Source organism: Cyprinodon tularosa, unplaced genomic scaffold (assembly GCF_016077235.1).
Source record: "Cyprinodon tularosa strain WSP-4 unplaced genomic scaffold, ASM1607723v1 ctg102, whole genome shotgun sequence".
Taxonomy (NCBI): domain Eukaryota; kingdom Metazoa; phylum Chordata; class Actinopteri; order Cyprinodontiformes; family Cyprinodontidae; genus Cyprinodon; species Cyprinodon tularosa.
In genome coordinates, this window is record NW_024037805.1 from 1 (window position 1) to 1,137,500 (window position 1,137,500).

General features: G+C 38.0%; 23 protein-coding genes, 2 long non-coding RNA genes and 3 other non-coding genes across 38 annotated transcripts; 16 read left to right on the forward strand and 12 right to left on the reverse strand.

Annotated features, from left to right (window-relative positions):
• Positions 1 to 11,673: 11,673 nt before the first annotated feature.
• On the reverse strand, positions 11,674 to 33,678 carry kcnj9 (potassium inwardly rectifying channel subfamily J member 9). Its single transcript, XM_038279145.1, has 8 exons — positions 33,225 to 33,678; positions 30,854 to 31,283; positions 26,234 to 26,447; positions 22,688 to 22,889; positions 19,840 to 20,032; positions 19,531 to 19,728; positions 16,798 to 16,928; positions 11,674 to 12,736 (listed from the first exon to the last, which is right to left on the reverse strand). Exons 2-8 carry the CDS (start codon positions 31,149 to 31,151, stop codon positions 12,470 to 12,472), a joined length of 1,503 nt encoding a protein of 500 aa, XP_038135073.1. The 5' UTR covers positions 31,152 to 31,283; positions 33,225 to 33,678; the 3' UTR covers positions 11,674 to 12,469.
• Positions 33,679 to 34,652: 974 nt separating this feature from the next.
• eif3f (eukaryotic translation initiation factor 3, subunit F) lies at positions 34,653 to 41,606 on the forward strand. Its single transcript, XM_038279156.1, has 8 exons — positions 34,653 to 34,813; positions 35,005 to 35,075; positions 37,510 to 37,589; positions 37,660 to 37,797; positions 37,877 to 37,968; positions 40,958 to 41,094; positions 41,174 to 41,287; positions 41,446 to 41,606. Exons 1-8 carry the CDS (start codon positions 34,702 to 34,704, stop codon positions 41,521 to 41,523), a joined length of 822 nt encoding a protein of 273 aa, XP_038135084.1. The 5' UTR covers positions 34,653 to 34,701; the 3' UTR covers positions 41,524 to 41,606.
• Positions 41,607 to 42,469: 863 nt separating this feature from the next.
• Positions 42,470 to 43,308, reverse strand: LOC119779506 (MICOS complex subunit MIC26-like). Its single transcript, XM_038279167.1, has one exon. It carries the CDS (start codon positions 43,262 to 43,264, stop codon positions 42,671 to 42,673), a length of 594 nt encoding a protein of 197 aa, XP_038135095.1. The 5' UTR covers positions 43,265 to 43,308; the 3' UTR covers positions 42,470 to 42,670.
• A 1,250-nt stretch (positions 43,309 to 44,558) lies between these two features.
• dnaaf6 (dynein axonemal assembly factor 6) lies at positions 44,559 to 48,787 on the forward strand. The gene is made up of 7 exons (XM_038279180.1): positions 44,559 to 44,654; positions 45,818 to 45,887; positions 45,980 to 46,082; positions 46,860 to 46,956; positions 47,994 to 48,079; positions 48,290 to 48,462; positions 48,517 to 48,787. The coding sequence occupies exons 1-6, from the start codon at positions 44,559 to 44,561 to the stop codon at positions 48,417 to 48,419; spliced, it is 582 nt and encodes a 193-aa protein (XP_038135108.1). The 3' UTR covers positions 48,420 to 48,462; positions 48,517 to 48,787.
• A 3,098-nt stretch (positions 48,788 to 51,885) lies between these two features.
• pip4p1a (phosphatidylinositol-4,5-bisphosphate 4-phosphatase 1a) lies at positions 51,886 to 79,109 on the forward strand. The gene is made up of 7 exons (XM_038279193.1): positions 51,886 to 52,211; positions 53,146 to 53,339; positions 65,080 to 65,186; positions 71,288 to 71,393; positions 74,036 to 74,088; positions 76,508 to 76,598; positions 78,827 to 79,109. The coding sequence occupies exons 1-7, from the start codon at positions 52,094 to 52,096 to the stop codon at positions 78,968 to 78,970; spliced, it is 813 nt and encodes a 270-aa protein (XP_038135121.1). The 5' UTR covers positions 51,886 to 52,093; the 3' UTR covers positions 78,971 to 79,109.
• Positions 79,110 to 98,723: 19,614 nt separating this feature from the next.
• LOC119779433 (ETS translocation variant 3-like protein) lies at positions 98,724 to 118,263 on the forward strand. The gene is made up of 6 exons (XM_038279085.1): positions 98,724 to 98,808; positions 99,581 to 99,638; positions 108,712 to 108,943; positions 109,254 to 109,374; positions 113,370 to 113,463; positions 117,746 to 118,263. Exons 2-6 carry the CDS (start codon positions 99,581 to 99,583, stop codon positions 118,012 to 118,014), a joined length of 774 nt encoding a protein of 257 aa, XP_038135013.1. The 5' UTR covers positions 98,724 to 98,808; the 3' UTR covers positions 118,015 to 118,263.
• A 1,307-nt stretch (positions 118,264 to 119,570) lies between these two features.
• Positions 119,571 to 226,988, forward strand: lig1 (ligase I, DNA, ATP-dependent). The gene is made up of 27 exons (XM_038279207.1): positions 119,571 to 119,729; positions 121,269 to 121,337; positions 123,515 to 123,677; positions 128,378 to 128,543; positions 136,615 to 136,752; positions 148,274 to 148,645; positions 148,808 to 148,916; positions 161,298 to 161,384; positions 161,866 to 161,922; positions 163,883 to 163,941; positions 164,385 to 164,498; positions 164,602 to 164,768; positions 167,390 to 167,466; positions 167,628 to 167,719; positions 173,073 to 173,172; positions 173,303 to 173,388; positions 174,356 to 174,471; positions 177,194 to 177,289; positions 185,605 to 185,715; positions 189,031 to 189,102; positions 197,185 to 197,329; positions 199,546 to 199,628; positions 200,612 to 200,764; positions 209,130 to 209,183; positions 219,136 to 219,279; positions 219,867 to 219,959; positions 226,804 to 226,988. Exons 1-27 carry the CDS (start codon positions 119,713 to 119,715, stop codon positions 226,876 to 226,878), a joined length of 3,015 nt encoding a protein of 1,004 aa, XP_038135135.1. The 5' UTR covers positions 119,571 to 119,712; the 3' UTR covers positions 226,879 to 226,988.
• A 19,904-nt stretch (positions 226,989 to 246,892) lies between these two features.
• mpz (myelin protein zero) lies at positions 246,893 to 271,686 on the forward strand. Of its 4 annotated transcripts, XM_038279222.1 has the most exons (7): positions 246,894 to 247,160; positions 250,697 to 250,863; positions 253,173 to 253,386; positions 254,810 to 254,939; positions 257,030 to 257,072; positions 269,602 to 269,733; positions 270,558 to 271,686. In XM_038279222.1, exons 1-6 carry the CDS (start codon positions 247,115 to 247,117, stop codon positions 269,686 to 269,688), a joined length of 687 nt encoding a protein of 228 aa, XP_038135150.1. In that variant the 5' UTR covers positions 246,894 to 247,114; the 3' UTR covers positions 269,689 to 269,733; positions 270,558 to 271,686. The 4 variants fall into 4 exon arrangements, with proteins under 4 accessions (XP_038135146.1, XP_038135150.1, XP_038135156.1 ...); XM_038279218.1 differs by having other exon boundaries at positions 246,893 to 247,160; positions 269,602 to 271,686; XM_038279228.1 differs by lacking the exons at positions 269,602 to 269,733; positions 270,558 to 271,686 and adding an exon at positions 269,356 to 269,450.
• Positions 271,687 to 289,953: 18,267 nt separating this feature from the next.
• atp1a2a (ATPase Na+/K+ transporting subunit alpha 2a) lies at positions 289,954 to 385,158 on the forward strand. The gene is made up of 24 exons (XM_038279243.1): positions 289,954 to 290,108; positions 291,514 to 291,588; positions 296,292 to 296,351; positions 297,138 to 297,341; positions 303,456 to 303,569; positions 303,998 to 304,132; positions 310,947 to 311,064; positions 313,147 to 313,415; positions 318,958 to 319,156; positions 321,638 to 321,747; positions 335,636 to 335,770; positions 341,704 to 341,783; positions 346,641 to 346,750; positions 348,714 to 348,889; positions 350,936 to 351,072; positions 354,623 to 354,773; positions 355,490 to 355,658; positions 363,676 to 363,830; positions 366,334 to 366,457; positions 374,692 to 374,837; positions 374,931 to 375,061; positions 375,480 to 375,581; positions 375,823 to 375,914; positions 384,806 to 385,158. Exons 1-24 carry the CDS (start codon positions 290,097 to 290,099, stop codon positions 384,832 to 384,834), a joined length of 3,033 nt encoding a protein of 1,010 aa, XP_038135171.1. The 5' UTR covers positions 289,954 to 290,096; the 3' UTR covers positions 384,835 to 385,158.
• Positions 385,159 to 390,883: 5,725 nt separating this feature from the next.
• On the forward strand, positions 390,884 to 400,080 carry sdhc (succinate dehydrogenase complex, subunit C, integral membrane protein). The gene is made up of 6 exons (XM_038279251.1): positions 390,884 to 390,942; positions 391,845 to 391,904; positions 393,463 to 393,564; positions 395,935 to 395,996; positions 399,382 to 399,545; positions 399,837 to 400,080. The coding sequence occupies exons 1-6, from the start codon at positions 390,926 to 390,928 to the stop codon at positions 399,939 to 399,941; spliced, it is 510 nt and encodes a 169-aa protein (XP_038135179.1). The 5' UTR covers positions 390,884 to 390,925; the 3' UTR covers positions 399,942 to 400,080.
• A 3,937-nt stretch (positions 400,081 to 404,017) lies between these two features.
• trnar-ucu lies at positions 404,018 to 404,091 on the forward strand. The gene has a single exon. It is a non-coding gene; the product is annotated as a tRNA-Arg (tRNA).
• Positions 404,092 to 407,571: 3,480 nt separating this feature from the next.
• cadm3 (cell adhesion molecule 3) lies at positions 407,572 to 593,011 on the forward strand. Of its 4 annotated transcripts, XM_038279259.1 has the most exons (12): positions 407,572 to 407,846; positions 409,261 to 409,418; positions 472,377 to 472,526; positions 516,220 to 516,372; positions 528,940 to 529,077; positions 554,788 to 554,958; positions 555,517 to 555,619; positions 574,587 to 574,759; positions 575,110 to 575,442; positions 575,830 to 575,850; positions 580,541 to 580,666; positions 587,684 to 593,011. In XM_038279259.1, exons 2-12 carry the CDS (start codon positions 409,328 to 409,330, stop codon positions 587,800 to 587,802), a joined length of 1,578 nt encoding a protein of 525 aa, XP_038135187.1. In that variant the 5' UTR covers positions 407,572 to 407,846; positions 409,261 to 409,327; the 3' UTR covers positions 587,803 to 593,011. The 4 variants fall into 4 exon arrangements, with proteins under 4 accessions (XP_038135187.1, XP_038135195.1, XP_038135203.1 ...); XM_038279267.1 differs by lacking the exon at positions 575,830 to 575,850 and having other exon boundaries at positions 407,573 to 407,846; XM_038279275.1 differs by lacking the exon at positions 575,110 to 575,442 and having other exon boundaries at positions 407,575 to 407,846.
• A 1,970-nt stretch (positions 593,012 to 594,981) lies between these two features.
• On the forward strand, positions 594,982 to 744,244 carry kirrel1b (kirre like nephrin family adhesion molecule 1b). 2 transcript variants are annotated; one of them, XM_038279296.1, is made up of 16 exons: positions 594,982 to 595,131; positions 595,217 to 595,361; positions 679,359 to 679,508; positions 689,841 to 689,990; positions 693,328 to 693,485; positions 708,246 to 708,396; positions 710,455 to 710,560; positions 711,927 to 712,075; positions 715,054 to 715,181; positions 715,942 to 716,068; positions 721,392 to 721,492; positions 726,157 to 726,373; positions 728,968 to 729,075; positions 730,300 to 730,427; positions 736,770 to 736,880; positions 740,456 to 744,244. In XM_038279296.1, the coding sequence occupies exons 2-16, from the start codon at positions 595,316 to 595,318 to the stop codon at positions 741,068 to 741,070; spliced, it is 2,445 nt and encodes an 814-aa protein (XP_038135224.1). In that variant the 5' UTR covers positions 594,982 to 595,131; positions 595,217 to 595,315; the 3' UTR covers positions 741,071 to 744,244. The 2 variants fall into 2 exon arrangements, with proteins under 2 accessions (XP_038135224.1, XP_038135232.1); XM_038279304.1 differs by having other exon boundaries at positions 594,982 to 595,361; positions 736,806 to 736,880.
• Positions 656,136 to 656,218, forward strand: trnal-uaa. The gene has a single exon. It is a non-coding gene; the product is annotated as a tRNA-Leu (tRNA).
• A 30,183-nt stretch (positions 744,245 to 774,427) lies between the features above and the next one.
• LOC119779946 lies at positions 774,428 to 781,977 on the reverse strand. The gene is made up of 6 exons (XM_038279811.1): positions 781,917 to 781,977; positions 780,142 to 780,444; positions 779,558 to 779,842; positions 777,838 to 777,939; positions 776,497 to 776,537; positions 774,428 to 774,617 (listed from the first exon to the last, which is right to left on the reverse strand). Exons 1-6 carry the CDS (start codon positions 781,975 to 781,977, stop codon positions 774,453 to 774,455), a joined length of 957 nt encoding a protein of 318 aa, XP_038135739.1. The 3' UTR covers positions 774,428 to 774,452.
• A 55,411-nt stretch (positions 781,978 to 837,388) lies between these two features.
• On the reverse strand, positions 837,389 to 864,265 carry LOC119779955 (SLAM family member 5-like). Its single transcript, XM_038279822.1, is given in 6 exon segments — positions 837,389 to 837,457; positions 850,387 to 850,452; positions 851,097 to 851,104; positions 859,670 to 859,936; positions 860,021 to 860,314; positions 863,932 to 864,265. Coding segments are annotated over 6 exon segments (756 nt in total). The 5' UTR covers positions 863,984 to 864,265.
• On the reverse strand, positions 852,642 to 853,513 carry LOC119779439. The gene is made up of 2 exons (XR_005280227.1): positions 853,343 to 853,513; positions 852,642 to 852,959 (listed from the first exon to the last, which is right to left on the reverse strand). It is a non-coding gene; the product is annotated as an uncharacterized LOC119779439 (long non-coding RNA).
• A 1,646-nt stretch (positions 864,266 to 865,911) lies between the features above and the next one.
• Positions 865,912 to 886,760, reverse strand: LOC119779623 (ATP-sensitive inward rectifier potassium channel 10). Its single transcript, XM_038279330.1, has 6 exons — positions 886,495 to 886,760; positions 876,653 to 876,998; positions 873,426 to 873,637; positions 870,623 to 870,754; positions 870,270 to 870,447; positions 865,912 to 868,360 (listed from the first exon to the last, which is right to left on the reverse strand). Exons 2-6 carry the CDS (start codon positions 876,996 to 876,998, stop codon positions 867,966 to 867,968), a joined length of 1,263 nt encoding a protein of 420 aa, XP_038135258.1. The 5' UTR covers positions 886,495 to 886,760; the 3' UTR covers positions 865,912 to 867,965.
• A 20,843-nt stretch (positions 886,761 to 907,603) lies between these two features.
• Positions 907,604 to 917,450, forward strand: pnp5b (purine nucleoside phosphorylase 5b). Its single transcript, XM_038279343.1, has 6 exons — positions 907,604 to 907,761; positions 910,039 to 910,208; positions 910,335 to 910,438; positions 910,846 to 911,021; positions 912,169 to 912,359; positions 916,481 to 917,450. The coding sequence occupies exons 1-6, from the start codon at positions 907,742 to 907,744 to the stop codon at positions 916,708 to 916,710; spliced, it is 891 nt and encodes a 296-aa protein (XP_038135271.1). The 5' UTR covers positions 907,604 to 907,741; the 3' UTR covers positions 916,711 to 917,450.
• A 7,517-nt stretch (positions 917,451 to 924,967) lies between these two features.
• On the reverse strand, positions 924,968 to 931,453 carry LOC119779644 (zinc finger protein 135-like). The gene is made up of 4 exons (XM_038279371.1): positions 931,077 to 931,453; positions 930,836 to 930,900; positions 928,782 to 928,875; positions 924,968 to 927,312 (listed from the first exon to the last, which is right to left on the reverse strand). Exons 1-4 carry the CDS (start codon positions 931,282 to 931,284, stop codon positions 926,300 to 926,302), a joined length of 1,380 nt encoding a protein of 459 aa, XP_038135299.1. The 5' UTR covers positions 931,285 to 931,453; the 3' UTR covers positions 924,968 to 926,299.
• Positions 931,454 to 939,683: 8,230 nt separating this feature from the next.
• Positions 939,684 to 961,536, reverse strand: LOC119779638 (zinc finger protein 189-like). Its single transcript, XM_038279355.1, has 4 exons — positions 961,061 to 961,536; positions 957,231 to 957,794; positions 946,874 to 947,632; positions 939,684 to 940,610 (listed from the first exon to the last, which is right to left on the reverse strand). Exons 1-4 carry the CDS (start codon positions 961,299 to 961,301, stop codon positions 939,853 to 939,855), a joined length of 2,322 nt encoding a protein of 773 aa, XP_038135283.1. The 5' UTR covers positions 961,302 to 961,536; the 3' UTR covers positions 939,684 to 939,852.
• Positions 960,660 to 966,052, forward strand: LOC119779658. The gene is made up of 3 exons (XR_005280259.1): positions 960,660 to 961,393; positions 961,473 to 961,600; positions 965,224 to 966,052. It is a non-coding gene; the product is annotated as an uncharacterized LOC119779658 (long non-coding RNA).
• LOC119779649 (zinc finger and SCAN domain-containing protein 12-like) lies at positions 964,876 to 972,214 on the reverse strand. Of its 2 annotated transcripts, none has more exons than XM_038279391.1 (2): positions 971,844 to 972,214; positions 964,876 to 966,047 (listed from the first exon to the last, which is right to left on the reverse strand). In XM_038279391.1, the coding sequence occupies exons 1-2, from the start codon at positions 972,178 to 972,180 to the stop codon at positions 965,209 to 965,211; spliced, it is 1,176 nt and encodes a 391-aa protein (XP_038135319.1). In that variant the 5' UTR covers positions 972,181 to 972,214; the 3' UTR covers positions 964,876 to 965,208. The 2 variants fall into 2 exon arrangements, with proteins under 2 accessions (XP_038135319.1, XP_038135310.1); XM_038279382.1 differs by having other exon boundaries at positions 964,892 to 966,086.
• A 5,583-nt stretch (positions 972,215 to 977,797) lies between these two features.
• On the reverse strand, positions 977,798 to 1,007,099 carry si:dkeyp-68b7.12 (rho GTPase-activating protein 30). 3 transcript variants are annotated; one of them, XM_038279427.1, is made up of 14 exons: positions 1,007,011 to 1,007,099; positions 1,006,100 to 1,006,445; positions 997,673 to 997,775; positions 994,532 to 994,676; positions 993,524 to 993,606; positions 992,480 to 992,587; positions 992,260 to 992,378; positions 992,019 to 992,187; positions 991,739 to 991,836; positions 991,386 to 991,457; positions 988,961 to 989,707; positions 986,247 to 986,476; positions 985,592 to 986,127; positions 977,798 to 979,296 (listed from the first exon to the last, which is right to left on the reverse strand). In XM_038279427.1, exons 2-14 carry the CDS (start codon positions 1,006,185 to 1,006,187, stop codon positions 978,168 to 978,170), a joined length of 3,627 nt encoding a protein of 1,208 aa, XP_038135355.1. In that variant the 5' UTR covers positions 1,006,188 to 1,006,445; positions 1,007,011 to 1,007,099; the 3' UTR covers positions 977,798 to 978,167. The 3 variants fall into 3 exon arrangements, with proteins under 3 accessions (XP_038135355.1, XP_038135349.1, XP_038135342.1); XM_038279421.1 differs by having other exon boundaries at positions 977,798 to 979,293; positions 992,019 to 992,378; XM_038279414.1 differs by having other exon boundaries at positions 992,019 to 992,378.
• Positions 1,007,100 to 1,022,809: 15,710 nt separating this feature from the next.
• On the reverse strand, positions 1,022,810 to 1,078,894 carry tesk2 (testis associated actin remodelling kinase 2). The gene is made up of 13 exons (XM_038279439.1): positions 1,078,508 to 1,078,894; positions 1,069,891 to 1,070,286; positions 1,067,692 to 1,067,811; positions 1,056,403 to 1,056,524; positions 1,053,659 to 1,053,707; positions 1,046,683 to 1,046,829; positions 1,041,541 to 1,041,623; positions 1,036,621 to 1,036,705; positions 1,032,846 to 1,032,929; positions 1,030,717 to 1,030,803; positions 1,028,579 to 1,028,711; positions 1,026,266 to 1,026,793; positions 1,022,810 to 1,023,536 (listed from the first exon to the last, which is right to left on the reverse strand). Exons 2-13 carry the CDS (start codon positions 1,070,005 to 1,070,007, stop codon positions 1,023,229 to 1,023,231), a joined length of 1,863 nt encoding a protein of 620 aa, XP_038135367.1. The 5' UTR covers positions 1,070,008 to 1,070,286; positions 1,078,508 to 1,078,894; the 3' UTR covers positions 1,022,810 to 1,023,228.
• A 2,227-nt stretch (positions 1,078,895 to 1,081,121) lies between these two features.
• LOC119779685 (zinc finger protein 37) lies at positions 1,081,122 to 1,084,353 on the forward strand. Its single transcript, XM_038279447.1, has 2 exons — positions 1,081,122 to 1,081,589; positions 1,083,224 to 1,084,353. The coding sequence occupies exons 1-2, from the start codon at positions 1,081,298 to 1,081,300 to the stop codon at positions 1,084,114 to 1,084,116; spliced, it is 1,185 nt and encodes a 394-aa protein (XP_038135375.1). The 5' UTR covers positions 1,081,122 to 1,081,297; the 3' UTR covers positions 1,084,117 to 1,084,353.
• Positions 1,084,354 to 1,090,552: 6,199 nt separating this feature from the next.
• On the reverse strand, positions 1,090,553 to 1,133,370 carry nectin4b (nectin cell adhesion molecule 4b). Its single transcript, XM_038279458.1, has 11 exons — positions 1,132,999 to 1,133,370; positions 1,121,111 to 1,121,311; positions 1,118,364 to 1,118,534; positions 1,110,747 to 1,111,025; positions 1,106,888 to 1,107,005; positions 1,099,342 to 1,099,493; positions 1,096,757 to 1,096,928; positions 1,096,524 to 1,096,599; positions 1,096,176 to 1,096,235; positions 1,093,264 to 1,093,461; positions 1,090,553 to 1,091,368 (listed from the first exon to the last, which is right to left on the reverse strand). Exons 1-11 carry the CDS (start codon positions 1,133,045 to 1,133,047, stop codon positions 1,091,072 to 1,091,074), a joined length of 1,773 nt encoding a protein of 590 aa, XP_038135386.1. The 5' UTR covers positions 1,133,048 to 1,133,370; the 3' UTR covers positions 1,090,553 to 1,091,071.
• Positions 1,133,371 to 1,137,360: 3,990 nt separating this feature from the next.
• Positions 1,137,361 to 1,137,432, forward strand: trnaq-uug. The gene has a single exon. It is a non-coding gene; the product is annotated as a tRNA-Gln (tRNA).
• The last annotated feature ends 68 nt before the right edge of the window (positions 1,137,433 to 1,137,500 follow it).

Sequence of the window (1,137,500 nt, forward strand, 5' to 3'; positions counted from 1 at the left end):
AGTTTCTGGTGTAGGCTTGTGCATTGTCTTATTTCTAAGTGTATGCATTGTCTTATATTGGATTAAACTCTGTAATTCTGTGATGTCAACATGCCTTGCTGATTTTCATAGTGACCACACGCAGCTCGCCGAGTGGACCTGGGGAAGGGAAGAATCAAAAGCCAACCTTTTTCCAAAGTTAACTATGTTAGAATATTTTCTTCCTTTACAGTGAACTGAACGTACTGCATTATTGCCTGATGAACGTTATTGTGAACTCGTTCATTCTGGCGTCTGTGAACGGCACGCTCTCTCAGTTCAACTCCGTTCAATAGGTTGCCAGATTTCTCTAGAGCCCTCCAGGCGAAACCCCAGCTAAATCACACCGTAAACAGGCCTTAATATGTAGCGGGAAAAACACCCAATCTGGCAACACCAGCTACCAGCGTCGTAGCCTACAGCCGCGTGCGTCATCAAAACAAAATGCAGCGTGAAGCCACAGCAGCATGGAGGCGACTTAAAACAGGTTTATGACCAGGTGGTCGGTGAGGATGATGGCAACAAGTTTGCCCGCCGGCTTTCAGTAAAAAAATCCGCACTTCAGTAACCTTAATTCCTACCTCAGCCTGGTCCCTCAGTTTGTGTTAGTAAAATCTTCTTGAGCGGAGGTCTTCAACAGGGGATCCGCGACCCCTAGGGGGTCTACGGAGGTACTGCATGAGGGTCTGCATGGTTAGTTGATATTTTTATATTCCCCCTGCATTTTTTCCCCCCACTAATTGAAATGTCTTTAAATACTCATTAACATGAAATCAACACACTGTAGTAAACAGATAAATGGAGGCAGAAGATGTCTTTCAGTCATCAATGCTCACATTCAGCGACACACAGGAGCTCTTTCAAGCTGGGCACCGTTTCCTTCACAACAACCAGGAATCAGAATCAGAAAAACTTTAATAATCCCAGGGAGAAATTTATTTCTTTACATTACTCCATCTGTAATAGAGTGACTATAGGACACAATTTCATACAATATATATAAATAGGGGGTCCCCGCTCCATCTCGCCATCAGTTTGGGGGTCCTTGGTCTGGAAAACATAGAAGACCCCTGTTCTTGAGGGTTTTACTATCCATGTAACTTGTTTCTTAAACCTGCCTGGTATAATTTTCCAGGATTCCAGTATTCCTTTTTAGTATGTATTGAAATGGAATTTCAAATGGAAAAAATTATTAAAATAAAAAAAAAACATTTGCACCTTAAAGACTACTTTCCTATTTTTCTTTTAATAATTACTCATAAAAAAGACCATTCAAGCAGCACATTTTTCCTGATGTTTTTGAGAATATACTGTAGGGGTGAAAGCTGCAGCTGCTACTAGTGTGAAGTGAATGGACAGCAACAAAGCATTAAAGCAACAATGGGGAAATGCTGTCCCCTCAATGCTAATGTAAACCCTGGTTGGATAAGGATTCAAAACTGGATATGAAGATGAAATCTGACGCACAGTTTCAGAGTTACAACTGATAAAATAATTGCTGTCTGTGGTTCTACAGTAGGCTATGGTGTAATTGAGCAATATATGAAAAAAAAAAAAAAAAAAAAAGAACTATGAACTAGTTCATTTTTTGGAATTGTGAACTATGAACTGAACTAGTTCATTTTAAAATGTGTGAACTGAACTTTGAACTAGTTCACGTAGAAAGAGAACTTTCCCAACACTGGTCAGAGGGCCCTGTGGCGCCAGTGTACCTCGCTTCTGTCAATGAGCCCCAGGGCAGCGGTGGCTACAATGTAGCTTGCTACCATCATTGTGTGAGTGTGTGTGAGAATGGGTCAATAAATTAAGGTGGGGTAAAGCACTGATTTGGAGGTGCTATATAAGCACAGGCCATTTACCATTTAGATCTAAGCATAAGACTAAATAGTTTAGTTAAAGTCTACACGTAAATTTAATTCAGAGTCTGAATTTAAAAAAGGAGCAAGCTTTTTTGTAACGTAAAATGAGCAACATATTCCAGTTTCCTGATTTCTGATGGATCTTATTACTGAGGCAAAAATAAATAGAAAACAATTTTTTGAAATTCTGGTTGTAATTTCCCATTCTGCTGTTCTTCCCCATATCATGCTATGAAAATCCATCAGCTTACCAAGGAAGTTTGGAGGTTGGACCATCTGAAAAAAGTTGAAGGATTATAACTACTTTTACAAGACTTACTTTTTGTATGGCTCCACATTACGATGAAAGATTGTTAAGGTTTCTGCATGTGGAAGCTCATGTGTCTTTTCCATTCCTGACTTATTCTCTTTGAATGATCCAGATGAAGAATATGAGATGTCACTAAAACCTTGTAAAGGGACTATTTCTTTTAATAAAATCCTCTCCAGTTTCTGTGCAGTTTGATGCATATCGTTTCTGTCCCTTGGACACCCCTATAATGCAGACATTTTCCCTAATCAGCAACACTTCTGCTTAACCCCAAGTGAGGGAAAGGAAGTGTTATTTACACCGATGTTACAGAGAAAAAAGAAAGCTAATCTATATATCTTTTTCTGTGCAGAAACATGACAACAGTTTTAAAATATCTGCAGCTTACAGTATTGAATTTTACCATCATACTGAGAGGCTGCTGTGTGTACTTGGGCTGCTCTGCTTTGCTTCATAAAGAAACTGGGTGCATTTCACTTTATCTATTCGCTGTTTTCAAAATCTTATAGAAAAAATCTTTAGAAGTTAGTTTACATCCAAAGCTACAATGCAAGTGCGTAATAGCAGCACATTTGGGAAGTACTGCATAAGGATCTGTGCTTGGTCAGCATGCTGATGGAGAAGTCGTGTGATTTTGACAGTGTCAAATGGATGCACTGATTTTCACATTGAAGACCAGTGTCTCTCAGTTTGAGAGCAGGTTATGAACATGTTATGTAAGACAGGAAGAAAGTGTCTCTTAAATAATTTATTTTAGTATTGATGTTTATTTGTTGTTAAGGTACTTAAAGTATTTATTAAAAAGAAATATGGAAAATCAATCATATCAGCAATGTGAATTTACGATGCATTTTGTACCTAAAGAAGCTAATTTTTATTCCCTGAATCTAAATGATCTTAGTGGCCACTCTTTGTTTGGATTTAAGAGGCAAAATGTTCCCACTCCAGTTTTTAGGATTAAGTCAGTTTGTGGTTTTTTTCTTATGATAACCAATTCTTTTATTATTAACAGGTTCCCTCGAAGTATCATTTGTTTCACTTAGAAACATTTTGGCTCTCCGATCCTCTTCCTGTCTGTATTGCTCCACAAATGCAGTCAGTTAATCTTTTTTGGCTTTAAATGTTATAAAGCATTTATATGTGTATACATTTGACATGTTTTGCAGTTCATAGACTTAGACTTAGACATACTTTATTGTCATTTGTACAAACATAGTGAATACAAAACGAAATTTTGTTTAATACAGCTCTCAAGACATTTTCATTTCTTAAAGTGCAGCAGTGATTAAGGATAACAGACCTTAATAACCACATTTGGTCATTGGGGGTATGGGGATACTATAGTGGTGTCAAATTATAGGTCTGGGAAACGTTTGGTTTTGAGGACATTTAAAAAAGAGCCGGTATTCCTACAGCTTTTATTCAGTATATTTGAACCATTAAACATCTTTGCTTGAATTGAAGCATCTTCACAATTGAAACAGCCACAGATTTCCATATTGCTGAGGCCGGTTTCAATATAATGGTCAATTGATGTTTTTTAATAACATCAATTAACTAAACACTTCAATTTCCATATGTATAAGTTCATACACACATGTTTTATAAGCAAATAACAAAAAAAACCTTAAGAGCTATAGTACAGAATAGAATGAAATACCATGGAATGAACAGAACAGAATAGAATAGAGCAGAATAGAATAGCATAGAATAGAACTGAACATAATAGAATAGAACAGAACTGAATAGAATAGAATAAAACAGAACAGAATAGAATAGAGCAGAATAGAATAGCATGGAATAGAACTGAACACAATAGAATAGAACAGAACCGAATAGAATAGAATAAAACAGAACAGAATAGAATAGAGCAGAATAGAATAGCATAGAATAGAACCGAACATAGTAGAATAGAACAGAACTGAATAGAATAGAATAAAACAGAACAGAATAGAATAGAGCAGAATAGAATAGCATAGAATAGAACCGAACATAATAGAATAGAACAGAACTGAATAGAATAGAGCAGAATAGAATAGCATGGAATAGAAGTGAACATAATAGAATCGAACAGAACTGAATAGAATAGAATAAAACAGAACAGAATAGAACAGAGCAGAATAGAATAGCATAGAATAGAACCGAACATAATAGAATAGAACAGAACTGAATAGAATAGAGCAGAATAGAACAGAATAGAATAGAACAGAATAGAATAGAGCAGAATAGAATAGCATGGAATAGAACTGAACATAATAGAATAGAACAGAACCGAATAGAATAGAATAAAACAGAACAGAATAGAATAGAGCAGAATAGAATAGCATAGAATAGAACCGAACATAATAGAATAGAATAGAACTGAATAGAATAGAATAAAACAGAACAGAATAGAATAGAGCAGAATAGAATAGCATAGAATAGAACCGAACATAATAGAATAGAACAGAACTGAATAGAATAGAGCAGAATAGAATAGCATGGAATAGAACTGAACATAATAGAATCGAACAGAACTGAATAGAATAGAATAAAACAGAACAGAATAGAATAGAGCAGAATAGAATAGCATAGAATAGAACCGAACATAATAGAATAGAACAGAACTGAATAGAATAGAGCAGAATAGAATAGCATAGAATAGAACCGAACATAATAGAATAGAACAGAACTGAATAGAATAGAATAAAACAGAACAGAATAGAATAGAGCAGAATAGAATAGCATAGAATAGAACCGAACATAATAGAATAGAACAGAACTGAATAGAATACAATAAAACAGAACAGAATAGAATAGAACAGGATACAATGGAATATAATACAGCAGAATAGAATAGAATAGAATATAACATAACATAATAGAATAGAAAAGAATAAAACAGAACAGAATAGAATAGCATGGAACAGATCAGGACAGAATAGAACAGAATTATGTTTAACGTATTTCCACCATTCTTATGATCTGTGCTGCTGACTGTCATGACTGTCCTCCATGAACAGAAATGTCAGTGGCTGGCATGCATCCATGCTGGAAATAAAGTTCTTATGGATGCATTCAATTTCTATGAGGAAAAGAAAATTGAATCTTAGTTTTTTTATTGGATTCTCCAGTTGTAAGGTCTTTTGTTTTGTTTTGTTTTTCAAACAGGGCAAAAAGGATTTATAGCAACACTCAACAGTTTGATTAAATTATGTTGCATTCCAGTTAGTTTTACTGACGCCCAAAGTAAAATGAAAGAAATCAGATTGCTTCAGGATTTGATTCCTAAAGTGTCGAAGGCTATCTTTTTTTTTTTTTGTCCTTCCTCTAATGAAGGTCAATGCTGAGCCCCATCATGATCATTATCATCATGTGTCCACATACAAACATTACATCATATTATATTCTGAAGTTCATTTACCACATATAAAAAAATGTATATAAGAACACACTGAGGCGCACTATCTGCCCTCGCGCTCCCCAGCCTCTGTTGCCTAGGATACAGATGTGACGGAGGGGGTGCATCACATTACACGTCAAATAGGTTGCTAGAGTGGCTGCAGGAGGATTTGTGGTATCTTTACCGCCCTCCTGCGCTCTCAGCAGAGAATGCGTTTTCTCTTTTGCAGTTTAATTCTGCCTAGTAACTCAATATGCTGACTTTTCTGGTTGCAGACAGCCAGCCCTGAATTTCTAATGAGATACCTCACTCTGTGAAGCCTCACAAGAGACAAAGATGAAAAGTTCAACATGAATAATCATCTACTAGATCACAGTGGAAGTTTACAGCCCCATTAGAAAGTTTTATGTTTGGTAAATTATTTCACAGCCGCACAGATTTAATATCTATGGAAGCCCGTTTCCGCCACTCTGTAAAAAAAAAAAAAAAAACTATCTCAATATAATGAGATAGTATCTCATTATAATGAGATAGTATCTCATTATAATGAGATACTATCTCATTATAATGAGATAGTAACTCATTATAATGAGATAGTAACTCATTATAATGAGATAGTATCTCATTATATTGAGTTACTATCTCATTATAATGAGATAGTATCTCATTATAATGAGATAGTATCTCATTATAATGAGATACTATCTCATTATAATGAGATAGTAACTCATTATAATGAGATAGTATCTCATTATAATGAGATACTATCTCATTATAATGAGATAGTAACTCATTATAATGAGATAGTATCTCATTATATTGAGTTACTATCTCATTATAATGAGATACTATCTCATTATATTGAGTTACTATCTCATTATATTGAGATAATTTTTTTTTTATTTTTTACCAATTTTTAAGTTAAAATTGAGTATTTTTGGTCAATAGCTCCCAGGTCATGTGACCTATTGATGCAAAATCAGTGTGAAATTGTTCTACTAGTCTCTTGTGATGGGGCACACTCATTTGTTTTGCATTTTAACTCTTTTTTTATTTTTTTACCAATTTTTTTAGTTAAAATTGAGTATTTTTCGTCAATAGCTCCCAGGTCATGTGACCTATTGACCCAAAATCAGTGTGAAATGGTTCCACTAGTCTCTGTAGATGGGGCACACTTATTTGTTTTTCATTTTAACTCTTTTTTTATTTTTTAGCTATTTTTTAAGTTCAAATTGAGTATTTTTCTTCAATAGCTCCCAGGTCATGTGACCTATTGACCCAAAATCAGTGTAAAATTTTTCTACTAGTCTCTGTAAATGGGGCACACTCATTTGTCTTTCATTTTAACTCTTTTTTTTATTTTTAACCAATTTTTTAAGTTAAAATTGAGTATTTTTAGCTCCCAGGTCATGTGACCTATTGACCCAAAATCAGTGTGAATTGTTGGGTCCTCCCTTACATGGGCCCACCACCCGTGAGAGGGGCCATAAGGGTCGTATGCAATGTGTGTTGGCCGGGGGAGGGGACCCTGGTGGTCCGATCTTCGGCTGCAGAAGCTGGCTCTTGGGATGTGGAATGTCACCTCGCTGGTGGGAAGGGACCGGAGCTAGTGTGTGAGGCTGAGAGGTTCCAGCTAGAAATAGTCTGTCTCACCTCGACGTATGGTTCTGGTTCTGGAACCAGTCTCCTATAGAGGGGCTGGACATACTTCCACTCTGGAGTTGCCCACAGTGAGAGGCGCTGGGCAGGAGTGGGCATACTTGTTGCCCCCCATCTCGGCGCCTGTACGTTGGGGTTCATCCCGGTGAACGAGAGGGCTCCGCCTAAGGGTGGGGGGACGGGTTCTGACTGTTGTCTGTGCTAACGGGCCGAACAACAGTTCAGATTACCCACCCTTCTTGGAGTCCTTAGAGGGAGAACTGGAGGGTGCCTCTCCTGGGGACTCCCTTGTTCTGCTGGGAGACTTCAACGCTCACGTGAGCAATGACAGTGAGACCTGGAGGGGCATGGTTGGGAGGAATGGTCGCCCCGATCTGAACTCGAGTGGTGTTCTGTTGTTGGACTTCTGTGCTCGTCATGGATTGTCCATAACGAACACCATGTTCAAGCATAAGGGTGTCCATATGTGGTAAAAAATAAAAAAGAGTTAAAATGCAAAACAAATGAGTGTGCCCCATCTACAGAGACTAGTAGAACAATTTCACACTGATTTTGGGTCAATAGGTCACATGACCTGGGAGCTATTGACCAAAAACACTCAATTTTAACTTAAAAAGTTGGTAAAAAATAAATAAAAAAAGAGTTAAAATGAAAAACAAATGAGTGTGCCCCATCTACAGAGACTAGTAGAACAATTTCACACTGATTTTGGGTCAATAGGTCACATGACCTGGGAGCTATTGACCAAAAATACTAAATTTTAACTTAAAAAGTTGGTAAAAAAAAAATAAAAAAAGAGTTAAAATGAAAAACAAATGAGTGTGCCCCATCTACAGAGACTAGTAGAACAATTTCACACTGATTTTGGGTCAATAGGTCACATGACCTGGGAGCTATTGACCAAAAATACTAAATTTTAACTAAAAAAATTGGTAAAAAATAAAAAAAAGAGTTAAAATGAAAATCAAATGAGTGTGCCCCATCTACAGAGACTAGTAGAACAATTTCCAAGTGATTTTGCGTCAATAGGTCACATGATCTGGGAGCTATTGACCAAAAATACTCAATTTTAACTTAAAAAATTGCTAAAAAATAAAAAAAGAGTTAAAATGAAAAACAAATGAGTGTGCCCCATCTACAGAGACTAGTAGAACAATTTCACACTGATTTTGGGTCAATAGGTCACATGACCTGGGAGCTATTGACCAAAAACACTCAATTTTAACTTAAAAAGTTGGTAAAAAAAAAATAAAAAAGAGTTAAAATGAAAAACAAATGAGTGTGCCCCATCTACAGACACTAGTAGAACAATTTCACACTGATTTTGGGTCAATAGGTCACATGACCTGGGAGCTATTGACCAAAAACACTCAATTTTAACTTAAAAAGTTGGTAAAAAATAAATAAAAAAAGAGTTAAAATGAAAAACAAATGAGTGTGCCCCATCTACAGAGACTAGTAGAACAATTTCACACTGATTTTGGGTCAATAGGTCACATGACCTGGGAGCTATTGACCAAAAATACTCAATTTTAACTTAAAAAGTTGGTAAAAAAAAAATAAAAAAATAGTTAAAATGAAAAACAAATGAGTGTGCCCCATCTACAGAGACTAGTAGAACAATTTCACACTGATTTTGGGTCAATAGGTCACATGACCTGGGAGCTATTGACCAAAAATACTAAATTTTAACTAAAAAAATTGGTAAAAAATAAAAAAAAGAGTTAAAATTAAAATCAAATGAGTGTGCCCCATCTACAGAGACTAGTAGAACAATTTCCAAGTGATTTTGCATCAATAGGTCACATGATCTGGGAGCTATTGACCAAAAATACTCAATTTTAACTTAAAAAATTGCTAAAAAATAAAAAAAGAGTTAAAATGAAAAACAAATGAGTGTGCCCCATCTACAGAGACTAGTAGAACAATTTCACACTGATTTTGCATCAATAGGTCACATGACCTGGGAGCTATTGACCAAAAATACTAAATTTTAACTTAAAAAATTGGTAAAAAAATAAAAAAAAGAGTTAAAATGAAAATCAAATGAGTGTGCCCCATCTACAGAGACTAGTAGAACAATTTCCAAGTGATTTTGCGTCAATAGGTCACATGATCTGGGAGCTATTGACCAAAAATACTCAATTTTAACTTAAAAAATTGCTAAAAAATAAAAAAAGAGTTAAAATGAAAAACAAATGAGTGTGCCCCATCTACAGAGACTAGTAGAACAATTTCACACTGATTTTGGGTCAATAGGTCACATGACCTGGGAGCTATTGACCAAAAATACTCAATTTTAACTTAAAAAATTGGTAAAAAAAAAAAAAAAAAACTATCTCATTTATATTGAGTTACTATCTCATTATATTGAGTTACTATCTCATTATATTGAGTTACTATCTCATTATAATGAGATAGTATCTCAATATAATGAGATACTATCTCATTATATTGAGTTACTATCTCATTATAATGAGATAGTAACTCAATATAATATTGAGTTACTATCTCATTATATTGAGTTACTATCTCATTATAATGAGATAGTATCTCATTATATTGAGATACTATCTCATTATAATGAGATAGTAACTCAATATAATATTGAGTTACTATCTCATTATATTGAGTTACTATCTCATTATAATGAGATAGTATCTCATTATATTGAGATACTATCTCATTATAATGAGATAGTTTTTTTTTTTTTTTTTTACAGAGTGGCGGAAACGGGCTTCCATAAATATCCCAGTTCTACCTATGAAGGATTAATGCCATCTTCTGCTTTCTTTTTTTACTAATAACCTTTAAGTGTGGTATGCACAGTGCAGCTCTCCAGTAATATTCCACCTGGCTTAAAATTAATCCACCTGACAACATAAAAGGTGTAAAAGCCGTTAATTCAGCTTCAGCAGCATTAGACTTCCTGGGATATATTCTGCAATCCTTCAAATACACCTTGCAAAAAAAATTTGACAGTATCGTCTTTTTCTGCTATAACTTATGACCTAAGAAATAAGGGATATGTAAAATGTATTCTTGGATTTACATGTTTTTGAAATAATAAACTATTATTCAGAAGAAGAAAATCAATATTTAAAGAATTAATAATCCTTAAAGAAATTAAATTTCAAAGCTGCTTCTTATGTTCAAATATCATTTGTTTTAGATGCCCAGAAGGCTGGAAGAGAAATTACAACAATATTTAAATGCTATTATTAACAATTCATTGCAACAGCTTTGCTTATGTAGCAACTGAAGTTCATTTCATATGTTGGTTTTCTAATGATTTGTTTTCTTTCCCTGAGGCTATTTATTCCTCTTTATATTTTTATAAATGAACGGAAACACCTTTACCATTACCACCGTATCCATTTAAAAAACGCAAAAGTAAAATATATGAACCTGTTTAAACGAATTTGCTACTACTGCCTCATTAAGGGCAGTGAAACAAATGTGTAGTTTGCAGATGAGGGATATTTCCATTTCTGCATTGTATCCACAAAATCTAAAACACATTCTCTGGAATATAGTTTAGTTTATTCATTCTAATTGATGTGCTATTTTTAAATATTAAAAACATTGAGTAAAAACAGGCCACGTACATATATACACAGCAGCAGAAGCAGGAATTTGGGCAGAAATGAGCAGGGCATCGTTGTGCTTTTAGATAATACATGGCAGCAAAATAATAAAACCAAAGAAATATGTAAGGCAGCAATACAAAAACACAGCCCATAAATCTTCAGGGCATTTGTTACCGTTAAGTCTGCATATTTGACATGGAGGACCAGGGGTTGAAATCAGGTTGTGTCAGGAAGGAAATCAGGTGTAAAAACTGGCAATTCTGGGTGGAAGTTATAATGAGTTTTTTAATTCTCCAGATCCTCCAAACAACTTTTTTAGAACTTAAAATTAAATGATCAGTTTCTGTAACTCGAGGGAAAATGGCAGGAACTTACATGATACTTTACAGAAATCTTATTGTACAGGTTTCTTAAAGGGGAAAAAAAGGTAACTTTTAAATCAATTTAATGAAACTGATGTTACTTTCCGGGACATAGGGGTTTACAGTTTGCTTTAATGGAAATAAGACACTACTTTCCTGAAATTTGCAGGCTACTTTTCCCAGTCTTACCATCGCAGAATACTTTCCTTGAATTAATAGTTTATTTTCTAAACATTCACATAAAAATTATGATACTTAAAGATTTTGGCTTTTATAACTTGTCTGGGATATCCAGGTAATTCATAGATGACTTTCCTGTAATTTACAAATGACCTCTTTAATATCCAGATTTATTGTTTGTGATGACAAGATGCTAAGATTGGGTCTTGTTATTCTTTCTGGTGTTTATAATGAAAGTTCCTGAAACTTTTGGGTCTATATTTTTACTTTTAATGTTTTATTTTATTGCCACCCTAAAATTTAAAAGCTACTTTGTTTTGTTACCAAAGCAATAACCTTTTGAAAATGCCTGTTTATATAACAGATGTCTGGACGTTGACCCTTTTTAAAAAGGTTTCAGACAGTCTGTTCACCAAATGTTTTGAAATATAGTAATTTTATTAAATGTATATAAGTGTTTTTAAATAACTCTGCCCTTTGTGCTTATATCACGGCAGGATCTACACCACTGATGTTCTTCTATATGTTTTTGTTCAACAAAACCGTTACTAAACAACTTACTAGCTCTAAATAAAAGTTTCTAGCCAAATAAAAAAGAGAAATGTTTATTTAACCATGTAATTTCTCAACTCTAACTTAATCTTTGAATCTAAAAAAGTTTGTATTTCTATATTATCTAAAACTGTGCAGTTGACCGTAAAGCATCTATGCACTGTACCTATTTTAAATGGAAACAATTATTATACTTTTATTTAAAATCACCGAACGTCATCCAGAAAAGACAAATTAATGCCTGTGCAACATTTTCTCTGTCCAAAGGACGGACTGTTATCCCACCTGAAGCATAGTATTGTCATTTGAAAGTAGATATAGGCAAGGGTGATTAGAGCGAATACAACAAATCATCAGATATGCACATAGAGCACACTCATAACAAATTAAAGACAAATATTAAAAAATAAACATTTGTATAAGGTAACACAAGGTTATGGCATTTACTGCGGGACCTGTGGGTCGATTGAAACTCCTCATCTGCCTCGAAAAGAGTCTTTAAAACAGCTATGAAGTGGTGGTGATATACTAAAGGTTCTTTGTAAACATTCTCTGTTCTAGGCCTCTGTTTCAGATTGATCGGTGGTGATGCTGCCGTTCAGCTCCCCCAGAGCGGATTGCTCCTGGATGTCCGTCATCTCCCCGATGGTGAAGATCGGCTCTCCTGTCCTGCTGTTGGCCGAGCTGCTGTCCGGCTGCTTGGCGGCTTGCTCTGTAAGCGTGGGCTCTTCATCCAGCCTGCTGGAGATGGACCAGTAGAGGTGAGCGTCCAGTCTGGCCGCGGCCAAAGCGAGCTCTCGTGCCGAGCAGGAGGGCGTGTCCACCTGGGTGGGCGTGGAGGAAGGTGAGTTGTTAAAAAAAAACTCAACAAAAAGACCATTGGTTTGACCTTTTAGGGACTTTTTAGAAAATGTCACAAAGAAATTGCCTTAGCCAAATTATGAACACATCGATTCTTAAATGGTTATATGCCAATTGAACTGAATAAACAATTGAACCTTTTTGGAGAATCAGTGAATAAAACCAATCAATTGAAATATTTCATTAAGTTCTCCAAGTTCAGGTAAGGACTCAGACAGCTCCTTCTTTACACTATACTTGTGGGGACTTTCTATTGACTTCCATTAATTTCCCACCCACTTCTATGGCCTAACCCAGACCCAGAACAGAACCTTTCCTTATGGGAAACAGTCTTTGATCCCCGCAAGTACATACAAACCCCCAAAATGTAACATATTACTGGGAAATCGCCCCCACAAGGTAACAAAAACCTGGCCACACACTTACAAAGAAACCAAACTTACATACATTAAAAAAGCTTAATTGAAGTATTGATAGATCAAAGTCCATTTAAAAAGTGTAAACTTATGACAGCAATTTGATGTAGATTTTATGAGAAGCCCTTCATATCTTTAAGTTTTTCAAAATTCCAAACTTAGGGATTTATCCAGATTGTTTTTCAGATCTATTTCTTTTATCCCTAATATATCTAATAGACAGTGTAGGTATAGCACAGATGCTGCAAGCTGCACTTTTTTTATCAGTATTATGCAAAAACCAGGATGAAAACAGTTTTTAATTAAAAACCCATCACAGCATTTAGAAATTACCCATGTTAAAGATGTTCTGCAAAACACAATGTCTTCATAAGTTCCAGCCATAATAATAACAATAATTAAACTTGATCTCCAATTGGAGAAATTTGCCTCTGGATTTAACCCATCCCCTTGGGGAGCGGTGGGCTGCCATCATAGGGCACCCGGGGAACAGTGTGGGGTTAAGGGTCTTGCTCAGGGACCCAGAGTGGCAGTTTGTGGGAGTGGGCCTCGAACTCAGAACCTCAGGATTCCAAGCTTTACGCCCTAACCACTTTTCCGAAGTGTTGGTGTTTTTCCAAACTACCTCACTTTTTCTTAGTAAACCAGATCATCTAGCATCTATGTTTTATGTAAAATTCACAATAGAGTTTAATTAATTAGCTGAAATTGTCTAAAGATGGCAGAACGTTGCAATTCTCTTTAGCCAACATGTAGTTGGGTGAGACATTATTCTTTACTGCAATGAAGTTAGGACACTTCAATTTTCATGAACTGTACCTTTATGCTTCATTATGATGAAGTGCATTGAATAGTAATATTTGAAAAGAATTTATAATTTATTATTTAAATTAGTTTTCTTTTTTCTTTGAAAGACTCTTTAGATCTTCACATGAAAAAAGCAAAAAAGAGAAAAACATGAAAAATTTGAAAAAAGACATTTTTAATATTAAGATATATGGAACTGTAATGGACCCAAGCCAAGTCTAAAACCATGCAGAAACCTGTAGCGTGTTTTTGTTGTAAGCTGGAAAGAACCTTTTAACCAATTAATGAACGAAAACACTAAGAACTAAAAGCACAGAGCAGAACGGAACCATTGCTTGTCATGGTCTTGTTTCTATTGTTCTTTACTTTGCTCCATGTTTCCTAGTTTTATTGGTTTAATTCCTTTTTTGTTATTTCTAGATTTATGTTAGTTCTCATGTTCTTCTGTTGTCCTCTTATGTGTGTGTGTGTGTTTCTTTCTCCTTGGCTCCCTCGTTGTCTCCTCTCACACCTGCTCCTTGTCAGCTCGTTAGCCCTCCCTTTGTCTCTGTCAGCTATATCTGTTCTCCCTCTGCTCTCACTCTTTGTTGGTTCCTCGTCTTTGCCGTCCTCCCATGCTGTTGTTCACGTTCCTCGTCTCTCCTTGGCTCCTAGTTAGTGATGGGCAAGTGAAGCCTCATGAAGCAATGAAGCTTTCCAACGCAAAGTGTTGAAAAAAGTTCATTACTCGATGCTTCATTCATCACTCACTAGTGACATCTGCTGGTGAAACTGTAACAGCCTTGTTACTCAGTTGGATCATACTTCCAAATATTAGGAAATGCAATATTGTCACAAAGTTTTCATCAAACTCATGTTTAGTAAGAGGAGAATCCTATTCAATTGTCATGTTTTAATGATTAAAATGATTTGTAGCCAATCTAATCCTTGACCATCAGTGGTGGTGTTAGGTTTTCTTTTATGACATGGACTTATTAGACAATGAAGATATGTGTTACTTTAATGTATTGAGAACTGAGTGACTGTTGCTGCAGACTCTGTATACTTTGAGCTTGAAACTTGCTTCCTTAAAGACAGAATTTGTTTAAAATCATCTCTTCCTAGGAGTTCTAGTTCTGATTCTTAATATCAAGTTACACATAGAGTTTGCCTCTTCTAATGGCTTTTAGTCTGGTTTTGATGTGTGATTCTGATGCATCTCCTGATTAAACAAAAGAAAATATAGAAATTTCTGGATTTTAGGTTTAATTGTTTTTATTTAGGAATATGACTTTTTTCACTGTTTCAGGTTGTGATTGTGATCTGTCATCTCATAATACTCCCACATATGAGAGGTTTTTCTCTTTTTTGACGGCTCCATTACAACCACTGCTGATGAAAACTGTTCTGCTGAGACCAAACCACCTACTACAACCCACAAAGCAACAGGATTCATCGCGCTTTTATTTTGAAAACCGACACGCAAAATGAAGCAGTCACGTGACCAATGCAATGCGAGGCCTCGTTTGTTGCCAGTCACGTGGTTTTCAACAAGACAACACAGGCCTCGAAGCGGGGCTTCATTGACACGCCCCCTTATTACTCGGTACAAGCCTCGAAGCCTGGCTTCAGATAGCCCATCACTACTCCTAGTGTTTGGTTTCCCCAGATGTCTCCATAGTTCTGGTTTGCTTTTCATTATTAGTTGGATTTTTGCATTCCTGCCTTTGTTTACTTTTTTGCCCCATTAAACTGAAAGAAATCTCCTCACTCTGCCTCTGCATTTGGGTCCTCAAACCACAACTAAACCCTGACATTGCTGGGTACAAAAGGGGAATCATGTAAGGAAAAGGTGAAAACCAAGGCTCAGTAGGAATACAGCAAATCAGTTAATGACTCTTAAACCAAAGCCGAAGTGTGCAGAAGTACTCTGTGCGACACATGCAAATGTATTTACCTTAATATGTTTTGTGTTTTATAATGGAGATTTTTAGCCGTTTGCTACATTTGTGTAACTTTAGATTATTTTTTGTAATTGTTTTCGGAAGGCTGTAGTCCCAATTATACAAGAACCATCCATGTTTTGTTTTTTTTTGTTACAAAATGAGGTCTGGAAGGCCAGAAGCTGGTTTTAATACAGCAATCAGAAGCTTCCTCCCTTACCCACAATAGTTTAATTCCTGTCGAAAAGGTTTTTACATCAGAAGACACTGTGTGTTTCCTCAGAAACCATTAACAAATATCACTAATTAGATTGGTAGGTGGAGGTATAGGTGTCTCAACAGAGCTCAATAATTTATTGATAGCTTTTATGTTCAGTATCCAGGAATAGTATTTTCTAGGAGAATGCGCAGCATGGAAACCCATCAACAACATTTTCAAACATGCCCAGAATAGTTAATGCTGTTCTGGTTGTAATTATGGTGTTTTTTAAACCATAAGTCGCCTCTTTTAAAAGACTTTGAGCTGCAAAAGAAAAAAAAGAAGGTTGAACTTCCTACATTTCCCAGCACGCCTGTCAGTAACCCCATGAGAGTGTGAATATTAAGTATTTGACGTAGGTAGGGGAAAGAACAAAGCTGAAAGAGTTTAAATATGTTTTATAGTTTGAAAACTCCTAAGGCCTGTAAGAATAGTGCAATATAAACGCTTAATATTTGCCTCAATCAACTTTATTTAAATCTGCTTTTTATTGAATAGGTCCAAATGCAAATAAACATGTATTTTTATTCTTTTTATTTAAGTACCAACAAGAACATTCATACAGTCAAATAATCGTGAAAGAATAGTTAGTGATAAAACATTGATTTGGGAATAAGTACCTCAAATGTGTGATGAAAGGCTCCGTAGTCAATGTCAAAGAAGCCTTCTGCCAGCAGCATCATGGGGCTGAACCTGTGACCCCACAACACCTCCTCCCCCAGGTAGGAGCTCCGCGCCTGGCATGTCATACCTGCACACATAAACAAACTCATGAGGAAAGTAGAAATAGGTTTCCCCATTCTCATTTGGTGATTTTGCAAAAGCATTGATGTATTTGAGGCTTGGAAAGAAAAAACACTCTCTTTGTATTTAAGGATTTTAAGTATTAGGACACGATAAAAGGGATCCCCTGTACTTGCATTCTTGCTTAAGTTTACCTAAACATGCCACAAACCAAAGGAATATGTCACATTTGAAAAGCTATGAAAGTGAAAATGAAGTACAAACCATAGTAGCTTGTTTAACAATGTTCAGCAATAATGTTTATCAGCAGACTGTTTTCTGAGGGATTTATAAGCTTCTCTTATCTTTTCCAGGAAAATGCAGGCAACCTTTTGTCATAATAAAAAAACAACAATCTAGATAAGTAATTTTCTCTTAAAATAAGTGCACTTGTTCTTGGATTTAGGAGGTAAAAGAATCATTTTGCCACTGGCACAAGACAATTTGCATTTAAAATAAGAAAACACAATTGCATTGTCTTATTTCAAGGTTATGTTATCTAATTACCTTATTTCAAGAGTCAAAATACTCATTCCATTGGCAAACTATCTAATTTACCTACTAAAATTAAGGTTGAATACACTTTATTTAAGGAATTTTTACTTATATCTAGATAGTTTTTTCCAATGTTTGCTCACCTGAACCTGTTTGTAAAGGTTTTTTTGTAATTAGACAGATAATCTTGCAATTATCTCCACAGGCTGGCTAAATAACTGTGGCAGTAAAAAAGAAAAGAAAAGAAGCAAAATACACTTCCACTGGGGTGCTTTATCATTGGTTTAAAGTTATTGTGCTAACTTTGTCTGATTGTCTCCAGACCTGTACACTGTGTTCTGATCTAACCAAAGATTTTAGTTCCAGTATCCCTGTGTTTCCTTCAAAGGCAACTTAGCAAACCTAGGCATTGTCAGGCTATTTTAAGGTTTGGATGTATTAACCTTGAAATCAAGTATGAAACTGATGCTTTTTGACTCCCAGGTGGAGCTCTAGTTGGTATATGTAGCACACCAAGAGCATTGTGTGCTCTGAATGTGGAGGGAATTTGCAGGAATAAGAACTCCAGAGAAGATTGGTGAATGCAAATAATCCTTTTTACTGTAGGATTATGGACTTTAAATTGTTAGACAAACGGTAGTATAACCTTCTCCATCATGGGCAACATTAGCAGCCTCTTTTAGATCATTGCTGATGTCTTTCCACCCTGGCCATGTTCAAACACACCTGCAGACCTTAAAACCAATATCCCTGGTGTTTAGGAAGTAGTCATTGAATAGCAGCAGTTGGTCTAATGCAGAGGTATTTAAAGCCTCTCCTTGAGGCCCGGTGTCCTGTACCTTTGAGATGTGTCTCTGCTTCAACAGAGTTCAAATAATCAGGTTATTACAGGACTCTGGAGAATTTGACTGCATACTGAGGAGGTAATTCAGCCATTTAATTCAGGTAATAGCTATAAATCAGATTATTAAAGAGGTGATTGAGGATCTCTGTGAGAGAAATCTTTCCAGAGTCACAACTAAATCTTTGCAACACAAGCCTGTGACTAAAGGAATCAATATTTGGAGAGGAGACTCAGGCCATATTTACTTCACTGACACAGATCCTGAATAGCTTCCATAAACCAAACTCTTGTCGAACTGACAGAATAACTGCCAAATGTATAATTCCCTTTGAATGATTTTAACATAAAATATTTTAGAAATAAACAAACGAGAAACAGCTTATTTAAAATGTTTAAAGTTGAAACAAACAACTTAAACAGACTTAGTCTGTAAGGGAGAGAAATATAATAATATAATTCACAAAACAGACATCCTAATGCCTTCCATATTCCCAATGAATGAGTCAGAGTGCTGGTTTCACATGTGATATTAGATAGTTGCATGCATCAGAAGGTTTCCTTAATGACTATTTGTTATAGGTTTTATTAAAAATTGTTATAGTAAAATTAGTTTTCATTTCAAGGATATATAAAAATTGTAGTTGTAACAAAGAATTTATTTGCACTAAAACTATGTATCTATATATTTATATATATGCAATATAATGTAATTGTTATGCTACCATAGGATCATGTGAACATTTTAGAATAAAGAAGCTCAATGCAAAAATATAAAAGTGTCTCCAAGTGATCAGATGATTAATGAGTTCAATTAATCTGTAAATTAGTGAAACTCCCCGGCCGTGTCAGCTAATCCTAGTATTCAGCATGTTTCAGCTTCATCAGTGCAGACAGAACATCTGCACAGCATAGCATGAGATTATGTAATATTATTTATATTTCATTGCTCATATTTGTTTTGTATTTCTGTAACATTGGTAACATATGCAGTACTATACAGTACTGGCTCGCTGATTTGCAGAACTCATGCTTTGACATGTCTTAAAAAATGTATGGTTGGCTGATGAAGCTAAAGATCACCTCTAGTTTTTGCTACAGGTTCAGATGAATACGAAGTTGCTGCTCTAGGGCTATTCAGTGAAAGTTATGAATCTTTGCATAACAATTCAATTAAAAGATTATTTCCACTAAACATTCAGGATCACAGATAGAAGTAATGCACAGGTCTCACCAGTGGCTTCGACCATTCCTTCCAGAATGACCACAATCTCAAAATCCTCCTTCTCCAGCTGAGCCTGCGACATGTCCCAGAAGGGGGACCGGGAGTCAATTTCATGAGAGATCACCAGTGGAGAAACAAGGAAAAGTCGGTCATCACCCGTCTCAAAACCCACACTGATGTCTGTCTGGTCAAGAGGGATAAACTCTCCTGGAGGAGATAAGAAAACAACTTCTTAAATCCAAAAAAAAGCAACAAAATGAAAACTTATTTATTCATCATTTGTTTAATCGTCATCTTCCTTCACCCATGTCTTCTCACCCTCTTGAGTCTGCTTGGACCTGATTAATTTTGCCCTCATATTTGCTCCCACAATGTGAGAACTCCGAAGGTCGCCCACCCTGAACATCAGACAGAGCTTGTCATCTCTAAGGGAGATAACAGCGTGCTTGGAGAACACCAGTGTCTCAGCTCGTTTGTTAGGCTGTGAGATCTTCACAAACATACAGCCGACCTAGACAGAAGGGAGAGAGGAAGAAACAGGATCAGAACCTTTCACAGGAAATAGAAGCAGAGAATATTTGCTTCAGCTGGAAATGCAGAGGACAGATAAAAAATTAAAAGGAACCCTTGTTGTTCAGCATTTATAATTAACTCGTCAGCTAAACAGTCCAATGATGCTGATGCTGGATGTGCAGCTGCAGCATTTATATTGTAGCTGCTGAATACAGACTGCGCTGAGCTTTTCTCAATAGGGCTATTTCCAGCTTTCAGTGTTTAAAGCAATAGTGACACTTGAATTAACCTCAGACTGAAACATTTTGAATATGCACAGCGAAACATCCCACGTGTCCATCAGTGCTGAATATGGCTTTTTTCCCATTTTTAAGACATGCATAAACATGATTTAGCCCTGATGCTGGTGTGTGAACTTATTCAAATCATATCAGTGCTTCTAGTATAAAAATGTTAAGGATTTTGCCTTAAGAAAGCAACAAATCTAAACAGCAAAACCAGTCAGTGTCAGTGTGCGTATCGCTGGAAGAAAATCACCTGACTCTTTCGAACTGACTCTGATGCGCTAAACTGGGTTTATGAGCGTATCTCTCAACGGGATGCCAAAAAAGAATCTGTGATCTTTTGAGTTTGATCATCAAATTCATCTAGAACTCTGGAGCAGCTTAAAGGCGGAGGAAAGGTTTCAGCCATGTGGGACCATTTTGATATCATGTTTGTTTTAATGTTCTTGTTGCATCATCCTGTTCCTCTCAGTTATCCCTCAACTTATATGAATTTAAATTCCTTTCAAATAAAATCCTGGTCCTTCAGCCTTTACATGTTCAGTTAAATGTTCACACAATGTCTTATATTAAAGATATTTTTAATTTCAAGAAGATTTGAAATAATCCAATATAACATACAATGGCTTAAATTATATTATAGGCCATCAAATCCATGTCTGCTGTCTGTCAACATTGGATCACGGAAATTCTGCCACAGGCGTAACTTTCTTAAGGACTGGTGGGGACAGTCCCCACAAATAATTACCGCTTTTTTTTCCGCCTTTTTCACTCATTTACTTTAAAGTAAACAGAGGTTGGGTGCAGCTAACTGTATTCAGAGCGTTTTGAGTCCGTGTTTTTCTTCATCTCTCACGCTAGTCCCATGTCCCGCCTATTGGTCTAACATAATCGGATCTGTTGCTTTGAGACATCGGATTTGCGTTCGCATTTCACTGCGTAGAGAGTCGCTACATGGTTGGAGGAGCACACAGCAGCGCTCAGTGAATATTAACCAGCAGCTACTTTGGTGTTTAAGTAAAAGTTAGGAGACCGATTGGTTAAAAAATCATACCAATATGTTTGTTTGACATACAGAGCTGTTACAGCTAAAAATAGCAACAAATTGTAAGTTTATGCAAGTTAGTATTAAGTTGCAAGAAGCTTGAGAAAACGTAGTTTGTTCTTCTTTACTAGTTTAAAAAAAGCTTGGCTTCTCAGAGGACCATGACTCCTAGTTACAGGTTACAAATAACACATTTTCTTATTGAACAGACAGAATCAGACTGCAGAACTTCTGCACATCTTGAAATTTTGTTTCTTGCGTCATTATATCAGTAAAGAGGTTCATAAATCTTTTTAAAGAGAGCACAGAGAGAAGTAGGGAGAGATGCAGATTTAAAGGTGATTTACTGGGATATGCAACACACAATAAAATATATTTCCAAGTTTACCAGAAAGTTTACAAGAAAAAAATATATGCTATTATACATTTAAAATTTAGCGTATCCATATTTTTCTGGAAGGAGGGAATTGGAATTGTACTTCTAGGGAAGCATGATTTTGGAATCAGAATCGGCTGTTATTCGTTATTTTTTTTATACATTAATGTTTTTGGGTCCTATATATATAATGCACTAAAAGACATCTCTCTAACTATCTATAAATAAAAATATTAGTGTATTGTAGTTCTCAACAAGTGTTATCAACAATAGGAAAGGATTCAATAGACATATGTTAGAGCTCATTTTTGTAGGTTAAGTTAAACCTTTGAATTCTGTGCATGTAAATAGAGCAACTGAAGCTCACTTCCAGAGTAGTTTTCTTCCCTGCTTCGATATGTCTAATTAAACTGACTTACTGCCATGTGATTTTTTTTTTTCACAGAGGCACCAATTAAGGTCCATTTTATATTTTCTTGTCTGTTGCAGTTCTTACTTGCATTAAAAGTCTATTGAGAAACAGGTGACTTTTATTATGCTCTGCTTCATAATGCAAAAGATATTAAACATTATTTGTACAGTTTTACTCAAAGGTACAACAATACTTACGACAATTACTTCTGTTGCTTAGCAACAGAGGAAATATGATTCTCATTTATTGAACATGGCTGAGTTGTTCCACTTAGGAAGTGTAATTCACTAATAACAGTCCCCAAATTAATTATTTCAGTTTTACTATTCTTGTCACCTTGAGGAAGTTGAAGCAACTTTTTTTTAAGTCATTAGATTGACGTTTATCAAATACTGCTGCTTTATAAACATACAATTAACACAGTCGTATTATTTGGTTTCCAATAGCCGTGTAATACTTAAATGTGCAATCCTATGATTGTATAGCATTACAGTACATAATATGCCTTACAGTTTTGTTCCAGTCTTCTTGCTCACCATAAAAGCATTGACCATTGATCCCAGTATGGCTTGCAGCAGCAGCAGCATGGTTCCCACTGGACACTGATCGGTGATGACACGGTATCCGTAGCCAATCGTGGTCTCTGTCTCGATGGAGAAGAGGAAGGCTGATATGAAACCATTGACATTGTTCACGCACGGCGTCCACGCCTCATCCTCCAGATGGTCCAGATCCCCCCTTTGAGAGCCAAAGGAGGGGGATGTGTGAGAAATGGCAGAGTGCAGCGACAAAAGTAGGTGTCAAAAGAAACAGAGAGGTTTTTATTTTTTTTCTCTCATTATTTTTAGTGTATGTGCAGGAGTATAAACATGGCCACTCAGCTCTCCTTTATACTCAACAAAATAAATCCTACTCAGATTTATGCTGGGTGATTAACCTGACGTGTACGCTGTCATTTTTTCCTCCCACTCTGCAAAAATCTAATACCCTTTACATCACATCCTCCCAGTATATCACAGACATTATTCACCCCCCCCCAAGAGTCTGCATAGCTTCCTTTCAAAACACACTACATGGGTTAATGTTGATCATTACTATTGCTCCAGCAGGACAGGCAGAGCTAATTAACCGGAGTGGTGTAAGGGGCTTTATATAATCTTTGACTTTTATCGAACTGTGTCGATGACCAAAGAAGTGAAGCATCACAGAAAACGCTCTAGCAACACTTAAGGGTGGTCTGGGGCGGATATAATAAAGGTTATCATTTTCCTAAAAGACCATGTTAGCTAATTGGTTCCAGAAGACACACGAGAGGGAAGAGTAACCCTGTCATGATGAAATACACAGCAACATTTATATTTGCATGGTCATCCGTTTTCAGCCGGACCTCAAAGCGCAGATGTTTAAATGCCTCACCATCTTCTGATGATTAAACTAATATCTTTGACGGTTCGGAATACATTAACGTTAACCGCTTGGATAAAAGCTTCCCCAAAGGATTGATGCCACTGTTTTACCAGTCAGCAAAATATGATGCTCAGCCTAAGAGGCACTTGAATTATCTTTTGTTTTATCTGTGGGTAACTGAGGTAAGGAAAACAGGGAATTAATGAAGATTCCACTAATCATCTAAATACCTCACACACAGTAACACCTTTTATCTGAATTAGCTTATTAGTTCAGCTTCTGTCTATTTACATGCACTTACTGTATTACATCTAATGTGTGGTAAGTTATGGAAAGTAATGGAAACAATTGAGAATTTCATTGGGAGGGGAATGTTGGGATGCGTGATATGAAGGTAAGTTAAAAATGTACTAATTAACATAAGATATAATTTACAGGTCTAATGTCCTTAATGCTCATTGTGTCAGGGTTCTACCGTTTTTTAGGTTTCTTTTCAGTTTCGCTGTATTTTTGTGTCTTAGTAGTGGTTTTCTGGCAGTGTTGTGTTTTGTCTAACACTCTGTCACCCCCTTGTGCCTGTTTCCTTTGCCTCTTGGCTCCTTTCTAGCTGATTCTGTCCACACCTGCCCTCAATTAACTGATTACTCCACTCTTGGTTCTGTCTCCAATATATTATCCTTTGCTCCCCATATGTTGTTTCTCACTGGCGTCTCCCGGTGTTTGGTTTCTTTATTTTGCCTCCTTTGAACCTAAATTAAATCTGCAAGAACTCATCTCTGCCTCCTCATCTCTGCAATTGGGTCCTCAACCAAAACCTTTACCAAACCATGACACCTTGTTTCTGGTGGTTCTGGACAACTGAAAACTAAACAGACATTGCATTACATGGATGGAATTACCAAGGCTTATATTCATTATGTATTCGTTGTTATCATTAGCTTTGGCTTTTTCAAGTGCTGAATCAAACTGCAGAGACATGCTAGATGATCCATTCTTATAAAGTCATGAAGCAAACAAAGCTACTAATTGTACGGATCTGTTGGGAGCTATTTACTCTTTATTTCTTTATCCATTTGGATTGTATTCATTCCTAATTTTAGATTTTTTTTATTATTTAGAGAGTTTATTTTCAGACTAATAATTGTTGAATCTATTCATCTTTGTTTTATTATTTTTCTTATTTTATTTTTTGTTCTGAGGTATGACAGGAAGTGATGTGGATAAGTCCACATTTTATAAATGTAGGGGTCTGGGAAAGAACCAGCAGGCATTTTGGGGTTGAGGATAAAAGAAATGATTGAACTCTATAACTGTTGGTGAAAATAAAAAATAAATCATCCAGAACCATCATCAAGCTTTGACATTAACCCTTCATTTTCCCTGCGTATAGAAACTTAACCCCACTGCCTTAGTAGTAGCTTAAAGGAACTTTAATTGGATGTTTGGCTTCGCAAACAATCACCACTACAAGATCCATAGGAAGTGAAAAATGGAAATAATGCTAGGTAAGTAAACTGCTGTTTTTCTAAGTAATTAATATTTGCTTGTATAGGTCTTATATACATTTAGGTCTTTAATGACTGTTTCAAAATTAAAAAGAATGTAAATTTAACACAATATTATCTTTTTTCTTATTTAATATGATGTGTTTCTGTTCTTATTACCATTGCTTAAATTGATGTAGCTTTTAGAGCTCCATTTCTGAAACATTTTCTTTACCACTAAAAAGTGATCAGAGCAAATCTGTGCTCACATTCCCTTTCTCTAATTCTCTGTATATAATGGAAACGCTTACTGATTTATCAGATTTGTTTGTATGATAATCTGACTGTATGATCTGGTGAACCGTAAAGTGCTTTGAGATGACATGTGTTGTGAATTTGCGCTATATAAATAAACTGAATTGAATAGTACACTCTTGAGCGCAACACTACACAAAGCTTGATGTTTTATTTAAATGCAATGTTTAAGAGAGAAACTGCAACCAGACTCTTTATAATATTACAATGGTGATGTTTTTCTGCTGCACACCGGATGTGATGTCAAGTGGTAACTATCTACTAGTGGTAACTTACTCCCTTCGTATTACTCTTGGACCTTTCTCTGGTCATCTATTCAAACATGGCCAGATACAGGCAAATTTGAAAAGCATCATTTTCAAATTATGTTTTAACATAATTTCATAATATACATGCTGCTAGTGTTATTATTCAATAAGGAAATTTGTAACTAGAGCTCATCCCAAAGACATCTGAAACTATCTGCTAGTGATGGTGGATTTGATGAGGCTTCATGTTTACTTGTCACCATCTACTTATGGAGTGCATAACTACAGTTAGTAATACAAGTTTTTCTTGTTTTTTTCCTATTTAAGTTCCTATGAAATTGTTAATGATTGGTCTGTATAATAAAATGTTTTTTTGTGTGTAAAATGTCCTAGAAGAGAACAATCATTTTAGGTACACAGTTTTACTGCCATTTTATTGAAATAAGCTCACAGTCAGTGAAAGTGTTTGTGCAAATTGAGCAAAATGAAGGTGTTAGTCATTTCTATTCAAACATAATAGTTTTTCCAGTTTTTGGTTTTAATTGGTTTGAAGTAATGTGTTTAATCTTTTGACACGCGTTTCGAAGCCCATCTCATAACATCACTACTATCTGCTGATTAACCTTACCTACAGTAGGCTATGAGGTACCAGATAGCACCAAAGAAGAGCCACGTGACAGCATAGGCCATGACAAAGACGAAGAGCGAGCAGCGCCAGTTGAGGTCCACCAGCGTGGTGAAGATGTCAGTCAGATAGCGGTACGTCTCCCGCATGTTACCGTGCTGCACATTGCAACGGCCATTCTTCTCCACGTAGCGCTGCCTCTTACGCCGAGCCCTGGCTAATAGAAGAGACACACAATACATATAAAAAGTCAAGGCGTACAAGGCTTAAGGATCACCCTCTAAACTCGGAATGAATCCGAAAGTACAAATAGGACTCAGAAGATAAGATAATACAGATGAATGAAGAAGATAAAAGAAAACAGGTGGCAGGGGACCGTGCTGCTCAAAGGAGGAAGGAGAGAAAATAGATATAAAACAGATGAGGATTGGAGAGCAGATGATGTGTGACAGGACAACATCATCAAACACTCAGAGAAGAAAAATTACAAGAGAGAGCTAATAGCACATGATAATAACACACTAAAAGGTGATCAAAGTCTGAGCGAGACTTTTATTGCATCAAATATTACTGTTACACACTTGACTGCCCTTTACAGGTGGGTTTAAAGAATTACATTAATAATAATAATTGAAGTTTATTGGATCTCACGTTGGAGATTTTTACCTCTGCATTTAACCCATCCCCTTGGGGAGCAGTGGGCTGCCATTTTGTGGCGCCTTGAGAGCAATCGGGGGTCAACGGTCTTGCTCTGTAACCCAGAGCGGAGACAGTGGGGATCGAACCGGGTACTCGCAACGTTATCAGGGACACACTGCTCTAACCCCCTAGGTCAACACTCCAGCAATGATTTTTAATATTTGCAACAATTGCTAATATTTTGGATCAAAAGGGAGAAAAAGCACTTCTCTCAAAAATGCCCTAAGAAAGACATGACTACTGGAGCTTCTTAGACCAATAAAACAAGCTGCTACATACAAAAAGAGATATGAACTGAAATACAAGCATTAAATATAATACATGAAATAAATTCCAGAGAATAGTACTTAGATTTATAAACAATGTATAGAAATAATATTTTCTAAATATTATTTTACCGTGTGGTTGAATACCCAAACGGATATACTGAGCCATTCACACACGTGGGTGCAGTGAAACTCTTTTTGTCAGACGTCCACGAGAAAGGTTTTATTAAATGTGCTACATCCCCCAAGGAGTTGTTACCGACCTTCCAAGGAGCTAAACGTTCTGGCACTATTTTAAAGTGAACCTAAGCAACAGCTCTCACAACTTTGTGAACATCTATCTAACACAAAGGAATAGAAAAATTGTGTACTTCAGCAAAAAGTTGAGAAATACACCAAAACAAACTTTGGGGTGAAACAGCCCCACCTAGTGGTCAGACAAATCGTATTTGATAGACCGCATTTTATACTGGGCATATAGTTTTCCTTGAGTTCCCGCAAAAACAGGCCAGGTTCTAAGGTCAAATGTGAGTAAGCATATAAGCCACGCCCACATTTCATAATGTTAAGAAAATCTCTTAAGGGAGAGTACGGAAGCCGAGAGCGGTCGGGTTCCTCAGATACTTTTTACGGTGGTTTTCTCGAGAAAACGAGTTAATTTTCTCATTTTCTAAAGATAACAAATTGGTGTGAAATGATTGGTCTGTGTTAAAACTCATTACATCCTTTAATATCACAACAGCGGGAGAGGATTTATAAGTATAAGTCGTGGCAGCCTATTTGTAATTCTGTAAATAATCCTGTGTTCTTCCACTTGTGGTTCATAAGCAATTAGACCCATATACATCTGGCGCCTGAGCTCCGATGTTTTCTGAACAACCTGACAATGAGTGAAAAGAAATGGGAAACTAAAAAAATAAATATTTGCGCACACACCGTACCACGACCGCACAACTACAGGCACCGTAGGTATGCATGGACTGGGAATCCAGGGCTGTTGGCCAGCCGCACTCGTTACACATACAGGTTAATCATCTTGTTAAATCAAGAAATCAATAATTGTTTTCTCGTGACGAGATACTTATCTTGTTATCTTAAGAAAACAAATAATTTTTTAACCATGACAACAAGATAGTTAAAAAGTCATTGTCTCGAGAAGGCAAAGGGGAAAAAAAGTCGAGTACCACTCTCTGCTTCCGTAGGGGAGGTCTTGTATCGTAGATTGGTTTGGTACAAATAAACTTTAGGAAATTATGGCGCCCCCTATCCATGAAACTAGTACTTATCAGCAGGAACTTTGGCCCACTCCTAATGAGCAAAAAGCTCCATTTTTAAAGGTGAATTTACCATAAAGCATGTTCCAGCTCCTTCCAAAGATGCTCAATAGGATTTACGTTACTAGAAGACCATTCATAATCTCGTTTCTTCGATGTATCATTACTCTTCCTCCTGTAGCCAAACTCCTACAGGTTGGCTACAGTCCCATTTCTGAATAATACATGCAACTGTAGTAACGAAAACATCACACTGTGAGATGGTCCTATCACCTTTACCTTTAATATGCTAGTCTATTCTTTTTTTTTCTTATCTCTTGAAACAACCTTTTCCTTTGCTTCCTCTGTTTCATGTTGAGTGTGGTACACACCATGTCACCTAGCAGTCATTATCAAGTTATTTCTGTGACCATTGTAGGGTTTTCTTTCATTAAATGAGGGGTAACAACAATTTTGCACACATGCGAATGACCTGGAACCCTGCTTTGTTCTGCAGCAATGAATGCCCCATCCCACCACAAGCTTAGAGAGACATTCTCTATTAGAACCACTTTACTCCTCCAGCAATTTACAGCAGCACATATGTTGGATAGAACAACATAAACATGCTTCAGTGAGCCATAGCGTAATTTAGCTCAGTTCACTTCTGCTTCTGTTTGATAATTACATCTAGTCACTCCAATTGCATTATTCATTATTTCTAACACTGCATCTTAAAGAAAAGATTTTCTCTTGCTGACTGATGGAACTCCCCGCAAACAGGTGCTATGATATAAATAAATGTTTCTTGGTTTTTCTGTGGTCATCATCTTGTACCTTTGTACATGTATAAACCTATGTACATATTTCAGGCTTTAAGAAAAGTCTAACTCAAGGAATTAACCATTACAGATAACCTAGCATAGAAACCATGTTTTGGCACCTTAGCAGATGCCTGGCCTCTAGACACAATTTGTATCCAAGTATAACACAATTTGACCAACAGAAGACTGATTTTAATGCAAACAAAGTGATTTCTAAAGACCTATCAGTTATAGACTTAGCATAATAAAGATGGTGGGGTCTTCTGTCTGATGTTTGCTATTTTCTTTCTAGTCCTCACCCGTAATCTGTTAATCTTGTTTTTTTCTGCAAGTTCACTGCAAAAATTATCTAGAAATAAGTAAACATTTCTTAAATTTACCCTTATTTACACTTAATTTGGGCTGGTAAACAAGATGATCTGCCAATGGAATTAGTATTTTTACTCTTAAAATAAGATACTAAGATAATATGCACTTGAAATAAAACAATGTAATTGTTTTTTTTCTTCTTGTTTTAAATGTAAATTGTCTTGTTCCATTTGCAAAGTGTCTCACTTGCCTACTCAATGCAAGAAAAATGTGACTTATCTTAAGGAAAAAATTACTTATTTAGATTTCAATTTTTTTCCAGGATACCCATTTTCCTGTATTTTAACCAAGCACACAAAACGCACAACATCCTGCTATGGTTAGATTCAAGGACCAGATGTGGAATGGGTAAAAAATGAAAATAGGCTAAAGATATAAGAATATATAGATATATTTTTATGTATTTATTACTGTTTTTAAGGCTGCACTTAAAAAAAATGAAATTGTCTAAAGCTATTTTAAACAAAACTTCTTTTTATATACATTCGTGTATACAAAATAACAAAATATATATCTAAGTCTAAAGGAAGCCTGGATCTTTGGAACCAAAGTTTAACAAAACTAGAGGTTGCTTAATATATTTGGTATACATGTGGTACATTGCTAGATGGCCGCTAACACTGAGCCTGGTTCTGCTGGAGGTTTCTCCCTGTTAAACGGGGGTTTTTCCTCTCCACTGTTGCTACAAGAATGCTTAGTGTGAGGGATGGCATTTGAGTCAAAGAGTCCATGCAATAAGCTGGTTTTCCTTAGATAGAAAACTTCGAATCAATTTGACTGGATGATCTGGTGAACTGTAAAGTGCCTTGAGATGACATGTGTTGTGAATTGACGCTATACAAATAAACTGAATTGAATTGGATTAACTTAACACTTTCTTGGGTTAAGATTTTTTTTCTGTCTTTAATAAAGGCAGGCTGTAAAGACTGGGGCTCAATTATTTGCAGAAGTGTCAAAATCACTGATGGGGAAGAAATGCTGCATAGCCCAAAATAGAGATTTGCTACGACTGCAAACACTGAGAGGAAGAAGAGGGGCAGTCAGTCGTAGAAGATCGAGACAGATGGAAGAAGAGTCAACAATGATGTATTTGCACCAAGCATCCTTATTACTAGTCATAAGATGAGCTGGAATAATTGAAGACCGGTATTTTTTTGTAGAAACAGGTTTGACATTTTAAGATGAAGGGCAGCAGCATGTCACCACACTCACCCCATCCGAATCGCCCCCTCTCTTTCTCAGTCCCCGGGGTCTTCTTCCTGTGCACATTGGCGGTGGCCTCCCGCTCTGCGAGCTTGGACTGGAAAGACCTTTTGACTTTGGCCGTGGGCGGAGGGGAAGGTGTCGTCTGCGTGGTGACGACATGCCCCAGCTCCTCCGAAACGTTGAAGACCCCAGCGGAAGAAATGACCTTCGTTACCGCCTCCTTTTCCTCCCCTTCGCCCTTCTCTTCCACGGGAAGGGCAAGGGAGTCGGGGCGGGATGGGAAGATGGAGTTCTCCAGCGCCATGATCTATATGTGGGTGTCTGTAAGGGGGTGTGGGTGTGCGTGTGTTTTGTATTAGGCTGTTATTGATATCCTCCTTATTTCAGACTGCGTCCAGCTTCTATTGATTGGACCATTTGTTAGCTTTACTGAAGCCTGGAATAAAGGAAGAGAACACAATGATTAAATGATATCATGATTGATTCCTGGCTCTCACCTCATTTGGAGGTTTTCCTGTTTTCCATAATATCCTCAACGTCTATCAAGTCCTCATAAACAGAACTTGTCACCTTTAGAGTTTTTCGCAACAACAAAAAAAAAAATCCATGTCAGCATTGTGGGAAATTGTGAGGATGATATGTTTTCTCAGTAGATAAATGTGTATGTTTTAGTTAATCACCTTGCATATTTGTGTGAAGGAGCTTAATTCTTTAAGGACCATGTAAATGGTGTCGGGTTTATTACCCTGGTCCTGATTGGAGAAATCTAAAGTTGCCATGTTTTACCCTCCTCTGCTTCTCATCAACATTCTGCCTTATGCTGCAAGGACATTGACTGACTCTGTGGGGCAGTGTGCATTGAAAGTTGCTTGCCTTCAAATAAACTTACAAAAACAAAATCAATCTTCCCTTATTTTATTCAAACAGTACCATACTACTTGATAATTAAAATTACTATAACATCAGTTACTCTTACATTTATGCCAAAGGTTTTCTTGTTCAGATTTTTAAAAATTTTAAAGTTATGTGTTTATTTTTATTAATTCCAACTCCAGAGTCAGTAATTAGAGTAGCAGGCTACTGCATGTCCCTGCTGTTACAGCTGTTTTTGGGGGTCTATATCTCCATCTGCTTTGCACATCTGCGAAGCATCTCAAGCTGAAACCCACAGGAAGGCAAGCATCAATTTTTGAGCCTTCTAAAACATAAATTTGCTTTGATTTATACCATCCATTTTGTACTAAAGTAGATTTGTCCTGCTGAAAGCTCAGCATTCAACCCTGTCTCAGGTCTTCTCTGCCCTCTTTACCATGTTTTCTTCCAGGCTTATCCGGTTCCATCTTCCCATTAACTCCGACAAGCGTCCCTGTTTCTGTTTGTCGCCCGCAGCATCATGCTGCCACCACCATGTGGATGATGCCTTCTGACAAGAGCACCATCTTGAAGGTGTTTGCTTTTTCCATGCATGGCTTGTTGCAAATCAAACTGGTTTTATTTCGGCTTCATTTTAACAATAAGGTTCTTTCTGATACAGTACTTAAGTAGATCATAGTCCCCCCCCCCGGGTTCTCCTGGCTGTCTATTATTACACATTCATAGCTAGGCCTGTTAGTTTAGGTGGACGATTGTGACATCTATGTCATACTTATCTACAAATTTTTTACAAATCTTCTAACATAAAAAAACAACAAAAACACCAAACAAAAGCATTTCAGTTTGTGTCTGCATTGAGAAAAACATGTGAAAAGGCTTAAGGCATGGAATATTTTCAAAGAAATAACATCCATTTCATAATTTTACGCCTTTCAAAACAAATTAGGTAGGAAAGTCAAGTTACAATAGTTAATACAGCTATTTTATGTCATGTTAAGAATAAAACTGCCTGTATCCTGCATTGAGAGATGACTAGATCCTGGAGCGCAGCTGTGCTTATTAACATTGGAGGCTCTTTAATTAAGCCATTTTCACACAAAAAAGGGAAACAAATAGGTTGTGTGTGTGCTGTCCTTGCATGCCACTGTGTGCATGTTGTGTAAGGGCACTTATGCTTCTATTTTAAATGTGGTGGATGTCTACCCCTATGCCTGCTGAGATTTCTTACATAAGTCCCAAAGAGGAGTTAAATATGCACAGGGAGGCATAGTGTTCCCTGAAATCTTTGCAGGGGAAAATGGAGTCCAGGTTGTCTCATGCAGACCCAGCTGTTATGTCTTCGTTTAGGCAACTGGTAGCAGGAGAGAGAGGAGGAAAGTGACTATCAAGATGACGCACTATGCTGCTGGATGGATGGATCAGAAATAGCCTCTGTTACAGTAGTGCCTGTGAGTCAGCCAGCATGAAACCAAAAGCTTTTAGATTGATGTCAGAAACATCCTACCTGACCCGGATCCAGCTGATTATTTTATCTTAAGGAAAATCTGCTCCATATTTGAGCAGTTAAAGGAAAAACTGATTGGATTGCTTCCATCGATTCCTTGGTTATAATAGCAGCGGGGAAAGAATCAGTCCGATCCTGCTCGGTTTTTTTCCGGGAAAACAAGAAGCACCTCGACTCGGTCACGCACTGAATAAAAATCCCAAAGCCAGGCCAGAGAATGATCAAGTTGAAAAAATAAAGAAGGAAAAAAAAGACATCGCTTGCACTTTAAGTTGAATCTTTACGTAGTGCGTCTGTGGAGCATGGGGTGAAATGGTGGAGTCTGGATAAACCCGGCGGCAGCTTCATGATCGGTGCGCCTCTGAAGGAGTCGGTCAGGTGGAGCGGCTCAGAGGATGCTCTCAGCAGTCCCTCCTGTCAGCCCTGATCAGTCACACGCTCCTCATCACCAGCACAGGAGGAAGCTCTTCCTCCTCCTCCTGGCTGCTGCTCTGCATTTGCAGAGGAAAAAACATCCGATTTCCCTTTATGATGCATTTATTACCTAAATGTAGCCGAATCATGACGTATTTTTATTTTATTTAGTTTAAATTAACTATAAAAGGTTTATATTATTTGATCAGAGATAAATCAAAGTGATATTTAATTATTCTTATTACTCTGACAGCACTGTTACAAAAACAAAGCATCAATTTTAATTAAATAACACATAAATAATTATTTTTGTGGCCAGAATTTAAATTACTTGAAAAAAAAAACATGACCCACTATTTGCGTTAGTGGTGGGAATTATGTCTCACTTCAGAGATCCGACACATTGGCTCTAATTTCTGACAGCTCCAAAACGGATCCTAAACAAATATCTTTGCCTGTTTATGCAGAAAAACACCATTTATCTGTCCTCCTATCCCTCTGTTTGTATAGCCTCTGTGTCTGCACCTTGGAGCTTCCTCTCTCCGGTTCTTTTTCCTGAAAAAAGATCACTCGGGACAAACTCTTTAAATAACAATTCATAACTTATATGTATTAAATAACCACTGCCTTAACTAAAAATTAACTATTGTAAACTATTGTGGAAAACATCAGCTCTGACACGCAACAGGCAGCTAATATTAAGGAGTAACAAACTCACACATCATCAATGATGATTATCCTAACAATGTTAAATCTAAAATGGTTGTTTGTTTGTTTGTTTTTGTTTTTTGTGTGTGTCGTTGACTCTCCCGGTCCTCCATAGCTATGAGGCATTTTTATTCTGGCATTGTTCAAAATACGCTCAACTCAGCAGACAAGAGGGGCAAATCTGCAAAATAAAAAATGCAGTGACCGTGAAAGTTTGCTTCCTTTCGTTCATTTAAAGGAACTGACACTTCAACGCGGCTCGGCAACGAACGGCACTTAGCACAGTTTACCCGCCAGCCTGTAGGTGGCAGCATATCAACTTACTGCAGGCGCCGTTAGACCCTTTTGCTTCAAGATGTCGGTGTTCGGGCCGGTGGTAAAAATCCATCCCGTCGTACTCGCTTCCATCTGCGACTCTTATGAGAGGAGAAATGAGGGCGCGAGCCGGGTCATCGGAACCCTTTTGGGTAAGTAAAACGCTGACATAGGTGTCCTCCTCTTGCCTTTTCACTTGGTGATGAAAATGATGGATAAGCTCTGTTAGCATTAGCTTAACTGCTAACACACGCTGGCTCTATGCAGTCAGCTCTTCCACATCTGGCGCATCAGCTCGACCTGTTCTCCGCAGGAAATGATTTCTAACGCCTGTGTCTCTCAGGTACCATCGATAAACACTCTATAGAGGTGACCAACTGCTTCTCCGTCCCTCACAACGAATCTGAGGATGAGGTAAGCTGCTAACAGCTGCTAACACAGCTAAGCTAACATAAACCTGAGTAAACAATGACAGAGTAGGAAGTGATATTCTGTTTTTAGGCGTTACTACTTTTTTATGCGCATTTTAAACATTTGCATGCAGGCATGGGATTGACAACATTGTGACATTTGCGCAAAAAAATTAAAAAGATTGTAATCAGCATCAGTTTAGTTTTAATTGTTCTTCCTTCAAATTTAACAATTATGTGTCACTTTAATTTTAGACATAGATTAGTGCAAAAGTACAAAATCAACACCTTCTAAGTATGCTGATAGTGTGAATGTTTATAGATTTTAATAATATATTATTACATAATAATAATAATACTCTGCTCTGTGTTGTGTGATTAAAAAAATAATAATAATAAACTAATAATAACAAATTACTGGCCAGGTGGCTGAAAGAAGAGACATTAATATTTCCTCTGCCAAAAAATGACCAATTATGCTTTTTCAAAATAATTTGAAAATATTAGCTGGGACATATGAATCAAGATGCTATGATTGAAAAAAATTTATTGACAGATGACCGTTGATATATGATTGGCTGAATTTAGGTGTTCAAGCTGATGTATAACTAACTGGCCTGCAAAAGATAACTTTTTTTTTTTTTTTTTTTACATTTTTTTAACTTTTGGGTCAATATAGTCTGATAAAGAGTTCGTTTATATACATGTTTAAGCCAGAAAGATTTGACATTTAAGTATGATTTCCCTACGACATTAAACTTTTGAATAGGCTGAATTTTCTTGGACTAGAAAAATCATGTTTTACAAATCTAATCAGTTGATAAAGTAGTTAGCCGTCATCTTATCTTCATGTTTGTTGGATCAGACCTTTAACATTCTGCTCAGGCCTTCTCCTTCCAGCTTTTTTAATACATTTTTCTAAACACTCACTCAGTAAACAAAAAATAAAAATGTGCTTGCCAGAAAGGTCAGTACTTATTTCTGAAAAATTACCCATAAAAACTATTAAAATAAAAAAATAAATAATAATAATAATAATAGAAAAACAATAATAGTAACTGTTCTGGGATATGATGCGGTGCTCTGGCCATCAAGTAATGGAAATCTCCAGATGTTAACAGCTCTTCTGATTGTGTAGTGCTTGGCCGAAACTGATGCTAAACATGTAATTATTAGAAGTCAGTGCCTTAATAAGGCATCAATGGCCATTGAATTCAAGTCATTGCAACTATATATTTGTAAATAACATAAATAGTGAAAACTTTGTCACCAAAATATTGACTTGAAGGAATTAGTGGAACGCTTGTTCGTAACCTTACAGACTGCAGTCATGGAAAAAACGATAGAAGAGCAAAATATCAGCTCCAATCTTTTAGATTTACACCTGAAAGTCCAAACCTTAGGAGCATTTTATGGGTTGTTTTTTTTTTTCTCTTACTATTTTTTTGTCTTCCTCCTCTTTGGGTTTTTTAAAGCCACATTAGTTTTTCCTCTCTCCTTTTTGTGGCTTAATCTCATGCGTTTTGCAATCTTACAAACCCTGCCATCAGCAGTTAAGCTGCTGCTTTGCTGCATATTTTGTTTTGTCATCTCGCTGGCCAGACCTGAAAGCAGGTTTCTTATTTTTCTGTAACTTATATGAAAATATATTGGCAATATCCCACTAATATATGGTCATTTAACCATTTATAGTGCACTCACTGAAATCCTTTGTAAATCCAAATTTCCAGCCATTAATGTTATTGGAATCCATGACCAAACTTTATTACCTTTGTAACATTAAAAAACATGGATATTTTTATGGCAAAAATGAATGCCAATGTAATAACAAGAAACGCCAACCTGCCCGAAGATATTAAGAAAAATAACAAAAGTGCTTTTATAAGAAATTAATGAAAAACACTCCCAAAAGCCCCTTTTTTTGGTCCAACATAACCTTAGAGGCATTAATGCTGACACTGTCACTCAGATTTTTTAGTTTATAAACCTAAATATCATTGTTAACTAGGCTTATTTACTTTTTTTTACTTTTCAATTAGCTTTTTTTTAACCTTTTTTTTTTTCTTAAATTGTTAACTTTTTTCCCAGCTTATTTACCAGTAGGTAATTTATCATTCAAAGGCTCATCTAATTAGACTCCATGTTTAAGGGGTATCCAAATGATCAAAACGCTAACTTGCCCTATAAAGGGTTAATTCCAGTTTGTGCAATGTTTATTTAGCATAGGACTGTTTGGAGTGCTGTAATTGTGTCCTACTATATTCCAAGCTATATTGTAATTTGTTTCTGTTGTAATGGTATATTTAGCCAGTTGAATGAAGCAGCTGCTTTGATCTGATGGCGGGGGCGGCTGGTAGAAAGGGCCGACATGTAGCCTGAGCCCCGATCATTGCCGATCATGTAACAGCAGTGGTCTTATAAGCCGACGATGTCTGCAGGTTGCCGTGGACATGGAGTTTGCCAAGAACATGTATGACCTTCACAAGAGAGTGTCGCCTACAGAGGTCATCATCGGATGGTGAGTCGGCTCTGCAATGTTTGAAATATAGCGGGGAATGTTCCTTTAACAGATTGGTTCCTCCTCCCAGGTACGCCACAGGCTTTGATATCACCGAACACTCTGTGCTCATCCACGAGTACTACAGCCGTGAAGCTTCCAACCCCATCCACCTGACCGTGGACAGCGCCCTGCAGAGCGGCAAAATGAACATCCGCGCCTACGTCAGGTGAGCCAACCTGTCCGTATGGGACCGGCTATGTCAGGGTGGCGTCTGTCTGATGACATTTTGGTTGTGTCTCCTTCAGCGCCCAGATGGGTGTGCCAGGAAAGACGGTCGGCGTTATGTTCACCCCACTGATGGTCAAGTATATCTACTATGACACTGAGAGGATAGGAGGTAAGGACGCACGGGAGGCACCTTTCCATCCACTTAGCATGGGAACGAATGTCAGGGTTTATACACTACAAAATGTTTTGAAACGTTACGGATCACTGTACTGCTTGAACAACCAGATGTGTTCCAAGTTTTAGCGGTATCGAACGGTCATGCTAGGATTAATGAGGTGCGACATGAAATGAAACTCATTCATCAATTAGTGTCTCTGTGAAGCCATTTTAAATCATTGATTGATAGGATTTAAAGTCTTACAGTCATATGAGAAAAAGTTGGTTCCACTCAAGGATTTTAAAGATTTCCAAACTTAAGGTTGGAACACCATTTCTGAAGCATGGTAGTGAAAGCATCATGCTGTGGCGAATAGGGACAGGCGGTAGGGAATTAAGTACTATTCATGATAATTTCCTATTTGGTTATTTTTGGTTTTCTTGGGTAACTGTGATGCTATAACTGCACGCCACCCCAATCAGAGCCCCACAATCAAAGATAATGCTGTTGAGAAATAAATAGTAATAAAATAGGCTTTATTGGGACAGCGGTTACATAAAGAAGTGTAATTTATATCAATAAACATCCCATAATAGCTGTATTTAATAGTTTTCCTTGAGTTTTTCCACCCATCATTGAGGGAAAAAAGCAAAATAAAAAGTTCAGACACTTCACCTATTTATAGTTGGTTTTAAACGTAATTCTAATTTAGAATTTAAATCAAAATTCTTACCATAGCCTGCAGTTAATCACCATAAGATAAAAGTCTGAATTCTTAAATTTCGCCTCCAATCAAGAGCTGAATATTTGAAAGTTGAACATGAGCGTCTCCAACGATCCCAAACAAACGTTAGCATCAGCTTCCTTTGATGCTAGAGGCCAATTTATGCTTCTGACGCATAGCCTCAGAAACCGGCAAATCTGTCTCAGTGCGACTACGCCCCCGCGCAGAGGTTCTGCAGGCGTTGTTGTGCACCTTCAAACAATCCTGACTACGCGCCAGACGCTCGCAAACCCGCACCGACCTCAAGCGGTCGTGCACAAACAAAAAGCAGCTGTGATTGGTCCTTGGTATGGCTTTCCGCCCATCTGTGTGGTCGTCTTTCTTGATTCGATGTTCCTCGATTTTTAAAAACCAAGGACCAACTACAATGGACAACTCTCCATTAACAGAACCTGCTCCTCTTCAATGTCTAGCAACTCTGTGACCGTGATATCTTGCACACGAGCGATTGTTGTTTTGGAAGATAAACACTCCAGCCGGCGCCGCCGAAGTTCTCAAGAGTTCTCTAAAAAGGCTCCACCTTGCGCTTTGGCGGGAAACTGCTGTGCAGAAGCATACCAGCAAAAATGGTTCGCAGCCCAAGCGACATTCGATGTGTGCGGTTGCAGAAGCCTAATCTGCCCTTTAAGCTGGGCATACACTGTGGAATATTTTCAATCGTTGCACGCAGCTACAGCTCAAAGTTTACAATGAAACCACAGGGTTTAAAAGTTCACAGCGCACAATGCATGTTCTCGCTCTGGTGCGATCTTACGACGCTCGACTTTCAAACATATACGATTTTTTCCCCCGACCTCACGATTCCTGACCGGGAGGTGGTCCTTATTCCCTGTATACTACACGCCACATGATCAGGCTGAAAGTCAGCCCTATCAAAAAATTCTCACACAACTAGAGAATTGTCCCGAAAGGGGCAAAGAATCGTACAGTGTACGCCAGACCATGTGAACGGAGCGGAGCGCTGTGCAATTCCCGCTCAGGAGGATGTTCGCTCATTCACTTCGCCACTCAGAGTTGCGCCAGGAGGCACCAATCAAAAACTGCTCTGCACTCACCTTAATTTTCCTGCCTCTCCGGCGAAATCGCTCCACGCTCAAATTTTCAGGAGAAGGCGTTTTCTGACATTTTTTCCTTAATGTAATGATGCCAGAGGCCTGGGACACACTGCGTTAATGATGTGACAGATACATGGGTATTGTTTTATTTAACTGGCTGTTAAGTTACTGCACTGTTTCCCAGCTGTGAACGTATCATCTCCCTCCATTCATGTTGCCTCACGTTTTCTATTTAATTAGTAATTTATTTTACTAGACCACATTAAAAAGGTCACTTCACATCCGATTGCAAATGAGATAATAGCGTATAATGCGCTATTATGCATCGGGATCAGTCGCTGCGGCTTGCAGCTGTTTTATCAAAAACGTGGACAAAAATCACACTCAAATCAAATGTTATTTTATACATTTTATAATCCAACATTTTTAATTACCGTTGTGAGCGCCTCAGAGCAAACCGGAGCGGATCGAAATCCTCGCTCCGGCCTTTGAATTGAAAACCGCTCTGCGCTTCAACATATTTCTTCTGCTCCTCACATGCTCTAGTGTACGCAAGGATATTAGCCGTTTCTCAATCTGTGTACTTGTGCTTTCTCATGTGCTCATGATACGTCCTCATCCTCAGCCCTAGTACTGCTCCAGTTCATAAGAACAGCAGACCGAGAACAAAGTCCCCGGATGTTGTTCTCACCCCTCCCTTTTTACTCAGCATGCATCAGAGCAGACTTGTCAGCTCTTGAGACTGACAGCTGTCCCAGCATGCACTGCAGCAGCAGCTTTCATTGGAGCGCTCCATTGAAAGTTCAAAGTTCTCTTTTCTGTTGCTCTTGTTCAATAAATTTCAATTTTTTTTTTGACAAAATGTTCATTTGATTTGTGTTTATCTGACTGTTAATTATTATTCCCCCACCAAATAAAAACGGTAATGTATAATCTAGAGACCATTAATAACAGGTGAAATTAAGCTCTAGATGAGCCGTGCATGTGGTCAAGAGGACGATTCTGTTCAAACTGACCCATATTTATGCTGCGTGCTCCTTTTCTCCCCAAGTCCAGACTTTCCTGTTTTTCTCAATAACTTATTGGCGAGGACACAAGTCCGTACTCGTGTTCTAGTGAACTGAGAAATGGCCACTGACTGAACTCCATCTCTGCTTTGCAGTGGATCTCCTACAGAGAACTCGTCTTACTCCCAGCCGTACCAAGGGGCTGACCTCCGACCTGTCCCAGGTGGGCTGCGCTGCGTCCAGGATACAGGATATGCTGACCACGGTGCTGGCGTACATTGAGGATGTGCTGGTGAGTGGTGGCGTTTGGCTCGTTCAAAGAAAGCCTGATAGGTTTAAACTCGGACCATAATCCAGGAACTCTGTTTCAGTCTGGAAAGGCGACGGCAGATAACAGCGTGGGTCGTTTTCTCATGGACCTGGTCAATAAAGTGCCAACCATCTCAGCAGAGGACTTTGAGAACATGCTTAATTCCAACATCAATGTAAGCTTCCTCTTTAAAAAATGTTTCAACTGATACATTAGATATCTTTAACAGGGTTATTAACAAGCTTACATGAGTTACTTGTCATTATTTCTCATCCATGTCAGTAACATCCTGCATGTTTGTTATATAAACAAGTGAATGTTTTCTGTTTGCAGGACCTGTTGATGGTGACCTACCTGTCTAACCTGACCCAAGCACAGATCGCTCTGAACGAGAAGCTGGTGCTCCTCTGAGGAGTCCTTTCAAGTCATATTTAAGTTTCTTTGTTTTTCTTATATTTTGGCTGAGATGAATAAAGTTCAACAGTCGTGACTGATGTGATTTATTTTAAGGTGTTTTTTTCAACTACGCCTCAACAAATACTGCTGGTGTCTCACAGATCCCTGTTGAACTTAATAAAAAGTATATTTCTAATGTGATCCAGCTTTTTATAATCCTTAGTGCTGTGTTATGGATTCAGATTAGATTATAATTTCATTCTCACACTTTTGTCTGGAACTATCAAGCTCTTTCAGATCTTTTGTTTTAAAAGAAAATAATTTTAGCATGGGGACTGAAAAATACCTACGCAGTCTGGAAAAGTCTTAAATTTGTTTTCATGGTGTTCATTGTTGAAAAAGAAAGTTGAGCATGGAAACATTTGCATTCTCAGATATTCTATTAGTATTGTTCAAACTTCTGTCCATCCTATTTGGTTCACTTTTTTCATTTATTCATAATTATCCAGATAGATATTTTTCATCTATTCATTTATGTTATCAAATAGAAACTGGCGATACCTAGAAATAAATTGGTGAATTTTTGGATTATCTGTAAAGTTAGATGAAAAAAAAACTGGAAACTTGGGAAGAAAACATCTGGGAAAGAAACCTGCAGATTTTTTTGAATAAATCATCCAACAGAACAAGTATTAAGGCTTAAATATTAAAACACTTTAATTATATAAATGAATAGAATCTTTAAAAATGTGTTCAAAAGTGGACTGGGTGCTGGATCTGCCACCTAATGGCCAAAGTAAAAAATCCATTTACCAGCAATCTTTGACGGTGTTTAACTTAGTAAGCAGGTTTTATATTCTTGTGTTTATATTTTAATAAGTTTAGAGTGGAATTTATTATTTTATAAACTTGCAGAACTATTGAAAATACGTTTTAATATCGTAATAAAGACAGTTGACTGCAAACCTGATTTTTATTCTAAACCAAGCTGGTTATTTTATTCTACTTAAATATACATTTGCATCAGAAGCAGAGGTATTTTAATTTTTAAAGCTGGGAAATCCTGAGTTCCAAGTCAAGCATAGTGCAAAGAGTGAGCATTAAAGTCATATTTCAGTATTCATCCAGAAGGATCAGGGAATGGAGCTGCTGGTTTGAATCCTCAGTCTTTACTCTTCTTCTTCTCTTTGCTTTGGGACCTGAGGATCTTCTCCACAGCAGCGTAGCTCTGCACCGCGGTGTCATACACAGATTCTCCGGTGGACTTGGCGATGGCCGCAGCCTGCTCCGGGTAGTACAGCGACGCCCCCAGGGTCATTAAGCCCGCCGGGTACAAGACTTTCTTAATCCTGGATCCTCTGGCGAGAAAAAGCCCAACGACTCCGGCGAAAGCGATAATTCCCGCCCGTGGGTAGAAGTCCTTGGGAGGGTTCTGGAGGTAGACGTAGGCTTCGTTCCCGAACCGGACCGCCTTCTGAACTTTGGGTTGAATTACACCGTAAGTTCCTTGGCACCAAGTCGTGTAGGGCTCAGCTAACTTCCTGACGGTGGCGACGGTCTCCTCCAGCTGACCCGCTTCCCGCTCCGCGTGCCGGGGAGTCTGCGGAGGAGGAGGGGAGGTGTAGAGGGAGAGCTCCTCCAGGGTTACCGGGGGAGAAGCTTCTGGCTCTCCCTTAGAGACACCGTTATCCGCGAACACGGTGAACGGCAGGATAGCCCAGGCTCCCGGCATGACTCTACCTGTCACCTTCAACATGATCCCCGAGGGCCATATGTACTGCCTACGGAGTCCGCGGAGGGACAAATTACTGGCATCGCGTCTCACATAGAAAAAAAAAAAAACGTTGAACTTTTACTTACGCTTATATCCGTATATATCTTTATATATTCTTTATGGTCAGACTTTTTTTTTTTTAACACGCAAACTTAATTTGACTAGGTTTGTAGTTTGAATTATGTTGGGAGTTTGTGCAAGATTTATTAAAATGCAATAAAAATTAGGCTTATTTTATTTATTTTTTTCTCAAGAACACAAAATCTTGTATCGCCTAATGACTATAGCGTTTAGTTTCCCATTATTTTTACCCAGAACTTAACTCGGCAGACTCTTGGGCCTATAAATATAATATTTAATTTAAAATAAATAAGATTAAAACAATATAAGAATGGGAGAGGACTAGGTTTAAAAAAAAAAAAAAAGTTTAATTATGTTTGAAGTAAGCACATGTTTTTGGGTATAAATATTTAAATACTCTGGTAAACAAAATATCACGTAAGAAACCTTCACAAAAATGACGCCAAACTTGTAAAGAATAAAACAGCTTAGTGTGCATTCACATATGAAAACACAGGCCCTCCATAATTAAAAAGATTCCAGGACCATTTTGTCCACTTTTATTTAAAATAAGATTTGAAAAACAAGGGGAAAAAACATTGTTACTGAACTCATGAATAAACGTTATACACAAAGTAAATAGTTTCAACAAACTTTTCCTGTAAGACTGAAAACTTTTTTTTTTTTTTGCAGGAAAGTGACAAAATATTGTTTATACTAACTGCACACAGACGAAATAAGCCCACAAACAACCCCACATGCAAAAAAACAATTGGATATTCAAGAGCAGCAAGAAATATGTTAGAATAAACGTTATTGGACCAATCTTTAATCTAAAATTAAAGCTTTTGATAGTTACACTTAAATACATGCGATGACTTCATTTAACAGTAAATTATAATTTTTTCGCGTTATTTTGAAAGAATAACCTTTAGAACCAATTTTAAGCCTGGCATTCATTTCGTCTTTCTCTTTTCAGGTCAACTTAGTTACCATAGCAGCCATAAAGTTTCTTCGTCTCCATGGAGACGAAAAACGTCAACACCAACGATGCGAACTGGAGTTAGCATGCTAACTGGAGATTTTTTTTTATTTTTTTGAACGCTACATATGACTTTATTACTAGGCTTTAAGAAGCGTTAGTTAGCAGGCAAATTGTTTGTAGCAGCAGTAGTTTTGAGGCCATTTTCCTCCGTTTTTTATCATTATTATAATTATGGACTGTTTTGGAGTCTCATCTGCCCAAAACTTACAGGCTCTATCTTCGCTGCTCTCTACTCAGCAGGAGGAAGAGGAGGATGAAGATTATGAAGTAAGAATTAATCACAAATAAATAAATATCAAGTGTTTATTTAAAGTCATAGGGAAGTCATATTTAAATGTCAAATCATTCTGGCTTAAACGTGTATATAAATGTAATCTTTATCAGACTACATTGTTCCAAAAGTTAGAAAATTTCTATATTTAAAAAATCTCAGAATTCTGACTTTAATCTCAGAATTCTGACTTTTTTCTCAGAATTCTGACTTTTTTATTGTCAGAATTCAGTCAGAATTCTGAGATTAAACTTTTTCCCATACTAAACTGAAATAAAATTTAAAAATCAGTTAACTTTTTTTTTTTTTTTTTTTCCACTGGCACTAATCCTCTTCCGTAGGCCAGTTCGTTTTACGTCAGCTTGTAAACCTAAATTCGGCCAATCATATATCAACGGTCATCTGTCAATCAAATCTTTTCAGTCATAGCATCTTGATTCATATGTTGCAGCTAATATACGCAACAATTGGAAAAAGAAATAAGAATCATGTCCTTCCCCATTGAGTTCCGTCCCAGTGTTCACGGGGATGGACGTCTGTGTCTTCAGCAGGCGTAGAGCTAACAGAACTGGCAGCGTTGCGAGGCTAGGGCTCAAACATATACGGCTGTAAGCCTTCTACACCAAACCAAGCTTCTGCCGCCCTGGCGTCCTCTTCCACAACAACTTCATCCCTGCTTTCCTCCTCTAAATAAAAAATATATGACGGAGACTCATCCATGACCTCTGACACTCTCAAAACTCTCCTCTTGCATGTTTCAGCTCTCCATAGCGTTCCTTGACAGTGTCGTTGCTAACTCACCAAGTTAGTGCTACTTGGTGCCAATGTAATTTCCCATTGGGAACCTACTAGCACTAAGTTGCTAACTGGTTAGCAAGATGCTTCCGACAAACCGGCCACAATCAAACTTGCTTGCGAACCTTCCGCCACAACAATCCCACCCTCTTGATAAACAACCATTCACATTCACTTTATTAACTTGTGTAAAGTCGGGCACCACTCGGGACAATTCAGAAATGCAACGGTTGGAACAGCCGCTTCCCGACGACTTGAATGCAAATTGTTTTTGTTTTTTTATTTGATCCTCCCATACATCATAAAGGTTGTCTGGTTGCCAAAGCTTTGTGGTAATACATTGGGGTTTGTTTGTTTTTTTCAGCCGATTAAAACAGCATGTGCACAACTTGGACCTGGACATATTGGCCCCAAACCCAGGAAAGAAAAAGAAGGTATATTCACCTGTTTATCTCAAGTTAATGTAATTCTGTGAATTGAATTTTCAAAATACAAACTAACTTTCATTTTATTTCTGGTAAAATAGTGTCTACCTACACAAAGATAACCAGTAAAGATATCTGGAGTGAGGAGGAAGTGGTTGAGGGCCCCCAGTATGATGATCTGGCTGATCCTCGACAACAACCTGAGTAAGAGCTCCAGTTGCTTTGTCTGGATTTCAAATAATTAACATTGCAACAAGCCACGGTGGCGCATATGAAAAAATCCATGGAAATTTCTCAGCACCTTGTAAATGGTGTGTTAAAAGTATTTAAATAAATACATTTTTATAACAACAGCATAATCTCACATAAAAAAATTGAAATCTAATCCTTAAAGTAAAAAAAAAGAAATCTTCAATTTAAGCAAATACTTGGGTCAAAAGCTTTAAAATTGTAGTGTTTCTTTAAAATAGTTTTTCTCACACATATTGGCACTCATCACACTTAAAAATCATTGCTTTAAATTAAAGATCTAATTACTCATAACAAGCTTTCGGGGATGAATTATTAGTAATCCAATACTGTTTTTCTCTGGAATAAATACAATATGACACAGATACCAATTTATTTTACCACAAGAGCTACTAGGTTTGATGACTGTGTGAGACGGTTGGAATAAAAGAGATTTAAAATAAAAAGTCCAGGTAACTGTTAATTAATTGTCTCAAAGAGTTTCACTAAGTTTACTTTACATTGTTAAATGACACTCATGTGAACATCTGTTTAGTTGGAAGGAATCATTTTTAATCAATAAATAAAGAAATAAAACTAAGTGTTTAATTGTTCTTAATTTGTCAGTGTGAGTTTATTTTTAGTACATTTTAAGGCTTTTTACACATCTTTACCTGGTAAGCAGGTGAGTTTGACAACATTAGCTCAGATAATGTGAAGTTTTAATATCATGTCTTGTATGAATTTGTGCAGGTATGAAATTATATTGAAGCAGAATGTGGGAACACAGGACCTTTTCCTGGGTTTAAGTCGAAAGGACCCATCTTCAATGTGCTGTGAAGCCATGCTGGTAATTCATCAAACATCTTTTATTCAAGAAACTTTTTCAATATTGTTTTGGATTTGTTTTTTGTTTTTTTAGAAAACATACAGCCAGCATTTACTTAAAAAATGCATAAGCAAAATTCAATTACTATTAAATTGTTTGAAAGTTGGTTTGAATTGTTAAAGAAAAAACAAAATGAGCTATATTCTACTGAACTTAACTCACAGGGGAAAACAGGACGAGGATGTGGAAATATGAGTCCTATCAAAAGATGCATTGAAGCAGTCTTTTCCAAATGCCATGGTGCTGACATCATACATTTCCCTATTGATTTATTACCGTATATGGAGCACATCCAAAACAGTAGATCCAGGAAGTCTATGCAGTTTTGAAAACTATGGAATTTAATAACAAATTTTCTCAGGTCTGTGTAAGTATGGAAAAAGAAAGTGTATGAAAATATATTTCAGGCTAAATTTCCTATGATATTTTCTACGTTGTGGTCTTCCCTCATTTCTTACTTCTTTGTCTTGTTTTTTTACTTTTATTCCTTTTGTGCTTCCTTTATTTAACTACTTGCACTCCTGTGTCCTACCTCTGCTTCTCTATCTCTCCTACCTCCTTGTTTCCTTGCCTCCTTCCTTTTTTCTCTCTGTCTTTCCCTTCTTTCTGTCTCATATTTGTACATTTTATGCAAACATGTTAATATTTATAAAATTCCTGCCTCCTGTAATAAAACATGCAAAAAATAGATAAATATGTTGCACACCTCCATATTTTAGATCTTTTAACTAAAACTATGCGGCTATTAGCTTAAACAATCCTTATGTGATGGGGAAATAATTTTTAACTGTAAATATCAACATAAGCCATATAGGATATGAGAACCATGCAAAACGGATAAATACTTTAATTTTATAGTAATGTGACTGATAAAGAAAATGTATTACTTTGATTTTTTTTATTGCTCCTTTAGTGAAGCGTGTAATTAAATGACATAAAGCAATGTGTTTAAATAGCATAATTTTCAAAAGATGCTGATGTCTTTTTCCTCTTTTTAGGTGAAAATAAAACTACCCGACATAAAGGCAACAGATATCATCTTAGATATAAAAGAGAAATTCCTGGATCTGCGGACACCAAAGTAGTAAGAGACCCTGGCTTTCAGTTTTGATCTCTTATTGAGCAGCTGCAGTTCAGACTAAGAGCTCGCCTCTTCAAACATTTCCTTTTAACCAGTGCTTCACATCATGACCTGAGCTTTGATTACTTCTCCAGCCAGCTCTTCAATCACTTTACATCTCTCCTACACTCTCTTTGTTTCTTTCTCCTGTCTCTTTTTTGTGTGTTTTTTTAGTAAACTGGGCCTCCATCTGCCCCATCCCATCCAGAGTCAAGAGGGAAAGGCTCAGTTCTTCGGTGACAGACAGGAGCTGGAGGTGACTTTACTGATGAAGCGACCAATGGACTTTATCAACATGCAATAAAAAAGGAAAAAAGCAGCAAGATCTGAGATAAACCAATACTTTTATATATATATATATATATATATATATATATATATATATATATATATATATATATATATATATATATATATATATATATATAAGTAATCTCTGTCTTAATTGACCAAAAGGTGGAATAAATATGCTATGATACATCTAAATTTTATTCACTATGCTTTTAGTTTTTTTTCAGAATTTAAAAGAATGCATGGTTAAAGTAGATGTTATAAACCTTTTTTTTTAATGAATCATCCTATGGAGGTATTTTAGAAGTAGTTGTAGAAATAGTATGACATTTTATATGCTTGCAACAATGTGCCTGAAGAATAAAAACCTGTAATAATTTTTTTTTATTGATTATTTTTTATTTTATTTTATCTACATTTTTAACTAATGTTGAGGCTAATGTTGTCAGTGATGAACACCAAAGTCAAATTCCTTGTTTGTATGGTAAACTTGGCTGTTAATTAGATTCTTATTATGATTTTAATTTAGACAGTAATGGTTTATCTTTTAGGAAAGTGTCGTGTTTTAGATAAATGATTTAGAAGTCACATGTTATTTGTTTGAAACAAAACAGCAAAATATGGAAAAATAAGGACATCCAATAACAACAAAAAAATAAATGAATAAATGAAACTTTCACCATGAGACAGCCAGACCAAGTTTGCCAACATTTTTTATCTCTGCCCCAGCTTCACCTGCTACCAACAAACATGTCATGTACAGCACCCTATAGAAATATTTGGGAACCTTACCACAGATACACTTCATACTTCAGTGAATTTTTTTTTTTTTTTGATTGTTTTGATTTTTTTATGGCGAGAAAAATAAGTGCATAATTGTGATAAATGAAAAATTATTTTTTTTTTTTTAGATGACTTTTTATAAACTGAAATAATGCAAACGTACAAATTGAAACCATTTAGCTGCAGTTGGAGCTCCAAGTCATCATTCTTCAAACGGAAATCTTTTTTTCATGGTTATGTCACAAAAACTACCTGATGATGAATAGAGAGCATCGTTGCACATCAGTTTTCAAGCCTCACAATTTCTCAGTGCATCAATTTGAACACATGTGAATGCTTTGATCTATTCAGTTTCAATTTAGTTCAGTTTATGTACATTGGGGCAATTCACAACACATGACACCTCGAGGCACTTTACAGAGACAATTCAATCAGCTCATATAGATTGGTTTCTATCAAAGAAGTCCAAGTTGACTGCTTCGATTTGTTGCTAGATTCACTCCTGCTGGATCAGCATGTGGCGTCAGTAGGCCACTTGCATCAGCAGTCTGTCATGCCGAACATGCATGCAGCGACAGTAGGGAGGAAAAAAGTCCACCATAGCCACATGCTGCTACTTTCACCATGAGATACTATATTCAGATTGCTATACAGTGTTAGTTTTACAACATCAAACCAAATTATTATTATTGTTGTATTCATCATTGTAAAAACGAGATAATAAATATTGCAGCAGTAAAACAGTTATATTTGACATCATATTTCTAAATCACACAGGCATAAAGTAGATATTATCAGAGAATAAACTTTTAGCATTATAACAACACATGCTCTTCTTTATTAACAGAGTCAATGGGTCTTAAACTTAATGGGGAAAAGTTCTGATGCTGTAGTTTAAAAAGCTTTTCAACCTCATACCCTGCAGCACGCCCTGATCACAGCATCTCTTGGATGTCACAGTGATATATAGATAATAACATTTCAGACATGTTTGTCCATCTAGTGCCCTACAGGTAAGAACCAGCATCTTGTGTTTTGGAGTAAAGGGGGAGTCAGTGTAACCCAAAAGGAGGTGCTGTGATAAGAGAGTGGCAGGGGTCTATGAGGCTTTGTACACTGACATTCTTGTGTGGTATACTAACCATAATCCATAGCAGAATATCTAGAGTTGAATTATGTTGGGTAGATACAGATTGGAATTTCAAATAATAATTAATAGAAAATAGAAGCACAAATAAATACGTGCTGCAAATTATTGGGACTTGTCCTCTGCTCCTTTATTTTGCTAAAAAGATGTTGTGTGTATAAGCATGTTCATTAAGCAGAGGACAATGCTGTGGTGGGGGAAGCAAATTTATAGTCAGGATTGCTCCTCTGGCTGGGGGAAGCTTTATTACTTAATTGTAACTGTAATTTCTAATTATTCATAGTTTGAAGTGAATTTGGACGAGTTGCTGTGTCCTCTGTCAGCACATATCCATCCATCCATCCATCCATCCATCCATCCATCCATCCATCCATCCATCCATCCATCCATCCATCCATCCATCCATCCATCCATCCATCTATCCATCCATCCATCCATCCATCCCTTTTCTGTCATGCTTATCCCAGGCGGCTTTCGCGAGGTCATTTTAAGAAATCTATTTAGTACACCACTGGAAAAACTGATACAAGAAATGTTAAGATTGCTTAAAATAAGTGTAATTCCCTGTAATTTGAGCAAGAAAATAAGATGATCTACTAAATGAATTATTATTTTTGCCTTTAATACAAAAGACTTAGATGCTCTTGAATTAAAATAAAGCCAGGCATACATTGTGTGATTTGTTTTAATCGTTGCACCCAGCTACCTCTCACACTGTATGACGAAACCCTGTGGTTTCGTCGAACAGTGTGAGAGTGAAACACGCTGCCTTGGCAATTTGTGCAATTTTGTGCTGAAAGCCCTAAAAAAAAAAGAGGCAACTATGTATTTGGACAAAGACATGGCTGAGCAAATGTGGCTACAATTGTCTGTCAATTTTACAGAAAGAACTCCATTTCACTCGCACCCCTGCCATGCTGCTGTGTTTTCATCTGAGAGGAAGAAGAAGAAGAATCCTTGTTTGCGCACTGAGTGATTTGCCCACGATGGTCAACTAAAAATATAAAAAAATTTTGATTTTCCCCCGACCTCACGTTTCCTGATCAGGAGGTGGTTGTGAGAGGCTGATCACCCCTCGTTACTCCCTATACACTACAGGATGCACAATCAGGCTGAAAGTCGGGCTGATCAGAAAATTCTCTCATGTATCCCACAGTGTACACCCGGCTTAAGGAAGTTATTTTGTCTTTTTTTTAAACATAAATATTGTTCTATTGGAAAACTGTCTCAGTTATCTGCTCAAGCAAAGGTAAAATGAACTCAGTTTTAAGAAAAATAACGACTTTCTTAGATTTCCTTTTATGCTGTGTATGTTTTCAGTATATTTTCAGGACTAGAACAGGGGCCAGGACCAGCTCTACAGGGGCACTGGCCCCGTTGGCCCTTTTCAAGAACCGCCCATATGGAGGAAAGACTCTAACTGTAAGAATTGACCCTATTAACTTAAAAAAGGTGTTTTATTTCATATATATTTCAGAAATCGTACTACTGGAGGTAAAAATAGAGAGAGTCAACAATAAATGGCTATTTAAAGGCTAAACAATGGCTGTCCTCCTTCCGGGCGCATCTCTCCCAGGATCGCATCAGGAGAGCGGTGCCACACCCCCCCGGGCTCCGTTACCGCATCACTAACGGTGCTGGCGGACTGGGTGGGTGTGATCATGTGACGACTCATTTCCGAGACAACAATACAACACCGAATCGGTCAGCAACGTCTCTCCTGCTCTCTCACCCCCTACCTGCGCCTCGCTCTCGGTATGGCGGACGGCGAGAGGTCCCCGTTACTCTCAGATTTGGGGGATGGCGCTCTTGGAAGCGGTAACGGGGGGGTTTCCCCCGGCGCTGGGTCCTATAGTGTACCCAACAAACCAGAGAGTGAGTATGCACAGTGATCCATCCTCAGTCCAGCCTCTGTTAGCCTAGCTTAACACAGCCTCCTTCACTGACTGGGCATTACAGTTAGCCCGTTAGCTCTGTCATTTCCACTAACTGTACTAACTATTTTAATGTTTCTGGTTCAGAATTTGGCGAATGCTTGTTAAACCACATTTATTGACCACATTCTCTCAGATAAAAAGGTTAGTTTTATAGTATTGACATAAATATTTGTAAACCAAGTAGCCGTTGTATTCTTAGCCTAAAAGATGCTAGCTCTTTCTAGCGTCTGTGCTACTGTGCTTAGCTTAACGGCTAACAGATAATAATGACACCATGAAAATATCTATGTTTATGGACTTTGGGTGAAATAGAATAGCTTATTCTGGCTAAATGTTTTCACTAGTTATGTTATTGTAGGAATTGCGAGGGTCTGGCTAGCATCCTAGAAACACCTGATTTGATTGACAGGAGGAAGTGACTACGGATGCTGCGGAGGGATGCTGCATCCAATCCCACTTTGCATGTAAAGCGTTTACTACAAAAGAGAAGATATTCTTTTTCTAACTCATCACTTAGATTTTTCTAAATAAAAAAAAAGAATTTTAAGTAGATAAAAAAGCAGACAGAGTTGCGTATTTTAGGTGATTTCTAGGCTAAGCTGTCCTTAACACTCCGGTTTTAGCTTTTGTAAATACTCCTGTGTTGAAACCAGCCCTGCTCTGCATTCCTTAAGTGTTTTTCAACTAAAGCTCCTTTCTGCTGAACGCCAGACTTAATCGCATTATCTCGTTTGTTGTAATGGGTTACTTGTCATGAGAATTGAAGGTTGTCGGGATTTTTTTTCAATGCACTGCACCACTCCTGTAACCCCCAACAACTAGAGCTTTTGTTATATTATTACTTTCCTATTTTTTATTCTGCTCTTGTTCAGGCTTCCCCCCTTTCCCCAGTGCCAGTCAGCCTTCAGTGCTCCTAGGGGAGGACCCTCCACCCTATTCCCCACTCACCTCCCCGGAGAGCGGAAATGCCCCTGTTATCAGCTGCAGAGTATGTCAGAGCCTCATCTCGGTGGAGGGAAAGATCCACCAGCATGTGGTGAAATGTGGGGTTTGCAATGAAGCTACGGTGAGTTTATGAAAAAAATAATGTATAGCTAAAGTAAAAAACAAACAAAAAAAAACAAACTTCACATATAAAAAAAGATGCAGACACTATTAAATCTAAGTTTACTACTGATCTACAGAAAAGTAATCAGATTTGTGGTTGATAACAGTTCTTAAAAAGGTTGTATTTACAACTCTGTCTACATCATTACTTTTTTAATGAATATCCTTCCCTATTAATCCATATACATGAACATTTGACTAAATGTTTCTATAATTTTCTAAAACTGTCCTGACAAATATGTATTAAAATAAATTACCAAGTTTGGTTAAGTAATAAAAATAAAGCCTAGTATGGAAAAAACATTTTTATTTCCACACTTTTTTCTATCCTATTCTGTAAAGGTTGTATTCATTCATTCATTTATCCATCCATCTCTCTACCTTCCTGCCAGCATTGCTTATCCTGCTGGACCACCTTCAAAATATTTCAGCATAGTTTTACATAAGCTGCTTATTGTTTAGCTCTTGTTCAGCTCATTTCCCCTTGTTTGCAGAGGGCTCGCACAAACTATGGGAAAGTATTCAATTTAATTCTAAATTTTCTTTTTCAGATCGAACAGAAAAAAAATTCAAGAAGAAAAAATTAGTATTTAAAAATGGAAATTATATGTTTTTACATAAGTACTGCTGGGTCTTGAGAGCTCACAGCAGTTATGGAAAAAAAACAGCACTTGTTTCATTTAAGTAGGTATAGTGACATACGGAGAGTGGTGTTATTCGCTATTATTCTGTTATAATACGTTAGGTTTGGAGTTTAAAAACTCATGAAAAACAAATAAATTATGAAATAAACAAAAAAATAACCCAAAATGTATAGAATGCATTGCAGTGTTGGTTCTGGTCAGTAAAGATATTTGTTTTGTAGAAGTTTCTACTGTAGCATCACTTCAGTACTTAGAGCCACACTTAAAGTGTGGGAAGGGGGCATTGAAACCTCCCTGGTGTAGAAGTTGACCTTTTTAGTATCCTTTCCTTTTTCCTTCTTTATGTTTTCCTCTTCTTCCAACCTCCTTACCTTTTGCCTTGTGCCGTTTCTTCCTTCTTTCTTCACATTCTTGCAACCTTCCTTAACTATGTCCTCCTTCCTTTTCTTGATTTGATTCATCATTCTCTTTGTAGCTCTTTAGAATAATTTAGTCATGTTACGTCTTACAATCTTAGGATTGTGCTAATCAATCAATCCATCCATCCATTTTCTGTCTCGCTTATCCCTGGTGAGGTTGCGAGGGGTGCTGGTGCCTCCTCGACGGGGTACATCCTCGACAGGTCGCCAGACCATCGCAGGGCAACATAGAGGCAAACAGGAAAAACAAACATTCACACACACACTCACACCTAAGGTGGTTTAGAGAAGCCAATTAGACTAAGAGAACCCACGCATGCACAGGGAGAACATGCAAACTCCATGCAGTAAGATTCTGGGCTGGGAATTGAACCTGGAACCTTCTTGCTGCAAGTAGCAGTGCTACCCACTGCTTCACTGTGCAGCCCATGGTATTGTGCGTATGTGTTTCCAAATTCTCCATAGAAAACAACTGCACAGCTAAACAGTCATTTAATATTTACTGTGTAAAGGAAGATAGAATCAAAATCAGGAGGAACACCATGAGATGATGCACAGGTCCTAACGGTTAAAACAACAGTTTTATATTTCATCTCCACCTGCTGACAGTTGAGCCTCTCTCCCTTGAATTTTTACCTAATTATAATACATTGATCCCCTACCATTCAATTCGTGATTAGAACAAACTATACCAGGCATTTAGATGCCTATTAGTTTGTCTGAATATATATTTCTGATATCTGAAATAATTTTTTTTCCTTGTCATAATTAGCATTTGAAACAACCTTATATTCTTCCTATCGAAATAAATCATTCTGGAAATTAATTTGAGATCTCTGTATTCCTATTGTTACTGGCCTAATTTGTATTATTTTGACTTGGAAGAATGTATTTCAGATACCATAAATAAATATTCAGTCAAGCTGATAAATGTCAAAACAGCCACTTAAAATATGTAAACGTTTCTAAGTATATAAAATATAAGTCTTACTAGTACAATTTTTTTTTTACTTTCTGAAATTAATTTTCTGCTGCAAAAATGTAATTGAGAAAATTTGTTTTTACAGCTCCGACTAGGAATTTTTGATCAGAAAGAATTCTATTTTTGTGATCTACAAATGGAGCAGCAAAGAAACATAATTTTGATAAATGTTAAAACGGCCTGCCATAGAGGACTTCATATAAACCTATGCATTAACTTGAGCAGCAGTTCTTTTCCTGGACAATCTTCCTCTGCTTTGCAGCTTTAGAGCTTTTAAACACATTCTCCATTTGTTTTTGTTTGTTTTTTTCATTTCTACATTAGAGTCTGTAGTTCCTGTTGTTACGAATGTGTTCAACTCTGAGTGGACCAGCTTAGAGTTTATTAAACAAACTCACTTCAACCTTAGACTAGATCAATTCAGAGTTGAGTATTTTAGTCGGAGTTTGTTAAACCTGCTTTGTGAAACGGGCCTCTGCTCTCTAACTACTAGGTGCCCCACCCTCATTTTAAAAGGCCTATTAAATTTTTATATTTATTGAACTTTACAGCTTGTTGAAGGTATCAAAATGTCCAAATATTTTCAAAGTTTTATAGATTGATCTAATTGTTGACGTCACTTAACTTTACCCGACTTTACTCTGACTCAAACGATAGGAGTATATCAGAGGTCAAGGATTAGTGGACCGCGGTCCGGATCCGGACCCACCTGCTGGCTGATTTAAAACGTTTATAAATTACCGCATGTTGTGCGTCAGCAGTGTCTAACTTCACTTGCCCCGCTTCTCCTGTTTGTGTGGTAAAGCCCTCCAGAGCGTCCGGCACCAAGCTACACATGATACTAATTAGCCAAACAGCTGCTGTCAGTCTGGGTTGCTGCTGCTGCTACTTTTAGACACAGCAGGCAAACCTGTGGCAAGCCAGGCGATGGGAAAGAAGGAGAAGATGATGAGAAAAAGAGAGCAGAGAAATTGTGGACTGCTGGAAGAACTGTGGTGAACTGGTGACAGAAAAGTGAAATGGTGCTCAAAGATGACTGCACATTTAGAGAATGTTTGGTTCAACCTGCTGCTGTGAAGCAGGATTCTCCACCATGAACAGAATCAAAAATAAATATGCATCCAGGCTCAAAATGAGCTCCTTGATATGTGCTTTAGAATGGCTTTGTCTCCATTCAAACCCAGGTTTAAAGCCTTGCAGGGCAGCATAAAGCCCACTGCTCTCATTAAGCCAGAAAAAAGAAAAATAACAAACTGTCAGTTCAGGTGTTTTATAAAATATATGAATCAGGAAATTGACCATTTACCAAACTGAACGATTGTTGTTCTCTACTTCAAAAAGACACTTTAGATTTTATGATGTAAAGATGTTCTATTTTTATTTAAAAAGTCAATGTATAACATGGATGCATAAACACCTCATTTTATTTCATTTTAAATTCTGTTTAAAGTAACAGATTCTAATTATAAATGTCTCTGTACCTTTACTGGTTGATCATTTTCTTTATTTGGACCCCACTGATTTTTAACTGATTTATTCCCCCTGGAGTTCAATGTGTTGGTTGCATTTTAACCCGACAAGTTACAGAACTCACAACACATCAACTCAGGACACTTTACAAAACATTAAGCAGTTTAAACCAAAGATACACGAGTGCTTGCCCTGCTGCTTCCTCCGTTTGATATCTATTGATAATATTTAGCTAGATTTGTTAAATTATCTTTTTTGTTTAAAGTGAAACTTGTGTAACGTCTGTCATTATTGTGTTATTTTTAATTATGTAAATGGAGGAAGATAAATTATCAGCTTCAAAATCAGCCCCAAGAAACTGGCTGCAGATATTAGGAATCAGTTTGTTTATTGTCAAAGTAATCAATATGATAGAGGCCTGAAAAAAGTTGTATCGGTCGATCTATAGTTTAAACCATTTTACCTTCAAATTTGCAGTCAAATACACCATTCCTAATCAACACAGTTAAATTCACTTTATAAGTCAGATCAGTTTAAACATTTTCTATTGAGGAAAAGCAGAAGATTGCATTAAGTCACTGAATTATTGGGACAAAATAAGTAAATAAAAGCAGGAACACCTTGTAGTTATTATTAGTTTAGGATTTCACTTGTTTACTGTGTTTATTATTTGACCATCCTTTCAGAGCCACTCAATAAAATATATGCTAAATCTTTTCAGTCACTGATTGATTTTTCTAGATTAGACCCATTCCTCTCTAAAAGTAGTCACACCTGCAGCCTAGAAGTATTAATATTTATTACTCAAGTAGAAGTATAAACACTTTTGTAGAAGTTAGAGCATCAACTTAAGCTTTTCACTCAAGTAAAAGTGTAAAAGTCCCATTTTTAAAATGACTTAAAGTATAAAAGTAAAAGTAACGCAGCAAAAATGTTAAGGGTAGATGCTTTAAACCTCATATTGTTCACTGCTCTACCCAATTAAAGGGAAATAGTTTTCTGCAATTTTGGATGATAATTTCCTAATACTTACAGGGTTTCCATGGGTCATTACAAATCAGGAAATTATAATTTATGAAATTAAAGCCTTAATTGGCATTAAAGTTCATTAAATGTGATTATTGTGGAATTTGAAAGGCTTTATAAAAAAAAAAATTATAAGAACAATTTCGTCAGATATAATTATATCGCTATATATTTGTGAAGAACTGCTTCCGGTTGATCGTAGGTTCAGAAAAGAAGCTTGAGAATGGGGAAAATGCAAATTTCAACAAAAGTGGCAGGAAAACGAGGAATTCTGGACATGACTGCAGCCTGTCCATGGTAAAGATGATGAAAGATTTTACCTTGTTTACATGAGAGTCATGGGTACTCGATGGCATTAAAATAATTTCTCAGAGCATTAAAAGAGCATTAAATAAGAGCAACTCATTCCTGTAGAAACCCTGACTTATTTTTTTTAATCTTATGGCAACAATGTGAAATTTAACATTACGTCTTCTTGGAAAAACTTTTTATATTGCTATTTATCGAACAACAAGTTTGATTAAACAAATTATTTTGTTGTTGTTTTTTTTTTTTTTTATACCAACAATCCATAACGGGAATGTGCATAAATTAAACAAAACTAATGAGTCTATTTTTAAAATGTAAGGAGTAGAAGTAAAAAGTTAGTCCTGTAAAGTATAGATAGTCAACATTTCTATTTAACTAAGGTAATGAAGTATTTGTACTTTGTTAATTGACACCTCTGCTGGAAACCAGAGAGATCTAGATTAGCTAAGTATTCCTGTCTTTGCCTGTCAGACGGGCCTTGGAAGCATCAGTAACTTTACATCATGACTGTAATATTGTTATTCATTATACCGTGTTTAACCACAGTTTTAATATTAACATTTTTTTCTGTTTCTTGTGTAACACAGCAGCAATAACATCTGGCACTTTTATTTCTCCTGCTGTCAGTTTTAGAGTCACGTCTGTACAGGTATCTTCACAAAGATAAAATGCTAAAGTCTGGTGGCCTTTAGTCCAGAATATCTTTATCTTGTGTTTCCTGCACTTAAGCACAAACAAGCTTTGTTTATTTTGCCCTGACAGCAGGATTAGTTGGTTTAAATAGTAAAAACAAAAAGTGGGACAGACTCGTAAATGATGGGCTGCGATCTGAATGATTTGGTTTGATGACTGCAGTGTCATTTGCTGCTTGTAATTAGATCTTCTTCCAAATGGCATATTGTCTGTGTCGTTATAACGCAAGTGTTTTACTCCAACGCAACAATGCAAAATCATTTAATTAGTAATCAGAGATGATTTCTGCATAATTTAAAGTGAAGGGTTGCTATAAAATAGCGACACAAACAGACATGGGCAACGTGTTTAAAAATGCCTGCACGTACAAGAGCTCCGTCATCCTCCTCATGTAGTAATTACACAATGATTCAATTATTTGATGTGATACTCTGAAGTATTTTTGAATTATTAGCTCCACAGGAAGGAAAAAAAAAACATCTGTTCAGTTGAAACTTCATTTGCCGAACTCTAATCATGTCTGACCTCAGAAAAAGACCCCTAATTATGATTGGGAGACAGTTTGACCATTGCACTGATTAGAAATAAAAAAAAGCTGTGTTTAATTTCACCAGCAATCACAGATGCTTTCGCAGGAGGACATGACTCAAAGAGTTTGCATCGCTAGCAGAGCAAATCAATGTGCAGATGGGAGAAGAGCTTCTTACCAAGCTGTGAAGATTAGCATCAACAACTTGCAGATGGAGTCATTATACTTGGATGTACACTACATATCATGCAGAGGTTGTGTAGACATGCACTGTTAAGCATCGTTTCACCAAACGTACCATAGTTTATGACTAATTGGACCATGGTATCCAAACAAGTATTGTGAGAGATTTCTATAAGACCGGAACTTGTGCAAAGTTATCAGCATCTGCAGGTATTTAAAATAGATGGGATATTTATTTCTATTCATTAACGCTGTTGTTTTGGATCTGTTAGGTACATATGGCCTTCATTCATTATAGCTGAGTACAGGTTGTTTCTTTTTCCCTCTACAGACAGTGTGGGTGGCATCAACTGTTAATTATGGCAGCCATGTTTGAAGCTGCACTGACACAATGAACCCCACATCCTTCTGTTTATGTGTGATTATTACATCAATTTAAACATTGATCTTTTTAGGGTTCAGCTAGTGTCCATAGTACTGTATTTGATCAGCACAACACATCCAGGTGTTCTGCTTATAATCACGTCTAGGACTTTTAGCTGACAACATAAGACAAGGCGGTGGGATAGCTTGTGAGTGTTTTACTGCATCATCCTGCTGATCTCGACTGAATAAACCCATATCATGTAATATACAGGGGAAAGTTGTAAGTGCAAACCCTGGATGATAATCAGTAGATGCCATTGCACATCAAACTTATTACAGTTTTACACATTTGTACCAAAAAAATTGTCTTAAATTTGAGGCAGCCCAGGCATAATAAATGTTTCAATTATCTTAAAGCTATCACAAACATTGTGCAATATAATAAAAAAAAATAGCGAATGAAATAAAACAGGTCAGTGAGGTAAAAAGAATAATACAAATCAGTATTCTTTGTGTATGGTTGAACAAAACAGATTGTGGATAATCCTCTATTCATTCTGCCTGTGCTCTAATAACCTAATTGGTACACCCCTTCTCCTTACAGTCTGTGGTTTTTGCAGGTTCCCTATTTAAAGTTTGACAGTTGAAGCTTACGCCATAAAATGTTCATTAACAAAATTGGCAGAAAATTTGACACAGGATTAGTTTCAAGTTTTGATATGACAACATGTAAGGCAGGGGTCGCCAACTTTTTCAAGGCTGAGGGTGATAGGATGGGCTACCAGTGCTGACATATGAACTGCAGGAGTCGTCATTCACCTAAATTTTATAGATAATAAACATATTTTATTGTTTTCTAATTTGCTTTTAGATATTGTCATTATTGAAATCCCTATTAATGCTTAAAAGTTCTAAATTGTTGATATGATGAAATGCTCTATAAATGATTAAAAATAAGAGCAGCAGCATTAGATAACATTTTAGACAATGCACTGATAAGTTGTTCTGTTTTAAAAGATGCTGAGGGCACCCCATGTGGTTATTAAGGGCCCCTTGGTGACCCCTGATGTAAAGAAACCCAGAACTGTGTCTAAAAAAATGTCCCATCTTGTGAGTAGGGAGAAAACTCCCAGAAAGCCTTGCCTGATATCTGATTTTAAATATGCCTAAATTATATGGATTAAGCAAATGTGTATTTAATTTTTTTCAAGTCCCTAAAAAATTTTAAAATATGTGATTAGAATATGTGATAGAAAAATACTGTCTATTCTAGTGTTTTACTGCATCATCCTGCTGATCTCGACTGAATAAACACTTATCACCCTATATATACGGGAAAGCTGTAACTGCAAAAGTTTTATAATAACTGATGTCATTGCACGTCAAACTTGCACTTTTGCAGATGTTTACTAAAACAATTGTTGTAACATTGAGGCAGCCCAGACATAATATAATATACCGTATTTTCACGACCATAAGGCGCACCGGACTAAAAGGCGCACTCTCAGTTATGTGTGCCATTTCTGTATTTAACACACACATAAGGCGCACCGGACTATAGGGCGCGTTTTTTATATACAGGTACATGTCCTCTCAGGTGGATTTTCTCACTTAAAAACATATTAAAACTACTTTATTCCCACTGATCACAGCAAATAAAGCTGCAAGGTGTATTTATTACAAAGTATTATTCAAACCTGGGAACCTGCCGTGAGAGACACATCGCTGATGACACAGGGCTGTGATTACTCCTCTGATACAGTTTATTGACGCATAAATTAACTTAAAACATAGGCAGGATAATAATCTGGATGAACTGACTGCAATGATTAAATTTTCAGGTGGACTTTCTCACTTAAAAAGATTTAAATTATTTAGATGAAAAAACACCTGCTGAGGTGAGTCCGGATGCGCCGCGGACCAGAGGCGGCTGTTGAATTAAGTTTTCAGGTAGAAAAATAGAGCGGGAGCAAAACTGAGTATGATTGTGCTTTATTCATGTATTTATTACAAAGTATTAATCAAACCCCTCAAAGTCCTCATCCTCTGTTTCTGAATTAAACAGCTGCGCTAAATCCGACATGCCAGTTTCCCCTTCTTCTTCGTTTATTCACGCATAAATTAACTTAAAACATAGGCAGGATAATAATCTGAATGAACTGACTGTAATGATTAAATTTTCCGGTGGACTTTCTCACTTAAAAAGATTTAGATTATTTAGATGAAAAAACACCTGCTGATGTGAGCCCGGATGCGCTGCGGCCCAGAGGCGGCTGTTGAATTAAGTTTTTTAGGTAGAAAAATAGAGCGGGAGCAAAACTGAGTATGATTGTGCTTTATTCAAGTATTTATTACAGAGTATTAATCAAACCCATCAAAGTCCTCATCCTCTGTTTCGGAATTAAACAGCTGCGCTAAATCCGACATGCCGGTTTCCCCTTCTTCTTTGCTGTCAGAGTCACTTTCCGTGCCGGGCGGCTCCTTGGAAATGATGCCGGCTTTTGCAAAAGCTCGAACAACAGTCCCAGCAGAAACGTTAGTCCAAGCATCTACAATCCATCCGCAAACGGTGGCGTAACTTGCCCGCCGCTGCCTTCCACTTTTAGTGAAACTGTGGTCTCCGTCTGTCATCCATCGCTCCCACGCCGCTCGCAGCCTTACTTTGAACGGGCGGTTCACACCGATGTCGAGCGGTTGAAGTTCCTTTGTCAGACCTCCCGGAATAACAGCAAGCACAGCGTTCATTTCTTTGACCTTTTTTTTCACATCGGCTGTGAGATGGGCACGCATGGAATCACAGATTAACAGAGATGGAGATGCGTGGAAAAAACCACCTGGTCTCCTTACATACACCTCCCTCAGCCAAGCTTTCATCATCCCCTCGTCCATCCAGCCTTTTTCATTCGCCTTAAACCCATCAAAGTCATCATCCTCTGTTATCCTCAGCATTCCTCTGAATAAAACAGCTGCGCTAAATCAGACATGCCAGTTTCCCCTTCTGCGCTGTCAGAGTCACTTTCCGTGCAGCGCAGCTCCTCAGAAATAATGCCGGCTTTTGCGAAAGCTTGAACAACAGAGCCAGCAGACACAGTCCATCTACAATCCATCCGCAAACGGTGGCGTAACTTGCACGGCGCTGCCTTCCATTTATCATGAAACTGTGGTCTCAGTCTGTCATCCATCGCTCCCACACCGCTCGCAGCCTTACTTTGAACGGGCGCGTCACACCGATGTCGAGCGGTGGAAGTTCCTTTGTCAGACCCCCGGGATAACGGCGAGCACAGCGTTCATTTGATTCATCGTTTTTTCACATCGGCTGTGAAATGGGCACGCAGCGATGGTGATGCGTGGAAAAAAGCACCTGGTCTCCTCACATACACCTGCCTTTCATCATCTCCTCATTCATCCAGCCTTTTCATTTGCGTTAATATCATCAGAGCGCTGTGTCTCGCTGTCAGCTCCCAGATCAGCTTCTCTGATTGGTTGATGCGGCGCGTCCAGCAGCAAAACTTCAATTTTTCCATCTGAGCAGCAGCAGCGCGTTGGCAGTGCGTCAGATGCTTAAACGCTCCCGACGTGCTGCACCAAAACGCGCTGCGGGACCTTTTGCTGCACCTATACGCGCGTCAACCATTGACTTTGCATGTAAACTCGCTGCTTCTGCTGCACCTGCTGGGTCCGGTTCACACCGATGTCGAGCGGTTGAACAGCGAGCACAGCGTTAATTTGTTTCCCCATGTTTTTCACATCAGCTGTGAGACGGGCACGCATGGAGTTACATATTAACAGCGATGGTGAGGGGTGGAAAAAAAACACCTGGTCTCCTTACATTCAGCCACTCTTTCATCATCTCCTCAATGAGGTGGTCTCAAAAGTCGCAGTTACAACACACATAGGGCGCACCGCACCATAGGGCGCACCGCACATTTTGAGGGAAAAAAAGACGTTTAAGTGCGCCTTATAGTCGTGAAAATACGGTATATATATATATATATATATATATATATATATATATAAAGATATATATATATATATATATATATATATATATCTTTATATATATATATGTATATATATATATATCTTTATATATATATGTATATATATATATATATATATATATATATCTTTATATATATATGTATATATATATATATATATACATATATATATATCTTTATATATATATATGTATATATATATCTTTATATATCTTTATATATATATATGTATATATATGTATATATGTATATATGTATATATATGTATATATGTATATATATGTATATATGTATATATATGTATATATGTATATATATATATATATATATATATATATACACATATATATATATATATATATATATATATATATATATACTTTTTGATAAATTCTTGATAGAGTCCATCCTGTTTCCTATATTCTGTAAAACTTGTCAGTTATCTTGGGGCCATCCGTAGGAAGCATTAGATATTGTAAAAAAAAAAAAAAAGGTGAGTTAAGCTTATTCAAACGCATGAAAGGCTCGAGAATCATATATATGTATATATGTGTATGTATATGTGTTTTTCTTTTGTGTTAGCCTGACTTTTTAAACTTACCTCATCGATGCCCCTTTTCCTTCTTTTGCAGCTCCTGTTATTTATCAGGCCTGATGTCACAAGTGAATTTCTCAGTTTGGAGATCAATAAAGTCCTGTCTTATATTATGTTATAAAACTATTAAACATACTACTAGGAAGGCTTGTTTTTTTTGTTGTTGTTTTTTTTATTGTGCCCCAGTTGGTGTTTACAGGCACTTGTATTAAAAAAAAATTTCTAATTAAAAGTAATTATTTTGATATTCTCAAACTGTTTTGCTGGCTGAATAATTGGCTCTTTGGTTTCATGTGCTTTGAACTCTTATCAGTTCTAAATTTCCATCTAAACCAGCAGTTTGTGTACAGCTGCTGGTAGAAAACAGTTCCTATGTGTTCATCCCTGCCCATCACATATAATTGGCTCGTTATCTTCTCCTATTCTGCTCTGTGACTCTGCTGCTTTCTGATCTCCTGAGCGTTTTCTGTCTCCCTCTGCAGCCCATTAAGAATGCCCCGGCAGGAAAGAAGTACGTTCGCTGCCCTTGCAACTGTCTCCTCATCTGCAAAGTCACTTCTCAGCGGATTGCCTGTCCCCGACCATATTGGTGAGAAACTCTGCATGTTGGTCTGTGATCGTGCACAGCCCTCCAAAACTACTCTTAACATACTGTCCTGCTTGAAAAAAAAAAAAAAAAAGTATAGCAGAAGAGGCAAGTTGCAGTGGGAACAGCGGCCCTTCAATTAAAGCTGGTCTGCCAACACAGTTAACACACAGAGCCCAGTGAGCCGGATGAAGAAATAACACCCTCATTAGAGTGACTGTCATGGGGTTTTACTTCTTCCTGGCAAGTATTTTGAGAAGTGTGTCTGTGTGGAAAGTTACTGTAGCTCAGTCTGGAAAAGCGGTTTGTTGTTTTTGTTAGAGGTTCATTTTCTGTCTCATAGAACCTCCATCTGCTCTCTAATCTTCATTTAGTTCTGTTTGCACACAGGACCCTTTTCAAAGCAATGGGTGAAATATCTGTTTAAAAAATACCTTTTAAGTTTTTGCTAAATTTTGAAGAAAAATTATAGAATAATAAAATCTGCTATCGCTAAGGTGTGGAGTCTGATGTATCAAACTTAAGAAATTAGTGCTGTGCCGATGGCATTTTTTGGCCCCGATACCCGGTACCTGGCTGTGCAGTAATGGCCGATACCTAAAACTGATACAAGGTGAATCCAGTAGAACGTTTTATTGCCTACCTGGAATGGATGACAAAGTTGAATAAACTTTTGGCTCTCATAAAGGTATCGGTGCTCAATTTCTCGGTAGTCGCCGATACCAATACCACCATTTTAGTGCTGGATGGGGGCCCCGCCAAATACTGGTATCGGTGCAACACTGGAAGCAATAAAATTCAGGTGGAATTTATGGAGTCTAATATCCTCCATTGTTTCGCAACAGTCTTGCAGATGCTGTTTGTAGGGCTGAATTGACTAATTAATTGGATAACTTTAAATAATCCATTATTTAAATAATTGTTGGCTAATTTGGCAAAAAATAAAAAACTCCCAGACAAATTAACGTGACTTGCTCTTGAACAGTGAACCAACATACCTGTCCACAGGTGCAGAAGTCTGAACATTTCCTGAATAAAAAACACCTGATTTCAGTGATTTCCATTTTATATAATATTGATTTATTGTTACTTTTGTCAATTTCAATTTATTTCACCGGCAGCTGATTTTTGTCTTTAATGGAAGGATATGTAAAGGTTCAATCTAGCTGTATAAATTTTTAAATGAATATGTACAATGTAGATTTTTTTTTAAATGTTTTTTCTATTTAGAATTCATAAAAAAGTGCATAACATTTTTATTTCAAACATTTATGTATGTAGAAATATAAATGTTCTGAAAGTATTTATCAAGGAATTGAAAAAATAATTGATAGATTAATCAGTAAAAGAATGGGTAGCTGGCAGAGATGGCAAAAGTATTCACTTTCTGTACTTGAGTAAAAGTACAGATACTTGTGTTAAAAAATACTCTGGTAAAAGTGGAAGTACTGATTAAACTTCTTTACTCAAGTAAAAGTAACAAAGTACAGGCTTGTAAATTTACTTAAAGTATAAAAGTAAAAGTAGAAACCACTTTTTTCATGCCGTTGCCTACATTTTAAATGGATGTCTGCCAATAGGACTAGATCTCCGCTGTGTTCATTTTCAATCATCTCGTCGTCCATGCTACTATGCTAACGCCACCGCCACCAAGCTGCAATGATTTGCCGCCAATGAATACCGCCGAATCTGTCGATTCATCTTGTAGTGGTGCGTCAAATGCAACGTAGATTCCCATCCAATTAGATTGAATTTGGTATTGATGACGTGAAAAATAATAACGGTAACTCCATTGAAATGATTCAAAACTAAAGTAACGAGCCAATTTTTAAAAATGTAAGGAGTAGAAAGTACAGATATTTGTGTAAAAATGTAAGGAGTAGAAGTAAAAAGTCGCCATAAAAATAAGTAGTAAAGTAAAGTAAAAATTTTAGAAAAATCTACTTGAGTACAGTAACAAAGTATTTGTACTTCGTTACTTCCCATCTCTGGTAGCTGGAGCCGTACCTGTTTGATTTCTGTCTGACTAAAGGAAATCGGAGTTGCTCTAAGTACATGGAGACATAAGATCAATTTTTACCAAATCAGAATAATTAGCATGTCGTTTTGCATCAGGCTGTTGTCCTCTCTTTAGCCACAAACACTATAAACAGAAATATTTATTTTTAACTCGGTAATAAGTTGTTGGCTTCAAAATAATAACCAATAATATGCATTTAGCTGGAAAAATCTTTGAAAATGACCTTCTGGGATGTCCAGGATTTTTGCAGTCAGCAGTTTGCTTTTTTTTTCTCCCTCTTTTATTTCTTTCCTATGATTTTTATTACTTCTATGTAATGCAAACATTTTAGTTATTTATGAGCTGAAATGTTCCATAGAACTATGTTGATATAAGGGAGTATGTTCAGGTTATTTTTCACATATAGAACATATAATCATAACATTGTGACGTTCCCTCTTCATGTTTTCACCCATGATATAAAAGTTTTCTCTTTCTCAGATGTGAAACATTCGACTTATGGTATTATGCTGTGCTATCATGGTTTGCTTGTTTTTTGAATGCAGCCTTTAGATTTCTAAATTTGCACAATGTATAGTTGATTTAACCCAATATTAGTTTTTTGACAGTAACATGTTTTTGACCCATTAAAAGGTTCCTTCCTAACAATGTAGTAAACCTCCTTTGCATTAAAACAGTATCAGCAGGAGCCAGATATGATTTTGTTAAAGAGGACAGTGTGTGTCTCAGCTTTAATCCAGCATCTAATGGAGGTTTGAGGCAAAGCTCCAGTTCTCTGTTCAGGATAAATATCACAGATATTTAGAGATGCACAGATCAGGAAACTGCTGGCAGAAGTCTGAAACTTTCCATCCATCAGCAAGTCAAATATGGATTTATTATTCATTATATTTTTCTCCCCTGTTCATTAAATGCATCAAGACTGAAAACTCCCACTAGTTTCAGTCTTTAAACGCATCAACAAGCAGCATGCTTTGAGTTTATTAATAATCAAGTGGATGTTGGGACATACGCTTTGATGCATCAGTGGAGATAATCTTTATTTGTTGAATTCAGAGTGAGTGCTTCTATCAGGGAAGCTGCAGAACATGTTTGTTTTGAACTATCATTGGCATGTTTGCTTTTAATCATTGACTTATAATGAAGTTAACACTGATTACATGAGCACCGAAACAGCCTGATAGGTGATCATGAAGAAAGAGATCTGAAATCAGAAAAGGTCTATAAATGCATAGTTGAGCCTCATGCATTTAAAAGCATGAGGTTCAAGGTTACTTTAGTAATACCTTTAGGCAGATTTGTTTTGGGGTTGTTTAAAAAGCTGCAGAATACCTGTCCTCGAGTGGCTGAGTTTAATTGCTCTTTTCAGAGGGTCAAAACTTAACCTCCTTGTGGAGGTTAAAAATTCATCATTTAATGATGCTAAAGTGGCTGTCCACTCTACCTGCATGGCCTTCAGCAGAGGTTCCATAACCTTCCATCTTCTGACCCACCAGACACTGCAGATTTTATTTAATTCAGCATTTACATGCAAACAGGCAAAAAGTGTTTATTGAAAGGGAAACACGATAGAATCTACGAGGTTTGTGCCCTTTTTTCAAATCCAAAAAGTCCGTATAACATTAAACACTGGAAAAACGATCTAGAAATAAGTTAACATTTTGTTAAATTAAGTGTACTTACCCTTAATTTGAGCAGATAAATAAGATGTTTGCCAATGGAATTAGTATTTTTACTCTTAAAATAAGACAATTAGATAATGTACACTTAAAATAAGACAATGCAATTTATTTTAAGTGTAAATTGTCTTGTTTCATTGACAAAGTTTCTCACTAACCTCCTCAATTCAAGAACAAATGCACTTATTTTAGGAAAAAATGACTTATCTAGATTTAGATTTTTTCCAGTGAAGATATCAGCCTATGGGGAGTAAAGAAGTGGAACAACTTGGATCGAGAACTAACCATGCAACGATTTAAAAAGAGATGTAAAGAAATAATTTTTACAAAATATGTAAACAACAATAAAAAAATAAGACTGACAAGCAGATGTTTTTCAATGCAGCTTTTAAAGGAATCTGTTTTTTTTTAAGAGTGTTATAAAGGAGAGTTTCAAAAAGTAATTTACTTCTGCCCACTCCTAACCAGATTTGTATGTTTTATTGATTTTTTGCATGGACATAATGGATGTATTTATCTTTGTCCAAACTTCTGAATAATTAACTGAACTTAAAGGCACACCTTTTGGCCACTAGAGGTGTTACATCTGTAACTACCTGTTTTTTCCTTCTACTAAACATCAAAAATAATAAAGATATATGACTGTATACTAGGAGCAAAGTGTTAACTTACCAGTCTAATAATAAAGTTGAAAGAAGAGAATCGGTTTTACATCCGGCTTCTTCTTTCAGCCTGAACTAATTAACAAACTTTTCCAAGATCGACTCTTGTTTTTCCTCGAACTTGATCCCTTTCACGTTTTTCCTTTTAGCCTCCTAAGAAGGTTTAAACATTTTTCTTGCCTCAGCCATTACTAGTAGTCATCCAGGTGGAAAAATAAAAGAGCAAAAGCCTTAGCTCCAAAAGCGATACGTCCTTCGAGGTCACATGACCTGGCCAACAACAGTGTGTTTTCTCCCAACTTACATGCTCGGTGTTGCAAGAGGGGAGCACCGCTCGTAGCATTGATAGCATCAAGCTCTATATTGGCCTGAGGAATAATTTTTAACAACTCATATTCGTCAACTCTTTAGGTCACAAAGTCCACCGTGTGCCTTTAACTGAAAAAGAGTAATAATAATACCAGCAGGACCACCAACCCAAACTAAAAAACGTCAATGAACAAATATATTTGTTTGTGCCTTGTGCCGCTTCTCCTGAGCGTCGGCACCAGGTTACACGTGAAACATATTATCCAATGAGCTGCTGTCAGTCTGGGTTGCTGCTGCTGCTACTTTCAGACACAGCAGGCAAACCTGTGGCAAGCCGGGTGATGGGAAAGAAGGAGAAGATGATGAGAAAAAGAGCAGAGAAAGTGTGGACTGCTAGAAGAACTGCGGTGAACTGGTGAAAGAAAAGTGAAATGTGTGCTCAAAAATGACCCTGCACATTTAGAGAATGTTTGACTCAACCTGCTGCTGTGAAGCAGGATTCTCCACCATGAACAGAATCAAAAATGAATATGGATCCAGGCTCAAAATGAGCACCTTGATATGTGCTTTAGAATGGCTTTGTCTCCATTCAAACCCAGGTTTAAAGCCTTGCAGGGCAGCATAAAGCCCACTGCTCTCATTAAACCAGAAAAGAAGAAGAAAAAAATTAAGTCAAATCATCAAACAGTTCATTCAGGTGTTTTATAAAATATGTGAATCAGGAAATTGTCTATACACCAAACTGAATGATTTTTGTTCTCTACTTAAAAAAAAATTGGACGCTGCTGATTTTCAATTGGTTTCCCCTGCTGTAGCGAATCTCAAGACCCAGGAATTGTTTGGGCCATGATCCCTAGTTTGAAAACTAAAGCTCTACAGGGGTGTGACGGATAGTTTGGGCTCTTCTAACTTCTAACACTTTAGTTGCATTGATGCGATCTTGCCATGTTTAAGCTAAATTGTAAGATGTTCTAAACATCAGTTTAAATTGTTTTCTCATCACATCAATCAAAATGAATATAACTGTTAACAAGCTCTGGAAGCTTTTTTAGCCTATTCTTTGCATTGCTAAAAAAAAAAGTAAATTCCCCTTATTAAACACTCCTGAATGTTGGCCTCCAGTCTCACTGTTTTTGCATTCAAACTAGACGCTGCGGTTTAATCAGACAAACAATCTCAGCTCCTTGTCTGCTCAGTGATTCTGAGCTGCTGTCTGTGTCTGAGGAAGCTAATTTTTATGGGGTTCTGTGCTAAAATGAGGACCTGCTGCTGATGGATTTAATAAAACTGAGCTGCAGCCTGCCCTTGAGAGAGCAGCTCAAAACATCAGGCTTTATGACAAGGCACTTTGCACTCACACTGAATATTACCCTGATTCTCATCTTGGCTGGTGTCAGGAATGCTGACTTTGTGTGTCTGTCTGTCCCCTCTCAGTAAGAGGATAATAAATCTGGGTCCTGTTCATCCCGGACCGGCGAGCCCAGACCCTCAGCCTGCTGGAGCCAGAGTCTCGTGTGGACACTGCAGCAACACCTTCCTGGTAACATCTTTCTTCTCAAAAACTCCTTCATACATTCAGAATGAATGAAATAGGTTCCCAATACAGCTTGTGCTAAAGTATCTTTGGTTGAATTACCTGAACAGGTTGGTATTTTAGGGAATTTGGTGGCCCCAAAGCATCTAAAAGTGAACTGAAAAGGGATTTTTGGGCAGCTGAGAAATCCAGGATGAATTCTGTCTGAAAGTTTTGTCCAGCTCATCTCCCAGTATTTAAAATCTCGCCAAATACAGTGATTACGCCTTAGATATGGTGTTGATTCAGTAAAAGTGCAGCAAACGAAGAAAGGAGCTGCAAAAACATGATGCAAACTCCCAAAACACACAAGCACAAGAGAAAAATGCACTGTAAACTAAATAAAAAAATAATAAAGCAATCACAAAAATAGAAGCAACAGCTGACAATCAAAAACACAAATGCATGCAGGAAATGCTGCAACCAAAAACAAAAAGCGACAAGCAAAACACAATACTGCAATCACAGAAAAAATAAAATGCAAATAGTGAAAAACGGCAGCAAACTCGCGCCACAAAGCGGATATGCTCCAGACCACTAGAGGGAGTCGAACAAATAACAAACCTTATCAGACCAGACTCCCTTATACAAACAGGAAGTCAAACTTTAATGGGATTTTTTTTTTTTTAAAGGAGGTTGGATGAAGAAGGAAGTCTTACAGTACTACAGAATATCAGCATAGTTATGTATAGTAATATATATATAGATATAAGTAACACTCTCTTCTGATATGATTTGTTTGACGCCCTCTAGTGGTCCAGACCATTTTAGTTTTGTGGGCAAATTTACACAGTTTGAACTATGTGCATCGTTCTTTCTGTAATTGCATCATTTTTTTTATGTATTTGTTTTGTCGATTGTATGTTTTTGCTTTTACTTCAGTGATTGCAGCATTTTCTTCACATGCATTTGTTTTTTGTGTGTTAGCAAGTTTAGGAGTTTGCATTATACGTGTGTTTGCAGCTTATTTTGCCGTCAATTTTTTTTTCCTTTGTGCTTTCATATTTTGAAATTTGCATCACACATTCTTAGATAGCTTGTTTCTTTGTTTGCTTTACACCTGTAGGTTATATATATTCTATGTATATTTTAGAGTAGTAGTTGTTATGCTTTTATAACACAGATGTTTAGGTCCATGACTCCGGAGAAATTAATTTCTAAGATAATACTTACAATAGATGGCAAAACTCTAGTAACACTGTTGCAAAGAGTAGTTTCACTGTGGATTGATGCTAAAAGCAGAGAGTAGTTTGCCCTTTGATTCTTCTGTGACTTCTTTCTCTACACCTGAAGCATCAGGGGGGAATTTCTGTGGATCTTCAAATATTTTTGTTATGAAACATGCTGGTGCAGGTAAATTATTAAAAAGGCAGGACATCCTTCCTTTGAGCCAAGAGAATGTTGAGTTATAGCTTAGAATCAATAACCATAACAACACACTGCTGATGTATAATGGTCATTTCATGTTGGAGAGAAAGAAAAATTTTTCTTTGCTGCTGTTTTATGACAAACTTCAAGATGAGTAAAGATGGTTTGGAAATGCATGATGGAACGAAGGACATGGTCACAGTTGAAGAGGAATTGTATGAAATGATGCAGAGGGACGCTTTAGAAATTAGCTGAGTGTTGTGCAACGCCTAAAGATGCGATGGCTGACTGGAAAAACAAATCTCTGCTGGTGGCTTTAAAAGCTAATTAGTTGTCACCCAAGTGGTGATGGTTGTTGGTGTGGCTCTGGAGGATCTTTTAGCTCCACATGTAGATTAATTTGGCTTTTTTGGGGGGAAATTATCATAATTTGTTTGAGAAAAAAATAGAATTGAAGTAGAGGTATTAAGTGAAAGCATAAAAAGTGCAACGCCTGTTGAAAGAAATTAAGACTGATTATTGATTAGATTCTAAATCTCAAGATTTAGAAATCGATTATTTTCCATCCATTCCAATCTGGTCCGGTTTCAATTTGGATTGCTGGAATAAAACCCCTTTTTTTTTCAGTGTTTAGCTGAATTACATGAGCGTGTATTGTTGTTATGCAACATAATGATACTAGTGTTAGGATTAGTGTTGCGCCGATGCCATTTTATAGCCCCGATACCCAATACCGGGCTGTGCAGTATTTGCCGATACCATGCCGATCACATCATCATGGTGGCAGAAAGGACAAGGGAACATGTTTTTTTTTTTTATTGATATTTGGTTACATGAAACGATCTTTTGGAATTATTAAGAATCAATGAGAATCGATTCAGAATTGTTAAAATAGATCAAAAACAGAGAAGGTAAAAAAAACACAGCGCTTTGCAGAACACTGGGTAATTTTTTATTACTATCTAAACAAATCATGAAAAAAATTACATTGTAGAAATGTTCCAAAACCTACAGGAAGTCGGCCATTTTGGGTCAAAAGCCGATTTTTGGCAATTTTTCAATTTTGTTGACGTCAAACTTTTGCAAACTCCTCCTAGGGATTTTGAGCCATCGGCTTCAAACTAGGCATGTATGCAGATAATGCATGTGAGAGCTTAACTTGTGCCTTTAATTTTAGCAAATGTGCAGCTCTCTTCCTGGCTTCACTGGATTCTCATATATTTGACCTTTTGTGATTTCAGTGGACAGAGTTCACAGACCGGACGCTGGCCAGGTGCCCGCACTGCAGGAAAGTGTAAGTAGTGTTGGATGAATCACCTTTTTTTTCTTTTTTTTTACGCCAGTCGACTCTTCCTTTTGTTATACGTCTCATCTTTACATAGAAAAGATTCAGATTATTTGTTTCCCACCTGTTTCAAACAGTTAAGAATATGTTTTTCCCTCCAGGATAAAGGTTGAGCTGCAGTCCACGTTTCTCTAATATATAAATAATCATCACTGCACAACCTTCTTCTGATCAGTAGGAAAGGAAACAAAATGGGCAGGCATCACTAGCTGAGAGTAGCAGGTTGGAGAGGGTAGTTTTTTATCATTTGTTTCTAATAGACAGGGGTCTTAGGCAGTCCAGTGTAAAGAAATATAAAGTAATTTTTTCAGTGTTCTGGGAGTTTTTTTCAAAGTTTGAAATAATCCAGGAACAAGTTTTTTTTTTTCAGGGTTAAGTCTCTCCTATAATCTAGATATTGTGTCTGTTTATCTCTGTTTACATTCATGCATTTTGCAGCTTTTATCAAAAGTTACTTACAATTATGTGTATATTAACGTCTTTAATATCAGTACTACTCAAAGAGAAAACCTCTAGTCAGGTTCTATCTGAGTTAACCGGTTATCCTGCAGACGTAGAGGTTTGTTCATCCATTCAAGCTGCTGTTAATTCATCCATCCCTTCGTCAGTCAAGGTTTAATGACATTTCTATTGCACTCCTGAACTCTGCAGAGACATCTGTTGTAAAGTCGTTCTAAAGTTTAGTAAATTCTTTAAAAATCACAGAAAACTTAGTGGGAGTTTTTATTCTGGAAAAGTTTAAAGTTCTTTGAGCTGGTTGCTCATTAAATTTGTGTTTCTGACAGGAAAGGAACAAAAAACAATGAATGGGGGGAAATTTAACCTGTTTGTTCTTTTTTTTTCACAATTAGATAGAAAAAAGGTCTAAAATGCCAATCTTTCTTTAAAATTATTGGAAAAATCTTGGGCCTTGCAGCAATAAAGCCCTCCTTACAGTAGCTATCCAGGTTCCCATTCTGGCTCAGTGATAATATAGGCCTGAAAGCAGATTAAAAAGTTCAAAAAATGCATAAAAAAGGCCAGGTTGAACAAAAATCGTGTCAGAAATGGTTTAGATCGTTGCCCGATGGCGAGAGCAGAGAATTGGTAAAATACAAGGACAGGAAAATGAAATATTAAAAACTGCAGCAAAGCGTTTTGCTTTGTTTTTTAGCTTTAAAAATGTATGCACCTTGGGGGAGGAAAACACCTCAAGCAAAAAGCAAACGGCAGGAAAAGGAAAAGTCAATATCTGTATCCAAAGAATTCAGCTAAATCAACACGATATCCGATCAGCAGAAACTTTTAAAGTGACTTTAGAGAAATAGGATTCAGAGGATAAGAGGAAAGTAACATTTGGTGAGGTGTCATATCAGCATTATGGATAAGGATGAGCCTGCTGGAATGATATTTGAGGGCAAGTCCAGTAAATTACATAAATATGATTCCTGCAGTCACCGATGGTAAAGATGAGGAACATCTCTGCAGGTGGACGATATATTGTTAGCTTATTTTCTCGCCTAAATCTCTGCAATGCTGGCTATAAAACATATTTCTGCAAAGCAAAGTGAGGGAAAACTTTTTTTCCTTCTCCTTCGACACGCACATCAGCTCAGTGACAGAAACAGCAAACAGGCCGGCGGAAAATTTATGGTGGAACTTGAAAAAGAATGCTCCATGACAGGCCTCCATTGCAAAAAGCTGATCTGTCTGCGGCAGCATGAGAAAGTTGGGAACTGATTGATGAAGGCCTTTGTTTTTCATTTCCAAGGTCCATACCTCAACAGCCCAAACTGTCACAAAAAAGGTTAGTGGTGGGAGAAAAAAAAAAGGAATAAAAAAACCTTTTCTTCCTCTTCATGATGCAGCCATTTTTCCTGCAATTGTGTTAAACATATACATCATTAGTTGGAGAGGTTTTATTTCGTTTTATCACATTAGAAATCTGTTAGTGTGTTGTTTATAAAAAGGGAGGCTTTCTTCAGCTCTGCAGCCGTCGTCCGTTTTTTTATTCACCATTTTTTACACAGGAAGGAGTTTTATTTCTTTGTTTACAGAGATTAGAGCAAAGAGCAATGAATAATACCCTTCCGTCTTTTAATAGTCGCCTCTATTCCTAACGTTTAAACATGAAGCTGAGGCGTACTCAGTCATGTGGGTAATAAGAGACCCTTTCTGCAGCGCTGGCTTCAGGACGGCGCTGTACATGCCAGCTCTAACAAAGCCATTGTTAATGACAACAGATGCGGCGAGCGTTGCGAACATCTGCGCCTATCCTGTTCATTAAAACATTTGCTGTTTAAAACCCGCATGCCTGAGTGTCAAGTTTGTTTTTGTCAACAGTAAAAACAAAAAAAAAACAAAAGGATATGTTGCCTCCCATCTGCAGGTCTTCTATTGGCCAGAGGTATCCCCGCAGGAGAAGTTTGTGGTGCTTTCTACTTTGCTTGCTGTTCAGCATTTCCACTGCTGGCTTAATGGTGAGTGGATGTTTGATGAGTTTGTTTTCTTCACTCTGACTCCTTTTGATGATTGAAGGAAACTTATCTGTCAGAATACAGACCATTGTTCTGTTCATTTACCCAGTTAATGAAATAAGCAGGCATAATTAGGTGGAAGCTGCAATTCATTCCGGGAACAGCAGAGGGAGCAAGATGAGCACGACATGTGAATCCATCCAGCCAGGATGAAGAAGATTAGAAAGCATCACAAGTGAACAGCCAGTAAAATGTCTTACCATTTAATCAAGTTTTATGAAAAGCCTTGTTTTAATTACAAGAGTGATACAAGAGCTGATAAACGCCAAATCTTTACACAAGTGCACTCCATCAAATTTCTAATAGCATGCACCTAAAGGGAAGGAGCTGGTCGAAAGGCCTTTCAGGATTTAATTAAAAAAATCTTTAAAAATTCGGGGAACTGAAGATTAATGTCTGTAACAGCTTTAACATGTTGGTCGTACACAAGATGAGAGATGGTGGTAGGGACCCTGAAGAGCGGCTTGAATTATTAAAACAACCCAGATTGTTCCTGATTGAGATAACGGGAGAAGAAAATGACAAAAAGGTCAGAGGCTGATCTTTTCTGATCTATTTAAACTGTTTTAATTTTTCTCAGTATATAGTATTAGTGGAAAAATCTTAAATTCAGGGTTTATGCAGCACTGCTGTCTTGCAGCAAGAAGGTTCTGGGTTTGATTCCCACTTTCTGCATGGGTTGAATTTAAAATGATGTCCAGAGAATTGTGCTGTAAATTAATGAACTGTTTTTAAAACACATTGAGCGTGAATATCTTAAAATCAGGCTTCATCTTTAGTCCTTCTTACAGCCATATTTCTGCTTATTAAGAAATTGTCCTTTGAAATGGGAGTATTTTCATAAAAACCAATTGTAGGTAAATATTTCGGTAACAAACTATTTTAATGAACCCTCATTCTTCTTTCTGTATAAAAGTCTTACAGAACAACAACAAAAATCAGCTATACTCAAGTGAAGTATTTAGCTTTCCCTAAGATTATTAATATTTTAACTAGAGCTAGTTACATGTGGTAATTTGGAGAGCTGTCTGAAGGAGTGTTGAGATTTTATTTCTTCTCTCTCTGCAGGCTTTGTACATGTCAGGTTTTAGAGGACATCTTTTTCTGTTCAGGCCCCTGACCTATGAATCATTTAATCATACGAGGAAATAGAGCTGTTAAGCCTAGAAGGTCAAGGAGGAGGCCTTCCTTATGTCCTGTGAGGGTTAGTTGTTATCCTAAGATTTCTTTAGATTAGATCTGTTGCATCTTTTGATCATTGCAGCTCCGCATTTGTCCCCCATAGATTAGATTTCTCAGTTGTTCACACTCTATAGAAAACGTCTGAGATTGTTAAACAGATCCACAGGAGGTCCAGTTGTAGATTTCTATAAGCAGAGCAGGCATCTGGAAGAAGCTGCCCTTCTCTTATGAAACCAAACTGCAACTTTTTTGCCTTTTTGGTGGTGGCAGCATCATGCTGTGGTGATGATTGTATTTATCCTAACCCTTTATATGAATCTAGAGCTACAATAGACGAGTGATCCACCTATTTCCACTGAAGTTCATATATTTTGAAATAAAAACCTCATTCTCTAGATCCCAGGTTGCACCATTTCTCTCCATTGTACAATTCAATCCTGGTCTATATTGAAGTTTGTGGATATGAGGTGCCAAACAGTTGAAAGGGTGAGTATTCACTTGAGTTGGTAGATTTTGGATTTAAATTCATAAAGGTTTTAAATGATTAAGAGAGTTTTTATTTATTTTTTTTTTGTTTCTTTTATGTGTCAGAAGCGGCTTTACTCGTACTCTTAAACACAAGAAAAATTTTGACACTCGGATTTAAGCCAGTTATTTTTTTTTTCTTTGTCTGGGATTTAGTAAAAGCTATTTATTAGCTAATCCCCTAAAAATGTTAATATGTTAATCAGTATTGGAGGTTTGCAGATGCTTAACTGGAATTCTGTGAAGATTAGAGCAACGTAATTGGACAGCCGAGGAAAAAAAAGAAGGAAAGAAAGCCTCTGCAAATAATATAAACACTTCTGCTGCTTGGTTAGTTGCATTTTCCCTGATAGGACCTGATGCAGCTGCTGGTGTTCTTAGCATCGCTTAGATAAAGGCTTCCAGTCCAGTTTAAAGGCCTGATCTACTTCATCCTCTGTTTGTTTTTGTTTGGTTTGCTTCAGGCTGGAACGTGGGTGAAGGCTCAGACCTACCCGGGGATCTACGCCTCCTGGGCCGTCATGCTGCTCCTCGTCCTGGTTACCTTGGCCCGGGCCTTTTACTGGGTGTGCATGAGGGTCAGCCAGCCGCTCCAGAACTTCACATAGAGGGCCCTTCGTCATCATCTGCTACTTCCCCACAGAACAGGAAGGACAAAAAAAAAAAAATGGCTCCTAAACAGAATATATATATATTTAATCCAACCCCATGAAGAAGTTCAGCTCCTCCCGTCCCTTCCCTTCTAGTCACAGATGTTTCCAAAACATGAATGGTGGCACCTGCGACTGCTCTACATCTACTGGTAACTAGGAAGAGGCTTAGAGTCTGGTGTAACGATGTCCTCATCCAAACATGCGGCCAGTGTGGGCTTCATTTTAACTTTTTAACACTTCTGTTGATACCTTCTGGCACCCCTCCTGCTCCCTGGTTAACGTTCTGAATCCAGACCTTGTAAAACCATTCAGCCTTTAAGATGCAAAGAAACTGTCTGATGAAGGTAATAAAGTCAGTTTAAGCCTCTATTTGTCAATCAAAGCACCAAGGAGCTTTGGAAATGCATCAAAAAAACGATTATTTAGTGGAATTTGAACATAAGCCCCCTCATCTTAACCCTCATCTTAACGTTTATGTCAAATTATTCCCCTGGGACAGGCTTTGATCCAAATCAGCTTGAAAGCCTTAAGAGGAGGTGTGGTAGAAGGATTCAGCACACAGACATTCAGCCACATGACTGCATCATAGCGTCACACAACAGAGGAGCTGCTCCTTTTAGTTTCCAGGCTCCATCCAAGCCAGCTCAGCCTCCCTCTTCAAAGGACGGACCTAAAAGCAGATTTTCTCCTCCGTTTTTGTTCTTATCTCCGCAATGGAAGGAGAAACGCAGTTGAAAGGGTTTTTTGTTGTTTGATAAGAGCAGAACTGCTAGATTATCTTTATTACTCTTCATCTTGTTTTCTTTTTTTCCCTCCTTATCTTTTAATGCTGTCATTTGGTGTGTTTATATAATAAACAGAGATATTCCCTGACCGTTCCATCACACATTATACTCTTTGTGCATTCAGTTTATAAGGCTAAAGGCAACAATCTTTGGTTATATGGAAAGTTTTCTAACTTTATTTTAGTTGCAGCTTTACACTCTTCAGTTTTCCTTCCTTTTTTTTTTTTTTCAAAGATGGAGGCTGAGCTTTCTTTCTTTACAGCCAGGAGAATTTGGTGATATAAACACAATTACACACTGCATACATTTTCACCTGGTTCTGAATGCGTTTCTGTTTTCATTGTTCTGCTTTATGTACAGTGTAATTATTATTTTTTTCTGTTGGATTGTAAATATCTGTGTCGAAAGTGACTAAATGAATCCTGTTAATCTCTTGAGTTTAACACTAACTGCAGTGATTGTACGTTGATTTGTTTTTAAGAGAGTTATTTTTGCAACTCTTCTTCTCTTCTGTATTTAATGTTCTGATTTGTTATTAACCCAGTGAGCCTCCGGACGCCTGGTTAACCCGCTGCCACGAGCTGCGGTCGCAGACAGTTCATATGGAAGTGTCATGTTATTTATAATTCTCACTGCAAAATGGGATCACTTTTACAGTCCAGTTAATGTTTTTACAGCCTTATTAAGGAGGAATTCTGACATGGAGTGAGGCTTTTTCACCCTTCTCCTTTGTATTTATTTCCAGTACACAAATCTACCTTCTTCTATGATCAGAGCATTTATTTCTAAGGATGAAACGAGGTGAAAGTGATCCTTTTTGCACTGGATTGATCGTGTTTTATTATCTGACTGCAGACTAAAAAGAAATCATGTTAAATTCAATAATCAAGAAGCTGGCTGCTCTTTTCAGAGTTCGTTTACACTCAAATAAAGACATGATAATGATGTACAACGCAGCTGTTCTTTTTTTTTTATTTTGTGGGGGTTGGACCCTTAGAAGACCTGAGTTCTGGAGATCCATTTAAACCAGTTTATGGGCAACTACAAACTGATTTGAATTAGATTGATGCTTTGAATTCATATAAAAATGAAAATCCCACTAATCTCATTTGGAGTGCTCATTAGAATAACGTCTTGAATGTGCAAAAACATATATATGTTTAGTCAGATACCTGATGTGATCTGAGGATCTGTGCTTTTCTCATCTGTGCTAAATCCTGAGATTGCTAAATTCTTAATGTTAAAGCAGAGATCCAGGCATTGTTGACCAGTATAGCTCAGCTTGTCCAGTGCGTCTAGTAGCTTTAGTTTTTCATTCTCGGCTGAAAGGCTTGACTCTTTGGTTGGTCCTCTGAAATCCCTCAGCTTCAAAGTTCCAGAGGTAGAAGTGGTATTCAGCGCGCTGCAGTAATTTCATTTACTGTTGCATCTCTAGCATCTTGAACCTGTCTTTCCATTCACTTGTGACCTCTTCGATTCGTGCAGCATTTTGCGTCCACACAGCTTTATCCTACTAGATGTCTCTCTTCAGACCTTTATAAATTCCTCATGGTTTCAGTGAGATAATCCCAGTATGTCAGTAGATTCAGAAATGATGGTAACGGCAACAATTCAGTCTTAATTAAGTTGCTTCCATATTATCCTTTATGCACTCCCTTATTACACACTAATAAACATAACTTCATTAAAATGGTTTAAAAAATAAAAAGATAATCTGAAAACCAAAACCCAACCTTTTCTCATTTTGCAGAACATGCCAGACTCCATTAGTCTTATCTTCATTTTTTTTTTCCCTCTTCCATCACCGTGAAATGAAAGCAATTCATCCCCCCTCCATCCCCACATGACCGGGCCTTTCTCTCCAAGTCCTCTTGAGTTTCATGCGGATATATTTTTTGCCTTGACACAAAAGAGATGGAGGGATTAAGTACGAGGAGGAACCTTTCAGAAACCACAGCTCCCTGGAGAGAAGCACAACCCAGGCAGGCTGAGGCCAGAGAGTGGAATAGGTGAAGAGAGGGAAAAAAGAAAGAAAGAAACTGAATGAAAAGCTTTCAGGTTCTTAAACGAAAGGTAGCATCATTCAGTCACACGTGGATCCACACTCTGCTTTGGAGCCATTTTGTTGTAAATTTATTGACTTAATTTTTCATTCATGAAATTATCCTTCTTTACCTTTGAAGAGAGACGAGCCATATCTCCACTCAGCTTTTATTCTCTCCTCTGTATTGATAGCTTTCCCCCTGTGAGATACTCTGCTGACAATTCAGCTGATGCGGCACTCACAAAACGCCATAAAGCAGGGAGGAGAAAGGAAATCTCTCATGTAAATCATCTCGCTTGTTCCTAACTCGGATTATTACGGCCAGCCCTGCAATGAGATTTCATTATACGGCAACCGGTTACAGCAGGAGGTGCAATATTTTGTTCTAGGAGAGCTGATTATGCCTTTTAGAGCACCTCTTCACTGCTTTGTGGCACATTTATTCATTATTATACTAACAGCATGATGTGATTCTTTTAAGATGTAGTAACGCTATAATTTCATTGAATCTTTTATCGTGCACATTTGAAGGAGATTGTATTATTCTGAGTACTTGAATCCCACATTTCAGATTAATTTTAGTGTTAGCAAATATTCCAGCTCTAAAAATGGGCTGTGTATTAATATATTGGTTTATGTTTTTCTCAGATTTTTATTAATAAATAGGCCTTAGAAAGATGTATTGAGTGAATAAAGTCACACCAACACTCAGGCCCTGGGTTTAACTGATAAGGATACATGTTCATTATGTATTAACTCCACACAGCAGAAGGCCTCTGGGTTTTCACATAAGGTGATCCAAAGAAAGATCAAAAGGACTCTGCACAAAAGAACTGTTTTCACATGTTTATCCAGCTGCAAACTGCATCGGCTACAGTTAAAACTGCCAACCAATCAGATTATGTTGAAGAAAAACTAATCTGCAGCATGACACCTTGCACCTGAAGCAAGTTGGAGCTGAAAATATAAACCCTCTTGTTACTGAACATACATTTATGATTTATCACAGCGTCCTGAACAAGAACAACTAAAACAGGATAAATAAAGACCCTGTTAAAGTCGTAGGTATATTATATTTGTATGCCAAATCATTCTGGCTTAAACATGTATATAAATATGTACTCTTTATCAGATGATATTGTCCCAAAATTTAGAACATTTCTGTTTTTAAAAAAAATCCTGCCTTAAAAAAGTTAGTTATACGTCAGCCTGTACACCTAAATTCGGCCAATCATATATCAACGGTCATCTGTCAATCCAATTTTTTCGGTCATAGCATCTTGATTCATATGTCGCAGCTAATATACGCAACGGTTGAAATAAGAACTTTTTCCTTTCCCATTGAGTTTCGACCCAGTGTTCACGGGGATGGACGTCTGTGTCTTCAGCAGGTGTAGAGCTAACAGAACAGGCAGCGTTGCGAGGCAAGGGCTCAAACATGTACGGCTTTAAGCCTTCTACACCAAACCAAGCTTCTGCTGCCCTGGCATCCTCTTCCACAACATCTTCATCCCCGCTTTCCTCCTCTAGATAAAAAATGTATCATGGAGGAGACTCATCCACGGCCTCCGACACAAAAACTCTCCTCCTCTTGCATGTTTCCTCTGTCCATAGCGTTCCTTGACAGTGTCGTTTCTAAGTCACCAATTTAGTGCTACTTGGTCCCAATGGAGTTTCCCATTGGGAACCTACTAGCACTAAGTTGCTACCTGATTAGAAAGATGCACTGACCACACCAAACTTTATATTTGGCACAATGAAGTGAGAGAAGTTCTCTTAGCCTTACCTCCTCCGCCAAACCCAGACTCGTCCATCACATTTCTAGATGGAAAACCATGATGGGTCACTGTTAGAAATATTTTATTCACACTCCGTTTGTGTTTCATGGGTTGTGTTCTAATGAACTATTATGATGTATAATGTGTGATTCATCTTTTATTAACTCTTGCTTAAGATTGTTCCAGATAAAGGTTATGCAACGGACGCGTTGTGAAAGAGGCCTGAACATCCTCTATCACATGCTGGGTTGTAAAAGAGACCTGAACAGCCTCTATCACATGTTTCTTCTAAACATGTGTTCTTGGAACAATTCAATTGTAAAACAACCACATGCTTTGTTTTAACATATGTGCTGAGGTTTAAAGTGTTGGGATCCTGAGGCTTGCCCACCAGAGGGCGCCGAGGATCCCTTCCTGGGGGGTTGTGCTTCTGTTGGGATCCGGGGTTCTGTCTACCTTTCCCCACCAGAGGGCGTACTGGATCTCCTGAACCTGGAACTGACTTCACCAGCTGTTCCTCATCTGCTCATCAGGAGACCAGTACTTAAGTGGGCTGAGGACAACACTCCAGCGCCAGAGTGTTTGCCAGTTATGGTTAGCAAGCCTGAGCCAACCTGCCTGTCTGAATCCTGACTCCCTGATATCCTGAACCTAACCTGTTTTTTGTCCTCTCTGCTTCCCAGGAAGAACCTGTCTGAAGTCTGAAACTCAAGAAGAGTTTCTCTGTCTGAAACCAGTCTGCCTGATCACTGAAGAACCCTGGAGAATGAAACCTGTCAGATATCTGCCTGCCTGCTCACAGAAGAAACTGAAAGAGAAGCTCAGATCAGAATCAGCAAAATCACTAGCCAAGCTCTGCCTCCGCCCAGCCCTAAACCTGCCAACAGCCTCTGGACCCTCCTGGTTCCCCCCTCTGCCGCTCTGCTCAAACCTCTGAACAGGTACAGACCTGCACTCATTCAATCAGCAAAATTACTTGGGCTTCTGCTAACCGTCCTGTTCCCCTCTGCAGTGAAACCAGTCGTGACCAGTCCTGGACCAGATTATTCCCAAAATCAGTTCTTTATTCAAACCTGTTTTTTCAATAAACCTTTGAACTTTTTCCCCAGTCTCTGAGTATGTTCTGCATTTGGGCTAGTATCCACAACCCAACATGGCATAAAGTAAGATCCTTTTGTTTCCCTTTCCCTCAGTTAAACCTCAGCTGGTGTAATTAGGGACATCCCCTTTTCTTCAATAAATAGCAAGGAGAAAGCTGAAGACTGCAGAGTTGGGTGGAGATTGTAAACTCCGCAGTCTCTTCCTACTCTCCTCGCGAGTAACTAAATTAATTGTCTCTGTGCCTTCTTTCTTTCCCTGTATGTATATAGGATGTTTTAGGTGCTTAGACCTGACAGTCACTCCAGATAACTCTTCTCCACTGCTCTGTAGTCCAGTATCGACATGCTTTACACCACTTCTTCTGATGCTTCGCATTGCACTTGGTGACATGTAGCTTGGATGCAGCTGCTTGATCATGGAAACTTATAGAGTCACACTTTGTGCTTCAATATCCGCTGACTCCGCTTCATCAGTTTGGATGTCCAGCACTTTGTGGCTGAGTTGTTTTTGTTCCCAAACACGTCAATTTTCTCATGATACAGTCGACAGTTGACTGTGGAACATTTAGGAGTAAGGGAATTACACAACTAGATGTGTTGCAAAGGTGGCATCCAATTCAACGCTAGAGTTCACTGAGCCTCCGAGAGTGACCCATTCTTTTATAGATGTTTGTAACAACAGTCTGCATGCCTAGGTGCTGATGTTATACAGCTATGGCAATGGAAGTAATTGAAAAGCCTGATTCCAGTCATTTGGATGGGTGAGCAAATACTTTTGGCAACATACTGTATTTTTATCAGAGGTGTCAAAAGTATTAGTGTTCATTACTCAAATAAAAACATTTTTGTAGAAGTTAGACAATCAACTTTAGCTTTTTACTCAAGTAAAATTATAAAAGTAAAATTTTTAACACTACTTTAAGTAAAAAGTAAAAGTTATGCTGCTGCAGGAAAAAAGTAAGGAATCATTCTGGATGATAACTTCCTTTTACTTAATTTTTTTAGTTTTCTAACTAATGGTAACAGAGTGAATTTGTTTTTGTTTTTTTTGTTTGGCACTAATGAAAACGAGCTTAGTTGAAACAAAACTAATAAGTCTATTTTTAAAATGTAAGGAGTAAAAAGAAGAGATACATGTCAGAGAAGTAGTAAGAAGTTGTCTAAAAACTTACTAACTTATTAACTTAAAACATTACTGCTATAAAGTACAGATAGCCAATATTTCTACTTAACTAAGATAAAGAAGTATTTGTACTTTATTTGACACCTCTGTGTTTATCAGTCCTGTTTAATCCTTATCCAATTATTTCTTTTTTCCTATTAGAAACAAAACTTATATATGATTGAAAATTATTTTTATTTCATCTGGCAGAGGAGTTAAGACCTTTAGGTGTGGAGCTCATTGAAACAGATCGATAATTAGGCCCACCTTAGATATGGTAATTGGTTAAAATTATTCTTAGATACAACCTATATGTTGTCTAAAACCTGCAACACAACTTTATATATAAGATTTACTTTAAAGGTCATAGGATGCTTCATACACATATAAAAGTCTATCTGACATCTCATCAAGTTTGATTTTAAATATTACCATATCAGGCATGATGGATAGTTTAGTTACATGAAGCATGGAGGTGGGAGTGTGATGGTTTGTTACTGCATTAGAGCTGAAGGATGAGGGAAATTCACTTGTGTCTTTGTGATTAAACACTATATGGAACTGCTTGTCTAGCACTGGTTTCAACAAATAATAGTTTTGGATGCAAAAGATATTAAAATGTAATATATATATATATTTTTTATTGCGTTAAAAAGTCAAGTTGGTAAATTTAATATTGTACAGAAACTAAATGAAGTGAGAAATCTTCACTGTCAGGAAGACAGGGGAATTTTACGCTTTCAGAGAACCGTGACAATAGCCTCTCAACACAGTTGTCAAAACAACAGTTTGTTTTGTTTTTTATTGTGACAGTTCTTGGAAAGAGCTGACATGACCTGAATTATTAGTTTCTTTCCTCCAGCATCAGGATATTCTCTCTCATTGACAGCATGTTGCACGTCTTCATCTGAACAGAATTTCTCAAAAAAGAATAAAAGAGCAACAACCCCCCAGTTTTAAAAATGTACCAACAGTTTTTTTCAGAATACATCCAAAGGCCAGGAAGTGATCCATTAAGATGTATCACTTAGTTTTATACATATATGCTTCAATGCAAACCTAATTTGATTGCACCTGTGAGTGCATTGAGTGCATTACAACCAGAGAGATCAATATATTTGATTGGAATTTCATGTCAAAGACCAGCACAACAGGTATACTATTATAAAGTTGAAAAATAAATAATGTTTGATTTGTCCTTTTCTTTTACAAATAAAAATCTGAAAAGGGCATTGTGCAAATTTATCAAATGTTTGTCAATACTGTGTTTAAACAGCTTTTGCAGCAAACACAGCTGCACATCAATTACTATATTTGCACATCTATGAATGAAATTTCTACCTCTTCTTCTTTGCAAATCTGCTCAACCAGTTAAGTTAGATAAACAGTGCTGGTCAACTCCTGAGCTGTGGGTCTCTGCAGATCATCCAGAGTCACTATGGATCTATTGGCTGCATCTCTGATCAGTGCTCTCCTTATCTTACCTCTAAGTTAGGGTACATGGTCTTGTCTCAGTAGGATTACAGTTGTGCCACACTCTGCATTTCCAGATGATGGAATGAACGTTAATTTATGAAAAGTTAAAAGATGGGAAATCCTGCTTTAAGCCTGCTTTAACCTCTTAAAACCGGCCTTATTTTGGGTAATCCTCGCCTATTTTGCATACCCACATGGTTAAGCAAATAACTGAGGAACTATAAACCCAAATTACATGTGTGATACATTATTTAAGTGCTAACACCTTCTTGTTTAAAACACAGCCTAAACTGCGTCAGTTTAAACTTTGACTCAAAGTTGGGTTTTTTTTAATTCTCGAAAATATTTCTGAACAGCAGTAATAGAGAACATGCTTGAGAAGAGTTAGGTCTGTTTGTTTCACATGTGTTCTACATCATGTCAACCACAAATGCAGAAAATTTTGGACCTCTTGGTAGAATAAAAAAATACCAAACATCCCAGCAAACATTTGAGGAATAAGTCTTATTAGCAAGATGCTAAGCATTACTTGTGACCATCTAACTTTTCTGACATAAAAAAACGGATGCTATGTGGTGATATTCTCATTATGGAATATTTTATTATGAATATTCTGGATTACTTTTGATTAATTGTGGTAATTGTGCTTTGGTGCTCGCTGTTTCCATAAAATGAACTTGGCGGTTGAACTGCGAAGAATCTCAGCTTTCTAATGATGTCTAACATTTCTATATTGCTAAAAATGTTACTCCTGTAATTTTCATGTTTTCTGAGTAGTTGTTAACGCTTTAAAAACGGTCACCAGCGACCGGATGGATTTAATGAAGCTTTTTAATCATTCTACCACCAGGTTAAACCGTGGATGACATCAGCCGGGTGTTTGCAGGACTTTTTTTTGGTGCACAGAGAAGAAAGTAGTTTTCCATGGAGGAACAAAGGCAGCATTAAAGAGATGTCCTACGTTAAAAACATGCATGCATGGGTTTCTGCTAATCTCTACGGTGAGGCCTAATGGGCTCTATGCACAGCTCAACTACTTCCTGAATTTAAGGTAGCTCCTTTGTTTCCTGTCTTTCCTTACTGGACGAACTGATTAATTCAGGTGTGTCTGGCCAGTCACTTAGGTCATACATACTTGGATTAATCCGTGCACCCAATCATGAAAGACAGGAAGCAAAGGAGCCTCCTGAAGTTCAGGAAGTGGTGGAGTTGTGCATAAAGCCTATTATTACCTTCACTGGGTCTGTATCTTTAGAAGAAACAGTTTTTCTACATGGGGTATAATAGCTGTTGCTGAAGCCCATGTGTAGGTGTCTGCATTTGTAGTTTAAACTTTTCCACAACTTTATTCCTGACCCAATGTGTTCCCTGGACTTCATGATGCTGTTTGCTCCCCAGTGTTCTCTCTAACCACTGAGGCTAACGCTAGTGAAGGTTCTCAGTCATCCAGATCATAGTCCTTCCAAAAAAAAAAACAATCTACTGGACTTTGTTTTCAAGTTTGAAGACGTTTTGCTTCCCATCCAGGAAGCCTTCTCAATTCAAAATGTCTCGAATAGTGTTTAGTTCATGGTTTTATACAGTAGCCCAACAAAGCCTTGTTTTTGTTATGAAAACATGCAAATTGGAACGGACCAATGGCTACACCACCTTGGGATGGGGGCCGTTTGGCTACTTTAATTAGCCTGCAATGCTCCATACCTGTCTAAATGTCTGAAAGGTCGGTCGTTAAAGGGTATTGTTGGCCTGGCTGAATAGGCAAGGTCCTCCGCTCTTTTGCACAGGGGTTGGGACTGCGATGATAGTGGGAAGGGATTAACTCAATTACTGCATTGTAGGTTTTTGAAAGCTAAAACCTGAGTCCACCCCCTCTGTTTAAGGTTGTTTTTTCTCTCTTAACATAAATGGCTTCCTTCACGCCCCTCTCAAACCACCTATTATCTTTTTGCAAAATTTAAACATTCTGGTCCTCAAAATGGACAAAGTACACTCTTTTATGAGTAAAACTTCCATTTGCAAATCATCTTATTTACCGACTCAAATTAAAGGTAAATACATTTAATTTAAGAAGTTTCTACTTATTTCTAGATCATTTTTGAAGTGTGATTACATTCATTCGATATGTTATATATGATTCATGCATCTGATGTTGGGTCACAGGGTAAGAGGGTCCAGGAGGGATATCCAGAATAGCCCCTTTAGCAAGTTTTGGAGTTCAAAAGGAGTCTCTTCTCCAATGCTTTTATCCAGCATCTTGTTCTTATGGTTATGATTAAGAAATCAGGACGATCAGTAAGTTAATTGATTGATTGATTGATTGATCGATTGATTGATTGATTGATTGATTGATTGATTGATTGATTGATTGATTGATTGACTTTATTGATCTCACAGTGGATACATTTTCTCATTACATCAGCTCAAATAGTCAAAGAAGAAGAATTTTCCAAAAGAAGAAAAAGGTGATTGGATATATACCGTATATACAGTGCGGTAGCCCTCCTTTTGACAAACGCGATGTAAAAGCCTTTGACTAAAGGAGCTGCTCAGCTCCTCTACAGTCTGGTGCAGAGGGTGGAAGGTGTTGTCCTTAATTGATGTAAGCTTGGACAATACCCTCCTCTCAGCCACTACCTCCACTGAGTCCAGAGTACAGCCTAGGACAGAAGCTGCCCTTTTCACTAGTTTGTTCAGTCTCTTTCTGTCCCGCTCTGCGCTGGAGACAACAGCAGAAAACAGAGTGGAGAAGGGCTGATGCCACCACAGAGTCATAGAAGGTTTTAAGCACACTCCAAAGGACCTCAGCCACCTCAGGAGATGGAGGCGGCCCTGGCCCTTCTTATACAGGGTGTCGGTGTTATGAGGTGAGTCCAGTTTATTATTAACGTGAACATCCAGGTATTTGATACTCTCCACAGTAATTTAATATTCCTTTGGAATTAAAAAAAGCCTTTTTGAATTGTATTGATTTAAAGTAAGGGAGGGAATGTAGACTTACTAAGAACATGAGAGCTTTGCTTCCTGGATCGACAGTTTCTTTACTACAATTTTAAATACACCTGTAAACCATCTATCTTCTGCTCCCAACCGGGACAGAGTATAGAGCTGGATAACAGGACCATGGCTTAAGACTTAGAGAAGCTGATTATCAATCTGGTTTCTTTAAATCAGTGATGATAGATATTTCAGGATACCGGCCATTGAGGAGTTAAATTTGACACCCCTGCTGTAAACTTTACTGCAAATTGCTCACTAAAGGCCATTATCTGAAGACACCAACACAGCCTGAAAGTGTACATAGGCCTTTTTAGCTGAGGCTTCGTAGTGTCTTATCTAGATGAATGTTTGTAGCAGGCATCCAGGCATAATCCAGACCTGCTTGACCTGTGTTTAGAATGCATTCATGCTCATACTTCAGGTACATCAGTACCACCCTACAAGCATCCCCAGTACCTTGGCTCATCTTAGCTTGACCACACATTGCAGCATATTACACACTTATAACCATTATTCAGTCAAGTATATAAAAAAGAAATAGAATATTATGTATTATTTGCCAGTTATCTCAGAAAGTAAAACTAATATTTTATCCAGAATCACTACTTATTCCAATTTAAATGATTATGGCTTATGGATAATGAAAACATTACATTCAGTGTCTCAGAAAATTATAATATCGATTTAAAGTTCATTATTGGAAATTCAGCTAATTGACTTAAGTCAAAGGTTTCCAGAGCCTTTAAACAGTTTCTTATTCTGATTCAAGAGGTTGCATAGTAATGGTGAAGCCTGCTGACTGGAGATGTCCGTAGGGCAGCCATCGACACCTTTAACAAGAAGGGTTAGACCCAAAAGGTCATTCCTAAAGACAATAGTTATTCACAGTGTTCTTAATTCAAGAATACTGACTGAAAGTTTAGTGAAGCAAGGATGTGTAGGAATAGATGGATTCCAAAAAAAGTTAGAAAAAAGGGCGACAATGGCGTTGGATGTAGGAGTTTGCCCTGAAATCGAAGGATTGACGGTTCAAGCCCCGACTCCGACTTTCAGTGTCGTTGTGTCCTTGGGCAAGACACTTCACCTGCATTGTCTACTGATGGTGGTCAGAGGGCCCGGTGGCACCAGTGTACGGCAGCCCCACTTCTGTCAGTGAGCTCCAGGGCAGCTGTGGCTACAATGTAGCTTGCCACCATCAGTGTGTGAGTGTGTGTGAATGGGTGAATGAATGTAGTGTAAAACGCTTTGGTCAAGTCTCCTGACTTGAATAAAGGCGCTATATAAGTACATGCCATTTACCATTTACCCAAAAAACCCACCGGACTTTGTTTTCCAGGTTTGAAGATGTTCGCTTCCCATGATGAAATGAAATTAAATGAAACGCCTCCAGTGCTTGGGAGTAAGCATCCCGCAGGAAGACAAGGCTGTATCCCACAATAGCCCACACTCCACAGGTGGTTTCCCCAACAGCTTGGTATATTTCATCTTTTCTTGTGCCCTGTCATAATATCACTTTTAAACTGGTTCAATTCAGTTACCTCTTTCATAATAACTGACCTCCTCCATGTACTCAGGATCTGGGAAGGATATGCTGACTGAATTGCAGAGATCCTCAAAGTGACACTTTGACCTTCCAATGATCTATTCAGTCTGGAGCAATAATCTCAGAAGGTCCCCTTTTTCCCTCTTTAAATTATTAAACACTTGTCAGGGATTTTCCTCCTGAACCACAAATCCTTTGAGGTTTTTCCCTCTGTACCTGTCTGCTGCTGAGGCGGTCTTCAGAACAAACCAACCAACCCCTGAAGGCCTCCTTATTCACCGCTGCTCTAAGACATCGGTTCTTCACAATCTACTTCAGGCTGCTGCTCTCCTAAAATAGAGTCCTTTAAGGTGTTGTATTCAGGTTACTTTTCTCCAGCCTAAAACATCAGGTAAAATCATCCCGAGGTGTGAGCTGAAGACCTTCCCAGCTCTGGGCCTCCCCAAAGCATTCCCAATTCACTCTCACCACTCATTCTGCAGCTTATTTAAGTCAATTTATTAACTCATGTGCTACATTTTTCATTCCCTGTAATGTAAGTATATATCTTAGCGCCTGTTCAGTTTTTTTATGCATAAACTGATATCTCTTTATAGTTTTCATCAAAGACACTCGTACAGAGCATCTCTTGAACGCAGGCTGTGGATGCTGCAGCAGTACAAAGAAAGCAGAGCCCTGCTAAAGCCCTGATCCCTCTTACTTACTATCCTCTAACAGGATTTGACCCTTAAGACTCACAGCATGACCCTCATCTGCTGCGATACCCTCATCCTGTTTAACATACACTCTCGCTATTGTCCTTTTTGTCTCACAAATGGACTTTGCAAGCATGCAGGAATAGAAGGAAATGTATCTTGACACACATGTTGCCAGATTTCAGGACCAGAAACCATCACCACAGTATTTCCTATCCTCCCACACAAATGCTCTCTGAATAATATGATGTAATCCCTGTTTCTTTTTCCACCTTGCACCCAACCTCGATAGATCCATCTAAATGTCTTGCAAACAGCCACTCTTGGCGCAGCAGAAGAAGAGGAAAAAAAGATGTGGAGATGACGAGGGATGAGGAAGGATAGGACAGAGAGAGGAGGATGGAGGAAAGGTCCCAGTGTGTGTGTGTGTGTGTGTGGTTTAAATAGCAGTGAGCGGATGATGGGATTGCATGGGTAAGAGAGACAGAGTTGAAGGAGAGAGCCATGGAGAATGAGAGGATGCAGAGAGATGAAGGAGAAGAGATTGAGCAGGCAGCTAAGCGCCAGATTAAACTCCGGGGTCGTCAGCTGTAAAACAAACAGTCCTTTTAGCAGGGATCAAATCTAGACTTAACCCTCCTCCCTCTCCGTCTATCTCCTCCAAAGTCTCATCCTCCTCATCTTCTGTCCACACACAAAAACACAGATTGGCAAAGAGCACATAATGCTGATCGCTCAAGTAGAAAGCAAAAGCAGGAGGAGGACATTTTCTGTTGAAATGAAGCCCCTGTTTTCTGTGTTCTTTGGTCTAAATGGGCCCTCTGAGAATGGGAGGTCTTTTAATAGTTAGATAGAACTCTTCATTATATCTGTTTCCTCCCGCATGCAGCTTCTCTAAGGGATTGAGTGGGTATGTAGCAGGCAGAGAAAAAATCTATTCTTTTTTCAAATGTCTCAGTGTTTATATTGCATCTTTACAGTAATATTCCCCTGACATTGCTGCTCATCTCTGCGCCCAGCTGCTTAAATTTCTCAGTGGTTTAGATCTGGATGCTGCCTGGGCGCCTCCATCGGTCCCAAGGCTCAATTTCCAAACTGTCAGCTTTTATCTATTGTGCGAGGCCTCTTCTTTTGTTGTGTTTGCATATTTTCATGTGTGTCCTGATGTACAGCACCCTGCACATTTTTTGGCAATCCTGCCAAGGCACAGAGGAAGAACGTTAGACATAAGAAGAAACCATAAGGAAAATGTTTAAACAAAAAACAAACTTTTTAAAACACAAAGATACCAGGAACTGTATCTCAGAAATGCAGAGGCCTAATTACCAACTAATTATCCATCAAAGCAAATAAACAGAGCATAAAGCTCAGAATACCTGAACCCAAATTTCCACTCATCACCACTGCAATAGTTCTTGTAGTTTTCACACTTTTCTAACTTCCTCTGTTGTTCTGGTGTCATCTTCTACAAGGTTAAAATGGCCTACATGGAGATGTAGAAGTATGCAGGTTTGTAGTTTGAGCTCCAGCTGATCATCAAGTAAACCAAGAGGTTATTAGCAGAGAAATCAACTATTTATATGCATTTTAACTTTGGCTTTGCATCTGTGGAGCGCTAGCATTAATAGGTGTTCATATCTCCTATTCTGGCCTCAAAGTTTGATATTTGTTTTACACGTTTGTTATTCTGCTTTATTTTTTCTTATATTTTATGATCAAATTCATGTAAAGCACTTTAAATTGTCCATTTACTGAATTGTGCTTTACAAATAAACTTGCCTTGACTTGCCTAGGTATGATGACTCTATTAACTATTTGGGTTTCACTTTTACTATTGTGATTCACTTTTCAAACATAATCATCTTTTTAAAAATGTCTAGCTTTTTAGATGTGCAATTAGCTGCCATTCTTATTGAAATGCACTACAGGAACTTTGTTAGAAATATCTGCAGATCAGATCAGACAAAATATAGAAGGGATTTTATTTCACCCAATATAAGAATCCTGTATATTTAGCTTTCGTTTTTCCAACAGCTCTACTTTTGAGGGCTTTCTTTATGGATTCTGGACAACTACCTGAAGAAAATCAGAATCAAATGTGTCAAAACTGGAACTTTACTAGATTACACTATGATGCTGATTGTTTTTTTTTTACCCACACATGCAACAGAAATCCCATCTAGCTAGACTCCCCTCACTGATTACCGGTTTGCTCATTTTAAAACCTTTTGAGAGCACTTCATGGTCAGCCCCCCTCTTAAATCTCCGACCTGCCTCACATCTCGCCCCCTCTGGGGAGCGGAGGGGATCGAGCCTCAGGGTGGAACATGTCGCGTACCTTCAGTTGACTCTTTCAAAAAGCAGCTCCACTCCTTCATCTGAACATGTTTTCAAGTAGATAAGTGCTTTCCCTGGCCTTTTTGTTTTCGCTTTATGTTTTATGTATTGTATTTATATGAATCTTGTATTCTTTCTTGTTGAAAAGTACTTTTCTATTTTGTGCCTGTGAAAGGGTCTATTTAAATACACATTACATACTTACATAATAATGTATGGAATATATCTAGCATCCTGCTGCGAACCATAAAGGGCCAACATGTTCTCAGGAAGTGGTCGTCTCAGTTACCTCTTTTCTCTACTTTATTTTTAAAGTACAAAATCACTAAAGGTCCTCGAACATATCTGAGTGCAGCTATTTTCATAAGTGCGAGTGCATGTGTGGGATTTCAGTTTCAGGCTTTTTGCATGTGACCCAGGGTCCCCCGGCAGCTAAAAGCACAACATTTAACTCAATTAGTGGCATGCATAATTGATAGCTGTCTGGGAGAGTATTTGTATTTACACTGGAATTAAAAGCCTCTGGTGTCAGCTATCACATCTGAGGAGCTGTAAGTGTGGGAGAGTGTGGTGGTGAGGTGGGTAGAGGGGGGGTGAATCTGTCCTGGAAACGAATGTAGGGAGATGCATGTGCATCAGAAGAGACCTTAGAGGATAGCAGACCTTTTCTGCTGCAGAGAAAACTAACTCACAGTTAATCTTTTAGCTAATAGGTACAAGATGAGTTGAAAACCGTGAAACGCAGCAATCAAACCTACTCCTGCGGAAGTAATCATGCCCTTATTGGCATTTTACATTTTGCAACATAACATTTTGATGTATCATATTGTCGTTTATGTAATAGACCAGCATAATCAATGGTACAAGATGTTTCCTACAAAACAGCTGCATCTATACTGAGCTTAAATCACACACAGGTTAACTCAATTTACTAATTCAGGAACTTGTGAAGGCAGTTAGCTCTACTAGGTTTGGGGGGCAGCCTGAATCAAACAGTACAGCACACTTTTGAGAGTTTCATTTGTAAAGATGTTGAAACAGAGATGACCCGCTATTTCCACTTATATGTTACTTAATAGTCTTCCATCAAATAATATCAATGTGTTAAAATAGAAAAGTCAGAGCTGACAACTAAATGGTTAAAAGTGACTGAGCTTTAGCTATTTGTAAAGAAGAACAGGCAACGGTTTCACTTGAAATCATAAAAACTTTCTAAATCGTGGGGGAGATTTTTGCACATAAGTCTTTAGATGCGTGAGCCTTGTAAAAATGTCAACTAGCCCTAAAGGAGTGCAGCTTTATCTGCCCCTGAGAAGTGGTTCCACAAAGTTAAGAGTCAGGGATATGAGTACAAATGCAACACTATTTTTATTTAAAAAAAAACATAGAAATAATTAATCATTTTATTTCTACTTAAGGGATATGTACAACTAGATAAAATCCAAATAAAATGCATTACATTTTGTGATGTGATAAAATGTGAAAAGGAGTGTAAAAACAAAAGTAGCAAAAATTTAATAAATATCCCCCAAATGCACCAAACTAAAAACACTAAAACCTCCACCAAATTTAAATGATATGCAGTAATTCATATAACCAAGAGGGAAAAAAAGCCAGAATAATATTTGCAAAATCCATTGCAAATATATATATATATATATATATATATATATATATATATATATATATATATATATATATATATATATATATATATATATAAACTTTTTACATCCACCTGTAAGTAGACAAAACATATTTTTAAGGTTGAAAACGACCATAAATCTAAAGAAAACAGGTCAGACATCATGCACCTGCAGCAGACACCTGTGCACGCGCGGCAGAGCACTGAGCAGCCTGATAACCTTGGTCAAAGTCACTGCTGTACAGCAAAAAAAAACAGCAGCAGAGGGGTGACAAATGGCTCTGGCACTGAGTTCATCACCTATTTGATTTAGCAAAGAGAAAACCACCAGTCACCTTCGCTCAGCACCGTGCTGCTCCCCTCGAACTTAGTCCCCCGATGTGGCAGAGGGAAAGTGCTTTCTCCTATTTCCACCTGGTTTTATTTCCCTCCTGCTCCTACTTCACTTCTGCTTTGAACCTTTTGCACTCTCACTTGTAATGATGGTCATCTGCGCTTGTTATCCTGCTGACCCTGTTTCTCCTCTCTAAGAAATAACTGTTGCTTACAACAGATGCTGCCTCAAACATTTTTATTGCTTTCAATTCATCATATTTTTTTCTGTGATTTGAAGTCAAAGATATCACCAAAATCCAAAGCAATGCATTCTTATGTGTTTAAATGTTTTGATTTCCAGCTGGATTTTTTTGTAGTTTAAATTCTGATTTTTATCAGTGGTAGTTATAAATTTAGACCATGCATCTAGCAAAAACTCTGTTTTTAATTCTTGAAATATGCGGATTTGGTGCTTGTTTGTTTGTATGGATGTTTCTGATATTCTAATGTCAAAGCTGATCTTTGCAGATTGGACCTGTTATGTTTTATGAAAAGAACTAGAGATGCTTGATTTCTCATTTCTGTAATGATGCTGGTTAATCCTTTATAGGTTACTCTGTGAAATACTTTGAAAAATAAAATGTATTACCTTTGTAACATTCAAAAACTATGTATATTTTGACGGCAATATTTAATGTCAACTCAGTAAAAAGAAACGCCAACTTGTCCAAATATATTAAGAAAAATAACAAAAATGCTTCTACAAGACTTTCATGAAAAGACTCTGGAAGTGAAAAAAACATTATTTTTTTTTTGGTACAACATAACCTTAGGGGCATTAATGCTTATACTTGCACTTACATTTTGTAGTTTTTAAACCTAAATATAATTGGTAAATAGGTTTATTAACTTTTTAACTTAACTTTTTAACTTTTTAATTAGCTTTGTACCTTTTTTCTTGACTTTTTTCCCCAACTTTATTTACAATAGGTAATCAGAATCAAAAATATTTTAATAATCCCAGAGGGAAATTACTTTTGTTACACGCTCCAGTTACAGTTTTATATATATATATATATATATATATATATATATATATATATATATATATATATATATATATATATATATATATATATATATATATATATATATATATATATATATATATATATATATATATATACACACATCTAACTACACAAGATAATAAAGATACAAATAAAAAAGATTAAATATATACACATATAGCTCTTCTGTATATATATCTATGTATGTATATATACATATGTAAAACTAAATCCAAGTAAAGTGATAATTCAAGTAAATATATCATTCAAAGGCTCATCTAATTGGTTAATGCCAAAATTAGATGTACAGCCATGTAGCAGCATCTTTGCTGAATGGCTGGATATAGATATTGTGCTTCTAGACCTCACTTTGTAAGGGTAAGTGATAAAAAACGGTAACTTTCCTTATAAAGTGTTAAAAGTAAAATTGTATTACTTGTTTTTAGAGTTTTTAAAATTGTCTTTATTAAAGAATTGTTTTATTTTCTCAAAAAGAAAAGAAAATCACACTAATTGTATCTGTTGTGTTGAATCACTCCTTCCTCGGTCATCACATTCATTGTTTTGCCAAATTAAGTAAAGCTTAAAACAAGAATTGTTTATCTGGTTTTAAAGATTTTTAAAAAAAGGTTTTTCAAGTCATCCTAATTGTGGGATGAGGGAGGCGGGAAGGGAGCGACTGGAGACAAGAGGGAGGGGTGGGTGTGAGTGGCTGGGGGGTCAGATGAGACAGGGGGTTTAAGATCCAGTCCATCCATCCTTCAGTGCTCCCCTGACTGGAAGTGGGCCGCAGGACAAAGTGATCATTGTTTCCCAGTTGACGAAGACTTTTCCACTTCAGCCGAGGTAACGGGACATCTTCAATTATTATTTTATCTCTTTTTTACAACTCAGATGTTTGCACAGAAGAAAAAGCTTAATTTAGGTTTGCATTTTACTAAAAAAAAAGCAGTCTTTATTGGAACAATTAAAAAATGTGTGTTTCTTATTAGACCATTAGTGATTTTTAATGCACTCTGACAAAACTAAAGTGTAAATAACAGATATTTTATTTTAAATGTTGTTTGTTTGGGGTCCCATTTGACAATAATGGTTTATACATTTCCTGGCAGACAATTAAGAAGCCGGCCTTAAATATGGGCCTAAAGGTGTGAAATATCCCATGACCCCCGAATGTCCTCCCACACGAGGGGGGGCAAAAAAAGAAAAGAAATAAAGTGAGAGCTGAGGAGAAGTGATCGTTTTGTTGTTGCTCCAAGATAAGGGGATATTACAGCTTGTGGAAAGGAGCTTATAGGAGAGCACAGACATGATTCAGTGGGGAAAAAGTGAAGTGCTTCTTTCTCATAGAGATGAGCTTTTAGCCTCCCAGGGAAAACGTCAGCTGCAAATCGCAGGAGGAAGGTCATAGTGTCCATGAGAGGATGATGTGTGTGTTTACTAAGAGAAATTATACAAAACTAACAAGAAGAATATGATGAACTTAGGCCTTAGCAGTAGCTGGATGCATATTTATACATATACATATATATAAACAGAAAGAAGAGAAAGAATAAATAAGAAATAATGAAGTGATGAAAAGTGATGAAGATGCTGAATTTGTCTGTCTTGGTGACAGATGCAGTGCAGCTGTAACTCCTCAGTTGGGCACCTTTCATCACCTTACTGGAGCCGAGGTAAGATTGTGCGTGTGTTTGCTGATTTCCATCTCGGTTATTTGCATATTTGCGGGTTGACATTTGCGTAGGAGGACTTTTTAAATGAAAAAAAAAGAAGTTGTTATGAATTCCCTTCCTGCAGAGCCCGTCTCCTTGCATTTTAATGCGATAAAAAATAGATTAGATTGTAAAAATATAAACATGATGGCTTTGTGGACGAAGTGCACCCGTGGGAAGCTTAGGCACCAGCTCAGATAAAACTACCAGATGAACTAATGAAAAATACAACTTTAATCCAATCACACTGTATGTGCAAAATATTAAATCTCTGTTATAAGTTTGATAGGATTTTATTTCCATTTAATCATTTGTCCTTCGTCTTTCATAAACAGCAGAGTAAATTTGTAGATTTGTATTTAGAATTTTATGGAAAAGCATTTGTGTCACAAGCAAAATTTTTGCTTATCTGCTATAGATTAGAAATCAAATATGATTTAAACGTCATAATAGTGTGCAATAATTTCATTTAAAAAATAAGATTCTTTATCCTATATACTAGTCTGAGTCTTTAAGCTCTTTGACAATATCATGTCTCATTTAGCAACCAAAATGTACCAAAATTAACTTACATCAAATGCATCCTGTTCGCTAAATTTCAAAGTATTTCAGAAACCATTTATGGCTGCTTTACATCCCATAAAGAGTAAATATGTTGCCAAGCATTTTACGTATTTGGTGTAAAAGGAAAAATGCAAAGAGAGAATTTTGTATCCAGTTTTGAAAAAAAAAAATACAGATATTTAGATCAGAGATATGATTTCATACTTTATACGAAATTGACTTTTATATTTAGATGTCTTAAGAATTTAATGACTTAAACACTGAGTTTACTAAATATCCTAAAAATATGTAAAAATCAAGCAGTTTTATTTTTGCCTGTGTTTTAGTAAAAGAAGCTGACAATTTCAAAAGTTATAATTCTTTGAAAAATGGCATTAGAATTAGATTTTAAATGATTCAAAATGATACTTTTTCTGAGAATCTCTGGGCCCTCTGCCTCTTTAACATATTTGTTAAATCCTTGATAACCTGCCAGAAATTTTAAATAAGATTAGATTTATTTTACATAATCACAAACAAAAGGCCAAATGCATAAAAACACTTGAGATATTTCTAAAAGTAGTTAGAGGGATGTTTGTTTGATGGATTTTAAAATGGATGGTAAATGTTCTTTATGAGTTTGTGTTTCCAGGTTTGTGTTTTTCTTTATCTGGTTTTATTAAATCCCTCTATAATACAGTTCAGTTGATAGATAACATTTTTTTTTGACTGACACACTTTGAAGGGTTGAAGTTATTAAAATGATCATCTTGATGCTAACCCCCCCGAGAAGCTCTGCAAGAAATCTGTGTTTATATCTTCCTAAACTTGAGCTTTTTTTCTAATCAGGAGGGTAACAACAAACCCTCTGCAAACCTTATTTTATTATGTGTTTAGATTATTGATAAGTACTTAAATCGATTGTGCCTAGTTGGTGGTTCTGCCACTAGTGCTTTGGGAAATAGTGAAAATGCAGAGGCTGCTCATGGCCTCCGAGCTGCAGCGATTCAGCCTATAAAGCCGGCCACTGCAGCACCACTAACATTTATCATATTTTGTCCATGCTTGCAGTCTCCATTTATTAAAATTATTTAAAAAAATAATGATTCAAGAGAGAGTTAAAATGACCAGAATGTTTTATTTATTTCGGACCCATTTTGTTTTTTATAAATTTGATGTATAGAAATCTTTAATAAATGCTTCATTATGTTTTTGTTTTTTTTTTTCAGTTTTTGAATATTTTATTTTGTTGCTATTCTATAAGGTTCAGTTAATAAATAATAAAGGGTGAAAACAAGCAGATGGGACATGCACTAAGGTCTATCGTTACAATGTTTAGCAAATGTTTTATACCCCTTTAACCAAAGGGGTGCAAACCAATAACTTTCCTGTTTTATTGAGATTTTATGCGATAAACCAACACAAGGCTTTGCATAGTGGTGGGGTGGAAAGGAACTTCTATATCAACCATATCTACTTGTCCTTGCAGTGCTTGCCTCTAGCAAGAGGTGCAACATATTCTCATTATCAGTTCGTATGAAATCGTACGAAAAGTTATACACAGTATTTCGTACGTTTTGGACGTTTTTCCTCGAAAACTAGGTTGCTTGCTGTTTTGTATCTTAGGGTCAGGGTTAGGGCTAATTGTATGTTAAATTCTATGTTACTAAATGGTGCGTAAGATGCGCATGCGCAAGGATATCTTGTCTTGAGGCAAGACGTAAAAATACGACGAAATGCGAACGAAAAAAACGTCAAAAACATACGAAATTAAGGTGCATAACTTTTCGTACGATTTCATACGAACTAATAATGAGAATACACTGAGAGGTGGGCTACACTCTGCACTATTTGCCCATCTACGAATCGATGGATATGGACAATGTTAAGACTTCAAAAATAACCTCACAGTCATAGTAGAATAACTCCCTCACTCAGGGGAAGTTTGAATCAGGGGACTTCTTGCTGCAAGGAAACAATGCTGCTTCCCAGGCGCCGCACAATGGCAGCCCACTGCTCTCCAAAGGAATGGGTTATATGCAGAGAGTTCATTTCCTGGATCTGTACTTTTGACAGTGTAATGACAATAAAATTAATTCTTCTTCTTATAATTACTACACTGTGGATAATTGAAAAAATGTAAGTAAAATCTGTGGTGTGTATTTGTCTTCCACTGCCCTCAATTTAGGACTTTGTAGAAGCATCTTTTGATGCAGCTCCAGCTACATTTTAAGGCTTGACCTGCTGGAAAGTGAATGCTCACAGCAGTCTCATTTCTTTTACAAATTTGAAAATATTAATTTGTTAGAGTTCTGCCCTCTGTTTAAGTTTATTTTTAGTTTCTTTGTACGGTATTTGTAGTTGTTTTGCAGTGTTTTGTTGTTGAGTTACTTTCTGTTCCCCTCTTGTGTTTGTTTCCATCCCTTTGGCTTCCGTCTAGACGCTTCCATTCATACCTGTCCATTGTCAGCTCTTTAGTCCTGTCTTCATTCTGTCTCTTATATATACTCTCCCTGTGCATTTCCTCAGTGCTGGTTCCTCATCTTTTCCTGGCTCCTGATGTATGTTTTCCCTGATGTCTCCAAGATTCTGTTTTTTTTCTGTATTCGTTATTTTGGATTTTTGGGTTTCTGCCTCAGTTGCCTGTGAGTACTTCATGAAATCAGCTAAACTCATCTCTGCCTACAAATCTCTGCATTTGGGCCCTCAAAACTTCAACCCAACTGTGACAGAATTGAGTAGTGCGTAATGGGATGATAAAAAACAAAAAGGTCAACAGCATTATTCTGCCACTACCATGCTTTATGGTTAGTAAAGTGCTCTTTGAGCTTTAACCATTTCTTTGGATCCTCATAACATACGCAGACATGGATTTTGGAGCAGGGCTTTATTTCTTTGGTGGTAAACTAGTTTTCCTGTGGACATGCCTTTACAGATGGATGGTTCCTCAGTTGTTGATGAACATTGAGAGAACATTTGTTTCATGTAGTAAATGGGATTCAATTCTTGATACATTTGGGTGTTCCATCACAACAAGAATCCCAAACATGCATCAAAACCTCTACATGTTTGGCCCCAAATTAGTGCTGCTTAGTTTTGGTACTATACTTAGAATAATTGATGAACTCTAAACTCATAATGTACTTCAAAAACTCTTCCTGGAAGGTTATTCAAATACCCAGGTCTTATGGAGGACCTCTAAAGGGTGTTGATTTCTACAAAATGGGATGTTCTCAAAGTGCAACCCATTTATTTAAACACATATAAGATCCTGCATTGATACATTTGTGAACAAATCTTTATTGTAGTTCAGATTTTCTCTAGAAATGTTTATTTTAAGTTGCATGTTGTATAATTATTCCCCCATTGGCATGAGAGCAATTCAGAAAAATCGTTTAAAGTCTCAAATCACTATGATTTGAAGTTTACGTAAACTTCTGAGCAGAGCTGTATTGACATTAAAGATCTAAACTAAGTATTAAAACAGTTATCAAAGTCTTATCTGACAATTAAAGAGGAAGAAGGATCATGGCCCAAAAAAAAACAGAATCATGACAGGAGTGCAAGTTAAAACAGTTGCACCAGATTGCACCAGTTTTCCTATGATTGCCCGAAAATGTTGAGTAGTGAGCAGAACAGACAGAGATTGAAAACTAAATAATATCCAGAGACTTTTCAAAAAGAATTAATGATGGGAAAATAAAATATGAACATTAACTTAAAAAAGAAAATAACATCAGAGCTAATGTTTCTGGGCTCTGAAGATTGCTTTGTTGAAATCATTTGTAATTAGAGCCCACTCATCTCTTTAAGGAAACAAATAATGAAATAAAATAAAAAAATTTATGGTAGAGAATTAAAATGAATATGAAATCATCTTTAATTAAAATGTCCAACTTAATATTATACAGTATTAAACTGAACATTCATTTTATTTTTCTAACAAATTCTGTAACATGTTATAACCTGATGAGGTTATAACAGTAAAACAATAACAATATTTAAAAAGATGTTTAGCTCAGAAACTCATAAAAGTTGTCCAATTAGGCCTGTGGTTGGGTGAAGCTGTTCTTGAGCTGCGGTTTTTCACAGCACTCACTTTACCGAGGTATATTACATGAAATGCCTGCAAAAGCAATTAAACTACTTACTATTAAATGACTGCCTCTGATCCTAATTCCTAATGCAATTACTTTAAAGCTTGTTCGCAGTAAGGAGCTTAGAAAGTACTGTAACTTTCAACTAATTTTTTAATGAGACAGAAGGTTATAATTTGCAGGTAAAAACGCCTAATTTATTTAATCAACCTGAACCAGAGCAGCATGTACAGCAGGTATTTGTCACACAGATTTTAATGAGGAGTTAAGCTCCAAAACTGAAACACCTTTAAGGAGGTCAACCTTAAAAAAAGAGGAGCTCACAAGTTTGAATATCTTTCTTTTATTTTCCAATGAAGAGTTGTGTAATTTAAACTGCAAACTGAGCAAAGCTTTCTAAATGCAAAGAAGTGTTATTTGTTTATTGTACAGAAAAACTTAACCAAAATCCCATTATCCATAACTAGAAAAGCCATCAGTGAGGAAAATTGCATTGAACCCAGATTTAGGGATTTGGGACGATGATGAATGGAGCTCGAGGCCAATAACTCAGCTTTTTAATAAGAATCAGATACTGTAGCACATTTAAAGAGAAAAAAATGCCTTTTGATCCTATCTGGTCTAAACTGGTTTATGCCAGATCAGTTTACACAGAGTTGGGATGAAACTGCTTTATATTTAGATAATATCTCTATTTTTCATCAAACCAGTGAAAATAATAGATAACTAAAGTGCCAAAGACTATTATCAACCCTTCTGTTAATAGTTTAATTCTGCAGTTAGTCGGGATCAGCCTAACAGTAAGGAAATATCTTAGTTTATGGTGAAACAAATTTAAATGAAAATAATTTCCTTTGATGTGCTGTGCAGAGCTCAATGCTCTAAAAACAGTGGAGATGGTTGTGGACTTCAGGAAGAACTCATCCCCAGCTATCCCCACCACCCTCTATGACTCCACAATTAAGACTGGGAAGTCTTTCAGCTTCCTGGCAACTCTAATCTCACCGGACCTAAAGTGAACCTTCACCAAGAAAGCCCAGCAGAGGATGTACTTCCAGCGGCAGCTGGAAAAAAATTCAACCTGCCAAGGACAGTGATGGTGCACTTCTACTCCGCCATCATTGAGTTCATCCTCACCTCCTCCATCATCATCTGGTGCCACCGCCAAGGGCAAGGGCAGACTGCAGCGTGTCATCCGGTCTGCAGAGAAGGTGATTGGCTGCAATCCTCCATCTCTCCAGGATGTGTACGCCTCCAGGACTCTGAGGCGTGCAAGGAAGATTGTGACTGATCCATCGCACCCCAGCCAAAAAAACTATTTCAGTCACTTCCCTCTGGCAGGAGGCTGCGGTCCATCAGGACCATAACCTTACGCCACAAGAACAGTTTCCTCCCATCCGCTACCAGCCTTATCAAAGGACCAGAGACCTCCATGACACTGACACTGCCTCTCTCCCTCCCCCGTTCAGGACCTAAAAGCTACACCAACTTAGCATCTCCAGACCTCCTGCATTACCATAACTCACAGCCTACTGTGTTTATAGTATATAGTTATATACTATATATTGTATATAGCTATAGATTTACATCAAATCACATTCCTTGTAAGTGCAAACCTACTTGGCAATAAATCTTATTTTGACATCAGAAGGTCAGAATACATTGCATGTGTCACATTTTTGTTGTGGTTTGGAGGACCCAAATGCAGAGACAGAGAGGCTGAGGTGAATATTTGTAATTTTAATGATGAAAATGGTTAACAAAGGCAGTCCAAAAATCCAACTAAAAATGTAACAGCCCAGAACCATGGAGACATCAAGGGAAAACACGTACAAGGAGCCAGGGAGAGACGAGGTGAGACGACGACAGCGATGATAGGACCAGCAACAACAGAGGAACCAACAAAGAGTGAGAGCAGAGGGAGAGCATATATAGCTGACAGAGACAAAGGGAGGGCTAACGAGCTGACAAGGAGCAGGTGTGAGATGAGAGAACGAGGGAGCCAAGGAGAAAGGAAAACACACACACACACACAAGAGGGCAACAGAGGACAACATGAGAACTAACATAAATCTAGAAATTACAACAAAATAGGAATTAAACCAATAAAACTAGAAAACAAGGAGCAAAGTAAAGCACAACATAACCAAAACCATGACAGCATGTCTCTATACCAGGGGTATTCAACGTTTTCCAGGCCAAGGACCCCCAAACTGATGGAGAGATGGAGCGCGGACCCCCTAATTATAGATATTGTATGAAATTGTGTTCTATCAAACTGATCCTATAGTCACTCTATTATAGATGGAGTTATGTAACCAAAGTAATTTCTCCCTGGGGTTATTAAAGTATTTCTGATTCTGATTCCTGCTTGATGGGACAGGTGTTGTGAATGAAACGGTGCCCAGCTTGAAGGAGCTCCTGTGTGTCTCTGAATGTGTGCATTGATGACTGAAAGACATCTTCTGCCTCCATTTATCTGTTTACTACAATGTGTTAAATTCATGTTAGTGTGGATTTAAAGACATTTCAATTAGTGGAAAAAAAATAGCAGGGGGAATATAAAAAAAAGTCTGATCAACCAAAAGTTTCGCCACCCCCATGCAGTACCTCCTTGGACCCCTAAGGGTCACGGAGCCCCTGTTGAAGACCTTCGTTCTATACTATGATGTGAACTGTGCTGTGAAATTATCATGTTGGTTTTTAGTTTATTTACCCGCATGCAGAATCGCACACAGAGAATCAGTGAATTTGAGCTCTTTATTTACAAAAGCAACAAGAATCTGGAAGCAGAAAACTGCAGGAAGTCAGTTGGACTTATGGTTGGTGTGAGAGGAGAAAGCAGACTGATCAGGACGGAGTTGGTAGATGACATCTGATGATTGACTGATTTGCTTACGTTAGAGATGAAAGGGAGGTAGCATGGATCTTTAGAGGTGTGATTCAGCGGGCTTTACAGATTGTACCCCAAAGGTCCAGGAGAATGTGAGTGAGAACTGAGAGCGTTGGTACTTGCAAGAGACATCATGCTGGAGAGCAGGCAGGCAGATGGCTTTTAAAGTGCAGGTAGGATCACAGCAAACTTTCTTTAGTAGCGTATTTTAGTAGTTTAACATAGTTGACATTATTAAAATGTTATTCTAGATGTGTTTTCCCTCAGGAATGTAGACCAGTGGTGTTAAAAATTGCCAAGTTAAAAGTAAACACAGGGAGCTATTTTAAGGTTTAAATGTGAAGGAAAAGTTATGGCCTATTATGACTATGCATACATTAAAGATCTACTGTAACCTAACTGAAGTCCTTTCTATGATCAGGCCTGAATGGTCTTTGAGAGTCAGAGATGTTGGAAGGTGAAACTTGAAAGACAATTTATTATTCAGATTGTAAAACAGATTTTTTTCTTCGTTTGTTGGGCAGAGCAGAGTGTCCTATACTGGGACACCTATTCTGTAATCTTTACTCTTCCTTGCAAGGATTAATAACCTGAGTTGTTCTGAAGTCTGAGTTGTTCTGAAGAGGTTGCATTTGAAAAAGATAAACACTTGTCATCGAAAATCTGAAACTGAAAAAAGAATAGAGTAGTATAGTCCTAATTGCTGTGGAGTCAAATTTGTACCATGTTTGATCTGGGGCCTGGGGGCCACAGTGTTGCTCTCTGTACTCCCCTAATGTTGACCCCTGTGCACGCTCAAGGATGTTAACAGATTAAAAATAATAAGGAGCCCACATGTCCATTGTAAGTTACTTTAATGTATAAAACAGAAAAACTTTTCTGTATTCAATTCAGCCTTCCTGTTATCCATAGAAAGTATTGCTCTCTTGCTCTTCAAGATCTTACAAATGGTGCCTTCACTGATGAGGAAAAAGTTCAGATTTTTGAGTATTATGCCTGATTATTGTCTGATTCTGGTCACCACCGCTACATTTTCTTTTGTACATCTATCTTTAAATGTAGCAATGAGATGGCAGAGATGTTATTTAAAAAAAAAACTGTTACATGCCTGAAAATACTTCATGGAGTCCTGACCTGTGATCTATTTTCTTTGTTTCAGAAAAACATCCACGGTTTCTTTTTTATTCTGGCCTGAAAGTTGTTCTTTGGATCTTTTATTTCTACTTCTCCTTAGGCCAGACATTGTAACCGAGCACAACCGTGCACGTTGCAGAGAGCCATTTTATTATTAGAGTAAAGTGATAAACAAAGAAAATCTATTTAAAAAGTGGTTAAAGTCCAAAAAAAAAAAAAAAACTCTGAAGGACCCCAAGCAACACCTGAGGAAGTATAATTCAAGGACACTTTAAAGATAGCAAAGCTGGCTCACTGGATGCATTTTATAAAGAACTGACTTATCGGAATGATGGTGAGTTTTTGACATTTTATGTCCTTCCTCCAGCAGTGCTGTTTCCTGACTGGGCATACAAACCAGCCTGGTCTCCTGGTTCCAGACAGGTCCAGCTGTGGCACTTCCTGTTGGAGCTGCTGGGGCGCGGCGAGGGGGGCGCCATCGGCTGGGGAGGGGAGTGGGGTGAGTTCGTCATCAGGGACCCCGAAAGGCTGGCCAGGCTGTGGGGGGAGAGGAAGGGCAAACCGCACATGAACTACGACAAGCTGAGCCGGGCGCTCAGGTAAAGTTCATCAGAATAAATTACCTCTCTGACTTTGAAGATGCGCAGTTCAGCTCTGAGCTGATTCTGCCTCAAGCTGCCGCTTTCAATTAAAAACTAAAAAACAGAAAAGCAAACAGAAAAAAAGAAGTATTAAAATTTCTCTTGGCAGTACAGGTTGTTTGTATTAAAATGTTACATCTAAAATTCCCACAGATGCAACAGATGGTGTCTGTGTGAAAACAAGCAACTAAAAGTGGCCTGGAGAAATAAGAGTGCATTCATCAGCATTTCAATCTGACATAGAAAGAAAACAACATTTTGCTTGCAGATACTACTACAACAAACGCATCCTGCACAAGACCAAAGGGAAAAGATTCACCTACAAGTTCAACTTCAGCAAACTCATCCTCATCAACTATCCTGGATACCTGCCGCCATCCAGCCACCAGGTTATCAACCTTTTACCTCCATTTAGAGGGATTTAAGTAGCTTTTTACTGCTGTTATACAATACATACTGAAGCAAATTTTGAAAAAATAAAATAAAATAAATAAAAACAGTACTTTGAAGAAGACTTTTAAAGGAATTCCTTTGGGGAGAATTTTGCAGCAGATATTTACAACTCTGAAACAAATGTGCAAAAAGCTTGAAAGCCAGGTAGCAACATTAGTCAAGGGCATAATAATTCATTTAAAATGAAAGCAACAGAAGATTTCTGTTATTTATATCAAACTTTTTAAGATAATCTGATTGATTAAGCTGTTTGTATTAGTCATGTATGGTTTCTTGGTTTTCTGGGGTAGAAAGAAGATGTTAAACATTGTACTTTGTGAGATTCTAAATATAAAATAGAAGGACGTCCCATTCAAATAGTGGAGACGCTCTGGCTTTAATTCTCAGCCATCCAGGAAATAAAAATCCTGTGCTATATAACGCAGAAACCTGGCATTTGGCTCTCTCTTTTTTTACGCCACTTGTGGCTCATTTTTCTGACAGTAGGCTGTCAGGAAAGGGGGTTTGAGAGAGGGGTAGAGACATGCAGCAATGGACCACAGATTCTAACCCAGGTCGGCCACGTTGAGGACTAAGGCCTCCGTATATGTGCCGTGCACACTAACTACTGCGGCACCTGCACGCCCCATGGCTCTTGTTTTCTAAAAATATCAAGATTTCTAAAAAACAGTCTCCAAATAACCGTTAGAGACTGAAAATATGTACTTCTACTTCTATAGAGCAAACATACGCTCAACTCTACTGGCAACATGTTTCATGATAAACTTTTTGAGTGAAAAGCGAGTGAATTTCTCCACTGTGAGATCAGTAAAATCAATCAATCATCAAAAACAACTGATGAATAAGTGGAAAAGTCTGTTCCTCCCAGTGTTGGTGACACTCGATGTGTCTGGGAATCGATTATGGACTCCTTGGGATTAGAGGTTAAGGTTGAAAGTTTGCAGCAGGGGAATCAAAATTATAAAAATAGATTTCTGAGAAAAATATGATTTTTCTTTTTGAATAAGATTATTTTAATGCTAGATAAGATGAATTAATTTTAAGGCTTTACAATTATCTTTAACATCATCACCATAGAGCATAGAATATAGAGCAGGCAGAGCGTTAATAACCATAAATGCTTCTACAAGTACAATTTTTACCTCAGTTTTATCATATAAATTCCCTAAAACTAATTGAAATTGTTTAATGGTGTGAGGCTGTAGACAGGTTAATCATTTCAATCAGTTTTGCACTAGTAAGCTTTAAGAAGGCATGTTTTGTTTTTCTTGTAAAGGTAAAAAGTGCTGCACAAGCAAGCTAAAATATTTACTTTTCAGTCAGAAAAATAAATCTAATCCTTAATGTTTTATTGATGTAATGACAAAAGCATTTTGGATGCTTTCATCCACATCCTTCACAGTTTTTTTTTTAAGTTGGACATTTTGGAATGAAAGTTATATGTGCGCTAAATACAATTTATCCTTAGTATACAGTATAAATTAAATAACTGCTAAAACACACACAAAAACTACCAGTTCTTTTGTTTTACCAATATTTTAATGTCGTCAACATGTTGAAATGTACCCTTTCTAAACATATATTCCCTCCTTATGGATTGAATGTTGTCAGTGAGGGAGAGCTCTGGCCTTAGAGCTCTGCTTGGACCCCATGGATGCAGACACAAACACAGCCTAGCTTGGAATTATCTTGGCATAACCAAGCTAAAAAGTCCTTACATCGTTGGCAGCATATGTTGTTCCTAAACCTCTATATGTCATACTGCATTAACCGTGACAGAACAGATGTGCACGTTCCAAGAGCCATGTGCTCTAATGCCTCTCCATATGACCACAGATGCTGCTCTTGGAGCTGAGCTCCGATAACAAGTTTAGTGAGTTCTTCCTCTCCTTTTGTCTGCAAGAAAGTGTGTCTAAATCGTTCAAAGGAAGTAATTAATGAGTCAAATCTAAACACAGTTCTCTGCTTTAATTAAGCCAGTCTGAAATGGGCTTCTGTGTGTCTCTTTCATTTTGCAAAATGTTCTCAACATTTTTGAATGATTTTTATATTGGACAGTTAAATTCAAGTACAGGTGCTGGTCATAAAATTAGAATATCATGAAAAAGTAGATTGATTTCAGTAATTCCATTTAAAAAGTGAAACTTGTATATTATATTCATACATTACATACAAACTCATATATTTCAGATGTTTATTTTGTTTAATTTTGATGATTACAAATGACAACAAATGAAAATCTCAAATTCATCATATCAGAAAATTAGAATATTGTGAAAAGGTTCAAAATTGATGGCCCCTGGTGCCACACTCTAATCAGCTAATTAACTCAAACCACCTGCAAAAGCCTTTAAATGGTCTTTCAGTCTAGTTCTATAGGCTACACAATCATGGGGAAGACTGCTGACTTGACAGTTGTCCAAAAGACGACCATCGACACCTTGCACAAGGAGGGCAAGACACAAAAGGTCATCGCTAAAGAGGCTGGCTGTTCACAGAGCTCAGTGTCCAAGCACATTAATAGAGAGGCGAAGGGAAGGAAAAGATGTGGTCGAAAAAAGTGTACAAGCAAGAGAGATAACCGCACCCTGGAGAGGATTGTGAAACAAAACCCATTCAAAAATGTGGGGGAGATTCACAAAGAGTGGACTGCAGCTGGAGTGAGTGCTTCAAGAACCACCACACACAGACGTATGAAAGACATGGGTTTCTGCTGTCGCATTCCTTGTGTCAAGCCACTCTTGAACCACAGACAGCGTCAGAAGCGTCTAAAGAGAAACAGGACTGGACTGCTGGTGAGTGGTCCAAAGTCATGTTCTCTGATGAAAGTAAATTTTGCATTTCCTTTGGAAATCAAGGTCCCAGAGTCTGGAGGAAAAGAAGAGAGGCACTTCATCCACGTTGCTTGAAGTCCAGTGTAAAGTTTCCACAGTCAGTGATGGTTTGGGGTGCCATGTCATCTGCTGGTGTTGGTCCATTGTGTTTTCTGAGGTCCAGGGTCAACGCAGCCACATACCAGGAAGTTTTAGAGCACTTCATGCTTCCTGCAGCTGACCAACTTTTTGGAGATGCAGATTTCATTTTCCAACAGGACTTGGCACCTGCACACAGTGCCAAAGCTACCAGTACCTGGTTGAAGGACCATGGTATCCCTGTTCTTAATTGGCCAGCAAACTCTCCTGACCTTAACCCCATAGAAAATCTATGGGGTATTGTGAAGAAGAAGATGCAATACACCAGACTCAACAATTCAGAAGAGCTAAAAGCCACTATTAGAGCAACCTGGGCTATCATAACACCTGAGCAGTGCCACAGACTGATCGACTCCATGCCACGCCGCATTGCTGCAGTAATACAGGCCAAAGGAGGCCCAACTAAATACTGAGTGCTGTACATGCTCATACTTTTCATGTTCATACTTTTCAGTTGGCCAACATTTCTATAAATCCTTTGTTTTTATTGGTCTTCAGTAATATTCTAATTTTCTGATATGATGAATTTGAGATTTTCATTTGTTGTCATTTGTAATCATCAAAATTAAACAAAATAAACATCTGAAATATATGAGTTTGTATGTAATGTATGAATATAATATACAAGTTTCACTTTTTAAATGGAATTACTGAAATCAATCTACTTTTTCATGATATTCTAATTTTATGACCAGCACCTGTATGTTTTAGCATCAATCTATGATGCTAGCAACACATATTTAAGGAATTCCCAGTTCATCTTCTCTGTCTTTTTGCAAACTATTCGATTTTTTTTCCATGTCATTCTTTGTCCCAGACTTACATTTTCTGTCTAAAACGTCAAAATTATCCAAATGTCCTATAGATGAGGTTCATCATGTTTGGATGAATGTCGTCGGTCTACATCGTGTTAAATGTGTCTGTTTCTGTTCCATCTTGTCCTCCATTCATCCACCCAGCAGCTGGTCCACAGGGGCCCTCTACCCTTCTCTTTCCTCCATGCTGAAAGTGGCCTTCCCCTCTGTGGAGGAGCAGGATCATTGATGGACAGAGGTAATATAAGTATAGAGGCATGCTTTACTGATGTTAACAGTGACATCTGCTCTTTAAACATATTGCTTTCAGTCCAGTAATTAAAACTGGGCCTATATAAATAACACATTTTCATTTCCATGTTTATTTGTTTTTGTTTTAAGAGGGAGAGGACATTAGTTATGTGGTCTTTTGACATTGATATTAATGCAGAGCGGATTGTCAGTATTTACCTGAAGCAGAGAACCAATGCTATCACTTTGGGGTTATCATGGTGTCCAAAGGGTAGGGAGTGTGGCGATATTGGCAATATTAAAATTGGCTACCAATATTGGCTCAGATTTGTATATCTGTGCATCAAAAGTCTGACTAATATTGTTATTACACTACCTACGATTCAGTTCAATTAGGATTTCAGTTTATTTATAAAGCTGCAATTAACAACACATGTCATCTCAAGGCACTTTACAGTAACAATACAGTCAGACTGGTTAAATGTTTCTATTAAGAAAAATCAGCTGATCTCATCGAGTCATTGACTTGCAAGACACGCAGCTCCTCCATGAACTTGCGGGGAGGATTTTGGTTGCATTTTGTTGTCTCTTCAGTAATCCCTCACACCAAGCATGCATGCAGTGATTGTGGAGAGGAAAAAATCCCTTTAAACAGAAAAAAAAACCTCAAGCAGAACCAGGCTCAGTATGAGCGGCTTATTTCCCACTGGGGTGCAAAGAGATGGGAGCAGACATACTTTACAAGAAGAAGCAGAGACACAAAAGGTAACTGTTAACTACCGGTAGCTCCACACTTGGCCTCGTCCAGGAAAGACATAGTCAGGCAGACAAGCTCCAAGCCAGTTCTTATGTCAAAGAATAAAAAAGAGCGTACAGTTAATCACAGTAAAAGAAGCGGGACTACATAGAAAAATAGGCCCACCTCCAACACCTGTAAAAAGAGACGATGATGATAGCAGCACAGCTGATATTTCAATCAAGGATGTAGTCAAAGTCAGAAAGGAACAGACCAAATTATGTACTACAAGAAAAAAAAACTGAAAAAAAGTAGATAAAACATAAAGTTATAGTTGGAACTTAACAAATACTGCAGAATGGGAGAATATAGAAAAAATGAAGCAGAAGTGGCCAGTATGTCCTCCAGCAGCATAATCATATAACAGCATAACTGTAGAAAAAAAGTTCAGGATAGTCGAACTATTTTGAATGAGATGTGAGAAATATAGAGGCAAGAAGAAATGTCTGTTTGGACTGAATTCTTTCTCCATTAATCATGAACCAATAATACTTCAGGATGTTTTGATTATAAACAGAGGTGTCAAGTAAATAAGTACATATACTTCGTTACTGTACTTAAGTACACTTTTTAGGTATCTATACTTTACTCCATTACTTATTTTTCTTCCTACTTCTGACTTCTATTCATTGTATTTTCAAAAGTATCTGCACTTTCTATTCCTTACCTTTTTAAAACAAACGTTACTTATTATTCTTGGCTTCAGTTTTAAGTTTCTAAATATTTATTTCACGTCATGTGCTCCATCCAATGCAGATCATTGGCTAATGTAATAGGATGAGTCATATAAGGCAAACACTCATTGGTTAGCTAAAGGAAATCATCAGAAGCAAGCAGGTGTTCTTCAAACTGCAAATGTGAATTGTCTATGCCATGCTACAATGTCGGATTCAGAAAAAGATGTTGAAATGTCTGAAAGGTCGGACACAGGCGAGAGCGTATCGGGAGATGGAGACCAACAAGACCTCCCTCATCCTTGGCCCTATTTCAAAGAATTTTTCGAAATAGTCGAAAAATTGAGCTTTCAATTTATATCGTGGCATCTGGCTGTTTTTTCTAAAGGTTTCTTTATACTTTAAGTAGTTTTTAGAGCACATACTTTTACTTGAGTAAAGAGGTCAAGTTGATACTTCAACTTTTATCAGAATGTTTTTAAACTGCAGTATCTATACTTCTACTTAAGTAACAAATGTGTTTAATTTTGACACCACTGGTTATAAACTAAACATCTGCAATTATTAAAACACAAAAAAACAATACATTGTTGGACAGGTTTATTTTAACTGTTGATTTTCTTACATCAAAACTTGGTCAGAAGGAATACAGTGTCACATATCTGCCTGCACCACTACTGATATCTGGTTAAATGTCCCTGTGAGAGCTGTAGCTCAGCCACACATTAGGCTTCATAGTGAAATTGGCTGGTTTTCTAACAATGATCAGCTACCCTGCTTGAGCGACTGATGCTGCAATGTCGTAATCTGTGCATGGGTTTCTTTATTAAAAGTTCTGCTATCAGAAAGGTCAACCTGATCACAGAGGATCTATCCACCACTCATCCTGCTGCTCCCATCAGGCAGAAGGTTCAAGGTTCCCATTTACAAGGAATCCTTCATTAAGTGTGCAATATTCACTTCAAACAGCTTTTTTCATTATTTTATATTCTATTTCTATTCTTAACAATCTCCCTTATTTAATTTCTTCTATTTGTTTTTTGTAAAGCTGGTTGATAGAGCCCTTAAAATAGAATTCCTGTCACCAACTAACTTTTGTCTTTGCACATTTTATCCAGTTGTTTTACTTTATAAAGTATGCATATATTTCTGTTTATTGGGCAGATTTCTCTAATTTCTTACTCGACATTCTTTATTACAAATAATCACATGATGGTGGTATGTAATGATCATTTTTATCATTGCATTGTGTTTGTCTCTGGTTTAAAGTTTGTCTTCTGGCTGTTTAACCCTCTTAAAGCGTTTTTGGTTACATTGGACACTTTTAAAAGTTTGAAGATCCGTTTTGATGATCATGCACTGTATATTCGGAGTGGTATAAATGCTTATGTATGTATAGGTTTCATATGTGAACATTTTCTTTGCACTTTAACAAAAATAATATTGTATCTTTGGCTCTGAGGATCTTTTTTGGCAATGACGGTGAAGAAGTAAACAGTCAGTTGCTGATTGTGCAAGTTCTCCTATTAGGAAATTTGAAAAAAGTCTTTATTTTTCATCAATTCTATACTTGAACTATGAGAGACAAAATATGAAAAAAATCTAGGATATCACTTGTAGGATTTTAAAGAATATATTTGAAAATTATGGTTTAAAATATGTATTTGTTCAATAACCAAAGATCAACATAATTCTTTGTTTTATAACCTATGTTGGTAATGACTGAGGTCAAATACTTCCTGTCAGTTTTCAACAGGTTTTCTCACACTGTAGCTGGTATTTTGGTTCATTCCTCCATCATATCTACTGTGAATTAATTATGTTTTGGGGCTTTTGCTAGAAAAGACAGACTTTCAACTCACTCCACAAATTTTGTCATGGGGCTGAACTCCATGTCTCTCCAAAACCTTAAAGTCTTTTTACAGAGCTAATGCTTTATTGCCCAAGCAGTGTTTTTCGGAACATTGTGATGCTGAAAGACCCAGCCATGTTCCGTCTTTAATGCTCTCACTAATGGAACGAGGTTATGGCTTAAAATCTTATGATACATGACCCTCTTCATCCTTTGCTTCGCAGTAGGTAAGTTGTTCCTGGGATACAAATCAATATTTTTCTTCCTTCAAACACAGCAAGTTGAGTTTGCACCAAAAAAATTTATTTTTGGTTTCGGATTGTTGGGAGTCTGACTGTTTGATCGACTCGGACATGTGTCTTTTATACAGCTAACAAGTTTAAACGGGTACCATTAATAAAGGTAATGATAGGGGGAGAGAAGAGCATCTTAAAGAAGAAGTTCCAGGTCTGTGAGGTTTGTGGGTGATCAAATACTTATTTTTCATCATAATTTACGAATAACTCTTTTAAAATAATGGGATTTTCTGGATTTTTATTTTCTCATTTTGTCTCTCATAGTTGAAGTGTAAACATGAAAAAGATTACAGACCTCTCTCATCTTTCTATGTATGAGAACTTGCAAATCATGGCTGACTAAATACTCTTTTCACCTCAGTTATTCTAGAATTACACATCATCAATGCTAATATACCAACACCACCATTTCTTATGCTTTTGATGATTTCAGTAATTGTTCATTTGATTGTATTTATATCTTTAAAAGTCATGTATTATCCGAATCTTGTGATAAAGCTTTTGAGCAATGTGTCTTTTCTCTGGGTAACTTTTTGGGCAGCTCAGTGCTCTGTGCTTCGGAAAACAGTTTTGTTATTGTGACATTGACAGATTAAAATTATGTTTCTGAGCACCATTGGTCTCTGCGGAGCTTCATGATTGATGTGACTCTCGATGTGTCTTCTCGACAGCTGTTCAGCCTCTGCCTCACCCCTTCCTGCTCCCGGGCTGCCTCCCTAAACCGCTGCCCATTCCTCAGGCCCTCTGCGGCCCCTTCCCCCTCGTCTCTGCTCCTGCTCGCCCAGAGTTCAGCCAGAGAGAGCCCAGGGAGTCGGGTCTAAATGTAAACTGGTCTCATAGAAGCTCTGCAGACTGGGACATGAATCCCCAAATAAGCTGGAACCTGTTGGGAGGAGAGAACCAGGAGGACAAAGACAGAGTGGGAAAATATATAGACTAAGGACAAGGAATACAAGTGAAAGATTTCTCTCTCAGAATATCTTCAATTTATTTTTGACAGTGTTTTAAATCTATGTGGCATAGTTTGTTAGCTGTAAAATGAAATGTGGGACTTTTTAAAAACTATTTATTGATTTGGACTTTGAGAACCTTTTTAAAAGAACTTTTAAATGCTGCTTGCTTTCTGGAGCAGCAGGGGAACTAAACTTGTAAACAATTACCGACATATGAATTTTGGTGAATAAATCAATGCACTTACATAATATATTATTTAGCTGTTTGTCTTTCTTTGCATATCACTGCTTTGAGCTGCATAAAAATGATATGAGTGAAGTGGGGTAAATGATGCATTAAAACAGGGACTAAGGAATTTCCATCCAAGTGAGTCTTACATAATCTCTGGAATCTAATGCAGCATCAGGACCACTTCCGTTTTTTGTAGTTACCACTCCAACAAGACAGGGGGCAGTAAAGTATTTAAGATGCAAAAAAACCTTTCAATGGGATCACTCCTTAACAGTCACCAGGTGAAGGACCCGGCCAGAGGTGATGACGCACAAATATATATATATATATATATATATATATATATATATATATATATATATATATATATATATATATATATATATATATATATATATATATATATATATATATATATATATATATATATATATATATATATATATATATATATTTGCATATCCAGATAATTAAAGTTTTGAGTGGAACCACATACTGTACACTAAAAACCAGAGGTGGGTAGCGTACCCCAGGAATTGTACTTGAGTAAAAGAAGCACTACTTCATCATATTTGTACTCACATAAAAGTAAAAAGTAGCTTTTAGAGACATTACCCAAGCTAGAGTAAATAAGTAGTTTGTAAAAAGACTACTGAGTAACTGATCTACTCACTATAAAGGGTTGTTTTTGATACACAGCTGCCAATTTGGCCCTAAATCGAGGGTGTATTTGGTAGTTTTAGTTTTGGACTAAACATATATCTTTTAAGGGAAAAGACATAAAGCAAACACAAACAAGCAAACGCCCAAACAATGGTAAAGTGTTAAACCCCTCCCACACCGACCTAAGGCGCCGCTTGTTTCACCGACTGTAGAATGGTGCGCTGCCGATTTTTCCCGGCAGAACAACTAGAATGAAGATGTCTCACTCTGACAATATTTTTGGCAGTAAAACGCTAAGTAAATAGCCATACATCTCCCAATTGTCATTGGTAGTCAAATATATAGCCCTAAACAATGAATATGAATAATTAATATAAATAATTATTTAATTGCATTGTATTTTGTTTTAATTTACCTTATTTCCGTTGGTTTTCCATATTTGCAGAATATATCATCTATCTCCTTCTTATCAGAATAAAAATATATGTATATATCACAAGCATGTTTGCTTTGCTTTTTTATACTTTAAATCATTCTTGTTTATATTTCATCGAAATAAGTCACACTTTACTTCTGAAAGGTTTATCAATTTTGTTGTATGTCAGTGTGACTCCTCGACCACTTTTTAGGATCTTTGACCTACCGTGTCATTTTGGCGCCGAATATTCAGTTATTATATCTTTCTGTGGCGCGGGAGTTTGCGTTTTGTGTGTTCTTGTTGGAGCCCTACTATCCTTTAATTTGGTCAATTTTAATCTTATATTAAGTTAAGAAAGTGTTTAAAGGCAACATGCAGCGGAGCATCGCGTGAGTAATATTTTAATGGTTTTATCTAGATTAGATTTACGTCTTCCTAAAGATGCAAATTACAACGTGGCATGTGTTTGAACGTTTTTTTGTTTTGCTAAAAACAGCAAGTTTTTACTGATATAAGCACGATAGGAAGGCTTGTATTTGTGCCATTAGCTGATATTTTTAAGCTAGCGCTAGCATACATTAGCTAACTGAAGTTTGCTAACTCTTAAAGCGTATGAGAAAGTGAGATATGCTTCGGCTAAGTGCTCAGGGGCGATTATTTACTTAAAAAAAATCAATCGTTGAAACGAATTATTATTTTAAAGAAACCTAATGTTGTCAAGCTCTGTGATAAACCCTTAAACAAGCTGGTAACGCAGGAATCTTGAACCTAGCCAAACCTCAACTCGTTTTTTTTTTTTTTTTTTTTTTGTTTCCATAACAACGTAGCTCATAGTTGCTGAGTTACAGGAACATGCTATTGTCCTGTGCTTGTTTATTGAGGGTCTGTCTCATCTCACCCAAAAGGTAAATGTCGGAGAGAAAAAAGAGAAGTCGTCAATTAGCTTAAACACTTTCACATCCGGGATGGCCGAGAATAAACCCACTAAATCTTTCTTTATTTTTAACTTATTTTATAAGAATGTGAAAAATAAAAATAACGTGCATTTAATGTGCGAATGTGTGTTTGGAGATCTAGGTGGTACCCATCACTGATGTATATTTTAGGGTATTTATAGATCAGTTTAGTAGATGTAGACATGGCCTGAACTGATTGGATGGAAAGTCTTTAAAGCAGCTGTGGATTGTTGCCACATATTCTTAATTTGATTTATTTTTCGTCTATGCCATTAAACTGCTTTACTGATTGTTGATTTGATTATATGATTAAGCTAATCCTGCTGGTGGAAGGTCATTTTAAAAACTGCAGCTCAGTTTCAAATCTTTTCAGCCTCTAAAATGATTGCTCTCATGTTATCTCAACAGAGATCCTTCCTTAACTCTACAGAAGAAAATAATCCCCACATCATATTTTACTAATTTGCTATGTTTATTTCACCAAATGTCTGTTTTTCTTTAAACATGAGGCTGCCTTATATAGTTTTTATCTTATTTGACCACCGGAGCACCATCTTTCACATTTTTGCTGATCTCATGAACTCATTGCTTTTTTTTCTCTCCTGAAACTCTTCCTTAAAGAGCAAATGATTGGGGTCCTTTACTAACAGCTGTCCTGTCAGCAAATTTTCATACCCGAGCTGTAGCTCCTTAGATGCTATGGTCCTCTTGGCTACTACTTGGATAATTACTTTGCTAAGTTGTTTTGTAAATGTAGGCGCTACCATGTCTAGTCAGCTTTCTGATTGAACAGTGTCTTTACAGTTGTTCAAAACTTGTTAACGTGTTGTTAAGTTTAATGCCCCCTTCTAAAACTTCAAAGAAGTCTGTTAAACCTAAAGCTATTGGTAAATCGATTGTCGAATTAATGTATTCTTCTGTTTAAAACAGTTTTACAAATTGTTAAAATATGTAACCATCTTTCTCTGCTAGATCCTTCTTTCAGCCTAAGAGCAAAGTTAAGGACGTCCAGAAGAAAACTGCAGATGAACCAGTAAACAAGTAAGTTCTGTTTCCTCATTAAACCATCAATAATGAGATGCCACTGCTCCATCCAACTGTTTTATTTTTACACATGATAAACCCTTACAATCCAAAGAGCCATTTTCTCTCCAGTCCAATAAAAATAAATACAACTTATTTAGAGCTGGTAATGTAACAAAAGCAACTTATATTTGCTGAAAATTACCTACCCGTTGAATTATGACAGAATTTTTTAATAATGACATCCATTTTATTCTAATATTTTAGGATATTAAAATAAAACATAAGTTTTTTAAAAGTTAAGAGAATTGTCTTATACTGTATAGACATCATTTACATTATTTTTTATCACATTTAAAACTTTCTGAGGAACATTTTAGGGAAAAGTGCGTCCAGTGTGTTGCTTTATTGAAGTAGTAACAGTTTGGATTGAACGCTAAACCTAAACGATACACAGGACTAACTGGAAGTCACCAAAGTTTTAAGATGGGTTTTAAAAAACCCAGTTTATAACAAAATTCAGATATTAAATATTCACAATTGAAATATTTGCATAAAAATTCAGTATTTTTTTTTTAATTTTTTTTTAACTTGTTTTAGAAAGTAAAATAAATTCATCAAACGCAGAGTGAAGTATTTCAACCCTTTATTTCTGGTATGATTTCTTTAATAATAATGGCTTGCAGAAAGTCAAAACTCAAAATACATCATCTCAGACTATCAGAATGTTATAAAGATATTAGAAACTGATGATGTCACACCCCACATAGCTAATTAACCCACAACCCTTGCAAAGGTTTTCTGAGCCTCCATGTATCTGACTAAGGTAAGAGTCTTCTGCTGTCTCTGCCTGAATGGGACTTTCTCCTTCCACTTAACTTTCCAATAACATATATGGCATCTCTGAGAAGCCTCATGGTGCTGTACCATCCATCATTGGGTGGCTTATCACTCCTGTAAATAACATCGGTGGTTGTGCAGGCCACCAGAAACTTTCCAGTATTTTTTAAATGCATTGTAAAATGATTTCTTGCCATATTCTACATTTCAAGAACTACATTTCTGTGGTTGGTTGGTTGGCTGTACGCCTTAGTTATCCAAATTAACAGATAAACCTTTAAAAAGAAATGTCAATGAGTGCATTAAATATGTATAATAAAACATTTTTTTTAAGAGATACTGCAGCTGCATTGAAACTAGTCTATTGAACATGCACACAATTTACAACAGCCCTTTATTTCTTGTGATTTTTCTGAGCTATTATCATTAATATTTGTTGACTCATGCATTGAATTTTATTGATCCAAACTAACATTGTATTACACCGTCTAGAGCTGGGCAAATATTTGCATTTGCAATATAATTGCAGTTCAGGAATATGCAATTTTCAAATTGCAGAGGCTTTTTTAGTCACAATGCATTTAACAGGAGTGAGACACTTGATTTCTCCCAGTAATACGGTTAAAGTGGGTATGCTGTGGCATAGACGCGAATGAAGAGTTGCAGTTAGCACCTAGATCTATGCATTTTAGTAGAATTAGGAAGTTTTTCATTCAGATGTTACAGCAAAGTCCTGCAGCACTGGATTCTGGACAAGCAGGCTTTCAAGGTGATGGAAAAACTGAAACCCTGGAGTAAAAAATCAACACGGTTGGTGTTAGTGCAAAGCAAAATCACAATATTGGTTGAAAATAATCTCAATTTAGATTTTTGGTGAAATCGTAGAGCCCTAACACTGTCTGGGGAATAGCACTGATTTATAAAGGAGAAACGGCTTGTTTTCTAAAACCTCCTCACCATGTGGAACATCTGCAGTCATGGTGAAATGACAGCTCTCTGTAGATGTTTTTTTTTTAATTAGGGATCAGACGATGCCTTGAAAAAAAGATGAGATCTTCTCCAACTGCTTTGATGATGGTGTTCATTATCTCTATAGTGTGTAATCTGCAAAGCATGTATTAAAACTCCCTTTAATTGACTTGCTTTTATCTAATTATCCTCTCATCATGGCTGTGACCCCTCTTTTTTTTTTTTTATTACTCTTGCTCTAAATTTTATTGTTGTTTTTACTGTTTTCGCTGGTGACCCTATTTTCTAATCCAGCACTTCATCGTCATGTTGTTCAACACCTCTTCATAAACCAAGCATATTGTCTTGGTTATATAGCCTAACAGGGTGTCTTTGCGTCCTTCTAGGCCTGTGAAGAGCCCCCTGAAGGTGCAGAATGGCGTTCAGGAAGCAGATTCGCCTATCAAGAAGGTTACCAAGCGCAGCCGTCAACTCCTGGACAGCGACGAGGACGAGGCGCCGGTTGTAAAAGAACAAGGCGGCAAAGGAGCTACTGCTAAAACAGAGAAGGTAAAACAGACGATTTACTCAGTAATTAATCCAGTGGAGCTGAAGCTGCTGTAATGAAGAGCTCCCCTAGGCTTAGCATTGGCTTTTTGTTTATTTAGTGATGGGGGACATCTCTGTTACACATCACTGTCAATACGCTCCATATTGAAAAGACCTGATTATCAGCTTTGGCTGCCGTTCAACCACCTGTTATTTGATAAACACTCCTCTTAACCGCCCAGCTCACTTTGCGGGGTGACGTGTCTGCAATTATTCATTATTTGCTCTCAGAGGCAAGAGACCTTGATGGATATGCAAGGTTAGCCGGCGTGACCCACCTCTCCGCTTGTTTATGTGTGGCCAGCCGGTAATGATACATCCTCTCCTCCCCTGGTCTGTCGGCAGCCGAGCATCTCCAGTAGAGATAATGTCAGTCACTACCTGATAACTGCTTTTGTCTTCAATTTATCTGTTTGGTTGAATTTACAGGTGTCTAATTGCTCATCTGAAAAATCTTAAAGGGTGAATAAAATAAACGAGGAAAAAATTTATAGACCAGAAATGGGTTTTATAACTGTAATAAAACGAGGCTTTCAAGGGATTAAGTGGTTGTTGGAATATATATATAAAAAAAAAAGCTCTGATCCCTTACAGATTGCTTCTATCTTGCCTTGTTTGGTTGCACTTACATGTTTTAAAGAGATTTAAGTTCCAGAAAAACAAAATTATGTTCTTAGATGTTCCTTCCACACAGTGCTTGTGTTCTGTCTAGGGATGGGGATCGTTAATATTTATTGATATCGATACTCCTTATCGATCCGAGTCCTTATCGATACCTCTATCGATACTTTTCTGTTATTTGGTGGAAAGACGATGCAACAAAATTTTTTTAACAGAACTGGTATTGCTTTTATTGCTTAACAAGTGAGCATAACAAAAACGTTTCTAGCCTTCAATAAACATGGCTAATGTAATAGGCCACTTCGAAATCACATAAAACTAACTACAATATATTTTCACAATTGTTGGTTAATGTATTGTCTACTGTCACTTTTCATCATGTTTTTAGTGATTAGGAAAATATTTAACAGATAAATAATTGTATTTTAAATTAAATGTAATTTTTAATAAATGTTGGCATCAGTAGTTTAATTATATGTTCTAAAATAGTTAGAGCAATATACAACTGTATTACTCATGTTTCTCGCCAAAAACTAAATTTCCCGTTTTCTTTACGTTACACTTGAACGCATCATGATAACCTAATTGTCGTTTTACTAAGCCAATCTGAACACATCATCACGCAGCACGTCTGAAACTTTATTACAACACGGATTTCACAATTACTATTTTTAACTGACCGGACAAGCTACAAAGTCTGTGTGCGCGCTTACCAGTGGTACTCTGAGTGGATGATGAAGACGGGCCCGACTGTTGCCGCAGCCTGTTCAGCCATTCTCGAATCGCGAGCAAAGTTAAGTGCCAGACTTCACTTGTTTTACTTTTAATATCTGTTTCCTTACAATTTCATTCCAAAACATTGGTGGACATGCTGCAGTGATTGGATTGATTAGATTTAAATGCTGTGACGCGACTCGAGGGACACACAATTATGTTACAGGACCTCCGGGAGAAAAAAAAAAAACGACCAGACTCGATAGTGGTATCGATAAGCCCAAAAGTTATTGATTTTCGGGTTTTGAAAAAATTGGAACCGGGTCCTTGATGGAACCGGGTTTCGATCCCCATCCCTAGTTCTGTCAGATGAGCATACCCCATCAGACCAACATACCCTGCGTGTATCCCTTTAGTCATGTACAAAAAAACTATTCAATTACCTAATTTTAGTTTTTTTTTTTTTTAAGTATATGGTGATCTGACCTTAAATTGTGTATTTTTTTTTGTACGTGACTAAAGGGATACACGCCTATTGAGGTAGTTTAAAGTCTTTTTTTCCTACAGAACTAAAGGGATAAACGCAAATCTGACATGTTTCGCATTGACTATAGGTATGCTGATCTGACAGAACACCGGCCTTCTAGGAAAAAAAACTATTCCTTTAATTATGTCTAAAAAAAAAAAAGCCGCTCATCCATTCCTGGAAATAGTTTTCAGTTCAGGCACATTGGAGGGTTTCTAAGCATGAACGCGTGTTTGTGGTTTAATAGAAGCATCTTAATATGATTTAAATCCAGGCTCTGAGTAGGCCACTTTAGATGTTTGTTTTTTTTTTAGTTTATCCAACCAGCTGATTGCTTTGACTCATAATTGGTTTCCACTTATTAAAATGAGCAGAATCCAGACTCCTACCTCTATTTCCTTTCTGTCGCAGTGGTTTATTAGAGGTCTTTTTTTCATAACTGCTTAATGGAACAGATTTTTTTATGCATTAACTTTTACTACTTCCCCAATATGTGTTTTTTGTTGACATTTTGGTGAAGATGGTCATGAGTATCACACACTGAAACCCTGTTGCACATTATGGGAAATTGGAGCTGTTCTGAAATGTTCCTTAAAACGAAGCAGAGGTCTGCTATTTTTTTAATATAGACTAGGGCTGTAACTTATAATTATTTTGCTAATTAATTTAATTTGTCAAGAATTTTTTTGATTAATCGATTAATAATCAGATACCCAAAGGTTCCTTGAAGAAGATTTTTTTACGAAATGAAACCAGATAAAACTTTTCCACTTGAGAAGTTATGGATAGAAAATATTGATTGACGAAAAAGATTGGTTTTATCTTATTTGAAAAATGTTTTTATTTTTTATTTTGTACAATTTTGGTATAATTACCGCTCTAAGTGGGTTTCTCTGTCAGCTAAAGGCATGTTTTACTGTCTCTATACTCCAGGTAACGATTAATCAATTACCAAATTAGTTGATGATTATTTCAGTAATCAAATAATCCCGATTAATGAGATTAATAGTTTCAGCCCTAATGTGGACAGAAACCAGACTGAGTCCTCCTACCAGGCAGAAGAGCTCCTCTATGTGCGTTAAGGTCGAGTCCAGCCACCCTGTCTTGGAAGCTTCCTGGTTATAGATGCTCAGAGTATGATCATGTTATTTAGGTTAGGATCCATATCTTCTGCTCAGGATAGTTTGCTTAGTGTTGTTTGTACAGATTACTTTCTGGTCAGTCTGTCCAGATCCAGCGTACTGCCACATAGCACCTGAACAGAGTCGCCTTCTACCTGCAGGTAGTAGATCAGGGTTGAAATTTTTATCATCTCTGATCGTAAAGATTGATGGTATTATCTCTGATTCTCAAGATGGTTTCCTCCTGACCTGATGCAAACTTTTTTGGTGCACGCTGGAGATCATTTTCAGAAGCGCATCATTAGCAAAAAATAAAGATGAAAGCCGGTGGTTCCCAAAGCAGACACCCTGTATTCATATTGAGATAACCGATAACATACAGGGCCAGGAGATGAGGGGCATCCCGCCTGCCGCAGGAAAAAGCTCCACTTTCTGCTGAGAAACAGACTTGTCTTTTAGTTGAACAAGGTCGCGGTTAATCCAGGAAAAAAAAAAGGGTACACAAACAAACCCTCTTCAAACCTAATTTATTCCATTTTCCATTTTTTTTTTTAGGTTGAAAGGTTTCAAAATCAATTTGTAGTCAAATATTTTCCCTTTCTTTCCTTTTCTAATGCAGCTTTACCATTTCAGCTTTCTTTTCCTCCCGGTTTGGATTCTAATTGCATTTTAATGTGAGATAAACAACTCCGTTGCCTCCATCAGGGTCATGTTGATCAGCAGGGCCTTACTTTTCTCCCTGTAAGCAGCAGCTAAATTGGCGTCATGTCTTATTACCAGTTTCAAAGGTGTGTTTGTGAAAACAACAGTTCATGTGAAAATAACCCCGGAACAAGTCATTATTAAAACAGAGGCATAATTAGAAGAGGTTAAGAGGTGGTTTCCAGACTGCAAGCTAAAGTTTTATTTGTTTTTTTTTAACCCTCTTATCTATGAATTGTTTTCTTACTTTCTCTGTCATCACAAAAAATCTCTAAACAGAGGATTTAGAAAAATAACCTTCTGAATAGTTTTGCTTTATAGATCCAGCATTTTCTTGTGATGCTTAATTCATTAAAACTACCAGCTGTGTGTTTTTGGAGGCTGTTTGAAACGACTCTGTGGCGTCTCCGAAGGACGACTAATATCTGATCTGAATACACTTTGTGCATTGGCTTGTTTTCCTGGCTTAATCCCCCCCCAGGTAGAAAATTGGGTCATCTGCAGAGAAGCTTTTGCATTAAATATGCCCTCAGTCCTTGTACCCTTACAGTAAATCAGATTTTTCTTTTTTTCTGAAGTCGGATATTATACAGGCACCTGTTTGTTGTTGCGCTCTGCCTGCACAGAAACAAATTACACATCATAAGCTGCGGTAGGGCCCGCTGGAGCCTGTTTACCAGTGCAGATAATATTTGCATCACACTCTTTGCAAACAAATGCGCCTGGGTCTTAAAAATTCACAATGTGGGTTGCACAAAGCATCTTGCACAAAAATACTTATTTCTACTGCCTGATAGTGTATGTTGTTTTCTGTTTTTCCATTCCTCTTTATGTTGTTTAAAATTGATTGCATTACATGAAATGATGTAGAAGTTTCTTGCAGCTTTAGATGCATGTATGGGATTGTTGGTCTTTGCAGCATTTAAAGTCATCTTACTTTTTAAAGTTGTAATGCTTGCTTATCCTTTTGTTTTCAGGTGGACGATGTGTTTAAGGCTGTTCCCACCCCACTGTCTCCGACACCAGCTCTATCTACGCCTGTAACCCCAGCAACCCCAGCAACTCCAGCCTCCTCTGCTTCTCCAGGGACGCCCAGCACTCCCAGTTCAATCTCCCCTTCTGGAATTGTGAAGCGCAAAACAGGTCGGTATCCAATCTGTGTTTCCTTTCATGATATTTATATATATGTGTACATGGATTATATTTATACTCAACACATTTATACATGTTTCTCTGTAATCATATTTATGCATATCCATTCAGTCACTCATTTGCTGAATGCAACTTCAGTTTTAATACATCTCTTCAATTGCTTGAGGACTGTTTAATTAAGACACTAAAAATACATTTTCTATCAATGATATTGAGTTAGGTCTTTGTACATTTCTTCATAAATTACTCTCATTCAATAACAACCCTTGTTAAAAACAGCTGTTATAGAGTTTCCCATGCTGGTTGAAATAAATTTGCTCTAAAAAAAAAAGAGAAATGAGTTGATTGTTGAGTTCAACCTGCTCATGTTGATAATAATAATAATAATTGAACTTTATTGATCTCACGTTGGAGAAATTTACCTCTGAATTTAACCCATCTCCTTGGGGAGCAGTGGGCTGCCATCGTATGGCGCCCATGAAGCAATCGGGGGTTAAGGGACTTGCTCAGGAACCCAGAGTGGAGGCTGTGGGATTCAGGCTCGAACTCACAACCTCAGGATTCCAAGCCCTATGCCCTAACCACTACGCTGCCACTCCCCTTGATGAAGTTTAATGTCATCAGGTGATCTTGCATAATTCATGTAAGCCTTTAAATAAAAAACAGAAGTAAATGCTGTTGGTTGTGGAGGTTATGGGTCAAATATGCTGGACAATGTTGATTTAGAGTGATGGAATCATTATACACTGGAAAATTATCTAGGAATAAGTAACAAATATCTTAAATTAATTGTATTTACCCTTAATTTGAGTAGGTAAACGAGATAATTTGCCAATGGAATGAGTATTTTTACTCTTAAAATAAGATATTTAGATAAATTGAACTTGAAATAAGACAAAGCAATTGCGTTTTCTTATTTTAAATGTAAATTGTCTTGTTCCATTAGCAAAATGTATCTTTTACCTAGAACAAATGCACTTATTTTAAGAAAAAATTACTTATCTACATTTTGAATTTTTCCAGTGTACATTTGGATTCTGATTGGTGGCTGAGTGCATTTCTAGCTGTACTGGGGGCCGCTGCAGCCTGCTACCTTCCACTCGACTAGACCTGTTGCTCCTTGCAGAATAAGATCGGAGGACAAACGGCCTGTTTTTGTTTCCTTAGACAATTCTGCCATAATTTACAGCTATAAATTTATACTACTTATCAGTCTTTATTTGTAATTCACACTGACACAAATAGGAGATTAGTATCCTTATAAGTGCTCTACGTGGAAAAACTTTTTTTTTTTCATCATTATAAAAGAAGTTTAGCCAGGATGTCTGTCCAGATGTCTCTGTGTCAATCAATTTATATTGGGGCTGAAATTATCCATCCAGATTAGGGATGCACGATATTGGGATTTTGGCCGATATCCCGATATTTTAAAACTCATGTAGCCGATAACCGATATCGATACCGATGTTAAAGCTGGACAAAAATAAGTAGTCATTGAAAATAGCAGTTTTGTTATCCATTTCTGACACTTTGAAAAATAATAAACTCAAATATATTTTCATATGCTGATATCAAATTGATTTTTAAAAACGCGGTATCGATCTATTTTACTTTTAAAATCTCGTGAAATTTCATCGTTCTGTTACAAACTCTTGTGATATTTTGCAAATTCTTGTGAGATTTTGTTAGTAAAATAGATCGATACCGCGTCAATATATCAACATATAAAAATATAGCAACATTTCGTGAATTTTCGGGGGATTTCGTAGCATAACTATGACATATAGCAATATTTCATTAGTAAAAGAGATTGATATGGTGTTTTTAAATGGCAATATATCAGCATATGAAGATATTGTGATATTTTAATGTATCAATATTTTTCCCTCGTCTTTTGAAGTTTTTAAGTCTGTAAAAAATAAGTTTTTGAGGAAGAAGTAGTATTTTTTATCGGCCGATGTCCGATATTCAGTTTTAAGGCCGATACAGGCCGATACCGATAGGGGGCCGATTATATCGTGCATCCCTAATCCAGATTATTGAAATAATCATCAATTAATTTAGTTGATTATTTAACTGGAGTATAGAGACTCTAAAACATGTCTTTAGCTGATAGAGCAACCAACTTAGTGCAGTAATTATACCAAAATTATAAAATAATATATATTCATTTTGCATTTAAGATAAAAATAAGTATTTAGTCTGTCAATACGCTCTATCCAGAACTTCTCTAATTTCACCTGGTTTAATTTCTTATAAAGTTTTCTGTAACGAACCTTTGGCTATCTGATTATTAATCGATATTAATCAAAAAAAATGATTGACAGATTAATCGATGTGTAAAATAATCGTAGCTTCTTAATAATTGCAGCCCTAATTTTTATATTATCATTTATGTACTTTTGATAGTGGACTGATGGAGACATTTATATTGGTGCCTCAGTCCTCTTTTATAGGGTCTTTTTATGAAAATCAAACACAAAGTAGCAGATAATTCAAATTAAAGTGGGAAATTATGTTTGAATAAAATAAGCTGCCTTTATTCTGATACCCCTAAATAAAACCCAAAGCGAGCGTCTGCTTTCAGAAGTTACTTAAGTAGTAAACGGAGCTATGAGACGAATCCTTCTTCGTGTAAATCAATGTCAGAATCAATCCTTCTGTTCTGGGAAGGCCTCAGGGGTTTACTAGAGAGCTTTATCGAGCAAATATCAAGAAGACCAAGAAGCACAGCAGCAGTTTAAAGCAGGTTAGCTTCTAAAACAATATCCTTAGCTTTCAAAATCCCACTAAGAAATATTTACTGCATGATCTAAAACAGGAAAAACACGGTGAAACTGACACTGGTGGAAGAGTGGGCAGAGAAAACAGCATCAACTTTGCTGTTTGTAGGGCTGAAACAGACCACTTGTTCAAATGTTAACTATTTTAGTAATTAAATAATCTTTAATTAATATACAAACTAAAATCTTTGCTGAAAGAAAAAAACAACCCGGAGGAGAAAATTAAACCCAAAATGCACAGCAGATCTGCTCCATTCAGAACCCCTCAAATAAAGTTGTTTTAGCTTCAATTGATTTAAATTCTAAATAAGAAATATTCTCAGATTTTAAAAAACACATTTTCCATCCAATTTGTTAATTAAAGATGATGGATTGATTGATCTGTTAGCAATTTTGTTGTTGGTTGCAGCCTAAGTTTGGAACACGACGGGCAGGGGACAGAAATTCATCAAAAAAAAAAAAAAAAATAGCTCGAACTTTCTCTGTCCCCAAATAACGCAGTACTTCCCCTTTAAATGTTGATGTTGTTGCGTGTTGCATTTAACTTGAGGAAAGACATGAAAAACTAGCCAAGTTTGATGGGAAGATGGATGGAGTTATGTAGAGAGAAATGCAAACAGAAAATCCGTTTGATGCTCCTAGACTGGGATGGACGGTCGGCTTCCAGCACCAGAAGGAACCTGAATGTGTAGGCACACCTATGACGTAGGGTTGTCACGATACTAAACTTTTCAACTCGATACCGATACTAAGGAAAATACTCGATACTCGATACCATTTTCGATACCACAAGGATAAACACAAAGACTCCAAAATTCTACAGAAATATTTTCATTAATAAATAAAATACAATAAATAAATACAATAAACAATAAGAACAATATTTTGAGGTTGTTTGCTGTGCACAATATTAAGCAAGCTTGATTAAAAAAACTAAAATTAAAATTAAGTGTTCCTTCCTTGGCTATGCTTTGCACACATAACAATGACACTAGCCAAACTGGTTAAGAAATAAAGCACTGTAGCACTGTATCGATACTTTTAAAAACGAGTATTGTATCCGGATACAACATTTTGGTATCGATACTTTTTTGATTCTCGATACTTTTGACAACCCTACTATGACGACGTGATTAAACTCAAAGAGCATTATGCAATAAGATTGGTCCAGTGGAAGTTCTGAATTTGAATTTAAATTGTAACCTTTGACCTAAGTGGCGTTAAAGCCTCCCAGAAATGTCGACCTGTTGATGACGGAGAGTGAAACCACATCTCTGAACCGTCAACCAAACTTCAGCTTGGTGGAACTTTGAACCCGACAGGTTATTGGACATTTCTTTCCTCCTCCAGCTGCTCGACTCGATCACTCGTTAGCAGCAGCCTAATGAGAGCCAATAGTCATCGTTTCATATTGACAGGAGAAACAAGACATTAATCTCAAACCGCATTCATTAAAGGTTTGTTGAACAGAAGGAGCTTACCAGGCTCTGGACTGTTTTTGTTTCATTTATTCTTTGCCTCCCTGGACCGTCTCTCATTGACAACCTTTAGGCACGATGGTGTTTCCCATTAATCCTATCTGCTGAATCACAACCTCCCCCTCCAGCTTTTATCATTTATTTCTGCAAGTATTTGCATTATGATAATAATGTTATTACTGATGCGTTGTTCTTGCAATGTTTTCTTTCTGCTGACTGGACCGAACCAGCAGAGTGTTGCTGTCCTGTTATTGCTGCTGATTTTTTTTTTTTTACTGATTCAGTTGGTTCCCTTCTGAAGTTTTCCTTCCTGAATAGCTTAAAGATGTATATAGGGATTATTTTTTGAAAGCCTTTGTTAGCAAATGATGATTTAAACATTCAACGACAGGGGAGTCGTAGTTGTATCTGCTTCATTGTTTGTATTAAATTAGGGCTGCAACAACGAATCGATAAAATCGATAAAAATCGACTTTTAAAAGCGCTGGCAACGAATTTAATCATCGATTAGTTGTGTCGCGCGATTAATGCGTCATCCGCCGCCGCCGTCATCCCGGGGAAGAAAAAAAATATGGCGGAGCGAGTCAGCGCCGCAGTTGCAGTGTTGCCAACTCAGCGACTTTTCAGACCCCTCCAGCGACTATTTTTTTAAAAAGCGACTAGCAACAAATCTGGCGACTTTTTACGGTGTCACTGGCGGCTTTTGGAGACTCTTTCGTGAAAGCATGTATCGTTCCTACTCTTGTCCTCCAGCGGCAGCTGCTGCCGTGGGGCGCCTCCCCCATCCCAACCCCGTTCTCCCTCTCCCACAGAATCCCTCTCAGCGCTGCAGTCCGAGCCGCAGGATTTTAGTGAGGAGTTTACCCTCAGCGTCCAGACTGCAAATGAAGCGCGCATGCCCCGGGATTGACGGCGCAAATTGATCACAATAATTAAAATAGCCTGCGCTTTGTAAAGTGAAAAAAGTCGTAACATGCAACTTTAGTAAAAACAAATGAACATGGCACGGAAGCACCACTGTTATGACGCAGCACCTGAAAAGAAAACACGTTGGAGCCTTCGATGGCAGTGAAGAGAGCTGATCAGCAGGATGTGTAACCATGTTTGTTTGGTTTTAAAGTGGGGAAACGTTACGTTAGTTTCTCAGGTAGCTCATCTGATGCTTTCCTTACCGTGTTAGTAGGTTACAGACAGTGATGAGGTTGGCTACTTATTTTACTTTTAATTTCATTTGAATTAGCTTAAGCAGCGTTTACATTTACTTTATAAATAAATTAATTTGCAAATTATGAGGGCAAGGCTTTTAAAGTTTAAATCTTCTGGCAAAGATAAAGTAAAGAAGATCCTGCAATTTATGGAAGTAAAGCATAAAATCCAGCAAGATCAGTAATATGTCAATTAATTATCTGCCACATTCCCATGTAAATATCTGTCTTTGGAGGATGTGTTTTTTTTAACACCCCTAGTTCTCTCATTTTTATTCCAAATACAATTTATAATTTGAATCACAGGGCTATTTTTATCTCTATGGTTCAGTATTTTCTCCAGTAGCAACTTTAACTGCTATACTTTCCTGTCTTAAAAGGCAGAACTCTTCTAGTCTAAAAAAACCTCATTTGTTGAAATGGGGGGGCCTATTGTTTGAACCCCTTAGGGGCTTTAAAAAACAAAAATGCCTGTCTCTTTTTGCGCTTTATGAAACAAAGTACCCTATTTTTTGTGGATGTACAGCTACATTTCTCATGTAAGTTTGCGTAGTTTTAACACAAACATTTATTTTTCATATTGCACCAGTACAGTTAATGAGCAACCTGTACTTGTGTGCTTGTTTGTTCTGTCTAAAATGTTTATTTTGGAATAAAGAGGTTAATATAAAAAAAATATTTTGTGTCCGATTCATCGATTAATCGAAAAAATAATCGGCCGATTCATCGATTTTCAAAATAATCGTTAGTTGCAGCCCTATATTAAATATAGGTCGGAAAGGATCTTTTTGCGTGCATTATTCCTTATAAATAAATTATAAATTCAAAATAGACATTTGCCAAAAACCAATCAAACATATACTAAGTTATTACACCAGTATATTTATATGGATGCCAACAACAAAAAACATTATAAAAACACTTTACAAAGCCAAAACGTAATTTCATCTACAGGTTTATTTTTTGTGCATAAATCTTGCCCTTCTGAGGCTTTGTAAAGATAGATCTGTGTTTAAAATGGTCCAATATTGTGTCACAAACCTGAAAAAAATAATGTACCAGTTTAATAATGGAGAAGCTATTAGTCAGCTTCATATTTTTTAATATATAAAAACTATTTTCTGAGAATGTGTTGTTTTTTTTTAAGAGCAACTATGCCAATTAACAAACGGCTAGAAAAGGTACGCTATATTATGTGAATACCATGTGAATCCCAGATTGCTCAATCAATTCAATTCAGTTTGCTTCTATAGCGCCAATTCACATCACATGTCATCTCAAGGCGCTTTATGGTTCACCAGGTCATGCAGCGAAATTGATTCAAAGTTTTCTATCTAAGGAAAACCAGTTGATTGCATCGACTCATTGACTCGAAGGCAATCCCTCTCAATAAGCATGCTTGTAGCGACAGTGGAGAGGAAAAACATTCTTCTTTGCCTTTTCTAAAAAGTGCTTTAAATCAGTCCTACCTGTCTTTATCCATGCTGGATCAGAGCCTGACTTATGAAAATGGAATCAGACAGTCAAGGCAACAGAATAAAGCGCTAGCATCGCTGCATGCAGTTAGCTAGGTACTGAAAAAGGATGTTTCTTGCGTAATTTCTCTCTCTCTGTATGTTATCGGTTATCTCAAGATAATTCTCTCTCCTCTCCTAAACCTTTCTATTGCAGAGGAGCTACTGTGCATGTACAACTTTTAACCAGAGTCAATGGGCAAAGATTTTTGCACCCAATCTGATGAAAAATGACATGACGCTAGTCATCTAAAAAATATACATGCATATATTTTTAAATATTTCACATATTAATTTAAGATTAAATAAAAAAAAAAAATATATATATATATATTTTTATGTCTTAATCAGGGTCACTGGGTGGGTGGGGCGGCACGCTCTATTGGCCAGCCGCCACTGCCAGCAAGGCAAGCTTTTTGGCAGAAAATGTATGCTCCTTACAGCTTTTATAGCACTTCAGCTTTGTTTTCATTAAGGAAAGCAGCTCTCTACTTTATAATCCTTGTTTTTTTCTGCTCATTCTCTTTGGTGGCTGCACTGTTTGCTCTCAGCGTTCGATGCTTCCCCCCCCCGATAACAGGCGTGCCTGCCACCATCACAGCCGAGGAAGCCATCGCAATAAAGCAACACACTAATTTGACCTGAAATTGCATTCTTAATGTCCCGGGTTAATGCTTTCATTATGATATCTGGAAGAAAAACAACAACGAAGGTGCTACCTTTGGTAGGATCTTAACAAGAAGCAAAACAGAGGCAGATGTGGAACGAAAACCAAAATTGCCCCTAAGCACTTCTGTTGCATACAATTATAGAGGAAATTACACTGGAACTGCAAGCTGCTTGGCTGCATAATATCTTTCTGGGTGGAATTAGTGTTTTCATTACCAAAGTACGTATCTGTGACTCTCTCCTTTTTTGTTGGTCTACATTTGCAGTAAGAGAGTCGTCCTGGTTTTTTTTCCATCCCTACAATTCTCTCTGTTTAATCATAGCATAATTTCATCTGGGAACCCCTTCACTTCATTATATTTTTTTTTTTTTTTGTCTCTCTCTTAATTTAATTCCTCTCCTGATGTGTGCAGCGAGGAAGATGTTCCCCAAGAGGAAGCTGGATGAGAGCGAGAGCGGCAGCGGGAGTCGGAAAGGGGAGTCTGAGGTTGTGGAGGAGCAGGGTCAGCAAAACAAACGACCCCGTGTGGAGAGCAGTGTCAGTAGCGCAGGTACGCTTTCCTCCTCTGCAGCCAGTCTGATAACAGAGGTCACATCCTGTGCAGGTCTGAAAGGCCCAGGTGTGCAAGAAAAGTGGGGAACAAAAAAAGCAACACATTGTAGTGCTTTATTAAAAACTTTGTCCATATAATCATTATTTTGACTGACACTATTAAACTACAATCAAAATGTGTTATGGTTATATTAGCTGTGATGGAATAAGAGAAGGTAGAGCATATGTGTTATGTTTTGTTTTTTTTAATAGATTGAAGGGCAGTTATTGCTTTGTTTTGTCTGGTTTAATTTCTTAAAGGTCTTCTTTTTGCTAACTGATTAATTGATTGATAAAAAAGATAATCGTCAGATTAATCGATTTGCAAAATAATCGTTTGCAGCCCCATTCTAAAGCCTTTGAAGTTGTTTAGAAAGGCATCTTCACAGCATGATGCTGCCACCTCTATGCCTGATAGCTTCAGGCCGATAGGGGGTGCTAGTTTTCCTCTAAAGCAGAGCGTTTCCTGTTTAGGTGACTTGGCTTTGGTGTCACCTGGCCAGAGCACTTCTTGTTGTTTTCCCTGCATACCTTGTGCTTTATATGATTTAGAGTATTGGGTTTTTAAAAAACTTTCATCTTGCTATCCTACCTTACAATGAAGGTTTGTAAAGTCCACTAACGGTTGCGCTATCCACATTTGAACCTCAGCAGGTCCTTCTGATTAATGCTGTTCTTTCCTCGGCTATTTCACGTGATCGATCAGTCTGTTTTCAGTATTATTCTAAGTTCGACATATTGCCTTAACAAAGAGTCTTGCTTTTAACTTTGCCTAACATTTCTACTGAGTGGGGTTGAAACAATTAATTGGAATAATCGGTTATTAAATGAATCGTTAAAGGCACACTATGCAACATTTTTCAGTTAATTAATGTGTTCCATAACGTTATGGATGATTAAATGAGTCATTTCAGGTTGAACAAAGGTATTCTCGGCCGCCCTGGTGGTCTGTGGGGGAAATACTGCACTTGCAATTGCAGGAGCACCGACCCGCACTCACAGGCTCAGAAGTCTCGTGAGAGTCAGTCTTGCTTTACGGCGAGAACTGCTAGACGCCCCAGTTAAAAGCATTCTCGTTGCTAGCACAGTGGCAATCTTTGTGCAGTTATGCTACGTTCACGCAGCAAAAGCAGCAAAATCGCGTCTGCTGCTTCCTTTTTGCTGCTTGTACCAGTTAGTTCTGACACGCGGCTGAAGCAGCTTTGCTCCTCTGGCTGCGCGGTGCAAAAGTGTGTCTGACGCGCGTTGGACGGAGCTTCACTATCCTTTCTCTGCCTTGCAGCTATATTTGCTGTGATCAGTGGGAATAAAGTAGTTTTAATATGTTTTTAAGTGAGAAAATACACCTGAAAACGTAATCAGTGCAGTCAGTTCATTCAGATTATTATCATGCCTTCCATATTTTTTCTGTCGGAGCCGCTCAGACCCCCACATACCAGGTATGCGCCGACAGCAGGGATCCCGTCATCAGCAGCCTCTGGACGGGTTGCCTCCTCTTTCACCTGGTTTAACTTTGCTAAAAATCTTATTTAAGGAACCTTTTACTATCCGATTATGAATCGTTTAATCGAGAAAATAATAATCAAAAGATTAAACAATTTGCAAAATAATTGTTAGTTGCAGCCCAACTGCTGAGTTCCACCTTCTCCATGTTGTTCTCAAAGCAGCACTGTATAACTTTAGGCCAAAGCTTTACCTTAATTTGAGATATATTAAATGTTTTGTCAAGTAAAAATTCAGCACTTGTATGGACTTCATTTCTTTTAAACTTTCCTATGTGAATTGGGTCAGTCAGTGAACGAGTCAGACATATTTTTGTTCCCTGTAGGATTTAATCTAAAGGGATGAATGTTACCTCGTCTTTACAAGTGACTCCATGCCTCAGTCTGCTGGTCTAAATTGGTCTGCGTTAAAATCCGATCAGATCATTATTTAGGGCGGCCAGATATTTATTCAGGTCGCCTTAAAAAATGTAACTATGGTACTGAAAGTACTTTCTTTTTATCCTTAACCCCTTATAGAGCACTCGGTTTAATACTTTGAAAATTAAAATTTAAAGCCAATAGTGTTATTGGAATCTAGGACAACACCTTATTACTTTTGGAACATTTGAAAATGTGAATAATTTGAACTAGAAACGCCAACTTGCCCAAATATATTAAGAAAAATAAAAGTACTTCTTTAAGAAATCCATAAAAAACACTCAGAGTGAAAGAAACAAATTTTTTTTGGTACAAAATAACCTTAGAGCCATTAATGCTGATACTGGCACTTGCATTTTTTTTAGTTTATAAGCCTAAATTTCATTGTTAACTAGTCTTATTAGCTTTTTACCTTTTTTTTCTTTACTTAACTTTTTTTCACCTTCATTTCCAGTAGGTAATATATCATTCAAGGGCTCATCTAATTGGTCAAATGCCAAAATAAGATGTACAGCCATGTAGCAGGATCTTTGCTGGATGGCTGGATATAGAGCAGGGGTGTCAAACTGGTTCCAGAAAGGGCCGTGTGGCTGCAGGTTTTCTTTCCAACCAAGCAATAGCACACCAGACTCCAGTCATCTCATCAAGTCATCATGTTCAGATTGGACTCACTTGAGGAGATGACTGGAGTCTGGTGTGCTAATGCTTGGTTGGAAAGAAAACCTGCAGCCTCACGGCCCTTTCTGGAACCAGTTTGACACCCCTGATATAGAGCTTTTGCTTCTAGACCTCACTGAGAGATGGAGGGGACTCCATTTGTAAGGGGTATGCAGGGATCATAAACGGTAACTTGTCCAAATTTAAGGACTTTTTCAGGACTTTTTCTGAAGAATTTGATGCGTTTTACATTCTCTCCATTAAAACATTTGTCCAACTTCATCATCGGACTTGCTGAGAGCAGTCTGGGAAAATATAATCACACATTATGTATCTGCATTTTAGTAGTCTGTAGGTTATGCACTATGTACTAAGTACAATAAAACACAAACATAAATCTCATATTACTAAATTTATAGAAAAATCCAAAGCCTAAAAACATAACTGTGGGAAAGTAGCATAGTAACCCATTTCTGAGACAGATTGGAAAAAGAGGAGTGAAAAAACAAGGATGAAAACTCATTTTTTCCCTCAAAAAGTAATTTTAACCTCTAACACAATGTAGTTTAGTATGCTTATTATGATTAGGGAGAGAAAAAAAAAATCCCAGAAATTTATTTTTGGTTGAGCCTGTGCAAAAAAACTGATGGTATGGCTTGGTGAATGACAAATTTGTCAGTTTGTAGCCACTTGTTTTCATTTATACTGCTTTTTAAAACGTCCAGATTGTGATTTCAAAGTCTGTTTTAGAAAACATGCATCTTTTTCTTTCCACTTCAATATTATGCTCTGTGTGTAGCTCTGGTTCATAATAGCCCAATTTAAATAAAATAAACATTTAATTGCTGATTGTAAGGTGACAAAACGATCAAGGGTAGAGAATACTTTCACAAAGACCGTATCGTTAAATTGAAACAGAAAAACGGGTATCAGAATTCTTGCATGAAATGTTTTACCATTGGTGTTTCTTTTATCTACACTTACAAGCTTATGCAGCCATCCATGAGAAAGTAATTGGATGCCCTAATTGACTAGGCAATCAAAAGTAAAATTGCATTGGAGAATTCATCAGATTGTAATAGTTAAAACTGTGTTTATTTTGCTTACATCTCTGGGATGTGTTACGGGTAAATGTAGAACAGGCTGGGCTGATAGAAGAAGCATTTAAAAGCCACATTGAGCTTCTGAATGAAGAAAAAACAACAAGAGGATTAATGATGAGTCAAATCATCCTGTGCTTTTCTTTCTAATAGCAAAATTATATATTTTTTTTCTTTAATTCAGAATAAAACCACATGTTAATAGAAAAACATGCCCACGATACCCAAGACCTGCAAATGAAGACTAAAACATTGCGAGTAATCACTTTTTATCTTTTAATTTACTGGTGTTTATGTGGGACAATCCCCTCACCAAGGCTCATAAAGGATAAGAGGAATTAAGAAGCTTCCTCGGGGTAATTTTTGTTTTTGCTGCTTTTATACTAGAATAGGAATAGTGAGGAACGATAACAACCAAGCAGTTGTTAGCAGATGATTAAACATTATGTTTTAAATCCATTTTATGTGGACTTAATGCCTAAAGATGAATTGGACTGTTTTTGTTTTTTCTCATATCACATTAAATCTTGTGCTTCAGTGCCTGCCCATTGCTTTCTGCTTTAAAACCATTGTGGAAACCACTTCTCCTGCATTTAATAGCTTTGCTGGCCTTGCTATGCCAGAGTTTGCCCACTTAGATGGTAGCTAAGATGATTAAAAATGGAGAAAAGTGTGTGCACGCGCGAGGAGGGGGCGGGTGTTCAAATTAATCCCATGTTGGCGCTTTTTGGTCTCCAAATTCTTTGTTCCTTTTTCCTGGAAATAAATGCTTTCCACATTGCAGGCCTTTATTTTTTTTTCTTTGATTTGTGTATTTTTGTTTTTATGGCCTAATCTTGCAGCTGCTGGAATATTACTTGCAATGCATCAGCTTTTAGATATGGCTGAATTTAGTTGTTAAATCTGTATTTGTTGGAGCTTGGCAGGAATAGGCCCCTTTTTTTTGTGTTTTTGTTTTAAGACGATGTTTGAAAATCTGTGAACCTAATCACCAGCTGTGTTTGGCACGATCTGATTTAGACAATAGGTTTTCAAAATTAAGATTTCCTTTTTAAACATAGTGAAATGTTGCCAGTTGTGGGAGTCAAACTTTTGTAGCACTGACCTCTTTCATCTTCTGTGACCTTCTTTCCCTCCTACAGTAGATATATATAAAAAAAAGTTTAAATAAACCTGTTATAATCCAATATTTCTGTGATGATAAAACTTCCAAAATGAGCTACCTGTGATCGTCATTAAAACTAAAAATAAATTTGAAAAACATAAACAAAAAGCTGCTATAATGTGGTAAATGAATACCTGGTTTTATCGTCTTCTTTATCTTTATCTCGTCTTTTTTTGGAAGCAATCCTTCGTTTAATTATAGTGAATATGAATATTGACTCATGCTATGAATGTTTCACAATTTGACCGTGAACTCAACATCAAAAATCCACATAAATAGTTTATTCCCGCTGTTTCACATGGTTCTAATTATCTGCTGGAAAAGGGTAGCAAAGCAGAGATCGGAATAAAAGCTCTTTTACAAAACTATGCAAATTACTTACGACCAAACTACTCTCCCTTTGACAAAGCAGTGATAATAAAGTCCATTATCATTTTCCCACTTTATCTGCTCGCCTTAAACCAGAGCGTTTTTAATGAAGACAGGCTGAAATCCCTCAATCAGGCTGACCTTGCTCTAAAAGTCCCATTTAAACGGCTCTTCTTTATCACCTTTCCTTGATTCAAAGTGGTTTTCCTGTCAGTCTGATAATCCAACACCGGCCACTGAAAACTCTTTCTGGTCTCTTTTCATTTCTAAAGGTTTGGTCAACTTAACCTTAGCTGGTGAAACAAACCTGGAGATTTCCTCATGGCTGGATGAATATTATTTTTAGCTGTTAAGACTAATATCCAGCAAATCACGGGCAGACAGCAAGTGGTTGCTATGGAAATGTATCTGCGATAATTAATTATATTTTCACTTTCGACACTGCATGCAGCACAAAGTGTGATGCATGATATATTTTTATGTAGCCCCCTTTTACCTGTAATATTTTTTTTAACGCTAGGGTTAAGGTCAAAGTAAACTAGCAAAAACTTAAATGTTAAGAGCATCCTACTAGGACTTTTGGGCTGTTTTTTTTTTTTTTTTAAATCAGACTCCTTACAACTGAAAGATGGGAAGCACCCAAAAGGTCTGTTTAGTGAAATGAGGTTGTAGGTTAATGCATGCATAAGCTACAAAGGTATTTTAGCATTTTACATTTTATTAAGTATTTTTATTTTTTCCATTATGCAGGAAATGTTAGCTTTAAAAGTAATAACAAAATAGTTTATTTGGTCATAGAATCCTATATATTTTTTAAACCCCCTAGTAAATGTTCCCAGACCTACTGTTAGCTGGAACTTTTTCCTTACTAAACTCAAATTATTGATCATTTGCTATTACTTTAGTGAGCCATGATCTACACAGCCAATTTTTAATCAGCTGCTCTTGTGCAGCTGATTAATAACCCTTTGTTTAATGTCATTTAGTCTTAGCATTTTTATAATGTCACTCAAATATTGGAGTTATTTATAGTGTTTTTCTTTGTAACCAATTTTGTTGATCATATTTTTGTTTGTTTTAAAATTTTAAATTAGGTCTTGCGTCATAGTAGGGCCACCTGTATAACTATAGGCTAAAAAACATGACAGGCATGGTATTTGATTTAGTAACATAAAAAAATTATTGATAAATATTGTAATACTGAAATTTTGCCTGCTCAGTGGGGCAGTGGGTAGCACTGCTGCCTTGCAGCAAGAATGGTTCAATTCCCAGCCCAGGGTCTTTCTGCATGGAGTTTGAATGTTCTCCCTGAGCAAATGTGGGTTCTCTCTGGGTACTCCGGCTTCCTCTCACAGTCCAAAAACATGACTGTTAGGTTAATTGGCTTCTCTAATTTTTCCTCGGGTATGAGTGTGTGCGTGAATGGTTTTTTCCTGTTTGTCTCTGTGTTGCCCTGTGATGGACTGGCGACCTGTCCAGGGTGGATCCCACCCATAGACGGCTGGAGATGGGTACCAGCAACCCTCGCGACCCCAGGAGGATACAGCGTGTCAGTGAAAATAAATGAATTAATTATACTAGAATTTCTAAACCAAGTCGGCCTTTAGGCAGTCACAGAGCAAATGCAGGAAAAAATGAGTGAGATATTCTAACCGGCTAAATGCAAGAAGGTTGGTATAAGAGGAGCAGAGCACTTGAATGGAACAGAGCACTGCGCAATTCCCACTCCCCTTTCAGGAAGATGTTTGCTCAATTGCACCGCTGCTCAAAGTTGCGCCAGGGTGCTCCGCTCACAATCCGCTCCGCGCTCACCTTAATTTTCCTGCCACTTCGGCGAAATCGCTCCACGCTCGCTCAGATTTTCAGGAGAGGGCATTTTCTGACCTTTTTCCTTCATGTAATCATGCCTGGGCCCCGGGACACACGTGTTTGGTTTAATAATGTGAGCGATACATGTGTATTAGGGGTGGAATGGTTCACAAAATCCACGGTTTGGTTCGATTCATGGTTTCGTGGTCACGGTTTTCGGTTCGGTTCGATTCGGTAATGTTGATACACCGAAATCCCATAAAAATTTATGAAATTAATGAAAAAATCCCCCCAAAAATAATGGATTGTAATTATTTTAAATGATCCGCGGAAACCCTGGATCATTTCCGTATGTTTTGCTGCTTTGAATTTAATCATCTCGCGCATGCTCTCTCCCTCCAAGGGACTCAGAGGAGGAGGAGCCACAGTGGAGGCTGTAGGCTTTGCTTTGAGCAGCCGGTCGGGAGCGCAGCGGGGGTTGCTGACGGAGTATGAGGGATTTCGGGGTTAGCATGACATGTTGGTTATGTTGCTGTTAGCATAAACAAACGTGTTGCACAATGCTTGCACACTGTTGGACTTTTATCCACAACTTTCTTTCAGCCGTCATCGTAGGTCACTCTAAATGCAAAGTGGTCCCATACAGCAGACCTATAAAGTGCTGCTGGCGCGTCTTCCAACTCCTGTTCTTTCCCACTCGCCAGTCCGACAAAATTCTCCACAACAACTGATTTTTTTTTCCCCCTGCTACACCCGGCTAAGCTGCTTCGCTTCTTCTTCTTGTTTGCTACTGTTGGTTGGCTTTGGTCGCAGTACCGCCACCTTCTGCTCTGGAGTGTAAACGCTTCGCCTATGAGAAAAAGGAGCAGCGCATGAACCGAAAGAAACACACGCGAATCAAACCGAACGGTTAGGACGGTTTTCATAAATCTTCCCATCCCTAATGTTTATTGTCTTATTTAACCGGCTGTTAAATCATCGCACTGTTTCCCAGCTGTGAATGTAACACCTCGCTCCATTCATGTTGCCCTGCGTTTCCTATTTAATTATTAATTGTCGAAAAAAAATCACACTTAAATCAAATGTTATTTTACAAGTTTTATAATCCAACATTTTTAATTGACGCTGCATCGGAGCGAACTGGAGCGGAGCGAAATTATTAGTAGTGTAGATCATTAAACCCATTTCTTTAGATAATGATGATTAGACTTTAACAGACTTCTAACAGTCTTCATAAATGGATTGCTGAGAGGAGGGTGTGGGGGGTGACGACTATCCAAACCAATCTCAGCTCATAATAAAAAGAAGAAAAAAAAAAGCAATGACCACCTTATTTAATCCAGAATCAACTTGGTTATCCACATTTAATGAAAAGCTCTTTTCAATTCCACCCAGGCCTTAAGCACTGCCAGACCTAAACCACTTTACTACAACCTGCCTGACTCTTTAACGTCTGTAAATGGAGAATATAAATCAACCAGACATGCCCATATCTAAAGAAATTGAAGGAAACATTGGGAAACCATTTCATTGACACTGACCAATTTGCAAAGGATTATAAAGCTTTTTCTAAGCCTTGTGGGGCTAACGAAATTATTTCAAAAGCCAATCAATGACTTTTCAGGAAGAAGCTTCTGGACCTTAACAGTGTTGTGAAGCTTCATAGTATATTTATAGCCCTCCCCGGTAGGGGTGGTAAATATCTTGTTCAATGTGACATTATTCAGACGGTCATATATTGTTTATGAACACACACCCTACTGTCTGTGTGTTACAACAACAAATGAAAGAGTGAATCAAGCTCAAATCATGACACACACAGATGATTAGCTTATTATTAGTTTATTAACAAAAATCTTTAAGCTCCAAGTCAAACCTATTTCAGTTAAAAACTCTTGACTAAATCTAGTGAAACTAAACTACTACGTACAAAGGGGAAGGGAACACATGGTTGAAAGCCATATTACAGTTTAAGATGGATTTTTCTGTTTGACAACCAAAGTTTATCTGGAAGAATTTGGGATATGATCAAATTAGCTTTTCACTAATTTAGAGCAATCGAAATGTTTTCACACCAATTCACAATGCAAATCCATGAGGTGAATAAAACATTATTTGGCCAAATAATGTTTTATTAAACGATTTGCTTAATTAGGAACCAATAACCTTTAGTTAAATGATTCTTTATCCTCTTTGAAATAGCTAGCAGTGAATAGACATGAGGATTCCATTAAAGTACTCTTGGTTATACTTGGTAATCAAAATGTAATGAGCATCTGAGGAACACATGAACACTAACGTTATATTAGTCTTAAACCCTTAGTAAAATAAAGCTTGTCCAAGCTTCAACAAAAGTTCCAAACATACTACTGTAGCATAGCATTCCATGCCATCCATCCTGTTAGCTTTGTCTTTACTCATCAGTAAACGCTTGAAATGAACAAAGTCATCAAAAGACATATTGTTCAACTACAATCTGTCCCTAACTGTGCCAGATCTTATACATCTGTCGATGTTGGAAAGGTGGAATTCCATCCAGCTCTTAGCAGCTTAGCACGGAAGGCTCACAGCAAAGGGGGGTTTCCCTTTCTCTCACATACCTCACACCAAGCGAAACGCTTCTTTACGAGGCTAACACCTTAAGTCCAGTTCTGTAAGTTCTGAAACTCGGGAGGAAATGTTGCAAACGGTCTGTTTTGCAGCAGTTCGGTTTTAAAATATCAACCACCATGACTCAAGGGCTGGTTATCCTCCAGCAGCAGTGTGTCGAAGTGAGCTTGTTGCAGATATTTTTGACTTATGCCCAATATTGAAGCGTGGTCTGCGCTGTTATTCCACGCTATAACGCAAGAGGTACAATCACATACTAGCTGTGGGTCTAGATATGGCCGAGGCGGTGAGGAAGTGGGGGCAAGTTTGTGTGACAACGGAGAGATATGAGGGCGAAAAAGAGCGGAGATCTAGGTGGAAAAAGGTTCCCAGCATTCTAACGCACCTTGCCCTTCTAGCCAGTCCAACTTCATGAGTCTTTTTCCACAATGGCGGTAATACAAACAAAACAAGCCGGCAAGGTACCAAACAGGAAATACAATTAGTGTGACTTAGATTTGACCAATCAGAGGCCTCCTGTCTACAGCACTGTCTACAGTCACCTACAGTTTTGGAGAGGAGCACCAGAGTGTCTGTGGAAGGGGCGGGGGCATATTTGCGTTCACTGTGACACACACATGAAGACCCGGTTTCTGAGGATAAATCAGCCTTTAGCTTGGATCATTCTGTAGATCTGGGCCTTTGCCTGGGTCTCCATGGGGGTTTATCCTCTCACAATGTGAAGCCTCGGGCAGCTTCATGGAAAGAGAAAGAGATCCCCTGTGTTGTGGTTTTTACTGATCTCAGCTCCTTGGGGGGGGGCCAAGGCACACCTCTAATGGAGGTGTCCTGTGGAGCAAGTTGGGCTGAGAGCAGGTTGCAGAGAAGAGAAGAGAGGTCTCACAGCTGTTTAATGAGCAAAACTGCATCTTCTTCTTCAGTGAACATGTTAGGATGAAACATTGGTCAAAGGACATTGGTCCTCAATGTCCAAAGCTTTATCATGGTTCATGTCCCAACAACAGTTAACCATGACAGATGCTTTTTTTGTTGACCGTTCTGAAGGAGAGCATCCATGTGAAGTTCAAATGGTTTACGCAGTGAGACGTGGATCCAAAACTCAAAAAACAAAACTCTGGTTTGGAAGTGGCCTAGTCAAAGACTGTACTTAAATGCATTTTAATTGTCTTCTACTTTGGCTAAATTTAGACAATCTTGCAAAGGATTGGACAAATGTCTCCCCAGAGGCATATAAGACTCATTGGATGTAATACAAGCCTAGTTCGTCGGCTATTAGGTTTCAGGGCCAATAGATTTTTTTATCCCCCCGTTGATGAATGAAATCCTCATTTGGGAAGTACTTTTGGTTCTTATCTTTGCTTAAGGATTCAAAACTTGCAGGTTTGATTAAAAAGCAAAGACTAAAAGGTCTGTAAGGGTGCACAAACTTTTTTAACACCATCTCTTTTACTGATATGTCTTCTGTTGTGCTCCTAGCTTGTCAGACAGCCGTTTTGATAAACTCCCGATAGGAGTGTGGAAATCAGTAGTGTTTGGCTTAATTTAAAGTGCAGTTGAGGAAAATGAGTTTTATGTCTGGTATCAACCAGCCAGTACCATGACCCTGTCCGTCTGCTGGGAGCCGATGCTACAAGTTTGTCAATAGTAATTTCCGCTCCTACCTGAGTGTCTGGGTGAAAAGGAAAGCTCAGAAATATCCCCTGCAGCGTTTATTGAAGAAGAAAGTAGCTTCAAACATGGCCTTACCAAAAAAATAAAAAAATAATGAAAAAAATGGTTGCCCTCACTAAACCTACTGGCATTTATCTCTTCAATGACTTCACTCTCTTTCTGTCTTCCCCTGTGTAGGGAACACCGATGAACCCATGGAGGAGGGAGCAAAGGAAGAAAAGGTTGAAAAGACAGTGGCTGAGGCTAACAGCCTAGATGAAGAGGTGGAGAACAAGAAGAAAGACGAAGGAGAGAAGGCCAAGAAGGAGGAGGAGCAGGTGGAAGAAAAGATCTCGGATGATAAAGAAAAGAAAGCTGAGGGGGCGGAAAAGAAAAATGAAGCAAAGGAGAAGACCGATGATGAGGAGGGGCCCAAAGAGGAGGTGGTTGAAAAGGACACGAAAGACACAGGGAGCCCAAAAAGTCAAACAGAGGAAAAAAAGCAGAAACAGGCAAGGGAGCGGAAAGATAAGGAGCCAGCCAAGAAAACCCCAATCAGCAGTTTCTTTGGTGAGGAGGAATTTGCATTGCTCTGTGCTTGCATTAAAAATGTCCCTTTCAAAATGTTCTGCACTTTTATTGGTGTAAGAAGATAGCAAATTTCTTCCAGCTTCAAACCACTTACTCCACCCTCATCTTTTCTGTGTTTTTTTTTTTTTTACTTTTTTTTAGCTCCCAGAAAAGCAGGAATTAAGACAGAGAAACCAGAGAAGAAAGAAGGAGAGAAACCTACAAGTTCAGAGAGGAAGAGCTCTGAGGAAGAACGGAAAGAAACAAAAGGGTGAGACAAATGGTGATTGGAAGTTGCAACCAGCTTAGCTTTAATTTGTCTTTGTTTAAGTTGTCAAGCTGTAATAAGCTGCTTGATTTCTGCATATTAGGCTGGAGCATCATTAGATCAGACTTTGGTTCAGTTAGACGACTAAGATTTACAATTCACCGAAATCCGGGCTGTTTCATGGGCCAACTGTCAATTTTTGTGATCGTCATCTTATTGAAGGTATATTTGGCTGTTAATATAGCTCAGGAAACCTCCAGCACACCATGCTTCCTCTAGGTTGCATTGTTCCTTATTCTAAGTCCAGGTTCTGAGTTGAATGCAAGTGATTCTTACACCTGGAAAAGTAGGAATTTAAGGATTTTCCAGATCCGGATAACAACTCTTTGTATAAATCAACGCACATATTCTTTAGTCCCAGGGTCTGCAACCACATGTGGCTCTATGGATGTTCTACAATTGAGCTTCTTCAAAGGTTCTTTAACAAGCCAATCAGGCTAAAAAGAATAAAATCACACTAATGGTTTTAAACATGGCTTCAGCACTAAGTTTTCAGGATGAAATTGCATTGAATTTAACGAAATGTTAGCAATGATATTGGCAATACATGTAACAGGCATTTTATTTTCTTGTCATTTCTTTTTTTTTTTTTTAAAAACATTGGGATGATATCACATATAAAACCTCATCATGATATTTTATGGTAATAATCTAATAACGATAAATGTTTCAAACCCTTACTGCCAGAGCTGCAACTAACGATTATTTAGCAAATCGATTTTAACAGAATTAAACCAGATGAAACTAAAACCTTTCCACTTGAGGAGTTCTGGATATAGCTTATTGACAGATGAAAAATATATTTATCATAAATGCAAAATATTTATTTGTTTTTATAGTTTTCTAGTAATTACTACCCTCTCCTTGTCTTTGAGTTGTTCAGGTTCAGGTTGACGTAACCTTGCAGCTTGGGAACATCATAAATTTGCTGCATTTTTTACTTACTATGACACGTTTGATTTGCCATCACAGATTTTTTCCCTCCATCCCCAAGTCACTTAGAGCTCTATATTTGTCATCGTCTTCTCACACAATCGTCAAGGACAGAATGTTCCCTTGCAGCTCAACATATCCCACTTACAGCTGCCTTTGGTTTTAATTGTGTTTCTAATTGTTATATCCTCATTTGTCTCCTTTCTGACACTTAACACAGCCGTGTATTCTTAGCTGGACTCTAACCCCATATGCTCCTGTACTGTATGTAGGTAACTGAAAACAGCCGCTCGTTTCACCACTAAGACTGTTTTCAAGTTGGATTACCGTAATTTTTGGACTATAGGCCACGACTTTCCCCCCATTTTTCGACCTTGCGGCTTATATAACAATGCGGCTTATCTATGGACTTTTACAGCTAACGGCCACTAGGGTAATACCTAAATCTATGGATTTTACCATCCATAGATGAACCATATGGTAATTAAACATGAAACACCTGCGGCTTATAGTCCGGTGCGGCTTGTATATGTACAAATCATGCAATTTAGCTTCTGCGGCTTATTTACCGAAAATTACGGTAACTAGTTGCTTGATAGTTGAATATAGTCTGGCAAATTTTACATCAAAACTAAGCCCAACTTCATTTTGTTTGTTTTGTAGAATAGAAATACATGCAGAGACCCTGACTAAAATAGGAGTGATTTTGTGTGATTGTCACAGAAGGTTAATGACTCGGTGAGCAATATTCTGTTTTTATTCTTGTGGAGCATCAGTTCCACCCTGAATAATATAAAACTGAGCAGTGGTGCATCGTCTAAATGTCCTATATGTGCAGAAAATGGGACTAAATTTACTTACTGATGAGCAGCTTTATTTGCTCATGTGATCAATATCCGAGAACATAGGAGAAATGCATATTTACTTTTCTATCTAGCAAGCTCTCATTATAATGATTTATTAGATTTTAAATATCTAAGAAAGGACGGATGATTTGACATTTACTTAGACCAATTATAAATAATTTAAAGTGTTTAAACTTTAAAACCGTTTTCCAGCTTGAGCATTGAAGTGGCTGTCATCTGTAATCTACCGGTCTTTAAGGCATTCCGGATTGTCTGAATGGCTGGTTAATGTCAGCCTCACAGTCTTAGACACTGCTAATTAGGATCACCTGCTTCCTAATAATTGGAAGATTAAAAAAAAAAAAAAAGCAGCATTATGTGTTTAGTTCAATACTCATCAGCAAAGCAGGTGAAGAAGAGAGTCATGAAAGACTTAATTACTTGCAGATTTAAATTACCTGTACAGCTAATGATCATTATCATTAACCTGACAACACTGGAACTCAACTTGAAGAGAGATTCCTGCATGTTTTGATATAATTACTGACTGATGCTGAAGTCCATAATTAAGAATGGAGTAATGGTTTAATAATCCTGATTATCAGCCACCAGTAAAGCTTTTAAGCCTGCATCTTTGAGGGTTTTCAAGCTCAGTTTAATCAACAACTACTAAAATTGAGATTAACTTGCAGCTAAGCTAACCTATAATAGTTGTTTATACCCAGCTGAGTTCTTCATGGAAGTATATAAGAAAAAATAAGCTTAATTTTGGAAAATATTTTTGTTTCAGGACTTTTCAGCCATTCCACCTTAAAAGCCAGTTCTTAGAAATAACTTATTAAAAGCCGCTCAAACAGCTCGTCTGTACACACTTATGTAAACTGAATGTCAAATTAGACCTGGAAGTTAATTATTGAAGTTAAGTAAGCTTGGCTTAGAGAAAAAATATATTGAAATGCAAACAATTAGAAAATTTTAGAATTAAAATTTTGTCACAGATTTAAACCAAAGGCAAGTTAACTTTAAGTGTTTAAATCAAATTATTAGCATAACCGTCATTACCTACTGGACTTCTTCTATGGAGATTGTGTCGTGTGCATTTATGTTGGATTCTTTTATTTACGTGCAAAATTACTTAAACTAAGGAACACCGATTGATCATTGATCAAAATAAACTTGGAAAAATCTGGTTGTGGGTCTGAAATTTACATTTTTTGAGGGGAAAAAAAGGATTCTTGAAATGGTAGACACTATTTTATTACATTTCCGAAAACAAGGTCACGTAAATTTTATTTTTGGCCATGGGTTTATTAATAATTGTGATTAAAGGGATGTTTTATTGCAGATAAAAAATCTTCAATTTTAACTACCAGGCTGTATCCATGTAGTCTAATGTGTAGCCAAAACATTATTTTTGATTGGAAGTTGGAACCTGATTTAAAACATTTATAAATTACCGCATTATGTCCAATGACAAGATAATAGCTGTTGTCAGTCTGGGTTGCTGCTTATGAGGTGCCCCCAGGGACATAAATCAGAATTAACTTGCATATACACATATTAAATTACACTCTTCCATATAATATACTGAAAACCTCACACAAACACTAGTAAAAAGCTCTCACATAAACTAGTGAAAACATTGACCTCTTATATAATCTACTCAAAAGCTCTCATACAAAGTAGTGAGAACTGTTCATATAAACTGGTGAAAAGCTTTACCTTTCATACACACTACTAGAAAGCTTTCATATACACTATTAAAAAGCTCTCATATACACTACTAGAACGCTCTCATATACACTATTAGAAAGCTCTCATATACACTATTAGAAAGCTCTCATATACACTATTAGAAAGCTCTCATATACACTATTAGAATGCTCTCATATACACTATTAGAACGCTCTCATATACACTATTAGAACGCTCTCATATACACTATTAGAACGCTCTCATATACACTATTAGAAAGCTCTCATAAACACTATTAGAACGCTCTCATATACACTATTAGAAAGCTCTCATATACACTATTAGAAAGCTCTCATAAACACTATTAGAACGCTCTCATATACACTATTAGAACGCTCTCATATACACTATTAGAACGCTCTCATATACACTATTAGAACGCTCTCATATACACTATTAGAAAGCTCTCATAAACACTATTAGAACGCTCTCATAAACACTATTAGAACGCTCTCATAAACACTATTAGAAGGCTCTCATACACGCTACTAGAAAGCTCTCAAACACACTACTGGAAAGCTTTCATACACACTATTAGAAAGCTAAAATATATGGTCCCCCTCCTTTAATTTAGGCAAACATTGCTCAAATATCACCGAATCCAGATGGTTTGTTGTTGATGAAGAGAGCAATAAACACAGTTTAAGATTTGCAGCTAAATTAATTTGTTTCCATATTATGGAACTGCTATCAGGCACTTCCCATCATCTTATATCAGTAATAAAAAATTATAAATACAAATTTGGTATTTCTGTCAGGCTGAAGTGAAAAAACTTGGAAAGAGACTGATTCTCTTGGCGTTTAAAATAACAACACAAAACAGCATAAGAAAACCGCATTTATTTTTTTTATTTTACAATTTTGTAAACAACAGCGGCTGATTAAACTAAATGTCTCAACCTTGTATAATTTTACGACTTTTTATTTAATAGTGAAAGTGAAAGCCCTTTGGGAAACTCCTCCAACTCCCATTGTCATTGTGACACAGCGCACACAAGTGAACACTGCACACCATGAAATTGCATTTATGCCTCACCCGTGCAAGGGGGCAGCCCTCAATGGCGCCCCAAGGGAGCAGTGTGGCAGGACGGTACCATGCTCAGGGTACCTCAGTCATGGAGGAGGATGGGGGAGAGCGCTGGTTAATTACTCCCCCCACCAACCTGGCGGGTCGGGAGTCGAACCGGTAACCTTTGGGATCCAAGTCTGACACCCTAACCGCTCACCCACGACTGCCTCCAAGAACCAAGAAATGATCCGAAAGGCCTGGGAAATGATCAGATCCGCTTATGTGGCTGCAATGCGCGGCGCGCTCCCGACACAGGTGGAACAGATTTTCACATGGGAACAGAATTTCGCGCAACACCGGAAAAGGATCTCTGTTGAAGCAAAAACATAAAAAATAAAGTCGAGTAATGCCCATGCTTCTGTGAGTTGTTTAGCGGATAGCTGAGCATGAATCAATAATTTTATTTGATACAATTTCGGCCGGAGATAGCACAAAATGTACGGAGCTAGCCAGAATGACCTCCGTTTAAAACAACTTCCGGTGTAATGACGGTCCTTCCTGTTTCACTGAAACACCTTCCGTTTCAACTGAAACACCTTCCGTTTCAACTGAAATCTGCTAATAGCTTTTCAGTAGTGTGTATGAGAGCTTTCTAGTAGCGTGTATGAGAGCTTTCTAATAGTGTATATGAGAGCGTTCTAATAGTGTTTATGAGAGCGTTCTAATAGTGTTTGAGAGCGTTCTAATAGTGTTTATGAGAGCGTTCTAATAGTGTTTATGAGAGCGTTCTAATAGTGTTTATGAGAGCGTTCTAATAGTGTTTATGAGAGCGTTCTAATAGTGTTTATGAGAGCGTTCTAATAGTGTTTATGAGAGCATTCTAATAGTGTTTATGAGAGCGTTCTAATAGTGTTTATGAGAGCGTTCTAATAGTGTATATGAGAGCGTTCTAATAGTGTATATGAGAGCGTTCTAGTAGTGTATATGAGAACTTTTTAATAGTGTATATGAAAGCTTTCTAGTAGTGTGTATGAAAGGTAAAGCTTTTCACCAGTTTATATGAACAGTTCTCACTACTTTGTATGAGAGCTTTTGAGTAGATTATATAAGAGGTCAATGTTTTCACTAGTTTATGTGAGAGCTTTTTACTAGTGTTTGTGTGAGGTTTTCAGTATATTATATGGAAGAGTGTAATTTAATATGTGTATATGCAAGTTAATTCTGATTTATGTCCCTGGGGGCACCTCATAGCTGCTGCTGCTACTTTTAGACACAGCAGGCAAACCTGTGGCAAGCCGGGCAATGGGAAAGAAGGAGAAGATGATGAGAAAAAGAGAGCAAAGAAAGTGTGGACTGCTGGAAGAACTGTGGTGAACTGGTGACAGAAAAGTGAAATGGTGCTCAAAGATGACCCTGCACATTTAGAGTATGTTTGGCTCAACCTGCTGCTGTGAAGCAGGATTCTCCACCATGAACAGAATCAAAAATAGATATGGATTAAGGCTCAAAATGAGCTCCTTGATATGTGCTTTAGAATGGCTTTGTCTCCATTCAAACCTAGGTTTAAAGCCTTGCAGGGCAGCATAAAGCCCACTGCTCTCATTAAGAAAGGAAAAAGATGTTATAAAATATGTCAATCAGGAAATTTAGACCCCGTTGATTTTTTTTAATTGCTACCCCTGCTATGTACAGTAATTTCAGTCACTGTCATTCTTTTTTTTTTCCAAAGGTAAAAAATACTTCTTATATGTGCATCATCAGCTTAATAAGACATATCACTCAATTAAAGATATTCTAATAATGGCAACAGTTTAACCTTAGCAGAGGAAAATAGCCTTGATAGTTTGGTACTCAGAAATATAACATTAGTCTGAGGTATTGTTTGTCTCTGTTGTGCCACATCAATGCAGTTTCCTTTAAACATGTGTTGCAGATATGACAAAAGTAACCTTATGAAGCTACATGTCAAAGCAAACAAACACAAACTGTCCTATATTCCCCTCTTTTATTACTTAAATTATGTTTAGTTTAACAAAACTTGTCATGGTTTCACAATATTTCAAGAAAAAGTGAAAAATTAAGAAAAAAGGTAATGATGATCTTTCCATGTAGGCCAGGCCCCTAAAAAGGGGGGCTTTAAAGCTGCGTGAACACTCACTGAATACTCTAATGAAGTTATAAGGCTAAAATGCATAGTTTGTTCTTTGTGAAAATATCTCCATGTTCTGTATCTGTCAGATTTCCATCATATGGAAACCAATTTCCTGTAAAACTAATTTTTCTTTGGTCCTAGATTACAACAAACAAAATCCATTTAGAGGTCAATCGATGTTTGTGTTCAGGAGTCTCTGTGCGACTCTGCTGTTAATGTAGCGTCCATGTCCTCGCCTTTGGAGAAGAAAGGAAACTCTGGATGGGATGTGATTACCGTATTTTCACGACCATAAGGCGCACCGGACTAAAAGGCGCACTCTCAGTTATGTGTCCCATTTCTGTATTTAACACACACATAAGGCGCACCGGACTATAGGGCGCGTTTTTTATATACAGGTACAAGTCCTCTACTACCTTTAAATACCTCTACTGCGTATTTAAAAATACAGCGGGGTCAAAACTGAGTATGACTGTGCTTTATTCATGTATTTATTACAAAGTATTAATCAAACCTGGCAGCTGGCCGTGAGACAGACACATTGCAGATGACACAGCGCTGTGATCACTCCTAAATTAACTTAAAATCCTGAAACCTGCCGACGGAATATGTTCGCTTTTATTGCCGGTATCCTGGTGCCTGCAGTTAAAATTATTTAGATGAAAAACACCTGCCAGCAGCCGCGGTGAGGCTGCTGTTGAAGGGATTTACTGTCGGTGCACCGCTGGTATGTGGGGGTCTGAGCGGCTCCGACAGAAATAGATAATCTGGATGAACTGACTGCAATTATTAAGTTTTCAGGTGGACTTTCTCACTTAAAAACATATTAAAACTACTTTATTCCCACTGATCACAGCAAATATAGCTGCAAGATTTAGATTATTTAGATGAAAAAACACCTGCCAGCCACCGCGATGAAGAGGAGGAGACGCGCCGGGGCTGCTGTTGAATTAAGCTTTCAGGTAGAAAAATAGAGCGGGAGCAAAACTGAGTATGATTGTGCTTTATTCATGTATTTATTACAAAGTATTAATCAAACCCATCAAAGTCCTCATCCTCTGTTTCTGAATTAAACAGCTGCGCTAAATCAGACATGCCAATTTCCCCTTCTGCGCTGTCAGTCACTTTCCGTGCAGCGCGGCTCCTCAGAAATAATGCCGGCTTTTGCAAAAGCTTGAACAACAGAGCCAGCAGACACGTAGTAGTCCAAGCATCTACAATCCATCCGCAAACGGTGGCGTAACTTGCCCGGCGCTGCCTTCCCATTATCCTGAAACTGTGGTCTCCGTCTGTCATCCATCGCTCCCACGCCGCTCGCAGCCTTACTTTGAACGGCCGCTTCACACCGATGTCGAGCGGTGGAAGTTCCTTTGTCAGACCCCCCGGGATAACGGCGAGCACAGCGTCCATTTGATTCACCTTTTTTTCACATCGGCTGTGAGATGGGCACGCAGCGATGGTGATGCGTGGAAAAAACCACCTAGTCTTCTCAGATACACCTGCCTCAGCCACGCATCCACCCAGCCTTTTTCATCTAATATCATGTCATCAGAGCGCTGTCTGTCTCGCTGTCAGCTCCCAGATCTGCTTCTCTGATTGGTTGATGCGGCGCGTCCAGCAGCAAAACTTCAATTTTTCCATCTTGAGCAGCAGCAGCGCGTTGGCGGCGCTTCAGATGCTTAAACGCTCCCGACGTGCTGCACCAAAACGCGCTGCAGGACCTTTTGCTGCACCTATACGCGCGTCAACCATTGACTTTGCATGTAAACTTCTGCTGCACCTGCTGGGTCCGGTTCACACCGATGTTGAGCGGTTGAACAGCGAGCACAGCGTTAATTTGTTTCCCCATGTTTTTCACATCAGCTGTGAGATGGGCACGCATGGAGTTACATATTAACAGCGATGGTGAGGGGTGGAAAAAAAAACACCTGGTCACCTTACATTCAGCCACTCTTTCATCATCTATTCAATTCAATTCAATTCAATTCAATTCAATTCAATTTCAATTCAGTTTATTTATATAGCGCCAAATTCACAACACATGTCATCTCAAGGCACTTTACAGTTCAACCAGATCAAATTGATACAAAGTTTTCTATCTAAGGAAAACCAGTTGATTGCATTGACTCATTGACTCAAATACAATCCCCCAAACTAAGCATGCTTGTAGCGACAGTGGAGAGGAAAAACTCCCTTTTAACAGGAAGAAACCTCCAGCAGAACCAGGCTCAGTGTGAGCGGCCATCTGCCGAGGCCGACTGGGGTTCAAGGAGACAGAAGCAGAGATACAAAAAGCAGCTGTAAAAGGCGGCCCCGTCCAGGAAACACACAGCCAGGCAGACGAGCTCCGAGGCAGCTCCCATGCCAGAGGACGAAGAGAGCACATCCACTCAGTCACGGTCAGAGAAACAGGACCACACTGGAAAACAGGCCGATCTCCAACATCTCCTCAATGAGGTGGTCTCAAAAGTCGCAGTTACAACACACATAGGGCGCACCGCACCAAAGGGCGCACCGCACATTTTGAGGGAAAAAAAAGACGTTTAAGTGTGCCTTATAGTCGTGAAAATACGGTACCTGTTCCATCAGACACTTTTAATTACTGCAAAGCAAGTAATTAAACAACTAACAGTTAAGGCCGTTCTAAATAGGAGATTCCTGCATTATGCAATCTAAAGTTGGCTAAAGCAGTGGTGTTGCTCCTTGTGAGTCTCACGTGCCCTGTCAAACTACTGACTGTTTTTTGGTGGATTTTTTTCTGTCTAAATGAGAACAGTGGGCTTTATGCTGCCCTGCAAGGCTTTAAACCTGGGTTTGAATGGAGACAAAGTCATTCTAAAGCACATATCAAGGAGCTCATTATGGGCCTGGATCCATATTTATTTTGATTCTGTTTATGGTGGAGAATCCTGCTTCACAGCAGCAGGTTGAGTCAAACATCCTCTAAATGTGCGGAGTCATCTTAGAGCACCATTTCACTTTTCTGTCACCAGTTCACCACAGTTCTTCCAGCAGTCCACACTTTCTTTGCTCTCTTTTTCTCATCATCTTCTCCTTCTTTCCCATTGCCCGGCTTGCCACAGGTTTGCCTGCTGTGTCTAAAAGTAGCAGCAGCAGCAACCCAGACTGACAGCAGCTCATTGGCTGATTAGTATCATGTGTAACCTTACTATATTAACAGGAGAAGCGGCATAAGTGAAGTTAGACACTGCAGTTGTGACAACATGCAGTCATTTATAAATGTTTTAAATCAGGTTGGGTCCGGATCTGGACCGCGGTCCGCTAATCCGTGACCTCTGCTCTATATGTTAGTAAACCAGTAAAACAGTATAAATGCCTTATAGTGCTTTTAGTTTCAGCAAGAAACTGTTTCTAGTATCGAAAAGTAGCAATTGCACTTTTCATTCCCATTCCATTTTTTTTATTTCTGGGCTGTTTTACTGTGACGCAGTGATGACCAATGCATGAAAAAACAGATTTTAGAACTTTATTTTAAAAGTATTGCTTTGAAAATATCTTTTTTTTCTTTATCTGATATAAGTTTGATTTTACATTTCTAACCCACATTGCTGAAATATTAGGATTCTAGAAACATTTTAAAATATCTGATCTTGCATGACCTGTGGCTTTTAACAAACTAAAACTTTCTGTTTAGTTATTGATTCAGGAAACCTCTTTTTTTTTTTTCTCTCTCTCTCTCTCCTGGATGCTGATTTGACTCCACAGTTCGTTGTATTTTCTTTGCTTAAACAGTATGTAGATGTAAAAGGATCGGTTCTGCAGAGGTTGTGGTCCTCATCTGACTAGTTTCTTGGGTCACGTTGGTGAATAATTATTAGCTACAGCACTAATTAATATGGGGTTTCACAAGCCTGCATATAAGACTGTCTGTCATTTTTCTTATTTTACTCTTGGTTGTATCGAGGGCTGAAATGATTAATCAGATTGATTGTGATGTATTGATTATCGAAATAACTGTCTGCTAATTTAGTAATCGATTAACAGTTATCTAGAGTTTAGAAACTATAAAACATGCCTTTAGCTGATAGAGCAATGCACTTACAGCAGCAATTCTACCATAATTTTAGGAAAAAAATATCTAATCAATTTGCATTTAAGATCAAAATAAATTTTTCATCTGTCTATATTGTCTGTCCTGAACTCCTCAGATTAAAAAAAAATTTGTTTCACCTGGTTTCATTTCTTAAAGGAATAGTACACCCAAAACATGATTAGCCTTCATTTTCTACTCACCCCATGCTGAACAACACTCTGGAGTACTTTTTTGATATCTCAAATGCATCTGGAGATCTGGGAGGCTTCTTGCTGTCTGCTGACATTCAAATAATGGAGGTCTATGGCGCCCGAGACAGAAAGGTCCATAAAAGTCCACAAAAAAACGTGTCAATATTCCTCCATACTGCTCGTCCAATGTATTCCAAGTGTTCTGAGTGGATAGCATCCAGAATTTACTCGAAACGAAGTCATTTAGAATGTTTTTAGAGCATAAACAGTAGTGTAAAGGATTTCCTGAAAGCGCGCGCCGGCGCGTTCATGACGCTACGGAAGCCGGCAGACCAAGCCAGATGAAAGTGCGCATTCAGCGTCTGCTCTGCCAATAATGCAAGCGTAGAAGAAGAAATGTGCTGTTTACCTGTGCAAAGAAAGAAACAACGAAAGAAAAATGTCTGAGGACTTCAGTGTTGAGGAAGAGCATGAGTTCTTTGCCGAGCTGAATGCGCTGGTTTGGTCTGCCGGCTTCCGTAGCGTCGGGAGCGCGCATGTGCGCGCTTTCAGGAAGTCCTATACACTACTGTTTATGCTCTAAAAACATTCTAAATGACTTCGTTTCGAGTAAATTCTGGATGCTACCCACTCAGGACAGCAAGAAGCCTCCCAGATCTCCAGATGCATTTGAGATATCAAAAAAGTACTCCAGAGTTTTGTTCAGCATGGGGGTGAGTAGAAAATGAAGGCTAATCATGTTTTGGGTGTACTATTCCTTTAAGTCTTCTTTAAGGAAGCCTCAGCTATCTGATTATTTCCTTTAATCAAAAAGATATCCATCCATCCATCCATCCATCCATCCATCCATCCATCCATCCATCCATCCATCCATCCATCCATCCATCCATCCATCCATCACTTTGCAAAAAATAAGTGTTAGTTGCAGTCCCACTTGTATGTTTAAGAGTTTAACTCTTTGTTAGGCTATTGTTAACTAAAAATGCAACAAAAGTTATTTCTTAAAACCTTTATTACATCTCCCCAATGATACCAAATGAAGAATATCAGGGAAAAACCTCCTTCCCAAAAAAAGAGAAGCTCAGAGAACCTTTGAGACGTTTCTAAAGAATCCAATATTTGTTGTTTTACTTTCAGATCAGATCAAGCTTTTCTTTGCAATTAATTATTTAAATATGTTCAATACTTATCAATTTCTTGAATAGTTTTACTGTGTTTTAATTAAATCTGTTTGTTCCCTGACTCAAAGTTTTACTTATTTAAAATATTGATTAAATATTGTTGGTTGTGTTTGTCAGTGAATAAAAAGCTGCCCATAACTCATATTTTCAAATTCATAAATTGGTTTCAGATGCCATTGTTTCTTTCTTTATTCTCTTTTTCAGTGAATCCACCTCCGGACAGACGGACTATGATCCATCCAGACCAAACTACCATCCAGTGGAGCACGCCTGCTGGAAGCAAGGCCAAAAGTGAGCAAAGCATAGCTTTTCCTGGTGCTCACAGCTACTACTGCATGTTAACCCTAGAAAGATGGGTTCATTTTTGTTGTTCTGTCTTCTAACCTGATAATTACCAAAAAAAAAAAAAAACAGGTGTGAAAAATTTGAGCATATAAGAGGAAATTTGGCTCTGAATCCCAGATTCTTTGTATTCTCTGAATCACTACGGTACTCAGACAGTGTGTTGCTTCTATGTTTAACTGCTTTGATTCTTTGCTGAACATCTTGAATGTTTCCCTCCTTTTTTTTTCTTAAGGACACTTTGCTATTGTAACATTTGTCCTCCCTGCTCTCATCTCTGTGCAGTTTGATAACCTCACATTGAAGCTCACCCTCCTGCTTGACTAATTGCCAGTTGTTCCTAACATCCAAGTCAGCAAAATGCTGTGTTGAAATAAAAAATGTCACCGCTGAGGCCTTTCCTGCTAACTGCATCCTCATCTCTCTCCAGAGTGCCGTACTTGGCAGTGGCTCGAACCTTTGAGAAAATTGAAGAGGACTCTGGCAGGTAAGAGCTCCATGTGGGGGGAAAAATGGCAAGCACCATTCAGGGGAATATTATTGCAGTTCTTTTTTCTTCCCACGCCTCTGACAGCCTGTTGGGAAGTGTGGGAATAACAGAATTGGAAACTCTGGTAATTTAATTGAGGCATACAGACTGAAGATGTAATGAAATTGATCTGCAGCTGGTTTAATTACTTTATTTACTACATTTTAAAATGAAAAAGAAGCAAAAATCCCAGTCCTTTGTGATTGGTTTAAGGTGTTTTCATTTTACTGTGGCGTAATTATATAAAATAAAGCTTTAATTTTAAAAAGATAACTTTTCATGCGCATGTTTTAACTCTTTTTTTCTGAATGTTCTATAAATACAAAGCTATGAAAATGATAACAAGCCAACATCTGCAGTAAAGTTAGGCTTAATATCCCTTTACAAGGTGCAGCTCAGCCACATGCTGTTCCCAGCTTTTAACCAGCCTTTAACCAGCCTTTAGCTAGCCTTTAACCAGCCTTTAACCAGCCTTTAACTAGCCTTTAACTTGCCTTTAACCAGCCTTTCTAGCTGGATATAAACCCAGTCCTCTTAGCAGAATATGTTAGAGTTAATGCAATATGGTTGGATACCTGAAACAGACCTGGAATTCAGACAACATTTAAACTTTAATAGGATTAGATTAGCTTTGGGAACATATCCCAGAATGACAGTGTTGGGATCTTTATGTAGTTTAGTTTAAAATTGTGCTTGATATCAAACCCATTAGAGTTCACTCTGCCACCATCTGGCTGTTGGTGCAAAGTTGAAGAATCATGAGAGGGTCCTTCTTGTTGAGTAAGCCCCACACCATCATAGTCCCATCACCATGTTTTACACTTTTTAATTTTTTTTTTTTTGTATATTTTTTATATTCACTCCATCATCAATACTCCCTTCATTCAGCACATTAGAGCTGTTCTTAACCCTTTATAGGGCAAGTTACAGTTTTTGATAACTTGTATACCCCTTACAAATGGAGTCTTCCCCGTCCATCTGTAAGTTCTAGAACCATAAGATCTATGTCCAGACATTTAGCAAAGATACTGCTGCATGGCTGTACATCTCATTTTGGTATTTGACCAATTAGATGAGCCCTTGAATGATATATTACCTACTGTAAATTAAGTTAATAGGCCTAGTTAACAATTATATTTAGGTGTATAAACTAAAAAATTAAGTGCCAGTGTCAGCATTAATACCTCTAAAGTTATGTTGCACCAAAAAAAAATGTGTTTTTGAGTTTTTTTCATGAATTTCTTATAGAAGCACTTATGTTATTTTTCTTAATATATTCGGGCAAGATGGTGTTTCTTGTTATTACATCGATTTTTGCCATCAAACTATCCATATTTTTTTTATGTTCCAAAGGTAATAAGGTGTTGTTCTGGATTCCAATAACACTATTGGCTTGAAATTTAGATTTTCAAAGTATTAACCCTAACACTGGCTACCGATCCTAACTCTTACTCCTCTGTTTCTCATTGAAAGCTTATATTTGAGCTTGTGTTGTTTTTTCAACATGTGTTGATTTGAAAATGAAAAGACCTAGCAAACAGTGAGGTTGCATGTTTGGTATTTGAGTGTGGAAAACGGTCAATTCTAAGAGACTCAAATGAATGACATTCCTGTGTTATGATTGGTTATAAAGTCCCATAAAACCCTCATAAGAATATTTAAAAGCCCAAACTTTTTGCTTTTGATTTGAGCACATCTGGATTAACTTTCCTATGTTCTCTTAAAGGATATAATGACTTGGTATCTAAAACTGACTCTCTGTGTTTCACAAATGAACTCCTAATCTGTCTGGCCAGGTTCCATTTAGAAATAAAACCTCGCCGACAAATCTAATTTCCCCTTCCTCGAGGTATTTACTGGATGAGCTTGAAATTAATTATAGTCTTCCTCCTTGTCTATCCTTTTTGTCGTCGTGTAGGCTGAGAAACATTGAGACGCTGTCAAACCTGCTTCGTTCGGTGCTGCTGCTCTCTCCAGGTAAATGCTACTTTATCTTTGCCATAATGGCAGCGCTGACACTGTTATGCAGGCAGCTGGCTGCCAGCCACTCCGTCAAGGGGAGGGTTTTGAAGCCAGGTTGCACATAAAAGTGCTGGCTTTGTTAGTCGGCGTATGAGTGAGCACGCACCCGTGGGATTCCTGTAAAGTTTTATGCTGATACGTTGCTGCTTGTTAGGGTGAGTTTTTTTGAAGTTACTCAGTATGTCTTTTTGTGACTGCTTTGTTGATGTCTGGGTTGTTGGCTTGTGTTTGTCTCATTTCTGTGTGCAGTGTTCAGCTGTGTGATGCCTTTGAGTGTGTTTCCTTGTCTGCTTTCCCACTGTGTGTTGATGTTTGTGGAGTTCAGTCTGGTTTTGTGATGGTTTTTTTCTCGTTGTCTGGGCTTGACGTGCATACCTGCGTCTTGTTTTTTTTCCTAGACGACCTGCTGTGCTGCGTGTACCTGTGTTTGAACCAGCTCGGCCCTGCCTACCTGGGGATGGAGCTGGGCGTCGGGGAGACGGTGCTGATGAAAGCCGTCGCTCAAGCAACCGGTAACAAACACACCACCGAAGGGCTTGTGCCTCCGCTGCCCCGACTCTGTGCTCATCAGCCAAAGAGGGCGGCCGCTGCTTACCGTCTCGTTCTTGTTACTAGGGCGACATTTGGACAAAATTAAAGCGGAGGCGCAGGAGAAAGGAGATTTGGGCCTTGTGGCCGAGAGTTCCCGTAGCAACCAGCGCACCATGTTCCAGCCAGCCAGTCTGACAGCAGGAGGCGTGTTTAAGAAATTGAAGGAAATTGCCAGTATGAGTGGGAACTCGGTGAGCCGCAGAATAACATTTTCATTAGAAGAAAACAAGCATGGGATTTTTTTTTGTTTTGTTTTTGCTGCCTTTTTGTATCAGACCCAAGAAAAAAGGGGAAATATGTTAATGCAATTGTGCAGACACAAGAAATCACAGTGCCTGTTTTTAATCCATCAGAAGTGCAAACATACCAAGAAAACATAAGGCAACCGGCTTTCCAGGGCACGCATTAATCATAAGCTGTCTTTTCATTACAAAAACTTGCAAATTGATCTCGATGTTCTGATAATTTTGAAAATGCAAAATTTTTAAAGTGCGGTATATCCTTTAAATAACAATTACTAGTAAAACTGCATGTGAATATGTTTGTTCACGTGTGTGATATATCCATATTTTAGCCTCAGCTCTAGTGGGGGGCTGTCATCTTCCAATAAGGTCCAGTTGCCGAACATGTGACTCGTATAATAAGTAAAAAGTTTTTCAATTGCAGTTTTGCGAAATATCTTTCGATCTGGCCAACTTTCAGCCTAATCGTGCATCGTGTAGTGTACAGGGGGTAACGAGGGGCGATCATCTTTAAATGATCTCCCAACCTCCCGATTCCTGATCGGGAGAAATACAAACATGGTTGATTCTCAGTTAACCGTTGTGGGCAAATCGCTCAGGGTGCAAAGAACGATTCTTCTTCTTCCTCTCAGATGAAAACACAGAAGCATGGCGGGGTGTGAGTGAAATGGAGTTCTTTCTGTAAAATTGAAAGACCATAGTAGCCATGTTTGCTCAGCCATGTGTTTCTTCAAATACGTTTTTTTTCTTTTTATGGCTTTCAGCACAAAATTGCAAATACTGCCAAGGCAGCGCGTTTCTCTCTAGTTAGCTCAATATTCCTCTTCTGCTCGTTTGGCTTCTGGATAGAAGAGTCTGAGTAGCGCCATCTCACTGCGGAGCTGAGTCCAACATGGTTTTTAGACATACAGAGTGAGCAGGTAGATCGAATAGGAGCGTCGGGTCGCACATTTTGAGTACATACATCATGAGCTGTAGCTGCGTGCAACGATTGGAAAAAAAAATTCCATAGTGTATGCCCGGCTTTAACCCTGTAATGCCAAATGTATCATATTTGATACATACGGTTTCTGAAATGTTTTGCGTCTGACACCTTTTGCATAATTTAATGGTAAAAGCTTTGCTCAAAATCCTATTGTACACAATCAGATATACCTGATAACAGAATAGTAATACATTATTAATATCAAAAATGTATTTCTGTTTTTTCTTTTTACATATTTTGTTAAAAGGCCAAATAAGGACTTTAAACCAAAAAAAAAGTAATTTTCTGTTTTGTTTTATTCTTGGATCGGGCTTTAAAGGGTTAAATTATAATTTGCACAATTTGACATGTAATGGAAACGCAGCTATAGATGCTTTCAGTAGGAAAATCATATCAGAAAGTGGTTAAAAAGAAAGCCAGATAAAGTGCGGCTTCTGTTTTCATTTGTGTGGCTGAAAACTAGCACTACACATCAGGGATGGAGGTCTCAGGACCGGTCTGCACGCCATCCCTGCTGCACATCACCCTGAACTCATAACATGGAGGTGGCAGCGGTATCCTCTCTGGATGCTTTTCTTTTGCTTGGAAATAGAAGCAAGTCAGAAGTGATGGCATAATGGGTGAAGCTAAACCCACCACAACACTGGAGGAAGAGTCTAGAGTGAGGCTGAGGTTCACTTTCCAGCAGCAAAGTAACCCAAACATACAGAAATGTGTTTCTCAACCCTCAGGAGCCACTGACCTACTTGTTTAGGTGTCCCCTGCTGCCACACGAATCACTAATGTGAATGGATGGGTAAGGGGCATTCTGCACCAGCTGATGGCATGTCAAGGCAGTAATGCAATCATTTGAATCAGATGTGTTGGAGCAGAGACTTATTTGCAACATGAAGAGCAGTGGGCCCTGAGGATCAGAGAGACACAAGTTCAGATCAAAGCATTTTGTGTTAGAGTGGTTCAAAGTCAAGACCTAAATCCAACTAAGCGTCTGTGGCAAGACCGGACAAACTGCTCTGCATCGCTGCTCTGACTGAGCTCCAGCATCTTCTGAAGAATCGATGCACTTTTTAAATGTGCAAAGCTGGTGGAGACACACCCCAGTTAACTTTTAAATTCAATTTGTAACTTCAAAACGATCCATTTTTTTTTTCCTTCATTTTCCTCTTTTCAGTTTGCATAAATTTGTGCTGATCAAGTTCAAAAAATCTGAAGGAAACGGGTCACAGCTTGTGGTAAAGTGACACAGATTCATGGGATTTAAATAGTTTTGCAAGGCATTGTATTTTGTTTTTTTGCCTCCTAGTATTCCGCTATAGAAATAAAGCTGTTCATGTCCACAGAACTGGAATTGACTAGCTTGTCTCCTTCAGAAGGAAGAAGTTTTTTTCCAGCCGGTGAATAAGTTGTCACCTGGCTGGAATCTTTCCTGTTCAATTAGTTCATTTTCCTGCTTTGAACAGTTGAACATGCAGTTTGTACTCTCAAGTAACCTCTTTTTTTTTTTCTTTTTATATCCATTTTTCGTTGCTTTCTATCTCCTCCCGCTCTTCCTCTGTGAATCTCAATTTCCTCCCGCTTGCCTCAGGCCATGAATAAGAAAATCGACATCATCAAAGGCCTCTTTGTGGCGTGCCGCTTCTCTGAGGCCCGCTACATAGTCAGGTAAAAAAAAAAAGACTCCCACATGTTTGCATTCACATGTGACCATAGGCATCTGCGGACCTGTCTGTGCTCATGCACCAGGTTTGACTGGAGCTTATCGTGTACAACAGGTGGAAGATGGTGGGAACGGCTGTTGTTGATTTATTGGTTTTGTTGGGCAGGTCTCTGGCTGGGAAGCTGAGGATTGGCCTTGCTGAGCAGAGTGTCCTCTCCGCTCTTAGCCAGGCTGTCTGCTTGACCCCACCTGGACAAGGTAACTATCTCCTCTTGGCTCCAACTTTTGCTGCTGTCACAGCAGTCATTTAAAAAAACAAAAATACGAAACATTTTTATTGCTTTCAGTGTTGGCACCTGGACCAACACTGAAAGCAATGGACCATGTTTTTATATTTTGTCAACCATCACATTTGATCTGAGTAAAAAAGCAGATATCAACCTTTTAAACCGACGTTTTATCTTATTTTCCAATAACCTAAATGCAGTTTTACTGTTTTTTTTTGTGTCGAACTTCCAGTTTCATCATCTCTTGACATCAGTTTATGATTATATATATATTTTTTTAAGTTTGTGCGCAGCTTTAACCCTTAAAGGAATAGTACACCCAAAACATGATTAGCCTTCATTTTCTACTCACCCCCATGCTGAACAACACTCTGGAGTACTTTTTTGATATCTCAAATGCATCTGGAGATCTGGGAGGCTTCTTGCTGTCTGCTGACATTCAAATAATGGAGGTTTATGGCGCCCGAGACAGAAAGGTCCATAAAAGTCCACAAAAAACGTGTCAATATTCCTCCATACTGCTCGTCCAATGTATTCCAAGTGTCCTGAGTGGGTAGCATCCAGAATTTACTCGAAACAAAGTCATTTAGAATGTTTTTAGAGCATAAACAATAGTGTACAGGATTTCCTGAAAGCGCGCACATGCGCGATCACGACGCTACTGAAGCCGGCAGACCAAACCAGATGAAAGTGCGCATTCAGCGTCTGCTCTTCCGATAATGCAAGCGTAGAAGAAGAAATGTGCTGTTTACCTGTGCAAAGAAAGAAACAACGAAAGAAAAATGTCTGAGGACTTCAGTGTTGAGGAAGAGCATGAGTTCTTTGCCGAGCTGAATGCGCACTTTCATCTGGTTTGGTCTGCCGCGGTTTCCGTAGCGTCGTGAACGCACTTTTAGGAAATCCTATACACTACTGTTTATGCTCTAAAAACATTCTAAATGACTTCGTTTCAAGTAAATTCTGGATGCTACCCACTCAGGACACTTGGAATACATTGGACGAGCAGTATGGAGGAATAGTGACACGTTTTTTGTGGACTTTTATGGACCTTTCTGTCTCGGTCGCCATAGACCTCCATTATTTGAATGTCAGCAGACAGCAAGAAGCCTCCCAGATCTCCAGATGCATTTGAGATATCAAAAAAGTACTCCAGAGTGTTGTTCAGCATGGGGGTGAGTAGAAAATGAAGGCTAATCATGTTTTGGGTGTACTATTCCTTTAATGAGTTACCAGTTTTGGTGATATAAACACCATTTTGCTGAGGGTAACTGCTTCATAGTATTCAACCAGTCGTATAATGTTACCTGCTGTCAATTAAGGAAAAGATAATAAATTAAAAACTTAATAAGATAAGTAAAAAAAAAATGGAAAAGTAAATTTTTTTAAGTTCAAAAGTTCATTTAAAAACTAAAATTGAGTTCCCCTGTCAACAATAATGTTCTGGGGGTTATGATATAATAAAAATGTGCTTCTTTTTTTTGTAAGTAAATTTCACAATTTATAGAAGGACTCTTTCTTTATCATATTAGAACAAGTGACTGTTTTAATAATTATATTGACCTTAATGTTTGCCCTTAAAAATTTACATTTTTAACCTTAAAAAAAATTTCTTTCTCCGCGCTCTAATAAAACTCTTGACTTTAAAGTTTGAATTTCAAAGTGTTTCACTGAGTATAAAGCATTAAGTTAGTTGTTAAATTTGCATGGCAGCTTGTGTGCAGTCTAAAGATAGTTTAGGGAAAAGGAAAACTTGTATTTCTAAAGATGAACAGCAATTTGGAAAAGGTTGAGGGAAAAAAATGATAAAAATAAAAGAAATGTGAAAGGTTTAAAATACTCAGGTCACTCCTTTGTCTAGTATCAAAATGTCCTTCCATCGGTTTTATCTTATCTGACTGAAAATTCAAAGGCTTGTACCTACCTGGGTTCTGGTTTAGACCCCAAACATCTTTAAACCCGTATGAGAAGAATAACGGTCTGGATAATCTAATCCTGATTTGACAAGTCCAGGAACTGATTGAAGTTGGAACAGAAAACCGTGAAAGAGCCTTTATACCACAATGCCAAATCAGAGGCCAATTTCCAGCTTGTGTTGTTTCATAATTGGTGGACCATACAGATAAGACCTGATTGTTGGAGAAGTACTGCATCAATCAGAGACACATCAGTGTGTCTGATGGATGCCTGGTAAATGGTCTGGTGTGACTGTGGCTCAGTTGCAGGGTGGAAAATCGATCCACATCCCCGCAGTGTGGGCTCAGTAACACCACTGCCTCTGATTTGCTCATCGATGTGTGCGAGGAAGAAAGTTCCAGCACATTTAGAATAGAAAGGGGTTTTAATGAGTGTTGATGGGTGAGCGGGAAACGCTGCTCCCTTCCTTTAACACAGATGAATGGGGGATGTTACCTTGTTCACTCGTCTTTGGAACAAGAGGAAAAAACAGAGGGTATTATTGCGGTCTGTCAGTCGCATTTTTAAAATTACAGCAAATGCTTCAGAAACGTGATAAAGGTAAAGAAAACTGGCTTGATTGTTTTCATTTTGATATTAAAGCCACTTCCAACAGATTTCAGTGGATTTTGCTGAGTTTTAATGGAGGGATCGACTCGCAGTGGTATCTGGGTATGAATCCCCTCAGCTCCTGCACAGTTCTTGCTTCGTTCAGCCATCGCTTTGTAGGTTTGCAGTTGGGCCATTTTCTTTCTCCATTTTCAGGTGGAAGGAGACTAGATGGACTGTGATGGATTGATCACTCCTCCATTTGATAATAATAATAAAGCTTTATTTTGAAATTATAAACCTCATAACTTTCTCCTTTGAGTTCCTTCCTAGTGTTTGTTCTCTAATGATCCTCCTAAGGGCCTTTCAGGCGGGACTCAGCGTGCACACCTCTGCGCTTTGAAACCCATTATTTTGAACAGCATGCGCCGTGTCGAGCAAAGTACAGCCACAGCCAACAATAAGCTATGCTGAACTTTGACTGCGGCCCTCAGACATGTGGTTAAGAGAAGCGGTTTCATCAGGCGGGAGACCAGAGAGCAAAATAGAGGAGAAGCTAGTATTGCGTCTGTCTGATTGCTGTTTGTGGTATGGATTCCTGAATACCCTTAGTAACGGTCAGGAGCTGCAGGCCGAGCAGCCATATATAGGAACTATTTTTGCTTTTTCTGAAGCTTAATAAATGGGAGCTATAATCGTCGTTCTTTGAGAATTCTTCTATCTGCTTTAATTCTCTATGATTGGTTTAACCGGACTCTATGGAAATGGACCTGATTGTAATAAAGGTCCACAATTTAAACAAAGCCTGGATTCATCAGGGGGTTTCCTTAGGATTTTCCGTATCGCTAGTTGATTGACCAAAAATTACTTAATGATCCTTGACATCATTGGTCCAACTCGCCCAGCAAATCTTCAAACTGCTTCACACTGAGCCCAAAATGGACCTGGAAACCGTCGCTGGGAAAACAGACCTCTTTTTCAAGCCAGAACTCCCCAAGCTGCTCCCTGGATCTAAGGATTTCAGGCACCGCGGCCCCTTCTTCCTCCTTACTCTTTGTCACCTATCATCCGTAGTTCTAGCGCTTGCTTCTTAGCTTGTGACGAATGTATTTTTGACAATACAAGAGACTGAAAGCCAACTGGAGCAGCACAACCTGCATCCTGTCTGAAATTCCTTATGCTCCTAATTTCTGTTCAGATTGCTTTAAACTTTAGACAATATAACTATTTATGCTAGGAGCACCCAGCTCCGTCTCTTAATAACCCCTGTCCTGCAGATTTTAGATTCACCCCTGCACCAACATGCCTTATTTAAAAGGCTTAATGACCTCCTCAACAAGTCATTAGGTTCTACAGGCCTGGGTTAGGAGCCATTGCTGTGATTCAGGTATGGTGGAAAAGGCATTAGCTTCCTGGACAGCTGCTCTTAATGACTTTGCATAATTAACGGCTACCAGCATTTATTATACCAACAAATTCATCTGTCCGCTGTTTCTTTTTAAATTAATAATTGAATAGAACAAGTTGCTTGAAATTTTATAATTTTAATCTTATTTAAACAAGCTATTTTGCTGAATTTCAAAGGCTGGTGATGGGTTTTTATTTCTAGAAATCTTAAGATGGATAGAGTTTGTGGTTTTAAGGTAAGAGCGAATACTGACAGGATAAATGTATATATGTACCTTTGCAAGGCATCACACCTGCTTTAAAAGACAAAGGGGACAATGTGACCAATATTAGATCCACCTGTTCAACTTTTTTTATTGATCTATTTCTTCACCATATGTATTTGGAAGCTTTCTGCCCACGTTTTTGCTTTTTTCTCCCCTTACCTCTTGGAAATGCTCACGTTTTACCCACATAACTTATTTAGCTCCAAAGTTGCAAACTGTATGCGGCGTAATTAACAAGCTCCATTAAGCTACCCCCTGAAGAACGAGCTAAAAAGCGAGGAAGTGACACTAAAAGAGGTGAGGATCGAGTACAGCCATGTCTTATTTAGAATTGACTTTAAAAAGTGGTGTTAAAATATTCATTGCACTAATTAACAGAATCAGATGCTAAACCAGCATCTTAAATGTGATAAAGCCAACGTACAGCCATAAGCCCGGGGATGGGGAAAAATTGCGGCAACTCACGGAGCATATTTTTTCACCAATACATATTCATCACTTTTAAGGGGACAGTTTGACAACGCATCATTCACTGGTCGCTTCCAGCTGCTGTTGCGACTCGTTCTCACCAACACCTGAGACTCCAAATTAGACGGATTCCATTGTGACTTATTAAAAACGTGTTGTTTAGTCATGACGACTGAAGGAATGTGTTAGAGAGAGTCAATTAGACCTGGAGCTTGCTGTGGAAACTTGCATTGATCTCTGCTCTGCCTTTGAAACCTTTCTGTCTATTTATTTCCTTGTTTTTTAATCAGGCAGGTCAGCCTAAAGCGCAATTTCTTCTGTTTTGTTGTTCGGCTGCAGCGGATCATTGCAATCAATCATTCGGCTTAATGCCTCAATTTAGTTATAATTCAAAACATAATTATTATTAATGCAACAAAATGAAACAAAATAAATAATTAGGCTGGTAATTTATTTCCCCCTTTACAGACACATTGAGAGTAAAATTTCATCTCTGCCTTATGAAGAATTCATCACAGAACATGGATCTTATGCAGATGTACTCAGATTTTTTCCCGTTTTTGGGCTTCGAGAAGTCTCTGAACTGTCATCCAGTAAATTTTAGGTCATACAAATGTTCAAACACTTCCCCAGATCTGTTTGAAAACGATTCCCCCCCCAAACCTCTCTCTATCTTTATAGGTTTCCCTCCCGCTGTGATTGACGCAGGGAAAGGGATGAGTGCTGAGAGCAGGCGGGCCTGGATTGAAGAGAAGAGCCTCATTCTCAAACAAACTTACTGGTAACTGAGTCCTGAACTTGACTTCCTGGAATCAGCTTGCACACTCTATTTCCTGCCACCTGCAATATATAGCTCTTTATAATGCTTTGGTCTTATTTTCCCCCCTCATTTATTGTTTTTTAACTACAAGCGAGATGCCAAATTACGACGTCATCATTCCCGTTTTGCTGAAAGAAGGCATCGACGAGCTGCCCAAACACTGCAAACTCACCCCAGGTAAGCTGCCAGTAGAGAAGGGGGGAGTTTATATTGTCTAAAACACCAAACGTTTGGTGTATTGATTCTTTTTCATGGAGGCCAGTCGGTTATTTTAACTCAGATATTTATCAGAAAAAGATAAAACCTCTAAACGAAGAATTAGTTCCCAATTAAATTGTTGTTGGACCGTGTGGGATAAGCAGCTTTGGCACCATGGTGGGAAATTTATACCGCCTGCCATCTGCGAGCTGCTAAATTGGGAAACTAAATTGGAGGATTTTTGGTCAGTTGCTAACTCTGTTGGCAGGTGAAGTACTCAGAGACAGGGTTCCTACGCAGGTTGGAAAATTATAGACGTGTGAAGTTTGACTAAAATATTTCCCCATCAGGATTAGGAACAAGCAAAGGGAAATTGTTTTCCTTATTTCATCTATTAACCTCTGTATTCATGTATTTTTCTCTGTCCATCCTTTTTGTCCACTTATAGATGTTCTCCGTCCTCCTCTCTAGTTTTGTTTTGCTTTTTTGTTGGTTTGATTTAAAGCCTGGCCCTAGTATAAATATCTGTCGCCTTGGGAGATTTCAATCTGGAATGTAAGCTTTGTACATCATATTACATCACTGCTTTTGCTTTTGAGGCTTAGATTAACAGCTCGTGAGTCACTGCGCTTTTATATGGCGCCAAAATAAGAGCAAGAACTTCTTTCAGTGTGATTTTTGACACGATGACAGTTGTCGGGGTGATGTTTGTGTTTCATGCCAAGAAGTGTTGAAGGGGGGGAATTTTACAGATCCTGAGAATTTGAAAACTTCCTCACCTCCTATAACCTAAAGGCCTGTTTGCACCGGTTCTGCTGTGCTAGACCGAAGAAGGTCTCTTCACAATGAATTATTTTATCATTTATAGAAATCCACTGAGCTGTACCTGTTTGGTTGTGAATCTCTGCTTCCTCCAAGTTCGTCACGCTGACTTTCGTGTTTGCAGGCGTGCCGCTGAGGCCCATGTTGGCGCACCCCACCAAGGGTGTCGGCGAGGTGATGAAGAAGTTTGACGAGGCAAAGTTCACCTGCGAGTACAAATACGACGGAGAGCGTGCACAGGTGTGTGTGTGTGTGTGTGTTTACAGAGAACACATGTTTGTTTGTCCCCTGCTTGGCACCCAACATATGCCTGCCCAATTTGTATGCATGTACCTCTCAGCTGTGTATGTTTTCCCTATAAGAGGTATTACTGGCGTGAACTCGCTTAGCTGTGTTTGTGAGTGAATGTCTGTGTCGAAAGAATAGGCACCGACTGCTTTTACATTTGGCCTCTGGGCAGAGTAAGCCAACGCTGCCGTCGTTGGCCAGAGAATGGCAGTGGGGAGGCGTGGAAAAAGGTGAGATTAAAGGCTAAGGCAGAATGAGCAAGGCACATCACAGGCAGAGAAAAAAAAAAACAACAGAGGACGGCAGAGGGCAGGAGATTTTTGGGAGACATAAAAAGACACAGCAAGACAGAGACTGTTAATGCCAACCACTTCAGTGGTATTGTTAATTTTCAGCAGTCATGCCACTGGGCTCTTTGTACCGAGCAGAATCGGAGGTAGAGAAAGGAACATGAAGAGAAGCTGAAAGCTGGGATAGAAACGGCGAGCCCCATGACGTCTGTCTGCAGTAGACTTTTACCTCAAAGAGCCTGCAGGGGGACTCATGGTATAGTGCTCTACTAAACACTGCCTCTGCGTGTGTGGGGCTCTGATTGGATTGTTTCTTACCAAGAAAAAAAGAAATAGAAGTGTTTGCTTATGAGACAACTGATGAATCACAAACATACCGCATATGTTTGCTTCTTTTAAATGAAGATCTGTTGTATACAGCTTTGTATCAAAGAAAAACAAATTACTAATACTTTGGGGCAAGATTATATAAGGAGTCCATTTACACATAGTTAATATAGTTGTTTAAAATTCACAACCCTGCTACACATGCATGTATACCTGCTTATAGGCCTCACTGCAGCGACCAAGTAAGAGAGTTGCCTAATCTAATCCCAAAGAATGCAGACTTTCAGGCTTAGCTGATGATGTTTTACTCCAGACAGGATGCTGAATGGTCAGAATGACCTTCCTGTTAACTCTGATCTACTTTAACAATTCGGCTGTTTAAATTTAATTTACTCTTTTAAGCAAACAAATAGGCTATATTTATCACAATTAACCTAAATCTTAACATAATTTGAGAGTGGCTGTTAAAAAAGAAACACACACAGAGCGGCGTCTCTGCAGAAAGTAGTGTTATACATTCTGGTGCAGCTGAACACTACATTTGAAATCCTTCAACCCAAAGAATCCGAGAGTTCTTCCAGAGGTCATGTGATGTACCTTCTCTCTCTTTTCAGATATTTCATCTTGTAACTAAGTGTTTATCAAAACACAGATCATTAAATGCATTTCCAGAATCTAATGAACTACGACAAGAGAAATAAAAATGCTCTATATGGAGTCTGACTGTATCGTTTACTGTCGGTAGGGGTGTGGGGAAAATAATTTCGGAGATGTATCGAAATTTTCGCACGTCCGATATAATATTGGTCTTTCAGTTCCCTGATTTAAAAGAAAAAATCATTTTTACCTAAATCAATGAAGGGAAAATGGGTTTCCTCTGCACCGGCTCTCTGGCAGATGGTGGTGTGGAGCCCTGTTGCTGTGCAGAACCATATCTGTAGTTGAGTTAAGGACAGATTATACTTCTGCAACCGCACACCCCAAATGCCGCTCAGGTCTGCTCGCGAACCAGTTTTGCAGGTATGCTTCTGCACCGTTTGTCTGGAATTTCTAGGGACACATAGCAGTTTCACGCCAAAGTGCAAGGGGGGGCCTATTTGGGAACTCGTGAGAACATCGGTGGATCGCACCGAAACGAGAAGGACGACCACACAGACAGCCGGAAAAGCATACCAAGGACCAATTACAGCTGTTTTTTGTCTGCGTACTTCTGCTTGAGGCCTCTCAGCATTAGCAGTGCTGTCTGTCTCCCTGCCAGCTCCCAGATCAGCTTCTCTGATTGGTTGATGTGGAACGTCGAGCAGCAAAAGTTAAATTTTTCCATCTCTAGCAGCGCGTCCCACACCTCAGATGCTCAGAAGTTCATGAGTCGATGCATCAAGACGCGCTCCTCCTGCTGCTCGAAACGCGCTGCAAGACCTTTTGCTGCTCCTTGATTTGCGTCAACCATTGACTTTCCATGTAAACTAGCTGCTTCTGCTGCCTCTATCGCATGCGGTCTGAATGTAGCATAAGAGGAACCTGCTGTAGCCCCACTGAAGACCTCTTTACATTCCTCTCTAGATTCTTCTTCCATATTATTAAACCCACCAAAATGGTGACTCTCATTGTTTTAGTCTGTGAACCCAACTTTAACCATGTTATTCTAGCCATGCCAATGAGAATTGTCTTATTTTAAATATTTATGGAATGGAATTGGCTGCTCAGTGTCGCAGTGGGTAGCACTGCTGTATTACAACTTGCTGTATTACTTCCTAATCACACAGGCTGACACCGTTCTGATTGTTTTGTAGCCTTCCTAACAGAAAGCTTAATTGCCCTGCGGCACTTTGAAGTGTAACTCCATATACCTGTTTGTCCCTCAGGCTGCTGTCAAACAGTCTCTGAAAGCCACTGCTCCTCCCGCCCTTTGGTTGGCATTTCTTCACACTTTGATCTGTGAAAACCAGATATTATTTATTTATTAAATTCTTTATTTATTTATTAAATTCTTAAACTCTTGATTTATAAATTTTTTTTTCTGTTAAATGTTTTTTGTGTTTTTTCCCCCCACTTAGATTCATATTCTGGAGAGCGGTGAGGTTCGAATTTTCAGCCGCAACCAGGAAGACAACACCAGCAAATACCCCGATATCATCTCGCGCATCCCCAAGGTAAAAGCTCTGCAGCTCACCCCTCAGGACTGTAGAGAGAGAGAGAGAGAGAGCGGCACCGTCTGTGCCACTATTGTCATATGGGTCCTTTAACAGCTGAACACATTCATCGCGTTCACTCATTCTCCTATTTTTGCTGCTTTCTGCACACCTTTCCTCTCATCCGTCTCTCTTGGTCTGGCCCAGCCGTCACAGTTTGAAACCTCTCATCTATGTTCAGTTGGTCCTTTAACGTCCTGCAGTCATTAATTTCTGCTACCAGCCACAAAGATCGCTTTAATGCACAGGAAAGAGGAGCTTTCACACAAACTGGTGAAGTGACCTCATGTTTGTGATAGAAGTGAAAATCCCCAGTTGTTTAACGTTAAACTGCAGCTGTTTATAGGGCTGCCAGATAGTTGAGTATCTACTTGTGTTGAGAGAGAGATCACCACCTGAGGCGCTGGCTGTTTGCCTGAGGTTGTCTGAGCGCTCTCACTGCCTCGGCACCTGCTGAGTGTTTTTATTGCAACACCAAGGAACTGTAGGGAAGTACCACATGAATCTAAACCTGTCTGAGCTCTACTTTCATCAGCAGTGTCCAATAATGTGCAAACAAACCTCAACCGCATCAAAATATACTCCTATATGATACGTACTAATGAGATCAGGTTAAGCTTAGGATTATTTTTGTGTCTTTTTATTACACGACATTTTATTATAATGGGTGCAGCCATTAAGGATTGTAATAGTTTGTGGAAAATCCAATGATTGATTTATCTATAAAGTGATCTGATGCCACACTTATGGAGATCAATCAGCAGAGATATCATGCCCTTTGGAAAAGTGTGAAAATCTGTTTTTGTGACTTTCAAAGTCTGGATAAGTTTGAGAAAAGCACCTTATAGAAAAATATCCCCACCACTATGCTCAAAATTTTGCTCTTTCCTTTCTTTACTTTTTGTTCCTCCTTTCTATTATATTCTTTTCTTCATCTCGTCAAACGTCTCTCCTTCCTTCTGAGCTTCCATTCTTGTTCCCTACGTCTCTGTTTCTGCAAACCCTTCTTCTGACGATTCCTCCCATCTGTGTATCTCCTTCCCTTTCTCCCTTTACTCCTACATTCCTTTTCTTTTCGTCATTCCTTTTCATCTTTCCTTATATCCCACTTGCCCTCCTTTTTGAATCCCTCCTTCAGTTAATTTAGGTTTAAAAAAAAGAAGCTAAGATACTAAAGCTAATTATTTGATGACACTCTACCAAGTTTAGCTAGCCATCTTTCTCCTCTGTACCCCCTAAAAACAAGCATTAACCTGCAGATTATAAAACCCAACTTCTTTCCTGGTTGGCCTCTAAATAATCAAGCAGAAAATGCTAACCTAGACCTTTATATTTTTTAATAAAACAATACAGTTTTGCTGCTTGTTCAATATTCCCTTTGTGACTCCTAACAAAATTGTAGCTGTGGCGTTGATCTTTGTTACTCATTTTTATACATAGGAGCTTTATTTGTTGATTTCCTGACGGGACTAATCTGAGATTTGGGAATTTATTTGTGCTGCAAACTTATTTTTAACCGTGTCATATTAAGCATTATCTGCTGCCTGGACACTCTGTTATACCAGGCGCCTTAGCTGCTGATGATCAGACGTATTTCCAGTTCAAAGCGGTCTGAAATACTTTATCTCATGTCTCATTCTCTTATATCTCCCTATTTTTTTTTATGTTTTCGGCCAGACATCCTGACTCATCATAAGTGGGAAATGGTCTGATGGAAATGCACCAACCGAATGAGAAAGTCTTCCTCTGTTATAATACAGTTATAAACCCCTGACCTAGTTTTGTTCCAGTTAAGTGCAGCGATCATTACATTTCTTTATTAATCATACATTTTTTCCTCCTTTGATCTGCAAAAACACCAGCTGTGTAAAAAAGTCTATAAAGACATGATATTTTACCTAAGATATATTTTTCCAAAAGCCTGTAGAGGTGCAGCATGGTTTGTTTGCTCATAATACAAAATAATGAATTTGGTTTACTTTGTATCTAGTTTCGGGATCAGTTTTAGGTTTCATGATGGTGGAGGACTTACCTGAACTCTAACAATGGATCAACTTTTTATCCTCAGCCTGCAGTTCAGAAAGCCTGAGCATTCATGACCTGAATGCTCTTATTCCAGCCGATTCTTATCATTCTTCATAACATCCGCCCTCTAACAAATCCTTCACAGTGACTTTTATCTTTTTTTTTTATATATATAACTTTAAAGGCGACGTGACTTATTTCCTCTCATGCTAACCTTGTTGCTCTCTCTGTATCCTTGTCTGTTTCTTACATCTTTTCCTCTAATCATTGCCTCCCTCTGTTCTATTCTTCTAGAAACCCATTCTTTCTCTCTCTTTACTCTTGGGGTTTTTTCTACTCTTTGTACTTTTAGTCAGTCATCTAACTTTTCCTCTTATCCCTTTTTTTCTTCAGACTTTGATGCCACCCGTCTGTAATTCCTTCTTTATGTCACCCTTAACCTCATAAAGATACACCTTTACCCTTTCACTTTGTCTGCCATTTCTCCTGACTCCTCTTTATTTATGTGCTTTTTTAAGTTCAGATACTTTAATGTTTTACTAAAAGTGGGCTTCAATCTCACAAACCTTTTCCAAAAGGTAGTTTTCATTGGACAGTATTTACTTCCACTCTTTTTTCTAGCCCATCTAGATGTTTCCTGTGTAACCTAAAGGAGTAGCATGTTTGATATTAACCTAACTAACCTGTTAAATATGAGAGCATTCGTTACTTTCTGTATGATCTCATTCAAATAGCCAATTGTTAACCTGACAAACATGCTTGGACCAGAACAACAAAATAGAACCAACAGCAGTGGTTGGATAGAACTAACAAGATAGGCATGAGGGACAATCACAAACTAGCTAGGATCGTGGGTGTCTTTGTGTCAGTTTGACAAGCTTGTTCGCCGTCTGCAACCCCTCATCCAAAGCCAGACGACACACAGTTCATCCGTGAGTGCTTTCAAAAGACTGCGCATGGCGCTGCATGTGTTGGATTTTGGTGCAAACCAACAGACCGTCCCACAGAGCTACATACTAGCTTCTTGTACGTTGTCTGAGGTGTGCCAGGTAGTGTTGATGGCACTACAGCCAGAGTTTCTGCCATTAGGTACCAAACAGGAAATAGGCATAGTGTAGAGCGAATGTAGAATTGACCAATCAGAGCCCTCCTCTCTGCGGTCACCTACAATTTTGGGAAGGTGCACCAGAGTGTCTGCGGAAGGGGGTTGGGCTTAACTGCAGCACACGCCGACAACCTGGTTTCTGAGCATAAACCGGGCTTTAGACCCCCGATGGCCACATTGACAACTGAGGCTTCATACATAAGCAGAACGCTTTACCTGCTATACCCCTAATAACAAGTTAATTATCCAACCTCTTTCATCAGTCTGATAATTTCATAATCTAAAGACCACCTTTGCTTCCTGCTGCTACAAAGCTACAATAAAATGGTCTTTCTGTGATGTCATGACCCACAAATTGACTTTTTTTTTTCTTTTACTTTTTTTTCTTTTCACCTAACTGTGCTGTGCAAGAGAAACATATTTGATGCAAAGGGAAAAGATTTAAAGGAATAGTACACCCAAACATGATTAGCCTTCATTTTCTACTCACCCCCATGCTGAACAACACTCTGGAGTACTTTTTTGATATCTCAAATGCATCTGGAGATCTGGGAGGCTTCTTGCTGTCTGCTGACATTCAAATAATGGAGGTCTATGGGGCCCGAGACAGACGGGTCCATAAAAGTCCACAAAAAACGTGTCAATATTCCTCCATACTGCTTGTCCAATGTATTCCAAGTGTCCTGAGTGGGTAGCATCCAGAATTTACCCGAAACAAAGTTGTTTAGAATGTTTTTAGAGCATAAACAGTAGTTTATAGGATTTCCTGAAAGCGCGCACCTGCGCGTTCACAACGCTACGGAAGCCGGCAGACCAAACCAGATGAAAGTGCGCATTCAGCGTCTGCTCTGCCAATAATGCAAGCGTAGAAGAAGAAATGTGCTGTTTACCTGTGCAAAGAAAGAAACACCGAAAGAAAAATGTCTGAGGACTTCAGTGTTGAGGAAGAGCATGAGTTCTTTGCCGAGCTGAATGCGCTGGTTTGGTCTGCCGGCTTCCGTTCCACCTTTCCGGAAATCCTATACACTACTGTTTATGCTCTAAAAACATTCTAAATGACTTCGTTTCGAGTAAATTCTGGATGCTACCCACTCAGGACACTTGGAATACATTGGACAAGCAGCATGGAGGAATATTGACACGTTTTTTGTGGACTTTTATGGACCTTTCTGCCTCGGGCACCATAGACCTCCATTATTTGAATGTCAGCAGACAGCAAGAAGCCTCCCAGATCTCCAGATGCATTTGAGATATCAAAAAAGTACTCCAGAGTGTTGTTCAGCATGGGGGTGAGTAGAAAATGAAGGCTAATCATGTTTTGGGTGTACTATTCCTTTAAGATTTATGCGAATCTAATTTCTTGAAGAAAATGATCATACCTATAAAACTAAACACCTTCCTGTATTTTGCTTTCCTCTTTCAAACCTTTTTTCCCCTTATGTTCATACCTTTACTGACTCTCCTTTTTAGTATCACTTCTGCCTAAATAATGTCTTGGAAAAAAGAGCTGTAAACTCTGAAGCATTGAGGCTTCGAGTTTAGATCATTTGGAAAATATGCATTATTAAAATAATGGGTTCATTTGGCCTTGAAATTATTTTCTTGTTTGTGCAGATTAGGACTCTTGATGAATGCATTTCATTTCTTCATGGGGAGGGAAAAAAAATCTTATTTTTTTCTGAAAGAAGCTGTCATCTCATAAATTGATCACTGATCATTACTGTGGCAGGTCATCAGCTTCAAAAATAGCTTAAATTAAAATTGCATCTCTTTTCTGGACGTTGCGTTGTCAGAGTAGAATGTCTCTGTTGGTGAAGACAGAAAATGAATAGTACTTGTGTGAAACTTCTGGCCGGCTTTGCAGAGACGATCTGATTAGATTCCCCTGCACCTTGCTGCATTATTTTGCATATTAATAAGGGTTACCCAATTCTAGTTCCCATAGAGCTTTGATTTGTTTTAAATTATGAATTGATATCAATACATACATATTAATGCTGATCCATTAATTGGTAATTAATGCACGATTAAGCCTAATGGGCTTACATGAGTTTGATAAGAGACTGATTCCAAATGACTTGTTAAAGTCTAACATTTCTTCTGCTCTTAACTCTGATAAACTGTCTTGGATTTCCTCTGCTGATTAACTTTGGTCTCCTGCAGGCTGGACATTTTTAACAAGAAGGAATCCTGGTGGATTCAGATTCATTCCCAAGATTTCCTTCAACTTCTCTGCTTGGTCCTAGAAAATTAGCAGTAATGGACAGTTTAATCTGCCCATCACTCAGAAGGTTTATCCCAAGCTTAAACCTGATCAGTGATTTCCTGCTCTGGAGAGCAAATGTCAGCTGCAAAGACCTCTTAGTTAATGCGTGCATGATTATCAACAAACGGCAAAATGATTTGGGGTGAAACCTTTAGCTTTTGTTGCAGCTTTTCTCTAATGATACCCAGTTGTATAGTGATGCACTCAGAAATGTTTTATATTGTTTATGTCTGATGATGGTTTCCTGGATTTCAGTATTGATTTTAGAAGACATTTTTCTTTAGAAACAGACAACATAAACAGGATTTATTTTATACTCAAACTGATAATGTTATATATCAGCAGCATGTAGTTTATAAAAAAAAAAAAAGCCTGAATATATAGGTTTACTATCCCCTTGTTTGGTCCAAGGTTTTTTAAATTAGCTGCATGATGTTCATTTGATGTTAGAGCAGGGGATACAGGAAATCTGCCCCGGCAACATGGGAAAATACATTATTAACAGGTTAACTGTAAAGAAGTATAATTTATGCATGTTCCAAATTTAGATTAGTAAAGAAATAAAACAATCCTCCATCTGTCAGTTCGTCTTTAATATGATTCCAATCAGTTCAACTTATTTATGTAGTGTCAAATGTAACAGTCATCAAGGCACCTTTTTGGACAAAGTAATGCAATTTATTTATAGACATATACAGTTAAGACACACTAGCAGGTTTAAATCTATTTGCATACATTCCTATTTAAACCAACCCAGTTTAGGTTAGCATGAGTTTGGTTAAAAACATCTTTTATCTAAAGAAACCCGCTGATTATAGCAAGTCCGTGGCTTTGCTGTGATCACTCCTGATTAAACTTGTGTCAACAATGACAGCTGATATAGTGTGATCTCTTACTGACCATGCACAGGGTGACAGTTGTAAGGAATCAGTCTGGCTCAGTTGGAATAAACTCTCCAATTTATAACATTTTATGCTCAATTGATAGTCATGGTCTCAAGTCTCTTACACAGTTTTTCGGATTGGGGGCTGAGGAGAACATTCGTTCTTCAATTGATTGAACAGTTTTAGGCTTCAAATTCAATACCTGCAAAAGTCAAACCTTAATAGCAAATATATGCTCTTTGCAAACGTTTGTTTTCTTCAAAATCTGTCCAAGAACTGATTTAGAACTGCTGGTATGAGTCTGGAAGACCGTTAATCCCAGATATAAAATATATAAGAACCTTCATCAGTTCATAACAGGACATATCCGTCTCTAAAATCTTTACTTTCATGGCGTACCCCCCAGATGCACCACTTCTTTTGCTGTCAGAAGCTGTCTTATGATAACATGTTCTACCTGTTGTCGTTTTAGAGAAGCCTCTTTGTTTTTTGTTTTTTTCCCTCAGCCTCTGCTACTGTAGTTGATTTACTGGCATGAAATACAACAGTGTGCTCCTTTTTATTATGACAGATTTACTTAAGGTTTGTCATGGCAGACCTCTTCGTTTTTTGCCCATTAGGGTATAAGATGAACAGGTAAATCCAAGCGTATACTCTCATATAGGTAATGAAGTGAGTAAGATCTGACATCAGCAAAGCTGCGATGCTCTTTTGCACACAGCAGTCCTCGAAACTTGATGGTGACGCCTGCAGAGAAAATACCATTAATGGAAATCATATCCTGATTACATTGGAAGAGATTCAGGGAGTGAAACTCAAACGTATCCACAGTTTCAGCTTTTCAGCCTCACTGCTTTAAATGCTGGGAGATTCTTTGAGGCTCGCGTGGTATAGGCCCTTATATAAGGCCTTCAGAAGGTAGGGCAGTCCAAAGCACTTTACGCTGCCATCAGTCATTTACCCATTCGCACAATGATGGAGGCACAATGTGTTGTAGCCACAGCTGTCCTGGGGCACACTGATAGAAGTGAGGCTGCAGTACCCAGGCCCCACCTAGCCCTCTGAGCATCATCACTTGGTATTGCTGCCGAATTCGTCTAAGATGAACAGAGTTGGGATTCAAGCTGGCGACCCTCTGATTGCAGTATGAACTCATCCTAACCCACTGTTGCTCCCATATTATGGATATTTGAAAAGGGCTGCAGCTAATGATTGTTTCAGGGTTTCCGCGGGTCAGTAAAGATCATTAATAGTCATTGAATCATTATTTTTTAAATTAAGGCCTTAATTGGTATTATAATTTACTAAATTTGATTATCGTTGCTTTAAAAATACTAATAATAATCCGTTTATAAAAACAATTTGGTCAGATATAACTGGTTCTGCGTGTTTGCGCGGAACAGCTTCTGGTTGGCAAATTGATTAAATCTGTCCATTAATTTGTTCAATTAATGGATTAAAAATCTAATAGCGAAAGGTTCCCTAAAGAAGTCTTTTTATGAAATTAAACGAGGTGAAACTAAAACGTTTCCCCTTGAGGAGTTCTGGATAGAGCATATTGACAGAAGAAAAAGATTTTTTATCTTAAATGACAAATTTGATCATATTCTTTTATTAAATTTGGCTATAATTGTTGTTCAAGGTCAGTTGCTCTGTCAGCTGAAGGCCTGTTTTAGAGTCTCTATACTCCATTTAACGATTAATCGATTACTAAAACTAGTTGATAATAATTGGTTAGTCCGATTGATTGTCTCAGCTCTAATGTTGAAGCTTGCAGTAACGGTAATACTGCACAAACTTAATATCTGAAGGATTTTGACGAAAACTTAATTGCTCTGATTTAGATTCAAGTTATTTTTTTAAATCATTGTTTCAAAGACTTGAAGTTATGCAGATGGCTATTGTTATGCATGTGCTGATTGGTCCCATTTTCCGGTAATATGCTATATGATTTACAATTGCACAAAGATCAGCTTGATAATCGATTTTCCTGCAGGTGAAGAAGGACTCCGTAGTGTCCTGTGTCCTGGACGCAGAGGCGGTGGCCTGGGATCAAGAGAAGAAGCAGATCCAACCCTTCCAAGTCCTCACCACAAGGAAGAGAAAGGTAAGAACGGAGAAAGGCATGATAACTGGGAGGAAAAGTCCATTTAAATGTGCGCTTTGTGGTAAAAAGGAGAGAATAGGAGATGATAATGAGAAAAGAAGGAAGGTGTGAAAAGGTTAAGAAGAGAAAACAAGACAAAGACCTGAAGGTTGAAGCGAGCAAGATAATAGAGTGAAATGATCCGACAGACTGGGGGAGATGGACGGAAGGAGCCGGAAAAAAGCTGTAGGAGACTGATGGGTCAGAGAGAGAAGAGTGAAATGGATCGAGAAAGGAGGTTGAGATTGGAAATGTCAGCAAGGTGTTTATTCAGTCCTGATCAGCGTAACGGCCTCCTTCTATTACACCAATCACATTAGGCGGAAAGCGCTCCCTTCACCTTGTCTTCTCGTGCAAAATGACATCGGGCTAAATATGAGATGGAAAAATAATAACCAGATTTCATTGGAAAAAATGTTTAAAATGACTTTTTTTTTTTTTTTGCTTGATTCCTTTTACTGTTATTATGCAGTCATAATTATTTGTAATAGTTTGATGCACCAACTGATTGTACATTGAAGCCTCTGGTGTTTTCTACTGGTGCAAGCTTGTTCCAGAATGTAACACTAGAGATGAGGGAACCAGACCTGACGTGCTCTGATTAAACATCCTTAATGACTGCGGAGAAAAGTTAATGAAAAAGAGGAAGGGGAGAGAAACCTTTCAGATTTACAGGGATTACTAAAAAAATAGCACATTTCTTTCTGCCTTGGTAAATAAAACAGTGTGAGGGAAAGCTTTGAGAGAAAAACAATAAAAACATTCTTGGCTGATTGGATGTTTTGTTTTTTAAAACCTTATATTGCACCAGAATTGAATAGACATTGAAATTTCCTAGGAAGAAAATTGAGCAAAAGTCTGTTTGCTTTCAAATCCAAGCCTGTTTTGTTCTGGAAAAAGAAGTCTTTTTTTTTAATTTTTTTATTTTTTTCTCTTGCAGATTTTATAATTGACTAATGGTGGACAGGTTTGGTCAGACGTATAAACATCCATCATGGACATAAAATAAAAACAATAGCTTAAAGAGACATTTTGTAAGTTTTTACTAAAAAAATCCTTTAAATAGCCTTTTTATTTGACCCTTTATGACTAAAACATCGTGTGAGTAGAGTGACACCTCAGTAGTTCAGCACCAATGAGTCTTTAAGCCTGTATCCTATTTTTACCTAATTTACTTTCAGTCGGAAATTCCCGCATGGTTTCTGCGAAATGACGTCAAGCACCTCCATGTTAAATGGGTCCAACCCTTGAAACAATTGAAGCTTTGTGTTCAGGAAGGATTTTATGGATACTGTTGAGTTGGATACTCGGAAGAGACCGGCATCCAGCTCAACTCTGACACCAATGGCGACTCAACGTAAGGGGAATAAAGTAAAACAACAAATTAGAAAAACAACGTACGAGTGTGAGCTAGGACAAGCAAAAGATCGGTGCAGTACAATGTTTTGGCCACAGGTGGCAGTATCATTAGAAAAATTTATTTTTTTAAGCCCCGTCCACACAAAGTCAAAACGAACACGAAACGCTAATATTTTCCAGAACGTTTGTCGTAAAGACGGAGACGTAAAATAAATGTGATCGTCCACACGAATGCATGAAAACGCTGCAAAATGTATGCCAGGCCTGTAAGTGGCGCTGTGGTGCCAAAGCAAGAATAGGCGAAAACAGGCAACGAAATGTTGGGCATGCGCACTAATATTTATACATGGTTGCCCTGCGGGTCCATTTTCGTGGTTCAGTCAAATTCAGGTGCTGAACTATGTCGTTGATATTGCTCTGTTCTTCCTGGAGATATTTCAGAAGAAGAAGATTCTGTTTAAGCCCGACAGCAGGGTGAGTAGCATGAGCAGCAACCATTCAACACAGTACGGCGCCATTGTTGTTGTGATACTGTGTCGTGCATGCATATTTAGAGGCGACGCTATGACGCATGCGTGTAAGAAAAAAAAATGCGGTTAGAGCGTAAAGATGGAAACGCGAAAACGGCGTTTCAAAATCTTCCCACTCTGAAGGCTTAATAAAAAAAAGATCGTTTACAGACCCCCGAAACGCCGGCTTCGTATGGATGAGAGGCTGGTTTGGTGAAAAATTTGTGCATTTAGGCCAGGGTTTGACTTCATGTGGACGGGGCCTAAGTTTCTTGCTTTTGTTTCAGATTTTGAAGCTTCAGAAAACGGGGTGGGTATTGCCAAAGAAGTCACGATTCGATTCGAATCACGATTCACAGGCCACGATGCGATTCTATCACGATGTATCACGATACTTGAATTATTGCGATGCATTGCAATATTTTCTCCTCCATGTTTTGTTTTTGGATGACTCTGCACAGTATCCCGCGGCCGGAAATGCTTGTGACACAAGGCAGCGTGCGTCAACACATTTGCAGCGACATCTACTGGACTGGAAGTTGTATTACACTTGTTTTTGGCTGATGTGCGCCAACCATTCATGCAATTTTATTTATTTATTTTTTAAAATTAATAATCGATACTTGGCGTCAAGAATCGATGCAGTATATCACAAAAATTAGAATCACGATGCATCATCATGACGATTATTTTGCACACCCCTACAGAAAAGTATCTGCTTGATATCAGAATCAGAAGACTTTACTTTCATTGATCAATGAGTCGTATAACGAAATGAAAAAGTCTCCACATTCCGTGCCACCATAAAATATCAATGCAAAAAAAACAACAAAATAATAGAAATAAAAGTATGACAATGATATGAAGGATCTGTGGAGTATTTCTCTTTACTAAGGGTCTTGAGGTGTAACAGCACTGTTGAAAATTTCTAATGGCATCTATTGATTTGTTAATTCACAACTTTAAACTAGTCATATGCTACAGAGAGAGAAATGGACGAACAAATGTCTGAAGCTGGCATGCTCTAAAGAACCCGATAGCACTTAGCTTTAGCACAGAAGTCAGGGTGATGGAAACGTCTATGATTATTTAGGGTCAGGCGTAGCCCCCTGTGGGGCTGAGCATGATTGGAGCAAACAAGATGAGGCACAGGAAAGGTGAGAGTGGGAGAAGACGGAGAGATGAACAAAGTAAGTGGAGGAGTTGAAAATAAGACGGGCACAGAGGAGGTGTGATGCTTTTAAGAGGTAGAGAGGCGATGGGATTTCAGGGTGGGTAACTTTTCAGATGAACAAATCAAAGAGCTCTTTGTAACAAGTCCCAAGGTTGGAGCTAGAAATTTGTGGATACCTTTTTTTTTCTTCTTTTTTCAAAGTAAAAATACTAAAAGTGTGCTGTTTCTCTTCAGGACGTGGACGCCTCAGAGATCAAAGTCCAAGTATGCGTGTATGCCTTTGACCTCCTCTATCTCAACGGAGAGGTAAGGCCAACTGATGCAAATATTACCCAGAGATCTCTCAATTGTTCCTGTTGTCTTTTTAAAAAGCCGCCGTGCGTGTGAGCGCGGATTGTTTGCAAGCATACGTGCGTGCTGATTCCCCCGCCGAGATGCCAGCATCATAGCTTGAATACCAATCACTCTGCTACTGGAGGCTGTAACTGGATAATGATTGTAACGCTCATTGTAATTCCAGCTGTGTCTTGATTGTGTGTCTGTCTGAGACTCTCAGCGTCTGAGAGGGAGTCTGTGCCTTTTTTCAGAGCGTGTGCGTGTTGCAGATGGTGACTCTGACTGAGTGAGTGTGTTTGTGTCCTATTTATGCTGAATTTTTAAGTGAATTCCTTGACTCTGTTTAATACAATGCTAATTAGTGAGTGCTCCCATCATCTTCTACAATGTGAGTTCTCCCAAGTGGATGGAAGCCAAATTGCATCATTAAAAGAGGTCCAATAACTCTTAAATCCTGCCAGTTTACGGCTACTTTTAGCTTAATTTGTGATTTATGGCATGAGGAAAAATGAAAATAGAACAAAGCTTTGACACGTTGTCATGCGTTTGTCCAGAGCGAATATAGACATAGAGATGATTTAGAACATGATCGTTAGAAACTGTGTTGTCTTCGGACAAATCGGCAACTTGTCCGAGTTAATTTGCTATGGCATTCCACAACTTAGCAATCGCTACACCTTCAACTGGAGGCAAAATCCAACCATGCACGCTCGTGCTCAGTAGCTGTTTTCGGGCAGCTAGCCTTGGTCAATAGTTGTGAAGAATTGCCGGAGATTATTGTAATTTTAGATACACAGAGCGTATACAAAACTGAATTTCGTTACATCTTTCAATACAGTGAATGAGCAGCTTAGCAGTGAAAATTAACATTTCCATGTATAAAATGCAGCATTGATCAAAATGTAAACTGTATAGGAGAGACATGGTGATGTGGAAGGTTCAGAGCAGTGCAAAAATAAATAAATAAAACATGATGCAGCATAGAGAGGATATAAACAATCTGCTATGTTTTTGTTTCTTTTTTTTTACTAAATGGTTGAAATCTTAATTATATCAAGAGTGTTTAGTTTTCGGCCGCTAGTGTCCTTTTTTTTAAAGGGCAGGAAATGAAATGGAGAGATGGGGGGGCATCAAGGACAAAGACCACCATGCATTGGTGACGTTCTCTTCCTGGTTGTTCCTATCTGAAGAGTTTTTAATTTAGTAAAGATTGTCATACAAAACGTGTACTTGTTATTTGATCCAAAATCCTTCCAACATCTATTGATCATGCATTTATCCCTCATCCATCCTTTTGTTTTTTATTCAATCAGTTTTCTATTAATTCTTCCATCCCTGCATCCCTCCTCATGTCTGTCCACCCAGCATCGATTCATGCAGCCATTAGCTGCTTCCATATTCGTTCAGACTGAACTCTGCTCACTTTAAAATTAAGTGGAACCACTCTGCTTCTTTGACACTGTCTGCGATCCCCTCTCAATTCTCATGGGAGCATCTTATCAATGTTCTCTGCTTGTTAGGATGCAGGGACTCAGGATAACTATACTTGCTTCTGTGCCCTTAGAAAAAAGCTGCATAGATCTGAATATTTTACAGGGAAGGTAATAGTTGTTTTTTGGGGGTTTTTTCCCACCTGATGGCGGTGGGGATTTGGGAACCTAGTGATTAGAGCAATGTGCTTATGCTTTGAGAAGGTTGCAAGTACCCGGTTCGATCCCCACAGCCTCCACTCTGGGTCCGTTAACCCCACACTGCACCCCAGGTGCTGCACAATGGCAGCCCACTGCTCCCCAAGGAGAGGGGTTAAATTAGAGTTAGATTCTCCATTGTGAGATCAATAAACTTCAATTTCTATCAAGTTCCATCCTTCTGATAAGTTACCAACAGGCTATTAAGTTCCAACGAGTTTAGATGCATAAACCAGGAATAAAGCTGCTAGTTGTTTCATTATTTATTAGTGCTGTCAAACTATTAAAAATTGTAATCGCGATTAATCGCATATTATCAACAGTTAACTCGAGATTAATCGCAAATTAATCACATATTTTATCTTTTTTTTTTTTTTTATTTGGCCATTTAAAAAAGCAATTATGCAAAAATGTAAAAAACACAAAAAGTTTTTTTTTATTATTATTATTATCATTATTTTTCAAGCACTTTTAAGAAACTAGAATAAAAATATCCTGGTTTAAATTCTACATTTTAAATTAGGCGTTATGCTTCCATCAAAACTTTACAAAACTTCCATCAAAACTTTACAAAACTACAGAACAGTAAACAGTACTTCAAAGTACTCTATAAGCTTAAGTTTTTTCTCAAACATAGGACAAAAATAAAGATGTACTGTTAAAATAAAGTGCACATTCCGTTATGAAATACAGATTTAATTCAAATGAAATTAAGTTACTCAAAAAATAATAAATAAATCAAACGAAATTACAATAACAGGGCTTTGCAGGCATCTCAGTAACATAACATTTTACATGTAGAACATTTTCAAAATGCTTTAATATTCCTTTGGTCTGAACAGGAGCTGCAGCAGCAGTGCAGTCCACATGACTTAGTTCATTTCTTTGTCTTGTTGGCACTAAGCCAGTGAGACGCTCGTTTCTTCTGGAAAACACACAGACGACTCGGGTTTTGTCAAGAGAGCCTTCTGGCATAACTTTAAAAAAAAAAACGTATCATTCAGGATACCTTGTCTGCTGGCCATTTTTGCCCATTCAAAGCATGGGTCTGTTACGCTGCGGACTCTCCCGCAAACTTAGCATTGCTGAAGCTACGGAAAGCGCAGAGGGTAAAACAAACAGTACAGAGAGCGCTGCGGAAAAATAAAGATTACAAGCGAACGGTGCGTTTGTTTTGATGCGCGATTAACGTGCGTTAAAAAAAATGTCGGCGTTATAGTCTAAAGCAGTTAACGCGTTAATAACGCTTTAAAACTGACAGCCCTATTATTTATGCATGCTATACAATTTTAAATTGCTTTATTTTTCCCCGATTCTTCTGTGGTTTATGTTTAGCCTATCTTTAAAACATTTAAAGTACTCAAGAACTTTCAGTTTTGGTTGATTTTGGCTCCCCCCAGTGGACAAAAGCTGTATTTTACCTGATGGAACACATTTCCCATGAGGACAAGCGTGGTAAAGACCATAGCGTAATAAAATCCTGATGTTCCAGTCGCCTGCAGTTGGATTCAACTACATTTGTGTTTCCAGTGGCTGTGTGAAAGATGAACAGCGACGAAAAAACTCATGGGATTCATCAGCGACTGATGTGCTGACAAGTTTAGAGCCTTGAAACGGATAAAGATGTTATGTCACAGTAAACACACATGTAGATCCCAACAGGAAGGATCCACATTGCTTGAATATCAACCCTGCGCAATTTGCACAAATATACAGTCTTAGGGTAATTTAGACTTTCATCTTTATAACGAATAGGGAAAGCACTCTGCACATTTGTAGTGACACCCTGACACCCTCCTCAGTGTTGCTGAAAGCATTACAGACCCCCTCAGGCCTAGACAGGCATCATTGAACTGAAAGGTTGACGCATAATCACAAAAGTCAGGAACATATTTTAAGAAGGATGAAAAGTTACTTAGTGTTGGTTTAAATAACTTTAGAGTTTGGAAAATACTTTAAATAGTTACAATATTATTAGGCAGTAAAATAAAACTACAACTTCCCAGTTGTAATTTTGCCTTTTGGCAATAGTTAGGTCTCATCTTTTAGATTGGAACTAAACAAAACAAAGAGGATTTATTAATAGTATCTAACATCAGATTAAAAAGGATGATTTGCCAAGTTTGGTTGGAGGATGTCCAGTCTTTGTTACATTTAATGTTTCGGTGTCCGATTGCACAACCTTACAGTCGGTAAAATACCAGAAAAAAGTGTTTCAGGTTTACCTATTTGGAAATATCTAAAGTTAAAGGTATAGTGGAGGATGTTCTTTTTCCGGGTGGATCATCAAAATATGTTGGGTAATGACTTTTTTTACATACTGCAAATACACAAACATTTATTTATATATATATATATAAGAGAGAGATATATAGATATATATCCGACGATATGTTTACGTAAAGGCGTCCTACGTTCTGGTGGCGAGTCTGACATGTGAAATACAAGTAAGCTTGTATGAGCGATGCAAACAGGAGCTTAAACAGAGCGCGCACAATGAGAAATGGGCTGGTGCATGCTCTTGCACGAGTTTATTAGACATTCCATCTCAGTAACGGGTACAGGGTTGTGTATGTTGTGGGTCTTTTAAATAAAAATAGCAAAAATCCTCTACTATACCTTTGATACTATCAATTGGATTTTTCTATAAAGTGAGTGTAAGTAACTATTGTGCAACAATCATTCCCAGTTTAAAAGGGAATCAATTATCCGTTTAAAGTACATATAACAGACTAATCCTTTGTCAATGATATCATAGAGTAAATTTGAAGCTAAGGGGAAAAGTTCCTGAAGCCAAAATAAAGTAAACTTCCAAAGACTGCTGACTGTGTGAAAGCATAACCCTCAGCTAAGGCCTGGCCAGCCACCTGGAGCTGCGAGCTGAGGGCACACAGAACACAAATGAAAGCCATCTATCGTATGTGGAAATCTGACCTTTCTGCAGGTCCAACCTCGTTAGGGAGTAAAAACTTTGACATTTCTCTACTGAACATCCACAGCGAGCGAGCCGTGAAGAACACTAAACATGATTTTTATGGCCCAATGGAGGAAGTTTTGATTTCACATGAAGACTAAGGGCAATCTGTCTGCATGACACATGTACCCAGTCTGCTTTTATTCAAGGCTGTGCTTTGATGCATGCAGCTGTGTCATTATATGTCATGGTTTCATTTTAATAGCATAAACTCTACTGAAAATGTTCACATGCTGTCATATTCTATGTAAATGCTGACCTGATGCCTGCTACATGCGCGTTATTTGACATTGAGGAGAAATTTTAACAAACCTATATGCATATGTTTAACAAAGAGGCAGAGAATGGTTGAAACAACTAATATATATTTGAGTATATTTCCACATATTTTATTTTGAGGACATTGTTTTCAGTGGCCAAATATTTCACATTAAGAAGCTTTGCTTTGTTTTTTTTTTTTTATTTCACTGCTGCGATGCTAATTGCTCCCCTTTATCTTCACCTCACAGCCTTTTCACCAACAGCGCAGTATTTCTCCTATAACTTTACCCAAGTGGCTCAGACAAACACATGCTTGAACATTTACCTTTTTAATAGACTTGTATTTACACAGATTTAAAGGTTTCCGATGCCTTTGGAAGAGACGGAAGCCCACAGCATCACAGGTCATCAACCATATATCTCACAGTAGACATGATTGACTTTACTAAATATTTGTTTTTGTTCTTCCAAAGTAAATAGACCTTGAGTTTTAATAGAAAGGCTAAAGTTTTAACCTAAGTCAAAGTTAAAAACCCATTTCTTTAGAGCTGCCTCTGACTGTTGAAGTTAAACTGTTAAAGGAAAAGTCTGGTCAGCAAGGGATAATCAATGGATCGTTATCTATACCTAAAATGAATACGTTCGTGGTGATTTCATGAATTTAACGTTAATCAGTAAAAAGATAAGAATGATCATTTTCATTACGATCAGAGTCCAGGAGCAGCAATTTTTGCCTAAATATAGCGACACCTCACTCCTGACATCTTCAGTAAACCGAGCGCCGTTCTCCCCGCTATACAAGAAAAATAATGAGAATTAACTACTAGACACATTTGCAATCAACAACAATTATTTAAGATTTCAGGAGGACTTCACCATTTAAATTCACCAGAGCTATAGTGAAACTGACAATGCCCACTGTTGGATTCAGGAAGAATAACTTTGCAAATAAATAGAAATTGACTCTGCACACGAAAGAGGTTCAAGCTAATGCAGGAGCGGAAGGAAAAGCCCAACCCAACTTCAAGCTTTCCTTCTCCGAATCTCCTCCTGCAGCCGTCTTTTATTAACAGAGCATAGCACATGATTACAAAACAGTATTTGTTCCGACACAACAATTGATCAGTTCATAAAGACAAGGAGCTCCATCAGAATGACAAGGCAAGATGGTCTCCTGACTGCATCACAAGACACAGTACAGCAGGCAGGATGGTCTCCTGACTACAAAAATGTTTCATAAGCACAAATAAATTTTATAATCATCATTAAACCTGACACCCACGTGCATGGGAGTCGGATGTTGGGATACATCGGGTAAATGTGGGGAAAAAAAGAATAATTTCACCTTTCTGATTCATGATCCTCCACGAACGGGTTCATCGTTGGATTGCCAACTTGAAGAGGGAGGATTTGCCATTGAACTTCTGGCCAGAGAAAAAACACATCATATATAACCAACATTTTGAAGAAGAATGTTTTCAAGGTGACTTGGATAATAATGCGTTGTGACAAACACCAGATACACCACTGGGACTTGTTCTTTGACAAACATGGATGTCTCCGGTAAAGCACTTTTAAATGAAATTACTCTTAATTAAAAACACTTACTTTTTATTGAAAAATATATAATAATGTCACATATTCAGAATTCAAACTTCTTAAAGTACCTAATATATGACCAGACTTTTCCTTTAACCCATCCCCTTGGGGATAGGGGTGTGCAAAATAATCGTCATGACGATGCATCGTGATTCTAATTTTCGTGATCTACTGCATCGATTCTTGACGCCAAGTATCGATTATTAATTTAAAAAAATGAATAAATAAAATTGCATGAATGGTTGGCGAACATCAGCCAAAAACAAGTGTAATACAAGTTCCAGTCCAGTAGATGTCGCTGCAAATGTGTTGACGCACGCTGCCTTGTGTCACAAGCATTTCCGGCCGTGGGATACTGTGCTGTGTCATTCAAAAACAAAACATGGAGGAGAAAATATTGCAATGCATCGCAATAATTCAAGTATCATGATGCATCGTGATAGAATCGCATCGTGGCCTGTGAATCGTGATTCGAATCGAATCGTGACTTCTTTGGCAATGCCCACCCCTACTTGGGGAGCAGTGGGCTGGCATCGTGGGGCGCCTGGGGAGCAGTGTGGGGTTAAGGGTCTTGCTCAGAGAGCCAGAGTCTTCCTGTTATTCCAGTAAAGTGAGATTTTTTTTATTTTTTATGGGACCATTTCCAGTCTTGTGAAATCTTGAATAACATGTTCTCTTAAATTTTTCCATTTTTATGAGTACCTAATTAAAGAAGGTCTGAGTTGCATCAAATCAATACCTGAGGAAAAAGAAAAAAAAAAGAGTCTTAAATGGTCCTGGACACAAATATAACATTCAATGTTAAAAAAATATGTTTTTTTGTGTGAGTGTTGTCAAGAAGCTGGATGCTGCTAATTAAAATTACTCAAGCTGCCATTCTTTCTGTTACAATTAAAAAAAATTTAACTAACCTGAAGGCTTCTTACCCATCGTTACCCAGGACTGCCAATGATTGCATAGGGTACTGTATTCAAGAAGACTTAAGCTAAAATAGCTACCGCAGCTCAAATATCTCTAATTTGAGTCAGATTTATGTGTTTGGCTATCTTCACTAAAAAAAAAAAAACAGCACAGCAGATGTAATGGTGTCATTTGTAATAAAACTCTACATCCATTTACTTAAAGCGTCTTGCCTACTGTCAGCACACTTTCTACCCGAGCCAAATTCTGACAGATTTGTCATATTTAAGAGTATTTGTCACCATTTAGTTAATTTTTCATAAACCCCAAATGGAAAATGTGTTTAAAAAAAAAAAAGTATATGGCAAAGAAATAAACCAAACAAACCCAAGAATGTGTGCTGTGTTTGCTTGTATGCTTACATTGGTGTGTGGGTGTTTTGTATGTGTGCCCAAAGCTGGTACATCCAAGATTGTATGCTGGAAAAGTGCTTGTTTATGTGTGTGGGCTGGCACTTGATGGTATTTCATCCTTGCCATTGCAAGGCTTTAAGCTATCATGAGGAAACTGTTGTAATGATGCGGTTTAACCATTTTCTAATGATGTTTATGTTTCCGTTCCTCTGCTCAGTCCCTGGTGCGACAGCCGCTGTGCCGGCGTCGGGAGCTGCTCAGAGAGAGCTTCACAGAGGTGGAGGGAGAGTTTCTGTTCGCCCGTTCCATCGACTCTCACGACACCAAGACTATCGCCGAGTTCCTGGAGCAATCCGTCCGAGGTCTGTGAGATGGAGACAAACTTTTTCTTTTCATTTTCCTTTCGCCCGCCTCTTTGTCTTCTTCTTCCTTGTGAGTGCTGGAGTTTTACTAGTTTGCTGTTCCTGTGCGACCCGAATCTTTTTCTGTGTGAGTGCCTTACGTAAGCTTCACATCATTCTCAGCTGCCTCAACGTGTTCATCTGTATTTCTACTGAGTTGGAACAATTGTATTTCACTAGTAAAGTGAGGACATTGTTATAAAATGCAGTTCCTCACTCGTTTGAGGTAGGGATGGGAATCGAAAACCGGTTCCTGTTCAGAACCGGTTCCGTATTTTCCGATTCCATGGCATCGTTTGGCAGCTCGCTGAACGATTCTTTTTTCGATTCCCGCAGCACCAGAGCCTAAAGCGCCAGCTCTGGGGAGCACGACTTACGTCACGTTTTTTACGCAAGTTACGCATTTTCGATTCCCGCAGCACCAGAACCTAGAGCGCCGGCTCTGGGAAGCACGACTTACGTCACGTTTTTTACGTAAGTTACGCAAGTTACGCAAGTTGGAAGAACTATTCGAGGAGGAAGACAACGAGCTGCGGTCACTTTGTGAATCTAAGCCACGTCTTTCCTTAGCCCAGAGGGCTGGAGACACCTTAAGCGCTGAAAGATCCCGTATCCTTCCAGAAAAAGCAGATATTCTCATCTTTCTGCAAAAGAACTGTTAATTTTCCCTACTACTGTTTTATAATTAGTATTTTTTGTTATTTAAAATAGGTTATTATCCCATCATTTGTTATTAGACATTGTTGGTTATTAAGTTTGTTCTTGTATTCATTTTTCATTTAAACGCAGATGTTACTCCAGTTTCACATTTCCTGTGGACATCTTGATCTTGTTGAGTTTGTAAGATTGCGCAATAGTTAAGTAAACAAAGTTGATGCTGATAATCAAACTGTTTGTTCTCCTTTTTTCCCCAAATTGGAATCGAAAAAAGAATCGATTAAGAATCGAATCGTTTCATAGAATCGAAAAAGGAATCGGAATCGTGAAAATCTTTTCAATTCCCAACCCTAGTTTGAGGGCTACGGGTTGGATTTAGTACTGTTAAAGATCTCTGCTCAACTCTTTGTCTGCACCTTGAAGCTTTCTCTGTCTGGTACTTTTTCCTGAAAAGAGATCACTCGGGTCAAACTCTTTAAATAACGCTTCTTAACTTATATGTATTAAATAACCAGGAGACACGACAACAGATTCTGATAGAAATTGTAATCTTACTCAGATCAGAGAATGTGCTTTGAGTTACAGAAGGCAGCTGCTTACCCCTGGGGTTACCTCTCTGAAAGTGGCCAGAAAGTATAAAAAGGCATTTTATACATCTCCAGTCTGCCACATCATCACATCATCACATCATTACATCATACTCGTTAGCAGATGAGTAGACATCCATGGCTCCAGCCTTATCCAGATATTACACTTTGTTCTTAGCTGAAGGACGCCGCTCTCATTCCATTTCCAAATATTTGCCAGAAGAAGAATATTTGACAGAATGAAGATTATAATTGTATATCCGGACAGAGGAACTGTCTTAATTAGATAAACTATTGTGGAAAACATCAGTTCTAACATGCAATAATCGGCTAACATTAAGGTTTAATAAACTCACACATCATCAATGATGATTATTTTAACAGGACCAAGAGAGGAATTAGGGAGTTTTTCAAAATTTGAAACATTTCTACCGGGCCAGAAAAATAATGGTTTCTTGTTCCTAATGTTAAAATAAACATTTGGGTAAATTTGTCACTACCCATTTATTGGTCTTAACTTTTTATTTTATGTGGCTTGAATTGAGCTTGCCTTATGCTATAGGAACCTTGTAGAAAAGGTTGAAAATGAACAGAAGGCCCTCTGTAAGTGTTTAAAATGGCAAAGCGGTGGTGTGTATGTTTGTCTCTGAGTGTTGGACACAAAGTTAGAAGTTGTGAGTTGTATAATGGATTTATGTTGCATGTTGCGTCTGACTTTTGTTATGGATAAAGGACGTGTTTCCTTTGTGCGTATGAGTTATATGCCTGTCCTTGTCCGCAGCCTCTTTGTTTCCCAAACCCTGTTTGTTTCCCTTTGAGACTCTCTAACACAAAAGCATTCTGTATATCCAACAGATAATCTCTTCATTTCCCCTCCGCACGTCCAGAGTCGTGTTTTGGTGCTTTGATGCGTTTGTTTTTTTTCTTTTGCAGACTCCTGCGAGGGCCTGATGGTAAAGACTCTTGAGAAAGATGCAACATACGAGATTGCCAAGCGTTCTCATAATTGGCTCAAGGTGTGTGTGTGTATCTGTAGTGGTCCCTTATGAATAGTTGTCTAGACCTTTGAAAAGGGCAGTGGAACTCATTATAGTTTGAATATCTGAAAGAGAGATGCCAGAATCAGTTCTTGGAAGCTACTCCTTCTTAACCTGGATGCAACCTGCTCCAACACACCTGAGTCAACGAGTTCTCTCATCAGCAGCCAGTCATTCAACTCTGTAGAGGCCCAATAACGACCTATTCATCTAGTTCAGGTGTCCTGGAGGTTTTGTCAGGGATGCACCAAAGGCCTAGTCCACGCCAAGGAAAACTGGGTATCTTTACACAAGCAGTTTAGAAGAAATAATGCATCCAGCATTCAGAACCACTGAGGATGTTGGGCTGATCACAGAGACAAAGCTAAAACTCCGACGTCGAGAATCAAGAATCCACCTTTCGTATTCCATTTTCAGAGTTTTTTAAAGTGTTTAACAGAGACGTTAGCACCTCGACGTCGGAGTACACAGAGTGAAGCGAAAAGACTACAACTGTGTAAACAGGCCCCATTTCCGTTTCCGGTGGCAGCGGAATATTGACTATTCCAACAGAACTCAATGGGATTTACAAAATGCTAAATAAAACACTACAGGAACGTTTTTTCTTTACGAAACTTTTTTTGGAACGTCATTGAACAGCGCTGACGACCCGGTGAGTAGCATATTTAAAAAAAAGAACGTTTAAGGTTGTTTTAAGGACATTATCGGACATGCACTATGGAAGCCGTTCTGAAGCAGCCAGGGGTGGATTCTAAATGAGCCAAAAAGCAGAGACAGGACCAATTGTCAAAATTTTGGTGTCGATCATTCGATTTCATCCTGGACACTACAGAAAATGGGCTAAAAGTGTTAAAAACCGGAATTCTCCTTTAACAGGGAACCTTTATTGAATAATTTAAAACCTTCTTTTTGGAATAAAATAAATCTAAATTTTGCGTTTCTCCTTATTCTATTCCTCCCAGCTGAAGAAGGATTACCTGGACGGGGTGGGCGACACGGTGGACCTCTGCGTGATTGGAGCTTACCTTGGAAAGGGAAAGCGAACAGGAACGTACGGCGGCTTCCTGCTGGCCTGCTATGATGAAGACAACGAGGAGTTTCAATCAGTCTGCAAGGTAAGAACGTGCTGATTGTTTCATCAAGGCTGCAGCTAACTTACTGTATACTTTATAGAGGCTTCCTGGTGTGCTTTACTGCTGTGCTTTACCTCCGCAAGTTTACTCCATAAACATTTCCAAGATTAAACCTAATTTCTCATTAATCATAATGCAAATCCTACATAGTTTGGTTTTCTAAAGACCCATTATGTTAGTGAATTAAATGTTTTTTTGTGGTTTTTTTTTTTTAACAAAAAGTAGTTAAAAATGGCGGTTTATTCTGTTATTCTTGCTGGGAAATTCATCCAGGTTCCACACAGAAACCGTATATTCCTGCATTGTACTGGAGGTGATGGCATGTAGCTTTCACCCTCAACATGCAAAGTGTTAAAAGGTTGGATTTTAAGTTAGTTTTGTGAGCAACTTTTAAATTTAAATGAGCTCATTCAAATAATTGTGGTGTTATTTGTGCGCTTTCTGTGCACAACATACAATCCAGTTTAATGCTTTAAAATTCCCTCTGTGTGTCTCTTAATCATGGAGGATTTCTGGGTACTTTCGCCAGAGTGTTTCCTTTTTAGAGTCGCTTTTCCTCTCAAGTCTTGCTTGGAAGAAAATCTTTGTGCCTTGAGAGTAAGTGCCTCTTAAATTAAGTGATAAGCTTGTTGTTAGGCTTGCATGACCACTTTAGTGTTTGAGATATAAAGAGCTTAAACAAGTTGTGTGTTTTGTTCTCTACTCGGTCCTCTAAAATCCATCCGTCATTTTTTTGGGTATCTTTTATGTCTTTATCCCTTAAAAAAACAAAAAAGAGATTAAGAAAGCTGTATGCGAGCACACTAGACTATTAGCATAATTGCATTTGCAACAAACATTCTATTTTCAGCCTTGAAATGTTTCGATAAATTTTTCCATCAACTAATTTAACAATAAATTGATCTGTAACTAGTAAAGAGTCTAAAAACATGCCTTTAGCTGAAAGAACAACTCACTCAAAGTTGCTATTATATAAAATGATAAGAAATTAAAAAAAAGAAACATTTTGCATTCAAAAAGAAAACAGTTCTGTCCATTACTGTATCCAGAAGTTGGCAAAAGGGCGCAATCAACATCGGGTGGCAAAAGATTCCTTAGTTATTAGTTCCATCCTTAGATCATTGCTTTCCAAACTCTTAATGCCAGTTAAGCGGAGCAACAATTTAGTCATAACACAACAGTTTTAATACTTTGCAGTTTTTTTTTTGTTTTATTTTGGGTAGGGTAGGGTTTTTTTCTTCAAATGTTTTATTGTTTGTTTGTTTTTTATAATTTTCCTATTTACCCAGCTGTGAATTTGCTTCAGTTGACTAATTTTTTTAGGTAGCAGAAAAAAATCCAACCAAAGTTTTAGTCAGACAAAATCTATGCAGTATGATTTTGTTCACATGTTTTTTTGTTACTTTGAATGTTTTTACCTCAAGTTTGCATTAATTAAATTTAAGATAAGGCTAGCTACAGATGCACATAGAAACTCAAGTAATACTCAACTCAAACTGTGCACCCTCTGTCTTGAAGACATTTTTAACCTATATTTCTCTCTATTTTACAAATATTAACTTCAGACAAGCACAAGCTGAAAATTAACAAGGTGTGCTACGCTTTAATCTGCCTGCCATGTAGCAATGTTCTACACCAGCAAGCTTCTTAATTACTACTTTACTTATAAAGTCTATACCACTTCAAAATACTTTGAGCAAATAGATTTATGTCGATATTAGGGATGGAACGGTTTATGAAAACCGTCCGAACCGTTTGGTTCGCGTGTGTTTCGTTCGGTTCATGCGCTGCTCCTTTTTCTCATAGGCAAAGCGTTTACACTCCAGAGCAGAAGGTGGCGGGTACTGCGACCAAAGCCAAACACCAGTAGTAAAGAAGGAGAAGAAGAAGCGAAGCAGCTTAGCCAGGTGTAGCAGAAAAAAATCAGTTGTTGTGGAGAATTGTGTGGGTATGGCGAGTGGGAAAGAACAGGAGTTGGAAGACGCGCCAGCAGCACTTTATAGGTCTTCTGTATGGGACCGCTTTGCATTTAGAGTGACCTACGATGACGGCGGAAAGAAAGTGGTGGATAAAAGTGCAACAGTGTGCAAGCATTATGCAACACGTTTTGTTTATGCTAACAGCAACATGACCAACATGTCATGCTAACCCCGAAATCCCTCATACTCCGTCAGTGCTCCCCCTGCTGCACTCCAGACCGCCTGCACAAAGCAAAGCCTACAGCCTCCACTGTGGCTCCCGTCCGCTCCCCTCTGAGTTCCTTGGAGATGGTAGAGAGCATGCGCGAGATGATTAAATTCAAAGCAGCGAAACATACGGAAATGATCCAGGGTTTCCGAGGATCATTAAAAATAATTACAATTCATAAATTTTTTTTACTTTTTCATTAATTCCAATAATTTTTATTGGATTTCGGGGTAACAATCAACATAAACCGAACCGAAAACCGTGACCACGAAACCGTGAACCAAACTGAACCGTGGGTTTTGTGAACCGTTCCACCCCTAGTCGATATAAACCTACTGCTGTTGCGAATCTGTTAAAAAATTTGATGGAGTTTATTACAGGGTTTGAACTTAACTGCTATTAATGAATTTTTATTCAAAAACAATATAGAGACAAAATAAACAACCTTATCAATTTAGAAACCATTTTGCTCCTAAAGTTCTGTATAGACATAAGCAAAAAAACAAAAAAAAAAACTTTTTTTAACCATTTTTTAGGTTATTTTACCATCAGATTGGTTGAACATTTTAATCATTTAGCTTTTTATATGTATAAAGATACATAGATGGTGCTTTTAATTGCAGGACTGTCCAAGTTCTGCATCTCTGTGATCTAAATCCATACTGACCCATTCTTTAGGAAGTAGCTTGTGTTTATTATTAAGTTCTTTAGCTTACTAAGAGTTTTTCTTGAAAAACTGTTAAAGTTTTCTTCAGTCACCTGATAGGGTAACAGGAGATTGATTTTTGCTGTTTTGGTATTTTATCAGTAAAAACCTCAGAAATTGTTTACAAAATAAATTGGATAAAAATTTTCTTTACACCATTTTCCTCCTTTCCTAACAGAACAACTCTGGTTAGAAATACTCATTCTGGCTTGCATTTTAAATCCTCACCACCTGGTGTAACAGACCGCAAGTCATCACTGCATCACTCTGGAGCCGCAAAGCCATCTTAGCCTAGCATATGTTGACCAAAACAAGACTGCCCTTTCTTCATTTGGCGCCTCGAAGAAGTATTAACATTAGATTGACTCAAAAACATGCTGCCACATCAGTTATAACACGTTTTTTAACTATTCATGAAGGAAAACTTACCCCGTTCAGACCTAGAGGTATCAGAGCAAAAACATAAAACTAGCTGACACAAATTGCACCTGTTATCTGTGAATTTAATTACACTTGAGTTTGATATGATAATAGGAAGTTTTATTTTAAGTTTAACAATAGTTTAGTGCTAAAATATTAAAAGAAATACTTTGCAAAGTTGCATGTTATTGTCCATTGGCAGAGGCTGCTCCTTTATCTTTGAATATTGCAGATAATTGCACAGAAAGCAGTGAGGTTCAAGGAGTGGACAGAAAATGAGTGAAAAATCCAACTCCATCCTCAGTGGTACACATCTATATAAAAACTGTAAAGTTAGCAAATCATTATAATAATACCTTTTCGCATATTGACAGAGGAGCACCTAAGGCAGAGTATTGACTGCCGCTCAGTGCTTTTATCTGTAATTATATTTGTAAAACGAAAGAGAAATGGCTGTGTACCGTCTGAATATCTCATGGAGACAGCTATATTGATTAAAATCAAGAAGGACGTGTTCTGTAGGACACATAAACTGGACGACAGTAACACACAGCGAATACTGTGTAAATATGTCATTTATCTTCTCTGTGTTGCATGGTAGCAGCCCAGCAGTTGTTCTGGGTTTATGCCGTGTGACTGCAGCATTCAGCGCTCCTGTGTGTGCAACATTTCATCATCCTCCTGCTCCCTCAACACTGGGCGTGCAGCAGAGGCAGAACAAAAGAAATGAGAGTCAGGATGATACCTTGGTGTTTGACTCACTTTTCCTTTATTTTTGTCCCTGCAGATCATATTTGTTCAGCATCCGAGTGAAATGTCCTTGATGGCAAAAGTGTCAAAACTTTGGTTCTCGCATTGAAAGAGAAAAATAAACAGAAATCTGTGGGAATGGAGAAAGTAAATTGTGATTTTGCTGTATAGACAAAACTGCTTTTTGACAAAAATTTGTGGAAAAGAAAGAAATACCCTGTGCCAAGCAGTTAATGAATATAAAACCACACTGAAATTCTCAGGGGGGGTTCTCCTTGTAAAATATAAAATTCGATTGTTTTCCACTTCTAGGTCTTAACATTCCCACTTGTAAAATATACCAACTGTTTCCAGTGACTGTCCCCAGTCACACAAGTGAAATCTTAATTTCAAAATGGTCTAATATTCCTAGATTATAAATCCAGTAAAAGAACAAGCAGTTGGGTTATTACTAAAGCCTGGTTTATGCTGAGAAACCAGGTCATCTGCGTGTGTGTCGCAGTTAACGCAGATATGCCCCCACCCCTTCTGCAGAATTGTAGGTAACCGCAGACAGGAGGCCTCCGATTGGTCAAATCTACATCCGCTCCACACTAGGGGTAGGTATTGCCAAAGAAGTCACGATTCGATTCGAATCACGATTCACAGGCCACGATGCGATTCTATCACGATGCATCACGATACTTGAATTATTGCGATGCATTGCAATATTTTCTCCTCCATGTTTTGTTTTTGAATGACTCTGCACAGTATCCCGCGGCCGGAAATGCTTGTGACACAAGGCAGCGTGCGTCAACACATTTGCAGCGACATCTACTGGACTGGAAGTTGTATTACACTTGTTTTTGGCTGATGTTCGCCAACCATTCATGCAATTTTATTTATTCATTTTTTAAAATTAATAATCGATACTTGGCGTCAAGAATCGATGCAGTAGATCACGAAAATTAGAATCACGATGCATCGTCATGACGATTATTTTGCACACCCCTACTCCAAACTATGCATTTTTCCTGTTTGGTACCTTACTGGCTTGTTTTGTTTGTTTGACCACCATTGTGGAAACCGAGTTGTGAAGATGGACCAGCTAGAAAAGCGAGGTGCACGGGACGCTGGGATCCTTTTTCAACCTGTATCCCCGCTCTCTCTTGGCCTCATGTCCCTCTGTTGTTGCACAAACTTGCCCCTTGCGTTTTTCCACTTCCTCAGTGCCTCGGCCGTATCTAGACTAGGGATGAGTATTGGCATGGGTGTTGCAGTACAATCCGTGTCACGATACGATATTATCATCATATCGCACTATTTCTATATATTTTGATATTTTTTCCAGCTGTCAAAATTAAATGTGTAGAAAAAAAAAAGTGCTGCATATGTTCATCAGAAGATATCGATTGTTTAGTTATATTTTGGTATCCATGTTTGGGGTTGCAGTCGGTCCATTTCTTCCACTGGGACTGCATCAACTAGAATTGGCACTGCACCACACAGAAAAAGGTCTCCACAGCGCCCTCTGCCATTTTCCCTCATTGTTTTAGGTAAAGTGTTTAGTTTTTAAAAAATTGATATTAGGAACTGAAACATCAATATTATGTCAGGCCGAAAATCACGACAATCAATATAGATCCACAGCTAGTTCATGATTCTCCCTCTTGCGTTGTGGTGTGCAATAACAGTGCAGACCATGCTTCAAAATTGTGCATAAATCAAAAATATTTGCGTCGTACCTGTGACGAGCTCACTGCGACACACTGCTGCGGGAGGATAACTAGCCCTTAAACTAACATCACCAGTTTAAACACAGCGGAACACTGAATTCTACACCATTGCTTCTAACACGGATGCAATATTCAGAATAGTGTGTACGGTATTGCTACCTTTTTTTCTTTTTCTCTTTTTTTAACAATGATATATGCGATAAGGAAAAATACGGGACTACTTTTTTTCCCCCCTTTTTTTTTTTGGACATATATCTATTGTTGTTAAAACAGATGTACAATGTCATACAGGTTGTAATGTTTTACAGTTGTTACAGTTCTTTCAATGACAGTTTACAATGTAACAAGAATTACAAAGAATTTTAACGATTTTACATTTTTATATTTTTATAAACTCCCAACAAACCCTAACAATCCCTGTGCTGGCAAAGAAAAACAAATCAAATTAATAATAATAAATAGTCTTGATTTAAAAAAATCAAAAATGATCCCAATATGAAAGTACTTTACGTAAAGGCTTGTTTACTAATGAGATGGGAGAGTTGCAAGTTTGTCAAAATAAACAAGTAAGGGGCCCCAAACTTCGTGGAATTTTTTGTTTGAATCTTTAAGAAATTATTTAACTTTTTCAATTTTTCCTTGGTGTTAATGGGGATTTCCTTTCTAAGAGTATTCTCCTTTGAGCAATCAGAGTTGCAAAGGTAATAACATTTTTCTCGCTAGTGGCTATCGCAGCGTCCACCCCTAATATAGCCATTAAAGGGTTAGGTTGTGGATCTAAACCAAAAGCCACATTCAAAAACCCAAATATTGATTTCCAGAGCACTCTTAGCTTAGAGCACGACAAGAACATATGAGCCAAGTCTGCGTTTCTGGTCTTCACACATCTCATCTATTTCAGGGTATATTTTAGCAAGTCTGACCTTACTATAGTGAGTACGCTGGAGAACTTTAAATTAAATCGGATTGAGATATACACAAGAGGTTCCATTTACACAATTAAGAGCTCTTACCGATTTCCTATCTGAAATTACTGTCCCTTATTCTTCTTAAAATAAGAGTTTTATAGATTTTAAACGCTCTAGATGAATTTCTTATTTTATTTTCTATTACCATGTTTTAAACCTTATTTATAACCATTTTTTCGCTTCATATTTTCTCTTCTATTCTTAGATTATTTCTCTGTATAGTAATTATCCAGGGAAATAAACCTTAAACTTCAATACATCTGTGTTTACAACTTGGAGCTTTCTTTCTACGGTTCTTTTTCCTGAAACTAAATCACTTGGGACAAACTCTTTAAATAACAATTCATAACTTATATCCATTAAATAACCATGGGACATAACAGATTTTTGTTAGGATTTGTAATCTTACTCTGATAAGAGAAGTTGCTAAGATATACTGAAGGCAGCTGCTCACTTCCAGGCTCACCTCTCAGGAAGAGTTAACAGTTAAAAAGGCATTTTATATATCTCCAGTCTGCCACATCATCACTTCATTACATCATACATGTTAGCAGATGAGGAGACATCCATGACTCCAGCCTGATCTAAATATTACACTTTGCTCTTAGCTGAAGGACACCGCTCTCATTCCATTTCCAAATCTTTTGGCATGTACAGAATGAAGATTATAACTGTATATCCGGACAGAGAAACTCTCTTAATTAGATGAACTATTGTGGAAAACATCAGTTCTAACACGCAGCAGGCAGCTAATATTAAGGTGTAATAAACTCACACATCATCAATGATAATTATCCTAACACATCTATATATTTATGTCTCGCAATCCTTACGTCATATCTTTTCTCTACCCAGAGCAATACAGTGAAGATGTATAAATATTTTTTGACAAGCATAAAAGCTCTACTTTGAACCCTTTTTGAATTCCTAAAATGCTCTACAGGAAAGATGTCTGTCTCTCTTCTCAGACTGGAGGCTTTTTCTGCTACCAGGATCAGAATTAAATTTTTTAACACCTGTAGGCCTTGCTAATGTTATCTCACAGTCAAACAGCACTATTGATTGGATTAAGCAGCTGGAGGAATTTGATTATCAGTCCACCAAACAAACAAGTCATTATAATTGGCTCGGTGAATGAGGTGTTGGGTTCTTACTGCTAACAAACTGTACCACAGCTGGCTTGCTAAGAGAACAGCTAAATAATGCATAAAGGTCCCACAGCTGAATTAAACACCTCTAAACCTTGGATGCTGTTTCGTTCTGGTACAGTTAAACTTCTCACGGTCACTTGCAGAATACATCTGCTGGAGACTAAATGCTAAATTTTCACCATGTGCCCCCCCTCCCTCATTTTCCTTTTCCCTTTCCCTCTGCATGTGTCATCCTGTTAGGTGTTTACTGGTGTCTCGGCGAGTTCAAATCCTTTGAGAGGCGACATGACACTTTAGGCGAATCAGGCAGACAAGATGCTCGAGTTGCTGGGGGATTTGCTCGCCTTTCTGTGTTCTGCCTCCTGCTGCCAAATGTCTGCTGTCGCCCCACTAGGGAATGTGTGTATATCTGAGTATGTGTCTCTCTTATCTCTTCTCATCTCTTTACAGATCGGAACAGGCTTTAAGGATGAAGATCTGGAGCAGCATTACAAGTTTTTAAAGGTGAAGTAGAGCTGCATGACTGTCAAATTGCATAATACTGTACTGCTTTTTATTGTCTTCAATCCTTGGTGCTTTCCAATCAAACCGATTCTCGTTAACACGGCTGTAGGCACTTGGAGAAAAATTTACTTCAAGGTTGCATTGAAATTGTTCCAATTCAAATAATTCTCGATCGTTTCAATACAACCCTATTCATTAGTGATATTTAGCCACATAGTCTAATTAAATCAAAAGTTATTCAGTACAGTTAATTGTTAAAACCTTATTTGTCTAAGAAAGGCTAGACTTTGCATCAATCCTGAGCATGTGGTGAAAGTAAGGAGGAAGACCTTTTAAGAGAATAAATTGCTTAAGAGTAATCTTTAAAGTCGTAGGGAAGGGACTGTTCCAACCGTTGCGTTTCAAAATTCTCCTGAGTAATGCACGGCTTCACATGAGTGAATAAAGTGAATGTGATTGTTCGATTATCAAGGAGGTGGGATTGTTGTGGCAGAAGGTTCGCAAGCTTTTTGGTTGTGGCTGGTGTCTTTTGCTAACCAGTTAGCAACTTAGTGCTAGTAGGTTCTCAATGGCAAATTCCATTGGGACCAAGTAGCACTAAATTGGTGACTTAGAAACGACACTGTCAAGGAACCCTATGGACAGAGGAAACATGAGAGAAGAGGAGAGTTTTGTGTCGGAGGTCGTGGACGAGTCTCCTCCATCATACATTTTTTATTTAGAGGAGGAAAGTGGGGACGAAGATGTTGTGGAAGAGGACGCCAGGGAGGAAGAAGCTTGGTTTGGTGTAGAAGGCTTACAGCCGTACATGTTTGAGCCCTTGCCTCGCAACGCTGCCAGTTCTGTTAGCTCTACGCCTGCTGAAGACACAGACGTCCATCCCCGTGAACACTGGGACAGAACTCATTGGGAAAGGAAATTATTCTTATTTGAACCGTTGCGTATATTAGCTGCAACATATGAATCAAGATGCTATGACCGAAAACATGTGTTTGACAGATGACCGTAGATATGATTGGCCAAATTTAGGTGTTCAGGCTGACGTATAACTAACAGGCCTGCATAAGATAACGACAAAAACCACAGATTTTAAGACAGGATTTTCTTTTTAAATAGAAATTTTCTAACCTTTGGGACAATATAGTCTGATAAAGAGTACATTTATATACATGTTTAAGCCAGAATGATTTGACATTTAATTATGACTTCCCTACGACATTAATGACTGTGGTTTGGTTATAGAGGACAGGAAGAAGATGCTGAAATAGTTAAAGAACATTTGGATCATTACTTTTTTTAAACGCAACAAAAGTGTAATGTCTGCAAATCCTCAGTGCCTAGATCGTGGCTACCACAATCGGGATCAAATCCAAGGCAACCGGACTTCACCCATCCAAGAGTCTTTGCCAATTCTGGCAGTTTATACTAGAGCCACCAGATCTGATCTGTCAATGTCTCAGTATAGACAACTGAACATAAAAGATCCATATAGAAAGGGCTTATATTTAGGCAGTAGAACAGAGTCAGGTCTTTTGCACAGTATATGGCAATAAAATCCTAAAATATGAACCAGCGAGCCAGAATTACCTTCTGGTTAAAAACAAAAACAAAACAGTAAATACACATAGCTGATGGCTGAATATTCTAGTTTTTCCAAAAACGGACAACAGAGACAGGATTACCAACTATGTAGAAGAACTATGAAGTGAATGTAAACATTTACACACATCGTACACAATGTCTGCAATAGCTCCTTACCTTTAGTTAAAGACTGCAATAGTTACATCAGAGGCTCTGTTTCAACAGTTGACACAGCTAAACACAAGAGCATTAAGCCAGGGGCACTGTCTATGCAAAAAAAAACTCCCTCTTCATGACTGCAATAACTATTTCAATGGTTTTGTCCTTGAAAGATACAGAGCTAACACAGAAATACATTTAGTTGGTTTTGCCACTGTAAAAAATCCATAAATTACTGCTGTTTCACCTTTTAAAGGATGCAGGAGTTGAGAGGGGAACTGTGTGGGCGTTTTCCTGACTTTGGGTAATGAATTGCCTTTTCAATTTACATTAGAAGAGGTTTGTTCCAGAGCAGCAGCATTATGGGCAATTGTCAGCTGCTCTGTGAAAATGATAGCTGTTAAAAGAGCCCAACTTGGTTTGACTCCATTTACTAATATTAAAGGTGCTTTCGCAGTTAAGGCACCAGAGAATGGATGGATTATTTTTAAAGAAAGTATTTAATTAAAACGTTTTAGCAAAGTAATCATTTAAAGATTAGAGATCTAAGTATCAGTTGTATAAACTGCTGCCCTGTGCAGAACCACTTCACCAAAGTGGTGACTGAGAAGGTGGTTTGAACTTTTTTTTTTCCTTTTTCCTCAGACCAACAAAGCCTGTACTGTAGCGGTTTGTAATGAAAGTGATTGATGGTGAATTAAAGCGAGCCAGCGGTGTGGCCGTGCTGTTCTTGTTGCAGCTACGCTGCAGGCCAATAGGACTCTCGGTAGGGAGACAATTGGCTTGTTTACGAAGCTCTGAGTGGTGAGGTGCTGTGTTACAATGAGGACTACACTGAACCCCTGTTCACTGCTCGGATACTGATTTTTGATAGATTGCTCTGTATTAATTTTACATATATGAGCTTCATTTCTATACAGTAGATGTTTACCTAAACTAACCTAATAGGTGTTGGGTGTTATTCTGCTTCCTGTTTTCTCCTTTCCTCATTTATCAGTTGTTCCTTAAAGCCTGGGATACACTGGCGACCATAAAAGATCGACAAAATCAACATAGTAACAACAGTAATAATATACAAGGGCTTTAATATTTGATTTAATTCAAAAGGCACTGTTTACTTAAAGGGGTGATAGAATGATTATATAGGGTATTTGGTGCTGGTCCTTAAAGCTGCAGTCTGTAACATTGAGAAGAGAGCAGACTTCGACTGAAAATTTGAACAAAAACAGGTTTCCCCCACCCTCTCTGCTTCATTCATGCACCACCTCCAAGCCCCACCCCTCTCACAGCACCTGCGCGGCTACTGCATGCGACCAGAAGCGTCCAAACAGCGTACGCGGCATGGAGTGTGAACCGGTAAGAGCGATAACACTCACCTCCAAGCAGCTAGATATAAGATGCTGGTTATACCGAAGTTTACCGTGTAAGTAGTTGTCGACAGGGGCAGTAAGGGCAGTTTCTCTTTCACTGGTGGCTGTCGCTCCGCCATGACTTCCACACGCGTCCTCCTGACTGCGGCAGCCGGGCACTGCTGCAGGTTAAGCGGTGGGGGGGGGAGCTGTGATTGACACTCCATCAGACGCTCCTCTGGCTGTGATTGGTTGTTTTGACTCGTCCCGAATTATTCTTTCCAGATTGAAATACAGGCAGTATGCGGGACCAATTGAAGTAGTTTTTTTTCACAGGTTACATATCACATGTACTGCTGTCTGGGCATAGGGACAGTTTTAGCCAATATGACAAAAAAGTGATTTTTAAAAACTTACAGACTTCAGCTTTAAGGTCTCTGAATATGGTTTGTAACAATGTTTGGGCTGAAAATGGCATATTTGCTGTTTTCTGAGCCCTAATGCAAGCCTGGTTAAAAGCCCTAGAAGGAAATGACAGGTTTTCCTCCTTTTATGGTATGATCATGAATATTTAGATGAGCTGTGCGCTGATTGGTTGGTTTACAACGAGCAAAGCTGCTGAGCAAAGACTCATCATAGCAACAAGCACTCACTCACTGAAACATAGAAATTGTTAATATGGTAGGGTGAACAGACGTCCTCTTTTTCCCGGACATGTCCTACTTTTCATACCTAAAAAAATGTCTACGGGAAATTTCAAAATCATCCGGAATTTATGTCGACTAGAGTGCAGCAGAACCAAGCGTTGAGCTCGGGGGCTGGTCCGGGAACGGAGCGAGCGAATTCGACCAGTCACCTGCAGCCCTGTGCTTCAACATTTTGAAAGCTGTCTTCGGTAAAATGCTTAGAGCAAATGAACAGCTGAGCAACTTTGAAGGGATCTTCGGATAGACAAAAATAATCCATGCCTATTGAGTCTTTGGATCCTTGTGAAAACTTTGAAAATGTTCCCCTTTCTCCGTGCAGCCTAAAACACTGCATTTATGCCCGTGGTTCTTGCTCATTGTCAATAGAGAAACTGCCTGCTTTGTAATTCTTGTAGAAGTAAACCCAACTGTAGGCTAAACAGCTAATATTGGGTCTTACATCTACCTCCATTCATGTTCTTGGGCCAGTGGGCTGGTCTGTATGTTAATTTCGGCCAGAACCAAATAAGGCAACTTCCTGGAATTGACGTCAACTCGGGGCTTTGTTTGAAATCACCCATTTTAGGGTCGAAGTTTAGAATTGTGAGATTTGTGTCAATGGGGTTTGAACTTCTCTGTTCGTCCATGCCTGAACTATCGTTATTCATCTATGACAATGTAAACTCGGTTTTGCATTCTATGACCCCTTTAAGATCTCCAGTTTTGTTCTTTCACATTAATGTCAGTGCCTGCTCTGGCCTGTTGTGGGGAAAAAGGAAATACACTCACCGGCCACTTTATTAGTACACCTGTCCAACTGTTCGTTAACACTTAATTTCTAAGCAGCCAATCACATGGCGGCAACTCAGTGCATTTAGGCATGTAGACATGGTCAAGACAATCTCCTGCAGTTCAAACCGAGCATCAGTATGGGGAAGAAAGGTGATTTGAGTGACTTTGAACGTGGCATGATTGTTGGTGCCAGAAGGGCTGGTCTGAGTATTTCAGAAACTGCTGATCTACTGGGATTTTCACGCACAACCATCTGTAGGGTTTACAGAGAATGGTCCGAAAAAGAAAAAACATCCAGTGAGCGGCAGTTCTGTGGGCGGAAATGCCTTGTTGATGCCAGAGGTCAGAAGAGAATGGCCAGACTGGTTCGAGCTGATAGAAGGGCAACAGTGACTCAAATAACCACCCGTTACAACCAAGGTGGGCAGAAGAGCATCTCTGAATGCACAGTACGTCGAACTTTGAGGCAGATGGGCTACAGCAGCAGAAGACCACACCGGGTGCCACTCCTTTCAGCTAAGAACAGGAAACTGAGGCTACAATTTGCACAAGCTCATGGAAATTGGACAATAGAAGATTGGAAAAACGTTGCCTGGTCTGATGAGTCTCGATTTCTGCTGCGACATTCGGATGGTAGGGTCAGAATTTGGCGTCTACAGCATGAAAGCATGGATCCGTCCTGCCTTGTATCAACGGTTCAGGCTGGTGGTGGTGGTGTGGGGAACATTTTCTTGGCACTCTTTGGGCCCCTTGGTACCAATTGAGCATCGTTGCAACGCCACAGCCTACCTGAGTATTGTTGCTGACCATGTCCATCCCTTTATGACCACAATGTACCCAACTTCTGATGGCTACTTTCAGCAGGATAATGCGCCATGTCATAAAGCTGGAATCATCTCAGACTGGTTTCTTGAACATGACAATGAGTTCACTGTACTCAAATGGCCTCCACAGTCACCAGATCTTAATCCAATAGAGCATCCTTGGGATGTGGTGAAAGGGGAGATTCGCATCATGGATGTGCAGCCGACAAATATGCGGCAACTGTGTGATGCCATCATGTCAATATGGACCAAACTCCCTGAGGAATGCTTCCAGCACCTTGTTGAATCTATGCCACGAAGAATTGAGGCAGTTCTGAAGGCAAAAGGGGGTCCAACGCGTTACTAGCATGGGGTACCTAATAAAGTGGCCGGTGAGTGTAAATATGTGTAAATCAAAAAAACTCTTGGTAAATCAGTATGTCCACATTCAGAAAGAAAAATCATTTCTAAGCAAGCTGCAGACGTGGGTTTTGTGGTTGAAGTTACTGTGACGATGATCAATAGGGATCTTTTGGGCTGAGCCACTGCTGCTCTGCATCAAAAACATTCGGCAGAGGCTGTTCAAGGGAATTAGGATCAGAGCGACAACTGGGAGCCTCTCAGTTTGGAGGGTTTCCAGGTACTTCCCACTGCGAGAAGAAGCTCTAACAGACACTGACTTTGCTGGAGTCTTTGGATTCATAACCTCCTCCAGTCCAATATTGGTTAAGATGAAAGCAGTATCATTTAAAGGAACTGTGTTTTAATCTGGCATTTAAACAGTGGTAAATAATTTGAGCGAGTAGTTTTACTTCAAAGATTACAAAGTAATCTAATATTCACTAAACTCGAAGTCGATGTTTACAGGCTAGAACATTTTCACTTTTCTACATTGCATTCTACAAGCAGTTTATAATCCTGTTAACCTCTAGAGGCAATCCCAGGAAATATGTTAAAAACCTTAAAACAGATTTTCCTAAACTACATAAAGGAATTCATTATGGTACAAAATTAAGGATAACAAAAAAACCCTCCAAAGTTATTTGTTTTTAGTGCCAGCAGGGATGGCCTAGTCTGTTCATCATCCAAACAGCTTGTGGGAAGAAGCCGTTAACACCCTGCAGGACCTTCAGCAGATGCTTGTGTGCCTGGAGAGGGAGTGGGAAGGATGGTGACAGTCACTATAGGTTGCTGGGGCTCTGAGAATGCAGCGCTGCTTAAAAAAATCTACCTCAGGAAACAGAGAAGGGCACCGATGCTCCTGTTCTTCATAGCCTTACAGTTTCCACACCAGGATGTGAACCAGCAGTTTGTTTTTGTTTTTTATGGCTCGCTGTGAGAGTCAGCTCCTACTGAGCTTTTCAACCATTCACTGCATTAGTGCTGATAAGACATCAGAAAAGTCTGTTTGGAGAAATCTGATTTTTATCTAACATAAAACATTTGGGCATGTGAACATTGCTTCACTCTTTAATTATCATTTTCTTCCAGGGCTAACAGTTTAAATATATAGAAAATATTGCAAAATTTAATTTATTAAATTTATTTTAAGCAAAAACACCAGACATGGTTGAATTAACTACAATCAGCACCACCTCTTGCATGTAGCAGATATAACTGCCCTACGACCCCCAATACACTAAGGTTTTCATTCAACAATAGGTGCTTTTTTATACTAAACTGACCTGAAGCAACCTCAACAGCAGGTTATATGGCTGGCCTAGCAAAACCTCCTGACATGAAATGATCAAGCAGCATGATTTTAATGTTAAATTAACACATATAATACTTAACTGTGATAAATGAGGCAATATGTAGCTATGAAAAATGTTGAAAGACAACCTTCTCTGTTTTTTTTTTTTGTTTTGTTTTTGTTTTTCATTTTTTGTAGGTACTAAAAATACTCATTTAAGATTTCTAAAAGAAACATGTTATACATTCATGTTAAATGTGGACTGGTTGTGTGCAAATCAACAAATACCTGCCACCAAACTCAAGATTGAACAAACCTCTAAAAGTGCTCTATCAGCAAGGTGTGTGTAATGGTCTGTGAAGTCGCAGAGAAGCAATGATTGTCTGAATTGAGCTTTTTTTCGGCTTAAAAAGGTTGGAATCACCTCATTGCAAAAACAATCTAATAATAATTAGTAAAACTGTCTTAAAACAATGTATTTACCCTTAATCTGAGTAGGTAATTAAGATGATCTTCCATTGGAATTAGTATTTTTTTCAATCTTAAAATAATTCAGTTCATTTTCAATTCAGTTTATTTATATAGCGCAAGTTCACAGAACATGTCATCTCAAGGCACTTTACAGAGACAATTCAACCAGATCAAGGAGTTTTCTATCTAAGGAAAACCAGTTGATTGCATTGTCCGACTGGACTTCAAGGAGACCGAAACAGAGATACAAAATGCAGCTGTAAAAGGCAGCTCCGTCCAGGAAACACACAGCCAGACAGACGAGCTCCGAGCAGCTCCCATGTCAGAGGATGAAGAGAGCGCATCCAGCCAGTCAGGGAAACAGGACTACACTAAATAATAGGCCGAGCTCGAACAGCTATAAACAAAGGTGTTGATGGCAGCAGAGCTGATATTTCTCTCCAGGATGGAGTCACAGCCGAACAGATCAGATGAAGCTATTATGAGAAAAGCAGAGAGAACATAATGGTAAAGATTGAACTAACAAATTCTGCAGAGTGGGAGAATAAAAATAGAAGGAAGCAGAAAGATGAAATAAGATCCCGATGTCCTCCAGCAGTCTAAGCCTTTAGCAGCAAAACTATAGACTTAGCGCAGAATAATCTGAGACCCTCCAACTATAAGCTTTATCAAATAGGAAAGTTTTAAGCCTAGCCTTAAAAGTAGACAGGGTGTCTGCCTCACGGACTAAAACTGTAGTTGGTTCCACAGGAGAGGAGCCTGATAACTAAAAGATCTGCCTCCCATTCTACTTTTAGAAATTCTAGGAACCACTAGTAAACCTGCAGATTGAGAGCGAAGTGCTCTGTTAGGCACATAAGGAACAATCAGATCTCTGATATAAGATTGAGCTTGGCCATTTAAGGCTTTATATGTGAGAAGGAGGATTTTAAATTCTATTCTGGATTTAACAGGAAGCTAATAAAGAGAAGGTAGGATAGCAGAGATATGATCTCTCTTCATTTTCATCAGAACTCTGGCTGCAGCATTTTGGATCAGCTGATATAATAAGATAGTAAGATATTATGCACTTGAAATAAGACACAGCAGTTGTGTTTTTTCTTATTTTAAATGTAAAGTATATTTTTCCACTGGCAAAGTTTTTCATTAACCTGCTCAATTCAAGAAGAAACGCTCCTATTTTAAGAGAAATTGTCTTACTTTGATATCGATTTTTTGCAGGGTAGTTTTAGTTAACTGTGCTGGGAAAGAATAAGAAAAGTTTTTGGTGACTCAAAGACTTGACAAAACTTTTGACAATTAGGCTCAACTTTTAATAGAACTGCGCACCTAGTAGCTCATGCATTATAATTCAGTGTGTATTAGAGCATTAGACCTTGAATGTCTACAATATGAGTAATATGCTGGGAAACGGCAGCGCTACTGTAATATGACCCAGTTATCTGGACTCTGCTACACTCTAGTTGACATTACACTCAGATTTTAAGACTTGCAGGTATAGAAATCTGAAATAAGGTCACACTGCTGCCATTGCAACACATCTTGGTTGAAACTGTAGCTCTCTGTTTAAAATTCAACATTAGATTTTTAGACCGGAGGTGGTTTTTTATCCAAGAAACCTCTGTGTGGCTTTACCATATATGAGACATTTGATCATTTGAGATTCACACCTTTAATTTTGCAGTTCAAACCTCTATTCAATTCAGCTTATATAGCGCCAATTCACAACACATGTCATCTCAAGGCACTTTACAATTCAACCAGATTATACAGTCAAATTGATTCAAAGTTTTCTATCTAAGGAAAACTAGTTGATTGATTCGACTGATTGACTCAAAGCGATCCATCACGTTAAGCATGCTTGTAGCGACAGTGGAGAGGAAAAACTCCCTTTTAACAGGAAGAGAGAACCAGGCTCAGTGTGAGTGGCCATTTGCCGAGGCCGACTGGGGATTCCATGAGACAGAATCAGACACACAAAAGTCAACTGTAAACCAGCTCCAGGTTTAAAGTTGCCTTTAACGGTGACTTTCTTAAATAGAGCATATATTACCTCTAGTCCTGAGATTGTGTTATACTTCCTAGAATGGGTTTTTTACTATCCTTTATCAGGGGTTTTAAATGGATTTGCTTTGTAGTTTACATTTCTTTGCTTGTTTCCATTTCTTCTTTCTGTCTTGCCATATCCATCTATCCTTTTTTTTCATCCATCCACTTTTTAATCTTTTCGTTCTTCTGATTTTCCATCCCTTTATCCATTAAACTCTTTTCCACCCATCCCTCTGCCATATACTTATGGCAAACTTTAGCTCTTTTGTGTTAAAATTTGTCTTGAAATGGTGCAAGGAGTCTGGAAGTTGGTCTCCTGAAAATCAATAGCCTAAGCAATCCTGTAAACATGTATAATCTGTTTTTCAGGAGCACATCCTGCCCAAACCACGGCCCTACTACCGCGTGGACCAATCCGCTGAGCCTGACGTATGGTTAGACGCAGTGCAGGTTTGGGAAGTGAAGTGCGCCGACTTGTCGCTGTCACCCATCTACAAGGCTGCCATGGGAATGGTCAGTTTTGTACCTGTTAATTTGCTCCCTTGTGTTTATCTGTAGAATTCGTCAAGTTCGGCTGAGCTGCCCTCAATTAATCTTCTCAACTGAGTTAATAAAAGTGCTGTAAAAGAAGCAGATCCATCAGGGACATCTTGATAATCCGAGTCTCAATGTACATACCTCAAATTTAGATAAATAAAAATGCACTGTAATGAAGTTTTCTTTTTTAAATTCCTCCTTTTTTACATAATGGGTTGATTCCTTCTGTATTATAAAACTGTTCAAGTGGAAAGGGGGGAAATTAAATATTTCTGATCCATCTAAAATGTTGGATGCAGTAATTTTTGTTCATTTTTTAAGAAGTCGTTTTTTTTGTTATTGAAAAAAATCAATGTCATACCCTTCAAACAGAGCAGATGATAAAATGCTTTAAAAGGCCTAGATCAAAATGGGACAAAGGGTTAGTTTTGCAGCCTGAATTAAGCTGAACTAATAGGCTTGTAATTACTTTAATATCCTGACTGTTAAAAGGGAACCTTATAATTGCAAAAACAGTGCTCACATTTCTACAGTTGTGAAAAATAAAATGCACGTGTTTCTAGGTGGATGCAGAGAAGGGCATTTCTCTGCGGTTCCCTCGTTTCCTTCGGATCAGAGACGACAAGAAGCCTGAGGACGCCACCACCGGAGCTCAGGTACATTAGATTGACCACATTAACCAGAAAACCAGCCGAGCATTAAACCACAAAGCCTCAAATACACGACCGAACACGATGGCTGGATAGTGTTGAAGCAGAAGGTGAAACATGTCGACCTTCTGCGATCTGAAAACGACTATAACACTAAGAGAAAAAAAAATCTGTCACGTTTGTTGGAGTCTTTTAAAGTGTCACAGAAACACATTGCATCATTCTCATCACGGTCACTTCACAAAAGCAGTTCTGTAAAATTTCGAGGGTGAACAGCTTTGCAAGGACAAAGTTATTTTTCATACTGGCAGGAATCTATGTAGGAGGTTCCTGCAACTGTTTGAACAAAGCTGTTTACCAGCAAATGAAAGCTGCAGCATTGGGTTCACTTATGACCAGTAGACCATTCCTTAAAAACAAAAAAAGCAACTTAGTCTTCAAGGCCAATGCATATTAGTGCATCATTTAGAAATGGAAGTAGATTGAGACATTTTTTTTTAAAGTTTGCTTCACATAAAATAATCCCTAAAGGGAGTTCTGCATTCACATAAAGTAAATCAATTTCACTTTTTCATGGTATATATTTGTTTTTTTTTGGGATTTTCTTGAAAACACAAGTGAACTAATGACTCCACAAAGGCCAAGAACGGCAGCAGCAGGTGATATATGGTTGTTCAGATATGAACAATATACGTAGATTTCAATATCGCCAGCCTGTCTTCAGTCCATCTTGCATGAAGGACTACCAAAGGTAGCAGGAGGAGCACTCATTAGAAAAGAAGCATCAAGGCCTCTGGTAACTCTAGAGGAGCTGTAGAGATTCACAGCTCAGGTGGGAAGATCTATACAGATGTATAATAATAAAAAATAATGCTTTTGCTTCCTGCAAATCTTGTACATTACTCTGAACACCTCGTCCCCGCTATGAAATGTGATTGTGTCAACATGATGAGGTAAGTGTGGAACAAAAGCTGGTCAGAGTTGATGGAAGATGGATGAAGCTAAATATAAGGCAGTGCTCACCTGCTGCTGCATCCTCCAGCAGGATTAAGACTCTAGGATACTGGCAGAGCAAAATTAAAAAAGACATTAGACAGCAGGTTTATGTGTTTACTTGAATGGCGCAGTTTAATTTCAAAACTTCATCCAAATAAGAATTTTGATATCAACTGATATCTTTCACCCAGTCTCACTCGGCCTGAGCTTTTATAAAAAGAAAGACGGGCAATGCTTTCACTTCCTAGATGTGCAAAGCTGATAGAAACATATGCCAGTAACCCTAATGGCTGGAACTGCAGTAATAGTTGTATATAGACGGTAATGACTCAACGGAGGAAGAAAAGAAGTAACTTTACCATTGTGTAGTTCTTCATACTGGTATATTTATAGAGCTAAATCTGGACCATAAAAAGTGTTGAAAAAAAAAAAAAAGATGTGTAAGTAAGAAGAAAAGTAGTTCAAAATCAATTTTCACATTCAAGTTTGGTTCGCATTTGTGTTTTTCTTCCGAGCCTGCAGATTCTTTTTTCAGCTGATTCAGGGTTGAGAGCGTTGAACCAGCAGCTTGGTTAAACTGCTAGGTGGAAGTTAAATGCATAACTCATTTAGATAAAAACTTTCATGCTTGGCTTATGTAAGACTATTATACATTTTTCTGTAAAACTTTAAGTTAAACTTGCAATCGATATAATTTTACAGAACTTTACTGGAGTCTTATAAGGAGTGGGGATAAATTATTGGTTTATCTTCACATTCCTTTAGCCTTGGTACAACTGCTGCAGTTCCTCAAGAACTAACACAAAATAAAGAAGCAAATAGTTGGATCCTTCCAAAAATATTGAATGTATCAATATATTTGGTGAAAATTAATGTTATGCTCATAAATCTGGTTCAACTTAGACCATACCTTCTACACAAAATGTTATTATTTAATAATCCCCCCAGGCTGATGTGTTTTCCAAAAGAAATATTTTTTCTTCTGCTGTTTAAAAATCATTCAGACAGAATGCTGAATGCATGTCCTGTTTGTTGACAACTCCCATTAGAAATTTAAAGAAAGACACTCATCTTTATCTAAATTCTACAGGTTTCACCTTAACCTCTGCTTTAAAGCTTAAAATTCACACTTTTTACTTTCCTAAGAATATTTTTATCACTAATGCCATATACATTTATATTTTCTAAGATTTGTGTTTTCTATAAGTAAGTTTAAAAATATCAAGATAAAGATTATTGAAAAAAAGAAAATGTTTAGACTCCATCAGTCAGTGCCTCTGGCACAGTTGCTAGGCAACCAACCTTACAGTGAGGTGAGGGTGGGACTGCTGCTGAAGGCTCAACAGTCCCAAGAAAAGAAAAAAATAAACAAAACGAACATAAAAATTATATTTTAAAGATATTTACAGTACCCAATGTCCCTGAAAGCAACAGCCAGTTATCTATTGTTCATTTCCTGTTTTGAGCTGTCAGTCATGATTTCAAACCCCTGTAGTCTGAAGCCCCTCCCCCACCCCCAAAACATGGCCGAAAGATAGAAACTTAAAAGTCTAGAAGTTTGAAAAAGAAGAAGAAAAAAAAAAAGGGTTTGAATATTTTTTCTATTTTTACTTTGGTTTTAATTTAATATGGTTTGGGGATGTAAACAAATAAGCAGTTTAAGATTCATAGTCAATTAATGGTTTATTAAATTCAAATTTGTTATATCCGATTAGAATTCAACTAATTTTTTTTCAGTGTTTTAATGTAACCATCATCCACTAGAGGGTGCAGCTGTTCATTCTGAAGATGCACCTAGGAATGCATTTAATGTGGTTCAGTAAAATTAAAAGAAAAAATACATGCACTCGATAAACTGGATTTTCTTACCTAAATGGCGCCCATTTAGCTGTGCTGCATGGTGTAGCAGCGTAATTTCTCCTTTGGGCTCAGATGGTGTGGATGTGATTAATGAAAGGTGGAGGGCATTATGAAAAACATTTGTAACATGACAAAAGGAAACCTGGCAATAAGCAAACAATCAGCAAACAATGAGCCACAGCAGCTGCTTCTGCCTGACATGAGGAGGGTCAAATAAGATGAATGAATAATTACAAATAGATTTACCATTCACATAACCTTAGATCTGTAACATTATTGATTTACCAAAAAAGAAATTAATCTAATACTTAGGAGGCTCCAACAGCACATCACATCACGAGAATGCCAAAACTGTGCGAAGCAGTAATCAAAGCAAAAGGTGGCTACATTGAAGAACCTAGAATAAAAAGTCATATTTTCAATTGTTTCACATTCTTTTGTTAAGTATATAATTCCACATTTGTCAATTAATAGTTTTGATGCCTTTAGTGTGAATCTACAATTTTCATAATCATGAAAATAAAGAAAACTCTTTGAATGAGAAGGTGTCCAAACTTTTTCTCTGTACTGTACATCCGCGCTAAGATATCAAGGTGAAAATTATAGCTAAGTTAGTATAGACCCAGCTCCCAAACCAATGGTGATAATAGATAAACGGCGCCCGATAAGAGTCTCGCATTAACGCAGCGCGTGAACGCCAATAACAGCCGACCACCAATTTTTAATAAACGTTTTTTTGTTTTGTTTTTTGAGGTAAGGATTTCGATCACTAGTTGATTAAGTGCTGCTGCTCTCTCTATATAAAGTAATAGCTGATGTGTTTTAAAAGGCTATTAGGTTCAGTTTAGTATAGGAAAAATTATAGACATTGACCCTTTAAGTCAACATGCTACTTACTGACTGGAGACGAAAGCACAGCCATTTTTGTGCTGTCAGAATTTAATTGAAGAGTCCAAAGTAAGGAAAACTGAAGTTGGTGTTAAGCTAAAACCTTAAGACATAATAAAAAACATAAATAGAAATCAAAATTAGAATATACTGTACTGTAAAGGTAATACCTGCATCACAAAAAAAAAGAAACTGCAGTTACCGAAAAGCACATTTAGATTAAAAATGCACAACTTGGAACAGCTTTACAGAGAAACATGCTATCTGATGCAGCGTCAGACTATTTGGATCCTGTCTGATTGTATCTTGTTTGACGGGGGAGGAGAAATCCATACGAATTATAAGTTTATAAACAACCCTGACCAAAGTTGTCCTTGATGCACAACCTAAGACTGCAGATCTAATGCCTTCTTGATAAATCACAGCATTTTACATTCTAAACTTTCTCTGACGTGAATGCAGAAATGTGTTTATTCCTTATGGGGATCAAGGTGGAAGAGTGATATTGAAAGTTTAATTGCTTATAGTGTTTGAGCTTGAAAAGTTCCAAACATTTCTTCATATGTTTATTTCATATGGTGACATATTTCAAGTATTTCTATTTACATAAACCCCAATTTCTGTCTTTGAAAATGGACAAATTAAGACCAGTAATGCCGTTATCCTGATTACTGCTCATGTACTTTTTAATATGCACTCAGTACCTTCATGTTTAAGGCGATCAGGTTTAATGGAAGCTCGTAATGCTTTAAAAGCAACCTGAAAGTAAGCTGTGGTGGGTCTCATCTTTCGTTAATACCCTGAAGATTCCTGCATTGTTTAAGTTAGGTAGGTTTGTGGTCATTAAAGTTAGTATTAATGCATTTGGCTGTGTAAACCGCTGCCAAATTCTTCTAGAAAATCCTCTATAAACCTTAACAGAGAAAAGCATGAAGTTCTCTAAAATTCTTATTCCTGCAACCTTTCTTTTTTTCCTCTCACCAAACTTTCCATTGGTGTCTGTTAATAGCCCCGTTTCAATGTCCATTTGTTGCTTAAAGCATATATTTAAACTAATTCATAGGTCTTATTTCATACTAAAACCTTTTGGTTCTTTTTCTAACTTTGTTAGGGGTTTCAAATATGAAAGCTCCAATGTCACGAAGGCAGTTTGACAGACAGGTTGACTGTTCCAATGCTGTACCTAGATACTGGTCCGGTCAGCAAGCTCCTCCTACAATAATTCCTGCTTTCTTCCTGTGCGCAACTACATCACACCCCTCAGCGCTACAGGCTATGTGCTAGCAAGCTATTTATTGGTTCACAGACAACCCGTAAAGGGTATTGTTGCCGAACGCAGTTGCACAGGCTTTTGCTATGACTCGTTGAGTAGGATCACATGAGCGTTGCTTACTAGGAATGGTGCATTGTGAGACAGTGATTCCTTTCCAGTACTCTGATACAGGGGTTAGTTGAAAAATGCAAAGCTTTCTCAACTATTGAGATGTATCTGGCAACCACTTTGACCTGCCATGTTGGCTTTGGAGACAAGTCAGTAGGGCAACAGCCATCAGTGTTTCGTTTTTATGAGGGGGGTACGCCACAAGCTGCCTGTTGCCAGATCCCTTGTCATCACCTATTTGGGCCTCTGGGGGCCACCTCTCTGAAATTGGTCTCATTAAAGACAGTTTTACTTCTTGCCATGAACATGGTGAAACATGTTACTGAGTTTTAAACTTTGTCTATTACCACTTTATGTTTGACCCTGGACTTTCCAAGGTCTGCCTGTGCCTTGACCCAGTGTTTGTGCTAAAGGTGGTGGATTCTACTTATAGCTGCCTTACAGTTGGGTTTGTGACATTCCATCCTCTGCCTTTTCCCTCTGAAGAGGACCAGCATCTTAATGAACTGACCTGTTCAAACTCTGAACATGTATGTTCCCAGATTGGCGGGCATCAGAAGGTACCCCAGCTATTTGTGTCATGGATTACCCCACACAAGAGTAAGCCCTTGTCTCATCCGAGACTCTCACTGGATTGTGGAAGCCATTTCTTTTGCCTACAGCTGCAGAGGTTTGTAACCTCAAGGCTCGAGTGCACATTCTGCTAGAGTTCTGTCCCTCTTCAGGGGCATTTCTGTGCAGGATATTTGTGCTGCAGCCAGCTAGGCTTCACCCCACACCTTTGTGTGGTTTTACCAACTGAATGTCTCTGGACCATCTTTGCCTTAGCTGGTCTTGCAGCAAGGAGATGCTGGCTCTTTTGAGGTAGCGACCCTCCACTTCAGGAGCCATTTTTACAATTCAGGAGTGAGCTGTAGTTCTGATAGGGATAGACTGAACAAAGTTAAAAAAAGAACTTAAGGTTACTCGCGTAACCCTGGTTCTTTGATAACAGAGTGAGGTGTTTCTCCCGTAAAACCCTTCTTGCAAAGACTGTAAGAAACCGTTCTAGAATTAATTGTAGGAGGAGCTTGCCAACTGTACAAGTATCAGGGGGCGGGCCCTAGATAAAGCATCGGAACAGTCGACCTGTCTGTCAGGGAAAGACATTGTGCCATTGGGGCTTCTGTAGTTGGTCTCCAAGGTTACATGAGTAAGATCAAGTTTTTAATTAGTTGTAATGTTTAATCACAGAAAATCAACAGAATTGAAAACTTAAAATGTATTTCTTTGTTGAAATCTACCTGTATATGTATTTTTAAATGTTTTATAACAGTGATGATGCACAAAATTTAGGAGAAAGTTGGAGTAAATTATGAGAACCTGAGCCAAGACATGTTGGACTCAGTCAAGTTTCAGGAGGAGAATTTACCTTGATCCCGTGTTGGAGAAAAAATGTAATGTTTCATTGTTTTCTTCCTCTGTGCCATCCTGCTGCGTACACATTATTCACTCCTTCCCCCTTTTGGCCCTAAACCCTGATACATGAACACAACTTCCGTCTCCCAGTCAGCAGCTCCGAGTCACCCACTTCAAAGCGCGTGATATGAATAATCAAACTGTTATTTTTAGCTTCTCCTCTTCATGTTACTGACCTGACTTCATGATCTTCTCCTCCTTCCCTCCTTGTTTCCTGTCTTCCTCTCTCTCTATCTGAATGTTTCTCCTCCTTCTCAATCCCGGCAGATTGCTGATTTGTACAAGAAGCAGCAACAGATTCAGAATCAAGGGGAGAAAGCTGACCCGGAGGACTACTACTGAGTCTCTGCAGTCATCAGCGGGGAGTAATGAATGATGAAAATCTCAGTGTCATTGTAAATATCTTCTGCTTTTTGTTGTTGAATGAAAATAAAGCCGTCTACCAGTTTTAAGCTTCCTGTAATTTGTTATTGATTTATCGAAGCTACATGTTCACTTATTACAGTTTCCCTTATGAGTGAAAATTGCATAAACATCTACAATGCACATAAATCCCCAAACCCTTCATTGATTCGGCAGTTACTGCTTCTAATTGAGATTCACATTGCCTAAAACATGCAGTTGGCGTACCAATAGTTGTTTCTGGCCCAGTTTCTTTCCTAGCAACCCAAAGAGCAGCAGCAAAAAGGGTTTTCAGACTATTTCTGCTTTAAGAGGACGAGCCAAGGATATTGCAGACTGCCCAGGAACATTATTAGGAGCAGGAATAGATGCAGAGCTGACAGTTGCTCAAACAGCAGGACAAAAGAGAAGCGCCCACAGCGTGCAATGGAAGTGATGGAAATCTACTAACTGTCCAGCCAGAATCAATCATAGACGTGAGGAAAGGGAAGGAGGGAGGCCAGTTTGAGAGCCAAGGATGTTTGATTATGATGTAGAAAGTGTTTTCAGCAGGATGATTTCTTCCAAGAAACGGGTGTGCTTGTGTCAAACGGAACGACTTCATGATGGGTTTGTTGTGATTTTGTTTTGTGTGAGGCCCGCAGAATGGCTTTATCCAAAACGAGCGCTTGTGTAGGAAATGTTTTCTTGTCAAGGAGTTCTGTTTAGCCCACAGGTACTCACGACGTAAGGACAACAGCTGCTAGAAGCATCTGAAAATATACAATGACTGCCAGGAAAGTTACAACAGCTGTTCTAGAAGAATTTAATATAAAAAAGTTACACGGTCTTAAGAAATATACTCTAAAAGAACCTTTGGGAAAAAAACGGATCACTGCAGCAAAGAAATAGCCGTTATTGATCTGTGTTTTAAATTAACTCTGCAATAGTTAAAGATTGGTGATGGTCATACCTAAAAAAAAAAAAAAAACAGTTTAAAAACAAAATGACTGTTTACTACTAAGGAAGTAACTGGAGAGGAACCTCTGTTTTTTTAAATATGAAAATCCTTGGGTAGGACCAGGAGCATTTAGAGTAAACCTCTACTGTACTTTCAAGTTTTATACTGAGCTGGACTAGAAAGAAGGCAAACTGGAAACCCATTTGGAACGGGTACTTTCTATTACACATCGCAAAACAATCCAGCACAAAATGTGAATATCTCAATGAAAGGCTCTGGAGATCCTTATAAAGAAACTGACCCTTTTCTTTCAGGTAGGCTGTCAGTTTTAGGTCATAATTTTTTCATAGTTCTGTAAACATACAGGGATCCAAACTTCGTTCATTGACGTTTATTTACACACATCGAAACAAGTTTTTTTTTTTCCTCCTAAGTCAAAACACAAAATTGCTGAGAAAAAGAAAAAAAAATAGATGAGGTGTCATCTCTTTGGCTCCAGCCACAAGACTTCATCCACATCACGTGCAATGTTCTCTTGTCCAAGACACTAGGGAAAATATCTTCTTTAATGCCATATCAAGCCCTGACATGATAGTAGGTAATGTTTATTTATATAGCACCTTTCACAGACATACAGGTCAAACACAACATTACAATACAAATAAAAATACATTTACAGTCACAAAATACATGGTCATAAAACAACCCTACCAGAACTAAAATGCTTTCTTAAACAAATAGATTTTGAGTTCGCTCTTAGAAACAACAGAATCTAAAAAGTGCAAGGAAGGCAGAGCGCCAGCATGACCGCCTGAAAGGAGCCATCTCCCCGTTTATGCATGAGGCGTTTATGCATCCATGTTATACATTGGCCTTTTAAATGAATATATATATATATATATATATATATATATATATATATATATATATATATATATATATACATACACAGTTTCCTAGTCACATATTTTATAAGACACCTGGTCTGACCGTTTAGTTTTTTCCATTTTCGTGTTTAACAAGAGCAGTGGGCTTTATGCTGCCCTGCGAGGCTTTAAACCTGGTTTGAATGGAGACAAAGCCATTCTAAAGCACATATCAAGGAGCTCATTATGAGCCTGGATCAATATTTATTTTTGATTCTGTTCACGGTGGAGAATCGTGCTTCACAGCAGCAGGTTGAGCCAAACATCCTCTAAATGTGCAGGATTATCTTTGAGTACCTTTTCCCTGTTCTTTCACCAGTTCACCTCAGTTCTTCCAGCAGTCCACACTTTCTCTGCTTTCTTTTTCTCATCATCTTCTCCTTCTTTCCCATTGCCTGGCTTGCCACAGGTTTGCCTGCTGTGTCTAAAAGTAGCAGCAGCAGCAACCCAGACTGACAGCAGCTCATTGGATAATTTGTATCACATGTAGCCTGGTGCCGGACGCTCTGGAGGGCTTTACCGCATTAACAGGAGAAGCGGTGCAAGTGAAGTTAGACACGTGGTAATTTTAAAATGTTTTAAATCAGATTGGGTCTAGATCTGGATCGCGGTGCGCTAATCTGTGACTTCCAGTCTCGCATAACTTCTGGATCTCTGAGGACTTAAAATTGCTTCCTGCATTGTACCTCACACAGAAAGCTCGCCTGTGGCATATTCTATAGGGCTTAGGCTGATTGCAATGTGAACTAATTATCTAAAACAGTTTTAACATGTAACAGCGTGCCAGACAGTTGGCAAAATAGTGTAAATAGCCATATATATGTATAGTTTTGGTTGAAGTGTGTTGATCATTTGGAAATTAAGTGTAAAGCAATTGGTTGTGTTTACAGTTCGGCAAAATGTGCTGTGCAGTGGATTTTACCTACAGTTTTAAAAAATGTGTCAGAAAATTGCAAACTGAATGCAAAGCGGTGTTTGCGCTTTTAGTTTTGCAAACTCAGTGTCTGGTTTTGCTCTAAGTATTAATAGTTTTAGAAATTGTTCTATAAAAATCACGGTTTAAGCATTCAGAAAAAATAAGCTATTTTTTCTTGATTCCTTCTTTTTGTTTAACACTGCCTTTCCCATTTGTGCACATACTGTAGGTTGTTCTGATTTCAGTTTGTACTAAAATGACATCACTATGCTGCTGCAGATTAATCAGTGATGCTAATCTCTAATTTAAACTTGTCCCAAAGACAATATACAGGATAGAGATTGACGTATTGAGCTCATTGGTGATCTCATTGCCATGTGTCCACAGGGTCTGTTAAAGACTTTTCATAATGAGATGGATATAATACCGAGCACAGATTTTGGTTGTTAGTTATTACTAAAGGATTCAAAGAGTCCCGACAGTTTGTCTCTGACGACTTAACATTTCCATCTCTTGGTTAAATATGAAACTGGGTGGACCTGGCACTTTGATTCTGTTTCTTCTGTACAAATTTAGCAAGCCTGAGGATATTTTTGATATATATATTTTTTATCCTTTGAAGAGGAGAGGCAACGTGCCTTCTGCTGGTTTAGCACATCAACTTCAAGGTTCAATATGTTATACATTCAAAATAGTTCTTCCAGCCATGTTTCCCCTTCCCTTAATGTGATGATAGGTCAGACTAATAAGCCTCTTGGGTTGTTTAATCATCATAAAATAACTATTTTTTAATTCTAGTCGTGTGAGGGATTACATATGTTGCACACTGAGCTGTGAGACCTATAAATGGCTCAAAAACACTTCAGATCTTAGGTACCAACTCATTTCTAACTCTTGCAATGTTTGCTGCAACCTCTAGGTGCCACCTGATTTAACCCTTGCGATCCAAATATTCTGTAAGCATTCCTTGTCCTTTTTGGCACAATCTTTACCAAATCCCGATTATAAAACTACTTAACCTCTTACACCCTAAGGGGGTATAAATAAATTTCTGCCTGACAAAAACACACAAAAGTAAATCACTTATAGCCTCACAGCTATTAGATTTAAGAAGAAACTTTTGGTACCTCTGTAAAGGTAAGATGTCATAGAATGGTTTTCTGGTGTCAGCACCATTGTAGCTTTGACCCTGCCTGAAATATTAGGGACAAAATACAAAATATTTTGCATTTTTTGAACCTCGCCAAAATTTTCTTTGAAGTAAACATTGCAAAACACTACCAAAATATTATTTATAGCACAAAAAAGTAGTACAGAATTTTAAATCTAAATGTTGTGTAAAAATATACCAAATTTGGACTCAATCAGATGAATCATATTTATCTTAGAATGGTATTAGTGAGAAATTTCTTAGGCGGAGGGGCCATTTTGGCACATTTATCCAAAAATGTCACCAAACTGTGCCAAATGTGTTTTTTATATCAATACTGGGGGTTTGTTAAAATTACGAGGTCACGTAGCAGCTGGACCCACCGGTGGGTCGGTAGGGTTCTAGGGGTTAATACAGTTTTAAATATCAAACTTTTTTTTTTCTGAACAAACATGACATTCATCACAAATTGAGTGAATATAATAATTTTCCCTCTTCACATGGCAAAGAGACTGCATTTATTAATGAGATGCCTCAGACAGGAAAAGTCTCTTTCAGCGTGTTCCCTTGAGACATGTCTTCTTCTGTGGATAAATCAGCGCTCTGGATTGTATTCCTCCCAGACTTCTTTTTTTTTTTCATACCTTATCCTCTTCTGAATGGTAAAGTCCCAGGACTTCTTTCAAGTCAAGAGACTCCCAAGGGCTTTACACCACATTCAGTGATTCACACACTGATGGTGGCAAGCTACAGTGTAGCTGCTGTAGCATGTCCTGTAATAGGAGGGGCGCTGGTTTGAATCCCAGCTCCGTCAATATCAATTCTGTCCATGGGCAAGACTGTTCACTCTTATTGCTCACTCAGTTTGTGCATGAATGACTGAATGTTGCTAAGGAGTGTCATGACTTAAAAAGGCACAATGTAACTACAGGCTATTTACAATTTTGTCACATTTCGATCACTAGAACCTGTTCTGTGCTGTCTTTACTCAGTAGGATTGGGAAACTAAATACATACTGACCACTTAGCAGTACTGTTGCATTTTGATCATGCAATTCCACATTGTTCCCACATTTCTAGATGCCCTCCTATATAGTGCCAACCCCAGAAAGTACATTTTGCTGGAGAAAACCTAGTCCTGTTATGTTTTTGTTTACTGCTAATAAATCGTAGACAAAACTAAAGCATTTTTACAAACTTGTTTTGTGTATCTGATTCAAATTTTTTATTTCAATGTAATATGACTGGTCAAAATAAACCATAGAATAAACTGTAACTTTCTTTGTATAGCCTACACGGGAGTGTATATAAGCGTAACAGATTACTTCTTTAAATGCTGTTGTAAATAAGCAAAATTGGTTACATTTCAAGTTAAAAACATATAAAATTTAAAGTTTTTTTTTTTATACTTTAAAACGTTTTGGGGTAATCATAAACCCAATGTATCAGGAGGGTTACAAAGTTTTACCTTGAGACAATTATCAGCACAATTTATATTATATTATTTATATCATATTCTCAGGAAATCATTCAAAATATTCAAGTTTCATTCAACGTTTTTAAGAAATCATTCAAAATATTCATTTTTCATTCAAAATATTCAGGCTTCAATTTTCTCAGAACATCACTTAAAATATTCGAACATTATTTAAAATATTCAACTTTCGTTCAATATATTCTAACTCTTGTCAGTATATATAATAATAATTTCCTAAACGTCATGCCACATATATATATATATATATATATATATATATATATATATATATATATATATACACAGTGCTGCTTGAAAGTTTGTGAACTAGTTGAGTAGTTTAGATTTTTCTTTATTTTTACCATGATTTTCTTATTTTTTTCATCACCAGTTTTTGTATGTGAAATGTCAGGTTTATGTTCATCAATTCCATTCATTTGTTTTGAGGAAAATGTGGGAGTTGAACGCAAACTAAATGAAAAACGGAATCAGAGCATCTGCAAAAGTAAATGAACCACAGCTGCACTGGTAAAGACAATCAGGTAAAAGACTCAGGTGAAGCACATGTTAGTGCTTGAGTAATCAATTAAGCAGACCAATCAAATGAGACGTCCTTGGGAAAAGTTTGGAGGTGCACTGGTTAAAAGGGAGACGAAACCAAACAAACCACTGTTGTGTCAAGGCATAAAGACCAGATCAACAATGCCGAGAGGAAGGGAGACATCTGAGGACGTCAGGAAGAAGGTGGTGACAGCCCATCAGACTGGGGAAAGCTATAAGACCATCTCCAAAAGATTCCAGCTTCATCCATCCACTGTAAGAAAAATCATTTACAAATGGAGGGCACTAGGCATCACTACAACTCTGCCCAGATGTGGACGGCCGTCAAAACTTTCACAAAGAAGCACCAGAAAAATAATGATGCAGGTAAAGGCCAACCCATGCATCACCTCCAGAGAATTGCAGACCTCTCTGTCAGCGTCTGGGATAAATGTACATGCGTCTACAATCAGGCGAAATATCAATAGACATGGCATTCATGGAAGAGTTGCTGGAAGGAAGCCTCTGCTCTCAAGAAAGAACAAAGCTGCACGTTTAAAGTTTGCCAGAGAACACTTGGACAAACCAGAGGCTTTCTGGAAGTCCATTCTCTGGACGGATGAGTCCAAAATTGAATTATTTGGCCACAATCACAGGCGCCATGTTTGGAGAAAAGTAAACACTGAATTTAAACAGAAGAACCTCCTCCCAACAGTGAAGCACGGTGGTGGAAATGTGAAAGTCTGGGCCTGCTTTTCTGCCTCTGGACCTGGACGACTCCATATTATCCAGGGAACCGTCAATTCCCAGGGCTATCAACAAATTCTTGATCAGAATCTCTTGCCATCAGTCAGGGAGTTGAAGCTGGGACGGAAATGGATTATGCAACAAGACAATGACCCAAAGTATTCCAGCAAAAGTACCAAAGAATGGCTTAAGAGAAAGAAGATTTGCACTCTGGATTGGCCCAGTCAAAGTCCAGACCTCAATCCCATAGAAATGCTGTGGCAAGATCTGAAACGGGCAGTACATGCCAGATGTCCCTCCAACATCTCTCAACTGGCAGAGTTCTGCAAGGAGGAGTGGACAAAAATCCCAAAAAGCAGATGTGAGACACTTGTTTGTGGTTACAGAAGACGTTTAGTTGAAGTAATGGCTGCAAAAGGCGGTGCCACAAGGTACTAACTGAAAGAGTTCACATACTTTTGCACTTGGCATATTTTCTGTCTTTGACAGATAAAATACTTTTGTTGAATAAATAATAAAAAGATGCATCTTTTTTGTCTTTGTGTTCCTTATCTGGAAGGTCCGCATTACAATTTGAGCTTTGGATGTTCATTTTACATGATTATTATAATTTTTCTTTAGAAAACAATGGCCATGTTTGGATGGTTCACAAACTTTCAAGCAGCACTGTATATATATATATATATATATATATATATATATATATATATATATGTGTGTGTGTGTGTGTGTATTTATATACACTTGAACAGGTATACACAGTAAAGTGGCTGTTACATGTAGTTAATAACTGAAGTAGCTCCGTCAGTAAATCTGTGGGATAGAGATGGATGTACTGAGCCCATCTTTTTTTACTGAGGAAAAAAAAGAAACTGCAGGTAATGGCAGAATTTTCTATATCAATGAAATAATTCAAAAAAGGACCCATATTCAAGCACTGAAAATCTGAACAGGGAGTACAGTCAATGGCAAGAACAAAAGAGAACTCCAATTTACTGCAAATCGTGTGTCACTGAAAAGTTGCTTTGGGAAAAACAAAAAGTGATGAAAAGTGGTGAATAGGTCCTGTAGCAGCCAAAGCCTGTAGTAGCATTATTATAAAATATGTTTAAAGTTACTGTGCTTTATCAAAAAAAAAAAAAAAAAAAAAAGAATGTTGATAGCTTTTCTGGAGAGGAGATTAATAAATTGCAGATTTTCATTTAATTCTACTTTTATTCTTAATAACTACCAAAAACCATTTAGTTTGAAATCCAGATGCCCAAAATAACTCTTTATATTTATGCTGCTATAAGTTTCAGCTGCCGGAAGACATGGGGACCACTCTTCTTGTCTGACTTTGACTCTATCCTGGATTGAAATATCAGCTGTGCTGCTGCCATCAACACCTTTGTTATAGATGTTGGAGTTAGGCCTGTTTTTCAGAGTAGTCCTGCTTCTTTAAAACAAACTGTATGTGCTCTCTTTTATCCTTTGACACGAGAACTAACTAGGAGCTCATCTGCCTGGCTGTGTCTTTCCTGGACCGGGCTACCTTTGAAGCTGGAAAACAGTTGCCATTTGTATATATGCTTCTTTATATGTCTCCTTCTGTCTCTTTGAACCCCAGTCGGCCTCACCAGAAGGATGCTCACACTAAGCCTAGATCTTCTGAAGGTGTCTTCCTGTTGAAAGGTAATGTTGCTCTCCACTGTCGCTACAGTACATGTTTTCTCGGTGTGAGGGATTGCTGAAAAGTCAGCAACAAAATGCAAGCGAACATTGCCTGGAGCAGCATACATCGCAAGTCAATGCTGGATACACTCAACTGGTTTTCCTTGGCAGAAACTTTGAACCAATCTGAATTGTTTCTGAATATTGCCTTGAGATGAGATTTGTTGTGATTTACGACAATATAAATAAAGTGAATTTAAATTGAATTCAATTAGTTGGAATATCTGTGTTAATCACATCTCAACTAAAAGATGCAACTGAAAATGAAAACTCAAGTATTACAGTTGTACTATATATCTTAAATACTTTAAAAGACTTCTAAGTTTTACTTTCTTGGTTATTGTTTAGAATTTACTCTAAATGATTTAACAATGAGTTTCAACATTGTAAACATGACCAACCTGCTTCACATCTGCCTCAAATGCATGGTTCAGTGCCCCGTTTTTCAGTGGGTGGACATGCAGCCTGTTATCACGCCTTTTACAGTACATCAGCAGGTGACTGCACTGTATGCAGCGAGATGTAAAGCAATAAATTGAAGTGCCGTTTTAATTCTTGTGTCGGTTTGTTAGCATGAACCCAATCTGCATCTTTCCAGCTTATATTTGGGGCATTTACATATGAAATGCTGCAGTTACTTGCCTGGCATGTGGCATAATTCTTGCCCTGTTTTCACATGCAGAGTGGTTTGGTTTTCCTGTCTTCAAAAGCATGTGAGGGTGCTGTTTGTTATGGTTTATCTGCATGCAAGTATTCTCAGTGTGTAGCTGTTGGTTTGCCTATTATTTCTGTGTGTGGGCTGCTCTGCATTTGCTGAACTAGAGCTTAGAGAAAGAAGGCATTGTAGCTTTGAAATTCCAACTCTAGTTTGTCTCCTGCTTATTTTTCCCCCTCTCTTTTTATCTCCTTGTGTAAAGTTAAGGTGTTTTTTATGTTTTTTTCCTCTTTGTTTTGTAATTTATGCATCTCCTGTCCTGCATGTTACTTCTGACACTCTTCATGAATATCATTACCGCATCTTTTTCTTCCTTACCAGAACTAAGGGACCTGTTGGTTGTTCCTGAAATCTGAATTTCAAATGGCTGTTAGGTGTACTGTTGCCTTCAAAGTTGGCTTGAAAACAAAGCGAGGGATGGAAGAAGTCATAATGGAAATCAAACAAGCAACAGAGCATGAAATATTGAGAAAGCAAATATGTAATTAAGTCAGTGGGTTATTGTGTTTGCAGGATGATACTGTTGCAAATAGCTGAAGGTGCTGTGGAGTCATAACTCATTTTTGAGCTTGTTTGAGGAAAAAGGAAGTCTTGACTGTTTGAATGAGATTATTTCAAGTTCCTTGCAAAAGTATCCATATGCCTTTACCGTTTCTACATTTTTCTTGTTTTAGCTAAAAACGTTAATGTTGTTTTTTCAATAGACAGAAAAATGTAGTGCATAGATGTTGAGGGAAACTTTTTTCCAAAGCAAACAAATAAAAATTGAAACAGATGGTAATGTGCACTGCATGCATTCAAAACCTAAACAAAATATTTTTGTTTTTGGAAGTTAATCATGCAGTGAGGAGTTACCAGATGTTTTGATGGGTCAGGGGTTAAGTTAAGCTTATAAAACAATATATAAAGCTTTGAACATCTCAGGAAGCAATCTTCAACCAATCAGTGGAAAATGAAGAGTATGACACAACTACTATCCTCCCTTTGCACACTGCAAAAACCATCTAGAAATAAGTACAAAATTTCTTAAAATAAGTGTATTTACCCTTAATTTTAGTAGGTAAATAAGACGATTTGCCAATGGAATCAGTATTTCTACTCCTAAAATAAGACAATTAGATAATATTCACTTGAAATAAGTGAATTTTAAATGTAAATGGTCTTGTTCCATTGGCAAAGTGTCTTACTTATCACCTCAATTCAAGACAAAATTCACTCAATTTAAGCAAAAATAACTCATACAGATTTCCATTTTTTGCAGTGCAGAAATAAGAAGAGCCACAGCTCAGATGCAGGAGTCTTTTGATTGAACAGCTGTTAATCAAACCCTCCATTTTATTTCTTGCCACTTTTGGAGGAGTGGCAAGAAATAAAAGGTATTGCAAAAGGAAAGTAGGATAAGCAGTGTGCCCCAAATCATTCAGTAAACATGTGGGATACATTTCTAAACCTTTTGCCTGCAATTCTAAATCAGAATCGGAACAACTTTAATATTCCCTTGTGGGAAATTATTTTCTTGCAGTGCTCCCGAAGAGAGAGCAAAATAATTAAGAAAATGTTGTGTTTGGCAGAAAATGACCACTGCATATCGCCGTAAGACATCGTATCCATGGTTGCACAAGCTTCGTCTCTAGGAATGTTTTTCACCAGTGGAGATAAGGTAATTCAGCTGAAAAATCTGTGTAGATGCATGGGGTATACTGCAAAGAATTGGGTAGTCATTTCTCTCTTTGGATGGATCAAACTGGTAGAGTTGCAAAAAAGGGTTTCTCTAACAAGTAGAGCCAAATAAAAATGTGTGCAACTCTTCACATTCTAAAACAAATTCACTCTTGTGAACTTTTTAGCTGTAATATGACCACATATAAAATTAATACCTCTGCATGCTCCGTTCATCCTTGAGGAGGTGTGTGCATGCCCGGCTGAGCGTACATGTTTGTGTCACTGATGTTTGCAGAGGGGGGCAGCTGGCGCACATGGCTCGCCTGCGGGACGTTGCGGTGCAGCAGCCTTCCACTTGTTAAGCACTCACTGGAGGCTCTTTGGCGATGTGAGACAGAAAAGGCCCCTGAATTGATCTTTGATCTGCTGCTGAAGGATATGAAAGGCGAAGCTGTGCTGAAAGTGTCTCTGTTTTAGGATGTGTCCCCTTTAAGCAACATTATGGATTAACTCTGCCTGCAAAATGAAAAAGAGGGCAGCTATTAATAAATAGAAGAATCAAGGTTTCACCTTTCTGTCCTTTCTTGTGCCCCTCCCCCCTCCCTCGCTCCATTCTCCCACATAAGCTATCTGTCTTCCTCACAATACCGCTTTCTCCGCCCTGAGAACAATGCGTTTCTTCTCCTCCACCGCCTCTCCGTCCTGTCTTTCCCTTCCTATCCCTCCATCCATTTGTTTGGTGCTCTCTGTGACATCTCTGCCATGCCAGGCCATGAGGGAAAGAAGGTGGGACAGGGCCTTTCATTGTCCACAGCTGAGCCCACGGCATATCACTGCTGTTGTTTCTTCAGCAGGAGCGTTGGCCAGTAACCTTTAGGATTTGATGATGTCATACCTCCTTTTATTCAAAGTCCTTTGTATGATGCTTTTCAGCTTGGGTAGTTGAGCAGAACACGAAACGGAGCCTACTTTGTTATTTAGCCAAAACCAAAAAATTAAACATCTTCAAATATTTGAGCATTTTATGTGATTATAAGGAAATAATTGATATTTGATGCATTTTGAAGATATTAAAAAAATTTTCTGCAGCTGCTGCAGACAATATCATTTGGGATACAAACAGAAGCTATTTATGTGCATGATCTGCCTCAACATGAGTTGCCCTAGCCTCGTGAGACCATCCTGATCTCGCGAGCTTTCAAGATTTCACTCGCAAATCAGTCTGGAGACTCTCCGTTAAAGAAATTTTGGAGCCGTTCACCAAACGAACGTCCAATCAGCGTTGGCTTTGAGGCGAGTTGAGGTTTGACGCAACGAGAAACGCGACAGTTCAGTCTAAAGAACATGGCGGCTTCAGCCGATGAAACTAGCGTTAGCGTGGCTATCGAGCAAGTTTTATAGGAATTAAAGAGTATTTCTTCACTGAAAGCAGAGCAAAACACTGCTCTGGAGGCTTTTCTCAGAGGAAAAGATGTTTTTGCTCTTCTCCCGACTGGTTTCGGCAAGAGTTAGCCTGGCTTGTGGTTGTGTTTTCGTCGTCGCTCTGTTAATATGTCATATGCTTCGTTGATCTGATTGGTTTATTTGGCCCGTCTATCACCAACATAGGCCAATCAGCTAACCAGTATTTTCGCCGCTTCCCAAAATTACTTCAACGGAAGGTTTCCAGATGGATATGCTGAGCAAATCCATCTGGCGGAGTCAGGTTAGAGTTGCCCAACATTAAGTCAAAATAAATATTCACCTTTCCTGGGCTCCTAAAACAACCACCGAGGTGCTAATAGTCAGGGAGCTTCTACAGATGACTGTCAAATTCTATTCCCTAACTCTTTTACCTCTGTAGTTCCAACATCAGTCACTATGTTCCTGTTTTTTTCTGTTTTTTGCTATTTATCCACTGATTTTACACTACTACCATGTTATAACAGCTCTGTTTCCATTTCCCCCCCTACACATTAGTTACATCCCCATTAATTGCTTTTAATAGCTGATTTAATTTATTTTTGATCAGAGCTAGGAGACACAGTCCCTCCAGTCATTAATCATTTCTTCCCCAGAAACCGAATCCCTCATCCCCCGTACTTACCGCCAACATTTACATACACTATGTGCATTTTCTTTTAGGTGATGTCAACTTCAAAGGCTTTAAAACTTGACAGATACACAGCTGATGGTGCTATGTGCCAAAGCTGCTGTGGATGTAGCACATTTTAGGTTGGAAGTCGCTGCACTAAGATGATGCACCTTTTTAGTTGTGTTTTTGGAGTCGAGCATTTCTTTCCTCGATGGGTTGTCAACCTGTGCCCAATTAAAGAACCTAGATAGCACTTCTTTATTTATGCTTAATCCTGGCTCCCAGCCTTGACTTTTAACAGGTTTCTGGCCAATTGCTTTGCATGGCTCATTTGCCTTGTTTGGGTATGGAAACGTCTGACTTGATTATCCGGGCCCTGCAGCGTAACTGTTGATTTAGTCATAACCGCTTTATGATGGGTTTATGATGATGGCAGTGCTTGTTGTTCCATGCTTCTCAGGCCTGTGCTGAGAAACTTGTGTATAAGGGGGGAGCAGTTTGCACAGTGCACTTCATTGGATCATTGTTAGCCACTCATTGGTCTTATGACCTCTGTTTGAGTCGGCCTCTGTGGTGAGCATCTCCTCTGTCGCTCTTTGTCTTTTCCCCTTCCATCTTGACACTCAGCCAAGCCTGGAGCAGACCCCGTTTTTCAGAAGAGGCCTTCCTGACCCTTCTGCACACATCAGCTGTGACCTGCATGCTCAACATCACAGCCTGTTTAGATCACATTAAACTACACTCACTAGCCTCTTTATCAGATACGACTATTTGGCAGCCGACACAAATAACGACTCAGCCAATCACATAACAGCAACTGGATTCGTTCTGATATCTAGTCGTTAGGCTTGCTGAATTTTAACCCATTGATCATACGGTAAAGAGGAAGATAGAGGAGTGTGAGATTGTTTTGAGGCAGGCTAGTCAGAGTAGTGCTGATCTAATCTGCTGAACTTTTCCCACATTCCTATCAGTTTGCCTTGCAGAGAAAATACAAAGTGTGAAGCCTGTGTATGAAGGACACCACCCATTGATAAACTGGTCTGAGATAAAAGGAAACTGCGGCTCAAACCTCCAATGTGCTTGTTTATGATTTATAAACAAGCAACATGTGGATCCCTGAAAGAGGTTTGGGCTCCAGCAGCAGAATATCACATCAGCTGCTACTCCTGTCAGCTGGGATCAGGAAACTGAGGCCACAGTTTAAACAGGAGCACAGAAACTGGACAACAGCAGATTAGAAAAAGCTGCCTGGTTCAATTCAGCTGCATAATAAAAAAAAGCACAGACACAAAACACACAAAGCCCTTTAAATAGAACACAACTCAATGTTCTTCTGCATTTTGCACCATATTTATTTTGCACTGCACCGAACCTTTCCATATCAATGCCTTATGCTCCATTACTTTTAAACTGGTTTCCTTTTCTCCTACATTGTTTACATTCTTGATCACCGCTGCACTTTATAAATGGTAATGTTCATTTCACTGTTGGAAGCTGTATGCATTGAAATTTCATTTTTATGCACTCTGTGTTTAAAAATTGACAATAAAATTTGTCTAAGTCTACTGTAGGTCATTTTAGTTTAGTGGTTTAGTCCAACCAGCTGTATTTTAGGGAGACCAGATGTTAAGCAGCTGTTCTAGGTCAATTGTAAAATAATAATCATTGAACTTTATCGATCTTACATTGGAGAAATGTACCTCTGCATTTAACCCATCTCCTTGGGGACCAGTGGTCTGCCATCAGGTGGCGCCAGGGAGCAATTGGTGGTTAAGGGTCTTGCTCAGGGTCCCAGAGTGACAGTCTGTGGGAGTGGATTTTCAAACTCACAACCTCAGGATTCCAAGCTCTAAGCCCTAACCACTAGATCGCCACTCCCCCTATCAAATCTATTCAGTTCAGTTTATTTATATCGCGCCAATTTACAACACGTAACCTTAAGGCCCTTTACAGAGAGATACAGTCTGATTGGTTTAAAGTTTGTATCAAAAAAAAGCAGCTTTTTGCATCAGGTCATTGACTTGCAGGATGCACAAAAAATTATTTGATAAACTTCTGACTAACCGTACTGTTTCAAAGCAGAGTACAAATGTTTAAATAATTTTGCAAATAGTTTTGTAAAGAAAAAGAAAAAGCATGAAATGTGTTCTGTAGATCTAAACGGGTGTCTAATGATATACCCCTGCAGAATACAACCGAGGCCACCATGAAAACAAGCTTGACGAGTAACACAGGCCGACAGATGAAGAGGTTTCACACACACGGTGGCTAAAGCCTGAGGTACTTAGAGCGTATTCAGTCATCTCCAATACTGACAGATGATATGAAGCCTTGTCTGCATTGATACCAGAAAAAAGCACTTCAGAGGACTCCTGTATAATTTTGCAAAGACGTTTAAAGGCTCCACAGTTTGAGTTCCTGCCTGCTGGTTGTTCTTCCCCTCTCTGTAATATTTAGCAGCAGATAAGCTCTCTCTCTTACATTAGTGTGCTACATCACTGCCAGCTAGAGGAATGGGGGGCCTTTCCTCCTATATGTGATACAGTTCCTCCCTGCCAAGCTCAGCCACTGCCACTATCATTCGGCTGCTGAGGACTTTGGGTCTCAGCCATTTTCTGCACCTGCCAGACTCATAAAGAATCCCCCTGTTCCTGCGGGGGCCCCAAGGCAGGATCTGCCACAACTGTTAAGGACGTTGCGATTTAAACATTCAAGCCAAAGCTTTGACTGTCAGGGATGCCAACGATTTGGCAGATGGTCGGTTTTGTTCGGCTGATCCCATCAGCAGGGTATTTGTGGTGTTAAGATGAATGAGTGGTTAGGATTTTTCACAAGGGGTTAAAAAAAAAACAAAAAAAACAACCAAACAAATACAAGTATGCCTTGGTTTTACATCAGGGAAATGACCTCCTGTTAAAGGAAATGTCTCCTTCTTGGCTAAGGGCTGCTTTTCTAAGAGCTCCTTGAGTTTTTAGCACAGAAAATTTTGGTGAAGTGGATTGAGTGGACATCCGTATTCAAACCTCCTCTCACTCTGGGCGTACAGAGACTCCTGAGAAATAAACAAATGAGTCTGTCTCTACTTTAGCAGAGCGTTGTGTGGCAAAAATTTCATGCAAAATGACTTTTTGTAATGCCATCAGCTAAATGAGGCACATGAAAGACATAATGATAAGACATGAGATATACCTTTGTTTCTCCATTGTGGGAAGATTTGGTTCAAATGAGCCGTGCAGAAATGTATCAGGCATTCGAAGCTATAGTCTTATTTAAAAGGCACATTATTACTTCTATTTTTAAATATCAGCAATATATTAACTGCCTTTTTTAGCTTAACAATACAAAAGCTATAAACATACTAAAATAAGGCAATGAGAAAGCGACAGGATTTGGATATTTTTCTTAAATCATTATGTAGGAACTTCTTTACAGTATTGCTATATTGCTTTTTGAGCAAGTTTGGTCTGAGCCACAGGTGTTTGAGACATAGTTTCATAGATAGAGTGGTACAAGGTTAACTTTATTAATACCTGTAGGTGGATTTGTTTTGCAGTCTGGAAAGGGGAATCTCAAACATGTTGAACAAACCTTAAAAATAAAATGCAGACGTTTATGATCTACTTACTGTAATGTAGCCAGGTCTGGATCAGCAGCCCCTAAACCCCTTTGTGCTGGTAGGTGTCTATTTACCACCATTTCTTGTTGGGTATCATCTTTACTCAGGGTATTTTCCAGATGTTCGGCGCTTCAACATTAGTAGCCATTCAAGTTTTCCCCACTGTCCTTGGTGGGCCCTTGGCTGGTCCCTTACATTTCTTTTTTAAACATCAGTCTTTGTACTAAAATATTATTTCTGTCATGGTTTGTGCACATTGCATTAAAGAATATGCAAGAGGGCATCCCTCCAGTTTTGGGAAGTTGGAGAGGATTCTGCTAGGAGTTGCAGGGAAGTGGGTTGGGAAGAGCCATTTTCAATGGCTGCTTCTGTACACTACACCTTCTGATCCAATTTCTTTAAAATAAATAAACTCTGTAAAGCCTGTTGACCGTTCCTAGCGACATTGAGTGTTTATGGGAGAGTATGCCCCTCCATGAGTCAATACAATACTGAGCGTTATACCTCAAAAAAGATTGTTGTTCACTTTTCTTTCTGTATGTCCAAGTTTCATCATTGGTAGGTGCACTATATATTGAAATCTTTAATTCTTTGTATCATTTAAATCTGTGCGATAAATATTTGCACATTAGTACAGTATTACCTATCAGTTTAAGTTTTTGTGGATGCGCCTTGTTTTGCCACTGCATCTTACTTCCTGTCTGACTCTGTCAAATTGCTGCATAGGTCTGACCAAAGCAGACCCAGTTGGAGAAGCATTGAGGAAGAATGGCAAGCTGTCTGTGCGCCTCCATTCACTTCAAGGTTTTAGATTTCTATGGACATCATTCGACACAATAACTAGTGATATGGTAGGCCATTATAGATGCACTTTCAGATGCAGTTCTGCAAGTTCTCTGATTTATTCTTCACAGAGAAATGAAGTTTTCTCTGAACTAGAATTTTTTTAAATGATTTTTTTTCCTGATTGTCTGGTCGTTAACTCATCTGAAGCCTAAAACTGAATGATGGAATTAACAAAGTTGTCCATTATTTGGGAGACGACCAGATTTCCTAAAAGCTTGCTATTTATGAACTTCTATCACTGCTAGATGATGGACCTCCTGTTGTTTGCAAATAGTCTTGTGACCCTTCCCAGATTGATGAAAGCAGCATTGTCTTCTCTAACATTGCTTCACCAAACATTCCCAGTTTGGTGAAGTGCATTTGAATACATATTTACAGAATTTTTTACTTGAGGGTTGACTTAAGTGCACTGTATTTTATTTTATTGTTTGTTTTGTTTTTTAAGACATTGAAGCCCATAGGCATGATTAAAAAAAAAAAAAAAAGTACAGTGATTTTCAATTCAGGGCAAAATCAAAAAAATCTCGAAATCAAAACAACAGATTTCACTTTGTTGTTATTCAATAAACAAGAATAAAAAGCAATGGGTGTGTAAAACCTGGGAAACATCCCAATAATTTGGAAAATACATATGAATAAAAAACCTGTTTGTCAGGTTAAAAGTACCTTTTAAAACATATCCTTTAAGCAGCTGTTAAACATAGCCTTTATTAATTCCATATATCTGTAAATAACATGCATTCTTGTTGGTAGGCGGATTAATCTATATAATGTATTTCTTTTGGTGAATAAAATGACTAAAATCAGTGAAAAATGCTTCAATTTTGTACAATTCACCCCTTTTATGTGGTGTTCAACAACAGCATGCAAAACATTCCTTTTATTCTATTGTACTTTATCATTTAATCAAGGGTTTTCTCTACTATCAGCCTCTAACTATGTCATTCTTTTAATCTGTTAGCAGACAGGATGCTCCAGTTAAATTGGCAGCTCTAATACATATTAAACACACTGATGGAACTATAAACATTTTTTTGAACTTGTGTGAGTCCTTAGCATTGTGGAAGGACTTTGACATCCTTTTTTTTAAACAACTTTTTTCCTTTGATTCAAAACCTGCTTTTTTCAGAAGGACAAAATCCCATTTTCAGTTTGAACATTTGAGTATGGCTGACTCATTGACTGGAACTCTGGTTTTTCTTTTCTTTTTATTACTATCCTGAGAAACGTTAACATTTAACATGCTGTCTGAGTGCAGCAGAGTCTGGGCTGGAACTCCTGGGGTTTTTGCAATTTCTCCGAACATTCGTGCTCTGACCTTGAGGCGAAGTTGTTGCATTGTCGACACTTTAGAAGATTGGCAGCTGGCTTAGACCTTTTCCACCTGTGAATAATTTTTTCTTAGTATATCGTAATAGACTTCACATTGATAGAAAATGTCCCTAAAATCCAGGGGAGCTGGCTTAAACTTCTACGCTTACAGTCTTTGCAGTGGTCGTAGCATTGCGTTAGCAAACACAATTGTATGCTTCAGAGTAGAAAACAAACACAAATCCTACTTAAACAATGATGAGTCTGTGCATTTTAATTTTCAGTACCTGGCTGCTCTGTAGGTCATGATAAAAACTGCAGATTATGATCTAAAACAGGTAAGATCACTTCTAATATCTATCAATTTTTGACTGCAATAGGTTGTTCTGCTGCATTGCTCCTCCATCTATATGTCCTGTCCTCATCTCAACCCATCCATATGTACCAGGGCTTTCCCTGCTCCCTTTCTCTGTCTGGAATTACTGGAAAAAGTGAGGAGTGGGCAATGCAATCTAAATGTGCAGCTTTGTCTGAGCCGGAGGGGGCTGAAAAGAAAAAAAAAATATGGGATGAATAAAGCGCCATTGACAAAATGCAAACACGAGTCAGTCCCTGTCCCCCTCAGGCCCCATTGTCTCTGAGTGCTAGACGCCAGCAAAGGACAGGAATCTGAAGAGAGGGTGGACAGTGAGCTAAGAGTCACGGCTTTGTTTGGACGGCTGGCCTCAGACCCGGTCAAAGTGCACGCAAAGGAGAAAGAGGGGCGAGACATGGAGATGGAGGAGAAAGCACCGGATTTATTCGGCTAAATTGGAGCCATGATGTTTGTTGAAATCTTTTTAGTTTTTTTATATACCGAAATAAATAATATGAAACTGAAAACATAAGGATTTGGCACAGAAATGTATTTCTGAAACTAAAAAACAGTTTTGATTTAGATTGGCATTCATCCTTCTTGTAAATACAGACCAAACCTCTTATCATTCCCTCTGCAGATGGCCATGATTCCCTCTCACCTACACTCCAAGTGTTAATCAGCGCTCGATCACTGGATGACGAGGGTCTAATTTAACATGTTGCATCCATCATGTGGAAATGCTGCTTAGAGTTTGCAAATTCGCCCCAAGTTGCTCATTGTTCACACAATTAATTCAGCTACTGTATAGAGCAGCTTGCTTTTTTTTCTCCCACTTCCACAGATAATGCATATTCATTGGTTTCAGGGAGATTAAAAGCAGAGCAATAAAGGGTAGTGTTTGGTGCGTCGAGGGGTGTTCTGAGAAAAGGAATGGGCCGGGCCTGACCTGAGCTGAGGGGTGTGGTTGGGTATAAACCAGGGGACAGTAGGGTTTCTGTTGTTGTGCTGTTCTGAAGCCGTCTCTCCTGGCATCCCGCTCTCCTTTTAGCCATTTTTTCTGGTTTTCCCTTTCCTTCCACTCAGGCTCCCAGCTGAGTTGGGATTCTTCCTTGGCAAAATCCTGTCAAGGTTGCTGCATCCATCCATTTTTAGGGCGGAAGCAGAAACAGAAGCCAGAAAACCATGCTGAGAGTTTTGGCGCTGGCATCAGTCGTCCTCCTGGGAATAGGTAATAAAAAAAATCATCTTTTCATTTTGGAATTTTATTTTTGATGAGCTAACCAAAAACTTTTTCCTGAATTTCATTTTTCAGTAGAAGATGTTTTCTCACTGATGTGAGATCAAAGTTTAAATGAGAGATTTTCCCTCATTGTTTACTTAAAAACCAAAAACTTAGTGGAGATAAAGGAAGAAAAAAGCCTAAGTATTGAGTCATGGCCATATTCTGCAGTGAGTTTGAACTTCACTGATGTAGTTTAATTACTTTCTTGGATTAGATGAAGTGATTTTAACTATAATTCATCAAAAATGTCTTTCATGGTTTTACTGCATATGAGTTCTGTTGAAATAATCATAACATACATATTGATTGAAAGTAAGAGTGAGTGGGACTGCAGAGTATCGAGGAACACTGGTGAACGATGTCCTAAGTTAATCTTGACGTTTTGTGAGAGTGAGAGTACATTTGATGGAAAAATACATCACATATGGGGTTCCACAAGGCTCCAATCTTAGACCACTTTTATTCGTGCATTAATCCATTGGCAATGGAGTAATAAAATAAAATCTTCTACCATATGTTAATTCCACAAAACTAAAATATTTCTGTCAGTGCATGATCACAAGTCCTTATCATTGCTTAATTTAGTATTCAGTGTGCTCTGATGTGCTTCAGCTTAATGCTAAAAAAAAAATTATAATAATTTTCTTTTTGGTCCCAAACTGCAAGATTAACTTTAAGCACTAAAGTAGATTTATTGATTCAAAGAAATATATTTATATTGCATTAATTCACAACACTTGTCCTCTCAAGGTAGTTTGCAGAGTTACTTCAGTCAAATAATACAGATTGTTGAAAAAGGTTTTTCTTCTAAGGAAACCCAACATATTGCATCAAGTCACTGACTTAAAGAATTTACTCTTCCTGGATTTTGCAGCAATCCATGGTATTGAGCATGCATGTAGCGACAGTGAAGACAAAAAACTCTTAACAGGAGGAACCAAGCTCATACTTTACTTTAATGCTAAAAAAGGAAATGTAGACCTGCTCCTCAGGTGGCGTTTATAGGAAGAAACATGTTTAAGCAGACGAGCTTTGAGCCAGTTTTCAGTCAAGAGGTTGAATGATAGCACATATAGTAGAAACTGCATGTGCTCTCTCATGCTAAATTCTAGAAGCACAGCTGTTGTTTTGGTCTCTGACTTTAATTCTAAGATTCAAAATTTTGTCCATTACTAAATCATCCAGCTAGAATCTTAAAAGCATTGTTGGAATTAAAATTCTTCCTGTTGTTGGGTAATATTTCTTTTTCTAACGTCATGTTTGTTTTTTCAGAGGATTTGGAATCAGAAAGTTTAGATTCATAATATAAAAAAAAAACAACTTTGAACTCAAAGGTTAAAAAAAAATAATATTAATATAGTAAGTTACAGTTTACAATAATAAATGACAACGTTATGTAATTGAGAATTAATCAGGACTCTATTTAGAAATACATTTCCTCAAATAGTGCAGAATGTCGTCCTAGCTTTGCAATCATGCATATTTATAGGAATTATTACATTGGTTATCTAGACCCTGTGTTGGAGTTTAATCAGCAGTTGGTTTGTCATCAGTTGTATTATAACTATAATTTTCTCTAAACAGTTTTTTTCCCCTCAATCTGCTCAATCTTAAAGATCACATATATTTTTTCCAGACCCCTAAAAACATGAGACTCTAGTCTTTGACTTACATTTCAATGTTACTTCATACAACTTAGAGGGTTTTCCATGAGTAGAATAACTTTTCTTAAACACATCTGGTTTCAGTGCGCAAAACTAAACCTTTATCTTATAAACCTCTTAATGTCATACTTTAACACAGTTTCTTAGCTTTTTTTCCTAATAAATAACCTTGTATTAAACTAAACCAAAAGTGCTCCAACTTATCAATATAAAATGTATCTAAAATAAGTATTAGACTGAATAACTCTAAAAAGAAACTGTTAAATGCTTGATTTGCAACACTCCTGTATCTTTACTTATAAGCAGAGGTCTGTAGAAAATGTTTCATAAATAAACAGACATTCTTTGAAACCTTGTTAACAACATATTCTTGTATCTAACAGTATAAAAATCCATAACACAGTCAATTGTTTTTTTGTTTTTTAGGTTTAATCAATTTACTAATGTTCTCGCCAACACTAAGAAAATGAGTCATACTATATTTCCAGTCATTAAATTACTGCACTGGCTTCCTGTTTGCAAAAGGATTACTTCTATAATGCAAGTAAAGGCTTAAGTGCATCCCAGAGTTTCTTCTCAGGAATGAAAAAGCACCTCAGAGCATCAGAGGACTCCTCAGTTAATGCTCCTGGTACCATAGGTAAACAATGAGGAACATATCTCTCAGTTCTGCAACGTCTTGAAAACCTAAGATAAATAAAAACTGTTGGCTCCTTCAAATCCAGACTGAAAACCTGGCTTATTACTGCAACCTTCCCATAGCTGGTTTATAGCATTAAATATATCAGCTATTTATTAATTTGGATTTAATCATCTCAGTTTGTGGTGCTTTAAAAAAAACTGTATTATCTATATAATTTTTTATATATTTCTCTTACGTTTCTTTTTTATTATCCTCTAAAGTAACTTTAAATGACTAAATATGTAAGTTTGCCTTGTGGCATTTTTTTTTCTTTTGGTGCTCAGCTGCAGCAGGTGTGTCCTTGCTTCAAAATCAGCACTAATATTCTGATTTTAAACTGAGGTATGACTGACAAGAACACCCCTACCTCCCTACTACTCACTCTTGTCAGTTATTTTTAATTTTTTGTTTTGTTTTTGTTTTGCTTGTCTGAATTTTAATTAAAAACGTCAAGATGGATTTTATTGACAAGCCGTGCAGGGCTCTGTGATATCGCTGGAGGGCGTTCACAGTGAAAGCTATAAACTTCACTCAGGTTTTCAAAAAGGCAAAAGTCTGTGTGACTTCGAAGCTCATATACTGCAGCTGTGATGAAGCTGTGACCTGCTGAGGATCATCCAATGAGCAGAAGTGAACTCTACCAGGATTTTGCTCCTGAATGGTGCACCTCACTGGAAGTTTACTTTTTCATTTTTTGGGGGAATGATCAGGATTTGTTTTTAATTTTTGCAGCCTAAACTAAATTATTATTGATTCTAAATGCATGAAGTGGGCAGACAGTTAAGCCAATATTATCAAAATTGATGGTAGGAATCATAGTCTCCTTTGACTTTTAGATACTTAGACCTTAATCCAGCAACTATTGAGTGCAAATGTGAATCAGTGGAGTTTCTGACACCACACAAAATTTACACTTAGTCAGTCTGAGTGTGCATGTCTAATTATTTTGGAATCATGATATTGATTTAAAAAGCTACTCATTAATAAGATGATAAGAAATTGACTAAAGCAGCCCAAAAATAAAAAGTTTTCTGTATTCTGAGACACCAAAAAAACAAATTTGCAAACTTGCACTTTATTGTACTTCTTGCTGACCCAAACTCAACCTGTTTTTACACCTGCTTTGTGTCATGCAGCCCCTGAGGCGTCCCAGGCCATATCCATTTACACAGGGTGGGAGCGCCATGCGTTGGTGGGCTCTGACATCCGACTGTCCTGCAGCTTCTTCTCCTGGCGCTTTGTCTCTGACGACGTCTCCTTCAGCTGGAGTTACAGGCCGGATGGCTCAAGGGAATCCATCTCGGTAATGCTACCATTTACATTCACACACATGCTGCACCAAATCCCCAACTGTGTCAGCACAGGTGGACTTACAAAATGTACAGAAACAAAAAACTCTTTAATTTTATAGAAGCATTGATGAGCGAGTTGCTTTCTCCACCCTCATCATATCTGCAGCTGTTTCAGAGAAAAAGATCCAATAAATCACTGTGCACTATATTTCCACGAGCCGACAGCAGACAAACAAAAGATGGTAACAATTTCTGAAATAACAGAGCATTTACTGGCTGAAAACACCTCTCACACTGAGCCACAAAAAGAGCCAGCGCTTGCATTTTCTCCTTTCTGCTTAAATAAGAGCCTTGTGTGTTTCCTACTCACCACTTCAGGCCAAATTTTGGTCACAATGAGAACCATTAAAAGCCATCTAGACTTGCAAACAATGATTTCATTTTCCGTCAAAGCTCTGTTTTGTTTTGTCTGCCTCTGCCAGGCACAAAGAGGAGCAGAAATGTAGCCAGAAGGGCTTTTCTAAAGGGCTCTTTCTTTAAGAATAGGAAAGCATTTTGAAATCAAAGCAAACCTTATTAGGACTGTTGCATGCATACTTTCTAGTTTTAAGCAGCTAATAAGAGAGCCCGGCTCCCATTGCTGTCTGCATTGTCAGTGATTTACTAACGTGAATTAGTTGAAGAAACTTTCTGCCTCTCCTGCAGCACCCTCCTGCACTTTAATTTCACTCACCCTACTCTTATCGCTTCATCTCTCTAATCTCTCTATCTCCCCATCCTGACCATGCCTCCCTCTGTCCAGCTCACCTAATCTCCTCCTCTCCAGCCCTGCCGTCTTTGTCCCCGTATCCTCTCTCATAACTTCTTTCCCCTCCTCCTTCGCCTTTATCTTTCCACCGACAGCGTCCTCACTTTGAAACTGAGCTTTTCATTTTATTTACCAACCAATCTTCAGTCACTCATTTTTACCCCAACCTTGAAAGATCGACTTCTTTCTTTTTTTGTCCTTTTAAAGTGTGGTAATTGCTTTTAGAGATGTGGATAGAAACTTTACCATCAGTCCGCTCATGTCGGGGTTGAGACATTAAACAAGTCAGTTACTAATTCAATAAATATCAAGAGCTAAATTGCAGAAAAAGCTATTTCCATTGGAAACACGATCTAGAAATAAGTAAACATTTCTTAACCCTATAATGCAAAATGTATCATGTATGTATTTGATTCATATGGTTTCTGAAATGTTTTGCATCTGACACCTTTTGCATAATTTAATGGTAAAAACTTTGCTCAAAATCCTATTGTACACAATTAGATATACCTGATAATAGAGGGCAGAAGACTACACAAAAAATAATCTTAACTTATCGCATAGTAATAAATTATTAATATCAAAAATGTATTTCTGTTTTTTCTTTTTACATATTTTGGCCAAATAAGGACTTCAAACCAAAAAAAAGTAATTTTCTGTTTTGTTTTAGTCTTGGATCAGGCTTTAAAGGGTTAAATTAAGTGTTTTACCCTGAATTTGAGCAGATAAATTAGATGTTTGCCAATGGAGTTAGTATTTTTACTCTTAAAATAAGATAATTAGATAATGTGCAATTGAAATAAGACAATGCAATTTATTTTAAGTGTAAATTGTCTTGCTCCATTGGCAAAGTTTCTCACAAACCTCCTCAATTCAAGAACAAATGCACTCATTTTAAGAAAAAATGACTTATCTAGATTTTCATTTTTTCCAGTGTACAGCTTTTTGTGATCCTTTAACATTTGCTTGTATTAGCCTGTCAGGGAACAAAGGGAAAATAACTATTATAAAAGCTTTTTTTTACTTAATGTAAACAACTGGTAAATATCTAACATAAAATATAAACTATGCATAACTTTAACACTATAGTCCATTTTTCCTCAATCTCAAAAAGAAAGCTAATCTAGAATCACGATATAGGCACATGGATTGATGCAGGTTTGCCCAAGGTTGAACAGGGCCCACAGAATAGAGGTTGCCAAGCTTTCTTTGTCTATGACCTTGAGAAAAAATATAATGGTCTGAAATATTTGCACAGGTATGTAGGTACATTGTATTACAGTATACAGTTAAGTTATTTTTCCATTCAAAGTAGAAAAACAACATTTAATCCCTCAGCTTTTGAAAGAATAGCTCATAATAATTAATACTGTAAATAATATCTGAGCATCAAGTATGGCTGAAACGTCGTCCTGTATGAATCGATTTCCATTTACTGTCATACCACAAATTCAGATTGATCAGTGACTCCTGAGAGCTATTAGTCAATGTTACCTTCTCTTTCCTCCCCAGATTGCCCACTATGCCGGTGGTGAGCCCTACACTGACAACAAAGGCCCTTTCAAGGACAGAGTTGAGTTTGTGGGCAACCCGAAGAACCGTGATGGCTCCATCCTGCTTAAAAACCTGGATCTTAGTGACAATGGCACCTTCACCTGCGACGCCAAGAACCCCCCTGACATCGTGGGCCGCCCCTCCAGCGTCAGACTGCTGGTCTTTGAGCAACGTGAGTTAGAAAATCATCAAGCCCCAAGTAGCTTGCAAACTTCTTCATCCCTTCTAGGATTTTTTTTACATTTTATCACATCACAGTTTGTTGTGCATCTTTAAAGTAGAGCATTAATAAATAGAACATGCCTCCTTTGAAAAATCCTATGAACTTTGTATGCATTGTTGTAGTTTGGTTTCCCTAAATTGAATCCATGCAAATCATTCTCTATAAAAATGACCTAATGAGTGAAAAGTGTCCACTTGTGTGTTAAATAATCTATAAATGCCTCTGTAGTTTGATAGCGCACACTAATAGACAAACAGCATCTTAAAGAACAAATAACACAGCAGACAGGTAAAGAAGATCTGTCTAGAGACGTCTAGAGCAGGGTTAGGATATACAACGATATTTCAAATGGCATGTGCATGATTACTCTGATGGAGCTTCAAAGAACCATGGCTCAGGTGGGACAATCTGTTGACAGAGTGCAGAAATGAGGAAAAACAGCCATTGGATATCTTATTAAGGCCGTGCATTAAACTATCAGTCTGTGTTTTAGCCAGATTGGACCAAAATGGACCAAAATGTTTAGTGTTTGGAGAAAACAAGCACTACACATCAGCTTAAATACATCGTCCTGAGGGGACAAATGGTGCTGGCAATCTTATGGGGCAGCTTTTCCTTCTGCAGGGACAGAAAGGCATGGCAGGGCTAATGACAAGGCATTCCTGGAAGACTAGCTTTTACAGGCTGTATTAGATTTGAGACCTGGTCTGATGTTCGACTTCCTGAATGACAGCCAGACAATTTAGGTCTAATCGTGTTTGTGTCAGAAAATGGCTTAAAGTCTTAAATCCAACCCTTTTTTAAAGATTTTATTTACACAAACAAATAAAAAAAGGGTCCACCATTATCAGTTCCTCCCTGTTGGTCTAAATAAGTACAAGGAAGATTGTGGTTTTGCGGTGTTAGAATGCAAGGCAGTTCAAGTTGTATTAGAAGCTTTAAAAAGCTGATTTTGTTCTGCATGTCTCAGTAATTTTCATTCTATTGGAAAGCAAATATTCCCAGATTGGTGTAATCATTCCCAGCTCTGAAATTGATCTCAGTGCATCAGCATGTGCATATTTATCAGAGGAGTTGTCTTACTTTTAAATGAAATCAATTACAATTTTATCTGGATCTTTTTTTTCTAGGTTCCCATAAATTGTCTACCTCCTCCTTCACATTCTCTCCCTTATTTTCCATTTTCTCCACAATCTCTCTTTCCTTATATCCTCTTTTACCTCTGCTGTTGTACATTTTCATCCATTCAACCTTTCTCCGTCCTCCTTCATTTGCATCCATATCTCCCCCTGATTATTCATAAGTTATCTGTATTGATCTGATTCGCTCTGTCCTTCTACCCTTTCTTCTTCTTTCTCTCCTCCCCACTTAGTGCCCATTCAAGCGGGTGTGATCACAGGGGCCATCATTGGGGTGGTACTGGGCCTGCTGGTGCTTATTGTGGTCATCTACTACCTGATGAGGTTCCTGGTGGCACGTCGGGTCTTCAGCCTTAGCGTCAGGTCAGTGCCTGGACTTTGGAGTCTCTGCAAGGGGCGGGAGCAGAGGCCAGAGCCAATCCCTGGCACCGACACCTGTCTAGCCAAGGCGCTTTGATTTAGGCTGAATCCCATTTCACCTTTTGCCTGAAAATCTTAGCACTCAAGCCTGTGTTGCCATGGGTTAGAATAGTTTGGCCGAATGACTCATAAAAACAAAATCTCATTGCCTTGAAAGCAAATATGTAATAGCTGCTCTTGCATTAAACCATTTTACCATCACATAAAGATAAATACCAGCTTTAACCTTGCACTGCAACTTGAATTGTCACGAGATCTGAGTTCAGTCTAAAAAAAAATCCATCTTGAAAACTCGCTAATACATCCATCTCGTAACAACAAGCAAGTGGGACCAATGACATGCCTGCAGCATTTTTTTTTTGAGCAGGACATATAGGAATAACAAGAGTCAGAAGGGCCTTGCTGGGGAATTCCAAACACGGCTATGATGGAGGACTCACCTGGTTGTAGCTAAAATAGCAACAATTTCTTGTTTAAAAAAGGAGCAAAGAGAAACAGTTTGTGCATTTTTAGATGGGAAAATTGCCTGTGCTTTTCTCCTGACAGAATTTCGAAAAAGTTGATCAGCTTATGAAATAATACCGCTGAAAGTGTATTATGGATGGCGGGTACTAGCTGCTCGTACCAGCACGTCACCCAATCAGCTCGAAGTATTGTATAAAACGTTCCTCCTTTTCACGGACAGACTAAAAGGCTGCCATCCCAGATTGATAACATAGAACACAACTCAGTTCTACACACGTCAATCTGGCTACTGCCAGGTTAATCCAGCTTTACCACTGTAGTAGCGATAAATCAACCACTAGCTAAGCCAGGCTGCACAAACACATATATCAGCCACTGCAATGAATTCATCCAGATGTGTTCCAAATTTTATGTACAGCAATGACCCAATATGAAAATTACTTAATACCGTTCAACATTATGCAAATACTTTGTATGTACTGATGAAGATTTTCTCAGTGTTCTGGTAAAATTAGTATGAGCCAGGGGCAATTATAGAGGACAAAAATGTAATTCTCCCCACATATGAGTTTTCCCTTTAATTTGAAAATAATATGGATTTTAATACTAGATGGGGACATATCTTTGGGGGGTGGGAGTGTTAACCTATCAGTTAGAGCAGTGCACTTGGGCCCTGAGAAGGTTCGATCCCCACAGCCTCCACTCTTGGTCTTTGAGCAAGACCCTTAACCCCACATTGGTCCCTGTGTGCCGCACAATGGCAGCCCACTGCTCCCCAAGGAGATAGGTTAAATGCAGAGAGTGAATTTCTCCATTGTGAGATACATAAACTTAAATTATTATTATCATTATTATTGCAGTGTAAAATAGCAATAAACCCCAACATTGAGCATTCACACTCTTGATCCCAATAGACCTTATTCCTATTAGAAGTGCATTAAAAGCAAATGCATTGTTCAAAAATATGACTTGACTGAATCTTACACAAAATGTCACTTCTCATGTTTAGAAATACTAAGCGGTTGCTAGAAGGTATTTTTTTACAACTTGATACAACATAATATATTTTTGGCTAGCAGGCTGTTAAAACATCATTTTTTGGAAAAAATAAATTAGATAAATTATCTGGGATGCTTTTTTTTGGCACTATTTGGTCGCTACAGGAGAGGTAAGGGTCGGGATAACCCTAAAAAAAATGGGATTCAGCCTCAGTTCTTTTATTTACAAGAAAAAAAGAAAAGAGCTTTAATATTAGGAGGCGATAACAAGCTTTAGATTAGATATGATCACCAAAACAGCAAGCATAGGTCCAAAGTAGGATGATTAAAAGTGTGAGGGGACATTCTCTGAGTGGATAATCCACCAGATCATGACGATGATGGATCCATTGCCTTGCAAATTCCTTTCTCATCCTAAGACATCTGGCTCCTGGGGGCTGTGTCTGAGACAGACCAGTAGATTAAGATGATGCTCTCTTTATTATAGCTGGCAGGCAGTGCTGCCCTGTGACCACTGGAGGGAGAGATAGATTCGACATCCTGACATTGTCTTTCTTTTGTCCCCTCTAGCAAACATGGCAAGAAAAAGAAAGAGGGATCACAGCAGAGACAGGCAAGTTTCCTTTCTCCTTCTCCTCCACCTCTTTACTCCTTCTACACTCCCTCCCCTCCAGCACCCTCCTCCCTACCTTCCTCCTCTCCCACACATGCATCAAATGCACCAGATTGGCCCGCTGTCATCATCAGACATGGTTTTTGGAAAGATTACAATAGCATTCAGTGATTGTTCGGAGAATTTGGGATCAGGAAGCGCGTTGTCAAAGGGAATATTAATCTCTTTTGTAAAGCAGCACAGCCGACATGACAGTGAATAGAGGCATACTTTTGTAATCGCATTTCCCCCCCAATAGCAGTGCAGGCAGCTGCATTTTTGCCTCACATTCAGCAGACTCCGCCTTACAGTAACATTACAACAAAATAACATGCCATTCAAACCCTGCTCCCCTCTAGCTTTAATAACGGCATTCAAGCTGGTGAAATCCTCTTGCTATCTCAGCGTTCAGCTGGGCTTTCTATCCTGTGGCCCTCGCCCTTTTCTTCATTTCCCTCCGGACGGGGGGGCCCCAAACAGCCCTGGGCCAAAAAATCAACGTAGCGGCTGTGAAATGACCCAGTCTGGGTTATGGGGACTAATGCGGGCGCTGTGGACTGAATGGAGCTGTGATTTGCTCGCAGTGGGGAGACAGACAGGAGCTGCTGATTTCGCTCCCTGGGAGTCAAATAAAAAAATCACTGGGCCTATTATGGTCCAGGCTGTTATCAGTGCTTTTACGCTGCTGTGCTCCAACCATGTTGGATTTCTGTTTTTTTTTTTTGTCCCCTTCTCTTCCTTGTGGGAGTGCGATCGCCTCAAGAGGTGGATTAATCAGACTTTTTTGGTGGCTTGTATGCTTTTGTGAAAACAAGCCACCAGGGCAAGTTGTGTTTGATTACTCTGCGGTGATGTGGTGGGCTGCAGGGTTGCGTGGGAGTATTGTAATCGACTAGAAGCAGCGTGCTGATAATGAGAGGGGGGGAGAAAAGTACGTCAGGGGAGTTGAGTTCAAGGCATTTTTGTCAATTAAAACTCAGCTTTGAAACGGGAGACGCGCGAAGATACCCAAGTCGGGAAATCAAAGGTGCTGCTGTGACAGCTTTGTCATTTAGCCGCAGGTAGACTGAGGTAGCGGTATGGCAACACATTGTGACATATAATCAAACCACACACATATCTCTAATTACTCTTTTTAGATAGCACTAATAGCTTTCCTCTGAGACTAAATTACATTACTTATCAGGGAATTAAAGACCTCCAAAATATATTCCGTAAAAGTTTAAAAAAAAATCCACTGGACTTTGTTTCCAAGGTTTGAAGACGTTTCGCTTCCCCTCCCGGAAGCTTTCTCGAAACGTCTTTAAACCTTGGAAACCAAGTCCAGTGGATTGTTTTTTAAACTTTTACGGGATGACTGAGAATTTTCATCAGCATAGATATAATTGCTACATGTAAAAATTTTGAATTCATTAAAAAACTTACTAGTAAAGCTCTGGCAAATATAAACCTGTAAGAAACAGAGTCCCAGTAAGAAACATTCCAGACATTAATGTGACACCTATAGTTCAATTATAATCTCAGCATGTCATTGACTTCTGCAGATTCCTGGTAATGAGCTATCCATATGTTTCAGGTGTTTTGACAAGTTGGAAATCTGTGACTCTCAAGGGCTGTAGTGGGAATTTCTCACCTTATGTCACAAAAGGCACATGTGGAAACCTGTTTTTGCAAAAGCAAATTTGGACTGATTGATGATTTACAACAAAAAAGACCCCAAAACTGATTGTTTTTACTCTGCAGGTGACAATCTAGATGTAAACAGGGCTTGGTTTTTTTCAAAGGTCTGAAATGTAGCTTCAGAAATGTGCTTTTTAGGTTTAAAAAGATGCTATAATGTTCTCATGTGAAAACCAACGACTGTAGATAAGTCTGAAATAACTCACACTGTGTCACTAATGAACTCCTGTCTTGCTCCCAATTCAATTAATTTAAATTTATTTCAATTCAGTTTATTTATATAGCACCAATTTCAACACATTTCACCTCAAGGCACTTTACAGGAACAATTCAGTCAGGGTTTTTTCATGGAAAACCAGCTGAATGCATCAAGTCACTGACTTGAAAGACATGCTCCTCCTAGATGAGCTTGTGGCAAAGATTTTGCATTATGCATTTGATTCTTCAGCAATACCTCACACTGAGCAAGCATGCAGCGAAAGTGGAGAGGAAAAACTAGCATAACCTGGCTCAGTGTGAGGAGCCTTGTTCTTCAAGGAGATAGAAGCAGACATATAAAAAGAAGCAGATATCCAAAGGTAGTTGTTAATAGGGGTGTAAATCACATCCATCATGGCGATTCGATTCAGTATCGATTTCCTGACCCAACGATTCGATTATTTTCGATACTCAAGAATACACCACGATTCGATTCGATTAATCGGTTAATTTTCTTTTTTTTTATTATTATTATTTTTTTTTACACCTTACAGGCTAGACAAAGTTTCAAGTTTGAAATAAATCAATGAAAGCTGTAATATCATTATGCATTTTCTTTAGAAACAACAGCAAATAACAGAAGTAGAAAAGTTGCATCAAAAAATACTGCAAAAATACTGCACAATATCAGTGTAATGAGTTCAATGCAATACCTCGGCTCCAGAGAAACTGTCCAACATATTTTTTTAGAATGTAATAAATATACTCAGGAAAGAGAGATGTTGCGTAGAGAGTTAGACAGGAATAAAAATAAACTAAATATAAGGGAATTGTTTCAAAGGTCATCTGGGGATGTAGTTTTTGGTAGTATTTTTAATTTTCTAAGAAGAACGGGTATTTTAGGGAGAATATAATAGTTTGTCTGGTCCATACTCCATTCTGGAAGGTGGCGGTAATGCACCTATAAGTTCTTTGCCAACCGCCATTAAAAAAAAAAAGAAGAAGAAGGCTCCAGTGTTGACGTCACCGCCCCCTTGAGAGACGCTCCGCTGCTCCTCTCCCAGATTGTAGCTGACCGCAAACAGTGCTGCAGACAGGAGGCCGGCTTGTTTTTGTTTTTATGACCGAAATTGCGGAAAACAACTCGTGAAGTTTGACCCGCTAGAAGAGCGAGGTGCGCGAGAACGCTGGGACCTTTTTTCCAGCTGAATCTCCGCTCTTTTTGGCCCTCATGTCCCTCCGTCGTCGGACTAAACTCGCCCCCACTTCCTCATCGCCTCGGCTGTATCTAGACCCACAGCGTGTAGCCCAGACCACGCTTCAATACTGAGCATAATTTAAAAATGTCTGTGTGAAGCTTACTGCAACAAACTGCTGTAAGAGTATAACCAGGAAGCGCGGTAGGAGGGCAAAATGGGTTTAGCGGCACCGCAGCACGGGAGGGAGAATTACGCCCAGGAGCAAATGGATAAAAATAGACCGGAGGAAAAAAAAAAACATGAATCGATTATCTTGCGGACGTGTCGATGCATCGGATCGTCGTCTTTTGGATCGATGCATCGATACAAAACGATTATTATTTACACCCCTAGTTGTTAACAAGCTCCACAGGAGGCCCTGTCCAGGAAAGACACAGTCAGGCAGACAAGCTCTGAACCAGTTCTCATTTCCAAGGATAAAAGGAGCACATACAGTTAGTCACAGTAAAGGAAACAGGACTACACTCTTGCTACTCCTCCTCTTTGCCCAGAATTTCTGGGCATATGATAATTTAAATAGGAAGTTGCCTCATTAAGGCTAACATTAGCCTCTTATTGCAGCCAGGTTTATATAAGACAACATAGATCGATCTATTTATTACAGATCAAGACATTAACCCATAAACATTTTAAAGAGAGCGCTCTTATGTTAAATAAACCACAAAATTTCTCTCAATAATGATTTACTCTTTTAGGATTTTTTCCTAATTTTATAGATTTTTGGTCAATGTTTTCAAGTGAAGTCGATGCTCACATGCAAAGGCTAATGTTACCATGCCTACTGTCTGCTACTGATAATTCAGCCCATAATATTTCTCAGAGTAGTTCTGCTTAAAAATTTTGAGCATTGTAAAAAGGCTTTAATCCGTTTTCTCCCTTATAGTGGTGAAGAGCCAGTCACATACAGCCTCTGTTTTTCCTTGTATCAATAATGGAAAGAAAGGTTGAAATGTAAAAAAAAAAGAAACTTTCAGCAACATGATACATTTTTAAAAACCCTCCACATTAAAATGTGCTGTATTTTATTTTCCAAATAAGCTGCAATGCTGACTGTGTGGTTGACAGAAGGCTGCAGACAGTATTTCAAACAGCTGGGATGGTGATTGGTGGAGGAGTTTCATTATGTATGCAGATAGTGATAATAGGAATGTGGGTTGATGGAACCTTAATATGTGTAATCTTTAAAAAAAAAGTAAAGTTTAAAAATCTATTTTCTTTTTTAGTGGCAGGGCAGCATATCTACTGCAGACTTTAACTAAAAATTAACAATCGCAATCAGTTTTTAATACACATATAAGAACCTCTGTCCTGAATCTAATGACCTCGCATTTCAAATTCACATGAAATCAACTTTTTATCAAAGATACCTTTAAGAGCAATTATTTAATTTTTTATTTTTTTTATCCATTTAATTTTTTTTTTAATCCTGAATCCCTAATTTAATCAAAAATATCTTCTGCTGGTCAGTCTCATACAAGACGATAGGCAGAAGTTTAATAAACAAACACAAAGGATGGTAAAACAGGAATTTCCAACACACTAAGTTTAAACATTGACATTGTCCAGAGTACTTTAAAAGGGCTAAGTGGAGAATAATGCAAGCTATTTATATTCTACTTCATACTCGTCGTCTCACGCTTATCTGAAACTGGGTCCTTAGGGCAGCATTTCGAGTAGAGGGGCTCAGACTTCCCTGGAAGAAGCCAGAGGTGTTCCATGACCCCCTGAAAGCCATACAGCGTGTCTTGGATTATCCCCTGGTTCTCCTAGTGTGGGACATGCCTGGAACACCTCCAGAGGGAGGTATCCTGTGGGCATCAGAAAGAGATCTTCCAGCTACCTTTTAATGTGTCCCACTTATGGAAAACCCTGCGTCTGACTGGGCCCAGCCACGCCCTGCGACGATTACCAACCCTCAAGCACTTTCTATTGAGCTCTAACCAATGGTGCCAATGGGAGGCCTTGCCTCTGCCGTTACAGGAGATGTCACAAGTCCTCAGTTTTGTAGTTATATCCAGCTTATTTGTAGCATATGGTTGAACGGCAGTTTTTAACCTAACTGCGAATGATCATGGAACAACAACTTTTTCTCAAGACTTGCTTTTAAACTGTATATTTAAGCTGGCTTAGAAATGAAAGCAAAAATTATCCCCTTGCTTCAAACTTACAAGGACAGTCTAGCAGTTTCTAGTTTGCCTGCACTTATATTGATATCCAAGATATAAGTTATTTTTTAACTATAAGCATTTATCTGTGAATCTGAAATCCTAATAAAAATTAACATAAAAACTCATAAAAGACGTCTCATATCCAACCTTTTGGTAACAGATAGAGAAAATGACAGCTTGGAAAGTTAAAATGGAACTATAAGCATTCGCTTTGAAAATCATTTCTAAATAGATGTCACACGTGTGTACCTCCTTGCAGCCAAATAACACTGAGGGCCACATTTCTCCATCCTGCCTTAAACAAGTTCCCACATCTATACGGAGCCTCTCCTTCTCCCCCCTGTCTTCTGCTCTCCTTTCTACTGTCATGTGATTGTCAGGTTTTTCTTGAGCTGCTCTCAAGTGCCTGCAGCGTGTGACAGTGCATATATGAATAAATAACTCGCCGCCAAGAGGACACTGGAATATTTGACAACGCTGTCATTTACAGTTACTCTCCTGCAAGCCTGTGCTCACATGACAAACACAGAGCAAAAGCAGATATTCTATCTGAGCTCACCCTGCTTTATATTTCTGTTTATTTATCCCCCCCCCCCTCCTCTGAGATGATTTGGTTTTTGTTGCTAAGCCACACGCAGAGGGACCTTTGGGATTTCATGGCCGGCTCATAAGCGCTTCCTTGATCAAATAGCCCTTATTAGGAGGCTTTGCTGACACTCGGTTTTATTTAATTATTTTCTATCTGCCATACCATCTTTGTTTAACTGTGAGCTCGGCTTACCCTACAAATCTCCCAGAATCTGTGGGGCAAGGGAGTAAAAGAGGGATTGCTGGGCACTGTGGTGTGTGCCACGATGCTCCTCTCATTGGGGGAAGTTGCGGAAGACTTTAACCCTACAGCCCCACTCAGAGGAAAGTTCCCAACAATAAGCACACACACTGTACTGGAATGATAATTGAGTGCACTTTGTATCGATCTAAGCTCACACTCACACAACCCACCCATTCTTTTCTCTCCATCGTCTCCCTATTGCCTCCCACTTCAGCCTACTCCCACCTACACTCTCTTTCTCTCATTCAGATTCCTTTTATTCACTCCCCTGTCTCCCTCTCCCTGTGTCAGCCTCCTCGTCTTCTGCTTCCCTTCGGCTTCCTCTGCTGACCATGGGAAGCATCCATCTATCTGCAGGCTAATTTACCCCCATCTACCCTGTTGACAATTTCCTCCTCAATCCACCTCCCTCTCCAGTTTTTTTTTCCTCCTCTCCTCTTCCTCCCTCCTTCAGGTCCTTGGGGTTCTGATCCGCTTTCCTGCAGGACAGGAAATCACTACCTCTCACTCCTCATCTACCTCTCAATCTCCCTCCTCACCTGTCACCCCCTTCTCTTTAGTATGCAGCAGGAGGTTCAGCAGCTTTCCCTCTTGTGCCCCGTTCCTCTCCTCATTTTTCCAATGTACCTTATGTTTCCTTTGAAGTATGTGCAGTCCCCTCTGTAACCATGGTGGTGCTGCATTCTGCTTGAGCAGCCTGGGGTGCGTCTTTACGAAGCGGGCCCGTTCTTAGCGGGGGAGCTCTGCAGAACAAATGCTTGAGCCTGTTGCAGGAAGCATAATGGTAAACAATGCAGTGATGTATGAGAAAATGTAAGTATAATCGGAGATAATGACACCAACTGGGCGTGCGCTGCTTTCCTGCTGAGCTGGGTGTCTGCTACAGCAGGCGCCTTCAATTGTGAGCTGCCTTTGCAGGGTGGATAATTAAAAATGATAAATTCTATAATGCAATCAGTGGGGTATTATTAGTTGAACCTTTAGTGGGTGGAAACTGCCTCAAGTGGGCTTTCCACTGTTGACTAAGCTGATGTATTTGAGCCAAATAAATTCAGGCTGCAAGCCTTATATTCTTTGCTGTTCACAGTCAACAATGCAGCGGCCATGGTTCAACCTGTAAAAGAACGTCTAAAGAAGCACAACACTGTAAAACCATTACACGTGTGTGAAGTTTCATTAAGCTCCATTAGAGCATTATTGCACACTTGTGATACTTTTCAATAGGTTAACTGACAGGTTAATGCACTAGAATTCAGCTATTGTGAGGTTAAGTGTAGCCCTGACCTTCCCTCCTCCTGGTTCAGTCCTTCCTGATGGATTTGTTGTGCTGAAGCGCCGCAGCATTTGAGTTTTCCACCTTCTGGCTCTTCCTTTTATAGATTTTCTTTTTTCTGCAGATGGTTTCAGACACCGGTTTTAATATTGCACAGGCAATCTACAGAGTGAATGGGAGTGAATGGTTGTATTACGGAAGTAAAGGCCCTATTAATATTTAAAGGTCGTATACGTTTTGAACAACCACAAAAATCAATGCAAAACTGAAGAAGTAAATAGTCTCCTGATCAAACATACTGCATTTTCTTTTTCTTTGCAACCAATCCTCATTACCTCCGACTTTGAGGTGAAGATAATAAGTGCATTGAAAAGGCCATGAGTATACTGGTCGGGGTTTTCTCCAGCTTTTGATCAAATTCCAGATATGATGTTCACATACAATATGAAATACTGATGTTTCATTCTATAATTAAATGTATGCATGCATATGCATCGGTGCATCCCTAAATTATGCATGTTATGCTTCCAGAGAGCCAAACTATCTTGTACTCACTTTTAATAGTCTTTCTTAATGTATCTCCTTGCTTTCTGATGGTCTTTTGTTGTTTTTGTCAGTTTTTTGGCTGCTTTCACTTATTGTCAGCAGCATTTACAACATATTGTGCGGTTTGGTTGGAAATCAAATGAAAAGTGGACATGCAGATCACAAGTCTGAAAAAACCTCCGTACAGAAAAGAAACTGTATCTCAAATGTATGTAAGGAATAGGCAAAACAAATAAAAAATCCAGCAATAGCGCTTTTAAAGGGGTCATAACGAATGAATGCAAAACTGAGTTTACATTATCATAAATGAATAACGATTGTTTAGTGGGTGAAATGGACGTACAGAGAAGTTCAAACTCCATCGACTCCTAATTTCTCTGCAAATCTTACAATTCTAAACTTCCACCATAAAACGGGCGAATCCAAACGAATCCCCAAGTTGACGTAAACTCAGGGATGTTGCCTTATTTGGTTCTGGCCTGTACTTTTGTCGCATCCCGAAATTTACATGCAGACCGGCCCACTGGGGGGGTGAAGTGTCGACTGCTGGGCCGCTGACAGGACCGGACCGGTGGAGGGTGGGGGGAAGCATAGGGCTGCCTGTGTCCAGGCTACTGTCACCTGGTCGGGTTCGGTCGCTCCGTCCCCCGCTGGCTCCCTGCCGCCGTCCACCGGGGTTCCCAAACCGGCCCCAGGGCTGACGGCTCGCTTCGAATGCCCGGTTTGTTTCGACTAGGAGCTGCACTGTAGTCGACCAGAATCCTGGATGATTTTGAAATTCCCCCCGGACATTTTTTTTAGCTATGAAAAGTAGGACATGTCCAGGAAAAAGAGGAAGTCTGGTCACCCTACCATATTAACAATTCAGTGAGTGAGTGCTTGTTGCTATGATGCGTCTTTGCACAGCAGCTTCACTCGTTGTAAACCAACCAATCAGTGCACAGCTCATCTAGATATTCATGATCATACCATAAAAGGAAGAAACCTGTCATTTCATTCTAGGGCTTATAACTAGGCTTGCATTAGGGCTCATAGAACAGCAAATATGCCATTTTCAGCCCAATCAATGTTACACACCCTATTCAGAGACACCAAATACCCTATAGAATCATCCTATGACCCCTATAACATAAAATAATTTTTTATGTTATAGGAATTGGAGGAATTGGAGAAGATTTTGTCTTTGGGACGAGCTGCTGCCTAAATAGCAACTTGAGTGTTCTTTTTCTTTTTGTTTTGTGTTTTGCTAATCTGTTTGGGGATAGACTGAAATCAGGTTCATGACTTCAATGTGTGAAAAGCAGCCAAAGCTGTGAAAGGCCTTCAGAATGCCTGCACAGCTCTCAGGCCTGCAGTGCATGTTTCTCTTATTAGGTTTAAGTTCTCATCATTATTACCGATATGCTCACTTACACGAAGGAATCAGAAGCCAGTTTACTCAAAGCACACAAAAAATTTTGCAGTGTTAAAGTAAAACTGTATCTAACTAACCTGAATGCATTTTTTCCCACTCTGAATTAGTGTTAAATTAACTCTCTACATAGTGTTTATCTTACGTCAGTTGTTGTAATAACTCTAAAAGAGTCAATGTACTTTGACACTACATATTTAACTCTGTGGTGTCCTTTATCCTGGAGCTGGAATCAATCCTTATCTAGATTTTTGAATCTAAGGCCTTGAATTATGCAACACAGAAGGTTACCAATTATTAAAATATCTGCAGGTATATTTATGTTACCCCATTGGCTTCATTGATCCAAAACCTTCAACTGAGGATGTTCAGACATGCCTGGATAACCAGGACCTTCATGTTCCATTTAAGCATATCTGAAATGTGACCAACATCTGAACTATGATGCACAGGAAGGTTCATTTATTAGAAGCAGAATTACTTTGAATAATCTAACACTGCACCATAAGCAATCAATATATTAGCTTCCAGGTTATGAGATGTTAGGTTTGCTAGGAGGTGCTGGATTGAATGAAACATGGAGTTTTATAATAAAACATCACAGCTTCGTTTGTGCATTTATTGGTACAGATCAGCAAAAGCCTTAAAAATCATTTAATCTTTCGTTGCAATAGAATAATCCCACAGTGTAGAGTTGAGAAAAATCTAATTTTTAATTTAAGTGCGTTTATTCACTAAATAAAAGATTTCTTTAACCTTAACCTTTGCTGTTGATAATTTGTACAACAATCGTTTAGGATGTCCAACACATACTCTGTTGCTTTGACATCTCATGATTGGAGAATCTAGGGACAGGGATCCACTATTAATTATCTGTGCACAAAATGTCACAAGATTGCTCAGATTAATAGATGATCTTTTTCGCTTTCTTCTTCTATTGAAGAAAGCTGATTTGTGTTAATGGCTGAATTGGTCATACAATAAAGTCATTATCCTGCTAATAGACCCAGTGATGGCCATCAAATTCATTTTATAAGAGCTCAATCAACTCCTCATTTACATTTGTACAATTAGGACACAAAAGGCATTTTTGGAATACCTCGTTAACAGCCGACATAAGAATCTTATTGTAACTTGATAAAACTTTTTTTCCCTTCGTGTACATCATTATTGTGTGAGAGCAAACTAATATAGGGTCCTCTTCCAAACTTGCTTTTCACAGTTCAGTTTTTATTTCTAATTAGGGATATTGCTAAACATGGATGAGTAGCTTGTTTTTCTCCCCAACAAGTTTCTAAATATTGAAAACAGATATACAATAAGCTCATGGTCTCTTATTTTATTTAATTTGAAGACTTATTAAGAAAGATGTGCCTCGGGTCATGTCATGTTTTTCCTCAGGGAAAAATGAAGTAATTTATGATTAATTACTGGTTCTAAATATCTTAAAGCATAGAGTACAGAAAACCCTTTTACTTAATTATATTTCTAAACAGAAATGTTTTGTGACTATAATCGTTATATTCACAATTCCATTAAAAATTGATATTTATGAATAACAGATTTCTGACCCGCTGAACAATTACGATGAGCAGTGCTTTTATAGTTCATAGATTTTTAGTATAATCTTATAGCATGTTACCATTTTCCCATTTAAAGGAAGCAGATGGATTTTCACATTGAACATTGTAGGAAGTCTACAGTATTTATGTTATAAGTGGTTAAATCTCTTGATCAGTTAATCACTGGAGACAAATAAGAATGTATTTTATCATCTTTTTGAGAATAAAATATGCTCTCCTGATATTCATGAGACTTTAGATAATTACCGACTGTTTTCTAACTGAAAATCTAAAATAAGAGTACTGATTTGTTAAAATCATCTTTGTTAATTCCGACTGCATGAACTTTATTGGGATATAATCTCATCATGTATAAGACTAAAAATAGAAATGCATAGATTAGCAAAAGTCCAAACTGTATTTTTTTTATGGTTTTTTTCTATCATTGACCTATTGTTACTCATTTTGGCCAAATCCAATTTCCCTTTAACAGCTCTGACACAAGGTAATATAAGAACAGAATTAAAATACTTCCTCATTACTAGTTACTAGTATTTTGTTAGTACCTAAAGTCATAACCTGTGTTAAATAAACTTTACTATCGATTTGTTGTTTAAAACAGGGTTTAGCATAACACCATGACAATTAGAATGGTGAGGATGCCTGACATTGCTATAGTATTATTAGTATTTCTATATTTATACATTTAGGGAATATAGATCAATTCTGTAATGAGTTAAAACCTGAGGAGAAACCAACTTTGCTGTAACATGATGAACCTTTCTGTCATGTTCATGATGGAGTTCAAATTAAAGATGCTCTAACAATAATCTCCATTTCATTTTAGTTATTTAATTCTAAAAATGCCACCTGGTAGTGCTTTGTATGATGTCTTCACCTATTGGAAAAATCAATATATATTTGAGCTTCTGATCATCTGATCACCAGTTAAGGACTATAAAGCTAAAAATAGTCTGAATCAGGTCTCCAGCTGTTTCCATAGTGGAATGAAGTTTGGTGAGAAACAAATCATTTGCAGCTAAAATCACGATCCTAATCTAATATCCGAAGAATCCAGCTGCCCTTCAAGTTATAGTTATTTTTAGGATCTTCTCTTTGGACATAATCCCTATATTTCTGAGATTAAAAGTCACCATTTTGATGAATTGACTGTGAAACCTCACTCTGGCTGTGTGTGTGGGACTGATTGTGTGTTATTGATCAAATGTCAGTCATTTGTCACAGGTGTATGGAGTCTGCCTGCCACTGTGTCCCATCCTAACGCATGGTTACCTGTTTTGTCACCCCCTTACAGCTCTGGACACCGCCCCCTCTCACGTGCTACCCCCTCCCCTAAAAATGTGTCTCTCCCTCCTCCTTCTCTCCCTTCTCTAAATGTGGTTTTTCTCCTCTCTTCACACAGCTCCCCCCGTCCAGTTTAACTCCATCTCTCATCTTCTCACCTCTCTCACGTCCTCTCCTGCTGCCTTCCTTTCCTCCTGAAGTGACCTCTCCTCCCCTTGTTTCCTCCCCCGACCCCCTCTACCCCCTCCGCCCACAGGGCCCCGCGCCTCCTGCAGACCCCTCCAAGGTGAAGGCAGCTGCTTCGGAAAAGAAGAAGCTAGAGTCTCGCAAGGATAAGAAATAGGATACGGGGAGGGGCTGGGGCGGGCTGCTCCAGCCCATTCGCCAGGTAATGGCGGCGAAGGTCCAACCCAAACAAAAGCAGCAGCAGCACACCATCATTAAAGAAACAGAGAGGGTGGAGGGAGGTGGGGAAGAGGGCTCAGGTCGGGTCCTTATGACCATTGAGCTAGAGATGACCCGGCAAAATGGGGAGGAAGGTTCCAGCAGCGAAGGAGGGACTGGAAGGTCTGAGCCGCCCGGCCTCCTCTCCCGCCTCTCCAAACGACTCACCGAATAACAAGCCTCCGCATGGGGGTGAAGCCACAAACCTGCTTTACATGCGGCACTGCCGGAGTCCCTGAATAAATCTGTTAAATCATATCTGCTCTTGTCACAGAATGTATTCTCAACTACTGTACGAGGGCCCAGATGTCACGATAATCGCTAACACCAAGCCTGCTCCCTGACTGCTTTTGTTAGGTCATAAGATATGCCATTTGAAGCAAGACCCTGAGACAGCCCGGGCCTGATAACAAAATCTAAAAAGGCTGCTCCCAGGGTTTTTGCCTCTCTGGTTCCTTTCATTGTGATCCAATCCACTGAAAAAGCTTTTTCTCAAAGTACGTCCGATACGCATCACGAATCCCTGGCTGCGGGGACAAGCCAATTTGCTTCTTTTTTTTTCTTTTCTTTCCAGAAGCGATGTGTCAAACTCCAGCTTTCTTTCCTCACACTGATTTCTGATCCTCCCCACTTTCCCATCCCATTTCTACCTCCTATTCCTATAAATTTCTGTACTTTCTTGTTAAGTCAAATTACAGAAATGATTGAAATGCTAACTGCTCTGTCATGTTCTTTCTCTTCCTCCCTCTCTTTTTCCTGCTCCTGTAGATAAAGGTCTGACTTCTCCATGACTGCCTCCACTCCTCTAGTCTGCTCCCTCTCTTTCTGCCCAGCCTGATGCAACCCCCGTTATTCCCCATTATCTGTTCTCTCTCAAGACAGCACTGGCTGTAAGAATAGTCCCTCTATATCACTGTGCAACAGTGTCAAATAATTTTTACAATGCCTCACTGGAGAGAGCCTTTGCGATCACTGGGCTAACTGTAAAAGTCTTTAAGGCCTTACTATGCACATAATCCAACAGACCGCCCCTCGTGTGTTTAGAATATTTCTTCTTCAGTTTAAAGTTTATGACTCAATCACGTCCACCGAGCAGAGATGAAGGCGCACGCTGGACTTCATGTAGAGGAAAAACGGAGAAGTGATAGCGAGAGAGAAATATGTTTCCCGCTCTCAGCCAGCGAAGATAGAGGTTCAAGCCCCGGAGCTCGGAGGTGATTCAATCCCCTCACATTTGAGCTAATGGAGGTTGTCGCTGTGTCCCTGCCCAGGCTGTAAGGGGGGCTATTTCTGGCCCCTATAAGAGAGCACAGGCTTACAGTAACAGCTGCACATTTTTTCAGCCATCGAGGGGGTAGAGGTGGTGGTGGAGGCATTTTTTTTCTTTCTTCCTGTTTGTGCCTGAGAGAAGCGTCCAGTGACCGACGAACTGGAATGACGTCATGGCCTCCAACGGCCGCGGATGCTCTCAGGTGACTGACAAACAGGATTACCAGGAAGAGGTTAGGCTCCCGACTTATTTTAGGTCCAGTTAATCCACTCGCACGTTTCTCCTGGTCGACCTGCAGCTAATTATTTCCGTGTGTGCTGGTAATAGGATATCTCTCACCGCATCAACCCCCTCCCTTCTCTGCCATCTCCGCTTCATCTCTGCCCCCATCTTGGGAATCATCTCCCCAGTTTTGCTGTCTCTGTCCTTAAAGTCTTTGGCTTCCGTTTATCTCTTCCTCTTCCTGATGTCCACTGAGTCTGCACTGCATTATTCCCCCACTGAAAAAGGTCTATACACAATCCAATCTACTCTTTAAGCCTCTCCTTATCTGACTGGCAGGCCTACAGCTCAATGCTTCACTCTCCTCTGTCCTTCCTTCTCTTCATCATCTTTGTTACTCTCTTTTCCAAACTCTGAGGCACACGACTCTTTTCAATCTTCCTCTGACTTTGCCAGTGATTGACAGAAAACGCCCTCAAACTTTGCCCTTCAAACACTGCAGGGGAAGACTTTTCCCTCGCTGGGCCATTTCATCCCATCTAGTTCGATAGCCCCTATTCTGTATTAGATCCTGTAAACATACCATTTCAAACCCATATGTTTAAATAATTGCATATCAGTCTATTTTTATGGGTTATGGAGACAAATAGTCATAAAAACACAAACTTTCATACTGTCTGTAATGTATTTTAATATCTGTAATTCCCAGATTTTGCATTACATCCTATTTCCATTTATTTAGATTCTTATTCGTGTACAGCTGACTTTTAGAAAATGTTACATTTGATTTAAGCAAAATTATCTTAACTGACCTCTTGCTGAAATACATTTTTTTTTATCTTATTTTTATTAAAGTAAGAAAACCTTACAGCAAACATTAGTGTAGCTGAAATACAATAATCTCATGTCAGTGAGAGCGGATAGCCTTAGATTCATCACTCTGTGGCTTGGGAGGAAAGTAGAAAAACCACAGAGGAAGGTGCTTGCTGTGGAAGCAAAGCTTTGCAGGAAGAGACTTATCTGGCGTATTAAGCCCTGCCAAAAAAATCTGTATGTATCACTACAGATAGCCTGCTTTCCCCCTGGAGCTTTTCTTTTAAAGGTGCTCCTTCCCAACCCTGAGCCAAAGATGGATCGTAATCTGCAAGCTTGATATGCAGGCCGGATAGTTCAGCCTTGAACTTTCCTTGAAAATTCATAACAGAAATAGGAGGTGCTTGAATCCACACATTCATCATCTGTTTCACTCGTCGCTGTTTTAGTATCCAGTCAAATGGATTAGTTAGAATGTTTTCTTGTTTTAAAGCAAAGCCACACAGATGCCTGGCATAACATGAACAGTATTTACATGCCGTGTAAAAGGATTTCTGAGCGATTTAAACTGTTTTAGCTATAGTCACTGATTAACATTTTGAGCTTCTTAGATTTATTTCAATGCTTATGATCATTTCCGAATGCTAACATCTTTTTGTCTCTGTATAATATGTTGTAAAGAAAATGTAAGAATAAAAGACATAAGCACAGCTGCTGTGCAGTAAACCCAGCTGAAAATATCTGTTGTTTCTTTCCTTTTTTTCTGTACTGATTTGTACAAAAGGATGCATTTTGCATTAGGACAGGAACAGAGTCGGAACAAAACCCCTGACTAACAACACCTTCATCTGTCTTAAACAGGGTTGACCAAATTGCTAAATCTTTTTTTCTATCTATATGGCTTTTTATCAGTTTTATCTATGTCAGTATTTTGCTGAAGAATTCAACTTTCTCATCTCAAGAAAGATAGGTACAACACCAATGGTTAGTTTTTTGGGAAAAAAAAGTACACTTCTTGCTTTATATTTATTTCTAAAGATGATAACAGCCATTTGATTATTTTTTTACTCAAAAACAGGCTATAGTTTACATATTTAGCCAATTTGTTTCCATAGAAAGAGCAACCATAAAAAGGTATTTTGTCTGCAAATAGAATAAAAACAATTATATAGATTTTTTGGTTTGTGATATAGGAAGTTATTTTTTTCCTTCATTTTAAAAACTAAAATTTAAAATGCCATATTGATTATTAAATAAAAGGATACATATTTAGTAGATATTCATTAAATGTAAGTTATTTTATTAAAAAAGATCACATAATGTTGTTTGGCTCTAAAAGAGTTTTAATACCTGAACTGAATATAAAAGTGGCTCTTTGGATTGTAAAGGTTGCAGAGCACTGATTTAGAGCATCCAATTAATCTAACAGTCTGGTTTTGGATGGTGGGAGGAAGCCGGGGACAGCTCATGCATGCATGGGGAGAAGGTGCAGAAAAACCCCAGGCCAGGTTTGAAAACCCAGGACTTTCTTGCTGTGAGGCAATAAGATGACAAAGTGTATACCTCTACACAGATAAACTGGTGTGGATGGATGGATGGATGGACGGATGGATGGATGGATGGATGGTGGAAAATGTGGTGTATATTTTGGAAATGGAAAGAAAATTCTACACATTTGTCAAACTTCTTCACAGAAACATAGAAATCCCAAAACTCTGGCATGCATTTTGATTGACTTGCCCTGAATCATTACTTCATACTGTAGCTCCACCTTTATCTACAGTTAGCACTGCATCTCCTTTAGGTTAAGTGTTAAAAAGATATTGGCTCATTCTTAATCCAGAATATCTTTACCTTGGATGACACTTGATTTAGAGCATCACTAAAAAACAATGTATAGCAATAAGAAATAATAGAAATAACAAAACGCATTTATACTCTTTGGAATCAGTAAAGTAGAATACAATAGAAGATAATTTGCTCCAGAATCTTAACTTGATTTAGATCTAGACCTTAACAGGACAGCCAACGTATGAACAAGTATTAAGCTAAACCATTCTAATTTAAATCTCCATTTTAGCTCTATGTGTGCTTAGAGTTATTGTCTTGCTGGAAGGTGAACCTCTATCCAGGTCTCAAATCTTTTCTAGGCACTAACGGGGTTTTATTCCAGGGTTGCCCTGGGTTTTACCTCCATCCATCTTCCCATCAACTATGAACAGCTTCCCTGTCTCTGCTGAAAGTGTCTATGAGCAAACCTAAATCAGATACACCAGATTTCTCCAGAGGAATGAGCCAACATTCCAGCAACCTATTTTAAGAAGCTTGTTGAGGGTTACACATATGCTTTTCTTTAGTTATGCTGTTTAAAATGCAATGCAGGAAAAAAAACATAAAAAATTGATCACTTCAGATTATTAGAGAACATTAAATCCCAGCTGTTGTTGAACCTTTACAAAATATTAATATTTTAGTAGATTTGATTAAATAAAATCTGATTAAAAATTAAATTGATTAAAAAACTAACATCTCTATACAGAGATGAGGGATTTTAAATCAGTGGGGATTTCAACCAGACATTGCTTTCTTTATTTTCTTTATTGAGAAATAAAGCTTCTGTTCCCAAGTTGAGAAAAATGGATACCTATTATTGAAGAATATTTCTTAAATGGTCTGTGGACAACAAAAGAGGTCTAAAGACCACGATCAAAAAAACAAAATACCTTTTTCTAAATTCAACAGAAATGTTTATATACTCAAAAGGATAATGCTGATCCCAGCTTTCTTTTTTTCTTTTAGCTTTAAATTATTACCTCACACCTCAGGAGGCTATTTTAAAGCGGTTTAAACCTTTTTTGCAGAAGCCAATTCTTAGCTTAGTTCATTTTACAAAGGTAGGGTTTTAATCCATCCTCACAGACTTGCTGTTACCTCACCATTCAGTAAATGCCTGTTTCATTTTAAGATAAGCCTACTTTTCAGTTGAGTTCATTTTAATTCAGTTTATTTATATTGAGCCAATTTACAAGAGATGTCATGTGTAGCCTCTTCTCCAAAATAAATAAGAGCAATTTATATCCAATTACATAGGATCCAGTTAGGTTCAAATTCAATTTAAATCAATCCATTTCATTCTTGCACAGGGTCTTCATGCGCTTTATTGCTGCCTGTTGCCATTTAGAAATACAGCTGCACACAACAGTGTCTGTTTCTGAAGACCCTTTGGATATATGCTCTATTGAGTCAATAGAACCACTTCACAAATGATGACTGCTGTTTGTAGGAGTGATTGTAGATTGGAGATCTGAAAATATCAGCTGAAGGAAAAACAGAGACCAATAAATAGCAACCGCTGGTTCAGCTTCATAATGATACAAACTATCAGGTCTCATTTGCTCCTCCCACAGAGTGCATCTAAGCTATATTGCTGTTTATTGTGAGCTACGGTTCAGTGGATGCATGTCCACCATTATGTTGTCATCTTTGTCCTCATGTAGCACTAGAATAACAAAATGAAAAAAACATTAAATTACATCATCATGCAAATGAACATATGTAAGATGTTTTATCTGCTACACTATTGCTTTGGTCCCTGGATAATTCAATTTATGTCTAATCTTCTTCACAAAAAGCTCAGGCAAATTGGATTAAAAGGATCTGTGGAAAAAAATATTAACCAATTAATATGCTTTAATAAAAACTAGCCCATTTTAGCTCTAACTGTTAGCTTAAGGTTGTCTTCTTTAAATCCAGGACTTGACTACAAACTTAGGAGATAAATCAACCTTTGGATTAAGGTGTGTGGAAACAGACACATTTTAAAAAGGTGCAGGACACTAAGCCTCTGAACTGGGATTGAGGGTTTTGTTTTTTTCTTTTTTACCCTGCAGGGTGCTTAAATCACCTTTCTAGTTTAATCCACTGAAAAACTTCCAAAAAGCATGATGCTCTCAACAAAAAATTGAAAAAATTTTTTTATGATGTGCGGTGTTCTCTGCTACACATGCTGTTTTTCAGGTAGAGAAAAGGCCTTTAAATGCATGTTGGATGATGTTCTTTCAGCTTCCAGGGGTGATCATCTTATCTACTGGCTGTCCTTTGCCATGTGTTGTGATGTGCTCACCTAATGCCATTCTACGTACTTGTTCCTTTCTAGTTTCTTCTTGCTGCACATGCACACTTCTAGCCTTCAGGTATCCAGTGAACTTCAGTTGTTACTATTCATTGTAGCTCCACTGTTCTCACCAATGTGAACAGACCATAAACAGAGCCTTGCACAAGGTCAATAGGGCCCCAGCACACACATTTCACAGGCAGAATGGCCTTGCACAAGTGCAGTTATTTAAAATGTTACTTATCTACGTACATTAACATAAGAAATCATATAAAATACCTTTAATTTTGGTTCAAATTGATGAGTAATGAGTCATTTTACTAACTTAAAGCTTTAATTTAATTGGTAGACTCCAATCGGCCTGCTGGTCCCCCTGCTGACGTGCAATTTTCAATGACCACACCCCCTCCGATGCAAATGATCTTTTAAGATCCCCTTCATTTCGCTTCTGGCCGAACTTCCCTCCAGCCAAACTTTAACCCACCAAATAACTTATTTCATTCATGTCAATAAAACCTTTCTAATTGTGTATTTTCTCTCAGTCTCTCCAGGTTGAAATTCAACAGTTTGTGGCAAACTACAAATCAACTCCTGACTTTCTTCCCACTATAGTTTTCTTCTTAAAAAGTTTCACATAAGGCAAGAAGGCAGGAATGTAGAGCCTACTGCATAGTCTTCCTGATGACAGTATCTCTTAACTGAGGTGTTGACCTACAGTATGAAGCTCCTCCAGAGTTACCATTAGCCTCTTACCTGCTGCGGCCTGTTGGATGTCCTATCTGTCCCAGCCCCTAAGCTTAGGTAGACCGACATCGCTGGATGAATTTACAGCTGTGTCACATTCATAACACTCATAAATATTATTTGTAGTTCAACTGTAGTATTGACAACTGTGTGTTTTAAGACTGAATTATCTAATTCAATCAATAATCCATTGAACTAAACTATATGTGACCAAGGTCATCAGAATCAAGTTTATTGCCAAGTAGATATGTACTTACAAGGAATTTGACTTGGCGTTTATGGTGCAGACAAATTGGATATATATATACATAATACAGGATCAATAGCTACTGTATGTAAAATATAAAACATATAGGGCCGGATTTATCAAGATCCAATTTTGCGTGCAGTAATTTGCGCTTGCAAACTGGAATTTTGCGCGAGGGGCTGGACCATGGTTTGCGGGTGATTTAACAAGAGTGATTGCGTAACTGGTGGCAGGTGCAAAACTGTTGGAGACGCCCTATTTAAATGATGGTTTTGCGCGTTTTGTGGTTTGCGGCAAAGTAGTTTGTTGTTTGTGCAAACTAGTGCATTAAGAAATTTTAATCTTACAGTGACACCCCCAACCCCTCCAAAAAAAAAATAAATAAAATATATATATATATATATATATATATATATATATATATATATATATATATATATATATATATATATATATATATATATACACTTTGGCAACTTTTTTTTCCTAAGGTGGTATGTGGCTGAATTTCTACTTCACTGCAGTAAAAAAAAAACAAAAAAAACTGGTGTTTTGTATTGGCCTGTAGAAAAATGCACATACCAAATGGCTCACAAGAAGTGACTGTGGATAAGATGACTGCGCGTAGGCATCCTCGCAGCATTGGCCTGTTGCTCCACAGGCGCAAGGAGGAGGTCGGGGTTCTCCGTTAGGGCGTCCTGTCCGACATTTAAAACGTCGGACAGCACTTCTGAAAACGAGATTGGGAAATCCCAGATGCAAAAAAGTGCAATGTTGCAAGGAGTTTTGTGATATCTGGTATTGCGTGGGTCCTCCTTGTGGCTGGCTCCAAATCCATTCGGAGTTCCCCCAACAGCTCCAAAATGGCAATGCTGGATAAACGATATGTTTTGATGATCGTTTCCTCGTTCATTCCAAAAATATTCACACGGAGTGAAAAAATGCGTTCTCTGCGTCTCCTTGTTTCATTTCGATGTCTCCTTCTTGCGACAATAACTGCTGCCATGTGTGCGCAATTACGCATACAGACCATTTGCACCTTCTTTTGAAACGTGTTAAATATAGAGTCAGATACCGTTAGCAAAATTGATTTCAGGTTTAATAAATCACTTTGCGAGTGCTAAATTAATATATTTACATGTTCTCCTCCCACAAGACGCACTTTTGCGTGTAAACGCCCCATATTGCATATTCATTGCAGAAAAAGTACTAAATGGATAAGAGGCGCTATTTAGCACGTTTTAAAGACCAAATAATTTTAGCACGCTGTTGATAGCTCAGTTTGTACATTTTTTAGCGTGCGCAGGGAAATAGCTCACGTTTTTATACACGCAAACCTTTGATAGATCCGGCCCATAATGTACTACATACAACAGAGGTCTTCAATGGGGGTCCACGACCCCTAGGGGGTCCACAGAGGTACTGCATGGGGGTCGCAAAAGTTTTGGTTGATTAGACTTTTTTTTAATCCCCCCTGCAATTATTTTCCACTAATTGAAATGTCTTTAAACACACATGAACATCAATTCAACACACTGTAGTAAACAGATAAATGCAGGCAGAAGATGTCTTTCAGTCATCAATGCACACATTCAGAGACACACAGGATCTCTTAAAGCTGGGAACCGTTTCATTCACAACACCTGTCCCATCAACCAGGAATCAGAATCAGAAATACTTTAATAATCTCAGGGAGAAACTACTATTGTTACATTACTCCATCTGTAATAGAATCACTATTGGACCAGTCTGATTTAACACATTTTCATACAAAAACTATAATTAGGTGGTCCCCGCTCCATCTCTCCATCAGTTTTGGGGTCTTTATATACTCAGTAGACTGTGTTAATGTAACACAGGAGGTCTGGAGATGCTATGTTGGTGTGGCTTCTTGGTCCTGAACGGTGGATCGAGAGAGGCGGGTCAGTGTAACAGGGGTCTCTGGACCTTGTTGATAAGGCTGGTAGCAGGTGGGAAGAAACTGTTCTAGTGGCGTGAGGTTTTGGTCCTGATGGACTACAGCCTCCTGCCGAGGTAAGTGACAGAAGTAGTTTGTAGCTGGGGTGCGAAGGATCAGCCACAATCTTCCCTTCATGCCTAAGAGTCCTGGAGGCGTACAAATCCTGAAGAGATGGAGGATTGCAGCCAATCAATCACCTTCTCTGCAGACTAGATGACATGCTGCAGTCTGCCGTTGTCCTTGCCGGTGACACCAGCGTACCAGATGAGGATGGAGGAGGTGAGGATGACCTCAATGATGGAGGAATATAAGTGCACCATCATTGTCCGTGGCAGGTTGAATTTTGTGAGCTGCCGCAGGAAGTATATCCTCTGCTTGGCTTTCGTGGTGTGGGAGCAGATGCTCGGCTCCCACTTTAGGTCCTGTGAGATTATAGTTCCCAGGAAGTTCCCAGCTAAAGGTTGAGCTCCAGGTTGTTCTCCCTGCACCAGGTCGCCAGATGGTCAACCTCCCACCTGTAGGCGGACTCGTCACCATCAGAGATAAGTCCGGTGAGAGTGGTGTCATCTGCAAACTTCAGAAGCTTGACAGACCGATGACTGGAGGTGCAGCTGTTGGTGTAGAAGAGCAGAGGAGAAAGAACACAGCCCTGGGGGGAAACCGGTGCTGATGAGCTGTAAGTCGGAGACATGTTTTCCAAGCTGCTTCCTGTCAGACAGGAAGTCTGTAATCCACCTGCAGGTGGAGTCAGACACACTCAGCTGGGAGCGCTTCTCCTGAAGCTCTCTGTTCACTGCTATTCTCTAATAGGAGGTATGCAACATTTCCTATAATTAGGTGAATTGTATAGGTGATACTACTGTAGCACTGGATTTCATTTTTTGATATGAGTGAGGGAAGTTGAAAACACATGACAACCTTTTCAGATTTTTTTTTTGTTAATGAGGAAAAAAAAAAACTTTTATTTCATATTAATAATATACCCCATGTTGGTCTTTTACAACATATTCCATTAAAGGAGATTGAAGCTGTAAGTTTTTTTTTATATAAAACAAATAAAAGAGAAAAATTGGAAAGAAATTAAAGGTTTGAGTCGGCAATGCTGGTGACTTGAATGCCCTTAAAGCTGACACGAGAATAAAAGTCTTTAGAAAAAAGCCCTGTGTTTATCAGCAGTTCTGGTTCTATTTTGCTTGCATTAATAGAAACATTTTAGGGGCAAACTCTGTATTTCAAATTCTGAGCAAGGACCACCAGGTGTTTTGCTTTTAATGAAAAAAAAAAAAGATTTTAACCAGAATGATAATTTCTCGTTGTGCCCTTTGCGGCTAAACTACATCCATCAAGAAATTATGTTTAACCGCGAAAAAAATGCTTGGCAGCCATTTACAACCTTTTCACATTTTTGCAAAGTGACAAAATGAGATATAATTTTCATAAAGGCTTAATTTTCTTTCTGACCTAACGAGCAGGTGGGGTTCAGTGAACATACATGACCTTTTCAGAAATGCTCTGCTTCAAATTCAGAACCAGTGCAGTGGCAGAGTTTAACTGATGCACCTGCTCAGCTGCACCTTCTCAATGACCAGCTGCTGGGAGGGATATTATAGCACAAAGCTATACTATACTATACTTTTAACTTATAAAAAAAAAAAAATTGCATGAAGTTTATATCTATTGCATGACCAACATAAGATTTAGTCTGCTGCAATGTGCGTTTGTTAATATCATATCTAAACAGGATTTTGTCATTAGATTTCACATATTGGTACAAGGGTTAATAGCCAGGTTTAAATTATGGGTTTAAAATTGTTTGAAAAGTTTATTTTTTGTTTCTGCGTGAGTCCCCTGTTCACCATCCACCTCAGTGACAATCACCAGGATCTGTCTCTTAGTTTTCTTTGCTTACACTTAACCCTTTGCACAATTAAAGAATTATTTCAGCAAATATCCTGATCTGTAGAGGATTATTTTGTGTGCTTTTGATAGGATCTGTAACTAGTAAAATAAAGTGAATTCATTTTTTTTAACTAACTAACAAAAAGCTTTAATGGACACATTTTATTGACAAACAATCTGCATATCTCACTCCTTAAAAAAGATGCTTTAGAATCTAAAGCATCTTTTCTCATCTAAAGTTTAGATGAAACAGAGACTATCTGATGTTTTTATAGGTATACGATGTTATTACCTTCAAAATATCCCTACGTGATTAAGGAATACAGTAGATTTGTTAGAAACAGTCCTCTGAGGCTTCTGTTAGTATTGAAATGATAAAATCAAACAGTTGCAGCAAAGTTCTCACCTTCACATCTTGGATGTGATTTTCACATTCCACTATATGGCAAAGTGTTTGACTAGATTTGGTTATTATGACTGGTGTAGACTGAACTCATTTTGACTCAGTATAGGCTTTGTGACATGCTGCATTATTCCACCATCAGAAGATGGATGCATGTGGTCATAAAGGGATGGACATCATCAGTAACTATCAGGCAGAGATGGCAAAAGTACTCACTTTCCGTACTTGAGTAAAAGTACAGATACTTGTGTTAAAAAATACTCTGGTAAAAGTGGAAGTACTGATTCAACTTCTTTACTCAAGTAAAAGTAACAAAGTACAGGCTTGTAAATTTACTTAAAGTATAAAAGTAAAAGTAGAAACCACTTTTTTCATGCCGTTGCCTACATTTTAAATGGATGTCTGCCAATAGGACTAGATCTCCGTTGTGTTCATTTCCACTCATCTCGTCGTCCATACTACTATGCTAACGCCACCGCCACCAAGCTGCAATGATTTGCCGCTAATGAATACCGCCAAATCTGTTGATTCATCTTGTAGTGGTGCGTCAAATGCAACGTAGATTCCCATCCAATTAGAATGAATTTGGTATTGATGACGTGAAAAATAATAGCGGTAACTCCATTGAAATGATTCAAAACTAAAGTAAAGAGCCCATTTTTTTTAATGTAAGGAGTAGAAAGTACAGATATTTGTGTAAAAATGTAAGGAGTAGAAGTAAAAAGTTGCCATAAAAATAAGTAGTAAAGTAAAGTAAAAATATCAGAAAAACCTACTTGAGTACAGTAACGAAGTATTTGTACTTCGTTACTTCCCATCTCTGCTATCAGGTAGGCTGTGGTGCTAAAAGATTTCCTCCAACATATTTTCTTTCCTCTACAACAATTTCAGTGCAAAAAAAACAGTAACTTCCAACTATATAAAATCTGACTTTTTATTGTTTACATCCCATCAAGCTGTTTTTTTTTTCTGTTCTTCTGCATTTGTGTGAATTTTCTTTTATTTACCACAATATCAGGCTGCAGAGATCTTTGCAATCATGGCAAAGTATAAAGGTACAGAGTAAAGTAAAAGGTACAATAGCCAAATGTTAACTATCTCATTCCCTCTAAGTGTGCTTCCATTTTAGGAATAAACCCCACAAATCTGTGTTTTAACTGATAGCCATACTGTTACATGCAGGTATAAATAATTTATCTGCTTTCCTAATAGTGACATTAAGCTGGAGGTGGTAAAGGAGTGGGTTTCATTTGCTGGGAAAACCAAAACAGTTTTTATTCTGTGTTCCAATCTGTACCTAGCTAATCATTCTGCTGACCAGTAGTTTATTTACAGTCACTTCATTAATTTAATGAATAATTAAAAAGGAACTCCAATGCAGGCGAATTTTGTTAGATTTGTTATTTTAAAAGATAGAGTTGAGGATCATTCGTTGAGCTCTTCTCCCTGTCCTGCTTCCTGTTATAGACCTTTTGTATTTGTTTGTCAGGTCTCATATCCATCTTTTCTTTTCTCAAACAATGTAACAGCTTTCTAAAACATATTCTTAAGCCAAAGAATATTCAATAAGATGATTTTAGGGACTGAATTACAGACCAGTAGGCCCAAAATGTCCCAAGAAAATATCACCCACACCATTAAATCACTATCAACAGCCCTTTAACCATCATAAATCCCTATTGTCATATGACTGGAGGTGGGTAGAGTACCTAAATATTGTACTCAAGTAAGAGTAGCACTACTGTAACATTTTTTTACTCAATTATAAATAAAATGTAGTCATCCAAGATATTACTCAAGTGAAAGTAAGAAGTTATTCGGTAAAAAGGCTACTTGAGTACTGATTAACTGTAATAATAATAATACAAAGATTATATCAATAATGTAATAATTCTAGCAGATTTAATGTTTATAGATGATGCTGGCAAGCAGACTTTATGTGCAAGTTCTGGCATTTTAAAGACTCAAATGCCTAAAGAATAAAACTTAATGCCATGAATATAAAAGAGCAGATTTGCACAGAAGAAATACTTAAAACTTAAAAAAACAATCCTTATAATGAGAACTGTATATATGTTAGGACAAGGTAATGAAATCCCACTGTTAATATCTACTGTTTACTGTATGTTGACCTGATTTCGGAATAGTACAGAGGACATAATAGATACAGATTTTCACTCAAGTAGCGATAGTTTACAAGAATATTATTCATGTAGAATTAAGATGTACGGCACAGTAAAACTACTCCAAAAAGTTTATGTAACTAATTACAACCTCTGTGTATGACTGTTGACAAAAGGCCACTCATTGCATACCATTTCCTCTTTAAAATCAAAGTAAGTATGTGTTATTCCCATTAATTAGGAGTTTATTGACAGATTCCCTTAAGTCCAAACTCTTCGCTGCTCTGTTTCTTTGTTTGGACTTTGTCATCTTTAACACCTTTTTTAATGCTAAACCCCACTAAATTGCTAGTGTCTGATTGGTTAATTTGCAATTTGAATTGACAGGCAATGCTAAAAAATTGCATTTAGTGATTGCACGCCATGTGAAGCACACAAAAGAAGAGTATGAACAAACAATGCTAATGATTGAAGAGTTACTATGCTGGGAGAAATTATATCCTGTTAAAATCTGTCCGACAAAAGAATCAAACAAGCATGACTAAAGGGACTCTTTTGTTTAATTAGCGTGTTATGTCAAGGTTTGCAGTGTTGCCTGATATGCTGAGCAGCTTGTGAAACATTAGTGTTTCCACAGTCAGCTGTAGGGCTTTTATGGCAGTCACTTAAAAAGAGCTGGTCTTCTTAATCTCCTTATTCCATTTCTTTAAGTCACTGGCTCTGATGTGTTGGCTCCAGATGGCTTCAAAGAAAATGGCTCTACTTACACAAGATATGCAACATGTTACTGCAAATGTTGAAGGGAGTTTTATTGAGAAGCTAAATGTCCCTTTTTTCAGGTGATAACACCAAGCTTTCACTGCCAGTAGGATGAAAACATTGTTGAGCTCAGTCACTCGGTTTCCTTAGCCCATTTTATTCTATCAGCCAATCATATCACAGAAAAGGTAATATATTGTAAGTAATGGTCCCTTTTATTACATTGTGGGATGTGAAATCACCCCCAAAAAAAGCTAGTAAAATAAAGATGTGATGTTTAAAAAATAAAGTTACAGTACAGCAATTCTTGGTAAGATGGCAGTAAAATTGATTAATGTTCTTAGCTGAATATCAAATCAAAAGGCATTCCTTTTCTCTGTCTAGTAGCAAAAACAATAAAGCTGGAATCCAAATTCAAATATCAGATATTTGTACCACTTTGTAGTATAGGACTATTTTGTTTGAATGTAACAAGTAATTTAGACCTAAAAAAAAAAAAAAGGATAGGGAGGAGTTACTGCACTAATACTTTAAGTTTAAGGATAATGATATTGACTACCTTCAAGGTGCAGCAGTCATTGTTGGTGACATATTATTTTAACACCTAATGAAAGCTTTTACTTTCTACAGCCTCAGGTAACAAGTATTTGATCCCCATCAAGCAAGTCAGCATTCTGGTTTCAACAGATTAGTTATGTGCAAATGTGGCACAGATCAATCAGTCAGTCAATAACAAATCCTCCTGACTTAAACTCATTATGTTCATTAAGAAGAAAGAATCAATTTCTTCCTTTCCAAACTCTCCTCCTCTAAGGACAAACCCAAAATGCTTTCAAAGAACATGAGGAGCAAGACATCTGGACAGACTGGAATGCCCTACAAGACCATCAGCTGGACCTTTCGTAATAAGCTGACAGCTGGTGGCTCGGTTATTAGGAAGAAAAAAGGAAAAGGAAATTATTAAGAATTTTCCTCAGCCTGCAGGTTCATGCTAAATTGTACCATAAGAGAAGGGGTATATGATAGCAGGTATACAGAAGTCATCTCTGTTTTTAAATACCATACCATACCATACCAGCTTTATTTATAAAGCACTTTAAAACAACCACAGTTGATACAAAGTGCTGTACAGTTTAAGAACACAACATAATAAAAATAATTTAAAAACAGTTTAAAAGCAAAAAAACATACAATTTAAAACTAGATCCCACTGGTGTTGAAAGCCAAGTAAAATAGATGGGTTTTAAGACGAGCTTTAAAAATGGGCAAAGAAGGGGCCTCTCTGACCTGCAAAGGTAAGTCATTCCATAATTTGGGGCCCATAACAGAGAAAGCCCTGTCCCCTCTGAGCTTCCTTTTTGTTCTCGGTTCCTCCAAGAGCAGCTGATTTGCTGACCTGAGAGACCGATGGGGTACGTAGGGATGAAGAAGCTCAGAGAGGTAAGCTGGGGCAAGATTATGCAATGATTTAAAAACAAACATAAGAATTTTAAAATGAATCCTAAAATATACAGGCAGCCAGTGAAGTGAGGCCAGGACAGGGGTCACATGCTCTCTCTTTCGAGTACCTGTCAAAAGTCGTGCAGCAGCATTTTGTACTAGCTGCAGACGTGAGAGCAGCGACTGACTGACACCCAGATAAAGTGCATTACAGTAGTCCAATCGAGTTGAAACAAAAGCGTGGATCAGTGTTTCAAAATGCTGCCTGGAAAGAAAAGATTTCACTGAAGCCAATCGCCTTAAATGATAAAAGCTGGACTTAACCACGGCTCTAATTTGGCTTTCCAATTTAAAATCACTGTCCACCTTAAAACCAAGATCAGTAATAACAGGTTTAAAATGTACCTGCAATGGTCCCAGGTCAACAGAGGAGGACTCACAAGAGCCACTGGGTCCAAACACCATCACGTCTGTTTTGTTTTCATTAAAGTTTAAAAAGTTCAAGGCCAACCAAGCTTTAATATCTCCTAGACATGCCAGGAGATGTTTGATTGAATGTACATCCTGCTGCTGTATGGGCAAATAAATCTGGCAATCATCAGCGTAACAATGAAAAGAAATCCCATGTTTCCTAAGGATAGAACCCAGAGGCAGTATATAAAGAGAGAAAAGCAGTGGGCCAAGAATTGAGCCCTGTGGGACACCATAAGACATTGAAGCAACAGATGATTTAGAGCCACTAATATTCACTGAAAAAGTTCTCTCCTCCAGGTAAGACCTGAACCATTTAAGAACAGTGCCATCAATACCAGCAATGTGGTGTAATCGCGATATTAAAATATTGTGGTCTACTGTATCAAAGGCAGCAGTTAGGTCAAGTAACATCAGAACAACATGGTGACCAGAATCACATGCAAGAAGAACGTCATTAAAAACTCTAAATGTACATGATAATGATTTGGAGAAGCTTTAAATATAAGGCGCTCCAGCAAGATGAGACCAGAAGCGTATCTCTTTTGTCTGGTCATATCAACATGAGCATAAATGCTCAGTATAACCAAAAATAAAAGAGGAGTAATGAAAAACCATATATTTTGGTGATATTCTCCTGTTATAACATGGGTTCTGCAATAAGCAATTAGCAGAGGCGTAAACTGCCATCGAATGTTAGACACAAACCTTTTCTCTCTAAAATCTACCAACATGACAAACAGAAAACTCAACTTCACTGTAAAAACGGGTGTCATTAAAGAAGAACCCACTGAGATCATGCAAAAAGCCCACTCACCGTCTGATCCTCAATCTTAAACCTGAAGAACTCCTGAGATGTAAATGAATCTGCTAACAAACCAATATGCCAATAGAGGTCCGACCCGCAAATTCAAGGTCATCATAAACATATTTCATACTTTTCTCATATTTCATAACTTTGGATGTTTAATTTGTGAAGTGCAATGCCAAGTGGCAGACAAGGTTGTGTAAAGCACACAAGAGCCTCATATATTCCAATGGATGAGTCTGGAGTTAGAAAGAAAACAGCATTTTGCCTGACTAAATTTTGTCTAACATTTGGTGCCAAAAAGTTTATTGTGTGCAGCTGTGTTTTCCCTCAAAAGTTTATGTTCCTAGCTTTTTGCAAACAGTTTCTTTTTCCAACATAACCACAGAGCAGTCCATACATCAAGGTCTATGTTTTACATTGAAAACAATGCCTGGGTTATACGGAGCACTGACCTCAATGTGATTGGAGATTTCTGGGATAAAAAACAGAGAAGACTGTGATCAAAAACTTCTTATCCAATATCAGTGTCTGATCTCACAGAGGTGCTTCTGGAAGAATGCTGAAAACGTTCCATAAATACACTCCTAATCTTTGTGGAAAACCTTCCCAGCAAAGCTGAAGCTGGCATAGCTGCAGTAGAATAGGAAATCACCAGATTCCTATCAATAATGTTAACAGACGCAGTACTTTTGGTTTATTAATTACTTTTACAGAGTCAGTATAGTACAGCTCCAATGAACTTTACACGGTATACTGAAGTAGGCGCCCCACAATTCAAACTGCTTTACATGAATTATACAATAACATAGAAGGAAAATAAACGCAGAGTAAAAGCAAATAAAGATAAAAACATGATAAAAGCAGGTAGTAAAACAAATAAAACAGTTGGACAACAACCTTAAATTAGTAAAACTTCAGTTAAAGGAAATTTATTCAGAATTCAAACTTCTGAAAGTACTTTAAATATGAAATTATCACATACTGTTCAATAAATGATAAGTGTTTTTAATTGAGAGTAATTTTCATTTTAATGTGCTTTATTGGAAACATCAATGCTTTTTAAAGAACACTACTGCCACTTACCGGTTTGTGACGTCACGGTGCGGTATCGGCTGTTGATCAAGTCCCAGTGCTGTATCTGGTGTTTGTCACAACGCACTATTTTCCAAGTCATCTTGAAAACATTCTTCTTCGGAATGTTGGCTACATATGGCATTTTATTTTCTCTGGCCAGTGAAACACCTACTTTTTTTTCTTTTTTACCCGATGTATTACAACATCCAACTGCTATGCACGTGGGCATTATCAGTTTAACTATAGCTCCTCACAAATTTCAATAGTGAAGTCATCTGGAAATCTTAAATAATTGTTGATTGCAGATGTATCTAGTTAGTAGTTCCCATTGATTTTCTTTGTAAAACGTGGATAATGGTGCTAGGCTTACCACTCCATTACGTCACTGCCAGAAGATCCCAGGAGTTACTATATTTGGGCAAAAATGGCCGCTCCCAGACTCAGTGATCACGACAAAAATAATTGTTTTAATTTTTTTACTGATTAATGCTAAATTCATTAAATCACTGCAAACGTATTCGTTTTAGGTATAGATAATGATCCACTGATTATTCCTTGCTGACCGGACTTCTCCTTTAACATTTTAATTGAACAGTCAAAGGCAGATCTAAAGAAATGGATTTTTAACTTTGACTTAAAGGAACTCAGGCTTTCAGCACTAAGATGACCCTTGGAGTTCATGTGGTGGGAGACAGATGGGCTGTAAAAAAAAAAAAAATACCATCACCAGCTTTTTACCTGCTGTTAGACTTCACACTCTGCTACTATCACCAGACCTTATAAGCATTGAAAAACCCTTTAAAAGGTATTTGATCTGATGCAGATTTTTTTTTTTTAGCCTGTTCTCATCCTATTAACACGTTATGTCTTAATGTTGTTGACTATTTGACTATCTGTTGGCAAGTTTTTGTTTTCTACAATCATATCTATTGCTCAGGTTTGTTTTTGCATAGTTCTGTTATATGGCTTTTTTTTATGTTTTCAAATTTCTTTATCTGATTATAGCTTTTTTTAAGTGATAACTATAGAGGTGTTTTCCTCCCTCAGAGGTGTTAATTTATTTCACTATACAACTGAACTTTTTACTTATTTCTTTTATTTGTAATATTGAGTCTTGTATTAATGTCTTACATCTTCTGTCTGCTTGTTTTTTCCCACTGTCACATGCAATTTTTTCATCTGTGGGGCAACACAGGCTTCTCTTAAATTATCGATTCTTCTTGTAATATAGGAAGAACTCAAGCATAAAATCAGCTCTCTAAGTAAATTACAGCTAGTTAGGACATATTTGGGGCTTATTTTACACTCAGTTATTTCCTGCATTTAGTGTGAACACAGTGGAGTGACCGGCCTTATTTAAGAAAAGATGTCGGACTTTTAGCTAACCGAGGCTTCATATTGGATTAGAATTCAGGCTGGAAAAGCTAGATTCAGCAGCAAACAGAATAACACAACTCACTGCATTGCTCATGCATTTGGACAACAGACATTAGGATTGCATCAGAAGCATAACAGCTGAACACTCTGCTGCCTCCTCATTATGAACCTCCAGGCCTCTTATCGATCCCTCATTATCATGTTTATTGTAAATACTGTATAAGATATGTAGAGAGCAAGGTTTCATTTGTAGCGCTGACAGCAGTGATTGATGAGCTGTTGTTAACCAAGGGGCCATGTGTGGCAAAATTAAGCAGGTGGGAAAGCATTTGGTGATGGGGGGTTGTGAGTGGAGAGAAACCCTGGGAATAGTGTGGGGTGGGGATGTGTAGCTCAAGTTACCTAGAGAGAAGAGAACATTGAGGGAGGGAATGGGATATTTGATGTGGTGCAGGGTGCCAGGCCCAAAAAAAACCCTCCACCAGTGCATTCTGCATGTGGTTGGCGGGAGACCTCAGCAAAGGCCAGACCCCTGAGATTCTCCTTTACAGCATAACCTGCAGACGTCTGGACACCAAGCATGGGCAGAGGGGTAAGTCTAATATATTTCTTCTTAATAGCAACACAAAATCTTTTGTTTCATATCTAATTTTTTATATATCAAAGCGCATGTTTCTGGAACAAATAGAGTGTTAGTGAGATGGTATGAAAAAGTTCACATAGTGTCACATTATGACCATTCATTTAAGTTAGGAATAGAAGGAAAAATGGTATTCAGGGTGTTTTATTTGTTTTTATAAAAATCAAAGTATAAAAATGTAAATTGCATTTGCTTGCAGCCAATCTGACTCAATACTTTTTCTGCTCGTAGAGCTGCATGTCGTTTGATGCCTCCACTAGCTTTTGCTTAAATATGCAGTGACAAAATATCTTCCTCTTCTTCATTGAAAAAGAGTGCAAGCTTTGTCAGATTGGATGGAACCCATCTTTAAGCAAATCCTGCAATATTATGAGTTTATTTAGGCCTGGACTTTGAACAGACCAGTCTAACACGTGTGTGTGCTTTGATCCATGTCATTCTATCTCAGCCTTGGCTGTGCTGCAGATTTTTAGCCTTTACATGCGGCTCAAGACGTTCCATTTTAATCTCATTTAGTCAGAGTACCTTTAACCACATGTTTGATCTCCCCTGCATGACTGAAAAGGTGTTTTTTGTATGACTTTCTTCAGCTTTTACTACCGTAGTATAAAGATCCGATCTGTGAAACACACTGTTTTCTATTCCACCACCTGAGCTCTTGACCTGTACAGCTCCTTCATAGATACCAAAGGCCACTTAGCTGCTATTTGCAAGAATGAATTCTGTGAGTTTTCTTTAGATGAATAATAAAAAAAAAAGATGTCTCAGGATGATGGCACCCCCTCCTCATACATTTTTTTCCATCCTGGTTTGCTGTTTATCTGCGTTATTTTGCCATTTTCCCTGTATTCTCTCCATCAGACCTCATTCCATTTAGCTTTATGGGAGGACAGCCTGGTAATCTTCCTCTCGCACAGTGGGGGGAAATTGCTATGCCAAACACATTTCAGACTCTCCACCGACTCCGCTCTCCCTCTTTGGCTCTTTTTTTTCGATTAGTTTTTCACCGTGTCACTCACGTGCATAGTATCCCCTCACATTCTCCCGGCGTATCCCTCCTTCATTGCCGCACTGAAATACACACGTGCTGCTAGGAGGAGACTGACAGCGGCAGATGATTTCCATGATGCACCATTCTTCCAACTATTCCCAACACACAGACCCCCCCCCCCCACAACACACACAAACTTCCTCAGTAACAGAAAAATATCTTCCATATTCAGTAAATGGTCTGCCGGTAGTGCTATAAGATTGAAATGAACCAGCATACTCAAGTGCAATGTGCTTGTAATATGCTGCTAGGAATGTAAATGTCCTTGGTTTAGCCGGGTGCTCTTATATCTCTGTTCTTCCGCAGTGGGGTGCTGAGAGTGGAGGGAAGAGGAAGAAAAAGGATAGGGACTTGGATGAGCTGAAGAAGGAGGTGGCCTTGGTAAGGAAAAAAAACAACAACATGCCGTCCCTGTGCTGTGATTGATTTCATCTCTGCTGCTCCCAAATGATCTCCAAATGGCGCTACGCCACAGACACCAGATTATTTAACAAGGCTGTAAATGAAAACGGTGGCCCGTAAACATAATGGCAATCCAACCTACTCAGTGCAGTCCTCTGAAGCTGAAGCTGAGCCCCGGTGCCAACCTGTTTCTCTCTCTCCTTTTGGTGCCCCCTCCCCACCCTGGCTGCTCCTCTTTGTACTCACAATGACTGAATAATTTGTGGGCTGCCAGCAGTCTGGTGCGGGTTTTTGCCTTTTTGCCGAGCACTAGGTTTATTTGAGGTGCTGTCACAATGCCACCAAATGATGCTCATAGAAACTGGGTTAAGTTTTACTTCTTGCAATATGCATGACTAAATAACTGCTGTCAAATAGAAATAAGGCCCAAATCTGATTAAAGCTGAAATCCCTTTGAAACTGTCAACAGTGAGTTTTCTGATTGTCACATTTTGCTTTTGTCACTCTGCCTCATATATATAATTCTTTATTGGTTTTTTTCTCTTTCTGTTTCTTTAACACAGTAAGGGCGTTTTATCACCCCTAGCTGCTAGTGGATCAATACTGGCTATAGCCCAGTATAAATAAAACCTAAATGTTTTGAAAACACAAGGTAATTCAGCTGCTTTTGGGCAAAATTACTTCCAGTCAACTTAAGCAGCTTTTAGTAAGGAAAGGATAGAGTTTTCTCTTTATTTGCTGGCTGAAAAAGGTTCCCTTATTCAGTGAGACTAATAAAACTATATCAGCCTCAGCATCAAATCCTACCTGCTATAGACAAACAGATGAAAGAGTTATTAGAATAGGCTTTTTTTTATTGACTGGGTGACACTAGAATATAACCTGAAGTGAACATCAGTCCAGCTCGTCTTAGTTTGGAGAAACGTGAAGAATTGAGAATTGATGGATTCAAGAGAAAAGTCTCCAGAAGCAAGCAAAACAATTCAGAAGAAGATCGTTTAACTATCTAAAGTATTCATGCATTTTAAATATGAGCTCCATATTTTGGTAGCATGAAAAATGATACAGAAGTTATTTTCCAAATCTTATTAGATATTATCTATAGCTCAATCCTTTATAGGGTTCTCAGTGAAATACTTTGAAAATCAAAATTTGATGCCAATAGTGTTATTGGAATCAAATACCTTTGTAACATTAAAAAATATGGATATTTTGGTGCTAAAAATGAATGTCAATGTAAAAAAAAAAAACAACTTGCCCAAATATATTAAGAAAAATGTAAAAAGTGCTTCTACAAGAAATTCATGAAAAACACTCTGAGAGTGACAGAAACCGATTTTTTTGGTGCAACATAACCTTAGAGGCATTAATGCTGATACTGGCACTTACATTTTTTTAGTTTATAAGCCTAAATATAATTGTTAACTAGGCTTATTAACTTTTTAACTTCAGTTTTTAACTTTTCAATTAGCTTTTTACCTTTTTTTCTTGTTTACTTTTTTTCAAACTTAATTTACAGAAGGTAATATATCATTCAAGGGCTCATCAATTGGTCAAATGCCAAAATTAGATGTACAGCCATGTAGCAGGATCTTTGCTGAATGGCTGGATATAGATCTTGTGCTTCTAGACCTCACTGAGGGACGGGGGTGGGAGGGATCCATTTACAAGGGGTATGCAAGGGATCAAAAAGTGTAACTTTAACAGACACTCTCATGAAACCGGAAGGTTACTTTATCAGAATCAAGACGTTACTTTCTGCAACACCTGGGATATTATTAAAATGAGATCACTGGTTATTTTCATGGAACTTTCTGGTCACTATTGGAATTTCAGGTCAGGTCATTTTATGAGGTGACTAACAGTAGAAGGCATTCCAGAAACTTGATAGTTGCTTGACAAATTTACTTGGAGCTTAGTGGTGATTTTCCTAGAACCTACCAAGTTTTTTCGGTACTGTGCTGTATTATGAGGAAAGGCAAGGCCATCTTATTTAGGTAGCACATACCAGTAAAAAGACAATTTAAAGTGCTCTACATATTGAAGAAAAAAGAAAAATAGGACAAAAACAATAGAAAAATTAAAGAATGAAGAAACACAAATAACTAAAGGGAATAAAAATGACTAATTAAGAAGATAAGAGAATAAAAAAATATTATAAAATAATTAATAAGAAAATGAAAGAAAATCTGGACTGCAAATGTAACTACTATTTTTAAGGTAGCACAGTTATAGGTCACTCTAAACAAATATGTTTTGATCTTGGTTTTAGTTTTCTTAGACTTAGACAGACTTTATTGTCATTTTGTACACCCAAAAAAGAAATCTAATGCAGTACAGCTCTCAAGACATTTCCGTTTCTAAAGTGCAGCAGTGATAAAATGCAAACATGGTGACCAAATGTAAACATAATGAGGTTTGTGGGAGTTTATTAAAGATTAGCGGAGCATAAGAAGATTCTCAGTCATTCAAAAAAGTTAAAAGAAAATGGACACTGGACTTTTTTTCCAGTTTGAAGACATTTGCTTCCCATCCAGGAAGCTATTCAATTCAAAATGTGAGAAATAGTGTTGAGTTTTAGGCTTTATAGAGTGGACCAACAACAAAGCCTTGTTTTGGCTTAGAAAACATGCAAATTGGAACAGGTCTGCCCCTTTGGAATGAGGGTTACAAGGCAGGCAGCAGCTGATTAATAATGGGGTAGGTTTCCCGATTCTACCAGGTATGCAATTTGACCTTTTCATAAAGCTTGCTTTCATAAAGAGTTGCAATAAATACATCTCAGAAGTCTGGAAAGCACAGGTTCTGTGGAAAAGTACACAGCAAGTTGTTTAAACCAGCATGGACGCCATGGGAAAGTTTCAGCGTTGTCTTCATGTCTTTGCATTTTATTTTCAATTCTGTCCACGTAGCCATCAGTGTTTATGTTCCCAGTTTAGAGAATTAGAGCTAATAATGTAACTTAAAAAACAACAACAACAATAGGCAGTTGTGTTTATGTTTTCATAAAACTTATTTTTCCAGAAGTTACTGCAGCTACTTCAGCTGTTTCTCCTTTAAGAGTTTCAAAATTCTGTAGTGTTATAATTTTTCAAAATCTTGCATCTGCATATCAAAAACTGTTGATTAGACTAATCTTACATACTTAGTATTATTTCTTTATATTTGGTATTTTTAAATAAAAGATTAAAAAAGACTTGAGGTGGCAACATTTTTTATAGTTTCTTTTTCCAATAAGGTACCCAAAGAGGGTTCATGCAGACCTTATTCCTGCTTTCTTATGGTTGAGCCAAATGCCTTTCCCTTATATCAGGTTTACAGCAAAAGGAAAGAGTATTCTATCAATGCAGAATTCCCACAATGAATGGAGTGTAAATCAAAGCCTAATTCCTCAAAATGCATATCCAGTCAACATATTCTGCTTGTTAGTTGGATTTGAAGTTAATTCCAGCAGCAAAGGGCTGATATCTACCCAGGAATTCACTTTTCAATCGCTGCTCACCCACAAATGGAGCATAATTTAATGTCACCAGAGTGATATTGGATTATTTAGATAAAAGTAGAAGAATCAACCTTGTACTGTTCAACATATCTTTAAAACTCTTGCAATGGGGCTGGTTTAGCTGAGCAAGAACCATGTTTTGATTGAAGCAGAGATTTTAGGTTCAGATCAGCAATGAAGGGAATATATTTAAACTTGTCAGAAAGCAATAAATGTATATTTAAAAATCTTTTTTTAGATGTAACTCAAATGTTTATTTTTACCTTACAATGAGTCAGATGACAATTTAGATGTTCATGGATAATTCAGATGTACCATAGTGCTACAGTGCAGTAGTTTTTACATTGAACCTGCTGATGTCAAGATTACATGAAGAAAGGATTTATTTCAAAGCCTTTCTAGAACTGAATATTAATTAGACATGCAAACCTAACATTTAAGCAGCCAGTTTCCTTTTAAACTGATTTCCACACTTTTGATTCCAACTTTCTTTGGTTAAATTCTACAAAATCAAACATTATTTTCATTGTTAAGTCCCTCTCTCGCTGCAGCTGATACAAACATCCTTTTCATCAAAGGAGGACAGGATTTAAATTATTTCCAAAAATGATAACAATCAGTGAAAAACAGTGATATACTGCCAAGAACAAAATGTCACTTTGACCCATTCCCCAGCTGTGCTTTCAGATAAACAAAATTGTCCCTTTGACTTTGTAAGCATGTGACTCCTTCAGGATTAGAATATGTTTAGAAACAACAATTTTTTTCCCAAGCGAACATTTCAGCATATTTTAAGGTTTTGCTTCATAAACAATATTGTCCATCTTTAAATGCAGCAGACAAACATTTAGAAAAAAAAAAAACTAACTTCATACATTCAGCACAACGGGATGCAGTGGGATTTAACATCTTTGACCTCCCTGATCTGTCATGAGAAATGAATCATTTATTTGATTCCCTTGGATCTGGTTAAAAACCAAGAATAAAGCATTTTTTTAGTGAGACGGGGCAGCGGTAGGGCATCGCTTCTTTCCACAGCAGCCATACAACCTAAGATCACATAGCGTATAATGCTGAATGACTCCTTACAGAATCATAACTACTTTCCATTTCATGATTTGCCAAATACAGGCCCTGTTTGTGTTCAGCAAGTTATAAAGAAAATATTTTATACTTGCAGGATGACCATAGAATATCTGTGGATGAAGTGGGAAAGCGCTATGGAGTGGACCTGACACGGGTAACAGCACATCCATACACACACACACAATCACACCGGCTTTCTGTATTTTCCTCACACACAAGCACCCAGTAAAGAGTTGCTATAATATCCCACACAAAGATGTAATCTTTGCTCGGCTTCCCTGGAAGGCAACATCCAAACTGAGACCGGACGTTTCTTTGGTCGACTTAGACCCACCACAGCGTGCCGAGCTCACCTGGGCTCATTTCATCTTTAATCCCTTGCACACACAAAGGAACTTGCATCCTTTGATGCCCCCCCCATAAAACAACCTACCATGTTATATACATACAGATACAAAACACACAAAGTCTTTTTGCTGTAGCCACATTTGCTGCTTCGCTTTAAGCTTGATGTTGCAGCTTTGCAGGTTAAGTGAAGCAGATTTTATCTTACTTAGATTATGGAAATAATAGAAGAATAGGGAGAATAGGTAAGTGTTCAGGCAGCCGAGATACCATGCTTGCTAAATTAAATGTGAGTGGCTGGAAAGTATATTGAAAATTGCATTTCTTGTATTCATAGTATGTATAGAGCCTTTAGGTTAATAAGTGACATCTGAATAAAATGTTCAATAAAGTCTCAGCTAAGCAACTCGTACAGGAAGAATCTACCAGTTTATTGTGCTTATTGTGTTAAATAGGCCAGGAAGGAATACTTGATGTTCTGCAGCTGAGGCAGTAAAATTGCCTTTAAGCCACTGTAAAAACTGGGCCGTTGTGCTGTAATATATATCCATTGCAAGCAGAAGGACATTCTTTCCTAAAAATTGCTCTCCCTCAGGGCATGACCAATGCCAGAGCTGCAGAGATTCTGGCTAGGGACGGTCCGAACACTCTGACTCCTCCCGCCACAACCCCGGAGTGGATCAAGTTCTGCCGTCAGCTGTTCGGTGGCTTCTCCATGCTGCTGTGGATCGGTGCTATCCTCTGCTTCCTGGCCTACAGCATCCAGGCGGGACTGGAAGATGAGCCGGTCAATGATAATGTGAGAAAATGCATGTTAAAGCAAGCGTGCAGATGTAAAAACATGGCAGACATAATTGTTGATTTGCTGAAGCCAACTTCATGTAATTACAAATTAATTCTATTATTTAATAAATTTCTAATAGGTAAAGGTTAAATTATGAGGTTAGAGTGTGTGTCGGGAGCAAAGGCTGGCCAGTTCAGTAAAACAAGTGAAAACCAGGTTGTGAAGGTTTTAAAGAAAACAGTGCAGCATTCTTTGGTTAGTGCAGCTTCTGTGAAGCTACATAGTCACAGAGCAGTCCGAGTTCCCATGCCAACCTCTGCCTCCAACAATGACCATGTGAGCATATAAAATTGACCACAAAGCAAATTAAGAAGGTGGCCTGGTCTGATTGTAATGAATCAAATTGTTATTTACTTTGTGTGGATGGCTGAATGCACCTGCACCGCTTACCTAGAAACGCAGGGCACTTGGATGCATTATTGAAAGCAAGCCTGCAAAGGGGATATACTGGTTTGTTCTGTAGGGAAAACAATGTAATACTTTACATGTTTCTTAAATCACATATGACCTACCTAAGCCACGTTATATGACATTTACAAACAGTATTCCCTGTTATCTGTGTGTGCTGACTGTGGCACAAAACTAAAGTGTTTCAGAAAGCTGTATGGAGAACCACAGGTGTCAGGTTTGGACTTTGACCTTTGATTTACCTAGATCTCTATGGCATGGAGAATCGTCCGTATATCTGTTCACTGCCTTACCTCACAAACTTCAGAACTCAAACAATTATTAACTACATTTTTCTTACCAGCTATCACACTATGCATCTTTATGGGTGTGTGAGAGTTCATGGGTTTTTATGTTACGATAATTTTTCAGTCTATATAGGCATATAGAACAAACAAAACAAATGTATTTTAAGACTTTATTCCTTATTTGATTTCCTGTAAGATATCAAATCAAAAATTCTGAAAATCAAATTCTTAAAAAGAGGCAGACATTTTTTATGTTAGGTATCTGTGAATGGATGTATTGCCAGGTGTGGGGCTATGGATTTTTCATAAGGCTAAGAACAAATGAATAACACACCACACTGAGCAAAAGTACATTGGAAAGCCAAAATATGAATTTTGTCTAAAGGAAAAATAAATTACAGTCTCATTTGTTAGCATATATCATCGTAAGGAACTGCATTGCACTACAGAAACTGATTTAAAAAGGAAAAGTTTCTTAAAATCAGTGTGTATTAAATGTGCCTTTAATTTGAGCAGATAAATAAGATGATCTGCCAAAGGAAGGAGGATGTTGGCCCTTAAAACTTGAATTAAGATAATGATTGATTTTATTTTTTAAACATAAATCATGTTATTCCATCTTTAGGTTGTATTACCTACCTGTTTATATCAAAGTAATATACACAAAAACAAACAAAGAAACAATAACAAATACTGTATCATATACATTTAGATTTTTGCAGCCTATGTTTTCAGTATAAGGCTATAACAGGAACCAGGAGCAGTTCTATAGGGGCACTGGCCCCTGATGGCCCCCATCTAACACTGCCTATGATGTCCTCTAGTGAGTTTGTGCAGTTTTTTTTTAAGCTAGCAAAGGATGAATAGCGAGCATTTGAATAAAAACGAATATCATTACTTCATCTGGACAGACTAATCAGTCACTATTAGCCATCAGGATTATAGGGTTTATCTGTTTTAAACTTAATTTGCATTAGAAAAACAATATGTTTTTTTTCTTTCTGTTTTCTCATCTTTTGTGAAGAAACTGTGGCTCCAAAAATGACTTAATTTTCCCAGAAAATACACTTTGATGAGGTTTGCAACAGGATAATGTGCAGGAACTCTAACACATGCATGCATTCTACCATTGAGTGGTTCATTAGTGCACAACATGGCAAGTGTAGACATTAGTTTTGGCACAAGTGCTTATTTCAGCAAGATGCTGTAACTAAATAAGACTCCCTGCTGGCAGGAGCCATTACCTAAATAATGCATTCACAGCATTATTGAAGGAAATTGTGCAACCATTATAACCATATTCAACACCACCCTCACATGTGGAAACTTTCTCTTCATAAATGTGACATGCATAAAACCTGCAGGCAAATGGTGCAACAAAATCCTGCAGCTGATGGATGTATGTGTCCATATGATACCAGCTCTTTGAGTGAAAACGTGCAAGGTGGCTAGTCTCCAAAATCCACATGCAAATATTCTGTATGAACGCCAGTATAATGTCAACTTTTGCAGAAAATAACATCCATTGCTTCGTTTAATCCACTTAAAAATCATTTACCACCTGGAAGGGAAGTGGTACAAATTCCATGGAAGCGATCATCACAGCTGAATCATTGTCTTCATCCAGGTAGCTGAAAAAGCAAATGCAGATTTATTGCATTTAGAACCTGTAATGTTTGTAGTTTCACCCATCTAATGGTCATTTGGTTGTTTTTTTGTTTGTTTTGTTTTTTAAAACATTGAATGGAAAATTTGTTTTTCCAATCTTTGAACAGGGTATTGAAATAAAAAAAATACAGTATGTGCAAATAGTTAGAAAACATCAACATGCATTTTTGAAAAGTCCAACTCTGTACTTCTATTACCATCAATTTTAACCAAAGAAATTGTATATTTTTTTATCTTAGCCATTTTAATTGGGATATGAAACAAAAACATTCAGAAGAAAAAGCTGTGAAAAAATAAGCCTGTGACAAAAGACAACTGCATAGAAAACAACAACACTGTAATCAGTCAAAGAAGCAATTTGCAATATTATCACAGAATTATTCTTCATCTTCACTGATATTTTACAAATATTCCAACACTGATGTTTGAACGCATATGTTATGATCCAAAAAAGAACAATTTGCAAAAATAAATTAACTGTGATATTTTTCACTCCTTTTTTCCACCCCTTAACTTAACAACAATCTGCTTTACAGTTTTTAACTAAATTCACAAAAATAGCAGATACGTTCTTAAAAACCCGGCAAAGCTTTTTTTATTGTTGTAGTGTGTTTATTGTAGGGGTTAAAAAACAAAAATGCAAGTAAAAATACGCAAACATAATTGGTCTTTATGTTATATGTTTTCAGGATTTGTATAGAATTTTAATTCATATCTATTTATTTTTTTCTATAGATGTTTTCTTTATTTTATTGAGGTAACATTTCCAACCCAAATTTCCTACTTACAAGACTAATAAAAACACCGGGATGTGACTTTGGCTAAACACAAGAAAGCAGTTTTCTAAACCAAAAAAATTACACCGTCGTCACCAAAGCATCAAATATGCTACCTTTTTGTTGGATAAGAATGTTTTCTAAGCGTGCAAAATAAAAAGAAATAATAACAATTAGAAGGCTTAACTTATGAATAAAAATACATAAAAGTTTTTCTTTATACCGTCAAAATATTTTACACACTTTTTGATTTTTATCAACTTCATCTCTAAAAAAAAGGGAACATGGCTCCTGGAAGAGGTTAACTGATTCAAGAGCATGATAGAAATACCAGAAAGAGAACCTTTATCACACAAAAAGTTTGTTTACGGTTTTTGTAATATAAAAACTCGCCCTGATTTGTCCTCTCTACCCAATGAGTGAAAAAAAGAACATTTAACAAATGGCCCAAATTCCTGGCTCTGCCATGGAAAATGACTCATACCAACCACTGAGCAAATAAAGCCATCGCCACCCGCGCTGCACCTTATGGCTCTGAGTCATTATGCAACCATCATTCAGTTCTGACTACACTCAGCATTAAACTCTTGCATAACAGACAGTAGATGCAGCCGTGCACGCTCCCGATAAACCTTATCTCCCGGAGATTAAATCTCTCCATTCAGTTCTGAGGGTGTAAGTGCTGGACGCTCTGGTGAGCTGCTTCAAAGCCCCAACTAGCTGCAGCTTTGACACTTTGTAAAATTCAAACAGTTATTTGAGATGAAAATCAACACCCGCAGAGCGTCGTATGGGCCCATTGTCAGATAAAAACCCATTATTTTGTGATAAAAGTGTTCTACCATTTTCTGGTTTTTAAAATTGCCCTCAAATTGGATGATTATTTCAACAGTTTTAAATTTATGTTCTCTTGTTTGCATATAGGCTGTTTTGTGCCTGAAATTTTCAAACCCACCTGCTGGGACAGATGTAGCACCTACATTTCTGCACAGCAGGTGAGCGCGAGCAGCTTTCCTCCACAGCAAGAGGAAAAAAAGAAAAAAAACAGGAAAGAAAATCTACAAATACCACATGGGACAAAACAAAAACAGTATCTGCAAAGAGAACACAAAGTTTTTTGGCAAATGCTAACAGTGATGGGGGGGCTTTCTGAGGTAACAGATTTATTTCCTGGTTCACCACATTTTACACATCCACAGTAAGGAAAAAAAAGACTTTCAAGTGTGAAACTGTGAAAATATATTGTGCTGTTGCTCTCAAATAAAAGCAGAACCTTCTCATGGTTTAAGACTTTCATTTTCTAGCAGTCCAAGGCAGAGATTGCAGCAGCTGGAGATGCTTTCATCCACAGTGACTGGCTGTCTTGTTTGTATCAGTGAAAGATGAACCCATGGAAGGTTTCTTGTTGCGTAGCTGAAAATAGATACCAAAAGCAAAACAAAAACATACATATATATGTCTGAAAATTATATAAGGCTATAAAGCAATATTCACTCTCCTGGTGGCCCAACAGATCTTTTTCAGAAAAATGCTCTCCTACACTAAAGCTAATTGTAAAAAAAAAAGAGTAATTCAGTTCTATAGATATATTGGTCTCTGTGACCACCTTTGCTTACATAAAAAGTTTAATGGCCTGAGAAAGGAACGTTTTTCCTGTTTTCATTCAGAAATAAAAGGTTAAAGAGTATTGATCGCTATATTAGGGTCATCTAAGGCACAGACTACGAGGTATATTCATATTTTTTGAACTGCAATGTATTTTTGGGGATTTGTGGGACACAAACAAAAAAGTTTCCCAAATAATAAAATGGAAAGAAGATGACACATGCTTATCACTCCTTTTTTTAATATGAAATGAAAACAGGGATTTGCATGTATTTTTTTTCGGTGTAGTCAGGGATGAAGCTGGATTTAGGGATTCAAACAACCGAAGAATATTCCAAGAACATCTCACACAGTGCTGACAATCCATCATCTAAAAATGGAGGAATATGACACAACAGCAAAAACATCGGTCGAGCAAGAGGAGCATTAAAGCAGCCAAGAGGCCCAAGGCAGCTCTGGAGGAGCTACAGATATCCAGTTCAGGTGCAAGAATCTGATAGCATATATCATAGCTGTTCACTCTACTGTACCAATCAAATGTTTTTGGAGGATTTACAAGAAGAGAGCATAGCTAACAGAGAAACACAAGAAGTTTCCAGATTACCATAACCCATGACGGGACACAGCAAATTAAGAGAGGGTGCTAAGGTGAGACTTTGAGTAATGTTTGTGGTTTACATGCAAAATGCTTTGTGAAATTGAAAATAACCTTGTGCATCATCCTGAACACATATATCCCATGCGTGTGTAGTGGGAGCATCATCCGACATAGATGGTTTTCTTTAACAGACAACATGAAAGCTGAAAGAGATCTATGAGAACCTGAGGAACATCTGAGTTTGGATCAGAGGTCCACATGCTTGCAGAACAGCAACCTTATACGTACAGTCAGAGCTGTAGTGAATGGGTCAGAGGCACACTCAAACATTTCAAAGATTTAATCTGTTCGGAATCTCTAAATCTGAGTGAGCTTGAGCTATTATGCCAAAAATAATGGAAAAAGGTTATTTTCTAGATATACAAAGCAGATAAAGAGACACAATGTTGTAGCAAACTGGCCTGAAGTTTAATATACCAAACATTTTTTTTTAGATTTTGATTTGTTACTGTATGTACCATGTTTTATTAGTCCAAAATCCAAATAAAATACAAGTTTTTGATGTCAAAGTGATAAAATCTGGTCACTGCTTTTGCAAGGCAGCCTGTTAGGTTGATCTTTAGCATTAAGTTCTTAACAAATTGAAGATCGTTTCTACGCTCAGATATGCCTAAAGTGAATTAGGTGGGTAATGAGCCCCTGTGGTTCTGCTCTTTTATTCTTTCAGCTCTATCTGGGAGTGGTGCTGGCTGCCGTGGTGATCATCACCGGTTGTTTCTCCTACTTCCAAGAGGCTAAGAGTTCTCGAATCATGGACTCATTCAAGAAAATGGTGCCACAGGTACGGTGATGCATGAGGTGTTTGATGCAGTCTCAGAGCGTTCTGAATCAATAAGCTATCCCTCAAGTAGGGCTTACACACTCACTTGAGTGGAAACCTAATAAGCTTGCACAAAGGAAAATAAATGTTTGAGCCAACTCTGGATTGTGAGTGTGTTTGCATAAAAACTCCCCTCTCGTTATCCACCTCCAGCACTTCGATTGCCTAATTCTTTAATCTATTTATGCTCTTTTCCCTCCCTTCTTGTGCCTCTTTCCCTTACCTATCTTTTCTGTCTTCCTCCTTTTCTTCTGTATCAGCTTTTAATATACTACTACACCCTCTGGCTGCTCCTTTTTTACATCTCTCTCATCTTACTAAATCCTCTCTTGGTGCAATATTCTCCATCTCCCTCTGACGGTATGTCTTCGCCTTTATCTCCATGCCAGCAAGCGATGGTTATTCGTGAAGGGGAGAAAATGCAGATCAACGCAGAATTTGTGGTGCTGGGAGACCTGGTGGAAGTTAAAGGGGGAGACCGGGTTCCTGCTGACCTTCGGATTATATCTTCCAGCGGCTGCAAGGTAGAGGACTAAAGCTAGGTCAAACCACCTGGAGATCTCGGCTGAAAGAGGAATCCTAGCATTACAAGTGGTGGGATGTGGTTGTTCAAATGTAAACTCTGTCATTTAAGGGTTTTCAAAGTCCCAGATTAGACAGTTTAAAGCAGAGGTAACCATTTAAAAATCAGCGGAGTCCGGATTAAAAAAAATCAACAACCAGTAAAGGTCCGGAGACATTTTTAATTATAATCTGTTACTTTAAACTATTAAAGATAGGTTCTGTTTATGCACCTCAAAGCTCTATCTCTCTGGGTCTTTTCCCTGAAAAGAGATAACTTGGGACAAACTCTTTAAATAATACCTCATAACTTATATGTATTAAATAACCAGGAGACACGACAACAGATTCTGATAGAAATTGTAATCTTACTCAGATCAGAGAAATAGCTTAGAGTTTACAGAAGGCAGCTCCTCAGCTCCAGGCTCATCTCTCAGGAAGCGGCCACGATTAACAGTTAAAAAGGCATTTTATACATCTCCAGTCTGCCACATCATCACATCATTACAGGTGCTGGTCATAAAATTAGAATATCATGAAAAAGTAGATTGATTTCAGTAATTCCATTTAAAAAGTGAAACTTGTATATTATATTCATACATTACATACAAACTCATATATTTCAGATGTTTATTTTGTTTAATTTTGATGATTACAAATGACAACAAATGAAAATCTCAAATTCATCATATCAGAAAATTAGAATATTACTGAAGACCAATAAAAACAAAGGATTTATAGAAATGTTGGCCAACTGAAAAGTATGAACATGAAAAGTATGAGCATGTACAGCACTCAGTATTTAGTTGGGCCTCCTTTGGCCTGTATTACTGCAGCAATGCGGCGTGGCATGGAGTCGATCAGTCTGTGGCACTGCTCAGGTGTTATGATAGCCCAGGTTGCTCTAATAGTGGCTTTTAGCTCTTCTGAATTGTTGGGTCTGGTGTATTGCATCTTCTTCTTCACAATACCCCATAGATTTTCTATGGGGTTAAGGTCAGGAGAGTTTGCTGGCCAATTAAGAACAGGGATACCATGGTCCTTCAACCAGGTACTGGTAGCTTTGGCACTGTGTGCAGGTGCCAAGTCCTGTTGGAAAATGAAATCTGCATCTCCAAAAAGTTGGTCAGCTGCAGGAAGCATGAAGTGCTCTAAAACTTCCTGGTATGTGGCTGCGTTGACCCTGGACCTCAGAAAACACAATGGACCAACACCAGCAGATGACATGGCAGCCCAAACCATCACTGACTGTGGAAACTTTACACTGGACTTCAAGCAACGTGGATGAAGTGCCTCTCTTCTTTTCCTCCAGACTCTGGGACATTGATTTCCAAAGGAAATGCAAAATTTACTTTCATCAGAGAACATGACTTTGGACCACTCACCAGCAGTCCAGTCCTGTTTCTCTTTAGCCCAGGCAAGACGCTTCTGACGCTGTCTGTGGTTCAAGAGTGGCTTGACACAAGGAATGCGACAGCAGAAACCCATGTCTTTCATACGTCTGTGTGTGGTGGTTCTTGAAGCACTCACTCCAGCTGCAGTCCACTCTTTGTGAATCTCCCCCACATTTTTGAATGGGTTTTGTTTCACAATCCTCTCCAGGGTGCGGTTATCTCTCTTGCTTGTACACTTTTTTCGACCACATCTTTTCCTTCCCTTCGCCTCTCTATTAATGTGCTTGGACACTGAGCTCTGTGAACAGCCAGCCTCTTTAGCGATGACCTTTTGTGTCTTGCCCTCCTTGTGCAAGGTGTCGATGGTCGTCTTTTGGACAACTGTCAAGTCAGCAGTCTTCCCCATGATTGTGTAGCCTATAGAACTAGACTGAAAGACCATTTAAAGGCTTTTGCAGGTGGTTTGAGTTAATTAGCTGATTAGAGTGTGGCACCAGGGGCCATCAATTTTGAACCTTTTCACAATATTCTAATTTTCTGATATGATGAATTTGAGATTTTCATTTGTTGTCGTTTGTAATCATCAAAATTAAACAAAATAAACATCTGAAATATATGAGTTTGTATGTAATGTATGAATATAATATACAAGTTTCACTTTTTAAATGGAATTACTGAAATCAATCTACTTTTTCATGATATTCTAATTTTATGACCAGCACCTGTACATCATACATGTTAGCAGATGAGTAGACATCCATGGCTCCAGCCTTATCAAAATATTACGCTTTGTTCTTAGCTGAAGGACACCGCTCTCATTCCATTCCCAAATCTTTGCAGAATGAAGATTATAACTGTATATCCGGACAGAGGAACTGTCTTAATTAGGTTAAAGCATCAGTTCTGACACGCAAAAGGAAGCCAATTCCAATAATAAACTCCCACATCTTCAATGATAATTATCCAAACAAACACAATTTAACACTGAAATAAAGTTAGTTTTTATAAATCCATGTTATACATGAAATTTTTAAATAAAAAAACATTTTTCCATTTTAAAATCTAAAGTGTTTTTTTTAAGTAGAGAACAACAAGTGTTCACTTTGGTATATAGGCAATTTCCTGATTCACATATTTTATAAAACATCTGAACTGACTGTTTTTTTTTTTCTGTCTTAATGAGAGCAGTGGGCTTCATGCTGCCCTGCAAGGCTTTAAACCTGGGTTTAAATGGAGACAAAGACATTCTAAAGCACATACCAAGGAGCTCATTTTCAGCCTGGATCCATTTTTATTTTTGATTCTGTTCATGGTGGAGAATCCTGCTTCCCTGCAGCAGGTTGAGCCAAACATCCTCTAAATGTTCAGGGTCATCTTTGAACACACCTTTTCACTTTTCTGTCACCAGTTCACTATAGTTCTTCCAGCAGTCCACACTTTCTCTGCTTTCTTTTTTCATCATCTTCTCCTTCTTTCTAATCGCCCGGCTTGCCACAGGTTTGCCTGCTGTATCTAAAAGTAGCAGCAGCAGCAACCCAGACTGACAGCAGCTCATTGGCTAATTAGCATCACGTGTAGATTGGTCCCAGGCACTCTGGAGAGCTTTACCATATTAACAGGAGAAGTGGAGCAAGTGAAATTAGATACTGACATCGGACAACATCCTTGAAAGTATTAGATATTCAAACATATTTAGTCAGCGAGTGAAAGAGGTCCTCTTTCTATGGTAACTGAAATTTTAAGCTCAGTTTTATGGCATTGCATGCAGTGATAAGAATGCCCAGAAAACTGTTGTTATTTGCACACATATGCATTCATTATACTTTATAAGAGCACATTTACAGAAGGTCTTCACCATGACCATAAACCTTTTTCATCCCACGGATGACGGTGTTTCCTTTTGCTAGTTAAGAACTCAGTAAGCTTTGGAAATTAATGCATCTTTCTTTCCCTCCTGCTTAGAATATACATGTTGGTAACCTTCATCACGAAGTGCCTTCAGGCAGTGAACCTTTTTCTGCTGTTTTAAAACTCTTGCTTCTTAAAAGGATATGAGAATAGGGTTTAAAAAACCAACTAAGTTGTACATCTGCGCAGATCATAAAGCTAGGTCATACCACCTGCTAGACATAAGCTGTCTAGCACTGAGGGAGACCATGTCATGGATTAAGATGTGAAAGAAAGAAAACATTTTAAAACCTTTTTTAACCTTGACACTAGGAACTGATGATAAACAGATGGTCCAATTACATACTCTGTTGTTTCCTATGTCTTTGGGGGCGAAATAATAAAGTATATTTTCTATACTGTGTTTTTTAAAGGAAATCCAGAAAACCAATGGGCGTTTTATTCATAAGGTTTGTCAGAGTAACTAATTAGCAAAGAAAAACCACACATCAGTTATGAGAGAATATCATCTTCTTGTATAGCGAACAGTAAAAGGTTCAGTGTGCTTATTTCTTTATTTTTATGAAAAACTGTAATCAGCATTTATTAAAGTCGTAGGGAAATCATATTTAAATGTTAAATCATTCTGGCTCAAAGATGTATATAAATATACTCTTTATCAGACTTATCTTATATCCGTGGTTTTTTTTTTTCATTATCTATGCAGGCCAGTTAGTTATACGTCAGGAAACGTTTTCAATTCCAAATGTCAGGAATAGCGTTGAGTTGTATAAAACCTCGAACTCAACGCTATTCCTGACATTTTGAATTGAAAAAGCATACTGGATGGGAAGCGAAACATCTTAAAAGTTGGAAACAAAGTCCAGTGGATTGTTTTTAATTTTCTTTTTTTTGGAATATCAAACACTAGGACCCATTCTTGCATCTAAAAGAGGCTCAACTCATGGCACAGCGCTTACTATCTTAAGGCCCCACAAATTAACTTGTTATCTTAACCATTTGCATTTTTTTTTCGCTGAACGTGTTTTGGTTTCCCACTGATATTTTCAATCAGTGATCTAAATAAATTTAATTTAACAATATTCAAATGAAATGGAGCTACACCAGTCAAATAGATATTGTCTATCCAAAGTTTTGCTTGAGCAGAGGTCATAGTCTGCCATATTTCATAAGATTTAGCTAAGCCAAATCAGGATCAAAACCACAAGTAAATAGGATATGAAACAATACACAGTTTTATTTATCTCATTAATTGACCAAAATACTTAACACCCATTTACAAGCAAATATTAAGTGCATAAGTAGAGATGTTATGTTTACAATTATATGATAGAAGAAGGTTTTAAGTAATTGGTAATGCGAGGGTCGGATATGTGGATACAAAAGAGGAAAATAGACCCGGGTGTAATCTTTTATTATAACTTTTTAGTCAAACCTTGTTTGCTTTATTAAAAAAATGTTTTCAAAGATGCTCTGGGATAAAAACAGAATGCATTATGACAGCATCATATCTTGTATAGGACACTTCTGAACATTACAAACATTACTCTTCAGTCCTGGTTATTGTATCTCAAGACATAAGAAATACAAAGAATGTTAAGATGGTTAGCTCACAAACCAAGGTCATCACATGCTGACTCTGTCTGGTCAGTCTGGGGACAAGTTTCATATTTTATGTCTGCACAGTTTAACAAGACACAGATATAAAATTGACTTTTTCACAAACAGATTCTGACACTTCCTCTGCATCTTTACTGCAAATGATACTCATGGTCTAGTGAGAAAATTAGTGGTTTTATAAGTTTTTATGATATCTGGTCTGGTTGTAAATCTGGTCTCATTAAAAGTATAGGGTTTAAAGATTTTATGGTGATCTGTTAAAAACTGTCAGAACATTTATTTTTTGGAATTATCCTTACTGCAATGCTCTGTTTTATTGCTTTGGGGTAGCTGACAAAAACGCTGGGATTGGAATCTCATGGCTGTCAGAAGTATTTAATAATGAAATGTTTGAGCGACATTTTTTATGAAACGCTTGTGAGGTGCCAACTTTTCCCACCGTTCTGTCAAAAACATTCCCTTTGATTCTCGGATGGAGATTTCTCAAGTGGGTTTCCTTATTTTTTTTTACCCAACCAATGATCAATAGGCTGACAGGCACACCTGTTGTTTGGTTCAAGATTCCTGAAACTGCTTTTACTCATGGATTTATTTTTTCATAGTCAAGCTTATTTCTGGTGAGACAGTTAGGAAATTTAGATTTAGGGTTCATTAAAGGGATTGCCTTCGAGTAAATGAGTTGATGCAATCCACTGGTTTTCCTTAGATAGAAAACGTTTAATCAATTTGACTGTATGATCTGGTGAACTGTAAAACGCCTTGGGATGATATGTGCTGTGAATTGGTGCTATAAAAATAAACTTAATTGAATTGAATTAAAAAAGTATTTTGAAAATAGGTGTAATCCAAATTGTATTAACTGTTTCCACCCAAAAATAAAAAGACAAAATAATATTTTTTTTCTCCTAGCTGCCCTTAAAGTAAAAAAAAATAAAAACAATGCAAGTCAGATGTTTGTTTATAAATCTAAAAAAGAAATACTATAAGTCACTACTTTCTAATCAACAGTCTTAGCAGAATATAAAAAGTTTTATTTTAACTGGCTCTGCCAAAAACACCCAAAACAATTTCTAAATGCCTGATTTAGTTTCACACTGCCTTACTTCTGCGGTCTGGGGCTGCAAACTTGGAGGCACTACATAGATCCCGTGGAAAAGATGTAACAGTTAAGAACAAATTTAAGAAGAAAAAAAAAAGTCTGTGAAAAAATAAGTTTTTATCTTGCTGCATGCAAAGTTCGGACGAAAATTAAAAAACCCTCCAATTATCACTAATTAAGAATTGCTACAACAAATAGAAATACAAGTTTACATTTTCACCCAATGCTTTGATAAACATCTTTACCAGGTATGATAGTAGAGATATGATCTCTCTTTTTTATTTTATCAGAACTCTGGCTGCAGCATTTTGGATCAGCTGAAGGCTTTTAACTACAGTTTGTGGACTTCCTGATAGTAAAGAATTACAATAGTCCAGCCTTTAAGTAACAAATGCATGGACTAGTTTCTCAGCAACACCCCTGGACAGGAGATTTCTAATTTTTGCAATATTCTGCAGGTAAAAGAAGAAAATTCCAGAAACTTCTTTGATATGGGATTTAAATGACAGGTCCTGATCGAAAATAGCACCAAGATTTTTTACTTTTTACACTCAAACAGGATGTGGGAAAAAAACTGCACTGTTTGAATGCAAATTTACTGAATACAAGTTTTTTTTCATGGTGATGAATAAGCACAGTGCTACTAGTATGACCATTTTAATATCTACTAAGTCGTTCTCACCCCTTTTATCTGTTCCAGGCACACCAGCGTCACTGGATAACATTTTCTTCATCTTTCCTCTCTTTCTTTTAAAGGTGGACAACTCGTCTCTGACAGGAGAATCTGAGCCTCAGACTCGCTCCCCTGAGTTAACCCATGACAATCCTCTGGAGACGCGCAACATCTGTTTCTTTTCCACCAACTGTGTTGAGGGTCAGAAAGCCAAATCCAGCCAATATTGCTTCTTATATCCTCAACATGCCTGTCTTCTAGCCATGTGGTGCAAAACATTGTTATGACTCTAACCAACCATGAATGTGTTTCAATGCAATGATTGGCTCGGCCATCTTTCCTTAAAGTTAGAACATATTGGTGTTGTACAGCAAAGAGGGAAGGAGCTCATGTATAATGCAAATACACTGGCTGTAAAGAAAAATGTCAGGAAACTTCACCTGGTTTTGGTTTTCCATTTGTTGAGGTCCCAATGAAATGTTTGAAAACTGCTACAGAAACAAATAGATTCCTTTGTTCATAGAGATTTTTTCCTGAGGCAGATTGTAGGGGTTGAATCAAACACATTTACTCTGATGTATGTCGGACGACGGTAGTAAAACTACAAATAGATTTTTTTGAAGTACACATGTACATCAAGGTCCTTCACAGTGTATACAGAAATCCAAATCCAAAATACTCAGCTATTTTAAGTAGTACGCTGCTTTTGCTAAAAATAATTTAATAGTGTTGCTCTGCATTTAATCTCTTTAGAATGCATTTAATCTCTTTGGCATAGTCTTGTTATAAGCCATGTTTTTAATCAGCATATTAGGATTTCCAAAAACTAATAATATTGAACTCATGGCCAGTCTTGTCCGTTACATTACCTACAGCTGTAATTTAAATTTCTTTACCTCTTGAATTTCTGATTCTTTTTTTTTTTTTTTTTTTTGAATGATAAAAATGTTTATGGTTTTAGGATTTATTTAACAAAACCAAAACAGGAATTTCTTTTCTTTTCAAAGGGTAAAATACTCTTACATGGTATAGTTCAGAAAGTAAAACCGGACAAGTGAAAAAATGTCTAAACATGGATTGTTATCACAAGTTTTCTTTTGTTTCAACTTAAAAGAATATCCTACAATATATCAGGGCCGCCCCCTGATAGGACTGGAAAGCAAGCAGGAGATGATTTGGGAGCTTGAGGCTCCTTTATTGCAAATTACATTGAAAACAAAGTCTCCTCAAAATAACTAAAATATTATGCACAAAACTTTCTGAATGTATTTTTTTTTGTACAATCAAGTTGCACTACTCATATTAAAACTTTTTTAAACGTAAATGCTGTAAAAAAAAAATAAAAATAAATGGAGAAAGGATTATATTTCTGCATTGCTCATTTTCTCCCTCTATCAGGTTTTATTACCGAATTAATAGCCAAACAAAATTGACCTTAATTTAACCATTAAATTATAGAAATTCTTTAATTAATGTTAGATTAAACTAATAATTTTAGATGATTTTAAGTCTGCATGTTTAAAACCAATAGTTGCTGTATTTGTAATTAACTATTCTAAAAAGACCAAAATAATTTTTTTGATCAACTGCTGCTTTCTGGCCCTTATGTATCATTGATGTCTTGTTGCTAATATAACATTCTAGAGGATAATCAATGAAAATTACTTCCTCTGTCAGTCAATATAACACCATGTTTTATTGGTGCATAGTAGCTACAGTAATAAAGTAGTCAGTGTGAAAGCACTGATGATGATGTCTGTGGTTAAAACCATTTTTCTTTTATGTCTTTCAGATGCTTTCCTCAATCACTTAGTCCAGCATCTGTTTAGCTGCCCGGTCATCATTCACTGGCTAGCACCTATAACTCACTTCCATCTATCATCGCTCTGCATTCAGCCATCATCTTCACCATCATGCCTCCTTTCTGTTTACAATATACATGATTGACCTTCTGTTATGTCGTCCTCAATATGGACACACTGGAGATGGAGATATATCTGCCAGAAAGCAGCCAACACCTTGAGATCTGTTAGGAACTCTGCCATTACAAAGAAAAGAATAACAGTGATGAAAATAATTAGCTCCTTTGAGACTTGCAGCTGAAATAAATTTTGGTGCACAGTGTACCCATTAGGTAGATCAATTAGGATTCTATCTTCAGTTTAAAGGGAGATAAGATAAGATTGACTACGATTATATGTCCTTAATGTCTGATAACTTTGAAAAGCTGTTTTCACCCAACATTTATTTTAAAACTAATTAAAAGCTTCTGCCTCTCAACAGGCACTGCTCGTGGCATTGTGATAGCCACGGGGGACCGAACTGTGATGGGTCGCATTGCCACCCTTGCGTCTGAACTGGAGGTGCGACAGACCCCCATCAGCATTGAAATTGAACATTTCATCCGTATCATCACTGGTGTGGCGGTTTTCTTGGGTGTGAGCTTCTTCATCCTTTCCCTTATCCTGGGTTACACCTGGCTCGAGGCTGTCATCTTCCTCATCGGCATCATAGTAGCCAACGTGCCTGAGGGCCTGCTGGCTACCGTTACGGTGAGTAGGGCAGAGAGGTCTGTTTTTGTTAGTTTAGTGGTTGTGCAGTTTGAAATGTTTATTTTGAACATACACACTTTAATCCACAATATGAGGAACTTCCCATAAATTTATGGCATAGTACAAGTGTCACTTCTGTACTTGAACAAGTATGGTTCATTTTAAAAAGAATATTGATCCTGTGCATGAATCTCATATTCTAATTAGGTTTAATGAAGTATTAGTAGTCTGGAATGACAATTTGGCAGCATTTTTTGAAAACAATAATTTTCTGCCCAAATGTTTACTTATAAAGATGTTCTCTAATTAAAACACAAAGGGTCAACAATACATACATACATCCTTATTTCATAATTTATGTTCTACAAGATGTCCCTTGGTATGATGCATCTTTATTGTGTTTTTTTTTTATGCCATCTTCAAGCTTCTGACATAAATTGAATAGTTGGCCAATCTGATAGGCAGTGTTAGTAAAGGTTATTCAAATCATTTGGTTTCCTGTACAGACCCTCACATTTAAATATAAGTACACATTCTCAAAACGCAAGGATTTTGGATGAATTTCCTGTTTGAATTCCTAGTTGTTTAAAAGTTTCAACCATCCAGCTGCTGATGCTGGCAGTGACACAGCCCCAGAGCATAATGCTGCCACCACCAAGTTTGACCCCTTCCTCTTTCTCTTCTGAACAGCTTCCCCTAAATTGTTTTTTGATTGACTTGTAGTCAAATGAAAATTTCAATGAAGTTTATATGTTTCAGTTTTTCAGTTTATGGTAGAGCTGAGCCTTCGTGGTTTATGTTTTTTTCTGAAATATAAAAAATAAATTCCATTTCATTTCAGTGGAACGTTTGGGCTCAAAGTTAAAACATTGACGTTGTGAGTTTCGGAAAAAATAGGATGCCAAACATACATCGAAACCGGTTTTGGAAAAGATAAAGCAGGCTAATGATAGGTTACTATAACGACCTTCTTAAAGCTCACATCCCTGAATAAAAATTCATAGACTGAGAAGCTGGGCCTGTGCCAGGAACCAATTAAATGAACCAATTAAAATGAACATTTACAAGGAACAGTGGTCAAATTTCCAGAATTAAGCCAGAAGCATAGTGACGGCTACAAAAAAAAAATAATAATAATATATATATATATACACACACACACGGGTTAACTACATATTCAAAAGGAAATATCAACATATATATAGTTGTGTAGTAGAATGTCAGCTTTTTTCACAACAAATTCTGACTTATGAACTCAGTTCATGCAGTACTAAAAAAAATCTTTGGTCTGGTTCTGTGTAATTATCCCCCCTAGAAAAGAAAAAGTACAAATAATTTATCAAAGCTCTTAAATTGACATGACATTTATACCAATGAGTGTATTCAAACTGTTCCCTGGATATCAGTGTTATACTGTATATTTTTAACTATATCATCTTTAACTATATAATGTTTATGTTAAATTTACCTATATTTATAATTATAGAATATGTATTTTGGGACAAATTATTGCTGCTTTGCAAAAGCATTATTGTAATTGTTATTTACTTTAGGTATTTAGATATTTATGAAAAGCTCCCACGAGACCTGAAGCAAGAAAGAAGAAATAAGTCATGAAAGTTGAACTTTATGCTGGATAGAATGTGAGGTTTGATTTATTTTTGTCAACTCAAGCGAATAGTTTTTGGTTACACACAGTATGATTAGCATTTAAAGCTGTTTGTCAGATTACTTTGCTATTCGGAGCAAAGTAATTCAAACCACACTGAATGTAGCCTGGTGACTCATTCTCTCTCTCTCTCTCTCTGTCAGCGCAGTCAGTTGATGTCTAAAAAAAGACATAATGGCTGTCTGAAAAATAACTTCCTTTTCTGAGTAATAGTAATTGTTTGAATGTGATAAACAATACAGAAACAGTTAATGGAAGGAAAAATGTTTTCGATTTGCAGATCCTGATCTGTCCAATGTTTTCTGAATCCCTTGCCCCACATGACGGCAACACTTGCGTTCAACCTAAAACAGCAATATTGCTTCAATATAGGCTGATATGTTTCAATCCGTAAAGGGAAAGTAGAAGTATTTCGCACTTACTTTGTCCCTTGCCTACATGTTAACATTTTTCTATGCATATAAATACACACATTTATTTATATGCATAAATATTTTCATGCTGATGTGTTTATAAAGATTAGAGGCCAGGTAGCGAGCTGGAAAAAGCTCCCTAGCCTCTTTTAGACAGCGGAAATAAGTGTTTAGTGTCACCTTAAGTCAGAGGGAATTATACAATATATGGTGTGTTTTGCTGTAATTATCAAATATGCCAGATACATTTGATGGAAAAATTTTATTCAAAATACAGTTATCCTCTTATATAACTCAAAATAGTTTCAGTTTGAAAAACATTCTCAGCTAAAGTAAACTGTATAGGCAGATAATGTATGTGTATTTTATATTTACTGGGACTATTTGTGATTTTAAAGGTTAAACATATGTTTAAACAATGCTGAAAATAAACAGAGAAAGATATTCTCCTGCTTCGTGAAGCTAGCACTTTTGTTTAACCTTCATAAACTCGTATGAACAGAGTTTCAGCTTTGCTTGCTTAGGTCTCCTCCAAGGAGACAGCTCAGTCTGACAGGGAATTTAAGCAGCCATTAGAATCAGCCGTCTAAGTTAACAACACGGAAAAAGGTCAAAGGCAGTTAAAATGACAGGCAATACCCAGCTTCATTACATGGACGCAATGATTACATTTATAAATGGTGATAATGCAGTTTTACAAACAGTGTACTCAAAAATAGGCAGTAATTACAAAAACAAACAAAATTGCAGTGCAAAGCATAGTGGTGCATGCCTCACAGGAAAGACATGGTGCAAAAAGGCATTGATATGGAAAGTTCATGTGATGCAAAGTGCAGCAAAAAACATTTGAATTGAGTTCTATTTTGAAGATTCACCATGTAGTGCAAGTATGATGTTATCAGCGTGATGCAGTCTCGATTTGTCACTTGATTTAGAGTTTTTTTTAACAGCAGGGAAAAGCTGTTACAGAACCTGCTGGTCCTGCATCGAATGCTGCAGCAGGGAGAATATTCCATGGTGGGGGTATGAGGGGTCGCTGATGATGTCAAGAACTCGGGACACACAGGCTGGGATAAAATGTCTTATGAAGGGAAGGGAGCCCCGATGATCATCGCTGCTATTCTCACCACTCTTCTCACCTTCTTCCAGTCTGAGGCGCTGCAATCCTCCACACCACACAGTGAGAAAGCTGGTCTCCATGGTGTTTCTGTAGAAGGTCATGAGGATGGGTGGGGGCAGGAAGTAACAGAGCTTTTGTGCCCCTTTAACCAGTGGGGTGGTGTTCATAGTCCAGGTGAGGTTCGGTGATGTGCATCGCCAGGAATTTGGTGTTGCTGGCCACCTCTACAGCTGAGCTGTTGATGAGCAGTGGTGCGTAGTAAGGCCGATTTATCCTGAAGTCGAAGACGATCCCCTTCGTCTTCTCCACGTTCAGAATCAGGCTGTTATCTCTGCACCATTCCACCAGTTCCTGGTGTAGTCCTGGTTGTTGTCTTTTCTGATGAGGCCAAACACCGTGGTGTCGTCTGCAAACTTCACAATGTGATTAGCGGTGAACCTGGGGTTGCAGTCTTGTGTCATCAGAGTGAAAAGCAGGGGGCTCAGGAAGCAGTCCTGAGGGGAGCCTGTACTCAGTCTGATGACATCAGAGGTGTTTTGTCTGACCTGGAATGACTGAGGTCTGTTTTAGTTGTGAAGTCTAGCAGCCAATTGCAAAGGGGTGTGCTGAAGCACAGATGCTCCAGTTTTCCTATCAGATGCTGTGGGATGATGGTGTTGAAAGCTGAACTGAAGTCCAGGAACAGTATCCGCACGTCGGTGTTCTCCTTCTCCAGGTGTGCCAGGCTCAGCTGAAGAGCAGAGGAGATGGCGTCCTCAGTGGAGCGGTTTCGTCAGTAGGCAAACTGGAATGGGTCAAATGTTGGTAGGGAGACTCGAGACGACGTGTACTTTAATCAGCCTTTCGAAGCTAACTAAAAATTTCATAACAAAAAATCATTCAAGTCAAACATGTTCCAGTTATAAACTCTTGAATAAACCAGTGTATCCCAACTAAACTAAGCTAATATGTAACAAAGAATAAGGAAAAAGAAGGATGCAATGATATTACAGTTGAGCATGGATTTCATGTTTCAGAACCAATGTTTCACTTGAAGAGCTTGGGATATTTTAAATGAGCTTTTAACTAATTTAGAGGAAAGCATCAAAACAATTCATTAAGGAGGTCAATTAAACTTCCAAGCATGCACTGGGAGAACATGCAACCTCCATGCAGCCACCTTGGTGAAATACTTTTTTATGAAAGGTCTGACTAAATCAGAAATCCATAACTTTTAAGATAATTGATTTATAACTTTAGGTCATTGCCCCAGAGAAAGTCTTTAAGACAAGGACAACCTAACTTCTTCCGCTAGGTTGGCTCATTAAATTATGTAGCAGCTGCTTTGTCTCCAAGCATGGTTGGGGGTAGGATATCATGTCCCTGTGGAAGTGTCTTGTAGAGTCTGCAGCTCTTGGGAATTGGTGCAACATAAATTAAACTCTTTCTCGTTGATGTAATATAAAATAGCTTGGACATGGATCCTGTACAAAATTAATATTAATGCTTATGGCATAACATGACCAATGACATGGGATTAAGTAATACATCTAATCATTATCAAAATGGTCCTCGAATGGTATATTTATTTGACACTTAGAATTGGATTAAGTTATTTCAAACTTTTAATTTTTAATTGTCCATTTTCCAATTTTCACTTTAATTTTATCTATTCTTACAGCAAAATTTACTTTTGAAAATGTCACTTCAACAGTCCTACTTTTAAAACTTGGTTCATTAGTGTACTTGAGAGGCACAACAAAAGAGTACTAGGCTGTCATTACTGTGTTTATTAAAAACGTAGGCTTTTCTTATAGCAAATGAAGATATATCCTGAAGCTCTTACTAAAACAAATTTCCAATAAAATATTTAAGCTTTTTAAACACTTGGTAGCATCGCTGTCTTTTGACACTATGGGATAGTCATGTAATACTGATGGGGACTGAAGTTTGAAATGCCATCAGAGGACATTTTCTGGTGACAGGAAATAAATTAAGTTCAGGTGACTGGTTTTCTTTTGCTTCATTTCCTTCAAACAAACCAAGTGTGAATTTTAATGTGTATCAATTATATTTGGTTGAATGTTGCCATTTGCTTGAGTTTAATTGTGTTGAAGGATCTCTTGGTACTTAAAGAGAGTGTTTCTTCACAGTATATTTCTCTCTATGTGACTGTGAATTGGCTGTTAACCAATAAACCAAACACACACACACACACCTCGCTCCCATCAAGCACCTGCACCATGCATGGTTTCACATGCACAAGCGCTTGAATGCACCACTGCGTTTGTATCCTCTCTCTCCGGTCGTCGACTAACAATCAACCATCCTCAAATCCCCTCTTCCTCCTCTTCTTCCCAGGTGTGCCTGACTCTTACTGCCAAACGAATGGCCAAGAAGAACTGCCTGGTGAAGAACCTGGAGGCCGTGGAGACTCTCGGCTCCACCTCCACCATCTGCTCCGACAAGACGGGCACACTGACCCAGAACCGCATGACCGTGGCCCACATGTGGTTTGACAATCAGATCCACGAGGCAGACACTACTGAGGACCAAAGTGGTAAGACAGAGAAGAGGTGAAATTGTAGATTAGGAAGTGATGACAACAAATCTGCTTAGAGAGATGAAATGATTGAACAGAGAAATAAGCATTTCCATATTTGTTCTCATTTAAAGTGCTTCCAAGTTTTCCACATTTATAAAGAACATCAATCAACAAATTAGTCCATAAATTAGGTTTTATGAGATAAAATAGAATGACAAGAGGTTACATGTATTAAACATGTTTACCACTACTTCAATAATTGATAAAAATGTCTCTGTTGGAAATAGTAACTTCAAATTCTCTGCTTTATGTGGAAACAATCTCATGTATTTCTCAGATTGGATTTTAAAGGTCTGTATCTTCTATGTACTATGAATGCTTAAGAAGGACAAAAATTAAATAAATAAATATATTGTGAAATAAATAGATGTGAGCATACCATGAAATACATACATGTACCAATTTACATCACATTTAAGTATCCAAATGTATAATTTATTTATTTATTACATCAATGGATAATTATCTTTTCCATTAAATAATGAAATGGGCAATTAAATAATAAAGTGTGCCATTAAATAATTAAAAATACCTTTTATATGGTGATATTCAATTTTAACCGTTTTAAATTTACAGTTAATTATTCAGTTGTGTGTTTATTTATTTCATGCCTTCAACACAGCAGGTACATCTTAAAATTATTCATCCTGTCAGTTTGAACCCTTTAAACTCAGTGGGCAGAATTAGTATGGCTTCTTTAGAGACGATGATGTCTGATTAGCTGCTTCATTCAAGAGAAAGACAAGATAACTTCTTTCAAGTTTGCTAAGACTTTAAAATCAACATTTTCACTGGAAAACGTGGAACTATATTGAATAAAGTTTTGCGGTTTATTACCCCAAGTTCTGGTTTAGGTACTTCAGTCTAAGCCAGTGCAAAAATGATCTTAATGTGTAAAAAAGTCTTAAAATAAGTGTATTTACTCTTGATTTGATAATTAAGATGATCTACCAACTGAATGAGTATGTTTAGGTTTGAAATAAGATAATCAGATATTAGTAAGTAAGTAATGTTTATTTATATAGCACCTTTCACAGACATAGAGGTCACAAAGTGCTTCATAAAATTACAACCCTTAATCTGCTAGAATTAAAATGTTATCTCAAACAAATAGGTTTTCAGTTCACTCTGAAAAACATCAACAGAATTAAATAAGCGCAAGGAAAGCGAAAATCGTACCAGAGCGCCTGAAAGGAGCAATCTCCCCTGGTCCTGTAAGGAGTACTAGGGTCCATGAGCAGATTCTGGTCCTGAAACCTATTATGAAATAAGAGACTCCAGTTGTTTATTCTTGTTTTAAATGTAAATTGTCTTATGCAATTGTCAAAGTGTCTCACTTACCTGCCCAGTTCAAGAAAAAATGCACTGAGTTTAAGAAAATTTACTTACTAAGATTACATTTTTTGATCAGAGCTAGTTGGTGTGGTCAGTGAGGCGAACGCTGCTCCTGCCTAAAATCTGTGGCAGTTTCATCCACGCTTAAACCACAATGAGCTCTCTTCACTGCAAAAAATGTAAATCTTAAGTCATTTTTTTCTTAAAATAAGGGGGGGGGGGGGGGGGGGGGGTGGTAGGTCCACCTGCTCAAATTCATTTGTCCACCTGCTCAAATTCATTTGTCCACCTGCTCAAATTCATTTGTCCAACATTCCCACTGCCAGAAAACATGGCCGTTTACACTGCTGCTCGCATTAATTTAGAAGACGTGTGCAGTGGGTGGCCCAATCAACAGTTCTTCCCCTGCATCACTGTTGCCACAGAGCCAATTAAATGTCGGCCTCCTGGCCCTGAAGCATATATCAGGCCAATTTTTTTTTCAAGAACCCTCAAGCAACAACCAAAAGGTTGGGCAGAAAAGGAGCGTTTGTTCCATTCATAATAATTAGCCCTGACTACCCTGCCATCCTATATTAAGGAGCCAGCGGTTTTAAGAGGAGACCAACCAAAGTTGGATTTTATTTTTATTTATTTTTTTTGCAACTGCTGCATGTTTTTATAAGGCTTCTTCTTCTTCACAGTGGTCACTCTCAAAAACTCCAGCTACTGTATCCACTTTCTGTCTGTCTACACAGTAACAGTGACAGTGAGTACTCTCACAAGCAGGCAAATATGAAAAATGAATGCAGCAGACTGCAGGTCATTTTTTTATTTAAATTGGGTGGATAGTGCTCAAATTTTCATACAACAAATTCCCTATCAGCTCTTATTTTGGAGGTATTCCAGGTAAAAAATGGATCTAATTTTCCAGACTGGGGGACTGAAAACTCTTTTCGGTCAGGGAAAAACAATTTTCTTAACTGAAGTGACCCCGACTTATGTTATTTAGCTGCAATATCTAGTGCTACTCTGTGAACCTAGAGATGATTCTGGTGAATAAATACTGGATGAGCCATGTTTAAAGAAAGCCTAACACAGCTCCCTCACCACTGCTCCCAGGTTCTGGTTTTGACAAGACCTCTGGTACTTGGGCCTCTCTGTCTCGCGTGGCTGGTCTGTGCAACAGAGCCGTGTTCAAACTCGGACAGGAGGAGCTCCCCATCATGATGGTATGAACATTCATCGCCTTCACCTACACCCTCACAGACACACACGCATACACACACATGCTACAACAGAAGTTTTCCAAATGCTCCACATCAAACTGCAGGCTCATGAATTATCTCAACTCTCTACAGCAGTGGCGTGCAACCCATTTTGTTTAATGCAAGGCCATCATGAGCCATTTCTTTTAGATATGGATCAACTAATACATGCACATAATTCATGAGACATGATTTTTCCTACAGCTTTGCCAGTAGGGTGAAGTTAACAACATAAGGGGAACATCAGGTGAGCTGTCGCTCAAGAAGAGCCTTGTTAAAATAAAAATTTGATCCAAAAAAGTGAAAGAAGTGGTGGATAAATATGCAGCTTGAACTTGAAGATGTGTGCAGATTCTTTTTAAATGATTAAACTTCATATTTTGATCATTTTCTAGAGTGGAGCCAAAGACCATTCATGCTAAATTAATGTTCTTCCTTCTCCTCCAATTTGGAAATTATATCATCAGTAGAGGAGGGTAATATCACAACAATACCAATTTTAGCATTTACAGCTCTTATAAAATGAAACAAGGTCAAGAAGGTGAATATAACATGACATTCCATTAATTATACATATTGTTTGCATGTGTAACATTGCGATTTCAATCTGGATTACCTGAAATAATTAATTAATTCATAAACTTAGACTTGGACATACATTCTGATTTACTGCATATATTTAATTTTTATTAAGTAGTAACTTAAAAAATGTTCATCATTACTTCTATACAGTAAATATCTTGCCATGGGTTTCTGTCATCTTTCCCTTTCTTGTGAGATTTTCCTTCTTATCGTGTTCTTTCTGTTTTCTGATTATGGATTCATGGCGCTCAGATGGATAGCTATAGGTTCCAGATGTGAAGATTAATTCAACCAAGTTTTTACTTCCACATAATGTTACCATGAAGTCTCATCTCTGCCCACAATGTGCCACTACTTGTCCAGGGTTTGTTTTAGATAGAGCTACACAGGTATTAGATCTTCACCACACTGCAAAAGACACTGATTTGATACACAACTTGTCATACAATATAAACGAATCATGGCCTCCAAGCTTTCAATAACTATTCCCTCTACAAATATTCAGTGATGGGCAGTAGAAGCTATTAGTTTAACTACATTTTCCAGTAGCTTGACCGTAGCGTTGCTGCTTTATTTATCAAGTAACTTTCCTGTAGCGACGTTATTGTTTTGATCAAGTAGCGACGTAGCGTCCACAAACGCTACAAAATCCAGGGCATAACTAAGAAATGAAACCAGGTTTTCTATTTTGAAGCAACAATCAGCCACAAAACTACTGTAAATAGCAGTTTCAGCTGATGCTCTTATAAGTTGCGTAGTAGCACAGGCACACTCAGTAGGGTTAAACAAGCGCACCCTTTCCGAGTCTGTCGTTCTATTGGCTGGAATGGTTGCTAGGCGACGATCCAACTGCAGTCCGAGAGAGCAACAAAATTCCGCAAGCAGAGCCTACGGGTTTGCGAGCGTATCTGAGACTCGAAAAGAGCGCGGTTTGTGCGCGACGAGAAGGAGGCAAGCGAGAGAAGAATATCTGTGCAAGAAGCATTAAATCTGAGAGAAGAAACAAAGATTTGAGAGAGAAGAGAAAAGATTTGAGAGAGAGCGCATGTTTGGAGTGTGAGCATTATAAGTTTTGAGTGCAAGAAGATGAAATTCTTTTCTCAAATTGAAATGATGTGCTCTTGCATTATGGCAGGATAATTCTCCCATATGTGCCACTAAGATACTCTAATTAGAGAGCAGTAGTGAAACTTCCATATTGTATTTTCATGGCCTAGTTTATCTGACAGGATGTTTACATTAATCTGTTTTTAGGCTTTGCACAGATAAGATTTTTTATTTATGGAGGAACAGCTCTACCGTATATATAAAATAAATACATAAAAAAATAAATGCTCAATAAATAAATAAATAAGCATTCAATTAATTGCCCCCAAAAATACAATGAATAAATATGTAGGTAGAAATTAAAGTATATGGTGAGACATAAATATATGTTTCACTTAATTACCTTCTTTATTTTTTCACCTTTTTTGTAAACAGTTTCATTTGTTACTTGAATCGACTGTTTAATTGAGGTCTGAAGAAGTTTTCTCTAAGGGAGACCCTAAAGAAATAAGATGCCTTTTGTAGGGTTTTGTTTTCCCTAGAGATGTCCATTGAATGCAAACTCATAGCCATGTCTCGATATGTAGAACACTACACAGTACCTTTCATTTGGTTCTAATAACAGCAGATTGTTTACTAGTTTGTCTACTAGTAATTACTTCACTTTTTATTTTAATATGCTGATCATAAAGCAATTTTTACACTGATATGTCATTGGCTGATCTTTAATAAATATTTTAACCATTGTATCAGACTCATGTTGAATTGATATTAGGTTGGTACAACGTTAAGTAGCTTCTGATGTAGTTAAGCTACTTTTAACACATTAGTGTAACTTAGCTTGCTATAATTCTTTAGGTGGTAGCTTTTGTGTAGTGAAGCTTAATTTATTGTAGAGTAACTGATAGCTTAGCTCACTACACTGAACAAGTAGCTTGCCCAACACTGCAAATATTATTTAAGCTTTTCATATTACCTACAATTTATTAAAGGAAAAACTCCAACCAGTCACCTTGGCAACATCAAATAACGCCACTTCCCCCATAAACTTGATATCCCTTGCAGCAAGGACTGTCATCAAGTTTTTAGTAATAACTGGCAATGAGTCTGTTACATCACTTGGAGGAAAATGACACAGTTTTTTTTTACCATATAAATATTTGAATTCTGCCATTATGGAGGGCTTTGAAATTTTTAAAGCGTAAAGATTTTAATTTTGGAACTAGACTGGGTTGTAAATAAATAAAACTTTCCTCTTTTTTGTCGTTCAGATGTTAACACACTAGATCATCGCCATGCTCTGTAATCCAACTATGCTTACCTAAAGGCACAAACTAGTGGACAAAATAGCTTTTCAGGATTTTCTGTAAGGCTCGCAGCAGTAAGGAAGAGAGACTAATAAACTTGTATCACATTTTTTGTCTGTAGGTATTATCTTCTTTTTCTAAAATAGTGTTTTATTTATTTATTTATTTTGCAATATGTAATAGAACTGGAGGCTAAATAATCAGTTCAGTTACCAGAATGTTTTCCCAAAGCTGGGGGATCATCTGCTGTTGATGTTTTTGGTGACAAATGAGGTAGACCTTTATATTCTTTTAAGTCACCTGTGGGGTTTACTTTGATTCATGGAGTCATTTTTCCAAATCCCTTTTTCTGTTAAAACTCTTAAATCTAACCTTTTAACTCAGAAGCATCGGAGCTAGTGAGGCTTCTGATGCTTCAGGGCACACTCACATTCCCGATCCGGTCCAAAGGATTGCAAAGCTAATAAAGTCCATACCTTCTCTTAGTCCTCTTTGCTTTCATGCAGATATTTTTAGACAGGGTATAGACATGGCTTCACTGTTTTCACAGACTGGGATATTAACCAAAATTAAGGTCTATTTTATTGGGTTTCTTTGTTATTTTGCTCTTCGAAAATGCAGTTTTGCGCCCGCTCTTCACCATTCCACGTAGCCAAAGGAGACAACTTTTTTCGGATTAGAGCTCTGAATTTGTTTTTCAGTCTTGTTTTTCTCCTAAATAAATGATAGGCTCTTATGTCACATCATCTATTCATGCTGTTTTTACCCTGACCTAGCAGGAATTCACACTGTAGGGTCTGGATAAACTGTACTAAGACCTACAGTTACAACTATTCCTGGAGTTCTAGGGTCAGTTTCTAAAAATAATTAAACTTAATTAATCTCACACTGGAGAGATCCACCTCTGCATTTGACCCATCCCCTTGGGGAGCAGTGGGCTGCCATTGTGCAGCACCCTGGGAGCAGTGTGAGGTTAAGGGCGCCACTCTGACTTAGGGAGTCAGAGTGGCAGTCTGTGGGAGTGGGGCTTGAAATCAGAACCTCTGTCACCCAAGCGTAATGCTCTAACCATTAGGCCACCATTGCCCCTAAGAGAGTTCTGGATTGGGTTCACACTGATGTCATCTGCTCTAAAAATTGGAGCCATGGAAACTTAAAAGGATTCCAAATGCTTGGTGAAAAAGCAGCCTAAGACTTTTTCCTAGGTTGTTTCGTGACTGTCTGGATGAGTGATTCTGGAAAATGTCTCTCTTTCTTTAGCATCTACTTCTGAATGTTCTATGTGAAGATTTTATTTCATTATTTTGTTCAGACAAAATGAAAACTATGATTTGAAACTGCCAGTTGTAGTTATTTATGTAATCTTTTCCTGATAATTTAATGTGTTTGCTAATAAATCTGGGTGTGACAATAAAGCAAAACACTCCAAAACTTGTTTTTATTTCTAAGCACAAAACTTTTTAAATATAAATAGGCTTTATTTTTGTATTTCATAGAAAATCTGCTGGAGGTACAAAAAAAAAAAAAAAAAACATCAGACAAATGTCAAACATTGAACATTATTGTTTTGGACTCAGTGCCAGAGCCAATTATTCACATTTTAGTTCACTTTAACCTGTGAGCCTCAGATCTAGGTCACAATCACACTTTCAAGGCTCAGTTTAGTAAATATGTGATCTTGCTTTTATAGTCTGGATTTATTTCTGATTGTTTAAAAACATGTTAGTCTGACAAGTCCCTTGGACCTTATGTGGATAAAACAAGGTTTGTCCAATCGCTGTTCAATAAGGGACTTGTCACTTTTGGGTGGAGGATTTTGAGGACCCATATGCAGAGATCAGGAGGCTGAGGGGAATCTTGTAGATTTAATCACAGAACTGAGACAAAATACAAAATACAAGAACCAAAAGACCAGAAAACGTCAGGTAAAACTCATGTGGGAAGCCAAAGATGAGGAAGCAACTAAACAACAAGAAAGATCCAGCATTGAGTGACTACAGAGGAGGAGTATATAAGGGGAACAGAACAAAGGATGGACTAATGAGCTGAATATGGAGCAAGTGTGAGTGAAACTAACTAGAAAGACTGCCAGGATATAATGGGGGAAAAAAAGCAAATAAACAACAAAAAAGAATAACTGATAATACCATCCATCCATCCATCCATCCATCCATCCATCCATCCATCCATCCATCCATTATCTTACACGCTTGTCCCAATTGGGGTCGCGAGGAGTGCTGGTGCCTATCTCCAGCAGTCAATGGGTGAGAGGCGGGGTCCACCCTGGACAGGTCACCAGTCCATCGCAGAGAATAACTGATAATTGAAAAAGAAAAAATATGAGTCCCCAAAGGGGAGAACCATAACAGGACTAGTACTGCCATGTCCTATGTGACAAATGATCTGTACACGTGTATTAACAGATTTTGGAATTAGTTAACAGGTTGTATATGTCAATAACTGTGCTATGTGTAGCACAGTTATTGCTCTGTTTAGTTTTCATAAATGTCATGGGAAACAAAATATGCATAGCTCCTTTTAAGCAGGGTTGATAAACACCACCTTGTGTTTTCCTAAAACCGGAAACAAAAAAATTTATATTGTACCATATCTAAAACAAATAAAAAATTAGAATCCGATTGACCTGACCAATTATCAATGCAGTATCTGCCTGTTTAGTTATTTTCATTTTTTTCCTCTGATGTTCATCCAGTCTTTCAGTTTTCCTAAAGGAAATGAACAGTGTTCTGTAAATAAGTATACGTGCATTGTATTTCAATACAGCAATCAAAAGATTTACAGTATTCTTCTGTTGACTTATTCTAATTTTCAGCTCAAATTCACACTTGGTGGCATTCCTATAAATACGCTCACACTGAATAATCTTGATAAATATGACATCAGTTTTAGCACACTTCTTTAATAGGTGCAGAAATATGTTATGGATTGTTATTCTGTTAAAAGATCAAATTATTAGTCATTTTTCTTTTTTTCAGAAAGAACTCACCAACTTTTACTAACGATCTCCTAGTATTTTATGCTCTTTAGTAAAGACTGCAAAGGCTTGATAGCAGTCTGATCCACAGCCATACATAACAGTTGGCAGGAGGTGCTTTGTCACACATCCATCCCTTTTTTTCATGCCAGACTCATGCGGAGTGTTTGTTGCAAAAAAGCTCAGTCATAACCACACGGTTCCAGTTAACAAACTCCACACATTTAGTTTGGGGATGGTTGGAGACAAAAGGTTTTTCACTTGAAAACCTTCCCAAACTACTGGATGGTGTCTTGTGGTTCTAATGGAGCTTTGATAACCCCCCTGATGTTAATCTATGCTGCAGTTTTAGACTCAGTGTCAGCTGTTTTTTACCTCACTAAACAACCCGCTCTCTCTGTGTGTGTTGTAGCAACATTAACTTTCTCCTTGTTTATTCAAGGGAGCTACCATCCTACAGCTTTTAAATGCAGGCCTTCCTCAAAACACATGAATTGAATGGAATTGAATTCCCTCATCAGCGTGTTATTCAGCTCCACAGAGGGCTGGTAATGAGGCATTCATTTGATTCAGGTGTGTTGAAGAAGGGATTCATCAAAAACTTAGTGGATCATAGCTTCCATAGAGTGGATTTGGACAACCCACATTTGTTTTAACTGTTATTTTATTGATATGGTTGAGTTTAGGTAAGTAGCTGTTTCTTTGTAGTTATGTCCTGACTTATGAAGATTTAAAAAAATCTGCTTCCCTTGAATGTGTTTGATCTTTTGCATATTTTAGAGAACGGATAAAAAAAAAAGATTAATTTGACATATACTTATTCTTTATATCTAGAATTCAACACGTCATGGATTACTGATAAGAAGTTCTCACCTTCCAGTTAGCTGTGAAAAATAGACAGATTTTTTTATGAAAATACTTTGATAATGTTGAATTTTACAAGGGATGTAAGAATGTAGTGCTTTACCTGAAATTTTCTTCAACAAATAATATAGCTCATTTAAAGCTGAAGTCTAAGTTTTTATAAATCACTTTTTTCGTCATATTGGCTAAAACTGTCCCTATGCCCAGACAGCAGTACATGTGATATGTAACCTGTGAAAAAAACTGCTTCAATTGGTCCCGCATACTGCCTGTATTTCAATCTGGAAAGAATAATTCGGGACGAGTCAAAACAACCAATCACAGCCAGAGGAGCGTCTGATGGAGTGTCAATCACAGCTCCCCCCCCCTCACCGCTTAACCTGCCGCAGCGCCCGGCTGCCACAGTTAGGAGGACGCGCGTGGAAGTCATGGCGGAGCGAAAGCCACCAGCGAAAGAGAAACTGCCCTTACTGCCCCTGCCGACAACTGCTTACACGGCAAACTTCGGTATAACCAGCATCTTATATCTAGCTGCTTGGAGGAGAATGTTATCGCTCTTACCGGTTCACACTCCATGCCGCGTACGCTGCTTGGACGCTTCTGGTCGCATGCGGTAGCCGCGCAGATGCTGTGAGAGGGGTGGGGCTTGGAGGTGGGGCATGAGTGAAGCAGAGAGGGTGGGGGAGTGGCGTGAAACCTGTTTTTCTTCAAATTTTCAGTCGAAGTCTGCTCTCTTCTCAATGTTACAGACTGCAGCTTTAAAGGTAGAATTTCTTCTACTTAATTGAAGCAACACAGTTTAACTTTTAGCCACTAGGGGTGCTAGACCTGTAACTTTGCAGCTTAGCACACCTGAAAGCAACTGACAACACTGCATTCTGGGACTGTGTCTGAACAATTCATCCTAACCCCTAAATCCCTCAATCACTACATAGAGTGGGGACTACATAGTGCACTTTATAGTGAATTCAGTTAACTGACCATTCGGACAGATGATTCTTATCTTATTTTATTGTTTTATGTCTGTGTAACTTGTAAATATCTTATTACTAATTTATTGCACTTTATACTGTTTGTTGTACAGCACTTTGGGCAGATATAGCTGTTTTTAAATGTGCTATAGAAATAAAGTTGACATTGAGATGATCGTCTACTTTTCGCTCCCCTTAGTCACGTGACTACAGCTCCCCGCATGGTGTCTGCGCCATCTTTGTTCTCTCTCAGCCCCAAAGCAAATCCCATGATCCTTTGTGAGGAGAGCTCTTGAAAAGCATTCTGGAATATATCTGCTCGTCGAGTGACTATCAATGTACACTACTTTTTAATGTGCATTGTGGGAAATTTTGTGTCCACTACTTTTTCACGTACTAGACGATGGGTCACTCATATAAAATGGCGTAACCAGGATAAGGTGCTCTATATAGTGGTGAATTTGGACATAGCTTCAATCTGCCTCACATATTTTGGACTTTTATTGCAAACCGCTTTGGAACAACAGACTGTGAAGCAGGGCCGTCACTAGGTTTGAGAGACATGGGTGGCTTAGCCCCTAGGTAAGATATTGCGCGCGCGTAGCGCGCGCCGAAATTTTTTCAGTGCACTTTCTAAGGCGCTGTCTATAAATTCATTATTTTAAGAGCAACATACCTGGGAAACACTTCCCTCACTAATGCTACTTCACCAACTAAACTACACCAGTTAAAATGTGCTAAATTACAAAGAGTAAATGGTAGGTGCCATGCATTACTGCATAAATGGAAGAAGGCAAGTGGTTCGCCACTCATCATAATGGAAACCTTCTACAGAAGACAGTTGTCTAACCAACAGACTCCCAACATCTTCATAAACCCTTAACCTGGCCATTCATCTTTCCCCATCTCCCCTGCACCCACAACCTGTCAGGAACCCCTGTCTGCTTTGCAATAACCCCGTTTCTGTGTGTGTGCTTGGTGTGTGTGTGTGACCTGGACTTTGGCATGTCTTTCTCTACACCTGGCACAGAGAGAAACACATATATGTGAGGAACTTAATAAATGCAGCATTATCTTTGATAGATTTCTGCTTAATCTAAAGTTTAACCACAAAATACAAGTTGCATAAATGGACAGTAGGCAATAGGCAATAGCATCATTGCAAAGAAGGATATCCTTGAGACTTTTTCACATCAGTCTGACAAAGTTTTAATGCAAATAAAGGAAGTATTTTTAAGTACAATGTATTAATGAAAACACAAAATCAACAGTATATGAAACGTACAACTTAGAACTATAGTCAACCCAAGGAAGCACTACCATATCACACAGTGTCGCCCTATCAGACTGGTGGCACATAGATATGGGAGAATTATCCTGCCATAATGCAAGAGCACATAACTTCAATTAGAGAAAAGAATTTCATCTTCTTGCACTCAAAACTTATAATGCTCACACTCAAAACATGCGCTCTCTCTCAAATATTTTCTCTTCTCTCAAAAATCTTTGTTTCTTCTCTCAGATTTAAACAGATATTTTCTATATTATCACAGATATTTTTTCCTCTCGCTTGCCTCCATCTCCGCTCTGCACGGGTCTCAGTTACGCTCTGCTTGCGGATTTGTTTTGCTCTCTCAGACTGCAGTTGGATCGTTGCCTAGCAACCTTTCCAGCCAATAGAACGACAGCCTCGGAAAAGGTGCGCTTGTTTAACCCTACGGAGTGTGCCTGTGCTACTACGCCACTTATAAAGCGTCAGCTGAAACTGCTATTTACAGTAGTTTTGTGGCTGATTGTTGTTTAGAAATAGAAAACCTGGTTTCATTTCTTAGTTTTGCCCTGGATTTTGTAGCGTTTGTGGACGCTACGTCGCTACTTGATCAAAACAATAACGTCGCTACAGGAAAGTTACTTGATAAATAAAGCAGCGACGCTACGGTCAAGCTACTTGAAAATGTAGTTAAACTAATAGCTTCGCTACATGTAGCGGCGCTACTGCCCATCACTGCTCCTGTGACAAAACTATTATAATGATGCTAGTAGGCTACAACAACATCGTGTGTTTTCCCACACCACTGACTTTGTTCACCATGGTAACGTAATTCCTACTGAATCAGACAAGCTATTAGGCCTATATTGTCTCTTTCCTCACTCCAGGTAAAGTGAAGAAAATGTAAACCGCTGACATCAAATGGCAAACTCACCGTATGTATCTGCACGCAACCATAACTTTCCTAATCAAGCTCGATGACTGTGTGGAGATTCAAAGGGCGCGCTGTTGCTGCACTGCACAGCTGCTATGGTCCAGTTGATGGCCGTGTACCACGTGACGTGACGCTGGACGCGGAGCCAATGAAGGAAATGAATATCCTAACGATATTAATAATTGTATAAATAATTGTGTTTGTAAATAAACTAACAGGAACTTATCTTCAGATTTACTTGCCTTCTTGGTGGCTCGTTTTCAGTGCTTTACTGCAATTGTTTGGGGTTATATGGAAAAAAAATCAATAAATAAAAAAATAACAATAAAAATCGCAAAATAATTATGGGGTGGCTAATACCAACGAAGGGATGACTTCAGCCACCCTAAAATAGGTCTAGCCACGTCCCTGCTGTGAAGTCATGGAGTCACTTGTCTGATCAGGTGTCAGGTATCTGTCTGGTTGCCTAACAACAACTTTATACCACTTGCTACATTGATACATGCTGTATATTTGTCACAGTGAGGTTGGAGGTTTGACAGGACGGAAATGTAGACTGAAGCTGAGGGAGTTTACTTTAAGTTTAATTAACCAAAAGTTCCACAGAAGCAAAAATCCAAAAAATATAAATAAGAAAAAAATCAGAAAAACGCACAAAACCAAGAATACTCACAACAAGAGCGGGCAAAGAAATGATGACACACCAGCCAAGAGTGACTGAACAGTCGGAGAATAAATGGGAGAGACAATCAAAGACCAGACTAATTAGCAGATTGGGAGCAGGTGTGAACAGAGACAAGAAGGGAGCTAGGGAAAAGGAGACTGACACAAGAGGGCAAACAGGAATTATCCAAGAACTCAAATACAATCAAAAATACCTAGAACACAAGAATCAAAATAACACCAATGAAAACTCAAAATAAAACAACAAAACCATGACAATATTGACCTGAAAAATTATTTAATATATCTTAAATTAAGCAAATTCTTAGACATCTGGGATGCAGAAGATGCTATAATTCACATTAAAGTCTATAAAGTCTGTTCTACACACACCTGGCCTACACTCTTAACCTTTTCTCAGTTATAAACACACACACAGAGAACCTTCCAATACACTCAGAGAAAAGATCTCACCCGTACGGACACACAAAAACATGCACCGCTGGGTGGGTAAGTCAATATTATCCCAATGTTCTACCAGCCGCTTTCCTCCAGCCTGTGCTTCATTGACCCGAAGGAATTCTCAATGTGGCTTGCAGTTATTGGATTACAACTTCTTCTGTGAGAGGACAAACGTCTCTGTTGAAGTCTGTCTGTCCCTCCTGGTGCCCGGCTTCCTCCAGGCAAAAAAAACTAACAGATGTGTCTCATGACAGCAGTCAAACTCAGCAGTAGAGGTACCGCCGCCATTACTAAAACAAGTCCCCATCTGCTCGTGTGAAGACAGATAAATGGAATTTCCCTTGATCTATTTATTCATTCATGAAAAGGCACAAACAAGGACAAATCTCGCGGAGCGCTTGTCCTTGTTTCACGGCTGTTCATGAATGAATAAATAGAAACAAAGAAATTTCTTGTCCAAGTCGAAGTCCCTGTTGTATTTATGGGCGTCAGGTCATCAGTTTAGCACTTATTTTCAAGGACTGCTGTTATCATCCCTGAATATTTGTTAAGGGAAATTATGTTTATTAATAATTTTTATCTATTGAATATTTTATATTTTTATAAAACGATAAATCTTAAAATATTGCACATAAAAATGCAAACTTTGAAACCGCCCAAAAGCAAAAGCAAAGTGGAGTCATTTAGAGTTTTAAAAAGAGATTTCTTGACATTTGTGTTTTACATGACTCAGTTTTAGGATAAAAACAGACATTTAGAACAGTTTTGTAAAAATTTAGGTCAGTTGTCGTCCACAGAAGTATCCGTTATTTGTCAGTTACAATTTTATTAATTAATTAAAGACTGATCTTAACCTCTTTCCTTGGAAATGCCACATCCTTTTATAATGATGTATTCATAACAGCTGAAATCCGTAGCATTTACTAGGGAAAGTCTGCAAAGTCTGTCAATCATCCATATCCACACCCCTTAGGTAATTGCAACCCCAACTGCAAATCTTTCTTTGGTAGCTAGATCTGGAAAAGCATGGCTTATCTACAGTACAGGCTGTATTCTTTAGCTTGAATCCAGATATAGTTTGATTCCTGCCAGAGATTCTCATTTAATCGGTCTAACATTTAGTTTAGCTGTTTTGCTCAAAGGTCCCCCACCACAGTCTCATCTGCTTAACCGGCCTGTATTTTTGGAAAATGTGTTTTTCCAAATGCTCCTAAGAAACCAAACCAAAACAAAACAGAGGATTTCACAAAAGGGGTTGATTTATTCAGAAAATAAGTTAGAACACTCTAGATTGTTTTCACAGATTAGTTGATTTCTGAAGGCGAACTATTTCTCTGGATCTTCTATAAGGGTATCAGAGAGAATGTAAATAAAAATAAATATTAAACTCATTGCACCGTTGATGTCCTGTTATGATCTTGGCACTGAATTCAGCTGGATTACTCATTTCATTCACCTGCCTAGCTCTGCACATTTTCTCATTACCGTTCTTCTTATCCACCTGCTCCAGCTTCTATTTAATCAGCCATCTAACCAGTCATCAGTGCAAAACGATTCTTGAGCCAGTGGTGAGAGTGTTCCATTATTACCTTAGTGTTTCTGATTACCTTATCCTGACTTGTTCTAACTCTCAACCACTGAGCCTGCCTGTTCCCCTCTGGACTCCTGCTGGATTCTGCCTGTTTGCTGAACTTGGAGCTGTTACCTGGAACTGACCAGATTTTCCCTTTGGAACCTCTTTGGACTTTTGATCTCCTGGTTCTGAATCCTGAGCACATCTTCTACACTGGCTTTGGCTTCACACTCTGGATTATCCTGCCTTCCTTCAGGCCTGATCTCCTGCTGTTTTCTGTCCTCTGGGACTACAGCGTCTGGGACTCTATGGGCGGTACCCACCGTGTGTTGTTTGACATCCAACTGGAATCAACCTTTTGCTCTGGGCATGGACTAAACTATAAAACAAAGGTTCCTGCCTTAGACATTTTTACTGTAACTGCAGATCCGCCTTTTTTGAAGAAATGCTTTTATATTATCTGACTGTCTGTCTGCCTTAAATACTGGGTCCCCTGTTCTGAGTCCTGACCATTTTTTTCTGTAGTTAGCAGTTTGGCTGTTGGCTCAGCATAAAATTATCCATAAATTCAAAGATACTTCAGGCTTTAGTGTGACACAGGTAAAATAGTACCCTTTTGAAGACATGGCATTTGGACCGCTGAGTCTAAAAAACAACTGATGAGGTTCTGATTCCTTCAGGTCACGACTCTTAATAACTTAGCTGTTTGTAATAATGATCCGATTCATTACTCAAGCAACATTTATCCATCATCTAAAGCTATTAAATCCAAGCCCATATCTAATTATTAAAAATGGAGTATTAGAAATGCTCCAGATATCCTCTAGTGTGCTTTTCTGTGAGACACAAGCTTTTTAAGTCAATTTATTATTTTCTTACTGAATAATGATGAATACAACTTGGTTCTGTATTTCTATTTCAAACATTCAGCTATAGCCTATCTTTAAAAACAAGCCTGTGGGCAAGTTATGAGCGCTGCTGTACATGTGGCTTCCTGCCTGAGTCATAAATGAGAAGCAAAATGGAAATGAGCTAAATTTTCAAAGGTGTCTCATTTAAATCATTAAATAAAACACTGTAAAAGTTTTCCTTCAGTGCTTTGCCATAAACACAAACCATAAGTCATTTTGTAGTATGCGGATATGAGTGACTGCATTAATGTGATCCTGTGTATGTTACCCTAGAGGGACACAGCGGGGGACGCGTCAGAGTCGGCCCTGTTGAAATGCATCGAGCTGTGTTCTGGGAGTGTTCGTGACTTGAGAGACAGAAACCCCAAAGTGGCTGAGATCCCCTTCAATTCCACCAACAAGTACCAGGTAAACATTTATGTCCGTCCAAGGATTTATTCTGGAACTACTCCTATTGAAGTTTATAACTTTGTTCCAGTCCTGCTGTTTTTAGGATGGATTTTATTCAAATTGAATCTCAGGTCGATTTGCCCAAGGTTACAATCATTTATCATTTTGTCCATGAAAGAATATGTTTGAATTTTAGTCCATAAAGCTAGCCAAAACCACATTTTTAGACTGAGAATTGAAATATTATTAGCTGAATTGAAACAAAACTGAAGAAGTAGAAGAAATAGTTTTGGACCAAAGGCACACAGATTCAGCTAATGCAGCAAGAATCATAATCTTACAAATAAATGTGTTAAACTTTGGTAGAATTAACAACGGCAACAATGTCTTCACAATTCTCCATAACAAAAAATCTATCAAAAAGCTACAGCTGATCCAGAATCCTGCTGCCCACATCCTCACTACAACTAATAAAGTTGACCACAGCTAACATGCTTATTCTGGCTCCTCATATCTCAGAGAATAGAACCTAAAATAGTTCTGTTATTCTGTCCATCACTAAATGGCTTAGCAACAAAACACATTGCAGACTTGTTGTCAGTGGTTCAACCATCCAGACCTCTCAAGTGTTTATGTTGCAATTTACATTGGAAATGAAGAACCAGAGCCAATAATGGAGAGGCAGCTTTTAGCTCTTATGCTCCACTAAGCTGGAACAAAGTACTGAAACCCTCAATTGCTCTAAATCGAAAAGGAAAATGTCTTTATTTAAAGCAACCTTTATGGTAAATACTGTATACTATCTAAACATTCTTAACTGTTTAAGTTTATGGTCCAACTTTTTTAAAATTTTACTTCCAAGGAGATTATATTTTTAGGTGTTTTAGTTTGTCTCTCAGTCAAAAGAATAAAATGAAAAACAATGAATGGATTTTAATGATTTTTATTTTTTTTTAACTAAAAGGTGCACCTTACTCTAAGTAACAATCCTTTAAAGCTGTGGTCATCCAGATCATGATCCGGATGCAGGAATTTTATTAAAGGATTCTTTAACATTATTTTGCGGAACAAGCAGTTTCCCGCTTCACCAGAGGGTGGCAGCAGTGACTACTGACAACTTCAGCATCTGAATGAAAAAATCCAGAGGTATTATAATGAAGATAAAGAACAAAAAAGAACACAGGAAAAGGGAGCCATGCCTCACTCAAAGTCTCGAACTTCTGATCAAAGCAGACAGCAGAGTGCGGAAGGAAAGAGCAGAACAGACACCAAAGGCTGCAGGCACAGGCTGCGACTTACATATATGAACTTATAAAAGGATTCTAAAGAATTTTTTTTCAGAGGTGAGCCTTATGCCAAGGAATAACTCATTAAAATTTGATATTGATCCAGATCATGTGTGACTTTTAGCTACAGGTGTAAGTCATAAAATGGGGCAGAATGTGCTGCTTGGCACTGCGCTCTCTGAGGGCTTTTCTAATTTATTAATAATTTTGTGATTCTTTTTTAAATTACCTTGCAATGTACCTTTACCTCTTTATTATTCTGTTGCATAAATTACTTTGTCTTGCTATTGAATTGAGTTATATAAATAACAAGTCTTGCTTTTCTTAACACTTTTCTTTACACTAATATACACATTTTAACTTTTCAATACTATTTTTTATATTTTTGTTCTTTTTTGTTTACACAAAAAAAAAATAGATTCTTCTTTTATAGAGATTTCTTACATAGCTTTTATTAGTTCCAGGGAAGTTAACGTACGTTTATTTTTCTATTAAAGGAAAGTAGCCTGAAGATGTCATGTTCAAAAATTTAACACATTAGATAAAAAGTGCTGCAGGTAAAGAATAAAGCTTGTGTGCAAACACACACTGTAAGATACACACAGAAAAGCTGTCCAAAAATAGAAGAGCATGGCAACTGCAGAGATTTACTGAAATCCTGCGGACAGAATTTTCTCAGTTGGTTGTTTTTACTGACATTTTATCAGGGTTGTTTTACGACTAAAATACCTCTGCGTATTATTGCTTATTTGCCCTGTCAGGAGCCCACAGCAATCTTTATACGTGGAAGACAGCCTCACTAATGTCCCTCCTGGTCAGATTTTAAGGCAAAAACAAACTAAGCGACTGTTTCTGGCCCTGGGGCAGAAACTGGTCTTCAGAACAATTAGTAGTTGCTCTTTTTTCCATGCATAATTATTTCTCGAGCCAGAATGACAGACAGAAGAAAAAGGACCAATGTAAACTTCTAAGAGGCAATCTTATCTTTGGAAAACAGTTAGATGGTGATGAGAGTGCACCAGCTTCAGAGATTGAAAAGCTTCCAGACATCCTTCCGTCTGTCGGATCATTGACAGTGATGTCATCAACGACTTTGCAAACAGTAAAGCTGGGAAGCACAGGTTTCAAGGAGTGAGTGGCTATAAGGAAAAACTGCAATAAAAAGGTTGTATGTTTGGGTTAAGATTTAAAAGGAGCTTTAGCACATACAGGTGCTGGTCATAAAATTAGAATATCATGAAAAAGTAGATTGATTTCAGTAATTCCATTTAAAAAGTGAAACTTGTATATTATATTCATACATTACATACAAACTCATATATTTCAGAAGTTTATTTTGTTTAATTTTGATGATTACAAATGACAACAAATGAAAATCTCAAATTCATCATATCAGAAAATTAGAATATTACTGAAGACCAATAAAAACAAAGGATTTAGACTGAAGGACCATTTAAAGGCTTTTGCAGGTGGTTTGAGTTAATTAGCTGATTAGAGTGTGGCACCAGGGGCCATCAATTTTGAACCTTTTCACAATATTCTAATTTTCTGATATGATGAATTTGAGATTTTCATTTGTTGTCATTTGTAATCATCAAAATTAAACAAAATAAACATCTGAAATATATGAGTTTGTATGTAATGTATGAATATAATATACAAGTTTCACTTTTTAAATGGAATTACTGAAATCAATCTACTTTTTCATGATATTCTAATTTTATGACCAGCACCTGTACATAGTTTTAGTGTTAATTATTAGACTTTAAATTCTATCTAAATTTTTTTACCTGCAGGTAACTTTTTATTTCCATTATTTAAGAGCAGGCTTTATATTTTACCGTTTATTTGATTTAATTATGTCTGTTTTTGTGCAGTTTAATTCATATTTATCTCTTATAAAAGCTTTTTTTTTTGGTTGTTGTTGTTCTTGCACTGCAAATTATTTTTTGTGCATTATTTTAGAAGTTGTAACAAAAAAGTATAAACAGTATGACACTTTACACTCACAGATGTCAAGTACCAAACCGAAAAAAATACTTTGTAACCTCACTTAAAGGTATAGAGGACGATCTTTTATTTCCAGGTGGATCATCTAAATAAGTGGTCCTCTTAATTGTCAATCATTCTGTTTACGTAAGGCCGTCCAACGTGCTTGTCACATTAACTATATCTTTCTGCGTATGAGCACTTTCAGGCGTATATCTCTGGTGAGCTACGGTTTCAGATAGTCATTGAAGCTCACCTTTCTCACCGTGGTTCTTTGAACATTACAGACGATGGTAAGAGAAAAAGTGTCTACGAAGTGTATGAGAAGAAAAGAAAGATGGAGAAGAGGCAGATTTGCTTTCACAGCGGCTCGATGTCTTCATAGATTGTCACTACCCGACAGTGGCCACTAATAACAAAGATGGCGGAGGCACCTAGCAGTGGAGGAGTTCACCATAAAATCCACTATATAGTCCCCTATATATATATATATCTATATATATATAGATATATATATATAGGGTAATTGAGGGATTTAGGGCACAATAAGCTTGTATGAGCTATGACAACAGCAACTTTTAAACAGAGCCTGCAGGAGTAGAAATGGGCTTGTGCATCGCACGCGTTTAATATGCGTTCCGTCTTGGAAGCGGGTACAGGGTTGTGCATGTGCATTTTTTTTTTTAGTGGAGAGGGGGGGGGGTCTTTTAAAAAATTTGTTAAAATCTTCCACAATACCCATAAGTAGAAATTTTGGTCTGGAGTAATTATTTTAAGACAACTTGTAGCTTCTATTGCTTACATTTTCTTGCAATTATCTCTAATTTCTACTGCTTCCATTTTAAATATAAACTCGTTAGTTTTGTTTCATTTAAGCACATTTTGGTTATGGCCTGTTGACATCTAAAGAAATAAAAACTATCAAAATAATTTTTTTCATCCAGAAACAAATTATTTTTGTGGTTTCACTCGGTCCTGCACCAATAAATTGTTTTTCAAGATGATGCAAAGTAAAATTTCCCACTGTTGCCATTAGTTATAAAACAAAATAGATTAAGTATAAGGAAGTTATCACCCACAATTTTAGAAAAATCTTCCTTTAATAGGCTGGTGCCTTTTTTTCCTCCAATACTTTATAAACATCAATACTTTTGACACCTCTGGTTACTATAAATAAACTGCATACTTGGTTATTTTACTATTTTAAAGATTATTTCTTATGCTATAATGGGCTTTATTTTTTTTTACAATTTCTGAAAGTATGAAGACAGGAAATGGGTTTAGAGAGGAAGAAGACATGCAGCAAAGGGCACCAGGCCAAGACTCAATCCTGTGACAGCCCCATCAGGGGCCAAAGCCTCTGAACATGGTTCATGCACTTAACCCCTACCCCCCCACCAGACCTATTTTATTAGTTTTAGTAACACTACAGTATTTAGTACCAATAGGCGACTGCAGACAGCACTGGCAGAGCTGTAGTGAGTTTAAAGCCTCTATGTGAATGATCTGATCTTCCCACTGTTAATTGCATCAACATGTATAATCATGGCTGAAGCAGAGGGCCCAAAAACAAATTTTGCCACCTCCCTTAGAGGTTTGGGTCGGACCTACTCTTAATTGATCTAAGTTCATTTTCTTATATCAGTATTAAGGCTTCCCTTAGGAAGATAGACTAAAATGATGATATGGCACATGCTCCCAACTTTGTAATGTTAAGGAAGCTCTGGTTCCTTTCAGTAGCTTTGGCCTTTTTTGCACTAGAATACAAAACCTACCTTAGTATTAATTAACCAAGTAGCTTCTTTTTGGCAGCAAAGTTCTGATTTTAAATTTCATGTTTCGAGGCATATAACTCAATAAATGAGAGGAAATGAAATATTTGTCCAGTACTTGCTTCATCTTAAAAATATCTTTTCATCTGGCCTTATTTAAAACAGCAAAAACTAGATTTTCTTTTATCATAGAGTGGTTTTTTTTGCTGGTTAGCTTTCATTTTCACAAAGATTAGAACAGATTTGACCTAATATCCAACTACATGGTATTACGATCCAAAAGGGTAACATATAGTTAATAATATATCATATAAAGTAATCACAATATTTTTTTTTCTATCTTGTGTAACACCAGATCAGCTATTACTGCTTGTAGGTATCTCCCTGTCAATGTTCTTATACCCAGTGCACTAGAAGATCTGGGCCAGCTGGAGAACAGCAGTTATCTTGTTGCTCAGAAAATACTCTCTGCATGCTTTTATTACACCTGTTGTCTGAGTACAAATAAAAATGTCTGTGTCAAAAAGGAGGAAAAAGGCCATTTCTGGTTTTCTGAGATTAAACAGGCTTTGACTTGGATACAAACTATCTGGGGGACTGTGTGATGAGTCTTGTTAGAGAAAGGGCAATAGAAAAGTATATCATGCCAACAATTCATGTGAGAGTGTGATTGAAAAAACTGCATGAATGAAAGGAATGCATATGACTTTCAATGTTTGTTCTGTCAAGTCAGCTTTGATGTGACTTTCATTTAAATCAGTTGGAAGATTGCCACAGCAGCTCCCTCAAATGATGTTACAGAGTCCTTTCCTAGTATCGCTTTGCTGAAAATCTCACTCTCTTTGAAAGAAGAAAATTGAACATTAGTAAATCAATGCATGTTTCTTTTTTATGTGTCTTTAAGCTCTCCATCCATGAAGTGGAGGACAATCCCTCTGGTCATCTGCTGGTGATGAAGGGTGCACCAGAGAGAATCTTGGACAGGTTTGTTCATCAATAATTTAATATTATTGGAAATACTGTGTTGTTTATCATTTGGCAATAGAATGCAGATACTCTGCATTTCTGGTGTAGTGGAGCAAATGAAAGCAATGACTTGTAAAAGCGTATCCTCAGCCTCATATATTGTAGTCATTGATCTTTTAAATTTCCAGTGTTGTATTAAAGTATTAAAACAAGGCCAGAAAGTTACTTTGTTGAACATGTTGACATGGTCCTTCATCATCATAGCCACACACCCTGTAGTTTATTCAGATTTAATCTTACATACACCATCCCTCTGCTGCAAAGTGTCACAGCAGCAACAGACGTAAATTAATCTGCCAGTGGAAGCAATCTACAGCAAATGCAACATGGCCTCACACTAAAGTAAAATATCACCCCGCCTCCTACAACACAGGCTGCTGTGCAACTGGTTCACCCTCTAAAGGCAAGATGTACTGTTCTGAGCTAGAGCTTTCTATCCCTAACCTATACCAGTGGGTGAAAATAATTCATTATTTTTATTAATGTATGTGTTATCATCTTGACTGCAATTTTTATTACTTATATAATTTCTGTACATTAGTACCTAACCCATTTTAATGTTGGTTCTGCTACATTAAACTCACCAAAAGTAATAAAAAAAAAGCTGAGCTACAAAATTTGCTTGCGAAATTTACATGAAATCTAACTGATATTGGCAATTCCTCACTATACCTTATTAGGGCCATCATTCATTATTGCCTATAGCTAAATTTTAGGACCACCTACCCCTATTTTGGACAGAGAATATGGATGTTTGACGTGTAAAAGAAGCCATTTATGTCAAACCATCTCTAAACAAAGGAGGAGCACAGAAAAACAAAAACGTATCATTCAGCAATATGCTTAATGCTAACCTTCATGCATGGGACCAAAACATCTCCCAGTGAGCCGGGCAACAAAGGCTCTAACGAGCCCCATTGTTAAGGGGGCCTAACCTGCATGTTAATTTGGATTGCTTAACAGCTAACGAATGTCACTTTGAAGCTAGAAACTTCTCCCTCACTAGCTCATAAAGAAGCTCATTGGATAAATATTGACATTTCTTCAGCTGCTTTTTTAACCTAAGAATATGCCTATAGTTTTCTTATCATTAGCAATTTCACTAGCCAATGATAGGATAAGCTTTAATTGAGCTTTAATTGTTAACTTTATATGTGCTGATTATATATATCTGCTCAATAGGTAATTGTGAGCCATTTGCTATTAATTGTTCAATAGATGTGTATTGAATGGACTGATCAGGTAAGGGTTAGGTCATTATAAAACATGCATTAGCTGTAAGTTTTGTAGGAAATTATATGTAAAGATTTAATTAACCAGTATACAGGTGCTGGTCATAAAATTAGAATATCATGAAAAAGTAGATTGATTTCAGTAATTCCATTTAAAAAGTGAAACTTGTATATTATATTCATACATTACATACAAACTCATATATTTCAGATGTTTATTTTGTTTAATTTTGATGATTACAAATGACAACAAATGAAAATCTCAAATTCATCATATCAGAAAATTAGAATATTGTGAAAAGGTTCAAAATTGATGGCCCCTGGTGCCACACTCTAATCAGCTAATTAACTCAAACCACCTGCAAAAGCCTTTAAATGGTCTTTCAGTCTAGTTCTATAGGCTACACAATCATGGGGAAGACTGCTGACTTGACAGTTGTCCAAAAGACGACCATCGACACCTTGCACAAGGAGGGCAAGACACAAAAGGTCATCGCTAAAGAGGCTGGCTGTTCACAGAGCTCAGTGTCCAAGCACATTAATAGAGAGGCGAAGGGAAGGAAAAGATGTGGTCGAAAAAAGTGTACAAGCAAGAGAGATAACCGCACCCTGGAGAGGATTGTGAAACAAAACCCCTTCAAAAATGTGGGGGAGATTCACAAAGAGTGGACTGCAGCTGGAGTGAGTGCTTCAAGAACCACCACACACGGACGTATGAAAGACATGGGTTTCTGCTGTCGCATTCCTTGTGTCAAGCCACTCTTGAACCACAGACAGCGTCAGAAGCGTCTAAAGAGAAACAGGACTGGACTGCTGGTGAGTGGTCCAAAGTCATGTTCTCTGATGAAAGTAAATTTTCATTTCCTTTGGAAATCAAGGTCCCACAGTCTGGAGGAAAAGAAGAGAGGCACTTCATCCACGTTGCTTGAAGTCCAGTGTAAAGTTTCCACAGTCAGTGATGGTTTGGGGTGCCATGTCATCTGCTGGTGTTGGTCCATTGTGTTTTCTGAGGTCCAGGGTCAACGCAGCCACATACCAGGAAGTTTTAGAGCACTTCATGCTTCCTGCAGCTGACCAACTTTTTGGAGATGCAGATTTCATTTTCCAACAGGACTTGGCACCTGCACACAGTGCCAAAGCTACCAGTACCTGGTTGAAGGACCATGGTATCCCTGTTCTTAATTGGCCAGCAAACTCTCCTGACCTTAACCCCATAGAAAATCTATGGGGTATTGTGAAGAAGAAGATGCAATACACCAGACCCAACAATTCAGAAGAGCTAAAAGCCACTATTAGAGCAACCTGGGCTATCATAACACCTGAGCAGTGCCACAGACTGATCGACTCCATGCCACGCCGCATTGCTGCAGTAATACAGGCCAAAGGAGGCCCAACTAAATACTGAGTGCTGTACATGCTCATACTTTTCATGTTCATACTTTTCAGTTGGCCAACATTTCTATAAATCCTTTGTTTTTATTGGTCTTCAGTAATATTCTAATTTTCTGATATGATGAATTTGAGATTTTCATTTGTTGTCATTTGTAATCATCAAAATTAAACAAAATAAACATCTGAAATATATGAGTTTGTATGTAATGTATGAATATAATATACAAGTTTCACTTTTTAAATGGAATTACTGAAATCAATCTACTTTTTCATGATATTCTAATTTTATGACCAGCACCTGTATGTGGCTATTAAAAACAAATTATGCATCTGGTAGGGATTGAGTGACTTTTTATGTAGTATTATTTCATCATTAGCTGTTTAAATTGATATATAAGCAGATAACAAGAATTAATTATTACTTCAAGTAAAATGCCACTATGTAAAGGTTCAACATTAACCACTACTTAGCTCAAAATCTGCAAATGGACATAGACAATGATTACTAAAGGGTAAGAATAGATTTATTGTCCAACTCTTCAGAATATTGCATGATGAAAGATTTGTCAGGAAATCATTAGGTGATCATTGATGAACCGATACCTTAGCAGTTAATACTTTTGACAACTTCTAAATATTTTACGGTTTACTAGTTATTTACAAATCCTTTTGTAACGATTAATTGTCAAACAGATTGACTGAGTGATCAGGTTAATAAATCTTATATATAAATCTCATCGTTTCCCATAATAATGTCAGCAAGTATTAGCTTGTAATTTTCTGTATGACAAAATGCAAATATATAATAAATGTCATTAACCTTTTACCATTTATTAACTAGTTTTATTTATTTAAGAGAAAGAGATGGATAGTGCATATTAATGAACATTTGAACAAATGTAAAAATGCCATATTATGCCTTGGGCTAATTTCTATCTGCAGGCCTCTCTGGCAGGTTTCTATTATAAAATGAGTAAAAAGGCAAACAATTAAAAACAGATACTATATTTAAATGGATAGTTGGTATTCAAATCAGTATTAGTTGATCTACAAGTAAATGGCATGCAATGTTTGAACATAATGGTCCCTGCATGGTTGAGAAAATATTTGCTAAATTAAGATACATGTTTAATCAGTGAATATAAAATTATGTATATATTACCTTTATTTTATGTTTTATTTATTTATATATATGTGAGTGTGGAAGGGACAGCATGTTAACGAACAGACGGGGGGCCGTAAATACACTTGGATTTAGCTCAAGGCTACTTTTCATCCATAGTCCCGTAGGATAAGGGCAGCAGGTACAAGGAGAAACATAAGGTACCTGTAACAAGAAATAAAGACCACAGATGAAACATACATGTAACAAGGACAATACAATAGAGTCTCAGAATATAATGCAATACCAGCATATGGCATAACACGCAGAGAGCAGGACTGCATACTTGAGGCAGGCTGATGTTTTAAAGTTGCTTTCAATATTCAGTATAATAAATAATAATCCTACTACCTACCTACTGTACTGTGGATTTAAAACTATATGAGGTCACTTAATAGTGAGATGACCATTCAATTAATTTTTACTTATTTTTCTACAAAATGCAAACCAGAAAATAGACCTAACCTTAAACAAATGTTTGCTCTTTAACAACATATGATCATGTAATTTGTTAAAAAACATTAATTCATAAAAAGTTAAGCAGTCAACTCTAATTCATGAGCAGATATTTAACACAAACCTTTTTTATATGATGAAATCAATCATTTAAACCATAATAACCCATTTATTAGTTTTTAATAATAACAATAGTCTTTAGTAAACAGGAAAAAAAATTATTAACATCTAAAATCCCTTTAATTAAGAATGACCTGGGAAATAGAAACATAGATTTGGTGACCATAAACTCCTTACAATGTCAATTCAACTATTATCAAGTTCTTATTATTAGATAACATAAAAAATGCACTTTAATTAATATGTATTTTCTATACATATAATTGATAATATCTAACAGTTAAAACACATATTCAAATGTTAAAGCATATTTATTGTATTCCAGTCTGACATAGCAGCTATTTTATCCCCAAGGGTGGAATAATTGACATATATTTGGTCATTATTATGACCATTATTTCAGGCCATTATTTTAAGGAGGAGTGACACTAAGTCTGTTATTAAATGTTACAGGTGCAGTACAATCATGATACATGGCCAGGAGCAACCTCTTGATGAAAGCTGGAAAGAAGCCTTCCAGAATGCCTACCTGGATCTGGGCGGACTGGGAGAGAGAGTGCTCGGTATGTGTTGCGGCATTACAAGATGTGTGTCTGGTAATAGGTGGAGAGGAGCAGCAGTTGGACACAGCACTTACTTTTTATTATCTTCTTGGTAAACAGGGTAGTTTGCTGAAAATGTCCCCATAAAAGTGCAGACTGCTATCCTTGCAACAAAGAAAATGACACTGCGGTCTAGCAAAGAAATACAGCAAAAAAAAAAAAAAAAAAAAAATGAACTAAAATGACCTCTGTTTAAAGAAAAATGTATTTCTTGATCAGTTTACAAAATGTCCTTGCAGATGTTCTACGAAGTGTTGGTAAGAGTTTGGTAGAAAGCAGGTTACGTAACTTAACGCAGGTCAAATTCATAACCGAAATATAAAATGGTGGTTGTAAAAGATATTTTCCCTGGAAAAATGTCAGACACCATTTTTCGGTAAAAAGTCATTACGGTAACCGTCTCCAACATCTTCTCTACTCCGACTCAGTAAATGTCACCATTTTGACAGCAGAGAGAGAAAAAAAAAAAGCTTGGCATATCTTTTAAAAAGTGTCATAGGTAATAATTATGTGCTATCATCATTTTGTTAGAGTAGATGTCACAGCAGCGGAACGAGGCACATTGCCACCTTTAGAGTGAAACTCTGAAAATCATGTAAATTATTGTGTCTCTGTAATACCTGGTGGAGGTGATGATTGTGAGTTGCATGTTTCAAGACAAAAAGAAAATGTTTTTTTAAACTTTTTGGGGTAGATTTGGCTTTCCATCAAAACAAATGTGTTTTGTTTTCATATTTCTATGCAACAAGATGCATAAATGAAAAGACCGATTCTTTAATTATAGCAATTTTAGTATAAATTGGCAACTTTCTAACTTTCACCTCCTGAATAAAAAATACAAATAAATCTCAGAGAAAGAGGACGTTGTATTCTATCTGTTATGTAATAAATTGTTACTGATTAAAATATCCGATTTAAACTTCCAGAATTCAGGGTAGCAACTCCCCAGTATAGTTGCCGTGGTCTTTACCCGAGAGTGGGCAATGAAACATTATGGGTTGGGCGTGCTTCATTGGTGATGTAGTTAGCACACACAACCCATGTAAGGAGGACTTAGTACTTGACGCAGCCGACTGGGGTTCGAATCCGACATGTGGTCCTTTGCAGCATGTCTCTCCCCCTCTCTCTTATCCCCTTTCCTGTCAGCCCACTCTCCAAAAAACGAGCTACTAGTGCTGTAAAAACTAAAAAAACAACTTTATGAGTCAGAAAATAGCCATGGAGTGATCATACTGTACTGAAACTTACATGGATTCTATTTTTCTTCAACATCAATTAAAGGTAGAGTGGAGGATGTTCTTTTTCCTGGTGGATCATCATAATATGTGGTCCTCCTAATTGTCAATCATGCTGGTGATTTGTTTACGTAAGGCTGTCTTACGTGGTCGTCCCCATTTTCACTGACCGGTGGTGAGTTTGACATAGTGGAAAAATTGCAAATCTCCTTTTCAAAAGTAAGCTTGTATGAGCGATGCAAACAGCAACTTTTATGTTGCGTTGTTGCGTGGACGAAATGGGCTCGCACATGCTCTTGCATGCTTTTAATAGGCGTTCCAAGTACAGGGTTGTTCATGTGCATTTTTTGCAGAGAGGGCTGGTCTTTTCAAAAATTCAAAAAAATCCTTCACTATGCCTTTAAAAAAGTTGTGCTTAAGATGAAAAAAAAAAACAATTTACAAAAAATATTCTGACTTTTTGTTCTTATAGATTATTTAAATTGCACATGTGGTATACATACTTCATGACATTATGAAAATATTTGGTTAATGAATGTTAATATTTACACTGTCTGTGTTTTTGTAATCTCTGAGTTAAAGAGGCACACAAATGTTGTCCGTTCCTGGAATGATTTTCCTTAAAAAGAAGCTGCAGTAAGTTCAATCCATGATGTGCAATCACCTCCTTGATCCATCCTCTCCTCCAGGATTCTGCCACTTGAATCTCTCTTCATCCCAGTTTCCTCGAGGATTCAATTTCGACTGTGAGGAGACAAACTTCCCCACAGAGCAGCTCTGCTTTCTGGGTCTCATCTCCATGATTGATCCGCCGCGTGCCGCTGTGCCCGATGCTGTGGGTAAATGCCGCTCTGCTGGCATCAAGGTAATCGGTTGTACAGTTTTATCTGTCATTGTTGTTCATGAGAAGCCCTTTCCTGTGGCTTTGTAATGTCAAGCTTTTTAGAATAAGTATTGGAAAAATCAAATGTCTTTTCACATCACAGCTTGGAGTTCAAATCACCTCCAGAGCCATAATCAATGATGGCCAGCAGACAAATAAAGTTCATTTTATACAAAAAAAGCTTGTGTCATAACAGTGGCATTAAAATACTTTGATTTATTTTTTTTGTTCAGAAAAATTCAATTCAGTTTATTTCTACAGTGCCAATTCACAAGACATGTCATCTCAAGGCACCTTACAGTTCACCAGATCACACAGTCAAATTTATTCAAAGTTTTCTATCTAAGGAAAACCAGTTGATTGCATCGACTCATTGACTCGAATGCCATCCCTCACACTAAGCATGCTTGTAGCGACAGTGGAGAGGAAAACTCTCTTTAACAGGAGGAAACCTGCAGCAGAACCAGGCTCAGTGTGAGCGGCCATCTGCTGACGCCGACTGGGGTTCAAAGAGACAGAAGCAGAGATATAAAAGGCACACACAGGCAGGTAGACGAGCTCCGAGCCAGCTCCCATGTCAGAGGATGAAGAGAGCACATCCAGCCAGTCACAGTCAGAGAAACAGGACTACACTGAAAAACAGGCTGATCTCAGACATCTATAAAAATCAAAAAACAAAACAAATCATAGGATTTAATCATTGTTTTCAGGGGTTGCTTAAAAAAAATCAGAGATATAGTTAAATAATTTGAAAATGACAAAAGGGACACTTTTTCAGTAAAAAGTACGTGCTAGAGGTCATAAAGAAAACAAATCAGTTTGTTATGATAGCTGTTTCTAAAAGTCTCCATCTGTTAAAGTCTGTATTAATTACAACTTTAATCAGCCGCTTACACAAACAGAGAATGCTTTGTCAGAAAAACAAGCTCGGCCAAAGAAAGGTTAGCAGATTGCCTGCGGAGATAGAAATGGGATAATGAGCAGGAAAAGCCGTTCTAATTCAAGGCAAGACTACAAATGCGGAAAAAAGGGATTTCACACATTTAATTTAACGACTTTATCGAGCTTTCATTAGTTATGAATTTTTGAAAGACACACAATGATTGTTTCAACATTGTTTCCTCCAACTGGAGGAATGTGAATGTGAAATATACTGGAGTTAATTCGAGAAAAGAAATATATATCTTTAAAGATGTTTTGATTTTTTTTATCAGAAAACTGTCACCTTTTTTTTTTAATGAAGCATTTCTTAAACAATCTTTGGCTTGTCCTTTTTCATGCTTTTTCATGTGTCATTAATATAGACTAAAATTAATTACTTATTGTTTGTAATGGGGAAAAACAAAAAGTAAAACTAAAAGTAAATCAGGAAGTCAGCATTTAGAGGACTGATTTTTTTCTGGCTTTCTAACTACAGGTTGGTCTGATGTGAGTCAAGAAGGTCAGTCTACTGCAGGTTTCAGTCACTTCCCTGTTTTAAAGCACCCATTTGAGACTAGTGCAGTTCAGTAAAAGCCTTTTAATCAGCCATCAGGTGTGTTAAAGCAGAGAAACATCTGAAACTTTAGGACTCACTTGGACCTGCTGTACAGGAATAATTGTGACACAAAGAGTTTTACAAGGATTCTGCCTTTTTGAACATACTTTCTATGTTGTCAGAAATTCTTATACCAATTTAGGATGCTTTCTTTATCTATTTTTCAATTATCTTTTCTGTAGAAAGTCTGAGAACAGAGCTAATATAATCCTGGCTAAACTTCATATGGTGACAGAGTGTTTCTGAAGCTTCTAGCTTGTCTCCGTATCATACTAACCAAAAGCTCCACGCATTTTGCTTGACTGATTTTTGATTCCTTATTCTGTATCAATTGATTCCATATCAACCTTGAGCTCTTTAACTACATTATTCTTTTCTAGTTTAAGAATATATCACATTTGTATAGCTTTCTATAATTAAGCTCAAACATGCTCCCACTCATGATGACCCAGCACAGTACGCTTTCTGATGAGAATTTCTGCCTTTAACAGGTAATTATGGTAACTGGAGACCACCCCATTACAGCCAAGGCCATCGCTAAAGGGGTGGGCATCATCTCTGAGGGCACCGAGACGGTTGAGGATATCGCTCAGAGACTGAACATCCCTCTGTGCCAGGTTAACCCCAGGTGTGTCTGTGTGTCAGAGCAAGTTGTGGTTGTGTGCTCAAGCGTCTAAGGGCAACCCACTGTGAGATTGTTTGAGCGGTTCAGGATGTGAGCAGTGGACTGTCCCCTGGATGTGTGTGCCAGAAGGAGGAGTGTGTGTTTAAAGCAAGGGCAGGCAAATATAATTATTCAGGACTTAGATTGGAAGATGCTCAGGTTAGATGCTGTTAAGCTGAGCTAATAGACGGGGAATTAGAGAAAAAAGTCTGGTTTCACCGAAGTTATTTAAATGATAGAAAGTTATTTCAGGGGACAAAGATAAGAAAACTTAACAAAAAATGAATATTGCGAGTCTCAGACTGAAAATTAAAATGACACAAAATATTTCAAAGGAGAGGTCTATGTGGTCCGTCAAAAAACATTTAATTGAGTTATTTGTCCTTTTGCTGGTCTTTGTGCAAAAAAGGATAAAAAAAAAATGATGATATGTTTCTGAAAGTGTGTGTGTGTTCTTTTTTATTTGATTTGATACATTATAGAAAAATAGCAGGTTGTGGGGACCGGGTGCACCTTGTGGGACCAGAGACCTGGACCCCATGAGGGGAATTATGGGTCAGGGGTAACTTTTAGGACTAAGGCTTAAATTCAGTTTAGGTTAGGGTTAGGTATGAGCCTGTAATGGTTATGTATTGAGTAAGGGTTACAGTTAGGCAGTAGAGATGGGTTAGAATGGAGTTAGAGTGAAGTTAGGGCCATTTTTAGCATATTTATTAACCTTCTGAGACCAAAAGGGGACTGAAGGCTGGTCCTTATGTGTTGGACCCCCGTTTTTAATGTTAGAGAGTCAGGTTAGACTCTCTAACAGAGGTATGGTGTGAATTAACTGTGGGTTAAGGTCAAAAATATGCTGGTTATAGTTAAAGGAATAGTACACCCAAAACATGATTAGCCTTCATTTTCTACTCACCCCCATACTGAACAACACTCTGGAGTACTTTTTTGATATCTCAAATGCATCTGGAGATCTGGGAGGCTTCTTGCTGTCTGCTGACATTCAAATAATGGAGGTGCCCAGCGCCCGAGGCAGAAAGGTCCATAAAAGTCCACAAAAAACGTTTCAATATTCCTCCATACTGCTCGTCCAATGTATTCCAAGTGTCCTGAGTGGGTATCATACAGAATTTACTCGAAACAAAGTCATTTAGAATGTTTTTAGAGCATAAACAGTAGTGTATAGGATTTCCTGAAAGCGCACACGTGCGCGATCACGACGCTACGGAAGCCGGCAGACCAAACCAGCGCATTCAGCTCGGCAAAGAACTCATGCTCTTCCTCAACACTGAAGTCCTCAGACATTTTTCTTTCGTTGTTTCTTTCTTTGCACAGGTAAACAGCACATTTCTTCTTCTACGCTTGCATTATTGGAAGAGCAGACGCTGAATGCGCACTTTCATCTGGTTTGGTCTGCCGGCTTCCGTAGCGTTGTGATCGCGCATGTGCGCGCTTTCAGGAAATCCTATACACTACTGTTTATGCTCTAAAAACATTCTAAATGACTTCGTTTCGAGTAAATTCTGGATGCTACCCACTCAGGACACTTGGAATACATTGGACGAGCAGTATGGAAGAATATTGACACGTTTTTTGTGGACTTTTATGGACCTTTCTGTCTCGGGCGCCATAGACCTCCATTATTTGAATGTCAGCAGACAGCAAGAAGCCTCCCAGATCTCCAGATGCATTTGAGATATCAAAAAAGTACTCCAGGGTGTTGTTCAGCATGGGGGTGGGTAGAAAATGAAGGCTAATCATGTTTTGGGTGTACTATTCCTTTAAGGTTAGAATAAATGTCAGGGTTAGGTTATTGTTGAATTATCTATGTTATTTTGCTCCATAATGGAATATACCATACAGACACTCCCACACAGACATTTACAAACCTTTCTAATGTCCTAACTGATCTCTACTGACTTCCTCTTCTCTGACCCCAAAGCAAACCATTCCTGGTATAAAACCTAACCATAATCTAATTCACACTCCTTAGTCCTACACCTAACCCCTAGCCTACAGTGGCGGATGGTGGAGTTTTCTGCAGGGGTGGGGCTATAAATTAAAATATACATATACCAAAACCAATCAAACATATACTAAGATATCACACCAGTATATTTATATGAATGCCAACAACAAAAAACATTAAAGAAAGACTTTCTAAAAAATAAACAGAAATCATGTACAGTTTACTTTTTGTGCATACATTCTGCCCTTCTGAGGCTTTGTGAAGGCAAATCTGTGTTTTTCATGGTCCAATATTGTGTCACAAACCCCAAGAAATAATGTATCAGTTCAATAATGGAGAAACTATTAGTCAGCTTTATATTTTTTTTAATATATAAAAAATATTTATTGTCCGATATCGTGTTTATTTAAGAGCATCTATGCAAATTAACAAACATCTATGAAAAGTACACTATATTATATTATTTTCCATGTGAATCCTAGATTGTTTATTCTTCTTTGCTTTTTCTAAAAAGTGCTTTAAATTAGTCCTACCTGTCTATCCATGCTGGGTCAGATCCTGATGTTTGAAAAAGGAGGCAGGGAAAGCAGAATAAAGCGTCAGCCTCGCTGCATGCAGTTAGCCAAGCCTTGAAGCTAAATCAGGTCCTGGAAAAAGACAGACTGTACCGTCTCCATCTGTCTTAGGGCTGCTGAATAATTTTGAAGTTCGGCTGAACAGGTCGAAACAATTTCACCTCCTGCTTCTCTCATAAGTTTGTTTTAAGGGATTTCACTTGGCCTGTCCATCACCCGCACTACGACTGTGATGACAGTAGCTGCCACCTCAGGGCGCACCAGAGCTCGCCTATAATTCTGTATTGCAGAGGAATGACTGAGCATGTACAACTATTAATGAGAGTCAATGGACAAAAATATTTTGCGCCCTACGGCAGAAATACGTCACCAATCGGACAAAAGCGAAATGACTCTTTACTTGTGCTTCAAGATTAATCTTTCACATCTGGAACATATATATCAATATATTTCGAAATATTTTAACTCTATAATTTAATTTTGATTTGTTTTTTTTTATATCTTAATCAAGGTCATTGGGCTGGTGGGGCAGCGCCCTCTATTGGCGAGCCGCCACTGCTAGCCCAAACAAATTCTATTCTATTTTTTTTTTTATTTTATTCTATTCTATCCTTTCTTCAACTATCAATGTCATATCATTATTAACACTGGTTATGTTTAAAGTTATATAGAATTGAAGAACATTTTTTTGTTTTATTATTGCTTCGGTATGACCAGTTTTGATGCTTTTAAATGGGAGATTTTACTCCTGGCTGTCTCACCATTATAGCTTCCTACCGCTGTTTGGCATGCATTTGTTTTTCTAATGCCTAAATGCTGATCCTACAGAACAACCTTTTACAGCATTGTGTATTTTGCACAGCATTAGTCGACATATTCAATAGAAGAGGCAGGCAAGAAAATGTCAAATCACCCCCTTCCTAGCTTGGTATCACTGACTCCGTGGTGTTTTTGTTCATGTGTATGCCATTCACAGGGATGCAAAGGCTTGCGTGGTGCACGGTTCAGACTTAAAGGACATGAGCACCGAGTACCTGGACGACCTGCTAAGGAACCACACTGAGATTGTTTTCGCTCGCACCTCTCCTCAGCAGAAGCTCATCATCGTGGAGGGCTGCCAGAGACAGGTCAATGGTCAGACATGTGTTTGTGAATGTATAGTTGGCCCTTTTTAGGGAAACATTCAGCTAAATTTCAGGAGGTTGGTTGATATAGCTGAATACAAGCATGTGTATCTCGTGATAACCCCAGGAAGGATGCTTGAATGTGCCTGCTGACGACTAATTGTGGAGCTATGCTTGAATAAAAGTGTGTGTAAGGAAAAGTGTTTGTGTGTCCCTGCCATTTACTGCTGAATGCAGCTTTCTATGTGTGTTCGTTTGAGTGTTCTTGAGCTTTTTGTTCAGGCAGGTGGTTCAATGGATGAATACATGGTTTTGTGCCCGCTTGTTCATTTCTGTGAGAGTTCCTGCAACAAGAGCTAGTGAGTATATAGATAAAAACAAGAGTAGATCTGTAAGGTATATTATTAACAGTAAGTTAAATTTCCTGAAAAAAAGGCTTTTATGCAATGAAAAGACATTTGATCTGAGTATTGCATTCATGTATTGAGGTCATGCAACAATTCACACTAGCTTACTCATTCTGACGGCATCTGACTGAATGATTGCGAATCTATTTAAATTTCTTTACTAATCTCCCCAGAGCAGCTCTGAAAAGACATTATTAAGACAGAGGGGGAAGGGCAGTGCAGAAAGTGATGGTAGAGGGGAAAAACTTAAATCACAGTAGGCTACTTATCTTTCTCCTCTTGACAGTTTTTGTTTTTTTCTTCTGGGCACAGGGGGCAATCGTGGCCGTGACGGGGGATGGAGTGAACGACTCTCCGGCTTTAAAGAAGGCAGACATCGGCGTTGCCATGGGGATTGCCGGTTCTGATGTGTCCAAGCAGGCAGCTGACATGATCCTGCTGGATGACAACTTTGCCTCCATCGTTACAGGAGTGGAGGAGGGTGAGTGCTAGGTGTTGAGACGATGACAGAATAATAGAAGGAAATGGTAAAGAAAAAAATAAGCAGCAGAAATGGAAGGCACAGGAAGGTCAGACAGAAAATAATACTTTAGAATAAAACTTTCCAATTAAAAGCCGTGGGACAGACATTCCAAAGTCTCAAACTTAGGGCCATAAAGACTAGTGTACCTTTGATGTGTCAGATGCATTAAGTGGTAAAGCTATTCCTCACCTTCATCATCTTTTATTTTTATTTTATATATTTGGTTGTGCTTTTTGTTTTAATGAAAGATGAAAATACATTTTTTTTTTTCAAAAATTTTTATAAGTAAAAACCTAAAAAGAGGAACATGAATTTATACTTTGCTCTCTTTACGCTGATTCCCCTTAAGTCGTCTATTGAAGCCAATCACCTTCAAGAGTCACTCAATTAGCTAAAATCATTCATCAATGTTTAAATGAAGTTATTATCCTATGAAGGCCCCAGTGGTGTTTTAAGGAGTATTACTAAGCAGTCAGGGTCATGAAAATAAAAAAACAGCCAGATGTGGGAGAAGGATTTTAGATTCATTTAAACAGGGGTTAGATTATAAAGCAATATCCCATCATTTGGATTATGGGATTTAATGATCCAAGACAGAAACAGTTAGCCTGACGTAGTCCGACTCAATTCTAGTCAGAATATGAGTCTGATACTGCTCCATAGAGCTGTGATTATGGGGCGTGTTTTGAACGAACCAGGAAAAAAAATGCCTCTGCACTCAATTGGATAGACCTACAACCAATAAGAGCAACGGAGTGCGTGACGTATCTTAAGCGAGGCATAGTTGTTGTCCACAAAAATCAAAGCGTGCAGTTTCACGCCTAGAATAAGAAGATGAGACTTGATCGCGTTTCTCTGTTCCTCTTTTAAAATTAATTTGCTGTCGATATCTTCTAGAATAGACCTAATAGCAGAATCTACTCACCCAAACTCTCCAGCGGCAGCCATTATTGTTGTCACCCAAGCGCGCATTGGTCACGTGGTTGATAACGTTACTCTTGATCATCTGTCCATCATCGTATAAAGCCCGCCCTGACAATTTGATTGGATCGCCTGACAGTGGGCTTTAATACTCGCGCTACTATGGAGCAGAGCCAGACCGAACTTCCCCGACCTCAAACCTTGTGGGCGGGACTAAGTTCGGACTGGCACCCAGGCTAAGAAACAGTATAACACAGAAAATAAAGACTGTGGGATGAAGCCCAAAGTATAGTTTTTGCTAAGAAGCTAGCAGCGTATTAGCCTGAGCAAACAATTGCCATGATAACTCATCCTGATAGCATTATACTGGAGGAGTACTTTTCTTCACCAGAGTCATAGGAATGGGAATATGGCTAGAGCAAAAAAAGAAATCCTGCTAGAATTTACGTAAAAATTACAACTGGGCTGGGGATTCACCTTCCAGGTTGAGAAAAACCTAAAGTTTCAGCTTGTGTGCCGACAGAACAGTTTAGATCAAACGACATTCATGTTTGGAATTACCTAGTCTATTAGTCTATTACCTTATCAAATCCATGGCAAGATTTATATTCAGAAAATAACTTTATCAGATCTGACTGAGGTTAAACTACTTTGGAAAGAAGAATGACAAAAGCTCAGCATACAGTACCATAGATACCCCCAAAATACATCCAATGAAATAATCTAAGCTGTATGGCATTAAAGATACAAATAGGAAAAGTTCAAAAGGTATAGACTCGTTTTCAGACCTCTGTATAAAGATGCTGAGTAGCTCAGAACACACTGATGTTTATCCAAGCCTAGGGGTGGATTTAGAAAATTTTGGGGCCCTAGGCAAAGACAGGCATGGGGCCCTCTGAATTGAGAAGACAGCACATTAAACAGACCCATTATAGAGATACAGAAATTTTAATAGAATAGACGCACATTATTATTTTTATATTTTTCCCGCTCTTCTTCTCCTTTTTCTTGTGGTTTTCTTGTGAATTTTTTTCCCCCAAGCACTAAGCTCACTTAGCTGATTGCTACTTTCTGTGTTTCCAAAAAGTCAACGGCAAAAGCAAATAACTCAGTCCTTCTTTTCACTGTAGACAAGCCATGATCTGCTTATCTGTTCTCCATTTTTCATTTGGATTAAATAAAAGCTGCATGAATCATGACAGCAGACAAGATAGATGAGAGCAGGAGGCGGGGTTACCAATCGACTTGCTCTGGAGAGCAGAGTTCAGTAGCAGAAAAAAGATTGGATTGGGCTCTAGGCACTTTTTTGAAATAAAAGCATTAGAAGGTTCTGAAAAGTAGCTAAATATGACTATAAAAGCGCTAAGTTGGCAACACTGCTCTTTGCACCGTTTGTTTTCAAATGGTTCGCTGCTGCTTGTTTGGACCTTTCTGAACATGTGCAGAAAATGGACTGATCCAATGTGGTGGACACTAAAAGGGGGAGGGCTGAGTCACACTTAACAATTAACAAATAAGTAATAGCTGTATTAACCATAACTGTAAAGGGAATTTTATGGGGCCGCCAGGAACTTGGGGCCCTTGGCCACTGTCTAGTTTCACCTAAGGGTAAATCCGCCCCTGTCCATACCATTGTAGTAATATACTGAATATTGTCCTGATACCAGCTCTTAGGAAGTATTACAAGTATCACCCTCTGACTCCAAAAGATGCTGATGTAAAATACTGACAATGCATCTGCTGAACTGCAGCCTACAACAAACAATAATATAGTTTAGATACAGTCAGTGGGAGGAGAAATGAAACCTGATGGTTTTTCTAGGTATGAATCTGAAGCAGCAGACTAAGCCCTGTTGATTTTTATTTATCCGGTTTTCTTTCAGTTGGTAGTTTCACATCTCCAATCTACAACAGCCTCTACAAACAGCAGTCATCTTTTGTAAAGTGGTCCTACTGAGCAAATAGAACAGAGATCCAAAGGGCCCTCAGAAACAGACACTTTTGTGCAGCTGTATTTCTAAATGCCAAATGGAGCATGAATAGACAGTGCAAGAACGAAATGCTCAATTTCAATTCAAATTTGACCTGACTGCTTTCTAGGTAATTTCATATCAATTAAGCTTATTTGTTTTATAAATGGACTTAAATGTGTGTTGTTGTTTTTTTAATACATTAAATCAAAAAGAACGTAACTGAAAGGAAGCTTAACTTCCAGCACAGAAGAGACAGATGCAACAAAAGTTTTCTTTCAGCTAAAATATAGGAATGATTTATGGCTGATGAAAACCAAACAATAAATCATTTATGGCACCTCATCAAACTTTTCTGAAAGCTTGATTTCATGAATCATTGTCTTTAATTCTCTTCTGTGAGAAGCAATATTCCTCATTAATCTTGTCAACAAATACAATTATATATTTTTGATAACTAGGTTTGTTTTTTGAGGTACAACCTTCTGTCTGATATGAACAGTTGAACAAGGTTTTTACATATATGGTATAAAAAGTCACAAAACAAGATTTTTCTTGCTGTGACTTGCATTAGTTCCCATTTTAATCATAATTCCAAAAGCTTCTTGTAATACTTTATTGTAACTTAAGCCAATTCCTCCTGACAAACTGAGTCAGGTCTGTTATTGGACACCCCAAAACAGTTTTTGGTCTGTTATTGGACACCCCAAAACAGTTTTTCCTGTACTCATCGGATCTCTGTCATTTTGGAAGACCATTTTGTGCCTAAATGTCATTCTTTCCTAACTGAGCTATCTATTTAGTGAAGTGCACCAGTCTCTCCTGCAGCAGAACACCCACACAAACTGATAGTGACGTTCCTTTAATGTTAGGTGTTGTTTTCACGCTTTTAAGTTTCCCTGTTTTTTCACAAATGTAGCTGTGATCATGATGAGCCAACACAATTTAAATACATCAAACTACATGTTTTTGTCCCTGAGTGCATTTTTAAAATGTAACTTGGCTTCCCTGCATAAATTCTCCGTTATCCAGGTCATGGCAACCACAAAACAGGTGATTTGAGGTTGATTTGAAAGCAGCCAGACTTTTGCTCTGTTTGTTCTGCAGACATTTCAACACCTATTTTCACGCTGGTGGGAGCCAGCAAAGGTCCAATTGCCTTCCAATTAAGCCTGTTTTCTGGTTGTAACTGGGCTTTTTATATTGCTTTTTGAGTAATGGCTTCTTCCTCTACGAGTGGCTTTTCAGTCATTCAGTGGATTAATTGATTAATTGATAAGAAATGTTTTGTAAATGGAAAAATAAAATGAATGAATGAATCCAGTTTCCAAAGGGGAAGAGTGAAGATAATCACATTGGCACTTTAATTATAGATGTCTTACTACAATATGAACAAAAGTTGATAAATCCCATGTCCTATTTGGCCTGTTTTAATGAAATAGGCATGAGCTAAGCTTTTATATTTTATATCTCCTTCAAAGCAGAAGATGTCATAAAGCAAAAACACACAAAGAAACAGTGATAATATACCGGTTTTTGGAAACATACACTAAATGGAACCAGCTTACCTCTGGAAAGCTGTAAAAAAAAAAAAACGGTACAAAAAATTTCTATCAGGCCCTAAGAGGAGGGAAATCTTAAGGAGAGAGCAGAATGACCTGGCTGAGGGTTCATACACTTTACAGTGGATATTGAAACGGACAGGCAGCAGACATACAAAGTAACAACATACAATATCCTAGCCAGAGATCTGAGTGTCTTTTAAGCTGCTTATCAGACTTTTGACTAGAAAAAAATCTGACTGCTTTTTAGAACAGAATATGAAACTTTAAATTTCAACAAACCGCTTTCTGTGTAGATAAAGTTCAGAGATTATTGTAAACATCCTCCACTAAAGTATCTCCTGGGCATCAACCCTGACTATTATGGGGTGTTAAACATTTTCATTGTGCTCTTTATTTCATAAAAGTTGGCAGATTTTAACCATGGCAACTTCAAATTTTTTGGAAAATGGAGTGAAGGATAAATAACACCTATAGAGGTCCACAATTACCTTTCTAATTTCAAACATGATTTGTGCAGTCTTTTCAATTACGTTAGAAAGGAAATCAGGGTGTTTGAGGTGTTCCTTCAAAATATAGATGAGAATTTTCCTGCTTTTAACTTTGAATGATTTAAAAGAACTCATCAGAATGACCATGCTTGTGTTTTCTGTTTAAGGGAACAATGTTTTTGTTGTTATTTCTTTTAAAAGGATCTTAACATAGTCCCAGTACAATAAAGGTTTTGTTTAATTTCCCATGGTCTAAATATACAGGTTTTTTTATAAACAAGTGCTGCTGTTTTATTAGTCTTCTTACGTTTCTTTATGTTGCCTTTTTTGTAAAAACGAAACATCAAACAAGACATAAATAATGAGAAAAACAACTATATGGTACAGAATTAAAAGGAGCACTGCGTAATTTGAACAGTATTCAGTAAATTTAATGTGACATTTCATCGCACTTTGAGATCTCACTTGAGAGTAACACTGACAGCGGTGAGATGGGACTTGAGACCTGCCTCGGGTGACAGCTGTTTAATTGAACTTGGGCCGCCTGATATATTCTGGAAAAAAAAAATTTAATGAGGTTATGCTGATAAAGCAGTTAAAGGGAATTATTAAGCAACAAGAAATTTTTTTTTATCTTCCTTGTTTTCTTCCTTGTGAAAAAGACGGGTTTTGGGATGTAGAAAAACGAGTATATGATACATTATTTTAAAACCTGCAAAGGAAAAATTTGAAATTACAGAAAATAACAAAACAGGTGAAGCAACCAGGCTGTAATTTGTGTTTATCCACAGTTTGAACTATTTTACTGTGATGACATTATTTACCAACTATGGCTGCAGCTGCAGCTGTAAAAACTAATCTCAGGAAGTTGGGCTTTTGTTGATTTGGATATATGCTGAAACATACAGAGCCAGAAGGCTGAAAATGAAATTCCTCATAGGCTCTATTGCAGACACCTGAAGGTTTGGGGTCAAAACTATTTCCAGCAATTTAGAATATATGCAATTGTAAACCAAAGTGTACAAACAATTTAAAGTAAAGAAAACACTCATTATTTTGTTTTTGGTTTTGTTAGATACATTCTCCAACAAAACTTTCAGCTAGACAGTTTTTTGTTTAAAGAAAATAATTCAGATTTATATCCTAAGACCTTTGTCCATATATCCTGATTGTTGTCTAATGCTACGTTCAGACAGCAAGCAGCAGAGGCAGCAGAAGCAGCTTGATTACGTCCAAAGTCAATGGTTGATGCACATCAAGGCGCAGCAAAAGGTCCTGCAGTGTGTCTAGAGCAGCAGGAGCAGCGCTTCATGAGCTTCTGAGCATCTGACGCGCTTGGTGCACTCCAGAAAGAGAAGGTGTGGAGTTGGAAAAATTTTACTCTTGCTGCTCAACGTGCCACATCAACCAATCAGAGGAGCTGATCTGGAGCTGGCAGGCAGACAGACACAGCACTGCTGATGCAGATCGATGATCACTCCTCTGAGGCAGTTTATTAATGCCTAAATTAACTTAAAAATGTCAAAACCTGCAAAATATGTATGCTTTTATTATTCTGGTGCCTTCAGCTTGGATTACGTACATTAAAAAACGCCTTCCAGCCGCCGTGAACAGTAGCAGAAAACTGTGAAGAGGCGACTGGGCCAGAGGCTGCTGTTGAATGGGATTCCCAGTGACAGAGCACCGCCAGTGTACGGGATCTGAGCGGCTCCGACAGCAAAATAGTATTTGAAGGCAGGATCGTAATCTTGATGAACTGACTGCATAGACAAAGTTTTCAGGTGGACTTTCTCACTTAAAAACATATCAAAAATACTTTTTACCCGCTGTTCATAGAAATGCTGCATCTACTTTAGTTTGCATGTCCCCTTCTTGCAAGCCTCTTGGCAGACTCGCCTTTACACTTACGCTCACTTTATAAACAGCTTCTTGTAATGTAGTGTCAATGTTGTCTCAGATCTTTTTTAATTAATGATGGCTGCTTTTACAGGGCCGGATAGTCTGATTTTAACCCATTTTCTGACAGATAGATTTCTGCCATTCATTTTTCTGTCCTTTGTAAGCTGATTTAAGTTTTAATCCTTAGCCAAATCTAGCACATGTAAGGAAAAAAAAAAACAGGTAAAAGTGTTTTCATTTACATCAGATTCATTATATTTTCTGGACAGGGAACTCAACTAGACTAAATGCTGAAATTGATTGAAAAGGCCCCTCAGAAAAATGTGTGTTTAAAGGTGTGCAGATCTGGTTATGTAACCAGAATGTTATACTTTTTGGTTTAGTTTTCTTTTAAACATAGCTGGGGTTATTCATTTATTTATTTATTTCTGCTCTATGATTTACAGTATGCAAGTTAGTACATAGAGCTCAATCAGACCTGAACCTTCAGAGGCACATAAAACACAGTAACCAAGTCAAAATCTATTACCTATAGAAAGGTTCCAGGACTTAAAAACTCATGTCTCAGCAGGCTCCAGAAAAACTCATTTCCATCCATATATTTTTGTTCATGCTTATCCCAAGCGGGGTGGCAAGGGGTGCTTGTGCCTATCTCCAGCTGTCTACGGTCGAGAGGTGTCTACACCCTGGACAGGTTGCTAGTCCATCGCAGGGCAACACAGAGACAAACAACGATTCACACACTCACATTAAAAACCCAACACCTAAAAACAGGACTGTTTGGTTAATTGGCTTGTCTATAAACTATATTTATTTAGGTAGAATGATTACTCTAATGGTGTCTTCACAAATCTGCCTTAGATTTGTGAAAATAGATCAGATGACTGCAACTGATCCAGAGTGCTGCAGCCCGCATACTGAAAAAACTATCACCCCATTTCTTAGTCTGACTTACAATTTCTTACAACGGGTTCCCATTTCTCAGAGATCAGACTTTAAAATTTGTTAGTGTAGAAATAATTGAATGGCTTTGCTAAAAAAAAATAAAAATAAAAATAAAAAAGCAAAAAATCAAAAAAGCAGTTCTTAGTCCAATAATGTGGATCAATTTTCTTCTTCTGTTTATGCACAGGTCGTCTCATCTTTGATAACTTAAAGAAGTCCATCGCTTACACCTTGACCAGCAACATCCCAGAGATCTCCCCCTTCCTCGTGTTCATTATCGCTAGCGTTCCTCTTCCTCTGGGAACCGTCACCATTCTCTGCATCGACCTGGGAACTGACATGGTGAGTACTGCAAGAAGAAAGGATTCCTACTGTATACTGGAACTCATTTGTTTTCTATTTAAAATCTGCAAGGTTATGCTTTTCTATGTTTATATCTTTCTTTTCATTGTGACTTTATTGCAATTTTATAGCTCTAATATAAAATTACAACTAACAGTTTTATATTCATCTCTTTTTACTAAATTATCCTATAATTGTTGTTAATTTTAGGAGAGCCTCATTAAAAGAGTGCTAATTGTAAGAATGTTGCATAGCTGCAGGGAAGGTAAAGGTGACATTAGGGGAAATTGCGTTACTTGGTGTCAGATATGATGGCCTCGAGGTAAAAAAAGAGCAACTGTTTGGTTTAATTTGCTCTTTCTATCAGTGAGGGAAATTTGCTTTTTGGCTTTGCGCCGACGTCCATTTGTTGGAGCAGAACAAAGGCCGAGTGACACTCACATGCAGATTTACATTTCACAGGCCTGCCATTCCCAGATGCCAGTCTCTGCTTTTGTATTTCCAGTTGCAACAAAGAGAGTTGCTGGCATGCTGCTTGCCTGAGGGGCGTAATCCATCATTACAGAAAGAAAGGAATCGCAGAATAAAATATTCAGACAAACTTATGTGCTCATTATATTAATTCTTACATTTTGTCAGCTATCAAAACAAACGTAGGCAGCAGAAAATGGTACATCCTACTAACCTGAAGATAAAAGTCAGAACGTAGATATTTTTGAATTTATGCATTTTGGACAAAAAAAGCATTTAAAGTCTGACAAATTATAGTGCCTTAGAAAAGTTACTGATAGTTATTGTTTTTACATTTTCAGATATTACGAATACAAAATTTATGTTTCCATCCATCCATCCATCCATCCATCCATCCATCCATCCATCCATCCATCCATCCATCCATCCATCCATCCATCCATCCATCCATCCATCCATCCATCCATCCATCCATTCCCATAAATCCAGCCAGACAGCCAAATAATTCCGTCTTACTGGTCTAGTCTAATATATGATCTAAATGTATTGATCTAAACTATTCCATTGTTTTATTAATTCTTTATAGCCTATCTTTGGTTTAAATGTTCCTAAAAAAGTATCCCTGCCATGTCTGCCCATTTACTTGGTCTGAAGGAAGCTGTTTCTTAATTAAATATCTCTAATAAATCTCTGATGCCTTTGTAGAATAGTTACATTAAATACAGAACTTAACTTTATTCATACCGAAGGAAAAATAAACGAGATCTAATTACACACAGGAGGTCTCTATTTCCTGATCAGATGTGACCTGAAAGTAATAATTTGCACTAGATTTCATTTAGAGATGATGGAGAAAAGTGGGGCTAATCAATGGACACACATTAAGATTTTCACTTTAAAAGATATTTTAAAACATTGATCCTTTTGTCTTTCCATTTCAGACTATAAGCTGCTTTATCAATCACATCAAGTCCTAATAAAATATATAGAAAATATTTTTACAATGTAACAAAATGCTAAAAAGTTCAGAGGACATGACGCATAGAGGTAATAGTGGTCCAAAGTTACCTTGGAGCTGTTGAACATCTTCGGTTCAGAGCTAAGGACAGAGCTCTTCTCGGCCAGATATTTCTTTAAGGGTAGGATAAGTGAAATTGAAGACCCAGCTTTTTTTCTCCTGATTGGCATGCTAGAAAAACTCAGCCATTTACATCGTTGGTGGAAATCTGGACATAAACAAAAAGAACGTCTTCATGCAGAAGCATCGAAATAAAGCTTTATGCTTAAGTGCTCTGCTGAAATGACTGATTTCCCATGTCTGTCTGTAATAGTGTTAACAGCTTGTTTATGGCTTAGTGCAACTCCTGGCTACAGGCTCGAGTACTCTGTAGAGATTTTGCAGAGCAGCAAGCACATGGAGTCTGCTCTGATTATTTTTAGCAAGAATGGGATAGAATAGCTGAAACAGGATGTTTATTATTATCTTTAATGTGTTTAGGAATTTCATAACAGGGATTTTAAGGCTGAATTCTATTTCACATGCCTTTACAGAAGCATATATGCATACAAAATTCCTGCTAGCTATATTGTTTCATCTTCACCCACTGCTGTAGGTCAAAGGAGAGCAACAGCAAAACAAACTGGATTTGCAGACAACACAGTACGTGTGCTCTGTTTCAAGCAGAGCAAAGTCCCCCTCCTTAAATCCCACCTAAGGCCTGGAGATTTCCTTCCCTAAGCCTAACATATTGCTCTGTTGCTCACCTAGTAAACCTAGCCAATATGAGATCTTTATTACAGGGACCTTTTTACCCCTTTGTTTTATGAATGTCCTGAAATTCATCTCTTCCACAACTCTCCCTGCAATTGTCAACGCTTTCCCTTACCTCTCCTTTAGCCGTGCACAGTGATTGCATGATTATATCCCTGAAATGTCTGGTCCACCTTGCCTTTTAAGCAACGCTGCAAAAACAAGTTATTCCACATCTGTTGTACTGGAGGAAAATCAGCTCTCTATCTCCTGTTCCTTTAGGTTCCTGCTATCTCCTTGGCTTATGAGACGGCTGAGAGCGACATCATGAAGCGGCAACCAAGAAATCCGAAAACAGACAAGCTGGTCAACGAGCGCCTCATCAGCATGGCATACGGACAGATAGGTCTGCTATCCTGAAACCATAACCCCTTTTAACATCAGATCTTAAATCTAAATCACTTTGACAAGGACTTTATAGAGATAGTAAACATTTCACCAACAAAAAAAAACTTTTAATACTGACATGTATCATAAATTATGGCACCTGTAAATGTTTAGGTAGGTGCAGTTACAGAAAAAGATCCAGATGGAAGCAGATGTTTCCTTGATTTTCTTGTAATTCTTGTGACATTTAAAGCTAACTGAGTGAGGTGAGTGCAGTTAATAGCACAACTTGAGCTTGATAACATTTTACTGGCTGGAGCCTTACTTAAACACGTCCTTCTTATCTCTGGTTTTATTTGGTTTGGGAATAGTAAAAGATCAAAGGCTGGCCCAATTTCATAAGCCGTTAAATAGGGCAAAAATACGACAGGGCTTCATTTAAACTCAAACACATTCAGAACAGTCGACGACCATCAATTTTGAGCATTAATTCACATAGAATGAAAGTAGAACTGATCGCAAGATGCAGCAGATTGTAATTATAAAGGATTTCTAGCAAGTACAGAAGCAGAATTAGAAGAAAAAAAAAGGAACAGTTTCACACATCTATTAAAGCAGGCTCAGGTCAGGCAGGTGTGATAAAATGTGCCAGTGCCAATTTAGTTATGGTTTAAGGCTCCTGTGGGCTCTTTATGGTTGTTTCCTGGTGGTAACACTATGTTATGGACATGTGCACTAGTTTAGTAGCGGAGCTGGTCTTATGAATCCATTTTTTTTATGGATCCATGCATTGATTGTTGTGACAAGTTATGGGCTAAGCATCAATGGAATAGACTGATATCCATTCCAGCATTTAGCATCCTTTGATTATCATTATTGGCAGGTTGAAAATCTGCATGGTGTGTTTTATCCTGCACTGGTGTGAATGGGATTTATTAATGAGGCAGGGTTTGCTTGGATCTAGAGTCATTTTGGTGTGCCATGCAATATATTAGTTGTTGGTAGAGCTGGACAATTATTTGCGTTATTATTTGCAAAATGAACACAGTTTTAAATCCTAGAGGCATTTAAATTGGTCACATTGCAATTAGGAGTAAGACACTGACTTTCTCTCTCCAGGTTGCCTTAATACATTGAAGGTGGGTTTGCCACAGCACAAAAGTGAAGAGCGAGCTGCAGCCAGAATGCAGAACCATGCATGTGAATGGAAGGGATGAAATAAAATTGTGTTATTTATACCCAAGGGGGGATTGAATCTCTAACAGATAGATACATAAATAGATACAGAGGGAGATAGTAGAAGAATATAATAGAAATAACCTCTTTTTCACACTAAGGTGACTCTGGGAAAGCTAGCTTTCAAGATAATGAAAACATTGAAACCCTGGAGTAAAACATCTACTTTTTTGGTTTGTGCAATAAACTAAAAAGTGGAAAACAACAAAAAAATATTGAATTTTTTGGCAAATTGCATAGCCTCAGCTGTTGGATGTTTGCAGATCCTTATTTTGGCTACGGAAGGCAGGTTTTTAGTGTTGTGTTTTCAAGGTATACTGTGATTTCATTGGCATTGTCTAGGATTGACCCATTGGGTCTTTTTCTCTGTTCAAAAGATGGATACATAAAGACCTGATACACATGCTGTGCATCAGGTCAGAGTTTTCCCCAATTTGTAGCATCTTAGGAGATTTCTCTTGCAGGCTTGGTGGAAGTATCCTTCCTTCCCTCCTGCTGTCAGACCGTTTCCTAATTTGCCGTGTCTGCTGGCCTTAGTCCTGTACGTCGCTTTTGCCGCTGTTTTGATTTACAGGTTTGGGATAATAAAGGGTTACAGATATCTGACGCTATGAGTGACCCAAATTTATGATTTCACTAGTCTAATTAATCAGACCTTTTGTACCTCAGTTACAAGCATCTAGCATACTGAGATGAGTTATGTGTATGGATAATGCCAGATTAATTAATCTTATTGTTGGGACCCTGCCGCAATATTTAAGTAGCAGTACAATTAATCAGCAGGTGTGCAATTTATATGCACATACTGTACACATTATAACTGTGACACAGTTGATGTGCTTACATGCCATGGGCAGTATGTGGCTTGTAAGAACTGTGGCACAGATGAGGCAGAAATTTCTGTTTACCCAAGCTGTCAAAATCAAAGGCCACAAAAAGATTTAGAAAAAAATTATAACCAACTACATCTTGTTTTCACCCACAACCTTTATGTGCAGCAGTGAGTTTTTATTTGCCCACACACTGAACACAGATTAATAACCATCATCTCAACCCAGATGACAGAAATTCAGTCAGTTTGGCTTATATGGGGCTCGGAAATAAGATGTCAAGACGCCATGCTGTAAATCCAACCCTTTTTTTGACAGACCAAATTTACCAGCATTAAATTATGACAGCCTGTCTCCTAATATTGCAGTCGTCAGCTGTTTGGAGCTTTTACTCCCTAAAAAAGGCAACATCTTAGAGGGCCAATGACAGAGCTGTTCACGTTTTTTACGGCCTATAAACATAAACTGCTTAGAGATCTTGGTCTCTTTATTCGGCAATGTTTGGCTTGTTTCTTTTCCTAAATGCTCCTTAATAACATCGCCTCAGTTGTTATACTGCGCTGTCATACGACAGATGGGAAATGATTTTCATGATTGTCTGGAGTGATTAATGGCTCAATATGGATCTGACGGTGACAAAGCAGCTTTTGTGAGTAAGGACTTTTCAAACTTTATGCAGTCTTTTTCATTGTGTATTGTACCTTTCCTATAATGATGTATGCATTTTTTTAATTTTTATATATTTAAAGACCTAACTGGCCCACTCAATTGCTCTAAGGTATTAATGTATATTACTTAAGTAGAAGTATAGATCCTACTGTATTGTAGAAGTTAGAGTATTAATTTAAGCTTATTACTCAAGTAATGTGTAAAAGTATTTTTTTTTTTGAAAACTACTTAAAGTATAAAAGTAAAACTAATGAAGGAAAAAATATTAAGGACAGATGCCTTATTCTAATTAATGCAATTGTCAGCGTGGGGGATGGAGGTTGCCTGAGGACCCGAATGAAGAGATGAGTGAGGCAGAGATGAGTTCTTGTAGGTTTAAGGAGGAAACTGAGGCAAACGTCCAAAAAAACATAAAAATACTGAGAACGTAAAAAGAAAAAATATTGAGAAAAAAAACAGCAAACATCAGGGAAAACTCACGTGGGAAACCAGAGACGAGGGAGCAACCAAACAACAAGGATCCGGCACTGAAGAACTGCACAGGGAGAGTATATATGGGAGACAGAACAAAGTCTTTGGTAATCAGCTGACATGGAGCAGGTCTGGATAGAAGTGACTAGAAGGGAGCTTGGGGGAAAGCAGACAGGCTCAAGGGGCAACAGAAAGTAACTAAAAACTGGCTTAAATGTAACACAAAATGGAAAATAAACCGAAAATCAACAAAACAGACTTACTTAGAGTGAAAACTGAAAATTCTAAGTCGCAAAAGGGGAGAACAAAACAGCACTACCCAATTAAAGGAATATTTTTCTACAATTCTGGATGAAAAATTCCTTGACTTACAATTAACTAATTGTAAAAGTGTCAAAATTTACTTTACGTCCGTCTGTCTGTCTGTCTGACTGTCTGTATGTCTGTCTGTCTGTCTGTGTATCTATCTATCTATACAACACAAAAAGCTGTGGAAAATGACATGTTCAAGCACAAGATGGTCATTTAAACACATATACCAAGTGACGGGTAAAAAAAAAGGTGATAAGTCTATGTTTGTATTGTGTTTCTGTTCCTTCCATACTAAGCATGGAGAACAGAAAACAGAGAGGGGAAGATGACCCCAGGCTCACACCGACTCCGGTCTTACCGTTGCGGTGCGGTGGGTGCGGCGCCGCAGTGATTCCAAGTCATTAAAAAGACGTAAACCTCTCTCACCGGCTGCTGAGCTGTCCGGCTGCGGTTACCGAGACACTCCGGCGCTACAGAAAATTCCGCAAGAAAGCTATCCTTGCGGCGTGCCGGAGCCCTCCGCAACAAGCTCTCGCAAAAATCCTTTATTTGGGCCGTGTTATCGCGTGAAGTTACGTGAACTCAAGTGAACTTCTGTTAAATCTCCGGACCTGTTGCCGGAGCCGCAGAGCCGCACCGCACCGTAGTCAAAAGGGCGGTGTGAGAGGGGGTGTGCGGGAGTTGCGGTCTCCGTCGGCTCGGTATCCGCACCGGAGCCAGTGTGAGCAAGGGGTAAAGTCAGGGGATTTGAGAATAAAGTTTGTAGTAAAAGAGAAACAACATAGAGGATTCAATTTTTTTTCTCCAGAGGTCAGTTGTTCACAGTGCACATCATAATTAAGACATTTACAACCCCATAGCAATAGAGCTAACCTCCCTGGCGTGGATGGAAATGAAAAAAATATGAAATGTTGCAACACAGGAAAGTCCAAATGATGGATATCTATCCCCAAACAACTTCTAAGAAAATATGAGCTGTCCTTCAATCCTACCGCGAACTATCCACTGACGTTTAAATCAGAGAAAATCCTATAACTGCTTATTCAGAGCAATAAAAGAGCTAGCCTGCAGTTTGACAGTTTGCCAAAACCTAAATCTTTTCCTGGGAAAATGTCAAGTGGAGAGGTGAGACATAGACTGGTAGAGAATTTTAAGTAAAGCATGTTATTTTACCATTTACCGAAAACAGAATTAAGCCTATAAAAAACAGAAAACTGTACATAAAGTGAAATATGGTGGAGGTTCATTCAAAGATGGCTCTGTCACTGGTTGTTTGGATTGTAAAGCATTGTAAAATCTAAAGATTACCATAAGACTTGCAAAAGACGAAATGTGGGGCCCAGACTGAAGTAGTATATTTACTACTTTGACCTTAATTGTTTACCAGTCATGTTAATAGTGAGATGATGAGAATAGCATTATTTATTCATTAGAGTAGAGTTGCTTGTAACTGACAGATAAAGTCTCTTTTTCCAGACAGAAACTTTATTTTTTGACTCCAGCAACATTTCCAGCTTAGAACGGCTATGATGAACATGCCAGGCTCTTTCCGTGAGTGCAATCAATGCATGATGAACGCCCGCCCACATTATGGCTCCTCGTCCAATCGGTGCCATGTATGCCCTCATCTCAAGTAAATAGATCATTAATCTGTTAATAAAAAAACTAACACAGATACTGACTTAACAGACTGCTAGGATGTAATGTCGTCACACTAGACACTGACTAGTTCACTAACTAGTTTAGATAGAATTTAATTATTGTTTTGGAGACTTGGTGACGATGTGAAGCTGATATTTTCTTCATCAGAAATTTGAAGAGTTTACTTCTCTTATATTTTCCTTACTGTATGTGGGGGTAAAATAATTCAGGTTTAAAATCAACTTCTTTTTTTTATAGTTGTGGGTTTGAAGTTTCTGATTGTTTCTCTGAATACAGATATCAGTTGCATTACGTGCATCACTGATTTGTTGTAGTAATTTCCTTACTCGTGGCCTTTAACACACATTTAACCTATTTACCGTAAGTGTCATGTATTGTTTCCTGTCTCTCTCCTCTTGGAAAGTCACTTATTCACATAGTCACATGTGTCACCTTATATTCATATGAGAAGGAAACAGCAGATCATGAATTACTGATTAAATGTACTATTTCAATATGTGAAATGCTGAACTTACAAATTGACCACGTTTAGGGGGGGCAAAGAATTCAGTCTTAGCATGGGATTTTTAATCTTATCCAAATCAAGGCACGTAAATTAAGCGGTTCTATCAAGAAATCATTTTCCAGGGATATAATTTGAGTATTTCTGCCCCATGTCTTTTGACTCCTTTGTCCAATAGTCAAAGCAAAGAAGTGTGAGAAAAAAAAAACTATGAGACATTAATTGAAACTGAAATTTAGTTCTGCAGCATGATTAATGGATAACTCATACCTCCATCCAACGTTGTTCAAATGTTTGAATCGTTTCACTAAGCTGCATTTACTGCATTTATATATATATATCAATGAATAAAGATCATGAGTAATTGTTACAGAATTGTTACAGAAAACTTGGCAATGTCTCAGTCTGTGAGCTTATATTGTCAGGTTGTAATAGATATTATATGCTGTAACTAGCAAAGAGTCTGCCTCCAGATTATCTTTAACGTTAAGATTTTTTAAGGGCAAAAAAAGGCTCCAATACCATAATTTCATTTTCTGCATGATAAGTAATCAATTCTTTTCACTTGTGAGGTGGAATAGAACATGGAATTGAAAATGTTACTTGAATAGATTCATGTGAAAACATCGTTTTCTCTACTTATCTGAATCAACTTTAAGTGTTGCATCAGTGGCATTCTGACCTTTACCTAAAAACTGTATTATATTCCTTTTCTTCTAAGCTCTCTTTTAGTTTTATAAACCAAAATGTGCCAACAGTCTTGAATAGGTTGACTATTCAGCGACTAGTTAACGGTTTTCCACAAGCCACACAGGAGAGCCAGCAAAGACTTAAGGAGGTGCAGATGATACATACATTGAACTCTTTTTACTTGCATTAAATGCTTTATGAGATAGAAGAATAGCTGCATGATGCCCTGAATGCACCATTGTATTGAACCGTAATGATTCCATCCTGCTTTGTGGACAGCTTTTTTCCCAGCTAGTTGTGTGAAGCTGGTTGAGCTTAATTGTTAGGTGAATAGGGCTAAATTAAGGGAAGGCGGTCAGAGGCTTCGAAATCCTAAGGATGTTTAAGATACATACTCTATCCATATAGCCAGATGAACAGTAGTGTGATTTAGATCAATGCATATTTATGTTCATTATTATTATGACCAAATCAAATATAGTTCTAGCAGTACACACTCTATCCCTTCTTTGTAACTGGGATTGAGCTATTTTGCAAAAACAAACAGGGAGGAAATGTTATTCTATAAATGTAGCAAGCTGTTAGAGGCAAACCTCAAAAGGCCTGGAGCTGCAATCACTGTTTGAAGGGATTCTGTAGCCCCCACACTCCAGCCTTTTTTCTTACTAAAGACGGGGAACTTATATTTCATTCTGTTTCACAATAATTTACTACCTTGTGTTGGTCTGTCACATTTAATCCTGATAATATACACGGAAGAATGGGATTTCTGCATGATAAATAGTGAAAAAAAATCAAGTCTACTATGTCCTTGCAGAGGTGGGTTTAATACCCAAAAATTGTGCTCAAGTAAGAGGAACACTAATATTTTTTTTACTCAAGTAAAAGTAAAAATAGTCATCCAGGAAATGACTCAAGACGAAAGGCTACTTGGGTACTGAGTAGCTGTTGGATAATAACATTGGATTTAATATTTATAAATGATGATGGGAAAAGGAATGAATTTGCAAGTTCTAGCATTATAAAGACTCCAATGGCTAAAGAACAAAAATAAATATAATGAATATAAATGAACACATTTGTGCAGAAGAAATACTTTTACCAACTTCTTTAGTTTCAACATAAAATTTAGAAAACCGATTCTTACAATGAGAACTGTATCATGTTAGGACACTATAACAAATTTCCAAGGTTAATACCGTTTACTGCATTATTTGGAAATAGTTCAAATTACTCACAGAGGACAGGGTAATCCAAGGTTTTAATCAAGTAGGAGAAGCCATACTTCAATTAATTTTAATTCCCAACATGTCATCTCACAGCACTTTACAGAGACAATTCTACCAGATCCTACAGTTCAAAAATATTACCAAGTAAAAGTAAAAAGTACGGCACAGTAAGTACAAACTTGTTACTCAAGTAATTTTAACTAATTACCACCTCTGCTCCTTTGTGCAGATCAAACAAGTTCTGGACTTTGATCTTAACTGTCTTTCTAAACCACTAAATGTAAAATACATTTCTGCAAATTTTTCCAGAAGAAATAAATGATCTTAATACCTGACATACTTGTGAGAAACTCTGAGACAATCAAATTAATCATGATGAATCGTGTTTGGAGCATCTAATAGACAATAAATGAATTTTCTATGCTGATATGACATGACATTTGTCTTTATTTTCTTTACATTAAGAGCCTTTTCCATGTGGTAAAGGGGCATTAAACACAGATTTACACTTGCAAAATGATCACATGAAGCCAGAAAATGAAGTTTATGTTGAAGAATGTTGTATAGCTTTAGCTCGTTTTGACTCAAATACATATTAATGTCTGTTTTATGCCTTATTAGCGAACATGTTTGTGGTTAATCTTCCCTCTAGGTATGATGCAGGCTCTCGCTGGTTTTTTCACTTACTTTGTGATTTTGGCTGAAAACGGCTTCCACCCAAATGACCTGCTGGGCATTCGCATCAACTGGGATGACCGTGAATTTAATGACCTGGAGGACAGCTATGGGCAGCAGTGGGTAAGGAACGGAAGCACAGAGTGACCGCCGTGAGTCTATGAATATGCAGATTCCAATGCAAAATCTAAAAAACATACATTTCTAACCTTGCAGACTTATGAACAGAGGAAGATTATTGAATTCACCTGCCACACATCCTTCTTTGTCAGCATTGTGGTTGTCCAGTGGGCTGATATCATTATCTGCAAGACCAGGAGGAATTCCCTCTTCCAACAAGGCATGAAGTAAGTAATCAACACAGAATGTATGTATTTATAATTAGTAATGAAGGAAACAGAGCATGTCAACCATTAAACTGCATAAATAAATACATAAAATTGATTCAGTCAACTTTTAGAAATCCATATTTTCAGCTTTTTTTCCGTATGCTCATACAGAGACAATATTAATATCACTATTGCTATTATTATTGATAGTAATGCTTTATTTATTGCATTTTTTATCATAATGATTTAAAGGGCATTTGAAGATTCATATTATAAAAAAACATGTTGATAAAGTGAGGATTAATACGGTACATAAAATAAAGAATCATGACATGTGAAAGCTCGGGTTATGCAGACTTCTAATTGTCCTGTTTTGTTCTTAATAGCGAGAAATCTTGGCTTGTCTCTAACCCGTTTTCCAATTTATGTTGAACAGGAACAGGATCCTGATCTTTGGCCTGTTTGTAGAGACAGCCCTGGCTGCCTTCCTCTCTTACTGCCCTGGAATGGATGTGGCCCTGCGCATGTACCCCTTGAAGTATGCACCATATATGCACATCTCCACTGAACCGAAAAATAACCATTGAAGACCTAATAGCCTGCCATTAGCCTGTCACTCTCAACTTCAAATGAAGTCTCTGATTTCCTTAAATGCCACCTTGTTAGCCCCTAATATTCAGAAATGACTGCAGTGAGCTTAACAATTTGCACTCTGCCTGTGACTCTTCCATTTGCATATGCCTTCTTCCACATGAATCTGTGTTTCCTGTTGCTCTCAGGATCCTCTGGTGGTTCTGTGCCTTCCCGTACAGCCTGCTCATATTTGTTTATGATGAAGTCCGTAAATACATTCTGCGGAGGAGCCCAGGAGGTACGTAGTTTTAACGACGGACATGTTTTGAGGATGTTTGTTTGTTTAATGGATGAAAAATGTAAGTATAGAAGCAGTGGTTTCACTTCCTTTTCAAAATAAGCACATTTCCAGCAAAACCTTATGCTTTGTTGTTCATCTCTCAACCCAACTGTGCTAAAAAAGTAAATAATGAGACTTCCCACCCTGTTATATTTTAATAATATTCTCTCTTCTGCATTTAAATCCAGAGTCAACGCTTACAAAGCAGCTCTGCAACAGATCGTATTATCTGCTTTGCAGATTGAAAACTACTCTCTAAAGGAGGTTGTTAAACAGGCACAACACTTTGTAATAAGTATATTTGAAACCAATAATCCAATTTTTAAAAACGTATATATACAACGGTAAGCATCTGAGAGGACAGAAAAGGCATATGGTTACGCCCGAAGACACTTTGACAAACTGCAGAGCTGATTTTTAAATTCTACTTTCAGCTGGATGGTGTGAAACGTTCCAGGAAAAACAGGCATAACTATAAAACAAAGTGAAGAGAAATACACATATATACAGGTGGCAGCTATGCCAGCTTACATCACACTTACATTAAACTGCAACTAAAATTGGCAATTATTGACTGCACCTTCTTTATACATATATCTGTTTAAAAAAACAACTAAATTAACCAAAAAAAAAAAAGGAAAATGTTACAATTATAATGTGAAAAAAATCCATCCTTTGATTTAAGTATTTGTATGCAGTGGGAAGCAAAGTCAATTTTTTGGAAAAAACAAACCCCTAATAGAGGCGTGTTTATACGGTATGACTTATTTCTGAAGAAGGAGGTGGCGATCATTTTCGTTTAATTGTTTTTGTGTTTATATGATAAGGGAGAGTTTAGGTCATTTTTCTATGCCCTCATAGTTCATACTGCTAGAAAATGTTCCATGGCTCTTAAGGGCTGGTTGTCCTCCCGCAGCAGTGTGTCACAGTGAGCTTGTCGCAGGTATTTTTCATTTATGCCCAATTTTGAAGCGTGTTCTGTTATTCCTCGCCACAACGCAAGAGGGACAATCACAAACTAGCTGTGGGTCTAGATATGTCCGAGGAGGTGAGGAAGTGGAAAAATGCAAGGGGGAAGTTTGTGCGACGACAGAGGGGTATGAGGGCAAAAAAGAGCGGGGACCCAGGTGGAAAAAAGGTCCCAGCGTTCTCACGCACCTCGCTCTTCTAGCTGGTCCAACTTCATGAGTGGTTTTCCACAATGGCGGTCTCTCCAACAAAACAAGCCAGTAAGGTACCAAACAGGAAATATGGATATTGTAGAGCAGATATAGATTTGACCAATCAGAAGCCTCCTTTCTGCGGTCACCTATAATTATGGAGGGATGCAGCAGAGTGTCTGCGGAAGGGGCGGGGGCTAATCTGCGTTAACTGTGACACCATGAGCGGTTCTAGATAGGGGCCAACGGGGGCCAGTGCCCCTGTAGATCATGTCCTGGCCCCTGTTATGGCCCCTGTACTGAAGACATAAAACTCAAAGAAATTCTAGTAGTGATATGCGCAGAAGAAACATGGTTACTGATAGGTCCTTTGGATCTATTTAATTTTTTTCTTTACAATTTCTGTTTTACTAATTATTCAAAAACAATAAGATGCTTCCTTCAGTGGTATTGAGATAGGGTCCCAGTGTTCCTCTGATAAATGCTTTTGTCAAAACAAATAATAAAGAAAAATGCTCTAATTTTTGCAGCTGAATTTATCAGTTTTTCTTGATGTTTAATTCTGATTTTTTAGAAAACGGCACATTTTAACTTAAAGGTACAGTGTGTAATAATTACAGGGATATACAGTCAGAAATGTAATATATTATACATAACTATGTTATTTATCCTCATCTACGAGCTCAGCCTGTTAACCTTAATATTTGCGTTGCCTTAGAATTCGTTATTTATAATTACATAGGAGCGGGTCTCGCAGCCATGGAGACAGACATCTTTGCGCTACGGCAGCGCAGAGCCAACAAACTAGAGATTGCGAGATCACCCATTACGCTCGAAAGTAACTACGGCAAGTTGAGAGAGATGAACTGAGACGGTACTGAACAATAGATGGCAGTATTAAAATTATCTATGTAAACAAACCTCATCACTTGAGAAGGTAGGTGATGCGGACGTCGTGGAAGACATTTTGTCCCGTAACACTCGCCGTACTGTTGGGGGGGAGAAGCGGTGGGGGGGAGATGTTCATGTTGCTGCGGTCTGCAGTCTGGACGTTAGATGTGGCTGAAAATTACACACTGTAGCTTTAAATTAAGTCAAAAATATGTAAAATTCCTAAATTATTACAGTATATTGACTGAATAAGAAATAGAATTTTAATTAAACGTAATTGAATAGAAATTTCACTTTATGCAGCTATCCTAATATATTTGAATCCCTTGCCCTGTTTTTTATCCCATGCTTTTCTGTGCCCATGCAAAAACACGCTGACCCACTCCTGGCCCACTGTGTGACACAGACGCAGACGACCTGGTTTCTGAGTACAAATCAGCCTTTAGTCTTTAGAGCAGGCCCAGGGCATTATAGATTCTTTTCCATACCTTATCATGCATTTCAATATAAACCTGCTGTGTGGGAAGCAAGGCAGCTCCGTTTTAGTGTCACCGGCTTAAACCACACAATTCTATTCCCAGCACCAGCAGCATTAAGCAGACCTCTGTTTGATGGTACTACAGCCCTTTTTACAGAATAACTGGTTGACATGTAAACAGTCTAGTGGATTTTTTCAACCTCCTTTACCATATTGCTCAGAGTCTGTATGACAGGATTCATTACTGGTCTCCATCCAGCCTTGACTTTTCTGTTTTTCAGTCGTTTCAAACTTCCTCTCTGCAGATATGGACGTAAGCAGCTATATTCCTGTAGACATTTTCTACCTTTTAAAGATCAACACTCATCTACCCTATTTAAATGTCATGCTATCATGTCCTTCCCATTTTAAAGACTCCAAATTAATGAAGTGATCTCTGGGTCCTTTCAAATTCACACGTCAGAGACAAAGGAAACCTTTAACCATTAAATAAACTTTAAGCAACTTAAAATGGGAAAATATCCGTTAAAAACACTTTACTTACTTTGATGTCATACTGATGTGGAGGCTGTTATCAGGATGAAACCAAAAAAAAAAGCCAAAAAAAGGATCACTTCTAAAGATGAGATTTTTCCTCGCTAATCAAACAACCTTAAATGAATGTCTGATTATTTCAGTGAGATTATCCTCTGGCAAGATGGATACATTTGTCATTTGTTTACATATCTATACCTAATAAGTGCAAAGGTCCTATATCTTGGATTCAATGTGTTAAATTGCTTATTACATTTTCTGACTTGTTATATATATATTTTTTTATTCTGAACATAAATACGAAAGCTTTCATTTTATCACCCCTCCTGTCAGATTCATCTGATTTAAAAACCATCACTTGTCTTTACCTACCAGAGTGGTTGTAGTTTAACAGCTCGGGGGAAACACAAAGCTCTATACAAAATGCAGATATGTAAATGCTCATAAATGTGCCAAGCTATGATTTAACATGGGGAAAGGGTATTATTCTTTGCTGAATTGTCACATACTTTCTGCTCATATTATGGTGATTTCATTTCAGGGAGACAGAATATCAAAGAAATCTGAGAGAAAACATCATATGCAAGTTACTAAGATTTGCATGCCACTGACTGAAGAAGTATTTTATTTCTCCTTCGTTTTAGACTTAAGACTTTGTAAATGAACTTCAGCTGGCATGCACAACCCTCAAACTTTTTCTGTAGCTGGTCACCATGTTTTTTATGTATCTCAAGAGGGATTTAAAAAGAAAAAAAAAACAGAAACTCTCTAAAACCTTCAGGTTACTGGGCTGCTTTTTGACAACCAGAGGTTTCAGCTACCTTATTTAATTTTCAGATGATTTTTTTGTCCCCCAGCTGAATATACCCAGCCACTCCATAACTATAGCATATTTCTTCTTTAGCTACATCCCAGCAATGTATTTTGACTTAGTTTCATGTTAGAACACTGGTCCATGACCCATCTTTGGTGTTCTCCTAGATTTCACCATAAATCCCCCTCCACCTCTGTGTTTGTCAGTGGGTATGGCGTTCTTTGGGTCATATTCACTCCCTTCCTCCAACATGGTGGGTTGAGATGATAAAAAAAGATCTTGACTTTAATCTCATGCCACCACAGCAGATTTCTCCCGAGCCTCCTCTGAATCATTTAGAAGTTCTCTGGGAAACCAAAGAGGGGTCTCTACGTGCATAAACTTTATAAGTAAGCTAAGAGATTTCACCCCATTACATTATAGTGATTTACTGCAGGTGATCTTGGTGACTGTGGTCCTATTTTATTTCAGATCATTATAAAGCTCTTGCTGTATAGCAGTGAGGTAATCTCTCTCCTTTATCAGGATCATTTTCACCCCATTCTTACCTTCTTTGAAGCTCCAGAGCGAGTATGACTGATGGTCTTTTCATATTTCTTCAATTCCCCCAAATCGTTCCAAAAGCTTTAGCTGATCGTCTCAGAGCCATGCAGTATTGTGCAGATGTATTATCTTCTGTCTGAGATCCTTTGACAGCTCTCAGATCTGTTGATGGCAGGGGAGAGGTTTGAAATAAACAAAATGATTCTGGGTGTGATAACTCCGGTTTTATTACTAATAAATATACTATTCCTTTGCTGACATGCAGACCAGTTTCCAACTTTTGTGAAGTTTTTTTTTTTTTTTCGCAGATTTTTGTTGACATTCTCCCTTAATCAAAATGAAAAGTCGTTATAATAATAATCTTTTTTAACTAAGCAATCCTAAAAATAAGCATGGGCTCATATTCTTATCTGCAGCATTGAATTTGTCCTTTTTTCTGTTGGTTTCTAAAATTGGAACAAGTCTGCAATCAATTAACTCTGCAATCTGTTCATGTTTTATTGTTTAAACTTTGAACCAGAATGAATAAAACCTTTTTTTTTCAGAATTCATTCATGAATTGCTGAGAAGTTAGTTACATTAATTAATGTCAACTGGTCCAAATCAAAAAATGATGAATCGGTTGCAGCTGTCTTATTGAAAATTCCCATCATGTGCATAAAGCAAAGGGAATAACCAAACTTTATTCCCAGATGTGAATGAATGGGTTCTTTGTTAGTTTTAGGATCCAATTGTAAAACAGGATTTGAACTCATTTTCCATTTGAAAGTTAATTCTAATCTAAGCTGGAAAAAGAAAATAATAATAAACTATAGGCCAAACGCTGGGTAATGCAGCTGAAAACTATCTGACATCTAGCAGAATGCCATCCATTCAATACTGAACAATTCTCAGGCTTTGAAAGCTGCTGCCTCTGCAACACTTGAATGATTACTGTTTGTCTCCCCGGTTTGATTTCTAACAAAGCAGCATATAAATGTACTGCTTTCAGGGCAGTTTGCTCAGGAATTTTTATTTAATAAATGAAGCATAAAATAATGACTTCCAAACAACAAAATCTCTGACGATGAAATTTAAATATCCACGTTCCAGTTGAAATTTAATTAGATCAGAAACCTGAGCCAACTACTGTCTATGCAACATATTTTCACAGGATTTTCAAGCAACTTTTTTAGTCTACAGTTGCATCTTTGCGATAAACAAAGAAAAAAGAAAAGAAAAAAAAAACAAGCAGATCTTTTCTGCTGACATCTTGAGCTGAATGCAGACTTTTCAAAGGAAACTTGGTACTTTTTTTTTTTACCTCTTACACTTTTCCATCTATCAAAGGTTGCAGAATGCTGACCCTTGCCCTGCTATGTCCCCGGTCATTAAGGCTTTTTGATGGATGTCAAGGCTTTTGGGCAAGGCAGAAATCATATCAGCTCCACTTTGTTTGCCTTGAGAAACTGAAGATGCATGTTTTGCCCTCAGAGGTTTGCCTACCACTATACGGTTCCGGGGAGAAGACCAGAAGTGTCAAATTATATTTGGTCTTTTGACTATTTACTTGAAATATTCCTTTTCTCGAGTACGGAATTGATCAAAATGTGATGTGAAAGAGTTAGAAAAACAAGAACTGGGTGTGTAACTTTGAAGCTATAATAGATTTCCTCTACATATATACTGTTGAGCCCAAAAGTATTCATACTCCTGGAACATTCAGACAAAAAATTTATGAGCCTGACAAGTTTTTAGTACGTTTAAGACGTTTGACTGCAGATTTTCTTTGGTGACAAAGCATTTACAACTGGATGAGCTCCTTCCCATCACCCTAATCTCTAGCTTCCTCTATCAAATTCTTTACTTAAATCTGGCCCCTCCAAAATGCCTGTATTTCGATACACTGCTGTACTTTAAAGCGAAATGTGGGCATACACTGTACGAGTTTTTCAGTCGTTGCACACATCTACAGCTCACACTGTACGATGACACACAGGGTTTCATTGTACAGTTTGAGTTCACAGCTCACCATGTATGTTCTCACACTGTGCCACCCGATGCTCTGATGCGATCTACCTGCTCACAATGTATGTCTAAAAACCATGTCGGACTCAGCTTCGTGGCGAGATGGCACTACTCGGACTTGTCTATCTGGAAGCAGATAGATGAGGAATATGAAGCTCACTAGAGTGAAACGCGCTGCCTTGGCAGTTTGTGCATTTCTGTGCTGAAAGCCCTAAAAAGAAAATGCAAAGACATATTTGGACAAAGACATGGGTGAGCAAACGTGGCTACTACGGTCTGTCATTTCACTCGCACCCCTGCCATGCTTCTGTGTTTATATCTGAGAAGAAGAAGAAGAAGAATCCTTCTGTGCACACTGAGGGATTTGCCTATGACCACCTTACGACGGCCGGCTGAATTTCAAACATGTTTGATTTTCTCCCGAAGTTACGCTTCCTGATCGGGAGGTGGTCGTGAGAGGCAGATCTCCCCTCGTTACTCTCTGTACAGTACACGATGCACAATCAAGCTGAAAGTCAGCCTGAGAAAATTCTCGCATGACTGGAGAATCGTAACCTGACTCCGCCAAATGGATTTGCTCCGCATATCCATCTGGAAACCTTCCGTTGAAGTAATTTTGGGAAGGGGCGAAAGTACTGGTTAGCTGATTGGTCTAAGTTAGTGATAGACGGGCCAAATAAACAAATCAGATCAACGAAGCATATGACGTACTAACAGAGCGACGACGAAAACACAACCACAAGCCAGGTTACTCTTGCTGAAACCAGTCGGGAGAAGAGCAAAAACATCTTTTCCTCTGAGAAAAGCCTCCAGAGCAGTCTTTTGCTCTTCTTTCTCTGTAATTCCGATAAAACTTGCTTGATAGCCACGCTAACGCTAGTTTCATCGGCTGAAGCTGCCATGTTCTTTAGGCTGAACTGTCGAGCTTCTCGTTGCGTCACACCTCAACCCGCCTCAAAGCCAACGCTGATTGGACGTTCGTTTGGTGAACGGCTCCAAATTTTCTTTAACAGAGTAGCCAGACTGATCTGCGAGTGAAACCTTGAAAGCTCGCGAGATCAGGATGGTCTCAAGAGGCTAGGAGAATCGGCCCAAAAAGGGCAAAAAATCGTACAGTGTATGCCCAGCTTAAATCAGCCAGTACAGTAGTTTGAATAATTTGGGGCCTCATTGTGTTTGATATTTGATTAAATGTCCTCGTAAGCTGTACCCCAACCCTTACACTCATTGTTTAATGCACTAGTTTCTAGTGTAATTTGGTGTTTGACTGCTTCATTTTAGAAGAATCTGAATAAGTTAATGTAAATTGCTCCCTGTCCTGGCACTGACACAGCTTCTATGCATAGTCCATAATAATAAGGTTAAAAATGGGGATTTTGTAAGACAATTTCAGGCAGATCTTTTATACTCCCCACTTTCTTCAATGTGGCAGTACCACTAGGAGTGAAACAGATCATCAGGAGGAGGCAGCCACCACCATGCTTTACAGTTGTAACAGTGTTCTAAGTATTTAAAAACAGCATTTTTGTGAACTATTTCAGACAAAGACTTATTTTGTCTTACGGCCATTGAATCAATGTGCTGTAAAGCTAGCTTCACAGTAGATGGAGATACTGTCCTCCCTTATACGGGGTTGGATGTAGTTCATTTTTACCCAGTCAAATTTTGAAAGTACACAATAAATCCAACTTTTTTGCTCTTGTGTTGTTAAAAAAAACACTCTTAAGTTGTTAATTGCATGATTGCTCTGTCCGGGAAACAGAAGGGTTCAATAATTTGGATTTAATGACGAAATTAATAACACTAATATCCTTGATGAGAGATTGTAAACTCAACTCTGAGGTGCTTTCATGTGATTGGTTAACGGTTAAGGAAGCTGAATATATATATATATTTTTGGCTAACCAGTTTGATCTTGTGGTATCATCATGAGCAAAAGAAACAAAGCTTATAGGATATGTTGTTTGCTATTGAGCAAACATCTAATATTTCAGACTCAGGCCAGGAAATAAACTTACCTGATCACCCATCAACAGAGCCAATGCTAAATCATTAGAGAGGAAATTAAAGCAGGCTGATGAAGACTCTTGAGCTATGCTCTGAAGATCGTGTGCACGATATGGGTGCCTTACAATGGCTGAAAATCTGCTCCCTGCCACTGCATCTCAGCTGATGAGGGCCAAGACGTAGGCAGACAAATGCAATCCATGCTGACAGTTAATCATTTCTGTTAATCTGTGTGTCACGGGCTGCTGATCAGACTCTGAGTTATAAGGGGATTCATTTGGAAATGTACGGAGAGAAAGGCAATGAGATGAATACAAATAGAGTGATACAATGAGTTATTATGAAACCTGCTCGCTTGTCTTTTTTTTTTTTGCTCCCTGACACTTTTCTTCCTCCCTCTCTTCTTTTCTTCCAGGTTGGGTGGAGATGGAGACGTATTATTAACATTCAGAAAATGTCAGTTTGCATTGTATGCGTATGTGTGTGTTTTACTTCTGGGCTTTGTGAATGTGAAACTGCGTGTGTGTCTGTCAGATGTAATATTGCATGGATCAGTTCACAAATCTGATTATCATAAAATACTGCTGAAAATAGGATTGTGAGTTTTTCTCCTGTTTTATCATAAAACATCCAGAGCAGGATGAAGTTCTTGTACACTTTTTTGCCTTCTTCGACTCTTACTATAGTGATGTATTTTTGGTAGAAACCATTATGGCAAAGAATTTTCATGGATGGAAAGTTTTAAAATAAAATGTCTTACAGTCAATATTTGCTTTGTTGTCTATTTTCTTTTCTTTTCATCTAGAACTGCAGTGCACAAAACTCACCAGCTGTTATCCTTGAAATCCAGGTCACTTCTAAACATTCGTTTGGATCTTTTGAACTTATCCACAACCTCTAATCATATAAATAAAGTGTCTAGAAATCATTTAGATATAAAAGTTTTATGACTTCAAAGTGTCACATGAAAAAAAAAATCTAAGTTTAAATGTTTGTCAGTGTCTTAGTTTATAAATTATGCAAATTTGCTCATTTAAAAGATCCAGGAACCCATATTAAATCTATGATCTGTTGACTTATTCGCTACTTATTCACAGCTACTCTTACTGATACGCTATGTTAAAGTCTGAGGATAAAGTTTTCTTTTTTTCTCTAAAGCCTTTAAAACTATGGAAAAATATAAATTTGGTTTAATATACCAATTAGCTGGAAATATCAGATCTACAACTCCATCCATCCATCCATCCATCCATCCATCAAACCATCCATCCATCCATCAAACCATCATCCATCCATCCATCCATCCATCCATCATCCATCCATCAAACCATCCATCCATCCATCAAACCATCCATCCATACATACATCCATCCGTTAATCCATCCGTTAATCCATCCATCCATCCATCCATCCATCAAACCATCATCCATCCATCCATCCATCCATCAAACCATCCATCCATCCATCAAACCATCCATCCATACATACATCCATCCGTTAATCCATCCGTTAATCTATCCATCCATCCATCCATCAAACCATCATCCATCCATCCATCCATCCATCCATCAAACCATCATCCATCCATCCATCATCCATCCATCCATCAAACCATCCATCCATCCATCCATCAAACCATCCATCCATCCGTTAATCCATCCATCCATCATCTATCCATCCATCAAACCATCCATCCATCCATCCATCCATCCATCCGTTAATCCATCCATCCATCCATCCATCAAACCATCATCCATCCATCCATCCATCCATCAAACCATCATCCATCCATCCATTCATCCATCCATCCATCCATCCATCAAACCATCCATCCATACATACATCCATCCATCCATCCATCCATCCATTCATCACCCATCCATCCATCCATCACCCATCCATCCATCAAACTATCCATCCATCCATCCTCCATCCATCCATCCATCCATCCATCCATCCATCCATCCATCCATCCATCCATCCATCCATCCATCCATCCATCCATCACCCATCCATCCATCCATCAAACCATCCATCCATCCATCCATCCATCCTTCAAACATCCATCCATCCATCCATCCATCACCCATCCATCCATCCATCCATCCTTCAAACATCCATCCATCCATCCATCCATCCATCCATCACCCATCCATCAAACCATCCATCCATCCATCCTTCAAACATCCATCCATCCATCCATCCATCCATCCATCCTTCAAACATCCATCCATCCATCCATCCATCCATCACCCATCCATCCATCAATCAAACCATCCATCCATCCATCACCCATTCATCCATCAATCAAACCATCCATCCATCCTTCAAACATCCATCTATCCATCAATCCATCCTTCAAACATCCATCCATCCATCCATCCATCCATCCATCCATCCATCCTTCAAACATCCATCCATCCATCCATCCATCCATCCATCCATCCATCCATCCATCCATCCATCCATCCATCCATCCATCCATCCATCCATCGTGAAGCTCTCGCCATACTAAATCCAGCACTAGGAAACCCAGATCCTGTTTTTTTTTTTGCTCAATGGAGCAGAGCTTGCGACCTTTGTCAAGTTGAGAAAGAGACTGAGGAGGCAGAATGCCAAACATGAAATGGAAGATTTAAATTTCAAGATTTGAATCAATCAGAAAATATTTGGACCATTTAAATTCTTGATCAGAAAACAATTATCAGCTGCAGATTTTCAGTAGTATAGTTTTGGCTACAAAGTCCTTTAGAGTTTTTTTTTTTTTTCTGCTAAATAATTGATGATAAAAATAGAATACAAATATAAATCATTTTGCGTATTTGTAGCTGTGAGTGAATTTTGCACAATTGTTAATAAAAGTGTAGTTACTTTGATAAACACTAAATAGAGCAATTGAACAATATACAAAGCTCTTATTAGCCCTTTAGATTTGTGAAACATTCTAAGTAGCGGAAAGAATGAATAAATGATAAAGTAGGAAAGAACAAATTTGCAAAAAAAATCTTAATAAATTACTGGATTTATGACAAGACTTTTTGTGTACATTTACGATACATTGTAGCTTATTGCTAGAAAAAAGGTTTTCAGTGATAGGAGATGCTTTGTTCATATGTTAAAATAAAGGAAGATTTTTGAATACGATATAACTTCGCTAATGGATTTATTAACTGTATATGATAAGGGATGTTTAGCCTCTGTATGTGTATACATTATCTTTCAGAATGCCTAAATAGTTTAAATGTTTACTAAATGTTTTTTACTTGAGTCTTGAAATATTGGTTTATTTGATAGATTGGTAATATTAAAATAAAAGAGGAAATTTGTACTTTACTTTAGCACTGTTCTTTCGAATTGTCCAAAAAGAACACCGAAATAAAGAGTTGTACTAGCAAAATAGCGACCATCTTTAATTAAATTCTGACCAATAAAAAGAAATATGTGGGTCAGGGGCATGACCTCTCCTCTGTGAATACACAATATTTTTTTTGGAGTGTTACAAAAATGTCGTAATAAGTTGTAACAAAAAATATTTCCGATAAATTAGCTTTTTCTGTCTACATAGACTTTCTTAGATGTTTTAACTCTTAACCATCATTTAGAACTCATCCTCTTTAAGGCTGCTCTTTTTTCTTTCTTTTTTTTTTCAAACAAACAATCATGCTTGAACTGTTTCCAATTATTAGAGAAATTCCAGAGAAATCTTTATATACAAAAGGGAAAAAAAGAAAAAAAAGAACTATGCTAAAGGGCCAAGACTGGCTGTCCTTTTAGTTGTGTATGTATGTGGTGCTCAGGGACATCAGGAGCAAAAACTGCTGATAAGCAGCATAGTTTACTGTGGTTTGCATAGATTTAAGCTTAAATCTATGTGGTGGCAAAAATATTTGTTTTGGGGGAATAAATGTTTTCTTTTGTATCTTTTGTATTTTCTAAAGTAATTTAAATTAGAAGAATTTGGTTTACAAATAATTTCATTTGCTTGAAGTTATTAAAAAAAAATCAATTAAATTCAGTTTATTTATATAGCACCAATTTGCAACACATGTCATCTCAAGGCACTTTACAGTTCAACCAGATCATACAGTTACATTGATTTAAAGTTTTTTTATCTAAGGAAAACCAGTTGATTGCATCGACTCACTGACTCAAATGCTATCCCTCACACTAAGCATGCTTGTAGCGACAGTGGAGAGGAAAAACTCCCTTTTAACAGGAAGAAACCTCCAGCAAAACCAGGCTCAGTGTGAGCGGCCATCTTCCGAGGTCGACTGGGGTTCAAGGAGACAGAAGCAGAGGTGCAAAAGGCAACTGTAAAATGCGGCCCCCTCCAGGAAACAGACAGCCAGGCAGACGAGCTCTGAGCCAACTCCCATGTCAGAGGATGAAGAGAGCATATCCAGCCAGTCACGGTTAGAGAAACAGGACTACACTGGAAAACAGGCCGAACTCCGACATTTATAAACAAAGGTCTTGATGGCATCAGCACAGCTGATATTTCTCTCCAGGATGGAGTCACAGCCAAACAGAAACAGACAAGGCAAAGCTACTATGACAAAAAGCAGAGAGCGCATAAAGTTAGAGATTAAACTAGCAGATTCTGCAGAATAGGAGAATAAGATAGAATGAAGCAGAATGATGAAATTGGGGTCCCCGTGTCCTCCAGCAGTCTAAGCCTATAGCAGCATAACTACAGAGATAGCTCAGGATAACCTGAGCCACTCTAACTATAAGATTTATCAAAAAGTAAAGTTTAAGCCTAGCCTTAAAAGTAGACAGGGTGTCTGCCTATAATCACAAAATTATCAGATATTTTCATATTTATTTAATTATCACTGTTTTAGCTTTTACAGGTTGTGGCTTAAACAACTTGATTAGCAGCTTTTTCTATCCACAAGAGAACTAGATGCAATCAAAATCATTGTCTTACTCACGTCCCACTTAATACCCTATCCAGCCAGAAACAAACCTAGATGGGCTCCAGATACACATACTGGCTTGGATCCAGTTTAATCACCCTTGATGCAGCTCCGAAACCCTTTGAAAAACATTTAGTGTGCATAAAATGCATATTAATTTTACCTTGAAATGGTCAAATGCTGATGGCGTGGGACCTTTAAGCTCTTCAAGGTTCGGCTCTTCTAAAATGTTTGAAGCCATTGGTGCCCAACCAGCAGCACATACACTCTTTGGGCTTGTATTTCCAAAAGGTTTGCGTATATCAAAACAAGTGCAAACATCTGGGCACATGCAGAGCAGATCTTCATACAAGGTACAAAGCGATTTGCGGGTTTAATCTAGCTGACAGTACATGAAAACTTTTTTTTTTGCATGAGTCCTTACCTTTGCAGAACTACTGACCAGACAAGACAATTTTTTGGGTGGCGGCCACGCTAATATAGATACTTGCCAATGGCAAAGCAATTTGTCAAACCTATTTATTACGTGTGAAAGTCAGGTGCAAGATGGGATCAAGGAGCAGGCCAACACAAATTTTTCCATTATCTTACACATTTTTATGTAGTTTGATATGGAAGTAAAATAGTATCATTTAAATCCCCCTTTTTTAAAACACTGAATTTAAAACACTACTTTTTTTTTACATTGAATTCATTACAATGAATATTATGTGGTACAAATTAAGTTTAAAGAAAGCTTATTTATTTTACTTCCATAGTTTGAGATGCTCATGTAAGTGTCCAAATGTGTCTCTACGTAAAGTAGGGGTGAAAAACTATAGTCCATTGGTGGATAAGGTAAAAAAATCTTGAATGTGTCCCTGATCCAACAAGTATGAATAAAATTATTTAATTCATTCAATTGCATCCAAGTTTAACATAACCCTGCTCAAGGTCTAATAGTTTGATTTAGGTGTTTTTTGGCAAATACATATCCATAAATGCCAGACCCAGTCTTAAAAAAAAACAGCTTCTGACTCAAGAATTTGAAAGTTTAGAAAATAGTTGTGGCATGGAACTAGCATGAAATACAGATTTTTGAATTTGCTGTTGTTACACAATAGTGGAATTTCTCTTTTGATCCTTTGGCCCTCTTCAGATTCGGACAACACAATGAGTTATGTTCATGTAAGGTACTAATTGGGAGATTAAAGGCTTATATCATTTTAACAGATCCTTATTATTATTTTACCTAAACTATGTCTTTAGAACTGATAAAGTCATATGTATAAATTTACAATATATATATATATATTAGATTTTTTTAATAGTTAAGAAAATATATTTTTTGAAATCCCTTCACCCAAATGTGAATGAAAAATAAATGCATATAGGAGATTATAGTGATCATGTTATAATTATCATAATTATCTGTTTGAAAATAATTTCATTAGGAAAATAACATAGAATAGATCTATTTATTTGGCATCGCGATTGTTATTAACTAAAACCTGCATAAAGAACTGTTTTTGTGTTTTAATTTCTGCCTTCTCGAGTTTTGTAACAGCGCTATTTAAAAACAACCCTCCAGGAGCAACAACATCCGTTACGTCATTTCCGCTTTCTATTTGTCAAACATGGCGTTGCTTCTAAGGTCAGTACGTCTGTCATCTGTAACTTTGGGTTCAGTAGCAGCCTTTTTCTTGTAGTTTTCTTGGCTTGGCTTGTTATGATAAGACAGTTTCCACCTCGTTGTTAGCGTGAACACCTTGCTGGAATATTGCCTCTAATTTCCGGCCGTAGTGAATGGTTTATATGAATGTTTTGCGACACGGTTGTAGCTAACTGGCTAATGCTAAGTGTTTCCAGAGATATTGAAAACTCATATTGGATTTATAGACTCTGAATATAACTAATGAGCGCTTGAAACGATTGTGTTCGCCTGTTTTTGTCCTTTTTTATGCTTTAATTCGGGTTAATTCAGTTATTGTTCAGTCAGGTGCCTCTAAAGAGTGATTTTTTTTTTGTTAGCTGAATAATTGTAAGTTAAATGTTTGTCTGCTGTTCATTAGAAGGATTTTTGAGGAAAGCGTCTCCGTCATTGTAAACTTAGAAAAAGTATTAAAAGGGTAGATAATGGTTTGAATTTAAGCTTTACCTGCTTTACTTCTCAACTTTAATTATTGCTCTTACAGAAAAAGATACCCTATCGCATAAAGAGGCGTGTTTTTTCTATCTTTGATTTTTCCATAATTATTATCTTCTTACTTTAATCTCTAAATGTTCGTTTTGCTTATCGGTATTTGTTTTATACTCTTTATAATAATGATTTTAGCCAAATTGTTTAAGAGACTAGCTAAAAACAAATTGGACTACAATAAAATAGTCAATTAACTGCTCTATCCCAAGGAAAAAAAAAATTATTTTACATTTTTTACATTTAACTTTTCTTATAAATAATAATTTCATTAACATGTTGTTTTTATTTTTTTTCTTCATAAATCGACCAAACACAGCACTGTTCCAGCCTCAATCTAATTTTGTTTTCCTTTCCAGGACATTTGCCCGTCAGGGTGTCTCCCTCTCCAAACCTCATTACCAGGTCCTCTATAGACAGTAAGTTCTGTTCTTGTGTAATGATTCACTTGAATTAACTTTTTGACAGTAGATTCAATGACTGAAACTTCCTCAATGTTACACCTCTTTAATAAAGCTTCTTCTTTATGTTTATAAAAGCCCACTTAAGATAAGTCTTGTTTTGGTCGATGTAAGCTTTCAGAAACAAAGCGTGCATTCTGTGGCCAAAGGAGGCATTAACTAGAACTCTTTAGTTAAACTGACGGCTTTCTTAAAAAAAATAATCTGTTTGACATTCCTTTGCACGTTTCTTTTCAAAGCAGAGCATGTGGACTGCATTTCTCTTGATCCGTAATGTTTCCTCTTTCTTTGTCTCAGAAATGGGTCTGTTGATTGTTGTTCATTCTTTTAAATCAGTTTTTACTTCCACAAATCCTCTGTAAGGAACCTTACCACAGCATTTGATTCTAATTTTACTTTGCATGGACATGTAAAGACTGGTACCTTCCCTTTTTTTTTATCATGTTAGACACATTGCCAAACTAAGCTTTATCCTCTCAGTACTTGCCCTGGAATTTATTATCCATGCTTTTTTTTCCCTTCATGATTTTAATATTGTAATGCACTATAAACATGTCTTAGCAATAACTCCCTAGAATGTCTCCAAGCTGAATGAAAGGCTTCCGAAGAGTTTTTTTTTTTTTTTTGTTTGTTTGTTTGTCCAAGTTTTCACTCCATTAATGATGCATCTACACTGTTTTTTGTATTTTTTAAAGTGTAATTTAAGATTCCTTTTCTGACTTAGAGGGCTTGTGGATGACAAGCATCAGTTCTTGTCAGGAGTTCTGCATTCCTATGCCCTGGCTTTTCCCTGTGGTCCTGTTAACTGATAATGTTAATCAAATGAGGATGATTCCCCACTAAAATAAAAATTAAAGGAGACGGAGTGTTCTGTTTAGTGACTACAGGATTTAGGAATTGCCCTTATTTGGTCGTGTCTTTGATAGATTCTCTAGCCTCTTTTAAAAGTCTTAAATCTGAATTTTATCAATCTCTCTTTTTATGCATGGCTTTCTCTTGTGTCGAGCTTGATAATTTTATTTCCTGCCAGCTGTATTTGCTGACACTCATATTCTGAAAATATTAAGTCTTTTCTTAATTATTTTTGATGAAATATAGGGATCAATAATCTTAAAATAGCTCAAAGCCCATGCATTATGTAGATCACTTCCAGATGACTCATTGCTGTGCATAGTTTGCATTTATTTATCTTCTGATCCTCCTTTGTGCTAGTTTACATTTAAGAGATGACCCTTTATAAATGATGAACCAATAAAAACAATGTAATCCAGCTGCTAGACAGTACTTTGTAGTGAAACAATCACTTTAACTTAAAGTAGTTTATCACATGAATATGGTAAATAACCTAAAATGTTGTTTTGTTTTTTAAATCATAAGCAGGTAGAAAGTGTCCTTTTATCGATAGTTGATTCAAAGCATCCAGCTGTAGAAATCTCTGTATCTTAGCTCAGAAGGCTCTAAAAAGAAGATGAGCTTACGATTCTTTTATTTACATAATCTGTTTGCTTCCTTTCAGTGCTGCTCCAATGGGAACCACAGCTAAAGAGGAGATGAACAAGTTTTGGGCCAAAAACACCAGATTAAACAGACCAATGTCTCCCCACATCACTATTTACAAGTATGTACATCCTCATCTGTGGAAAATTAAGATAGCCCAGAGCTCAAGATTAACTGTAACAAGCTTATCAAGCTTTGCTTAGATAATGTAACTAGGTTTTTAATTTCTGCTGCATACTTTGTGCAAACCAAGAATCAAGGAAATATAATAATACTGTTTTGTTTGAATTAGAAAGTGTTGTTAGAAGATAACCACAGACTTGTAAAGATTCTGAGGCAAAGTTAGTTTAGAAGCTGACTCTTCAGATGAAAGTATTTATGGTTTTAATTTTATTTGGAAAACCAAGGTGCCAACAGATGCACAATCCAAATAAATGTAGATCCAGTGAAGTTTCTAAAAGGACTGATGGTTTGGGGAGTCACACCATCAATGATCCCTCTAAGCTGCACGATTGGAAACTGCTCGCTCATTCTCAGTGAACAAGAAAATCTTATGCAACACGTGGGGGAAAAAAAAAAAAAAAAAAATCCATCATATAATGTTAACATATTAGACCAATTTTTTTCTTTATCATTTTTAAATCCGTATATCATATCACATATTATGGAGGAACGGATAACAGTTTTTATTTGCAAGACCACATTAAATATGACATTTTAATTTATTTGGGCTCAGCCTGCTGGATTTGCTAGCTGGTTTTTTTGAATAAACAAAATTTTGCTGTTCTGGCCCATGATCTAAATACTCTTTAATGTCAGTTTCATGTATTATTATCGAATTAGTTTTACAATAAAAGTCGTATTTGGATGAATGGTGTGGTGGTCGGGTATGGTGGCTGCAGCACTTGTATGTGAGAAGCTAAAAGAAATCTCACAGCTTCTGGATATTTATTCTACATTTCAACCATCTAATGCTGATTGTGAAAGAAGATTTAGATTAATGAATAACATCCAAATAGTGTCCAGAATGCTCTCAAAGCGGCATATTTGGACAACCATTGGAGAAGTAAGGACAGACTAGAGAAATGGAAATAATTTATGCCAGATTAGTTCATACGCTAGTGTCATTTATTAGTATTTCTTATTTATGGCTATTAATCCTGAAATGCTAGAACTGTTATGTAATTTATATGTGTAGGAACGCAAAACAGGAGTAATTAAAGAGTTAAAGGAAGAGACAGAGTTGACAAACAGGGATTTATGCTGTGTCACAAGTTTAAGCACATGTCATTATGCAAAATTTGAATATTTTAATCTGAAAAACGGTTAAATTTGAAAAGTGTAACATCTAATTTCTTCCAGAGCAGAACCCCCACCCTCACCAAAGCAGGACTCTAACATATAACATACTATACATCTCATGACATTTTTTGTTTGTTTTGTTTCCAAAAAACTTTAAAGTAAACCAGTGGAAAGTCCTTCTATAATCTATTAACTGTAACTTGCTGTGATCCCAGGTTTATTAGAGGGAACGTTGCACATAACCTGCTGGTGGTGGTCCATTATATCTCACCATGTCCAAATTCAGAAAACTGATGTCTCTGTAAACCTTTTATATGCTGATTTCACTTAGCAAAAGTTAATACCTACACACACTGCCAAAAGTACCAATATCTGCAATTATTGAGCATTTTTCTTTTTCTGGAAAGAAAGCTGCCCTTATCTAAACTCCATAAAAAAAATGTATACTCCAGTATTCGAATGGTAAAGAACCATGTTCTTCCTGTCCTATCACAAAGGTACCAAAAGCAACCACTTTATCCAGAGGCAGAAGTCTCAGTAGACATTCCCACACTTCCCTCTAACCAGACACCTCCTCCAGCCCCTCCGGGGGGAGTCTATAGTGTTTCAGGGCCAGTCGAGAAAAATAGGCCATCCAGCATGGAGAACATATGCCTAAACCACCTCAGCTGACTCCTCTTGATGTGGAGGAGCTCTACTGTGAGCCCTCCTGGATGGCGGTGCTCCTCATCCCATCCCTCAGCTCATTTCAGCCACTTGTGTCTGGGATCCATAGGTGAGGGAGGGGACACAGACTGACAGGTAAATGAAGAGTTTGGCTTTTCAGCTTACCTTCTCTATTCAATACAACCAATCTGTGCAGCATTACAGAGGCAGCCATGCTGATCTGTCTCCAAAATACTTCAGACACCCTTTTCAATTTGAGAACCATTGACGGAGTAATTCAAGCAAAATGAGTGGCAAACATGATTTCAGTGCATATTTTATGAGGAGCACAGATAAACTTGGAAAATTGGTTGAAATAAGCATATGAAATATATCGCTATGTGGTTAGAATATATATTATGAAGAGGTTTGACCTTTTAACGTGTATGATAGAAACAGAAAGCCTTCTCATTGATTTTGTAGTTGAGTCGCACCGATACCTGTCAACCAAGATGAATATGCAACACTGTTCCTTGTATTTCAGATGGTCCGTTCCCATGTTGATGTCCATCACACACAGAGGAACCGGACTGGGGCTCAGCGGAGGTACAGCATTCCTTTTATTCAAGCTTAGTGTCTTTTATATTCCGTAGACAGACGATGATTGTGATCCAGTATAGGTCTTTGCTGCTATAAATCTAAAATCAAAGTGAGGCTTTGCTTCACTTGAATCACTTCCGATTGACCCTGAAAATCTCTTCAGGGCATTTAACTCCCATCGCTATTGATTTCTCTTAAGAGCATTTACTGGAATAAAAAAAAGAGCAAATGTTACTCAATTAAAGTTGTGTATGTGAAGAGGCAGTTTAGCAGCTCTCATGTCTGCTGTAAAGGGTTGAACTTGAGTGGCTGCAGTGCTGCGCAGAACACTGACATTGATGGAACACGCTGTAAAAGCCGAGTTAAGTTTTGTTTTTCATGTTTATGCATTCAATAAAGGTCAGTTCTGTTGGCTGCCACTATGAGTGGCACACCTTATCAGTCATTTAGACCATTCAACCATCTGTCAGGATATCATATGTGCCAGTGAGCTTAAACTGTCACCTTCTCTAGATAAGCAATATCTTAACTAAAACTACAGGTGCTGGTCATAAAATTAGAATATCATGAAAAAGTAGATTGATTTCAGTAATTCCATTTAAAAAGTGAAACTTGTATATTATATTCATACATTACATACAAACTCATATATTTCAGATGTTTATTTTGTTTAATTTTGATGATTACAAATGACAACAAATGAAAATCTCAAATTCATCATATCAGAAAATTAGAATATTACTGAAGACCAATAAAAACAAAGGATTTATAGAAATGTTGGCCAACTGAAAAGTATGAACATGAAAAGTATGAGCATGTACAGCACTCAGTATTTAGTTGGGCCTCCTTTGGCCTGTATTACTGCAGCAATGCGGCGTGGCATGGAGTCGATCAGTCTGTGGCACTGCTCAGGTGTTATGATAGCCCAGGTTGCTCTAATAGTGGCTTTTAGCTCTTCTGAATTGTTGGGTCTGGTGTATTGCATCTTCTTCTTCACAATACCCCATAGATTTTCTATGGGGTTAAGGTCAGGAGAGTTTGCTGGCCAATTAAGAACAGGGATACCATGGTCCTTCAACCAGGTACTGGTAGCTTTGGCACTGTGTGCAGGTGCCAAGTCCTGTTGGAAAATGAAATCTGCATCTCCAAAAAGTTGGTCAGCTGCAGGAAGCATGAAGTGCTCTAAAACTTCCTGGTATGTGGCTGCGTTGACCCTGGACCTCAGAAAACACAATGGACCAACACCAGCAGATGACATGGCACCCCAAACCATCACTGACTGTGGAAACTTTACACTGGACTTCAAGCAACGTGGATGAAGTGCCTCTCTTCTTTTCCTCCAGACTCTGGGACCTTGATTTCCAAAGGAAATGCAAAATTTACTTTCATCAGAGAACATGACTTTGGACCACTCACCAGCAGTCCAGTCCTGTTTCTCTTTAGCCCAGGCAAGACGCTTCTGACGCTGTCTGTGGTTCAAGAGTGGCTTGACACAAGGAATGCGACAGCAGAAACCCATGTCTTTCATACGTCTGTGTGTGGTGGTTCTTGAAGCACTCACTCCAGCTGCAGTCCACTCTTTGTGAATCTCCCCCACATTTTTGAATGGGTTTTGTTTCACAATCCTCTCCAGGGTGCGGTTATCTCTCTTGCCTGTACACTTTTTTCGACCACATCTTTTCCTTCCCTTCGCCTCTCTATTAATGTGCTTGGACACTGAGCTCTGTGAACAGCCAGCCTCTTTAGCGATGACCTTTTGTGTCTTGCCCTCCTTGTGCAAGGTGTCGATGGTCGTCTTTTGGACAACTGTCAAGTCAGCAGTCTTCCCCATGATTGTGTAGCCTATAGAACTAGACTGAAAGACCATTTAAAGGCTTTTGCAGGTGGTTTGAGTTAATTAGCTGATTAGAGTGTGGCACCAGGGGCCATCAATTTTGAACCTTTTCACAATATTCTAATTTTCTGATATGATGAATTTGAGATTTTCATTTGTTGTCATTTGTAATCATCAAAATTAAACAAAATAAACATCTGAAATATATGAGTTTGTATGTAATGTATGAATATAATATACAAGTTTCACTTTTTAAATGGAATTACTGAAATCAATCTACTTTTTCATGATATTCTAATTTTATGACCAGCACCTGTATATTTATATTTACATTGGGAGCTTCATTTCACTCTTCTAGTTTTGAAACGGAGGTCTTAATTCACCTTTATTCAGAGCTCTGATTTAGCTTTTACTATCTACTCTATTATTTAAACAAAATGAAACATTTTCTTTTTATTCGTTCAGACAGAATAAATAGAAGTGGAAGGGTTTTATTCATTTCTTTGTCTTAGAAAGCCATTGCAGCAAAGTTTAGTGACCACAGAGAAACTAGAATTGAGGAACTCGGTTTGTTAGGAAGTTCCAACCAGTCTGCTGAATCATTCATAGTCATGTTTGTAAAAGCATACAGGATTAATGACCCAGTCTGGAAAAACATGGGCCAAGAATATACAATATGTAGGAATTCAAAATTATTCCTTGAGTGAGTAAACATGATACATATTTGAACTTCTATCAATGTTTTTATTCTAGATTCTAGACAAAGATATATTAATGCTCAAATCCTTTCCTCCATTCATACATTTGTCTCTTCTATTTATTTAAAAGTAATCACCAATCTTTCCTCCCATCTGTCCATGCTTTACTTTATCTTTAAATTAAATATAATTTGATTCATTACTAATCCTTTTTATCCACCTATTGTCCATCTTTACATTGATCACTTTATTCACTCTTTTTTTTTTTTCAGTCCTTTTGTTTCACTTTCATATCGACCAATTCATGTTTGCTTCTTTGTCTTCTATGCGTCTGTCAGTGTTTAGCATTATGCTCTAAGATTTCACCATATATTCAGCTTCCCATGCATGTGAATGTTTCCATCTTTCTATTATTTTATTAATCTGTTCTAATATCCTGCCTGCTATGCTTTTTATTGCCTCAGTCATTCTCTGGCTGTTAGTGTCTCCATCTGAAAATGTGCTAATGACGGCATTTGGCCAAAACGCATCCCGTTTTCTCACATTAAGGGAAGAGAAAAGATAACAGAATGCTGCTAGCCTTTTTTTTTTTTTTTTTTTTATATCTTTCAGAACAGAGCTCAAATTAGTTGTTTTTAGTTTTTCTGCACTGACCAGTTTCCTTGTGCAATAATTTTTAGTATCTGTCTGTCGTTTACATTTTTCACCATCCATCCAGCCTTAACGATTTTTCCATGAATCAGATTTAAAGCATTAGTTTTAAAATAAAGTATCAAGTTTTCGTCCAAGTGATGCGTGCAAACATTGAATATTTGTTTTTTTTAATCCTAGAATTTTATTCTTTTGTGTCTGTTTTCAGCTATTTCAGCCTTTGCCGTGGCTGCATTGGTCTTACCTGGAAACTACCCCCATTACTTGGACCTGATCCACTCCTTGTCCGTCGGTCCTTTTCTAATTGGGCTGGCAAAGTTCGGCATCGCCTTTCCCTTCTCCTATCACACTTACAACGGCATCCGTCACCTGGTAAGACTTCAGCATTTCCTCCAAAATAGCAGAAAATGTCAAGCTATTTTCCTGATAAACCAATGTAATGTTTTTGATCTGTGTAAAAATTCATCCTTTACATTTAAGATCTGATTGGTCTGTTTGTTTTCTTTTCTGTATACATCATAATTCACAATTTTTCTTAAACTGTATATCCTTAAATTGAAAGCTTAATGCATAGTCAGACATACAATCTGAGGGATGATTTTTCCACTATTGCTTCTTTTATATGGATTGGAATATTATTGTATTTTATTTTATTTTTTTCAGTATTGGGATATCGGCAAAGGCTTCAAAATTCCAGAGGTCTACCGCACCGGCTACACAGTCATCGGCCTGTCCATCATCACATCTGTAGCTTTGGCTTTGATGTGAGCAAAGAGGAGAGAAAAGTGGAGCAGAAGGGATTGTGGAATAAATGAAGTGTGAACGTTTTGTTTATATGTCGTGGCATGCTATCAGCCTCTTTTCACCTGAATAAAAAAATAAAGAATATTATACTGTACCTGGAAAATGTGTGATTTATTTTTTCCCGTTTTTCATCTAAACCTTTTGGGTCTTCTAAAGTAATAGAAGGCAAAGCGCATGCAAATATGACCCAGTTTACTTTACTCTGTGTTTGAATAACAAGCACCAGTTAAAATTATACATGTCCTACATGTCGTCCTTACGTAATTTTTTTTTCTAATCACTATGTGACGTAAAATTAATTACTTTTCTCTGATTTAAGTGCTCCAACGTTGCCAATGTGAGCAGGGTGCCCTATAGAGTATGCGTCTGAAGAGCTGTTTATTGCTGGATCTTTTTGATCTTTCGCTCTCCCCATAGCTCACAGGTGCTTAGATACATTTTTAAAACCTCATGGAAAGGGAACAGGAAAGTTGAGCCAGTGGTGGAAGCTGCAAGCGGGAACCTGCTTCTCACCAGCAGCCTGCCTCCGGCTCTACCTCCCTCTGAGCTGCACAGGAGCTGAACAGCTTTCGTCCTGCAGAGAGAATGAAAGCAGATTCTGATGTTATGTCAGATTCAGCCTCCATTTATGAAGTAAGCAGTAAAAATGGCAGATGGGAGGGGGGAGAAAAACGAAGAGGGCAGAGAACAAGGTTTGAAAATATGTTCTGATCAGCAACATTTGTAAACAGACAGAAGGAAGATGCTTGGTTATTTTATCACAACTGGTTTGAGCCTTTTGTTGTTGACTCTGTGGGATTTCTGAATTGAGTTTAGGCTTTGTGGTGGAAAACTATTCTGAAAATCTATGTATTTATCCCAGCAAACCAGGGTGTTTCTGCAGTAACTGCCAGAGCCTGAAAAGCTAAAGCGTTAGTGCTTTTGATGGTGCTGAATTCCCCTCAGCTTTACGTCACCCCCATAATTGGCCAAACACGTCTATATTTAACCACTGCCAGCTTAAAATAATTATCTGTGTAACACTATCTCTTGAAGAGCGTTCTGTATGTGTGGTCTGATAGCAGTGAATTTGGCATGTAAATGACTTCCTACATGGAGTCTAATCAAAGCTATGGGCACTTTTTGACCCCAGCTAAAGATCCATTGGGAATACAAATTACTATTAATATGCAGTGGAAAATTACTTACGATACAAAGTACAATGCAGAATTATTTATATACAGTGAGGAATATAAGTATTTGAACACCCTATTTTGCAAGTTCTCCCATTTAGAAATCATGGAGGGGTCTGAAATTGTCATTGTAGGTGCAAGCCCACTGTAAGAGACATAATCTAAAAAAATAAATAAATCTAGAAATCAGTGTTTTTTTAAACTATTTATTTGTATGATGCAGCTGCTAATAAGTATTTAAACAGCTGTCTGTCAGCTAGATTTCTGAACCTCCACCTAATACAGTCAGTAAGAATCCAACTACTAACATGGCCGAGACCAAGGAGTTGTCCAAAGACACTAGAGACAAAAGGGTACACCCCCACAATGCTGGAAAGGGCTACGGGGAAATTGTCAAGCAGCTTGGTGAAAAAAGGTCCACTGTTGGAGCAATCTACAAAATGGAAGAAACATGACTAAATCTCTCTCAGACCAGGGCTCCATGCAATATCTCACCTGGTGGGGTCTCAATGATCTTCAGAAAGATGAGATGTCAGCCCAGAATTACACGTGAGGAGTTGGTCAATGACCTGAATAGAGCCAGGACCACCGTTTCCGAGGCAACTGTTGGGAGACATCATAGTTTGAAATCATGCATGGCAAGGAAGGTTCTCCTGCTTAAACCAGGACATATCAAGGCCCGTCTTAAGTTTGCCAATGACAATTTGTATGATCCAGAGGAGTCATGGGAGAAAGCCATGTGGTCACAGGAGACCAAAATTGCTTTTTGGTCATAATTCCACCAGCTGTGTTTGGAGGAAGAAGAATGATGAGTACCATCCCAAGAACACTATCCCTACTGTTAAGCATGGGGGTGGTAGCATCATGCTTTGGGGGTGTTTTTCTGCACATGGGACAGGCTGGCTGCACTGTATTAAGGAGAGGATGACCGGGGCCATGTGTTGCGAGATTTTGGGGAACAACCTCCTTCCCTCAGTTAGAGCACTGAAGATGGGCAGAGGCTGGGTCTTCCAACATGACAATGACCAGAAGCACACAGCCAGGATAATCAAGGAGTGGCTTTGCAAGAAGCATATAAAGGTTCTGGCGTGGCCTAGCCAGCCTCCTGACCTAAACTCAATAGAGAATCTTTGGAAGGACTGTTTCTCAGCGACAGCCCAGAACAGGACTGATCTAGAGAAGAATGTGGAGGAGGGGGCCAAAATCCGTGTGTGCAAAGCTGGAGAAAAACTACAGGAAACGTTTGACCTCTGTAATTGCAAACAAAATGTACTGTACCAAATATTAACACTGACTTCCTAAGGGCGTTCAAATTCTTATTTATGGCTGTATCATACAAATAAATAGTTTTTAAAAAATGATGCATTGTGATTTTTTTTTTGTTTTATATTATGTCTCTTTGAGTGGACATACAGCTAAGATGACAATTTCAGACCCCTTCATAGTTTCTAAGTAGGAGAACTTGCAAAATAGCAGGGTGTTCAAATACTTATTTTCCTCACTAGGTTTTGTTACATTTTGACAACCAACCTTTTAGGATTTTATTACGACTTTATGTACTTAAATAAATCAAAGTAGGCATTTATGAATAGGAAAGTTATACAAGGTTTTAGTTATTTAACAAAAATCTGAACTGGGTCATGCATTTTTCTTCTAAAGCCCTGGAAAATATTTTTGAGAACATAGAAACTAACAGCAGACAGGTCAGGGATAAAGTGCTGGAGCAGATAAAAGGTTTTTAGAAAATCAAATATATGAAACAAAAAGGTCAAGATATCTGTCCACCTAATCTAACAAGTTGGTGAATCAATGAGAGTGGCGCCCAGGAATCAAACATGGAGAAAATGACTCAGGTAAGATAAGACAAATTCAAATGGCTGTTATACATATGAAGCACTTAGTGGAGGAAAACTAATGTTAGGCATCACCCTGAACTTTCCATTCACACTGCACCAAGGAGGACGTTATAATGCTATAGAAATGCTTTCCTTTAACGTTACAAGTAACCTGGTCAGAGTTGATGAGAAGAAAGATGAAGTAACATTTTGAACGAAAAACTCTTCTGTAGTCTATAGGATTCATGTATATAGTCCAGGTCCTAAACCCTTTATGAAGCTTTATAAAAACCTCAAATATACAACCAGAAAATAGAAAAATTATGTTTAAAAATGTCCAGATCTTTTCCCCACTCTGAGATTAAGCTATATTAAAAGAAAAACGGGCCAAACAAACAACATACAAATCAAGCCTCCAGATGTGTGAAGTTAGTAGAAGAGACAGAAATACTTTTGCCGGGTGCCGTAGGTCTTAAGTAATTTCCTGTTGTACGTTGACAGTAATTTGTAGTCCAGGAGGATTTCCAGCTCAGATAGAAAACTGCCTCTAGCTTTGATTAGATTCCATGTAAGGATCCATTTACATTTCAGACACAACGCCATCAGTCCTCAGATAACTTCTAAGATATATTATTAAAGTATTAAACAATTTCAGTGTGAGATACTATTAGTTTAAAATAACTGTTCAAAAGATCTTTTCTTAAAACTAACAAACCTTGTTGTTTTATTCACTTCAAGAACGGTATTTACAGGCTTAAAAAAATTCATGTAGATACACTGTAAGATTCTTCATAATCTCTATGATAAATAAATGTTGGCATCATGATATTTCTTATTAATAACCTACCTTGAAGCAGCAGGGATCCCTGTCATGAGGGCATTTTGGAAAACGTGGTGGCAACAGCACCCCCTACTGGTCGGTGGCGGAAATTCTCAGGGTTGCGGTCCTGATGCTACGAGATGGAATGGATGCTGCACAGCGATGGGTGGGGGAGTATGAAGTAGGATTTGATGGAGAAAGAAATGTGCCTCAGTCTCTGTGGCGCAATGGAATAGCGCGCTGGACTTCTAATCCAGAGGCTCCGGGTTCGAGTCCCGGCAGAGATGTGTTTGTGTGCTGGTACAGTTTTTTGGGGATATGATAGATCGATGCAAATGTGTTCTTTTTTAGCCTCAGCATTCTAAATATTTTAAGAAAGATGCTCTGCATGCTTGCAACACACATAAAGAAAGATTCAATGTTTCATATATATCCAAGCTCATAGCAGATTCTTAAGGCTTAAGGTTTCTTAAGGTATGTAAATGGTAAAAAAAAAAACAAAAAAACAACAACGTTAAAATACACCCACATGTCTACCAGCACAGAACACCTTCTAGTGCTCCTGGGGCTGCACGCTCAGTAGCACTCAGTCATCACACAAACACAACAGGACAAGTCAGTTTAGTGCAGCCTCACCGAGGCAAAGTCACCGTTTCAGCACCTGGAGCTGTCCGCTCCTCATGTGCAGCGCCAGCAACAAAGCATTTAAAGCCTTTTCCACCCTCATAACAAGTGCTTAATGATGCCAGATGCTGCGTCGCTGTTCTCAAATATGGTGTAATGGCACAGAGACAGACAGAGATGGAGTGTCACTGTGACAGGAAATGGTGTTTCTTTAAGATTGCTGAATGCAAACCGTGTGTTAATTCAGTAAAATCAGAGGGCTGTGCTCTGTAGAATGATTTAAAAGAGTTAAAGGTGGATTTTTTTGGTATACAGTCCCACATTGGCTAAACTTGGAAAACCTGATATTTGCATTTATTTATTATTTATTTTACTTTTTCTTCCACATGTTAAACAGATGCTTGCTTAAAGATTTTACATACTGGTTTGTCTTTGTTCTATATTATTTAACATATTCATCTAACCCCACCACACACACACATTCCCCCAAAGGATTCCTTTTTTCCTCGCCATCACCACTGATTGTGCTGCCGTGCGACTGCCACCATCCACGTTTAACCCCATCATGCCTCCCTACATGCAAAAACCTAATCCGCCAGTAAAACTAATCCTTAATCCCTCTCTGGCAAGTTGAACAACCCAGCCTTCCCTATGTCCCTTCACCCATATTAAAGCTCCTGATTCCTAAATGGTCCAGATGTATAAAATGTCAGTATAGGACACCACAGATCACTGAAGAGTTTCCTTCATTTAATAATAAACAAACAAACAAGCTGTTAAAGATACATTATTTAGAATAAATGATTCAACAAATTAATAAATAAATATGTGGTATTTTAGAAAATCATTCAGCTTTTTAGAGATGACATTTAATACATTTTTAAAGATGGACCCCCAAGGCCAAAGACTGAGTAACGTGATTATCATATTGCAAATTATCAAGCCTGTGGGAGATAATAAGGAGCATATCTACCAGAAATGGGTAATAGCTCTATATCAGCTGATAAGAAACATCATACTCCACTGAATACTATGACAATCTGCTGCAGATGACCTCCTCGTTTTAGGAAATTAACCACAGTGTAGGCCTTAATCCATCAGATAGGTGGCTACACTAAAATATCAGCATTGGAAAGTATTTAATTTGCCCTTGAAATCACTATGATTTGAATCAAACACATCAGTTTTTCATAAAGAACATTCAATAAGTTTTTGTTATATAGTCTATTTTTTTTTAGGTGAAGTGGCATAAATGAGCAACTTCTAACAAGATTTAACAGCTAAAGATTTAAATGTGCATTTAATTGAAGATGTTGGTCAACTGTGAGTGGTGGTTTGACAGGGAATAATGAGCCTGGTTTGTTTATAAGGTTTGTATTATGAAAGAGGTATAAACTCACATTAAGTTAAACCCATAATACGCATGTTTGAAAAAACTTCCATATTAAGTTTGCATTCGACTTAAACTAGAGACAGGACTACTGCTAATACCACCAAGCAGAGCTTTTTAACCCTGAGGCAGCTGTCTCTAATGAACGGCAAATCAAGCGGAAATTCATTGTGGGGGTAATTATACAGGTAATTAGTTACAATTCAGTTAATACTGAAACCACAAACGTATGCAGTAAGCTATGAATTCAGAGATAATTATTTTACTATAGGAATAAAAAAGTCTATAAGTCCTTATATGAGTTTTATTAATCAAACATTAGTTTTTAAAATGATATCTATGTCTTACAAAGAATCATTTTTCCTCATAAACCTCAACAATTATACTTTTAAAATGCCCAAATGTAATTGTGAAAAGTCCACTATTTATTTAATATATTTTTTTAATTAATTAAAGCACAAAAAAGGAAACTTTAGGAACTTTCGGCCAGTATAGAAACTGACCTACAGAATGACAGTGGAGGGTAGAGTTTAATAGCTAATGTTAGTACTGATACACAGGTCTAATGGAGGCAGAGGATCCCTCTACCGAAACTAGTTCTGTACTACAGAGCCATAAACATCTGCATATTAAACATATAAATAAATAATAATAATAATAATACATTTCCCAGAGCAGAGTTCCTCCTTAACGCTGTACTTTCTGACTGCAAAGAAATAAGCTTACAATGCTTGGTTTCCTATAGTGTTTATCATAGTAAGACTATGTAAAGCAACTGTACACTAATTTAGCAAAGTATTTAATCCAGGCAATGCAAGTTTATTATGTAACACAATTAAGTACAGTGAGAATTTAAAGTGGTTTACAATAATTAATCAATAAAATAAAAGGAAAATAAAAGCAGAATAAAAGCATGGCAGCTAAAAGCTGAAAACATTACTGTTTATTTTATCTGCTAGTGCTGTTAATGACTCCCCTCAAAATTGCTTCTTGATGGTTGTTTTGGAAAAAACAGTACGGATTGATTTATTTTCCCCCTCCAAATACGCTGGTAAAAAGTTGGTTTGCCTAACATGGATTGGTGGCTCATCTTCCAGCTGAAACAGGGATCAACACTGGAAGCAGAGGGGTCTGCCTTCACCATCAGGAGATCCAGATCATAAACGCTTCATGCGCCTAAAGTCATAAAAAGAAAGGGCATATCTTCATTTTCTTTTGTTTCTGTTTATTTATGTTTGGTGAAAATGACATCACTGTTTTTAATAAGCTGCTCATTGTTTTCATCACTCAAAACACAGCAGATTAAGGGACTTATCTTTAGCCATTTTTTATTTTTGAAACGTATAAAGTTCCTGACCACTGAGCAGCAACTTTTCTAATCAAAAAGCCCTGACTATATGTAAACAAGTACATCAGCAGGAACTAATCTATCATTTCATTTTTGTTCTTGTTCACTCTGTCCAAACTGTAGATAAAGTTGAACATGAATGTAACAGTGTTGTTCTACAAGGTGATAAAATTCCTCAAATCCTGATAAGGTCAGGGTAGAGTCACTGTGGAGTGTTACAGGGACATTATGGTGATATTTCGGTGCAGTGAGATCCCATATCTGTTCCATCTCCTTCATGTTGCTCTCAGCCAGGAGGCCCCTGCTCTGGCTCTGTTATCCCGGCGGTGTGGGCCAAATCGTATTATAATCCCCTCCCTCCCTCCCCCCTCCCATCTCTCCCCTCCTTGTCCCCTCCCCTCCCGCTCCGTCTTTCAGACAGTCTGTTTTTGCTGCAGTGAACGGTAACCGTGGAGAGGCGCAGATAGCCTACAAACAGTGGAGGAAAAAGAACGAAGGAAAAAAATAAAACTAAACAAGGAGAAACAAGAAATAACGAGGAGATTATTCCAAGAATTAAACAGAGAAGGCGCCGCAGTGGAAAGAAAAAAGCTGCGTATCAAGAGGAGAGTCATCAGTGGAGGGGACCTTACTGTAAAGCAGCAAGAGAACCCGGAGGAGCCAGGAGGAGGAATATCACGGTGTGTGCTTTTAAAACGTGCGCTGCTTCAGTTTGTGTTGTGGTTCAGGGTTTGGCTTGGTGGCTGTTTGCTGGATGGGCAGGAGACACCTGTCAGTGCTGACGCTTTTCCGTCTCCAGGAATGTATCTGTGTGCGCGCGCGTTACGCAGAGCAAGATCTGAGGAATCTGTTGTTTTATCATTTACAAATAAATAAAATAAATGTGAGTTTTTCGGTGCGCTCTTTGACTGTGATGCTTTATAAAACAATACGAATCGGAAAGTCTCGGTGAGTTCATCTCCTCCCAGAGAGCGAAGGTTTTCCTTCTCCAAGTGCGAGAGAAGATGTTAGAAAACATTTCTTGGTACCCGTCGCAGCGATGCAGGTAGAGCCAAACATGACCTGCTGTTCCGGTTATTGTCGCTTCTGTTATTACTTGCAACAAAAAATGCTCAGAGGGAACTTTGGGTTCAACACGCCCATATATGCAGGCAGAGAAGAAGGCGCTTGGGGGGGTTATTTCCCATGGATTCACTTGAGTTTTGTTTTCATTTCTCGCCCTCACTCAACAGGAAGGACTGGAGTAACAATAAACATAAGCGCGCAACCCCCTCCTTCCATAACCACACATCCCATCCCCTGAAAAAGGCTAGACCCCCCCCCCCCCCCCTCTCCAACACACATGCATGTTTGCATGCACCACCCTGCACACCCCACCCTCTCTCCGCGCCCGTCCCGCTGGCACTAACTACAGCCGAGGTGAGCGCTCAGCGCGCCGCAGATGGACACAGGGCTCACCTCCGCGCAGGGCTGCAGCTATTTTTAAAGAAACGTGAAGCTGAGGGTTTAGGGGAGTGTGCATGTTTGTGTATAACGAAGAGGAGGAAAGGATCAGTGGCAGAGCTGTTTTTTTTTTTTTTTAATCTCCGATATTCGGGTCCAAAGCTGTGCTGTGCGGTGCGCACCGTATGAAGCTGATCCTCTAATTCTCAGCGGGCGACAGGTGCATCTCTGGTCTCCTTTTTATTTCCTGTGTGTTGTGCAAGGACGGCAGCGCTCCTTTGCATTATATTTAATTAGTCGAGGGTCATCCAAGAGCTGCCCAAAAACACGCGCTCCCTCTCCCTTCCACCGGCGCGCATGAGATCATTCAGGTGCAATACATTCAGAACAACTCCCTCCTTTTCCACTTCTTAAAACCACCAGTCACAATCTCCATCTCTTCTTGCAGCTTGATACTCCCCCCTCCCTAACACCCCCCCACAAACACACAGAGTTTATTATGGCAAAAGCAGATCGATGAACACACAGAGTGACGCGTGAGTACCGGGTGGGCCAGGCGTTTATTCACTCAGTGGCTGGGGACGCAATTAGTGGTCAGTTGGCCGGGTCTGCTTGTTGTTATAGCTCCTCCATTGTGTTCCCCCCCTGCAGGTGACACTCCAGAGCCTCTCTACCCTCCTGAGCTTTCAGCGAGATAGGCGGATCTGTGTGCCAGACCATGGCCTTCCCATCAGCCCCCTCTGCTCTATGGATTGTCAGCTTATTGACTGCACTATTCGCAGCTGCGGTTCACAGCAACATTGTCAATGGTAAGCACATCTCTCTCTCTCTCCCTCTTCAATTATCTTTCTTCCATTCTCTTGCTGTCTCTCCTGGGGCCTCTGACCTCTCTGACCCTCCATTTTTGCCTACATTGAAGGTGTCCTAACTGTCCACTTGTAATTTCCAGTATTATGGAAAAGAAAGCAAAGAACCATTACTAAGCACATGGAACCCCCATTTCACTGGAAGTTTTATTGTTTTTTTTGTGTGGAATGTGCATGGCTTGCACGGGCTGCAGCTCAATGTCCGTGAAAACTCATAAGCCAATGCAGAGGTGATATAGTTGCTTCTTATTCCTTAATATAGAGCCCTGCAAATTATTTGCACTACTTTAAAGGTGTGGCATGCATTTGTGTTCGCTTTCCTACAATTGAGCCAATATTCACTGCAATTGCAGCGGCAAATCCATATGAGGGTATGTCTCTAACAGATTTGCAAAATTTAGAGACTAAAAGCATCCCCAAAGCATAAAGTTGGCAGCAATCTATGAGGCCTAAGATGCAGTGTTGATTTCTACTGTGCTTTTTTTATATAGTAGGTCAATAAATTGATCTTACCTTACCATCAAATCTAGAAAGAGATGTCTCATTCTACTTTGCAAGATGTGGCAAGCTCAGTTTGACTGGATGAAACAGGCCCGTTGAGATCATGTTTGAAGGTTGGCCACAATTGTGAGTTGGATTTGGGTATTGGCTTTGACTGAGTCATTCTAACACATAAATATGCCTTGGTCTAAGCCTCTTAATTGAAAATCTGGCCATAAGTTTATTTAACTCTGTCCTGCTGTCAGTATAATCTGCTTCCTGTCAGGATTCTTTTGCAGCTTGTAGCAGGTTTTATTCAAGTATTTCTCTGTATGTACCTCAATCCATCCTCGAATTAACTCTAGCCTGCTTGACTGTGCCTTGGGAAGAAAACTTCCCACAGCATGATGCAATAGAGATTGTATGCTGGGTTAGTTTCACATTAAATTCAACATTTTGTAAATAAAAAAGTCAAATTCCAATCTCATCTTCTCAGGGCTGCTTGTTTTACTTGTTGCTTTTTCCCTACACAGTCCATCCCAACCCTGGCCTTCAGGGCTCTCCATGCTCCATATGTAAATGTTGTCTTCTTCCAACTTATGTTATTAAATGTGTTTGCATACCCTGATGTCATGTTAGAGAGCTGATGCAGTTGGTTCAATCAGGTGTTCTGCATTAGGGTAACAAAGGCATGAAGGACAGAAGAGACTTAGGAATTGGGACGGGAACAATTGCTCTTATATGAAGCAAGATTTGCTGTCATCCTCTATAAAATCTGCTAGAAATTTTGCTACATTTTATTTTGGGGTTCTTGAGTGAAGGGGTTTAATCAAAACACAAAACATATATATTTTTAATTTGTATTAAGAAAAGAAAAAGAAAATCAGATACAACTTAATTTCTATTTTACACCGACACTTTAGTTGGTGTTGGTCAGCCAATCCTGTTATGATGCAATGCAGGTGTAATGTAACTTAATGTGAAAAAATTATCAAGTGCAACTTTTTGAAGCGACCAGAGAAAGCAGACAGACTCTGCCTTTAGGTCTTAGCATCTTGCTTTATTTTTCCTATCCACTTCAAACCATCTGTCTATTACAAAGTTTCATGCAACCTGGGAAGAAAAGACTATCATCTTGTGCTTTCACAGATTAGAGTCAAACACATTTCCACACACATAAAGCCTAGATACAGAACACTCGTCATGGCTAAAACCGTAACTGCGGCTGAGGCGGATGGTAAGAGAGGATTTGATGAGAGAAGCACTTTGTAATGATATCATCCCTGCTGCGAGTACCAAGTGAGCAGGAATACACTTTCCAATGTGCTTCCCAATTACATAACTCTCAAGTGACTGCCTGCCGGTAATACAACCTTCAGAGGGCAGCTTGTACCCGACACAAAATGGCGTTGCACGATTGGCTCTCAAGCCACTGAAAATTGATTGACATAGGTAGAATGTTGTTGCCATTTTCTCATTATAGTTGGGATTTAATTGCACTGAGTGTTTGGCACATAACTGGCAAAGAATTCAGCAGGCAAGGAGCCATCTAAGAGACGTTTTCTGATTTGCATTTGGAATACATGCTCTCAAGAGCCCTCTGCATTCAATTGATCTTACCCACACTTTTGTGCAATCATGCCATATTTGTGGAAGTATGATGTGCAAAACCACATATCTTGGAGACTTCTTTGACATATTTTATCCATATGTTTTGATTTTTTTTTGTGCAAGGATTTTCAATGTGTTCCCCCTGTGGTCAGGAAACACACTAAAGAGTGAGGAACAGTCTGGATGTGCTAAGATGAATAAGAAATTCTAATGAGGTGCTTAAGGAGAAGAAAAGGCCAAATATTCACCCAGACTAGGGCTCTGATGACAGAATATCAAACTCTTATCACCATGCTGACCCAGACACATGTAGGTGGTCATTGAAACCCAGGTAGAGGTTCATTATTTGGGCCCCAAAATGATTTTGGCTCCCGCTCAGAAGCGTGTCACATTTGATTAAGGTGTGCCCATAGGGAGGCCTGCCCATGCGTGACCAATTCTTGCTTTAGTTTCACCTGAGCACTGTTTTACATTATCATGTCAGTCAAAGAGAGTAATTAAGCCTGAGACGTCTGACAGCATTTAGGAGATGAGAAAACACGTCAAAGAGTGAAAGTGAAGCGGGGGCTGAGAGATGGAGCGCTGGCCTGTACCACAGTTTTAATCTGCATGTTTTAATCGTAGTTGTCTCGATTTCTTTTTGATAAAACTGTCATTATCGAATTGGCCCTATCAAATCCACTTAATGCACCTGCTTTGAAATGAGTCAGATTTAACTGAAAAGCTATTTTTTTCAAGAATACTAAAATAATAGAATTACATTTCAGAAAGTGAATACTATCTCAGTGTGTAGAGTTCAAAATTTAATTACACATTTTATTGTTGACAAAAATATTCATATTTATGTACATACTGCTCCTTTTATTGTTTCTTTTATCTCATCATTCATTTAGATTATAATCTTATAGTCTGTATGTTTTGAGTGTGTAAAACCAAAGTCAAATACTTTGTTTGTCCACACTAGTGTCTAATAAAGCACATTCTGAATCCACCCTTCAATTAAAGGCATTTAACACTTATAATTGTCCCAAAGGTGTTAAAGCTTCCCTATCATTGACTAAAACATGTTTTGACTGGAGACTTAAGATGGACGGACATGTTTGGATAGGATCCCAGTTGCGCTATACACTTTTAATTTGTTTGTTGTAAATTTCACATTTCTTTAGCAGGTGCTCAAAGCTTAGGATATAAAAAAAAAAAAAATCCTAGTTTTGATTTGAGCCTAAACCTGATTTCTCTGCTGTCTTCTTTTGGCTTTATAATACTGTTTGTTTACCAATGCTTAATTTGAACATGCATTTTGACATGTTTTACTGTTTTGTAACTCCTGAATGATGTCAGTTGCACAAAATTTTAGGAACAGGAAAATGAGAGTTTCATTTTGGGTAGCATATTTGTGGCGAGTTAATCCACAAATGCCATTAAGAACATGAGGACTACAATTAGTTCAAAACGTTCTTTTTAAATCAGAAAAAGGTTTGTGCTACTGGTAGTTTAGGGCCAACTTTAAAAGACAGATGAAGCTTCAAACCATTGAGTTGGAGGTAATAATGATAATAGTTACTGTACTATTCAGCTTAAGCTGTAAAGCGGGAAACCGTGCATCACCCTCTCAATGCCACTGCCAACAATGGAAAAAATGAAAATCTAAATAAGTAATTTTTATTACTTATTTTATTTATTATTACTTACTTTTTGAATAAGGTAAAAGAGACATTTTGCCAATGGAACAAGATAATTTACACTTAAAATAAGAAAACACAATTGCATTTTCTAATTTCAAGTGCATATTATCTGATTGTCTTATTTTAAGACTAAAAATACTCATTCCATTGGCAAACTATCTAATTTACCTGCTCAAATTAAAGGTAAATACACCTAATCTATGAAATTTGTACTTATCTCGAGATTGTTTTTCCAGTGAAACCAGTCGCTGCATTTTCACTTCCCCACCAGTGGGTGGCTGTATCCAGGGAAGAGCAGGCCTGGACCTTACCTCTGATTAGACTGAGTTTGTCTAACCTTCCATATTCAACCCGAATCCAGCTTTCCTTAGAAGTAATGGCAACTTCCACATTGATGGCAAAGGATAAGTCAAAAAGAGGTTTATTTGAAAGGATTCCTCTTCACTAGAATACACTTCCTGTGACATTGTTTTCAGAGGGACGTAGGATGTCCCGATACTACAATTTCAAACTTGATATTGATATCCAGGAAAGATTTTCAATACTGAATACCGGTTAGGGAGATATAGCTGTTTGATTATTCTAGTTGGCACAGTCAAGCAAAGTTCCCCTAAAATCCTGTGGAGCTGTTTTTAGGTTGCCAAATATCATACATATCTAATTATAGAAAATCTATAATAAATGTGGGATTTAGACCTTAACTTCATGTGACTGGCGAGATGTGGAACAGCACCATCAAGCCACTCCCACATGATGCAGCCAACAGTCACTGATCAGGGTAGGATCCAACCATGAAGGATCACCTGATTCCGTGTTATCAGACACATCTTCAAACCTGCATTAGTAAGAATGCAAAAAGAAGAATCTTTAGCAAAGGAACATGACTTCCTGTTTTAAATGGGCGGGACTACAGTGATTCAACAAATGAGCATAAGGATTTATTTATTGACAGTCTGAGATAACATAGATGAAGTAAAGCTCTGATTTTGTTTTTAATGGTTATTACATGATGATTATTCTATGTTTAGAAGTAGGGTTGAAACAAATATTCGTATTAATCGTGATTAATCGATTATTTAAATAATCGTCAACTAGTTTAGTGATTGATTAATCGTTAACTGGAATAGAGAGACTGTAAAACATACCTTTAGCTGACAGAGAAACCCACTTAGAGCAGTAATTATACAAAAATAACAAAAAAGTAAACATTTTGCTTAAGATGAAAATATTTTCTGTCTTTCAATATGCTCTATCTAGAACTCCTCAAGCGGAAAACGTTTAGTTTCAACTGGTTTAATTATACAAAAAGTCTTTTTTAAGGAACCTTTCTATCCGATTATTAATCGATTAATTGAAAAGAATGATCAACAGATTCATCGATTTGCTAATGGTCGTTAGTTGCAGCCCTAGTTAGAAGAGAGATTTTAAGGCCCATTAAGCACTGATGCAGCAGAAAGCTTTTGATAAAATGGATCCCAAATACCTGAAATCTATATTTAGTTAAAAGTCTGTTACTCAAAAGCAGTAGGAGGAGTTTTTCATAAGATACATAAAGAGAAAAAAAGAGATAAATTTATTGCCTTAAGCTAAAATGTCTGATTTCCTGTTTGGTTTAAAATTTTGCTTCAAGAGACTTTTTTGTAAATCCTGAGAAAAAATATCTAATCTACCTTAACCCTGTGCACTAAATGTCTCAATTTCTCGCTCAAAACTTGGTGTAGTTCTGATTAGTGTAATGCTTCTAGGGAGCGCTGCGAAAGAATTAGGCCACGGCCACCAAATGTGCAGATTTGATTATCTATGTGCAAAGTAGAGGCAAACATATGTAAGGCTGCATTGCTACACCGCCAATCCCACACCTTCTATGAAACACTATCTGTGTCTGAAAGAAAGTGAAACCGGTTTCTAATCTTGCTTTTGACAGTTTCAAATTGATTTGGTCAAGATGTTCAGTATTTACAATTTGCATATCTGATCATGAGCAAATGATCTGCATATTCACAAGCAGAGGGCAAAAAACCTTGTCCTACTGTTGTACTCAGAACAATATACATTTTTTTTAATATATGTTTATCAAGTTTTCAAAGTGCAACATACAAAAATTATACACAACAGTATAATATATATTCAACAAATTACGGTCTAAGAAAAAATATACTCTTACAATAGAACAACAATATAAGTTTTATTTGGTTTTTGGATTAGCTTTGCAACATGCTATCAATTTTGCAAATGGCTTTAAAGAATAATTTCAAATATTTTGTAGGTGAGGCTTTAGGCACAGCTACACAAACATATTTCGGATCCCCTGTTGGGATTTGGTTGGTTAAGACAGCCTATGGATGGATGGGTTTTCTTCCACTTAATGGTGTAATGCTACTTTTGATTGATTTAGGGGTATCAAGGAAAATGGGTCTGAATGCAAACACTGTCATCATTTTTATTAGTTATATTTCTCAAAAAGCCAATGTCTGTTTTCCTCTGTTTTGCACACTGCAAAAAATTTAAATCTAAATAGGTAATTTTTTTTCTTAAAATAAGTATATTTTGTCTTGAATAGAGGTAAGGGAGATAATTTGCCAATGGGACAAAACAATTTACATTAAAAATAAGAAAAACCAACTGCATTGTCTTATTACAAGCATTCAATTGAAAAATTATCTTATTAAGCTACTAAAATTAAGGGTAAATACACTTGATTTAATAAATTTTTACTTATTTCTATATCGTTTTTCCAGTGCAGATGCTCTACCATTAAATCTATCAAGCAAAATGTCATTAAAACACTCAGATTAGAATTTGCAGCATAAGAAAATATAAAAAAATGCAAGATGATGAATGCTTCTTACTGGCATAGTAGGTAAATCTTTTATTTGCAGTTAACGTGAGTAATGCCCAAACAGCTGTGTTGGACTTTAAGGGGAAATGCAAGCCTCAAGCACGTGTCCATTGCTCACATCTGCTCCGATCTTTCTGACGGGTGTTGTTGTGACACTGCAACAGGGCCGTTAAGTAGAAGATGGATTAGAGCGATTGTATAGCCTGATAATGGGTCGTTATAATGGAGAAGTCCATGCATGGAGGACCTGGAACAGAATGGTCTACTTAGCATAAATAATTCAGCATTATGTATCAGAGAGGAAAAATGATTAGCTCAGCAAATCAATGTTAGAGTAGATAAGCCATCTGAAAGCAGCAGAGCCCATTACTGCTGGGCTGCTTTAGTCTTCAGTTAATTATAACTTTCAGGACTCTTTTGCTTCTTTGGACCAAACAAACATGGAAAATCAGACAAGATATCCCTCATGGATTAGAGAGTTATTTTATTAAGCCCTACATGTCATGACTGTTTAAACTCCTGACCGACTGCTGACTCCCAAGTTCCCTGCCTTAATATATGTCAAGTCATGGAAAGGACAGCACATCTTTTTTTCTAGGCTCATCTCCGAGCACGATTCCTTAGAGCAACCGAACGAATCGGGGAGACACTAATTGCATGCCATTTGACATATCCATTTCCACAGCTGGATGTGCAGCCATGCGAAGTGGATGGAAAGTGCCTCTCAGAAGGGCACAGATTAGGCATGCAATTGGCCGGTTGTGCCCTGGTTCTGTAATGTTGACCCAATTACCCGGGGGCTGTGGTGGAGTGCAGAGGGTCCGTATGTCAGAGCGCTTACTCGACAACAAGCAGAGCAGCGTGCCGCGACCTCCTATCAGCCACCTGGCCTCAGAATCCACAGAATCCAGCAGGAAGTTAGCTTTTGTGACCACAAACATGCCTAATTGTTTATTTACTCCACAAGTTCTGCTGGTCGGAGCCATTGAATGACTCCCGATGCCTCCAGCTGAGGCCGGTAATGAATAAAGATTAAAGGGTGGGAGCTGTGTGGAGTTGTTGTTAGTGTGCTAAGATTTACAGGCGGGAGGACTCTGCATGTCTGTTGGCGGTTTCACTTTATTCTCCAACAAAATGGGTTCCTTCCCCACTGGACGAGCCCTTTTTCATTGGCTTACAGCCCACTTCCTGTATGCGTTGCTGTTGACTTCCTGCATGCCAAGATAGGGGGAATATTTGGCTAATACGCTTTACAGCTAGCACACAATAGCGGTAGGCGGTTTGGATGAGAGGCCTGTGCCTGTTAACAAGGCTGACTGATAAGCAGTGACTCATTAACAAGCTGAGGTACACAGAGCCTGGGGGAATTACCGCCTAGCCACTGTGACATTAATAAGAGGCCTAAGCTATTTTTCCATTTGGCTCTGGTAAAGGATAAAACTATCGGGGTCTCCTCTCAGCGCTGGCTATTTGGAGGCTCCAGTGCTCTTCCATTTGTTTCAGACACTGCATACAATGTCTGAGCTGAGTCTGGGCTGATCAGTATTGTCAGAGTGGGCCACAGTTAATGGCATCTGCTACGGTATTGGAAAACCAGACTCCCCTTATTAGCTTTCTCCTGACTCAGAAACATCTGGGGAGGAGCCGGTTTATTTCTTCTTTCACCACTATGCTTCAGTAGCATATTCTAAACTATATCCCGGATTCCATTAGGAATGATAATCATCCTGACACTCTTCAGATCCAATTAGGCACCTTAAACACATTGAGTATATTACTGGAGAGGTTCAAACCATGTGTTTCTTGTCAGAAGTGTACCTCCAGAGCCACAATATGTCCATTGTCTTATGCTTTTATCCTGCTTTGATCCTGGAAGGGCTCTTTCCTCCAGATCAGCTTTGTGATTACAAATTGGATCCCGATTGGCTGACATTAGATTGCAACAGATTCCCGTCTGGCAGAAACCCAATTATTTCTCCTGTTCATCATGCCGATTAATTAAGGCGCTGTGGCTGATTGATTAAACTTCTAACAAAGCTCCAGCCATGGGCGCCAGGACCCTTGGGAGGATTTTAATCTCGATTACACCCACTGGTGTCTCTACACCACCGTCATACAGTTACAGACATGCTGAAAGGTACACAAAGGGGATACAGAAAAATCCATCCATCCATCCGTCCATTTTCCATCACGCTTTATCCCAAACGAGGTCGTGAGGGGCGCTGGTGCCTATCTCCAGCTGTCTACGGGCGAGAGGCGGGGTACACCCTGGACAGGTCAACCGAAGAATCAACAAGAAAAAAAATGTTTTCTCAAAAATAGACTACATTTGCTTAAAACCATGAAATATTGTAGTTCGAATTACATTTGGCAGATTTAAATCTAAGTAGGAAAGCCAAAGAAAAACATGATGTCCCTTCTCATAAATAATGAGGTAAAAAAAATATAGACCATTTTAGGAAGAAATACATTTAGAGATGAGATAGAAACTTTATTACACTTTTTTACCAAATTTTTCAGCAAGGTTTTGCTGATTATAGTTGCCAACCCTGTTATTTGTTAGAAATTATTTTTTTCTTAGATTCTTCACAGAAAGTCTGCAAATTGCTACTTTAATAAAAGAAAGTGAGAATATGTTCTATTTTGTAGTCTGGCAGTAAGATACATATTTAAAGTTTAGGTTTTTCTCAAAATTTCTGCACAAATTATAGATATATTTTTTGTACTCACATTTACTGTTTTGATATTAAAAAAACTATCATTTTCAGTCTTGAAGGATTTATACCTCCTTAATAAAGCTGATCTTTGATGTGTATTTCTCCTCTTTGAAATGAAGCAAATGAAATATTAACAGGTAAATATATTTTTCGTTCTTTAACAATATATTAATATTGCCCAAAATGGATTGCTTCCATTTCTGGGTATCATTTTATTTGGTTCATGTTACTAATACAACTTTTTGTTCTAACAAAGCAAATTGACCTGATTTTATGTGCAAAAACATCAGATTTTTGCTGATTCAATTTTTGTGAAAATGTTTTTTTTTTTTGCAAAATATAAAATGTCAAACATGTCATAATGCTATTTCTTCATAAAAATCATGCAGAAATTGCTGGTGAAGATTCTCAGTCATCGAGGTCATGGTCATTCCAAAAAAGGAATGACTAATGTCCTAAAGAACAATCCACTGGACTTGTTTTTCTAACTTTGAAGATGTTTCGCTTATCATCCAGGAAGCCTTTTCCAGGAAGAAATAGCATTGAGTTTAAGGCTTTGTAGAGTGGACCAAAAACAAAGCCTTGTTTTGGCTTAGAAAACATGCAAATTGAACCTGACGAATCTGCCCCCACCTGGAAGCACCTACCTTGACTGGGCCCAATAAAAACTATGCCCACTTTCTTCGATCTGCAAGCAGCCATGTGAGGCATCTGGTAGAATTATTTCTACAGCTGAAAAATACTACCAGAAAATCTGACAGTATTATACCTTCAGTATTTTTTTCTACGGCAGAGAAATACTACCAGAAAAGAACAAATACTTCTTAACATACGAATACTCTATTGGGCCAAAGGCAATATTTTATCATATACATGCCTATAGGTGCCTTTGGAACGCTTAAAGAAACATGATGTAGAACATTTAAAAAACATGATTTTTGGATAAAATCTAGTAACTGAGGAATTACAACAGGATCCCAGAGTTCAGGTTCTCTGCCAATGTGAGAAAACATCAAAAAAATAAATCTTGTCTGCTACCATCATAATAATAGAAAGGCCATTTAGTGACTGTAAGAGGGAAGGGCTCTAGAGATTTTTCTAAATGTTAACAGACTCCACTTCCTCTCAGGTGCCATTAGAAAGCAACTCATGCTGCAACGAGTCAGGGTCATGAAAATCAGGGGTCCTGAATTCAGCAAAGTGCCAGCTTTAGCCCGCTTCTTTGCAAAGATGAGCTGGATTAGACAAAGTCAAACAAATGAACAAGCCTTTAATTACATGGAAACGCCTAGATATACAGTAAACTAGAATTCTTCTTCTTGCACTCAGTGGGCTTCTCTCCTCGATCATATTGTCCCTTTTAAAAGACTCTTAACTCCTCTCCCATATTTCATGTTTTATTACCTATAATTCTCTTTAGGGATGTTTTAATTGATTATTGCAGCCTTCCTGTTGCTTATGCAGAGTTGTCAGATCAGCGCCTTCTTTAAATGTAGCTTGCTCATTGTTAAAAAAAATCAACCTCTAATTTTATTACTGTCTATGAGACATAATAGAAGTGTTTAATTTTTTTTATGGAATCTCAAGTGCACAAAAGCAACAGTATGTAAATATGCATGTAAAAAACCTGAGACCTTTGGGACAAATTCATTGGTAAGATAAAACTAAAGTGGAAAAAAATCCAAATGCATTATTCACTTAACACCTCATTCAACAATCAAACATGTTGGTGATGGAAGCATAATTTGGGCTGTTTAAGCAACAGGTTCATGATAGATTGGAGTCATTTGGTGACCTTGAAATAGTCTGAGGACCAAAGCTTTCTTTCCTGAGTCAAATGTTAAACAAACAGCTTAAGTCATTAAAGCAGTATAACAATGTTGAATGATATGTGGTTGAAACAGTGAAAACAGATTAGTAGTGCTGATTTTGCTGCAGGTTATGTTTAAAATCCTTGAAATAAAATAAATGGTGTATTGGTTTTTTTTATTATGTCTGAATGTCGTCTCTGCAATCCTTGTTTTTGCGTTAAACCTCCACCATGATGACATGCCAAAGGACGTGACTGCATGGCCGTGGAGTGCAGCATTTTGTATTGATTGAGTCTGAATGCTGAGGGTTTCCCCCCTGAGCGCTGGAGCACCACCACCAATGAAACAAGAGAGGCCGCTCTTGTTTATTGCCTCTTTTTGATGATGCCATCACTTTAGCTCATAGAAAGCCAGTGTGTCTGTGGGGACGTCTTATCACCGATACCACAGCCATAAAGCCCGTTTGAACTCACCTGTGTGCTGTTGAGGGGAGCGTTCTCCAGTCCAGTTTGTGTCAAGGATATTGCTGTCTGCATGCCGGATGGCGAGTTATTGAGCCACTAATAACCGGGCCGTGTAAGGAAGCTGGAGACGTGTAGTAAAGCAGGGCTCTGATGACATAAACCTTTTTGGGTGTTGTATCCATGAAGATTTATCCTTGAAAATCATATGTTTACATTAAATTGTCACATATTTCGTATAACCCTCCACAACTACAGCTATGCATTCATCATCAGTAACATAACTTTAAATAACTGTGATGTGTTGTAATTTTCCACTTTATGGCTTGAAAAGCGACAGAAGCGAGTGCTAGCTTCAGCTTAAAACCTGAGAGGAATCCATTCTCACTGTGCAATATTCCTCTGAAGCAGGGCCAAATATTGTCTGCTATATAAGGAATGCATTTATTGTTTTAGTTGCAAATTTTATTGTGAGGCTGTTGCATCATTATTAAAGTTTTCCTATTGCAGAACAGCAACTCTGAAGTATTCATTTATAGTCTCTGCTGTGCTCTTTATTCTTGACGATCGCATCATCCTGCTCTGCTGAAAGTCCTCCACTTTCATATAAGTTTGCTATTAAAATGCAGTCTTTAAAAAAAATCTATTTTACTGTAGCTGGCAGTTTAAGTATGGGTTTTCGTCATCATTTGAAGTGACATTGTAATTGGGTAAGACATTTTTATATTCAGCAAGTTCAAGAGTTGGTAGTTATGAGTTTGCACTGTCTGAAAGAACAAGTATGACAGGGTTAGGGATCATTAGATCTGATTCTATAGAGTCTGCGTTTGCTTTTTACTGAAGTGGAAAAGGTCGTCTTTTACGCTTCTTTCCTGGAAGGCCACAAAAATGATGAGACTGGAGATTTTTTTTTTAAGCAGTTTGAAGCAAAATGTTAGAAAAAAGGTGATAGAAGTTGGCAAATGATGATGGTAGAGTTTTTTCTCCACCTTAAGTGTCAGTTAGGATTCAGATGAAGCTTTCTTTAATGTATGCACCCATAAGGACACATTTTCTCATGACTTTAAACAGATACGTGGTAACATTTGTCATTAAAACAAAAAAGAGCATATTTGCACATATTAAACATGTTTTTCTTTCTTACTTCAAAAAAGAAAATCCCCACATGTGATATAATATGAAACATGTTAATAAAGGTTTGGTGCGTGGGAGGATTTAACACAGTTTTACATGTTTCTTTGCAATATAACAGCCATGTTTGTAACACTTTTATTACTTATAAATGTAATTTCCATATGTCAAAGATCTGGGAAAATGTATCATAGGAGATGATGATCAAACTCTGCATGTAAAAAGTTTCAAATAGAACATATATTTTAGTGTTTGGTCTGACTATATGATGTATTAGTCACAGGTGAAACGATGCATCAACATGTTACTATGAAATCGAATATCCACACTTGAAATATGAGGTGAGAATTGAAATATACAGTAAAGACTGTGTGCTGAAAGTGATACGTTTGTTCTGGATTCAGTAGCCAGTGTTATAATCCGGGTTGTTGTTTAGTGGGATAAGTAACTGGTTAGTGCTGAATTTTAACTTTAGGATCCCCTCCTAATATTAAAATATGCTGGTGCAAGGAAATTATTGCCTTCTAACTCGTGTGTAAACTGTATTATGGTGTAGTCAGTGTATGTGTGAGTATTTGTCTCTGGATGAATGAGACTTGCACTGTATTTTTTAAAGCTGTTTGCATGGTGTCTGTGATTAAACAATTACTATTTTGTTGGTACAGTATATCCAGTGGTGTCAAATGGGATGATGTGTGTGACTTAAGATTAATAATGTAAAGATTTTACAAAATCCCGTTTTCCATTTGCAAAATGTGTCATACGATTTTAATATTCAGGATTACATGTGCCGGTGGGTCAGTGCACAGTGGGTAGCACTCCTGCCTGCAGCAAGGAGGTTCTGGGTTCGATGCCCGGGGTGTTTCTGCATAGAGTTTGCATGTTCTCCCTGAGCATGCGTGGATTCTCTCCAGGTACTCCGGCTTCCTCCCACAGTCCAAAAACATGACCGTTAGGTTAATTGGATTCTTTGCTAAATTCTCCTTAGGTGTGAGTGTGTGCATGTATGGTTGTTTGTCCTGTTTGTCTCTGTGTCGCCCTGCACTGGCGACCCGCTCAGGGTGTACCCTGCGTCTCGCCTGTAGACAGCTGGAGATAGAAAGCTGCAACCATTGCGACCCCGCTTGTGAAGGAAAATGGATGGATGACATGTGCTGAGATTTTGTTCATGTGGAATTTGTGTTTTTTAGAGACATTCATAGACTGTAAAGGCTGATTTATACTCAGAAACCAGGTCGTCTGTATGTGTGTTGCAGTGAATGCAAATGTGCCTCTGCTGCTCTCGCAGACATTCAGCTGCACCTCTCGCAAATTTTAGGTGACCGCAGGTAGGAGGCTGATTGGTCAAATCTACATCCGCTCTACACTATGCATATTTCCTGTTTGGTACCTTATTGGCTTGTTTTGTTTGTATGACCACCATTATGGAAACGACTCATGAAGACAGACCAGCTAGAAGAGCGAGGGACCCATTTTCCACCTGGATCCCCGCTCTTTTTCGCCCTCATGTCCCTCCGTTGTCGCTCATACTTGCCCCTTGCGTTTTTCCACTTCCTCACCGTCTCTGCCATATCTAGACCCACTGCTAGTTAGTGATTGTCCCTCTTGCGTTGTGGCGTGGAATAACATAGCGCAGACCACGCTTCAAAATTGGGCATAAATCAAAAACATCTGCGACAAGCTCACTGCAACACACTGCTGCAGGACTATAACCAACCCTTAAGTCATCTTGGAAAGTGTTTGTTAATCAAGTCCTGTGTACTATGAAGGTATAGACTCAAAATTTCAATGTAAATAAGAGCTTAAATCATGTCAAACTCTACTAATGACAGAACTATTATCTGTTTTGCTAATCTAAAGCCCTAGTGCCGCCACTCAGATTGATTCTGACTTGATTCAATAGCGGTGCTCCTTGATGGAAGCTTTTATATAATGAAGGATTAGTTTGCTGAATTACTGGATATTATGATATCTAACTCAAGAGACCTGCTGCTATTATCTCTTCTTGCCTTAAGTGGCAGTCTATTGATGAGTAGTAACAAAATATTGCTCTTAACCTTGAATTTTGAGAGGACCTGACCTTTTTTTGTTTTTAGCAACAGCTTCTCTTTTATTTGCTTCAAGGAAAATTTTGAAACGGCAGCTTTTAAATTATGCAAAAAAAATTATTTACTAACATGTTCTAAAGCAAGGTTAACAACAGGAATTTGAATTGCTCTGTTTTGAAATCAGTAATTAATACATGTGAATTCTACATGAAAAACAAATCAAATGCTCTTATGTTATTATGCTTCCCTAGGAAAATAAAATCCTTCTTGTCTGCAGACCTAATTTGTTTCAGCAGAGGTAAATCTAAACAATCCTGCAGTCATTTTACGTATTACCCAGTGAATGGTTATGCTTGGAAACCTTATAGAAGACTATGCTGATTTCAATTTAACATGAAATACAGCCCGATCCAAAGTATGAAAAGGTTAAGGATTGTTTAAGGTCACCTCATCAGTTATGCAGTGAGGCTTTAAACTCACAAACTGCTCACTGTAGACTTATCAACTGAGTTTATATGACCTTGCAAAAGGTTTCATGTCACTTAAAATTTTTTTCACGTTATCCATTTTCAGTTGCTAACCTAAAAGAAATAATGCAGTTTAGTGGGATATGTGATATGACAGCAAACAGTAGTGCATAACTAAACTAAAAACTGTTTTATCAAAAAATAACTTCAAAGAATTGTATTAATTTACACTCAACTCCATCAATCAAGATTTTACGGAATCACTGCAATAGCTGCAACTCTCTTTGGGTTTGCCTGCACTTTTACTCTTCATTTTTTGCAGATTTTTTGGTGTGTAAAATATCTCCCACCTTCTCTTTGGATGGAGATCTTCTGCCAAATCGTGCAGCTATTAGCAGGTTTCATTCCAGGGTTTTTTTTTTTTTGTGTGAGCTCCATCTAATTTCATGTCAAGTCAAACTGCTTTCCTTCTCTGAGCTGGAGAAAAACATCCCAACAGCATGCTGCTGCCACCTCCATGTTTTATTGTTCACATAATGTGTTCCAGCTCATGTTTAGTGGTACAATATGGTATTGTATGACCAGAGCTCTTTTTTTCCACTTTTGCTGACTCCTACATAACTGAATTAAAGTTGTCGTTAGTTGAGCTGTGGATCTCCTTGTTAGGATTTAACATAGCCTCCTGCCCATTCGACTGATTAATGATTATTGAAGTACTTTGTGGGGGGCTGGATTTTACACAAGGGTTTAAAATCCAATAAAAAGAAATAAGGGAGTGGTGGCCTTGTGGTTATGGCAGGGGCATCAAACTGGTTCCAGAAATGGCTGCAGGTTTTCTTTCCAACCAAGCAGCAGCACACCAATTCAATTCAGTTTATTTATATAGAGCCAATTCACAACACGTCATCTCAAGGCACCAGACTTCTGTCATCTCATCAAGTGAGTCCAATCTTAACATGATGACTTGATGAGATGGATGGAGTCTGGTGTGCTTTTGCTTGGTTGGAAAGAAAACCTGCAGCCACACCCCTGGGTTTTAGGGCATAGGGCTTAACCCCACACTGCTCCCTGGGTGCCCCACAATGGCAGCCCATTGCTTCCCAAGGGAATGAGTTAAATGCAAAAGTAAATTTCTTTAATGTGAGATCCATAAAGTTCAATTACAAAATAACAGCAATGAAATAATACTACTTTGTGAATTATTTTGAAGGCTATTTATAATTTTTCTTTTAGTTTGCAATCATTAACTACTTTATGATGATGTTTTACATAAACCTACATTAAATTACATTGAAATCTGTGATTTTTAAAGTGGAAGAATGTAAACAAAAACTTCTTTTAAACTGCACTTGCAAATCCAGGAACAGGCCCCCTGACAACAATGAAGGTATGTCTAGCACATGACATGTGAATGTGCGTTTTGACGATGGGGCCGTCGCCTCACGGTGTAACGCAGTGCTGCTGCGCCGCTTGAAGACAAAGGCACCAAATAGGCATCTCTAATCTCCCTGCTGAATGAATTGGGAACAAAGAGAGGAGGAACGCAGACACAGAGGCTTGGACACACATAGGATAAGCTGATTACCAAGTAAAAGAGGGAGGGTGAGAAAGAAAGAGAGGGAGGGAGGGAAATAGAGAGGGATGCACGTGAACAAAAAAATGCCTACAGTAAGGGGGCAGAAGGACAGGGAGATATGGCCAGAGAAGGTTTGAACACTTTAATGATTGGATGGAGAGAGCAGACACAAATGAAAAGAACCAGGAGGGAGGGAGGAATAGAGGAATAAAGGTGAATGTTGAAAAGGATGAGGCATGGCATGCTACACAGAGCATGCGATAGGAAAATGAAGGTTATGCATATTTGCCTCTGATATCCTTCTTAGGCACGCGACACAATCAAAAACAAGACATTATGGAAATGTGAGGCAGCCATGGCAATCTAGCCGCTACCTGAGACATTTCATCTCCTCTGCTCAGCAGTGGTTATATTTACAAATGGAATTACACTCAATCCAGGTGTTGGGGCTAAATATACAGCTAATTAGAATGAATGAGATTTACTTTATTAAAAATATGGTCCTTTTATAAGCTCCTTATGCCTCCATGAGAATCCGCTACATGCACTGACAAACGCAGCTTTTTTTTTCCAGCGGTGCGTTTAGAGATACACACATACAGACGCTCACTCCTCGATTTGATTCACTCTCCTTCACTTCGTTTTCTCACACCCTGCTAGGCAGAGTATTAAGAATGCCCGCGCACACACATACATGCACTCCAGAACTCTGCCTATCTGTCTTTCACCCGGCTAACAGCTCGCACAGACTCCAACATGCTTCAGTTTTTCCCTACTGTACGTCAATGCGCGTACACATTTATATAGGCGAATTCACAGGGAGCCTTGGAAGAATGTGTAAACAGATGCTAACACACCCAGAAACACACACATACAGGTGTTTATATTTATGCATGAAGACAAGAACAAGAGCACGGGCGCGGCTTCGCACATTTTCAAGCCCCCCCCCTGGTCTTTACTTTAACAAAACTACTTCTCTGGGCTAAGCTGTCGACTGCCAAGGAAGAAAAAAAAATTTGGCAGGCCTGCTTCCTGCATACAGATACAACATGCTGCTTGCATGTCGCTGCACTTGTGCATCCACAGCGCCAGGCATTATGTTAATACTCCATTCATATTTTCAAATTTCATGATACTGCGCCTGTTAACCGGAATGGATTTTATTGAGATCGTGTTTGAAACACTTAAAAACTTTCATGGGTAGATAAAAGTTGCTAATTGATACAAATAATTTTCCTTTTTTAAAAACTGAAATCAAAAATGTGTGACATGCACTGTATATTAAAGTTATAGAGGAGGATTTTCAATTTCAAAATAAGTGGTCCTCCTAAATTGTCAATCATTCTGCTGATATGTTTACGTAAGGCCGTCCTACCTGCTTGTCCCCATTTTCACTTACCGGTGGTGAGTCTGACATAGTGGAAAAATTGTAAACCCTTTTTTGGAAAGTAAGCTTGTAAGAGCGATGCAGTTACTTTTAAACACAGCGTGCATGAGGAGAAATGGGCTTGTGCATGCTCTTGCACGCGTTTAATAGATGTGTCCTCTTCGGAGCGGGTACAGGGTTGTGCATTTGCATTTATTTGTTAAAGTTCAGAGGGCATCTCTTTTCAAAATTTGTGAAAAAACCCTCCACTCTACTTTTAAACGTCCCTTGCAGTGCAATTAGCAATGTAGGGCTTTAAGGGCAGAGGTTCCCAAACTTGACAGCTTCTGACCCAAAAAATGCTACCAGAGTTGACTAATGACCAAAACTACTGAGTGAGTATACAAATATTTCAACTAAATAAATCAACCAAGGATGTCACAATGTTACAAACAGCAGCAAAAGCCAAATGAGTTGCTTTTATCAATTTTTAAGTGATGCTTTTATATCTTAAAGCACTTAAACATCAACTTTTATTGTATTGTTAGATTTCAGTGGTGGACCTCAAGAGTCATGACCCCATTTTGGGAATCAATGTTTAGTGTATTTCTCCACCAGTTTAAAAAAAAAAATGAAATTAGCTCTGTGTTCTTTCTTCCCTTTTTTTGGCAAATAGCCCAAGCTCACTTAGAACAGACACAGCATCTGTAAAGACAGACTCTCAATTAGATCTAAGTCAGGACTCTGAAATGTTCGTCCAAGTTTGCCTATAAAGGATGGTTTTCATTAGTTTTATACCTGCAGCATTTTTATGTAGCAACTTTAAGTGCTCAACTCTATGCCCTGTGATACAACTTTAAATCTCAACACAAATTGTATAGAAAATGGGCAAATTGTTTACCTACTTATATTCTCTAGCAAACATCTAAGAACAGCTGGATTTAAATCGTGATTAAAGGAATAGTACACCCAAAACATGATTAGCCTTCATTTTCTACTCACCCCCATGCTGAACAACACTCTGGAGTACTTTTTTGATATCTCAAATGCATCTGGAGATCTGGGAGGCTTCTTGCTGTCTGCTGACATTCAAATAATGGAGGTCTATGGTGCCCGAGGCAGAAAGGTCCATAAAAGTCCACAAAAAACGTGTCAATATTCCTCCATACTGCTCGTCCAATGTATTCCAAGTGTCCTGAGTGGGTAGCATCCAGAATTTACTCGAAACGAAGTCATTTAGAATGTTTTTAGAGCATAAACAGTAGTGTATAGGATTTCCTAAAAGCGCGTTCACGAGCCTACGGAAACTGCGGCAGACCAAACCAGACGAAAGTGCGCATTCAGCGTCTGCTCTGCCGATAATGCAAGCGTAGAAGAAGAAATGTGCTGTTTACCTGTGCAAAGAAAGAAACAACGAAAGAAAATGTCTGAGGACTTCAGTGTTGAGGAAGAGCATGAGTTCTTTGCCGAGCTATGTATGAAAGGACATTTCTGCCTCGGGCACCATAGACCTCCATTATTTGAATGTCAGCAGACAGCAAGAAGCCTCCCAGATCTCCAGATGCATTTGAGATATCAAAAAAGTACTCCAGAGTGTTGTTCAGCATGTGGGTGAGTAGAAAATGAAGGCTAATCATGTTTTGGGTGTACTATTCCTTTAAATCACACACAGTTTGACTGTGTTTATTCATTGACTGACTCTAAAGGAATTTAGTTTCACTGAAGCTTAATTTGCAGAGGTGGAGGGTTAGATTTAACATGTAAAAGGTGTCACTTTTTTATCTTTAGATCTGTCTCATTTCTCATTAGCTTAAATATTTGCATTCATGACTCTAGGATGTCAAAATAAAACACTTTAAGGAAGTGTATCATTTTCCTGTGAGACTGCATCGCGTTAAGTTGAGGCTCGACCCACAGAACTGTTTCTTGCAGAGTGCCGAGCAATTAAACTGCTCTTCAAACCTCTCTGAAGGAGTGGCGGAGGGACCCCGGGAAAACGACACAGCCTAAATTAATCACACACTTTATTAAGACACTTGGGTGTCAGTGGAACGCTGCTGCCCCTGCCACAACTAGCTGCACAACTTGGCAGTCAACCAGCTTACGCTTCAGCCCACTTTACAAACATTCCTTCCAACACATGCTGTCATTTCCACACACTCAGAAATTTTATGCAAAGACAACCATACCTTCTTCTTCTTCTTCTTCTTCTTTTTTTTCCCCCTGCTGTCGCTATCTCAGTCTGTTCTGCCTGTGCTTCATTTCCGAGCCTCCTGAATACTTGAATGTCATTATGACTTCTGTTATCAACAGCAGGGCAGCATTGAAGAGCACTTGTTACGGTTTCATTTTTCCACGCTCGGATTGCTGTTTTTACTGTTCCTGTAGTTTTTCTGGCTCTTTGTCACGTATTGATGGGCCTTTTGGAGGGACAGATTTATTGACAAAGCTCCTGCTGTTAGGCTCATCTGGGCAACGTTATTATTGAAGACCCCCCCCTTTATATTTACGGCAGAGCTCCTCTCCCTTGGCGTGTGTCTCAATGAAGATGACTTCATATCAAGGACTTAATTCAATCCCATTCACGCAGTACTTTGGCAGACGGCAAAATTTGAACAAGGTAATTGAGTTAATGAGCGACACGCCCTTATCTGCTGTTCATTCATACAGGCAGCCCAAGGTGTGACGGATATCAGCTTCGTACAAGACTTACCGTCAGTTTGATGTGTTCCTTGAAGGAGAAAAATTGATAATACAGTCAAACTTCCTGCAGGCGAACTGTTTTGATGTGTACATAAAAGAAAAGAGCAGTTTATTCCCTGTTTTTGTTTTTATCTGGCTCAACAATGAATATTTAAATCTGTATTTTTTTATTTGTTCGTTGCAGCTCAGCTTTCAGCTTCACTGATCTATTTTCAGGCTGATATCTTCACAGGAGGGAGGGGAGAGGAGGCGCACGGTGTTGTACGAGGGAGGCGTCACGCTTGACTTTGTGACAGGCATTGGCAGCGTGCCTGGGAGGGAGAGAGAGTTGGAGCATCTTTCTGTAGCGGTGTGAATAGTTTGGTGACATTTTCTGGTTGTTTCCTGCAGGGGGCTGAAAGAATTAGAGCTGGTCTGGTTTCATCAACCTCCTGCTACAATTCACTGAGACCCTGTTTGGAAAGACGTCACAGGGTCAGTTGCAAGTAGGAGGATGGCTACGTCTTGACATTTTCATCGGGGAGTTGTGGGTTACTCCTCAGTGGAGCAAACATTAAAGCCATGGCAACACTCTGTGACCTGCCATCCCATAGTACAGGGAGTATTAAAGAGCTTTCTGTTTATCAGAGCAACTGCAGAGTCAGGGCTGGTTTATCAAATTATGTGAAAATACCAAAGATAAAGCTTTTGAAGAGCACTGAAGTAAAAACCAGGAGCATTTCAGAAAACATAATTGGACCAACCTTTTAGTCTAACATCAAATGTCATGTTTTTGAGTACGCATTCGCTAAAGACTGTTAGTTGATTGGTAGCTTTCAGGCCACTTGTCATATTCGAGTCATGTTTTAAGATATAAAGTTTAAAAGTTTCTATTACCTCAACAGTAATTTAGTTTGATGTCTGATAGCAGCATAAAACTTGCAAGAGAAACCCAGCTCTGCGATGCATCGACTCCTAAAAGGAGCTTTTCCTGCTGTGCAGCTACACTCAGTAGAAACCACATTATGCCTTATTAATCGAAGGACAGAAAATGTCCTAAAACTGTTTTAAAATTCAAGATTTTTTTTTTGAATAAACTAGTGGACATGTTGAATCTTTTTCAATAATTTTAATGCTCGTCTTTTTCTTATATGTAGCCTTTAAAAACACTTATTTATTCAAAAAGTGTTCATTGCAAAAAGCTTGCTAAAGCAGAGGACTCTCCAAGCTTTAACTGACGACTCCAATAATCAGTTAAATGCATTTCTAAAATCTTCCTCGTTATTTCAGCAACTCTTAACATAAAGCATACATACAGTTCTTCTAAAACCATTTAATTCCCAATGTAGATTTAGCTGAGAAAAATGTTCAATGCAATGAAAAAAAAATCAGTGCAATAAAGATAATAAAGTTTGTTTTTGACGGGTAATCATGCATTTCTCAAAAGAAAGCAATGGTAATCGTATCTATTTGAAATAAGTCACTCCATTTTCAGTTAGTTTTATATTTCTTTCTTATATATTTCTTCTTTTCATTAGAGAAAATCAGTAATCCCTCTTTATTGTTGAGAAGCATTTCTTTGAGTTTGGCAGCATTCTTTCCTCTTACCTGAAAGTTTAAAATCCAAATTAAAAAATATGCATTCAAAAAGATCACTTTGCTTTTAAACAAATTGTGGGAAGCCCAGATGATGATGTTTTTGACAGATATATCAACTCAACCATTCAATCAATCGAGCCCTTTTCACAAACATAATTGTAACACAATGTGTTTTTATCGAAACAAACAAAAGTTATAACTCCAAACTACAAAATATTATTTAATATGATATTTATGTTAAGATAAAAACTTCAGCTTTGCTGTATTTCCTACACAATGAAAAAGACAAATGGAGCTGAGATCAAATAAATACAAACAATTAAGTTTAAAGTAGAATTTTATACATAAAAATAGAACAAAATTATATACAACTGCAGAAGTTCGTGTTAAAGTCAAAGATGAACTCCTCTTTGTTTTTCTTTCTTAAAAGGTCTTTAAAATTAATGAAGGTTAACAGTGAGTTTTAGTGTAAACTTTAAATACAGACCGACAGCTCTTATTTTAGGACCTGGGGAGTCTGGAGTTCTTATTAAATAAAAGTAGATTAGATAAATCTATTGGACTAAAAACCATTCAATTAAAAAATAAAACAATAAAAACCCTCATTAAATCATATTACAAGCCCACCTGTAGCCAATTTATTGACTGTGGAGTGTTTAATCCTAGTCAGCATTCTTGCAGCCAAAATTATTAAAGCAATCTTTTTTTTTTTTTAAGCACAATTAAAAAGCAATATGAAAAAAAAAATCCTTTTTTGCTATTGATAAAGTACGATAATGGGAGTATTTATCCTATTTGAAAACTTTGTGCCTTGTTCCTGAAGTTGTGCTGCTTATTTACTCTCTCCAAATGTCCGAGCTAAAAACTGATATTTTAGTTTTTTCCTGCTGGAGGAGAAGGAACATCTCTACCATCGATGACTTAATATCTTATCTAAAATTCAGTATTATTAGTTTTTTCAGGTTTTCAACATAGATAATTTTAGTGGAATGGAGGCACACCAGAGGGAATAGTCTGTTGGAACGCTGCCTCTTTAGGTAACATTCAGACAAAGTAATAAGCTAATATACAGACTGGAAAATTGTGTGCCTTTACAGATCTTTTTCATCTTAGAAATAAACTCCAGATGCCAGAAGATGTTTTGTTGATCTGTTCAAACATTTCTATGTGAGGGTATAAATGGGAATGGCCAGCTATCTTACTGTTCAGGGGGGAAAAAAAGGAATTACCAAGGGAAACTTTTCCTTTCAACTGTCGCTCCAAGCATGCTGGGCACAGTGCGAGCAATTGCTACAGTCAATGGCACAGTGCAAGAGATTGCCTACCGTTGTTACACACTCATCCAGAAAGAGTGATATGGGAAATGACTTGATGCAATAGACTTTGTATTTTTAAAATAGAAAACTTAAAAAAAGCAAAAAACAAACCTTACATTCTTGTTTATCTCTTCTTTTCCTCTGCTTTGACCCTTTCAGGCTATTTTGCTGTATATGCAGTAACAAGCAGCTTTCCCTTCATTGGCAACCATGCTTCTCTGTTTACAAGACGTTCCATAAAAAAAAGAAATAAATAAATAAAATCAGGTACAGGGCCTTTAAGATGAGATGTGTTGTAAATCGATGTTCTATTAACAAAACTAACAAACAGAAACTGAGTAAAAGTTTTCCTTCAACTAAAGTCTCCACTTCTAGTTAAAAACTGTATTTAGGAGAAAATAGTAATTGGAATTTCTAAGCTTTATTGTGAGAATTTGTCCAGAAATATGGCCTCAGCTAGGCATAATTACTCATCTAGCATCTGCTGCTTTTATTGTGTTTGGCTAAAAGAAGCAGTTAAATGGCAGGCATGTTAAAAGGTGCAGCAATTTCAGTCTTGAAAAGAGTCCACTCACTTTTTTTCACCACTGGCACATCCAGATTAGCCTCACTCAGCCGAGTCATAAACAAACTGGCACACAACCCTCAGACAATAGATGACTGTGATTGTGTATCTGTGCGCAGCGGCAACGCTTACATGGGGCATGCGATGACTGACAACTGAAAGTCCTCTCTTAATTTTCTCTCTTCCAAATTGGTGCATCCTGTCTGAACTCTGCCTATCAAACCCTCTGCAGTAGTAAATCACTTACTGTAACTCATCCCAATCAACTGATGTTGCTCACTTGAAGAGAAAATTGAAAGCCTCACGTGAATCAAGTGTGACATCTTCAATTTCCATTTAGAAAAACCTGAAAAAGAAACTTGATATCTATGAGCAGCTTTCAAAATTTTTTTTTAAAGCTGTTTCGTTTTTGTGACCTCCTTTGTTTCCAAACATTAAAACTAAATAAATATGTAAAAAAAAAATGTTCTTCTTAGCCTTTAAATGTTCAGATAATGCATTAGGCTCATGCATATAAATGCTATAACATCTAAATATCAAGACCACACAGGCACTTCTACTTAGAATACATTTTAATCAGATTTAGAAATCCTTTTGTGCATAATACCCCGTTTTATTAGAAGCAGGAACTGGAATGGGACCTTGAAAGCACCACTTAGATACTCCTAAGATATGCATTAATAATTCATTATGCCAGATGCTGTACACAGTCTGATAGGGGAACTCTTTATACAGTGTTTTTCAAAGTAAAGTCGCAGACGTCGTCACTGTCAGATGAGTAAATCCATTAAAACTAGAAAAAGAACAGTGATGCAACACCTGCCATTTGTCGGAGAGTTCTCCCGAAGCACTGCTGCATGCATTTCTGAGTTTCCAAAGCCAGCGACAGAGCTAGTGCAGAGACTTATTCACAGGAGACTCAGCACTCAGCACACTCAGATTGTGTGAAAGAATTCAATAGAAAAGGTCAGAGCAGGATGATGGTCTTTTGGGAAAAAGATGCTTGTTACTCACAGAATAGGAATAATTTTATCCTGTCTTGGATCGTGGGCTGAAGTTGACATATTTCACTTACCACATGTTGTATAAAGTTTAGTTTCGTGTGTTTAGGAAATGTCGCCTCAGATACTTAAAGACCACATACATAGATATGTTAAAGAAAACAACTATCAGTTCAGATTAATCCAGTTTATTTCAGTATTGTTCATTTTTATTGTAACATTGAGATGTTATAATAACATGTCCAGATGAATCCAAATTGAACAATGTTATTCAAATCACTTAATTATTCGGCCTTTTTGAGAAAAAAAAAATGAAATAATGGTCAACTGACTGTAGCAATCCCTCCTGCTGGGCAAGCAAGTGGTGTGGAACGTTTCTGTCTAACAGGAAGCAGGCTTAGCATGAGCAGTCATCTGCTGCAATTAAGAGAACTGTGGGAAGAAAAAGAGAGAAAACCCCAAAGAAACGCTCAGTTTGGAGTGTTTTCCATGGGAAAATTTGAAAATTGTTAAAAAAAAAAAACTACACAGAGTATATAAATAGCTCAAGTGATGTCTTCATGGAGGACAGAAAAGCATTATAGCCCAAAAGACAAAAGTTGTTCTAACAAGCTTTGAGACAAAGTTCGTCTTAAGTTTGTTACTCCATTGCTTATACTTTAACTTCGGGTTTCAGCAGCAGTCCAAAGTGAGGGGTAGATGAGGAGTGGGAGAGCTGACATGACCATATTGGCTGTTGCCATATGTTCTGGGATTTCTAGTCTTAACCTTTTGAGGTAGATGTAGCTTTGTGGCGCTTAGCTTGACATTTCCGGTCTGTAAAAGAGCAAATGTTTTAGTTTTTTTTAAGTTTGGTTCCTCTTTTATCAATATGTTGACAGGTCAGAGCTCTGCCAGAGATGTAAAGATGATCATGGGTGTGAGGGATTGCTGTCAATCAGCTGGTTTTCCTTTTCAACCAATCTGACTCTATGATCCGGTTGAATTGTCTCTCTAAAATGCCTTTAGATGGCATGTGTTGTGAATTTGCGCTATATAAATAACCTGGCATTCCCTTAGAGATAGGGAGAGAAGCTCAGTCATCCGGGGAGGACTCAGAGTAGAGCCGCTGCTCCTCCATGTTGAGAGGAGCCAGTTGAGGTGGCTCAGGCATCTGGTTAAGATGCCTCCTGGAAGCCTCCCCGGTGAGGTGTTCCAGGCACGTCCCTCCGGGAGGAGGCCCAGGGGGAGACCCAGGACACGCTGGAGGGACTGTGTTTCCCAGATGGCCTCGGAACACCTTGGGAATGCCTCTTGAGATGTCCCAAGTGGCTGGGGAGAGGGACGTCTGGGCCTCCCTACTGAAGCTTCTACCCCCACAACACAACCCCCGGATTAGCAAAAGAAGATGGATGGATGGATTGAATCATTATTATGTCAATATGTTACTGCATTATTTATCATGTTGTTGAGCAGATACTATAAGATCAAGCAATAGAAATGCTGCTGATCCTCCATCTACACCAAAAAATAAGCCACAGAAAAGTGTCAAGATTCTATTAAAATCTTGCCCTATAATGTATAACAAAACTTTAAGAAATTTGAACAAGTTTTTTCTCCCACACTGTTTACATTTGAACATTACAAAATGACAATAAAAGTTTTCTAAGTTAGATTTTAACCCACCCATATTTTATAAAACACCAGACTGAGAATGCACTTCTTAAGTATCATGGTGGTGCTAAAAAAGGGAAATAGATATCAAGGAAATCTTTATGATTCAACCCGAGGGGAACAATTTTACAATTTGCACAGTTCCAGTAACACCGGAAAAATGTAACTGTGGACCAGAGGTGGAAAACAGAGCCATGAAAACCAGTTTCATGTATTTGTTCTAAGCAACAACAGAAATAGTCATTACTATAATTTCAAAAATAAGGGGAAAAACACACTAAAATTTTGAATGATAATGTCCATGTGTCAGCATCCTATCCTCCAGCCAGCTGCGTTCTACTCATCCTTCCAGTATCCATCACCAAGGCATTTCTGCCAGAACCAATGGCGAGGGGACAAATTACCATTTGGAGCAGAATCCAGCTATAAATGCAATTGGTTTGGATTTGAGACTTCTATCCCAGCTTTCGCTTCCAACAAAATAGAGTCCGTACTACCTCCTTTTTTCCCACCCAAGGCATCAGAAAACAAGATTAGATAGAGGTAGAGAGGGGGAGAGATACATTAGGAAGGAAGGAAGCCCCGTCAAAGGAGACAGAAAGAAAATAAGGCATGCAGAGCCAGGGACTGCATCTCTGATTTTTAAATTGGAAAGGTCTTAAAATAAATCTCAATTTAAGCCTGTAAAAGGTATGAAAATGTGTGAAATGCTGATTGTGTTCGAGGTCATACTTTTGCAAAAATGTGTTATAAGTTTCTTTATCCTGTGTGTCCCCTCATGCTATTTCATAGCAGGCTGCAGTTAGCAGCATAAAAGGCAGAGTAATGTTTTATTCATCATTTCTGCTTTAGTAAACAACATTGGACTTCATGTTCCTCAACACACAATTTCATGTTGTCCTTTTATTACACTGTCCATTTATAATTTTACAATTGTTATCCGCTGGACTGAATTGCAAATGAGTTGCTTTTGGCAGTTTTATTGTACTCTGTTTGTCGCATTGTAAGATCTCCAAAGCCATTGCTACGTTTTGACAATAAAGTAATTACCATAAACAAATCACAGCTTTACTGAAGAAGATTGTGGGGATTTCTTTGCAGCATTTCCTTCACCGTCCAAGTCAGACTTTAATGGAATTCCTCCAGATTGAGAATAAAACTTATCATCTGTCTCGTAATTAACATTTATTACTCATATGCCTATTTATCTGCATAACCTCTGTGATTAAAGATGAACTAACGGTACAAAAGTATTTAAAGCTAGTGATTTACCATGATGTAATGGGAGAAAAATAAGCATGGTAAATTTGTAAGAATAATTTATCAGTGAGAAAACTGTTTCCAAATCAATCTGACTTTACTTTAATTCAAGCTACGGTGTTCATGTATCAATGGCAAACAGCACATCTGGATTTCACTGTTTCCCAATAGACACAAACTGCAATCATTTAAATATGTTCATTGTATTTATAAAGCATCAATTAACAGCAAATTCCACCCCACAGAATGATTAAAATATATCATTTTATATGGGATGTAGCTTGGTCCAAATCAATCTGAATCACTTTCTATACTTTTTTCCCTATTGTATAGTAATACTCAGAACAAAGTACAGTCCAGTTTTAACATTATTAAAAAAACAAACTTATAATCAAATGAAATGTCTACATAATATCAATCATTATAAGTTTCAACAGTATTAAGTCCTTAAAATTGAATAAATGCCTCATTTTTTAGATGAAGATGACCATACAGGTGCTGATAGACTTTTTAATATAAATACAGAGCTTGCAAAGTAAACAAGATCAAGAGTCTCAGTTTCTCTATCCAGGAAAGACACGTCGTTAAACATAGAAGGATAATGCCAGGAGTGCTTTAAATGTAAAATTATAGCAAACAAAGAACGCAAGGTTATTGGCAACGTTTTGTTTTGTCTATGAAAGGAAAGCAGGTAAACATAGAAACAGTTTGCAAGTTATACCTTCTACGGAGAGAGTGGAAGCAAAGGAAACACATAAACACATAAATAAATCTGATATGATACTCTTAGTTGAATCTGCATTGTTGTTATTTACAAGCAAAGTGACACAGATACAGGATTCACTTCTTATTTGCCTTCTTCTGGCTCCTGCGGGATATGATTAGCCCTTTAGCTGATAAAGTTTTACGATACCTGTCTGCCTTTTGGTGGTGAATATTAAGTGTCCTTTCTCAAGTCATTTTTCTTGGAAAAGGAGCCGCTTGTTACCACTAAAAGCAGAAACGTTGCTGGCTACAAGCTAAACACGAGCTGCAGCTCAAACTAAAGCCCCTCTTAAGCTGAGTGAAGCTGCAGATTTAGGTGATAATTCTCAGCTTTTCTCCCCCCAACACAATCACAAGATAACGTGTCACACTTGTTTGTTAGACTTTAATTAGAAACATTTCATTTAGATATCAGATGGGCTGAAATAAGTAAATGAAAAGGGAAGTTTTATACATTTCTCGACTTCTGCTGCTTTGGTTATACTGTATGTGCAATGTACTGCATAATAATTGTATTTGCATTAAACATACTAAGGACTCTTTTGTTAAAGATCAAATGATAGGCTTAGATAGATAGATAGATAGATAGATAGATAGATAGATAGATTCATTCAGTTTGTTATTGTTTAGACCTTTATTTTGTTGTGACTGTAGATATAATCAGGTTTAGATGAGTAGTTTTTTCCTTTTTTTCCCCAAAATAATCTCCCCTTCTTTAATAGCATATTCATTATTCTTTTTTTATTCATAAAATTGTCAAGATATTTAATTAGTTAAAAGCTCATAGTCAATTTAATCAATTTTTTATATTTATATTAGAGAAGGCTTTGGTTGCTTTTATTAGTTTGAAATCTTTAGAATTTTTTTTTTTGTCATTATAAAACAGATTTTTCCCTCTACTGAAAGCAATGCAATAACAGAACTGCTCTGCATCATTAGTAAAAGACTGCTGCTACCAGATCATAAATGAATAAACATTTAGAAGATGTTTCATTGAGTTTTTCTACATATTTTAAATAGGAAAGAATCTGTTTTTGTTAGAAGATAAGCTTATCACATAAGCAATGTATGGATTCAAGCCTTTTTATGGGTAATTTTAGGCTTCTGCAGTGTAAGTTTTCATTTTTGGCAACCCCAATTGTCAGCAGGAGATACATGAGCTCATTAGTGAGAGACTCATTAGCCAGAAGTCGTGTAATGTTGTAATCATCGCTAATGTAGGTACTGTACCCTCAGTAATCTTTTTACTTGTCTGACCTGTATTGATGTCAGCTGTGTGTTTGTTATGAAGACCTGCTTCTGATTAATGCGGTCTGCTCACCTTTTAAACTCGCTAAACATTTTTTGATGCTTGATTCTGAAAGTTTAAGGCATTGAGGACGGTGCTGTGAGCTACCTGTACCAAATTTAGAAGGGACGATCTGCATGTTGCATTTTTCTCATTTAAATGCTGCTTTTAATTTCCAGGAAGGATAATGATTTCTTTGTGAAACCCGCCATGAGCCGAACGAAGGCAGGAACAGAGAGCAACCCTTTGATGGAGCTCAGGGGTGTTTTCTGATAGTTGTCTTGCAGTGTAATGTGGTTTGCCACTTGTGCTTCCAGTTAGAAGGAGGCTCATGGCTGAATTTGCCTTGAGGGGCAAGATGGTTTTGGAATATAATTGCATAGATGCAGCCTGCATTCTCTGGTTTCACTGATTGCTGCGGTTAAGCCCTTTCCCTCCCATCTCTTTCTACCTTATTTTCATTTCCCTGCACCACTCTTCATGTTATCTGCACAGAATCTGATTCTTGTGTTTTCCAGCTTTCTGTTTTCTTAAGTTTATGTCCCACCTCAAAGCATTTTCTCTCCCCTCTTCCCCATCATTTCCAAATAACATTTGTTTCACTGCTTTCTTTTCCCTCTGAATCTTCTTCGCTTCCCTCCTTTGTATCCTTTCCTTTCTCCCCTTACATTTTAGCCTCTTCTCTATTCAGATTATTCTCAATTTATTTCTATCTTCTCTGTTTTATATCTTTCCATGCTCTATTTTTATATCTCCACCCCTATTATTACTTTCATGCTCTTTTCTCTTATTTCCTCTTATCTTTTCTCTCCGTCAGGCTCTCTGCTTTCCTGTCCTTCCTTGGTGTCTCCTCTTGGTCTTTTTTTTGCCACATTTCTTTCCTTTTGTGCCTTCTTTCTCTGTTCTCCCTCTGTTTTTGTGCTCGCTGTTTTAGCATACTCTGCAGGGAGCACTCCTGCGATGCCAATTATATTGACTGAGGAAAGGGAGAAGGAGAACAACTCGGGAGAGGAGGGAGTATTGGAAGACCTGTGCACACACAAATACTTACATTTATGACGATGGGAAGAATGAATAAGGAGATTGTGGGGGTTAAGGGGAGGAGAGGGAGAGGAAGAAAAGGAATGATGAAAGAGAGCAAGAGCTGGAAGGAAGAGGACAGAGAGAAATTGGAGGAGAGCGAATCCGTCTGTGAGTGTAATAGTCTCCCGCTGCCGAACCCGGGGGAATTCACTGACTGCAGAGGGGAAGAGAGAGGCATAGATGGAGGGAGATCGCAGCAGAGAAGCAGATAGAGAGATACAGAGAGACAAGAGGAAAAAGAAAAATGACTTCAGTCCTTTCCTCTTAGATCCCAGCTTGTGGCGCTCCACTCTAGGCAAATATAGTTCATGACGTTAAATATGATTCAGCTTCATCGCTGAGTTTATGAATGGAGGGTGAGAACTATATCACAGTTATGTGCTGCTGCTGCCGCTGCTGCTTGAGCTCAGCCTCCAGATCTACTTATAGTTTTGAAGCCTTTGCAAGTACAGTCTCGGCAGGCAGATTGTTTGGATTTTAGGGAATCAGTCACAGAAATTTGTTTTTCCTTCCTGGTATTACATAAACTAACGGAATTTACTTTGTCTCTCTGGTAAAACATCTTAACATCCCCCCCATTTTTTTCTACAAGAATTAATCAGCTCTTTCTTTTAAGTTATTTAACACAATCATTTTCTTGTTTTCTTTTTATGTTTTATGCATATTTTGAAATTTATTTTAACTGTACTTATAATTTGGAGAACATACAGACAATCCTCTTTCTACTAAAAAAGGGCATCACTAAACCTGTTATAACAAATTTTCAATTTGTAAAAAAGGCAAACCAAAATTGTTTCCATGGTAATGAAGCTAAAATACTTCAGGTCATGTATTTTTGTTGCATTTACGGTTCCAATTTTAATGACTATCTGCAGCACGATGCATGGTTACTGGCACCCTTGATAAAGAATATTCTCACTATGAAATATTTAAAAACATTTAACTGTTTTCTTGTCTGCTCAGAAAAGAAACATGTATTTAAATATATTTAAGAAAAACTGTGCCGTCAAATAGATTCAAACCTCAAACAATTCCCCAAAAAATAATGGTTTTAGATTCACATTTGGAAGCTGATCAAATTGCATTGCAACTTTTTATTAGTAAGATAGTTTTTATGTTACTTAGGGGAATCAATATGATATGAAACAGATTTGCATTTCTTTAAAATAGTCCTCAGATTTGGAAAGCCAAAAAACATGGCCTTAAAAGAAGGCAAATGTCCGCGGATGTTCATAAGCGAGGAAACGGCTGAATGAATAGAGCTGATTTCCTAAGCCTTCCTGGATACAAGATCTGAGCAATTAATTTGATATTTGGATTTGGAAAAGAGATATAGAAGCTTGAAGAGAAAACAAAGTTTGTCCTGTTTTTGTGAAAAGTTAGGATAGTGGGAGGGGAGGAACAAAATTGGAATACTTTTGCTTGACAATCAAACTAATGGCTTTTATTGTCAACTTAGCAGCCATTAAGCTGGGCATACACTGTGCGATTTTTTCAATCGTTGCACGCAGCTACAGCTCACACTGTACGACAAAATCCGCAGGGTTTAAAATTTCACCGCTCACGATGTATGTTGTCACACTCTGCGACCTGACTATCTGATGCAATCTACCTGCTTGCACTGTACGTCTCAAAACCGTGTCGGACTCAGCTCCGCACTGAGATGGAGCTACTCGGACTCGTCTATGCAGAATCCAAACGAGTAGAAGAGGAATACCAAGCTCACTGAATGCGCTGCCTTGGCAGTTTGTGCAATTTTGTGTGCTGAAAGCCCTAAAAAGAAAAGCCGACGACGTATTTGGACAAAGACATGGCTGAGCAAACCTGGCTACTACGGTCTGTCGATTTTACAGAAAGAACTCCATTTCACTCTCACCCCAGCCATGCTTTTCTGTTTTCATCTGAGAGAAAGAAGAAGAATCCTTGTCTGCGCACTGAGCGAATTGCTCACGACGGCCGACTAAATTTCAAACATGTTTGATTTTCTCCCAAACTTACGAGTCCTGATCGGGAAGTGGTCATGAGAGGCTGATCGCCTCTCGTTACCCCCTGTACACTACACGACGCACGATCAGGCTGAAAGTTGGCCCGATCTAAAAATTATCGTACGACTGGAAAGTCAGCCTGAAAAGGCCAAAAAATCGTACAGTGTATGCCTGGCTTTAGATACTTTGCACCTTTTGTTTGGGAGGCATACCCCAAACTTAAACCTATGGAGCTCACTAGACATGACTGTAAACATGTTATATAATTAATTAAAACAAAGAGGGATTTTCATAGATATGGTGTAAAACAAAGGACAGTCATAATAATAAATCAAGTCAAATATTTAGTATTCTAGAAAATTTTGATGCTATGGATCAGTTTTTGTCTGCCAGGTCCTGAGAACTTTGCTATTGTATTAAAAAGGACAATTAAAAAGTATAACAGTGGGCCTTTTAGAAGGATAATGATCCAATGATATAAATGTATAAATACAAATAAGGGTTATTTGGAACGAATTCAGAACATCAAAACTTTCACTTTTTCAGTTTCTCAACCAAATTCTCTGTTAAAGTCTTGTGGGAAGATGAAGCCAAGGAAGCTTAAAGAGAACAGGGTTCTCGACAATCTAGAGCAGGGATGAGGATCTCCAGCCCTCGAGGGCCAGTGTCCTGACACTTTTAGATATGTCTCAGCTCCAACACACCTGAATCAAATGATAAGATGATTACAGGCCTCTGGGGAAGCTGCATACTAAGGATGTAATTTAGCCATTTGATTCAGGTGTGCTGGAGCAAGGATACATCTAAAGGTTGCCGGATAGTTGCTCTTGAGGACTGGGGCTCACCACCTACCCCAGTAATACTACGGCCGAAGACACTAGGGGCTGATTACTGAATTGCTGGCTAACTGACTCACAGCGGTGCAATAGTAAAAAAAAATATGCTGTGTGTAAAGAAATCAAACAGACGCCACACATTTAGCTGTGACAGCCTGTTTGTTGGATTGCCAAATTTGACACAGTTTCACACAAGAAAAATGACAGCATCAGATGTTTCTGTGAGTACCCCCTCCTTAAATTCAAGTGAAAACACACTGGGGGAGCTGGTTGTGTTTTGTTTTAGACTGTCAGTCAAACCTTTTTTTCCCATAACCATGTCCAGCATCATGATATAGTGTTTCCTCGAAGCAGTCAAGGTATATAAAAACAGCAGGCACTAAAACATGGCAATAAAACCCACAAAAGCATAGCCATAAAAAAATAAGACTTAGTAGTGATATTAACATTTTAAGTTCCACTTGAGACATCATTTTGAAGAAGAAAAGCACAAAAAAGAGTTTTTAGACTAACTAAAAGTATTAATTGTCATATAATTAGTTGAAGTGCCTTACAGGAAAAGAAGCTCAAACTAATTGAGGCTTCCTCAGAGGGCAGTGGGTTTGTCTGGGCTAGTTCATGGGGATACTGTTTGACAGTTTGATTGTCCAATCCATATTCTTGTGTGCACATGGAAAAAGCCAAGAAAAATTTAGCTTAAGGTATTCTGGAGAGATGTGTTGCAGGAATATAGTGTGCCATGGTAATCAATTGTTGTTGACATGAGGTGCCAACATGGGGGGTGAGGTTGCTTGAGGACCCAAATGCAGACATGAGGGAGGCAGAGATGAGTTCTTGTAAGTTTAATTAAGAAAAATCCATAAATCCAAATATATAACCAAAAAATCAGCAAATGTCAGGGAGAAACTCACGTGGGGAGCCAGAGATGAGGAAGCAACAAAAAAACAAGGAACCAGCACTAAGTGACTACAGAGATGATGTATATATGGGGAACAGAACAAAGGATCGGTTAATGAGCTGAATATGGAGCAGGTGTAAGTGAAATTAACTAGAAGGAAGTTGAAGGGAAAAGGAAACAAGCACAAGGGGGCAACAGAAAGTAACTAAAGACTGCTTAAATATAATGGAAAAATAAACCGAAGATCAACAAAACAGAATAAGTGATAACTAAAAACTCAGAGTCCCAAAAAGGTAGAACCATAATATGAGGTGGGTCTAGTTCTTAGCTAATCAAATTTGCTCCTAGTATGGGTGAGGCCTAGAGCTAGGTGATATCGACTACAAATTATTTCTCAATATATATGGGCTTGGTGATATAATGCATATACATATTTCCTTATTTTCAAAAGCTTTGATAAAACAATGATAAAAGACACCTTTTATAAAATCAAAACATTGGCCCCAATGTCACATAGGTACATTTATTAACAAATGGCTCCAGAAAAAGATGACAAATTGCTTAAAGATCAAGTACTGGTTTACATCTAATGAAAATCCTTAAACAAAACGAATAAAGAGGTGGTGGTGGGGTGATTTGTGTTTAGGGGAGGAGGCTGGGAAGTTTAGAAAAAATGAAAGGAGAAAAAGGGAAACAGAAACTTTTAGGTGGAAAGTGTAATCTTAATACAATGTAGAGAATCTACATATAAACAATATGGCTCATCTTGTTACACAAAAATCATTCGTAGGTAAAAGTAACTCTACTTCATTGTATTTTTACCTGAATAAAAATAAAAAAATGTAGCTTTTAAAGAAATCACTTAATTAGGAGGAATATTTTTGTAAGAAGGCTTCCTGTTAAAAGGGAGTTTTCCTCTCCACTGTCACTACACGTATGCTTAGTGTGAGGGATTGCTTTAGAGTCAATGAGTCGATGCAATCAAATGGTTCTCCTTAGACAGAAAACTTTAAATCATTTTCACTGTATGATCTGGTTGAATTGTAGGACCGTATGAATTATAATTTTTTGAGTTATGAAAATAAATAAAAAAATCAATAGTTACAGTATGTTAGAATAGGTTACATTACAGTAGACTATTTTTGCTCCAAATAACACGGCAGACTTGGCAGATGGAAAATAACATTTAACTAATAAGACTTGACTACAATAAAGAAGATAGCGTGTCTCTCAGTGGTGCATATTTGTTTAAAATGGATTTGCTTTCATTAAGTGAAGTTACTCAAAATAGACGGCTCAACCAGAAACTTTACTCAAGAAAGACTAAAAAGTCAAATTCTGTAAAACTACTCCTAAAAGTAATTTTTTCCCCAAATATTACTCTAGTAAATATAGAAATGGTACTAGTTACTGTCCACCTGGAAAAGCTGTGTATATTTCCCAACCCTAGTAAGGCCCTACTATGACTGTCTAAAACCTATTTGTGGTGAACTGAGAGGATCTCCAGGGTAGGCGCTAGTTTTGTAAACCAGTTTGTAGTTTGCAGTTTGTAGTTTGCTATTTACAGATTATGTGATGTCCTGGCATTTTTCAAGCCATGATCTGGAGTGTCCACTTGAGCAGTTTACAGCTAAGTCTGAACTGACCGGGATAAGAGTAAGATCCTCTAAGTCTGATGGCGTTTCTCTCTCCTGGAAAAGTGGATTAATCCCTTCAGGTCAGGGGACTTTAGTCACCGCAGAGGAGTTCCAGCAGGTGATGTTGAGATGGAGTAGCACAGTAAATGTATACAAAGTCTGAAGCCTCATCACCAGTAATCTGAGGGATTACTGGTCAAAGAACCAATGTGGACACTGGTTTAGTATGTCAAGGTGAAGAGAGAGTCGAGACAAACAGTGAATCTCTCGATTTACAGATCTGTCTATGTACCAACTCTCCCCTATGACCTTAATTTAATACATCCATTCTATCCATTTTTCATCACACTTATCCCGAGCGGGGTCACAAGGGGTGCTGGTGTCTATCTACAGCTGTCTACGGGTGAGAGGTGGGGTACACCTGGACACGTTGCCAGTCCATCACAGGGCAACACAGAGACAAACAACCATTCATGCACACACTCACACTTAATGAGAAATTTGAGAAGTCAATTAACTTAACAGTCATGTTTTTGCACTGTGGGAGGAAGCCAGAGTACCCAGAGAGAACCCACGAATGCTCAGAGAGAACATGCAAACTCCATGCCAGGATCAAACCCGGATCCTACTTGCTGCAAGGCCGCAGTGCTACCCACTGCTCAGCAATATAATTATTAATTGGCCAACAATTTGCTTCCTCTGTAGAGCAATTGGAGCTAGCCTTTGAGATGGAGGGGAGAAGCTCCATCACCCTGGAGAAGCTCAGCAAAACACTTCTGCTTTGCTGAATTGAGTTATTTGAACTGATATAGATTTCAGATTCAGCAGACCTACTGTTCATCTCCTTTGCTTACTCCAAAAGGAATAAATCTCTAAGGTAGAGCAGAACTTCCTCAGGGGATAATAAATCGCCTCTTCCCTGGGAACAGCCGGGGACCTCCAAGAATGATCTGGAGATTGTCAGTGGGAAGAGGGCAGGTTCAGATAAATGGAGGACGATGAATAGATGTCTTTGACCAAAATCTCTTCATACATTACAAAATTTCAAAGACGTGAAGATTTGCCGCTTAAGAGTCTAGAAGTTGTTGTCACAGTTTGCAGTTTTTTTAAAGTTAAAATAGGTTTTAGTCTATAAATCTCTGAATTGTTTAGCACCTAAATACATCACAGACCTTCTATCAGTGTATCAACCCTCCAGACCACTCAGGTCTTCTGGCTCCAGCCTGCTCTGCATACCTAGAACCAGAACTAAACATGGAGAAGCAGCATTTAGTTCCTATGCTCCACTTATCTGGAACAAACTTCCAGAAAACTGTAAAAGTGCAGAAAGCCTGAGTTCCTTTAAATCAAGACTAAAAACACATTTGTGTAGTTAAACAGTTCAACTGAAACATAATTAGTTCAACTTTTTTATTTTTTTTAGTCCAACTGTTTTTAATGTTCTTTTTTGTCTCTGCATTTTTTTCCTACTTTCTTTGATTCAGTTTTATTTTCCTATATTTTAATCATGTGAAGCACTTTGCATTGTCTTTGTACTGAATTGTGCTATACACAGTGATGGGACTAACGGCGTTGAAAGTAACGGAGTTACTAACGCCGTTACCTTGTTTTAGTAACGAGTAATCTAACTAATTACTTTGACTGTAACTATAACGCAGTTACCATTGCAGACACCCCGTTACTGCGCGTTACTCAGGTCGCACAATTAACCTTTTTTCATGATAGGACTCGCGCGCAGCTGCGTGAAGCTGACACCCCACCCACGTCAAAAAACTCTGCAAATAGGTCATCCAGAGGTGCGTGCCTTGTCATGAGAGAGGGGAGGATGAGAATGGCTGATGTATAGTGAGATTCCGTCTGTCAGTTGGGTAGGTGGGTGTTTCCGCTGGTGGGTGTTAACGTACAGCACACACAGAGAGATGGAGAGTGAGGAGGATCCAGCAGCAAAACAGCGTTTTCCTGATGGAAATACCGGTGTTACGCCGAGCTGCGTTTCCCCATCACATACGGTGTCCCCTGCATCTCCGCACAGCGCAGGCGGCACGATTCACCGCGCAAGCGACAGGAAACGCACATGCTCGCTAAAGGCGCGCAACAGTCGCCCTGTGCTCGCGCCACAGGAGAACTGTGGAGAGCGTGAACGATCAAATGAAAGGGAGAAATCTGGATGGATGGATGGATGGATGGATGGATGGATGGATGGATGGATGGATGGATGGATGGATGGATGGATGGATGGATGGATGGATGGATACTCTGCCTTTTCAACCTACTGTATTTTTTATTTTAAACATTATTTGATGGCCTTATTTTAGATCCATATTTTATGTCACACGCAGAGTATACATATAGATAGATAGATGATAGATAGATAGATAGATAGATAGATAGATGTTGCAGTATCTATAACAACCCAAACACACAGGATTTCAGAATTAGACATCCCCAGTTATAAATTTCACCAGATCTGAATGCCCTGTTAAAAAACTTCACATCGCGTTCCCCTCTGATGTCATTTACGTTGAGTTGCAATAAATGCTAAACTCTCTGCAGGTTCTTGTCTTTGTCGTCCGCTCTATTCAGCTGGCTTTGGAAACACACCGCGAGAAGGTGGGGGCTGGGTGGGGTGGGTTAGGGGGGCGAGAAACGCAAAAGTAACGTAATAGTTACTTTTACTAGTAACAAGTTACTTTTATTGTGGAGTAACTCAGTTAGTAACTCAGTTACTTTTTGGGAGAAGTAACTAGTAACTATAACTAATTACTTTTTCAAAGTAACGTGCCCAACACTGGCTATACATATAAATTTGCCTTGCCTTGCCTTGCCTTTAAATGTTGCCGTTTTTGTCCAAGTAAAACACTAATCACAAAAAAACCTAGAATACAAGGTTAAAAGAGCTATCACAGAAGAACTAAAGGAGAAATGACTGTTTTATATATATATATATATATATATATATATATATATATATATATATATATATATATATATATATATATATATTTCATCTACAGTTCCTATGACTGTGTAGGGATTATTTTTTAACATTGAGGTGTTTTTCAAAGTGACTTCTATTTTCAGTTGGGTTTCCAAGGGGCTTTGAAATGACATTGAACAGTACAGCATGTGTGCACATCTGTCACCTCTACATCCATCGTGCCACCTGGGCCTGCATGGATGAAGATATAGTGATGGTTGTTTGTGGTTCATCCATTTTTTTGCCTTTAAGATATGAATTTATGGCAAACATTAGGAGGCTGAGAGATACACTATATTGCCAAAAGTATTTGCTCACCTGCCTTGACTCACATATGAGCTTAAGTGACATCCCGTTCCTAATCCATAGGGTTCAATATGACGTCGGTCCACCCTTTGCAGCTAGAACAGCTTCAACTCTTCTGGGAAGGCTGTCCACAAGGTTTAGGAGTGTGTTTATGGGAATTTTTGACCATTCTTCCAGAAGCGCATTTGTGAGGTCGCACACTGATGTTGGACGAGAAGGCCTGGCTCTCAGTCTCCGCTCTAATTCATCCCAAAGGTGTTCTATCGGGTTGAGGTCAGGACTCTGTGCAGGCCAGTCAAGTTCATCCACACCAGACTCTGTCATCCATGTCTTTATGGACCATGCTTTGTGCACTGGTGCACAGTCATGTTGGAAGAGGAAGGGGCCAGCTCCAAACTGTTCCCACAAAGTTGGGAGCATGGAATTGTCCAAAATGTCTTGGTATGCTGAAGCATTCAGAGTTCCTTTCACTGGAACTAAGGGGCCAAGCCCAGCTCCTGAAAAACAACCCCACACCATAATCCCCCCTCCAACAAACTTTACACTTGGCACAATGCAGTCAGACAAGTACCGTTCTCCTGGCAACCGCCAAACCCAGACCCGTCCATCAGATTGCCAGATGGAGAAGCGCGATTCGTCACTCCAGAGAACGCGTCTCCACTGCTCTAGAGTCCAGTGGCGGCGTGCTTTACACCACCGCATCCGACGCTTTGCATTGCACTTGGTGATGTATGGCTTGGATGCAGCTGCTCGACCATGGAAACCCATTCCATGAAGCTCTCTGCGCACTGTTCTTGAGCTAATCTGAAGGCCACATGAAGTTTGGAGGTCTGTAGTGATTGACTCTGCAGAAAGTTGGCGACCTCTTCGCACTATGCGCGTCAGCATCCGCTGACCCCGCTCCGTCAGTTTACGTGGCCTACCACTTCGTGGCTGAGTTGCTGTCGTTCCCAAACACTTCCATTTTCTTATAATACAGCTGACAGTTGACTGTGGAATATTTAGGAGCGAGGAAATTTCACGACTGGATTTGTTGCACAGGTGGCATCCTATCACAGTTCCACGCTGGAATTCACTGAGCTCCTGAGAGCGACCCATTCTTTCACAAATGTTTGTAAAAACAGTCTGCATGCCTAGGTGCTTGAATTTATACACCTGTGGCCATGGAAGTGATTGGAACACCTGATCCAATAATTTGGATGGGTGAGCAAATACTTTTGGCAATATAGTGTATATCCAAGTAGCATTTCACTTTTATATATATATAGGGGTATCAGATTATCAGACGGCTGCCTCTAGTTCTAAGTTACAAAAAAACAAAACAACTCGTAGCACTTGCAGTGAGGGATTTCTCATTGCTTTAATTATTCAGCTGCGGGTTTGCAGACATCTGTATTTTCAGGAGCTAATATATTTCATCCCTCAGTCCTCCTTAGCATCAGAGTAATGGGTCATCTGATCTTACTGAGATGTTAAGTGTTTTATGGGTAGGAAATCACATGTAGTGTTATGCAAGGCTCCGAGTGATGTTTCAGTGGGTTCTCGACACTGCTGAGAATAAAATTTACATTTTACCATGCAGTGATGAATTCGGTTTGAATAAACTGTATGAATATATTACAGTAAGTAGTATCAAATGGATGTTACCTACATTGAATCTTTTAGAAATAATTCTTTTATTCTTTTTTATTTTATTTATGAGAGCTCAAATTTAACGTGAAATAAATTCTCCCTTGGCCAATCTACAACACCTATTTGCTATTTTTATAGTGATGTTACAGTGTTGTAGTTTTCTTTATGTGGTGTGTGGGTGTATGCTTAGCACTGCTGCTCGCAATTTTAGAACCACTGTGGTTCAAGGGTCAATCTCTAAGCTCCCAGCTAAATGAGGTGTTAATTTAATTCTCATTTAATTCAGGAAAAAAAATTAAATATTTAACAGACAGGGAGGCTGTAGGGTATGTGTTATCCTTGAATGTTTTAACATTTTCTCACCCGTCAACTACCTTAGTGTGGTCATTGGATTTTATGTCACACAGCAAGAGAAATATGAAGTGGAATAAAAACAGTTTTAAAAACAAAAATCTGAAAAATTAACCCCCCTCTTGTCATGATTTTCCCAACTCCAATCGGTCCATGCTAACCCCTAAATTAAATGCTTTGATGTAAAGGTTTATATTGTAGCTCAGGCTGTGGGGTTAGAGTTGCATTTCTGGAAGGTGAACCTGTTGTCCAGTTTTTTAATTTCTTGCAGATTTTCCTGCATTAAAAGCCATGCATCTTCCCACTAATCAGACCTGTTCCTCCATCCTATTGAATCCCAACTGCATGATGCTGCCACCATCACATTTCATGGTAGAGATGATGTATTGAGGGTGAAATATAGCTAGTTTATGTTACAGATAGGCTCTTTGTGTGTCTACACCTTGAAGCTTTCCCTCTCTGGTTCTTTTTCCTGAAAAGGGATCACTCGGGACAAACCCTTTAAATAACATTTAATATCTTAAATGTATTAAATAACCATGAGGAATAACAACAGATTTCAAAAGAAATTGTAATCTTACTCAGATCAGAAAAGTTGCTTAGAGTTACAGAAGGCAGCTGCTTGCCTCTGGGCTCACTTCTCGGGAAGTGGCCCTGATTTACAGTTAAAGAGGCACATCATCAAATCATCACATTACATCATACATGTTTGCAGATGAGCAGACATCCATGGCTCCAGCCTTATCAAAATATTACGTTTTGTTCTCAGCTGAAGGACACCGCTCTCATTCCATTCTCAAATCTTTGCCAAGTACAGGATGAAGGTTATAAATGTATATCCGGACAGAGGAACTGTCTTAATTAGATAAACTATTGTGGTAAACATTAGTTTTGACACACAACAGGCAGCTAATATTAAGGTGTAATAAACTCACAAACATCATCTATGATAATTATCCTAACATTTATTACAGATGTTGATTTTTTCGTGTTTGTAAAAAGGTCATTTTCTTTTCTAAATGACTTAAGATTTTTTCACCCATACCATTTATTGTAAACTTTAAAAATCGGTGTCTTAACAGAGGATTTTTTTTTCCTTTTTAATATTTTATAATGGCTAAAATTGTGTAGGGCATCATAACTAGGGGTCCTGTTAGCAGATTTTTGCCATTGGACCTTTGGATCTCTGCAGCATCTCTAAAGCAATCAGAATTAATCTTTCTGATTAATACTCAGCTTTTTAGTCTAGTGGATAGCAATGTGCTGATTGTTTTTTTTTTGGGTGATACTCTTTCCACTGTGTGATAATGGATTGAAAACCGGCCTGTAAAATGTCCTTTACTTGGGATATTGATTTATAGCATAAATCTGCTTTATACTTCTCCACAACTATATCTCAAACCTGTCTGCGGCTTTTATGTCTTCATGATACCCTTTGTTCATTGATGTTTTTTGCAAGCCTTACAGGCCTTCACGGAACAGGTGGATTTATACCAAGGTTAGATTGAGACAAATGCTGGGTTTTATTTGGGGATATCAAGGTACATTTTTAGAACAATTCCTGCTTTTTTATAAGAATGAAATGGTAAAACCATATGTTATATTTCTTCTGCTCTAAATGGCCTTTACTTGCAGTGTTAGCCATTCAAAATTATCCCACTTTTCTTGATTGGCCCTTGGTTGGTCCCCTACAGTGTCTCTTTAAACATCAATCTTTGTGCTAAAATATTCTTTCTGCCATGATTTGTGAACATTAAGATCTAAAGAGAAGCTTTATCTCTTGGTCAGAACCTGTTATTCAGTGAAAGGGTGGAGTCAGTCTAAAAAAATATGCATGCCCAGGAGAAGGCCAGTAAAGTAACAAAATCATTAAGCCATTAACCATTAACCCTCCTAACCCCATCACTTCTTGTTTTAAAAGCCGCTCCTGATTGAAAGCCTTGTGTTTCGTTCCGTTGACATTTCGGCTGTGTTCCATATTTTACCACGGGTAACCTTCTGTCTGTTTGCGTTTGTTGACGGGGACCTGGAAAGCAGCAGAGACAGAGACCGGGGGTTAAGGTGTGTGCCGATGCCAATGTACCCTTGGACAACGAGGGCAAATCCATTTCTTAGGTCAAGCTACGGGTCATCGCTGTTGCCCAGGAAACCCTGTTCTGGTGGGGTTGCTTGGCAACTACCCTCTTTTGTTCAAAATGTTTTAATTTGAGGCATATCTTCCCACATAAACCCTGGCTTACTGGCTCATCCCCCCTCTCTCTGGTCTTCTCAATATATTTATCCCTTCCTCATTCATCTCCTTTATGTTCCTCAGCCTAAGGTCTCTCCCCTTCCTAAATATTGGCCATACCCAGGGCACAGACAGCCCAATCCCCAATCCCTATGACTGTCCTGTAAGTTCTTATAGCTATCAGAGGGTTTTATAAGTGTGTTATTGCATTTGTGTCTGTCTAATTATGCAGGATGAGACATTCTGAGAAGGACTCTGTTTGCTCAATCAGCTGTTAATGTGCCTGTGCAGTAATTTATGTAATTATATATGTATATGGAGTATATATATATATATTGTATATATGAATGCAAAGTTTCTTTGCAAAGTTTTTTTTTTAGATGTTTTCATATGTAAGCAATCTCATCATAATATGGATATAATAAGTTTGGTCTAAAGCCAGCAATGAGTAATCTGTCAGCCTTAGGTTGGTAAATTATTTAATTAGTGGCATTGGTTAGTAGAGTACATGCACATCTACCTTATAGTCAGAGAGTCCGGCAAAGTCAGTGACTCAATGCTGTTGGCTGGGCCTCCTTTGACAACTTTTTTTTTTTTTTTTTTAACCAAATGGCATAATATGATAACTAAACATGACTGTACTATGTTACTTTTGCCATTTGAAACTGGTCAGTAAGAAAGACCTTCCTTCACTGCAGTAGTTCTAAGGCTGTGGCACAGGATTCCACCTTTAACTGTACATTCTCTAATGGGGTAATTGAAAAACAGCTTAAGACTTTTATTTTTCTGACTATCTGCTATAAACTATAGTGTTTCTAATATTTGCTAGTATTTAAGGGTAATTGTAAATCACTTTGGTCAGGCATGATTAGTTTGACATATTAGTCAACAAATTTGATCTTTTGTATGATAGCTGAAGTTAAATGATAATATATTTTAATGTATCTGGATCTGCCTTTTTACGTAAGGGAACTGGTATTATTAAAACAACATTTTCAATGATGAGATCTGAATGAGTTGAATCTTTTAAAGTGGCATTTGTTATGAATTGGTGTTATATGCATAAACTGAAATAAACATTACTTATTATACATTACATACATGAAGTTCCTTAGTTTCTAGAGTTAGTCTTAGACAGCATAATCCTGTTTCTAATGTAGAAGCTATCAGATAGTGTGCTCGCTGCCTAAAGTCATTGTTTTCTTCTGATCACAGCTGCAAGATAGCAGCTTGGAGTATATTTCTGGCAAAATAACATCATCTCTGTAGGGATGTTAATAATGAGAAGATGCTCATCTCTCTATGCCACCCATTAACACCGTTGGAAATTACGGCCAAACAGTTCAAACTTCATTTCATCAGATCCAAGTCTATTTTTCTCTCTGCTCTGTGGTCATTCATGTGAATGTTGAAAACTCCATGTCAACACAACACTGCCCTGCTGGTCTGCAAACAGTTTTCTCAACATAACGTTTTTACAATTAAATGTGAGCCCTTCATAGACAGGTGTGTGTGTGTGTGTTTTTTTTTTTTTATCATTGTCTTCTTTCACAAAATTCTGTTAGGCACCGTTGGACTCCTTTCAAATGTTTGAGGTATTTCAAGGAGCAGTGGAGCCGAATATATGGGCCACAGCTTAGTTTTGTCATAACAAAAGGTCTGTATTGCTTCACATCAAAGAATGTGAAAACTGCCCTGGTCCGAAGCAAAAAGCATGAAAAAGGCAAGACTTGCTCTCTGAACAATGTAGCATGAATCAATTGGTTATTTTATACTATATCACAATAGCTGGGAACCAAAAAGTGATATATGGAATTATCTGTATACTCACCTTAAGTAAAACTACCTCAGTATCACGGTATCTGAGATTTAAACAAAAATGCTCTATTTACATGTATATAAACACAAAAGCAGCAATTATTCCTAATGCTTCTGAAATAATGTAATTATTATATCAATAGTTTTCTGGTTTGCTGTAAAAGGTTGGAATTTAGGAATCACCTCACATCCCCGCTGAGTGCATCCTAGTTGCATATTGAAGTTTACTAATTGTTGCGGCACTAATTATTACTAGCAATATGCTATCAAGACGTTGTTATTCTATTTTTGCCACTGGTTTATTTCGATTAGATAGTTTATGTCAGCATTTTAAAGCACAACGGTAATTTTAAATTGGAACTTAGAATTGGTTTCCAACTTTTCAAGTTGGATTTCCCACTTTATGGGGTTTTCGTTTTGATTTTTCCGAACTTAAAAGAAACAACTTACAACTTCCTATTAAGAATAGAAAGAATGCAACGTTAGGTTTTTCATGAAGAAACATTCAATCAAGGTTTGTTTTGATTATGGTGAACAATTTGGTGAACTAGTAATTTTATCAGCATGTAATTAAATTCCAACACAAACTTTGATATTAAGTTATCACCCAGCCTCCATGTATGATTGCTGTTTTGAAAACTGGATGTTTATGTTAAGGCAGACAGAGCAGCCGCTGTGGCTCCAGACTACAGTTTCAGAGATCTTAGTCAAAAGGGCCGACTTCTGGTAATTGACTACTCATTTCTTTAAGGGGTCTATTGGCAGGGGCGCTCAGTGCATTTGCCAAGACATTAAAGGTTTTTCTCTTTACTTTCCTGTATTTCTGTGTGTGTGCACCTCTTTGAGTGTGCGGCTAGAGATGGAGAGATAAAGCTTGCTTTCCCTTTTTGTTATCAAATGATGATTTCTGATGGCTGAGGTTCTTTTGAAGTGGGCTTGCTTACTGGTGCAGAAAAGAGCTCCTCACAGTCAGTCTGTGGCCAATTCATTTTGATTCTGAAGGTGCTCAGTTGGCACAGCTGCAGTAAAGTGAACACAATTATCAAAGGGCTTTGAACTGTATTAAAATATAAGGAAGAAACACTGCCAAGATGTTGGCTTAGATATATGGTGCAACAAAAAGTAGCTGACCGGTAAGGTTTCTGTTAATTTGTTTATCTAAAGTGATATTTGGAAAGTATGCAAAATGCTGTTGTGTTGACTACGTTAAAGCAACTAAGATACAGATGATTACCAAATTGTTGAAGCATATGTTATGTCGCACATAGTTACAGAGGAAGGAAACAGAACTTGTTTTTTTATCCTTAAATCAAATCTTGAAATTGAGTAACTTTGGTGGCTTTGCAAGAGAAACAAAAGAAGAAAAACCTTTTCAGGTATTACATCTTTCTCATGGGAAATTTTAGATATTGCTTCATAACTAGGAAGATGCTCATTAGCTGCATGGCATCACTGTGTGCTAGCTCAGACTACAAACAGCCGGTGTGTTGCGTCAGGACAACTCTTTATTTCTCTCCATTAGGCTTGTCCCGATCCGATCCACGTATCGGATCGGGACGCCGATATTGGCAAAAAAATGCGTATCGGCAAAGTAGGGCTGGGCGATATGGAAAAAAAACTATATCACGATATGGATTATTTTATATCACGATAACGATATATATCACGATATACCACAACTGATGTTGCATTTTATGTTTTCATAGGAATTCATTGGAATAACATTCGTATGCTGTAAAAGCACACAGTTCATTGGTGTAAGCATATTAGTAAAACCAATAATAGTAAAACTAGCGAACGCACAAAAGTGCATAGCAATGTCAGGCTCATACCTTGGGCGAGCATCACTCCGGTGTGGTCCTCAGGAAAGTACACGGTCTGTAGACACCGAGCGCAGAGGGTCCAGGCCTTGATGAAATGGATGGTGAGACTCATATAAGGCTGTGTTGCTCTACTCATCCACATGTCCGTAGTCAACGCATAATGCGTCGCACCACTGCGTACCTCTCTCTCCACTTCAGCCCGACAACTAGCATATAAGCCAGGCAGCTCCACTTTACTGAAATGTTTTCGACTAGGCATCACATATCTGGGATCGAGTGTACGGACGAGGTCCCGAAAGCTGTCTTTCTCGACTATGTAAACGGGGGCCATGCCTTTACAGATATAGCGTGAAATAGCACCTGTGATCTGCTTGTGTCGCTGAGACGTCTTCTCATATTGTGATCCTTGGGCGAATGCTTCCTTAAGCTTCGGCTGTGAGAATTTCTTTCCAGTGCTTCCTGTATTTTCATCCCTTGTTTGTTTTGATCGGAGTGGTTGTAGTTTCCCGTGTTCTTGTTCATGATTTTTCTTCAGGTGGTAAAAGAGGCCGGAAGTATTTGCATCAGCCGCTGGAACGGCTTTGCTGCACAGTTTACATATCGGCTGCGTTTGTTCTTTATCAGATGGCTGAAACCCGAAATACAACCAAACAACCGAGCTGCCTCCCCTTTTGAGCAAAAGTGGTGTTTGTTGTGTCTGTGACCTGGCAACCGTTTCGGACTCTGTAACCGCTGCTGTGGTAACATCTTCTTGGGTGTCCATCATTCATTTTTTTTCAAGCCAGAAAGAAATTTCGCGGGCTCTCTCCGTCAGTAATGTTGCAAACGTATGGTGCAAAGCCGCGTGACGTAAAGCGGTGTAGTGTCGCAAAACCACATTCTCTACACATTTTCTTTTTATTCTGTTTTTTTTTCGTTATATACACTTAGAGTTTGCATAGCAAAAACGCAAAATGTTATATTAAAAAATTATATTAAAATGTATATTAGCAGTAATAATAATAATAAAAAAGTTTATCACGATAGAAAAAATAGAGGAGAAAGGTCACGATAGACATGTTTCTCTCGTCCTCACGATATATATCGCCATATCGCCCAGCTCTACGGCAAAGCATGTAAAATGCCGATCCAGACTGCCGATCCAGTTTTAAAAAAAAAATCCGGTCCGTATTTTCCAGTTTCGCCGATTGAAACGATCCATTCCACTATTTTGCGCCAGTGTTTCCCTGTTTTGCATTTTTATTAAAACTTACAGTAATACTTGCACCTTTAACTGTTTACGGTTTTACTGTTCACTGTGCAATTTCAGCTATTCATAATTTTGTCCAGTTTGTGTTTATCTCTTAATAAACAGGAAAGTTTGTTGTTACCAAGCATTGTGTTTTATTCAATCTCACCTAATTCAGCTGGCTAGATGTTATCAAGAGTACTAAAACCCTTTTTAACATGAGTCTTACAACTAAGGCTAAATACTTTAACTTAAACTTAAATACATGCTCGGATAGGCTGGTATCGGCCAGTATCGGTATCGGATCGGAAGTCCAAAAACAATATCGGTATCGGATCGGAAGTGCAAAAACCTGGATCGGAACATCTCTACTCTCCATAGCTATCCGCTGATATTTTTATTTATTTTTTTACTTTTTAGCCTTTCTGTCTGATTGTGCTAACATTGTGTTAGCAGCTCCATGCTGTGGGATGCTTTTCTTAAATTGCAACAATGAAACTTCTCAGAATTAACAGAGACATGACAGATGAGCTCAGATGAAGAGCAAGCCCAGGATAAAAAAAAGAAGCAGCAAAGACGCATCTCTGGAGAGGATGATGATTTTCAGCTTTTGTCTCTAGATATTCAGAGCTTATTTGGCCACTTGCATCTGAAACTGCAGTATTTTTTCAAACAATGTTAGAAGGACAATGCTAAACGTCATATTAATGAACTATCTGGTGTAGGTCAATCACATATAATCTCAATTTAATACAGTTCCTGACTGTAAAAAAATGTGCAAAGCTTTACAGGGCACATTTACCTTTGCAGGATGCTGCATTCTTTCAGACTTAAAACCTCCAAAGAACCGAAAAAGGAAACTTTTATATCTCCATATAATAGAACTTTACCAGAGGTGGATATTTTATTTTATATAAACTCAAAAACATCTGTTACAAAATACTTTACTAATCCCAAAGGGAAATTAAATGTTGCAGTAATCCATATGATTCATTTTTATTTATTGCTTGTTCTGAGTCCTAATATCTGTACTAAATTGTATCTTTTCAGCAGGTGTATAAACTTTTCTATGGACAAAAATACTTCTTATACAGAAAGGAAAGGTAGCATGTTGGGTTAAATTGCAACGTTAAAATATACATTGGAGCTTGATATTTCTTGTAAAAGTCCAGCAACTGACAGAGAAGCACCAGCGATTTATTTTGAGCTGTAAAAGAATATGAAAACAGTAATTATTGAAAAGGCTTTTCTCTCTGAGTGAAATGAAGTTGCTTTCACCTCGCTGATACTTTATTGCTGCTGACTGGCCATGCTACCAACTTGCTTGGAGCTGCAAAAAATAACATTCTTGTTTGCTCGACATAGCCCGGGGTTTTTTGCGTGTGAATTATTTCTCATAAAGTCTTTTTCAGACTGATTCTGCATGGCCAACAACAAGGCCACAAAAAGCAGAGACTAGTACAGAGCAAATTTTACAAGTTATTGAACCTTTTTGGGGGCCAGATTTACAGCTGAAATAAAACAGAAGGGAATATATTTTTTTTCTGTTTATATTTTGTAGCCTGCATGTACCAAACATGAATATAAACCAAATTAAACATTACTTTGATGCACTTTAGGAATAGGATTTATCTTCTATTTATCTATTGTAGTTATGGACCACATGGTGATCAGATGAAAGGTTTTCTACTATTAGGTCTGTTGGGCTTTGTAAAAGTATTCATGCTAATAAAAAATGGCCCAGTTAAAAGATTTACCTTAATAGTACTGATAACCAAAAAATGCCTCAAATGAAGGTCATTAAGTTTTTACCTTTTGTAAAAGAAAAAATCTATACACACCAGACTGCATGCAGACTTAATCTTAAATTATAGTGAAGGGTGGATCTTCAAAGTATTAACTGGAGAATGCTGAAAACAAATAGGATTTCTACATAAATAAATAAACTAATAAAAAAAATATCTCTACAGTATATTCTATTTCTTCCCCTCCATGATTATTTAAAACTGCACCTCATTGCAGCTGGTAGTTTTGAGGGTATGAATACTTTTCCCGGGTATGACTGAATGAGCTCAGTAGGTCTGACATTTGGCAGGTATACAACCTTTAAAGTTCCTTTAGATCCCCTCCTAAAGCACACATGATGTAAGAAACAATATGAGCACGGTAGCTGATTGATCAAAGGGAACATGAATCCAGAGCAGTATTGATCAGGGTTTGGCTCAGTCTCAGTGTTTCTCATGCTACAAATTTATAGAAGATGCTCTGTCGATTTGGCTAACTCATGCTGTAAAACAGCTAATTTTAAACAGCAATGATGAGCTCTTCAATCTCTTATTGCAGAGTAACCTTCACAAGGCTCCTTAAGATAACTATGGGCAGAACTGCTTAAAAAATGACCTGTTTTAAGTCCTCTTAGCTCTTATTGTTGGTCTTTACCCTCTCTTCCAATCCCTCTGTTTCAGCTCCCTTTCTGCTGTGCTCCACTTCGCTCTGTTTTGCTCTCATTGTTTTTTTTATTCAGTCTTTTCACCCCTTTCTAAGTCACCCTGTCATATCTCCTCATTGCTCTCATCTATCTATATATGCTTATTTCTGCCATGTCCTTCGTTCACCTCTCACTCTGCGCTGGCCTCTTTCATTCCATTTTCCCTCGGTTTTCCCCTGTGCTTTTTCTCCATCTCTGTCCTACCCCTCCAACTCACTCCGTCTTTCTCTTTCTTGGCAAATCATTATTCTTTCTCTTTTGTCAGCAGTGATGCTGCTTGCCCTTTTCCGCGAGCAGAGCCCCCACCCCTCTGCCGCTCACTCCACACTCCTCTGTCTTTCTCACTGCGCTGCTCTGTGGCAGGGTGGGGCGGCCGGCAAGGCATCTCGATGTTTCTGCTGCTACTGCAGACACACTGCTAGGATGTGATGTTGTTGGTGTGCTGCCTAAATGCTTGTGTGTATGTATAGTGAGATGAGGGGGGGTGAGAAGCGGTGGTGGAGGATGTGAACAAGGAGGGAGATGGTCTAAGCTCTGAGCTAATGAAGTTTGACAGGCACCAGAGGAAGGGTGGGTTGCTGGAGGTGATAGTAAGGAGGGGGGTCTTGATTTGAGATTTGAGTGGGCGGTAAAAATCCCCCACAAATGCTCAGGCTTCAGAGAAAAGGCGGGATGGTGTAAAAACTAAAGGTTAAGGAGTTTGTTTGTGCTAAGACTGCAGGCAGGGGGTTCTCAAATCCCCAAGCATCTCTTGAATCCTGTCCACCAAGCCTCTCACCACTTATCTCAAAGATTTCAAGTAACTTGCCCTTATAACCTAAATAAAAAGTTTCTGTAAGCTCAATATTAGAATGATGCAGGAGAAATTAGAAGCTTCAGGATATTTTTCCTAGAAATAAACCAATCCCCCTCAAGATTAACCGATGTAACTCTGTCAGGTTTAGAGGCGGCCTTGACTCAACCCACATTTTTTATTTATTTTTTTATCAGATCATGATAGCCCCTTAAAAACATCCAACTCTATGGCTTCCTAATTTGGCAGTATTCTTTGAATTATTTTCCCTCTTGGCTGATGGTTAGAAATTTAACTTCCCCAGTCCCTGCAGCAACAAAAATACTCAAAGAAAAGACAAAAATAAAATGCTGCAAATCACTCCCCGAAAAAGTCTGTATTTGTTTATAATAATGGCTTCTTCCTCAAGGAGCGGCCTTTCAGCCTCTGTCATTATGGGACACTTTTTTTGCTGTGGATAATGACACTTTACCAGCGTACCGTCTCTTGTTTTTAGTTCAGGTGTTTGATATAGATTTTTTACACTAACATGCATTTAAATGGTAAAAAGGAAAATCAGGGAAATTAAAACAGGAATTGAAAAATACTTCATTTTGTGTCAGTTCTAAGGTTCATTCTCATTATCACCATTTGCTTTAGATCCATCATTCACTGTAGGATCCCTGATTTTTTCTTTACTTGCTTTTATTTTGCTTTTATTTTTCTTCTTTTCTATTGTTTAATCCATGTAAAGATCTTTGAATATTCTTTGCACTGAATTGTGCTATATAAAGAAACTTGCTTTGCTTCGTTTCATGGATTTAGGGTCACTGCAGTCCAACTTTGGCTCAAACAAGTCAAGTTGAGCTCCTTAAACTCATATGCAAATGGAATGGCTCTAAATCTACATCAAACTTGTGAAACGTATTTTCATGTTCATTATGTTTACTGATGGCATTCGAACAGCTTGATTCTTGACCCTGTTATGATTTTATTAATCCCAAAGTACACTTTAAACAGAGCTAACAGTTTGTCTTTGTAGTGCCCCTTTCAACATTTTCTTATTTCATAAATATGTGTTATATTATGACCCAGCTGTGTTTTTATTGGCAGCGTGCATTTAGGTGTGAAAAAGATTTCCCACTTCATGGTATCACTAAAGTGTGTGAAGCTGCAAAGATCTTCACAGAAAACAAAGCCTTTTACTGCACATCGAAAACCAAAGAGATGTTCCTTTCAGAAAGCGAATGAGGAGATCTGTTATAAATGTCCTATTATCTCCTTCCTCTAAGTGAGAGCTATCTGCTTCAAATTGGTATTTTTCACCCCAGAATGTGGGCTTGGAGTGCTGAGGCTAAGAACTATAAACAAAGAGGATATATAAGGGGATAGGGTTCTTGCTGTAGGGTCTAGTGTTGGGACATACACACTTACCTAGGGGATGGGTGGTGATGGAGGGGGGGACAGCTGGGCAGAGATAGATGGTGTGGGGGAGGTTGCTCTGTGCACGTATGTGCAGATATGTGTACTTGTGTAAAGATGTCCAGCATTTCTTTCCTTAAAAACATTGCATGGCCATTGTGAATCAGGTATTATTTAAATAACATTTTGTAAAGGATTTCTTTTTATTTCAGCACTTTTTGAATGAGGAAAATTTGTACATGTTATCATTTTTAACTTTTATGAGGATCTGTGTGTGCTTACAGTAATGGGGGAGAAGAAGGGTGGGAGCATAGGGCGGGGCTGGGGGATGGAGGCAGTGAGGGGGCACATCCTAGCAGTAAGAGAAGATGCTTCTGTATGTGTGTAATGGACTGTATCACAGCACGCCGTATCAAACCGTACACTGTTGGCTGAGTTTCCCATCAAATGTGTACAGCATCCGTGGCATTGTGACACATGACTGTGTCTGCCGCGCACAATTCCCTGCAGCTATGCAAAGAAAAGCACGCACACACACACACACACTCCCACATGCAGATAAAATACAATCTCATAAATCACACAGGTGCACATACTTTGCCCCACCAACGTGTGCACAAATAGATAAATTCCTTCCGGCAAAACAAATAACTGTGCTTGAACTCAACCACACATGCATGCAAGCCAATCCACACTGATAATAATCTTTTGGAGACTCAAACACATGCACATAAACAGAGAGTCACTCAAACTAAGATAATTACCTCCCTGCAAAGCAACAGCTACACACTTCTACACCAAAAGCTCAATAAACAATATTAAAAAAATCTCCAAATGTATGCCTGTAGGGACTCACATACATACAGAGAGACGTGTATTACAATAAATAAAGTTCATTAACCTGAGTTAATTAGCAGCAGCACTGCAGAGCCACCCTGGGAGGACAAAAAGAAGGAGGGAGAGAAGGAAGAAGGGGATGGGAAGAAGTAAACGGGTTGGCTTGGAGCAGAGGAGGAGGATCGACAGAAGGACGAAGAGGTGAGGGAGGATGGGAGGAAGCTGAGGAGGAGATCAGGGCAGATGGAGCTAAGGGGTGGGGGGGTTACGGGTTACAGGGAGACAGATGGAAGAAGAAATAGGAAGGGGGTGAATATGTTAATTGCCAAGGTGGTTAGAAATATTTAATATCTGTTCTTTTGATGAAGTAGAAGATAAAGTGGTTTTTAATCAAATACATAGTTTGGAATGGTTTTTAAAAACCCAGCTTGTATACTGAAGCCGATCCAAATCCAAATCTTTGAGCATTTCTTATTAGGATTATGTTTTTATCTACACAATACATTTCAGCTAAAACATAAGCATGAATGTTGAACTGACTCATTTCAGGAGAGCTTTCTTTATTCTGCCTGTACTTTGGCACAGCGTCTGCTGATATGGAGTGCCAAGTAAGATTAGAGAGCTCCTAATTCAGGCGCAACAGCAAATACTCTGCTAACCTTATTGCTGTGTGTCAAGACTGCTGTTAAATGACTGTGCTCCAAAGACTTCATGTGGGCCTAAAAGTCAGCCTTCCCTTAGATTACTCCGGCTGTAGCACTGTAGTGGAGAACTGAAATAAAAAACCTTTTCTGAGCAACACTGCTCTGAAGAAAAGTTTATGAAAAATAAAAGGTATATCTATCAGTCTTTTTACTGTGTTCTTAGCCTCAGTATAAAGTTAAATTACTCTGTTTTTATACTTTCAAATTATACTAATAGCAGGAAATGTAGTTTTATTAAAAACCTAATGAATGTAAAATAGATACTGTTGCTGGTTTATTATAACCTCTGATGAATTTTCATTTTATTAGTTTATTAATAAACATCTAATAATTATAATTAGCGAACCAAATAAGATTTAAATGAAGCGTTTAAATCAATGAAGCTGCTGGCAAATTTCTAGAATAGAGCTAATTTTATCAAGCGATGACTTGCTATTATTATTGAATTCAATTCTGTTAACTGATATAGCACCCATTAAAAACAAATATCTCTTCCAGACAACTTATTAAAGAGGCCATTTCAGTTTAATATTACAACCAGATTTAAAGTCAATTATGCACATTCAAACTAACCCTTGTTATATAAAAATGCATTTAAAATTGTAAAACGTTTTCTGTCTAAGCCATATGGATCCAGTTACAGATAATATTCAGTTCTGGAAGAGCAATCAGCAGCATAGAGTTTTTTTTTGTATTTTTCAATTTTGCATAAAACACACAAAAAGGAACATTGACAGGGAAGGAGCAGCATAGAGTTTTAATACAGTTGAAGTGATTGAGTTGCAGATTTAGACTAGCTGATCAAGAATGGTATGTTGTTGACATTTGTAAAAACTGCTATTTTTCTGTTCAAGACATGGCCTCTGTGACACAAAGTAGGCACTTATTTTATATTTAGCATGAATTTGCAGTTATATTAACATTTAATACCTGCCAACACCTTTATATAATACATGTATATGAGATATTAGTTATAAAACAATGACACAGACTTGACACAAGCATTTTGTGAGCAATGAATATTCTTGTAAACCTAACCTGGTTAACAATTTGCATTAAGCATCATATTCTTTTATGTGAAAAAAAACAACTTTATTTTGTATTTCAAAAACTTGAAACTGTTACTTTGGATAAACCTTATCAATAAGTAATATACTGAAAACAGCATACCGGGTCAAGAACTTTTTTCTTTTTTTTTTCTTTCTTTTCTTTAGTTAGAAGGAGTCCAGTGCAGACGCTTTCTCTATTCTTGTGTTTGTATAACACTTTATTGATTTTTTTGGCTGCCTACATACTTTATTGCATGATTTATGAGCTTTTTAAACATAATTTTCTTTAAATATTTCTTTAAATATTTTCTTTAAATATAGGGTGAGTCACATGAGACTGCTGGTGTTGTGAATAAGCATTTTTAGCTTTAGAAATGTTCAAATAGACTATAAAGCCATCTAAAACACTGAATACAAATTTATTTCGACTGTAGGGCTACCTTCCATGCTTGAAAACAGCATAGAGGGTTAAACCTTGGAAAGAAAACAACCTGCACTGAAAACAGAGTCATCACAATATATTTTAGAGATGTTTTAGTCCATTTTAAATACTATTTAGTTAAAGCCTTATCCAATAAAATAGTCTAAATGTCCAACCCTTCAAACTATTATGATTACAAAAATAACTGGTTGTATATTGGGATAAATGGTAAAAAAAAAAAAAAAAAAGCAGTTTCTTTCCAAAATGTAATAAAATACTGCTCTGAAATTATTTGTTAAGAATTTGAATTAAGCTCCTAAAGTTAATCCTAAAATGTAAGCTCACGTTGAGCTGATTCTACTGGAGGTTCTTCCTGTTAAAAGAGAGTTTTTCCTCTCCACTGTCGCTAGAAGCATGCTTAGTGTGAGGCATTGCATTCGAGTCAATGAGTCGATGCAGTCAACTGGTTTTCCTTACATAGAAAACTTTAAATACATTTGATTTGATGTATGATCTGGTGAACTGTAAGGTGCCTTGAGATGACATGTGTTGTGAATTGGCGCTATAGAAATAAAAGGAATTGAAATTGAATTGAATTAAAATCAGTGAGATTAGGGCTATTTAGAGATAAAGTTTAGAAAGAGCATTTTACAAAGTAGAATATGATACAGTCTAATACCAGGGAAGCTGCAGGAAAAGATATTTAGGATCATGTATAAAGAATAAAATGAAAAACATGAGTTGTTTGCAAATATGCAAAAAAACTGCAGCATCCTTTCATTGACAAATTTGGTAGCAGTTAGGTCACATTTCCTGTCCTCCTCCATTTTGTTCTTCATGATCTGCCCATTATTCCCCATGAGTTTTAAAAGCTCTGTCATAAAACTTTATATCTAGCATCAGCATTGTAACTGCACACTTGTGGACTATTTACTAGTAAGCAGATCATAAATATGAGGATGGCTCAGAAGGTAGGGGTTGCTGAAACCTAACCCAGGCTGCTGGGTTGCTGGTTTGAGTCCTTTCTGTTGTTAGTCAGTGTGCCTGGTTGGTACATGGTACTGTAGCTTTCTACTCTTAGAATATAAGGGAATTACTGTTTATAATGTAAAGCACTGTCAAATCCTCAGATTTGATGATGCTAAAGAAGCACAGGCTGTTTACCATAAATGCTTCACTATTCTTTTTTCAGTTGCATGTATTGATGTGCGACGATCCTTCAATGTGCTTCTCCATTGTAATTGTCCAGGCATTAGAATAAGATCAAATAGAGCAAATTTATAAACCTTCTTGTTGTATGAAGAGGAGTGGACATTTAGGTAACATACTCATACTGTATGAAGTCGTCTTATCTAACTCTGATAAAAAAAAAACAAAAAAAAAAACAGAAACAAATAATCCTCTTTTCAAAGTAAAAATCTTGTCTTTATATTTTTCAGTCTCTCGACGCTGGAGAGCCCTCAAGCTCCTCATGCTCCCTCTGTTGTCTCACTCCTCTACCCTCCCTCCTTTTTCACACAGTCCCGGATTCCCACCTCGTTTTGCCATCCAGCCTCCTCTGCATACCCTTATCCATCCATCTTTCCCTGTCTGATGGCGCTCCCTCCCTGCCTCGATTCGTTTGATATCCCAGTCAGCCTTCTACCTCTGCGTTCTCTCACCTTGTTGCTGGCTATAGGGAGGGTTTAAATTGACTTGCTTTAAATACCCGTGTCTTCCTCTGGCTTACAGCTTTTGTTGGAGATGAAGAAATGGGATTTAAAGAGAGAATAAAAGAGGCCAACGCTGAACCTCAACATCTGCAAAGGATGGAGAGGTTGCACCTCTTATTTTTGCAGCTTGAGAGTTGAGCCAGATTAAACTAACACTGAACTTCCGTCCACTCCTTAAACTTTGCTGTTTGGGCTCCTCAAATAAACAAACAGCTCTACATCTGTACCCAATGCAGCCATGACTTTTGAACATTTCTGTGAAAAGGCAGATGATGCTCCTCTTTTGCACTTACAGCCTATAAAGTTAGCAAACAAACAAACTTTTTATTAACTTAAAAATCTGTGTGGCTCCCACTCATATCTGGACCTTGCTGACTCCACCCATCCCATCTCGTAAGCTATGGCTCAAGTCCATTTAAAACATTTTGCAGTGTTTGATAAATTATCCTAATGTGGTTTGATTCTACCCACACTGTGCTCCAGCTTAATTAAGACAGAATTTATCTTTGATTAATTTTTGACCGTTAGAGCTAACAAAGTTGCCATCTTCATATGCTGCCTAACTTCTGAATGATTTGTATGCATTAATGGACCTTCAGATTTAATATGCAGAGGGCCATTTCATCATCATTAAATTGTTTCAGCTTTTATGAGTCCATTGAGGAAGATTAACCTTTTATTTATTAGCGTACATTAATTGAAAAAAAAAAAAAAAAAAGTGGTGTGACGGGCTGCAGTCTGATCTTTAGGTGAGGAGTAGAGCTGGAGTTGATAAAACCTGAATACTTTGCTCAGACATGCTGCTATTAAATGAATGAGATTTAACCTCTGCTTTCAGATTTTTGCTTCTTCGACCGCAAGACCATTTAGAGCTAAGATTAACATTCATTTCAAAACTTTGTTAGAGAACCCGATTAAATTTACGCTTAATCTCTGTTAATCTGACAGCAACATGACAACTTTTTTCTCTTGATTTCCCAGGCATTCATGTAAGGAATCCTGTGGAAAAGAATCACCAAAGAGGACTGTGATAACTTTAGAAGGAATGCACAGATTAACAGCCCAGATTGGAGAATTTGTCAACGGAACAACTCTTAGGCATGTGATCCGATAATAGGACTTTTACAGATGAGTGGAAAGAAGAAATGCACCAAATAAAGCCTTAAAAAGTCTTCCTCACTGCTTGTTACGAACAGTGATGGGAACACAGTGAACCAAGGAAAAAAACACACTGGTTCATCAAAGCAGAATGTACAGTTTTTGCCTACATGCAAAATAAAAACTATACTAGGCCGGACAATTAATATCACATGTTTCCCTGAATAACTATCACCTTGGAAAACATGGTGATATCAGCTGCATGATGTGGTGATGTTTATATATGAAGAAAGTCTCTTTGAGGCTGCAAAACACTGAAGTTCTCTATCAAACTCCAGACTCAAAATCCATTGAAAATCTTTAAACATTTTTTAAAACTGTTGTTCTTTATTTCTGACTCATTTTGGTGTAGTTTTGCAAAGAGTGAGAAACAATTTCAGTCTCTAGATAATCTGATTGGGACTTAACCTGAATGATTTGAAGCTGTAATTGAAGCAATAGGTAGTCGGACTGTTAAAGACAGGCTCTCTGTGTCTGCACCTTGAAGCTTTCTCTCTCTGGCTCTTTTTCCTGAAAATAGATCACTCTGAACAAACTCTTTAATTAACACTTCATAATTTATATGTATTAAATAACCAAAAGACATGACAACAGATTTTGATAGAAATTGTAATGTTGCTCAGATCAGAGAAGTTGCTTTGAGTTACAGAAGGCAGCTGCTTACCAAGCAGGCTCACTTCTTGGGAAGTGGCCCCAATAAACAGTTAAAGAAGCACTTTATACATCCAGTCTGCCAAATCATCACATTTTACATCATACACTTTAGCAGATGAGGAGACATCCATGTCTCCAGCCTTATCAAAATATTACATTTTGTTCTTAGCTGAAGGACACCGCTCTCATTCCATTTCCAAAGCTTTGCCGTGTACAGGATGAAGATTATACTGTCTTAACTGTCTTAATTAGATAAACTATTGTGGAAAACATCAGTTCTGACATGCAACAGGCAGCTAATATTCAGGTGTAATAAACTCACACATCATCAATGATTACTATCCTAACAGACTAAATTTGGACCCCATTAAAACCAAAGTATGCCACACATTTTTAGTTTTCTGTTAGGAAAAACAACAACAACCCTATATAAATTTTTACTGTAAACCATTAAAATGTGTGGGTATGTTGTGAAAAAGTCTAGAAAATACTGGAAAAAATATTTTTTCAAGACACCGTTTTACTTTCAGAGAATCCTTTTAAAGAAAGAAAAACAAAAACTAACATAAATCTACATATTTCATTAAGTGATCATAAAAGCTGAAGCTGACAGCTCCCTCATAATAAATAGGCCGTATTATATTGGGAGCATTCCTGAAGCATACACTCAATCATGTCTTAAATGCCTTCTCTCTTGTTAAAATGTTCCTAATTGAAGTTTTGTTTTGGACAAATGTAACAGGAGTTATTCTGAGAAAGAACAGTCAGTAGCTACCAAAGGCACAACATAAGTTTGGGTAATTTGTCGCAGCTCATTGTGGGTTGGCTTGATGACTGATGCCCCGGGACAGCCAATTTGCTCAAAGTGTTGATGCCAAGTAGAGAAGCTCATGCGATCAGCCACAAGAATTAGACCAGGATGCTATTAAAGGAGACACTAATCCACAAGGCACTTGACCACAAATTCAGGCCTCGGCAATCACGCTGCTTTGATAAACTTACCACAAGGTCAGAGCTGCACTGAAACGTAAAGTGACTTCCTGACATGTGTGGCTTCTGGTTTCTAACAGTCCTTTGGATCCTGCTGGCAAGCAGCGGCTATACCTCACAGGCTGTTATCACTCTTAATCTTCACAACCCAGAGGCAATGCGAAAGTTTTTTTCCTCTTCTAATAATTGATGTGTTCTGATTTTGAACCCGTCTCCCATCTTTAAAAGATGTCCAAAATTCCTGCAGGCGCCTCTCGGCTCATGTTCGGCAAATATGTGTTTTTGATGCTACATGTAGATGGTTTTCTCACCTCCTCTTCATCATCCTCACTTCGTGAGCCCCTCCCCATCCTCTTTCATGTCTTGATGGGAGTTCTGCTGGAGCACATTTAAGCAGATGTTCTTCTTCTAAAAAAAAGAAAAAAATTCAATTCCACCAGCCGTGCGCGGATGTGATAACACCCCACGCTCCGTATAAACCCGTCTCCTGCTTGACAATTTGGTTCCAATTAAACTATTTATACACGCTGTATTTAAGGGGTGAGAAGACCGCTCGAGGCGTATTCTCCTATGTGATGCTCCCTCCTTTGACTTGGTCTTTTTTCTTCACTTATGCCTTTGTTTTTTTTTTTTTGCCCAAGCATTACTGCAATTTCAGCAAGTCAGTAACATGTTCCAGTATAGGAGACTGATCTCGAAGCCTTTATACCTAAACATTGGAAAAGGTGCATCAATGGTTATGTTTATCATTACTCACTATAAATGGAGGCTTGCATATTTTGCTAACATCTCTTGCTCTGATTCACAAAATCATTTGCCACCCTCACTAAAGGCAGTGTAGAATTAGCCTGCACCATCAACCGTTATCAAGGGAGCACTGTTAAATACCATAATTTGAGCCAATTTGAATATTGTTACACACCCCAACGGTTCATTTATAAGTAGTTTTCCCGTTTCAGCTCCAGCCCTCTGAATCCCTTCATTATGAGGGGGTCATTTGTATTCTCAATCTTGTTTCCTCCGACCCACTCATTTCCATAACTTTGAGCTTGCAGCTGATACATATAAACGCCTTTTAAAACCTGCCCTGTCTATCAAGAAAAAGGGTTAAAAAAAAACTCATTAGCGATATGAGTTGGCTTTGTTGTTTGTTTGACCTGTGGAGAGCCAATGTCTGCCACAGCCTCTTCATCTTTGCAAGTCCCCCAGGTCGTTCAGGCTCTGGGTGCCACTGACTCATTGCTCCTACATTGGCCTTGCAGACATACAACCAGATAACCATTTGTCAGCTTTTTTTTTGTCCCTCTGACAAGATGTCAGTGTGTGCGCACAATGTGTCTGTGCTTTCAGAAAGACAGATAGAGATGTATAGATAATCTGACAAGCAGAGAAAGACATGGGCAGTGGGAGACTGAGAGAAAAAAAAAAAGGGAGGGAGGCGAGTAACGCAGTTTGTGGGTTTATCTGATGCAGGTGCTGTGTGATACTATTTTTGATTGTGTTTACAATTAAGGGTAGTGTTGCAATCACTTTAACTGTTTTTTATGTCTTCTTCCTTTTCTTGCTTAGATGAGGATCCCCTACAGCCTACGACCTCAGATGAAACGGTGTCCGTCGGTGGCACGGTAACGTTGACCTGTACGGTGACAGAGACCGACAACTCTTCGCTGCAGTGGTCCAACACTGCACAACAGACTCTGTACTTTGGAGAGAAAAGAGGTATGTTGGTGGGGTCCATTTTGGTTGCATGGTTTTAAATAAAAAACTTGAAAGAGAAACATCATACATTTTATTGCAGCAATTAGCATCCACTGCTAACCATTGGCGGCTGGTGGAGTTTCCCACAGGGGGGATCTATGAATTCAAAACAGACGTATATAAAAAACCAATCAAACGTATACTAAGTTATCACACCAGTATATTTATATGAATGCCAACAACGACAAAAAAACAGTAAAAACACTTTATGAAAACAAAATATAATTTCATGTAGAGTTTACTTTTTGTACATAAATCTTGCCCTTCTATGGCTTTGTGAAGATAAACTTGTGTTTTGCATGGTCCAATATTGTGTCACAAAGCAAAATAAAAAAAAAATATCTACCAGTTTAATAATGGAGAAGGTATTAGTCAGCTTTTTTTATTTTTTTATATTTTTTAATATATAAAAAGTATTTATTTTCTAAGAATGTGTTTATCAAAAAAAGTGCTTTAAATCAGTCCTGCCTGTTTTTATCCATGCCTGGTCAGATCCTGACATTTGAAAAAGGTGGCAGGGAGAGCAGAATAAAGTGTTATGCTGCGTTCACACCGGACGCAGCAGGCGCAGCAGAAGTAGCGAGTTTACATGCAAAGTCAATGGTTGACGTGCGTCAAGGTGCAGCAAAAGGTCCCGCAGCGCGTTTTGAGCAGCAGGCGCAGCGCGTCTGTGCAGCTGAAGCAGCGCGTCGGGAGCGTTTAAGCATCTGACACGCGCGACGCTAGGCAAGGCAAAGGCAAAGAGGCAAAGAAAGGATAAAGTAGCTCCGCCGAACGCACGTCAGACCCACGTTTTGATCCGCGCAGCCAGAGCAGCAAAGCTGCTTCAGCCGCGCGTCAGAACTAAACTGGTACAAGCAGCAAAAAGGAAGCAGCAGACACGTTTTTGCTCCTCCTGCTGCGTCCGGTGTGAACGTAGCATAAGCCTTGCTAAATACAGTTAGCCACGCCTTCTTGCTCAACCAGGTCCTGGTAAAGGACGGTTCTTGCGCCATCTCTCTCTCTCCAACTCCTGTGACTCGACCTGTCAATCACCCGTAAAAAGTCTCCACCGTGTCAGGAGGTGGTGAGCAAACGCACTTCCTGTCAACTCGGGGCGCACCAGAGCTGCGCCCCAAGCTCTCCTATACCTTTGTATTCCAGAGGAGCTACTGCGCATTTACAACTTTTAACGAGAGTCAATGGGCAAAGATTTTAGCGCCCGAGGGCGGAAATATGTCACCAATCTGACGAAAAATGGAATGATGCTGTACTTCTTTAAATATTAAATATGTATCTTGCACATCTCAGAAATACATATGAATATATTTTGTAATGTTTTAAATGTTAATTTAAAATAAAATCATAAAATATATATTTTTTTTATGTCTTAATCAGGGTCATCAGGTGGGTTGGGCGGCGCCCTAGCGCCCTCTACTGGCCAGCTGCCACTGCTGCTAACTATATTTTTTAAGCTAATACTTGCTTTCACATTTATGTATCAAAGATGAGTAGGAATACTGTTTTTTTCTGCCTCTACATAATGTGGTCGATCTGTTCCCCATTACATTGCTACAGCAGATTTTTGCCGCCTCCTTTGTTTCAGACAAATGGCTACCTTTGTTTTAGCCAGAGTGATAACATGATGTAACGTGCCAGATGGTTTGTTACTACAGTACAGAGGACCAGCTTGGAAGATGATGCTCAGAAGTTGTTTGAGAATGCTAAGTGAGTTCAAAATGGAATTGACAATTTATTGGACGGAAAAATCTGTCATTTACGTCCAGCCAAGAGCTTGCTTCAGTCATTCATGAAACCCAGATGGTAAAATTAAACTAAACAAAGTGGAGGAAAAAATGCTTTGACATTTTTTTTTATTATATTTTAGTAAATAGTAATGATTTCAAATATGCAAAATAACATTAGAAAAACTCTCCTCCATAAACTCTGAACATTTCTCAAAGAAAGTTTTATTGTTAGTATAAAACATTTAATCCATTGAGCTTTTTCATTGATCTGACACGCATGGTGGAGCCAGAAAAATTTCCCTAGGGCTGCCAGGCAGGGAGCAATGTGCCTTGAAGGTTTAACCAAAAACTGATAGATGCCAAAACCAGTTCAGGGTCAGTCTACACCAGTGGTCTCCAAACCTGGTCCTCACTGTCCTGCAGGTTTTGGATGCATCCCTGCTCCAACAGAGCTTAATTAAATGAATGGCTTTTTAACCAAGCCTTTATCAAGCTTGATGGGATGCTGAAAAAGGTAATCAATCATTTGATTCAGCTGTGTTGAAGCAGGGATGCATCTAAAATCTGTAGGACAGTAGATCTTGAGGACCAGGGTTGGAGACCACTGGTCTACACTAATCCCACTCTACCAGCAGGAACATACAAGAGTACAACATCCATATTTCTCAAATTAATCACAAGGACAGGCTAGATTTTCACAAAGCTCTTTGAAATAAATCTACACACATATTTATGCATTGATTCTGTCTGAATTAATCATTTATGGCTGTGCATAATATATGCATAAAATGTATCTGACAAATGCAGAGACATAACTTCCCTTCTCCTCCACAAAACACAAAATATAGTTTTGAGAAGAGCATGAACACTGTATTTGTCATCTTTATGTTAATATATTGATGCAAATGATTAATTGCTGTACTTCTGCTATCAGTTTGTCAAATTATGCAATTAAAATCAGTTAGGAGATTTCACTGTTTTTGAGGGAAATGGTTCTTCTTAAATTGCTGAATTAGTCAGTCTAAAGAAGCCCCTGGTAGGGATGGCAACAGAGGTGGCCAATGGCCATCCTTGGCCGCTTCCCACCTCTGTTCCTGCCGACACTGGATAACTCCAACTGGACAAATGTAGAATTGTTCATTATACCCATTTGAGAAATATGATCAGATTATTCTAGGACACTATATGCTGCATGGATTTAATCATCTTTGGTACCACATTAAGTTTGACGTGTGCACATTGTGTGATATATAATGAACACCAATAAGTAACTTTATCAAAAAGAAGAAGAAGAACCTAGGATGTTAGTTGTCAGAGAGAGATAGTGGTGATCAGGCCAGCTGACAGAATTGGCGGGAAATAGAGATCTTTCCAGTTTTTTATTTATGAAATTTTTGGTACATTTGGCTTTCCATACCTGCTCCAGTTGCATTTGATCCATTTAATAGATTTTAACTTGTGTGATTTCTACTTGTGTGACACGTTTAAATTGGACCACAAAATGTTCTGGTCAACACCTTTCTTAAGCAGTTAAGGTAGAAGGATTATCTATCTATTACTTCCACCGCACCATTGTTGACCAGAAACTTAATACCGTAGGTGTGTTTATTGACTTATGTAAAGCATTTGATACCATTGATCATGCAAGACTATTGGGTAAATGTGAACTGCATGGCCTACAGGGGGTTACATACCAGTGGTTAAAAAGTTATCTAAGTAATAGATTAGGGCTGGGCGATATAGAAAAAAAGCTTATCGATAAAAAAAAATGCATATTGATCGATATCGATAATTATTGAAAAGATTTGAAACCATATTTTATGTGCAGCTCTGCCTGGACATTTTATGATATTGCTAAATGATTTAATTTTAATAAAGAACACAGACTTCCAATTAAATATTTATTTAACCAGCTTTTTTAACCTTAACAGAATTTTTTTAAAGAAAAATAACTTAAGAGACCTGAGTTATGTTATTAAATACTGACAAAGAATAAACTAAAGTGACCAGAAAAGTGACCAAAATAAATATAACAAATAAATAAATGGACCCCCCCCCCCCCCACTTAGTTTCCTGCTTTAACCTGAGTTATTACTTTGAAGTTGCTGGCCCCTCAGCATTTTTCTCTCAATTGGTAGACCTACGTGGGAAACTGTCCAGAACTGAAAATATACATATATTTTCCCGAAATTCCCGAAGATTCCTCGGAGGCGATGCAGAGCTGCGCCGGGGCCTACACAGCTCGTACTCCTGCGGGTGTGAGCGGCTGAGATGATAAAAAAAAAAAAGTTGGTTGTGTTATCAGACTTGGTTTTCACTGGTTCCCTACACATTTTACAGATGACTGTGGTTTGTTTTTTGTCCGACTTGCCATAACTGAAATACTGCCAGACTGCCGAACTACAAAAACCCTTCTTTGGAACAATTTCCTCCGACTCTCCTTGCTGCGACATCTTCATGTGCTCTGTGTTGTGGTTTGAGAGGGCGGCGCTTGGTGACGGCATGCCTGGGTCCGCGATTGTGATTGGTTTGGAGGAAGTAGTGACTAGCATAAACCTACATGCTAGGCTACAATGAGAAAGAAGGAAAACTGCGTTTCTTTATCGAACTTTTATCAACGCTGTTTTTTCTATTGCGCCACACGTCTATCGATCGATATATATCGTTATTGAATTATCGCCCAGCCCTATAATAGATTACAATATGTACAAATCAATAACACAAAGTCACAAACAGGCATAGTAAAATTTGGTCTTCCTCAAGGCTCAGTCCTAGGACCTAAATTATTTATACTTTATTTAAATTATATTTTTGCAGTATCCAGTAATTTAAAGTTTATAATGTTTGCTGATGATACAAATTTATTTTTTTTGGGAAGAATTTGGATGAAATAAAAAAAACTATAGAAAAAGAGTTAGCTGAGTTGAAAACATGGTTTGATTATAATAATTTGTCGTTAAAAGAAGGGAAAACTGAATTTATGGTATTCTCTGGTAATCGGGTCTATAACAATTAGAGTTATGTATATATTGAGTTATAATTGTAAGAGTTTATGAGACAAAATTTTTAGGGATTATTATAGACAACAAACTTAGTTGGAAGCCTCACATAGAATATATTAGAAATAAAATTGCAAAAACTATTGGAATATTATTCAAAATAAAAGATTTAATAAATATTAAAGGCCTGCATATTATATATATTCCTCTTTGGTTATGCCTTATTTGTCTTATTGTTCAGAAGTATGGGGAAATGAAAATAAAACAATTATTGATAAGTTAGATAAGTTGCAATAAACAGCTATAAGGCTTATTAATAAGGTGGGATACCGTGAACCAACTGATAAACTCTTCATTTAAAGCAACACATTCAAATTCAAAGACATTGTTTATATAAAAATACTGGAAATAATGCATAAAGCAGTGAACAAAAGTCTTCCTTTTGGTATTCAGAAATTATTTAAGTTAAGAGAGAATAAATAAAATTTGCGAGGTTTGTTTATATTGGAAGCCAGATAAAGTCTAGATGTGTTTCAGTTATTGGTGTGAAAATGTGGAATGAATTGAATGATGATTTAAAGTTATGTCCTTTCTTGGTGAATTTTAAAAGGGCTTTAAAATGTAAAATGATAAAATCCTATGTTATGTAGATTTGAATATTTATATAGGTAGTAAAGAACCTGGTAGGTTGTAAAGCTTGTAAGTAGAAAACAGGGTAGGCAAAAATAAGCTTTGCTTCAGCCTATTCCTTTTTTTTTGGAAAATTGTTGGTTTTGTTTTGTTTTGATATTGTTGTTTAATTTTGGATTATTTTCTAAAACATAAAGTGAAAGTGAAAAGCATTGTTGCAGCTGTGGATGGCCATGTAATCACGTCAGTCAAAATCAAAACTTGTCCACCTCTTAACATCTAATTATTATTTTTATTTTTTCTGACACTTTTTATGTTTTTGTACGGTGACCTTGAGTGTCCAGAAAGGCGCCTTTTTAAATAAAATGTATTATTTATTATTATTATTATTAACAATACCTATTGGTCAGTCCTTAATTAGAACCTAACCTAACAAAATAGGGAACAAACCCTTGACCGAAGCGGCTGAGTCTTTTGCCTCATCAAAGCGCTTACAAGCTATGACCGCCTTCTCAGGCGTTTGCAGGTAAGGATGATCTGAAGTTCTGTTCAATCTAAAGCTATTCCTGCAGCTTCAAGTGAGAGCTGCTTTACCCTTCATGTTAAAGTGATGGAGCTTTCTGCCTGACCATGAATGGAGGGAAAGATTCAGGTTATGTATTTCCCTCTCTCCACCTGCAGCACAGCCATCCTTACGTACTGTACTACAGCAGCTTGACAAACATCAGAGGAAATGTGTCAGCAGCATTAACCAGTTAGAAGGAATGGCTGGTGGGGGTACTTCCCAATACTGCCGTGAATAATCAAAATAAATTTATAATTGGAAAAGATTTTATGAAACTTAAGAATAAAGTTAAAATTTGCTAGCAAACATCTTCAAAAAAGTAATATTTGCGGTAAAAGATGTAGGGGCTGATTTAGCCTCCCTGTCTGCAGGATTGGTGGTGATTTTAGTGCTAAATGTTTTACTCCTCGATCTGAAATCCTCCTCAAAACCAAACCACAATCAAAGAGGTTTAATAAGAAACAGTCCAATAAGAAATTTAAGTGTTTTCTTTGAAAAGCTACAGTATGCATACAGGGCAGTTTGCAGCTCATTATTAAGGGGCAGGGATGAAGATCAGCTCTTCCTAGTCAGAATCCATAGTTCTCAACCAAAAAAAAAAAAAGGGTGGCTTGTCCTCTTTTGATGGAATTCAACTTCGCACCTCAAATAGAGGAGTTCAGGTATATTTCAGTGGCTTGTTTGTGTGTGAGGGGAGAATGAAGCGGGAGATCGACAGACAGATTGGTGAGGCTGCTGTTATCAACGCTGCACATCTCAGCTGTGGTAAGGACAGCTTAACCAAAAGGCAAACCTCTCGAATTACCGCTCGGTATACATTTACCAAAAGAGAAAAACTAGTTTCGGGTGCAACTAGGATGAGATTCCTTGGCGGGGCATGAGGAATTGGGCCATGCGTTAGAGACTTGGAGCAGAACTGCTTCTCGTCCACATCGAGAGAGGTTAGCTAGTGTGGCTCAGACATCTGTTTCTGATGTCCCCTTGATGCCTCTCTCTTGAGGTATTCCAGAAACATCCCCCCTAGAGAAGGCTCAGGACATGCTGGATGGACTCTGTCTCTCTTCTGGCCCTGAAACGCCCCAGGCTTCCCTCAAAAGAGCTGAAGGGGGTGTCTGGTGAGAAGGAAATTTTGGCATCTCTTCTGAGACTGCTCCCCTCATGACCTATTCTACTCTGATACAGGGTCATTAAAAATCATTAAAAGTCATTCAATTGTTATTTTTTAAATTAAGGCCTTAATTGCCATTATCATTTGTTAAATGTGATTATCATGGCATTTAAAATGTAAAAAAAAAAAAAAAAAAAAAAGTTTCTAAAAAAAATTTCCTCAGATATATCATATCAGATATAACTTGTTTCATGTGTTTTCGTGGAACTGCTTCCGGTTGATCAGAAATCCATATGTTTGGAAAATAAGCTCGAAGCATAGAAAAAGCTAGAGAATTAGAAAATTCTCATTTCAACAAAAGTGGCTGGAAAACGTGGAATTTGGGACATGGCTGCCGCCTGTCGATGAAAGATTTTGTTCTCTTTTATATATATATATGTATTATTTGAGAGTAACGGGTACTTGTTGATGGCATTAAATTATTTCTAAGAGCATTGAAAGAGCATTAAATAGCATTAAATTAGAGTTACTCATTCCTGTATAAACCCTGTGATAAAGCAAAAGAGGATGAGTACAACTAGTAGGCTACGAGTTCTCTGTAAATAGCATGTTCAATGAAATGTCATTTTCCTTTTCAAAAGTAAGGGAAAAGAAATAAGTTGGTCCAAATGGACAAATGGGTTTCAAATGCATAAAGAAATAATCCAACAGGAAGAAAAATATGTTGAGGCCCAAATTATCTCCACAGTAAGAGAACAATGATAAAAGCTCTCACCGATTTGTGACTACAGATGCAGACCCACATGCATAGTTGATGGAGATGCCACCAGAGCCATCTGCCAGTAGCTCTGGTCGAAGCTCCATGTTTATTTGATTTGATAAGATATGTTTGTCTGATTGGAGAGAGACTTGATTTGTTTACTTGGCAGTATCGGCAGCCCTTGCTAAGCACTTTACCTTTTATAAGTTATCACTGTTCTGTGTTCCAAATTATTAAAATGATCGAGGTTTCCAATCGTTGAAAATCTATTCTATAAATCATTGTTTGATGTTTAAAAACAGTTCAACACACCCAATGCAACACCACTACATTTATTAGGCTACTGATTTATTTGGAGTTTTTGTCCATAGGTTACACAGCTTTCTGCACATAGTTTTATCCTGCATATCATACAAAATCCTGAAAATAGATCACCTTGCATTCGTTTCCTCTATCGAATCTTTATGTGGCACTTCTCAGCCTGCAGCTGTATTCCTATTGGCTGATCCTTCAAAAAAGCTCGTATAGTAGCAGCTGCAACAGTGTGACATAGTATGTCTAAATATCAAACACTGTCAGAAGTTTATCGCAGGTTATTTTTGCTCACAAGAATCTAACAACAGCCATACCTGCCTCACAGCGCGACATAGGAGCTCGGATTTAAAGCCACGACCATGATTTTCTCCAGAAACTTCCCACAGGAGTTGTTTGTGGAGGAAAATTGCACACTGTAGTTATCAGGTTGGTCTGTTGTCCATTTGGTTTTAAAAGCTGTGAAAAAAAACCCAACCCTAAATGTAAATGTGTCATTTATTACACTTAAACTCCGCTGGTGGATGCCAGAATTAAATACTTATTGGAGGGAAATAATGCTGCAGCTACAAAAACACTTTTCGGAATATTGAAAATCATCTTGACTGCAGTAAAATCCCCTTAGATGCATACAGCAGTGATATCTTAATGATTTCGGCAAATCGAAAGCCCTGTAAAGAAAAAGGAAAACATCAGACTTAAGCTCCAATTCTGTAGAAATCTAATATTCAGCCAACAATTTGTAATTAAGAGCCTTGTTGCTGCACTGATGTCAAACAAGGCACCAACAATCGCTTTCAACATAAAGGGGTCATAAGCTTTGTTGATGCGAAAAGGTTCAGGGCGATGAGAAAGCAAAAACAGCGGGCTATTGTGTCATTGCTGAAAAGCACTCGATAAATGCAACAAAAGAAAACACAAGGAACAAACAAAACATGGAGACTGATGAATTAAAGTCCATCAATGTTTCCAATTATAAGAGCTGTGCTAAAGATTAACAGTCTCAGCTCTATTATAAAAGCTCTGTTTGAAAGATAGGTGTGTAAACTGGAGGTGATTTGTTTATGTTCGCCTTTATTTATAGAAGTTTTATTTTAATTATTTATTTATAGCAGAACAAACTAAAAGACTGAAAAAGATACAAATAAAGGAATTCTAAATTCCTATATTCCTGCATCGCACAACACACTGGATAAGATTGAATAAAAAAGAGAAGAAAGGGTCGCAGATGGAGGGAGGACATTTTTTATTTGTTGATGAATTGAACACAGAAGACATGGTGGAGACTTTTTCATGCTCTAACTTAGCACTTAACAATAGGAGCCAAACAATCAGAGTGACAAAGTTGAGAATAGTTTGGATGGAGCTGACTGCAGTCTGAGGAAGTTTTCTCCCCAGAGTGCCAACACTATTGAAACAGACGATTTGGAAAACAGAAAGAGGCGACAGAGAAGGGTTGGGGGTGGGGGGGGACAAGTTGATGGAGCGGCAAGTTGTTACTGTAGCAAGAAGTTGTGCTGCTAAGGGAAAGAGGGGCTCTCCTCGCTCTGATGCCACACTTCAAGATGGACCTCTGCTTTGGGGCAAATTGAGAGAGGGATTGAAGGAGATGGTGGATGGTCGGGAAAATGAACATATAATGAGAGGAAGAAAGAGGGAGCAAGTGTAGAAGAAGCCTCTTCAAAATGGCCCACCCTCCTGCTGCAGAGCACTAATACATCGAGAACGTTGTGTTGTTTGAAAAAACTGAGCTTTTTGCCTTTTGTTTAAACTGCAGAGGCAAAGATGGGAAATTACATCTGTCAAAAACATTGTGAAGGGGTAAATGTAGGCAGTAGTCTAGTTGTAAAAAAAGAAGGGGGGTGGTGGAATTTCTTTTTTTTGGAAGCATACATAGCCTAATTAATATATTCTATTAACCTAAAGCAATATGCATGGCATGGTTGTTACACGTCAGGTACGTCGGTCATTGACCTTGACCGAGATACCTTACAGTAGAACTGCAGTCAGTCCCTGGACTGGCATGGCTATCACTGCCCCTACAGAGTTAGAACTAATTTCCCACTGGGATCAGCTTCATAGTCAGAGTAGGACACTTTTTTGATTTTATTTATTTTGCTCAGGATACTCGTAAGCCCACAGCCCACCAAATGCTGAAAGGACAATATTACTGCCATTACTGTTAATGTATAGTAGAAATTTTACACATTTAGTAATAAAATGCCACAGGGGATGGTATAGGGGAATGGTCATTTAAGAAGGGAGATGATTTTTAAGTTTTTTTTTAAGAAGGGGGATGCCATCCCCCCTCAACTCGAGTACTGAATGTAGGGTTGAAATAAGTTAGGATATGTAGGTTGAAGATGTGTGTAGATTTTCAAATGAGATTCATATTGTAATAAAATACTCTCACACAAAAAAAACCCCGAAAATAACCCACTTTTAACCCACTTTTTAAAAAAATGTTAGTGCATTTAGTGCAAATGTTAGTGCAGCCGCAGACTTAAAGCTTTTGTGATTGCGATAGTGATTGTTTCTTATCAGGTATATGAACAATGCGAAATTTTACATTGTTACATTATTTAGGATTTTGCCCTGTAAAATTACTGGTTTAAATCTCTCTTAGAATTAATCCCTCTGTGTTTACAGATGGTTGAAGCGGATATAACTCTGTGCTGCTTTTATTTCGTTCAATTGATGTTCTCTCATTTTTTTTTTCATTTTTTATTTGTCTACTTATCTATGCATTTTAATAATTTGCCAATAAAAGAGGGAAAATAATCCACCAATGAAGCACTTACCTAAAGTGATTGAACAGTTCCTGACTAACATAGTGGTTATTCCATCATATTTATCTATTTTTAAATAGATCCTAAATGCCCTTAAAATAGAATATGTTATTCTTCATTAGCAACTTAAGTATTTGCAGAGATTTACATGTTTTTTATTACATATTAAATAGATGTTTTGTTTTTTAATGCAAACAACCTCCTATAAAGTTATAATTATTTTGACTTTTTAAATGCATTGAATTGTACACACTTTAAGTGTATTATTTTCAAAAAGGTGAATGGCGTAAATCTTGTGCTTACAAGCACAAAGACCAAATACTCCTCTTATAAAATTTTAAGTTTACTGACAACGGTTAAACAAATGGCATCAGGACATATCTGCCACCTCAAAAAGCTTCCCAGAGAAAAAAAAAAAAAAAAAAAAAATCCTGTTGTTGTGCTTGTTTTGAATTTCAAACGTCATCTTCCACCTACATTTCCTCAAGTGCTTCTGCGTGGTGATAAAATGAATCTGTTTTTTCAACGGCCAGGAAAGTCTAGGATCATCAGACACATCAAAGAAGCTTAAATACAAAGATTTTCAGCTCGAAGAACGGAGTCATGATGGAGTAACAAGTGGAAGTGAACATTCCTCTTTGCTCCACTTTCGCAAATGATGAATTGAGACGGAGCAGCAAGTCATCGCTGCTGGCCCGAGCTGCAAAGCCTAGACACCTTGTCTCATAGCTGAGACAGCAGGACACAGAAGAGGCGCGAGTATAAAGGATACACCAGAGCTGGAATGAGAAGGAAAGATAATAAAAGAGTTGATTGAAGAGGGGCTGAAGAAGAGAAGGAGATGGGGAAAAATCAGAACTCCTTGCCGCCTCGTTCCAGCACAGCCCAGCATGTGCTGGGCTTTGGAGCGGAGGGGAGGTAATAAGTGTCCGAACAGTGCGGGGAGAGATAGAAGAACAAAATGATGAGGGGAACTTCTTCACAGTGATAGTCCAGTAAAGGAACTAAGAGATGAAGGAGAGAATGTAATAATCATGAACTGATGGATGAATGATTATCTTACCTTTTACAAAAATTTGATTCCTCCAAGTAGCTGAAATAGAAAAATAAAAATATCTTTATGGGAATATTAACCAGGCTGGGAGAGTACTTTGTTATTAAAACTGAGCTTAACAAGAAAAAGAGAGTACTGTACCAGCAGGAAAAAAATAGAAGACATTACTAAGAAAAGGGGGAAGAAAACGACCTTGGATTTATCTGATAATAAAACTGCACTATTCCCTCAAATAATGGGAAATATGATGAAATATCTTCACCAGTGCTGTTATATATGAAATGTTGATCTTGCCAGCATAATCACAGAGCCACATCGATTCAATCTAATTCTCTGCGGCAGGGCAAAGCCCCCACGACTTTTATCAGGCAAACAAAGCTTTCGATATCAGTTAAATTTAACCCTTCCTTCCCCAGACAAGAGGTAGCTTGGCTCAAGAGGAGTGCAGCATGCGGTCACATTTAAAGGATCTTTCATGAAGATGCATTTGAGTGATTAGAAAGACAAAAAATAGTTAAAAGAACAAAGCAGAAGAAAGCAGTCTGGTTCCAGTGGAGCAGAGCTAATGAGTGTTCTGCAACTATAACGGAGATAAAGATGAAGCAAAACAGGAAATTAATTGTTAAGGGACATAATGCCCAGCTGAGTTTATTAAAGCAGATGCAATGACCAAAAAAAATGAAGCTTCCCTTCTTTTCTTCTTTTACTGGATCCTGTCTTTTATTAACACAAGCGTGAAGGTTCTGTGCAAGAAAAGTGTCACTTCTTGGCAGAAAGAAATGATATGATAACGGTGGCAATACAGGATGGTTTAATTCATTCTAAGACCTTAATGCTGGATAATTTATTTTAAAACCCTTTTAAGGACCTGCGGATACCCCAGAGGAAACAAATGTGAGTGGCTAGATGGGTAGATGAGATGAGAAAAACAGACCTGCTAATAGAGCAGATTAGACAGCTGGGAAAGCATGAAAACAGATGGGTTCCTGCATTAATACTGCAGGACCAAAAACACTAGAGACACTGAGACAAAGAGATGGACATGAAGGGAGGAAAAACAGGTGGATAAGTCACAGCTAAAAGACACAGTATGCTATAGGTTTAGTTTTTTAATGTCAAACTTTCCTTAGGTCTGGTAAGTTATCTAAAAAGTTAATTATTTTAGTAAAGATAACCTTAAAAAAAAATACAAAATGTTGTTTTAAAATGTCAAATTCCCCATCCAAGGTTTGGTATCGAAAGGCTCCTTTGTAATAGGGGAATTACATTTCTTAATTAACCAAATTTTCAGTAGGTTTAGTTCGGTTCTAGGGTCAAAACAAGACCTTATTACTACCAGGAGCGTATATAACAGTAATAGAAAAACAAACTTGAACTACTCCTATTGGAAAACATGAGAAAGCTGGAGCAGTTTCAAAAATGTGCATGTGAGTATTTAAAGATTGATATACACGTTCATAGAGAAGGTATAGCATTAAACAGACTAAAAGGGATCACTAAAGATTACTTTTTTGTAACATAGGGGAACCTAAGTGTGAAGAAGTCCTTCAACATTATCCAGCAGGTCTGTAACTACTAAAGCACAGCAACCACCATTTGCTTCAGTTAGGATCATTGTTAATAATTTAACAAAAGGAAGGACAGTGGAGAAAACTGCATCAATGGAAAAGTTCCAAAATATAAAACATGGGTGACTAAAGGTTTCCTAGACTTTGGAGAGAAAAAAAAAAATGTAAAAATCATTTTCATAAAAGTCACAGGTGGAATATCTTGGAGAATTTGTGTTCCATTTACAACTGGTGTAAAGCTCTTGCAGTATTTCTGAAAGACAGCCTTATATTAATAAATGTGGGAGTTTTTGGTATTTAATAAGCAGGATATATTGCTAAAATTCATGAAGCCACGTGTTCCTCCCATTCCCATGAAATTATAAAGAAAAAAACATTTCACCTGTTAATTGCTTTAAAAGAAAATTATTGTTTTAATAAGTTTTAAAATGACCTAGTCCAAGTCTGGACCTACATCTGGATAAGATGCTGTGGTATAACCTTTGCTATGACCTTTAACAGGCTATTTTCTACTCAGAGACTCTCCACTGTGGCTGATTTAAAACAGTCGAGGAAAGAAAATAGTGCCAATATTCCCCATAAACAATATGAAAACAATTCATTGTCAATTATCACAAACACTTACTGGCAGTTATATCTGCCAAGTATAATCACTGTACCAGCAGCTATTATGTCTATTGGGCAACTTGTTTATAAAATAATAGTGCTTAACATTTTGGACTTCGGTAAAAATTAAAAAAATATCCCCTCGACTTGGTTTTCAAGATCTTGAAAACCAAGTCCAGTGGATATTTTTTGAATTTTTACGGAATGACTATGACCTGGATGACTGAGAACCTTCATCAGCATTTAACATTTTGGACATTAGTGAATTTCTCCATTGTGAGATCAATAAAGTTCTATTCTATTCTATTCTATTCTTTTAAAGATTCCCTTTCTGCATTGAATTTAGAAATTCAATAGCATGTAAAACTAGACACTGATACAAATGATCTGAAACTCATTAAACCAAAATATCTTAACTGAAGTCAAACAAGCTTGCTCTTAATGTTTTCTCATGCCTTATCCACTCATCTCAACCCTTCTGCATTCCACTGAATGTGGAAGTAGTGCAGCTCTCCCTTGCTTCCTCCCTAGTTCACTGCTCCAATAATGTTCCAGAGCAGAGTGACTCTGTGTGATTGAATTCTGATCATGTTAGATCACTGATCACTGCTTTTGGATCTGAAATAATTATCTGATTATCACAATAAACAATTATTTGACTATTGGTGGCACTTATCTTCTGTGTATAGTATCCGGGTTTCAGCCTTTAAAGTCGCAGGGATGAAATGTAAAATGCTTCTGGCTTAAACATGTATATAAATGTACTCTTTATTAGACTATATTGTCCCAAAATTGTTAAAATTTTTATTTAAAAAAGAATCCTGTCGTAAAATCAGTGTTGTTTATTTTTCGTTATGTTATGCAAGCCAGGTAGTTATACGTCAGCCTGAACACCTAAATTCGGCCAATCATATATCACCGGTCATCAAATAAGAAATAAGAATAATTTCCTTTCCCATTGAGTTCTGTCCCAATGTTCATGGGGATGGACGTCTGTGTCTTCAGCAGGCGTAGAGCTAACAGAACTGGCAGCGTTGTGAGGCTAGGGCTCAAACATGTACGGCTGTAAGCCTTCTACACCAAACCAAGCTTCTGCTGCCCTGGCGTCCTCTTCCACAACATTTTCATCCCCGCTTTCCTCCTCTGAATAAAAAATGTATGATGGAGGAGACTCATCCACGACCTCCGACACAAAACTCTCCTCCTCCCACATGTTTCCTCTCTCCATAGCGTTCCTTGACAGTGTCGTTTCTAAGTCACCAATTTAGTGCTACTTGGTCCTAATGGAATTTCTCATTGGGAACCTACTAGCACTAAGTTGCTAACTGGTTAGCAAGATGCTTCCGACAAACCGGCCACAACCAAACTTGCTTGCAAACCTTCAGCCACAACAATGCCGCCATCTTAAAAAAACAACCAATCACATTCACTTTATTCACTTTTTCTGGGATTTTAACCGAGAACCTTCTAGCTGCAAGGCAGCAGTGCTATTCACTGTGCCACTGAGCAGCCCCCTCTGCAAGATATGAATTTTTCTAATAAAATCCCCTGACTCCCCTGTACGTTTTTTTTTTCAACAAACATCAGTTAAGAGTCATTAGCGGCTATTCTTCACAAAAAGGGAAGCAACCTTGAATGGACTATCTGTAACTCTAACAAATGGAACGGCATATTTATTTGTTAGCCAACGATTAACTTTCAGTCAGAGAAATAAGAATTAATGGGGATATTTGTTTTGTTTCACTGAAGTAACAAAGCTTTATAAAAAATACAGTTTTGGAAGATTCAGCGTTAAGGAAGGGCTTGTGTTTGTTAGAATGAGGTTCTCCTATGACATATTAAATTAGACAAGATAACTTTAATAATAATATGTCCTACCTTGAAGAAAACCCATCGAATGAAGACAAATTTAAGTGAATGTTGTTGAATAAAAGGAGGACAAATTAGAAGAAAGCACAGAAGACCAAAGTGATGGGCGCTTCAATGATCTTCAAGGATCATTGTCATTCACAGTTTTTCTGTAATCAATTCTGTGTTTCTCAGCCTACCGTACGCAAAAGAACAGGTTCACTCACAGGTTTTACAATCCTGTGTAGGACTAATTCAGAAAAATAAAACAATTGTGGAGATTAACTTTTGATTGCTGCAGCTGTCACTTCTGTTTACATTCCAGGCAGCCATGTTGGTTTTTTGTAAGGCTGTGCTTTAAACATTGTTTTTGATTTTTTTCTTATTCTGAAGAACCTGACAAAATCTGAAAATGTGCACTGCCACGTATTGGTTACGCGTTGTTCTGCCAAACCAATGGATTCCAGTTGTCTTGAACACCAGTAATTTTAGGTTGAAGTGTGTGATATATTCGTTCTGTTTGTTGATTCGTTTTTCAAACTGAAACAATGAAAAAAAAAACAGGAAAAAATGAGAAGCAGATCTTAAAAAACACACAAAAAACAAGTGGCTATTTGATTTTTTTTCTTTTTAAAAATGCCGCATTTGAAATTAAAATACGTTTTGGTTTTTTTTTGTTTGTCAAAAAGTGACAAGCAAAAGTAAAACTAATTTGAATTTCTTTTTATTTTCTGATAATCAAAGGAGAAAAAAATACTTTAAAACAGAAATGAAAGAACAGATCAATTTGTTCATTTTGTGAGATGTGATGTTATCTCTTCATAAGAGCACCACCTTTGACTTTGACTCATTTTAGCCCAGACTAAAATCTCCTTAGAATCTTAATCAGTTATTATTTCAGCTTTTCATGCACAAATATTTTGCACAGATGTAAGTGAGCGGCGGAGCAGAAAGATGTTCTGCATGAAACATGAGATTTTACAGGGGAAATTGATTAAATGGTCTGAACCTGTATAGCACTTTATCAAGACAGAGGATTGCAAAATCCTTCACCCACTGACACCCACACTCACATCCTGATGGTGGTATAGTGCACTGTAACCACAGCCGCCCTGGGCCAGAACGACAGAAGTGAGGCTGCCATAAAATCGTCGACTCCTCTGACCACCAAAAGGGCAGAAAGGTGAGGAAGTATCTTGGCCAAAGCCGAAATACTAGAGATGGTTGGAGCAGAAGTTCACACCAGCAACCCACCAGTTACAGGACAAACTCCTACCTCTTGAGCCATGAGATTGCAAAATATATTTTCTTATGGTTTCTGCGACATGTCAAAAATGAAGTAGCCACTTTTTTGTTTTCTTATACTGTTTCTAATTGGAAAAACACGACAGCAAAAGATTACACTGACATACAGAATCGAAACAAGGTTAATTTCTTAATTTTCATAGACCAGATGTTTGCATGCCTGCACTGTAAAAAACAACTTCTAGAATTTACCCCCAAAAAAGCCAAGGTAACAATTGTAACATCTCATGGGTTTAGTGATGTATTCTCTTATACTAAACTTTACAAATCCAAATAAAACAAGTCATCAGGAATCTTCTCACCTGTAAACTCAACAATGCTGATTCAGTATCCATTTTCCCAACTCCTTTTAGCATTTTTAACCACCTCATCATCGCCTCTGTAGGTTCAAAACAACCTTATTTATCTCTGTTCACAATAACACTCATAATCTGCTTCCCTGTGGTCTCACCAATCTCCTACCTTTGCAACCTTGCTTACCTTTACATTTTCAACAAGTCAATTTTATACCTTCTCACCTTTCCAGTCTGTACACACAATTAGCAAATTTTCATCTCTTAACCTCTTAACATCCACCTCATTTTGGGTAATTCTCTATTTTGCATACCCAAATGAAAAAGGAAATAACTTAAGAACTGTAAGCCCAAATTACATGTGCAATACATTATTTGAAAGCTAACACCATATAGTTTCTGAATATATAAATTAAATCAATTAAGGTCAGTAGAACATAGACTAACCTGCATCACTTCAAACATGACTCAACGTTGTTGCTTTTTTATTCTCGAAATGATAGGTCTTTTTTCAAATAGCATTAATAAAGACATTCTTGAGAAAAAGCATGTTTTATTGTATTATATGTGTTCCACATCATGTCAACCATAAATGCAGAAAATTTCAGACCTCTAGCTATAACATTTCCAGAGCTGTGGGGTTTGAAACGTTTCGTGTCAGCTTGGAGCTGCGTGCAATGGCTCCACCTGCTGGTAAAAATGTTACCGGTGGACTTTTTTGCATTCTGAATTATTACCTCCACTTAAGGTCCACTGGGTCAGGGGTGGGTTTTAAAATGTTAAAATACTAGCCTTGATTTACGAACACTTTATGGCAGGGGATCGTTCCGCTGAGTGTCCACGCCCTGCTGTGGTGGTTGGACACTGCCACTCTAGTCAGTGCACAGCCTTCTATGGTACAGCCAGAGTCCAGTTCTGCAGTACCATGTGAGAACTCACTCAATATCTGACCAGTTGAAGCTTACGGTAGCCTTTGTGGGATTTAGAACCTCTGCAGGCATCTTAAAGGAATAGTACACCCAAAACATGATTAGCCTTCATTTTCTACTCACCCCCATACTGAACAACACTCTGGAGTACTTTTTTGATATCTCAAATGCATCTGGAGATCTGGGAGGCTTCTTGCTGTCTGCTGACATTCAAATAATGGAGGTCTATGGTGCCCGAGACAGAAAGGTCCATAAAAGTCCACAAAAAACGTGTCAATATTCCTCCATACTGCTCGTCCAATGTATTCCAAGTGTCCTGAGTGGGTAGCATCCAGAATTTACTCGAAATGAAGTTATTTAGAATGTTTTTAGAGCATAAACAGTAGTGTATAGGATTTCCTGAAAGCGCGTTCACGACGCTACGGAAACCGCGGCAGACCAAACCAGATGAAAGTGCGCATTCAGCTTGGCAAAGAACTCATGCTCTTCCTCAACACTGAAGTCCTCAGACATTTTTCTTTCGTTGTTTCTTTCTTTGCACAGGTAAACAGCACATTTCTTCTTCTACGCTTGCATTATTGCCAGAGCAGACGCTGAATGCGCACTTTCATCTGGTTTGGTCTGCCGGCTTCCGTAGCGTTGTGAACGCGCAGGCGCGCGCTTTCAGGAAATCCTGTAAACTACTGTTTATGCTCTAAAAATATTCTAAATGACTTTGTTTCGAGTAAATTCTGGATGCTACCCACTCAGGACACTTGGAATACATTGGACGAGCAGTATGGAGGAATATTGACACGTTTTTTGTGGACTTTTATGGACCTTTCTGCCTCGGGCGCCATGGACCTCCATTATTTGAATGCCAGCAGACAGAAAGAAGCCTCCCAGATCTCCAGATGCATTTGAGATATCAAAAAAGTACTCCAGAGTGTTGTTCAGCATGGGGGTGAGTAGAAAATGAAGGCTAATCATGTTTTGGGTGTACTATTCCTTTAAGAAGTGATGAGTCCTTATCCGTTATGTTGTGTTGATGTTCCAGATCGCAGTGTGGCTCTGAGATCCTTAAGGATCTGGACCATCTCCACTGTCTCATCCTTAGTGGTGACAGCGGGATGGGTAGCTAAATGGAAATGTCATGAGAGCTGTACAAAATGGCATTTCGTAATCAATGTTGTCTAAGTCTGTCGAAGTCTAACTTCATTCTCCTGAAATCCAGGATAATCTCCTTCATCTCGGTCTCCTTGCTGCCAGGTATTTTGCCCTATTTAGCAAGAGATCTGCGAGAGATTGTGCATACAAAAAAACCAACAAAACTGAATATGAATAACATGTTTTCAAGTGCCATGCACTTTACCAAATCAGTAGAGCTTTTACTGTATATAACCTGATTTGAACTTGTTCAATAGTATTAAAAAAAAAACTCAACATTAACTCATTTGACGTTTTACTATTTAAAACAAAGGTTGGAAATGATACCACTTTTAATACTGTTTTTACTGTGGCACTGTTACTATTCTCTTAAATATGATTTTAACCTATAAATTGAATCTTTATATTAGGTTTAAAGAGAAGTCCCACGCCATATCCAGGTTGCAGACAATGACCTCAGTCCTACAAACCAATTTTGAGGTTTTGTAAACAAATTTCACCACCAGAAGAAATTGAGTATTTGCTCTCAGTCCATCTTTGATTTTATTTATTTGTCGTATGGTTTCCCTCCTTGCCATAAAAGCATATCAGTAGACATCAGACAGGCTATCATCTGCTTTGGAGCAATTTAGCAAGGTAATGGCTCTCTGGTGATTCACAAACCAGACAGGGAAAGACTTCTTCCTAGAGGGAGGATGGAGTGGGCAGACTTCAGCTCTTGATATGCTTGTGAACGTAACTTATTCATTTTATCTCAGCATATCCTAATCACTTCTACATCTTTTCCAAGGTAAGAAGTGTTAAAGAATGACATAAGGTCTGCGAAAACTTAACGAAAAGTCAAACATACGTCATAGCTAAAGGCTATTTCAAATGTGGGGCATGAGCTGCTTCTTTTGTTACATTTTCTGAAAAAACTATTGATCCACATCACATCATTCAAAGTTTTTCTGGCGTCTTGGAAAAGCTCTCTGGAGAGTGCATTAACAACAACCATAACGGGACTGAAAGGCTGCTGCAGAGACTTTTCAAATCTACTACCACTTGAAAGATGGCTTTTCAACAGTTTCTGTTTGAATTTCTGAGACTTTCATTTTTCCATGTGTCCTCAAAATAATCTTGTGGAACATGAAAGAGAAAAGATGGAGGCAAAGGACACAAAGAGAATTTTAAGTGAAAAAAATAAAAATCAATGTTTTTTTTTTTTGGATCGATGGGATAAATGCAAAAAAATCTAAACACTGTGGGATTTCAAAGTTGTCTTTTTTTGTGTTTCCTTTTAGGAAAGAAAATGATCTAAACTAATTAAGAAAAAGGATGTCAATGTATATATGAGCACTGTTTTATGTTTAATGTTTTTAAAGGTAGAGCGGTAGATTCGTCTTTTTCTCATTCTGAGATTTGACATTTTGGCACTTGTGACCTTTCACAGGTTGTTCAGAAACACTGGACCATAGACCTACTGAAAGAGTACTGCAACAGAGTTATGACTGTGAAATTTTCTTACCCTTTATCTTCTTTTTTGACACTAGCATGTGAGGGCTTTTCTCCGACTTTCTAATTTATCCACATACCGACACTGGAGCACATTTTCTCTATAAGTCACAGAGATAGTGATGTGCTTGCATTTATTTTATGAAAAACCTGTGCAAAGTACATTTCTAATTTGTTGGTATAAGATTTTTAAAAGGGTAAAATAGTTAACTTTTTGTGTATTTGTGTTTCCAAGGTTTGTGGGCATGTGCTGCTGATTCAAAGAGGCCTCAAACTAAATTAATTTACTTCTTTTTCACAGAGCTAAAAGGCCTAATTTTGTTCTGAGCTTTAAATGTTTTGAGTTAGTAAAAGCAAAGTACAAATATTTCTCACAAAATCAATATTTATTTGAATTAATACATGTACCTGACCAATCTTTGACCTTTACTTGAAAGATTATTTCAAAGATCGTGTTGGTGTAGTTTTCTAAGTCAGACATCTCTCTATTTAGAAAATATATAGGACTTGTTGGTGCTATTTATTTTTTATATCTTTATCCATTTGAATTGTGGTAATTAATTCCTACATTTTTATTTTTTGTATTAATTACAGAGTTTATTTGCAGGTTAATAATTGTTGATTATATTTATTTTTTCTTATTCGTTTTATATATTTATTAGTGTTGCACTGATATCGATACCAGTATCGGGCGGGGCCCCGATCGGGCGAATAACAACAAATAGGGCACTGATACTATTTTGAGAGCCAAAAGTTTATTTAGCTATTGTCACAAATTGCAGGTAAGCAATAAAACGTTCTATTGGATTTACTTTGTATTAGTCTTTTTCCTGCTTTACAAAGGTAGGCAGCAGCTTGACAAAGCCATAATGGCAATTATTTTACATCTAAGTAGTTTGCAGTTCTTCATATATACACACATCAATTTCAAACAGATGGTAACCCCTTGACACCAATATATATATATTGGTATATATATATATATATATATATATATATATATATATATATATATATATATATATATATATATATATATATATATATATATATATATATACTGTATAAAGCCTTTAAATAGATGCCAAATAGAAATTTCTAAACTTCCTATTTATCTTGAAAATAAATAGGAATGTAGATATATTCCTAATTTGTGACAACATTTATAACGGTCAATGATAACATACACTGTTAGAAACCAGTTATAACGGAAACGCGAGCTTGCCTAAGGCTCCTAGGTCCTCATTCAGTGTGAAATAACTGGCACTGGAGGATTGCACATGCTTTCCTTGCTGTGTACAAAATACAAGGGTTTGTAGCATATTTGCAACACGGGCTCCAAGGGGTTAAAAAATACAATTGGAGACAGTAGTCAATTCTTTTTGACCACACAGCATAAATCACAATGATACTGTACACTTTATTTTGTTGTCAGCAGGACTATTAAACAACGGCAGATGCGTCAAAATGCTGCTGCTTGTCTTTTTACTAAAACACATTTAGGAAAATATTTTCTTTTTGATATCACTAATATCATTTAATGGTGATATTATTATATGCAGGGCAATGTATGTTCTTATTTTTTTTATGTTGACTTTCATTGTTTCCATTCATATTATTCATGCTTTGCTACAATCAGCTTTAATGTAGCAGCAGTGATATTTGTAGAGCGCCAATTAACAACACAGGTGTGACCTTGGAGAGACAATTTAATAAAATCATACAGACAGATGTGTTTATAAGGATTGGATTGGTCACCTGATCATTAAATAATTTAAAGATGGATGGATGGATGGATAGAATAGAATAGAATAGAATAGAATACAGTAGAATAGAATAGAATCCCTTTATTGTCCCATAATGGGGAAATTCTGGTGTTTACAGCAGCAAAAACATCATAGAAACAAAAAAAAAAACAATCCCACAAATGTGGACCTTAGCAAAGTGTATAACAATAGCACAGTAAATACCTTGCACCACCTGGAGATTAAATAACCCATACACAGCTATGGACATTATTTATGGATGGATGGATGGATGGATGGATGGATGGATGGATGGATGGATGGATGGATAGATAGATAGATAGATAGATAGATAGATAGATAGATAGATAGATAGATAGATAGATAGATAGATAGATAGATAGATAGATAGATGGATGGATGGATGGATGGATGGATGGATGGATGGATGGATGGATGGATGGATGGATGGATGGATGGATGGATGGATGGATGGATGGATGCTTAATAATCAAGAGATAACAGTTAAATAGTCTGCAGACAGTATTTGAGCTCTCCAAATTGATCATCTAATTAGTTGCTGGATTAATCAAAAAGTACCTCCAGTTCCTTTGCTGTGCTAAACCTTGCATCATGCAGCATAGTAAGGTTAATTAGTGTTGATCTGTAAGACATCTGTGCCTCATTGCATCAAGTTAAGTAATGTTACATTAGCTCATTGCTGAGGCATTAGTGCTGTATTCATATAAATACTGTGTGTCTGGATTTCAGTGCAATTTCTAGTGTATTCAAAACATTTTCGACAGTTGGAATATACTATAATATGATCTGGAATTTATATTACATGGAAGGTTTTTATTTAGAGCCAAATATATATGTTCAAACTCCACTGCAAAGCCAAAACAAATTAGTGTCATGGAGGTAGTACAAATTACAACCTTCTCTAAAGCTTCATGTAATTTGAACCCATGTCAGTTTTAAATTTACAAAATGAAAAAAAAATTACTTAATTGACATAGAAGATAGGATTCACTAACTATTTCTGCTCAAACACTAAAGGAACAGAAAATCCAACAGTTGTAGGAGCCAAACACCTTGAGGTTGGCCTATCATAGCATTACTGTTATGCTGTTATAAGAGCTGAAAAAGCCATTAGAAATTAATAAAAAAAACAACAGCTTTTGCTGTTTTTATACTCTTGTTTGAATCTAGTTTTTTTCTTTCAAATTTTGCTTTCTTACAGCAGTGATAGTGAAGGGTTATTTTGCAAGTCAAAAGCTGAAAGGTTCAGAATACGACCCCTCTGAGATATTGCCATGAAGGTGTGCTGATCTCTGGGTGGTTTTATCTTTTGCTTTTAGTATCTGATTTGGATTAAACATGTGTGGATGGATTCCTTTACAGCTACACCTCAACACTGCGAGGAGAAGAGCAGTTTCACAGAGGATGAGCAGCTGTTAGAGTCGAAGCACAGGGAACCAATTTGCATATTCAAAGATTTTCTGCATAATAATTTAGGGAGAAGAATTTAATGAATAAGGGGATAATCTCTTTGTAAAAACTTTGTCGGGGTTTAATCAGTGTAAAGAGATAGACTTAGATAAATTGTTAAAGTTTTGAAAAGTTTCTTTCTAAGGTAAAATATACTTTTTTTGAAGAGAAATCAGGCCTTAAAAATGCTACTAGAAATACAAAGTAACGGTAAAAATGTATCCATGAAGAGCCTGGTAATGTTAGCAAATTTTCAACACCCTCCACACACTTTGCTGTATAAGAGATGAATATAGATAGAAAAGGTTTAAAGCAACCTTTGGTTAAGTACATAGTTTAATAAAATAATAATAAAAAAAACAAATCCAACCTTTATCAGAGTACATTTCTTTATTTAATGAGTATAAAAGCTCACAAGAGGAAATAATTGGTTTAAAACAAAAAAAGCACTGTTACCTTGATGACCTTCCCTGATTCAGCCATTAAATAGGTATTGTGTTCTTTATTGTTTGCCCCAATGCTATCAATTCTTTCTCCAATTCTCTTTGTGCAAACAGGACAACTCTCTCTTTTCTTAGCATCATACATGATCAAACACAGAGAAGGTTTTTTTTTAACTGTTCCTTTTGCACATTTTATCTAGATCAGCTAATATATCTTCTCCTTTCCTGACCCTGCAGGGTTTCTTAGGACTGGTTACTGAGTTGGTTGTGGGAGAAAGGTTTTGTTAGTTGTTTTTGTTTTTCGTCTAGAGAACCACTATGCTGACTTGGTAAAAGTGCTATGTCGATATCATGTTAAGTGACTCTTTGATGTAGCATCTTCAGTTTACTGGGAGAGGCCTCAGTTCATTTAAAGGAAAAGTCTGGTCAGCAAGGAATAATCAATGGATCATTATCTATAGCTTAAAGTAATATGTTTTCGCTGACTTAATGAATTTAGCGTTAATCTGTAAAAAAAATGAAAGTAATAATTTTTGTCACGATCACCTGAGTCTGGGAGCAGCCATTTCTCACTCCTGACATCTTCCAGCAGTGACGTCACGGTGCGGTAAGCCTAGCGTCATTCTCCCCCCTTTACAAGTAAAACCAATGGGAACTACTAGACACATCTGCAATTGACAACAACTATTGAAGATTTCCAGAGGACTTCACCATTGAAATTGGTGAGAGCTGTAGTTTAAAAGAGGAAAAAAAAAAGGATTGTTATTTCACCTTCCTAATTCATGATCCACCACGGACAGGTTCATGTTGGATTGCCAATTTGAAGAGGGACGATTTGCTATCAAACTTCCAGCCAGAGAAAAAACACGTAATATGTAGCCAACATTTACTGCACCGTGACGTCACAATCGGGTAGGTGGGAGTAGTGTTCTTTGACAGTCATGGATGCCTCCAGTAAAGCACATTCAAATGAAAATTGCTCTTAATTAAAAACACTTATCATTTATTGAACAGTATGTAATCATTTTATATTTAGTGTCCTTTCAGAAGTTTGAATTCTGAATATGATTGGATATTTCCTATAAAATTTCTTGGTGCATCACAAATTTCCCTTCGCCATACACTCTAACAAGGCCCTTTATGCTTTGGTGTGAGAAGCTGGCCCACAGCATCACAGATTCAACACTGTACTTAACAGTTGCAACAAGAGCCTTTTCCACAAATTTAATCTTGATTTACACCCAACACATCTGGATTTGATCTGACCAAAAGCAAATATTCTGTTTAAAGGTCCAGTAGAGTTTAACAAACTGCACACATTTATGTTATCAATGGTAGAGGACAAAATCAATTTTCCTTTTGCCTATATGTGGAAAAAAACCCCCAGCAAATATTAGTGTTACTTGTACGAAACTTTACCTTGTCATTGCAAATTCAAAGAGCAGCTTGTGGAATTATACCTGTAGGAAATTAGAAGTAATAGTTGATAATGCTAATCTTTGATCATCTAAAGAAAGTAAGGTATTGACCTAAACCTGTCTTTGGTGATAGATATATTATTAAAATTGTTAGGGTCACCTATAACTGATACATTTAATTTTGGAAAACAAAATTTTCCTCAAGGATTGACAGACCATGTTTAATGCAGCGCATTTATAAATTGACCTGTGCAAAGTTCCACTTGCTGTAATTAGAAAAACAGACTCACAGAGACAAACTCCTACTGCGAGCTGTGTGTGGGAACAGTCAGATAGCAGACAGTGGACCAAACTGCAGAATCAAAGCCTTAAAATGCCTTCCTCCCTTGTATAATTAGCACATACACCTTTAGGGCATGCCACTGTGAAGGGTTTTGGGGAATAGTAAATTTTTCAAAGAAATTGAGGTCAGGAATCTATGTAACTTTTGCCTTTAAAGTAACCTTTTGCATAAATTAGGATGTACCACGTAAGGAGGATCTTCTTTTTTAAACATAAAATAATTAGAGGAAGTGAACACACCTCTCTAGTTATCAAAGCCAGTCGGATCAAAAACCATGTCATAAAGGCACATCAGTTAAAACAAAACGGGGAAAAAATCTCCTTTAACTCTGCGTGAATGTGTCAGTATAAAGATGTCCAGGACCAGCGGGCTGAAAGTGACTGAGCAAAACACCCCCAAGGTTGAAGAAAGATAAAATAAAACTTTAAAGCAGTTTTTAATTAGATGGATACAACAGCATAAACATTGTAAATGGCCTGTGATCTCAACCGTCAGCCCTCTAGTTGCAACTTATGCCATTGTCACCTGTGAATTCACAAGAGTTAATAGATTTGTAGGACTGTATTTTTTTATTTTTTTTGGGGGGGGGGGGGGTCATTAGGTTATTTTGTGGTGTAAGCATTTAAGCATTATCATACGTTACATCCACTCAGCAGTGACCCAAATCCCATATTTTGCTCCTATGTGATTCGTATCTGATATTTTTAGGTCTTAATGGCCCAATCCTAATTGTTTCACCTAAAGAAATCTGCTTTAAGACAATCTCATATGTGTTTCTAAATCAGATATGAATCCAATGGTTCCAAAGAGTGCTCCCATAAAGGCCATTTGTCTTTCTTCATGTATTTTTTTGTTGTGTGGGGGGTGTCTTTTTATACTGTAAAATATTTGTAATTTATTTGCCATACTACATCACAATTTTCACCTTACTTAATGTACAGTAGCACTCCAGGCCCTTTCCAGTCAAACGCCAGCCAAATGGCAGCCATCTTCCAGCCAATGGAGTGAACCTTTCCTTCTCCTGGCCGTGCGTATTTTTTTACTCTGACTGCACCCTTTCACTCAATGACAGGGTCTAACCAGGAGATGACACTTCTTTTTAGATTTTAAAGATTTTAACCAGCCAAGGGCCCATCAAGGAAAGTGGGAAAATGTAGAATGGCTACTACTGTAATATGCTAGAATAAAGCTTTCTGTGAGCAGTCAACTTATTTTGCAGGGACATGAGAAAAAATATTTTGAACTGCACTGAATTCATATACTGAATTAAATTATCCTTGCCATATTTATTTTTTTAAAATGTACCATTTCTATATCTGGATATTACCGACAGTGAAGACAATTCTCAGGAGATTTCTTTCTTCAACTTCAAGTTCAAATAATTCCTTGAATGTTCAGTTCATATTTTTTCAGCAAAGTTTTTTTTTTTTTTTTTTTTTTTGCTGTATTTACAATTTTTTCCATTGATTTTGCATAACCTTGTTTAAGTAAAATTTGAACAAACTGGGCTAAAAGAGACAAATGAAAAAGCTAAGATAAGATATGTATAGCTGATTGGGAAGTGTGTTTATGAAGTGTTTTACAGTTGGATCACTGATTTGGGATCAATTTGCACCCTCAGATCAGCGAGTACAGTGGGATCAGGGGAAGCTTGCAGTAACTCAACCCCAATCAGCTATTGGAAAGGCATGATAATTAGGGAGCTGGAGAGAAAATTCATAAGCAGATGGGAGAAAGGAGGCGAAGTGTGGGAGCGAAGGATAGAAGGAAGAAGAGCCGCAGTCTCTCTCTGGAAAGGGTCTTTGCTAAATGCTTGAAATGTAAAACAAATCTAGACAGAGTTGTGTGTTGGGGATACAGAAAGAAAAGGAGGGGTTCACCAAGGTGGGAAGGTTGGATCAATTATCATAATTGACAGAGAGATAGAAGCAGGAGGGAGATGTGCAATGGAAATTGAGGCGCAACTAAAGAGTGAGATAAAGAGATGTTGAGGCTGGAAGGGAAATGGAGAGAGATATATGAAAATATCAGTCTGTAACTGATGTACTTTGGTTCAGCAACACAGGTTTCTTGCCTGTTGTGCCAATAATGCACATTTGAATTTAAGAGAGTTCTTGGCAGAAGGAAAACTTGCTTGGAACGGCATAAGTAGACAGGAGGCAGATGAAACGGGGAATGTGCACCCAGTATGTGTTGGGATACATTCCCTCTCTCCCTCCTTGAAGTTGAAAGAGCATGAGAAAGATCGAGGCAAGAGGAAAAGAAGTTGATAGAGAGTAAAAATAGCCATTGCAACAGGACCAGAAGTCAGACAGTTGGAGAATAATGAGTTTCAGGTGAAGTCAACATGCAACAGATACAGATAAAAAGACGTTATACTTGATATGTAATGGACATTTATTTCTTACATCTTCTTAGCTCATGGATTACTGATTTAAATTTCCTAAAATTATTCAGAAGCTCTATACATTCAAGCGAAGATTTGATTATCAAAGCTATAGTTTTCTATAAACCTATTTAACACACAGCTATTTCTTTCTGAGATTGTTTTTGGGACATAATCAAGATACCTTGAATAATAAATCATTAAAATAAAATTTGTAGATTACTTAAAAAAGCTTTTTTGGTTCCTTTTTTTCATGTCCTATCTAATAGTGGAGCATTCAGAGTTGTTCTCTTAGTGCCAAAGAAAAAAATCCTACAGATTTACTTCTTCAAATGGAGCATTGTGGCTTTCACTTTAATGCTATGTAGTTTCGGACATTATTTTTGGATTATTCAAAATCTATTCAAATGCAGTAGTCACTGAAATGGAAAAGGTATCACAGGCACAAACAACTAATGCATATATGATAACATAGATAAAACATACAGAATATTATGTAATAGAGGAGGCTTATTTATTGCAGCAACAGTAGTTGTTATCTGTATAGATGTGTTGTTAACATGAGGGTGGAGGTTGGTTGAGGAACCAAACGCAGAAATGAGGGAGGCAGAGATGAGTTCTTGTGGGTTTATTGTGGTCAAAGGGCAACAGAAACAATATCTAAGAATCAACCCAAAAAACCAGGAGACGTCCGGAGAAAACATAAATGGGGAGCCGAGTAACAACAAGCAACCAGCGCTGAAGAATTGCACAGTGAGAGTACATGTGGGAGACAGAACAAAAAACTGGGGTAATCAACTGATATGGAGCAGATGTGGGTGGAAGTGACTAGAAGGAAGCTAGGGGAAAGGAGACAGGCACAAGGGGGGAACAGAGAGTGACTTAAGACTGCTTAAATATAACACAAAATGGAAAAAAAACCAAAGATCAACAAAACAGAATTACTTAGATAACTGAAAACTAAAGGTCCAAAAGGGGAGAACCATAACATGTGTACAGTATCTCTAAGCGCCCAGATCCAAATATCAGTGGGTTTGCTTATATATAAGTAAGGTTTCTCCATTAACAAAAACAACAAAAATGCTCTATTGAGGTTGTGAGGAATCAATGAGCTGTTCCCCTGGGTACAGAGGCAGACACAGGAAAGACTAGAATCCCAGACATCCAAAGGGTACCCAAAGACGGGAACCCAACAAACATAGGGATAACTCCATCCTCCATCGCAGGGAAGACTTTAACAGAGCCTCAAGGTTTTTCCCAGCAATCACACTGCAGAGGGGATGCAGCGGCGAGCTCAGAGGCTCCCCTGACAGCCAACAATGCTGGAGCAGATCCAGCTATAATTCCAGACACCTAAGACCCAAGGGAACCCTTAGAGCTGGGAGTCCAGGCCACATCAAGTAGCCACCAGGGGTAAGCTAGTAGACACCTATGTAGACAGCTATGGCTGCCAACTATCACACTGGAAGGTCAAGGTCAGCCACTGGTAGGTAATTTAATAGGGGAGGGTGGACCTGGGACCCGAACTGGACAAAGACACAGGCACACAGTCACAACCCACTCTTATGCCCGCACGTTCAGACAGTCTCAACCCACCCATTGACAAGGAAAACGAATGCCTACACCAGCCCAGTATTGGCATCTTACCTTAAAAAAAAAAAGAAGATCTGATTTCTTTTTTGATGTGGATTGTTTAATGGAAGGAATATATACAGGATTTCCTATTTCTTTTCTATACAAAACTGCTTTTAGTCCCATCTAAACAGATACCCTTAAATATTATCAAGTGCAAGCCTTTCTTTTAAAGGACTAACCGGTGTGTTAGTGAAAATCTGTGAACAAATTGGATCATGTAGACCAAAAAACTCAGGAGACAGCTGTAAGGTTAAAAAAAGGTGGAGAACTTTAAAGTACGGTGACACCATAAAACAATATCCGGTGTATGGTACATTTCACATAGCATTGTTCAATTTACCACCATGAAAAGAGCATCAATCCATCCAACAAAAACTGACAGGATGAGCAAGAAGAGCACTTTGTGAAAGAAAAGAGACAAGAGGTCCATGGTAACACTGGATGAGCTGACAGAACATCTATAAGTTGTTTACTTCACTAATCTTGTTTTCTTGGAAACGTGTCAAACAGGAACCAACAAGAAGTCTCACTTTCACACGTTCCCATTTAGGAAGCAATAAAAACATATAGAACAATGTGTTCAGTGAGTAGATAACACTAAATATTAACTTTATGGTTGACTTTTTGAAAGCTTTACACTACAGTCATATTCAATCAATTAGAATGACATTAAAATGTTAATTTGTTTCATGATTATGTCATGATGGGTACTCAAAGGGGACCCAATTATGCAGAACACCACTGAGGCGGAAACAGGAGTAAAGATTTAACAGAGTTTATTTTGCACAAACACACAGAATGTACTGGTTCAGGTTCGGGGCCTGGGAAAACTGGTTCACTGGAGTCTGCGTGGGAGACAGTTTAGTTAGCGAAGAATCAGAGGAGCTTGACTTTGGGGGTTTCTGGTTTGTACCTTGAGGGTTCTTGAGGTTAGCTTTGGGAGAGTCACTGTTGGCTCTGGAGAGGAGTTGATCAGCAGAGTCCGCTTGCTGCTTCAGCGTCTCACATCTAGAAATGAACAGACCTTGGCTTTGGGTTTCCCAGCTCTTAGTCCTGAGCTGCATAGAAGTTCTCAATGGTTCCACAGGTTTGGCTCAGAGGGTTGGCCCGGCAGGTTAGCTCTTCCAGAGCTTCACAGAGGAGACACTGGTTTCCTGGAAGATAGAGACAACGGTTAGAATCCTGGCTGGATTCAAGGTCACAAAGATACTCAGAGAGTCTAGGCTTAGGCGCTGACCAACTGGTTACAACACTGCGATGTTGAGGCAAGGTTTGAAGACAGCTTATATAGTGGGTCCTCTGATGAAGGTAATGAGCAGCAGCTGTGCAGGAGGCTCTGCTCAGGAGGATCCACGGCGGACTCTGCTGGAGAAAGATGGTACTACTCCAGCTCCCAACAGATTAACTCAATTAACAAAGTTAAACACATTGTACAACTCAATTACACTTGAATTGTTTTTAAACCTTTTTTCTATGAATTACAATGATTTTCTGCTTTATTATCTTATGCAGGTCAGTAAGTTATACGTCAGCTTGTACACCTAAATTTGGCCAATCATATATCAACGGTCCTCTGTCAATCTAATTTTTTTTATCACAGCATCTTGATTCATATGTCGCAGCTAATATACGCAACGGTTGAAATAAGAAATAGGAATAATTTCCTTTCCCATTGAGTTCCGTCCCAGTGTTCACGGGGATGGACGTCTGGTCTTCAGCAGGCGTAGAGCTAACAGAACTGGCAGACTTGCGAGGCAAGGGCTCAACCATGTACGGCTGTAAGCCTTCTACACCAAACCAAGCTTCTGCCGCCCTGGCGTCCTCTTCCACAGCATCTTCGTCCCTGCTTTCCTCCTCTAAATAAAAAATGTATGACTGAGGAGACTCATCCACGACCTCCGACACAAAACTCTCCTCCTCTTGCATGTTTCCTCTGTCCATAGCGTTCCTTGACAGTGTTGTTTCTAAGTCACCAATTTAGTGCTACTTGGTCCCAATGGAATTTCCCATTGGGAACACGAGACATCGGCCACAACCAAATGTGCTTGCGAACCTTCCGTCACAACAATCCCACCCCCTTGACAAACGACCTTCAATTTATTCAATCCTGTATAGTCGGACACCACTCGGGAGAATTCAGAAACGGTTGGAACAGCCATTTCCCTACGACTTTAAACGTTATTTACCAAGATTTGCTTTTAATATGACAAACAATATTTCCAATTTAATGGATTTGATTGTATGGAAGAGAGTACTTAAAATATCAGTCGCCCTTATAAAAAAGAAAAAAATCATCCAATTAGTGAAACAGCATCATGCTGTGGGGAGACATGTCAGAAACAGTTTATCAGAGTTGTTTAGAAGCTGAATAGAGCTAAATATAAAATCTTATGTCTTTTTTTTTTACTTTTTTATAACCAAGAACTTTGAGAAATTATATCATGTTTACTTACAAGGGTATATTGATTGGAAGGTCTGTGAAAATTGCTCACGTGTGCTTATTCTGTTTAGAGTGATGCAGGTAAGGTAAATAATCTGCCAATAGGTCGTGCTCTGATGTCGCACTCTGATCTTATCAATTTGACTGTATGATCTGGTGAACTGTAAAGTGCCTTGAGATCACATGTGTTGTGAATTGGCGCTATATAAATGAACTGAATTGAATTAAACTGATATTTGGCTTTTATTTAAATTTGGAATGGATGTAATTAATTTCTAAGCTTGAATATAATAAGGATTTATGGAGACGGCATGTTAAAATGTGTATGAGCTGGCATGTTTAGGTTTGGAGCTTGATATTTGTTTTTGCTTTGTCAGTCATTTGCTTACTGGAACTGACAGTGGTTGAACAAGAAGTCTTTATTTAAACTCAATGAAAAACTCGGCAGGGTTTGAAACCCATTTAGATATTTAGTTACTGTTAAACAAATCATCTGTGCATCAGGGATAGGAAGAAATAGCTAAGGAGGACATTATCGGTGTTACATTCAAGAGCACTACCTATTTGGCATCTGCATCCCTGGTTTCCTTTACCTCTCTTTCACTCTGCCCATTGCTTTAAAAGAATGACCCCAGGGGCTCAAACTCTTCCTCATTAAATAGATTTAAAAGTCTTTTCCTTATTTCTTTAGCACACAGAAATATTAATGCTCTTTGGGTTAGGCTTAAAGTTTGACTCTATCATGCACTCCCTGGCAGGTTTCTTGCAAAAAGCCTAAAGCTGAATTCATGATTAATGTTTCCACTCACGTGCATTCTTGACTTGATGCATGGTTCATTATCTTATCTGCCAACTAGCCCCCATGGCAGACAGAGATTGGCCCGCATAAGTGCATAAGAGCACAAAATGTGCACACCGACTATGCATGTGACAGGTTAAATCTCCCATTCAAAAAAGCAGCAAAGATGAATTAGACAGAGCAGAAGAACAATAGGGATGCTTGACTTGAGAAAAGATTCTGCAGGGGAATCTGTAAAACACTGAGGCTGCCTTAGTGGAATTATATAGACACAGAAGAGTTATTTTAATCAGTTGAATGATAAAGTTCTAATACAGCAACTTATTGTTTCTTTCGTAATGTCAGCACAATTCAGCTTCACCAAAGAACAAAAGAAAGGAAAATATAAGAAGGAACAACCGATTGAGGAAGAAAGCCTTTTCAAGGTTAACATGCAAAATGAAAGTGATCTTAGTAGTTTTCTCTGAAATAGTGAACTGGAACTTTGCTTCTTTGCTTTTAAATATTAATTTTAGACAGTGGATTTCGACATTCATAAAATGAGATATTTTTGTCCGTATTTTATAGGTGCTTAAAAAAAACAACAAGAAAAACATTGTTTTCAGTTCTGCAAAGAAGGACAGTTGCAACAACAAAGTATTTTTCACTCCATGAGTCATAAATGAGCTGCACCTGGGCTTTCAGCGGGATGATTAAACGCAAAAATTATCCATAAAATATGTTAGCACCAATGCTGGAAATGAGGCTGCAAAGACCAGACTGCTCCGAAATAACATTGTCTCTATGAAACACTTAATTAGTTCAAACTTTTTATCAGTAGTATCTTGTTTTTGTTTTTTTAATCTGGTTAACAGATGGATCTTAGAGCTTCAGTAGCCATAGCAATGAATTATTGTACATATGAAGAAAAAGGCTTAGTCACTTTTCCAGAGTTAAAGGCACTTTCCTAAGAAAAAGAAATAGACTGTTTTTGCTCAAATATGTTGAAAAGAGTAAGTTTTTAAGTTTGGTTCACATTTTCAGAAATGGCAAGTTCTTATGCAGCACCTTTTTAAGTTAGGCGACTTTAAGGCATTTAGGCTAAATTTATACACTGATGGCAGCAGGCTGCATCATAGCCACAGCTGCCTTGGAGCTCACTGACAGAAGCAAAGATGTTGTTCACAGGTTCCTCTGACCACCAACAGTAAGCATTGAGGGTGTAGTGTTTAGCCTATGAGTGACCGGGTTCTGTTTCACTCCACTGTACCAGGCTGGCCCAAGTAACCCCTCGACTCTGCTTTGTGTAGTTTTTTTTAATGAAGACGAGGAGTTTCTTGGTGATTAGGCAGTTGATTTCCTGAATGAGAACATATCGAGTTTTGAATCAGTGCAACGGCTCAGCTTCACTCGGCACACTCGTGCAGCTTTCACAGCCTGGCACTAATCACCAGTACTCGAGTTTAAAAAAAACTTAAAAACCATCCCCCATACCATCCCCTGTGACATTTTATTACTGAATGTGCTAAATTTCTACTATATATTAACAGTAATGGCAGTAATATTGCTCTTTCAACATTTGGAAAGCTGTGTACTTAATAGTATCCTAAGTAAAATAAATAAATCAAAGAAGTGTCCTACCATGACTATGAAGCTGATCCCAGTGGGAAATTTGTCTTCTGCATTAGTCCCTAACTATGTAGGGACAGTGATAGCCATGCCCGTCCAGGGACTGACTGCAGTTCTACTGTAAGTTCTACAGTACAGTAATAGACTACTGTAATAAAGTCTATTAACCTAGAGTATAGTGCTTTAGGTTAATAGACCACCACCCCCCCCCCTTTTTTTTTTACAACTAGACTACTACTAATAACAGTAAAATATTTATATTTTCAATATACAATGAAGAATACAATACTAAATGATGTACCTGAAGGAGAACATATTGGGGTTCGAATCAGTGCAATGGCTCAGCTTCACTCAGCACACTACAACAGAGCATTATGTTAGCTTTTAACTTAGCACATGAAGTGTTTTCCAATATTAACAAAAATTGGTGCCAAGGACTCATCTACTAAATAGCCATTACACGCTGTTTGTTTAAGTTAGTAAAAAAATATGTTTCCTTGTGTTGCTAACATTTTTCTACTGTGTACTGAAGGATGCAACTCACCTTTGGTGCAGCTTTCACAGACTGGCACTGAGTACATTGAGCTAGCAACATATAACCAGCCACTCAGAAGAAGAGCGCTTATTCCCCATTAAACTGATACATATAAAGCAAGTAGGATTCTACAACCTACACTTAAACGCTGTCACACAAGGACACAATGTCTGAGCAGGACTGAGCTTGGGTTTAAACTTGCAACCCTCCAGTTACAGGGCAAATTTCTGCATCCTGCACCAATCTTCCCCCTAGGATATGGTTTCTTTAAAAGAGCTGGACTCTTTAGGATCCAAAGGATGTAACTTTCATTTATTAAACACTAACTCTGAAATAAAAGTGCATTTTTTAAACTTTTCAGATAATAATGCTATCTTGTTAATTATTCAGTGGTTTATGTATATATTACTGATAAAGAATGCTGTGCATGTTCTAAATGATTCACACAATACTTTTATGTTGCACACAGGGTTTTACATGGAAACCAAAAAGTGGAGTTTTAATCTCACCTGAAAGGAGTATCATCTTCTAAGTGTTTTGCTGTGTTTTTCCACATTAGAGGTGCTTTACATATTCCTCCTCAGGGTCCACTGTTTTGCATGTTGTAGGTGTTTCCCTGATGCTGCAGCTTGATCAACAGGCTTCTGTATCATTTAATTGCATGCAGAAGAGGCAGTCATTTGAATCAGCTGTGCTGGAGGTCAGACAGATGTAAAACATGCGGGATACTGGGGCCCGGGGACCAGGACTGGGGACCAGTGCTCTACATAACATGTGGAGATTTACAAAAAAAAAAACAACAAAACAAAAAAAAAAATAATTTCTTTCTTTTCCTCGCTGCAAGTAAACAGTGCAAAACATTTCTTCTGTGTACAGCCGTCCCACGATATGAGCAGAAACATTTTTTTTTTTTCGCTTCAGAAGATGTGCTTGACTGGGTGTTAAAAATTACAACAATAGAAATTGGCTGGACTTTTGTTTTGTTCATTTTCTTTTTGTTTTTCTGAAATGTCTATAAATCTTGAATATATTTATATATTAATGCAAACATGCAATATACCGCACATTTGCATGAATATTTACTATTAAATTTCACTTCTAACAAAGCAATGCACCTAAAAACAACTGCCATGTACCCCCCCCCCCCCCACATACATGTCGTGTCCATAAATCCTGTTGATATTCAAGCTCAGAAATTCATTACATCCATTCTCCATCGAAATAAAAGCCAAACATCAGAGCACGACCTATTGGCAGACTATTTACCTTGCCTGCATCAGACTAAACACCACAAGCACACGTGTGCAATTTTCACAGACCCCCCCAATCGATATGCCCCTGTAACTAGATATGCTATCATTTCTCAAAATCCATCACACCTGTAGGTGCAAGTGCCACACATCGTTAATAATGGAAGAAGAAAGACCGTAAAAAGAAGGGAAAAAAGGGAAGAGGCCTGTGGTGTGAAAAGATTAAAAATGCGTGAGATGTAAGCGAGGAAGATGACGAAGAAGTGGGATGGGAAGAAAGAGGAGTGAGTAAAGATGAGGGGTAGACAAAGGAGACGGACTGTTGAGCACAAGGTCCAGCAGGTGGATATGTGTGAGTGTCAATGTGTGCCTCACACACCCACTCAGAGTGGGTAGCTCATGAAGACTAATGTTTTGGCCTTGTGTGGCGACAAGGCATTAAGATAAAGTAGCGTTGGATAAAATAACTGAAAATATACCAGGAGGAACAAAGGTGTGTCTGTATGTGTGCAAAAAGGGAGCAAAAAGACAGCTGGACAGACTCATAAAGAGACTAAAAAGAGATAAACAAACACAGATGTAGCTCTGCCATAAGATAACAAATAAAAAATGAGCAAAGACAAACAGATAGGAAGCATTATATAGCAGTCGCAGGGCTGGCTTTGCAGCTCGCCCATCTTGTGACTATTTATATTCTCAAACAGGCTTCTTTCATTTATGAATTACAAGCAGATGAGCCTCTCTAACCAATGAGCAATGACCATTTAGGACGTAACACTTAATCTCTCCAGAATATTCGTCAGCATTCTCAAAACTTAAAAACACATGCAGTAAAATGCTAACCAACCACAGGGCCGAAATTAACCTTCTAAGACACGCCCCTTCCTCATTTTCATAATGAGGCAGAAATGCAGACAGAAATGTAAAACTGACAGACAGAAATAAATAGCATTGAAGAAATAAATAGGGTAAAAAAATACAAAAGAAGAATAAAACAGAGAAAAATATAACATGCACATAAATAAATACTTAAAATAATAAGTAATTAATAAATAAAGTTGAAGGTTATAACAGACAAATAAATAAAGAAGCTAATTAAAAGAGATATATACATTTATGTCTGACCGTATAATTTAATTTCTACCTACCATTATTTGTTTATTTTATTTTTGGGGGCAATTAATTGTATGATTATTTATTTTTTTATATATATATATATATATATATATATATATATATATATATATATATATATATATATATATATATATATATACACATATATCTATACATAATTATAAATAAATACAGAAATATATATGGTAGAGCTGGTCCTCCATAGGTCTTTACCTCATGTGAAATGTGAGAGTTCTCCTTGTGGAATTTAATTCCAGTTTGAACATGAACAAACTGTTTCCATCCACTTTTTAGTCTATATAAAGCTGTTTACAGCAACGTCATTAAAACATTAAGCTTGGAAAACAACAAAACAATTATCTTGAGCATGTATCTGTATTAGTCATCCTCTGGCACATAGCTTCATTTAACATTTAACACTTCAGTCTAGAGGAGAATAATTTATTGTTGTTAATGTATATACCTGCTCAGTGTATTAATTAGGTTTTAGACATCTGTTAAATGTTAACTTTGTTCCAGTAGATTGTTAGACATCTGCGAAAACTTAAGATGATAAAGGGAACCTTTTTCTTATTGGATATTAAACAAAGAAGAAGTTAAAAAAAAATCAGCCCATTGTTTTTCTATTTACTTTCCTTGTCTCACTCAACAGCAGCTGCTTTTTCTTTTCTTTTCTTCTCTTAAACTCAATTTATGGCTGTTCTCTGAGAACGAGGTTGATTACAGGAGACTAATTTTATAACAGCTATTTCTGTTTTTAATGTGTTGAATAATTATCCTGTTGAAAAACTCATAGACAAACCAAATCTTCTGTTAACTTGTGATGCTGTCAAAACCAGACTGCCAGACCCTTCAGGTGAGGAATGGCGTCATCACAGATCCTTCATTTTTAACAGGGACACAAGGTGCTTTTTCAAAGATTCTCACCTAGTATGTTTCCATCCCAAACCCTCAAAATAGTCTTTTTGATTGAATGTTATTATTCAATTAAAAGTTCCTGTAACATCCAGCAAACTCCATACATTCATATTTATTATTGTACATTTTTCTAATCCTGCCTTCCTAATGATCAGTGGGCATGTAGATGGTGTGTTAAGGTTGCTATGGAAACTAGATGACCTAAAGTCATTACTTTTCATTTAAGTTTTCTAAGAATGAGTTTTAGAGATGTTTATTTTAGTTTCTCTCAGATTTCACTGAACTATTGGTAAAAGAAAGTTGGATCCTCATCCATCTTACTGACCAGCAGTTGAAGGACATGTTGTCTCGCTAAATTGATACCACAGGGAAACAAAAAGTTGTGGAAAGAAGTTAACAAAGCGAAGGCAAGAGGGAGACCACTGTTGATCTTAAGGTGGCACATAAAAACTAATAACAACAGAAACCCAGGGGGGTTATGATGTCGGTGAATCATGCAGGTAGAGGAGACCAGGATAATTAGTTAAATGATGTGGATAAAAACAATAAGAAATTTTTACATTAAGAAATCAATAGTAGACCCAATTAAAGTTAGTTCTATAGATTTTTTTTTTCATAAAGCCAATAACAATCTATGGGCTGCTCAGGGGTGCAGTGGGTAGCACCACTGCCTTCCACAAGAAGGTTCCAGGTTCGATGTCCTTTCTGCAGTGGAGTTTGCATGTTCTCCCTGAGCATGCATGGGTTCTCTCCGTGTACTCCGGCTTCCTCCCACAGTCCAAAAACATGACTGTTAGGTTAATTGGCTTCTCTAAATTCTCCTTAGGTGTGATTGAATGGTTGTTTGTCCTGTTTGTCTCTGTGTTGCCCTGCGATTAACTTGCAACCTGTCCAGGGTGTACCCTGCCGTAGACAGCATCCCTTTGACCCCAGCAGGGCTAAGCGTGAGGGGAAAATGGATGGGGGCATAACAATTTATCTAAGAGTCTTGATGGGAGTTGATCACAACATAAAAGATGTTAAATTCGGGAGTATAAGCCTACTGGTTAGAGCAGTGCACTTGTCCTTTAAAAAGGTTGCAAGTACCCAGTTCAATCACGACAGCCTCCACTCTGGGTTCCTGAGCAAAACCCTTAACCCCACACTGCTCCCCGGGTGCCATACAATGGCAGCCCACTGCTCCCAAAGCGGATGGGTCAAATGCAGAGATAAATTTAGTGGGGAGTTGCGGCCTAGTGGTTACGGCATATAGCTTGGAATCCTGAGGATCTGAGTTCGAGCCCCACAGACTACCGCTCTGGCTCTCTGAGCAAGACCCTTAACCCCACACTGCTCCCCGGGTGCCATACAATGGCAGCCCACTGCTCCCCAAGGGGATGGGTTAAATGCAGAGGTAAAGTTCTCCAATTTGAGATAAAGATAAACTGTTATTTGTTTTTTTTAATTAACAGTTTAAAAATATATTATTTCTGTAAATTCCCACATGTCCTGTCATCCTCTGTCAAAAATAATCAGTGTTAGACTCCTTTCCCTTCTTAAAGGTGTTTTCTTGAGAGTCTAATACTCCTTTTAATGATTCACTGACTTTAGGTGTTTCATGTTGAGAAGGAGGAAAGTCCGTTCAGCTAACTTTTGTATGGACAATGGGCTTTTTTCCCTCCACAAATAAAAAGAAAATATCACAAAGCCCCAAGATACCATCTTTATTTTATCCATGAAATATTGAATAAAGCCAACTGACACATTTAGTCTGTTAAGTGCAAATCTTTGTTGATGCTATAAAAGTTATTGCATGATAACTTTAAATGGGGTGCAATATTTATGACATTACTTTCTGTCTGAACACAGCCTGCTCTCTTGCAGCCGGGCTTCCGCTCAGCCAGGCATTATTTTGAGAATGTTTTAAGTAGGACTGTGTAGATGTATGAACTGTAGCTTCACAGAGGCAGCAGGTCAGAGCAGAAGACATCTTCTGTAGATAGAGGCAGACAGGGTGAGCGGATAAGAAGACAGGCAGCATTCACACAAACCAAATACAGCAGAGGTCAACGCTATCACGGAAACGAGATGTTATTTCGTAGCATTTCATCATCATCTATCTCTGTAGCTTATGTTCTTTTTCTCTTTCATGGCAGGATGTTATTGATGACAAAGCCATTTATGTCTTTCATTTGTTCCCTACGCCGCCACCACCCATCCCTGGTGGTTTTTTTCCTTATCCTCCTTGCTATTTATGTTTCCTCTGGATTTTTTTCTCTCTGTTTGCTCTCACACACTTTCCCTTGTCTCTCATTCTCAATTTGCATCTTTTCTCAGTCTTTTTGTCTTCCCATGCTTTGCAGGAGCATACATCTGTGCTATTTTTTGCTGCTCTTACCTCATCTAGATCACTCATCCTCCACTCTTACATCATTTTAATGCTCTAAACACCTCAGCCACTCTGTTTCTACTCTTTTTTTCCTCCATTATGTCATTCACTTAGGATCCAAATTTTGTGCATCCTTTTGCATTCTTTCCTTTTAGCAGTTATCATCATCGCTGGATACCAGGCTTGCTTGTTTCCTTCCTTCCTCCAGCTTGTATCTTTCCTCCTCCTGAATTTTACGCCTTCCGTGCCTTTTTTTTTTTTTACCACCTCCCTTCAAATCTCATCCTTATTACCATTTCATATATCCTTAATCCTTCCTTCCTGTTACTAGTTTTTATCCTCTGGTTTTACATCATCTTTCTTACCTTAGGTGAGTTCTTTTTTCCTCCTCATCCTTCCGCCAGTTCCAGTTTTTCACTCTTTTAAACCTCATGTTTCCATATGTATTTTTCCTTTTTTTTCAACCTTTTATCATTTCAGAACCCTTCACTGTTTTCTTCTCTCTGTTCTCTTTTACCCATACCTTGAGTGTTATCAAAAACATAGTTTTTGATTTATTGCAAAGTATTTTTTCATACGTTTACCATATATATTAATATTTTCTTTGTTCATTTGAATGTCTTTAGAAAAAAAAAATTGAACTATACAGCATTGTTTTCAACTCCCACCAAAATAAAAGTGTTTAATTTTAATGTAAAAAAAAAAAAAAGCTAAAGAAATTCAGTATTAATGGCAAATTCTGAGTGTTTAAAATCATTGAGAGGGAGGTTATAAGGACAAAAATAATAATAAAAAAATGAAAATGTAAAATAATGTTTATGGAGCATCTGAAATGCTGCCCGTAGTTCACAAAATCTGCTGATGTTAATGGGTGGAACCAAACTGGTTTGCATGTGTTAAAATTTGCTTAGCAGTTTTTCTAGATCACCTGCAACACGACCAGTTAATGAGCATAATTAAAAGAAATAAATGCGATTGTGCAGTTTAGTCCCCTCGTATTTTAAATCTTTGCAGTTCAGGCCTGATTTCATGCAGCATCTATGCAGTTTCCAAGTCACTATGATATATAAAAGATTAGCGTATTCCCATTCCATTTACACACAATAGTTGAGAAAGTTCAGTGAACCAGTTTGGCTAATAAGTATTAGTTAATTAATCAACATTTTATGTTTCCGAGCTAATCACTGATTAAAATATTCAGAAACATGGACTGAGTATATCTTGCAAATGGCACTTGTGTAAATTCAGCGACAGTGATATATATGCAAGAAATGTGTTGCAGGGAGGTAAAAAAAAAATGAATTAGGACAAACTTGTGCGAGCACAGTTTAAATTGCATATGTTACAGTATGAAAGGGTCTAAACTTTCAAACTAATATCAAGCAAGCAGAAGACCTGCAGCAAAAAATAAGATGCAAAGAGATTATTGGAATTAAACATCCTTTTAGCTCTGATTTTAACGCTGGATTCTTTTTAAAAATGGGATTGTGCAATGAAATACAGGTATGAATGGATATGCAACAATAACTTATAAAGAACTAATTAAAAATCTAAAAAATAAAGTCTAAACAAGTTCTTCGACATGGTCCTGTCTGACTAAACTGAGAAACAGAGGGACTTTGTGTATTTGCTGATTTCAGTCCAAAGCTGTGGAATAGTCAGTCCAGGGGGAGTCAGGTCAGCAAACTCTCTCGGGTGTTTAAAAGAGCTACAAGGCTCACTGTTCTGGTTCACATCATGTTTCTTCTTAAAAGGTTGTTCAGTCTTAACTGTTTTGGTTTCCTTTGAACTCTTCTTAACCTGTGTAATGAAAACTGCTGCTCTAGACAAATAAAAAAGCAATGTGTCTCACATTTTTGCCATCAAAAACAGCTACAGATCTACGGATTGAAGTAATGTTAAAGAAGCCAAAAATGATATGCTTACATAACAGCTCTTAGATATTCCTTAAAAATTCATAAAGCACATTTCTAATTATTGATGTCTTGTTCCTCTTTGTTTTCAGCCCTGAGAGATAACCGCATCCAGCTGCTTCGCTCGACTCCCACTGAGCTTGTCATCACAATTTCTGATGTGCAGCTGTCTGACGAGGGCGAATACACCTGCTCCATCTTCACCATGCCCGTTCGTACGGCTCGGGCGACCGTCACTGTTCTAGGTGGGTCACACAAACACTACGCTGCAGGGTTTTCGCCACGGCGCACACTGATAGAGGAACTGTCATCTCGATTTGAAAGTTGTATGTTTCCAATGCAGGCTTAAAATAAACCCTGCAGCTGTGTGTCAGGCATATTTTAATACCAACTCAAGCAGAAAGAAAAATGAAAGGTATGCGTGTCCATGTGTCTTATAAGGATTAAGAAGGATTTTTAGTAAAAGAAAGCCTGAATAAAAACCTTTTACTCTTTTTGTATTTTAGTAGTACTTGGAGCTGTCAGTCTTCTGTCCATCTCTTTAAAGCCTCTCTGGGAAGCTCGTATTAAGGTGTTTTCCATTTTCCTCCTTGTGCTTTTGACTATATCCCAGGATGAAGTATTCTGAAAATGGTGCTTTGTCTAAAGTATGACAATTATGTTTTCCTGGTCGATCATCAATCTTTTTTGAGAGTAAAAACAGATTGAATGCAGTCTACTTTCATTCTTTCACACAGCTGTTGAACTGTGATAAACTAAAATATATGATTTAAGGCTTTTGGCACCTTCTTCCTTTTATTCTACAGAGGTCATGTTGTTCATGATGATTTGAAAAACATTAACTAATTTTCCCTGACAGCAGGGTGAAAATAAAGGCTGATCATTTTACAAAATTTTAGCATAACCTGTCTAACTGCCACAAAAATCCCCTTGTTGCACTGCTGGGATATTTCGCCTGCTGAGTTTCAGAGCTAAATTTAGTTTCACCCTGTCGATATCCTTTGTTTTGTTGTTTTTTTTTAACTCTAAGAGAAAACAGGGTGTAGCTACAGTATTTGGCAATTTATTGATATTTTTGGCTGTTTAGGGCTACTTTTACATAAAGGTAGAGGAAGTTCTTACAACAATTAAATGCAAATAGTTTTAAGCCCACATGATGCCGCCTTAGGGCATAGAATATCCTTATTTGCCTCAGCTAAATAGATTTTTGTAAAACTGCATTAAGTAATGTTTTACAAACCGTAAACCTAAGTTGGTAAACCAAGCTTTTTCTGACACTAGAGTCTTGTCTCTGATCGCCACAGCCTCCTAGTTTGATGTTGATTCTTGTTTATGTTAACCCCCGCACAAGGCTTTGACCTCACATAACTCTCTGGTAGAGATAAAGCAGCTCCACTCACCCTCAATGAGATGGATTACATTACATATTTGTGATGCGTCCCTGTAGCAGGCAATAAATTGCAGTCAGCATGGCAGCGGAGAGTATGGCCAATGTATCATTGGACAGTGGGCTAATTGGTCCCACCCCAACCACCCTCCATCCCACTTTTATGGTCTTCCTGGCATCGATTTAGATTTGTTAAGTTGTTGTGCTGGGTTTCAGTGGCTGCTCTTTATTGTTTTACTTCAGGATGAGAATAAAACAAAGCCAGTAATGCCATAGCTAAGTGCAACCACAATGGAGACTTGGTGTTGGAAAGCAAAGGAAAGTTAGTCTACTACTGTTTGAAAGAAGTTGTGATGGGATATTTTCAACCTTGGTCAAATTGCCACTTCATTCATTTCTTTTTTTTAGTACTATAAAGGCCTGTTCTTCAAGGATTCCAAATAATTGCCGATAAGTTATATATATATATATATATATATATATATATATATATATATATATATATATATATATATATATATATATATATATATATATATATATTTATATATATATATATATATATATATATATATATATATATATATATATATATATATATATATATATATATATATATATATATATATATATATATATATATATATATATATATATATATATATATATATATATATATATATATATATATATATATATTTATATATATATATATATATATATATATATATATATATTTATATATATATATATATACATACAACTTTTTTTTTGATGCAATTTGTAGGTATATTTTAGATGATCTAGAAAGCACAGATGGTAGGATTGGCAAACTGGTTTGGTTCTGAATAGGTTCTAAAACTTGGCTTATACTGTATGATTTTTTATTGTTTTCGGACCGATTCTCCAGTCCTGTGAGAATTTTTCCATCGGGCCGACTTTCAGCCTGATTGTGCATCGTGTGGTGTACAGGGGGTAACGAGGGGCGATCAGCCTCTCACGACCACCTCCCGATCTGGATTCGTGAGGTTGGGAGAAAATCAAACATGTATGAAATTAAGTCGGCCGTTAGCAAATCGCTCAGTAGGCAAACAAGGACCCTTCTTCCTCTTCCTCTCAGACGAAAACACAGAAACATGGTGGAGGTGCGACTGAAATGGAGTTCTTTCTGTAAAATTGACAGACCATAGTAGCCACGCTTGCTTAGCCATGTCTTTGTTCAAATATGTTGTCGCCTTTTCTTTTAGGGCTTTAAGCACAAAATTGCACAAATTGTCAAGGCAGCGCATTTCGCTCTAGTGAGCTTCATATTCCTCTTCTACTTGTCTGGCCTCCGGATAAAGTCGGAGTAGCGCCATCTCACGACGTGGTTTTTACACATACAGTGTGAGCAGGTAGACCGTGTCGGGCCACACAGTGTGAGAACATACATCATGAGATGTGAACTCACACTGTACGATGAAACCCTGCAACCCTGTACAGTGTGAGCTGTAGCTGCGTGCGATTGAAAAAAGTCGTAGAGTGTATGCCCAGCTTAAGCCATGTAGTTGGAGCAATAATTATTCTAAATAACATTGATATTTCTTGATGTTATATTTGGAAAACGTAAAAGAAAAAATGATAAAGATAAACTTACATTTCTGCTGAAATCTGACAAGTCTACCCCTAATTTCACCACTCCTCCCCAAAAAAGAAGTCACAATCATATTTAGAGCAGATATGAACAGTTGGATTCATCTCCACTAACTCCTCACCGCAGCTTTTTTCCCAATGCACGTAAAAAACAAGAAACTACAAAACATAATTGATTCCTAATAATTGATTCCATAATGGCGATGTTTGTAAAAGCACATTGAGGAAGAAAACAAATGGAAATTAATTTTGTAGCAGATCTAAGGGTCAACCCAAGTAATCATCCTGTATAAAGATTTTAACCTCTTAACATCCACCTCATTTTGGGTAATCCTCGCCTATTTTGCATACCCAAATGGAAAGGCAAATAACGTAGGAACTGTAAGCCCAAATTGCATGTGCAATACATTATTTGAAAGCTAACACCCTCTAGTTTCCTAATATATAAATTAAAATTGGGTGAGTAGAACACAGACCAACCTGCATCAGTTCAAACATGACTCAAAGTTGGAAATGATAGGTCTTTTTGAACAGCAGTAATAAAGATATTCTTGAGAAAGGGCAGGTTTTATTATGCTATATTTGTTCCACATCATGTCAACCGCAAATGCAGAAAATTTCAGACCTCTAGCTATAACAGTTCTAGAGCTGTGGAATTCGGAACTTGGTGTCAGCTTGGAGCTGCGCGCAATGGCTCCACCTGCTGGTAAAAAATTTTCCCGTGGAATTTTATGCATTCTTAATTATTACCCCCAGTTAACACCCACTGGGTCGCCAACGACCCGGTGGGTGTTAAGAGGTTAACAAAACGTATTCAATGAATTAAGTTGTGCGATGAAGTTAACTAACCCATGGAACTTGTGTTGACCAAGAAATTAAAATAGAAAATACAAAATCTGTGGCATTCTAGAGCATCTCCTCAACCTTAGCCTGGCTGAGGAGACAGTTATATGGAAGAATTTCTGCCTTTTTCTGCTACCAAAGGAAACTCAATCAGTACTCAATTACTATAGACTTGTTGCTCTGAAATCTCACCTGAAGAAGGTCCTCAAAAGACTTCTGTTGGTTCAACTAAGCAACCAAACATGCTGCTAGACTATCAGGACCCCCTGTATTACCATCAAGTCGAAGTTAAAGGTGCCATCATACACCTACTTCAACAAACCCACTGTCATTTAGAAAAGGCAGACAGCGCTGTGAGGATTATGTTCCTTGATTTCTCCAGTGTATTTACCATAATTCAGTCTAATAGGCCTTGTCAGAAACTCTGGGAGACCCAGGTGGAGGAAAAAACAATCTCCTGGATCAAAGCTGACAGACCACGACTTGTGAGACTGAAGGGTCAACTGTCCAACCAGGTAATTAGCAGCACAGGAGCATCACAGGGGATGGCACTTTCAGTGCAAGACAAGAGCTCTGCCATCTGCGGAAATTCTCAGAAGAATCTGCTGACGTTGAGTCCATCAGAGATAGACAAGAAGCTCAGTATAGGAAGTTGATGGACTGCTTTGTGGACGGGTTTGAATACAATTATCCGATCCTTAATGAAACAAAGGACATTTTAGATTTCAAGAGAAAGAGGAGCAAGTCCAACACTATTACCATCATCATGGGAGAAGACGTGGAAAGGATGGAGGAGTATGAATACCTCCATATTCACCTGGACAAAAGACTGGTCTAGAGATATGACTTTGAAAAAACATGATGCATATCTTCTATACCAGAGGTCACGGATTAGCAGACCGCGGTCCGGATCCACCTGCTGTTTAATACTGACCCAACCTGATAAAAAATATTTATAAATTAAAGCATGTTGTCTGAAGGCAGTGTCTATTTTCACAGGGTTTCCGCGGGTCATTAAAAGTCATTAAATTATATTGTTTTAAATTAAGGCCTTGATTGGCATTAAAATTCATTAAATGTGTTATTATGGCATTAAAAATGCTTTATTAAAATTTTTTTTTCTAAAAACAATTTCGTCAAACATATTATATTACCATATATTTGTGTGGAACTGCTTCGGGTTGATCACATAGCTGTCTGTTCAGAAAAGAAGCTTGAGTTAAGAGAAAAAGCTAGAGAATGGGGGGAAATTCAAATTTCAACAAATGTGGCTGGAAAACGAGGAATTTGGGACATGGCTGCAGCCTGTAGACGGGTACCTGTTGGTGGCATTAAAATAATTTCTAAGAGCATTAAAAAGCATTCAATTTGAGTTAATCATTCCTGTATAAACCCTGTTTCCCTTGTGCTGCTTCTCCTGTTTGTTCAGTAAAGCCCTGTGGAGCGTCCTGCACCAGGCTGCACGTGATACAAATTAGCCAATGGGCTGCTGTCAGTCTGGGTTGCTGCTGCTGCTACTTTTAGACACAGCAGGCAAACCTGTGGCAAGCCAGGCAATGGGAAAGAAGGAGAAGATGATGAGAAAAAGAGAGCGGAGAAAGAGTGGACTGCTGGAAGAACTGTGGTGAACTGGTGAAAGAAAAGTTAAATGGTGTGTTCAAAGATGACCCTGCACATTTAGAGGATGTTTGGCTCAACCTGCTGCTGTGAAGCAGGATTCTCCACCATGAACAGAATCAAAATAAATATGGATCCAGGCTCAAAAAAAAGGTTAGTTCAGGTGTTGTGAAAAATATGTGAATCAGGAAATTGTCTATGTACCAAACTGAACGACTGTGTTCTCTACTTAAAAAAAGCACTTTAGATATTATATTGTTTTTTCTTTTATTCAATGTGTTCATAAACACCTAATTTTATTTCAGTGTTAAATTCTGTTTAAAGTAACAATTTATAATTAAAAATGTCTCCAGACTTTTGCTGGTTGATAATTTTCTTTATTCGGACACCACTGATTTTTAATTGGTTACCCCTGTCTTTACAGTACGTCTGTTTTGGAGAGTGCGCTCTCTTCTGCCATCATCTGCAGGGGTAACAGCATTAGAGCAAATTACTTAAAGAAGCTTAGCAAGCTAATAAAGAACATTGTTATAGGTTCTCTTCTCAAGATGATTTCACAAAGATTTCTTTATAAGGTGGAGAGTATTATGGACATCCCGGGGCATCCTCTTCAGAAATCTATGGAACAACACCTTCTGCTTCTTTCAAAGGCTTGTCCACACCCTGTACAAGGCAAACCATTTCATGAGATCCTTTTTAACATGCACAACAACTCTTTGGAAAAACAAGCTGTTTTTGAAAAGTTTTTTCTGTTTTCTGTTTACGGTAATTTTAGTCTTCTTTTTCTAAGCTTAGTGATTAGCCAAAACATTTCTTGATGATCACTGCCGTCTCATTTTCTTGAAAAGAATGTAGACATTAAAGGATGGATCGGTTACGGGAGGATCAGTATGGCTTATGTTTGCATTACTGTAAGGTCTTGTCCTCAAATTTTGCATTTTTTATTTAGAATCAGCAAATGCATCCTTTTACAAACTTAGTTTTTTTTAATATTATTTACATTGCAACTTTAGTATAAAGAAGGGAATTCTTTGTAGTTTGCTTGGCAACATCAGAAATGATATCCAATTGGAAAGTGAATTTCCACTTTTTTTAGAAGGATCACTCTCAAGCACAGTTTGCTTTAGCCCTTTACACTTAACTTAAGAAATATTTCTATCTGCTTCTTTAAATTTTTCCAGGGACTGTGACTTAAGCTTTTTTTTTTATTCACTACATTTGACAGCTTTGACACTGTATTCTGTGCTCCTTAAATATTTTATTAGTCCCAAAAGAGACCTGGGCCATTAAAAATGTACACTAAAATGTTAAAAACACACAAATCTCTATGGGAAAATTGAGCAGATATATAGAGGGCTTTGGCAGAGCGGCTTTTGTTTGTGTGTTTTAACCTTGTTTTGATGTGAACTGTTTGACTCCTGCACACACAATTACACATCTGGACACAAGTGCTGAGTGCGGCTAGTTTTAAATGACTGTGTCGGCGAGTGTAAAATCTGTGTCATCCCTGTGCTCTGTCCTGAGAATAATTTATGGGGGCTTTATTTTCTTTCCCTGAATAGAGGGTAGGGTCTCAACAGGGCTTCTCTGGCCAGTTCTATACGTGCAGTATTATTCCTTCATTAATATTCAATGCTACTTTTCTGCAAGGGAGCTTCCGCTCACAGTGCACTACATCAAATGGTGCTACATTAAAAATTGACCACGTTTGTATTTTTTTGATGTACACCTCGGTTGTTTCGTAGGACTTTTTACTGCTGTTAGTGGATATCTCTGCAGTAATGAAGACATAAGATCAAAGAGGTTTTCTGACAAACAACATTGCCTCCAACAGAACCATTAAATGCAATAAAGGCACCAATATTGAGTGAATAATATAAAACTAACATTTCAGGTGTTTATTCAAGACAAACAAGTTCTAAAAAGGTTTAGATTATGAAAAAATCTTTGTGTTTTCTGTGTCATGCAGCCTAACCAACGTACGGTTACTTGAAAAAGGCGACGTAACTTAACTTCATGTTGCAGACAACCACCGCAGGTAGATGTTTAGAACTATCTGCATGACTTTGTGCTTTGATTCCAGTAAGCCTTAAACCACTGTATCTTTTAATCAATAAAAGCAACATTTTGAATATATATATTTTTACAGTTTGACCTAAAAACTGATATTTCACAGTTTGTTTAAAACATCAAACGCAACATATCATAACAACAAATGTGTTTTTCTTATTAAAACATGATACATTCTGAAGCTAGTTTTATTTTCATGACTTGAAGTACCAAGTACTGAAGTCCAAAACACACAAATAACAGTTTGTCCTTAAAAGGTGTTCAAAGTAGGTGACCTAGAAAAACACAAAAGTCACACTAGAGATCCCAACACCTCTAACACACATTAAGCTATACATTAGTTTCTAAAGAAATTTACTAACCATGGTTATTATTTAGTGTATTATTGTCTTGAATTATGAAGGTCTTAAATTTAAACGTAAAGTTTCCTAACATTTCTAGAAAGCTTTACATATAACTTACTTAAAAACTACAAAGAAATTAAGAGCTTTGTAACATTGCTGCTAATTTATACATTTTTCTGAACCTTACAATGGCAGCAGATTGTGCAGCATGTTTTGAAAATAGGAAATAATGTAGCGCATAGCTGACAGGAAATAGAGAGAGATCAATTAGTCTTTAGTTACTTTCCGTATACTTAGCTAATAGCTTTTTGGGAATATCCTTGTTGATCCTAAAATGAAACTTTCTTTTTTTCAATATGTAATCTTTATTGTTTTTTATAGATCCACATACCAAATTAAGAACCAATCATTTTCTAACATGCTGCTTAAAAAGTCCACAAAAATAAATTCAAAATATTTTACAAATTTGTATGGTAGAAAAAACTCTTAAAGTTCTCCAGAAAGCAATACGACTCACTGTTTAAGTATAATATTATAGAAAACTATGAGCAATTGGGAGTAAAAACCCTTATGGATTTTACCATAAACATTGACTAGTTCAAGCACAAAAAAGAGATCAGCCTTTGAATGACAGAAACTAAAAGTCATCTCATAAACCATCCAGTATTTTTATCTGGTTGGACAGGAACTCTAAAAAACTTTGTGATGTCATAAATGATAAATAGCAAATATATAAAATTATTTTATAGAGTGTGGTGGAAATTAACTATGACTCTTCAGTTTTGGCAAAAATAGAAGAAAGCAGCTTTAATATAAGAAATTACTATTTAAGTTTAAGAGTGTTTTCATTTTTAATAACTGATTTGCTGTCATATTTTTAATGTGAAAGTCAAAAAGATCCATCCGTCCATCCATAAATCAATCCATCCATCCATCCATCCATCCATCCATCCATCCATCCATCCATCCATCCATCCATCCATCCATCCATCCATCCATCCATCCATCCATCCATCTTGGCATTCCTTTTTGCTTCACTCTCACATCAGTCAACCTCTTCCTCTCTTTCCAACCCTATCTTACCGTAATCTCTTAACTACATTTCTTTTTCTTTCTATATATATATCCATCGCTCTCTCCCTTTCCTGCCTTAATGCACAAGATAGCAGTTTGCAAGTAGATGGCAGACGGATGTTCATTATTTAAAAAGCCGAATGACAGTAAACTCTGCCAGCACTTGGAGAAAGTGCTGCCTACAATGACTCCAGATGGAGTGTAGAAAGTTTTCTCTTCATTCCTTTAACTGTAATGGCAGTGATGAAAGGGCCTACTAAAAGGTATTCCAAAAACAGGATGCTTGGATTATTCTCTTTGCCATTGTTGTTTTCGCTTCAAGTTAAGATAGTAATTAGGAAAAAAAATGTTTCCTGTGTGTCTGCATTTAGGAAAAAAACAAAACAATCATGGGAAAGAAAAATTCCTCATGAGATTTTGGATTGGCAGGAGTTTGGGTTTTATGTTGGCCTCTGTTTTTTTTTTTTTGACCTCTGGCCCATCATTGAAGGCCTCAGTCTTACAAGGAAGAACTAAGTTGAATCGAAGATGCATGTTACTCTGCATTTAAAAAATGGAGGGGAACAAATGAATAGGCCTGGAGGTGGGGATGGGGAGGGGATGAAATACAAATGCACACGCACACCCAAACACACACACCTAAGAGGATTTTAAATGTTCTCAGTTTCTTCCAACAGTCAATGTTTTAATTTGCTAAATCTGTTCAAAAGTTCTGGGGTCATTAGGAAGGCGCCGTAAATCCTCACCTCTGCAAAATATAATTTATTTGATAATTCAAACCAACTCAGAGTATGAACACATACTGTTTATTAGATTAATTTGAATTGTAGAAATGGCATTTTAAAGAGATGACAATATTATTTTCTGTCATAGAATTAATTGCGTTCCTGTGAACATCTCACTGGACCGCCGTCTGCCAGTCGGGGGCTTCTCTGCAAATATTAGACTACTTAATATGAGTGCCACAAGTATTGCAGGAGTGTAAAGTTAATGAAGGATTTTCTTTTTTTTTATCATATCCTTTTGGGAGCTTCTTTAAGCTTCTGTCATGTGTTCAAATCTTTTTAAAAAATGTGGTTAGTATTTCAGATTTGTCTGAGGACTGAATTGCAGGGGTTTGTGCACGGCTGTTACTTCAAGTATAAAAAAGAGGATGTACTCTTATTATGATCACAGCAAAATCTCCATGTTATTTTTTATGTAAAGTAGAATTTGCAAACTGTTATAAGATTCTGGACTGAATCATCCTGATTTAACAAAGTCATGACACATTACCAGTAAAATTGGAATTAATCTCAGGACTTATTTAAAGTAAAATACCCGTAGTATGTGTTTGTACAGCTCCAAATGTTTATAATCAGGCCTGACAGGTCAAATATTTTCTGCAAAGTTTTACTAATGAAATGTATACCAATACGTTTTAAAGAAAGGTGTAGTTTTTGTTATGCTTTTTTGCAGCTTTAATTTATGGCAGTATTTAGCACACATGACCCATGAATGGAGGCCTTGATGCGACTGACCCGGGTTTGAATCCAGCCTGTGGTCCTTTGCTGCATTTCCTCTCCCTCTCTTGTGCCCCTTTTTCCTGTCATCCTGCTGTCCAAACAAGAGCCTCTAGTTTCTGTAAAAACTCCAAAAAAACAAACAGCGTATTAACTGCAGGTTGTTTTACTTCAAGGTATCAGTAAAACAAGTTTATAATGACACAATATCCTTGAGTAAAAATACCTCAGTTTCATTGCACTGGCACGAAATTTGAATTGTTCCAGTTATCATTTTTCTAATGTGCATCTGTTTATTTGGTTTTCTTGCACATATGGAAGGAAAATCAGATACATTTAGTAGAACTGTAGTTTTTCTTATTGCTCAGAATATATATTTTTTAGTATTGCTCTATAAAGTAGCATTGGATATGTTGATTAGACAGGTACCAGGCTACTTGTGATTGTATCTTTCTGTTAAAAGCAGCATTACCCCAGGTTAAAAAGCAGGCAACGCTCCTTTAACTTTGAGTTCATGACTATCTGTGTCACTGAAAAAATGTTTTAAATAGCTGTCTGTTTTTCTAATGAGGTGACATGTATTTCAGCAAGCTTATCAGCAGTTTGCCTAAACATTTGGGCAAACATTGAGGCTATAGATAAGAAAATACTGTGTCATGGCAGACTATAACACATTGGTTTGTTAAGGGATGTTAAAAGAACTTGAATGAATTTGAACTCCACTAAAAAAATATTTCAAAACAAGAGGTCACAACATTACTAACAACCACCAACAGGGGCAATTCTGGTTATTTATCATAATATGTTTAAAGTCTTCAAATCCCTTATTTCATCATGGCAAATAAAAGCAGGTCTTGTCAATATTAATATGAAGATGCACGCCTGTGGAATGAGCAAAGACTGCATAGGTTTACATGAGACATTAATAAGGAGAAACCTTTGCTCACCAAGATAAAGAAGTAGGCCAGAGAGAATGTAAACTAAGGACAAGACTTGCTGAATAAATCGAATAATTTTCTTTTGACAAATGTAATAAAATGAATAATATGAACCTCAGAACTGAGGACACGTTTGTCACAAACCAAATGTAACAGTTCAGGAAAAGGATTTGATAATTTACCTATTTATACTGAATATTCAAAGGCACGTCTGATGTTTTCACATAACCGTATGCTACATTAACCCCATAGAAAGGCGTTGCTCTGACATTATGCCCTTAAAGCAGTGCATCGTCTTATGCTATTGAAGCACAAGTCAGTTAAGCAGAAGTTGGAGAGAAAAAATATGCTTTTCAATGAATACATTTTGCTAACAGAGACAATAAGTTCCCCGAGCCTTTAAGCAAAGTTGTCTCAAGGCCTCCTGACCAAATGTCACCACTTGATGATGGTTTATTTGGTAGCTGAATATGTTCAACCTTGCATCACAGAAGTAAATGCAGCCTATTTAATGGTAAATTACATTTTATAAAGAACAAATCCAATTGGAATCAGGAGACTTTACTTTTAGACAAGGAGATAAATACTTCTGTTTTTTTTTTATATAATGTAATATTTAATTTGGATAGATTAGGACAAATTTAAAGGACAGATTAAGTTTAAATAATTTCCCGGTTTGTCCCTGCTGAAGAAGCTTTCTTTTATATAAGTAACAGCTTCCTAAATTACTTCTACTTACTACTTGCTTCCTAATTAGTTCACAAGTTCAGAGTATCCAAACAGAGCTGAAGGGTGAATAATTGAAAATGGAGAAATCCTGACAGATATTTGGTGTTTCTGTTAAGATCATGCCTGGAATTGCATGCAAATTACCCAAACAGCCACCCCAGCCTCTTATCCAGGTTTACCCAAAGTGTCTTTTTTAAGTTTTCCCTCGGTGACGGAAACAGTCATTATCTATATAGCTTTAATTGGTCTCTTGTCAGCAAAAAAGAGAAATCTCCAAGTGCACCAGGCGTGACAAACACTAATAAGTCCAGGCAGTGGGTATGATACTTTGGAAGGTCATTTAAGCTACTGTGCACAGCCATGGACCATTTTTGGCGATATCCACTGCAGGTCTGCATCATTATTTTTCCTCAGGTGGTCTCTGTCTGATCCAAATACATTTAAGCTTGTCTTTAATAAAGCTGGAGCTGTATCACAGCTTTCTGTCCATCTTTGCTGTTACCCAAATCGATTCACCACAGCTCTGCAAGCATATGCAGCAGTTGTCGGAGGCTTTGCCGCAAGCCCTCAGTTATTGCTGTTTCTAGCTACAAGGCGAGCCCTGCAGCAGAAAAGTTTTCCCCCTTTCCCTGCTGTTTACTCTCTAACTATTTTATGCTGCTTTATCTCTCTCCAGGTGTGCCCAGTACGCCTCAGATCTCTGGCTTTGAAAAGCCAGTGCGAGAGGGCGAAAAAGTCACCCTTACGTGCACCAGCACGGGCAGCAAGCCCCCTGCCAAGCTGCGCTGGTACAAAGGAGACACCGAGTTGCAAGGTGAGTGTCAGAGGAAATTAGTTTGCATGCATGTCTGGATATGTTTATGTGAGATTTTGCTTTAAACACAGTTGTGTGTTGGATTTAAATCGTTCCAGTCTATGAGGTTTGGACTTGTGACCATGTGAAGGACAAAGTGAGGTTTTTGTAGGAATGTGATGGTGTTGCTTCTGCCTGTGTATCTGTAATCATGGTCCTTGTGGGAGGGTTTTCAAATGTGATACAATGATCCCCATCCGACTATATTTTGTAGATATGAGTTTATTGTGTTTGTAACCCATGCTGTGGGTGAGTCGTGTCCTTGCCATATTGCTTTGTGTCCCTGTATGTGACCTAAACTGGCAAATGTTTGTGACCAAGTGTAAGAGCATGCTGTTTGTCTGTGGGAGAGTGGAAACATGGTGAGGGGATCTGTGTCTCTCTCTTTTGTCGCTCCTGTAAAAAAATTTTTTTTTGCAGGGGCTGTTTATGATGCTTTACACCTCTTGATCTTCTTTACATTTTGTCTTGTTACAATCACACACTTTACAGTCATTCATGGGATTTTATGTGATAGAAGAACCAAATGGAAGAAGTCTGGTCTTTCAAGACCACAATTGAAATGTTGGGATCAGAAAATATAACACAACCACAGCCATACGGTGAAGCATGATGGTGGTTTTTATTTGGAGTGATGCATTAACTGTTCTGAGTTGAAGTTTCGGTGGGCCCTAAATTAGAGAGGAATCATTGAAGGAAACATCCTAAAGGCAGGAAATCAGAACCTGGCCAGAGGTCCCCACTTTTAGCATAGAAGAACAATCCTAAAAGGCCAGAGATAATGTCTGTGTATGAGGAGCAAAGTAGAACCAAATTCCACCAAAGTCCTTGTTTGGGTAGAAAAATTTAGGCAATTAATTGGATATCTGTTCTGATAATAAAGTCTAAACATTTCTCAGTTAAAGCCCACCACATTCATCTTCAAATCAGAATAGCTAATGCGTCATTACAGATAAATAAACTAAAATAATAATGCTAAATCTAAACCAATTTAAGATTATGAGGCAAACTGTGAACACTTTTATTTACAAACACTCCTCTCTAATATGACAACTTTATTGTCATTACATTGTCACATGTACAAAACAATAAAATTTACGCTCTGCAATTAACCCATCCCTTTGGGGAGCAGTGGGCTGCCATAGTGTGGTGCCCAGGGAGCAGTGTGGGGTTAAGGGTCTTTGCTCAGGGAGCCAGAGTGGCAGTCTGTGGGAGTGGGGGATTGAACTGAGAACCTCTTGATTCCAAGCGCAATGCCCTAACCACAAGGCTATTGTACCACTCCCCCTAAAAAGACACCCTGGTCCAGGAACCAAACCCAGAACCTTCTCTCTGCAAGGCAGCAGTGCTACCCACTGCGCCACTGAGCAGCAATCTGAGTGAGCTTTAGAATAATTTGTTTCCTAAAGTGATAAGCCGTACAACTCCATGATCGCTTTATACAAATGTTTTGCTTTCGTCCACTACACTGTATTTAACATTTTTGGTTAAAGTAGGTTTTCCTTTTTTTTTTAATGTGCTGGTGATTATTATCAGTCTTCAAGGTCATAGTCATTCCAAAAAAAGAAAATTAAAAACAAAAGAAGCCGACCCCCATTCTAAAGGGGTGGACCCCATCTTCATGAATGTGTTGTTCTGAAGTTTATTCATTCAATCCCCTTTGATCCGGTGCTGCTTTATATATCTCAATGTGAAAGACAGCATGCGTGGTGTAAGCAAAGATCTCAATATAGGCTTTCCTGAGAAAGGCAGGAAAGAGGAAGATGTAGAGGAATGTGGTTTGACAGCCAAACACAGATAGAGGAAGGGTTATGTTCATGAAGTCCTGCTCAGTGGACATTTGTTACAGATAAGTGGGAGAAATGAGCAAGAAAAAGAATGAGGAAGGAAGGAGGAACAGAGAGAGAATGTCATGGGAAGACAAATTAAGCTGCCTTTTTTTTTGTTTTCTAACAGATCATTGAGTTTACCATCAGTTGACTATGAGTCACACTTATGGTAGTGGCAGTGGTGGCGTCTTTCCAAATGACCACCATGTTTCCTGTAAACCCGTTCCCCTTAATAGTTGTTGCCCTATTACTCAGAGGCTTTCTGCTTTGCTTTAGTGAGCAAACCAAACATCTTGGCAGTGTAAAATTCTGCTTCCCTCTCACTGCTTTCTCCATCTGCCTCATTAGAAGCTCTGCTGACCTGCACTGCTGACGGCGCTTCAAGAACAGCGCCCTCTTTCTGTCAGCAGATTTTACTTTTTCACAAATGATGCTGTTTAGTATTTTGATTCTTCTTCTTTGCATATTTGTAATATAATTATTGGAATACAATATGGAATATAAAGGCATAAAGATGTCTTAATGTAAAGAATGTGCAGTTGGGCTTTTGTTGTGCAAAAACGTTCATCTTGTCCAGATGCCTTGGCAGTGTTGTTATAATTATGGATTGAAAGGAATCAGAAGAATGGGCTAAAGCTACAAAGAGAAGAAGGAATGGGAGAGCTGCCCGCCTGAGGACAGATTATCTTCTCCTTTTGTTGTTGGAAAACTAAAAACAGGGGACAGGGAAAAATGAGAGCAGCATGAATAGGAATGTGCATTTAACAGAGGCTGGAAGTCAGCTTAAAGACTCAGTTTACCCAAAATACTGAAACGAGAAGGATTTCTTTTGTCTTTTTGTAACATTAACTGCACCACATTTTTCAAATTTCCTATTTTAATTTAAGGATTGTGGACTGTATCCACAAACAAAGTGGTCTGTTATCTTTGAATTACATTGGCATCAGGACTATCTGCACAGTGGCATTATTTAATGCCATTGCAAAACATAGTGGGCCCTTTTGATAAATATGAAAGGTGGGATGTTTTTGGAAAATGTACTGTGTTAAGCATATCCAAGGCCAGTGTGTGCATGAGCTGCAGAAAACATCCTGTTTGTAGTACATCACCCAACAGTAACATTATGGCCAGTGACGGGTGAAGTGAAAACATTGATTGTCTTGTGACAAGGGTTTCTTACATTATATAAATATGCCGTCCTTGAGGCTGATTTCTTGCAAGGCAAGCTGTAAAGATCTGAGGGCCTTGGACCATGGATTGTGATGGCTCAGATGAATGCAATGTAACATTTCCACAGCTGCAGCTTAGGCTGGGCTTTTCTAGGTTGCTGAGGCCAGGAAATGCACTAAAAGAAGTGGGTAACCAGAAACTGGACTTTTTTATTTGTTTTATTTTTTTGCTTTGACCATGAACAGTAATGAGGGAACTCAAATATCCATTCTGTTTCTGTTCAGTGAATGCACAAATTTTAACCAAGGCTTTCCCTCAAGCAGCATTCACTATTGATAAGATCATTAAGCTAAGAAGAATCAAACTATTTTTAGGACCAGAATTCGAAAAAGAAATCCAAAGAAGCAGAGATATGAAAATAATTGAAGAGGACTGGGCAGTCCATTCGGGCTGAGAGAGAGTGAGAGGGAAGAAGAACTAAATCAGATGAGAGGAGTGCTAAACAGAGTACAACAATGCTCCTCTGCTTAATCCCATTGAGCTTTAAAGCTCTGTGACAAAAAATCCAGGATATGGAACATAGGTAGGTTTTGCTAACCTGACTCTGCCAGATGGATTTGCTCCGCATATCCATCTGGAAACCTTCTGTTGAAGTAATTTTGGGAAGGGGCGAAAAAACTGGTTAGCTGATTGGCCTATGTTGGTGATAGACGGGCCAAATAAACCAATCAGATCAACGAAGCATATGACGTACTCGCAGAGCGACGACGAAAACACAACCACAAGATCAAACTCTTGCCAAAACCAGTCGGGAGAAGAGCAAAAACATATTTTCCTCTGAGAAAAGCCTCCAGAGCAGTGTTTTGCTCTTCTTTCAGTGAAGAAATACTCTGTAATTCCGATAAAACTTGCTTGATAGCCACGCTAACGCTAGTGTCATCGGCTGAAGCCGCCATGTTCTTTAGACTGAACTGTTGCGCTTCTCGTTGCGTCACACCTCAACCCGCCTCAAAGCCAACGCTGATTAGACGTTCGTTTGGTGATCGGCTCCAAATTTTCTTTAACGGAGAGACTCCAGACTGATCTGCGAGTGAAACCTTGAAAGCTCGCGAGATCAGGATGGTCTCACTAGGCTAAGGTTTTGGGGGAAATCCTATAGTTAAGACAATGATGTATATTGAAGAATAATTTGGTAGCACCACTAACCATACAAACTAGCAATATAAAAGACTTTGCTTTAGCTTTACAGATACTTTTAGATGCCTATAATTTGAAAAATTTTAGCCTAGTGGTTAGAGCAATGCGTTTGTACTCTGAGAAGATTGCAAGTACCCGGTTCAATCCCCACGGCCTGCACCCTGGATAGGGTGGCGATTTCTATAGCACAAAAAGGAAGACATTGTGCGGCATATCAATAAATTACTAAGGTGTGCATAAGAATCGGGTAAAGTCACATTTATAGTACAATTCTTAGTAGTTTAAAGAGGATGCTTGTGTAGCTGAATAGAACAAAATATTAAAGAAATGTAAAAAAATAATTGGTTCAAAGCATTTGTATTTATTTTGTACATTGTGGTGTTTAAAAAGTGACCACCGAGATGAATCTTTAAAGTGCAGAATACCACAAAGCATAACATGTGTGGACTTAAAAGTTAAAAAAATCTTTTTAACAATAAACATTCATAATAAAATAGCCTAATATTTTTTTTAAACAACAAAAGAGATTGTAGAAAACACATTCAACTGCTCTAAAAGTATAGCTTTATTTTTAAGAGCCTCAGTCTTTTGGGAACTTATCTTAAGTGTGTGTGTGCAGCAGACCTGTCTTTATAATCATGTCTTTAGCTATGGGCGAATCACTGAAATCCACTTTCACCTCACAGTCTACACTTCGGTAGGACTAGTGATGTTTTATAGTATAGTCCACCTTGCAGCTCTGCACAAGTTATTTTAGCATCCAGGGGCGACAAAACTTAATGTAAAAGCCAACATTGAAGATTTCGCTGCTGCACGTTTATTACCTTTATGTTAATCCGTATTCGCACGCCGTTCAATTGCAGCTTTTCCTCGACTGCTTACGCCCACATCGCATCAACAAAGTGGCAGAAACCATGGAATGAATCTCCACTACCTTTGGTCATAAATTTCATGCTCTTTTGTCCATTCTGTGTTAAATTCCTGGTTTTGACAGGACGCTAACTTTAATACTGAGCATCAGTAATTCTGATCCTTGTTTACTTTTTTAACCAATGACAAGCAGATCTTTATCTGACATGCCGCCACTCTTAGCCAATGATCTTTTGATCAGATAGTGATGCATTTTTCATGATTGGATATTGTGATGCAGCCCAGCAAAAGCCTCATAAAGGATGACAAATACACGTCCGGCTGGATGCAAAGCCGGACGCCGGACAGTGCAATGAAAATCCGGACTTCTGGCCACCCTTACCCTGGGTCCCTGAGTGAGACCCTGATCCCCACACTGCTCCCCGGGCGCTGCACAATAGCAGCCCACTGCTCCCCAAGGTGGATGGGTTAAATGCAGAGAGTTATTTTCCCCATTATGGGACAATAAAGGGATTTACATTTAACTTGGATACATTGGAAGCAGGTAAAGTCAGCATCAGCATTCACAAACTTTGCAATAAACTGAGATTAGAAGTTAGTTAACAAACCGTGGTTGATGCATCGCTTGTGACGAACTATAACAGTCTTAAAAATGAAAATATTTACTGGTGCACGATTTCTTATATAAGGCTTTTAGAAGTAAGCAAAACCCTGCTAAGATGCCATCCTTTTGCGTTGAACAAACCAAGCCCATTTTGAATTATTTCAGAGCAATTTTATCACCTTTAATGCTACTTATGCTTTACCTTCCCACACTAGAATTAAAAATGTTATACATTAAAGAAAAGGTGCAATGGATGGTAACTAAATACGCACAACATTGAAACGATGCTTCATTTAATCCCTTTAGGATTTATTTATTTGACAAGGGACGATGCACATTAATCATCATTTAACAATGTAAACATGGCCGAGTTAGTTCAATTAAGCCCTTAGCTTTCTATGGTAGCACTGAGACTTGGCAGTATTTGCTTACTCAGCTTGCATAAGAAATTAAAATCTATTAGATCGGGAGTAGGTCTCTTATTTTATAGCAATTTTGTTTAACTGCTGATTGTATTTCATGTTAAGTTGTGGTTTTCAGGCTACAGCATCCACAAATTTCAAATCTTCGCACATAATGATAATTCTTTTGCGTATATTTGTTTGTCTTAAATGTATGCTTGGACTCTCCATTGTACTAAAAATACAACTTCTCACCATCTTCAGTTCTTTAGCAAGTAGGTAATACTGACAGTATCATAGTTAATCATAGGCATCAAGTTCTTTTAGAGATGTGCAGTATTTTCTTTCCTTTCCAAATATAGCTCTTAGAAGGTTAGTTCAGAGGTTGGATTTTGGTTTGATTAGACAAAAGTTTGGAAGATAATGTGTCTGTTTTAACGCCTCTCCTTAGACGAGATGTAAGGTTTTTATATGTGCAACACAAGGAGTACTTGACAGTGTTACTGTTAGCCTAATGCCTCCTATCAATTTTTTGTTCTTATCTCTTTGTCATTTGTACAGCCTTTTTTCTAAATGTCCTGAATTAGATTTGTTCGTATCTTTTATCTGTATTTCTACACAATGTCACACATTGTTTCTAAAATGAATTATCAAAATGTAACATTTTCCTTACTCCCTTTTATCAGGGGTGGATATAGTTTTCAAAGGCACCCTAGAAAAGTCTCTTAATCTTTAGTGTTTAGTTATTGAAACACCAAATCGTTCTGGTTGTGTATAGTCACAAATGATGATAAAAACTAGATGTTCATGTGGATATCCTGGTGAATGAGTGTTACATATATTGGGAATATTTGGCATCAGGATGTGAAGAAGGAGGTCCAGCAGAGGTAGTGTAACGCTTCAGGCAATGTTGTTGTTTATAGGAGACCTTGCATCCATTCATTCATATGAATGCTATTTATCAGCTAAATATAGTGAGCATTTTTGAAGATCAAGCAAATCCCAACTTTACTCCCAAATAATTTATAAATAATTCTGTTCTTTGGTAGAGTTTGTTTGTCCTGCTTCCTTTGATGCTTTTAGATTCTCACAAGTACAGTAAAAATATTTTATTTCAATATTTGAATATCTTATAAAAAAATTCTTAAAGACTTTATGAAAATCCTGGCAAGTATTGAATAAAACTTGTTATAGTCATTCCTTTTAACTGTAGGTATTAAGCTTTAAACATTCTATCTGTGATTGCAGTGCAAAAATATGGGATAATAACTGAACCCACTGCGCGAGCGGGTGAATTACCTTCTATTATATTTAAAGTAAAACACATTCTTGTTCAGTTTTAAGTGAAATTATTTAGCAGGTACTATATGCCATGAAGCAAAGCGAGCTGATTCATCCTGACATGCTGAACCTAATAATATAAGGTAGAATAGATAAAGAAAAGCACTTGTGCATTAAGTGTTCAAGAGTTTTATAGAAAATGCAGATAAAGATATCCAGGTTCTTTTTGCATATGATATCCTAAACACATATATAAAGTGCTTTTACTAGTGGCGCCACCCAAATCACTTGAAGAATCCAGTTGTTGGGATCAACAAGGGCAGCAACTTGTAGTCACTTTGGTAAAAGATTGTAGTGACTTAAATTTCATGGTAGCTGGTGAAGGTGAATGAGCAATAGAGTGACAGGTGTCCTTTTTTGGTTGATCAAACATCAGACGGTTTGCTGCATGTGTGACCATTTAAATCTGACCGTTCTTGTTAGGAGATTCTCAAAAAGCAAATGTCAGCAATTACCAGACATGGAAAAATAAAGTATGTCCTTGTTGCTTCCAGGGGATGTTGCAGGGAAAGTAATGGTCAGAGTGATGCTCATTAAAACGCGTGATTGGCCCTGTAAAAGGTAAAAAGCTAAATGTAAAATACCGGCGCAAACACTTTATGCCAAGTGTGAAGCACGGTGCTGGAGAAGGAATGATTTGCGCTTGTTTTGGAACAACATCACCTTGGCAATTGGTAATTAAATCAACAAAACATTTTAAATTCAAATCTCTATAAATGATAGGTAAATATTGCCCTAAACTGAAACCTCTGTTATCCGAAACACAGCTGAAAAAGTAAAGAGGAAGCTGTTCACAGATATTAACCTGACTGACATGTTGGAGCATAGTTCTGTCGACCTCTATAAAATAAAATGATAAAAGCTTCTTATAAAGTCAACCAGAAAAAGGTACTTCAGGCTATTGTTGCTGAAGGGAGATCTGCAACCTACTGACTCAAGCAGTGACCTGTGAGTTTTTGCTACTGTATCAATATTGATGGAAACATTCTTTTACCCATAACTGAAGGTGGCTTACAGAGTCAGATACATATTATATGTGCAAACTGAAATAACCAAGAGACAGCTGGAAGATGCATAGCTGGTCATTAATCATGACTAGAGAGGCCAGACTGAAAATAACACAGACATCCATAGTGTTTTAGGGGAATTTGGGTGGATGTGGCCTTTAGAAAAGGAGGATGGGACAGAGAAAAACACAAACACACAAAGAGAGATTTAAAGAGAATCAACTTTATATGAATGATGGTGTGTTTCAGGCCTCATCCAGCTGCCAGACGTTGGACAACACAAATCAGTCTTTGCTGGAATGACAAACTAACTTACAGAGATAAACCCATTTTGGTTCAACACACAAAACCTGTGGTGGTGGAGATATTCTAATCTTTCACAGAGCTCATCTCCGGCTACGTGGAAGAGGAACATTAGTATTCATTGTACTGTTATTGTTTCTCATTCATGCAATTTCATTCTATTAGTATCAACTTTGCTTGGATTTTGAAACAGAACGAGTTTTCTCCAACGTATTTGTAACTGCCCTGACTACAGGAGGGAAAGAGAGGCAAGTGTTAGGGAGTAAGATTGAGATTTAGAGTATGTGTGCTAAAAGAGAAAACAGGAAAGAGAGAAAGAAAGAAGCCTTGTACCGAGAAAGTGATGGTGAGGAGCTGACGAGAAAACAGAGACCGGCCAAGAAAGGGAGGATAAAGAGGAGTGTGTGTCCGTGCTTCTTCATAAAAATAGGCAGAGAATTGCAAGGATACTAAGAGAGTAATGAAGCTGCAGAAAGTGGCGCAGGACAGGGAGAGACAGACAGAAAAAGGAGACAGCAGAAGGGGGAATTAAGAAAAACACTAAAGAAGAAGTCAGGCTTTTTTGTGGCTGAGTAGGAGCCGACTTGCGAATGAGGCGAACGGAGACCAATTTTAGAGAAGAGGGGACAGGGACTGGAGGAGCGCAACAGGATAGAAGAGGGAAGACGGCGTAAGGGCTGATGAAATAGAAGGAAAAATCCAGAAACAGGATTTATAAAGAGAGGGAGGGAGAGAGAGTGGACGAAGAGCAGGAGAGTGCGGTAAAAGGGAGCGGTAATTGAGAAGAATGAAAGGCTAAGAGCTTTGAAGTCTGTATTAGTTGTACTGTGTGAAAGGGCTATGGATCATTTAGTGACATCGATGTATTGGATTGGGGATAATGGGGATTTATGGTGGCACTTAAACCCACAGCAGCTGAATTCCAGTCCAAATTGTCATAATGCACGTGTGGAGGATGTTGAAGGTTACATGGACGTGTGTCAGTTTAGGGAAGTATAATAAAGGAGAGATGGCCGGAGGAGAAAACGGAAATGCTCACAACAATGTTAGGATGTACAAAATGTAAAGAAAAAAAAGCTATAATTTAATTTGTATTAAAATGAAAGTACAGAATCTTCATTTGTACTTAATACATTTCAATAAATGTATGATTTTGTTCAGCAGCTCTGTGGGGACTCCTTTAATTAAATATTTATTATGTAACACCTTCTCTTGCAGCCTTGAGGATATCTTGAAATAGCCTGGAGACATAAGGGATGCTGGCGGAGGATGTAAGATTAAGGGGGTTTGAAATTTCTCGTTAGGAGTCTGGTTTCAGCATTTACTGCACAGTCTTTTGGAAGGAAATTAAGTCAGGCTAAGTTATAGACAATCATTTCTGTTTGGGGAAATAATCAGTAACAATATTAGGATATCTATGCTATTTTCTCAGACAATTCGGATTTTTCATGCTATTAAATATCTGTAAACAGTGATATATTATGAAAAATCTAATTGTAATATTTGTAAGTCATGAAATGTTTATTTTTAAGCCTATGCGTTACTTATTCTCTGTATTAAGGAGTATAAACCATACTCTAGCACGAGCTAAAGCCCCAAAACACAGACCTGACTTCATTTTAATTTGATGCAAATGCAGATACTGTAAGTTCTAAGTCCGTAAATCTACCATAAAGTCAAGGGACATGTTCGACAGGGCAACCAGCAGTCAGTCAGAATGGTAAGTAAAGGTCACCAAACAAAGGTTTGAGGACTTCAGTCTAAAACCTGAATTTCATTCACATTGAATCTGTGCAAAACCTCGAAACTTGACATAGAACCAAAAGTCTGGGGCTTGAGTTTCACAAACCTTCTTTTTTTAATGATATCAGAGAACTTATATTTGTTTCAAGGGATCTGCTAAGATCTTAAAAGGGATGTTCTGTTTGTGGAAGATTTGAAATCATGCCCTAAAATAAAGCTATATCAATTAGTTATAGCTTCATGACCAGGCAGACCAGTCTCTTAGACTACACTTGTGTACGATTAATTCAGGGATTAACTTGTTTCTAACATTTTATTCTATTCTTTCTGAATACTAGTATTACAAAGACACTGGTTTAATTATCAATGTGCTAGATATTATCTCTCTTTATTAGACTTCATTCATTAAGTTTTGAATTCTAACTATGTTTTGGACTATATGGAATTGGGGCAATCAATCGATCTTTATTGTCAACTACAAATTGCTTTGTAAGCGAGATTTCAGTTTCACAACAAACCGTTAATTATAAGTTCCCCAAATGTACAGTAAGTTGATTTGAAGAACCACCTCTAAGCTCCATATGTCAATAAAATGCAGAAGTGAGCAAAGTAAACAGTCTAAATAGAATTACAGCACCAGGCATAAATAAACAGATGTGTGATCTATCTGCCAGCAGTACAACAGAACTATCAGAACGTCAGCTGGTGATAATTGACACAGCTACTTAATAGAGCCAGTCCATCCTGCAATGCCTCATGTTAAAGAGACAGCTGGCCATGGCCGAAGACCAAAAAATATTAGTGTCAGTAAATAAACCGATCTGCAGCAACTTTAATGAATCCTACCCAGAGCCTCCTATCAGGCTAGCTTATGCCAACAGAGATACAGTATAAAGATAAGAACCGTCTATCTATCTATCTATTAATAGTGCAGTTTGTAATTAGACCTTGGAGACTAATGACAGTATTGGTATCACTAATATAAGTACTAATAAGGATGTTTACTCATGTATCTCTCAGTTGTGCAGAGGCATTTGAATGCCTCCATAGATTTGCCTCCCGCTTCAATAAACAAAAACTATGAAAGTATTATCTTCCTTGGAATAAATATTTTTTTGCATTTTATAACACTAGATGTTAGACTTTTTCCTCATTATATTTACAACTTGGGTAAGAAAGGCTAACTTGCTTAGCAGCATTACATCCTTGTTTAGCACTGTGTGTACATGCACAACATTGTACCTCCGTTGTTATCAAACATATATACACAAAAGCTTGTTTTACTAACCAACAGGGCACAATATAGAGTTTCCAAAACAAAACTGACAAATATTATGGCAGCAGGATGCAGTAATCAAGCCAGAGTGAGCTGGCATATGCATTCGAAAATATATATTTAACACGGCCACGCACCTTTGAGATACAAGAACTTTTTATCGTGTGAAAATACGCAGGATTTTACTTCCTTACCCACAATACCCCAGTGTTTTAGACAAGCTAGGTGATACGCTTTGACTTGCATCGTTTGACGAGACTTGTGAGTTGACTTTGAGCAAAGGAAGAGATTGTGCTTGCACTTGACCCAAAGACTTAGGACTTAACTCGGACTTGACATTTCTGCCAACATTTTGAACACAATTTGAAAATTAACAGATGTTAACTACGTCATTAAAAAGGCAATTTCTTGTTCTTCAAATAAACGTTGAGCTTAGTTACTGCGAAAGGTCAGCCACACAAGTCATTTCATCTTACAATGTGCTGTAAGGTGTATGGAACACATGACAGTTACTTGCATAATGCAACCACTCAGCCTCCAGCAAACCCACACCCTGACCCTCATCAAACTCGAATCAAGTACCGGTAATGTCTTCTAATGCATCTATTAGAGATCTGCTGTTTCTGGTGACCTTCACATTCACTATTATTGGACACTACGGTTACTGCCTGTAATATATCACAATACACATGCTACCACTTACTGTATGCCCACAGGTTTCCTTTCTACCCCTTGTTAGCACCATACAATCCAAATCATTACATTTCTTAAAGCCAGTCTGAATGGCTGATTTGAACAGATTTTATTCATCTAGAATATATTTTTTTATGCTTAACCCTGGTTATTACACCTTTAATGACATTATACATGATAATATCTTCAGATGTTGTAGCTGCAAGAGAACTGAGATGTAGAAAGCATTCCTGCTGTCATTACATCTAATTACACAGGCCTGCACTGATCATATCCAACAATCTTGATATCGTCCATTTTGTCTTTATCAACAAAATTAAAACTTTTTGTACGGGCTGCATCTTTATGTTGGAAATCTGTCTTATAAATTAATTAATCCATTTGGACATTACTACATGTCCAGAGTTGCAACTTATCCACTGATCCCTGTCATTTTAACTAGCAACTAGCAGGTATCTGCTTTAAATGTGTTCAGGGAGTTTAATTTGTTTCAAAGTAAAAAATACCTATCTTTATAAAGAAAAAACCGCCTCTGATGTAACGCAGAAAAAAAAAAAAAAAAACTTTTTAATAGTACATGGACAAAGTAAAATTTATCGATGCTTTTATCCCAGAACTTCATGCTCAGCAGCGGTATGATTTTTACATGCTTGATCTAACAGCGACATTTTAGTTGAGCCCGGTAAAGGATAGAGAAGATAAAGACTCAGCAAAATAGAATCACTCTACATCTCAGCAGCTATAGTCACTCAGATTTCCCATGGCTCAAACTTTCTTTGGAAATTATGACCTGATAACTCACTTTACTGCTTTTAGTGCTCATAATCTGATTAGAAGGGATGAGTGATGAGCTTCCAGTTATTTTAAAACCTTCCTCCTTTACAGGGGAGGCCTTCAGCTGAGCATGTGTTTCTTCTTGTTCACAGTCAGATATTTTCACACCTTCCAGACGATGCCAAGCGGGAGCTGATTTTCTACATTTAGAAACTGATTTACTTCTTTAGAGTTTAGAATATACGTAGCATCTGTTATTTTATTTTATTTTTGTCATTGATATTGCTTTCTGTCATTTTATAGTAACGTGTGAGACCCAAATAACAATAGACACAGAACAAAGAAAAATGATCTGAAGCAAACTGAGAACAAGTTGTTCGATTCCTGTAAATTTAGACAAATAATGTGCTCATTGATAGAAAGATCAAGAGAAAGCTTTGGAGTGAAGAAAATCCTTTTCAAATACTCAAAATAGTAAAGAAAAGAATAAAATCAAAGCTAATCTTAAACCTAAGGAATAAACTGAACATTAAAAGGAAAAAGTAATAATAAAACAAACAATAAAATCAAAGTTTCTCCAGGATTTTTGTTCAAATCTTTAGCTAAAAACTGTAGCTTTGTTACACCCCCAACGTTCACATAGTTCACAATTCCCCTTTGGTTTGAAAAGAACCTTAATATAGAATGGGCTCCATATCAAACTATTCAAAGCTTGCATATGTGCCTCATGTTGCCAAGTAAAACAACTACAGTGGCTTCCCAAGCATGGCCGTTAAAAAAAGACAAAATATGTTCCTCATGAAATTAATCATTTTTATTTTAAACCCTTTTAAATCATAGACCCATCACTAGATGAGCACAGGGGAGTGCTAATTTCCTCTTTTCCCATAATAGTTTTTAGCTAGGCCTAGTAAGTCATCTTGCATATTGGTGTCTTTAATGGAAATTCATTGGCCTAATGTGGGATCACAATTGTTCACCACACTTAAACCACTGAGCAAATCAGTCAAGGGATCCAGATTGACCTTCTCCACTGTCTGCCTTTTTCTATATTACAGAGATGAGAACACGTTTACCAGTTTCACATTATGCTATTAACACAAAAGCCGAAAGAAACGTGTTATAAAATGGTCTAATCATTTCTATTTCAAACAGAATACGTACATTGCATCTTGACCTCAAACATTGTTTGCTGTGTTCAATTTTTATATCCTTTACAGCTCAGTAGATCCGTCATATGCATCAATAGAGCTAACAAGCACTTGTATATTTTGCATTGATACATCTGAAAATTTCAGAACTCTTTAACTTCAACAATTTACTTCAATTTTTCCTGTTTTTGCCATTTTCTATTCATATAGAAAGTTGTGTAAATGCTTGTAATAGCAACAGAGGTACACAAAAAAAAATGTAATTAGTGATGAACACTATGCTTAAATTATAAGGAACTCAGACCGCCTCTCCTCTAGTGACTCTCTCCTCTTCACTTAAATCCCACCTGCTCTGTTGCTCTGCGGCATGACAGGCAACCCTCCTCTATTGTAGGCATCATTTTCTACAACCCATGAGAGCCGGAGGCGAGATTAGACGTAGGAAGAGAACTGCTGATCCTTTTTTTTTTTAAATACAAAGGAGAGGCTGCTTGGATTGGTGAACAGATACCACACGCATTGAGGACAGACTGCCACATAACGTATTGTGAGCGATGACGGAGCAGACATGGAGCGTTGTCAGTGTGAAGTTGATGTGACTCCTTTGAAGCAACAGCAACTCCACTCAACAATCACTGGATGACAAATCTGCTCATATGATGCCAAAGGCAGCGTGCGAAGGAAGCTTATGTTAGCCTCTTATATTTGGGATGTTTTTCTAGGTCTCACCATCTATATCCTGTCATCATAGGTGAGGGTAGGAACATAGCAACCAGTTTTGTCTACTCATGAACAGCATGCCTAGATACTCCCATGTATGGGGCAGAATCAGCTGATTGTCCCAAAATATAAACTTGCAAAATGTACAAAAATGTAAATCCCTTTATTGCCCCAAAATAGGGAAATTCTTTCTCTGCATCAACCCATCCCCTTGGGGAGCAGTGGACTGCCATTGTGTGGCGCCCGGGGAGCAATAAGGGGTTGAAGTCGTAGGGAAACGGCTGTTCCAACCGTTGCATGTCCGAATTCTACCGAGTGGTGCATGACATACATTTTTTATTTAGAGGAGGAAAGCGGGGACAAAGATGTTGTGGAAGAGGACGCCAGGGCGGCAGAAGCTTGGTTTGGTGTAGAAGGCTTACAGCCGTACATGTTTGAGCCCTTGCCTCGCAACGCTGCCAGTTCTGTTAGCTCTACGCCTGCTGAAGACACAGACGTCCATCACCATGAACACTGGGACGGAACTCAATGGGAAAGGAAATTATTCTTATTTCAACCGTTGCGTATATTAGCTGCGACATATGAATCAAGATGCTATGACCTAAAATATATGATTGACAGATGACCGTTGATATATGATTGGCCGAATTTAGGTTAATTCAAGCTGATGTATAATTAACTGGCCTGCATAAGATAATGAAAATGAAAACACAGATTTTAAGACAGGATATTTTTTTTTACAGAATTTTTCTAAATGTTGGCACAATACCATCTGATAAAGATTACATTTATGTACACTTTTAAGCCAGAATGATTTGACATTTAAATATGACTTCCCTATGACTTTAAGGGTCTTGCTCATGAGTAGGGCTGGGTAAAACAATCGATTTAATCGAATTTGAATCGATTCCTTTACATTTTTGCAAAATCGATTTTTAGGAAATGGGATCGATTCGTCTTATAGTGATGCGCGTGACATTCACATTCAAATGAGCAGGAAAGATGCTCTCAAGATAACTTAAAGCCAGACAGCTGCAAATATAGCAAATAGGTTGACTGAAGACATTAACAAATGGGGGCTGACCAGCAAACACCCTGTAGTTGTTACAGACCACGCTGCACATATGGTTTGTACAGTGGAGATAATGCAGCTGATGCATGTCTGCTGTGTCCCCGCTGTGTTACGTCTGCTCGCTCGAGTGAGGCTTCACTTTTTCACTTCTCATGTTTAAACTGTCCGATTTACAAGTTTGCACTTTGTGTTTAATATGAGAGGAAAAAAATAAAATACATTAGTATTTTGAAACACAGTTGAACCACTTTCATTATTGTAAAAACAGATCAAATCGAAATTAATCAATTTAGAACTGTATGAATCAAAATCGAATCGATTCAGGACTTTGGCCAAAATACCAAGCCCTACTCATGAGCTTAGAGTAGAGGCTGTGGCGATTGAACTTGCAACCTTCTCAGAGCATAAGCGCACAGCTCTTGACCACTAGGGCAACACTCACCCACTTACAGACTGCTTTAAAAGATCCACTTGAATTCTTGAAATAAATTGAAAATATTTAATGAGCAGAAGTTGTGTGGATAATCCTGCTAACAGACAAACAATCTGAAAAACTCGCACGGAAAGAAAAGACAATTGATACAATTACTTTAGTCTTTGGCTCTCAGACCTCAGCAGGAAACATAGCGCTGAGTTTTGATTGATATGTATGAACAGGAGTAAAGAACAGGGCTATTCCCGCCCAGGCCTGAAACTGGTGGTGGAGTGGAGATAGATGAAGTTGGTCAGTCTGTAGACTGCTGGTTAGTGAGAGAGGATGCTGAGCTTAATGAGGAGATCGAGCTGACTCCATGAGCTGATACTAGAGCTTCACTCAGGGACCTGGAAGATGGAAGTCCAGCTGGATAACACAGGTTGAGAGAACCTGTCCATGATGAGCAAGCATTAAGCAACAGTGGAGAGGAAACCTCTGGCAGAACCAGGCTCAACATGGCGGTCTTCTGTAGGACCGGTTTAAATGAGTTGTGGAATGCAGTAAAAGTCTGGGAGGAATGAAACTGTGATGAAGTTTAGCTACGATGGTGGAGGTGGGTTGAAACGTGGTCATCCAAACGAAGTCAGATACAGCACAACCCCCGCCTGCATGCGCACTAGGTAGCATAAGAGTTGCGAATCGGAGGCCTTTTAAGATGAACTCTGGATGCTGATTGGCTTTCATGGAGGCGTGGTCCAAAGCTGATTGGCTGTGTCGTAGGTGGATGAAGGCGAGTAATCAGTTTATTCAGTTGAATTTCCGCCTAGGCTCCATTAAATAAAACTGCTAATATGATTATTTACTGTGTGCACATTTGGCAGAATTCTGACTCCATAGATCTGGGAAATAACAGATTGCTTGGGGTGATTTGTCTCTAGATCAACTGCAACATTCTTTAAGTTATGAGCTAAAATAGTTGCAAACTGTTAACTTGGTTATATTTATTACCCTAAATGTCACTTCATGCTATCAGAGAAAGTAGGTATACATTCTCCGCCCATGGCTTAAGTAATGTAACCTAAGTAAAAAAAAAAATACTTATGAACTTGAATGAAAGCAAATGTCAAAATCATGACTGGGTTACTTCAACCTTTTGCTCTGCTGTGTTGCATCCAGGAATAACCATCTTGTTTCAACCTTTTGACACGGAGAACCGTAACAGAAAGCCCTTTTTTTCATTTTTTTTCCCAAGCACGTCTGAGTCAGACAGAGCAAAACTGAAACTGCAAAGCAGCAAGAATAAAACTACACTACATCCTTTCAAATATGTATCTAGCTGGAGCCTCAGAGCATTAATGATGAAGATTAGCCACCTTTCGGTCTTTGATTGGCTCTTGAATTGACATATTTTTGATTTATTGCAAGTAGAAAATGAATATTAATATAGGTTCCAAGGAAAATAAGCAGATGCAATCCATTGCATTTGAGAGATTTTAACTACAGATTGGTTACAGACTTTGTCCCTGCAGTCAAAGAGAGCCGCAAATGAATGCATGAGAGTGAAGTGGGAGGTACTCCATGCACTGCTTTGCTATTACGGTTTACACTGATGTCAGTCATTTTATTGTGTATTGCTGAATTCCTGTGTGTAAGCACTCACTGGTATGGAAGGAGTCTCCCTGTGTTTAGTTTGTGTGAAATGCCAAAGAGGAAGAGCAGCAGCTAAACAAGCATTCATTTATGTTCCTGAATAAAGTGCAATCTATGTGTGAGAAAGACTCAAATTTCATTTTGTCAAAAAAAAAATAGTTTATTTTAGCACTTCTTTAGGAAACTATGAAATACGGAGTTTGATTAAGCACAATAGGACAACATGTTAATGCTGATGGGGGATTGATTTCTCTGGCTACTGAGGACGTGCTTTTGACCTATTTGTTCCATCAGCTGATGGATTAACTGACTAACTGTCTCAGCTCAGCTTATCCAGATGCTCCGTTCAAAAGCACCCATCTCAAACTCTCTCAGCACAGTTAACTGCTTCATGCAACTGCCTGATTCTCCTAATGTGATTATACTCTGGTGGATTGCATGCTTCAGGGTGGATGCAGCTTATCTCAATGGCATCACAAATTGAGAGGTGGTTGTTCTCCACATTGTGCCAGGAGCCTCTCTTTGTTTCCTGTATCAAGCAGGGGGAATTTTATAGAAAATTATGTGTATCCCATGCAATTTTAAGTAGCTGCCGGAGTGTAGTTGAGCTGAAATATTAACGAAGGAGAAAGCTGCACACACTTTAACTAATGCTGTGGAAATATGATTAAATATTGATGTGAATTTGAATGATTTATCATTCATTAAAAATGTTACTTTCATTATGTGACATTTTGGAATCAACTTGAATTTTTTAACATTTTGTAAACTGTTGAACTGGTTTCAAATAAACTGCAGTGTAGTTTTTGGCAACAATATCAGAACATTTTTTACTTATTTTAAGGATTTGGAGCATTAGGTTCACAATATTTTGTAAACATCTCAAACCTTCTTTTCTATTGCAACCCAAAATGTAAACTTTAAGTAGGATTTTGCTTGATAGTTACAAAGAAATTAAATCAAAACAATCTGAATGCGAATAATATGAAAGTGGGGTGGATTTATGTTCAGGCCCTTTTATCTGGTACCCCTAAAAAAAATCCATTGTTACATAGCACAACATCCACATGTGATGCTATTTTATGAAAGCGTCAATATTTTTTAGAGAGCAGTAATGAACCATTAAGATAGAGAAAACCTGCAGATAGCTTATGAAGAAAATGCTACAGAAGTTTAAATCAGGGGTTTTGCCTTCTGATTGACTAGCTACCTCTCCTATAAGGAAACAGCATTTGTTTTAGCATGATACACATAAATGCTTTTTGTTTTGTTTTGTTTTGCTTTAAGGGCTAAAAATGTGATAAAAATTCAACTTTTTTTTTTTTTATTTACTAAAGACAGGCTAATCGTTACATCTCTGAATGCAGTATAATAGCTTGCTGCCTGTACTGTCTTTTATAAACTCTGCTTATATAAGCACCTGTGATCTAACTAACACCTGATTTTTAATAACATTATGAAAATATGGCAAATTAAAGGATTACAGAGACAAAGTTTTACCAATTAACACGTCAACAGCTTATTGCATGTATGTGCACCTGGAATAGGTGGTCAGGTTTTCATTTTCAGAGATTGCATTTGTAATTGTGTCCCCATATCATCCTGGAAACTCTCGCTGTTATGAAAATGACAAGAAATGTGGGTCTACAGTAAGTGTGTATACATCTGTTTGTATGTAGACAAGTTCCATCAAAACAGAGGGGCATGTGAATGTTGAGAATGGTCATTGGAGTTTAGATAAACTGTACTGTCTGGTTTTACTGGTCAGGTAAGGATCTTTAAAAAACTTCAATAAACTCAATACTCAATATTATGTTTTAGCTTTTATTTGGATTATTGCTGAAATTTAAAAGATTTGCTGACCATTCAGCTATTAATTGCTGCTTTGTGTTTGCCACCCTGTTAACAATCTCAACCTGGAAATAAAACTTTTACAAACATAAAAGAAAACAAGAACTTATTTTATTTTTCCTTATGGTTTGTTGACGTTAAAGTTCATAGCTTCAACTTTTTCATCAAAGGGTTTATAAAAAACAAATACATTCACAGAAGGCCCTAAAGTTGTACAAAATAAAAAAATATGAAATTTACTTAAAAAAAAAAGTATACTGCATAAATATCTGTTTTATACGGAGCCCCTCTGATGACATGGTCAAAAAAATGTTTAATTAAATACTATTTCGTGGCCACGCAATAAGTTTAACGTGCGCACAAAATACTTATTAATAATATCAATAAATCCGCCCCTGTTTTCAGGTTTATGTTAACTGTAATGACTTATCTTGGACAGGCTGCTATGTAAACAGGCCTTTAGTCCTCCGTTTAGCTATGCTGCGGTTGTTTACACTACGCCTTTTTCACCTAAAATAGCGTCTTAGCAACAAATGTCACGTGACTGGCGGAGACCGACTGGGTAAGCAAATCGAGCGCGCCTTAGACCTTAGAGAAGGTGCGCTCGATTTGCTTACCCAGTTGTCCAGGAATGATATTAATATTATTAATAAGTATTTCGTGCGCACGTTAAACTTATTGCGTGGCCACGAAGTAGTATTTCGTGCACGAAATACTACTTCGTGGCCACAATTAAAAAAGTTCTGATGGGTCCAAAATATCTAAATTACTTCTGGTATGATAATCATTTTACCTATTGGTTTTAACATATCCCTTTAAAGTTCCAGTTTGTCTCTATCTGTTAATGCTCTTTAAACACAACTCTATTAGGAACATTGGAATTTTTTTTTTTTTTACCTGATAGTCTCATTATGAGATAGGTAGATTGAAAAAAACACTATTGATGAAAAATAAAGAAATAAATTAATTAAAAATTTCCTAATAAACGTGGTTTTCATTTCATGTTAAGGCAAACAATAATGTGTTATTTCATGTGAATGGAGGATGTGTGGTACACAAGAGCCTGTGGGCAAACAAACAGGATTCCCCTGTTCTCAAGGTTAGGAGTTCTATGGTCTTTAATAAAGGCGCTATGTGCTGTCTGTGTGTGAGACTGGAAGGATAGTGGGAGAGACAGGCTGCAGCAAAAAGACTGGCATAGGCTTATTGAAATGCACCTGGAAAGTAAACTAATTTTCTCAGCGGGTCAGAGGACTGGTTATGGTAATAAAACGAAAGATGTCATTAGATTCAGAGGTATTTGAAGTGCTCTCTGGTGTGGGTGAAGGTAGAGGGTTGGGGGGAGAGGGGTTTTTGAGGGGGGCAGCAGTGTGTGGAAGAAAAAAAATGTAATGTGTGTGTGTCTGTGAGTGTTTTTCAGTGTGCTTCCCTGCTACTATCTCTGTCTCCTCTGAGGGTAGTTATTCATGAGCTTGACCTACATGTGCCCATGCTCAGGCGTGCATTTGCGAGTGTGTTTGTCAACCCATGCAGGAGTAAGTGCCGAGGTTCTGGCCCGCTCTCCAAGATTCACAAACCACTTTCACGGTCTGAACCAAACTACTCGGTCTGATATATTTTCCTACAACAGATGGAGATCTTTAAATCACAGTCTCAACTGCAGTTATGCTTTTACAGCGGAACTATAGCAGATTCTGTGGCTTCACACACTCACCTAAACATGCTCAATTCTTCTCTTTCTCCTTTCAGAAATGTAAAGTAAAAGATACGCTCAAGAAACAGTCAATACACAAATATAAATGACAAAATATGGCTTTAACAGATGGCTGATTCTTCTCATCGTGAGCATTACTGGCCTCCTTTGTCCTCCTCCTGTCCGAAGCAATGGTTTATAACCAAGTGAAATGCGAGCGGTCTCCTAAGCAACAGCGAGCGAGTCAGCCTGGAGAAGGCTGGAGGTAGCAGCATTGGATCTTTAGCCTCTCGTGTCCCTTTGATGTCCCTCAGCCTAGACGTTACAGACAGCCCTGGATGGTAAACATGAACATGAACAGGCAGTGTGCAGTCTACTGATGTTTGCAGACAGGGTCATGAGTAATGAGGCAACATTTGCATGACAGAACAGCTGCCATACATTTCTGTTTTTTGTTTTTTTTTTTTGTTTTTTTGTTGTTGGGTTTTTTTTTACAGTTTAAGCGTACTAGCTGTGATAACTGAGTAATTCCTCCCCTTGTCAGCAGTTGTGTTGTGCCTGCTATTTGCTGTATTTCTGCACTGGATTTACATAACTGATTACATATGGATGTTAAAAGGCCCATCAGGACCAAAAGATAGGAGAAATTTGGGCTTACTTTCCATGTTAGGTCTAGGGGTGGGTATTGCCAAAGAAGTCACGATTCGATTCGAATCACGATTCACAGGCCACGATGCGATTCTATCATGATGCATCACGATACTTGAATTATTGCGATGCATTGCAATATTTTCTCCTCCATGTTTTGTTTTTGAACGACTCGGCGCAGTATCCTGCGGCCGGAAATGCTTGTGACACAAGGCAACGTGTGTCAACACATCCGCATCGACATCTACTGGACTGGAAGTTGTATTACACTTGTTTTTGGCTGACATTCATGCAATTTTATTTATGCATTTTTTTAAATTAATAATCGATTCTTGGTGTCAAGAATCGATGCAGTAGATCACGAAAATTAGAATCACGATGCATCATCATGACGATTATTTTGCACACCCCTAGTTAGGTCCCAGTTCTCATATGTAGCACAGATTCAGCAAGTTTTCAAAAGTGGCTGATAAGAAAGTTTCAACTATTTCAAGAAGGATTTTTAACAGGTCAGGATCTTGGCTTGGGCTCTATGGTGGTGCAATGGGTGGCACTGTTGTCTTTTAGCAAGATGTGATTAGATTCAGAGGTGTTTGGGTTTGACTCCCGGACCAGGGTCTTTCTGCATGGAGTGTGCATGTTATCCCCGTGCATGAGTAGGTTCTCTCAGGGTACTCCAGCTTCCTCCCACAGTCCAAAAACATGACTGTCAGGTTAATGGGCTCCTCTAAATTGTCCTTAGGTGTGTGTGAGTGTGTGTGTGCATGGTTGTGTGTCTTTATGTGTCTCCGTGTTTCCCTGCGACAGACTGCCGACCTGTCCATTTTGTTCCCCCGCCTATCGCCCATAGACTGCCTGAGATAGGCACTGGCCCCACCGTAACCCTGACAAGGAAAGAGTAGGAGAAGATGGATGGATGTTGAATGGATGGAGGATCTTGACTGGCCCCACATGGAAAAAAAAAAACATCTGATAGGAAGTACTTCCTTGGAATAGGATATTGACACCAATGTGATGCTTAGACAAGTGTGAAGACTTTATAGAGTTGTATCCCTTTAATTGTCACAGTTAAAACAAGGATTAATCAAGGTTAGGATATGTAGTGTTATGAAATTGCCCCATAAACTGAGTTAGAATAAAACTGAAACCATTGAATGTCATTGGATTCTTGTAATTTGCTTTTGCTAATAGGTAAAGTGGTTTTGGCGTCCATCTTGTGATGGTGTCTGGTCCCTTACTGTCCACCCCAATGCCACAGCCCTTCTAATTCCCCCAGCAGACCTTCATTTCAAATTCAGTCAGCAACCTAAGCCTAAGATTTTATTTGATTTATTGAAGTTCATTTAATCAGAATCTATATTTGTTTAAACATTTTACAGTACTGTTTATTTTTAAACAAAATAGGGACATTATTTGAAACAGTTAAGAAAATGTTTTTGGGCGAGAGGCAGGGTACACCCTGGGCAGGTCGGCAGTCTATCGCAGGGCACAAGCTTAACCATCTATCCATCCAATTTTCTGGCAATGCTTAGCCCTGGCATGCTGACCCCACAAGCACCCCTTGTGGGGTCACAAGGGGTGCTTATTCCTATCTCCAGCTGTCAAAGGGCGACAGGCGGGGTACACCCTGGGCAGGTCGGCAGTCTATCGCAGAGTACAAGCTTAACCAGGTTTTCTAAATCCAACATGTTGACTTTTTTTTATTCCCTCTCCTGGACCACAGTCTTACAAGCCTCCAGCTGATGGTATTTTTCTTGCAATTTTTAAAAGTTTCAGACGAAAAGTTTTGTATTCTTTCAAAATGTGGTTTGATTGGAATACATATTTTTTTTACATAAATAATATATTTTTTTATTGCTGTAGATGTTTAGACAGACTTTGTCCAAAATGTGTGTATCATCATTTCCCATTGAAATGTTCCTAAACTGTGTTAGCTAAGAGATGTATTTGCTAGGTATAACTATTGCGAGTCTAAAGAAGAACACATTAACGCACATTTAGCACACATTAGGACCCTTTAAATATCCGTGTGAGACTTTAGAGATATCTGTATGGTAGATTAGGTGTAGACGATTGAGTAGGTTTAGAATCCTCAAACTGTGCCACAAACAGTTAAAACTGAAGACAATTAGGACTGAAATTACAGTCATCAGGGCTTTATTTTCCTCTTTAGAGAATAGTGCACAATGTCTCTTTTAGGTTTTCTGTAGTCCATTATAATATGTACAAATTGCTTCCATTTTCTTCGCTGATATTCCTATAACTTGGTGGGATCATTAAGCTGAATGAATGAGCTTAAATGTGGATCAGCTCATAAAGAGGGTTGCAAGGCCATTTTCTCAGATTGGTCAATGGCAGGGGAGCAGTAAGGAGAGCAGGATACCTTAATTACAAATCTGTACCAGCAGATTATATGATCATACTGACAATGCTGATGTGTAAGTACAAAAAATGTCCTTTTGGTGAAATAAATTAAAGCTATTTTGTAAAATTGGAAACACTGTGACAGACAGAAAATTAGACTTTTCTGGCAGTTTGATCTGGTCCGTGTGTATTTTATGGATCTGAATGTATTTTACTCGGTGTGCTGTGACAATATGATACACCTCGGTTGTTTCGTTTTAGTCATCCAGTCATTTTGGAACCAAAGTTGAAGCTGTCTTCATCTTCTTTGCGCAAAGTTTATTCTCAGTGAAGATTGACGTTTGCTATGACTGCCTCTTGTGACTGGTGTTGTGCAGTTTGTTTGGGATTTGTCAATTGTAAAAGGAGCCAGGATTAGTTAGCTTTTCTAGGTCAGCTCCTTTGTAGGAGCCTCTCCTTGCAGGTGGACATGACTGTAAACATACTGCATGATACATTGGAATGGTTTCAGATCAAATGAATGCATGTTATCATGGCAGTAAGTAAGGATTCATTGATCTGGTTCAGACATTACTTTATTTAGCTGTAAAAACAAATGATGAACACAGACATGCCAAAACTATCTGACAAAGAGCCAATTTGAAAATCATTTCACATCTTGCTACATATTTATATTTGGATTTAGAACCGAACTTTGATTAGGCCATGATAACTTGCATTCAAAAGCAAACAGAGACAATCTACAAAAGCTTAGGTAGAGCTGAAGTTTTAAAGATGTAGTTTTTATGATGCAAATACTCATTTGTTTGCTTTTAATTAGGCTATACTGTACTAGATTCTGGCCCCTTCCACTTTTACTTTATAATATCTCCTCATCCTCTCATCTCTATTTGCTTCAGGGCGCCCAGATGTGGTTGAATCTGTTCCAGACGACCCCACTTACAATGTGAGCAGTGAGCTCATCCTGGAGGTGAGTGCCAGCGATGATAAGGCCATCATCTCCTGTGTCGTTGACCATGACTCCCTGAAAGATGAACAGAAGAAGACCGAGCAGGCGCTGCAAGTCTGGTGTAAGTCATCTGAGACTCTGGAACGTTTGCTGTGAGAATGAATGATGACAGGCAAGAGCATACAACAGTTTCAGGAGGATATAGTAAAGGAAAAGGTCTCTTTTATTTTGCTTCTTTGCTCTTTTGTGCTCTATTTTAAATGTATTACTTAGAAGCGTGGGCAGATTCAGCTCTTTTGTAGGCTGACTTAAAATGTCCCCTGTTTTAATAACAACACAAAGGCAGCGATTTCTTTTCTTCCTCCTGCTGCACTCAGCTAGAGCTAAAACACAGTGGGTGAGAAAATAACTTTTATCAGCTAAGAAGATGCCATGACTGTAGGTTTTGAGTCTGTATAAACGCTGCCCCCTTGTGGGCAATGTCATGGTACTACAACTTAGAGGTAAAGCAGTGGTATTGTGTAAGTGGATTATGTCATAGTGGGACGATGTATGTACAACAGATATGATGAATGGATGAAAATGCATGTGGTTTGTGTTTAAAGCTCTAATTCATGTGTGATGTAAATGCATTGTGTCCATGTGTTTCTGTTTTAATGTGCTTGTCTTCTATGCACAGATGCTCCTAGGGTAGAGATCTCTCCGGAGGCAATAGATGGCAATAGAATGGCAATAGAAGGGCAGGGGTTTGCTCTGCATTGTAAAGGCCAAGGCAACCCTGAGTAAGTTAAACATTTACACATCACCCACTGTGTTAAATACATTTTTCTCCAGACACAGAAATTAGTTGACACAAACATTACCAAGTTACAACCATAACCTTGGTGTATTTGATTGGTGTGTCATATGTTAGAGCAACATGAAGCGGCTTATTGTGAACTGAATGGAAATTTGCAGTTCACACAATTGTTTATCAAGAATGCTGTTTTACTCCTGCTTTAATACATGTTATTGTCATGAATTGTATTTATTATGTCCTTTGCCTAAAAATTGAGCTGCTTTGTTAGAGCAGAGGTTCCAAGACATTTCTATGTGGCAGCCCCCCAAACAGCAGTAGCTGTTGACCAGGAACTGTATATCAAAACCAATGCTACAAAATATTTAAAGAAAGAATTAAACTTTTAGATGTTTTTCTTATTTCTATCACTATTAAATGATTATTACATTTGCTTAACATGAGCAGATTGACTCATGTTTTCAACACTGTATTATATTCCCAATAAATATCAACCTTTAACTGTTGACGACGACAGAGCAAAGAAAATCAAACTTATATTAAGTGTCTATAATGGGAAGGCTGGGCTTAGTGAGTGTCAGTGCCACAAGCATGTCTTTATGCATGTGTTGAAGTACTGTTTATTTTTATTACCTTTCCAATAAAACAGCCAGACTCAGAAAACTAGGGTGTTGCAAAAGGGAAATGGCATGTCAGTGCCTGCTCTGCCGAGGAGGGATGGTCCTTTCTTATTTAGTCAGGGGAAGTCACAAAGTTTAGTTTTAAATCCACTGATTTTAACATTTCATTTGGATATAATAAAGCAAATAATATTTTATGTTTTTACAAAAGGGATTAAGTTATATATTACTTAATTGATTAAAAATAGATGCCATTAATTGTCTTTATCTCCCTGCAAATTTTCTTAGTCCCCCTTTGCATACCCCATGGACGCGCGGCCCCCACTTTAAAAAAATGACTCTGTTAGAGCATTAGTGAAGCAACAGCATTATGGAGAAAGAATTTGTAAATAAATTTGTTTAATTATTTATTTGCTTAATTATTCATTTCAAGCAATTACATGCATTGAAACATACATGTGCATACCAGTTCATCAAAAAAAAAAAAAAAACAGACCTGAAAGGGAGTGGGAAGAAGAAAACGTATTAAATCCCACCCCAATGCTCATTCATAGTAATCATATATATATATTTCCATCATCTGAAAGTGGTTTTAGTGGGAGAATGGCAAAGCCTAGTATATATTGGACCTACCTAAAAAAAAAAAAACAGAATGAAGGGAGATCACCAAAAAGAAAGCCAAGAGGCCCACAGTAATGCAACAAATCCAGCCTTAATTGTCCAGTGACAAGGTGAAATTACAACTGAAACAAAGAAACATTATGTCAGTGATGCACAATGAAATAAAAGATTCTTGACTTCTTAATGAACCCGCTGTGTGTCCCTTAAACGTACATTGTCTGAGGCGAAACATGTTTTTTGTAGAATCTTGCTTTGAGAATGCTTTTCTGCAGCACAGATCAGAGAGCTGGTAAGAACAGCTGTAACAACAGTCCTGGAGGAAAATCCATTAAAATCTCAGACTGGGCTTAAAAAAAGCAGAGCTACAATGTTGAGATCAAAACATCTGTTAGCTTGATCCAGTCGAACGATCATTGATAAAGTATGACAATACTTGAAAATATATAGTTACAGATGACCTTTTTCCTAACTAACACTGGGCTTTTGGGGAATGAAGAATGGGCCAAAATTATAGATGCGCAACTGTGGTAGAGACATACCCCACAAACCAGCAGCTCTTTTTACCCGATACGTGCTGTTTTAAAGCACTCAACAAATAAAGATGATGATGATGATGATGATGATGATGATGATGATGATGATGATGATGATGAATTACAAACTGTGTGTGTTGTCCCGTCGACTTTGCAATTATCCACTGAGTTCTTTTAGTTTATTTATATGAAAAATAATGTCTTTAATAGCATAAAACATGAAAACATTTCATGGGTATGAATATTTTGGTAAATAGCTGTGGAACCGAGGCTCTTGAATCTGTGTCTAGTAATGCTTTGTGAACTTAAGGTTATACATTATTGCTTTTTCTGAGAAAGCTGTCAACTTCATGCCAGCAAGTTTCTCTCAGAGGACTTTTGCAATCTCAGTTTTGACTCAATGTGCTTTTTTTTCCAATAGAATATGACATCACACTGCATAAAAAAATGGCAGCTGAATAAAGGGTCAGTGCTCACTTTGGCTTTTTGGTGGAAGGAAAGAAGATGGGTATAGTCTGAGTTGCACTGGATGCCAAAGTTCATACTTTCACATCTGATTGTTCTCTCTGGTATCACTTTAAACAAGACAGTGTTTAAACTTTCTCTCCAAATATTAGGAAAATAATCTGATCAGCGGTTGCTGCATTGTTTCCTTGCAGCAAGAAGGTCCTAGTATAAAATATATAATTCTGGAATTTTTCTGCATTGAGTTTGTATGTTCTTTTATGCATGTGGTGGATTCTTTCTGGGTACTAAAATAGTGTAAAAACATTCATTTTAGGGCAACTGGTCTGTCTAAAACTGCCCTAATGATTCTGTGAATGTGTGACCTTGCATTGATCACCCTGTATAGACAATAAACCGAAGGATGTATGATGATAATGTCTCTCCATTGAAACCAAAACGGAATCATTAGATGATGGCTGTAATTTTACAAAAACCCCAACTCAGATAAAAAAAGTAATTGCGATGGATCCCGCAAAGACTAAAGCTTCTCCAGCCGAAGCTGGTTCATGTTGGAAATCTTTATAATGGTAATCGGAACGACTTGGGCTCAATTCAAAGGACCCAAAAGCAAGACACCAAAGGCAAGGCAGGGGAGACAAAAAAGGGAGATTTACTTCAAAAAGAAGATGTAAGGTTACAAAAATCAGGTGGGAAAAAACAACTCAGGAGGAGCAGCCAGAGGCAGAATCTGATACATGGGAGGGACTCGTCAGGAATAGCTGAACACTAGAAAGTGACTACACTGAGCTCCAAGCAGAGGGCTGACGCCCCATCGTGGCTTTAAATGCTAAAAGGACTGATTAGTAAAGTGGCTTCAGATGAACAGAGGAAAGGGTAAAAAGGCAAAGATCAGGTTCACACCCTCACAGTCTAAGACACTGCTGCTGAGGGAGCGAGTTCATGATGGTTTGAAATAGTTTAAAACAGAGGAACTAATGAGTCGCGCTGTTGTGAGTGCCCACGCTGCCTGGAAACAATGCATCATCACTGCAGCAAAAAAAGAGCTCCCTTTTTGTCACTTTACAGCAGTTATACATTACAGACTGTCACCAGGAAGCCCATAAGCATACATTAAATGCTTCAAGGACTTTTACTATAAATATGGGGAAATAGCAGCAAATATGCCAAGAATATAGATTTTTTTCAGTCAGTATTTGAATCATTTCCTTACATTATATCTTCTTTTGTTTTTTAACACAGAGCAAGTCGGAATAAATAACAAGGCTTACAGAATTGGAAATAAGAGCTGTGCTATGTCTGTACCAGAGCCTGAATCTGTCTGTGTCGATTGGACCTCCCCAAGTATCCATGTGTCTCTTTATGTTTAAGGTCTCATTAGGTTTCAGCACTTTAGTGACTACCTAATTAGCGTGCCACAGTAATTAGGATCTTTAAAGGAAAACCAGCTTGGAACAAGTAAATTTATTCTCTGTAACAAGGGTTATCATTTAACTGTTACTTTTGTGTTTTTCTTTTTTTTCTATATTTTATCTTTTTTTAGTTATGGAAGCATTATTTTGTGGCCTCTTTAGGAATAACAGTGTGTCCTTAAAATTAAGTTCTGTTCAAAAGGTTATGTGGTGTTGATAAATTACTAAGCAGTAATAATTCATTCTAGATTCATTTTTTCTAAGTTGTGGTAATTGTCTCTTGTTACCTTTAGTTAGAATAGAACACAATAGGTGAGGATGAGGAAGATGTTGTAAATATATATATATATATAATTTTTTTTTTTGGGACAAACCTTCTCATTTAAAGAGTTTTCTTTAGTTTCATGACTATGAAAATTGAAGATTCAAACTGAAGGCATGCAAACTATGAATTAACACATGTGGAATTATATACTTAACAAATAAGTGTGGAACAAGTGAAAATATGTCTTATATTCTTGGTTCTTCAAAGTAGCCACCTTTTGCTTAGATTGCTACTTCACAGACTCGTATGAACTTATCCTCAGCAGTAGACCTGGCTCTTGGTCTTTCTTTCCTGCGGCGGTCCTCATGTGAGCCAGTTTCTTTGAAGTGCTTGATGGTTTTTGGGACGGCAGTTGGGGACACTTTCAAAGTTTTGCCAATTTTTTGGTCTGACAGACTTTCTTTCTTGCCATAATGCAAATTCTAAGAGTCTAGTCAGTAGGACTAACAGCTGTGTGTCCGCCTGACTTCTGCACAACACAACTGATGGTCCCAACCACATTTATTAGGCAAGAAATCCCACTTATTAAACCTGATGGGGGATACCTGTGAAGTGAAAACCATTTCAGGTGATTATCACTTGAAGCTCATCAAGAGAATGCTGACAGTATGCAAAGCAGCAATCAAAACAAAAGTTTCCTATTTTGAAGAACCTAGAATAAAAGACATTGTTTGACTTTTTTCACACTTTTTGTGAAAGTATATAATTCCACATGCTTTAATTCATAGTTTTGATGCCTTCAGTGTTAAGTTTTCATAGTCATGAAAATAAAGAGAACTCTTTGAATGAGAAGGTTGGTCAAAACTTTTAGTTCGTATGATATATATATATATATATATATATATATATATATATATATATATATATATATATATATATATATATATATATAATCACATTCTTTCTTGTTTACATGGACAAAAAATGGGTCACAGTAAACACAAGAAAGCGTGTCACTGATAATGAAATATTGTTCTATATATATATGTATATATATATATATATATATATATATATATATATATATATATATATATATATAATCACATTCTTTCTTGTTTACATGGACAAAAAATGGGTCACAGTAAACACAAGAAAGCGTGTCACTGATAATGAAATATTGTTCTATATATATATGTATATATATATATATATATATATATATATATATATATATATATAGAGAGAGAGAGAGAGAGAGAGAATATATATAGATATATATTCTATATATATATATATTCCATATATCTACTATATATAATTATATATATAATCTTGCAACACCTGTTGGAGCAATAACTTGAAGGTTGGATTAGGACCCATGTACATTTCCATCACCCACAGTGAGGAGGATGATAAGCAAGAAAGAAGGACCTGCACATCTGAAGCAATGTGTCAGACACATTCAACACTGGGCTAGACTGGACTCTGGGTTTCCTTGGTGTAAAAAAATCTTTGTTGCAGAATTTGATGTGAACAGTATTTTAAAAGCAGAGTCACTGTAAGTTATAAAAGATTCAGAGAATATAGGACAGAGTTTAAATACTTGATGTATAATAATTCAACAAGGACTAAATTTGAAAGGATGTTAAAATATTCTACATTAACCATTTTCACACTTTTGATGCTGGAATGCTTCAAATATGCCTTTGGGCTTGTCTGCCTGCTCCAATGTCTTGGAGGATGTAACCTGGATTTAGGCTAAATACAGACCCTGAGAGAAGTGTTTTCTGCAGGCAAGAATTTTTGTGCTTATAATCTCTAAATAGAACTTCAACAAACTAATAACAAATCACAGCCCAGTATAAAGACAAAAAACAAAAAAAAAAGTGTAAACCCCACATTGTAGGTACACAACAATTAGCACAAACAAACTGAAAATATTCTCACACCTGCAGGGTGCTTGTAGAGGTACCAATAATAACCATGTTCAGAAAAAAACAAACTTGTAAGTAATCACACATTAACATGTTCAATTCCTGAAAACCCCCCTCAGCAAATAGTTACCTGTTCAAACATGACTCAGAAAAAAAACATAGTTCCTTGTACAAACTCTCATATGGTTTGTACACAATTGCTCTCAAGAAAACTAACACAGAAACAAGCCAGCATCTTAAATCCTACCCACACAAATACACTCTTCTTCTGGCCTCTCTGCATTATAGATGAACCTCCATCGATCCCCTCTGCCATCCTCCTGCTCCTCTCCTCCCTGCCTGTGCCCATCCTCTCCATCGTTTGGTATCTCTGCGCTGGCATGTCACTCACACCTCATTTGCTCCTTTCTGCCTTGTCACGCCACCTCCTCTACCACTTCTATCCATCCTTTCCTATATTTCTCCTTCTCCTGACACTCACCTTTTCACCCCCAACGCACCATCAGCTCGGCCGTCCTGTCATCCTTTGCCTATTGAGCCGTTGTCGTCCTGTCACCATTTCAGGAGAGGGATGAGGAAACAGACTAACTGCTAAATTTGACTGTCAGCTTAAAAAAACAGAGGAGGCTGATGGGAAGGAGGTGGCTGTCATTACATGTAAGCATTGAAACAGTAAAAGTGGCTATGACGGAATCTTAGGGGCGGACCAGCTGAAAATCTGTCTGTGATACAATAGCACTCAGTGGAGGAAACTATCCTTTTGAATTATGCATGCTTTTACAGGAGGAATGGCCCTTTGCTGCAGTAATAAATGGATCTTTCTTGTCATAATGGACTTGTCAGTGCAAGAGTTCAGGAGATTCTATAAATATACTTTAAGGCAAAATATTATTATGTTTTAGAGCCAGAATTGTGGTGACCGAGGAATAAAAATGCTGTGTAATTAAATGGTTTCTTAACAAAGTCAAGAGGTCATGCAAACTCAGAAATTAGACCAGCTAATTTAAGAAAAGACCAGCAAACACAAAAAGGACCCTAACGTACAGACAAAAAAATACATGCAAAGAGAAAAAAATGTTAGGGAAAAAAGATGCAGTAACAGCAAGTAGATAAAAGCACTAATCTAAATATCAGTATTTAACCTTCCTTTTGATCTACAACATGTGTAGTATTGGCTTGAAATAACTATTCAGAGCCAGATACTATATTTCTCCTTATATTTCTCAAATTAATGAGCAACTACATTGGATTGCGGAAGAAAAAAATATATTTTGGCTATAATTTTATTATAAGACAAAAACATAATTTACTTCAATTCAATTCAGTTTTTATATATAGTGCCAATCCACAACACACCTCATCTCAAGGCACTTTAAAGAGAAAATTAAACCAGATCATTCTGTCAAATTGATTCAAAGTTTTCTATCTAAGGAAAACCAGTTAATTGCATTGACCCAAAGCAATCCCTCACACTGAGCATGCTTGTAGAGATAGTGGAGAGGAAAAACTCCCTTTTAACAGGAAGAAACCTCCAGCAGAACCAGGCTCAGTGTGAGCGGCCATCTGCCGAGGCCGACTGGGGTTCAAGGAGACAGAAGCAGAGGTGCAAAAGGCAACTGTAAAAGGCGGCCCCATCCAGGAAACACACAGCCAGGCAGATGAGCTCCGACTCAGTTTTTGACATGGTAGACCATGCTATGTTATTAGTTGTCCAGCAGTCTAAGGGTGTCAAAGTCATGACCCTTCATTGGCTTTACTCTTCTACGTGGCATAAGCTTTTCTCTCAAGCTTTGAATTGTGGAGTACCTCAAGGCTCCACCTTAGGGTCTTTTTCCATGTATATAGTTTCTTAGGATTTTATTCTAAGGTATTGTTTATCACAGTGCTGATGAACCCTAAATGTATCTTCTGTTCAGAGCTAGAGGGAGCCTCTTTGTACTGAAACCAGTAAGCTGTTTAAATGACACCTGGACAAAGATAAACTTGATACATTTAGTTAGAAATAAGACAGAGGGGATTTTTTGCGAGGGCAAAAATGATCTGCTAGCACTATTCTTGGTCCTAGGACTTTGATTAATTTTACTGCTGTTAAATATTTTGTTGTTTCTTTTGAATTTTTTTTGTATATATTTCATAAACAGTTCAGTGCCATTATCCATATTAGCTTTAATGCATCCCTCAAATAGAGAGGTATAAATAGGATGGTAAAGGTGAACCAAAAACATGATTAAATTGGTGGGAAAAAAATGGAATGAACAAAGCTGAAGATGATATGTCTGATTACACAATACATACTCACTCCCAACCCGTCCAATACTGCAACTTGGTCAAAGCCCCCTGCTTTTTGAATGCTGACACCATTGTCATATATTGTGGTCTAAATGAAATGCTGCGGACTTTGAGTCACGCAACACGTTCAGGATCCGCAACAAAGCCTAATTAAATTTTAGCCTACAAAGTTACTACTGATATGTTCAGGAGTGTATGCCAACATGATACTAGTGTTTCTTCAGGTTTATGGGTTAGGGTTAGGTTCAGGTTAGTGATACTGTAGGTTTTCACCTTACAGTTCATGCTACATTTTCGCAATTTCCTGACACAACATTTAAAGCACCTTGCGCATCAATAAATCACGAGTGGGGTACCCCGAGACTTGACCAATTATCATTGTTTGATGATTTGGGAATGAGACTGTGTTTGATTACATGGTCAAGAAACAAAAACAGCAAAAACATAGCTGAATTCGACCAATTAGAAAAACTAAAAGAGTCTCTAATGAGACTGAAAACCCAAATATCCAAGACGTAAGCATAATTAATTAGCTCAAAAAGTAAACTAAACTGAACCATAGAACACAATGGAAAACAGAGAAAACTTAAACGCAAAAGAAAATCAAAAACCATAAAGCACTCCAAACATGATGGACTTGATCTGAGAAGACTGAACTTTTTCTGTTGTTGCACCCAAAATCTGAAAGAACCTCCCATCTTTTTAACTTGCCATTAATTCCAGGGAAACAAATAAATCAGACTGTATAAAAATATAAAAAATATTTACTGTTCATTTGTTTTGTTTTGTTTTGTTTGTCCTTTCATCATTTTATGTTTTGTTTTAATATATTTGTGAACCCGTAAATCAATTTGGTTACTCTTTAAATAAAGATTGATGGATTGACGTTCTGCCTACACCATAGAAAACAGATGCTCATCACAAAAAACATTGCTGTTTAGAACCGGAGCAGAAATCATGTCTGCTGAAAATTCTGGAAGATTCCTAGTTTGAACTGAAGTTTTTCTTTCAAGTTGTCATTCACCATAGCTGTAATTTGCAAGCAGATCATGCTCTCCACAGAACATTGGTTAAATCCTTGAAGTAATTTGTAAAGATTCTAAGCTGCATTATTCCTAATTACATAATTTTACATAGAAGTCAACCCTGTTACACTGGAAAAATCTAGAAATAGGTAAAAAATTTCTTAAATTAAGGTATCTACCCTTATTTTGAGTAGGTAAATGAGGCCGTTTGCTAATGGGATGAGTATTTTCACTCTTAGTATAAGATAATTACTTTATACACATGTGAAATAAGACAAAAAGGTTTCACTTCTTTCCTCAATTCAAGAAAAAATGCCTTTTTTTTTTATTAAAAAATGACTTATGTAGATTAGAATTTTTTGCAGTATATAAGTGAAATTTAACCTGCAGGCTTGGCCATTATTACAACTTGACTTGGTGGACATTTGTTGTGTTTCAGTTCGGTGTTTGAGAAGTAATGTCATTATTATTATGCAACCTTTGCCTGCTTTCTATGGCTTTGAATACTTTTATACTTTTTTTCATATCCCTTAATTTAGCTATTGAAATAAAATATAAAAAACATATATTCCGTGTTGGTAGCCTACACTTAGGTGAAATTTTAAAGAAATCCAAATGATGACATCCTCTGCAAAGTATATAAATGTTTTGTGCATAAAGAAGTTTTAGAGAGGACTATTGAAAAAATAAGGGAATGAAGAAGGGAATGGGAAAATCGGCAGGGGAAAAGAGAAGAAGAGGGGTGGTAGTGTGAAGTGAAGTGAAGCGATGTGTGGGTGGAAGGGAGACAGAAAGATGGTGACAAGCAACAAATGACCAAGACAGGCAGTGAGAGAGAAAACAAGAAGAGCTCAGTGTGTGCGTCGGTGTGTGTGTGTGTGAGATAGAAAAAACCAGAGGGGACGGTAACATGCTCAGCTGTGTGAATCGCTGCGTGTGGATGAGCTAGTGTCCAATCAAATCAGATACAGGTCGCCCCTGCAGCTGTCAGTCAAAACCCAATCACTGCAACAACACCTTTCCTCCGACACACCCAGCCACTCAGCTCCATCAGGCTGCCCTGCCCAATCAGGCTCAATAAATGTCACACTCCATTCCCCTATACACACTCTTTTTTTTATTGGAGCAGTTTTATCGTTTTAGATTTAACAGAATTGCTAAGCATATCAAATTCTTTCCTGTTTCATTGAGACCCAGCAGCAAAAAGAAAAGGCTGAGAGAACATGGCTCCACAGTATATTTCGTATCTGTATGATCAACGCAGCCAACAAGTGTTCATAATCTAATCACATTTCCTCTCCTCTAGTCATTCTACGAGTTAAGCTCCTTGTTCTGTGTTCATTTAACACGTTTAAAGCCAAGATAGTTTAAGAACTCAAACCTATTTCATGCAAGCATCTGTAAGTGTTCAAGGTCATGGTCAGCTTTAGAAAACAGCAGGAAAGCGTGTAATAAGATTACAGCAAGCTATAAATTATTTTTTGACATGGCTGCCTATGCTTTACATCACTCTTACTGTCGATGGTTACGTTGAGAAACCCCCTAGTTTTGCAGTGATACCTACTTTATTCCTCTTGGTATATATGCTTTCTCCTGATAATGAAATAATTATCTTCATGCAGTGCTTCAAATTAGCTTTTCCTACAGTGCTTGCTGCATTATTTAGATGAGTTTCAGTTCCAAGACCCTGATCACATTCAGGCTTTAAAAAATGACATATGACATTAAAATAAAACATGTTTTTCATTCTTAATTAAACAGAACCTCAAAACTAAAAAAAGAAGAAAAATTAAACCAATCAATCAATAAATCAATCTATCTATCTATCTATCTATCTATCTATCTATCTATCTATCTATCTATCTATCTATCTATCTATCTATCTATCTATCTATCTATCTATCTATCTATCTATCTATCATCTATCTATCTATCTATCTGTCTGTCTGTCTGTCTGTCTGTCTGTCTGTCTGTCTGCCATCCATCCATCCATCCATCCATCCATCCATCCATCCATCCATCCATCCATCCATCCATTTTTTTCCAGATATAAATAGAGTATTTTATAGTAATGAATCACCTGTTATACTTGCTAAAAGGCACCTAATGGTGTAATGGATGTAAAACAATTAAATTGACAAACAGATTTTTTTTTCTCTTTCAAGGAGAAAACAGCAACTATCTAGAATGGCTGACAGGAACTACATCACAGCTCCAGGCTTACGTTTAATTGAAATTATTTACTTGACACACGTTTGTGTTTGTCCTTCAGTATGTAAGAAATACTCTCCTAACAACATAGTATGCATTGGCCTAGTGCTTAGAGAAATGCGCTTGTGCCTTGAGAAGCTTCCGGATTGATCCCCAAAGCTTGCAATCTGGGTCCCTGAGAGAGCCCCTTAACTCCAGAGTGCTCGCCAGGCGCCGCACTGTGGCAGCCCACTGCTCCTCAATGGGATGGGTTAAGATACAGAAGTGAATTACTCCATTGTGCAATCAATGATGTTCAATTATTATTATTATTATTATCAGTTCTGCTTTATTAGACTGCTTCCTTTGGATAATGCTTTTCACTGAAGCATTGATTGCATTTTATGAAAATGGCACAAAGCTTTTTCATAGATTTGGAAGTGAGCATTGCTGCCACCAACTGTTTTGCATGCAGAAAAAAAGTACAGAAAAACTGGAGGAGAAAACATAGAAGAAAAAGTGCATGTGTAACAGCCAAGCCTGGAGTATAGAATACAAGGGCAGCCAGACATTGTAGTCAGGGACTAAGCAAAGAAAGTAGTGACAGCTCCAAATTGGCAGCATCATTAAGAAGGAATGTGAGAAGCTCAAGAAATACCAAGAGCTCAGAGGAAATTGAAAGTAATAGAGAGTAAAGGCCTCAGAGGTATGTCAGTGGTGATCTGTGCACTTAGAGCTGTAACACTCAAACTGAGCAAGTAGCTATTGCTGAATTCAGGAACAACCTCTGAGATGTCGGTGGAGTCCTAGTAATGACTAAGATACTGTGCAGAACCCCTATGCTCATGAGCCTCTGTAGAGGACATCAGTGGGCCAGAGACATCTCAGCCAATCAGATCCAGATCCAATAATTAACTCAAAGCAAAGGTGTTGTTTAAGGGAAGATGTGGGAGATTTCCAAAGGGATTTACTGTAAAGCAGAACTGATCAAAAGTCATCTTTATATGGTGCGGATTTGCACCATAAAATGCAGCATCATTGCTGCACCGGTGTGTAGCCATGTCCCCCACCCATCCCAGCTGCAGCTGGATCAGAGGAGCGTCTCACTGGGTCAGCCTGACAGTTTGGATATTAAGGGAAGATATTTAAAATTGGAAGAAAAAAAAGAGATAAGAATGAAAGAAATAGAATTGGGCTTAATTAACAATGCAAAAAAGAAGGGGGAGGGATGCATTCAGCAGAGAAGGAAAAAAGAATATGCTTCACCAGCCTGCTCCATTGCATTCATAGAAAAACTCCTCCTAACTCCTTTAATTTGCCTGTCAAGACCGGATTCTTCCACAGTTTCTTCGTGTGATTTTAGGTGAGGCGTTTTTTTTATTTTCAGACTTCAAGTAAGATAACAACTCCTCATCCATCAGAGGCTCTCAGCTGGCATCTGCAGTGTCCAGCTAACAGGGGCTTTCAAAGGCTAGAGAAACAGTGTGAAAAAATAAAATCACTAAAACATTTTTGAAAAATTTCTTTTTAAATAAAATCTCCTGTTTTCATATCATTGTCCAAGTTACTCAAACAGTGCCCTCTTACAAACTCCAGCAGCACTTTCTCTGTCTGCTAAAGCCAATGCCATTTTACTTAAGTGACAGAAACCATATGCAGCCTGCCATATTAGATTGAAGCTTAGCGTTCTTAGAAAATCTACACACCAAACAAAAGAGCTAATAATAATATTATTGATTTTCCAATGTAGCAAAAGTTTTCCACAGTTCAGAAACCTTTTGCTAAACCCCATTGGAGGTTCCAGAATATATTCATAGGTGTGGCCAGGCAGGGGACTATTAGCACTGAGGGGCGGCCGAAAACCGATAGGCACCAGAAACATCTTATGGTCAAATTTAACTGATCAAAATAAACTAACGAACGATCACAACATCTTAATTTCTAAATAGACCACTGAAGACAGACCAGTTTTTCATTAGGGTCCTTGCTGATAAAGCTATGCACATATTTATATATTAGTGCCTTTTAAAGGAATTTAGGTCTCTACATAATATTAACATTAAATGGGTTGAGCAATGTTTTTTTTTGGTTAATTACACAGAAGACTCCTAGGTGACTGCAGAGAAGAACTGTCCCCTTTAAAACCTAGAAACAAATTTGTAAAAGAGCAAACATTCTGCATTTGTCCTTGTCTTTGTTCTTGTCTTCGGTTAATTCCATTTTTAGTTAATATACAAGTGTTAAAATGTAAAAGTAAGAAATTCCACATGATGGTGATACTGCTGCCACCATCAGGCTTAGAGGAGAACTGCTTGTTCCAGGGCTATTTAACTACACCCCAGGGGGAACGGAAAATCACCTGCTAGGGGTGGCAAATGGTCGGCTGGGGCAGCCATGATCTCGTGGCCACCCTTCTCGATCCGCTCCTGTTGATCGCGTTTTTGTGGAGCGTACTCTGCAGTTTCTTGTAAATTTCCATTTTCAGCAGTTCGTATAAGTTGGGTCCCTTACATCACACACTGTAAAAGCCTTTGGTGTATTAACATAACATCAATTTCAGAGATTTTACAGAAAGGTTTCTCTGATAAATCAACCGGTGTTCCTCGCTGCAGTCATTTCTTACCCGTCAACATCCTCTACTGACAGCTATGAGCGAACCAGTTGTCAACAATGTCAATGTAGTACCATGCAATGAGCCACATCAAAAATGCAAAGGAATAAACAACTTGCATTTGTTTTACAATTTTGCTCTTTCTTTTGTTTTTAGGTGCACAAACAGATGAGAACAGATACTTGATAAATATTAATGAGGTTAATGGTACAGTATGCTTTAGGGAGGGAATATTTACATGTGCCAATATGTATGAAATTCAGTGCATGGGGCTAAAACTGCTTTTGTCAAATTGATGGTCTGCAGTTGAACTGCTGTTCAGATTAGCCTATTAAATGTTCGGCTTCATTAGGCAAGGCAAAAGCAGAGTTTTATTTACTTTCCAAGACATGCTGCAATGCTGTAAGTAATATGAATATACATGAAATGGCATAGAGTGGGGTCTTACAACATAATGAAGTAAGGTGTTAAAAAATGATCTCTGCACTCCTGAATGGTCTACAAAAGCGTGTGATGCAATGCTATACATATATTACTCATATCAAAAGTTTTCAGCTGATCCCTGCTGGCATAAGGTATGGCTCAAAGAAAAATACACCTCGCCTATTCAGCCAGGCCAACAACCCCCTCTTAACGCTCCCCTTTCAGAGACATAGACAGGTATCAGTTATTGCAGGCTAACAAAGAACTCAAATGACCCCCATTCCTAATGGGTGGGCCCGCTTTTCAGGTTCAATTTGCATGTTTTCTAAGCCAAAACAAGGCTTTGTTTTTGGTTCACTCTATAAATCTTTGAACTCAATGCTGTTTCCTTCATTTTGAACTGAACAAGCTTCCTAGATAGGAGGCAAAACATCTTAAAACTTTTTTCTTTTTTTGAATGGCTATTACCAGGATGAGTGAGAATCTTCACCAGCAAATGATTCTCTTTAAACTTGTCTAATACTATGAGTACTCATCTCATTTGAACAGTCTGTTTAGGTAGTTTAAACATCCCCATTTCTTTAAATTATATGCAAATGTGTTTTTTTTAAGTGATTTTAAGTAGGTTATGTTTTTTGTGTTTGTCTCTGTGTATCTGTATTAGGGATTGAACGGTTTATGAAAACCGTCCGAAACGTTCGGTTCGACTGTCTCGGTTCGGTTTGCGTGTGTTGCGTTCGGTTCATGCGGTGCTCCTTTTTCTCATAGGCGAAGCGTTTACACTCCAGAGCAGAAGGTGGCAGTAATGAGACCAAAGCCAACCACCAGTAGTAAACAAGAAGAAGAAGAAGCTAAGCAGCGTAGCCGGGTGTAGCAGAAAAAAATCAGTTGTTGTGGAGAATTGTGTGGGTATGGCGAGTGGGAAAGAACAGGAGTTGGAAGACGCGCCAGCAGCACTTTATAGGTCTGCTGTATGGGACCGCTTTGCATTTAGAGTGACCTACGATGACGGCGGAAAGAAAGTTGTGGATAAAAGTTCAACAGTGTGCAAGCATTGTGCAACACGTGTTGTACTATACAAGACATAATAGATTTTACTAACAATCAACATATACCGAAGCGAACGGAAAACTGTGACCACGAAACCGAACCGTGGATTTTGTGAACCGTTCCACCCCTAATCTGTATACAGGAAAATTCATAGATTGATTTTAGAAAACATTTTATCAGAGGTCCCTCATGGAAGGGAAAAAGCCAGTACATTTTGGTGATGATCCAAATATTAATCTGGATAGCAGAATTTTTTCAAAGATTCTCTAACATTGTGAGATAGGGATCTTTGGCAGAACAAGCAGTTCCCCACTAAACCAGAGGGTGGCAGCAGTGACTGTTGACAGCTTCAGCATCAGACTCAAAAAGTCTGCAGGTATTTTACTAAAGATGAAAACACAAAAAAAGGAACGTTGTTGGTTTGTTAGCAGGATCAATTGAAAACATATGAACGGATTTGATGGAAAATGTGCCTCATGCCAAAGAATCATTTATTTGCATTTTGTAAGGATCCAGATTATGTTTGAGTTTAAGCTAAAGTCACAATTCGGGGCAAGATTTGCTTCTTTCACCAATTGGGACTTATACTTTTTTTCTATTTTATTATTTAAAAAAATATATCATCTTTAATTATAGGTTTGTAATATTTATTATAACTCCTATTATATTTTGTGTTATTCACTACTTTAAAAAATCAAAACATTCATTTATTGCTGTTTATTGTGTTTTTATTAAGCTTAAAGTGTAAAATACAAAGTAAATATTTACACATCATCTTTTGTTGATCCTGGCCCTTAAAGCAGTATTTTTCTAAGGATAGGCATAGAGCATTTTTAAGATAAGGAAGGAGATAAAATGAAAGTTGTATATTATTGTGACAATGATCCCTTCTGCTGTTACTGAGTACAGAGAAAAATGTCTGACGTTAGAAATCAAACAGATTCAGTTCCCTTTTCTTCACCACTGAGTTTCACTGTTGGATTTTTAATGCCTGGTAGGAAGTAACAGCATCAGAGCTCTTTTGCTGAATCCTGCTGCCTTATGAGCCTCAAAACTATTGCTGAGAGCGAATGGATTCAAAACAGTTTTACTGCATCTATCTATTACCAAAAAAAATAAAAAATCATCTTTATACAGCTGATAGTGTTAAATATATTTCATCTATTGTTAAAAGATAATATCTAGATAATATGATTGAAAGTCTTGTCTGTAAATCTATAAAAACCTATCTCATCATTAAATAAAGCTGTTCTAAATATAAGAGTTTACTAATATAATACTCAAATTAGAGTTTTTTATAAAAAATGATTTAATAAAAAACAAACTAATCACATTATTTGAACAAAAACACTGAAACAGTCTTCTTGACAGTGGTGCTATAGTTGCAATAAAAATGTCTTCTAGCTATTCATTACTTTAATCAAATGTTTATTAATGCTTGCTAATGTTCACATAAAGGCAGTTTTTATATCCATTGAAAATATGATTTTATACTTGCATAATGTGACAGGTTTCTTGTGCTCTGACCTGTATTCGCTACTAAAGCATATTATCATTATATTTAATAACAGAACACAAGCAACAGCAGTTAAATGTGCAGTTATTGTTGAATTAATTGCATATTATGCCGCATTTAGTGGAAACGTAATACAGCAGCTGATTACATTTTATAGCAGGTAACCAGACGCACTTGTTTTAAATACATAATGCTTGGATAATCTTTTTTATTTGTCTTGGGAGAGCTGACTGAGTGTGCAAGCTCCTCCTTGGCATTTGTGTTCTTATAGTGAATGCAAAACTAACAAAGCGAAGCCAAGTGCTGAGGGACTGAACTGCTGTTTGGTTTACACAATGCAGCTTTAATTATGAGCAAGGAAGAGTTTTAATTTTATTTTTTTATTTTGATGTAATTGCAAATATAACGAGGAGGAGACTAATGCTCACTTAAAAGCTTTACGTCTACAGATTGCACCTTTATGTACATATTTCTAATCAGTGGAAGACATCCAGTTCTGTGCCTGATTCTGACTTGCAGTAATTGTAATTACTGTACAGCGCTTAAGGACTTTCCTATTTGCATAATTGATTCTTTTATCAAGTAACGTCTTGCTATCTCTCTCATATACAATCTGTTACGCTGAATGGATTTTTCTAACAAGGGCAGATCTGAAATGCTGATTCCGTTGTCTCCTTCTCCCTACATCTCTTTTCCAAGCGCACTCCTCTGTCTTTTTGATCATCATCATTCTGTCTGCTGCCAAACATCTAACTCCATCTCTTTCAATCCTGTCTAGCCTTGCATATGCATCCATACCTGCAGAATCTCTTTAGGGTGATTAAAACAAAAAAAATATGTTTTTTTTTTGTTATTCTCATTAAATTCTATGTAACTAATCAGGCTGGGGTTTTTCTAGCTTTGCACAAAAATACCTTAAGAACATTCACATTGATGGACAAGTTTTCAAAATAATTTTAGGATTTGTGTCTGTGCTGCAATAATAGCCTTGATATATTGTCCTCGTCTTACGTTTGTTTTAAGCTTCTAAGCAGGTTTCTTTGAATACTACCCTTAATTTAACTTCATACATATTATTATCTACAGTAACATGCTTTTCAGTCCTGCTTGAGAAAAAAATTTGTTTTAATGGTTATCATCAGGACACCTTGCAGTATAATCTGCATGCTGGCCAAAAATATTGATTTTTGATCTAATCAACTTCATTTACACATTTACTATATCTCCTATTTCTTTGTGGAAAACTGCAGATGAGAGTGATTTAGAGTCTGTCTTTCTAATATGGTTTTCTTTTTGCCACACTTACTGTACATACAGACTGGATTTGTAAGGCACTGATTTACACTGTGGTTTCCAACATGTTCTACCTGAGTTGTTGATCTCTGCTGCTCTTCCAGAGTTTCCATGGGTGTCATTCCACTTATTTTTTTGGTATTTATGGTATACTCATCTTACTCCTACATTATCTAACATAGAGGTTCTTATTTCAGCTGTTGACCCATGAAACAACAGTTAAAGGCTTGTGAAGGATATGGCAGAGTACAGAATAATTGCAATTCAATTAAAAGAGGGGTATAAAACCAACACAAACAGCCTGGCAGATGAATTAACCAACTATGTGACCTCTGAAGGCAGATTGGTTTAATAGATTCTGTGTCGAGATATTGCAAAAAAGCACCATGTCTAATGTGTGTCACAGTTAAAGATTCTGTTAGTGAAAACAATTCTTCAATTTTTGCTAAATGGCATGTTTTCTGTTATCTGTAAAATGAAATATTGATCAAACAGAATTAGATTAAAAAAAAAAAAAATATATATATATATATATATACAGTTATTTCCTGTCATCTGTGGCTCTTATCTTTATTTTTTCTCTTCTTTCTTCTCCTTGAACCCTTTCTCTGTCTTTATCCATCTTTTCACTCCACTGCTTGCTTACTTTATTAGCAGAATGTGCATATCAACTAGCTCATGTTTCTTGTTTTTATCTTCTCAGGCCCACCATCTTCAACTGGGAAAAGGTGGAGGGAGAGCTCCCCCCACTGGCCAAAGCAGAAGGAGCTCTGTTGTCTTTTTCAATGCTCAACAAATCAGATAACGGCATGTACATCTGCCATGCTGGCAACGACATTGGGAAGGGCAGTGGAAGCTACACACTTGACGTTCAAGGTAAGAGGAGAGAGGAAGAAACTGGACTGATAGGGATCTTTTACGTTTCTTCATCATACGTTTATTTCTATTTCTTCTGTTGTTTGTTGTGGCAATGCTTGTTCGTCCATCTTTTTCCTCTTCTGATTTTCTTTTTTGTTTTGTTTTGTTGTTTTTCTCATCCAACCGTGCAATCATTACCACCAAACCGCTTTTGCACATTATTGCGCCTTTTTTCCCTGGCTGTTGATGTGATGTGATTGTTCTACATGTTGGTCTGTTCTCTTTTATTATTTTTTATTTTATTTTGCGCTTTGCTTGCCTATCTATCTTTGCCTTGTAACTTATTCTCCACCACCTGACCTACAAAGATCCCAATGAACCCTACTTCCCAACTGCTACCCCTACGTTTTTCCCTCTGCCGAATTCCCCCATCCCCTCCTCCATCCCTGATGTCTTCCAAGGCTCAGGGTCAGACTCCCCTGACTTCCTCTCCACCTTTTCCCCTGACTCCTCCACTTTGACGTCTGTCATCTCATTGACAACCCCACCCTCTTCCACCACCACCCTTTCCAACGTCCTTTTCCCTGACTTGCCCTCCTCCCCTGACTCCTCCTCCCTCCCCCCATCACCTGTGACTCCTTCCCTTACATCCCAGACCCCTTCAGTTTCCGTCCAGACGAACGGAGTTAACACTTTCACAGGTAAAACCAGTTCCACTCTTGCACTTTCACAAGATGCTTAGTCATGGAGTAGAAAGGCGGGGGGGTCAGTACAGTCACTGGTATTTTCTGCTTTAACACACAAACTGCATAGCTGTTAGAGATTCTTGTTTTATATGAACAGAAACACAAAAACTCACAAAAAGATGGAAAAACGTTGGATTTTTGAGGGTGTTTGCAGCTATTTCATGCATTTTTTTTTCTTGTTGTCCTCTTCCTTCTTATTGATATCCCTAATCCTTGACCCCTGACCTTAACATGCACTCCTCCTGTTTTTCCATGCATCTGTTCCTCCATCCATCCATTCATTCATCCATCCATCCATCCTCCATCTAAATATTCAACTATCCATCTACTCATCTTGGGAAGTTGATGCACGCAACTCAACAGGTATAACTCTTTCCAGCAGTGACTTGTTTTTGTGGGTATGTGTTTCTTCCTCCTGTTTGTGCATCTATCTGTCTGTGATGCCGTCTTGTTTCTGTCTGTCTAATGTACTTCGGGAGAAGAAAAAATGTTGCTCAAGGTCATTTAACTAGAAAGAGGAAAAAAACCCCACCTACACAAACTACATCTGCATCTTATTGAACTGGGCTATAATGGAAAAGTGATTTGAATTTGGTAATTCAATTCACAAAGGGGAATTCACATATGTAAATTCATAACTCAGCAATATATTTAAAGTTTTTATTTATCTGTTTTTGTAAGGGTTATGGTTTAGAGGTAATGAAAAACATAGTTTCTCTGAAATGTACCAGATTACATAAGGCAGAAAAGTGTGGTTATGGCCAGCACAATAATGGAGAGGACTGCTGATCCCACAGATTTAAAGCAGACAGGCATTGACATCGTCCACAATGAGGGTAAGCCACAACTGGCATTACAAAAAAAGCTGGCTGATCTCAGGATGATGTATAGGAGCATATTAAAGGACGGTTCTGTGAAAGCAAGAAAAATTCAATGGCTTGGGTTAGATTAGAAAAGGGTGGACTGTTGGTGGAGACAGAAAAAGATCCTGAAGAACCACCAGACACAGAAGTAACCTGGACTTTTTTCCAGTAAGCTTCTTAACTGAAAATGTTTAGATTTTCTAGGGATGCACGATATTGGGATTTTGGCCGATATCCGATATGCCAATATTTTAAAACTCGTGTAGCCGAGAACCGATATCGATACCGATGTTAAAGCTGGACAAAAATAAGTAGTCATTGAAAATAGCAGTTTTATTCTTCATTTCTGACACTTTGAAAAATAATATACTCAAATATATTTTCATATGCTGATATCAAATCAATTTTTAAAAACGCAGTATCAATCTATTTTACGTGAAATAGATCGTGAAATTTCATCGTTCTGTTACAAACTCTCGTGATATAATTCTTGTGAGATTTTGTTAGTAAAATAGATCGATACCGTGTCAATATATCAACATATAAAAATATGGCAAAATTTCTGGAATTTTCGGGGGATTTCATAGCATAACGATGACATATCGCAATATTTCATTAGTAAAAGAGATTGATATGGTGTTTTAAATGGCAATATATCAGCATATGAAGATATTTGGATATTTTAATGTATCAATATTTTTTCCCTCGTCTTTAGAAGTTTTTAGTCTGTAAAAAATACGTTTTTGAGGAAGACTTTAGAAACTCAGAAGCTGATCAAATATCGGGTTAAATATCAGTGGGGTGGCCGATGTCCGATATTCAGTTTTAAGGCCGATACAGGCCGATACCGATAGGGGGCCGATTATATCGTGCATCCCTACGATTTTCTCATTAACTGAGTTAATGCTTTTCATTAACCCAGAATTTGATTTAAAAAAAAAAATCTGTGTCTACTGAATCTTTATAACATTTAGTTTCCATTTTTAAATTTGATCACTCTGTGACCTGTATCTTACTTATATTTTGCATATTTGCCCTTCTTATGTTCTGATGAGAAAACAAATGTTTTCTAGAGTAGAAAGGTACATTTTCATTGCCCCACCCACATGGCGTACATCTAAAGACAAGGCAACACCATTCCCTCATGGTGTTCCCTCTAAGATCTGCTCAAGAAACAATATTCAGCAGGACCTCCTAAATTAAACTAAGAATTTAGAGCTAGTTCTACTTCCTGTGTGTGTGTCAGTGTAGTATGGGAGCGTGGGGTGTTGCAGGCACTGGCTTTGAGTTGTTCTTGGGTCTTGTCTGCTTTTCTTTGATGCTGACAGAAGGATTTATTGGCTCATTCTTATTCTCGCCTCGTCAGCATGCCCCACTCACCTCCACACTGGCCATTCAGAGTGTGTGTTCCACTTTTACTGTGTTTTGTCTTTTCCTTGCACCACACGCTTCAAGCTTTTCCATTGTTCTCCAGCTCTCTGTCGGTTAGCTCTTGTCAGGCCCTACAAATCTCTAAGAAAGAGAACTGCTACTCCTTGCAAAGTTGGGTGTTCATCACATCAACTGGTTTTAATCCCTTTATTTTTTCCATCTTTTGGTATTTTATCTGTGTTTGCCACCGTGACACTTGACTGTAATCTCACTGGGTCTCTCAGTGACCTTTCTCTGTTTTCCTTTTGTTTGTTCCTTCAGCTGCTCCCTTAGTGGAATACAACTTTTCCCTTTTATTTCCCGTTTTTTTGTCCCATAAATAGAAAAAGTGTTGCTTTAAGATAGATTTTGTCTGAGGGACTTTCTTACAAACACCCAGGATTTTGTACAGCCTAGAAAACGCAGGCAAAAAAAAAAATGTTTTCATTTTCCCCTAAACCAAATTGTTTTGCTCTAAGTAGCAACTTATTTGGGGGAGAAAACAGGTATTAATAAATAACCATCAAATTCTAATTTTGTTGGCTAAATGACATGAATCTGTGATAAATCCCAGTTATTCAGGGATTAGCGGGAGAAACTTTATCATTTGTACATAAACTACTGCTGACATGGTTCACAACTAGAAATTTTCTTCGAAAAAAAAAAAAAGAGAAATAATATACAGAAAGCAATAGATATATTTCTACTCAGGAACACTTTGTCTATCTGAACAAAAACATATAATATTCAAAGTCTAATATTGTTATTGTTTTTTTTCATTATTGCAATTATTATTAATAGTATTAGTAGTGTTAGTATTATTATTTTTTACTATCAGTAGCAGCTTTTCAAATTACTGCTTGGATGCAACACATAAAAAAATATTCTATAGTTATACACATTTGTATTCTGTAAAAAAAGTGATACATGTTGTCATGTTGGGATCAAGGTTTCTAACCCACATGCAGAACACACACGGACTCAGAGGGAAAAGTTCAACAGTTTATTGAAAACACAATGTTAATAAAGAGCTGACGTTTGGGAAACAGATCCAGGACTGGTCACAACAGGGTTCTCTGCAGAGAGGGACAGTTCGGTTAGCTGAGATCCAAAAACTGTTGTTTGTTGAGTAATACAGGTCTGTACCTGTTCTGTGATTTAGGCTGAGCGGCAGAGGGAGGGAACCAGGAGGGTCCAGAGGCAGAAGGCAGGCAGAGGGCTAGGCAGAGGCAGGGCTTGACTTCAGACTTAGCAGTGTTCAGATCTGAGTTTCTTCCAGTTCTCTTCTTGAGAGCGGGCAGGCAGGTTCTGACAGTTTGATCTTCCAGGATTCTTCTGAGATCAGACAGGCTGGTTTCAGCTGAGAAACTCTTCCAGAGTTCCAGGGTTCAGTCACGTTCTTCCTAGGAAGCAGAGAGGACAAAACTGGTTAGGTTCAGGTTCAGGCTTTCAGGGGAGTCAGAGAATCAGACAGGTTGGTTGGCTCAGGCTTGCTAACCGTAACTGGCTTAACACTCTGGCACTGGAGTGTTGCTCTACCACTGCTTAAATGCTGGTCTCCTGATGAGCAAACGAGCTGCAGGTGTGGAAGTCAGCTTCAGCTCCAGGAGACCTAGGGCGCCCTCTGCTGGAGAAAGGTGGACAGACCTCCAGATCCCAAACCATGTTTCTAGTTGGATAGAATCATAACCGCCCTTAAATCTGGTCCCTGAAAAATTGAATATGATGCCCTTTCACGTTTTTGCCAAAAGTTTTTTTTTTTTTTTTTACTACACAGGGAAGGAAAACAGCATATTTTTTGACAATTGATTTTTTTAAATATATATTTTGAAGAAGTTTTTTATTTGGAGCAAGCAAAGACTCAGGGAATAAGTCTTTTTCTGATCAGCTACTTTATAACTTACAGGGGATTAAATCATTATTATCTGAAATATATCATATTAGGTGAAAGGTTATAATATTAGATTGCATCTACTTTTGTCAAAAAAAGTTTTGCTGCTTTGAAAATGCAACAGTGAAAACCTTTGAAGAACTTGATATCAGAAACATTTTCATGCCTTTGCATCAGTCTGAGCATTCTGGTTGTTTTGGCAGTGTAGAAGTTTTCCTAAAGAACTTGCCTTTATTCTTATATGACTTCCAATACTTTAATTCGCTAAAGAAATAGAATCTCTATTATTTTTTAAACCAAACAGGTAAATTTACAGCTCGAAAGGAGTCTTTAAACATAATTATGTATTTTCCCAGTCACTCAAAATGCTGTAAAATGCAGATTTCTTTGCAAGTTAGGTACAAACAATTTTAAATAAGGATGGTGAAATAGTTTCTTTTGCTTTGCCTTTTTTTTTTTTTTTTTACTTCCCTGCTTTTGTCTTGAGAAGCTTTGCCACAGTGGGTATTATATCCTGACATGTTTCTTTACTCCCATGTTCTGATCTTTTCTTTTTGCCTTCTCTCTGTCTCTATCCCTATTATTTTCTCTCGCTTGGTTTCTGCTGCCTTTCATCACCCGTCTTCTATTTCCACCAATATTCATCCACCAACCCCTTCGTCTATTTTCCTCTCCCTCCGTCCTGTTTTTCCTTTCTCCAATTAGAATTTCCTCTGCTTCTTCTACATGTTCTTCTACTCCGTCTTGTCCCTTCTCTGTTTTCTTTTTATCTCTTCCTGTTGTGCCCATACTACACGATGCTCTGTTTATAATTTCCCTTCTCTTGGGTCCTAACTTCTTGTCTTCTCTTAACCCCCCCCCCCCCCCCCCCCCCCACTCCCTCCTGAAGACACAACAGCCCTGTCGAAACCTCCGAACGTGGACCATGCTGTTATCGGTGGGGTTGTGGCAGTTATCGTCTTCATCCTGCTTTGCCTTCTCATCGTCCTCGGCAGATACCTCATCAGACACAAAGGTCAGCAACACTGCAAAAAAAAATAAAAAGAAATGAAAGTGTTCATGTAAGAACCTATGAAAAGACATAGTGGCATACATATGGATGCATGCACAAATATGGCCATTTAATACCCCCACATACAGTACATGAATGTATAAAGCAGAGGTCACAGATTAGCGGACCGTGGTCTGGATTCGGACCCTCTGCTGGCTAATCCGGACCCAACCTGATTTAAAACATTTATAAATTACTGCATGTTGTCCGACGACAGTGTCTAACTTCACTTGCACTGCTTCTCCTTTTAATATGGTAAAGCCGTCTGGAGCGTCCGGCACCAGGCTACACATGATACAAATTAACCAATCAGCTGTGTCAGCTTGGGTCACTGCTGCTAGCTACTTTTAGACACAGCAGGCAAACCTGTGGCAAGCCGGACTATGGGAAAGAAGGAGAAGATGATGAGAAAAAGAGAGCAAGGAATGTGTGGACTGCTGAAAAAGCTGCAGTGAATTAGTGAAAGAAAAGTGAAATGGCATGCTCAAAGGTGACCCTGCACATTTTGAGTATGTTTAGCTCAACCTACTGCAGGGAAGCAGGACTCCCCACCATGACCATAGTCAGAAATAGATATTGATCAAGGCTCATTAATGAGCACCTTGATATGTGCTTTAGAATGGCTTTGTCTCCATTCAAACCCAGGTTTAAAGCCTTGCAGGGCAGCTTAAAGCCCACTGTTCTCATTAAGACAGAAAAAATAAAGAAAAAAAAGTTCAGGCGTTTTATAAAATATGTGAATCAGGAAATTGTCTATATATCAAACTGAACGATTTTTCTCTACTTCAAAAAACACTTCAGATTTCTTTTTCTTATATATATTTTTATTTAAAAATGTAATGTATAACATAGATGCTTTAAAACATGCTTTTTATTTCAGTGTTAAAATTTGTTTTAAAGTAACAGATTTTAATTAAAAATGTCTCCTGACCTTTACTGCTTGATGTTTTTCTGTATTTGGACCCCGCTGATTTTTAATTGGTTACCCCTGGTATAGAGAATAATGAGTATTTCTACTCATTAGAGTTTGTTACAGTACCTGTTGTCAACCACAAACCTCTTTGTGGTTTATAGAGATTTTAGGTCAAAGACAAGCATTAGAAGAGCACACTAGAAAGGTCAGATATATAGCTGTGGAAAAGTTTAAATTAGGATTAGATTATAAACCAATACCACAAGCTTTGAATGTTTCATCCATTCAGTCCAAAAACTAAAAGAGCTTACTGTTTGGTTTGCAGCCAAATTATGTTACAGTAGCAACACACATTACCCTAGACCAGACATGGGCAAACTACGGCCCCAGGGCCATATACGGCCCCTTAGGCTTTTTAATCCGGCCCGCCGAACTTGTCCAAATTACCCTATTTTCACGACTGTAAGGTGCACATAAACATCTTTTTTTTTTTTTTTCTCAAAATGTGCGATGCGCCCTATGTGTGTTGTAACTGCGACTTTTGAGACCACCATGCACCATGCAGAACTCCTCATCTCCTCATTGAGGAGATGATGAAAGCGTGGCTGAGGGAGGTGAATGTAAGGAGACCAGGTGTTTTTTTCCACTCATCACCATCTCTGGTAATCTGTGACTCCATGCGTGCCCATCTCACAGCTGATGTGAAAAACATGGTGAAACAAATGAAAGCTGTGCTCGCTGTTATTCAACCGCTTGACATCGGTGTGAACCGAACGCAGCAGGCGCAGCAGAAGCAGCGAGTTTACATGCAAAGTCAACGGTTGACGCGCGTATAGGCGCAGCAAAAGGTCCCGCAGCACGTTTTGAGCAGCAGGCGCAGCGCGTCGGGAGCGTTTATCTGACGCGCCGGAAACGCGCTGCTGCTGCTCGAGATGGAAAAATTGAAGTTTTGCTGCTGGAAGCGCCGCATCAACCAATCAGAGAAGCTGATCTGGGAGCTGACAGCGAGTCAGACACAGCGCTCTGATGACAAATGATATAACGGCAAATGAAAAAGGCTGGATGGATGAGGAGATGATGAAAGAGTGGCTGAGGCAGGTTTATGTGAGGAGACCAGGTGGTTTTTTCCACGCATCACCAATGCTGTTAATCTGTGATTGAATGAACGCTGTGCTCGCCGTTATCCCGGGGGGTCTGACAAAGAAACTTCAACAGCTCGACATCGGTGTGAACCGGCCGTTCAAAGTAAGGCTGCGAGCGGCGTGGGAGCGATGGATGACAGACGGAGACCACAGTTTCACGAAAAGTGGAAGGCAGCGCCGGGCAAGTTACGCCACCATTTGCGGATGGATTGTTGATGCTTGGACTAATGTGTCTGCTGGCTCTGTTGTTCAAGCTTTCGCAAAAGCAGGCATTATTTCTGAGGAGCCGCGCTGCACGGAAAGTGACTCTGACAGCGAAGAAGGGGAAATTGGCATGTCTGATTTAGCGCAGCTGTTTAATTCAGAAACAGAGGATGAGGACTTTGATGGGTTTGATTAATACTTTGTAATAAATACTTGAATAAAGCACAATCATACTCAGTTTTGCTCCCGCTCTATTTTTCTACCTGAAAACTTAATTCAACAGCAGCCTCTGGGCCGGGTCTCCTCCTCTTCACCGCAGCGGCTGGCAGGTGTTTTTTCATCTAAATAATCTAAATCTTGCAGCTATATTTGATGTGATCAGTGGGAATAAAGTAGTTTTAATATGTTTTTAAGTGAGAAAGTCCACCTGAAAACTTCATAATTGCAGTCAGTTCATCCAGATTATCTATTTCTGTCGGAGGCGCTCAGACCCCCACAAACCAGCGGTGCACTGACAGTAGAAATCCCTTCAACAGCAGCCTCTAGGCTGGGCAGCCTCCGGGTTCACCGCGGTGGCTGGCAGGTGTTTTTCATCTAAATAATTTAAACTGCAGGCACCAGGATACCGGCAATAAAAGCGAACATATTCCGTCGGCAGGTTTCAAAATTTTAAGTTAATTTAGGAGTGATCACAGCGCTGTGTCATCAGCGATGTGTCTGTCTCAAGGCCAGCACGTAGGTTTGATTAATACTTTGTAATAAATACATGAATAAAGCACAATCATACTCAGTTTTGCCCCCGCTGTATTTTTAAATACGCAGTAGAGGTATGTAAAGGTAGTAGAGGACATGTACCTGTATATAAAAAACGCGCACTATAGTCCGGTGCGCCTTATGTGTGTGTTAAATACAGAAATGGCACACATAACTGAGACTGCGCCTTTTAGTACGGTGCGCCTTATGGTCGTGAAAATTGTCTGTTTTTTTATACATTTCAATCCCCAGGTTTAATTAATGACATTGCTTGTCCAAATGCTCCCTTCTGTCAAATTTTAGAACCCATTCTGGCCCGCAAGTCAAAAAGTTTGCCCACCCCTGCCCTAGACACAGCCTTTCCACCATGACACATGGTTGTGCCTTTTTGTTAGTAAATATGAGGCTATTGTGAAATAAATCTTGTTAAAGGTTACAAAAGACTTAAAACTTAGAGGAATGGGTCAGTCTCCTGCAAACAAGAACCACAAAAACGGATATTCACTGCTGTTTTCCTCTGCATCTGATCCGAGCAGTGCATCATTTTCTTCCTGCTTCACGGTTATTCATGATGGTGTGTTGGCCTGTAAAACCCACTAAAAGCCATTCTACAATGATATTACAAGGCACAATAAGGCTGCTTTCACATAAGAGATTGTGGGGCCTGTGGTTTTATACATTGCTTAAAATTGGCATCAATTAGCTGAGCCAATTGATAAGCGGAACTTAGATGACAGTAAAGTTCTTTGTGTCATCATTAGGAGCTCTTTAAAACAGAGAAGGCCTGTTACTGGGCTAGAAAGAGAGATGTCTGATATATGAAGCCCCTGAAAAAAGACAAATGGTGACCTAAATAAGGACAAAACTTCACTAGCTTGGAGTAAACAGTTTGAAAAGGTGATATACTAAAGCTGCTGCGTTACTTAAGCTTGTACCTAATATAATTAAATTTGCTGTCCACGATCTTAGTTGAGATATTTCCTTTAGTGGTTTGGCCAATTCAATTCATCCCATATCCTGTTTTTGGCTCTAGTCTCATAGCAAGTGTAAAAGAATCCTTTTTCAATATGGGTCATTACATGTTGTGTTTACTAAGTTTTTTTCTTCGAGTTAATATTTCCTCTCAACAGAAAATGTATCAGTTACAGTCATTTTGGTAAATTAATGCATCACATTATTATGATGGAAAAATCAATCACCCCCTCGCCTCGAATGAATTATTAACTCAACTGTTGAAGTTCTATGAAAACACTAACAGTAAATCAGGTTCTTTCTGTTAAAAGTTTACCTTTTGTCACCAAAATACTAAATTTTTAATCTTCTTTCACAGCTGATAACATTTACCTGCCTAACCTTGCAGTAGCCAGATTGATATGTGTAGAAGTGAGTTGAGTTCTACGTTGTCAATCGGGGATGGCTGCCGTTCAGCTTGTCCGAGAAAAGGAGTTTAGTACAATACTTGGAGCTGATTGGTTGACGTCCCAGCTAGCACCCGCCTTCCAAAATACGCTTTTAGCCAATTGTAGCAGCAAATCGTGACATTTCCTAATCTGATAAATTTAACTTTTTCCAAATCCCATCGGAAGAAAAGCGCAGACATCTTTCACATCCACAAATGCACAGAGTGCTTCTCATTGTTCCTTTTTTAAACTTGAAATTGTCGCTATTTTAGCTAAATTGACTGGTGAGTCCTCCAGCGTAGCCATGTTTGTAATGCCCAGCAAGGCCCTTCTGACTGTTGTCATTCCTACATCTCCTGCCTCAAAAAACACTGCTGGTCCGACTCGCTGGTTGTTACGAGACGGACGCATTAGCGAGAGTTTTTCAAGATGGATTAGTTGAGAGACTGAAAACTCCGATCTTTCGACAATCCAGGTTATTATCTGCCAACATTGACTTGAATTACAAGAAACAATAGCTTGAAGATTATCCTGATTATTGTGTGATTAAGAAAGACTGCCGGATTGTGTTCATAATTTTGTCCCAACCATGGTTATTAGTGTGACTCGGTTTAAGTAACTTTATACTGCCTGTATTATTCAGTTGTGTCACACAAAAACGTCAAGAGTAAAGTTCTTATAATTTTAGCAAATTTAAAGCAATACATTCTAATCAAATATTCACAATATACTACAGCTAAAGGTTTGTGTCAAAGTATATGAAAATATTTATTTCCTTTTAATAATTTGATCCATACAGTCTGTCACCCATCAAGAAGGATGACATGTCTTAATGTGAGCCAAAATTATATTGAATACATTTAAATTATAAAGTTTTATGTATTGCAATTGTGTTTTCCTAATGTGGACTAAGAAATGCATTTTATTGGGTTGGACATATGCAGTTTATACAAATGAAGAATTCTGGCTTTTGTCAGATTTTAACACAAAATAATATGCAGTGCCATATGGTAACATTACATCCCATTCAGTCGTCTCCCAATGACTCACACACATGGTGGCAAGCTACATGGTCACTGCAGCTGCCCTGGGGCTCACTGACAGAAGCAGGGCTGTTGTACACTGGCGCAAGTGGACCCTCTGACCATCATCAGTAGGCAATGCGGGTGAAGTGCCTTGCACAAGGACACAACGGCATCGGCAGTGAGAGCTGGGGTTTGAACAGATGACCCTTTGATTACACCACTGCCAGTTGGCGTCAGTAATTTTGACAATGCAGGGAATACAAAAAATATAAATCGACTGCAGAACCCTCTTTATGTATTAGCCTACTGCCTAACACTCAGAAATGTTTAAACACTTAAATACTCTTGATCTTGAAATTATATTCATGATTTTATTTTATCGCACTATGAATACAGTGATTCTGTTTTCATGTTTCAATAAATCATCACCAAACAAAAAAGCAGATTATATAAAACTCCACTGCCATACTACTAACTACTACGCCCCAAACAGCCCAGATTGTGGAATAACTTGCCTCTGTCCCTCTGTATGGTCGACTGTGTGGTCGATTTTAAAACTCAATTAAAAATATTGTTGTTTTAAAAAACTTTACATTGTGGATTTTATATTTTTTTATACATTTACTGTATGTAATTCATTCACATGTGTTTTATTGGATTTATTTTTTGTATAGCACTGTGATTTTTAACTTTGAAAAGAACTTCATAAATAAATAGTACTTACTGTTTACTTACTTAGTTACATTTTAAAGTATTCTGCTGAGTCATTTTAGAACTTGCATGTATGAAATCAACTTTAATTTATGAAGAAGAAAAAAATGATTTTTATGGGATTTTTTTTTTGTTACCTGAATATATTCTGTTTTTGCAAAGAACGGTAACCATTATTGGTACTTTTGGTATTATTTGCTATAAGATAAATGAGACAAAGCTTTTTAAGGCATGCTACTAGAATATTTTGGCATGCAGAAAAATAAAAAAATAATATCAGATCGTTGCTTCATTCTTGATCTGCTGCTGCCTACCATCAGTTTATTGATTTAAAGGAACCCAAACAAGTGGGAGGGTTCTTCCCACATCACTAATCAGAATGTCGGGGAAATGGAGCCAGACCTCATTCCCAGCGCTGCCTGTCCTAAGTCCTCAGCACCAATATCCTTTTAGGAATTTTTCTCACATAAAACAACTCTATGGTAGTGATGAAATGTCGAATCTGTATATTGTGACTAACAAATAGCTGAAAACATTTGCGGCAGTAAATAAAAAACATAATTAACTTCCTGATTGGTGTTTCTGTTGGGCTGATTTTCTGTCTCCACAGTCTCTGCCACAGTAATTCAGCCACTTAAACCAACAGAAAAACAAAGATTCACAGAAAGCACTCATTGTATTAGCTTAGGGACCGCAATGAAACATATTTACAATCTTATCTGAAACCTCCCATCCTATTGGTGGTCTTTTACAGCCTCTGCAATCGTATTACTCCACCCTTCTCCTGCTGTCTCCAGCTCACTGGTTCACGCTTTTTTCTCCTTTTCCCACAGGAACGTATCTGACCCATGAGGCCAAGGGTTCCGACGACGCGCCTGACGCCGACACAGCTATCATCAATGCTGAGGGAGGCCACTCCGGAGCCGAAGAAAAGAAGGAATACTTCATCTAGATGGGTGGGGAGACAGAGTGGTGGGAGGGAATAAAGCTAGGAGGAGGAAAATATGGAGGATTAAGCTGGAGGAGAAAGAGAAAAACCTCCATTTGTTTTCACAACTCTTCAGTTCTTTACTCTGTTGCAGGAATGTTAGCAGGGGCAGGGAGGTAAAGAACTGTGGGCAAAGCTTCAACTACCCTCTTTGCATTGATACAGGGAAGAGAGATTTTTTGCACTGACATTTGGATGAACTGAAGATACACATGACCCACACACAGAAAAACACCCGATTCACATCTTTTCTTTCTGCACAGACTTTCTTTCTACTCGTAGATGCTCAGATTAACAAAGGCGACCTTCCTACTAACACATCCTGGTCCACTATCAAATCCTCAAGCATCCCTTTTTTTTTTCCCCAACTGTCAGCGCGGTGAAAAAGATAAATTGTAAACCACATTCCAACATTTTCATAACCTCTTTTCTCCCCACACTGCAGGCCAAACTAGGTCTGCCCCCTTCATGTTCCTGTCCTCATTTTCTCTATCCAAACCATGCAGAATCCCTTTGAAAATACGCTTTGGGCAGACACAAATTCTTGACTGGAAAAAAAAAAACTATACTCTTTTATCTTGTTTTAATGGTTTAATGCCACCAAACATCTTCCTGCAGACGATCAGATTTTTCCACAACGCACCACCACAAAAACTTGCAAAAACAGCATTCCTACCTTGCGCTACCAAGCCCAGGGCCTCCAATATACATATATAAATATATATAAATATATAAATATAGAGTTATATAGCATTCTTTTTACTTAACAGAAAGCGTTCGGTGTGTTGTAAATACACTCTCTGTTCTGTTATTTTTTGCAGTCTGTCATTCTTCGGCACCCTCTGTCCTCTCTCATGCAGCCCGTTACTGCCTCACAGTAACTTATATACTCAAAAATAAAGTAGAAAAAAAAAAGCCTGCCTGTTTTTATTACATGCGTGAATATACAGTTAAAATGATCATTATCTTTGGGCTAGAAAAAGATGTAACAAACACATTGTTGCGATGAAACCTAACCTGAACTGCAAATATTTGTACAAAGAATGTTTTGTTTTTTTTTTCCTATTGGTTTATTTGTGTTTTCTAAATTTCTTTTTTTGGATTTTTTTTTTTTTTGTTGGGGGGGGAGATTGTTGTATTTCCTGCCCGCGTCTTGTGTTACTGTCAGTGTTAACAGTTTACAGTGTCTGCCTGTATGTCAGTTAAAAGGTCTTTTGATTTTGCCATTTTTAAGTCGTTTCTTTGTCTCTTACTGTGGACAGTTTCTCCCTGTGCTGTCAAACCTTGACCCGTAATCTGTAGCAAAGTGTCAGCTAAACACACATTGAGAAAGGTTTTAATGGACTTTCATTCCTGTCTTTCATGTATGTTTCCCTTCAAATTGAGCCTGCTAAACCCAACTCTCACCTTCAGATTGCCTTTCTTGGCAAGACCATCTGGCTCTGAATCCATTGAGTAGGGGCATCACTGGCTTTCTCTAAGAACCTGCCATGTTTGCTACTTCAGGGTTGAGAAAATACTCACAGGACCTAACAGGGCTGTCTACATGCATTTCAACTAAGTTCCTGGCAAAAGGAGAGGGGAAAAAAAAAAGAATGTTCTTGTGTAAGCAGGACTCATTCGCCAGCTTAGTGAAAGCTTTCCATGAATGAACGCAGCTTTATTAAGGTTGAGACCTAGTCTTGGCAATAGCGAGCCCCACTTGGCCCAGGCATGGAAATTGATTGCAATCTAACAAAGAGGCTCTGGCTGCAGGTTGTACTCATGCCAAGGCTGTGTTGGACGAGCTGGGGGTTTCAGGCTTCTCCAGTCCTCAAGAAAGTCATTTAGGAAACCTAATGTCCTCTTCTTCCAACTCCCCCGATCCCTAACCCCACCCCACTCGTCGATTTCTTTTCATACTTTAATCAATCAAGCCGTCTGTGTCCTGATCCACCTTCACCCCGTTTCCCCTCCTCTCGTCACTCCTTCCTTCCCCTCCCCTCCATTTCCGATCAATGTCCAAAATCTCCTTCCCAGTCTTTTGTCTCCTTGAGAAGGCTACAGAGACATACAGTAGCTGTGTGGTTATAGCTCTCTGCGGAACTGAGGGTGTGTGTTGAGGATGAATCCGTGATCAATTTGCAAACTACCCTTGAAAATATTAATATATCAAGTATTTTCTGCTGCTTAACAGGGTCCTGTTAGTTTTTATTGAGAGTTGTTGACTGAGATGTTGCAGAATTTCATCCTGTAACTGCCTGAGTTTGTTTCAGACCTTTTTCTGCAAGTCCAAAGACAGGCGGCAGTTAGGTTATGAGTGTGCATGAGAATATATCGTCATCCTTTTCCGTCTCTTTGTTTCATCCCTGGTCCCTGATGGACCAGCACCCTATGCAGGGTGCGCTCTGCCTTTCACCCTGTGAGAACTGGGATTGGCTACATCCTAAACATATATAACAGTGGTTCCCCAAACCCTGGTCTCCAGAGTCCCGTGTCCTACATCTTTTAGATCAAGAGTTTTCAAACATTTTCTAACAAATACTAACTCGGCGAATATTAAAGATGTAAAGTACCAGCATGCTGACCCACGATTTTTAGAACAATAGTGAATCAGGACTTCTTCACTCTCGTTTGTGATAAGGGAATTACTTTTTCATTCCATTACGTTCATAAGATTTCATTTTGTGGTTACTAGTTAAAGAAATAACAGGAATAACCTCTGAAGTCTGCAGTTTGAGAAATAAAGTCAGATGTTTCTCAACACCCTAACCTCAAAATCCAATATATTTATGATCTGTTTAAGGCAAAAATAATAAATGGTTTATTGCACTTCTGACTGTACTAATCTCATTAAATCTTCACCAAAATTGTATAATGCAACATCTTAAGTAAACATATTCATTCCAAAGAGACATTTGAAGAAAAAGTGGTCAGCTTATGATGCTTGTAACGAAGCAAGCTACAGTAATTACTGTCTGAATTAATTTACATTTATATATAAAACATTTTTTGATCCGTCAAAGAAATTCCAAATTAAGTACAGATCTGTGAGTGTTAATATATATATATATATATATATATATATGAATAAATACTATTAATTTAGGTGCTGAGCATGAAAATTAGCTAAATAGGACATACTGTAAGTTGATTTGAACCATTAGATGATGCAGTCCTCTATATAATCTTTGGTCCAGCATGTGTTGAAATTGTATCAACAAACTCTACTGCATGTTGGCTTGGAGAGAATTCATTGTTTATCTACAAGTTTATTTTTGTTTAGAATAAAAATCTGAGGTTCTGACTTTTGATTCCGTGTTAAAAACCTCCCTATTTAGGCAGGTTCTGATTGAAGCTAAAATTGTTGTGTTTGGCTGCGGTGAATCAGCTATCAATTAAAGTTAATTGACTTCCTATATAAAATCTGAGTACAACCTAGGGTGATTGAAAGATCACAGTGCGGATTATACCACATTTTAAGAAGCTTAGTTGTTCTCCTTCACTTGTCCAAACATTAGAATATACTATTTATTGTATATTTCTTTACATTTAACAATTTAACTGTGTTTGTGTTTAAAACTGAAGGGAATCTGGTCTTTTTTATGTCTTTGCATAAAAAAGACCATAAATTTTAGGGTGGATGCTGTTTCATTACATTATTTCTAATAATTCATAGACAATCATTGATCAAAGTTTTAAGAATATTAACTTTAAGAAGAATTAGATGCTTTTGATTAATCTATATGTTTATATGGCTGAAATGTGCAAATGAGGTATAATAATCCTGCTTCCACTAATGTAATTGTGTAGATAACAGGCTTCTTGGGAACTGACAAATTAAGGATGGCGTCTTTAAAAGGCTTCATTCTCGATCAAGTACTTTTTTAAAAAAGTGTAGGATATTTGGCTCTGAGGGTCAGGGAACTGCTGCTGTGTGGGTCACAGTGGGAACAGCTCATATATGATTGTTTTTGTCATTTAAAAGTGTCTGTTTCGACTTTTAGTTTCTGTTATGGTTGAAGATCAGAGAATCAGCTCTGTCTCAGAGAGGTTGTTGCACACTTCAATGACGTTGGCATTGAATTGTATTTATCCTCAGTCTACTCTAACTCTGCTCATGCTGGAGAGAGGAAATACTTGCCTCATACTTAAAGTATAATGTCTTTTTAAAAACTAATGGACCTGTATTTGCCTGTAATTTAGTGTCTGTCTTTTGTCTTAGTTAATGTGCTAGCATGTAGCTTGCATGAGAAATGGTTGGAAAGTGTAGATACTGCTGGAGAAGAGAAGTGCCGACAGGCCACTCTCCTGAGACCTAGCTGCTGCCCTCTGTTCTGCAAACATAACCACGTCCCAGATAAATCAGCCAGGAACCGCCTCAGCTCTGCTGACAAAATATTATTATTTTTTTCTCTTCCCTCCAACACTCCAATAGGGAAATCTGCATTTGTTGCACTGAGGTGTGCTCTCAGTGCATCTGTTTTTTAGCCTTGGTGCGATAGTGACTGTCAGCAGGTGCAATCAAAAGCATCACTTCTCTTCTCCGTCTTCGATCAGTTTTAGCATAACCACCCCCCCACCCCCACCCCCCCAGTCTGTAGGCACAAGAAAACTAGCAGCCTATAATGTTCTCTCCTCTTTTTGTAGCAGAAACCATTTATTTTATGTCAGAATTTTTTAAAAGGCTGTGCATAATCATCAGTGTTTTTACTTTCAGTTTGGTTTATTATCTTATTTTATTTAGATTTCCCAAAACTTGAATGTTAGAATTGTAGTTTTTGCTTTTATTTTCCTGTTTCAGCAATCACTTTTCCAAGTTTTCCTGTAAATAGTGTTGCCTTTACTGGAAACTCTTACATGCAGATCCATACAAACACCACACACACACAGACACACACTGTGGATGCATCAACACACATATACATAAATATGCACGGCAGGCGGTCTGCTCCTGTGGTGTATTTGTACTAAAATGTGTGTGTGTGTTTGTGTATGAGTGTGTATAAAACGACCCAAACAGACTTCAGAGACACCCTTATTGTGTTGCTTCACAAAAAGAAATGGTTTTATTTCTATGAACAAAGAAATTCTTTTTTTTCTTTTTTTGGATGATAAGTCTTCCTTTCGGGTAAATATTCATGTCACATGGAAATAGTGCTGTTGTGTGTGTTAATTTGTAAAAAAAAAAAAAGAAGGCAGACAATGTCATCAGTGCAAAACCCCAAATGATGATGTAATGGGGTTTACAGCTGTTGGCTATAATGTTTTCACACAAAAAAAGAATATGTTAGGCTTTTTTTCTCTTCCAGTTTTTTTTTTTTTTTTTTTTTGTTAGAATATAAGTTGAGTTGTTGACTTCAATAAACAAAAATTTGGGTTAATTTCATCTGCTTGTTACTGGTTCTTTTTGATCTGAGAAAATCTGCTTTAAAATCCATTTGTTTATTTGGAAGATCTAAGTTTAGTTTTAGGGAAATACTGGTGAAGATTCTCAGTCATCCAGGTCATAGTCATTCCGAAAAAAGTTAAAAACAAAACACTGGACTTTTTTTTTACTAAGTTTGAAGACGTTTAGCTTCCCATCCTGAAAGCTTTCTCTGTTCAAAATATCTGGAGTGATGTGGAGCTCCAGGCCTTATAGAATAACCCAACAAAAGCCTTTTCATGGCTTAGAAAACATGCAAATTGAACCGAAACAGGTCCACCCCTTAGTAATTGGGTGTCATTTATTTTTAGGGAGGAAGGCAGCATCAGAATAGATAGGAAAGAGGCATATAACACCAAAAACCAGAGAAAGAAAAAAATTAACATAAATATGATTTTTTTTTAAATGCTTTTGCAGCAAATTCATGAATCGGTAAAATATGGCAAAAATTAAACTACTCTTTTATGCTGTTATTTAGCACTTTTAGATTTATTTTCGTTGTGATTAACGTCAGTTTTATTTGTATCACATTTAAATTTAAAAACACTACTGGATAAGGAAGGAAAAGTTCATGTTGTAGTTTCATAGTAGGGACACCTTTCCTCTGCATTCAACCCATGCTTTAGGTGTTAGTCTGCTGCCACACTGAGTAGGAAATCAAGTATTAAAACATAAATTAAATTCATATTTGGACTTTTTGTTAGGATGCTTCTAGCACTACAGTAAAAACACAACATCCCATCGAAGAAGTTTAGAAGATATATGTCTGGATGATATGGTCCAAACAATATTGTTAATTTCAGTCGATACAATATAATTTCAATATAGATATAAAACAAAATAAAAGCCTAAGAATATCCATAATAGATGCCAATACAAGCTCATAGAAGTTATTTTTCCATGTTTATAAAACTCTGATATAATAACTCTTGGATCTATTACGTTTGAAAAAGAAAACACATAGAATAAAACCCTGTAGCGAATGTGACAAATGTTATCATCAGCTGTAAGTTGAAATATTGCAAATGTCATATTACCGTTATTAGATTGAATTATATTGCCATTTATAGTGGTAATGAAATATTGCCCTGCTCCTTTACGTTTTGTCCCGTGCAGCTATACAACATGTCCACCAGAGGGCAGTACAATACAGTGACTCAAGCCTTGGTACTGCAAATTGTGAGTAAATTGGAAAACACTGTTATGACTTTCTATCCAATTCACTGTTAAGAGAGGATTTTCTTGGAGGTATTTCCACTGATCTTTCTAAAACAGCCATTATGAGGCTTGTGTCTCTGAAATGATAAAGCTGTTATTTTCTTACAAAATGCCCACAGAGAATGACACAAAATTGCTTAAACTTGTGACCTAAGAGTAGAACTGAGATTACAAATATTTAACCAGAATATTCATATAGTTATAAAACATAAACATCTTTAGCCTTCTGGCTATTTAAATATTTAATCATTGACATCACTCTAAAGGAGTAAGAACATAAAAAACAACACAAATAAGCTGACAAGAATTTTTTAAGTAAACACTCTCTTGGTGTTTTCTAACAATAAGGTTTAAAGTGAATTTTGTTTTTATAACATAATGAAGATGAAGTTGGGAATGTGCAGCAGCGCCTCCTTCCCCTCCATAGAGCATTAACTGAGATTTGGAGAGGGGGGGCGTGGAGGTGCTGGTAGTACAGACAGAGGGGATGTGTGCCACTGATTGTCTGTGAGAGGGGAGGGGGGGAGAGACACACAGAGACAGAGAGGGTTAGAAGAGGGAGAAAGGAATTCAGAACTGTTTAAATGGGAAGGATAGGGGCTGCAGATTGAACAAGCAAACAAAACAACTGGAAAAGTGGAAGCAGATACATTTTACGCACGAGAAAAGTGAGAAGTAGTTTGGGAAAAAGGGGGGAAAAGGGCATTAGATTTTTTTCTTTCAAACGTCTCTTTTTTTCTTCTGATGACTCAGAAAGGATTCCTGTTCAAATCAGCCGCTCTGCAGGAATTGATGGTGTCTTTTAGGGGAAACGGAGCCGAGGGGAGGACTCTGAATGCGCTCGGATGAACCATGCTTGGCTTTTGGATCCTAACTTTGGCACTCGCTTTCAACAAAGGTGAGCAAAAGATTGTGAAATGAAGAGAGAACAAAGATGGGCAGTAGGGTAAAGGTTGATATTATTATTGTTATTATTATTATTTGCCTCTGTGCGCTCCAAGGGTTTAAAGGCACTACTTCCAATATGAGTTTTTATGTCAGGATTTGAATCCACGCGCATGGCTGCGTATGGAAATATTGCTTTAAATGTTTGTTGCTTTTTACATCATATTTAAATATCCACAGATCAGGCTGACAGGGAAGGAAAACAAATATTTCGTTGTTTTGTTTTTTTTTCGGAGTAACTGCTCCGACTCATACGCAAGTGCCACTTTCATCCGTCACGCGTTTTCCTGGGCAGAGATCTGGACCATCTGCACACGACATTGCCTTGACGTGACCTTTAAAACGCATGAATGGATAGATTTGGTTTGAGCAAATATGGTGCGGGTCAAGGCAACGCGAGCTCACTTACGCACGCGTGTGCACGCAAGATTTGCGCATAAGCTGTCAGTGCAGGGATGATTGATGAGGCGAGGATCTAATGCACAGTCTGGTCGCTGGGCTTTAACATCGGGCTCATTGGATCATTTTTCAATACGGGCACGCACGCGCCAGGCACGTGTATGCCTTCAGTCTCACTGTTACGCATATGTGTGTGCGCGTGTGTGGTGAGAGTGAAAGGAGCAAGGCAAGTCTCCCTAGAGAGAGTAAGCTGGTGTGTGTGTGTGAGTAAGTGTGTGTGTGCATCTTCTTTGCATTCAGGTAGAGTCTCATGCGCACATGAACGGCCTTCCATTGAGGTGCCAAGAAAAATTCATATTTTACTTTAAAGGCTGAGACATATTCACTGGACTGGAGAAGAGCCCTATTACTAATATTAATGCCCCTATTTATCGATCGCCTTGATAGATTGCTTCAGACCCTCTCTCCCTACACACACACACACACACACACCCAATCAGCCAAGACAGGCTGAGTGTGTGTTTGAGTTTGGGAGCAGTCATGCCTCTGAAGACAGGAGTGATTTATTGAGGTGGTCTAATGTGAGCAGTTCAGCCTTATAAAGGCTATGGTGTGTGTGTGTGTGCCAGCATCACCCAGGTCCCTGCTGCTTCAGGCCGCTGGTGTGATGAACCACAGACGATGATCTGCCTGGACAGTCAGTCAGGGGAGCTCCCAGGCTGAAGCACACCTGACCACCTGAGTGGAACATGATGGATGAGGACGATCAGTTTGACTTTACTGTTTAATTTTATAGCGGATGGGAAACTTAGCAGGAAATAAATCTCAGTGCAAACATTTGATTACCGTCTGTGGTGACTTGCAAAAGCACCTCGTTCCCTTTAACCTCTCCCCAGTTTTCGTTTTGGTAACCCAAACCTTTACTGCCTTTTATTGAAGCGAAAGGCTGCTGTTCTTTTTAGCCTTTTTTTTAGTGTGGCATGTATTTTTATTCGCTAAGTCTAGGTAGTGCCAATTTTCCCTGCTGCAGTTTCATTGAAAGTATGCCTCTATCAGATTTGCACATTGGTGTACTCTCCCCTCAACGTTAGCTTTAAGGTAGACTGTAAATTTGGTTTTAAAGTACTGTATGACCACTGATTTATACCTAAACATATTGATTTAGACAATCCTATCAAACCTCTGGGTGTATATTTATTGGTGATGAAAGTTCACCCCAGTCTAGAGTCTTTTGCAGCCTCTGATAGGTTATTTTCAGCATCACCTTTGTTTAGCTCCATTTGACTTACCATAAACTGACCACCTTACTCCCCAAGGTATGATGCTGCTATGCCACCCTTTTTTTGACAAAAACGTGGCATAGTCTTGGTCTCCTTTGGCCTGAGCATCATGTTAGCTGAGTCCCTAAACTTGCTTCTTGCAAACCACAGTCAATGCTAATGTCTTTCTGCATAAAAATGGCTTCCACAGAATTGCATTTGTTCAGCTCACAATTTTTCCACCTGAGTGGTGGACCTCTGTAGCTCCTCCAGAGCTGCCATGAGGATTTCAATGGCTTCTCTGATCAGATCAGTGTCTCCTATCAGTTTAGATGCATGGCCATATCTTCATAGGTTATTTGTAATGCTTTCCATCTTCAGAGGATATATTGAACAGAAATCTGTATAATATTTTAGCTGGTAATATTTTTGTATAACCCTGCATTGCACGAACTTCCCAGCGTCTTTCTCTATAACATTTCTGTTGTTTTCTTCTGTCTTTGTTTCTGTGTGGTCATTGGTGTTCCGTAGCAAACCTCTAAGGTAGTCCATTCAACATTGTCTACTGAAGAGTTTATCAAAGAACCAGTAAAATAACTTTGGTTGGGGTGTTTTGGTTTTGGATGGCGTAAGTAAAAACAGACAGGGATAAAGTAAATCAGAGGTATTTGAAGTAAGGTTGTACATAAAGGAACAAGAAAACAGACCTGAAAGAGATAAAGCAACAATAGAGGGAAATATCCTCACATCAGAGCAATGTCAGACACAAAGAAATAAAAAAGCAGAACAAAATTAAAAGATCCAAAGACACACAAATTGGAAAGGACTGAGCAGAGTAGGACAAACCCTAACTAGCAGAACAAAGAAAGGAGAGAGCAGTCTGAAGAGAATAGAGCAGAGCATCGGTGTCTCCTGCTGAGTCGGTGTAAGCCTGTAAATGTGATCAGCGTGAATCCATCCCCTACATCCAGCAGCTGCAGCCTAATGTGTGTTTAGCCTGTTTGGATTCCTCCAGGTGTCTACTGCCTGCCTCTCTGCCACTGACAGCTCTCTGCAAGTCTTCTGATTTACTGCTCACTCTGGTGGCTTTCTCACACAAACGAACCACATCTCCGCGTGGTTGACCAGGCATAATCTGTGGGCTCCTGTAATTACCGCTTGGCCCTGTATGTTTCTCTGATATGTCGCCAGTTGCCGCTGCGCTGCCAGCATCGGTCTGGCCACAGGCGAAGAGTCTCCTTTTCAATTCTCAAACAGCAGTTTTGCTTGAGCTGAACATTTCTGTTGCCTGATCGTGCAACTGAGGCAACCGAAGCAATTCCTGCACTGCAAGCACCTGTCCTCTCTTCCCCCCCTCTCCTGTTCACATACATCCACTTTTTTTTTTGCTCCCTCTTTCTTTTATTCCATCACAACAGCGTGGCAGGACTCGGATAGAAAGAGACAGAGAGATGGAGGCGAGGGGAGATGAAGAAAAGAAGAGACAGCGGGGCTCAGTCCTAATCTGTTGACAAGGGGGATATTTGAGGATAAACAGAGGCCGAGCAGGAGAGCTCAGGAAGTAGTGATTGAGGAGAAGATGGAGCTTTTTGCCTCAGACAGCAACCCGGCCGGACCATCAATGTTTGATGGTTTAGATTAGCAAAAGATTTACACCTAAGTTGGGCTCCAGGGCCGTCTAGGAGCCTTGCGTTCTCATGATATAAAAGTGTTGAAGTGTTAAAATTAGCCAGACTTATTTAAGATTCTTGAAATGATCTGCCTTCCATCATAATACTTGGTACCTGGAATCCAAAATATCTAGTTTACAGGATTTCTCGACTAGTAATCATTCATGATGATGAAGAACATTTCCAGACCATGAATCCATTGACTCTTTTCGGTGTGACAAAAGCTCTCTGAGGTTAGCTCTCAAGCATTTGGGTAAATCCTTGTCTGAGTTATAAAATAACAGAAATACTCCTGGAGGGGAAAGGATTTGGATCATTTCATACCTGTTTTTCACCAGTTATGGAACGCACAGATTAGAAGAGGTTATATTATAGGAATGAAGTTTTCCAATGTCAAAGGAATGTTTTCATCTAATTTTACATAAATAATTTTATAAAAGAAGATTTATTTCAGAATATTTATAGAAAAGATAAGCTTGACTTTTCCTCCCTTCATGTTCTTGAGGTCAAAAAAAGATTGATTATATAGATATATAAATAACTTTGTTAATCCCCAAAAGAATCTTTTCAACATGTTTTTTATGCAGCTCTCTTACATTAATATGAATAAAATTGCTTAGAAAAGTCTCTTAGTTGTGAAGTATTGTATTAACAAATGTTGAAACACACAAAACACATAACTGCAACGGGTGGATAGAGCTGCTGTGAAGCACTCTGATAATAAACACCATGATTCACGGCAAGAGTTCAGCAGAAGATGACTGATCTGAATGAATGATCACTTTTCCCACTCGACTCATGAGGAAAACCTCCTCGCTGTCTGGCCACTGTCATTTATAAAACTCTAAGTATGTTTTCCAATCAGCAGCGAGTAGCCAGCTTCATGACTCCTTCCTGCTCCAAAGACCATCTAAGAGGTTTAGCCTCACTGGAAGTGACGTATGTTGTCGTGTTATCCAATCAGGGCTCTGCTTTTTTTCTATGCTTACCTCAATAAACCTCAACAGTGATTTCTCATAGAGGCTGACTGGCAGGGGGAAGAGAGGGCTCTCCAGCTAATTAATGTTCAAAATACTCATAAAATCAGGTGCATTTTTGTGCACATTTAATGCGGGTTAATGAATACATTTATGAAGTTTGACAATGTGTGTTTTAACTAGGGTTGTCACGACACTAAACTTTTCAACTCGATACCGATACTAAGGAAAATACTCGATACTCGATACCATTTTCGATACCACAAGGATAAACACAAAGACTCCAAAATTCTACAGAAATATTTTCATTAATAAATAAAATACAATAAATAAATACAATAAACAATAAGAACAATATTTTGAGGTTGTTTGCTGTGCACAATATTAAGCAAGCTAAACTAATATTAAAATTAAGTGTTCCTTCCTTGGCTATGCTTTGCACACATAACAATGACACTAGCCAAACTGGTTAAGAAATAAAGCACTGTAGCACTGTATCGATACTTTTAAAAACGAGTATTGTATCCGGATACAACATTTTGGTATTGATACTTTTTTGATTCTCGATACTTTTGACAACCCTAGTTTTACCAATAATGTTATAAAATGCACAGGTTTAGCCTCCCTAATATTCAATGAGAAATCACCTCTGGTCGAATGCAGATGCCAACATTTATTATGTATTCAACGAGTCATGAATACAAACTAGAAAAAAAAAGGTATTCTTAAAACCCTTTACTGGAACTACATTATAAAAACCTAATGTGTTTCTGTCTTTGGAGAGTTTCAGCACTGATGAGCATTTTTTGCTCAGGCGGCCTCAGAATAAATCAAAGCTACGAACTTCGGCCATTAGTGGCTGGCTGTACTTAACGTGCCATGAAAGCAAGAATATCGGGTCGACTGCTCTGTTGCTCTAATTGGATGGTAAAAAATCTACTTCCACGAAAGAACACTGTACTCTCAAATGAAAATCATTAAAAAGCAGCATTGCGAGCGCTGTTTAGAAGCAGAATGGGGGCTCAAACATTGTGACGCCAGCAGAGCCTTGTGTATTTGTGTGTTTCCCCTAATCCCAAACCCCTGCGGTACCTGACACATCTAATGTTCTTATGTTTGGAGATGTGTGATATGAACTGACAGGAAACAGCAATTAAGATAATAAATAAAATAAACCGCACTAAATTCAGTCGCCTAACTCACTACAAGCCTCCAAATCACAGAGTAAGCCAATGGTGGCGAATTCCCCCCTCTGCTCTTCTACCCCTGCCCCCATGTGCTTTATCTTTCATGCGTGGAGGAATAGACAAGACTGAGGAGTATGCAGATTTTCAGAGAGAGCATGGATTGGTATAGGAACTGACACCCATCAGCCTGGCTGATATGGCAGCCCAAATGAAAGCTGTGGATGGAGACGAAGGAGGACAGGCAGAGACGTAGGTGGAAGAACATGGGGGAGATATGGTAGGAGCTGAAGAAACAAAATAATTTTTAGTCTGAAGGAGGAAATGGGTTGCTGTAGTTTGGTGAGAGTAAAAATGTCAGTGAAAGCAGCAGAAGAAAGCAAGCAAATTCAATTCCAAAAGATCAAAAACTGAGAATTTAAATAAATAAAAAAACACATTCAATTTGTTTTCTTTCCAGTGAGGAAATGAGGATTCTTGTAATTCTTGTTAAAAAACAACAAACTCTACACTCTTTTTATAGTTGTTCATCAGCATCTGGTGTCAATCTAACCTGATAAATGACTACTGTCAACGTCATTAATGGTTGGCTTCCAAGATTATCATAGGTTTTAGCTATATTTTTAGTTTAGCTGAGACCTGAGCTTTCAAATGCATCAATCGTACAATTTCCTGTCTATTCCAACATTCCTGGTAGACAGCCTACAATTTACATAGGATCACTAAGACTGGGGACCATAATAGACATACTTGTCCGTGGCTAGTCCCCTAAGACTCATTTTTAAACATCAACCTTTGTACTCTAGTATTCTTTCTGTCATGATTTGTGGACTTTAAGATCTAAAGAGAAGTGTCCTGGTCACGTCTGGGAGGAGGGTCCTGGTCAGACCCTGTAATTCAGTGAAAGGCCGGAGTCAGAGTTTAAAAATGCATGCAAAGCAGAAGGCCAGTGGCTTGAAGTTGGAGGGGATATTGCTGGGAGGTGCAGGGGAGCAGGCTGGCAATCGGCCGGCGTTTGACTGGGAAGGGCCATTTTGAATGGCTGCTGTACCATTCAGGTGCTAGGTTCATATTGTGGTGCTAACAATATAAAAGCATGGATCCATTCTATGTTGTATCAATTTTTCATGTTTTTGCAGGTGGTGAAATGGTGAGAGGGAAAACCGTTTTTGCTGGGGTTTTTTTAATAATTCTTTTATTAGAGCACACTTCCAAGTTTCAAACAACTAGCTAAAGATTTCAGATAAAAACTTGAGGTGTTGAGGTACATCTTTAATATTTCATCACTTTTTTGCATTGCATTTGTACCACTAATAGCTAAACAGCCTCAAATCAAGATGCTGAGCTTCATTGTGCTTGAGAGCTTGTTTATTGGGCCTCATGCAAAAACATTTTCATATTCTTGTCATAAATTCCTCTTACTTTTTCTCCTACCATGGCCTTTTACGAGTGCGCCACATCACTTTCCACAAATGTTCTTAACTTCATGATGGTAAATGATCCTTGTAAACATGATGAATCCCACCTATGTGAAATATGAATAATTAGTGCTCAAGTAATGCCATATAAGGCTACGACATCCATCTCTTTCAGAGGGAGTTCATTGACAAAAAGACATAGAAAACAAAGAAGAGAGACTTTACTACTTCAGACACTGAGGTTCTGCTGACTTAGAGCTGAGGAGCAGAATTAAAGACCCGTCGAAGAAAAGCAGTGGGGAATAAATTACAAAAGCTGTAAACGCTGTGGTTGCACTGTTATAGAAGTTAAAATGAAATAAAATAATAATCATCTTATCCAAAAAGAGTCAATAAAAACTACTTATGGAGGAAAGAGGTGCAACATTGGGTTTAAATGCTTAATGGGAGTTTGCCATCAGCTAACAATATCAAAATCTCCAAAAATCTGTAAAATTTCCTTTTAATACACACGGACATCAGTACTGTACATCTCCAGACCATCTCATCCCTTCATCACACTCCCCATCTCTCCCATGCATATATAGAACAATGTCAGTCGCTAAACTCATGAATGCAGACAGACCCAAACTCAAACATTCCACAATTTATGTAATAACAAGGTCAAGGAGCTGCAATGGAGCAAAATGAATCTTACTGTTCGTTTCTAGCAGCAAGTTGCTGAACTTTATTGTCAACCTTTTATGCATTTCCAGGTTTTATTTCAATAGTAGCTTGATCTCACATAGAGCTCACTGACTGTTCTTTCTTTGACGAAATACAAAATAAATGTTACAATTATCCATTTGATACAGACATGCCATTTCCAAGTGTAGTGACCAATAATTCTGTAATAAGCAAATAAAAATGTAATTCATAATTGCAGAGTTCCATAATATATGATGATATAAATTGACAATTGCTTCCAAGACCAGTTCAATCGGAAAAACTCACATGGAAAGAAAATACAGAGGAATTTTATTGATACAATTACTTTAGTCTTTGGTGCTTAGAGCTCAGTAGGAAACTGATTGTTGTTTGATATTCATGAACAGGAGTAAAGAACAGGGATGTTTCCCCCCCAGGCCTGAAACTGTAAGTGATGTGGAGGAAGATGAAGTTGGTCAGTCCATCAATGCTGTTTGGCAAGATGGTATGCTGAGCTTTATGGGGAGATCCAGTGGACTGCGTGAGCTGATATTAGTGCTTCACTCATGGACCTGGAAGATGGAAGTCCAGCTTGGAGCTGTCCATGATGAGCAAGCATGAAGTCACAGTGGAGAGGAAAAACTCCCCATTGGGAAGAAACCTCTGGCAGAATCAGGCTTAACATGGCGGTCTTCTGCTGGACCGGTTGATATGAGACGCAGAACGCAGTTAGAGTCCGGGAGGAATGAAACTCTGATGAAGTTTTAGCTACGATGGTGGAGGAGGGGCTGGAGGTGGATTGAAATGGGGTGATCTGAATCAAAGTCAGACATAATGCAACCTCTGCCTGTGCTTGGGTAGCAGACGGAGTGTCATTGGAGACTTTTTAAGATGAACTCTGTATTTTGATTGGGCTTTCGTGGAGGTGTGGTTCAAAGCTGATTAGCTGGTGTCGGAGGTGGTTGAAGGCGAGTAATTGGTTTATTCAGTTGAACTTCCGCCTAGGCTCCATAAATAGGAGAAAAATGGTGGAAGCAACTTTTTCTCCTAATTCTATCGTACAAATGATTTAAAAGTGAAGTTCTTTACAAAAACGCTTCTTGCAAGAGACCCATTGTCCTTAGCATTGAATGCTTCTAAATTCTATGGTTCTGATTTTATGGAATGGTTAAAATGAACCAAAATTAAGATGGGGAAAAGGCGAAAGAGAGGTGGCTGGTGGGAAGGGGCTGGATGAATGAAGAGCTTGGATGAATAAAAAGAGGATAACAAAGTGGAGATGATGGTTAAACAAGGACTGTTAAACAAGATGGAGACAGATGCAAAACATATTAAAGGAATGAAAAGAAAGGAGGGAAGGATATGACAAGGCAACAAGATTAGGGGAGCAGTTAAACCAAGTGGAAAGAAGAGGAACACGGAAAATGGCAAGGTTAAAATTTCTGAGGCTGCAGTAAATATAGCAATAATCGAAAACAAATGTTAGAGAGAGGGCCACCAGAAAAGGAGAAGCTGATAAAGAGAGAGAAAATGAGATATTGTGAATGTTTGTGGGGGTTAAATGTAGGAGCCTAACAGGAATGAAGGAGTAGAAGAATAGTATTGGGGAGCAGAGATTTATGTTTAGAGAGGGTCGGAGCGAGGGAGCAGAGGGAAACAGCCAGCCCTATTATAGATGGGGCTCTCCTGGGAGAGCAGGGCCTGTAGTGTTCCAGGCATTTCCAGAAGATTTCTGAGGAGCACGCTGCAATGCACAAAACACTGCCCTCAACTGAGCCCTCCAAGGATAAATAAAGTGGGTCTCCTATCTCTGTGTGAGTATTCAATAAAAGTGATAAAATGCTGGAAGTAACCCTTCTTAGCTTTTTTTTTATCATTATTTTTTTCGAAGTGAATGCGAGAAACCAAACTGGCCACCCTCTCCAAGGAGAATCTTTCAAAGAAACGCAGACATCAAGCATAAAAGCACCAAAAAGCATGAAAGCACTTCCTTTCATTGGAGGAAAAATGTCAGCGAAAAAGGCTCCCGAGATCAAATGAGCAGTGTGTTTTCCTTCACTTGTCTGTCTGACAGACTCGCATGTGGAGGTGAGAGAGAACAATTGAATGGGCCTCCCACGTAAAATCCATTCAGAGACATCTAGAGGAATAAGAATGAGAAATTGTCCCGCTCAGTGAATTAAATCAATCTAATCCATTACAAGATCACTATCACAAGGTTTTCCCTTTTGTCTTAGCCCTGGATTATGCATGCTGCTGGCTAAATGTTTGTGTGCTTGTATGTGTGAGTATGTACCTTATGTAACGTTGTGATGTTGTTTCCCCACACAATCAATGGAACAATTACACATTAAAGTAAGAGCTTAACTGACAGATTGGTCACAATTTAACATTAGCATTTTCTGTAATTGACTCTAGGGGCTGGGTGTTAGAGCTGGTGCTTTCAAAATTGGGTTTTAAGAATCTTTTTTTTACTAAAGGGTTTTTTATCACCTACTGTTTGCAATAAGGCAAAATTATATAGTTTAATGAGATCAGGATAACATTTGCATATCAAAACCAAATTTAGAGTTAATGGAAAAGAACATTGCAGAATGTAAAAACCCTTTTTTTTGGTTTGATTGCCTGTTTATTTTTACAAAAAAATTCTAAAATGTGCTGCCTACTTTTGTGAGAACAATAAAGGGTGATGTGAACAAGCTTGTCTGTATAGACAGTCACAGACACACACACATTTATACACTGCTTAAAATAGTGAAGCGAATACTCAATTAACACACCCTAGATTCTAATGAATGAAATATTCTCATTATATGATATATACTTTGTTATGCACAATTTAAATTTGTTACACAAAAATCATCAATGGATTTCAGAGTTATTGAAAAACTCTACAGGCTGATCCAACTTTGATGTAATGTTCTTAAAACAGGTCAAAATGAGGCTAAGTATTGTGATTGGCCTCCATGTGCCTGTATGACCTCCCTACAATGCCTGGACATACAGTACTGCTGATGAGGTGACAAGTGGAATCTCCTCCCAGACCTGGATCAAAGCATCGGCCAACTCTTGGACAATCTTTGGTGCAGAATAACGGTGGTGGATAGAGGAAGACATGATGTTCCAGGTGTGCTTAATCAGTATCAGGTCGCTGGAACGGGTCGGACAGTCCTTAGCTTCACAGTCTTCATTTTGCTGGAACTGCTGACACACTCAAGCCACATGAGGTCTAGCATTGTCCTGCATTAGGAGGAACTCAGGGCCAACAACACCAGCATTTGGTCTAACAAGCAGTCTGAAGTCTTATCTTCGTACATAATGGCAGTCATGGTACCTCTGGTGAGCACTTGGAGGGCTCTGTGGTACTCAGAAGAAATACCAACCCACCACATTACTGCCCACTGCCAAAGCAGTCATGCTGAAGGATGTTGCAGGCAGCAGATAGCTCTCAATGGTGTCTCCAGACTCTGTCACGTCTGTCAAATGTGCTCAGAATGAACCTGCTTTCATCTGTGAAAAGTACAGGGCGCCAGTGGTGAATTTGTCAATCCTGATGTTCTCTGGCAAATGCCAAGTAACCTGTACGGTGTTGGGGCAGTGACCATAACCCTCATCTGTGGATGTCAGGCCCTCATACCATCTTCATGGAGTCTGTTTCTAACCATTTGTGCAGACACATGCACATTTGTGGCCTGATGGAAGGCTCAGGCAGTGCTCCTCCTGTTACTCCTTGGACAAAGGTAGATGTACCAGTCCTGCTTCTGGATTGTTGCCCTCCTATGGCTCCAACTCTACATGCAGGTGTTAAAAATCTATCATGTTATCCTCTGAAGAAGAAGAGATGAGCAGGTATATTGACACTGAGCCACACTGGCAAGGAAAAACTGTGTTGTGGTTCAGTGCTCCAAGCTGCACCTGGCTAACACATATTGTTGTTTGGTACCCAGAATTTTTGATCTCTGAATTGAAAATTTCAACTGAAATGTTTTGCTTTTACATCTATGATGGGCATCAACAGTAGAACAACCTTCCATGTGTATTTTCTAATATCTATATTTACTTCATCCTGCCTCTACTTACCTGATAAACCACTAGGTACTGTGAATATTCTTAGCCGATTATTATTAGTTCTAGTTTGTAAGCTATTGAAATCCTAATCTTTTTTCTAAATAAATCTTAAGTTTAAGTTAATGATAACTTCACAGCTAAAATGTATAATATTTGCATGCTCTACTTTCATGCAACATCTTTCACTATTTCAGTTACCGAATTGTATCACCATCTGTAAAAAAAGATTTTTTCTTGAGTGGATGTAATGTTTTTTATGTTATATTTCTTCATCTTATTTCAGTCTCTGTAGATGTTTCTGTCCTTTTAATCTGTTTCTTTGGTGGATTGTAAACGGTGATAAGAAACAAGCTGCAGCAATTTTAAAGATGGAGATGGACAAGATGATTACAGATGATGAAAGCTGGTATCCATCATCACCCACTCTGTTTGTGTTTCCAACCTCCCTTTGTCTGTCTAACTCACTGCTCCTGCTCGCCTCGCTCTTATGTTTTAATGTAAGTCGATAACTATCAGGAAGTGATAAGACCGGGGCTCCACTCGAGGCTTGATGAGGCGGAGGGAGAAGGAGCGGGGTTTCTGTGACGTGCCATGTGTTTGGGGGGGTTGACAGTATCTCGACTTCAGTGAAGCGTGTTACGCTTGGTTACAGAGCAGATAAGTGAGCAGCTCTCACCTGTGTTAGTGGAGGGGGCAGTGACGTCACACTGCTTGTCTCCCTGTCCTCCTGGCAATAGACGTTGTGGCGTCGCAGGTGGAGATTACGTTAGGATGAAATTAGTCATTGTTGTAGAAAGAAGATTAAATCATTAAACCTTTGCTGCTTTTCTTTTCTTATGGCTGTTTGTGACACGGTGTCATGGCTGCATATACATTAATTAATAGTAGGAGAAATGCACGTGTAACTAATAATATTAACGTGCCTACTGAGCCATGACAATGTGACAGAGCGTTTACAAGGGTATGCAAAATGAAGGATCTAATTGAAATTATTTCAGGGCTAATTTCATTATTTGTATCTGTTTTTTTATTTTTTTTTTCCACTGCAAGATGTCAAAATGTCTTCCAATGGAAAAGGCTTAATGTACTTCGAGATGACTTTCACAAACACAGTTTGTGGGTTTCTGCTTGTGAAGCCACAGTAAGCTGCGGGGGCCAAAAGAAAATAAAAAGAGTAGGTCTGTTTGCTTCTTATTGAGGCAAATACATCGGAGGGCAAAGGAGGGAAGGAGGTGGGCACGGTGGGGTGAGAGGAAAAAGAAAGAGGAAGCAAAAGGAAATCGAGTGAAAAAAAAGATAATTTCTTAGCTCTTCTTTTAAATAAGGCTGTTTCTATAGCAACCATCCAACCAGCCACCAGAGAGATGAGGGGAAAGTGGGGGTGCACCGGAGAGACGAGGGAAGGATGGAGGGAGAGAGTTACCATAGCAACGGAGGAAGAGGGAGGAAAATAACTTTAAAAGGGAAACTTATAAAAAATGGAGAAAAGGTATAAATTAAATCAGGAATAGTGATTGTGCTGCAATCAAAGTTGTACTGAGAAGTGTTTAACGAGGTACTTTTAGATTTGATCACTTTAGCCTATTGAATCAGAAAGAGTTGCTTTGGCTCTACAAAGTTCATAGAGCCACCTTGGCTCCTTTTAACACAGTAATTTGGGTTAAAGATTTAGCCTGTGATTTTTTTTTATTTGAAACATTTAAATGCTCTCGGTTAGGATAGAAGTCCATCTTTCTGAATGTGGTGTAATGGCCTAAATTGAAGTTTAAAAATCAGCAATAGATGGTTATATGTTATAGAGTCATTAACTCTGAAACAAATGAACTGACACTAGAATCCAAAACCAAAACACCTAGAGAGACCGGTTTGGATTGCAGTCTCGCTTCTCTGGAGAAAACTGGTAGATAATTGTAAAATAAATCTGCATCTAAAAAGGTGATGGGATTTCCTTCAGTACCTAATCTCTAAAATCATCTGCTAACTATGTCAGCAATAACGACAAAGAAGACGAGTCTGGCTGTATTTAAGTTAGTTCATTTAAGAATTATGTCATTAAAGAGAAACATTAAATGTTTATGAAACATATTATTTAGGGGTTTCATAAACAAGTTGTTTTACAGGCTAATAACTGTAGGCAGGTCTAACAGCAGGTCTCATCCAGCCTCTGATTCTGCTGGTGTACAATAGTCTGATGGATCCTCAGTGTTGTTCCTAATGGTTTTTAATTTTTTGTGAAATCATCTGCTGAAGTTCTGGAGGAGTTCCAACAGCAGAGTAGGCCTCATTTAGTACCGGTAACTTGTTGAGCTTCTTTAAACAATGCTCAGCTAAACATTTTGGATCATTTTTTTTTTGTTTTGTTTTTTTTTATCTTTGTCTTTAACATCTGTAGCTTATGATTAAAGACTAACACTAAGCTTTTTTTAATTAAAGCATTGATTTTGTTATTTATTTAGAAATTTCACCTTATTAGGCGTTAACCTGTTTTATTAATTAACCTTTATAAAAAATACATTTGTAGTTTGTTTATGTTTGCTAAATATTGCAATAATGATTGTCCAAAAAACTTACAGAAGGTGATTTTTATTGTGCTGAATTATGCCCATTTTTTTTGCGTAATTATGTAAATTAATGAAAACCTTTAAACATTCTCTCTGACTTCTCTGAATGTCACCGTTCATGTACTCTCTGTATTAACTGTCAAAATATGAAGCAATTCTTTTATGATGTCCTCTTTGTACTTCAGAGAACTTGGAGCAGAGCTTCATGGTGTTACTGCAGATGCAATTGGCATAACACTGCGTTGCTTTTCATTGGTCTGCAAATTACCTAACATGGACATGAGTGGAAGATGTGGAATTGGGGCTTTTACACTTCGATGTTCCTAGTTATGTACCACTATGACTTGGTTGCATACAGAGTTTTTTCTATTCAATTATCCTCCCCTGTTTGCTTATATATTTTTCTGTGTTTTATAATTCATGTTTGCTTTTTCAGTGAACAAAGAGCTTTGTATATAATAGCAAGACCCCATAACCAGACATACGATATAGCACATCTGTGTATTAACTAAACAAAGAGGAGCCATAAGCCATAAATATATCCTACATCTTTCCTTGATGGGCCCTTGGCTGGTCTTTGGCTGGTCCCCTACAATTCCTTTTTAAACGTCAATCTTTGTACTAAAATATTCTTTCTGTCATGATTATGTGGACAAAGAGAAGTGCCATCTCACTGTAATTCAGTAAAAGTGTGGAGTCAGAGTAAAACAATATGCACGCCCAGGAGAAAGAGGGGGTCACTCCAGTGGATTCTGCTGGGAGTTGCAGGGAAGGCCATTCGCCATTCGGATACCAACCCACCACATTACTGCCATTCGGATGGTGTTTGACTGGGAAGGTCCGTTTTGAATGGCTGATACTGTTTATGGGAGGAGCAGGTAACCCGAGTGAGTCAGCAATGCCAAGTGAACTTTTAAAAAGAAAGAGAAGAATTCCTCAATCAAATGCAGAAAAGCGCAAATTTGATTCCATTGTTCACTGAAGTTGGAGGGAAAGCCGCAGAATAATTGACTTTTTGTTGCAAAATGGATGCTTGCATGAGTATATGGCAACATTAATACTACAGTGACAGAAATGTTGATATACTGTGTGTATGATAAGTACGATTGTTCAGGTTTCCATTTCGGTATAAAAAACGCTGCTGGCAGATGGCTCACAACAATGCTTATGCCTGTGCAAAGTCAACAACACAATGCAGGAAAACATCTACTATAGCTCCATGCACATGCGGGAGGAGTAAATTATGCAAAGACTCACTGCAATCAGATGGGTTTCCTTTAATAGAAAACTTTTAGCAATCTGCATGATTTGAGTGAATTATCTATGTAAAGTGCCTTGAGATTACACGTGTTGTGAATTGACATTATTTAAACTGAAATCAATTGAAATATTGATTGCACCCGGTGCACAAATTACTTTCTGGTTCAAAACAGACTAAGTGAGCATTATCAAGAAGATCACCTTGCATTCAAAGATGAGTTTATGTTGGGGTTATTTAATAGTCATATTATATGACTAGGCCCCTGTAGAGATATTAGTTTGAATTCATAACCAAATCCACTCTTTGATAAAACAGTACTTAAAGATTTTTGTAAAAAATGTAAATCCCTTTACTGTCCCACTATTGGGAAATTTACTCTCTGCATTTTAATGAAAACTGTAGCGTATCTGTTATTATTTCTTCTTTTCTTTTAGGTCTTTGGACCAAAAAAAAAAAAACCTTTTGTATGGTAAGGTAACATATATCGATCTTTAGATCTCCAGGCATCAGAAACCAGCATTGTGCTTGTTTAATGGTTTTACTTCTGAGATAATTCAGTGAAGTACAAACATTAAATGGTTGGGCTCAGAAAAATCAAGAACTATTTTATAATTTTTTTCTAGTGCTATAGCACCACTGCAAACTGCATCCACAGCAAGATTTCAAGGCATCCTAACAAAGCAACCACACATGAGACGCTGGGAGTAAGACCAGGCTGGCCTCTCTGCAGCAATAACAGTAGGGGCTTAGTAGCACTATACTGTTTAAAGCCAGGTGTAGCCTGTGCAATTTTGGGCTGTCACGGATGAAAGATGACCGGCTCAAAACAATTACGGCAATAGCTTTGGTCACGGCTCTGAAGTTATGGCCCTGTAAGTCACACTGTAGGAGGGGTTAAAGTCAGCCTTTGTAGTAAACTTGCAGCTGGACATGTATCCAGAAAATGGCGATTCAGAATGACCATCTTACAGGGTTGTTTCTGCTTCATCCTACTTTTTTTTTTTTTTTTGCCTCAACCAGCCAGCTAAACAGATCAGGATCAAATATAAGATGATACCATGAAAAGGTAGCTCCGACTCTATAGCAATGTTAGGAATCAGTTTTGGGATTCCAGTAAAGGAAACTTTGGCTGGGTTATGCCTGCAGAAGTCTTTTTTGTTTGATATGTCCTGCAGCTGTTATCGTGATCGTGCCAACTGGAGAATAGCATGGAAAGGAAAATGTAACTATGCTCTACTGCCTGCTGTACTGCTAAAGGGCAATATCACAAACTTTTAGTCTACAGAAATCCAACTTGATGTCATGTGTCTCTGTTAAAAGTTCCATGTGAAAAAATAGTTCACATCACATGTCTATTTATTCAGTACATTTTATATTTATAAATATAGTCTCACAACAGTCTAAAGGTCCTACAATTCCAGCTCTAGCACTGCCAATGGCTTTGTCCTGGAAAGATAGACAGATTAATGTAGAAGCTCTAGGCTTGGATGTATTACTGTATTAATGGGAAACACATATATAGCTCATGGGAATCATAGCCATTTCCAAAAAGGGGGGAGTTAACTGCAGAAGAAATAAGGGATGTGTACAATCTTTTAGGATATGAAACTATTAAGGAAGAACTCAAATAGAAATGACAACGAAAACTGAAATAAGTTCTAAGCAGATGCAAATAAACTGGTAAATAAATACATGATTTTAGAATCCCTAGACATATGGATACTTCATTTTCTTTAACATAGATATTTAAAGGGTTAAAAATGCGCTTAGAGAACAGATGTTCCCTTACTGAAGTCTACTAATTAAGTGTGGTGTATATGTTGACGATATGAGTATTTGATTAATATCTCTTGTTCTTTCCTTATATTTTCTTTATTTATTGTTTCTGCAGCATAGATTTTATTAGTTGTTATTGCACATACCATTTTGCCTTTTTTATCCCTCACTTTTTTTTACTATTTATAACATTTTCTGTAGTTCCATCTTCTTATCTACAACTTGTTTATAACTGAAACTTTGCTGCTGTCTAAACTACTTATATTCTTTTCTTAATTTATTGTTCTGTAATGCATGCCTTGCTCTAATAATGTTCCTATAAGAATAGAGCTTAATTAACTTAAGATCGTGAGCATAATGGGTTGTTTTCTTCTCTGCTTTTTTAGTGTCTTTGTTAACTTAGATCAATCCCTTTTCTTTATTTCCTTCCAATCCTCCTTATTGCTGCTTCATCCCTGCCATCCAAGGTTGCTCTTTCTGTCTGCTGGCAGGTGTTCATCTGCATGACTCAGGCCCTGTTAAGACAAAGCTAGGTTTGAGTGCTAGAACGAGCTTCTTTATCTGTTAGGGCCCCCATCACAACAAAGTGACCATAAAACATATAACATTTGAAACAGGCTCCCAGAGTGGATACGTTTAAAGCCATCCCAGCGGCATCTCTGACATGATACCATAAACAGGCTTAGGTAGACTTTTGTGTTCTGTTTTAGAATCTAGGTTTAGAAGATATTATATCTATTATGGATTGAACACATAGTTCTTATAGCTTCTACACCATATGTCCACACACACATACACAAACACACACACGCACGCACCTTCGTTACTACTCTGTGTTCATGGTTTAATTCAATTCAGTTTATTTATATATCGCCAGTTCATAACACACGTCATCTCAAGGCACTTTACAGTTCACCAGATCATACAGACAAATTGATTCAAAGTTTTCTATCTAAGGAAAACCAGTTGATTGCATCAACTCATTGACTCAAATGCAATCCCTCACACTAAGCATGCTTGTGGCGACAGTGGAGAGGAAAAACTCCCTTTTAACAGGATGAAACCTCCAGCAGAACCAGACTCAGTGTGAGCGGCCATCTGCCGAAACTGACTGGGGTTCAAGGAGACAGAAGCAGACATGTTACAGTACTTCTCTCTCCCTTCTTCTACCTTCTTTGTTGCAACACTACCCTGCCACCCTCTGGATAGCATAAGTAATGCAACCTATCACAGGTTTGTTGTCATTAAGTGCTTTTAAATTTAATGCTTAGGCTTAATCTGTGTGGATAGCTTATTTAACTTCATGTTGATGTAGCCTCAGCCTGAGTCCGAGTCGATGATTGAGTATGGGGTGTGCAGCACAGGCGGGCGATCTCCTTAGGGGGGGCTTTTGCATGATCATTGGGGAAACTCTGATCCTAGACAAGCACACAAAGTGAACATGCTGGTAACTATTAAAGTAACACATTTTCATAGGGGTGACTCAAGGACCTCCAGCAAAAGTTTCTCGTGTGGAAAAGAAGTCGGGATTAAATCAAACTTTATTTATAAAGTGCTTTTCATGCCATGGGCAACACAAAGCGTTTTAGATAGTAACAAAAACAAATGCATGTCAAGATAAAAACAAGCCTTCACAAACTCAAGTGCATAACACAAGACACATACCTACAAACACTCAAACATACACAAACGGAGTACCCCATCCCTTTCTTCACAACATGCGACTCCTAACTGTTGTCTCTAAACTAAAACTGGTTTGAAAAAATGTAACTCAACTAAAATGTATAAAACATTTCTGCTGCCATTACGCTCTTTGAAATTCATCTGCCTAACATCAGTGTTATTTTGACAACTGCCAGTACAGTCCGTCAGTCAGTCCGTTACTGTAGAAACCCTGCTGTTATCATTTTGTTTTGTGTTATAATGCTCATAATGTTCTTATCTTAATTACAAACAAGAAACTTATTTTGCAATTTTTTACATTTTCAAAGTAAATTTCGCTAAGAGCTCAAAACCTTCTCATGCAGCACAACCTATGATGTAATAAAAGCTTTTGGTTTAACAGATCAGTAGCCTATAAACTGATAGGCTTATCTAGTCATCAGTGTTGGGCACGTTACTTTGAAAAAGTAATTAGTTATAGTTACTAGTTACTTCTCCCAAAAAGTAACTGAGTTACTAACTGAGTTACTCTACAATAAAAGTAACTAGTTACTAGTAAAAGTAACTATTGCGTTACTTTTGCGTTTCTCGCCCCCGTAACCCTCACCACCCGGCCCCCACCTTCTCGCCGTGTGTTTCCAAAGCCAGCTGAATAGAGCGGACGACAAGACAAGAACCTGCAGACAGTTTAGCATTTATTGCAACTCTACGTAAATGACATCAGGGGGGAACGCGATGTGAAGTTTTATAACAGGACATTCAGATCCCGTGAGTAAATGAAATTAATAACTGGGGATGTCTAATTCTGAAATCCTGTGTGTTTGGGTTGTTATAGATACTGCAACATCTATCTATCTATCTATCTATCTATCTATCTATCTATCTATCTATCTATCTATCTATCTATCTATCTATCTATCTATCTATCTATCTATCTATCTATCTATCTATCTATCTATCTATCTATCTATCTAGATGTATACTCTGTGTGTGACATAAAATATGGATCTCCATCCCTGCCACAAAGGCCATCAAATAATGTTTAAAATAAAAAATACAGTAGGTTGAGAAGGCAGAGCATCCATCCATCCATCCATCCATCCATCCATCCATCCATCCATCCATCCATCCATCCATCCATCCATCCATCCAGATTTCTCCCTTTCTCCATATAGGCATAATTTCTGGCTGTTGTCAGGTTCATTTGATCGTTCACGCTCTCCATAGTTCTCCTGTGGCGCGAGCACAGGGCGACTGGTGCGCGCCTTTAGCGAGCATGCGCGTTTCCTGCCGCTTGCGCGGTGACTCTTGCCGCCTGCGCTGTGTGGAGATGCAGAGGAAACCGTTATGTGATGGGGAAACGCAGCTCTACATAACACCGGTATTTCCATGTGGAAAACGCTGTTTTGCTGCTGGAGTCATCCTCACTCTCCATCTCTCTGTGTGTGCTGTACGTTAACACCCACCAGCAGAAACACCCACTTACACAACTGACAGATGGAATCTCTTTATACATCAGCCATTCTCATCCTCCCCTCTCTCATGACAAGGCGCGCACCTCTGGATGACCTAAAAAATAATCTTTAATATCTCTTAAACAAAAGTAGCACAAACAATATTTTTTTCTGCACAAATCTGCACTAACGTTGCACTAACCATTCAGTCTATTTGCAGAGCTTTTTGACGTGGGTGGGGTGTCAGCTTCACGCAGCTGCGCACGAGTCCTATCATGAAAAAAGGTTCATTGTGCGACCTGAGTAACGCGCAGTAACGGGGTGCCTGCAATGGTAACTGCGTTATAGTTACAGTCAAAGTAATTAGTTAGATTACTCGTTACTAAAACAAGGTAACGGCGTTAGTAACGCCGTTAGTTTCAACGCCGTTAGTCCCATCACTGCTAGTCATTGATCCCACCCTCGTCTCCCTGTAAAGTCACATGTTTAATTCTAATTGAACATGGAGTAAGTTTTGCATACTTTCAAAAAGATTTTTCTAAATTTTTAAGTTGTTCTTCTGAAGGCACATAAATCTATTTAATTAAAATTTTATCTGTTCACAGTAGGCCCCCAAAAATAATAAAAATGTCAAAGTATTTGAAATTAATATCCCTTACACCACTTGTGAATACAAAAAGTAGTCCTTCTGTTATACTGCCCATAACTGTAACAGGGTGATAAAGACGAAGGGACCAGGGGAGTACGGCTGCACTATAGAGCCTGTGTGAAAGGAGAGATTTGAGCTGCAGTGATAACAGCTTTTGGTATATTGCTGTCTTCTGATTGTCCATTCTTGGCTGTTTACCACACATGACCTCCATCTCTAAGCAGAGCCAGAAATGAGACGCCAAGGGAGGGAGAGAGGGAGAAGGGAGAGAATTGATAGAGAATGCCAGAATTCACCCGGCTCTACACACAGGCCCCAATCTGTTTCTCCAAAACCAATGAAAACACAGGATGATCTGAAACTGAACCCACAATGGTCATGTAGGGGATTGGGATCTAACTTCTTAGGCCTGGCTGACCACTGCATGTCTGTGTACATAGCTCATTCTTGCCATAGAGTTGAAACAATGTATGCACATTCAAACATTTTACTTCCAAGCAGAATAGTTTTTTTGTAATCATTGAAGTCGTCTAAAGAAATAGATCCTTAACCTTGTATTTGAAGAACCGAATCTAATGCAAGTTAAATGGTTCTGAAAGTCAAATTCTCATGACACAGTAAAAAGGAAATCCTGTAAAGATCAAACACATGACTAGAAAAGAAAATAATTATTATCTCATCTGAGATCTTGCTGCAAAGCAGCAATGCTAAGAACTGACCCACCTCACTGCCCATACATGGCCTAGCAAAATAACAAAGAATTTCATCAAAAAAGCTCAGAAACTTTTATTATAATGAGAAAGGCAGCTACAGCCATGGTGCACAGTTGCTGCTTGGTGTGATTAGATTTGAAAATCAGCTGGACATTTAATGGATGGGGAAAATAATAACAGCAGTAGTAAGATTGCAGTAACCCGATCAGGCTTCATTTAAAGTCAACCTGCATGGACATTGGTGTTCCTGATGGCGTAAGAGGAGGGAGCAGAATGCTAAGTCTCCCAAGAACACCATACCTACTTATCAGAATTGGTGTGGAAACATCATGCTTTGCAGATCTTTTCCTGCAAAGTGTAAAAAATAGCTGATCTGGAAAGAGTAAACAGGGCCATGTAACATGAGATTTTAAACTAAAACCCTGTGCCATCAATGGATGATTGAAGATGAAACGTCACTGGGTCAGGAACATCAAATGGGGCTGGGTCGGAAACACCAGCATGACAATGAACCAGACTGCTTGCCAATAAAGGAATGGCTCTATAAAATAATGTCAAGGTTCATGAAAAATTTGTGGAGGGGGCTAAAAATCCAGTGTTTCCCAGTGACAACCCCAAAAACATTATGGCTCTAGAGGAGAGCTACATCTGGGTCAAAATACCATAAACGCAGTTTAGGCAACAGCAAAGTGTCAGTTATGAACAAGTTGTAGTAAAATACCTGCAATGGGGCAAAGTAGTATGTGTGACCCTGGTCTAACAGGAAACATTTGACCACCATCATTGCCAACAATGGTTTTACTACAAAGTAGTAGGTGGAACTTTTGTTATTGGTCCAATACTTATTTTCCACAATAATTCTCGGATATATTTCTTAAAAGTCCTCATTGGGTTTCCTAAACACTTTTTTTCTCATTTTTCTCTCTCATAGCTGAAGTGTGTGATGATTATTACAGACCTCTTTCATCTTTCTAAATAAAATAACTGACACAACCAGTGTTTTACTAAATACATTTTGCCCCACTATAATTGTCAGGGTTATGCCTAACCCAGACATTTACATAACCTGGCATAAACCAGATTTATACATGCAATTCAATTTGAATTTCACACAGTGTCTATCTAGAAATGAAAGTGTTGGCAAAAAGGAGAGATATTCAGCACAATTCTTCGAGTTGATTGGGTAAATCATAAAGCGGCACCTGCCTCCTATGTCAAGTTTTTAGTCAATCACAGCAGCAGTAGGGTTTCACAACTTGCTCACTGATAAATCAAACTTACCAGCCACACAGGCACAAATCACATCCATTTGGTCGTTTTTCAAAAAGAAATAGAGGGTACTCCAGCTAAAACTAGTACAGCAATGTTGTTTTACTTCAGCCTTCCGCTTCTGGTTGACGCGTCTGACATCATACAAGTAACACTGTAAATCTAAAACAACCTCCGAACATTACAATTGAAACTTTGGTATGTCATTAGGGAATGTTGATCTTCAGAAGGTGCATATGTGTGTGTGTGTGTGTGTGTGTTTGTATACAAGAAGTCCTGGCTCTCTGGCTTTAGCCAAATTCCTTCTAAAGTCCTCTACAAGGTTGAGGTCAGTCTAGTCAAGCTATTAAACAATAAACTCTCTTCGATGTCTTTATGGACCTTGTTTTGTGCACTGGTGTATGATCATATTGGAAGAGAACAACCAGGGATCTAGCGCACTCGTGTTAAACATTCCCACAACATAATCCAGTCTTTATGAACTTCACAACTACAGTCAGACAAGCATCATTCTCCTGGCAAGGGGTGGAATCAGACTTTTTTCTTATTTTCATATTTAGAAGTGTGATTTATCACCACAGAGAGGTAACCACCATTGCTCTATAGTTCAGTAGAAGTGTGCTTCACACCACTTTGCATTGCCCTCAGTTATGTATGGCTTCGATGCATTTCATGAAGCTCTCTATGCACCGTCCTTGAGCAAATCTGAAAGCTTCATGAGCCTTAGAGGTCTATAGCAATTGATTCTGCAGAAAGTTGGCATCCTCTGCCTAGTATGTGCATTAGATTCTGCTTTCCCTACAGGTTTTTGTGGCTTACCAACATTAGTCGATAGTGGAATATTTAGAAACAAGGAAATTTTACAACTGGAGCTGTTATACTGGTAACATCCAAAACACAGTACCGCACCTGCACTGGAATTCACTGTGCCTCTGTTGAATGTGCTTTACCGGAGGCATCCATGTTTGTCAAAGAGCACTACTGCCACGTACCGATTTGTGACATCACGGTGCAGAATCAGCTGTTGAGCAAGTCCCAGTGCTGTATCTGGTGTTTGTCACAACGCGCTATTATCCAAGTCATCTTGAAAACATTATTCTTCGAAATGTTGGCTACATTTTACGTGTTTTTTCTCTGGCCAGGAGTTCAATGGCAAATCGAAAGGTGAAATAAAAATTTTTTTTTTTACTTTTACCCGATGTATTACAACATTCGACTGCTTTGCACGTGGGCATTGTCAGTTTAACTATAGCTCTCGTGAATTTCAATGGTGAAGTCCTCTGGAAATCTTCAATAATTGTTGTTGATTGCAGATGTGTCTAGTAGCTCCCATTGATTTTGCTTGTAAAGCGCGGAGAATGGCGCTAGGCTTACTGCACCGTGACGTCACTGCCGGAAGATGGCAGGACTGAGGTGTTGCTATGTGTGGGGAAAAATGGCCGCTCCCAGACTCAGTGATCGCGATGAAAATAATTGTTTTCATTTTTTTACTGATTACGCTAAATTAATAAAATCACCGGCAGCGTATTAGTTTTAAGTATAGATAATGATCCATTGATTTTTCCTTGCTGACCGGACTTTGCCTTTAAGGAATCTGTACACACATTTAACATTGTGTTATCACATTTGACATAGGCAGCATTTCAGCACAAGATTGGTAAGGAAAGTAGTGTTTTTAAGTCAATAACAGCTCCAATACAATATGCACTTCCCATTCTGCTGGCACCAAAGCCTGCATCTTCAGTCAGAGCGTTATAATGAAACAATTATTATTAAAACCACATCGCCCTTTTATGTCTTGCTTCAGAAACGGTTGATGAAAACCCTACATTTTCTTACAAAAGACAATGTTGGAAAGGTCTTCTTTCATGCTTGCCAGGTATGTCAGACAGACACAGGAGGCTTCTGAAACATCTTTATATAGCAGCATGCAGGAATCCTCAGATAGTATTGAAGTCAGACGTGTGTGGACTGACATAAGGACAAAACAGATGCTGGAAGCTACGCATTTAACAGAGAGATGAGAGGACTTAGAAATATGAAATGACATTTAAGAAAAAAATCCTTACTTTGCTGACAAATATTGCATTTTTGCATGTTGCAAAAATGTGTCCACCTCTGTATTAAGCGCCTATCAACAAGAATTTGGTTTTTTGTGTTTTTATCAAATTTAAAGGTTTCAGGTTAACTGAGTAAATGTCTAAGGCAATTTGCATATAAAAAAGTGGTCCAAAAACAAGTAGCCCAGTATGAAAATAAAATCTATTCCCTTGTTGAATTATACATTTGTTAGTATTACCCATATTATTACGATTCAATTTCACCAGACCCATTTAGTCCTGATTTTTGTCAGTGCAGCAGAATTAGGTTATGACTTAAAGAGGAGCTGTTAGATGCCACAAAGTACTCTAATTATTTTCTAAAATACATATACATCCAATGTTTAATCCAAAAAGCTTAAAGTCCTGTCTTATATTTGCAAAAAAAAAAAAAAAAAAGAGAAAGAAAGAAAACTTGATTGAGACAATATGCTTAATTGGCAAAATTTGGACCTTATACCTGTATACGAAGGCACTATTTCCAAAAACAAAACTTCATAGTAACAGTCAAACATGGTGGTGGTAGTGTGGTGGTCTGCTGGTTTTGTTGTTCAGAATCTAAGGAACATGCAGTAACTGATGGAACTATGATCCAGATCAATGACCAAAAGCACCAAGGAATAATGTTTTGAAGTTTTCCAGTCATAGTCTGGACCTACATCCATAAAAGATCCTAATATTCATATCAGCTGTCATCAACACTTTGTTGCCTAAAGCTGGGCATGCAGTTGACGATTTTTTGCCCTTCTTGGGCCGATTTTGCAGTCGTGCGAGAATTTTCCGATCGGGCCGACTTTAGCCTGATCGTGCATCCTGTAGTGTACACGGGGTAACAAGGGGTGATCAGCTTCTCACGCCCACCTCCCCATCAGGAATTGTTACGTCAGGAGAAAATCCAACATGTTTGAAATACAATTGGCCGTCGTAGGCAAAATCGCTCAGTGGGCAAACAGTGGGGAGCTTCATATTCGTCTTCAACTGGCTTTGCTTCCAGATAGACAAGTTCTAGTAGTGCCATCTCACTGCAGAGCTGAGTCCAACATGGTTTTTAGACAGACAGTGTGAGCAGGTAGATCGCATCAGAGCGTCGGGTCACACAGTGTGAGAACATACATAATGAGCTGTGAACTTTTAAACCCTGCGGTTTCGGGGGCTTTGTGAGCTGTAGCTGTTTGTGACTATTGAATAAATCGAGTGGCACATACAGTTATTAGGATTAACTACTTTTACATAGTTCAAGATCGGTTTGGGTAGTACTACACTTACCCTTAATAATGATGAAAATATATATCTACTATTTCAAAATTGCCCCTTGCATTTAGTCAAGTTTTGCATCTTTTGTGTTAACAGGTCTGTTGATCTGGATGTTTAAATGTGACAAAACAATCAGAGGAAGAAATCTAAAAACATTTGCCGAGGATTGCATGTTTTCTTTTTGTTGCCTATTGTTAGATTTTTCCTAGCGGATAGAAAAGTCATGTACTTTACTTGATGTCTATCTGTTTGAATCCCCCTAGCTGGTTTCTGTCAATGCTACTGCAGCTTGAGGTGTTTTTCAATCATTAAAGTCCTCATTATCTACATTGACCATTGAATTAGGAGCCTTGTTAGACAGCCATGCACATGTTTTCAGGGAAAACACTAAACTTTCAGTTTGAAGGTCTGAAAGATCTTCAGGTTATTGCATCATTTTTTTTATACATTCGCATTTAAGATATTTAATTATCTTGCCGAGGCGACGGTTTCCCAGCATGGCTGAATTGACTGTAGACTTCAGCAAAACCATCCATTTATTATTTTTCTAACTTTGTGTTTGGACCTTGATCAATGTTTTCATTTTCATGTTTTTTTTCCTAATTATGCTTTGAGATTTTGAATTAAGAAGGAAAAAAACACTTCTAATATTTCCCCATGCAATTACAGTTAGGTTTCACACCCTCTATCTCAACTTGATTTAAAACTTTCACATTGAGGCTTTCTCTGTTTCTGCTACCATTAAACACTGGTTTCTTAAAAGCATTGAATATATCTTGTCCTTAGAAATAACCCAAGGTTGTGCAGTAAACAAAGCAGGATTTAATTACTGAGGTTTGAAAAATATGAATAGGCAGTTCTCAATGTAACTATTTAATGTCTCATGATTAAAGTTCTCATTTGATGTGAACACAAATTTTCTCCATCCCCATCTATGTTACCCTGAGATAAAAAAAAAAAAACTACATTTGTATATAAAAAAAAAGGTCCAGATGTCTTAAGTGACTCTACTGAACATAAAATATCCACATATCTAAGTCCCTGAACAGTAAGTATGCTATGCTCATTCTGATTTAAATTTGATATGCTAGCTTGCACAAGGCTAATTAACTTTTTTTTTGAAAAACAAGAGCAGTTTAGTCTTTCTGGCTATTAACATTTCTGGAATGAGCTTTCTGTTTTAATATTCTTGCTTTGCTTTCATGGTTTTTTCCCTGCTTAGTGAATAAACCACAGCAGATAATGAGGAGCATGTACTATAGTCTTGTAAAGTATGACTGGGCCTACTCAAATCAGCAGTCTATTTAAAGCTATAGCCATTGGCGAGTGAACCATTAGCCTGCAAGGACCTGCAAGTCAGTTAGCCAACAGGCATCTTTAGCACACAGCAATTATTCTATGATCAAATGCTATAGAAAATACACTAATTATGAGCTGAACCCCTTGAGATTTATGAACTTTGAAATAATAACACTATTAACAATTTTTTAGTCAATGCTTTGTTTATGATTTTTTTTTTTATTTAATAGGGACATTTACATATTTTAGATAATAATAAAAAAATGGATTTCACAATGTTTAACAATTAAAAAACACTAAAAAGTGTGGTGTACATTTTTATTTAGCACCTTTAGCTTCAACACATCTAAACACATTTATGTGCAACCATCTGTCTTTAGAATAATGGTCTCAAAGCACCTGCCTCTAAGGACTGAAATTTAAAACAACTACTTTAGAAATCACTTTAGTAGAACTAGGATACATCATTAGAATTCTGTGTTAATCCCCAGAGAACACAGATCATACATCTGCTATGATGTACTATTATTAAAACAATCATTACTTTAGATCAGCCATTATGTTTTAATAAAAGGCTTAGAATTCAAGGACTGCCTAAACATGTGTAATTTAATCAATTCATAGATAACAATCAGCATTTTAAAGACCAAAGAACTGTGTTCTTTGCTCATGGGTTGATGATAAAGTGGCTGGGAGGATTAAAAGAGGTTTAGATTATAAAACAACCTAACTACAAATTTAAAATCTCATGGAGTTTTTTTTTAAATCAATTATCTGAAAATATAAGCGTTCCCTCATCAGCATGACTTTTAGCTTTACATTGGCCCAGATATTGATTTAGGTTGTCTAAAGCTGCGCATACACTGTACAATTTTCTGCCCTTTTCGGGTTGATTCACCAGTCGGGCATGATTTTTTTTGATCTGGCCGACTTTTAGCCTTTAGCCTGATTGTGCATGCTGCGTTGTGTAGTGTACAGGGGGTAACGAGGGGTGATCAGCCTTTCACGACCACCTCCCGATCAGGAATCGTAAGGTTGGGAGAAAATCAAACATGTTTGAAATTCAGTCGGCGGTTGTGAGGTGTTCATGGACAAATCCTGCGTTGAAGCAGAGCTGCGAGCCGATTTACTAGAACCTCCAGCACTGCGCATATGCAAACAAGGGAGTTCTTCTTCTTCCAGATTGACTGTGGCGTGAGGTAGGTTGCATCACAGAGTCGGTTCACACAGTGTTAGAACATACATTGTGAGCTGTGAACTTTTAAACCTTACGGTTCCGTCATACAGTTTGAGTTGTAGCTGCGTGCAACGATTGAAAATATCGCACATTGTATGCCTGCATTTAGGGTTTGTTCACACAACATGCAAATGAGACCAAAATCCAAACTTTTCGCTCATATTTGACTCATATTTGATTTTTTTCATGGTATTCTGACTAGCCCATTTCAGATCTTTGAGTCCTGTTTCTAAAACTCTCCCGTAGTTTTAAAAGTCTTGACAGAGTCTTGATATTTGAGCAGCATTTTGTCGGATTTTCACTTTGTTCCACGGGATTCTTCTACTCATTCACACAGAGTACTTTGCTGCTGCATCAGTCAATATCTTCCCATTTAAAGGCTGTTGTTAATAGTTTTGCACTGTTTTTTAGTAGGACCCTTCCATCATCTTTGTATCATGTGTTCACGATACGTTCAACTCCCATTTCTCTACAGTTTTATAATAACACAGAAACACTTTTCCTTTCACACTATTTTGTGTTAATCTGTAACAGGAATCAATTTAATCTTGAATTGTTTGTTTTTGTTCCATCCTTCCATCTTCTTCATCTTATCTGTCAAGATAGGCAGGGTGCACCCTTGAAAGGTCACAGGTCTATCGCAGGGCAGAGACATACAACCATTGCAAACACACCTAATGGCCAATTTATAGAGATCGAATAACCTAAAGGAACTTTTTAGGACTGTGGGAGGAAGCCAGAGTACCAGAGAAAACTCATGCATGCATTGGAAGAATATGTAAACCTCATGCAGTAAGATGCTAGGACCGCAATCAACCTCAGAAGCTCTTGCAAAAAAACTACATCACCAGGCAACCCAATGTGGATTATATAAGAAGGTAAATAAGTACATATGTACTTATTTACAGCTCTGCAGATGTCAACAGACATTTTTTAAGGGTTGTCTAAAACCAGTTTAAAAGCAGCATGTGTGAGTCGGTCTGATTAGCTGTTTGCTAGCTCTTTGTCCTGTCTCCCATGTCATGCTCTCTTGTGTTTGGTGACAGCGCTCTTAGAGACTGTACTGTTGCTAAAGGCTTTCAGTGTAAACTCTCAGGCTGTGTTTGGTCACTCTTTTTTTCCTGACAATGACAGTTCCCGTCATCAGCAGCGCATTCAGGTCAAGCAACTTGACTCATTTCACCACATGCTCTGCCACAAGTGCTTTCGCTCTCACAACACTCTGATTAAGTGGTACAATAGTCGCAAATCTGGTGCCGTGTTTTCTGAAGAGTAATTACCAGCTTCTGATAAGCGTTTCTGGGGAAGTTTCCCAGCTCCATGATTTCCACCGAGGCTTTATCTCAATTGAATGTTATTGTCTTTGCCGAATTGGCTCAGCCATGATCCTGGAATCTGGCCTTGTCTCGCACACATGATAAGACAACAGACTGCCATGTATGACATCCTGCCAAGAATAATGTTACAAGCTGTAATGATTTACACCATCCATCAGGGTTTTTCCAAAATGACATGCTTTCTTCACCTCAGAGATAAAACTCCAGCTCCCTGGTAATGACTGAGAATTTTAAAAAGGCAGCTTGGAGGCAGTTGCTGGCTGAAGATAGGGAAAGCTTTGGTTTCTCTTAGCTCATCCTGCTTTCATATTCTAGGGCTGGGAATTGGGGTATGACAGAACCATGAAATATATCCATATTGGATATGTTTTACATGGGGTCAGAGCAAAGCTGGTTTGGATAGCTTGTTTTCCTTCTAATAAATAAAAAAATAGAGCCGTTAACTTTAAAATATGCCTTTTATTTATGGTCTAAAATATGTAAAAAAAAAATGAGAGATAGAAGAAATCTGTCAAGGGTCAAATATGTTTCAATTCTATTGCAGTAGAAAAATTGAAAATCTACATAAGTAATTTTTTCTTAAAATAAGTGCATTTGTTCTTGGATTGAGGAGGTAAAAGAGACATTTTGCCAATGGAACAAGATAATTCACACTTAAAATAAGAAAACCCAATTGCATTGTTTTATTTCAAGGGCATGTTATCTAATTATCTTATTTTAAGAGTAAAAATACTCATTCCATTGGCAAACTATCTACTCAAATTAAAGATAAATAAACTTAATTTAGGAAATTTTAATTTATTTTCCAAATTGTTTTTCCAGTGGATTAAATTTATTATTTTATTTATAGATGACTTACATCCAAAAAAAACTAAATCCTGTAAATATTATGTTTCACTGAGGTGCTTTTATTTAGTAGGCTTTTCCCAAAATGGAGGAGAAGGTCATGATATAAGTTGCATCCTGCATACAGTGTAAACACAGTGATGCGAACCAATCTGTCCAGCGATGGGTGGGATATAATGAAAAACGAGGTTTCCCACTTTCTTAATGTGTTTTCTGTGTGTGTGTGTGAGAGCCTTTTTTGCTGGATCCCTCCATTTGCGTTACCATGGGTACAGCATGCTTCTGCCCCCCATCCCCAACCAACACACACTCACACACATCATCAACACCATCCTCTCTTTTTCCCTCTTCTCTTTCCTGACTGGTTTCAGTGTTACCATGGTGAAACATGTCTGTCTCCCTGCTACCTGTTTCCCATCGTGCCCTGTCTCTCTGGGTCACTCTCACCGTCTGCCTGCTGTTTGTGAGCCCTTTACTCAGCTCTTTTTTTTGCTTCCCCTTTGTTTGTTTGTTTGCTTGTTTTACGTATCTGTATGACTTTCTGTCTGGCTGTTTTTCCACCACCAGTGTCTGTGTTTGCTTTTCTCTGTCGGCTCACTGGCTGTTTGTCTGGCCACCGGGCTTTTCCACCTCTAATCCCTCCTCTTTCTGCTCCACTGCTCCTCTCTGACACCCTCCCACCACCACAATCAGCCTCTTTCCTCCCAGGTTTTCCTTCTTTCTTTTTTTTTCATACTCCCCCTCCTATTCATTTGTTTTCCCCTACATCAAAACATCATCCAGTGAATGTCACCAAGAGCACACAGCATTAAAAACAGGAATAAAAGGGAGAGATTTAGGTAATTTTCGCAGACAGCAGCTGTTGCTATGGTGACACAACTTTTGGATTTTCTGCGAGAGAAAGAGATAGATAGATGAAAGAAAGAAAAGAAATGTGTGAGGGTAAAAGGATGAGAAGAAACCAGGTATTCAATTGGCAGTTTGTTTCATTCAGGAGATTAGTTAAAATATAATGATTTCGTTATAAAATTATTGCATGAGAAAAATTATCCAAAAAATCGAAAATGTTTGGAAAACCCAGAATCACTTTCAATTTTGGGCTAGTTTTATTTCATTGAACACTTCCTACCGCAGTATGAAAAAAAACAGTGGTAGTTTTGTGTAGTTCCAAGGACACATATTAACCTGATAAAGAACATACATTGTCATTTTAAAAAATTGCTCCTTTTCTATTGTCTTCAGGCTTGTAGCTCCTGATGGTTATTCAGACGACAAAAGGAAGCATGAAAAAAACAAGCAAAGGTGGCCTAGATGACAGCCAAAAGTTGGTGTTAAAAAATGCCACAATTCAAGAACAATCATATAATAATGTCCATTCTAGAACATTTATAGTAGTGATAATCAAACTCTACTAAAAGAAGTTTCATAGGAAACTGTTGTTTTGAAGCATTAGCAGGGGACTTAAAATAATAGAACACGGATTAGCGGACCGCGGTCCAGATCTGGACCCACCTGCTGGCTAATCCGGACCCAACCTGATTTAAGACATTTATAAATTACCGCATGGTGTCTGATGACAGTGTCTAAATTCACTTTCTTCTCCTGTTAATATGGTAAAGCCGTCCGTAACTTCCAGGACCAGGCCACACGTGATACAAATGATCCAATGAGCTGCTGTCAGTCTGGGTTGCTGCTGCTGCTACTTTTAGACACAGCAGGCAAACCTGTTGCAAGCCGGGCGATGGGAAAGAAGGAGAAGATGATGAGAAAAAGAGCAGAGAAAGTGTGGACTGCTGGAAGAACTGCGGTGAACTGGTGGTAGAAAAGTGAAATGATGTGCTAAAAGATGACCCTGCACATTAAGAGCTCAACCTGCTGCTGTGCCATGAACAGAATCAAAAATAAATATGGATCCAGGCTCAAAATGAGCACCTTGATATGTGCTTTAGAATGGCTTCATTCAAACCCAGGTTTAAAGCCTTGCAGGGCAGCATAAAGCCCACTGCTCTCAGTAAGACAGAAAAAAGAAAGAAAAAAAAGTTTGTGTTTTATAAAATATGTGAATCAGGAAATTTTCTATATACCAAACTGAACAATTGTGGTCCTCTACTTAAAAAACACTTTAGATTTTAAAATTTATTTTTTCTTTTATTTAAAAATTAGTGTATAACATGGATGCATAAACACCTCCTTTTATTTAAGTGTTAAATTCTGTTTAAAGTAGCAGATTGTCTCTGGACCTTTACTGTTTGTTGATTTTCTTTATTTGGACCCTGCTGATTTTTAATTGGTTGCCTCTGCTGTAGAGGGATTTGTAAGAACTTTGATGTGAATCCACTATGTCTCTCACTCACAGCAGCGATGATAAATGTTTAACTGTAACAAAAACTAATCCCAAAGATGTGTCATGATTTAGATAAACTCCACTTTGGAGTTGTATTAATAGTACTAGTAATATCTGATGCAATCAAATAGCATTTTTTCATAACTGACTTTCCTCCACATAATCGTTTCATTCATTTGACCTATGATGGTTTGACTTTATTAGGCTAACGTAGCTCTCAAAATATCAGGGCCCCAGTGTCAGATCACTGAAACGTCACACGTTGTTGATATTTCACGTGGAAGCTGGAAGCAAAGCTAAAATACAACGTCTGCAGCCTATGCAGTCTTATTTTCTTGACTAAGACTGTGAGTTAGAAAAATTATCTTATTTTGCACAACTAATTTCCATGGCTAAGCATGCATGTGGATAATATGGAGAGATATTATACATGTAACGCAGCCTGCAGAATCAGCAAACCTTTTTTACTAATATGTGATATAGAGAGTAAAAACAATGGAAAAGGAAAGTGTTTTTCTATAAGGAGCTTTATGCTCACAAGCAACACCTGCTAATGCATAACTACCCCGTTGCTTCACATCTGGCCCAGCCTCACAAGAACCTCAAGTCTCCTTCCTTCAGCTTAGGTTGTTTCTTCTCTTTAACTCAAGAGTTAAATGTTTAAAATCCTATGGAAAAGACAGGAACCTATTCACTTGTTTTTTCTCGGAAGCAGCTTTTCCATGTATCTGCATATTTCTTCAGCATATTTCTTAAAAACAAAAAAAAATACATCTTATTTGTAATTGTGTTAATGTAGTGAGAGACAGATATTCAGACTATGCTGTTTTATAATCATCCCTGGGTAAAATTCCATATTTGATTTTTCAGGGTGACCCATCTTTGAGTTAGGAAAATATCTTTCAAATGACTTACTTGCCTTAAAAAAAATGCTTTTGTAATTCATACTTTCAAGCTTTTTTGTTTTTTCCCACTCTAAAATATGTTGATATTTGTCGTTTAAACCAGTAAATCTGTAAATTTTTAGAAATTCAAATCTATCCTAACTCCCAAAGCCTGTTTTTTTTCTTGACTTTTGTTCATGGAAAAGTCCTTTTAGCCAGACCTCTCCCTCCCATCCTTCCCGTTAAAGCATTTAGAAAAAGCACTTTACTATAGCATGCATTTGAATATTCATAGTAGGCCAGCAGAACAGGCGAACCGGTGACGGTGGGGGCTGGTGGGTGTTGGGGAGACTCCAGCCTTTGGGTATTGATGCAGAACTGTGGAATTAGCTGCAAAACTGCTATTGATTCAAGCTGCGAAGACTGAAATATGAAACATGAGCCGGAGAGGAAAAAAGGGCAAAACATCTTATCAATGAAGTTGGAGAATAAAAGAGGGAATATATAGGACTGAAAAAAAGAATGGGAAACCAGATTATCAGACTGCAGAGAATTGAATTAGGGGGAGAGAGATGAAGCAAGTGGGTGAGGAAAGAAAAGGAGATTATGAGGCAACATAGAAGATGGAGCTAAGTAGACAAAGTAACAAAAGTAAAAGAGAGAAAGAAGAAGCACAAGGAACCCATGAAGAAGTAGGAGGGAAAAGAAATGATTAATGAACCAGAAGAATGAAAGAAAAAAAAAAAGACAAACAAAAGAGTGAGAGGGGAATTTTGTGGAAGCTTGGAGACGCTAACCCTTGGAGCACTGGACATTGCAAGCTGTTTATAGGAGGACTAAGTTAACAAATGTCAAAGTTTACATTTCATTACAGAAGGCAGGAATGGAGAAAGGGATGACGAGAGGAGGAGAAGAAGAGGAGGAGAGAGGAAATGCCATGCATTCCATTAAGTGGCCAGCAAAAACCACAGAAAAAACCAGAGGGGAGGGGAGGATACAGCAGAAATTAGACAGATATACAGAAAACGATGGGGGAGAGAGAGGAAGCTAGGGGTTGGGGGGGTTAGACCACCATAGATCATGGAGGGTAGAGATAGAAAGGCGAGGGGGGGTGATGGGGAGGGGGTTCAAGCAAAGGAATGAAGTGCTCGATTCATCACTGCTTCAGCCGGAGTCCTGACCTTTGAGAATGGAGTTAATGTTAGACAAGGCAGCACTTAACATTCTGGTGGCCTTCATGTTTTGTTTTTTTTTCTTTAAAGTTGTCAAGGCAGAGCTCCAGATTACAGCTGCCCTTTGTTGATATCAAAATTGCAGGGCTTTTCAGCGTTCTTTCTGAACGATAATAAGTTGACAGAACCATATTTCACCCTCTTATCTATGAAGATAAGGCCTGGGTTGGAAAAACTCAAACCAACGGTAAAGGTATGAGTTCTTTCATATCTCAAAAAATACATCAGGGAGTATCACTAAAAGGGAACCTGGGTGAGGTTGTTGTATTTTTCTTCTTTATCTGATAGATGCTGTTATTCTTAAAAGTATTACAAGCTGAAGCTGAAAATAGCCTCCAACCTTTGAGAGTTTGTGCACAATATTTTTTTGTTGTTGTTTGTATTATGGTTGGTATAAAAATAGTTTTTTTTTTTTATTTTAAAGTAAGGAAATAAGTAAGCTTACTCATGTATGCTAATATCAAATGCCTGTACAAATAATGCAAGGAATTAATAAACATATTGTTTATAAGTTTTTATGTTTATATTATTGTAATGTAATGGAAACGTGCACTGACGGTTATATTACTCTTCAGATTTAAAAAAAATCTTGTTTCTTAGAATGCTTATGATTTTCGAATACTGAGGAAATAACATTTTTTTTTCACTCTGTATTACATAATAACCTTATTTCATTAATTATCAGTAGCTATTCCGTGTCCCAGAAAACTCTCCAAAAAAATGTAACTTTCTTCATAACTTTCTGGGTCAAATTGCTTCGTTATTATTTTATTTATGATTGATAATTTTATTGTTCCTAATTCAAACATTGTGATCGAGTTCTTTAATTAGCTTGATTGAATTTGTGCTGACATAAAATGTCATCTGTGTTCCTAAACACTGGCTCTTTAATTTAACGAACAGGGACCAACCAAATGATCTAAAGAATTGAATAAAAATATTGAACCCTTGTTGTGCAATTAAAATAATTTGATATAAGTTAATTCACAACAACAGTAGACATTTATATTGTTTAACCCTACGCCAGGCACTGTTTAATTTTTGACTGTAACGAAGGATTCTTCGATCCAAGCTTCTCAAACCTTCCTACTGTTAATTTTCTGCCCCTCTATGATTGCTTTGTGTTCAGTCTTTAACGTCTTTAGGTTCGGTTTGGTTTCACAATCTTCCTCCTTCTAAGACACTAAATGTGTGCATTATAACAGCAAAAACCATCACAAAAAAAACTATTTTTCTGATATTGGGAAACTTACTTTGTTTCTTTATTTCTCTGTTTAATCTATTCTTGATTCAACTTAATTTCAAGTTTTCTTCTTTTTTTTTTTTAGACCAACAAACCAACAAACTAACAGCTTACTTTCTAAAATATTTCTTTGCCTTGCACTGTCCAGTGAAACCATCACCCCATACAGACTTTGGGTTATTTATAAGAGGGTTTCACACAATTTTCATGCCCTTTGAGCTTGTCTATCAATGGTTGTATTCCCTTGGTTTTCTCTGATGGAAATGGTTCAGTGGGCATAATATGGTACGGAGTCAAACCAACCGTTTAAGTTGCTCCAGGTCAGCCTGAAGCTATTTAAACGTCTTGTGTTTTTGTTTTTTCACCAATTCTGAAAGAAAACTTTGAGCCAGCTTTGTTATTTTTTTCAGCTTAGGACCACATTCTCAAACAACCTGAAAGGTTATATGGAAGTTAAGGTTATAAAAAGTACTGCATTGTAAAACAGAAAAGTTGGCAGAAGACAAAATGTGAAGGTGACAAACTTCAGCAATTTCTTTTTTTTTTTTTACTTTCATTTTGATCATTTAAGTTTTGCTTTTAAATTTGCCAAACTTGGATTTGTGGTTGATTTTTTTCTGGCTTATGTGAAAATAGTGTTGACTACTCAAAGGTACAAGTGAATCGCTTGATCTAGTTAAAGATTACAACTACCTTGGTTTTATGAAGTACCAAATTGTTTTATTTTTGTTTTTCAGGTTTACACAACAAAAATGTTAAATAAAAGAAGAAAGATGAATTTCTATTAAAATGTTATTAGAGTTAGAAAGACTTTTGTGTTTTCTACCTTTTTTCATTGATCAGAGATTAGTGAATGTTTAATTTTAATCAAGTCTGAGGAGATTCTTCAAATGTGCGACTGTATGAGTTCACATGTGGTTTAGAATTTCAATCTGAAAAACTCACACAGAGAGAAAAGATAATTAGAAGAATTTATTGATAAGAAAGTATAGTCTTTGGCGCTCAGACCTCGGCAGGAACATTCATGCTGAATTATGCTTTAACATGCATGAGTAGATGAATGTGAATAGGGATGTTCCCCCCGGGCCTGAAACTGGTGGTGGTTTAATCCGAGCTGGTTGACAAGGTGATCTGCTGGGCAGAATTGTGGGACTAGAAGACTGAGGGAGCTGACGCCGGGGCTTCACTCAGACTCGGGATATAGAGGTCCTGCTCGGTGATGCAGGTACCGTGAAGTGTCCATGATGAGCAAGCATGAAGCGACAGTGGAGAGGAAAAACTCCCCTTTGGGAAGAAACCTCTGGCAGAACCGGGCTCAACATGGTGGTCTTCTGCCGGACCAATGCGATGAGACGAGGGATGGTGACAACTGGGATTAATACTCTCTGATGAGGTTGAGGTGAAGTCGTGTCATGGAGGACGATTCAGCTGCGATGGCGGAGAAGGGGATGGAGGTGGGTGAATTGTCGTCTGGATCGAAATCCGACATTGCGATTGCAGGATAGCGGCTGTGGTGAGATTTGAGGGAGTTTATAAAGTGGAAGCAGGACGCTGATGGGCTTCGTGGTGGAGTAGTTCAAAGCTGATTGGCTCGCTTCGGAGACGGATCGGCTTCTGATGATGTGAGGTAAGTCAGAGTTTCTTCAATTGAAGTTTCGCTAGAGCTTCATTTCAATCTGAAAAACTCACACAGAGAGAAAAGATAATTAGAAGAATTTATTGATAAGAAAGTATAGTCTTTGGCGCTCAGACCTCGGCAGGAACATTCATGCTGAATTATGCTTTAACATGCATGAGTAGATGAATGTGAATAGGGATGTTCCCCCAAAAAGCCGAGGTCGAGGCCGGAGAGTCCGTATGCTCGTAGGGCATACGCTAGGGACAGAATAAAGAATGCGTAATGAAATGCTGAGAAGGTTTGCAAACAACTTACCGAGCCAGGTTGTTGATGAGGATGGCGACCACGGTTGACGCCGAGAACTTACCGATGATGATTTACCCATGATGATGATGATGATGATTTACCCATGATGATGATGATGATGATTTACCCATGATGATGATGATGATGATTTACCCATGATGATGATGATGATGATTTACCCATGATGATGATGATGATGATTTACCGATGATGATGATTTACCGATGATGATGATTTACCGATGATGATGATTTACCGATGATGATGATTATGATGATGATGAACCCATGATGATGATGATGATGATGATGATGATGATGATGATCCCATGATGATGATGATGAAGATGATGATGATGATCCCATGATGATGATGATGATGATGATCCCATGATGATGATGACGATGATGAACCCATGACGATGATGATCCCATGATGATGATGACGATGATGATGAATCCTGCGGATGATGATGACGATGGTGCATCCCATTATGATGACGATGATAATGAATCTTGCGGATGAGTCTGATAATGAATCTTGCGGATGAGTCCATATAGAACATATAACATGATGGGATACAGACATGACGAGACGCAGACATGGTGCATATTGATGCATTGGAAATGCAAGCAAAATGGCGTAAGGGATGCATGACGAGACACGACGAGACACAGATAGGGAGCATGTGATGCATTAGGGAAAGAATCTTGCGGATGAGTCTGATAATGAATCTTGCAGATGAGTCTGATAATGAATCTTGCGGATGAGTCCATATAGAACATATAACATGACGGGATACAGACATGACGAGACGCAGACATGGTGCATATTGATGCATTGGAAATGCAAGCAAAATGGCGTAGGGATGCATGACGAGACACGACGAGACACAGATAGGGAGCATGTGATGCATGGGGAATGAATCTTGCGGATGAGTCTGATAATGAATCTTGCGGATGAGTCTGATAATGAATCTTGCGGATGAGTCCATATAGAACATATAACATGACGGGATACAGACATGACGAGACGCAGACATGGTGCATATTGATGCATTGAAAATGCAAGCAAAATGGCGTAAGGGATGCATGACGGGACACGACGAGACACAGATAGGGAGCATGTGATGCATGGGGAATGAATCTTGCGGATGAGTCTGATAATGAATCTTGCGGATGAGTCTGATAATGAATCTTGCGGATGAGTCTGATAATGAATCTTGCGGATGAGTCTGATAATGAATCTTGCGGATGAGTCTGATAATGAATCTTGCGGATGAGTCTGATAATGAATCTTGCGGATGATTCTTGCGGATGGTTACATATATGAAGAATTGATGCATTAGGGAATGCATGCTAAATGGTGTCAAGGATGCATGATGAGACACAGACCAGACGTGACGTGACACACAGGAGAATGCATATAATGCCTGTCATAAAGGTGAGATTGCATGAATGCGAGCCAGAATGAAGATAGCATGAATAGCAAGGAGACAGCATGGAAGACTGCATGAAGCAGGGAATAATGAAGAAAACTGATAAGGAGTGGGAGTAGAAAATGAGTTAGAGGATAGTCGTGATTAGGTCAGAAAATTATGAAAATGAGTTGAACCACCACCAGTATTTGTAATAGAGTTACCTAGAGGCAGAGAGAGCACTGAGCTGAGAGAATTGGTGAGAGTTCTGGGCGGATGAATGAGGTATAGGCTGGTGAGCCATCGGCCCAGAGCTGAGGGAAGCCTCAGAACCCCGCGAGTAGCTGCAATGCAGCTGCTCGGTCCAGAACGAATGCCCAGATTACCTACCAGAGGGAAGGCCACGTGATTCTAAGAGTATCCTAAGGTGGTGAAGAACCATGAGTGGACGTAGGGTAATGCTTGGGCGAATAAAAGTGCTGAATGCCTGAACATAACACACTGAGATGATGAAACGTTAGTGACTGCTGCCAGTGATGCTTCTGATGAAGGCATGAGAGACTGGGAGGAGGAGTGACTTATTAGTGGCTTCAACTACTACGAAGTTATCGCAGTGGGCGGACGCGATTCCTTCCCAAAGCCCCACGATGCAAGCTAGCTAGGGTTAGACCTCACACAAGCATAATGGGTGTGAATAAAAGAGGCCATGAACCACCTGTCCTGAAGAACCCCCCAAAACCTACGGATGCAGCATCCGAAAAATTTTTGAAGCATGGCAGGAGATAGATAATTTCGACATAGAAAAGAAATTTGTTCCAATTAGAAGCAGTCAGACCAGGAGATCCGAACGGCAGCCTACGTTCAGTAATCTGACCAAGGAGAGGGACGGAAATTGCCGGATCAAGCAACTGGGAATGAAAGCGCGGCCTTGAGAAATAAGCGCATGGCAAATTAGCTGACCTAGCAAGGAGCGCAATTGGCATTTAGAAATGACTGATGTAGAACATCAGTTTGTGTGTGTTTTTTTTTTTTTTTTTTTTTTTGTTGAAGAAGAAGAAGACAGAACGATAATCAGAAGTAATAATAAGGGGTGGTAAGATGACGGGCTGCTAAGACTGAGGTACGATATATATGAAGCGTGCACGGCGGGGACAGACTGATCGGATGGCCTTCCTGCAGAAGCTCTGAGTAATCACGATAGATGCTGAATGCGGCCAAAATTTTGGCCAATAGAAAGATCTCTGGTAGACGGAGATCGGATGATTTAAGAAAAACGGTGACGTCACCTGCTGATCGACTTCAGGGGAGGGAAGAATAAGAGACTAAATTAAAATATTCCCCTGAATAATTTAGAACGAGGCTAGGGAAAATATCAGCATGTGTGTTAATATAAGTATGCCTGATAGAGGCAGACGAAGCATAAGAGCAAACTCAAATAGATAGAAAATTATGAATGAAAACATGGTTGAATACGTCTTACCCTAAGGCTGGCCCAGGGCGGGCGTTCCCTAATGTGAATGAGGGGAGGGGGAGGTCCGTCTGAGCAGACAGCGGCAGGGATGACGTGGCAGTGCAGGGATTCCCACGTTTGGAGCGTGCGGACAGCGTCGAAGGATTGAGTGAGAGAGTCCGGTGGAGCGGAGGGAGGCTGAGAGCTGTTAAACGCCAGAAGGACTAGACGGGGGAGCTGCTATGAATCAGGAAGCTGAAGAGGTCCAAGGCTGCATCGAAACGATGAGAAGGAGCGGGCGTAGCGGTGACTGCTGCTGGGACAGATCCGGGAGGCCTTCTGCGCCTGGCGAGGGGAGCGGAGGACTTGCATGTCTTTTGCGGCCAGGAATCGGAGCGGATTGAAGCGGAAGGCGAGGGAGATGAATCACGAGGAGGTAGGAGGGAGGCTCGTTAAGACATCTGAGCAGAGTCTAGGTCGGAGCCTGGCAATATACCCTTGGAGTGTAACGCGGAAGAAGGAGATGAGAGCGGCTAGACGGGAGTTTCTCCGAGCGGGGAAAATTGAATTGTCATCTGGATCGAAATCCGACATTGCGATTGCAGGATAGCGGCTGTGGTGAGATTTGAGGGAGTTTATAAAGTGGAAGCAGGACGCTGATGGGCTTCGTGGTGGAGTAGTTCAAAGCTGATTGGCTCGCTTCGGAGACGGATCGGCTTCTGATGATGTGTGGTAAGTCAGAGTTTCTTCAATTGAACTTTCGCTAGAGCTTCATATTAAAGTGTATATTTCCTATTTTCATAACTTTAAACTCAACATGAAATATGAAAAACTGAATTACACGGATAATTGTAAGAATATTCAAAAATGTTTAGTTTCCAAACCAAACAGTGTGTCAAACATACAAAATATGAAAATATTTGACCACATTTACTAAACTTACTGCTATGTTTACTATGTAGGGAAAAAAACTCAAATGGAAAATGTGTTTAAAGGCATTTAAAGTGAAGACGGTTGTTTGCTTCCTTAGTATGTTGTTGGGGTGAGATTGGTATTCAAGAATGGTAAAAGATATAAAAGTATTTAAATTATTAGTATTATTTTTTTTATTTTTAGTTATGAAACTAAAAGATGTATGGGGTAGTTTTGATACAGTTGCTTAATCAGCTTTTAACAAATCTATAAGGGTTATCCTATAAGTAATATGAAAACCATTTATTTCCCCTGAGATCACCACATTATAATGTGTCAATATTTTTTGGTATTTTTTTAATAAAACTGTGGTAGGAGTGGCTCGCAGGGTTGGATTTCCCTTATTTAGGTTTCTGATATTTAATATACTTATCTACCAAGTTGGCATTTGTTATTATATTGGCATTATCACATGCTGTTAATACCAAAACAGATATACCCCCTTTAACATTTAATGAAAACTTAATAAAGAAGTGTAAAAACAGCATAAATGAATATTTGCTTGCTTCACAGTCTTGAAACTTACACCAAAATGTTCCATCTGTCAAACAGTTGCATATTGCTATAAGACTGATTTTAATTTTCTTTTCTAAGCAATGATGTATTCTTATAAAATATTTGTACAGCAATTTTTTATTTTTGCAGTAATTGAGATCTTGTTGAAACGGCACTGAGCTCCTGTGTCCAGAGCTCATCCCCCGCATCCACTGTCTCCTTTATGTAAACACAGAAAAGCTTTTCCTTTGTGCAACAACAAACTCCTACATTTCTTCACCAATCCTCCCTGACCCTGCTTGTCAACTGCTTTCATTATTTTTATTTTTATTTTTTCTGACCAGTCAAACCAATTATACGACAGAGTATTTGGGCCAGGCTAGAGATCTATTATTTTTATTATGAGAATAAAGTCATAAAATCACGAGAATAAATTCCTAAAATTATTAGAATAAGGTCATAACATTTTGAGAATAAGATCATAGCATTATGACAATAAGATCATAAAATTATGAGAATTAAGTCGTAAAATTAGGAGAATAAAGTCATAAAATTATGAGAATAAAGTTGTAAAATTACTAGAATAAAGTTGTAACATTATGAGAATAAAGTCCGAACGAGAATAGTCATAAAGTTACGAGAATAAAATCGTAAAATTACAGGAATAAAGTCCTAACATTATGAGAATAAGGTCATAACATTTTGAGAATACAATCATACTGGAATAAGATTATAAACTTACGAGAATAAAGTCGTAAAATTACAAGACTAAAGTTATTTTTTATGACAAACTCTTACAAGAAGCACTGTCTCTTCCTAAAATGAGGAATGTCGAGCATTATGGGAAGTTATACTTTGACTCTGGTTTAACAAATAAGGAAATCTTTTAGCACCAGCATCAAATTGGGCAGTAAGTCAAAGTGGACTCAGTTCCACCAGCCATATGCTGTTCAGAGCTGGAGCTTTCTTTCTGAAACGGGTTGTTGTATGACGCCTTTATTCTCGTAATATTACAACTTTATTCTCGTAATGTAACGACTTTATTTTCAAAACAAGAAAAACATTTTTTAAATCTCTAGCTTGGCCCTAATACTCCTCTCATTGTACAATTCAAATGTTTTTCCGCTATGCAAAGATTAACAATAATCTCCTGAGATGACATGTTCCTATTCATAACAGTGCTGAACTACGTGTCATTAAACCACTAAAATAAACTCTTGAAGGAAACGCCCTATACTATAACTCCTTTATAGGTGTTTATTGTACTTTCAATATATTATGCATGCTTCACATTGTATTTGCAAATGCTAATTTGCCTGCTAGGTTGTAATTTAGTCTGAAATAAAAAAAAAACGCAATACTGGCAAGAACCTGGTTGATTTTGTCTTGTGTTCATCCTTAATTAATGCATAATGAACACTTATTAATAAATATTAAGTATTTACAGATTCGTTAGCCATCTTATTGTATATTGGCATGTTGCTATATTAGGGGAGTTTTTATGGTAGACTAACCACCTTATAAAAACATCAACTCCTGCTTGTTGTTTTCTCCATGTACCAATAAAGGCTCTAAATACTCACTGTTGTCTAATGTATTTGTTAACATGAATCATAAGATCAGAGATGATTGTCGGTAGTTGAACTGCATTTTCATTTTTGCTTTCGCCCTACCAAAGCTGCAATCCTGAAGCGGAAAAGCACTGTAAAAAATTAAAGAGGAGCCAGACTGTCAGCTGAGTGATTTAGCAAGTTCAACATAAGCATTGATATCAATCTGATACAAAAAAAACTGATGTATCACGAAACTAATGGTTGGTGCTCTATATGAATAAGAACTTTATACTTTAAACTGACTGAGACAACAATCTAATCTAAATCAAAAATCTAACTGTGACTTTCAGTTGGTGGTTTTCTCTGAAGAAACCTTTGATTCAGGAGCATTTTTTCTTCTCTTTAGTTTAAATCCTGATCGTAGTTCATTTGATGAATCTTCCAACCAGACTTCCTGCAGACTTATTTTGCTGTGTTGTCACCACATTAACTGAATCTACTTAGAAGAAAAAAAGGAGAATGTAATTTTTCTTTTCTTTTTTTATCCACTATCACCCTGTAACAATTTCCTGGTAGGATTCAGGCCAAGTCAGTTGAGTCAGTGAGTCACTCAGAGGCTTAGGCAGGCCTTGAACAAATGCCATGGATGCACAGCAATCCTGGTTGTAAGAGATTTCATTTCACTGTCTAAGAAAACAGTCAGAGCACTCTCAGATAGAAAAAGGTTTTTATGTAGCCAATGAATTAAAGCTACAGTGTGTAATAATTACAGGCATATAAATTCAGAAATTTAATATATTATACATAACTATGTTATTTATCATCACCTATGAGCTCAGCCTTTTAACCATAACATTTGCGTTGCCTTAGAATTCGTTATTTATAATTACATAGGAGCGGGTCTCGCAGCCATGGAGGCTGACATCTTTGCGCTACGGCAGCGCAGAGGCAACAAACTAGCGATTGCGAGATCTCCCATGACGCTCGAAAATAACTACGGCAAATTGAGAGAGATTAACTGAGACGGTACTGAACAGTAGATGGCAGTATTATGCCTGAGAAGCGTTTAGTCTGCCTGAAACCAAAGAAGAAGAAGAAGCAGGTATACTGCGCCTCGGTAACAAGAAAGGTAAACAAGGCGGCAGGCGTGAGTGACTTTGCAAACTGTTTGGCACTGTGTGGCCAAACATCAGACTAATGGAGGATCATGCCTACTCTGTATCACAACGAAAAGCGGCGGACACCGAACCCCCGTCATCTAAGAAGCGGAAACACGACGAGAATAAACGCAAGAGTGACAAGAAACGACAAAAAACACGGATCAACATTGGCACGGCATTTACACGATGGAAGTCACTGATGGAGGAAAAAGGTTTTCAAAGTGACGCTCAAGTTGCCAGTTTTCTCTTGGACAGGTAATTAATCCTATACACACAATTGTCTAATATCACTGCAGTTTTTGGAGTACAGGATGCTCAGACCTGTCTAAAACAATAACATGCTGCGTGATGATGCTGTTCCTCTCCAGTATACGTATTCAGCAACGTCCCTGACGTTTCACAGGTAATGATTCAGTAATTTTCTGTAAAATAATTTTCTGGATATATACCTCGGTTACTTCTCTCCGGCTCCTTTGGAGATCTTCAAGCCTTTCCTCCTCTGCTCTCACCCCGCTGGCTCCCCTCTCTCGCCTGGCCCCAGCTGCACGCTCACCCCGGCCTCTCTGCCCTCTTCCTTTCCCTCTTCCTTGCCTTGTAACCCCCGTGCCACCAAAATGACTTGGACTCTGTAAACGGGGAATATATATTCTTCCAGCGAACACAATCTCGCTGTTAAACTAATGACTACAATTACTTAGTCTGTTTATATCACCATGCAAAGCAGCTCACCAAAACGTCACAACGATGTAGAAAAAATAACGGGTATATTTATTATCTTAAGTCTACATGAAATCTATACCCTACACAGACTAATGAAATACTATCTGTAAAATTATCTATGTAAACAAACCTCATCACTTGAGAAGGTAGGTGATGCGGACGTCGTGGAAGACATTTTGTCCCGTAACGCTCGCCGTACTGTTGGGGGGGAGAAGCGGTGGGGGGGAGACGTTCATGTTGCTGCAGTCTGCAGTCTGACCGCTAGATGTCGCTGAAAATTACACACTGTAGCTTTAAATGGATTCTACATTTTGTATTTTGTGCATAGCGTTATATTTTAAAGTCATCATATGCTTTGTAAACAAATTTACTGCCAAATTTTTACTGGTTAATTATTTTTAAAATTGTGATTTTACATTATAAAATAGAATGTTTATTTTTAAATTTTTACAGTAGATAAAAATATAATATAGATAAAGAATGTAACATTTACATAATGTTCTTGAAAACTGTAGTCAATGCCAGGAGCACAGAAGATATATAAAAAATACTTCTATGATAAATTGCTTCCTGATAAACCCGGAAAAAGTTTGAAAAATCTTTTTTTAATATACATTTACAGCTTTATATCTTCCACTTTAGGCTGTTTAAACGTAGGTAACATTTAAAAGCGGAATTGGTTTGGTTTTATTGTGGATCTTCTTAAATACACAGAGATTTAAATAACTAAAAATGTCTTTTATAAGTCAGCCTATTAAGCCGTTGTAGCACAGCACACATGAGCTATTAAGAATTGAACCAGGATTATAGAATAAAAGGTTAAAGCAGAGTTTAATGCATAAAATGTGTCTAACATCCGTTTCTGAATCACAGATAAAGGATACATTTTCTGCCTTCAAATTCCAGATGTCTGTATTGTCATTTTGCACATTTTTTTATTTTAATATTATTATTTAATTAACTTATTTGATTGGGACAGTGCATGTTAATGAACACACATAAAAAACACATGAATGTAAACATGCCAGGTTGTAGCCAAAGGCTCATTTCCACCCGTTGTCCTACAAGCAGGGTGATAAAAATGGATAAAAGAACAAAACAATAAAGTTGATAAACCTTTATGTATATTTATTTAAAAAAAAGGGGTCACTTATACATTGCATTTGCACCACAACACACTTTGCAGTTCTAAAAACAGTCAAAATAAAACACAAGTAAAACATCTCAACATACATTTTACAATCAAGACTCAGCCATAAACAATGAAATATGCAATAGTGTGAACCTATGTGTACAGCTTTGATTCTGCAATAGCCATAAAGGAATTATAAATGGAGGATCCTCAGAGTGTTAGTGGAAGAATGTTGCACACTCCAATGTTACATTGCATTACAAACTGCTTAGTCGCAGTCCAGATGTGTTTTTGCATTAAATATGCAATCCAGCTGTTAATATATACCGCTTGTCAGGTTTTACTTTGTACTTACTTCTTACCTAATTTTATGTGAAAGGGTAAAGATTGTGCCACTTTGCCATTAATAAGAAGTATGCTTGATGAAGCTGAGTTAAGCTTACAAAGTTGACAATATTTTACAGACTGACAAGTATGGTGGTGGTACTGTAGCATCATAGTATGCTACCACAATATAGTATAAAAATATAAAACATAAACATATAAACTATGCCTGAAAGATACACCTGGTAAATAAAAAATAAAAAATAACTCTAGCATCTTTGGATGGAAGAGATATTCAGCCAGAATTGCACAATAGGCTTTTGAAAAACAAAATGATGTTTTTAGTTTAGCTTTGGATTGCATTGGAATATTTATCCAAATATTTGACCTTGGATTGGAAAACTTACAATAGAATAGAATAGGAAATCCCTTTATTGTCCCACAAAGGGTAAATTCTTGTGTTAACAGCAGCAAAAAGATTATAGAAAAAGTAGTCACATAAATGCAGAACTTAGAATAATGTATAAGAATAACATAATAGTGAAGAGTTAAAAAATTAAACAAAATAAATATTGTACTGTAAAATGTTTTCACAATGATGGATATTTGAAAATAGCAGCAACATCAGAGATGCTGAATGACAGCAGCATGTTATTTAACTGACTAAGATAGAAACAATATCAGGATGAATTTAACAACTTATTGAGGTTGGTGGGAACAGTGGCGGTAATAAAGTCTTACATCTGTGATTTGTGATAACGCAATGACTTCATATTTGTTTTTTAAAATCCACTGAGCCCATGGTGGTATTATTAGTCCCCTGAAAAAAATTTATTATTTGCATCACCAGAAGTCCACATTTATTCATATGATGATCCTTGTATGAAAACCTCGTACCAGGGACGTACATACAGTAACATTGATGGCATGATTCGATTCAGTTTATTTATATAGTGTTGTTTCACAACATAAAAAATAAAAACTGCTAAAGTTGTATAATTTCTTTGAAAGGAACTAAACTTTACATTGTTCTGAGGTTTTTAATTGAAACGCTTTACTAGTGCAGGCAGAGATACACTTGTGATTGCTTGAAATCAAACAGGGTTTTTAGGTTAGTTTTTTTCTGCCTTTGCATTAAAAAGTTCTGCAAGTAAACATTGAAATGAGTTTATCTGAGCAGTGAGGGGAAAAGCATTTGTGAAATGAGGTGAAAGATTAGGTACATGTGAGAACACTTACTGCAGTAAGAAAGAAAGTACTTGGTATTCAAGAACTAGACAGGCTTGAATAATGAGATTTATTTCTTTGTGTTGAGAGCTGTGACTTCCAACCCAGTTATTGATTACATTTCCGTAGAAGTTTCTTTTATATTACTTTTATTAAGTTATGTAAAATATCCCTATTTGGATATTAGAAAAAATATACGTTTATAAAATGTTTTCCTTTGAATTCCAACACTAGGAAATCCAAATAAGACTGTACTGTGCCTTATATTAAAAATGATTTATTTTGCCTCTTTAGTTAGGGATACTAGATGGATTAAATCTGTGCTTCAGCGTATTTTCTATCCCTTTTTTTTTTTTTTTTCTTTTCTTTGATAATGAAACCCTCATTGTTCTTCCTTGGAGTCACAGTGCCGTCATACTGTTTATGCCAATAATATGCTTTTTACTTTTTTTTTGCTGAAAACCATAATAATATGCAATGCAAAGAAATCCAAACCAGATCAGATTTTACCCTCTGTCCCTAAACCTGTGAAGCCCTCTGTAAAATCCTCTTCTTGATCCTCTTTGTGTCCAATGGAAAATATTAAATGGCTTCATAGTACTTTGCTCTCCAAAGGGATTTTTTTAGGGTTGAACAATGACGCATGAGATCAAATACCAAATATATGCAGAAATGTATGTATTTTCACGTTTTTTAATTCTTTTCTACTTTCTATGTACTGTTCTTTCTTGTGTTTCTCGTCTTTTAAATGTATTACAGAATAGTTTCATTTCTTACATTTTTTCAGAACAACCATGGGTTATCAGGGGTCCATCTCAAAAAGCTGGTTTACTGAAGACTTTAAGTTTTCAAAACCTGAAATCAGGGAAACACTGAGTTTTAAATTGTGTTAACATTTCTAGTTATATAAAAGTTAATAGTACAATTATAACACATTTAAAATACAATATTTTTTTTACCGTCCGAAATGTGGTTTCTGGTACAAAACTTTAATTTTGAAAATCTGTTATTGCAGTTCAGCCTAGGAGTGTGATTGGATCTCCTTCTAATAATTGTAAAAACGGTCCGCTATAACAGACTATGTACAGCATGAACTTACACATTAATTTGAGCAACAATCTTCTACTTCGCCGTCTTCCTCTCCTTTGCAGCAGCAGCACTGTTTTTACATCTTTTAAACACATTCTCTATTTATTTCTTTCATTTCTGCATTAAAATTTCTAGTCTTCTCTTGTCTGTGCTCATGGTGGCTCCACTAATAATGGCTTTTTATACTTGTTACACACGTGCTCAACTCTGATTGGACCTACTGGAGTTGATTAACTCACAGCAGCCTTTATGAAACTGAAAACTCAGAATTTCCAACCTTAGACTAAATCAATTCACGGTTGGGGATTTAAGTTTGACTTTGCTAAACCTGCTTTGTGAAACGGATCCCTGGAGTCACTAGTCACATCCATTTAGATTAGACCAGAGCAGAGGCCTGTATCATAAAGCCTAAAATCATCAAGGTTGTTATTCACATGATTTAAAAACACAAGGAAAATTGTATTTCAGATATCAGAAATACACATTCAGCCAAACTATTACATATCTACACGGCCTGCCATAGTCTGTTGTGACCACAATAACGTTACAGGGAAAACTAATTTATTTCTTGAATGGTAGTGGATCAATGTATTATATTTAGGTGCAATCATTTGTCAGCAGGTGAAGATGAAGAATAAAAACTTCCATTACACAGTAAATAACACAGTAATAGTGTTTATCATGCCAACAGAATGACTTCAGATTCCTGCAGTACCTACCAGTAGGCTCAATAGTTTATCACCGAATTAATCCTAATCATTACCCTAAGATTATTCATTTTTTCCTGCTGAATTAATTTGTCTATTTATTTGTAATGTGAAAAAAATTGTTGTTCTTCATGTACTCTAAAAAAGATCAGCATGTTGCTCATGTTAAACAAACTTAAAACAAAAAAATCTTTGAACTGTCTGAGTTGTTTTTAATCACTACATTAAATCCAAGTGACTGAAACATGTGGAATTAATTCAGATTAAAGCTTTAAAATGAAAAAACATATATTGTAAATAAAGTAGATAAAAACTATAAATTATGTAAATAGTAAATTAAATGTAAGGTTTTAGACACAGATGTAGTGGCTGTTTTCAGTGATAAGCTGCATATTATCAGCCATAAGCAACCTGCTGGAAGGTAGAGGAGACACAGCCTGAAGCCATTCTATGGGACTGATGCTTTTTGACTGTGCAGTGGTTTTCTATAATGTTGTTTAGTATCAAACACATCAATGTTCTCTTACTGATATCAGGTTCTATTAAATATCTATTAAAGACATCTGTGTCTGTGAAATGTGAGGACAGATAAGGTGAAACTTTAGCACTCATAAATATAACTTTCTAAATATAAGAGACATCAATGCACAGTATGAGAACCCTCACCATTAATGCTGATCATTCTTTAACTGAATTCTCACCAAAAGGACATGCTATGTTTATGTTTTTAACAACCTATCTGTCTAATGGATGTTTGTGGTGAGGAAAACGGAAAACATAACAACATGATTTGCTTTAAGTAGTGCGGAGACAGAGAACACTGAGTTTACTGGAGAAAACCTGCTCCCAACAAGCTTAGCTCTGGGGAAGATGTTGCTATGGTAACAGAAACAGCTTGAGTAAACTCTCTTTGTGAAACTCAGTTTCCCTGATTTCAGGATTAAAAGGGTTAAGAGTTTTCAGTAAACCTGCTTTGTAAAATGGGCCCCTGAGTTTTCTGCTTCACTAAATCTTGCTAACCATACACCTGAGACTTTGCTAACCATACACCTGAGACTTAACCCAAGGCAAATGTTGATAGAGACAGCATGATGCTATGGGGGCATGCTTTTATTTAGCAGTGACACTAAAAGTGCACAGACATGACAGAATGGAAATATAGGGAAATATATGACCCATTATAGAAGAAACACTAGCCAGAGACTTTGCTGGAGTTTCATCTTTTCAACACCACAGCCCAACATGAACAACCAAAACTAAAATGTAAGGGCTTAGATCTTGGCTTATTAGATGGCGTAGTCAAAGTCCAAATATAAAACCAATTGATTTTTGGAAAAACCTTAAAGGAAAATTCCGGTTTTTAACACTTTTAGTCCATTTTCTGTAGTGTCCAGGATGAAATCGAATGATCGACACCAAAATTTTGACAATTGGTCCTGTCTCTGCTATTTGGCTCATGCAGAATCCCCCCCTTGGCTGCTTCAGAATGGCTTCCATAGTGCATGTCCGATAATGTCCTTAAAACAACCTTAAACGTTCTTTTTTTAAAATATGCTACTCACCGGGTCGTCAGCGCTGTTCAATGACGTTCCAAAAAAAGTTTCGTAAAGAAAAAACGTTCCTGTTGTGTTTTATTTAGCATTTTGTAAATCCCATTGAGTTCTGTTGGAATAGTCAATATCCCTCCGCCACCGGAAACGGAAATGGGGCCTGTTTACACTTAGTTGTAGTCTTTTCACAAGGCCCAAGTGTTTTTGCTTCACTCTGTGTACTCCGACGTCGAGGTGCTAATGTCTCTGTTAAACACTTTAAAAAACTCTGAAAATGGAATACGAAAGGTGGATTCTTGAGGAGGACATATTGGACTTTGAGTTTGACGGTAGAGGATACCGTCGCCAACTAGTGGTCTGGAGTGTGCAACGCTTCAGATTCGAACAGGAAGCGGAAGTTTATAAACGGTTGTGTTGTATCGTAAAAAATAGTTCTGGGATTTAAAAAATGCTAAATAAAACAAGACAGGAACGGTTTTTCTTCACAAAACTTTTTTTGGAACGTCATTGAACAGCGCTGACGACCCGGTGAGTAGCATATTTTAAAAAAAGAACGTTTAAGGTTGTTTTAAGGACATTATCGGACATGCACTATGCAAGCCATTCTGAAGCAGCCTGGGGGGATTCTGAATGAGCCAAATAGCAGAGACAGGACCAATCGTCAAAATTTTGGTGTCGATCATTCGATTTCATCCTGGACACTACAGAAAATGGGCTAAAAGTGTTAAAAACCGGAATTTTCCTTTAAATGTCTACTTATAGATACTTTCAATTCACCAAGCTTGATCTATGTACAAAGACAAATTACAGAAAAGTAATGTGTCTTCATGTGCAAAGTGAGTAAAAACAAAGAATTTGGACTAGGTACATTTGTTTTTTTTTCTTTTAGTTACTTGACTGTTATAAACTGTTTAAAGTTGGTCTATGTATTTCTTAAGGTACGAAAGTAATACAGTGATGTTTGTAGTTTTATATGGTAAAATGTGAAATGTTTAAGAAATGCTTTTAGGCACAGTTTGCTGAAGCAGAACTCATCTTCAAACCTTTTGTTTGTTTTTGATTTTGTTATTTTAAAAGCGTGTTATCCATGTATACAGCATGTAAACAGTCGACTGCATGTGTTCCCTAAGTGTTTGGATGTTCCTTCGCTCTGAACTGTTGTTTCCCTGCTGATAGTCCTGTGACTGGGATCTCCTCCCACCAGACTCCTTCAAATCCTCTGCTGCCTCCTTCATACTTTATCTAATGAAAAACCTTCTGTTGTCTGTGAGACTCACTGTAAGGAGCAAACACGTGCCCAGACTGCTGGCACACATATGGCCAGAGATTAAGTGTATCGAAAGATATGCAGACCTTTGGAAGTGAATTAAGATCAAGAATGCATAAAAACAGAAACAGACAAATGTATCAGCATGTGTAAAGCACGCACTCACTCACAGATTGTCCCATGACTCTGTATCAGGGAGCAAAGAAGTGCTTTTTTAGAATACAGAGTCCTCTAGACCAAACCTGCTGATTTAAAGTCGTAGAGAAATCATATTTAAATTTCAAATCATTCTGGCTTAAACATGTAGTCATTATTTTATGCAGGCCAGTTATATGTCAGCTTGTACACCTAAATTCGGCAAATCATCAATCAACGGTCGTCTGTCAATCTAATTTTTCCGGTCATGATTCTGGTCTTGATTCATATGTCGCAGCTAATATACGCAAAGGTTGAAATAAGAAATGAGAATAATTTCTTTGACCATTGAGGAGACTCATTGACGACCTCCGACACTAAACTCTCCTCCTCTTGCATGTTTCCTCTGTCCGTAGCGTTCCTTGACAGTGTCGTTTCTAAGTCACCAATTTAGTGCTACTTGGTCCCAATGAAATTTCCCATTGGGAACCTACTAGCACTAAGCTGCTAACCGGATAGCTAGATGCATTCGACAAACTGGCTACAACCAAACTTGCTTGTGAACCTTCCGATCCGCCACAACAATCCTGCCCCTTTGATAATCAACCAATCACATTCACTTTATTCACTCATGTAAAGTCGGGGACCACTCGGAAGAATTCGGAAATACAACGGTTGGAACAGGAGTTTCCCTACGAATTTAATTTTAATTTCTCCCTGCAGCCACTTTTCTCAAAAAATTTATTTTTAATTCGATCTAAAAAAAAACTTGATGAAAAATTTAATCAAACTGAATGTATAATCTTAGATTTTGTATCTTAAAGACATATTGGTGGTTTGTGTCTATTTATCTGCAATACAAAATGGATCTGATGCACCTCCTCTGTGCCTCTGCTAATGTCACAAGAATCTCCAGATATCTGTTGTCTATGTTCTTATTTACACCCACACACAGCACCGATTTAAAAGAGCAACCTTTTATTTACTCTGATCTGCAGAATCAAAAATCCGACACACACACTTATAGACACAAATCTTTCAGTCTATTAAAATCTGAGTTTTACCGACGCAGACGTAAACTTTATTAAATATTTCTGCTCAACATCATGGGAGTTCCTGAACTCAACATTAAGGCAGACATTGGTATACTTATCTGATGTTAGAATAAAGTGGCAGAAATCAATTCTGCTTGTCATAACCCAAATACACACAGAAAGGCACAGCAATGTGCCCATGAAAAGCGAATCTACCATGTGTGTGGGGGTGTGAGCTGATGTGGAGGAGCAGAGGTTGACCTCAGGCTACCAGCTAATTAAAACTGTTCCAGAGAGATGAGGGAGGAGGAAAGGAAAACAGAGGAAGAGGAGTAGTTAGGAAAGAAACTGAAATGAGCAAGCTGGAGAGAGAAGAAAATGGGGGAAATGACAGAGAAACACCAGAAGGCAGAAAGAGGGAGAGAATTAAAGCTTTGTGGAGTTTTTCAGAGTTTCTGGTAAAGTTTTTACTTATCTAAAAAGAGGAGGAAAGTGATGTGCTGTGGTGTGTATTGTGCTGTAGAAAAAAATCTGTTTTGCAAAAGAAGATGAAACGTCATCATACATACGTCAAACATGTACGTATATAAAGATATAAAAAAGACATTTCTATTGCATTCCAGATATTATTGAAATTACAATAAATCTGCATTGGTTATTATATATAGGGCAGCATCCCTATAAATGTTACTTAAAGCAATTTACAAAACTATGAGAACGATCAGTGTCTTCAAATACAGAATGAAGAAGGATACATGAAATAAAAGTGTCAAAACGGTACTGTAATCATGAAATAAAAACATTTTTAAAGAAAAATGAACATTAAAAAAGATTTAGTATCTTTATTTGCTTCTCTGGGTTTGCAGAATTGCATCGATATTTCATAAGCCTACAGAAAAGCATGATGCAATGGAAAGGCACTGATTCTATTGCAAATTCCTTGTGAACATGCTGCTGATTCATTTTTATAGAAACCAGTAATAAAGTAATATTTTTGTATCTTATTTTAAGATCCCTCTGCAGAATTTGAGTCAGGTTGAGGTTTAACTAGGCCATTCTAAACTCTTCAGTGTTGTTGTTTCTTTTTTTTTCCAGCTCTGTTTGTAACAAATTTAATGCTGTATGCTGGAGAATATTCTCAGTCATCCAGATCAGAGTCATTCCAAAAAAAAAAAAAAAGAAAATGAAAAACAATCCACTGGACTTGGTTTAAAACTTTGTTTCTACTGTATAAAACCTCGCTATTCCTGACATTTCAATTGAAAAAGCTTCCTGGATGGGAAGCGAAACGTCTTCAAACTTGGAAACAACGTCCAGTGGATTGTTTTTAATTTTCTTTTTTGGGATTTACTGTATTTTGTATCAATCCTTGTTTTACAAACCAGTATGGTCCAAACGGTAACTGTTGGAAAGATAACTTTACTTCTTAGTCTAGAAAAAATTGTGAATCAGAGCTATCTATGTGAGCACAAGATACCTTGTTCCTGAGGCTCCTGAACAAGCCTGAATGATCACTGCACCAACCCCATGCTTTAAAAGTTACCTTTAGGTTTATGTGTTGATGCTGCATGTGTTTCGTTTTTCTTGTATTTTGTGTTTTTTTTACTTTGTAATACACTAACGCAGACATTGGGGGATTTCCAAATTCCAACTTCCATATTTTTCCTGCAGGAGTAAACCCAGGGGATAAATAAGGTTGAGTTTAAGTCTATTTATTATAATCCGGAAAATTAATGAAGTCATATTGTCCTATTCTACACAGTCTGCTTTTTCTGAGCATCCCTTCCAGACAAGTTATACTTGTTCTGTCTTTTCAGTAGAAATGTGCTGAATTTTCCTGGAGAGACTGAAATGTTAAGTCTTGCATTCACATTAATCGATATTTGAGCTTGAAAGTTCTATTGAACTTTAACTTTCATTGGCCCAAAGTGGGCCTGCACAGTAACGCAGTGAGAAGCACTGCTGCCTTGCAACAAGAAGGTTCTGGCTTCAATTCTCGGCCCAGGATCTTTCTGCATGGAGTTTGCATGTTCTTCCTGAGCTTCCAGGTACTCTGGCTTCCTCCCACAGTCCAAAAAACATGACTGTCAGTTTAATTGGCTTCTCTAAATTCTCCTTAGGTGTGAGTCTGTGCGTGAATGGTTGTTTGTCCTGTTTGTCTCTGTGTTACCCAATGATTGTCTGGCGACCTGTGCAGGGTGGACCCCGCCTCTCACCGTAGACAGCTGGAGATAGGCACCCCTGCTGCCGCAGTGCATGCTGGGACAGATGTCAATCTCAAGAACGGACTAGTCTTCTCTGATGCACGCTGGGTAAAGAAGCAGGGGCGAGAACAACATCCGGGGACTTTGTCCGTTCTCTGTCTTTGTGTTCTTGTGAATTGGAATAGTACTAGGGCTGAGGCTGATGACGTTACACAAGCACATGAGAACGCACAAGTACACATATTAAGAAACGGCCTGAGAGTTTTACAACAGCTAATGTAACAGCTCTTATTGGAGCGGATGTTTCTAATGAGTCACCGCTGTCTGGGCACGCTGCAAGCAAATCTAACACCAAAGTCAGCATGGTCATGGGTCATCACTTTGACCAAGACGTTGGTTGGAACGGGTTTTAGAGAGCAGTTGAGGACGAGCACACAAACCGAGCTACTGATGGCTCCTTGTCCCCTCCTGTCTGTCCGTCTTCTTGTCTGTCTCTCTGCTGTCTGCTTTGATTTGTGTCCAGATGTGGATCACTGTGTCTCTTTCATGCCTTCTCTTTACCCTCTGTCATTCTTTCTCCCCTCATCTTTTTTTTCCTGTGTAGGCGTGCCCATCGGTCTCTGTCAATCATGCCTGTGTGTATATGCACTCATGGATGAGTGTCTGTTTCCTCTTTAACTTTATGCCCTCCTCAATTCATGTCTTTCTTGTCTTATCACTCCCTGTCTTTGCTGTCAGTCTGTTTATTTCAATCCGTCTCTTTATCCTGATCTTTTTTGTCTCTCTTCTCTTCTGTTTGAGGTTGGGTTTTTAGGTTTTACATGTATGCACACACACAAATAAACACATGAGCATGAACACCCCGCGTGAATCACTCTGCCTTCCTTCTTTAGGACTCCGTAGGGACATGTAAGTGGGACAAGTGGGGAGAGAACAAACATTTCGAACTTCAATCTATGTTTTTCTCTCTTTCCTCCTCCTTCTATGAACCCCTACTGACTGGCACACATGCACATGAGTAAATATCTCTTCCCCTTCTTCCTCCTCACCCCCCCTTGCTCAGACCAATCAGTGTATTTTTGGGTCATGCATTTGTTCAACACTCCAGTAATGTACATCTGCATATATGCACGAAATTCAAGAGGTAGGTAGGATGAATTAGCTTATTTTCAGAAACATGCAAATAGATGCACAAATGGGCACAAGAGTACACAGAATTCTCAATTTGCAAAATGGCTTGTTGAGAGTGAAATATTTAAAGTGAACCGTGTATAATGCAAAGATACATTGATTTTGTATTTACTGGGTAGATAAAACATGAAAACAGTTTTTTTCAATTGCACTCGACTTGAAAATCCAGTGCCTGCTTTCGTATTTGAACTTTACTCTTATTGCGTTTAACTATCAACAAAATGACCAAATTATAATAGGTTTTAAAGCATTCTACAGAGTAGGCTTAAAATGGATAAAGGCTATGAGACAAGTGTCTGAACCCGGTCCTGTTTTTTATGAGGGAGTAATATTAAAAAATCATTTTAAAAAAAGGAAAAACCATTTTAACAGAATTTATTCCAATTAATTGTAACAAAACATTTGATCTTGAGCAAATCATACATTCCTCCTCCATAAGCTGAATGAAACCCAGCCCCAAATTTAAGTCTTCTTCTATATCCTCTAAAGATACACCCCTTAGACTTCATCTTATGCTCCCAAAATTTAAAAATCTCAGCTTCCTTTATCCCGCTCCAGACAACAGCATGCCCATATAAGGCAACAGAAATACACAGGTCAGTTTGCATCTAACAGAGCACAAAGATAACATTTCTAACATGAGTAATACTGCTTTAGGTCCTGTTTTAAAGGGAATTTATTTGCATGTGCAAAATTTGTGAAAAACTAAGTTGACCTTTTTCTTTTATTAGAAGGAGGTTATGAAAATCTGCGCATATTTACGAAAATTACATCCAGAAAAAACTTCTTTACATTCTATATATAATAACTTTAATTATGTGAAAAAGAAAAAATGTCAGAAACTAAACTATTTGCTGAAAGCTTATCATAATTGTGGTGCAGAGGATGTAAAAACTTTGCTCCTGGCTTTATGGAAAAAACAAGGCAGGAATAACATCTGAAGAAGAAATGTCATCATTTAATAACTGTTATATACTGTTTAAGATACAGGATACAAACAGGAAAAGTGACATTTTCCAAAAGAAAATTTGTCTGCACAGTTCAATAAACAGTATTTTAAAAAGTTTAAATAATAGTGTATTTCTCCATTGTGAGATCAATAAAGTTTTACTCCATTCATATATTTAAATCAAATATTACTGCAAGTTATCATAGTTAATTTGTTAATGCATAGTTTTGTTGATATACGTATTTTAAATTTTAGTTAATACTTTTTGGGCAGAATTAGTAAAATAATGGAATGGACCATTCCACCTTCTCTTTAAATGCTTTTGTTTTTTATTTCTACCCCCTTTCCCTGCTATTGTCCTAAACATCTGCAGTCTTTAGATTCCTGCGTCATTTATGAGACCATTCTACTCCGAAGTCTATTAATTGAGAGAAATAAACACATTTCTGTACATTAAAAATGCATATACACATTCAGGTGTGCCTAGAGACTTCTTTTTCATCCATTATTATACATTTCCCACACAACCATACATTTAAAAATATACATACATCGATCTACAGTGACTGAGAGCCCCTATTGATGTTCACTGCACTTATTCCATCTAGTATGTTTTACTAAGAAAACCAGTTTGGGCCTTTTCCCTGAATGCTCTCATGCTTGGACATTGCTTTGATTCAACAGTTTTCTCCATACTTTCACAACTCTTACTGAAATGTACATTGTTGAATATTTGAGCACGTAAGATTTTGAAATTTCGATTAACCAGGAATTATACCCTCCCTCACTGTCAACACGTATTTTTATCTCTGTTTATTTCTAGTTTTATACCTTAATTTTGAGGTTTATAAATCTACAGTAACAAAGTCAGAAAATTTAATCAATCTGTAATAAATAAATACTGGATTAGTGTCGTCATGATAGCCAGCCTTATGAACTACAGTATCCCGATGGGTATTTTAAACTACAACATCACTTATTGATGTAGAAGCACCACTCTGATGTGATATTTTCTCTCAGTAGTCTTTTTATCCTTAAAATATTGTGATATTCCTTAAAAGACTAAAAACCAACCTTCTTCTCTGTCTCAAATTTGCCATTGTGGCAGTTTGAGGACAAAAGCAGTTGGACACACAAATGATTGCTAGTTTTGGGGCATAAGCTAGAATGCATTGTGTCTTCTACAGTATGTTTTTTTAACAATAGGCAATGTAAAGGCATTCAGTACATAGACCTTTACATAAACTGCTGCAAAAAATAGGAAGATTGCACAGCTTCATGTGTAGCCGTTCAGTATGCTGTTTTCCCCTTGTGTATCATAAATATTCATATTTAAAACAATTGTCAACTTGAGAACAGCTTCAGATATAGACGAGTACAGTCCAATAATAGTCAACATATGACTTCAACACACGATATAGATTATTATTTGGACCTTGACCATGACCAGGGTGGCCGAGTGGTTAAGGCGTTGGACTTAAGATCCAATGGACAGATGTCCTCGTGGGTTCAAACCCCACTCCTGGTAGTGCAGTGACATCTAATAGAAACCGTCTTCTTTCCTGAAATCCAACATTTTTTGCAGATAAGTACGAAACTAATTTTTTGAGTGGAATGGTGGCCTAGTTGTTAGAGCATAGGGCTTGAGGTTGTGAGTTCAAAACCCACTCCCACAGACTGCCACTCTGACTCCCTAAGCAATGACCAAGGACCAAGTATATATATATATATATATATATTTTTTTTTTTTTTTTTTTTACTTTATGATCTCACATTGGAGAAATGTACCTCTGCATTTAACCCATCCTCTTGGGTTGCAGCGGGCTGCCATTGTGCGGCACCAGGGGAGCAGTGTGGGGTTAAGGGTGTTGCTCAGGGACCCAGAGTGGTAGTCTGTGGGAGTTGGGGATCGAACTTAGAACCTCTGGATTCCAAGCTCTATGAAAAAAATTATATAGTTGACTTAAATATTATTAACAGCCAAGTATAAGTTGATGAGTGTTGCTGATCAGTTCTGATTTAATATCTGCATTGCTCATACAGACACTAAGTAAATCCTATTGGCAGACCATTGCAGCAACATTTGCATAGCCCTTATGGAAATGTTAAAAGGACACATATGTGTTGTATTTATGACATCTCTGAGTTGGTTCACCTAATCCAGAGGTGCCCCCACCTTCAGTGCACAAGAGCTTCCATCCAGCAACAATTAGATGTGGCTTTTCTCCAACACACCTGAAAAACATGAATAGCTTGTTAGTGGTCCTCTGCAGAGCTGAATGACATGCTGATGAGGGATTTTAGCTCTTTGATTCAGGTGTGTTGGAGAGGAGATAGACAATACTGCAGGGGTTTTTTTCTCACTCAGCTGCACATTTCTATGCCAATGAAATGCTGTTAGATTTCTAATGCTGTGATGCAGGGCTAGAGGGTACTTTTTCTCGTGCAGGCAGCGCAGGAGTTACCAGGATTTATCCCACATCATTAACATAACCAAAACAAATCTAGTACAGTGTTATAGCAATCAAGCTCAACTGATTATTAATTTTATGTAAGGAATATATATATAAACATTTTGTAAAACTAATCCAAAGGCATGGTGCTCACCTATTCACCTATTTTAGGACACTTCTTCTAGGGGTTAGAGAATCAGCTTGTAGCCTATAAGCAGATGAACAAATGCTGCACTTTATGGAACAGAAATGTTCATTTACTGTCTGAAAAGCTGTGCTAAATGGAATTTAGTTTTGCATAAAGACTGTCTATACAAAATGACAATCAAAGTTGTCCAAATTTAAGTCAAATCTAAAAAAGGATACTTATGAGTGACAATGCAGAACATAGGTGACTTTTTGACCTATGCATTTCCTTTGTGAGTCAATTTTACAGTGTTGCTTGTATCACACCTAATGGTTTTAGATTTAATTATAACTTTGGCAAACTTACAAAAAGCTCTCTAAAAATCACCTGTCACATCCTCATCCAGCTATAACTGGTTCCTCTTGTTGTGACTGCCTTCTCTTTACTTTAACCATAGTTTCCATCATCCTTTACCTGTTCCTATGTAGCTCTGTTACAATGATTATAGCTCTGCTTGGTTTGCAGTAAGGAGAGGCACCTGTAAATATATTTCACATTTTGTCAAATTTGACCGACTCAAATTCAGGAATGGGACAGAAGTAAAAAGAAAACAGGACTGTCCTGCACAAATGGCGACATCTTATCATAGTAGGACTTTTAGTTATTAACTGTTTTGGAGCCTTAATGTTTGGCATCTCAGATTTAGATTTCAAAAAGTCTTGATTTTAACTCGGTTAAAATAAATCCAATACAGTTGGGATACAGTTGTGCTATTTCTTACTCTTTAGATAGGTAGACTATCAAGATTATTTTCCATCTTAAACATCAATAACTTTACCAGTTTGGGATACACAGAATTAACTTGAAAAGCGAATTCTTCGAAAAATTTGAAGATCTCAGCTTTATTATTACTGTAAGAAGCATCCCTGTCCTTAGAAGAAAATCTGAAAATCAATATTAGCTCATATTTTGAAAAACAGAGCATTTATAGGGAATAGTAAACTAATGCTGATATATGAATTAACAGAAAAAATTAAAGCATTTAGGGCTTTTGCCCTTAAAGTATCAGATCAACATCTGTTTTTCAGGCAATCTACATTAATAAAAGTATATTTTCGTTATTTCTTTGGAATATTGAGTCCAAATCTCTCTTGTTCTCATTTGCTCATATTGTCTGAGTATATTGTTATTCAGTAAAGTAGAAAGCAGGGAACGCAGAGCTAACTGAAACCATAACTTTGCAACTCAAATGTGAAACTCAAACTGAGGACGTCCAAATTAGACCTGAAAGGGATTTCTTTTCAAATTTGACTTTCTTTGCTGTACCAAAAGCAGATCTTCAAAGCCTGTAGTTGCTGAGGTATCTTTCAGTTACATCAGAGAAAAAAAGTGATGAATGTTGAATGGTTCAGCGCTGTGAGGTTTTCACAAAAAAGGGCCTCCAACGCAAGGCTTTGGCAAGCTTTCACACTCTCTCTATGCAGCTGTTATACATATGCATTAAGAAGTGTAGGAACTGCAAGAAAAATGTCAGGCAGTCTCTGTGGAAAGGAATATTTTAAAAGGAATGGGAGTAAAGTTCAGATATAAAATAAGTTTGCTCATCAGGACCGAATTTTAAACATGTTTAGTCTTTCCTATGAGTCAGACGTACTCTATATAGTTGAACCTGTATGCATAATGTAAGCCTCATGTTCCCTCCTGGAAAAAAACAACTGAATTGTTGAAATATATAATAAGATTTTTCATTTTATTTGTATAAGTTTCATATCCTGATTTATTTTAAGAGTAAAACTACTAATTCCATTGTCAAACTATCTAATATACTATCTCATTTACTCAAATCAAAACACTAAATTTAAGACATTTTTACTTATTTCTAGATCGTTTGAGTAGGTAAATTAGATGATTTGACAATGGAATGAGTATTTTAACACTTAAAATAAGATATTTAGATAAAAATGCACTTGAAATAAGACAATGCAATTGTTTTTTTCTTATTTCAAATGTAAATTCTTTTGTTCCATTGTCAAAAGGTCTCTTTTACCTTTTCAATTCAAGAACATATGCAATTATTTTAAGAAAAAACGACTTATCTAGTCTAGATTTTGATTTTTTCCAGTGTAGGCAAAGTGTTTTTTTCAGCTAGAGGTCAAGGTTTGCAATGCAATTCTTAACTGCCATCAAATAAACATAACTTGACATTTACATTGGATTTTTTTTTCTGTCTGGAAATTGGCCCAGTTCCGGTTCCTGCAGCATCACCGCAGTAATTCCATGAAAATTCACTGTAACTTATTAACCATTAGGTTAAACAGCGTGAACATCTGTGTGGCAGAGCACACTCCATTTTCCCTCCGTTTTCTATTATCATTAGTACTAAAGTATCCCTCATTTGCTGCTGAGGTTTTTTTTTCTGTCCTGCCGTCAGGAGCTACAGCGAGGTTATTTCTCCTTACAACGATTCACTTCACAGCAGAATCTCATCTCGTCTGCCTCAGTGGAGCTCACATCACCAATTCTTATTGAAGAGGAAACCACACAACCATTGCTTTACTGAGGTCGTTACTTGGATAATGACTAATCTACTCCTGACTTGATACCATTGCTCTGGAATGCCATCCAGGTTGGAGACAGAGGATGTGACTAACGATGTGGCTGTGACACAGCTTGCAAATACACAGAACACACAGACTCCCTTCTTTATTAGCTCTAGATGTATATTTTAAATGTTCGCATTAAGGTCTAAACCCTAGAAATTCTATACAATTTAAATTTGCTCCAACTTTGTGAAAGCTAGTTGTAAAAAAAAAAAAAAGCAGCATCAAATTAATGTCATTTTTTGACAAAGCCACTACAGTGACAGCTTTGTCAATAACTCTGTTTTACCAGCAAGATCTTTTTGAATAAATATCAATTGGTATTTTCGGTCAGTAAGTTCTGTAAACTGGTGTGAATGAAAGAATGGGGACTTTCACCTACCACATTCCAATTAGCTGAAGAGCTAAAACTGAAGACAGAACGTTTTGTGGAATGAGAAAGGAAAGAACAGATTTCACAAGGCTCTGGTAGTGTCAAGCAAAACTGTCAATGAAGACATTCTGCTGCTGATGCGAGAGGGTGAAAGATAGAGGGACGTAAAGGAAGATACCCAGACTCTTAACCTACTGTATATTGAGGGAGAAACTGTGGAGCTGTAAACATTAAGAGAGAAACTATTATACCATTGATAATGGTGAGGAAGGTTCTGTGGAGGAGCCCAGCATCCTTTAGCTGCAGATTTAAACTGTGTTTGAACCCTAAACTTTTGTCCTGTAACTGGTGGGTTGTCAATTTTATTCTCCACTACGTCTCTCTGTCATTGTATCATCTAGATCAGGCATCCCCAAAGTTGGTCCTGGAGGGCCGCTCTCCTGCAGGTTTTAGAGGTTTCCCTGATCCAGCACAGCTGATTTACATTGATTACATTGATGATTTACATTGATTAACAGGCTTTTGCTGAACTGCCCTCATCAGAATCAGCTAAAGCAGAGAAACCTCTAAAACCTGCTGGAAAGCGGCCCTCGAGGACTGACTTTGGGGATGCCTGATCTAGAGGAAGACAATTTACCCTCGTTGCCTCCTTTCTGTGGTCAAAAGCAGTGGTCAAAAGTACCCAACAGTGGTACTTCAATAAAAGTATTGATACTCATAGTCCAATCTTACTTTACTCAAGTAAAAGTTACTCGGTCAAACATCTACTCAAGATAAAGTACTGAAGTACTTACTTTAAAAAAAAATACTCAAGTATTTAAAATTATGTGTATTTAAAACTAAGCATTAAAAAATGCAAATACAATTTTCTATTGTAAGTACTTTTTCGTATAATATAGTGTTGTAGAAAGTACAATATCTGACTTTGAAATGTAGTGGAGTAAAAGTGCCCCCTGCAAAAATTACTCAAGTAAAGAAAAGATATGAAAAAATGTACTTGAGTAAAGTTATCAATCAAATGCACTTTGTTATTTTCCACCACTGGTTAAAGGGCGTAATGGCAGCCTCGCTTCCTACAGTGTGTCCCAGGGCAGCTGTGGTTAGAAACTAGCTTACCACCATCTACCTAAATAAGTGAATGACTGAATGAAATATTTAACACTTTGGACTTTCCATGCTTGGTAAAGGGCTATAAATAGTATAGGCCATTGACAGTTTAAAGTTACTGCATCAACCTTTATATTATTTAAACATATTAACTCATTAAGGCTGCTCATTGTTTACAAGTCAGCTGAAAATAAGCTGCAAAATACCCAGAATGTACACAGCTTTATGTTCTCATTGCTTTTTTTCATCAGAGTAAACTCTAAGAATAGATTTTTTGGGAAAACCAGTCTAGTAGGCATAGGCGGATCTACTGGGGTGGCATGGGGTGGCAAATGCCACCCTAAATGACAGCCTTGCCACCCCTGCTGCCACCCCAGTTGGCGGTAGGGGTGGCGAGGCTTATAAATTATGGATCATTTGAGAATTACGACCGCTAATTTCTAATGTCGGACTGCAGTGAATGCAGCACGAGATGACGCGAGAGCGACTGAGACTGATTGTTTTGAAAACCGAATGGGGCAAAGCGAGGGAGCCAGGGGTGATGGGGAGAGGAGACACGGGATGAAACAGGTAAAAACTGATCAACTTTCTATCGAGAAATAAAATCATAATGAGAGCACAATGTTGCTAGCATAGCTGCAATGCTGATTTTGAGATGATAAAAATCAGGTTGCAGAACGTTATTTCTCTAACTATGATGTTAGTTAGGCCTGACGTCTCAGGCTCATAAAGACATATTTGCGGCCAACTATGACAGAAAAGAGACAATCAAGTTTGTTTTTACTCAAATCAAAACGCACAAAGGGATTGGATCTAAATAAAGTTGTGAAGCGTTTTGCTGAGCAACATGGAAATCACTGCATTCAGCTGTTATAGTCATGTTAACTTTATGTTATGCTCTCTGGTGAGCCTTTACAGAGCTGTTACATTTTGTTTTGCACCTGAGAAAATCTGATATTTCCTTTAATAAAACCAAAAGTGTTAAAAGTTAAGAATGTGATACTGGTGTGAATCCTGCTTAATATGAAGCAGTGTTGTTGTTTCTTTTTTTGTATATATAATATGAAACTATCCAGAAATGACCCGTATGAACCTACTCACAAGCAAAATGTATTTTTATGTTGCTTCTTTTCAGATTTGTGGAGATTTTGATGTAACATACAGAACCTGCCTTTTTGTTGATTTGTTGTTACAGCAGTATGGAGGACCAACTCTGCCATATTTAAAAATAAATACAGAAATAAATAAATGCTCAATAAATAAATAAGCATACAATTAATTGCCACCAAAAATACAAACAACAAATTAATGTAAGTAGAAATTAAATTATACAGCTAGTCATAAAGGTATATAACTCTTTTAATTGGCTTCTTTATTTCTTTGCCTTTTTAATATTTACCTTATTTACTTTTTGGTCATTTATTATCTTCAACTTCATTTTTTAATTACTTATATTTTTAAGTATTTATTTATGTGCATGTTATCATATTTTTGTCTGTTTTATTCTTCCTTTGTATTTTTTTACCCTAGTTATTTCTTCGCTGCTATTTCTTTCTGCCTGCCCTTTTAACATTTCTGCCTGCCATTATAATATAATTTCTAATTACATTTATTTGTTGATTGTATTTTTGGTGGCAATTAATTGTATGCTTATTTATTTATCGAGCATTTATTTATTTATGTATTTATTTTTAAATATGGCAGAGTTGGTCCTCCATATACAGCTCTATCTACAGCAGATCTACATGCATAAAATGTCCCTTTCATGTTGCCGTAACTGCTGTATGTCGAGTTACTGAGGAACAAATGGGGTAAATGTGTGTTCAGAGTAAACATTACATAGATGTCTGGTACCTTGTTCGGGTGCCTTGACCCATTTATTCCTACTGTGTAGTTCTGCTCAGTCCATAGATCTCTGATGGGAAACTTTTTCTTTCTATAGTTTCTTCTTGTGCAAATGCTGCAAAGCTGCCTCTCTGACAGTCAATCTCACACATCTGCGACTCAGCACCTGTGTCTTACCTTAATACCTTTCCTGTCATAAGGCCCCTCTAGAAGTAGTGTTATCATTCTTCTATCTCCTATTAAGTGAGATCACATTGTACGATGTATTATTAATATGAACTGTTTCACATGAAACACTAGTACTGTACATACTATTCTCACCAAACTGTGATAACTGTGATTAAATTCAGTGTAAACAAATGCCATATGTTGCCACCCCTAAAAAATTCCTGCCCCCCTCTTGCCACCCCATAAATATTTTTCTAGATCCGCCCCTGCTAGTAGGTTAAACCTTTGTTGGTTAGATTAACAAATATTTGGTCAGAAACTGACCAAGTGATTGGTTTTGGATCAACTAATTTAACCAAACAACCAATAAACAATGGTAACAAATGGTTAACTACTCTAACTGTTTGGCTGTATCCAAGTGCAGTGTGTAATAGTTATGGACAGAGAGAACAGTTGCAGTGGTGTGTGCATATACAGCATGCTAAACGTGGCATAATGTAAACTTGGATTGGTTGTAACATTATTATTAACTAGTTTTAAATTCCAGCAGATGTAGTTAGATGGAGTTTGCCCTTCAATTGAAAGATTGTTGGTTGTCAAAGTCTCTTTACTAATCAAGCAGCATTTTGGTAAAAGTGACCAATTTGTATTGGTTTGCTCTTTTACCAATATAGATAGGTAAAAACACCCACCAAATTAGATTGTTTGTTTTAACCAAAAGATGGTTAAAACAAATAAGTTAAAACAAGTTATGGACAAATAACTACCAATGAGATTGATAAAATACAACCAATATTTTGGTTATATTGACCTGATCTGATCTGATTTTAGAGTGTATCTTAATGCTGTTCTGTTTGATTTTGAGATCATCCTGGATAAAACGTAGCATACAATAATTTTTAGATCAGTAAAAAAAAAAAAATTATAATAATAATAAAAAACTTTTGATTCTCCTTATAAAAAGTATATAAATGATAAACAACTTTCGAGGTTTCTGATTTCTAAACACGTACCTATAATTAGTAATTATTTTGAACTTTCATTTTCCGTTGGATTTTGAACTATTAGCTCTATCAAAGAACCCTCAACACAATTCTCATTAGATTTGTTAGTCTTTAAGATGTTACTTCTTTTGCTGCTGCCATCAACACCTTTGTTAATAGATGTTGGAGAGTGGCCTGTTTTTCAGTGTAGTCCTGTTTCGCTGATTGTGACTGGCTGGATGTGCTTTCTTCATCCTCTGACATGGGAGTTGGCTCGGAGATCGTCTGCCTGGCTGTGTGTTTCCTGGACGGAACCGCCTTTCACAGTTGCCTTGGCAACTGTGCTTCCACTGAGCCTGGTTCTGCAGGAGGTTTCTTCCTGTTAAAAGGGTTTTTTTCCTCTCCACTGTTGCCACAAGCATGCTTAGTGTGAGGGATTGCCTTCGAAATAATTGGTCGATGTAATCAACTGGTTTTCCTTAGATAGAAAACTTTTAATCAACTTGACTGTATGATCTGGTTGAATTGCAAAATGCCTTGAGGTGACGTGTGTTGTGAATTGGCGCTATATAAATAACCTGAATTGAATTCAATTAAATCAGCAGGTCACACCTGATATGAAACAAAAAGAATATTTGATAATTAATAATTTACAGAACACTTGAACCAGATATAAATGATATAACAAAAATATGTATAATGTAAAGTTAAGCTTGCCTGGATTGTGGTATATGTGTGTAAGAATGTTGGAAAATAGGGTTTTAAAAAGGCTATAAAAAAGCAAAATTCTTACCAATGCATCTATGATTTTCAGTTTCATTTATTGTTTTAAGATGAGAGACTAACAGCACTGACTAATACTGAACACACACAAGCAAACACGCAAGTATACTGTTGATAGCCTCGAAGAGAAATATATTTACACATGCAGAGAACTGCTCTGCTCTCTTCATGTGTTTTATTTTTTCAATCTGTGCTCATTTGGTGATGTTAATGCAAGTAGACATGTACAATGTGCTTTAACTGTGGAGGGAGTTGTCTGTGTGTTTGTTTGTGTGCACTTAGGCAAGTGTGTATGCAGACTCATGTGCGTGTACACATGTGTGTGAGCTTACGGTTCTTAAAAACCAATTAACAGCGCACAGCAGCCACCCCCTCCTCCAAATGAAGAAGTGAATTAAACATCACCACGACCAAATGGAAAGCAATCAGAGAGAAAGAGAGATGAATAAATAATTGAAGACAGGGATGAGGGGGGTGTCTTTAAAAAGGGGGAAATAAAATTAAAATAAGAGATGAAATGAAATGTAAGAAAGCAGAAGTCAATTAGAGAGACTGAGAAGGAGCCGTAGGGAAAAAAGAAAGGGAGACAGGGCAGGGGTTTCGGTTAGTGAGTCTGTGTGTGATGCTTATGTAGAGAAAAGTATGCATCTATCAATTTTTTAGGTTTAGAGTCGAAGAAGCAACATTTTTATTTCTCATAAAGCTGTTTATATTTAGGCTGGTTTCAGTAGTAGCACTATTGTGGCTAAATCATGCACTTTTCAACTAACTAGCTTAACTTTGACATCATTTTTTATGCATGTACAGTTCAATATGTGTGTTAATGTGGTTGATATGTGTGGTTGGGTGGGTGGATTTGTGTTTTCAAAACTTTGAGATAAATTCATGAATGCATTAACCCCAAAAAAGTTCTGTATCTCCCACATTTTGAGTGAGTCACCTATTTTTCAAATGAAAGTGTATATCTAAGTATAAAAATGTTTTTGAAATAAGTGTAAAAACTTTTCTCATTTGCACTTCTATCCCTGACTGAAGCTACTAACCTGAGCATAACATGATTACAATGTATTTGAATAAACTGGAGTTTTTTAGACTGCAATTTAAAACTAGCCTGACCAACCAGACCGATGCAATGTTTACATGGTGTGTCAGTCTGGTTAAAGAGCACGATTTTAATGGTGGGATTAATAGCGTCAGAATTATCTGGTTCGAACCAATCAGATAACCACTGATGTGATGCAAAGATTCCAAGCAACATGTTTTTGTAATATTATAGTCCATGAAACAGTTGGAGCAAAAAATAACAAATACATCCTTTTCAAAAAGAAATAACACTAAAGCTGTCCATTGTTGAGGTTGTAATGTTTGGTCAATCTCACTTAAGATATCAGATAAGGCATCATTCAAACATTGCTCTGTGGTCACCATTTTGCTGTTTATGCTATAAGAAATGCAGAAAAATGACACATCGTTAAGTCCCGCCTCCTGGCCTTGTGAGAGGTCCAGCCAAATCTTGTCGGAGTCAACCGCAGCTTACCCGACTAAATAATGCTCCGTGTAATTCAGTCTGGCCGTAATACTTCCAGACCATGTTCAGAATCATAAAACATTCAGGAATGGAGGAGGATGTTCTTTTTCCAGGTGGATCATCAAAATAAGTGGTCCTCCTGATTGTCAATCACTTTGTCGATATGTTTATGTAAGGCTGTCCTACGTGCTCGTCCCCATTTTCACTTACCGGTGGTGAGTTTGACATAGTGGAAAAATTACAAACCTTCTTTTGGAAAGTAAGCTTGAATGAACGATGCAAACAGCAACTTTCAAACAGAGCGTGCACGAGGAGAAATGGGCTCATGCATGCTCTCTCCCGCGTTTAATTGGCGTTCCCTCTCAGGAGAAACATGCACAACCCTATACCTCTCCTGAGGTACAGGGTTGTGCATGTACATTTTTTTAAAGTGGAGAGGGTGGGTCTTTTCGAAAAATTCCAAAAAATCCTGCACTATACCTTTAAGAAACAAAAGACTAATCCAGTTGCTTTCTGTTTTGGCACTTAGAAGTATGTGGAGAAGAAAAAAAAGATTTCAGTTACAACTGTTTGCATGATGTAAACACAATTAGAGTGAGGCAGGTGTGCTCAGGGGTGTTTCAATACACATAAAACCAAAAAGACAGGAATGATTACAGTAGGTTTATAGAAAAGAGACCATTTTAAGCAGTCCAGATGATAATTATGAGTTTTTTGTGCTTTTCCCATTCTAAATCTGATAGACATAACTTTTAGCAGTCTGTGTACTTCTCTGTGTTTGCATAGAGATGTTGGTGACTTCCCCCGGGTGAAGGGGGGGGGGGGGGGGGGGGGGGGGGGGGGGGGGTGGGTGGAGTGTCAGTGAGTGAAAAAGAGACTTCAATGAGCTGCCTGCTTTGCTCAGCATTTGCTCTGTGGTGGGCAACATGCCGCTACTCTGTTCTGCTGGAAGTGTTTGTGAGAGGAAATAAAAGCTGCGCTAGGCGGCAAGTAACTGCTGAGAAATCATGGCGCTTCTATTTACAATAAACACCATGCAAAGTGGGACACTCAGTGACAATTTCTGTGTGCGTCCCTCTGTGTCAGCCTTACTCTGTCCAACTCCATCTCTCTCTGTCTGATCTCCTGTGCGTCTCTGTCAGTTAAATGCCGGGTGCTTTGGAGGCATAAATATTGCATGAATTATATTTCCAAAGCATCATATAAAGCAGACAGCTGTGAACTTGGCTGTGAAGGAAAAATGCACTCGTCAGTTGTTGAATACTGACCTCTGCTAGTTAATGAATAGAAAAACACTTGGCTTTGAAACGTAGCACAACACGGTTTTCTTAAGTTCTTTTGAAAGAGTTTTTGAACTAATTTCAGATCTATCAATGTAAAATGAAGTGAACAGTGTGAAAAATTAAAACATGCCATATGATGAAAATTTGCATTCTCTACATGTACACATGTATATTTGCTTTAATAATTGATCTCTCCTGTCTAGGCTGTCATTCTGTGACATTCTCTTATGAAGATTTTTGTGTTTGTAGTATTTTCCTCGGATGCATTAAAATGTTATTGCAGTTCTGCAAAGTTTTAATTAGTAACAATCTTACATTGGCAACATTTTTTTTATTAATTTTAATATTTCACATGAATTTCAGAAAGCCTTTTATTATGCTTACCCCTAATCAGTATTAAGTATTATTATCCATCACAGTGAACAGATTTACTCATCATTTTTAAGAAATTGTTGCATACTAGCAATTTTGTACTTAATAGAGCCTTTAAAGTGTAATTGAAATCCTTTTCTAATATAAATTAATATATATATACCACAAATAACACTGATAATATACTGTTGAAATGAAATATCACAGCGCAGAAAAGAGAAGTTGTAGAAAAATATGGTTAAAATCCCTTAAAAAGTGCTTTCAGGCTATTATTTTGCAATTTTGCTGAGCTCTTTTATGACGTGGACAGGTGACCCCAAGTAAACCCACTCCTGCTATGGTGGCTGACAAAGCAGGCAGCGGTAAAGAATCGGATGGTTCCACAAATATGTTTCAGTCCCTATTGGAGAGGGACAAGGCAGAGTTAAATAAGGAATGTCAGCTGCATCAAATAGCAGAGCGCAAGTTTAGGGTGTGGCTCTGGATGAGTTGGAGCCCCAGACAGAGTAGCAGCACACAGACCGGATGATTTTACACCTTAAAAAAAACAAGCATATTTGTAATTTATTTCAACCTTAGAATCTGGAGTGATGTAATTTTTTCAGTATGCTAGGTGCATTTTTGTTTCAGTCTTCCATCCATCCTTCCATTTATCCATTTTCTTCTGCCGGGTCGCGGAGGCAGCAGTCAAAGCAAAGATGCCCAGACTTCCCGATCTACGCACACTTCCTCCAGCTGCTCTGAACAGACCCCGAGGCGACACCAGGCCAGCCCAGAGACATAGTCCCTCCAGCGTGTCCTGGGCCTTCCACAAGTCCTCCTCCCAATGGGACATGCCTGGAACACCTCTCGAAGGAGGCCACCAAGAGGCATCCGAAACAGATGCCTTCTTGTCGCCACCTCAGCTGGTTCCTTTCGACTTGGAGTAGCAACAACTCTACTCCGAGCTCCTCCCGGGTAACTGAGCTCCTCACCTGATCTCCAAGGGTGCGCCCATTTCGGCCGCTTGTATCCTGGATCTTGTCCTTTCGATCATTACCCAGATCTCATGACCATAAGTGAGGGTGGGGATGTAGATCCATCGGTAAATCGACTGTCTTAAACATATAAAAAGGAGTCTGTTTAAAAAAAACTGCTATAAGTTATTATCCATGAAAAACTATCTTCATCATTAAGCATATTTGACTCCTGAGAGATATTAATGTTAAGTCAACAAAAAAGGCTAATGATTCCAAACAGCGCCCTCTAGTTCGAGGAGGAAGCAAGGTCGCAACAGAAAGTACGATCGCAGCAGTGAACAACATAAAAAAAAAAACAGCTGGTTAAAGTTATAATAACTTATAACGTTGCATAAAAGGAATGCAGGATAAGGACTAAGGTCCGTGGTTCTCTGGTCTTCTGTTTGGGATTCTTTAGCGGTCTCAACCTGAATCTCTTGATTCGTTTCCAGCGTTACCAAACGCTTGCTCCTCTGCTTTTGACACCAGATCTGGACGATGCTAGACCTTCCAGCAAACCTGCAGTCTTTCTTCCTGGGCTTAGCTGTGCCTCAGTTCAGAGGTCCTCCCTGGTCTACAGTGTGTGTCCCTGATTCCCTTCTTCTGCCCATGCTTGTAGGCACCCTGCCCTTATGTAGTTCCTTATCTACCGCTCTGCCAGGATGCCGGGGTTGTTACCTGCTGTTGCCTCCTGCTTTCATCAATGAGGAACTGCTACTAGCTCTCATCATTACAGCTGATTGAGAACATTTGGTGGAAATTCCAACTTCTACAATAAGCACCTAAGAGAAAGAATCAGTAAAAATAACATGCTGCAGAAAGCCAAATAAATCCAAAAAAATTAATTAACGTTTATTAAGAAAGATGATAGTATCGAGAGACTTCTAATTTTCTCTATTTTAGAATCTAAGACGAGTTTGAAAATGTACTCAGAGAAAATACAGAGATGCAGGAACATTCTGAACCAAAATGTGCATTTCTTCTTAGCCATAAGGGCTTTTTACTCAGGCTGCTAGTTCAAGAGGTGACTTGGAATTGTTTGGGGCATTTTGCATGCTAATCTATAGGGTGCAAATTTTGTTATAGATCCTAATATAAATGATTAAAAGCTGGGAAACTTATGGGTAGTAGTTAAAATACAGCAAATTTAAACTTACAATCAGCTAAAATTGATTTCAAAGCTTTATATCATCTTCATATTCAAGGATGTCAAATGACTCATTTCTTCTGAAAACAAAGCAAGGAAACCAATGAGAAAACCAGTGAGTTTTTTTTCCTTAACCCTTTATATCACACTCAGTGAGATACTTAGAAAATCTAAATTTTAAGCTAAGAATGTTATTGGAGGACAGGACAAGACCTTAATCTTTTGTAATATTAAAAAAAATATGTATTTTTTTAAGGTAAAAATCAAGGTCAATGTAATAACAAGGAATGGCAACTTGCCCTAATATGTTAACAAAAGATCAGAGTTCTTTTATAAGAAATTTATGAAAAATACAGAGTGAAAGAAACACATTTTGTTGTTCAAAACTTAACTTTAATTGCATTCATGCAGATACAGGGACATCCATTTGTAAGCGGTATGCAGGTGACCAAAAACAGTAACTTGCCCTTTAAAGGGTTAAGGTTGGGGGATATAAAATGTTAGCCTTATCCGTATTCACATTTGAAAGAGCAAATTTAAGTCAAAAAGGTCATTAAACCTCTGAATATTTAACACTTTGCTACGTTGTTTGAAATAGAAAAATATTCATGTGGCATACACAACAAGAGATATGTACAGTATGCAGGCTTGCATGTAAACACAGACAATGCTGTTATAAGCCCACACAGAGGTGACATGCCCTTTCCTGTTTGAGAATGATGGCTGAAATGGGAGCGAGCTGCAGCCCAGAGGCAACTCTGCACCATGAATACAAGGAAATGGCCAGCATGGCAGTGTTTGGGCTGGAGATTCAAAGAATTAACGCTTCAGGGTTCAAATGGCTGAAGTTTAGGGTTATACACATTATGATCAGGCCGTTCATTTTGACATTCTGTTGCTTTGCTTTCAGGAAGCAATGTTTAGCCTGAGGCAGTAATATTGTAGCTCTGCTATGAGGAAACAGAAGCAGCATTCCCTTGTCTAACAAGATGATAGGAGAGTAAACTGGACCTTCTCACAGTTACCTTGCTTTACGGATCAACTTCACCAAGGAAACTACAAAAGAGTTTGGATTTAATTGGTGTTATAGGTGATGTTTTTTTTATTTTCCTCTCAAATCGTTATTTTTGTTAGCATAATGCCTCTTGCTAAATAAAAACATATTCTTAAGTAAGTCAACCAGAATAAACTGTAAAAATTTAGAGAGCTGCACTTTGTTGCTTTCTTTTTTGCCTTTCCTCTCGCATCCTGGAAAAGTGTGAAGTACTTGAGAAATAGACATTCATCCGAAAGCTAACACCTCTGTTTTCATGAGAGAGGCAAATAGTGAATTGGGATAGAGTTACTGTAAACTATATGGTACAATTGTTCATCACTATGCATGAAATGTAGCCTCGTCCTCTGCGCTATTATTTGAGTTGGTGACTATTCTGTTTTTGAGTTAAAAAGTTTCACGCTTGGTATAAAACCTAGTTACATATGACTGCTCTAAAGTAGAATAACAAAATAGTCACCCAAAAGAAGAGATATAAATCCTTTTATTAAACTTTGTTAATCTTATTGTTGTCCCATCCTAGGAGAAACAAAACTATCACTATATTCTCAACGGGAAATTAGTTGGTCAGCAATTTCATGTTTTTCTCTGGTCGTTTCTTTTAACTATGAAAATCATCTTACTGACTGTAAGACATTAATAGAATTTAGCCTTCTTCTTTTGACTGCTAGTTTTAAAAGAGTGATCAGAAACCAGTCAAATATACCCTAGCATCCATGAACTCTACAGATTATTCAAAGGTTTAGTAACCAAACGACAAAGTAAAGAAGATATTATTGTGACATGTTTCTTATTCTTGGTATCTTCCATGCCAGAAATTGTGAGTGTTATCAAATACAGATTATAAAGTGCTTAGTAGAAATATGGTTATGATGGCTGACAGATGCAAGCTGTTTGGTTGTAATATGCTTATTCTAACCACTAGATATACCACTATAAACTAACAGAATGTGAAGAGGTGCATCGTGCACTAAAGTTTTTTTAACGTTCTCTAAAATAGAATGCTACAGAGCCCAAACCTCATGCTGACTTTGGGTTTTACGGTGCTTATTGAACTCCATCAATTGGATTTTCTTGTCCAAGTAAATGGGTTCCAATCTCAGATAAACAAGTTTAATGCATAATGTCAGATGTACTGAAGCAATGCGCACTTCCACTGGAATCTAGAGGAGTGAAGGTGTGCTCCTTGGTGTAAGGAATTACAATTCTCCATTTGGCAATCAGACGGACACGCCGGCATGTAGCACTTACAGGAGAACAGCAACTGTCTGATTAGATTATGTCAAGGACAAAGTTTGGTGAAGAGGGACTTTTAGCATGGGGCTGTTTTTTTTTCAGAAGTTATTCTCAGATCATTTGTCCAGTAAACATTACTTTCAACTGTTCTGTAAACCAAAACCTTTCAGGAATTTTTAACATTTCCAATTCTGTGGGGAAAGTTTTGAGATGACTACTGGTGAACAAAAAAAAGGTAAATAATGACATGGATGAAAAAGCATAAATTCACAATAATTACTCATAAATAATATCATAAACCTTAAGGAAAGTCTTTCTAAAAGAGTTGGACCTGTTATTACTGCAAAGATTGCGCAGGTATTATTGTAAACGCTACAGATTTAGAAGGTAAAATAACGTTTCTATGTGTAAAGTTGCATATATATTTATTTCAAGTCATATAAGCTACTACTTTTGGCAATGCAGTGAATGGATATTTGGCTTCAAAAGATGGAAATATGTTTAAAATAATAGCATAAAATGATAAGGATGTTTGACAATACATCAGTAAAGCATCATCTGAGGAGAAAAAAAAATAGATATTTTCATTGTAAAGCTCTATTATACCAGTGGATCATTGATGAGAGAGGGAGAGGAGAACACCAACCCTCAGGGTGGTGATGATGGGATGAAAAGGTGCACTGCAAAAACCTTAAGTCTAAGTAAGTCAGTTTTTCTTAAAATAAGGGTATAATTTCTTGAATTGAGCAGGTAAGTGAGACACTTGAATAAGACCATTTACTGTACATTTAAAATGAGAAAAAAAAAACAATTGTGCTCTCTCATTTCTAGTGCAAAATATCTACGGTAATTATCTTATTTCAAGAGTAAATAAGCTAGTTCCATTGGTATATCATCCTATATACCTATATAAATAATAATAAATAATTAACAAAATATAAAAATACAATATAAAAATATAATAAAATACAAATACAATAGAGACACAGTATTATCTAAACTTAAAACTGATTACTTATTAGGCAACTACAAAAGGCAGTTGCTCGATTGGATTTAATTTGACCACTTTTACTTTTTTCAAAAACACCTATCACTATCCTTAACTTCATAAGCCTATGCTACTATAAATTTTATCGGATTTATCAGATAAAATCCCAGTAATGTGATGAACAGGTAAGAATTTTGGGAAATATGACGACTTGTAAAACCGAAGACAGAGGTCTGTAAGAGCAAGACTAAGTAACCAGATGAAGAGAGTGGTCTGAAACAAGAGAAGGGGGAGAAGTGAGGCAGTATGGGTGTGTGTGGTTGGGAGGAGGGGACAAGGAGGGTGGGCTTCCCGTAGGGTTAATTACATCTCTGTTCTCTGTCAGTGTAGCTTTCTCCTCTGCGATCTGAGTAGCCGCTTTAGGTTGACAGGACACACACGAAATAGACACATTCACAAAAATGCACGCAAATGAACACATTTACGTTTGGATATCACAACAGAATATTCTTTCCTTCTCCTTGTTTTTGTCTTTCTTTCCTCTAGCCCAAATACACTGTATCCCAGGGGAAAGAGTTGTTTGGTGCAGAATTCAACATGCAAAAGATTCCCATGCCTGTAATAGCTGTTAATTTTGCATAAATCATGCAGAACATGACCCACATGTAAATCACTCATGTTAGCAGGATATCACTTCCATGCAGCTCCTTCTTCTTCTGCTGCTGCTCCTCCTCCTCCAAGGGGAATGTGAACAATTATAATTTTCATAGCTTTGTCTCATCCATGTTTTCTTTTCATGATTAAAATTGATTTTAGAAATCAGTGTGTTTTAAACTAAAACAGCAATGTGTTGATATTTAAAAAAAAGTTATAACAGTGACTGGAAACTAGTTAATCAAATGATACTAAGATGTTTATTGTGTTTTTTTTAAAGATTATATTTGTTGCTGATTTATTCATTTGATCATTGCAAAAGTATGTTGGTGGAGATATAGTTAAAAGACAAGAGATTTATTAAAACAAAGTTTCAGAAACACATTTTTTGGTATATTTTACATGTGTTATGAAATGGTGCTATAGAAATAAAATGAACTGACGAGGGAAAAAAACACTTCATGAAAAGTCAAACACAATGGTGAGATGAAAGAGATGACAAATAGTGTGGCAGGGGATTGCTGAGTGGGTAAATGGAAAAGTTAAGCATCAAAGACATTTAACACTAAATACCAGTGGTGTCAAAAGTACATACATTTGTTACTTAAGTAGAAGTATAGATACTGCAGTTTAAGTATCAACTTGACCTCTTTACTCAAGTAAAAGTAAAAAAGTATGTGCTTCAAAATATATAACATATAAATATATGAACTGAAAGCTCAATTTTTGTCTGAAGAACACCTGCTTGCTTCTGATGATTTCCTTTAGCTAACCAATGAGTGTTTGCGTTCTATGACTCATCCAATTCCACTAGTTTTCACTAGATGTGGATGGAGCCAATGATCTGCATTGGATGGAGCACATGACGGGAAATAAATATTTAAAAACATTAAACCGAAGCCAAGAGTAACGAGTAGTGTTTGTTTTAAAAATGTAAGGAATAGAAAGTACGGATACTGGTGTGTAATGTAATAAGCATAAGTCAGAGGTAGGAAGAAAAATAGTAATGGAGCAAAGTATAGATACCTAAAAAGTGTACTTAAGTACAGTAACGAAGTATCTGTACTCTGCTAAATACATCCCAATCACTCTAATGCGAATTAATCGCATGCCCCTGGGGAGCGAAGAGGACATAGGATAAGAAAAAAAAAACATAAGGTCATCCAGTTAGTTGGACGTTATAATTCAATACTTGGGCTACAAATAAGCTGGAAGCTGATGCCATAATTGCACCATATTAATACAAGAAGAGATCAGTCTGAGTGAAATTATCCTTATATCTGAGCTCTGTCAGAACCTAATGAACCAAATATCAAAACATTCTGCTCTTCCTTTAAAATGGTGAATGCAGCCCTATATATACAAAAATAAAAATCAGTCATATAGCCTCTACTTGATCAATATTCCATTTCGCAGTAACATTAAAGCCTTCTTCCAAGTTTTTTTTTTTTTTTTTTTTTTACCTGATGGTTTACCATTAGTCCCCCAGTGTAACACTCCCCTTTCCCATCTTATATTTCACATCCATCCATCCATCCATCCATCCATCCATCCATCCATCCATCCATCCATCCATCCATCCATCCATCCCTACTTTCTCCATATTTTGATCAAAAAAACTGTATACATCTTGATGAAGTCAACTTTAAATATTTACAGGTATATCAACGAAATTGGGATTAAAGTAATTCAAAACCGGAAAATGTGTTCCCTGGATATAGTGAATCTGTTACATGTAAATGTTTTGGAGGGTCGATGTAATGCTAATCATGCTGACAACAACATTTAAAAAGCCTTAACTAGGAAAGTTAAGACCTCACTAAACTGCTGTCCGGACAGACTGTATGCATATAAAAAGAACTGAAGACCATCATTAAACCCCCTAATAACCCCAAAATCTTTGGCTAACAAAGATCACTCTAACAGCTGGTGTGCAATAGTCCAGAAGGTCACAAAGAGATCTACACAGTAGCTTCTATAAGGATAATGGTCTCTCGTATGTTAATTTTTATGACACCATCAAGACCACTGCACTGTGTGTCAGGTCTACGAGGAGCTTCAAGGATCTAATCTTCATTAATGACTTTACTTCTAGAGAGCAATCTGCTAACGATCAATGGAGAAAAGAGGAGGGTGTTTAGTGTAAGAAAATAACAGTAATTTCAGCAAGATGTTCTTATCTTCTTATTTTGAATTAGATTTATGTGTATATATCTAGCCAAGTTTAGAATGATCGATTTACAAAAAAGCAACCCTTAAAATCACAATACATGCCATTTTCTGAGAGGAATTGAAGGGATGTAGTTTGGTACAAATGTTTTTGAAATCTCAGTTGCATCTTAGTGTTTAAGCTGTTTTTGTTCAGCACTTCTTCAAGCTACATGATTTAATAAAACTGAGAATGCTTAAAATGCTTGCTCCTCCTAAAGGAGACCACAGCACATGATAAAAACTAAGGTTACTGCACATTTTCTGTGTGCCTCAACTTGATGATATACCCAAGTATTAGATTTATTTTGTAAAAATTGTCCAATGTTTGTTTATGTAGTCCTTACTTTTCATTAGATCTATATTTACTGTGGACTGTGGCTGGGTCACTCCAAAAGACTGAATGTACTTTCTGTCAGAAAAAATAAAAGTAAAAAAGGTGCTTTAAGACTAAATCTCCCATTAATATGAATGCAATTTAGCTTGTCTGTACATAAACTACTAACATTTTTATGATGCTTTTTTTTGAGTTGCTCATAGGACATTTTTATAGCTTTATAGCTTGAGTCACAGCTCATCTGCTTAACCGTTCTTTTTGCTAGACAGAGCCACCAATAGAGCTAGTTTCCCATTACCATTCTAAACTAGAAAGTATTTATTGATCACTGCTTCTATGTTCCCTTTGTGTGTCTGCCTCTATCTTCTTGAACCCCCCGATGCTTTCTGCAAGGTTAATGACTTAATGCACTGCAATAAACAATCTAGAAATATGTGTCCATACCCTTATTTTGGGTAGGTAAATAAAATAATTTGCCAATGGAATTTGTTTTTTTTACACTCAAAGATAAGATAATCAAATAATATGCACTTGAAATAAGAATGCAATTGTTTTTTTCTTATCATATTCAAATGTAAATTGTTTTTGTTCCATCAGCAGTGTCTTGCTTACCTTTTCAATTCAAGGCAAAATGCACTTGTTTTAAGAAAGAATTACTTGTTGAGAATTCATTTTTAATACATAGAGTATAGAAAACCTTGAGCAATCTGTCTATAAGATTTGATTATACTGTCTCTGTAAAGTGCACTGAAATAAGATGTTGTATAAAGAAACCATACATCAACTGAACTCAGTTGCTGCCCTAAAGAACAAATATGAGGTCTTAGTGAGATGTGTACAAGATCATTTTAGTATGTAATGATCACAGGTAGAATATGAATTCTACTTTTGCTGTTAAAAAATCTGAAAAAGACTAAATATATACATAACTAAAACTCTTTCTACTTTCATATTTGTTTAATTCTAACCAAAGCCAACCAGCATTCTCTAATTAAAAAGGAAATGCTTTAAATCAGATATTCCCTTAAATGTTAAATGAAAATGTAGATATCAGCGTGCAGTCACTGCAGTTGTCCTCTGAAATCAGAAGCAAAGATAAAAAAACATCAAAGCCCTCCTTTTGAGAAGTGTGAGGCTTTCTGGCCTTCTGTAAAGGAGCTATTCACACGAATAACACGACATGTGTAATCCTCCTGACAAATCAGTAAATCTCTCTGTTGTTTGCTCCTTTGTGGTTGAATCCTGCAGAGATACATCCCTGAGATCCATGGCCTGCTTTATTAACCAGTTTTTGCCTTAATTAACTAATAGGATTGTTTTAACCATGATCCAAGAACAGAATAGCCTACGGGAAGACAAACACCGACTGCGTGGATGTGTTTGTGTGTGTGTGGGGGTGTGTATGCATGTATCCAAGATTGAAACCTTAAGCCTGTATTCTCTCTGTCAAGAGTGAGTCGATGAGATGTGTGTTAATGTGCACAAGTGCATACATTTGGTGTGACTGATTGCTGTTTGTGCCTGAGTGTACATGCACGAAAACCATTCACGTGCGTGTGCATTTGTAATCTGAAGCAGCAACCTCTCTCTCTTTCTCTCTGCCTTAATTAATGTAGCATCTCGCAAGACTTTCCCAGTGAATATGAAACAATTTTACCTGATGATGCAAACAGCTGAAAACACTGCCTCGCTTCGTGCCTCTACGCTTCACCTTACACTTTCTTATTATGCGAGAGCGTTAATAGATGCTACTGCTACACATGTACTTTTCACATCTGTGTATTTTAGTGGTGCAGCGATTGCCAAAAGACTTATTTTGCTTCAGGAGATGTGTGTGTGTAAGCAAAATCCTTTGTAGAGTGTGATGAAAAAAGCAGTACCACAGCTCGGCAAGGATGTTCCTGCAGAACAAGAGCTGGCTTACACATCCTTGCACAGATGCACCCTCTACAACACACAGATTTAAGCCTCCAAGAAGTCCGTGGAAAACCTTGAAAAGTGGGCTAGATGGAGACAAAGCAAGAGGCACAGATGAATTACAAATATGTGCTGTAAATCTGGGGGTTTGAGCAGCACTAAAACTTTAAAATGATTAACAAGATTTTATTAACTAAAATATCTAAATCCCAGTGTTTCCTTCCCCCTGGCTAATATACTATACATGAGGACTACAGTGAGTTAATATACCTTTTCACTACTTGTGATAAAGTCACATGCTAAATCAAACCATAAATATACCTACCTTAAACTCGATAAAAGCACCAAACAAATTACCCCAGCTGCTATTATTTAGACAGACATGAGTCAATAAGATCAGCAAGACTGTGTGTAGCTCAGTAGGGCATAATAAAGAATGGCAGCTCATGGCCGAGACGCAATGAAGAGACCCTAAAATTGATTTCCCTCTTTGTCCTTCTGTTGCAGTGTGCTGTGTGCGATTCTCCCAGGAGCCGGCCGACCAGTCCGTGGTGCTGGGAGAACGGGTGGTGCTGTCCTGCGTGGTCTTCAACTATTCGGGCATCGTGCAGTGGACCAAGGACGGCTTGGCCTTGGGCGTTGGAGAGGGTCTTCGAGGTAAAGAGCAGAAAGAAATCCTGTAATGGGTGAAGAAAAAAAAGCACTGCTTTATGAGCTGCAGAGATCAAAGGGGAGTATAGAGGGGGATTTGATATGGTTTTGGTTCAGATTTGACAGAAATAAATCTGGCAATATGGTCTAATGGTTGAAAAGTTTAGTTTTTAAGGAAATTATCCACGTACCGTGCAGGAGAGAGTTAAATGCCCAAAAGCTTGCTTGACTGACAATCTGGGCAAAAATGAGTCCAACATTTCATGGTGAATTAGAGAAAATCCCTTACACTGCTCACAAAAGCAGACATGCATTTGCATTTACATTTTAAGCTGACACGCACATCTGGACCAGCTTATTGAGAGCGAGACAGAAGAATACCCTTTAGTTCAGAGAAGGGAACACATCACATGAAACCAAAAAAGCATAAGGTCATGAGGTCAAACCCTTTCCACAGAGAGTAGCAATTCTTTCTAGTGATCCCAAGAGTTAGAGATACCAAATTAATTAATTAATGGGCCAGAATGAAAAAAAAAGACCTGTTATTTACTTTTTACAAAATCTCAGTCGACTTAAATACTAGTAAATAGAGTTTTTACTAAATAGAATTAAACACATATCTATCAACAGGTACAGCTGTCAGATATAGATGTTTCCCAAAATACTCAGTGTCATGGCTTTGGTTCTGTTCAAGTTTTATCCCTGAGTTTCCATTGGTCTTATTTCCATTTTTGTGTTCTAGATAATTCTTCGTTTACCCTCTTGTGTCAGACTCCTTTTCCCTACCTCCTTTCTAGCCTCTGTTAGCCTGGTCTTTGTTTCTCTCTCCCATATATTCTCACTCTTTGCTGGTATTCCTGATTTTCAATATTTTTGGATTTTGAAGATTTATGTTTTGGGATTTTTGGTTCTGTTACCCTTTATGTTTAATTAAATCTTGTAAGAAACCACCTCAGCTTCAGTCTCTGCATTTGGGTCCTGTCAAACATCCACCAAACTTGACACTCAGTTGACAACTGAAAAAGAAATTCTAATCCTTTTAAAATACTGATGGTTTAGTGCAACATGATAATAGATTTAAAGTTATTTTTGGGGGTCAGACAACAGGGTGGGAGTAAAGAAACTATGGCCAATTATAGCTCCTCTTCAGCAAGACAGTCTTACATGAGGGTATTTTCTACAAATAAAAGTTACAGTGAGGTGTTAAAAATTTTATTTGTGTTTGATTTAATTGTATAATTAATTAACTTCATATCTAGGACTAAAAGTAAAGGAGATGTGGTCAAATGGCCTTTAGCCTAGAACTCAAAAACCAAGAGGACCCATCTAATGTCCAATAAGGTTTCAACATATTTTAAGAAAGAGTTGCTGTGAAAAAGCTATAAAGATTACATTAATACACACAAGGTCAAAACCACGCAGCTATGTACAAAACTCTAGTAACCTAAGGCTGTTTCAAAGGGCTAGATTTTAAAAATCATTGGGCAGTTTTGAAAGGTTATGAAACCCCAGCAATATCAGTTATACAGCAGTTGTGCTGTCTCTTGCCACTTGGCTAAGACAACACATTACATACAAGCCAGTTTCACCCCAAAACATTTAGCTGTCATATGAAAAAGCTCAGCAAACCTGCTAAAATCCATCTCTTACTTGTTGCAACAGGGATTTTTATCTACCGCCATGTCATTTTATGGGTTCTGTAAGAAGAACAGTTATATGTCATGCCTTTATTAAGGGCCTACCTTTTTTTGCAGTGTATCTGGTAAAGCTGCTGGTTAGACGAGTTGGTGAAGGTAAATCCAGCTGTTTAGAGCAAAATCTGCCCTAAACCTCACTGCGGCTGCTGCTTTGTTAGGAATTGAAAGGATAATTAGCTAAATAATCTTAGTTTCTATGACAAGAAAAGAGGTCCTGACACACTTTTTGAGCAGACTTCACATTTAACACACCAAACAATGCAAGATTATTGCCCTTATTATAAGGGCCCTAATTATTTAATTGAATTAATTCTGTTGTCAACAACAAGAAACAAAGCCAAATACATATCTATAATGCAGTTCAGTTCCATCAGGGAAGTTTGTGAATTTATGCTGTCATCATGTCTATGAGTAAAATCCTAACCTCATTAAGAACTACCTGCAGTGTAAACCTGAACAAGTTATCATGAAGGAGTTGAGGTATGCTCTCCACATACTCCTGATCTAAGCATCATTGAGATTACATGAAGAAACAGACAGAATGTAGGAAGCCTAAAGCCACAGAAATTCTATGATAAATTCTTGAAACGCGTATGCAGAGAGCGGTTTTGCTATATTTGCTATTATAAATGCCTAAAAAGTAGCTTTAATATGTTTTTTAAGTAAGAAAGTCCACCTTAAAACTTAATCTGTGCACTCAGTTCATCGAGATTACGATCCTGCCTTTAAATATTATTTTGCCATCGGACCAGCATGAAACCTATGTACACCGCCAATGCTCTGTCACTGGGAATCCCCTTCAACAGTTGCTTCTGGCCCGGTCACCTCTTGGGGGTTTTCTGCTGCTGTTCTTGGCAGCTGGAAGGAGATGTTAGTGGTCCTCATGTTTTCAATTCACACTGCACACACCAGCATTACAAAAACTAACACATTTTGCCAGCAGGTTTCAACATTATAAGTTAATTTAGGCATTAATAAACTGTTTCAGGGGAGAAATAATAGGGATCTAGGGACCCAGATCAGCTTCTCTGATTGGTTGCTGTGGCACGTCGAGCAGCAAAAGTTCAATTTTTCCAACTCGAGCAACTGATGCTTGTGGAGTCAGATGCTCAGAACCGCCAAGAAGCGCTGCTCCTGCTGCTTGAAATGGGCTGCGGGACATTTTGCTGTGCCTTGATGCGCGTCAACCATAGATTTTGCATGTAAACCAGCTGCTTCTGCTGCCTCTGAACGTAGCATTAGCCAACTTTCTCCCAAATCTCCTCAAACAATTGATTCTGTTTTGAAATCAAATATTGGTCAATTCTGATATCACTTTATGAACACTTATCTTCTGTTAATGATTGCCATTTTGTTAACTAATGTGGACTATTAAGTCTTTCATTTTGGAAATCATTCTTTGTTTATAGCCTTTTTTTTTTATTACTCCTGCTTAAAACTGCTACAAAATACCCAATCTTGTGCCACAAGATTTTTGTTACTCCCTACTAAACATGTCCATTATCCACTTGTTACTAGATAGCTCAAGGGCCTCCTAAATTTGCAAGCGAGTAGTGTTATTTGAAAAAAGCTGCAGTTGCAGTGGTTCAAATGTACCTCTCTGTTTAGCTGTCAGGGAATCCAAGAAGAGAAAGTAAGTTTTGGCCGAGACTCCAATCACTGAGGTAGATAAACTGCTGATTCAGATTGATATATTTTGGCAGTGAAGAGAACACTCTGAGGAACTCCTGAATCCCAACAACACATCCTCTGTCAGGGAAGGCAGAGCGTCAGAGGAAGTTAAGAAGCTCCTTAGTGACAAGGTGCTGTGCCTGGATAACATTCTTCCAAAGCCGATAAAGGCTCTGACACTAAAGTGCAACTCTGGCTGACATTACTTTTCAAGTCACGTGGGAGGGCAAGAAAGTGTCAACAAAAGGGCAGGAGTGTCCTGTTCGTTCAGATGTGCCACACCACTCAGTGTTCATGAGTAAGCTGAGGAGGGTATCTGAAAAACAGATATCCTTATAAAGTCAATCTGACAATAATTTGTTATTGTTTTTTTTTCTAACAATACCTTAACATACCTAATTAATGTTAATACTGCATTTAGTTTAATTCTAGTTTGGTTTACCCTTTGATTAAAGGTTTTCTAACTAAAAACAATCCAACTAATTACATTGAGTCAATTACTTTTTGTTTCCTTGCAAATATCCCCTTGAGTGGCAAAACATCCAAGAGTATAAAAACATTTAATCTGTTTTTTGTGCAACAGCTTTTATAGAGCCACTGTGATAGCTGTAGTTAACTCCTACTCCTAGGATCACCTTGATCGCTAGTCTGTGTTTTATTAAACATAAATGGTCATTATTTAAATTTAAACTCAATAACCACATATATGGCATTTTCTTGTCAAAAAGCTCAGATTGTGTTTATATTTTTCTGGGCTCAAAGTAAAAGTTGCTGAATTTAAATGTACACTAATACCAAAATTCTCTGACCCAGAACACAAATACTGAAATATTTAGTGTTACTTATGGTTCTGTGGATGAATAAGCTGATGATAAATTTTAGCAACTCATAGCTATACTGCAACTTTTTGCTTATTGAGGCTTTTAAATTCACATTTTATCATCTGCTGAACCACTTAATCATAATTGCTGATTAAAGGGGAGGGATGCAGTTCAGTACATGGCATAAGAGCAGAACATAACTGAACATAACAGGCATTTATTTAACTGATTTTTTTAAGGGAAAAAACATTAATCAAATCAAATCACTACATATAGTGACTACATAATCACTACATATAGTAGAAGTCTTGAGTTCAACAGTGCTTTTAGAGGACCCCAGTTCCTGACTTGCTCGCCAGACTCAGCAGCAGCTCAGACAGGGAAGCAATTTCTTCCCCACATTAACCATCAGCACTGGCACCCAATAGGGCTGTGTTCTCGCCCTACTCTTCTTCTGTCTGTATACAAATGATTGCACTTCAGTTCGGTAAAATAACTAGAACTATGTCAATTCTGCATAAAAGAGGAGGTGAACTGGTAGATCCCCTGGTGAGATTAAGGACCACCTGGAGCTCATACAGTAGGAGTTGGATGTTTGACCTCTGGAGCAGGGTTCCTTTACCCTGGTCGTTAGGCCCCACTGTCCTGCATGTTTAAACATGCTTTCCTGCCTCCCCACACCTCACCTGAATGAAAAGGTGATCTACAGGCTTTTAAAGTATTTGATGGCTGCCGAGGAGATGCTTCAATCATTGAATCAGGTGTGCTTGAGTAGAGACACATATAAAACACAAAGGACACTGAGCCCTGACGACCAGGTTTAAGAAACCCTGCTCAAGAAAACACCCCTAACTTAACCTCCCCTCTCCATCCTACTGTCTACTGTGGATTGCTTCTGGTTCCATGGATTCACCCTTTTTAGAACCTTAGTTCTTCCTCACAAATAGATATTGAATGCATTAAGTGCATTAACCAGAAATGTTGCTACCTGGTGCAAATAGCTGCTGGTTTATCTTCTGCACAACTATTTTTCTCACTGCCACATGTTTGTCCATACTTAAGATTTTTTGGTTCATCCACAAAACATTACAGGTCCAGACTGCAGCAAACAATTAGGTCTGCAGAGAGGTTCACTGAGGCTGACTGTCCCTCCATTCAGAATCTGTAAAGGTCTAATGAAGCGGTAACCAGTTGAAAATCAGTGCATTCCAAATAAAGAAAATCATCAACCAATAAAGGTCCGGAGACATTTTTAATTATAATCTGTTACTTTAAACAGCCTTTATCACTGACATAAAAAGCAGGTTTTTATGCATCAATGTTATACATTGACTTTTTAAATGAAAAAAATATTAAAAACAAATAGAACATTTTTCAATTTTAAAATCTAAATTGTTTTTTTCAAGTAGAGAACAACAATCATTCACTTTGATATATAGACAATTTCCTGATTCACATAATTTTTATATTTATTTATATATATATATATTTTTTTTTTTCTGGCTTAATGAGAGCAGTGGGCTTCATGCTGCCCTGCAAGGCTTTAAACCTTGTTTTAATGGAGACAAAGCCATTCTAAAGCACAATACAAGGAGCTCATTTTGAGCCTGGATCCATATTTATTTTTGATTCTGTTCATGGTGGAGAATCCTGCTTCACAGCAGCAGGTTGAGCCCAACATCCTCTAAATGTGCAGGGTCATCTTAGAGCACGCCATTTCACTTTTCTGTCACCAGTTCACCACATTTCTTCCAGCAGTCCACACTTTCTCTGCTCTGTTTTTCTCATCATCTTCTCCTTCTTTCCCATCGCCCGGCTTGCCACAGGTTTGCCTGCTGTGTCTGAAAGTAGCAGCAGCAGCAACCCAGACTGACAGCAGCTCATTGGATAATTTTTTTTACGTGTAGACTGGTCCCCGGCGGTCCGGACGGCTTTACCATATTAACAGAAGAAGCGGCAAGTGAAGTTGGACACTGTTGTCAGACAACATGCAGTAATCTATAAATGTTTTAAATCCAGTTGGGTCCGGATCCGGACAGCGGTCCACTGAAAAGGGAAACTAACATCTCTACAGACCCCACACATCCTGCAAACAAGCTGCGCTGAATTCTATCTTCAGGTTGGCGCTAATTACCAAAACCACCCAAAACATAAGCTGTCTTCCCTCAGGCTCTCTATGATGAACAAAATTACACTTTACAGCCTGTTTCTAAGCAGCCTTACAGTCAGCTACTCCACTGTGAAACAAAAAAAGCCTGTTTGAATCATCTTTTTTTTTATATATATATATATACATAAATGACATAAACACACATGTACATACTGTTGCTTTTTTTCATTTTTTAATATTAATTATTTATACCACGTTTGTTCACAGTGAAGTCAAATTCCATGTCTGTGCACACATTTCTGAGCAATAAAGCTGATTTATTAGCGGTGTAGTTTAGTGTAATTTATTTAGGGCAGAGTATTAGTTTACAGAGGCGTAAATTATTAATGAGCAGACACATTATACCATGTGTGCATGAGAGATGAGAATTGGAACATAAGTGCTCAATAAAACACAGGTTTATATTTTAGCAATAAATTGTCCAAAACTTATTTTGGTGACATTTGTAATGAAGACAGCATCATTGCAACATTTATTTAACGATGAGTTTAAAAGAACTGCTAACTGCTTTGGTAGGCTATTGGAATTTTAGTAGAATGTAAATCTCAATATATGGTGATTAAAATCTTCCAACAAGGTCACAACATTTTCATATTCTTCAGTACTCTATGTTGTCCATGTCAGATATAATCTGAAAGCTTAAGAAGATAAAATAAAGGATTTTTCCTTAATTCTGTTGCTGCTGAATCTTCTTGTTGCTTCTCTGTTAAGTCATTCTGCATCAAAAATCTGATAAATGATAATATAATAGCTAAATTATAGTTTTTTTCATCCCTTATTAACATATATAAACAAGTCCAAACTCAGCCCACTCTGCAATCATCCCCCATTTAATATTTGTTAATTTTTATGCACTGGTAATATAGAATGAATATTAAAACATATAGTTTAATATCTAGGTATTCATAGTTTTTGGGCTATAAGCTAATTTCTTCGGATTGGTTACAACTGTATTTTGCATCCTTTGCTACTGTTAAAAGCTCTTAAAGCAGATGCAAACTTGCAGCTGCAGAATTAAGGAAAAAGGTCTATAACATATCAAGCAGATGCATATCCACTTTTAACGGCTCTGCTCAGTAATAATTTAGCAAGTGACAGGGATGTTGTGTTCAGCCTAATTTACCTCTTTGGAAAGGTCAGTAGATCTTTTACTCTTACTGTACCTTAATCATCACTTTTCAAGAATCCTGCTGTTGCTTCTTTCTTCATCCTCTTCGCCCTCTATTCCTCCCATCCTTTTCTCTTCTGACTCTATTGCTCATAAATGCTCCCCTTGTCCTTGTGGTCCTTCATAACACTGCCATACTGAAACCAACACTTAATACCAATCTTGTCCTCTTTGTCTGCCTTTTCTTTGCTTTCCAGCCATTCATCCCTGCCGCCTGTTCATTTTTCAGACTCAGCTGTCTGACTACCACTCTTACCTTATTTTCTATTCTCTTCACTTGTGTGCTTTGCCAGTTTCTCCTGTTCATCTTTTGCTCTTGAATGGCATGTCAAGCATGTCTGAAGTCTGTAATTCATTAAAGTCTGTAATCAACATAATGATTCGACAAAGTGGTGCAGGTGTGTGACATACGTTGGATGAAACAGGATTTTGGAAATACGTGACCTGCATGACTAAAAAGGCTGTTTTGAACAGTGTAGGCATACAGAGAGTGCTGCAAATTCAAACCTGCAGCTCACCCACGCACGTGCCTTCATTCACCAAAACAGTTGAACAGCACTTAGTGGTGCAGACAAATATGAAATGTATTCAATAGAAAGAGTTTCCAGCATAATCAATGCACAGGTGCACATTTAGACTCTGTGCATACCTAAAACAAACATCCCTCCACTACCTGCAGGCATCCGTGGTAGCAGTTTATTGTTCTTCCTCCTGCTCCGTCTTCTCCTCCCCAGGGTGCTTTCACCTCTGTGGTTGCTATGCTGCGAGGTGCTGGAGTGGGTGATGTAATCTCCACTAATACTTTTGCCATCCCCCAGCCCACCCTCCCAACCCACCACCCTTCTTGTTTCTCTCTCTGCACCCCAACTGCCTCCCTCCTCCATGAATCCATGATGTCATGTGAGGATCTGGCACGTAGGATCAATGAGTGCCCCCTAGTGGGACGCCATGCTCAATTATCTCTTTGTGCGAAAGGCGACGGTTCAAACACAGAGGAGGGGGTGTTGGGGTGCAGCTGTAATTGGAATAGCAAGGCCTGTAGTTTTGCAGTTTTCAAATCACACAGGGATTGATTTGACACTTTTTATATATGCAACTGTATTTGATCCGTGTTTCTGTAGATGTTTATCTATATATTAGTAAATGTGTGTGTGGTTTTATCATTTTGTGTGATGTTTGTGGGAAAGGCACAGTTCTGATCTCCAGACAGAGCAGTTAAAGGAAAGAAGTGTGTGAAACATTTGAATATTACGCTCAATGTTCCCTGTATAGTTGATAAGCTTTGACATTTCCACATAAGTGAATGCCCCATTTTCTGTTTGCTACCTCTGACTCATATAATGAGGTTTTGAATCCGAATTAATCTATTTCAGAAAAGCTTGCTCTTTTTGCTTCGTGCTGTAAACAATGCAGGCATCAGTCTTCTGTCCTTATTTTGAAGAAAATGAAAAGAGAAATAAAGCCACAGATGACTAATACATTAGACATATCCTGTCTCCAGTACAACAATAAAAAGGATGACGTCATGAGATAAAACGATAATGATTTTCAGAAACAACAAAGTTTCAAATCTTTTTAAGTATTGTGAAAGTCAGTGAAATCAGTGCTTTATGTTATGAATGGGTGAGGGAAATTATTGTAATGTGCAATCGTGATAATCTAAAAAGAAAAGGAGGCAGTGTGGAAGAAAGCAGAGACAAGTTATTCAGTGTACCATGTCCTCAGGTGTTCCATATTAATAATAAGTGCTGCATATGGGGAAATGCCCACCCTGGAGTCCTGCCAGGGTCCTAAAAGCATTTTACATTTCTTTCTAGAAAGAAATGCAAATGAGTAAACAATAACTAAACTTTTTATTTGACAACATGACTCGTTGCACAACCATGAATATAGAAATAATAATTACGCACAGATAATGTTTTTATCCTGACGAGTCTGAAAACATTTTGTTTAGGGGTAAACAGATTCTCATTACCTTTTTTCACTAAATAGTTGTAACAAAACCCACAAAGATGACCCACAGTTCTGTAAACTATCACTGCACATATAATTATAGATAAATCTGACAGTAAAGGTTAGCTTTCAAAATTCAAATTGATATCAAGTAAACTGAAAACGTACGGTTATTGGCATTTGATTAACTTTTTAATTTAGTTCTATTTTCAGGCATAGCTGCAGCTAAAGAGCCAATGCTCACCCAAAGCCACCTTGTTTGGGTAAACACAATTTTGTCTGAGTCGTCCACTTTGCATTTATTTATCACTATTTCTATGTTTCAGCTCTAAGTCATCAGCAAACCTGTAATCTCAGTATCACATAATTGAGGCAAAACATTGGTCTACTCATCATGTTAGTGTTAATGAATATTTATTTGTCTTATAACAGGAAACACATTTTTTTGCAAAATGAAGAGATAGATTTGATCAGTAATAATGTTTAAAAATCTTAATCAGTACTCTTTCTTCAAAAAATAAAGGTATTAAATTTATGTTCAGCCATTCTGACTTAAAACAAATCAGCAGCTCCTGTTAATTCACCAGTGCTTTCTTTTTTACCTGAAGAAATAATTCTTGTTTTAGGTAATTACTGAGGAAAATTGCTGAAAATTGTTTTATTTTTTTGATTTTTCTCCACCTCCCACTAAATCAGAGGAAATTTCATGTTTTGACTTCAGTGTTGTTTAGCAAATTGTTGGTGAAGAATGACTAAAAATGTGGTTTAAAAAAAAAAAACAATCACATGGTGGAGAAATTTTTTTTTTCCAATTTATTTCTGTTCATTGATTGCATTTGTGTTGTGCTTTTCTTGCAGCCTGGCCCAGGTATCGTATACTGCGGGCGCTGGACACCGGCCAGTACAATTTAGAGATCTCACACGCTCAACTCTCAGATGACTCGCTGTACGAGTGTCAGGCCACAGAGGCCGCCCTGCGATCCAGAAGAGCCAAGCTCAATGTACTTAGTAAGTAAAATGATTCTGCAAGGCCAAAGTTCAATTCATTCATATTTTTCTAAAACGTTTTTTTAAGTCAATCAATCAACAGTGGAGTAAGTGGAAGAATAGTCTATTAAATTCTTAGTTTGCATATTAACTGCATCGTTAGGATGGAGATTCTGTAAAAGACTCACAGTATTTTCATCCGGATCGAAGGATGTTAGCTGCCAGCTGCAAATGCATCCAACTAGAGGAGGACTCCTCATGCTGTGGATCCAGCACATCATTTTGTTTTTAATCGCCTCCATGAGGGGTGTTTGTTGCTGAGAGATAGCAAAAATATCAGGGTTCTCCAAAGCAAGAGTTTGTATCATTATCAACCCTTGAATCCTGAGCGCCCCCTTTCAAAGACGCTGGACCAATATATTTACACTATACATCCCAGTGATTCACGACCTGACTGACCCTTTCTTAAGGATTTATTCTAAAGCCTTACCTAGAGATTATCTAAAGATTACCCCCATAGAATGTAATCTATAAGTTATACTGTAGATGTAAAATAGTGTATGGTGGCCCTGAAGTGCAAAACATACTAATTCATCTTCAAGCAAAACTACAAATTAAAAAGACACAACATATTAAAAAAAAAACATTTTTATTCAGTTTATTTTAATGGCGGCAATTCACTACACACGTCATCTCAGGGCACTTTACATTTCAACCAGATCATATCGTCGAATGGATTCGAATTGAAGTTTTCTATCTAAGGAAAACCAGTTGATTACATCGACGCATTAGTTGTGTTTTTCAACAACATATGAAAAACACCACATTTAAAAAAATGCAACAAATCAAAGATCCCAATGACATTAATTTGAAACAAATGAAATAAAACAATACAATATATTCAGAAACTTAATGACATAACTTGAGACTAATACAAATAAAAAATACTAAATTTCGAGAAACACAGCAACATATTTAAAAACAAACCGGAAGTCATTTTGCCTTTTCTGTTCAAACCTTGAATATGGAAGTATAGGCAGAATGATTTCTGGATTAAAAGCCAAATAGTGCCGTCGTCATCAAGGTCTCACTGATATCTACCTCTTCCAATTAGGTCATGCCATTGTGATTCTGAATATGTTGCATTTCTGCATTTGTATTTGTTTCAATTTAATAGTCTTGTGCGTTTGAATATGCTGTTGTGTTTCTGTGTCACTGGTTTTGAACATAGCGCATTTGTTAATTTGTAGCTGTGTTTAAAAATGTGTTGATGTGGTTTGCTCTGATAAAATAGTATTTTTACTGTACAGAAACATCTTTCTTTCAGGGTTATAGGTTCAAGTATTCAATAGCTTCATTAGTTTGCAAAGACTGCTGAGCTCTGGGCTGGGTTCACTATTAAGAATATTTAAATATGATGTAAGGTAACAGTGACTGTTACAAAGCTCACCTCCTGAAACCTGCTGATGGTCTACTGTCTGCCATTGTGTCAGCGGCACTTGCAGAAAGAACCACACATATATTCTGAGCTCTCAGTTTTCAACAATCAAAGTTTATTTTTATTTAGTTGTAACTGGATTCTGCACAGAAACTTTTTTCTACTTTTGCCTGCATAGAAAGAGGAGCTGCAGAAGCTTCTTGTCTGTCTTTGCGTACACTCAGGTACACAGAGGCAGCTCAACTTGTAGGATAGGAAGCTCTGATTAGTGCAGCTGGTTCTAAAAAACGTCTACCTGTTACTGATTCCCTGGAAAAAGACAATGATATTTTAACAGAGACACAAAAGGATACTGGGGACAAAAAAAAAAAAGAAATTCCAGATTAGGTCAGAGCCTATTGCAGTTCATCCCTTCAAAATCCTAGCCGTCTCTTTTAATAATTCGCAGCCTGTGTTCCTGCAGCTGTAAATCATCCACACTGTTATTCAAGGAAAGAAGACTTAACAGGAAAAAGCAGTGAGGTATTTGTTATCTACTGGTCGGTTCACAGCTGTGCCTGGTTAACTGCTCGGCTCCTTAGTCTGTGACTCCAAACAACAGCATTCCATCCATCCTCAGTCAGTCGCCTTCCTCCTCCTTAGCTTAAAGTGATGCAGCTTTTCCTAAATTACTATTCTCATCTCTGCCAAAAAAACTGCATTGTGGATGAGTTTCCAAAGCAAGACAGCCACTGCAAATGGTGCAAAATAGAAATGTTCAATAAGTTTTAGTTGTGAAAGCTTTGCAGAACCATCATTCTCACTGTGAATTTTGGACAGAAGACAATCTCGACATGAAATTGGAAAAAGAAAGAGCAAGAAACACTCTCGTGAAGTATGTTCTTGTGAAAATTGTAGTCTCTTAGAAAGACGCCAAGTCAAGTCATGAATCACTGGGCTGTATTGTGTAATCCATGAGTCATAGTAGCTTATAGGCTGGCAAAAGATGACATCCTGCTCCGTAACCCTTCCCCATTGGCTTTTTCAACGCCCAGTTAGTCATTAAAAGCATGATAAATGTGTATGTGAATATCTTTCTCACTGATCTAACAAACCAGTTACAGTTGTTAAAATTATTCTGAAACCAAACTCATTTTATTGGCATCATTAGCAACAGAATAAATCTAAAAGGAAACAATTATGAATTAGAACAATGAAGCCTTGGCTATTAGTTCTCATATTTATTTTTTTTATCTTAAAAACCTAACAACAGTTTTTTGTTGTTATTTTTTTCTTTTTTAACACATTAGTACGAGCCTATTCTTCAGTTAAAAGCATCAACAATAAACCGGGACTCTGAAAATAGGGATTTGCATCATAGTATATTGTGTTGTCTGCTGAGAAATTATAAAGAAAGTTGCAAGTACACCATAAATTAAAGTGCAATTGTTTTTTTTTTTTTAAGTACGCTTTTTTTTTCAATATAGCTTATTAGGACCCTATCTTACTTCTTCAATTATTCTTTGGGTCGTAGAATGTTAAGTGTAGATAACTGCCCAACCATTATAAAAATGCACAAAACAGCCTATTATTCTTATAGGAATGCCAACAACTTGTGTTGTATTTATACCAAGTTCCCCTAGAATATAATGAGATATTAAATCAGAAGAAAGGTTAGAAGTCAGAAAGTTAGAATCTCCTGGGGAAAATGCATGACCTTTTGGACTTTGCAGAGGGTGACACTGCACTTTGCATTTGATTGGTTAAAAAAAAAAAATTCCAATACGTAAGTGTTAATTTTTTTTGTAAAGAAACTATACGAAGCTAAATTCCTTTGACCTATGGGGGAAACTGTAGTGTGTGCTCAGATGTGGCTGTTCTTTAAACCTGAGTGCCCTTGCATTAGAGTCAAGAGTATGGATTTGTGTGTCTGTCCTGCAGTCCCCCCTGAGGATCCGGTGGTGGAGGGAACGCCGGAGCTGCTGCTGATGGCTGGTACTGCATTCAACTTGACCTGCGTAACCCGCGGGGCCAAGCCTGCAGCTCACATTCAGTGGACCAAAAATGGCGTCCCTGTGGAGGGAGCACACCACTCAACGGTGACTCAAACACATCCACCCTCCTGCACACACACACCCTTAATGCATGAACATATAAACACCCAGACTTGCACAGGGGACACAACTTTGTAAATCAAGATCAAGGTTTATTGCACTGAAATATTCACAAATGGCAATCTGCTTTGAGACAATCTAAAACATAAAGGAATACTCACAGTCGGTAAAATCCAGATGAACCATCTTTAGATTTAGAAAGACAACTTTCTAAATGCAAACCAGGGACAAAATTTGTGCCTTTAAATCAGACATTTATCATATAACCATTTTTCTTGCTGCTGTGAGTGGGTTGATGAATAAGTGAAATGCATGATTTGCAGTTTAAACTAATGAAATAGGAGAATGCACCTTACATTTTTAAAAGGGGTCACATTTTAAATGAATAGGTAACATTCAGCATTCCCTCTCACTACCTATCTATCTTTAGTGTGAAGTATAACTTTGCTGTGTTTTCGCTTTGACCAAATAAGGTTCTCCCCAGCTGTTCAACACCTCTTCTGTTGCAACAATTATAACATCTATCTATCATCTAAAAGATGATTCCTAAAAATGTGCAAAAACAGCTTATTAAATCTTAATTTCTAAGCGATTACCACAAGTTTTAGCTTCATGGTTGAGATAATGCTGTAATATTGTCACATCTTACTGGAAGCAGAAAAGATGCAAATACGAGGGATATATGTACAAAGCTCTGCACAACCAGATTTTATTACAAAATAAGGGGTGCTTTGCACAGTTGGAAGGAATCATGCAGACAAAATACTGATTCCTGTCAACTTAATATACATCACCAATACTCCAGAGGCTCATGCATTTTTTTTCTTACCTCATCCTCTTCCTCGTCATTTGTGATATAAGCTTTTCTTTGACATCGCAATTACTTCCCAGATTGAAATCCCAACCTGCAAACTTCAAAGCTTCCCTGAGGTTCATATTATACAGACTAATTGCACAATTTTAGAGGTGTGTGCACATCTGTCCAGAACCACAGTCCCTTTTGTAATTTAAATTTGAGGGTCTGAGGATGACAACTCGTTCTTTGGAGGATGGGGCTGTGTGTATAGTTGCTGCATGGATTAGAGCTCACTGGTCGCTCTGCCAGTTTTTTGTTGGCACAATGAGGTTGGAGCCACTTTATATGGTCTCCAGGTCTCCCTCGAAAAAGAGATTTTATCTCAAGGGACTTCCTGGTAAAATAAAGGTTAAATAAAAAAATAAAATAGAATGAGGCAACTGAGGCCTCCACCTTCCGTTCTCGCATGACCAATCCCAGTTGGAGCTCCTTGCTTTTCAATGAAATAAAATATTCTTGTTTCAGAATTTAGTGCTCTTAACTTAGCCATATTTATTAGATTTTTGCCATAGTGTACCTGTAGGGTAACTATGGAGGACAAGAACAGGTTTCCTCTGATGTCACATTTAGGCTACATCTGTAATCCTGATGAAATTAGACTGGTTAAAGATAAGGCGTGCATTTTTTTTGTAGTCTTTTCCGTGAATTCTTGGGTAAATTAAATTCTATTTTATTAGAATAGTACTGCACAAAATTATTAAGTGTTCGGGGTTTTTTTTTTTCTCAAAAATGCAAAACAAAAAATAGAAGTAATCTGGGTAAACAGCAACTGCACATATACCAATAAAGGATGAAGTGTACATAAATCATGTGTAAATAGTGATTAATAAGAGATGTGCTTCATGCAGCTTCATTTGGAACCAACTTTATTTTTCTGCAGATGCATTGTTATGCAGCAGACAGAATTTTTCCAAAGTACAATTAAACCTGGAGAGACTAGCACACACAGAAGAAAGAAGCAATTAGAGAGATTTATTGATGGGTCTGACAGTTCTATGGGACTCGAAAACCGGCAGAAGACACGGAAGCTTCGACTAGTGATGAGTAGTTTGGAAAATCATTTGAGATTAGGATTAGATATGTTTTCCCCTTTGGATCCGGACACTGGTGGTGGATTGGAGACCAGAAGAGAAAGAAGCCAGAAGGAGATGGGGTGGAGGAGGATTGAAGTTCAGTTGAAGACCAGAATAGTCTGTAACTGAGAGCTTTAAGAAGAACCTTGCAGAGTGGTTGGCTGAAGAGGAATGAGGACTTGATGGTGATTGGCTGGCGCATGATGAGGTGCTTAATTGCAAATGAAGCTTGAATGAGTCTTCCTGTTTGAATTTCCCCCTAAATTTTATATAAAACCCATTACAGAAGAAACTTTGAATGGTAACCTGTCAATAACCTAACAGCTAACAGGTGTTTGAGATCAGCAAAAAACACAAAACAAAAAAATATACCATAAAATCTCAACTGATCTTCATTTGCCTCGTTTTAATATTTGATTAAATAGCCAATAGTATTTTTTTATTACAGAGCTGAGTGCGTCATAGATAACCCCAGGTCATAAACAGACGTAGACAAAGTAACAGCAGCTAAATTCATTTATTTTTTTTCAAAGCTGATTTGTTTCCAAGTACGAGTAAAAAAACACCCAGGGGTTTTAGAAAAAAAAATAATCTTTCTTCTTGGCATGTGATTGATTTTGTTCTTTCATCTCTAAAACATGAAAAACTTAGGAATTTAAGCAGTTTCCAGGCAACAAGAAAAAACTAATTGGTGGTCAAACATCAGTAAACAAGTCCACGATATCCTTCTCTGAATATTTTTTTTAAATACTGTATATCCAAAGGAATAATGAATTGAATAATGTTTTATCCGTCATTAACTGGGATTTGTCTAATAATTTATTATTGGGTACTGAATAGTACAAATTAGAAGTTGGGAGATGTAGGAGAGAAAATCAGGAGCATTGATTAATTAATTATTTGGTGATAAATATTTTACAGTTGCAGAGATTTAATCAGATGCACAAGATTAAAAGAGGACAAAAATCTATATTTTATTAATTGGTAATCTATTTAACATCAGGGATTGTTTTGTCCATCCTATCAATGTATTTATATAACACAAAGATTTATAAACATTTGATTTCCAGGAACCTTTATTCCCATTTAAGACTGGTCAGTTTTTTATAGTATTTTAACAAACACATCTAACAATCTAAATAAGGAGCTATAAATTGGATGGTCAAAAATTATTTGTGTATAATGAGTGGATGTGTTAAACCAACTTATTGTAGCAAAGTGTCATTTGTGACCCTAATGGCTGCAGAAATGTAAGCATATTAAAATTGCAGGTGCAACATGGTTTTAATATGTGAAAGATCCACTTCTAAAAGGAGAATGGAGGTAAAACAGATCAAATAAGCATGTTTTCAAATGTTCTTTTCAAAATGAGAAAATGAAATTGTTGGGGTTTTGTTTCTTTAGCTATTGTTGCAAAACAGAAATTAAAAACATAAAGAGATTCATTGTAAACAACTTGATTCAGCGGCTCCCTAATAGAAGATGCAGCGTACATGCTTGTAATAACATCAACATGATTCCAGTTGTACTGTAAAGACTTCAAAAAGGTTTAAGAGAGCATTAGTGCATAAATAGCACAGCGAACACTAAGAAACACAGCAGAGGACAGATTTGACCGACTGGAGACAGATATCAAGGAACAAGCAGCAAAAAGTTTGTGAGTGAGGCAGAGGTTCAGCAGCTTCTACAACCATCACTCCAACCATACGACCAAAGCAACCATGGAATAGATTTCAATCAAATCATATAGAAGAGAATTCCTAACATCTGTTAAAGGAAAGCTCTGTGTTTACACCTTGGAGCTTTCTCTCTCCGGTTCTTTTTTCTGAAAAGAGATCATTCACCACAGACTCTTTAAATAAAACTTCATAACTTATATGTTTTAAATAACCATGAGACATGACAACAGATTATGATAGAAATTGTAATCTTACTCAGATCAAAGAAGTTGCTTAGAGCTACAGAAGGCAGCTGCTTACCAGCCGGGCTCACCTCCTGGGAAGCGGTCCCAACAAACAGTTAAAGACGCATTTATACACCTCCAGTCTGGCACATCTTTACATCATATACCTTAGCAGATGAGTAGATATCCATGACTCCAGCCTTATCAAAATATTACACTTTGTTCCTAGCATTCTCAAATATTTGCCATGTACCTAATGAAGATTATAACTGTACATCCGGACAGAGGAACTGTCCTAATTATATAAACTACTGGGAATAAAATCAGTTCTGAAACGCAACAGCCAGGTAATATTAGGGTGTAATAAACTCATACATCATCTATAATAATTATCCTAACACATCTAACTGGGTTTGAGCTATTTTGCAACAAACGTTTGGCATTTTTTAGTTGTGCAAAGCTGGTTTGAGATGCACCAAAAAAGAAATACGACTGTAGCTACAATCATAAACATGGTTCTGCCCAGTCTGGACTCAGAGGAGCTGCATAAATGTATAATAAACATTTGTAACACAGTGTAAGAAGATAATTTCTTCAAATTGATTCAGATACAGGATTTATCTCAAAATACAGTATTATACAGTTTATATCAATTGAGCTAAAGTATTTTTTAAATATTTGGTATTTTTTATTAAGATCCTCATGAAGGTTGAGAGATCAGAATAATTATTACGAGATAATGAAATAATGAGCAGCTCTTCAGCAGCCACCTAATGTTTTATTCTAATGACTTTGAAACATGTTGCTTTTTTGAATAACTAAAAATATTTTAGTTCTTTTTTATTGTGCATGTAGGAGCATTGTTTTATGAGTAGGCATCTTATGTTCTGATCTTAAGTTGATGTATTTGATTAATGTAAGAGGAGCTGTTTCCAGAGACCAAAACATGGCATATCAGAAAACAAACATGTCTCTGTGGTTTTTCCATTTTATTTTATTTATCTTGTTGCTCAACTTTAGTTGGAGGTCATCTGAAATGTTTACTGCCTAAGGGGCTTTTAGAGCTCGTTTTGCCTCAGGCTGAGCGAAGATTATTCAGGTATAGAACATGCCAGCCATCTGTATAAATAAACATGAAGTAGATGTATAGTAAATGAAATAAAAGCATGAAAGAAATATTGAAGATTCAATCTTTATGAACTGTTTAACAGGTTTGCATGACTTACCTGCAGAGGTATATTTTCTTCATGTCGATAAAAGGGATGTGACATTTTATTCATAAAATAAAAAAATTAAGAAAATTCAAAGAGAAGTATGTAATACAGGGCAAATTATTTAAATCGCATCCATAGCACCAATATTACTTTCAAAAGTACTGTAAAGGGAAACCTAAGACAGACAGTTATTTCTACAAAATCTCTGGAAATTGCAAACAAAAACAAAGCTAAACTCAAAATAACTGGGTTTGGTAGTTTATACTGGCATGGAAAACAAGAGTAAGTGAATACAGGGGAAATGGAAACATTACCGTAGGCCTGGACTGCTTTTTAATAGCAGTTAATGGAAAGAAAAACAAAATGGGTAAACAACATTAAGGGTAGCAGTGCAGCTCCGTCCATGAAAGAGACAGTGCCAAAACCAGAAGTGCCGAATAAGGAGTACTTTGAGTGGGAAAGCAAACAAATAGGAACAAGCAGATAGAGTGGCAGCAAAACATTATTATCTGTGGCTCTCTTAAGGAAAACTGTTCAAATGCTTTGAACCATCAAAGGTAAAATTTATAGAGATAGAGTAAATAAAAACAGAATCCATGTTCTAACTTAAGTTAAAAAAGCTACATTTATATTTGATGTTTTCTTAATTAAGATGAATTAGTTAATTATAATGGATGGATGGATGGATGGATGGATGGATGGATGGATGGATGGATGGATGGATGGATGGATGGATGGATGGATGGTGGATGGATGGATGGATGGATGATGTAAGGATGGATGGATGATGGATGGATGGATGGATGGATGGATGGATGATGTAAGGATGGATGGATGATGGATAATGGATGGATGGATGGATGGATAGATGGATGGATGGTGGATGGATGGATGGATGATGTAAGGATGGATGGATGATGGATGGATGGATGGATGGATGGATGGATGGATGGATGGATGGATGGATGGATGGATGGATGGATGGATGATGTAAGGATGGATGGATTATGGATAATGGATGGATGGATGGATGGATGGATGGATGGATGGATGGATGGATGGATGGATGGATGGATGGATGGATAGATGGATGATGTAAGGATGGATGGATGATGGATGGATGGATTTGATGTTTTCTTAATTAAGATGAATTAGTTAATTATAATGGATGGATGGATGGATGGATGGATGGATGGATGGATGGATGGATGGATGGATGGATAGATGGATGATGTAAGGATGGATGGATGATGGATGGATGGATTTGATGTTTTCTTAATTAAGATGAATTAGTTAATTATAATGGATGGATGGATGGATGGATGGATGGATGATGGATGGATGATGTAAGGATGGATGGATGATGGATGGATGGATGGATGGATGGATTTGATGTTTTCTTAATTAAGATGAATTAGTTAATTATAATGGATGGATGGATGGATGGATGGATGGATGGATGGATGGATGATGGATGGATGGATGGATGGATGGATGGATGGATGGATGGATGGATGATGGATGGATGATGTAAGGATGGATGGATGATGGATGGATGGATGGATGGATGGATGGATGGATGATGGATGGATGATGTAAGGATGGATGGATGATGGATGGATGGATGGATGGATGGATGGATGATGGATGGATGGATGGATAATAGATGGATGGATGGATGGATGGATGGATGGATGGATGGATGATGGATGGATGGATAATGGATAGATGGATGGATGGATGGATGATGGATGGATGGATGGATGGATGGATGGATGGATGGATGGATAATGGATGGATGGATGGATGGATAATGGATGGATGCATGGATGGATAATGGATGGATGGATGATGTAAGGATGGATGGATGGATGGATGGATGGTGGATGGATGATGTAAGGATGGATGGATGATGGATGGATGGATGATGGATGGATGGATGGATGGATAATGGATGGATGGATGGATAATGGATGGATGGATGGATGGATGGATGGATGGTGGATGGATGGATGGATGATGTAAGGATGGATGGATGATGGATGGATGGATGGATGGGTAATGGATGGATGGATGGATGGATGGATAATGGATGGATGGAAGGATGGATGGATGGATGGATGGATGATGTAAGGATGGATGGATGATGGATGGATGGATGATGGATGGATGGATGGATGGATGGATAATGGATGGATGGATAATGGATGGATGGATGGATAATGGATGGATGGATGGATGGATGGATGATGTAAGGATGGATGGATGATATAAAGATGGATGGTGGATGGATGGATGATGTAAGGATGGATGGATGATGGATGATGGATGGATGGATTTGATGTTTTCTTAATTAAGATGAATTAGTTAATTATAATAAGTGGATGGATGGATGGATGGATGGATAATGGATGGATGGATGGATGGATGGATAATGGGGATGGATGGATGGATGGATAATGGATGGATGGAGGATGTAAGGATGGATGGATGGATGGATGGTGGATGGATGGATGGATGGATGGATGGATGGATGATGGATGGATGATGTATGGATGATGGATGGATGGATGATGGATGGATGGATGGATGGATGGATAATGGATGGATGGATGGATGGATAATGGATGGATGGATGGATGGATGGATAATGGATAGATGGATGGATAATGGATGGATGGATGGATGGATGGATAATGGATGGATGGATGGATGAATGGATAATGGATGGATGCATGGATGGATAATGGATGGATGGATGATGTAAGGATGGATGGATGATGTAAGGATGGATGGATGGTGGATGGATGGATGGATGATGTAAGGATGGATGGATGATGGATGGATGGATGGATGGATAATGGATGGATGGATGGATGGATGGATAATGGATGGATGGATGGATGGATAAATGGATGGATGGATGGTGGATGGATGGATGATGTAAGGATGGATAGATGATGGATGGATGGATGATGGATGGATGGATGGGTAATGGATGGATGGATGGATGGATGATGTAAGGATGGATGGATGATGTAAGGATGGATGGATGATGGATGGATGGATGATGGATGGATGGATGGATAATGGATGGATGGATGGATGGATGGATAATGGATGGATTGATGGATGGATGGATGGATGGATGGATGGATGGATGGATGATGTAAGGATGGATGGATGATGTAAGGATGGATGGTGGATGGATGGATGATGTAAGGATGGATGGATGATGGATGATGGATGGATGGATTTGATGTTTTCTTAATTAAGATGAATTAGTTAATTATAATAAATGGATGGATGGATGGATGGATGGATGGATGGATAATGGATGGATGGATGGATGGATGGATGGATAATGGATGGATGGATGGATGGATAATGGATGGATGGATGATGTAAGGATGGATGGATGATGTAAGGATGGATGGATGGATGGTGGATGGATGGATGATGTAAGGATGGATGGATGATGGATGATGGATGGATGGATTTGATGTTTTCTTAATTAAGATGAATTAGTTAATTATAATAAATGGATGGATGGATGGATGGATGGATGGATGGATGGATGGATGGATGGATAATGGATGGATGGATGGATGGATGGATGGATGGATGGATGGATGGATAAATGATGGATGGATGATGTAAGGATGGATGGATGATATAAGGATGGATGGATGGATGGTGGATGGATGGATGATGTAAGGATGGATGGATGGATGGTGGATTGATGGATGATGTAAGGATGGATGGATGATGGATGATGGATGGATGGATTTGATGTTTTCTTAATTAAGATGAATTAGTTAATTATAATAAATGGATGGATGGATGGATGGATGGATGGATGGATGGATGGATGATGGATGGATGGATGGATAATGGATGGATGGATGGATGGATGGATAAATGATGGATGGATGATGTAAGGATGGATGGATGATGTAAGGATGGATGGATGGATGGTGGATGGATGGATGATGTAAGGATTGATGGATTTGATGTTTTATTAATTAAGATGAATTAGTTAATTATAATGGATGGATGGATGATGTAAGGATGGATGGATGGATGGATAGATGGATGATGTAAGGATGGATGGATGATGGATGGATGGATTTGATGTTTTCTTAATTAAGATGAATTAGTTAATTATAATGGATGGATGGATGATGTAAGGATGGATGGATGGATAGATGGATGATGTAAGGATGGATGGATGGATGGATGGATTTGATGTTTTCTTAATTAAGATGAATTAGTTAATTATTATGGATGGATGGATGATGTATGGATGGATAGATGGATGATGTAAGGATGGATGGATGATGGATGATGGATGGATGGATGGATGGATGGATGGATGGATGGATGGATGGATGGATGGATGGATGGATGGATGGATGGATAGATGGATGATGTAAGGATGGATGGATGATGGATGGATGGATTTGATGTTTTCTTAATTAAGATGAATTAGTTAATTATAATGGATGGATGGATGGATGGATGGATGGATAGATGGATGATGTAAGGATGGATGGATGCATGGATGGATGGATGGATGATGTAAGGATGGATGGACGGATGGATGGATGGATGGATGGATGGATGATGTAAGGATAGATGGATGATGTAAGGCTGGATGGATGGATGCATGGATGGATGATAGATGGATGGATGATGTAAGGATAGATGGATGGATGTACGGACAATGGATGGATGATGTAAGGATGGATGGATGGATGGATGGACGATGGATGGATTATGTAAGGATGGATGGATGGATGGATGGATGAATGGATGGATGGATGGATGATGGATGGATGGACGATGGATGGATGGATGGATGGATGGCTGGATGGATGGATGGATGATATACAGATGGATGGATGGATGGATGGATGGATGGATGATGTACAGATGGGTGGATGATGTAAGGATGGATGGATGATGTAAGGATGGATGGTGGATGGATGGATGATGTAAGGATGGATGGATGATGGATGATGGATGGATGGATTTGATGTTTTCTTAATTAAGATGAATTAGTTAATCATAATAAATGGATGGATGGATGGATGGATGGATGGATGGATGGATGGATGGATGGATAATGGATGGATGGATGGATGGATGGATGGATAATGGATGGATGGATGGATGGATGGATGGATAATGGATGGATGGATGGATGGATAATGGATGGATGGATGATGTAAGGATGGATGGATGATGTAAGGATGGATGGATGGATGGTGGATGGATGGATGATGTAAGGATGGATGGATGATGGATGATGGATGGATGGATTTGATGTTTTCTTAATTAAGATGAATTTGTTAATTATAATAAATGGATGGATGGATGGATGGATGGATGGATGGATGGATGGATGGATGGATGGATGGATGGATGGATGGATAATGGATGGATGGATGGATGGATGGATGGATGGATGGATGGATGGATGGAATGTATAGATAATGGATGGATGGATGGATGGATGGATGGATGGATGGATAATGGATGGATGGATGGATGGATGGATGGATAATGGATGGATGGATGATGTAAGGATGGATGGATGATGTAAGGATGGATGGATGGATGGTGGATGGATGGATGATGTAAGGATGGATGGATTTGATGTTTTATTAATTAAGATGAATTAGTTAATTATAATGGATGGATGGATGATGTAAGGATGGATGGATGGATGGATAGATGGATGATGTAAGGATGGATGGATGATGGATGGATGGATTTGATGTTTTCTTAATTAAGATGAATTAGTTAATTATAATGGATGGATGGATGATGTAAGGATGGATGGATGGATAGATGGATGATGTAAGGATGGATGGATGGATGGATGGATGGATGGATGGATGGATGGATGGATGGATGGATGGATGGATGGATGGATGATGTACAGATGGATGGATGATGTAAGGATGGATGGATGATGTAAGGATGGATGGTGGATGGATGGATGATGTAAGGATGGATGGATGATGGATGATGGATGGATGGATTTGATGTTTTCTTAATTAAGATGAATTAGTTAATCATAATAAATGGATGGATGGATGGATGGATGGATGGATGGATAATGGATGGATGGATGGATGGATGGATGGATGGATGGATAATGGATGGATGGATGGATGGATGGATGGATAATGGATGGATGGATGGATGGATAATGGATGGATGGATGATGTAAGGATGGATGGATGATGTAAGGATGGATGGATGGATGGTGGATGGATGGATGATGTAAGGATGGATGGATGATGGATGATGGATGGATGGATTTGATGTTTTCTTAATTAAGATGAATTTGTTAATTATAATAAATGGATGGATGGATGGATGGATGGATGGATGGATGGATGGATGGATGGATGGATGGATAATGGATGGATGGATGGATGGATGGATGGATGGATGGATGGATGGATGGATAGATAATGGATGGATGGATGGATGGATGGATGGATAATGGATGGATGGATGGATGGATAATGGATGGATGGATGATGTAAGGATGGATGGATGATGTAAGGATGGATGGATGGATGGTGGATGGATGGATGATGTAAGGATGGATGGATTTGATGTTTTATTAATTAAGATGAATTAGTTAATTATAATGGATGGATGGATGATGTAAGGATGGATGGATGGATGGATAGATGGATGATGTAAGGATGGATGGATGATGGATGGATGGATTTGATGTTTTCTTAATTAAGATGAATTAGTTAATTATAATGGATGGATGGATGATGTAAGGATGGATGGATGGATAGATGGATGATGTAAGGATGGATGGATGGATGGATGGATGGATTTGATGTTTTCTTAATTAAGATGAATTTGTTAATTATAATAAATGGATGGATGGATGGATGGATGGATGGATGGATGGATGGATGGATGGATGGATGGATGGATGGATGGATAATGGATGGATGGATGGATGGATGGATGGATGGATGGATGGATGGATGGATGGATGGATAGATAATGGATGGATGGATGGATGGATGGATGGATGGATAATGGATGGATGGATGGATGGATGGATAATGGATGGATGGATGATGTAAGGATGGATGGATGATGTAAGGATGGATGGATGGATGGTGGATGGATGGATGATGTAAGGATGGATGGATTTGATGTTTTATTAATTAAGATGAATTAGTTAATTATAATGGATGGATGGATGATGTAAGGATGGATGGATGGATGGATGGATGGATGGATGGATGGATAGATGGATGATGTAAGGATGGATGGATGATGGATGGATGGATTTGATGTTTTCTTAATTAAGATGAATTAGTTAATTATAATGGATGGATGGATGATGTAAGGATGGATGGATGGATAGATGGATGATGTAAGGATGGATGGATGGATGGATTTGATGTTTTCTTAATTAAGATGAATTAGTTAATTATAATGGATGGATGGATGATGTAAGGATGGATGGATGATGGATGGATGGATGGATGGATGGATAGATGGATGATGTAAGGATGGATGGATGATGGATGGATGGATTTGATGTTTTCTTAATTAAGATGAATTAGTTAATTATAATGGATGGATGGATGGATGGATGGATGGATGGATGGAAGATGTAAGGATAGATGGATGATGTAAGGATGGATGGATGCATGGATGGATGGATGGATGATGTAAGGATGGACGGATGGATGGATGGATGGATGGATGGATGGATGGATGGATGGATGATGTAAGGATAGATGGATGATGTAAGGATGGATGGATGGATGGATGCATGGATGGATGATAGATGGATGGATGATGTAAGGATAGATGGATGGATGGATGGACAATGGATGGATGATGTAAGGATGGATGGATGGATGGATGGATGGATGGATGGATGGATGGATGGATGGATGATGTAAGGATAGATGGATGATGTAAGGATGGATGGATGGATGGATGCATGGATGGATGATAGATGGATGGATGATGTAAGGATAGATGGATGGATGGATGGACAATGGATGGATGATGTAAGGATGGATGGATGGATGGATGGATGGATGGATGATGTACAGATGGATGGATGGATGGACGATGGATGGATGATGTAAGGATGGATGGATGGATGGATGGATGGCTGGATGGATGGATGGATGGATGGATGGATGGATGGATGGATGGATGATGTACAGATGGATGGATGGATGGATGGATGGATGATGTACAGATGGGTGGATAATGGATGGATGGATGGATGGATGGATGGATGATGTACAGATGGGTGGATGATGGATTGATGGATGGATGGATGGATGATGTAAGGATGGATGGATGGATGGATGAAGTACAGATGGATGGATGGATGGATGGATGGATGGATCGACATAATTTAGATATTTTTGGCTAAACTGTAATGTTTGCACTGAAACAAACTGTTCAAAAAATTATTTAAACATGCATTTAAACTTAAATAACCATGTTTTATAGTTGTCTCAAGAGGTAAACACTTTGAAATATTTATAACCAAATAACTAGCTATTTTTCTAAATGGTTAATATATTTGCACACAAAAAAAAGTGAATCCCTTTATTCTCCCACATAGGGGAAATTCACTCTCTGCATTTTAACCCATCCCCTTTTTAAGCAGTGGGCTGCCATTGTGTGGCGCCTGGGCAGCACTGTGCGGTTAAGGGTTTAGCTCAGGAGTGGAGGCTGTGGGGATCCAAGCGGATACTTGCCACCTTCTCATAGCCCAAGCACACTGCTCTAACCCACCAGGCCAACACTCCCAATGCTAAATAATTGTATGGAGTTAATATAAAAGAGAAATCTGCTACTTTAACAAGTAGTCAATTTAATGCACTTTGATCCGTTGAGGTAAAAGACCAAAGCCATGCCAAACACTTGTTGATCTGCACACTTGTAACTTGCTTGTAATACAACTTGAAAGATAAAAAAGATCCAAGGAGTGTTTATTAACCCTATAAAGTTCAAACCACCTCCCAAACACTCACAGACACTCTTATAAAAAAAAAAACCAAGGAGCTGAGCTGGTTGACACCTTGTTTGCAGTCATATTCTGCACTCTTCCCCCCACTGTTAGGCTCCACAGGATCCTGTTCTCTCTCCCACTCATGAAATCGTGCCTGCAAGCCTCACGCTCCCATATGCTCGCTCATGTTTTATTATGCACACAGAATCAGCATCAAACACTCACACATTCAAACACAGATGTTTTTACATCTCTCTGAGCCAGTTTTATCCCCTTTCAAAGAACACATGTGGTCATGTTTATTTCATACTGCTCCTGTGTTACAATGTTACTGACCACTCAGTTATATTACACACAGTCACCTACCGACTTGACAGGTTCAGGAGCTGCATTTACAAAGATGCTGCCTCCTTGTTTCATTAAAAAGTGATCAATTTGGGCCAGAAGATTTTTTTTTCTTACTTTCCAAAATTATAACACAGACTACTGTATGTATTTTATCTTTTTAAGTGTAATTTGTTGTATTTGCCTTATATTGCCCTTGACTTTTCTGCTATTTTTATCGTGGCTTTCCCATTTTTTTCAAATTATTTTGTAAGCTTCTCCAACGGTGTTCTTTTTTTTTTTTTTTCTTACCTTTCTGACTGTTTCTCGGCAAACAGGAGGTACTGCCAGACAGGAAGAGAGTGACGACCAGGAGCTATCTCCCCATCACTCCAGTTGACACCGACAGCGGCAGCAATTTCACTTGTGTGGCCAGCAATCCAGCGGTGCCAATGGGCAAAAGAGCCACTGTCACTCTCAACATCCACCGTAGGTTACTGCTCTCCTCTATGAGATTGCCAAGTCAGTTTTTGCATTTTGCTTTACTTTGGTTGAGCTTACCATTTTGAACTTATTTGTAAATTATTTAGCTCACAACGTAAAAAGAGACCTTGAATCGCCACTCAGCCTTATGCTATAAAAACGTAATAATCTTTTTGATTAATTTGATAAAGAATACAGTAAGAACATATCTAATTAATTGAAATCTGAAACTTGAAATTCTGTATGTATTTTTAAATTGTTCTTTCAAAAAACTATGTTATTTTTGTAAATGATCCTGAAATCATCTTTTCACTCTAAAATTATTTTTTTATTAGATTAGCATGACGTCTCTGTGAATAGGCTACATATAACCAATCATTTAGTTTATACTTATTTTAGTTATTGGGTTAATAGAAAATGTTTTGTCTTTATAAACCAGATTAGATCAAATTATTGAAAACCCAAACAATGAGTTCTATATTTAAGGTTATACTAAATGTATACTTTTAAATATATGTTTAAAGTTAATAAATTGTCGATGACTTGTTCACATTTTTTTAGGATATAAATGCTGCACAAAATAACACAGAGACTCATTCCACATAGCCACAATGCACTGGGCTGGAGGAAGAGGAAAGTTTATGTTGCCTCTCAGCACAGTCAGCAACATCATAAGGGCAGTAAAGCTGCAACTGAGAGACTCTTACGGATTCAAAACAATAAAGCAGCTAGATGCTATCTGAATGACAGGTTGTTTGAAACTGATGCCAGAAAAAAAAGCACTTTCTGCCCTACAATCAAAAACTTAAGCATTTGGATTATGGAGTAAATTCTACTGGGACTTCAACACGAGCTATGAGATTTTGTCAGATGAGACTAAGACTGAGTTGGCAACAAACGTTTATGCTGGTCTGCTGTAGAAAATCTCCAAACACTTACTGCGCTGAAGTATCTGTAATGACATGGGTCTTCTTCTCTGTCTTTCAGCAGGATAATGATTAAAAAGCATATGGCCAAATTAACATTTTAATACATACATAATCAACCTTCTTCCATCTAGGGTGAGTCGGAAAGAGGAGATGAGCCATTTGTACACTACTAACTGGAAATTTAAGACCAGTTTAAGATTTTGCATTTTGTACTGTCAGGTCTTAAGAAGGTTCTAAGTCAAGCTTCAAAACAAAAAAGAAGAAATGGGAACAAGAGACCAAAAGTTCTGTGCAGGAAATTAATTGAAAACAACAAATTAACTCAAATAATCTGTTCATCAGCTGATCAAATGTTTAAGACCACAGTCTTTAAAAGCCAAAATATGTGCAAAGATTAAGATTCACTGTAATTTCCTGTCAAGTAATCCCACTGTAAAGATCTCCTGATGGCAGAGGCAACAAAACTTACTGTCTTAAAGGAAAAGTCCGGTCAGTGTGGAAAGAACAATGGATCATTATTTATACCTAAAACTAACATGTTCACAGTGATTTAATCAATTTAGCGTTAATTAGTAAATAAAATGAAAACAATAATTTTCGTCACTGAATCACTGAGTCCGGGAGCAGCCATCTTTGCCCAAATATAGTAACACCTCCCTCCTGACATCTTCCAGCAGTGACGTCACGGTGCAGTAAGCCTAGCGCCATTCTCCCCGCTTTACAAGCAAAACCAGTTGGAACTATTAGACACGTCTGCAATCAACAACAATTATTAAAGATTTCCAGAGGACTTCACTATTGAAATTCATCAGTGCTATAGTTAAAATGACAATGCCCACGTACATGGCAGTTGGATGTTGTAATACATCGGGTAAAAGTGAAAAATTCATGATATTTAATGACCTTCCATGGAAGGTTACTGCTTTCCTGGTTATTGGATTGCCAACTTGAAGAGGGAGGATTTGCCATTGAACTTCTGGCCAGAGAAAAAACATGTAATATGTAGCCATCATTTAAAAGAGGAATGTTTTCAAGATGACTTGGATAATTACATCATCTACCCATCTGTACTCCATCCATCCATCCATCCATCCATCCATCCATCATAAATAAATCTTAATCTTTTTCTCTGCAGATCCTCCTACAGTGACCTTGTCCATCGAACCTCGCTCTGTCCTGGAGGGAGAAAGAGTCACCTTCACCTGCCAGGCCACAGCCAATCCACCCATTATGGGCTACAGGTTTGATAGATGACAATTCTCATGCTTATATGCACTACTAAACAACAATTTATGTGATTATCCCGCGGAAAAACTAAAGTCTGATTATGTAACTGACCTAGTATTCAAACCTCTTAAAAAATTTATTTGATTGACTGTCATCAAGCAGTGAATGCAACTTTACATTTTTAAGTTTGGAACAGTTAAGCCAACTCAGTAACTATACACGAGGGAAGCAAGTCAAAATTCCAAAGGGATGGAGCCCTTCGTCTGTTTCAATTAGCATGTTTTCAAAACAAAAACAAGGCTTTGTTGGGCTACTGTGTAAAACCTCGACCTCAATGCTATTTCTGACATTTTGAATTGAAAAAGCTTCTTGCATGGGAAGTAAAACTTCTTTAAACCTGGAAACAAAGTCTAGTGGATTGTTTTTAATTTTCCTTTTTTTGGAACAGTCAGTTATCTTTGTATCTGTTTCATGTTATCCTATTTTTTAAATGTAGGCAGAGTGGTCTGCTGTTTGATATCTTTTAATCTACTTTGTTTTATCAGACAGGTTCTCTTTAAGTGGCTTTTTTGATTCTACAGGTGAGCCAGTGTGGATAAGAAAATTTCTTTACATGGGACCACGTTGGTGTGGATAGTATATTCCTTCAATAAATTAATCCTCATTTGTAAACAGCATTGTTCAATTAATAAAAGTTGTCTGCTGAGTAAATTACAAACCGGAAATATGTGTAAGGAGAAAATATGCCACTTAAAATGTAAGACTCTCTTCCATACATTGTGGCCTTAAGGTCTAAGTTTAACTCATAATGTATCTGTGTTTGGCTGTAATTGTAGCTCAAGATGTGAGGAAGGGTTTGATCTTGGTGGGCCTGCAGTGCAACATTAGCAGCCCGATCAGATGATCAATGCCAATGGGCTTTCTTTCATCTGCTCGTCTGTGGAGCGGCTCCTGAATCTTAATACTGCTTAGAGAACAAAATTTGCGAAAGTATTGAACATTTTGTGTAGTCAAACAGAGACTTTTATCGTAAGCGACATCTGTGAAGCACTGAAGGTGCAAAAAAAAGGCTGAGGTCTGAAAGTTTATCAGAGAGGGTCCTGATATGGGAAGACTGCCAGGTACTTAGGCGCAGAGCCTACTGAATGTGCATTAAAATGTCATTCTGTGGAGAATGTGCAATATGGTGATATGATTTTCAGCTAGATATTTGGCAAGCAACCATACGGATAACAAGAATTATTCTAATTTATTACAGATTTTCCCCTGAGCACCGGAATCATCTTCATGGAGAACATAAAAAAATCCCACATTTGTATCTCTACACAGGCAAGATTGGCTTTTGAAATGTGAAAGGGTGTTGTGGTTTTCCTCTTTCAGGTGGGCTAAAGGTGGTGTGCTGCTGGAGGGGGCCAGGGAGAGCGTATTTGTCACCACGGCTGATCATTCATTCTTCACCGAGCCCGTGTCGTGTCAAGTGTTTAACGCAGTGGGGAGCACCAACGTCAGCATTCTCGTGGATGTGCACTGTGAGTCAATTGCGAACAGTTGTTTGCTGTGAAGAACAATAAAGATGTGTTTCACCTATACGACATCAAGTCACATTGGAGTCCAACATCAATAAATAACGAGTTGCGGACTAACCACATGACTTTTGAAGTCATCAACTTGGTTATTCTTACTGCATTTAATTTGTCTCTTCGATAAAGAAATACCATAAACCAAATATGGAAGTTTAGGTTTAACTCCTATAGAGTTCAATTTAACACTTTTAAAGCATCCATATTGTTTCACACAAGATTGAGCTAGAACAACATCTTTTAAAGTGTTAAAAAGGGACAACATTCCTAAAAGATGAGTATCAACAGTTATCAGTATTTTATTTTTCTAACACTAGTAAACATTCACCCATTCGTATACACATTCACACACTGATGGTGGAGAGCTACATTTTAGCCACAGCTGCACTGGGGATCACTGACAGAAGTAAGGCTGCCGTACACTAGCGCCATCAGACCCTCTGACCACAATCAGTAGACAATGCAGGTTAGTTTTGTCACCCAAGTACAGTAAAAAATGGTTAAGATGGATAGAGATTGGATTTAAACTTCTGCATCCAAAAATCTGCAAGACAAATGTCTCCATCCTAAGCCACTATCTCCCTATAATTCAATTCAATTCAGTTTACTTCTATAGCGCCAATTCACAACACATCTCAAGGCACTTTACAGTTCACCAGATCATGCAGTCAGATTGATTCAAAGTTTTCTATCTAAGGAAAACCAGTTGATTGCATCGACTCATTGACTCAAATACAACCCCTCACACTAAGCATGCTTGTAGCGACAGTGGAGAGGAAAAACTCAATTTTAACAGAAAGAAACCTCCAGCAGAACCAGGCTCAGTGTGAGCAGCCATCTGCTGAGGCCGACTGGGGTTCAAGGAGACAGAAGCAGAGATACAAAACTATAGAGGTGGTATTCAACTGGCATTTAAACACATTTTAAATGTTGCTGAAATAACATCACTTTAAGAAAAACATTAACAGCATTGAAATAGTTGAATAATTGAAAACAGTTGAAATAGGGTTGAGATTATTTCAACCTTGATTTTGATGTTTGCCAAATTTGTGACATTGAAACAAAATTCATTGGTTGTCCAATAAATCTATCTGGCATTGATTCGATGGTGACTAGACTTTACAATGCTAGCTGATTAATTCACACAACCACAGCTCTGAAGTCTGCTATTGTTGTTGTTAGCAGATGTCTCTACACTAACCCTACAGAAAACAGGAGATTACACCTCTGGGCCAACCCTGGCTCTCTACTCAATCACTATCATGTGTAAACTAACAATGCCATTCATTAAGACTTGTCTTCTGCTGCTCTCCGACTCTGGGAGTCATCCTGCTCTTCTTGCAAACACGAAACAGATTTGTCAGAATTCTGTTAGACATCCTGCTAACACTTAGGGTGTGTTTTAAGGTCCTTAAACATGCAAACATGTTTGTATACCCAGAGCATATCTTTAAAGAAGGCAAAAATTCATTTGTGTTGCAATTCAACAGACGGGGCCTGCAAACATTTTTTTTTTCAGTGTGAGCTTTTATCAATATACAGATCATATTATAATGACCAAATTGTCCAAATTCATGAATAAAGGCTTTCCAAAAATAAAGGATTCCCCTTGTCCAAAGCGTTTTCCAAATCTGAAAATAAACTGTGTTTAGCAGATGTAAGGGTTTCTTTTTTTTATCAGTTGTGAAAGTAAGATGCCAACTAACACGCAAAGATTTCTCCAGTCATTGTGGGCTTGAATGAGTCACTGGTAAAATGCCTGACATTGGAGAGTGGGCAAGAAATAATGCAGTTATTAAACACTTTATGCAGTTTAACAAAATGAAAAAAATACTAAATTTAAATATCAGGGCATGCTTAAATAAGGAATATGTTCCTATCTTTGAAAGTCTCACTTTGACCCCTTAAAAAATAATTGTTTTCACTGTACACGAAAGTAAGTATTTTTCTCTTCTAACCCTTTTAACAATTAAGGAATATGGCTTGTCTATTCATCTAGCTTCAGGGTTGTTTTTTTTTTTTTTTGTTGGTTTAGTCTCCTTCACGTTTTTTCGTTTTTGTTCTTGTATGACTTTTCAATCCCAAAAAGAACAGTTTTAATGCAGCCCTATAAGCATCATCCTACGCTAACAGTATCTGTTTTGGGCTTATATAATCTTTAGAACTGTGTATTCTAATGATATACAGTTAGTATCCGGTAGCGAGGCAGAGGGACTCAGTATTCAGGCAAGATAGACAGTGGAAAGTTTGAAAATGTTAAATTTAAAACCAGAATGGAATAGAAGCGGGCTTCTGTGGATTGCTGCTGATCTGTGGCGGCTGCAGGGGCATTAACCCATCACTGACACTCTGATTGAGAGAGAAACACATGTAAGTGACCACTATAATCTGATGGAAGATGATTATCCGTATGAGTCACTTACCTGGTCTAACAGTTCAGTCCATCCTCTCGGGTGTGGCAGGATCCAGCCGATGGACTGCCAAACTAGATGCAGCGCAGAGCCACGTAGAGTGTCCCTAGTGAGTAGCCCCAGTGAACAGGCAGAAGTGCGAGCCAGGTCAGGCAAACAGTTTAGAACAGGATGGTTCTTAGATCTAGGAGTCCGTAGCCCGGACAAGGGATCCAATAAGGGCAGGAACAGTCACATCCAGGGTTCCAGGAATCCACCAAGTACTCAGGCAGGTTCAGAGCTCCTTGAGTCTAACAGAGAGTTAAGGCAGACATGCTGGAATGCAGACTGGCAGACTCAGCAGTTGAGAGGTAGGGGCATGACACAACACCAGGAAAACTACGAACTTTAAACTGCTTCCCTCCAATGAGCCAAAAAAGGATCAGGGCATACTCAGAGGAGGACTGATAGCCTGATATTCATTAATCTTGTTACCCTTTAAGAAATTAACCTTTTTGTTTGTGCTTTTTATTTAAGTTGGTCCAATTCTAGTTGTGGAGCCCAGACCAGTGACAGTGGACGCAGACTCAGATGTCACTTTGAACTGCAAGTGGGCTGGAAACCCCCCACTTACTCTCACTTGGACTAAAAAGGGTTCCAGCATGGTAAGAACACAGATTGAGAAAAAAGAAACCTATTGATTTTTTTGCCCTATTTATGCAATAGAGGAAATTATTTTAGTTTAACATTTTTTTTATGAAATTAGTAAAGCCCCAATTTTTTCCACCAGTACCAAATCCCTTAAAATAAGGTAGACTTTTTCTGTCATACCCATTTTTTACTTGATTGGCATTTTAGAACCTTTCAATAGTCATCCATAATTGTATTTTTTCTCTTTTATTTTCTTTAGTAACAATTTCAAATGAGAAAGAGAAAACAGTATATATTTATATTGCTTCCACATACAGGGAACATGATGCTAAGGGAGGCGTTGAAAAGATCCTTAAAGCTTGCTGTTGAAGAACAGCAGTATAGAGAGGCATCTTAGGGCCAACAAGTCTCCATAGCACTAACCTATTTCACTGGTTTTTTAGGAAATTCCTTCCAGGGCTGCTAATAATTGTTGAACTTGTGAAAAGTGTTTTGCTTCAATGTGTATTAAAAAGGCAGATTTCTGATGTGTTTGCTCACCTAAAGGACTCTCTGTTGGTTCTGAGACTTCTAAATCTTTAATTCATGCCCCAACCATTTAAGAAAAGGCTCGGGGAAAAATCTAATGGAGCCTGCTGAGTAAATCAACATGTTTTATGAATTAAACATAGATCCCATCCTTCCATATCCTTTCCCTTTATCATTTGCTCTCTGAATATCTTTACATAACAACTGGCTATCCTGTTCTTTATGTATATTTGCCTGTATTTCCAGGTTCTGAGCAACAACAACCAGCTGCATTTGAAGGCAGTGAGCCAGGCTGATGCAGGACAGTATGTCTGCAAGGCCATCGTGCCACGCATTGGAGTTGGAGAGACCGAGGTTACGCTCACCGTCAACGGTCAGTTCATCTCTGATTATCCTCCTTTAATAACAATGCTGATGTTAGCAGAATCATGACGTGTGTAAAACAGATCTTCCCACACGGAGGGAAATTATGAATGTATGGCAATGTGTAAGTTACTTAAACTTTAATGTTTGTTTGTTTTAGACATGTAATTCTTAAGGCATTAGTTTTTGTAGGATTGTTTTGGTTATTTCTATTCCTGAATTAGCTTTTTAAGTTTTAAAATCTTATCCAAAAAAATATATATACTTTACAAATACCTCCCTACATATCAGTGACGATTTGTAAAACAGTAGAATTCCTAGCCATCCATCTTCTCCTGCCTCATCTTTTAGGCTTGTGTTGGAGCTGGTGCCTATCTCCAGCATTTTATGGGGAAAGGCGGTTTACACTGTGGACAGGTGGTCATCGCAGGGTAACACAGATCTAAGGAAAATATAGAAGAGCCACTTAAAGAGCCCTAAAAGTCATGTTTTGGACTTTGGGTGGAAGCCGGAGTACCCAGAGAAAACCCATGCTTGCACAGGGAGAACATGCAGAAAGACTCTGGACTAGGAACTGACCCAGGCCCTTCTTGCTGCAAGGCAACAGTTCTAATGTGCAGCCTTGCAGAATTTGTTAAAGATAAACATAGCCATCTAAGAGGTCCACCTGTAACATAAATAATACATTAGCACGTATGAAGATACATGATACAAGATCCAGAAACATACCTTCAATATTTAAAAGTATATCATGGTGGATTTAAACACCTGAAGAAATGCAAGGTCAAAACTTGAGTTTGACTTATTGATTTTAACGATGCAGGAATGGTAGAAAACATCAACTTTTTCAAATCACAGCCGCTAACATCTGAAAGAATTCTTTCTACCATGTTAAATATAAAATATACACTGACTATAACAACTTTTAGTAAAGTTTAATCTTTCAACGTTTTGACTCTTTACTACCATACAGTTCACACTCAGGACTCCATTGTGATTTAATGTGAAAGGCCACAGAGACATTACAATATAACTGATGTAAAAGAAGAATGACTCAAGCTATTTGAAAGCGTTAATAAATACTATTTTAAAAGGTTTGTAAAACAAAAATTGATCACTGACATTCAGGAATTCTTGCTACCTGACATGTTTGAGATCTAAAGTATTTCAAAAAAGAAGAGTGAACAAACAGATTGGCTCCTAGATATGCACCGCTTCAAATATGCATTATTTCTTTAAGAAGGTGATTTTAAGACACCAGATTTTCACTTTTGATTCAGCACTTAGAATCTACCTCTAGGTTTAATTGAAGGACCTTTTGGCAAAGTTTTTACATGATTCCTCTGTCCGATTCAGCTGCTCACATATGAAACAGCTCCTGACAACTGCAGGGATTAAATGGGCTGTAGGCAGTACTGATTTGGTCGAGGTTATGATAACCTTCCCTAATCTGTTCCTTCAAAAAACCTGATCCAAACTGACAAATATAGTAAATATTTCCCCTGATCTAATAATTCCAAAACCACTGTTCTAATGTTGTGGAAGGGTTAGCAATCTTTTTTTCCTGATTAAGCTTCTTTACATCTATTAAAGAATAATTCTCCAACTGGAATTTACCCAGAATACCATGATATCCGCATCCTTGATCGCATTTACTCAGCTGCATCGTCTAAAAGGACTTATTCATACTTCAGCAGAGGGAAGTCACTGCATATAATATCAGCTGTCCTGGAAAAACTAACAGTGTGCGACAGCTATTGCTGGGTCAAGACTTCAGTTGACACTTGGTTTAACACTGCCCTGCCACAGATACTCACGCCATGAACTTCAGATTTATATCTCAGCATCGCATTTCCTGCTGGTTTCACAGCTGCTTTACTGCTCTTATGTATCGAGCTTGATCGGAACATATCATGCTTTAATTATGCCCCCCCGCAGCAGCAGAGTCGCATCCTTGTAAGTTTTATTCAGCCTCGTTTCACCACAGAACAGGAGCCTCTGTCACACAGTTGCTGTGTTAACACTGTTTTATTCAGAGAGGCAGAGAGTGACAGTGCTGCTGATAGCAGATTCTACGTGACTTTGCTCAGAGTGTTGACAAACAGCAGCAATTTACACATTCCTGATTTAAAGGATTCCATATGTTGTTTTTTAATATTTTACTGAACAATAGTTCAGTTAAAACCTTTCAGAATTAGTTCCAAGTTTGGAGAAACAACAACAATTGTATACATGGTTGTTGTCTGATGAATACTGCTGTAAATGTTCATTAATTATCCCTCCTCAGGGAGCTCTCCGATATGATGCTGCCATGTTAACACCAACTGCCACATTTAAGAGATGTGAAATAACATAGGAATTTGTGATGTATTTAAAAATATTTCAGGTTGCTTGATAAGTGACAGCCATCTATTAAAAAAAAAAACATTGTACACCCTCCTTAACTGGAAAGGATCGCAGAAAATGTTTCAACTTGATGGGTTGAATAATCCCAGATGGACTGATGAGATGCATTTCCTGGAAAACAACAATTCTGTTCAATTGGATTGTAGCCCTTGTTGATATACAGTTCTTTGTTACTCCGACTGAGTAATCACTGGGAAAGGCCTCAGCCAAAAAGTGTCAGCTTATAAGATTTACTGAAGAGAGCTGTAGATGGAATCATTTTGATGGAATCATCTGGAGTCCTATTGCTGAAGGCTACTGAGATTGAGATTCAAAGTGAGGATTCTGTCTCAGGAGATCCATTTCCTGAGCAAAAGAAGGAAACCCCAGATGCTGCCTGTTGCCTTTGCTAAGTAATGTGGGGTGAATGACACAGAGATGGGGAAAAGGTAGGTAAGGATGAGGGAGGGCAGGGTGAGGTATGAGGGATTAGGGTTTAAATGTGCAGAAGGTGGAATGAATTTAAGAATAAAAGGGTTCACAGTCGAGAGTTAAAGATGACTTAATAAGCCTCTCATAATCGTGTCGCTGGCAACCCATTTTAAAGCGTTTATAACTAATAACTCAGAATGCATGTAAATTACACCATTAAATGTCTACCAATATAGACATATGAGACATTGTTAGATAGCTTAGATTTTCCACAATTCAACGACCAAGTTCATTTTATGGACACAGCGAGCACCAAAGCATAGTTAAAACAGATATAGCAGCATGTCAAAATGTAAACATGACAAAGGAAGCATGTCTTTATTACTGCTGTTCAAAAAAATACCTATTATTTTCGAGAATAAAAAAAACAACTTTGAGTCATGTTTGAACTGATATGTATATACTGATATCATATTGATATGATATGTTTGAATGTTTATATTCAGAAAACTAAAAGGTGGTTGTCAGGGTTTGGTTGAGGTTTTGAAGACCAAAATGCAGATGCGAGGAGGCAGTGGTGTGTGATTTTGAGGATTTGATTGAATAACTGAGGCAAAAATCCAAAAACCAAAGAACAAAATACATGGAACCAAAAAACCAGACAACTTAATGGGGAAAAACTCAATTGGGGAGCCAGTAAAGAGGAGGAACCAGCACTGAGGAACTGCAGAGGAAGAGTATATGGCCCTGTTCGAATTCATGGGTTGCGTCCTTAGAAGGCCAGATTCGAAGGACAATTACGTCACATTGCGGCGCCGATGTCTGGTCGGATTCCAAGACTTCCCGTTATGTGGCCTTAAAATGCGTCCTTCTTTTAGCCCGATTTGAAGGACAGGTCCGATGTATCCTTGCTATCCTTGGTTTACCCAGGATTCATTGTGAGACCAAGCAAGCTGTGATCAGAGGAATGGTTACTTGGTGCAGAACAGTGGTGAATATTGAAAGTTCAGTTTAATCTAATACGAGTATGTGAATAGTTGCGTCTGAGATTAATGAAAATAGTTGTTTTAATGGTTATTGAGTCAGATATATGGCGGTAATGTTTGGTTTATCTAAAGGTTTTAATCTGTTACTGTGTAAATGGGTTTGGCTGTAATTTAAGGACAGATGCTAATATATCTGCAGGGTGGGGACTATAAATCTGATAGGAGTTTAATTTTTTTATTGCTATTTTACACAATATTTTTAACTAAGTATTTTTTGTTGTTGAACATTAGAGATTTTGCAGATATATTTTTTATACATACATTGTTTAGATTTACTTATATATTTCTACCCCTTTTATAGAATAGAATAGAAAATCCCTTTATTGTCCCAAAATGGGCAAATTTACAGCAGAAGGAAGATAATTGAAAATGGTCACACAAATGTGGACCTTAGAAAAATGTAAAAGAATAACATAATAGGGAAGAGTTAAAATATAAACAATACAATACTGTAAAGTGTTTTAACAATACAAAACTGGAGAATAAATAACCAATATGCAGCTATGGACATTTTTACAGTAATGGATATTTGAAAATAGCAGCAACATCAGAGATGAGCAAAATAACAGCAGCAGGTTATTTAACTGACTAAGGTTTCTATCATTACATTTGATTTTATTTGTTCCTGCTCCCGGTGGTTGGAACCTTTATTCCACTCTGGATTCTTGTGAGTGTAGTCTTTGTTCACTTTACAATAAAAAATAAACAAACAGTTTTGAAAACTTCGGTATTCATTCTTTTCCTGCTTTGTGTGTCAACTATCAAGGTTGCAGAGCATACGGTGGTAAAACCTGCCGAAGGGTAGACCTGGTCGAACTCACAGCCAAAACTCTTCTGGTCTCCTTATTTTCACGGACTTCGAAGGATCCAGTCTAGGTAGACCGCGTCCTTGGAGTATGCAGCCCATGAATTCAAACAGAGCCTGTATGGGAGACTGAACAAAGACTGGACTAATGATGATTGGGAGCAGGTGTGAACAGAGGATTCTAGAAGGGAGCTAGGGAAAAGGAGACCAACACAAAAGGGCAAAAGAGGGCAACCAAGAAAAACTTAAGAGCTGAAATATATCCTGAAAACACAACAAAATAGGAATTAAACATGAATCAAAGTAAGACTGAATACTCAAAAGAAAACTTAAAAGAACCAAGATTGTGACATTGTTAGCTTTCAAATAATGTATCACACATGTAATTTGGGCTTAGAGTTCCAAAGTTATTTGCTTTTCTATTTGGGTATGCAAAATAGAAACGAGGTATGAAGAAGTAAGAGGTAGATAATTAGGGAGTTTTAAAGAATTGTTTGCCTGCTGTGAAAGATTTTCTTATATACATTCAGGTTTATTTAAGTTTATATTATTTTTTCTTTTGACATTTTTTCTTTTAAATTATTTGCATGTTAGAATGTGATTTAACTTTGAAATATCTCTAAGGTGTTTGGGTAATCTTCTCTGCCTTGTCATCTCTCTCCCAGGCCCCCCTATCATCTCCAGTGATCCAGTTCAGTACGCTGTCAGAGGTGAAAGAGGAGAGATCAAGTGTTACATTGCCAGCACCCCACCACCTGATAAGATTGTAAGTCCATCCTCCAAAGCTGTAATCTGCTCTAGAGTTTCTTGACCTCCCCTGATTGCATCTCACTCTCAGAGAATCCTGATCAAAGCTCCCGGTTCACCTGAGAGCACTTTCTCTCTTTAGCTTGTGTCACTCAGTCTAAAGGATAAGATAGAGGCGCCATTTTCTCAAGGAGTGTCGCTAATATGTGAGAACAAGGTGATCTTCCCCTGTAGACGAAGGTGGTACTCATGAAAGGAGCTCTTGGGGTTTTTGTTAGAAGTCAAAGAGGAAAGACAGGCCTCCTTCTGTGCAGATCATACCGAAGCCAGTGAACCTAATAGGATTAAAAGAAATCAAAGATACAGCTTCCAGAAATGTTTCATTTTTAAATGAGCGTTCAGCTCTAATGCCAAGAATTATCAAGTGAAGAAAATCATTTTAACATAAAATAATCTTGTCATCTAATTTGCAGCTTTGCAGTAATGATAGCCACTTTTCCCCATATCAGTCTTTCTGTTCTTTTCAGATTGGGCTGAAAGTAATGACCTCTACAGATGTAGTTGGTCATTTGGAACGCTTTTTAAGCAGTAACGCCTCAGTAACTGCCGCCGCAGCATTAAGGGAGGCTAAAGTAATTTAATTAATGGAAAACAGAATAGCTGCAGTAAGGACTAAATAGCACCAGGTGGCAAATGTGAGCAGTCATTATAAAACTGCTGTTTTGTCCACATTCATTAGAAAACAGAAGAACAATGTCAGTTCTATTAAATTCATTTAACCCTTTTTTAATTTAATATTTTATCAAAATGGTATTTATTATGGCAGAGTTTACATAAAAACTGAGTTTTACGGTTTGCCAAAGATTTATATGCAATAATAACAGTAGTGATGATTTAATGAGTTTATCCAGTTTGATCTAAAGACCTCATATTGGAGTCAGGTGTGTGGAAGTAGGGTCTCATCTAAAAGTAGCAGGACACGAGGCCTGGAGGGCTAGAGTTTGAGACCTTTGTTTTAAACATTAGTCTCAATATATGTCTTGGAGCTGGAAATGCAAATGGTTTGAATTAGTTTCTGAACCACCACAGCGCTTAACAGCAGTTCTAGAGAAATACAATCAAATTGAAATGAAAATAAAACAAAGATTTCTTTTCCTGTTGTACAGAATGTGTCAAAGTTTTTTTATTTTTTTTGGTCTCCAGAGACCAGTTTTTCTCTCACTAAAAAGAACAGAATCAACCGCCTTTTTTTAAACCATTACCAGAATCAACAATAAAGCAAATTGTATGGAAAACATGCAGAAAGAGACATCAAATCTAGCTTATGTATTAATTTTCCATCTGTTTTTGGGTTAAAGGAGGCCTATTCAGACGGTACAAGCTCAACACATGCCAAAGTGATCAAGGAGGAGAAGAAAATGATTTCCTTACAGAGAGTTCCAGATAAAACCTGATAAACCTGATAAAACTCTTCAAAACTTCATCATGTAGTTCTGACTGGTTCAGGAAGAAATATAACTTTGTTTTTTTCTTTTATCTGAATCTTTTTATGCACCTTTCTATAGGTTATATAGATAGGAAAGATAGAAACAATAATACTAGTTGTATACCTCAAATACAATAACAATTAGTCTTTTTTTTTTGCATAAATATTGAAAATCAGGTGCATGTTAATCAGGGTCTCAATTCCGCCTTGACATTCTCGCTTCTGTCTGTATAGCCTGAAATGTAACACTTCACTTTTTTCACTTCTTCCCCCTGTATCAATATCAACACCAGTTTTAACCTGTCTGTGGGTAACAAATGGCTCATATCTCAGAGAATCCAATGCAATTTACTCTGCTCTGCCAGACTTTTTGCTAAACGCATGCCTAGCATTTCAATTAAATGTAGGCAAACTGCATCAGCACAGGGTGGTGGCATTGGCTTGGTTGAGCCATTTTCAGATAAGAAATTTCATTATGTTCTGTTAGAATTAGATGGGTTTTTCTAGGTAAAGAGATTTTTAATTTGACTCAGAGCATTTAAAACATGCATTGGAAAGATATTTGTGTTTAAATAAATTAGATACATTATGACAACTTTAATTAATTAGTAATAAATGTATTTTACCTTCCTAACTATATTTTAAACTTCACTTAAACAGTTAAGAATTGAAACAGGATTCACTCAAAAAAAAAATGTTTGTTTGAATTATCTGAAAGAGGTCACTGACTCTGCTGACTTGACAGCCTCCGGCAGATGCTTTCAGAGTTTAAGAACTTTGATGCTTTGTCATCTCTCATCTTTGGCCGTTACTGTGGAAGGTTTTACAGGTCTTTGCCTGAGGACTGCAGTCCTCCTACAGCCTCACGGGTTACCAAAGGGTCAGATCCTTAAGCGGCTGATGACAGAAAATCAAGAAAGTCTAAAGTGTAATTCTGAAAATATTTGGAACATTTATGTAAAACATTGTAAAAAATTAAATAAAATCAGAGGAGTTAGGTTGACTTCACTCTTAGTATTCAGTAATATATATATATATATGTATATGTGTGTGTCACTGTGTTGGATTGGATTCTTCTAAAAAGCTACTGCTAAATGGTATGTCTAAAAGTACTGTAAAAGGTTAAATATATACAGGTGACACATATACAGACCTTGCAAAGTGTTTATTCAACCCGAGCTTTTATAGATGTGTTGAGAATTATTCTAGAAAAAGCCTGAGATGCCTTTAACCCTTTGAATCCTGGAACGTGAAATAATTGACTGAAAATCGAATGTTTTTTGAGTCTTCATTGAACTTTATGATGTATAAAAGATTGGAGAAAACATAAATTTAGTATGTTAAATTAGATTATTTTTGCATCTAATTTGATACTCTACACATGTGTAATCTGGTATACGTTTTCTGCCCACAGAGTCAGAGTTTTCAAGAACAAAAATATCCCACTGAAAATGATAAACAGTTTAATTTAACACTAAAAAGATACTCACATGCAGAGTGTTTACTTTTTCTGAGGTAACTTCTGTAAGCAAACAATTGAATTGGAGGTTATTTGGGGATCATCGAATTAAAGAGGATGGGTACAAATGTCAGCCTGACATTTTGGCTTTTTATGTAAAAAGAATATTACTGTATAAGTGACTAAGATTGGTTTTGTAAGATGAAAGAATGTGGAAGCATTAACATTTGCAAGGCTTGTGTTTCTTCTTTATTAAGATTGATTGTGATAATATCTAGAAGTGGCCTATGCAGAACATTATTCCACCGAAGCGATATTACATGTTTAATTTTGACATATCACACAAAGTTAGGCTTTATCATTTTTATGTTTGCGCTCATTAAAAACACGACAATGAGGACACAGACTTTCCAGAATTACTAATTTTCTCTTAAATCTTTCAGAAAATAGCAGTCTAAACTATTTTTCTTTCCATTTTTCTTGGAAAACAGTTGAAGCAATATTTGATAAAAATGCAATTTATTCTGAACTGAATGTTTCATAAGATACAGGCAGCATAATATGTTATTGACACCTTAGAGGGGAGAAATAGTGGAATAATCAACGCTGAAACTAGGAAGCAACAAAAGAGACAGAAATAAATCCATTATTTCATTTTGACGTCTAGAATGAGTGAGGAGGACCGTGGGGGAGCAATAAATTGAAATCAGAGCGAGATGGTTTGAGGGAGAGTAAAATTTTGTACCTTTCAGCGTCAATTATCCAATTGTGCAGTGCCAACATGACAGAAATCAGAGCTTTTAGAGCGATTCAGCCCCCTGCTGCACTGCCAGCGAGCCCAGAGCGTATAATGCGATACGACATTGTAGTCCAGGCTTAATGCGGAGACACGGGGGCTCATAAAATATGGAGTGCAGTGCTGTGTGCGCGCTTGTGCGCGTGTGCAATGAGGCAATGAAAGACTCAGAAACAGCCACACAAAAAAAAAAGAAAACAGACAGAAGCAATGCAACATAATTATTGTTAGAAGGAGAGATTTGGAGGAGTCGACTGCAGAGACAGACAAAAAAATGCATTATACAGAGTCTACTCTTATACAAGGACTGTCATACAAAAAATGAATCTTGGGACTGTCATGATTTGTTATTGAATGAGTCATCTATTTATTTTTTTTAATACCGTTTAAAACAGACATAAGCCAGAAATATGACTGGATGCATATTTGATATTGTAGTGTTCTATATTTAATAACCTCAAAATTCCACCTTGGCGCATTTTAAGTGGGAAAACCTGCTTGAGATTTTAACACCCATGTACACCTGCTGCTCTGTGTTATCTGCCTTCCTTCATAAGGAATTTATTACCACTCCAGTTTAGAATTTACAGCACAACATATGCATGTGTAATTAGCTCTTTTCTTAACCTTTATTAATGCGAAACAATCTTTTTTTTTTTTTTTTACAAAGTAAATGTTTATTTTTCACCATGTATTTCCAGATTGGAGATTTGTGTTGTTGTCACAGCTAAGATAAAGTGGAATTAGAAAATATTGATCCCTGAGGTTAAACTGCATCTGTGAAGAGTGGAGTGTTAATGGAAATTTAACATATCGGAGATTTGGCCTGGATCTAATTGATACAAATCTCCTGTCTCTTCAAAGGAGCTGTGTTAATTAGGTACCGACTTAGAAACCAGAGATTGTTTCTGTGTCCTTATTTGAATGGTTTGCTTTTCACAGGTCTGGGCGTGGAAGGAGAACGTGTGGGAGAAGGAAAAAGGCACTCTGATGGAGAGATACACTGTGGAGCAGAGCAAACCTCAGTCCCAGGGTGGGGCTGTCCTTTCCACATTGACTATCAACAATGTCATGGAGTCCGACTTCCACTCTCCATACAACTGCACTGCCTGGAACTCTTTTGGACCTGGAACCATGATCATTACACTCGAGGAGAAAGGTATGCTGGAACATACACAGTACAGTACTCACTTCATACCTATTTACATCCAAGCGTGGTAGGTGGGGGCCCTTAATTGGGCCCTTCAATTAATTCATGTCAAAGTCTATTTTAGTAATAGCAACAAGATTCCAAGACCCAAAATGGTTTAGTCTGCACTACAGCAACAAGTGTAAAGTTGGTGAGCTAGACTGAATGACTGTGGGCATTCAGGGAATTGGAAGAATGAAAAATGAAAGAAGGCAGAATGAAAGTCCAATTAAAGTTAACATAGTTGACTCCATGCGCAGCAGCTGCTTTAGCTGATGCTGTAAAGTAACAGTGAAATACCCACTGTAATACAGGTAAAGACTGGAAAACAAGGAGCTTGTGATTATTCCTCCTCCCTCTGGGTCAGACAGCCGCTTCAATTAATACCACTAGTCTCACCTGAGGAACCTACATATACAGCTCACCTTGGGTTCACTCCAACCTACTGAAATCCTGCTCTCCATGGCTCTGCTCTGATGTGCATAAAAATGCTCTTCTGTGTATTTTTTATGTATTTTGCTAAATTAAATTATAATTATTGCGAGGCAGATCCAATATGTTTTGTTTAAATATTGCACTATAGGAATAATTTGACTGCAGAAGGTATGTAGAGCCCTTAGTGTTGAAAATTAAATTGATCGAAAAGGAAACATTTCAATTTGGAAAAATTAGTTATGATGTTTCCCAATTTGGCAGTTTAGGATGGCCGTTGATGGGTAAAAAAATGTTTTTCTTAAGATTTATGGCCTAAGAGATCAATAGACTTTGGATCAAATTGGGCAAGATTTCGTATATCCAGGCGGTTTATGAACATTCTTTGGGCTGGAAAACGTGAGTCAGTGACATCTGGCACAGATGCGGTCTAGATGGAATAATGCCAGGGCCAAAAATCGTTCCCAGACTGAGCATGAATGAGGGACACAGTCGAAGGCCTTCTCCAGGTCCCCAAAACACACGTGGACCATTTGGACTGGTCTACTGTTCAACAGCCAGGATGAAAACCACATTGCTCCTTGACAATCGCCTTTCCAGCACTCTGGCATAGGCTTTCTCTGGGATGCTGAGAAGTTTGATCCATCTGAGGAACTAGTCTGACAGTGCAGGGGCACTGACCTCCTTTTGAAGATGTGTGTTGACCATGACATCCCAAAAACATCCATAGACCTGAGGTATTCCTTTCAGATCTCATCCACCTCCAAAGCCTTGCCACCACAGAGTTTTGTGGCCGCCTCAGTGACTTCAACTTGGGTGATGAATGTGTCTCAGAGCACCCTGTCTTTGATTCCACCAGTGTAGGCATGTAAGCTATGGTCATGAAATCTGGATCATGACTGAAAGAACGAGATCTCAGATACAAGTGACTGAAATTAGCTTTCTCAACAGGGTGACCTGGGATTCCCTTAGAGATTGATGGGGAATTGGTAATCTAAGAATGCTTTTCCTCCACATTGAGAGGAGTGAGCTGAGGTGGCTCAGACATCTGTTCCAGAGCCCCTCTGGATGCGTTTCTCGGGAGGTGTTCCAGGCACGTTCCACTGAGAGAATGCCTATTAGATAACAAAGGAGACCCTGGAGTTACTATGTCTATCGCCTGACCCTGAAGCACCTTTGCCTTCAGCCTTTCAGCTACAGTACTACTTATTCTCCTTCCTTATTATACCCAATGAAAATGAAAAAAATCTATCTTGACAAAGTTATCGTGCAACAGAACTGCAGCATCAATAAGTCACAACTTCAAGCAATATGGAGATGTGTACATCCCTTGCATATAGACCTCCAACTGCTGCATAGCTTCAGTGAATGTGGTTAATATGTGCCAAGAAAAACCACGATAGACTTGGACAAAATATGTTTTTTTTCCCTTTAGATTCAGTGTTTTTGGCCCATAAAGTGTAGTAATTGGTTTGCTGCTCTATTTAGTTGAGTAATGTATACAAATATATTATAAAAAGGTCAGTTTTATTTATTATAAAAAGGTCTAAGATTTATCAATCTTAGTGGTCTTTGTAGGACTCAGAGGATCTCACAGAGATTTGGCTTTTTTTGTTTATATCAATTAAACTGAAAACAACTTTAAAGTAGAGTAATAACTAAGAAACTGAGTCAAAATATCCTTTCTTTCATGTTGATCAATTTTAAAGTGTTAAATAACTTTATTGAGTAGGACCACTGAGTGGTGTTAGTCTTTTCTTTGGTGGCTGTTTAGTTATAAAATTTCTTGCATTATATTAGCGAAAATGGTTTCTTCTTGCTCAGTCAGTCTGATCCCTCCTTTATTCTCTGTGCCGCTGCATTCCACAGGCTTTAAAAAATCTACCAAAACATCTTTGAGAGAGAGACAGAGTTTGGATTTATTCTCGCATGTCCACTGAAAGCGTTTTCATCCCTTGTCTGACGAGCGCGCCTTATCATGCCATAACCAGCCCTCAGAGATCCAGCTTTGAGCGGAGAAACAAAAAGGATTTTCCCTAAAAACTGTGCAGCGTCCTCGTTAAATTTTTGTGCAGCAGCGAAGCCGCGGCTGTCCCTCAACCCCCCGACCCTTCTGCTTGTGTTCATTTCAGATATTGTTCCAGTGGGAATTATCGCTGGTGGTACAGTGGGCTCCTCCATTCTGCTACTCATGATTCTGCTGCCACTTGCCTTCTTCTTCTACCGCCAACGCAAAGGCAGTGAGTTGAACTGTTTTTTTTTATTTGTTTGTTTAAGGATATACACATTCTTAGCCTGCCTGTCACTCATTCTTTCATCCACAATCCTCTGCTCTCAATTTTCTGTTACACAAAGTTAATGGCATATGCCAGCCGCACAGCATTTTATTCAAATGAGATTAATGAATATTCATGCTTTATGGCAATCGGCCTTAAATCGCCCACTTTATGTTTTCATATCGCTTTTGCTGACAGTCAGTTGTTTGATATTCTCTTGCCACTTGCACATGCTGGATAAAGTAGCTTCATAAATGAGAGGTCTAAAAACAAAAAGGCTCTAAAAGTGAATGACATTTAAATCATACATTTTTATATGTGTTAGTTCTATAGCCAGCGGCAATCCAATTAGTTATTATGAACACATACCACGTCAAACCTTCGTCCCTTCGTCAAACCAGAGATCTAAAAGCCCTGTTGTGGCTTTCAGATGTTTAATTTTGAGCTGCTTTGCCGAAAATAAAGAAACAGGAAAAGACATTGAAGGTGACTGGCAGAGTCCCCAGGAGGATTTTCAAGGGATAAGAGTACATACTCTGGTTCAGAGCTGATAAACACAGCTACCGAAGAGATATCGTTCAGAAAGAGAAACTCAAACAAACATTGTTGTCCCTGCAGATAAACAGTCTCCTGTTGGTGTCTGCGATGTAGCACGTGACTTCACAGATGGAAATCTTTTCTTTTAAGGTTTTTGGCAGTGGGAGACAGTTGTTCCTATCGGCAAACACAGAGTGCTCAGTTGTAAAACTCTTGTAAAGCTGTTTATTTCAGTATGACAACATAATACTAAAACCAGGAAGGTTTTCCTTGTATATAAACATCATATGGTGTTTTAGTTGATCATCACTAAATGGGATTTATAAACATTGTAAAAACTGCTGATATATTTAATTTTCAGGTCTGTATTTGCATCCTCATTTTTTTTGTAGAGCTCCAGTCAGTTTGGTAATTTCTACCCACTTTTTATCTTCATGATTTGCCATTTCATCTGAATTTTCCTCCTTTACATACCAAGAAACAAACAATCCTATATCCATACACATATCTGTTTTTCCAGTTAAGGATTTCGATGAATTTTAAAATATGTCATGACACAAATGTACAAATATAATGTAGCGTTATTTTGTGTTGTATGATCTCTGAAATCTTTATATCTTACCAAATTGTGGAACTTGCTTATTTTTACAGGTCGCCGTGGTGTCACACTTGGTAAGCCAGACATCAAGGTAGAAACGGTCAACAAAGAGACCCATAGCTTGGAGGAGGAGGCAGCCAACGTCTCTACAGCAACTAGAATGGTCAAGGCCATGTACTCCGTAAGTAGACTCCCATATGAGTAACCGAGGGCGGTGGAGAGGAGGCGTACGGGTCAATGACCTTAAATGTACGAATACACTGACAATAATAGGGGCAGAACAGGAGGGGCACACATACACTTCAGGGAAAGAGTGAAAAAATAAATTGCTTTCCATGCTTTCAAAGATTACACCAAAAATACACTTTCTGTTGCAAAATAATTAACACCCCCTGAAGAGTATTTAATTTAGGTTAAGGAAAATCACATGTGAAAATATTAGTAATTTTTAAACCTCTTCATGTTTGTTTTACATGAGCAAAACTTAAATTATGTATGTCGATCATAAAGTAAGGCAAACCTGGTCTATTTAATTTCAATTCAGTTTATTTCAGATCATCTAGTCAAATTGATTCAAAGTTTTATATCTAAAGAAAAGCAGTTGATTGCATCGACTCATTAACTTGAATGGAATCCCTCATACTAAGCATGCTTGTAGCGACAGTGGAGAGGAAAAACTCCCTTTTAACAGGAAGAAACCTCCAGCCGAACCAGGCTCAGTGTGAGCGGCCATCTGCTGAGGCCGACTGGGGTTCAAGGAGACAGAAGCAGAGATACAGAAAGCAACTGTAAAAGGCAGCCCGGTCCAGGAAACACACAGCCAGGCAGATGGACTCTGAGCCAACTCCCAAGTCAGAGGATGAAGAGAGCACATGACACAGTCGGAGAAACAGGACTACACTGGAAAAACAGGCCAATCTACAACATCTATAAACAAAGGTGTTGATGGCAGCAGCAGAGCTGATATTTCTCTCCAGGATGGAGTCACAGCCACACAGGAACAGACAAAGCTACTATGTAGAAAAAGCAGAGAGAGCAGAACGTTAGAGATTAAAATATTAAAGTAGAAGAATAGAGATAGAATGGAGCAGAATGATGAAATGGGGTCCCTATGTCCTCCAGAAGTCTAAGCCTACAGCAGCATAACTATAGAGATAGCTCAGGATAACCTGAGCCACTCTAACTATAAGCTTTATCAAAAAGGAAAGTTTTAAGCCTAGCCTTAAAAGTAGACAGGGTGTCTGCCTCACAGACTTAAACTGGTAGCTGGTTCCACAGGAGAGGAGCCTGATAACTAAAATATCTGCCTCCCATTCTGCTTTTACAAATTCTAGGAACCACTAGTAAACATACAGATTGAGAGACAAGTGCTCTGTTAGGAACATAAGGAACAATCATATATCTGATATAAGATGGAGCTTGGTCATTTAAGGCCATTAAAAAAAAAAACATATAAATTTTACTACAACAAAATCTGAAACATTTTGATCAAGCCCTTTTAGGTAAATCATTAAAAACAAGTTTTGCCACTAATCACCCTGAAGAACATGTCTAACAGCTTTGCATATCTACAAACTGAAATATTGGAACATTCCTCCGAACAATTTTTGAAACTGAAGAGAAAAAGCCCCTCTTAAGCCATCCCACAGAACGTTTTTTTTTTTTTTTTTTTCGTTCAATCGAGTTCCAAAATTGGGCAATGTAAGATGCCTATACGTTGGAATAGCTATGCCAACATAATTCTGATGTTCCTTTTCTGGGAGAACGTACCTATTTCTTTGTGGATCTTTTCAAGTATTTTTTCCTGTGGTTTTGAATTCCACGCAAGTGGAAGGATTGTTGGTTGTATTTTTTCCTTTTTTAGTCATTTTTCATGATGCCTATCCATAGCAAACCTTGCTTATGAACATACCAACGACATAGCAATGACAGCTGAGTTTAAAAGGAGATGCCAAGTATGCAGAGTAGAAGCAAAGAGAAGAAAGAGGAGTGAGAAATTAAAGCCATCACCTCGATTAGTATGACAATATAAGATCCATAAGAAACAAGTTAGAAAAACTCCAAGCCTTGGCAAAGAACCAGATAGAATATTAGCAATGCAGTATTATGTTTCTTACTGAAGGTGTCCCTCTGCAAGGTTTTATGGTGAGAAGAGAGAGATTTAAAGAAGGCTTGAAAACTATACAGAGGTGAGTTAGAAGGGCTTGTGAACAAAAGGTGGTGTCATCCAGGACAGTGGATTTTATGAAGATTCTTCTCTGCAGCCCAGATATTGTACTGTTGGCAGTTAATTTGCATGCATATTAGTAGCCCTGAGTTTACCAGTGCTGTTTTGGAAACTGTTTACATTCCACCTTCTACTGTTGCACTTTCTGCTGTCGACAGTCAAATGCAAATCTCACCCTCCTTTGACTTAAAGCTTCAAATGTTTCATCTTCCACCTCTGCCATGGACACCCCTGCTTCTATGCATTATGGTGCTATGGTGCTTCTGCCTTTTATCTTTCTGTCACTAGAAGTCGGTAAAGAGGCTACTGGACAGATTGAATCATAATAAGTCTCCAGGTTCAGATGATGTCTACCCCAGAGCCATGAAGGCCTGTGTAGAGCAGCGCTGTGGGATTCTACAGCACCTTTTCAATCCCAGCTTGACCCTGGAAATAGTTACAGTGATTGTTCCAGTACCAAAGAGACTCAGCCAACAGTCCTCATAGAGTGTAGAACCGTTTCCCATGATATCCAACATCATGAGTAGTAGAGAGACTTCTGTTGGTTCACCTGATCAAGCAAACAAGCAGCTACCAGGACCCCTGCAATTTGTTTATTACTGTGGAGTTGGAGTTGATGATGCCAACATTCACCTGCTTCAACAAACCCACTGTCATTTAGACAAGGCATACAGCACTGTGAGGATTGTGTTCTTCGATTTCTCCAGTGTATTTAACATGTTTCAGCTTGACTTACTTTGTCGGTGCTTTCAGAGGACTCAGGTGGAGGCAATAAAAACCGCCTGGATCAAAGACTACCTGACAAACAGACCACAGTTTGTGAGACTAAGCAGTCAACTGTCTAATCAAGTAGTCACCAGCACAGGAGCATGACAGTAGATGGTAAAAGACAGACTATTGTCATCTGCAGAAATAATCTCAGGACTTACAGAATACTCTGTATTCTTTGGGTGCATCAGAGATGGAGTAGAAGCTGAGTATAGGGAGCTGGTGAATTGCTTTGTGGCATGGTGTGGAAACAATCTTTTGATTCTGAATATGAACAAAACAAGGGATGTGATTGTAGATTTCAGAAGAAAAATAATAAAGCTGAATCCTATTAATGATAGAGGATACTTCCTAAGGAAGCTTAGGTCGCCAGTGTTTGCAGCACGACGCTGCATATCTTCTATAACTCTATTGTGGAGACTGTGATATCTTTTTTCATTAAATTACATTCAGTTTATTTATATACAGTAGCAACAATTCAATCAGATCACAGTCAGATTGTGAACAAAACATTTTCTGTCTAAGGAAAACAACCTAATAGCATTTAGTCAAAGAGTTTTCAGGACAAGCTTGTCCTGGGTGAGGATGTGGCGGCAAGAACGAAATTTGCTTGCATTTTGTTGTTGAATCTATAGCGATCCTTCACATTGAGCATGCATCTAGTGACAGTGGAGAGGAAAAACTCCCTTTTAACAGGAAAAAAGCTTCCAGCAGATTTACATAGAGGAACACAGAGGCACTACGCAATATATACTTGGAATATTTGAAAAGGTAAAGATAAATTAGCTCAAAAAGTGCTTCTGTATAGCAAATAAACAGTTAAGCAGAAGAGCCCTGATCTAGTCTTCATTTCAAAGGATTACAGGAGAGCACAAGCAGTTAGTCACAGTAAAAGTTGAGCCAAAAGCTATGTCTAGGGTATAAACAGGAATATGCACTAAAAGACACGCATCAATATTTGAAGGTGTTGATGGCAGCAGCCTTTCCTCTCCAGGATGGTGTCACAGCCAAACAGGAACCAGATAAAACGATTGTACTGTGCAGTAGAAAAAAAACAAAGAGAACATAAAATGAGTTTAAAAAGCTCCACACATAAAGAAAGTTGTCTCTGTTCTAGGAACTCCTCTAGAAACTCCTCTACTTTCACAATGAAAAATTTGTCAAAAATTGGAGAACAGTGAGCATAATCTTCAGAACATTGTTAAACAACAATGTCTTGAGTCAAAGACTTCACCAGATTTGGTGCAACAGAGACCGACAGAGAAGATTTTTCTCGTCTACATCTGTTAATATCTACAAATTGTTGACAAAAAAGACAAGGAATTACAACATCAAATTTCCTTTGGAAATGAAAAAGTATTTTTGTCATGAGTTAAATTTTGATTTTGATCTGCCGTTTGAGTGGACAATTCTCCAGTTATAAATGAAGTACAGCTGGAAAGTGACATCTGTCCTAGTCTCAAATATTTTCCTGCTTTTAGAAGGGAAAATTTAGCCTTACACTGGGTGTAACTCCATCCACCTTTACGTGGCTATGACCAGCATCTCCGTCCAGGCTAAAGTAAAGCATCCCCACTGCATGACGCTGCCAAAATTATATTTTGTATTATGCTGGTGAAGATTCTCAGTCATCCAGGTCATAGCGAAACGTCTTCAAACATGGAAACAGTCTAGTGGATTGTTTTCTAACTTTTTTAGTATGTTTTGTGTTAGTCTTTTCTTCCTTGCAATAATAAATTTCTTCTTCATGCTTTTTCATAAAGGCCACATTTTGAGAAGTTGACCCAGAGAAGTGTCAACAGTCCCACCTTACACTCATCGGCCACTTTATTAGGTACCCCATGCTAGTAACGTGTTGGACCCCCTTTTGCCTTCAGAACTGCCTCAATTCTTGGTGGCATAGATTCAACAAGGTGCTGGAAGCATTCCTCAGGGAGTTTGGTCCATATTGACATGATGGCATCACACAGTTGCCGCAGATTTGTCGGCTGCACATCCATGATGCGAATCTCCCGTTCCACCACATCCCAAAGATGCTCTATTGGATTGAGATCTGGTGACTGTGGAGGCCATTTGAGTACAGTGAACTCATTGTCATGTTCAAGAAACCAGTCTGAGATGATTCCAGCTTTATGACATGGCGCATTATCCTGCTGAAAGTAGCCATCAGAAGTTGGGTACATTGTGGTCATAAAGGGATGGACATGGTCAGCAACAATACTCAGGTAGGCTGTGGCGTTGCAATGATGCTCAATTGGTACCAAGGGGCCCAAAGAGGGCCAAGAAAATATTCCCCACACCATGACACCACCACCACCAGCCTGAATCGTTGATACAAGGCAGGATGGATCCATGCTTTCATGTTGTAGACGCCAAATACTGAGCCTACCATCCGAATGTCGCAGCAGAAATCGAGACTCATCAGACCAGGCAACGTTTTTCCAATCTCTTATTGTCCAATTTCGATGAGCTTGTGCAAATTGTAGCCTCAGTTTCCTGTTCTTAGCTGAAAGGAGTGGCACCCGGTGTGGTCTTCTGCTGCTGCAGCCCATCTGCCTCAAAGTTCGACGTACTGTGCGTTCAGAGATTCTCTTCTTCCCACCTTGGTTGTAACGGGTGGTTATTTGAGTCACTGTTGCCCTTCGATCAGCTCGAACCAGTCTGGCCATTCTCCTCTGACCTCTGGCATCAACAAGGCATTTCCGCCCACAGAACTGCCGCTCACTGGATGTTTTTTCTTTTTCGGACCATTCTCTGTAAACCCTAGAGATGGTTGTGCGTGAAAATCCCAGTAGATCAGCAGTTTCTGAAATACTCAGACCAGCCCTTCTGGCACCAACAATCATGCCACGTTCAAAGTCACTCAAATCACCTTTCTTCAAACCAAGCATCAGTTCAAACTGATGCTTGGTTTGAACTGCAGGAGATTGTCTTGACCATGTCTACATGCCTAAATGCACTGAGTTGCCGCCATGTTATTGGCTGCTTAGAAATTAAGTGTTAACGAGCAGTTGGACAGGTGTACCTAATAAAGTGGCCGGTGAGTGTATTTGAGGATCTAAGCAGCTACTCCATTGCTAACTAGTGATTTAATAGTAGTATGTCAAAGGATAGATACATTAAAACTGATCAATTACTTCATTGTCATTTACTGACAGGGCCACTGTGAAATACTACTTTACAAGATATGCAAACAAAAAAAACAAAAAACAGGGATTCATCAACATAAATACAGCTGAAACCAGTGAAGCTCAGTTGAGAAAATAAAAGACAAACATGCACCTGTTCAATCAAACACTCACTTTGACATTTTGTTCATTTAAAAAAAACCATGGATGTCCCAGAGAATCTAATCGGCGGCGTCCCTTTGAGAGGGTTTCAAACTACCACTAACCGTTTCTCGTCTTTCTCTCTCTTGGGATTAAAAAGCTGAAACTCTGTTTTCCTCTTCCCTCCCTGTCGTCCTCCTTCTTTCCTTTCTTCACCCTCCCTCTTTCCGTGTGTGTTTTTTGTTGTTTGATGGTTTAGTTTTTGCCCTCTGTTTCCCTCTCTCCCTCCACTCAGCCGTTCAAAGACGACATGGACCTGAAGCAGGAGATCAGGAGCGAGAGCGACACGCGGGAGGAGTATGAGCTGAAGGTGAGATGAGTCAGCGAAGAGGTGATCATGTGCTGACACTGGAGGTTTTCAGGAAAACAATTATCTTCAGCATCTTTGGCATCATTTCCTGCATGTTGCATGAGCTCTGTGGTCAAGTTCATCTCCCAGTTCCTCTAAGGTCTTGTTATTCCTCAAGCACAGCATTTTAAAAAATGGTCGAAGGGTTCTTGTTTGCCAGAACAAAACTATTTTTATAAGACACTTTAAACTGTGCTGGGGAAAAAAATCCCCTCATCTCTGCAGAAATGTTCTTAAAATCGATCGTAAACATTTGAAGCCAGAAATGTTTCAGAGACCTTATGCTAAGCCATCGCATTTCTGTTGATATTCTTAACTAAAATAAACTCTATATGAATAGATGTTTATTTTTTCCCTATCAGGGAATAGAAGCATTTTAGGTAATTTTGCAAGCTAACAATCAAAAAAAGCTTTTGTCTCCAAAAGAGAGTGAAGATAAACATTCTGAGAAAAAATATATCTGGAGCACTGAGGGTCTTTAAATTGCATCAGTATAATAAGCATGGAAAAGTTACTTCTTTAAAATGATATTAAACCATTAAAAATGTTTTATTAAGTAAATTAAGAAATTTATTTATTTATTTATTTGCTATTAATAGAAATAAGTATAAAAAATGTATTCAATCTACTGTACATCATCTTTTTTCTACATCATGTTGTGAATATTTAGCAATCTCTTTAAAGAGCATTGTCACATTTTGTTACATCTTTTTTAAATTTATATGCCTGTAAATGACTCTGGTGGTACAAAAAAATTTTTCCTGAAAAATTCCCCTTTTCTGCTGCTATTATTTGTTATTTTTGTATTTTAACCCTTTGTTTTTGCTATATTACTGTGCATATACAGCTAATAGTGTGTGTGTATAAAGTAGCAACAGAGTTACAATGCTGCAAAGGGGGTAAAAAAGGAAGTACTGGAGCAAAAAACGTAGCAACTCCAAGCAAAATTTGGAAAATAGTGAAGAAAAGTCCAAGATCCTGTTTTAAAAAATGCAACAAATATTTGATTTTAAGAGGAATAAGCCCAAAAAAGTCTCAGGGTACAGTATAACGTCGGTTTTAATGAGACGGGAGCTAAAACTACAAACCAATTTTGATGTTGTTGTATAGTTAAGAAAAGTTTTGAAACTGTTTATTCATTATGGTTACAATTCACAATGTATGTCATCTCAAGGTACTTCACAGAGACAATTCAAGCAGAATATACAGTAAGATTGGTAAAAAGGTTCTATAAGGAAACCAGCTGACTATTTGATAGATGCATGAGTATATTTCAGTAGTGATACTGTAGCAATACTTTTCTTTGTCTCTACAGTCTATGTACAAGCAAAGTTATAAATAGATACATTTATTAAATAGAATAAAGAGAGGAGGGGAATCAATTTTCTGTCACAGCTGCGAAAATCCAAACGACTCAAGGTCAGATTAATTTCAGGGCTCATCAGCATTCATTCATTCTTTTTTGAATTATTTAATAAACTTATTTCTTATCTTGATGCTGTGTCTCTGGTTGCAGTTGTTAGGAACAGAATTTTCTTAACCCCAGGCTCACACCGACTCCGGTCTTACCGTTGCGGTGCGGTGGGTGCGGCGCCGCAGTGATTCCAAGTCAATAAAAAGACGTAAACCTCTCTCACCGGCTGCTGAGCTGTCCGGCTGCGGTTACCGAAACACTCCGGCGCTGCAGAAAATTCAGCAAGAAAGCTATCCTTGCGGCGTGCCGGAGCCCTCCGCAACAAGCTCTCGCAAATATCCTTATTTGGGCCGTGTTATCGCGTGAAGTTACGTGAACTCAAGTGAACTTCTGTTAAATCTCCGGACCTGTTGCCGGAGCCGCAGAGCCGCACCGCACCGTAGTCAAAAAGGCGGTGTGAGAGGGGGTGTGCGGGAGTTGCGGTCTCCGTCAGATCGGTAACCGCACTGGAGCCAGTGTGAGCAAGGGGTTACCCTTGATATCAAGATAAGAGCATCTGGGAAGGATTCACTAGCACTTAGAGTTGTTGGTTATTGGTTTATTTTATTAATATCAGATGGTCCTTGACCACTCTGAGCTTCTGCTTTGGTGCGAGGCATTGGAAGGCTGTCGGGCTCTATTAAGTAGCTTCAACAGTTTTCTCCATCTGGCATTTTGACAGTTCTACTGTATACCTGCTCATCACACCTGAGGCTGGAATTCTATTTAGGCCCAAATCTAAACACTATCAGGATGGACGCTTTTTTGGTCTTTTTTGTATATATAACTTGACTATAGCTTGACTATCTTTAAGCAAGACATTCATACAAATATCTCCGATACAGAAAATTCTGCAAGTTTTAAATTATTCAAATTTGCTATTTTAAAACATTGGGTTTTTTGCTGTTTTTATTTTTCATTTTTATTCTTAACACTTGACAGTTGTCAATTCAAAGCCCTGATTGGATATAATTGAATCTAATCAGCCATATACGGTATGTGATTGAAAACAGTAGTTTTAAAGAGCAGTAAAGATGCACCTTTTTTCAGGAGAACATGGTCTACATCTGTATGGTGATTGTGTCGCCACTTTACTCACACACCAATGAAGATCGTGATGCTGTGGTTTTTCTTATCAAATTTTCATGACTGTCCTTGCTGGAGTTCATGCAGGAGAGACTAATATGCTTTTACCTAATGCCTTAACTCTATCAAGAAAGTTGCTATAATCTTGTTTCAACACACCATCATAAGCATTGATTTCCACCTAGTGGCTCTATGAAGCTTGAAGGCAAAGCTTACCATGGAAAATTATGACCTTAAATTGCTACAAATAAATATCAACAGAAGAAACGTGAATAGAGCCCTGCCAGTGGCAGGTTTTGTCATTAAACAGCACAAATTTTCAACACAATTTTGTTTTATTTAAATCTAAAAAGGTTAAAGTGCATTTGTGTACAGGCCCTTTAAATAGATACCCCAAAATATAATCCATGACAACTTAATACTTTCTAAAGTTACCTCAATAATTGTTTGCATTTAATTCAAGGGTTTGAATTATACACAGTTTAACATTTTGGTAGCTGTTTAGAAGAATCTGCCATTATTGTGTATGACTGATATCCATAACAATGTCATGGTTGTATAATTTTTGTGCTCATGAATCAGAGGTTCTAGTTAAAGAGTGAGAAGATTCTGGTGGCAGCAGTGCCACAGTTTTAGTTTTACTGCTGTTATGACTAGTCTAAATGGGCTGCAAGAATGTAATGGTAAGGCATTCTGGAGAGTGTCACAAAAGCATAGTGTAGAGATAAGACATAAGCAGGTATTGTCTTGAGGCTGTACAGAATTTCCCAGGAATCCATGCACTGTTTGCTGCATTGCACATAAATTGTAACAAATCTGTGCTTGACATGAAATAGCAACACATCATCTTCATAAAAAAAAACATTCATTCTACAATGGGAACGAGCTAAACCTGAAATATATGACAGTGTATTTGATAAGACATGTGTTTCTATGAATACATTTCTGAAGCTTTATTGATTTTTTGCTAAACAAATCTTTTTCTGTCTAACCACAGGATCCAACTAATGGCTACTATAACGTCCGAGCTACCACCCATGATGAGGCGCGACCCCAGTCCCGTGTTGTCCACTACCAGGGAGAGTTTCGCCCCCCGAATCCTAATACCGGACCAGGTGGAGCCACTTCGAGCGGTCCTTCTGCTGTAGCCAGTGGTGCAGTTCCTCCCAGCGCGGTGCCTGGCTCAAGAGCTGGCTGCTATGACCCTCGTCCACCCTCCAGGATGTCCCATGCTACATATGCCCAGTTTAACACCTTCTCCAGGGCAGCCCAGAGGCAGGATGTTCCTCCAAATCCTGCTCTTCCATCACCAGGAGATTTCTCTGGAGGAGACTGTGGCCTACTGGACAATACAACCCAACTACCATATGACAGCTATGGATTTCCCTCCCAATATCCAAGCTACCGTGTTGGCTTTGCTCCTACAATAGAGGAAGGGCCTGCCTATGAGATGTATCAAACAGGACAGGGGAGCGGTTCAGGGCCAGGAACAGGACAGCAAAGTCCTGAAACAGGCTTGGCAAAGTACGGGAGTTCTACTCGCTTCTCGTACTCATCCCCACCCTCTGACTATTCCCAAAGACACACACAACGAATGCAGACTCATGTGTGAGGAAAACATAAACATACTTCTTGAATTTATGCTTTCAACACTATTACACAACCTGTATAAATCCTAACATGCTGTTTGTGAATCTGAGAGAATCTGTTTTCCTTTTTCATGGCAATCACTGCATGGATACCTGTTTTTTACACTATTACAATAGCCAACATTTAGGAGCATTATGTACGACACAGAAAGAAGCAATGCTTCTTTATGTTAAATCAGGCAGGCTTCCGTTCTGTAATCATCTAAAGCAAAAGCGGAATGCGGAGAAAAGAAGAGAAGAGCACTTTGCCAACTTGACTTGGAGGCGGGTCAACCCTTGACCAGCGTTTAGACCACCCCCAGTCTCACAGTCCTCCCAAACCCTCCCATCTCTGTACATAATGTTACATTTGGGTCATTTTAAGATTATATTTCTTGTATAAAGCTATAAACAGCAAACCTCTAAGTAAAACACACATTTTTTCATTTTCTGACTTACATTGCTAATCACACAAACCCAGACATACAACCCCATGTCTGCAAAAAGAATGCAGCAAAGGGGCAGCTTGGACTATAGACATAGGTGGCGCTTGTCACTGAAACTTGCATAATGGCTTTTAATTACAAGATCTACCTTGATTTAAGTGGGACAGTTGTTTGGTGTGATCAGGTGCCACTTCTTATGTGCCAACACACAAGAAAACATGGTGTCTTCTGTTTATTTCACAGCGTGGACAATGAGGTGCTCCGGGTAACAGGATAATACAAGACAAAGGAGCAGTAGCAAGCGTCTCTTTGCTCAAAATCGTATTGTGTCTCTGTCTTCATCACCCATATCTATACCTAATATTTCACCTGATGTCAGACCTATAGGAAGTGTTGTGAAACAATGTGTGGCGGGAGCGCCTTCTCATTCTATACATTTCTGCAATTTGTGCAAAAAGATACCTCCCCTACCCTAAAGTGTTCAAATGTACTTGTTTTTCTCACTTGCACAGTAGGATAGACTTTTTTTCCATATTTATACTAAAGCGTATAAAAAAATGCATTCAGAAACATTTTATAATATTTTTATAAGGAGTTGTGGACCAAAGGTTCAGCATTTTGGGGGACACTCACTTTTCGATGTGTAATGCGGTGTTAACGTTCGGAAGAGATCCGAGTTCCTTTAAAATGAAGTGGTTTTTAATGTTGTAGGCTTAAAATAGAAAACTTAAAGAGATTCACCTCAAAATAACAAATATCTAGCAGGACAGGTTACCTGCTATGGATATATTTGTTTGGTGTGAAACTCTTTCTTTGACTTCCTGTCTTCTGACTGGACTGCCTTTTTTCTAAAGCTGGTGACGACATTCTAATTGAAAGGCCTGGAAAGAGCAGCTGCTCTATCGGAGCAGTTCTGTTAACTTTGGAAGCAACCAGAAGGTTTAAATGTGGTTTAACATATCAAAGTGAGGGGAAGAGGGTTCTATCTAGCTCATATGGATTTTTTTACTATTTGTAAGTACGCAAATTTTCTCTCCACAATATCAAATTTGCTGGTGTTTGTTTTTTCATTGTGTTTTGTCAGGTCTTAGTGTGTGTGGCCAGCCTTTAAAAGCAGGTATTGGAAACTTGAAAATCTGGGGGAAGTAGAAAATGCAAGTACCTCCTCCTCCCCTTACTGCTCAGCTTTGCTCTTAAACGATTTTCAGTATGGATAGCTGTTGTGTTTAAAGCTCCCGTATTATTCTACATTTTGAAAAGAAAAGATATTAACAATAAAGCCCTCAGAGCATGTGTTACACAGGAACATTTCTCTCAGATTAGGCATTCACCCTTTCCCAAAAACCTCCTTATTCAGCTCTCCTCTGGACAATACAACATATAGCTCCATCTATAGTTAGAAACCCCTGATACAGATATGTAGAAAGCCTGAACAATAAGGCCATCTTCTATTGCTTTGGTTATCTAGGCTTAAGAAAATGTAAGAATGTCCACTGATTAATTTGAGTACATTTTATTCCTTAAAGAAAACTAATATAGGCAAAGTAATAATTTTGTTCAAAAATCATCAGTATTTCTTGCTTCTCCTCATTTAACCTCCTTGGTGAGTCACTTTTGATCCTTTGACCATATTTTTGTATCAATATGTTGCTAAAAGATTCAGTTTTGGTGGATTGTTCAGAACATCATGGAATTCCACAGTTCCTGATGCCATGCAATCTTACAGATGCATATTGCCTTTACCTAGAAATTGGTCTGTTTTTCTGAATCAACAAGATAATGCTGCTGTGATTTCATAGTGGGTGTTTTGTTATTGTTGGCACTGCATATTTCTAAGGCTTTCCTTTAAAGAAGCTTCAACATGTCCCATTTGTGGAGTTTAATTCTTTTTTTTCCTTTCTTTTGGGACTCAGACACTAGGAAATTATCCTGTCTCTCAGTTATGTACTGTAGATAGAATCAGTATTAGTTTGTTGAATTTGTGAAGACCCCTCTACGCTGGTCGTTTCCCCTCTTCTCCTCTAAGTTTATCTTGTAAATTCAGAAAAACAAATTATTTTTGTTGATTTTTTTAGAATCCAATACATTTCTGTAAACTCCAAATCAGCTCCAACAGCCTTAACATAAACACTTTTACAGCATCAGAGAAGTCCTACCGTATTTTAAAAAATTAATGAGTAGTTTTTTTTCTATATCTAAGTCAGAACCATGCAAAGCTGGTTATCGACACACTTGGTCTAATGCAACCAAAATACTAATAGTCGTAGTGCTATTTTCATAAACCTCAGTGCAAACTTTGCATTTTTAAATTTGGAGAGGGAACAGAAACATGTTTTTCTTGCATGGCTCTGAAACAATAAGGTGGAGTTTAGAGCCTTTGATAAATGTATTGCGACCCTTGGATTTTTTTCCTTCTGTAATGATCTTGGCACTGATTCTGCGCTGATCTCTCCGTCCATACATCTGCTCTGCTCAACCCGTCCGCAATCAGCTCTGAACGGCTTCACCTGTTTCCATCACTATATAATCCCCATCAGACCATTCCTCAGTACCAGATTATACCATACCAACCCGGTAAACTTAATCCAGCGTAATCTAAGTTATCTGTCCGCCCACCAGTTTATTGACCTGTTCTGCACCCTGATACCGAGCCTGCCTGATTCCATTCGTCCTGGATATCCTCTCAGTTCCGCCTCTGAATCTCTGGATCTGTCAAACCCGGACTGCCTGTGCTCCTCTCTCGACCACAAACCTGGGAAGCCTCGCAAAACTGCCTCTCTTCTTCCCTCTGGCTCACGAATCGGTCTACCTGCTGATCCCCTGCCGCCTCCCTGCTTCTCTCAAACTCAGCACCGCTCACCAAACAGGCCTCTTAATAAACTGTGTTCAAACGTCACCTACCTGTCTTGGTCGTATTTGGGTAAAGACTCTGTTTCTTAGAGTTTATTAAGAAGCATGTCTGATGGGGATTATATAGTGATTGAAACAGGTGAAGCTAGTCAGAGCTGATTTTGGACGGGTGGAGCAGAGCAGATGTATGGACTGAGTGATCAGCCCAGAATCAGTGCAGAGGTCATTACACCTTGATTTCTAGAAGAGAATCCTTCAGATTTTTTTTTTTTTTTACATCCCCCAATATCCGCTGTTTATTTCACTATTATTGTCCATGTTGGCAAGATAAACTTGGTTCTTTAACCAACATTGCAACAATATTCAGTTATTCCAATAGTCAGTTATAGTCAGAACACTTAGAGCAACTGACGTTGGTCTAAATGTTCTAGATATGGGTGGTTTTAGATGAGTAACCAATTCTCAAGTTATGAATTTTAAGATAGAATATCTGGCAGTCATAAATAGCATGTTTTTGCTTCTCTATCCCATTTTGATGAGTCTACCTGAAGTTTGCTTTTGTGTCATAACATATTTATGCTCTAAGGCAAGGGTCTCAAACTGGTTCCAGAAAGGGTTGTGTGGCTGCAGGTTTTCTTTCCAACCATGCAATAGCACACCACACTCCAGTCATCTCATCAAGTTAGTTCAGCATTAACATGATGACATGATGATTGACTGGCATCTGGTGTGCTATTGCTTGGTTGGAAAGAAAACCTGCAGCCACACGGCCTTTTCTGGAACCAGTTTGATACCCCTGCTCTAAGGTTAAGAAAAGAAAGTATTGATTTTGTACTTAAAAGATCCCAGACACCATTAAAAAAGGATTCAGCTCCAGTTTTTATGTAGAAATTCTCCTGGTAAAAGTCACAAAGTCCTGCAACATATCTTTTTGTTTTTCTAAATAATCATCTCTTAATATGGGATTATTTTCCCATCTATAATATACTCATATTCAAGGGGGGTTTTTGTTTATTACCCAAGTTTCAAAACAGCGGATCTCCAGATTGATATTTTCATAAACTTTGGAGCAGTTTTAATTTTCTCTCCCACAAATTAAGGTATTTCTAGTCACTAAGTTTGGATTCTACTCCGATGTGCAATATTGGAGCGTTTAAAGTTTTTGTCTCTAAATAAATCAAAAACAAATTATTTTGCCATAAAGCCCACACAGTGGATTGAAATACTTTGTTTGTACTTTGTGCTTAATGAGATTCAATTACATTGCTCTCTTCAACTCAATACAAACTTAAAACTTCATACTTTGCTGTTCCATGAAAATGTTTATTAAAATTCATGGAAAGTGTGTCAGTAATAATGACCTATAAGCTTCCAAGAGCTTAAAATAGCTTCCCCCCCTGAAGAACATTAAGACAATGAACATTTATTTTCCATCCTGCAATACTAGACTCTATTTTTCATTTAATACCTTTTCTTAACTTTCCATCCTGCATGCTTCACTGCAGATAAATTTAAAAGGAGCAGAAAGCAATAAGGAGTCACTCACTTGTATCTGTATTCTACATTTTGGAGCAGTTGAAAATGATTGTGCATTAAATAAGACCTCTGGCTGCAGAGGCTATCAGCCACTCCAGAAGTAATCATTGGCTCTTAATATTTATCAGCTGCCCCATCAACCCTTCATGGTATATTATGGTAATTGTCTGCAGAGGGGCTATAAAATGTGTTTATTACTCTTGTTTTCTATAAACAGAAAAAACCCCACAGCCGTGTCGTTATGTATAACAGAGGCAACCTTGTAGCTCTAAGGTCAAGATGTAAACCATTTCAGCTGGGGTAGGATGTGAGGTGGAGCTGTGTTTTACATTTTGAATGGCTAGAGCATCTGCAGTACTGCACACTATAATCTATTGACAACCCTTTTACAGAGTTATTACTGAGCAGTATTAGGCATCTGACTTGCAGTCTTGTTACAGCCTTGTAGAAAGGTGAGGGAATTTGAAAGAGAAAGCAGTGAAGGAGTGAAACACATAGCCAGGTACTAAGTTAATACCTCTGGTTGAATTCTGCTTACGTTAGTGTTTATTTAATTTGTTAAACACACATGGCAGACGCTAAGGGGGAAAAAAACTACAGATGCGTCTTGATAAATTAAAATGATACTGAACCTCGTTTGTAGCTGTTTAGAAGGAAATATGGAAATGTTTACCTCATTAAGATGTTATTCTGCAATGTGTGATGGCATTTTGTTTCAAACTTGTTACCATACGTCAAATTAAAAAGCCATCTGCCAGCTTCCGTATATTAAAATCAAAACTGCCTTCATGAAAAAAGAAATCATTAAGATATTGCAAATCTTTCTTTTGCTGGTTTTTTTTTTGTTTGTTTCCAAATTCCCATCATATATTAACACTATAATGGAGATTAGTGCGAGTATGTCTTTTTAGCTTGCTTAAATTTCTGGTGTCGTTTTTATAGAATATATAAATATTCATGAGTTCAAGTATCTACTTTCAACACTTTTCTCTGTATTATTTCATTTTAACCAAGTATTTTGTAAGTTTTTTTGCATTCCTTTGTGGTGTTATATCAATGGTCAAAGGACTAAAGTGTCTTTAGAACGCTTTCACTGGTTCTGATCTACTTTATCAATCTCATGAACAAAAAAAGTTGGGTATTAAACATCTGTGACCCAAACAACTTGTCGGTCATGCTACAAATAGCCTAAACTGAGTCTCAACTAGGCCAACCTGGTCTAGAAGCTGGCCAGCCTCACGCTGGGTTGGCCCAGAGTGTCTACAGTGTCTTTACATCCAGTTTTACTGTGTTGAACCTTTTAGTGAGTGCCAAAAAAGAAAAAAAATGAACTGAGCAAACAAAATGCAGCAGCAGTTTGTATTAATTGTGACTCTACGCTCATGTGTGACTGTGTGGATGAGTGTGTGTTCATAAACACACGTGTTTTTAATATTCGGCTTCATAAATGCATGTGTGTTGGAGAGAAGAAATTAGGGTTTGACTGATAACTTTATAACTCTGCTGGTCACACCTGCTGGTATGAAGGAGATCCTTCCTGACCGCAGCCACAAAGAGCCTGAAAATGCAGATTTCACTCTTCAATATCATTTCGAATGGCAAAGATGTTTTAGTGAAAAGCCAGGTTGGTCCAGGTACACTTAATTCTATGTTTTTAAATATGTCAAACCATATTTATAAAGTAATTGTTTATTCCTGTGATAAATGTTAAGAAATTTAGATTCAGATACCTCCTTAGCGTACTACATTTCTGCCTTAAATCTCTTTGGCATATGTAATAAAAGCATATTACAGGTTTTAAAAAAACGTAACCCTCCAAATGAATCTTTGAATTAATCTGATACTGTAGCAAGCATAAAATAATCTTAAATAACGTCAGGCTGCCATAAACATTTTAGAACATGGCTGAAAATGTTTCCATTTAATCATCACAATGGAAAAATGCAATTGTATACGCGACTGTAGTGCTATGCAAATACCGTATTACCAAATGAAAAAGCCCTCCTGTGCTGTTGTTGTCTGCACTATCTCTGATTAACTTGGTAGTGATTAGACCTCTTTGGCCTCTCATTTTCATGCATACATTGAACTTAAAGCCTATGATGACCTTGCAAATGTAATTTTCATAAAACAAAATAAATGTGATTTGTTAAGGATGCAAGCAAGGCATAATATAGTTCTCTGAAAAGCTTAAAGGCAAATCCTTTTGACACATTTTCATGCTTAGTGAATTACCTGAAAGTGCTCTTGTAGAAGGTGCACGCTTCCATCTGTATATCTACGTACATTAGACATGTTATGTTATTTATTTATTGGCTTTTTTCAAATCAGGAAAAAGCCAAATTACAATATAAATTCATTAAAAAAACAACAAAAAAACAATCATGATTAGTTTTGATACTGTTTGTCAGTCAAACCCTAGTTAAATGTTGGACAGATGTTGGGGGAGGTATCATATGGCCTTAGATCATTTGTGAGGAACCGAAACAATAAGCTTGTCACTCTAACTGCAGAGCCTGTCTGTTCTGCATGAGGGAACAGGATGAATTTCTGTTTGATGCCATTGAGCGTCTGATGATCACTACAGTGGGGAGAAATCCACGTTGCACTTAAAAATGTGAAGTTGTGGCGAGGATCATTATGAGGCAGATAATGAGTGAGTTCACTCAGTCGTATATAATCTTCATTCTCGAGTTCTTAATTTGTATCTCTGTATATTGTTCACATGTGTACTAAGTTCTTGTTCAGTATTAGTATATTGTTTTTTGTTAAGATGGAATCTGTAAAAACAAGCAGTAAAAATACTGGCATATTGTTTTTCTCTCACATTTCCAGTCACGACTTTGTTAAAATTCAATGTAATTATTTTTTCACAATATAAAAGAAAATAAAAGATGACACAGTTTCATAATAAGGTTGCAAAAGTCCTTTATTGAGTATGGAAGTGTTTAAATAATGTTGCCAATTCAGAATTTTTAAGTTTGGAAGGTTTATTTTCATTTAATTGAATTTACATTTTTTAGCTTACTTGATGTGGGATCCAAAGATATAAAGTCAAAATGAACTTGATAAATGTCTTTTACAATGTCTGTTACCCTAACCATAAGATTCTAGTAAATTGCCCACGCCAATTATGAATCCTTTATTTAAACAGATTTAACAGCAACAGAATACTAGACGTCATTTAGCAATTTCTGTTGCCATTTCCTTCCATCTCCTCTATAGAGAACATATTCTCATTATCAGTTCGTATGAAATCCTACGAAAAGTTATGCACAGTATTTCGTACGTTTTGGACGTTTTTCCTCGAAAAAACAGATCAGTGCGCATGCGCAGCCAGTCAGAAAAAAAAAAGCAGATCCGTGGACGGACGTAAAACTGGGAAAAACAGTGCAATAATTACTTCTTGATGTCTCTCACTAGGTAGCTTGCTCTTTTGTATCTTAGGGTTAGGGTTAGGGTCAGGGTTAATTGTATGTTAAATTCTATGTTATTGAATGGTGCGTAAGATGCGCATGCGCAAGGTTATCTTGTCTCGAGGCAAGACGTAAAAATACGACGAAATACGACGAAAAAAGCATAAAAAACGTACAAAATTACGGTGCATAACTTTTCGTACGATTTCGTACGAACTGATAATGAGAATACACTGCTGTAGAGAATGTCAAGCAGGTTGCCAAGTCAGGAAAAACAAGAGTACGGGGCAGGTAAATTCAAAATGATAAAGACAATTAAGCTATAGTATGTTATTCTGCAAATACTTTTGAAGGATGCTGAGGCTTCTTAGGTAGTGTTGAGACTATATCTGGTCCATTTCTCAATATGGTTTCCATGTTTGCAAGGCTGCTCCTCCTTTGCCAACTTAAAATGTTAAATGCTTGGTATTTTGGCAACCCTTTGAATTGCTGTATCATCAGCCCAGGAACCAGAAGGTAATAACGGGCTTCAGATGGCAGTGAAAAAGTAACACACCTTTACTTAGACACTGTTAAATGACAGGACCGATTGTTTAAGAGAATTTTACTTCTATCTGTGAGAAAAGTAGAAATGATTTGGTATTGATTGTTAGTTGCAGTATAACTCTTTTTGTCAGGAGTTGTGCACAAAAGCCTTCCTCTTTTGTTGCCTTACAGTAGAGATGTGCTGTGATGATACTGTTTGCATGAAAGCTTTTCATTCAAAACTAAGCATTGAAATTATACATTTACTGAATCATCATGAACTTCATTGTAACAGGTTTAATTGATATAGATTAAGCTTTAGAGTGCCTGAGGAAGTCCAGCAGGTCTAGGACTGCTTCTTTAGAAGCATTTATCTAAGGTTTGGTGTCACTTTTCAGTCATGCAGTGGATTAAAATGTACTGAATGGTAATTTTAAGTGCTTGAACAGAGGGCAACTGGTCTTTTTACTGATTTTAAAATGTGATTTTAAAATGTGATGTGATGCATACAGGTTGCAGGCAGAGCAGCCATTCTAAAAGAACTGTGTTGGGGACTAACATAGCTATAAATGCCTCTCAGTAATTTGAATCTGACACTAGCTTCAAGAATAAAAGTCCAGGACCTTACAATCATAAAAGGTATGTACCTAATTACCACCTGTGCAGAGCTTGTTCAGGATTGGCAGCAGGTAAATATGAATGTTTCTGCATATTCAGTAAAGCAAGAACTTTGAACACTGGACCAGGTCCAAGACTGGCAGCAAAGAAGCCACTTCTGTCAAAGAAGAACATAAATTAGTGTCTTTCATAGGAAGCAACAGGACTGTAGAAGACACGGGTATGCTTGCTTAGCTTTAATTTCAATTAAAAAGAAAAAACTAATAAACTATTCTAACATTGATAAATACTTGCTGAAATTTCATGAAATCTTCAGTAACATTTAGATTGGATTTGGTAAAAATTCTATATCTCTAAAAAATGTAAATATCCTCATTCTTACAGTGATTATATGGAAAAGATAAGATTTCATAATTGATTTTGAAATTATCAGAGTGATTTTTTATTAGCAATGAGACTGGTTAAATTGATCTATCATTTAGTAAAGGACAGCACAACAACTCAAACCCTGTGATAACCCTAAATGCACTCACACTGAGGGAGTAGATCGCTGTTAGAAAGAAATTGACCTAGAGCCAGGTATTTGTAAACCAAAAGGAAGAGCAGAATATTGTCGTGACGGGTCACTTTTTCCACTTATACAATGAACCCTTTAGGTTTATGAGTCAATTGTAAAAATGTGACGCACTAATGAGGACAAATATTACCCACAATAAAACATTTTACATTGTCAAAAATCTTTATTATCCCAAAGAAATTAGAGAAAATATTCTGCAGACACACCAGGCAATAGTTAGGCTTTTTGGAAGATCTTAGTCCAAGCAGTATTTCAGAAAAACAGTCAGCATGTTGGTAGCACAGTATGTCCACAGCAGCTTTGCTGTTTCAGGATGTAAAGAACTTGCTGTTCAGTGATTTTCTACCAGAGATTTGTTAAGAAGAATATCCAGTTTCTGTCCTTGATCTTAAGGTCACCTGGATTACGCAGCAGAATAATAATCCAAAGCACACAAGCAAGTCTGGTACTGAGTGGTTAGGGTAAACTAGGGTTTTGTGAGCTTCGTATTGAATTGAGAAACTCAAGATGTTTTTCATTAAAACCCATCCAGTGTTGCTTGATTAACAGCATTCTTTGTATTTCTCAATAAAGAGCTTTACAAAGTATGAAACTATCATTCCACTGCAACATCAGATATAAACATCTAGAAACACAAATGCTGTAAAGTTTGTGGAAAATCAACATTTCTATGTCTAAACTTTTAAAATGTAAGTTTATGTGTTTTAAATTAAGTTTATTCAGGTCAAACTGTTTTCAAAGACATTGTTGTGACAGTTTCTGAAGTTGAGTGGGCTGAGAGAGAATGTAACAGTGTTTCTATGTATAGCACACAGGTACTGGGGGAATAAAACGGTGTTTTCCTGGATGTGAGCTCAGTGCATAAAGCCACAACAAACACCTGCAGAGCTTCTCTTTTCCCTTTGCTTTCAAACTACTGTTCTCCTTTCTTTCTTTTCTGTTCTATTGTCATTAAAGCTATTCTTTCATTTTCTTCAGTATCCATTCATCATAAAATATTTCCCAGACTTTCTCTCCCCAGCATTGCTTTGGGATTCCTTTGGCCATTCTGTCTCCCATTGTTCAGTCACCTTTCAGGGTTTTCCTGAAACATCAGTTTTCTGCTTCTATCATCTTCTCACTTCCATCTTTTTCCTTTATTATTACTGCGATTCTGTATCAGTTCTCACTTTGACAATATTTTCACAGCTCTACTGTGAAAATTCATTCATTGCTGAATCTCTAACCTACTTTTCCACATCACCCTGCCTTGCCCATCATCACTTCTCTTACTTTCTTTTTACTCTTTTTTTTCTAATGTCTTTTTTTCAAACCTCTTGTTTTCTCTGGTTTTATTTTCCTCATTTGCCATCTGATTAGCCCTGTAGTCTCTAATCTCTTATGTTTATATTTCCATCACCTTTATTTTCCCTTTCGTTGTGTTATATACCTCCCTCCAAACTCTAAGCCTTTTTATTCTGATCAACTCTAATCTTCTATGTCTTTTTTTAATGTCATGTTATTTTGTCTTTAGATGTATTATAAAAAGCTGGTATTTACTCTAATCTACTCAGAATAGGATGATTCATATTAGGGTTTTTTAAAATATAAGCTAGCTTTAGATTAAGACTTTTAATCCAAAAGTTTCATTCAAAACTTATAATGAATTGATTTTCATATTTCTTTCTTTCTTTATTTCTTTATTTATTTATTTTTATTTTATTTTTAACAGTGTCCTGTCTGGCAATCTGGCAATAAGAATAATTGTCTTGATGCCAAAAAGAGCGCACAGATTTTACTTTCACAAGTGGAGCAGTACGGCTATCGCCATAGTGTTCCGCTTGTTTTATGCATATACATTTCTTTATTATAATTATGCAGGGAGTTTTACAGATTATATGGACACTGCAATGTAAATAGAATAGAAGAGGAAAAAACAGAAAAAAAAGGAGAAAAGATAAAAGAAAGAGATAATAATAAAAAAGAATGGAGATAATAAAACATTTTCAGTCTGCTTCATCACCTGCAAAGAGATGTAAAAAGAACAGCACAACCAACAGACATGGAACGAGACATACAATAAAGCAACACCTTGAAACTAGTACTTGAAGTAGTATTATTTAATCATTATTTATTTGGTTTTCATATTTAAAGATTGTTTATTATTAATATCTTTATAATGTTTGTTTTTCTGGTTAGTGGCTAGCACTGCTGCCTTGAAGCAAGAAGGTTCTGGGTTCAATTCCCCGTCCGTGCTCTTTCTGCATGGAGTTTTCATGTTCTCCCTGTGCATCTGTGTGTTCTCTCTGGGTACTCCATCTTCCTCCCACAGTCCAGAAACATGACTGTTAGGTTAACTGGCTTCTCTAAATTGTCCTTAAGTGTGCATGTTTGTGTGTCTCTGTGTTGCTCTGCAACAAACTGATGACCTGTCCAGGGTGAAAACTTCCCCCACCGTGACCCTGACAAGGACTAAGCAGGAGAAAATGGACGGATGTTTCTTTTTCTATTTAGCTTTAAGTCTCACATTGATAGCTTTTATTGGCATTTCCTAAATGTGTAGAAACACACTGTCAAAGGAGAACCAATATAAGATACAGAATAAGAAAAAAGTAGTAGGTATAAATAAATATTTAGAATTAGCTCTTCTGATGATGATATATATTTTGATTTATTCTGTGAGAATTAGAAAGCCAGGGGTTTGTCTGAGAGCACATGCTTTAAAACTTAATTAACTGTCAGCTCATAATGTATTTCAGTTATATTTCTCTAAAATCCCCTTATTAACTGTAATGGTGAATTCTGAATAAAGTTAATGTTTAATTTACTTTTAAGAGGTTTTAGGATGATGAACATGCTATACCAATTTAGATTTCCTCTTAGAAGTGATCATTCTCCCTATTCTTCATTACTTTTTGAAGGCTGTGAAACAATCTAGTTGCAATACTGCTGTGTGAACTGTAATACCTTTAGTTTTTTTCTCTTGTCTGAATATTTTCACTGGTATTTGCTTTTTGTTAGCTATTTACATTTCCTCTCTTCACTCCTCACGTTCTTCAGTGTTTTTCACCCAGTTACCTTCAAGTTTTATCCCTTTTATTTTCTCTTAAGCCACTCATTCAGAGCCCTCTTTAAAACATTCCAATGTTTCATGTTTTATTTATCCTCCGTACGTCTTTATTTTTTCCTTTCCTTTTAATCATTTTTTTGTGTTGTCTCTCTCTTTCACTTGTCCCTTCCTTTCAGTTCGCTCATTTTAATCATTCTCCCATTCCATTTCCTAAGAGTGATTTCACAGTCTTTTCTTTTACAATGACAGCAGAGAAAAATCAAATAAAGAAATTACAGATGCAGCCAGATAGAAGGACAAGGACAGAAGAAAGGGGCAGAGCTTAGTGTAAACTTCTGATTACCTTTTTTTCCTCCTATTCTCATTAAGGAATAATGTCTGGAATAACCTTCATGCTGCTCTCCAGTCTGCACTGTGGACCCCCCACCCACCCTCTCCCTCCAACTCTTTCATTTTATCCCCTTGTTCACATTTAAGTCAGACGTTGGAAGGATTATGACCCCTCTCATGGTTGGCACGGCTCTCGCTTCTTGAGATATATTATCATATTAGTGGGAAATGATGTAATGCATTTCAAGACATTTGTCCTTCGCACACCCTCTGTCCCTCCATAGATGATGTCACAGGCTTTGTCTAAAGGCAGGGAAGTTGTCAAGCAGATTGTGTGGGGTATTCTTTTTGTTTGTTTAGTGTTGCTGCCATCCTGTGGCTGGAAAGAAGTATGCAGCCATCAGCAGAGAGGAGAGGATGAGGGTTGAATTAGGATGAGGAATGTATTTATTACTGAACTGGGGGATAATGGGACTCATAACAGGCGTCCTTGGTGTGCCTGTCCTGATGGGCTCTGTTTGGTCAGGGACAGATGGAAAAAGACAGACACATTGTATATGACTTGATTACAGATGAGGGTTAATTGACTGACTGTCTTGAATTTGAAAAGACAAACAAAAGACTGATAGAAAATAACAAATATAAAGATAAACATATTTTTTTTATCAAGATTTTAAAAATATTGCCCTTTAACATTCTCCCACTTTGCAGAATCTGTTAGTTAATCTCTAACATTCTGCTCTCTCTGCTTTTTCTCATAGTAGCTTCGCCTCATCTGTTCCTGTTTGGCTGTGACTCCATCCTGGAGAGAAATATCAGCTGTGCTGCTGCCATCAACGCCTTTGCTTATAGATGTTGGAGATCAGCCTCTTTTTCAGTGTAGTCCTGTTTCTCTCACTGTGACTGGCTGGATGTGCTCTCTTCATCCTCTGACATGGGAGGTGGCTCGGAGCTCGTCTGCCTGGCTGTGTGTTTCCTGGACGGTTTCCTTTTACAGCTGCTTTTTTGTATCTCTTTTTCTGTCTCCTTGAACCCCAGTCGGCCTCAGCAGATGGCCGCTCACACTGAGCCTGGTTCTGCTGGAGGTTTCTTCCTGTTAAATGGGAGTTTTTCCTCTCCACTGTCGCTACAAGCATGCTTACTGTGAGGGATTGCCTTCGAGCCAATGAGTCGATGCAATCAACTGGTTTTCCTTAGGTAGAAAACTTTAAATCACTTAGACTGTATGATCTGGTGAACTGTAAAGTGGCCTAAGATGACATGTGTTTTGAATTGATGCTATATAAATAAACTGAATTAAATTGAACTAACAGTATTATAATCTTTTTTATTTCTAAATGGAATTAATTCTAATTTTGACAAAATAATACTTAAAATCCGGGCCTCAGTGAAAAATACTTAACCTTTAAAAGAAGATTGAACTTTTCCTTGACATTAGACTCTTTTTCAAGCAGAGAGAACACACCAGTTTAGTGAGATAAGTGCAGGACATAAATGAATGGAATAGGACTTTGTTGGCAACAGCCTGGGTGCCTGTCAGGTTTGTCAAGTTGAGTTAAGAGGAGAAGTTCACAAATCCATTTATTTTCTGACCCTCACTATACAACATGACTTGAATATCACGTTTTTATTCTGGTCATGTAATTGACATAACAAAATGGAAGAATCAAGAAAGTGGACCTAAGAAAGAATATGGTTAAAACAGCATGTATGATTCCTATTGTTGTTCCCTTAGCATAGCATACTGCAAATGGGCCAAGGACTTGGTCATCCATCTGAATTTGGCAAATCAGTAAAGACACTTATGACAAAGCAGGAGCGTGTCAGTGTGTCAAAATAGTGCTAAGAATAAGGAAATAGGTAGAAAGAGAAAGAAAAATGCTTTTTATTGATAGTTCATTCAGCATAGGGACTTAGGGATTTAACATGACATAAAGGCACAGCACAAATCGGAGGATTTGAAAAATGCTTTATTGCTGTGTACTGTGTGGTAGATGTAAATGTACGCTCCTTCATATGTTTTGAGTTTCATTAACCTCAGTCAGCCTCAGTGGATGGCTGCTCACACTGAGCCTGGTTGTGCTGGAGGTAGCCTCCTGTTAAAAGGGAGTTTTTCCTCTCCACTGTCGCTATAAGCTTGCTTAGTGTGAGGGATTACCTTCAAGTCAATGAGTTGATGCAATCAACTGGTTTTCCTTAGATAGAAAACTGAATCAGTTTGACTGTATGATCTGGTTGAATTGTCTCTGTAAAGTGTCTTGATATTACATGTGATGTGAATTGGCGCTCTATTCATAAACTGAATTGAATTATAAAGGAGAGCTTAAGCTGTTCACTACATTAATGCAACCTTTGTTTTTGTTTTTTTGTCTTTTTTGTTTTTTGTAAACCTCTAGCTGAAGCCTGTTGTCAATTTTGATAAGAATCATTCATATCCATTACATAGTATCTTTCATAAGGCTAAAAAGCTGGATAGGATTGTGTTCTTAACCTTTGACCCTCATGAAAGGTGAAGGGATTGAAGCTAGGAACAGGAGATAGGTGTCATGATTCTGGCAAAATAACTGGTTTCTTTACACCTTTGCTCCTGGCTTCATTATCATTCTTCCCACCTGTGCAATATTTTCTCGAAACACAACATACTGGTGAATTTCAAGCCCAATAACATACTCAGACAAACAAATGCTCGTCCTAAACACAGAAGACTCCAAACCTAAGCTGAACAGTGTGGTGTGTGCAATCCAATGCAGTGAGGACTGTACAGCCTCCTATTTTGGAGAAACCAAACAACAACTACACAAATGCATGGCATAGCATAGGAGAGCAGGAACTCTGGGCAAGATTCAGCTGTAGAGGAACAAAAGATGCACCTTTAAAGACCAAAGTGTTCAGATTTTTGGAAAGAGAGGACAGATAGTTTGTAAGAGGGGTCAAGAAACCCATCTTTGTGAAGACAGAAAAGCCATCACTGAACAGAGGGGGAGGATTGCACTTTCAGCTTCCAAGCATTTACAGTTCAAACATTCAGACATTCCAAAGAAGCACTGCAATTATGACGCAAAAGAACAATCACACAGTCCATGCACCACAAAAGACTCTAGTAATCCGGCTGGTGGAGTGTCTTGGGGGAGGGGGCTATGAAATCAAACGTGACATATAACAAAAACCAATCAAAGGTATACTACGTTATCACACCAGTATATTTATATGAATGCCAACATCAAAAAAATCATTATAAAAACACTTTAGAAAAACAAAACATTGTTTCATGTACAGGTTTAATTCAATTTAATTCAGTTTATTTATATAGCGTCAATTCACAACACAAGGCATCTCAAGGCCATTTACAGTTCAACCAGATCATACAGTCAGGTTTACTTTTTGTACATAAATGTTGCCCTTATGAGGCTTTGTGAAGGTAAATCTATTGTTTTGCATGGTCCAATATCATGTCACAGACCTAAAAAATTTATGTACCTGTTCAATAATGAAGAAGCTATTAGTCAGGGTTATATAGTTTTTAATATATAAAAAATATATTTTCTGAGAATTGGTTTATTTAAGAGCAACTATGCAAATTAACAAACATTTAACTTATCATAAAAAAAATAGGCACATCACACTGCATAGTTATTATGAAGTCAATGAAGTCTATAAATCATGGGATATAACATACCGGTATTATAAACATCAATCACAACAACACTAATGTTTTAAAAGAGCATAATAATACAGATATGCCAAAAGTGCTAAATGGATTATGTACATGTAATATCCATGTATTGATGACATGGTTGTGTTAATTATATAAAATTTCAAGATTTCACATCAAGACTGAATTACAAGTACGTCTCTCAAATTGTGCATGGATGATGGAATACTTTATGCTTTGTCTGTGCATTAGCCTTTAAAAAAGTTTGAGTTGCTTTTTTATCAATATAACATAATATACACTCACCGGCCACTTTATTAGGTACACCTGTCCGACTGCTCGTTAACACTTAATTTCTAAGCAGCCAATCACATGGCGGCAACTCAGTGCATTTAGGCATGTAGACATGGTCAAGACAATCTCCTGCAGTTCAAACCGAGCATCAGTATGGGGAAGAAAGGTGATTTGAGTGACATGGCATGATGGTTGGTGCCAGAAGGGCTGGTCTGAGTTTTTCAGAAACTGCTGATCTACTGGGATTTTCACGCACAACCATCTCTAGGGTTTACAGAGAATGGTCTGAAAAAGAAAAAACATCCAGTGAGCGGCAGTTCTGTGGGCGGAAATGCCTTGTTGATGCCAGAGGTCAGAGGAGAATGGCCAGACTGGTTCGAGCTGATAGAAGGGCAACAGTGACTCAAATAACCACCCGTTACAACCAAGGTGGGCAGAAGAGCATCTCTGAACGCACAGTACGTCGAACTTTGAGGCAGATGGGCTGCAGCAGCAGAAGACCACACCGGGTGACACTCCTTTCAGCTAAGAACAGGAAACTGAGGCTACAATTTGCACAAGCTCATCGAAATTGGACAATAGAAGATTGGAAAAACGTTGCCTGGTCTGATGAGTCTCGATTTCTGCTGCGACATTCGGATGGTAGGGTCAGAATTTGGCGTCTACAACATGAAAGCATGGATCCATCCTGCCTTGTATCAACGATTCAGGCTGGTGGAGTCATGGTGTGGGGAATATTTTCTTGGCACTCTTTGGGCCCCTTGGTACCAATTGAGCATCGTTGCAACGCCACAGACTACCTGAGTATTGTTGCTGACCATGTCCATCCCTTTATGACCACAATGTACCCAACTTCTGATGGCTACTTTCAGCAGGATAATGCACCATGTCATAAAGCTGGAATCATCTCAGACTGGTTTCTTGAACAGGACAATGAGTTCACTGTACTCAAATGGCCTCCACAGTCACCAGATCTCAATCCAATAGAGCATCTTTGGGATGTGGTGGAACGGGAGATTCGCATCATGGATGTGCAGCCGACAAATCTACGGCAACTGTGTGATGCCATCATGTCAATATGGACCAAACTCCCTGAGGAATGCTTCCAGCACCTTGTTGAATCTATGCCACGAAGAATTGAGGCAGTTCTGAAGGCAAAAGGGGGTCCAACGCGTTACTAGCATGGGGTACCTAATAAAGTGGCTGGTGAGTGTATATTTCAGCACATGATTTTTTCAAATGAGAAATACAACAAACACTACAAAAACAACAGCATCATCCACTCTAGCGCCCTCCATCGGCCAGCCGCCACTGCAATCCAGAAGAACCAGGGGTCGTTATTTGATTTGCATCTTACTTGGAATGTATGCAGCAGGTTTGACCTCCATGCTGCCTAAATAAATCAGTGCTTCGACTAGAGATTGCTCTGATGCAAGCCAACAGAATTGAAAAAGACACCTGGATAGGTGTTGGAATGTCTTCGAAAAACTGAGTGAAAGTCTGGTTGCCTTCCATATTAGCCTGTTTGTGGTTGCCCTGACCCGGATGGCTGATAATTTACACAAGCATATTTCACTTTAGTCAGAAGGGTTTAAATTTGGTTTTAAAATAATTCTAAACTCAGCCATAGGCTTTAACCTGTCAGCCACGTATTTTATTAGTGAATCTTCTCACACCATTCTTTGCTGAATTAAATCAGAAAATGGCTCATCCCTAGTACGCTCTGGGTGCAGGGCAGCCCATGAGCTCCAAGGCTTCAGGTCCTCTGTCTGCTTTACCTGCTTTGTAATTCAGCCATGGTGTAATCCTGATATTCAATTCATTTTGTGATTAAGTTAAATTAGTTCTTCCTGAAGCCTTAAACCCGCAGGTATGTCACCCTGCTGTGAATTATTGACGAGTGGAAAGGGTGCAATATGCATGCAAAGGGCATTGAGATAAAAATCAGGCAATTTCATTTCACTCCACTGACCTTGTTAAAGTTTTATGTGCCTATATTTTCATAATGCATGGGTCCATCACAAATATATTTATTCAGGAATATTTAGAAAGAAACCTATCACTAAGGTTTTAGGTGTTAAAAGTTAAAGATTCATCCTCCACTTGTGTCACAGCCCCATTTAATCTAATTAAATCTACAAACAAGCCAATTTGTAAAGCAAAATTATTTCAAATATATGTTTATATTTATTTTAATCCCCAGTAACGTTAGAAAACTACAAAATATTTACAGCTTTAATTAAAGGTGGTGTTTTGATTTCTTTCATGCATTCATTTTGACTTTTTCTGAACTGTTTGTTATGCTCTGTTTACATGTTTATCTTTTGCTCTGCTCTGATTAATTCAGACCTTTCCTTCACCTGCTCTGCCTCTTTCTTAGCCTCAGTGTCAACTCTTTTTCTTAGATTAACCCCTTTGGTTTGCTTTTTATTTTCCCTACACTTCCTCTGCATATTGGCTGGTTTTCATTACTTAGTGCTGGATTCTTCTCTTACCATCCATCACATACCTGCTACTCTACTCTACTATATTGCAATTGTTAGACTTTGTTTACTCTAACTACGCCCTGTACTCCAAACCCTACTTCAATATCAACATAACTTGTATATGTATCATACATTGAGCTGATAAAATGTAGAAAATATAGATTTGCAAAAAAATGAGTTTTCATATGACTATGAAGACTAGACCTCTTTGAAATTGTGTTGGTCTTCCAGATGAAACTCCAAAAGGCTGACATGTTACATAAGCAGGTCACTACAATACAGTAGTCAGTGTTACATCAAACAAATGATAAGCTGATTATACAAGAGTATCATCTTTTAAAAGCTGGAGAATAGCAGAAAAGTTAGATAGAGCATGAAAAAGAAGACTTTTCTTGGAAAACTTCCTACCTATGTGCACCCCCATGAGATAGACCCCGAAACAATAAAAGTCTAGCTCCGACTCACTATTACTTTTAGCGAAAAGAAACAGCTGGGAGAAATGCAAAAAGTTTTTAGAATCTTCGAGGGATGGAATTGTTTTCTTAGTTTTATTTAACATTATTCAAACATTATTCATACATTTATACCATAGCGGCCATTTGAAAAACCAATTTAAAACGATAAAAAAAAACTGCAAATGGATTTTTTGTAGTTTGGAATTAAATGTGCATCTAACAACCTAAAGAAACATATCAAAGATTTAGATATAGTTTCATTAAAATAAGCCACTTAAACCACCTTGCAGCCTGATTCATTGTTTCTCTTTGTTTCCTTTAATAGAGAATGAATAAAACGCCCACTAGTGTGCTTTTTAAAACATTGTGTAAAATTGGTAGATACATGGAAACAGTTTTTAATAAAGCATTAGAATAAAAAAATAAAAACGAATTTGAACGTTTTTTTTCATCTCATTTCAAACATAAACCATAAAGTAAACAAAGCTGCCAATGGTGCAAATAAAATTAGCAATTATGCACAAGTGCACAAGCTGAACATTCTGTTCCTTCAACAAACCATCGGAAAGATCTAAATCTATTTTAAATCATCTAATGTAGTCACATCACATCCATGACTTCCCTTCCTTCTTAAAGTTTGCCATAATATATATATATTTTTACAGCACTAGTGGTTCATTTTTTTTGTACAGTGGGCTGACAAGAAAGGGGGTGCGAGAGAGGCGGATAGACATGCAGTGAAAGACCAAAGGCCATCATATCTTCAATGTCTGTGGGACACTACTTCAATTCTTTAGGACACTAGGAAAGGAGAGGGTGTAAGCTGTATATAAAAGCTGAGAGAGAAAATGCATAATTTTAGAGGTGCTGTGAAATGTTTAGTTAAGCCTGAACATTGAACAACACAAAAAGAGAAGTTCAACATTGCTGCAAGACACAAAATGTGAGCAGAAGGTGTTGTTTGCTAGATATTGTGGCACTAACATACTTTATTGTACAGTAAATAAACAGGTATTATGGTTGAAAGAAAAAAAAAGAAGCACAGGACTCAAACCCTGGTGTCATACCCAGTTACAAAAAGGACTGCCGAGAATCGTCTCCCCTCTGACCAACATGATGCTCCTTTAGGTTTTAAAAGGCAATTCGATTTTTTGCAGCCAAAATAGACAAACAGTATTAATCATTCACTCAAGCATTCAGAGGAGGAAATGTAAATCTAAAGTTAAAACCTCGCTTGTTGCTTAAAAATTGTGCTTTTGAAAGTGTTAACTCTTCATCTGGCTAAAAACAGACATCCTCTTTGTTCGAGCCTTTCACATTGTTTCAACCACAGCTGAACATATTAAAGAGCAGATGTTGCTTTAACAAACCCTATCATATTTATTTATAAAGCACCTTAAAACAGCGCAATTGACCAGAGAACTGCACATGTAAAATACAAGAGAGAAACATTTATAAATCTAACAAAATAACCTAAAAACCAACAACAACAACAACAACAAAATGAATAAATAAAAATTAAAACCAACAAAAATAAAGACATGTTGTGTTCAAACTGAACATGATTGAGGAGGCCAAATCGGCACTTTGGGGTTCATGTCACCTGCCTGACATATCTCCAGCAATTCAAGCTCCTTTCCTACTCTGGATAGAGATCTTAATGTTGACCCCTCAAAAGCTAAAGGGATAGGAGCTAGGAATAAGAAGTAGGAATTAGAGGTTTTCAGGAGAAGTGTTTTTTCTTCCCTTTTTTGCTGCATGAAAGCATACTCAGAGTGAGGGATTCCTGCAGAGTCAACAACACAATACAAGTGAATGTCTACTGTTGCCACATGCTCATCTAGGAGGAGCGAACCCTGTAAAGTCAATGACTCGATTCAATGAGCGGGGTTTTCTAGACTAAGTAATCTGAGTTGTGACTTGATTAAATCATCTCTCTAAAGGGTCTTCTTGTGAATTGCAGCTACATGAACAGATTTAATTGAATCAAATGCAGATACATTATTTTGTTGTAATGTACCAATACTATGACAAAAAAGGTAATCATTCTACAAATAATTCCTATCTTACATGATATATTCAGATTACCTCTGTGACTAACTGTCATGTAAGCAACAGAAATGTGTCATGATCTGGCCTGTTTGCTTTCCCTTAATCAGTCATTCCTTTCACCTGTCGTTTTTCCCTCCCTGCCTCAATTATAATTTATTCCTCTCACCTGTTTCCTCTGGTTTATATTCAGTTCAGCCTGAGCATTCAGTGCCAGATCATTACTTGTCTTTCTGTTAGCCTGTCTGTTAGTTTTGTTCATGGTTCTTGTCCTGGATCCTAGGAGCCAGTGGAGAGAGGGCTTTTGTGTTTGTCTCATCTCCTGATTGTCCACTGTTCCTCCCCCGCGGAGTCCTCTGGGTTATTGGCTCAATTTGCAGGGAGGTTCAGTTTTTATCCAGTAAGCCTGACTCCAGGGAGGAGACCAGTTTAAAGTCCTGCTTCAAGTTCCGGTTCCTACGTCCTGTCTCGGCTACCCTCTTCCACTGTGCCTGCCTGTCTGCACCTGATTCTGTCTGCTCCTGTGCGTGACCAACTGGTCATGCTTCTGGTCCCAGTCAGACTCTGAACCCTCCTGGGAGCCTGTGGATGCATGGAAGTCTGGATCCTGCCACCTGTTTCTGTTCCTGCCTGATCTAAATCCCTCACCAGGATTGGCTTCCAACATGACCTCTGGGGCTGCAGCACTGGGACATTCTTGGTCTGGACTGTTAAACCAGGTAAGTGACCAACTCAGATAATCTTATGTCAGATGATCGTGGTCACTTACCTGTGTTTCTCCCACTACAGAGTGTCTGAGATTGGGCGGTGCCCCCCCCCGCCTGCAGTGTCCGCGAGCCACAGCTCCGCTTTTGTTTTGTTTGTTTAATAAACGTTTTGAACTTTCCTACTGACTGTCTCTCCTTGAATACTGGGTCCATCTGTCCGGTTCATGACAAAATGGCTGAGTACTACCAAGGAGTATTAATCTAATTTTTACAAAAGTCTGCTATGGTACGGAAGCTGAGAGCTATGTGCTCTAGTTTTTTTTTTTCTTCCCCTTTTTAACCATTAAACCATTATTGTTTTCTCAAGATAAAAAGATAATTATATCATTATCACAAGAAAACAGTTATTGATTTCTTGAGATAACGAGATGATTAACTTGTATGAGTAGAGAATGAGGCTGGCCAACAGCCCTGGATTCCCAGTCCATCCATGCCTGTGGGGCCCATAGTTGTGCAGTCGTGGTACCGCGTGTCCCTATTTCTTTTCACTCATTGTCAGGTTGTGGTGGATGATTGGATTGCATGGAATACAGTAGAAACAAATCTGACTGTTTTTTAAAAGAAAATCTTTAATCTGGACTCATTTTTGGGGTTAATGCATCGTATACCTGCTACAGGCGCAACACCGGGGCTGTTCAGAAAACATCCGGCTCTACAGCACTAGAGACATATGGGTCTAATTGCTAATGAATTAAAAGTGGCAGCAAATCATCAAACCAATGTACTCTGGTTATTTTAAAGTTAAACACAGGATTATTTACAGAATTACACATAGGCTGCCATGTCTTATACTTATAAATCCTCTCCCGCTGTTGTGGTATTGAAGAATGTAATCAGTTTTAACGCACACCAATCATCTCGTTATCACGAGAAAACGGCTTTCGTTATCTTTAGATAATGAGAAAATTAATTTGGTTTCTTGTGAAAAGCACAGCGAAAAAGTATCTGAGGGAATCAACCGCTCTGGGCTTCCGTATGTTGTTATTTCATGCTTGGTAAATGCATTTTTCAACCATGCAGATGTTTTGGTAAAAAGCAGTTCTCACGGCACGACCCAAAAAAAAGCAGGTAAGAAAAGCAGAACAAAAACAAAACTGGTTTATGAGGCTTTGTAGAATTATACAGTAAGCAAGGTGGTCTGAACTTAATACAAAAAAAAAAAAAAGTGATACTAAAAATGTGCCAGAATGAGATCACCAAAAATTTATGTATGAGATTGACATTTTCTGACTGGACCTATTTTAACAAAGTAATTTCCTCTTTAGTGACTCATCAGTCTTTCGAGGGGGGGGTTGTTTTGTTTCTTTGACCTTTTAAAATATTGATATTTTTGTGAAACCATTGCATGTTACTCTAAATGGGTTCACTTCTAAGTTGAAGAAAATGTTTTAAATAATTAGTTGCATTAGCCTTTAAAAGCAGTTAAGCTGGGCATTATGTGTGATTGTGCGCAATAACACTTTGCTCATTTTGCTCAGATAATTTTTAGGTTTGAACAGGTAGGGTGAATTATAGAAACCTCTAATGCTGTTTTATTTGAGTAAAACATTTTCAGTTGACAAATTTGGCACCACAGAGAGAGAGACAGAAAATCCTGAAAGAACAAATGAACTGACTCTGAGATGTTGGTACCAGTACTTTTGTTATTCACTGAAATATCAGGTAATAGAAAGTAAAATACCTAAAGTACTATCACTGAAGTACAACTTTTAGATGAACTGGTTGGTTTTCATCTGACAAGTCATTTATGTCTCAAAAGTGTTTGTCAGTTTATTTCACCTTATTTGTTTTCTATAAAAAAAATAAAAGAAGCTACACTCTTGGGGTTAATGTATAATGTTATAGTATAGGTTAAAGTAAAATAATTTTGATATGTTTATTCTTTATGTAATCCAGTAATAGTTTTATAATCAGCAAAATTACATACTGATGGCGGCTAAGGCACGATAAGGTTTCATTAATTCACTTTTAACTGATACAACGCTTTAGAGGAGTGCTAATTCAGTTTTTACTGAATGAAGATGGGCTTATTGTGTACAATGGTCCATCTACACAAAGTAGTAATCATTTAACTATAATTTGGATTACTGGGTTAAGTATAATGCAGTCACTAGAAATTAGACTGCAAAGAAAAAACACTTTATGAACAACTCAAATTACCTCTGAGGTTGTTTATCGCATTGTAAATCATCCTATTTGTTTATAGGCTACATACTTATACATATTTATTATACATTAAAAATATTTTAGATCTAAGATTTTTATGTATGTCAGAGTGGCTCATTTGAGGATATAATTGATTAGATACAGAAAGGAGAAATCTGTTTCACAGGAATTTATTTTTTTCCTCTGATTTTTAGGGGTTATTTTTGGAGAAGGGAATAAAATGGTTCCCATACTTACACTTCTACAAAGAGATAAATGTTTTTGTATATCTCAGATGAGCATCTCTCGAGAGATGCTGATCTGAGCAAAATAGTTTCTCTCTTGGTTGATGATAATGTTAAGGCAAAATTTGATAATTTATTGTCTTATAGTGTAATAGTGAAATTGAAGCAGCTGCTTTTACCTGTTTTTTTTAGGACAAAAGACAAAATAAGAAAATAAAATTAACTAGTTCAAAAGCCCACAAATGTTAATAATTTACTAAATGTTTTGGTGAACTTTTTATTTAGATTAAAGGTTAGTAAAAAGACTGGATTGAGGTTTTCCTCCACAGTCAGAGATCTTCACATTTATTCAGAAAATTTTGGGAGTGTGAGATGTTTGATAAATCTGATGTCTTTTTTCGTTGTTAACTGTACTGAGCAATGTTTTTGTGAAGACTGAAAAGGATTCAATGTCACAGAAGCTTAAATATAAGCAAATTATTCCTAATGGTTGTGGCAATTTAGGGAGAATGCATTAGTGATATTTTTACCAAATTGACAACAAAGTGTTGTCATTCACACAGAAAATATATTGTGTGACATTAAAGAATCAGAGAGTGGTTGTGTGGAGGTTTGAAGAGGACCCAAATGCAGAGATGAATATTAAGGGGTTTCTTGCAGATTTAATTATCCAAAAGCTGGCAACTGAGGCAAAAAAATCTGAAAATAACAAAATACAGTAAACCAAAAAAACAGGAGACGTCAGGGAAAGCACACAAGGAGCAATGAGCTAAGAGGGACCAGCAATGAGAAACTGCAAAAGAGGAGTATATATGGGAGACAGAGCAAAGACAGAGGTAATTCTTGGCTTGCAATCACACAATCACTCATTTCCGGTTAATGAAGAGGTGGTCAGGCCAACTAAAAATGGCTGCCGATGTGCGAAGTAAATGCAACTCTTCTTCCGAATACTTTTTTTTGCTTTAGACTCAAATCCTTGGAATCGATACATAGAAAAAGTAAAAATTTGTGATAGAATAGATCCTTATGCATTATCCAAGAATGATTCGACTTACAAGTTGGTAAAATACCCGACAGTTCAGTTCCCCGATATCTCCAACTATCTAGTGTTACAAACACGCTTTTGCACTGTTAAACAAATGATGGCTTAAAAAAGCATGGATGCCTACAACGTTTTTGTCTGTGGATGCGTTAAAGAAGTCGGAGTTAAGGTCCTGAAAGACAAATCTTGCAACATAAAGAGTCATGTAAGTAACGATTATTATATGAACTTGTACTACATGTCTTATAAAAAAGTTTGAATGCATATTCAAATCACTACTAATGACACAGAAAGGCTGTTTATGTGTAAATTAACGTCAAAGGGAATTACTAATCTTTAAAAAGATGATCCCACAAACTCTCGCATTTTTTTATCAGCTCTCTTCGAAGTCAGACAACTGTTAGCAAGACGTTTTTCCCTGGGTCTTTTCATTAAAACACTTTAATATATTTGACAGAGGTGGAAAGAGTACTTAAAAAATTGTAATTGAGTAAAAGTATCTTTACTTTGCCTGAATTCTACTCAGAGTAAAAGTAAAATTACCCATCTCAAAATTTACTCAAGTAAAAGTACAAAATTACTTCATTCAAAATGTAATTTGAGTAAAAGTTACTTAATCACTTTGAGTTATTTAATGCAAAAAAGAATGAGTCATGAATCGAATTGAGCAAAAGGTGTTTTAATCGATGCTCCCTTAACACGTGGCTCTAGTCAACAACTCGATCGGCAGGCCAATACTTCATGATAGGCATAAGTAATGAGGCGGGAGTAACATCAATTGCAAGCCAAGAATAAGCTGATAAGGAGCATGTGTTGATGGAAGCATCTAGAAGGGAGCTAGGGGAAGGAGACTGACATAAGGGGATGATAGATCTTCAACACGCTCAAAGGTTACCTGTGGAGTACCACAGGGATCAGTGCTAGGACCAATTCTCTTTACTTTATACATGCTCCCAATTGGTAGAATTATTAGACAGCATGGGATTAATTTCCACTGTTACGCTGATGATACCCGGCTATATATGTCTATAAATCCAGATGAAGCTAACCCATTACATAGATTACAGGCATGTCTTGAAGACATAAAAACCTGGATGACTCTTAACTTTCTGCTCCTGAATACAGACAAAACAGAAGTTATAGTCTTTGGACCAGAGTCTCTGAAAAAGAAACTGATTAGCCAGTCACTTCATTTGGATGGGATTAAACTGATTTCAGATAATAAAGTAAAAAATCTTGGTGTTATTTTTGATCAGGACCTGTCATTTAAATCCCACATCAAAGAAGTTTCTAGAATTTCCTTCTTTCATCTGAGGAACATTACAAAAATTAGAAATATCCTGTCCAGGGGAGATGCTGAGAAACTAGTCCATGCATTTGTTACTTCAAGGCTGGACTATTGTAATTCTTTACTATCAGGAAGTCCACACACTGTAGTTAAAAGCCTTCAGCTGATCCAAAATGCTGCAGCCAGAGTTCTAATGAAAATTAAAAAGAGAGATCATATCTCGCCTATCCTGGCTTCTCTTCATTGGCTTCCTGTTAAATCAAGAATAGAATTTAAAATCCTCCTTCTCACATATAAAGCCTTAAATGGCCAAGCTCCATCTTATATCAGAGATCTGATTGTTCCTTATGTTCCTAACAGAGCACTTCGCTCTCAATCTGCAGGTTTACTAATGGTTCCTAGAATTTCTAAAAGTAGAATGGGAGGCAGATCTTTTAGTTATCAGGCTCCTCTCCTGTGGAACCAACTACCAGTTTTAGTCCGTGAGGCAGACACCCTGTCTACTTTTAAGGCTAGGCTTAAAACTTTCCTTTTTGATAAAGCTTATAGTTAGGGTGGCTCAGGTTATCCTGAGCTATCTCTATAGTTATGCTGCTATAGGCTTAGACTTTTGGAGGACATAGGGACCCCTATTTCATCATTCTGCTTCATTCTCTCTCTGTTCTCCTATTCTGCAGAATCTGTTAGTTCAATCTCTAACCTTCTGCTCTCTCTGCTTTTCCTCAGAGTAGCTTTGCCTCGTATGTTCCTGTTTGGCTGTGACGTCATCCTGGAAAGAAACATCAGCTGTGCTGCTTCTATCAACACCCTTGTTTATAGATGTTGGAGATCGGCCTGTTTTCCAGTGTGGTCCTGTTTCTCTGACCGTGACTGAGTGGATGTGCTCTCTTCGTCCTCTGGCATGGGAGCTGCCTTGGAGCTCGTCTGCCTGGCTGCGTGTTTCCTGGACGGGGCCGCCTTTTACAGCTGCTTTTTGTATCTCTGCTTCTGTCTCCTTGAACCCCAGTCGGCCTCGGCAGATGGCCGCTCACACTGAGCCTGGTTCTGCTGGAGGTTTCTTCCTGTTAAAAGGGAGTTTTTCCTCTCCACTGTCGCTACAAGCATGCTTAGTGTGGGGGATTGTATTTGAGTCAATGAGTCAATGCAATCAACTGGTTTTCCTTAGATAGAAAACTTTGTATCAATTTGACTGTATGATCTGGTTGAACTGTAAAGTGCCTTGAGATGACATGTGTTGTGAATTTGGCGCTATATAAATAAACTGAATTGAATTGAATTAAATAAGGGGGAAACAAATAAGACAAATAAGTAGAATTACACAAAATGGAAATGAAACCAATGAAAACTCAAAAAGAAAACAAACAAAACTGTAGCTGTTCAAGTTTATTAACAAACACTTGTCTGATTAAATAAATCTGAGTAGGAATTCCTCTTGTTGTTGATATTTTACCTAATTCTACTTTTCCCTAAGATCCAGAGTTGCCAGAGTTTCTTACCAACAGATTTGTTTCTAGTAGCTTCTTTTCCTGTAACCTCACTGTGACCTGTAGCTCAGAAACCTACAACACATATAGCGCTATCAGACGTGACAACAAAACATGCAAACAGGAGAGAAACTAGTGGTGAATTATTTTGGTCATCATTGTTCTCCTCTAAATGTATGTACTTGTCACATTTATCACTCGCCTGCAACCATAGCAACCAGATGAGACGATAGAAGTAATTTCTGTCTCTATGTGCTATTCTTACAAGAGGTGTTCTCACAGAAATAGTTTGTATGAATTGGTATCAAACAACATTTTTAGTAAAAAATTACTTAGGCTATTATCACTTTAGACAAAGTAAACACCAAATGTAAATAACTAATAATAGCTATAACTCCTTTAAGAGAGTTTTCTACTGTAGATTATAGCTTTAGTTTTTTTTCATAGAACTTGCTGAGTTTGTTTTGTTAACAATCCATATTCTCTTGCGTAAAAGTGCATTCAGAACGAACACTTTTTCCGCTGTAATTTCCACAAAACCCACTGGTAGCTCACTGCTCTGCATTTCAGACTCAGTGTTTACATCTTGGACCACATCCTTAAATTGAAGGAGCTTCCGCTAAATGAAGCTGGCACACCAACCATGTCAAAAAAACCTCAGCAAATAAACTGAATGGTTAGTGATTCGTTAGTGCAGGATTGTCCATTTAAAATGGTAATTTGTAAAAATGGAAAAATATAATGTGTGCTGCAGGTCTGAATAACTGCACAGGAAGCTGCTTTTCATTTTTAGAAAGCATGTGTCAGGGCTATAAATAAGAAGTAGAGGTCACAGAATTTCAACATGAGCCAATGACAGAAGGGGGTTTTGTCAAGATTTTTAAAAAGGATTTGAAAAAAGTTGATCAAGAGGATCATTCTCAGGAAACTTTAAAAGACTCAGAAGTAGAAGGTAGAGTTTGTCTCTATTTGTTTTTATTTTCATTAAAAAAAACCATCATGCACTCCATCTTCCATGGCTAGCAACACTCATTACTCTACATTTACCTGCTGAAGACTATGGAGGATTTTTTATAGTTTTCTGCTAAACACGTACACCAAAAAACCTAAGAGAACATGAGTCTTTTATGATGAGAGCAACACTGAAGTCAATGGATGTATCATATCTTCTTTGAATGAAATACTTTAATGCATAAAGCATTAACTTTAAAACATAATGCAAAGCTTTTTGTAATGGAGAGATATACTGACTGTAATACCCTTAAAAAGGACTGAACGTTTAAACAACGGTAACTTTTCAGGATAACAGCCATGAAACTGTTGGTTTCAGAAAAAAAATGAATTAATGAATGAAAAAAAGACAAAATATCAAGTCAACCAACTAGAATCAAACTATATATTTATGCACAAAATGGAGTCCTAGCTAATATGTGTAATACCTCTTACACTTAGAACATGTAGACTGTTGTCTTAAAGGAATGAAAACAGTCTGCCATAACACCTGGGTAGACTGTTTAATCTAAACTGTAGTAAGTTGTTGACAACTACCAGTTTTAGTCCGTGAGGCAGACACCCTGTCTACTTTTAAGAGTAGGTTTAAAACTTTCCTTTTTGATAAAGCTTATAGTTAGAGTGGCTCAGGTTGTCCTGAGCTATCTCTATAGTTATGCTGCTATAGGCTTAGACTGCTGGAGGACATAGGGACCCCTTTTTCATCATTCTGCTTCATTCTACTGTATCTCTATTCTCCCACTCTACAGAATCTGTTAGTTCATTCTCTAACGTTATGCTCTCTCTGCTTTTTCTCATAGTTTGGCTGTGACACCATCCTGGAGAGAAATATCAGCTGTGCTGCTGCCATCAACACCTTTGTATATAGATTGGTCTGTTTTTCAGTGTAGCCCTGTTTCTCTGACTGAGACTGGCCGGATGTGCTCTCTTCATCCGTTAACATGGGAGCTGGCTTGGAGCTCGTCTGCCTGGCCGTGCGTTTCCTGGCTGGGGCCGCCTTTTACAATTGCGTTTTGAATCTCTGCTTCTGTCTCCTTGAGCCCCCCTTGAACCCACGCCGAATGGTTTAGCTAGAGGTTTCTTCCTGTTAAAGGGGAGTTTCCCTTACCCCCTGTCACTACATGCATGCTTAGTGTGAGAAATTGCCTTCGAGTCAATGAGTTGATGCAATCAAGTGGTTTTCCTTAGATAGAAAACTTAGAATCGATTCAGCTGTATGATCTGGTGAACTGTTAAGTGCCTTGAGCTGACATGTGTTGTGAATTGGCGCTATAGAAATAAACTGAATTGAATTGAATTAAAACTGGGCAGATGTGTGCCATGGAAATATGCCCATGCCATCAGACCACCACCAGCTATCCAAACCATTGAAGGATGCACAGCAGGATGGATCCATGCTTTTATTTTGGATTTTTATTATCCAATTTAGGTCACCCTTTGCTTCAACATTTATTCAGACATAATAAACTGCATGCACTGGTTGTAATGAGTGTGTATTTGAGCAAATGCCCTTCTAGGCTTCCAAAACCAGCCCTCCTATTCTTCTTTAAGCTGAAATATTCTTTTTCAGATAAACCTGTGTATATATGTGATTTTTTTTTTGGAATAAAATTACTAGGAGATCAATAGAGTCTAAAATATGGAGCCCCTTTCTTCTCCATACTGATGCTCAGCTTAAAGGAGACAACATAATCCTCATCACACCCAGATGCTTAAATAAATGGGATTTCTGACAATAAAAAGGTGGGGGGTTTTTTTCTAAATTTGTTACAATTTGTATGTTTAACTTAATTTATCAAAGTGATTTCACAACAACAGTCCTAAAAAAAAGTCTGTGTGTCTTTGAAAACAACTGCTGTTCATCCTCATGCCTAATAAAGCAGCGAGAAAGAGGAGAACGCACACATAAGGATAGTCTAACACAAACAAAGATAGTCTAAGGATAGTATGGTTTCAGTTCCATGAGCCTTAAAAAAACTGTACAGTATTACACAATATATGAATGATGGATAGGTCATATAAATACTTGTGCATTGTTGGATGATTGTTATGTACAGATTTTTACATAGAATAGTGTTACGTTTCACTTCTCCATATAACCAAAAGGTTTACTATGTAAACAATAGAGAAAGTAACTTCAAGTAACCGTTTAGACAGGAAGAACACAGCTGTGACGCAAATGAAAGCTTTGGTGGTTTTGAGTGTGCTGCATTTGAGATTCTCTATTACTAACATCTCTGCTGCACGTCTCTATGATCTTCTGAACTGCATAGAAACACCATATTTGAATGAAACGTGTTTCATTTGTTACAGCTGAGAGCAACCTGGTCTGAGAGTAAACACAATAAGCATAAAAGGGTTAGATTTAACCCTAAAAGTAAACAAGATATACTGCATTATGCAATAATTGATAAAGCATTCTTCCTTAAAACTTAAACACTTCTAAATCCCTTTTTTTTTGCATAAATTACTAAAGATCTCTGAGCTTTCAGTCTACCTACATATAGTTTTCAGAATCAGAATAGATGTAAGCATGCATGAAAAATCTAATAAATGATACACCATTTCAATCCAAGTTGCTGTGTTAGCTCAATAGATGGTAGAGTGACCCAAGCTCAAATCAAAGTCAGACATTTTACTCTGCACACATGGAAAAAAAGAAAAAAAAATCACAAACAATATTCAAAATAATACAATTTATTAACAAAACTGAATGAATTTAACTCATATATATTTCATTAAGGAAATCTTAAACCATTTAATGAGAAAAAACTTAGTTAAGCAGCTTAGTTAATGAAAAAAAAATTAGATTACCGCACAAGTTTTTTTGGTTACTATATTAGTAAGAGATAAAGCACAAAGAAGTCAGTGACAAAGGGTGTGCAAAAAGCTCTCTTCAGACATTGCCAAATGTGGTAATGTGACGGTAACCTTCATGAGCAGTTACAGTATAAACTTAGAATATACATATTTGATTTTCAAAAAAATAAAATAAAATAATACAATACAATATAAAATGTTCAATAAAGAAGTCCAGAATGCTACTGCAAAAACAAGCAAGTGGATTCCACACAGATACTCCAGTTCTTTTTAAAGTTATGTCATCTGGAAGCCTTGTTTACCTGTGCATACACAGTCTCTGGTTGGTCTTTGAATCTACTCTTAGTGGATTCCTTACTTGAAGCTCCCACTGTGCTGTAGGTTGTAGTTGGGGAACAATCTTCATCTTTAACTGTTTCATTTCGTCTGTCAAGAGAATCCTCTACCTGGTAAATAAAGTTCAAGAAAAAAAGTTTGAAAATGTTTGGTGCAGTTTCAATTTAAGGGCTTAACCTCATGATTGACCTCCTGTAAACTCACATTCAACCATGAGTGGTCGATGCAAAGCACCATACGAATGTCATTGTCCATTAATCGATGTTATTCAATGGTTACCAATGGTAACCACAGCAAAAATAGTGCAGTTTAAACGAGGTCCAAACGCCTTGCTGGCCATGGGAGGAAGCCATCGGTGCTCTTCCAGACTTCATTTTCACCACAGGGTGAGCGTGAAGGTGCGTCTGATGGATCCTCCCTGAGTTCACGCCACGGCCACGACCAACAAACTTACCAGCAGACATGACGCTGAATCTGCTGCAACTACAAACTTTCTTTCTTTCTTATTCCTTTTATTTTATTTTATTTTTGGTGGGCAGTAAACAATATAATTTGTGTTTATATCAGATGTAGGAAGACTGTGTGAGTTCCTGTTGTAACCCTGTCAGGGAGAAGTAGTGGAGGACATTTTTTATTCTTTGCTACTACTCAATCTGTCCTCGTATTAGCCTGTCGCTAACTACTAGAGAAAACTTCTTCATTAATAAAGTACTGTACCTGTTAAGTTGCACTCAGACCTAACGCATTGTAAGGAGTTCACTGCTTTTCAGATGCTCATTGTTTAAACCCTGTACCGCGTCATCAAATGGAAGGAACTTCAGTTACGTGAAGCTGACACCCCTGTTGGTGCTTCATTATTGCAGGTTTGTGCCAATAAAATTATCAATTGCCAAAAAACGAACAAAAAAGCTCAGATATGCTACTGGTTCACTGTGTACTGTTTCAGAGATATTTAAGAAGACCAATGTTTAATGTCGACGGTGACGCTATCCCAGTATGCTGCTGTTTGAGAATATGAAATTATTGCATAGCATCACATGTCATTCTTGTGCTGGCATTGAGTATAACAGTGAGCATATTTACCAAATTTAGTGGCTGGAATGATTGTTTAATATTTAGTAAATCACCAGCCTCCCAGATCCTTCAGTTTGGTCATGTCGTTACCTCTGGCAACCCCATTATATTTCCTATCAAGGTCTCACTGTCAGTATTTCACAATAAGAGCACAGGTAAAACTTAAAGGTAGAGTGAACAATGTTATTTTTCTGGGTGGATCACATAAATAAGTGCTCATTGCCATTTTCACTTACTGGTGGTGAGTCTGACATAGTGGAAAAATTGCAAATCGTCTTTTGGAAAGTAAGCTTGTATGAGCGATGCAAACAGAAGCTTCTAAACAGAGTGTGCACGAGGAGAAATGGGCTTGTGCACGCTCTCACATGTGTTTAATAGGTGTTCCCTCTCTGGAGCGAGTACAGGGTTGTGCATGTGCATTTATTTTGTAACGTGGAGAGGGTGAATCATTTCAAAAATTCACGAAAATTCTCCACTATACCTTTACGATCACAGGCTGCTGCTAAATTGTTCTCTAAATCTAAATTGTTCTCTATGCACAACTTTTGAATTGGCATTTTTGGAAAAGCCCGGGAAGTGCTAAAAAAGTAGATTGCTTTGGTTCATCCAGAGCTGCTTCTGGATGATGGTCAGATTCCGCTGTAGTTCCTTTCTAATTTACTGGTGCAGAGAGCACCGATGCTGGGCAGAGTGCAGCGCCAGACCGGGCTCTGTGCTGTAGGCAAGTGATGACGAGCAGTCAATCTAGGCCTAAATGGGCTTTAAAATGTGTAACTGTACTATTTTGAGCCTCACCAAACTCTAATGTGTTGAGTTACAAAAATATTTCTTTTATTTTATAATTAGTAAATCTTTGTTGTTAAAATATTCTAAAAATATATATTTCTAAGCTTATAGAGGAAAAATGCTACTTACCACAGGACATGCATATATTGTATTGTCCATGTCTTTGTTTCCTGCCAGTCAGAAAATACAAATAAGTGCATTTCTTTGAAATATTTCCGTTTGTCTGTGTTTATCTATTTATTCTATGATTGTTATAATAGTTTTTTTAATTAACAAAAATTTTGCATTTGCATGGCTGCACAGTTCTTTGTAAATAAATTTGTAAATAAAACCAATAGTAAATAATCAGTAATGTAAATAAACCCAAAATGCGTATGTATATATTACTTTAAAAAACACATACATTTTTACCCATAAAATAAAATTGCAACTTAGTAGTATTTCATTGATAATTTTAGAGTTTTCATTTAATTTTAGTTGAGTTTATTTTAAGACGAGCTCATGCTGAAATGCTTTGCTGACATGAATTTTTCATAAAAGGAAACTGTAGAAATAGTTAAACTTCTTTACTGATTCACTCTTGGATTTTGCACTGCGTACAAGTTCATCAATCTATGAGAGGCTCAGCACTGATTCCATGCCATTTTCTCTACCTTGGCAGATAAAAGTGTTAAACTCTACAGGTACTTCTATTCTTACATGTTATTGTTTTAATGTGGATCCACTGCAGGAACAAAGGAGTCGGGCAAAGTCAAAGTAAACTAAGGATGTACTAACTACAATATTAGAATACAAAAAACACAAAGAAATAAACCACTACAGTACGATGAAAATCACAGCTGGTTTTCAGCATATGTCTACCATATTTGCCTTTGGGTAAAAAGTTAGAAAATACAATTTCATTTCCTGCCAAGTTCTCAATTGGTTTTTAGTTTTTACTTTTTATTTTATTTAATTTATTATAAAATATAAATTTGTGCTGTTTTTAGCTGTTGATAACAGCTCTTTTTATAGATTTCGTTTGTTTTTAGCTCCCACTTTTAAGAAAAAAGTTTCAATTTGTCAAATTTCCATGTTCCTGCTGACCAAAAGTACCCCCACACCACGATTATGTTGAAACCATGCTTCATAGTAAGGATAAGCAATGTTCAGCATAAACTTCTTTAACTATTTTTCACCTTCTATCACACATTAACAGGTATTCAGCAATTTAACATAAACATCCTTTATCACCATCACACCTTTGATCAATCCAACATAAAGGCCAGAAATGTGGACACTGAAGAGTTGTGATGTGACTGAAAAAAAAGCATTTCATTGTCCTTCGCTATCACAATTGGGGATTGCTTTTGTAGTTCTTTCCCTTTTATGAATTCCAACAAATAATTTAAAAATATTGTAAAGCTACAGTTCCATTTTTAAGGCACTGCATCATGAAACAAACAAGAATGAATTTAAACCTAACCTAACCTTTTTGACATCCGCTACTTCTGATGATTAAAATGCAAACTGCAATGACTGCAGAAACTACGAGAGTGACAAGGATTATTAACATAACCCTGTTTCTGGATTCTACAATAAAAGAAAAGAAAAACACTTAAGTGGTTGTAAAATGTAAGAATACACTTTACATTTTAGAAGAAAACCTTTTGCCTTTTGTAAAAGAAGGGACCAACTACATTCATGTTTTACTTTTCAGACTTAAGTTTGAAAAAAAAAAAAATTAATTCATAGATACTCCAGACAAAAAAAAATGTACAGTGCTGTGAAAAAGTGTTTGCCCCCTTGCTCATTTCCTGTTTTTTTGCATGTTTGTAACACTTGTTTCAGAACATCAAACCAATTTAAACAATAGTCAAGGGCAGCACAAGTAAACACAAAATGCAATTTGTAAATAAGGGTGTTTATTAATAAAGGATAAAAAAAATCCAAACCATCATGGCCCTGTGTGAAAAAGTGATTGCCCCCCTCATTAAAATATACTATAACTGTGGTTTTTAACACCCGAGTTCAAATTCTCTAGCCACACCCAGGAGCCACACCTTAAATAGGGTCAGCCTGACACAGTAAAGTCCACCAAAAGATCCTTAAAAGCTACCCATCATGCCGAGATCCAAAGAAATTCAGGAACAATTGAGAAAGAAAGTAATTAAGATCTATCAGTCTGGAAAGGGTAATAAAGCCATTTCCAAAGCTTTGGAAATCCAGCGAACCCCAGTGAGAGCCATTATCCACAAATGGCGAAGACATGGAACAGTGGTGAACCTTCCCAGAAGTGGACAGCCACCCAAAATTACCCCAAGTGCGCAGTGACGACTCATCCAAGAGGTCACAAAAGACCCCACGTCAAAAGAATTGCAGGCCTCACTTGCCTCAGTTAAGGTCAGCGTTCATGCCTCCACCATCAGAAAAAGACTGGGCAAAAATGGCCTGCATGGCAGAGTTCTAAGAAGAAAACCACTGCTGAGCAAAAAGAACATTAAAGCTCGTCTCAATTTTTCCAAAACACATCTTGATGATCCCCAAGACTGTTGGGAATACATTCTGTGGACTGATGAGACAAAAGTGGAACTCTTTGGAAGGTGTGTGTCCCATTACATTTGGCGTAAAAGGAACACTGCATTTCAGAAAAAGAACATTATACCAACAGTAAAATATGGTGGAGGTAGTGTGATGGTCTGGGGCTGTTTTGATGCGTCAGGACCTGGAAGACCTGCTGTGTTAAATGGAACTATTAATTCTGCTGTCTACCAAAAGATTCTGAAGGAGAATGTCCGACCATCTGTTTGTGAACTCAAGCTGAAACGAACTTGGGTTCTGCAGCAGGACAATAATCCTTAACACACCAGCAAGTCCACCACTGAATGGCTGAAAAACAAAATAAAGACTTTGGAGTGGCCTAGCCAAAGTCCTGACCTGAATCCTATTGAGATGTTGTGGTATGACCTTAAAAAGGCTGTTCATGCTCGAAAACCCTCTAATGTAACTGAATTAGGAGAAAAAAAACAGGAAATTAGGAAGGGGGCAAACACTTTTTCACACCACTGTATATTATGTGTATAATATACACATAATATACAGTATAAAATAGAAGTATATATATATATACTTCTATTTTAAGAAATAAGCAATAAAAAATGTTATTGTTTTCTATTCTATTAAAATAAGTGAAGAAGCAATAAAGTCTTACCACCAATCTGGATGCAGTCATCCTCAATCTTTTTTATGGATTCTTTCCAGCTAACCTGGTTGCTATGGTTACAGATGATTGATTCATTGGTATGATAGATATGAAGGGAAGAGCCAGATTTTGTCACCATTCTACTCTTTTTTAACTCCTGTTTACAGGTTTGTTTTTCACATATTAGAGCACTGCTGATAGAAGAGTCCTCTGCCTTGCAGGTCACAGTTAGGATACGTAAGGAGGAGTTGCTGGACACACAGGTGATTGTGAGAACAGCAGGAGACACTGGATCTGAGGGATGAAGGTGATTTGTGAAGTTTTAGAACATTAGATTAAAAAAAGAAATAATATTCTAACAAATCATTCAATTTAAAAAACAGTATTATTATAGGGTCTCTGTTTTAGCTTGTTGTGAAAATGGCTTACAACGATAAAAACCATAAACCCAAAACAGAGAGGTTACATGGTTGTGTTGTGGGTAACAGGTGTTAAACTTTTTTTGTTATTTATGTGTTTTGAAAAAATTAAAAATTTGCTAAAAAAAATGTAGGCCTTTATAGGTCAGGAATATACATGTAAGAAAAACGTACCTTGCACTGTTACGTTGTATTCAGCAAGCTTTTTTTTTATTGGCAAAACTATTTCCGCAGTATAGATTCCACTGTCTGACTTGTTCAGATTATTGAGTTTAACTCTGCCATTCTGTAGAATTTCAATTTTTCCTTTGTGACTCAGTTCCACTTCTGCCTCTGAATCTTTAGAAAAAGATACTATTGCATAATCACCAAATCGCCACACCCATAAACGACAAATTGTTGGAATTTCAGCTTGTGTGACATTAAGGAATAGATCTTCTCCAGTCTTCAAAAATATGCCAGTCCCTGAAGTGAACCCTGTAAAACAACAAAACCAATCAAAAAATAAATTCATTACAAACTGAAGTGACATAGTTAGAAAGACTGTTGACTTTAAAGACTCAGGTTAATTCATTTGTTTTGAAAATAATCGCTTGTATAGCTGGAAGTGCATCTATTGTATCTCATCCCTGTGCTCCTTTCCCCTGCTTTCCCCTGGGCACCTCTAAATAGGAATAACATGTATATTAATCGTGCCATCATTCAACTTTCAAATTGTTAATATATGCCAGCAGAAACCGTAGAATTTACAATTTACTTTTACAGATTGCACTAGTCCAAAAATTATTTTTAGACTCAAAAAGGACTAAGTAAACATTTTAAGGATGAACACTTGTCGTATATATTGTTTTATTTTAATATGAATATATGGTTTTAGGTTATTGGGTTAGTTTTACATCTGGTACATTTAATTTATCTGAGTTTTTCTACAGTGGGAAACAGTTATTTGTTAAAAACGATCATTTCTATTATTTCTTGACAGGATTTATATTCCCTATAAATAAAAACAATCAATAAAATGAGACGGAGAGATGTTTTCTATTTAGTTTTTAATGTAATAACAGAAACCATTTCTGCATCTTGTCTTAATAAACTAAAAATCAGTAAAAAAACAGAATGAAATAATTTAGCAAGGTAGTACAACATGCAAATATGTGTGCACACGAGCAGATCTTCAAAAAAGGTACCATGCGATTTTGGTTTGTAATTCAGCAAGAAGCACATTCACAAAATGATGGGATGTGCCTTAAACATGCAGATCATGGTCTAATGGCAAAACCACTCAAATGAAGGGGTAAAGGATATGCTAATGTTAACCGTTACAATTCTAAGTGATCTTTCAAACCTGAAACTCACTTTGGATGCAGTTTTGCATCTAAACTTAGTATGTGTGAGAATCAGTTTCAGAATAACACATACATTTCTGTGGCCAATTTGGCCAAAAAGCAGACAATGGTATATTGAAAGATAATTAGGCGAGATACTGTGCACCAATAAAATTATCTGCACTGAAAGAAATGAAGTTGTAAAATAATATTACTGGATAAAATGAAAACAAACTGGTTTCAAACCATATTATGCAACCCATCATATATTGTGATTCAGTGGGGCACTTTGCATTATGAACCATAAACTTCATAGAGTCACAAATAAACATATTTTGAATGTCAGGAAAAAAAAAAAAAGAAATCACACTAGAAAAATATCAGTGGAGGAAAACCCAACTGCAAAGAGCGACACCAATTAATGCAGCGGTAAGCAATTCTATGTGTGGTACACCAAAATAAAAAAACGACTAAGCAGAAATGTCGTAGAATAAGTTTAATATCATTCTACATTTGCATGAATACATACTGGAATTCACACACATCCTTCCTTTTTTCCCTTCACTATTTAAACATTTTTACATCAAAACATTTGTCAGGATTTTTATATAAAGCAGTACTTACCATGTATTTGCCAGGAGATCGTTATAAGCAGATAATAGAGAAATGTCTCAAACCTCGCCATTTTTCGCTCTGTAAGAGGGAGTCAGTCAGTACTTCCTTTATAAGCAGTGGTGTGAAGGAGGCGGGAGTTTAACCATTGTGGAAGGCTGTCTTGCTATGTGAGTGAAGAGAATTCATATGTAAAGCTTTGACCTAACAAACAAAGGCTCTGATTATATGTTTTGTGGTTTTTTTGGGCCATAGAACATGATTTGAACTCGAAACGCAGCTTATTGTTTTCTAACCATTTCATGAAGTAAGCAAAAAAATTATTAAAAAGTATAGCACATTTAAGCAGCAAAGCCACTGGAAGTGCTTCACATCAAACAAAGGTGCAGTAAAATCCTTAAAAACATTAATCAAGTACACAGCAAATTATTAAAACCTCAGAATCATACAGGTACACCGACACATATTTTTTTTCTTAACAATTACTTTTTAAAGTAGTCCGTTCAGCAAGGAATAATCATTATTCATACCTAAAACGAATATGTTCGCTGTGATTTAACGAATTTAGCGTTAATCTGTAAATATAGTAACGCCTCACTCCTGACATGTTTCAGCAGTGATGTCACGATGCAGTAAGCCTAGCGCCATTCTCCCCGCTTTACAAGCAAAAATCATGGGAACTACTAGACACATCTGGAATCAACGACAATTATTGAAGATTTCCAGAGGACTTCACCATTGAAATTTACGAGAGCTATAGTTAAAGTAACAATGCCCACATGCATGGCAATTAGATGTTGCAATACATCGGGTAAAAGTGAAAAGAAATTATTGTTTTATTGAACAGTAGGTAATAATTTCATATTTAAAGTACTTTTTAGCAGTTTGAATTATGTATATGATTGGATTTCTCCTTTAACTGCTTTTCCCCAAAACAGAAGCAATAAAATACATCTCTCTATAGAAACCTATTATATGTGATTGTACCTGCAAAATTTTTTATCATTATAACTACAGTAAGTACATGTCAGGAATTGCAGAGAACTGTACACAAATGCAAACACTGCTGGAGACCGTTTTTGAACAATGATTTTTATTTTGTTACTGGTAAACTAAACCCAGAGGGGAACAGAAAGAACATAGGAACTCCAGGCATAGAGAGTTCGCTACCACAAAGGCAGGGTACACACAGCATAGATCTGCATTTACATATTGTCCATCATTTCTTAGCAAAATCCCTCATAATTCTCATGTAAGGTAAAAGGAAAACCAATGCTTCCCTCAGCTCATCATTCTCATCTGGATCCAGGTGATCAGATGAAGGATTTCCACTGCTCTTATGCAATCTTCTATTGGACATAGAAGGATGGAGATGACTTGAGGAAGGGAAAGTTTCCAATCTAAATGTTGTGGTGCCACACCACCTTGCTGCCTCCGTGGTGTATTGCAGCAGAATATCCTGATTTAAAAAAAATGAAAACAAGGGTTGGAGGAAATACAAAAAACAATGACATAAGACAAGTCCATAGCAGGCGTGGTCTCAGCTTCCTCTGGAAAAAAAACAAAACAATTAGGGATGTGATCAACACAATAACAATATAACAATTAAAAATGTAATATATAATACACTACTAGGTCTGTAACTAACGATTATTTTAAAAATCGATGAATCGGACGATTATTTTTTCGATTAATCGATGAATCGGACAAAAAATATTTTTTATATTAACCTCTTTATTCCAAAATAAACATTTTAGACAGAACAAACAAGCACACAAGTACAGGTTGCTCATTAACTGTACTGGTGCAATATGAAAAATAAATGTTTGTGATAAAACTACACAAACTTACATAAGAAATGTAGCTGTAAAACCACAAAATATAGGGTACTTTGTTTCATAAAGCGCAAAAAAACGACATTTTTGTTTTTAAAAGCCCCTAAGGGGTTCAAACAATAGGCCCCCCCATTTCAACAAATTAGTTTTTTTTAGACTAGAAGAGTTCTGCCTTTTAAGACAGGAAAGTACACTCACCGGCCACTTTATTAGGTACCCCATGCTAGTAACGGGTTGGACCCCCTTTTGCCTTCAGAACTGCCTCAATTCTTCGTGGCATAGATTCAACAAGGTGCTGGAAGCATTCATCAGGGACTTTGGTCCATATTGACATGATGGCATCCCACAGTTGCCGCAGATTTGTCGGCTGCACATCCATGATGCAAATCTCCCGTTCCACCACATCCCAAAGATGCTCTATTGGATTGAGATCTGGTGACTGTGAAGGCCATTTGAGTACAGTGAACTCATTGTCATGTTCAAGAAACCAGTCTGAGATGATTCCAGCTTTATGACATGGCGCATTATCCTGCTGAAAGTAGCCATCAGAAGTTGGGTACATTGTGGTCATAAAGGGATGGACATGGTCAGCAACAATACTCAGGTAGGCTGTGGCATTGCAACGATGCTCAATTGGTACCAAGGGGCCCAAAGAGTGCCAAGAAAATATTCCCCACACCATGACACCACCACCACCAGCCTGAACCGTTGATACAAGGCAGGATGGATCCATGCTTTCATGTTGTAGACGCCAAATTCAGACCCTACCATCCGAATGTCGCAGCAGAAATCGAGACTCATCAGACCAGGCAACGTTTTTCCAATCTTCTATTGTCCAATTTCGATGAGCTTGTGCAAATTGTAGCCTCAGTTTCCTGTTCTTAGCTGAAAGGAGTGGCACCCGGTGTGGTCTTCTGCTGCTGTAGCCCATCTGCCTCAAAGTTCGACGTACTGTGCGTTCAGAGATGCTCTTCTGCCCACCTTGGTTGTAACGGGTGGTTATTTGAGTCACTGTTGCCCTTCTATCAGCTCGAACCAGTCTGGCCATTCTCCTCTGACCTCTGGCATCAACAAGGCATTTCCGCCCACAGAATTGCCGCTCACTGGATGTTTTTTCTTTTTCGGACCATTCTCTGTAAACCCTAGAGATGGTTGTGCGTGAAAATCCCAGTAGATCAGCAGTTTCTGAAATACTCAGACCAGCCCTTCTGGCACCAACAATCATGCCACGTTCAAAGTCACTCAAATCACCTTTCTTCCCCATACTGATGATCGGTTTGAACTGCAGGAGATTGTCTTGACCATGTCTACATGCCTAAATGCACTGAGTTGCCACCATGTGATTGGCTGCTTAGAAATTAAGTGTTAACCAGCAGTTGGACAGGTGTACCTAATAAAGTGGCCGGTGAGTGTATATAACAAATATATAAACAAAGTAAAAACCCATTGCTACCACTTCGATGCATGTGTGTGAAACCTTCCAGCGTGGAACAAAAGCTAACGCTACAGAGACAGTCCTATATGCTTTAACTTTTCAAGAGGTACTTCCTAATTTATGCTCTTTGCATGGCCTGCAAGCGAGACCTGGGAGACCCAGGAGACGCTCGAGGGTCTATGTTTTTCGGCCTACTGAAGCTGCTACCCCTGCGACCCGACCCCAGAAATGTGGAAGAAGATGGATGGATGGATGGACTAAGGAATTTAATAACAGAACACCTTTAAAGATAATATTGAGTTGTTTTTATTTGCATTATTGTTCTGTTTTTTTTCTCAGACACCTCTTGAACAAGCATAATTCATTTTTCAGAACAGTAAAGAAGGAGGGTATTTAACAAATCTATATTACTTTATGTGATATTTTGCTGCAATAATCATATCATTAACAAATTATGTATTTTGAGGAATCAACTGGATATGTTTAAATTCCCCCAATAAATCTAAGGATGTAAAATTCAGTTATTAACTTAAATGTATAGTTATTTCCATAAGTTTTCGAATTACTACACTAATAAAAAAAATGTTTCACTGTTTCCAGATGTGTTTTACAGACACAGAAATTATATTTATCAAATATTTATTTAATATATATTACTTTAAAATATAATTCTTTATGTTTAGGAAGAATTGTACATTTGAAATGTATAGTAATTTTAGATGTTGTCGTTTTATAAACATTTCTTGTAAGTTATTACGTAACTTCTCTGAGTGTTGAGACACGCCCTGATCTGCGCACTGCCTTCATGGGTTCTCAGATTTCAGTTTATCCGGATGTCTGTCTGATATCCAGCTTAAAACTAACTTCAGGGCAGTAGACAAGCCCCATCTATTTGGAAAGGTAGACAACCACACAATAGATTCGGATTTCACAAAAAGAAATCGGAATTAAGCCTTAATAAGTTCTGCAGTGTGATGTCCCTGGTCATGTCCCTGCTTGTTCTGCTTCTTCTCGTCTCTGTGCTGGAATCAGTTAAAGGTAAAATTCCTGTTATTTCATAAACGGGGCTTATTTGTCGCTATGGCAATCCGCAGACACTTAATAGGAAAACCTGTGAAGAAGTAAATGTGATAAGATTTTAAGCTAGAACTCTTAAAACACTAAAAATGTCTTAAATTCCTCTCATGCTGCGAAAAGCTTTTGATGTTTTGTTATAGATTAAATTTAAAGTAGACATGAATAATAATCAACTGCTGTGCTCAACTATATCTGATAAAACAGTGTGGAGTTTATACCACAAGATATTTTCACTGATCTGGGTCTCTTTGTTATGTACACGTTATATGTAAAGACAAGTAGTTATTTCTCACCCAAGCTCTTAGTATTTGATAACCTTTTAAATTATATTTAAACAGCATTTCTGATGTTTATAAGCAGTGGCGGATCTAAGGGGCGGCTACTTGGGCTGCAGCCCCGGATGTTTCCCCAAGAGCCCCAGATCTGGCTTCTGAGCTGATCTGAGTAAAATGTGCAGTATTGGAATTCACCAGATCACAGGATTGGTTTATTGTTTCCCATGTAATGGGGGGAACACTAGCCTGACGTAGTCCGACTCAAGTCTAGTCAGAATATGAGTCTGATACTGCTCCATAGAGCTGTGATTATGGGGCGTGTTTTGAACGAACCAGGAAAAAAAATGCCTCTGCACTCAATTGGATAGACCTACAACCAATAAGAGCAACGGAGTGCGTGACGTATGTTAAGCCACGCATAGTTGTCATCAACAAAAATCAAAGCGTGCAGTTGCACGCCTAGAATAAGAAGATGAGCCTTGATCGCGTTTCTCTGTTCCCCTTTTAAAATTAATTTGCTGTCGATATCTTCTAGAACAGACCTAATAGCAAAATCTACTCACCTCAACTCTCCGGCGGCAGCCATTGTTGTTGTCACCCAAGCGCGCTTTGGTCACATGGTTCATTACGTTACTGTTGATCATCTGTCCATCATCGTATAAAGCCCGCCCTGACAATTTGATTGGATCGCCAGAGAGTGGGCGATCATACTCGCGCTACTATGGAGCAATGCCAGACCGAACTTCCCGACTTCAAACTTTGTGGACGGGACTAAGTTCGGAATGGCACCCAGGCTAGGAACGGACCGCAGTGAAGTTAGTTTCAAGTTGTACATTCGATATTCGCGCTCCGCGGGCCAAGCGGTGTTTGGCTCGCGGCTGATTCGATTCATGTACGCTAATGTCGGCCAGCCGTTCACCACCGCTCCCTTCCCAAGCGCTCGGTGCTTCACTTAGGGACCGTCAACAAATTTCCGAACCAAACAGTGCTAACATACAAATATTAATAAATGTCTTTCCTTGTGACCAACTGACATATAAAGTGCTAATTCATGCTTTTACATTAGATAAATTATATTTTATTGAATTTTAAAGCTATATTTAAAATTTAAACAATTTAAATATTAAATATGATCTTTTCATCAATAGCTCCCAAGTCATGTGACCTGTTGACCCAAAATTTGTATGAAATTGTTCTATTGGTCTCTGTAGATGAGGCACACTTATTTGATTTTCATTCTAACTCATTTTTTTATTTTATAGCAATTTTTTAGTCCAAATTTAGTATTTTTCTTCAATAGCTCCCAAGTCATGTGAACTGTTGACCCAAAATCAGTATGAAATTGTTCTACTAGTATCTATAGATGAGGCACACTCATTTGATTTTCATTCTAACTCATTTTTTATTTTATTTTTTAGCAATTTTCTTAGTAAAATTGAGTATTTATCGTCAATAGCTCCCAAGTCATGTGAACTGTTGACCCAAAATCGGTATGAAATTGTTCTACTAATCTCTGTAGATGAGGCACACTCATTTGATTTTCATGCTAACTCATTTTTTATTTTTTAGCAATTTTTTTAGTTCAAATCCCATTGTGGAGCAGTTTGTTACTTGGTGCTTTAAAAAGATACCAAACAACAACAGCTGCTGAAACAAGTCAAACCAGAAAAACAAGAGAAACAAACATGTGGAGCTGTGGTTTGGCTGTGGTTTGGCTTGGTAAAAAAGAACATCTTGGCCAAAAAAAAGTACCTCAGACCAGCAGAATTTATATCTAAAATGTGTTCATCATTACAAGGTCGATAAATGTTGAACACATTATGCAGCATGGTCTTCCAAACAAACCGACCTATGATCTTAAAGAGACCTAGCAGAAGAGGGAAAGTTCTGCTGGTCAACTAAAATCAAAGTCCAAGTACTTCAATCCCCCAAAGGAAATACCCAAACCCAAAAGTACTAAAACAAAGATCACAGGAACAGATGGTGATCATAATCAGAAAGAATCACAGGTATGGTTTCACCTTTGAGGCTTTATTTCAGTTAGACATAAAGAATAATGATAAGAAAAAATAATTAATCTGATAAAAACATGTTCTAATTATCATTTCTGTAATTTGATTTTAATGAAACAACAATTAATCAAGGATAACTAATGTTTCACATGCATTTCAAAATGTAATAATGTGGTTAACATGGGATAACGTAACTGATATCTATGTATTACATTGCACACTTAGTCTAGTATTACGTTTTCTTTATTATAGATGGCTCTTAGCATAGAGAATTACTTTAATGTTGTTTGAAAATATAATTTTTATTGTATAACTTTCAATTGTATAGATTTATTTCTTTATGAATCTGATTTACAGTTGACTTTGCTTTGGAAAAAGAGGGACAGAGAAGTTGTTGTGGCATCGATACTTTTTTGAGTATCGATACTTTTGACAACCCTAATATAAATGTACTCTTTATCAGACAATATCATCCCAAAATTTAGAAAAATTCTATTAAAAAAAAAAAAAAATCCTGTCTTAAAATCTATTTGTTTTTTTTTTTCTTTCGTTATCTTATGCAGGCCAGTTAGTTATACGTCAGCCTGTACACCTAAATTTGGCCAATCATATACCAACGGTCATCTGCCAATCACATTTTTTCGGTCATAGCATCTTGATTCATATGAGAATAAAAATAATTTCCTTGCCAATTGAGCTCTTTGTTGAAGATGTTATGGTGAAGATAGTATTTTCTTTGGGCAGTTATGTTCCTTGTGCTGATTACTGTCCTATCAAGGATACACTTACAAAACTATATCTGTAAATATTAGGGCTGCAACAACGAATCGATAAAATCGAAAAAAATCGACTTTTTAAAGCGTTGGCAACGAATTTCATTATCGATTAGTTGTGTCGCACGATTAATGCGTCAGCCGCTGCCGTCGTCATCACATCCACTTGATTGAAACGCGTGAAGAAAGAAAAAATACGGCAGAGCGAGCCAGCGCTCTATTGACCGATACCGCAAACGCAAGCCGCGTCTCAATTTGCAGACAGCCTGCGCTTTGTAGAGATGCACGATATATATCGGTCACCTAAACTATCGGGCCGATTTGGGCTTATTTTCTATCGGCCCGATAGCCATATTTTCCCGATAAAAATAGCCGATAATTTAATAAAAACGCGGAAACTGCGTTCAAGAGTAACGACTTTTATTTTGAAGACACAAGCCATGACGCGCAGTGGCACGTCACATCCAATGCATGCAGCCAGTGAGTGGGGAAGTAGACAAACATGCCTTCACCAGTATGGTCGTTCTTCACAGTGGCAGAAAATGACAATGCTTTCGCTATATGCAACGCCTGTTCATTGCGGATTCCGAGAGGAGGAAAAAGGTCGTCAAGCTTTAACAGAAGTAATCTTATATCTCACCTGAAAAGTCGGCACCGCGGCGAAGAGGTATTAAAAGAGTATGAGGCAGCGGCTGCAGCCGCTAGCACAAGCAGTGAAACCAATGCGGTAACTAAAGGAAGAAAATCCGATGTTACCATTCTGCAGTCTTTTGAAAAAAGTAGACCCTTTGCAAGAGACAGTGAAAAGACCAAAGCCATTAACGGCAAAGTAATGGAGTTCATTGCACTCGGCGACCAGCCTTTCTCCGTGGTCGAAGAGCCATCTTTTCGTAGCCTGTTGGCACACTTGGAGCCACGCTACACTCTTCCAAGCCGCCGCTTTTTCTCAGACGTGTCCCTCCCTGCACTTTATGATGTTGTTGCCACACACATCCACAGCCTAATCGACCAGAACGGACTACACATAAGTTTCACAACAGACATATGGACGTCCGATGTTAGCCCTGTTAGCATGCTAAGTCTAACAGCACAGTGGCTAGACGAGGACTTTAATTTGCAACAAGCCATGCTGCATGCTCAGGAGTGCCCCGGATCACATACTGCCGCAATGATATGTCAGGCGTTTAACACCATGCTTGCACACTGGAATATAACGAAAGACCAAGTGCATGTCGTGCTGAGGGACAACGCACGCAACATGATTAAGGCCATGGAGGAGTGTGGGCTTGCCAGTTTGGGCTGTGTAGCACACACGCTACAGTTAGCTGTGAACGAGGCTGTACTGAGCCAAAGAAGCATCGCAGACTGTGTCGCGATAAGCAGGAAGATAGTCGGACACTTTAAACACTCCAACGTCGCCACCTCCCGCCTACGAAACTTACAGAAACAACTTGGCATGAAAGAGGCAAGGCTTCAACAAGACGTGGCTACTCGTTGGAATTCAACCTTCTACATGCTGACCAGCTTGTTGCAGCAGAAACGAGCCCTGGCAGCATATGCCGTCGATTTCGACTTGCCTGCATTTCTGAGCCCAAATCAGTGGGCTTTAATCGAAAACATGCTAACAATTCTTGACCCGTGTGAGCAGCTGACAAAAAACATGAGCTCAGCTACAGCCACCGCAGCTGATGTGATCCCTTCCATTGAGGCCCTGAAACGTCTGTTAAACAAGACTGTTGCAACAGATCATGGAATCAAAACTTCAAAGAGTATGCTACTGCAAGCTGTTGAGCAGCGTTTCAGTCACATCTCGACAGAGTCCGTGTGCTTTCTGGCCACAGTGTTGGACCCCAGATATAAAGACTGCTTTTTTGACCAAGCAACAAAGAAGGAAGCAATGGAAGTCTTAACAGCCAAAATGAGATCACAGACAGAAAATGAGCCAGAGCCACATGAGAAGAGAACCAGGACAGATGACAACAACAACAATACTTCCCTGCAGAAAATGTATGAAGAAATCCTTCACGAAAATGCCACAAACGAGCTGAACCACAGTCAAGCTGATCAGCAGGTAATTGATTTGTTGTTTATATAAAGCTTTGGGCTATCTGATAAAAAAATGTTATATTATGTGAAATATGCTATGTATAACATTAAATATAATTTTGTTTTTGTTCTTTGTTATTCTTCTATTACCATAGATTAAGCCTATCTCTCAGAGCCCACAATTCCTCGATCCGAGAGCCCCTTGGACTACTGGAGAAGCAACAAAATCCGGTTCCCACAACTTGCCCTCCTCGCACGGAAGTATCTGTCCTCTCCTTGTACAAGTGTGGACAGTGAACGTTTATTTTCTGCTGCTGCAAATGTTATTGATGAAAAACGAAACCGACTTGGATGTGAGAAAGCAGAGATGCTTCTCTTTGTTAAGAAAAATCTCCCACTGGTGCCCTCCCCCAGAATATAGAAAATATAATGCAGATAATTTGACAGTGACAAGTTTGGGGGGAGGTTAGGATAGGAAATGTTGAGAAGAGAAAAATCTTTGAAGTTGAAGTTTTGAAGAATTTAAGCATTTTATTTTTGAAACAGATTTAAATATTTACGTCCCTAAGGGATGTACGTTTTGTTAAAATTAAGAGGCACATTTTATGCTTATTGTTGTTAGAACTTTTGCTATACGTTTTATGATGGCATATGACCACATGTAATGACATGAAACAGTGACAAGATTGGGGAGTGGTTAGCAAAGGACATGTTAAGAGGAAATCATTTAACTTTTAAGTTGAAGTTGTAAGCATTTTTTTTATCTAAATGACTGAGTTTTTTTTTAATGCAGTCAAGCATTAATGGTTTTCAGAATGCACTTTACTTTATTACATACCTCCATAAGAGATGCACTTTTTTTGTTAAATTATGATGCATGTTTGATGCATATCTGTGTCTTGCTACATGTTTTATAGCAGATTACCTTATTTTTTTGGTGAAATGAAAAGAAATAAACATTTGCAGTGTCACAAAGTTGTTGTTTTTTGTTATAGATAGGTCAAATCAGCTAATTCATCAGTTATCTATACTGCACAAAGTAGATTATATCAATATATTATGTTAATGTTGTGTTAATAAGAAAATTAAATAAAATTTTAACATATCGGTATCGGTATCTGTATCGGCCCTGAGAAGCAGGAAATTATCGGTTATCGGTATCGGTTGAAATTTTTAATATCGTGCATCACTAGCGCTTTGTAAAGCAAAATAAGTCGTAACATGCAGCTTTTGTAAAAACAAATTAACATGGCACGGAAGCACCACTGTTATGATGCAGCACCTGAAAAGAAAACACGTTGGAGCCTTCGATGGCAGTGAAGAGAGCTCATCAGCAGGGTGAGCAACCATGTTTGTTTCGTTTTAAAGTGGGTAAACGTACCGTTAGTTTCTCAGGTAGCTCGTCTGATGCTTTCCTTACCTTGTTAGTAGGTTAATGACAGTGATAAGGTTGGCTACTTATTTTACTTTTGATTTCATTTAAATTAGCTTAAGCAGCGTTTATATTTACTTTATAAATAAATTAACTTGCAAATTATGAGGGCAAGGCTTTTAAAGTTTAAATCTTCTGGCAAAGATAAAGAAAAGAAGATCCTGCAATTTATGGAAGTAAAGCATAAAATCCAGCAAGATCAGTAATATGTCAATTAATTATATGCCACATTCCCATGTAAATATCTGTCTTTGGAGGATGTGTTTTTTAGCACCCCTAGTTCTCTCATTTTTATTCCAAATACAATTTATAATTTGAATCACAGGGCTATTTTTATCTCTATGGTTCAGTATTTTCTCAAGTAGCAACTTTAACTGCTATACTTTCCTGTCTTAAAAGGCAGAACTCTTCTAGTCTAAAAAAACCTAATTTGTTGAAATGGGGGGACCTATTGTTTGAACCCCTTAGGGGCTTTTAAAAACAAAAATGCCTGTCTCTTTTTTGCGCTTTATGAAACAAAGTAGCCTATATTTAGTGGATGTACAGCTACATTTCTCATGTAAGTTTGTGTAGTTTTAACACAAACATTTATTTTTCATATTGCACCAGTACAGTTAATGAGCAACCTGTACTTGTGTGCCTGTTTGTCTAAAATGTTTATTTTGGAATAAAGAGGTTAATATAAAAAAATATTTTTAGTCCGATTCATTGATTAATTGAAAAAATAATCGTCCGATTCATCGATTTTTAAAATAATCGTTAGTTGCAGCCCTAGTAAATATACATATTTGATAAAACCAAGGTTTGAAAGATAAGCTAAAGCCCCAAAGCAGCATGTGATGAGACTTTGTTTGATGTGAATGGAAAAGCCGATCAGCGTTGTAGTAGAGCAGCTCTTCTTTACTTCTGTTCGATCATCACCGGATCCAAATACGAGGAGGAATGTTTCTCAGATATAGTAGAAAAAGGAGGAAACATAATTTATTCCAGTCATGTTCAACTAAATCACTGATATAAGCACAAATTGCAGAGGCCTGTCTTCTTAACCGTAGCTGAACTACTAAATGTTTGCCAGTTAATCCAAAGACGCCCCCCCTCTCATAGGTGAAGGTCATTAAGGTCATCATCTCATAGGTCATCACAGATGAAGCATTGGAATATCATTCTAGCTGACTTACACAGAAAGTGAACAGACAGGTAGAATGAGTAGTTATTTAAAACAGAAAATTAAATAAAAAGAAACGAATCTTCAACACTTCAGGTCAAAATAAGACTTCTGTTATCAGTGTTAATGAGTGTATTTAGTTACCATCAGTGATATTCACTAATTTTAGGGGGGTTTAAAATGAAAACCAAATCTGTTTTCACTTAAATGTAAAATGTCAGATATGGAAGAAAACTAATATGGCCTTAATTAACTATCGCCCCCATGAAAGATGGTAGTGGCAGCATCATGCTATGTGAGTTTCATTTCTTTAGCATGGAGATGCTGGATGGAGCTGAATACAGGGCAATCATAGAAGAAAACGTGATTGTAGCGGCTAAAATCCTATATTTTAGGCTACTGGTGGTTTCTGTTGGAAGGCATTGGTTTTATGTGCGCTCAATTAAGATTTAGAATGCCGATCTTCCGTTTGACATAAAACAAAGTCATTTATTTTCAGCACAAGTCCATTATCTTACTGTTTTCCTTCAAGATCCACATAAATACGACATAAATCCAACCAAGCACAGTAGAAAACTGTTTGCCTCAGCCTATTAACCACACCTGAACAGAATTGATTGTTGACCTTAAATAACCCACCCCCTCATCAAACACTCAGAACTCAAAATTAAATACGCCCCCTGGTGGCGACAAACACCAAAGGATAATTGGCTCCTACACGCCAGCCCCTAATTGCGTGTGGCAATTATTAAACTTAAATGAAAAAAAGGAGCCACAAATAAAGACATATCAGGATACAGATATACATAAGAAGCAAATCAGGTTTATACATTTATCATTCTATCAGTTTTTAGTTTGAAGCTTCACATAATAGACAGATTTTTGTTACAGGTCTTTCAATAATGTTTGTTTTCGTTTGAAGTTGAACCACTCGTACCAGACCCTTTTAATCTGGAAAAGTTTTAATAACTTTCCCTAATATCCATGAATCTCGAGGTGTTGTGGAGTCCATAACCACCACCACATCTCTAGGAATTAAACATCTTTTCTTTATCCATTTTTCTCTTTCCTGTAACAATGGTAGATATTCTCGAATCCAACGCTTCCAAAGGAGATCTGAAATATATTGGATTTGTTTCCACCTTCTTTTAGCGTAAAGATCATTTTTGTCAAAGAGTCCTGATGGGAGAGCTGGTTTTCCCTTCTTGAATTTTCTTTTCAACCCATGTATGTGCTGCAGGGCAACAGAACTGTTGTTTGGCATAAAGAGTTCTTCCCTTTTGAAAGGCAGTTTCAGTTTGTAATGTCCATTCTCTAGCTGTGCAGAGTGATCCATTATGCCTAGGAATTTTTGTTCCTCTCTGGACATTTCCTCTTTTTCCGTAAAAGACTTTTCAATAAAGTCATAGTTGTATTGACTGATCAGAAGCTCTTCAATTTTATCAACTGTAGTTCTGTTGACATGAACTGAAGGGTAGTCATTTTCAGAATTATTGTAATCTTCTGCTGAAGCATTTACAACTCATCCTAGGAGGCTTCTGATTGCATAGGGCCCTTTACCCTGACTATTTATCACCTCCCAAGGTTCCATTAGTTTGGATGCATTGGTTCCCACTAGTAGGTCCACACCAGCATGTATGCAAGGAAAGTTGATGTCCTTTAAGTACGACCATTTAGACAGTTCCTCCTCACTGATGATGTTGTCGGTGGAGACAGGCATTTCCTTTTGTGTAAACACAATGGGAAGCTGATATAAATGGCTTCCATTTATTTCTGAAATCTCCAGCCCTTTAATGATAGAGGTTGCCACTGTTTTACTCTGACACATTGTCCGGAGATGAATCTGCGTCTTTCGACCTTGTAAGTTGAGTTCATTAAGAAGTCTTTCAGAGCAGAAGGTATCTGTGCTCCCTGGATCCAGAAAAGCGTATGTTTTAATGATTTTAGTTCCTTTTGAACTTTTCACTTTCACAGGCAGGATGGGAAGAATCCCTCTATGGTGGCCAGCCCCAGTATGACCACAAGTAGAAGAGGTTTTGTAGCCCTTTGCTGCTTGATCCAACTCATTCTGCTGAATTTTTTCCTTCGGTTCAATGTGCAAAACGCTAGGATGCTTTTGGTTACAGTGTTTGCAAGTGATGCGCTTAACACAGTTCTTGCTTAAATGTCCTGTATTCAAGCAACCAAAACACAAACCTTTGTCTTTTAGGAAGTCTAGCTTTTCCCTGTGTGACCTCTTTCCTAATTGTCGACATTGTTCCAAGACATGACCATCCTGTGTACAATACAGACAAGATAAATAATGTGATTTAGCTACTTCATTTTTGAGAGAAGGCATGTTACCGTCATCTTTAACACAAACATGGGCTACAAAGCTGTTTCTTTTGAACTGTGACTTTATTTGAGGTTTGGTAGGTCTTATGATCCCCCTGACAGGTTGAGAGTCCTGTATATCTCCAAAAACTGAATCTGAGATTATTCTAATCTGGTGTTCAATAAAAGCAACAATATCTCTGAAACGTGCTCTTTGACTCGTTGTCTCAAAAATTTCATTTGCTTTTGTTCTCCATTTTTCTCTTAGTGTAAAAGGCAACTTTTGAACCAAGGTTTTCATGTTAGCTGGCAAGCTTAACTCATCCAAATACTGCAGTTCCTCCATTGCATTGCAGCATTCACGAAGGAACAGTCCAAACGCCTTTAATGCTTTAGCATCTTCACCTTTAATGTTGGGCCAACCAGTGACCTTTTCCATGTAGGCTGCAGTGATATTAAATTCATTGCCAAAATGTTCTTTGAGGAGCTGCTTGGCCACAGCATATCCTCTTTCTGCAGTCATGTGAAGGCAGCTGCGTACGAGGTCTCTTGGTTGCCCCCCTGGTGTACTGTTCGAGGAAGTACAAACAATCTCCTTTAGAGCTGGTCTTTGCTTCCACACAACGTTCAAAGGCTTTCATAAATGAGTTGAACTGCAAAGGATCTCCATCATAGATGGGAATTACTCGATGTGGCAGTAACTGGCTTGATTGCATTTGAACCAGAAGAGCTGTTATGTCATTCTGCTGTTTCAACACGTTGTAGAGATCTCCAGCAGGTTGATTTTGATTTGATGGAAGCAAACTGTTTTGAGTGGTAACATTGTGATCAGAAAAAATAAAAGCTTTAGAAGTTTGAACAACAGGAGGAGCTGTTTTTGACACCAAAGTATTGAAAACAGTGTCATCCACCTGAGGTGGAACATGTTTTTTGTAGGCTGTGTTTAGACCCGACTCAACCTCTTTATTCAACAGCAGTCCAGCATCGTCTTGAAGCGTCTTTGCAGGTTTGGTAACCAACTGTGAAGCTTGTGGAAGGAGTACAGTGGGCCTGATCTTGGGTTTAGCACCTTTTGTAACATATGAATTCATCCCATCAGAAAGTTTGGACGCAATGCTGCCTTTAGTGCTACCCTCTAGTACCATTAGCTTGGCATTAGCAGCAGCAATTTTAGTGTCCATCTCAAGTTGTTCTTTTCTTTAACAGGTATTCCTGTTCCTCCAATGCGTGCTTCTCTTTTAAAGCAGCTGCACATGCCAGGAGTGCAGCTCTCTCTGCTTCTGCCTTTATTTGTTCAGAAAGCGTTGGCGATCTGCTGGTTGTTACAGAAGAACCCCTTTGACTCCCAGTTTTTCTAAAAGACCTTACAGAAACATTTGAAACGCTGTCATGAGGTTCAATCTGCAGCTCCTCCTCCATCATGCCACCACTGGCAGTGTTTGGCTCAGCTTCCTTATTTTCACTCTCATTTTCTTTCATATCAGGCACACCAGTTGAGCAACCTTGTGCCTCAGTCAACCATTTATGAGTAGTAGCAACAAAATCATGAACATTCAACATTTTAGCTTTGAACCATACATCATGCTTCTGTGCTTCATCCACAGGCAATAAACCCAACAAAACGTGGTGTACCTTTTGTGTTTCTTCAGACAAACCCAAAAACCTTTTAAATTCTCCCTTAATGTCATTCACACACCCTTTTTCATTTTTCAACACTGTAATAGTTTGTCTTAACTTTGTGAGCTTATTTAACTTTGTTTTTCTTTCACTTTCTAAGTAATGAATTTTCACCAACAAAGCCTTGGCTGTTAATTTCACCTGTCTTTTTTCAGTCTCCCATTGAGGATTTTCCTCTTGACCCACAATGTTAATTTGACCCTCCTGATTCAGGTCAATGTTTTCCTCTTCTGCCATAATAGCCGACAGTTTATAAGTTTATTTATTTATTCGCAAATTGTTTGTTTGTTTATAGAGAGCTCTCTTTGCTTTAAGCGGTCTTCAGTCTGTTACCAATGCATTGGATTTAAGTTTGAACCTTTGTGTGCACACATAATAATAATAATAATGGCCATTCATAAATATCAGCGCTGACTCACATACCCCAATGATGCGTTGGCCGGCATTGATGATCTGCGCTCCGATTTCGGCTGCTACGAATCTCAGTAGCTCCAATAGCTCGATCCATGCAGCTCTGTTCTCAAGCGTGCGGTGTTGATCGCTCCTGTGCGGCTCCGATTCTGGTTCCGACGTCAGATGTCCCGATCGCTGCTCTGCGGGTCCAGTTCCGACGTCAGGTGTCCGGTACCGACGTCAGGTGTACCGATCGCTCCTCTGCGGGTCCGGTACCGGCGTCAGGTGTCCCGACCGCTCCTCTGCGGTCCGGTTCCGGCGTCAGGTGTCCCGACCGCTCCTCTGCGGGTCCGGTACCGACGTCAGGTGTCCCGACCGCTCCTCTGCGGGTCCGGTACCGACGTCAGGTGTCCCGACCGCTCCTCTGCGGTCCTGTTCCGGCGTCAGGTGTCCCGACCGCTCCTCTGCGGGTCCGGTACCGACGTCAGGTGTACCGATCGCTCCTCTGCGGTCCGGTTCCGGCGTCAGGTGTCCCGACCACTCCTCTGCGGGTCTGGTACCGACGTCAGGTGTCCCGACCACTCCTCTGCGGTCCTGTTCCGGCGTCAGGTCCACTGTCCGGCGGCTCCAATAGCCTGGTTCTGTGCAGCTTTACTTTGTCTGCCACAAAGAATCCCAATACAGCAGGATCGGTGGATCTTCCGAACGAAACAGTTTTCTACCTAAATGTAGCGGCTAAAATCCTATATTTTAGGCTACTGGTGGTTTCTGTTGGAAGGCATTGGTTTTACGTGCGCTCAATTAAGATTTAGAATGCCGATCTTCCGTTTGACATAAAACAAAGTCATTTATTTTCAGCACAAGTCCATTATCTTACTGTTTTCCTTCAAGATCCACATAAATACGACATAAATCCAACCAAGCACAGTAGAAAACTGTTTGCCTCAGCCTATTAACCACACCTGAACAGAATTGATTGTTGACCTTAAATAACCCATCCCCTCATCAAACACTCAGAACTCAAAATTAAATACGCCCCCTGGTGGCGACAAACACCAAAGGATAATTGGCTCCTACAGTGATGTTGCAAAAGACTTAAAGGAATAGTACACCCAAAACATGATTAGCCTTCATTTTCTACTCACCCCCATGCTGAACAACACCCTGGAGTACTTTTTTGATATCTCAAATGCATCTGGAGATCTGGGAGGCTTCTTGCTGTCTGCTGACATTCAAATAATGGAGGTCTGTGGCGCCCGAGGCAGAAAGGTCCATAAAAGTCCACAAAAAACGTTTAAATATTCCTCCATACTGCTCGTCCAATGTATTCCAAGTTTCCTGAGTGGGTAGCATCCAGAATTTACTCGAAACGAAGTCATTTAGAATGTTTTTAGAGCATAAACAGTAGTGTATAGGATTTCCTGAAAGCGCGCACATGCGCGATCACGATGCTACGGAAGCCGGAAGACCAAACCAGCGCATTCAGCTCGGCAAAGAACTCATGCTCTTCCTCAACACTGAAGTCCTCAGACATTTTTCTTTCGTTGTTTCTTTCTTTGCACAGGTAAACAGCACATTTCTTCTTCTACGCTTGCATTATCGGCAGAGCAGACGCTGAATGCGCACTTTCATCTGGTTTGGTCTGCCGGCTTCCGTAGCGTCGTGATCGCGCATGTGCGCGCTTTCAGGAAATCCTTTACACTACTGTTTATGCTCTAAAAACATTCTAAATGACTTCGTTTCGAATAAATTCTGGATGCTACCCACTCAGGACACTTGGATACATTGGACGAGCAGTATGGAGGAATATTGACACGTTTTTTGTGGACTTTTATGGACCTTTCTGTCTCGGGCGCCATAGACCTCCATTATTTGAATGTCAGCAGACAGCAAGAAGCCTCCCAGATCTCCAGATGCATTTGAGATATCAAAAAGTACTCCAGAGTGTTGTTCAGCATGGGGGTGAGTAGAAAATGAAGGCTAATCATGTTTTGGGTGTACTATTCCGTTAAGACTTGGCAAAAGCTTCACCTTTCAGTGAGAAGAAAACTAAACAACAAAGCTATAATTTAATGATTTAGATCACAGCATCACCATGTGATAAAAAGACCTGATCAAAGTTCAAATCAAAATCCAGTTGAGAATAAGGGAAAGACTTAAAAGTTAATGTTTATGGGAAATGAGGGGGGGAATGAGAAACAATAATAATAAATATAAGAGTCAATGATCTATTTATACACAGGAACAAACATCTCACTTGAACCTGATCTGATTTTAGAACTTTTATCTAAACCAAGATGTAACGATTTCAAAATTTGAAATGGTTACAGACTTGTGTCTTCATTTATTTATATTATAGAAATATTGTAAAATTGAAAATAAATCTTTATATGCATGACAGCTAACGGACATGATATTTTCACAGCATATTTGATCCATACAAGACATCTATAAATGATTAAAAAAACAATCTTAATTAAGTTTAAATTCATTATTTCTGTGCTGTATCTAATTACCAGGGGAAATTGCTTCAGCTCTGCAGTGTCAGAGTGTAATAGTAAAAACCTCTATTCTAGAAACCGAACATGATGATGTTATTTAGTTATTAAAATATAACTTATTTTGTTCTTTCAGCCTCTGAAACTCGGTTTGTGAAAAAGGGATCGGACCTGCTACTGGATGTAGACAAAAAGGCAATTCAACAAGGAGATGATTTTTTTTGGAAATGTAACTTTACTTTTGTTGTCAAATTGAATTATGGCTCTCCACCCTCAGTCTGGGGGAAATATCAAGGCAGAGCATCTTTTTTAAACAAAACTATTCTTTGGTAATAAGAAATATGCAACATGAAGACAGTGGAAACTATAAGGCAAGAGCAACTGGAGATGAAGAGAGGATTGTAGCTGATTACACAGTCATAGTCCAAGGTATGTTTCTTCTTTTTTGTTTTCTTTGAAACATTAAAAAAGCCCCTATTTTAAAATCAATCGTGTCTTTCTTTTCTCAGATCCAGTGTCTCCAGTCAGTTTATCACTTACTTCATTGGATGCCTGGTACTGTAATTTCACTGCAACTTGTCGAGTGGTGGATTCTGAAGTTAAAGGCATCTTTCAATGTGACAATCAGACCTGCCGTGCACTGAGCAAACCAGATGTGAAGGACTCTTTGCTGACTGTCAATGTACAGGAAGGCTCTGTTGTATGTAACCATAGCAACTATGTAGGCTGGAAAATTGATAAAGAGCCTCTCATTTCTCTCTGCAAGAACAATCCAGGTAAGACTTAAGGTAACCATGCTGCTATGTTTAACTTAAAAGTATTGAAGAGTTAGATATTTTACAACCTCAAACTGTTTAAAATAACTATGAAATGACAAAACATATTTATATTTGTTTTTTATGTGTGCCTAAGGTCCAGAACTCAAGCTTTATTTCGGCTCAAAAAGTTTAACTGTTTGTCTGGTGGTCATTAGCTTGTGTCCTACATCAGGATGGTTATGAACCTGAAAAATCCCCATTTTATAGATTGATACAAAGCACACACTAACAACACTCATACTAATAAATATATGTTTTAAACAACATTAGAGTTTGCATTTGGTCACATTATTGTAAATGTCACATTTTTGGCGAACTTTAATACATAATCTAGTTTAGGCATATTAAATCCTGTTAGTGCTGTAACCTTTGTGATCAATGACTTGCAGTGATTTTTATCTGTTTTAACTGACCCTGGCTTCAAATCCCCTCTATTGATCCCACTTATCATACCCCCACGATAGTGATTTGTAAAGACATTTTGTGAAACAACAAAATGTTGCAGTTCTAACCAACTAAGATTTCCTCAATTCTAAATGAACTGAATGTAGAGCTTTTCTTGTCACACTGACACTTCAAAGCATCTTAAAGTCGTAGGGAAGTCATATTTAAATGTAAAATCATTCTGGCTTAAACATGTATGTAAATGTGATCTTTATCAGACCATATTGTCCAAAAAGTTAACCGTCAATAAAAAATTTTAGGTCATAGCATCTTGCTTCATATGTCGCAGCTAATATACACAAAGGTTGAAATACGAATAATTTCCTTTCCCATTGAGTTCCGTCCCAGTGTTCACGGGGATGGAAGTCTGTGTCTTCAGCAGGCGTAGAGCTAACAGAACTGGCAGCGTTGCGAGGCAAGGAATCAAACATGTACGGCTGTAAGCCTTCTACACCAAACCAAGCTTCTGCCGCCCTGGCGTCCTCTTCCACAACTACTTCATCCCCGCTTTCCTCCTCTAAATAAAAAAATGTATGATGGAGGAGACTCATCCACGACCTCCGACATAAAACTCTCCTCCTCTTGCATGTTTCCTCTGTCCATAGCGTTCCTTGACAGTGTCGTTTCTAAGTCACCAATTTAGTGCTACTTGGTCCCAATGGAATTTCCCATTGGGAACCTACTAGCACTATGTTGCTAACTGGTTAGCAAGATGCTTCCAACAAATTGGCAACAACTAAACTTGATTGCGAACCTTCCGCCACAACAATCCCGCCACCTTGATAATCGACCAATCACTTTATTCACTCGTGTAAAGTCGTGCACCACACGGGAGAATTCGGAACTGCAACCATGGGAGCAGCCGCTTCCCTATGACTTTAAACCTAACATTACTTATAATCCTGCACCTTCATACACATATCAGTTAGCAGGTTGAGGTGAAGTGCCTTATATCCACATCCAGTGATTCACCCAACCACACAACCTGATGGTGGCAAGTTACATTGTAGTTACTGCTGCTTTGCCAATAAAGGTGGCTGCCAAAAACAGACATTGGCCCTCTGACCATCATTTGGTGGTTTGTACACTGTTTGCAGGATACAACAACAGAGCTGGGCAAAAAACTGCATTAGATGCTACTTTTGCCTCTGGAGATGTGGTGTAGGTAGAAACTGATATAAACCAACTACTTTTCACTTTTCCCTTCAAAAACTGCTAACTGTTTATCATTATTAACAATGATTAAATTGTTTGAGGAGCAATTATCCATTTTTTGTTTTAGAGGCTGTCAATCAAATGTACAGTAAAACATGCAGATCTGATACCCTGTTTGTACCACTATTGTAAGACAGAAAGTGAACTTGACAAAAGCATCTCTGACATGTTTTTAACTCATCCTACAGTCTTAAATGCCGGCACTATAGCCAGGATATCAGTAGCAGCATCTGTTGCAGCGGGTTTTCTTTTCTTTGGGCTGTTCAGAAGTTGTAAGTATCAAATAATTTCTCATCTACATATTGAATTATTGTCTTTAAGATATGTGTTGTTTATTCAGTTTTTAAACTTATTAAATACAGTTTAGTCTTTCGCTCAATTTGGCATCCCATCAACCACAATTAAGACCTTAATTATCCATCCCCTAAATTATTTAGCTTTAAATTCATCTTTAAAAAAAAAAAGAAAAAAAAAGACGAATTTAATCCTATGAATCCTATGCCTGGAACATCTCGAGGTGGCCCATATGGAGTCTTTACTTGTCCTTAGAAACCCGCGGAAATTGCTAAAGATTAAGGTGATGGCAAAGACACCTTTCAACTTTAAGTCAGTGGAGCTCAACCCCAAAGACAAATCAATAAAACACCATAGTTCAATGCAGTAGCTAAGAAGTAGTGTGGCATGGCACTTAAGCTTATAGTAGTTCCTCTGCCAACAGCAGTTGAGCCCCCCTGTTCCAAGGATCATCGAGAACTGGAGAGTTTCTCAATTGTTTCAGCAGGCGGGATCACTAAAAGCTGGTTTGAAAGGCAGGGAAAATAAGACACTATGTTCAACTTCTTGTGCATATTAGGCAGCCAATGTAATGCAGGGACGGTTATCACATAAACGCCTCAATTACGCCTCTATCATTGTGGAAGACAGTTCCTATGAACAGAAATTAACTAACTAGCTTATAAAAATGGCCAGCGGAAGGATCCACTATGGATAGCAGAGGGAAGGTAAGATGACATTCTGGAACTCAGACAGGAGCAGCAGGAAATCAGTGAATGCCATCTCAACTTCTCTCTATTGTACATAGTGGATGCTATATGCCAGCCATGTGAATTACTTTTGCTGGTCAGATGAAATTTAAGGCCAGCAAAAGCAAACAGGCACCAATTTGCTGCTGCTAGCTCAGCAGGGGAGCAGGGGACAACTGCAGCAGAAGCCATTCAGGCAGACAGCAAGCCACAGATTGGGTGTCCTAAAAACTCCGGCCAAAGTATACATTGTACAAAGATTCGGTTCTGAGCTTCAATTTAGTTTATTTATATGGCGCCAATTCACAACACATGTCATCTCAAGGCAATTTACAGTTCACCAGATTATACAGTCAAAGCTTGCGTATGTACATAAAAAAAACACATTAATGTCCGCACATCATAGTCTGTGTCATGATGGGTCTAATATGTTTGACCCACACTCAGAAGCACTTCACAGAGACTGAAAAAGATTTAACAGTTTGTCAGGCACTGTACACAGATAGGTAAAACTGTTCTTCAGCTTGGGGAAGTTCCAGCAGTCTGGTAAACCGGAAGCGGAAGCTCTAGGAGGAGATCAGAATGGTGAGTTCAAGGACTGTGGGAAAACGGGCCTAAGGTCTGAATACAAGGTTTCTTGGACTCACTGTGGTAGTTGAGGAGAGTTTCTGAGATCCCGTTTGCGGAGGCTGAGTCTGTAGAAGGCTTGGTTCGTTGGAGGGCGGACAGGCAGACTATGGGAATCCTGAGGAGCAACTTACAGTAGCAGACTGTCTCTTGGTGCCTGAAGGGCCAGCTTATCCAGAGGATCTGGAAAATCCTGCTGGAGAAACAAAGACAGAATAAGGTTAGGACTGAAGAGCTCTGAAGACACTTAGACTCAAAGTTGACTCAGCAAACTCAGAGGGGCTAGAGTATCCAATACTGGCAAACACTGTGGCGAGGAAGTGAGACAGTCTTCTCCTTAAATACTCCTTAGGGAATGATGACACAATAGGCTGCAGGTGGGAGGTGAGAAAAACAGGAATACCCTGCAGCTCAGCAGAGCAGACCCGGAGGCATGGGTAGGCATTGTGGGGCCCTGCCCGCCCACGGAGGTGCCCGTGCCCGCCCACGGAGGCGCCCGGCGCCCGTGCCCACCCACGGAGGCGCCCGTGCCCGCCCACGGAGGCGCCCGTGCCCACCCTGGACTGGCAGCCGTCTTTTTTTTTTTTTCCTTTAACTCAGCACAGCCAGCTTTCTATTATTCCTTTCTCATTCTGTCAATCATACAATTCAACCAATCAAACCGACGACTAAAGACAACATCCAATCAAACAACAGAGGGGGCGGGAGTCGCGGGACACTGAGTCAAACATACTTAACGTTTGTACATGCTTTAAATCCGTCTGGTCACCAGCCAGTGGGCGTCGGTATGGATATTCGGGCTTATTTTCAAAGCAATAGAAGGACAAGTACTGAAAACCGAGCAAATGAGAGTGGCCAGGGAGCAGTTTCTGCAGGAAATGTAAGCAAGACAGTCAGCACTGAAGTAAAAAAAAACACTTTTCCAATCAGTTTATTTTTAAATAAATCAAATTTGCACAGAAAAGGTTAGCAAATACATCAGCTTTACATTTCCTAAAGCAAACCTATTTCAGTGCAAAGCTCATCTAAAAAGGGCTAATAAGATATATGAAAGTCTTAATGTTGTTTGTTTCCCAGTGTAAATGTTTTATGAGGTCAGATTTTATAACCCGCAGTCAATACTGCACTCAGGTTTCTAAATAGTTCACTTTGAAAGACTCTGATTCAAACTAGGAGTTAACTTTTGAGTTATTTGAATGGCCACAGCACTACACTATTGTTTATTTTTTATATTTTGTGGATCTTTGACTATTTAATCTGGACCTAATTGTACCTAAAATTTTATCAATAACAATGTTCAATAAATGTTTTTCAACACAATACAGATGTAACACGTATCCAGTTTCTGAATGATTGTAAAAAATCTTGTTTCTACCAGCAGCTGGGGGAGACATTAGAACATGGTTCAGAAAACCTGTCAGGACACATTTTTTCTAACACTAAGAATCAAACAAATGCTGATTTCTAATTCAGCAAATTATTCTTAAAAGATTTTAAAATAATTTTATAATTGTTTTTATAAAGATTTGAGATTTATTTTACTGAGTGAATGGTCACAAAGCTAGTGTTAAGCTTGAAGTAAATCAAATTTTTGTTGAAAAAGTGTGCCCCCCCCCCTAAAAAAAAAAATGGAATGCCCCCCCTTTAATTTCTTTCTGCAGCCGGGTCTGCAGCAGAGGACAATGGCACCATCTAGTGGATGCACAGTGGAACTGCAAAAGAACATAAAACTGCAAAATAACATAAACAAGCCTCACAAACTGGAATCCTAACATTCTGGATGAATATTGCTGACATGCGTCACACGTGCAACCATTGTTTTTATAATTGGCCAAACAACAAATAAATATAGAAAAAAAAAATGCTACGTGGCGTATTTCTGCAGGTTGGTGTGGATAAAAGCATCTTTTAAAAAACCTCTTGTATAATATATTTAGGCGAGAGATTTTTTTTCAAATAACCTGTTAAGTGTGTATTGCCTCCAAGTCAATCCAAATAACTCACCATTTTGTCTTTTTACTTACCTGCAGAGAAAAGAAAAAGGAGAGCAAAAACAGAGCATGAAGTACCTGAGGTAAGCAATATCATGCTTCACAAAAAAAATCTTGTTTAATTGTCAAACAATTATGAGATGTAATAAATGCAGGATGGTATCTTGAGAATACACTAATTTTGTTGATTTATGAGTATTAGACCATGTTTTTATCTATACAAACTCTAAAAAAACAGAAACTTTTTAAAAATCTGTCCAAATTAACTTTATTTTAATCTCTCACTTTAGAGTCTGCTGAAGTGATTTTGCCATTAGATGACTAGGCCTTTCTGTCATTTTGAATGTGAAGAGAATTCCATACAGAGAATGTCAACTAAATTTGTCCTTTCCTTTTTGTTTTGCTTCAGTCTACTTATTTTTCAGAAAAATCCACAACCATATCCCTAAAATATTCCTGCAGAAGTTTCTCCATCTCCTTCTCCAACATCGACTGGGGCAGTTTGCTGATCATCCTGACCCAATGATACCAGAACTTGCTTATACCCACAGCCTGAAACTATGAATGCACAAGTAAACAGAGATGATAAGAACAAATCCAAACCTGCTACATCCAATAAGGGTCCGTTTCACAAAATAGGTTTGGAAAACTCAGACTCAAATCCTTAACTCTGAATTGGTCTTGCATAATGTTGAAAAGTCTGAGTTTTTAGTTTTGATAAAATCTGCTTTGAGTTAGTTCAATCAACTCTGAGTAGGTCCAATCAGAGTGGAACACATGCATAGTAAGTAGGAAAAGCCATTATTAGGGGAGCCCAGATTTGATGAATCACCATGACAACAGGCAACAGGAAGTGTCTATTTCAACCCACTGGATCTAAAGATTTTAATGCAGAAATGAAGAAAAATTGAGAATGTGTTTTAAAGACAGAGTAACATGAAGTATGAAGTGGGCTCTGGCAAGCCATTTTAACATTTTAAAAGCACTCTCTGTTGTTCCATTTGTAAATCACTAAAATAGGATTCTTCCTGATCAAAATCACATCCCTAGTCAGAATAATAATAATAGAGTTTTTAAATATTTTTTTTTTCAGTAAAAAACTGAATTTTAGAAATTAAAAAAACTAAATGTTTTTTATGCACAAAACTACGACAAAATTATCCTGACTAAATCAGGAAATAAAATGGTATGATTGCCTCAAAGGAGAGCAGAGACGGAACAAAACCTGCTCCTGGCCAGGAGAATGTTACTACGGCAACAGAAACAGAGGTTGGCAAAGCTCTTTTTTTCAAATGGAAAAAATAAGTTTCCCTTATTTCAGGTTAAGAAAATTTTGAGTTTTCAGAAAACCTGCTTATTTAAACGGACCCTGACTATGATCAGGTTGAATTGTCTGTAAATTGCCCTGAGATGACATGTGTTGGAAATTGGTGCTATATAAAGAAACTGAATTGCATTGCTTATTTCTATTATTAGTACCTTGTGTACAGACAAGAAAAGTGTGAACACATGTTGAATAAAATCTTTTCTATGAATCGATTTTATTTGTTTATTTTATTATTATTATCATTATATTATTAAGGTTTGAGGGGACTAAAAACAGCAAGAAATACAAAACTAATAGACAAAGAAACGTAAGATTTTATCCTTGAGTTTCTTCACTGCTTTCTTTTGTGGTTTGATTGTGATTCCCCTAAAGGTCACATGAATGCTACCCAGTTTTTTCCTTTGACAGAAATAAGCTACGACTTAGCTCCGTATCAAACTGTAAAAAATCTGTCAATGGATCAAGTGTCTTTTTGATAAAAGGGACTTAATGTTCTCTATTAAGATCTCTTTAAATACTTGTTTTTGAAATAAAGAGATATTATGTCTTCACGTGTTTGTCTTTACTCCCACCTCTCCAGATCTAATCTCCTACATACTGTAACTGTTGCCTGATCCCTTAACACTATGGGGATTTCTATCAATGCAAAACTTAATCAAGGAAATAAATATCTATTCTGAAGGCATGTTTGTGGATGGGGGGAATCAACTCCCATGGAAATTTTGTTGTTTCCGTATTTGTTGAATGTTTATCTTGTAGTGCAGCTTTTGAATTTTAAAATGTAAGATAACCCACACATTTCTTTCTTATGCATGGATATACCTGGGGTATATTTTCCAAAGGATTATTTTATCCCGTCAGCCATATTAATATTTTGGAAAGATTCACAAAAGTACTTCTTGTAGAATTTGACAATATTGGTATAATTGGAAATATTCTTTCAAATAATATAAATTTAAGTCATTTGTTGTCCCACAATGGGAAAATTTACTCTATGCATTTAACCCATCCCCTTGGGGAGCATAGGGCTGCCACTGTTGACGCCCGGGGAGCAGTCTGGGATTAGGGGTCTGGGCCAAAACAATGTCCATATCCCTATCCCATTCCCTCATCCCGTCATCGTAGGGATCAGGGAATGGGATAGGGACATCCCATCCCTATCCCATCCATCTGTCTTCAACAGATATGAGGAACGAATGAAGGGGTTGAGGGGAGAAAAGAATGAAGGAAGGATGGGATGAGGGATTAGGGGAGGATGGGATGAAGGGATAAGGGAAGGAAGGCATTGGGGATGAGGGATGAAAGGATGAGGAAGGAAGGGATGAGGGATAAAGAGAGTAAGGGATGAAAGGTTAAGGACTAAGTGGAAGAAGGGATAAAAGGATGAAGGGATGAATAGGTTGAGGGATGAGGGGATAAAGGGATGGAAGGGTAGGGGGGTTGGGGGTCAGCGACATCTGAGGAGAAAACAGAAGGTGTGCAGATCTCAGTGTGGGGATATGATTTCCCGGAGAATTCTGTCTAATTTCTCTCTAATTTCTCAAAGCCTGCCCTGAACCCCCCAAATGGAACCTGCAACAGAGAAGAACACGGTGAGGTAATGAGAATCAAGCAGAGAATAACAGAGATAAACCAGACAAAATGTGTGGGTATCTTTGGTCCTGCTGCACAAACTTCATGAGGTCCTGTTTTATGAATACACTGGCAAGCCTTCTGTGTATTTGTCATTCTTAGTATGAAAAAAAGGACCCTTGGGTGGGGTATAGATGCCTGAACTCACCCTGTAAATGCTGCAGGAACAGCAGCTTTGAGTTTCAGAGCAATAGGTTAAAATTTATCAAAATTGTAAATCCTTTTTTGGGCTATAATGACATGGCTCCCAGCGTTTCTGCCTTCAAAAATGTGTAATTTCTAATGGCCTCATAGGCCTCAAGAACATAAGGGCTTTTGCTGTCAAAGTCAAACAAATGGTTCATAGTAATAATGCTGTGTTTAAGTGCAGCTGCTGGTGTATAAAGTTCTTGTGGCTAAAAACATTGGCTAAAAACAATGGGCGACAGGGCCTTCGAAGCCGCAGCTCCCCGTCTGTGGAATGCCCTCCCAGACCACCTTAGGGCCCCACAGACGGTGGATTGTTTTAAGAAAGGACTAAAAACTTTCCTTTTTAGAAATTCCTACAATTGTTGATTTTAGATTTTTTTTAATAGGCTACGTATGCCTTTTAATGTATTGATTTTAATGACTGTCTTTTTACTCTGTTTTTAATGTTATGGTCTTTTAAACTTGTTTTGTAGCACTTTGAGATTTGAAATCAAATGTAAAGTGCATGATAAATAAAATTCATTATTATTATTATTATTATTGTGGTGTAGGAACTAGCATTTGTTTTAGAAGATCAATGAAAAATAGAAAATCCTCCCTTTCAGTGGGTTTCAATGTGTTTCTGCTCAGATTTTCCGCAGGTCAACCAAAGACTTCAACTTCAACAGTGGATCATGATCCCTGAAGTCATTTTCACAAGAAGAGTGCAATGTGGTTGACCCAACATTTTTACATTTGCTGCCAATGTTTCTTCCACACCACATATCCACACTTGCATTTTGTTCTTTAAGCATAAGTTCCTTTGGAGGCTTGTAAAGCAGAGGATGGCATCTAATATTACCCATTGTTTCTATCTCCTGAGCTAGAAACAATGGAAAATCGATTAATATCACTCTTAGTGATGAGCGATCTACCAGCATTATATTGATAGACTTGAGATCTCCATGCACCATTCTATTGCTATTTAGAAAATTTAAAGGCACCAGTACCTGTTGAACAATGACTCGAATGTCACACAAATGTAGTCCATCACCTAAAATGCCTCCTGTAAAACTGTCTAAATCGATATCCACCTGTTCAAACACTTTCATCAAGCCCCTTGTTGTTGAGTTACAAGCTATTCTTAATTTCGGAACTTCCATCTGTCTTTGGTAAATTTTGGCATTGTTTTGTTATAGAAAATAACATCTTTTTTTGCAGTACAGTAAACTGCAAAGAAATATGTCTTAAGAGATTTATGCACATTTGGTATTTGAATAAGCTTTAAAAAAATGTATCTGTTTAACTGAAATTTCAGAACTGTTTTTAAGTAACCTTTTTAAAGTAAATTTTTACCTATTTGTCTGAAATGTACTTTTTGTCTCTAAGAGTGAGATAGTATCATTGCAGCCTTCTGCGGTTGTTGCATCTCCTGCCACAGAAAGCCACAAAAAACAGCAAAGATAAGCTCTGCACAGGCAGCCAATCACCGAGACACTTACTTCTCAGTTTCCATTCTCTATGTAATGAATTGAGAGGCAGGACTCGGATGTGTGACTTCACCAGAGTTCTGTTTTGTGGACCTGTAAGGGAGCTGCAGTCTCTAAGACACAGATTACACTTAATTTTGTACTGATTCCATGCACTCAATGTACAAATTAGGGAGCGCTGAGTTAGAGAAAAACTAACCCAGAACTTCGTATTGCAGATCTAGAGTGGCGAGCACCTGTTTGAAGCCACGTTTTTCAACTGCAGACAGCGGCAGCGTATCCATCACTATGAAGCATGCTACTGCATGAGTGATGTCCTTATGCTGCTTTGACGCTTTGTCATATTTATCACAAAGAAGGAAGCTGAGTTTAGTTTGCTTTGCCTGCTTAGTTTTGGCAGAAGTCCCTCAAGATTCCTTTGAAGACGTGGAACCGCACCACGAGTGTGAGCAGCTTAGATGATAAAACAAGTTGGTTGGGTTACTAGACTTTGTTTTTACCAGTTCCCTGCTAATTTTATAAATCACTGTAGTTTGGTTTCTGTCTGACTTGCTATAACTAAAATACTGCTAACTGGCGACCCCTAAACCCTTCTTTGGGACAATTTCCTCCCCCTTTACTGATAATGCATCTGCACGTGTTCTGTGTTGTGGTTTGAGAGGCTGGCACTTTGTAACGGCGTGCCTGGGTCCCCGATTGTGATTTGTTGGTGGGAAGTGGTGACTGTAGGATCAACCTGCATGTTAGGCTACGATAAAAAGGTTTGTGTTGAACTTTTTTTGACCCTTTTTTTCCCATTGCGCCTACTTGGATTAATTTGTGTTAAGACAAATTATTTATATAGGAATATATTCATAGGCGTCATAGGTCAACAAAACTGTTGTGGGGGGTGGTGGCCTACTGGTTAGAGCATAGAGCTTGAAATCCTACTTTTGAGAGTTGGAAACCCACTCCCAAAGACTACAACTCTGGGTCCCTGAGTAAAGACCCTTAAAATTGTCCCTTTTCGGGCCGATACAATTTCAGTCTTGCCAGAATTTTTTGATCGGCTGACTTTGAGCATGATCATGCGTCGTGGAGTGTACAGGGGGTTATGAGGGGCGATCACCCTCTCATGGCCACCTCCCGATCAGGAATCGCAAGGTCGGGAGAAAATCAAACATGTTTGAAATTCAGTCAGCCGCCGTAAAGTGGTTGTGGGCGAATTGCTCAGTGGGCATGCGCAAACAAGGATTCTTCTTCTTCCTCTCAGATAAAAACAGGAAAGCATGGCGGGGGTGCGAGTGAAATGGAGTTCCTTCTGTTAAATTGACAGACTGTAGTAGCCAAATTTTCTCAGCCATGTCTTTGTCCAAATACGTTGTGGCCTTTTCTTCTTCGGGCTTTCAGCACAAAATTGCACAAATTGGCAAAGCAGCATGTTTCCCTCTAGTGAGCTTCATATTCCTCTTCAATGCGTTTGGATTCCGGATAGACGAGTCCGAGTAGCGCCATCTCCCTGCGGAGCTGAGTCCGAAGTATTTTTTTTTAGGAACAGTGTGAGCAGGTAAATCCCATCAGAGCATCGGGTCGCACAGTGTGAGAACATACATTTTGAGTTGTGAACTTTTAAACCCTGTGGTTTCATTGTACAGTGTGAGCTGAAGCTGCGTGCAATGATTGAATATATACAGCGTATGCCCAGCTTTACTCAGCATAGCAGCCTGGGCGCCACTATGGGGGGCCGTTTTGGACAAAAAACTATTTTTCCTCTCACGTACACCACTAAAACCAGGCACACACCTCAGAAGACACATACACACTCTCAACAAAACTGTTTTCCTCTCGAACACCCTAATATGACATGCACACATCACAGAAGAAACAGTCACACACAATCACAAAACTTAAATTGACCTCTCACGTCTTCTTCTCTGAAGCTCATAGTTGTTGGCTAAACAGGTAATTGGCTTGTGTGCTGCCCCCTATTGCCCACTCCATATTTACATAATATTGCTCAGTTTGGTTTCCACGCATGCGCTAGCCAGTTTGCCCCGCCTCTTCCGTGACAGGTTGAACTTTCTCACACACAAGTACAAGCATCTCATTCAGTCTACGTACTATTATATCAGTCACATACATACACGCACATGCACGCGCACGCGCACGCACACACACATGCATAGCCTCTCATTCAGTCTACTATTATATTAGTCACATACATAAACGGTCATGCACGTGCGCGCGCACACGTATAGCCTCTTATTCAGTCTAGTATTAGTGCACACATGCGCATAAGACATATTCAATTTTAGTTTTGTGATTGTGTGTGACTGTTTCTACTGTGATGTGTGCATGTCATAGTAGGGTGTTTGAGAGGAAAACATAAGTTTTGTTTAGAGTGTGTTTGTGTCTTCTGAGGTTTGTGCATGGTTTTATTGGTGTATGTGAGAGGAAAAATAGTTTTTTGTCCTAAATGGCCCCCCATACACCACAAATGGCAGCCCACTGCTCCCCAAGGGGGTGGGTTAAATACAGAGAGTGAATTTCGTTCTGCTGTACTTGTGAAGGTGTAATGCACTTTAAATGCATAATCAGTGGCTGCTTCTGATGGGCTATTGAAAGCACACTTTGACTTTAGCCTATCATATGATGGGGCTCTTTGCAGTTTTTACACATTCATTCCAACCACAATCTACAACATTGATTTTGGGACTGCAAAGGATAGCCCTTGAGTTAAGAACCGAGAGCACAACTGAGTGTTAAAATGCTCCAAGATCCACAAGCTTATAGGAAAGTTTAAAAATACGTTTTGGCAATATTCTAATGTTTTGTTTGTAAAATGCATCACAAAAGTTGTTCAGCTTCTTGTTAATGTTTAAAATTTCATCAGGGCAAACATCCAGCCATAAATCTGCACCTAAAATGTGAAGAGCAGGGATGTTTTTCATTGTTCTGCCCTTACAATGGCTTTATGTTGATAAACATATTTTCATGCATACTGTATTGAAGAATAAAATAGTGAGGATGTTGTTATTTGCATTGACAAGCTCACCTTTTGCTAGACCTTTTGACAGACAATATTTTAGTGAGAACATGTTTATTGTTCCACATTGTAACATATTTAAAAAATATAATTTCCAATTGTGGTGCACTTTTTGGATTAAATATTTGCAGAAAAAACAAACATTGCTTCTTTATTTATCCCGAGCGGTTTTTATATAAAAGTAAACTTTTCAGCATTTAGTATTAATTAGAGAATAAATCCTATTTAGTTAGGAAAACATTCCATGAGAGTGATTCCCATTCTAACACTCAGTTGGTGTAATTAAATGTTAAATAATCAACTCAAGAAAGATTTAATATTTAACACTAAATAAGAGTTAACATACCAACTCTCCAAAAAGAGTCAAATTAACACTCTGGTGTGGACCCATATAAACACTTCAAGAGTGTTATAATCCAATCTGGCAGTGTTGGTTTGGGCATATTGGATTTGCTGTGTATATCTGTTCACTCTTCTTAGTGAACGGAACAAAAAAAAATGTCATTCAATTCAGGTTATTTTATATATTGTAGTGCCAACTCACAACAATACACAATCATGACCATGAACCCATCTAAGCTTTTACCTTTTTCATATAATAACTATAGTAGTATTTTTAGATTACTGCTACTTCTTAAACCCTCTGTTTGTAGCAGTCGAGGGGCGTTCATACAGAGGTCCAACAAGTTACCTAGATAGAACCATTTTAACCAATCTGTCAGTATAATTTGATGAACTGACTGTATGAAGTCCTGAGTTAGCTTTATACACTTTTTTAGTCTCACTGTGCTTCTGTGTAGAACATTTTAGAGTATTTCCTTGAAAAAGGGGAAACTGTCGCAAAAGAAATTACGCCTTACTTCCGCTTGGTCTCAGTTAGTGATGGCTGTGGTTGTTCTGCTGCTTCTCATCTCTGTGCTGGATACAGTTAAAGGTAAAATTAATTTTTATTTCTTAAAACAGGGCTTATCTGTTACTGTGGTAAGAAGCAAATATGATAAAAAGCCATAAAAAAAACGATTGAGCTGTCAAAAGTAATGTTTAAGGCAATATGATTAATTTGAAAAGTAAACCACAAGTGTTTGATGGTTTCCTACTGTTAGAAATAATGTTTTCTTATTTTATTTTGTTAAATTCTAGTTTTTGGTCTTCTAAGCTTATGTCTCAATGATGTAACAGACTTATAGCTTTATAGACTAAAAGCAATGTCTTAAATTCTTGTCATGTTGTGAAAAGCCTTTGATGTTGTGTTATAACTTAAATTTAAAGTACACATGAAAAATGATCAACCCTTGCATTTAACCGTATTTTATAAAACAGTTTAGAGTTCATACCACAAAATATTTTAACTTATCAGAGTCTCTTTCAAATATTAAGTTTCAGCACTAACTTTAGAAAGGAAAACATTAAAGGTAGAGTGGAGGATTTTGACAAAACTGAAATTAAAAAGACCAGCCGACTCCTCTCAAAAAAAAAGTACAACATTGAACCCACTCCAGAGAGGGAAGCACTGTTAAATGCGTGCAAGAGCACGAGCCCATTTTTCCTTGTGCTCACTCATGCTGTTTGCATCACTTATAAAAGAACACGTAGAACGGCCTTACGTAAACATGTCACCACAATGATTGACATATAGGAGAACAACTTATTTTGATGATCTACCCAGAAAAAGAACATCCTCCACTATACCTCTAACCACACAGTGCTACAGCTACACTATATGTAAAGATAAGTAGTTTCTTTCTGATGTTAGTATATGGTAAACTTTTAAATTATGTTTTTCCAGCATTTCTGATGTTTAATAATCTTTGATTTCAGTCCAGTTAGTTTTTGGAAACCTGGCATAAGGAAATCCTTTTGTAGAAAGTGTTTATAAAAGGAAGGAACATTAAGAGCAGTTCTTGGAGCTGATTGGGTACCTGCCTCCCATGTTGAATTCTTAGCCAATCACAGCAGCAGTAGCAGCTGAAATGGATCACATTCACACTCTTTACAGACTTAACTGATGAATCAAACTCTTATCATTATGTGATCTAGAGGAACATGCAGGCATAAAAGGTGAAAATCACATTATTTTGCTCATTTTTCAAAAAGAAAAAGTGGGTATTTCATCTCAAACAGGCATAACAATGTTTGTTTTGCTTCAGCTTTCCGCCTCTAGTTCAAACGTTGATGTTATACATGTCACTGCATTTCATTGGTCGGAAACTTTGTGTCGAGGATAAGGCATCTATTGGCTTCTGGCAAGATGTAAAATAAGGCAGAACTATACCAGTATGACAGGAAAAGTAAAAACACAACTTAAATAGTTGAGCTTATTCTCTGAAGTGCTGAAACATGTTAGAGGAAGGAAGAAGACACAAAGAAAAGAGACAGACAGGAAATATCTGGCTGACTGGTTTATGTTTATTGTGTTCTCAACCCAGATTAAAGAATAGATGAACCTGCTTTCTTAAATTGCAAAAAGTGATCACGGTGGAATCATGTTTGATTATGGAGAACATTATTGACACTGATTGAATAGTCGACCTCATAGATAAGTGACTAAGATAGTTAAAATCAGTGAGATAGGTTCCAGCAGTTCTCTTTCTTAGAGATTTTAAGGTGAAGTTTGTTTTTCTTTGTGCAGTTATGTTCCTTGTACTGATTACCGTCCTATCAAGGAGACACTTCCAAAACTATATCTGTAAATATACATATTTGATTAAATCAAGTTTTGAAAGATAAGCTAAAGCCCCAAAGCAGCATGTGATGGGACTTTGTTTGATGTGAATGGAAAAGCCGATCAGCTTCGTAGTAGAGCAGCAGCTCTTCTTTGCTTCTGTTCGATCATCACTGTATCCAAATACGAGGAGGAATGTTTCTCAGATATTGAAGAAAAAGAAGGAAACATCTTTAAGTATTAACAGAATTTATTTCCGTCATGTTCAACTAAATTACTGATATAAGCACTGTTGTGTATTAATCTGCACTAATCATAAGATAAAATAAAGTTAATGTTTTATAAGTTTAAAGTTGTTTTCACAAATGAGAAAAACAGAGCAGTTCAAGGCTAAGAGGAGAAAAACAGAGAGCAGTGAGTGTGTGTAGTTACTGCGCCTGGCTCAGAGGAGTGAAGTTTGCAGGACAACGCAGGGTAGAGGCCTCTTAGTGATAAGAAAAGCGCCCGCAATAAAAATGAAATATTTGACATCCCAAGGTAGTCCAGATCAGCAAAAATCTGACCATACAAAGGAGGTGTTATTTTCAGAGCACATGGAGCAGTAATGATCCCACAAAGGGTGAGAAGACGAAGGGGGAGCAGTATGGTCGTCTGACGTGACCTGAAGCAAGAGCTGTAATGTTTTTGACTAAACCGTCATAAGTTTCTGATTTGAATGCACCAGATGTTTTCATGGCCTGAGAGAGTGCTCTCACAAGAATGAGATGTGTATATGAATGTCACCGTGTTTTGCAGATAAATATCAATGTGACCTTTACCAATGACTGAAATATGTTCTGAAGGGTGTTTTTTCACCGATAAGAAATGTATAAAAGGAGCTGGCTTCATCAGTTGTTCAGCTTCGGCTCACCAGCTCTGTGTAAATATGTAGTGTGTAGCAATAAACACTGGACCCGGACTCAGCTGCCATCTGTCTGAATTTTTTGATCTTTGTCTGAGACTTTTTCTGCTTTTTAAGAACTTTGAATTTTTATAAAACTTAGCTTCAATTTTAAGTCGTCAAGAAGAGAATTATAGGACGACATAATTGGCGAGCCAGCCAGGAGGAAAGCAAAAAGGGGACGTCGGACGATCTGCAGGCACCAGCTGGAGAGCGTGGAACCCCAAGGGCCCATAATTCACCATTTAAAGGTGAGTGAATTCGTTATAATTTTCTAAATTAGTGGGGAACCAGCCTCCGACTGCTGCTTGTGAGGGTCAGACGTCACAAAGCTCTCCTAAAAAAACCTAGTTTTCCAAATTTAATAAAGTAATTTCCAAATTTGATAAGAATTTATAAGAGTATATAAAGACAGACTAAGCTGAGGAAGGGTCCAGGTATGTATATATGTATATATGAATGTATGTTTTAAGTGTTATTAATGTTTGTGTTAAACTGTTCTGTGTTTGAATTATTTTGTAAATAAGTTAAGCTTAACACGGGTTGTTCTGAGCGGATGATTGGTAAAGGGACAGATTGATATATAGTCTGTGGAAGCCATAAATCCGGAACCAATAGTGTACGCGTGTTACGTGAGGGTATCAGTGACTAAGGTAGTCGGGGTGCTCCACGAGAAGGCTTAAGTAGTCTTAAGGTAAAAAGTATTGTGCCACTGTAGGGAAACAGTGAGGAAAAGGTATTGTGCCACTGTAGGGAAACAGTGAGGAAAAAGTATTGTGCCACTGTAGGGAAACAGTGAGGAAAAGGTATTGTGCCACTGTAGGGAAACAGTGAGGAAAAGGTATTGTGCCACTGTAGGGAAACAGTGAGGAAAAGGTATTGTGCCACTGTAGGGAAACAGTGAGGAAAAGGTATTGAGAGGCTAAGGGATAGCCAGAATAGTACCGCTGACCATCCGGAGGACGTCTATGCATTTCCAGTTATCTGGGTGCAGCCGGGGGCAGCAGGGAAAAACGTAGAAAGAAGAAGTGCACTGTAAATATGTATATATAATCGTTTGTCTTGTGTGTCTGTGTTAGTGTGTAGAGTGAAAGAGCTGAGTAACTGTAAATATGTATATATAATCATTTGTCTTGTGTGTCTGTGTTAGTGTGTAGAGTGAAAGAGCTGAGTAACTGAGGGGAAGTAAGGGGTAAGTGATATTAATAAATAAAGATTATAATATAGATAAAGCTTAAAGTGATATTAATAAATAAAGATTATAATATAGATAAAGCTTAAAGTTATATTAATAAATAAAGATTATAATATAGATAAAGCTTAAAGTGATATTAATAAATAAAGATTATAATATAGATAAAGCTTAAAGTGATATTAATAAATAAAGATTATAATATAGATAAAGCTTAAAGATATAATAATAAATTAATAGAAGTAATTAGTACAGAATATAGTTAAAAGGAATAACCTGAAAATTAATAAGGATTGGAAAACAAAATTGATAACTGAAAGAAACACAAGAGTTATGAGAATGAAATAAATTAACAAAATTCCTAAATAAGATTGGAAGAAATTGTAAGCCTTATAAGATAAAGATATTATAAGTATATATTATTACAAACTATAGTCTACATAAAGTAAAATATATAAAGTATAGAATTAGTGAAAGTGCAAAATAACATTACAAATTTGTTTGATTAAAGATTTTATCTCAAAATTGAAAAGATCTAAATTTAGGAAGTAAATTAACTAGAAAGAAACTAAAAGAAAATAAACACGATCTGTATTGAAGAGAGCAGAACCAGTTAAGATAAAAATTAACTGAGGATTACAAAGACTGGTGAATGAGCACGGACCTGACGGTTGAGTGACTGCTAGTAGCCATGGGAATCAATATGAGCAAACAACAGTCTGACGGGCTGACGCCAGCCAAATTGGTAATATTGACGCACCCATCCAATAAACGCAAAATTCAAAAATGCATGACCAAATGGCATAAGATGACATCTGGAAAAAATCGTTGGCCTAAAGAAGGCAGCTTTGATCCTTCATGCTGTGATGAAGTTGAAGAAAGATTAAGAAATAAAGATAAAAAACGGGACCGGATGCTTTTGCATAAAAAACAGAGGCATGCTGAACAGAGAGACATCCTGCAATATTTCAAAGTAGAACACCAAAAGAGCCCAACAGCCCCTGAGTACATTAATCACAAGCCACCACCTTATCACCCTAGCGCAGCAGGTCAGTACCCAGTTGTGATAGAGTCAGGCAGGGGAAAGATTACAGGGCAACTTAAATTAGTTTTAGAAGAAGAAGAGGAAGAAACAGTAAAAGAAATGAGTAAAACCCAGCAGTATGATTACAGCTGTGAATATGATAAGTGGGATAAGACCCCAGAAGTAAGGAGAAAATCCACCCTTAGCCGTTCCCTACCCCCAGTACGTCGCAGCCATTTATCATACCCAAGAGGCCCCACATGCTGCTCAGAGCCCAGGACCAAGTCAGCATACAAAGGCCACACAGATCCCAAGATAGAGTTATGTTTGGATGAAACTGAATCACTGGCAAAAGAGATAAACCAGGAATTGGTGCAACTAACGGAAACATTTGTACGACTCAAGGAGCAAGAGTTGGAAGAGAAAGCACAAAATAGACGATTAAAATTTTTTAAAGAGACAATTGAAAAACAAAAAGAGAAGAAAAGACGAGATGAAGAATTGGAAAAATTGAAGAAAATGGAAGCGGAGCAGCTTATAATAGAGGCCAAAACTGATTACCCAGACCTGCCAAGCCCACGGACTTTGTCTCTGATCGAAGAGGCAGGAAGGAGATGGGGAAAAGACATGGAATATGAGGAAGAGGGAGGTGATGTGTCCGAATGGGAGGACAGTGAAGGCTCAGACATACTGCCAACTATAAACCCATTCCATGAGGGGTTCAAGGAGGAAAGCAGGCTAGCAGCAAAAGAAAGGAAGCCACTCACAGCTGAGTGTGACGTGGGGCTACAGATATTAAAAAGCGGCCCTAGCCAAATGCTGACCAGGTCCAAAATGCGACAGCAGAAGATGGAACAAGATCAAGGAGGGACCTATATGGCTCCCTTGCTGTCTAAAGGACCTCATGACGACAGATACGTGCCATGGTCTTTTATGGACATGTTAAACCTGGCTGGAAGGCTGACCCCATTGGCAGATGGTGCTGACAGATGGATAGAAAAGCTGGAAGAAATCACTGGAGGCATCAATCTGGCAGCTGGAGACATCAAGGCGCTGCTAATTAAAACAGCAGGACACTCAGCAGCCAGAGAGGTGTTTGACGAAGCCCAGCTTCCAAGGGTCATGACCTCACACCAGTATGACAAGATACCATTCAACCAAATAAGACCCAAGGTGTGGGCAGCCTTAAGGAACAAATACCCCACCTGCAGTGATCCAACTAAGCTGAGACAAGAATGCCTAAAGGATGATGAAAGCCCCGCCCAGTTTCTGCACAGGTTCCAACAGAAATGGAAAACAGAGACTGGAAGTGATGGGAATGAACTGAAAACATCTGGCCCTCTATTCAGAACCTACATCAGAGAGGCCATGCCCAAAGAAGTACAAGCCAAACTGGACGGAGTTGTGGGGCTCATGAAGATGGACTGGCCTCTGTTCTCTGAGCATGTTATTCACTATGTAAACATGCATCGGGCCGAGAAACGGGCCTTTGAGGACCAAAGCAAGATGCTGGCTACCAAGCTAACCCAGCTGCAGATTGGGGAATTGTCCAAAGCAAAGAAAGAGAAAGAGAAGCCCAAGCATCAAGCTGCACTGACTGTGGTGGCCACACCCCCAACCGAGGGAGCACCAACAGGGGAGGCAGTGGTACAAGCACCAGTAGTGTCTCCTGTTATTCCTCCACCCACACAGCAGATGCAGTATCCAGCAGCGCCACCTGTGGGAGGTGCCCTGCCACAGCAGACCCAACCTCAACCAGTCCCTCCTATTCATGTGCATCTAAACCAAGGAGGAGGTCCCCAACAAGCAACGTTCGGAAGGGGACGAGGGGGGCCACCCATGCGGGGAAGATGGAGGGGCCCACAAGGAGCCCCAAGAAGGCCCCCTCAAGGCCAATACCAGCAGATGCCACAGGCCGGTCCAGACATGGGACAACAGCGAGTGAGAATGCAATGCTGGGGATGTGGATAAGTTGGACACATGCAAAGAGACTGCCCCACTAACCCATGGATGGGACCCCAGCCCCCTACTGCTGGACCAGCCACCTATGGAACGGGACAAGACACGTACTGGCTATAGGGGTGCCCAGAGAAACCTGATGGAGAGGCCATTCTACCTGTATTAACCCAACGTCCACAAACAGAACCCACCATTGATGTCATAATATATGACAGCCATCATCGCTTTATGATTGATACAGGAGCGGCCTACTCCTGTATAGGAAAAAGTGGAATTGGCCTGCCTCTCTCAGCATCAAAGATTCGAACAGTAGGTTTCTCTGGGAAGACCCAAATAATACCCATGACTAAGCCAGTTCCCATGATCATAGGTGAAAAGACTGTGTATGCACCACTACTTTACTCAGAAGATACGCCCATAAATCTGCTGGGTAGAGATGTGCTGTGCCAGCTCAATGCAAAAATTAAATGTACCCCTAATGGAATTTATTTTGAAGCAACAGACAAGAATGAAGCCTACATTATGCCAATGGGCCTGCAAATGACCCCCCAGATAACAAGCCATGAGCCAGAAGACCAAGTATTTTGGCTGAAACTCACATCACCAACCTCCTTCCTCCAACTAGAGTGGGAAACATGGAGACCCCTGATAATGAATCACTACGAGAAATCTAAAGAACCTTTTCTTCCACTCCATTGTACCATGTTTTATGACAAAGGCAAAACACATGAAGACTACGAGAAAAGCTGGGATGAAGACATAAATAACAAAACAACTGTCATCCAGTATGCTGACATAGTAGTTGGACCACAAGGAGCTGCAGCTGTTGTCACATTTCCTGATAAAGATGTAGCAGAATGGTTCCAGGTTACCAACTCAGCACCACATGTCACATTACTGATTGCAGACAAGTATGAGTCACATGATCTAGGACCCATGGTTCAAGAAGCCAAGCAAGTCACCGAATGGATTGCTACAGCATGGGACTGCATTAGCATGTCAAAAGATGGACTGTTTTTCAAGATCTCGTATTCACAAGCTGATGAAGTAATTGCAGAACACATTAAAGTTCCTGGGAAAAGACAAATGGCAGTGGCGGCAGAACATGAATCCCTATTAGAACAAGTCCCAGAGCAGGTATGGTCTAAAAGTAAGACAGATGTAGGATTAGTAAAATCAGCAGACCCCATCAAATTCACCATTAAACCAAATGCTAAATTGCCCTTCCAAAGACAGTACCCACTTAAACGAGAGGCAGTAGAAGGAATACAGCCTATCATTACAGGATTAGAAACAGCAGGAGTTCTTAAACCAACAGTAAGCCCTTGTAACACCCCAATTTTTCCCATAAGAAAGCCCAACAGTAATGACTATAGATTAGTCCATGATCTAAGATTGATTAATGCTATTGTAGCAGAAGAACTACCAGTAGTACCCGACCCACACACACTACTGAGTAATATACCTCCAGGTACCAAATGGTTTGCTGTGATTGATCTGTGTTCAGCATTCTTCAGTGTACCGGTCCATCCAGATTCCCAGTATTTATTTGCATTTATGTACAAAGGCCAACAATATACATATTCGCGATTACCACAGGGTTTCGTACACTCACCATCAATTTTCAATCGTGTACTGGCAAATGACTTAAATCACCTTGACATACCATCTACAATGTTGATGTATGTTGATGATATTCTGATTTGTTCTGTTTCTAAAGAGCAGTGTGAGAGAGACTCCATTACAGTGTTGACTGCTTTGGCAGAAGGAGGACACAAAGTAAGTAAACAAAAATTGCAATTCTGCCAGCAAACAGTGGAGTATCTCGGCAGGCAACTTAGTGGGGACAAGAGGTGTATTGCACCGTCCCAACTGGAAGCCATAACCCAAATGCCCAAACCTCAGACTGTTGGTCACATGTTGTCTTTCCTTGGCGTGGCAGGTTACAGCAGACCGTGGGTGTGTGATTATGCCATCAAAACGGCTCCACTGAGAGCAATGATTAAAGCCGCAGGTCAAGGACACCAGACGGCTCAATTACAATGGACAGATGAGGCAGAGGGTGCGTTCCAGCTGCTGAAACAAGATCTCCAAACTGCTCCTGCTCTGGCCAATCCAGATTATGGCAAACCATTTCATCTCTATGTGGCTGAGCGACAAGGGTATGCATGTGCAGTATTGATGCAAGACACCCCAACAGGTAAACAGCCAATTTCTTATTACAGCACAAAATTAGATGGTGTCGAAGAAGGTCTGCCTCCCTGCTACCAGGGTTTGGCAGCAGCAGCCTTCGCCTACAAAAAGGCCTCAGTTATTACTATGGGCCACCCTGTTATTCTGTACACATCACATCAATTACATGCACTGCTCACCAGCCCACGCTTTGTGATAACCCAAGCTCGTCGAACAGGTTATGAAGTTCTGCTTTCAGGACCTGATTTAACAATACAACGTTGTACCACCATTAACCCAGCCACAAGAATGGTATTACCCACAGAAGGTGAGCCCCATGATTGTCTCCAGGAGACGGACACCTTCATGAAGGTAAGGGAGGACTTATACAATCATCCAATCCCATCTGATCTGACGCTGTTCGTAGACGGATCATGTGTCAGAGGTGACACAGGGAATAGAGCTGGATATGGAATAGTCCAACTTAACCCCGATGGGACCTTTACCAAGGTACAATCAATGAGTCTAGATCAACCTTGCTCTGCCCAATTGGCAGAGATAAAAGCATTAACAGCTGCATGTAAATTGGCTACTGGTAAAAGAGTGACAATCTATACTGACAGTGCTTATGGGTACGGGGTATGCCATATAAACGCTAGCATCTGGAAACAACGAGGGTTTGTTAGAACAGATGGCACCCCAGTGACACATGGGCAAGCAGTAGTAGAGTTAATAAAAGCTATGCAACTTCCATCTGCGTTAGCTATTGTAAAATGTGCTGCTCATCAAACAGCAAAAACACCTATTGCCATTGGAAATAACTTAGCAGATGAGGCAGCTAAAGAAGCCACAGGTTCAGCAGTGCAGGGACCAATGGTTCATGTAGCTGAGTGTGAACCCATTACTAATTTGGCCTCCTTAATAGAAGCCCAAAATAACGTATCTGAAGCAGAGAAACGCCTATGGGTACAAAGGGGGGCAGCTCGGTTAACACACCCCCACGATGGATTGTGGCGTAGTTCTCAAGGACATTTTGTACTACCTTTGTCCTTATTACCGACAGCCATTAAAATAATGCATGGACCTGATCATTGTTCACGAGCCCAAGTTGTTCAAAAGTTACAGGCAGTTTGGTGGTCACCTTATATGACACCTATGGTAGACAGAGAACTGGCCTTATGTCCACATTGCCCTAAGTACAACGTGCGTAAAATGTTTACTCAACCCTTAGCACATATCCCTATGCCAGACGGTCCGTTCCACCATCTGATGATGGATTACGTAGACATGATAACTCGGGTTCAGGGAAAGAGGTACATGTTGGTGGTTGTTTGTAGGTTTAGCAGATGGGTAGAAGCATGTCCCACTGCTTATAATGACCACAAAGCAGCAGCACGGTTTTTGTGTAAAGAAGTTTTTCCCAGATTTGGCATGCCTGACACAATATCATCTGATAACGGACCACATTTTGTTTCACAGGTGATCCAGCAAATGTTTAAACTGTTGTGCATAAAACAAAAGTTTGGTTGTGTGTATCATCCCCAGTCACAGGGATCCGTGGAACGAGCTAACGGGATCCTGAAATCGAAGATTGCTAAGATAATAGCTGACAGCAACAACCGTTTGACTTGGGTGGACGCCTTGCCTGTTGCATTAATGGCAATGCGTTCTCAAACTAACCGCATAACCCATCTTACTCCTCATGAAATGCTTACAGGTCGACCAATGCCTCTCCTACAGGTTCGAGGCCGCTGAGACTTCTTCTGGGTCTCACCCAGATCCATCCGTTGTTCAGGCACTGGACGAACTTCTTTCTTCTGGCCCATCAGATGCTGGTGGAGTCCTGTCCCCTTAACATCCCTCACCTGCACCTTTCCCTCTCATCCCCTCCCTTTCCCCTTCCTCCTCCGAAGCAAGTGGGCCGCCGATTCACTCGGTCCCGCCCACCCCATCGCCGTCTGGGCGTCTCCCGTATGCGCCTTCTTCAGACTTTGATTAACTTTCTTGTTGTGTTAACCCTTTGTGGGTTAACAAGGGGGGATCTTATGAAAATTAATACTAACAGTGCACACACACACATTTAATGCGTCACACACAAACATGTGCACTAGCAATGGTAACACTAGCTACTAACCAAGGGGTAATCAATAATAATGATGGAGAAAATGTATCACTAATGCATGTGCAAGTCAAAGGATATGATTATGTAATGTCTGAAGAAATTTTAGGTAACTCAATGGGGAAACATTGGCTTGGAGTTCCACAAAGCATGGACTGCCGTGAGGATGGGATGGTGATCATTGAGGTAAGATGCAAAATGAACATATGCCAAAATACATTAACAGAGCAGGTAATGACGGTAGGGAAAGCGCATAGAATGGTAAAATTGGTAAACAAAAGGCAGAAAAGAGATCTAGACAAATTAAAGACTGCACACTGGGAAACCAATATCTTCCAACAATGGATTCAGTACTCTGTCCAGGCAATGTTCAAAGCCAAAAAGCGCCCTAAAGATGATTGTATAGCCTGCTATAATGCTAAAAAATTACCAGCCCTTCAGATTATTCCCGGAAGTAAAATAGGCGACTGCCCAGATGTAACGGAGTGCTTTGCCCACTGTGCCATGCAGATGGCCGGAGGTCTTGCATCATTATCAAAAGACCACACGATATGCCCCAGAGCGCTGAACTTCTCAATAAATGATGTAATGAGCACTTTCTCTCTTCCACCAGTAGTACAAAAACCGGCTGAACTGATTTTTCCGTTTTGTATAGCCCGAGGGAAAGAACTGGAAATATGCTGATGAAGGTTCTCAGTCATCCAGGTCATAGTCATTCCGTAAAAATTCAAAAAATATCCACTGGACTGGTTTTCAAGATTTGAATCTTGAAAACCAGTCCAGTGGATATTTTTTGAATTTTTACGGAAAGAACTGGAAACAGTGACTAATAGATCCTCTAGACAGATGTGGACAACGGATAGACTGGTTACATGTAGTAATAGGACATGGTACCCACCAACAGCAGAAGGGAACCTCACCTACCACATTAAGTTTTGTCAAACGAGTCCCAATGCCACCATATGCTGTGAACAAGTAGTACCAGATGGGGGACATGTCATCTATGAGTTCCAACCTTCAAGTGTATCTCAGTATCAAATACTGAGCCTGGTGAGGGGATCTGTCCCCTTAGGTGACATTTTTTGGATGTGCCATAATGAGACACAAATGTTGGCCACATTACCCCCTCAGTGGGAAGGCATCTGTGCACCAGTAATGCTGACAGGACAACTCAAGTTAATAGTAAATAACCTAATAAGTACAAATGTAACATCTAATGAGATACCCAACCGCGCTAAAAGAAGTTCTCCCCCTAAACATGAGTGGAAGAAATCAGATGAGGTATATATTTCTTAGGATCAGATCCCATATGGAGTACCTAAAGACCAGGTTGCCATAGGGAGTGATTGGATAGAAAGCGGAAGAGTGGCTGGTGCGGTGCCACTTTGGGGAACTATTGCCAATGCGCAGTACATAGCTCGAAATAGTAGATGGGTGAATCTCCTATGGTATAATCAACAAAGATTTATAAACTTTACAATAAACGGCCTGGATTTGGTAAAGGAACAATTGTATGCAACTTCACTAATGGTTCTACAACATAGGTTCGTGCTAGAATCCCGTATGGCTGGAGACCAAGGAATATGTGATTATATAGGGGAAGATTGTTGTACTTTAATCCCCATGCACACAGATGTAAATGGTAGCCTCACAGGAGTCCTACAGGAAATGAAACGAATGAGGGATGAACATGTGCTGCAGTCTAATTGGAACACTCAGCTGAAGGGATTCTGGGATTGGTTTCACAAGCTTGGAAGGGGAAAATATCTTGAGGCAGCAGGAATGATTCTAGGGGCAGTAATACTGATTATATTGATAGTTGTGTGTTGCATCATACCCCTTTTTCGGGGACTGGTCTCAAGACTTGTTGTAAGTGTAACTGGTCAGTTCCCAGTTGTAGAGATACAATTGGACCAAGAGATATAAAACATAACCATGATCACCTTCCACCCTCACCAGGTACGTGCATTTCTTTAATAATAACAGTGTATATATATAAATATTTTGCATAACAATGTCTTATATACTTACTCACGTAGATATAGCAACTTGCATGCTGAATAATCCATAGATATAAGAGATAATATGCCTTCAGATGATGCCTAAATTTGCCATACTATGTCCCCACAGGTAGATTATTGAACATGGCAGAGGCTAGTTATGATGAATATGAAGAAAACCAAATGAATTTACGAGCTGTACTGGCGTCGTTAGGCCCATCACTAGGGGTAGGATGCCCATATCTTCCTCCCAGGCACCTACTAGATCCTGCAGAGGGGCCAAGCAGTGCACCTTCGGGTTGGAGCAAACCTATGATGACACCCAGCAGGCAGCCTGAGGATCAACCGATGATGACACCCAGCAGGCAGCCTGATGATCAACCACCATTACCTACTGGGAAGCCACTGTCCATCTCGTCATCACCGGGGAACCTCAGTATCGATTTTGGCCCAACCAGCACCCCTGCCAGTCCAGAGAATCCAGAGGATCGACGACCACCGTCACCCCACCAATATAATTATCCACCACCACCCATTCCAGGCGTACTGGCTATGTTCGTGGTCATAGCAGATGACATAAAGCTTGATCTTGCCGAAGCTCATCATGTTGCAAAGTTCTTGGCCCATCCGCTGGAGTCCTATGATACCAACGCTGACCTTAAGCCTGAAATCACCTCTATGACCACATCAGTTTATGCCCAATTCATGAAGGGTCTGGCGCACCCCGAGCCACGTCGGTCCTTTGAACGGATGCGCCGCACCATGTACAAACGCAAAGTAAAGGCTGGGAAGCGGCAGCTGACCCGAGACAATCTGGAACTGAGGCAGCAACTTCGGGATGCACAGCAGACCATTATCAACTTACAAGAGCAGGTGGTGCAACTTCGAGATGCACAGCAGACCATTATCGACCTACAAGAGCAAGTGATGCAGCTGACCGCTGATCTGCAGCATATGGCTCCCTATACCCAGGGGGGCCTGAACGGAGGGCAGAATTATGGACAGAATTATGGAGGCTATTATTATTATTAATATATCAACTTCAATGCCATAACTGGATATAAGGACAATGCTGATTATTGATGATTATGCATACCTTTGTTAAACATATTGTATACTTTATGTGACAGTACAATTACTGTGCAGGAGAGTGCCATATGGTTACTCCTATGTTGGTTGTAATGACGGTCCTTTGACCATTAGAAGATGTGTTTGCCTGGCATAGTCCGGGCCTGATGAAGCTTTTTGTTTGTGTTTGTGTATGTATGGGTGTGAAATACCACTGTAGGGGATAAATGCAGTGACCTTGTAACACAAGATGCTGCTTGGGCATTGGTATTTGCCTCTGCTGAGAAAACAGAATTAGAAAATCTTGCTACAAAAAAAGTAAGCAACGAGGACGGGTCCTCTTAAGGGAGCCAAGAGGGGGATCCCTCTTTGTTTTTATATATTCTGTTTTCTGCATTTTATTAGTTTAATATTTACTTAGACACCACCACATCTTATATTACTCACTTCTACTATATGGTGTGTATTTAATCTCACGTTTAGTTTAGTGTGCACAATATATATATATAACCTTTTGTCACTTGGGTGAGTTCACATTTAAAGTGTTTTAGATTAGTTATCACCTGCATAATCACGTAAATTGATCCTTTTAGGATCAAAGGGGGGAATGTTGTGTATTAATCTGCACTAATCATAAGATAAAATAAAGTTAATGTTTTATAAGTTTAAAGTTGTTTTCACAAATGAGAAAAACAGAGCAGTTCAAGGCTAAGAGGAGAAAAACAGAGAGCAGTGAGTGTGTGTAGTTACTGCGCCTGGCTCAGAGGAGTGAGGTTTGCAGGACAACGCAGGGTAGAGGCCTCTTAGTGATAAGAAAAGCGCCCGCAATAAAAATGAAATATTTGACATCCCAAGGTAGTCCAGATCAGCAAAAATCTGACCATACAAAGGAGGTGTTATTTTCAGAGCACATGGAGCAGTAATGATCCCACAAAGGGTGAGAAGACGAAGGGGGAGCAGTATGGTCGTCTGACGTGACCTGAAGCAAGAGCTGTAATGTTTTTGACTAAACCGTCATAAGTTTCTGATTTGAATGCACCAGATGTTTTCATGGCCTGAGAGAGTGCTCTCACAAGAATGAGATGTGTATATGAATGTCACCGTGTTTTGCAGATAAATATCAATGTGACCTTTACCAATGACTGAAATATGTTCTGAAGGGTGTTTTTTCACCGATAAGAAATGTATAAAAGGAGCTGGCTTCATCAGTTGTTCAGCTTCGGCTCACCAGCTCTGTGTAAATATGTAGTGTTTAGCAATAAACACTGGACCCGGACTCAGCTGCCATCTGTCTGAATTTTTTGATCTTTGTCTGAGACTTTTTCTGCTTTTTAAGAACTTTGAATTTTTATAAAACTTAGCTTCAATTTTAAGTCGTCAAGAAGAGAATTATAGGACGACAGCACAAATTCCAGAGGTCTGTCTTCTTAACCGTAGCTGAACTACTAAGTGTTTTACAATTAATCCAAAGAACCCAGCCAGTGGTGCCCCTTCCAAAGTCTCTAGAGTCAGTAACCCCTCCTGCCCCCCCTATAGCTGTCATGCATATACAAATCTTTATATGCATGACAGCTATGAAACATATTTTCACAGCATATTTTATCCATGCAAGACATGTATATGTGAAAAAAAAAAATAAATTAAGTTTCAATTAATTATTTTTGTGCTCTATCTAATTAAGAGGAAAAGTACTTCCCCTATACAGGGTCAGAGAGAACCTCTCTTCTAGAAACTGAACATTATATTTAATTATTAAAATAAAACTTCTGTTCTTTCAGGCTCTGAAACTCGGTTTGTGAAGAAGGGATCAGACCTGCCACTGGATGTGGACACAAATGCAATTAAACAAGGAGATGATTTTAGTTTGAAATGTAACTCTACTTTTGTTGTAAAATTTAATGATCGCAGTGAACCCTCAGTCCTTGGGAAATATAAAGGTAGAGCATCTTTTTTTAAACAAAACTATTCTGTGGTAATAAGAAATGTTAAACATGAAGACAGTGGAAACTATAAGGCAAGAGCAAGTGGAGAAGAAGAGAGGATTGTAGCTGATTACACAGTCACAGTCCAAGGTACGTTTCTTCTTTTTTTGTCCTGTTTTGAAACATTATAAAAGCACCCTATTATGAAATCAATCACATCTTTGTTCTTTCTCAGATCCAGTGTCTCCAGTCAATTTAACAATAAATTCATTGGACGCCCATTACTGTAATTTCACTGCAACTTGTAGAGTGGTGGATTCTGAAGTTAGTGGCATCTATCAATGTGACAATCAGACCTGCCATCCACTGACCAAACCAGATGTGAAGGACTCTTTGCTGACGGTCTACGTACAGGAAGGCTCTGTTGTATGTAACCATAGCAACAATGTAAGCTGGACAAATGATACGCAGCCTTTTGTTTCTCTCTGCAAGAACAAACCAGGTAAGATTTAAGGGAACCATGCTACTACTTTTAATTTATAGTATTGAAGAGTTAGATATTTTACACAGTAAAACCTAAAATAGTTTAGCATAACTATGACTTGAATACAATGAAATAGGCTCTTTTGTTTTTTATTTATAAGTCTAAAGCCTAGAACTCAGAAGCTTAACGGTTTGTCTGTTGGCCTTTAGCCTGTGTCCTACATCAGGATTGTTATTAACCTCCAACAACCCGATTTTATAGAGTGATAAAAAAAACACGGACTATTATCATTTTAAACCTAACACTCACCCCAAATGATACACAGCCTTTTGTTTCTCTCTGCAAGAATGAACCAGGTAAGATTTAAGGGAACCATGCTGCAACTTTTAACTTACAGTAAGAGTATTGAAGAGTTAGATATTTTACATCCTAAAATAGTTTACTATAACTATAGCATGACAAAAAAAAAGATGTTCTTTACCTATGTATAAAATCCAGAACTCCCACTTTATTACAGCTAAAAAAGTTTAAGTGTTTGTCTGGTGGTCATTAGCTTGTGTCCTACTGTACATCAGGATGGTTATGAACCTGAAAAATCACAGTTTTGTACAGCAAATACACAACATACAATGACAATTACCATTTTTTTTACAGTATGAAATTTTACCATAGATTAACTTTCCCATTATGACATTTTACAGTTTCAGCATCATAATTGTGGTCTCAGCTTCACCATAAAAACCTAGCACAAGAATTCACCTCTGATGCCAGGTCTATATAACATAATCTAGAAAAACATAAAATAAAATAAAAATTTAGTTGTGACACTTGTTTACTTGAGTAAGTCTTCCACAGGACCCCAGCGTTGGCTGAAAATGTCTTAACAAGTATGTTATCTCTTCCCTTTGGTATAATTCCCTTACAGTGTGGACCCATGAGTTGTAGGAAGACGGCTCTGGTTGCTTCCACTTAATTGTGATGCATTTCAGGGCTGCTGTAAGAAAAACATTTAAGAGATAATTTGCCTGTCCTTGCAGCCCAACTGGAAAAATATTGAGTATTGCAACCATTACATCCTTGGGGATAACCTCTTGAAAGATTTGGTTTACACACAGAACATGTGTGTATGATTGGGAATTGCAGAGCCACAGTTTCTCCAAGACAAACTTGGAAATTTAGGATCCATCTTAGCGAATATGTGTGGCGCCCTGAAATATCTGCTGATAATTTTCCATTTATATTCCCGCCATGTATTTCAGCTTGTAACTCGATGTGCCTCATTCCACACTTCTTCCCACATATCATGAGAAATGCTTTTGGCTGTCTCTTTTTTTTCTGTCCAAGTGGGTCCACTAATGTTCATGGACAAAAACATATTATATAATTTTTTGATCAGCCCCTTATCTCCTTCACCTTGTTGGAATTGAATCTGTAATTGTTCTATTAGCGCAGGGTTTAGGGCTCTTTCCCAGCCCCTGTGTGTTAACAAAAAGGAACACAACTGTAGGTATCGGGAAAAAAAAATTTTGGAGCTTAAAATGCCCTTGCAATTCTTCCAATGACATAAGATAATTCCTGTGAATTAACTGATGTAGAAACGTCAGCCGCTGTCCAGACCATTTTTGAAAAATCTTTGTCCAAGGAATTAGGGGTGAAGGATTTGATATGTCCAATGCTTGTTAGTAGTGATAAAGCTCTTGGCAGCTTAAAAGCAGTTCTGGCTTTGTATCAAATGGTAAGTGTGGCTCTAGTCCACAGTGGCAGTTCCTTTATTGGAATATCTAAAAATGGCAATACCTTTAACGGTACAGAGCACTTCACTTGTTCAATGCTCAGCCATCTCGTGTGAGAATCCTCTTGGATCCATGAAATTATGGGCTTTAACTGTGTTGCCCAGAAACAGAATTTTAGGACAGGAAGGTTAAGACCTCCTTCTGCCTTGTTTCTCTGTAATGTTTCATATTTTATGCGGGGGCGATTGTTCTGCCATATGAACTTCGGTATCATTTTGTCCAAATCAACAAAAGTGGATTTTGGTATTCCAACAGGTAACATCTGGAACAAATAGTACAATCTGGGGAAGAGATTCATACGAATGGTTTCAATGCAACCTGAGAGGGACAAAGGCAACGCTGACCACCGCTCTAGGTCTTTCTTGATTGTATCCAGCGTTTTACTGTAGTTAGTATAGAATAAATCATTTAATGAGCGAGGAATATTGATGCCTAAGTATTTGATGCCCTCTTTAGCCCACCTAAAGCCACTTTGTTGTTTTACCCCCAGTGGTATATTGCTATTATCATCCAATGCCTCTGTCTTCTCAACATTTATTGTGAAGCCAGAAAAATACCTATGTAAAGAAATCATTTACTTCAAGCATGGTATCGATGATGTAGGATCAGACAGATATAGCAAAACATCATCTGCCAGTAACTCTAACAGCCGCTTGTGCAGCTGAGTGTAATGTATGTATCCAATCTATGAACTTAGGTCCGAATTTAAACCTCTTTAATGACTGAATAAAATATTTCCATGACACACAATCAAAGGCTTATTTGGGCATATTACAGCCGTCATCGCTTTAAATTCTTTTTGATGAGCTATGATATTTAATAATCGTTGACATTATTTCCATAATTTCTCCCAGTGATAAACCCAGTTTGATCCGGATGTATAATTTGAGTTATTATGCCATTTAATCGTCTAGCCACTATAATTGTTAGGATGCGCACGTCTCCATTGAGGATTGATAACAGCCTATATGATCCACAGTCTGCGGGGTCTTTTCCTTCTTTGTGCAAATTGACAATCACTGCATCAGACCAGGAGGGCGCCATTTTCTTAGCTTCTAGGGAATGGAAATATGCTTCCAGTAAAAGAGGGGTACAATATCTATGAAATATTTAGAGAATTCACTCATAAAACCATCCGGGCCAGGACACCTATTATTTATGAGGGATAAAATAACTTTTCTAATTTCTCCTCACGAATTGGCCCATCTAATTGTTTAACTATTGTTTCAGGTTATTCAGAAAAAAATTTATATTTTGCAGATAATTTACAATTTCATCTTCATAGGTGTCTGTGTCTCTGTATAGACTTTGTAAAATTCTGCAAATGCCTTGGCTATTACTTTTGGTTTATGAACTGATTTATTAGCCAATTTTAGCTTTTGAACCACATTTGACGTCTGCTGTTTTTTAATTCGGAAGGCCAGGAGTCTTCCCGCTCTGTTTCCTTTTCCTAATACTGCTGTTTGTCAAAGCAGGGTTGCCCACGATCTTTTCTGATAGTAGATCTTGAAGGTCTCTGCGAGTTTTTCATTCAGGATAGTTCCAGATCTTTATTTTTGTCCTCTAAGTCTTTCTGTTTAGCTGCTTTTTGTCTTTTTTTGTTTGTTTTTTTGTTTTTTGTTGTGAAATAGGCCTTAGCACAACCCCACAGCATAATAGGAGATGTTTCAGGAGTGTTATTGATTTTCTAGATAATTCTTAAAATGATCTAGACTGTAAGTGTTTAAGAAGAGAGACGTTAAATCTCCATTGCTTAAAAGATTACTTCAAACCTATATTCCACTGGAGCACACCAGGTGCATGATCAGAGATAGTGATGGGCAGATTGTGATATCTTCAGTTCTGTGTAGCTTGTCTTTGGCTATATAAAAAAATATATATATATTCGCGAATAAGATGCATCCCGGCTTGAATAAAATGTAAAATTTCTCTCCTTTGGGAATTTGGATTGCTTCACATCCACCAATCCAGTTTCCGCCAATAGATTTTTGAGCATTTTACCCATCTTTGGTATAGGGGTCTGAGAAGCAGATTGTCTATCTAGATTAGACATTGCTCAATTAAAATAACCCCCCATAATTAGGAGGCCAGAGCTGTATTCTGTTAAAAACTATCCTCATAAACCCTGGTGCATCTTCATTGGGAGCATATATCTGCAAACTGTATAAATGTTTAAATTGTCTTAGGAGTAATTATTCAGAAATGCATTTATTTTCAATTTTAGTAGCTGTCTATGAAATGGAGAGCAAAACATGCAGCTCTAACACCCTGTTTGTACCACTATTGTAAGACAGGAAGTGAACTTGACAAAAGCCTTTCTGACATGTTTTTAACTCTTCCTACAGTCTTAAATGCCGGCACCATAGCAAGGGTATCAGTAGCAGCATCTGTTACAGCGGGTTTACTTTTCTTTGGGCTGTTCAAATGTTGTAAGTATCTGTTAATTTATTATCAACATATTTAATCATTGTCTTTGAGATATGTGTTTATTCTGTTTTTTCAAACTTATTAGATAGGCAGGTGGCGGGTGAGCGAGGTCAGAGCGGTGTGGCTGGTGTTTGGTCAGATCAGCATACCCAGACAGACCTGCATACCAATAGTCGGTACACATGCGTAAGACGTCAGATTTGCAGGAGTCTAACCCTATAAGTGGAAGGAAGTCTACCAAGCTATGCTGGTGAAGATTCATTGTCATCCAAGTCATAGTCATTGCAAAAAAGTTTAAAATGTTTTCTAAGTCAAGACAAGTTTTTGGGCTACTATCTAAAGCGTCAAAGTCAATACTAATTCTTACAAAGGTTCCTGGATGGGAAGTGAAACATCATTAAACTTGGAAACCATGTTCAGTGGATTGATTTTTACCTTTTGTGGGTTTCTACTAGGCTACTTTATTTATGTGTGATATGGTAAACAAAAAGTTGTAGTTTAAGGTAAACACACAAACTTACAAGAAAAGCAAACACAAAGTTTTAGTCTGACGTAAACAGAATTTAAAGCTACAGAGACAGCCTCACTTTCTGTGTTCGCTACTTCACACCCTAACGTAGCAGCTAACCTGTCCGATTGTCATACTGATCTGCAAATGTAACAGTTGCAGATCAGTACGTCAAAACAGGTGTTTAAATGTACCATTGTGCATGGGCATACATGCCTATCACTATGGGTATGCTGGTCTGACGGGGTATGCTGATCTAAAAAAAATACCGACTGTCAGCTGAAAGAATCCGGGAGAGGTCCGCTAGAGGAGCTGCAGAACAGGATTCGAGCTGAGACGACAAGGGAGCTTGGCTTGAGAACCACTGGGTTCGAAGAAGTGCTCTAGAGCGGGATCCAGTGCGTAAAGCAACCTGAGACAGGGGAGACAGCATTAGTGTGACTAGAAAGAGCTGTCAAAAGACAGTGGCCAACTGAGGCATACTACATAAGGTTAAAACTCTCCCACATTTACAGCCTTCAGCTTCATTGCTCCCCTGTCACAGCGTTGAATGAGCCACAGCGGTGCTCCAAGCCCCCCTGCCGAACAACCACCTGTGGGAGAAACGGAGAGGAGTTCTGACTAGCGCTACCTGCTGAGTCCTGACAATCATACAGTCAAAGTGATTCAAAGTTTTTCATCTAAGGAAAACCAGTTGATTGCATCGACTCATTGACTCGAGGGCAATCCCTCACACTTAGCATGCTTGTAGTGACAGTGGAGAGGAAAAACTCCCTTTTAACAGGAAGGAACCTCCAGCAGAACCAGGCTCAGTGTGAGCAGCCATCTACCGACTGGGGTTCAAGGAGACAGAAGCAGAGATACAGAAATAAGCAGAGGTACAAAAGGCAACTGTAAACCAGCTCTACATGCAGCCCTGTGCAGAAAACCCACACCCAGGCAGTGAGCTCCATGCCAGCTCACTGGCAATGAAGAGAGCACATCCTGCCAGTCACAGTTCAGGAAACAGGACTACACTGAAAAATAGGCAGTGCTCAAACATCTATCGACAAAGGTGTTGAAATAAATAATAAGCATCTCTGAACAAGAAAGAACTTTAACCCTCTGCCAATCAATTTGGGGATTGTAAGCCAGGTGACTCCCAAAATGAGAGGAACCTTTGCCGACTGAATTATCATAAATTCAATTTTCTCACCGGGATTACCCAAGTAGTCAGGCTAATTTTCTCAGTGCCAGTTACAAAACTTTTTATATGTGAGTTTTTTTGGTTCTAAAAAATTTGTTTACACCCATGGCTATCAAGTAAGAAAACTCACCCCAGACTTTTTGTTTGCAAATGCTCTGGTATCCTAGCCTGGGTGCCAGTCAGAACTTAGCCCCGCCCACAAGGTTTGAGTTCGGGGAAGTTCGGTGTGGCTCTGCTCCATAGTAGCACGAGTATTATCGCCCACTGTCAGGCGATCCAATCAAATTGTCAGGGCGGACTTTACACGATGATGGACAGATGATCAAGAGTAACGTAATCAACCACGTGACCAAAGCGCGCTAGGGTGACAACAATAATGGCTGCCGCTGGATAGTTTGGGTGAGTAGATTCTGCTATTAGGTCTGTTCTAGAAGATATCGACAGCAAATTAATTTTAAAAGAGGAACAGAGAAACGCGATCAAGTCTCATCTTCTTATTCTAGGCGTGCAACTGCACGCTTTGACTTTTGTTGACAACAACTATGCCCTGCTTAACATACGTCACGCACTCCGTTGCTCTTATTGGTTGTAGGTCTATCCAATTGAGTGTAGAGGCATTTTTTTTCCTGGTTCGTTCGAAACACGCCCCATAATCACAGCTCTATGGAGCAGTATCAGACTCATATTCTGACTAGAATTGAGTCGGACTACGTCAGGCTACTGGTATCCATCCATTTCACATATTCTTGTTAGCAAGATTAATTTAAAAATGTATAAATAAACAACCACCAATGTTTTCTGGAGAGATACTGTTAGTGATAAGTTTAGAGGGTTGGTGCTATATCATCAATGATGCGTGAAAGCTTATTTCTTTTCTTCAAGAGATTATTTTAAAAAAAAACATTTAATTGCTTTACATAAAACAATAAAAACAACAGTTTATGTCATAATTTAGGATGTGAAAGTCTTTATGACATTTTGCTTTAAATAGTTCCTACCTATACATCTGTCAGGTTTATAAAATGCACAACAATCCATTTGCAAAAGAAGATCACACCCAAAAACCCCTTAGAAATTAAAACTCTGGACTTTGTTTTAAACGTTGAAGACGTTTCGCTTTCTGTCCAGGAAGCTTTTTCAAATCAAAATGGCAGAAATAGTGTTGAGTTTGAGGCCTTATAGAGTGGACCAAAAAACAAAGCCTTGTATTGTCTTAGAAAATATAAAACTTGAACCAGACAAACCTTGGGAATAGGCAGTTGTTTGGGTTCTTTGTTAGCCTGCAATACCCCATACCTGTCAATGTCTCTGAAAGAGGGAAATTGTTGTCCTGGCTGAACAGGTTAGATGTTCTGCAGGCTGGGGTTGCGATTATAGCGGGAAGGGATCAACTTTATCGCTGAATTGAAGGTTTTTGAAAGTTGAAACCTGAGTTCACCCCCTCTGTTTAAGATCTCTCTTAATCTATAAATGGCTTCTTTCCTACCCCTCTTAAACCACCTATCTTCTTTGTCCAAAATGTGAACATTCTGGTTTTAAAAAGAATTTCCTTTGCCTATAAGGTGTAGATGTACCGCTAGTGGCGTTGCTAGGGTTTAATGGGGCTCCAAGCAAGACATTTCTGGGTCTCCACCCCACCTCTGCACGCAAAAGAAAAAAAAAAAGTTTTGGGAGAAATAAATGCACAATTTCTAGAGCATTTAAGATGTATACTGAAAAAAATAGACTAGAATAGATTAGTGGTTCTCAAAGTGAGGTCCAACAGAAGTCCATGACAGCCCAGGCCTATGAATAATCATTGTAAATAATCTGACACCAACAAAATATATAAAATATGAACTTTAGTTTATTACAAAAGTGCACTGTAAATTGTTAAACTTCAAATATAAAAAGTAAAATCTAGTAAATAATTAAACAATGTAGGAAGCCATATAAAAATGTAATAGCCTTAACACATGCAGTGGAGATAAATCATACTAAATTAAATAAATATTTAAAAATTAGGCTCAATATTAGCAGGTTAGCTGCTAATATTGATGTTTCTTGTTAAGCAGCATTCATCATGATTAATTGTTAGCTACTGTATGTCCCTTTGGAGTCTGTGACAATACAGTAGGTCAGTAGGTAAAATGCTCTTACCACTGTCTTTCTTTCATTTTTCCTCTTTTTCTTTTCTCTGTCTCTTTTTTTCTGCCCCACTGGGATAACTCTTCTTCATGACTCTCTCATGGAAGGTTGGGAAGCTTTACCATAAAAGTTCACCTTTTGCAGAGTCGCGCCAGCAGCGTCAGATGCAGGCTGAAGGCATGGGGTGGGGGCCCAACAAGGGGGATTTTGACTACGGTGTCATTTCATTGTAAAGTAAATCCCCAGTCTTGTCGTTGCTGTGAAGTACAATTTGTCAGCCATTGGGGGCCCCCTAGAGGCCCGGGGCTCCAAGCAACTGCCTGGCCTGCCTGTCCACAAGCCCCGCCCCTGTGTACCATTGAGTCTTGTCCAGAGAAGGTCGCTCTCCTATGTTGGGCCATGCATCTGTGGAGATGTTGTTTGGTTTCTACAATTTAAAGATCAGTGCATTCCTCGCTGCATTGAGCTGCATAAACCACTCTGCTCATATTTGGTCTGGGGGTTTTGTCTTTAGGATGCAGTGGTCTCTGTTTAAGGGTGTTGTTAGGTTTGAGATGTACTGGGATTTTGTGTTTATAAAAAAATCCTCTTGAGTTTTCCTGAGATTCCAGCAACAATGGGAGGGCGATGTTTTTGTGTTTAATCTTCTCACCGTTATGTTCTTCATGCTCGGCCCGGTGTTGTAAACTTCTGATGACAGAAAGTTTGTGTTCCAGTGTGTTGCGTGAGTCAAAAAGAAAATATTGGTCTGTGTGAGTGGATTTCCTATGCACTTCAATGTTGAGGTTTCCATCTCCTTCCATGCTCACCAAACAGTCAAGAAAAGGTCACTGGCATCCTTTCTGGTGAATCTAATGTTGTGGTCAACTGAGATGTTGTGCCTTGTGAAAGCTTCTCTTTCTTTTAGCTGGATTTTGTGAATCTGTCATTCACATATCTAAACAAATGGCTCAGTGGTGTTTCTTTTACAGTGTCCAAAGCTCTCTTTTCCGTCTCTTTCCTGTAAAGATTGGCTACAATTGGTGACAATGGAGATCCCATGGCACAACCATGCTTCTCTGTGTAAAAATTATTCCTGAACTTGAAATAAGTTGTGAAAAGGCAAAAGGTCCAGTAGGATGCAGATCTGTTCCAGAGTGAAATTAGTCATGTTGTTTAGGTCACTGTCTTGTTAAAGACATTTTCTGACTGTTTCGACTGCCTCTGATATAGGTATGTATGTGAAAAGAGAAGTTACATCAAAAGATACCAGGGTTTCTCCTGACGCCATCTTTAAATTTGACTTTGTTAGCAAAGTCTTTGAAGTTTTCTATGTGATGCGGTGTGTTTCCCAATATATTCCAAATAAGCATGGAATATCCTACCCTGGATATAATCTAAAAAATAAAAAAACTCAGTTTGACTCAGCAAAACTCAGCTTGGCTATAGTACCCAAAACTAGCAAACATTCTGTCGTCGAGGTAGTGGCAGTCAGCAGCTTAAGAACACCCCGTCAACGTGGTAACCCCTTGCAGGTGTGTGAGGAGGAGAATCAGAACCAGGCGCCGCCTGGTGGAGGAAGGAAGACAAACACACAAACACACAGACCACACAGACTGGAGTCCTAACAGTTTGAAGTAGTCCGTGGTTTCTTTCACTACAAATTACTTAACATTTTTCTTTGTATTGGCTTTCAGGGAAAAGAAAAAGGAGAGCGAATACAGTGAATGAAGTTCCGATAAAAATTGTAATTCTTTACTTGTCAAATAAATATGACATGTCAAAAAATGTTGGACGATATCTTGAGAATACACTAATTTAGTTAATTTATGAGCAGTAGATCATCTTTTTATCAATACAAACTCTCGACCGCACAGGCTTTTTTTAAAAATCTGTTCAAATTAACTTTATCTCAAATCTCCCACTTTTCTGTCTGCTGAAGTAATCCTGCCAATAGATAACTAAGTATTTTTTTAAATCTGGAAATTGTATGTAAAGATTGTATTTTTAATATGTCACCTCTCAGTTGAGAGAATATGAAGAGCCATACAGAGAATGTCAACTAAATATGTTCTTTTCTTTTTTCTTTTTTTGCTTCAGTCTACTTATATTTCTGGAAAATCCACGACCACATCGCTATAAAATTCTGGCAGAAGCTTCTCCATCTCCTTCTCCAACCTCGACTGCCTTGGTGCAGCTTATTGATTGCTTGACCAAGCCAATGATACTAGAACCTGCCCATACCAAAGGCCTGAAACAGAGCTGATAAGAGCAAAACCAAACCTGTTACATCCAAGAGGAGTCTGTTTTGCAAAGCAGGTTTAAACCCAGACTAAAATCCTCAACTCTGAATTGGTCAAGCCTAAGGTTGGGAACTCTTATTTGTCAGTTTCATAAAATCTGCTGTGAGTTAGTTTAATGAACTCTAAGTAGGTCCACTTATAGTTGAACACGTGTAAGAAGTATGAAAACCCATTATCAGTGGAGCTCCGATTTGACGAGTCACCATAACAGGCAACAGGAAGTGCCTATATTACTTCGATGGAACTAGAGATTTTAATGCAGAAATCAAAGAAATGAATGGAGAATGTGTTTAAAAGAAAGAGAAACAGCACTGCAGCTGCAAAGGAGAGGAGGATGAGGAAGTAGAATACTGTTGCTCAAGTTAATCAGAATCAGAAATACTTTAATAATCCCAGAGGGAAATTACTTTTGTTACACGCCCCAGTTACAGCTTTATATATATATATATATATATATATATACATCCAACTACACAAGATAATAAAGATAAAAATAAAAAAGAGATTAAATATATACACATATAGCTCTTCTGTATATATATATATATATATATATATATATATACTATATATATATGTATATATATATATATATATATATATATATATATATATATATATACACACATGTATGTATTTGTATGTATATATATATATATATATATATATATATATATATATATATATGCATATGTAAAACTAAATCCAATTAAAGTGAAAATCCAAGTAAAGTGATACGTGGCGTGCAAAAACAGTGCATAAATGTCAATACCGGGGTGGGGTGTCTGATTCACTTGAGGGAGGCGTTATAGAGATTGATGACATATAGGAATGATTTGGGAATTATTTCCTGTGGCGCTCTGTGGTGCATCTGGGTAAGAGGAGTCTTCTGCTGAAGGAGCTTGTCTGCTGGACCAGTGTGTCGTGGACAGGATGTGAGTCATTGTCTAAGATGGACTGAAACCTGGACAGCATCCTCCTCTCTGCCACGGTGGTCAGGGTGTCAAGCTTCTCCCCAACAACATCACCGGCCCTCTTGATCAGTCTGTTGTTTTCAGTGACCCTCAGCCCACTGCCCCAGCATGTGACAGCAAAGAAGAGCATGCTAGCAACAGCTGAATCATAAAGCATCCTCAGCATCGCCCCACAGTTGTTAAAGGACTTCAGCCTCCTCAGGAAGAATAGTCGGCTTTGGCCCTTTTTGTAGACCGCCTCAGTGTTTCTAGTCCAGTCCAACTTATTGTTAAAGTACACTCCCAGGTACTTATACTGCTCCACAGTGTCAACAGGAACCCCCTGGAGGGAAACAGGGGTCACAGGTATGTTTGTCCTCCTCAGATCCACTATTAGCTCCTTTGTCTTTGTCACGTTGAGCTGTAGGTGGTTCAGCTCACTCCAAGTGACAAAGTTGCCCACCACAGTCCTGTATTCACTGCCTTAGTTTATTTAAGTCTACTATGGCAGGTCAATCTTACAATTAATAAAAACGCTCTCCTCTCCGGTGTTCTATTTCTAGACCACTAAAATAGGATTCTAACTGATTTGAATCAAAACTGTTCACTCTTATGTGTAAGTCAGCCAAAATGGACATTCATTTGTTGACATATGGAACTCAGTGGTCTGGTGAATCGGAACCGTAAAGTCTGAAGGAGAAGTCACAGTGATCTGTTCAGGGACTGTAGAAAACTTTACTTAGACTTGAATATAGCTGGAGAGAAACTCACGTTTGAGGGGGCTCTTGTTAATCCTTGAATCCAGTTTGTGGGGAATTGATCCAGAGGAGAGGGAACTCGTTGGAGAGCGGACAGGTAGACGTAGGTAGACGACGTTTTCCGATGAGGACTTGAACGGATAATGTTGAGGTTTCTCCTTGCTCAGTGTGACTCAGTTAATCCTTCCAGGAGAGGAAGAAGGTCCAGGCTTATCCAGTGTCTAAGGAAGGCTTTCTGCTGAAGAACAAAGACAAAACAAGCTTAGACTCAGAGAGACAAGAAAAAGGTTAGACTCTGCTAATCTCAGTATGGCTAGAGCACCCAATACTGGCAAACACTCTGGCGTCGAGGTAGTGACAGCCCGTTGCTCAAATACTCCTCCGGTAATGATCCAAGGAGCCACAGGTGTGCAGGGAGGCCCAACGAGGAACAGGGCACCAGCTGGTGGTGCAGAGAGAAAAAACACAAAAACAACCCACACAAACTGGATTCCTAACAAATTTCTAGACAATAGAAATGGTTATTCAAGATATGAAGAATGTCATTTAGTTTTAAATGTTAATTTAAAACTAAATGAAACAGGGGTAAGAGATGGGAAGTATCGAAGTACAAATACTTCGTTACTGTACTCAAGTAGATTTTTCTGATATTTTTACTTTACTTTACTGCTTTTTTTTTTTGGCGACTTTTTACTTCTACTCCTTACATTTTTACACAAATATCTGTACTTTCTACTCCTTACATGTTAAAAAATTGTCTCGTTACTTTAGTTTTGAATCATTTCAATGGAGTTACCGTTATTATTTTTCTCGTCATCAATACCAAATTCAATCTAATTGGATGGAAATCTACGTTGCATTTGATGCACCACTACAAGATGAATCGACAGATTCGGCGGTATTCATTCGCGGCAAATCATTGCAGCTTGGTGGCGGTGGCGTTAGCATAGTAGTATGGACGACGAGATGATTGAAAATGAACACAACGGAGATCTAGTCCTATTGGCAGACATCCATTTAAAATGTAGGCAACGGCATGAAAAAAGTGGTTTCTACTTTTACATTTATACTTTAAGTAAATTTAGAAGCCTGTACTTTGTTACTTTTACTTGAGTAAAGAAGTTTAATCAGTACTTCCACTTTTACCAGAGTATTTTTTAACACAAGTATCTGTACTTTTACTCAAGTACGGAAAGTGAGTACTTTTGCCATCTCTGACAGGAGTCCATTTCAATAAGCAGGTTTTCTCAACATTCTAAGTTTTCTATACCTGAAATATAGGTTGAGTTTTACGTTTCACAGAGAGAGTTTACTCATCCTCTGTTTCTATTGCTGTAGTAACATTCTCCACAGCGGTAACCTGGTCGGGCTTGTCCTCTGTCTCTTATATCCTTAAAAACAATCACATTGTTTAATTTCCAGATTTATTCAGGAGGTTTTCTTGTAGTTTTGTAATTAAAAAAGTGCATAAAAAATAATTCACTAGGTGCATTAGGTTTTAAAAACAAACACTGCACATTCTTTTGGCAAAGTTCTAATTAGAGAATGATTGCAATTTATTCACAGAGAATTAAATATTTATAGGGAGAAGATTCTACAACTCAGTTGACAGGATAAGAGATTTATTGGCTTATGGTTTATTTAATGTGAGCGACATGAAGATAATTTTTTTTATACATTTTACAGTATATGATGAACTATTTAAATTATTTTCAGATTACACATAAATAGATTAATTCTGCGGGGGGAAAAATCGAATTACCTTAGAGTTTTGAAAAGGATTTACTCTGTGTTAACAACCTACTGAGCCTACTGGTACAACCTGAAGCAATTCTATGGCACTGATAACTACTAATAACAGCCATTTAATGTGATGATAGCATCTGTAGCAGCTGCGAACAGCCACTTAGTATTAACTGTGTATTGGAAGACGGAATCAAAATGAGGAGGAACCCATGAGGATATGAACAGGTCCTTTCTATTAGAATAACTTTTTAAGGCTTCTTTTTCACCTGCTGCCAGGTGATTTTACCTAAATAGAATACATTAATCTATTAGCATTCAAGAAATAAACCTGTAATTTTAGCAAGCCTTTCGGAAATGTATTAGTATGACTGAATCTGTATTTCTGATATCTGAAAAAAAAAATCCTTGTCAAATTGACTATTTTAAAACAAAATCAAATTCTCCACAACTAGAATAAACATTCTGGATATCTCGAATTGAATTCAAGATCTCCATATTCCTATTGTTAATAATCCGTGTATCATTCGTTCTTTCTATTTTCAATTGCCAATCAAAAAACAAAAAATAAAAAATTGACTGGTTATTTTGTTTTTTGTTTTTTATCGTTAAACCAAAAACGAAAAAAGGATTGGTTTTTCATATTTCAATTCTAAGCTCAGATCAAGAATACGAAATGGAAAAACGGACAGCAACGCAGAATTTGATTTTAATATTTAATCGGTACAGTTTACAGACCTTATGGCAGAACTGGAAATGAAGACCTGAACTCCCAACACATAGCTTTTTTAGTTACCAGTAGGTGGCGGTAATGTACGCCTTCAATTTCTTGCCAACCGTCATTACAATCCACACGAAGAAGAACGCATCACTGATTATAGAGTGTGTTTTTCCTCTCTCAAAAAGTTCGATAATTAATGCAGAAAACGGTTCAAATGCAGCAATTGCCTTTTGTTTAGAAATGTTTTGTTTTGATGCTGTCTTCATCCACTGTAAATGATTTTTCTTTGGCGACTTACTTCATTTCCGGTACCGCTACATATCAAAACAACAACCATATTTTATTTTCATTTACATGGCAAAGCAAAACTGAAACGCTGTTGATTTTCTATTAATCCGTGTATCATTCGTTCTTTCTATTTTCAATTGTCAATCAAAAAACAAAAAATAAAAAATTGACTGGTTATTTTGTTTTTTGTTTTTTATGGTTAAACCAAAAACGAAAAAAGGATTTGTTTTTCATATATCAATTCTAAGCTCAGATCTAGAATACGAAATGGAAAAACGGACAGCAACGCAGAATTTGATTTTAATATTTAATCGGTACAGTTTACGTGACCCGGAAGTTTGGTGGAGCTTTAGCTAAAAAAAACAATTGGCTTACCCCCATAGATATCCATAATAAAGGCTTTATTATGGATATCTATGCTTACCCCCACCACGTTCGATCAAGCTGCACCAGATAAGGCAGTCGGACCTATCAGCCATGGACAGTTACGGTCGAGGATCCAAGCGTGTGACTCTTAAGGAGGAGGACATGACAACTGAGAAAATCAGCAGGATTTTCCAGGTATAACTTTTTTCTTGAAACTTTTCTGTGCACTGTACTTTTAACTAGCAACAACAAACAGCGTTCTAGCGTCGCCATGGTAGCCACTTCATCACCCCACTGCCTCGCAAAGAGCTATTTCCGGGTCACGTAAACTGTACCGATTAAATATTAAAATCAAATTCTGCGTTTTTCCATTTCGTATTCTTGATCTGAGCTTAGAATTGATATATGAAAAACAAATCCTTTTTTCGTTTTTGGTTTAACCATAAAAAACAAAAAACAAAATAACCAGTCAATTTTTTATTTTTTGTTTTTTGATTGACAATTGAAAATAGAAAGAACGAATGATACACGGATTCCTATTAATCCGTGTATCATTCGTTCTTTCTATTTTCAATTGCCAATCAAAAAACAAAAAATAAAAAATTGACTGGTTATTTTGTTATTTGTTTTTTATGGTTAAACCAAAAACGAAAAAAGGATTTGTTTTTCATATATCAATTCTAAGCTCAGATCAAGAATACGAAATGGAAAAACGGACAGCAACGCAGAATTTGTTTTTAATATTTAATCAGTACAGTTTACGTGACCCGGAAATAGCTCTTTGCGCAGCAGTTGGGGTAATGAAGTAGCTACCATGGCGACGCTAGAACCACACACTATGTTGATCGAGAAGCTGTTTGTTGTTGCTAGTTAAAAGTACAGTGCACAGAAAAGTTTCAAGAAAAAAGTTATACCTGGAAAATCCTGCAAATTTTCTCCGTTGTCATGTCCTCCTCAAGAGTCACACGCTTGGATCCTCGAAATAAAACGTAACTGTCCATGGCTGATAGGTCCGACTGCCTTATCTGGTGCAGTTTGATCGAACGTGGTGGGAGTAAGCCAATTGTTTTTTTAGCTAACGCTCCACCAAACTTCCGGGTCATGTAAACTGTACCGATTAAATATTAAAATCAAATTCTGCATTGCTGTCCGTTTTTCCATTTCGTATTCTTGATCTGAGCTTAGAATTGAAATATGAAAAACCAATCCTTTTTTCGTTTTTGGTTTAACGATAAAAAACAAAAAACAAAATAACCAGTCAATTTTTTATTTTTTGTTTTTTGATTGGCAATTGAAAATAGAAAGAACGAATGATACACGGATTCCTATTAATTCCATTTTTCATTTTTTCGATTTAGGTTTTAAAAACGGGAAAACAAAAAAACCACACGCTTGTTTTCTTTTTTTCTTTTTTGTTTTGAAACGAAAAAGCCAAAGAACGAACCATACACGAATTGTAACTGTATTACAGATATCATAAATACATATTCAGTCAAGCTAATAAATGTCAAAACTGCCCCTTATAATGTGTAAACATTCTTGATATGTATAACTTAGTTCTTATTAGTAAATTTTATCTTTTTTACTTTCTAAAATTGAGTTTTTGTTGGGAAAATGTAATTTTGCAAATCTCTCATTGCAGATCTTTCTAGAAGTGTGATTTTGATCAGGAAGATCTTATTTTAGTGATCTACGAATAGAAAAACAGAGAGGAGAGTGCTTTTAAAATATGTCAAAAACATAGTTCTGTCACAGTAGACTTCATATAAACGTACGCATAAACTCGAGCAATAATCTTCTATTACGTCATCTCCCTCTCCTTTGCTGCTGTAGTGCGGTTTTTCTGTCTTTTAAACACATTCTCCTTTTTTCCCTATTTTTGTATTAAAACCTGTATTTCCAGTGAGATGACATTTGCACTTTCTCTTGTCTGCTATCATGGTGACTCGTCGAATTTGGGGTCCACTGATAATGGATTTTCATACTTGTTATGCTGGTGTTCAACTCTGAGTGGACCTACTTAGAGTCGATTAAACTAACCCATGTCAGCTTTTATGAAACTGATTTTAAGCTTAATTAATTCAGGGTTGGGGATTTGAGTCTGTTTGTAAAACCCGCTTTGTGACATGGACACCATGTCACAAAGCGGTTCATTGGCTCCCTCTACTCAGCTTCTTCTTCATCCTAATTACTGCAGAGTCACCTGAGCATCAGAATGTGTTGGAAGCAAATTTTTATAATGCTTTATACGCTTAATACCTGCATCTCACATAAATTGATCCCAAATGTCTTACCACATCAGGTATCACTGGGGTAAAGAGTGTCCCTGAAAATTATTAATTTCTGATTTAAAAAAACATTTAATAAAGCATTATTAATCAAATAATATTTTTTTAACCTATTGGAATTGCATTGTGAATCCAATTTCTCTAAATAAGCTGAAACCTAATCTGACCACATTCCAAACTCTTCAAGATAAACTTTAATTCTCAAGCATAAAATCCAACTAAACTGTGATGTTATTGCATGATTTCATTGAATGTAGTTTACAACCATGTTTTCCTTCTTTGTGTTCATAGTAGCTTAGTTTAGTTTCTGTAGTTTAGGCATGACTTTTTAACTGAAATATGTTTGACTTGGAGCTGAATGATCTTTTTTATAAAATCTTATATTGAACGGAGGTTGTGGTGAATTTATTTCATATATGTGCATGGATGGATGGATGGAGTGGGCAATAAAAATATTAAAGGTAGTGGTTCTCCTTCAAGCCAGCATTTTATTAAACCTTTGTAAGGGCGAACAGATAGAGTCTTGCCAATGTTCCTGTCTGTTCTGGTCACACAGGTTTTACCTAACTACTTATTTATTATTGTTATTTTGTACACACAAGTGTATACAAAAAGAAATTTCATTTCGTTCAGCTCTCTAGACTATTTCAATTTTTTAAAGTGCAGCCTGGATAAAGGCAGAGATGGGAAGTAACGAAGTACAAATACTTCGTTACTGTACTCAAGTAGATTTTTATGGCGGCTTTTTACTTCTACTCCTTACATTTTTACACAAATATCTGTACTTTCTACTCCTTACATTTTAAAAAATTGTCTCGTTACTTTAGTTTTGAATCATTTCAATGGAGTTACCGTTATTATTTTTCACGTCATCAATACCAAATTCAATCTAATTGGATGGGAATCTACGTTGCATTTGACGCACCACTACAAGATGAATCGACAGATTCGGCGGTATTCATTCGCGGCAAATCATTGCAGCTTGGTGGCGGTGGCGTTAGCACAGTAGTATGAACAACGAGATGATTGAAAATGAACACAACGGAGATCTAGTCCTATTGGCATCCATTTAAAATGTAGGCAACGGCATGAAAAAAGTAGTTTCTACTTTTACTTTTATACTTTAAGTAAATTTACAAGCCTGTACTTTGTTACTTTTACTTGAGTAAAGAAGTTTAATCAGTACTTCCACTTTTACCAGAGTATTTTTTAACACAAGTATCTGTACTTTTACTCAAGTACGGAAAGTGAGTACTTTTGCCATCTCTGGATAAAGGTAAGCAGCAGTGATAAAAAAAAACTGTGATGAAAGAAACTGTGGTGAAAAAAGGCGATGTAAACAGGACTGTATAGTTACAGTCCAACATTCATTTTTGGGGGGTTTCTTTTTTTGTTTTTGTTTTTACTTAAGAAGCACAGAAAGGAATTCTCACAGACAATATGTAGAGTTTCTCACATATTTTCTCACAAACCAAAGCATTTTTTTATAACTGTGGGTCTAAAGGAGTCCAGGCACTTACCAAAACATCTAAAAGTGAAAATCAGATTCTGAGGTGTCAGTAAGATGAGAACTGTGTTCAGCCATGTCTAACTGGTGCTCTGTTAGAGCAAATACTTTTAAAAGTAATTAAATCCTAATTAACAGTCGGATGGGATAGTAAATAGATTTTTCTACCACAGGCATTATCAACTTCCAGACAGAAGCGACCTTCATGTGGTCCAAAAAGGAAGTTTTTTTAAATGTGTTTTGTTTGGATGAAAATTTTGTATGAAAATAAAATAAATGACTCAATTTGAAGCAACAGACATTTACTAACACTGCTTCCAGGTCCTCCCTCTTTTCCAGCAGTGAGTTCTAACGCTGATAAGAATGATGGCGGGAAGATGGAAGATAGTGCAAATGTCTCAGTTGTTTCTGAATGCACAGAAGTATTTGGTGACTTTGAAATCCCACATTCATGTTAAAAAAAAAATAAGCCCTGTGTTAGTCTATCCAAACAGGTTACAGTAAATGTACAGTATGCAGTGACAAACAGTAAGTCTCTTGCTAAAGTTCTGTTTTTTCAGCTCTTCAATATTAGGTCACATCTGGGCACTTACAAGCTCAGAACATGCTCAGGACTGTCAGATAGATGGTAGAGATTTCACCTAGTTAAATAAAGGTTAATAAAATGGTATAATGCAAGGAATTTAACAGTTACATATTATTCCAGGAAAGTTTACAGTGAAACCACTGATCAAAGAATAAGTAAACATTTTCTAATATGAGCATTTGCACCAAATATCAGCGGTTAAAGAATTTGATCTGCCTGTTTAAAAAGTATTTCTGCCCTTAAAGGAAGATAATTAGATACTATGCTATAAAATAATATAATGAAGATTTTTTTTTTATTTATTTGAAACATAAATCCAATTCCATTGGCAAGTGTTCGTACTTACAAATCAAGAGAAAATGCACTTATCTCAAGAAAAAAGACCTTACTTGTTAACAAAATCTGAATTCCTGGTCTTTGTGGATTTTTTTTCATGAATCCTAACCTGTTTTTTTAACTGCATTCTAAAACTTTGCATCATCCTTTCTAAAAACATGAAGCATTTGCTTTAGTTAGTTTCGGCTTCCTTTGTCCTTCAAACTGAAAATAAGACTATGCAACCCCTAAATCAACTTTTTTTAAATAAAGAACTGTATAAATAAATGTTAGAGCATTCCAAGATTTTTAACCCGCATCCCTGCCCTACCCTATGCCCCAAATTCTCTATGTTATACAGCTTAAAACCAATTAGTTTATAAAAATTGTTTCAAAAAACAATCCTTTGCTTTGGCAAATCACCATACATCCATGTGGCTGTAGGTGTAGGATGCTTTATGGCAGAGAATGTCAAAATAAACAAGAACATAAATATCCATTCTATTCTATCAACTTTGAATTTCCCTGATCGAATGGCTGTTAAATCACTTCATAATATTTAAAAAAAAGACAAAAATAAAAGTGTTCCTATTGTAATTAATTTAATAAACATTTATTTTACTTATGACTAAACACAAATCAGACACTGAAGCAGCAAGAGAATACAAAAATATATAAACTTGCTGACATTTTAATTTGGCAGGAGCACAAGAAACCTTTGCAATAACATACATTTCCATATTTACAGTAAATGTTGTTCCTTTGTCATCTGTTGGATGTCGCAGGTTTGGATTTGTTCTTATCAGCTCTGTTAACCTGTGCATAAATTGTTTCAGGCAGTTGGTTTGGGCCGGTTGCAGTATCATTGGGCTGGTCAAGATGATGGGAAAACTGCACCAATGCATAAGTTGATGTTGGAGAAGAAGGTGTTGTAACCTCTGCAGGAGATTCATAGGGATTTGTTTGTGGATTTTCCTAAAAAACACAAAAAGATTGAAGCAAAAAAAAAAAAACATGTTTCATTGATATTCTCTGCATGGCTTTCTGTGAGAGCTAACACTCATATGAGGAGACATATAAAAAGATCATCTTCAGATTAGAAAAAAAAGTTTAGTCATCTAATGAAAGAATAACTTCAGCAGACTGGGAAAAGCAGGAGGTTTAAGATAAATTTTAAGAGAATTTCTAAAGCATTTGTGCTGTTAGTAGTTTGCATAGATAAAAAGGTTGTCTATTGCTCTTGAAGCAACTAAATTTCAGTTTATTGTAGAGATATAGTCCTTTATCTTCTACATTTCTGAATTGGTTGACAAGCAAACAGGGAGAGTTTTTCTTTTAAGAGAGAACATACTGCTTACCTGAGGGACTTCATACACTGTATGTGCACTCCTTTTTCTTTTCCCTGCAGGTCAGTCACAAAAAATAAAGTTTGCATGGTTTGAGGTGACTTGAGTCATAATTTATTTTAAAGTGACACCGTAGAAAGTGTGACACTTAAAATACATAGTGATTTAAAGTTTAGGTTGAGAATTACATAAGAAATTTAGTTTATTTGAATGACAAATATCTTCAATATTAAAATCACCCGTATCTCCATCCATTGGAGACAATTAGACAGGCGATGCAAACTCAATGAACCACCTTAATGTAATGTAATTCTTCAAAATGGGCATTAAAAAACATTGATGACCACATATCTTGTGTCACTTGTGCTGCCACCAGGGCCGTCACAGGTAGGGAGGAACGTTCTGTGCCAACTTGAAACAAGTGAGGCTCTGCTTCTTGACATAGATGTCAAGAAGCAGAGCCTCACTTGACTGATCTGTTTTCTACTTCTGCTTCTATTGTGGCTTTTGCTGGCTCAACTGGAGACTTCTAGAAGAGACCACACTTCTCCATCCATCCACCTATCACAATTCTTTACCGAACAGCCAGCTGGTGGGTACTTCACTTTAAATTACTGTGGCATGAGAACAAGGTTAATTCTTCCAGGAATTCCAGGAGAAACAGTAGGAGCTGCCTAGTTTTCTTAAGTGTTACCAGGATCTTCTTGCCAGGTCCCTTCAGCCTGGATCTCTGGTCACTGGATGTCAAGCTTTCCAGTCGCGTGTTTGCATACGTCATGCAAATTGAAATCTAGCTCAAGTGAGAAGCCGTTTTGACTGATTGGCCCAAGGTAGTAGGTTTTACAACCAGACCAGAGGGTGGAAGAGATGGGTCATAGTCCTCATTGTTGTCCGAAAAGGTTAGCTCCACCCGCCCTAACAGCAAGCCAAGCATGCCTCGAGTGAGACTGTGCTCTGACATTCCAGGTGGTAGTGGGTCCACAGCATTTAATTTCCACCAAACAGGTTGGATCCTGTTTACACTCCTCTGTCTTTGTGGAAGATTTTAATGTGATTTGGCTGAGAGGCAGGGCATTAATGAGTTGTAATTTTTCCAAGTCCACTCGCTGACAGTAAAAGTCTAAGCCGAGGCGATGCGTCATTCTAAATTGGGGCGGTGGCAGCCCTAAGTTACTTACTCTACTTGGATTAGGTCTAATCTTTTATTGTAAACTGTAGTGTGTACTATACTAAGTTTTTCATACCGCCATACAAACTAACACCTGCCGAGGATGTGTTGAGGAGGAGTTGTCGAGATGTGAGTCGACTCAGCTTTATTAAGTTGACTTGTTAACAAGTCGGCTTTTTGGTGAATGCCCCACTGAGAGGCTAGAAAGCAATTAGCTGGTGGCAAATAATCTAACCAGGTGTGGCCAGGTTGGGGGCAGCATTGCGGCTTCTCCAAGTGTAGCTTATACAGAAGGGGTATTGCTACTCTGACCAAAGTACAACCGTGGTGCTAGGTTAACCTTCCACTAGTTTTGCGGTATTTCTAAGAGAATAGCTAGCTACTGTAATAATTGAAAAAAAAACAAAAAAAAAACAGAGCAAAACACCCAGCAACTGAGTCAGGCTCATGGAGAACTATATACAAGCGAGGTTAGTTTTTTAGTAAACTTTGCTGTGATATCCCTTTAAGTAAGCAAAGGGACCCTGCCTCCCTTTAACTGACAGGCTTACTTTCCAGCCAATACTGACGAGGAGTGTTTGAGCTTGTGGAGCTTGTGCTCTGAGAAGGTTGCAAGTACCCAGTTTGATCCCCACAGCCTGCACTCTGGGTCCCTGAGCAAGACCCTTAACCCCACACTGCTCCCCGGGTGCCGTAGAACTGAAGCCCACTGCTCCCCAAGTGGATGGGTTAAATGCAGAGTGAATTTCTCCATTGTGAAATCGATAAAGTTCAATAATAATAATAATTATTATTATTATTATTACTACTACTACTAGCAAGCGTAATGTATTCGGAGCTTATAACGAGGTCACACTGAAGGCATTCCTAATGTCAGATATAAAAAGAAGGCTATAAAATAGAGCCATCCACGAGCTTAAAGCCCTTATCATAAAAATAACTTGTAGTATTGTTGGATGCTCTTACTTTAAAAAAAAGAGGGGGGAAATAATTATAACATACAACCAACACCTAAAATAATTATTTCCAAACATCTTTCAACACATAAACATGATTTTAATCTAATTCTGCCCTTCTTAAGAAAAACTCATCCCTTTTGCAGTCAACAATATTTTTAAGTGTTTTTCTGTTTTTAAGAGTTATAGATTAATGTACTTAATCAAACATATTTTCTGATAGCTGAATTATTTAATTCCCTGGCTTGTTTTAAATAATTTTTATTGAACCAGAAAGTTTGTTTCTGATAGGTAATAGAACTGTTGTCAGTTGCCAGATTTAACAATGCAAGAACAGCATAAGAAATTTGAATTCTCTTCATTTACAGTGAGGAAAATAAGTATTTGAACACCCTGCTATTTTGCAACGTCTCCCACCTAGATTTCGTGGAGGGCTCTGAAATTGTCGTCATGGTGCAATCCCACTGTGAGATACATAATTTTTTTTTTTTTATCCAGAAATCACAGTGTATGATTTATAACTATTTATTTGTATGATCCTGCTGCAAATAAGTTTTTGAACAGCTGTCTATCAGCTAGAAATTTGACCCTTAAAAACCTGTTAGTCTGCCCTTCAAAATTTCCACCCCCATTTATTACCCTAAATTAGATGCACATGTTTAAGGTCGTTAGCTGCATAAAGACACCTGTTTACCCCACACAGTCAGTAAGAATCGAACTACTAACATGGCCTATTAAGAATTAGATTCATTTATTTGTATTTTGCTAAATTATTAATGTTACAGATCTTAGCTTGTGTGAATGGTAGAGCTGTTGTTTATTTGTTTATGTATTGGTTTTGCTTAGAACCTCCTCCTTGTAAGTTCGCCTCCTGCTAAGATTAACAAGTAGAAGCAGCTGCTGAGGTGGATCTGATTGTTTGTTTGAAGGAGTGAGGTGTGCAACAGTGTTTTCTCACACCACTTAACGTTTATACTTGAATTTTTTGTAAGTCAACTCGGAGAATATTTCTGTTAATTTTATGAAACAAGAAAATTCTACACGAGTTCTTTTTGTTTTGTGAGTCGAAAAACCTCCTCCTAAGACTACTCTGGCAATTTATGATTTTTTTAGAAACTATTTTGATGCAAGAGTAGCCGTAAAAAGGGTACACCCCCGCAAGGCTGGAAAGGGCTACGGGGAAATTGCCATCAGATTGGTGACAAAAGGTCCACTGTTGGAGCAATCATTAGAAAATGGAATGGACTGTAAATCTCCCTCAGACTGGGGCCCGATGTAAGATATCACCTCATGGGGTCTCAATGATCCTAAGAAAGGTGAGAAATCAGCCCAGAACCTCACGAGGGGTGCTGGTCAATGACCTGAAAAGAGCCAGGACCACCGTTTCCAAGGTTTCTCTTGGGAGACATCATAGTTTGAAATCATGCATGGCACGGAAGTTTCTCCTGCTTAAACCAGGACATATCAAGGCCTGTCTTAAGTTTGCCAATGACAATTTGGATGATACAGAGGAGTCATGGGAGAAGCCATGTGGTCAGATGAGAGCAAAATAGCTTTTTGGTCATAATTCAACTAACCGTGTTTGGAGGAAGAAGAATGATGAGTACCATCCCAAGAACACCATCCTTACAGTGAAGCATGGGGGTGGTAGCATCATGCTTCAGGCTGGCTGCACTGTATTAAGGAGAAGATGACCGGGGCCATGTGTGCGAGATTTGGGGGAACGACCTCCTCCCCTCAGTTAGAGCACTGAAGATGGGCGGAGGCTGGGTCTTCCAACATGACAATGACCAGAAGCACACAGCCAGGATAATCAAGGAGTGGCTCTGCAAGAAGCATACAAAGGTTCTGCCGTGGTCTAGCCATTCTCCTGACATAAACCCAATAGAGAATCTTTGGAAGGACTGTTTCTCAGCGACAGCCCAGAACAGGACTGATCTAGAGAACTGTGTGGAGGAGTGGGCCAAAATCCCTCCTGCAGTGTGTGCAAACCTGGTGAAAAACAGGAAATGTTTGACCTCTGTAATTGCAAACAAAAGGTAGTGTGCCAAATATTAACATTTATTTCCTCAGGTGTTCAAATACTTATTTGCAGCTGTATCATACAAATAAATAAAAAAAACCTACATTGTGATTTCTGGATTATGTTTTAGATTACGTCTCTCACTGTGGACATGCACCTACGATGACAATTTCAGAGCCCTCCATGATTTCTAAGTGGGAGAAGTTGCAAAATAGCAGGGTGTTAAATACATATTTTCCTCACTATACATAAAAAATTTTATATGAAACATAATTTACACCCTAGTCAATATTCATTTAAAACCTTTATATTAACATTACGGCAATAAAACTACTTTAGCCCTTTCGTGATTCGATGGGTATTGCATTGATTTGTTTTTGGTAAAGAGCTCTACTGCTTAAAGACTGGAAGGTCTCTTAGCCATCCCCCAATCTTTAGCCAGGTCCATGGATTTCTAAGCACATGTAGAGACACCAAAGGGCCACTCCATAAAAAAAGATTAGTTAAAAGCTAAACATCTTAGAGCAGGGGTCTCAAACCGGTTCCAGAAAGGGCCATGTGGCTGCAGGTTTTCTTTCCAACCAACCAATGGCACACAAGACTCCATTCATCTCATCAACTGAGTGCAATCTGAACATGATGACTTAATGAGATGGATGGACTCTGCTGTGCCATTGCTTGGTTGGAAACAAAACTTGCAGCCCTTTCGGGAAACGGACAGGGGTTTGAGACCCCTGTCTTAGAGGATAAATAATTTTGTATTTCATATCAAATGATGAGGTGGAAAATTGAGGAAAAAACTAAAATGAATCTGATTTGTTTGAAACAACTATATACACAACACATCCTAGGAACAAAATGTGATGAGTAAATGGATAAGTAACAGATACTTACAACTTTTGAACAGGCAAAAGATAAGAACACCTGCTGCTGCTGTTATTACTGCTGCTGCTGATATCCCAACTATGGCAACTGCATTTCTGGCTGTAGGAAGAGATAAAAACATGTCACAGGTGTATTTCCTAAGCACACTTTCCATTTTGGAACATTGGAACAAACAGAATGTCAGATCCACATGTTTTATTGTCCAAATGAAAGAAAGCTGCTACAATCTGACAAATAAATGCATTTCTTCATATTTACTCCTAAAACATTTAAAATGTTTAAACAGTTTGCAGATATTTTAAGGGACAACTGTAAAGTTCTAGGTTTATTTCAGCTTCTTCCAACACACAGACAACAGTGGCCTCTGATGCAGTAGTTCACCCAGCTTTGTTGTTCTGTTCTTGGGCAAGATACTAAATCCTCTGACCTTCTGCAAACCACCTACTGATGGTGGTCAGAGGACCTGTATCTGTGTATGGCAGTCTCCCCTCTGGGGAGGGCAGCAGTGAGTCTTTGTCTGGCTGGGGGAGTGACTGAATTTAGTGTAACGAGCTTTGCATCTCCTGACTTTAAAAGATGGAATATAAGCACAGGCCATTTCTATAAGGGACTTCACCCAACCTGACTGACCTGTGCATGGAGGTGCATGATTGTGAGTAAGGCTGGGTGTCAAATGCTTTGAAAGGTCAATGTGACTAGAAAAGTTCAGTTCAATTAGAATTAAGTTAGAAATTCTTAGTTGGTCGGAACAAAAACTACAAATGATTAATCCAAATCCTGAAAAATGCAAGATGGGAGCGGGGGTTAGAGTAGAGACTGTTAAACAAAATTAAAATCATAATTGTATAAGTCATTGGTCACAAAGGTTACAGTTTTGATGTAAATCAACATGCTTTAGGTTAGATTAGAGTAAGTATTAGAGTCAGCTACAATGCAGCTGTCGAAATAAATGGCAGCCAATGCAACCACTGATAATGTTTAAAACATAAATTTGTTAAAATGAGTATCTGCTAAGGTGTGAGTGTTAGGGTTAAAATGATAATAGTCCAAGTTTTGTAATTAGTCTATAAAATCAGGTTGTTAGAGCTTAATAACAATCCTGATGTAGGACACAGACTAAAGGCAAATAGACAAACTGTTAAGCTTCTGAGTTCTACGCTTTAGACTTATAAATAAAAAAGAAAAGAGCCTATTTCATTTTATTCTGTACATCGTTGTGTTTAACTATTTTAGGTTTTTCCATGTTAAATATCTATCTGTTCAATACTATAAATTGAAAGTCGCAGCATGGTTCCTTTAAATCTTACCTGGTTCGTTCTTGCAGAGAGAAACAAAAGGCTTTGTATCATTTGTCCAGCTTACGTTGTTGCTATGGTTACATACAACAGAGCCTTCCTGTACGTAGACCGTCAGCGAAGAGTCCTTCAAATCTGGTTTGTTCAGTGGATGGCAGGTCTGATTGTCACATTGAAAGATGCCTTTAACTTCAGAATCCACCACTTTACAAGTTGCTGTAAAATTACAGTCCCGGACATCCAATGATTTTATTGTTAATTTGATTGGAGACACTGGATCTGAGAAAAGAATAGATGTGATTGATTTCATAATAGGGTGCTTTTATAATGTTTCAAAACAGGACAAAAAAAGAAGTAACATACCTTGGACTGTGACAGTGTAATCAGCTATAATCCTCTCTTCAAGTCCAGCTGCTCTTGCCTTATAGTTTCCACTGTCTTCATGTTGAACATTTCTTATTACCACAGAATAGTTTTGTTTAAAAAAAGATGCTCTACCTTGATATTTCCCAATGACTGAGGGTTGAGTGCCATTATTAAATTTTACAACAAAAGTAGAGTTACATTTCCAACTAAAATCATCTCCTTGTTTAATTTCATTTTTGTCTACATCCAGCAGCAGGTCCGATCCTTTCTTCACAAACCGAGTTTCAGAGCCTGAAAGAACAAAATAAATTGTATTTCAATTATTAAATAATATCATCATGTTCAGTTTCTAGAATATCCTTCAATTAATTTTGAAGCAGCAGAGGAGATCTCTACACTATTAGACTGTGACCCTGTAATCATTCATCCATTTTCACTCACATTCACACACTGATGATGGCAAGCTACACTGTAGCCACACCTGCCCTGGGAATCGCGGACAGAGGCGAGGCTTCGGTACACCGACGCCACATGGCCCTCTGAACACCACCAATAGGCAATGCAGGTGAAGTGTCTTCTCCAAAGACACAACGACACTGATAGCTGGAGCTTAGGCTAGAACTGTCAACCATTCAATGGGTGTCGCCCCAAAATTAGAACATTTAGTCGTTCTGGTCCATTTAAGCTGTTCAGACAACTATTGTCAAGAAGACAAGGCTAAGATAAAGAAGGCAAATACTTCCTCTGCAATCTGTGCTTATATTAATTATTTTGTCAAACATGACTCAAATAGATTCTGTTAATACTTAAAGATGTTTCCTTCTTTTTGTACAATATCTGAGAAACATTCTTTCTCGGATTTGGACTGGGTGATCAAAATGATTGAACAGAAGCAAAGAAGGCGTTCTACTACGATATTTTTCTGTTCACATCATATAAAGTCTCATCACATGCTGCTTTGGGGCTATAGCTTATTTTTCAAACCTTGGTTTAATCAGAAATGTATATTGACAGATATAGTTTTGCAAGTGCTTCCTTGCCAGAACAGCCATCAGCACAAAGAACATAGCTGCACAGAGAAAAAACAAAGTTCAACATATAATCTCTGAAAAGCAACACTGGAAGCTATCTCACTGATTTTAATCATATCTATGAGGCTCACTGTTTAATCAGGGTCAATAATGTTCTCCACAATCCAGCATGACTCTGTCCTTGTTGCTGACAAGAAACCAATAAACATAAACCATATATTTTCTGTCTTGTATTTCTTTCTTTCCTTTATCATACTTTATGACTTTAGAGACTGAGTTAAACAATTAAATTTTTGTTTTGTACTTGTCCTGTAGTCCAGGGATTTTTGTCTGATTCCACTTAATGGTTTTGGTAAAAATACTCAATACTAAAGACAATAAGACAATAATAAGACAATAATAAATCTCATTCTAATAAACCAACACATACGAAGTGAGAACATTCAAAACTTCAAAGCTGAGCTCAAGATCTTTTGTTATAACACAACAGACAACCTGCTGCCACAAAGTGAGCTAAAGAGTTTAATACAGGGCCAAAAAAAAAAGTACTGTATTTTCACGACCATAAGGCGCACCGTACTAAAAGGTGCAGTCTCAGTTATGTGTGCCATTAATGTATTTAACACACACATAAGGCGCTACGGATTATAGGGCGCGGGTTTTATGTACCAGTACATATCCTCTTTTACGTTTAAATACCTCTACTGAGCGGGAGCAAAACTGAGTATGATTGTGCTTTATTCATGTATTTATTACAAAGTATTAAACAAACCTGGGAGTTGGCCGCGAGACAGACACATCGCTGATGACACAGAGCGCTCTGATCACTCCTCTGAAACAGTTTGACGCATAAATTAACTTAAAATGCAGAAATCTGCCGGCAGAATATGTTCGCTTTTATCATCCTGGTGCCTGCAGTTTAGATTATTTAGATGAAAAACATCTACCAGCTGCCGCGGTGAACCTCGAGGAGGCGACCCGACCAGAGGCTGCTGTTGAATGGGATCCTACTGACAGCGCACCGCTGGTATGTGAGGGTCTGAGCGGCTCCGACAGAACTAATATTAGAAGGTAGGATGGTAATCTGGATGAATTGACTGCAATGATTAAGTTTTCAGGTGGACTTTCTCACTTAAAAACATATTAAACTACTTTATTCCCACTGATCACAGCAAATATAGCTGCAAAGCAGAGGAAGGATAGAGTAGCTCTGCCCAACTGCGCTTCAGAACTAACTGGTACAAGCAGCAAAAATGAAGCAGCAGACGCATGAACGTAGCATTACTTTGAACGGCCGGTTCACACCGATGTCGAGTGGTTGAACTTCCTTAGTCAGACCTCCCGCAATAACAGCAAGCACAGCGTTAATTTGTTTCACCATGTTTTTCACATCGGCTGTGAGATGGGCACGCATGGAGTCACAGATCAACAGCGATGGTGATGCGTGGAAAAAACCACCTGGTCTCCTTACATTCACCTCCCTCAGCCACTCTTTCATCACCTCCTCAATGAGGAGATGAGGAGTTCTACATAAAGCACATACCTGTTCTTTGATACACAATCCACACCCACACTTCCCCCTTTAACGTTCTCACGGTGGTCTCAACAACGTCCGCAGTAACAACACACGTAGGGCGCACCGCACTATAGGGCGCGCCGCACATTTTGAGGGATAAAAAAGACGTTTATATGCGCCTTATAGTCGTGAAAATACAGTAACTAGACTTTAATGAAATATTCATAAACATCAGCAAGCATATAAAAATATAATTTAAAAGTTCACTAAATACTAAGAGTTTGGGTCAGACTAGAACTACTTGTCTTAACATATCAAATTTAGCTGAAACACTGTCAAGTTAATGTATTCCCTACCAAAGTCAGCGCTGAAACTTAATGTACAAGAAAGAGACCCTGATCAGTTCAAATATTTTGTGTCATGAAATCTTCACAGTTTTAAGACTGAGCACAATGGTTGATTATCTTTTAAGTGTATCTGAAATTTAAGCTGTTTATGCTGCTTTTCGATGAGAGGAATTTAAGGCATTGATTTTAGTCTTTAATCAGCTCTACCTTCTATACCTACCTTCAGCTATACCTGCCTTCAGCTATACCTTCCATTGCTTCATAGACATCAATTTCGAACAATTGAAAACTATTCTGTAAAAATTCAAAATATATCCACTGGACTTGGTTTGCAAGATTTGAAGACGTTTCGCCACCTCTCAATTCGAATGTCTGGATCCGCAGTGAGTTTGAGTCTTATATAGACAAAGCCTTGTATCGCTTGGAAACATTCAAATGGTAACCGATGAATGGGTCGTTTGGTTCCATCGTTAGCCTGTAATATCTGAGACCTGTCTATGATTCTGTGGATCGGTCGTTAAAGGGGGTGGATTGCCGTTAAGGGGGGGGATTGTCTCCTGTAATTACAGGAGACAATCAGAATGACTATGACCTGGATGACTGAGAACCTTCATCACCAATTAAAAACTAGAATAATTTAACAAACTTATGACAAATACAATGAGAATACATTAGTTCTAAGAGTAGCAAACCATGAAACACTAACAAAATCCCCACTAATAGTTATTCTCTCTATCCACTGCCTATTGAGATAATGTCTGGTTAATAGAGTGGAAGCTGAAGTCCAAAGACAGGTTGGATAAATCACTGAATCTTATTACTTTTTGGAGAATCTACATTACATTTTTTTTTACATCACCCACATGTGGTCGCCTTAAACATTACATCTAACTGATAAATAGGGCTTTTTTTCCATATTACCTTCTTCAAATCTACAAAGGTTGTTCAATTAAGTGTTACAAATTGCCACAGAAACTATTAGTCCGTTTTTGTAAGAAATAACATGAATTTTACCTTTAACTGTATCCACCACAAAGATGAGAAGAAGCAGAACAACCACAGCCATGACTAGGAGTCAACTGTGAAGCGGAAGTCAAGCGTTCTCTTTTTTTTGTTTGTACAGTTTCCCCTTTTTAGAGAGAGCTTTTAAAACCGCCCTGCACAGAAGCATACTGAAACTAAATAAAATGTATAGACTTATTCAAGACTGCATGACAATCAAATAAATGTACTTACTGTATATAGTGCCAATTAACAACATATAATCTCAAGGCACTTTAAAGGGTCTTTTCACAGAATATAGACAGATTTGTTAAATTTAAAATCAAAGAAAACCTACATCTCTGAAGCGTTAGTGTTGGAGCTCAATGTAAACGCCCCTCTGCTACTACCGACGGAGGGTTTAAAGAAACAGAGCAGACGCACAAAAGGAACACAAGAGCCATGATCTAACAAAACTTTTTATTTAAGAAAAAGACAATTCATGCTAAACAAGCATAGATCTTCATTCCCTTTTTGTTCCAATCATCATAGTCAAATTAAAATCAGTTCAAACAAATCTTGTAGTAAAATTGTAATTGCAGATTACAGTTTTTGATTTTTACTTATTTTTGTTACTTAAATTGTTCATATCATTACTGTATATATTGTTATTAAAGACAAGATAAAGACATTTTTTTTGTTTTTAAATTTTATTTTATTACCCGTTTTCTGAAGAAGTAATTGCAAATACTAGATTCAACTGCCCTTTTTTAAATAACTGGGAATTAGTCATTTAATGTTCTGAGAGAGATTCTGATTCACATTTCTTTGCAGGATTGGATTCTGAAGGATAGCAGCCTTTTGAATATCATGCTAAAAGACTTGAATTAAATTATAGTATAATATAGTTTCCATTCTAAAAAACTTTTTTTTAGCAATTAGGGTTTAGACTTTCTTGTGTTCTTTAGATTATTATCCTAATTTATATCTTATTGTCGCTTGAGCTTAACACAAACTGAGGGTCAGACATTCACCTTCATCCAAGTGATGATGAACTAAAAAAAGACCCTTCCATGCAGTAATGACATATTATCTATGACAGTAGCAAGCAGCTGGATTTAAAAGAAAACACAGATGTTAATTGTTCTGCCAACATCAATGAAGCACTTTTTTGGATAACTTATTTAGGCTCTTAAGCATGAGGAATATTTGAGCAATGGAATATCAATGTCAGCTTATGTTTGTGGGTTTATGGCAGACATAAAAATTGTGAAAAAAAATTAAGGTTTATTTTCATCAGGACACAATCTGTTGCTTTGACATGTTTTAGCTCCCCAAATGTTGTCTTCATCAAATTAAATTACTTTCAAAGGTACTTTTGTAATCCAAAAATGAAACAAAATGTGTAGTAGTATGTCTGAGCACTATTTAAGAGATTTTTTTATTTCATATTTTTTGGCAGCATTGTGTTTTGTTGTGGCTCGTTAAAATAAATTCATCTTTAAAAAAGGAAAAGCTTCATTGCTCAGCACTATCTTGTCATGTAATAAAACTGGAAGGCTAGACTTCTTAGTCCTTAATGATGAAAAATATGCTTTTCTTTGTTTTGCAATATTGTTATTTCACTACAAACAATGCCATATGTTAGCACAAGGTCCAGAGTGTGAAGATGGTGATGCATGAGACTGTGCACATTTTGAACAAAGTCAATCAAGTCTAAAATAGCATTGAATACTGCCTTTAAGCTGTTAGCTTTAACACTGGCATAAATATTAAAATTCCCCATTTCAATGACCTCATCAATATATTACACTAAATTAGATCTAAACAATGATAGTCTAAACAATTATCTAAAAATTGAGAATATCGGTCTGCTAGATGATATAAACTTACAACCAAAAGTTTTTTTTTTGTTATACAATTTGAATGGGGAAACTAAGGGTTAAATGTTCAAATAAACATTTAATAATATCTGATTGAATCGAACCAAAACAAATAAGCCACCATGCAATATTTAATGATACACTTTATTGGATCAGTTTTTAAAGAATTACTTTATTCAAAACCATTACCTGTAATTACAAAAACAGCTTTTTCTTCCCTCTCCTTATGTCACTTACAGTCATCTTTGATTGATATGTAAAGTTCATATTTACATTCCTACGTCTCGGCCTTTATTGTTTAACCACTAACAGGTTTACATGTATATGCTGACCATTGGGTGCTTTGATAAGATGAAAATTGATGAGCTGTGTTTTTTTTTTTTTTTTATCAAATCACAGAGTAATTTCCAAATTATTTTGCTGAACTTGTTGCCTCTAACTCTTACAAAAGATATCATATTTTCTTTACTGTTAAAGGCACATATGTGTATCAGCACATGAGTATTTACATTTCCTGGCGTTTGTCCACTTGGCCAATGTCATTAGGCTGTTTTTCTGAGATTTCTTTTCATATAAGTAATCTTTATCAAAGTCAGTTGTTTTAAATATAGAGAGTTTTCACTTGTAATAGATTAGTATTTTTTCTTGAATGAGGTTTAAAAAACTGTAGACTAACAGCTAACAGCTAAACTATGTACTTCAATAGATGCATACTTCTAGTGCAACAAAGGAATTTCATACAACACTAAACAATACATTATGCAATGCATGTTGAGAAACTCTACAGATTGAGATAGAAGATTATGCAGTAGTTTCCACTTCATAGTGTTTAACAGGAAATTTTTAAATTGTGATCAGATGCTTGGGAGGAAGTTGAGGGTGAGACTTGTGAACTAGGTGCTATTTTTCCCCATATATGAAGCTAAACATAAAGTCATATGACTTTCTGTACGTGCGTTCAACAGAACATTGTTGGCTTCATCTTAAGCAGTTTTCCTCTTATGATTAGTAACGCATCTTTAATTTTACCACACATTTACCTACACTTTAGAGGGGAAACACAAACTAATATGAAATTAGCTAGTGTTTTATCGACACCTTGTTTGCCTCTTCTCCTGTTTTTCAAATGATATAAAGTAAACACTCAGATCATCTTACATTTGGATGAGTGAGTGAACTGGGAAACACCCATTGAAACCAGAATAAGGTCCTGACTTTTTTATCTTTGTTTCAAAGAGGTATTTAGACTATGCGTCACTCTGCTCATGACTTCTTCATCACCTTCATGTGATGACGCTTTGCCATATGATTCAAAGAATTGTGTTTTAAAGGGGAATAAACATTCAAAAGTATTTTCCCCATTGTAACAAGCCAGGTTTTTGTGTCTAATAAAACATTTAACAAGATAAATAAATTCTTATTTTTTTTGTAAAATATCCTCTTTTATTTTGCTAAAAAAAAAAAAGGAAATGAAGAAAAATAGTTGCATAAATGTGCACAACTAGATAAGGTATCAGACAGGAAAAAGGTATAAAGGAGTTATAACAAAGAGTGCAGGGTAGTGCACATTTATGCAACTAGTTTTTGCAGTTTTCTTGCTTTTTGAATATTGTCTTTATGATTGTATTATTTGAATTAAACAGTATAGATATTTTAGGAAAAGTGGAAAGTTTTAAAAGGGTTTGCTTGATGTTGTGACTTAATGTCATGCTATGCCATGGAACTTCTCTGACTGCAGGAATTATTATTCACTGCTGGAATTGATTGCTTGGACAGACTGACAGGGCAGAAGAGTGGGATCCATTTTCTGATTAGCTCAACTAACATTATTGTGATATGAATTATTGCCCTTCAACCCAAGAGGGTCAGACTCCCACTAAGTATGAAAAAGACAATACAATGTCAGTGATTAGACTACGGTAAACAGTACGATTCTCTGTCCTTATGCAAGTAGAACTGTTTAGGTTTTACAGACTTCAGTCCAACTTCTCGTGAAACAAACAGAACTGTCGTAACATGTTGCAAATAATTTCCTTCCTCTTTATAGTCATGAGTGACAGCAACTTTAGCAAACAATTGTTCACAAACTACCATACCATACTTCATTCAAAGCAGTCTTTGTCATATTAGACTTATGTGCTTTCAGCTCTCATGTGACCACAAAATGTTCTATGTTTAGAAACTTCATACATTGCTGATGCGAACACTTAAAGGATCTCTGACTCGGCCTCTGTCTTCGCCTCGCTGCTCCCTGTAGCTCTGCTCCAGACGAATCTTCTCCGGGTCTGTTAAGTCAGGCACAGGCCCGCCTCCGTTGCTCTGGTATCCTCGTTCTGAACTAGACAGCTTGAAGATGGGCGTTGTCTTGGTCTTTGCTACTTTGTCAAAGAAGGCAAAGTCTGCTACATATTTGCCTGACTTAGAGAGAGAGACTACTGGGGGAAACTCGTAACCCCAGAGGATCTCATCTGGCAGGTAGGAGGTGCGGACCTGGCAGGTGGCAGAGGTTGGTTCTATTGTAGCACTCATGATCACCAGCAGTTCAAAGTCTGCAAGCTCTGGATCTGTCCAGCCACCACCTGGTAGAGAAATGATGAGAGAGTAACCTTAAAAGAAGAGGTCAAAAATAGAAAAGACTGAAGCTGTAAAAATATTAAGCTTGATGAAACCCAGCTTTTCTCTAGATACTGCGTCCTTCTTCCACAGTCTAATGATATGCAAGATGGGAAAATTACGCCTTCTCATTTGCATTAAGTTTGGAGAGTGTGAATCCATGTTTGTGTCCTCTGACAGATTGATGACCACGTATGATATCTATGAATGTACTCTACATGCCCATTGACCACTTCAGATGATTTCTAGCTTTACAAACTCTACAAGGATTTACTGAGAACAGAAATACGAGAAAAGCAAATCTAATAGAAAATAAGAGTGGAAGGATATTTACTGATCATTGGAGCACAAAGTATGAAGTTAAATGTAAAGTGTATAAATAGCTTTCCTGTTCCTCTTCTTTCTTGTGAAATTAAAGATCCTGACACTTCTTTCACAACACGGAAGTAAAGAGTGCGGTAAATAGAAAAAAAAAAGCACACCCAGATATGAGAAGTTAACTGTGTTGCCATTTCCTCCCTTTACTAACTGGAAAAAGAGGATCTTTTATTCTCTTTTTTCTATGTTCCTCGATCAACTTCTGCTCTGTTATAGTCAGGAAAGTCATAAATAATATAAGTAAATTTGAGACAGCAGGTTTAGACATCCATTTCCAAAGCTTAAATATGGAAATAAATATTTCCATCCTGGAGAGAAATATCAGCTCTGCTGCTGCCATAAACACCTTTGTTGAAAGATGTTGGAGATCGGCCTGTTTTTCATTGTAGTCCTGTTTCTCTGACTGTGACTGGCTGGATGTGCTCTCCCCATCCGTGGGATGAGGAGAACAGTCAGAGATTGTCTGCCTGGCTGTGTGTTTGCTGGACCAGGCCACTTTTTACAGTTGCCTTTTGTATCTCTGCTTCTGTTCTCCTTGAACCCCAGTTGACCTCGGCAGATGGCCGCTCACACTGAGCCTGGCTCTGCTGGAGGTTTTTTCCTGTTAAAAAGGAGTTTTGCCTCTCCACTGTCACTACAAGCATGCTTAGTGTATACTGGTTTTCCTTAGATAGAAAACTTTGAAACAATTTGACTGTATGATCTGGTGAACTGTCAAAACCGACAAAGTGCCTTGGGATGACGTGTTGTGAATTGGTGCTATATAAATAAACTAAACTGAATTGGATTGAAGTTATTTATGTATCATCAGTTAATAAAGAATTTAACGAAACCTTCACAAACGCTGCATTTGATTATATTTATACATATTTAAGGCAGAAGTATGTCCTTTTGGCCTTTAAGGTTGTGAAGAACAAGTAAAGCCTCAAATGTGTAAAAAAATGACTATAACAGATATTTTTCTTGTTTTAAATACCTATGTGGTGAACTTCTTATTTCAGGCAGTTGGTCTATACTTCTTTCAGTTCTTAATTCTAAATAGGTAGTTACAAAATAGAATTTTGAAACCTAGCTCTTAGGCAATAACTCAATAAGAGCAGCCTCAACATGTGACAACTATGGTGACCAGATGTCTTGATTTGTACAGGACAGTGCCGCATTTTTCACTTGTCTCGCTGTCCCATAAATCGAAACAATGTCCCAAATTATACTTGTATAAATTGTTTTTAAAAATCTATAAAAATAGACATTCCCAGTCCCAAAGAAAGCAGAACTGCAGTAATTGTCACAGAGCTGCGCCAGTGCCCCATGTCATGACTAACCTGTGTAATGAGCTCTTAAACAGAACTGATGAAGGATTTTAACACATGCTTGAAAAAGCAGCGACTGTCCCAAATTGTCCCTCATCAGCATAGTAGTTCCCCCAAATTAGTTCTTTGAGATCTGGTCACCAGACTGATGACACCAACAAATGAGTAACTTCTTGACCAAACTTACCCTTGGCAGCCCAGGCTCTCAAAGGGCTGTTGTCATCGATGATGTGGTAAAAGGTGAGTGGAAGGATGAGGAAGGGACTGTCGCTGGAAGTGTCTACTTGAAAAGGAACGTTTCTCTGATCCATACGAACTGTTTCACCTTCCTTTGTCAGTGACGTCTGCAGAAGTTTTCCTGTTACCTACATAAAATATACACTGTTCATTTTGGATCAAGTCATTTTAGGTTTAAAACTCTGCAAAGCAAAACAAAATTTGGAAACATTTGGAAGCTTATCAAATGAATGCTGGAATACATCTATACTAAAAGTAAATGCAGAGGAGAGTCTGATGTGTCAGCTCCACATGTGAACCCACCTGACAACCAAGAAGGAGACTCTTACGCATATTGGCGACTCTGATCATCAGGCAGGGTTGGCCTTCATGAGTCGATACAACAGCATGCTGGCTAAACTTCACCGTCTCACTTCGCTTCTTCGGCCTCGCAATCTAATCAGAGGGAGCTCAATTTTTATATTTGTCTGGTCATTTTTATTCATTTGAACCTGCATAATGTCTTGTACCATAATTTCCGGACTATAAGCCACTACTTTATTTTCCACGCTTTGAATCGTGCTGCTTATAAGAAGGTGCCGCTTTTCTATGGAATTTTTGCTAACGGCTAGAGGGCAAAGTCAGCGTTGGAAATGGAAGAATAAAGAGCGAATTCTAATTTAGCACAAGAACATGCTAGCAGCAGGGACGATGGAGAACAAATGTCGCAAATTCACACATTTTGACATTTATTTGCTGCATTAAAGCTGCCAAATGAATAAAGAGACTGGGCTCAACTCCTGCAGAGCTGAGAAAAGAGCCAACGAAGCCACTAGAAGCTCTTACTGCATCTCACTACCCGATCCGTCTCGGAAGCATGATTCTTCCTGCACATGTGTGAAAAGATATATATCCGGGGTTTCCATCAATATTGTAATTATGGTACTTAAACTACTCATTTTTTATCCTTAACTCACCAAAGAATGCTAATACACATCTTTAAAAAATGCTTTCTGAATTTTCTGATACACTTTTGATGCTTTTTACATTTACTCCGTTAAACATTTGTATCATCGGACATGTTCAGAGCAGTCGGGCAAAATGATTGAACCATCTTTATCCGCATTTTAGTTGCTTCTATCTTTAGATTACGCACTATATACGATAATTTTAAAATGAAAAAAAAACCATAAAAATCAAAGAGACTAGATTTATGTTTAAACATACTGTAAATCTAGTCTTTTTTTGTTTTATGTTTTCAACCTTATGCTGTGTAGTGCATAATCTAAAGAAAGAAACAACTAAAATATAAATAACCATGGTTTAATCAGATTTTGCCGGACTGCCCTGACCATGTCCCATGATGACATCAGAGAAACAGTTTAACGAAGAAAATGTTAAAAGCATAAAAATGCGCGTGCGCAGAACGGATCGTGCTTCCAGGACAGAGTGGTTAATGACACTGCTGTGAGCCAACAAGCTATCGGGAGCTAGCATTCTTCTTCGTCTCTTCTCTAGGGACTATATGTAGAGCTCCCCCTACAGGTTTTGTGGAAGACAGTTCAGTAGATATTAGCTGCTAGCTGCTAGATATTAGCGGCTTTTCTATATATGTTTCCATCCATCTATCCACCTTCTTCCGCTTATCTGGGGTTGGGTCGGGGGGGGGGTAGCAGCTTCAGTAGGGAAGCCCAGACTTCCCTCTCCCCAACCACTTGGGCCAGCTCCTCCGGGGGAATCCCAAGGCGCTCCCAGGCCAGCCAAGAAACATAGTCCCTCATGGGGGAGACCCCTGGGCCTCCTCCCGGTTGAACGTGCCCCAAACACCTCACCAGGGAGACGTCCAGTAGGCATCCTAATCAGATGTGCGTTTCCAGTTTTTTCCAATAACTTAGTTGCCGTGGCTTATAATGAGGAGCGCTCTATAGTCCGGAAAATACGGTACTTTAAAGGATTAAAGAGAAGAGCCTTGCAAAGGCATTTACACCCCTTGAACTTTTTAATATTGCGAATGTCTACAGAGTTTACATGAAAGAGCAGCACAAAGTGTTACGTAATTATGAAGTGATGAAAAATGAAATGTGGTAAAAAAAAAATGAACATAAAAACAACAGGAAACAGCAACCATATAGAGGAAGCCTGTTGCTTTGATAAGGCCGAAGTTAACATATCTGGCCTACATGCAATACACTATAAATATGAGCCACTAAAGGCTTTACTGACAAAAACACGTCCAAATTTTATAGTGAGATCAAAGTTTATCTACTAATCTGGGTATATCAAATTGCATGTTAGAAAATAAACTGCACTGTTGCCTTTATGAAAATGCAGAACATATGCACATCATCAAAATGTACAAAATACTTCAAGGAGAATATGCAAATATATTTACTTATTTCTTTTAATGCAATTCTTAAAATTTTAAATGATTGTGACTGATTTTTTTTTTTTTGTCTCTATATTTAGCACGTTTGTACGGTGGCCCTGAAGTGCAAACTGCAATTTTCCTTAATGTAGTTGCGCTTTGCTTTATGTAGTTTTGTTTTTCTTAATGTAGTTGCGCTATGCTTTATGTATTTTTGTTTTTCCTAATGTAGTTGCACTTTGCTTTATGTAGTTGCGATTTCCTTAATGTAGTTGCGCTTTGCTTTATGTAGTTTTGTTTTTCTTAATGTAGTTGCGCTATGCTTTATGTATTTTTGTTTTTCCTAATGTAGTTGCACTTTGCTTTATGTAGTTACGATTTCCTTAATGTAGTTGCGCTTTTAGATTTGTAGTTGCAGTTTGCACTTCAGGGCCACCGTACCTATGTGGCAAAAAACCTGACCATGCCCAGTGTTAAAACATGGTGGTGGCAGCATCATGCCATAAGAATATTTTTCTTCAACAAGGACACAAAGCAGTTCAGACTTGATGAGAAGGTAGGTAGAGCAAAATGGAGGTGATAAGTGGAAGAAAAAACATTTAGACTGGAGTTTAAAAAATGCGCAAAAGTTCAAAAGGAAGTAAATACCTTTGGAATATATACAGCTGATTGCTGATCTAGACGGTTGGTTTTAAATGGTAAAACAACACACTGGAATACATATTTTTGTGGTTTTACACATTTCTCTCTTATGTTTATAACCTTGGCCAGAAAGGTGCCAGTGATGAAGATTTCCATGAGCATGGTGATGACCAGCTGGAGGATGAGGAGGATTATAGCGACTGGACATTCCTCTGTTATGCATCGGAAACCATAACCAATGGTGGTCTGCGACTCCAAAGAGAAGAGGAAGGCAGCTGTGAGGGTCTGCACCTGCATCACACAGGGTGTATGGTTGGATGGCGGACCAAACTCTGAAAGAATATATCAGAAAATAAAACACAAGTTTATGAAGACTGTGGTAAAGAAGAATAAATGGTAAAGACAAGATTTGTTGAAGGGCTCTTGTCATTTCTAATGGTGGAAACATGAGTCATAAGAGGAAGTGGGGGAGGGCTGGTGGTTCATTTTTTCTTGTCAAGATGAAATATTTGACGGTTACAAGGCTTCTTTGTAATTGTGAACGTCCTCTGAAAAATTAGCAGGGGAGTAGAGCTATTCAAATAGTTACTTATGAAGTATTTTACCGGCTAAGTTCAAGTAATTTTAGATTTAGCAAATGAAAAAACCAAACAGAACCTAAAAGCTCAAAAGTGCACATTCCAACAGTCAAAAATAACTGTCTCACTTGCATGTGTTTGAAAACATGTTTTCACACCTTACTGTAGTCTTCAACGCTCACCCCATAGGTGCTGTCATTTTTTTGTGCAGTGTGTTGCTTTAAATTTGCAAAGTTGCAAAAGAAAATAGTTGCAAAACTGTGAGGTTTAAACAGGAAAAAAAGACTGTAATAAACCCTCATGATGTAGGTTTCAACTTCAGCAGCTTACGTGTTGCAGAGGTTTTATCAGTGGTGACCGCGAGTTACTGCTTCACCGACGTATCATCACCGTTTCCTATCAGTAAAAAAATGTTTTCAACTTTGGTGGGAGTTTTAGATTTAACCATAATTGTTTTACAAGCATGTTTGGGGTCCAAGTTTTTTTGAGGGTATTGATCTGAAAGAGTGGTTTCTATCTTTCCACTTGTTCATTTTCTGGTTTTATTTCTAGATATGTTGGAGTTCTGATCTCAGCTAAGCAAAAAAACTCTTCACCTTCCTAAATCTGATTTTGCATCAGTTATCATCGTCGACCCAAACTTTATGACTCCTGAGACTTTAGATTAATATATTTTTCCGTGATGTTTAATTAAATCTTGCGCACATAACATTACTCACAATTCCTTACACAAAGTGTGTGTGGGGGTGGGGGGGGGGGTGGGGGGGGGGGGGGTTGAGATTGACTAGCTGGTGCTGCATAATTGTGAGCTGCAGGGGATAGATGGGATATATATATATATATGCATGTGACCAATCGATTAATTACAATAGCAAAAACATGCAGATTAAAAAGCAAACAAGACCAACCTTTGGGGCTGGTTTTGTAGGGAAGAAAAACAGTCTCATTGGAATCTGCCTTTGTACACCGAATTTTAAACACATTGATTACACATTACACATTGATTTCCTTACACTGAATTTATATCTGGTAAAAAATTGCCTGCAAAAAATTGAGCTGCAAATGTGTTGATCTTTTGTTGAACTCAAGCCAAAGCAATCAACACTCGATGCAGTCGAGCAGCTTTTAGCCGATTAAATTAGCTAATTTGGTCACGTGACACAACAGTTGGCCATAGCATTGTTCCAGGCTGAATGAAGCCGAATGAGGAGTTTTTCTTGTTAAATAGATAAGATTGTAAAAAGTTTAATCGGACTGGGTGAAATAACTGAGCTGATCACAGCTAGTGCCGGGCCCTTGTCTGTCTAGGCTCTTGATTTGATCTGGAAGATGCGGCCGGCGGCAAACTTCCTTTTTTTCTGACCGAATTAACTGATTTCATTGGCTAGAAGCTTCTCGACTGCATCGAGTATAGATTGCTTTGTCTTGAGTTCAACAAAAGGTCGACACATTTCCAAGAACAAATTTTCACCACATAAAAATTCAGTGTAAGGAATTTGATGTGTAAAAACTTCAGTGTTGAAATTCAGTGTGACACACAAATTGTGTGTTACACAAACACACAATTATGTTTGTTTCACTTTCATTCATTTTATGCCATTTTGTAAAGCCAAACTGGGACCTTTACCTTAAACCTAACATTAATGGGTTTATACCTACCTCTAACCTCAACCTAAACTCAATTCACACCTTAAGGGCTGGTTATACTCCCGCAGCAGTGTGTCGCAGTGAACTCGTTGCAGATATTTTTTAACTAGCCCAATATTGAAGCGTGGTCTGTGCTATGTTATTCTATGCCACACCGCAAGAGGGACAATCAGGAACTAGAGGTGGGTCTAGATATGGCCGTTGCGATGAGGAATTTGGGACAAGTTTGTGTGACAACAGAGGGGGTCTAGGTGGAAAAAGGGTAACAGCCTCGCTCTTCTAGCTGGTCCAATATCACAAGTTGTTTTCCACAATGGCGGTCATACAAACAAAGCAAGCCAGTAAGGTACTAAACAGGAAATACGCATAGTGTAGAGTGAATGTAGATTTAACCAATCAGAGGCCTCCTATCTGTGGCACTGTCTGAGGTCACCTACGATTTTGGAGAGGGGCACCAGGGTGTCTGCGGAAGGGACTGGGGCATATCTGCATTTACTGCGACACACGCTGACAACATGGTTCTGAGTATAAATCATTCTTTAGTCCTAAACCTAACACTGAACCCTCAATCTGATTTTATACACATGGGGAGTAGGCATTGGTCCCCATGTGAGCAGTCGGCCCCCGCAATGTGCTATGATTTCTGGCCCTCAAGGGCCACTGTCCTACAGGTTTTAGAGGTTTCCCTTCTTCAGCACAGCTGGTTTTCTGTTAAGAGCTAACTCTGGACAGCCCTGATCTCTACTGAAGCGGCAGATTCTAGTTTGCTAGGTGTGGTTGTCTTGTTGCTTTCTTTATTTGGCTCATTATGAAAATCGAAACCATCTCTACAGATAAAACTTGCTACGCTGATAGCCAAGATTTTGACTAGAGAAATGAACTGTATTCAGACAGGAACTGAAAAGCTAAAAATGTTGGATTTATTTAAAAAGATAAAAGCAAGGGTTTTTTGATCGAAGTTTTTTTTAAATGCTGAGATCAAATTAAGGGGTAAACCCTGATATGCCTTATCAAAGCTTTGAACTTGGAAATGAAATGAAAGTGTTGAAATTCATGGGTAGTCTGTGGGGCGTGTGAAACTGTGAGAAGGTACTTTTTTTCACACAACCTCTGCTCTCTCACCCAGCAGATCTCCGTGCAGCAAAGCCAACAGGTACCACACTACCCCGAAAAGAAACCAAGTCCCCGCAAAGGTTGCTGTGAACAGGAAGAACTTGTAGCGCCATGGCATTTCAAGAAAAGTTGTCCAGGGGTCACGCATGTAGAGGGCGTTCCTTCCACTGATGTGCTCAATGCGCATATTGCTGCGCCCATCTTTAGACAGGATGCGCCTCCTCTTCTTCAGAACCCCAGCCCCGGCAGAAGATCCACCGCCCAACAGCGGCTTCAGAACATCGGTTTGTGTCTGGGAGTGGCAAACTTTGTGAGGGGAAGAGCTGCGAGAGCAGGGTGGCGAGGAGGAGGTCATCTGATGAGAAGCATACAGAGAAAAGAAAGCTGATGATTCTTCATACTTCAGTTGATTAATACTTTAATTTTGTCTGCTTAACAGCTATGAATAACTATGACAACTTTATCACACATTTGCATGCATGCTTCTTCTATGACAAACAGGTTATTGTTAAACCGAGAAACCAACTTCCCACAATGACTGCATTTTTCAGTAAATCATTCGTGTGGTAACTTCCCTTCAGAAGAATTTTTCCCAAAAATGGAAGCAAATGCAAAATTGTTTAATGATAAAGATATTTAGGAATTCACAGGAAAATTTATTTGAACATAAAGTTTGTTTGTTTTTTCTTAGTCATGGAAATTCAAAGAGTTTTTATACTCAGACAGAAACTGGGTAATTTCTGCTGATGTTAGTTTTGGAAATGATCTAAACCTTTTCTGAGCTAATAGTTCTGTGTGGTAGATACCGATCTGTTTTCTTCAGAGTTTGATATTTATCAGCATCTACGATCATGTGATTTCATGACAGGAAGAAGATCTTCTTCCTTTTAATATGCAACATCTCACCATGCATGCTTTCAATCGAAACCAACACTTCCCGTTCATGGTTCAGATATATTTAAGGCCAGTTTAAGGGAACTTGGGGAAAAATGCTCCAAGTTTAAAATGTAAACAAACTGATAGTAATTGCTCGGGTTGAAAACTGATATACGTGTTCTGGTGAACGTGTTGGTGAATTTGAGCTGCTGTTGACAACCACAGGAAAGTACACAAAGCCAAACACCAAAGAAAAAGTTTTGTAGATAGAGATCTGTAGAAAGGAGGATGGAGGTGATATTTATTCAATTATAGTGTAATTTTTGTACATTTATTTAATTCTTCATTAATTTTTTATATCTATTTGGTTAAAACTGAATAACATCACAATTTAAAACTTTGGATATGGTGTGGTCCTTATTTTAATCAAAAGAGGTCTCTTCAGCGGTCCCCATACACCAGCTGTCTCTCTTCCTCTTATACATTTCCTGATTGGAACCATGCATTAGCTAAAAAAAACCCAAAAAACGGAACTAATAGACTAAACCTCTGATATAATTAATTTATTCATCTGAGAATCCAGATAGAGTAATACTTTTTGTGTGAGACACAAAGAACAGGATTATTGAACAATTTGATTTTAATGAGGCTTATAAGTGCTTATGTGATGGATCCTTTTCTGAGCTCATTTTAAGATGAGACAAAGGCAGTTCTAACATATCAACCATAGTTAAATTGTAGCTCACCCTGATTTAATAACATAACACCTTCCCCAGACAAATTTCAAAAAAAGTGAGCAGCGCTAAGAGGCCCAGAGGGTCAGGGCTCGGTGTGGGGATGAATGATCGGGATTGAGCAATGATGTGGTCAAAATGAGGGAAAGCAGCTCGCTTGACATGACATTGTAATAAGGCTGGAGTTCCACTGGATGTAAGAGTGGTGTGTGAACGCAGTGATGCAGTTACACTGCTCTTTCTGCTAGGCCTCCTTCACTGGAAAAAATCGACATCTAGATAAGTCATTTTTTTCTTAAAATAAGTGCATTTGTTCTTGGATTGAGGCGGTAAAAGAGACATTTTGCCAATGGAACAAGACAATTTATATTTAAAATAAGAAAACACAATTCCATTGTCTTATTTCGAGTGCATGTTATCTAAAGTAAAAATACTCATTGCATTGGCAAACTATCTCATTTACCTGCTCAAATTAAGGGTAAATACACTTAATTTAAGAAATGTGTACTTATTACTACATCGTTTTTACAGTGTTGGAGCTTTATCAGAGCAACTGAACGACTGCACTCTGATTCTATCAGAATTGCATCATCGCATTATTGAACAGGAGTGTACTTGTAAATTAAAAGCAAATATATTAATTAAATTATATATTTAAATCAGGTTGGGTCCAGATTAGCCAGCAGATGGGCCCGGATCCAGACCGCGGTCCGCTAATCCGTGACCTATACACTAGGTCATGTATTTGGACCAAGGGCGTAGAATTTAATATGTTCCACTGTGTCACTGCAGTTTTGTTGCTTTTTTACAATTTTTTTCAACAAGTATCAAACTCAAGTAGAGTTTGCCATTAGTTTTGCTGTTGCTTTCAAGCATCAGCATCCTGAGGTGAGCAATTTGGCTTAAGCTGGGCTTATACTGTATGATTTTTCGCCCTTTTTGGGCCGATTCTCCAGTCGTGCAAGAATTTTTCGATCAGGGCGACTATCAGCCTGATTATGCGCCCTGTAGTGTACAGGGGGTAATGGGGGCAATTGAGTTATTTCTGTAACATTGACATTGTCATTGACAGAAAGCTGCTGTACTCATACCGCCACGTTTTATGACATGTAGAAAAACAGGTGAGTGAATTAGCTGGTAAATAAATACGTATGGTACAGTTCAGCATTAACTGTTTGAAAAAGCTTAAAATATTCATAAAGTGTGATATACATTTAGTTCTGTTCACTATTGTAAAGTTGTGATGCACTCTTGTCTCCCACAGACTCGTACTGTATGCTTCACACATTTTCACATCCTCAGCTACCTCACTAACCCCCGGAGGCTAAAGAAGAGGATAACCCACTGGGGAGTAAGATAATGAGAAAGGGAAGAAAAGTGAAAGGAGCAGAATAAGGTGCATTAACCCAATAAAGTGCCACCACAGAGACTCATCTGTTATTCAGAGGAGAGAAGAGACACCTGAACCCTTCAATTAAGGTGCTAATCTATGAGCAAACCTAGACCATTAACTGGATATGTCTTGTTTAAACAATAAAATAATAATAATGTTAATTCTAGGTAGAGACATTTAGTTTGATAAAGAGTTGATTCCTTATTAGAAACTAAAGACAACAGTAAAAGTAACATTTAAACATTTTAACTATTCTTTGTACCTCTACAATATATCTCTATTTCAGCAAAATGTCCACTTTCTGCTTATTGATTATGGGTGAGTCTTTTGTCTATTTGTCTTTTGGTGAAATTTATTATAAAATGTATACATAGCAAACTTGCGTCACAATAAAATGTTAAAGACCACATTGCTTTTTTATATTGGTGGGACATTTCTGCCAATTCTTTAACTGTACAACTTATTCTTACACTTTTATGTTTAAAAAAAATATCCGTTGTTATGGGCTTTATTTAAAGGCAAGCAGAGGCGCTTTTTAAAAAACTGACCAGTGGACGGACGGACGGACGGACGGACGGACAAACAGATAGAGAGATGGACGGATGGATGGACGGACAGATAGATAGAGAGATAGATGGATGGATGGATGGATGGATGGATGGATGGATGGATGGATGGATGGATGGATGGATGGATGGATGGACGGATGGATGGACGGACAGATAGAGAGATAGATGGATGGATGGATGGATGGATGGATGGATGGATGGATGGATGGATGGATGGATGGATGGATGGATGGATGGATGGATGGATGGATGGATGGGCGGATGGACAGACGGATGGATGGACAGACGAATGGACGGACATATGGACGGACGAATGGACAGACGGACAGATAGATAGAGAGATGAACGGACTGACAGATGGATGGATAGATGTATGGATGGACGGACGGACGGACGGAAGGACGGACAGATAGATAGAGAGATGGATGGATGGACGGATGGATGGATGGATGGATGGATGGATGGATGGACGGACGGACGGATGGATGGACTAATTGACTCTTGCTTTACATTATGTATTATCTTCTAAATAATAATAGAGAATTTAGCAGAATTTGATAACAGATGGCTTGCGAGGAAGAGGAATTCTCACCAGATTTGTCAATTCATAAACTGAGTTATTAAAAGTGTTGGAAAAAAGTTGTTTGCTCTTTAACATTATGGAGGAAAATGCATTTTTAGGTCGGCTTATACTAAACTGTGTACAGATTGATAAAAAAATGCCATCCATTATCATTTAAGGCTGGCTCCCCATGTTCCTTGTTTTGTCTAACTTTATGTCTTTTTTTGTCTAACTTTATGAAATTTCGTTTAGTACAGTTTTTCAGGAAGCAAATGAACATTTGCATTCCATAAAGTGCAACAGTGATCAACTGTAAACAGTGTGGGAGAAAGAAACATTATCCTCCACAGGTGTGCTTGCTTGTGCTTTCCTTCCTAAATGTAAAGTAACTACCTAGGATCGGATCATACAGTGGAAGTATGTTCATGTATTTTATGAAATTGTGCGTTTACATTCTAAAGCATGACTTATATAACCTGTCATAATTAATAACATCACTCTGTTGTGATTATGCAATAGCGAATTCCATAATTACAATGATGCCATTGAAACTGTCTCACTCTGTCAACTCTGAGTCACCCTCATCCAATTTTAGCCTCTCACCCGAACTCCCCACTGTACTCACATGTTTTTAGGAAAAAACAAAATCCACCTCGCCTGTGTATCAGATATCTGATGGAGTTAATGGGAGCAAAAGGGACCAACCTCTCTAGATGGCTTTATACAGTTCCCATGACAACCTTACTGTACACTGCATCCACAGATGAAAACAGAAAAAAACAGAATCCAAACTTTTTTTCTTTTGGCTAGATAATGGAGTTTTGGATGTTTTCCTAATCTCCCTCCCCTCTTCTTGTCTTTCTTTTTCCTCCTCTCCTCTTTCCTTCCCCTTCTTTACCCTCTCCCTCTCTCCTCTGTGTACACAGGAATGCTTTGTTGGAAGCTGAGATAAAAGAAACAAAAGATGCCATTCACAGAAACGACTTTGTGTCCATCCATGTGTGTGTGGACGTGTGTGGAGGGAAAGCAATTACACGCATTAGTCAGTTTTTTTCTTTTGCATATGTTAGAGTGTTAAGTCCTTATCTTTTATTTTGTTTGGCATTTGCTTGCTTGTATGTTTTTTTGCAGAAACAGTTTTAGTCGGATTATTGAGGTTTCAGGGGTTTTACCTGAGAAGGAAAATCACTGGTTTCTGACTGGTAGGTGGTTGCTGAAGCTGGGTTTATGTGTGAAAGGGAGCGAGAGAACATAAGAGAGGAGGGGAAAGAGGAAAAAGATCTGTGACAAAAGCCCTCATTAATATTCTGAGCTGAGGAGTAATCCCCCTCCATCTCTCTGTTTCCTTTCCCCTTCTTGCTTTTTGCATGCGCCCCAAAACACTCACACACCTCTACACCTACTATCAGCTTGTTTTCCTCTCATCTTTACTTTTCCTGCTAAACATAACTTCTGCTTAAGAACTGCATCATAAAATATGAAGTTAAAAGTTGTGTATATTAAATTTTTAATCCCGTTCTACCCTTTTAGTTCTACAGTACCTCCTCCAAGTTCCTGTGAAACACGTGCTTGAACAAAACAACATGAGGAGCAAAGGAAATAAGCATTTAACTCATGGATAAATATATTTCTAATGTTAATATAGATGTAAAATTCAAACCAGGTGTAAGTAACGACCAAATTAGGTCACGGAAAGGATTTGAATTAAATTAGACAATATATAACTTAATAAAATGGAATGGAAGGTAAAGTAACAATAAAATACATGAATAATATAATCTACAAAATGGCATACAGAGAAAAGAGAATTTCTGAAATCTTTATATAGAGCGAAAACTCTTACAATACAAATAAATATCACCTAGTTTAATAAGTAATTAAATGGTGACTTATAGAAAGTTTCTTTTTTTTTCCCCAGCATGGTCAAAAGGAAATAACTCATTAAAAAACTTTTGCTTTCATTTCTGCAAAAAATATCCTGGTCATATTAGATACAGATCCTTCAAATACCTTGAGAATATAGGTATAACTATACCTATACCACCACTTGGTCTACTTCAAATGATCTCTAACAGAGGAATCAGAGAAATAATCATACAAGTTGTAAAAGAGAGAGAAAATGCTTAAGAAGAGCTTCATTAAAATCTAAAATTAGACAGTGCATGGTCTCAATCATCACTTCCTGTGCCAGACTCCAATGCTGAAGAGAAATCATCAGAACATTAGAAAAGCTTTTGAAATACTGATCAGAATTGAACTAAATGGACTAAGAGCTGCGGATTATGAGGTGCCCCCAGGGACATAAATCAGAATTAACTTGCATATACACATATTAAATTACACTCTTCCATATAATATACTGAAAACCTCACACAAACACTAGTAAAAAGCTCTCACATAAACTAGTGAAAACATTTACCTCTTATATAATCTACTCAAAAGCTCTCATACAAAGTAGTGAGAACTATTCATATAAACTGGTGAAAAGCTTTACCTTTCATACACACTACTAGAAAGCTTTCATATACACTATTAAAAAGCTCTCATATACACTACTAGAACGCTCTCATATACACTATTAGAAAGCTCTCATATACACTATTAGAAAGCTCTCATATACACTACTAGAAAGCTCTCATATACACTATTAGAACGCTCTCATATACACTATTAGAAAGCTCTCATATACACTATTAGAACGCTTTCATATACACTATTAGAACGCTCTCATATACACTATTAGAAAGCTCTCATATACACTACTAGAATGCTCTCATATACACTATTAGAACGCTCTCATATACACTATTAGAAAGCTCTCATATACACTACTAGAAAGCTCTCATATACACTGCTAGAAAGCTCTCATATACACTGCTAGAACGCTCTCATACACGCTACTAGAAAGCTCTCATACATGCTACTAGAAAGCTCTCATATACACTACTAGAAGGCTCTCATACACGCTACTAGAAAGCTCTCATACACACTACTGAAAAGCTATTAGCGGATTTCAGTTGAAACGGAAGGTGTTTCAGTGAAACAGGAAGGACCGTCATTACCCCGGAAGTTGTTTTAAACGGAGGTCATTCTGGCTAGCTCCGTACATTTTGTGCTATCTCCGGCCGAAATTGTATCAAATAAAATTATTGATTCATGCTCAGCTATCCGCTAAACAACTCACAGAAGCATGGGCATTACTCGACTTTATTTTTTATGTTTTTGCTTCAACAGAGATCCTTTTCCGGTGTTGTGCGAAATTCTGTTCCCATGTGAAAATCTGTTCCACCTGTGTCGGGAGCGCGCCGCGCATTGCAGCCACATAAGCGGATCTGATAATTTCCCAGGCCTTTCGGATCATTTCTTGGTTAAATAAAAAGTCGTAAAATTATACAAGGTTGAGACATTTAGTTTAATCAGCCGCTGTTGTTTACAAAATTGTAAAATAAAAAAAAATAAATGCGGTTTTCTTATGCTGTTTTGTGTTGTTATTTTAAACGCCAAGAGAATCAGTCTCTTTCCAAGTTTTTTCACTTCAGCCTGACAGAAATAAAAGTCAAGTCACCAAATACCAAATTTGTATTTATAATTTTTTATTACTGATATAAGATGATGGGAAGTGCCTGATAGCAGTTCCATAATATGGAAACAAATTAATTTAGCTGCAAATCTTAAACTGTGTTTATTCCTCTCTTCATCAACAACAAACCATCTGGATTCTGTGATATTTGAGCAATGTTTGCCTAAATTAAAGGAGGGGGACCATATATTTTAGCTTTCTAATAGTGTGTATGAAAGCTTTCCAGTAGTGTGTTTGAGAGCTTTCTAGTAGCGTGTATGAGAGCGTTCTAGTAGTGTATATGAGAGCGTTCTAATAGTGTATATGAGAGCTTTCTAGTAGTGTATATGAGAGCTTTCTAATAGTGTATATGAGAGCTTTCTAATAGTGTATATGAGAGCGTTCTAATAGTGTATATGAGAGCGTTCTAATAGTGTATATGAGAGCTTTCTAATAGTGTATATGAGAGCGTTCTAATAGTGTATATGAGAGCTTTCTAGTAGTGTATATGAGAGCTTTCTAATAGTGTATATGAGAGCTTTCTAATAGTGTATATGAGAGCGTTCTAGTAGTGTATATGAGAGCGTTCTAGTAGTGTATATGAGAGCTTTTTAATAGTGTATATGAAAGCTTTCTAGTAGTGTGTATGAAAGGTAAAGCTTTTCACCAGTTTATATGAACAGTTCTCACTACTTTGTATGAGAGCTTTTGAGTAGATTATATAAGAGGTAAATGTTTTCACTAGTTTATGTGAGAGCTTTTTACTAGTGTTTGTGTGAGGTTTTCAGTATATTATATGGAAGAGTGTAATTTAATATGTGTATATGCAAGTTAATTCTGATTTATGTCCCTGGGGGCACCTCATAGCGGATTGCCCCAGAAATATTCTCTCAACAGATGTTTGAAGGTGGAACATCACAGATTGGTACTGCTGGACTCCTTGACAGTAAAGAATGAATGAATATAGAAATGAGCTTGGAAATTCTTGTTAGCAGTCAGAAGATGAAACAAACATTTTTAATTAAGAAGTCCAATAAACAACCAAAAAAGCTCTTGGTTGGTGTCTAAGAAAAAGAAAGTCATAATTCTTGAGTGAACAGCAGATGCCACCTGAAACGTTCCAAATGCAAGAATATTTTTTTTGACAAATAGGTAAAAATCCCACTTTAGCATTTAATCTACTGCATGGAGCAGGTTCCTCGATACAGGAGATGCCTTGAAGTTGTCATTACCATAAAACACCTTTCTATTAAGTATTTCATTAATTTCAGAACAAATTCACTCTCGGGTTTATTGCGCTTTATTTCCTTTATGGTATTTGCCTTAGTATGAGTGGATTACTTTGCTTGTTTTTAAAATCAGATGTGAATTTGATGTTGCTGTCCCATTTGAAATTTGAGCTCAACATGTTTTCAAACCTTTTTCTCTGCTGGACTACTCTCCTGATGTACAGGAGGGACAGGAATGTGCTGAGAAAAAAAGCTGCACAAGTGGTTACATTTACATAATTTCAATGCATCTTTAAAATAGGAAAAGGGATAGTTGTTATCTTCCAACTATTGTCTGTTTATTTATTTATTTGTTTTTGGGGGGTAGTTTTATTTTTATTTTTTTGTGTGTGTGAGCATATTTTAATCTCTGTCGGTTGAACAGAGGAAGATTTCAACTCTCCTCAGTCCACTTTTTAGTGTAGAAATGAAGCATGAGCTTCGAATAAGTCAGCCATTGTACAGAAAACAGTATCTATTTTCTGTTTTATTATCTAATTTACTCTTTATGATGCCATTTTTTGTCCTGTCTTTGCATTAAGATTCTGCTAAATAATAAATAATTGCTAAAATGTTTTGGTTTTAGCAAGTTTAAGAATTCCATTTCTGAAATTCAGATGCATAGTGTCTTTAAAGAAACACAAAATCATTAATCAATAATATATACAAAAGTTAAAAAGAAAGATATTTTTAACAACAGATAGGAAAACAATCTAACCTTGGAGTTAAATTTTAAAAAATAATGCAAAAAAAAAAAAAATGATTACTGAGAAAATCTAAATAATTGAAAAATAAGAATTGCATTAGTTGAATGTTTTTCTTACTTGATTTATGTCTTCAGCATTTTTTTTATTTTCAATTTTTTTGTGCTGATAAAGTAATTTTCTTACCTTCTTAGAGCAGACAATGAACTAATTGTCAGGTGCAGTGAGGATTGTGGTACCCAGAGCCTCAGCCTTCTGCTCTACATGTCTCCTCTGTTGTCATACGCATGCTCACAGGGCACAGTTTGGACTGTAAGTCTGCAGCCAACGTCCCACGATACTGTACACCTCTTAAGCAGAGCTATGAGGCCTCTCATTGGCTCGTTGGGGCCCCGTTTCGTACCCAAAGTCCGCCGTGCCGCTGCCCGCAATTTCTTCCCAAAGTGGCAGGACTTGGCTTTTATAAAAGGCCTCTCTCTCTCGGTTCCCCTTTTCCCTCAAAGTCCCTCTCCCTCACTCCTGAATTCCTGTTGTGTCAGATTATGCCCTGTGTAATTGCTTCAATAACTGATCATAGCTCCCTGCTGAGCCAATTCAGTTCCAAGATATCAGATGTACAGTACTTCCCATTCACACTGTACTTCATTGTTGGGGAGGAATTTGGCTTTAAACAATTCATTTTACATGGTGGAGGTAATTTTCACTTTTATAGCGGTATATAGAGTTATATGTAACTTGAAAATGTGTTAACATTTATTGAAAAAAGTTCCTACACACATGCAGAAGAAGCACATGTTTTGGATGTGCACACATGCCAACACATGGTCCCCCAACAAAAAAACCCCTGCAGAAAGCACACACACTTCCGCTCATGCACAAAAATGGACCCACAAAACCCCTTTTAAACAACCCACAGAGCCCCTATTCACCCTTTCTGTGGCCGGCGTTTGCTGTGTCCAAGAGCATCTGTACGGAGCGTCCTGTGAGGCTCCAACACATAAAGGAGCGACGGCCGTGAGGTGAATACAGCTCCTCACTCTGCATCAGGAGAGGGTGACCAGGCATTATTTTAATGAAAAGCGGGAGCAGATGAGGACCACTAGTCAAATGTGTGAAGGGTTTCTGTGACACCTCATGCTTCAGAGTGCCTGCAAGGCTTTACAGTATGTATCACTGAACTCCTCTGTACCTACAGAACACTACGGATTTAACCAAACGCACAGGAAGTGGGAAGCGTTTCAGTACTTTTGGTAAAGCCTTCATAGCAGATGACTCATTTTCACTGTTCCACTGCACTTTGTACTACTGGGATTTAGACTATATATACCAACACAAAGATGCTAAAAATTGTATTGGAAGGATACTGAAAGATACATGAATTTCTGAATTTATCTAAGAATTTAAAATGTTTTCTTTAAAATGTTTTTTTAAACCAATTAAATGCTACATTTGGCAATTAGACATTCTTAACCAGCTTTGTATATTTAAGCCTTTGAATGGGCTGCTTTACTACATAAAATAGTTTTCATTCCAGGTAGACCATCTTATTTTAGGGTTTCTGACTCATTCTGGCAATTCTTCTGAGGCAGGTTTCCCTCCAGGATTACCCTGTGTTCAGCCTCATCAATCAGCAGCATGGTTTACTGCTGGCATTGTGTTCTCACAGTAATGGGAAGTCCTGGTTTGGGTCCACAAATTGTGTTTTACAAGAAGACCAAATTTGAAATCATTTCTTAGCAAATACTAATATTTTAACACCACCCTTTTTGTGTGTGTTTTTTTTTTTTTTTAACAAACTAAGATACAAAAATAAAAATAAAAACATTCACTCTCTGTTTCAATTCAATTCAAATTATTTATAGTCAATTCACAACACATGTCATTACAAGGCACTTTACAATTCAACTGGATTATACTCTCAAATTGATTCAAAGTTTTCTATCTAAGGAAAACCAGTTGATTGCATCGACTCATTGACTCCAATTCAATCCCTCACACTAAGCATGTTTGTAGCGACAGTAGAGAGGAAAAACTCCCTTTAAACAGGAAGAAACCTCCAGCAGAGCCAGGCTCAGTGTGAGCGGCCATCTGCTGAGGCCGACTGGGGTTCAAAGAGACAGAAGCAGAGATATAAAGGGAAACTGTAAAAGGCGGCCCCATCCAGGAAACACACAGCCAGGCAGATGAGCTCAGAGCCAGCTCCCATGTCAGAGGATGAAGAGAGCACATCATCCCAGTCACGGTCAGAGAAACAGGACTACTCTGGAAAACAGGCCGATCTCCAACATCTATAAACAAAGATATTGATGGCAGCAGCACAGCTGATGTTTCTCTCCAGGATGGCGTCACAGCCAAACAGGAACATACGAGGCAAAGCTACAATGAGAAAAAGCAGAGAGAGCAGAACGTTAGAGATTGAACTAACAGATTCTGCAGAATAGGAGAATAGAGAGAGAATGAAGCAGAATGATGAAATGGGGTCCCTATGTCCTCCAGAAGTCTAAGCCTATAGCAGCATAACTATAGAGATAGCTCAGGATAACCTGAGCCACTCTAACTATAAGCTTTATCAAAAAGGAAAGTTTTAAGCCTAGTCTTAAATGTAGGCAGGGTGTCTGCCTCACGGACTAAAACTGTAGTTGGTTCCACAGGAGAGGAGCCTGATAACTAAAAGATCTGCCTCCCATTCTATTTTTAGAAATTTTAAGAATCCATAGTAAACCTGCAGATTGAGAGCGAAGTGCTCTGTTAGGAACATAAGGAACAATCAGATCTCTGATATCAGATGGAGCTTGACCATTTAAGGCTCTATATGGGAGAAGGAGGATTTTAAATTCTATTCTGGATTTAACAGGTAGCCAATGAAGAGAAGCCAGGATAGGCGAGATATGATCTCTCTTTATTTTCATCAGAACTCTGGCTGCAGCATTTTGGATCAGCTGAAGGCTTTTAACTACAGTTTGTGGACTTCCTGATAGTAAAGAATTACAATAGTCCAGCCTTGAAGTAACAAATACATGGACTAGTTCTCAGCATCACCCCTGGACAGGATATTTCTAATTTTTGCAATATTCTGCAATATTTTGAAAAATCTTTGATATGGAATTTAAATGACAGGTCCTAATCGGAAAAAAAAAAAAACACCAAGATTTTTTACTTTATTATCTGAAATCAGTTTAATCCCATCCAAATTAAGTAACTGACTAATCAGCTTCTTTTTAAAATACTCTGGTCCGAAAAGTATAACTTCTGTTTTGTCTGCATTCAGAAGCTGAAAGTTAAGAGTCATCCAGGTTTTTATGTTTTCAAGACATGCCTGTAATCTATGTAATGGGTTAGCTTCATCTGGATTTATAGACAGATATAGCTGGGTATCATCAGCATAACAGTGAAAATTAATCATATGCTTTCTAATAACTCTACCGATTGGGAGCATATATGTAGTAAAGATACTGTGTCCTAGCACTGATCCCTGTGGTAGATCTATCATTAACATTAACAAACTGATATCGATCAGATAGATAAGATTTAAACCAGTCTAATGCTGTTCCTTTAATTCCTACAAAATATTCAAGTCTCTTAAAGGAATATTATGGTCAACTGTATCAAATGCAGCACTGAGATCTAACAGGACAAATACAGATACAAGTCCATTATCTGAGGCCATGAAAATATCATTAGTGACTTTCACCAGAGCTGTTTCAGTGCTATGATGAGCTTTAAAGCCAGACTGAAAATCTTCAAAAAGTTGATTATGGTGTAAGCGGTTGCACACTTGTTTGGCAACTACTTTCTCAAGAATTTAATTTAAGAAAAGGTCTACGATTGAAATTGATATAACCAAACAAGTAAAATTGCAAGGACCATGTACATATAGGTAATGGTATATATAACTGTACATAATGTAATTACATGTAATTATATAGTAAATACCATATGCTGTATGTCTTTGACACTCGGGTGAGGAGAGGGGCGCAGCTGTCCACCGATCACCACCTGGTGGTCATATGGATATGCTAGAAAATAAGGAGGTCAGACAGACTTAGCAGGCTTAAGTGAGTAGTGAGGGTCTGCTGGGAAAGTCTGGTTGAGCCCTGGGTCTGGGACTTGTACAGCTCCCACCTCTAGGAGAGCTCCTCCCAGATGCCTGGGGAAGGTTGCTGACATCGAGTCTGAGTGGGCCATGTTCTCTGTCAATTCGGCCGTCTGTAGCTGTAAGGTGTGTGGTGCCTGTCATAGGGGCAATCCTCGAATCCGATGGTAGACACCGGCAGTAAGAGAGTAAGGGATTCCGTCAGGCTGAGGAAGGAGTATTGTCGAGTCTAGCTGGATTGTGGGACTCCTGAAGCAGCAAGTAAATGTAAATGTTAATCCCTTTTATTGTCCCACAATGGGGAAAATCAGTCTCAACATGTGACCCATCTCCTTGGGGAGCATTCGGCTTCCATAGTGTGTCGCCCAGGGAGCAGTTTGGTTTTAAGGAACCCAGAGGGGAGGCTGTGAGGATCAAACCAGGTATTTGCAACCTTCTCAGAGCACAAGCACACTGCTCTAACCACTAGGCCATCACTCTCCACTATCGTGAGGCCAAGCGTGCTTCTGCCCAGCGGTTGCTGAGGCCTGGGAGGAGTTTGGAGAGGCCATGGAGAGAGACTGTCCACTTTCTTCAAAGTGATTTTGGCAACCCCCCTGGCGCCTCCAAAGGGGGAGGTAGTGCTTTGCTAACATTATTTGGAGTGGGATTGGAGAGCTGCTGACCTTGAAAAGGGCATTGTTGGATGGTGGAAGAAATACTTTGAGGATCTCCTCAATCCAACTGACATGACTTCCATGGCATAAGAAAAGAGAGGTGTTCAGGGTTGGATTTGTTCATCACCCAAGCTGAAGTCATAAAAGTGTTCAGAACACTCCTCGACGGCAAGGGTTTGGAAGTGGATGAGATCCACCCAGAGTACCATAGAGTGCTCATTATTGTCGGGCTGTTATGGCTGACATGCCTTTTTAACATCACGTTAAGGTCTGGGACATTGCCCCTTGATTGGCAGGCCAAGGTGGAAGTTCCCCTGCATAAGAAGGGGTACCTGTGGGTGTGTTACAATTACAGAGGGTTAGCACTTCTCAGCCTCCCCGGGAGGGCCTATGAGGGTCCTGGAGAGGAGAGTCCGGCTGATTGTCGAACCTCGGTTTCATTGCTAAGGTCATGAAATCTGGGTCATCATGAAAGAACGAGACCCTGGATACAAGCCGCAAAAATGAGTCTCTCTAAGAATCCCCCTTAGAGATGTGGAGCTCAGTCATTCAGGAGAAGCTTGGAGGTGAGCAGCTTCTCCATATCAAAAGGAGACAGCTGAGGTGGCTCGGACATCATGCCCTCTAGACGCCTCCCTTGGGAGGGGTTCAAGGTGGAATCCTAGTGGGAGGAGGCCCAGGGGACCCCCAGGACACGTTGGGGGGACTATGTCTATCAGCTGGCCTGGGAACGCCTCGAGCTTAGAGGTTGAAGAAATTTCTGAGGAAGTCTTGGAGTCTCTGCTTAGACTGCTGCCCACCATAGGCGGATCTACTGGGGTGGCATAGGGTGGCAACTGCCACCCTAAATGACAGCCTTGCCACCCCAGCTGCCACCCCAGTTGGCTGTAGGGGTGGCGAGGCTTATAAATTATGGATAATTTGAGAATTACGACCGCTAATTTCTAATGTCGGACTGCAGTGAATGCAGCACGAGATGACGCGAGAGCGACTAAGACTGATTAGTTTTGAAAACCGAGCAGGGCAAAGCGAGGGAGCCAGGGGTGATGGGGAGAGGAGACACGGGATGAAACAGGTAAAAACTGTTTAACTATCTATCGAGAAATTAAATCATAATGAAAGAACAATGTTACTAGCATAGCTGCAATGCTAATTTTGCGATGATAAAAATCAGGTTGCAGTACGTTATTTCTTTAACTATGATGTTAGTTAGGCCTGACGTCTCAGGCTCATAAAGACATATTTGCGGTCAACTATGACAGAAAAGAGACGATCAAGTTTGGTTTTACTCAAATCAAAACACAAAAAGGGATTGGATCTAAATAAATTTGTGAAGCGTTTTGCTGAGCAACATGGAAATCGCCGCATTAAGCTGTTATAGTCATGTCAACTTTATGTTTTGCTCTCTGGTGAGCCTTTACAGAGCTGTTACATTTTGTTTTGGCACCTGAGAAAATCTGATATTTCCTTTAATAAAACCAAAAGTGTTAAAAGTAAATTTAAAAATGTGAAACTGGTGTAAATCCTGCTTAATATGAAGCAGTGTTGTTGTTTCTATTTTTTGTATATATAGTATGAAACTATCCAGAAATGACCTGTATGAACCTACTCACAAAATATTTTGTACTTTTACAGATTGGAAGCAAAATTTATTTGTATGTTGCTTCTATTCAGATTTGTGGAGATTTTGATGTAACATACAGTACCTGCCTTTTTGTTGATTTGTTGATACAGCTCTATCTACAGCATATTTACATGCATGAAATGTCCCTTTCATGTTGCCTTAACTGCTGTATGACAAGTTACTGAGGAAAAAATGGGGTAAATGTGTGTTCAGAGTAAACAATACATAGATGTCTGGTACCTTGTTCGGGTGCCTTGACCCATTTATTTCTACTGTGTAGTAATGCTCACTTTAGTACAGCTCAGTCCATAGATCTCTGATGGGTAACTTTTTCTTTCTATAGTTTCTTCTTGTGCAAATGCTGCAAAGCTGCCTCTCTGACAGTCAATCTCACACATCTGCGACTCAGCACCTGTGTCTTACCTTAATACCTTTCCTGTGATAATGCCCCACTAGAAGTAGTGTTATCATTCTTCTATCTCCTATTAGGTGAGATCTCATTGTACGATGTATTTCTAATATGAACTGCTTCACATGAAACACATACTGTACATACTATACTAAAAAAAAACATACATACTATTCTCACCAAACTGTGATAACTGTGATTAAATTCAGTGTAAACAAATGCCATATGTTGCCACCCCTCAAAAATTAGTGCCCCCCTCTAGCCACCCATTAAATATTTTTCTAGATCCGCCCCTGCTGCCCACACGACCTCTTCCCGGATAAAGTGGAAGAGGCTGCACAGTGGCAGGGTTAATAGTGCTGTGGTCTTGCAGCAAAAAGGTTCCTGGTTCAAATCCCATCCCCAGGCTCTCTCTGTGTGGAGTTTGCATGTTCTCCCTGTGCATGAGTGGGTACTCCTTGGGTTCCTCCCACAGTCTAAAAACATGACTATTACTTTAATTGGCGTCTCTAAATTGTTATCTGACTCTGTGTTGCCCTGCAATGTACTCCGCCTTTCACACATAGACTACTGAAGATTGACAAATTGTTGTCAACTTGGACATAACTTCCACAATACAAGCTGTAGAAGTGCAGCGTCTTATTGTAATGCTGTATAGCAAGATGCTTTTATTCCCCAGGAAAGTATTGTGATATCAGAGATATGAAATTATGATAAATTGCTCGCAGTATATGGCTGTGATTTTTACTATGAAAGTAATACAAACCGTATCCAATTATTTATTTCAAATTCACGGCAAAAAAAAAAGCTTGCAGTGCACAGTTTGAATCTATTTACCTATCAGACGGCTTCTAAATTCAAGTGGTGCTCGACATTAGATTTAGGAGTAACCTGTAAAAGGTATCTATTAAGAATCTAAGTCACGTTAAGTAACATGCCAAAGTGTACAAAAATGCAGTGGATATAAATACTTCTCTAAGGCGGTGTTGTTTGGTACTATCTTAGATGTAAAAAAAAAAATGCACCAAAGAAAAACCACGTGTCATTTCCTCTGTCGGTTTAACATGACCTATCTGGAACTTTGAAAAAGGAAGTAACACAGAATGGTTGTTAGAAGCTGCCTGAACTTAAAACCTCTCCTCTCATTTTGCTGTGAACTTGAGTTTGGTTTATCAATCACTTTTGTCAGTAAAATTTGAAACATATACAGTGGGATTTATTTTGTAAGGAAATATAATCTACATGTTCCCCTGATGCTTTAGCCATTTAATCAGTTCTGGTGTTGCATCATCTCTGTCCTGCTTCAGCATCTAGAAATGGCAAACATGAAGTTTTGTTTCTTTTACACAAAAAGAAGTCAAAGAAAATGAAATACAATTTTAAAAAACAAAGAAGCGCCACCTGGACTCTAGAAACGAAACTACAGGCGTTTGAGAAATGAGCATAAAAAAACTTCTCTATTAAAACTTTGTTCTAATAACCACAACAGTTATCAGCATGAGTCATTATCAGTGGGTGGAGAGAACGGTTTACCAAAGTTAGTGATGCATTTATATACCGATGTTGGCTGTGGTTGATTTCAGCAAAATTTGTTATGACTCATAATCCACACTACTGCATTTTCCATTTTGTGTCATTTCAGCTCTTGTAGGATTACATTCTTCAATATACAACCCTGTTGGGGAAAGCTTTCTGCAAAGTGCTAAAAGTAGAAAAGAAGAATTATAATTACAGCTTTATTATCACAGAATGTACCAACGTGGCTATAAATTTTAAATGAAGCAGACTAAACCCTCTCAGAAAGCGAAAAACTTGAGCTTTGTGAAAATGATGTTTGGATGGTGAAGTCAGTTGGATGGTGGTGGCTTGTGCTTGGTCTGGGGGAAGAAGTGCTGTTCAGTTGTTCAGGTTGTTGGCGCAGATCCAGATTCTCTCTCTGTGTTGGTTTGTTGGAGGGTGGACAGGCAGGGTGAGAGCAGGCAGGAGGGCTGACAGAAGGATCCAGGGTTCTTCTCTGGTAAGAGAAGATTTCCAGGAGTTTTTCTGATTCTAATCCAAGGCATGGGTTTCCAGGTCTTTCACTGGATGGCTTTCTAGGAGGAAATGACAAGGACAAGGTTATGTTAAGGTTGCACGGATGATAGGGTTAAACAAGGAGTTGGTCTGTACCATGCTGAAGCGTAAATAAACTGACGTCCTCACCCTGGTTCCAGCTCCTTATGAAGGGTGATATTTAGCTCTGATGGAACAAACCTGCCCATTCCAGCCCTGCAGAGGAGGGAGAGAAAGAAAACCAGACCTGCAGCTAGAGCACAGAGTATGACACATTCACATACACTTGACCGAGACAATAATTGAAAAGTTGTATTTGTTATAGACTGTTATGTCTGGAATTCAGATTGTGGACATTAACGTACAAGCTGATAAGTTATACAGTTAGTGTTTCTGTTAATTGTGATGATTGTAGTTCATAGAACATCCTATATTCAATATGATAATTATTTATTGTGGGAAAGGCTGCTGCGAGTTATTAAGGTCCTTTCTGAACAAAGTGTCTGTTTTTATAAATTCAAGCATATTAGTGAGAAATTTAAAGGAAGGAAGAAAATGGTTTCACAAACAAGGATTTCTGCAGCCTTGTAAAGACTGTGAAATGTTTGGGGCAGATTTTCATCACTGTTCTTAACTGACCTAACCAGAATTTAATAATGAGACTACAGGGAACTGTCAAAATGTAAGGTAAGAGACAACTGTAAGACCTTGGAAGAATCATAGGCAGATCATGAACTCGGAAGGCATTGGTCGATGGTCTAACTACATTACAAGTTTTATATTAATTTATATAGAATATATAGAATGTTTTCTAAGGAAAAACAGAGTGTACCTTTTAGTTTTCATCCCACCCCCTCTGAGTCCTGACTATCATTTGGTGATTGTACAGTAAGAGGTATTTGGAAACCTACTGATTGAAAAAAAAAGAAGTTATTCTTGGATTTTGACTGTAGATCATGTAGATAATCTTAAATTGAGCCCTTCAAGTGAGAAGTAAATGTAATCAGTGTTGATATAAGACACTTGTACACCAATAGTAACTTCCGCTCTGAGTTTTTCACCCGCGCTCAAAAACAACAAGAATGGGAGTGGTGCAGGAGCGGGAGTCATTCTGAATGGGAGCGGGATGGGAGTGGGAGTAATTTCACCAGGAGTGGGACGGGACAGGATTTAGATTTCTACTCTGGCCCGGGATCGGGACGGGACACCATTTTTTTCTGTGGGAGTGGGACGGGACAGGAGTGAAAATCCACTCCCGTGTCAGTCTCTATTCTGCACAAACTGTATCCCCACCTGCATCTCTGTCACCAACTGGAGCAGATGCTCATCTTCTTCATTGCCGTGCTCAGACTGGGCAACAAAACGGGCCAAACTGCAACAAGCAATAAGGTAAACTTCCCTCCATCCAGGGCTTGTGCAGGACTTGGATTGAGAAGCTGCAGCATGCATGTCTGCATAACCAACACATGCTGGACAGAAAAGATGTCAAATTTACTCTGAGGGCAGTACAACAAAGCCGCATTTGCAAAAAAAACTTTGGCCACGAATACATTCTCCCCCTTAGGATGTCACTCCACACAGTCGACCAGTAAGACAGATTCTGATTGGATCTGAATCAATTGTTTTTATGTCTTCTTTTTTCATCTTTCTGGCTTGTATTTTCTTACATCTAATCACAATTTCGAATACTTCTGTGATCCACAAATTTTAAGTAACTGCTTTGCATGATAGGAAAGAAAAACAGATTATGTGTGAGTGGGTGTTTATGGGATCTGTTTTACCTGGAATATGCTACATTTTGGGGACTAAAAGGTTCTTGTGGGGATCAAGGACTGGTCCCCATGAGGAAAGTCTCTCTTCCTGGAGTGGGGGATAGGTTGAGGTGTGAATTGAGTTCAGGTTAGGTTTAAGGTAAGGTTTGAGTTGGTAACGGTTAGGGCAAGGCTCTGGGTTAGGCCATAGAAGTGAATGGATGTTAATAGAAAGTCCCCACAAGGATAGTGCTACACACTATGTGTGTGTGGGTATTGGGGGGTATGTGTGTTTGCTGGGGTCACCCAGTGCTTTTGGCTCTAAATGGTGGTGGTGGTGGAGCTACCTCCGTTCTATTAAAACTCTTTTCTTTGCCTTTCTTTCACCCACCACCTTGTGTCCTGCCTCCTGCATATCAATTTGCTTTTTTGCTTGCCACTTTCCTTCCTGTGCTCATTTTAACACCCATCTTAAGTAAAAGCAATGACATCAGGGGGTTGGAAGAGTTGTGCCAACTTGCTGACTCTTGGTGTTTGTATTTACACATGATTTGAATGTACACATATGTTTAGAGTTTCTTTATGTTAAAGCTGCAGTCTGTAACATTGAGGAGAGAGCAGACTTCGATTGAAAATTTGAAGAAAAACAGGTTTCACGCCACTGCCCCACCCTCTCTGCTTCACTCATGCCCCACCTCCAAGCTCCACCCCTCTCACAGCATCTGCGCGGCTACCGCATGCGACCAGAAGGGGGGGGGGGGGGGGTTTCAGGGTGTGTGAGCTGTGATTGACACTCCATCAGACGCTCCTCTGGCTGTGATTGGTTGTTTTGACTCGTCCCGAATTATTCTTTCCAGATTAAAATACAGGCAGTAGGCGGGACCAATTGAAGCAGTTTTTTTCACAGGTTACATATCACATGTACTGCTGTCTGGGCATAGGGACAGTTTTAGCCAATATGACAAAAAAGTGATTTTTAAAAACTTACAGACTTCAGCTTTAAGGGAGAAAAGAAATCCCTCTGTGTTGCCCACTTTTGTTGTGTTCAGGTTTGACCACTAGATGGTAGCAGATATGCCTTTTTATTTCAAAGCTGCACCACTTTCTCTTGAAAAATGTATCCTAGTGAAAATAGACTAAATAAATGTTTGCTTACATTTAAAAAGGACGCAAACTCAAAATATTGAATTGAATGTAAAAGTATTACCGTATTATATACACTGGATTTAAAAAATATAAAATAACTTAAATTGGAAGTGAATTTAATGCAAATCAGTTTAATTTAACTTAAGAATAATTACATTTAAGTGAATGAAGTTAATTAGATATAATTTCAATAAACCTCATTTTCACTATACTTCAACTGAGAGCATCATAAACATTTACTAATAACATTGGGTATCCCCCTTCTTGAGAAGTTTGGAAAAATTACAGATAATAACAAATCACAGAAGAGAAAGTAACAGGCTAAAGAATGTCCATTAAGAAATCTTCTTTTTAATTTATTTCTTTTACAAGCCACTCGTTAAACATGCATAAAACAGGTTGTGTGGTTTGAAACGAAACTGACCACGTCTGGAGTCCATTTGCAGGTAAACTGAACTGCCAGGACAGAAGAGATCATTTCCTTAGTGAAGCCAAAGCTATAAGACTAATATCCTGAGTCTGAAAGAAAGGATCAAATATTGGATCAGTAAAGCCTCCAGGCAATCAGGTCAATGTTATACAATCACAGGAACCTATTACTTCCGCAGAGAAGTGCTGTCAGAATATCAAACATTGTAAAATATGTATTTACCCTCATGCTTTGCTTTTAAACCTTTGTGCAACAAATCAAGTTCAGTTTTCTCAGTACTGCAGCAAAGCACATGCATGGATGGGTTATGTATTTCATAGATTAAAAGTGGCATTATCTTACTATTTAGTATCTGTTGTTCCAGTTCTTCCACAAGACATTCACAATCTACATTTATCTACTTTTACAAGGTAGAAATTAAGACCATTAATTCATGTTTGACATATTAAATAAAACTCAGAGATAATAGAGATGCTGTCTCATTTTTTTTTGATAGCTTTGTAAATATCCAGTTTGAGATAGAGCGAAAAATGTATAGCACACAATGAAATCAATTCAATTCAGTTTCTTTATTTAGCGCAAATTCACAACACATGTCATTACAAGGCACTTTACAATTCAACTGGATTATACTCTCAAATTGATTCAAAGTTTTCTATCTAAGGAAAACCAGTTGATTGCATCGACTCATTGACTCCAATGCAATCCCTCACACTAAGCATGCTTGTAGTAACAGTGGAGAGGAAAAACTCCCTTTTTACATGAAGAAACCTCCAGCAGAACTAGGCTAAGTGTAAGGGGCCATCTGCTGAGGCTGACTGGGGTTCAAGGAGACAGAAGCAGAGATACAAAAGGCAACTGTAAAAGGCGGCTCCGTCCAGGAAACACACAGCCAGGCAGACGAGCACCGAGCCAGCTCCCATGTCAGAGGATGAAGAGAGCACATCCAGTTAGTCACAGTAAGAGAAACAGAACTACACTGAAAAACAGGCCGATCCCCAACATCTATAAACAAAGGTGTTGATGGCAGCAGCACAGCTAATATTTCTCTCCAGGATGGAGTCACAGTCAAACAGGAACACTGAGAATTATAGAGGTAGGCCTAATTACACAATACATGTTCAATATATATAAGTAAATCCCAAATTATTCATTGTTCAAGCCGCTTTAAATTAAAATTGATTTTAATTTAATCAAAAATTATTTCTAGATACAGGGGACAGGTATATCTAAGTGCTTTCACTGTTGTTTATTCTAAAGAAAACAAGGTGAAAATAATTAAGAGCGTTCTTGATAATCATTGGAAAAATATTGTGAAAAAAGCAATCAGCTAATTGCATCTACTAGTGTTTTGATGATTTATCTTTGGTTATCATCTGCAAATCTAAAAAAAGGAATTTCTTGAAGGAACAAAAAAAAAACCCCACAAAGGCTTTATAAAGAAAGACTTCCTGCCAATAATGGTATTCATACAGACTGTCATAACTTATATTCTGACTGTCAGTGTCTAAAGCTTCGGTTGAAATGTTTTTCTGTTTCTCTGTGTGAGAAACTGTGGTCCAGTCAACCAAAACAACCAAAATGTATCTTGAAATGGTCTTTTACTGGACAAAGCATGCAAAGAATGCTACTACAGACCTTCAGAAACCCAAAACAGCTCATTGTGACATTTTTCTGGGATCCTCACAGACTTCAAGCGTATTCAAAACTTACAGCTTGTAGTTATGCCTTAAAGACAAATTCCAAAGTAGGTCATTAGTATTGCACATCCCTGAGTCAGTGTTTGTTCTGATGCCACTTTGCCTCAGGAGTGAATGAAGACAGCAGTTATTGGCTTAGTTTAAATTTACAGTTTGAGCCTTGAAGGGAACTTGGAGCCACAATCAAAGAGAGAACGCAAGAGGTGAAATATTACTTTAAACAGGGTGTCTGTAACACAGCCAAATAGTTGTTTCAGCTGCAAACAAAATCAATAGTAACTGCTACACAGCCATATTTAAATATTTGTACTAAATTTAATGACATTACAGCAAATATTTCCATTAGTTAAATGGGCTTTAAGCAGGAAAATAAAAATGCAAACATTCAACTGTCGAAATTTGCAGAAATACACGACACAGCTCAGTGTCAGCAGCCTTCTTCCAAGACAGAAGCAGACAAACAAAAGGAACATACAGTAGAGGCACTGATCCAAATGTACTTCTGTGTTTGAAAGTAAGAGTAAACCAGCTCTATTGGGTGTTTGTCTAGAAAAGAAACAGTTAAGCAGATAAAGTCTGAACCAGATGAAAGAGAGCATATATAGTTAAGCTATAGTCGAAGTCACGCCTATAGCTAAGCAGCAGGGCCGAGCTCAATTTGTGGCAGCAGCATCTGGTAGTGGTACGTTCCGGTGGCAGCTGGATCTAATAGTGGCACCCTCACTGGCACGCAACTGCCAAAAAGGTGCCTCAGATGTTGCTGCATACCTGTTAGTTTATAACTACTTCCAAAAAAAAAAAAAGATTTTATTTCTATAATTTTTTAAAAGCTTGTGGAACTTTTGCCTGCCACAAGGTGTCCCTAAGACGGCAGTCCACCTGCCAAATTCTACGGTTTGATTTTTGGGGTTATTTAATGCCTGTTCTATATTTACTTTCAATTAATGATGTCTTAAATTCACACTGTTTATTAACAATATTGAATAAAAATGTTATAAAGTAATTGTGTGTGTGGTTTGACTCATAATAAGAAAAACTAGTGTGGTGATATGAACATAAATTACGTAAAATACGCACACTTGAAGTCAGTGACCGTTGGGTGCCACGAAGATGTCTTGATAATGCCAGAGAATGCCAGGATGTTACCAACATTCCAGAACGATGTAAAAGCCTTCAACTTTCAATGCTGTTTTCATGAGAACAATGATGATTATTGGCAAATGGGATATAAGGATAGTTATGAATAACTAAGTGAATAAGTAATTTCCATTGATGGCATCATTTTTTAATTAATAAAAAGTGTTACACCCAAAATGTAAAGTGACTCTATAGTTCTGATGTAAACTACGAGGGGCATTCATTAAGTAATGCCCCTGACCCACTTCCAGTTGTTTGATCTTGCAGAAATGTTGCATGTGCAATAGAATGAGTGGCAAATTACAGCTCTGAACTAATAGTGGTTTCTGATTTACAGGTGTATGAACTGAGTCAAATCTGAAAGGGAGCATGTTGAGTGTCGAGCAGTGATCTGGTTTTCACAGTATATGGATTTGTAAGGCCATATGCTGGGGGATCATCACCATAACTTACTTTTATTTCATTAGAAGTCTCCTGTGGTGTGCATCCAAATAAAACAATAAGAAAAACAATAGTCAACATAAAGTTAGAAGCTAAATTAAGGAATAATGCAGAATTAGAAGACAGTAGAAGGAATCTGAAAATTTAAAAGTGGTCCCACCCTCCAGCAGTCTAACCCTATAGCAGCAGAAGCCATTCTAATTATAAAGAAAAATTTTAAGGCTAGCCTTAAAAAATATGCAGGGTGTCTGCATCTACTTATTGGTTCCACAGGAGAGGAGCTTGGTAAATGAAAGATCCGCCTCCCCCTCTACATTTAGACATTTCAGGAACCACTAGTAAATCTGCAGATGGAAAGCAAAGTGCTCTGTCAGATCTCTGATACATTCTATTTCTATTCTATTTCTATTCTATTTCTAACTTAACAGGAAGCCAATAAGGGGAACTAAAACACCAGAAATATGATCTCTATTTTTACATCTAAACTTTTTAGGCCAGATCTAGTTGGTCCGTAGGTCTAGATTTAGTCCAGAAAGAGTGGTTGAAATTTGGGCTGTGTTTGGTCGGTCTGAGTTTGTCCCACTTTAGTCCAATAATACGGGTGTTCAACATCTTTTCAGCAATTGGAAAAATATAGCTTTACACCTTCCACTATTCAACCAAATCTAAACGTTTTTTGGACATAAATCGTGTTGTCTCTTTAATGTCTTTTTAACCAGTTTTTGTTCAATGGGCTGGCTGCATCATTTTGGATCAATTGAAGACTTTTAACTCCATTTAGAGGACTTCCTTCTAGTGAAGATTTACATTAGCCTAGCCTAGAAGTAACATATATATGGACCATTTTCTCAGCATCACCCCGTAGACATTATTGTTTGTTTGTTTTTTTAGTTTCTCTACATTATTATCTAAGGTAAATGTATATTATCTGAGGCAAATTTAATTCCATCCAAACTTACTAATCAGCTTCCTATTCAAAGACTCTGGTCCAAAGACAAGTGTGTGTCTGGTGTGAGATGTTGTGTGGACGAGCGGTTTTCTGATTTCAATGTTGTGGATTGAGTGGCCCTTGGTGGGGTTATGGTATGGGAAGGCATCTGTTAGGGACGAAGAACACGGTCGTATTTTATTGATGGAATTCTAAATGCACAGAGATGCCGCAACGACTTCCTGTGGCCCATTTTGTGCCAAACATCCAAGAATATCACCTCATGTTGCAGCAGGCCCCATGTTGTGAGGAACTCTACACAATTCTTAGAAGCTTAAAAAGTCCCAGTTCTTGCATGGCCCATGTTCTGGATCAGCATATATATACTAGTTCCTGCTTATATCCAGCAACTTTGCATAGCCATTGAAAGGGGAGTGTATCAACAAATGACAATCTGTTCCACTCGTTGCAAGATGTGACTCTTTACTTGAGGCCAATGGTGGTGACACCAGATACTGACTGGTTTCACACCCCATCCCTGAACCCGGAACATTAAACAAAACTGTAGCTTTCAGAGTGCTCTTCTATTGTGGGCAGCCTAAGGCTCGGCATGCACTGTATGATTTTTGCTCTTACCGGGCCAAGTATTTTTTTAATCGGGTCAAATTTCAGCCTCATAGTGCATCCCGTGTCATGTAGTAACAGGGGGTTTACAGGGGTAACAAGGCGATCAGCTTCTCACAACCACCTCCCAATCAGGAATCATAAAGTCAAAAGAAAATCAAACATGTTTGAAATTCAGGCGGCCCTCCTAAGGTGTCTGTGAACAATTCCTGTTGTCTATGAGTCAATTTACCAGAACCTCACACACTGCACATCTGCAAATAAAGGAGTTCTTCTTCTTCCTGATGGAGTCTGACCAACGCTGAGTCTGACATGTGGTTTTTGGACATGCAGCGTGAGCAGGTACTGTAGATCGCATCAGAGCTTTAGGCTGGTTGTAAACAATATTGGAGGGAAATGGTTATATTGTGTATGTGGAAAAAAGTTTAGATCTTTGAGTTCATCTCATAAAAAATGGAAGCAAAACCAAAAAGGATGCATTTATATTTTTGGAGTGTATATTAAAAATCAGTGTCATTATTTCTATTTTTGTATTATTTTTATTTAGTATTACTTTTTCAATTTTTCCATTTATTTTACTTGCAGCTGATTTTTTTCCTCTCTCTAAATTAAGGGGATGTAAACTTTCAAGTATAACTGTTCCTGTCTGCAAGGGACTATCTAGCTCCTTGTATCCTCCTGCATTTATGTAAAGCTCATACTCTAACATCTGAAGTTTTTTTTTAATGCAAACAGTTTGAATTGTAACTATTTTATCTTTGGTAGAAACACATAATGAAACTATAGCAAAACATTAAAAATGAAAGTGAGATATTGTGAATTTTCTAAAGCCTGTGTGCCATCTGGATCCATTGCTGTCTAAGACCAAATTCCAGAACAATACCTTTTGATTCAGGATGGGTTTGAGTCGTTAAACTGCCATATGTGCTTACCTGACAGGAAAGGTTTTATAAATAGTACTGTAGAGCCACAGTGATCCGTAGCGGCTAACAAAAACCTGATCGCTGAGCCCTTTCAGGACTGCAAGACTTTTTGATGTATTATTTGCTATGAAAACTAGAAACAAGGAAATTAAAAAAAAAAATAAGAAAAAAATATAATTTTCTTAGAATCTTAATAAGATTTTTGAAAATGAATTACTGAAAAAGAGACCCTTACATTAGCAAAGACATACTGTAAATGAAAGTGGCCTCAAGTGCTTATTTAAACTTTAAAGAAGCATCAGACGTTGGTTTGGGGTACGTTGGTTTGTTTTTGGTTTTCCAAAAACACGGTCTGGCTGCTTCTGATTTACACCAAGTTGTGTGGTAACAGGTTGGCAGAGGTTGGGTGGAGGTTTTATGAGGACCCAAATGCAGAGATCAGGAGGAAGAGTTGAGTCTTACAGATTTTATAAGCAACTGAGGCAGAAGTACAAAAAAAAAAATACAAAAATACAGAGAACCAAAATGTCAGGGAAAACTCACATGGGGAACCAGAGACGATGAAGCAACAAAACAGCAAACCAGCACTGAGTATATATATATTGTGTATATATACTGTATATATTGGGATACTGAACAAAGACAAGCTAATCAGCAGATTGGGAGCAGGTGTGGGCAAGACCAACTAGGAGGAAGCCAAGGGGAAAGGCAACAACCACAAGGGGCCACAGAGGGAAACTAAAGAACTCAGCACTGATAGAAATAAACTACAAAGACACAGAAACTTAAAAATAAACCCAAGCAGAGGGCAGAACCCTGACGCTTGCTTTCATTTTGCTTTCAAGTTTTTATTATTAAACTGTCTCATCCATTGAGATTCAATGGATCTGAGAAATTTGTCTTTCTGTCCCATACACAACCGAGCACATAGCATTTCAATAAAGAAATGTTTGGAAAAATATGTTACTTATAAATCAAAGTGTGAATGTTGTTATTACAAATTGAAACCTGTATCATAACTACAGAGAATTACAAAGTCCACTGAAAAAAACAAATATAAAAACTTTAAAAGCTCAAAAATGAGTAATGTAAAGGGGGAATAAGCAAACACAGGCTGAATTGTTTATGTTTGCAGAATCTTGCAATCAAAAGAGATGACATATAAAGTAATGATTTGTAATTTATTGTTCCTGGAGTATGAAAGCAGAATATTAACATTCAAAATTTTTATTCTGCTCTCACAGAAACCACTGCTTGCATCTGTTATGGGCCGTCTGTGTAAACTTCCGTCTTTGGAGACACTTCCTTTATGTCTTTGTCTGCAGTGTGAGAGCAGTAGGTTCAGGTTAGCTTGTCAGAATATACAACAGCCAAACCATGTGAATATAAATCAGCTGTTATGCAACAGGCCGGCCACCAGACAGTGGCTGCTCTGTGCTGCTTTCACTGCATTCAAATTAATCTCAGCTCAGGGGTCCGGGGCCACTGCACAGGTCTTGCTTCTCCTTGAACCGTTTCACAGTTTATCACATCTAAACATGAATGCGGTCATTTGGGATTTAAATAACAGATAAAAACACAAAGTATTCCATAATCATGATGTGGAAGGAAAAGTATGGTTATGTCCACAAATTAAAATAAAATCATTTGTATTCAGCCCTTTTAACTGTTATGTACTTTTCTTTCTCATTTACAACAGTTTGAATTGTCTTGCCATTAAAATGTTCGACATAAATTAACCTAGTTAAACTCTAGTCTACTCAGCTGCTTTAAAAGCTCTTGAACGGGTTAAAATAGTCCAATGGCTTCAAGGTTTACTCTAGTTTAATGTAGTTGTTTTATAAAAGCCTCGCAGGTTGACTCAAGAAGGTTAAAAAACAGCATCAAAAGCTAAAAATGATTCTAATGCATGCCTATGAATAAGGATCTTGTATAGAAAAAACGACACATTTAGGAAGAAAAATCCTCAATAGTGCCCTCTTTAAATTTATTAGCTTTCTGCAAAGGTTACAGGAACTCAAACTAAAATACTATGCTAATATATCATTTAATTCTTAAAAAGGAGATTCTAATTAGTTACATAAGAAATTCGGAAAACTACATGGAGAATTGAAAACCTATTATTCCAGTGTTCATCTTCTAGAAAATCTGTTCTCATTTACATGACTGGTTATCACTCAAACTTTTAAACATTCCATATTTTCAATTTCTACACGCAATCTACATTAATAGTTTGTAAATATAAATGTCAAAAACATTTAGACTAATAATTAAAATGAAATATATATATATATATATATATATATATATATATATATATATATATATATATATATATATATATATATACATATATATTTATATATTTATATATATATTTCATATATATATATTTATATATATATTTCATATATATATATTTATATATATATATATATATATATATATATATATATATATATATATATATATATATATATATAAATAATATGTTATTTGCCTATATGGGGCTAACATAGATTAACCACATTTAGAGCTATTTTTCTGTAGTAAGTAGGTGCGATTGCATCAGCAGCAGCAACACCACCATGCGTATCTGAGTTGCCTTCACGGTCATATGGGGCATAAAACTGAAATTTATTTGAGTCTCACGATACAGGTTATTTGGCAAAAATATAATCAAAAGTGCCTAATCTGATAATGATGTTATATTATGAACTGTCTAATTACGTATATACATGTTCTACATCTATAACTCTATTCAAAAACGTAAGCTACAATGAATATTTACGGAAGTCCTTGAACGCCACACACATTATAGCGAAATGTACAATGGTTGTACAGCAGCCTACCAAAACTGTACAGGGAAGCAAAAGCCATAAAAGCGTCGAGGATGGTCGCCATATTGTGAGGGGCAGTTACTTTTGAACCCATAAAAAAGCCATGCAGATTTCTGTTTCCGTGTTTTTCTGTATGACACAAAATTGTCTTCACATGTTTTATGCATTCAGATATTAAACTGCAAGCAACGTTGGAAAAAAATTGTTTCAAATAGGAAATAAGAAATGTTTGAGTTAAATAATACTTTCCTACTATTCAGTAACCACAAAATGCTGCTAAGCAGAACTGACTTTAATAATGATGACGATGATGACGATAACCTTTATTTTTTTTCTTGAAATCACTTTTATTAGAATATGAAGTTACAGAAAATATCTGACCAGTCATCAAAATTAATTAAATGTCAAGTGTAGTGCTTGTTTAATTCAGAAAACCGACTGTTGACCGTCCCTGCAGCGCAATTGCCACTCGCAATATGGCGGAGAATGACGTCACCTCGCGTGCAGATCTATTATGCCACCTCCGTCGTCTATTTGCTGGATGTGACGTAGGTGGGGGAGACCGGAGCGAGCGTGAAGCATCTAAAAACCGGTTTGTCCATCAGGAGGAAACCAGAACTACGCTGGGAGACCCAACGAAACGCGGAACAACCTGTCCAGCTCACCTTCCATTTTCATCATGTCTGAGAACACCGCAGGGTGAGGAACTAACTGTTTATAGTTATTCTGGTCCACCTCTAACGGTATTAATAAACTGAACCTGGACTGTTAGCTATAGTTTAGTAATAAACGGTCAGGTCTGAACTGTTAGCTAATCTCCATCCGCGTGAAAAAATGGCTAAAACTGATTTTTATTGCTTTTATTGTGTGATGATGGTTTGATGCCTTGATGAAGACGAGAAGGCGGCCCTCTTTACATCGTTAAAGTTAGTAATAGATTAAGAATGAGCCCTTAAACACGTGAAGCGGCTTCACTTTGTAATTAAACCGGAAAATAACCACGCTCCACTGCTAAACGTCAGTTATAACCCACCGACTCATCACCGGCTTGCGTATTGACTGTGTTCCCGCCCTGTATGTGCCAGATGCGGCCACATGTGGCACAAAGAAGGTGGTGAATTAGTCACAGCTGGCAGAGAGTGGAACAATGTGGGTTCTACTCTCTGTGATCAGTCACTGACTGAGAGCACGTAGCACTGAGGGTGGAGGAGACAGAGGCATCAGATCTGAGGAGTAATTAAACTAAAACAATATTCAGATTATTGCTATTCTGTTTTTAATTATGTAATGATTAATCCTCCCTGTTTTAAGGCATAGTGTAAAGTCATACAATTAGCTTTTAGATGATGAGATGAGTTAATGTTCAGGTTTGGGTGTGAAAATGCTTTAATTTTTTGTAAGTTTAGATTGAAAGTAATGCTTTAGTTGTTATTTACTTTTTATTTATAAATAGCTTAACAGTCTACCAGAGTAAATTATAAAGAAAAAATGGTACCAAACTGTTATCCCCATTTTATTACAAATGAGAATATGGATGGAATAAATCTAATCAGGGACTAGAATATTCAGGTTTTGTTGGCTCAGTTATGTCAACATAATTAACAGATTGCTTTTAGTTTTTAAATGATAATGATCAAATAATTAATTTTTAATGCACTCTACCTTTAACACAAACCAGTGTAAAACATAAATAATTAAATGACATTATTGGGCAGTTTGAAATTCTTAGGGAAGTCATACTTAAATGTCAAATCATTCTGGCTTTAACATGTATATGAGTGTAAAATTAGAAAATTTCTATTTAAAAAAAAATACCATCTTAAAATCTGTGTTTTTTTTTTTTTCATTATCCATGCAGGCCAGTTAGTTATACTTCAGCTTGAACATCTAAATTTAGCCAATCATATATCAGCGGTCATCTTAATTTCCTTTCCCATTGAGTTCCGTCCCAGTGTTCATGGGGATGGACGTCTGTGTCTTCCACAGGTGTAGAGCTAACAGAACTGGCAGCGTTTCGAGGCAAGGGCGCCCTGGCGTCCTCTTCCACAGCATCTTCGTCCCCGCTTTCCTCCTCCAAATAAAAACTGTATGACGGATGAGACTCATCCACGACCTCTGACACTAAACTCTCCTCCTCTTGCATGTTTCCTCTGTCCATAGCGTTCCTTGACAGTGTCGTTTCTAAGTCACCAATTTAGTGCTACTTGGTCCCAATGGAATTTCCCATTGGGAACCTACTAGCACTAAGTTGGCAACTGGATAGCAAGATGCTTCCAACAAACCGGCCACAACCAAACTTGCTTGCAAACCTTCCGCCGCAACAATCATGCCCCTTGATAATCGACCAATCACATTCACTTTATTCACTCGTGTAAACTCGTGCACCACTGGGAGAATTTGGAAATGCAACGGTTGGACCAGCCGTTTCCCTACGACTTTAAAACTCATATGTTCTTCTAAAAAAGAAATGTTTTTAGTCCTTTTTTACAAGTTAAAAGTTAGTGGGTCTCATTAAATTAGGGCTTTAAGTTTGTTCATGCAATAAACATGACTCACAGTGGTGAGCTTTTGTTTTGTATATTGGGAAGCAAAGCACTGTCTCCCATCTGTTAGGAAAGACATGGTTGTGTAAAGTGTTGTTGATTCACTATTACGTTGTGATTCTATCACGCTCGCTCAATGTTTGCACAATAATTCAAGTCAGGCACAATATAACTGCCTCCATGCTTATATAAATATCTCCAAACCGCAGAGAATGGACTCATTTCCAGGCAGTGACTGTGCAGTTTCCTTATTTTGACTTGTCTATGGAGTAAATGGAGCATGACCAAGCATGTTCATTCTGCGGTTCAGTAAAGGGTGTGAAATTGGATGTTTTTTTCTCCTCTGTTTTTTAACATCCCCACATGACCCTGCTGTATCATTTTTTTCCATATTATCTGTGTTTCTTATCTTTGTTTTGCTCCCTCTTCTCAGTGGAAGCTACGAGGAGTGCAGAAGCACAGCTGATTGGCTGCTGAAACACACCCAGGTGCGACCAACCGTGGGAATCGTGTGCGGATCGGGCCTGAGTGCCCTTGCTGACATGCTGAAGGATCCGCAGGTCTTCAAATACTCTGACATTCCCAACTTCCCCCACAGCACAGGTATGAACCATCCAGTGTGGAAACAAAAACACAAAAAACAACAACACCTGTTGACATTTGCATGTTTAAAGAAATACCACAGCAGGGACTTCTAACATCACGTGTGTTTGTTTGTGTGCGATGCAGTGCGTGGTCATGCTGGCCAGCTGGTGTTTGGGACACTCAAAGGAAAGCCGTGTGTTTGCATGCAGGGCAGGTTCCACCTGTATGAAGGTCACCCCATTCAGAAGGTGAGCCAGAATGAACACCTGATGGTTCAGCTAAACATGCAGGACAGCTGGCTGAGTGTTCATGTCTGGAAAAAACAGGAAATAAAGCTAGACTTCACTAAATATAAGGAAATGACACAGATGAACCCACCATTAACAAACATGACTGAACCAAGAAGCATTTATTTTTACTGCTAAAGCAGGTGAAATGTAACTTTATGTAGAACAATTTCTCAGCCTGAAATACCTTTACAACGACAACAGCACAAACTTTACATCCTTAATCTACAGGAAGTAATTCCTCTGAAGTGTTGAGTTGGTTTCTACTAATCCCAGATTGTTTAAATCTGTTCTAATAAGATTTAATAATTAGAAATAGCATTTTAGGAGTTACTTTTGCTGATTTTTTATGTCTAATTGTGATGCAGATCACATTGCCCATGCGCGTCTTCAAGTTGATGGGTGTCAAGACGATCATCATGACCAACGCTGCAGGGGGCCTCAACCAGGACTACAAAGTGGGAGACTTCATGGTCATCAAGGATCACATCAACATGCCCGGCTTTGCTGGAGTCAATCCGCTCACTGGCCCCAACGATGAAAGGTAGCTGGAAGCAAGCTGATACTGAGAAATATTTTTGTTGGCAATTAAATCCAGTTTTATTTTATAACTTAGCTTAGTTACTGTTTAAAAAATGTTGGATTTGTACTGTTTGGATTTTTGTTGTTGGGGTGATAAGTGCTTCCAAAAAAGATTAAAGTTAATGATTCATGGCGCACCATCAATGTGGTTCACTTTGAAGGCAGTTTTGTGATTTGGTTTATTTCAGATCTAAATTAATATTTATTAAAGACTGGCTGTAGGTCATTCATTTCAGATGGTCAGCTTTTATTTTGATGAAGCATTACAGCATATTTATAGCTGCCTACTAATCCCCGGAATGTCTCCAGAATGCAATGACTTCATTGTCACTCAACAAGGGGCTCAGTTACTCCAGCCTGTTCCTCCTACATGGGATTCTTTGTTGTTTTCAGCCTTTTTTTTTTCAGTTTCCTACACAAATATAGCTAAAAAAAATCTTTTATTTTGAAATGTAGTGATTTACATAGAGTTTGCACTTAAAAAAAATTCTTCAAAGATTTAAATTTAGAGTGAAATTTTACTACCAAGTAATAACAAGTAGTTACATGTAGTTATATTGACAGTTTAATATATTTTTACTATTACATTAACTCATTTTTATATGGTTTTATACCCCTGCAATTTAATTACAAGCTACATTATATGTCATTGTTACATGAAATAGAAAATAGGGCATTATAGCTACTAAATTAACCATCCTATGCTGATAATAAAGTTAACCATCAACAATCCATCAAAGTCAATAAAAAAAAAAAAGTTTTAATTACATACCCTTGTGGAGAGTATGCTATATTAGTGCTGGTGAAGGAAATTAAAGAAAATTAAAAACAATTGACTGGACTTTGTTTCCAAGTTTGAAGACGTTTTGCTTCCCATCCAGGAAGCTTTTTCAATTCAAAATGTCAGGAATAGCGTTGACTTTTAGGTTTTATACAGTACTATATTGTATATTACTAGTATGCTATGATGGTTTAGAGCTGCTTTTATTTTGCTGGAAGGTTGACAAATATCAAAAACTCCTGCATTTGCTTCTGGGAAGATTCCAGCATTGAGTCACAGTTTTGTTACCTTAAACCACTAGCTGACAACTGTTTCCTCTCGCCTGAAGGTTTGGTGTTCGTTTTCCCTGCATGTCGGACGCCTACAACCGAGAGCTGCGGCAGCTGGCGCACGACGTGGCCACAGAGCTTGGTTATAGCGACTTCCTCAGAGAGGGGGTGTACTGTGTCCTTGGAGGGCCATCCTTTGAAACCATCGCTGAGTGCCGCATGCTGCATCTTTTGGGAGCGGACGCTGTTGGTAAATAGCTGCATCACACACTAACTTAACTCTATACTACAGCAGAGCTATAGATGTCAGGACCTTCAGAGATATATTGATTATTTTTCTTGGTATAAACACAGTTTTTGGAAAATAGAATTGGTAAAAGAAAACAACTGCATGGCTGTTTATTGTTGCTCAGGTGGGTTGCAAGCAACCCGCCTGTGGCTACTTGTCCTGCATCTTGAGTTGTGATGAATTGCCAGGGTAACAGCGTAAACCGTCTTTCCGTTTCAAGCTAATGTTTAGGCTAGCAGAAACTATCGGTCTAGTTCAATTAAATTCATTTATATAGCGCCAATTCACAACACATGTCATCTCAAGGCCCTTTACAGTTCAACCAGATCATCCAGTCAGATTGATTCAAAGTTTTCTATCTTAGGAAAACCAGTTAATTGCATTGACTCATTGACTCGAAAGCAATCCCTCACACTTAGCATGCTTGTAGCGACAGTGGAGAGGAAGAACTCCCTTTTAACAGGAAGAAACCTCCAATAGAACCAGGCTCAGTGTGAGCGGCCATCTGCTGAGGCCGACTGGGGTTCAAGGAGACAGAAGCAGAGGATGAAAAAAGAACACATATAGTTAGTCACACTCAGAGAAACAGGACTTTACTGAAAAACCAGCCAAGCTCGAAAATAAAAAAAAAAGGTGTTGATGGCAGCAGCACAGCTGATATTTCTCTTCAGGATGGAGTCACAGCCAAACAGGAACAGACCAGATGAAGCTACTATGAGAAAAAGCAGAGAGAACAGAACATCAGAGATTGAACTAACAAATTCTACAGACTGGGATAACCCCAGGCTCACACCGACTCCGGTCTTACCGTTGCGGTGCGGTGGGTGCGGCGCCGCAGTGATTCCAAGTCATTAAAAAGACGTAAACCTCTCTCACCGGCTGCTGAGCAGTCCGGCTGCGGTTACCGAGACACTCCGGCACTGCAGAAAATTCTGCAAGAAAGCTATCCTTGCGGCGTGCCGGAACCCTCCGCAACAAGCTCTCGCAAATATCCTTATTTGGGCCGTGTTATCGTGTGAAGTTACGTGAACTCAAGTGGACTTCTGTTAAATCTCCGGACCTCCGGAGCCGCAGAGCCGCACCGCACCGTAGTCAAAAGGGCGGTGTGAGAGGGGGTGTGCGAGAGTTGCGGTCTCCGTCGGCTCGGTAACCGAACCGGAGCCAGTGTGAGCAAGGCTTAATAGAGATATAATGATGAAAAAGGGGTCCCTATGTCCTCCAGCAGTCTAAACCTATAGCAGCATAACTATAGAGATAGCTCAGGACAACCTGAGCCACCTTAACTATGAGCTTTATCAAAAAGGAAAGTTTTAAGCCTAGCCTTAAAAGTAGACAGGGTGTCTGCCTCACGGACTAAAACTGGTAGTTGGTTCCACAGGAGAGGAGCCTGATAACTAAAATATCTGCCTCCCATTCTACTTTTAGAAATTCTAGGAACCACTAGTTTGACTATTTAACCTGAACTTTTTTTATTCATCCAGACTGTGTTATATCTAAAGATGACTTTGCTTACCAACTTCCAATTCTTAAAGAGAAGCGGTTAGCCTGAAGCTGCTTTGCTAGTAGGAAGAAGAGTACAACCCTAAGAGGCGGGAATTCCTGAAAAGTAGCCAATCACAGGCGGGTTGCTTTGTCTGGTGGCTAACGCCTTCAAAGTTGCAAAAGTTGACTGGAGCGCAGAGAAACATGTCCACACGCGATGCGGAGGGAGGCTGCACACCAAAGCAACTTAAAGCACACGAAAGCAGAGAGGGAACAAGCACTCATGTGTGATATCTTGGGGCCCCGTGGTTCTCTATTTATACATTTAACATGTTAAACATGCGCATGAGGAAGAGTTAATGTGCGTCTATAGGAAGAAAAATGGCTTGTAGGAGGATTTATTGCATATGTGTACTTTTAGCAGCATAATGCTGTATTGGAAGCAATAACTCTTAATATGCTCACTACAGTTTACTTCTGTGAAAAATATATTTTCTCAATATTAAGCCGGGTCCCTCTCCACACAATGAGCATATGACACCAAACAGATGCTGTTGTGCCTTAAAGTCATACCATACCCTACATTTATTGGTTTCTTCATTTTAAACCCTCTTAAAATCTATTAATTTCCTTCCATTATGGGTAAAAAAAAAGTCGATTATTTAATTTCTCCTCTTAGTAGCTATGCAGGACAGGGGAGGATTACTGGCATTGGCAGAATAACCAGACATATAAACACAATCTGACATCAACAATAAGAGGGAGGAGGGAAATTCCTCACAGGACTAGAAATAGAAAGTAATCTAGGATGATGACCGACTGTCAGTGTTGTAGATTTGAGCAGCTGAGAAAGTAGCTACTGTGAGAATAATAAACACTTGTGTTTATTGCATTATTAGTGCGCCCAATATACAAAATCATGTTGAGACTGTAATATTATTTTTCTTTCTGGAGCCAATTTAACTGCATTTCGACCTCCTGTAACATAATCAGGTTAGTAAACAGACTTAATGTTAAAATTGAAACAAAGGCAATATGAGTAAAAAACTGTATTTAAATTCAAACAGGCTGTAAATCTGGTTATTAGCCAGATTATCCCTTTCTTTTGCTGTTGTACTCTTTATAAAGTAAGAACAGTGTTTACGCTGTAGCGAAATCTATAATCTCAAACAAAAAAATAAAGAATGCAGTGCAGTATTCTTCATGTCTGCAAGAAGGCACCATTTTCTTTTTTGCATAAATGTATTTTTTCAACTAAAAATCTTTTAAAAGTCCAATGTTTACTTTTATTTAAGTGAAGATGAAATTTTTCCAGCCATGTGACCATCAGTTTGCATGAACTGGTGGGAGTTGATGGTGCTACATTACTCTAAACACCTCGATGGTCCTTATTTCTAAGGAAGTGGAACTTGTAGTTGTCCTGTGGCTGGCTAACTACCAGTGGGCAGAAATAAGTTGGGGAGGGGCAGGGGAGAGCCGACATGGGAAGTTCTAGCAGTTTTCAGGGTTCCCCCGGGTCCTTAAAAAGTCTTAAAAGGCATTGAATTCTTCAAAATAAAACTAAGGCCTTAATTGGTATTAAAATGTCTTAAATCAGTTTTTCGTAGGTCTTCATTTTTAAAACATCATAAATAGGATTATTTTTAGTACGATTTATTTTTGTAATCTAAATAAAACGTTAAAATTGACAATTTTTTTATCATAAAAAAAAAATAACGGCTCGCCACTTTTGCTTCCGTCCCAATAGTGGAACCAATAAAAGCGTTGTTCTGGCCGGGACATTTGGGAGATGCACCATTAACTTTTGTCTGGAAAATATGAGCAAGTGTAAATGTAACCAAAAATTGGCTCCAGCAAAGAGTTTACTCCATGGCTAAAATCAGGGGACATACATGAGGCACAGTGGATTTTGTGCAAGAAGTCATTCAAGCTCGGAACGATGGGAATTAAGCTAGTGGAGTCACATGCGAAGCACGAAACACAAAGCGTCAAAATTGAGTTACTGAGAAACAGCCGGTATTTCTCAGTTTTGTTCCACCCTTGTCTCTGCAACGCCTCCACTTATCACCAAATCAAACATAGAAAACGATACAAAGAAAAAATGGCAGAATTGCAACAGGTGGAGGACGAACTGAAGAATGCATGCAGTACCATGCTATAGCTGCAAAAAAGACTTAGCACTGGTTATGTTGTGGCTTTAAAACTGATGTTTTGTTCCCTTCTAAAATAAAGTTTGTGAATTCAGTTAAATAATTGTTAAAATATATCTGTCATTTGTGTGTTTTTAGCTTTCTTCCTGTATGGGAAGCTTTTCAAAATTTGAAACATTAGTGCAGTGGTTTATGTTAAGATAAAACTTTGGGTTAAGTTGTCGCAAGCAGGTTTTTCTTGTGTTTCTTATGAATTTGGTCTTAAATTTTTATTTCAAGTGGCATTAAAAAGACTTAAAAAGTCTTGAATTTAACTTGCCTTATGCTGTAGGAACCCTGGTTTTAAACGCAGACATTTTTTAAGCCTTGATATATCTATTGATACCAGTAAATACTCCATGCGTCGTAAGATCAAACAGTTTAATTCCTTTGTTTTCATCTTCACTATAGGGATGAGCACCGTTCACGAGGTGATTGCTGCCCGCCACGCCGGGATGCGCTGCTTCGCCATGTCACTGATCAGCAACCGGTCGGTGATGGACTACGACAGCCAGGAGAAGGCCAACCACGATGAGGTCCTGGAGACCGGCAGGCAGAGGTCCAAGCAGATGGAGGTTCTGGTGTCCACCATGGTGGCTCGGCTGGACAACGACGAGAACAACGACAAAAAGAACTCCTAAGCCAACAGTCCCCAACGCCGCATGTTTTAGGTGTTATCTCTGCTCCCTCAAACCTGATTCAGATGATGCAAAAATCCCTTCTACTGAAATCAGGTCTGAGGAAACAGAGGAGCTTCTAAAACATCCAGGACTGACTGATTCCAGATCAGCTGCTGATCTCTGCCTCACTTAAGGACAATTTATAAAACCTCACCGTTCTGCCAAGAGTTTTAAAACACGATGCCAGTTATAGAAAACCTACTGACTGTTACGTTTGTGATCGTCAGCCACACAAGCTAAGCTACTTCAAACACTCCTCTATTTATCCGCTTCCTTTCGGAGTTATAGAGTTTATTTGGAGCAGATTCCCGCTGTGCTGCTCTGTGCTCTGGACTAATTTAGTATTTTTCTAACTTTATTTTATTATTTATTGGCGACGCTCTAACATTCCCTCATATCAGTATGAAACAACACTTCTTAATAAAGCGGACCAACTCGTCTGCATGGGTTGTTAACAGCTGGAACAGTGAGGGGTTAAATATTTTTATGTGATGTATTTATGTGATGTTTAGGGTTATTTGGAGATTTTTACTTTAAGAAGGGAAGCTGCTCTGCACAGGGTGGCTGCTGATGTTTGTAATAGGGATTTAAATGTCCTTTTATGTTGAGCTACATGAGGAATATTTGCCGGTTTTATTTTGTTTGGATTTTATTGAGAACTCAACAAGGCTTCAACTTTTTAATAAACGACCTGGAATCAATTTGTTTCTATGCCTCACTATTCAGATTTTGTTCTTGTATTGGGATGATTCATTGAATTCTGTATCATTCTAGTCATTTGGGGTCGCAGATTGACATGGTTTTCATCTTATATTGTCAGTTTAAGCATGTTTTGATTTATTAGTTGATTCCTCTGAAAAATCCACTCTGTTCAAATGCTTTTCCCACAACTGACTGGGTCTCCTATTATCAAAAATAATCACAGAAATGCAAAATCATTACTCTGTCAAAGAACACAAATATTTTTTGTCCTAGTTTTTAATTTTAGGCAAGTCAAGTCTATTTGTACGGAACAATTCAGTACATGGATAATTCAAAGTGCTTTACAAGCAGGTAGTAAAATAAATAAAACTATTGGATCACGACCTTAAACTAATAATACCTCAGCTAACAGTTTAATTTCAACAGTCAAAGGAAGCTCTAGACAAATGGGTTTTTAACTTTGACTTTAAAGAACTCAGGATTCAGCACTTTTACAGTCTGCTGGGAGATTGTTCCAGATAAGGGGAGCATAGGAACTAAATGCTGCTCCATGTTTGGTTCTAGTTCGGAGTGAACAGAGAAGGCTAGAACTAGAACCCTGAGTGGTTTAGGGAGGTTGATACACTGACAATGAATCTGTCAAATTAAAAGGGCCACTTTTTTCAAAAAAACAATTGAATTAGAGAAATGGGTCTGATTTAATTGTGTTTCTTTCACTTCTTGTTTTACTACATATCTTACTGAGCCATATCCTTCTTCATATAAAACATGATCCTCCTACTTACACACTGAATTATTCTATGAACCAAAAATGGCCTCCTGATCGCTAGATATTTTTTTCTTAGATCAAAATAATAATTTCTTAAGAATCCCTAGATCCATAGTTATAAAGCTATTTACCTGTGTCACTGTAATAGATATTAAATAACATATATTTTGTAAAAAAAAAAATCAAATTAGGCTCTTGATAGTGTACAACAAGAATTTTTTTTTTTTTACAATAATCCATCCATCCATTTTCTGTCTTGCTTATCCCTTCTGGGGTCACGAGGGGTGCTGGTGCCTATCTTTAGCTGTCTATGGGCAAGAGGTGGGGTAAACCCTAGACAGGTCGGAGGTCCATAGCAGTAAACATCAATATTTGTTGTATTTTTTATGAGTTAAGATGAAATACTCAATACACCAAACTGAAATAACAGCACGGTTAATAATAACGGAAAAGCACATATAAGCATGTTGGCATCCATGGGCCTTCTCCATAAAACTCCTATATTGCATGGTTCTCTCAACCTGTGTTATCCAACTGGACTTCAATCTTCCAGGTCCCTGAGTGAAGCTCTAGTATCAGCTCATGCAGACCACTGAATCTCCCCATAAAGCTCAGCAGACCGTCTAACTAACCAGCAGTCTACAGACTGACCAACTTCATCTATCTCCACTCCACCACCAGTTTCAGCCCTGGGGGGGAACAGCCCTCTTCCTTACTCCTGGTCATGCATATCAATCAAAATTCAGCACTATGTTTGAGGTCTGAGCGCCAAAGAGTAAAGTAATTAATACATTTCTTTTAATTGTCTTTTCTCTCTGTGTGAGTTTTTTGGATTGAAAAGAAAGTTAGACTAGAATTATCAAAAAATATATATAAATTATATTAATTTAAAGCTGTAGACGTTATACAAACCATACATCTATATGCATAGAGGAAAACTATCAGGAGTATGAGACTGAATATGGTCACATTGAAAGGGTGTTTCTAGAGGAAGTGAACTGTTGTCTCGTTTAAAGTGCAAAAATAAGCAGTTACAGTCTAAACAGTCTTAAGGTAAGGAGAGAAGGAAGGAGAGCTTTATCGCACACATCCACAGGTTTGTTTGTGATTGAGCATCTTCTTCCATGTGTCTCTCCGGTGACTTGAGGCAAACTTTAAATTAGACTTTTTATGGACATTTTCAAGAAAAATCTTTCTTGTTGTCCAATGGACAGAGTCTCCCCCCTCAGCTGTAGATCTCCGCAGTTCATCCAGAATGATCATGGATCTCTGATCAGTCTTCTCTTTAAGCTGAAAGTTTAGAGGGTCTGGTAGATTTGCAGTGGTCTGATAGTCCTTCCATTTATATATTTATCACTTTCACAGTGCTCCGTTGGATGTTTAAAGCGTGGGAAATATTTTTGTATCCAAATACGACTTTAAACTTCTCCCCAACAGTCTGTTGGACCTGCCTGGTGCTCCTAGTTCTTCATGAAGCACTCTGTGCTTTAAGCAGACCTGAGATGATCACAGAGCAGGTATATTTATACGGAGACTTGATTACACACAGGTGGACTCTATTTCTCATCATCAGTCATTTTGGTCAACAATGGATCATTCAAAGATAAAAAGGCTGGGTAATTTTGCACGGCCCACTCTTTAGTTTTTTATTTGTTAAAAAAGTTGAAAATATGCAATACATTTCGTTCCACTTGACGATTGTGTTCCACTTGTTGTTAAATATTCACAAAAAATTTGGATTTTATATCCTCATGTTTGAAGCCTGAAATGTGGTAAAAGTCTGAAAAGTTCAAGAGGGCCAAATATTTTCGCATGACAATGTTGATTTATTCTACGATCAACTTCCCTTTTTTTTTTTTTCTTAATCACACAAGGTGTAGATCTTCTCCAAACGTTGTTAAATAAACAGTAAGAGGAAAATATGTTATACTTTTTGAGCTGGAGTTTATGAGGGGGTTGCTTGTTACCATGGTCACACCTCAGCTCACATCAAACACTCTCTGTTTAAATGCACAGAAAAAAATAATTCATGCACCTTTGCATCTACTTAGGCATATAAGTTACTTTAACACAATAGTTTCATGTCCTATCCTGCTGCTAACATGAAACTATTGTGCTAAATATGCTTAAGTAGATGCAAAACATACATAAATTATTTTTTTTAAGTGCATTTATTCTACCTGCATGTTCATGTCATTCATTTATGTATTTTTATCCACTCAATTCTCATCTTTGGTTTGTGATTATTATTAACTCTTGTTTGGTCTGCCAGTCTCATCCTCCCTGGTCTCTGGGAGTTTGCCCTGACAAACATGGCAGCTCAGAGCATCTGAAGGAGGCTTCTTGGACTCCACCAACAGCAACTGCTGGAGAGGGGAATTTAGCATTTAATTTTTAGTAAAAATAGCTTTTTGTATTCAACTTATGATTTATTTTTAAAGTTTAATGTGGTTTGATGTTTTTTTTCCCCTTTATGTAGCTTAGTTTAACAAACTTAACCGTATTGAATAGTTTAGATTATATTGTTTGGTTACCCCTACTGTGCCGTGATAGTCTGATCAGTCAGTGTAAAAATGCCCTGTTGTTTCTTTAGATCAGGGGTCTTCAACTTTTTCCAGGCCAAGGACCCCAAACTGGTGGCGAAATGGAGCGGGGACCCCTAATTATATATTGTATGAAATTGTGTTATATCAAACTGATCCTATAGTCACTCTATTACAGACGGAGTAATGTAAGGAAAGTAATTTCTTCCTGGGGTTATTAAAGTATTTCTGATTCTGATTCCTGGTTGATGGGACAGGTGTTGTGAATGAAACGGTGCCCAGCTTGAAAGAGCTCCTGTGTGTCTCTGAATGTGTGCATTGATGAATGAAAGACATCTTCTGCCTCCATTTATCTGTTTACTACAGTGAGTTGAATTCATTTTAATGTGGATTTAAACACATTTCAGTTAACGGGAAAAAATGCAGGGGGGATATAAAAAAAAAGTGTGTAATCAACCAAAACATTCGCGACCCCCATGCAGAAACTCTACGGACCCTCTAGGGTCTGCAGACCCCTTGTTGAAGAGTTGTTTGTGAGTAAAATTCAGCTTCTTTGACCTCTAGCCTTTGGTTGTTTTGTGTTTTTGCTTTTTTTTCTACATTCAACCATTTGGGTTTAAATAAAAACCCTGATTTTTCTAATAATTCCTGTGACTCATGCCTTTGATCCTTTCCCTCACAGTAACTTTCCCCATGAATTGTTTATAGTTTAGGATATTTTATTTTCATTTACTGTATGCGGAAGATAAAGGGATATTTGCATCCCTAATTTTAATCCTAGATGGATAACATTTGTAGATGTCTGAGTTTTTACACTCTTAATCCATTCAAAGTAGCCTTTCTGTTAAGGTGTCATTTTAAGTTTGTTTTTATAAAGTCTTGTTAAAAGACCCTGTAATTCCTGCTGTTTTCTAGAGGAAACCTTTGATGGTTCTTTTAAACTTCCCTGACGATGATCCACGCTGAGTGGGCAGGCCAGCCACCTACCCAGCTGTTTTTATTTGTTTACAATCATTTAACTATCTTATTCTAACAGAAGGTCTCCTTGTGTTTCCAATTTAGTAGTGAGGCCAATGTAAAAGGTCCACCATTTGAACCTTTCACTCATAAAGGACGTTATGCATTGAAAACACATGTTCTTAAAGATTTTTATAACTTCAAGTATTCATAAAAATCAATATGAACATTTTAGGAGTTAGTTGGTTGAAGGATTAACACAGCATTTCTTGTGGAAGTAATCATTTCAACAACTGGAATAATTAATTCATGATAATATTTACATTTCTTTATATTTCCCAACATCTAATTATACAATTAAATATGAATTATGAAGCATCTTACACCACCAGAGGTGCTCAAAGGAACCCAATGCTGAGCATCTCTTGGGAAAAGTTTTGTAAATAAAAAAATGTTATGGATCTAACCTTCAGGAAGTCTTTATAGCTTGGTGAACTATTAAAATCTCTGAAAGAAAGAACATCTCTGAGTTTGTTTCCTGTCGCCTTATCTGCAAACTCCAGCTTTATCGCAGTTTTCCGTTATGTTTCTCCTGACTTTTTATACAAAAGCAAAGAAGTTTCCATGACAGTTTTTTCTGTGGGCCTGTGGCCATACAAGGTCCTGTGAATTTTATGAGCTGTCTGAACTAAAAGGAGGAGCCCCAGGTGTCTGAACAAAATGTACTCATTTAGTGAGCTGCAGCTGTACACACTGTAAGGACAGGCTGACATCCGGGGAAAACATTAAGCATTGGGCGTCCATCTAATAAAGTCCAAAGCCCTGGAAATATCAATTAAACACTTCACAGGTGCTGATATGAAAATGTTCCATTACTACTTATTTTACCAACAGACATTCAAATCATTCAAAGTAAATCTGCTGCTGGAAAGGACTAAACGTTCGGATGAAGAAAAAACAGAGTGGCATTTTTTAAAATAGGGACATCACAAGTGTGAGCTTGTAGGAGTCAGACGGTTATTAGTGGGGAATGTTTATGATTCTGGATGAGCAAGTACAGTGCTGAATTTAAAGGGCAACTAGTCCTTTAAATCCCTGTCGAGGAACACTGTTGATGCTAAATGGCTTAAATACGGACAAAATGAAGATTTTTGAAGATTAATGGCCTCCTTTGAGCCATTTAGAGATTATAATGATCAGTTTGAACCCCTTAGCTCCCTCCCTTTTATAGCTTGTGTGCAAATTAATTGCATATCCAAACACCATTGATCAGTAAAATAATATGATATACTCCACATGCTTGTGATGTGTCTCATTTGAATGCGAAGATCTTCTAGTTTGTGGACTTGTCTCTACAAACTCTGTAAGTCTGAAACAACTTGACCTATGCTGCTTCAAACATATCCAAAATGTTTTTCTGTTGCACAAAAAATGTATTTTTTATTTGTCTGTCTGCTTGTGAAGTATGCTGGTGAAGATTCTCAGTTATCCAGGTCATAGTCATTACAAAAGAGTAAAAAAAAAAAATCCATTTGACTTTCTTTTCCAAGTTTGAAGACGTTTCACTTCCCATCCACGAACCTTTTTCAATTCAAAATAAGTGCATTAGCTTTGAGTTCCAAGCTTTATAGAGTATCCCACCTTGTTATGGCTTAGAAAACTTGCAAATTAAACCAGAAGAACAGATCAGCACCTTAATAATGGGGAGTCGTTGAGGTATTTGTTCGCCTGCTATACCCAATACTGGCCTATGCTTTTTTTGGCTGACCAGGCGAGATGTTTTGGTCCCCTGCATGGGAGTCGGGGTTGAGATGATAGCGGAAAGGAATCAACTCTGTTGCTGCAGGTTGTAGGTTTTTAGAGCTGGTGTCTGAGGCCACCCCCAGTTTAAAGTTGTTTTTTTCTCTCTTTTTGTCTCTGTCCTTTCATTTTGATTAACTGAACAGACCTGAGTTTTTTGGGACCTTCTATCTGAGGTGTATCTTGTCCTCCTGGGGTCACCACCACTGTTTTCTCCAGCTGTAGGTTATGAGTGAGCAGAAGCTTCAGACATGGTTCAGTAATCATCTGATTGATGTAAAGGGCTCTTTTATCCATTGCTGAGTTGGTTTAGTTTGATGCTTTATGTGTTGTTTTGTTTTTAGATGTTACAGCCTACTTCGTGTTGTCAGACAGGTTATTTTATGTACTTATCTTTTAGTGATTTTAGATCTTCAGCAGTAGGATTTATTTGTTTAATGATTGAAATAAAAATAATAATAAAAAAAATCTAAATAAAATAATTTAAAAATAAATAAAAGCAGTAGGAATTTAACAAAAAATAGGTTAGAATTCACAAAAGATTTCTGTTTGTATAAGGAGGAGGGTTTTTTTATTTCTTCTTTTTTTAGCATCTGTGTTTTCATCGGTTATTTTATAATAAATATAAATATACAATTAATTTGGGGAAAAATGTTGACAAAAAGCAAATAAAAATTCATTTACAAGAGTTTTACTGGACAGTTTTAGGAGTCCTGATTCTGTGCTCTGCTGTAAAAAGTTTACATGATGATGACTGCAGCCTCATTTATTTAAAACCTCATCAGATGATTTCAGCAAAAAACAGGAACAAGTGACCAGAACATGGTGTTCTAGGGAGAAGCTGAATAACCTGTTTAGGATAGAAGGAGGAGTTTGATTTATAATCAACAAACTGATCAAATTAAACTTTGCCATCAAGTTTTTTAATGATACGTGGAATCGGTTCTGAAAAGATTTAAACATTCAGATTAAAGTCAAACCTGTCAGTTTATTGAATACCAGTCTCTAACATGTCACACTGACTTGTGAGGCCTGAGCTGGATGACTGGTTCAGGACAATAATGAGATAAAAGTAGTTCAAATACCCTCTAAGGTCCCTCTACTGCTTAAATGCTAGAGAAGGAGCACTGCGCCCTCTGCTGCTCCTACATGGTAATGCTTCAGTGCTTTGATTTCAGCCAAACCGCTCACAGACCTATAGTCTTAGTTTTCAAATGATCCAGGTCTGATTTACTAATAAAGATAAGACTTAAACTAAAGATAGGCATTGCATTCACTAAAGCTGTTGAATGAAAAGCAAACACCTCATAAATCTATCATTATGTTAATGCAACTTATCATGGAACGTTTCCTGTTAAACTCAGAATATAAATGTTATGTCTATAAGTAGCTGGTCCTAAATAATCAGGATTAGAACAGCTTTTCTTTAAATTAAGGCAAAGACAAGTTGGTTTTAAGGTCTGTTTAATATGAAACAAAGGGAAAAAGAGGCTGACAAGATGCTGACATTAAAACATGAAACCCTGAGATGCTTCAGGGGGATCTGAACAGAAAGGCAGCGTGTTACAGGAATGATTTGGAAGAAAGGGTCAATTAAAATCCTAACGACACAGAGTTCATCTCTACAGGACAGAATGAAACCGTTTAGAGGTAATTATCGGGGTCTGGGCACATACAGGGGCGAGTAAAATAAAAAAAAACCTGATGAACAGTCAGAATATCATGGAAAATTTACCTAAGAAACATAGAAAAACTGTTATTAACAAAAAAAAATGAAAATAACATTTATGGAAAGTAATGTAATGTCATACGAGTCACTAATATTTAAAGGTATCAGTCAGGAACAGAGATCTTTTTTCAGGTTAAAAGTGTATTAAAAAAATAAAAACATTTAGGACGTATTAAACATATTTTGCATGAAGACCACATTCCGCATTTTTTATTGTTCTGATGTGACATTAAAGATAAATGTTGTTTTGTAAGCTGCAAGTGGAAAAACTTCAAAATGAATAAAATTAAAGCGGTCTGAGTGTAATTATTCTGTATGATGCGTCTCACTCAGTGACTCACTAATATTCTTAGTTATGAATGTGACTGTGGGAGAGTGATTTATGCTCAAACATCAGGCTGCACCACAGAAAAACACCTCAGTATCCCATGATAAAACATGGTAGTGGCAGTATGATGGTGTGGGGTTCCTTCTTCACACTGATTAATTTATTTTTTTGTCAATATGGAGGAAACTTTAAGAAAGAACCTCGGATAAGAGACATTATCATTATCAGAACCATGAGGGAAATGAGTCTGGAAGTCTACAGCCAGAGAAAAAAAAAGTTTAAACTACATAAAAGATGTTTGTGAAAAAATACTTAGCCCATTTTTCCCTATCCCCCCCAAGAAGATTGTTACAATCTAATTTTATGTATTTTGCCTGAAATGTAGAAAAAGATTGAAATGATCTCATTATTTTACCTCAAAGCAACCTGATTTTTTAAACAGAAGGGCGTAACACATTCTAGATCCTCTGTTGTGGTTAAAAAAACATGGATGGGCAGAGGGTGAGGGTGTTTTATGCTCCCACTTTTTATTTTTTTGGGATTCCTAGCTTTTAAAACATCACACAGCTCATTCATCCGTGAAACAAGGAGCAGAAAACTTCCAATCCATTCCAGATGGATTCTGCATAGTTAAAACATGCATCCTGAAGGAAACTCATTTCCACAGGTGGGAATCAGAGCGAGTCGTTGGGTCTTTTTGGTTTGAAAGCGCTGCCTTCCGCTCAGCTGTATGTGTGAATGACTCTGTGTCGCTTCAAATGGTGCATCAGGATAAAGGTTTTCCCGCACTGCGAGCAGCTGTAGGGTCGCTCTCCGCTGTGCGTGCGCTGGTGGACCCTCAGGCTGCTCTGCTGCGTGAACCTTTTCCCGCACTGTCCGCAGCCGTACGGCTTTTCCCCCGTGTGCGTCCGATGGTGAATGCTGAGGTGAGAGGAGCACTGAAAGCTTTTCCCGCACACGCCGCACCAGAACGCTCGCTTCCTCTTGTGACTCTGCTGGTGCAGCTTGAACTGGTGCAGGCGGCTGAAGGACTTGCCGCACTGGGAGCAGGTGTAGGCCCTGGAAGTGGGGGTGAGCGGTTTGTGAGGGGTGGGAGGGTAGAAGCGGTTTGTTGTGAAGGTGTTAGCCTGCTGCGTTACATTCGGCCCGTCGTGGGCTCCTGCCGCCCTCTCTGCGTCCTCTGCATGTGAGCTGTTCCTCTGCAGAAGCATCTGCTCCTTCTGCTTGTCCTGCTGCTGCAGAGCCGCCTGCGCTCTGGCCTGGAAATGCGACAGCTGCATGTCCTTCTGGTACTCAGCGCCGTAAATCCCGTTGCACTCTTCCCTGACGACGGGGGACTTCCTGGTGTTGGAAACCATGTTTGTTGCATCCGAATGCTCAGAAAATGAGTTAGAATACTCTTCTACAACACTGGAGAAGTCGGGAAAACCCGCATCAATCTCATTCCCTTCAATGATGGAAGACCAGAGCTGGTTTTCCTGTTCGTCGGCGGGATAGTCGGCAGCAGTGGGGGTCTGCTTCCCCACTCGGTGCTGACATCCGTCCTGTCTGAAGGGGTGCTGGTCCTCCTCCTTCTCCGTCTTCACGGTGAACTGCAGGCTGCAGATGTCTATCGGCTGCGGCCCGGGGTTAAATGTTCCACTGAACTCTGCAGGCTTGTGTGCGGTGACATCCGGATGCGTAATCTGCTGGTTCTCTGCAGCGTTACAGGTATCAGGGTACTGGACCGCAGTGCCTAAAAAAAGACATGCAAGATACAACTTAGCACTTTAAACCTGTGAAGATAATACAGGACAAGCTAAGTAGTCAGATGGTCCTGAATGTGAGTTTAGAATTAATACGACATTTCTGGTTTAAAATGATGCCTTTAAAAACTGAAGGAAAAGAAAACATCTGTGGAGTGGCGGCCTAGTGGTTAGGACACAGAGCTTAGAATCCTGAGATTGCGTGTTCAAAACCCACTCCCAAGGGGTCTTTATGAGTTAAATGCAGAAGTAAATTTCTCCAATGTGAGATCAATAAAGCTCATTTATTATTATATTTGCCACTAATATCGATATATAGTCAACTCTTCTTATGCTGCTATACCAACATTATGCAGAGTTATCTGAACGGCTGCTGCTGAGTTTATAAAATGCCTGCAGTGTAGAGTTTCCATTAAATGTGTTGGAACTAACTGGAGATTGAATGTTTAAACTCTATTAAACCCATCCATCCATCCATCCATCCATCCATCCATTTTCCTTCATGCTTATCCCTGCTGGGGTTGCGAGGGATGCTGGTGCCTATCTCCAGATGTCTATGGGTTAGAGGCGGGGTACACCCTCTCGCTAAATCCATTGAAGGGCAACACAGAGACAAACAGGACAAACACCCATTCACACACACTCCTAAAGAGAATTTAGAGAAGCAAATTAGCCTAACAGTCATATGTCTGTGGGAGGAAGCCGGAGTACCCAGAGAGAACCCACGCATGCACAGGGAGAACATGCAAACTCCATGCAGAAAGACCCCGGGCTGGGAATCGAACCCAGACGCTTCCTGCTGGAAGGCAGCAGCACTACCCACTGCTTCACTGTGCAGCCCTGTATTAAAACCAACTATAAATATATATTTGATGTGTTGTCAGGCTGGGCTATATGTAATAATCTTTAATTAATTAAGACCAAACTTCAAGTGATCAAAGTTTGAGTCTCAATTTAATCTTTAAACCATGTTGAGATGGAAAAATTATTTTCCAGCAGCTGGGTAGAAAAAACATTATCTGGGTTCAATGTTTGGGACAAAATACGTCCTTACTGTTTAGTTCATTCTTATCATCTGATATAGAAATGACATCATATTGTGCTGCATTAGCCTCAACAGTCCAGGTTTGTTAAAGTCTTGTTTGCATTTTATGGCTTAAGTAGAGCCATACTAAGCAGCTTAGATAATGTTTTACATGCACATCTAAAGAATCCTCTGCTTCCACATACTTAACATCCACTGACTGCTTCTACATTCATTTAAAACTGAGATACTTAAGAAAATGGAAACATTTGTAAAAACAGATGTATTTTTGTACAGCTGTAAATGTGCGTCAGCTTCCAGGCAGGTTTCTCTCTGTATTCAGAGGCTTTGCAAACAGAACAGTAAGGATGGCCACTTTATAGATGCCAGCTTCATGTTATTTAAAGAGAGAGTTTGTTTGTTTAAAATGCTCACCGATGGCTGCAGAGGAATCACTGATCCACAGAGCATCATCTGGAATCTCCTCCTTAATGGCAAAGGAAACGTTGGACCCTTCGCCTTCAGGAAACTACAAACACAAAACATGGATTGATTGGCGTTCAGTTTGGAATAAATATTAACATATAAGACATAATGTTTGGGTGAACTAAGGTTTAAAGAAGATAACGACAATCTGGACATCACAGTATTAAATACAGTTTGCTTAATAATCTGAAGCAGAACGTTTTTCTTAGGTTTTTAATCAACCTTGTTTTCAGGTGTATTAATGTGCTTTAAGGGTTATTTTTCTTCCTAAAAAAAATAAGGGACTTTATATGTTCTTAATTTGTTTTTCTATTTTTTTAATTCATTAGGCAAGAAGCTGTTCCTGTTACCGTAATGTAAACAATATCACTGAAGTAGAATATGAACTAAAAGTTGCTTTATTTCAATAACAACATTCAAAAGGTAAAACTTTAGATTACCTAATAGATTTATCAAACAGAGCTATGTATGATACATATTTAATTGCTTCTGATAATTTATCTTTATAACTAATTAAACTTTAAACTCTAAGTGTCAATAAAGATAACAAATAACAAAGTTGTAAACAGACTTTTTTGAGGGAACTCTGATTGTTGATGTTTAATAAAAGCTTCATTAAGATCCCAGTGGTAACTTTGATAAAGGTGAATATAGTATTCTGTTAGAAAGGCAGCATTTTGTGTTATTTATGTGTTATTTTCCCATCAGATTATAGTTTTTCTCACATAAAAGACTTATATAAAATATCTTGAACCTCCAATGTTATGGTGTACTGAAGGGTTTGATGCTTAACCTTTTGTTCTCTCTCTGGTATTTCTTTTTAAGGAAAGACTGTGTTTTATTTTAATTGAACAGCGCCATTAACTGGACAGTTGTTGCTAATTCTATTCCCTTTTGAAGTGTTTCAGCGTCTTTTTGATTTTTTTACTCTCTCACGCAAACATTCGTTTAAACCTATTGCTGTTCTGCTAAAAGGATTCCTCCTGTAGTAATTTTCCTCTCCACTGTGGCCACATGCTTGCTCAATGTAAAGGACTGCATGCATAGGAAGACTCCAGGCATGAAACTAATTTCTCTCTGTAAGTCAGTTTAATAATTGGACTGAATCCTATTTTTTATATTATTGACTAATTTAAGTTAAATTAATAGATTTCTATTTGACCTCTGCCTGAATACCATTTTTAGACAAGATCAAGCGCTACATAAATAAACTGAACTGAAATACTGATTTAAACTCTAGCATGTTTTCAAAGACGCTCCTGGTGGTTTGGGCCCTTTTAGAGAGACCCTGATCTATCTCTATAGTTATGCTGCTATAGGCTTAGACTTCTGGAGGACATGGGGACCCCTTTTCATCATTCTGCTTCATTCTATCTCTATTCTCCCATTCTGCAGAATCTGTTAGTTCAATCTCTAACGTTATGCTCTCTATGCTTTTTCTCATAGCAACTTCATCTGGTCTGTTCCTGTTTGGCTGTGACACCTTTGTTTATAAATGTTGGAGATCGGCCTGTTTTTCAGTGTAGTCCTGTTTCTCTGAATGTGACTGGCTGGATGTGCTCTCTTCATCCTCTGACATGGGAGCTGCTCGGAGCTCGTCTGCCTGGCTGTGTGTTTCCTGGACGGGGCCGCCTTCTACAGCAGCCTTTTGAATCTCTGCTTCTGTCTCCTTGAACCCCAGTCGGCCTCACCGGATGGCCGCTCACACTGAGCCTGGTTCTGCTGGAGGTTTCTTCCTGTTAAAAGGGAGTTTTTCCTCTCCACTGTCGCTACAAGCATGCTTAGTGTGAGGGATTGTATTTGAGTCAATGAGTCGATGCAATCAACTGATTTTCCTTAGATAGAAAACTTTGAATCAATTTGACTGTATGATCTGGTGAACTGTAAAGTGCCCTGAGATGACATGTTGGGAATTTGGCGCTATATAAATAAACTGGATTTAATGTAATTAAGGGTCCCAGCCTTTTAAAGATGGATTCAACTAACAGAGAACAAACACCTACCTTTACATCTCTGGTGGGAAGTGAAAGGTTTCTCCCTGAATCAGTCCCTCGATCCATGTAGTTCTCTAAATGCAGAAAAACACACATCCTTCTTCTGAAAATGGACCAATGCTTTATAGTTCTTTTAAAAAGAGAGAGTAAAATTGAATATGTGCAAGGACTTAGCTGTGATGTGTATTGGTGTGGTGTTTGATGAAGGTAATGCAGTGATAATTGAGCATTAATGAGCTGCTGGTCTCACCGTATCCCCGCTGCAGCTGCGCGCTCCTGCTCTCCATCAGCAGCAGCTTCCTCTTCAGCAGCTCATTCTCGCTTTGTCTGCGGGAGATTTCCACATGCAGGAAGGCACATTTATCATCGACCAGCTTGGAGATCTGTGCCACTGCTGCTTTCACCAGGACCTCCATTATTGAGGATAACTGTGTCTGGAAGGGAGCGCACGAAGCCATGTTCAGCGATATAATGTATGAATCAGGTACAAAAAAGGTGTCAATTTTTTTCACAACAAATGAATATTCTACAGAAAACAAAACATAAGACGCCCTGATAGACGATCTTTACATCCCTGCGTGTTTGTAGCAGCTAGCTTACAGCTTTCTTCCGTGTGGTTGAGCTCTACCGTAAAGACAAGAAAAGAAGCGCAGCCAAATGTACTGATCGGTACACTGCAAAAACGATCTGGAAATAAGTAAAAAATTCTAAAATTAAGTGTATTTACTAAGGAAGGGGATTAGGGACACTGAAAAAAAAAAATTTTGACAATTTTTTTTACATTTTATTTCAGTTTAATTTGGGAAATCTCAGAATTCAGATTTTTTTTTTTTTTTTCAGAATTCTGACTTTAATCTCAGAATTGTGGATCTTAATGTAGATGGGCACCGTGAAGCAAGAGATGTGGGAGCACTCAGCTTCACTGACAAAGATGTCAGTTGTTTGGGTGGGCCAGAAGGGTCCCTGGTGATGCTATTTCATTAATGGAAGAGCAGAGGGTGATTAAAACAAGAGAGCTAGTCTCTAAAACAGACATGACTACAGCTTGATGCTAACATGTTTGTTAACTGTCAGATTAAAGTCAGAATTTTGAGAAAAAAGTTAGAATTCTGAGATTAAAAGTAAATGAGATGATTTGCCAATGAAATTAGTATTTTTACTCTTAAGATAAGATAAGATAATTAGATAATATGAACTTGAAATAAGACAATGCAATAGTTTTTTCTTTTTTTTAATGTAAATTGTCTTGTTCCATTGGCAGATTGTAGCACCAGGGTTTCCGTGGGTCATTAAAAATCATTCAAAGTCATTAAATAATTTCCTTTTTTAATTAAGACCTTAATTAGCATTAGAACTAATTAAAGGTGATTATCATGGCATTTAAAATCCTTTATTTAAAAAGGAAGTTTATAAAATAAAATATACATATATAATATCTATATATAGTCAACTCTCAAAAATATACATTTATAAAAACAATTTCTTCAGATATATCAGATAAAACTGGTTCCACGTATTTGCGGGGAGCTGCTTCCAGTCGATCGTAAAGTAATTTGTCCAGAAAAGAATCTCGAGGCGGAGAAAAAGCTAGAGGGTGGGAAAATGTTAATTTCAACAACTGAACATTTGCTGCAGCATTACTACCCATGCAAAGGTTCCCAAAGTGGGGAATAAAATTATTAAATGTAATATATATATATATATATATATATATATATATATATATATATATATATATATATATATATATATATATATATATATATATATATATATATATATATATATATATATTGTATTAATAATTATAAAGCGAAGTACTTGAACTAATCCATATTTGTAGGGGGTGCCTGTGTGCTGCATTATTTTTTTTTTATTGGGAGCATCACAGGCTGAAATGTTTGGGAACTGCTGTCCTGCTAGAGAAATCCCCGTATGCCTTTAAATTAAAGAGACGACATTTAAAAAAAAAAAGTATTAGCACCTTTATGGAGTTATTCTGTTTATGCTTTGGTCACATTTTAGAGTTTTTGTTCTTTAATATCAAATTAAAAATTACATCAATAAACACACAATACACTCCGTAAATAATGATTTCATTTATTAGTGGAAAACACCCAAACCAACCTGATCCTGTGTTGAAAAAGTAAAAACCTAATAACTGGCATTTTGATCAATGTGAAAATAAATTAGTCACCTCGTGGTTCGCTGTTCTTTTACAGAATTGGTATAAATCATGAACATCTGTGGACTTGCTGGATGTTTAGGATTTGGTTTATGTGGCATATAACCAAATTGTGTTTGGGTTTAAGGTCACAAACTGGCAGTTTGGCCTGACCATCACACTGCCACTACCGTGTTTAGATGATGTCTTTTTGACATTGTTCATATTTTTAGCTTTATGGAACAGCTTTATATAAACAATGTTGGAAGAAAAAAAATACTTGCTTTCATTTATCCTTCTGTATAAGCTAAAAGTCTGAGGTGTAAAATAGATTTTAAGTAAAGTAAAACTAAAACAGCTTAAATAATTGTTGGAAGTGTAGTTTTTTAGGGAGGGGGGTGTTATGTTCTAACACATGACATTCCAGGGCCTACAATTCAATGTATCTGCATTACAGACTCGTACTTTGAGTTGCTCTTTGAATTCGATCAATAAGGCTAGGAGGTAAACATGTTGAGAAAGCTGAATGGATCCTTCAATATTCAATCGTTGGACTGATTTGGAAGTTTTGCATTAAACTGATTAAATAAATGTGGTTTTCTTATTACTGCTTATATAAATGCTACATGGAAGTGACTGGATGTTACGGCCCCTGGCCTTTTAAGACTGTGCAGGCTTTTCTTATGCAGGTTCGGCTCTGAGAGATCTTCCTTGTTGGCTGCCTGAGGACTGCTGAGGAGCAGTGACATCATTGGACCAGCAGAAGAGTGTCAAGCCAATCAGGACGTTGATGAGGCCCACCTGCACCTTATAAAAGGCTCCTGAAAAGGTTTCAGTTTGGGGACAGCTAGTAGGACGGTTTAGTTAAGCTGTTCCCCCACCTTTGTTTTCAATCTGTTTTGGGAAGATAGAACTCTTTGCCCTTGCTTGTATATATTTTCCTTAATATGCTTTAGGTGTACTTGTTCAAGCTAGTAGCTTGTGTTTGGGAGGTTTGGTGCTCCCTTTGTATTTTCTTTTGGGTTGTTTTGTGTTAAAACGTAGTCTGACTGGTTTGAGCAGTTTGTAATTTTATTTTCTCTTAACCATTCTTGAATTTGTTTGCCCTTTTCTTTTTCTTTTTTTGTTTTAATTGGGTTAAGCTGTATTGTGTTTTGGGTCTGTTTAACCATCTTTTGTAATAAATAATTTTTACATTCCTCCAAACTGCTCTGGACACATTTTTATGTTACCTCCCCAAGACCCCTAGACCTCTGGGGCGTAACATAATTGGGGGCTTGTCCGGGATTTGAACCCGGGACCTTTCGCACCCCCTAGACCTTGGGGACGAAACACTGGAATTAGCTGCTTATTTTAACAATAGGAAACGTTGGGGGGTAGGTAGAAAAATTACACTTTTTAATGTTTCTGACCTATGAAACAATTAGAAACATTGAATATGACAGAAATGTTCTATTCACTTGGCTAGAACTTTTGGAAAAACTTGCCCTTTAACAAAGCTTTATTTAACCCCTGGGGGTAAATATGTCTTTTCTTCAAAAAATCTTTGTCTCACCTCTCCCTACTACAGTATATTTTGGACGGTTTCTGATATAAATGTAAAATATTTCTTCATGAATATAATTATTTAAATCATATTAACCAAAATATAATATGAAAGATAACAGAAAATCAGTGGCAATCATTTCTAAAAACCTAATGATAATAGATCACACAGGCGTCTCAGATCATCTCGTCTTTATTTAAAAGATACAAAAAAGACATACATTTATAATAAGTATACTTATCCCCAAACATATTAACCCACACAATGATTATCATTGTCAATGCCATGTAAAAACAGTGACAGTCATTGATCTGATGGCTACCAAACATAAAAATGGCACAGATGTGAAAGACAAGAACATTAAAGTGGTGGCTACGCTTTCTGTATATAAATAATGTACGTACCAATATTTTAGTTAAAATAACCATTTAAGAGAGCTTCCTTGGTGCAAACCATCAAAATACGATGCAGGAAAAGACTGTCAGGGAAAAACGGGACAATTTGAATCTGTGAACGGTTTCAGATTTTAGAAAACAAAGAGAACCTTTTTGTTTTACTCAGTCAGATAAAATAAAAAATAAATATGCTAGTTTTTGCTTCTCAAACAGGAATAATGTTTTACAGATTCTCATTGGTTGTTGGGAAGGCGGAGAACATTACAGCCATGATGTAAAACCTAAACCTGCTTAATAACCTTTCAATTTCCTTTCTTTGATACATACAGAGAGACCTTCACTGTACAGGCAATGATTTGCAGTCTTTCAATTAAGGAGTTCATTCAAATAGTCTCGTTTTTCAGGTTTGACTCATAATATGACACAAAACTTTCTTAAAACAAAGAGTCAAGACATTAGTTTATGCTTTAAGTGGATTGAAACAGTCACAGTTATTTTTAGAATTAACCCAGTAATATTTTTGATGGATTTCTTTTAGGAAATTGCAGTAAATTGGAATAATTCTAGCATACTTGAACCCCTTCATGAACCCAGCTTTTAAGATCTATCCCTAACTCTTTTAAATGTAAAAGGTTGGATAATTTATGTTATTATTATTATTGGTCCAGTTAGATAACTGGAAGCTGCTTGAACAGCAGCATCACTGTCCACAGTGGAGACAGAAATTCCTACATGAACAATTCAAGGCAATAATTCAACTATTTGGCCCCAAAGACATTTTAATGAAGCTGAAAATGATGAAGTCTCCCATTATAATCATAGTACTGGTGGCATTGCATTGGGAGAATGAAATAACAAGAGATCAAGACCACCTTCCAAACCTTAAACTAATATTGAAACTTAAGTGCCGAAGTGATAAATGCTTTAAAAAAAGCAAACAAACAAAAAACTTGTTTTGTAGCAAAAATGCAGACTAAAGTTGAGTTTTTTTTTTCATTTCTATCAAGACATCAAAGCACTGAATAGTTGTGGACTTTTAAAGTCGTCTCCATGGTGAGAAACCAACACATTAAAAAAAAGAAGAGAGCGTCATATCATCCGGTGTGAATTATACCAAAGGCTATTTATCCTCACTATAGAAACAATGAGTGGTGATGAAATATTTTATTCCAAATTTGTGTATAATGGAGCCTTTATGCAACAATCTGGTCTTTTTTTTCTAACAGGAGACTCATAATAAATCTAAAGGGCTAATTTTTCATTTTAACCAGTTGAGTTGTACATTGTACAGTTGTGATTTTTAATACCAATGATAAACAGATAATTTTAAACCAGAACCTTTAATCTTAATTCTTCCATAACAGAATAAAAAAAAGTACAGTTAGGATCTAATAATTATGCATGGTTTACAATATATTTTGCTTTTCAAATAGTAAACTACTGCTTGGACAACAGTTTGAATTTGAGATATTTTGCACCCATCTAGTCTAGAAAAAAAGGATGTGATGGTTCAACTAACCCACAACACAGCAAAATATCTCCAAAACTAAAAAAAAAGAATATATATACACTACTGTTCAAAAGTTTCAGGTCACATTGAAATGTCCTTATTTTTGAAGGAAAAGCACTGTACTTCTCAATGAAGATAACTTTAAACTAGTCTTAACTTTAAAGAAATACACTCTATACATTGCTAAAGTGGTAAATGACTATTCTAGCTGCAAATGTTTGGTTTTTGGTGCAATATCTACATAGGTGTATAGAGGCCCATTTCCAGCAACTATCACTCCAGTGTTCTAATGGTACAATGTGTTTGCTCATTGGCTCAGAAGGCTAATTGATGATTAGAAAACCCTTGTGCAATCATGCTCACACATCTGAAAACAGTTTAGCTCGTTACAGAAGCTACAAAACTAACCTTCCTTTGAGCAGATTGAGTTTCTGGAGCATCACATTTTGTGGGGTCAATGAAACGCTCAAAATGGCCAGAAAAAGAGAACTTTATCTGAAACCTGACAGTCTATTCTTGTTCTTAGAAGTGAAGGCTATTCCATGTGAGAAATTGCTAAGAAATTGAAGATTTCCTACAACGGCGTGTACTACTCCCTTCAGAGGACAGCACAAATAAGCTACAGCGGGTACTATCTAATGAAGATGCCAGTTGGGGACCTGTGAGGCGTCTGTTCAAACTAGAGACTCTAATGTACTTATCTTCTTGCTCAGTTGTGCAACGCGGCCTCCAGCTTATTTTTCTACTCTGGTTAGAGCCTGTTCTGAGCCAATGAGCAAACACATTGTACCATTAGAACACTGGAGTGATAATTGCTGAGTGCTAGAGTGTATTTAAAGTGTATTTAAAGTACTTTAAAGTTAAGACTAGTTTAAAGTTATCTTCATTGAAAAGTACAGTGCTTTTCCTTCAAAAATAAGGACATTTCAATGTGACCCCAAACTTTTGAACGGTAGTGTATATATATATATATATATATATATATATATACATATATCAGGGTACAAATTTGGGGTTTACCAGCAGTAAACATCGAACCTGGTGTATTTTATCTTATACCTGCTCCGACTAGTTGGGATGTAAAAACACCAACAGTCAGAAGGACCTCTTTAAATGGGTAACATGTAAACAAAATGCCATCTTAATGCCATATAAATAATAATAATAAAACAACAAGTAATTTCCTAAAATCAAAAACAGCATTTAGTCCTCATTGCACTATTGATTAAAGCCCTAAAACACAATCTTACTGATGCGATAACCACGTTTCCATGGACACAGATTTAGCAACATGGGTTCTAAGTTACAAAAAAAAAAAAAAAGGCAATTAGGAACACTAGATTATTTTATTTTAAAGGTTTCCTCAAAACCTTCACTGGAATAATTAATGTTCCACTTAGATGTTTATCAAACAAAGATTTTATTTCAACACCTTCTGGTACACAGAATAAACCTGAATTGTGATTCAGATTGAATGTTTTTCACCATTTGTTTTTAGGGATATAAGCCCACATCATCAGCCCTCCATCACCATGCTTGATATTGGGTATAATGTATTGGGTTTTCCACAAACAGGTAGATGTGGGTTTTTATAAGACATTTTCTTCAGAGAACGCTCCCAGACAGACTGTACTTATTCATCCAGTTTCTAATTTCACTGTTAAGAGCTGACTTGACCATTTAAAACACTAAGCTGAGGTTTGACCTTCTGAGGATGGCACAGTAGGACGACTAGGGTCTTTCTGCAGGGAAAGGAAAAGGAGCAGATGTCTCATATGTTGAATATGTGTAAATAACCTTGTTCCCTGTAGAATGATTAATCACTAATTTCAGGACTGAAGTGCAGCATCAGTTGATTGTTGTCAGTCTTTCTGTCTATCCAATGTGGAAACTAGCAATGCACCGATTCACTTTTTAAGAGCCTGCCATAAGCTTCTCCTTTCAAGTAAGCATGATATATATGAATGTACAGGTGAGTATCCTAGAATGCGACTTTAGATCAGGAAAAGGTCAGAAGTCATAAACACAGTAAATAATCCCCTGAAAAACAGATATGCAACCGTAAGGCTGCAAATTGTCTACGTTTATTAAATCAAAGACTGATGCCAATGATGAGGTAAAGTTAAAACTTTAGGACCGACTGCATACTGCTGGTTCCAGCCTTCATAGTGGCGCGTACCTGTTGCTTCATTTCCCAAGCCGCCATGGCATCATTGGACAAAATTTCCTTCTAGCTTTACAAAAAAGAATCAAAAGTTGAATCCCAAACCGCTCCCTGACCACTAACACCTCACTATCACGTCTCACTCGCAATAAAGTCACACTCTCAGCTGTGGAAGGTGCCTTGATTGAAGGTAGGAGGGTATAAATGAGAACGGGATGGCCTCTTTCCTCCAACAGAAAGAGAAAGCAGTCGTTTCTATGGCAACACAGTGATACCCCATGGGGCAGGGTGACATAAAATATAACTTTTGCCCCCTTCTTAAAACACATGTATATGGTAGATTAAAAATATTTCAAAGAGGACCTTCACTTTTAGAATTAATTTCGTGTTTTTTTCCCCTTATACTGGTGATTTTTCGTCAGTGTGCCGAAGATGCAGGAGATCAGTGGAACTTGCATTTAAATGCAGGTGTTTCCTCCGCCACCAGGCAGTGTTACACCTGCTGCCAATTCCAGCCAGCCTGAGACTGATGCTGACTCGCTATGTAAGGGCAGAAGGTTCCACTGGCCCTTATCTTCTAAGTGCTTTGGGATGGCACTTAATGTGAAGGGCCCTCAACGGGAACGTGCAAAGGTAGGGTTAGTGCTCAGGGTTAGTGCTTAGAGGTCTGGTTGGGATTGGGTCATAGTGTAGTTCTTCCCCCACCGCACACCTGACAATCTGGTGGTGAACGACTGAGAGTTTGCGGCTCTGGCTAACCTCAGAGGAATTTTTCTGCACAGCAGGAAAATGCTCTGAGAGCCTCATTGTTAGTGTCTTTTTTTTTAAACATGGCACATTATGGGACCTATAAACTGAAAAATTGGCAAATTTTTAACAGATTGTTTTTTGTAATATTTTTTTAAATATGCAATTGCATATTTAAGCCTGCTGCCATAACTCAATATTAGAAAAAAAATTGTTTTTAAAGTGACTCCGTTTCACCAAAGCTCTTTGTTTTAAGAAAATTTCTTGAGGAAAAAAAAGGGATTTTTTTTCATCGTTGCAGACAAAAAAAAAAAAAGAAACAATCAGTTCAGTAAACAGAAGACAATCATCATTCATCTTTGATTTGTTTGGTTTTTACAGTAAAACTGGTTTGTTTCAGAAATATAAAAGTTTATGTTTTTAATTTTCTTCATTAGTGTTTTAATTGAAGAAACCAGTTTGGTTTCATACAGTGAAAAATATACGAACAATTGATGGATTTATTTTGCATGTAGTTTTAGGTGCAGCTTCAGGATGCTCAGCTGGCTGAAAGTTTTCCCACACATCTCACAGCTCAAAGGCTGCTCTGAAACTTTTTCACACTGGTGCTCCTGGAAAATATGGAAGCTATCAAAGCTTTGCCCACAACTGGAGCAGATGTAGTTCTGTCTGCTGGGGTCTCCGCTGCAGCCGTCCTCATAGCTGTCGGAAGCCCTCCGGTTAAACTCATAGACGCCTTCCTGGTTGATGGCGTCGCTCTCAGAGCAGAAATCCCCTGCAGCTAGCTCATGACTGAGATTTGAGGTTCTTTGCTGTAACCCCACAGCTAAATACGGATCCTTCTTTGCTTTGTTGTCAATAAAAGCCAGATCCTTCATCTGTGAGGTGAATCCCTGCTGCTCACTGGCTCCCCCTCCTGGGGATCCGTGGTGATACTTCACGTCTTGTAACAGCACACACATGGGCTCATCAGGGCTTTCCATATTTTCCTCCGCAGCAGAAGTCCAAAATAACGGTTTGTCCGCAGCTCCAGCTCTATTGTCGGTCCCTATCTGAGAAGATGAGAGGAAATTTTCCTGGCTGGGCTGCTGGTTCGCCGTCATGGGTTCCTCTTTTATAGAGTGAGTGAATGCAGGGCCAGGGAACTGTTCCTCTGCAGCTGTTGGTCCATTACTAGTTTCTCCATAGTTCTCCATCAGTTGATTATCGGGCACTGTGAACATCACGTGGTGGGCCTCCAGCATGTCTGTCGTCTCCCCTTTATAGAAAGAAAAACAATAATATAAATGTGCTGAGGTTAAAAAAACAAGCATTAGAGCAAACCTTGAATTATACCAGTAAGGAAGAAAGTAAGACAGTCATTCTATTACCATTTTAAAGTCATATAAAACTTTTTAAAGAACACTTTAAGATTGAGCCCCTTTTCTCTATTACCTCCAAATATCATTTAGTGCAGAGGTCTTCAACATTTTCCAGGCCAAGGACCCCCAAACTGATGGCGAGATGGAGCAGGGGCCCCCTAATTATATATATTGCATGAAATTGTGTTATATCAAACTGGTCCTATAGTCAATATATTACAGATGGAGTCATTTAACAAAAGTACTTCCTCCCTGGGATTATTAAAGTATTTCTGATTCTGATTCCTGGTTGATGGGACAGGTGTTGTGAATGAAACGGTGCCCAGCTTGAAAGAGCTCCTGTGTGTCTCTGAATGTGTGTATTGATGACTGAAAGACATCTTCTGCCTCCATTTATCTGTTTACTACAGCGTGTTGAACTCATGTTAATGTGGATTTAAACACATTTCAATTAGTGGCAAAAATTGCAGGGGGGAATACACAAAAAAAAAAAAAAAAAAGCATTAACATGCAGTACGTCCGTGGACCCCCTGTTGAAGACCTCCGACTTAGTGTTACCGACTGTCCTCAGTAGGGTTGTCAAAAGTATCGATACTCAAAAAAGAATCGATACTGAAACGTTTATTGTATTTCTTTAATGTATTTTATTTATTAATGAAACTATTTCTGTAGAATTTTGGAGTCTTTGTTTTTATCCTTGTGGTATCGAAAATGGTATCGGGTATCAAATATTTTCCTGAGTATCGGTATTGAGTTGAAAAGTTTAGTATCATGACAACCCTAGTCCTCAGAGGTCAACGTTTTAGTCTATAGAGTCCATCTCTGAGGTTTTTTTTTTTTATCTCAATATAAATCAGGCTGTTCTATGAAGGTTTGTTATAGAGGACATCATTTAACAAAAAAGTTATGTAGACCAAAGACCAAAGCTGGTGAGTAGGGGGAGAAAGTAGTGCAGAAGTTTACAGAAGTTTTATAATTCTGCAAAAAAATTAAATCTCAGTTAGTATTTTTTTTTATTAGTAAAAAAAAAAAGTATTTTCTTTCTTTAAAAAAAGATGAATTTGTTGTTGAATTGAGGAGGAAGGAGAGAAACTTTGCCAATGGAACAAGGCAATTTACATTTTATATAAGAAACAAAACAATGCATTGTCTTGTTATCTAACTATCGTATTTTAAGAGTAAAAAAAACTCATTCCAATGGCAAATCATGTTATTTACCTACTTAAATTAAGGTTAAATACAGTTAATTTAGGAAGTTTTTACTTATTTATAGATAATTTTTGCAGTGTGAGCTATAATTAGGTTTAAGGCTCATTATATCATCTGAAAATGGAGAGTAAAGCAACACAGTAATCGTTCCAAAACCAAGACTTAATACAGCCAGAGCTACCATGGAACGCTTTATATGTAAACAGGTTAATAGGAGTGGCCTAGTTAAAGTCCAAACCTACATCCAACCCAGAATCTGTGGGAAGACTTTAGGCGTTTGGTTCAGAAACAATCAGCACCACATCAGACTGAGCTGGAGCTTTAGTGCAAAGAACAGAAACATTTTAATGTGCAAACCTGGTAAAAGACATCGTCTAAATACTTGGGAGCTGCAAATGCAGAGAAATATATGACTGTAAACATTGAGTCTGAGGGGATCAGAACTAATACTCTCCACACTTTTCAGATTTTTAAGTGCAAACAAATTAAAAATCAAATATCTTTTGTTAAAAATGCAATTAACTGTGATGTGATTAATGTTGAACTCACTAATGTTGGGATGGTGACATTTCCAATTAATCAATAAAACATATTATTGCTAGCAATGCATATAATAATCATAATGATCTTTGATACAAACATATTTTAATCAACAGCCTTTAAATGTTTAGTTAGTTTTTTTTTTTGCTGCACTACAAGACTTATTCTTCATTATATTTACATTATTTATTCATTTTAATTTTAGATGGTTTGAAAGTTTGCTTCAAACTGAGCAGATGGCTATTCCCAGTCTTTTTAATCTGGGTCCCATCAATAACAGAGTTTTAGTGTCACCTTAGACCAGAACATGTCCTTTAAACCCTACATTAGAAAACAGGTTTCTAGGACGTCCTTCATCCACCTTTGCACTATTTCTATAATTAGAACCATCAGTCCTGCTGCTGGGAAACTAGTTCATGCATGTATTTTAACTTTGACTATATAACAAAAACATTATGAAAAGCCCTGAACCATTTTAAAATGTTGCAGGGTGAATTCTTCTCAAACCCATTATTCAGATTTGCATTTTTAAAACGCATTATATTGGCAAAAATAATTGCTCCCCCATCCAGGTTATTGGAATCAGGCGTTCCAGTCTCTTCCATGGCTACAGGTGTATAAAATCAAGCAGCGCGGCATGAAGACGGTTACCAACATTGATGAAATGAGGGGCCGCTCTCAGGTGCTCAGTGAATTCCAGTGTTGAACTGTGATAGGATGCCACCTGTTTAATTCCCTCACTCCTAAATATTCCACAGTTAACTGTGTCATAAGAGAATGGGAGTGTTTGGGAACAAACAGCAGCTCAGTCACAATTGCTGGACATTTAAACTGATGGAGCGGGGTCAGTGGATGTTGTAGCACAAAGTGTGACTCTCTGTAGAGTCAGTCACTAGATTATCATCAGATTAGCTCATGCACAGTGTGCAGAGAGCTTCATGGAATAGGTTTCCATGGTTAAGCAGCCATACATCACCAAGTGGGATGCAGTGGTGTAAAGCACACGGCCACTCGTCTCCAGAGCAGTGGAGACGAGTTGTCTGGAGTGACCCATCTAATCCATGACCTCTGGACTAGTATATCTCAGCACAAAAATTTTTTTCTGTAAAATGTGAACTCCACATTTATCAGGACAAACCACATAGTGCAAGTGCAAACCATATTACTGGTCAATCTATCCACCAAACTCCTATATTACATACACACAACTCCTATTACATACACTGTACTTAAATCTGTATTATTTTTTTGTATTTGTATTTTTGTATTTGTATGTGTATTATTTTTATTTTTTTTTGCTTAATTTTAACTTAATTTAACTTACTTTTTTGCCCTGTAAGCTGCTGGTAACCTTAATTTCAGGAGGGATTCTTCCCAAGGGATCAATAAAGTACTGTCTAGGTCTAAGTCAATAACATGTTTCTGATTGAATAATTCATTAACAAAGACTTTTGTATTTTACAACTTACTCCAGTACCGATGGCTGTCATAAAAAAAGAGGAAGAAAATAAAAAATCATTTAAAGATGGAACATGGCCTCAACAACTTCATAAATGGAATTTGATTCCCAAAGACACTTGCTGGAGATGCAGCGAGGAGGAAGCATCTATTCTACATATTCTCTGGATCTGCCCTGCTCTTCTAGATTGGTGGAACAATATTATGGAAGCAATTTTGGAAGTACTGGAAAAAAGGTTGGAGTTTAAGGCTCCACAGTAGAACTCCCAGACTCACACTTCTAACCCTTTGACAAGAGGTGGCTTGTTCTGGTTCTGACTACAGCAAAAAGGATCCAACCAAGATACTGGATGAAAAAGAACCCTCCTCCTACTCCTCCTCCCAATGATGAATGGCTGAAAACTATGGTTAAACTGGCCTCTTATGAGAAAGTGACATACATGCATGTAGAATACATCAATATGATAGTGTACATGGTGTAACTGTAAAGTAGAATCGGAAAGGTCGGTGTGGCATATTAACATGTCTGTTGTATGTTGTATAAAACAGAAAACTCAATCAAATTTGCATTATTAAAAAAAAGGAAGAAATTTATAACACTGAGAGAAATCTATGATATCTTCTGTTTCACTAGCCAAATAAGCTCAGCTAGCGTAGCCTGTATCTACAAGCTATGTTGTGATTATCACCAGAACCTTGCTTCTCACTGGATGAGTTTGACGTCATTCATAAAGCCATTAAAACCTCTACAGGGTTCCTGCATCATAAGGCAAGTTAAATTCAAGACTTTTTAAGACTTTAATGCCACTTGAAATAAAAATCTAAGACCAAATTCACAAGAAACACAAGAAAAACCCGCTTGCGACAACTTAACCCAAAGGTTTATTTTAACATAAACCACTGCACTAATGTTTAAAATTTTGAAAAGCTTCCCATACAGGAAGAAAGCTAAAAGCACACAAATGACAGATATATTTAAACAATTATTTAACTGAATTCACAAACTTTATTTTAGCAGGGAACAAAACAAATCAGTTTTAAAGCCACAACATAACCAGTGCTAAGTATCTTTTGCAGCTATTTTTCTTTGTATGGTTTTCTTAGTATGTTTGATTTGGTGATAAGTGGAGGCGTTGCAGAGACAAGGGTGGAACAAAACGGAGAAATACCGGCTGGTTCTCGATAACTTGATTTAAAAGTTTTGTGTTTCGCGCTTCACATTTGCGACTCCACTGCCTTAATTCCCATCGTTCTGAGCTTGAATCGCCTCTTGCACAAAATCCACTGAGCCTCATGTATGTTCCCTGGTTTTAGCCATGGAGAAAACTCTTGGCTGGATAGACAATTTTGGTTACATTTACACTTGCTCATATTTTCCAGACAAAAAGTTAATGGTGCATCTCCCAAATGTCCCGGCTGCAACAACGCTTTTATTGGTTCCCCTACTGGGACGGAACCAATAATGGCGAGCCGTTATTTTTTTTTTAAATAGACAAAAAATTGTCAATTTTAATGTTTTATTTAGATTACAAAAATGAATCATAATAAAAATAATCCTATTTATGATGTTTTAAAAATTAAGACCTACGAAAGACTGATTTAAGACATTTTAATACCAATTAAGGCCTTAGTTTTATTTTGAAGAATTCAATGCCTTTTAAGACTTTTTAAGGACCTGCGGGAACCCTGCTCTAATTATGTCCATCCCTGATTATCAGGCTGTGAAAGCTTCCTTTTTGTTGGCGCTCCTTATATTCACTCAATAATTACGTTATTGTAAGTTATCAAAGGCAGTTTGTCTGAGTTCTCTGATGTTTTCCCCCTATTCTCTGCTCCATACAGGTTGATCCTGACAGCAGCGATTTTTGAGGATGCATTGCTCTCCTGCATATTGGTAAAGAGTATTAATCTTTCCTTTTGTTTGTCTGGAAGCCAGCACTGCACCTGCCTACCAAGGTGGCAGTTTAATGACGCGGTTCACAAATTGCCACTAATGCTGCCAATAACTACGCTACGTCGACATTTCTTTCTATAGAAGGTACATCTGGCCCTTTGTTTCATAAATAGCCATTTTTTTCTGTAGAGTGATTGTTGGAGCTCAAGCTGCTCTCACCTTTGTGCTCCCCTCCTGTTACTATATGAAGTACCCCAAACCAGCTGCTTCTCTTCTCTGGATGAAGCCTTTGATGGAGCAATTGTTTCCCCTGATTGCTTCCCCAACCCTACTCTATCTTTTTTTTTCCCCAGACAAAATGATCCACTGGACCAGAGCTTCAGTCCAACCATACTTCTGTCTTCATCTTTGTTCTACGTTTTGGATTTTTCTTTCTTTCAGATGAAGATAAGCCTGGCCAGAGTAAATCTGTGCTAGCTGCGACTCTTCCCTGGACCGAGTCCCTAACAGAGTTACAGCTGCTGCTCACAATGTTGACTCCTTTCTTTTTATTTTTGTTTTTTTTTTTATTTAAGCTTTTCTTCTCCCACGGAAAGTAGCTTTGGTCCAATGATTCTCTCCATTTTTCTGAATAAAGAGGTGTCTTTTCCGATTTCCCCTAAAATATACTCCGAGTCCAGGGTTTCTATGGAATTGGACATTGTATGTTTTAAATAAATGAACCCATGTCTTGATTTTTTTTATATCTGTGTTGTAGAACATTTAAAGCATGGTTTATACAGGAATGAATAACCCTGACTTAATGCTTTTTAATGCTCTTAGAAATCAATTTAAATACCGTCAACAGGTACCCGTCGACAGGCTGCAGCCATGTCCCGAATTCCTCGTTTTCCAGACACTTTTGTTGAAATTTTCAAATCCTCCACACCTTTAATTCATTAACAATATAGTTTTTTCTTTTAAATTTACTGTTGATCTAATATACACTTTAGTAAAATATGTCCACCAAATAAAATAACCACCCTTTTTTGTAGCTTGGTCCTAGATGTTAAATCTTACCGTTTCTGTGAGTCTTCATGTGACCTTTGAGGCTGCTCTTCTGATTGAAGCACCTTCCGCAGATTTGGCAGCCGTACGGCTTCTCCCCGGTGTGAATTCGCAGGTGTCTTTCCAGGTGTCCGGCTCGCTCAAAGATCTTCCCGCAGTAGGAGCAAACAAAGCATTTCTTTGGCTTCAGAACTCGATACGACCTGTTTTTCCTCTGTCTGTGGTGGTTGGAGACGTCTGTCATACCATGAAAGCCTGGGTTACCGGGTATGAGAACAGCACCCGAAGGTCCATAAGGCGTCTGTGGGACTGTGCAGTTTTTCAGCTGCCCGTAAAGTTTCCCTCGGACAGAGAAGTTACTATAGGAAGGTTCTTCTGACGGCTGGAGTAACTGAGCAATGGCAGGGAAGGAAGACATGTTCTGTGACGGACTGTTCAGAAATTCTGCTTTGCTCAGTTCTGAATTGTTCTGTAACCTGGACCCCCAGGGTGCGATGCCTTGATCCACTGGTGGTAGATTCTCTCCCATGTTTTCTACTCTGTTGTTGGTCTCGTTGTTTTCCACATGTAGCTGTGGTTGTGTTATGTTTTCCTCAACTGGCTCAGATTTCACCTGGACGGATGTTGGGGGAGCCTCCTCTGTCTTGGTTTGGTTGTCTTCCACCTTTGCTTGACTAGCCTCTTCTGGGCGGGGCCCTTCCACACACTGATTCACCTGCGGTACTGGGAATTGTTGGCTTATTGGGACCTCTTCTGGTCTGGTCTGAAGACCTGAAACAATGAAAAGAAGCTTCTTACCAAATGCAGGAAAAAAAAAACATAAGAATTGAACTGATTGAACTCTTTGTACATCTCCCTAAACTTGGACTCATAAGCCTTAAAGAGGAACGTCGTTTTTTTTTTGTTTTTTTTTACATTGGGCCCTTGATTTTACGTTATTACATCATGTTCTACTCACCCATGTAAGTTTTGTATCATTTGGAGCCATTCTGAGGATATTCGGTTAGGTTATATCCAAGTAACGTCTTCCTATGGGCAACGACTTGAAGGCACAAACTAAGCTGTTCATCATTTATTCTTTATGATACGCCAGCATTCATAACATGTAGGCGAATCACTGCCCCCCAGACATCCACGGTTATATTTTTTAAAAACAAAGAGAAGTGTGTATGATGTCATCCGGGCGCGACGGCTACCGTTCATTCATCCTGTCCGCTGAACTGCTGCTAGTTTTCCTCACATGCCTGGAATATGTCTAGTGCTGCTACCACAGATGATCTCGCTCTCCAAATGGAATTGAATGATTCAGATTAGCTAGAATGAATAGAAGGGGTAGAGCGTAGCCGCCTGTGGCCCTGCCTTCCTGTTACGACTCCAGTCTGGCGCGCGGGTGACGTCAAAAGCCACTCTGTTAAGCAGAAATGTTGTAAAATTCCACAAAAACTGAAAACTTTGCACTTATGTCTCAGGAACCGCCAAGCTTTTAAAAAGCTGTTTTTACTACATGTTATATAAAACGTATTTTCTGCTCATTAGGAGTCATAGCCAGAGATTTTCACCTAAACTTATCAAAAAATACTATATGGTAAGTTACCGTTTTTGATCACTTTTCACCATCAGTGAGATCTAGATCTATATCCAGCCATTCAGCAAAGATCCTGCTACATGGCTGTACATCTTATTTTGGCATTTTACCAATTAGATGAGCCCTTGGATGATATATTACCTACTGTAAATTAAGTTGAAAAAAGTTAACAAGTAAAAAAAAAAAAAGAGGTAAAAAGCTGATTAAAAGGTTAAAAAGTAAAGTAAAAAAGTTAATAAGCCTAGTTAACAAATTATTTTTAGGTTTATAACCTAAAAAAATGTAAGGGCCAGTATCAGCCTTAATGCCTCTAAGGTGGTTTTGGACCAAAAAAAATGTGTTTCTTTCACTCTTTTCATGAATTTCTTATAGAGGCACCTTTGTTATTTTTTTCTCAATATGTTCGGGCAAGTTGGTGTTTCTTGTTATTATATTGACATTAATTTTTGCCATCAAAATATCCATATTTTTTAATGTTACAAAGGTAATAAGGTCTTGTCATTGATTCCCATAACACTATTGGCTTGAAACTGTGCATCGAGGGGATCCAAACTCCTCCACATCTTTGGTGGGCTTCAGACGGAGAGGAAAGTCCCAGTTTTCCTGTTAAATATAAACGCAGAATTCTGGCAGATGTTCAGCTAAGCAGCCTTACAGATCTCTGATACTCTCTATTGTCTAACAGTGGAATCAGGAAAAGGAACATCTTCCTTCTTCTCATCTTATTGCTTGTATCTAATGAATTGTATCTAAATACGCTTTTGCTGCAACTCGTCAAATTAGTCTTTCTTTGGGGGACGATATTTAGTCCTTTTCTACTTAAGCGCTTCCAGAGTTAAACGAATTGGTGCTAACTGGTTCTACATTAAAATCCCACCAAACAACCAGTTTGCTTTTCCGGCGCCACAAAGCCGCATTTGTGCGTCATTTTAAAAGCTTCTCCGTGTTTGATCCTCCCACTGGTGAGAGCAGGGAGACTTGTTATGGTGTTTGACTCATTAAAATAGATATCTTCATATCATCAGACGGTTTTATTTTTAGAAACTACAGCTTTAAGTGGTGAAGTAAATAACTGAGCTATCAACTGAGTTTATGAATGTGTTTCATAGACATAGTGAGGATCCGTACTGGAATGTGTGCACAGCTGACTGAGCTGCTTCCCAGCATTTCTTAATGGTAGTAAAATAAACACCTGATGAGGTGAAGATCAGATTCTCCCTGATGCTCTCTGATGTTTCCAGTCCTGAGTGGCATCTTTTTGCTTTTGACACAGAGTAAAGTGTTGGTTTCACACAGTCAGGCTAGTACTTATGTTTTATGATTCCTACTGTGTGGTTTGTGAAGTATTTTAGATTTCCTTCCGCATGTTTGCTGCCATTTGTAATTTTAATGTTTTTATGTATTTGTACCGTTTTTTTGTAAAGTGTTTCATACATAAAGCTGGACTAGATTTATTTCGGAGGTCTGGATGATTTATTCACTATTACACTTTATAAATGCTGTAAAATTCAAACCTAGAATTTTTCAAAAATCTCTTTTTAACTGCTGTGTTCATTCTTCCTTTCTTCTTCTCCATTTTTTACTTCTTTGTTCCTCCTCGCTTCCTATCTTTTGTTACCTTGGTCCCTTGCTTTACTTTCATTCCTCTCCTTCCTTCCTTCCTTCCCATTTCTTATGGTCTTCCTAATCATGGTCCTTCCTGCCATCTTTCATACCATTTGTCCTTATTTCCTTTCATTCTTTTGTCCCTTCCTTTTCTTTAGATTAGATTCAACTTTATTGTCATTACACAGGTAATACATTGACAACGAAAGGCAACGAAATGCAGTTTAGGTCTAACGAGAAGTGCAATAGCAGCAAGTGCAGGATAAATAATGGTTCCATAAATACAGGACATGGGTTCTACTGAATGAGTAGAGAGGTGAATACTATTATAAACAGAATCTTACTAAATAATGAATATAATATATAGATCACTATAACTGAATATAATATACAGGTGGATATTACTATAAAAAGAGTTTTTACAGTTATGTACAATAGCATAAATACAGATGGATTTTACAATTGTAAACAATTGGTAATGTGAATAAACAGTCGGCAGTGCAAATATAAGCAGTCGGCAGTGCAAATCAATATTCGGTCAGGTGAGTAGTGCAAGATCCATGTAAACAGTTGTTACAGTAGTAACAGTCAGGAGTTCAGGTGAACTTTACAGTCTTGTAAATAACAGAATAGCAAAATGGAGGTAGGTGAGAGGAGAGTCTATCCGTGAGGGTTAGAGTTCAATAAAGAGACAGCTCTGGGGAAAAAGCTGTTCTTTAGTCTGCTGGTTCTGGTCCAGAGGCACCTGAAACGCCTGCCGGAGGGTAGGAGAGAAGACAGTCTGTGGGCAGGGTGGGATGAGTCCTTAAGAATGCTGCTGGCTTGATGTAGGCAGCGTTTCTCCTGGATGTGCTCAATGGTGGGCAGTGAAGTTCCAGTGATTTGCTGGGCGGCTCTCACCACCCGCTGCAGTGCCTTGTGCAACAGAACAGCTTCCGTAACACACTGTTACACAGTTGGTTAGGATGCTTTCTATTGAACAGCAATAGAAGTTCACCAGGATAGTTGAGGGGAGCCGATTCTGCCTCAGTGTCCTCAGGAAGAAGAGGCACTGATGAGCCTTCTTGACCAGGCCGGAGGTGTTGGTTGACCAGGACATGTCCGCTGAGATGTGGGTCCCCAGAAACTTGAAATCCACTGATGTGGATGGTGTCGTGGGTGCCTGTTGAATCTTTTCTGAAGTCTATGATAAGCTCCTTCGTTTTGTTGGTGTTGAGGAGCTGGTTATTTTCAGTGCTCCATGTGGCCAAGTGCTCGATCTCCTCCCTATAAGCAGTCTCATCGTTGTTGCTGATAAGACCAATCACCATGGTATCATCCAGATGCGTACACAGGCTTGCAGTCGTGGGTGAAGAGGTAGTAGAGAAACGGGCTTAGCACACAGCCCTGTGGTACACCAGTGTTGAGTGTGATGGGCGTGGAGCAGTTGGAGCCTGATCGGACATTCTGGGGTCTGTTGGTCAGAAAGTCCAGAATCCAGTTGCACATGGAGGTGTTGATGCCCAGGTCTCGAAGTTTGGCTAATAACTTCCCCAGAATGACAGTGTTGAATGCTGAGCTAAAGTCAACAAACAGCATGCGTGCATAAGTGTTCTTATTGTCCAGATGAGTGAGCACAGAGTGCAGTGCCATGGAAACTGCGTCCTTTGTGCTCCTATTGCTCCGGTATGCAAACTGACGTGAGTCTAACATGGATGGTAGCAAGTCTTTCAGTTGTGCAAGGACCAGCCGCTTAAAGCACTTCATTATGATTGGTGCGAGTGCTACAGGGCGGTAGTCGTTAAGGCACCTTGGGCTGGTGTGTTTCGGCACCGGCACAAGTGCATTTGAAGCATGTTGGTACAGCTGCTTGGGCAAGAGACAGGTTTGAAATGTCTGTAAGAACCCCAGCGAGCTGCTCTGCACATGCCCTGAGTACACGTCCAGGGATGTTAACTGGTCCAGCTGCGTTGTTCATGCTGGTCCTGCTCAATGCATTGCAGACTGTGGAGGAGAGTGCGATTGGTGGGTGGTCGGCTGAGGATTTCAGCTTGGTGGCAGTTTCACTGTTTCAAAGCAAGCATAAAAGTCATTCAGCTCGTCCCCAAGCCTCTTCTATCCTTATGTCCAGCCTGTTCTTCCTTCCAGCCCTGCATACATTCCTCCATGTTTATTCGTCCTTCCTTGAGGTTCCTGATATCATATGCAAACCTGCCTATTGCTGGAATCTCTGCCATGAATTCTTAATCATGTTTTTGTTTTTTTGAGGAAATGATTGGTCTTTGTTTTACCCTTACTGTCTGTGAGCTCCTGTTTCGGCATCAGAGCTAAAACCACTTCTCTGATTTCACCATCATATTGAGGACAATTTGTTCCAAAGTGAGGACATTTATTCTGGCCCTCACTTCCCTTTTTTTGGTAAATGTTATGTTAAGAAAAAAGGTTAGGGTGCATAGCTAATGTTTAGTTTGAGGATTATTGTCAGGGTTAGAGCATAATAAGCGTTAATGCTGTATTGAGACGCTCCTAGTTGAAAATCTGTAGATTTAAGTCACCAGCAGATGTATTCCACAGAAGGACAGTTTTTTAGTGATAAATTTGTTTCCATTTGCAGAAATATTTATAATAACTCATTTAGAAATAGTACTTATTCTTGTAAGGAGTAATTTAAAAACATAATGCAAATGATTGCTCAGAGAAATGTGATAAATCCTGACATCTGTGTTAATGTACTGTCTGTTGGGCGTGCAGGTGGAGCAGGGGTTAGCACGCATGACCCATGTATGGAGGCCTCAGTCCTGGACATGGCCGACCTGGGTTTGAATCCGACCTGTGGTCCTTTGCCGTATGTCGCTCCCCATCTCTCATAACCATTTTACTGTCAGCCTACTGTAGAAAAAACGAGCCACTAGTGCCGTAAAAACTCAAAACTGTCTGCAGCGCAATCATGACTAGAAATCTTGAATACAGTAGAATGAGCAGAAAATACTTTCTGGAGTATAGAACTGCACAAATAATTACCTTACAATTAATCGTCATTAATGGTTTAATAGATCCAAATGTATTCTATGTGAGTATTTGATCTGTTTGAGGAATGTGTTTCAGTGTTGTAATGTTACCACTGTCCATTAGAGGGCACCCCTGTCATCCTTAAGCAGTTTTTGCAAGAGAAGTAGTGCCAGAGCAGAATAATTTTAAGGCCGGAAAAAGTCTGTTTTTTTTTGTGCCGTTTGACGGCAGCAAGGATGCAGAATACTGTTTATAGTGCTTTGTTTGGAAATATAAACATTGTATAATAAAAACATCACCTAAATATGTAACCGTGCTGCATTGCGCAGCAGCTTCAACTTCTCTGCTATGCTTGAAAGGCAAGGATGTAATGAAAAGTGACAGTATTGCGTAAAACGTTTGTAACCTCACAGAAAAATAATTCAGTAACTAAAGTAATTGGGAGGTCTTTTGTGTGACGGATTGTTGAAAAGTCAACGACAAACATTATCCCTGCAAGCTCAAATAGGAGGAGCATGTCTTGAAAGTCAATTGCTGTCTCCGAGCGTCCCCGCTAATCGCTACACAGGGCACTACATGGTGGTACATCAATTTAGATGACTGTCCGAACGTCTAGAGGATTAAAAAGTAGTGGACTCAAAATTTTTCACAATGCACCTTGAAAAGCAGTGATCATCAATGGTCATTAGACAGGCAGAAATATCCCAGATTGCTTTGTGAGAGCTCTCCTCGCAAAGCATTATGGGATTTGTTGTAGCGGCGACTAATAACATGCGGGCTGTTGGAGTTACGGGACCAAAGGGGAATGAAAAGCAGTGATCATCTGTGCGAACAGCTAATGGCTCAATGCAGTCAAGTGGTTTTCCTTAATAGAAATATGAAGTTATTTTTGTATTTTTATTAAATTCAAGAAAAAAAGTGAAAGGGCAAAATAATTTAATAATACTTAAATAGATTGGAAAGAACACATTTTCACACTGAAAGAAACTCAACTGAAGTTGAGACTAAAAAAAAGTTTAGAGAGAAAATATTTTGTCATAGAATAAATAAAAGATAAACTGACATTTGGAAAATGATTTCCAAGGGGAAAAAGCTATCCTAAAACTAAAATGTTACTTTCAAATATTGTGTTTTTGTTGTTCTCTCCAATAAACTTATTTTCAGCATTATTTTCCTCGTTCAGATTGCTTTTTTCTTGAATTAAATAAAAATACCAAAGTAACTCTATATAGACACTTTGAACCATTCTGACTGTATTGTCTCTGTAGAGTGATGTGTTGTAAATTGATGCTATATAAATAAACTGAATTAAATAGAATAAAATTAATGGGTTTTATCTTCTACATAAGTCCAGTTTAAATGTCTATGAAAACTTGTTTATTCTTTATTCAGTCAGTATTCAATACAGCTGGTGCAATACATTGTTAAAATTAAATGATGTATATTTTTTATTATGTTCATGGGAAAATTTCTTTTGATATGAGAAAAAAAACCCTCCAGTCCTTAACACTAGAAAACCCAGAGATACGAGAAAAGTCTCCAGTCCCCCAACAGTACTTCACAACTCATGAATCCAGAAGCCTAAATGACAAATGGAACCTCTATTCTATTATTATAATAAGAATAAAATGAGCAATAACTACACTATAGATCACTGTACTGCCTCCAAACTTGTAGGATAAACAGATAACCTCATCTGGATCAGACTACAACTCTTACTTTGGGAAGGTAGGCCAAACTGTATTTTTGGAGATTTATTCATTCATATTAAAAGCATATAATAGCCAATAATTACACTATAGATCATTGTAGTGCCTCCAAACATAGATAACCTCATCTAGTTCACACTACAACTCTTACTTTGTGGAAAATGTGCTAAACTCCATTTTTTGTTTTTAGATTTTTCATTGTTATTATAAGCATATAAAAGCCAATAATTACTTATGACTTAGACAGTTTGATTCATTTTAGTCATTTTGTGAACACAAGTGTAAACAAAAGGAAATTTCATTTAGAACAGCTCTAGACAATTTCATATTTTAAAGTGCAGCTTTGAAAACAGTAATAAATACATAAAAAAAATAGTTATATAAACATATGACTGTATATTTACAGTTCTAACATTCTTTTCTTTCTTACTTTGGGAAGATAGGCCAAACTGTATTTTTGGGAGATTTATTCATTGTTATTATAGGCATATAATTGCCAATAATTACACTATAGATCATTGTAGTGCCACAAGACTTGTAGCACACATAGATAACCTCATCTAGTTCATACTACAACTCATACTTTGGGAAAATTTGCTAAACTCTATTTTTAAAGATTTATTTCATTGTTATTATAAGCAGGCCAAGTGTGCAATCTCTGCAACAGGAACCACAGCACTAAGCGTTGTGTGCACTGTACAAAGTATACCTGTCGCAAATGCAGGAAGGACTCACCTTGGGTTTGTAAAGACAGCTAAATGGGACAATTGTAGCTTCATATGTAGTTCTTTTCCTTGGGTGGAATAAATGTTACTGCTATACTGAAATCACACTGTTTGTCATTCTCTAAGCTGAAACGTTGAATGACATGAAAAGGTGAGACAAGACAAGATACAATTATTCTCTACGTTTCTTTCATATAGTCTGCTTTGCAATATAAATTAGTCTGTTGCTGAATGGACAATATAAATAGGCTCTGCCTTGCCTTGTTGGAAAAGCATGGTTATGACCTGTTCTCAGCTCAGGAACTAGGACCCGTATGATATCTGGTTGTTCAATAGGTTTGCCTAAATAAAAGATTTAGATATGACTTATCGAGATATTCCTGCAAAAAGGTCTGATGTTGCAGTGGCAGGTAATGAAAAGTGTTTGGAGCATGCTCTGGTTCTGATGCCAGTTTGTTTCAGCCTTTATCCAGTCTCATGTAGAAGGGCTGGTCATATCAGTTAGCAAGGCAGAGTGAATATACAAACTTGAAGAGGGGAGGGGGGCTGCAGGAAAACTGAAATTCTCCAGGACATCTAGTGTTAAGGAAATGGCTGCCTGTCAATTAAATATTAGTTGACTGATAATGACAATCAACTTTATATGATGATGAGTACTAGTGGTTCCTAGAATTTCTAAAAGTAGAATGGGAGGCAGATCTTTTAGTTATCAGGCTCCTCTCCTGCGGAACCAACTACCAGTTTTAGTCCATGAGGCAGACACCCTGTCTACTTTTAAGGCTAGGCTTAAAACTTTACATTTTGATAAAGCTTATCAGGTTATTCTGAGCTATCTCTATAGTTATGCTGCTATATGCTTAGGCTGCTGGAGGACATAGGGACCCCTTTTCATCATTCTGCTTCCTTCTATCTCTATTCTCCCACTCTGCAGTCGCTACTGTTCTGCTCTCTCTGCTTTTTCTCATAGTAGCTTCATCTGGTCTGTTCCTTTTGGCTGTGACTCCATCCTGGAGAGAAATATCAGTCAGATTTTTGCGCCCTATAGCAGAAATACATCACCGATAAGACAAAAAAAGAAAACAGCTTTACTTGTCATTAAAGATTAAATACTTATCTTGCAAATCTAATATATATAAAACATATTTTAATTTTATAATTTAATTCCAATAAATTTTTTATGTCTTAATCGAGGTCATTGGGTGGGTGGGGCAGCAAACTAGCGCCCTCTATTGGCCAGCAGCCATTGTTGAGATGATGTGTTGTGAATCGGCGCGATATAAATAAATCGTATTGATAATTTACATGCTGGATTAAATCACAAGCATCATAGCAGTATCTCAGATTAAGAGGAGGACATGGATGCTAAATTTCTGTGATAAAATTTATTTTTGAAATGCCATATTTAATGCTGTGTAGACAAATAATCTATATGGCAGGTTTTTATTTTCTACCCTTAAACCTTATACAGAATTTATCGTCTGGGATCAAAAACAGAAGTGGATGAACAACCATAATAATAGGAGAACAAGAATGAGAGAACAGATGCAACTAAGCCGCAATTAAAACCGTTATTGTGATTTATTCTTTGCTTTTTTCTCTAACTTGATGCAGCGAGGCTTTTAAATAACCTGAAGGCATGGCTCTCTGTTGGCTGTGGGAAATCAAACTGGTTTAGACGAAGCAGTGGGACAAGTTTTATAGATAATCATGGCTGGAAAGTGGCCAAACTGTTCTGAATAATGCTGCGTTTTACTTACTTCTTCTGTGAATCTTCATGTGCTCCTTAAGGCTGCACTTCTGATTGAACCGCCGTCCACAGATCTCGCAGCGGTACGGTTTCTCGCCGGTGTGAATCCTCTTGTGTCTCTCGAGGTGCCCGGCGCGCTCGAAGCATTTGCCGCAGTACGGACAGATGAAGCCTTTCTTGAACATCAGCCTCTTCACCGTTCGCCTCCGAACCGTGTTCCTGTACTGGTTGTAACCCATAAGCCCTCGGCTGAACGGGCTCTGCGGAAACCCGCCCGACGTGCCGCAGGACAAGACCAGGCCGCCGTCCAAAGGAGGCTCAGAGAGACAGGAGAAGGAGTTCTGACCTAAACTTAGGTAGTCAGAGCTGCTGCCTCCGGCCTCCTTCTGTGTCCCTGATCTCCACTGGCCTCCTCCGTACAGAGACCCTTCCAGCGGCGCTCTGCTGTCCTCACTTCTCTGCTCCACGGGTTCACATTTCACCTGTACTTCAGGTACGGATGGCAGGCTGTGCTTTTCATCAGAGGGAGCCTTTTCAGGCAAGATCTGCTCATTTCCAACACCCTGATGACTTTCTGTAAAAAAAATAAAAGAGGAAACTAAAATGAAACTGAGGTGATTTATTGCACCTTTAGCACGGCCAGCATTGAGTCTATGTTGGGTAATCGTGTTCATTGTATTTTGCTTATACCATCCAGTATCGCAGTAGTTTGGTATCCATCATCTATTCTATTATTTACTGCTGAGGTTTAAATTGATACCTGCATGAAATAAACAGGGGTGGATTTAGGAAATTTTGGGCCCTAAGCAAAGACAGGCATGAATTGAGAAGACAACATATAAAACAGAGCCGTTATACAGATACAAAAATGTTAATAGAATAGACATGCATTATTTGTTCTACGTTTTGTCCATCTCTTCTTGTTTTCCTCTCTATGTTTTGTACTTATGACTTGACTTTCCATGCTGTCTCAAAAGGAATTTTCCAAGCACTAAGCTCACTTAGCTGATTGCTCCTTCCTGTGTTTCCAAAAAGACGACGGCCAAACTAAATAACACAGTCCTTCTTTTCACTGTAGACAAGCCATGATCTGCTTATCTGTTCTCCATTTTTCATTTGGATGAAATAATAGCTGCATTAATCATGACAGCAGACAAGATAGAGGAGAGCAGGAGGCGGGGTTACCAATCTACTTGCTCTGGAGAGCAGAGTTTGCTGCTTTTATATGTTGTTGCCAAAGTCTCCAGTAGCAGAAAAAAGTCGCTAGATTTGGCGCTAGGCGCTTTTTGGAAATAAAAGCAGAGGGGTCTGAAAAATATGGCGACAAATACGCTAAGTTGGCAACAGTTTGTTTTCAAATGGTTTGCTGCTTTTTCTGGTCTGTTTGGACCTTTCTGAACATGTGCAGCAAATGGACATTCTGCGTTCTGATGGCATTTTAGCAAAATAATTTTTATTAAAAACTTAATAAATGTGCACAAATAAGGAATAGTTGTATTAAATATACATGTAAACTGAGTTTTTATTGGACCTCCAGGAACTTGGGGTGCTAGGTAACTGCCTAGTATTGCCTAATGGTTAAATCCCCCTCTGGTAATAAACATTGGCCCCTGGAGAATCCATTAGGTTTCCTCTGACTAAATCAACAAAGCATAAACTGGTTGTTCCAGTACAGTTCTGTCCTTATTGGACGCCTGGGGATTAAAAGTGAGTTGAAGACATTTGCATTTGATAAAAAGAAAACAAACTCACCATTTTTCTATACCCTACTTATTCAGCTTCTTTCACATTATTCATACTCAATACAAAGAGCCACCTACTTTATTATACATGGGGTCATTTAATTATTAGAAGGAGTCAATCTGAGTGTAATTTAGCAAACTAACAGCATCATCATTAGGAACAAAGGAGACAGGTGGGTCATTACGATGTGGAGACATTTAACAGGCTTCTTCATACCAATCCAATAGTAAGATTAAAGAAAAAGTCCGCTCATATTCAGAATTCAAACTTTTTAAAGTACTTTAAATATGAAATTATTACATGCTTTTCAATAAATGTTTTTAAAAATATTTCTCATTTGAATGTGCTTTATTGGAGGCATCCATGTTTGTCAAAGAACACTACTGCCACCTTGTGACGTCACAGTGCGGTATCGGCTGTTGATCAAGTCCCAGTGCTGTATCTGGTGTTTGTCACAACGCGCTATTATCCAAGTCATCTTGAAAACATTCTTCTTCCAAATGTTGGCTACATATTACGTGTTTATTCTCTGGCTAGAAGTTTGATGGTAAATCCTCCCTCTTCAAGTTGGCAATCCAACGACGCACCCGTCCGTGGAGGATCAGGAATAAGAAAGGTGAAATAACTAATTTCTTTTCTCTTTTACCCGATGTATCCCAACATCTGACTACCATGCACATGGGCATTGTCAGTTTCACTATAGCTCTGGTGAATTTCAATGGTGAAGTCCTCTGGAAATCTTCAATAATTGTTGTTGATTGCAGATGTGTCTAGTCGTTCCCATTGATTTTGCTTGTAAAGCGGGGAGAATGGCGCTAGGCTTACCGCACCGTGACGTCACTGCCAGAAGATGTAAGGAGGAGATACTATATTTGAGCAAAAATGGTGGCTCCTGGCCTCAGGGATCGCAACGAAAATTATTGTTCTCATTTTTTTACTGATTAATGCTAAATCCATTAAATCACTGCAAAATTATTAGTTTTAGGTATAAATAACGATCCACTGATCATTCATTGCTGACCGGACTTCCTTTAAAGTAGCAATGGTAACTGGAGGAGCTGTAGAGAGTCACAGCTCAGGTAGGAAGAGCTGCTGAAAGGAAAGTTGTGAATCCCCAACAATCTGGGCTGAATCAAAGAGCAGCAAACCCCTAAGCTGCTGTCAAGAGAAAGCCTCAAGGAGACTCGACAAGAACATCTTAGAGATACTTCAGACTGGGTGGAGTTTCCCCCTCAGGCAGGACAATGACCCTAACAGAACAGCTGCTGCTACAATGGAAGAGTCTAAACAAAAGAATGGGTGGAAAAAAGAAGATATTTCACACATTAATTTGTTTCATTTTTGCTAAACTGAGATTAAGTCACAGAGAGTGATATGAGCCACATATAGTGCCCATCCTTTCAAAATGTTTGTTGACCCTTTAAAGACTCATCTGCTCCTGCATGAGATATGAAAGAGGAAACTAAAACTGGGCCATCTGCTGCAGAAGATAAAGGGAATGCATCACTGGAAATAATCAAAATGTAGATAAGCCATTTTTTCTTAATATAAGTGCATTTGTTCTTGGATTGAAGAGAAATTTTGCAAATGGAACAAGATCATTTACACTTAAAATAAGAAAAAACTACTGCATTGCCTTATTTCAAGTGGATGTTATCTAATTATCTTATTTTAAGAGTAGAAATACCCTAACCATGGCAAACGACCTCATTTACCTACTGAAATTAAGGGTAAATAAACTTAATTAAAGAAATTTTTTACTATTATCAAGATATTTTTTCAGTGCAGCTGATATCACTCCATAAAGGAGGCTTGATGAAGCTGATTTAGAACAGGACCTAAAACAAATAACAATATAAACTCAAACTGGTTATGGAAACATGGAAAGCATGTTTGTAGAATTTTTTCTTTCTATACAGATAAAAAAACATTTTATTTTCCACTTGATCTCACATTAGATCCTCTATAAGACACAGATCATTTAAATGCATGGAGGAAATGATCTAAAACCTTGATTCAGAGATGTAGATGTGTCTTAGAGTAGTTTTAACTTATGAATAAATCATTTCTGACATGTCTGATGTGTTTTCTTCTCACCGTCTGCTCCGCGGAGCTCCGGGGGCCGCCGGCTCTCCGCCTGCCGCGCCGCCCTCAGCTCTCCATGCAGGACCTCCATGCTGCTCTTCAGCCTCTCGATCTCATCCTCCCGCTGACACATCTCCAGCCGCAGCACCACCATCCCGTCCTCCACCACTTTGGAGATCTCCGCCACGGCTGCTTTGGCCAGAGCATCGATCACGGAGGCGATCTGGGAGCGCAGAGCCACGCCGTTCAGCATAATGAACGGAATCCCTGAAAAAATGGGGCTAAACTTTACAAAAAAGAGAAAAGAGAGGAAGAAGCGGCTGGATTCAGGTCTCCTGCTTGCAGGTAAAGAGCGATGTTAGGCCCGCTAAGCGCTCACCAACCACCTCTCCTTCCATTTAATCTGTTTGTCATTTTTATCAAGCCAGCTTTTAAGCTAGCAACAGTTACTTGGTGCCATCAGAGGACATAAACAACGCGAGCTCTTGCTTTACGGAAGTGATGACAACAAGAATACCGTAAAGTGTAGAAGAAAGACGCAACTCTTTTAAGGTAGGGTAAGCGTCTTTTTTTTCTTCTTTTTTGTTTTACTGTATTGATCAAAAAAACATTAGTTTACATTTCAAGTAGGAATCTCCACTATTCTTTCTTACAAAAAAGAGAAAATAACAGTTATTTACAGGAGATCAAATTAACTTGTAATAAATAAATAAACAGGCAGTAATAGAACAAATGGAAACATACAAAACTTAAAAAAAATTACATTAAAATAAAAGAGACAGACTCATTCTGCAACAAGTCAATTCATTGCATGATGTTAACTAGTATTTTGTTGAGTCAAAAAAAAAATGAAATTTTGACATGTCACTACATAGTTTTTGTATATGTCCATAAATGTCAGTTAAAGGCACTCTATGCAACATTTTTCAGTTAATTAATGTGTTCCATAACGTTTTGGATGATTAAATGAGTCATTTCAGGTTGAACAAAGGTATTCTCGGCCGCCCTGGTGGTCTGTGGGGGAAATACCGCACTTGCAACTGCAGGAGCACCGACCCGCACCCACAGGCTCAGAAGTCTCGCGAGAGTCAGTCTTGCTTTACGGCGAGAACTGCTACACCCCCCAGTTAAAAGCATTCTCGTCGCTAGCACAGTGGCGATCTTTGTGCAGTTATGCTACGTTCACGCAGCAAAATCGCTTCTGCTGCTTAATTTTTACTGCTTGTACCAGTTAGTTCTGACGCACGGCTGAAGCAGCTTTGCTGCTCTGGCTGCGCGGTGTTAAAGTGTGTCTGACGCGTGTTGGGCGGAGCTTCACTATCCTTTCTCTGCCTTGCAGCTATATTTGCTGTGATCAGTGGGAATAAAGTAGTTTTAATATGTGTTTAAGTGAGAAAATACACCTGAAAACGTAATCAGTGCCGTCAGTTCATTCAGATTATTATCCTGCCTTCAATATTTTTTCTGTCGGAGCAGCTCAGACCCCCACATACCAGCGGTGCGCCGACAGAAGGAATTCCTTCATCAGCAGCCTCTGGCCGGGTCGCCTCCTCGTGGTTCACCGCAGCAGCTGGTAGGTGTTTTTCATCTAAATAATCCAAACTGCATATTCTGCCGGCAGATTTCTGCATTTTAAGTTAATTTAGGCGTCAATAAACTGTTTAAGAGGAGTGATCATCAGCGCTGTGTCTCTCTCCCTGCGTCAGATGATTAAACGACGCGCTGCTTCAGCTGCTCAGACGCGCTGCGGGACCTTTTGCTGCGCCTTGACGCGCGTCAACCATTGACTTGACATGTAAACTCGCTGCTTCTGTCGCGCCAGCTGCGGTGTGAACGCAGCATTAGTCATTCGTTGCGTTCGCCTGTCTGCTAAGCTCAAAACAACCGCGCCTGGCTTGACGGAGAAACCAGGAGAACAGCTGTGCATATTTACGACAGTGCACTTTTACTTTCGCCCTCTGGGGGGAGCCTCACTGGAAAATCAACACCGGTTGCAAAGTGTACCTTTAACAGAGATAAAGATGAATATAATATTTTGAGTTCGTTTTTGAAACTTATTAATGAAGGTTCATGATATCTTCCCATTATTATAACAATATTGACCATGTCGGATAAATGCTTCGCAATGTCATTCTTGCCATTTCAAATATTTAAAATATTTTCCTGTTACCTGAATCATTAATTATTCGAATTTTTGTCATTCCAGTAAAATGATGAAAGGTTTAACATTTAAAGGCTGTCCCTATAAAATGATTGTCACATTTTTTATCTCTAATAGGCAATTGCTCAATTTCCAGTTCTGGTAAGAGTCCTTAATAAAGTGTAGTGAAGAAGCATTAAGGACACTGAGATAATTCAATCAGAAATCTGTAAATAGGTGTTTATTTCCAAGGATTACAATAGAATCTTAGTGCGTATAGAAGCAGTAGCTCCTGCTGCAGTCCCCACCATTACAATCAACTTCCCCTCATGTGTTTTCAGACTGCACTTTGCTTTGACCTCAATCTTCTGAGGTCTGGCTGTTCTTCTAAGAATTGAAAAAACAGCCAGTTCCTTTAGCAGAGATATTTTGTGGCCAGCAGGCTTCTATTATTACGAGTCTTCTACGAAATTCAAATTTTCACAGAAGTGGTTTATTCATTTCCTTTTATTTATTTTTTTCAGCCATAACCACTGATACAAGTTAAAAGAATTAAAAACTCAAATATAATCAGGTTGTTGTTAAGGATTCTGTACCCTACATAAGTTTCACTTTTTTAATTAAAATATTTTTTATAATATGACTTTGGAAATAAAGCTTGGAAGCTTAAAAAAAAAAGACAGGAAAACTGTCTTCATTGGAGATAGCATTAAAGTATTTTTATTTTGAAGGATGCATCATGTAAAAAAACTTCATAAATAACATAATAAAATCCCATTTTCTAATTGAAAATGGCTTTTTGCCATTTTTTATTAGTAAAGGATTATTTTATTCCAATATATACATGTAATACGAATACATATCACAGAAAATGTGGGTAATTACAAAATTACATTTTTGTAATTTGCAAAAGTATAAAAAAAAATTGCTAGAAAATATGCGAAAGAGGGAAAAAAAAGGTTTAAATAAAAAAAAATTGTCATTAAACTGTCACAAGTTAAGAGCAATGAAATTCACTCTATGCATTTAACCCATCCCCTTGGGGAGCAGTGGGCTGCCATTTTGTGGCGCCTAGGGAGCAGTTTGGGGTTAAGAGTCTTTGCTCAGGGACTTAGAGTGGCAGTCTGTGGGAGTGGGGATCAAACTCAGAACCTCTGGATTCCATGTTCTAACCACCAGGCTGCCACTCCCCTTAGCTGAAGCTCGACAAGGTTCAATCATTCATGCAAAAACTGTAAAGTTTAAGACAGGAAATATTTCTTATTTTCTTTATCTTTTTCTCAGTTGTTAACAATAAAAACAAATTATTAATTACGGTAATCATCCACACCTCACCTATTTTAATAGGCAATAATTATCACTATTCACAAATATGTTCATATTTTGGGTTAAAAATATTAATTATTAAAGTAGGAGTTTTTTCTTTGTCTAAAGGGGGGAATTAAGATTCAAATAGAAGACTTTTGAGAATTAAATTCGAGGCCAGAAAAAAAAAAAAAATCTATGATAAGGAACTACATTACGAGATATTTCTCTGAGTTACTTCTCATTTTCCCCTTTTTTCTATCGCAGATCTAAATAAAATCCCAGCCATTAATGATGCAACTCAGTAGAAATTCACAATATGAATGTCAACAATAAACCTGGAAAACCGGGAAAATAAACCCGACAATAAACCCAGAAATGGGGAAAAAAAGGGTTGGAAAGGAAAGTCTATATTAAGAGAAAAAGCACTGAGACCAAAGCTTTACAAAGTACTAAAGGTTTTTAATGAAATCCGTGTATTTAAAAAGTCAATAATGAGCAACATCCAGACAAAACAAGGTTATACATCAACAGGATCGACTAAAATCAAGACAAAAATCTGCCTTTTATTCCTTATCTAAACCTTTCTTTTAAAAGATTGCAGACATATTGTCCATTCCTCGTCTGAATCTGATTTCTGCATTGTAAATTATTATTACATTTAATAAATAAAGTCGACATTTTCTGCTAAACTGCTAAAAGTTGGTTTTAAGCGCTACCTTCCCCGCAGGTGGATAACCTGGTGGATTTTGAGGTTTCCCAGCACAGTGAAGCTCTTGCCGCACTGCCTGCAGCTGAACGGCTTCAGCCCGCTGTGGAAGCGCTCGTGCCTCATGCAGTTATCCTGCCTGGAGAACCTCTTGCCGCAGATGCTGCAGCTGAACGGCCTCTCTCCCGTGTGGACCCTCTGGTGCGTCTTTAGCCGGGTCTTCTGGGTGAAAGACTTCCCACATTCAAGGCACCTGAAAGGTTTGGAGGACTGGTGGCTGCTCTTGTGCTCCTCCAGCTGAGACAGGCGAAGGAAACCCTTGTTGCAAACTGAGCAGATGTAGACGCTCTGATTTGCTCTCCACGCAGTCATTAATCTTTTTGGTCTGCCGTTGATTTTGTTGTTAATATTTTCTTCATTTGCTTCTGATGCTCCTGCTGTGGACTCCTGGGCATGAGGCAAAGCTGCTGACGGTCCTGCAGACTCCATACAACCCCCCTGGATGACGCCACCATGCAAAGTGTCTGTGTAACCAGACTCAGGAAGCGCAGAGATCTCTGCTTTTATGGGCAGCGTAAAGCAGTCGTCTGCTCCTTCGGTTGCCGAGGATGGATATGAACTCTGCACGTCTCTGGAGGAAGGATACTCTTCGACATTAGAGGGAAAAATCTGCTGCTGGAGGGCGACAGAGCTGTTCTCAAACACATCACAGACGGGCCAGATGGGGTCGCCTCCGTTTGCTGCGTCTCTCGCTGCGTGCTCGGCTGTTTCATCGAAGTGAAGCTCAACTTCTTGTTTCACAGCTGGACTGATGTGAGGCTCACAAAGGGAAGCAGCAGGTTGTTCTTCAGGGTATGCTCCATCTGTTTCATGTTCCTTTATCTCTGCAGCCAAAAGAAAAGCACAGCATATGCAGTCAATCTGAAACGGCACAAACACTGACATCTATTTGAACAATAATGTTCAATGATTTTTATTTTTTTTTTAATACAGTTTGTTTGGCTTTTATCATCACTAGGGCTGCAACTAAAGATTATTTTAAAAATCGATGAATCGGCCGATTATTTTTTCGATTAATCGATGAATCGGACAAAAAATATTTTTTATATTAACCTCTTTATTCCAAAATAAACATTTTAGACAGAACAAACAAGCACACAAGTACAGGTTGCTCATTAACTGTACTGGTGCAATATGAAAAATAAATGTTTGTGTTAAAACTACGCAAACTTACATGAGAAATGTAGCTGCACATCCACAAAATATAGGCTACTTTGTTTCATAAAGCGCAAAAAAAGACATTTTTGTTTTTAAAAGCCCCTAAGGGGCTCAAACAATAGGCCCCCCATTTCAACAAATGAGTTTTTTTTAGACTAGAAGAGTTCTGCCTTTTAAGACAGGAAAGTATAGCAGTTAAATATGCTACTTGAGAAAATACTGAACCATAGAGATAAAAATAGCCCTGTGATTCAAATTATAAATTGTATTTGGAATAAAAATGAGAGAACTAGGGGTGCTAAAAAACACATCCTCCAAAGACAGATATTTACATGGGAATGTGGCATATAATTAATTGACATATTACTGATCTTGCTGGATTTTATTCTGCTTTACTTCCATAAATTTCAGGATCTTCTTTACTTTATCTTTGCCAGTAGATTTAAACTTTAAAATCCTTGCCCTCATAATGGTAAATGGCAAATGGCATGTACTTATATAGCGCCTTTATTCAAGTTAGGAGACTTGACCAAAGCGCTTTACACTACATTCATTCACCCATTCACACACACACTCACACACTGATAATTTGAGTGTGATAATTTGATAATTTGCAAGTTAATTTATTTATAAAGTAAATATAAACGCTGCTTAAGCTAATTCAAATGAAATTAAAAGTAAAATAAGTAGCCAACCTTATCACTGTCTGTAACCTACTAACACGGTAAGGAAAGCATCAGATGAGCTACCTGAGAAACTAACGTAACGTTTCCCCACTTTAAAACCAAACAAACATGATGGTTCCGTGCCATGTTAATTTCTTTTGAAAAAAGTTGCATGTTATCACTTTTTTCACTTTACAAAGCGCAGGCTATTTTAATTATTGTGATCAATTTGCGCCGTCAATCCCGGTGCATGCGCGCTTCATTTGCAGTCTGGACGCTGAGGGTTATGAAGGACCAACTCTGCCATATTTAAAAATAAATACAGAAATAAATAAATGCTCAATAAATGTATAAGCATACAGTTCATTGCCAACAAAAAAGTGAGACTTAAATGTATATAACTCTTAATTAGCTTCTTTATTTATTTGCCTTTGTAATATTTACCTTATTTATTTTTTGTCCTTTATAATCTTCAACTTTATTTTTTAATTACTTTTTAATTACTTATTATATATAGTATAGTTCTTATATATAGTTCTTATTATATAGTATTTATTTGTGTGCATGTTATAATATTTTTGTCTGTTGTATTCTTCCTTTGTATTTTTTTACCTTAGTTATTTCTTCGCCGCTGTTTATTTCTCTCTGCCCTTTTTACATTTCTCTCTGCCCTTTTTACATTTCTCTATGCATTTCTGTCTCATTATGCAAATGAGGAGGGGGTGTGTCCTAGAGAGTCAACTTCTGCTCATTGGTTGGCTTGGCGGTCCATCTTCTTAACTCACAGAGCTCAGAGTACTAAGTTAAATGTTCTCTTTTCTGTTGCTGTTGTTCAATAAAAGTACGTTTTAAGATCATTTGAGGCGAGAACCTTATACTTTTAAGCATCACCATATGGCCCATTCACAGATTTAATGCGTAATTTAAAAGAAAATGTGACGAACTTGAGAGGACCGTGGCAACCAGCAAAGCTACGAAGCTGACGGCAGCCAGGTCTAACCACAGCACATCTGCAGAGGCCCTCTCTCGGAATAGCCGTGTGTGAAGAATCGCTGGCTATGATGGTGATTTTTTGTTGCAGCGGCCCTCTCTCAGCATAGCCGTGTGTGAAGCGTGTTGGTCAGCATTTTAGTACATCGGTCGAATCTACAGGAGGAGAGTCTGATGTCGAGTCTGAAGTCATTAGAACTTGAGTAGGGACTTTGCCAAACTTTGCCAAATACAACAAAAAATCGCCATCATAGCCTGGCTATAGACCTGGCTGCCGTCAGCTTCGGAGCTCCGCTGGTTGCCACGGTCCTCTCAAGTTCGTCACATTTTCTTTTAAATTACGCATTAAATCTGTGAATGGGCCATATGGTGATGCTTAAAAGTATAAGGTTCTCGCCTCAAATGATCTTAAAACGTACTTTTATTGAACAACAGCAACAGAAAAGAGAACATTTAACTTAGTACTCTGAGCTCTGTGAGTTAAGAAGATGGCCAACAATTTATATTTGTATTTATTTTTAAATATGGCAGAGTTGGTCCTTCATAGAGGGTAAGCATCCTGCGGCGCTGACTGCAGTGCTGAGAGGGACTCCTGCGAGAGCTGGTGAACGGGGCTGGGATGGGGGAGGCGCCCCACGGCAGAGTAGGAATGATACATGCTTTCACGTAAGAGTCTCCAGTGACACCGTAAAAAGTTGCCTGATTTGTCGCTAGTCGCTTTTTTGAAAAATAGTCGCTGGAGGGGTCTGAAAAGTCGCCGAGTTGGCAACACTGCACGCTTGCTCGCTCTGCCGTATTTTTTTTTCTTCCCCCGTTTCGGTCAAGTGGATGTGATGACGGCGGCGGCGGATGACGCATTAATCGCGCGACACAACTAATCGATGATGAAATTCGTTGCCAACGCTTTTAAAAGTTGATTTTTATCAATTTTATCGATTCGTTGTTGCAGCCCTAATCATCACAGCAAAAAACATACGGTATTCTGATTAAAAATATCTATGTTTATTTCCTGTATCTGTTGAGGATTGGGGCCACTGAAAAAATTAAAGAAAGTTAACAGATTTTTAAATTTTATTTCAGTATAATATGGAAAAAAAGTCAGAATTCGGACTTTAATCTTATAATTTAATCTTATAATTCAGATTTTTTTCTCAAAATTCTGACTTTTTTTTCTCAGAATTCTGACTTTTTTCTCAAAATTCTGACTTTTTTTTTTATAATTCCTGCTTTAATCTCATAATTCTGACTTTTTTTTCTCAGAATTCTGACTTTAATCTCAGAATTCTGCCTTTAAGACCCCACGTTTTTACGTTCCTGAGGGGCACTTTCTGACTTTACTCTGACAGCCATGTCTGTTTTAAAGATTAGCCCTCTGGTTTTAATCACCGTCTGCTCGTCCATTAATGAAATAGCATCACCAGTGACCCCTCGGGCAGATAAAAACTCACCTAATTCCATCATTTTCCACAAATGTGTTACGGGCCCTCCCAAACAACTCACATCTTTGTCAGTGAAGCTGAGAGCTACCACATTTCTTGCTTCATGGTGCCCATCTACATTAAGATCCACAATTCTGAAATTAAAGTCAGAATTCTGAGAAAAGTGAGAATTTGAGATTAAAGTCAGAATTATGAGGAAAAAACATGTCAAAATTCTAAGAAAAAAAAGTCAAAATTCAGAGAAAAAAAAACAGTGGCCCTAATTATCTTCCTCTACACCTATGAAACTGGGTAAATGCATTTCATCTCTACCATTTTTGAAAGAAGAAAAATAAAAATACAAAAACAAAGCATTCAAAATAAGGACAAAAATACCACAGTCTAATAATCAAGTTCATCAAGAGGCTTACTTTAAAAAATAAAAAAAACATGTCATCATGGGACCTCCAGCAGAATAGTGTTTGTAATAACATGTGTTATTACCAACAATGTCTGACTGCAAAAGGATGATCATTAGGATTAATGTTTTCTGGACAGAGGAGTCTAAAATGTAACAGATTCTATCTGGAACACAGCATTTTAGGATGAATCATGATTCAGTGAAGCTTTGCAGTAACAGTATAGATCCAGGTGACCACATCATGGATTCCACTCTATGCATGAAGAAATCCCACAAATATCTCATAAAAAGTTGAGAAATTTTATCACATAGATGTCAAAGTTTGTCAGCTGGCTTCAAGCAGAGTATCACTGAAGTTATTTCAGTTGTAAGAAAACCAAAATATTTGCTATTTTCCTTACCCAGAATACATGTTTGAATCAGTCTTTACTTTTTCCTAATTAAATGTTTGTATCTTCCCTAATATTATATGACTGTATTGATTATATTAACCCTTTATGGCAGGGGTCTTCAAAGTTTTCCAGGCCAAGGACCCCAAACTGATGAAGAGATGGAGCGGGGACCCCCTAATTATATATATTCTATGAAATTGTGTTCTATCAATCTGGTCCTATAGTCACTCTATTACAGATGGAGTAATGTAAGGAAAGTAATTTCACCCTGGGATTATTAAAGTTTTTCTGATTCTGATTCCTGGTTGATGGGACAGGTGTTGTGAATGAAACGGTGTCCAGCTTGAAAGAGCTCCTGTGTGTCGCTGAATGTGTGCATTGATGACTGAAAGACATCTTCTGCCTCCATTTATCTGTTTACTATAGTGATTTGAATTCATGTTAATGTGGATTTAAAGAAATTTCAATTAGTATAAAAAAATTGCAGGGGAGAATATAAAGAAAAGTCTAATCAACCAAAACTTTTGCGACCCCTATGCAGTACCTCCATGGACCCCCTAGAGGTCGCGGACCCCCTGTTGAAGACCTCCGCTTTATAGGGCAAGTTAGCATTTTTGATCACTTGCCTACCCCTTATAAATGGAGTCCCTCCCCCCGTCCCTCAGTGACGTCTAGAAGCACAAAATCTATATCCAGCCATATTCAGCAAAGATACTGCTACATGGCTGTACATCTTATTTTGGCATTTGACCAATTGATGAGCCCTTGAATGATATATTACCTACTGTTAATTAAGTTGGGGAAAAAAGTTAACAAGTCAAGAAAAAAAGGTAAAAAGCTAATTGAAAAGTTAAAAAGTAAAATTAAAAAGTTAATAAGCCTAGTTAACAATTATATTTAGGTTTATAAACAAAAAAAAATGTAAGCCCCAGTATCAGCATTAATGCCTATAAGGTTATGTTGTACCAAAAAAAAAAAAAAAAAAAGTATCTTTTGTTCTCAGAGTGTTTTTCATGAATTTCTTATAGAAGCAATTTTGTTATTTTTCTAAATATATTCGGGTAAGTTGGCGTTTTTTGTTATTACATTGACATTAATTGTTGCCATCAAAATATCCATATTTTTTTTTATGTTACCATGGTAATAAGGTCTTGGATTCCAATAACACTATTAGCTTGATATTTTACTGAGTGCACTATAAAGGGTTAAAAACCTAAACAATTTTTTTGTTTATATAACAACATTAAACTAAAATAGGAGCAAACATTTAGCATATAGCACCTTTATGCTCTTTTTGCATATTGGCTTTGCCACTGACAGGCATAGTTTTACCCCAAATAAAGGATATTTCTATTCTTTTTTTATCCTAATATAGTCTCTCTCGTTGGACGAATTAAACAGGAGAAAGTATCAATCGTTTCAGAGCGTTCATTTCTAAGTTTACAGTTAAGGGGATCTTGTTTATCAGTTAAAAGTGTGAATTGAAGCTGTTTTAAACGCAGTTCGGTGCGCTGAGTGTCCACTTCCGGTTCCTCACCTCTCCACGGCTCCTGGGTCTGCACCTGCTTCTCGGCTGTAACTCGCCTCGCAGCAGCTTCCTGCGCTTTCTGGAGCTCAGCATCCATCCTCTTCAGGCTGCTCCGCAGCTCTTGTATCTCACTGTCCCTCCTGCTCACCTCCAGCCGCAGAGCCACGCTGCCCTCCTCCAATAGCATCGATATTTCAGCCGCAGCAGCTTTGGCCAGAGCGTCCATAATGGCGGCCACCTGCGCACTGAAAGCTGAGGGGAAAGACATCCCGCTGGGGGAGTTAAAACACTCAACAGAAGTCAAGTTTTTGGTTTCCCGAGGAGATGGGAGGATGGAAGTCAGCATCCCACCAGTCTTATTTTGGTTTGCTTCCGGTAAATTCCAGGTGGAAGTGAGGTAGACCTTAATGACCGTAAAACCTCTAATAAACACGAAACTCCACATTTCACTGCTGACTTTGAATCAGCCTGCATCTCCTGATAAGTTCCATGGAAATAAAATAAAAATGTTATTCATAAATCTGAACCTGAAACACAACTTAAACCAGATGTTTACCTTCTCTTTCCTTTTTTTTTTTTTAAGACAAATGGATTGGATAAAATAGTTTTTAATGAAATTAAATTCAAACTTAAACTTTAAATTTATTTATCCCTCATTAAAGAAACTATGTACATGTATCCATGTAGGTTCTCCATAATTATCTGCATATATATGAATAATTATTTAAAAAAATAATATCCAGAGATTTCTAGAGGAGTTCTTAGAACAGAAACACCCTTCTTTATTTTCCATCCGTCCATTTTCTGTCACCCTTATCCCTGCTGGGGTTGTGAGGAGTGCTGGTGCCTATTGCCAGCTGTAAATGGGCAAAAGGCGGGGTCCACCCTGGACAAGTCGCCAGGCAACACAGAGACAAACAACCATTCTTGCAAACACTCATACCTAAGGATGCCATTTGACCTAACAATCAGGTTTTTGGGCTGTGGGAGGAAGCCGGAGTATCCGGAGAGAACCCACGCATTGCACAGAGAGTACATGCAAACACAATGCGGAAAGACCCCAGGCTGGGAATTAAACCGAGAACCTTCTTGCTGCAAGGCAGCAGTTATTGTTTTAGTACACTTCACTAGGCATACCTTTCTTAAGGACATGTCCCCATCAATAATCTCCGCTTTTTTCCCCCCTTTCCACTCATTTACTTTAGCCAAAGGTAACAGAGGTTGGGTTCAGCTAACTGTATTCAGAGCATTTTCAGTCAGTGTTTTTCTTCCTATCTTTCACTTCTCCTGTCTCGGTGAAACATCATTGGATCTGTCACTTTGAGGCAACTGATTTCACTGCATAGTAGCCATGTAGTTAGAGGAGAGACACACAGCAGCACTTAGTGAATATTAACCAGCAGCTACCGGTACTTTGATGTTTAAGTAAAAGTTAGGAGACGGGTTTGTTAAAAAAATGAGAGATGCCACCGAAAAATCTGTTCGTTAGACATTCTGTGCTGTTTCAGTTAAAAATGGCAACAGATTATAAGTTTATACAAGTTAGTATTATAATGCAAGAAGCTTGAGAAAACATAGTTTAAATTTTGTGTTGTTCTTTATTAAAAAAAGCTTGGCTTCTCAGAGGACCATGACTCCCAGTTACAGCTTAAAAGAACATGTTTTCTTATTGTTCAGACAGCATCAGACTACAGAGCTTCTGCACATCTTGAAATATTTTTCTGGCATCATTATATTAGTAAAGAGGTTCATATATCTTTTTAAACAGAGCACAGAGAGAAGTAGGGAGAGCTGCAGATTTAAAGGTTTAAAAATTAGATTTACTGGGACTTGCAACATGCAATAAAATATATCTCCAAATTTACCAGAAAGTTTACAAGAAACAATTATGCTATGCTATATTTAAAATACAGCATATCCATATTTTTCTGGACGGATGGAATTGAAATTGTACTTCTAGGGATGTATGATATATCGATTTTGGCATCGGAATCGGCTGTTATCCATTGTTTTTTTTTTACATGAATGTTTTTGGGCCCTATATATGTAACACACTAAAAGGCATCTCTCTAACGATCTATAAATATAAATATCTGTTTATTATGGTTCTCTTGTGTTCTCAACAATAGGAAAGCATTCAATAAATATATGTTTGAGCTCATTTTTGGAAAATACAAAATCCCTATTGAAAATGTTCGGGTGGAGTAACTGTAGGTCCATCACCCCCCACCCTTAGAGTGTCCCCACCAACTTTCATTACAAAGTTACACCCTTGGTGTCATGGAGCGAGAACAGATGGACCCAGTATTCAAGAGAGACAGTCAGTAGGAAAGTTCAAAACGTTTATTAAATGAACAAAACTGAAGTGGAGCTGAGGCTCACAGACACTGCAGGAGGGGGGTGGCACCGTCCAATCTCAGACACTATAAGGAGAAACACAGGTAAGTGACCACGATCATCTGACTGAAGATGATGTTCTCAGTGAGTCACTTACCTGGTTTAGCAGTTCAGTCCAAACCCCTTGAGAGGGGTGCAATCCAGCCGATGGGCTGACAGCTGACGCGGCTCGCATCACCCAGAGTGTCCCCGGTGCTGCAGCTCCGGAGGAGTTGCAGGAAGCCGATCCTGATCAGGGATACAGATCAGGCAGGAAAGGACAGAACAGGTTGCAGATCAGACAGGAACAGAACAGGAGGCAGGAGCCAGGCTTCCAAGCAATAACAGAGCTCCCAGACAGATTCAGAGTCAGACTGAGTTCTGTAGCGTGGCCAGACGGTCACGCACAGGAGCAGACAGGATCAGGTGCAGATGAGCAGGCTCAGTGGAAGAGGGTAGCCGAGACAGGACGTGGAACCAGAACTTGATGCAGGAACTTTAAACTGGTCTCCTCCCTGGAGTCAGGCTTACTGGGATAAAAACTGAACCTCCCCACATAATGAGCCAAAACCCAGTGATGGGCAGTAGCGCCGCTACATGTAGCGAAGCTATTAGTTTAACTACATTTTCCAGTAGCTTGACCGTAGCGTCGCTGCTTTATTTATCAAGTAACTTTCCTGTAGTGACGTTATTGTTTTTATCAAGTAGCAACGTAGCGTCCACAAACGCTACAAAATCCAGGGCAAAACTAAGTAATGAAAGCAGGTTTTCTATTTTTGAAACAACAATGGGAGTTATTTGCTGGATATTCACGCATGAGCCTCTATTCTGCCTCTCCTGTCTGTGTCTATGAAACATGCGCACGGCAATGGAACTCAAAGGATGACACCCACAGACACACAGAGCCACACACACAGGATGGAGGAGGAGACAGGAGCAGAGCGAGAAGAGCAGCCAACTGTCGCTACCACACCGTGGCCTTATCTTCAGAGATTATAAAACTTGTTGAATCCTCTGATAAAAAGTACGTGTTCAGATGTTTTAAGGCTTATTTGCCCAGATAAAATTTTTTAGGTATGGAGGAACAGCTCTCCCATGTATAAAAATAAATACATGCTCAATAAATTAATAAGCATTTAATGAATTACCCCCCGAAATACAATGAATAAATATGTAGGTAGAAATTAAATTATACAGTGAGACATAAATGTATATATATCTCTTAATTAGCTTCTTTATTTTTTCACCTCCTTTTGTAAACAGTTTCATTTGTTACTTGAATCGACTGTTTAATTGAGGTCTGAAGACGTTTTCTCTAAGGGAGACCCTAAAGAAATAAGATGCCTTTTGTAGGGTTTTGTTTTCCCTAGAGATGTCCATTGAATGCAAACTCATAGCCATGTCTCGATGTGTAGAACACTACACAGTACCTTTCATTTGGTTCTAAAAACAGCAGATTGTTTTTTTGTCTACTAGTAATTACTTTTTTTTTTTTATTATGCTGATCATAAAGCAATTTTTACACTGTGTTATGTCATTGGCTGATCTTTAATAAATATTTTAACCATTGTATCAGACTCATTTTGAATTGATATTAGGTTGGTACAACGTTAAGTAACTTCTGATGTAGTTAAGCTACTGTTAACGCATTAGTGTAACTTAGCTTGCTATAATTCTTTAGGTGGTAGCTTTTGTGTAGTGAAGTTTAATTTATTGTTGAGTAACTGATAGCTTAGCTCACTACACTGGACAAGTAGCTTGCCCAACACTGCCAAAACCCAGAGGACTCCATGGGGGAGGAACAGTGGACGATCAGGAGACGAGACAGACACAAAAACCCTCTTTCCACTGGCTGCCAGGATCCAGGACATGAACCAAGGAAAAAACTGAACAGAAAGACTAACAGAAAGACAAGTAATGATCTGGCACCGAATGCTCAGGCTGAACTGAATATAACCAAGAGGAAACAGCTGAGAGGAATAAATTATAATTAAAGCAGGGAGGGAAAATGGCCGGTGAAAGAGATCATCAATTATGGAGGAGCAAACAGGACAGATCATGACACTTGGTACACTTCAACAAACTACTTAGTTTGCTGGAGTTTTCTGCTCACATAAACCTTTTCATCTCTCCCCACATATGAATGGGACAAGAATTGCAGCTACAGAATATGGTGGTGGCCACTTTAAATATTAAAATGTGGTCTCCTTAAGCCACTTGAAGACATGATTAAGGTCATTGGCCATTTGAAAAGATATATATTTTGGTTTAAGTTTTCTTTTTGGAGTTTTTACAGCACTAGTGGCTCGTTTTTTTCTACAGTAGGCTGACAGGAAAGGGCATATGAGAGGGGGGGGACATGCGGCAAAGGTCCACAGGGTGGATTCGAACCCCGTGTCGGCCGCGTTGAGGACTAAGGCTTCCGTACGTGGGTCATGCGCGCTATCCACTGCATCACCTGCACGCCCCTCGGTTCAAGTTTTAACATTTTTGCTGATCTCCTAAAATATTGATAGTATCTCAAACAAAATGTTATTTCCTCATTAGGCTATATATTTTTTTAAACACTTCATTACTTCTAGCATAAAACAAACCCATCCCATTTATTATTCTTCAAACAAGCCAATAAAAACAAAAATTAACACTCCATTCATTTAAAATGCTCTTTATTTATCAGCCTTAAACCAGACATTTCAGATAAACTATTTATGTACATCACCTTTTTATAATAAGTGCAAACAGTAAGTGCCACAGAGCCATTTCCAAGACAAACCTTGAGAATCAAAATGCCAGAAAACAAAGTAAAATGCTTTTTTTATACAATCGTCACACATAAAAAAATATTAGTTCTCAAAAAGGCTGTTTATTCTTGTGATGTTTGATGTCACAGCAGCACTTAATACTTTGCTTCACCTCAAGATTTACATTTATTTGATGTTATTTAAAAAAAGAATACATATAAAATCCATAAGGCATTTCATTAATAACGCCCTGATTAACCATCCTGACATTAGGATGTAATGTCCACCTAAATGTAATAATAAATGACTGAATCTGGCCAGATCATCCCATGACCATTGAAAACAAACTGTTATCCATGTATTTGAAAGGTCTGTAATTTAATTTTTACCTGATAGATGCAAAAAAAAAAAAAAATCCAAAAGAAAAGAAAACAGGTAAAGATGCATAAAAATCCTTGATTGATATTAATCTTTAATAACAGTAATAAAATGTCACAGTGGAAATTGAAGGAAAAGTTGTGAAAAAAAAATATATTGCTATTTGAGTACATTTATTCAGTTGGGTAAAATTTTCATATTTGAGATCATTGATATTACATAATCAATCGACTTGTTTTTCATTTTACATAACTTTCTAAAATTGTGTTATGTATATTGCTCCTAGCATCTAAGAACTGCTAATTTTTATTTGTTTCTGGGGTTTGAAAATACACTTACCTTTTCTTTAAAATGGAAAAGATAAGGAAACATATCAGTCAAGTACGGGAAGTTTATATTCAAATGATAAAATAGTTTGCCTATAGAGAGATTGTGGAAAGTATTTACAGCAGGGATGAGATCATCCTTTGAAATAAATCCTTTTTTATTTTAAGAGAGTATTTTCCACTGTTGAACCGAGGAAAGTGTTTTTGATGGGAGATCATTCTGCTGAAGCAAATGGTGGATTTATTTCGAGGCTTTTTAAACATCCTAACCAAAGGAACAATGTGGTCCTAACAAATTTTCTTCAGATGAGGACAATAAAGCCACTATGATGCCTGTAAACCAGTAAAACTAGATATTAACAATGGTGACAAAAATGCCAGCAGGTATTTTCCACAGTGATGCTTGGACTCTTATAAATGGGCACAGAGTTTTCTCAGCATCATCTGAGGCTGCATCCCACAGTTGCCTAAAATGAAGTTCCTCTTTCATTGTTTGACTTTCACAGTCCCTCTCAGTCCGCGTCTCCTTCTCGCCCTCGTTCTTTCTCTCTCCTCAGGGTTGCGATGGCCACAGCCTCATCGAAGCACATGCTGAGTGGGCTGTTCCTCTTTGCATCCCTTACGCCCCCTTCCAGAGCGTCCCTCTTCTTCTCCCTGAGTGTGGACGGCCTGTCCTTTTTTTCGGCATTCTCCCGGTCTCCCTCTCCTTCTCGCTCCTGCTCAGCGGGGACCTTCAGGGTGTTGTCTCGCCTGTCTCTCTGCTGTTGCTGGTGGCGGAGGGTCAAAGCAGTCATTTTGCAGTGTTGAGGCTTTGGGGGAACAACCGGCACAGCTTTGACCTGGTAAATCTTAGGCTCCTTGGAGACGACCAGCTTCCTCCCAACACATCCTAAGCCACTGTCACCATTCGCAGGCATACTTCCTTCCTTTGAGTCCCTAATATCAGATGAGATCAGCAGCTGTTTATCAGCACTCTGTTGTGTTCTGCTTTCGGCTCTGTCCTTGTCTTCCTTCTCCTTTTCTGTTTCTTCTGAAACCACTTCTTCTACGCCTTCTTGGTTAAGCTCAAGCTCATTTCTCTCCTGCGCCATTGCTTCATCTATAGGTTTTCCTACATTTGGCTCCTCTTCCTCCTCCATTTTATCTTCTGTCTTGTTTGTTTCATTTTCCTCCTCTGCTTCTCCATCTTTTTCTCCATCTGCCTCTTCAGCAGCATTCCTCTCAGAGTGTTTGCTCTCCTCATCCTCAATCACTTCACATACAACATCCTCAAGCTCGCTCCAAATGTCACTGTTTGTCCTACTGTCTGAATTGTCTTCCTCATTGTGTTCTCTGTGGATGGGTCCTTCAACACAGTCCGGTTCTCTAGAAGCAGAATGTCCAGACATGTTGTGTTCATCTGTAACATCCTCCATGGCACAGCTTTCAGGGTGTTGTGTTGGAGGAAGAGAAGCATCTTCAGACTCATCTAGAACCTCTTTCCCGCTCTCAAACTCTGTTTCAGTCACTTTGTTGATTTCCTGATTGCCCTGGATGCTCGGCAGCTCGAGCTCCTCACAGCAGCCTGCTGATGTTTCTGAAACTAGGCAGTTTTCAGTTGGACCGTCTTCTGTAGCTCTCTGAGATTCTTCTATTGTTCTGCTGAAATGACAGATTAAAAAGAAGGTCAAAGATCTGCAAAACATTTAAACCTGGAGAGAACAATACTGAGCCGTGCTGACTGTATATAGTTAGCATTAGACCTAGTGTTGCACTGATACCAGTATCGGGCGGGGCCCCGATCCAGCATTAAAATGGTGGTATCGGTATCAGCGCCAACAAATAGGGCACCAATACCATTTTAAGAACCAAAGTTTTATTCAACTATTGTCGCCCATTCCTTGTAGGATATAAAAAGTTCTACTGGATTCACTTTGTGAGTCTTTTTCCTGCTTCATAAATGTAGGCAGCAGCTATTATTTTACATACAAGTAGTATGCATTTCTTCATATATACACACACACATCAGTTTCAAACAGATGGTATCGGTATCAACCAATACTGCACAGCCAGGTATCGGGTATCGGGGGCAAAAAATGGCACCAGTGCAACACTAATTAAAACTACAAACCCTTTTATCAGGAACTTAAAGTAGCTCATAGTTGCATCCAGAAGTCATTTAATAACTAAATAAAATGGCACAACTGAAAATGTACCAAAATGTGTCCTGGTGTGCCCCTCTAAACCGGAAAGGAGAGTCAAACTCTGGAGGAGCTGCAAATATCAATTGCTCAGTTGTTGACAGAGCAACTATCAGTCATCCAGCTTCACAAATCTGCCCATAAAACAAAGAGTTATGTCTTGTAGAAACCAAATGCTGTTTGTACCAAAAGGCACTGCAAGCAACCCAGAAAGCAACCTATCCTCAGTTTTTTGGAAAGCCGGACACTTATCCAGGAGTCTGTCAATTCTGTTGTGCAGAACCAGAGCAATCTGACTGAGCGAAAGTTTGGTTGCTTTTCAATTAAAGCCTGTTTTTGGTTGCTATGAGCCGGACGACTGAGAATTTACACAGCAGTGGAAGACAATGCTGTAATACAAACAGTTTCTACAACAAATTCTCCCCATTGTGAACCATGAAGCTTTGAAAGACTCCTGATTGGTCGGGAGGTTCCCCAAACATCCAACCATCGATTCGGAGGTAAATTAAACAAATTATTCCAGCTAAAGCCTGGGTGAAAGGTGTTTGTTCAAAGAATTGTGACATTTTTTTAAATGTTGTTTTTTGTATTCATGTTCTCATTCAAGTTGCTTCATCATATAAAATCACAAGAAAATAATTAAAAGTTTGAAATGCCATCATGACAAATGTTATACAAATTTCAATAAATATAAAAATAAAAAAAATAGGAGAACAGTTTAATTCACTTCAATTGTATTATTAAATATTATTCAGAATTGCCATTTAATCAGGGTTTTCATCACTGGATGAAAAATGACCCCCATACAATTTAATACAACTCTGAGCAATCTCTTGCTAAATAAAAATCATAATTAACAGCAAGTTTATTTTCTGAAAGGTAAAATAAGCTAATTACAAGACATTTAAAAATGTGTTCTTTGTTCTCGCTTTGTTATTTTGACGTCTTTTTTGTTTATTCTTCCCATTATAAGTCAGTCACCTCTCAGGACACTTTATTTTCTTCATGTTAAAGTTAGTTTCCAATTAGATAAAGAATTTATAGAAAAACAAAACACCAAAACTTAGTTAGCATAATGATCTATACAGGTGGTAGCATTAGCCCGAATTTAGCTAACGGTAAAAAGTTAGCATAATTGTTAGCACTTCTCTCTGTTTTTGTCTAAATATAAAGCCAGCACCAAGTTGGACCTTTAAGTCTTGATAAGGAAACCCCAAACAAATAAAACTGAATCGAACAGTAGATATATCATTTTATCACTAGTTTACAGTCGTTTTCCTTATTTATGCCATAAATGTATTCTGTAAGGCTATTTTTCTTGCCCTATTTAGTACAAAGAAAAAGAAAGTAAATTTGGTTTAGACTTGATCTGATGTCAATTAAAATCTGCGTTAACAGCTTCTCAGATACCATGTTTAACATTGCTTATTCAAAATGTAATGTTTTATGAAACTGATCACTGTGTTGAAGCTGAACCAAATAAGGTTATTGCACAGCAAATTCCCATCAGCCAAAATCTGCCTCATATATTGTTTAGAGATTTGGAAAATGAACTGGCTATAAGCATCATACATAAGAAACCATTTTTCTGGAACTAGGGAACTTGTCTGGTTAACTGATGGTGCGTTTCATTTGTTTTCAAGCTGAGCTTTAATCTGGATAATCAACTGGAGCATTAACTGAAGAAGAAATTTCTATTGTGAAGAAAAACACATGTGATCACATGTTTTACATGTAGAAGCACCAAAATAAATATTACGTGAGAAACCTGTTTTCGAAATAATTGCTAAAAGGTCCGTATGAGAAAAAAGCAATATCGTATATGTGACACGATTTGCTAAGCAATCCACACCAGAAAAGCTTGTGCTCAAATGTTAAAAAGCTATGTAATATATACATGTGAAATATATGTGTCCATGCATTTGTTACTTCAAGGCTGGACTATTGTAATTCTTTACTATCAGGAAGTCCACAAATTGTAGTTAAAAGCCTTCAGCTGATCCAAAATGCTGCATCCAGAGTTCTGATGAAAATGAAAAAGAGAGATCATATCTCTCCTATCCTGGCTTCTCTTCATTGGCTTCCTGTTAAATCCAGAATAGAATTTAAAATCCTCCTTCTCACATATAAAGCCTTAAATGGCCAAGCTCCATCTGATATCAGAGATCTGATTGTTCCTTATGTTCACAACAGAGCACTTCGCTCTCAATCTGCAGGTTTACTAGTGGTTCCTAGAATTTCTAAAAACAGAATGGGAGGCAGATCTTTTAGTTATCAGGCTCCTCTCCTGTGGAACCAGCTACCAGTTTTAAGTCAGTGAGGCAGACACCCTGTCTACTTTTAAGACTAGGCTTAAAACTTTCCTTTTTGATAAAGCTTATAGTTAGAGTGGCTCAGGTTATCCTGAGCTATCTCTATAGTTATGCTGCTATAGGCTTAGACTCCTGGAGGACATAGGGACCCCCATTTCATCATTCTGCTTCATTCTATTTCAATTCTCCCACTCTGCAGAATCTGTTTGTTCAATCTCTAACCCTATACTCCCTCTTTTTTTCTCATAATAGCTTCATCTGGTCTGTTCCAATTTGGCCGTGACTCCATCCTGGAGGGAAATATCAGCTGTGCTGCTACCATCAACAACTTTTTTTGTAGATGTTGGAGCATGGGCTGTTTTTCGGTGTAGTCCTATTGCCTTTGTTTCTCTACTTCTTTCTGTATCTCTGCTTCTGTCTCCTTGAACCCAAGTTGGCCTCAGCAGATGGCCGCTCACACTGAGCCTGGTTCTGCTGGAGGTTTCTTCCTGTTAAAAAGGAGTTTTTCCTCTCCAGGGTCGCTACAAGCATGCTTAGTGTGAGGGATTGACTTCGGTTGAATTGTAAAGATCCTTGAGATGACATGTGTTGTGAATTGGTGCTATATAAATAAACTCAACTGAATTGAATATTGTTCACGTATTACTAGTAATTATAATATCCACATGTAAAACCCTTGTCTTCACATGTTACTAAACAGTAGGATATTCAGAAGTGGAAAGCTTCTTCTCAATGTTGAAAAGCTGTGTAATATGCACATGTGAAACACATTTGTTCACATGTAACTAGTACTGTAATGTCAAGTCCACACTTGAGTTCAAATGTTGCTAAGCAATATAATGTCCACATGCAGAACTATTATGTAGACACGTTATTAAGAAAGATACTATCCACAAGTGAAAAGCTTGTGCTAAAATGTAATATACACATGTGAAATAAATTTTTTTACAAGTTACTAGTATAAAGTCCACATGGGGAACACTTATCATCACCTGTTTCTAAGCAGTGTGATATCCACACCATGTGTTCACATTGTACAGGTAGTATATAGGCCATATGTGAAACACTTGTGTGTACGTAACTAAGCAATATAATGTCCACATGTAATAACCTGTTCACATGTTATTAAGCAGCAACATGATTACAGTATATGTGCAACATCTGTTTTTACGATTAACTAATTAATATAATATCCATATGAAAAATAAAGACCTACATTCGCTTTATAATATCCACATATGAACATACTTTGTTCACATGTTACTAGTAGTATAAAGTTTTTATGTCTTACTAAGCAGTACGATATCAACACCAGAAAAGATTGTACTCAAATGTTAAAAAAGCTATATCATACATCCATATATGTGAAACACATTTGTTCACATGGTACTAGTATAAAGTCCACATGTGCTGTGATAACACTTTTTTCAACTTGATATTAAGCAACATAATGTTCATATGAGAAACACTTGTGTTCACATGATATTACATAGTATAAGATCCACATGTGAACTCACTTTGTCTTCATGTAAATAAGTAATACTATGTCAACAAATGTTTCTCTTCACATGTTATCTAGCAGGATAATTTCTACATGTAAAACAATTGGTGTGACAATGTTCAATAAAATAACAATATTTGAAAACACTGTTCATCCATGTCAACATGTTACTAAGCTATATAACGTGTACATGTGAAAACATTTCAGATATTGAAAGTATTCTGCATTTCCTTCACATGTTGCTAAGATTCCATTTCTATCAAGAAAACCTTAAAAACTACAATAGCCATTTGTGTCTGCTGGAGGACCACAGCTATTATCAAAACTGACAGTTCTTCCAGATTTAATAATGGCACATTCCTCCAGATATGATGTCGTTCCTGTACCCTGACATGAAATTTACAAGGAAAACAGAAAAACTAGCTCATGCCGGGTAATCTCAGTTAATCCAGAAGGTTCTAGTAATAATAGTAATAATCTAAAGATCCCTCTCACTTCCACCCCCCTCACCATTAATATTTATTGTATCTTTCATCATATTTATCAGAGAACTGGTCATAAATGTGTTTATGATTGGTGATAACTAGTGTTGCGCCGATGCCATTTTTTGGCACCGATACCCGATACCTGGCTGTGCAGTATTGGCCGATACCGGTACCATACCGATGCCATCTGTTTGAAATTGATGTGTGTGTGTATATATATATATATATATATATATCAGTGACGTGCGGTGAGGTTCATAGCTGGTGAGGCACTGACGTCATCAGAATCAGATTTGCAAATAGATGCATAGATTGACAGCAGTTTACAGGTTATGTTTCACTTCTGCATCCTTACACATACAAACTGTAGCTCACAAAACACACATTTCCTTAAAAAACAAAACAAAATAAATGTTATTACTGTCTTACCTTTACTTATAAATGAATAGAAGTCCTCCTTATCTTCCTTCAGTTTTAAAAGTCTCTCTGTCTCAATGGAGATCACTGCCAGGGAAGAAAGCCTTCCTTGATCCGTCCTGTTCCTGCCTTATGTTTTCAGTCTCTTGAGCACCCCCTGCCATGAGGCAAGAGAACTGCCTGCCTCACCTCGAACTTGTTCTCTGCCGTTTATAATCGCTCATTACACGAAACACGTTACACAAACACAGTTGGTGACAAAAAGCTCTGTACATTATATACATAAGCCAAATTATTAGAAATAAGTTCACATATTACATTTGTTTAAACCATTTTATTGACGCCGTACAGCAACATGCTCTCTCCGCTTTGCAGCCAGCGCAGAGCCAGGGGTTGCGCAATCCAAAGTGAGGCAGAGCTCGCTGCTGCCTCACCGGCATCGCTTCCAAGCATTTGAATGGGAAAATAAGAAAATTCAGCGATTTTGAACAAATAAAAATCGAAATTGGTGAAGCTACATGAAAAATGAATATTTTTTAGTACAAACCACCGGATGAATATAACAATTTAAATTACTTTATGATTATATATTTTCTTTCTTTCCATGATGGCTGGTGAGGCACTGCCTCACCTGCCTCCCCTGACCGCACGTCACTGATATATATATATATATATATACAAAGAACAGCATACTACTTGGATGTAAAATAATTGCCATCATGGCTTTGTCAAGCTGCTAAAAGACAAAGTGAATCCAGTAGAACTTTTTATTGCCTACCTGGAATGGGTGACCATAGTTAACAGTGTGACAATAAACTTTATCAAAATGGTATCGGTCCCTATTTGTTGGTACTTGTGACTATTTTAGTGCAGTATCAGGGCCCCACCTGATGCTGGTATCGGTATCGGTGCAACAATAGTGATAACGGTTTGTTGGTTCTCCTCTACATTTGGAATATAAAACTATATACTGGTTTAAACTGTGCTTAGGAAGTAATTGATAATGAAATATTGCTGAGCAAAATATTAATAATTGTTTACCTCTCTGTATCCATGTCAAGCTGATCTTCATGGTGAACTTCATTCTGTTCCATCTCTTTTGTTTCTTGTCTTTCTTCATCATTTCCAGCATTCTCCTGCACGCGCTCAGTGGGTTCTGTACAAACAGGAAGTTCAACATCCAGTGGTTGGTAACTTCTTTCTTCTTCTCCTCGTAACCCATCAAGCATGTCTCTGTCAGGACTGGGAAAGTCTTCAAGTCCAGACAGAGTGTTTAGAAAGAAGTCAGACGGGAGGCTCTTCACAAACATGCTCTCATCTTCTTCACTGCTATAATTTTCTCCATCGCCGTCGTCTTCCGAAACCTCTTCATCTGAGCTAGAGTTTTCCACGGGGCCGTCGACGGGAGACTTCATGTAGGGCAGACTGAGGGATTTAGTGTGTCGACTGTGCAGGTCCAGGCTGAGTGGTCTGTGTGGTTTAAACTCTGTTACACTCTGGGTTGGTCGTTCAGCATGAGCCATCATTTCATACTCGTCATCAGAGTGACAAGGAGGCTCCACGGAGAACTCATTAACCTAAAGGTTAAAGGAAAATACTTCCAAATTTCAATCACTGGACCTTTATACTGCACGATTTATCAAATATGTTACACCTTCAACCCTCCTAAAAAAAAACACACACACACACAACCCACCTGATAGGACATGCTGCAGTCCATGTGGTCCATGGCACTATAATCCATTTGGTCCATTAGGTCCAGGAATTCAAAGTTATCTTGAACGTAGCCCGACAGTTTTTGGTCTTCCTCGTCTCCCTCTACTTCAGTCGAGTTTAGGAAATCTTTAGGTTCAGACTCAGCATCATCTTCATGCAGTGAGGCTGCTGCTGCTGCCTGGTAATGGCTTTGCTCTGAACATTTCATTTCTGTAAAAGTAAAGTCAGGGTCAAACTTACTGAAAATATAAAAAAGCTTTTACAAAGAAATATACAATCTATTGGAAACAGGTTACTTGGAGATCGACACTGAACACTGTTATTATTTTTGCATCACCTCCTTTTTTGTGTCGTTTATGTGCAGGATCCCCATCTTTAATGATGATCTAATACAAACACTGCCATCTCAAATGTAAAAAAAAAAAAAAAGTGAAAATCCCTTTATTGTCCCACAATGGGGAAATTCGTCCTCTGTGTTTTAACCCATCCCCTTGGGGAGCAGTGGGCTGCCATTGTGTGGCGCCCAGGGAGCAGTCAGTGGTTAAGAGTCTTGCTCATGAACCCAGATTGGAGGCTGTGGGGATTAAACCGGGTACTTGCAACATATTCAGAGCACAAGCGCTCTGCTCTAACCCACAAAGCCAACATTAATTATTATATTCAACTCCCATACATGTAAAAACATCTGAACCCGAAATTAACATTTATACTAAGGCTGCAACTAGCGATTGTTTTGCAAATCCATTAATCTATCAATTATTTTTTTTAGATTAATCAGTTAATAATCGTATAGTAAAAGGTTCCTTAAGAAGATTTTTAACAGAATTGAACAAGGTCAAACTAAAACTTTTCCACTTAAGGAGTTTTGGACAGAGCAAACTTAAAGACGAAAACGATTTTTATCTTAAATGCAAAATCTTTAAATACTTTTTTACGATTTTGGTGTAACTGTTACTAAGACTGCGATGGACTGGTGACCTGTCCAGGGTGTACCCCGCCTCTCGCCCATTGACTGCTGGAGAAAGGCACCAGCATCCCTCGCGACCCCACTTGGGATAAGCGTGGTAGAAAATGGATAGATGGATGGATGTTACTATAAGAGGGTCGCTCTGTCAGCCAAAAACATGTTTTACAGTCTCTATTAATTTAATGATTAAGTGATTACTAAGTTAGTTGACGATCATCACAATAATCGATTAATCACGATTAATTCTTTCAGCCCTGAGTTATAGCATCTTTTTTTCTCTCTGTCTGGCATTAAATCAAACTAAACTTTTAATGTTGAGTCAGTTAGGATTATCCACATTATTTCTCTCTGCTTAAAGTCAAGGTTATTATTATTTTCCAATGAAAGTAATTTGCATATGTTTCCTTTAGTGTGTGTTAGAATTGTATTTTTATAACTTTTTATGTATCCTTCTACCAGCTTGTTAATCATTTTTAAAATGGGGTTTCCTGCATAGAATTCAGTTTAAATTATGAACCTAACCTCCTTTTTTGACATAAGGACATGTCTGCATCTCTGTGTTGATTTGAAGACTTTAACCTGAGCTTCTATGTTGCTTTTGTCAGTCTCATCTTTGCTGATTTGGTAAAGGAGCCTATTTTGATGTAGGGAGGAGTGTTTGAGGTTTGCTCTAAAAAACATAAACAGGTTAGTCTTATTTCAACTCATAATGTTTTAAATAACCTAAAAAGCACAAAAAAAGACAAAGTTACTGAGTGATTATGTGACCCATACGATACTCAATAATAATAATAATACTAATGGGCTGCTCAGGGTTCAATTCCTTGCCCCAGTTCTTTCTGCATGGAGTTTCCATGTTCTCTCTGAGCATGTGTGGGTTCTCTCTGGATACTCCGGCTTCCTAACCTGACTCCGCCAGATGGATTTGCTCCGCATATCCATCTGGAAACCTTCCGTTGAGGTAATTTTGGGAAGGGGTGAAAGTACTGGTTAGCTGATTGGCCTAAGTTGGTGATAGACGGGCCAAATAAACCAATCAGATCAACGAAGCATATGACGTACTAACAGAGCGACGACGAAAACACAACCACAAGCCAGGCTATTCTTTCCGAGAAAAGCCTCCAGAGCAGTGTTTTGCTCTTCTTTCAGTGAAGAAATACTCTGTAATTCCGATAAAACTTGCTCGATAGCCACGCTAATGCTAGTTTCATCGGCTGAAGCCGCCATGTTCTTTAGAATGAACTGTCGCGCTTCTCATTGCGTCACACCTCAACCCGGCTCAAAGCCAACGCTGATTGGACGTTCGTTCGGTGAACGGCTCCAAATTTTCGGAGAGTCTCCAGACTGATTTGCGAGTGAAACCTTGAAAGCTCGCAAGATCAGGATGGTCTCACTAGGCTACCGGCTTCCTCCCATAGTCCAAAAAACACGATTCTTAGGTCAAATGGCTTTCTAAATTCTCCTTAGGAGTGTGTAGATGGTTGTTTGTCGTGTTTGTCTCTGTGTTGCCCTGCAATGGACCTACGACCTGTCCAGGGTGGATTCCGCCTCTTGCCAGTAGACAGCTGGAGATAGGCACCAGCACACCTCACAACCCCAGCAGGGATAAGCGTGACAGAAAGAGAATGGTTTGATGATAATAACAATGTTGATTAAAGGCCTCAGCTGCTCCTTTTATCTCTGATATTTATATTAATCAGTAATGGATATGAATTGCTGTTAATTACCCATGTATTCGCTGCCTTGATCATCGTCTGCGATGTTTTCTTGATCACCTTCCCCTGTGACGGAGCTTTCAGAATGTTTCTCACTCGCCACATGCTGGTTTCCGATCTGTGTCTCCTCTTTGTGCTCGCCATCTTTTCCTGACTCCTTGTCTCCTTTCTCTTTAACTCCTTCATCCTTCACCTCTCCAGAGTCTCCTGCTACCCGTTTATTTCCTGCTGTGTCCAAGTCTTCTTTTTCATTTTGACTCGTGTCCTTTTGCTCATCATTTTTGCTCGCTTCTACGTTCCACTCCATTCCTTTGGGTTCCTTAATCTCAATCTTCCCCCCTGCCTCCTTGCCTTCCTGCTTATCCCCTCCGTCCTTGTCTCTTCCACGGAGGATAACCCTGTCGCCACCCCCCTGAAGCACTCCTAACGCCAGGTTAGAGGTGATATGTAGCGGCACCGTTACAAGGGTGGGGCCTGTGATGTGCATGGCAGCTCTTCTAGCTTTGTTGGAGAGTCCTGGGGACCTGGAATGGATCCCCTCGCTGCCTGGTATCACTAAACCATCAGGGTCCAGAGCTGTGTAGGTACCCTGTGTCCCTGCACCTCCGCTGACTAAGCCTGTTCCTCTGCGGTAGGTTACTGCGTATTCGCTGCTACCCAATCCACCGCCAGATGCTGGGGTGTCTAAGGGAGGCTGAGAGGAGGTGATGGCAGGGGACATGTTGCTGGATGGAGGACGGGGCCCAGAACGCCTGGAACCTGAAATACAAGAAACAGGAGAAAAAATGTTGGACATTGAGCCACTATTGTCTGGATTTGCAAATGTATCAGAGGAATTAGATAAAAATAAATCAAGAAAAGCTCATGTTTCAAGTGTTTCAGTCATTCCAGGTTAAAGGCTCTGGTTTACATCCCTAACGCCTCTCCTTATGGTAAAGGACCCATCTCTCTCTGAGCATCACTGGACTTTCTGTTTCTGGTTCTACTTCTGCTGTTTAAAATGTTTCCACTGTTATTTTCTCAATACAGATTTATAAACACTTTTGATTTCTCTTTTGTAAATGAGGAGCTAGGCCTCAAGAGATTTTCAGTAAATAAAAGCTGCCAGTTTCTCTGCAGCGTTTCATAGGGTTTGGTTTCTGTTCAGCTTCCTCAGTAGATTAGCTTTCAGATTAAGGTAACATAATCCACACTGCAGTTTGGGGGATAAATGCAAATAGTTTTGTTTTGTTGTATTGCTGCTCTACTATATAAGTTTTTATTATTCTATGTGTTGTTTTTTCAGTTTTTTTCTTACTTCACAATAGAGGCAAGCATATATTCTTCTGATAGCTGTGAAAACAAATCTCTTCGCAAGGGCTGATTTACCATTAGGCAAAACTAGGCAGTTGCCTAGGGCCCCCAAGTTCCTGGGGGCCCCATAAATATAAGTTTACATGTATGGTTAATACAGCTATTCCTTATTTGTGCACATTAATTATGTTTTTAATTAAAATCCTTTCGGTAAAATGCCATCAGGAAGCTTATAATATTAAGTGTGTCTCAGCCCCCCTTCAGTGTCCGTCACAATGGATCGGTCCATTTGCTGCACATGTTCGGAAACATCCAATGGACAGCAGCAAACCATTTGAAAACAAACAATGTGAAGAGCAGTGTTGCCAATTTAGCGACTTTTCAGACCCCTCTAGTGCTTTTGTTACAAAAAAGTGCCTAGCGCCAAATATAGCGACTTTTTTCTGCTGCTGGAGACTTTGGCGACAACATCTAAAGGCAGCGAACTCTGCTCTCCAGAGCAAGTAGATTGGTAACCCCGCCTCCTGCTCTCCTCTATCTTGTCTGCTGTCATGATTCATGCAGTTATTATTTCATCCAAATCAAAAATGGAGAACAGATAAGCAGATCATGGCTTGTCTACAGTGAAAAGAGGATCTGGGTTATTTACTTTTGCCGTCATCTTTTTGGAAACACAGGAAGGAGCAATCAGCTAAGTTAGAATGGGCTAAGTTAGAGACAGCATGAAAAGACAGCTGAGCACATTGTTAATATGAAAAGAAAAAGAGACAAAAAAACCATAGAGAGGAAAACAACAGGAAAAGGGACAAGAGGAGAGGGAATAAAGGGAGAACAAATAATGTATGCCTATTTTATAAAAAATTCTTTATCTCTATAATGGGTTTGTTTATGTTCTGCCTTCTTGATTTAGAGGGCCCCCTGCCTGTTTTTGCCTAGGGCCCTAAATTTCCTAAATCCGCCCCTGTCTCTTCCACTGGTATTTTGTGGATCAAACACAAAAATGTCAAAATCACCAAATCTTTCTACATCACCAGACAACTCTTAAGCATTTAAGTTTTTTTTGTAGAAAAAAACAACTTTGCATCAAATGGTTAAATATTTTATCTGAAATTTGAGTTTTAAAACATATTTCAAAGCATAGCACCTTCGTTGGGATAGGACGGCGTGCTGAGGGAGTCCATGCTTCTTGCAGGTCTTAAAGGCGTTCTGTCTTTTTCTGAAAAAACAAAAAACAGTGACATTTTTAAAAAGAAAAAAAAAAGACCCTCAAAAGTGTCTTTAAAAGCATGCACTACAGTTTGGTATGTATTCTAATATTATTTTGATCACCACCCCAAAAGTCCTTTTATGTTCATGTGTTAGATAACATGGAGGTTGTTTATGTACATTAAAATATTTAGTTTTGTGTTCATCTTTAAGAGGATTAGACAAACAGGTTTTTCAGTAAACCTCTAAAATGAGAAGAAGAGAAGAAATGTCTCTAAGAGGATTTCATACCCTTGGTGGAATGTTTGTGTTTCTTTCTTGGGTCTGGGAATCGTCCTCCGATGTGAAAAATGGACATCCATTTCCTGCCTTTAAGCGATCCTTTCCTCCTGAGGAAAAAGACAATTTGCAAACACACTTTAAATGTGAAATGTTCAAATTTTATCATTATCATTTCCCCACCCTCTCTTTCTATGAAACTAATTAAGATGCACACGGCCTTGAATGGGTTTAGTCCTACAGTGTGTAAACATGTGCATGGTGTGAGCTCTCTGGAGATCAGTGCCCTCACTTGTCTGTGCCTTCGATTATTGCATGGTAGGGTCTGATCGCCAGGGGTCCGTCTCCAGGACTGATGTTCCCAAAGTTAGGCTGAGAACCTGAGGACTTGAAGAACAGGACGTCCTGATTGGGTAGCGCTGTCGGAGAGGGGAGGGACTTCCTTCTCTCTGCAGGTGCACCTGAAGGACAGAGAAGGCAGCGATATAGCAATGGGTCTGACAGTGGAAAAGTGAGGGAGAGTTTGTTCAGACCTTCAAGAGGAAACAGCTGAGGGACGTGAGTGAGGATGAACTCCACCACGATGGACTGGACTCGAACTTCCATGAAGGCTGCTGTACCGTTGAATCCAGAGGCCTCAATGTCCTTCGACCTTATGTTCCAGATCCCCAAGAAAGAACAAAAAAGGTTATTTGTTTAGCAAAACATGACAGAGGGATTTAGGCAAAGGCCGTGGGCCTCATAGTAGCACACCTGAGCAGGTTGGGGGCCCAGACGATGGCCAGGTTGCGCGCATGCATGTTGGTCTCTGAGGAATATGAAGCCATCCGGACCAGATGTCGCATCAGAAACTCCAGAGTCCTGCAACATTAGTTATTAAGCATTATCCTTTATCAATAATCCTCCACCTGTAATGATATAGGCCTCTATACACATCACTAAGGGCTAACTATAGTCTTTTCTGATTACTTTATGAATATGAATGCATGGTGTCCTTTTATAATTTCTAAAAGAACATTTGATCTGTAAAAAAGTCTACTAAATAAAACAGGAAGCCCAAACAAACCCTCTTAAGCTCTTTTTTCAGCCTAATTAGTAAACCGGAAATCTTTTTATAAAGAGAAAATTACAAAAAAAAAACTTCAACACTAATGATGGAAACTTTACTATATTATAGAAACATTTCTTAATAGATCTATTATACAATTAAAATGAATGATATTTTTTAAAGTTTTCAATGTTGACACAGAAAGTTTAAAACTATTTTTATTTTTTGTTAATATAAGCATCATAGGAAAATGGCTACAAATAGATTATACAATAATATAGCCACTTATAAATTGTTCAGTGTTAATGTCTGGAAATGTTGATATAAGATTATATTCATATGCTGGAAAAAAGACATTAGCATCATTTTGCTTAGCTACAGTATTTCTATAATGTAATGCCCCAGCTGTACTGGAAGCCTGCAGCACAGATCCCAGAAAACTCTAACATTTCCTAACAGATAAAAAAAAAAAACAATGTTGTCAACACAATTCAGTCAATCAGAAACATAGAAATTTGTGAATATTTTCAAAACCCTTTTATGTATCAGAAATGTTGAAATATAAAAAATGTGCCTTAAGTCTCTGTATCTGGAATTAATTTGACAAAAATGCAAATGAAAACACACTCTCAGTCTGCTAAGGTTCAGACTCTTTATTTAATATACTCTCCATATTTACCTTCTATAGCACTAATAAATATCAGGGATCTGTGCTTTAGAGGCTCTCGCTGTGCTGCAGGAGACTCTACCTGTAATGAGGCTCTGGTAGCTCCTTCAGAACATCCCTGATCTTTATCAGCCGCTCCTCTTCCAGCTGGATGGCCACTGCCTCCTGCAGGAATACATGCATTTATTAGCAAACTACTTCCTTTTATAGTCTTACAATCTCCAAAGTTAGGAAACATAGTTTTTACTGGACCATATACTGTATATATTAAAAACAATTTGGGCAAGAAGCCTTTTTATTTGTTTTTAAACGTACAAAGAAATGTACCACGTACAAAAAAAATGTGTTTAGACAAGAGATTGCCATACAAGCACCTGACATAAAGAGCCAAAATATATCCTATTTTTATGAAATATCACATTTCTTCCTTTTATGTAAGGAGCTACTAATAATGTATGCAGTTTTCTCAAGACTGACCAAATGAGTAAATGAAACATCTCTCATTATAAAGGCAAAATAAGGAAAATAAATTTATACACAGCAAAAAAAGTTAATTTAAATAAGTTATTTTTTCCTAAAATAAGTGCTTTTGTTTTTTTTTATTGAGGAGGTAATTAAGACAGTTTGCCAACAGAACAAGACAATTTACATCTAAATGAGAGAAACAAAACAGTCTTATATTTCAAGTGCATAATATCTAATTATCTTATTTTAAGTGTAAATATTATCATTTCATTAGCAAATCATCTTATTTTCCTACTGAAATGAAGGAATTATACACTTAATTTAAGAGATTTTTATTCATTTTCCGAACGTTTTTGCAGTGAATATTTATATATTTCAGATAAGAGAGACATAAGAAAAAAACTGCATTGCTGTGGCATGGAGGCCACACAAAATAATTAAAGAGAATCATACGGAATAATTTCAAAAAGACCATTATATACAGATAAGATAAAATGATTGATAAAAAAAGAAAGATGAAATTTTCTTCAAAATGGAAAAAGGTTGGGCTTTAAACTTTAGACAGACGGATAGATAAATGATGATCATGTATGTACGTTTAGAAAGTGGCGTCAGAGATACTCACAGCAAACTTGTCATACAGCTGGTAGGTGAGTAGAGGGTTGGGCAGCTCTCTGAAATAGGCTTTACACAAAGAGCTGACGCAGTGGATGTCCTGCAGGTAGACATCTTTGTTCAGATCTGGAGCCCCGTCGTTCTCAAACTCACCCCTGATGTCAAGGAACAAGAATTCATTTCATTCTAAACTCATTATTGAATACAGTCATTGTAAGAACATTTTCCAGTATAGAATAAGTAATAGAATAATTAAGAAACTGTGTCTCATGAGCCTTAATAACAATGTTTTTATTCTTTTAAAAGCAACCACTGGTTTCTGCACAACTCTCTTTAGGTCCTACTAGAGCATTTCAGTCCATTTGAGGTCTACCTTGACTGGGATCATAACAGTAACCTGCTTCTTTTCTAAATTTCTAACCATTATGTTTTTGTTTAATGTCAGCATTTAGGATTATTTTTCCTCTGATGGCTCAGTCCCATTAGAGCTTTGCCTAAAAATAATGCCTCCTCTGCCACTGTGCTTGACTGTATGCAGTGTTTAGATTTCTACAAATGTGGTGCCATGCATATGAGCAGGAGACATCTCTAGTTTTGTCTCTGTGAAGGAGTTTAGTCCGGACATTTGTGGTTTACCCAGATACGGCCTTGCAGGCCGATATTGAGAGGGAAAGCACATCCTCATGGTGACACTGCTACCAAAGCCCTTTCTAGCTGCCCTGCTATGACTTCCACTGCTGTAATAAGATCCTAACTGAGGCCCGGAAACCTGAGAAAGAGCTCTCAGGTTTTTGAGATTACTTTTTTTTGCATGCTCTGACCTTTACTTCATATTATTATATGAATATTCAATCAATATTAATATACACTATATTGCCAAAAGTATTTGCTCACCCATCCAAATTATTGGAATCAGGTGTTCCAATCACTTCCATGGCCACAGGTGTATAAATTCAAGCACCTAGGCATGCAGACTGTTTTTACAAACATTTGTGAAAGAATGGGTCGCTCTCAGGAGCTCAGTGAATTCCAGCGTGGAACTGTGATAGGATGCCACCTGTGCAACAAATCCAGTCGTGAAATTTCCTCGCTCCTAAATATTCCACAGTCAACTGTCAGCTGTATTATAAGAAAATGGAAGTGTTTGGGAACGACAGCAACTCAGCCACGAAGTGGTAGGCCACGTAAACTGACGGAGCGGGGTCAGCGGATGCTGACGCGCATAGTGCGAAGAGGTCGCCAACTTTCTGCAGAGTCAATCACTACAGACCTCCAAACTTCATGTGGCCTTCAGATTAGCTCAAGAACAGTGCGCAGAGAGCTTCATGGAATGGGTTTCCATGGTCGAGCAGCTGCATCCAAGCCATACATCACCAAGTGCAATGCAAAGCGTCGGATGCGGTGGTGTAAAGCACGCCGCCACTGGACTCTAGAGCAGTGGAGACGCGTTCTCTGGAGTGACGAATCGCGCTTCTCCATCTGGCAATCTGATGGACGGGTCTGGGTTTGGCGGTTGCCAGGAGAACGGTACTTGTCTGACTGCATTGTGCCAAGTGTAAAGTTTGTTGGAGGGGGGATTATGGTGTGGGGTTGTTTTTCAGGAGCTGGGCTTGGCCCCTTAGTTCCAGTGAAAGGAACTCTGAATGCTTCAGCATCCCAAGACATTTTGGACAATTCCATGCTCCCAACTTTGTGGGAACAGTTTGGAGCTGGCCCCTTCCTCTTCCAACATGACTGTGCACCAGTGCACAAAGCAAGGTCCATAAAGACATGGATGACAGAGTCTGGTGTGGATGAACTTGACTGGCCTGCACAGAGTCCTGACCTCAACCCGATAGAACACCTTTGGGATGAATTAGAGCGGAGACTGAGAGCCAGGCCTTCTCGTCCAACATCAGTGTGCGACCTCACAAATGCGCTTCTGGAAGAATGGTCAAAAATTCCCATAAACACACTCCTAAACCTTGTGGACAGCCTTCCCAGAAGAGTTGAAGCTGTTCTAGCTGCAAAGGGTGGACCGACGTCATATTGAACCCTATGGATTAGGAACGGGATGTCACTTAAGCTCATATGTGAGTCAAGGCAGGTGAGCAAATACTTTTGGCAATATAGTGTATATCTCACAAGAGACACCTGATCAATATCAATAGGAAATATATACAACAGAATATTATATTATTTCACACTTTACAGTCTACAACCGCATGGCATTCTGGGGGATGTAGGCAGAAGAGGATTTAGGTTTTCAACCTATCACATCCAAGGTAAGCAAGGTTGGTTGAAGGGCTGATCTGTTTTTAAAGGTTAAAGGTTATGTTTCTTTTGGTCTTTTTTTTTTGTTTCTTTTAAAACAAAAACAAAATCAATCAATCAATAATTATCGATTGTCATGATCTTTGCACTGATGACAGGCTTAATTACTCATTCCATTCACCTGTCTAACTCTGTTTCTCATTAGTGCTCGTCTGATACACCTGCTCCTGTCTCTATTTAAGCTGCTTGCATCCAGCTATCAGGGCAGATTATTCTTGATTTCTCTAGCCAGTGTTGAGTGTTTTTAACGTTGCTGAGGGTTTCTGATTACCTGATCCTGACCTGTTTTGTCTTAATGGTTTGTCTTAACTGTCTTAACTCCTGGACCTCTGAGCCTTCCTGTTCTGATCTGTTTGCCTGACCTCGCTCAGGAGTCATGCTTATTCTCCCCGGCTGCAGGTTCTGGGACACTCTGGGTGGCGCCTGCAGCATCTTGTTGGCAGCCCATTGGTTGATATGAATAATTTTATAATGATGCATATTTTCGTCATATCAAACAGTCCTAATTCTAGGTGATTTTTGGTTCTGACATCCAATGTTATGAAGAGTGGCTGCTGTCTTAACTGGTGATGGATTCAGAATGTTTAGGATTTGCTCTCTATCCCCGCACAGGTTGATAAGAAGCACCAATTGCTTCTTTGTTGATGTCCCCCTATCATGGTATACAGCTTAGAGACACCAGAATACTTTTAATAATCAGTTAAATATGCACATTTCTTACTAAAGCAGCAAGTGTGTACTTGTGTTTTTTTCAATTACCATATTGAAAGCCATGGAAACATTTCTCCCTAGACTGTTAGGAGATTATGGTAAACAGAGTCGAATACAGCACACTAACCTTAGTTTCTGGATATTAGAAGAAACTCCAGACAAGCGGTAGATTCCATCCACGATCCCATGTTGCTCCACAAACTCACTGCAGGTGCGTAACACTGGGGGAACTGTAGGACATCAGTTTCATTAATAAAGGAAATAATAGAATCAGAAGAAAAAGCTTATTTTGCATTAATTAGATGTGTGGACAGGGTTAGACTAATTATCCATTTTATGTGGTCGATTTCATTGTAGGAATTTATATAGCCAATCATGTAAGGCAATCAGCTAGAAAAAGCTGATTCTCCCAGTAAGAGATTACTAAAGATTACTGGTCAGGTCAAGGTACTATTACTGGACAAACAAAAGCTGCCATTGTAAAAATAAAGTAAATAAAAGAATTGCATTAGTTGATTGTTTTCTTAGCATGGAACTCACTAAGAAGCAAAATATAACTTTTTTTGAGATGTTTCGGTGTAAAGAACACCGAGGTTTTATAGAAAAATATATTTCTACTTGGCCATTAACAACTAAAACATCATTTGATGAGCAGAATGACTCCTCAGTAGTTCTGGACCAATGCATCTTTATGCATGTAGCCTATTTTCCCTGAATGTACTTTGGGTCGGAAGTTCCCGCATGGTTTCTGCAGATGTGATGTCAAGCGCGGTCATGTTTAATGGCTCTGACCAAGACAACAACCGAAGCGTTATATACAAGATGGATTTTGTGAATACTCAGAAGCAACCGGCATCCAGTTCAACTTAGAGACCTACGACAAATCAACGTAATTAAAAAGCAAAAAAGTACGAGCTACGAGAAAGAGCTTAAGAGAGCTGCAGTTCTGTGTTTTGGCCACAGGTGGCAGCATCATCAGAAAACTCCCTTTTACCTCTTAAATAACACTTTCCCCCCCATTTTAACACCAGTGCTGATGTGTTTGAGTAATTCTCTTTAATAATGAGCGAAAAGGACTGAAGCTCAGCACCAATAAAGGCCAACAGCATGATGCTACCACCACCATGCTTGATAGTTACACATTCTTGTTAGATTTTTAAGACTTCATCTGGATTTCTTGTGGTTAATTAACTTAAAATGTTTGGCTCATTTGAGAACAAACTTTCTTTCCAAAATTGCTTTGGCTTGACCATGTTGAAAATAGTTTAAATGTTAGAGAGGTATATTTGCATTTCCTGTTTTCTGTGTCTTAGTGGTTATTAGGCTGTTTTAAAAGAAACATTAGAAGAGAGGTTGGGTGAAACAATTAAACTAGAACACCACTGGATTTTACTGTGAATAAAGCAGGTTGACTGCAAGCTTCAGTATTAGCACAACATCAGCCACCTGTATTTAAAGTGTAACTCACTGTGTTCAACTATAAAGACTGATGCCCCTTTCCAATTAGTACCAAAAGCAGTTCAGTGCTGATTGATTCACCTTTTCAGTGTTTCCATTCGTACGTGTTACGTTGATTTGTTACAATTGCTCTAAGTTGCACTGAAAACGCAATGTCACAGAACTGTCAGTCAACGGTTAGTTCAATTAATATAATTTGATGCTGGGCTTATTGCGTTTATGAACCAGAGCATGGGAGCGGAGCGAGTGGTGGAGCAGAGCGGAAGAAACATGGTGGAGCACAAAGCGGTTTTCAATTCAAAGGCCGGAGCGAGGATTTCACTCAGATGCGGTCACAGTGTCAATAAAAGGTGTTGGATTATAAAATTTGTAAGTCTATGTTTCAACTTTACCATGGAATCGCAGAGACAAGGATTGCATATTGTGTGATAGAAAGTGGGATAAAATATAAAAACATACACTAACTATACTTAAGAATACAGAGTGTTTGTAAAAAGTGATAAATGAATAATTAAATAGGAAACGTGACGCATCATGAATGGAGCGAGGTGTTACGTTCACAGCTGGGAAACAGTACGGTAATTTAACAGCCAGATAAAAGAGACAATACACGTGTATCTGTCACATCATTAAATCAAACGCGGTTTGTCCCAGGGCCCTGGCATCATTACATGAAGGTAAAATGTCAGAAAATGCCTTCTCCTCAAAATCTGAGCGAGCGTCGAGCGATTTCGCCGAAGCGGCAGGAAAATTAAGGTGATTTTCTGGCGCATCTTAGAGCGGCGGAGCGAATGAGCGAACATCCCCCTGAGTGGAGAGCGGGAATTGCACGGCGCTCCACTTCATTCACATGTAGGCAGCGTTAGTACTAGGCAGCATTAGCCTTCCACATGTGCTGCAGCTCATATCTATCCATTTAGTACTGCACGGCTTCTCTAATCTCCTGTATATATATCCAGGTTGCTTCATCTACAGGATAACTTGCTACAGAAACGTGTATCTGAGGAAACAGCATCTATACACCAACGCCAGGCTATGATAATAAAAGCCTGTAACTCGTGTACCATTTGTATCAATAGAAAAGGTCAACTATATTAGCCACTCTTTGACCACTTGGGGCAGCAATGAGATGCTTCTTTTACAACAACTACAGAAAAAATCAACAAGCTCACATCAAAAAGTAAAAAAAGGCACTTTGACAGCCTATTCCATGCTAGGAACAAAGCCAATTTTTAATGCGCTCTACCAAAAAAAAAAAAGAAACATCTGGAAGAACGTTTTTATATATACTTTAAAACTATACAGTTTGTAGACTGAAACCTCTGGACTCACACAATGTCTTCGGAATTACGGTAGGATTAATACTTTTCCTTAAAAACGCTCCAGACCGACCTAGTGTCGATGAAAATCAGCCGTTTTTCATTGGTTTTGGAACAGCAGAGGGGAGAAAAACGAACATCACTATGTGTTTTCAACTCGTCATAAATATTGTTCTGAAAGACACACATACACCAAAGTTGGCATAGTTGGAGTCGAAGGATTGCTGATGCTCATGGTGAAGAAATTTTTTGAATAACTCATACGGTTTTTGCTAAGCAGTCGTTTGTTCGGAGCTGTTCCTCCCATTCAAAAAAGCCTGAGAGCGAAGGGACGATAGTGCTGCGCTTTTCTCTCTGTCACTGACAGGCTCGTTAAGCGTTGTCAAGGTAACCGTGCTTCAAACAGATTTTACCTCTGCTGTTTTAAACAGCACATATTAATCTAATGGAGGGTGAAAGCACTGATTTAACATTGGGAAATTGATACTATATGACTGCTGTCCATGACACTTCCCTTGCCACTCAACACTGATAGACTTTCAAAATAAGACTCCAGGGACCCTACAAAATAAAAGCCTCTATATTTTTTACATATATTTATTGCCCTATATGGCTCAACATTATGACCCAAACTCAACCCCATTTTAGAGAATAGACTCTAGGAGACTGTTTAAAACACACCCTATGGCAAATTTCAAAATAAAAGCCTCCCATTTCATCTTCATCACTGCCCTAATAACATGGAAAAAAGAGTGATTTAACGATTGGAAAGTCATCAACTATCATTGCTGGGTCTGAACATTTTCTCTAAACACAACTCTGTTGGACTTTCAAAATAAGACTCCAGGGACCCTACAAAATAAAAGCCTCTAGATTATACTAATGCAATAATTGATGCAAATGGCTCAACATTATGACCCAAACTCTTCCAGGTTGTTTTTATTAGACTCTAGTGACCTTTTCAAAACACACCCCAGAGCAAATTTCACAATAAAAGTCTCCCATTTACTCTGTAATACAGCAGCTATTCACCTAATAACATGGAAAACCAGTGATTTAACATTTGGAAATGGATTCTACATCACTGCTGGGCATGACCCATCTTTTGATACACATCCATGATAGACTTTCCAAATAACACTACAGGGACTCTACAGAATAAAAGCCTCTTCCTTATACACACTCATACATTCTGGCATATTGCTCATAGCCATTTGTAATTTCATCATTGCAATGGCTCTGAGCATGCGGGCGGAGCCCGCCATTGGTGATTTCATCACTGCAATGGCTCTTAGAAGGCGGGCGAAGCCCGCCAATGGTGATTTCATCACTGCAATGGCTCTTAGCAGGCGGGCGGAGCCCGCCATTGGTGATTTTTTTCATCGCTGCAAGGGCTCCTAGCAGGCGGGCAGAGCCAACCAACTGCGCTTTGCCCACTGCGGTTCAATATGGACAACCCATATTACCCTTGTGCATCATATGCTGTGCACGTCTATTTCCCAGATTTCAGCACAAGTGGCACACAGCTCTCTTTGCCCATGACCTAGCCCTCTTTCCTTCCCTCAGCAGCCCTCAAAGGCGTAAGCAGTTGGTCTGGGGAGCCCCGACGTCACTTGCCAGGGCCGTATTGGCCCAGTTACCCAGACGGGCAGTAGGTGGCCCCCCTCAAAATTTCTTTAGAAATTTTCTAGTTATTAAACTACAATTGTAGACTGAGGTTATACCAAAGGGGAAGTGATTGAAAATGAAATAAACCTAAAAGCAAAGTGATGCGACATTTAATATCATAAAACTAGGTCAGTGGATGTCAGGGTAATTGGTTGGCAGAGATTACTAAGTTTCTGCAGATGCAGAGATAAAAGACCTTTAACCATGGTGTGTACCTTACATTAGCTCAATAACAGCTCAGAAACCTTTATAAAGGGAACATATGTACACTCCAATGGACTGGAGTAAGCTATGTCCTAATAAGAAATTCATGCCTAAGGAATATCTTCCAGATTCTTAACTAAACAAAGTGATTTTGTGTTATGACAGACCTCTGTAATAACCACAATATCAGCTGCTAAGCAACAGAGTGAAACAAAACATAACCACATAAATTTGACTTCTTCAATCTGCGATGAAACCCCAGTAACGGTGCTCTGACATTTCTGCACCACATGCAGACTCCAGTTGCGTGTTTTATAGGTTTTTCAGTTCTTCTATATCTTATAGGAAAAACGCTGTTCATTATATTTATTTTACACTCAAACTGCTGTGCAGACCAGAAGACGGTGATGCCATATTGTGTTGTCGTCTTAAAACATTCTGACATCTATACCTATATGACGATGAATCAAAGCTCTTCTCTGCGACAGAATGAAAATCACTACATCCTCATTGTGGAACGTTCTTCTTAATATCACCTTTACTTTATAACAGTCAAACCATGTCAATTATTTCCATTTTGTCCCATTTCTTTTGGGTGGACACAAAATGATTGCTTACTGTAGCCCAGGCATGACCAAAGTCGGTCCTGGAGGCCCGCTGTCCTGCAGGTTTTAGAGGTTTTTCCTCTTTAGCACAGCTGATTCTGATGATTGCAGTTCAGCAAAAGCCTGTTAATCAGCTATCAATGGAAATCAGCTGTGCTGGAGCAGGGAAACCTCTAAAACCTGCAGGACAGCGGCCCTCCAGGACCGACCTTGGGGATGCCTGGCTTAGCCATAAAGAAAATCAACAGAAACATAGTTTGTATTTACATTCAGACCCCTACATGAATGCCTGTAGGGTCCCCATTTCATGGCTGATATGAGTGAGACTTATCATAAGCCTTTTGTTGGATAGCTTCACCAGTTTGGAACATCTGGAGCAGGGGTCTGCAACCTGCTGCTCCAGAGCAAGAAGTGGCTCTTTGAACCCCATAAATGGCTCTGAATAGTAAGTAAAAGTAATATTAACAACCAACTGATGTCGTATAATGACAAATAGCAGTCTTAGAAGCTTTAATGATTTTAGACCTATTTTTTTTGTCATTAATTGGTAATTATGTCTTTTTTTGTAAATGCCTGATTCATTTTTTTAAAAACTTTTCATGTTTTCCTTATTTTAAAAACTAAAAATGCAAAACAAACACCATTGACACTTTGAAAGAGCAACAGATTTCCTTTAGCAAATCTTTAAAAGGTAATAATAAGTCATGTTTTACTAAAAGGTTGTGTAATAAATGCAGCTGTACTTATTACACAACCTTTTGCAGATCCCTGATCTAGAGACCCAAAGTTGTGTCCATTGCAGTCTTCTAAATTTTTGCAACAAACACTAAATTGGAGTTAAGCCTATACTTTGACTAGGCCATTCCACCACTCTACTGTCACTTAGAGGTGTTCTCCAGTCAGGACTCATTCAGACTCCAACAGCTTTGTTTTTATCTTCCTATAATCTCTGATCAGCTTCCCCATCCCCATGATGCAACTTCCCCCATGCTTTACTGTGGGAATGGTGTGCCTGTACTGAAACATTCAATCAGCTTTAGAAGAGCAGATCTTTGGTGGATAAAAGGTTGAGAGTTCGATTCTAGCTCCGCCACATCACATGTTGATTTGTCTTTAGGCTTAACCCAAAGTAATCCACCAATGTGCATTTTAAGATATTAAGTTGTGTATATTTACAAATGTGAATGGGTTGTCATGAATGATAGGGTAAAGTAGGTTTATGGGATCTGCATGACTGGAATAGTATGATACACTTTCACACAAAGTTCTTGCTTAACCCAAAAGTTATATTTTGGTCCCATCTGAACAGAAGCTCCACCAAAATGGGACTCAATTGATGCTCTGCCTTAGCTGCTGATCTCTGCTCCAAAGTAGCAGGTTTCTGGTTTATAGCCCAGCCTGTGGGTTTAGGCAATGACTATATATTGGTAGATTTGCAGGTGTGATACCTTTTCAGTTGCAGAACATGAACCATACTGTTGAGATATTAAAGGTTTGGAATATTGCTCAAAATGCATGCTGCATCTATTTCCCTTTGTGAGCAACTTTTACCTCTTTGTTTTCCATGTGATTTACTCACCCAGAGGGGAAGAAGCAGATACGTTAACATTTATGTGACTAAAACAACCCCATATCTCTTTAATATTTCCACTTTTTATAAGTTTTAAAAACCTATTGCAGATAGTAAAAGCAAAATGTGAACATAAAAGTGCTATATATGGTTAAGATAGAGATTTAGGTCACAATTTCAATAGGAAAAATCATCATAAAGAACAAATGCTACCAAATATAAAAAAGGAACTGAGATGGAATTAACTAACTATTAACTAATTGTCTCTTTTCCTTTGGCTATATACTCTGAGATATCAATGGTTACCAACTCATGAAATAAGATTGTAACTAATAACCTAGTTATCAGATACTGAACCTATAATTCCATAAAAAAATGTGTGATTGTCACCCATTCAGTTTTTTTACCTTCACCCAATATAAAAAAGGTGTTTTCAACATGACAGTCACATTTTAGATCAAATCATTTAATGCTGGAAGTCTAAGACCTGTCTGCTGTGTTTCTGGGTCTCCATGATGTTGTTTGTTCAATAATGTTCTCCATTAACATCTGATGCCTTTGCAAAGCAGCAGTGATTATGCTGAGATTAAATTACCTACAGGAGGGTTTGATTCAGATGTCAGATCTCATCTGAGGATTAATAATATGCACTGGGTTTCTATATATCTGGGGGAAATAAAATCTACAATCAAATATATTAAAATTAATCTGTAATTCTCTGTCCATCCCACAGTTCAATTCAATTTCAATTCAGTTTATTTATATAGCGCCAAATTCACAACACATTTCATCTCAAGGCACTTTACAGTTTAACCAGATCATACAGTCAAATTGATACAAAGTTTTCTATCTAAGGAAAACCAGTTGATTGCATCGACTCATCGACTCCAATACAATCCCTCACACTAAGCATGCTTGTAGCGACAGTGGAGAGGAAAAACTCCCTTTTAACAGGAAGAAACCTCCAGCAGAACTAGGCTCAGTGTGAGCGGCCATCTGCCGAGGCCGACTGGGGTTCTGCACAAATACCTTTTGGTTTGTAATATCATATCTCAATATGCTGGTGAAGATTCCTATCATATCTCATTAAAACAACTTCAAGTTGTAGCTGCAAATTTGCAGTGGAACCCTGCAAGTTGGTTGTAAAGTTACAAGTACCCGGTTCGACCCCCACAGCCTGCACTCCGGGTTCCTGAGCAAAACCCTTCACCCCACACTGCACCCCGAGCGCCACACAATGGCAGCCCACTGCTCCCCAAGGGGATGGGTTAAATGCAGAGAGTGAATTCCCCATTATGGGACAATAAAGGGATTTACATTTACATTATATTAAAGTCTTTTATACTGGCTGAAAATGATGGTTTGGTGATGAATCTCAGAAATCTTAGATGTAACCAACAATCTTAGTCAGTGTTGCATCAAAAAGCTAGTTTTTTAAACCAGGTTTGGTTGAAGCTTTGTGTTTTATTAATGATAAGGTTGAATTTAGACCTTTAGAAAGGAGAAACAAGTCTTTTTTAATTACATAGAAATATCATTATGAAAGAATATAGCCGTATTAGGTTACAGAGAAGTTAAGGCAGACACTTAGTAAGTATTGGCTGAATGTAACCTTTAACTCAGGTTCATGGCTGTCTGTTTGAGGTTTTTTTCATGTGGGAAATAAAAAAAAAAACTGAGATGAATAAGAGCAATGTTACATTTTTCTGGGTTTATGATTTTCCACTTACTCTCCTGACTGGAGGTGGTGAGATGCTCCAGCAGATCACATCCAAACACCTTCTCTTTGTTGCCCCCTTTTCTTCGAACTCTCCGCATCTCTTCCTGCCTTCAGTTTCCCCCACACATTCAGAACGGCCGGCGCTCCTCTGCCTGCTCACTCTGCCGGCTGCCTGCGGTTGGATGTGCTCGCCGACTCCTCTTAGTGTGACAGTGACTTTGTGGAGGAGCTTTGCATTTCAGGGATTCTGTTGCACTGCTGCTGCTGATGCTGCTGCCTCTGTGAACTTTGCCACCCTGGTGAGCTGTATCGCATTGTAAAGCTGGAGTCTTAGGACAAACTTTTAGTCTTCCAGCCTGCAAAAGCAGAAATAACTATTTTTTTAGTGCGTAATATTTCTCCACATTGCAGATAAATATCCATGCAAAATCAAACAAGCTGCACTCAATCCCTAGTGTGCAAATGTGGCTTTCCACTTCCCCCCAATGAACTCAATTTATTTTTTACGAGTCAAAGGCCACACCCTTGTCCCTGTACTTCTGCTATTCATTGAAATGAGCCTCTGAATGATTCCTCCTGTCTCACTTTATAAGAGCCCTTGAGCTGTTGGACCAAATAAAGTCTCCACTCTCAGCTTGGGCCCGGCTGCTGGGGTCACAGCCGGTGCTTTTCGCCCTTCCTGAGCACATGTCACGGCCATTGCAGGGCCCGATCTCACTGCAGCGGAAGTCGAGCTTGAAAATACAAACTGAGACAGACATACAAACTCAACCCCCACCTTCTTCACCATCCTGACACCTGCTGCCTCCCTCCCATCCCTCACCCCATCCCTATCCACATCTGCCTTTTGTAGGAAGAGTTGGAAATGAACAAAAACAAGAGAAACTAAACAACTTATAAAGCGAAAACAAGTGTTCCTACCTTCACTCTGCAACGGCACACAAGAAGCAGCATAAAATGATGACGCAAAAAAACCACTAAACTTCCCCTGTCAACTTCCTGAGTGTCTCTCCTTCTCTTGTGCTTTCTCTGTGTATGCAGCCCGCAGTCTCTCCGCCTCTGTAGGGAAATCAGTTCTTTGTATCTGCATGCTGCATCTATTTCCCTTTGAGCAACGTTTACCTCTTTGTTTTCCAGGTGATTTACTCACCCAGAAGGGAAGAAGCAGATACGTTAACATTTATGTGCCTAAAACAACCCCATATCTCTATAGTTGCTGCAGGTAGTACAAGCAAAATGTGAACATAGAAGTACTATATATGCTTAAGATAGTAATTTAGGTCACAATTTCAATAGGACAAATCATAATATAGAAAACAGTGTATTCAACAAATGCTACCAAATATAAAAAAGGAACTAAGAGGGAATTAACTAAGAATAATTATTAACTAATCATCTCTTTTCCTTTGGCTATATACTCAGAGATATCAATGGTTACCAACTCATGAAATAAGAAGCAATAACCGATACTGAACTTATCATTCCATTAAAAAATGTGTGATTAATTGTTACCCACAGAGTTTTTTTTTACCTTCACTCAATATAAAAAAGGTGTTTTCAACATGCCATCACTTTTTAGATCAAATCATTTAATGGTGGATGGTTTTATTTTACAGCTGTTAGCAGCCAAATCAATGTGGACATTAAGCGAGGTGTTCTGGGTGGTGTCTGCAACAGTTATTGGTTGGAGGGGCTGAATGAAAGGTCAGGATCTACCTTTCCTTAAAGGTGAAGGCACAAATCAAAATCTTTAACAATCTAACTGTCAAGAACCGAGGACAGATGGACCCAGTATTCAAGGAGAGACAGTCAGTAGGAAAGTTCAAACGTTTATTAAATAAAACAAAACAAAACGCCCAATCTCCGACACTCTGGTTTAGCAGTCCAGACCAAGAATGTCCCCAATTGCTGCAGTCCCAGAGGTTATGCTGGAAGCTGATCCTGGTCAGGGATCCAGAACAGACAGGAACAGACAGAGACAGGATCAAGATCAGGCACAAAAACACAAAACACAAAAACCCTCTTTCCACTGGCTGCCAGGATCCAGGACATGAACCATAAAATAAAACTGAACAGAAAGACTGACAGAAAGACAAGCAATGATCTGGCCCTGAATGCTCAGGCTGAACTGAATCGAAACTAGAGGAAACAGGTGAGAGGAATAAATTATAATTGAGGAAGGGAGGGAAAAACGACAGGTGAAAGGAATGATTAATTAAGGGAGAGCAAACAGGCCAGATCATGACACTAACAAATGGTATCAGACGGATTTGGATGTGTGACCTTACCTTTGGGAATGCAGTTCAGCTTTCAACACCATAATCCCACAGCATCTAATAGGAAAACTGGAACAGCTGGGCTTCAATACCCCCCTCTGCAATTGGCTGCTAGACCTCCTCACCAGCAGACCTCAGTCAATCCGGGTCGGACAGAACACCTCTGATGTCATCACCCTAAGCATAGGCTCCCCTCAGGGCTGCGTCCTGAGCCCCCTGCTGTTCACCCTGATGACACATGACTGCGTCCCCAAGGTTCACCACCAATCACATAGTGAAGTTTGCAGACGACACCACGGTGGTGGGCCTCATCAGGGACGACAACGACCAGGACTACAGAGAGGAGGTGGAGCAGCTGGTGGACTGGTGCAGAGATAACAGCCTGATCCTGAACCTTTGAGAAGACCAAGGAGATCATCTTAGACTTCAGGAAGAACCGGCCTAACCACCCTCCAATGTTCATCAACAGCTCAGCTGTAGAGGTGGTCAACAGCACCAAATTCCTGGGGGTGCACATCACAGACACCCTCACCTGGACTGTAAACACCACCTCACTGATCAAAAGGGCACAGAAGCGCTTTTACTTCCTGCGGAGGATGAGGAGAGCCTACCTGCCCCCACCCATCCTCACCACCTTCTACAGAAGCACCATAGAGAGCGTTCTGACCAGCTGTCTCACTGTGTGCTGTGGAGGCTGCAGCGCCTCAGACTGGAAGAATGTGAGGAGGCTCCTCTTCCCTCCATAAAAGACATTTCATCCCAGCGCTGCGTGTCCTGAACCCGTAACATCATCAATAACCCCTCTCACCCCCACCATGGACTGTCCTCCCTGCTGCCCTCTGGGAAGAGACTTCGAAGTATTGGATGCAGGTCTAGCCGATTCTGTAACACCTTCTTTTCTAACGCCATCAGACTGCTAAACTGTTAAGAAAACTCTCAATCATGTCACAGACTCTGCATCACACTGACAAAACCAAACTAAATGGAAATGTCATGTAAGCTGTAGAAAATAAAATGTACACTCTGTTATACACACTATGCATACAAAAACGACAATAAAAGCTGTCTACGTCAAAGGTCTTTAAAGTCTGTGGTTGTTTACCTGAGCAATAAGGTGCAGTAACAACATTGATGCTTTTTACAGGTTAAGGAGGCTGATACAGGAGGCCCCCCTGATGACCTTTGGCTCTATGGTTGCTTCATCCATCTTCTAGTTTGTTCTGATCCTGTTCTAGCAGCAGCTTATCTACAGCTGAGAGGCAGAGATGAAACGAGCTCAGCTCTGTTCCAGGATCTTCCACACTGATGATATCTGGACAGAGTTAGTATCACCCTTGGACAGTGTATTTTAGCTCATGTATGAGGCTGCAGAGGAAACTGGGAGCTTCTTCAGTAAAAGATGCTGCATCCTAGTTGAAAAAAAAAATGCATTTTGCAGATCCTTCCCTCCTTCATTCTTTCCACTAGGACTTCATAACTAAACTAAACTTGGGACTTCATTTGAATCTGCCTGCTGGACTTTCCTTTAACCTGCTGTTGTATTCTAATTTGATCTTGTCCTGGTTGTAAATTGATAGCTTATATTTGGTTCCTGGTTAACTGAGGCTTAACAGCACATTATTGCATGACTTTATTTTAAAGAGACATAACAGAGTATTCTAATGATACTGCCACTTGTAGCCAGAACACAGAACTGCAGCACCCTTCTAGTCGTTCTTGTAGTTCCCATTCATACTTGATGTCTTGGTGTCTGAGTTGAGCTGCATGCCGGTCGCTTGTGAGTATCCACAAAACCCCTCCTAAATACATAACGCTTCGATTGTTTGCCAATGATCACTATTTATTCATTGGATTGCTGATAGCCCAAAAAAAGTGAAGCCACCTGCCGCCATCTTTGTACTGGGAAGACGTTTCACAGGTAATTTTACAGTATGTATATATATATATATATATATATATATATATATATATATATATATATATATATATATATATATATATATATATATTTATTTATATATATATATATACATATATATATATATATATACATATTTATTTATATTTATATATATATATATATGTATATATATATATATATATATATATACATATTTATTTATATTTATATATATATATATGTATATATATATATATATATATATATATATATATATATATATATATATATATATATATATATATATATGTATGTATGTGAATTAACACTACATGTGTAAGTTATAATATTAAAGGTATTCAATCACTGGATAGTGTATGTGTGTGTGCATACATGCACACACACATACACTATTACAAATTATAAATGTATTATTTGCTTGTCTTTCTTCCCCGTTTTGTATAAGACGACCTAATTAAAACTAGTAGAACAGTGAGATGAGTGTATTTCATGTATGTAAATGTGCACTGCACACTTCTGCACACAGTCCAGAGGAGCACTGCTACAATGTAGCTTGCCACCATCAGTGTTTGAGTGTGTGCGTCAATGGGTGAATGAATGTAGTGTAAAGTCCTTTGGTCTAGTCTCCTGACTTGAATAAAGGCGCTATATAAGTACAGGACATTTATGAACGTTTAGTTTTAGAAAAAGCAGTATTTATTGTACAAAATAACACTAAATAGTGTTACATGGTAACCCCTATAGTGAGTTAAGCTAAGCTAATTCAACACTCAAATCAGTGGCGGCCGGCCCATAGGGGGCGCTGGGGCACCGCCCTCCCTGATAAGAAGAGAGAAACGTAAAATATATTTTTAGAAATTAACTCATAAATGTCAGTTTTACTCTCTAGAGTGTGTACCTATAAGCAAAACAAATTATATAAACTACATTTCCCTATCTACTGTCATTCATTTGTGGATTTCCACAGACAGACTCCTACCGTCTCTGTTCTGGGGGCGCTGATCAGACAGCCCCACATTTGCAGAGAATCTGTCAATCATGTACTATTGCTAGGTGAATTTAATGGCCAATCAGCGTCTCGGAACTTTATGGTCTTGGGGCGCTGAAAATACTGCGCTTTAACAGGCTTCTGTCTGAACCCAAGCGCAGGTGCAGACAGTTAGAGGGAAGATGGCGAATGTAACGAACGAGATGCAGCTTCCACCAAATTCGGTGAGATCCTTATTTATCTACCCGTTTGCCAGAAGAACATCCCTGTTGTAGGATATGAACATTTCATGTCATGGTTATTGTGACTGTGACGAATCCACCTCGTCGCTTAAAACAACCTCTCTAACTTTGCGCGCCACACACACATTCCTGTTATACTGTGCTTGTGAGGACTAGTGTTAATTTCGTTAACGAAAACTAAACGAAAATATTTTCGTCAACGCACATTTTTCACCTAACGAAAACTAGACGAGACGAGACGAAAATCCCCACTAATAAACAATAACTGGGACTAAATCAGAAATAATTTTCGTGGACTAATAAAGACGAGACGAAAATGCAGTTCGGTAAATAAAGACTGGACTAAAATCTATGGACATTTTAGTTCACGAACAAAGACGAGACGAAAAATATATATTATTATTTTATGTTTTTTTCAAATCCTGTCTCGTCTCCTCCTCGTCAGCTCCCACACACCCACTTTCAAACCTGGAGCGGGCGGCACAGAGTAGCCTACTCTGGGGCTCGGGAGAAAGAGGAGACGTGATCTATGGACACATTTTCGCTTCATTTAAGTGGAGAACAAACCCAAATGCTTGATTTCAGTGGAAGGGAAGGAATGTGGCCACATGATAGCTGGAAAAAACACAACAAACCTGAAGAGACGCGTCGCAGTTCACCACAAAGACATTACGGTAAGTTAACAGAAAGATTGGTGGTGGTTGTTTATAATGTAACATTAAATCAACGGCTATAATGTCCCAATGATAAACTAACTGATGTTGGCTAACTTTCATAGCATTTAGCATCCAGGCTGGCTACGTTACGTTAGCTTGTTAGCACGTAGCGACTGTAGCCACTTGTTGATAGCATTGTATGTGAAGTTAAATTTATGCTAACTTAGATATGTTATACTGGCCGGGCAACTATAGTTTCAGTTAAATTGCAAGTTTGATTAAAGCAGACAGACGCTTTAAGTAATCTAGGAGCTGCAAGTGAACTATAGTTAAACACATAACAACTCGGCAGCTACACATGTATGCTAAATGCTAAAAAGAACTGAAACTATTTATCAGGATAAGACAAAATAAAAATAATATGCCACATATAATTCAGAACAACTTTAACCTAGATTTTCATACACAAAATAGCCATTGCTAGGGGAACCACTGCAGGGATGTCTTTATTTGGTGACATAAAATGCTGCTCTGTTTATCTGCATATTACTATTACAAGGACATTTGATTTGAATTGGCATCAATATTAATACAACCAAAATGCTTGCACACATAAAAATGTCTGCAATTTATTCCTGCATAAAATGATAGTTAGGTTGTTTGTATGAGTTTGAAATGGATGGTCAAATGTAGTTTTTACAGAGACTTAGTTTTTGTTAAGGAAAAAAACAGACCTATATGCTACTTATACACTTGGAATTCCTGTTATGCTGTGCATCTATCCTGACATTTTATTAATTTCTGTTCCAGATTAAAGATACACCAACAACAACAACAACCTACCAGCCACCCAGAAACAATGACAGGCCAGCTAAAGCTGGAAGGAAAGCACTTTTGTTGTATCAGTTGGAGTTTTGTTTGTTTTTTTAACAACATTGACCTCAAATCTATTAATTTTATTATTCTATGTGAACTAGCTTTAAACAGCCAGCACTTGTGTAAAGTTCATAAGACACTTTATTTTATTTATTTGTTTCCTTTGCCAGGTGTGTTTTATTTGTTTTAATGCAAGCATTTGTGTTTGTGTCTTTGAACCTTAACAATGTTCAAAATAAAATGCAAATATTGTCAGAACATCTTCCATGTCTGCATGTGTTCCTTAAAATTGTGTTTTTATCAAAAAGATGAGAGAAAATGTTGAAATAATTTTAGAAAATCTTAAACGTTATCTGCTGACAAAAAAGTAAAAGGTTAAAATTATGTCCTGACTAAAACTAGACTAAAATGTTGACAGTTTTTGTTGACTAAAACTAAACTAATAAAATTATGTTTTCTTGGACTAAAATAAAGACTAAAATGCTTGACCTATAGTCGACTAAAACTAGACTACCGTATTTTCACGACCATAAGGCGCACCGGACTAAAAGGCGCACTCTCAGTTATGTGTCCCATTTCTGTATTTAACACACACATAAGGCGCACCGGACTATAGGGCGTGTTTTTTATATACAGGTACAAGTCCTCTACTACCTTTAAATACCTCTACTGCGTATTTAAAAATACAGCGGGGGCAAAACTGAGTATGACTGTGCTTTATTCATGTATTTATTACAAAGTATTAATCAAACCTGGCAGCTGGCCGTGAGACAGAGACATCGCAGATGACACAGCGCTGTGATCACTCCTAAATTAACTTAAAATCCTGAAACCTGCCGACGGAATATGTTCGCTTTTATTGCCGGTATCCTGGTGCCTGCAGCTAAAATTATTTAGATGAAAAACACCTGCCAGCAGCCGCGGTGAACCCCAGGCTGCCCAGCCTAGAGGCTGCTGATGAAGAGATTTCTGCTGTCAGCGCACCGCTGGTATGTGGGGGTCTGAGCGCCTCCGACAGAAATAGATAATCTGGATGAACTGACTGCAATTATTAAGTTTTCAGGTGGACTTTCTCACTTAAAAACATATTAAAACTACTTTATTCCCACTGATCACAGCAAATATAGCTGCAAGATTTAGATTATTTAGATGAAAAAACACCTGCCAGCCACCGCGATGAAGAGGAGGAGACGCGCCGGGGCTGCTGTTGAATTAAGTTTTCAGGGAGAAAAATACAGCGGGAGCAAAACTGAGTATGATTGTGCTTTATTCATGTATTTATTACAAAGTATTAATCAAACCCATCAAAGTCATCATCCTCTGTTTCTGAATAAAACAGCTGCGCTAAATCAGACATGCCAGTTTCCCCTTCTTCGCTGTCAGTCACTTTCCGTGCAGCGCAGCTCCTCAGAAATAATGCCGGCTTTTGCGAAAGCTTGAACAACAGAGCAAACAGACACTTTAGTCCAAGCATCTACAATCCATCCGCAAACTGTGGCGTAACTTGCCCGGCGCTGCCTTCTTATCCTGAAACTGTGGTCTCCGTCGGTCATCCATCGCTCCCACGCCGCTCGCAGCCTTACTTCGAACGGCTGCTTCACACCGATGTCGAGCGGTTGAAGCTCCTTTGTCAGACCCCCGGGATAACGGCGAGCACAGCGTTCATTTGATTCACCTTTTTTTCACATCGGCTGTGAGATGGGCACGCAGCGATGGTGATGCGTGGAAAAAACCACCTAGTCTTCTCACATACACCTGCCTCAGCCACGCATCCATCCAGCCTTTTCCATTTGCGTTAATATCATATGTCATCAGAGCGCTGTCTGTCTCGCTGGCAGCTCCCAGATCAGCTTCTCTGATTGGTTGATGCGGCGCGTCCAGCAGCAAAACTTCAATTTTTCCAGCTCGAGCAGCAGAAGCGCGGTGCTTCAGATGCTTAAACGCTCCCAACGTGCTGCACCAAAATGCGCTGCGGGACCTTTTGCTGCACCTATATGCGCGTCAACCATTGACTTTGCATGTAAACTCGCTGCTTCTGCTGCACCTGCTGCGTCCGGTTCACACCGATGTCGAGCGGTTGAACAGCGAGCACAGCGTTAATTTGTTTCCCCATGTTTTTCACATCAGCTGTGAGATGGGCACGCATGGAGTTACATATTAACAGCGATGGTGAGGGGTGGAAAAAAAACACCTGGTCTCCTTACATTCAGCCACTCTTTCATCATCTCCTCAAGGAGGTGGTCTCAAAAGTCGCAGTTACAACACACATAAGGCGCACCGCACCATAGGGCGCACCGCACATTTTGAGGGAAAAAAAAGACGTTTAAGTGCGCCTTATAGTCGTGAAAATACGGTAAATAAAAATGCGATGATGTCGACTAAATGTGATAAAAACTTACAAACGATGCTGAAACTGGACTAAGACTAAAACTAAATTTAAAAATTAACACTAGTGAGGACCAATACGCTCGCGCTGAGCCCAGTAGCTCCATGAACTTAAAACACACAAGCTGTCCTGGTTACCTGCTGGCGTATTGAGGGTGCACACTTAATATTTCAGTGGGGTTAGCCGTGTGTGGGTGTGTACGTGTTTATGCTACGGGGACTTGTCATCTTCAGTCTGGCTGCGTCTTTGCTGGGTTCAAACCCAGTTTGGTGTAATTGAATAAGTCAATGAATCTGTGTAAAAGAATTAAGTTGTAAAAATTATTTGTTTTTGTACATCAATTGTTTGTGGAGGTAATATATGGACAAAACTGATTAATGAGAAGAAATCAGAAATAAGAGAGCCTGTAGGGGCTTAAACTATTTAATGAGGGCTGTGGGAAGAAAATCGGCAATTTTTGTTTTCTGTTTCTTTGTTCCATTGCTGGTAACTGGAGGGAGGCTGAGGCCCAGAGTATCTTGTACATGTTTAGTTTCTTTTGCACCCTGTTTTGAGTTTTTGAGCACAATAAATCACGAACACCGGTAACCCGACTGAGCCTGGATTCTTGGAGGCCAAAGAACCCCGTCACAGTGACCCAAATCATCACTGTTATTGTTATTATATAGTAAATTAAATCATTACTGTTAAATTGTATTTCATTTGCAATTGTTTATTTGAATTCTTATTCCGGATTAGTTGGAGACATACACTAGGCTATATCAGCCCCACCAAAAATATTTTTCACCAGCCGCCACTGACTCAAATGTGTTAAAAATATAACACTTTAGGTGTCAAGATGTTACCCTTAAAGTGAAGTTTTAACACTAATCGGTGAGGAATCAGCACTCAAATGTGTTAAAAATTTAACACTGTAGGTGTTAAGATGTTACCCTTTGAGTGAAAAGTATAAAACTGATCGGTGTGAAAAATACACAAAAATAGTCAAATGTAACACTGTGGGTGTCAAAGTAGTAACACTGAAATAGAGTTAAACTATCAACACTATGCATAGTGTTGATTTAACTCGGAACCAGTGAGAATTATATAAACTCAGGAAAAGTGTTAAATTTAACACTATAGGAGTTGATTTCACACTGGCCGATTTGCTGTGACATACTTGTATATATATATATATAATGCAAATGATCAGATTCTTGTAACTATGAGCAAAAAGTAAAATATGAATTTGATATTGCCTCTCATTTTGCCAATTTATGTGATTTTGTTGGTGTAGAAATTTAAGCTCTGTGGAATTATTAAACTGGTTAATTAATTTAGCTCTGTTGTAAATCTGTCAGAGTTAAAGGCTAATGCACAGACAACATAAAAGTATGTGGCATCATGCATGCACACTTTGAAAATAAAAAAACATAATATTAACAAACATGTACTTGTATAATTCAATCTTGATGTAAAATTCTGAAATTATATGTTATATGTAATTACCATAACAATGTAATAAATACATGTATTATTAGTGTGAGGGATTGCATTTGAGTCAATGAATCGATGCAATCAACTGGTTTTCCTTAGATAGAAAACTTTGAATCAATTTAACTGTATGATCTGGGTGAACTGTAAAGTGCCTTGAGATGACATGTTGTGAATTGACTCTATAAATAAACTGAATTGAAGTGAATTGAATTAGATGTACATTATCAATTTGGCACTTTTGGCACATCTGTATTATTGTGATCCATTAACAGATAAATTTTATTGTGATAAATTTGTATAATATGTTATATTACATGCTTTAGAGACTTTCTTGACTTTGTAATGCTATGCAGTGTGATGTGCCTATTTTTTCATTATAAGTTAAAGCAATCTACTTATGCAATGAAACATCAAATGTGTGTCAAAGTGATGATTTTTGTTTCTTTATTTTAAAAGTCTCTTAAGCCTCCCTGAAAATGAGAAACTCCTCGTTGTTCGATACTGTAGTGCACAAATTGTTTATATTGCGACCGATCTAACTAGGGAGTACCAATATGGCGGCTGGTGAGTTCAGTCCACCCCATACTACCAACGGCCTATCAGCAATCCAGTGAATAAACAGAGTTCTGTGGTTTCGACCCATTTAACATGGACGCGCTAAACGTCACATCTGCAGCTCGGGAACATCCGACCCGAAGTAAGTCGAGGAAAAATAGATTACAGGGTTATATATGCATGGGCACTGAACTACTGAGGTTTCAGTCTGCTCATCAAAAGATTTTTTAGTTGTAAAGGGTCAAATAAAAAGGCTGTTTTAAAGATATTTTTCTGTAAAAACATACAGAATGTCTCCTTAAAGGACACAGATTGATGTGTTTGAAGTTCAATTGAAGTAACAGTTACCAATAGATTTTAATATGTGGCTTCAGTTTATGTGAAATTACATTGAAATAATTACCTTCGTTAGATTATGCTGAAGCAAGTTACCAAGTTGAGATGTGTGACCTCATCTGATGGGACCAAATAATAACAAGGGAGTCAGATGTAGGAGTTTGCCCTGAAATGGAAAGGTTGACAGTTTTGTCTTTCAGTGTCGTTGTGTCCTTGGGCAAGACACTTCACCTGCATTGCCTACTGAAGGTGGTCAGAGGGCCGGTTGGCGCTAGTGTACGGCAGCCTCGTGTCGTGGGAAAAAATTATTCAACTATTCACTGCAGTTAAATAAACGGAGATCGATGGACTTCACTCAGTCGGCACTTTATTTCTTCTTTGCGAAGAGAGAACAGTTCATCATACAGCCCTTTCTGCTTGGTAATCAGCCCTGCTCTGCCTGGGCAGCGTTCATTCCCACTTACTTACAACAATGGAAAGTAGTCAGGGACAAAACAAATTATATGCACTTTATTTAAATAGTAACATGTTACGAATAAACCTTGAGAAAGAATCTGGTTCGTGAAACAGACTGAGTAAAAACACTTTTCAGTGGATAAATAGTATAATTCAATATGTGAAATAGGAGACATCTAAATTTTCCAACCACACCCGTTTCAGTCAGTGAGCCCCAGGGCAGCAGTGGCTACAATGTAGTTTGCCACCATCAGTGTGTGAGTGAGTGCGTAAATAAATGAATGACTGAATGTAGTGTAAAGCGCTTTGGTCAAGTGTGCTGACTTGAAAAAGTGCTAAATAAGTACAGGCCATTTACCATTTACCAAACATTTGTTAATGATTAAGAGAGTTATGTGTGAGGGGGGTACTCATAAATGTTTTTTTAATGGTTAGTGTATGATAGACTGACTGTATCTGGAATTTAGGTGGCAACAATCGCTTCAGAGTGTCAGGTCAGGACACTGTAGGGATGTTCAAATGCTTGCAGTAAGAAGAGGCAGACTCCTTTAATCAGGTTTGATTGATTTATCTGCATTTAAGGACCTGTTGGGGGTGTGTGGTTTTACTCTATGGATGCACACACTACAGATCATTAAACCGATGTCTGCTCCGGACTGAGTGCTATTCATGTGGTGCGTTTAGGAACCTTGGTAAGGTAGGAATTTTCATGAACAGGGATAAACTTTTTTACAGTTATAATAAAGTCATGGTTAACAACTTTAATGGGCAGTTTCACTTCACACTACAGAAAAACTGGTCATGTAATGGCCATAGTGGTTACTCAATGGTTAATAGGTTTAATGTGTGATTTCACTTGAAGATACACAAAACATTTACCTAGTAAGCAATAATGAAGTAATGGTGATGTAATGGTTAATGAGGCAGACAGTGGTTAGCAAATGGTTTTGGAATACTACGTAATGTTTACCTTATAGTGAAGAGCTGATTTAGAAGTTGCAAAGAAGACATCATGATGTGGTTTCACTTATGTGGTTTTCACATCCAAGGGCTCCAAAGCACTTTATACTACATTCAGTCATTTACGGACCCACTCACGCTGATGGTTGGAAGCTACATTGTAGCCAATCCTGTGTTCTCTGGCACATGCCAAGCACCCTGTATGGTGTTGGGCTGTGAGCACAACCTCGATCTATGGATGATGGGCCTCATACCATCTTGATGGAGTCAGTTTCTAACGGTTTGTGCAGACAGATGCAGTTTTGTGGCCTGATGGAGCTCATTTTACAGGGTTCGGGCAGTGCTCCTCCTGTTCCTCCTTGTACAAAGATGTCTATGCCATTTGCACAACAGCATGCACAATTGATTGGCTAAGCAAACAATTTTTATTTCAGAGAAGTATTTTATATATATATATATATATATATATTCACTATTTTCCTTCAAAGTTCAGTAATGGGATTATGGTTCAGTAACAAATTTTGATCATCTTCAAAACTTTAAAAACAATTCATCCCTAAACTGCTCTTGGCTTCACCTTTTACTCCTGCCACCATCAACAATCAGAATCAACTTTATCAGCCAAGATATTGTGAACAAACAAGAATCTATGATTTCAAGAACTCACAGTGTTGCTATTAAGTGTAGATAAAGAGGAGGAAATTAAATGGGGATAAAATAAGCGTTAGAAAGGTGAATGTATATCCGTTTTCTTTTTATCTAAATGTAAAGAAAACAAAAAATGGAAGGTTGTGGAAATGCAAATGTTCTTTTGTTGGAAAGCAAAGCAACTGACTATTCAGGCTATAAGGCGATTATCAGAGAGTCTGCTTGGAGAAAGAAACTCTGATGCCTTTTTTTTGTAAATACTGCACTGTATTGACGACCTGTTGGTAAAAATCCAACGTTTGTTGTGTCCAGGATGCATGAGGTCTGCAAATATGTTAATTGGCTTTTTTTCCTGTGTAGTAGAGGAATTTTTTGTCTTTGCTTGCAAAAGATTTGAACACTGGACACAGTCATAGATCACTATTATTCACATTCATATGCATTGTATCCATTTTTCCAAGGAGTACAAAAGTCCATCACCAATATCCTGCAACGATTTCTGCAGTAATTCAAATATATAAAAACTGTACAATAAAGAGAAGGTGATGTATGGAGGGATTGGTGATTTGAAAGAATAGAATGAGGAGTTGATGCACTGATAAACACTGATGGTTGACAGATAGAAGCAAACTGAAATGCAAATCTATTTTTCCACAGTAATGCAGACCTTTAGTGTTTAGGAACTCTAACATGATTAAACTCATTGAAGTACTCCTGTGTGAATTAGATTTTCTAAATGCTTATTAAATAATAATTACATACAGACGAAGTCCAGAGAACAAATTATGACTAATTTCTGAATTAAAATTTAAATTCCAGGAGGGACAAAAACCATAACAATAAACACAGAAAACATAAGAGTTGCTTTTGTTATTTGATCGGAAAATAACTATTTTTTTTCAGTCGGGATTTAAAAAAAAAACACACCACAGCTTTACATCAATGGTTCCATAAATATCAAAGCAGATCCTTTATTCTGTAAAACTATATGACCAAACTTGCATAGGGAGACAGTGAAAGGATGAAGTCCTGTTAGAGACCAAGTTTAGATCTAAATAATACATTTCATAGATCATTTAGTTAAAAAATAAACGCTTTTGCTCAAACTTGAGGAACAGTTCAAGACCTAAAATGAGAACTGAAAAAGAAAATGAAAATTCCTTGCTTTAAATCTGTTTTATACATTTAGTAGAAGTTGGGCTCCAAAATACAAGCAGTTATTTTTTCTGGAGACACATACCACAAAGACATATTTAATCCAGTCTAAACAACAATTTTACTTAGAGGTCTGGGTGGCCGTCTCTTTTCTTTACATACCTGAAACTAGAACATTTATAAACCCTTTTGATTTGTTCTTTTTCATTAATCTCACTACTTTTCTCTCTGGTACATTAAACCAATTTTCTCTGCCCAGAATGTCAGGATGAAAACATTTGAGCAATGCATCCTGGGTATAAATCAATTAAAGTGAGGATGCTCTAAAACACTGCTTCAAGGAAAAGAGTTGACACTTTCAGGGTAAAAAAAAATATAATCTGAAATGTATTAAACATTAACAAGGCATCTGATGCTAATATTTTAATTACATACCATATATTTCTCAGCATCATTTTAGTTAGATTTTTACTTAACCCTTCTGAAGTTTAACCATATAGTTTCTGTTTTAATGCAAGTAAATGTTATAAAAATAGTATTAAGGTTTCAACTACAAATAGAGGCTGTTTTAGGGCGTAAAGGTTGCTCTGACACACACACACACAAAAAATAAGATTTAGAATGTATCTATGGAGGGTCGAAGCGACACAATCCAATAGATAAATAATCTAATAATTTATTGATCATGACAGTGATATATACAAAAAAAAAAAATAATCCACCAATAAAATCACATTTATTTTAATAATTTAACTGTATTATGAACAGCTTAATATATCTCAGGGTTTTTATTATTATTTTAGATTTAAAAAAAGAACAAAACAAAAAAGCTGAATTTAAATTTGCCCTCTGAGAAATAAAAGCAAATATGGGATTGGTTAACTAAACCGTAGACAAATCATCCCGTCTATAAAAATATAAGCCCCGCCCACTTACTGTGACAGATGGGCTAAAAAACGTATCTGAATTTTCCTCAGTAAAGAACCATGAATTCATTTTACATTTAAAATATTCATATATGCTTTTATCTTAAAAAACGACATTTTGGTATTGCACCTATCAAAATATGATATAAATCATGTATCTTCAAAACAAAAATGTATTTTTAAATGTATATAAATATTCACTTAACCCTTTAAAGCCCAGTGTATCATATTTGACACAATTTTTTAAGATTTCTGCATCATCAGTTTGATGTTTTAGTTGTTAAGTGACTTAAATATTCAGATTCTACGGAGTCCCTAAAGGGACATGGAGGGGAAAAAAAGAACTTTTGCGAGATCTCGCAAAAGTATTGCGGAATCTCGCTAAAGTTTATTTTTTGCGAGATCTCGCAAAGGTTTTGCGGGATCTCGCAAAAGTTTATTTTTTCCCTCCATGTCCCTTTAGGGGCTCCGTAAGATTCACATGTAGTGAACAGAAAATGTATAAAAGATTATACAGAACTGAATAATGTATCAAATTTGATGCAAATAAATGATCTAATTTTACTTAGACATTTTTTTAGAAAGTTCAATGACATTCTAATTTTGAAAAACTTGAATGTTCTTTCAATTATTTCATGGTTCAGGCTTTAAAGGCTTAAATATTTAATGATTTCTTTAAATATTGCAGTGTGGTACTTTAACCCTAGATGGAATGAAGCTGCTTATTAGGGAGAAGCAATGAATCTAATAAAACAGATTTCAGGTCCTTAACCCACTGGGGAAAAATTCAGCTGAAATAAAGAATAAGAAATTCCTCTTTTAGTTTCCATATCAGTGTCAGACCTTTTTCACCAGAAACATGAGGGGGTTTGTTTCTTTAATGTAGCAGAAGCATTTGTCTCGGAGCAAACACTGAAAAATATCAAAACACATTTTTAAATCCACACAGGCTACACAAAGGGATCATCAATATCCCACAGGAAAAACAGAGGAGAAAAAAAAAAATACAGGACGGTCTTTGAGGGAAAAAAAATAGCTACATCTCAAAATATTAAATATCAACAACTTTGTTTCAGAATATAATCTTTACAGAAAGTGTGAAGCCTGCTGTGCTAACCGGGTGATCGCTTTGAAAGACAGTTATTCGTCACATCAAGTGGTTTATTCATTCCAAATCTGATACATTCACTTGACAGATTAGAGTGAGTGCTTTTATTAATAAATCTTTCCAGTCTTATCTCCCCCCCCCTGAAAGAAGCAGTTCAGAGTCCTTCAGTCTCGCTCACGGTAAGCCAACGCAGCTCTCCATCCCCCTTTCCCTCCTCTCCTCCTCCACTTCTCGCCCACCGGAGCAGTCCATTGCCTCTCCGCTGTCCGTTTCGCTGCCCGTGAGCATCGGAGACCAGCTCTCCCCGCTAGTGTCCTCCGTCCTCGCCTCCGCGTCCCCCCCTCCTCCCTCGTTGGCCCCTCCCCTCTGCCTGCAGAAAGGCGGGATCTCCACCACCACGAACTTTCTGGCCCAACAGCTCAGCGCCGCTTTCTGTCGGATGTCGTTTAGTATCGGCCCCGTGTCGGTCTTGGAATTGGTTGCTGAAAGGAAAATATCGATATTATCAGAAGTTCAATAAATTCGACAGCTTTATTTCAGACAAATGTTAGTGCTCTGATGCAGGTTTTGAAGGGAATCATCTTATATTCACTCATTCTTCTAAATCAGAGACATTATAGTGTTTTTAGCTGATTCCAAGAGACTGTTTAGTTGTTTCCTCCACAAATTCTGGTATTAGCATTAGAAACTATCTTACCAGAGCAGCCTGGACAAACCATTGTTCTCAATTAGCTACATAATCTGCCTCCTTCCTTAAACAAAGGTTTGACACCTGACCAAATAAATCACCACACTGTCACTTTAATTTATAAAATCCCCCAACGTCTGTCATGATTGTCGGCTTTTCATCACTTTACCACACCTGCTAATAAGTTATTGCGAGTGCAAACAGGAAGTATCTCCCGCTAGAGACATTTCCTGTTACAACTGCCGATGGTGCTTGGATGAACGCCTTTGTAATTCTTTTTATGATTAAACCTCCTTAAGGATGGTTCAATTTTGAATGTTCTTCTGACAGCAGCACCTCGGCCATGCAGGAGCTTTGGCATCTCTTCTTTGCAGTGTTTGGGTTTCCTGTAATGAACATCCAACTGGGTCTAAGTTTCAGCCATTATCCCAGTGGTGATTCTAAACTAAATTTACCAGGGACACAAAAGAAAACACACACACAAAACAAAACTGTTGCAGGAGGAGATAGTTTAGTGGTTTAGTGCATTAAGTGAGCCACAAAGCCAAGATGGCAGACTCCTGATCCAACAGAGAAAAACTGTGATCCTATCTTAGTTCAGCAAAAGCTTAAAACTGACTATCATTTCTAAATAATTGCTAATCTGTCAAGGCAAAATATCAAACTGATCAAAGGCTCAAATCAGTCTCAGAATCAGTCATAAGAAATCAACGATTTAAAAAGTAACAATTCTTCTTCTTTAAAATGCACATTTGCCTTTAATTTGAGCAGGAAAATAGGATCATCTGCTAAAGAAAGTAGCATTTCTGCTCTAAAATATAAGATAGTTATATATTATGCTGCACAGTGGGCGGTTTGTAGTGTTGCTGCCGTTCAGCAAGAAGGTTCTGGGTTCAATTCCCAGCGCCGGGTCTTTTTACATGGAGTTTACATATAAAAAGACCTGGGAATGGGAAAGACCCGGTGCATGAGTGGGTTCTCTCCGGGTACTCCAATTTTCTCCCAATAACACTGTTAGGCTAATTGACATCTCTAAATCATCCTTAGATGTGAGTGTGTGCACATGGTTTTATGTGTTGGTGTACCCTGCCTTAGGCCCTTAACAGCAGGAGATATGCACCGGCCCCACCGCCACCCTGACAGAATAAGCGGGAGAAGATGGAAGGAGCTTATGCTCTTGAAATAAGATCATTGAGATGTTTTTTTTCTTCCTTTAAATATAAATCATCTTATTTAGCAGGGCTCGATGTTAACCATCGCCAAATCTCCCGGGGCAAGTAGTTTTTATTGTTGGGAGAGTACAAATTTCATTGCATTTCCCGCCGGGCAAGTGCAATGATCGCAAAAAAAAATCATTTATCACTCAAATTTACTTTAAAATCACCGACATTCGATGAAAACGACCCAGAAGCGTTGCAGGCGCCATTTTTGTTGTTTTGTACACCGGATGGTGTGATTTTTGTCCACCTAGCGGTTATTTTGATGTAGTTACCAAAACAACAAACAAGCTAGAAAGCTCTATTTTACCAGTGTTTCTGTATAATTTTATTCGCATAATCACTCAAAAATCACCTACATTCTAAGAAAACGACCAAAAGCGTTGCCGGCGACATTTTTGTTGTTTTTTACACATTCTCGCGTGATTTGAAAAAAGCTGTGTGATTTTCCGCCAGATGGCGTGATTTTTGTCTGGGAATTGGCGCGAATCAGACACATTTTTTCCGACTTGGCAGGCTAACAAACAACAACAAGGCAAAAAAATGTAAGTACAGTAACACACCCACCACCCATTTCAGCCACTTAGCATCAGAGATCCTCTTTACCCACCACCCATTCTCATCCATTCACTAAACATCCAAAAAAACATTTAAAAAACAAACATGTTTCATTGATATATATACAAAAATGAATGTTAGGAACTATATTTATCAAACATTAACCTGGCCAAGTAAAAATTGTTTCTGGGCAAATGAAATGTGAAAGTCACTTGCCTGAAAATTCCTTAACGTCAACCCCTGTTTAGGTTGGAAATTGTCTTACCTTCTTAAATTAAGGAAAAATAGCCTCTCATTAAGACAAATTTAGGTGCCAGGACCAGTTGGATAGGGCCCCTATTGGCACCTGTCTAGAACCGCCCATCCATCTTTCCCAGGTCTAATGTTCCATGCTGAGCTTCAGCGCCTCTGGCAGTAACAGATACCCTCAGCACTGTGCTGATCATCTGGAACATTGTTAATGTTTAAAATCCGTTCTAAATCCCACCTCTACCCATGTAGAAAATTCGCAGGATTGAGCTTGAAGTTTTATAAAAACAAAGTTGTTTAAAGGAAGCCATGTGGTCCAGATCCACCATGCTAAAGAGTTGGGATCAGAATGATAATCCTCCAGGATTTCACTCCTATTTTAATCAACACAAAAGGCTCCTACATGTTCAATGAACCAGAGACTGACAGAAACAATCAAAAGGATTTATATAAGTGATGATCATATATGTTCTTTTCTGGGGTTGTTCAGTGAACTTACCTGGAAGCGTGTTGGAGAGCAGAGCAGACGTACAAGCAGCAGAACCAGTGATGTTGGAGCCAATGGGGTCGACCAGGTAGGACATCTCAGAGCGAGGCAGCTGGGGGGACACCGGCAGGGAGTGGCACTGCCTCCCAGGCAGCTGCTGCCAGTAAAAGGACGTCTCCTGCTGGGATCCTGGGGGTCCGTAGGCCTGGTTACTGAACACGCTCCCCGGAGGAGAGTGCAGGTCAAAAACCAGCGAGAAGACGGACTTGCTGGGCACGTCGAAAAACTTGATCTTCCCCCCGCAAAGGTCCTCTCTGGCGGTGAAGGGGTTGATCTTACGGGTGCGGGGGCTCCTCTGAGAGGTGGGCGGGTCGTAATAAGGGTCCTGGACGTTGATGTTTCTCCCTGGCTTGCAGGAGAAGATGTCCGACTGACTGCGGCTGAGCCAGATGTTCCGTCTGGGCCGAGGCGATTTGGGCGGGATTTTATCGTTTTGGCAGCCAAGAGGATTCAGTCGTTTGAAGCCTTGAATTTTCTCCGCTTAAATAAAAAAAAAAAAAAAACAGAAAGGTTTAATTTTTCAAGTTTTGATTAATTTATTATCAATCTTTTATCTGACAGTACTCCCAACTAGTCACATCACTCGGTAACTCACCAGCAGCATTAAATCAACACTTTTAATACACTAAAAAAACTAAAACACAAACGCTAAATGATATATCTTCTTGTTTTGATCACACATAATTCCTATCTAATTACGATTAAATGCTGGATGTAGTGCTGACAGGCTTCAGGTCTATTTCAGTTTATCTTACTGCCTAGCATTGAATGAAGCTATCTCTTTGACCCCAACATCATGCAGAACTGGAAAAGACAAAAGTTATATAAGGTTTATTAATTGCTTTTCTCTGACTTCCTCTAGAACTCAGCAGGTTGAGATAACTCTTACAAAAAGAAACACAACCAAAATAAAATGGAAGGAAACCTCTCCACCGTGCAGCTCTCAAATCTCTATAAATGTCAACATTTTTCTCGTAATAGTTCATGTTATGTCAGAAAATAATAACACAGCCCAGATTTTTACAGCAGCAGCGTTTTAAGCAATACCCTGAGATTGGGTCGGGGATGTCTAAAAATATTCACAATCCTTCATCCTGTCGAATCAGTAGGAAATCATCCAACTTTACTTCTTCTCCTCCCATTATATCACCCATTATTTTTAGTCACTTTATGACTTTAAGCAGCCTTTTGACTTCAAAATAAAGGGATTAACAAGAAAATTTTTCAACATAAAACATTTCCAAACAGATTATTTTGCCCCCATAAAGACTAATAATCCTCAGACATACCTTGCTTAAAGGAATTCTGCTGCAATTTATTTTATTTCTTTGTAATTTGTTAATGTGATCGATTTGGGTTAGTCTGTGAGAAGACAAACTGCATAACAAATATTGCCACTAGATGGCAGCAGGGGGTGTTGTTTACGGCTCCCTGAGTTTAGGTGTTTTCTAAGGCCATGGGTTGATTATTTATTCAGGCTTTGTGAAAGGATTTGAGTCACCCTCTGAGAAAATGTTGATTGATAGTAAGCATTAAGTTTACAAACAAATGAGTTTATCTAATGGAGCAAAGCAGGAAAAAGAACTTTACATCCTGAAAGCTAAACGAGACAAACTAACTTCACAATAACATCTATAATCAAAGAAGATAAAAGAAACTACAACCATAAATCCTCCTCCACTGCTCGGACATTGCTGTATATTTATTGTTGGAAATATTTGACTTATTTCACTTTAAAGAAGAAAAAAAGCAAATTAAGACGTTGCTCTGAAACATGAATCTCTGTCGATAAGAGAGTTAGTTGATGTTTTCAGCCAAAGCAGGAGGAGATTGTGATGTAACAACCACAAACAGCTGAGCAGTGGGAAGAGATGTCGGATCGCCTCCATGTTTTGCACAAAACATAAGAAATAATTCCTCCGTCAACAGGAATGAGATTCCTTTTTTTTCTTTATCGCGTCGGTCGGATCTACTGCTGGTGACATGCAGGAAACCAAACGGAGGCCTGAGTTAGAGGAGACACGCTGACCTGCATGGATCAGGTCTCAAACTAAAATAAAGGTCCATCTCTGACCAGATCTTCCCCTGAGGTTCAGATGAGGTATAATGATGGAGTCAGATACCAACATGACATCATCTCCATTTCCCATCCGGGATTAAATCCTCTCCGTGTTTTACTGGAATTTACGAGCTGCTTCTTATAAACAAACAGCTTGAATTGGCTGTGAGGCTGCAGCGTTATGCAAGAGCTCTCAGGGCTGTTACCTTTGGGCAAGGCTTTCTTTTCGTTCTCCCCGCTGCTGGACTCGTTTTCCATCTCTACGACTTTGAGACGTGCCAGAATTTCCTCCAGCTGCCGGACGTTTTCCGGAAACGACGGACGGAGTTTAGGATCCATCTGAAGGGATAAAATCAGATTGTTTAAAAACCAATTCAAAAAAGGCAAAAAAAAACTACCAAACATAAAAACTTTAAAAATTTTCCATTAAACCTTAAAATGTATGCAAATACCATTTGATTTAAAGACAATAGACTAAGTTTTTTTTAAACATCTATAACAGCAAAAAGAAAAGGTTTAATTGTTGAAAAAAATTCTCTTTGCTTCCTCAGTTTTGAGCCAGTCACTGATGCACCTTTAAATTCACTCCCCTCCCATCATTAATGCCATTTATAACCTGGGACATTAAAGGATATTTTGATCACATGCAGGAAGGTATTAATTAGTTTGAATTCTGGCCACCCCCTTTGTTCAGGCTGGGTTTCTCTCTTCTTTAATAACAACATTCCCTGCTAAAGGATCGCCCCGCTTCTTTTAGCTCCATCCTTCCAATCACCTCTGGCCTGTTTCCCCGTCTCTGCTTCCCCACAGCCTGATCCTACCACTCATGTGAGGAGGATAAATCCAAACCTGAGGTCATTTTCTGCAGCATCTGGTACAGAGAAATTACATTTTGCCCTTTTTTGACGAGACCTTTGCAGATTTCCCTACATGCCCACTTTCCTATTATGGTCAGATTCACCAGCTGCTTCAGCGATTCTTCTCGTTCCAGCTGAGCTGTGAATCTCTGCAGCTCCTCCAGCATCACCTCTGGCCTCTTGGCTGCTTATCTGATTCATGCTCTTCTTGTTCTGCCTGTTGGTTTAGGTGACCTGCCATCTTTTGGTAGGTCTGCATGGAAATGTTTAAAGCTAGTAATGTTTCATAACCTAACTCTGCTAAGCATTCCTCTGCAACTTTCTCCCTAACCTGTCTGTTTTATTCATGGCTTCATGATGTTGTACGTTTACAAACTTAAAACCTTCACAAAACAGCTGGATTTAATCTGAGATTAATTCTTTCATAGGTGGACTAGAATTATGAACAAAACCAGTTCTGATAGAAACTGGTTTTGGTTTTGGGGGCGTCGTAATAAATGGGGCTGAACGCAAATGCAAGTCCCTTTTTTTTATTGATTTTAAAAGTTAAAAAAGATATCCCAAAGAAAATAAACCATCTATGGCACTCCGATTATAGCAATTATATGATTATCTGGCATTGTGGATTTCATAATTCAAAATATAAATACTTTCGCATTAGTTGTTTTTTTTTATTTCTTTTAACTTGAGATTTAGCTATTTCAGCTTTCACCATTATGGGTTTTTCAGAAGCCAGGAATGAAAGATGAATCCAGGGAAGACGTCACATTTACTCTCTGGTGTTTATTCATCTAGAAAAAGCTCAAAGTTGTAAGCCAGGTTTAAATAATCCTTCATGTTTCTCCATTAGACGTTGTAGCTGGAATAAAACCATCCGAGGCGTCCACAGAGAAACAATGCAGCTAATTAGCTGGAAAGAGGAAGATAAAGAAACGGATAAGAGAGACGAGGATGATGAGACAGACAACAGAAAGGGATGAGAGGGGATAAAGGAGTCTGCACAGGATCAACTAGCAGGTAGAGCAAAAAACTTTAATACTATTATCGTCAGGAGATGTAATTAAGCTAAAAAGGAGCAACAGATAAGAAGAAATAGAAAATAAGGCCTACAGTTTCAGTAAAGTGATGAACTTGCATAAAAAAAAAATATTCCCAGCAAAATATATTTAAATCAACCACCTGAAAATATTTATACAAACCTTTTGATGAAGAGAAATAACACTACAGATTCAAGAGAACAAAATCCTGCAGACTAAATCCGATTAATCCGATAATTAGACTGCCTCTTTTTCTTAACAATGGATTTAAAGCTGAAAATAAAATGAAAAAAAAAAATCCCTCCAAAAGTGCATTTTAAAAACGAAACTTTAAACAACTTCGTCAGCGAGTGTTGTGTTCGTTTTTTCTTCCAAGCAGACAGCAGCTGCTGATTTTATCTACCAGTTTCCCACAGAAAGAGCGATCGGACAGCAGGATGGCGGACTCACGTTACAGCAGTTGAAGGCCAGCTGGAGGAAGTCAGGCGGACAGTCTCCAACCATGTGCTGGAACGTGTGATAGTCCAGGCCGAAGTTCTGCTCGGGAGGGCAGGGTGCGAAGGCAGAGAGGTTTGATGCATGACGCATGGAAAACAAACAGGAAACGCATAATAAAAGAGGGATGAAGATGGATGCAAACACGCCTCATTAGATGTTTGACATAGCGTCGCTCCCCCTGCCAAAGCCGCTCTGATGTCCCGCTAATCTCCCTGACATTGTTCTGTTGTCTGCCAAGTTCCATTATCAAACACTGTTACCAGCATCTTCTTTCTAAAATGGGATTTAGCTCTAAGCCTCTGCGATCTACACTAGGATGTAAAGGATGATCCCTTCTAGTTGTAAATATAATGACTGGATTCCAGTATTAAATAAGAGAGACTGAAGGAAGAGGTGTATCATTTTAGCATGAACCACATAGGTTAAACCATTAAAATACTGTTGGAGGGCAAATGCGTTTTAAATCTTCACAGTGCATTAATTTTCATCTATTTATTTTTGAAGGCCTCCTATATCTTTTTTTTCTTGAATGCAAAAAAAGAGAAAAAGTGTGCATTAAGAATCTGTTGGTGTCTTATATGTAACAGTTTTGTTAGCATACCACCAGCAATGCAGCACAGTACCAATTTTAAACTGGAGCTTTTAGCTGCTGTCACCTTTCTTGATGTTTTATGCATTTTGGTGCAGCTTAAAAATAAAAAAAAATCTGAAAAATCCTCTTGTGTTTAACATTTCTAATGATTATGATTGAAAGCTCAGTGTTCTAAAGCATTTTTAGCTGAATTATTTGGAAGATAGGACCAACGTTTCTGCCACTGAAGCCAGTTGAAGCATTAAACATGCCGAGTGGAGTACATTTTTATCTGTGTCAACAGAGCGTCTGCATAGAAGAGCATGAGACCAATTAATCTGTATGCTGGTGATGATTCTCAGTCCTCCAGGTCATAGTCATTCCAAAAAAGTAAAAAAAAAAACAATCCACTGGACTTTGTTTTCAAGTTTGAAGACGTTTCGCTTCCCATCCAGGAAGCTTTTTCAATTGAAAATGTCTCTGAAAGGGGGGCTCTTTCAGAGACATAGAGAGGTTTTGCGTATTACAGGTTAACAAAGAACTCAAACGACCCCCATTCTAAAGGAGCGGACCCGTTTTTCCAGTTCAATTTGCATGTTTTCTAAACCAAAACAAGGCTTTGCTTTGGTCCACTCTATAAGTCCTCGAACTCAACACTATTCCTTACTTTTTCAATTGCTAAAGCTTCCTGGATGGGAAGCAAAACGTCTTCAAACTTGGAAACAAAGTCCAGTGGATTTTTTTTTTTTTTAGGTTATTCGTGCTATAGTGAAGCTTCACTTCATTTATATAACTGGGACCCTCTGTGTTGTTTATACTGAGTCTATATATTGTGGCACATTCTGCGGCATTCTGGTTTAACCGAAGCTCAAATAACATATTCTATCTTATCTGTTCCCAGTGCTAGAGGGTTATTTACTTAACAGCATGTGCTGCTTTATAATGCTGAAAATAAGCTTGTAGATTGACACCTCTGTCCAATAGTTTTGGAAGATGAAGCTAAAAAAGAAACAATAAATTTCTCCATGTAATATGCAGTAATCTAAGTAAAAACGGCCTTAATTTATAAAAATTCATCCTCTGAGCCAAGTGACTTTTTAAATGCCACATATTTATCATTTTTAGGTCAGTATTAAGTGGCTTGGTAAAAAAAAAAAACTTTATTACCTGTTAGATAAAAGAACTGGATTAAAAACCAGAAGAAATCAGAGAAAAAGCAGCTAATACCTCATAAATCATTTACAGGGAATGTAATTACCTTAAAAATTATTGTTCCAGGCTGCACTAAAAGCTAATCTGGCTACTTAGAGGCAAAACTTTAAAGAACAGGGAGAGGCTTTAACCTTTGAACTATACCATAAATCGTTGCTTTCAAGTCCCACCTTCTTGGGGGGGGGAAAATGTGTCATGCTTAAGATTCTGTTCCTGATTTGTTTGAGATGTGTACGCTGGAAACATGTACACTCAGTATTATGAAAGGAAAGGAGGTGAAAAGGAGATGAGCCACTACCTCCGTGCGAGGAAGGAAGTCGGGGTCAGCCTGGATCCTTGCAATGATTTCACAAAGGATTATTCCATAGGAGAAAACATCAGCCTGGAAACACAAAAAACTAAATTAAACAATTTTTATGAAGACATAAACTGCTATGGTTATGATGAGAAGTCCACATTCACTCAAAAATAGGAGTAATGTCGGAGCGGTTATGGGCTTTTAATGACTTAATAATCACATTTTAATTTCAAAAAGCAATATCATTAAGCCCAGGTTTTAATCGACTCTCAAACATATGAATGAATAAATGAATTAACCAATAATTTTATTTCCTACAGTTCAGTAAAAAACAAAAACAAAGGGAACACATGAAAGTATTATGTATATTTAATGACATTTCTGAATGTTTTATGTATAATTTAGTGCTCATGTCTGAAAAGCCCTTCTCCTTCCTATATCCTAAACATCAACAATCTTCTAGATCTCTATATAAATTATCAGTCCATGTTAGCTCGAAAGTCCAATAAGTGAGCAAAGAAATTAGTTTATGTACATACAAACAAATGTACATTCATGTCTCCTAATCACATCTTCATTCATACAATTATTACACATAACCCACACAGCCACACGCATTTAAAAATATGCATGAACCTACAGTGACTAAGAGCCCTATTGGTGTTCACCGCACTTCTTCCATCTCATATCTTTTTATTTTTAGAAAAAAACAGTTTCAGCCTTTTCCTAAACAGCGTCATGCTTGGACATTGTTTTGATCCAACACTGAGATTTTTTCCATACTTTTACACCTTTTATTGAAATGTATATTTTCTTCATGTCTTTTCATGCACACAAGATTTCAAAATCATGTGTGCCACTCTCAGCAAAAAGCTTTTGTTTGGTCATCTGTTAGCTGTTTATTTCTAGCATCAATTACGAGGTTTGAAATTCTACCAGATAAGGGAATTTACGCAAGCAGGAATGAATGAATAGTGGGTTAATGTGCTCATTACTGTTGATCTGAGGCAAAGAAGAATTTCAAGTATTTTTCCCCATCATACAAGATAAATTAACCAGTTCCAATGGCAATGAAACTATAGTTTCATTTGTAGGCAGTATTGCATGATGTATGCACAGGCTAATACTTTGATCAGAAACTTTGGTATGTGTTCATCCTCTGTGAAAGTAGCTCTTTTTAAAGTTTTTTGCACTTCATTTTACACAGCCCATCTATGGCGAAGATATAAAAAAAGTAGCCTGCACAAACTTTATGTGGCATACAATGATGGCCTGAGGCTCCTACTCAAAGTGCCTAGATGGAGCAGTGCTAGCCACATGTTTGCACATAACGCTGTTCCCACATGTGCAGCTGCGCTCAGGAATCTCATGTATAAATGTATGTGTAGATTATCCGTGTCATACAATAATATAATAGCAATTTTAGTAAACCCTGTTTTTAGTACAGTGAGATTTTTCTCAAGATTGTGGAAACATTGGCGTCATCACTTATTTGTGGCTCAGTGACTGTCATGCTTCTTTTTGTTTTCTTTTTCTTTTGTTTTTACTATGGACCTCTTTTGTGTCTGAAATAAAGATTGATTGATTATAGCAATATTTACACTACCTTTTTTAAAAAAGGTGCCGAGAACGGTCCAAGCACGGTAACCAAGATAACTGCAGAGTGTAAATGGAATGCAAAACTGAACCGAGCTGGGCCAGACACAACAGAACCGCGCTAACATGGTACTTGTTCATCTGTAAGGCTCAGTTTAGGCTCGGTTCTCTGATAACAAAGAGCACATGAGCAGACCGCATCATCTCCTATTTACAGTCAGCTTCCAGTAGTTGGCGGTATTGCACATTAGTAAGTTGCTTTCCAACCGCCACAAAACAGAAGAAGAAGAACTGTAAAAATCGGCCGTTTCTCAATATGTGTACTTGTGCGTTCTCGTGTGCTTGTGAAACGTCATCACCCTCAGCCCTAGCACTGTTCCAGTTCACAAGAACAGCAGAGAATGGACAAAGTGCCCGGATGTTGTTCTTGCCCCTCCCTATTTACCCAGCATGCATCAGAGCAGACTTGTCCGCTCTTGAGATTGACAGCTGTCCCAGAATGCACTGCGGCCGCAGCAGCTTTCAATGGAGCACTCACAGAGCTCAGTGGATTAAGTTAAAAGTTCTCTTTTCTGTTTCTGTTGTTCACTAAAGGTACTTTTTAGATTATCCTAAGCGAGAACATTATACTTTTAAGCGTCACTATTTGGTCCATTTAACGATTTAATGCGATATTTAAAAAACTAATTCCGAAGTTGAGAGGACGGCGGCAACAAGTGGACTTCCGAGGCTAAACGCAGCCAGTTCTAATCCCAGCCCATTTGCAGCAGCCCTCTCTCAGCATAGCTGAGTGTGAATTACCGCTGACTCTGATGCAAAATGTTTGATTTGTGTTTATCTGACTTTGTTCATCATTATTCACCCCAAAAAAATGAAAAAAGTAAGAATTTATTATCTAGAGACTAAAGAATATTAATAGCAGGAGGTGAAATGCAGCTCCAGACGAGCTGAGCGTGTGGTGATGTCACAAGTACACTTCTGTTCCAACTGACCCATATTTATGCTGCATGCTCCCGTTCTCCCCGAGTCCAGACTTTACTGTGTTCTTCTCAAGAACATACTTTGAGAGGACACAAGTCCGTACTCACGTTCTTGTGAATTGAGAAACGGCCAACAATTGAAATCTTCTCAAGATTACACTTATTAAAGGGCTTTTTAAAGAGCGTGGTGCGACCTGGGATGACGCCAAGACTGAGGCTGTTATTGCAATTTGGACGCTAACCAGACAATGTTGGACCGAACGAAACAAAATCACATACGTTTTCCTACTAGAGAGCAGTAGTACCGTCGATCGGCAGTAGGAGGCGAGGAACCGTGCTAGCGTGCTGTGTAAATTGTTGTAAGGAACTAAGCTCGGATAACTGATCCAAGCTCAGTCCGAACCCAGCACAGATTGGTTTTCAGAAGGTTAGTTTAAAAGGAGCTTTTGCCACAGCATAATGCTTCCACCACCATGATTGTAAAGCTTGCTACTTCAGTGCAGGTTCCTTAATCTATCTTTTATCTATTTATCTAAAACCTTAATGTGGAAGGAATTAGGCTTGTCCAAATGGTTATCTGCTCACTTCAGTTATGTCTGAAGGTGTTTGGAGCAAGAGCATCTTTCTCTCATCACCCTAAGAGTCCGTGACGATTATTGGGTAGCTTCATGGGGGGGCGGAGCTTTTCCAGCAGTTTCTTGTTGATGCCAGACTTGCTTCTTGGTGGTCTCTGGTTAGTTTTTTGAACGTCTTTACCTTTTTTTATTTTTTCCCGGGGAAATGAATTTAGATCTTCTTCCAGACATTGGTGGATAAGAAACACCTCTGATCTGGTATCTGGCATGTACAACGTTGTTTAAAATGACGGTCTTGATATTAGCAGGTTTTTATTTTTATGTCTTGAATTGTATTTCCCATCCCAACTCTAAAGCAACACTTCTTCACAGAGTCCTTTTGATTTCCCAGTATTTCTGTAAACAAATCTCTGCTATGCTTCCGTGCTTAAATCCTTTTAAAGGTATAAGACTTCAGTATTTGCAATTTAAAACACTCATTTAAATATTCATGCAAACCTATTATGAATTTTACATAACATCAACAATACACTCAAATAGGTGCATCACTGTCTACATTTCCAATATTTTATTATTATTATTTAGTGGGATACAAAATGCACTTTGCACTAATAGTGACTTTACCTTCTCATTATAAGGTTCATCTCTCAACACCTCAGGAGCCATCCAGAAAGGAGATCCAACCACTGAAAGCTTCTCTCCTTCAGCACTAAACAAAACAGATGAAAAGGATGAAAGCTTAAATTCTGCATCATTAGACTGATTAAAGAAATTATCTGGTACAGAATGTAAGCACAGGTACATTAGGAACTGGATGTTCTGTTTTGCTTGGACACTCCTCTGTTTAAGCAAGAGGAGTGTCCAAGGAGCCCATTCATGTTTTAAACGGACCAGAGTTTTAACTTTAATCAATCCCAGCTCTGAGAAATCTTCACTTTGGTTTCATTTAGATTTAAAATGGATTTATTTTAATCAGGTGCATCATATCCAACCTGCAGTGTAAAGACAATTACAATGCAAGTATCTATGTATATAATTGCTTCTGTTTATGCCTTTTTGTTAAACTTGAATGTATTTTTTGTTTGTTTGTTTAACAGTGTCCTGTCTGGCAATGTGGCAATAAGAATAATTGTCTTCATGCCAAAAAAAAGGGCCAAACAGATTTCAGTTTCACAAGTGCGGCTATCGCCATAGTGTTCCGCTTGATTTATGCATGTAAAAAGCTTTATTATGAATATGCAGGGGGTATTATAAATCATATGGACACTGCAATGTAAGTAGAACAGGATGGGAAAAACAGAAAAAAGGAGAAAAGATGAAAGAGAGAAGAGATGAAAGGGAGAGAATGATAAAACATTTGCACTAGGGCTGCAACTAACGATTATTTTAAAAATCGATGAATCGGACGATTATTTTTTCGATTAATCGATGAATCGGACAAAAAATATTTTTTATACGAACCTCTTTATTCCAAAATAAACATTTTAGACAGAACAAACAAGCACACAAGTACAGGTTGCTCATTAACTGTACTGGTGCAATATGAAAAATAAATGTTTGTGTTAAAACTACGCAAACTTACATGAGAAATGTAGCTGTACATCCACAAAATATAGGCTACTTTGTTTAATAAAGCGCAAAAAAAGACATTTTTGTTTTTAAAGCCCTTAAGGGGTTCAAACAATAGGCCCCCCCATTTCAACAAATTAGTTTTTTTAGACTAGAAGAGTTCTGCCTTTTAAGACAGGAAAGTACAGCAGTTAAAGTTGCTACTTGAGAAAATACTGAACCATAGAGATAAAAATAGCCCTGTGATTCAAATTATAAATTGTATTTGGAATAAAAAATGAGAGAACTAGGGGTGCTAAAAAACACATCCTCCAAAGACTCCAATTTACATGGGAATGTGGCAGATAATTAATTGACATATTACTGATCTTGCTGGATTTTATTCTGCTTTAAATTGCAGGATCTTCTTTACTTTATCTTTGCCAGAAGATTTAAACTTTAAAAGCCTTGCCCTCATAATTTGCAAGTTAATTTATTTATAAAGTAAATGTAAACGCTGCTTAAGCTAATTCAAATGAAATTAAAAGTAAAATAAGTAGCCAACCTTATCACTGTCTGTAAACCTACTAACAAGGTAAGGAAAGCATCAGATGAGCTACCTGAGAAACTAACGTAACGTTTCCCCACTTTAAAACCAAACAAACATGGTGGTTCCGTGCCATGTTAATTTCTTTTGAAAAAAGTTGCATGTTATCACTTTTTTCGCTTTACAAAGCGCAGGCTATTTTAATTATTGTGATCAATTTGCGCCGTCAATCCCGGTGCATGCGCGCTTCATTTGCAGTCTGGACGCTGAGGCTCTGACTGCAGCGCTGAGAGGGACTCCTGCGGGAAATGCGGTTGGTGTGGGGGAGGCGCCCCACGGCAGAGTAGGAACGATACATGCTTTCACGTAAGAGTCTCCAAAAGCCGCCAGTGACACCGAAAAAAGTCGCCAGATTTGTCGCTAGTCGCTTTTTTGAAAAATAGTCGCTGGAGGGGTCTGAAAAGTCGCTGAGTTGGCAACACTGCACCTGCGGCGCTGACTCGCTCTGCCATATTTTTTTTTCCTCCTCTTTCAGTCAAGAGGCAGTGATGACGGCGCGGCGGATGACGCAATAATCGCGCAACACAACTAATCGATGATGAAATTCGTTGCCAACGCTTTTAAAAGTCGATTTTTATCGATTTTATTGATTCGTTGTTGCAGCCCTAATTTGCACTTGGCGTGTAAAACACACCCATCAAGGCGATTCGATTCAGTATCAATTTCCTGACCCAACAATTTGATTATTTTCGATACTCAAAAATACACCACGATTCGATTAATTTACATTTTTTTTTTTTCCTTACAGGCTAGACAATGTTTCAATTTTGAAATAAATCAATGAAAGCTTTAATATCGTTAGGCATTTTATTTGAGAAACAACAGCAAATAACAGAAGTAGCAAAGTTGTACTCCACCTAGGCCAATGAAAATGTCATTCACTGAAAAATAATGTGTTTATGCGAGTGAGTTTGTGCAAGTGGAAAGAGGGTAGTGGCTAAAGGATGTGAGGTAGGAGGGCAAAATAGGTTTAGCGCCACCGCAGCACGGGAGTCAGAATTACATCCAGGAGCAAATGGATAAAAATAGACCAGAGGGAAAAAAAAAAAAAAAAAAAAACATGAACCGATACAAAACTATTATCATTTACACCCTAATCTGCACCTGCAAGGAGCGATGTAAAAAGAACAATAACATACTTGAATGTTTGAGATCATCCGGTTTCAATATCGCAAAGATCATAACGTATTCAGATGATGATTAGATGCATGAAGGAAACGCAATTCTCCAGACCATCAAGGAAAGGTAACATAAAACTAATAACTAATATTCTGCTGAGATTTTTTCACATTTTCATATTCAAGTCTTTGATTAGGGAACTTGAAAACCTACCTTTGGACACTGAAACTTTAGCTCAGAGTTTCTCATTTTGCTAAAAGTTAAACACTGACAATGCCTGAGGCAAGTGGAGCCTTAAGTGCATTAGATGTTGTTTTGGATTCTTTGTTTTGCTCTTTCTAGATAAGATAAAGAAGCATTCAGAGAAAATCTGACAGGGTGCCACTCCTGCATAGTTTCACCACCGTTCCATGTTTCCTGCACCTGTGGATAATGGCTCCTATCGTGGTTCGCTGGAGTCCCAAAGCCGCAGAAATGGATTTAAAACTCTTTACAGACATAGCAAGTTACTCTGCTCTTCTTCTCTTTGTGAAATTCTTTAAAATGAGGCAATGTTTTTTTTTTAGATATTTTAGCCAACTTGTCGAACAAGTTTGAATCTAATTGTCTAATAAAACATTTTGTTTGATTAAAACAGGTTAGTGTAACAAAAAAACAAAACAAAAACAGACAAACTCTGTAGAGGCGCATCTATATTTTTATATCACTGTTTACAGCCTTACTCTTTGTAACACCTTATTAACCTCTGGAGAATACCAGAAGACTTATCTGGGACGTTCATTTATAACTGTGTGTTCTTAAATACATTCCAGAGAGATGAAAGCAGACTCCCTGCTTCTTTATATTACTGCAGGATTATAAAGCAAAAACCCTGGGCTGGCAGGATCCTCCTGCAGAACACCGAGGCAGAGAATGTGAAGAGTAGAGGCAGCTTTTAGTGACCTATGTGCTAATAAATAACCCCGGGATGAGGAGGAGGAGGAAGAGGAGTAACTGAGCTGAGGCTGCTGTAGGAATGAAGAGCTGACATCAACAAAAAGATGATTAAGGAAATAAAATTCTTAAAGTGTGACATGTTTTCTCTGAGGGAACCTATAATGAGTGTCCTTTATTTGAAACATAAATAAGTATTATAAATAGATGTGATATTTCACAACAGGGTGGGAAATGAAGACAGGAATAAGCCTCAATAGTTTTTAGACTAAAGAGCAGATTAGACTTCTGCAACCGCACACATCAAATGTCGCTTGCGTCTGGTCATGAACCAGTCTTGCTGGTGTGCCTCTGCACCGTCGGTCTGGAATTTCTAAGCACCCACAGCAGTTTCCCGCAACTTGCGAGAACTTCTGCGGATGGTCACGTGAACAATCGTGCAAGTGGTTTTTACTTCCGAACCTCCTTGATCAACCTTTTATCGTGGTTATCCATTGTTCTTATTAATCCTCGGTTTTTAAAAATGGCGCGCCCCGGCACAGAATCGAGAAGGACGACCACACAGACAGCCGGAAAGGCATACCAAGGACCAATCACAGCTGCTTTTTGTCTGCACGGGATTGCGACCGTCCGATGTGTAGTCAGGATTTTTTTTTGGTGAGCAACGATGGATGCAGAGCCTCTGCACAGAGAGAGATTTGACGGTTGCAGAGGCTATGCGTCAGAAGCAGAAGTTGGCCTTAACAACCTTTAACACACATTAGGGAGATAAAACAGAGCCGGTGTTCTGTCAGATGAGCATACCCCGTCAGACCAGCATACCCATAGTCAATACCCGTTTATCTCTTCAATTTATCCCTTTAGTTTTTTATGCAAAATACACTTTAAACTACCTCAACGGACGTGTATCTCTTTAGTCATGTACAAAAAACTATTTAATGACTTACTATTTGGTGGTTCTTTTACGCGTATGGCGATCTAACCTTAAATTGTCTTTTTTTTTTTGTATGTGACTAAAGAAATCCGTGGCCGTCGAGAAAGTTTAAAGTCTATTTTTTGTACAAAACTAAAAGGGATAAATGCAAATATGACGTCTTGCGCATGCATATTGACTATGGGTAAGCTGATGCTGATCTGAGGGGGTATGCTGACCTGATAGAACAGCAGCCTTCATTCTAAGTCCTGTTTTATATTCGGTTTTCTTTCCTAATTTGTTTTCTGGGAAAGAAACAAGTCATTATGACTGAAACCTAAACTATGACTATGCCTCTTCTAGTTTTTTTTTTCTGTACTGAAAATTCTCCCCGATGTCCAACAATCACTTTGACTCTTCTTACAGTTTGTTGGGGATCTTCTCTGCCAGGCCGAAATCTCCCACCACTGCCGTGTAGCCATTGTCCTCACACTTGATTAAGCAGTTTCTGTGAACACAGAAACCCCCAAAAACACAGAACGTTTACCGGGGGAAGTTGCAGCACACAAGGATAAAAAAAAAAAGAGCATTTTGTGGCTTTGGATTGCCAACCAAACCTATGGTTCCTATTTAGAGTAATTGCAGTGAATTTCAAGCTCAGATGCTTCCTTCCTCATTGGCCAAATGTAAATAATCAACCACTAACAGGAAACTCTAAGCAGCAGAGCAGCATAAGCATGAATGATGCGTTTCTTTCAGACACTAGTCTCTATGATTAATAATCATTGCACCTACTTAGCTGAGCTTCATATTATCGCCGCTTATAGCCACAGCTTGTTTATAGACAAGGTTCTAAAATAGACTTTATGATCCATGCATACTGTACAAGGCACAACTTAAATCTCATCATTCCTTCTTTCCAAACTCAGTCATTTGCTAAAGTCAAATACTGTTAGCTTGTCTGAGGGCAACATTTTTATATCCTATCTGAGGAAGTTAAAGCCAAATGACTTTAAATGCTTTGATGAACTATAATGTTTGTAAGTCTATTTAGCCCCAAATTACTAAACATTTTAGGTTTTCCTTTACAGATAAAAGTCTGGGTTAATTTCAGCTTTAAAAATTAATATTACACCTTTAAAAAGAAAAGCTGAAAAATCTCAGAAAAACTTGTTAAGATTGAATTTTGGTCACTATCTGCATTAAGGACAGAAACACCTTCTAGTTGTGAAAATCTATTTTGAAAGAAAAACATTTTTATTGGCATTTTTAACATTTTTATGAAGGTAAGTTGGGCATTTCTTTTTTTAATGCATGAGGTTTGCAGGATCTGTTAATAAAAGTTGCTATACTCTTCTGCTCTGAACATAACTACTCACTTTCTTACTTTTTTATGACTTGGAATCTTAAATACATCAAAATTGTACTTTTTTTTTTTATCTTATAAAAATATCTACAGCTCTTCTGTTTTATTCTCCAGGGGTAAGGGGGAAATGGCTCTGTCTGGGAAAAAAATTGCTAAAGCATGGATAAAGGATTTCTACTGTACATCAGTGTATGCTTTTATTTTGGAGGGGCATTGCTTAATTTTTGAACTACTTAAACCTTCAGTTTTTGATAAAGCTTATAGTTAGAGTGGCTCACGTTATCCTGAGCTATCTCTATAGTTATGCTGCTATAGGCTTAGACTGCTGGAGGACATAGAGGACTCTTTTTAATCATTCTGCTTCATTCTATCTCTATTCTCCCCCTCTGCAGAATCTGTTAGTTCAATCTCTAATGTTATGCTCTCTCTGCTTTTTATCATAGTCTGTACCATAGTCGTCTGTTCCTGTTTGGCTGTGACACCATCCTGGAGAGAAATATCAGCTGTGCTGCTTCCATCAACACTTTGTTTATAGATGTTGAAACCCAGTCGGCCTCAGCAGATGGCCGCTCACACTGAGCCTGGTTCTGCTGGAGGTTTCTTCCTGTTAAAAGGGAGCTTTTCCTCTCCACTGTTGCTACAAGCATGCTTGGTATGAGGGATTTCATTTGAGTCAACAAGTCGATGCAATCAACTGGTTTTCCTTAGATAAAAAACCTTTAATCAATCTAACTGTATGATCTGGTTGAACTTAAGATGACATTTGCTGTGAATTGGCGCTATATAAATAAACTGAATTTAATTGAATTAAAGATGGAGATAATTTCCTGGGGATGCTACAAACATGTTATTCTCAATTCAATTCAGTTTATTTATATAGCGCCAAATTCACAACACATGTCATCTCAAGGCACTTTACAGTTCAACCAGATCATACAGTCAAATTGATACAAAGTTTTCTATCTAAGGAAAACCAGTTGATTGCATTGACTCATTGACTCAAATACAATCCCCCACACTAAGCATGCTTGTAGCGACAGTGGAGAGGAAAAACTCCCTTTTAACAGGAAGAAACCTCCAGCAGAACCAGGCTCAGTGTGAGCGGCCATCTGCCGAGGCCGACTGGGGTTCAAGGAGACAGAAGCAGAGATACAAAAAGCAGCTGTAAAAGGCGGCCCCGTCCAGGAAACACGCAGCCAGGCAGACGAGCTCCAAGGCAGCTCCCATGCCAGAGGACGAAGAGAGCACATCCACTCAGTCACGGTCAGAGAAACAGGACCACACTGGAAAACAGGCCGATCTCCAACATCTATAAACAAGGGTGTTGATAGAAGCAGCACAGCTGATGTTTCTTTCCAGGATGACGTCACAGCCAAACAGGAACAGACGAGGCAAAGCTACTCTGAGGAAAAGCAGAGAGAGCAGAAGGTTAGAGATTGAACTAACAGATTCTGCAGAATAGGAGAACAGAGAGAGAATGAAGCAGAATGATGAAATGGGGGTCCCTATGTCCTCCAAAAGTCTAAGCCTATAGCAGCATAACTATAGAGATAGCTCAGGATAACCTGAGCCACCCTAACTATAAGCTTTATCAAAAAGGAAAGTTTTAAGCCTAGCCTTAAAAGTAGACAGGGTGTCTGCCTCACGGACTAAAACTGGTAGTTGGTTCCACAGGAGAGGAGCCTGATAACTAAAAGATCTGCCTCCCATTCTACTTTTAGAAATTCTAGGAACCACTAGTAAACCTGCAGATTGAGAGCGAAGTGCTCTGTTAGGAACATAAGGAACAATCAGATCTCTGATATAAGATGGAGCTTGGCCATTTAAGGCTTTATATGTGAGAAGGAGGATTTTAAATTCTATTCTTGATTTAACAGGAAGCCAATGAAGAGAAGCCAGGATAGGCGAGATATGATCTCTCTTTTTAATTTTCATTAGAACTCTGGCTGCAGCATTTTGGATCAGCTGAAGGCTTTTAACTACAGTTTGTGGACTTCCTGATAGTAAAGAATTACAATAGTCCAGCCTTGAAGTAACAAATGCATGGACTAGTTTCTCAGCATCACCCCTGGACAGGATATTTCTAATTTTTGTAATGTTCCTCAGATGAAAGAAGGAAATTCTAGAAACCTCTTTGATGTGGGATTTAAATGACAGGTCCTGATCAAAAATAACACCAAGATTTTTTACTTTATTATCTGAAATCAGTTGAATCCCATCCAAATGAAGTGACTGGCTAATCAGTTTCTTTTTCAGAGACTCTGGTCCAAAGACTATAACTTCTGTTTTGTCTGCATTCAGAAGCAGAAAGTTGAGAGTCATCCAGGTTTTTATGTCTTCAAGACATGTCTGTAATCTATGTAATGGGTTAGCTTCATCTGGATTTATAGACAGATATAGCTGGGTATCATCAGCATAACAGTGGAAATTAATCCCATGCTGTCTAATAATTCTACCAATTGGGAGCATGTATAAAGTAAAGAGAATTGGTCCTAGCACTGATCCCTGTGGTACTCCACAGGTAACCTTTGAGCGTGTTGAAGATCTATCATTAACATGAACAAACTGAATTCGATCAGATAGATAAGATTTAAACCAGTCTAGTGCTGTTCCTTTAATTCCAACAAAATATTCAAGTCTTTCTAAAAGAATATTATGGTCAACTGTATCAAATGCAGCACTAAGATCCAACAGGACGAGCACAGATACAAGTCCATTATCTGAGGCCATGAGAATATCATTAGTGACTTTCACCAGAGCTGTTTCAGTGCTATGATGAGCTCTAAAGCCAGACTGAAACTCTTCAAAAAGTTCATTATGGTGGAAGTGATCGCAAACTTGTTTGGCAACTACTTTCTCAAGAATTTTGGATAAGAAAGGAAGATTGGATATAGGTCTATAATTGACCAAGTCATCTGGGTCAAGAGACGGTTTCTTAAGCAGAGGTTTAATTACAGCAACCTTAAAAGCTTTAGGTACATATCCCTGTAACAGAGATAGATTAATCACATCTAAAATGGAGGAGGAGATCAAAGGGAATACCTCCTTAAATAACCTGGTTGGAACTGGATCTAACATACAAGTTGAAGGCTTAGATGAAGACAATAATTTTGCTAATTCAGAGAGTTCAACTGGATCAAAGCAGTCTAAACCCGGTTCAGATTCCATGACTACCTCAGGTACAATCGCGGATAGAGGAGTGCTTATGATCTTATTTTTAATAAGATCAATCTTATTTATAAAGAATCCCATAAAATCATTGCTGCTAAGAGCAGGTGGAATGGACGGTTCAACAGAGCTATGGCTCTGGGTGAGTTTGGCAACTGTATTAAAAAGAAATCTAGGATTATTCTTATTCTCCTCTATTAATGAGGAGAAGTATGCTGCTCTTGCTTTACAAAGAGTCCTCTTATACAGCAGTAAACCATTTTTCCAGACAAGGAAAGTCTGGAAAAATGTTTGATTTTCTCCAGAAATCAAACTGCATCCAATACATCCCAGTTATTTATTTAATTGTAGTGAACTGGGCTGTATGATTTGGTAGCAATTAGAACACATTAAACTGAAGGGGGTCACGCAGACGGGTAGCGATGCCCTGTGACTGCACCTCCAAGCTAAACCAGGGCTCTATTTTGGTCACACCTACACTGGTATTCGATTATCTATGTATTGTTATGAGTCAGACAGGAAATGAAAACTAGTGTCAAAGTGAGATAGGGCTGAAATTAAATGTTTTAAAGAAATTGGATCAGAGCCTGTGGAGCAAGCAGTGGATTTTGATGATTAAATCCTTCATTTCTTACAAATGATGAACAGGGATGAAAGGTGAAACAATTTTTAGCCCCGTTGCCTTGTACCATTAAGTCTTGGGTTCAAACCCAAGCCTGGGTTATTTCTGCATAGTCAGTGTGGTTTCTATCTGAGTAATTCAGCTTCAACCTCTGGTCTAAAAAGAAGGTTGTTTAGTTTATTGGTATGTCTCTGTGTTGATAGACAGACTGTTACCTGCCCTTTACCCAATGAGCGTGAGAGAGCCCTTCCAGGATAAGTGGGTATAAAATGGAGGAAGGATGATGAAAAAAGAGCTAAGCTGTTGTTCTAGTACCCTGGATTTTATTTCCGTTTGGTCCTGGATCAGATCTGAACTTTGACCTTTTAACTGCAGAAGCTACAAACAATGACCAGTTAGCCTCAGCTAACCTTGGAGGTGAGGTCCCGATGGAATATGCCTTTAGAGTGCAAATACGCCACACCGCTGGCGATATCACAGGCTAGCTTCACCCTCGCCGGCCAGCTCAGGTGCTTGTTGCTGTCTAGAAGCTGCTCCAGGTTTCCTCCATTGATGTACTAGAAAAAAAAAAAAAAAGAAAAACAAACAAAATTTAACATGTGAAAGAAAATAATGATTTCAGAATTCTGCCAAAAGTGCACACAAGTAATAATATGAGCTGTTTTATTTAAAACACACAGACACAAACTGTTCCTCATGATCAGTTTAAATGTTTTATGCGTGTAGATTCCCTCCTACTCTGGAGCTGTTTCTAATGGCAACTTTGGTAACTTGAAGGTGGAACCAACTGGTCAAAGTAAACTGCATGTGATTGGCTACTTATCAGGAAATCCCACCTTTACTGTTTTGTTCTTGTTGCGACTAGAGCCATGAAGATAGGAGAGTTTAAACAAATCCATCGATGACAATTGGCAACATTTAAAGAGCAATGGAGATGCACAGAGCTTCAGCAGTTTGTGGGTAGTTAGCCGCTCACGCTAGCATTGCCATAGACAGTAGCAGGCCATGGCAGCTGTGCATGGATGCATCTATAGTGTTACATGGTGGACAGGTAAGGAGTTCAAAGAAATAATGGTTTACATCAACTTCTCAGTGGTTCACCCTTTTAAAGCTAAGTTTTGCAGGAGTTATAACCACGTTGGCTGCTGTTAATACCAATTAAGGTTATTAGTGTTTTTATATATGGAAGCCGAGAGAGGTCTTGTCCCTCAGATACTTTTTCATAGTGGTTTTCTCGAGAAAACAAATGAATTTTCTCATTATAATGATGATTTTTGTGTGTTAAAACTGATTAAATCCTTCAATACCACAACGGCGGCAGAGGAGTTATAACACTTTTATTATTATAACGAGATAGTTATGTCGTTATCTCGAGAAAACAATTAATTGTTTAACCGTGATAACGAGATAATTATGTCATTATCTCAAGAAAACAATTAATTGTTTAACCGTGATAACGAGATAGTTATGTCGTTATCTCGAGAAAACAATTAATTGTTTAACCGTGATAACGAGATATTTATGTCGTTATCTCAAGAAAACAATTGTTTAACCGTGATAACGAGATATTTATGTCGTTATCTCAAGAAAACAATTAATTGTTTAACCGTGATAACGAGATAGTTATGTTGTTATCTCGAGAAAACAATTAATTGTTTAACCGTGATAACGAGATATTTATGTCGTTATCTCAAGAAAACAATTAATTGTTTAACCGTGATAACGAGATAGTTTTGTTGTTATCTCGAGAAGGCAAAGATGTGTTGTTCTATCAGATTAGCATACCCCATCAGACCTATAGTCAATACGCATGACGTCCGATTTTCATTTATTCCTTTTCGTTTTGTAAGAGAAATACACTTTAAACTATCTCGTCGGGCGTGTATCCCTTTAGTCATGCACAAAAAAACAATTCAAGGTCAGATCACCAGGCGCTTCAAATAACACCAAAAAGAAATTCATTAAATAGTTTTTATGTACATGACTAAAGGGATACACGTCTGTTGAGGAAGTTTAAAATGTATTTTTCATACAAAACTAAAGGGATAAATGGGTATTGACTATGGGTATGTTGGTCTGACCGGGTATGCTCATCTGACAGAATATCATCATCACTGCAGTTTCAAAGGACCGTCGGGATGCAATCTTCGGTAGGATTACTTTTCAACCATCGGGGAACCTAAAAATAAAGTTCAGCCAACTTGATGGACTCTAACTGCCGTTAAAACATGATGCATATCCTTAGTGGATGAAGTGCTACGGCTCACACAGGGTGGTAGGATCATTGCAAAAATGGATGACTGCCTAAAAACCCTTATCAGCAATATATTACTTGATATTTTAAGTACGGTAGTTATTTCCTGACAATGTGCGGCTCAACTTGCATTTAACGCCTTTCAGCCAAGAACTACAAGTCTCTCCTGACTTGAAACTGAACCCTATTATATCATGCACCTAAATATACAGACTGACTGAAACTACACTGAAGTAATAACACATTTCAGAGAGCACAGGACTGAGTTGTTGAAAGTTGAAAAATGTGTAGACAAAATCTACATCAAAAAGGATCAGGGCACTGGATGCTGCAGACATGACAGAACAAGTAGTTTCTCATATATAAACATGGAGTATGTGAACAAATATAGACATTAAATAGGAAGCAAAGAGATTCATTTAACTTCCTTTGGTTAAAAACAAAAAAAAATTGGGTTTGCCGCTTTGTCAGCTTTGATCCTCAAACTTGCCTGACCTTCCTCCTGGCATGCAAACACCCTAATCCCATGTCACGTATCATGAGCAGCTGTAGTTAACTAAAGAGAGCTGGCATGAAATAAAGAGATGGTCTGGTTAAGATGTGGTTACTGACTGACAGCCACAGAATTAGAGCAAAGGCAGCAACGGGTGGCGCTGGGAGGAGATCTCTGCTCTCAGACTTGTGTTGGTTTTACTGCTTTTCTAAAACACTTTGAATTGTTACTCTATTAAATTCCCGACAGCTGGATACAGATTCACAGTTTAAACCAGATATTCACATATAATGTAAAACAACAAAAAAACAAATAAAACAGTTATTGCTTCTCACTGTCTGACCATAAATCTGCTGCCTCTTTTATGTCAGGAAGGATTGAGATGAATTGTATTTGTCAAATGCCAGAATAACGAGAAGAACCTTTTATTGCTTTCTTCACATTTACAAATATTTCTTTAGTATTAGGAGGAATTGTCTTTAAATGTATGGAACTCTCTTTGAGGCAATATCTTACAATAATTTAGTGGAACGTTGAGGTTTTCCCGCTGACAGAACTAGTCAGGTTTGTAGGCCAACTTGCTTAAACCAAACTTTTCAGCTCTGTCCACATTTATTTAAACACACTTAGTGGTGGTTCTAGATCACATTTACCCAGGGAGTCAATTTGGGACAAGTGTTTTAATGAGTTCACAGAACAAAATCAGGACAAAAATAACAAAACATAAATTTTTGAGCAGACTGACACCTCAGTAATTCAGCTAAAGCTTTGTGATGGTCACTCAAAACACTGACTTGGTTATCCTTAAAGGTATACTATGCAACCGGTGTTGATTTTCCAGCGAGGCTCCCCCCAGAGGGCGAAAGTAAAAGTGCACTGTCCTAAAATATGCTCAGCTGTTCTCCTGGTTTCTCCATCAAGCCAGGCGCGGTTGTTTTGAGCTTAGCAGACAGGCGAATGCAACGAATCACCATGTCTACTGCGGTAAGTGACTATTTTGTTCCAATTTTCGAGTTTGAAAATTCTTGCTGGTTCCGCCATGATAACTGCACAAATATCGCCACTGCGCTAGCAACAAGCGTGCCTTTCACTGGGGGCGTGTAGCAGTTCTCGCCGTAAAGCAAGACAGATTCTCGCGATGCACGAGACTTCTGAGCCTGTGGGCCAAGGGCCCCCACAATGGCAAGTACGGTATTTCCCCTACAGACCACCAGGGCAGCCGAGAAAACCTTTGTTCGACCTGAAATGACTCATTTAATCATCCAAAACGTTATGGAACACATTAATTAACTGAAAAATGTTGCATAGTATGCCTTTAAGCAACTAATTCGACTGTATGCATAGGAACTAGGGCTGCAACTAACGATTATTTTACAAATAGATTAATCTGTCAATTATTTTTTCGATTAATAATCGGATAGCCAAAGCTTCCATAAGGAAGATTTTTTTAAAAAGTACACCAAAAGAAACCCAAACATTTTTAGGAGTTCTGGATAGAGCATATTGAAAGACAAAAACGTTTTTAAATGCAAAAACTTTATGTATTTTTTATAATCTTGGTATAGTTACTGCTCTAAGTGGGTCGCTCTGTCAGCTAAAGACATGTTTTAGAGTCTCTATACTCCAGTTAATGATTAATCAATAAAATTAATATATATAGATATAGATATATTTTTTATTCTCATTACACTGTCACAAGTACACAGCAACAAAACTCAGTCTCTGCATTTAACCTTTGGGCAGCAGTGGGCTGCCATTGTGTGGCACCTGGGGAGCAGTGTGGGGTTAACGGTCCTGCTCAGGGACCCAGAGTAGCAGTCTGTGGGAGTCGGGCTCGAACTCAGAACCTCTGGATTCCAAGCTTTATGCCCTGACCACTAGGCCACCACCTCCGCAATATGACACTCTTTTCTCTCTAGCCTATAAATAGTCCGACAGATCAGACAGTAAACACCACCAAACTGATACAAACCAACAAGTAAGGAAAACTATCCTAAAAAGGGCTCAGAATTCACCATCAGTCCAACGAAGGATAGGAAGGAGGATAGAAAATGACATTAGCACAAGCTGAACCAGGTCAAATATGCAAATGTTAGCTTTTCACAAAAAAGCGCACCTGCTGGGTCAAATCAGAATGGAGGCAAGGTTGCCATTAAAGAAAGGCCTCTTATCCAGCACCTGGAAACTGTTTTATCCTGTTTCACAGATCATCGCTTAGAGGCTCTAGTTTTAGAAAAAGAAGGACCTCCTTCATCAGGATGTATAATTAAGAGAGTTGGGGAAATAAGAAACATATGCAGAGTCTCAAATATAGTGGAAGTCGCTGCGATGCGCTGTGAGGGATTCAGTCTAAGAACCCTGGAAAGATTCAAACAAAAGAAACCTTGTTAGCTTTCCAGAGCGGCTTAAAACAGAGTAATCCCGCCAGAGGTCATGGCTCAGCCCCAAACATGACTGCAGTAGCAGGGTGCATTTAAGTGAAGCCTAGCATAATCACAACAAGACATCGCACATAAGCAGATAATCGTCATTTTTAAAGTTTAATTATTTGAAGCAAATCAGAGAAAGTTGGTGGAAACTGGGAATACTCAGACAACAAGAAAGACAAACAAAACCCTCCAAAGAAGAGGAGAGAGATAAGAGGACGCAACGTTAAAACTCATTTTATCTTTATTGCAACGTGAACTTTGGCTGCTCTTAGGTTAAAGGTTTACTCTGACTGCATGAAACCTTCTCACCATAGCATGTTCTACCAGGATATGGTTTTCATCTGCATGTGTCAAAGTTAATGAATTCCTTCAGGTAACCCTCGGGGCCATCCTACAACCCTTATTTCAATTTTATGCACAGAGTCATCGAGAGGCCAGGTAACCAAACCTCCAGGAGTCTGCCACCAGCATGAGACAACAGGATCTTTTTACCCTGCAGAAGGAAAACAAAACTCCCCTCAGTGTCTGAGGCAGCATGTTTGGATGCGTGCCTCACAATGGGCTTATTTACATCACAACTACAGTGTGTCTGTGTGTTTGCATATGTGTAAACTTGGAGAGATGTATTCTGGTACGCAGCTGCGGAAAGCTGGTATCTGACAATAAGCACATTCAAACTGCAGCACAACTGTGTAATGAGGAACATGTGTGACTCTGGGAGCATCTTTTAGGAAGGATGCCTCCTTCTGAGATGCTTAGTAGATCAAAGGTAAGCATGCATTTGAATTCAGCAACTTTATTCTAAAATTTAGGGAATATTCATCATCCTCCGACTCTGCAGAATTTGTTAGTTCAATCTCTAACATTCTGCTCTCTCTGCTTTTTCTCATAGTAGCTTCATTTCGTATGTTCCTGTTTGGTTGTGACTCCATCCTGGAGAGAAATATTAGCTGTGCTGCTGCCATCAGCACCTTTGTTTATGGATGTTGGAGATCGGCCTGTTTTCCAGTGTAGTCCTGTTTCTCTTACTGTGAATGGCTGGATGTAGATTTGACCAATCAGGGGCCTCCTGTCTGCCGTCACCTACAATTTTGGAGAGGTGCAGCAGAGTGTCTACGGAAGCGGCGGGGGAACATTTGCATTCTCTGTGAAACACACAGACGACCTGGATTCTGTGTATAAATCAGCCTTTAGTGTGAGGGATTGCATTCGAGTCAATGAGTCGGTGCAATCAACTGGTTTTCCTTAGATAGAAAACTTTGAATCAATTTGATTGGATAATCTGGTGAACTGTTAAGTGCCTTGAGATGACGTGTTGTGAATTGGCGCTATAGAAATAAACTGAAGGAAAAAAATGACGTGTTTTAACAGAAAATATCATTTTTTCTATGAATGACTCACTTTTATGGTCCAAACATCAATCACTGCCAGAAAAAGATATAAAAAGATATCCCACCAACTGCTGCAATACTTGCCTTTGTAAACCTCTGACATTTGCTGTTAATGAATTAGGATTTTAACAAACAGATTTTCTATCCACTTGTTCAAATAAATTCATTCATCCATATCTTTCTTTTCACCTACAATTAAATCAATAATTTGTTTATATTGCTAGATGACAGCTTTGTTCTGCACATTTTGTGACATCTTGCAAAAACATTTGTTCTCAGAGCTTTTCACAGACAAAAAAACAAGCGAAATGTTTGGTGTTCTTTAGGGCATTTGGTTGTTTTGATTTTCCAGAATTAAAAGGCTTTAATGTCGAAGCTTTGTGACCTTGGTCATTCCAAAAAAAAAAAGGAAATTAAAAACAAGTTTTAAGACATTTTGCATCCCATCCAGGAAGCTTTTTCAATTCAAAATGTCAGGAATAGAGTTAAGTTCGAGGTTTTATACCTCAACCCATCAAAACCTTGTTTTTGCTTTGAAAACGTGCCAACTGAAAGAGAAGAAGGGGTCCATCCCTTCTTTTAGGGGGGGTTGTTAATATTCTTTTTTGGAATGACTATGACCTGGATGACTGAGACCTCGGGTAATGAAATATTTAGCTAATGATAGTAATAATAGGAAGATCAACTCTACAACTCTACAATAGGAGAAGGAACATGACTGCAGAACAGTGCTTTTATTAGTCCAGACATTTTGACCAGAGGTGTCATTAGTTTGTTCAGCTGCTTTAATGGGAAACGTTCAGGTTTGCTTCCTCTTACCTCAGTCAAAGCATGAAGCTGGCCCTCATGGACACATACTCCCTTAAACCTGGAAACAAGAAAACAAAGATTTTTTTTTTAAATAGTTGTTTTTTAAATCACAACACTCACAGCAAAGGAATAATAAAACCTTATCCTGGAATATGTGAATGGAGAAACCAGGCAAGACTGGACAGGCGATCAGCTGTAGGACTGTCTGCTAATAACAGCCTCACCTACATTCTTCCCATATCTACCTCTGCCATGCCTATCAATTTCCAAACCTAATAAATCTAACCAGCCACTTTATCGCTATGAAGCTGAAGGTATGGAAGAAAAACAATATCTGCTTTTACAGCCAAATGCTTTAATCAACGAGAAACTGTTACAACAAACAGGTTAGAAAGTGTGTATGTAGAGAAAGCAACACATGGACCGACTCTGTTCATGAGCTGCTTTGAGGGCCTCATAACCCTTCAGGCAGTGAAAAGGTCACATTTCTAGGTCTTTGCTGGATTTTTTAGCAAACAATGACTCCACAGTGTGTTTGTTCACGCAGAGACAAACATACAAGGCACGCTTAACAAAGATTACTTTGTACAAGATGTGTGCATGTGAGGGAGGGAACACAGAAGAATATTTATGCATGTATGTGCAGGCTTGGTCCACACACTCCCCCCCACACACACACACAGAGGCTCAAAGCAAACGCTGGAGAAAACAACAAGCATGTCCTAAACCATCAGTCAGATTCCGATTTTTGTTGTTGTGTCACATGGTTTTTTTAATACATGTACATTTTGAAGTGTTAATAGTAGGATCATTGGACAGGATGTTTACATGGGTATCTATATAGATGGATATTTATATATATAGTTATTGTACTGGGTATCAAATACTAATTGCACATTATGCATTGCACAAGTTACTGCCGTTGTATTGTTGCAGTGTAGAGTCTAGGTTCACCATGCTGGATGCAGATTATATCGGCATTACATCAGAATCAGCCGATGCTCAAACATATTAGATATATAAAGATGGGCGAAATTTTTTATTTCAATCTAGTTTCTGTTTTTTTGTTGTCGTTTTTAAAGCAAACTGCTTGCGTGTTTTTTGTTTGGTTTTATGACAGTGACAGCGATGTAGCAAAGGATTGTGGGTGTTTACCTGAAGCAGAGAAGCAATGTCAGCATTATGGTCCGTTTTTCATGGTGTCAGAAGTGTTACGGATGTATATAGGATATAATATTGGTAAATATCGGACCAAGCAGCGATTTTATTACATTTTCAAATCGTGCATAAATAATTTTATCCATCAAACATTGCTCTGGCCAGGAGTTTACAGGCATTATTGACACATTAATGTTAAAATATAGCTTTGATTTCCCAAATGTAATATTTATTGGACATTTCTTTACTAATGCAAAGATATCTAAAGTCCAGATGCACAGAATATGCCAATATTTGATATCATCTCCAAGCAAATGGCAGAAAAACCTTACAGTTTTTGTCACCTTTTACAAACTTCTGTCATAATCCTGCTACATACATAACAGAATAGTTGGTTTTTGGGCAAATTTACTTTAAATGGTGTCAATACAGGTAAATATTATCCAGTTTGGATTTGTGTTTGGGATCAATGAATCACCCAGCTGTCTCAATCCAATCACCCAGCTGAGGACTTTGGAAGAAAGTTGAACATCTACCTTGTGCAATCTTTGCCCGCCCCACAGCACCATGATGCCACCACTATGTGTGATTTATTAAGGTTGTAAAAGGAGTGTAGCTCAATCAAAGTCTTGACTGAATTCAAATTTTTCTCTAAAGGGATTCAGTTTAATCCTGTGGGCAGATGTTAATCTAAGTCAGGTTTAAATGTGTCAGTTATAGAGCAGGATTTTTTTTCCCTTTTGTTGACGAGTGATTGTAAAATCATCTGTATTTATTACAGAAATGAGCTCTAGTGGTTCTTGTGTTGTTCCTCAGCATGCTAGTGAGCTTTCCCTGCATATCAGGAGAAGGTTTGGGTCCAATGGCTGAAGGTAAGATTCAGCACAACAATATTTCCAAGCATTACGATAAAACTATGTGGAGAACTAAAGGAGCAGGCTGAAAACCCAGAGTTTTCGGCTCAGCAGACAGCATCATCTAAGGCAACTGATTATTTTCCCTTTAGGGTTTTGATCAGAGATTCAATATCATCCAGCCGACAAATGCTATAGCTCAACAATACCTTTAGCTCCACCTAAATGAGACTTAATAAGAAAAAACATATCTTCATTTTTCTCCAGCAAAATATATGATTAGATTTTTCTAAAATGTTGCCGTTTACAGCCTTTTCCTTCTTCCACATAAAAGAAAAATGTCCTGGTTTTTAGCCTCAGTCATCTGCTGCAACGCTGTAGGAACTAGCTGTGCGTTTGGTACAAGTCCTTCCCAAAGGAAACATTAGCTACAGGAGGAGAGATGATGGAAATGTTTGGTGTCAGACTTGACGTTACTTTTAAGGAGAAAAATCAGAAACATGATTCATTTTAATTCCAACAGATATTTACAGTTTTTCTAATCATAGTGAAAATTAGCGACAACGCATCAACAGAGTGGAAAGAATCACATTATTTCCTAACTTTGGGTATAAATGGCATTAATAGGGATTTAATGTTGGTCTAAAGTGCAAAACAGAGATTTGGAAGCAGACATAAAAAGAGAAAAATATTAGAAGCCGTTTTATTACGGGGAGCTTAGTTATTTTCTAGATTACAAACCTGAGTATGTTTGGATGGCAGAGTCGATTCATTAGCTGGACCTCTCTCAGCATGTTCGCCCTGTTGCTGCTGAGTTTGTTCATCTTCAGAGCCATAACTTGGTCCGAAGCTTTGTGACGTACCTGAAAAGCAAACTCGTTTCATTTCAAGCTTCAAAACATTCAGTAATGTCAAAACAGATCCTCATAATGGAAATATTCAAATAACAGTCATGGTAAAAAGAACGCACATAGTCTTTGGATAAATCAGATACATCATGTGCATAATTAGCTCTAAAACACTGATCTTCAGAAGGTGATAAAATTCTTTAAACCTTTTCTCAACACAAAATTAATACAAAACAGAGAACATTGCAGATGATTATGGCAAAACTCTGAAATGCGTACGAAAAACCGTTGCGTTTCCGAATTCTCCCTAGTGGTGCCCGACTTTACACGAGTGAATAAAGTGAATGTGATTGGTTGTTTATCAAGGGGGCGGGACTTTAGAAACGACACTGTGAAGGAACGCTATGGACAGAGGAAACATGCAAGAGGAGGAGAGTTTTGTGTCGGAGGTCGTGGATGAGTCTCCTCCATCATACAGTTTTTATTTAGAGGAGGAAAGCGGGGACGAAGATGTTGTTGAAGAAGACACCAGGGCGGCAGAAGCTTGGTTTGGTGTAGAAGGCTTACAGCCGTACATGTTTGAGCCCTTGTCTCGCAACGCTGCCAGTTCTGTTAGCTCTACGCCTGCTGAAGACACAGACGTCCATCCCCATTAACACTGGGACGGAACTCAATGAGAAAGGAAATTATTCTTATTTCAAGCATTGCGTATATTAGCTGCGACATATGAATCAAGATGCTATGACCGAAAAAATGGGATTGACAGATGACCGTTGATATATGATTGGCCGAATTTAGGTGTACAAGCTGACGTATAACTAACTGGCCTGCAAAAAATAACGAAAAAAAAGAAAAACACATTTTAACACAGGATTTTTTATTTATTTTTTTATAAACATTTTCTACATTTTGGGATACATATCGTCTGACAAAGAGCACATTTATATACATTTTAAAGCCATAATGATTTGACATTTAAATATGATTTCCCTACAACTTTGTATTTCTGACAGCAACACATTTCACTGTTGCTGCCTCTGCTGCTAATTGCTGTTATATTACAGTTTTGAGTTACAACTAGAAAAGTCCTTGGTAGCTTGTTAAAAACTCTTCTGTAATTAAAGCTTCCAAAACATATATTTGGCACACGCACTGAGAAACCAGAGGAAGCGAATAAAGAAGGCCGCGCAAACAAGCGAAATGAGGTCAGACACTGCTGACCAGCCATGAGGACAAAGTACATGTGTCATTTTCAGAAGCCGACAATCCAGTTAGTATTGTTGTGCATCAGGACTGTCTCGGTTTTTAAAAAGCTGTCGCATCAGCAGTCATTTATCTATGGTTGACCGGACTTCACCGTGCAGAGGGTGAAAGTCAATGCAGAGAGATGCAGACTGCAGCATCATCACAGATGTAAACGCTTTGAGGTTTGGGCTTAAAAGAGCAGGACAACTACTTGGAAATATTATACTATTTGACTCTCAGATACAAAAAACATTGTAAAAAATTATATAAATACACAAACTTTCTTTCTCCCATTCTTAGTAAACACTTAAAACTAAACTGAATTCTTCTGGGCCTTCCCCATTTTATGACACCCTTTCAAATAGTTTGTCATCGAACCGAAAATGCAGTTGAGTTAATTTCACTGATGCATTAGAGCAAATAGGAAATATCAACCTGCAAAACCACTGAGAGCAGCTCTCAACGTGAACGTGCTGCTGCAGACAGACCTACACTTGCTTACTCATTTCCTGGAAGCAGAAACATTCATAGATCAAGATGAAACTAATCTGATACAACACCACTGTAGCTTAGACTGCAGACTGAAAGTTAGGTGCACACACTTCATAAATGTCAAAAATAAAAGCAAATGCATCCAAGCTATGAAATGACAGTGAAGTACTTATTTCTGTTACTGCAGATCTGAGTTGGAAACCATCACCTCAGCCATCACATTGTCTCAGCAGCGTTAAAATCACATGTGATGTGTGATCACCTAATTTGGAGCTTCACATAATGTAGAGCAGAGGTCCCTAAACTCTTCAGCTTCTGACCCACAAAACGGATCAAAGGTCGACCCATGGCCAACGCTATTGGTTTGGTTTTCTATCATTTTTACAAAATCAATTAGAGTTCATAGCTACATTTGCATCAAAACAATAATTTCTTTACAAAAAGAATATATATTTGCAGAACTTCTAGAATGATGCATGAATAAAACTATTAAATGCACAAAAATATACTATATTAAATTATATATATATATATATATATATATATATATATATATATATATATATATATATATATATATATATATATATATATATATATATATATATACACACACACACACACACACACATCAACAATAAATAATAAAAAACACATCAACAACCCATTTTGTAAAATTCTAACATAAATTATTATAGTCTTATTAAGGGTGTGAGAAAAATCGTTTTGGCAATATATCATGATCTTTGGCTGCCTGATATAATATCAACCCTTTAGTTCCTAGTGTCGATTTTTTTAGGCAAAACATTTTTACTTAAAACTGAGGGAAAATGGGCTACTCAGAAAGATGGCGCTGTGGAGCCCTGAGCTGTGTGGCGCAGCGCCATATCTGTAGTTGAGGCAGTCACAGTGGAAGACGTGGACTGACTCAAACCCCAAACAACGCACATAAAAAAATATAATATTTTATTACAAAAATAAAAGAGGTGGCTTTCTTATACATAAATTTCATTTTGATAGGAGGAAAAATAGCGAAATATTTGGTTAGTGTATCGTGACACGTATGGCGAACTTCGGCGGCGCTGGCAGGATTGCTTATCTTCCAAAACAACATTGGCGTGCCTGCAAGATATCACGGTCACAGAGATGGATCTGGAGTTGCTAGACATTGAAGAGGAACAGGTTCTGTTAGTGTAGTTGGCAAAAAGACTGATTAACCTTGCAACGTAGTTGTCCATTGTAGTTGTTCCTTGGTTTTTTTAAAATGGCGCTGGGGGCTGCTGGCTCATTTCTGGCGGCCTCTCCGCTGGCCCCGGCCGGCCGGGGCTTTGCTGGGGCTCCTGTCTAGGGGTTGGGCGCCCTTGGGGCGGTTGCGGTCTGCTCTTGTTGCGGTTTTGCGCCAGGCGGCTTTTCTGCTGTTGGGTTGATTCTGTGCGCGGTGTGTTGCATTGCGCGCTTTTGGCATCGGTCTTGGTGGGGTGGGGCTGCGCTTCTAGCCAGGGGGGTGTTTTGGGGGGGTCCTGCGGCGCTCGCGGCCGGTTCGCGGCGGGGCGGGGGCATGTTTCGGTGCTCTGTGGGGCTGGGGCGTTTCAGTCGGTGCCGTGGGGGGGCCGGTGTTCGGTGCCCGGCCCTACTTCAGGGTGGCCGGCTTCCGGCGGACCCCGTGGACTCGTCCCCGCGGCTCCTCGGGGCGCCGGCATGGCATTGGCTGGGGGGCTTCTTCGTGGCTGTCTCTCCTCCTCCCTTGGTGGGGGTCTGATTTCCGGGGCTGGACCCTCCTTGGTGCCTTCGCTCTTGGGGTCCCTTTGGGCGCCTGGGGCTTTGGGTCTCCCGGCTCTGGGGGGTGTGCCTCTCCGGCTCTCCACAACCACTATTGAGCATTTTTTCTATGGTTAAAACTTTACATGCACAAGTTCACCCTCACAAACAACTACAGGTGCTAGGCTTCAGGTACTTAGAGATTCACTTCCAAACAGAAACCCCACATTCATATCTTCAGGTAACACAGAGTACATGGCAGACTTAATATTACTTTAGCGATAGTTTCAAGGTATTGCTTTATTGTATATCTACCGTGTCGTGTCTTTCGGTTGTGCTGTTCTTTTTTTCATCTCTTTACAGGTGATGAAGCAGACTGAAAATGTTTTGTCATTGTCTCCTTTCTATCTCCTCTTTCATCTGTTCTCTTTTTTTCCTTTTTCTTCTTGTTTTTCTTGTTCTGTTCTATTTACATTGCAGTGTCCATATAAACTGTAAAACTCCCTGCATAATTATAATAAAGCAATTTATATGCATGAAACAAGTGGAGCAATATGGCAATTGCCATACTGCTACACTTGTGAAAGTAAAATCTGTTGGGCTCTTTTTGGCATCAAGACAATTATTCTTATTGCCACATTGCCAGACAGGACACTGTTAAAAAAAATAAAATAAAAAATGGCGCGCCCCCGTACCGAATCGAGAAGGATGACCACACAGACAGCTGGAAAGGCATACCAAGGACCAATCACAGCTGCTCAATACTGCTAAGATACATCAAGCTATGTTAAGCTTGGATAACTCAATGGGAAAGTAAATGATTCTTATTTCTTATTTCAACCGTTGCGTATATTAGCTGCGACATTTGAATCATGACGTTATGACCGAAAAATTTGATTGAGAGATGACCGGTGATATATGATTGGCCGAATTTAGGTGTTCAGGATGACGTATAACTAACTGCCCTGCATAAAAATAATGAAAAAAAAAAAAGATTTTAAGACAGGATTATTTTTCTTTTTTAATAGAAATTTTCTAAATTTTGGGACAATATCGTTTGATAAAGAGTACATTTATATACATGTTTAAGCCAGAATGATTTGACATTTAAATATGACTTCCTTACAACTTTAAGCTTAGAGAAAGTGACTTCAAATGAGAGCTGAAAACGCCTGATATACTGGGATTTTCTTTGGGAAAAAAAAAATTTCTCTCTCCAGTTTACAAAGAAAGGTCCAAAAGTAGGAAACAACCAGTAAGTGGATGAGAGGGGGAAAAAATACGCTGTTGATGCCCGAGTAGATTCAAGATGATGGAAAGGCAACAGTGGCTAAAAAAGCTCAATACTGCTAAGATACATCAAGCCATGGTATGCTTGGATAAAGCAGCAGAGAAATTTAAAAATATGGCTATGATTTAACAGTAGTATTGAGTAATGAATTAATTCAGAGCAGTGGCCTGGTGGGTCCTGGGGAGGCAGCTTGTTCAGAAGACGCTTAGCTCCACAACGCTCTCTTGCTGCTGCAAAGGCAGCTTACTGCTCTCTAAGGGAGGGTTAAATGTAGGTGACAAATATAACTTTAATAGACAATAATGATTAATTTAGCTGATTATTACTTGATTATTTATATGTATCAACAATTAACTGCAATGGTGGGAAAGGTATTCTCTGGTCACATGCTAGGCCCAATGGTGTAAACAAAGCGCTGCTGAATCAACAGCCTGACAGGCTATTGCTGCTGACCAGATTTATTACTTTATGACCACAGTCGGCTCTTCTTCTGATGGCAACTTTCAGCTAAGCACCACATCATTTTACAAAAATCTAAACATCTTAGACTCATTTCTAGAACAGGACAATATGTCCACTGTGACCTAAAGGCCCATACTTTATTTAGCTTTATTCTTAACTGAATTATTACATCCTTATTTCTAAGTCGCTTTAGATAAAGATGTCTCTAATTTGCATAAAAGTAAACACACAATTGCCAGACCATTAACCAATACAACACCACTGGTAGATGTGGTAGAAAGGGAGATTTGCATTACAGTGCAGCTGACAAATCTGCAGCTATTATGTCCATTCAGACCAAGTTTATAAGGATTTTTCTGAATCTTTGTTGAAATGAACGCACCACAAACTTTGTTAGCGAGGTGTACCTAATAAAGAGGCCTGTGAGTATATTATGAAGGGAAAATAACCACTTCTACTTGCTAACTTGGGGAGCTAGCGAGGTCAGACTTACTGCAACGGCTTTGCTAACGACATCTAAAAAGGATCATTTTAATATCTTCCTCAAATGGGCAGAGTAACACAGCGAGTAGGTGGCATAATGTGCAACAGAAAGCAGAAGTTACAGCAATACAAAGTTAACATGAACCAAGTGCTATGGACAGCAGAACAAACATTAATAAGGGATGTGTTTTTTTTGTATGAAAATGAGGTGAAGGATTATCACCATTAGCTACAGGATCATGGATTTGAATTTATATAATCATAGATTCCTGTATCTGCGTCCCTCTCTCTCTCTGGGTCTGATCCACAGACAAAAATCTCTCTGTTCAAGTTCAAACGCGGGGGCTCGGCCATAAGAGGGGACAGCCTCCACCACAGGGCAGCAGAAACAACAGATGGCCACTCCTCTGAGGGCCTCCTCCCCCATATCCCTCTATCCTCCTGCGACCCCCAGTTCTTCGCTCCTCACATCCCCCCCTGTTCTGTTTCCATGTGTTCCTGATTCCCCCTCTTCTGCTTCAAACAAACCTCGATGCCCAATCCTAATCATTGCCGGCAGTAGTAGTAGCAGGGGCAGTAATATCTTTCTTCCCCATCTTCCTCTGATGTCTCCGCCACCGCTGTCGGCTCTCCTTTCAAATGGATAACTTAACCCCCTTTGTCTCCCCCCTTGCAAACCCTCTCCTCCAATTTTTTCCACCCTACTAAATCCAAGATCCGACCATCCTCTTCTCCACAAACTCCTCTTCATCTCCTTCTATGCCTTCCTTTGTACTGGGAGGACACCTAAAACCTCATCTAAAACCCTCATTTTCATCTCCCTCAACAGTCTTCTCACCCCAGCTCTAAACATCAGAGGGTTTTCTCCTTTGTTCCCTTTTTTTTTCCTTTTAGCTCATGCTTTCATCCTATATTCTCCTTTGAATGCAGGCATTTTAACTAAACACAGCGTCCATCTTCATTCCTTTTTGCTTTCTTGTCACTATGCAGATTCTTTTCTTACAGTAATGAATGCATTAGTCAGAGAAATTTCCCATGACACCAAGGTGGAACACCTATTTTTAGTAAAATCAAGTGGGTATTTTACCTTACGAAGGGACTTTAGGGAATAAGATAAAAGTTAGGTCTTAAATCTCTCACTCTAAGAGTAACAATAACACGCTGTTTGTTGCTATGAAATGTTATCTTCTTTAAATAGTGCCTCTATTACATCTACATGGTCCACATCTCCAAAATCGGCTTGACAATTGGTGTAAGGAAACTTTCAAAGTGTTTTTCTTTTTAAATCAAAGTTTTAAATTTGACTACATTCAGTGAGGGGAAACTCCTTATTAACAAATAGTTTTGTTTTTAATTGACAGCGCTTTTTCTGTTTTATGCCACACATGTGAACTGTAAGCTGCTTTTTTTCAGTTCCCTTAATTTGCTGATGAAAACCCCCATATTTCTATACTTCAGGACAATAAAATATCATTCTAAAATTTGTGGAATCTTTGTAAATAGTTCAGTCTTCTATAACATAACAAAAGGTTAGTGTGAACAGAGTTAAGTCCTCGGTCATGAATTCTTCTCCTGAATTCACTTTATAAGTTTTCTACAGGTCTTAGGTATTGGAATGAGAAATTCAAGAGTACATTTTTTTTTTTTTTTTTTTTTTTTTTTGTCAAAGGGCATTTTTTGTGAGGATTTGGTTTTCATCCGGTTGCCGATTTTAATATGGACAACATGCTTTGTTTAAATCAAGATCAAAGATACCATGCAATCTGATAAGATTTCTTTGGCTCATGAAAGAGACACAGCATTATAGGTCCTCCACCATACCTAACAGTGAGCCTCATTGCAAACACGCATCCTTTATAAACACCAGACCCAGTTGTGGATTAGGTGTTCCCTTCTAACTCAGTCTAAAACCTTCTGTCACAACTTGACGATTTAGCCAGCATATGCCAGATGTCCCAGAATCTTCTAAAATGCTGGGATATGCTGAATTTTCTATGGATCTTTTCAATTTTGGGCATATATAGAAAGTATTCATAACGAGTCCAGAACTTATGTCCAAAGACGGCCTTTTCATAACTTTTTTCATAACTTAAGTGTAATGCCCGTGAAATGATACACAAGTCAGTAGGGATGGGAATCGAAAACCGGTTCCTGTTCAGAACTGGTTCCGTGTTCCAGTTCCATGGCACCGTTTGTCAGCTCGCTTAACGATTCTCTTATAGATTCCAGGCAGCACCAGAGACTAGCTCTGGGCAGCACGACTTACGTCACGTTTTTTACACAAGTTACGCATACGGCATTTAGTAAGCCAGTACAATGTTACCAGGTATAAGACTAGAAAACCAAAAAATGAAAATAAAAATGGCGCCCCATAGGGTAAAGAGATTGAGGCTTCATTTTGGCTTCATTTTAAGGAAGAGAAAGATGCCAACAAGGCACTTTGCAATCATTGCAAAGTGGCGATTATATCGGCTGTAGGAAATACATCCAACGTGCAGAAACACCTGCGCACACAATATGGCATACATTTTAACGAATGCTGTGTTTTTGATGCTTCCAGACAGAGGCTAAAGTTACGACCAGCATGGAAGGCAACTCTGGTGGTAAGTAGCTAGTTTTATATCACTGGCTGTGCTTAATGTGGTTCCTAGTAAATAAAATGTCATTTCTGGAAATAAACCAATTTCCTTCTTCTCTTTGTGGTTATTAAGGGAGTGTGCCTTCCTCGTTAATCCAGCCCTTCATTGATAGCATGTTTAATTAGAACTACTGGTAGCTGGAATTCTTACATGATTCTAACTATTGTATGCAATGAAATTTTTAATGAATATTGGATGCTAGGAAGTTGCTACAATGTATCTCCACAGTTCAGGGAGCGAGAGAAAAGTGACGCTTGTTTATTTAAATCTGGGGAGATGAGTTTATTTCCCTAAATTTTACAGTAATAATTTTTCATTAAACGGAATCGATAAGGAACCGAATCGTTCTAATGAATTGATATGGGAGTCGGAATCGTTAAACTCTTATCAATTCCCAACCCTACAAGCCAGTGTCCTGAGGGGGGCATCAATGCGCCTGAGGCACCCCACCAGCATAAAAAGACGTCTTTAATCGCGGTATTAAAGGAATAGTACACCCAAAACATGATTAGCCTTCATTTTCTACTCACCCCCATGCTGAACAACACTCTGGAGTACTTTTTTGATATCTCAAATGCATCTGGAGATCTGGGAGGCTTCTTGCTGTCTGCTGACATTCAAATAATGGAGGTCTATGGTGACCGAGACAGAAAGGTCCATAAAAGTCCACAAAAAACGTGTCAATATTCCTCCATACTGCTCGTCCAATGTATTCCAAGTGTCCTGAGTGGGTAGCATCCAGAATTTACTCGAAACGAAGTCATTTAGAATGCTTTTAGAGCATAAACAGTAGTGTATAGGATTTCCTGAAAGCGCGCACATGCGCGCTCACGAAGCTACGGAAGCCGGCAGACCAAACCAGCGCATTCAGCTCGGCAAAGAACTCCTGCTCTTCCTCAACACTGAAGTCCTCAGACATTTTTCTTTCGTTGTTTCTTTCTTTGCACAGGTAAACAGCACATTTCTTCTTCTACGCTTGCATTATCGGCAGAGCAGACGCTGAATGCGCTTTTTCATCTGGTTTGGTCTGCTGGCTTCCGTAGCCTCGTGATCGCGCATGTGCGCGCTTTCAGGAAATCCTATACACTACTGTTTATGCTCTAAAAACATTCTAAATGACTTTGTTTCGAGTAAATTCTGGATGCTACCGAGTCAGGACACTTGGAATACATTGGACGAGCAGTATGGAGGAATATTGACACGTTTTTTGTAGACTTTTATGGACCTTTCTGTCTCGGTCACCATAGACCTCCATTATTTGAATGTCAGCAGACAGCAAGAAGCCTCCCAGATCTCCAGATGCATTTGAGATATCAAAAAAGTACTCCAGGGTGTTGTTCAGCATGGGGGTGAGTAGAAAATGAAGGCTAATCATATTTTGGGTGTACTATTCCTTTAACCTAGCTGCTGTTACCAACCACTACTAAAAAACGTAATATATAAACAAAGAGTAAAAGAAAGAAAGAGGGCTTGTAGTCGCAGAAGATTCAGCGTCATGTCTGGGAAGTTTGTTGGTCGTGGCCGTGGGTGTTAACGCATGGAGGATCCATCACACTCGCTTTCTGGAGGAGAACTGACTGACTGTGAACCCCCTTCATACCAAAACGCTGCCAATAAAGCATTATACAGCAGAAACACGTTCAGCGGTCGTCTAGAACACAGGAAAGGGGGTATGAGAGAGGGGAAGAGACAGGCCGGAATCGAACCCGGCTCGCCTACGTTGAGGACAGAGGCCTCCGTACATGGGTCGTGCGTGCTAACCACTGCGACACCTGGACGCCCGTGTCACAGGGGCTTACATCCAACTGTCAAAAGCACATTAATGCAGCTAAACACTTAGTGTCACTAAGAAATCTGTTTAGACCTACATTTTTAAATGGCAGAACAAAAAAGTTTTTTAATTGTTACCCTCCAAAACATTTAGCTGAAAATTACAAAAAATTAAAATATACACACATATATACACAATTGAAAGTATACATACCAATCCACATATAAAGAAATTAAGTAAAGAAGTGGAACTCCTGAACTAACATTTTGTTGAGCAACATTTTGAGGCAATTATCACTGAAATCAGGTGATTTCTGTAAAGTTCAGCAGACATTCAGTCAGACTCCTGCACCTGTTGACAGCTATGTTCACCGTTCATTAGCAAAGTATTTCTATTTGTCAGGGACATTTTTTTTTAAAGAATTCTTTTCATTTTACTAAATTACGATTTAGTATTTTTGTTATAATTATTTCTGTTTTCAGTTTTGTGTTTGTTTAATTACAAGTGGGAGTTAATAGTTTTCTTTAATGGGAGGGTGTGTAAACTTTCAAGCACAGCTGTATTATTTAGGACTAAAAAATACTGTCCAGTAAACAATGTTTTGTAAAACAGTTTGCAATTGCGAAAGTGTCTGAGTGACCTCCGGTCATATGCCTGGGAGGTAGGCGGTGTTTAAGTGGCGCCTAACTTGACCTCAAAACGTCAAAGCAAGGATGGTTATGGAAGATGGTGAAGATAGCTTAAAGCTCACTTAACTATCTTAACTTGACAGGGTCCAATAAAATAAAAACAAATATTGCTTAGTTCCTAATTTTTAAAAAGGGTTAAACTTCCGTGCTCGTTTTTTATATGATATTCTGTCATCTATGAGAAATGAAAAGTAGAGGCTATGACCACTTTACTGACTCTGTAGAAGGAGTCATAATGTGTGAAAACAAATTAGAGGACAAGGAAAGAAAAACCAAAGGATTTGTAGGTTCAGCATCATAAAAAGAAACATCAGAGGAGTTAACTAGGGGGGTAATTTCAGATCTCACCCACCTTGAAGACTTCAGAGAAAAACCCTGAGCCGATCCACTCGCAGGTGAAGTCATCAAGGCGTGTCAGACACGAGAAGGCACTGATGAGGGCTCTGTAGGAGGACGGACACACCCTGCCCATCTGGATAAAACAAGAACAAACAGGTTAAACATGACACAATGCTCATGCTCAGAATTCCAAACTTTATTACTGCTTAATGATAAACTTTAAAATGTCCAAAATCAATAGAAATTCATGAACTGGAGGTTAAATGTTTTGTCCATATTATTGTTTTAGCAGATCAAAAAAAAAAGGTTTTTCCCCATATGAAAATGATCCTAAATCCATTAGGGCTGGGAAATAAATGCATTTGCTATATAATAACAGTTTAACTAAATGGAAGTTTCAAAGCAAAGGATCTAATTTTTTATCAAATTACACTCAAAAAGAGTAAGACACAGATTTCATCACTCAGGCCCTTAAGTAAAACCCTTAAAGCGCCTTAAAGTGGTTAAGTCACCCCTCAGAAAGGCAGAGAGTCTCTGCTAGTGTGTAGATCTGTGCATACGAATAGAAATAAGCACTTTTCCACATAAAAGTAACAGTAAAGTCCTAACACTGTGGACAGGCAAGTTTTCAAGGTCATGAAAACAATGAAATATCTATATTAAAGATCGACCAATGGGTTTTTAGAGGCAGACGCCAACATGGACATTTCTGACATCAGTCTAACAGATTCCCAATAAGTGCTGCGGATGTTTTTAGGGGGCAAATTCGAGCACATGCAAATATATGGAGCAATAGAAAGAGGAAAAGCAGCAATATGAGCCAGAAATATTGAAGCCGGTCTCTAATCTACATAATTGTCACCTATATCACCTTTCATTTTTGACGAAATTGTTTAGCTCTAGAATTTATAATTTTATAGTTTAGTTGATGAGAAAACCTTTTTGTTCAGCCGTACATGTTTGAGCCCTTGCCTCGCAAAGCTGCCAGTTCTGTTAGCTCTACGCCTGCTGAAGACACAGACGTCCATCCCCGTGAACACTGGGATGGAACTCAATGGGAAAGGAAATTATTCTTAATTTAACCATTGTTAAACCATATATTAGCTGCGACATATGAATCAAGATGCTTTGACTGAAAAAAATTGATTGACAGATGAGCATTGATATATGATTGGCCGAATTTTGATGTACAAGCTGACGTATGACTAACTGGCCTGCATAAGATAAAAAAATAAAAAAATAAAAAATAAAAAAATAAAAAAATAAAATTATAAAAAAAAAAAAATAAATCAATAAACTTATTTTAAGACAGTATATTTCTTTAAATAGAAATTTTCTAACTTTTGGGACAGTATCATCTGATAAAGAGTACATTTATATACATGTTTAAGCCAGAATGATTTGACATTTAAATATGACTTCCCTACAACTTTAAGCTTAGAGAAGGGGATTTAAGTGACTTCAAATGAGAGCTGGCCATTAGAGCTAAAAATGCCCAATCTACTGGGATTTCCCTCGGAAAAAAAAAAAATCTCTCTGCAATTTACTAAGTAAGTTCCAAAAGTAGGAAACATCCAGTAAGTGGATGAGAAGAGAAAGAAATACCCTGTTGACGACCAATGATTCAAGATGATGGAAAAGCAACAGTAGCTAAAAAAAACTCAATACTACTTATTCCATTTCCAGTAAAAAAAAGAAAGAAAAAAAAGAGGAAAAATATAAGAATAAAAACTTAAATTTTTTTGTTTTTCCTTTAAAATGATGCAACGTATATTATGATTATAATATCTTTGGAAAAACAGATAGCCCACCTCAGTGAAAATAAGTAAATCAACAGATTTTTTTGTGTTTCACGTTTGGTCCAGGAGCCGGAGTGAAAGGATGAAAGAGCCACATTAAAGCTGATTGCAAACCTCTATATTGATCAATTTTCACTTTACTTAGTACAATTACACAAAATTTAAAAAAAATTCATACATTATTCAATTTAGATCATTATAGCAGTTTGTTTTCCATTTAATCTATATTAGATTTTTGTGAGTTGAAGCAGATAGGACCCTTTCTCTTCAACCGAAAAGACAGGCTCTACTGAAGGGGGAAAATGGTTATTGAGACTTAAAATGATTAAGAAAGAAAGAAATATCTATTATTAGGTGTTTGCATTCTTCTAGCAAACACACAAATATGAAAACAAAAAGGTTTAAATCCTGACCTGTGAAGGCGGGCCCATCTCACTGTTCCCTTCGCCTCCAGGCCCGTCCCTGTCCTCCTGGAGGCGTTCCGGCCATGTTGGGATCCCAGCAATGGAGTTGCGTTTGTTCCGGTCCATGGCGATGTGAAAGAAGGTGATATGGGCCTTTTTCTATAACGTACCCTCATGACAAGAGGAATGGATAGTCTAAACAGTGCCGAGGGTTTCAGCAGCGATGCGTGTGCTCAGTTTGTGTTGTGGTAGGAAATATATCACACACATAGATTTCAGCTTCTTTTTTCACGGTGAAGCTCCTGTTTCTCATGCCCTAAAGGGTTACCAACCAGTCCAATTCCTCACGGTTTTTTGCATCAGTTGTCCAGAATGATCTTCACATACCCGACTATCCTTGAAGAGCTGAAACGAAATAAGAGAAATGTCTTTTTATGAAATAATCAAGTGTTTTGTCATGTGTTTTTTTTCCAAACAAACACGTCTCAAAGATCACATATACACAAATAACGAACACAAGGGGCAACAGGTGGATTTTCTTTGCAGCCTCTGCAGACTAAGACTGATCTGTGGATTACGGTAATAAGACCAACCACTGTTGTTCATTAGGCTCCATAATGGTTGTAATAGTGGCTGATTGTCCCATTACTGGAGATAAGCCAAGGAATAGTTCAGGTTTGGACCGTCCTGCCAGCTAAAACAAAGTCAGCAGGGTACAAAGAGGAGCAGGACAGGAAGTCTGCGGCTAAAGCGCCTTTTCATTCTGAATCTAGGTTAGGGTTAGGGTGTTTTTTTAGATTCTTCAATAAAAATAAAGAAGAGGAAGATTCACTCTGTAGTTCAACAAACTAGGTTGAGCTCTAAATTTTTCTCATTAATATAAAGACTACACTGAAAAATATATCTTTTATACACCTTACACCTTTTATACATACTTTTTAACTTTCATATATAACATGTCTCCCAGCATCCTGCTACTCTTGAAGGAAAATTGCAACAGTACCTCAAACTATCGAGTGGAACACAAACTTTCTGTCATCAGAAAGTTTCAACACTAGCTTGTCCCTAATAAAACAGAAGGGAGGCACCAAGAACAGAAACACATCAAAGATGCTCTTCAATCCTATGGATCAAATCAGCAAGGAAATGCAAAAGACACGCAGCAGAACATAACGGTAAAAAGTTAAAACGCAAAAACATCGCCATCCCACATAAGGCGAGGATTTTCAATAACGGGAAAGCAATACATTCCTTAAAGCAAAACTTTCCACTTTTATAGATAGAAAATATTAACAGAGGAAATTTTGTTTTTACCCTAAATGTAAAATGTTTACACCAAAATCATAAAAAATAAACAAAAAACACACAAAAAAAAAAATTAGAGCAGTACTCTAATTGGGTTTCTCTGTCAGCTAAAGGCATATTTTGGTCTTTATACTACGATTAATCGATTACTAAATTAGCTTATGATTATTTCAATAATCGAATAATCAACAGTAATCTAAATTTATTGTTTCAGTTTTAGAAAATATATAAAGGAAAAATAGCTCAGATTAGGCAGCTTGGCTGTATTCTGGACTTGAGCAGATTGATGATCTGTGCGCAATGAATACATAATCCAATCAAATGTCCTCTTATCATCCAGTCTTTATTGAGCAATTATTTGTCCACTGTTATCAGTTTATGATGTTTGCATAAACAAAGCAAAACATCAGTGTTCGCGCTAAGAAATTTATAGCATAGGTAAAGATGATTTATTATCAAAAGGGGAATCGATGTAGAATTTGAAGATTTAATTCTGTAACTTAAATGAGTTTTATAAGGATTAGAAACTCCTTATATGTCATCAGATGTATAATAATTTGTAGGGTTGCTGCTAACCAGCTGGAAGGGTTAGGAGATCCATTTCTTTCCCAGTTCTACCCTTTTCCTTTTTTTTTTTAAATCAATGACACATTATTTTATGCCATGCTAATGTGGTATGCCAGGAAAAAAAAAAAAGTTTCCTGTGCCAAGAAAAACACAAGCCCAAATCTTTCCTGCTGTAATCCCAAAAGGGTTCAAGAAGCAAAGCAGAATCACCCTTTTAGTGAGGAAGTGAGCGAGGAGACGAGAATAGGTCAGGGTGTACAACATTAGCTCACTCTTTATTCATAACGCAGAGAGGCGACAGTAAGACATTTAGTTTTCACGCCCACACATGAGGCGGTTGACCCTTTTTTAACCAAACATGAGCACATGCATCAACACTTATTCCTGCAAATATGCTCATCAGTGCTCTGGCTTGGCCCTGTTACGCTCCAAACCTTTAAGGAGTTGGAAACTGATTTGCAATCGTAGTGTAGCTAAAGTTTCAGGTCCTTTTAATGAGATTTATTTTATTAGATTTAGTCTATTTGTACACAGAGTAACTTAAAACTGCCCTTCTCCTTCCCACCTGTTGCTGTGTTACTGCCCGTCACTTGGTTGAAAGAGAGCGACTGCACTTTTCCCTCAGAACAAAAAATAAATGTAAAAATATTTTTGATTTAAATGAGAAAAACTTTTCGGTGGTAGCATTATCCTGTGGGGGAACAATAACTCATTCTTTTCTAAAGGTCACACTGTTTTAAACCTATTAATATGAATAGCATGTTTGTGATATAGCCAGAGTTTGTTCTAGAAGAAAAAAAACACAACAGAAAAAACTGTTTAGACAACACGACAAGGATCTCCAACAGTAAAGTCCTATTTTTGAAATAATAGAAATATTGTCGCTTTAAATAAAAGCAGTTAGTTGTTAGATCGATGATGCATAAATAGAATAATCTGTAAAACCATAACTTATTCCAGCTCAGGCCAACTGAAGGAGGTCAAAAGATAATCTTGAATATGAATTGCTGCTGCTTTGAAGAAAGGCATTCTTTTTTTTTTTTTTACCAGGAATGCCTATGAAAAGTGAGGGCTGAGTAATTAATTATATTTGCAATATAAACACAATTTTCAAATAGCAGTGTAGGGTTGGGAATTGATAAGATTTTCACGATTCCGATTCCCTTATCGATTCTGTGAAATGATTCGATTCTCTCATCGATTCCGTTTAATGAAAAAGCATTACTGTACAATTTCGGGAAATAAACTCATCTCCCCCTGATTTAAATAAACGAGTGTTACCTTTCTCTCGCTCCCTGAACTCGCAGAGCAACTTCGTAGCATATAAAACTATCTACTTGCCACCAGTTGCCTGGCAGAAGCTTTAGCTTCTGACCGGAAGCATCAAAAACACGGCATTCGTAAAAATGCATGCCAGGTTGTGTGCGCAGGTGTTTCTACATGTTGGATGCATTTCCTCCCACGGATTTTATTACCACTTTGCAATGATTGCAAAGCACCTTGTTGGTATCTTTCGCTTCCTTAAAATGACGCCAAACCTTCGATCGGTTTACCCGATGGGACGCCATTTTGGTTTATTTGCTCTTCTAGACTTACGCCTGGTCACGTCGTACTTGCTTACTGAATGCCGTGTGCGTAACTTGCGTAAAAAACGTGAAGTGAAGCGCTAGGCTCTGGTGCTGCCTGGAATTGTTGAGAGAATCGTTAAGCGAGCTGCCTAACGGTGCCATGGAATTGGATCACACGGAACCGGTTCTGAACAAGAACCGGTTTTGTATTCCCATCCCAATTGCAAAGTTTTGGTCACATTACATTTAACAGGAGTAATACGATTTTTGACTCAGGTGGCAGTAATTCACTTAAAGGGGGTTGGCAGCTATGCGAAGGAGAAAATATCCATGCATAAACAAACATAAGCACTTCTGCACATCCTGCATCAATGGACTCTAGACATGCAAGCTTTCAAGGTCATGACAACTAAAAAGAAAATATCGCAATATTGGTTGAAAAAATGAGAAAAATCATTCAGCCCTACTCCTAACTATAAAAAAAAAACATCTTGCATCTTGCAAAACACTGACCTTCCCATGCCGTCCTGGACTCCAACAGAGCGGGATGGCTGAGAGCACAAACAAAAAGCCAAACCAATGCCCCGAGTTCAGGCACATAAATAAATGCAGAATGACAGTTTATGAGGCAGCGCTACCACTAACCAGGTCATCCTGGAATAGTGGCTTTCAAAAGGATTCGCACTCCGTCACAGTTTTTCATATTTATCAAATTACAACTACAAACTTCTATAAAATATAAAGGCTTCAATGTGACACATTACCACAAAGTAATATGTAATAGTAAAAGGGAAAAATTATATTTGGTTGTTTCTATTTTTACTGATACATGTTTTGTTTTTTTTCTCTTAAACTTTAAATTTAATTGGATCAAAAACACACACCTGACTTTAGAAGTCACCTAATTAATGTACACTGAAGACCTCAGGGGTTTGGTTAGAGAATATCTTTTAAAAAAAGCATCAGTCCAAGGATCAGCAGAGGGGCCGGTGTTAAGGATGGTGGTGACGTTTAAAACAGGGAAAAGTTATTATCTAAAAAGCAGAAAACAAACATTGTGCATAACCTGATCCTAGTAATCTAACTGTAAAACATGGTGGTGGCAGCATCATGTGATGGGGATGCTTTTCTTTAGCTGGGAATAGGAAGCTGGAAGATAACAATGGAGACCAATTTCTATGGTTGTACTGCAAGGTGTGGAAAGTCACCTTGCAGTACTACAATTTTATTTTTTTTTTTTTTCTATTATGCTACGTTCAGACCGCTAGCAGCAAGAGCAGCAAAAACGCGTGTGCTCCTTCATTTTTGATGCTTGTAGAAGTTTAGTTCTGACGAACGGCTGAAGCATCTTTGCTGCTCTAGCTACGCGGTGGAAAAGTGGGTCTGATGCGCGTTGGGCGGAGCTACCCTATCCTTTCTTTGCCTGCAACAATGGCAGCCATATTTGCTGTGATCAGCGGGTAAAAAGTAGTTTTAATATGTTTTTCAGTGAAAAGTCCATCTGAAAACTTCATGTGTGCATTCAGTTCATCCAGAATACCATCCTGCCATTAGATATTATTTCTGTCAGAGCCGCTCAGACCCCCATACACTGGTGGTGCGCTATCACTGGGAATCCCACTCAACAGCAGCCTCTGGCCCAGTCGCCTCCTCGCGGTTCGCTGCAGTGGCTGGAAGGCGGTTTTCATGTACGTAATCCAAACTGCAGGCACCAGGATAATAAAAGCGAACATGTTTTGACGGCAGATTTCGACATTTGACGTTAATTTAGGCGTTAATAAACTGTTTCAGAGGCGTGATCACAGCACGCTGCATCTTCATCAGTACTTTGTCTCCCTACCAGCTCTCAGATCAGCTTCTCTGATTGGTTGATGTGGCGTGTCGAGCACCAAAAGTTGAATTTTTCCAACTCCACGAGCTGCTGGGTTTGAGCGTCAGCTGCTCAGACGCGTAGCAGCACCTTTTTCTGTACCTTGATGCACGTCAACCATTGACTATGCATGTAAACTAGCTGCTCCTGCTGCATGGGCTGCTTGTGGTCTGAACGTAGAATTATAGTTCAAAACAAATAAAAGATTTAATAAAATACAATGATGATTGCTGTTGTACCATGATAATACATGGCAATGGTTAAAGAGGTCTGCATACCTCTGTAAGGCGCTGTAAACTGGAAAAAAATTTGAAAATGGTAGAGACAAATGTAAGTAAACATCCTAATCGTGACATAAGGCAGTTTTAGGTTTAAGATCAATAGCTGTTTTGCTTCTCTGCATGTAAACAAACCCACTGAGAGGACAGATAAGAGCCAAAATGCTGCCTTTGTTGCTACTGTCTGGGGAGTGTTTGGACAATCTTCCAAGAATATACCCCCACCCCCCTTCTGTTAACTTTTACATGGTGTTTGTGTTTTTTTTTTTTTTTACTTTTCATATAAAAAAAATCATAAAAAAAATCATAAAAAAAATCTTTTAAGCTAATTTTGTTTTGATTATTACAGAGCTGTGATATCTTTTGGATTAATAAAAGGAAATAATGAAATCAATAACAACGAAAATCAGGGTTCTGCAGCTTTATAGTCTATAGAAGAATTAAGTTAATTTATTGTTGAAATTGAACACATTTGCTTCAGTGAGTGCTCTTTACTGATCACAAAAACGATTAAGTAAAATCAATTAATCCAAGCACCTTTAGTGTCTTTTGTATGGAAATAAAGTGAAGTTATTGGCTGAAAACGACTAAATATAGTAGTCTTTATTACAAACCCTTCTCAGTTCTGTTTTATTTTCCACCAAGCTATTAAAAGCCACTGAGGAGGGCCTGAAGAGCCACAAGTGGCCCCACAGAGCCCTGGTCTAGAGAGTCTGCCCAAATCACAGGGAAAGTTTTAGCATTTTCCATTCTGGCAAAGATCCAATGAAGAAGAATTTATGTCATGAAACAAACAAGCAAAATAAGCTCATATTTCACAGACCTATATTTTTCCCATCTATAATAACCCTCAGAGATGTTGAAAGTGATAAAATACAAATAGAAACAACAGCCACCCATGTTGATTACTAGATTTGTTTCCAAACTATAACCTTCTGAATTTGTATTTGAATGGTATGCATTTAAAATACCACACTAAAGAGACACTGGGTGGAAAAAGGGGGGAATGTCAAAGGCTGCCTTTTCCTGTGTGTAAAATGTGGCCTGTTGCTTCTCCAAAACAGATGGGGCATCACACCAAAGCAGCCTCAGGCCAAATACTGTAGGAGCGGTGGGAGAAGGGCACTGAACAGCTATCCAGCTGTGTCCTGGCAGATTACAGGCTAATGGGACATGTCATCAATAAATCACAAGTTAAGTGAAGCTACAATGTTTATGGATGCAGCAAACAGTTTAATGTTTAATTTAAATCATTCCAAACCAACCTAGAGCCGCAGTTCCTTTTTCAATTTGGAAAAAAAGGTCATGAAGTTTTTAAATCCACAGGTTTAAAAGAAAAAAAGAAAAAAGAAAATCAGGTAAAGAAACCGTTAAAGCATTGAAACAGTGGGTTAGTAGTGGGTTAAAGTAGGTTAAAAGTTAGTAATGACATAAAACTACGATCTCAGAATAATACAAAATCGATTGTTGTTTTAAATGTTAAATTTTAATCTAGCATTGATGCAGTTGATGATAGTTGAGGTGTTCCTCAAGAAGGCCTCATGTAGCCAGTTTTATTCTCTACACTGCTGTGAAATACAGTTAAAACAATATGATTGCCTTTATCAAGAGAAAAGGTTAATAAATAACATAAATACTAATAAGTGACCCCTTCTAATGTAAAGAATTAACTGTTTATATTCAAATATTCCTGAAAAACTGAGTTAACTTTCCTGAGCAACACTAAAGTCTCGATTATTACCAGACCAGGGCTGCTGCTGTCAGTTTAAGTAAATAATTGATCTTATTATTATTTTTATGATTAAATATTATATTGGCCAACAGTTCTCAACAACAAACGCTTTACCCTAACACAAATAAATAATACTTATTTTAAAAACAAATTGCAAGTGGCAAAAATATGTTGAAAAAATTTATTCAAAGATCATAATATTGGATAATCTAGCTGATTTATTATTTTAATGACTGCTTCAAGGGAGCAAAATGTGCTTAGTTAGTTAGTTAGTTAGTTGCCCTCACTTCCACATAGATAGATAGATAGATAGATAGATAGATAGATAGATAGATAGATAGATAGATAGATAGATAGATAGATAGATAGATAGATAGATAGATAGATAGATAGATAGATAGATAGATAGATAGATAGATCTTAATGGAGTATTATTTACTTATTTTCTGGCTTTCTTGCTGCTCTAAATAGATTTAACTTTCAGCAAATGGCACATTTTACAGTCTGTAGACACCAGTGAAAAATTGAACCACACCTGAAGAAGCAAAAGGTCACTAATATGGAACAGTCTGACTACATGAAGTAGGCAAAAGGATCTTTAACAACAACATATAAGAAAAACAAGGTAGCAGTCTTGAAATGCTTACACTGCCATTTCTAGAGGAGTTGGGCCTCCAGCAGAGCACAGTGGAAGTCATTATCAAACTAATGGAATAGTGCTTAACCATCCCAGGAGTGAGCAGCCAGTCAGAACATTATCTGAATAACTTATAAGGGTTAACATGCCTCCATCAAGGGCAACCTTCATCATTCAACAGCCTGGGGAAAAAACTGGTATTCATTTAAGTTTCGAGGCAAATATTTTAGGTAAGATTGTGTTCAAATGTCTTTTTTAAAATGTGCTTTATAAATAAAGATTATTTGATTTGAAAAGAGGAGATACATGAATAAGCTGCTCGCCTCTCCTGACTGAAGTTATGCAAACCATTTTAAAACAAATGATTGTGTAAGCTACTGGGCTTATTTCAGCAAGGTCACACAAAACAACAAGAAGGCCAAACAGTTTGTTATCTGACCACAATCTACAGTGGGAAAGGTGCATGCCAGTCATTCTGCAATGGTTTACAATAAGGAGCAACCTGATGAGAAAAACCTCCCTCTACCTGGATGCATGTGGCAGCATACAGAGCAGCTGCGTCAGGTGGATTTCTGCTACATTATCATTTATTAAAAACTCTACAGGGAAATGTAAACAAACACCAAAGGCAGGGGCCATTCTCCATGTCAGCGCTCAAAGTTTACTCACCTTGTTTTATTTCACATAGAGGGTTCCGAGAAGAGTCCGGGATGGAAACCATGCTTCTACCCGGAGACATTTCTGAGAAAATAACACCGCAGCTGGCTGAACGACTCGCCAATCGGCTGGTTTTGTCAACAAAACTGGAGCGAAGCGAAAAGCTAACATTAGCTTATGAGGGGGAGCCAAACGCGCACTTAACAACAAGTTGCTGTCAACGACGCCTTAAAAGTCCATTTTCCAGCTGCTGGGTTCCAAACTAAAGCACAAAGTCTGCCGCTGTCGTTCATTAATCTATACATTGGGAAAGTAATGTGGTTTTGTTATCCGCTCCTGTGATAATATTTCAAACGACTGTCGGTGTTTGACAGCTCCGTCTTCTCCCTGCTGTGGCTCCGTCCATATTTGACGGGCAGGTCTGTCAGCCAATCAGAAGGGCGCTCTACTTCTTCTCATTAACAGTTGGAAGTCTCTCATTTAGCTCTGAAAGTTATTTTAAAAAAACACCAAAAAGGGAAACAATTTTTTTACCTAGCAATTTATTTATATTCTCATATAGCATTTTACAATATAGGTGAATGTAACCTTTGTTTCTGTCTAAACTTCTAATACTCTAAATTCTAAGTAATATAAGAAAAAACTTAACATACATAAAAGTACGGAAGAGGATTGGGGCCACTGAAAAAATAAAAAATGTTAACTGATTTTTGAATTTTATTTCAGTATAATATGAGAAAAAAGTTAGAATTATACGATTAAAGTCAGAATTCTTTTTTCCCAGTATTCTGACTTCAATCTCTTTCATATAATAGAGTTCTCTATAATAACATGTAATGTTATTGGTAATTTTAAAAAAAGAGTAGAAACAAGTTTTAAACCAGTTAACTCAAAAATGGCCTACCTTTAAGGGCTCTATTATTCTTTGTAAAACCTCCTTTTATTATTATGGAGATGAAGCCCCACCTAATGGATAAACATGGGTAGCACAAGTGACTTCCCTTTGATCAATTTGCTATTAATGATATTTTAGAATGGGGGGTAAAAACTCTTTACAATTCACATATATATATATATATATATATATATATATATATATATATATATATATATATATATATATATATATATATATATATATATATATATATATATATATATATATAAAATGAGCAATATCTAGTTGGAAAAAACATACATAGCTGAAAAGAGAAAAATCATACATTGTTTTGAGAGTATAACAAGACAATTTCAGCACTTCTATCATTTACAGAAAAGAATATAAGCCACATTTAAAAACATTTGCAGCGTAAATAGATACAAATAACAAAACTATCATACAAACAATGCCAGCTTGTTTTGCATGATTATGATATTATTGCATGATGATATATTTTTTAGCAGTTTTTTGCAACTTATTTATAAAACTTTTATGAATATATTAAGATTAAAACAAAAAGAACCGATAAAACATCTTGGATAATTTATATGGGAATATAGTGTATATTGAGAAAGATCCTGGTAGCGGCATCATGACATGTATAAACTTCATGGGAATACAGGTAAATGGAGAAAAATGCACCGCAATTGTTGAAGAAAACCTCTCAAAATCCATATTAGGTAACTCTGGAGTTAAGTTCATAAGCCCATCCACTCCAACGCAATGTCTACTGTTAATCTTCCAAATAAAACATGAGACCAAGATTTACCTTTTTATCAAAATTCTCTTTTTAATTGTAAACTAGCATGTGAAAAATGGGCACTGACCATGAAACATGGTGAAAGATGCGTCAATAGAGACAGGGAAGATCTTGGAGCTAAGTACAGGGCAAAACTATAAGATAACTTTTTAGAGCTTCAAAAAAGTTGCACACTCTAAAAGGATGATTTAAATTGTACAGCCCAACCTCTGGTTTTAAATGAAAGAAGAGTTAGAATTGCCCAGTCACGTGAAATACAGAAATTTACTGAAAGATCTGTCATATGACTTAAAGGTTGAAGAACATCCAGCTTCTCCATCCATCTATGTAAGCAAATCTGCTGTTTCTCTACATGTAAACTTTAAATCTGACTTACTGTATGGAGGACATGGAGGTTACAGGACCTAATCAGATTTACAACATAAAATTGTTGCTATAGGTGGTTCTGAAATTATAAACACATGGGCATTTATCTGTGCTTTTATAACATGCATCACTACTACTTTGTTATATAAAAATACTGTTAAAAACTATGAAGTGGGTGTAATAACATAAAACATGAACATTATCCATGCACTTAATGATCAAGACAAATTGCGGAAAAACAATGGACATGATAGATGATAGATAGATAGATAGATAGATAGATAGATAGATAGATAGATAGATAGATAGATAGATAGATAGATAGATAGATAGATAGATAGATAGATAGATAGATAGATAATATATATATATATATATATATATATATATATATATATATATATATATATATATATATATATATATATATATATATAAATAAATCTGTTTATAAATATATAAAAACAGATTTATTTATTGCAATAAAAATACGTAATAATAATAAAGACGCACACACTCCGAGAACGTCAGAGATTTTAGCCAATCAGGAGCGGCCGGAGATCAGATGCACGTGACCGTGGCCGTTTCCTGTTTCTATTGTACTACACTACCATGAATTAGCCTCAGTCCTCCTAATGTGACCCTCTACAGTCAGCTCATCCTGTGGGGTTTGTTGTGGCCCAGTGAGCGCCCACTGACGTCGCTTCAGCCAGCGGAGGCAGCGGGACGGAGCAACATGGCTACCAGCAGTAGCAGCAGTAACAGTGTGGCTTTCCAGAGCAAGCTAACCTCCATAATGGAGATGCTGGCTAAAGCGGCCGTTATGGAGATCAGCAAACTGTGGGAGGACGGGTTCGCGGTGGTCCAGGTGGAGCTCCTCCGTAGAGAGAGCGAAATTAAAGCCCTGAACAGAAAACTGATGTCACTGGAAAAAGAGCGTTTCACGGCTGTTTCTCAAGCTGCTAATAAGTCCTCATCTTTACCGAGGAGAGAACACCAAAACAATCTACTGCCCCCTGGCGCTGAAGGTTGGAACTACAGCTAAACCTGCATCTATTTGATCTACAGTAAATGCTTACATTAGGGTTTTTATTCACTGTACCAAGAAGTTATTACTACAGTGCAGCTGTAATTTAGAAAACCCTGTTTATTTGTTGCAATGATTTAAACCTAAGGGTTAAAATAATGTGTAGATTCATTACATACATGGAAATATATGTCAGGCATTCGTCAGTTATTTATTTATTTTTTTTCTTCTGTTGGGTTTTTGCAGTTAAAAGCCCCAATTTCCCTAAGAGCTATTTTTAAATATCAGAATAAATTGAAAAAATTGCTTTTAAAACATTGTTCAGATGTATTCCAGGTCCCACCCACCTAGATCAAATATCTCATCAGGGTGTTAATTTTAAATCTTCCTTTTCACTATTTAGTTGTGATGTATCCCCTCTGGACTACAGCTTTAGAGCTCTCTGTCAGTTTTTATGTTTTTTTTTTTTTTGTTTTTTATTAGAGCTATCCACTAAAAGACCAGACCTCCTGCGCAAAGCAGCACCTACAGCCTCCGCTGTTCCTCCCGTCTTTCTCCGCTCCGACTTCCTTGGAGCTCAAGGAGAGCATGTGCTATATTATTATTAAATTCAGGAGCAAAACATGCAGAAATGAACACTTTAATTTAATTTGACATATTAAAAAAATCCTCATCATCCAGCCAGTTCAGTTTCTGCCCAAATATTTTCTTCTTTTTTTTGTGGATTTTTGTAGCAGGGATAACTAGGATCATACATGGATTATATTAAATATGTTTGTTCTCTGCTTCCAAACTCAGCATCTCTTCATCCAGGCCTGAGATGAGAAGTTTCTTATGAAGTAGTGAGAAGCGCTCTTGGGCGTTTTCACTGGATTTGATGAAACTTTTAAGCCTATCAGTACAAATTAAATATTTTGATCGAGATGAGAAATTAGCTTCCTGGTATGTTGAGGTACCTATAGTTTGCATTAAAAACAAACGGTCTTAGTTTTTAGAAACATATAAGCTCAAGAATGAGCCTGGAATGGCTTTGTCTCCATTCAAACCCAGGTTTAAAGCCTTGCAGGGCAGCATGAAGCCCACTGCTCTCATTAAGCAAGAAAAAAAAACAAAAAAAAAACAGTCAGTTCAGGTGTTTTATAAAATACCGTATGTGGGTCAGGAAATTGTCTATATTCCAAACTGAACAATTTTTGTTTTCTACTTCAAAAAAAACTTTATATATTTTTTTTAATTTAAAAATTCAATGTATAACATGGATGCATAAAAAACTCATTTTATTTCAGTATTAAATTCTGTTTAAAGTAACATTATAATTAAAAATGTCCCCGGACCTTTACTGGTTGATGATTTTCTTTATTCGGACCCCGCTGATTTTAAATTGGTCATCCCTGGATTATAGTAATATGAGAAAAGACAGACAAACGCATACTGATGAACCATAACGTCCTTGGCAGAGGTCATCATCACTGATTGTGGAAATATTCTGGCTTTAATTGGATTTTTTTGTCCTTTTTTTATTAATATTTTTATTATTTTTAAGCTTGGCCAAGAAGACTCATAACATATCCTTTATTGCTTTATGAAACTCTATTTTTTGATTACAAAGCAAATTACCATTCTGTTTAATTTCAGGTCCTTCAGTAGAACCGGTCCAGGCATCATCTTCGGATCAGAGCGTCCAGGATAAACCAGAGCCTTCAGGGAATAATAAAGCACAACTACCTGTTCAGATGGAGGTTAATCAAAGTGGAACAAAGCAGCGTGAGGCGGGCTGCTGTGAAAGTGAGAATAAAGACATAGAGGACTCAGTAGTGAAGCTGGAGGAGGACAATGATGTTGAGATTGTGGAACAGGAAGTGGATTTAAATCCCAGGAGCAGCATAGCAGGTCACCATGAAGTGGAAGGACTCCAACGTTCTGCTGAAGCGCCACAAGAGAAAGACGCCCAGCCCTGGGTGGGAGTGTTAGACAGCGACACAGAAGATGATTCTGACTGTTTTTTAGAATCAAATCAGCTTTCGCAAAATCTAGACTCAGAAATCTTGCTCATTCAAAACTCTCTGGACATACTTGACAACTCAGTTGATGCAGCTCATTCTGATCGGCACATGATGGAGAACAGGGCGCTTCAATGTGCTTTAAGTAAAGCCAGAGCGCCTGGGACTTTCAGCCAATCGCAACCAAGGCAGCAAACGTCGCACCACGCAGACAGAGAAACGTCTGTCGGGTTCCTTTTAGAAAAACAGTGGCGAACTAAAAACGTGCCGGCTTACAACCCTGACGGTAGACTGTTCGTTTTAGAGGAGCCGGAGTTGTGCAAAACGGTAGCCAGTCGGCGCGTTAAGGAGAAATGGTACATCTGTCCGTTCTGCGGAAAAAGCTTCGACCGCGTCAGCCATCTGCAGATCCACCAGCGGATCCACACCGGGGAAAAACCATACACATGTGAAATGTGTGGCAAGAGTTTTTCCCAGAGGAGTAACCTGCGAACTCATCAACGAACTCACAAAGAGGCTCTTTCTTAAAAGATTAGATTTTATTTTCATATTACTGTAACATTTTAGCCAGTTATTACTGTGGAACTGTTTTTAAAATAGCCGTGACATATCTGGTGAGGTGAAGGGGAAAACAAACTGATCCTTCCACTGTAATAAATTCTCTCTAATTCTTAGATTAAGACTTTTAAACACTTGCAGCACCTTGTCCTTCTATCATCTCCCCTGGTTAAGATGTGTAGAAAGCATTAAAATAAATGTATCTGATAATGCAGTCGTATGTCCTCAGTAAAACATTTAGAAAAAACAACATTGAATTATAGTTTATTAAGTGGGGGGGAACAACGTTATGAAATAATCCACCATAGTAGGATGATTCTCCAACTATCAAAGCATTGGTGTCCCAAGCAGAAATAAGAAAAAAAAACATATTTTTATTTATGTTGCATTTACTTATAGCTAGGGGTGTAAATCACATCCATCATGGCGATTCGATTCAGTATCGATTTCCTGACCCAACTATTCGATTATTTTCAATATTTAAGAATACACCACGATACAATTCGATTATATTAATCGGTAAATTGTTTTTTTTTTTTAACACCTTACAGGCTAAACAAAGTGTCAAGTTTGAGATAAATCAATGAAAGCTGTAATATCGTTATGCATTTGTTTGTTTTTTTAGAAACAACAGCAAATAACAGAATAGAAAAGTTGCATCAAAAAATACTGCACTGAATCAGTGCAATGCAATACCTCAGCTCCAGGCGTCCCGCCTCCTCCACAGACGCTCCGCTGCTCCTCTCCCAAATTGTAGCTGACCGCAGACAGGAGGCCGGCTTATTTTGTTTTTATGACCGAAATTGCGGAAAACAACTCACAAGTTTGACCCACTAGAAGAGCGAGCTGCGTGAGAACGCTGGGAGCCTTTTTCCACCTGGATCTCCGCTCTTTTTGGCCTTCATGTCCCTCCGTCGTCAGACTAAACTCGCCCCCTCTTCCTCACCGCCTCGGCCGTTTCTAGACCCACAGCCTGCAGCACAGACCACGCTTCAATATTGATAATTTAAAAATGTCTGTGTCAAGCTTACTGCAACACACTGCTGTAAGAGTATAACCAGGAAGCGCGGTAGGAGGGCAAAATAGGTTTAGCGCCACCGCAGCACGGGAGGGAGAATTACGTCCAGGAGCAAATGGATAAAAATAGACCGGAGGGAAAAAAAACAAAACATGAATCGATTATCTTGCGGACGTGTCGATGCATCGGATCGTCGGCTGTTGGATCGATGCATCGATACAAAACGATTATTATTCACACCCCTAATAATAGTGATGGGTCATTGAGGCATCTTGAAGCGTTCGACACGTTGCTAAACTGTATTGAGTAAGTAATGTTTATTTATATAGCACCTTTCACAGACACACAGGTCACAAAGTGCTTCTGAAAATTACAATACAGATAAAAATACATTTACAGTCACTAAAGACATGGTCAGAAAACAGGCTTCATGTTGAGATTCATTTTTAAACACAGTTTAGTGAGTCACTCCGTGAGAAACAACTGTATTGATCACATGACTTTCTTGAAAAGAAACAGATTTGTTCAATGGGCGCGATGCATCGGTGTTGCTAGACCCATCACTACTTACTAGACACAAAGACAAACTTACAAAGAAATAATAGCTAAATTACAATATATATAGTAATTAATAGAGTTCCTTGGTCAGGTTTTGAACTCTCAGTCCCTCTAGACTGAAATTATATTTGATTCAACAGCAACGTTATTAGAAAATAGCAGAATTTCCTTATTTTAATGAGAAGTAAAATGCTTGAAAGATATATTAGGTTTTTTTTTCATAAAAAGACCACCTGTCCTTTGGTATCACTGTCGTTTTCTCCACAAAATGTAACTTTTAGACTTAAAACTTATTGCCATTTTTTTATTCACAGAGTGTATAAAAAACAAAATTGTGTTGCATACAGCTTACAACAGTGTTATGATATTGCAGTTGGAGTAAGATAAATATTACCAATATAAAGTGTAGCAGTGATCAGATTGTACAGAATGTTGGAGAAAAAAAGAAACCAGTTTAAAAAATAATGGTATAAATGTGTTCTGTTTAAAAGGATAAAAGTTTCAGTCACGTTGGTAGTGCAAAAACAATGATGCAGAGTCCAGTTTGGCATTCAACAGCCTGGTGGCAGTGGGAAAAAGCTGTTGCAGAACCTGCTGGACCTGCAGCAGATGCTGCAAAGCCTCTTCCTAGAGGGCAGCAGGGAGAACAGTTCATGTTGGGGGTGTTTTAATCTAGTTTACTATTTGTCTTTTTGCAACCACATCAGTTATGTGACAGGAGAGCTAATGGTAGGATAGCAGTGTTGGCTCCATGATTGGAAGAGAAAAAATCAGGGTAAAGTTTTGTAAAACCAAGAGGTTTGTTCTATTTTTCCTTTCAAAGAAAGAAAAAAAAAATGTATGGTTTATTTTGAGTACATTTCATGCTAACTCCAAAAAAGAGATTAGCATGCCAATATCTAATGAGATTTAAACAGAAATGTGATAGAATATGTAATTTCATTATAACCAGTTATAATCAGTTATTGTTTCTGCACTTGGTGATGAAGTAGAACAAATCTAACTATTTCTAGAAAGATATGTTGGATTTTCTGAAAAAGATAACCAAATGTGGCTGTAGTTGGAGACGCATCCAATAACAGCTATTGATACCCCCAACATCCATCCCTCTAATGTCTTTACCTTCTTCATGATCACTGGCAGGGCGGTCGGTGGGTTCACCGCGGGCAGGTTTCCAGTCCATCACAGAAAAACACACTAATAGCAGTTAAAAAGCCCTCAGTAGGGTCCTGGAGAGAACCTATGCATCCATAGCGAGAACATGCAAACTCCATGCAAAAAGACCAAGAACTTTACTGCAACTGTTCTAAAAAATGCACCGGTATTTCAATTTCTTTCAATTTACACTTCATTCTTCTTTTCTTTAGTTGATTGCAGTTTTCAGCACATATTTAAATAGTAATTTATTCCGTTTTAATGCAGGTGTGTGCTGCTCTTTAGAAGTTGGCTATAAGAGAATGGCTATTTACTTAAACCTGACCCTGCAAACAAAGCTGGAACTCTGATGATGCTAAATTAGGACTAATTACACTTACCAGCACAGTATGGAGGGAGTGATGTGTGGAAAAAGACTTTTCATTCCTACAATCATGACTGTAAACTAGTGCTGGACTTGAACTGAAGCGCTGTGCATGGGTCAATGACCTTTTATTTTTGATTGGCTAAAAATAAATCCTGCACTGTTTTCAAAATAAAGTTTAGTTGGAAAAAATTTGGAAAACAGCGTTTATACAGGAATGAGTAACTATATCTATATAGATATATATCCTTCATCATCTTTACCATTGACAGTCTGCAGCAATATCCTGAATTCCAGCCACTTTTGTTGACATTTGCATTTTCCCATTCTCTGTGTTTCCCCTTCCGAACAAATATATGGCAATATATATCTGGTGAAATTGTTCTTATAAATGTTTTTTTATATATATTAAATGCCACAGTTATCACATTAAATTAATTTTAATGCTAATTAAGATTATTTAAAAAAACTAGTAATTTTAAAAATAATAATTTAATGACTTCTAATAATTTTTAAAGACCCGCAGAAACCCTGGTGTAGGAACTCCACGTCTCCCCGCTGTAAAACAGACCTTCACTGTAGACTTTAACAGAACTGTCTAACTCACTGTGATGTAAAAGTTGGATTAAACGGGTTCTATTTCTATGAACAGAAATAAATTCCAAGTATTTACTGAGATATTCTTTAACATGTCCCCTACTTGGCTTACAGCAAATATAACGTTTTCCTAGATTTTTCTAGTCACATTTAAAAAGGTCAAATACTTTTTAAGGAATTCATTTTTATCTAATCTGGTACCAAAGACACACAAAAAAAAATGTAACAGCAGTAGCCACCCATGCTCTGATAGCTTTGGGGTTTTTTTTTATAAAGAAAACTTAAATGCTCAAATGCATGGAATATTGTGTTTAAATTGATTTAAAAAAAAAAAATGCGAATACTCAAGAAAAAAATTGTTAAAGCCCAGTGGCTTTGAAGGCTAAAGGTATTTCATTTATTTCAATATTGCGCTTATTAATCCATTGATTAACCAGGCAGGATCAATATTTTCCTCCTTTATCTTGAAACAACTCCTAATTCTTTATAAAGACTGGAAACATCATTTTAAATGAAGGCTGTATTTCCTAACACATCTGCATATATTGGACCAATATTTCCTGGAAATAATGGCCTTTTAGTCCAGTTCATGACTTTAAAAGCCTCTAATAATAATTGAACTTGATCTCACATTGGAGAAATTTACCTCTGCATTTTAAGCCATCCCCTTGGGGAGCAGGGGGCTGCCATTGTGTGGCACCCAGGGAGCAATCAGGGGTTAAGGGTCTTACTCAGAGACCCAGAGTGGAGTCTGTGGGAGTGGGTTTTGAACTTATAACCTCACAATTCCAAGCTCTATGCCTTAACCACTAGGTTGCCTGCATGCAGGATAGACGTGAGGTTAAGTAGTACAGGGGTTTATATCCTAATGACCATTTAAAAGCTCTACATTGAAGACGGATTTATCTAGTGGAGTTTGTGTGGATCAGCAGGAAACTTGGAGTTAACCACCTTACCTAGGAGCCCATGTGCTTGGAGGTTTCACCTTTATTCCTATTTAAGCAGATTAAAGTGGATGCATTGTAGAGAAAAGGATTAGCATTTCTATAGACGTCAATGGACCATTTCACATAAAGCTAAAAGGTCATCTAGCTGCTTCGTCTTTGTTTTTCACCGCCCAAACTGCAGTCAATCATATAACCTCTTAGGTGAATCAATAACCTGTGATGCGTGTATATTAAATAAACAGCTTCATTTTTCAGTCATTAAATGGAAAAGGATGAGAAAGAACCACAGTGCATTTTAACAGCCTCTCATTGACTGTGTTTAAAATCCCATACGGTGTCATTTTAATGAAAGTTTCACATGAAGACATAAAAACAACTTCCACTGTATCCACAGAGCTTCTTCATAGTACATAAAAACTCCAGCCGCTTATCAGTGATCATTTTACTGTCAGCCATGTTTTCCAGTTCTGCCCCATTAAATCCAGACAAAAACATTTTCCTCCAGATGAGTCTTTTGATTCCAGATCCTCCTTTTAGCCTTTGGTTCCTGCAGGTCGCTGTTGATGTTTCTCATGCAGACACACCTATGAGTCATTGGCATCATGACTGCTGATTGCAAAGTCAGTAACACTGCTTTTATTCTGCAGGGGGAAAATTGCATCCTGTACATAATTCAAAACGGATATTTTAAGGAAACAAAACTTGCTTTCAAAACCTGTTTGACCCATAGAAAAAGAAAGCATGTACATTTAGCTAATTATTTACATTAGAGAATATAGTTTATGTAATAGTAAATACAGTCAGAAAAAAAATCCTTAAACCATCTTTGTTTTCTCTTTTTTGTTCATTGTATTATTCAGATAACATACCTGTATGATGAAATATTGAGGAAAACAAAGGGCATTTAATAATTCATGACTGTGTAGTAAACTAGAGGCTCAGGCTAGAAAAATGATCTAATTTCTTTCTTTTTGTACAAAATGTATAAATACATTTTATTTTAACACATAAAAGAAGCAATTATTCTTGGTTTTGCTATATTATATTATCCATAGTATGATTATTAGTTATAAAATCTCATTTATACCATTAAAAATTATGATTTTGAGAAACAAACAAACAAAAAGAAATAGAATAAACACTCGTTAATTACAGTGGTTTTTGTAAGTGCTGATTTTCAACTTGATCGACTAAAAAGGTGGCTGATTGGGAAACTATAACGGAGCATTAGGGCAAGACTAAAAGAAGACTAAAAGAAGAAAGCATTAATGAGAATAAAGTCATTCTCTTATGACTTTATTCTCATAATATTACCAGAAAGAAATCAGAATTTTATGAGATTAAAGTTATGAAATCATAAAGTCGTCAGAGTATTATTCCTTGCAGAAAAAAATCTTTTACCCATATCTGATCAGTACATCCAGACTACCAAACAGCAATCTAATCTCCATTTGTGTAACATAATAACCTAATAATCTGATGCTGATCTGCTAAAAGGTTTATTATTTCATTATTTGTAAAACTTATCCAAAAGTAAACCTTCAGAAGCTTCTCAAATTCCTCATAAAAAAGGGGAATGCTTCATATTTTTGCAGAGCAACAGTAGAGCGATCCCTAAGCTGCACTTCAAATAATCTCTGATTTCTCTTGATTAATCCACTAAATTCGTTTTTTCTAACTTAGTTTCAATATAAAACTTGGAAAATTGATGAATAATGAAAAAGCCCTTTTATCAACCTCTTGTAGTGAACAGCCCTTTTTTTTTTCTTTTTTTGCTGCAGGGCCTTCATTGTGCAAAACATGTAGCCCATTTTTTTATTTCACATGCAAATTAGCAACAGAAAACCAGCTGGAAGTCCAACGGACGGAACTATTTCTTTTCCCTCTTTTTTTGGAGTGCCGGTGCCTCCCCATTTTAGAACGTTGCCCTGGGCAGGAAGCCACATTGCCCATATTTAAGCCTAGCACTAATGCAGAGGCTTATTGTTATTAAAAATACATTCTTAAGATAATGTATTCCAGCTACTAAAAGGCTCTAAAACAAGCAGATGTAACTGCAATCACCTCTTTCTATGGGCAGTTTGGGGGCAGAGGTAAAGCTAAATGAGAAAGCAACCGTTTGCTGTGATGGACGGGAATTTGTGGAGCTTAAACACCTGCAATTGTCCTTTTTAGTGTTCTGTTTCATAAAAGTTAAATACTTGATAATTCAAAAATCACAGTCTGTCAGTGCAGGAAGGCCAGGAGGTTTTCCACATGTTCAAATGATGATAGAAAGTCTGAGGTTCAGATAATCTGCGGTCTGTAATATTGGTTGCTTTGCAGCAAAATGGCAGTGGGTCTCTCGATGGGCCTCAGGACCCCATTTCTGGCATAAAACATTTTGCTGAGAGTCTTCGAAAGGTGCTGGGAACTATTTCCATCAGAATCCTCCTGCCCATCTGTTGTGGACGATTCAGGCATCGAGTCGTCTTCTGGTAGGGAGCCACCTTCCTGCAGGTGGCCCAGATCAGGCTCCTTACACCCGTTAGCTTCATCCTGCTGATTCTTCAGGGGAACCAGAGATGAAGGGAGACCAGAATCCTGGAAGAAATAACACAAAAAGGAATAAAATATACAGTAGGGGGTGGAAATATCTGCGTCATTACTCCTAAATGTCTCCTGATTTTCATTGTTTCCTCATTAGGTTTTAGTTCATTTTTTGGTTCAGCTTCACTAGTCACAATCAAAAACGGATTATTGCAAAATCTGTAGAGTCAAATCACTTAAACAGAACCTGTCTGACAATATGAAGGTGGCTTAAAGATCTTAAAAAGGAATATGTAATAGTACCCCAGTCTGAAGAAATACAGAGACAGGTGAGAAAAAAAGCCATCAAGTAAATGAAGCTGCAAACTGTAAAACAAAAGAAAAAAAAAAAGAGTTTTGGACTGCTGCAAACTACGGCAAAAACTATTATCTACAGATTGGGAAAATATCAAATGGTGGGGAGCCTCGTTAGGGGTTGCTGACGGACTTGCATCAATCACTCATCCAGGGGATCACAAAATGACCAACATTAGACCCAGGTTCGAATATGACCTGTGGTCCTTTGCGCATGTCTCTCCCCCTGCCTCATTCTCCCTTTCCTGTCAGCCTACCATCAAAAAAACAAGCCACTAGTGCCGCAAACACAAAAAAAAAAAAAAAAAAATTAAACCACAATCATCATCTACAGCGATGTAGACCTCAGATATGTTCATGATTTTACCATACAAACAACACAACATGGCCTCCATGGGAATGTTGAGACCAAATCCACTTCTGACCACTTATTTCTAAAGCGCCAATCATCTCAAGACACTGTACAATTCAACCAGATCATACAGTCAAATTGATTCAAAGTTTTCTATTCAAGTAAAAAACAATTGATAGCATCGACTCATTGACTCGAATGCAATCCCTTACACTAAGCATGCTTATAGCGACAGTGGAGAGGAAAAACTCCCTTTTAACAGGAAGAAACCTCCAGCAGAACCAGACTCAGTGTGAGCGGCCATCTGCTGAGGCCGACTGGGGTTCAAGGAGACAGAAGCAGAGACACAAAATGCAGCTGTAAAAGGTTGCTCATCCACAAAAACCTTGGAGGAGATGCCATAAATTTGAAAAGCATTTAGGAAAAATAACATGACACTGTTATGCTCTGGGGCTACTTTCCTTAATTAGGATCTTTTTAATAGTTGGTATAATAAATTGTGCACTGTAGCAGTAAACCCCGAAGACAAAAGTTGAGCTGATGCGTCCCCGTGTGACGCAGCAGGACAGCAATCCAAAGCACTAGGGCTGAAGCAATTAATCTGATTAATTGATTAATGAAATAATCATCAACTGATTCAGAAATGGATTAATCATTAACTGGAGTATAGAGACTCTAAAACAGGTCAACCCACCTTGAGCAACAATTATACCACAATAGTAAAAAAATATATAAATATTTTGCATTTAAGATGGAAAATCTTAGCATCTGTCAGTATGCTCTATCCAGAACTAAAATCTTTATTTTCACTTGGTTTAATTTCTAAAAAAGTCTTCTTTAAGGAACCTTTTGCTTTCAAATTATGAATCCATTAATTGAACAAATAATCGACAGATTAAATTGTTAGTTGTAGCCCTACAAAGCAAATTAGCAAACCGTTTTAGAACTACAAATGTTTAATTTTAGAGTTTATATTTTGGTCTGTTTAATATTTTTGTTTTGCACATAGGGCCAGGTTGATTTTGACACATTTTATTTTGTAAACTAGATTATTATTTTAAAACTGCATGTTGAATTGTTTCTTTATCGAATTGAAAGCTTGTTTTAAACATCCAAGTGTAAAAAAAATCAGGAGAAATTTGTTTAGGCATCTTTGTCTGCTATTGTCTTTCCACCTCATCTCTATCAAACCATCTATAAACAAAACTGCATTTCAGTCTAAAGTCTCAGTTGTGACTCCTACCAGCGACATGTTGCTGCTCTTCACATTGGACTCCACCTTTTTCCTACGCTCCTTCTCTCTGTTCGTCTCACTGACTCTCATGCTCTCTGTTTCAACGTTCCAGACGACAGGACGCCCGCATTCATCCCACGTTACATCCGCTGCGGGTCCCCACCTCTCAGCCAAAGTGGACTGGCTGCACCTGTGGGCGGTGCGGTCCTGCAAACATTCATAAATCTTGAGTTTAACAACAGTTTGCACGTTAAAAACACCCACTTTAATGTATTTTATAAAATTTAGAGAAACAACCCAAACACCAGTCAATATTTAGATATGTTTAATGGTTATTTACAGCCCAACCTAGCTTTATACCACTACTGTATACCTGATAAGTGTCACTAATGTTCTCTAATAATACTCTGTATTCTCTCATTTAAATAACTTTCTAAAAAAAACTATTAGACTTAGCTTTTAGCAGATCTGTTACATAAAAGCAAAACACTGCTTCTGATACAAAAAAAAAAATAGAAACATGTCAAGTAGATTAGAACCAGTTTAGCAGCTTAGTAGATTAAATGATTTAGTGTGAACTCATACTTTCTCCGAAGATCTTTTATCTTGAATTAAAATATGTGTGGAGGATGAGTTTCTCCTCATGCTCCGATAACTGCTTCTTTATTATAAACACTTTTTACCCCAGCATTATTATTCAATGAAAAAACTTGCTTTGAGGGAAGGAAGAAGAAGAGAATGAAAAATAGAAGGATCTTACACAGATCATCCCATGGATGATACACTGGAAAAACGATCTAGAAATTAAGTGTATTTACCCTTAATTTGAGTAGGTAAATGAAATAGTTTGCCAATTGAGTATTTTTCCTCTTAAAATAAGATAATTAATTTATATGCACTTGAAATAAGACAATGCAATTGTGTTTTCTTATTTTAAGTATTAATTATCTTGTTCCATTGGCAAAATGTCTCTTTTATCTCCTCAATCCAAGAACAAATGCACTTATTTTAAGAAAAAATGACTTATCTAGATTTCAATTTTTTCCAGTGTAACTCAACAGCCGGACCATCGATTCAATAGAAAGCATTGTTGGGTAGAGTAAATGTGTTGCACTGGGATGATTTAATTGTGATTCTTCTGTAAACTTAAAAAACAAAGTAAATAATTAAATAAAAAATATATTTTCTTCTGCATGTTTACCCAGAATTAGTTGATTTATCATTTTGGCCAAAACAATGTAAATAATTGTGGCTAGTGTTTAGTGGTGTGATAGCTGGTGCCTTAATAACAGAACTTTTTGACTGCTACATTATAGTATGGAAGTTTAAACCTAAAACTTGATGAGGAGGAGAGTGAAGCTTCCAGCTGCAGACAACTGCTGCATGTCGCACTAAAATAAAGCTTTTTAGTCACATAGTTATAAAGCAAAAGAGGTTTAAATAATTCCAACCAAATGATGCCGATTTAGATCTTTTGCATCAAGTAGAAAGAAGTTGCACACCACTCTGGCATATACTGGTGTTTTTAAATCCCACGGTATGGTTCTGGTTTGCTAGGTCTCTAGGTTAATGTTGTCATGCAGCCTTTCTTCTAGATCCCACAATTTAAATCTTTATCTTATGAACTATTAATGTATAAGCCTTGGATGAAGTGGTTGAAATAAACAAAGTAAATTTACTGGATTATTGTAGTTAAGTACTTTTTTTGATTTGACTTCAAAGTCAATTGTAGTACTTTCTACTCCATTACATTTCTAGAAAGCTGCTACTTACTTGTTCCTTTTGGCTCAGCTTAGCTTAGTACTTCGCTATTGCTGTTTCTCTATTTTTTTAATGTAATTTCAACATGGCAGATAGCAGCACTTAGGACTGAATTAGAACGCCACTGTTTAAGAGATTTGCATGACATTCCACAAATGTGAGAAACTCAGGGCAGTTATTATTTGTAGTTTATCCTCTCAAAACCCACCAGGTCGCCGTTTTAAAGCATTTACAACTAATAACTCAGAATGCATGAAATAACACTGGTATAATATTCATTAAAATGTTTATCACAATAACTGTCATTTTTTTTGGCATTTTTATGCTGAAGTTCTTTACAGGTGGTATAGAATCTGTAGCAGAGGTTCTACGTATCAATATATCAGGTGGTTTCTGAAAGTTACAGGTTCCTGTAAATTACTCAGAAACGTACTGATATTAGAAAAGTTCATTTGTATTTTTTAATTCTGAAATACTTTTAAATGCATGTGCTTTTGAACTATTAAGTATTTTCAAAAGTGAGTACTTCAATACTGAGTAGATGTTTGACTGAGCAACTTTTACTTAGAGTTGAGTAAGATTTGACTGTGAGTATCAATACATTTACTCAAGTACTATAGCTGAGTACTTCGTCCACCACTGCTGTGATGTCACTACTTTCTTCTTGGTGGCCATCATGCATCGTAGTAACATCAGAGTTTGTTGTTCAGTAGGTTATCTCCTCACTGCTTAACAGCTTTAGGCTGCTTTCTTTCACACTTTTTAACTCAGAAAATAAAACTATTGTGAGCTGGAATCCTCAATACAATAAAAAGGGGGAAAAAAATATGAGCTATTTTAGATTTTCTTTATTCTTTTTCTGTGAAAATAAACAAAAATATTAGTGACTTTTCTCAAAATCAAACTGCCCTAAAATGAGTTTCTCTTCTTTTTGAAATCTACTCTAAAACTCTATCATCTGTATGCATCCGCCTGCTAAAGTTGATGCATTTCATTAAATGTTATTTTCTATTATGTTCTGTGTGGATTATTATGTAACTTCACCCTTTGGAAACTTAATAAATATTCTGAGTTCTTGACATAATTCTTGTCATCCTTTAAGGGGCACAATTTAATATCTTTAATCTTTTTTCACTGATTCAGGATGTTTTGAAACTCACCAGAGACATTTGGCTGTATTTAGTACGGCTGTCCACTCTGAGCAGAGCGTAATCCTCAGGCTGGAAATATGGAGAAAATACATTTAGTATATATGAAACGAAACATTTAGTAAAAATCCTAAAAATGAACTGAGTTCCTTTAGGGTTCTATTAATAACAGCTTTCCGTCATAGCTGTGTGTCCCTTTGTTTGAAGCTGCAGTAACGTGTAATCATTGGCCTCCGTGGCAGCTGCTGACGACAGCCTGCCAGCTCCACCCTAACAGGACCTGTATGCCGACCTGATCTTTGTCTCCGGTAACCGGGGTTACTGATCTCACTGAGAAAGGTATCATACGCGTGTTTGTACCTGCATTCGGGAAACTGAGCTTGCAGAGTTGAGTCTCCTGAAGGAGGCCTGTCTTGAAAGCGTATCGATTTCATCCCTGTGTGGAAAAACAAAAAACAAGAAAACACAAGCAGCAAACTTAGACTATTTAATAAAACACAAAAAGTTTGACTGAAAATGCAGAGTTATAGAAAAGGTTAAGTGCTTTAAAGCATTTTGCATCACTCTGCAAGAGGAAAGCAGGTACAGCTCACCTGGTTTCCCGAAGCTCCATCTTCAGCATTTTGGTTTTCCTTCCATGATGCCATCGGACGACCAGGACCGCTGTGACCAGCACCAGGACCAAAACTCCGGCTGTAGTACCGATAATGATCAGCAGCAGGTTGTCCCCAGGCTCGTTCAAATCGAGTTTTCCTCTAGGTCTCTCTAAGAGAGGAAATTTACAGGCTGCTGATTAATCTCCCTTTTAAAAGCACATTTATTTTAGGCAAACCAGTGTCAAATATTTTCAAGCCTCCTATTCAATAAAAAAACAAACCCTTATATCTAAATAACTATTGCTTCACCTTTAAAACTCTACGTCAGAGCTTAAGAAGCTTGGAAATGACCAACAGAAGAAAAAACATGTGCTACTGTATTCCACCTCCTCATCAGACTGGTTTAAGGGACCAACATTGAACTATAAGTGCACCCGATGAAGTTTAATCCTTTTTCTGTTCTTTAAAACATACCGCACTTGTTACAGGCTAATAAAAAGCATTTGACTCAGTAGATTATAACATATTTTGCCGCTAATCATTACCTGATGTCACTAAGGATATGCTTCAAGGCTTCGAGGCTTTACATGGTCTCTCTAAGACTGAGTGCTGCTGATGGTATCACAATCTCTATGCTGAGGATATTGTTGTCAGTTGCTATGGAAACTCTAAGGACTGATTCCTGATTATTGCATCTGATGTTATTTAGATATATAAATATCGAATTAACTTGGCTAAAGTGCCAAAAGTAATATTACCTGTTAAATATATTACATTTACATCTATTACAGGAGTTTTCAACGTTTCCCAGGCCAAGGACCCCCAAAACTGATGGTGAGATGGAGCAGGGACCCCCTAATTATATATAGTATGAAATTGTGTTATATCAATCTGGTCCTATAGTCACTCTATTACAGATGGAGTAATGTAAGGAAAGTAATTTCTCCCTGGGATTATTAAAGTGTTTCTGATTCTGATTCCTGGTTGATGGGACAGGTGTTGTGAATGAAACGGTGCCCAGCTTGAAAGAGCTCCTGTGTGTCGCTGAATGTGTGCATTGATCATGGGCGGTTCTGGACAGGGGCCAACGGGGGCCAGTTCCCCTGTAGAACATGTCCTGACCCCTGTTAAGGCCCCTGTGCTGGAGACATAATACTCAAAGAAATTCTAATGATGATATGCGCTGAACAGACATGGTTACTGATAGGTCCTTTGGATCTATTTCATTTTTTTTCCCTTTACAAATTCAGTTTTACTAATTATTTAAAAACAATGAGGTGATAGATTCAGTGGCATTGAAATAGGATCCCAGTTTTCATCTGCAAATTGCTCTAACTTTTACAGCTGAATTTATGAGTTCTTCTTGAGTTCTGATTCAGATTTTACAGAAAACTGTAATTTTAACTTAAAATTCCAAGATTATGACTTTATATTGACCTAATAAGACATATAATTTTTATTAAACCTATTTGAATAGAAATTTCATTTCATGCAGCTCTTTTAATAAAGTCATGCTTTTCTTTGCCCCCATGAAAACACTATGGCCCCCTCCTGGCCCCCTGGTACATTTGGTCCAGAACCGGCACTGGCATTGATGACTGAAAGACATCTTCTGCCTCCATTAATCTGTTTACTACAGTGCGTTGAATTCATGTTTATATGTATTTAAAGACATTTCAATTAGTGAAAAAAATTGCAGCAGGGAATATAAAAAAAAGTCTAATCAACCAAAAATTTTGCGACCCTTTATTACATTGTGAATAAAATGTAGGTGCTATGTATTTGAAGTCTGAAGACAATTCATTGAACTGGATTTTATTGACTGATATTCTATAAAAAAAATTAATAATAAATACACATGCATGCCATAACTTTATTTTGTTTTAAATATAACTTGGAAACCACCTTCTTAAATACTAAACCTTGAGCTATCCCATTGCATTTTAATGGCATTTATAAAAAAAAAGATGTTAAAGTTGCATTTTTGCTTAAAACAAACTTCTCTTGTCTGAATTTGATTGTATCAATAAAGGTGGAAAAACATTTAAAGGAAAAGTCCGCTCATATTCAGAATTCAAACCTCTGAAAGTACTTTAAATATGAAATTATTACATGCTTTTCAATAAATAAGTATTTTTAATTCAGAGTAATTTTCATGTGAATGTGCTTTACCGGAGAAATCCATGTTTGTCAAAGAACGCTACTGCTACCTACTGGTTTGTGACGTCACGGTGCGGTATCGGCTATTGATCAAGTCCCAGTGCTGTGTCTGGTGTTTTTTCGCAATGCGCTATGATGTAAGTCATCATGTTTTTATTTTTTTACTGATTAACATTAAATTCATTAAATCACCGCCAACGTATTAGTTTGAGTTATAGATAATGATCCATTGGTTATTTCTTGCTGACTGGACTTTTCCTTTAACACTTTTTTGTTTATCTTTGCTATCCTGTGCTCAACTAAGTATACATTCAAGCACTAGTTTCAGCACCAGAGGGCAGCAAACTCATACAAGTCTACAGTATCTAATATTGTTTCCTTTTTATTTCATACATACAAAACCAGAGATTCCAAAATGGTACCTGATATTGTTAAGGTATACATCGTTTTTCCAGACCCCACATCATTCCTGACCGAACACTCATAGACTCCACTGTCATTAAGCCTGATGGCCCGTCCAAAAATGAGTTTCTCTCCAGCTATGGACACACCATCTGGTAGAGCTCCTCCTCTCCTAAGGATGAGCAAAAACATATCAAGTTAATTCTCATGTCAAAGAGAGGTGAACCATAGAGAATGCATGAGTCACCACTTGAAACAAAAAAAAGGCGTGGCCCATTTTGGCAAATGGAAAATGAAAAAGGAGGCAGAGGGTAAACAAGCATTCCAGTATTGTCTGAGTTAAGCAACAGTATCGAACACTGTTGGTTTACATCACGGAAGATATCATCCTGAATAAACTCCAGTAAAGGATTACTGTAGAGTTACCATAGAGCGAAACTACATGCGTCTGAACCAAAACCTGCTACCTAGTCATCCAAGCAGGCTAAATAAACACATGCATTGGTGGCTGTAAGCAGAGTGGAGACGGTGGAGCTGAAGAGGCATCACAGGCCACATAATGGAGCGCCAGTTTCTGATCAGGTCCACAGAGACGGTTCAGGTTGCTCAGTTGAGCTATTTAACCATCGCTTTATCCCCCAAAAATGGAGCAGGCTCGTGTTTCGTTCCTCAAAGCCCCACCTAGGTTCCCTGACCACCTTTTTTTTTTTTTTTTTTTGATAGTCACACATGGAGGTTATATCAGCAGCTAAAAAAGATCCTAATCTGGGGATCGGACTAAGATACCTTTAGCTACTTTATCTTTGACAGTGAATTATCAGCACATTGGGACAATCGGGGTTAGAGTTACTGCAGCAGGTGAAACCAAACAGTTGACAGAGCGTTACAACAGGACATATAAGATTCACAGCAGCAGCATCATAATAAGGATAAAAACAGTGAAGCAATGAAATTTCTGGGTTTAGAAATGACCTAATGCTTCTAAAAACCAGTACTTAGCTTTTTTTACTGACTAGTTGTTGAAACAGTTTAACACAGTTTCCTTGCAGAAAGAAGATCCTACATCACACCTTGATTTTAGCCCCTTTTTTTAAATTTACTTTCAAATAAGGCATGCAAGTTTAATTGGTAACACTGAATATCTAATGTAAGAATCTACAGGAGTAAATATCCATCACTGAGATGAAGAAGTTAAACTTCATGACAACATGAAAAACATTTCTTCTGCAAAGAGCTAAAGAATGTTGTTTTGGATATTTTTTTTAATTAACCTTATGAAAAAAATGTTTATAAGTCGTACTAATTTCAAGGCACTAAATAAAACACTGCAGTCAAAAGGTTGGATTATCTGTACCAATAGTTATAGTGTGGCTGTTTGGATAGGATAGTGTCAAAATACATGGTTGAAATCAAATAACATTTTCCTATGTTTAATGAACGCTGAGTTGGTCGACTCTCTGGGATTTTCATGATCGGCTGCGCTCCACATTTGGTGTAGTCAGGTTTTAAAGGAGAAGTTCGGTTTTTTACACTTTAAGCCCATTTTCTGTAGTGTCCAGGATGAAATCGAATGATCGACACCAAAATTTTGACAATTGGTCCTGTCTCTGCTTTTTGGCTCATTTAGAATCCCCCCCTGGCTGCTTTAGAATGGCTTGCATAGAGCATGTCCGATAATGTCCTTAAAACAACCTTAAACGTTCTTTTTTTAAAATATGCTACTCACCGGGTCGTCAGCGCTGTTCAATGACGTTCCAAAAAAAGTTTTGTAAAGAAAAAACGTTCCTGTAGTGTTTTATTTAGCATTTTGTAAATCCCATTGAGTTCTGTAGGAATAGTCAATATTCCGCTGCCACCGGAAACGGAAATGGGGCCTGTTTACACAGTTGTAGTCTTTTCGCTTCACTCTGTGTACTCCGACGTCGAGGTGCTAACGTCTCTGTTAAACACTTTAAAAAACTCTGAAAATGGAATACGAAAGGTGGATTCTTGATTCTCGACGTCGGAGTACACAGAGTGAAGCGAAAAGACTACAACTGTGTAAACAGGCCCCATTTCCGTTTCCGGTGGCAGCGGAATATTGACTATTCCAACAGAACTCAATGGGATTTACAAAATGCTAAATAAAACACTACAGGAACGTTTTTTCTTTACAAAACTTTTTTTGGAACGTCATTGAACAGCGCTGACGACCCGGTGAGTAGCATATTTAAAAAAAAGAACGTTTAAGGTTGTTTTAAGGACATTATCGGACATGCTCTATGCAAGCCATTCTAAAGCAGCCAGGGGTTGATTCTAAATGAGCCAAAAAGCAGAGACAGGACCAATTGTCAAAATTTTGGTGTCGATCATTCGATTTCATCCTGGACACTACAGAAAATGGGCTTAAAGTGTAAAAAACCGAACTTCTCCTTTAAAATATTCATGTCTTTATAGGTCATTCATAGTATATTGTAAACCTTAAAGTTCTGGGTTTCTTCTCCAGACCTCAGCGTGTTTCTCTAAAGTGTCTTTCAGTGAGAGGGAAACTGTATTGGCAAACTGGATGCTTCACACTAATTTCAAAATCAATTTCCACGTTCTTCTTTCAAACATTAGACTTAGACAGATTTATTTTGTCATTTTGTATACATGGGTGTATACAAAAATAAATTTAGTTAAAAAAAACTCTGGAAAATTTAATCTTTTAAAGTGCAGCCTTGAAAAACAGTGATAAAAACATTAAAAAAAAGAAAAAAATAGTAATATAAATACAATTACATCACATTACATCAGGTAATTGTCTATTATCATCCAAAAAAATAGATCAAAGTCAGGTTTTTAGACATTTATTTGATGTTCCTACTATCAAAATACGTCCTGATGGTCTGTAGGATCGGTGTCTCTCTGGATTTTCCTTGTTGTCCCCTTAAGATTCTTTTACATTCCTTCATGAAAGCCTCTGAAGGCCCCATAAATGCCTCAAACAGTTGTTGTGTTTTTTAAGTATTTCTTAGGATACCTGAAGCTGTTTGTTCAGTAAAGGTAATACAATGACCACTATACTACCCTACACTACCCTACACTACACTACACTATACTACACTACAATATACTACACTATACTATACTACCCTACACTACACTACAATATACCACAATATACTACACTACACTATTCTACAATATACTAAACTATACTATACTACACTATAGTACACTATACTATACTATACTATACTATACTATACTATACTATACTATACTATACTATACTATACTATACTATACTATACTATACTATACTATACTATACTATACTATACTATACTATACTATACTATACTATACTACACTACTAAAATGTTTCCCTACATAGCTCCTCTATGTGGTCTTTAAATCATGGCTAATCAGGACTTCAATTTGACCTCTCCTACTCTCAGATTTTTTTCTGGTTGTATGTCTTAATATGAAAATCACAAACCCTTTAGTTAAAGGATTTTTTTGTGATCCAAGAGGGTTTGACTAAAAAGGGGACATTTTCCTCATTCCTAAACCAAAGCTTGATGAAATGAACAGACTTCCTTCGTCCTCTAAACAAAAGGCCTCAGTTAGACAGCGTCAATCTTACATAAAGAGTTAGGTGGCAAAGGATGCTCAGGTTAGCGTTCATTCTATAACCGGTGGGTTGCCAGTTTAAGTCCTCCATCAATCTGTCCTTGGGCAAATACATTTCACTCGCCTTGCCTGTTTTTGGTGGTCATGGATCCGCCTGTCATTCTGCCCCAGTGCAGCTGTGGCTACACTGTAGCATCCCACTATCAGTATGTGAATGCGAATGTAAAACATTTTAGGAAGCTTGGACTTGATAAACAGTTATTTTGGTTTCTTAACAAAATACAGCCTAATAATCATAAAAATAGGACTTTGGCAACCAGGCAGAGGCAATTAGAAAAAGAAGAAAAACCTCAAATAAATCCTGATTTGTTGTTTGGAGGGAGCGACATAAGGAACCTGAAATCTCTATGTAGATAAAAGCTAGAAGATTGAGCCAAATGTTTTTTCTCCTTTAAAAAAAATCTCAGCACCATATGTGAAATAAACCTGACACTGAAAATTATGATTACTTAATGTACCCAAAAACTTTATTATTATGTGGGAACGTTGTTCCGAGAAAAACAAAACAAAAAAACTGGGATATTTTTTTGTAGTTAAAAAAAAACTAGAAAATGGCACCTTTTTTTGTCTGTGCGGCTTACAAAACTGTGCTACATATCAAAGCATCATATGTTGATCTGAAATAAACTGAAATAAAAGTTGTTTCTACTAAGTTTACAGTGAAAGAGCTAGCCTATGGCACTGACCATAGATCTGTGTGTATAGAATGTCACCAGCATAACATTTAGTATTCAAAAATAGATTTCCATCTATGTAAAGCAGAAAAACTTTTCCTTTAAGTTGTATAGATATGTAATCATCTGGATCTGTCGTGAGAACAGAGAGCCAACATGCTAGCATTAGCTAAATCCTTAGCTAAAACACAAATTTATTAAAAGACTGTCGCTGTATGTGTTGTTCAAACCTATGGAGAAAATTATAAAGTTAAATCTAATTGGGGTGTTGAGCCTCAGTTAGAGATATAGTAGCTTTATTAAGGTAGCCAAGTTTGCACTGAGCAGCAAAGCCCTTTTATAGCAAGCTTACAGTAACAGCCATTCAAAATGGCTCCTCCCGGTCAAACACCAGCAGAATGGCAGCCCACTTCCCTGCAACTCCCAGCAGAATCCCCTACAACTTCCAAGCCTTCCCCTTGGAGTGCATTTTTTCACTCTGACTCCACCCTTTCACTGAATTACAGGGTCTGACCAGGTGATAACACTTCTCTTTAGATCTTAATGTCCACAAATCATGACAGAAAGAATATTTTAGTACAAAGATTGACGTTTAAAAAGGAATTGTAGGGGACAAGTCAAGGAAAGTGAGGACATTTTGAATGGCTGCTACTTTACAGAGAATTATGACAAAATATCAGGGTTTCTGCAAACATTACTAAATTTATTGATCTAAATATAGGGTCTTAAAAAGTATTTTTGCATAATACATTTAAGTTTTATCAAATCTTCTGAACCTAGTGTTATATCCTGGAACTAGTGGTTTTTAGTCTTTGACTTTCATGCCGGGGACCTGGGTTATGAATCCCATGAAGGGAATCCAACATAAAAACTTCAAGTAATAAGCAACTAGTCATGACCTGAATATGGAAGCAGCCAAAAGGACACAAACGTTCTCCTGAAGGGGAGAACATGAATATCACCTATAGTACATCTACATTTTTATACCTTTATGAAGGATATCCTAAAATGTCTGTCACTTTCAGTAAAAAAAAAAAAGAGTTAATGGTGTACAGAAAATCTTTTTAAGTAACTAAAGGTATAGAGGATGATCTTTTATTTCCGGGTGGATCATCTAAGTGGTCCTCCTAATTGTCAATCATTCTGTTGACATGTTTACGTAAGGCCATACTACGTGCTCGTCCCTTTAGCAATCTTTTTCTTGCATGCGCACTTTCAGGCGTATATGTGTGGTGAGCTACGGTTTCAGACAGTCATTGAAGCTCAAACTTTCTCACCACGGTTTTTTGAAAGTGACCGAGGGTCGTAAGAGAAAAAATGTATCTACGAAGTGTATGAGAAGAAAAGAAAGGCCTCAGAAGAGGCAGATATATTCCGGAATGCTTTCCGCGGAGAGCTCTCCTCGCAAAGCATTATGGGATATGCTGTCACAGCGACTAATAACAAAGATGGTGCAGGCACCACACAGTGGAGCACGAGTTACGTGACCAACAGTTAGCAAAAAGCAGTGGTCATCTGTTTAAATGGTAAGTTAAGTGAGTTCTTTATTTTTTAGCGTTTTATTGTCATTACACTGTCACAAGTACCTTGGGGAGCAGTGGGCTGCCATTGTGCAAAGACCCTCAGAGACCCACAGTGGCAGTCTGTGGGAGTGGGGGCTTGAACTCAGAACCTCAGAACTCCAAGCACAATACCCTAACCTCTAGACCGCCACTCCCCAAAGTAGGCATTAACATGAAGGGTATTGCCTAAGGTACACCCAGCTCAATCCCCCAAGCTGGGATACAAACCCAGTCTTCCTGTTTGCAGGCAAGTGACTTACAACTTGAGCTAGCCAGCCGCAGTTCACTATAAAGTCCACGATCTAGTCCCCGCTCTATGTAGTGGGGTAAGGTAGGACCTTCAAGAACAGTAAGCTTGTATGAGTTATGAGAACACAACTTTTAAACAGAGTATGCACGAGGAAAAATTTTCTTGTGCATGCTAGACGTTTCCTCTCGGGAACGGGTACAGGGTTGTACATGTACTTTTTTTTTAAATGGAGAGGGTGGGTCTTTTAAAAAAAATCATGAAAATCCTTTACAATACCTTTAAGTAAGATACTGCGAAAGAGTAAGAACACGGGAGCTAAGTTTGAGTCTCTTAACTCGCCTCAAACACAGTTCAATAGTCATTGTAACTAAAATCGTCCTCCGCTATATCCATTGCTTAAACTTTGTTAACTTTGTTGCAGTGTCAGATTTGGGTAAAAGGCTAAATTTTATTTTAGTAACATCTTTACCAGGACACACTTAATTTCTAATCTGAAGAGAAATACTTGATTAGATCAAATGTAGGGTTCCTCAAGCTTAAGAATAATAAATAACAATTGATCTAAATCTATAAGGTCTGTAATGTTTCCACCTCTATTATGTCTAAGCATAGAGAACTGAAAGCTTTATGTCTGGGAGCTAATCTGACACCAAAGCACATCTTTTCCACATTAATACCTAAAAGCAGAGAAAGATATACAAGATTCAGCTGCTCCTCTGTAAGTCTCCAATCTAACATTCAACCTCAGCCCAAACAATGTTTGTTTTTTTGGAGACAAATCCGATTAGATTTTAGAGGTGGAGTTTGGCAGACCTTTTCCTGCGCTGAAATATAAGAGGATTGATCATATTTTTATATCCGATTATTGTTCCAAAGCAGGTCAGCAAGCTGGGACACATCTGGCTCCTGATTTAATTCTTATTGATATCTGAGGATCGCCCCCCTGTTTAAAGATTCTCCACCCAGCTTTTGACGACAGAGTGCAGATGCAGAGATGTAATGGCTGCTACAGTGTCTCTAATTAAAGCACAGACCCTGTGTTTTTAGCAGACATTAGAGTGATATTTAAAGCGCTGCTCTGTGATTAAGTGCTTAGCATGCGTCTCCTGCTCTTCCTCATATCGCTGGTTCCATCCCTCATGTGAAACAGTCTCCCTTCCAAGAATATCTCACTTCACTTTTTGCAACTCGACACCACTGCTTGTGAATTTCACATAAAATTGAAGAGAAAAGGAGATCCCACATTTAACCCAACTGCAAACACGTTGTTTTGTGTCTCTGTGTAATCCTAGTGAGGGTGGCTTATATGCGTTTTTAGTCACATTCCAGCAGCGTGTAAAGAGCTATTTAGTAGCACAGGGAGCTAGATTAACGTGTAATTGTCGGAGCTAAAATAGTGGTTTGTATGTTATGATGACGCTACCATGTCCAGGTGACTTTCTGAGGTTCAGGGTTTCCTCTGCCTTCGCACACCAGCTCAGCCTGCGTCAGTCCAATGTACCAGTAGTCTGTACGGGTGGAGATGATGGGATCTGGGGGGTCTGAAACAAAACAATCACACAAGCATACATAAAATGTAACATAAAGCATTATATGTTTTTAGTAAACTATGAGAAAACATATTTTGCAAATGAGTGAAATCCATTTTTTTTCTAAGCACATGTAAATAAAGACAAATAGGCATGTAAAACAACAGCAAAACATATTTAAAAAAGGATATTATGATAAAATCAACCCTAACCCCATGGATATTTAGAAGTGTACAAAGTTAAAATGGTGGAGAAGTCACACTTACACACATATTAAAAGCACAAAGGGCTGCCTAAATCAACAGACATGACATGATTAAAGGATGGATCACATTTTTAAAACCTTTAGACCGGACAGATTTCTCCCTTTGGATCTTGCAATGTTTGTTTGCTTTGTTTTTTATTAATTTAAGATAACCATTAAATTTACTAACATTTAAGAAACTGGTGAGTTTTAAGATTGTTAAACTGGAAGTTTAAAGATTGATTTTAGAGCACAGCCCCAAATTTCCCTCCTTAACTTAGGATTATATAAAAAAAAAAATATTTATTCAGAACCTACTTTATCAGAACAATATGACCTTTCAAAGGCCTTAGACTCTAGATTACCAAAGCTGGAGCCTTTATTCACAAATAAAGACAATTTTGAAAAGTAAACCTTCTTAGGAGTCCTAATTCTACCACCTGGGTGCAACCAACAACCCTTCCAGGAGGTACAAAAGAACCCAGAACAACATCTAAGGCTCCCTTTCCCCAGATCAGTGTTTATGATTGAGGATTCAATGCCAAAAAGGCTGCTAGAGAAAAATCCTTTCTCACATTTATAAACCTGAATTGTTTCTCAAAAATAGTCTGTGGACTGATGAAACAATAGTGGAAGTGTTTGGAAGGCATGTTTTCTGTTTGCATAAAATTTGCAGCAGGTCAGAAAAAGAACAAGTCAACACTCGGCGGTGGTAGTGTGATGCTCTGGGAGGCTTTACTTCTACATGGCCTGAACATACTGCAACCCTGAGCTCTGCTTTCTAGCTGAAGAACCTTAAGGAGAATGTCTGATCAACAGTTTGTGGCCTGAAGCTCATGAGCATGCATGAAAATGCTCCAAGAGACACTAGTAACACTGCTTTTATTTTGAATTTCCTTTGCACAAACCACAAGCATGTCGGTGTTTCAATCCAGGCTTTCAGTTTTATGATTATCTTGAAAACCTGCTTGTCCAAAGTCCATTGTTGCTTTGTTTGGAAACGTGCGTTTTTCTACTTGCATGAATAGATCTGTGTGCTACCTGGAAGTTTCTCTTTCTTTTTTTTGTGGCAGCACACCAACCTTAACCATATTACTGTAACCTAACGTGCTAAAGTGGAAATAAATAAAATGGTCTCCTGGTCTTGTTAAATATAATGTTGTTTAATTAAATTGCAATTATATTGCAAATGCAATTAATGGAGACCTTTCTGCTTAAAAAATGCTTCTGTAAATTTGTTTTAAAAACAATATATATATTTAAGCTTCTCAAAATTATACCAAGTGATTCAGAGTGTGAACCACCATAGATGTCAAGTTTATGAGTCAAGTCCACACCTTAACTAGTCAATCATGTCATAAACAAAGAAAGAAAACGTGTAAAACCCAAAGAGGCCTGATAAATAAAGAAAGAGTCACGAATGGAGGCTATCCATGCTTTCCAGCTGAAATTAATCCAAGTCTGATTGATAACATTTACTTATATCAGCAGGAATATCTGAATTAATACAATTCGAGGAAAGAGGCAGATTTACCAGGAACAGGAAGATCTTAACAAAGCTGGCATAGAGCCCAGAAAAAATCTTCTAAGCAGGAAGAAAACATTCAGTTCGGTGGCTGCTCATTACAAAGAAAGACTTCCTTAAGGGATCCAGCTATGAGCTGGATCGCTCATCTAAATGTCATTTAAACATAATATACATGTGTCTGCTTTCTATTTAAGGTGCAGCAGCAGGTAAAATTGCATCTTGAAGCAAACAATCGGAAGTGAAGATTAGCACATTTAAAAAAGATGATGGAAAAAAGTCCAGGTCCAGTTAGAACGAGCAAATATAAAGGAATCCATAAGGTTAAAATGACATATTGCAAACCATGCAGATTTTGTTCATGTTTTATGAGTTTTTCATTCATTTGGATCATTAAGGAAATATCTACTACACAAACTAAAGGGCTACATTGTAAGGAACTGAATGTAATCAAAAATATAAAATCCCTTGTTTATTTTTCCTAAATATTTATTTTTAATCTACCAATTATTTCAATCTTAAATGTTTTCTGAGTCTTCTAATGTAGAGAGATTTGCTTCCAAATTACAAGAAATGGAAACTGAGCAACTCGGGAATCTTAATAGTAATTTTCTAGCATCAAACAAAGTTGGTTTTACTGACTAATTTTACTGATATGACATTTTTACAGACACTCTTCTGTATTCTTTATAAATTCAAAGCACAATCCTTAACTAAAGGGAGTTGATTAGGTTTCTTTTTTTGACTGATTTTCCTGCTGAATGACGAGTGATGACTAACCAACAGTTTTCTGGATGACGCCTATTGAAAATATTCTGCTTGAAGAGACCATAAAATCCAAAATGGCCTCTGGGAGATTTAGGAGAAAAACAAGCCCACAGCATCACGGGCCTTCTGTCATGAGCTGCTCCTCCTTATTCAGCTTTTTCTCTACACCACATCACCTAGAGCTCCATCTTTGTCTCATTTGAATAATGCAAATGCTTCCAGTTAGACTCCCTGTACTGTTCAGCAAACTCCTCCTGTTAACATTTGCAATGGTAGGACAGAAATGTATTATTCCTCTTATGCTTAAAAAACAGAAATTAACTCTTTGCATTTAACCCATCCCCTTGGGGAGCAGTGGGCTGCCACTATGCAGTGCTCAGGGAGCAGTGTGGGATTAAGGGTCTTGCTCAGGGACCCAGAGTGCAGGCTGCAGGGATCTAACCGGGTACTTGCAACCTTCTCAGAGCACAAGCGCACTGCTTTAACCACTAGGTCAACAGTCCCCCAAAAATAGATGGTTACTAAAAACAACAAGCAGGTTTGCATAACTATTCTTTGCTGCAGTTTCCAAACAGAGCGCTTTGATATTCACTACTTACTGTAAAGATACACAACAATCCTATTATAGCCTTGTTTGTTAGAGTTCCAGCAGTTAAACATTATCTGCTTCTTGAAGCTTTTTACTGATTTAAGATGAGCAACATAAACCTGTCTTAGTTAACTGTGATGTTATTTTGTTTTTCCTGTTTTAAAGAGTAGATAAAATTATTGGGACCCTCAGTAATACTCATTTCACAAAAAGATATAGACGTGTTAGTTTTGTTATTACAAATTAATTAAGTGTTTATTAAAATGTTTTAAACAAGACTGCATACTTATGCCCACTGATACTGACTGCAACTATACATTTGAATGACCAAACAAGATAAGACTAAAAATTCATTCATTTTTGTAGTAGCCCCTCCCTCTCGTCTTTATACTAGGTATTTTAAAAGCGATATAAGGCTTTAAGATCAAATTTAGAAATGACTAAACATTTTGCAAAATGACTCATTTCTTTAAAAAGGTTGAGGATATCTATTAATACAAACGGCTTTAATAAAGTCCTTCATTTCCTTGTTTTGACTTTGTCTTCTCTTCAATAACAGGATCATCCCACTGCAGAACAATAATAACAGATATCTGAATGAGTCTATTTCATCGGTTCTGTACTTACACTGCACCACCAGGTTGTTAGAGATCCTGCGTGGTTTCTGCAGGCCGGGATGCCACACCAAGCAGTCCAGCTTCTTCCCGTTCATGCTGCGCAGCGGGTGGAGCGAGTAGTGGCTGGACACTGACCCACCATCGTTAGTGCGGTTGTTGGAGTGGCCTGGCAGGTCGGTGTCCCACGACAGCTGAGGGGGGGGACGACCTACGGCCCGACAGGAGGCAACCACACCGTAAGGCTGGCCTTCCACCAGATGCACAGGATCCAAGGAGGAGATGGGTAATGCTAAGGAGACAAGAGAGATCCTTGTCAGAATGACTCATTGTTCAGCAAAGGAAATAGTTTATTATCATTTTTTAATCCATGTTTGTTTATTATGCTTAAAGTGATAATGCCACGTAACACTGTGACCAAAAATATTCATTTTATTTCAGGGATTACTATAAAGGTCTGAACTCATTGTCCACAGATGATGCATAGAGATGGCATTCCTGGCCTTTCAGCTAACATAAGGAGGTTACTGTTCAGACTTTAGCCTAGTTGAACGTTTTCATTGAAGACACAAAGGGTGCTGTCCACCTAAAGGAAGTGCAGCTTTTGCAAACAATAAGCAGTTTGTAATAGCACACCTGCTCTTGTCCAGCCTTTTCCACGTGCTGCAGTGAAAACAAGAATACTATATTGTGTTGTTTATCATCAACAGAGCAACAACACGTCAAGGAAACGTGGCAGCATCATGCTATGGGCTTACATAAATGGAAGAGGAATTATGGTCAAAGTGAACATGATACCAGTTCATTCTTTTTTTAATAGATATGTTTATTTAAAATGACACAATTAACATTTTAAATTTGTGCATTCAATTTTTATAAAGAAACTGATATAAAGATAAGCCCCACCCACTCTCTATATAAGAATACATGCAGTAAAAAAATCAGATTACCACTTACATTTCAGAAATGAGATCAGAAATGAACATAAATCAGCCCCTCAGAATCAATGTCATTAGAAAGGGAATCAATGTTTGATCAAATTATGTTAAAATCTGTGGAGAATCTATTAGGAGTAAAAACTTGTTGATCCAATGTTTCTGGTTTGGAGGCACTGTAGATTTCCAGTTTTTTTTTTTTTTTTTTTTTTTGTATATACCTTTCTACAGCAGAGGATGCAAAAAAAAAAATATCTTTTGTAAGGAAGTAGTTTCATAGATGTAGCATCTCCAAAGATCCAGATCTTAGGATCAAGACCCAAACAAAAATTCCTCTGACTTTAATAGACCCACAGTATTCCAGCAGATTTGCTTTTATACACAACTCCAAAGCATTTAGACAAAGACATCTTACACCTTAGACATTTGTTAGCAACACCAACAACCCGTTATTCCATCTACTGACCATAAATATGTAAAAATACCACATTTTAGATGTTTAATTGATATCCATATCAATGAGTTTTGATACAGAACCTTAAACTGTCTGCTGGAAAGCTTTATAAAAGTCATTTCTTTAAGAAAGTTTAGAACAACACATATGTTTGCTTGTCAGTTTTTTGTCAATTAATGATAATTTTTTAGCTTGCAAAAGATGAAGTTGTAACATGTGAATATCAACTTGGCTCGGAGCTCGTCTGCCTGGCTGTGTGTTTCCTGGACGGGGCCGCCTTTTACAGCTGCTTTTTGTATCTCTGCTGCTGTCTCCTTGAACCCCAGTCGGCCTCGGCAGATGGCCGCTCACACTGAGCCTGGTTCTGCTGGAGGTTTCTTACTGTTAAAAGGGAGTTTTTCCTCTCCACTGTCGCTACAAGCATGCTTAGTGTGAGGGGTTGCCTTTGAGTCAATCAATCGATATAATCAACTGGTTTTCCTTAGATAGAAAACTTTGAATCAATTTGACTGTATGATCTGGTGAACTGTAAAGTGCCTTGAGATGACATGTTGTGAATTGGCGCTATAGAAATAAACTGAATTGAATTGAACTTTGAAGATCAACTGTACATATATTCAAGAACAGGGAAGTCTTTCACTTATATAAAAACAATTGATATTGGACCTAATTGATTTCACAATGGAGAAACTAAATCTCTGCATTTAACCCATCCATCAAAAATAAAAATATGTTAGAACTGTATATTTACAGTCATTTTTACTTTTTCTCAAGGCTGCACTTTTAAAAAGATGAAATTGAACATTGAGCTGTTTCCAAATGAAATTTCTTTTTGTTTACACTTTTGTAAACAAAATTACAAATAAAATCTGTCTAAAGTCTATCCCCTTGGGGAGCAAAGAGCTGCCATTGTGTGGCGCCTGGGGAGCAGTGTTGGGTTAAGGGTCTTGCTCAGGAACCCAGAGTGCAGGCTGTGGGGATCGAACCAGGTACATCTCAGAGCATAAGTGCACTGCTCTAACCACTAGACCAAAACTCCCCTTTTTAATAGAATAAAAAGAAACAAAGAAGAGAAAGAGCAAAGTAAAGGTTGAAAAAGTCTCTTAAACTATTCAGTTTTGATGATCTGACTTTTTGTCTTTGCCTGCATTTCACACAGCATTCCAAATTTTGGGGTGAAAAAGAGCAGTTTGTAATCTGAGTGAGGAACACTAGGATTTACCTGCTGTAGTTTTTGCATCGTTTAGGATTGAATTTCACTTCATTTCAGCAGTTTCAACAGAAACTCGCACACTTCTTTCCAAAAACATAACTTGGTTCATCGGAATGGCATCTGAGCAGGATTTTTTTCTTACAGTGCATCTAAAAAGATTTACACATCAACACTTTTGTTTTTGCTTTCTACCCAGCTGCTTTAACATGGCTGTGATTCACAGGGATTCACACGATCTCCTGGTAAATCTCTGCACAGGCGATAGGATTATTAAAAAAGCAATAGCAACAAAAGCTGTTTTGGTTTAATTTATAAACCCAAAACAAATGAGATCACATTTTTTTTTCCACATCTGCCAAATAAAACCGGCAGCAAGGGTTCAGTGTCTTCACATGTTGATGAGAGGTTGCCTTTTAGAACGAACTATAGCAAAAATTAGATGTCTACTTTAGAATAAATTACATTTTTAATGTGTGTTTTGGTGCTGTTCTGTTTTATTTCTTTTTTTTTTCTGCAAAGATTTAGGTAGCAAATCGAAAAAATTTGCCTTCTGGTATGAAAATATACTTTTTAATTATTTATTTTCTCTATGAGACATTGAACTGGGCTGCCTGTATTTTAATAGAGCTTTAAATGTTAAAGTGATTCTAATTTGACATACCGGTAGTTACTCCTCCAGGACCAAAACCTGCTTCAGCCAGTTGGTTCAGTTCCAGGCTGTCATAACAAGTGTTTAGAACACCTCCTATACAGATATTTTACATGCAAATTCTCCTCCTAAAGCCAAATGTGACAGCTTTCAGAGAATTTGGATCTAGCGCTCGTCGGTTACCCGTCTGTGTGCATTTCTGCAGCATCTGATCCAAGGCAAGCCAGAACAAGTCTTTAAGCTGAGAGTATTGCCCATAATGATGTCTGGCAGCAGAAGGAGATGATCAGAAGCAGATAGCATCGCTCTAATATTTATTTCTTAAAAAAAGGATCCGCCCATCATTTTTTATTCCCACAGCTGCTGAGAGGGCTTAATGAAATACCTCATGTGGTTCGATCAGGAAGTAAAACAACCCACAAAAAAGAAAAAAAAAACAATAGAAACATTGTAGTAAAGAATTATGAGAAAACAGCAATTGTCAAAGAAAACCATTTTCCAGAAGACTAATTTGCTTTGTTTTTTTATGTAATTACAGGTGCTGGTCATAAAATTAGAATATCATGAAAAAGTAGATTGATTTCAGTAATTCCATTTAAAAAGTGAAACTTGTATATTATATTCATACATTACATACAAACTCATATATTTCAGATGTTTATTTTGTTTAATTTTGATGATTACAAATGACAACAAATGAAAATCTCAAATTCATCATATCAGAAAATTAGAATATTGTGAAAAGGTTCAAAATTGATGGCCCCTGGTGCCACACTCTAATCAGCTAATTAACTCAAACCACCTGCAAAAGCCTTTAAATGGTCTTTCAGTCTAGTTCTATAGGCTACACAATCATGGGGAAGACTGCTGACTTGACAGTTGTCCAAAAGACGACCATCGACACCTTGCACAAGGAGGGCAAGACACAAAAGGTCATCGCTAAAGAGGCTGGCTGTTCACAGAGCTCAGTGTCCAAGCACATTAATAGAGAGGCGAAGGGAAGGAAAAGATGTGGTCGAAAAAAGTGTACAAGCAAGAGAGATAACCGCACCCTGGAGAGGATTGTGAAACAAAACCCATTCAAAAATGTGGGGGAGATTCACAAAGAGTGGACTGCAGCTGGATTGAGTGCTTCAAGAACCACCACACACAGACGTATGAAAGACATGGGTTTCTGCTGTCGCATTCCTTGTGTCAAGCCACTCTTGAACCACAGACAGCGTCAGAAGCGTCTTGCCTGGGCTAAAGAGAAACAGGACTGGACTGCTGGTGAGTGGTCCAAAGTCATGTTCTCTGATGAAAGTAAATTTTGCATTTCCTTTGGAAATCAATGTCCCAGAGTCTGGAGGAAAAGAAGAGAGGCACTTCATCCACGTTGCTTGAAGTCCAGTGTAAAGTTTCCACAGTCAGTGATGGTTTGGGGTGCCATGTCATCTGCTGGTGTTGGTCCATTGTGTTTTCTGAGGTCCAGGGTCAACGCAGCCACATACCAGGAAGTTTTAGAGCACTTCATGCTTCCTGCAGCTGACCAACTTTTTGGAGATGCAGATTTCATTTTCCAACAGGACTTGGCACCTGCACACAGTGCCAAAGCTACCAGTACCTGGTTGAAGGACCATGGTATCCCTGTTCTTAATTGGCCAGCAAACTCTCCTGACCTTAACCCCATAGAAAATCTATGGGGTATTGTGAAGAAGAAGATGCAATACACCAGACCCAACAATTCAGAAGAGCTAAAAGCCACTATTAGAGCAACCTGGGCTATCATAACACCTGAGCAGTGCCACAGACTGATCGACTCCATGCCACGCCGCATTGCTGCAGTAATACAGGCCAAAGGAGGCCCAACTAAATACTGAGTGCTGTACATGCTCATACTTTTCATGTTCATACTTTTCAGTTGGCCAACATTTCTATAAATCCTTTGTTTTTATTGGTCTTCAGTAATATTCTAATTTTCTGATATGATGAATTTGAGATTTTCATTTGTTGTCATTTGTAATCATCAAAATTAAACAAAATAAACATCTGAAATATATGAGTTTGTATGTAATGTATGAATATAATATACAAGTTTCACTTTTTAAATGGAATTACTGAAATCAATCTACTTTTTCATGATATTCTAATTTTATGACCAGCACCTGTATTTTAAGCTCCTCCATGTTAAGTTTATCTACAGAATGCGGTTCCTCATTGTTTACAGTACCGCACCAAAGTATTCCCAAACTTTTGATTTATTCTCACGCCAAAAGAAATTGCAGCCACGATTTAATCAAATTGCTCCAACTGGTAATTTAATAAATTTTTTTTTAACTTATAAACTTAATAAATTAAGTAATCTCTTAGTTTTTACCAGTTGGAGCAATGTATTAACCCTTTAAAGCCTGATCCGAGAATAAAACAAAAGAGAATTTTTTTTTTTTTTTTGGTTTGAATTCCTTATTTGCCCTTTTATCAAAATATGTAAAAAGAAAAAACAGAAATACATTTTTTGATATTAATAATTTATTACTATGCGATAAGTCAAGATTATTTTTTTGTGTAGTCTTCTACTGGCTGTTATCAGGTATATCTGATTGTGTACAATAGGATTTTGATCAAAGTTTTAACCATTAAATTATGCAAAAGGTGTCAGATGCAAAACATTTCAGAAACCGTATGTATCAAATATGATACATTTGGCATTACAGGGTTAAAATCTGAGTTGGAGCTGCATTTTCATTTTAGAGTCTACATGTATGCATTTGAATTTACCCTCTTTTACTCCCAAAATTTCACCCATGCAACATGTTGACTACAGAATTGCCTGATCTTTGCATTAATTAAACTCAGTCCCGTTGTTCTGTGAAGGCCTCAGAGGTTTAGAAAACATTAATACAAAGTCAGCCTAATGAAGACCAAGGAACGCTGCAGACAGGTCAGGGAGGACGGCATGGACACCATTAAAGCATTCAAATGCTTTTTGTCAAATCTCAGTTTGAACTATTGAACAAAGAAACATTGATATAAATTCAATAAAATAAATAAAAGCCTCTAAATGGCTTTCATTGATAAACCTCTAGATCATGGGTCTTCAACGTTTTTCCAGGCCAAACTGGTCCTATAGTCACTCTATTAAATATGGAGTCCTGTAACCAAAGTAGGGATGCACGATATTGGGATTTTGGCTGATATCCAATATGCCGATATTTTAAAACTCATGTAGCCGATAACCGATATCGATACTGATGTTAAAGCTGGACAAAAATAAGTAGTCATTGAAAATAGCAGTTTTGTTATCCATTTCTGACACTTTGAAAAATAATATACTCAAATATATTTTCATATGCTGATATCAAATTGATTTTTAAAAACGCGGTATCGATCTATTTTACTTTCAAAATCTCGTGAAATTTCATCATTCTGTTACAAACTCTCGTGATATTTTGCAAATTCTTGTGAGATTTTGTTAGTAAAATAGATCGATACCGCGTCAATATATCAACATATAAAAATATGGCAAAATTTCGCGAAATTTCGGGGGATTTTGTAGCATAATGACATTTAGCAATATTTCCTTAGTAAAAGAGATTGATATGGTGTTTTTAAATGGCAATATATCAGCATATGAAGATACTGTGATATTTTAATGTATCAATATGTTTTCCCTCGTCTTTAGTAGTTTTCAAGTCTGTAAAAAAGAAGTTTTTGAGGAAGAAGAAGAAGTAGTATTTATTTTATTTTTTTTAGACTTTAGAAACTCAGAAGCCAATCAAATATTGGGTTAAATATCGGTGAGGTGGCCGATGTCCGATATTCAGTTTTAAGGCTGATACCGATAGGGGGCAGATTATATCGTGCATCCCTAAACCAAAGTAATTTCTCCCTGGGATTATTAAAGTATTTCTGATTCTGATTCCTGGTTGATGGGACAGGTGTTGTGAATGAAACGGTGCCCAGCTTGAAAGAGCTCCTGTGTGTCGCTGAATGTGTGCATTGATGACTGAAAGACATCTTCTGCCTCCATTTATCTGTTTACTACAGTGTGTTGAATTCATGTTAATGTGGATTTAAAGACATTTCAATTAAAGGCGAAAATTGCAGGGGGAGAAAAAAAAAAAAGTCTAATGAACCAAAACTTTCGCGACCCCCATGCAGTACCTCTGTGGAACCCCTTAGGGTCGCGGACCCCCTGTTGAAGACCTCTGCTCTAGAAGTTTTATACTGAAAGAGTTGATAAATTTTTGTATCTTTAGAAAACTCATGTACAGTAACAATAAATTATGAGAAAAAAGCCCTCCCTGTTATTGCAAGAACATTGAACTATGCATGTTTCCAGCAGACACCACTAACATGATTAGTCAGATGCATCAAAGAACAGAGGCTGTATTACTTACTCCAGACACTGAGCTTAATGTGCCTTTCAAAGTTTCCGTTGGGGAAGGTGGATATGTGGCACTTGTAGACGCCTTCGTCAGACACCTGCGTCTGTGGGATGAGCAGAGCTGAGCTCTCCTTGGTCGGGTAAAAGCTCTCGAACCTCACCAAGCTAGAGTACTGCGAAAACTCTGGAGAACAAAATAAAACAAACAGAAATCATTGTTAAAAGTTGTTTTAAAATATAAGTGAATAAAACATTGTTCAACTTTGTCTGAAGAAACAGATTTGGAGTGTCTGTATCTGTTTTGTTCCACCGTACATTTCTCAGTATTAACCCCATTAAGTTTAACTACTAAACTGTGTACTGGACTATAAGGGTGATCCCTTTTTATCCAAGAGGCTGGGATGTTTATATTCTTTTTCATCCGTGATGAGTAACCTGTCTTTTTAAAGGATCACCTCCCTGTAAACCCAAACATCTTTTACATGAGGATTTTAGAATCTAAATCCCCTGTTTTAAGTAATGATAACAATATTAGCTTCTTTTGAATAAGCACTTTAAGAGGCTATTTTATTCTATATTTCTAATAGAGGATTTGAGGCTACAAAACATTGACTTTGGCATCACAACTGCAAATATTTGTGCTAAATATATTCTGATTTCTTTTAACATGGAAACTGATAAACAAAAGAAAAGAACAAACATGGAGACATCTAAGGGAATTAATGCAGTTATTAGAGACCCTCCCTTTTTCTTAAGATGAATGCTGTTGGGAAGGATTTGGGTGGAAAACTGAATGGCAGTAAAATAATCAACTTCTTGTTGAAATATATATATAAAAAAATTGACACTAACATTCAGAAGCAATATACAGTGATGGAGCCTATTAGTGATGGGTCAGAGTTGTGGCACCAGAGCCTTTTTCACTGTATACTTTATACCAGGGGTCACCAACGCGGTGCCCACGGGCACCAAGGGGCCCTCAAGGACCACATTGGGGGCCCTCTTCGTCTTCTGAAAGCAGAACAACTCACTCAGTGGGTTAAGTTTAAATTTTTTTTTATTCTGTTGCTCTTCTTTTTAATCATTTATGTATTATTTCATCATGTTAACTATTTCATCATATTTCTGTGGTTTCAAAATGACAATATCAAAATAAGAAATAAAGAGAATAAAAAGGAGTTTTTATGCATGAGATTTACTGTAGGTGAACACTGATCCCTCCGGTTCATAGGTCAGTATTGGTAGCCCTTCCTATGACCCGGTAGCCATGAAGTAGCACTCAGCCTTAAAAAGGTTGGTGACCCCTGCTTTATACACTTACCTATATGGTCAGTACATTTCTGCAGTGCAAGTGCAATAAACCAAGTCAACTACTGTGTAGTCCTCCATTATCTCTCTGTGCAGACATTTTTATATCTACGGGAAACATATTGCAGGAAATTACAACTTTTTTTCTTTTTTTGTGCTTTTTTTGTACTCACTCACTCTTTTTATATTGTCTGTTGTATTTTTATCTTAAATAGCATCTTGCTTTGTACTTTGTACTCTATATAAGCTCTGGAACCACAATTTCCCTGAAGGAGTAATACCAAGGGATAAGTAAAGTTGAGTCTAAGTCTTTTTGGGAAAGTTTACTTGGGTGTGTTGAAAGTATCCAACCTGGGATTCAGGAAGGTTTGTTAGCTTCTGTTTGGCTCTGAACAGCAGACATATCTTTATATATATTTATATTTCCTTATGATGAATTTTAAGGAATGTCTGGCCATCGCATCAAATAGTTAAAAGGATCTGCAGGAGGCTAACGATCATTAACCCTGAGGTGTTCTTAGGGGTTGATGTGGGAGTATAAAGTACCTAGGATGCTTTAAATCAGACATCCCCAACCTTGGTCCTCGAGGCCCGCTGTCCTGCAGGTTTTAGAAGTTTCCCTGCTTTAGCACAGCTGATTATAATGATTGCACTAGAGCAAAAGCCTGTTAATCAGCTGTCAATTAAAATTAGCTGTGCTGGAGCAAGGAAACCTCTAAAACCTGCAGGACAGCGGGCCTCAAGGCCCGAGGTAGGGGATGCATGCTTTAAAGTGTAACTAAAGCAAGCTTAACATCCACATTCCCGGCACAGAGTTAAAGTTGTTCTCTGGTTGGATTCCCAGGAAAATTCCCTAACAGATCCAGAATCCCCGCCATCAATCTTCTTTTTTTTGACGTTATGGACAAAATTATTAAAAAGAGTTTTGGAAACTCAGAATCTTTGCTTCTTTTTTGCAGAAGATGTGGTTGTATTCTATTGTCAATCGCATTGGTTCCTGCAGAGGTTTACAGAAAAGAATTCAACTACCTACTCTGGTTCAGGGGTCAGTCTGTATCGTACCAGGGAACTCCTGATAACCTAGAGTATTTTTCCTGAGTGGGGGCAGGATGGAGGGGGCAGGATGCATAATCACTATTTGGGGAACTTGGCAGCCATAAAATGCAACCGTTTGCAGGAATTTTACAAGGAATTTTAGAGACCTTTTCAACACACCCCTTATCATCCTCCCTGTATGAGTCTGTCAGAGTTCCAGTGGTCTTCAATGTGTCCGTTGGTCTTACTGTAGATATGAGGAGGTGAAAAGGAGTATCTATACATCTTAGACATCATCTTAGGCTTAGGGGAATGTTTCTGAGTCTTATCTAAACCTCAGAAACACACACAAAAAACACAGAAATATCTCCTAATTTCTTATCCATAATGAATAAAAGCTCCTCTTTGGTGGTATACCTTTAATGCCTTCAGTGAAGTGGGCCATGATGACAGGGTCGTCTCTGCCATCTGGTAGCTCCTTGTTCCAGGTGACCTGCACCACATTCTCCCCTGGCGCTGCCTTGTAATGGCAGGGAAGTCTCGTCGGAGAGTCAGTGAAAGACAGAATATCGGTGTTAGGCTGAAGAGGCTCCACAAAGGCCCCCCAAACACATGGTACTGAGGAGAGAACAGAAAGAAGTCATCAATCAATGATAAAGGTATTACATGTTGGGACAAAGAATGCATGAACTAGCATGTGAAACTTCCAGGAAAGCTCCATCATAAAACCAAGTGTTGCAACATTTCCTGGCTAATGTTCAGATAACTGAACTGGGGTAGTCTCTGTTATTGGGAAGGAACATGTGACCATGCAGAACCCTAGAAGATTTTCTGCTTCATCCTAAAGCAATAATTATTATAAGAAATAGTCCGAGTCTGTTGAGTGCCAGCCGCCCTCAGTGAAATACTAAAGAACCTCAGTTGGTTTGTTTAAAGACAAACACACAGCTTACAGTTAGAAGTTCACCCAACCTGCTTGACTTTGGACTCAGTGTCACTGAGAAAACACTTCTTAAGGAAAGGAAAGGAATGTCTGTATGGGTTTTAAGACAACTAGGCTGAAAAAAAACGACCGCTCTTCTTCAGTATTCTGTTTCAAAGCATACAATAACGAAGGTTTATAGCTAATCCTGAATTCCTCGCTCAGAAATGGCTGCCGTTGCTGCTGTTATTTTATATCTGTGAGACCAAACGCGGTAAAAATAACATGATTTTGTACGTTCAGCTTTCTTTTAGCGATTTACTTTGTATTTAACCAGTTATTCCTTAGTTGAATACCATTTCTAAACCCTTCAATCATGTTTGACTCAAAGCAGCCATTAACCTTTGCTCTAGAATGTTGAAATTAACTACATTTGAAAACACAGTTTTCACCAAACTGAGGCAGTCATTATGGTCCCAGGCTTGATTAGATGGCTGTTTATTTACTACTTCCTTTTAAAAAAAAACCTTTATCCATTGCTGCCGGGTACTACTGTGTTCAACGCTGCCAAACAGGAAGTTAGGCTGATTCTTGGTATCATTAAATCATGACAAACAACCTTGAGACCTGGTTATTACATAATAACTATTACTTTTATTTTCATTTAGACAATCCCCACAGATACATTACAGCTCATCACAGGAATAAGATCATTTCTACAAGTTGAAATATGTACATGCATCCGCATTTACGTTTAGATGAATATTGCTTTGCAGGTTGCAGCCTGATTTCTTGCTTTTAGTCGCCAACAACAAAACCCTCTTACAATTCTGAGACAATTATGAGTTTATACAAACCAGTCGTTTTGTTGCGATGGGAACTTAGAGGTCACTTATGTGCAATTTTCAATTATCTGCAAAGTGTCAGGGTTAGATGAAAGGAAAAACCCATGGACCAATCAAAAAGAAGATGGAACGCCACTGCTCATGGAGAAGCAAGCTTAGCATCATCTCTGCACCAAAATTAACACATTTAAGCTGGAATAAAGACCTAGATGTTTAGAGATCAGCCAGGACAAAGATATCATGTTTAATGGTGGAGGTAGCATTATGCAATGGGTGTTTGTTTGTTTTTTTACTGCCAGTGGATCTGTTGAATAAAATAAAGTGAATTGGAATCATGAGGATTGCCTTCTTGTTTTCAAAATGGGTCAGGAGGGAGATGAGGGCTAAATTCGAACAGCTTTAAGCTTGACTAAAATCAACGGCTGCCCATACATAGTTAAGACACTAGAAAATAGATAAATAGTTTTACAAGAGTAAAAATGTTGAGATATTTGTTCACAAAGAGGGATTATGTTTAAAGGGTCAGGGTAAAGCTCTACATTCAGAGAATGCTGTGCTTCCTGTTGGGCATGGGGGAGGTGTCATCATGCTGCTGCGCAGAGTGGACAGAGGAATTATTGAACTTCACTTTAAACCTATGCTGGGTGTAACCTGTTGGATAGACGGTTAACATAGCTGGCCTAAATATCTAAACAGTACAAATAACTCAAACAAACATTATAACCTGCTTTAAAAAATGGCTTTAGGCTTCTAGAAGCTCCTCAGTTTTAATCCTTTTCAAAATGTGAACTCAAAGGCTTGAAAGCAACGTCTGGGATTCCAGATAATTCAATTCAAACGTGTAGACTCAAATCTTGTTTTGGAAATTGTTGAAGCTGATTGTTTTTTAATGCCATAGTAAAGCAAAAATTTGGAACGGAACAGTGCTGTGTAGCTATTAAAAAGTGTGATGACAACGTTTCAATTAACCTGCATTTTGTTCACACCCCTCCTCCTCATCATGGTTTGTCCCAATAATGCAAGCTGAAGCATTCTGTCAACTTAGGTCCTGATAAAGTTTGTGCATCAATTAGAAAAGCAGTTTTTCATTAATTCCCTTTGGGAAACAGAATTACATGATTTAGAGCTTTGCTGCTTCAGTAAAGCTAAAGAAACTTTTTGTAGACTGGCCACAAGGTAAAGCTCTGCTACATTACAGGTTCTCACGCAATGATGTCTTTCAAACTGTCCGAAGCTCTGCACTGTGCAAGTTAATGACTTTTATCAGGTCTTTCTTAGAGGCTGCGTTTAACCGTGGGAGAACCGGAGAGAGAGAGCGGCGTATCAAAAATCCAAACAACTGAACTTTGATTTCTGGGACGAACACGTTTAAATCTGCTCTGGTTACTGATTCACAAACCCCATGAATGATTACAAAAATGCCAATATGGGACATAGACTCCCACAGATTCTGCAAGGACACCTCGACACTGCCGTTCAGAGCACCCACGCTGAGAGGAGAAGTCAATCTGGAAAGAGAGGCCGTGAGACGGGCAACGAGTCAAACTGAAGGTGATTTTAGAGCAAGGCCAAATGGAATAAGGCCAGAGATAAGACACATGAGATAAACAGCAAACAGAGAGAAAGGGTTAACCATCAGGAAAGAGTTAACCATCGTTCAAACATCCCAGACAAACACCAGTTGATAAAGCTGCCATTCAGGCTTTTCCTGTTCACTCAGAGTGACAGTAACTCCATCACACCTCAGATTATCACACCTGTTGAAACCAAAGGTCTGATAAGTGCATTTCTTCTTCTAAATGGAGCAGCATTCACAGACCCTATCTCTGTCACTGGCTTAAATCCACAGTGTGGGTCAAACAAAGAGGGATGAGTAGCAGCAGAATTAGTCACAGAAACAGGAGAAGCAACTTGCGCAAGAAGTTCTGACTTTAGTTCAGAGGAAGCAGGAATGCACCCGAGCTGCATTCTGTTCCGTCGCACCTTCAGACGACTAGAAAGGCTTGTATGCGGACATCAAAACTATACATGCTGATGTCTGGGTTACTTTAGACCTGCAGGCTGCAGGGATCTACTTGAACAAAGTTGACTGACAGCAAAGGTCTGATTTATTGGAGTGGGTTCACACAGCTCCTGGTAAACCAGGTTGAAAAAAAAGAAGAAATTTATGACAAGCAATTATAGCAACAAACAGCCTACTTAGCCCTCCTAAAACAGAAAATCATGCGCTAAATGTGTTTTCTTTAGTCACTTTCACAAAACAAATCCAGAACAGTTAGTTAATAAGTTCAATCTCTAACGTTCTGCTCTCTCTACTTTTTCTCATAGTAGCTTCATCTGGTCTGTTCCTGTTTGGCTGTGACTCCATCCTGAGAGAAATATCAGCTCTTCTGCTGCCATCTAAACCTTTGTTTATAGATGCTGGAGATCAGCCTGTTTTCCAGTGTAGTCCTGTTTCTCTGACTGTGAATGTTTGGATGTGCTTTCTTCATCCTCTGACATGGGAGCTGGCTCGGAGCTTGTCTGCCTGGCTGTGTGTTTCCTGGACGGGGCCGCCTTTTTTGTATCTCTGCTTCTGCCTCCTTGAACCCCAGTCGGCCTCAGCAGATGGCCGCTCACACTGAGCCTGGTTCTGCTGGAGGTTTCTTCTTGTTATAAGGGAGATCTTCCTCTCCGCTGTCGCTACATGCATGCTTAGTGTGAGGGATTGCATTCCAGTCAATGATTCGATGCAATCAACTGGTTCTCCTTAGATAGAAAACTTTGAATCAATTTGACTGGATGATCTGGTTGAACTGTCTCTGTAAGGTTCCCTGAGTTTAAATATGTTGGGAGTTGGCGCTGTATAAATAAACTGAATTGAATTGAAAAGCCAAGTCGACATGCTTCTCCCAGGGTCTTTATGATTTAAAGCATTAAAAATATATATAAATAAAAGTAAATACTCAGAGAAAAGGTCTGTGGATCATTTAAAGTAGTCCTGGAAAAAAATTTATAAAACACTTTCAAATAAAAGCAATTTTTATAGTGTAATATTTTCACATTGAAGAATTTATAAAAATAAAGTTTTTTATCCATGTAAATCTTTACAATCCTTTAAATTCTTTAAAAGTTAAAAAACAATGACTTTCAATTTTTTTCCCTCTGAAAACAACTATAGCTATTGATCCTAATTAACTCTTTGATATGAGAGCAACTACAGAACGTATAATTATTATAAGGCAGATGTGTGGTAATGTTTGTGAATAAGGAAATAGACCCAGGATGAAAAGTATAAAATTTGCCAAATTTCCACTCAAAGCTTTAAAATGTTGCTCTAACAAAGTCCAGGTTCGACAGTTATTCAAGTTTATCTCACTACCACACACAATATGCATGATATATATGTAGAAAATCTAATTTTGGTCAATTAGGCAATTTTCACCTTCAGGTCCAGATGGTGGAAGTGCCTTAGGAGAATGATTTGTTTTGCACAATTGTAAAAACTGTTTCATTAAATAATACATTGTCAAACAAAGGAGTAGCTGCTAAAGTAGCTTAGAGTTTAGAAAAAATTAAATTAATTAACCAATCAAAAACCCTTGCTTGTGATCTTCTTCAGGAAGTGTTGCCTGTTTGCTTGTTGGAATGGCCTGAAAATGAACTAGTGCAAATATAGAAAGAGCTTTTTTTGTGTAATGTTACTTCATTCTGATGCTTTGGATGATGTTTGTGGTTTAGGACAAATAGTTGCATCCCTCATCCCAGCTGCATCATTGTGTGCTTCCTCTTTCCTACAACCCTTATCTGTAAATCTCTGAAAAACATTTAATGTTGCTTTCTCATGCCCGGCAATTGGAGCTGCAGATATAAGCCTTACTTATTCACCTTTTTCCACCCTTTTTTCCTTTAGATTGCCTCAAAATGATGTCTTTGGATACAGAGATCTAGACAGACAGCTTATTTATTAATGAACTGTTGTGGATTTACCAAAAACCATCATCTAATTTATCTAATTTCTTGAGATGCATCTTTTATTGATCCCGTCTTTAAGATGGCAATACCATAAAAAGTTGGAGGTACACAAATATTTTCATCAAGTCTTTATAGGTCTTTCAAAGCTAGAGTTTGGAGACGTTCTTAAAACTGGTAGATGGAATCCCGCTCTGACTGAGAAGCTGCAATAACTACTATTAACTACTACTAGCTGCTATTTGCTAAAAATGTGCCTGTGATTTTGGAAAAAAAAACAAAAAAAAAAAACAGAGGTGCATTTATATAAATACTTTATGAAACAAAAAAATATAGAGATAAATATCTCATATTGATACTCAGCTTATAAATATTAATATATTATCCTTGGTCCATATCAACAAGCCATACCAAAGAGAACTCTAATTGTTACGCGAATCAAGAGTTATACCCTGCAAAAGAAAATGCTATTTTATCACTAAAGAACATATTGTATGTAAAGCATTTCAATAGAGAGAAACATTATTTGATCAAATTGACATCATGTAACTTTTGGGGGCTGCTCAGTGGTGCAGTGGGTAGCACTGCTGCCTTTCAGCAAGAAGGTCCTGGGTTCAATTCCTGGCCTGGCAATGTTCTCCCTGAGCATGTGTGGGTTCCCTCTGGGTACTCCAGCTTCCTCCCACATCAAAAGTCCAAAACCATGACTTTTAGGTTAATAGTTTCTCTAAATTCTTGTTGTGTGTCTCTGTGTTGCCGTGCGATGGACTGGCGACCTGTCCAGGTTGTACCCCGCCTCTCGAAAATACAGGTGCTGGTCATAAAATTAGAATATCATGAAAAAGTAGATTGATTTCAGTAATTCCATTTAAAAAGTGAAACTTGTATATTATATTCATACATTACATACAAACTCATATATTTCAGATGTTTATTTTGTTTAATTTTGATGATTACAAATGACAACAAATGAAAATCTCAAATTCATCATATCAGAAAATTAGAATATTGTGAAAAGGTTCAAAATTGATGGCCCCTGGTGCCACACTCTAATCAGCTAATTAACTCAAACCACCTGCAAAAGCCTTTAAATGGTCTTTCAGTCTAGTTCTATAGGCTACAAAATCATGGGGAAGACTGCTGACTTGACAGTTGTCCAAAAGACGACCATCGACACCTTGCACAAGGAGGGCAAGACACAAAAGGTCATCGCTAAAGAGGCTGGCTGTTCACAGAGCTCAGTGTCCAAGCACATTAATAGAGAGGCGAAGGGAAGGAAAAGATGTGGTCGAAAAAAGTGTACAAGCAAGAGAGATAACCGCACCCTGGAGAGGATTGTGAAACAAAACCCATTCAAAAATGTGGGGGAGATTCACAAAGAGTGGACTGCAGCTGGAGTGAGTGCTTCAAGAACCACCACACACAGACGTATGAAAGACATGGGTTTCTGCTGTCGCATTCCTTGTGTCAAGCCACTCTTGAACCACAGACAGCGTCAGAAGCGTCTTGCCTGGGCTAAAGAGAAACAGGACTGGACTGCTGGTGAGTGGTCCAAAGTCATGTTCTCTGATGAAAGTAAATTTTGCATTTCCTTTGGAAATCAAGGTCCCAGAGTCTGGAGGAAAAGAAGAGAGGCACTTCATCCACGTTGCTTGAAGTCCAGTGTAAAGTTTCCACAGTCAGTGATGGTTTGGGGTGCCATGTCATCTGCTGGTGTTGGTCCATTGTGTTTTCTGAGGTCCAGGGTCAACGCAGCCACATACCAGGAAGTTTTAGAGCACTTCATGCTTCCTGCAGCTGACCAACTTTTTGGAGATGCAGATTTCATTTTCCAACAGGACTTGGCACCTGCACACAGTGCCAAAGCTACCAGTACCTGGTTGAAGGACCATGGTATCCCTGTTCATAATTGGCCAGCAAACTCTCCTGACCTTAACCCCTTAGAAAATCTATGGGGTATTGTGAAGAAGAAGATGCAATACACCAGACCCAACAATTCAGAAGAGCTAAAAGCCACTATTAGAGCAACCTGGGCTATCATAACACCTGAGCAGTGCCACAGACTGATCGACTCCATGCCACGCCGCATTGCTGCAGTAATACAGGCCAAAGGAGGCCCAACTAAATACTGAGTGCTGTACATGCTCATACTTTTCATGTTCATACTTTTCAGTTGGCCAACATTTCTATAAATCCTGTTTTTATTGGTCTTCAGTAATATTCTAATTTTCTGATATGATGAATTTGAGATTTTCATTTGTAATCATCAAAATTAAACAAAATAAACATCTGAAATATATGAGTTTGTATGTAATGTATGAATATAATATACAAGTTTCACTTTTTAAATGGAATTACTGAAATCAATCTACTTTTTCATGATATTCTAATTTTATGACCAGCACCTGTAGATGGCTGGAGATGGCTGGCACCCCTCCAGCAGCGATAAGCAAGATGGAAGATGGATCTGTAACTTTTATCCACTGGGAGCGCTAGACCTGTAGCATCCAGGTTTAACAGCTGAAAGCCCCTAGAAACACAGCACTACTATCACAAAAATAAATGGTTTCCCTCAGTATTTTGTAAACTGATAGCAGACCAGTTTAGACCAACAGACTGAGAAGCCATGGAAATAATTGTAAAGACAAACTAGATTAAATCCTACAGAGAACCAAAATATGACCAATAGGTGAGTTTTTAGGAACAGACCAAATGGAGCATCAGTACAGACCATGTGCTTTACACCCACTTTAAATATGTCCCAAATTAGGCTAATTCTTTGCTAAAAAGTTAGACAGTATCACTTCAGGCGAATTATGAAACATTCTGGAATTTCAATTCAATTCAATTCAGTTTATTTATATAGCGCCAAATTCACAACACATGTCATCTCAAGGCACTTTACAGTTCAACCAGATCATACAGTCAAATTGATACAAAGTTTTCTATCTAAGGAAAACCAGTTGATTGCATTGACTCATTGACTCAAATACAATCCCCCACACTAAGCATGCTTGTAGCGACAGTGGAGAGGAAAAACTCCCTTTTAACAGGAAGAAACCTCCAGCAGAACCAGGCTCAGTGTGAGCGGCCATCTGCCGAGGCCGACTGGGGTTCAATTTGTCCTGTCTATAAAACTCAGTCCTTCCTATAGGGATGTCCTGATCAGATATTAAATATTATCTGAAATCAGACATTTATCAACTAACATAATATTGGAATATATCGGCCTGCATCTACAATCTCAGATATAATCCAGCTGAAACTGAAATGGGTTAAAGAAACTCTTTCTTTATGTTTCTGTAACCCTTTAGATAATAATAAATGGGTCGGTTGTTCTCCTACCTGTTGTTATTATTATTTGTTGTAGAAATATCATCTGTTTGGGTATTGGTCATTAATCAGAGCTCCATTATCAGTATCGTATCAGAGATAGATGTCTTTAAACATCCCAAGTTTTTACCATTTCTACCGCTTTCGTAAAAAAAAGTAAAACAGCCTTCAGTCAAGAACAACAATCTTTGGCAATGCCTCAGTCACACACAAGCACATTCTAAGACAAGATAATCAAACTATATGAAGGTAATGAAGAAATCATTTCTGCAGCTTTGAAATTAAAACTAAATAAAGGTTAAAAGACCACTGGCTGAACCAGCTGATTGGCTTTGTTACTTAGAAGTGTGTTAATCTACATGCGTGACGCACGGCCTTCTGAAATATAAGATATAATGGGAAAGCCTATTGAGCTGTGGTCCTTGATGGTTGTAAGGCCGCCCAAATCTCCTGGATCAGCCCCTAAAACATCTATCAGCTCTGGATGATCTGGTGCTGAGAGAGATTTCTGAGAAGGTTGTGTTGAATTGGAAATGCTTTGAGACTCTTAGCAGTTTAACTAAAGCTGCACAAACAAACTTTAAAAGACAGCACGTCCTCTGAAGGTAAAAATCACCGTAAGCTTGTTTAAAAAAAAAAAAAAAAAAAAACTAAATCAATCCTTGATGACAGGATAATGCATTTTGCTTTAGAGTGCAAGTCAGTGTTGAATGAAACAGCACACAGGGTGTCATTGAACTGGGTTGTTCCTACTTTGTTAACCACATAGCATAACTATAAAAAGCTTAAACTTATCCATGATGTTTCTACAGTCTGTAGGTTTTGGCTTGTCTGCTTTGAAGCGATGAATGATAAAAGTAAGCTTGTGAAAGCTAATGTTTTAAAAGGGAAACTAAAAATGGTTTATTTTAATGTGCAATTCAGTGATAGGCTGCAGCTAGCTTTGTCTGCAAAAAAATTTAAAGAAGTGAAAGTCAACAAGACCATGCATTGTCCCTGAACGGTCTGCACAGGATGTTATCTCCAAGAAAACCATGAACTTTCTATTATGGGTGACGAGGGATTTAGAGTTAACCTACTGTTCTGTGTGTGAATAATTTCTTACTTACAGGCAGTATACATATAAATGATGTGTGATCTATGTGCATCTGCATAAAATGGCCCACAAAGAACATGAAACCAAACTGGTTATGCTCGCCTCATGCCAAAGTCACCACTTATTCACACCCACACAGAGCTAAATCTTCTAACATCTGCTTCCTTCTAAAAATATAATCTTCTTACAGAGGTTCCTCGTCAGCCTATATGCATTGAGGACAGAACCTTTTGGTGCTGAGCTGCTTATGCATAAGAGAATCCAGCTGAAAAGACGTGCACACATCTCCAAATTGAATAGTTAGTTGAATAATTCAATAGTGATTAGAAATATATATATAAAAAAAAAAGGATTGGGAAGTTTTGCCACCCACAGTCATGTTATAAGGCTAGGAACACATTGAATATTTGACTGACAGACAGACAGACAGACAGACAGACAGACAGACAGACAGACAGACAGACAGACAGACAGACAGACAGACAGACAGACAGACAGACATTTTCCTTCACGCTTATCCCTGCTGGGATTGTGAGTGGTGCTGGTGCCTATCTCCAGCTGTCTACGAGCGAGAGGAAGGGTCCACCCTGGACAGGTCGCCAGTCTATCGCAGGGCAACACAGAGACAAACAGCCATAGGAGTGGCGGCCTAGGTTAGGTCATAGAGCTTGGAATCCTGACGTTTCGAGTTCTAGCCCTACTTCCCCCAAACTGCCACTCTGGGTCTCTGAGCAAGACCTTTAACCCCTGATTGCTCCCTGGGCGTCACACGATGGCAGCCCACTGCTCCCCAAGGGGATGGGTTAAATGAAGAGGTACATTTCTCAAATCTGAGATTAATAAAGTTCAATTATTATTTATTCACTCACACCTAAGGAGAATTTAGAGACTCGTAGGTTAATTTTGCCAATTGATTGCTATATAGACTGTAGGAGGAAGCCGGAGTACCCAGAGAGAACCCATGCATGCACAGGGAGAACATGCAAACTCCATGCAAAAGGACCCCGGCTTGTAAGTTTGCTGCAAGGCAGTAGTGCTACCCACTGTTCCACTATCCCCATTTCAAATTCCTAAACATAAATTCCTGCATGAAACATCTATGCAACATATATACACAGTAAAACATTTTAGAGAGAACAGATCACAAAATACTATTAAAAACAAAGCAAATCTCAGCCCAAAACATAAATCTCCAAGAAGATTTAAAACCACGTAAAGATGCTGAACACTCCCTCTGTGCAGCCAAGTCCAAATAAATGTGACATTTCTTACACTGTCGACACAAAATCTGTCTGTGGAGTTAGAAGAAGTCTGAACCAGTCACATGCATGGAGTTAAAAAGAGCAGAATATCCTGAATAAGAACAGCTCCCACAGAGAGCAAACAGACATCTCCTCCTAGGAAGAGCTGAACTCTAACATAATAACTATAATAATGCATGGAAACCCACCCTCAGCAAGCCAGGACGGTTTTTGTTTTCAAGATTTATTTGTTTTCCCATTAAGAAAAGATGAGAAATAGACAGTTGCAAATATAAATAGGTAAGTGAATAAAAAAAAAAAAACATAGGAGGAAATAAACAAACCACCCATACTGGAACACAGAGCCACTCTTTTGTAGCTCAGTAGATTTTACAAGCTGCAATAGTTGTCAAACAGGATGAGGGTTTGTTTTTTTTCAAAATGCCATCAACGAAATCTCTTTCTAAAACTAACCTGTTAACGTGCAATATGCATTCAATCGCAAATGTACAATTTTAACCCTAAAATCCATTTAAATGTTAAGCAGATCAGTGCTTTATGCAGAAAAATATCATAACTTTAGTTACATAAAGTATGCTATATACAAACTAAAACAAAATATAAATTAATTCAATTACATCTTACTAACTAAACACCTTGTAATAACATGGTTTATATGTTATTTTCCAGGCAGAGACTCAGTGATTTACCTGGTGGGAGATGTAAACTCACACAGAGCTGTTTTCTTCTGGATTAGTGAACTACATGTTAGTCAATAAAAATTCATTTATCTGCTCGTTTTTGTATTAAAGTCCGGTTTAATGTGATTATCTCAGTCGGAATCTGATATAAAGGGTTAAATGATTGAGGAAAAGTTAGAGGAAACTTATTCTGATGGATTTTGAATGAAAACTCACAGATAAGAAAGAGAAGCAGAAGCTCCGACAATGATCTGATGGACTTCATCTGTATCCGAACACCAACAGTCCGTCTCTTTTCTCCAAAATAATAATAAAAATGAATCAAGCTTTCATAATGCGTCTCCTCCAGCCCAGAGCCGACAGACAGGTGCCAGGTGTGTTTTCCTTCAGCTCCTATGAAGGTTTCCAGGCTGGTTTTCCCACAGTGGGACAGAAAGGTAGCAGCAGTAAGGCTGAAGCTTCATTCCAGGTGACTGACTGAGAGCAAAGTGAGGAGGATCACATTAAACACACAGAGCAGGACAGCAGAGCGATAGCTTGGTTTAACACTAACTCCATCTGCTTGTCACGCAGAAGGACTCCTCAACCTGCGCAGCCTTTTGCGCTGCTACACCTGTCGGCTTTAACCCCGCCCCCTAAACGGATACTTCACGCCCTCCCAAATATGAGGCGTTCAACGGGCTGAGAAAATAGCAGCATTCGCTATTTTAGATAGATGCGTTGTGGTTTTACGTATCTAAAAAAAAACAACACATTAAACATTACATTAAACTACGCATATATATATATATATATATATATATATATATATATATATATATATATATATATATATATATATATATATATATATATATATATATATATATATATATATATATATATATATATATATATATATATATATATATATATATATATATATGTATGAAAGAAAAAATATGTATTAATTAATTAAATGTATGTATAAAACCATATATACGCATATATAAGTACATTTCTACATATATAACTATATAAAATCACATATATGTGAGTTTATTTCTACATATATACATATCTACATATAAATACACACATATATAAATATATATGTATAAAACCATATATATACATATACATATATATATATATATATATATATATATATATATATATATATATATATATATATATATATATATATATATATATATATATATATATATATATATATAAGATCACATGTATGCAAGTTTATTTCTACATATTTACATATACATATCTACAGATAAATACACACATATGTATGTGTGTATTTCTACACACATACATATGTGTGTATATATATATGTATGCATATATATACATAGATATACATATTTCATATATATATATATATATTAAATACACACACACACACATATATATATACATATATATGTATATATATGTATATATATATACGTATATATGTATATATATATGTATATATATGTATATATATATGTATATATATACGTATATATATGTATATATATATATATATATGTATATATATATATATGTATATATGTATATATATATATATATATATAAATATATATATATATATATATATATATATATATATATATATATATATATATATATATATATATATATATATATATATATATATATATATATATATATATATATATATATATATATATATATATATATATATATATATATATATATATATATTTATATATACACACACACACTATATGTAATGAGCATGAAAGAAGAAACATGTATTAATTGTTGATAACTTTATAAATTATGTAGGTTGTCTATAAAAGATAGACACAATGAAATCATTGTTAGTCTTTTTCAAAATTGCCCTTATTATATGTTAGGTCTCATGAAACACTCACATAAACAAGTATATGTTTCATCTTCTTTTTTCTTAAGAAAATTTACTTTGTTCTTTTTTTTTATTCATGCAATGTGGGATATTAGCAAAATGTAGCATTCTTTTCCTGAGAAATCAAAACTATATAAAACAAATGCTCAAAAAATTATTTAAGATTTATGTAAATTATATTGACATAAATTACATAAGTAAAGGGAATAAAAACACAAATTTGTTAAATAATTATTAGTTTAAACTGGATTCATCTTCATCCTATCTAAAATTAGACCATATTTGCATTTTTATTTATCGTTAGATTAATGCCAATGATGCTAGCAGGGCCGGCTCTAGGTTGTTTGGGGCCCAAGACAATGTTCCCTCATTGCATTTGGCTACAATTCAAAAGTAAATTTAACAGGCAAAAGTTTTGAGATACAGTATTATGTATTATTTAAACATCTAGTGAGTGTCTGTCCATGGGATCAACAGCTTCAACACAGAATGTCGTAACAACATAGTCGTGGCTGTTGGCTTCTTGAAATACCATTTATGCTAAATCTTCCATGGTGCTAACCACATCATCTGTTACCCATCATAGTCAAAATAAGTGTCAGAGTCAGAGTAGGACATACAGCCAGGTTATTGCAAAGAATCTATAGAGATTGTATTCCATGATACAGAGATACATTTAATTTTTTTTTTATTTCTTCATTCTGCAATTTTGCATCCTGTCCAGCAGATGGCGCCTGAGGCAGCTTCCTGTGTCACCTGTCAGCATAGCCCTGGCCCAATGTTTCAAACTATTCCCCCTTACTTAGGTGTTGCTGTGTTCTTAAGGGTTTTATAGATAAAACTGAATTGGCAATTTTTTTCCAAGTGTTAGTATTATTATATCAGCAAAGCTTCAAAATAACTTTTTCTCAGCTTGAGAAACCCTGATTAGATGCCTCCCTTGGTAGTGAGCCTCAGCAACTAACATGCATATTAGTCACTGCTTAATGCATTGCAAGACTATAAATACATTTATTAAGTGATTTGAAGAGAGACGTGGATCTTTAAAGTTTTACATTTTAAACACAAAAAATGCCAGACACTAAAAAGTGAGATTGAAAATATGATTAACATTTAAACTAATCTTTTAGTTTAGCTGCATACCTTTAGCCTACATTCTTTATTCAAAATTAGATGACAGGTGGTTATTTTGTTGGGGTTTTTTTTTATATTAGTGTTTGTTAATACTATTTTCAGACAAGGCAACAAAATAATTCGGATCAGCTAAGATAAGGTTTCTGTATAACAGTGGGTGATTAGTTTCTGGTTTTGCATCTGATTTATCGTGAAAAGAGAAAAACAAAGACACCAAACCTATAACACAAAGAATAACTTTTCCCAAAGTGAACAGGTTTGAAGCTATCTATAACATTGGGTTTAATCTTGCAGCTTTTATGCTTTGACTTTCAAGTAAGAGAACTCCAAATTCCCCTGGAGCCATAAAGGCATCACCAGCATGAAGCTTTTTTGCAGCAGTTAGAAGGTTTATTAAAGAGAAGGCATATGTGTTGCTTTAGTTTCTGTATACAACAGAGGGCTTTTTCATTCCTTCATTCATTTTACAGCATTTGGAATTGTGGTTTTAAGTTTTAGTTTATCTCAAGCTAAATAACAACCCCAGTTACACTGGTTTGCCTGCTCTGCAAGGATCCCTTTTTTTCATCCAACCTGTGATCTGCAGCTTTGCAAATGGGAGCTTAAATAACAACAGCCGCAAAATTCTGCAGAGCAACCACTGCAATAAATTGTATTGCATTAATTTACTGATAAAAACATAGCCATGATGCTGCAGAAGGCACTCTAAAAGATTCAAAGACAACATGGACAGTATAAGTAATGCAGCATTCTGCATGTTTTGTTGCACAGCTCTGTATTTATTTAAGGTTTATATTTAAGGCAAAAATGGATCAAAAAGATAAACTTCCTGTCTGGATGCTCAGAGTAAATCCAAATCTAAAATCATTGTAGGGGAATTTATACCGTTAATGACTGATCAGATGGTCCAGTTAGATGGGATGGATTATCCTTCTTTCTCTGCATTGTCTTCTTCGTTTGTCTTTGACTCGGAAGTCTTCTCATCTTCACTACATATGCTAAGATCATTTTCCCTCATATTAATTCATTTCTTCAGCTGTTGCGCTTTCAGTGGCCTCCTTCACCTGAGTCATTCCTGGTCTCTCTGCTATTCTTCCTCCACAAATTTCAGTTTTTTCTAACTTCTCATCAATCAATCCTATGAAAGTTAGAAAGGTCTCCACTTTTACATTTTGCTTTCCATTGTTATCTGCCATATGTAAGCATCAAGATTTTGAAAAAATAGTCTGCTTGTTCTGGCAAGATGAAGCTTAAGCAACAATTCAATCTGGAAGACTCTTATCAGCTTCACCTAAACACCTGTGATGGCCTTTGTTCAGATAAAGCCAATTAATTCAGGGCCGCACCTTCTCCGAGGGCAATCATCATTCACCTCCTGGTCCAGCTTCTCTTTCCGCACGCAAGCAAACTTTCACCCACTCTCCTCCCCCACTCTCAGACTATTCTCAGTCCACACTTACCCTCTGGCTTATTTCCCCAGCAGTGTCAGTGCCCCTGGGGAAGACTAGTCTGATGGTTTTTTTTTCAGTTACTCACCAAACTTGTTGACATCTGGTCCCATGGTGTAATGGTTAGCACTCTGGACTTTGAATCCAGTGATCCGAGTTCAAATCTCGGTGGGACCTCCTCTTTATAGGAGTGTGATTACTGAGGGGGTTACAGCAGTGTGTCTCCAAGAAGGCTGTAAATACCC

Excerpts from the sequence above, each read along its gene's own strand:
- LOC119779946 (XM_038279811.1), bottom strand. The coding sequence starts at position 781,977 with ATGGCGAGGTTTGAGACATTTCTCTATTATCTGCTTATAACGATCTCC. Across the intron at positions 779,843-780,141 it reads ATACAACGTAACAGTGCAAG|ATCCAGTGTCTCCTGCTGTT; the intron begins GTACGTTTTTCT and ends TTCATCCCTCAG. Across the intron at positions 776,538-777,837 it reads AAGTAGCGGATGTCAAAAAG|GAAACAAAGACATGGACAAT; the intron begins GTTAGGTTAGGT and ends TCTGACTGGCAG.
- sdhc (XM_038279251.1), top strand. Across the intron at positions 391,905-393,462 it reads TACCAGGTCCTCTATAGACA|TGCTGCTCCAATGGGAACCA; the intron begins GTAAGTTCTGTT and ends GCTTCCTTTCAG. Across the intron at positions 399,546-399,836 it reads ACAACGGCATCCGTCACCTG|TATTGGGATATCGGCAAAGG; the intron begins GTAAGACTTCAG and ends TATTTTTTTCAG.
- dnaaf6 (XM_038279180.1), top strand. The coding sequence starts at position 44,559 with ATGGACTGTTTTGGAGTCTCATCTGCCCAAAACTTACAGGCTCTATCT. Across the intron at positions 46,957-47,993 it reads TGTGCTGTGAAGCCATGCTG|GTGAAAATAAAACTACCCGA; the intron begins GTAATTCATCAA and ends TCCTCTTTTTAG. Across the intron at positions 48,080-48,289 it reads GATCTGCGGACACCAAAGTA|TAAACTGGGCCTCCATCTGC; the intron begins GTAAGAGACCCT and ends GTGTTTTTTTAG.
- eif3f (XM_038279156.1), top strand. The coding sequence starts at position 34,702 with ATGTCGGTGTTCGGGCCGGTGGTAAAAATCCATCCCGTCGTACTCGCT. Across the intron at positions 37,590-37,659 it reads ACAGAGGTCATCATCGGATG|GTACGCCACAGGCTTTGATA; the intron begins GTGAGTCGGCTC and ends TCCTCCTCCCAG. Across the intron at positions 41,288-41,445 it reads TGCTTAATTCCAACATCAAT|GACCTGTTGATGGTGACCTA; the intron begins GTAAGCTTCCTC and ends TTCTGTTTGCAG.
- LOC119779623 (XM_038279330.1), bottom strand. The coding sequence starts at position 876,998 with ATGACCTCCTCCTCGCCACCCTGCTCTCGCAGCTCTTCCCCTCACAAA. Across the intron at positions 870,755-873,425 it reads CTGGCACCTTTCTGGCCAAG|ATTGCGAGGCCGAAGAAGCG; the intron begins GTTATAAACATA and ends CCCTCTGATTAG. Across the intron at positions 868,361-870,269 it reads GAGAGCCTGGGCTGCCAAGG|GTGGTGGCTGGACAGATCCA; the intron begins GTAAGTTTGGTC and ends TTTCTCTACCAG.
- pip4p1a (XM_038279193.1), top strand. The coding sequence starts at position 52,094 with ATGGCGGACGGCGAGAGGTCCCCGTTACTCTCAGATTTGGGGGATGGC. Across the intron at positions 52,212-53,145 it reads TGTACCCAACAAACCAGAGA|GCTTCCCCCCTTTCCCCAGT; the intron begins GTGAGTATGCAC and ends GCTCTTGTTCAG. Across the intron at positions 76,599-78,826 it reads TTTCCACTGCTGGCTTAATG|GCTGGAACGTGGGTGAAGGC; the intron begins GTGAGTGGATGT and ends GGTTTGCTTCAG.
- LOC119779433 (XM_038279085.1), top strand. The coding sequence starts at position 99,581 with ATGCAGTGCAGCTGTAACTCCTCAGTTGGGCACCTTTCATCACCTTAC. Across the intron at positions 108,944-109,253 it reads AAGCTGAGCCGGGCGCTCAG|ATACTACTACAACAAACGCA; the intron begins GTAAAGTTCATC and ends TTTTGCTTGCAG. Across the intron at positions 109,375-113,369 it reads TGCCGCCATCCAGCCACCAG|CAGCTGGTCCACAGGGGCCC; the intron begins GTTATCAACCTT and ends TCATCCACCCAG.
- lig1 (XM_038279207.1), top strand. Across the intron at positions 163,942-164,384 it reads GGTGCTGCTGCTCTCTCCAG|ACGACCTGCTGTGCTGCGTG; the intron begins GTAAATGCTACT and ends TTTTTTTCCTAG. Across the intron at positions 209,184-219,135 it reads AGCATTACAAGTTTTTAAAG|GAGCACATCCTGCCCAAACC; the intron begins GTGAAGTAGAGC and ends TCTGTTTTTCAG.
- kcnj9 (XM_038279145.1), bottom strand. The coding sequence starts at position 31,151 with ATGGCGCTGGAGAACTCCATCTTCCCATCCCGCCCCGACTCCCTTGCC. Across the intron at positions 26,448-30,853 it reads GAGGGGGCGATTCGGATGGG|CCAGGGCTCGGCGTAAGAGG; the intron begins GTGAGTGTGGTG and ends CTCTTCTATTAG. Across the intron at positions 19,729-19,839 it reads GTCCAAGCAGACTCAAGAGG|GAGAGTTTATCCCTCTTGAC; the intron begins GTGAGAAGACAT and ends TATCTCCTCCAG.
- LOC119779649 (XM_038279382.1), bottom strand. The coding sequence starts at position 972,180 with ATGCTGACTTCCATCCTCCCATCTCCTCGGGAAACCAAAAACTTGACT. Across the intron at positions 966,087-971,843 it reads GACCCAGGAGCCGTGGAGAG|AGATAAAGGAACATGAAACA; the intron begins GTGAGGAACCGG and ends TTTTGGCTGCAG.
- nectin4b (XM_038279458.1), bottom strand. The coding sequence starts at position 1,133,047 with ATGAAGTCCATCAGATCATTGTCGGAGCTTCTGCTTCTCTTTCTTATC. Across the intron at positions 1,099,494-1,106,887 it reads CAGAAAGTCACCTGGACATG|GAGAGGAGGAGCTCTACCAG; the intron begins GTAGCGTCATCA and ends GCTCATCCTTAG. Across the intron at positions 1,093,462-1,096,175 it reads AATACAGCCAAATGTCTCTG|GACCGCACCGCCCACAGGTG; the intron begins GTGAGTTTCAAA and ends GAATGTTTGCAG.
- atp1a2a (XM_038279243.1), top strand. Across the intron at positions 291,589-296,291 it reads TGAAGAAGGAGGTGGCCTTG|GATGACCATAGAATATCTGT; the intron begins GTAAGGAAAAAA and ends TTATACTTGCAG. Across the intron at positions 335,771-341,703 it reads ATTCCACCAACAAGTACCAG|CTCTCCATCCATGAAGTGGA; the intron begins GTAAACATTTAT and ends TGTGTCTTTAAG.
- pnp5b (XM_038279343.1), top strand. The coding sequence starts at position 907,742 with ATGTCTGAGAACACCGCAGG. Across the intron at positions 907,762-910,038 it reads ATGTCTGAGAACACCGCAGG|TGGAAGCTACGAGGAGTGCA; the intron begins GTGAGGAACTAA and ends CCCTCTTCTCAG. Across the intron at positions 912,360-916,480 it reads TTTGGGAGCGGACGCTGTTG|GGATGAGCACCGTTCACGAG; the intron begins GTAAATAGCTGC and ends TCTTCACTATAG.
- LOC119779506 (XM_038279167.1), bottom strand. The coding sequence starts at position 43,264 with ATGTTGAAGGTGACAGGTAGAGTCATGCCGGGAGCCTGGGCTATCCTG.
- LOC119779638 (XM_038279355.1), bottom strand. The coding sequence starts at position 961,301 with ATGCTGAACGGCGTGGCTCTGCGCTCCCAGATCGCCTCCGTGATCGAT. Across the intron at positions 947,633-957,230 it reads CATGAAGATTCACAGAAGAA|GTCTTCAGACCAGACCAGAA; the intron begins GTAAGTAAAACG and ends TCATTGTTTCAG. Across the intron at positions 940,611-946,873 it reads CATGAAGACTCACAGAAACG|GGGAGACGACAGACATGCTG; the intron begins GTAAGATTTAAC and ends CTTTCTATAAAG.
- LOC119779644 (XM_038279371.1), bottom strand. The coding sequence starts at position 931,284 with ATGGCTTCGTGCGCTCCCTTCCAGACACAGTTATCCTCAATAATGGAG. Across the intron at positions 930,901-931,076 it reads GCAGCTGCAGCGGGGATACG|AGAACTACATGGATCGAGGG; the intron begins GTGAGACCAGCA and ends TTCTGCATTTAG. Across the intron at positions 928,876-930,835 it reads TTCCCACCAGAGATGTAAAG|TTTCCTGAAGGCGAAGGGTC; the intron begins GTAGGTGTTTGT and ends TTGTGTTTGTAG.
- kirrel1b (XM_038279296.1), top strand. The coding sequence starts at position 595,316 with ATGCTTGGCTTTTGGATCCTAACTTTGGCACTCGCTTTCAACAAAG. Across the intron at positions 716,069-721,391 it reads GGTTACGCTCACCGTCAACG|GCCCCCCTATCATCTCCAGT; the intron begins GTCAGTTCATCT and ends TCTCTCTCCCAG. Across the intron at positions 736,881-740,455 it reads GGGAGGAGTATGAGCTGAAG|GATCCAACTAATGGCTACTA; the intron begins GTGAGATGAGTC and ends GTCTAACCACAG.
- si:dkeyp-68b7.12 (XM_038279414.1), bottom strand. The coding sequence starts at position 1,006,187 with ATGCGGAGAGTTCGAAGAAAAGGGGGCAACAAAGAGAAGGTGTTTGGA. Across the intron at positions 991,458-991,738 it reads ACACAAACATTCCACCAAGG|AAAAAGACAGAACGCCTTTA; the intron begins GTATGAAATCCT and ends TTGTTTTTTCAG. Across the intron at positions 979,297-985,591 it reads CTTGACATGGATACAGAGAG|CAGAACAATAGAAGAATCTC; the intron begins GTAAACAATTAT and ends CTGTCATTTCAG.
- LOC119779685 (XM_038279447.1), top strand. The coding sequence starts at position 1,081,298 with ATGGCTACCAGCAGTAGCAGCAGTAACAGTGTGGCTTTCCAGAGCAAG. Across the intron at positions 1,081,590-1,083,223 it reads ACTGCCCCCTGGCGCTGAAG|GTCCTTCAGTAGAACCGGTC; the intron begins GTTGGAACTACA and ends GTTTAATTTCAG.
- tesk2 (XM_038279439.1), bottom strand. The coding sequence starts at position 1,070,007 with ATGGACCGGAACAAACGCAACTCCATTGCTGGGATCCCAACATGGCCG. Across the intron at positions 1,056,525-1,067,691 it reads TTTTCTCTGAAGTCTTCAAG|GTACGTCACAAAGCTTCGGA; the intron begins GTGGGTGAGATC and ends TTTGCTTTTCAG. Across the intron at positions 1,053,708-1,056,402 it reads TGCCATCCAAACATACTCAG|GTTTAAGGGAGTATGTGTCC; the intron begins GTTTGTAATCTA and ends TCTTGTTTCCAG.
- mpz (XM_038279218.1), top strand. The coding sequence starts at position 247,115 with ATGCTGAGAGTTTTGGCGCTGGCATCAGTCGTCCTCCTGGGAATAG. Across the intron at positions 250,864-253,172 it reads GCTCAAGGGAATCCATCTCG|ATTGCCCACTATGCCGGTGG; the intron begins GTAATGCTACCA and ends TTTCCTCCCCAG. Across the intron at positions 253,387-254,809 it reads ACTGCTGGTCTTTGAGCAAC|TGCCCATTCAAGCGGGTGTG; the intron begins GTGAGTTAGAAA and ends CTCCCCACTTAG.
- cadm3 (XM_038279259.1), top strand. The coding sequence starts at position 409,328 with ATGGCCTTCCCATCAGCCCCCTCTGCTCTATGGATTGTCAGCTTATTG. Across the intron at positions 529,078-554,787 it reads AGGAGACACCGAGTTGCAAG|GGCGCCCAGATGTGGTTGAA; the intron begins GTGAGTGTCAGA and ends TATTTGCTTCAG. Across the intron at positions 580,667-587,683 it reads ATACCTCATCAGACACAAAG|GAACGTATCTGACCCATGAG; the intron begins GTCAGCAACACT and ends CTTTTCCCACAG.